The sequence below is a fragment of the Stegodyphus dumicola genome, chromosome 6 (genome assembly GCF_044657685.1).
Source record: "Stegodyphus dumicola isolate Sdum_Otavi_A_Nest chromosome 6, ASM4465768v1".
Taxonomy (NCBI): Eukaryota; Metazoa; Arthropoda; class Arachnida; order Araneae; family Eresidae; genus Stegodyphus; species Stegodyphus dumicola.
The window spans coordinates 186,433,659-187,587,091 of NC_140773.1; the positions used below are offsets into that span (position 1 = coordinate 186,433,659).

General features: G+C 33.7%; 1 protein-coding gene across 2 annotated transcripts; it reads left to right on the top strand.

The window, feature by feature from the left end:
- The first annotated feature begins 305,981 nt into the window (after positions 1 to 305,981).
- On the top strand, positions 305,982 to 863,283 carry LOC118181919 (uncharacterized). Of its 2 annotated transcripts, XM_085819274.1 has the most exons (5): positions 305,982 to 306,403; positions 474,784 to 474,860; positions 605,296 to 605,631; positions 823,617 to 823,797; positions 854,330 to 863,283. In XM_085819274.1, exons 3-5 carry the CDS (start codon positions 605,309 to 605,311, stop codon positions 855,896 to 855,898), a joined length of 2,073 nt encoding a protein of 690 aa, XP_085675400.1. In that variant the 5' UTR covers positions 305,982 to 306,403; positions 474,784 to 474,860; positions 605,296 to 605,308; the 3' UTR covers positions 855,899 to 863,283. The 2 variants fall into 2 exon arrangements, with proteins under 2 accessions (XP_085675400.1, XP_085675399.1); XM_085819273.1 differs by lacking the exon at positions 474,784 to 474,860.
- The last annotated feature ends 290,150 nt before the right edge of the window (positions 863,284 to 1,153,433 follow it).

The window sequence follows — 1,153,433 nt, forward strand, 5'->3', positions numbered from 1 at the left end:
CAATCTTTGATATTCTGCGCACCGATACAAGTGAGTGCTGTTTTATTGTGTGAGGAGTAAAACACATTGGGCCCAAAGGCATCTCTCATTTTCTGTGATATAAAGATTTAGTGATGGCTGAAAGTTTCAACCTTAAAAAAATGTGATAATTCATGAACCTTTAGAGTTAACTTTTTAAATTAGAACTGGAATGCTGAAAATACCGTTTAGATAGTAGACACACTTCATGCCACTCGAAAGGTCAATTTTTCACTCTTAATGCGTATGTCAAAAATTAATGTCAGCTTATATCAAATTAAGCTAGAATTTTATATTTATTTCCAGAGAGTATTTCTGTTTTCCTAGCCAATACCACGAAATGATATGAAAGACAATAAAAGTCACCTCAGCGAATTTACAATCTACGGTACCGCTATCAACAGAGAAATGCCTAAAATTATTAGAAAGTTTTAAGAAATTCGATTATAAATTTTTAATTACTATAATAGCTGCTATGCTGTACTTCATTCCTAGCATGTATACAGGATCAATGTATGCCCTTATAGGGCCCATAAGGTAATGCCCCGGATAGTTGCGGAACCTGGACTAGACCCGAATCGTCTAAGTAAGCCGCACGGGTGTCCAGATTCTGCTCTCAACTGTCAACTGTATACTTCATTCCTCAAAGAATACAAAATATTTTTTAAACAAATGAAAATGTACCAGGCGTCATTATTGAACGCTCTCTGAAGATGTTCGCAAACATCCAGACAACAGATACATTTTTTTTTTTTTTTTTTTTGCCACTTAATGACATTTTTAAAACTGCAGTGCTTATTTTTAAGCTTCTCTACTCATTCTGTTTTTTATCCATAGATGCCATTCGCATTTAAACCCTGATTAAACAGAAAGTAAAGTAAATCTAGCTCCTTAAATAATTGTTATTTAAGTTATGATATGTAACGTATTAATACGTCACCTATCAATAATATGTGACGTTACATACTAATATGTGATGTTAATACGATGTCACATCAATTATATCCGATGTTAATACGTCACATATCAATAATATGTCCTAAATAATATGTGACGTATTAATTATATGTGATGATATTCGCATGCGGTTCTTAATGCTGGACCGAATTCATTACACTATGTATAATTGGTACTACGAGACTGGTAGACTACAAACTGGTAGACTACGAGCTCAGCCAGAGCTTAAAAAACCTTAGCAACCCCTTTTGGAGGATCGTTAAAAAAACTTTACAATCTTTCAGATTTTTTTTTTTATTTTCTGGTTTAAGTTTACGACTACATTAAAACGAATATTTCTGTTTAAATAAAGTTTCGGAATATGAGCAGATATTTTTTTATTGTTCGTTAAACATTTACAATGATAACACTCCAGAATACATTTTACAGAAATCCTCAGCCAACTGACCCAACTTCTTTGAAGTCCCTGAAATTAGTTAACTCAAGAGCAGAATGAAATGGTTCCACTTGCAGAATATGTAATTCGATGCTGGAGCTGCGTTGCGTTGAGTTAGCAACGATACGTTAAACTCTTTTCTTGAACTTGAGATAGAATTTTCTCTATTTTCAGGTGTCGTCTCCGGAGATGTACATAAAAAAAAATAACTAACTGAATCACGCCCAAAAAAGAAATATCATTTCCGGTACTCCAGGAAACTGTTCCTGAAAGGAAAAGCGGGTGGAGTGGGGAATAAGGAGGAAAAGGGAGGAGAGCCTCGGGAGCTTGCTAATATTTTTCGGGAGCTTCACCCACTTCCACTTCTTCTCCAAGATGGGGAGTTTATACCATCCTTGAAGTTATCGCCGGAACTTTCGGCACCGAGCTAACTGGAGCAAACAAAATTTTAGATACCCGAGTTAGACTTTACTTTTTTCTTCTTCCTTGAGCATAAATATGAGGTATGGGAAAGTGGCATTTTTATATGCGATCCAAAATTGATTTCTGCCTGTGGGCACTTCCGTGTGCCGTGCTGCGAAGGCAGTGCAGAGGAATAGTAATAAAAATCGCTTAAATGTTTAATTTTCGTGGAAATATTCTACACTTTAATTATTTAATAAGTAAATGGAATAAAAGAGGAGGAAGGTACATTTGTTTTTGAAAATCTCTAAATGTATTCTGCGAATTTAGCAAAAGTGAACCTTTTCACTTTTTGAAAATGAAACATTTAATTAAAATTTTTAATGTAATTGAGTAGAAACAGCATAGTTCTAATGAGCAATTCTTATAATGCATTATCTGGGAAATGCATTTTTAACATGCTTCAGGACTGAATAGCGAAATGAAGAAATATTCTGTGCAGCCGCGGAAAACACTGAAGTAACAAGCACTGTAGACGGGTATTCTTTGAGGCTGTGCGATATAGTATTGCGCATTTTTTATAATGCGGACCTTTTATTGTTTCATTAACTTGAAATCTCAATACCCTGAAAATCGCCAAATGATTTTTTAAGTCTAATTTTAAAGAACTGCGTGTTGGTCTTCATTTTTTACTTGTTCATGTGCTGTTTGCCTATGACAGTATGCAAGTGTAATAAGCCACGGAAATATAAGTTATTACAACAAATAAACGGGTGTTCAGGAGTTAAACGGATGAATTTTGCTTATCAGAAATAAGCAGATATAGGATCAGAACGTTAACACTTGAGCTAAATTGTCTTGGATTTTACTGCAAATACGAAAATTTATTTTATGCAGAGATAGAAAGCAAATAAACATATACTTACATAAAATTTAAACTTTGCTTATTTGTACAATTAAACATGAGGGCATGTAATTGACTCAAATATACTTAATCTGACTGTTCTAAATGATATCAATTTCAGTGATCGATGTATAACACTAAAAATTACAGTTAACGAATGCAATAATGAGATTACATTTTAAACTACGTGACGACAAAATTAAACGATTAAACAGGTAGATAGAAAACACAGTAATATACAAATAATATTCAAATATTTCCTATAAACTACATGTATTAATATATTGAGAAAATGTTTAATTCTATAATGGATGCTTAAGCAGAGGCATATTTTTGTACATATTATATGTTACTCATGCATTTTGGTTTGCTTAAAAAGGCTATTAAATGTTTGAATTTAAATATTTTTAATTATCACTTAAAGTTCTAATATCCCAAAATATGTATAATGCAAAACATTTATGCTAGCATTCATAGTTGTCCTTATTATGAACATTTAGTTGACACAGGGTGAGTATATGGTACCTAAACATCACATTTTACATAATGTCTACTATACTGTTGCGTGCATATGGATAGGTATGGTATTCGTAAAGAATTGAACGCACACAGAAAGCGATGGCAGCTTGATAAAATTTATTTTTCGAAAAGAAACACTTTACAATTTTGGAACTATCCGCAAAAGTACTCGTACAGTTCTTCTTAGTATGACAGAACAAAATTAGTAGTTACTATTTCAAACTATTACGAATGTCAAATACAGCTGAATGAAAAGCACATTTAAAGAGCGAAGCTCGCACGTATGTCTCTCAAAACTACGAATTCAACAGCTGAAGTAAAAACTGAGAGCTGATGCTCTTTCCGGTTATACATACTTTTCCTCCGGCCGTCAAGAAATCTCTAGTACGTTCCATTTTTCGAAGTTACTAGAAGACGTATATGGTTAAAGTTACATATAAGGGCCAGGTTAGTCGCCACAGTCATCGCCAGCTTGGCGATAACTCGCCAATTTAGCAAGATATGAGTTACATCAATATTAAAAGACTTACCTTTATACCCTTATTTTTTCGGTAGAGCTTCGTTTTTTCAAACATTTCATGTTACATTATACAAAGGATACTGCAGTTTTACACGTAATTTTACAGAAGTTATTTATACTTATACAAAATTCGTAACAATACATTTAATTGGAGAATACCAAGTGTATAAATCTAATTTCATTATTTTTGTGAGAGAACCGAGCGATATTTATCTTCGCATAAAGTTATTAGCCATATCTATGAGTAACTGTTCGTATAAAAAGGATTTGCAAAATAATTTTTTGTGTGTCCTTATACTGCGAAGATCTCAACTATCAGTAGAATTTTTACTATGCCAGATAAATCTTAACTAGATGGATGTTTATTTTTTTATCTAAAAAGAAAAAACAAAGGATTAGTTACCAAATCGTAATGAAAATGTAAGAAAAAAATGAAATAGGAATATAATTAATAAATAATATTAGTTTAAAGTAAATGTGCACTTAAATACTGAGCAATGCAGTTTAAGTATTAATCGCACTAAATATTTCTATAATTAATAAGTAATAGTATTTTACAATATGTCCCTAGATTTGAAAAATTCGTGTCGTTAAACTTTTACGTTCATATAATTCTTATGTTTGATATTCAGTAACTAATATTAAAAGATGTTGTGGCATCACAGCGTGAGTCAAACTCAAGCATGAGTTAATAGTCACGTGGTGATGAAAGCAAAGTAATGAATAGTGTTTTTCCAAGTTGGCGTCTCGCATGTAAGTTTCTGTTAAATTGTAGAAGTACGCAGTGAACTTACGTAATGTGCTTCTATGTCTGATATATGTCATGCAATGGGCGCTATAGCCGAAATATTAATCGTAGTGGTTTGTGAAATTAAGGAAGTGTGTTTATCAACATGGAGATGTTTTATTTAGATAGGAAGTGAAATTAATATCCAGGGCATTCCAATGGGTTTAAATCAAATTTAACCACTTGGCTTGATATCTGAGCTATCGATCTAAGCTATTAAAAATCTTAAGAATGAGATTAAAAATGCAGCGGCTTTTAGTAGGGAATCTATCTTGGAGAGCCTACCTTACCACTATATCTCGGAGGGAGGGTTTTAAGCTTGATTAAAGTAATGCAAGTTTATTAAAAAATATCTGATATAATTTGAATAATTTTGCAAGTAATTTGATCATTAAAAAAACTGTTATATACAGCATGTCGCATATTGTACCTATTAATTTTAGTTTGCAACCTAGCCTGATTGCACGCTCGCATATATACATATGTACAAAGTTAAAAGTCAAGCAATTAGTACATCAATGGACCTTTGGCTGGCGTAGTTGCGGTGAAAGTCGTGTTTTAAAGAGGATCTATCACTTATGCTCAAAGAGGACTGTGGCGGAGCAAGGAAGATCATGAGAATTGGTTGTTGCTATACGGGTTGACGGATACAGTTGGTTTCAACATGACAGCACAAGGGCAAGTACAAGTATGGGGACATTCCCGAAAGACATTTCCAAATTGTCTGATCTACCACTTTGAGGCTTTGATTTGGTCATCTTGTTATGTAGACTTGGTAGCTTCGAACTACATCCTTAGAGATTCGCTGAAAGCGAGAATCTCTGGATATCGTTTGCGAATGACTGAAGACTATTATCAGCTATAAAATGCATGCTGTTCCACGGGGCGTGTTGAGACGCATCATGAAAATCTTTTCCATATCGCCTTTGACAATGCATTCAGGCAGAAGGAGGACATTATTTTCAAGGTGCACTGATGTCTGTACTGTCACATTATATACTGCATTAAATGTCTCAATGTGCGTTGTTATTTCATAATCACATAAATTTACTACAAGTAATCACTGTCTTTCTGCTATTATTTAAAATTGGTATGCTACATCCTGTTTTTCTACAGACATTTTCTTTTCTTTTAAACCTTTGCTAGGAGTTATGGGGACAACAATTTTAAAACTAAATGGTTGGGAAAAAATTCAAAATCTGGTCCCCAATCAAGAAGGGCGAAAATCCTAAATTCTGTTTGCATAAACTAATTTATTCACTTTTTTCTCCCCATGCATTAATAATTTTATACATTTTAAGATAAATTTTCATTAAACGTATTTGCCACCAATGAAAGATAATAACAGGATTTATATACATTTGCATTACTTATAGACAATCGAAAAGGATATTCTCTAATTGTCAAGTCAAGAATAATCGATCACTTAACTCGAATCACATGAATTAGTCTCTTAATTTAACGTATTTAAATTACCAGACATCTAAAAAGCTTTAACTCCAAGTCCAACTTTCACTTTTAGACACAGATAACACTCAGTTTTTTAAAAATAAATTCGTTTTCTAATTGGTCAATAATGACGATAATTCATAAGCCTTCTTGTAATAATGCATTCGTCATTCATCTGTTTGGAATAATAACTTTGTACAGCTTAAATTAACACCTAGTTTTCTGACGAGATCTTATGAAGCATTGAATATAACTAACGTTTCTTTTATTCTCAGACAAATAAAAAAGTATATTTTTTTAGTAATTTATTAGCGTTTGAAAGAGAAAATCACTAAGCTGCAGAAGCAAAATACAATCAACATCCGATTAACTGGGAGCGGTTTAACTGTTAACCGTCCTTGTGAACAAAGAGTGTTTGCTGCAAAACTATGGAGAAAATTACTGTCAAAACCACCAGAGTAAAACAAAAAAAGGAAAAGAAAAGTGAGCAAAATAACAGATTCGCAGATGATGTCTTCCAAGTGAACGCTGCCGAAAAAACTAAATATTCTAGTATTTTTTTTACGCAAGTTTGAATTCAGTGACACTATTTAAGTTCTGTTGTAAATACTGTTCCAAAATCGCCATAGTTTCCACATTTCTGTGTGTGTGTGTGATTATGGCAAAGCCACGAGGGCTATCTGCCTAAGAGGAGGGATGCCTTCGTGGAGAACTTTCAAAGGGAAACTGGCTCGTATACACGTTACACATGGGGAAAACCACGAAAACGCCCATGCAGCCAGCCCGTTCGCGGGATTCGAACCTCGGACCGAACTACCAGTGTTCAGCGACTTTACCGCTCGGCCGCTGGTGGGCCATTTCCACATTTCTAAAATGCTTATTTTTCTGTTCCTTACTAAGTGTTTTTTTTTTTGCAATATTACTTAATTTTCGCACCCAAACTAACATTTTCTGAAAATTGAGTTGCTTGAAATTGCAGGTAAACTATCATTAGCAGTTTTCTGTTCAATTTTGTGCAAGTTAGGCCTTTTTTCGTGTGTTTCTTTATTCACCGTCGGGTTAATTGTGATTTTAAATTAACTGTGAACGTCATCCCTGGTATTATTTCGGTTGATAGGAATCGACGGAACTCGTCTAATAGGAATCTCTGAATCGCTGAGCCAGCCATATTATTTTATTGGGTTCAATTAAAGTAAGATCTTTGCTCACAGCAAAAGCTATAAAGCCTGATTTTCATCTCAGTAAGTTGCCTTATTTCCTTTAAGCAGTTATTATGATTCTGAACCTTTCTATAACTCCTCCTTTCCGTATTCCTTACCAGAATGTAAATTAGCGTTGAAAGTATTTAAGCTGAGAGTTTTCAATCTTTAATTAAGAGAACTTTTCGCAATCTGCTATCAAGCTTCTCGGTTTGCTGTTGTATAGTAATTTCTCCAACTCTGATTAATAGTGATATTCCCGTTGTAGCATTCACTCTATTTCTCTCATTCTGGTTCTCTCATTCACTCTTACTTGAATACAGTAAGCTTAAAAAATTCCCTTCTACTGGAATTCCATTCTTTAATTCATTGTATGAAGGATAAGAGGTTTAAAGCATATGATTACATTATTTTGGATCAGCCTTTTTTTTTAATAGAGCCTGATTAGAACTTTTACATTATCTGAATAATTTAGGAACTTTCAAGTGTAGAACGACATAATTTGTTGTACAATGAATTCTCGGATAGCTAAGGCTGCCGATATTCTTCCATGAATTTGGAAATCCGAAATAAGAGCACGCCATAATGTATATTTTAGAAACTGAAACTTTTTGTTATCTATGTTCATTTTGAACAATAATATAGTATTTAGAGCATGAGGACAGCCAAATGAGGACAAGAATTATCATACAAGAGAACAATTCCGCGCGACAGCATGCACGTCTCCGGTTCTTTATTTTATTCTCAGTTCATGTAATGTGGTAGCAGTCGTGACAACAATGAGCCATTGACGTCGAAAAAAAAACATAAGTTCTTTGACTTTTCCAGTTCTCTTGGAATGAATGGGCTTTCTTTGGCCACGGGAATGAAGGCTGTGGCCATTCCAAGCTCTTGCGTTTGGTGGCCGGATCAAAGTGATAACACCATGTTTTATGAACGGCAGTAGTCCGAGAAAGGAAATGGTTTCCTATTTCGTAGTAACGTATAAGAATTTTCATGGAAACACCAAATGCGGTAACTCTTCTGCTCCATTGGCAGATGTTTCGCAACCCATTGCGCGTAGACATTTCTGTGTTGCAATCTTTCATGCAGAATTGTGACGCTTCCTATGCTCACAGACATTCCATCCGCTATCTCGCGAGTAGTGATTCACCGATATTTCTGTCTACAGCCGACAGTCTACAGCTGCAGTTGCTTCCTGGGTGATAATCATATTCACTTGACCTTCCCATACCCTGTCGTCCTTACTACTTCGTCTGTAGGGGCATGCAACATCTAGTCTCAACATCTTCTATAGGGGCATGCATATTTTTCTGTATCTTAAACGATGGCACAATCATGGCAGTGCCACTTTCTTTTGGGCGATCCTTATACATGTGAGTGAAAATTCTTTTAATTTTTTCATTTAAGACCCAGACAAGAGAAAGCAGTTTTTTACTTTCTTGTGCGAAGTAAATGAAGTATTGTAATCACGAAAAATTCCGGGTATCATATTTTAACGAAAATTTCCATTTTGACCGCTATCAAATGCAATTTAATGATGATTTTGCTTGACATCTGTACGCAAAGACAAAAGGCCTCTTTTCCCCCAAACGAATCCTGTTGTTGTTGCTGTTTCTCATCCTCGCGAGCAGCAGAGCTAGACTAGGTCCATGAGCCCATTCACCCTGAAAGAGTCCAGTACAAAAACGGGGGTCTTGAACCAGGTCCTGTCTGGTAAGCCCCAGACAAGATAAGATGTGATCAGGAGAGGCTTGTGCGGTAGAACACTTAGTGCATATTTCAAAGTGTTTATTACCACCGACAAAAGTCATTGATAACAGATGGCCACTGAGGAATCTAGTAAGTGCAGTTTGATCTCGTCTATTGCTGCTCTGAACCAAACAGCCACCAGGGCACTTACTCTGATACCATGGGTGCATTAGCGGGACCATCCAAACAGCCTTTTTTTTTTGTCTTACATTTAGAAAATAGTTCCATATAAGTAAGAGAAGTGGCAGGCGTTGTGGTCTCGCTAGCGCCAGCTCTGTAGGTTTGAATCAGAGGAACAACAGAAGATGGGGAAGTCGTACTCCAAACTGGGTCGAATAAGGGAAACATAGGTGTTTCTGAGGGTACTAGCATCGGCACCCCAATCACGGCCCGAGATGTACTTGAGGATATTAGTGCGTTTCCTAGCTCTCAAAACAAGATGTTACAAATGACTATTACTCCAAATCTGAGGATTCAATATGAAGTTCAAATACTTTGGGTGTTTTTCCACTTCCAAGGCTAACTGTACAACAGGATTCCTGGTCAAAAATTATATAATTTTCTATTGGTTGTGAAGATACTTACAGTAGACTTTGAAGGTTAAAACTTAATTTGTGGTCTACAGCAAAGCTCCACGTGTCAGTTAAAGCCAGATTCATACTCTCCTCCACCTTTCCAATATCAGAGCCGGAACTCCAAAGAACAATGTCACCTGCAAATAGTCTAATTTCACAGTGCTCAGGAATGACTTTTTGAATTCCTGCAATAAAAAACGTAAACAAGGCGGGGCTCAAAACCAAGCTTTGAGGAACAGCCAAATGAGGACAAGAATTATCATACAAGAGAACAATTCCGCGCGACAGCATGCACGTCTCCGGTTCTTTATTTTATTCTCAGTTCATGTAATGTGGTAGCAGTCGTGACAACAATGAGCCATTGACGTCGAAAAAAAAACATAAGTTCTTTGACTTTTCCAGTTCTCTTGGAATGAATGGGCTTTCTTTGGCCACGGGAATGAAGGCTGTGGCCATTCCAAGCTCTTGCGTTTGGTGGACGGATCAAAGTGATAACACCATGTTTTATGAACGGCAGTAGTCCGAAAAAGGAAATGGTTTCCTATTTCGTAGTAACGTATAAGAATTTTCATGGAAACACCAAATGCGGTAACTCTTCTGCTCCATTGGCAGATGTTTCGCAACCCATTGCGCGTAGACATTTCTGTGTTGCAATCTTTCATGCAGAATTGTGACGCTTCCTATGCTCACAGACATTCCATCCGCTATCTCGCGAGTAGTGATTCACCGATATTTCTGTCTACAGCCGACAGTCTACAGCTGCAGTTGCTTCCTGGGTGATAATCATATTCACTTGACCTTCCCATACCCTGTCGTCCTTACTACTTCGTCTGTAGGGGCATGCAACATCTAGTCTCAACATCTTCTATAGGGGCATGCATATTTTTCTGTATCTTAAACGATGGCACAATCATGGCAGTGCCACTTTCTTTTGGGCGATCCTTATACATGTGAGTGAAAATTCTTTTAATTTCATTTAAGACCCAGACAAGAGAAAGCAGTTTTTTACTTTCTTGTGCGAAGTAAATGAAGTATTGTAATCACGAAAAATTCCGGGTATCATATTTTAACGAAAATTTCCATTTTGACCGCTATCAAATGCAATTTAATGATGATTTTGCTTGACATCTGTACGCAAAGACAAAAGGCCTCTTTTCCCCCAAACGAATCCTGTTGTTGTTGCTGTTTCTCATCCTCGCGAGCAGCAGAGCTAGACTAGGTCCATGAGCCCATTCACCCTGAAAGAGTCCAGTACAAAAACGGGGGTCTTGAACCAGGTCCTGTCTGGTAAGCCCCAGACAAGATAAGATGTAATCAGGAGAGGCTTGTGCGGTAGAACACTTAGTGCATATTTCAAAGTGTTTATTACCACCGACAAAAGTCATTGATAACAGATGGCCACTGAGGAATCTAGTAAGTGCAGTTTGATCTCGTCTATTGCTGCTCTGAACCAAACAGCCACCAGGGCACTTACTCTGATACCATGGGTGCATTAGCGGGACCATCCAAACAGCCTTTTTTTGTCTTACATTTAGAAAATACTTCCATATAAGTAAGAGAAGTGGCAGGCGTTGTGGTCTCGCTAGCGCCAGCTCTGTAGGTTTGAATCAGAGGCACAACAGAAGATGGGGAAGTCGTACTCCAAACTGGGTCGAATAAGGGAAACATAGGTGTTTCTGAGGGTACTAGCATCGGCACCCCAATCACGGCCCGAGATGTACTTGAGGATATTAGTGCGTTTCCTAGCTCTCAAAACAAGATGTTACAAATGACTATTACCCCAAATCTGAGGATTCAATATGAAGTTCAAATACTTTGGGTGTTTTTCCACTTCCAAGGCTAACTGTACAACAGGATTCCTGGTCAAAAATTATATAATTTTCTATTGGTTGTGAAGATACTTACAGTGGACTTTGAAGGTTAAAACTTAATTTGTGGTCTACAGCAAAGCTCCACGTGTCAGTTAAAGCCAGATTCATACTCTCCTCCACCTTTCCAATATCAGAGCCGGAACTCCAAAGAACAATGTCATCTGCAAATAGTCTAATTTCACAGTGCTCAGGAATGACGTTTTGAATTCCTGCAATAAAAAACGTAAACAAGGCGGGGCTCAAAACCAAGCTTTGAGGAACACCTTGGCATATTTTAAAACTATTTGAAATCGAACCATTGAACCTCACCCTAATTCGTCTGTTTCTCAAAAAAAATCATAAATCCACGGCAGCGCGTATGCCGAACTTATCATATAATTTGGCAATCAGCCTCCGCGTCCAAACTCTGTCAAAGGTCTTAGAAAGGTCCAGGAAGGCAGCTATAGTGTGATGTGTAGGTTTCTTGTTATGAGCACCTCTGATTCTTTGGCTAAAATTAAGCACCTGTTCACTTGTGCTGTGTCCTTTTCTAAAACCATATTGCTCCATCGGGAGAAGTTTGGGGGAATCTAAATAAAAAGCGAGTCTCTTTAAAATAATTTTCTCTGTAATTTTACATGAGATGGAAGTCACAGCAATGGGTCTAAAACTCTCAGCAGAAGCAATGTCCCTACCAGATTTTCTAATAGGCACCCAACTGCCTTTTTCCAGTCGCGAGGAAGACGACCCAGTCTCCAGGAGTCGTTCATGATGTCTAAAAGTCTCTGTTTTCCATGTGGACCCAAATGAAATATCATTTGACCAAGAATACCAGCTGGCCCAGGTGAAGAATTTAATTTCGAACGTGAGATCGCAGTATCAAGCTCTTGAATTGAAAAGTCTCTGCTGAAAATAGCCGGGCCTACATGAGGATTACTAAGACAGCCATGAACAACATTTTTCACCATGGTCTTCACATACTTGTCGTTGTCAGCGAAATTCAGACTACTCATTAATTGGTAATACGCCCCTAAAATGCTAGCAGCCTGTTCATCATTCTGAGCCAAGACTCCACTCTTAGAATAAATAATATTGCACTTTTCAAATTGGGGCTGTTTTTTTACTAATGGCCCTTCACCAGCTTCCACAATTTACTGTTAGATGATCTTGAATCCAGACCGGCACAAAATTCATTCCACTTAACTCTCTTGATGTATGCGTACATCTTTTTTAATCATTAACTCTATTTAGTTTGATTCTGTTAGTGTCACTATGGTCAGAATCATCACTCAGTATTTGTGTTCTCTCCGCAATTAGGGGCTGGAGAACATGCATTTTACTTGTTAAGTAAGGCCTTTCCTTTTAAATTTGCCCCTAGGAATGGACTGGTCAGCAACACTGTAAATAATCCGCTTGAAGGACAGCCAGTCAGTCTCTAGGTTATCAGTAAGGGGTTTCGCACACACTAAACTTTCCGTTATAAAAGCTTGCCAATCGGCACGTTTGAAGTTCCAACGTCTATTACTGAACTTATAAACAGATTGCCTCCTATTCAGTTCAAACAGAATTGGAAGATGACCACTCCTTGAGATGATATTCGCAAGGACTCTTTAATTACAGGTGGGGCTGAGGTCGGGGCTAACTATGGTAACATACAGAGCTTCTTTAGAATTGTAGCTATATGAGTAATGAGTGGGAGTTCCATCATTTAAGAACATAAAACTCTTATCATCGACCATGTTCAGCAAATCGTTTCCTCTAGAATTAATACCAGAAGAGCCCCACATATGATGTTTGGGATTAAGATCGCCCAGACAAATAGTACTTTTTAGGAAAAGATTTTGCAGGTCAGTAAGTATTTTATTGAGATCAGGGGGCTGATACATATTAAGTATATTAAGGTTAACCAAGATAAACCTCTCCAGTTGATCCTTATACCCTGAATCTCTAGACTAGATAATTTAGTGATATTGTTACTAACATTTATACTTTGAAATTTCATGTCTTTGATGTGGAACATTAAACCTCCACCACACTTATTTTGTCTATCTGTCCGATAGATGTCCTAGACCTTAACCTTGAGGTAAGTATCAGTCCTCAACTTTGTCTCTTGCAGAATTATAATTTTATACATCATGTCTGTCAGCTAGATCCAACACTTGATCTTATTTAACTCTGGCGGTAGTAGAAGTGATACCGTTTATATTGATCTGGAGTACTGTATTTTTCTCCGTATAAGACGCACCGGCATATAAGACGCACCCAATTTTAAAGGAGGTAAATCTAGAAAAAAAAAGATTATGAACCAAATTCTGTAGTAAAATATTTTATATCAACTGTATAAAGTTAACAGCAGTTTAAGAAAAATTTTATGTCAAGAATGTAACATACTAAGAGCTATCTTTACTCTCATAAACAGTCAGAAAACAGTGAAAGTAACAAAAATAAGGCTGTCATGTTTTTATTCTAACCCCAAGAATTCCTCTTCTTCGCTGCTATCAGAAATGAGGAAGGACAGATCCACGCAGTCATTGTCATCACTTTCTTCCTCACTGGTGTCAAATAAGACGTCGTCTTCTGTTCCATCCAAGGCATTACTAATGCCACACTTTACAACAATGTCTTTCTTTACGGAGTCCCATGACCTTTTAACCCATTCACACACTTGTGTGATAGTGGGCCTCTTCATCCGTCCAGTAGGAGTCAGATCATGGTTCCCAGCTGCCATCCAGGTGTTCCACACCTCTCGCATCAGAACTTTGAACGGTTTGTTAATAGAAACGTCCAGAGGTTGCAGCTGGCTGGTAAGACCACCAGGAATCACAGCTATTTGGGTCTTAACTTCCTTAAAGTTCTTTTTAGTAGTTTCTGTAATGTGCGCTCTGAACTGGTCAAGCACCAACAAGGAAGATTTCTTCAGAAGCCCGCCAGGATGTTTGGACCACATTTTGTCAATCCATAGCCTCATGCCATTTTCGTCCATCCACCCTTTATCATGAACGTGCACGATGACTCCCCGTGGAATTGTTTCTTTTGGGAATGTTTTCCTTTTAAAGATCAACATTGGCAGCAGTTTGGTACCATCTGCACAGCAGGACAGCACAACCGAGTAGTGGGTTTCCTCATGCCCTGAGGTTTTTACGGTTATGCTATGGGCTCCTTTGTTATCTACGGTTCTGTTAGATGGCACATCAAACGTTAGCGGGACTTCATTCATGTTCCCAATCTGGCTCATTTCAAAGTTATTCTTCTTCCTCGCATCAATAACAAACTTATGAAAAGACTGAATCTTTGATTCGTATTCCTTTGGCATTTTTTGTGCAATTCTGGTTTGGGTGCGCATAGAAAGGCCAGATCTCTTCATAAATCTATAGCACCACGATGGTGATCCGGTGAAATCCTGAATGCCTTTCTCCACAGCAATGCGTTTGGCCTCATAGATTATCATTTTTGTTGAGACAGAAAGTCCATTTTGCCGGTGACGTGTGATCCACTCCTTTACTTCTACCTCTAACTCTGGCCACTTTGCAGTTGGTCCACGCAAGGTGTGCTTGCTTTTATTTAACTTTTGGAGCTGATCCTCCTGTTTCCTCCACTCTCTTATCATTTTCTCAGTGATCTTGATGGGGTGGTATGAAATATGATATATTTCATTCAGATATACCATACTACATATATCACAGCTCACAGCTATCCGCACCTCCGCTTGCTCCCGATTGCTCCCGCACTGCGATTGGCTGAGCGAAGAGACGCGTGCTTTCACCCGCTCCCGCGCTGGCTTACGAGACTCTAAAAAGTGCACAAAACCAGCGTGGGAGCGAGTGAAGGCACGCGCCTCTTCGCTCAGCCAATCGCAGCGCGAGGCAGAGACCGTCCAAATACAGTGCGAGGCAGAGCGGGGCTTCCTGGTCTCAGACGACGCCAAGAAGTGGAAGGGAACGGAGTGGCCGAGTATTCCTGCGGTAAAGTATGTATGCAGAGGTGGAGGGGCAGCGGAGGGCCATGGTGGGCTTTTGTATTTGCCGTATAAGACGCAGGCACTTTTCCCCCCTGATTTTGGGGAGAAAACGTGCGTCTTATACGGCGAAAAATACGGTAGTTTTAATGATCTTAAATATTTTGGAGACTGTAACTTATTTTTCGAACTTGGCCCTCTACCTAAACCAGGAGCGCGATCCTTTTTTGACTGCGTGACGATCGATGGAGCATGAGAAACAGTGGGTGAACTGTTCATGGATGGGGTAAGGGGCAGCTTCAATGGTCACAGACCTGGAGCACCGGCGGCAGAAGACTGACTCAGCTCCGGCGCCTACAGACTTTAGCTGGACATAATGGTTAAAGCCAAAAACATCGCGGACGAAAACGTCGCGAAGAAAACAACGCAAGGCGAAAACGTCGTGGTACAAAACATCATGGGAGAAAATAAAGCAAAGAGAAAACATCGCTGTTCTAAAATATCGTGGTACAAAATAGCGTTGTCGATAATAAAGCGGCTCAAAACTTCGCAGTTTAAAAACATAGTCGTCGAAAATATTGTGGTAAAAAATAAAGTACCTACAAATCATCGCATGACGATAACATCTCAGACATGCGTTTTTAAGGCTTTAATAATTATAAATGGATATTCACATAATGATTTGCGAGCGCAAGATGGAAAGAATGGTAATTTTTACTTTCATAGTTTTTATTAACTAATAAATTTAAAGAAAAAAAAACAGAACAAGAAATTTAAACAAAAAAAGAGATAATTTTCACTACAAGAGTATCACATTAACAAACGTGAAGAAAATAATTTCATAATTAACTTGGCAATTTTTTTATAGATAAGGTCATGCAGTTACCAATCTTTCTTTTTCTACTCTTTTTTAGATTATACTTTTCATGAAAATTACCAGTAAAACTTTATAAAAAAATAATTTATTAATAACCTTTGTTAGTTAACTATGTTAGTTTAAAATTCTATTAAGTGCTATAAGTTGCATTAATTTTCTATGCTTAAGTTTCCATATTACATTTTCAGAAAATATTTATTAGTTAATAAAAAATGTGGAAGTAAAAATTATCCTTCTTTCCATCTTGCGCTCGCAAATCATTATGCGAGTATGCTTTTACAATTAAAGCATGTCTTTAAAACGCATGTCTGAGATGTTATCGTCATGCGATGATTTGTAGATACTTTAATTTTTACCACGATATTTTCGACGACGATGTTTTTAAACTGCGAAATTTGTGAACCGCTTTATTTTCGACGTCGATATTTTGTACCACGATGTTTTATAATTGCGATGTAGTCTCTTTGCTTTACTTTCTTCCGCGATGTTTTGTACCACGACGTTTTCACCTTGCGTTGTTTTCTCCGCAACGTTTTCGTCCGCGATGTTTTTGGCAGACAATCATAAAACTGATTGTTGATGAAGGTGATAGTTCAATGAGAAATATGTCTCTAATGAAATTCAAGGAAATAAGTGCTTTGTATTAGCAGCAACTATTGTCGCCAGTCTGTCTTAGACAGAAGAGAATGTTTACGAGTAGTGCATGCGCATTAGGTAAGGGGCGCTGAATCATCCTTGAAAAACTGTTTCTTTTTTATTTGTTTCATTTCTTTTATACATCGTTTTAGATTTATTATAGTATTTGAAGAGAACATGCGGCAGCGATTAGATAATTCTTCAGATGATATAATTTTTGTGCATTCTGAGTTATAAAATGAGATGTAACGCTGTTAACTGAACCTAACTTTAGAGTATCGCTAAGCCAAATAAATATATAGTGAATTTTAAAGAATGCATTTATTCTATTGTGGTTTGTGCGCTATCAACGAAGTATATTTAATTTAATTCAATAAGCTTAAATGAAATGCAAGAAAAACTCGTATAATTTAATATTCCGTACAAGGAAGTCATGTGGTGTACACATTAGTTTTTTTTTTTTTTTTTTCACTTGCGTTTAAAAGTACTTAAAATAAATAATTTTATATCTCTAGATAAACAGTCTTTTCTCAGAAGCCTTTCCCAGTTTTAAAAGATGTACAAAAAACTTATCTGAAGCATTATCTGTGGCTGAGAATATTGGTGTAGGGCAGCGAGTACGCTCCAAATATTATGTGTTATTTGCGGTATTATATTCCCTACTTTTCAGTTACCTACTGTACCATACGCAGTTCTCGTACAGAGTAGTACAGCAGAGTGTTAAATATACCCCTCTTCTCCACAAATAAATCATGTGAGGTTTCGTGGTTTTTTCCAAGTAAAACAGGAATACAAATCATTTTTTAAAAATATCCTATACTGGAGTAGCCATGCGCTTGCGGTTTGCCTTAAAAATAACATTTGTAGGTTTTACCATAAAGTAAATAACCTAATTTAAATTCTCTACATCAAGTTTACCAATTTCCAAATGGGTAATACCACTGAACACTGGTAGTTTGAAACTTTGGATTGGCTACCAGTGAGGTTTCTACAGTGCGTAAATTCGAGCTATATTCTTTATAATATTCCTCCACGAAATGATTTATTCTATTACGCAGATACCCTCGCTTGATTTCTCCTAAACACACAGCCTCTCTACATTCTCAGGCCATATTATGAAACAAGCGGTGTGTGTCAAACGAAACTTTTAACTCTGAATATCCATAAATCTCTAACAAAAAGGGGAGTTTACTCTCATTCACGAAAATCTGTCTTAGAAAGTATCATTTTAAAGCAGTTGACGTATATCTGTGAGTTTTTAAATCACAGTGCTTATCAAGATAACGCTTTATTAACAGTTTGTTGATTTACTAACAGAAGATCAGATATTGTACGTAAAACTATCTAAACAAATTCAATTTGCCTTGGATTATAGATTGCTTTAAGCAATTTACTGTGCTTGAATTATTGGTTTACTTCTCACAAGGTGACTAGCGTCAAGGTAAACACAACTACTTGTAGCCTAGACCTTGAACTGAGTTTAGCACCAACGCACTGCCCCAAAAAAGTTAATGGCGATGTAACAAGTGAGTAACTTGATATGAGCCCTTTTATCAACACGAACTTCACTGAAGCAGTGTAGAATGTCAGAAAATATGATGAAGCACCTTGTTCACCAAAGAAAATATGAGCTTACTTAGAAACAACATTCCTCTCCACACCCCTCTGCTTTTCCAAATCAGTTCCTAACACGTTTCATTTTTTCTTTTTTCTTTCGTAGTTAAAAGCTTGTTTTGAAGTGTCATTTTACGGATACTGATAAAGCTACCCTTTCATCCAATATCAACATTTTACTTAAAGGCAGATCGTTAACTCATAACAAAAATCCTGAGATCAATTTCCGAAGTTGAACAAGCCCTTATCATGTCAAACTATCACAAGCACTTTAGGCAAACACTGATTTTTAGTCTTTCCTAACAATAATGTTTTTATGAAACATGCGTGGGTATTTTTTGACTCTTCTATCTAAAATTATATTGACAGTTTTTAAGTAATATCGAAAATATTTTAATGGAATTTAATACAGGAATATGTAATTCATCAGATAACTATATATTAAGCCAGATATTTAATGGTTATGTGCGAATGCAGGGGAAAGCATATCTCATTTAAGCAGTTTATCACAAGGGTGTGGCAGGAGACAAACATCTTTTATAAGACTTTTTAAACACATCGGTTACTCCTAACTGCTACGCGTATTTCCGAATGAATTCTTATATTGTTTACAAGAAAAAAAAGATTTGAAAGTTAGTAAATTCTCTTCTTCTGTGAAAGCATACAAAATATGCATTTTAGCAAAATCCAATGTTGGAGCGAAGCTGGATTTACAGAAACACTCTGTATACTTCTATAGTGATGAATACATGCCTCTTTGTGTTTTCAAGAATCAAAGATATTTTTCGGAATCAAATTCTTCAAGAAAAGTCACGTTTCCTTAAATTCTTCAGGGAAATCAATCTGCTTTCCTCCACGGAATAAACATACGTTAAAAAATATTCTGCATTATATTACTCTTTGAACGAAGGGCTCCATCAGTGGCCGAGTGATTAAGATCGCTAAATACTAGGTGTTTAGCTTCGGTTCGATCATTAAAGTCGTTTTATTAATGAAGCCAGCATCAGTTTGAGACTGAATTTTTGTTAAATTTAAATTTCACTTTGGTGTGTTTCTGTTCCGCTTATCCTTCAGACAATCCTGATTTCTAGGAAGAATATGCCATTTTGCCAATGATAACCTCAGAACATCTCAAACGTGCCTTTTGGAAAACCCTGTTTCCCATTAAGCCTCTGAAAGCCTTCACTTTCAAGCTACTCATCCATTAACTTTCAAATGTGGAAAGTAGTATTTATCGTCTTTGTTGACTAATGATTAAAAACCGTTCTGGAGATACTTACGTTTTGCTTAGACATCCCTTACCTGTGCCATAAACCCAACAAAAGGTGCATTCGAAACACAAGTGGGGTATGCTATCCAACGCCATGTGCATTTCTACTTCCCCAAGCCCTTCCTAACATAAAAACCCACCGGTCATGGCTTGTATTCAGATTATTTCTTTAAAAAGAACCTCTCTAATAGCGACAATTGTGTCTGCGGAATCAGAGAAGAAACAGTACGTATTCTTCTTTCCTCTTACAAGTGACCTTCCCATCTGGAAACCCACCAGTCTAGACCTCAACTTCAAAAGACTGGTGGTATATCTTAATGACACCTATATCCAAAAATTATGAAAATACACCAAACGTTCAGTGCTTTAGGACTGGACCTATGCCAAGTCACACCTTAGGACAGATAACGAAAAAATCCGAAAGAACAATAAGTAGGTTACATACCAATAAATGATTCCGAGCAACATCAACAATTTTCATAATGCTTCAAAACATTAAATGTATTGAAGTGAACCCATGAACTTTATTTATGAACTCTGGACTAAAAGATCTGAGTTCAGTACACTCTTACCTGTAGCAAATATTCTCAGATAACAACAAGCGAATATTCCAATATAGAAATATCAACCCCCATATGTTTATTTACTTACATAAAAATGCAAATTTTCCAGTGTAACGATCTCACTGTATTGTATTTACATAGCTCAAATATCAACTCTATTGCATTTATGTAATGCAATACCGAAATGAGTATGCTCAAGTTTGTGTTATGAAACTCTGTTAATTTTATGTTAATAACCTCTTATGTTTAAATGTAACAACACCAATATATAATTCCAGTGTTCCTTAGGAGAAAAGCATACAGTCAATATCAAATTTCCATCCCCCGATCCCTATGGAGTGGCCATGAGCCCGCAGTTTTGTCTCATCCAAACTTCATCCCCACCGCAATTTTTCAACTTCATACGATAGTCAAATTCTGTTTGGTTATTGAACTGGGGCAATACCTGTTCTATTCTGTAGTGAAGTCTTTGGTACCCCATGCATTTTCGCCAGTTTACCTGATGGAAGGTAGAATTCAAACTTTCTCATGCGGGTCAGCTGATTGATCTATCTGTGTGTTACGTAATGTGAATACATCAAGGGCGCAAAACATTATGCTGAACATTCAGTGGTCGTTTCAATTTTGGCTTCTTATATCCCTCAAGTTCATTGATTTTAAGAGACAATATTGATATTACCTATGCTAATTCAGGTAAGAAAGTTGATCGTCTGGAATATACAGGGTGAATCTGAAAAAGTGGGCAAAAATTTACGGGGTGATAAAACGCAGTTATACCAACAATATTCGTCACAGAATGTATGGTCGGAACGGAAGCGCTGAGTAGTTAAATGGCAGTTTTCCACTGTCAACATTTAAAGATTTAACACAAGAATTAGAGGAAGTACTCCAGAAAAAATTTTATTAATATGAATGTAATTGACGTACATGCTCAACGAAATTGCTCAAAAGATCTTCCACCAGCTGTAATGCAAACTTCATACCTGCGGAACAGGAAATGACTCACATTTGCGAAGCTATCGAGCATTTATCGAGTATCTCGGGCAACAACAGCGATCCTGGCGACTACATACATATTGGTTCAAAGGGGCATTCGTAGATTAGGCTTTTTCATGTGTTCCTGAAAATTTCGTAGTTCTTATAACCAGGCATCCTCTCGGCAATCTACGGTAGAAAATGCCATTGGGGGCGAGAACCGACCTTTTTTATACCATTTACAATGCCACCTAGTAGTTCAATGTTTGCGTTCAGCCCAAACTTTCTATGACAAATATTGCTAGTATAGCTGCGTACTATGAACCCATAATGTTTTGTCCAGTTTTTCAGACTCATCCTGTATATGTCCTCTCCTTAAGTCTTCTGTTTGATGTTGTCCTCTCAGAAGCAAAGATAAAACGAAGACATTCCTTACTTCAAAAGGAAGAGTGGAATAAGAATTTTTAGGCTTACTGTGGTTTTTCCGTGCCTTCTCCTAGGTATCTAATTATTGTTCCGTTTCCTGGATCTCTCTCTAAGAAACGAGGTAAGTTGTAAATAGTGCAAATTAAACTCGAATCTATTAAAAAATAGATTTAGCTAACGTTATTGGACTTGACCAACATAATATATCTAAACAAAAATAAAGATTTTTGGCTCTGCGATTTCTAATATTTCATAATATCTTTCCTTTTAAATAAGTTATAAACTTATTATTGTTATTCTTGCCAACTGTGTACATATTACAAGTACATATTCTCTTTCTTAAATTTAAATTAGCTAATTCATCCGTGTTCGAAGCTATAGTACATTCCATCTTCCTTTTTCAACAGGTATTTGCCGATTCTGTGTTTGAATATCCGCTGCTATTAAGCATGTTTTATGATGATGTTCAAAATACGGAATTATACATATAATCCCTTACATATGTTTGAAGTTTTTATCTCCTTCATATTATGACTCCACCCTCTTGAAGGAAAGCGCCTTGCTGATGAAATTTCTATCTTAGGTTCTTTTCACGGAAGCTTCCTTCTCACACGAAAGAATATTTCGCAACAGCAGTTCTCATATGTGGCTGAGTGGCAGCCCAGGTGTTGTGTTTATTCCCACTGTACAGCAACCGTTTGCTATCATTGTTTTGGAAACAGGGAAATAATTGGTGCCATTTTGCATTTCCCATTATCCAAGAAGAGAAATATATATCTTGATTCTAATATCTTGCGAATACTGAATATTTTTTCTGAAGAACAGATAATACACATTAAATCAGCCTCATAAAGCACTAAAGTTTTATACTTATTAAAAGTTTATAAAGATATTTCAGTTCCTATTCTTTTAATTTATAACCAGAATTCTTTTGCCTTCAATGATGGTATTCAGACCAAGCATAACTATTCTTATGGATTTTTTTTTTGTAATCCATTTATTACGTAGCCCTTATTTCGATGATCTGAAAAAGAATATTTTTAGGAAATTCAATTTTGTCATCCCATATGTGCCCTTCCTAATGAAACCAGAATAATTTCATAAAGTGTCACATCATACTTGTACATAATACATGCACATATTCCTCGTCTCATAACAAGTACAAATTGTCAAATCAGAAAACAGCCAGCAGCTAGGAAAATTGTTCTTTTCTTTTTTTCTTTCTTCCTCTAAAAGGCTTCCATTTCGCTGGATGGAAAGAGAACTCTTCAGCCGTTCTCTTCTAATGCAATCTGCCCAATCTCATTCAGAAAAGGAGCATTTCCGCCACCGGTGTATTGATTTTTCTCCATATTTTCCCCTTATTTTCCACAAAACTATATAAAAATAAAGATCCCTAGTTTTAAAAACGAAAGTAAGAACGCAGGGGAAAAAAAGTGTCCCCCCAAAACAATTCGTTTGCGCTTCAGAGACTGTTGATCATTCGCAACACACATCATTTGATTTGCCTTTCAGTTAGAATGTATATTTTTTCTCGTGCAGTGTATTAGAATTCTTTTTTTTTATATCCTCGTGATGTTTCTGGAGACATTTTTTTTATTTCTGAATGTTTCGTCCCTAGAGGCATAGTCTATAAAAGAGTCGGCTTTTTGCTAGGACTAGAGAAATGCAAAAGATGAATAAAAGAAGATTTTTCGTCATTTCCCGAAGAACAGACGCTTTGTACTCAGTTGGGATTCTATGAATACCCAAGGGATAAAACCAAGCTGGATTTGATTGAGACATTTTTAATATATTTCCCATTGCATTTTAATGGACTGTTGCCAAATATTGTATCGCTTTATGTGCTGGAACTGCTTCATAAAACGGTTGAAAATGTCCGCTTTTCTGGGGTTCTGAAGAAGATTAATTCTCAAAAGTCTTTATTGTTTTAGGATTGTTGCTTTGGTTTCCAAAAACACAAATCATTTGTAACTCTGCATCCTCCTTATTTATTCCTTATATTATAAGGTATTTCTTACCATGCCTTCGTAGTGTGGTGGTCTGTACACTGGCCGCGTATTCAAAAGGTTCGTGGTTCAATTCCCGGGGAAGGCGTAGCTCATTTTTCATCACTTCTACTTCAAAAATACCTAATGACTCTTTAATGGCGGCCGAAATAAAAAGGTGGTGGATGATGATTCTCCACACCCAAGATTTGGCGATTTTTGGTGGAAAAAGTGCCACCGGAAGTGTGTCGTTTGTTTTAAATTTGTGTGTGAATATACGCTGCATCCGAGGATATATAATTTTTGCGTGTGCGCCAAGTATTTCTCTAGTTATTAGTGTTTTAGTGCCGAAAACAAAGGATTCTAGGCCGCTGCAAAAGTGCCGGACTTTTGCTCATATGTGATGCCGCCACTGCTACGGTCGCCTTCCGCCAGCTTACCACGTGGTGCCCTGGTAGGGCTAAGAAAAGTGCTCCATTTTTTCTAAGTCCCGAAATTGGTGTGTAATTTGAAAAAAATCATATCTTACCTCCAGTTGCACCTAGGCTTACCTGGTTTTCGGGAAAAAGGTATTTTTTTCATGATCTATTATTCTGTACAGTTCTTTTATTGCTAACTATTGTATCTTCGAACTTGATCTTTTAAGTGAAATTTTTATTGTTCTATTAATTGGTCTGCAATCATTTTACTATGAAACCCATATTCTCAAGCTAAATATTTAATAGTGCCAAAGGGTTCGTCCTTCTGGCTTAGACTCAATTAAATAATTAAATAATGAAATTACAATAATTTTGACTCTGTTGAATTGCCCTATATTTCGTCGTTATTTGAACTCGATGACGAGTGTTATTACGACACTTTCACTCTGATTTCGATAAGTGTTGGAATACTATCTATATGTATTATTGTAACAGTAATTAATGTTTAAACTGTTTTAAATCATTTTAATTGATGTTTTAATATACTTTATGTTTAAATATCGTTGTTATTATGCAGTATTGGTAAATTTACTTGTATTATATTATTTTGCTCTTTATACTTCTTGTTAAATTGCATAATTCTGTGGTACAATTTTATCTTTACTCATTATACAGCTGATTAATATAAATGTTTAATGGTGTTTATGCTACATTACTTTTTGTAAAATGTCTCGCCCTTCTGTAATACCTGTTGACAGTAATCAAACTCCTTCAATAAGTGATTTAGATCCATTTACATTGATACATTCAGACATTTCTTATCATGAAAAAATAAAGGTATTATATGAAACTATCCATACTATAGCAGTAACATATAAAGGAAGCAAATTTGTCCTTCCCTCAAATTTAAGAGAACCTCTTTGTAAATCCTTAGACGCCTTCAAACAATTAGCTGAAGAAGGCCCAGATTTTGTACCTAAGCCTCCCACAACTGATACTGGTAGCAATACCTCGACTGTTATTTGTTGTGAACTTGCCCATCATAAACAGGCTTCAGATATCTCATTTCCTGTGCAAGATACGGTAAATTTGCCAACTCCACTCGCAGGCTATTCTTACACTGCTGCAGTGCAGCATTCCATCCTTCCAGCAGCTCCTCAACCAACGTTGCTAATATATCCAAAAGATACGACAACTAGTCGTAAATTGAAGGATAAACTTGCTAAGGAGTTCCCACTTCCAAAAATTGGAGCTCAGGTAACTGCTATACGTTCAATTAAAAAGGGTGGTCTTGCTGTTGTCTGTTCAACAGAGTCAGATAAGAAGAAACTAAAAGGTACCTTAACATCTGAGAGAGCTTCCTCACTAGTTACGATCAAGCAACCAACATTAAAAAATCCTTTACTAGCCATTCATAACATTCCTACAGATCTTCCTCAAGAGGATTTAGGGGAAGCATTTCTTACTGAATTTGGTTTAGACACAGAGGACATAAAACCTCTTTTTCGATTAAAAGAAAAGAAAAATGTTAAGTGGATCTTCCAATGTAAGCCCGCAGCTTTCAATACAATTATGCGATACCCCAAACTCCATATTGGATGGCAGTCTCACAACATCACAGAACATTTTAAAATCAAGAGATGTTATAAATGTCAGCGATTTGGACATTTGCAGCGGGAATGTCGCAGCAACTTCTACTGCACATACTGTGCCGGTGAACATGACTCCCGAGACTGTTCCTCGGATTTTGCAGCCTGCATCAATTGTCTCGACGCAAACAAGAATTCCAGAAACCCAGTCCCAGTTGATCATACCGCCAACTCCAACGCATGCTTTTGCTATCAGAAACAAGTCGAACGAATGCGCCAGAATACCACATATGTCTAAAGGTGCGATTCATGTATCACAGAGTGCTTTGCCATCATTTAAATGCTTACAAATAAACATGCAGAGATCTCGGGCAGCTACAGCACAGACAATAGAATTTGCATTAAGAAATCCCATTGATCTCATATTGGCCCAGGAGCCGTATACTAGAGACGGTCAAGTTGCCGGTTTTCCTCTTCTTTGGACAACCTTCTCCAAGGCAGACACTTTAGCACCTCCACGTGCAGCCATTATTAACTGTAATACACAAATTTCTCCCTCAATTTTATCAATTAATAGAGATCAAGTTGCTGTAGTTTTAGAAATTCGAAATTTAATAGTTGTTATTTATTCAATTTATTCTCCTCCTACGGATGACATTTTAGAAGAGAATCTTCGCATTATTGGTAATAAACACCAAATCATCAGTGGGGACTTTAATGCCCATTCAATAGCATGGGGTTATACAACAACTGATCCTAAAGGTCGCCTATTGGAGGATTTTATATCTTCAAAAAATTATGTGCTTTTTAACTCACCAGACTCTGCGCCTACCTTTGATAGAACATATGCTATTGGATGGCCTGACTTAACTTTTACTAAAGCAAATACTGCACATTTGGTTCATAATTGAACTATTCATGATGAAATAAGTTTATCGGACCATAAATTCATTACGTTTGAAATAACCAACAATGGCTCAGTTCCTATTCTCATAGGTATAATCTCCCAGATCGTAAATATCGTCAATTTAAGAGAAAAATTAGAGGAAAATTGAACCAGCTGAGAAGACAACTATCTTTGCAAACAACTCCAGCTGCCTTGGAACAATTTACGGACTTGGTTTTAACTACAATTCAAGATATTTGTCAAGATCTTCTTCCAAGGAAAACAAATAAAAAACTTTCAGCTCTCCATTGGTGGAACGGTGAATTAAGAACTCAACAACAGAAATGTCGAGCGCTTAGAAGAAAATTAAAATCTGACCGTCGAAATGGTATCACATCAAATACTTTGCAACATTATCAAACAGAAAAAGCAATTTATAAACGTATGATTATTCAATCTAAATTAACAGCATGGAAGCAATATTGCACTCAAAATCATGATCCATATGGACTTCCTTACAAAATTGCAAGGACAAAAATTTTTCAACCTTCGCAAACTCATCTAATAGCATCTTCTACTTAGACTGAGCACCCAACACAAGACACAATAGAATCAATTTTAACCACCGTGTTTCCATCTGATGATCCTTCCACAGATTCTCAGTTCCAGACAGAAATTAGAAATAACTTAACAATTCCTGATACTGCAGACGATCAAGATATAACTTTAGACGAAATTAAAACTACAATACGAAATCTTCCTAAAAAACGGGCGCCAGGGCCAGATGGAATTGATTATGTTATCATCCGAGCAACTATTAATTCTCATCCTTATTTTTTCAAGGACTTCTTCAACAAACTTTTCCATTTAGGACTTTTTCCTAGGGCTTTTAAAATTGGCAGAGTGGTCTTATTCCTAAAACAGGGTCGAGACCCACATAATCCTGCATCATACAGACCCATATGCTTACTCTCTGCATTGGGTAAAGTATATGAGAGAATAATTGTTTTACGCTTAAAACATCATTTGCATGTGCAAAACTTTTTGTCTGATAATCAATTTGGTTTTCGACCTGGTAGATCCACTGTTCAGGTATTGTCAAAGATTGTTAATGATTTGCAATCTAATAGAATCAGTGGTCACCACAGCGCATTCATTAGTATTGATCTTCAAAATGCTTTTGATACGCTGTGGTGGCCAGCAATTCTGGAATCATTAAGAAAAGCTCATTGCCCTAAGAATATATTCTTGATATTTAGAAGTTATCTATCTGAACGAAAATTAATGTATTTAACTAACCGGGAAGTAATAACCAAGATACAAAATCGTGGCTGTCCCCAGGGTTCCTGTGCTGGCCCTGATTTGTGGAATGTAACATTTAATTATCTTCTATCCTCCACTTGGCCAGCACATACCCGTTTATATGCTTATGCTGATGACACAGCTTTTGTTGTCACAGGGCGAACAAGAGATGAACTGCAAATTAACTCCACAGAAACTTGTAATCTTTTTTATGAATTATGTAATAATATCAAACTTACAATTTCCTCTTCAAAGTCAACCATTCTCCTTGTGCCAAAGAAAGGAAAATCTTTAAATCGACGACCGAGAATTACAATAAATGGTACCAGAATTGGTATTAAAAGGCAGCTCAAATTTCTCGGTATAGTATTTGATGAGAAATTAAATTGGATTTTGCATCTGCAGGAATTGAAAAGAAAAACAACTATCATTGCAAATAATCTTCGCCGTATGTATGGACACAATTGGGGTATTAGTCCGTACATACAAAAAATATTATATCAAACTGTAATCGAGAAGATGGTTATATATGCAGCTGCAGTCTGGGCCGACCCTATGCAGGGTCGTAAGGCCAGACTATTGCAAAGCTTACAACGACCCTTTGTATTACAGATTACCCGCGCTTTTTGTACAACTTCTTCTAATGCCTTGACTGTGCTTGCAGGCATTATTCCATTGCCTCTACGCACTCTACAGAAAGCAGCTTATCAAACAGTTCGCCAATTGCAGCAATCTGTAAATTTTCATAATGACATATTTCTTCCAACCAACTGTGAAAAGCAAACACAGCATTTGGATAATCATCCTGCTCAACAAGGATATGGACTCAATGTCTTTTTGAAGTGTGACAATTTGCCACAACTACCTCACTTACAGATATTCACTGATGGTTCGAAAATTGAGCAACAAACTGGTTGTGCCCTTGTGGCTTATCACAATGACGACCAAATATTTAAATGGTTAGGACATATTACTGCTGAAAACAGCGTTTTTCAAGCAGAAGCGATGGCTATTCTTAAAGCTGTTCAATATTTTAAACAAACCGGTGAGATGGAAGGTATAATAATAACGGATAGCCTTTCATCTCTTTTTGCAATTAAAAATCCTAGGCATTCTTCGCCTATTATCTCTGCCATTCAGAAGGAATTGCACATGTCCGGAAATTCTAAAATACTGATGGCCTGGACAAAAGGTCATGCAGATAACATTGGCAATATCCAAGCAGACTTGTTTGCAAAATTAGCTGCCCAAAAAAGTATTGATCATATTGGTGAAATTGAAAACCTAATGGTAAAATGGCCAATTTCATATTTTGAAAAGGAAATTTTACTCAAGACTATTTCTGCGTGGCAAACAAACTGGGATGACTCCGACACAGGTCGTCGTACTTATTTTCATATTTCATATGTTGATATACATAGACAGGTTACCAATCATCATTTGGTACGTTATATTACAGGGCATGGACCCTATCCAGTTTACTATTATCGACATGGGATTTCAAATACTGATATGTGTGTATGTGGTGAACTTGGAAATCCTGAACATTATGTGACTCAGTGTCCTATTACACAAGATTATCACATTCCCATACCAAATACTAACACTCGTGCATTTTGTAAGTTTTTAATTAAACAAAAATACTTAGTTAAAAAACTGATCAAAATTATGGAAATACTTCATTCCTATGGTACTGACTTGTGCTTGGTAACATAATTTACAATTTCAGTGTATTGTACGCATACATGTTAGTGTTAATCTACTATTCCCATATGTCAACTTATCACATGCTTGGATTGGTATTTGTCTCAATCTTCGTTGAATTTTGTTCAATAAGAATGTTTATATATATATATATATATATATATATATATATATATATTATTTATCTTTGTTAGAAGTACCATTTGATATATGCATTTACTTTTCTATTAGTATCTGGATTATTTTAGTATTTGAATTTGTATTGTATAGATCTTATCGATTGTATTGGGTTGTTTTCTCGATATGTCTTTAACTTGTTATGCATGTATAATTATATCAGTTTATATCTACTGAATGTATTTGAATATGCATTGCATAGATATTTTAAGAATAACATTTTGCTTTTGTATTGGTCATATGTTCGGATTTTTATTTGAGTTTATTATTATAATTATATTTTAATACTGTTGGTATTTAAATTGCAATACCATTCTGTTGTAAGAATATGACTTTCTTTTGTATAGTATATCTATATCTAACATTGTATACTACTACTCTTTAACACTTTATGTTTTGCATTGATATGCATAGTCCTTTAACTTAGTATTGTTTTGCACTGATGGTTCATGAAATATTAACATTTGTAATTACATACTCGTGTTTGCATTATATTGTACTGTTGGACTTGTATTGTATTATACAGTCTATTTATATTTACAATCTCATTATGTACCAATTGATCATTGTATTATAATTGTCAGAGAATTTCAGTATTGTTATCATATGTATTAATATTTGAAGCAGTAGTCCTTTAACTTACTATTATTTTGCACTTATGGTTCACGAAATATTTGCATTTGTAATTATATCTTACTTTTTACGTTGATATTGTACTATTGGACTTGTATTATGCAGTATATTTATAATTGCAATTTCATTATGTACCAATTGCACATTGTATTATAATCGACAGAGAATCTCAGTATTTGCTATCATATGTACTAATGCCTGGACGGTTGGGTGAGCGTTGTGTGGAGGGCGCTTTTGGTCAGTTTGACTGCTCTCTGGATGGTCCGAGCGTTGGGCCTCGGCTTTTGGTGCTGGGCGCAAATGTGGCTCCTACACATTGGCTCTAGATAGTGGTGGGCACGGTGCAATACCGATTAACCATTATGGTAAAGGGACAGTGCCCGTGCCCCCCGTTACCTATACCTACCTATTACCCCTGCTTCCAATTAACCTAATTTCTCTACAATATGATACTTGACAGCAACTGAGTCGCTTTAGAATTGTGAAGAGTATGAGACTTTTTTTTTCAATCTAAAAGAAGTTTTAAATTCAGAAATGTATCAAAGAATGCAGAGAATATAAGATTTTTCCATACACCATCGGAGACTCCTTTGCTATTATTTAAAAGAAATTAATTAACTTTAGAAAGGAAAATGTTCTTTACTTACTTTCAAGAAGAAAAATATTTGTATAACTTTTTTTTATATTTAAAATATTTTTGGTCTAAAAGGGACGTTAGTCCCAAATAGGATATTAGTCTCGAAACGGAATTTTGAGTTGAAACACTTAAATGCGTTGTATCACTTTTGAAATCGTTGCCACCAAATACTATCACCCTAAATTATATTAAAAAATTAAATAATGAAGAATCTGCTTAAAAAGTATGTATCTTTCTCGCATTGTGAAAAAACGACGGAGCCATCAAATTTTGAAAACGTAGTCATCCATCCGAACATGGGTGGAATTTTTGATTAACAAAATCATCGATTTCAAAGCGAGTAGTGGCACAACAGTACTGAATAAAACATTTTTGTCTTCAGCGAGTGAGCCTATCTATCAAAAATTCTTAAGATATGCTGTTTTTATACATTTTGTGATTTTCCTGTTGAATCGAATTATATGTTTATTTGGTGTAAGCGCCAAGAACGCGGTATTTAATAAATAAGTTAACACAAAAAATGTTAATAATGAAAAGACAAAAAATGAAACAAAAAAAGACAAAAAAATTTGTAATGTAATCTTAGTGAGAAGACTGAACATTGTACGATGAATTGAGAAAAGACTGCAATAAAATAAAAGCAGAAAAATATATGGCAACACTTAATGATACATCGGGAATTCTAAATGTATATTGCTACGTTGCTTTTAAAATTTTGTAATTCTGCTGCGGAAAAGCTTAAAGAAAAAAAGATTTAGTAGAAGTGAGTGTAACCAGACTGGTAGATTACGAGTTCAATAAGAGCGTAAAAAACCTTAACAAACCCTTTTAGACAACCGTTAAATCTGAAACCTTTCAGTTTTTATTGCTTTTTACTTTAAATTTTTAGTGATAAAAATGTTTTTTCATCTAACACTTTCCTTTAGTTGTGAAGGGATTAAAACGTAAAGTTAATCACGTGATTGTTAACAGAATTTGTAAGTAAAAGGTTCCAAAAATTAAGATTCGAATTCGCATGAAAAAAAAAAAAAAATTCAAAAAGAAAGAAGAAGAAAAGAAGCTTTTTGTGTGGTTGCTGTGAATTAATCGTGAAGTGAGCAACTAAAATAAAATGATTTTATTAATGTATTCTAACGTAACATCACAATAAAATTTAACAGTGAACTTCGCATTGCATTGAATATAAAATTTTGTGCTCTATTTATATATTTTGGAAAAACTGCGCGCAGCCTCTGTACATTGCTTCAATGGATCAGTAAAATCAAAAGACAGTATTTTTGTCTTTATCGTGAAGTCCTGGTTCCCCTTACGTTTATTCCCGTCATGTTCTATTTCGGATAGCTTAAAATTTTTGAAAGTATTAAATCCATAAGACAGAACAGAAAAGTCACAGAGTCTGGCAAATAAAGTGATAATAAATAAATCTGGCAAATAGAACGCTTGTGACACTACGAGAATATGTTGCCGATCGAAAAAACTCAAGCTTTCTTGTTCAGACTGACTTTGCTCAAAATGCAACCTTCCTCTGAAAAGTTGAAAATGGGTTCAACTCCATTTGTACCATAATACGAATACGCTGTCACGGAGGATGAAGCTTCAAACAAGAATATAACACCTTCTAACAACCAAATTTTCCACTTAAGCACCAATGGTATCGGGAACATCCCCTGGCTGCATACTGGAAATCAAATGTAACCGCCAACAACCTTCTGGAGATGATCTGACATATGTCAGATCTTTCGAGAATAAGCAACAACAACAACCAAACTGAATAAGTACAAATTTCAGGTAGTTGCGAAAAAATTTTAGGGAACATTTTAAACAAGCGGGTATTATAATTTTTAAACGATTTCTAGCTACTGGCACTTTTTTGCAAAGTTATACATGTACCGGATATATAATTTAGCGAATGTATGTTTTTTAACTTTTCCCTGTGTTTTCAGACTACTTTGCTCCAGAGAGACGAATCCATGTAGCTGCTTCCTGTGTAACGGCTCATAGCTGTCCTGTCATTTCAGCACAGAATACCTTTGAAAACTAATCATGCAGAAGGCTAATTTGTTGTAATGATTTGCTTGAATTAATCAGTGTTAAAAAGATATATTTCAAAATATTTCATCTCTCTGAGAAATTATTTTAAAATTTATTCCGCTTGCTTTATAACAGGAAGTTGAACAAGCATAAACTGTATCCTTTTCCTTTTCTTTCTCAAACTATAAGGTATTTCTCCCGGCTTCTTAGCATGCCTTCGTGGTGTGGTGGTCTGCACGCTGGGGCGTACTCCAGAGATCCGTGGTTCGATTCCCGGCGAAAGCTTTGCTCATTTTTCACATCTCCTACTTCCAAAATACCTAATGTCTCTACAAAACTTTCTCAAAATATTATGCTATCCCGAAATTTTAATGGGTTTATCTTTAGAAAGTAGTGAAACGAAACTATCATTTACTATTGATTACGCATTGATGAATAAATTGTTTGCTATCCCCTTGGAACAATTTCAATAGGAATAAAAGATAATTGTGTTATTCACTTTTCCTTTCATGACTTCATTTCTTCTAAGACAAATTCACTATATTGTTATTTCTTTGTATTTTGCTTCCTGAGCTTTTTCTAATGCATTGTTTTTCTTAGGAGTTCAGAATTAACTTATGTATTTTTTTATCACTGATTGCTTGTTCGATTCAATGTTTTATTTCTAATTTTATTGTTAACTACACTCATGTCCATAAATTAAGGATAATTCGGAGTCACGCGGAAATCGAACTCTAAAATAAACATATCACCTGTAAAATCACTACACACATCTTCAAGAATCATATGCAAATTTCAGGAAGTAACCAGATGACACCGATGGTACGTCACAATGACGAGAGTGTAACAGAGCGATATATAAGGAATACAGGCAAAGAAGTAAAATTGTTTGCAGGCGCTTTATAAGCATTTCAGTGCAATAACCAAATAGTTATGACACAAAGGACGCATTTGGATGATTTTTTACGTGGTAGAATTATCGGCCGTCTGGAATGTGGGCGTACCCAACTGGAAGTATCAGACAAACTTGGAATTGCCCAGAATATCATCTCCAGGCTTTGGCAACGATTCCAAGATGATGGTAATGTGAGTAGACGTTACAGCACAGGTCGCCCCAGAGTTACAACTCCGAATGAGGACCGGTATTTGGCAGTTACTGCCAAAAGAAACAGGCAGAGCACAGCCTCAGACCTGTCTCGTCAGCTCTCTTCAGCCACTGGTACGACAATTTCAAGGCAGACCGTGTACAGACGCTTAGGGCAGATTGGTCTTTATGCTCGTAGACCTGTCAGATGCGTTCCACTTACTGCAACTCACTGTCGCCTACGGTTAGCCTGGAGTAGAGAGCATTCATTGTGGACACCGCAATAGTGGGCTTGTGTGGTGTTTTCCGACGAGTCCAGGTTTAGCTTGCAGTCTGATTCTCGCCGGACTTTCATATGGAGAGCTCCAGGGACCCGTTACCACCAAGAAAACATCATTGAACGACACCGTTACGGTGGTGCAGGAGTGCTCGTTTGGGGTGGACTTATTCTGAGTTCCAGAACTGACTTGCATGTTCAAATTGGAACCATAACAAGCCAAATCTATCGGGACGTCATTCTGGAACAACATATACGTTTGTTTCTGGGCGCCGTGGACGCACAATCTCTGTTTATGGATGACAACTGTCCTCCCCGTGCAAACATCATAAGCGAATGCCTTCAATCGGAGGATATCACCCGTATGGACTGGCCAGCATTCTCACCGGACTTGAATCCAGTAGAGCACGTGTGGGACATGCTTGGCCGATGAGTTGCAGCCCGTCAACCTCCTCCTACATGTCTACCGGACTTCGGAGAGCATTGCTTTTTGAGTGGTGTAATATCCCTCAATATCAGATCGATAGTTTGATACTCAGCATGCCTAGGCGTTCTACGGACTGTATTGCATCGTCTGGGAGACATACAATGTATTAACAATCATACCAACCATGTAATATTGGTTTTTTGTAAATAGGTTTTTTTGTAATTTGCTCCGCGGAGAAAAAATCGCTAATTTTTTTAACAATATCAAACATATAGTATCTTTTTTTTGCTCTTTGCCTTTTGTTTAATAAATAAGCTTTACAAATAAGTCAAGTTTGTTTTGCTTCTAACTCTTCCTTTGCCTGATTTTGCATTATCCTTAATTTATGGACATGAGTGTATATGACATGTTGAAGGCTTCCAAAGTTTGTATTCGGATTTTGATTAATTTTATATATATAAATTGCTTTTGAGACTGAATAAGCACGGAGAAGTATATAAATGATGTTTTATATGTTGCCGTGTTATGTCAACCGAAATATTTCATGGACAGATAAATTTGGGGGAAAAAATAAAACAGTGATTAATGGTTGTATGCTAAGAGATTATGTTTTTTTTTAAAGTTATGAAAATACATGTTATAATTTTTCACTATGTTGTGACTTATAAGTTAGTAGAAAAGACACGTTCTTTCAATTGCCATTTTACGCATCATAAGACATTTCAGATGCTTGAACTACCTTCCAACAACTGTGAAGCCTTTTAACCATCATAATTCGGCCTTTTAGTGATCGAATTTGTAAATTGAATTTGACCTGAATATAGAAAATATATGCTTCAAACAATTAATATATGTAATTACTTACAAGCAGCCTCATAGGCGGTATAGGGGTTAGGGGACACCAAATTGCCCGGGTTTGAATCCTGAAGAAGGCATTGATGTTTGTAAATGTATAGTGCCTTTGTGGCATGGGGGCACTCTAAATACATGGCGAGTCGAAAGGTCTCTCATGTGGATTGGTGGTAGGTGAGAAAGGTGGGAGATCCGGGGGAACTTTTCCTCAAAACTGGGTGGAAATAGCAGACCAACCTCCATGAAGCTCCGGCAAATATTCTTCCATGAAATTTACGGACAAGACAACAACTTAAAAGCAATTATCACTTATTACAAAAATAAAATAAATAAAGCCGAAAGCTTTCAGATCTTATAATACGCCCAAAGGTTTCGTTTACATACGTATAGACGTTTTAATAGCATTTGGTCTAATCCTCCTTACGACTAAAAATATTTAAAAACAGCTTTTTTTTTTTTTTTTTTTTTTTTTTTTTTTTTTTTTTTAAATTTCCGATAGACAGTCTAGCGCGCATGAGACAAATATGTTATTTTCCGTACAGTTTTGCCATTGCCCGCTTTAAAATCGTTGAGTTTGTTAGTCAAAAAATCGTTAAAATTTTACATAATTTGAAATACAGAATAAAATATTTAGAAACAGCGTATCTTTAGAATTTCAAATAGGTAGTCCCATAGATATAAACGATTCATTGAAATACAGTTCTGCCCTGAACGAAACTTTCCTTTAATTATTGCACAAATTAACTAATTGCACAAATTACAAAGTCGCATTAATTTACAATGATAAAATATATGGCAAATACTTTCCTATTATTTGACTTATTTATTTTGAATTGCTCACTTTAAATGCAAGATCTTTTTATTCTGCCTATTTAATTTCTTTAGAACTAATTTTTAAATTAGTAAACAGATGTTCAACCGTTTAGATAAAAACTGCCTAAATTAAATTAAGATTTACATGCAGTATCAAAGTGCTATTCATTTTTTATGCTATTATTTTCATATTATTAGCCCCTAAGGAGCGTTAACCCAGACCCGCTATTAGTCTCGAAACGGGATTTTGAGTCCAGTCATAATAAACTGTTGTATCATTTTTCAGGTTGGCACCCAATACTATCGACCTGTATCATATTAAAAAAAATTAAGTAATGAAAAATCTGCATGAATATATAAGTGATAAGTGATAAGTGACGGAGAGCGTGGGCACCATCCCTCTACCATGATGGTCAATTGGTATAGCGTCACGTCCTCCCTTATCTAGAGTCCGGCTTGAGGGGCCACACGCGAGCCTCGCACAGGACGCCCTGTCCCAACGCCCGAACCGTACCGCCAGCAGTCATGCCGACCAAATGCCAACGGGGTGGACTCCCGTCCAAAGTGTCCGGGCCCAGCGTATATTGAACTCCAATAAAAGTTTACGTGGCCGAACAGAGGCAGTAATACATTCGTTTGATATCATTGTGCATAAGTGTCACTCAAATGCATAATAATAATAAAAAAATAATAGTAATAAAAAAAATTTAAAAAAAGAATTAAAATATATTAAAAAAAACCCTAAATGCATGAATACCTGAGAACTTATTGCCTGTGCATTTGAGTACTGAGTACAACGTTACCTGGATACTGAATACATTAATTTTAGCATACTTTTGTAACATGTTCATTCGTACATACACACCGACCTAATTAACCATATAAATACGCAAATAAATACACACATAAATACACTTAAAGACATAATAAATAAATACCTAAATACATACGTTTCTCGCATTATATAAAAAATAACGATACCTATCAGATTTTGAGTAACGTAGACCTCCACCCGAATATGGGTACCTGGAGGCTCGAATTTTGAATTTCTTATTTGTTTTATTGTGTATTTCATATTTTATAAAACTGTAACTGATTTTTAATTCAAAACAAGCCATCGCATTACTGTACGGGAAAAAACATTTTTGTCTCCAGCACGCGAGACTGTCTATCGGAAATTCTAAAGGTAGGTTGTTTTTAAGTATTTTCAACTCAAAGGAACATTAGCCCGAATGCTCTCGAAACGTGTATATGTATGTAAATGAAAATAACACCCCTTTGATGCAACATGAAATCTGAAACCTTTCAGATTTTTTTTAATTTATTTTTTATTTATTTACTTGCTTTAAAATTTTAACGATAAACACTCAAGTTTTAACTGCAATCTTAGTTTCTAAACAGCATTTTTTTTCTTAGTAGTGAACTTAAGCTTAAGTTCTTAAAATAGGAATTCAATTGGAAACCAAATTTTAAATCTCAAAGAGAAAGGTTACTATTTTTTCAAAAGTGAAAGTTTATCTGTGACCGTAGTGGACTTAATTTGAGGTTAAATAAAAGAAAGATATCTAAAAACTTGAAATAGAATAAAGGAAACAGCTCAGGTTTATAAAAAATTAACCTTAATATTGTCAGTATCGTTTTCAATTGTATTTCTTCCAACAAATTAAAACATATATTAAGACATACATTAAAACATAAATTAAAACGTATATATCCCATGCAACCAATCCTTTTTCGTTTTTGAAATATAGTTTTATACATTTCTCTTCCCGATTTCGCTTTTATACATTACTGCGGTTTTTTATGCATTTCTGTTTATTACACAGTCAAATTTAGTTTAATTCGAAATGAGATAGCAAAATGAAAGCTTTCAAATTACCTAAAATAGTAAAAACAAAAAGTTTAAAAAAAATCTGAAACCCATTTACAGACACATACACGTTTTAAGAGCATAGAGCTAACGCCACATTGGGCTAAAAATATTTAAAAACAGCACATGTTTAGAATTTCCGATAAACAGTTTCGTGTGCTGGAGATAAAACTGTTTTATTCCCTACAGTGTTGACACTGCTCGCTTTGAAACTGATAAGTTTTATTAATCAAATATTTGTTAAAGATTCACAGAATATGAAATAGACAATAAAATAAATTCGAAGTTCAAATTCGGGCTTTCAGGTGTACATGTTCGGGTGGAGTATTATAGGATCTAAATCTCTTTGGCCACATAAACTGAACAAGATCCTACTAATAAACCTGTCGACTTCTCGCACAGGCGTGAAATAATACCAGCACAGAAGAAGGGGGAAAATAACCCTTTATTGATTTCAATTTGTAGAGACAATAGGTTTTTATTTTTGATACGGGAGACTTAAAAGTGGACAATGCCTTCGCCGGGAATCGAACCACGGATCTCTGGAATACGCGTCCACTACACTACGAAGGCATGTTGGAAAGGTGGAAGAAATACCTTATAAGCTATGAAAGGAAAGGCACGTACTTTGCTTTACAACAACACCGACAACTTGAGGTGGAATTTACACGTCGTTACACAAATCAATTCAAGTGTAAAAAGAATAATGCTGGATTACTATTAAGTTACGGCTAACCTAGGTTGACTCAACAACCTAACAGGATGATAATTATTCAAATGGCCAAAAGGCAGGCGTATCAGCATAACAGCAAGGCCAGAAAGGAAACGTGCGCTGGCTAGCGAAAACAGGCTCTGAGTAAACTCCAAGATTCACTTGTTTAAATACTTACTTCACTTAACTTTAAATTTACATCCTGGCAAAGAAATGCGAGGGGAAATTGAGGAGTTCAGGAACGCGAACAAAAATTTAAATAATAGGTTAAATGAACTAAGAGAAATCCTAAGGGAAATGTTGTTAAAAATTTAGTGACTCTAGGTTCTGTTGTTTTTTCACATTGCAAGAAACATAGATACATTCATGTATAAATTATTCATTAGTTAGTTTATTTAAATATAATATAGGGCGATAATATATTGTGGCAACAATTTGAAAAGTGATTCGGGCATTTAAAGTGATTCTACGCAAAATGCCTTTTTCGGGCTAATAGCCCTTCTGGACTAAAAGTTTTGTTTTCATGTAACCCCTTTTGCTTAGCTTTATATAGCAGACAAAACTTCAAGCTTGTTTTTCTAGAAAGAAAAATATGAACGTTAACAATAGCTTGTGCTTCAGGAAATCGTCTTAGTATTTCTAACATTTTAGAAGCTTCTGCAACAGCTCTTCTGTTGTGTTTTTCTCGTTTACGTCTGATTATTTACCATCTTTAGTCCTTATGGTTTTAAGAATTTCTATATGAGTTAGCAGTCCTTAAATTGCAATTTTAATTAGCAAAATTTAAGTATAAATCATAATTGAAGTCAACCACTACATATTGTTCTTTAACAGCAGTTATTTCATAGAATTTGCAGTTATTTTGCAGAAGATTTCTGAGTCATTTTGATAATTGTTTTATATTTATAACCAACTTTAGCGAAACGGTTCATGATGGTTTCCCATATGACATGTTTAAAAGATTGCTTATATATTCGAACTGCATCAAGCAAATTCAATTTCATTTGTGTATTTTAGATCTATTTTAAATCTATGTTTTCAAAATTACTTCCAATGTAAGAAATGTTTAAAATTTTGAATGACACCTTCGTGAAGCTATGTTATGGTCTGCAGCGCACTTCTAAATTTTTCTATCAGCTATGTTGGATTTTTTAATTCACTACTGCAATATCAATTTTGAAACAGTTCATTAGCAGACGAAGTCTTTTGGATAGGTAAATTTTCAGGAATTTTAAACAACTTGCTCCAAGTTTTCGTATCATCATCATCTTAGTATAAATATTTCCAAAAACCTTGCATATTTGATCAAAATGAAAGCAAACTTTTTTTTTCTTTTACTGTTTCTGCATAATCTTCCTTTCAATGCGAGTGAATCATTTTTTTACTTTTAACTTTTACTTTTCTTTTTTTTAATTTCTGACGAGCCCTTGGAAAAAGTTTCGCGTACTCTGAAAGCACTTTTCGGTTCATAAACTCCAAAAGGTTCAGACTGAAACATTTATTTGCATTTTCTTTACCTATTGATGCATTTGTGGAGTAAATGTTGTGAAATGCTACGCCACATCTGTATTTTAAACCACTAAAACATCTTGATCTTATTTTTCTTTCAAATTACTAATCTCATTTTCTGGATATGTAAATCCAGAAAATAGAGGAAAATAGAGGGGTCTATTTATGAAGGACTGTTAAAGATACATTGTGTCCCCACTGTTGTTTGAATGACTTCTTCAAGGTATTTAAATTCGTTCATTCGAATTTTATTCGCTATCTAGTTTTTTTTTTTTTCCCCTTGTAGTCCAAGATTTTAGTCTTTAAAACCTCTAGGATTTAAACAGATTATTCTTCCTTTTAAACGCTTTCTTTATTTCTTTGCTTTCCTTCTCTCTCCTAAGTTAAACATCTCTAGTATGATATATATGCTCTGGTAAATTTATTTAAAATGCTTATCTAAGAGCTTCCAAATTAAAAAGGTAGTGACAGACAATTATAGACGGTTTTCTTTAGCACATTTTACGTCATTTGACATTTGATAGGGTACCTGACCTTGCATGTCTGTAAAGACATACGAGTACATACCATACTGAAATATATCAATGCATTCGTGTACGTCTCATGCATTCTCCAGATTTATTTCATTGCTACTAAGTAAGAATTCGAATAGCCGGAAAGACAGTGTGAAATTTATCTCTGATACCCACAGCGAAATCTCAAGGACCACTCGTGACATATTTTATCTCCCATCCATTTATCTTATAAGGTATTTTCTACCTCCTTTCAGCATGCCTTCGTGGTGTAATGGTTAGCCCATTCGACGCGTATTCGAGGAGTCCAGGTTCGAGTCCCGACGAGGGCATTGCTCATTTTTCCTGTCGCCTTCTTCAGAGCCTCCATCAGAGACCTTCTTTAGGATTACTACGTACAGTGGGGAGTCAGAACTATCATAGAGTATGTCTATTCTAAGAGAAACATAATCATGGCAGATAACCAGGTCTAGTCACCTGACGAAATGTAAAGGCAGCAAGACTACATTCATGTATATATGTAAATATCTCTAAAGTAACTAACCCTTTTTTCTAATTTTATACTAACATACGCAAAACATTGTAAGTTGGAGCAACCAACAAAAGTAATACACTAATGTTAAATCTGTTTATTAATAATAAGGTTGAAAAGACAAACAACCAAAAAAAGGTTGCTGGTGCGACGATCAGGGTAACATGACTGTAGTGACTGACAGGTCAGTCATGACCAGTAGTGCCCATTGAGAGGTGAAGCAGTGGAACAACAATAAATAATAATAATAAAATGTTGCCTGCTTGAAAAAACTTAATGTCTCTACAGTGGCGTTCGATCTAAAAAAGGTGGTGAATGATGATTCTTCACCGCCAGGATTTGGCGATTCGGTTCCCTAATCCCCAGTTGCCCTTTAAACCGGGAAGTATATAAGGTATTTTCTCACCCCTTTCGCCATGCCTTCGTGGTGTAATGGTTTAGCACACTCGATGCGTATTCGAGATATCTAATTTCGAGTCCCGACGAAGGTATTGCTCATTTTTCATGTCGCCTGTTTGAAAAAAACCTAATGTCTCTAGAAATATATCTATTTATTTACCTAGCTATTATCTTTCTCCATATATCGCTTAATAACTTTTCCTAGACTGCGTCTAGATTAATCCATATCATGTGACTTTTACATAACGATTATTGAGGTACAGTCTGTCTATCATAAGAAAAGCTCTCGCCAGTCAGTCTGCAGCTGTCTGCTGCCGTAGAAACGAGCCTTGACCCATTTTCTGTAGGGGTGTCTTGAATACGAATGATAAATTATTTTCCCCTCAGCCAACAGTCGCCAAAAACAAAATAACAATAAAGCAACCCTTGCTTCGCCCCTCTCTGAAATATACTAGCTCTGTTGCTATAGCGACCGCCACACGCCAGACACTGTGGCTGGAGCTGTTCTTCTCGTAGACAGACAGTAACTAATTCAAACTTAAGTTTTACTCAAAACTTCCAGAACCGAAACCATGCACTGGCTATTATGTCTTCACGGACCCAGCTTACGTATTACTTTACTTCAAGGCCCATTGTGGAAACAACTACAAGCCTGTCGGAACAAGTCGTGCTAACGAGCACAATTATCGCACAATTAACAGCCAAACTTGGAACCGAAACCTTTCTCTTCATGATCTTCCATACTCGATAACTACGCACTTGTTTTCTGCACCTCAACTTAGCTATATTGCTGCTTCTCTTCTTACCGCAAAGCGATCAAAAATGTAAATGTTTCGAAATAGGGTTCGATTAAAGTGCTAAATGAATTATGGCCACAAATATCAATTGAAATGAAATTTAATATTTAATTTTTTTATACTTCGTCTTGGTAAAACGTATCGTCTCCAAGATTAGTTTTGTTCATTGTCTGAAAATGTAAATTATACAAAACAGTGGGATATACACCCCACCCATAATGATGACGTGCGAAAAATATTTATCCCAAAAGTTAAGTGTGAAGAGCGTTAAGTTATGTCTTGTTGTCCTCAGTCAGGTTTGTCTGTAAATGTTATCTTATGTACATAGGCAAATCCTATATCATTGCATCTAGTCTGACAGGATCTCTTAAGTACGGATACACCAATGAAAAATTCATTTATGAAATTATAAAGTGTGTTAACAACAAGGATTGAAGCTTTCACATAACTACTACTTTTATGTTATTCTGCATCCATATGAAACATTGCTCTTGATATATTCAATATCTAGAAGTGAAAAAAATTCTTATTGCCATTCTCCTGCAGCTCTTTGAAATTTATCCAGCATAGTAAATATAAATTTAAATATTAAAAGTGATATAATGATCGGTTTCAAGGATTGAGGGTATGAACATTCCAAATCATTTCAACTACGCATTCCCAATGCTTGTGAAGTTTTTTAATCTCTGTTTAGAGAATGTGCTTCAAATATAAAAATATGAAAGATAAATTTATTTTTGATTCCTTTCTTCGTCATTAATATTATATTCGTGAATTAAAAAACTCAAAATTACAATTTCCAACAGAAGTTTATCCATAATAGAACTTTATAATTATTTTCTTTCAATCATAATGCGTTAAATTGCAGTCACCTTTACAGTGAAACGAAGCACATATACTGCAATGGATTTTAAAATTTTATATCAAGTCTGTTATGAATAAAGTAACGTTCTAATTACTGAAGTTAGAAATATTTTATATTATCATCGTACTAAGTGTTAGTAAAATATGCATTTTTGAAAATTCAAATACCCAATTCTGTTTTCTTACTATATTGCATATTAAAACTATAACACTCTTGTGTGAAAGAATAGGAAGAAATATTGTACTGAGCTCGCTAAAAAGTTACCAGGAGCTGTGGCTCCAAGAAATAGTTCAACGCAGTATTTTTTTAAATATTAACATGGAAGTATTTGTTAAAATATTAACATGGAAAAGTGAAAACACAGCTTACACGCGAAATAAAATATAGAACATAAAACTGTTAAAATCTATTGTTGGAAACATGTGAATGAACAAGAAAAGAGCAAAACCTATCGATGTGATATGTGAAAAGTTAACACATATAAAAAACTGATCGACGGAACAAGTTAAAACAAAATTAATACATAAATTTCAAAAATTATAAAAATTATAAAAATTACAAAACGCAAAATGGTAAATTAGCCCAATTAGACCTCCAACTAAGCTTTTCAAGGGAAATTTAGTTGAATGTCGAACTAAGCTAACACCATTACGCGTTTCGCTGAAACAGATAATTGAAGCTCTTGTTTGACGAACAATTTTTTAAATAATATGAATTGTCCCGAAAAAATCTTTTGGAGCTTCATTTCTCTGTTCCAATTTCCCGACGCGTCGGCAGAAAACACATTAAGGTGTAAGAAAAAGTAAATGCAACTCCGAGCAAAACAAAATTAATATAAAAATAAAATAAACAGCGGTCTGCTATTAGTCAAATTATACAATAACGTACGGGCTGGTCCTAACCTTTATAAATATTATTGTTCTGAAATCAAATTCTAATGAAATTAAATACTAATGAAAACAAACGCAGTGGGTCTTGCTAAGACCCCCCCCCCAAAAAAAAAGATTTTAAAAAACACACAAAAAAAAAAAAACCGTAAAAAACAGACCTGTGGCTGAGCCGTCCTCTTGATCGCGAAACATATTTGAAAAGGGGTGTAATCCCCTCCGCATCTTACAAAGCCATCCCTTTCGTCGTGTGACATAGGCGGGTGAAACAATGTCATTTCGTATCAGCCAATGCGCTTAGATTGTACTTTGGCGGGAACTCGTATCGTTAAAGAGGAGTTGAAAGAATCGGAAAGACATGGAAAGAATTCAAAATGGCGTCAGTCAAGTTGTTAGAACAAAAAAACAGTTTCAAAATGTGAAAATGGCTAATTCAGCTAAGATTATTCAACATTGCAAAAGTAAGAGTAAAATGGAAAAAAGTCATTTGTAAATAAAAGTCGTGATTCTTCAAGCTAGAGGGCGATCAAGCTACAATGAAAAATGAAAAGGCCCGATTTGTTAACAAAAGTAGAATTTTGGCCATCTAAGTAATTCAAAACTATTAAAACAATAGTATTAATGTATTGTGCCAAAATCTTTGGAGGAAAGAAAAAGTAGTGACAAGAATTATCTGTAAATTTTTACATTAGATTTTCTGAATCAGCCATCCACTTTATACCGTCCCATTGGTATAAAGTATAAATTTTCATTATCTAAATCAAATTATCTAAAAATTGGTAAGGCTAATGCCAGCTTTTTTTAAGGTATTTTTAATTATTTTATGAGGAATTAGGTTATTTTTCAAAATTGTCACGAAGTAAAGTATTTCTTCTTGAAGGTGTTCTGTTGTATTACATATTCTTTTTATTCTAAGTAGCTGTGAAAAAATTGTGTTTATTATGATTCTTTTGGAAATATTAGAATTCCAGTTGGTTAACTTTAGTGTAGAAAAAGTGAATTCTCTCCTCTTGTCGTAAACTTTTATAAAATTGTAATCAATAATATTTAAGTCAAGGTAGACTACATTATTTTGCATCGTATTTGTATTATTGAGTTTTAAGCAAGTGGGGTAGATATTAGCAACTTCTATTTTGTTGTGGTTGTTAAAGGCAATGATATCATCAATGTAACGATATATGTGTTGGTAAAATTTATGTTCTTCTTTACTTAGTGAATGGACAAAGGTCAATTCTTTTGTAAAAAGGAATAATTCACATACAGTACTGGATAAATTACCTCCCATTGGAATTCCTTGAATTTGTTTAAAGATGCTATTGTTAAATTGAATAAAATTATTGAAAAGCACGCTTGAGAGAAAAAGTTGCCGTTTTTCGGTACTTATTATTGTCGAAATTTGCGGAATTATATCCGGTAGAGCAAGTAAGCTTGTATATATTTCTTTAAGTGGTAAGGTAGTATAGAGGTTTTCGAAATCCTAGCATTGTGTATGGTCTATTTTAAGTAAATTAATAGTTTTGAGAACTAACTCGTTACTTGAAATCATCCAATTGCAATGTAGATCCTTAAAATCATAGTTATTAATTAAGTCACGTATTAAACGAAGTTTTTTTGCAAAAAGATAATCTATTTCTTTAAGATAACTTTTGGTACTATTGGCAATAAACCTGAATTTAATAGGAGACTTATGAAATTTTGGTAGTGCATAGAGATTCGCAAATCTGTTATTATATTTTTTTCCGGGGATGTATTTTTAGTTTTTTATGTAGTGCGTTAGATTTATTGAGAAGAATTTTAGTGCTGGCAGTAATTTTTTGGTAATTTTATAATATTAGAAATTTGAATTTTAATAATTTTACTTCAGATTAAGTTTAAAGTAAGAAATGTTGTAAGTGAAGAAATTTAAGACTTTTTATAAACTTTTATGAAAGGTTATTAAGTTTGAATACGATTACGAATCATATTTCTGAATTATTACTTAAAGTCACTTGAATTAATACTAAGAATTTTGGAATTATTTTGTGAAAAACATTGCTTTTAAAAATTTTTAATTATTTCAAGAATGAAATAAATGTAGAAAATGAATGAAGTAATTTTAAATATTAGTACTGTAAATGAATATAAAATTGTATTTTGAGTATAATGAAGGAAATCTGAAATGTTAATATTAAATATTATTAGAATGTACATAAAAGACAACCCCCAAAGTACTCCCTCCAAAGAATACGTGATTTTAAATTCGGCTTGTGTATAGAAATTCGGATTGTGTACAGATTTGAAATTCGGATTATGTACAGATTTTAAATTCGGCTTGTGTACAGAATTCTTTAGGGTAGACATTGAATTTCATTAGAGAATTTCTGCCGCTTAAACGGGAAAGTAATTAGCTATCCTGACTGTAGTACGGAAAAGTCTGAGGTCAAATCCCGGAGAAGGCATGGATGTTTGTAAATGTAGAGTGCCTGTGCTCAATGGAGGCACTAAAAATATCCAGCAAGCCGAAAGTCCTCTCAAGAGATTGGTGGTAAAGGAAGAAGAGAAACTTGGATCCGCCCTCCAGGGTGCTTTCCTTCAGAAATGGGGCGGAACTGACATAAAGTCAGACTTTCACCTGAAGGGTGTTGAAGCCTGTGGCCAATGATAGGCGCAATATTGCACTCCTTGCCATGATAATAATTCGAAGGCCTGTTCTGATTACATCAGACAAGTGAGATTAGTAACAACAACAACAGAGCATTTACGTTCCACACTAACTTCTTCAATGGCTATTTTTAAATATACGGATGTAAATTCATATAAATATTTTTGTTTATTTGATTTATATTTTTGTTTTGCATTTTTATAATGTTATGCATTACTATTTATTTATTTAGGTCATTTTTATAAAATAATTTTATTTTGTATTTTTTAATCAAATTTGTGCCCGTTAATTACGTATATAAATGTTTACTTCAACCATTATGTTGCAGATACCGTAGTTTTAAATAAATCGACGTTTAAATCGTGAAAAGGCTCAAGAAGACTAAGCACAGAAACTCTTCTAATGGGCAGAGGGGACAGCTACTGTAGCGAAGTTGATAATATTTGACCATATTCTGACAATCTGGACTTTATTCAGGAAATTTTGGGAAAATCCATATTGGAGCTCTAAGAACAATTTTTCTCACTGCTTCCAGAAACACTAGGCAACCCTATATATTTCAGCTGCTTTGAAGTTGCGAGTCAGTCATTTCACGCACTCAGAGTTAGTTATTAAGAATCGTGCCACTGTATTTCGTCCCTGCTTGTTTTATTACTACTTTAAATCTTGTGGATAGTGGTCTGCAATATTCCTCGCGTGTTAAGGAGGATTAGCATTATTTTCTTCTGTTTGAGCTAGCTATGTTTACATTGTGTGATTTTTTTTCCAATAAAGTGTCAATCTCTTCCTATTCAACTTGATCCGTTGTTAAGCGATCTCAACAAAGCAGTAGAGAGGAAAAATATAATGGTTTCATTATTTGATTAACAACCAAAAAATTATTACAATTATTATTGTAATAATTAATTGACATTATTACATTTGTTATTATAAGAATTATTACAATTATTATAACTATCTTAATCGGTGTCTGCCCTTTTTATAATGTCCAGATTTCTAATTATCTTAATCGGTGTTCTAATTATCTTAATCGGTAATTATAATTTTTCTCGATTTTCCCTTCATCTTGAATTAATGATATGATAGCAAAAGAGCTAAATAATTTTGATCTGGAAATTCGTTCCTTAAAATTTGAATATCTGGATAACTAGATCATTCGAATAGAAGAAATTAAGATAAATAGAATATTTTAATGCATTTCACTTATGAATACCTTCCTACTTTCTTATCAATACCTTTCTACTTGGTATGTATTAATAATCTAAGTTCTCTGCAACCATTCTACTTCTAATTTGTTAAGTATTATACTTTGAAAACGTGTCTTGATTAGTTTTACTTAAATTTCCCTTATCATTGACGCATTTCGAAGTGCATAATCAATCAAAGCATGGAAAAATACGTTAAGGGGACTCATACACCTTAAACCCCTTATGATCTTCGAATATGTGACTGTTGCAAGAATTGGGATATTTTATTGATTTTAAAAGCAATTATTTCGAACTTTTTACAGCTGACTACATAATATAGCTGCTTTGGAAACTAGTACCCAGAACGTTTGTGTTGCAACAAATATTTTTGTAATTTAATCCTCTTTGTGACAAAATATTTCGCCATGTTTCCACCTTGCGAGCATGATATTTTAAAAATGGCTAATGGTACATACTTGAAATTTTGTGGAATTCTTTATATGGCACTATTTTCTAACTGAACCAACAATCTGATGAATATTTTAATATTGAAAAATTTCATGGACGAAAACATTACAAATCTTGTTAATAAAATACATTTTATAAACTCAACTCAAAATAAAACAAAAATTTAACATGAAATTTTTAGAATTTTAGGTTCACAGTAGTTTCCAAATGTTATAAAAGCTATATATTAAATATGGAATTAAATTATGAAACAGAATGTTTTAAACTGTGCGCGCAAGTTGGAAACATGACGAAAAATGTTGTCACAAAGCGGATTAAATTATAAAAATATTTGTGGCAACACAAACTTTCTGATTACTATTTCAGAAAGCAGCTATATTATGTAGTCAGCTGTAAAAAGTTGGTAGTAATTGCTTTTAAAATAAATAAGTTATCCCAATTCTTGCAACAGTCGCCTATTCGAACGTCTTATGGGTTTTAAGGTGTATGAGTCCCCTTAAAAGATTAAAGCATCAGAATACTTTACCATTAAAATTTGTTTATTCAGATTTTATAAGTCTAGCCATTATAAAAGCTGCAGACACCGATTAAGATAATTATTTAATGTAAAATTTGTAACTTTCTATTTTTATTTAAAAAGTTTGCTTTAAAAATAAACTATAACTTCCGTTTCAAGTTTTCACGAATTCAATAAAAGTTTTCATAAACAACCTGATGGCATGGAATTTTATTATTTTTAATATATGATATATCGAGTGACAGAAATATGATAATATATTTTAAATAAATGCATTGTGTTACTGTACATCGCAGAGGATAATAGTGAATGGTAATTTAATCTTGAAGCTTCATTTTTTTCTTTAAATTTTGGATAAGTGTCACATATTCGATTTTACGTCCTATTAAGACTACGCTAAACATGCAGCAGCAGCTTACAGCTGTAATGAGGCAACTGAATATAATAATGATCGTGGGGTAGAGAAACAGATAAGTAAAATAAGTACTGAAGTCACGAAAAATTTTGGATATCATATTTCAATGGAAATATTTATTTTGATCGTTCATGAATCCATTGGACGATTTTCAAGCCTGACATCTGTACATATGGAGAGCATAAAGGACTCTTTTTACTTCCTACTTTCTTTTACACGAAGTGAAGGAAGTACTGTTATCTCGAAAAAATTTTCGGTGTCGTATTTCAAGGAAAGTACACATTTTGATCTCTCTCGACTCCATTTAAACGATGTTTCTGCGTCCCATCTATACATAGAGAGAATAAAGGACTCTTTTTCCCAAAATGGATTGTGAAATGGATTTAAAATAGAGTCAGAAGAAATTTTTTGTGACGTCTGTACGTACGTATGTATGTATCTCGCATAACTCTAAAAACGAACTGCCTCTGGACGGAATTTTCTTTATGGGACTGTAATAATATGTAGATGTGCACCTCCCTTTTTGGATATAATTATATATATATATATATACCCACTCTGTTACTTGGCTCGGTGACCTAAGTTTTTTATTCTTAAATGTTGGTAAATTGTGCGTTTTTTTTTGCTTTAAAAGTGATTTAATTATATTGTTATGTTCCGATTACGGTTTTTATGCCGTTAGTTAATCTGCATGAAATAGTTATAGGATTGTAAACAATTTAAAAATCGTTTAAGCTTCCCTAAGTCTAACGACGCCGTCATTTGCTTACATTTGAAACTTTATAGCAGAGTGAATGAAGACCGTATCTGCAGCAACTTCAGTGTCTTTTTGCACAGTGGAGCCAAAGGTTTCGTGCACCGAAAAATTTATCTTTCTGCTTAGTTTTAATTAATATAAACTTTAATTATAATTGTAAAAATTGTTTTTTTAACTGTTTTAACTCTATTTGGTGTTTTAGGTTTTTCTGTATTTTACAATTTTTGATGAGGATGTTTTGAGTTTTTAAGCATTTTTTCCTTGCCGCGAAATGAGGACTGAAATGATTGAATAAGAAATATATCTCTAATGAAATTCGGGGAAATAAGTTTAAGCGAACTACGGCAAAATTGTGCATAATTTAATGTACAAGGAAGTCATGTGGTGTGTACATCAATTTTTTTTTTTTTTTTTTTTTTTTTTTTTTTCAAAACGGATTGTGAGGTAGATATAGTAAAATGAATTCAAAGGGGATTATTTTCGTTACATCTGTGCGTAGATATGTATCTCGCATAGCTCCTTTTTTATTGCAATCGTCAATACTAAAGAGACATATATATATAAACCTATCCTTACCTGTCTTAAAAGTCCTTGCCGTGCCTTTGTTTTCGCAATCATTGGTCGTAGTCATATACTTCGAAGTACAGGAAGGTTTTTAAGTGACAAAAATATTCATGTTTGGGCAATATTAAAATTTAAACAAATTAAGTTTTGGCAAATAACGAAATTTGACATTTAATGCGGTTTTCCGATTCTTATATTTATGAAAGTTTTGTAAGAATTTATTTATTTATTTTTAACTAATAGTAAATTATAAATTACTTTTCTGCCGCTCTCTTTTCACCCACTCTTTTCTTGCCAGAATGTAAATAAGATAGCAAGAGTTTATTCAGATTGAGGGAGAAAGAAATACTCGTTAAGCGAAGGTTTCGTAAGTTAATTTTAGAACGTGTTTTGCCTACTTGAGGCCACGTTGTACCGTGACTTATTAGCGATTTGATTCTGTGGAGTTGAGTGCTTCTAGCCGTTAAGCTTGTCTCGCCAGGTTTTTTAAAACCCAGAGCCTTTCTTACGCATTATTTTATCCTGTAAGCTGTAAGGCTAATCTATTACATTTGATTTCAGCTACGCATTACGGATTTAAGTTAAGCCAGACATGTTGGTTTGTGTAAACCCAAGTTGGGTCATTGTTACTTCTTTTGTGTTCAAATAAAAGGCTTATACGTACAACCTTCTCCTGACTTTTGGTTTTGCAATCCCGGTAATTGAAGATAATTCTTGTAGAGTCTTTTTAAAGTCTGTAGGTGTATGCTTTCTAAGAATATAAAACTTTACAATTTTATACTAGTTTTGAAAAAATAGCAATACAAGAAATTAGACTACGGTACGACGAGATATTTAATTTCAAAATTTGCAGCTTTCGATTTTATTTTAAATTTGCGTTGAATGATCAGTTAAATAAATTATAATTCTAGAAAATAAGTCTAAAAAAACTGAAGCAAAAAATGTGTATAATTTAATAGGCCGTACAAGGGAGGTATGTGATATCCACACCAGATACTTTTAATATAGAATCTCTGTCGACTGTGGTAAGTGAAAAAAAAAAAAGATTATTTACAACTGGAAATAACTTCAAAAGAAGAGCTCGCAGTAACACTAAAGCATTCATTAACAACCGATGAAAAAGTACAATAACTGAGTCTGATTAGTATTGTAGCATATAATTCTTCAATCTGGAGAATTAAATTTCTAATCGCACACCTTCTGTAATTGTAATACTGTCATAATATCAATACATAATACACTGTCCGATTAAATGCTTAGCTATACTTCTATCTCGCCTCGTAATCACTGTATTATAACGATTATATAGCTAAAAATTACATTACTATAAAGCAAAACGCTCTCTGTAGATATCTTGAAAAATTTAATTTTCTAAGCACTCTAAACATTAGTTTTAAAAATTCTCCCCTCACATTTCGGGTAAGGGGAATGAATAGCATCTTCAACATTAAAGGTACTCTTCTTGTTGTAAAAGTTTTTGTCTAGGTCAACTTCAAACCTATTATTATAATAGTTTTATAAAAACACTGTACCCATATAAAACAAAAAACAAAATTTCAATAAATGTCATGGTTCTGGATCTTCTTCGGGATTGATAACTGAACTTAAGCTGTCAAGTAACTTAATAAACTGGAGACATCTTTCGACTCATCCAAAACAAGTTAAAAAGTAATTTTACTTTCTAACGTGAATGAATTTCCTTCTATTCCTATAAAATGTAACCTGAAAAAAAAAATAGAAACTAATTTGAGTGCCATTTAAAAAGTTCACTTTATTGCTGATCTAACGAGTTTTATTGCTAATAAGAATGCAAAAAATCTTTACCAAATAGTTTATGTGAATGGAATAGTTGAGGAAAAGACATTCATTGCATCGTAAAATAATGCTTTTATGTAAAAATTCTGCAACTAGTGAAAAAAATGTGATACTTAGAAACTTAAGAGAAAAATTTATTTATTTCATATAAGTATAAAACTGATTTTCATTAAACTGTTTTTTAAAGTTATATATGAAAATTATATAGATATCAATAGAAATTTCCTCATACGGTGAATTTAATTCCTTGATTTGGGGAGATAGTAAAATATTACTCTCATATTTGGTTTAAGTTAGGTGTCATCTATAGTATGCCTCCCAAAAAGTGTTGTAGAAAGGGAAAAAAAATATTCTCAATGAAGAAAAGTGTCTTCAAAAAGGATTAAAACATGCCTTCAGGTATCCTATGAGAAAATATGTTTGCTTTATTCATAACTGCTAAATATCATACAAAATTAGCAAAATATACTCCGAAAAAAGGACTGTCTCACATCAAAATTATTATTTTCAGAGGAAAAAATCCGTAATTTTATGATATTGCTACTATGAGAAAAAGTAAATATCGAGACATAACAGAAAAGGAATTTTTTATATTTTGCCATAATGCTATTAGTTTATTATGTTTTGAGTTTTTAACGTTGAGCTTTTGTTATTAATTAATACTTTATATTTCTTCCGCACCGCATCAAAAAGATGAAGCTGAAGTTTTTCTTCTGCTCTTTTAATTTGTATACATCTTTTATAGTGTTTATCAATGTTTTACGGTAAGGATGTATAACCTAATAATAAGATTAATATATAAAAATCTGAACTATTAATATATAAATATATAAAACTATTAATATATAAATATATAAAAAAACTGGAAGACATAACGTAATATATAAATATTAAGTTATGTACTATTAATATATAAATATATAAAAAACTGGAACTATTAATATATAAATATATAAAAAACTGGAAGACATAACTTCCAGTTTTTTATATATATATATATATATTTTTCCTTTGAGAACATACAGACTCCCCGTGCACCACATATGTACATATGTTTTTATATATTTATATTAAAACTGGAAGACATAAGAAAGATTAATATATAAAAAAACTGGAAGACATAACTTCATTTTTCTTAAAATTAATTTCAAGCCAAATATTAAAATTTGAAATTCATTTCAACATTCTTGAAAAAATGATTTTCAAGATTCGTGCGTTTGGCATTTTGTCGACCCTATATTCATGTGCATTTTATTCGCGGAAGAACTAGAAATATTTTGAATTCCTTTTTTTGAGAATTCCCTATTGTTTAAAACAGGAAAATAATTTTAAAAATGAAAAGCAAATTCGATCTGTGACATGTTTAATTTTTGATTTTCTTGACTCACTGCTATATAATCTTTTCTTAGCTACAAAACAGAGTTAGTTCAGAAGGACTCTTAGTCTCGAAACCATATTTTCCGTCGAATCACTAAAAGCGTTGAAAAGTGAGCTTAGCAAAAAGTGAGTGCAACAGTAGTCGGATAGGCTGAGAGCTCAGGAAGAGCTTAAAAAACGTTCACAAAACCATTCTAGTCGAATACTATAATTGCTTTATTTTATTTTATTATTTTTCCTTTTTTTTTTAAAGTTTGATATTTACATTGGGGGCTTTATTCCCGCCTGGCTACTTTATTGTTAGCTATCCTGTCTAAATAACATAGAAGTTAGCAGAATTTAGACACACCGTTTGCTCGAATTCAAATATCAGAAAAAAAAACAGCTTATTTGCGACTGTTTATCTTTAAAAACTTAAGGTATATATATATTTATATATATATCTTCAGATCCTGGAAGAAGCTGTTGGTATAAGAAATAGAGACTTTTGATATCGATATTTACAGATATTACCCTTCAGGATGTTTTAAATCAAACCTGGAATTAAACTAGACGGAGAAATTCTTTACTCAAATTAAATATATCAATGATAAATCGAGTTGTTGAATAAATTAATTATTCCACTAAAAGTATTTAATATTGTATTTTCTTGCATGTTCCCTTTCCACCTTCGTGTATTTTCGCCCTAGCTTTTTAGCATTAGTTTCTGAAATTCTTTCAAATATTCGCGTAATTTTCGCCTTCTCAGTTGTACACTGCGCGAAAAAAAAGGGGGGACAGTTCTATATCTTCCGTTCTACTGAGCCGATTGACAAAATTCAAATTCCGTTTATCATGTATCGAAAGCGCAACTTAGGCTGTATTTTATATTTAGATATAGCATTGCTCTAACATAGGTATTTTGACGCAAAATCGGACTTTTTATTAACTAACATGCCAATTTTTTTCCATATTTCGATTTTACGACTCAAATTATGCCTCAGTATTATCTTTTGTAAAATTTGATGGGAAATTTACGGACAAATTAAAAAATTTATCTTGTCACAATTTTTTCAGTTTGCGCCAAGAATAATTCACTTGGCGAACCTCTATGTGGCAACTAATTTTTCTTTCCCTTCCATTATGCTGGAGAGGAAAAAAAGGCACCTCGTTCCTACCTTTTAACATTGTGCATGAGCGGAAAAAAGTCACTGAGTTTCTACTTCCAAATAATTTTAGCAAAGTGTCTAAACCACATTTGATGTTCTATCGCTTTCAACAATCATGCCAAATTTCAAACCGCGGCAATATATAAATTCATGTATATCTTCGGAAATTTTGAATAACAAACTATAATTTTTTGCAAGTATGCTTAGAAATGCGTCTACTTTAAGATGACGGTAAAATTTTTATAGATTATAATTCAAAATTTTTTGAAAAAATTATAAAAATATATTTAGAAATAAATCATGAAAAATGAGTGAATTTTATTTGGGATGAACCTAAATTTCGAAATGTGAAAGGAAGAATCAAATAAGTTGAATGAAAAAAGAGAGATTAATAAATATATACCAAGTTCAATTAACATTGAGGAGCTAAAATTTTGAGAGCTAACTTTTTAAAAAGGATTCGTGCGATATTTACAGAACTTGGTAGTTTGGCGTAATTTGAGTCGTAAAATCGAAATGTGGAAAAAAATTGGTATGTCAGAAAAAGTCCGATTTTGTGTCAAAATACCTATATTAGAACAATCCTATATATAAATCTAATACATATCAAAGTCGCGCTTAGTAGAACGGGAGATATAGAATTGTACTTTTTTTTTTTCCAGCAGTGTACATAGTTTTTCCCTCTGAGGGTTAGTTTATTGGTAAATTACATTCCCTTTTTTATTTTTATATTCAATCAGTGTATTCAACTTGTATTTGCAAATTTGTATTAGCATTTCATCCATTTTATTTTCTCTTGCATTTATTATTTGAAACGTATTTTGTGCAAATTCTTCGTTAAGCTACCCGGACATGGCAGGTGTTTTTACACTTGCTGCGTCTTTAAGTTCCTCACATTTGCCTTAAAAAACTATCCAAACATGTGATTTCACCTTACTTCTGTTATTTAAGTTCCCGTTCATTGTAGTTTATCTATTGCTGATGAGTTCGATCTTTCGAAATTTGCGTTTTTCTGCTCGTCCCTTCCCTTCGCCTTCGTTCCTCCGATGTTTTTCTTAAACTCCTAAGTACTCTATTTGTTTCTGGAACACGAAGTCGAAAGAAACATTTCTCGGAACTGCGTTTCCACGAAATCGGGTTACCATCTTCACTTAGTAAACAGGCTTGAAAGCGGAACAGGAATCAGTTATCGCTCAGATTTGGCGAAAGAGACGTTTGCTTTCAAATTTCGTGTATTTACAAAATACATTTTGTAATTATTTCAATACTGTTAGCTCAATACCTTGGAAAAATGACATGTGTTTATTACATTAATTCTCACTTTTAAATTGCATATTTTTTTACTCCGATTCTTGTAATGATCTGTTGTATATATTTTTGTAAATACTTTTACATTGTACATTCAGTGATTTGTCATTATTGCTGATTTTATTATTGTAAACAATATTTTTGTATCCATATATTTGTTTAATAACTTTTATGTACACAATATAATGTCATTTACTGATATATGCTTTGTGATGAGTGAAAAATATTTATTTCCCCCCCAAAATGTTAAATATTTCGTAAAGGCTACTTGCTCAGTTCTTTTGTTTAAATTTCCAAGTAAATTACAAATGCAAAAGTTGTGTGTAAATGAGTGAATTTTAGTTACTGGCCTAATGCACAAAATGCACTTTAATTATTTTCAACTGTAATTATTTCACTTTAATTATTTTCAACTTTCCATATCCATAAAAACTGAACTGACGACTACAATTGCTGCCAATTACATGATCATTTTATGAAATAGAAGTAACTTCAAATAAACTTTTTGGCAATGTTCATTTTTGTATTCATACATATATGTATATATACACACATCTAATAAGTCGTATATTTACATAGACATAGAGTGAAAGATGCGATGGTTTAGAAGTTGTTGATGAGCGTTTATTAGTATTAATGTAATGAATAAGATTTATAGTAAGGAATATATATACAAATGTTTTTCATCATTCATAATAATAAATCCATAAATTTCCAATGTTTCAATATGTAGCATTTATAATAAAAAATAGTTATAATGTATTCATAATCTAAAAAGAATTTCATTAATAACATGAAGATAACAGCATACAAATTTAATGTGTATCCGCATTATTACATTATATATGTGGGTGGGGATTTGAAGATGATATCCTTAAGTAAATAACGGAACAGGAATCAGTTATCGCTCAGATTTGGCGAAAGAGACGTTTGCTTTCAAATTTCGTGTATTTACAAAATACATTTTGTAATTATCTACACTACAGGCATTTCATGAAAAAATAATAGAAGAGCTACAGATTTGAATTAAATAACAGTACCGTTGGGCGTTCTCGCGACTGTAAGATACAAATACAGTTCTGCATGATTTAATATTTAAATAGCTACACAGCGTCTACTCGCGCTTGCTATTTTAACAAAGTTCTTTTGTTACCACCTTCGCGTGGAATCAACATCCATCTGACACCATCGTCTTTCGCCTCGCTCTCACTGTCGGCGTACAAGTGATGCCGTCTGGTGGCTGTGTTGAACTAACTGATACCACATATGTGTTTTAATAAATATACATAATCGCTTATTATGCAATTTCAATTTAAAATTAGTAAAGGTAATTAGCAGAAAAGTAAAATAGTGCATATACAAACAGATTTAAAAAATTATTCACCTTATATTTAATTTAAAAAATTCAATTATATAAACAATAACATTTCTTTTCACACGATTAGCACGAAATACGACAAATTTGGCGAACTTTCGGCGACGAATAATTTGTAAACAAAGCATCAGAAATAGCACGTCATAAAATACTCTCTACTCTGAAATTTCCATGATTATAAATTTATTGAATATATAAACATTTTTAAAATGACTTAGACAGTTATACTACAACAAAGCAGCAATATACATACGGCTTTTTCCGTTTTTTCTTCAATTCAATCGGCTCCTATTTCCACCGTTCAGGATCTCACAGTTGCAGCTACCGCCATATTGAAAATTACCTGTGATCCTTCAGAAGCAGAACTTTCGTCTGATTGGTTGATCTCTACCTGGAACAGAGCTGCGAACGAAACATTTTCGGAAAAGTTTCAAATCGTTCCTCATAGCCGGGACACCCCTTCTTCGGCTAGACGGAACATTTCTCGGAAACCTCCCGTTTAAACCAGTGCTACTAGGATCTCGTTTCTCGGAAATGTCCCGCCCAGCCGCGCGAGTCGCTATATATGATAGCCCCTTTAATATTGCTATGTATTCTTATTGGAATGTAGATTTCTTTTAAAGAAATAATGTTGTAATAATTACCAGTAGTTTATCCATAATTATTTTTCACTTGTTATATTCTTACTGTAACTCGTTCTTCTATATGTCTCCTGGTTGTCTTTACGGAATCAGATCGCAAACGTTTGGTTATCGGACATTCCCGACAAATGCATTAAGCTGGAATTGTCCGCCAAATTGAAAAAATGCTTTTTTCGGATACATGAATCAAAATATTTTCACATTCTCATGCATGTGCATTCACATTATGTATTTATTACTTATAACTGCGTAAAAGCATCCTGTGCAAATTCAGGCAAATATATTTGATAAAATCATTCACTGCGCATGTCCATAATTTCCGCCAGCATATATAGCGGTACGTTTAATAAACGCAATTTTTGATAAATTTAATTTATAATATATCCATAACTTGCAGCATTACTTTAATTATAAAAGATGTTACTAACACTTTATATTGCTTACCTTGTATAGTACTTTTCGGCTTTTCGAATTCAGTATTAAACACGCAAGCTTAAAAAGTACATTATACGTAAATGGTCAATTTTATCTTGACGAATCCTCCATTATTTTATTATTTTTAGCTTGGTTTTGGAGTACCGCCTAATTCTAGGAATGTGTAACGTGTATACGAACCAGTTTTCCTTAAAAAATCCTCCACGAAAGCATCCTTCTCTTTAAGCAGATGTTCCTCGAGTTCTTTGTCATCTAATAAACCAAACCAAACCTATTCTAAGAAAACACTGCGCATAATAAAAAGGGGGAACATTAAATTTGCTTTACTACAACTTCTGCTATAAACAACTTGCTTGTAATCATTACGATTATGATTACTTGTAATCATTACTTGTAATCATTATGATTTACGGCCAAATTCTGATTAACATATGGATGCAAATTCCTCGACTTTTTAAAATGATACATTTATGAAATAATTTTGCCTTTCAAACCAATATTTTGAAACATACATAGTTATCTTACTAAAAGTCAGTTCTATTTCAGAAACTGTGAAAAATTTCAGTTTTCTATCACAAATCTTGCATTCGTGATTTTTCATGATTATTCAGGTGTAAAATAAAACTATATAAAAAAAAAAAAAACCTTTCAAATTGCCCTTTAAAGCATAATATCTGAACAAAAACCCTCCAGCAGAATATTGCCAGGATTTCTCTCCAAGAATTCTATTCCGGATAAGTCGATTGACTTTGATGTAAATTCAAGGCGAAAATGCTTTCGCTGAAATTTCGAAAGGTTTTGTATGGGCTGTGGCAACATGCCAAGAGATATTTCTATCATATGTATTCTTTCAGTGTCAACTGTATTCAGACACATTTCCGGAATAAGAAATTGGGGCGTAAAATATTTGATTTACCGCCTTCTTACTTCCAGTAAATGGAAACAATATTTCTCGAGGAAGGAATAAATAGACTATATATTATAGCGTGAAGACAAATGAATCTCAAATAGGAATTCATTGGAAGTTTGATAGTACTATGCGTTTGTTTATACAGCAATTTCACGGTTTGTAATGTCTTTGATTTAATTTTTAATAACACATCAAAGATTTATTTTATTAAAATCATTATTCTTAGAACGAGAGAGATTTAAATAGCAGAAACAAATAAGTGAACTTTTTGGAGAATGAAATTTTGTTCGACGAATGTTTGATAATATAAAATAGAAAAAAGTACATTCAGTATTGAATATGTGAATCAAGTGTAAACTACACTGGTGTGCAAAAATTAAGGACGAAATCGAAAAATTAGCATATCAGCTGAACGAAGAGGCAGAGCGGACAGAAAGACCAATCAGGAGATAAGGTAAGGTGATGTACGGTAGCACATGCGCAGATATGCAGGTAGACATAATGGGGGAGTGTCTGAATAGTATAAAGCATGCTGACGGTGTAAGATCAGTATTTCTGGCAAAGAGATTGCACGTGGTATAGCAGTTAAAATCACACCGAGTTGATGCCTCAGCGAGAAATGGCGAATAATCAATCTGTTAGACGAGGTATGGATGCTTTTACCCGAGGTCGAATCATTGGGAAGTTGGAGGAAGGCCGCAGTGTGATAAGTGTGGCTGCAGAGTTCGGAATTGCTCACAGCATCGTTTCACGACTTTGGAGACAATTTCAAACTACAGGAACAGCTATCCGGGGGTTTAGTAGTGGTCGTCCACGAGGAACCACACCCGCAGATGACCGGTATATTGCCTTACAGGCCAGAAGAAACAGGCGGCAGACAGCGGGAGAAATCGATAGACACACGACACAGGCGACTGGACGACCGATATCGCGTTTTACCGTGGCCAGAAGACTGCACGGTGGTGGTCTGTTTGCACGACGCCCTGTACGGTGTGTACCTCTAACGCCTGCCCATCGGAGAAGGCGTTCTCTGTGGTGCCGGGAACACCGGAATTGCAGAGACAATGAATGGGGACGAGTACTTTTTACAGATGAGAGCAGATTCAGTCTGAGTAGAGATTCTCATCGCATACTCATCTGGAGAGAGCGGGGAAGCCGCAATCATCCCTCGAACATCATTGAAAGGGACAGGTATGGAGGTGGCGGTGTTCTCGTTTGGGGAAGCATCATGCTTGGTAGTCGTACAGACCTTCACATCTTCGACGGAGGTTCGGTCAACGGGACCCGTTATTGTAACGAGATTCTTCTTCCATATGTGCGTCTTTTTAGAGGCGCTATGGGTCCGCAGTTCCTTTTCATGGACGACAATGCACCATGTCATCGCACAGTAGCTGCTGAACAGCTTCTAGATTCAATGAGGATATTGAACGTATGGATTGGCCGGCACGATCTCCGGATCTCAATCCCATCGAGCATGTATGGGATTTTCTAGGCAGATGCTTGGCAGCTCGTACCTTACCACCAGTAACGATTCCGGAGCTACGATTGGCGCTGCAAGACGAATGGGCAGCAATGCCTCAACACCCTCATTCTCAGCATGCTCATTGACACCCTCATTCTCAGCATGGGCAGACGCTGTGAAACCTGCCTAGCCAGTCAGGGGAGATCATATCCCCTATTAAAGACCGGATGTTTCTTGCTGGACACCCATCACAGGGATGTTTCGGCCTTCAGTCGCATTGCGCTCCATGCTACTTTTCAATAAAGCTTCTTTTTATCCCTCTGATTTCTCTTTTAGTAAATGTTGCTTACATTACTCATGTCCTTACGTATTGGGGATCTTACGGTATTAAATGTGTTGATTTGGAAAGCTTTTGTACAAAGTTATATTGAAAAAACCGTCTCGTCCTTAATTTTTGCACACCAGTGTATTCCACAACTAGAAGATTATAAACTCCTTAACTGTCATTTTATTTAATAAAAAATGGCCTAGAGTAATAACTTTTTTTGAAATGGAAGGTAATTCGTATTTGAGCATTTCTTGCTTTGGGAACAAAAATTTGAATATTTATTGCAACGTTTTAAAAAGCAAAGTGTTAAGTGTTTTTTTTTTTATTTAATAGACTTTACAAGTTTTGAAAACGTCTTGCAGGTGCCCAAGCAATACATGATAATGGATATTTTACTAACACAAACTTCATCCAAGTCACTCGAGTCAAGACCAATCGAAAATTGCAGAAAATAATAAAGTGTGCCTATGCAGTTAGCAACTATTAATAAAAGAAAGCAGATGAAGTACAAAGTGTAATCACAGAAATTAAACAAAAATTTCTAGCATTACGATACCCAAAAGCAAGAAAATAGATAACCAGTTCAACTATGGTGCCAGCTGTTGGGGGCGATTTTTCATATTTGGTGGGAGATGGACTGAGTTTGTTGAAGTGCCACTGAGCGGCGATAGAGCACTTTCTAACTTGTACTCGAAACCGAGAAGGCGACTCTACCAACCTCGTAGGAATTTGTAGAAATCGAACTCGAAATGATCGGATGATTGGACGTCATACTAGAACAGGTTACTAGGACACAACTAAGAAGCAAGTTCATCTATATTATACCTGCAAAACCGAGACAGTAATCAGAGTAGGTTTTTCGGTTTCGTGTGATTATGGCAAAGCCTCGAAAGCTATCTGCCTGAGGGAAAGGATGCCTTCGTTTAGGACTAAAAGAAACTGGCTCGTATACACGTTATACATGGGTATACACGTTACACATGGACGTTTTCGTGGTATCCACCACGAAAACGCCCGTGCTGTTAGCCTGTTTGTGGGATTCGTACCTCGGACCGTACCAGTGTTCAGCGACTTTATCACTCGGCCGCTGGTGGGCAGCAGTCAGAGTAGAGATCTTAGCCAGCGCGATAAACGATCTCAAGAGGATGGGAAAGTAAAAGTGACCAATCAACTCTGCTGTTAGTTTCTTCCGGATTCTGTTATAAGTGAGAGAAGGGGCTTCAATTTTTTTCCCATATGTGGGTACTATCTAGTTAGTGGAAAGTTCATTTGTTTATATGACTACAAAATCAACCAGTTCAAGTGAAATCACACGAAATTCATTTTTAACTAGAAATTATTGGTAGTTAATCAGCATTTTCGAGCTGTTCGATTGATGGAACACTGTTCACAGAAATCAGATTCTAATTTCGATCTCATGGGAGAATAAAATTTTTATAAGAGCCCCAAGTAAAAGGAATTTTTTATAAAAGGCCTTCTTCCACGACCTTACCAGATAATCCTCGCACGCTAAGAAGAAAAAGCAGTATATCCTGCCATCCATTATATCTCGTCCTGATTTTCTCCGTTATATCGCGTCATATCACAGTTCAGTTAATTAGCATCTACGTATGGGAGTCTCAAACTTTTGAGGTAAAACGGCTCCGTTTAACTCATTTAGTAAAAGCTTGTGCCAGTAAAGAAGAAATTCTATGTTTGTTACCGTAGATCCAATTCTTGACAAGTTTTCCATAAAATGTCCTCCACTGAATCTGTTTGGGCAAATTGCTTTCGAATGCCCACTGTAACTAAGCAACAAAACGCATTTTGCTTGGTTAGTTATGAATCATTTCGTAGTTTAGTTAGTAGTAGGAAACAGCCGGTTCACCGCCAGGATCTCAAACTCGCAGGCGGTACGCGGTGCAAGCGCGCAGGCGGAGAGCGGAGCAAGGCCGCACGCGGAGGCACAGCAAATAAGAAGAAGGGTTTCAGGATTCTTCATTTAACTGATAAGATGATGTCACACTTTGCTAAGAGATTAAAAAATAAAGTAAAATTCTGAGTCTATAGGAAATACTAAGGCTTAAAATATATGGAAAAATTAAAAATTTACATCTAAAGTTAAGGTCTTCTGTATTCATTATATTCGAAAATAAGCACTGTTAAGGAAATAATTATTGCATATGTCCTGAAATAGCTGGAACACGAAGAAAAAATACAAAGGCTGTTTTTACTAGCTATGACAAAATAGATGAAAATATCAAAATTCAATAAACCTAAGTAAATTTAAAAGAAATTTTTTACTTTTTTTAAAAAAATATATGAAGGACACGTGGTTGAAATAAATATAATGAAATCGTTGCAGCAAAACATGATCGCATTATTCTATCAATGATTTTACAAATTTTCATGGCGTACAGCTACAGCTTGTTGACGGAGAATTTTTAAAAACACTTACTGATTTGATTAAAATGAGGATAAAACCTAGCAGGTTTTCGCATAAATAAAACAGGATCATTTGAGAAAATCTACCAAACTATATATCTTGAAAGATAAAAAAACAACCGAGGTCAAGCCTTTAAGAAGATTGAAGATAAACTAAAAGATCGAAGAAGATTCTAAAATAGACTTCTTCTATACTAATGGCAACGCGATTTGCAAATTGTATGTGTTAATTATTCTTGCTTTACTACAGTATTAAAAAATAGAAGGGCAAAACATTGATTTCAATTTTATTAATCATCTATTCATCCTATTAAACTGGAAATTATAACTCCAAGGAATTAAAAGGCATTTCTCCTACTGCGCTCTTGACCTGCAGTGAAGCAAATCTAGCTAGCGAATAAAACATTCGAGTTCATTTCTGGCTGACAGCAAAGCTGATTGCTCAAACATTCTTGCTACAAAAATTGTAATGACAATACACAGGTAGGATGACCATTCGTCGATGGATTTTCCGCAACAGTCTCGGATTCCAGCTCTGCGTGCCGCCTGGATACGCGTCTCAGAATTAATAATTCGTTTCAAAGTTTGTAAAGAAAATAATTAATATAACATTTCCGCTTACGGATCACATTATTTTCGGAGCCTTGCATTAGCGGCATTGGGCATATGATAAACTGCCATACGAAACATACATATTATTATGTGTAAGGAATGACTAGCGGTAGCAGAGTAGCAGAGTTCCTAATATCAGCGGTAGCAGAGTTCCTAATATATCAACGTGCTCTCACAACGAGGATGGCATGGAACTTTTCTACCAACCACCAAACTTACTCGGCCTCTAGGCTGCTACTGTGCATCAACCACGTGGCACTAATAAACCATTAAGCTCAACTTTTATTAAGTAGTCCGATATTTGCTCTAAGACGTGACGTATGTTTGTAGAGACATGGACGAAAGCCGAGATTTTAATATCCGACGAACGACATGGGAGGATAACAGTTCTTCATTCTCTTACGAGCTCTCGGACGACTAAGTAAACGTATTCCCTAACATCTACCTTCTACACCACCAAGCACCAACAACCGAACGCATCGCCCACAAACTCCCGATATCAACAAATCGATACTCGAACTAGTACGACGTTCAAATACAATAAATACGGTCAAATAAATCAAGTGCTATTTGTTAAGTATTTTTAGAAGTTGAGGGAAAAAAAACGTACTTTCTACAATTAAAGTAAAATAGTTGCATTTTTTTTGTACAATCGTTACCATTTTCTAAATTTAATTCTTTTAGAGTCCTTCCAAATGAATGGCAAGAAAAGAAGTTATAAATTTAATGACGGTATGGCAAAAGAACTTTCTTTTATAAAGAGAACAAAATTTGATTCTAATGTTCACTGCGTTCAACATTTTCATTACTTACGATTGAGATTTCTAGTCCCGGCGAACGAGCTGGCTGCATTAGCGTTTTCGTATTTTCCCAATGTGTAACATGGATACGAGCCAGTTTACCTTGAAAGGTCCTTCACGGGGCATCACTCCCTTTCCGTATAGTGCCTAAAGGCACAGCACATAATAAAATTTTAAAAAAAAATTACTTACGATGGACGAAACGACTTTACACGGCATATGAGTCTCAAAAACTTAAGAAAGCAAATCAAGCAAAGCATCTTCTCATAGTGTCCTGCAATATTTTAACCAAAACGAATTTGATGAGGAGGAACGACAGCTTACACTGACTCAAGGAGTACTTTCATTCCATACAGTCACGCTCAATCAGTCGTTTAAACTTATGGATCGTCCGTCAAAATTACTTCAAGTATTTTCAAAAGCAACTGTTTTGCACTTACAAAAACTGAGCCGATAGTTAGAAAGGATATAAAACATTTCGCAACTTCATTCTAAAATTCCAGTTAGAAATTTCCTAAATAACCATTTACAAAGGTACTTCATGCAAAAATTTAAAGTTGTTTTGATCCTCGTTAGATATTTTGATCACAAAAAAGGTATTCATGTTAAAATTCTAGATTTAATCACTATTCTTGGGAAAATATTGAAATAATCACCAGTAACATTACTGATACGTTGGATTCAAACAACTTGAAAAATAAGCTGGTGGAATATTATTAAGACAATGCGAATTCAAATTTTGGAGGTATTAATAGAAAAGAAACAAATTATTCATGTTCCTCATTGAGTATTCAATTAAAGCACCCAATAATTGGAGTAGGCTTTGTAGCACACATAATCTACAATGGAGTTCAAACTATATCAGATTTGCTTAGACATTAGAGAATTAATTAGCAAAATTTCTAGTCACTTTTATATTTACACGGTTTGAGTTGAAAATCTGAAGAAATTTTGTGCTGTCGCAGAGGTAGAATATAAGCGATTACTAAGGATGTCCAAAACAATGGCTAACCCTAATACCCGAAGTTAGAAGAGTATTACTCTTGTTTAATTCTTTAAAATCATATTTTCGTTCAATTGACAAGTGTCTGATAGTTTATAAAAAATTGTTTTAAATGAGCAAGCCAAACTTTGTTTTCAATTCCTCCAAACACAAGTATCAGGGTTTCAAAATTCAATAAAAAGAATGGAAGGATTAAAAATGCCGAAATTTCGGAAGAAATTAACGATCTTAATTTTAAATTTAAAAAGAACCCATTCTACATTTCTACCACTAAATTTAGACATCATTTTAAACAATATATTTGAAAATGGGCATATAGACCAGAAATGATTTAATTAATCAACATATAAATTTTTAGGCGAATCTTTTTTCTTATCTAGAATTACCTATCACTTTAAGTGGATTAATTTAAAGTATCAAATAGATTGGACTAAAATAGAAGGAATAATTGTTTTTGTGAAAAAATATTTGCCTGAATACATGGCACTGGAAAGTAAATTATTCGACGAAATATCATATTTGAAAAGATATATAAACATTGAAAAACTTCAACAATGGAGTAATGGAAAAACGCCCACCGATCATCGTTAGATTCAAATTTTAAATTATTTCAATGAAACTCATATTCATTGTGCGCATCTCACAAAAGCTATAGAGTTTGCGCTTTATTCGCTTGGTTGTAATGCAGCTATAGAAAGGGTGTTTTCTGATACAAATAATTTATGGCCAGGAGAAAAATCGTAGTTGAACGTTGATACTTTGAAGGCTATGGTTATTCGAGTGCAATGCTTGCGAAGAATTCAATGAACAAATTGAAAATTGCGATGGTCTACTTAAACAGGCTTATTCTGTAAACAATCATTCTACAAATTATTTATACTTTAAATAGCATTTTTACTATATATGTAAATGTTTCGTTTTCATTTATTTACTTATTTAATTTTTTTGGGGTTAATTGAGAGGATAATGTCTCGGATTGACTCACGAAAAAAATGCTCAATCTATGTATGAGACATACGGAATGATCTCACGAAATGTCATACCTTTTGTTTCGTTTATTACGCATTTATCTATCTTCGAAGTATTACAAAATAAATGCACAGTTAACTACCTAAGATAAAAGTAAGTTTAATGCAGAATGTATTCGACGTGTGCACTATTTTGTTTCACAACCAAACCTCTGCAATTATCACAGCTTTTTGGCACAAGTTTTCTGAAACTACACGATACATCTGAAAGATGAGGGCCTTGAGTTTCGCTACATGTCCTGGGTTCCTCGCGAATACTTATCTATGAAAAAAAAACCACAAAAATAATCCCATTGCTTAATATCCGATCTCTGCGGGAACTACTATCTCCCACCTTCGTAAAGTTCAGGAAACCGATGTGACATTACACACACATTAAATATCTCATACAGGAACTTGGGTGAACTACTAAATGCGTAAAGGGAGACTTGTTGCCATTTTCAGAAGCGCGGGCACTTTTATGGGTGTAGCGATTATTCTCCAATACAAAGCTAGTGGCTTCTAGTGATGTAATCTGTGAATGGTCTGTTTGCAAGAAGCCCATCTTGTGCCAAAATATGCACAAAAACTCCAAAAAAGAAGTACAGTTTTCACCTTCTTGTTCAACACTCAACCAACCGTAATCCGCCATCTTGTAAAACGAACAGCAAATTAGAGTCCGATACTGACTTCTTATGACATCTACCGGATTTTCGATGAACAAATGCGCACTAATGCGCGATTTTTAACGTTTCATGTACAGTATTAATGTTTAACAGGGTGACTGAACGACATGACATTTCATGCACCACCTTGTACATAATACCTGCAAATATATCTTCGACATATTTTATATTCTTGAAAAAATGTACTTGCAAATATATTTCATTTTCTTGGCCATTGATGAATAACCGTTATAGCAAGAAGCAAGAAAAGCATCACTTTCAAACTCTTAGACGAAAAAATATATTTAAAATGCAGAGCATCCCAAATAAATTATATCTAGCAACACTGCTTTATTAGTGCATGCATAACAAACATTGTGGCAAGCGTAACACTATGTAAAAGCAAAGTGCCCTTAACAGTTATATGAAAGCAAATCAAATTAGCATTCTTCGGGTTCTGTTTGGGTGTGGTACTATTATTTGGAATACCCTGTAGTTCGCAAACTCCTTCATTTTTTACAACTTGCTTATATTACGTTGCTCGATTATCTTTCATTAATTACCGCTGTATATATAGAAGGAAATTCAAAACATTTGCTATTGAAAGTTGAAGATATATTTTATTAAGATGATTAAGTGAGCTAGATTATTATCCTTTCGTTATTGAACAGTTGTGTTTATTTCATAAACTGATAAATGCAAACACAAGATAATATGCAATCACTGTACATCAGTTGAAACACGGAGAGTCACCATCCGTTATAATAAGAAACTGCATCTCCTTAGTGCAATTTTAAATAAACATAATAATGGATAATGATTTCGACCCATTCCGAGTCTTTGTGTATTTATATAATTTTAGATAAACTTGGATGTACTCCTGATCCTGTTTCAGTTAGGGTCATTAGGGACTAAGACTCACATTTTCATCACTTAGTACAATTAATATCCAGCTTAATTGTTATACTGTTTATTAATCATTACACACACGATTTTTCATAAAAAATAAAGAAATGAAGAGGTATAATAGAAGTAATCGAATTTTTTATAAAGACACAAAAGAAAATAAAAATACAAAATAATCGTACGTTTGTAGTACTTAGTATTACAAAAATTATTTTTCTCTCTGGCGATAATTTTTTGATCGAGAAAAATAGTTCCTTCGTACACATCGAAATTAACTGAAAACAAAACCTTTACGTACAGAAGTCTTTCTTAAAAACAGAAAAAAAAAATAAAACAGCTTCTTCAATGACTATAGTTTTATTTTATTTTTTTAACCCCACAGCAAATAATCCATCTCAGTAATTCAAATCTCTCGTGCATTGAAAACTTATAAATACACATGATAGGTCTTGTTAAGATTAAAAGTCATGAAAGAGAAATAAGTATAGTGATTCAATCACTGGATTTTCAACATAAAAAAGAATGCGAGATCGATTTAAATTTCATAGTAAAAAAATTTCACAAATTAGACGAAAATTACCAACAAGTCTTAAATATATGTTTTACGAAATGTGCACTGTAAATATGTTGATATATGTTTTTGCCCCTCTAGTTAATATTATTTTATGCTTCAGAAATACTTAGAAATACTCTCCTAATTATCTCAAATACCTTATCAAACAGTTACTTTGTTGATTTAAATGATTTACTTCAATCCTAGGCATTATTTAAAGCACAGAATATTGCATTTGCGTCACTTGATTTATAAAGGTCCGGAACTGTAGTAGAACTCTACAACGATCTTATTTTTAGCAGAGCATTTAACCGTTTTTTTCTCCAATCGATGACCACGTTCTCGTAGAACCTTGTGGTGATTTATTTCATTTAACTGACAATTAATTTTTATTTAAAACAACTTTCCTTACAATCTAGTTTTCACATACGTTTTCCTGCTAGAATGTTAATAAGCTGGCGCACGTGTATTCAAATGAGGTAGAAAGAAGTGCTATTTAAGAGGAGGTTTTGGAAGGTGATTTTCAGTGGTTAGTAAAAGAGAGTGTGTTATTTCTGCTTGAAGACCAATTTGCTATTTTTAATTACTAGTCATTAGATTGCTGTGACGTTAGGTACTTCTAGCCATTAAGCTTATTTCCGCCAATTTCTACGAGTCAGAGCCTATCTGTGCGAAAATTATCCTGTGAGCCGTTGAGCTAAATTTACTATATTTTATTTTAAGTTAGTCGTACCTATTTTGAGTTAAGCCAGAAGTGCTGGCTTTTAGAGTTCGTAGTTTATGCTTCGCAAGAATACTAGACAGTAACTATCTACATATATGTTGATCGACTGGATACACACTGAATCTTACCTCCTTTTTATGTAATAAGGAAAGACTTCGTCATATGCCAGCTGAAGAAAAATCACCCTCTTTTCCAAATGTTCGAATATCAAGCATGATATGGATAAGTGAGAACTTGAACCCGTGGTCCCCATCATCTGGAAACGAGTATGCTCTCTTAGCGTAATAGAAGCTAAAATTTTTAATAATTAACGAATGCGGTAAATAGCAAAATGGCTGATTATGCTGCCTAATATAATAGAAGTGTAATACAGAATAGTATAAAATATAAATTTGCCATCAATTTCTGGCTTGAGGGCCTTTCATTCAAAATGCTCGTTGAATTATTACACCACAGTAAAAATTAATTTTCCTTATCTATGCTCTGAAATAAATTAAATGAGAATTTTTAAACTTTTTTTATGAATTGTAAAAAGAAACTGAATGAGATGTTGACAATACGTCTTCTACTGCAATTATGAAGTTCAAATTTTAAATTTACGATAATCTTTGTGTTTGAAAAGACTTATCGAATGGAATCCGCATCCATTAACCACCAAAGTATTAAGTCCGCTGAACACTTATAGTTCGGCATAAGTTCAAACCCTGCTACATGCATATGTCTTTTCGTTTTTTCCCCTTAATATCTAACGTGAATACTACTCTTTTCTCTTTAGAAAGGTATCATATACCCTTTGGCCGATAGCTCTAGTATACTTTGCTATAGTTTAATTAATTCAGTCCAACTTATGAAATGCGAACTAGCAAATACATAAAATCATCATGAAAAAGAAAGTTTCACTTACTCGTGATATATTACTTTATTAACCATTACCAAAGTGCAGGAAGTATATTAACTGGAAGAAGAAAAGTTTGCAGTTCCTTTTAAAAATGATTTAAGTTGAATAAATCTGAAGAAAATTTAACATTTCCTTATACTTCTGACTTGAGGTGGAAAAATTCCTTTATATTAATAACACTAAGATAAGAGCACAATACAGAACTTCGCTAAGACGACTTGATTTTCGAATAATGAGGAACCGCATGTAAATAACATGTATCACATGTAAAACTGCATGTAAATAACGCTGCAGTAAAAAAAAAGGAAAAAGAAGAGGAAGAAGATACAGATGCATAAAATAAAATTTATCTCAAGGAACTATTATGAACTGTTATAAATTATTACTGTTAGCCTACTATTATTATACCTATTATAACTTCTATAATTATATCTAATAGATATGATATCAATCAAAATAGCGATATACTATTTATACTGTTATATTATGTGTTATATTATACTATGTATTTTTTTTAATATTAACTTTAAAAATAAACCGAAGTGTAGTGGGACTATACCTACATTACTTATAGTAAACATTGGGTGTTCCACTACATTTCCACCTGAACCTGAACCTGTCTCCTGAATAACGAAGTTTACCTGTGGCCGAATAGATACGGTTCAACTGATGAACATCGACACTGTTCGGATTCAAACTCCTATGAGCGAACTAGCTACATTATCCTTTCCGTGGTTTTCCCGTTCGTAACTTGAATATCCAGATATATAATATATATATAAATCACAGTACAGTATATACTGTGAATAATATAATATATCACGAGTAAGTGAAACTTTCTTTTTCATGATGATTTTATGTATTTGCTAGTTCGCATTTCATAAGTTGGACTGAATTAATTAAACTATAGCAAAGTATACTAGAGCTATCGGCCAAAGGGTATATGATACCTTTCTAAAGAGAAAAGAGTAGTATTCACGCTAGATATTAAGGGGAAAAAACGAAAAGACCTATGCATGTAGCAGGGTTTGAACTTATGCCGAACTATAAGTGTTCAGCGGACTTAATACTTTGGTAATTAATACTTCGGTAATACTTTGGTAATTAATACTTCCCTTAGAAAATTCGCCATGAAAGCATCGTTTTTCTTAGGCAGATAGTAATAGTGGCCTTTGTTATAACACAAACAATTTAAAATTTCAAATACTGTACTTCAAAAACGCAGTGAATTCTCCACCTGTCAATATATCTATTTATTGAACAAGCGTCTCAAAATAATGCGCTTCACTTATAGAGATATTAGCTTAATTTGGAAGCAGGCAAGATGAAAAATGAGCAACGCCTTCGCCGGGAATAGAACCACGGACCTCTGGAATACGCGCCCAGCGTGCAGACCACTACACCACGAAGGCATGCCAAAGAAGGCTGGAGAAATACCTTATACACAAACTACTTTTCGAAAGCTTAAAAAAAAAGCTCATTTGAAGAAAGAGCCCATTTGCCTGCATTTATGTTCAAAATGTCCAGAAAGATACCATTCATGTGACTTTCTACCTTCAAATACACTCCCAGCCAAAATAACCTTTAAAAATTTCTTACGAAGCCAATCCTCCAATTATATAGAATTTGTGAATATCCGTACACAGTCAGTTTAATAAGCATATGCATAACATTTTTGATTTCAACGCACAAATTTAAAGTTAAATACATGCGTAGAATTCTTTTTGTACTACAAAAATGCTCTATTTTAGTTTTTTTTTAATCGGTAATTATGTTCAGTGTGATACTAACTGTATTATAAAGCGTATTTTATTTTTATTCCCAAGCACCATATTATAACGAAATCATCTACAATAATAATAAAATTAATGCACACTCTTGTCAAAATAATATTCTTCTTTATCGTATGAATTAAACAATAAAAGCATCTGAACGTAAGTATCTGAACACCACGAAGGCATGCCAAAGAAGGCTGGAGAAATACCTTATACACAAACTACTTTTCGAAAGCTTGAAAAAAAGCTCATTTGAAGAAAGAGCCCATTTGCCTGCATTTATGTTCAAAATGTCTGTGAGCATATTTTTTGAGAAACTATGTCTATCATCATATGTTTATGATATATATATATATATACATTCAAAAGCTTCAAAGTTTTTTCTGTGCTTCCACGTCGCTCTGTGGCGCGCAGCACAGGGAAAGAAGGCGAACCCTCCTCCCCGAGTATATACTATATATGCATATATATTTAAAAAATATGTACTCATCTGCAAAGCGAGCGTTACGTAGGGCCAAAGCTGGACAAAAGCTGGACAAAATTTAACAAGATGGCGGCATCCCTAACGATACGTAAAACTTCATGAGAAAACAATGTACTTAAAATAGCAGTAATGTATCATATAATGGAATATATATAACGTTTAATATGCGAAAAGCCAAAGCTGTACGCGATGCCGAATTTGAATAATTCTCTGATTTTTTTTTAAGCGAAAACAAATCGCTGTGCACATGGAAAAACTCACTTAAAAAGAATCTGAGACTGTTCCCCCGTTTTCGCTTAAAATCGTCAGAGAATTGCATACATTTGGCACTATACATAGTTTTGGCACTGTGCACATTAAGCATTTCACAGCTATTCATGACGTGAATAAATATGCTACCACACTTGGAGCTAGCTTCGTAGCATATACGGCGATAGGCGCCCTGTTAACAAAAAAGGTGCCATAAAATTAATGCGCGTATAAAGTGCGCATGCTCTTTTGATTATATCCACAAGCACATATTCAATCACATGTGGACAATCTGTAGTACATTTTTCATTTTATTAGCTACTGTTTTACTTACGTAACTTTGCCGTCTGTGGCTGAGTTGATAGTCCTTTGCATACTGGAAATTCGATCAAGGTTCGAATACTGGTAAAAAAGTTTGGCTTCACGGGTGTTTTTGTAGTCTTCTTATATGTACTTTACAATATGTACTCTATGTAATATGTAAATACAAGCTATTTTTTATTTCGAAACTCTGTCTATCCGTGGCCAGATGTTTAAGAACACTGAGTACTGGGAGTCCAATCGGAGTTCGATCCCAGAAGAAAAGATTTGTTTCATGGTAAGTTTTCGCTGATTTCTTCATGTGTAACACGAATAAAAGCTAGCTAACCTTCGAAAACGTTCCATGAAAGTATTCCTTCCTTCAGAAAGATACCATTCATGTGACTTTCTACCTTCAAATACACCCCCAGCCAAAATAACCTTGAAAAATTTCTTACGAAGCCAATCTTCCAATTATATAGAATTTGTGAATATCCGCACACAGTCAGTTTAATAAGCATATGCATAACATTTTTGATTTCAACGCACAAATTCAAAGTTAAATACATGCGTAGAATTCTTTTTGTACGACAAAAATGCTCTATTTTAGTTTTTTTTTTAATCGGTAATTATGTTCAGTGTGACACTAACTGTATTATAAAGCGTATTTTATTTTTATTCCCAAGCACCATATTATAACGAAATCATCTAAAATAATAATAAAATTAATGCACACTCTTGTCAAAATAATATTCTTCTCTATCGTATGAATTAAACAATAAAAGCATCTGAACGTAAGTTCTGTTCCAACGCTAACATAGTCCATACATTCCTCACAATAGAGGTGTACTTTTAAAGGTGAGTTTCCCTTATCAGTTGTAAAAAAGAAAAGAAACGCCTTCTCATGGAGGGGCTTAGATCGGCACAAACAGCAAGAAGGCGATGCGACAAAAACCATCAGCATTCATGAGGACACCGTTATCATCATGTCATCAAATTCACTACCCTCTCCTCAGATGTAACCACGGGAAAATTCGGGAAAAGGCGAGTATTTTTCCGAATTTTTACTCTACAGTATATCTTATCCCCAGGGAACTTGGGAGAAAGTGTTCGGTGAAATATTCAAGGTTCGAAATCGAATGTGATGTGATGGTAACATGGTGAAATTTTTGTTCCTTTCCCACCCCCAATCCATGCTTAACGTATCCGGAACGAAAAGAGGGGAAGGTATATTATGGAAATAAGTGCGTACTTCAGCACGTGGGCGATGAATATTTAAGTTGGATAGTACCATAAAATGTAAATTTTTAGATAAAAGGAAAAGAGCTACGGGGTTTTCTCTAGGACTAGCAAGGAATAAATGAAGAATATTTATTGACAGCATATATGTATATGTTTACAGCTATATGCATATTTTATCTTCTTACTATATTCGCTTTGGCATCTAATTCTCTGAATATATCTTAAAAGTTGCCTTAGTGGATACTGTTGCCTTCAAAATGCTAATGCTTCCCTTGTGAATCTATACACCAATTTGGCTCATTTTGAATAAAACTCTATCAATTTCGAGAGCAATTAAACATGGGACTCTTTTCTTCAGGAGCAAACGAGACTTGTATACGTAGGAGGAATGACAACAGTATCTATGAGAAAATCAATGGGCGCAGAGCGCGGAAAAGAACTTCGCAACATCTGTTGACGAAAATGGTAATGAAACCACAAAGATACAGTAAAACACTTTGTAAACGATACCCGACTACAAAATATCAAAATAAAGGTGCTAACTTAGCCTGCATTTAAATCTCAAATTTAAGCATATGAGATAAAAAAATATGTAAGACTAACAATATGAAGTCTTAAGGGCTGAGAATTTGTGACATGCTTTTGCCGCCCAACGTAACAAGCCTTATCCAATCAACGAACCAAGGAGCTATCCAGAATATTAAAATGAACTAGCGATTCTTTTTTACGCACAGATGTTTGAACCTTCGAGGGATTACTCGTTTGATTTTTCAGAAACTTTATTTTACGTCACTGTTGGCGTTAATTGGGGCCTATGATACGGTCGTTGATGATGAGTCGAATGATGAAGATTCTGTTGCTTTTAAAACACATCGATGCCTGGATCAGACATTTGGGATTTAGTTACGTGTTCAGAAAAGGTTAGTATTAATGAAGAGGAAGTGCAGGCTTAAATGGATGCAGACAATTCCTTTCCAATAATACTTTTTTTAAGATGACGATGAAACTATTGGATATGTATTAGGAAATAAGTAATCCCGGAGAAGGCATAGATATTTGTAAATTTCGGTGCGGCATGGCGGCACTTTAAATATGCAGCGAGCCGAAAGTCCTCTCGTTTGGTTTGGTGGAAGGGGACAGGGGTGGGTGACCCTCGAACCCGTCCCACGGGCTGCTCTCCATCAAAAATGGGGGGAGGGGGCGGAACAGAGCTAAATCACACTGTCACCTGAATGGTGCTCAATGCTGTTGCCAACGGCAGGGGTAATCTAACGCTCCTTACCACGAGTAATTCTGCGGGCTTATGCTGACTACGTCAGACAAGTGAAAATAAGCAACATTTATGATACTCTGTGAGAACAAAAACCTTCTGTAAAGAATTCAAATTACGTGGACTCAAAAGAAAAAAGCTTTTGGAATTGTTGAGATATTAGTAATCGCATTCTTATTGTTTAAAACGAATTATAACTGTCTGTCACGCCCGATGCATTCTGAAACTTAATCCTATTTTATTTGTTTATATTTGCTTTATGTTATTTTTGATTGGTTGTTTATTGTGTCTAGTTTGTGATTCGCTAGACCATAATCTGCTGTAAAGTTATATATATATATAACTTTACAGCTTTATATATATATATATATATATATATATATATATATATATATAACCTCTGTAAACGTTTTCTCTCTCTGCGTATTACTCTGTAATATGCTCTGTAATAAATGTTTGTTTTTCGAACAAGAACTATGGAAAAGAGCTACGGATGAGGAAATGAAATGCATGGAAGATAACAACGTCTGGGATCTACAAAATTTACCCCCTGATAAAAGAGCCATTTCCTGCAAATGGATTCTACGTTAAAAATGAGATGGAACTTATAAAGGCAGGCTTGTTGCTCGTGGCTTAATGCATAAAGAAGGCATAGACTATACAGACACGTTTTCTCCAGTAATTAGTATGTGCTCTTTATGTTTAATCCTGGTAATCATCAATAATGAAGATTTACAAACTTTTACTTTGGATGTCAAGACAGCTTTCTTGAACGGAAAGTTAGATGAAACCATCTATATGGACCAGCCCAAAGAATATGATGATATGAGTGGTAAGAATGTAAACTTAAAAAGAGTTTATATGGTCTTAAACAGTCTCCTCGACAATGGTATCAGAAATTTCTTAATTTTGTTATTAAATTTGATTTTAAGCAATTAGACTCTGAATCATGTATTTTCATCAGAAATCTAAATTGTAAGAAAGTAATTAAGTAATTATGGCTCTTTATGTGGATGACTTAGTAATTGCAGGTTCGTATGTAAAAGAAACAAGTATTAATTAATAATATCATTGTTATCTAAAGAATTTCAAATGTCAAAATCTGAAAGTGTCTCAGAATTTTTAGGCATTAGACTGAATTTCGAGTCTAGTTGTTTATATTTAGATCAGAAACCATATATTGAAAAATTACTTGATAAATTTAAAATGTCTGATTGTAAAACTGCCCAAACTCCCATTGAACCAAAATCTACATGCGACATGCGACGGAGGACGTGGGCACCACCCCTCTACCAATACGGTTAATCGGTATAACGCCACGTCCACCTTTATCTAGATAACCATACGTGTTCATTGTGCTAATATACTAATACATAAGCATACATACAAATTTGGTACTTAATACAGTGGCGTTAAAGCTAATTAATGTTAGACACTGGATAATACATTGCCATGTTACAAGGTGTATGCAAAAGCATGGATACGGTAGCATATATACATAACGTGTGTACTCATATGTTGAGTACAGTATGATCCTTTGAAGCATTATTATTAGATTACAGAAGACATGTACATACTGAAATATTGGGTGCGCAATGTTATGCTGGAATAAGTAATTAGTACAGTGAATTAAAAGTTAGACCCTAGATTAGTACTGTGTGGTACAGTGTCTTGCTACTGAATTATTTGTACTGTTTCCTAAGTACATTAACCAATGTACAAAGATATTAAAACACGTGCATTAGGTACACAGTAATTAGTGGATACCCAAGCGTTAGGTAAGTGTTACTTTAACATACATTAACAATAGGTACTTAATACAATGCTGAACAGATAATTGGTGCAATTAACTTTAGAGTGGGGCTAACCAAAATCTACAGCAGCTGATTTTCAGAAAGGAAATCAATTTCATGCCGACAAAAAGAATTAATTGGATCTTTACTTTACTTAGCATGTATTACAAGGCCATATATTTATTTGCAGTAAATTGCTTAAGCCAACTGCAGGAGCATCCTATTGATGTTGCCTGGTGTGCTCTAAAGAGAATTCTTAGATACTTGAAAAACACCTTAAATTTAAAATTGCTATACAAAAAGGATGATTTAGAAAGGGCAAACTTGTGTTTGTATGTAGATGCAGATTGAGGGGGGGTGAGATCGCAAGATAGGAAATCAATTACTGGTTACTTTATAATGTTTTCAAACTGTCCTATTATGTGATGCTGTAACAAGCAAAAGTGCATTGCACTTTCATCAACAGAAGCTAAAATAAGTGCTTTATGCAAAGTGATTCAAGATGTTTTATGAATAAAAAATGTATTAAATGAAATTTCCAGTGTTAAAAATATTTATATTTTTGAAGACAACCAGTCATATATTAAAAGTATTGTTAATGAAAACGTTTCAGGTAAGTTGAAACTTATAGATATAAAATTAAAGTTCACTCGTAAGACTGTTAAAGAAAATAATATTAAAATCGAATATGTACAATCAAATTTATGAATCGCAGATATGTTATTTAAGGCTCTGTCCAAAATAAAATTCTATAAACTATTGTCATTGAGCTGTTTAAAAAATGTGTAATTTTTCTATCTTTTCTATAATGTGCGATTAAGGGGGAGTACTGAGATATTAGTAATCGCATTCTTACTGGTTAAAAGGAAGTATAGCTTTCTGTCACGTCCGATACATTCATTAGCTTTCAGCCAGGTCCGAGTTATTCTGAAACTTAATCCCATTCATATGTTATTGTTTAAAAAGAATTATATTTTTCTGTCATGTCCGACGCATTCTGAAACTTAATCCTATTTTGTTTGTTTATATTTTCTTTATGTTATTTTTGATGGTTGTTTATTGTGTCTTGTTTGTGATTCGCTAAACTATGATCTGCTGTAAAGTTATATATACAAAACCCCTGTAAACTTTTTCTCTTATATGTGACCACTCTTAGGCAGACACAGTGTACTCTTTATGTGGATACCCAACAAAATTATACTATACAAAATGATACTCAGACCAGCTCTTCTCTATGCTTGCCGTATCTGGGGACAAGTGGCAAAATTGCACATTAAAAAACTACAAATTCTCCAAAATAAAATGCTTCGTGAGATAGTAAACGCACCATGGTTCATTCCAAATAACACCATTCACACTGATCTCAAAATCAATACCATAGCAGAATATATACGCCTGCTTTCCACCAACTTCTTTCAATCAGTTCAATTCCATCATAACCCAGAAATTTCAAGCCTTCGATACACTCCAATCCCTGTTGAAAAACACAGATATCCAGAACGTATACTTGCCTCTTAACGCAGGCATTAATACGGATCCCGTCACTACTGCTACCACTCAACAAAAATACTACAATAGCTCACACTTCGTTGCTAAACTAGCGTGGCCTTGCCACCACCGCCTCGCCGATTGAAGAACGGCCTACCTCAATTCAAAACTCAATCACCAGTCTCGAATAGCTCACCAACGAACTCTAGTTCCTGATATGTCTGTATATGAAACATAGTACAAGAGCGTTTCGCGCTCTGAAATTATAATAAAGTATATGATCTTATATTTTTCTCTTATTTACTGACAAGCGAAAAACCATTAAGAGTTATACTTAAGGATCTTCCTAGCAAAGTTAAAGAAGAAGCAATCTTTAATGATATAGAACGAAGAAAATGTCCTATTCTTAAGGTTAAACAATTCAAACGAAGAAAAAGAAAAGATTTTGAAAAGCTGCCGATTTTTTTCTTAGAACTGAAGAAAAACAAATCGAGATATGCTATCCATCACCTGAACAATATGTTCAGCTTTAACGAGAATTGAAAATTATAATCCCAAAAGGAGGTCGATACAGTGCTTTAGGTGCCAGAATTGGAACCACTCCTAACACCTTTGCACTAACCCAGAGAGGTGTTGCAAATCTGGAAAATTTCACCGAAGCAATGCATGTACTTTGAAACAAGAAGAAAAGCCTATCTGTATCTATTGCCGTGAAAATCACGTCAGTAGCTATCGTGGATGTGTCCACTATAAAGAGAAATTTGAATGGAAAAATGCTAAGAAACTTCCCCAGAAACAAACAGAATTCACTTCTAAAGATGAAGACTTCCCGAAATTGCTCACTAAAATTTCTGTTGAAGAACGCAGACCGCAGAAACCATCCATTAAAGAAAAACCCAAGAAAACTATTCAAGCACCACCTGAAGATATTAGTGAAGCTTTTAATTGGATTCAAGACCGAAGTATTAATAACCTCCTCAAAGGACTGATTGACTGTATAGAGAAAATACGTGCCGCAAGATCCACGGCCGAGAAGCTTATGTTTGGATTCAAAGCAGCATCTATGATTATCAAAACAGCTGAAGAAGATGACTAAATCTGCTTCTTTGCACATTATGGACTTAAGGAACTTTTATTAATTTTCTAGTTTTTCATTTCTCAGTTCTATACTGGGTTGTTTTCAACGTATGAAGATTTGGCTCATTTGTGAAAAAATCACTGCTCGAATGGCTTCACCAGATGTTGGATTTTTTCATCTTTTCCTTCACTTTACGTACTTTCAGTTCTTGTTTTGGATTCACCTTTCGGCGGGGCGTATAATCGCCTTATCTCTTATTCTGCCATCGCCAGAGGGCAAATTTTCATTTAGGCAGTTAAAGCGGTGGGTCCGCTATATGCTGCCATAGACCATGGAAAACTGAACTGAACTCAACTTTTTCTCTTTCTGCGTGTTGCTCTGTAATAAATGTTTCGTTTTTCGACCACGGCATTTTAAATGTTCAACAGGAATGAAATTTTGAAAAATTTAGTAGAAAGTTAAAAGGTTCATCTATTTTTTTAAATCTTAAAAAATTATATTTTTTATAAAATTATACCTTAAAAATTATACTAAGTAAGAAATTAGACTTTACAATTATTTTATTATTTAATTATGTTGGTCAAAATTTTATGAGTTACATTAATATTCATTTGCTACTATTTTAACATATTTTCTTTAAAAAGACTTCTCTGTCGCTGTGCCTTTTCTCCTTGAAGTGGGAAATATGTGATATAAAAAATATTCAAACGATAAATTATAGTTTAAATTAACAATAACTTCTTAATGCTTAATGTTAACTCTCTTTATTATAAAAACAGTAATTTTTTTCTGCATTGCGTCATTTCGAGACTAATCCATGTAATATGACGCTTGAATAACACTGATGATGTAAAGGAAACTAAAACTCAAATAATCAATAATTTTGCAGCAGTATTAATTATCGAATTAATACATTGAGAACCAAAACTAACTCATTCTGAATAAAATTTCATCCTGAACATAACTTGCACTTTCATACTGTACCTCGGCCTAGCTGGACTGCTGCTCTCTTTTTACTCAAAGCTATAAAAATGTAAACATTTTTAAAGAGGCAGAAATAGTGTGCCAAGTTTCTTGTAGCCGCAACATGTTTACTGAAATAAAATAAAGATTTAATCTGTTTCGGCTGCCAGTCTCCTATTCATTCATTATGCATCAACATTTCAGCAGTGTACGCAATCAAATTTCTTGCTGTTCGTTATTTCTAAATTTGTGGACGGGTTAAAAAAATTATTCTAATTTTTTAATTTAATTCGAATTCTTAGCCTACTTATATATTCGTTATATATACGTGTATATATAAATAGGGATTTTCTTTAGAAATTAGAAAAACACGAAACGCGATTTTTTTTTAATAGTTGATATATTCCCCTTAAAAGTTCGGGATCTTTCTGCAGAATCCACAATGATTTTAATTGCTTTCATTTACTTTTTATTTATTTAGCATTTATAAATTATAATACGAATTCCAAATTTTGATTTCTACATTAGTACATCTTTATTGTTTAAATTTTCTTTCACATCTCCTATGAGATAATCTAATCATTTATATATTCTCTTTTAAATTAAAATCTTTAATCTTAGCAGCGACAGCACAGGATTTTACTATTTTTAATTCCTTTTAAAATAATTTTTTTGAAATTCCTTAATTTAAGGTTTTTTCCTTGTATTTCTATACAAATATTAAATTATATATAAGTGTGTATATGTAAATGATATAATGTTATGGGGTGCTGTTCATCTCTAATACTAATACACGCTACAACTCAAACTTTCGATGGCCTCTTCTCCACAACGTACTATAAACATGAATTTGGAATGGTTTTGTGTGTCAATGGTTTCCCAGATCATTATACAACGAAATCTTTCTCAGCGAAACAATACCATAACAAATGTACTGCAACTACTGTCATTTCTTTCAAGGAGATCCCCTATTAAGAAAAGACATCTGTTCTTAAACTTTGTAAAATTATTAATCTATTTGCTGCATTGGGAAAAGATATTCGTGATCCTGTTTAAAAGCATAAATATAATAGTAGGATATTTATTTCTTTAAAATTTCATTATTTTCCGTATAAGCTCTCAACTTTCTCTCACAAGTGCGCGCATCTTAATAATCTGAAAGTTCTGGTCACAGTTTTCGCCCATTGATATTCCTTCAGCATAAAATGTCGATTAAAAGTGAAACAACCTTTATGTATTTGATATCCTTGTAGGTTTTTCTTTAATAAAGTACTCTTTTTATGAAGTTTGGTAGTCGTAATTTCTTTATCTACTGTAATCTCGTTATTTTTGACGGGCTTTTAACTACTTGATGAATGATGATGAATTAGCTCCGAAGTTTGACTCAAAACTAGTATTCTTTCATTATTTTTTTATTTTAAATGAAGCACTTCATTCATTCTCGATTAAAAAATTAAATGCCAAGGGGGAAATTATTTACGTCTTATTTTCTGTATATCTTCAAAACAAATTTGCTTTTAGCCTAAAGGGCGTTAGCACAGAAGGGCTATTAATTTTGTTTTGGCATTTTGCTTCGAAAACTTTAAATGTCCACATGTTTAAATGTTTGGTGGCAACACTTTTCAAACTGTTGCCACCAAATTCACCCTGTGTATAATTAAAGAAATTAAATGATGAAAAAAAAAACTGCATAAATGTATGTATGTTTCTCGCATTGGGATAAAACGATGGTACCTAGAGCCATGAAATTTTGAATAACGTAATCCTCCACCGAAAACGGCCATCTGGAAGCCCTACTTTGGAATTTCGAAATTGTTTTATTATCTATTTCATATTTTGTAACACTTTAACGAATTTTTGATTAGCAAACTGAGCGAGCATCGGCAACACTGTACGGGGGGGGGGATTGAAAGGTTTAAAATTTTAAATTACGTCCAAAGGGGCGTTTTCTCAACATTTTGTCTTTTACCTTTATTTATTAAATATCACGTTCTTCGCACTTAAAGCATAAAATTGACTTCAAGAGCAATATCGCAAAATACTTTTAATTTAAGCATATTTTTAGAATTTCCGATACAAAGTCTCGCGCGCTGGAGATAAAAAATGTTTCTTCTGTATACCGTTGCCATTGCTCGCTTTGAAATCCTTGAGTTTGTTAATCAAAAATTCGTTAAAGATTTACAAAGTAGGAAATCGATAATAAAACAATTGCCAAATTTCAAATTTGGGCTTCCACGTGCCCATATTCGCAATAGGATTAGGTCATTCAAAATTCTATTGCTCTAGGTGCCGTTCTGTTACCACGATGCGAGAAATATACATACATTTATGCAGATTTTCCATTATTTAATTTCTTCAAATATAATGCAGGACTCTAACAGTTGGTGGCAACGGTTTGAAAAGTGAAACGGACACTTACAGTGAACGAACGCAAAATCGCAAAACGAAAACAATAGTCCTTCAGGGACAGAGCCCCTTTGGACTAAAAACATTTCTATCTCCAGCGCGCGAGACTATGTATCGGAAGATCTAAAGACATGCGCATTCTAAAATTATTTTGTGATATTGCTGTTTAATTAAATTCTATGGTTTAAGCGCGAAGAACATGATATTTAACAAGTAAAGGTAACATACAAAACATTAAAAATCGCGCCTTTGGGTGTAAGCTTTCATATTATTTTATATATGTATTTAATACAATTAAATTCGAACAGAAATTAAAGTCTTTCATTTTAATGACCTGCGCCCTTTCAAAAAAATTACATGATTTTATATAACTTTCAGCGTCTATTCAAACATCAGAAAAGCATGATCTCAAAAAAGATGAATGCATGCTATTCTAAATTCAGCCATTCCATGACAATGCACAATTAACGCCAAAATTTGCAACGAAGCACTTTTAGTACATTTCGTAAATTTGATGTTTATTTAATTTAGTATTATTGTCTGGTATTCAATGCATTACTTATGCTGAATTATGAAGGAGTGCAAAGTAAAATTTTATTAAAAAAAGCATTATAAAATAAATATCTTACATTTAAAAATAACTTTATATTTATGTCATAATTATATATTTTTAAATTTTAAAATTATTATTTTTTGAAAAACAAGTTGCAGCATCTAACCTAATCAATTTTGCTATCTAATGTACGATATGTAAGCAAAAGATGTAGTATTTAATGAAGGCTGACTGTAGAAACCAATCGGCTCTGGTTCGTAATCTGGATAAAATTTAAACACCTGTGATTACATGTAATCAGAGTTCTGAAATTTGACAATCCAAATGACCCCTCGAGAAGTAGTAATGTAATAGTAACGTAACGTAAGTTACGAATACTCGAAGAGTAACGTAAGTTGAAGGATGCTGGATGCCATCCGTCCGTGCGTTTTTTGTGAAAGCAATGATGAAAACTTGATAGGTGAGACGCTGTGTTTAAATTAAATAAATCCAACCCAATCCAGTTCTACGGACTAAAAGATTAAAATAATGTTCTAGTCGACTCATGATGTAAGAAACTAAAGGGTAATGATGTAAGAAAATAAAAATGTTTTTCTTGTAACGAAAATTTCTCTTAACCCAAATTGGTTCGAAATGGTTAGAATCTTTGGTATGTTTTTACGAATGAATATTAGTAAAATACCATTACCAATAGTTTTCGTGAGTTTTATTTTTTCCTCGATGGATAGAGTTTTACACTTAGCTGACATGCTGTACGCACATGTAAAAATATTTTATGTAAGTTTTATCTCTAAAAGGAAACGAAACCTAACAAAATGGCAGTTAGGGAAGAAATAAGCATTTCCCTAACACAAAATCCATGTAAAAAGGTATATGAACGTATTCAACTTCCCAAAAATGGATTAAAAAAAGCAAATTTTCTGAAAGATGCTGTTAACTATTTTCCTTCAGTCCTATTGTCTGATCGGCCAGCCGACCGCGCAGCCGGAAGAATGGCTAGTGACATAAATTAGCTTCCTACCTAGGTATACTTCCTATATCCAAGCGGAATTGGCTGCCAACTCAACAGATGTCAACCACTATCTGCCACAACACAGCCCCGAGGCTAAACTGAAAGATCAGGTTACATTTATTAAATCAAGCAAACACAGATTAAACCATACACACAGATTAACCCATTAACCGCCAAAACTACAAGGAATGTTTCTTTTCTCATGAAAATAATAACAAATATTAAATTAAGCATTTATAACATAAATTTACATTGAAAATAAAAAAAAATGCTCTTACCTGTGGAAAAAGCGAGTGTTGCGTTCGCGCAACGTCAGCGGAATAACACTACGGATGTTTAGTGAGGAGGATTGTACTCGTGTGATGTTTCTTTTGAGTGGAGCGCAGGATTACTTTTTAGCTGTATAACGTTTTATAAATCTACAAATCACTTTACTTGTAATTCATTTAATGGTAAAATATACATTGTATTTCTTTTACAAATACAGAGTATTTCATTTGAAAGATTCAAGCATGAAAAGCTTGATTACAATCATGATGTAAAGCTACATTACATACTTTGCATCTACAAACAGTCAAACAGTCTGGCTATGGTACTCTTTACAACAAAGTCATTTGTTATCAACGGACTTTACGATAAAATATCTACCATCTCCATGCAATGGTTTTTGAATGCTGAATTTACTAGGTCTTCCTGTTGCTGATCTATTTCTGGCTAATTCTACACTCTCAATAGGAGTTTGCAAAAAGAATAATGCATTCTCGCGTCTGAAATCTAAAATAGACTTTATATTTCCAGTAGTAAAAAGTGGTGATATTTAGTAAGTTTAGATACGGTCGCACCTCATATAATTTACCAGTATTGTCAAATGCAAACTCTGCTTCATATTCCTGTACTGCAAACGTGATATCAATTCTCGTACAACAGGAACAGAAATGTGCTTATCAAAAGACCAATACATTTTTTTCTTGAGGTAAAGAATGATATCCTGAAAGCAATAATATTCCAATAAATCTTCTGATATAGGCTTCAGATGCAATAAATTATGGGCATTTTTGCCCTGAGCGTATATATTTGTCTGTTCAACGAGAAGAGAGTAAATGTCTAAACCAAAAAGAAAATCGAAAATACATGCACTAGATTTACCTTGTGTTTTGTCTTTTATAATTTCTCTTCTATCTCTTTCTTCATGTTCTTCCTGAGACATAACTAACAGTTCCTTTTTTATCCACTTCAAGATTTCAGTCATCTGTTTTTTAAACTTTTTAGTATGACTATAACTGCTTTTAGAAGGCTGAAACTTACTTTTTACGTGAATTCCAACATCCACAGCCGTATCATTTGGTAAAATATCATTATCATTATTTAAAACATTGCTATTTCTTTCTTCTTCGTCACTAGCCTCTGCAATTTCTGGGGGAACAACAACAATATCAGTTTCATTCTGGTCATTATTAACATTATCATCATTTGTTTCTTCATCAAAAAAATCTTTGAAGGGATTCTTCTAATGTAAGATACATCGTTCTAGGCATTTTTAAACAACCAGAACATGAAACAGAACATCGAAAGGAATGAGTGAAAAAGGAGATTGACTACCCGTTTTCTGCTGACGTTGCGTCAACGCAACACCTGTTTTCCCTTTCTTCTCAACACAAATATAAACATCTGACTGATGTAATGTTCTGATAAACAGTGACCTTAACTAAAAATAAATCACTCATAAAAACGGCGATTCTTTCTTTAAATATTTTCAGCAAAAATACCCGGTCGAAAATTTTGCTTAAAATATGAGATTAATTATTATAAACAAAATGATTGTTGAAGTCAAATATATTTTTACAGAAATAATCTTCATAATATTCCCTACACAAAATCATCTGCTGGTATAAAATATCTTAGGTAGTTATATTTATATACGCATTTATTTTGACCGTTGCGTCAACGCAACACCAGCGTTGCTAATTAATACAGAATACTACATATAAATGTTGGATATACATATTATGCAGAACTTGCATAGGATACCTTGTAATACAAATACTAAATAGGCATACAATAATATTCAGGATACATAAGTTCATAAACACTATTACTGCTAATTATAAATGCAGATACTAAATAAAAACTCAGAAAAAGGAGTTCAAACTTCTGTAAAACACCAGTATGTAGCAGAAATGAGCAATACATTAAACACTTTGTTGCAATGCATGCAACATAGCCATATTCTTGAGGTAGTAATGAAGCAGTCTTAAGAATTGTGTTGAAGTTGCAATCAGTCATAGAGGATGAGTGTTTCTCGAGCTTTATCTCAGTAGATAAAGCAAAATAAGTACACTGGCAAATGAAAGCTTTTAGAGGTTATTTTCTAATACTAGGCATATTTTCTGGCACAGTCAATTTAGATAGATCTTAGCTTTCTGACGAGCAACACTGGTATGTCTCATGTTTTGAAACTATTGTGGCCAGAATTTTGTGCTAGGCTATTTAGCATGATGCTTGCTGAATGTGGGTAGGAGAATACAAAGCGGTATGGTTAAGCCTCTTTTCTCACAATCGCCACACAGCTACTGTTCTCTCTGGGGTCAAAGCGTCTGAGCTAATAAGGAAAAGGCTCATACCCCGTGATATATTGTGTTGGATAACTGCTCATTTAATGAGGTTCCAGTGAGACTCTGGAAAGAAACCAGACGTCCTGTCGTGGCCCGATCCCACTCCTCTTGCCATGTAATGATTAATTGTTGGAGAACTTGCCTCAGGAATGCGATTGGCTTTAATATTTAAACTTCCCTTAGTGAAATAGAGTTCGTCGCTTGTTTGGCAGCAGTACTGGTTAACGCATTGCCTGCAATACCCGTATTAGCTAACTCAACTAAGAATGGGTGTTTGTGAAACTGGAATTCACAACAGAAGACCTCGAATGCTCTGTAATATTGGATTCCTGGAACTGACGCTGGCTATTTTTGCTGGGCTGGAAGCAAAATTAATGTAGATGTGATTGGATACGTTAGGAACTTTTATTCTATATAAAAGTGTTCAGTTTGAAATTTTCAGTTAATTCAACTTGAAAAACGGATTTTTCAAATCCTAATTTCTGTCCCTGTACATGCGTCATGTCAACCTCTACTAGAACACAAAAATCTGTCCTCAGTGCCTTCTGATGCTTTGGAACCATAGTGGCTCTTGACGTTGACTGACATATTGATGGACCCTGTTCGAATATCAGAGAAGACATGGATTTTTCTAAGCGTACAGTGTCTGTACGGCGAGGAAGCACTCATACAAGGAGAGCCAAAAATTCTCTCGAGAGTATGTAGTAGGGGAAGAGATTTGCGATATCCTTGGTGCGCCCTGGTGTATTCTCCATAAAATGTTGAGCTCAACTGCGTGGTAAGAGGGGAGAAATTATACATGTATCACCAATAGTGTTCTGGTGTTCTTTACAGTTTTATATGTGGCTGTTTGATTTGCTAGAGGGGACGTTATATGCTAGAAATTGTTCATTAGCTTAGAGAAGACTAAAGACGATGTAACTTCTTTTTTTGATGAATTTTTAACCAACTCGGCCTTTGTTGCTAAATAGAGTATGAAATTTATCAAAATATTTAAAAATGCGAAACATGTAAACATATACGCGGAAAATGTTTTAAACTTCTCTTTCGGATTTTTCTTTCTTATAAATATCAAATATCTTTATATTTTAATACTGTCCTAACTTAAATTTTTTATAAAATTTATAACTTTATTTTTTATAAATTGCTCATATCTGGGTTTCTCACTGAGCGTGGTTCTCAATTGCAAGTTATTAACTGTAAATTTCTTATAACCAGCTATAAAAAGAGACAATGTAGAAACAGGTAATATAAAGTGTTCTTACACGTAACGTAAAATATAATTGTTCCTAACAATACTATAAGAGAACATAACAGAACTGTTTAGGTTTCCTCGAAAAATGTGCCAACAGTAAAGTCTAGGAACAGCGCATAACTGTTTCATCTTCTAAAATAGGGTATAAAGAGCAACTGACTACTTAACCAGATAGCAACCCTCCTCGATTTGCCGAGCCATCAAAATCAAGCAAACTGGGTTTCGAAACCCAGCCTCCTTGCTTTCCACTTTTAAGCTAAATTTAACCTTTTAATGCACCAACAAAAATTCAGACAGTGGTCTTTTTTCTGCCATTTTTTTATTCTTTATTTTAACTCAAAACTGTAGCGGACATGTTCTTTTTTATTCGTAGCTTCAAAAAAAAAATCTTTAACGTATTTACTCGAGAGCGCGGAAATAATTTAGTTTGGTATATTCCAGTTAAATCGGTTGAGTGCATTGAGAGGTTAAACTCGATATGTTTGGTATAAATTAAATCATGTTTTTTATACCTGTCGATAACGCATCTACTCATAGCCGAACTGTGAGAGCTTCCATATCTGAAATTAAATTAGAAGTAACAATCAAAAATTTTTTAAACAAACTGCTTAATAACTTTAAATAAACAATACCAAATATTAGATTAACTCAAAACAGATCATCTAAGGATTAAAATATTTACGTTACTTTAATTAGAAACTTCGTTTTTTAGTTTAAAATTGTTGTTTTCTTTCTAGGTTCAAAACTTACCGCATTGGAGAAGACAATTAAAAAATAAAGTAAGTCAATTTTTTCAACTGTCCTTTATCATCGTCAAAGGTAAGATTAGTTAAGGTTGTAAAGATGGTAGGCGTGTGTAAATAGCCAACCGTGATAAATGAGACATTCGATTTAAAAATAACTAAATAAAAAGTCCTGGTTGCGTTAGAATCTAATGATATTTAAAATTATAAAAGAATTAGCTAGTACGCTGAAGTTATATAATTTGAATCTCTTGATTTCATTAGCTAGGACTGCTGTCGTTTTGAAATTTTGTCTAACATAGATCTATATTTAATCAGACAGTCAATGATATATTTATATTTCTGTTATATTTTGTAAAGATTCATTTATTTTTAATCTAACCATTTATTTTACGATCAGTAGCTTTACTGTCATTCTTATTTTCCGTTTTCCCGCCAGAATGTTCGCACGGATTCCGATAAGATAGAAAGAAATAGTACTTAAAGGGAAGTTTTAGATTGTTAAATCAGAACTCAACCATATTAATAAATGAACTTATCTTCTTAACTTATTATTTATTAACTTAGTTGTATCTCTGCAAATTTTTCAGCAGTTCTTAGTCACGAAATCATTCCAGAAGATAATTTGCTCAGACCATTTGCTACTCACATGCTTAGAGGTCACGAATTCGTAACGTAGCTTTGATTGCCAACGTTTGCTTGTTTTCTTGTGCTTGTGTGACTTTTGTGTCTCTTAGCTTTCCATTACATTGGCACACATGCAGTAAAGGAGACTAAGGTCTCCCAAGTTTTACCTCACTTTCTTGACTGCTCTTGCAGTTTCACCTCCTAGTTCATCAAAATCATGTGCCCACAGTGACATCATTTTCTTATCTAGCTTATTAAGGCTCTTTCTGAGGCCACATAAGGAACTCCATAATTAGTATCAGTATGTTTAATCAGAGAGTGCTCCGTCTGCTGAAGGCCACATTGCAAGTTGCAATTCGCATTCAGTAATAATGAGGAAGCACATAACCCAAATAATGTATATTCTGGCATCAAGGAGTCTAGAACTCTGCAGCACATAGTGAGGCCATCAAAATCATTATGCATTATGCAAACAGCAGTACCTTGGCACCAGAATGGTATGGTGGACTCCAAGAAGGCGTTGAAACTTTTGATAGCTAGTGTAAGCCTATACGTACTTACTCAGGGTAAATAATAGGTGGCCCCTGAACTTATACCTAACCTAGCCTACTATAGTAGTCTGCCTTTGGCACTGCGTTATTCGTGGTAACAGTGCCTGTCTCGCCGATATAGGTTTGAGCTAACTTGCACGTTATTCATTTCTGTGTAGCCTTTGGCTAACTCAATATTTAACTTAGTTTTAATTTGAATTCATTACTTTCGAGTTGCAACATAAACTTTGGCTAGTTCTGTAAACACAAGATGTGCTTTCTGTCACATTAATTGAGTTCTTAGTAAAAAAAACCCTTTTTACGTTCGTTGTCTTCTGACTACCATAGTGGTTAAGTCATTTAGAATCCAGCTTGAGTTTCGATTAAGCTTATGCTTCCCAAGAAGATGTTTATTAACATTGACGAAATTTATCACCATCAACGTAAGAACTCCAAACGTTTGCTCCAAAACTCTTTGTAAGAATACGGACAAAGACTGGGGAAAACCACTGCTGTAAGCAATCAGGCTTCTGCTACCACTGAGTTGCCGAATCTCAGAACCATCTTTCATTCTATTACAACAGAGATTCTACCAGTTTTACGTCATCGGTAGGTTGCTGACTCACTAGGGGAGTATCATAATCGAAGCCTACTGGCGGATTTAACTATTTCAAAACGTTCTTAGTGCATGTCACACCAGACCGTCATTGCTGGAGCGAAACAAAGGTCAAAGGTCAGTGTCATAATATGCAGTGCAACATGCAAGTAGAAGTACAAAAGAACTTAATTACTGTCACAGAACGTGTATACAAACACGATTCTATAAAGCTTATATAGGTATGGTAAAAAACTGCAGCATATGAAGACCTTAACGGTGTTCCTTCGCCTACGTTAGCTAACTTGCTGACAACTTATGTTTAGAACTACAAGTGAAACATTGTTTCTAACAGCTCAAACTGATTAAAAAAAATCACCTCTATACGGTTACGTTCAGTTTTGTATTTTATTATGCTTTTGTAATTATATGTTTTCACATTTTTAAACATGTCACAAAATATGCGCGTACAAAAATTCTGTTAATAGGAATTTCTTCAAAATTAATTGCGAAATATCACTGATAACTTCCAAAATAGAAGCATAAAAAAATAATAAAATCCTTCTTTTAGATTTAAAAAAAGGAGAGTGGATGTAAAATACTACCTTTTACAGAGTTACTACAGCAGATTTACAGAGTAACCACATTCGTAAATTATTTGATTTCATAAACCATTGAAATCACTCTATAATGTATAAAAAATTCTTCAATAAAAACTCTTACGAAATTTAAACCAATCAAATAAACTGTAAAATTCCATTTTTATCACCTAATAATACTTTACCTAGTTACTGTAATTCTTCTCGAAACTATAAAAGAAAATGAGAAATGATTCGTGAAAGACGAAACCAAATAGACCATATTCTTAGATGGAATTTTAACAGTTACAATGGTAGTAAAATCTCAATAAAAAGGCCAAAGACGGTCGTGTCTTACCCTATGTCAACCCTCTACTACTCACCCCTTCCCGGCCATTCCGAGGTTTTAAAACTCCCCATTATTTGGGAGTTAATGTGATTTTCGTGATGGTTGTAAAAGGCGGGTTTCAACGAGGTATTTACAAGCTCCGTGCAAAGAAACAGCCATCGGTCATTCCCTGAACGGAAAAGCGTGACAGTGGTTGACATCTGTACCGGCAATTCGGGTCATTATGGTCATCATGCGCGTGCTGGAACATGGATGGAGCTGGTATATCGATTCTGTAAGTCGATAAAGACTTTGCAGTAATTTAACCGCGTAAGATTTCTTTTGGAGGGTGTAAGGACTGTCAAATAAGCTCTTATTTAGAATGAGGATGGATTTATTGAAGAATGTGATAACAAACTGAGACAGCAGCTCTCAAACAAATAGCAACAATGGTTTGCATTTTTAGAAAAGTTGTTCCGATATTTTAAAGTAATAGGTGCTGTTAAACAACTTTTTGATTACTGATTTTAAAAATATTTAAATTTATGTGGCGAGTCAGAATTTTGTGAAAGCTACAAATGTTCTAATAGTAGCAAGTATTTTTTGATATACTAATTGCTAAATCTTATATGCACTTGTGTATTACTGCAACAACTTTAGCTCTGTTTGGCGATATTTTAAGAAAAAGAAGTATGGCTTATAATTGTAAAGATTTATTTATTACATGCATGAACACGTTATGTTTTAATTAGGTATTATCTCGAAAATCGATCAATTAACCTACAAAAACTTTTTTCACAACTAAACACACAAACTATATTTTTTGGTGTGCGTGTGTGTCTGTGTTTGGTAATTTTATGACAATCGCTTTAAGATTAGATTAAAAGATTAGAATTTGTTTATTCCTTTTAAAAGTTTTGAGACAAAATACTGGAGTGTCTTTCCTTGCAGACAAATCCAACACGCACATACATTAAAACTGAATTTCAGGGCAAAATAAATATTATATTCGGTTTGTAAAAACTGTTGGAACGTAAAATACAATAAAAAGGATGCAAACCAAAACAGCCACTCTACTTCTTAAGAGCGAAAAATTGTTCTGCACATCTTTGGGGGCATTCCAAAAATTTGGCAATTTTTATGAAGATGGTTGAGCTTATAATTTAGTAACATCCTGTAAAATTGCAAAAGCGTATATTGGGATAAAGATGATTTGTTACCTGTTTATCTAATTTAAATAATTAAAAAAATAAGATGGCATTCGAGTTAATTTTTTAACAAGGAATTCATAAGCAAGCGCAAAATTGCATTAATTTTCCATGGAAATAACTAACGTTTAATCAATAAGACTGTTACAATTAATCTAAGTTTACTGTACTTCTGTCAGTCATTTTTAAAATATGATAAAAGTAAAATATTTACGATAGTCATAATTTCAGTTTTGTAAAAGTAAAGTTTTGCTAGGTAAAGTTTCATTAATCAAGCAGACGCAATTCTTAACTTAAACAGTTTTATAAGGCCCTATTGGCCTTTCCCTTGTATGCGCTCGGAGTATAAGTAGTAATATACATTCAGTTAACAGTGAAAAATCTGCAGTTTGAAACCGGGCGAGGGTGAAACACGCCTAATGTTCCGACAATGGCACCCAAACTTAAGATATGACAGTCGATAATTCGTCACCATTTAAATTTGGTCGGCTAGGTCTCGCACCTCTCTCCAACCGTCTTTTACGTGAGGAAGAATCATCATATTCCCCCATGCATACTCTTGTGTAGTAAGTATTAACACATCCAATTAGCATTTGAAAATATGAAATGGGTTTGGATCCCAAAGAGAAAAATCGTGTTTTTATTTTCATTCTTTAGAAGTAAACAAACAATATACTATTATGAATGTATGAAAAGTCATAAATACATTATAGATAAAGATAGACGGATAGATAGGATAAAATTAAATAAACTAAAATTATATTTTAAATTAACAATAACCCCTAAATTCCTCATTTTAATTTGACGACTTTCATTTTTTGTTCTATATTGTTTATAATAAATTTTCTGGACTGCATCTTTCAAAATTAATACGTTTCATATCTTCTTGTGTAATCATGATGCAGCGTGACAGCTCTTCCCCAATTGAATTAAGGAAAATTTTGTCTATAAATACCATTGCTACAGTTACGAGCGCATTTTTACTTTTTACTCGCTTCCTGCTGGCAACTTGTGTGCCCTCATCGGTCTGCTTTATCTATTATTCTAGAAGTGTAGTCCGTTATATAAAAGTGGAGGGTGTGATAAGTACCCAGAATGATATGTAAACATGCTTATGCTTATCAAGATTGTCCTCGAATAAATAATTATGCTTTTTTTTTTTATCAAGTCTGTCTCTATTATATCATCTTGTGAGCCTACGCAATAAAGTCGTTCCAAGTAATTACAGGTAACCCCTTATCGTTAACCACTATCTTCTCATTCTAAAATCATTTACAGAATTATTTCATACATATTTGTGAGTGTGCGCATGTGTGTGTGTATGTATCTACATGCAATAAAGCAAACTTGGCAGATTAAATGTTCATCTTTATTTCGATTGACATTTGCGCCATAACTCTCTTAAGACACTAATTGTGTCTATTTAAGAACATTTACATTTCTGATACTGTTGTGATAGGAGGAGAACAGCGAGGCAGCGAGAACAGAGGTAGAAGCAAAAGTGCGCAGGTATCCAATATCGAAGCTCATCTGGAAAGTAATCCGTATTATGTCCATCTTATCCTCTTGTAATGCGGATGGCTCTCATCCAATCTCAGAGCTCAAACTTTAAACAAAGAAACGGAGTTAATAAATACCGCTCTTAGAATCGCCCAGCTCTTTACCCCAGCTTCGCTTGCAGCTGACAGAATGTGCTTTCTTATCTCTTTGTTTTGTACATTGTTCAAAAAATAAAATCCGTTATGTAAAAGTTTCGAGGGTGCGATAAGCAGACAAAATAATCTATGAACGTGTTTATGCTTGCCAAGAACGTACAAGGGTGTTATTTAATTTCTATAATATTTATTTTATTATTTTAGACTTTATTTTCGCTTCTCTCCGTTTTCCCGCCAGGATGGAAATTAGCTCGGGTGTATTTAAATGATGGTGATGGTTTGAGATTGTCAAGTCAGAGCGGTTTCTGCCGTTTGAAGGCAACGTTACTAGGTTTCGTTATTCTTGATAAGAGTTCTGTCTTCGGCTTTGCTACTTGCCGATAGTCTAAATTGACGCCGGTGAAATCCGAGACAACTTCACGATGGCATTGCCCTGTGTAGTCTTTGGATATTAGCTATTTAAATTTAGCTGTATATTTGATTTTTTACTTTTTGAGTTTCTCGCAATGAGGGCTGGCGGATTTTGTAAGCACCATGAGTGCCTTCTGTTCATTTTCTTGTGTTTGAAATGAAAGTGTTTTTTAAACCCTTTTCATATTTTTATACTTTAATTTTGGACTAAATGATAAGTCGTTTTTAGGTCAACAAAAAGGTTACGTCACCTTTAGAGATAGACGTTAAATCTTGTAAATGTCTACTAATGAATTATTGTGTCGTTTTCGTTAAGCTTGTTCCCGTTATATCATCTTATAAATCTATGCATTAAAGCCTTTCCAAATATTAGAAAATCCTCTAGAAGGCATCCCTCCCTTTGGGCACATAGCCCTCGTGTGCTTTGCCATAATTGAATAATCCAATCCAATCCTTTTCAAATAATTGCAGATAACATCTCTTAAAGGATATCTTCGGACAGGATCTTTCAAGTGCAAAATGGAAAATTTATTTTCCAATAGGCAATTAATTCGGCCACCTATTCAATATTTAGAAAAAAAAAAAAAAACTCTATCATCTTTGTGCTGTGATTCTTTGCCGGTGCTTCAAAAGACACTTCGAAGGAGTTTGTGAGGTCACCGAACTTCCTTATTATTTACTGCATTGCTTCTTTCGATGCGAATAAATTAATTGGGTTGTTTTCATCGGTCCTTTCTGCTTTTTCCTAATCGCTATTTAAATTACAAACTGATATTTTTCTTACTAAGTTTATTTTTAAAAATGTAGAACTGTTATATGAAAAAGTATAATTTCATGGTCTTGGAAATTTGAAATCTATTAATTTGATTTAGTAAACTTATAAGACATTTCTCCCGCCTTGTTAGCTTGCCTTCGTAGTGTAGTGGTCTGCACGCTGGGCGCATATCCAGAGGTCCGTAGTTCGATTCCCAGCGAAGACGTTGCTCATTTTTCTCTTCTCCTCCTTCCAATTAACCTAATGCCTCTACACTGGCGTCCGAACTAAGGGTGGTGGATGATCATTCTCCACACCCAGGATTTGGCAAACTGGGTCACCTAAAAACACCAGTCGGCCTTTAAAAGGGGAAGTACATAAGGTATTTCTCCCGTCTTCTTAGCGCGCCTTCGTACTGTAGAGGTTTGCACGCTGGGCGCGTATCCAGAGGTCCGTGGTTCGATTCCCGGCGAAGGCGTTACTCCTTTTTCTCTTCTCCTGCTTCCAATTAACCTAATGTCTCTACGAAGTAAGTAAACAGTTTAAGATTTTAAAAAATATTTTAGGAAAATTTATTAAGATAAATAATTATATTTTCGAATTTATGTTGAAAATTTTGAATTATATCTAAGAATTTCATAATTATTTTCGGAATGATTTGAATATCAAAAATGAAAGACATAACTTTGAAAAACTGGTATAGAAAAATGTCATAAAATTTTTGCTTTTGAGTGTCAATATAAAATATAAAATCTTAAATATTGAATATTTTTATAAATAATTAAGAATTGTATCCAGAGACACACTGTATAAATTTCTGAAGTTCCCACCTTATGACAAGGTATTCATTTTTTCATATTACAATACTTATTTTTTATGGGCATAATGGTGTGAAGTTTTAATTTGTTTTACTATAACGGTAGATTTAGGGCAGTTCAGAAAGGCTAGTTATCTTCACAAGGAACGGAAGCCTTTATAAGTAACTGTCAGAGTCTTCCTTTAACCATTCGTATATACGTACATCAATTAGTTAATGTGTATTTGTCCAACAGATGAATGCTTTTATATTTGGACACTTTCGATTTCGTCTTCCGGTTTTGTGTAAAGTAAGAAAATTAGAAATGTCTTCATAATAATGAAATTCATAATTTCAGTAATACTATTTGAAATGATATTAAAATGCAATCTATAATAATGAAAATTACTTACAAAATTTTTAAATTCGTTGTGATTATTAAAATAAATAATGGTATTCAAAATTTTTATATTTGCGATATAGTGTGAAAAGTTTTAAAAAGGTCTTATCTGAATAAATACGACCAGGAAGACTGTAAAAATTAATTGTTACAAATTTACTCTCAGATTTGTTCTCAATCTGGATCCAGATCTGGATCCAGATTGAGATCTGGCTCCAGATATTTCATAAATAAAAATAACACGGAAAAAGTTAAAAAACGCTCCTTTGGGGGTAATGTAAAATCCGAAAGCTTTCATATTTTTTTTTTTTTTTTGTTTGTTTGTTTTTATTTTTATTACTAAATTTGAAGAATTGAATAGCCATACTTCATTATTGCTAACTTTGATACAATGCAATGAAAAAAAAAACATTAAGCTTTGTACTACCGTAGTTTTCGCAGAGGACTGTAGAATTATGATTTACCAGCCGCTGTGCGGCCAGCCTTCGTCAGGCCTTTAAATGTAACTGCCGAAACGGAACAAACGTTAAATTTAAAAACTGCACAGAATTTTACTTTATAAAAACAACTTTATAAAAACATTGCTATATAAATATAAAAATTGCTTTATAAATATAAAGTTTAATATAAATTAAAGCTTTACATTGAACTTTATATTTTATTAACTTATTATATTGCAGAACAACTTTATAAAAAAATTCAATAAAAATATACTATGTATAAAAAATTACAATGAAATAAGCAATATCCCTTAATACAAATATTAATTATCCTAATAAATAAATTAGTCGACTTCCCGTTGCAAAATCTTAAGGATTCAAATGGTATAAAGGAAGTTTGTGTGTTTGTTCCCTAATAACTCAGTCACTACTACATCTATAGTCACCAAACTTTCCACAATTCTTTTCTGGGTCCACTTTTTTAAGTCGACGTCCACTTTTTTTCTGAAAAAAAAAAAACTAAAAATCAGAGATATTAGTTAAAAACTCTTAAAACGCCAATTTTCACCCTCAATTTTTCTAGTAGTAACAGTGCTAATATGAGCAACAATGGCAACAGTGGATATATCAGCAACAATGGTTGCGTGCCTTTGTTACTGATACAATGAGAGAGAATTATCGATTTGATGCGATTTTTTCAAAAAACATTAAATAATTTTTAAAAAAACTCATTCGAATTTTGAAAAAAAAAAACGCTTTGAGGCGTTCTGGCTCTTGTCTATATGCACCTATGTATCAAATTTCGTAGTCCTAGATCTAATTGCTTACGCGCAGCACAAACGAAAAACACACACAGAGACAGACTCTTCCTTTTATTATATGTAGAGATATCTAAGAAAGGTTTTCTAGAACTAAAATTTTACGATTATTTCTTGAAGAATCAGGACTGCAAATCTATTTATAATATTTTCAGAGAAAAAAACATATACTGTCTATTCGCATAGGTGGCAACTAACAAGATAATGCGCCACCAAACACTGCGCGACTTTCTCAGAAATATCTTGGAAGATTTAATACTTATTCATAGCTATCATGGTCTCCAGAACTGTTTTCCTTAGAATACGTCAAGAACATATTGGAAAGACAAATGCAGCTTTCTCAGGATGAAGCCCAGTCGCGAAATTTGAGAAAGAATCTTCGGCAGAGGAACATAAACCACTCTGTTGATTCAAATATTGGCGTATATGAGAATGTGTACTTACTAATGTGTAATCTTCTTGTTTCTAAAATTTCTCAATATTTTTTCCCAAAAATTCTGATCATTTTTTAACCAGTTAACTTTGTATGCATGCGGATTTTCCTTCAGTATTAATATGGGTCCATTTATTTTTGTACAACAGAGCCTAGATACTATCAGTTTGTAAGGTTCTAACCAGTTACTATGATTTTGATCATTATACTTTAACTTTTTCTTTTCGTATGTAAATTAGCTGTAAGTGTATTTAAACTGAGAGTTTTGGATCTTAGAGAGAGAGAGACTTTATGGCACTGGCGCCTCTTTGTTAGACTTTAGCAAACTCTATATAAAAGATTTTATGTCGGCTTCTGCATTCTCTCGCAGGCGATTGCTTTAAACTTAAAAGTAAAAATCTGATGTATACACCACATAACTTCCTTGTACGGAATATTAAATTATACGCATTTTTTCTTGCATTTCATTTAAACTTATTGGATTGAATTAAATTTACTTCGCCGACAGCGCATAAACCACAATAGAATAAATGCATTCTTTAAAATTCACTCTAGTAATTGTCTACCATAGCGACACTCTGAGTCTAGTTTCACTTAACAGTATTAATAATTATATAACAGTTAATTTATATAATAATTATATAACTGAAACTAAGTTAACTGTTATATAATCCAATAATTATATAACAGTTAACATATATATGTCGTTCATATCATCATCACTACATAGTATAAAACAAAGTCGCTTTCTCTGTCCCTATATCCCTTAAATCTTTAAAACTACGCAACGGATTTTGATGCGTTTTTTTTTAAATAGATAGAGTGACTGAAGAAGAAGGTTTATAAGTATAATAACATCCATTAAATAGTGGAGAAATACTGTTATTTTGTAGGTTTCTAATGTGATGTCGTAAATAATTACATTTTTTTCGCTTACATTGCAAACGAAGGCTGAACGCTACGAGATTTATCAAAATAATGTACTAAGTATTGTACACATTGAAAAGGTCTACAGATTTAAAAATTGAGGGACGTAGCGTTTGCGGCGGGAGCGTGCCTATAAATAGCGCGTCGGAGGCCGCGGTTCTCCCTGTAGCACTTTGAATTTAGCAGCGATCGGACGCGTTTATTATCGGAAATCTCTAGCTTTCAGCGCGACAAAGTATCAGTAATTACACTCATGTCCATAAATTAAGGATAATTCGGAGTTACGCGGAAATCGAACTCTAAAATAAATATATCACCTGTATAATCACTACACTCATCTTCAAGAACCATATGCAAATTTCAGGAAGTAACCAGATGACACCGATGGTACGTCACAATGACGAGAGTGTAAGAGAGTGATACATAAGGAATACAGGCAAAGAAGTAAAATTGTTCGCAGACGCTTTATAAGCATTTCAGTGCAATAACCGAATAGTTATGACACAAAGGACGCATTTGGATGATTTTTTACGTGGTAGAATTATCGCCCGTCTGGAATGTGGGCGTACCCAACTGGAAGTATCAGGCGAACTTGGAATTGCCCAGAATATCATCTCCAGGCTTTGGCAACGATACCAAGATGATGGTAATGTGAGTAGACGTTACAGCACAGGTCGCCCCAGAGTTACAACGCCGAATGAGGACCGGTATTTGGCAGTTACTGCCGAAAGAAACAGGCGGAGCACAGCCTCAGACCAGCCTCGCCAGCTCTCTTCAGCCACTGGTACAACAATTTCAAGGTAGACCGTGTACAGACGCTTAGGGCAGATTGGTCTATACGCTCGTAGACCTGTCAGATGCGTTCCACTTACTGCAACTCACTGTCGCCTGCGGTTAGCCTGGAGTAGAGAGCATGCATTGTGGATATCGCAACAGCGGGCTTGTGTGATGTTTTCCGACGAGTCCAGGTTTAGCTTACAGTCTGATTCTCGCCGGACTTTTATATGGAGAGCTCCAGGGACCCGTTACCACCAAGAAAACATCATTGAACGACACCGTTACGGTGGTGCAGGAGTGCTCGTTTGGGCGTTTGGCGTGGAAATATTCTGGGTTCCAGAACTGACCTGAGTGTTCAAATTGGAACCATGACAAGCCAAATCTATCGGGATATCATTCTGGAACATTCTGGTTATTGTGTCGAGGCGACATGGGCGCACAATTTGTGTTTATGGATGACAACGCCCGTCCTTACCGTGCAAACATCGTAAGAGAATGCCTTCAATTGGAGGATATCACCCGTATGGACTGGCCAGCATTCTCACCGGACTTGAATCCAGTAGAGCACGTGTAGGACATGCTTGGCCGACGAGTTGCAGCCCGTCAACCTCCTCCTTTATGTCTACCGGAACTTCGGAGAGCATTGCTTTTTGAGTGGTGTAATATTCCCCAAGATCAGATCGATAATTTGATACTCAGCATGCCTAGGCGTTGTGCGGACTGTATTGCATCGTCTGGGAGACGTACAATGTATTAACAATCATACCAACCATGTGATATTGGTTTTTTTGTAAATAGAGGTGTTTTTTTTTTTTTTTTTTTTTTTTTTTTTTTTTTGTAATTTGCTCCAGGGAGAAAGATCGCTAATTTTTTTAATAATATCAAACATATAGCATATTTTTTTGCTCTTCACCTTTTGTTTAATAAATAAGCTTTACAAATAAGTCAAGTTTGTTTTGCTTCTAACTCTTCCTTTGCCTGATTTTGCATTATCCTTAATTTATGGACATGAGTGTATAAGTAAGTTACGATAAATAATTGTATGATAGTAGTTTTAAAATATAAATGATATTCTATTCTAAGGTTAATTTTTAAATTGCACTTATAGTTATTATAAGTACATAAGGTTAGATAAGATTAGATTAAATAAAACCATAATTTATGGATTGGAATTTTCTATTAAGATCTTGGTTTTAAAATTTAGATTTAAATCAATTTAATATTAGGGAAATTATTTTCAAAAATCGTAATTTAAGGTGAGGTATGTTAAGTTCAGAAAAAGATTATGAACTGCGATTCATTGTTAAAATATCCATTAATATTTTATACCCGTGCGAAGCTGGAGCGGGTCGCTGGTTATAACTCATAATGCACAAAATTTATATCATTTAAAGAATAGAATTATATAATCGTTGCCACATGTTCTATTCAAATACTACAATAAACCTAGAATGATGTATAAAAGAAATTAAGCAAACAAAACAAAAAAGAAACAGTTTTTCACAGACGATTAAGTATTTCTCATTTAATTAATTCAGTTCTCACTTCGCGAGAAGACAAAAATACATAAAAACTCAAAATATCTATATTCAAAATTACGAAGTAAATCTTAAACACTTATTTCATCGAAAAAATTCCAGAACGAATTAAGCATGATTTAATCGGTAATAATAAATGAATACGTTATTTTTGTTGTTTCGAAGCTAAGTTTCTCTAGATTGGCAACAAATCCACTAGTCTCCTGTTTCAAATGTAAACATCAATGGCCGCCATTAAAAAAAGGCTTAGCGGCATTTAAACAACTTTAAAATTGATGATAATTCTAAAAATATTGCACACAGATTTACTAAAGGCATAAAATCCTTAACCAGAAGATAAAAACAATATAATTCAATCACTTTTAAAGAAAAAAATGTACAATTTACAAACATATAATAGTAAAGAGACTGAGATCACTGAGCCGGGTAATAGAGTGGATATATATATATAACTTACCAGTATAGATGCACACTTTTAAAATAATTCTACTTTAATTAAACTTAGGAGATAATATAATCAATTAATCAATACTGTTTAGGAAATAAATTATTATTAACTAACTTTGCAGCAATTGCGCAAGTAATAATAACTTGTATTCGCACTAAATGGATTTAAGTTCATACAACATATATAAATATATTTATATACGTTTGGTGCTGCCGATTGCAACCAAAATACGAAGTGCACGTCTACATGTTATAGCAGTCCTATATACAAAATTTCAACGTCCTGAGGCTTCTCGTTTTTGAGTTATGCGAGATACGTACGTACATACGTTCGTACAGACGCCACGAAAAATTCTCTTCAGAATTAATTTTAAAGCAGTTTTATAATTTTTTTGAAGTAAAAGAGTATTTTATTCTGTCCTTACGTACAGATATCACGCAAAAACATCGTTAAATTGCATTCGATAGCGGTCAAAATGGATATTTTCGTTGAAATATGCTGCCTGAAACTTTTCGCGATTACAATACTTCCTTTTTACTTCGTACAAGGAAGTAAAAAGGGCCTGTAAAGTTAATTGGGCCAGCTTATAGCTTAGGTTATTTCCTCTGAAGTCTTACTACTTTTATCAATGTTTAAATTTAATTGCCTCTTATTGATTAATTTACATCGCCACGTAGATTTTTTTTTTCGGCGCAAGTCATGCCTTTTATGTTAAAAGTTCAGTTTAATAAAAACGTTGTTTAAACTTTCGAAATTCCTGTTATAATATTTTTCAGACATAATTCTCTAGTTGACTAGGACTCAAATTTAAATATCATCTCAAGTACAACCCTACCCCCTGGTATCCAAAAATATTATTTACTCAATTAGGGATGGAGGGATTTTACATTGCTTTTATTAACCGTAAGGGAAATTTGAAAGTTTATAATTTAAATAAAATTGTGTACGTACATAATTCAAGCAAAATAAATATTCAAGAACTCGGGGCTGACTGTTGATTTCATATTTGAAGAACTTGAATAACATACTTTCAAGAAGCTAGTCTCTCTTCTTTAGACTTCTTTTTTCTCTTGCATTCTAAACTTTTAGTAAAGAAACATAAGTAATTCTGTTTCTGGAGACTGAACTGGGTGATTGAGTTTGACTTAAAAGCTAGCCAAGTAATACTCGAATATATCGTTGTAATTAATTAAACAATTAATATAGCAACTTTTCAATATTTTCCATGTGTCTGTTATCCAGAAAAGTAAAATAGGTTCTCTGAATTCTGCTTCAACATTTCCACCCAGTAGTTAAATATATAATTCACTGGGATTCCTTTATTTTCTTTGTAAATTATTTTTCTGTATAACAGACTTTTAGTGACAAATAAAACTCTTAAAGGTGCCAAAACGCCGTCGGTGCAAAAATATTCAGTGACAAACTCTATTATCTCTTTATTAGTGGTAATTATTATTTTATTTATAGCTTCATAAAATTTTTCTTTGTTGTGTGATACCATATGTTTCAAAGTTAATCTTATCTTTGGCACTCTAGCTAAGCCGGCTTTATTATATCCAGATTTTAGCGAGGAAGGAAAAAAAAGTGAAATACATCATATTTTTTAAGGACGTCGCCACCAGCTGTGCTTCCCACGACTTGCCAAACAACGTTTTTTGAAGCAAAGTATTTTTTTTTTCCTCCTGTTATAGCCAAGCCGATGCTTATATTAAGAAAACAATGTTATTGGCTTTTAGGAAGCAAAGGTATTCATTCTAACTAAGGTATTTGTTTCTAGACCGTTTTAAAGAGGAAAAGAGCGGTTTTTTTTTTTTTCTCTAATAATAAGATATTCTGAGTTAGGGTCTTTTAGCTTTGGATGTAAAACCAATTGGTAACTTTTCCGATAAAAAAGTTAGCGATGGCTTTCGATAAGGGTTTATCTTCGAAAAAAAATGTATGCATGCAGTTTACATGTTTGGCGCATAACTTCCCTCAAAGATCAATAAAATTGCAGCCAAAATTATTCCCAATCTCAAAATAAGCTAAAACTTAGAAAAAAAAATATAATTTGGGGTATACAACTTAAAAATTCCATACCAAATTCAAAGAAAGCTTTGCTATCCTGGATACTTGATTTTTAATGAAGGCTGACTGCTCCACTATGGACTGTTACTTTAAAATCACTGCAAGGCCATTGCCAACCCCTCTCCCCTTTATGACCGTAACTTGCGACGTCATCCCCACACAGCTTTTATTTTTTCCTGCTCATTTAAGACTGTATTTTGGGTCACCCGTTGTTAGCTTGCTTTTCATGAAGCCGAGCATGCTAAGCGGAAATTGTTAGTAGTGGTTTCCCCACTACTAACAATTATTTAACTACTAACAAATTAAGCGAATCCTCCTTTATTCCGCAGTTGTTGTTCCCATTGTTATGAGTAAAATCAAGCAGTATAAAATAATCTTGAAGTTCCTTTTTTAAAATAACAGACTATAATGGACAATGCATCTTCAGTTTGTATGTTTTTGCAGCATGGTGCACTTAAAATCTGTCGATCAGGTTACTCGTTTTAGATACTGGTGGTAGGAAATGAAGAATACAAATCTTTTTGACTTGATCCACCATTATGTACTGTCGGTGACAAGCTAATGACTGTGAAGACAACACTGGTGATTGCTAGTTCTAAGTTCGGTTCCCATAAAACTGGCTGGCTGCATGACTTGGTATTTTGCATTTCCCTACTTTCCTTTAAAATGCTCTTTTTGAGGGTATCCTTCCTGAGATTTCTTGTACTTTTATATAATCAAGTAATCAATCAATCATTCTGAAAAATAGATATAAAAGTGCAACCAAGATAAACGAACGGAGCTTTAGCTTTTCTCGCCTTGGATATGAGATCAATTAAATTAAGGATTCTCAAAATAAAGGTTTTGAGTTACATTATAAGGTATTTCTCCCGCCTTCTTAGCATGCTATTGTGGTGTAGTGGTCAGCACGCTCGACGCGTATTCGAGAGGTCCGTGGTTTGAGGCCCGGCGAAGGCGTTGCTCATTTTTCATCTTTCTTGCTTTAAAAAATACTAATGATTCTACAGTATACTGCACATATAAGGAGCTCACATAAAGCTTGGTAAGCCTACGAAAATATTAAATTTAAAATGTAATGCTTCTATAACTCTTATCAGTTTAGTTAATCTCATTAAATTAATATTACTAAGTACATATTTAACCTTTCCATTTAACCTCACTAGTTTCTGCTAGCATCAACAAGTGGCTCAACTGTCGTTTCAGTTACACACAGGTGAGCACTAGCTCAAAATTAGAAACCGCTTTGATAATTATGCGTCAAATTAAGTATCGGATGCTTTGCGTTAATTAAATAATAATTGCGTAAATAACGCAGTGCGAAGAAAATCTTTAATCTGTGCAGATTTTTTATTGTATTTGAATAATAAGCAAACTCATTGCCTTTGCTGTCACTCTGAAAAGCGTACGATGCTTATTACTCAGGAAATCAGCGGTATGAAAGAAGTGCGTTGCCACTCGCCAAAAGAAAAATAATTGTCTTTCGAGTTTAATCGCATTATGAAACAAAACAGCAGATTTTGAATACACACAGTTCTTCCCCAGAACATATGCACTTTGATGCCCGAAATTTGAATTTGCTTTTAATTTATTTCTTATTTTGTGTAATTTAAGGCAATTTCGACTAAAAATTCAGCAATATAAAAGCTTTGGTTGCCACACGGGAACCGCAATAGTCTTCCGCAAACGATGTATAAATTACTAAGGGATATCATTAAGCACCAAGGGCATTAAAATCAAGAAAATACTTATTTCTCTTAACAGTTTTGGGAAATTTTGACTTTCTTTGCGAAGACCCGTGCCGGTCAGAGAGTTTTAATACGAAATTATCAGTATCAGTTTGTAGAGTCATTAAGTTATTTCGAAGCAGGAGAGATGAAAAATGAGCAACGCCTTTGTCGGGATTCGAACCACCGACTCTCGAATACCCGCCGAGAGTGCTGACCACTACACCACGAAGCAATGATAAGAAGGCAGAAGAAATACCTTATATACTCCTCCTTTTAAACAGCGACTAAGGATTAGGGGATCCAATCACCAAATACTGGTAGTGCATAATCCACAACCTTTTTTAGTTCGGGCGCCACTATTACAGTCATTAGTTTATTTCGAAGCAGGTGAGAGGAAAAATGAGCAATGCTTTCACCGGGACTTGAACTGCAATCTTCTCGAATACGCGCCGACCGTGCTGATCTTACACTACGAAGACATGCTAAGAAGGCTGGAGAAATACCTTATAAAGTAATAGAGTAATGCTGGTTATAAAGTTTTGTGGTATCATGACATTATATGTACTACAAACAAAACAAAAATGCAATAGTTTCATGAAATAAGAATGTAGATTCTTACGTAATACCCTAATTAGTTTTAAATTACGATATGTACTATAATACACTCATGTCCATAAATTAAGGATAATGCAAAATCAGGCAAAGGAAGAGTTAGAAGCAAAACAAATTTGACTTATTTGTAAAGCTTATTTATTAAACAAAAGGTAAAGAGTAAAAAAAGATGCTATATGTTAGATATTATTAAAAAAATTAGCGATTTTTTCTCCCTGGAGCAAATTACAAAAAAAAAACCTATTTACAAAAAACCAATATTACATGGTTGGTATGATTTTTAATACATTGTATGTCTCTCAGACGATGCAATACAGTCCGTGCAACGCCTAGGCATGCTGAGTATCAAATTATCGATCTGATCTTGGGGGATGTTACACCACTCAAAAGGCAATGCTCTCCGAAGTTCCGGTAGACATGTAGGAGGAGGTTGACGGGCTGCAACTCATCGGCCAAGCATGTCCCACACGTGCTCTACTGGATTCAAGTCCGGTGAGAATGCTGGCCAGTCCATACGGGTGATATCCTCCAATTGAAGGCATTCTCTTACAATGTTTGCACGGTAAGGACGAGCGTTGTCATCCATAAACACAAATTGTGCGCCCATGGCGCCTCGACACAAACGTATATGTTGTTCCAGAATGACGTCCCGATAGATTTGGCTTGTCATGGTTCCAATTTGAATATGCAGGTCAGTTCTGGAACCCAGAATAATTCCACCCCAAACGTGTACTCCTGCACCACCGTAACGGTGTCGTTCAATGATGTTTTCTTGGTGGTAACGGGTCCCTGGAGCTCTCCATATAAAAGTCCGGCGAGAATCAGACTGTAAGCTAAACCTGGACTCGTCGGAAAACATCAAACAAGCCCACTGTTGCGGTGTCCACAATGCATGCTCTCTACTCCAGGATAACCGCAGGCGACATTGAGTTGCAGTAAGTGGAACGCATCTGACAGGTCTACGAGCATATAGACCAATCTGCCCTAAGCGTCTGTACACGGTCTGCCTTGAAATTGTTGTACCAGTGGCTGAAGAGAGCTGGCGAGGCAGATAAAGCGCCTGCGAACAATTTTACTTCTTTGCCTCTATTCCTTATATATCACTCTCTTACACTTTCGTCACTGTGACGTACCATCGGTGTCATCTGGTTACTTCCTGAAATTTGCATATGATTCTTGAAGATGTGTGTACTGACTTTACAGGTGATATATTTATTTTAGAGTTCGATTTCCGCGTAACTCCGAATTATCCTTAATTTATGGACATGAGTGTAGCATTGTTATATATTTTTAAACAAACGTTTAGGGTATTAGATTCAATGATTCAACTCACTTTTAAATAAATAGGAAATGAATAATAATAACAATTATTATTTATTTCTCATTTCCTAAAGATAGACTTCGCTATAATGTCTCATTAATGCAGTTCAGTTTGCAATGTTTAGAATAGATTTATACTTCTAAAAAAGGCCGATACGTTAAATTAAATTAAGTTAACATTTATTCCTTAAAGCTTAATCGTTTTTTGTACAAAGTATTTTCTGCTTTATGATATTTAAATAATTCTACGTATAACATATAAGCAGTTAATATGAATACCAGTATATGAGATTTAGTGGCAGATTTTCTTCCGATACATAGACGACTTTTAAGAACTCTTGAATCTAACTTGGGCTAAAAAACTATCAATATATAATGCATATTTTATTGCTGACAGTACTGAATCTATGTCTGGTTTTGTTAAGACCAATCTATTTCATATTATAGATTACCTGTAAAAGTATTCCGTATCATAATAGTGTCACGTAACTTTCCTTTTATGCTTAATTATATGGTAATATGTTCATAAAACTCCGCAAGAATAGATTTATACTTCTAAAAAAGGCCAATACGTTAAAGTTAACATTTATTAACACTTTTATTTTTATTTTAATTCTTTTCTGTAACTTCTTTTTTGTCCGTCGGTCGTCACCAAAATGAAAATTGAGTTGAATTTAAATAAGAAGCTAATCTGCAGTTGAAGAAGAAAGATGTGGCAACACTGCAGAAAACAGTTTATCTCTGAGACGTCTACTTGTATGCCGATCTGCGTTTTAGTATGTAATTTTGTATTTGTCAGTTAGCAAGGTGAGAAGCCACGATAGTAAACAGGTTTAGAGAAAAGTGTTTTTTTCTGCGCTGCGTGTTTTTATACATATTTGAATTTCTAGATTTCGCAAACAGCTGTTTCTAGTTTCTGTTAAACTTTATTTGTAATTATTAAATTAAAGGGTTATTAAATCTTACATTTTTATCTCTTGCTTGTGCTCCTGGAGCTAAGAATTCTAGTAAATGGAAAAGTTAGAATTCATACACGCAAAAGAAGGCTAAGCAAATGTCGTTTATTAGTAAATAAATTAGATCTAAGCTTACAGCATATTATTTACTTTACATTAGAAGTGATAATTCTGTAGTTTTCTTCAATGCTTTTTAAGTACGGAATAAAAATATTTCTCTCGAGAAAGAGAAAAATATGAGGTTCGTTACAAGGCTTGTTTAATGTTGCCGTTATCTAACAGACGATAATTTAAGTTCAGAATTAATTGTTGCCATATAATTCCTTTAGCTCATTTAATATTTTATATTTACATCATTAAAATCGTTTCATATGTGCATAAATTTTGTCTACAAACGTATCTCTTAAAATTTATAAAATAAGTTTTTTCCTTATACATAAATTTATTATTATGAAAAGTAAGTATATTCGATGCAATTTGTGCACTTCTGAATTTCACTTTATATCTTAAAAGGCTGGCAGCAATTAAATCAAAATACCTTTGACATCGTACAATTTATTTTAAAAATTTAATGCAATTTGAAACTAGGTGAAGAGAATTGCATCGTATTGATCAAGTATAAGCTATTTTGAGCAATTTATTTTCATAAAAACATAAAGCGGAAGTAATTAGTTTATGCCATTGCTTCTAAATTGTTACATTGGTGACACCAGAAATTTTCTTCAGAGAATTCTTGATTTTCCTGTATTCAGTGCTTACACTAACTAGAAAAAATAAAAAATTAGAATTTTGAAGTATTTTTAATTCATTATACTTTCAATATGCTTGCTTAGGAAACCTAGTCAAATACTAAAGAGTCGTCAAGAGATTAGGATAAAAATTAGTCTTAGATATAAAAAAGCATTTAAGGCTATTAAAACCATTAGAGGTGAGTTATTATGTTAATTAAAATTTCCGAGCTCAAAGCATGACTGAGAGTTAATTTTCAAAAGTGCTTGCATTTATGAATTTCGTCATTAAAAATGCATTAAACTTTCTTATTAGATTAATTTAAAGTAACATGATGATATTATGAAATGTAGTGTTACAAATATTTTCAGCGAAGAATGCGTAGGTTGCATTAATTATGAAGGAAATGCTTTTGACGTAAAAAGATATTTAATAGGAAATAAAATAATTGATAACAATTTTTTCATTTAATTCTATTACCTTAATACTTAAAAAGTAATTAAGTGTTAATTAAAAGGCCTGAACGTTGCATTTGCGAACAAGATACCTTTTGATAAAATATTGAAAGAAAACTTCGGTAGATTAATTATGCACTATTTTAGTACAATAATATTTATTATTACGATGAAAATTTCAAAACTGAAAAGATGAGAGTTTCATTATAAAATTGGTATTTGTTATTTATCTGATATCTTAAAATTTCTGACTTTTTGATCAGATTTCAGTCATATTTTCTAATTTTTAGCTAGTACTGATTACTTATTTTCAGTACAAATCTCTTATTTTTTACTTCAAATTGTACGTACTTGAAAGACATGTAAATAAAGTCTACATTTTAATGTATTTTAATTTATATCAATTACATACGATAATAAAAGATAAAATGAAAATTTTAACAGTTACAAAATGCTTTAAATCTTTCCGCTTTTTAAGTAGCTATAGACTGAAATTTGTAAGTTAAATTTAAAAAAAAAAAACATTTCATATGGAAATGGGAACAGTCTCAGTCAGAACAATAAACGTGAGGAAGATGAATTATATATCTTAAGTTTCGCTTAGTAGCAACATCTGGCCAGGCGATTGAATGACACATTTATGATGGCTTAACATAACATAATGGCCCAAAAATTCAGAAACAATTCTTGTAAGGACATGAGAATTATTAACAGACTTTGCTAAGAATTTTTCTAATATCAAAATTAAATCTGATACCAGTGACCGTCAAAAGTATTCATCACAAGTGATGTATAGCTTAGTGGTCACTTCTGGTCAACTCACATGTCACAGTGATACGATGCAGTTAATTCAGATAGATTTATAATTAAAAAAAGCTGTAGCTGATCAGTGCTATTCAAGGCTCTTGGTCAAAGTGATCCACAGTTTGAGGTCACCACTGGTCAACCAACAGATCGTTGTGTAAGATGATAAGATTCAGATATACTATTAAATTTAAATTAAATTGATCAAGGCTGTGGGTCAAGGGTGTCCTACCGCCTGGTGCTACTGACACGTGACCTATTAATCACTTTCGATCAACCGATGAATCATCAGCGTGGGATAGTGCAGTAAATTCAGACAGATGATTCAATTAAAAATAAATTGAAGCTCATCAGCATCGCGTCACTTAAGGCTTTTCATCACCATTGACCATTAAAATAGATTTTTAATTTAAAATCGAGTCGATCAAGGCTGTCGGTCATTGGTGATCTACATATTGTCAAACACTGACAATCAAATCATTTATCGCCAGCGTGAGGCTTGTATATATATAAATTTTTAAACTTTTAATACATAAATTCATTATGCATGCATAAATGCATAAATTTACGTAAATTTTTAAAATGAAATTAAACAAAAGCACATTGGCGTCGCCAAAGAATTTGGTAATTTGAGACGTATGGTTTGATCACCGATTATCTACGAGTTAGTCAACGGCAACTAATAGCTATTGGCGCACAACTTGTTGTTTACTGATGTGGAGCAATGCAATAAATTTAGACAGATTTTTAATGATAAACGTGCGTTCGATAGTAATTAGAAATTAACTCATCAGCCACCAATATGGAGCAGTGGAATAAATTTTAAAAACAAAATTAAACCATAAGAAACCGCCACCAGTCAAAGCCGACAGGTTTGCCACTGAAGGTGGCTCTTACGTTTTGGTTAACAGTGACATATACAGATGGAGAACAAAATAATGAGAACATCTGAGAAAAAGTGTGACGTATTTCACACCTGCAGTACAGCCGCGCCACCTGCAACAGAAGTCTGTTACCTAGTGAGCGTGAAGAGGAAGGTATCAGTCTCTCAACAGCAGTCACCTGCGTTGCATGCTTCGATCGAACTGTATGTGAGAAGTTCAAAGGTCAGACCTGTTAGAGTTCCAAAGAGGAATGATAGTTGGAGCGCGTTTAAGTGGAGCATCTGTTATGGAAACAGCAAACCTTGTGGGGTGTGCAAGGAGTAGGATATCAGCCGCTATGACAGCGTACACGAAAGAGGGTAAAACGACGTCTTCAAAGCACAACAGTGGCCCAAAGTCAAAGCTGGTTGATAGGGATACACGGGTCTTGAAGCGCATAGTAGCCCGAAAGTACAAACAGTCGTTATCCGAGATCACATCCGAAATGAACAGTGATCTCCAGGACCCCGTTTCAAGAAAAACTGTCAAAAGGGAACTTCATGCTACGAAAATTTATGGCAGAGTGGCAATTCGTAAACACTTGTCAACAGCAACTAATGCTTTCAAGCTCCGCCAATGGTGCATAGATCACAAAGGCTGGCCCCCACAGCAGTGGCAACAGGTAATATGGTCAGATGAATCGTCATTCACCCTATTTCAGACGACCGGACGCGTTTATGTCTGGAGAACGTTTATGTCCAAAGAAGTTTTTTTTATGTCGGACACGTTTATGTCCAAGAAAGTTTTTTTTATGTCGGACATGTTTATGTCCAAAGAAACGTTTCATCCTTACTGCCTCTTGCCTACTGTGAAGAATGGGGGTGGCGCCATTATGGTATGAGGTGTGATATCTTGGCGCGGTCTTGGGCCACTTGTTGCATGGGAGCACTGCATGGGAGGATCACATCGAATCACTATCTAAGCATTCTAGGGGATCATATCCATCCTTTTGTCCAGACTATATTTCCTGGGAAGCGACGGCTTTTTCAAGATGACAACGCCCCTATCCACATTGCTAGGTGTATTCAAGAATGATTCGAAGAGCATGAAGATGCAATTGAACATCTCGCTTGGCCTCCTCAGTCTCCGGACTTGAATATTATTGAACATTTATGGGCATATTTGGAGTCCAAACTTCGTTCCCGATTTCCACCTCCATCCGGACTTTCGGAATTAGATACCGCGCTACAGGAGGAATGGCTTAATATTCCTTTAAATATTGTCCATGAACTTTATGCATCTATCCCACGTCGCATTCAATCTGTTCAATCTGTACTTCAGTCAAAAGGTGGTCCAACCCCCTATTAATAAAGATTTTCCATTATTTCACACGTGTTCCTATTATTTTGCCCTCCATCTGTACGTGTTGGCCATTAACCCATACAGTTGCTTCTGGACCGTATCGCGGTAAACTTCGATAAATTATTAAAATCAAAGGAAGCCAAAGAACATTTCTGACCATAATCAATAATTCCAGCGATCTTCAAAACCATAGGTCGTTGATGACCTAGAAGCTTCCAGTTATCGTAGAACCATGTGACGTCACTAGAATGAAAACACTTGTCAAAGCATAAGCTGATAAGAATTTGATAGCGCAACGGAATGTAAACATAAAGCTCCACAATTTTTTGGAAAAACGCTGCAAAAAATATTTCGCAGTGTGGTGTTCCTCCCTTTTATCTAATATCTAAGTGTGGAGGAATCTAGTGAACAGCTAAGCGAATACTCGCTTAAGTTCAGTAACAGAAACGTAAAACGCAAGAATGATTAATTACCTTTATTGCTCAAAATAATGATTAACAGATGGTCCCTTTCTCAGGATGTACTGTAAGGATCTTAAGTTTTACTAACGTTTATTTTATTTTAAATCTTTACTATCACTTCTTATTTTCTACTTCCGGCCAGAATTAAAAGCTTTAACTTATTTATGCAAATTTGTCTGGCGAACGCCAAGTGCTTAAGTTGTGGCTTTTTGCCAAGCGAGAGAGAGGAAGGAGTTAGTAGAAGCAGGCCGCTTGCCTTAGCAGTTTTACTCGGTTGCTGGTTGCCTTCCAGGCCAGAGGTTTAATCCTCTTAATAATTTTAAACGTATTGTAGTGTTAACAGTTCTCTGTACTACATACGGCTTCCTGTTAATATACGGCCAATCTTCCACGTAGGCCCTTGTTTATTATTCCAAAGTTAAGTTAGAGTTTAGTTAATATTTTTATATTTTTACGTTCAGACCACAAGTGGTTGGTCTCTGTATTCCGAAGTACGGAAATTATTGTAAAGAGTGAAAAATAAAGGGTTTCGTATACCCTTCCTGTGTATCCTGTCTACTTCCCACATTTATTGAACATAGCTTTAGTAAGCTCCCTGTTCCGAGTCAGGTTCTGGAATGTTCCCCAAGCTTGTAAGGCGGAACATTGAACCTGATAGTACAACAAAGCCTCCAGTTGGCCTCAAACTCAAAATTATGAGAAATAAGAACTTAACCAACTAAAAAGATTTAACCGAAGCTAGCACAATTCTAAGTAGTTGGCCCCTAAATATCGAATTAGCTAGCGAAGCTATCAAGGGTTCGTAATGCGGCCGAGCGTAGTAACAGCTTAAAGAGATGTGGCCAAAAGGAAAACGCGCGCTAGTCAGGAACTATGTTTCTCTCTTTCGAAGTTACTGGAACTTGGACTTAAATACTAATCCTTTTAATTTGCATTAAATGCGATTCTAAAAACACATTCTGGTAAGGAATTTGTAGGCTGAAATTAGGAGAAATAGGAAAGGAGCTTTAACTTAAAAATAGCTGTTATAAACTTAGAGAAGTTTAAAAATTAATTAAGTAAGGCCCATGGTCAACAGGGGCCCATTGCTTACATACAACCTTTTTTTTTCACATGTGTTAGGAATTGCCGTGTTTATTGCAATAGTAACACTTACCAATGCAAGTATATATTTAATGCATTTTATACAGCAATAGCGAATTTCCAAATACATAAAAATCGGTTATGACGAACTTTATGGATGGATAGCTTAAACTTTTTTTATGTATTTTTCATACTTTCTCACAGAAGTTTTTCAAATTTAACTGAAAATTTGCTAACTCTTACAATCATCCATATCCACATTCCCTCGATGTCACGATAATGGAAAACATTTACATAATTATTCTTTTTATATGTATCCTAATCTTTATTTGCGTTTTAAACAAAAGCTGCGCAAGGCTGATATAACACCTAGTTCTTAAAGGACAAGGACAAACAGTAAGCATATCTTAAGATACCGTATGGTATATATAACCACTGAGTCAAACAACTGGACTGGAGTCTCTGATTCCATCCAAATTCTCTGACTGAACTGTCGAACAGAACACTATTCAAGGTTGAAAAAATGACGAAAATTCGGAAATTTTTTGTATTCAGGGAAAGTCTTAAGAAGCGAATAAATTTTTCACGCTTGGAGCTATACAGGTGATTCCCTTTTAAAAGAATGGAAGGAAATTTTTAGCCTTAACTGTTTGGTTTGTTTCATTATTTAAAATGCTGTCTTCTGAATGGGATAATATTCCCTTATCTTAATTTAAATATTAATTCTTAGATGTAAATATTCTTTATAATGGCTATTGCAGCTTTGCTATGCAATCGTACATATTTTGGGGAAAATGATTGCATTCTTACTGGACAAGGGATAGGATAGGTTAATGATGAAATTATCTTCCTTTTTCATATTTTTAGAAAGGCACTTACTTTTTTTACCTAACTCTCTTTATTCTGTACTGTGGGGGGGAGGGGATTTTTGATGTCATAAAATAGGCCGAGCGGTAAATGTAAAGCACTCTGTATTAAAGAAACATAGAAGAATTGCTGAAATGGTTTAACATTTTTCAAAAAGGCCGCAATCTGCGATTAGCTTAACAAATTCCAATAAAAATATATTTTAGATGGAGATTTGTAATTGAAGAGACAGATCTGAAACCTGACTTATTATACAAAGTGATTTATCATGTAAAATTGTTAAAGTATGGTGAAACTGAAAACCAACGAAAAAGGTATTTATTAATTGTACGTGTAATAATAATGAAAGGGGAATTAGTTAATTGCACGTAATAATAACGGAAGGGGAATTAGTTAATTGCACGTAATAACTGCAATTAATCCATAATAAGACTTTTTTAATTGTAGAAGTTATTATTCACTTCTCATAGAAGCTATTAGAATGCTAACCAGCCTTTTTTTTCATCAGCAATTAATTTTACACTATTTTGTGAAATAATCCATTTTTCTGTTATCAGATCGAATATAGCACACCAAACTTTCGGTCCTTTAAAGTGCGTTATAGCGGGGTTCGAACGTATAACGAAAGCATAAAAATTACAACGGGTCTAAGAAAGTTCAAAAACAATCAATAAAGCGATTAAATTAGTAAAACATTTTATCATTGATTTCATTTGAAACTTATTCTCCTCGGTAATATATCATGAACCAAAAATGTAATAATGATTTTACACTTAATCAATCTGTTATTACATAAAACATGAAAAAAAAATAAAATTGCCTGGAAACTATTTCATGGTATTTACCAAAGCAAAAATTTTATTTATGTAGGCATGTTATCATATTAAATCTCAGGATTTTCCCTTCATGAAAAATTACGGCACTGGTTGACATTTCAAGACAGCTTTCTAATAAAAACACTTAGCAGAACTTTAATGTATTGCTTGTTCTATCCATTCTACGTCAAAATTAAAATATAAATCGAATTTAAATATGAACTTAAAAGTAAGACCTATGTTTTTACTTGATTGAGTTATTATACTTGGCTACGTTATGCATTAACAAAGACGTTAAAAACTACAGACAAACACAAAGAAGAAAACTTCAAGCATAACTAAGCGGTCAAGTTAAATATAACAAGCTCATTTGGTAATGAAAAATGGAGGGATGGAAAAAAACCCTCTTTCGTTTTCTCATTAAGCTGTTGCCAGTAGAAAAGACAAAAATGACTGATTATGCTTTAAAAGTAGCTACGACTCTAGTTAGTAAACGTCACTATTTTCTTTATCTTCCAGACAAACACCTAATGACGTAACTGGTAAGTGAAATAATCTTATTTCTAACACGGTATGAATGAATAATTTTCATGCTGCCAGTCGTTATCTCTCTAACATTTCTCCATCCGCACATTATACAGAGATAGAATGTATCTCTTTCTATTTTAATTGTCATTTATTTTTTTAACATTCATTAAAAGATTCAGACTTATCTTCTGGAACAAATAAGCTATATTATATTAATGAAATGTGTGAAGATTTTGATATGCTTTTTAATGTTTTTCATTAAAAATATTTTCTGGCTACGTATAAGTTCTTTTCTTTTTCTGCTAAACATAACATCTTAATATTTAGTTCGATTATTTCACGCCTATTTATATTTGAGTTCCTCAATTTTTAATTCATTTAAATTTGTTATATCTGTCTTACTTTCTTACCTTTGTTTGTTGTATTTTTTCTTACCTTTCTGCATGGCTTCGTAGTGTAACGTTAGCGGAGCGTATTCAGTAGGTCCAGTTTCGAGTCCAGGCAAAGGTATTGCACATTTTTCATGTCTCCTGCTTTCAAAATAACCTAATGTCTCTATACCTTTAATCCAAAATTATCGTGATTAGATTGCGATACTGCAATGTTGAGCCCAATGCATTTTCCAAAGATTTTAAAACAAAAAATAGAACACTTTAAATTTTGAAATATACTGCAGTTGAGTATCTATGCTTCTTTATAATCACAGACTTTAACTAACTAGTTTTAAGCCGAGAAAATCGGCTTTGTATACTCCTCACTACAAAGCAAGCCGATTACTCTCGGTTGCTTAATATAAATCGGAGATTTACTTAGAAGGGTAGTTTATTAAAAGTTGAGGGAAAATTCCTTAAATCTGAATAGACGCTTTCAAATGAATTCTGGCAGTATTGATCTTCCTTTGTTAAGAGAACAGAATGAAGTTTACTTTAAAGTTAGTTTCTCTCAAAGCTCTTTCGTGCTTGAATTGGAAATTTCTGAGACTCCCTGTTATAATTTTAATAAGTAATTGAGTCTCCAGCCATAGAAAGAGGAATTCTTCACATGTGAAAATTGCACGGTCCCTATTACTATCTGCAAGATACACGCGGCAAGTACAAAATGGCAGAATTACTGTCTCATGTTTTATTATTATTAATTATTGACTCATTGTCGAAATTTATGTCTCATCTTTAATTCTATTTAAATCTTCAAAAATTAAAGAAAATTAATCACTGCCTTTGTCCGAACTTGGAAGTGCCAGTATATGAACTTTGTACTGCAAATGTCATGACTTGTTTCATTCTCACACCTAGAAGAAAGGGCATTGTTTTTGTTAGAAAAAATTACAAGGAAAATTGTTTTTAGATCATCCAGAATCTCTAAATTGAGTCCATGGTTGCAGAGGGCTATAATACAGCATGGTCGACCAACGTAGTCTTTGCACTGTATAAGTTAGTTTTTGACTTGAGCTAGTCGTCGACGGTGGAACTTTTGTTAGAACTTAGATTATTTGAATGGCAAAGCGCACAAAGGGTACCTGCTTAAGGGAGGAAATGCCTTCAGGGAGGACAATTTTAAATGAAATTAGTTCATATTGACGTTACACATGAGAAAACTAAGAAAATCAACTATGCAATCAGCCTATTCGCCTGAGATCGAACCCAGGTTTTGCGGCCTTAACCATTCAGCCACTGGTAAGACCAGCTTTTATTGGAGTTTTCACATTTTCATACAGAAATTCAGGCTTCGGATGGAACTGGGACCTTCTATCATTCTTGGCCAACCTAGCATAGCAAGCGCTCGCACATAACAGGTATCAAAGATGTAGCTGCGCAGTAGATTTGATAGAAAGCACCGCGAGCGGCATGGATCAGATTATCGTCAAAGACTAGAACACACGTATGTAAACCAATAAATCGTCATTCGTTAGTCACGTTCTTTCCACTTATATAGCTGATCATTTAGAATGTAATTTCGCGTAATTAGAAAACTGCAAATTTACAACGGCTTTCGCCTAATACATCAAATTATGCTTTTGCAAAATAAAATCCATAGACGTAATTATGCCTCGGAAACTAACGAAACGCGAAAAACTGAAAGAATCTTGAAACAGCCTTCGGTAAGTGTATCACTCTAACGAAATTTAAGATTGTTAATTATCTTCCAAGCGCCTTCGCGCATAGCGCATTCCCAGAATGCTGCTATTTGACAAAGCATAAAATCTTTATCACTCGCATTTAATCATTCTGTTGTTTATTAATAACTGAGTGAGCTAGAAGCATTGTGTTCCCACTGCGGAAGCAAAAGACATTTGATTTATCTTCCACACGTCCTCATAAATAGCCAATTCTCAGAGTTTTGCCATTCGGAAAAGGCTAAAAGCTTTATTTTATGGTTTTAACTTATAAAATTGGTTACTGATTAATAATGTGAACAATTTAAAGCAAAAAAATATATATATACTTCTCAATAAGTTAAATTTTTACTTTTATATTTTAATAATTCATGTAAAAATGCAAATGAGATATAAAATAAAAATTAAATATAAGTGAAAATAGGAAATATACTTAATAAATGAAATAGATTTAATTTGTAGTGCATGCAAGTGATAATTTTTATGAAAACTTGAACCTATGTTGTAATTATAAGAAATGCATCGAAAGTCATATTATGGAAAGTGATACGGAGTCATTTGTTTTTTAATTCTTATGATGTTTCACATTTTAAGACTTATTAAACATTTCCTAATTAAAATACCTTTAATGTTAAAATTTTATTACATTTTCTGCATTTTTTATAAAGTCAGATTTTATTAATGATCAAGAAATCTTTTACAATTTCCTCTTTTAAGTCATCAAGTTGAGTCTGATATTTATTGAATGAAATTTTATTGAAAGAAAACTTCAAATAAATTTTGACTGAAGCAATTTCTTGATTATATTTACTTTCATTTCCTGAGCCTCCAGGGTAAGTTTTCCGGCTTTCTTATTATGATTATTTAAAACTTACAATCTGATTGCTTTTTATATTTTTAATCTAATGCATGAATATTTTTATGCATTTTAGTATTCTTTCTTGGATGTTTATCTCATAATTTGAATAAAAAGAAAAGAAAGTTTCAAAGTAAAATGGAATAAATTCCCTAGAATATTTAAATACTCGTTGTCCTAAATGCTTTTCGGGAAAATGCTCTTTAATAACACTAAATCCGCTTGTTGCTGGCGTATAATTTTCAGAACAAGTTATCAGATCACTAATTGTAAAATTTTGATTGTAATACATTTCTCATTGCTCTAGAAGTCCATTTGAAGATGTTTTAGAAATTATATTATCAATAAGCATCTCTCTCTCGCTTTCCTCTGTTTTTGTTTTTGTAATTAGTATTTAGAAATTGTCCTCCAAAAGTGATTTCTAAACATTAAGAATGGAATTCATTTTATTCGTAAAATGTAATTTGCATAAATATTGCATTCACCAAAATATTTAACACTAATAATTATCGCACTCAGCCGCCTAACCAGGATAGGGGTTAGCGACGCTGGCTGCCGTACTGAAGTGTCCGGGTTCGAATCCCGGAGAAGGCATACATGTTTGTAGATGTATAGCGTCTGTGCGGCATGGGGACATTCTAAATATGTGGCGATGCGAAAGCCCTCTCGAGAGATTGATGGTAAGGGAAGATGGGTGGGACATCCTCGGACCTATTCCCTCAAAGAGCTCTCCATCAAAATTGGGTGGGGCGGAACTGCGCAAAATCGTACTGTCACTTGTATGGTGCTCAAGACTATCGCCAACGACAGGCACAATGTTGCACTCCTTGCCATGATGAATTTCGTGGGCTTGTTCTGATTTTACCATCAGACAAGTGAGATAAGTAACAGCAAATACAACAACAGCATAATCCCACTCATCCGAATTTTTAATAAATGCAATATCTATTGTTTCTCCGTTAATGTTCTTTTAATGAAGAAAATGATGCCGTATTAAAAATCTGTCAAATATACAACTAAATCTAAGTTTTTCAGACATATCGCCATTGAAAAATCGTCTGCAAATTGAATACAAATGGTTTTTCGTAATTTTTTTAGTCAGATATAAAATTTTAGCTTTATAAGGATTATACTTTTATTTCTGTAGTGCTCAAATTTCTGGATCAATACCTATTTTATCTGAACTGCATGTTGAGAAAATCAGTGCAGTTTATATCGAAAGGCAGTGCCTAACCATACGCATAGTGATCCTCAGTTTAAAAACTCTTGCTTGTTTCCGATCAGTTATTTTCTGGAATAATGCAGGTGGGTGTTATCTTTGCGAAAAAGTTGTTTATGGTTTAATTTTTCCCCAAAACTGCACTCTAGAAATTAGAATACTAGAATGAATTAAATGTCTGTATATAAAAAATTTGAAGAACAGATACAAAAGCTAAGAAAATATTATTCTATTGCTAAGAAATTTTAGGTTACCTCCAGACAAGGCAACAATTTCGGAGTTGGGAGAAGTGCCAACCAAGCGTTCCATTCGTAATCAGATAGTATCTGACTCCTTTTTCCTACTCCGCTAACAATATATATTATCTCCTCGGATTAAATTAGCTAACACAGCTAGCTTTTATACAATTGTTGCTAGATATTTACAGCTATATCTGTTTTAGGTTATACAAACATTTCTTCATGTCATGGTTATCGTAACTGTTGCTAGAAGCAAAAGAACGCTAGCTGTAACAGCGGATGGACCAGCTATTATAGCTAATTCTAATATCAAACATCTTGTCGTCATTGTCCTTAACGCAAAGCTTCTGCATACCAGATATCCGAAAGGAATACCTTTCTCAGTTGGTCCAAGACCGGACGGAAAATTCTTAGCATATTAAGAAGGTTTTTAGCCCTAGATCTGTATTTGCCACAAAGTATTATTATGTCACAAAACCCAAAACTGACAATATGAGTAATATAATATGAAACCCTTTAAAGATTTGCATATCCGATACTGAGAATACCACATATAACTTATAAAGCACACGATTTAAGAGAACAGTATTTTGGGAATTCGAGTGAACTTATTTATGTATATGCTTTTGTCGTTCTATGCGTGAACACAAGGCATGGCAGTAAATACCTCGTCGTATCTGAAAGTTTAAACCAATATTATGTGATGGCATTTTTCTCACGTAAAAAGAATAAACACGGAAAACTTCGTCTATGTCAATGTTCTCAAACTATGGTACCTATACCTTTCAGGGGTATTTGGGCAACTTGTGGAATTTTTCAAAAAATATATCTGTTATGAAACGTTTTCTTTAATTATTGATCATGCCAGAAAGTTTTTAATAGCTTCCTGAAGACCGAATTCCAGTAAGAGTGGTTCTTCCGTGCTTACAAAATAACAACAACACTAAGCTGGAATTTAAATTGGACCTTCGATTGAAAATATCGGCTGGATAAAAAGACGTAAGAAAAATTGCATCAAGCTATGCAAACATAGCGTTTCAAAGAAACGATGAATTTACTAACTCCAGTGTCATGGTAAAAGCTCCTGATTAGAAAAATTTGCATTCAGATTTGCTTTTTATCCTTAATTTTTGAACATATTGTGTGTAAAATTTTATTTGTACAAAAAGTGTAAAACTTTTCTATGAAAAACATAGCACAAAATTATATTTTAACTTCGCTGATTTCGGTAAAGAATTAGGTTAAGACAATAAGCACTAAGTAAAACAACATAGACAAAACAAAAAAATAGTAGTATTGTAGCATAATTTCGCTATCAAAAATTGAGAAGACAGAAGGCAAAAAATGAATAAAATGAAAAAAAAAAAAAAAAAAAAAGGGGAATGAATTTTATGAGAAGGCAAAAAATGAATAAAAATGCCTTGAAACGTTAGAGGTAATGACAGTGACGACTATAATTTAGTAATTTAGTCACTAATGGGTATTATAATTTAATATTAGAAGACTATAAATTAGTCTGAGATTAGGCTGCGGTAAATATAGCAGAATGTGTTGTTGGAGTGAAAGGATTATGTTTACATCCGTTTCGTCAGGATATGGCTGATGTGAAAGGTTTGAAACACAATAACATGCTTGATTGCTGAAACTAACATGTTTTTCTGATTATATGGTTTCGTAACTATGAGTGCTTCTTTGCGATTAAATACACATTTTCTTCGATCAAATTCATACTTCAAATCAGAAAAGTTTATGATTTCTTTCAAGTCATAATTTAAGAAAAAACCCTGAAATATTTTTCTTTTCGTCTCTTTCGTAAAAATGAAAACTTTTCTTCAAAACTCTACCGTAAAATTAAAAAAGTGCTACTAAATGTTTTTTTGTAAAAGTAAAATGATGTAAAGAGAAATTTCGTAAAGTGTGATGTTATTAAGCCTAAGATATTTCATATATTTTCAATACTTATGACAGCGATCTCTTTTTATTAGTATTTATTTATTCTTTTTAATTAGGTTTTGCACATCATAACTGATGAAAGAAATCAACACCTTTTAAGCATTACTTATTAACAATGACTTTTAATGACATAAGACTTATAATCACTTTCATTTTTATTCTGGACTGCTTCGACGTTTTTTGTGCTCGCACAAAAAAGTAAGTTAATTTTGAAAAAAAAAAATTTTAGTTGAAGATAGTTCGTTAACTAGCATATTAGAAACACTATTCCGACTTTTTCAGTATTATGTTAATTAAGAAAAGTAAAATACTCTAAGTGTTTAAGCCTAAATACTTAACTTTTTCAAAACAGATTATTAATGCATTATAAAAGACCATACATAGCATTCACAGAGGGACCAAAAAAAAGGGGGGAAGGAAGAAAATATAGTTAAGAAATGACGGAAGATTTTTTTTAATCTGATAAGTCACTTAAAACATTAAACAGCTATTAAAAAAAGACAGAAATTAAATAATAGTAAATGCCAAAGAATAATATTAAATTTTTGTGCAGGAAGTACTAGTTAAAAAGACAGTTTTTTCTACTGCAAGAAAATTTTGAAACCTTTCCAAACTTCATTTTTAAGGAAATTGTGCTAGTTAAGCAATAAATTCACGGTAAAAAATTGTTTACAGCTTGTTATCTCTAATGTGTTTTTTGTTAAAGCAATCAAGTAGGATGTTGTATTATATTTTAAGAAGAAATTGTAACATATAGTTGTAAGTACATAAAACTCTTAATGTTTCATGAAATTTCTTCTGGGATTAGCTAGCAGCGTAAAAGCAGTCAGTACTAAGCAAGACTGAAAAAAATGCTGTTGCGTCATAAATAAAGTTAATTATGAACGATTTTGAAAAAGGCCATAAAGATTCGACAACAAGAGCTTTAGCTTTCTGACTTTAATAGTAAAATTCACATTTTACGTGTAAGCTTAAATACCTGGCAAATAAATTAAGTTGTTATCTTATAAAATTCTGGAAAGTTGTAATCTTTTATTGCATTAGTATTTGGTTTGGTTTATTTGACTATGATAAAGCATTCGAGGGCTATCTGCCGAAAAGGAGGGACGCCTTCTTGGAGAACTTTCTGCGAAAAGTTGTCTCATATACACGTTACACATGAGGTAAAACTACGAAAACGCTCATGCTGCCAGCCTGTTTCCCTTGATTTATACCATGAACCAAATTACCAGTAGCAGTCGCGAAGGTGAACAATTTTATTGAAATAATCAACAGCAAACAAAAATTCTAGTATTTCTTGTACAATGTACCATGAAAGGTTCCAAGAAATCAAAGTTTTAAATCTTTGCTTTAAAAATTGCTTTAAATCGTATTACCACAAGTTTAAAAATAATTTTAATCACAGTTTTTTATATCCTGAAAATAATATACAAAATGCTTAGAGTTTTAAATCAGAAAAAAAGGTTCAACAAGTTTTTGATGGTTTAATCAAAATAAGTAACCTTAAAACTAAATAACATTGAAATTAATATATTAAATATATTATATTAATTTCCAAGCCTTTTTTATCATTAGTTATTAGATTAAGAGACATTTATCTTAATTCTGCCAGGAAAAATCTCAAACTTTTTATTTTATTTAAGACTCCGCATTTTATTTTATTACTCCATATACACGGCAGAACAATTCCGAAAGGCTGAAACTATGTTTTAAGTTTATCTCACAAAACTTGTATCTAAGCTGCGGTTTGCTTGACATCCAACCATAGTTATAAGTTTTTACGATAATTATACAAATATAATCAATTATGTATTGGAGACAATCAGTTGTAATCATAGACAATATTGATACAGTGGGAATAAAGACTCAAACTTTGAATCTCGTTCATTAGCAAATGTTTTTCCCAAAATGGAGTAAGAAACTGAAATATAGTATTGAGTTGGCAATAAGGTAATTTCGGTTTGCCCAAATAGAGAGCGTTACGTTCGTTTTATTCTTTTGACAATTTTATAATTCCTTTTCTTTTAAAATTTTGCAGCTGACACCCATAGGTTGCTATAGAAACAAACTCCGTGTATTTATCTTTACAACAGTTAATGGTCAGTTTTAATATTAAGTTCCAAAAAATATTTCGGACATAAATTACTTTTTTATTTTCATAAAGGCAAGAAAGTGGCTGAGGTTCACGACATATATATTGCTTAATAGAATGTTTGTGTAAGAATTTGTTTAAAAGGTTTCGTTCTGGAGACTTTTCACTTGAAGGTGACCAACGTTCTGGCCTACCATCTGAAGTTCATAATGACAACATTAAAGCTATAACTGAATCGAATCGTTATACACCTATACGACAAATTGCAAAAAGATTAGGTATATCACACACAGCCACTGAAAATCACATATGATGTCTTGGACTCGTTAAGAAGCTCGATATTTTGGTTCCCCATGAATTGAAAGAAATTCAATTAACGAATCAATATTTGCGATACGCATTTCAAAATTAATGGACCTTTTTTTTAAACGAATTATCACTGGTGATGGAAAAGGATCACCTACAATAAAATTAATCGAAAAAAGCCTAAGAAAGATGAATCAGGACAAATCATATGGAAAGTTAAATTGTACCAGAAAAATATCATGTTGTCAATTTGGTGGGATTACAAAGGTGTATACCTTAAGTTGCTTTCAAGGAAACAAGCGATCAACTCAGATGTTTACTGCTAACAACTAATGAAATTGGAGGAAGCAATCCAAAAGAAAAGACCAGAATTGGCAAATCGCAAAGGCATCGTATTGCACACGACAATGATAGGCCTCCCACATCTTTAGCAATACTTACGAAGTTATTGTGCTCGGTTGGGAAGGCATGTCCCATCCATCGGATTATCATTTATTTAGAAGTTTACAAAACTTCTTAAATGGTGAACATTTCTATAATAACAATGACCTCAAATGGCACTTGGTTGAGTTTTTTGCTGATAAAGACCAGAAGTTCTATGAGCGCGGAATCAGGAAGTTACCAGAAATGTGACAAAATCGAATACAATGGAAGGTATATGATTAAAGTTCATTTTGGTATAGAAAAAATTAAGTTTTATTTCACACTAAAAGTCGAAATTACTTTGTTGCCAACCCAATATATTTTTCTTTAGAACTTTGTAGTTCGTGTAAAGAAAGGTAATAAGGTAAATCATGTTTAAATAACTTTAATTGTTTTGAAGCTACGGTGAGTCAAACGTATACTGAAAAGGCCTGACTGAGGAGGATTAACTAACTTACTAGGAAAGATGATTAAGAAAAATTAAATAGTTAACCTTATATAACTGAGAATGAAATGCAAAGTCAAGACTTAGCACCATTTTTACTGCTATTAAGTACTATATTTTAAAGCATTGCTTCTCGATGCTTTGCAGAATTGACAATTAAATGTTACTTCCTATTTTAAAAGACATTTCTAATATCTCATAGCTAACTTGTCGTCCCTGCTAGGTATTTCTATGAGGCAATTGCCTCACTCTTGTCCAGGCTCTAGCATTGTCATTTACTATGTAGGGATTATGCCTACAACTAAGGCAAATCCTTGAATAGATGTGTAAGCGACTTATGATTATGTCTAAGATGAAGCAGAACTTAAAAAGGGTGTAAAAGACCCTTTTTATTCCAAATTTAAAATAATTTAACGGAAGCCACTTCTTGTGGTTACATACCAGCCAGCATTTATTGCTTAAATCCAAAGATAAGGAATTCAAATTAAAAATAAATCGTATATTAGCCAAAATCTACACAGAAATAAAAAATCCGATGCGTACACCGCATGACTTACTTGCCCGGAACATTAAATTATACGCATTTTTTCTTGCATTTCATTTAAACTTATTGGATTGAATTAAATCTACATCGTCGATAGCGCATAAATCACAATAGAATAAATGCACTTTTTAAAATTCACTATATTTATTTACCATAGCGACACTCTGACACGAGGTTCACTGAACAGCGTTACATTTCATCCATAATATAACTCAGAATGCATATAAATTTGAAGAATTATCTAATCGTTGCCACATGTTCTATTCAAATACTATAATAAATTTAAAACAATATATAAAAGAAATTAAGCAAACAAAAAAAAAAAAAAAGAAACAGTTTTTTACAGACGATTCAGTATTTCTCATCCAATTAATTAAATTCTCACTTCCCGATAAGGCAAAATTACGTAAGAACTCAAAATATCTATATTAAAAATTACGAAGTAAATCTGAAACACTTTCTTAAAACTTTTTCTTAAAAACTTATTTTCTCGAATAAGTTTTCTTTCTTTCTTAAAAACTTATTTTCTCGAATAAATTCCAGAATGCTATTTTGCCAAATTTAAAATGTAAACAAACATGTACGTCATCGCAAAATTCATTAGGCTTAGCTGCACTTAAACAACTTTTAAATTGTTGATAACTCCACAAATATTGCACGCAGATTTATTACTTTACTTTACTTTAGTAAATTTACAAACATTATCACCGTACAATTTACAAACATATAAGAATAAAGAAACTGAGTTCACTGAGCCGAGTAGCAGAGTGGATATTTATATACATATATTTATATACTTTTGGTGCGGACGATCGCAACCAAAATTCGAGGTGCACATCTACATGTTATAGCAGTCCTACATACAAAATTTCAACGTTCCGAGGCTACTCGTTTTTGAGTTATGCGAGACACGTACGTACGCACTGCCGCCACGAAAAATTCTCTTCAGAATTCATTTAAAATCAGTTTAATAATTTTTCATGGGAAAAAGAGTCCTTTATTCTGTCCTTACTGCGGATGTCACGCAGAAACATCATTAAATTGCATTGGATAGCGGTGAAAATCGATATTTTCGTTGAAATATGATACCCGAAATTTTTCGCGATTACAATACTTCCTTTTTACTTCATACAAGGAAGTAAAAACCCACAGGTCGGTTCAAGCTTGTGACCGTAGTGACAAGCACTTACCGGCAAGAATAACTCAACGCCGAAGACAGACGACTGCAGTAGAACTGCAGCTAGCAACGGGGTCTTCAACAGACGGAACACGCTCTGATTAACTAAAACTGTGCTGAACATGCTATGAGATAGGAAATAGAATAGTGTGCGAAATCTCAGAAACATATTTGTTGAAAATTCGGAACAAGAAATAAACTTCAGAAGTGGTTATAAGTCACCAAACCAAAAGGCACAATAAAAATTACCTATGTAGTTTTCAGTCAATGTGTGATGAAGTGAATCTTAGAAGTGTCAGTGAATTTTTAAAACTTTAAACGTTTGTAATTGTTACTTTATTAGCAATGAGAAATCCTGCAGAATTTTTAAAGCAAACGTATTTTCCTTGGAATTTTCCATAAGCTAAATATATTATACATAAATTCTTTTAAATCGATAATACTTCGCATTCATTTTTAAACGAAAGACATATGGTATTCCTTTCCGTAAGTAAAATGTATAATTCATGAATTCTGTAGAAATGCAAAGTGTTGAGGAGGTATAACACAGGAAAAAAAATATTGTTGCATCTAGAATGATAGTACTTCAGAAATAAACACATATGTTATGAAAAATACCACACGTTATTCAATTTCAATTTCGTATGCAGTATGTCCAGAAACCAATTATTCATGAGACTATTTACGATCTCAAGCACCGCAGTAACTTATAACCGATTTCTTATCTCCAAAATTCTCATTTCAAAATGTATTTAGATCGATACTAAGAATTCTTTGCCAGTTTAAATGCAAATCTCCCCATACATTTCGCATTTTTCAATCAAAAAACTAACTTCGTTCACATTTTAGCACAAACGTGCCAAGCTCTTATAGCGTTTTCAAAATGGATTTTGCTCCCAATCGATTGGTTCAGAAGAAGATTTGAGAAAGAGTAAAAAAAATAAATAAATAAAGGCGTGTGACAAAAAAAAAAAAAAAAAAAATTCTTTTCTTTCTTTCTTATAACTCGCTAATGAAATTTCACTCTGCGAAACAATGAGAAGATAGCGATTAGAAAAAAAAATCAGGATACTTATCATTGCTTTTTATGTCTCCAAATGACGCGTGTAACTTGAAAAAAAAAAAAAAAAAAAAAAAAAAGAGAAAAAATTCTGAAGTAGTTTCATTGGGAACCTGCCTAGATGAAACCGATCAACGAAAGAAGTAAGAAGAAAAGGGTTGGGCTACGAAAACCAATCATTTGTCTCTTACCGTTTCAACCAATTTTCTTTTTCTTTCGTTAAGAGGCATAGCTTCAAAATTTGCTAGATTAATCTGTGCCAATTTCAGTATAATAATTAACAAAAAAATCATTTTGAACTTTTTGCGAACGTTAAGAGAAAAATGATATCGCTTCTCTATTTAAAAGCACAAATTACGAAAATGGAAAAAAAAATTATGAGAAGTATTTGTTTAATTATAAAGCATTAAAATAAAAGAAAAATGTTATAATTTTACAGAATTATTTTTCCACAGAATTTTTGCGGCTGAAAACAAAAGACTATTTTAAGAAATACTTTTTACGCCCTGCTTTTTCTGCAAAATTGGTTGCGATCATGCGTTCGACGACCATTGACCAGCGAATAAATCTAAATCGCTGAAATTTAAATATAAAAACACTTTTTTTTTTTAGTTTAAAATCTCCATTCAGTTCATCTTTATTTATTCAAAAAATGAAAAATTTTATAAAATCTTACGGTTATAATAGTTTTATAGCACTTTTAATAGTGTTATAGTAGATCACAATGTTATAGTGAATCACAGTGCACTCTTATAGTGCACCATCATTATCACTTGCTTCCCCTAACGCAGTTTTGGATATTGATTTGGTGAAGCTTAAAATCTTATATAAATAACGCGCAGGAGAGTAAATTAATGATTCTTCTTGCATCTACTCACTGATGGTCGAGTGGGTAAAATCACTGAACTCTGCTATCTCTCCTCAGCTGACTTCATAGTTTAAAGAGGTTAAATGAGCTTCTTGCTGTTTTCTTCATTGATAACATGAATGTGAGCAAACTTTCTTCTACGAATGCATATCTGCTAGAGCAGTTATCTAAATGCTTTGTCGTAATTAATTAACTAGTCAATTTGTAATTTCTTTCTTCGATGTGCCATGGAAATATAGACATGACTATTCAGAAAATTCCGTATAGTACGTTAAAGTATAATTTACCGCCTTGATCAGCATAGTGGTTCGACCGCGTCAAAGGGAACTTTGACTGGCATTCTGCCAAAACGCTTAGACTCGCCCGGAAGTGTGTGCCGGAGTGTGAAGAAGCCACATGAGATTTCGCTGTTCTCGGGAAAGAGGGAATTTACTATCGAAGGAGGGAAAGTCCCCGCGTCATGGGATGATCCTCTCTTCAGTTTTCTCGCCTTTATTTCATGTTCACAGACATAAAAGCGAAGATTCGCACTTATGTGCGATGCTGGAAACCAAAAGTGTTGAAATTTGTTTTCTCATAACATATGAATTTTAGGTGAACAATGCTTATTTAATTGCTTACTTTTAAAAATAATGGAATTGTGTTCTTTAGTGTGTAGGGTTTATATTTATTTTAACTAACATTTATTTTAAGTTTAAACTACCTTTCCTGTCAAGCCTTACTTTCCCATGGAACTGCCAATGCCAGAGTATGTAAATTTTAGTAGAACGCGCAAGGATTCAAATTATCAGCGGAAGTATTCTGAGTTAAATAGAAAGGAAACGAGTTCAAGGTGTGCTTTTCTTACTTCACGAGCGCGGAGGTAGTTACCAGAAATTGAAGAACCCCGCGTTTCGGCCTGTGTGCTTGCCTGGAAGTATCGTTAATCGTTCAACGTGATCTTCAAGTTTGCTGAATTAGCAGCGGTATTGTAAAACGCGGTGAGGTTAGTTACTTTTAGAGAGCCTCGTAGTTAGAGTCTTGTCTTTAGTTTCTTTTCAGGTTATTATTTTTATTTGACCGCCGAGTTGGCGCAGTTTGTCAGCGTCAAGAGCACGCAGTTGTAATTCATTACGTTGAATAAAAAGGGACTTAAACCTTTAACAAGACTCTCTGTCTTTTATCCAGTTTTCACAGTCACCTCTTGGTTGCGTGCAAGTTGGAGGCGCGCAACGCTACATTGGCGCCCGAACACTTATCGAACTGAAATGACCGAAAACTGGATGGAAGCCGCTGGACAACACCAAGAAATGACAAGCCAATTGGAAGGATTTGGATACCTGGTCCAGACTTTGAGAGCGTCAATCAAGCCAAACGTCTATTTCGACGGAAAAAAATTCGGTGGCGGTATTTCTAGAAGGTCTAGAAAACCACTTTCAGCTCTAACCTGTTCCTGAAAGACAAAAAGTTGCCATCGCCACATCCGCACTAAGAGGACAGGCCGCGCTATGGTGGAAAAATATAGGCAAATTTTTATTAGGGGAATTTGGAAGCCAGACATATACATTTGAAAATTTCAAAAAATCGTTAGTAAAGGCCTTCCCCATAGTGAAAGATCGAGCAAGGCTGGAAGCCGAACTATATAGTTTCTATCAACGGGATATAGAAGAATTGACGGACTTTATTCTACGAAAAATTAAGCTGACGGATATAATGTATGGGAAGAAACCCGATGCGGAGATTATTGAAATAATCTTACCAAGATTGTTACCCGCTGTTCAAGACTACTTCGAAATTAGAAACCCAAGCACATTGCAGGAGCTCTTCGAATTGGCGGTGAAGTTTCAAAATCGCAGAATAGCGGAAAAAGCGAGAGGGGCAACGTATTCTCAAAGTACTCAAAGGAAATCTTCAAATGAGGAAACCAGAAATGGAAATAGCTCTTATGGGGGAAAGAGCTATCAAGCTAACTCATCGAACTCGAAGGTCAAGGCCCAAAAAGAAAATTCGAAAATAAACATCCGCGTACCCAGAAGGCACAGATTGAAAGGAAAGCTTTAAACGAGTAGAGGGGACTGTGAAAGGGAAAGTCCAGACCCCGGAAGTTTTAAAAAAAACCCTCAAAAAGACATTTAAATACGGTCATCGTAAAAAACTCACATCTACCAATTATACAAGTCCTGGTTGGCGATGTACCAGTAGAAGCCCTCATCGATACAGGAGCAGAAGGAAATTTTATGAGCGAAGATTTCTTCAAAAAGAATTTTTATAGAGTATGATTATTTAAAACCAAAAATACGGAAATTATAGCGGCGCAAGGAAAAACATGTCACTGCATCGGGAAATTATCATTAAACTTACAGGTAAAAGAGGAAAGCCTCAAAGTATTAATTTTTGTAGTGAAAAATCTGCAAAATTCTCTTATGTTAGGTATGGAGTTTTTAAGGGCCGCGAGGGCCAAATTGAATTTTCAAGACAGTTCCGTGGTACTGGAGATGGACCAGAGGGTGGTGGAACCTGTGGGGACACCGCAAGTGGACCTTAGCCATCTGAATGACCATGAAAGGCAAGCCATCCAGCAAGTGGTGAGTAATTTTGCTAACTTGTTTTCAGAAAAACCGGGAAATTGTCAGATAGTTACGCATAAGATACAAGTAACTGCCGAAAAACCTTGTAGGACTAAACCTTATCGGTACAACAGAAAGACATAATCATCGAAGAACATATTCAGGAGATGTTAAAGAATAAAATAATAACGCCCATAAATAGTGAGTACGCAAGTCCAGTCATACAGTGTAGGAAAAAGAACGAGTTTCCTCCTTCGGATAAAAAGGCTTGGAGGTTTGCTATCGATTACAGAAAACTAAATAGTATTACTAAATTTCCAGTTTACCCTTTGCCGGTTATAGAGGAAATCATTAGACAGATCAAATCGACAAGATACATGTCTACTTTGGACTTAACGTCTGGCTAATATCAAATAGCTATGAGACCCGAAGACGTACATAAAACCGCGTTTATAACAAAATCGGGCACTTATGCATTTTTACCCATGCCCTTTGGGTTGTGTGGGGCCCCATCAACATTCCAGAGAGCTATGGACATTGTTCTAAAGCCTGTCCTAGGAAAATCAACTTTAATTTATCTAGATGATATAATTATAACGAGTAGTACGTTGGAACAACACATTAATGATCTAGAACAAGTTTTTAAATTATTAAAAGAGGCCGGTCTTACAATTAACGCCTCAAAATGCAAGTTCGCAACTAAAGAACTTAAATATCTGGGTTATAAAATTTCGCAAAAGGGTATAGAAACGCAAGATTCAAAAATAAAAGCTATCAAGAATTTCCCGCCGCCCAACACCACCAAGAAACTTTCTTCTTTCCTTGGGTTATGTTCTTACTATCGGTCTTTCATAAAAGATTTCGCTAATATTGTTGAACCACTCTTAGTAATCAAAAGAAAGAAAGGTAAATTTACGTAGACAGCGGAAGCAAACACAGCTTTTGAAAGATTAAAAGAAGCGCTCATCAATGCCCCTGTTTTAAAATTCCCGGAGGGGGACGAAAACCTGGAAATTGCAGCAGATGCGTCAGACTATGCGGTGGGGCGGTTCTTATGCAAAATAGCCATCCTCTGGCATTTTTTAGTAAAATGTTGAATCAGGCACAAAGGAATTAAACAGCTACAGAAAGAGAAACATTAGCCGTATTAATGGCTGTACACAAATTTCGAGTTTATTTCGGCAAAGCGCCAGTAACAGTCTTTTCGGATCATGCGGCTGTTGGTAGACTTTACTCGGGGAAAAACCTAACGCCCAGGTTAATAAGATGGGCTTTAAAACTCCAAGAATATAATATCAGAATAAAGTATAAACCGGGTAAGGAAAACAATGTAGCTGACGCACTTTCTCGTATAAAACTGGACGATGAAGGAAATGAACTTAAATGCGCTGTGTTGACTTCAAAAACTTTAGATTCTAGAGATACGAATATTACTGAACTGAAAGCTGATCCTGAATTTGGAAATATCTATGCATATTTGAAAGACCCAGAAAGCTTTGAGCACACAGATATCGATGCGATAAGAAATAGAGCAGAAAACTATGAAATAATAGATAATTTATTATTTTATACGAAAACAACAAACGAAAATCTTGAGTATAAACCAGTCATCCTAGCCTCGCTTCGATTAAGCATTTTGAAGGAATTACACGACGCGAAAACAGCGGGTCATTTAGGGGTCAGAATGACTTTAAAAAGGGTACGCGAGGCGGTATATTTTCCGCAATTATACAAAATAGTAACTGCGTATGTCAGGTCCTGCAATCAATGTCAGTTAATAAATGATATTAATTACAGCCAGGCCGGGTACTTAAATAGCATTCGCGCTACATTTCCGAATGAAATTTTAGGCATAGATCTTCTTGGTCCCTTCCCCCAGAGCGAGTTAAATAAAAATCGTTTTCTTTTAGTAATAGTAGATCATTTTTCAAAATGGACAGAAATTGTTCCACTTAAACGCGCGTCAGCCAAAACAGTCGCAGATGCATTCTTACACAGATACATTTTAAAATACGGTGCACCGATAAGAGTCATTAGCGATAACGGTAAACAATTCATTAGTCAAATATTTGAAAACATATTCAGTGGACTTGGCATACGCCATATCAAAATGGTTCCGTATAGACCACAGGCTAACATAGCAGAAAGAGTGAATAAAAACATAGTAAAAATAATTCGCAGTTACGTGAGCACACATCACAAGCGCTGGGATGGCTACATAAATGAATTAGCTTATGCTTTAAAAACGGCAAATCACGATACTACGGGAAAAACCCCAGCAGAATTATTTTTAGGCCGAAAGTTAATTACGCCTTTAGATAAATTATTCTTTGTGCAACAAAGAGAGCAAGAGTTTAAACAGAAAGATGTGCAAAAACTGATTGATCAGGCGCTTAAAAGCTCGGATACGGCAAGAAATAAGCAAAAAACATATTATGATAGAAAACGCCGTGAAGCAGATTTTAAAGTTGGGGATAAAGTATTGAAGCGGAAATTTTCTTTATCAAGTGCCCCAGACAATTTTACGGCAAAGCTAGCTCCAAAATTTGAAGGCCCCTATGTAATTCAGGAAATCAAAGGTGTCGTATTATATCTTAAGAACGAGAGAGGGGAGGTCTGTAAAGCAAGTCCCGACCAGGTGAAAAAATACTATAATCCAAATGATTTTGAAATCCTTAAAAGTTTCTTGCAGGACTCAAGTCTAAACGAAGTAGAAGGTCCAGAGATAACAACAACTGTTCCACCACCCAAGAAGCAGAGAATTGAAGAGAGACTTAGCCCTTCTACAACCCGGACGACGGGATCAAAAAGAAAAAAGAAAAACTTTCAAACTCCAGCATTTAAGAAAAACAAGAATACAGATGCACCACGTAAAGAAACCGTGGTAAAGAGCAAAACACCACCTACAACGGATCGCAGGAGAAATTATACATCAAGGAGAACGCGCCCAGGGCCAGAGAGTCAGGTGCCAGCAAGGCCGCCGTTCCGGAAACTGAAACGGCAACAGGAGGAACAAAAATACCAGGAACAGAAGAAATTCAAGAAGGACTCCAGGCCGGAGGACGTCAAGACAAGCCGTCCCATGGAAAAACGGAAACGACAACAGCCCGACGATTACTCCGCCAAGAGACCAGCATGCAGAGGACGCAAAAGAAAAACTAATGTGGACGACACTCGGAGGTCAGTAAGGAGAAGATTGACGTCCATGAAACCTATAACTTGGGAACAATATTGCCACAAAAGAATGACGGAGTTTCAAGCATCGAAAACTCAAAGATAAGTTAAAATCTTCTATAAAATTTTTTTCTCTTTTGTTCCGAAATGTTATGCATAAGTACGAAGTTCTATGTTTTGACGAAAGTCAATATGTCTCGGTTGAGACTTAGTTTTGTAGAACAAGCATTTTCTGTTGGTCGAAAGACTAATTCTGTTATGTTAAAGCCAAAATTTGGCCGAAGATAAAAACTTCGTATTCTTGTATTAATAAGAATTTTAGTTTCAGTGCCGCCAGCTTGGCGAAGAATGAGTAAAGTAAAAATTTATTTCTCTTATTCATTTTATGGTAAATTGTAAAAATCATATGTATTAAAATTTTGTAAATGTACGTAAATACTTGAATGTTATGTAAAAGTAGAATTTAGTCTAGAAGCATGAAATTTTAGATGCTAAAAGTAAAATGCTCAAAAGGAATGAATTCAAAATTTAAGTATTAAACTCTAGATAAAGTCATGCTTTAGAGCGAAAGCCTGCATGTTTAAAGATGAATGAGGGGAAGTTAGAATGAATGTGTTTTGTAGGGTTCTCCACCTACACTTGAAATTTTAAGAATGTTAAAGTAGCTCATTGAGTTGTAGAATGTCGAGTAAGGTGTGTCTATTTGGTCGTTGAATTCTAACAAATCATAGTGGTTAGGGAAAATGTGTTGTAAGACTAAAACACGAATATTCCCGTTTGACACCACACATGGTGGAGAGCCAGGGTAAAGTTAAATTAATGCTTGAAAAATTGAATGAATGTGAATTAAGCAATAACTAAGGAAAACGAATCGTTAAAAAAACAAAAATTTATTGTGTCAAGAAAGTGTAAATTATAATGTATTTAGAAAGATACTGATACTTATTCCTTCCAGATGCTGGAAGGAAAAGACCAAGATTGATTGATGAAGTCCAGGAAAAGTTGCTGTAAGAAGAGAGAGTTATAAGTATACACAGAATTTTAGTATACAATTTGTTACATAAGATTTTTTTGTGTAAACGAGGTTCTCGAGAGTTAGTTCAGAATTATAGAAACTTACAACAGGTCGGTTGTAGGACCTGCTTCCAAGTTTTCCAAATTCTGGCAGCGGCAAATGTAGGGCTTATATTTATTTTAACTAACATTTATTTTAAGTTTAAACTACGTTTCCTGTCAAGCCTTACTTTCCCCTGGAACTGCCAATGCCAGAGAATGTAAATTTTAGTAGAACGCGCAAGGATTCAAATTATCAGCGGAAGTATTCTGAGTTAAATAGAAAGGAAACGAATTCAAGGTGTGCTGTTCTTACTTCACGAGCGCGGAGGTAGTTACCAGAAATTGAAGAACCCCGCGTTTCGGCCTGTGTGCTTGCCTGGAAGTATTGTTAATCGTTCAACGTGATCTTCAAGTTTGCTGAATTAGCAGCGGTATTGTAAAACGCGGTGAGGTTAGTTACTTTTAGAGAGCCTCGTAGTTAGAGTCTTCTCTTTAGTTTCTTTTCAGGTTATTATTTTTATTTGACCGCCGAGTTGGCGCAGTTTGTCAGCGTCAAGAGCACGCACTTGTAATTTATTACGTTGAATAAAAAGGGACTTAAACCCTTAACAAGACTCTGTCTTTTATCCAGTTTTCACAGTCACCTCTTGGTTGCGTGCAAGTTGGAGGCGCGCAACGCTACAAGTGGAAATATTCTTTTTGTAGTGAAAGGGGAAAAAAAGTCAACCCCATCTGAGAGAGTCTCCCTTACTATAGTTGATTTAAAAGTGACATTTTCCAATATTGATTTGCTATTTATTTTCGTTTCCGTTCTTTTTTTGTAAAATAAATTTGCCTCATCTAGGTATAGCAAAATGCATATAGATTTTAACCCAAGATATATAATAATTATTTTTATAATATAATTATAATAATTAATTGTTAAGAAATTTCTTTTCGGTGTAAATTAATGTTCCATGCACTAGTTCAAAGATAAAGAATGTATATAATTATAATTAATTATGATATTAATAATTATTTATTATAGTAAAATGTTTATGATCAATTATAATAATTATTATAATAGATTTCATTGTAATGAAAATTATACAATAAAATATTATAAACAATTATACTAACGATAAAGTGTAATAAATAGTTATTATTGTATAATAATTATTTATTATACTTTATCATAAAATTACATATATGTATCAAAATTAAGCTTTGAAAATACTCATATTTTTACCAATATATAAACAAATATATAAATGCACAGAATGAAACATAGTGTAATCAAATAGTTAATTACAAATGATGATCAGTATATTTTATTATCTTAAATTTCTTAAAAGTATTTTTCTACCTCCTTGAATTTTTGTTCTTTGAACGCTGTAAAAGTACATGTGAGAGCCGGTCTGGGCGGCTTGCATAAACTAATCGGGTATCGTCCGGATCCCGCAACTATCTAAAGCTACATTTCGAACTCAAGACATTACATTACATGATCATACAGGAGCAAAGTATCAGATTTTTATGCATGGCGTTGCATAAAGTAGAATATACAAAATACAGGAAACAGATCTGAAGACACCATACATTCCATATTAAGTTTTGATGGAATAATATTATTTTAAAAGCTCATTTTTGTGGAAATTGAAATTTCGCTGTACGCTGAAAACATGCCATAAATAACTTTGTAAGTGAACATTCCCCTTAATTAAGACACAATAACACGCCGAATAAATACTAATTCAGAAGTCAAACAACGAAAATCAGCGTTATATTTACAAAATTTTCACAGGACTAGTTTCGATGGTTTTACCGAACCACCATCCTCAGCTGCAAAACCGCATGCAGCTGAGGATGGTGGTTCGTTAGTTCCATTTCCAAACTGTTTATGTACCATATTTTTCATGCTTTGAATTATATTTAGAAAATTATTTCACATGGTTATAGCTGAAAATGCAGTTTTTTTTATTGAAGAATTTAAGGGTAAGAAGAGAATTATGCCCTTTTCTAATTATTCTTGAAGCATTTAAATTTTTTTTAAAAAGCGCACATTAATACGGATCACTGAACTAAAATGCTCGATACAGGACAGATTAATTAGCTACTAAATTTTGATTTTCGTTGAGTAAAAATGAATTCATCTGCATTCTATAAGAAAGTAAATATTCAAGAAATGTTTTTTATTCCTATTCTCGCAGTCATAATATTTTTCTTAAATATTCAGCTAATTCATATTCAAATATTCCAATCCATTACAATAAGTAATAAATCGATACAGTAAATAAATAATTAAAATCAATTAAATTGAATTTTAATTGATTTTAATTGCCATTTTCCCTCTGATAAACCCCTCTTTAGAGTTCAATAGCAGTCGATCTGCTTTTGTTGGGGGTTCATTTTTCTTTATGATATGCTTACGTTATACTATATGTATGTATTATGCATTGCTCATACTCGTTAATTGCAGCTTTTAATATTTTTTGGAAAAAAATCAATATGAGAACCCATAAAATGATTCTTAGCTACGCTAAAACTATTATTACTAGGCACTCTCATGCCACAGTGTTTAAAAAACATCCCATTGTTTAAAGATAGATTCTATGCTCATATTTTAGTCTAAAATTAAAAGCTGCGAGTCAAAATTAAGGGGGTTGCTCTTAGAAAGCCTCAATTAGAAGTAGTTATAGGAAATGTTAATCAATACTTATAATCATACGGATTAAACACTTATTCCCTATTTGATCACGTGTACGGCAAACAGATATTCGTCATTCATAAAGAAAAGGAAGGTGAATCAAAATGAGTTATATTCTTGTTTTTCCCTGCAAAAACATCTTAAGATACTATCGGATTTAATCTTTAAATTATTCCAGTAATAATCAGAACAATGGGGGCCATTATTCTTAACTATAATTTACTAATGCAAATCCTATTTTGGTTTCAAATGGCTTTCATTAATTACGTTAATGATATTCTGATATACTGATACTGAATGAGACCTAAAAACACTTTTTTTAAATATATCTTCCCTTATGATCCCTGACACAGCCGTTTACTTTCCCCTTCCGTAATTAACGTCAGTCTCCTGCTCTTGACCGCATTTGCCAAGCCACCATTTTAAGATCCATAGTTCGAATCCCAATGAGGGCAATGTCGATTTTTCCCTTTTCATCTCGAGAAAAACTAGTGTTCTCACAACAGCACCTGAACTAAAATGTGGTAGCCGACAATTCGTCGCCACCTGAGTTTGGTCATAAAGGATTTCATGCCTTACCCCATTTGTTCTTTAAGAGGAAGAGAATAATTTGACTGAAACGCAAAACTTCTTCGGTCTCCGTTAACGTTAAGTCATGCCTGGCAACTAACCCACAATAAGTTCACAAACTTCAACTGACTAATTCTAGGTTTTCCTTCGGCCTTACCTCAGCAGCACAAATTGGAAAGAAACAACAAGACAGCTCAGTATAAGCGAATTTCATTGTCAGTCCGATTACGCCAATATGAACCACAGTTATACATACCTGATTATACTTTTTATTATTCTGTTCCTTACCTCGGCTAATTTACATTTTCTTCTCAGAAAAACATTTTTGCGTGTGAAATAATTAAGCAAGGTAGAATGACAATTAAATATAAGTAATGAGAATATCAATATTTTAATTAAAATTATTGACATTTTAATATTTTAGTTTATCCGGTTGTTCGAAGAAAACACAGCGTTCCAAAAACTTAAAAGAGCATTATTTTACGTTTTAAGGCCAGTTTAAAATTTTCTAAGGTGACAGGAACTTCGAAATTTCCGCAGACATATGAGATCATGCGGTAGCAGCCGTGCTTGTGCAAGAAAGCAAGAAAGCGATCAGCCAGTTACATATTTTATTAAGCATCCTAATCAAATTTAGAGGAATTAATGGCTACATAAAAGGAGATTTTAGCAGTTTTTTGAGCGGTTTTGAAATTTCGAGGTTATTTTGGGGAAGCATGTATTAAAATTTACCTACATGATGCCGCCGTGGATCATTTGTATTACGGAAAAAAATTATTACCAACACTTACTAGTTGGGCTCTTAAACTACAAGAATATAATTTAAAAATTAAGCATATTGCAGGAAAAGAGAACATGGGTCGACGCTCTATCGAGAATAAAATTAGATGAAAAGGGGAAGGAAATTAAGTGCGCAATATTAAAGTAAAACATTTTGGCTTTCGCGAGTCTTATTCCTGAATTCCAAACAGACCCGGAATGGACAATTATGTTTATTTAAAAGGCTCCGACAATTTCGGACACCAGGATATAACGACTATCAGAAACAGAACCGCAAATTATAAAACTATTGACAATCTCTTGATTCATTCAAAAGCAAAAAATGAAGATAACGAATTATGTCTGGTTATACCAACCAATTTTAGGTTTAATATTCTGCAGAAATTGCATTTCGCCACTTTAAGGCCACCTCGGCATAAAAACTGTACAGCAAGTTCGCGAAGCTGTATATTTTCCATAGCTACAATAAATTGTTACGGAGTATGTCATATCTTGCCATACTTGCCAATTAATTAACGGTGTTAATTATTGCTCGGTCGGGTATCTAAAAAGCACAAAAGTTACTTTCCCAAATAGACTAATAGGAATTAATTAGGCCCATACCCACGTACTGGTGTTTACTCTTTATAGAGGATCATTTTTCAGAGTGGGTAGAAATAATTTCCCTTAAAACAGCTTCCGCTAAAATTGTTTCAGATTCCTTTTCAAATTAGTTTATTTGAAAATATAGAGTTCCAAAACAATTACTTTCAGACAATGGCAAATATTCGATGTGACATTTAAAGATGGTTCCTTATAGGCCGCAGTTATATATCGCATAATGGGTACATAAAAACATAGTTAAGATTATTCATTCTTACATAGAAAATTATCATAAGCGCTGGTGTAGCTGTGTCAATGAACTTGCATTTGCCTTGAAAATGGTTAAACATGATACTAGAGGGAAGACTCCAGCTGAATATTTGTTAGCGGAAAGTAATTACCCTTCTGGATAAACTATTTTTCGTTCAAAAGAGGGTTGTGAAATTTAAAATGGCAGGTATCAGAAGTTAGTCGACGGAGCTAACCGCAATTCGGATATGGCGAACAAAACTGATATGGCAAAACCAAAAGTAGTATATTATGATAAGAAACTGCGCGATTTTAATTTTAAGATGGGAAATAAAGTGTTGAAAATTAACCATTTTTCTTTCATGTGCACCTGAATATAAAGTGAGAAAATTTTACGCTAAATTTGAAGGCGGTTTCGAAATTGAAAAAAAATAGGAGAATTTACTTCAGGTAAATTGATTACTTGAATGATTTACTTCAGGTCAAAGAATGGGCAGAATGTTGTTGCGAACGTCGATCAGATAAAGCGTTTTTATGAGCGCGCTGATATGCCCATGTTGAAAGATATTTTGTCGGAAATACCTTCGGGCAGAGGTGAAGAGCCAAACTGTTAAAACTGTAAAACTTCCATTGAATTCCAGCGTTCAAGTCTTGGAAAGGAAAAGACGGTAGAGGACTTGCCAACGGTAGAGGAGAAAAGCAAAAAATCCAGGCTCAGAGCATCAAAAGGAAGCGAGTTGATGGAGAAAAGGGGGCCAAGACTAAGGGAATGTAAAGCTTCAGGAAATAAGAGGAAACTACAATGGTCCACCAAATCCATCGAGCTACAGATTGAAAATCAGCTGCAGCTGAAGAGCCAACGGACGAGATTTCAGTTGCTGAGAAAGGATGGTAGCGACTGGCCTTCATGACGTCTTCCATATGCATGACAAATGTTTATTTAAGCTCTGAAAACGTTGAACAACAGAATAGAAACATGAACGACAAAGTAGAAACATTATTACACAGCGCGCGCTAAGCACTTCTCGCTTACATGCGATACTCACCATTGACGTTGGCTAACTACATAGAAAAGTATTACGCAGCAGAGAACTTGCTTATCATGCGCATGCGCTAGGGGAATTAACGGCGGTCCCCAACATAACCCCTTTCGACGTTGATTCTCCTATTCCTGAAAAGTAAAACAAAATACATATTAAACAGTATTCAATCGTATAATTGTACAACAGTTTTGATGTTTAACAGGAGTCAGAGGTTTGGTTAACACATCAGCTCCCATTTCACTGGTAGGTATGTACTGCACATCCAATTCACCATGTTCATATGCTTCACGCACAAAATGATGCGAATATCTATGTGCTTTGTACCGGAGTAAAACACTGAGTTCTTCGCAATTTTCTGAGCTCCTTGATTGTCGTACTATATTGTTCTTGGGTTATCTATGTTGTAACCCAGCTCTTTCAAGAAACGACGTAGGTAGACGGTTTCTTTGGCGGCCTCAGACAGAGCCATATATTCCAGCAAGAACTATACTATATAAGAACTAGTATACTGCGTTGTGTTCATGATTCCCAGGTTATCGCCGAATCAGTTAATATATATACAAAACCTGTGTAGGATTTTCGATCATCGACATTTGATGCCCAATCTGCATCCACAAAGGCGATGAGTGGTTTTCCTGTTTTCGTATAAATTAGTCCTTGATCTTGGGTTTCCTTTAGATATCGAAGTATTCTTTTGGCAGCATGCCAATGTTCTTTTGTGTTTTTTCATGCCAATGTTGTTAAATTGACTTAAGAAATTCGCGGCGTATGTGATATCTGGCCTAATAGCTACTGAATCATTACATTACTGGTACATTCGTGATCCGATCAGATTTCTAAATGGAACATTTTTCATGTCAGCGATTTCGTTTTCGTTTTTATGACTCATTTCTTTTGATAACTTTTTGCTATTATCTATAGGTGAAGACACGGATTTAACATTTTGCATATTATACCGATTTAAAATATCGTCAACGTATTTGTTTTGAGAAATTTTGATTGAATTCTCATTTTGGCAAATTTCTATGCCTAAGCAATAATGTAATTTCCTCAAGTCTTTTATTTTGAACGCAGAAGCTAAACAATCGCGAATTGTTTCATACGTTTGCTTAGAATCGATAAAAACGATAAGATCGTCGACATAAACGATTATAATTGTTTCACTGTTAGACAGCTTTTTAATATAAACGCAATTATCTGAATTAAGAGATTTAAATTTCATATATTTTTATTTTTCATCCAACTTTTTGTACCACTGACATCCTGACTGTTTAAGACCGTATAATGATCGCTTTAAAAGACACACTTTATCCGAATTAGTTTCATCGCGAAAACCTTCGGGTATTTCCATGTAAATCTCTTCATCTAAATTTCCATTTGCATAGGCCATTACAAAATCTAATTGGTAACCTTTGAGCCTGTGCTCTACAGCGTAGGCTAAAACTGTTCTTATGGAACTTTCTAGCAACAGGGTAAAAGTTTTCAGTGAAATCTAGACCAGGGATTTGAGTACACCGTTTAGCAACTAGTCTAGCTTTGTATTTATCGATAGTGCCGTCGTGATTATATTTTAATTTAAGAACCCATTTACTACCAATAACTTTCTTGTTTTCAGGTCTTTTTACTAATTTCCAAGCATTTTCTTGAACAAGCGAGTTATAGTCTGACAGCATGCCTATTATGCCAATTTTCAGCATATGGTCCATTTAATGCTTCTTGCACCGTAGGATTAATGCTTTCCTCAACAACATTTTGAGTCTGTTCATTTTTATTTACAACTGTATAGTGATAATCCTTTTTAGGCCTTCCTGGCAAACCTGTTTTTATTTTCTTGGTCGACCAGGCCCCCTTTTAATCAGGATAGGAGGCACTGATTTGCTATCTAAATCACTTCCGCTTTCCTTTTCAGATTCAGAGTCAAGTGGCGACTCGCTGCCGTCCAGAAGTGATGATTTATCACAACATGCTTTATTTATAATTTTTCCCTCCGGAGAGAAAGGCAGGTATATTTCTTGCTCTGAGTCATAACTACAGCAGTTTTCAAACTCATTAATAAATTTTACGTCTCTGCTTATCACTTTACGCGCATCAGGATCCCAAAGTCTGTACGCTTTTGATTCATCAGAATAGCCAATAAAAATATATTCTTTAGATTGAATATCAAATTTGCCTATTCCTTGCCTTTTATTTAGTGGAAATGCTTTTTGGCCAAAGGTTCTGAAGTGAGAGACAGCTGGTACTCTGCCAAACATCACTTCGTGAGGTGTTTTTGTTTCGCCTCTTAAACCTCGCGTTGGGCAGCGATTTCGAATGTAAGCAGCCGTATTGTGAGAAAGGATGATAGCGGCTGGCCTTCAGGGCAACATTTAAGCCAAAAGCGGTCAATGGAGCAGGAATCATTGCAGAGAAGGAAATTTTATAAGAACTAGTGGACAGTTCCGGGGAACCAACCGAGCAGTTTGCAGGATAAACAAGAAGTTCCGACGATGAGTTCAGATAACAGGAAGCAGCCAGCGACTGCAGAGTTAGTTCCCTGGCAGCCAGACGAAGTTCGCAATATTCTGAGAAGGATCTAAGTAACGGAAATCGCCAGAGCATGCGGGAAGTGAACAGAAGCCTCGCCGGCCAGTGAGAATCCACCAAGCTACTGTAAATCCCTGCTGGAGCGAGTTGTGGCCAGACGAATGAGCGATTGCCAACAAAGCAAAAGGACTAAAAGTGAATTTTAGTTTCTTCAAGTATTTAGATTTTAATTTATGTCTAAAGTGCAACAGTCGCTATTTATCTTAAGCTTTTGCCTCAAGCGAGGATATTTCAGTTTTGCTATATAGCAAAAAGCTTTTAATTTAACTACGCAACAGTCGTAATGATTTTTAATTTAGTATTAAATTAAAGTAAGATTTCTGATTTTAGTCAAAGAGACTGTTTTAAGGAAACTTGGGGTATTTATAGGATAATTTTATGCAACTTCTCTATATGTAACATAAAGTGTAAACTGAGTAATTTTTTAATTTAGATAGATTGTAAATGTTTCATGAAGTTTGATAAATTATCAAATATAAAACTTTCTGTTATACTATGCGTTAAAGAAAACGCTAGGGGTATGCATGAAAGTAATTTGAGATTTAGGTTCTCCAGTCAACTCTAAACTTTAAGAAACTATCGGATCAGTCCATAAGTTCGTGCGCATTAAGAATATGCGTGGAATTCACCATGACGCATTTACTAAAACAATACAATTTTGAACCTGTTGAGGCTTCTTATCGCTTGACTAATATACACTGGTTATCATAAATTAAGGAAAAACCACAAAAATAACAATAACTCCCTCAAAAATAAACCAAACCGTGTAAAATTTGAATATGTTGTCAAGTAAGAGTAGCTGAGTAAAGCTGCAATATGCAAATTAGTGGCTCTGTACTCGGAATACGTCAGCTTCGAGGAGCATAAAAGTCCATGTTTGAGGTGAAGCCAACAAATTTCACTGTGATAGTGACATCAGAAATCTGAGATAGCCAATTCGTAACAATGACCTCCAGGCATCATTTGCCTGCAGAACTGAAAGAGCGGCTGATAATATCATCCAATATTTTTAAAGCACAGTATATTTTTATAGAAACATAAGATTTAGAATAATCATTTTTTATAAAAGTCAAATTATGATATTAACATACAACCCTCTAGAGACTGAATTAATGGAAGTTCAATGGTTACGCAGAAATGATCTGCAGCTACTTAATGGCTGGATAATCAGCAGGTTCTATGGATAAGTAAGAATAATTATATAAACGACACCCAACATTCTGGATTCAATTAACAAAGAAGATACGAGGTTTATTAAATGAATTTAAGAAGTTTTAAAACATAAAATATCAACTCATTTTTTATCCTAAAATGTATTTTTGTGCGTAGCGTGTTTTCATTATATGTTTAAAATTCTAATTTAGAATTTAATTGTCAAGAACTGAATCCTAATCATCAGTGATATAATAAGTAATTATTACGGTTATTAATAAATCCTTCTTATAAAATAATTGCAAATATTTCAAAAAACTTTCTGTCTGAATGCAAATATTTTTCTATGCAAATATTTTTAATTTTATACTCGTATTAATCAAGACAGCACACGATATTATTTATTTACACTTCAATTCTTACCGTCAGCTCTAGTAGAAGTTACAAATCAATTATATTTAATTAAGGAATGCCCATCTAAGTTTAGAAATAGCGTACCGTAACAGCAATTCAATTATTGGTGCCGTATCTTTCATGTTATTCCCGAATGGCAAGCTACATGATTTTTAATGAATATTCGGTTTTGCTAGTAACTTCACTCGAAAATCGCGCTTAAACTAGGTTAGTTGGTTATTTGAACATAGAAAGAACATGGGAGCTATTTGATTAAGATGCTTTCATCGAGAACCTTTGTAAAGAGAACCTAAAAAACTACGAAAACCAACCATGCAAGCCTGGGTTAGACTTCGCAACAAACAATTAGTATTTAACAATCTTCAAATGCTAGGCAACTGGTGAGGCTCCAATTTAATATTTTATTTGTAAATATTTAAAATATTGTTGTATTCTTAGACACAAAAAGCAGAATTTAAATTTTGTTAACTCGTTAGTAAACTACCAAGCCGTAGTGCAAATGAATATTCAATTTCTTTTGCAATAATTGTATTCACTTAATATTCTTGGAATATGAGCTAAAGAAGGAATGTTCTCAGAAGATTAAAGAAGTGTTTAAATCCAGTGATATTAGGTTTGTCTTACAAGCTCAGGATCGACACGATTCTGCAATTGCTCGAGTAGTTGACTTGTAAATGGCTGTGAATTAAGCAGATGACTTTTAATCTTACGTTTTCAGTCAGAAAACGTATTCCAAATGTTTTGTATTGCATGACAATGTATCTTTTCATTATTCTATAACCAATCGGAGAACCGCTTGTGTTCCGAAAATAAGTATGTGTACTCAATCGTCCTGCATGTTCTTCAAATTTGTCTTCTTGTAATTTTTTCTCTTTCCCAAAAACTAAAGTTGCCTCTCAAAGGAAAGTTTTTTGACATTGAAGAGACAAAAGGAGTATGACATCTACTTTTAGAGGCATGTCAAAAGCAGATCTCTACAAGCCTTCTCTTCTATTACATGTTGTGCAGTCAGACAGAAAGTTGCATCAGCGTAAATTCTGTAATCTATTTTTATTACACTCTGATTACTTTATTAACGTACAGTGAATATTTACTAAATCTTTTACTTCAGCTTAAGTAATTCGGAATTTTTGACGGAATTGTTGTCGGAACTAGGATTTAGAAGATAAGTCAAATTAAATATTTCGATAACCCAATAAATTCAAGGTCGAAATTTCAATATTTTTTTTTCCGAGGGTGGGGAAATTTTTTCAGTTTTGGTCCATTACCCTAAGTATATTTGCTTCGATTGTTTATTTTTCCATAAAAACGAAAATTTTACGCATGGTATAAATATAACGCATAGATTCAAACTAAAATTTAATAATATACAGAGTGGTTATAATTAAAGTTCCACATTGAAACGGTCATAAAAGGAAAACTACTGGATCAAGTGTTATCAAACTTGGTAATCGTGTAAAGAAGGTCATGGGAATTTATTTTCCGGAAAAAAAAAAAAAAAAGAAAAAAAAGAAAAAAAGAAAGAAAGAAAGTTCGAAATTTCACCACAAGGGGAGAAATGGCGCTGTATTCAATATTTTTAAACGAAATATGGGTCGGAATCTAACTTAACCTCTTGTTACATGGGTTTAATATGGTGTATACCCTTAAGAAACTTTGAAGTAAGCAAATTACCATTTAAAGGCGTTAAATTCGATAAACGTCGAGTGCGCCATCAGTGTAAGTGAGAAATTCGTCCGTGAAAACTACGAATTAGCGATTAGAAAATGTGAGATCGCAAATCACTCGCACAAGTGCGTACAATCTGGAAATCGTTTTCTTACAGATCGCTAATTTGTAATTTTTGAAGCCTGAATTTGGCCCTAAAACATGAAGATACTGATTCAAAACGCTTTTAATCGATTTGGGGCAAAGAAATCCCTCATGTTATCTATCTAGTTCCATTGCATTCCTCTACAGCATTCGATTGCATAGCAGTCATTCCACACCGTTTGGCGTTAAATAACAGTTAGTTTTATAACTGTACCATTTTTCTCTGAAGAGCAGTCGACAGCTGGACCACTGTGATTGCAGCTCACTTAGAGTCAATGTTAAAATGTTTCGTGATACATGAACTGCAGTAACGTGGCATTTTAGATACTACGATTTTTATGCAGGCCTGCGCCCCACCTCACGTGTGTCGCACAGTTACTTAGGCAACATTTCACGAATGAACGTCTTATACGCCGACACTTACCCTCTTCCCACCAGACCTCAACCTCTGTGACTTTTGGTTATGGGGTTATCTCAAAAGCACTGTTTATGGTGATAATCTAAACAATTTGGCAGAAATGGAAAATGTGATACACTGACATGTCCGTAAAGAGCTGCTGTTGAGAATGCAGTAACAGGATTTAACTTGCTTTCGGAAAATGCTGGACGCTACACTGAACATGCTTTGTAACACGTTTCGGAAACTATTAAACACATTTTAAATAGATGTTTTCATGTATTATTTCATTTAACAATATTGCATACAGCGCCATTTTCCCCCTGGTGGTGAGTTTTTGAACTCTTTTTTTTTTTTTTCCTCGGAAAAGAAATTCCCATAACCTCCTTTACACGATTCCCAAGTTTGATAGCATTTGGTCCGGTAGTTTTCCTTTTATGACCATTTCAAAGTGGAACTTTAATTATAACTACCATGTAAATTAAAGTTTAAAAATCTGACAGTTTGGTTCAAATCCCAGCTTTAAAAAAATATATAAATATAATCTTTTATATTAATTCTCTTAGAAAGAATGTTTTAAGAAGCTAATTTTTCTCTCGCCTTATAGATTGTATAAAAAACATGATCTTTAATATGATTTAGATTGTTTCAGCCGATATAAGAATCGGGTTACTCGGTGATACAGAATAAACCCTGCTGGACTGTTTTATTTATTTATTTATTTATTTATTTTTGTCATTTAGCAAAAATCTTTTAATTAAAATATTTATTCTTTGCACTTCGTTTTAAACTTTATTTATAGTTAAAATGACTAGAAAATGAAAAGCTGTCTTCAGCTGAAACGCAATTCATGTAATTGATACTTTAAAAAATTGACAAGAATGCAAAATTTATGGAAGTCTAGCAGTCGAAAAATCTTAATTTTCTTGTGTGAGCACTGAAAATAACTGTAAAAGGCAAGAAGAAAATTAGGGAGAAAAGTAAGCAAAAATATGCAGGGAAATTTGGCTGTCAGACATACCAAGATGTTTCAAAAAGTTGGACGCATTTGAATATACTTTCAAAATACTTCAAAGAATTTAGGTGTTCAAAGAGAAAACACTTGGACGTGTACACCAGCAAATGCCATCAACTGAGCTTGTGTTAACAGAAAAGACAAAAACGATATCAATGCAGATTAAAGTGAAGAGCGACTGGTTTTAGACTATATGGTTGTATAAATTTAAATTACGTTATAGAACATCATATCGTATCATAAATGGAGAATCCCATGATTTTCTCAGTCGAATTATTTGAAGATTCAGGAGTTTATCCAGTGATGTATGTGGATGTCACCTAAAGATTTTTTTTTTCCTCCTGATGAAACAGCGGCAGAGCGGTAAAGTCGCTGAATAGTGGTAGTTCGGTCCGAGGTTCGAATCCCGCGAACGGGCGTTTTTGTGGTTTTCCCCATGTGTAACGTGTATGCGAGCCAGTTTCCCTTAGAAAGTCCTACGCGAAGGCATCCGTCCGCTTAGGCAGATAGACTAATGTGTGCTTTGTGATAATTAAATAAACCAAACCTCTTGATGAAACCAGTCTTTCCTTTCATCTCATACCTTCAAAATGTTTAGCCTCTAAAGACTGATAAAGGCTCTGACCAAATACTGATGGAATGAATTGAATTGAATTATTAAGTTACGGCAAAGCAGGGCTATCTACCTAAAAGGAAGGATGCCTTTGTGAAGAATTTTCTAAGGAAAACCAGCTGGCATACACGGTACACATGAGAAAATCCACGAAAACGCCCATGCAACCAGCCCGTTTATCGGGATTCGAACCCCGGAGTGAACTACCAGTGTTCAGCGACTTTACCGCTCGGCCGTTTGTGGGCCTTTATGAAATAGAAGGCGATAACTTTATTTAAAATGATTGTCAGAAATACCAAGATATTTCGAAAAGTTGGATACTTTTTAATATACTTGCAGAATGCCTAAAGAAAAAGAGCAAGAATAAAGAAGAATGCCTGAAGAAAAAGAGAAGAAAAAATAAATTTTTGCGTGAAAGTTAGTATTTGCATTTTTTTTTTTTTTTTTTTTATTTAAAACCTTTTAATCGTATGATATTTGATTCTTGCGATTTCAAAAATAAAATATTTGACTAAAATATGAATAACATTTTAAGAAACCAAATGAAGGATAAAATTGTGTAAAGCAATGGGCACAATGATAAAACTGTTTAAAGCAGTGTATGCACTTTTAATATATGCAGTTTTCAAACGCATCGTAGTCTGGGTTACAAAGTATTCTTCCGAAAGAAACGCAATTCAAATAAATAAAATCAAAGTCTGGAAAATTTATATTAATAAATATATTTAAAATGCTCATTTCGAAGGAATAAATATAAAATTTTAAAACAATTATCTGAAGAGACAATGCAACACAAAAAATTAAAATAAAAGTATAAAAATTTAAAAATTACCTAAAATAATAACTATGACCAAAAATATATATAAAGAAAACTATTTGAAAAAAATAAACGCTGCACCTTTATTTACGCAGTTCGAATAAGTAAAAAGAAATTTTTAAAACAGTTATTCGAAAATAACCATGCAACTTAAACAATTAAAATTAAATTCCAAAAATAAAAAATTACTTAAAATAATAACAGTTATAATTAAAAATATAATATAAAGAATATTATTTGGAAAAAAGGAACGATTGTGACTTTTTTCCCTCTTACGGGAAAGGAAACTAGGTTGCCATATATTAAGAAGTTCGCCATGTGAACTATTCTTGGCGCAAACTGAAAAAAAAGTGCCAACATAAATTTGTAAATTTCGCTCCAAATTTTACAAAATTTCATATTTAGGCGTAATTTGAGTTTTAGAATCGAAATATGTAAAAAAATTGGTATGTTATTTCATAAAAAGTCCGATTTTATGTCAAAATACCTATGTTAGAATAGTGCTATATATAAATCTAATATATATCCTAAGTCGCGCTTTCGAGACATGAAGAACGCAATTTGAAATTTTGCCAATCGGCCCAGTAGATATAAAACTGTCCCTTTTTTTTTTCTTTTTTTTCCCCCCTTTTTGAACAGTGTACATGATGAACACACTATTAGTGTAAGGACTGCCCCCAGAAATGGTTTAAAATTTTTTTAAGTTGGAAAAAGCAGCATTGATGATGAACCCCGTGCAGAACGTTTTGAACTGTTAGAACCAAATCAAACGATTCATTCAGAAGTTTATAGTGAACAACTTTGCCGTCTAAACTCAGAATTGATCAAAAAAACGTCGACGATTTGTGAATATCAAGAAAGTGTTGTTTCATCATAATAACGCTGGACCGCATACGGCTCGAACAACGCTGCAAAAAATTAGTGAACTTAATTGGAAGCTTTTGCCACATCCTGCTTACTCCCCAAATATTGTCCCAAGTTATTTTCAGTTATTTCGTGCCTTCCAAATTTTTTTATTGGGAAAAAAAATTAAATTCTAAGCAGGATGCACACAATGAACTTTCAAGTTTTTTGCATCAAAACTAGAGTCTTTCTACAGCAATGGCATAGAAAAGCTGCCTGTAAGATGGCGAGACATTGTAGATAATGGAGAAAAATATATAATTGATTAAAATGTTAAATTGTGTTTTTTATAATATTTAAAAATTTACCAAAAAATGCGCACGAATTTATGGAATGACCCAATATTTTGCTTTGCCCATTAGAAATAGTTTCAAATTTAAGGTGTTCATGCAGTGTAGTGTGTCTAAGTTATTAACATGCAGGATTTCAGTCTGTCGAGTGGCAGCTTTAAAATAATTATACAGTGCCACATGCTCTTCTGTTCAGTATATTTTGCTGGAAAACAGAGGGAGAATTAAAGGCTAGAAAGAACGTATGAGTAAAAGTTATCCACGTTAAGTTAAATAGAAATGATTATTTAATGAGTTTGTGCTAAAATATTTTATTTTCCAGATGATTGGAAGGAGAGTATATGTTTATAAGGAAGAATAAATGTATTTCTGATGAATTATTCTCTTGATTTCATCTATAAAACATTTACTTAGTTTGTAAGTTTTTGTTTGCAAGAGTTGACTCTACTAAGGGTTTTAGAGTTTAATATCTTACTAAGGTCGTTAAAGACATGAGTTGCGATTATTTAAATTGTTGCGTGTAGAGTTTTAAAGTTAAGAAAGAAGTTAATTCTTAAGAAAGAAGTTACAGTAAAGATCTAAATCATTATAATTAATCGGTTATAATGATTTAGCTCTTTACTGTTATTTCGTTCTGTTTCCATGCCAAAATGCAAAAAATGTATTTAAAATGAGATTTTTAGATTGTAAGACAGAATGTGTTCTGCCTCTCGAAGGCACGTTACTTTAAGTTGCTGCTAGCTCAAATAAGATTTGTAGTCTTCGGCCTTGCATTATAACTGTCGATATTTGAATATCTGCGTCAGTCAGGTTTATTACCCAACTTCGCGTTAAATTGAATTGCATAATCTCCGACTATTATTTAAATTTAAACTTATTTTAAAATGCTTATTTTAAATTTGAACTTAACAGTTATTTTAAGTTATCTCGCCATTAAGTGCTGACTCAGTTGTAAGCACCGGGTGTGCCTTGTTCTTCTTTAGTTTTAATAAAATGGTCCTTAACACCATTTTCAAGTATTAATTGTTATTTTAGACTTAGCAATATACACCATTTTCAAGTATCAGGTGTTATTTTCTTAAGGTAACATACAAAACGTTTAAAACAAAAGTCCCCTTTGAGCGCAACATAAAATCTGAAAGCTTTCAGATTATTTAAAATTTTTTAATTTATTTTCGTTATTTTTGTGCTTGCGCATATGTGTGCTTATGCGTACAATATAATCCGGAGTTCTGCATTGTTAATAGAAGTAACATCAATATAAGCACTAATCTGGTAGTAATCATCTTTAGTCACTTAGTTGCCGCTTTTGTTCGATTTTTACAACTAATACCTTTAATTTTCTCTTTGCACGATAGGGGACTTTGCAATTTACTCGAAATTTTTTAGCTCTTTCTTCTGTGAAAAGAATTACTTAATTTAAATCCCTTTTTCAAGCTCGGACGCTCTTCAAAGCGATAGCGATTGCTTCTTCTCAACTTACGCGAAATCCAATAACCTCTTTTCTTTTCCAACTTTTTTTTACGAAAGCGCAGGGGGGGGGCAACCTTTTCCTTCACTTATTTAAAACCTCCATCTTTATCTCTTTACGCAATCAATCGGTAAACAAGCACTTAATTAAGCTTCTCCAGTTACTAGATCTTAAAACGCAATTTACCACCCTTTGGCACAGCTTTTTCTTTTTTCTCATCTTCTTTTTTCTGTCTTCGTTTTGTCTTCTTTGAGTTTATCTTTCTTTTCTGCTGCCATTCTTTAAAAGTCTTCCAGGTAGTAGATAGGTTAGGTGGAACAGGTGTTGGACTTGGTGTTCAGAGCTGAGTCAGATGAAGCCCCTATGTCATCTGAGTGCCCCTTTAGGCCACCACGCCTGGTTGCTCTCTTGACAACTTAATCAAATATTGGAGAGAGGAGATTATAAAGGAAGTAGATTAGGTTTTCTTAATACTCTGTCTCGGCTGCTGTGCTATTACTCCTGGACCAAACGTCAACAGAAACGTTTTCCAGATTGCGTATATCGCTAGAGTGATTTTTTTTCCTCTTCTGCTTCCACATACGGTCACAGTGACAGAGTTCGGGAATAAAAGGAAATGAGTAAACGATGGCAAAATTGGTTTTCCTAGACGATAGGATATACGAAGTCGCAGTTCTTTTAAAACGATTTCTTTTTTTACAGAAATGTTTTAGTTGAACAATCATAGTTACCATACATCTTCCCGTTACTTTTGGACGAATTAAGAAACAGATTAATAATAAAAGGTTATTTCAGTCATTAAAAAAATACAATGTAATCAAAATATGTTCTTGCGTAAAATTTAAGAAATTTCTCAGAGCTAGAAAGAATTTATAATCTGCAAATAAAATAAAAATGTATGCAATGATATTATTGTATAAACATATATAATACCAAAATATAAATATCACTTTCACTTCTAAGAAGTTTTGGAGTTGATGAAACCGTATACATAAGCTATTTGACTTAGTAACCAAAAACAAAATTCCAATAAATGATAAAACTACTCATGAATAATAAACCAACTACCTGACGAAAACATATTTAATGTAAATATAATAATAACATTAGTTTCATAATATAAACTAATCAAAACTCAAACAACACTGTATTTAATTATGCTTGGATGCCTTCGATGATTCATCATTATATATATGTATAATTATATAATGATGAATCATCATATATATATATATATATATATATATATATATATATATAAAATAATCTAATTCCCTTTCAATTTATCAACCATTGCCTTAAAAGAGCAGGCGTTAAATACTCACTCTAAATCATTTAACTGATAGGGATATGATAATTTATTCCTAAACCTGAGAAGGCGGTATAAGTTGGATGACTGTCAGTTGAAAGATTTGTATATAGTGTAATTGCTCAATTGTATATATTGTAAAAAGCTAATTGTCTTCAGACATATACTGTTACTATACTGTTACTAAAAAAATGGGCCTATTTCCTGCCTTTAGACTGTCTACTAGCTCTTGGATAGCGAAAATGCCTTTTTCCTTTCTTAAATTCTTAATCATTGCGACACGACAATTAGCCAGAAATTAATTAATTTCCATTCACTAGTATTTTTAAAAATATCTTAACAGACGGTCTCTCTCAGATAAGAACTCCACAAAATACATCCCTCAAGAATTCCAAGTCCCACCCACTACCATAAATTTCTTCACCCAAGTCTTGCCGACTGATATAATTCAAAGCCCCTACTGCCGCTAAGAATTTTCGGACACCCTACACTTCTGAGTCAGACACGAAGAGAACACACTGCCAACTCCCCCACTAGAAAGAATGTAAGTTACTTAATACCTTTCTGGCCTTTATATCTTCATGTACATTCACTGATCTTATTTATATTATTTTCTATTTTATTTTTATATTATTTTTATGTTCTCTTTGATTTGTTTTTGCAAAGTTTGCATTATTTATCTTTTTTATAATTTTCTATGTTTATTTCAACTTTACTTTGATTTCGATTTCATAATGACAATTTCCAATGTTTAGTTTCTACAAATAATATAGTACTCAAATACATAAAGATGATAGTGTCGGGGACGATTACTCGAGTTTTACAAGATTTCTCTACAGTAATTGATTTTTACTCCAAATTGAATTGACTAAAATGCTTCATGAGAATCAGTTCTTTGAGTAACAACTATTCGCGGAAATATTTGGCCTGACTAGAATTGCCGGTTTGGCTTTAATTTATAACTCGAGTAAAGACGAAACACTTTCATATTTACGTATTTCTATCAATTATTGATCATTGAACGGGAGTTGGTTTGTTCCCCTTGAAAAGTCAACTAATTTCCGATCAATGACAATAATTACATGTTTTAATTTTTACTTTTACAATTGTACTATTATTCTTCGTGATGATTTAACTCCAGTCCCCGTTAAAACATTATTAACATTTTGCTTTCAAATTACTTCAAAACATCTTTCAAAATATAACTTACCAGTATGGATGCACACTTTTAAAATAATTCTACTTTAATTAAACTTAGGAGATAATATAATCAATTAATCAATACGGTTTAGGAAATAAATTATTATTAACTAACTTTGCAGCAATTGCGCAAGTAATAATAACTTGTATTCGCACTAAATGGATTTAAGTTCATACAACATTTGATATGCTAAATAGCAGCTATTAGCGCTATTTATCTCTTACCTAATGTACCCACTTTATATATTATCTCCAACCTTTTTAAGTTTTAAAGTTCTTATACAAAAACTTTACTGTATTGAAGGTTAGCAGCCTCCTTACTTTTATATCTTGCTAGTTTAACTCATATTGAAATCACTAAATGTCATTCCACTAGATGACAAACTTGAAAATTTAACGCCATGCCTGCTACAGGTAAACCCAAAAAACAATTTCTATGAAAAACATTTAACTGTATTTACATGATTACATGCGGTACTTGACATATTAAATATATAGGACAGACTAAAAACAATCTTAACTTTCGAATCAATAACCATAGAGCTCAAATCAAAAAATTCAACGCACAAAAAAATAACATTAAAATAAGTACACCATCACAACTTAATACAGCAGAATTAGAACACTTTAAACACCATGACTTCAACTCTATTCAACTTCAGATACTAGATATAATACCCAATCACAAAACACGAATTTTTCAGGAATCTCTCTATATACTAAAACAACGTTCACTTTATCCATATGGACTTAACACTTATATACATAGTCATAGAGATACTTCTAAGAAGTCTATTTTCAGCCAATTTAAACTCTACAGCATCAAAACGCAGAGAGGAAAAAGAGGAAGCAAAATAAAAAATAATGCGAGATTTTTATCCACTTTGGATACACTTGCATTGAAAAAACAATTGAAATGTTTTTTTGACTCAGACTGTTTTCCCAAGAAACTTCTCAACTGGTTACACTCCTGTACTAATAAATTCCTTATCAAACTAAAAAAATTCATTCAAGAAAGCTACGACGACATACAAATCATTAAAGACATGATTCTTGATTTTAGTCTTTTCAGACTCTCTAATAGTCTCACTCAACGCAAAATTTATTTTAAAGTCAATTTTCTGCATCCGCAGTTTGACAATATTCATTTCTCAAGAATCATCAGAGATTGTAAAGATTACTTCCCCGCAGTTGACACTATACCAATGATTGCATTTAAATATCAAAGGACCTTAAGCAACTTGCTTACTAACCACCATGAAATAGATGAAACTGCAGAATGACATTGTAAGACACCAATTTACAGCAATTACGTAGATTCTCATCACCAGCACATAATTACTGGCAACCTGAATATCATACAAAACCATCAACTAAAAACACTAATGAGTTATGGTACAAAATTTAGACCAGTCAGAAACATGACTACAAATTACTGTTACAAGACTTTCGAAAACAACATCAACGAATTTATAGTTAAAGCAAGCTATCAACTGAATTTTCCCATAGATACCTTCTTAAAATGGAAAGCTAAAATTCTTCAACGCATATCCACAGAAATCAGTCACCTCAAATTTAAAAGTACACTGAACTGGTCGCAACTTACATCTGATATTAGTAAATTAAAACAGCTTTTTACTATTACAAAAATAGATAAAGCAACTAATAACTTTAGCATTATATGAAAACAATTCTACACTGAGATTATTCATAAAGAACTTCTCAACGCAACTACTTATCAATCAGCCAACCTTACAGAAACATCTATAATAAACAGGATTAAAACTTTTCATAAGAAACTCAATATTACTTTCAATGCAAACTACAACAGATTTACTAATCTTTATGCGATTCCCAAATTCCATAAAACACCATTAAAATTTAGATTTATAGCTAATGGAACTAATAATTACAAGAAAAATATAGACTATTATTTTTCAATTCAACTTAATAAAATCTGTAAATTTATTTTCAATGATTGTAACACTAATCATAACTATTGCTGGATCATTCATAATAACACTCCTGTCATTAATACCATTCATACCATTAACATCCAAAACATTAACTGCTATGATTTTGAAAACTTATATACCTCACTTCCTCTAGAAGAAATCTATACCAGTCTACTTGATCTACCAAAACTTTTCCCTAATATACTCAATATCATGACTCTTGACAAATGGAAAACCTACCTAAAATGCACACTTTTTCATAACTACATCAAGTTTCAAAATCAACTTTTTAAACAAGTCAGAGGATTGCCAATGGGCTTACATTCCAGCACCTCGATCTGTAATATCTTTTTATTTGTCAAAGAATTTAACTTCCAAAAAAATCTACAACCACAAGAGTTAAATTACTACAAACACACCTACAGATTTATTGATGACCTTATTACAATTAATAATTTTGGTAAAATTGAAAACTCCGACATTTATCCGAATTGTCTTAAACTTAATAAAACTAATAATTCACAAAATAGCATAGACTTTCTAGATCTTCAAATCATTAACTACAAAAAAATTTTACTTTTTGACAAAACAAGAAACTTCAATTTCAATACTAACAAATTAATAAATTGGAACTCCAACATATCCAAAAAAGTAATTAACAATACTATAATTAATCAAATACAACGAATTAAAACTATATGCACAGATACAATAGATTCACAACGCGAAATTTTGATCCTTATCAAAATTCTCAAAAATAATCTAATTCCCTTTCAATTTATCAACCATTGCCTTAAAAGAGCAGGCGTTAAATACTCACTCTAAATCATTTAACTGATAGGGATATGATAATTTATTCCTAAACCTGAGAAGGCGGTATAAGTTGGATGACTGTCAGTTGAAAGATTTGTATATAGTGTAATTGCTCAATTGTATATATTGTAAAAAGCTAATTGTCTTCAGACATATACTGTTACTATACTGTTACTAAAAAAATGGGCCTATTTCCTGCCTTTAGACTGTCTACTAGCTCTTGGATAGCGAAAATGCCTTTTTCCTTTCTTAAATTCTTAATCATTGCGACACGACAATTAGCCAGAAATTAATTAATTTCCATTCACTAGTATTTTTAAAAAAATCTTAACAGACGGTCTCTCTCAGATAAGAACTCCACAAAATACATCCCTCAAGAATTCCAAGTCCCACCCACTACCATAAATTTCTTCACCCAAGTCTTGCCGACTGATATAATTCAAAGCCCCTACTGCCGCTAAGAATTTTCGGACACCCTACACTTCTGAGTCAGACACGAAGAGAACACACTGCCAACTCCCCCACTAGAAAGAATGTAAGTTACTTAATACCTTTCTGGCCTTTATATCTTCATGTACATTCACTGATCTTATTTATATTATTTTCTATTTTATTTTTATATTATTTTTATGTTCTCTTTGATTTGTTTTTGCAAAGTTTGCATTATTTATCTTTTTTATAATTTTCTATGTTTATTTCAACTTTACTTTGATTTCGATTTCATAATGACAATTTCCAATGTTTAGTTTCTACAAATAATATAGTACTCAAATACATAAAGATGATAGTGTCGGGGACGATTACTCGAGTTTTACAAGATTTCTCTACAGTAATTGATTTTTACTCCAAATTGAATTGACTAAAATGCTTCATGAGAATCAGTTCTTTGAGTAACAACTATTCGCGGAAATATTTGGCCTGACTAGAATTGCCGGTTTGGCTTTAATTTATAACTCGAGTAAAGACGAAACACTTTCATATTTACGTATTTCTATCAATTATTGATCATTGAACGGGAGTTGGTTTGTTCCCCTTGAAAAGTCAACTAATTTCCGATCAATGACAATAATTACATGTTTTAATTTTTACTTTTACAATTGTAATATTATTCTTCGTGATGATTTAACTCCAGTCCCCGTTAAAACATTATTAACATTTTGCTTTCAAATTACTTCAAAACATCTTTCAAAATATAACTTACCAGTATGGATGCACACTTTTAAAATAATTCTACTTTAATTAAACTTAGGAGATAATATAATCAATTAATCAATACGGTTTAGGAAATAAATTATTATTAACTAACTTTGCAGCAATTGCGCAAGTAATAATAACTTGTATTCGCACTAAATGGATTTAAGTTCATACAACATTTGATATGCTAAATAGCAGCTATTAGCGCTATTTATCTCTTACCTAATGTACCCACTTTATATATTATCTCCAACCTTTTTAAGTTTTAAAGTTCTTATACAAAAACTTTACTGTATTGAAGGTTAGCAGCCTCCTTACTTTTATATCTTGCTAGTTTAACTCATATTGAAATCACTAAATGTCATTCCACTAGATGACAAACTTGAAAATTTAACGCCATGCCTGCTACAGGTAAACCCAAAAAACAATTTCTATGAAAAACATTTAACTGTATTTACATGATTACATGCGGTACTTGACATATTAAATATATAGGACAGACTAAAAACAATCTTAACTTTCGAATCAATAACCATAGAGCTCAAATCAAAAAATTCAACGCACAAAAAAATAACATTAAAATAAGTACACCATCACAACTTAATACAGCAGAATTAGAACACTTTAAACACCATGACTTCAACTCTATTCAACTTCAGATACTAGATATAATACCCAATCACAAAACACGAATTTTTCAGGAATCTCTCTATATACTAAAACAACGTTCACTTTATCCATATGGATTTAACACTTATATACATAGTCATAGAGATACTTCTAAGAAGTCTATTTTCAGCCAATTTAAACTCTACAGCATCAAAACGCAGAGAGGAAAAAGAGGAAGCAAAATAAAAAATAATGCGAGATTTTTATCCACTTTGGATACACTTGCATTGAAAAAACAATTGAAATGTTTTTTTGACTCAGACTGTTTTCCCAAGAAACTTCTCAACTGGTTACACTCCTGTACTAATAAATTCCTTATCAAACTAAAAAAATTCATTCAAGAAAGCTACGATGACATACAAATCATTAAAGACATGATTCTTGATTTTAGTCTTTTCAGACTCTCTAATAGTCTCACTCAACGCAAAATTTATTTTAAAGTCAATTTTCTGCATCCGCAGTTTGACAATATTCATTTCTCAAGAATCATCAGAGATTGTAAAGATTACTTCCCCGCAGTTGACACTATACCAATGATTGCATTTAAATATCAAAGGACCTTAAGCAACTTGCTTACTAACCACCATGAAATAGATGAAACTGCAGAATGACATTGTAAGACACCAATTTACAGCAATTACGTAGATTCTCATCACCAGCACATAATTACTGGCAACCTGAATATCATACAAAACCATCAACTAAAAACACTAATGAGTTATGGTACAAAATTTAGACCAGTCAGAAACATGACTACAAATTACTGTTACAAGACTTTCGAAAACAACATCAACGAATTTATAGTTAAAGCAAGCTATCAACTGAATTTTCCCATAGATACCTTCTTAAAATGGAAAGCTAAAATTCTTCAACGCATATCCACAGAAATCAGTCACCTCAAATTTAAAAGTACACTGAACTGGTCGCAACTTACATCTGATATTAGTAAATTAAAACAGCTTTTTACTATTACAAAAATAGATAAAGCAACTAATAACTTTAGCATTATATGAAAACAATTCTACACTGAGATTATTCATAAAGAACTTCTCAACGCAACTACTTATCAATCAGCCAACCTTACAGAAACATCTATAATAAACAGGATTAAAACTTTTCATAAGAAACTCAATATTACTTTCAATGCAAACTACAACAGATTTACTAATCTTTATGCGATTCCCAAATTCCATAAAACACCATTAAAATTTAGATTTATAGCTAATGGAACTAATAATTACAAGAAAAATATAGACTATTATTTTTCAATTCAACTTAATAAAATCTGTAAATTTATTTTCAATGATTGTAACACTAATCATAACTATTGCTGGATCATTCATAATAACACTCCTGTCATTAATACCATTCATACCATTAACATCCAAAACATTAACTACTATGATTTTGAAAACTTATATACCTCACTTCCTCTAGAAGAAATCTATACCAGTCTACTTGATCTACCAAAACTTTTCCCTAATATACTCAATATCATGACTCTTGACAAATGGAAAACCTACCTAAAATGCACACTTTTTCATAACTACATCAAGTTTCAAAATCAACTTTTTAAACAAGTCAGAGGATTGCCAATGGGCTTACATTCCAGCACCTCGATCTGTAATATCTTTTTATTTGTCAAAGAATTTAACTTCCAAAAAAATCTACAACCACAAGAGTTAAATTACTACAAACACACCTACAGATTTATTGATGACCTTATTACAATTAATAATTTTGGTAAAATTGAAAACTCCGACATTTATCCGAATTGTCTTAAACTTAATAAAACTAATAATTCACAAAATAGCATAGACTTTCTAGATCTTCAAATCATTAACTACAAAAAAATTTTACTTTTTGACAAAACAAGAAACTTCAATTTCAATACTAACAAATTAATAAATTGGAACTCCAACATATCCAAAAAAGTAATTAACAATACTATAATTAATCAAATACAACGAATTAAAACTATATGCACAGATACAATAGATTCACAACGCGAAATTTTGATCCTTATCAAAATTCTCAAAAATAATCTAATTCCCTTTCAATTTATCAACCATTGCCTTAAAAGAGCAGGCGTTAAATACTCACTCTAAATCATTTAACTGATAGGGATATGATAATTTATTCCTAAACCTGAGAAGGCGGTATAAGTTGGATGACTGTCAGTTGAAAGATTTGTATATAGTGTAATTGCTCAATTGTATATATTGTAAAAAGCTAATTGTCTTCAGACATATACTGTTACTATACTGTTACTAAAAAAATGGGCCTATTTCCTGCCTTTAGACTGTCTACTAGCTCTTGGATAGCGAAAATGCCTTTTTCCTTTCTTAAATTCTTAATCATTGCGACACGACAATTAGCCAGAAATTAATTAATTTCCATTCACTAGTATTTTTAAAAAAATCTTAACAGACGGTCTCTCTCAGATAAGAACTCCACAAAATACATCCCTCAAGAATTCCAAGTCCCACCCACTACCATAAATTTCTTCACCCAAGTCTTGCCGACTGATATAATTCAAAGCCCCTACTGCCGCTAAGAATTTTCGGACACCCTACACTTCTGAGTCAGACACGAAGAGAACACACTGCCAACTCCCCCACTAGAAAGAATGTAAGTTACTTAATACCTTTCTGGCCTTTATATCTTCATGTACATTCACTGATCTTATTTATATTATTTTCTATTTTATTTTTATATTATTTTTATGTTCTCTTTGATTTGTTTTTGCAAAGTTTGCATTATTTATCTTTTTTATAATTTTCTATGTTTATTTCAACTTTACTTTGATTTCGATTTCATAATGACAATTTCCAATGTTTAGTTTCTACAAATAATATAGTACTCAAATACATAAAGATGATAGTGTCGGGGACGATTACTCGAGTTTTACAAGATTTCTCTACAGTAATTGATTTTTACTCCAAATTGAATTGACTAAAATGCTTCATGAGAATCAGTTCTTTGAGTAACAACTATTCGCGGAAATATTTGGCCTGACTAGAATTGCCGGTTTGGCTTTAATTTATAACTCGAGTAAAGACGAAACACTTTCATATTTACGTATTTCTATCAATTATTGATCATTGAACGGGAGTTGGTTTGTTCCCCTTGAAAAGTCAACTAATTTCCGATCAATGACAATAATTACATGTTTTAATTTTTACTTTTACAATTGTAATATTATTCTTCGTGATGATTTAACTCCAGTCCCCGTTAAAACATTATTAACATTTTGCTTTCAAATTACTTCAAAACATCTTTCAAAATATAACTTACCAGTATGGATGCACACTTTTAAAATAATTCTACTTTAATTAAACTTAGGAGATAATATAATCAATTAATCAATACGGTTTAGGAAATAAATTATTATATATATATATATATATATATATATATATATGTTATAAAGTGCAATCATTCTATATATGTATATAGTTCTACTCTTCAGGCCTTAGAAAGTAACCAAAGAAAACGAAATGCTCGTGCATGAAGGGTGCTATTAAAAGCCAACTCTTTTCCGGAACCTCCTCCTGCTAATGCTATGGCTGAGTTCAGATTATTAATTGGACATGGCTGTCTTGGTGCTCATTTGTTTCGTTTCAATCTGACTGTCTCACCTTTATGTGCTTTATGTGATTCTGGAAAAGTCATGGACACTGCTCATCTGGACGTGTGCTCTGCACTTAAGAGTTTGGACTGTATTGTAAAGACGTATTGGAGAGCTCGTTGCCTAATGGTATGATGGTCAATGGCCAGGCACATTATATATATATATATATAATGTTGTCTGATTTAAATTCACTTAGTTCGAAAACAAGTTATTCTAATACTTGCGCAATAGCTGCAAGGTAAGATAATAATAATTTATTTACTAAAGAAATATTTATTATATTATCTCCTAACAGTAATTTTAGTAGAAGTATCTAAAAAGAGTGAACCCATAGGTAGGAAGTTTAATTCCGAAAATTGTTTTAAAGTAACTTGAATGTAAATTGTTAAAAATGTTTTTTGGGGACTTGAAGTAAATCATGAATAACAAAATTTCAAACTTTGAAAAAGAAATGAAAAATAAATTAAATTAAAAGCATGTAATTATTCTTATTGATCGGAAAATAGTTAACTTTTCAAGGGGAACAAACCAACTCCCGTTCAATGAACAATAATTAATAAATAAATACGAAGGTGTTTCGTCTTTTACTCAAGTAATAATGGTGATGTCAAACTGGCAAATTAAGTTAGGCCAAATATTTACGTGAAGTGAATGTATTTAGAACCAAAGTAGAGTACCAAAGAGCTGATTCTGAATTAAGCATTTTCGCTAATACAAATTTTGAGTGAAAAGCAATTTATGTAGTAAAATTGATAAAATACGCGTGTAATTGTCCCCCGACACCCTCGTTTTTATGCATGTTAATTCAAAACTATTTGTAAAAAATTAAACATTGGTAGTCTTAATTGGAATTATGAAATAGAACTCAAAGTAATTAAAATAACATTAGAAAATTAAGAAACATAATGCTATCTTTGCAAAAAAAAAATCAAATAATAAAAATTGAAAATGAAAATTAATATATATAATAAGAATAAGAGAATGTACATGAAGATATAAAAGGCCAGAAAAAGCATTAATCAACTTACTTTCTTTCTAGTGGGATCTGGGCAAAGTGTTCTTTTCGGTATCTTACTCAGAAGGGTTGTGTGTCCGAAATTCCTTATTGGCAGCGGGGGCTTTGAATTATTTCAGGCGGCGAAATTTGTGAGAAGTAATTTATGGGACAAGGGTTCCAATTTATGGGACAAGGTCTTCCAATGGCCCCCCATTCCAGCACCTCGATCTGTAATATCTTTTTATTTATCAAAGAATTTAACTTCCAAAAAAATTTACAACAGCAAGAATTAAATTACTACAAGCACACTTACAGATATATAGATGATCTTATTACATTTAATAATTTTAATAAGATTGAATACTCCGAGATTTATCCAAATTGCCTTACACTTAATAAAACTAATAATTCGCAAAATAACATACACTATCTTGATCTTCAAACCATTAACTAAGAAAAAATTTTACTGTTTGACAAAACAAGAAACTTCAGTTTCAGTACTAACCAATTAATAAATTGGAATTTCAACATCTCCAAAAAAGTAATTAGTAACACAATAATAAATCAAATAAAACGTATTAAAAATATTTGTACAGATAGAAGGCGGTATAAGTTGGATGACTATCAGTTGAAGGAATTGCACATACTGTAATTACAAAGTTGTATGTAATGTAAAAAGCTAATTGTTTTCAGATTTTTCTTATGCTGTTACTAAAAAAATGGGCCAATATTTCATAATCTTTAGTCTGTCAAATAGCTCTTTGACAGTGAATATTACTTTTTTCCTTTTCTTAATTTCTTCCTCGTTCCGACACAACAATTAGCCAGAAATTAATTAATTTTTATTCATTAGTATATTCAAAATTTTAACAGACGTTGTCACTCACATAAGAACTCTGCAACAAACGTCCCTCAAGCATTCCTAGTTCCTCCCTTGTCCCATAAATTACTTCTCACAAGTTTCGCCGCCTGAAATAATTCAAAGCCCCCGCTGCCGATAAGGAATTTCGGACACACAACCCTTTTGAGTAAGACACCGAAGAAAACACTTTGCCCTCATCCTACTAGTAAGAAAGTAAGTTAATTAATGCTTTTTCTGGTCTTTTATATCTTCATGTATATTCCCTTATTCTTAATATATATATTAATTTTCATTTTCAATTTTTATTATTTGATTTGTTTTTGCAAAGATAGCATTATGTTTCTTAATTTTCTAATGTTTATTTCAATTACTTTGAGTCCTATTGCATAATTCCAATTAAGATTACCGATGTTTATTTTTTTACAAATAGTTTTTAATTGAACTGTTGAACATCTGGCAGTTGAGGTACATTTGCATTAACTTGTTGATACAGGCATGGTTTAAAAAAAAATAGAAGAAAACATTTACTAGGTTATAACAAAAGAAGAAAATTAAACACCTAAACATAAAACAGGAAACACATAATAAATGCGAGCACATAACACTTCGGATCACATCATATAAATCACTTAAAAACACATAGGGCATACATAGGGAACAGTATCATCAAATATGTTTACAATTAGGGTACAGATGAATTAACATGCATAAAAACGAGGGTGTCGGGGAACAATCACACGCGTATTTTATCAATTTTACTGCATAAATTGCTTTTCACTCAAAATTTGTATTAGCGAAAATGCTTAATTCAGAATGAGTTCTTTGGTACTCTACTTTGGTTCTAAATACATTCACTTCACGTAAATATTTCACTAACTTAATTTGCCAGTTTGACATCACCATTATTACTTGAGTAAAAGACGAAACACCTTCCTATTTATTTATTAATTATTGTTCATTGAACGGGAGTTGGTTTGTTCCCTTTGAAAAGTCAACTATTTTCCGATCAATAATAATAATTACATGCTTTTAATTTAATTTCTTTTTCATTTCTTTTTCAAAGTTTGAAATTTCGTTATTCATGATTTACTTCAAGACCCCGTAAAACATTTTTAACAATTTACATTCAAGTTACCTTAAAACAATTTTCGGAATTAAACTTCCTACCTATGGGTTCACTCTTTTTAGATACTTCTACTAAAATTACTATTAGGAGATAATATAATCAATATTTCTTTAGTAAATATATATATATATATATATATAATGTTGTATGAACTTAAATCCATTTAGTGCGAATACAAGTTATTATTACTTGCGCAATTGCTGCAAAGTTAGTTAATAATAATTTATTTCCTAAACAGTATTGATTAATTGATTATATTATCTCCTAAGTTTAATTAAAGTAGAATTATTTTAAAAGTGTGCATCCATACTGGTAAGTTATATTTTGAAAGATGTTTTGAAGTAATTTGAAAGCAAAATGTTAATAATGTTTTAACGGGGACTGGAGTTAAATCATCACGAAGAATAATATTACAATTGTAAAAGGAAAAATTAAAACATGTAATTATTGTCATTGATCGGAAATTAGTTGACTTTTCAAGGGGAACAAACCAACTCCCGTTCAATGAACAATAATTGATAAAAATACGTAAATATGAAAGTGTTTCGTCTTTACTCGAGTTATAAGTTAAAGCCAAACCGGCAATTCTAGTCAGGCCAAATATTTCCGCGAATAGTTGCTACTCAAAGAACTGATTCTCATGAAGCATTTTAATCAATTCAATTTGGAGTAAAAATCAATTACTGTAGAGAAATCCTGTAAAACTCGAGTAACCGTCCCCGACACTATCATCTTTATGTATTTGAGTACTATATTATTTGTAGAAATTAAACATTGGAAATTGTCATTAAGAAATCGAAATCAAAGTAAAGTTGAAATAAACATAGAAGATAATAAAAAAGATAAATAATGCAAACTTTGTAAAAACAAATCAAAGAAAACATAAAAATAATATAAAAATAATAATATAGAAAATAATATAAATAAGATCAGTGAATGTACATGAAGATATAAAGGCCAGAAAGGTATTAAGTAACTTACATTCTTTCTAGTGGGGAGTTGGCAAAGTGTTCTTTTCGTGTCTGACTCAGAAGTGTAGGGTGTCCGAAAATTCTTAGCGGCAGTAGGGGTTTTGAATAATATCAGTCGGTAAGACTTGGGTGAAGTAATTTATGGTAGTGGGTGGGACTTGGAATTCTTGAGGGATGTATTTTGTGGAGTTCTTATCTGAGAGAGACCGTCTGTTAAGATTTTTTCGAAAATACTAGTGAATGGAAATTAATTAATTTCTGGCTAATTGTCGTGTCGCAATGATTAAGAATTTAAGAAAGGAAAAAGGCATTTTCGCTGTCCAAGAGCTAGTAGACAGTCTAAAGGCAGGAAATAGACCCATTTTTTTAGTAACAGTATAGTAACAGTATATGTCTGAAGACAGTTAGCTTTTTACAATATATACAATTGAGTAATTACACTATATACAAATCTTTCAACTGACAGTCATCCAACTTATACCGCCTTCTCAGGTTTAGGAATAAATTATCATATCCCTATCAGTTAAATGATTTAGAGTGAGTATTTAACGCCTGCTCTTTTAAGGCAATGGTTGATAAATTGAAAGGGAATTAGATTATTTTTGAGAATTTTGATAAGGATCAAAATTTCGCGTTGTAAATCTATTGTATCTGTGCATATAGTTTTAATTCGTTGTATTTGATTAATTATAGTATTGTTAATTACTTTTTTGGATATGTTGGAGTTCCAATTTATTAATTTGTTAGTATTGAAATTGACGTTTCTTGTTTTGTCAAAAAGTAAAATTTTTTTGTAGTTAATGATTTGAAGATCTAGAAAGTCTATGCTATTTTGTGAATTATTAGTTTTATTAAGTTTAAGACAATTCGGATAAATGTCGGAGTTTTCAATTTTACCAAAATTATTAATTGTAATAAGGTCATCAATATATCTGTAGGTGTGTTTGTAGTAATTTAACTCTTGTGGTTGTAGATTTTTTTGGAAGTTAAATTCTTTGACAAATAAAAAGATATTACAGATCGAGGTGCTGGAATGTAAGCCCATAAATCCTCTGACTTGTTTAAAAAGTTGATTTTGAAACTTGATGTAGTTATGAAAAAGTGTGCATTTTAGGTAGGTTTTCCATTTGTCAAGTGTCATGATATTGAGTATATTAGGGAAAAGTTTTGGTAGATCAAGTAGACTGGTATAGATTTCTTCTAGAGGAAATGAGGTATATAAGTTTTCAAAATCATAGCAGTTAATGTTTTGGATGTTAATGGTATGAATGGTATTAATGACAGGAGTGTTATTATGAATGATCCAGCAATAGTTATGATTAGTGTTACAATCATTGAAAATAAATTTACAGATTTTATTAAGTTGAATTGAAAAATAATAGTCTATATTTTTCTTGTAATTATTAGTTCCATTAGCTATAAATCTAAATTTTAATGGTGTTTTATGGAATTTGGGAATCGCATAAAGATTAGTAAATCTGTTGTAGTTTGCATTGAAAGTAATATTGAGTTTCTTATGAAAAGTTTTAATCCTGTTTATTATAGATGTTTCTGTAAGGTTGGCTGATTGATAAGTAGTTGCGTTGAGAAATTCTTTATGAATAATCTCAGTGTAGAATTGTTTTCATATAATGCTAAAGTTATTAGTTGCTTTATCTATTTTTGTAATAGTGAAAAGCTGTTTTAATTTACTAATATCTGATGTAAGTTGCGACCAGTTCAGTGTATTTTTAAATTTGAGGTGACTGATTTCTGTGGAAATGTGTTGAAGAATTTTAGCTTTCCATTTTAAGAAGGTATCTATGGGAAAATTCAGTTGATAGCTTGCTTTAACTATAAATTCGTTGATGTTTTTTTCGAAAGTCTTGTAACAGTAATTTGTAGTCATGTTTCTGACTGGTCTAAATTTTGTACCATAACTCATTAGTGTTTTTAGTTGATGGTTTTGTATGATATTCAGGTTGCCAGTAATTATGTGCTGGTGATGAGAATCTACGTAATTGCTGTAAATTGGTGTCTTACAATGTCATTCTGCAGTTTCATCTATTTCATGGTGGTTACTAAGCAAGTTGCTTAAGGTCCTTTGATATTTAAATGCAATCATTGGTATAGTGTCAACTGCGGGGAAGTAATCTTTACAATCTCTGATGATTCTTGAGAAATGAATATTGTCAAACTGCGGATGCAGAAAATTGACTTTAAAATAAATTTTGCGTTGAGTGAGACTATTAGAGAGTTTGAAAAGACTAAAATCAAGAATCATGTCTTTAATAATTTGTATGTCGTCGTAGCTTTCTTGAATGAATTTTTTTAGTTTTATAAGGAATTTATTTGTACAGGAGTGTAACCAGTTGAGAAGTTTCTTGGGAAAGCAGTCTGAGTCAAAAAAACATTTCAATTGTTTTTTCAATGCAAGTGTATTCAAAGTGGATAAAAATCTCGCATTATTTTTTATTTTGCTTCCTCTTTTTCCTCTCTGCGTTTTGATGCTGTAGAGTTTAAATTGGCTGAAAATAGACTTCTTAGAAGTATCTCTATGACTATGTATATAAGTGTTAAGTCCATATGGATAAGGTGTGGTGTGGTGTATTTAATTATGGCAAAGCACACTAGGGCTATCTGCCTAAGAGGAGGGATGCCTTTCGTGGAGGACTTTCTAAGGGAAACTGGCTCGTATACACGTTACACATGGGGAAAACCACGAAAACACCCATGCAGCCAGCCCGTTCGCGGGATTCGAACCTCGGACCGAACTACCAGTGTTCAGCGACTTTACCGCTCGGCCGCTGGTGGGCCCCCATATGGATAAAGTGAACGTTGTTTTAGTATATAGAGAGATTCCTGAAAAATTCGTGTTTTGTGATTGGGTATTATATCTAGTATCTGAAGTTGAATAGAGTTGAAGTCATGGTGTTTAAAGTGTTCTAATTCTGCTGTATTAATTTGTGATGGTGTACTTATTTTAATGTTATTTTTTTGTGCGTTGAATTTTTTGATTTGAGCTCTATGGTTATTGATTCGAAAGTTAAGATTGTTTTTAGTCTGTCCTATATATTTAATATGTCATGTACCGCATGTAATCATGTAAATACAGTTAAATGTTTTTCATAGAAATTGTTTTTTGGGTTTACCTGTAGCAGGCATGGCGTTAAATTTTCAAGTTTGTCATCTAGTGGAATGACATTTAGTGATTTCAATATGAGTTAAACTAGCAAGATATAAAAGTAAGGAGGCTGCTAACCTTCAATACAGTAAAGTTTTTGTATAAGAACTTTAAAACTTAAAAAGGATGGAGATAATATATAAAGTGGGTACATTAGGTAAGAGATAAATAGCGCTAATAGCTGCTATTTAGCATATCAAATGTTGTATGAACTTAAATCCATTTATTGCGAATACAAGTTATTATTACTTGCGCAATTGCTGCAAAGTTAGTTAATAATAATTTATTTCCTAAACAGTATTGATTAATTGATTATATTATCTCCTAAGTTTAATTAAAGTAGAATTATTTTAAAAGTGTGCATCCATACTGGTAAGTTATATTTTGAAAGATGTTTTGAAGTAATTTGAAAGCAAAATGTTAATAATGTTTTAACGGGGACTGGAGTTAAATCATCACGAAGAATAATATTACAATTGTAAAAGGAAAAATTAAAACATGTAATTATTGTCATTGATCGGAAATTAGTTAACTTTTCAAGGGGAACAAACCAACTCCCGTTCAATGAACAATAATTGATAAAAATACGTAAATATGAAAGTGTTTCGTCTTTACTCGAGTTATAAGTTAAAGCCAAACCGGCAATTCTAGTCAGGCCAAATATTTCCGCGAATAGTTGCTACTTAAAGAACTTATTCTCATTTAGCATTTTAATCAATTCAATTTGGAGTAAAAATCAATTACTGTAGAGAAATGCTGTAAAACTCGAGTAACCGTCCCCGACACTATCATCTTTATGTATTTGAGTACTATATTATTTGTAGAAATTAAACATTGGAAATTGTCATTAAGAAATCGAAATCAAAGTAAAGTTGAAATAAACATAGAAGATAATAAAAAAGATAAATAATGCAAACTTTGTAAAAACAAATCAAAGAAAACATAAAAATAATATAAAAATAATAATATAGAAAATAATATAAATAAGATCAGTGAATGTACATGAAGATATAAAGGCCAGAAAGGTATTAAGTAACTTACATTCTTTCTAGTGGGGGAGTTGGCAAAGTGTTCTTTTCGTGTCTGACTCAGAAGTGTAGGGTGTCCAAAAATTCTTAGCGGCAGTAGGGGTTTTGAATAATATCAGTCGGTAAGACTTGGGTGAAGTAATTTATGGTAGTGGGTGGGACTTGGAATTCTTGAGGGATGTATTTTGTGGAGTTCTTATCTGAGAGAGACCGTCTGTTAAGATTTTTTCGAAAATACTAGTGAATGAAAATTAATTAATTTCTGGCTAATTGTCGTGTCGCAATGATTAAGAATTTAAGAAAGGAAAAAGGCATTTTCGCTGTCCAAGAGCTAGTAGACAGTCTAAAGGCAGGAAATAGGCCCATTTTTTTAGTAACAGTATAGTAACAGTATATGTCTGAAGGCAATTAGCTTTTTACAATATATACAATTGAGTAATTACACTATATACAAATCTTTCAACTGACAGTCATCCAACTTATACCGCCTTCTCAGGTTTAGGAATAAATTATCATATCCCTATCAGTTAAATGATTTAGAGTGAGTATTTAACGCCTGCTCTTTTAAGGCAATGGTTGATAAATTGAAAGGGAATTAGGTTATTTTTGAGAATTTTGATAAGGATCAAAATTTCGCGTTGTAAATCTATTGTATCTGTGCATATAGTTTTAATTCGTTGTATTTGATTAATTATAGTATTGTTAATTACTTTTTTGGATATGTTGGAGTTCCAATTTATTAATTTGTTAGTATTGAAATTGACGTTTCTTGTTTTGTCAAAAAGTAAAATTTTTTTGTAGTTAATGATTTGAAGATCTAGAAAGTCTATGCTATTTTGTGAATTATTAGTTTTATTAAGTTTAAGACAATTCGGATAAATGTCGGAGTTTTCAATTTTACCAAAATTATTAATTGTAATAAGGTCATCAATATATCTGTAGGTGTGTTTGTAGTAATTTAACTCTTGTGGTTGTAGATTTTTTTGGAAGTTAAATTCTTTGACAAATAAAAAGATATTACAGATCGAGGTGCTGGAATGTAAGCCCATAAATCCTCTGACTTGTTTAAAAAGTTGATTTTGAAACTTGATGTAGTTATGAAAAAGTGTGCATTTTAGGTAGGTTTTCCATTTGTCAAGAGTCATGATATTGAGTATATTAGGGAAAAGTTTTGGTAGATCAAGTAGACTGGTATAGATTTCTTCTAGAGGAAGTGAGGTATATAAGTTTTCAAAATCATAGCAGTTAATGTTTTGGATGTTAATGGTATGAATGGTATTAATGACAGGAGTGTTATTATGAATGATCCAGCAATAGTTATGATTAGTGTTACAATCATTGAAAATAAATTTACAGATTTTATTAAGTTGAATTGAAAAATAATAGTCTATATTTTTCTTGTAATTATTAGTTCCATTAGCTATAAATCTAAATTTTAATGGTGTTTTATGGAATTTGGGAATCGCATAAAGATTAGTAAATCTGTTGTAGTTTGCATTGAAAGTAATATTGAGTTTCTTATGAAAAGTTTTAATCCTGTTTATTATAGATGTTTCTGTAAGGTTGGCTGATTGATAAGTAGTTGCGTTGAGAAATTCTTTATGAATAATCTCAGTGTAGAATTGTTTTCATATAATGCTAAAGTTATTAGTTGCTTTATCTATTTTTGTAATAGTAAAAAGCTGTTTTAATTTACTAATATCTGATGTAAGTTGCGACCAGTTCAGTGTATTTTTAAATTTGAGGTGACTGATTTCTGTGGAAATGCGTTGAAGAATTTTAGCTTTCCATTTTAAGAAGGTATCTATGGGAAAATTCAGTTGATAGCTTGCTTTAACTATAAATTCGTTGATGTTTTTTTCGAAAGTCTTGTAACAGTAATTTGTAGTCATGTTTCTGACTGGTCTAAATTTTGTACTATAACTCATTAGTGTTTTTAGTTGATGGTTTTGTATGATATTCAGGTTGCCAGTAATTATGTGCTGGTGATGAGAATCTACGTAATTGCTGTAAATTGGTGTCTTACAATGTCATTCTGCAGTTTCATCTATTTCATGGTGGTTACTAAGCAAGTTGCTTAAGGTCCTTTGATATTTAAATGCAATCATTGGTATAGTGTCAACTGCGGGGAAGTAATCTTTACAATCTCTGATGATTCTTGAGAAATGAATATTGTCAAACTGCGGATGCAGAAAATTGACTTTAAAATAAATTTTGCGTTGAGTGAGACTATTAGAGAGTTTGAAAAGACTAAAATCAAGAATCATGTCTTTAATGATTTGTATGTCGTCGTAGCTTTCTTGAATGAATTTTTTTAGTTTTATAAGGAATTTATTAGTACAGGAGTGTAACCAGTTGAGAAGTTTCTTGGGAAAGCAGTCTGAGTCAAAAAAACATTTCAATTGTTTTTTCAATGCAAGTGTATTCAAAGTGGATAAAAATCTCGCATTATTTTTTATTTTGCTTCCTCTTTTTCCTCTCTGCGTTTTGATGCTGTAGAGTTTAAATTGGCTGAAAATAGACTTCTTAGAAGTATCTCTATGACTATGTATATAAGTGTTAAGTCCATATGGATAAGGTGAACGTTGTTTTAGTATATAGAGAGATTCCTGAAAAATTCGTGTTTTGTGATTGGGTATTAAATCTAGTATCTGAAGTTGAATAGAGTTGAAGTCATGGTGTTTAAAGTGTTCTAATTCTGCTGTATTAAGTTGTGATGGTGTACTTATTTTATGTTATTTTTTTTGTGCGTTGAATTTTTTGATTTGAGCTCTATGGTTATTGATTCGAAAGTTAAGATTGTTTTTAGTCTGTCCTATATATTTAATATGTCAAGTACCGCATGTAATCATGTAAATACAGTTAAATGTTTTTCATAGAAATTGTTTTTTGGGTTTACCTGTAGCAGGCATGGCGTTAAATTTTCAAGTTTGTCATCTAGTGGAATGACATTTAGTGATTTCAATATGAGTTAAACTAGCAAGATATAAAAGTAAGGAGGCTGCTAACCTTCAATACAGTAAAGTTTTTGTATAAGAACTTTAAAACTTAAAAAGGATGGAGATAATATATAAAGTGGGTACATTAGGTAAGAGATAAATAGCGCTAATAGCTGCTATTTAGCATATCAAATGTTGTATGAACTTAAATCCATTTATTGCGAATACAAGTTATTATTACTTGCGCAATTGCTGCAAAGTTAGTTAATAATAATTTATTTCCTAAACAGTATTGATTAATTGATTATATTATCTCCTAAGTTTAATTAAAGTAGAATTATTTTAAAAGTGTGCATCCATACTGGTAAGTTATATTTTGAAAGATGTTTTGAAGTAATTTGAAAGCAAAATGTTAATAATGTTTTAACGGGGACTGGAGTTAAATCATCACGAAGAATAATATTACAATTGTAAAAGGAAAAATTAAAACATGTAATTATTGTCATTGATCGGAAATTAGTTGACTTTTCAAGGGGAACAAACCAACTCCCGTTCAATGAACAATAATTGATAAAAATACGTAAATATGAAAGTGTTTCGTCTTTACTCGAGTTATAAGTTAAAGTCAAACCGGCAATTCTAGTCAGGCCAAATATTTCCGCGAATACTTGCTACTCAAAGAACTTATTCTCATGAAGCATTTTAATCAATTCAATTTGGAGTAAAAATCAATTACTGTAGAGAAATCCTGTAAAACTCGAGTAACCGTCCCCGACACTATCATCTTTATGTATTTGAGTACTATATTATTTGTAGAAATTAAACATTGGAAATTGTCATTAAGAAATCGAAATCAAAGTAAAGTTGAAATAAACATAGAAGATAATAAAAAAGATAAATAATGCAAACTTTGTAAAAACAAATCAAAGAAAACATAAAAATAATATAAAAATAATAATATAGAAAATAATATAAATAAGATCAGTGAATGTACATGAAGATATAAAGGCCAGAAAGGTATTAAGTAACTTACATTCTTTCTAGTGGGGGAGTTGGCAAAGTGTTCTTTTCGTGTCTGACTCAGAAGTGTAGGGTGTCCAAAAATTCTTAGCGGCAGTAGGGGTTTTGAATAATATCAGTCGGTAAGACTTGGGTGAAGTAATTTATGGTAGTGGGTGGGACTTGGAATTCTTGAGGGATGTATTTTGTGGAGTTCTTATCTGAGAGAGACCGTCTGTTAAGATTTTTTCGAAAATACTAGTGAATGGAAATTAATTAATTTCTGGCTAAATGTCGTGTCGCAATGATTAAGAATTTAAGAAATGAAAAAGGCATTTTCGCTGTCCAAGAGCTAGTAGACAGTCTAAAGGCAGGAAATAGGCCCATTTTTTTAGTAACAGTATAGTAACAGTATATGTCTGAAGGCAATTAGCTTCTTACAATATATACAATTGAGTAATTACACTATATACAAATCTTTCAACTGACAGTCATCCAACTTATACCGCCTTCTCAGGTTTAGGAATAAATTATCATATCCCTATCAGTTAAATGATTTAGAGTGAGTACACGACAATTAGCCAGAAATTAATTAATTTCCATTCACTAGTATTTTCGAAAAAATCTTAACAGACGGTCTCTCTCAGATAAGAACTCCACAAAATACATCCCTCAAGAATTCCAAGTCCCACCCACTACCATAAATTACTTCACCCAAGTCTTACCGACTGATATTATTCAAAACCCCTACTGCCGCTAAGAATTTTCGGACACCCTACACTTCTGAGTCAGACACGAAAAGAACACTTTGCCAACTCCCCCACTAGAAAGAATGTAAGTTACTTAATACCTTTCTGGCCTTTATATCTTCATGTACATTCACTGATCTTATTTATATTATTTTCTATATTATTATTTTTATATTATTTTTATGTTTTCTTTGATTTGTTTTTACAAAGTTTGCATTATTTATCTTTTTTATAATCTTCTATGTTTATTTCAACTTTACTTTGATTTCGATTTCTTAATGACAATTTCCAATGTTTAATTTCTACAAATAATATAGTACTCAAATACATAAAGATGATAGCGTCGGGGACGGTTACTCGAGTTTTACAGGATTTCTCTACAGTAATTGATTTTTACTCCAAATTGAATTGATTAAAATGCTTCATGAGAATAAGTTCTTTGAGTAGCAAGTATTCGCGGAAATATTTGGCCTGACTAGAATTGCCGGTTTGACTTTAACTTATAACTCGAGTAAAGACGAAACACTTTCATATTTACGTATTTTTATCAATTATTGTTCATTGAACGGGAGTTGGTTTGTTCCCCTTGAAAACTCAACTAATTTCCGATCAATGGCAATAATTACATGTTTTAATTTTTACTTTTACAATTGTACTATTATTCTTCGTGATGATTTAACTCCAGTCCCCGTTAAAACATTATTAACATTTTGCTTTCAAATTACTTCAAAACATCTTTCAAAATATAACTTACCAGTATGGATGCACACTTTTAAAATAATTCTACTTTAATTAAACTTAGGAGATAATATAATCAATTAATCAATACTGTTTAGGAAATAAATTATATATATATATATATATATATATATAAGATAAAAAATATGAAAACAAACTTTAATTGGCTATAACCTTTTTTATTTAATTTGGAGACTTCCTCTTTGTCTTAAAAATAGCGCTATAAGTCTAAACTGCGTCATTCAAATTAATCATGCAAGCTTACGTAACACTACGCAAAGCTTCCTATCGTTACGTAGGGTTCGTAGTGTAGCCTACGTAATACGTATAGTATATATATATATATATTATACGTATTTTATTACGTAATTTACATAATTAATTATTATATTTACGTAGTACGTATAATATGTAATACGTATCCTTGATACATAGCGTATCCTACTTCACGAAACCTCTTGAATAATCACGAAATTGCAAACGAAAACATTTTTAACTCGAACTGAAACTTTTGACCCTTCTTCCTCTGAATTGATACGTCACTTTCGCTTACGCTTTCCTTCTGGCAAGACGCTCCAGCAAACATCTATGCTCTGCTATGCTTTATATAAAAATTATTGTAATTGCTTTTTATCAAAAAGTATATTGCCTATAAAGTAGCGATTTTGATATGCTTCAAAATAAAGATGGTGATTTGCTGAACTTAGTTTTGTCAACGTTCTCTTCCTGCCTTTCCACTCATCCATTATGACTATCGGAAATTAAAAGTACCGGACGTTAAATTATGCAGTTTGCAAGCAACGCAGTGAAATATTACACGTATATGAAAATATTTATGTAAATGAGAATTTAAATTAGTTTATTTTTTGACCGTAAAGCTACGTTTTACCGTTTATTTTATTGCTGTTATTTAACTTTATACTATTATAAGGTATTTTCTCTTTCCTTTGCGCATGCGTTCGTGGTGTAACGGTATCACACTCGGTGCGTATTCAAGAGGTCCAGTTCCGAGTCTCGTCGAGGGCCTTTCTCTTTTTTCATGTCTCCTGCTTCGAAATAACTTAATAACTCTACACTATAACATTTAATTAAATTAGCCTAATGTTAGTTAAGCGAACGAGACAAACCAACCTATGCTACCTTCTATAATTAATGCGATGTGACTATTCAACAACTTGTCAGTGATTCTTAAGATCCATTTCTTTCGGCACATCTTTTGTAAATGTCATAAAAGCATCACCCTATCAGGGTCAGAGATGGGCGGACACATCATTAAAATAAGTAGCCTTATTTTAATGATGTGGCTTTTGTCGAACTTAAGTCATGCTTTTATGTTGAAATTAAATATTATTACGAATTTAATTAAATATTATTAAGAGAAGGAACTCTGGTCCAGGTATTATGCGTGCATCCTGAATCTTGGTACTTTTAAACACTGGCAGCTAGCACAAAATAAGATAGTGATTGTTTGATGCTTTGTCTGCGTTACATGCGGAAAACGCTGCTACAGCATTAACATAACCAGTCCATTGAATTATATAAGAAATCGAAAATTCTCAAAAATAAAACCTATCTGCGTAGTGCTTTTCAAAAGCACTTTTTAACTCTCTCACAGTTACATCACACTTATAGAAAGCAATGAAAACCTCCATGACCGTGCTCTCTGAGAGATGAAAACTTACGAAGGAAAATGATATCGTTACAAAAATTGAAGAAATAAGAAACCTTTATGCTTTATAAACAAAAAGAACGTATGATCCTTATCAGAACAACTGCATAAATTATTAGCGTTGATCGTCGCATCAGGTGATAGAACTTTTATTAAAGTATTGACAGACGAAAAGCAATCTTAATATGAAGCTGAAAAATTCAAAATTACTTAGTAAACAGTTTATTATAGATGTATTATGAACTCGAAGCTTGAAATGTAACTGGGTTCAGATTTATCGAAAATATATAATGGAGGAAAACATCAAGTATAACGCTAGGAAACAATAGCTCAGATGCCTGCCCTATTAGAAGCTTATAGAAAGAGAAGCGAGCAATTATTTAATTTGTGTGTCCTGAGAGAGAATACTTAAAAATTTCTCATTGGAGGAAGAAAAGGTAGCATTGTTTCGTTCGCATCGCTTCAGCAGATCTATGAATAACCATATCAAGAAATAATTTGATAGCAAACAGTAAAGCATTAATCAAGATTAGTAAAATCAACACAGCTCTAAGAACATTGGAGAATGACAACGATATGAAACAGGAAGTGCATCAGTGGATATGCAATCATTCAGCAGCCTTTTCTTGCAAAATCTAGAGATTATTAAAGCGCCGATCTGCTGCAGTCTGTCAGTAGAAGGAAAAAAGACACCGATATACGACAAAACATAATATGACAGCGCGAAACGCGTGTGATGGCGATGTCCGTTCTCCCCCCCCCGGAACTTCCTGCAACAACACCAAGAGAATAATTAATATAAGCATCCTCATTGAATATGGGAACGTATTTTAAGTGATGAAATGTTTTCACAATGAAATTTAAACATGTTCAATTTCTTTTTGACACTTCATCTTCAATATGTGACAATATAATATCTTTCCATCTTATTACTGGGGGGCAGAAATAAATTTTCGTTCGTACCAAACTGATATCCAGTACTAATTACCTTCTTCTTCAACACTGGCTCAACAGTCCAGAGTGGGTCTTGTCCTGGCGTCTCTAACTTTTTGCAGCTGGTTTCCAGTTTTTGTTCTTGAGACATTTTAGGGCATTTTCAACACAATCGATCCATCTTACTAAAGGGTTTACCCCGAGGTCTGGCTCCTATGGGCTTTACTAGGAAGATTTTCTTACAAAACAGACCTTCATGCATTCTGGCCAGATGACCAGTTCATTTAATTCTCTGTAATTTGAGGAGCTTTACTATATCATATTTTCTATAGATCTTGTACAGCTCTAAGTTAGATCTCCTCCGCAATCCATTGACACGCCCAAGCTTCCGATGCATAAGTCAGGTCAGATCTTATAAGATTCTTGTAAAAAGTAATTTAGTTCTTGGAAAAAGATATTTTGATTTGTAAAATAGTTCTTGTAAAAAGTAATTTAGTTCTTGGAAAGTTGGATTTTAAATAATTCTTGAGGCATTGAAAACATCTGTTTGTAGCAGAGATTCCTTGAAGTATTTCAGAAGTTATCGCATTTTTACAATTCACCTCCACTCCCAGATAAGTGAAACTGTAGACTTTTTCAAGTCTATAGCTACTAACTTCCGAATGAATAAATGGTAAGTCGTATTTTAAACAAGGCATATATTTAGTTTTATTTTCATCAGCAGGCGGGTTAAATCTTTCTGAACTTTTCTTCCTAGTGCCATACTAATTGCCTAATCTGCTTATTATAGTGTAAGAAGTAAAATTCCTTTATTGGCTAAACTGCGGCTTAGAGCAAAGTGAAATTTGGAAAAGGGCAAAATTATAATTATATCAGAGAATCTCTGCAAGTCGAGAGAGAATTACTGATTCCAAATTTGTATTCTTTAATCTCTTATTTAAAGCTATTTTCAGAAAATAAAGAAAACTTTAAAACTCCAATTAGCTTATTTGATTCGAAGAACTTCGCAGATTAGAAAAGTTTTTAATTGTTACTTTATAAATATCGAAGTAAATTCTAGAAAAATTCTGTCTAGATAGTTTCTAAAGTACTTTGACAAGTTTATTCATTCATTTTATAATACCAAATCTTCCAAATAATACTTCCGCATGTTAACTAAATCCTTTTGCTATTAAAAAAGTGCTTAAAGCGTGGGTTCTGCTGTTAAACTAAACACGAGATCTTCTAATTTGTTCCTCTTAGAAAGATCAAGAATAATATGAGCACACAATTATACACTTAGTGCTGCTAAAAACAATTAAGCGCCTGCAAATGGAGGATTTTCTGTTTCCTAGAATGCTCTTAAGCGTGAATAAATGGAACAGAACTCGAAATAAAAACTTCTGTAATAACATTTTTAGCACAAAATGTGCCTAATAGTTCCCAAACTTAATTACCAATTTTCAGATTAACTCATAACGGCAGGTGGTTTGTGAAGATTAACATTTTAAGCCGAAATTAATTTGCTCCGAAAGAAATGAACAGGCACCTCTTTTGAAATTCTTGCTCGTGTTTGAGACATTTATGGCACTTTCATTAATTAATAAATCTTCTTAATTTTTCTTAATCCGAAAACAACAAATAAATAAGCAGTAATTGGATATTTTTTAAAGCTTAGGAATGAGGAATGCGCAATATCGGAATGCTTAAATAATTTCATTCTTTTTTCCTTCTTTCCTCTCTTGTTCTTTCTTTCTTGATGTCTTTTCTGCATTTTGATTTGTAAAATAGGATTTAAGGGCATTCGTTTGTTTGCTGCAGATGCGAAGAATTTTTTTACCTCCCTTATAGTATGCATATTAAAAAGCTCGCTGAGTAAATGTAATTAAAAACTGTGAGATAATGGACTTGCGAAGCACAACAAGGATTCTTACCAGCAGCAGATTAAGAGATTTTTCTAAAAGATTAGTAATTCGTAAAATTAGACGAAATATCTGCTCGCTTTTTTATTTGAGCTTTATTAAATAATAATGCTGTTAAAAATGTACAAGATTTCTGAAAAGATTTTTAACGGCAGAAATCAAACAAAAAGTATAATAGGGATTTGAGAAATGATTTTAACCAAGTTCTAGAAGTTTTTTAATCTAGAATATAATAAGATAAGAATATAATTATATATTAAGTCTATAATAAGACCTTGCAAGACATTGATATTCATTCTGCTTACGTTAGTGACGCTGTGGAAATCCTGGAACTGTGAACTATCTGGCCTCACCAAAAGCACAATGGACACAAACTTTTTTCCTACAATTTTTCACGGAATAAAAGTTGCTCAATTTTCAGCAAATTTTAACGCAACTCAATATTGACTGGACATGGTAATTTTAAGACTTATTCAAAGCGATTTGGACTTGTTTCAAGTGTTTTGTGCAGCTGCGGTAGCGGCGATGAGGATGTTAAGCGTATTCTTCTTGAGTTCATTTATCATGTCCAGCAGAGGAAGTTACTTCAAGCAACTTCGAAGCACCTTCCTGCACCTGGCTACCAATTTTTTTCTGAACGTTTTAGGAACAAAGAGACAAATCCGCTTTGTGAAATTTCATTCTCAGTTTAGATTATCGAGTTCTCTTTATTTTATTTTACTTTACTTTTATCTATTTTTTATTATTTATTGTTTTTTAATAATTTTTCCCTTTTTAGGGCTATTGTACATTTGCTTATTTTATTAGTGCTGTAACTTGCATGTGTAAGCCTCTTGGTATATTTGTGGAACACCAGGAGTTGAAATTAGAGTTAAGGGGGAAAAGGGGATAATAGCTTTACAAATTGAACAAATTTAATCCTGCCTTTCACACTAACAAAGTAACCGCTATTATTATTTGCCATTCTCTTTATACTGTATTATCAAAAATCTCTATTTATTCTTAAATACCGAGGATGTTCCCACATTTTTTAGACGATTTTCATTGTAATTAGAGAAATATTTTACCTAAGCTTTTTGAGTTTTAAATGTTCTGTTTAACAATCCTTATTCTTTACGATCTTTATACATCGTAATTTCCAAGATAATAAAGCCTTTAAAGAAAATAACAGTCTTTACGCCAGTGGTGCCAAACCTTTGACCTATCGCGAGCACATTTCCAAAACATCAACATTTTTGTTAAACATATTTCCAATCTCATGTGATACATCTGAAATATTAATTCGGCCAAATGGGTTTGAGATGAATAATAATATTGGTTGAACTTTATGGAAATCAGAGAAGCAGAGTTCAAAATTATTTTCAGTACATTTAGGTTTTCCGAGTATTTCTCTGTTTCAATTGTCTTGTGGTTATTAATATGGCATGATAAATTCTGAAAATGGGTGAAATTTGTTTCTTTCATCTGATTTATTCACAAATTTAACTTTATCTGAAAAGCAGTTACAGTCCCAGTCAATTGAAAAAAGGTTTTGTTTCTTTTCCCTGGAGATCTTCGTTCAGTTTAGCTGTTATATCCGTGAAAAATACAGATCGGATAACCAATTATTATCGTCCAATTCTTTATAACTTTCGTTTCCGGATTCCAAAAACTGCTTTATTAGCGAAAGAAGTTCTACAAATCGTTGACTTTTGACCGCGTCCTGCATCCAGGGTTAATCTAGAAGCTAATTCATCTCGGTTTCCCCAGAAATCTGATATTCATTATCAAGTCCTTCTTTGAAAATAGAACTTACACCGTTAGATTTGGAAATGCAACTTCATGTGTCAAAAATATTTACGCAGATATTCCTCAAGGGTCAATTTTAGGCCCGCTTTTTTACATCATCTATACCAACGATTTCCCATGCTTTTCCGAGGATACAAAATGTTCTCGCAGCCAGCTACGCTGATGATACAGCGATAGCCACCAAGTCTCTAAACCCAGAGTATGCCTTGTCAAGAATTCAGGTCAAAATCCCTGCTATTGAGGGGTGGTGCAGTCGCTGGAAAACGTCCATTCAGTCAGAAAAGTCCAAGATTCTACTCATTCGAAATCGCAGACAGAGGAAACGGGTCAGAACTGAGGTTAAACTTTTTGGCAAAATCATCCCTACAGTTGATAAAGCTAATTACCTGGGAGTTACCCTTAACAAGAACTACAATTGGAAGGATCATATGCTTAGAGTAAGCGGAAAAGCACACGGAATCATTTTCAGGCTTTTCCCTCTCCTAAAGAATGAAAACCTCACCCTCAGACTGAAAAAGAGGATTTATGAAACTGTAATCCGACCCATTCTCACGTATGCTTCCCCAGCCTGGGCAAACTACAAAGCAAACGAAATTAGCAAACTCCAAATGCTTCAAAATAAGGTGCTAAGAATCATCACAAAAGCTTCTTACTATGTTCAGAATAAGACCCTCCACTCCGACTTGAAAATAGATACTATTCAGGACTACCTCAGCAGAATAAACAACAACTTTTTTAATAATATTATCAATGTGAATCCCGCTAATTTCACGGACATTCTTATCTACGAAATCCTGGCTGAAGACATAAACCTCCGCCCATCTCTTGAGTTCAGAATTCTAAGTTCCAGTTTTCTGGTTTTCAAGCAGCATCAATCGGAGTCAGTTTCTAGGAGGGTGACCTCCCACGTGACTGGCTCCGACGAATGAACAGTTAGTATTCGGGCTATCCTACACAGGTCATCCGAAGTTTCTCCGGCCCCTGCTTTATCCAAGATGTAGATTCCATCCAAGATATAGCAGTACAGGAGCAAAGTGCTTCTTTTTCTCTTTCTCTCTCTGCAGCACACTTCTACCTCCATGAGAGAAAATTTCTTTCAGGTTTCTACTCTGTCAGGCCCCACATGGGATCACATCAGGAACTGGCAAAAGCAGGATTTTAATTTCCTGCTGAAAGCCAGTATAACCGCAAAGTTCCAAAGTTCCAAATCGTTGAAGTACTTTTCCCCTGCTTGAGCCATCTAACATCGGAATGAAGCAATAAAATTCCATGTTCGCTATCAAATTCATCCGTCAACAATCAATTATTTTATAACGTCTTGCAAGATATCCCTTATGACTATAAATACTTACCATATTTTAATATTAAGAAATATAAATGAAGGGTTATTTTTAAAATATTTTTAGTTCATAGTACCTAATCAGGCTGGCGAACACATACGAAACGATCGGCGAGCACAAGGTTGGGCACCGCTGCTTTACGCTTTAAATTTTAATATTTATATAGTGAAATTAAAACTAAACTGCGTGAAATGTTTACAGGAGGGAAATTAATTAGCTTTAAAACATACAAATTAAACTCAAATAAACACCGCTTAACTAAACATTAGAAACCTAAGCGGGCTTTTGTAAACATAAGTGACATCTTAAATGTAAATACTCGGCCATGGTTTAGTAATGCATTTATTTAAGTATTATGAAGTAATTCAGCTTAACACAATTTTTTAAATAAAATGCATTCAAGCATAATTTTAAATACTCTTTTAAAACCGATATCGTAGCTAGGCACAAAATAATTTCGGTTGGAAAGCAATGCTTAGCTTCACTTCATGCATTTGATATGAATGATATTACAATTAACATAAAACTTGTAATTAGTATAGTGGTTCGACATAGTTAAAATAATATAATTAAGTTATTTTAAAGCATATCAGTATCCTTTCATTTGTATCTAAAATTTAAATAAACTCTGATATTTGTATAAAAGTGAAAGGCTTCTTTTCAACTATGCTTCGTATTTTTGAAAACTTTATAATTAAGCGTGTATTATACGTTTACCTAACGTTATAATTAAACAAATTACGGTGTTTTTAATTTTAAGATGCGAATGAAAAAGTATGTGAATTCTTCTTTAAATTTTCAGCAGCAGATTTTATTTTTTCAGTCTGATGCAAGCAAATTTTATTTTCAGTCTGATGTTACGATAAGCACCTAGAAGTAGTCCCCGAGAAAATAAAGATATAGAAGAGAAAATTTATATTTAAAACGAGCTACTCACTATAACAAAATAAAACAATAGAAAAAAGATTGCTATATTGTTTTATAAAATGTTTACTACTCATGGAGATTTATGCTATTATTTAATGAAGAAACTACATAATTACTCAGGATATAGCTGTGCATTATTTTCACAAGATTGCTTGTGCACGAGGCTTCCAAAGAATATTTCCCTCATATGGTAATACTTTCTGTTTTATCAGGACATGAAATTCGCAGATTGAAAACAGTAATCACTGCAAAGAGGTTTCTGACGAGCTAATTGAAAATAATAATGCTGCGTGCGTACGGGTTCGTAATTGATTAATTGCACACAGAACCGATGATAGCTTGATAAAATTTTATAAAAAAATTAAAAAAAAAAACACTTTACAGTTTCGGAACTTTCTACAAAAATACTCGTACAGCTCTTCTCAATATCACAGAGTAGTCTATACGCAATTGCATTTTAAACTAATAAGAACGTTGAGGACAGCGCGATGCAAAGCTCATCTAAAAAGGCGAAACTCCTAAGAAGATCTCTCAATACTCCTAACTCGAGTTTAACTCAACAACTGGTCCTAACACTCTTAACTCAGCTGAACTAAACAACTCCTGGTCTACCTTCCACTTCTCTAAATTACTGAAAGGAATATGACGGACGGGTATGGTGACAGTTACATATAAAGATCAATACATTTATTCAGTTACAACACCAATGACAGTTATACAGTGGACCAGAACAAAGGTCGCCACATGGTCAACAAGTTGAGGCGACTTTTGGAGAGACAAATTTGACAATAAAAATTAGTCGCAAAGCTATCCTCAACTTGGCGTGTTAAATAGATTTGCCTCTGTAATCTTATTTTTCCAACGGAGCTTTGTCTCTTTCAAGCATTTCATGTTACATTATACAAAAAGTACTACAATTTCACATGTAATTCCACTAAAATAATTTACGTACGTACAAAATTCAAAGCAATAATATAAGCTCTGTACGTCTTATTTTGCTGTTTCCATAGAAAACTGAATTAGGTGTTGTTCAAGAAGTAACTTCAGAGGGAAAAAAGTGCAAGCCCTGCCAAAGTGACAAGCGCACTAGAATTACGAGGTTCAATTGTGAGATTTGTTTAAAATTCCTTTGTCTAGGTCACTGTAAACATATTTGTTCAAACTGCAACAATTCAAAGAAGTGATTATGAAACTGATTTTGATTCAAGTTAATACTGTCTAACTAAATTGAATTTATTAGCATTCAACTATTTACAAAATAATTTTAATATTTTTACTCTGGAAAATTTACTTTTTACAATAGCGTATCTCGGAAATACGCACGAGCTTTTTTGTTGGTTACAGAGACACGCCCACTGGAAGGTTAAAAAAGGTTTGTATTTTGTAAAACTGCATAATAATAATATAATTGATAGCTGCATAATTCCCCTTTTCGATGTACTCTGGTATCAATTTTTTTAAATTAATCATTTAATTAATTGCAGCAAAGCCTCGAGGGCTATCTGCCTAAGGGAAGGGATGCCTTCGTGGAGGACTTTCTAAGGGAAACTGGATCGTATACACGTTACACATGGGGAAAACCACGAAAACACCCATGCAGCCAGCCCGTTCACGGGCTCGGACCGAACTACCAGTGTTCAGCGACTATACCGCTCGGCCGCTGGTGGCCCCTCTGGTATCGAACATGTTGAGAAAGCGAATCACCTTTTATGTTACGTCCCGGTGTTTTATAAAGTTAATTTTATTTCAGTTTGCTTCTTGTAAATCTAATTCTTTTTTATCATTGTGTAGATAGTTTAAAAATTAAGTAAAATTTGCTTAATTTCGCATTTTTTGGCAAAAATTTTCAAGAAAAAGAATGCTAAGAGATCTTAAAAGAGTAAACTCAGTGTAATATTTTATTCAAATCATTTTCACCATTTTACTTTTTACTAGAATTAACTCTCACTATGCGTCACTTTTATAATAAATATTTTGGAAAATTATTAATTTTCTGTTCATTTTCCAATGTTTAATCGACATGTAACAAATTATATTTCCTCTGAAAAATTTTTAGACTCGTTTATCTGTCTGCGATCTAAAAGTAGACGATATATTGAACGTTATAATTTAAACAATGAGTGGTAGCTTTTCTGCCAATATTATTTGCTTTCTGCCCTTCTATATATGAAATATAATTTATAAAAATATCTTTAAATTATGTCTTAAAAATAAAACCAGGCATATGGTAGATATTGTTAACTTCGTTCTGTCCTGTTGCATATAGTAAATTCTGCATAACTCTTGTTAGAATTTCAGGTTTTTAACTCTTGCACTGCTGTGTTGGTTATAAGCTGTTGTTTAGTTCGAGGCTTATTTGCATATATTTTTACTTTTTAAGCAGCCATAGACGTAAAAGAAATTTGTAACAGATGTTAAATATAGCGGTCGCAGTGGCCAATCAAATTTCGAAAATCGGGAAAATTATGTGATTGCTCAACATTCCCTCCCCTTGTTCGCGATAAGAAAATATTGAACTTCGGTAGAACTTACGACAACAATACAATCAGTAGAACTTAAGATAGTGACTAAGGTTCACTGTTTAGGACAGTTCTCGAATAAGGTACTTTTGCAGCTCTAGACGCTTTTGTAACATTTAGGACAGTAACTAATATTTTTCTATCTACGACAACTCCCAGATAACTGTTTAGGATAGCTACAGATAAGGTACTGTTGCAGCACTAAGCTCGTTCCTAACATTTAAGAGATAAACTAAGGTTCACTGTTATGACCTAGATCTCAGATAACTATTCAGAATAATTCCCAGACAAGGTACTGTTGCAACTCTGGGCGAGTTACTAACATTTAGGACATTAAGGTTCACTGTCTAAGACATTTCCCAGATAAGGCACAGTTGCAACACTAGACGTATTCCGAACATTTCAAGTAATAACTGAATATTTAGGAAGAAAATTTAGAATAGTAACTGAACAATCAAGAACTGTCCGAACATTTAGGATAATTCCCAGGTAACTATTTCGAACAGTTCCCAGATAACTATTCAAAAGAGCTTCCAGGTAAGGTACTGTTGTTGTTGTTGCAAGGGGTGAAACTCCCGGCCCCACGGGCCGAAACAAGTTCAGCCATCAGGCCATAACAGAGGTTAACCCGTCAAACAAGAATGGAGAACAGCGAGCGGTAAGGTATTGTTGTAGCACTATGCGCGAACATTTAGGGCAGTAACTAAAGTTCACTTCTTAAGATAGTTCTCATATAAGGAATTATTGCAGCACTAGGCGCATTTCGAACATCAAAGAATTTGCGATATGCTGGTTACTTGATTTTCAATATAAAATTGAAAATTTTTCATCCTTTGCTTAATGGTGCTTAGTTCATTCTTTACTTCCCTTCATCCTTTAGGCTCCATCATAAAATCTTTATGTATTTGCCTAACAGTTCTGAATGTAAAAAGAAAACATACAGAATGAGAAAACGTCATTCCCTATTTAATGCATGACGCTGCATTGTGAGATAACTTATTGCTGTTAAAGTGTTAAAATCAACTTTGTCTGCTTGCCCTTATTTCAAACGGCTGACTTTAAAGAGTTACATCAATTGGTTGGCGAGTTCTCGCGTCTGCTATTGTTTAACTACTCTGTCACAAATTGGACTCAAGGTAAAATCTAACACAAAACTTTATTACCCACAGCTTATGGGTATTGCGACTAAAAATGGGAACAACTTAAGCTATAATACTTCTCGTCTATAAGCAACATTCTGGTAAGTAAACATCAAGACATGATTACCACAGAAACCTACTCAGATCTACAACACACTTTGCATAGGAGGGAAAAGCTAATTAACTTTCTAACAGTTATCGAATTCCACTAAACGTTCGGCAGTATTGAATTCCCACTCTGTTAACGGCTTCTGCAGCTGAAATTGCATTGCTTCCTTGTTATCCCGCTTGCCGCAACATTTACATAAACCATTCATCTGAGCGAGTATTGTGATAAAACCAGACACATAGGAAAGATCTTAATATAATGCTTATAAAGTCCAATTTTCTTGGCCATCTTACAATGTGACTAGATCTACTTGGGTGTCAAACTTTGCGAATTCTCGCACAAATGTGAAGATGCAAACAATAGAGAAAGGGTGTAAAAAAATTATTTTATTAATCACAACTCTTTGACAGAAGGGTACTGACTTAACGGGTACAACATCACCGACTACTTGCGGGGAGAACTCAAAGGTAATTAAACAATGCATTTAAGGATAACAGTGATGCTAGATACACAATTCAAGTTTAAAGCTAACAGGCTGATTCAGAAACCTACACCGGCGATATACTAACTAAACGGTCAGAATGCCTAGCCGCTACTAAGATTAACAACTGGAGTACAAAATAACGAACGTGCGCTTCACGAGCGAAATCACGCTCTGTCTAACCTTACCGTTTCAACCGTTGCAAATACTCTCGTTCAGATACTTAATTTGCATCCTGGCCAAGAAATTAGCGGAAATAAAAGAATTCAGAAAAGGTTCAAAATTAAAACAAGTATTAGTACAACTAAACAGAACCTTATATGCTAACTGTTATTAAAACTTAAACCATAAATCCCACAACCCTGTATAGTAAAACCATTGTATTAGTGACGAAAATTCTACCAATTAATAACAAATTCCGAAGCAACTATGCTAACTATTCCGAATCAACGGAAGGAACATTTAAGCTCACTGTATAAGTAATTAAAATGAGATATTCATCACAGAAGTGGCTTTACAATTTTCATAGTGCTTTCCTAGCAATCATTTCAGATGTTTCTACACGTGTCAGAACCAACTGAAAATAGACAACATCATTCAAGCTTCACTCTTATGCCATCCTTTTAAAGTAAAAAATGATATCCTAAAACGAAACATTGAGAATTTACGAGGATATTTTCATCTCGCTATAAATCTCTTTCAATGCTCCTTTGAAAAGTCATATCTTCGGTGCAATTATAACCGACTATCTAAAAACATCGAACCTCAAAGCACTTAAATTTGGAGATCATTTTAAAAATGCATTCCCCTTAGATGAGGGGGGTAAAATCCTCATAGATCTAAAAAATAACATAAAAAATCCTACATTTTAATCTCATTTTTAGAAACCAACTCAAGGAAGCAAGACCGAAACTTTCTGATTAAAAAATGATTTCGGGTACTAAATCACCATGGATACCGTACAAACGTCATTTGTCTTCAGAGATCTTTCCCTATCCCTAAATTCACTTAGCGTCTATCCCAACCTTTCCAGTTCCATGTTTCATTTTTTAGTCGCGATGTTTCCAGCGTTCTCTATACTCATCAATTGAACGTTTTTCCACTCCCCAACCTTTCCAATTCGGAAAATCCGGGTATTTTCCAGTTCTTCCCAGATAAGGTTTCCTATCTGGAGAATTTTAAACCGGATTCCTCTATTCCGTTGAATCGAAATATTAGATTTTTTTTTTTTTTTTTTTTTTTTTTTTTTTTTGTTTACTAATATATTTTTTCGCGTTTATTTCCCTATATAATAAAGGTCTTTTTTCAAGAAGTATTTTGTTAAATACACTTACATTACCACATTTTTTAATGGAATACTTCCAGCCGTATTTTCTTAAATGTGTTGTCACTATTGAAATTGAAATTAGTCGTAAAATTTATTGTCAATTGAAATGCCTTTTTAATATATATATAACGGTATTTTTATAACTACTGAGTTTAAATGCAAAAGTTTTTTTTTTTTTTTTTTTTTTTTTTTTTTAAATAAGTCTTACCTATTATTCAAAGCTCATTCAATGAATTTTTATAGAAATAATAGAAATTTACATTTCCCGTCAATTTCAGAGCTGAAAAATTATGTAGTTTTACTGTAAAATGTGTAAAAGGAAACATAGCTCCAACTTTAAGTGCTGGAAGAATATGATAAACATAACAATCTCCATAATAGAGCTCGTGGTGGAATGTGAAATATACACACAGGGGCACAATAATTACAAAGCGCATCGAAAACAAAACGTTATTTTAAAAGGTATTTCTCCCGCCTTCTTAGCATGCCTTCCTGGTGTAATGGTCAGCACACTCGGAGCGTGTTCAAGAGGTCCGTGGTTCGAGTCCTGGCTAGGGCATTGCATATTTTTCATGTCTCCTGCTTCGAATTAACCTAATGTCTCTATAGTTTTAATAACAGATATTAACAGAAAGTAATGTTTGACTTTAAGAATAGTTAAAATGAACGATTACTAATATCGCTGAGTTTATAGTAAAAGACCTAAATCTAAAAATACCTGGTTCATAATTCGGGAGAATGTGGCACTCATAATAATACTACATTTGTGAGTGAAAGAGTCCGTTTTAGAGGAGGCGGGGTGATGGTCTGAGCCGGCATCTCTATTAATGGCCATACCTTTTACATCATCAGAAGTGGATGAGATCCTCAGCTCTTTTGAGATCTCTTACGTCACAAGTTGATTTTAGAGCTTGTTATGGCTGCTTGAAGGCCACGTTGTAACTTAATACTGATTTGGTTCTGCGGCGTTGAGTGCTTCTAGCCATTCCGCTTTTTCCACCGGCTTCTATGAGGCAGAGCCTTCCTGCGCCATTAAATTATCCTGTTAGCTGTTAGGCTAGTTTAATTACATTTATTTTAAGTTCAACATCACTTGTCTAAGTTAAACCAAAAGTATTAGCTTAGTAAGCCCAAATGGGGTCATCTGTGAAACTCTTTGCAATTGAATAAAGGGTCATTTACATCCTTCTTCTGACTTTGTCCGCTGTCAAGGCTAGAGGATAATTCCTCTGCAGTCTTTCTACAGCTCGTTAGTTTATGTTGCCAAAAACTACGAGATTCTACATTCTTTTCGATTGCGTCGAAAAAATCCTTCGAACAGACTGACCAGAAAGTTTTCTAGTACCTAAATCGAACAAGTTTGGTACACTCTAGAAAGAAGGGTTATTGCCCTCTAATCACACCTACAAACAGTTTAGAAACTAAAAATATCTCTTCTGCATAAGTAGGAGAGTATAATTTAATCCCTCTTTTATAACCTAGTTGACTCCATGCCTTACAGGTGTGTAACATTGCTTTCGACCAAAGAAAACTGTACCCTTTCTTAAAACTCACTTTTTTCTGAGAAATAAAATGTTTTGCTTGTTTTTTGACACATACAAACTATGAACGAGTTGAATTAAATTTAATTATTCTTGCGTAATTTTCTTTTCTTATAACTTAGATCGCTTGTAGAAGATATACGAGCTAACAAAACGTTTTGTTATCCAAACTAATATTCAGAATCATAATATATTAGGTTGTCCAGAAAATATTGCAGGTTTTTGACCTATATCTTTAGAGTATCATAACTCAACTCAAAAACAATTTTATTAATCAAAATAAGCACCAGCCGAATCAATGCATTTTTGCCAACGAGATATAAATTTATTTATGCAGGTAGGATAAAATTCTGGCATTCTGGACGCGATAAAGTTGTCAAAGGCGTTTTCGGCCTCGTCTTGGTTTCTGAAGCATTTCTTCTGCAGAATGTTATCCAAATGTTTGAAAAAAATAGTAATCGGTCGGTGAGAGATCAGGCGAATATGAGGGAAGAGATTGTTTCTTATCCCTATTTGTTCTATTTCTGTAGGGTCAGTTGCACGACGTGCGTCCCTGTTCGTCGTTTTGGATTTTGCACACAGAGTTTTTCTGGTATTTGCACACTACGTTGTTAGCTTCTGCCAGCTTTAACAGTTGTAATTCTTCGGCTTTCACAACAATCTCACGACCCACGATCATTCTAGCCAATGATTAATTATTAACCATATCTCGCACAGAATAATCTGTACGACGGTCAGTTGCAGCAAACGCGATTGCTTTCATAGAATAATCTAAATGATCAGTGTAACAAAGACGATTGAGCAAACGCAATCGTCTTTGCTATAACTAATCAATCGCCCATGTTGGAACTGTAACTTTCCTGCATGCTCAATGGTGCAAGTTCAGACATATAACTTTTGAATGAATTGAAAAAGAATGAAATTTCAAAATTTAATACACCATTGATCTTTTCGCTTTATGAAATACAATAGCAAACTACATTATCTTCAAACGCATAGCCAGATTACAGATTCAGTCTATAGTTTACACTAGTAACTATGCTAGTACCATTTATAGGATTGAACGTAATCCCATATTCAATGGGATGGAAAATTCCAAAGCAAACTTACTTATATCTTGGACTCGCTGCTTTCTTCGTTATGGGGATCAGCGCTGTCTATCGCTAAATCGCTGGACCCATGTTAGAATCCATGAGAAAGCATTATTGTTCGTAAACACGTAGCATCTTTGCGGCATGGGAGCACTTAAAATGTCATCAAACCGAAAGTTCCCTTCAGAATTTAACGGTAGAGCTGGGCAAAGGGCGCATTGTTACGCATTATTGATTAAGTCCCAATCACATATGTTTCCACTACAAGGGAATGAACGTCCAAAGGGACAATTTTCAGAATCCGCACTAGACAATTTTTACTTACTACAAAGACTTAAACGCCAAACAATAATCGGTTATCGCTCAGATTGGGATCACGTGATACTTCAGAAGCTTTCGTCTGATTGGTTGATCTCTATCCGGGCCAAAGCTGCAGCCGAAACATTTTCGGCGAGGTTTCAAAAAATACCGCTTAGCCGGTGCATCGTTTTAGTAAGTAGGCGGGACTTCGCTTCTAGGAGTCCTCCCGCTTAAACCAGTGCTACCAGAATCTCGTTTCTCAGAAATGTCCCATCTAGCAGGGACCGTCGCTAGATTGTGATGCCTCTTAAGATGCCGATTGCTTCGACAAATGACAATTCGTTCTCTTCCTGTTCTCCAGGATGAATTCATGAATCTGATTGTGAGTGTATATCTCACGATCAGGAGGATAAGTAACAAAGACAACCCTTTAAAAACTTCAAAACAAGTCGTGAGTCGTTTATACAGTAGTATGAATTGTAATTAACTTTAACAGTTATGGGCGGCTTAAACTTCCAAACACATCTGGTCTGGATGATATATTGCAATAGAAGCCAAGAAAAGACTGAACGGTATACAAATTGAAGTTTAACTGTTAATAAAACGTAAAATAATTGCCACAAACTTTGCAAAATGAGACGATCATTCAAAAACATTGTTTGCATTTTATTTAAATTGATCTTTTATATTAGTTCATATACTACTATTTTAGATTTTTTGTAGCCATGTCATTCGTTTTTAATGTTATGCCAATACATGCTTAATGTTATTTATGATAATGCATATAAAATGTCATGATATGATACAATATAAAAATATATCAATAGGTAAATTCAAAATTTTAGTCTGGTTTTCAAGCTTAAAAAAGGAGAAGGAGTGATTTTATTATAATTTCAATAAAATATAAATTTCTTAAATGATTTTAGTCTCTTGCCCACCTTTTGCAAGTACTGCTACAGTAAACTGCTTAAATTTCAAAAAGTTGCGTGAGTAGTTTATTCCAGACACATAAATCTTTGCACATCATTGAAAAAAAAAAAAAACAAATCATACTTGAGTAAGAAAAAATGTTACAAAAAATTTACGTTAATTTTAAATGAAGCAATCTCCTTGGAAAACAAGAAAATGCTTTGCATGCAAAATGAATATTAATGTTTCAGCTGAATATAAATATGCATTAATTATTATTTAGCATGTTTTTTGGAAATGCGAAAAAGTAAGAAAATTTACTTGCTTAAATTCAGATTGTTTCTAGCAATACTCAGACACTGAAACAGTTTTCGACACTTATCTTGCCTTAATTGAAAAACAAATAAAATATCAAGAAACCATGATAATGCAAATTTGCTCTATGTATTACGAATTTAAATTTGAAATTTTTATGCGTATAAGAGATTTAATGTTTCTTATTAATATAATAGCATTAAAATTCATGAGAAATAAATTTCTGAAGAACAGTAATTTACCAACTTTTCGAATTCCGTTTTAATTTATTTTTTCTCTCAGAATTAGAGGAATTTGTTTTAACTTTTCATATTTCCAAACCTATTACATTTCATAACAAACCAAAAAAATCTTTTAAGTATAATATGTATTGAACATTGACCTTAGTATCAGTAACTATAACAATTTTATCGCTTTATTTACATTATAACGAAATTTTATATCATCTATCTATAAAGAAGAAAGTATGTTTGTTTGTCCTCTAATAACTCAGCCACTACTATAGCTATCATCACCAAACTTTCTGCAATACTTTTCTGGATCCTGGAAAAGGTAGACGTCCGCTTTTTTTCAAAAAAAAGTAGCTAAAACTCAGAGACATTAATTAAAAACAAGGAAAACGACAATTTTCCCCCTCATTTTTCCGGGTGGCAACAGTCTCGCAAACTGGAGATGAAAATCTGCTTTATTTGGAAAGTTGTTGCCACTGCTCGCTTTCAAATGCTAGAAAAAAATTTTTAAGTTTCACGATGAAATAAAAATAGCATTGCCAAACATTAAATACGTTATGCCCGATTCCAAAAATTCGTGGGAAGCCATTTCGACTATTCTCATCTTCGCCCGACTCTAATCAGCCGAAATATTAATTAAAAACTCTGAAAGCGCTCATTTTCGCACTCATTTTTCCGAGTGGCAACAGGCTCGCGCGTTGAAGATCAAAATGCTTTATTTCGAAAAGTATTGCTACTGCTCGCTTTGAAATCGTAGAGTTTGTTAATCAAAAATTTGCAAATTTTTTTACAAAATCTATACATTTAAAGAAAAATGTCTGTTTGTTTGTTCATTCGCTTTATTGATTTCTGTTCAATTATGATAAATTTTTTGCCACATTTAATCGACTAAAATTGAATGTAGAGGAAATACTGGATGAAATCTGAACTTTTACGACCATTTGATTAGAAAGACAAAAACCATTAAAAACTGCGTGCCATTGTTGCTGATATAAAGAGAGAGAATTAGCTTATTTTTCTATAGCAATTTTTTAGGTGGGCTTCATATCGCATCATACTAAAAAATGTATGACTATGAATCGTGTTTTTTGTATCGTTATTAGAGAAGGATTACAGAGGTATCGTTCTATCTGCTGTTAGATGCGTTACTCTTAATCTAACTTAACTGGCATCGGGCACTTCCGCTAGTACTGTATATTAACAAAATTATATATCAAACTGTATTCGTACAGTAATAAAAAATAAGGCTGGATTATTTATGATGGCGAACGACGATGATGATGATAGTCACAGTACAATTTCTAATTTGATACTTTAGGTTCCAAACTAAAATTTCTTTTAATTCTTAACTGGATATAAAATAATGGTCCGGATTCTTTAATTTCATCAAAATTTTGTCTCATTAAATTGCAAAATAAAGTTGTCTGTTCATTAAATGGTGAAATTGTTTTATAAAAGATTTAATTCTTAGGGCCTTATCAAATAATGAGATATTTTAAAGCAACGGATTCATCACATGATGACTACTAACTTCTAAAGCAGGCATGTCATTCTTAGTATTTTAAGTGAGCCAAAGAGTCATTAGTATACACAGGGCGGGGTGCAAGAGAGAAAAAAAAAAGGTCATTTTCGTACTTAATGATGTATTTAAAAAGCGAGCGAATGCATAAAATGTTACTTAATATTACAGTTCCTTAAAAATAGGAGGAACATAAAGATGGACACCTATTGTTTCATGACAGACACCTGGCATCATTTTCCTGGGACTAGCTTCCGGGATATCTAGAGACATGCTGCTCGAACGAGCAGTCTTTAAAACAGAGGTCAGACGATATGATGCAAATATGTGGCTTTCTGAGAACCGTGCAGGCAAATGTTTCTAAAATTCCACGATACACACTTCACTGAATCTTTGCTTTAGAGTTGAGACTTTTTTTTTTTTTTTTTTTTTTTTTTTTTGGTGTGTGTGTGTGTATAGTGTTGCCATTGCTTGCTTTGCTCGTTTGCTAATCAAAAATAGATTAAAGTTTTACAAAATATGAAATAGATAATAAAACAAATTCCAAATTTGGGCTTCCAGATGCCCATATTCGAGTGGAGGATTACGTTATTCAAAATTTGATGTCTCAAGGTACCCTTGTTTTTTCACAGTGCGAGAAACGTACATACATTCATGCAGACGCTGCGTTATTTACTTCCTTTAAATATAATGCAGGGCTCCTAATAATTGGTGGCAACAATTTGAAAAGTGAAACGCCATTTATAGTGAACCAACGCAAAATGCCAAAACGAAATTAATATCGCTTCTGGGAAAATTGCCCCATCGGCCTGAAAAAACAGGAGTTTAGTTTTATGTACGAAAAACAGTTTATGTTCCGAAAAACAGGAATATAGTAGCTGAGTTCTTAGTTCTGGATGTTCATTTGCCATATTTTGAATGATGAAGATTCTAAAAGTCCAATTTGATTTGTATCATCCCAATCATTCAGTTATTGTAAAACCAAACTTCAAATATTGGAACTGAAAAATACATAACCCTCAAGTTTTTCCAAACCACATCAAAAAAAAAAATGCATACGTACCTGTAAATAAGATAGAAAAGTTGTTTAAACAAGTCGTTACCTCAGAATATTACATGTTCGTGTTTTACAATATTACGTGTTTTACATGCATTCCGTTATAAAACATATACTAGCGTTTCTTATTTATAATCCACATTAAACTGCGTATTACCTTTTTGAAATATTCCTTCAGGGAGAAAAGAGAGAACGGTATTCGACTAGCTAAAAATACAGAAAGAATTTTTGCAACACCCAATACTAGTTGAATGCTATAGCTTGCCTAATATTAAATTTCAAGATCAAATTGCGAAAGTACTCTTCTTTTATCTATTATCTCTGATTAAATTGTATTATTCCCCGGAAAAGCAATTTAACCACAATTCGTTGTAAATATTCTAGAATTAAAAATTTCCCCGAAAAATAATTCCACCGAATGTAAAAAAAAATTTTTGAGAGTTTTCACAAACAGCTATTAGTTAAATGGCACTGGTTGCAAACGTTTAGACACAGTGATTAAAAGCCCCAGACACGCTTTTGCTAGTTACTGCAAGTATAAATGTGTAGAAAACTTAACAAGGATATTGTCAATGAATTTCGTTCTTTGCGCGGTTAATTTTTAAATTAACTTTTGAAAATTTGGGGTCTTGTTTAAGAGACCGAACCTTTACAATGACAGCATTCTGCATATTGCCAGGGCTGTCATCTTCGCCTGTAGCACTATTTGAATAGGCTTCATCATAAACACGACAACAACAACAACATCTCTAGTTGTGCACCTCCATTTTTTAATGCAATCATCACCACCAAAACCTACACACACACACATATATATATATATCACGCACACATTATATGTACAAACACACGCACACATTATATGTACAAACACACGCACACATTATATGTACAAACACACGCACACACATATGTAAATATATCAATTACAGAAGTATTCTAAATGACAATTAAAAAATTTAATTTTGACCAAATAATTAAATATAACTTTAATTGGGGGTCTCCCGTTTCTTATATTTGAGAAAGTTTTAGACTCGTTATAAAAAACTAAAAAAACAAACAGTTTGACTCCCGTAACACAAAAATTTACCGTGACATTTTTGTTGTTGTTGTGACTAATCTCGCTTGTCTGATATCAGAACAAGCTGACGAAATTCATCGTGGCAAGGAGCCAAGATTGCGCCTGTCACTGGCAAGAGTCTTGGGCACCACACAGGTGACACTACGACTTAGTTTAGTTTCGCCCCCCCCCAAATTTTGAAGGAGAGCACACCGAGGGGGGGCGGGTGCGAGGGTATCTCATCCCTCTTTCCCTACCAACGCCCTCTCTCGAGAGTTTTTGGCTCGTCTCATATATAGAGTGACCCCATGCCGCAGATACATTATACGTTTACAAACACCGCTGCCTTCTCCAGACTTCGAACCCGTGCCCTTCGGTACGGCAGTCAGAGTTCCCTAATCACTATCCTGGTTGGGCGGCACCAGGATATTTAATTTTAAAAATTTGCAATTTTTGTTTTCATTGTCAACTTGCTTTGAGAAATCGAGAAATAAGTTCAAATGAAGTGGAACAAAAAGTGTATATAACTTAACAGGCGCACAAGAAAGTTATGACGCCTCCAACATTTTTTTAACCTATTGGAAATATGCAACAATTAAAATTGTGATTTACAAAGTAGTTCTGTTCCTGTATTTTATTTTTATTTTCATAAAATTTCTTATCTTATTTGGAGAAATTTTGTATTTAGAAGTGAATGTTTAGTAGCAATTTTTAAGGAAATAAGGCTTGTCTTCACCTATTTTTCAGCATCCTACATCTCTGTGTTTGAGCTGTTACAAAAAATGTATGTAATCACAGAATAAAAGAAGCGCATTTAATAAGATGGATTAAAAAACGTTAAAAAGAACTTAATTAACTCTTATTTATTTCAATTTAGCGTAATTGTAGATTTTTAAGCATTGTCAGCGTCCCTGAATCGATTTTTTACTAGAAAATCAAAAACCTAATTTAAAAACATAGTATCGATTCTTCCGTAAAAAGTGGAAAAAGGAATTTTAAATAATTTTACCGGCTAAATATGTAATGAGTTGGCGGAAAAAAATTAAAGAACTGCGTTTTCAGTAATTGAAGATTTTAGGCCTTTGTTTTCGCTTGAAGATAAACGAAAAGAAAATACTTAGAACGCAATTCAATACTGACAAAAAAAGGAGTGTTATTCTGTAATTTTATTTTCATCATTATTTTTATGTTCCTGTTTATTTGTGTACTTTTTTTCTGATGCAACATCGTGATTAATTTTCTAAATATTACGCTCTTGAATAGGGAGAATAATTTTAATAAAAGTTTTAAATAAATTGAGAGGGTTTTTAAATAAATAACAATTTTTTACTTGTTTAATAAGCAAAACTTGAATATTAAAATTACGTTTTCATTTTTAACAATAAATGTGCATTTGAAAAGAAATAAATGTTGTTCATGCTTACGAATTTATTTTTTGAATTGAATATAAATTTGATAATTTCATAAGATTAAATAACTTATATTTATTTAACTCAATGGAAATAATAATAATAATAACAAGAATAATTAAGATTTCATTTTCATCAAATCTGTTATTTATTATGACGAAATATAAACCACACTGGTAATTTAAACAAATACTTAATTTAATTTTTAACTTTTTTACTTATTATTTCGGTCTGCTTATCTTACTGTTTATGAAACTGAACATCCAACGGATTTTTAATTATTTTAATTAGAAGTATATGATATTTTTAAAATGTTTTATTAAGTTTTAATTAGTTGACTTAGTGACTGATTGGTTGTGATATAGACTTTTGTTTGTTTTCAGAAGTCTTTTTGCATATTTTTCGTTAGATTTTGTCTATTCTGGGGTCTCTAAAATGAATTATAATCAATTCTTACTTCCATAGAAGCCTCTGTATTTTGGCAGAATGTGAATTTCATTTTGCCTATGATTATATATTTTTGATATTTTTCTCATTCCTAACATATTTCGATATCTTGTACATAGCTTTATCTTAATTCGTAATTTTTAATGTCTAAGAAAAGAATGCTGTTGTTGTCCTTAATTCAATTGGGCAGCATTCAAAATTCATTTGGCAAAAACTAGCAGCTTGGAAAACAAATGAAAGCTTCAATGAACAGGGAAAATAGCATTCTTTTGTCCTCTTTGTGGAAATCATAATTCGGCAGCTGCTTTATTAGTAGAACGGATATTTTCTGATTCCCGCTCAAATGTTACTGTCATTTGGCCTATATGATGAAAGGTAGTTCTTAAAGCAATAAGAAGAGAAGTCTAGGAAACATTAAAGAAATTATGGACACGAAGACTTTTTTCTATTCTGCAGTTTTTCATTTGCATCTCCAAATACTTTACCTCCTAATAAACTGGCTGCCATTTTTACACTTTCACTCACTATGCAAAATTCATCGCTTCTGAAGAAAAAAGCACTTCTTTTTTTTCTGTTGATGATAAGTTAGCATTTTAGAGGGATAAAAAAATAATGGACACTCCCAAAAAACAAAGTATATCTCGAAAAAATGACTACAGTGGAACCTCGAGATACGAATTTAATTCGTTCCAGCATTGAGCTCGTATAGCGAATTTCTCGTACCTAGAAATAAACTTCCCCATTTAAAATAACGGAAATCTAGTTAATCTGTTCCGCACCCCAAAAAATATCAATATAAAAATCAATTTTTCTAATAAATAACACTGGTAAAAAATGTAACCGTAGATTACTTTATGATAGCTTCCGACAAATGATATCTCCCGACACCGACCTTAACTGTTTCTCGTTAATCCACACCACGAACAGCTTCTCAATAGCTCCTAGGAGTTTTGGACAGTGTTTGGATATGGTGGCTTGGCAAATGCGGTCAAGAGCAGGAGACTGACGTTAATTACGGAAGGGAAAAGTAAACGGCTGTGTCAGGGATCATAAGGGGAGATATATTTTTAAAAAAAGTATTTTTAGGTCTCATTCAATATCAATATATCATAAATAAATGATGCAAATGGTATCAGAATGGAGACAAATTACATACGATACGAAAAGTTATATTTATTTGTTTACTAACATTTCATTATTACATTGTTTTCGTTCAGGAATTTCCTTCCACCCCCCCTCTGAGCAATACATACAGGTACATGTAAGTCGGCTGAAAAGCACTGCTATAAACAAATAATCCAACCCAACTCCAGTTGAACAGCGCTTATTAATACTAATTGTTTACAGAAAGCATCTTAGTTTTTGAAAAGCTTCGTATCATCTAACATAAAATTAATTAATTAATTAATCATCTTAAAAATGATTTTGTGTTGAATAAGGCAAAACATATGAGGGTTGGCTAGGCATGATTTCATGGAGAATTTTCTAAGGAAAATGGGCTCATATTTACATACTGTTCGATGTTATGCAAATTGTATTTCTTTCTTTGTACCGAGGAGCGGCGCAGACGAAAATTTGTTAGGTTTTTAAAGCTCGCGGTTAGAGCTTCGAGGTTGCTGTGAATTACTGGATTTTCAACTAAGCGGAGGTTCTTCTGAGTTTGTGTTGGTAAGCCGCCACTGAAGTCGGAGTTTGTGTGGTCTTCGCCGTTCCTCTTCGCCTAACTTACTATTTGAAAGTCAATAAAGAAGTTTCGGTCAACGTTAGGAGTCTGAGGTTTTTTGAGTTCTATACTGAAGTAACATCAAGTTAATTTACAGTCCACTATTTTTAAACAACGGAACGTACACATACCTTAAGGAAATCTACGAAAATGCTTACACAAAGTAGTACGTTGCAGTAGGTTTCCTTCAATCCATCTGTTATATTTGCATCTAATTGTCAAGTGCTCCCATCTGTTAAATTGGCATCTAATTGTCAAGTGCTCAATTTTTTTGGCTAGTTTATACATTCAAAGGAAAAACAAGTTACTCACTGACATCGCACGTTAGTCTGAATAACCTTTAAACCCGATGAACAGTATATTTCTGTGACAAGGCGAGCTTTCTGACTGTACAAACTGTTTTACATTTAGCGAGCTTGTGCCGAATAAATTTATTCGCTATTTTATGTAATTTCTGCAATATTTCGTAATTCTTTTATTTTTTTCATCTGTCCTGTGTCGACCACTTTAGTTCAGTGATCCGTATTAATGTGCGCTTTTTTAAAAAAAATTTAAATGCTTCAAGAATAATTAATTAGAAAAGGGCATAATTCTCTTCTTACCCTTAAATTCTTCAATAAAAAACTGCATTTTCAGCTATAACCAAGTGAAATAATTTTCTAAATATAATTCAAAGCATGAAAAATAAGGTACATAAACAGCTTGGAAATGGAACTACCATTGAGATTCTCTTTAAGAAATATGGTGAAACTTAACAAAAAGTCTACGAAGTGAAGTAATTCCGTAGAATATTTTCTAACTCTTTATGATTAAATTGCACTCAATTATACTTTATAAACGACATGTAAATACTATTTAATGTATATGTGTGGATGTGTGTGTGTGTGTGTGTGGTTCACTAGCGGCTGAGCTGTAAAGTCGTTGAACTCTGGCAGGTCGATCTGGGGTTCGAATCCGGATCGACGGGGATGGCTGTATTGGCGTTTTCGAGGTTTTCCCCACGTGTAACGTGGAGAAGAGTCAGTTTTGCTTAGAAAGTTCTCCACGAGGCACCCTTACCCTTAGGCAAATAACCGTCGAAAGCTTTGCTATAATCAAAGAAACCAGACCAAACAATAGATATATAAATAAGTAGCTTAAAAAACTGCTATATTTTATGTATACTCGTTAAGTAGTATTTCAGTATATATATGATTAAAAGAAAGGAAAAGTCGGATCCTAACTGATTGTATATAATGTAATCCCTATGAAGGACCTAACAATTCTTTCTCACTTAAAGTCGTAACCCAAAAAGAGAACAAATTAAACTTCAGATACGTATACAATACTGAATCTAATACAAAAAATACAAAATATAAAAATAAATTATATATGTACGAAACCTAACTAACTATTTATTATTACGTAAATAAGTATATTACGTAAATATACGTATGGTAATGAACATTGTATAATAAAGATATTTTATACCTTGTTCTATATTTGGTTCCATTTATATATACCTATACATAAATATATATAATTTAAGGACACCGTTTAAGGATTATAGTAGTAGTTAATACTACTACATATAAAACACAAAAGTGCATCAATAATGTATTTCTCAGTATTATTTAACTTCATTCTTAGGAATTTTCTGCAGTCTAGTTTGCGTTATTTTATTCATAAGTCTCAAATAAAAACAATTATTGTTTATATGCCATTAGAAAATTAACCAAAAAGCAGCGACCACAATGTAATTGAGAAACAGTCCTTAGCCGTGAAAAGGTTGAAAGCCATTCGGTTATGACTATTATCTCACATACTCAGCTACTTCGCATACATGGAACATAGCATTCGAAATGAAAAACTTAATATTTACTACAAATTCATTCGTGTAACAAATATCTGTCTTTCTACACCTATGGCTTTGAAAAAAGATGTTATTTATCTTAAAGTTTATCTTTAAGTAATACATTTTCATTGTACAAAATTGCATTCATTCGAAGAATTCAATTTGTATTTTCCTCTGTATAAAACTGAATGTAGAGAAGTTAGATGTTTAAACAACCCCCACAATTTCTTAAGATCCCGAGCGAGATTGTCCGCTCCTTGTCTGCTCTCCCCGTGAAAAAAGGGATTGTAAATTTACGACCTGACCGCATATGAGGGTATAACGGTAACTCCCTTGCCTACATAAAGTTTCTTAATTTCTTTCTTCTTCCTCAGAATGATGTCGATCGTGATCGTCGATGTCGTCGTCTTCGCCAATTTCGTTGCTCTTACACCACGCTTATGTTTATCAACGATTTCTTTCTTAATTTCAACGGCTCTGGCTTCCTTATTTTTCTTTGAAGCACTATCTGAGGCAACAATCTTCTTCGGAGGTATCGTTAAATAGTTATTTTCACGTTAAATATAATAAACAATTAACTCACAAGCGCACATACATTTAGATCAACGAACACTGAGTGATCTGACGAGGGGATTCTCAGAGTCGAGCCGGATCGTAAAATGGCGCCACGCATACCAACAGCCTGGATCGTTACTCGAGTCAATGCTCGTATTTAGAGACAAATTTTTCGCTTATTCTTTTCTCGTATCTCGAATTTCTCGTATACAGATGTGCTCGTATCTCGAAGTTCCGCTATACTTGTTTTTGCTTGATGATATGTTAAAAATAGCAACATTTTAGAGATGAAAGAAGTAATAAAGGAATGTCACGTGATCTAACGATATCATAATTCATATATGTTGTACGTTATAAATATCCCCCCCCAAAAAAAATTACTATTTATTTCACAACTGATTATAAATTTAACAGCGTAAATATTTTCAAGGAGTAAAAATATTGAATCGGAGATAACACGTGGACAGCTTCGTAATCAAAAGTCTTAAAATTAAACTGGTTGAAAATTAAAATTCTATCGATTAAGTCTGCCACTTCTGGCAAGTAATCTTTCGCTTTTAGGAACCGACTGAAGTTTCCGCTTTAACAAGGTAGTACCGAATTTTCTAAAATTAAAGACAGTCACCTTAATAACCATTGAGGAATGAAATGAACCCAAAGTAGGTAGATCAGTCAGAGATAACCAAAAAGACAAGTATAAGAAGATAATTTTTCCTGAATCGCACACACACAAAAAAAAAAAAAAAGAGATTTATATCTTAGAAAGGTGTAAAATACATGTAAATTTCAGAGGGGGGGAAAGGAAACCCTTTGACAAAATAATTTTCAATATGGAAGCTTTTGTCCAAGCAGAAAGATGAAAAATGTACAATGCCCTCTCTGGGATTCGAACTCCGGAACCTTACAAAATAAAGATTGGTCAAATAGTTTAAAATCCAAATTGAACTCTCATTCTGATCAAGGGATTAAGTCAAACGTAATCACAAAGTTAGCTTCATTGTTATCAAATACAAATCAATTCTTATGGACAAGGTACCACACATCGAAACATAAAACTATTTCAGCAGAAATTCCAGCACTGGAAATTACAATTGCAAATTTAAGAAAAATGATACACGCCAAGTTGCAAACAGAATATACTAACGCGCAGTTAATACCCAAATTTTTATAAGATAAGGAATTGTAAATGCAATGTTAGTACTCGCGTAATTTTATTTGCACAAATGGGGAGCGTTAGCAATATCCTTCAAAGCAAAGCTCGAAGCAGAAACTATATCGCATCCCACCTTTACCATCCTTCAATTTCTTCTTCTTCGCAGACACCGAGCACTTGCAGACACTGCGAATTACAGAACCTTTGATGTAAAAATCCGATAATGCATTCGAACGTGAAGCAGCTGCGAGAGCCAAAATGAAATTTTAGAATACCGTTTTCACTTGATGGGGAGGAGGAAAAGACGGGCGGGACAAGAGAAGAAATAACAACACCCTCGGCTTTTCACTCATCCTCCATATTAGAGGGAACGACAACGGAGGAATATATATCTGCAAATTGTACCCCATCTCGCCCCGCTCTACAATTTAATCAACTCGGCTACAGACAGATTGCATTAGGCGAGAGCTTAGAATCCTCTCATCAATAGCACCGCCGTGCAGCTTTTGGGAACTTGGGCACCTTCGTTTGGGGGGAGGAGGGGGAAGCTAATGGAAACTATTCAATAGTCCATCCATCGAAGGAATGACTGAGGAAATGGTAACGGGGCCATCGGCGACACCACCAAACTGGGTACAGGGCAAGGAAGAACTCTGCAAGCAGAGGCGTTAGATTACTGATGGAATTAGTGGACATTCGGAATTGTTAAGATTAATAAAATGACGATTCCTTATCCGTGTATGTATATACAGGTAAGTTTGAGAGGATTGGATGTTGTGGGATTGGATTCATTTCGCTGCGATAAGGTGGATATCGCAGTTAAAGGAATTGCATTAATTTATTAGTTACTAACTATGGTATCATCATAGATTTTACCAATCGATCACTTGACATAAATCCAATCAAACATTTATGAACATTTTATTCAACCTAGAAGACAGGAAACGTAAAATTTCGTGTAAAGATGAACTTAAGCTTTTACTCCTGCAAGAAATGGCACAAAATTCTCAATAGTACAACCAAGACTTTTCCCAATAGTACAATGGTTTTCTCTATGAGAAAATAGATTAAAAAAGCTGTTATAAATGCAAATGGTATGAATACAAAGTATTAAATTTTGTTCCCACATTTTTGCTCTATGATTTTGCCAATACTTTTTTGACATGCAAATTTACGTTTTTGTTGTATATTTTGTGTAAAATGTATATTAAAATGAAAGTGTCATTAGATTTGGATGTTTATTACCTCCTGCGTTCTTTATGTCCAGCTAAAATTGTCAAACATTTATTTATTAGCTAATATGATAAATTACAGGCAATTACCAATACCTTTTTTTACCCACTGTAGATTCTTAAAATAAATTAAGGTAGCGAAAAGAAAAGTTTCTTACGAGAAAGAAAATACAATTTAAAAAAAAAAAAACCCTCTCTGCTGTATTTAACGACATTGAATTTCAACAATATAAGTTTAGATCAAAGATATATTTAGATCAAAGATATATTTAGATATCGTTGTGATTCAATTATATACTACTTGAAGTACTTACAAAATGTGTCATATAGAGCACAATAATATTTATACGATTATTGACAATTACAGTTAAAAAACGAAAGGATAATATTGAGTAGAAAATGTTTTACTAAAAGTACAAAGATTCAATTATTGATAATAAAGCAGTTGACAGTATAATTTCTTTGCAGTAGCATAATAGTGCTCACCAGTGGCCGAGAGGTAAAGTCGCTGAACACTGGCAGTTCCGTCCGAAGCTCGAGTTCCGCAACGGGGTGGCTGCATGAGCGTTCTCGTGGTACTAAAACCACAGGAGGCGGCTTCAAAGTTTTTAATACAGTAATTATAGAGAATTTGATACATATATCATTAATTAAATCTATTTATATCTGTTTAACATTCTAACCTTCACTGACATCATATGAAATCTAGAAATACTTATATGTTAACTTTTTGACAAATTTTAACTTTTTAAATCGCATTTAAATTTGTTTTACTGTAGCAATTAATAAAACAGACAGTATCTACATGCGTTTAATGTGTCCACGAAATATCTAACTTTTAAATTTGCTTTAGTTAGCTTATATAACTACATGTTTTGTGGGTTAATTTTCAAATTGCTGCAAATTTACAGAATACTTTCCTATGTATTTAAAAATAAATCGTTTGTAAACGATCCCAGGTTTTCAATAGTCAGTTGTAATATGCAGGTATTTACTGCCTTTCAAATCTCAGAAACATTTCGAAAGGAAAATGTATCATATTTGTTTTTCAATCGTAAAGCATTGTTTATATTATGGTTATAATGCCAAAATTTGTAATTAAAATGATACTGTTATCGCTGAACTGTTGATACAATAGTTGTATTCCTGCTTCCTGTATTGACATAGCATTTTAAATCTATTTTGTGAGAAAGCGTTATCACAGTACCACTCATTATCGATGATGATGAAGATAAGTTGGGACGCGAAAATATTCAGAGGTGAACAACCTAGTTCTGCTTTCGGTAAATACGAATTCAATTAATGAGGGTTAATGGAATTATTAAAACTTTAAATCGCCGTAAATATCTGTTTCGTAGTTGATGAGGGGAGCTTTAAAAAACCAAGGTTTTGGAAAAGCTTTCGTCTGTAGATTAACAGCCGTATGAGATTTACGAATACGAAACGCAGCAAGACGTTTTCCGAGAAACGCCTTTATAGAATTATTAAGGAAAATTTCCTGAAAGACGCAAAACTGATTGGTTGGACCTACACGAAATAAAGCTTCTATTACAAATCTTCCCAAATTCCCAAATTCTCCTTCTATTCATAAAAGATTGCGAATGCGTGCGCGAAGCAGATCGTTGAAAGCAACCTTTTTCACAAAGTTGCTAGTAGAAACTTGTCGTTCAAACTAATTCTGGAAGTAAGACGTTCCTTGATGTGCTTCGCGTGCGTAAATCTGATAGGGCCATAATAACGTTGAATGTACGAAGACATACTGCTGTAATCATTCACATTTCCATATGACATGAAACGAGTAACAAAATTAATATAACAAGTTTTTCTATTTTCATTTCGTTTCATATTTTAGTAAATATAACAAGTACTAAACACATCAGAGAACAAATGTAAGATCATAAAATAGCTTTTCAAAAATGTAATGCCTGTTCAGAAATCCACGTTTCTTATACGCATTTCTTTCGGATATATGTTGGAAAATTCAAGTTCTAAAAATGCCCTCTTTGAAGTAAAATTTAATCCGTTGAACTGACTGTAATAAACATTTTCAAACCTATAAGGAACTACTATCGCACATCCGTTTGCTTCGGAAGACCAACTGTTTGGAACAATTTTTCTGCCGATCACCACAGATCGCGTTGCGGTTAACACAGGGAAAACTGATTCTTCAATTACAAACAAGCTGATAGCTTATTGGTTGAAAACGAAGAACTTGTAATTTTTTCCGAAAAGAAGGGAAAAATCTCGTCGTCGTCGTTCAATAGTAAACTAGGCAGAAAAATTGTCCGAAACGGTTGTTCGTGTGAAACAAATGCCGTGTGTAATCGGCCTAAGACTGTTTTACTTAAGATTAAATATAATACCCAGAATCCTTCGTTACTGTTCCTTTAAATCTGCCTTCTCAAAAATCTTGAATTTCGTAACTAATAGAAATGGTAAAATAATTTACGTCAGAATATTTGTTTTTAAATGTCTCCACAAATATTTCATGATAAGGTCCAGAAATTTTAGTTTTCAACTAATTAAAATGTATCTTTGTTAAATGGAATATTTACTTTGAAAGTACCACATAACGAAACTTATAACTCATCCCGCCTGCCTACAGCATTGATACTGTTCTCATATAAATTTGTTTTAATTTAACTGGCATCAGTGTTTAAGCTAATAAAGTCTGTAGCCGCCATTTTCGAAAACTGTGTACACATATCAAAATTAAACTGTTCTGAGGAGATAACGTTGATGGAAATCCTATCAGATGTCAAAGGTGCTTTCTAGTTAAATGAATATTTCCAGCCACGACACTTGGATTTTAATAAATGTAATTAAAAACTAATGGCAGAGAAAGATTTCATTGGCATGGTGAATTCATTCATACGTAAGCTTGTTAAAAAGAATTTAAACTTGTAAATAACGCTGGAAGTTTCGAATCAGGAAATGTGAAAAATAAAATATACTCAGGGCGGAATTCAAATCACGCAATAAAATGTGACAACCCCTTGCAGTCTTCTTTTCTTAAAAGGCGAATGGGAAGAGACAAGGAACTCAGTCGCTCTAAATTCAAGTAATTATTAAGTATTGTTCGCCACGTTTTAGGTCGGGCGTCATTGTTGAAATCAGTAAGATTTTTCCGAGTAAGATCCTCAAAAAATCAACTGTGCCCTCGCCATGATTTTTTCGCTTGCTAGCTGGATGTATGAGGCAGCTGGATGTATGTAGCAGCGGTGTAATCTATATCAGACGCATTGGTTCTCCTTACAGTTTAGAGTATTGAGAGCTGAGAGATCACCATTAAATGAATGCAAGTTTACGCTGTAGAAACATTAGGTATTTTTTGAAAGCTGGAGAGATGAAAAATAAGCAACTTCCTCGCCGGGAATCGAACCACGGACCTCTGGAATACGCGCCCAGTGCCCAGTGTGCTGACCACTACACTACAAAGACGTGCTAAGAAGGCGGGAGAAATGCCTCATATACTCCCCCTTTTAATGGGCGACTGGGGTTTCTAGACGACCCAATCACCAAATCCTGGGTATGGAGAGTCACTATCCGCCACCTTTTTAGTTCGGGCACCACTGTTGAGACATTAGGTTATTTTTTTAAAGCAGGAGTGATGAAAAGTGAGCAACGCCCTCGCCGGGAGTCGAACCAAGGACCTCTGGAATACGCGCCCAGCGAGCAGACACTACACTACGAAGGCGTGCTAGGAAGGCGGGAGAAATATCTTATATCGCACTGAGGCTTTTCTGTATGTTTTGTTATATGTTTTGTGCTTAATGTCTTAGTAGTTTGAAGTTGTAACTACGGTTTGTGCTCTGTTATACTGAGAAAAACTGTACAAGTACTTTCGCGTAAAGTTCCAGAACTGTAAACTGTTTCTTTTAGGAAAGGAATTTTATCAAGCTATCATCGCGCATTCTACGTGTATTCAATCCGTTACGAGCTCACACGCATGTAATAATATGCAAAAATATGAAATAGAATGGAATTCGTTTTTTATATCAACAATATAAAGAAACCTTCTCAAAAGTCATTTTAGAAAAAATGATATTTTTCCATTTAAAGAAATCATAATGATTTAATGTGTTTGAATAAGTGTATCAATGTATGAAAAAACTAAGTTTTACAAGATATTTTTAATAGAATGGATAAAAATTAAAGGCAGATATTTTAAATTTTCTTATGCAAACTGAAACCTATGGAATGCGTTTAAAAGAGATACGAATAAATAATTCCAGAATAACAGGCTTTAAGAGATAGCATAATAATAATAATAATAATGGTAGGAATAAAGTATATATTTCTTAAAGAGAAAAAAATTCGACCTAAGAAAATATCTTTAAAGCTAGCTTAAAACAAACTGAAAGGAAATTTTTTTTTGGTAACATAATACGGAGTTTTATATATATATAGTTACTTATTTAACTAGCAAATAAAATTTAAATTTCTCACAATAGTAAGATTTATTCTGCTTTTCATTTATTTAACAACAATGCTATTTATTGTGCAAATATATTGCTATAACAATGTAGATATATTCAAATACTATACAAAGAAAAAGATGTTTTTGAGGCATGGAGAAATAAGAGGTGGCGATGCAAAATTTATGCTGTTCTTTATAAGAAATCTAAAACATTTGCATATGCATGTCGGTTAGCATACTAAATGCTAAAATAAATAACGCTGTTTGCATCTTTTTATTCACTCAAAATTGTTTTAACAGTTCTCCTTTCTTAATTTTAGATTATTTCTGAAACTTCTTCATGTAACATAAATAACATCTGGCGTTTCATTGACGCATTTTTCTACTTTTCTTGAGTGCGATAAGATATTTGGGAGCTATTTCATGTGCTTTGTTCATGTTGTGCTCATTAAAGAGAGTAATAATATTTCTACTAATTATGTTTCAAACAAATTTCCTTATAACTACGCTGACTGGTGGGAGAAAATTGAAAATTTGTTTCTATGCGGAAAACGAACAGCCATAAGTAATAGAAGAATTACGCAAATTCTTCGTAACAGAAGCGAAATATCGTAAATTACAAATATCATTCAAAAGGTAAATAATTATGATCCGCTCAGCTAACTGTCTGAAGGGGACTAATTCCATGGTTCAAAGCAGGGGTTTATATAGGGTTGGCCGGCTGTCTGGAAGCTTTAGGGAAAATCACTGCTAAGGCTTGAAAAATGCGTTTTGCAAAATTTTCAGAAAGTCACTAAGTTGCCGTGAAATTGCAGAATGTTGTCAAATTAGAGAGACAAAAATTGCCACCAAAGTCCGTCAAGAGAGCTTCTGCCTATATCTTTGCTTCTAATTGAGCTATTTTCACACTTTAAAGATTGATAAGTTCAGAATAACAATATCTAAATTTTATGCAAGGAATAAACGCTTACAAATACACTACTTCTCCACTAATTTAGTTAGACTAAAATGTGCACTAAAATCATTACACAGAATGAATGCCGTATATAATCAAATATGCTACATAAAATTATAAAAACGCGAAAAGAATTTAAAACACTACAAAATATTAAAAAATTTTGAAACAATCTATAAATACATTGTATATTAATAATGTGTTTTTACACTCCTGCTGTAAAAATAAGTCACAAAGGCAAAACACGAAATAAAAAAAAACTATTTAATGGAGAAATGTGAAATTTATCCAAGAGGTTGGTGTGGCATTACTTCATTATTAGACCACATAGTAAACAGCAAAGCAAAAACATATAAAACACATATATTACAAAATACCAAATGAGTGAGAAGAATGTTCAATGAAAACATCACGCTAATAGCGGGTATGATACCCTTTAGCTGAAATGCATGCTTGACAACGGCAAAGCAAGCTAGCAATAGTGTGTAGTGTCATAGTGGCATAGTGGCAGTAGCAAGCATTCCTGTAGTAATGCATGTCACAGCTCGTAGAGCGTGCCTAGGACACACCGCAACCTGCTATCCGTCGTCCTAGTATGTCAAACACATGCTGGGGTCCGGTGATCTAGATGGCCACGGCAGATGTGGAATGGTTTTCACTCTACAGATAACTCCGCTCGAGCTCTCCTCGACCGGGCGTTATCGTCCATAAATATTGCGTCGATACCCACTCCAGCAATAAAAGTTTGCACAAGAAGGTGGAGAATTTCGTCGCGACATCGCACAGCTGAGACAAAACCACCAGCATAATGTAGATGTCCGTGCGGCCGTTTGTTGCTATCCCAGTTGATACAAGTAAGCCCTCCTCCTTTGTAATGGTCTCTTTCGAAGATGTTTGGCACCAAATAGCGTCTCCCTGGCTCATGCCTTATCACTGTCGTTCGGGGATCGTTCTGGATGTTAAATCGAGACTCATCATCAAGAATGTTTTAACAGTTTATCCACTGCTGTTGCGGATGCCTACACTGCACATCCATGGGTAGACAGTAAATAATAACTAATATGTAAGTTTCTTGATAAATAATTGTGCCATGAGGTATAAAAGACCGAAATTGCTCAAGAACAATATCCAGCTGTATCTTACTATTAAGATGTTAGCAGAGAAATTGATCGGCCAACATCACGTATATGAATTTCTTTCACGCAGCTTAAATTTAGTGGCTCATGATTTTTGGTCTTGTTTAACACTTGAAGGTCTACCAGCGGTAGAGTGGTAAAGTCTCTGAACACTTGTAGTTAGATCCGGTTTCGGATCCCACCATATGGCCTGGTTGCATAGTTTTCGTTGTTTTCTGCATGTGTAGGGTGAATACGAGCCAGTGTCCCTTAAAATGTCCTCTGCGAAGGCATCCCTTCCATAGAGTGCCCTCTAGGTGCTTTTTCTTAACCAATTAACATAACCCTTATGCTGGAAAGGAAATTATTCGGGAAGAGTTTTTTTTTTCTATGTAGAAGTAGAAAACTGTAGTGCCAAAACGTATGTACAATAACAGCCTCCTTCATGTTTTTGAATTGGTTGTAAAGCGCTGTGAAAATATAGTTCAATATAACAGACCCCGAACATGGGAACGAGAAAAACACAGGGCTGATAGAATCGTAAGACTTTGAACAAGAGCATTTCTCTCAAAATCTTTCATTCAGCCTTCGAACGTTACATGAATAGAATAACGAAAATTTCTCGAGATTGCCTGAACCAGGTAAATTTGATGCTCCTCTGCACAGACTATTTCATTAGAAATGCGTATATTATTTGATCATTACAAAATGCCAGAAAATTTATTTTGTCATCTGATATAGAATTAAATTAAACAATTAATTAACATTTAAGTTTAAAGTAGTAACCTGCTTATATATTCTGTAGCGCCTTTCATATCAGAATAAAGAATTTAATTTTCTTTTCATAATATCGCAAGCATTTGCAGAATTTTTCCAAAATCCTACAAATTTCCTTGAAAATCACAAACTATAATCGTATAACAATTTTAGACAACAGAAAAAGTATTGTTTCGATGACTACGAGAAAATTTCGGAATTAAATAATTATGCATTACTATTAATTATTCTGCATATTATTTTTACCTGACTTGAAGTAATGTCAACGCACTCCAAATATTTCTTTGAACTTATGAACGCATAAATCGGTGAACTGACATTTACGAAAAAGAATAATGTGTTTTACTTCTTTAAATATTGCCTCGTAAAGAAAGGAAAATTCTACTCTTATTTAAAAATAAGAAAACGCTTAGAAATATTTTCCAAAATTGAGTCAAGAAGAGAAAGCGATTTTGTATTTTTCCCCCTCCGTAACCGGTGTATACAAATGTCAAGTCTTTAGAATAAATAAAGGTTTTAAATATATGATGTCTTGCATAGTCTAAAAAATTAAATTTAAGTTTTAATAAAATATATCTCGACGGAATATCGAAAAATAACACAACTTTGAACCTTTCTTATTTTTATGCCTTAGTATAGGTTGACTTTTGCTAAAATAATGCTTTCAATAACGTTTCGGTAATTTTTTTACTAGATATTCTATCTAAAATATTCTTCATAAGAGGAAACTGTAATAAATCTGAACATAATTTTCGAGCAGAAATCTGAGAGTTTTTCACTTTTTACCAACGATTATAAGTTTTTGCATTTTCGATTTATTAGCTTTGACTGTTTCAAAGAAAAACGACTGCACGTATTAAATATTTCTTGAACGGTTGGAAACAGATTAGTTCTCCAGTTTAAGAAATGAATCAAATAAAATTTGCTTTCAGATAATGCTAATTCTATACAGAAGAAAACATGCGATTTTAAAATGAAAAATCAGACAAAAAATATTTGTTGATAAATTTGTACAAAAGTCAATCGATTTCGAGAGTGACTGGCATAGATTTCTCGTCTTTGGGAGGGAGAAAAATTGCTAATTTTCAGGCATAACTCTTTTGCATCTAAAGATAAGGGATAATGCCAACTGCTTTCGTAATTGGTAAAGTTTTCTGAAACATTTATGCCAATCTAAGGTTACATTCTTGTCTACTTCTGCGTATGACACTTTTGCTCTTCTTTTATAGTTAAAAAGGCAGGAAAATTAAATTTTTATATGACTTTCCTCAAAGAAAGTTCTTCTTATTAAATTTTTCTTTTTCTTTATTTTTAATTAAAAGCTTTAAGTGAAAATATTCTAGTTCACAGTACAGTAAATTACAGACTGGGATATTTCGCCATAGATTAATAATTGCCAGAAGTACATGTTTTAAATAGTTTTTGCCCAATAAAAAATGGCTGATTTTTAACAGACTATAAAATTCAATTTTATTAAATACAAAGGAATTATAGCGTTTCTACAAAAAGTAATAAAAAACCAACACTTTTAACTGATGTTTTACTAATGCCGAATATAACTTTTAGAAATTTATGTTTCAAAATGTGCATAGCTGTTTTCCGTACTGTACGAGAAACACTTTTTGACTATTTTGCCTATGAAAAACACTTTTAGTAAAATTAGGTAAAAAACATTATATCGGCGTAAACTTAAAATAAATTCTATTGATTTTAAGGATGACTGTTGAAGGTCCATCTTTGTCAGAAGCAAAATAATTTTGACAGAAAAATGGTTTCATTGCTTCTGAAGATGAGGAATTTATATTTGTCGTTCTCGAAATCTGTAGATTTTTAAATGAAATCTATTTTTCATTAAATCAAAGAGGTTTATTAAATCTAAGAGAGGTTATTAAATCTAAGAGGTTTTTTAAAATTAATTCACATTTTACAAGCGCTTTTTTTTTTTTTTTTTTTTTTTTTTTTCCTGCGCGAATTGATTTTCCCGCTACGAGATCCAGATAAAAACTCGGCCCATCAGTCGCCAAACGGTAAAACTGCTAAACACTGCAGTTAATTCTACTTTCAAATTCCAACGGAATGCATGGTTACCTGTGGGGGAATTTTCATTGCTTTCGCTATGCTAAAATGCAAATACGAGATGCCGGCTAGTTTTTTTTTAGAAATTCATTCGCGAAAATTCCTAACCCTTAGGCAGATAGATATCCCCCATAGTGCTAAAGCACAATAGTTCAATCCAAGTTCGTATAAAAACTTGTTTTTCTCACTTTTATTAGAAATTTTCACGTTGTAAGAAATTAGACTTTCTTCCTATGTATTCTTGTGGCGTAGTGATCAGTACCTTCAGCGAAAAATCTCTAGCTCATTTCTCGGCAAGGGATCTTAGGGATTTTACTTAGAAAAATTCAATGACTCAGTAATAGCATGAAAATCTGTCTCGTTTAGTTCATTTCTTTGCATGGAACCAAGGTTTCAGCTAGCCGTTGAAAAACTATTTAGGGATGCAGTGAGTTTGAACTATTCTTTAAATGTACTACATGAGCTTATTACATGAAATGTCATGCGAGCCGAACTTTACTATACAGCAATATAACTCAAGTCCCAAAAATATAAACTGCACTAAATTGTATAAGGGGGATTTTTATATAAAAATCCAAATTTAATTTATTTTGAGTACGGATTTTAATATGCATTACAGATAGAATTCAGAAAAACCTCCTCCATTCTTCTTGGCTGTCAAGCCATGATGTTTATTTTTCAATTTCTCGTAGTTGATGTTAATTAATTTCTCGAAGTTGATGTTAACGAATCACTGCTCAGTAATGATTTCATACTGATCATTTCTCAATTGATTTGCAATAATCATTGCCCAATAATGACTATTTTTTAAAGTGATGGATATCAATGGATTAAATATAAAGAGTAAACCGAGGTAATTTATATATTAAAATATTTATTTTTATTAGCTTATAAGGTATTTACTCCCTCCTTTCTGCATGCCTTCGTAGTGTAACGGTAGCACATTCGGCGCGTATTCGAGAAATCTAGGTTCGAGTCCCGATGAGGGCATCGCACATTTTTCATGGTTTCTGCTTCCAAAGTAAACGAATCTCTCTACGTCTGCAGTAGCTCCCGAACTAAAAGGTGGTGAATGATGATTTTTCACCACCAGGATTTGGCGATTGGGTCTCTAATCCCAAGTCGCCCTTTAACCCTTTGCGGCACAGTGTGTCCGGTCTGGACACACTTAAAAATTTCCTTCTGTACGCACAGAAAAAATGAATGAAAAAGGATTTACAGTTTACTATAGGTTACTCTGAACCTTCTTTATTTACAGTAGATGGCAGATCAACACAAACCAGTTCATATATTTTAGCCATGTTCAGTTTTTTAAGACCTTCATTTTTCAAAGAAATTTTCCAGATTTTTTTAGGGTATAAAAGGAATTGTTTGAAAAGAAATTTCTATGTTATTTTTTGGCTGTATGCTAATCTCCTTATTCTATATTAGTTTTAAATTTTTACCTTGAAATCTTGCCTAAAATCAAACGGCGAATCCTAGGTGTGCCCAGACCGGGCTCACCGATAATCTAGGACAACTGAGAGTCTGCATTATTTGTTTCTCCGCATCTCATCGGTCAGTTTATTGACAACAATGCTCGTTTCCGCACTCTTTTCGAAGCTATATTCAATCAGTGTGCCCACAGAATTAAAACGATAAGTGCTATCTTCACAAAATTTTACTTGTGTACTCCTGTAGGCCTAATTAGACTGCCTAAAACTTTTTGCCTAAATCTTGACTTTTTTTTTTTTATCAAAACTCTGACTTTAAAAGGTAGCGTGCCGGAAAGGGTTGAAAAGGGTCTCTCACCTTTCTGCATGCTTTCGCGGTGTAACGGTAGCACACTCGGCGCTCGTACTCGAGAGCTCCAGGTTCGAGTTCCGGCGAGGGCATTGCTTCCCGCATCAAAAGAGTCTAATGACTCTACAAGTTTTCTCAGAGTAAAAAATCCAGTTACGATTTAATTTTTATTTACTTTTTTTCGAATAAAGACATTTTTTAGAAATTTCGAATAAAGCACTGTAGCTGGTTATTGTAACCGATTAGTTCATTTTCAAATAACAAGTACCTAGGTATCTTTATAATAGATGAATTGTAATTGTTTGTTTTAACTTTAAATCTTGGCCAACCTAAAACACAGCTAAGTAGTTTTCTTTTATATATCACTTCGCGGGGAGCTGGGAAAACTGCCCACAAAGGACATCGCTATTTATTGCTCGCTGCAAAGACAGCTGTTTTTGGAGTGATCGGTGAAAGCCTCAGATTGGAGAGCAATAGGTTACAGGTTCTGTTTTCAGCCGGTAGTAACGGCCAAATGAATACACACTTCAAAAATTTCTAAAAAATCATATCAGAGAGCAACTGCCTCCCAATAACAGTTACGGATAATGCCACGAGACTGGCGCATACTAAATGTATGACATAAAATAAATCATTATGCATGAAAAATTGTGATATTCAGCATTTAAATGTGCCTAATTTATATGAAATTGTAAAAATAAAGCATCAGCTAAATCACGGTGATCACATACATAATCTTATAGAATTCTGGGTAAAATTTCCTACCTACACAGAAATATCCCTTCAAGTTTCATCGTCATATCTTTTCCTGAGATTTTTGTGTAAATTATTGATACTGAATACATATTTTGTTGTACACCTGTAGTTTGACTTTTTGATTTATATTTTTTAAACATAAATCCAAATATCAAACACATTCATTGGCAATATCTTATCGTGCCACCCAACCGGTATAGTGGTTAAGGACTCTGACTGCCGTACTGAAGGGTCCGGGTTCGAATCTTGAAGAAGGCACGGATGTTCGTTAATGTATAGAGTCTTTACGGCATGGGACACTCTAAATGTATGGCTTGTGAGAAATCCTCTCGCGGGGATTGGTGATAGGGAAAGAGACGTGGAAGACCATCTGACCCGTTCACATTTTATTTCAGTCATTTATGTTGTTATATATGTGTTTTAAAGATGTATAAAGTTTTCTCCCTTCTGTCGACGTCCATCGGGTTGTAATTGGAAAGCACGTCTGACTAGCGCTAAACATTTTTCATGTTTCCTACTTAAAAAATACTTATGACTCTATAGCTGAAGTCCATTGTGTGAATGAAAACTTATCTCTCTGTATATATTGCTTTATTTAGAAGAAAGCAGTTTATCCTTAAATGAAACAAATGTAAATAAGTATGCCCTTGTCAAACTAAAATAATTTTAAAAAGGAAGAATAACTTGCGGTTTAAAATATTTTAGTTACCTTTAAATTATTAAATAAACAGTCTTTTTACTTTATTTACATTTAAAAAACTTTAGAAGGGCTTTAAAAACTCATGCAAAACCATCACATTGTATATTCGATTAAAGAATAAATTTCCTCTTTCCTAAGTTGTCTTTATAATGCAGCGTCAGAAATTTCAATAATACTCTAAATGCAATTCATTTAGTAGATTTAGTGAAGTTCTTTTCAAATACTCCATTTGCCGTTCCTAAATTTATTTAATTTTGGAATCTAAAAAGTAATAAAGTTAAGAAAAGCTTTAAATGAAAAAATACCATTAAACTTTGAAGCTGCATGATTTTTCTTTATACTTAGAGGCTTTTAAAGCTACACAGAACTGAATGGGATTTTCACCTTTGCTTTTGAAAAAGAGACAATCTTAAATTATTTCAGCTCTCTGTTCTGAAATCTTAGAAATAAAATTTACTTTTCGTCCTCTTATTAATTTTTATGATGCATATTATTTCTGCATTCCGATGACTTACGAAAGCCTTACAAAAAAAAATTTCAATTTTTGCTTTGCCATTTTGTAGTCAAATTTTTATTTATTTTTTTACATTTTATTGAGTTATTTTTATGTATTTTCTTAACAGTTTTATTTCTGCTTAGTTCTCTACATTATACATTATTCACGTATCAATTGCATGCATTTTACTTTTTTGTTTTATTCATATATTATTGATTTTTTTTATTTTACATTCGACAAATTATTAGATCGGCTTACGTTGAGGATTATTCTGCACCGAAAATACTTAGGTTTCTCTTACCTTAGAAACAATGAGAAAATGTTAAAATAAATCGTACAAAAATAGAAATATTTGTACCAAATTTGATCATACTGTCGGCGGAGAAAAATCGCAATAATATATTGCATGGAAATCAGTCTAAATTGCATCAGCTTATTAGAATATTATATCAATGGTTAATTTCAAATTAAGCCTTGTTTCCACTTTGTCAATGTGCACGCTTTCTGTCAGAATAAAACGTGTTAATCTGAGATGTGCAAAACCATTGTTTTAGGGGATCAGGTCAAAACCATGCCTCACTGAACTGAAACTTGATGAATAAGATCAGGAAAGGGGAGTAAATCAAGAACAGTGTGTGAGGAAGAAGCGAACAACGAAAAGAATCGTATGAAAAGTGGTACCGGAAAAAACGACTCAATGGAATCGCTAACACCCTGGATCAATTTCTTTCGAATGTAGTTTTGAAACATTCCTTAAAGCTTTCTTTCTACACTTAATTACCAGTAAGATTCTATAAAAAAGTAATAAAAGTTGAGCTGGGATATGATAAAAATTAAACTCAGTTTTAACATGGAATGGGAAACATTTATTCCTCTTCTGAAATGGGGATCCAACCTTCCTAGCGCACTTCCAACAAGACCTCTCGAAGGAGCTACCGCTCCATTTTGTCGAACTCGGTAAAATGAATCGGTTCCTTGAATCAGTTCGCAAGAGGATCTCATAGCCTTATTAGAAGTTAATCAGTGAAAGCGTCCATCGTTCCAGTACATACGCATATTTTGGGAAGTCATTTGATCGGTGAAAAGTGCAGTACATACGAGTACTTCAGCATCATAAGCCATTTGCATTTTTTGCAGTACATACGCGTATTTTGGAAAGTCAGACATTTACGTATTTTGGGAAGTCACTGGTCATTTCAAAGTCAGATGTGACTATACTAAGTGATGGGACACTCTTGAAATATTTGAATTCTTTTCGTCTAACATTGTTATCCTGGATATGAATTGCGAAAGGTGATTGAAAAAAACAGTAGTAATTTTTAGATTACAGTTCTGTCTGTAGTGCTAACTGGGAACCTCTAATAAATTTAATCTTATTTATTAAAGAAATGTATAAAGATTTTCTTTACGTTCCTAGAAACATCAAATACTTGCGAATAATGCATTGATAAGTGTTACGAAATGTACAGACGCGGTAAGATAGATCCCGCAAAGCAGGTTTAGGGGTGTCATAAAATGGCAAGATAAGACAAAGTTGCCACATTTGGCGAGAAATCGCCCATTTGGCGACAAAATTGGCGAAATACCATGGACGGATGGAGAACTTTCTGGAACGAATTCTTACCGGGTTAGCCCAGAATGTTCTCGAACACCAGCCAAAAGCTATATAAACCCTGCTGGTACGCGGAGAGTTAGTCAGTATCGAGTTGGTGTCTCGTCTAGCAAGTCAATCCCTGCGGAGTCGATCGAGTTGACAGCCAGGCAGCGAGTGCCGAGTAGGTCGTCGAGTGCACCAAAAGAGTCTCGTAGTGTATCGTGTTAGTGCATCGTCGGAAGAGCGTGTTGAGTTCCGGGAAATACTGAAACGAAGAGTCGGGAGCTGTGCTCTGTGTGTAGTCGAGTGCATCGCGAGTTGTAGAGTGGAGAGCCTCGAGAGTACGTGGAGTTCCGAGAACGGCCGAGCAAAGTCGGGAGCTGTACTCTGGTGCTTTGTAGTGAAGTTGTCTCCACCGTTATTGCCTGACCGTGTGAAGGCTGTGTCGCTGATTGTTCCAGCGAGTGTATAGTAGATCTTCGACGACTGCGAAACGTGATCTTGAAGCTGTCCTGATTAAAAATTGGCTAAATAAAGTGTACTTTTTTTTTGATACTTTATCAAGTGTCGTCGTTATTCACTCCAAATCCCCACGAACCACTAAAGAACGTGAAGGAAGAAAATAACGTAACAACTGGTATCAGAAAAGAAAAACGCAATAATATTAAGTTTATTCCTACCATAAAACAAGCAAGAAAAGTCAAGTAGCCACTTTGTACCGCTTGAGCATCTGTAACAAAAACACAAGACGTTATGGGAGAAAAGAAAGCATGGAAAACACATATTAATTCTAAAACATCATCTTATAGTAGTAGTAGTGGCAGTATTGCTCCATGGAATTAACTTAGGACCATGAGAATGACCAAACGAGATGTCTAACAATCTATAAGTAGTATATCTACTAACTACCAAACGCCAACTAGAGGAGAATTGGCAAAGTAAAGCGATTCAACAACTTCGGAGTTTTAAGACATCGTCGTAAAAAATATCCTGGTAAAAAATCATCGCATAGCAGACGTATGTTTTCAGGCTTTAAAATTTTAAAAGTATTTTCTCATTACCGATGCAACCTTATAAAAGGAATTATAAAGTGAAAAGAAAAAAGAGATTTCTACTAATCTTATAAAAGAAGTTGCTACAAATTAGCTTTATAAGAGAGATTATTAAACAATAACCGTTAATAAATAATTACATAGGTTTAAAATTCTATTAACTTCTATTCATAGCATTAATTTTCTATTTATTTCTTTTTTGCTTTTTCAATAATAAAAAATAAATTAGTTACTTCAAAAATATGAGACATAGAAGAAAAATTATTCTTTTTTCCTTCTTGCACTCACAAATCATTATGCGAACATGCATTTAAAACCTTTAAAGTTTAAAAATGTATCTAAGGGAATTTGTTCTCTTGCGATGATTTGTAGATGCTTTATTTCCAACCACGATATTTTGTATGATGTTTTCTCTTTGCTTTTTTACCCTTCTACTTCTAAGTTTCGTAGGATGATGTTTTTCCAACTTTTTTGTTTTCACAGCGACATTTTCTTCTGCTATGGTTTTGCAGGTACGTTTTCTCCTGCAGCTGATTTTTCAGTAACAACAATCGATATTTTCATTCAATCGAAACTGCAAAAGGGGACAATTTATGGATTTAACTTTTGGCATTAATCACGGATTTCTTCGCACCAAACGAAAAACATTAGATAGTGTTTCATATGTCTTGCACAACATAATTCAAATGTGTCCCTTTCAAATGTTTGTTGGAATTGTTTAGAATAGAATTGTTCCTGAAAGTTTGTACATGCATTTTGTATAAAAAAATATACAAAAACTGCATATAAACTGATACAGCTGTAGAGATGCATATATATGCAAAAGGAAACATACGAAATACGCGTCAAATTCTTGTTATTTTATACTCAAAAAATTCTCACAGGAAAATATGAAAATTCTCTCAAGAAAAATAAGAGTAAAAATACATTATTAGACGTAGTATACATCAGGAACCGAGAACAAAAAAAGAAAGAAGGGTAAAAAGAATGGAAATCCGAATTCTGAACTTTAAATACAGTAAAACATGCTACAAGCTTTATCTCTGTCTATTGGTAAGAAAAGATACATGGGAGAAAGCAATTGTTTTGCTCAGATAACTAAATTAATTTTTTTTTCTCATTCATACGTATCAGCACTCAAAATTTTCATTGCAGTTCATGAAGCTTCTAATCGATTTCTAATTTAAAAAAAAAAAAAAAATTCAAACCTCCGTTTCGATTAAAGTAGAAATCGAGATTTCCAAAATGTATATTCATACTAAAAAATTTGCTATTCTAACTTATTATTTAGTGAAATTATAAAACAGAAATTAATATTTTGAATTAATTAATCGAAAATAGAAATATATAAAAATTGCTTATAATGTATCAAGTTTAATTCCTAAAACTTTCTATCACCTTTTCCCAACTACAAGAAAATTCTAATCTTGTCGTACGGATTTTGCTTCAGTAATTTGTGACAGCTTCATTTTTTTTTTCTTCAAAAGTAAATTCATATGCAAAACTAGGATTGCGTATTTTTATTGACATTATCTGATTGATCTTTTTTCACGTGTAACCCCAGCGCATGCGCAGAGTACAGATAGTTTAGTTGAACAATCGTTCAGTTCTCTCTCTAAAGTATGTAGTCACAACAGAACTGATTATCACGAATATCGATCAATGATAGTTCATTCGTTCATTGGAGAACCTCATACATTTTGTATTAAATACTAGAAATTCATATCAAATGCATAATAATGGTAACGACTCTTTAGTCTTTCATACTTGCCGCCCAGACATAAAAATGGTTAGTGACTCTGACTGCCATACCAAAGGGCCCGGGTTCAAATCCCGGAGATAACATGGATATAAATTGTCTGTCCCTTCATAGGAGGTAACGGTGACTTACCTATTAGGTGCCTGCATAATAAAGTGATAACCGTTTCCAGCCTTAATAGTGGCCAACGCCTATAATGGCTAGTGCCTGCCAATGGGGGGAAAGAAGTTTTTCATACGCGAAGTGAGAATGGATATTAAATTTTCTGTTGTTCGTAGCTTGTTCAACTTTTTTCTCAGATGTATTTTCATCTCGAAGATGTAGCCTGGGAAAGTTAAGATCTGGACTCTATGAAACATGCTTTTGTGATAAACTTCAAAAGACAGTAGAACTATTAGGATGAAAAATTCTACTGTAGACTGTCGAAGAGGCTTCTCTTTTAAGCGATTCTTTTAGTTAGATGTTAAAAGCCGATAATTTATGCACACTTCCATCTCGCATGACAAAAGGTAAAGTTTGAATATGGTATGCAGTCACATGCGAAATGGATTGAACGGCAATGAAAGAAGATGTTCTTCACAGCTGAGTCCAGATCTTAATTTTAATACATTATCGGAAATTATTCAATGCGGAAAAAATCAAGTGTCCACTGTAATCCCCTCAACATATCTGGAGGAGACCGTTACGGTAGAAGTTAAACGTTATTTCTAGCGACATTCTTTTAGACCGAAATGATATAGGTTTTTGAGCACCGCAAATGTTTGAAAACATAAAACATTTTTCTAGACCTTCATGAATGTCTTTGTACAGTTTAAATGGGGGAAGCATTCATATACAAAACTGATATTTCTGACACATTATATAGCTCAGCTAGTGGGGAAATGTATTGGAGGGAAGACCGTTGAGCACTTGGATCTATCAACTCCATTCTAAACTTAATTCATTGGGCACGTGTAAGATGTTCTAGGAAGATGTGGTATGATTCTCAAATTGTAAGCTAATTTCAGTTGAGAGTTTATACTTGGTAATGGATAATAATGGAAGTTAACCCCTACCTAAATGTTTGATTCATCACAAACTTTATGAGACATTGTCAGTAGTCTTGTATTGTCACACTCCGTACTGAAATTTTTTCTATGAAATAGTTTCTCAATAAAAAATATTTCTCGTACAAAACATGTTTATGTCATTTCAAAGCTTGTGATATAGTTTTAAATTTGTTTGCAATTGCATAAAAATCTGTCAGGTAAGTTTATTATTACAATTAGTTTTCTGATTTCGCCTTAGCTTACAAAACCTTACGGTTTAGCTCATGGACATGCTGCTTAGCTTACGAAAGCTTACGGTTTATGTCTTAAGCCGAACTCCTGGAGTTCTGTGCTGCAGAGTCCTCTACTAAAACACTATTTTTAAGAGCTAAAGACTTCGCGTTTAATGCAGAATTGGCCAGCTGTGACATCTCAAATATAAAAAGTCTAGTTATCAAAAAATTTAGCAGATTCTCTTGGTCTGATTCTGCTGTATAATTTTATTATTACTATTTTCAATAGTGTTATTGTAGATATGTTAATCATGTGCTAAAGAACTTTTGTGTAAAGTAAAATGATTTTCCCCTTTCTTGAGTTCAAGTGATGTTCAAATTTCCAAGTGTTTGACTGCAGTAATAATATGCTAAATACTTCCTCGTGTCCATGTGTTAATAAAACCCTCGCAAGTCATGCTGTTTAACTCTCAACAACATGAAATATGATTTTGAAAAATAATCGTTTTTCCAGCAATAACTCTCATCCGAAAAATTTCCAGATTTTAAATGTGCCATTAAATAAATTCTAACGGTATGTAGTCTCCTCTATGTGACAAGAATGTTATAAGATGAAGAGTATGTATGTAACAGGAAGAGGAGGACACAGTGAGAACTTACGTAGGTATTTCCCATGCCTAACCTACTCTATTTTTAAATTGCTTTGTTCCAATACTGCCTTTTGCAGTAACAACAAAGAATTACTGTAACATTTAGGGATGGACGTTTGAATCCTCCTTATCTTGCGAAAGATTCAAGATTTAGCTTTTTCCGTCATTCGAATCTTTCAAATCTTATCCTAAAAAAACTGTTAAACATTTCAACTCCAAACTCTTAAAAATATTATTTTTATTTAAGTTCCATAAATAGGCTCATCAGAAATGGAAGAAGATTATTGCAGTTTCAAAGGCACTGCATAAACAGTTCCGAGCACTATAATTTCATATTCCTCATAAAAAGTTAACTTCTGCGATTTACTGTTTTCTATGCTAACTTTTGAAATAATACTCTCACTTCCATATTTTTTTAATTAAAAAAAGAATCAGAAAAAATATAAAAAATAACACTCTGTTACTCTAAAATAATTTTTGTGAAACTGAGAAAGCGAATCACAAGATTCAAAAATTTTTAATTATTTGATTAGTTGTAATTATTTATGGTAAACTGTATTCCCTTGTTTTCTTTTTTTTTTATTGTTTTCAATTTGTATTTGCATTTTTGTATTAACATTTCATACATTTTGTTTTCCCTTGCATTTATTGTTTGAAACGTATTTTGTGTGGATTCTTCGTTAAGCTAATCAGGCGTGGCAAATGTTCTCCAACTTCAGAAAATTTCCAAACATGTGATTTCACCTTGCTTCTATTATTTATACTCCAGCTCATTGTAACCTTATCTACTACTGAAGTGTTTGAGATATTGAAATCCTGGTCTTTTCTTCGACCCCTCCGATTCTCCGATGTCCTTTCTGGGAATTGAGGTCAAGACTCATTCATGTGAGGTGCCCCTGGGGCTATACAAGGTAATTTCGCCAGGCACATCACACGAACAGCGAGGTATCCGACTCAGTCGCAGTCAGATATCTGCTCAATATCCATCAGATATTAACTATTATTATTGAATATTATTAAATTAATATTTCTATGTATTCCTATCAGGTTTCTTTTAACGAAATAATATTGTGATAATTACCAGTAGTTTTTCCGTGACTCTTTCTGATTTGTGAAAGGAGTAGGGGAAAAAAGGAAGTAATTAAATTACTCCCTTTGTAACCTCTCGATTTTCGAACGACATACATTAAAAAAGAGTGGAAATACGGTATTTTTACTTCGCTCTCTTGCTCTATTATTATCATTATTATTATATAAATGAAGGATTTGAGAGATTCCAGAATCAATTGTATTTTTGATACGGGATTCGATAAAAGTTAGGATTCGTCACATCATCTTTATAACGTACTGTTTATTTTAGCTAACTCGATAATTTTATGCTAATCCTTTTTTGTATCTTCGAGTCTTTCCCTCAACCGTTATCAGAATTCCAATCAGACTGAGTTTAAATAACAATCGAATGTGTTGTTTAAAGGAAAATATTAAAGAAAAGGAATTTGTTTATTTTAGCTGACTCGATAATTTTATGTTAATCCTTTTTTGTATCTTCTAGTCTTTCCCTCAACCGTTATCAGAATTTCAGTTAGATTGAGTTTAAAAAGCAATCGAATGTGTTGTTTAAAGGAAACTAAACTTTGGCAATCCGCCAGTAAAGCTATTTAGCATGTGACGTCCACGTAGACATTTTGTGTAACTGGTGAATAAATTTTCGTATCTGTTGGCACATAGGGTTGAAATCGTTGTTAACAAAAGGCAAGCTGATAGTTAGCTTGTGTATTGCATTCATTTAAATATTTGAGCTACAGGAATCTCACAAGTATCGATGGCTTGTAATCAGCTCATTTTGAATAGTGCTACTGAATGTAGTTTTAAATAAATCATTTAGTTAAACTCTTATCACTGTTCATGCAATTTAGACTTCTTGTTAGTAGGAAGATCAAAAGATACAGTAGAAAAATGTTAACTAAGTACACATAAATAACTAATTAGGTTTAATCTTGCAATTGGTAGAAATGATATGCAAAATATTCATGATATAGTTTTTCAAGTATAATGTCTTTTTAATTTTCTTTCATTCCTATTTCCAGATTCCCTTTCAAGCTTTCTCCTTCCTTTCATTTTTCCACCATAAAGGAAATACGTGTAGCTCCAAGTTATATTTAATACTCTCCAGGATTTCGATGGCTATTTGATTCACTTTTCACAAATTAATTTCATTTCCAACTCTGAAGCCCATCTCCAATAGTTTTTGATTCAAAAAACAAATTGAGCTCAGGAATCTAGAAGTGTTTCATTCCGAACTCAAATACAGTACTCTCTTTTCATTTAACTAATGAAATATTTTATTTCTCTTCGACTGATCCGAACAGACCTCATCATTTCGTTTCTGTTCTTCTTAATCTCAGTCAAATATTTGATTTTAAATAAATTTTACAGGTTTCCTGCGAAACCGTAAAATTTATTAAAACAGAATTCATTTATATTTTGATGTGAAAAAATGTACAAAGCTTATACAAATCTCGTTTTAAAAATGTGTAATGAAATTAAATTTCTCAGAATCTGATTATTTCACTAGGAGTCAGTCTGTTATAAATAGAGTAACTTTCTGTCAGTGACTATCTCCCTAAGGCGACCACATTCGAAAGTGAACACTATTTCTGAAACCTTAAATAAATATCCGTGTTAAACATGCAGTACAATACTCTGTAGGAAGACCATCTCTGCAGAAGTCATAAACTATCGGAAACCGTGAGTTGTTATTTTTTAGTTTTTTGGTATATTTTTTTAGTCTGGTGTTTCACTTTTGTGTTTAAATAGCTTAAATAATCGTTAAAATTCGAGTTACCATCGATGATCCTTAAAATCTGTTTGTTAAAGGGAATTTGTGACCGATTTTAGAAGACTCCTACTGATATATTTACTCATAATTTAGACTTTTATTGATCTTTACTGATGAATTAATTATTGTGACGAAGAACTTGAAATTTGTGAGCAAAGAGAAAGCTCCATGGAGAAATTCCTAAGGGAAACTGCGGCAGATTTACGTTTTACATAGGGAGGAAGGAAATTCATTGCAGAGTAATATGGTTTAGCTTCTAGAAAACCAGTCAATGACTGAGTTCTACCACTTGGTCATTGTGTGAGAGACAGAAAAATATCTCGAGTATCGCATCGTATTAATTTTTAAAAAAGTTGTTTAGGGACGTTTAGTTTTTAAAATTCCGAACTATGTAAGTTTTCAAATTAAAAATCCTAATGTTCATTATATTATAAATTTGCAATGCTTCTAGAAGAACATATGTTTTAGGAAAAAAAATTTACGGTGTTTCGGTCATGAAATATGGTTTCACTGCAATTAACAACTATGATGACTTACGACTTTTCGTACTGAAATTCCGAAACTAAATAATTACATTAATTACCTAAATTTTCTGATATTAAACTAGAACATTCTATGACAGCGTATGGAAAGTGAGGCGGGGTATGTATTCTACGGGAGCGTATGAACTCTTTAAAGTAACATTAAATTTTTCTTTAAGGAAAAAAACGACAATATTTTCAGTGCAGTATATAGGAGTTTAATTTTTAATTTAAGTAATAGGGGTATATAATTCAGTTACCCCTGAATCCGATAAAAAAATAAACAAAAATAAATGCAGTCGATTGCCCCTATTTTTTAAAAACCTAATTTACCTACGTCTAGTGATACTTCACTATGAGCGGTTTATCATTTGTGTTCTTCTTTAAGTTCCTAATAAATATGATACCTAAAATTTTGATAATGTTCTAGGCATTGGACCAATTTTAGTGCATACTGTACAGCAAAATTTATTAATAAATTAAGTAACAACTTTTATTAAAAATGTCGAATAAATATTTGTCAATAACATTAAAACGTAAAATCAAGCAAAATAGCAGCCTTAGTTTGGTGGATTTCGAATAATACTCAATCGATTTTTAGAGATATCAAGTAAGGGATCGTCTCCTTCAAGAGTAAAAATAAAATTTTGCACTGATGATCACAAAATGAAGAATGAGCTGCGTTTGATCACCCTCGAAATCGATAAAGTTTCGTTAAAAATCTGTGCCAAACCAAAGTTGGATTTTTACCTAATTTTAAAACTTACACTGCAGTATTCCTCTTTCAAATGAGCATGAAAAAACTTCTTTATACGCCTCCGTTTTGTACAGACAACTTCCGAATAGATGCTTTACTTCCAACTCATTTTGCATTAACACGAGTAGAGAACTATAGAAACTGACTTAAAACACAACACTTCTACAGCCCGGTTTAACTTAAATGCTTTTTGAGAATAGAATTGCTAATTTAAAATTTTATTTTAAACTTAAACAAATTTAAATATAGTAATTTATTATCAGAGAAGAAAAAGGAAGGATGATTACGCGCATAAAGTTATGAAGCTCAAAATATACTAAAATGTATGAAGTATAAATATTGTTCATTCGAAAAATATTTAAATTGTTCACCCTGAAATAAATGTAAGAGGTTACTGTAAACTTATTCGAACAAACAGAGGTTTAGTAAGCAAATATATACAACACAGAAGCCTCTTTTTTAGTACAGATACTAAGAGAAAAAACTCAATATCCATCCCAAATATTTTGTTCCATATTAGGAAATTAATTTAAATCAATCAAGTATAAACTTGGTAAAACATGATTTTTTTTTTTTTTGACACGGGAGAGGAAAGCACAGAAATCAAGAAAAAAGGCAAAAAATAAGGATATTCTGCCAGATAGAAATGCTCACACATTTAAAATTGCTTAGCAGTGCTGGGGGGGGGGGGGGGAGAATTAGCATGAAATTAACAACAGCATCTAATACCATATATTATAGCAAATGCTACTACTAATAATTAATATCAAGTTTATCTATTTTTCCAATCACTGGCCAATGCTAATAATAAATATCTACTAATATCGTTATATTATATATTTAACTGATAACGTGAAAGGAAATGCATTTTTGTTAGCATTTGAAACATAAAATACATATTACACGAATTCTCATAACACGACCTATTTTAAGAAATTAACAGCCATTTTATGAAAGACTAGCAGCACTTCGATTTTGCGTCGAATCACTTTGAATGTCCGTTTTACTTTTCAAACTGTTGCCGCCAAATAGTATCGTCTTGTTTTATATTTGAAGAAATTAAATAATGAAGAATCTACACAAATGTATGTATATTTCTCGCATTGTGATAAAACAACTTTACATAGAGCTATCCAATTTTGAATGACGTAATCCTACTGCGAATATGGGCATCTGGAAGCCCTAATTTGAAATTTGGAATTTGTTTTATGATCGATTTCATATTTTGTAAAACTTTAACTAATTTTTGATTAACAAACTCAAGGATTTCAAAGCGAGCAATGGCAACGTTATACACGAAAAACATTTTTATCTCCAGCGCGTGAAACTGTGTATCGGAAATTCTAAAGATAGGCTCAAAATAATTTTGCGATATTGCTCTTTAACTGAATTTTATGGTTTAAGTGCGAAGAAAATTATATTTAATAAACAAAAATAAAACACAAACTGTTAAAAAAAAAAAACGCCCTTTTAGACGTAATTTAAAAACCTTCCATATTTCCTTTTTTTTTTTTTTTTTTTTTTTTTTTTTTTTTTTTTTGTGTGTGTGTGTGTGTGTGTGTGTGTTTTCTAATTTTAAACCTATCATTGCGCGGTCAATTTCTCAGGTTCATCCTTAATTACAAGTATTTAACATTCTTAAATTAATTCACCGAAACAAACTTCAGACAGTGAGGAGGTGCCCTCAGTTTTAAATCATGATTAACCTGCATTTTAAGCAAATGAGAACTAATTGTCTTGCTTTGGAGTCATATTAAAAGAGGCGCGCTTGATAATTTTTAATAATGTCAACTTGATGAGATTTCTTGTCTCAAAGCGCTTCTGGATTCCATCTGACCACGCGCTTCCTATGACTAACCGGTGAGGGAATGTGATCCCATGAAGAATCAAAATATTTCTAGGGTGACTCCAAACTAACTCTCTTCTGCCCCTTCTATGTAAAGGAAAAGCCCCACAATCCTAAGCTCCCTCTACAGAGATGATTGTTTTTCGAAGCTTCCCCCCATTCCGCATTAACAGCTAATTTCTTTGCTGCCGCTCTCTTAGGAAGGGAGGGGAGGAGAAGCTGTGAGGGTCTGGACTGAGTGATGTGAAGCTCCCTAGCATCCTCTAATCTCCGACAGTGTTCGCCAGACATCCCAATCGCACCCAAACACCACCACCTCTGCTTCCGTCTGAAAGCTCCCCCATGCGCCAGTGAGCGCATCCACCTATTGACCTATCAGCCATACGCTCTCTCCATTGAGAAGCGACTCCTGCGTCTGCGCAGCGAACGCCAGTAGCTTATTAATCCTCGCGAGTAGCAGTGCTTGGCGAGTAATCGCTCTCTTCAAGTCGATGTAAACTGTTTACACGCCGAATTTTATTTTAGTTAGATTTTATGAATTACGGGGTGGGGGAGAGGAAGATTTTCTATTCTGTTATTGTCTGGATAAAAGAGGTGAAATTTTTCAGAATAGTTTCATTTGGTATGTTATCGTTTGGGAATACGTACATCCAATTTACACTTATTCTTTCACTAAATCCACTTCAGTTTACACTTCATTTATACTGTGCATATGAAGTCCATTTTTTAAATTAATTAATTAAGTTTCAAAGGATTTAGTTTCGATTTTAAAAAACGGATTTTTTAAATTTTTCCATGGTCTTCATATGAAATATCACGCTTTGACTCCCATGGCAAGTTTTGGGCTTTCGATTTCAGAAGCCGAATTGAATTAACCCTATTATAAAGTACAAAACTCTAAATGGTGTATAATTAAAATTTAAATAAAAATTGGATTGAAAGAACTTCATATTTCTCCCTCCTCCCACAGAGGGAAGCCGAAAAATGAACCATTTCTGTTCAATCTATGAAAAGGGGAAAATTGTTATAAAAAAGTATCATAAAATGTAATTATTTTTTCGCATTTGAATTTAACTAGGCAACGGAATAATTAATAGCAATGAAATTAATAAAAGGTTTTAAGTTTATATTTTTGTTTCGTTTATTAAAATGTTTTCGTTTGCGTAAGTCCCCCTTGATTTTTATTATACCTTTTCTCAGAAGCCACCTTTCCTTAAATACACTTATATTCTACAATTACACGTCTTTACGAAAATGACAAATAAAAGAATTACGAGCAATCTCGTAGTCCGTGCCTTAGAATAAGGTTGCACTTTGTGAGTTATCATGATGTCGGTAATCAAAGTGTTCGTCACAAAATGTTTGTTTAATTTATAAATGCTGTGGATCACCTTTGAGATGATGACACGTTTAACATGACCTCGAGAATAATCAGTACTTCTGAAACTGTAATTAAATATAAACACTGATATAACTTTTCTACAGAAAAACGAAGTAATCTGAAACAATAGCTGATCCGTCTTGGGGCTGACTGCATTTCAAAAAATGCAATGTACAAAGTGCCCATAATTGAATCACCGGATAACAAAATTAAATTGAAACGTAATTTGATGAAATAACCGTAAATGATTTATATCGATATAATGTTTAGCTCAAGGGATTCCATTTGCTTTAAGTTTTGGGAATAGCAACAGAGAAATTGTAAGTTTACAGACAAAATGGCGTCATGCAGTAAAAAGCAGTGTACGTTCTCTGGTTACTGGAAATAAATTTCCGAAAACAATTCAGAGGCGATTCGGAACATGAATTTAATAAATCTCCACCAACGGAGTAACTAGTTAAAAGATGGTTAAAGCATTTTCAAGACAACGGGCATTTTTGCACAAAGAAGGTGTAAGTGGGCTAAGCGTCACTGAAGAAAGTGTTTCCGGTATTCGAGATGTGTTTGTGTTCAGTCTCAGTAAATGCATTAGTCCCAGTAAATCCGTGTCAGTCTGCAAACAGGAATTCCCAGGTCAACCGTTTCATAAAGTTGTTCATGAATGGTTGAAACTGACTGCGCCAGAAATTGCAGATTTGCCAAGAAATCAAACCCAATGGTTCAGTCATAGGTAAGAAATTTTCTGCAGCCAAACATATTTTTCCAACTGGATGGCACATCTGCCATGTGTAATTTTCTTGACGAAATAGTTCCAGATCCAGTTGGATTGGTAGAGGTTGACCAGTTTCATAGTCACCCCATTATCCGAACGTCACACCACTTCTTTTCCCGTGGATACCTGAAGAACCGAGTTTTTGCTTCAGAGATTCTTCAACATCGAAGAATTAAAAAATCGAATATCCAAAGAAACGGCTACTGTGACTCTCCAAATGCTTAAAACGTATGGAAGGAAATAAAGAATAGACTTGATATTCTGAGAGCAGCTAACGATACTCTCAAGTGCACTAATATAAAATTCTTTGAAGTGCTAAATAAAATTCCTTTATTTAGCACTTCATATTCATTTAGCACTTCGGCCTTTTTTCCATGTCTCTTATCCTGTATTATTTAAAACGTATCTTTATCCGCTGAATAAATTATGGACACCTTGTATTATAATCTATATTTATAGTTTTATAAATTTTTACTTTGAAACCTGATGGTGACAGCTGCCATGACATCCTAGTCAGCATTTTGTTTCTAGTTTCTAGCCTCTGCAGTTTCTAGTTTATTAGTGCATTTTTTTTCAGGTACCATACTCAATATAACTTTTATGAATTATCCGGTGAAATTTTAAAAAATTAACTAATAAAAAATATCGAGAAATTTTGATGACCGTTAAATATTAAAAACTTAATAATAAAGCAAAAACTATAATATTAGTTCAGAAAATAATCAAATAAATTCAATAATCAAATGAGAATGTTTCATCGGTATAAATGAAGAAAAGCAATTTAATAAACAAAGATCGCCACTTAAAAATGTTAACTGAAAAACAATGAACTGACAGACAATGGAAAACATGTTTTGACAAAGTTAGACTACGTAATGTTGTTTTTGCGCTGCTGCGGTTCCAAATAAATATCTACAGACATATCTAGAAATGCTCTCGCTCGAAAAATTATCGCTTGAAGCGGCCCCTGAGATCCTCTGGCTAGAAAAATGCTTACTTTTCTAAGTGGTATATGGTTTAAAAATAAAAGTTCATGTCCGACCAAAATGGTGAATTCTTTTTAAAAACTTCATTGCAACTGCAAATATAAAGTGGAAAAAATGTGATGTGTACACCACATGACTTCCTTGTACGGCCTACTAAATTATATAAATTTTTTTTGCTCAATTTCATCTAAACTTATTTTCTCGAATTTCATTAGAGATGTAATAACTGTCGATTAACTCAGGTCTTACTTCACGGCAAAGCAGAAATACATAAAAACTCAAAACATCTTCATTAAAAATTGTAAAATACAGAAAACACAAAACACCAAACACAGTTAAAAAAGATACAAAAATTTACAATTAAAATTTATTTCTACGCGAAAACAAGTAATTCGACCAGCCAGCAAGAAGGCAGATTTTTCGGTGCACAAAACTAAGAGCACAAAACTATTTTCATAGTTTATGTCATCCATGATGGGAAATTGTAAAAATGTAAAAGATTTCTAAGGATATCTTAAGTTTATCAGAAATCGCGTGCAATTAGATCCGTGATGTGCCTGCAAAGCAAAAGAAAAATTATCCGCTTATCTCGAAGTTCTTTGAAAACTAGGGTGATGAAAAGTGCTTAAAATGAAAAAAGTAAAAAAAGAAGTTCGCTGAATAAACTTGAGAACCGCTGCGTTACTGTCTAATCATTATATTACTTTCCTTGGCAGTACGATATCTAGCAGCAAGAGATGTTTCTCTGTGACAAACCAGAAAACAGTAGCACAAAATGTCAAACAGACGATCTTCTAAAATATCTTGCCATTTTATATATATATATAATTTATTTAATAAAGAAATACTGATTATATTATCTGCTAATATTTATTTTAGTAGAAGTATCCAAAAAGAGTGAACCCATAGGTAGGAAGTTTAATTCCGAAAATTGTTTTAAAGTAACTTGAATGTAAATTGTTAAAAATGTTTTACGGGGACTTGAACTGCTCAAGTTATTTTAATACTTACTTGCGCAAGTATTAAAATAACTTCATTTCGAACTAAATGAATTTAAGATCATACAACAATATATATATATACATAAATTTATACAAGCCATCGAGATTATAACACTCCTTTTACCCTTATAATACGGAATGCTTTCAAGAAATTTCGTGATGGTCTTTTTAATACAATTCGGAAACTAGATTTTGGTGAAAAACTATCACAAGCGCAGATTTTCTAAGGGAAATTATCTTGTTTAAGTTTTATTTGTATACTGCAAAGCACACGACGGATATCTGCCTAAGCGGGTGAATGACATCGTGAAGGAAACTGACGTATTTATATTACGCATGCGGAAAATTAATGAAATACTCGTATAGCAAAACTATCTGCTGATATTTCAAACCCAGTCGAACTCCCAGAATTCAGTGGTTTTAACCTCTCTTCCGCTGGAGAGCATTACCTAAGTAGCATATACTATGTAGAAAATCAGAAAGTAAACATGCAATCAACTTATTCTTTCGTAAACTGCAATCAGTACATACTTGCAGAGTATTTTAACGTACCATTCTCCATAAAAACTTCTACGAAACAATTTAAATTAATGTATATATAAATTATATAAAAGTTACCTCTTTCTTTGTTATAATAAAGATTAATATTCATACATATTCTTTTATCTGATTCCACATATTATAAAAAAACGCTCTGGCCTTTCCTTGGAATGCAGTAGACTTTAAAGAAATAACTATTTATGGACCAATTCCCATTTTCTGCAAAGAACTGTCGTTTCGGTTATAAAAAGATTTGAAATGCCATAACCGGAGTGAAAATCCAATCTAACTGTGGCATGCAGTAAAGAAAATAAAGCAAGTATGTTACAATTTAAGTAATGGAATTGTTACAAGCATAGAAAACATTTATATACATTTTATCTAATAATAATGGTAAAGCTATTAAGATCTCATAAGATATCTATGTGTATGTGTACGAAATTGTAATTTAATTAAGAGAGTTTTCTTTGTTTACCTTGAAGCAATGACAGTATGCCACTGTAACTCATAAATTGTTTTAGCAACCGCTCAAAGGTTGAAGTGAAATTTTAACTCTCTAGGTATGAAGTAAATCACAAATTTCCAGTATTTTCTTCTTTAAGAATAAAGGAAGGAAGGAACTGAATTTCCCGTTCCCCGAACTAATTTATATTAGGTTTATTTGAAGATAATTAGATAGCATGTCCATGAAAACTTGCATATCTAAAAGGCCTGATAAACAAGATGATTAAAGAAAATTCTTATAACTATGCTGTATTATATACATATATATATCCATGCAAATAGAGGAGACGAAACATGATCTCTTAAATTAATTAATTATTATTATTTGAACGGAAACAGGTCTGTTCCCCTTGAAAAGTCAACTAGTTTCTTTTCAATGACAATAACTGAACTTTTTCACCTTTTACTGTTAATTTGACTTCTAAGTTTTTCACATGTTTTTTCCTTTATGCATAAATTTAACAACTATTTAAAAAAATTACTTCACTATCATTTAAGATTACAGTTTTTCTTTCTTATCCTTGGAGATAATTTATTTTTCTTTTTGATATATATATATTTTCCATCAATACGAAAAATCAACTAAATAAAAATGACATAAAGTGATTTAATTATATAAAATTCTATTTGTTTCTTCTGTTTGTTTGTCTAGTAATATACCAATATATATATATATATATATATATATATATATAAACTTTTTATGTGCAGTTCTTCAGTTTTGTAAACACAGATTAAAATTATACAGCAGAACGTTGAGAAATTTTTTCTGACCCAGAAAGACAAAAGAGAAGAGCTAATCACTATTCATTTAAGCAGAAAATATCTTTGGTTTATCCCAGGCTTATTAAAATTCTATAAAGTCACGCCAAACAAAATATAAAAATTAAATAAACACTTCAAGCAAGAACAGCGTAGTGAATATACAACTCATGTAAACAGAAACAATATATGCGTAGCTTTTTTGTCTCACCTCAAAAATTGAATCTGAATACTGGAAGGCTTAGAGGTGGGGATGAAACTATTATGTTTAAATTGGGTAGTATAGGAAGACTGGTGAAAGACAAAATGAAAAAAAAAAATTATTTGTTAATATCTCATCGTCGTGTATCTGCTTGGTAACCACTGCCGACAAGCAGTTACTCTACATGCATACTTTGAACTTGTCTGCTTTGGTTTGTCTGAAAGGCAAACAAATCACTACTCTTACTCCATAAATGACTCATTCTTTTAAGTCAAAAAACTGTGAAAAAAACTGTGAAATTCGCCTAAACCTGCTTGTTTCTTCCTAATTAAAGTTATAGTTCTTTCTTTTATGTGTGTCGTGGCTGATCTCACTTGTCTGACCTCATCAGAATAAGCCAATGAAATTCATCATGGCAAGAACTACAAGATTATGTCTGTCGTTGGCAAGACCCGTGGACACCCTATAGGACCAAGATGTTCAGTCACTGAGTGCCTTTGCAAATTAATTGCAATTACCTTCACATCATAATTAAGAAGAACAAATTAAGTAAGTGCCTTTGCAAATTAATTGCAATTACCTCTATATCATAATTAAGAAGAATGAATTAAGTAAGAGTAAAACATTAACTAAATAGTAAAGAAAGAGAACTGTTACGTGTTTAACACAGGGAGCTGAACATATGGGTAACAGCACGATTTTGTCCAGTTCCACACTAGTCTTCAGGTAAAACACCACGAGTGAGGGTCTGAGGGTTTCCCATCCCTCTTTTCCTACCATCAAACCACACTAGAACACTTTCGGCTAGCCATATATGTAGAATGGCCTCATGTCGCAAAAACGCCATACATTATGTATTTACAAACATCCACGTCTTCTCTGGGATTCGAACCCAGGCTCATCAGTTCGCTAGTCAGAGTCACTAACCACTATCTCCTTTGGACTTCTCATTTTTTTTTTCCTTTTCTTTCAGTTAATTCATGAAGCAAATGTTGAAAAAAAATATCATTTTCCCTCTTTATCTCCTTATAAAAACCCAAATTCTTTTTGGATTCCCTACATTTATAAAAAAAAAGTGCTAATCTAGGTATTTTCTAATCATAGCCTACCAATAACTAAGAGACAGTATCGCTGGCAGTGATACAATCCCTGCGAAAAGGCATGGATGCAAAAGTGGCATCCTGCATGGATGTTTTCAAGATTTTTCTCATACGTAACGTATATATGAGCCAGATTTCCTTGGAAAGTCCTCTACGAAGGCACATTTTCATTCAAGCAGGTAGTTCTAGTGTGCTTTACTATAATCCTTCCATGAGCTAGAGTAGTGCAGTAAAAGATTAAACATGAAACAGAGTAAAAACAAACTTGAGTTGAATGGGGAATATCAGATCTATTAAATTAGCTTACACTGCATGGTTTGACAGCAGATTTTACAGAAGAAAATCAATTACTCACTTGAGAAAGTTGATGCTGTAAATTTTATACTAACTTTACTTAATATATTATTTTATCTCAGTGATATATGCAACAAAGAAATAAAATATTCATGGGAAACTAACTGAAATTTAAACTCAGAGAACACTTTATTCCTCTAGAGTTCCTGATGAAACATGGTATTATCAAAAGGATAAATAAAACATTATATATCCACTGTTTTCTCTTCTTTCGATGAAATGAGAGGATGTCCCAATTTTTTTTCGCTTCCAGGACTTCCTCCTAATTGTCACACATCTAACGAAAATCCTGAGGGAAAATAGCATGAGTTCGAGGCGTAGTGGTTCAGGATATACTCGGCAAGATCAGAAGGAAAGGTAACTGTCTTTTGTCTTTCCTTTCGATGGATGAGCAGACAAATCTCCATGGGGAACTCAGACAGAATAATCTTTGAGGCTGAAAATAAAGAAAGGAGCTTTGGGTTTTAGCTAAAGAAAGCTTACTCTACTATTCCGAGGCAAATTTTGTATTAGGCAAATGTTTTGTTAGTTTTTTGTAATTTTCTGAGATGTTGAACAAACCTATTGCAAAATTTCTGTACGAAAAGAGTTGGGGAGAAAAAGAAAATTATTCTTACGATACACAGGTTTAAATCTTGAGTCATTTACTTCTTCGTTTGCTAAAATTGGCAACTTTATTATTAAAGACTATATTCTAGTTACCTATTCCTGACATATTTATAGCATTCTTCGTCAGACCGTCTTGCCAGATATTGGTTATATTCGGTTGTCTAATTCTTTGCATAAATATTCACATTAAGAAGTATACAATGTATGCAATGAGAAAAAGGTATAAATTCATAAACTGTTCATTGATAAATCGACTGAAGACAATATTTCCCAGTATCGAAGTTATCTCCCCAGTAAGATTTTCTGGTGGCTTCTAATATCCACAAAATTTTCTTGTTTTATCTAATCATCCGAATTCTAAAATGAATTTATGGTAAACCATTTGAATGCCGAATTATTTCTTTATCATTTTTTGTCAACAGATGGAGTTAATTTTGCCACCAACCAACGGGTGGTTAAGTCGCTGAACATTGGTACTTCGGCCTGGGGATTTTACCGCATGCAAACGGACTGGCTGCGAGAGTGTTTTAGTGATTTTCCCGAAACTGTAAAGTGAATAGAGACAGTTTTCCTTAGAAAGTCCTCTACGTAGTCATCCTCTCTTTCGGCAAATAGCTCTCGTGTGCTTTGTCATAATCCAATCCTTCACATAATGCCATTATATCATTTTTTTTCAGAATGTTTTCGTATCTTTCTGTAATCAGAATCTTTCTGTAATTTCGTTTTCTTGAGTCTCATTCTTTTGCTGCAAGTCGAAGAAGGCTGGTTGAATGAGAGAATCCACTTTTTCTTACATTCTGCTTAGTCTTGATGTTAATTTTCTTTCTTGGTCTAATTACTTTTATTCGACATGTCTTTTAGCATCCTGCGCTAATTTTTAAATATCAACATCATGCCGCCCAGACGGTATAATGGTTAAGGGAATCGACTGCGATACCAAAGTGCCCGGGTTCGATATCCGGAGAAGGTGTGTTTTTATTTGTCAGTCCCCTCATAAGAGGCAAAAGTGGCCCACCTATTAGATACCTCAATAATAAAGTGACCACCACTTCTGGCCTTAGTAGTGGCTAACGGCTGTGGACGGTTTGGGCCTGCCATTGGAAAAAAACTATCAACTTCATTTTATCCATAACAATTAGAGAACATATAACTCTGTGGAGAAATCACGATGCAAACTCAGTATTAAGTTCCACCTCGCCGTATAAATATATATATATATAAATTTAAAGCATCTAAAGTTAAAAGTAAATTGGAATCAAAGCAAGGCGATTCCTCAACAATATTAATAATTGCATCCTTGTAAAGGGATTAACATAAAATCAAAATATAAATAATAATAGTATAAACTCGAAAACTAAAAATCCAAAAAGAGAAAATATGTACAAGATAATAAAAATTAATCTCCCTTTATTGAAACTTTAATTCAGAACTCATCAGGGGAAAATGAATTAAAGCTTCATAAAAGTTGATTAATATGCTTCGAAAACGTGTTTCGTTCTCCTGTAAATTTCAAATCAAAAACTGAAAAAGAAAAACAAATTTATATTACATAAAAACTCATGTAAAATCGAAAAAAAAAATGAATCTCAAATGTACCAGGATTTTTCCCTACGCGCCTTCAAAACACTTAAAAAAAAAGAATAGAACACAACATTGTTTCAAATTGACTACAAAACAAAACAAAAAAAAATTACATAATGAAACATAACCATTCGAAAAAAACCGAATTGGTCTAAAAACATTATATGCAAATCCGAAATTCTAATATAAAGATAGGTCTCTGTAAGAATACTTTAAACCAAATAGTCATATAAACAATATTCTAAAAAATGGGCGGTCCCCGCTAAACTTTTAATTCCATGAAAACGAATTACTTTTCATGGAGATTGTATGAATAATAAAATCAAAGAAGAGCCTAATTCGGCAGAAAATTGAAAGTCTAATTTGACTCCAATTTACTTTTAACTTTAGGTGCGTTAAATTTATTTTACTCCAAATAGCGCAGGACGGGTTAAAAAAATTTGCTTTTTATTTTTGCCTCTTCTTAAATTCCTTTACGTATGTCAGATATGTATATATATTCAGATCTTAATATATAAGACATAAATATGTATCAAATTTTGTTCCCTCCTCCCTAAAAATGTAATCACTTATTTAAAATTAATGCTCAAACTGGCAAAATTTGAATTTCGAAAAACTTCAAAATAGAGAATAAATAGTTCGTATGAATATGCTGTAAAAAAGTATTCGAATAAAAATAAAAAATCTCAGAATCGTTAAAATATGTTAGCGCAGATAGACGTAAGAAGTGAAGAATTATCAATAATTTAAGTGTCATTAAAGCTGGCGAAATATGTGCATTCTTTCTTCCCTTGTTCCTTTTAATAAGCTGGCAATTATTTTATTTATTTATTCTTTCGCTTTTCTTAATTCCATATTTGAATCACATTTGTATTTCTAGTTTCACATTTTAATAGCTTTCATTAGCCCCTGTGGATGTTTAACCTTGAACCTTGAAAATGAACAAGTCTATTAAACAAGTAATGTTGGAAATACTTACATTAAGATGATTTGAAATGGGGTCTCGTGGGCTTCATTATTGCATTTTCAGCTTTTTTTATTCCCCCCCCCCAGCCATTCAGTTGATTTTTCATTGGGATTCGCTGTTACATTGGGCAATTATTTCGTAAGAATTTGTCTTTTACTTCTTTATTAAAAATTATAGCCCAATAAAAGAGAGACAGGCACTTAAGAAATGTAATTATTATTAAACTTCTAAAGCTTTTGGCAACAAAAGTTTAAACAAGTCCTGGTTTCTTAATTAAAAGAGCTGGATTCTTTCCAGTGACTTTAATCTTATTATTGCCATCCATAGTACTAAAAATATAGTACCGAGTATCTCGGAAGTTAGTTACTATACTGTAAAAAATAACCTGCAATAAATTCATTCATAACTAATTTAACAAGCAATATTTTTAATCCTGATTCTCTCCTAAATTTCCCCTCGTTTTAAAGACTGAAATTTTCACTCACACATTTTTCTCTCTCGCCAACTTATTTCCTAATCAAACTATACACACTATTTTTCTGAGAAAAAATGTTTTATGTACGTGTTGTTTACGAACTTCAGATAACGTTTTTAATAGTATTCTATGATGCTAATCAAGACAACGTGTTGATAAAAAGCAGCAAAACTGTCATTATGTTCACTCTTTAAATTTTAAAGAATGTTTAAGGTATAGCTTAATTTTTATGCTATATCTATTTTTTTAGCTTAACCTTAGAAAGCCGAAGCCTTCGCTAACCTGCATGCTTAAAATACGGAAATGTCCATCCCAGTCTATTTCTTGTCCGGTCTGTTTCCTCCTCTCCCCGACCATTAACGTACAAAGAGGTGTTAAGATTTCAAATGACATCCTTTCTACTTCCTAACAAAGAAGCTTCTATTAGCCTTTTAAGACGAGTTGTCTGCAATAAACTGATACAGTGCATTTGGGGAACTATACCTGATGCTACATAGCTTAAGAAAAGGAAGAAAACAACATCGCAATTTCAGGCGTTTGGGGCGGTTTGGGTAGTTTGAATGAGACAGCCGCCTGGGGAGTTAGGGCCTTCAAAGGATTTTTTTCCTTTGATCCACCTCACTGTGAGATCGGTTCGAACATTCATTTTAAGAGACGGTCACCAAACTTATCTATCGCTGCTGTCCGACTGGAAAAGAGATTTTGCATTCTCGTTGTGTACACATGCAGTAAGAACCCGGCTGCTTAAGCGTATATAAACAATAAACTTGGTTCCTGGTTTCTCGTACGCGTAATTCGATCCCTTCCTCTTCGATAATCATAAATGTTGTTGTGGTCATTTTCAGGCATTTCAGGAAGGGGCTGATGAACGAACTTAAGCTGAATTTTAATTTTCCTGAAATCATAACTTCTTTTTGATGTCTTAAAGTTAACAGAATAAAAAAGTATCCTATTAATGTCCTAATATGCAATTATTGCTTATAATATACAATTCACTAAGCTTGAAATAAGTAGCTTGAAACTTGAAATAAGCAGAGGAAATTATAAATGAACAGCTTAAAATTTACTATCAGTCAAACTTAAGAATGAAATCTATAAGGATTAAAAAATTAAGAAAAGAAAGATTACCTGAAAAGATTCAAATTTTAACGTCACATCAGAGGGTTTGTTACGCTTTTTTGCTGTCGCTGAACTCGCAGTTTATCAGTCTGCTCTTGAACTCACTTCTGCTAGCACGACTTTTTTGCCTTTTTAATTTTATCATTAAATATTCAATCGTTGCGCTTACGCCACATAAAATTCAACAATAAAATCTCAAAATTTTTAGAATTCCAGATAGAGTTTTAAGTGTTGCCATACACTTTTTTCCGCCTTTCCTCTGTTCATCATATCAATGTTTAGTTTTCTTAACAAGAAAAGCTGCACAATTCTTTTTGTCCTTTTAACTTTATTATTAAATATCATTTGATTTACTCTAATTCCAAATAAAATTCAACAGCCATATCCCAAAATTTTTAGAAACAGTATATGCTGTTTAGAATTCCAGAAACAGTATTAAGTGTTGTCATTACTTCTTTTCAGTTCATCATAGAAATGCTCAATTTCCTCAACAAGATTATAAGGTATTTCTTCCTCCTTCTTAGCATGATTTCGTGGTGTAGTGGTCAGCACGATCGATGCGTATTCGAGAGATCCGTGGTTCGAATCCCGGCGTAGGCATTGCTCGTTTTTCACACCTCCTGCTTCGAAATATCCTAATGTCTCTGCAAGATAATTACAAGTGTTTTTGCCTCTTTAACTTTATTATTAAATGTCACTAGCTCCACTCTTCACTCTTAAGCCATATAAAATTCAACAGCAAAATCAAAAATTTTTAAAAGCAGTATATGTTATTTAGAATTCCCGATACAGTGTTAAGTGTTTCCATTAATATTTTTCAAGTCATCATATCAATGTTCAGTTTTCTTAGTTTTTTTATCTTTTTATTATTAATTGTTAGTCTTTTTTAACTTTATTTATTAAACATAATTTTGTTCCCACTGACGCCACGTAAAATTCAACAGCAAAATCGCAAAATATTTAAAAACAGCATGTCTTTAAGTTTTCGATAGTGTAAATTTTTGTTAAGCATTTTTTTTTATATATTCTCTGTATTACTTCTTTAAAAACAACATTTGGGAAAACATCTGGTGGCAACGTCCTTTTACATGAAAAGTAAAAATGATATGGACAACAAAAGTAAGGATCGAGTCTAAAGTACCTTTTGTGTAAAAATACCACATTTCTTTTAATTGAAACCTGAAAGAGACTCTTCCTTCCCCCCCCCCTTTTTTTTTAACATATCAAAGCATTATTTGGAAGAAGTATTTGTTGAAACGCGAATAATTTTAGGTTAGGAATATAATTAAATTTTTTTGTTGAGAGGTACCTATGTGTTAAGAGGTGCCTTTGAAGCAGTTGTTTCGACACTTCATTGACTGTATAAGGTATTTCTCCCGCCCTCTTAGCATGCCTTCGTAGTGTAGTGGTCAGCACACTCTGCGCGTATTCGAGAGGTTCTTGGTTCGAGTCCCGATGAAGGCACTGCTAATTTTTCACGCCTTCCGGCTTCGAAATATCCTAATGTCTCTACAGTGGCGCCCGAACTAAAAAAGGTGGTGGATGATGATTCTCCACCACCAGGATTTGGCAATTGGTCCCCCTAATCCTCAGTCGCTCTTTAAAAGGGGAAGTATATAAGGTGTTTCTCCTGCCTTCTTAGCGTGCCTTGGGGGTGTAGTAGTCAGCACACTCGACGCGTATTCGAGAGGTCAGTGTTTCGAGTCTCCGCGACGGCTCTGCTCATTTTTTATCTCTCCTGCTTTAAAAAAATATCTAATGTCTCTACAAAAGCATAATTCCATAACATTGTTTTAATAAAAGTCTACAGTCCTCAAAAAAGCAGATGCTAAGAGAACATTTAAAGTACCATACATTCCGGCGTGTAACGCTCATTTTAATTACATAAAAATAAAAAATAAAAAAAAATTCACATATAACATATTTCAAATAACATATTCGTTATATGATAATGAAAATTCTGATAATTCGTTATCTGATAACATATTCGTCTTCCGTTACATCTTCAGACACATCATCGGAACCTGTTTCATCTTCATCACTATTACTCTTATCCATATATAAATAATCATCTTCCATCCCATCTAGATTGTTAGATGTACCACATTTTTAAATAACTTTTAAATTATGTCGGGTTTAATTTCATTCTATGCTTTTATTATCCGCTGATACTATTTCTATACTGGTATGATGCATTTGGCTTTTTTTTTTTTTTTTTTTTTTTTTTTTGTAAATGTTTTCTCACTTTCTAGCATTACTAATTCCACTATCGTTTTAAATTTTCTTTGAATCGTTTATGGATACACATCTAAAGGCTGAATTAATGGCGTTAATCCGCCTGCAGTAACAGTCATATCTGTATTATATTCTTTCAAGAATTTCTTCGTATTATCCGTAAAATGGGATCTTAACACGTCCCAAACTAAAAGCATTTCTCGCTTCTTAAAGGCAACAGAAATTTCTTAACCAAGCATTTCTTAACCACAGTTTCACACCGTCTTCGTCCATCCATATTTTCTTGTAAATGCAAATGGAAACAACATTCCATAAATTTCATTTCGGAACCGTCTTTCTTTTAAAAATAACCATGGGTTTTAATTTTGTTAAACAGGAAAGAACTACGGTGTGGTGAGATTTTACGTGACCTGTCGTTTTTATATGAATAGATTTTGTTCCTTTTACATCAATTGTTTTATTTCTTACCAGATCAAACATTACTGGAGTTTCATCCATATTTCAAATATGTGACAGTAAATAATTTTTTCCCTTCATAGGTCTGGATATACATAGTTCTGGAATAACGTACTTTTAGAAACTTATAAATTTGTTGCCCAAATCTTTCTGAAGCCTTTGCTAAACTTTTGTTTTTTCTCGTTGAACTCAGTTTTCCTTGCCATAAATCGACTACACCACCTCAAAATTCCTTTAAAGTTTTCATTTGTATCCTTTTTGCACACTTTAAGGCAAATGAACGTACACTGTTTCGTGTTACAATTAATCCATTCTGGCGACTTCCTAATTCGCTCCACTTTCTTCTAGGATAGGCCAATTCATTACTTCTTTAAGCAAAGTACATTTATTCTTTGGCATACTAAATATTTTTATTTCGTTTTTCTTCCACTCACGTATGTAGATGTCACCAAAACCAAAATCTTTGCTGCATGACGACTTCCATATTCTTTCGCAAACTGAATGGCTTTGCATTAGAAACCAGGTTTCGTTTCATTCGGCAGGAGTCGTATTTACTACTAAAATGAACACTATATCATCTGCATTCCCTTAAGCATTTCCTCCATAATGTTCCCATTATTGCTCTTGTGTTGTATTGGATCTTTATCTTCTCTGTCGCCTAACTGACACTCTCTCTAGCAAAACTATACATCATTTCACACCGTGCCTGGAGATCTTAAATATACTCCTCAGGAGAATAAGGGGCATCCGGAGGGGGACCAAGCATGAGATCACAAGGCAGCTGAAGGTCCAAAGAGCAGAGATAGGGAATAGGCAATAGTCTTACGAACAACTCTGTGATAGGCCAGTAAGAACAGAGGTAACTCCTAGTTCCAGTCCTGCTGATTTTTGGCAACCGTCAGCGACAGGTTTTTAAGGATGATTAAATTAAACCTCTCTACCAAGCCGTCTGACTGGAGATATAAATGTGTCGTTTGGGTTTTGTCGATGCCGAGAAGCCTACAGAATTCGTTAATTACAGCCGAGGTAAAATTTTCTTTGATCGGAATGTAACTCAAGAGGCGCTCCAAACTATGAAAGCCAATGATGTATCATTACTTCCATTATCGTGACAGCTTCTTGATCAGGGATAGGATACGTTTCAGGCCACTTTATTAAGTAATCAATGGCAATGAGTATTTGTTGCTATCAGCAGATCATGGCAAAGGTCCCTGGATATCAAAGGCGATGCATTCAAAAAGCGCTCCAAAATTTTCAACTGCATCTACCTTCGTCTGCCTTTATTCTGACCTTACTGGCCTGCCCAAGCATTGCAAGATCGACCCCAATTTTGCACATCAGCCCTTACATTCTTCCAATAGGAACGCTCTCGAACTCTATCCAAAGTCTTATTATTATTCCGAAGTGGCCTCCTCTTGGACTGCTATATAGTTAGAAACTTTAGAAATCTGGGATCTTGGAAGTATCAATTGACATTGGAACCGTCATCCATCATCCGATTCGAACTTCCGGTACGAGACGCAGTTTGGAATATATAGTGAGTCCCAGGTAGCCTAATATGGTTTCTCAGAAGACTACAAAAACAAAATGTTAGGTTTCCATTTGTGGATTAAGACAATTATGGATTTAATGTCATCTCTTTTAATTGATCTTTTATGAATTCTTAGTCACTCCTTGCGTCTTAATTATATGTTAAAGTTGCACGTTGACATGCGACATATAACCAGCTTATATTTCGATTCAATGCTTGAAAATACCAGTTAGCTTTCTAAGTAGGGTCTTATAGTTTCAGTGTTTCTGTGTGATAATCCTTTCCGATGACGGATAGTGATGTCATATTACTGCAGTCTCTGTATCCTTCTGGATATATAGCCTTCAAGATTCTTGACGTTTAATAGATATGTCAATGATTCATGATATCTGCAGAGTAGAAATTCTCTGCCATAGACGTTAATGACAGAAACATTCTACGGCATTAATCGTGGCAAGCACCTCATTCCGGGTGACTCACTAATTACTCTCCGGTTTACATAAATACTTGCTTTAGTATGCCACGACATTTTCTTGTCTAATTATTTTTTGGGATAAAAGAGCATCAATACTGTCATCAATGCCAAAAATGAATAATTTATCGAACTGATTGCACATCAAGATTGTTGAAGATATTAAAGCTTGTTAAATGCATCCGCACATTCTTTTGTCCACAGGAACTCTTGCTTGCTATCTGTAAGTTTGTGACTAAGTCTTGCGATGGCAGAAAATACCTTCACAAATCTCATATAGTAGGTGCAAAGCCCCAGTAAACTTCTCTGCTTGTGGACGTCTTCGGAGCATCTCTAATCTTTAATTGCCGACACTTTTATGGATCTGCTAGCCGGATATGATCGGCGGAGATGACATGTCCAAGATAAGTCACATCCTATCAAAACAATTTACATTTGGCAGGACTTAAATTTAGACTGTCTTCCTTCAATTTCTGAAGCACCTTCCTTATGTCCTCTAAATGTTGTTCACAAATTCTCCAGATGATAAAGATTTCATCTATGTATATCGGACAAGTTCCGTAGGACAGACCTCTCAGTACAGTCTCCATAAGGCGTTCGAATGTCACTGGCGCATTACATAATGCAAAAGGCATTATCTTGAACTGACAGAATCTTTTTCGAGTAATAATTGCCGTCTTTTCTCCGTCATCGGATGTGTCTCTACCTGCCAATATCCAATATCTAGCCTGATCAGCTTTCTTCAACCGGCGTTGGGCTCTCACCGGGATGACGGTCCTCGATCGATAGGTCGAAGAGTGGCGAGTCTATTAATAGTACTCCTTTCGGGCTGTTATCGTTTCATGCTATATTTTATTCAGCCATACGGAAAATTTCTGTTTTCAGCTAAGGAACCAGGAAGTAAAAATTCTGTTTTCGCTGCTTGATTATTTGGTGGACGGATTTAACTCCTTCATCTTTAATTATGAATAGGGTTATATCCTCATAGGCAAAATGCATATCGTTATTTTTGGAAGTCCAAGGAAAAATTGTACTCCCTTTAATCCAAATATGTAAGTGTCTGGATGGTAGGCGGCACTTCCAAGCGTGGTGTAAAAATAGTAACAGTAGATCTATTTTGATTTTATCACCGGGCACAGTCTGAAGGGTAATGCAGGGCGGCGTCTAGATGAGTTGTTAAGGCAAATCTTTTCGGATGACAGTAAAATTGGCTCCTTTAACCGATGAGTATATTGCAAGGAACTCCATTTGTATGTGCCATGATGAAGAGTCCATTACTACTGACACTCATTGCAGAAATCTGAAGCACTTCTGAATATCTGGCAACCTCCGTGAGAGGGCCACTAATTTGTTTTCTGCCTCCTTGCTGACGAGCGGTCTTAGCTTCCTTGCTTTGCGGTGCTCTGCAATTCCTTCGTACGTGGCCTTCACCAACGTAGTTCCAGCACTTTACTGCCGTTTGTTACCACTCCTATTCCTTAACAATGCATTGATTTCCCTGGTTAAATCATCTAGACGGGCATTCAGTTGTTCCAGTGGTTCCTGAACATGAGCAGCTCTGACTAGGTGTTAATGTGTACGGGTTGCTTGCTCGGCGGCTTCGAATTTCATGGCATGAATTAAAGTGCTTTTTAAATCCTTGACATCCGCCTTTCGCAGGGTTTTCTGTGTCTGAGGATCTTCCCATGCAGGAGCTCGCCCCGGCTGTTGAGATGGGACAACTTTTCAACATCCATGTGGAGCTCCTGGCGCATTTCTGTGGGCTTCTGTTGGCGATATTTGAATTGAAACCTGCTATAATATTTTAAACCTTTCTTGCCAAAGCGCAGCTCCAACGCCCCGGATAAATATTCAAAATGGTTTTGGGGCAGCGTTTGGAGGATATTTGCTGCATCTATTATCAGAGAACCGGCGAGATGGCAAGCCGCTTCTAGAGAAGGTAGCGCCGCTTGGGAATCCCACCATTTGCAACCGCCGCTGCAGAAAACTTGCAGTTACATATAGAAATCAATTATAATTGCTCGATTACAGTATCAATTACATTTATGCAGGGACGCTACCAAAATGTCATCAAATGCTCGTAAAATCTGACGACGGAAATTAGTTGCCAAAACTATCTTTAGCTTGGAGAGGTAGTCCTTTACTTCAATGTTAAATAGACTTATCCCTGTAATCTTATTTTTCCGGAAGAGGTTCGTCTCTTCTTGAAGCCGTTTATATTAGATTATTATAAAATTCGTAATAATATATGATTTTAATGAATCTAGTTAGTGTAATTTCATGGGTCTGGTTAGCAATTAATAACAATTGAGATGAAACTGCGTTTAATGCTTTTAAATCGCTTAGTTTGTCAATTAATAATGGGATAAATTTTAAAGAAGAATTAAATACCTTAAGTTTTGCTTAATGACAAAATACTGGTGTATGGAATACAGAAATACTTAATTCGATCAGAGGAAACGCATTTCTTTTAAATCGAAAAGAAAATGCTTTGCGAAGGGTAATACACTTCTTTTTCATCGCAGAGTTTTGTGCTTTAATTTGAAACGTAATTAGCTTATGCTTTTTAGTGTGGCAACACAAATTTTTACCAATGGCATACTGTTTTTAACCGCATTATGTTATACTAGATGGTAGTTAAGTCAGGCAATTTTGCCTGCTATGTGTTATTTAAAAGTTCTTTCCAATTCTGATGCTGACTTTGTGAACATAAAAGGGTCGTACAGCATCCTATGCACAGTGATAACTTCTTTTGACGATCACTTCTTTCCTACAGATTCCTTAAATTAACAATTTAGTAGGTATATAAGAATTGTTTATAGGTAATCTGTAACATTAGTGATGAACAACCACATCTTAAGGATGTCATATCTCCAGAACAGCTAAATACGTCAGAGAAAGGAATGATTCTCTGTCTTAGAATTCATTACTGTTTCGGACTTGTACTTCCATTGTTGAAAATTTCACCGGAAGGCTAGAAGAGATGCACCTGCCAGCTGAATGATCATTAGTCTACAGCGGATTCAGCAGCATCTTAACTAGATTCGGAGCTGAAAGCCTTTCTTTACAGGGATGGATCAGAATTTCCTTTGAAAATCAAATCCTGTAAGTCATTAATTCACCTACAGAAAGCATGGTAACTAGCACTGCGTTTCTCAGATATATATGTAATTATCTTAAGTAGTATTAAGTTTAGAGAAGACATTAAAATTCGCCACTAATTTATACTATTTGCAAACCTTAAATCATACATTAAACAGCCAACTAAAACTGCTATTAAGCTTTTAGAATTGTTAGCATTTGTTTGATCACAGTTGATAAGTTTTCTTTGAAACTTCCAAGCTGGCTTTTTTCAACGATATGCTAAAATTCTTTTCAATAAAAGTGAGGCTGTTTGGAATTTTTTTAACAGAAGAAAACTCCTTTCCTAGAAAGTGCATCATGATATACAAAAGTTTTTCACTTCTACTTAATTATGTGAATTATTGCTTTTATAGATTTTGTGGAATGTTAACTTGAATTTCAAATTCTGTGATTTTAGAAGAATCACTAGCAAAATTCTTTTCCTGTCCTTAATGGTAAATACCGCAAATTCAAACTATTAGTCGAAAAAATATCATCATGACTGTTTACAAACAGTGATATGATGTTACGTTTCACAGTATGAAATACGTTAAAAGCAGCAGTGTCAAAAATTATTTTGAGTTTTAACTAATAGAAAAATATTTGGATGAACTAAGTTTGTTTAGAAATTTTGACGTGCTTTATTTTGTATTAAATTTTAAATAATAAATTGTATATTAAAGTACACTGTAAGAATTTTTATGTGTTGTACACTTTTTTATTGTGGTTTTATAACTGAAATTTATATGTGGCAAAACATTTGCTCTAAGAAAATAAATAATGATTATTGTACTAATAGGCATGAATATGCTCTATTTGATGAAATATTTGTGACAATATGAATCTGCGCCTTTACATTTTCATGAAGTACCTGAAACAGTTCACAAGCTTCAAAAGAATTCTTCTTACCTAAGCTTCGCAAACATATATTAACTAGCCTCTGCATGTCCCGCACTGAATAACCTTACACATGACGCATATTGGAGTAGAAGATACTGGTGTTGGTAGTGCAAAAATTCGAGTTCTACAGAAGCAAAAATTTAATTGAATCTTTCTTCGGTTTTCGCTCTAAAATGAACCAGGATAACGAAACATGTTTTCGAAACGTATTAATCGACTTTTGTAAAGGTTTAATTCATTTTCCCCTGATGAGTTCTGAATTGGAGTTTCAATAAAAAGATATTAATTTTTATATTTTTATTGCTGTGCAATAGAAGGCACCACGAGCATTTTCCCAAAATAAAGATGCGAGAGCAGAAAAATCCTCTTGATCCGCCCCCAAATTTTAAAATTTAAATTCAAATGGGAAACCGGAACTATAAAGCAACAGGAAGTCTATAACTCATCTTAACCAGCAGCCTAAAACAACTCATTTCCACTAATGACATTATTGGTTGTGCTCTCTGTTGTGACGTCATTGAGACGCTGCGCCTATGTGACTTCACTGGCCACGCCGTCAGCTCCAAAACTCCGCTGTTGTAGAACTCTCATTTTATCATTATTCATGTGTGCACGGAGGATTAGATATCATGGTCTCCGACATTGAAATTCGAGGAGACTGTAAGTAGTTTTTGAGATGAACAGCAATTCTAAAGAACTCTTTAAAAAAATAAATCCGTGAGTCTCGCATTTATATAAGCGAATTCCTAATGATTTTTCGATTTTCTGATGATGTGAGAGTAATAGGATTCAAAACAAACCGCACATCAAATTCTTAATTTTAATCATTCCTATTCTTGTAATATAATTAATCATTTAATATGTTCAGAGTGTGAATGCAAGGCTTCTGCGAATTAGATGAAAGGTGCTTTTTTTGCAACTACAATTTGGTATCTTCCTGAAAACTTTATGCCTGCTAAGCTTCTATCGATATCTAAGCCTCACTATCAGTTATTCTCGATTCCCACCGGAGGAGAGTGACAAATGACCTTATTGCTATAGCTCCCTCGTAATTCCGCAATGTGTTTAATTCAAATGTTGCAAACATTCTTTATGCCAGTCCTAAAAAAAAATGCCCGTATATCGGTTCTATTGTTTATGCTCATGGTAATGTTCTGTAAATTAAATGAGATTTTGGTTTCCAGCACATCATCATAAAATTAAGGGCAACTTATGCTAAATGATTTATCTATAGACCTAATATAAATATTTTTGCATTCGGAGCTGCTTTAAGGTAGGTTTATAAGTTCGGTGATGCGAAAGTTAACTTAAAACATGCCCTTAACACCTACTTGGATATCTACAAAAGGTTTCCCTTTTTTTTTTTTTTCCTCCAATGGTGGGCTGTAGCCGTTTACAGGCGTTGGCCACTATTAAGGCCGGAAGCAATGGTCTCTTTTCTATGGAGACATCTAATAGATGGGCTACTGTAGCTTCCTTTGAATAGAATTGGTGAATTATCGTCCTTGGTATCGCATCACTAGAAGATACAACTCAAATGTAAAAGTTAAGCAGAACTTCATTAGCCGTTTCTGCTGACTTTTTTTAATTAAAATAATATAAGCTAAAACGAACTTTTCCGATAGGAAACTTTTAAAAGAGGCAACGGGTCTTGAGGCTTATATTTGGATTTGATTCCAATAGTAACCTAAATAAAAATCTACATTCTAAAATCGGCTAAAATAAAAATGTACGTGAATTAGCACTCTTTTCTTGCATATATTTTTAACCAATTGAAAAACAATACTTTTTTTTTTATTCGAAGTGACTGAAAGTGATCCCCAGACTTTTGTACTGGCAAACCCATTTACGATGTTCCTGCAGAAATCTATACCAACTCTGTACTCTGCAAAACCAGCTTCATTATGTCAACCTATTAGCCACAGTCCTATTAGCTTAAGAATTAGTAAGCCCCATAGAAACTGAATTGTTCAAAATGGTAAAACCAAACAAGAGGAAAAAAAGCTTGATACGATATTACTTCACCGTAAGTTGACGCCTAGAAGAGACTTATGCGTTTACTTAATAAAAGAATGAGTTATCGTAGATATACGATTTGTTTCAATGGATCACTTTCAATGAGACTTGGAAACAAGTATATCTCTCAAATGACTATACTCTTTGTTTTGGCGGGAAACGAAAGCTTCGAATGAAAATCATAAAAACCTCGAACAATTTATCTTTGATGTGTTTAATAAATAAAATAAGAATGAAGGAAATATTTCAATACTGATGTTTAGCTCTAATAAACAAGAATAACACTTAACACAGTTTTGTATTAAATAACAGCGTAGATGCTGACAATAAGTAAATTCACACTACAAACAAGAGACATTAGAACATTATAGTATAGAGTACACATTTAGTTTCATTAACCTGTTATTTTATATTAATCAGCTTTGCTGACTTTTTCGCTTTCCAATTTCTTGCAAGAATGCTAATTTCTAGTTCGTGCGTATTCATAAAAGCATTTAAAGGAAGGTTTTAGTAAGTAGAATTAGAGCATGTTCCGCCTCTCCTGCTGAAGGGCCACGTTTGCTACTTGATTCTCTTGATAGCAATTTATCTGCGACGTTGCGTTATTCTCGCTATTAGGCTTGTCACTTATTTTGTAAGGATCTTAAGTTTTACTAACGTTTATTTTATTTTAAATCTTTACTATCACTTCTTATTTTCTACTTCCGGCCAGAATTATAAGCGTGAAGGGGTTTATGCAAAGTTGTCTGGCGAACGCCAAGTATTTAAGTGTGGCCTTTTTGCCAAGCAGAAGAGAGGAAGCAGTGAGTTCGAAGCAGGCAGCTTACCTTAGAAGTTACGCAGTTGCTATTTGCCTTCCAGGCCAGAGGTTTTAATCCTCTTGATAAATTAAACGTATTGTAGTGTTCACAGTCTCTGTGCTACATACGCTTCCTGTTATTATAAGGCCAATCTTATTCTAAAGTTAAATTAGAGTTTAGTTTTATTTTGATATCTTTTACGTTAGACCCCGAGTGGAGGGTCATTGTATTCCGAAGTACGGAAGTCATTGTATATAAAGAAAAATAAAGGGTTTTGTATACCCTTCGTCTGTATCCTGTCTACTTACTACAATTAGTGAACATAGCTTTAGTAAGCTCTCTGTTCCTAGTCAGGGCATTGTATGTTTCCGAAGAAGGTAAGAAGAAACATTGAACCTGATAGTGGCGCCCGACGAAGAATAACCATGGCCGAGTTTCAGGAAGAACCTGTGCTGCCTGCAGAAACGGCTCAGAATCCAGAAATGCCAGCTGCCGCCCTGGAAGGATTTGGGTACATCGTCCAGACCATGCGCGCTTCGATGAAACCAGAAGCAACGTTTAATGGAAACTCACAGGTAACCAGTTTTTTGGAAAAATTGGATGACCACTTCATGCTCTACCCCGTGCACGAGTTTCAAAAAGTTACCTTAGCTACCAGCGCTTTGAGGGGCCAAGCGCTTAACTGGTTCAAATGTATCGGCAGAAGTCTCTTGGGTCAAGCAGGAAGTCCCACCTATACTTACGAAAATTTCAAGACTGCCTTAGTAAAAGCCTTCCCTATCGTAAGAGATCGTGCGAAATTAGAAACAGAACTTTTCAGTATATATCAACAAAGAATGGAAAACCTCTCGAGCTTTATTTTAAGAAAAATTCACGTTTTCAAGCTCTTGTATGGAAACCGTCCGGATCCTGAAATAATTCAAGTGATTTTGCCGAGGTTACTACCCCAAGTGCAAGACTTTATTGAATTGAGAAATCTGACTACACTGGAAAAATTATTTGAGCTAGCAATGCAGTTTGAAAGTAGAAGAACGGCGGACGTCGAAAGAAGACGCCAATATCAACAGCGAAACCAATTTGGTACGCCAAGACTACAGCAAACTCAAGCACATGGCTACGGAAAAAAAGCGAATCAGTGGGCAAGGAAACCCGAGCATTCAAAAACAGCCGGCGAACGTCGACAGTTCAATAGCAACCCAGGAAAAAAGTCTCAAGGCCAGTGGAGAAAGAAGGAAAGCACCGAAAGGAAAAATAATTTAAACTAAAACGGATTTCTGCTGACGAGAGGGTGCGGAAATCCGAAGGCCACGAAAACCCCTCTTCATTCAAGTTAAATACAGTAATGGTGAAAACTTTTACTCTTCCGAAGATTGAAGTCTTGGTAAATAATATCCCGGCCACCGCACTCCTGGATACCGGCGCGCAGTGTTCCTGTGTGGCAGAAGTCTTTTTTAGAAAGTATTTTCGCAAATACCGCATATATAATGCGGATAATACGACAGTATTAGCGGCGCAAGGAAAAGAATGTAAGTGCGTAGGTAAAGTACCTTTATATATCCGTATCAAGGACGAACAAGTAAAGGTGATGTTTTTTATAGTAAAGAATTTGCAAGCACATTTAATCCTAGGAATAGACTTTCTTTCAGACGCACAAGCTACACTGGATTTTAATGCAGCGTCCCTTAAGCTGACGATGAAACCAGTGCGTGTAGAAAAGGTTGAACCGCCAAGGTTAAATCTTGACCACCTGCCTAATGACGAGCAAGATAGAATCCGACAAGTGGTAAGTGAATTTGCTTCCTTATTTAGTGATATTCCAGGATTTACTCAGGTTACTAACCATAGTATTGACACCGGAGATGCATTGCCGGTTCGTCAAAAACCATACCGGTATGATAAGAATAAGGAAAAAATTATAGAATGGCATATTACCGATATGCTACGTAAAAAGATCATAACGCCTATCTCAAGTAGTTATGCTAGTCCGGTGGTTTTATGTAAGAAAAATAATGATTATCCTTTGGAGCATCCAAAAAGGTGGAGATTCGCTATTGATTACCGTAAATTAAATTCCATAACGAAATATCCGGTATATCCGTTACCGATCATAGAAGAAATTTTAAAGGAACATAAAATCAACCAAATTTATGACGACTTTAGACTTAACGAATGGTTATTTTCAAATAGGGGTCAGGCCTGAGGACGTGCCTAAGACTGCTTTTATAACCAAGTCTGGCACTTATGCATTTTTGCGAATGCCGTTTGGCCTTTCAGGCGCCCCAGCAACATTTCAGCGATGCATGGACATTGTGTTAAGACCTGTTCTTGGAAAGTCCACATTTATCTATTTAGATGATATCATTATTACTAGTGATAATCTCGACCAACATATACAGGATTTAAGACAGGTGTTTTCTTTATTAAATGAGGCCGGTCTAAAAGTTAATGTCGAAAAGTGCAAATTTGCAGTCCCTGAATTAAAATATTTAGGTTACAAAATATCGCAAAAAGGGATCGAGACAGATGAATCAAAAATAATCGCTGTACAAAAGTATCCGACTCCAAACACGGCAAAGAAGCTCTCTTCTTTTCTAGGACTTTGTTCATATTATAGGTCCTTTATAAAAGATTTTGCGGCTATCGCTGAGCCATTGTTAAAATTAAAAAGGAAAAAGGCAAGATTCTCGTGGACTGCCGAAGCCAATAGTGCTTTCGAAAAATTAAAACAAGCATTAACGCAAGCCCCTGTGTTGAAATTTCCTGAAAAGGATGAAAATTTAGAAATTTCAGCGGATGCTTCGGGTTATGCGGTAGGAGCGGTACTTTCGCAAAATCAGCAGCCCGTGGCATTTTTTAGCCGAACTTTAAATCAAACACAAAGAAACTATTCCGCGACCGAGAGAGAGGCACTTGCAGTTCTGTTAGCAGTGCAAAAGTTCCGAGTCTATTTTGGAAAGGCGCCGATAACAGTATATTCTGATCATGCGGCGGTAACTAGATTGTACTCAGGGAAAAATTTATCCCCAAGGTTAATAAGATGGGCACTCAAGCTGCAAGAATATAATCTGGTAATCAAGCATACCCCCGGAAAGGAAAATATCGTAGCAGATGCCCTATCACGAATTAAATTAGACGAACAGGGTAATACCGTAAAAGTTGCAATGCTGACAGCGTGTACAATAAATTCCCGAGAAACTGTAATAACCGAACTGGGTAAGGATCCTGAGTTTGGAAGTATTTATGAGTATTTGAAGGATCCTGAAAATTTTAGCCACCAAGATATTGTGGCAATAAGAAATAGGGCGGCCCATTACGAACTAATAGATGGTCTATTATTCTACACAAAAACTACGAATTCCAACAACGAATTTCGACCTGTTATCCCAGCTAGTCTTAGATTAAATATCCTGCAAGAGCTCCATGACAGCCCTTTAGCTTCTCATGCTGGTATTCGAAAAACTATCCAACGCGTACGCGAGGCAGTCTACTTTCCTGAACTGCAAAAGTTAACAAGGGCGTATGTCCAGTCCTGCCCAACATGTCAAGCCGTTAATTATATTAATTTCCGCCCGGCCGGGTTTCTAAATAGTATTAAATCCGAATTTCCAAATGAAATAATCGGCATCGATTTATTGGGCCCTTTCCCAAAAAGTCAGTTAAATAAAAATCGCTATCTCCTTGTTATGGTTGATCATTTTAGTAAATGGACCGAAATTGTTCCCTTAAAACGAGCCTCCGCGAAATTAGTTACTGATTCTATTTTAAATAAATATATTTTAAAATACGGGGCGCCCCTAAAAGTTATATCGGATAATGGTCCTCAATTTGTAAGTAATATATTTGAAGACATGTGTCAAAAACTGGGCATACGTCATTTAAAAATGGTCCCGTATCGGCCGCAATCAAATATAGCGGAACGGGTCAACAGAAATATAGTGAAAATTATCCGTAGTTATGTTAAAAATTTTCATAAAAGCTGGGATAACTATGTCAATGAATTTGCTTTCGCCCTTAGGACCGCAAAACATGATACGACGGGCAAAACTCCTGCTGAGTTATTTCTAGGCAGAAAGGTTATAACACCGTTAGATAAACTATTTTATGTGCAACAAAGAGCCCCAGAATTTAAAATGGGTGATATAGAAAAACTAATTAAAGAAGCAAAAAAGAATACGGAAGTAGCACAAAGAAAACAGAAGTTATACTATGATCTGAAACGACGGGGAGTAACTTATAAAGTAGGGGATGAAGTTTTAAAAATTAAGCATTCACTTTCTTCAGCACCAGAAGATAAAACTGCCAAATTTTTTCCACGCTTTGAAGGACCCTATGTTATAGAAAAAATAACTCACGCTGTTGTAGTGTTAAAGGCAAGAAATGGTGAAACCTGTTCCGCAAATATGGATCAAATTAAACCCTACTTCGATCGTAATAAAATGAAAATCTTTTCAGATCTTTTGCAGGATCCGGTACGGCAGACACCGCAGGTACAAGTTCCAGAGGTGGGAAAACGACAAGTACAAGGGCAAGCCAATGAGAGACAGAAGCAAGTGAAAAGAAAATTGCCCCGCGGAAAAACTGAAGGTAAAAAGAAAAAGAAGCCGTTCCACCGTCCAGAAAACAGAGTTCACGAACATCCCCAGAATGAAGAAGGGAGAAGGACGACGTATGTGGAAAGGACCGGGAGAAAGGACGGCAACTATAACCCGGCTGTGAAACGGAAGATTGACTCATCCGACAGAACTCTCCGCAGCAAAAGTCGCCGAACTGCGGAAGGGCCATCAGCGGCGGAGGAAAAAGTACAAGAAAAATTTGAACGGCCAACAATGAGGTCCAAGCAGGATCACGACAGAAGTTTCCCGGTTCCACCAAGACCAGCTGCCTTCAAACGGCCAAGACCACAAGCAGAGGACAGAAGGAAGATGTTCAAGGGTGGCCGTAGTGGTGAAAAACGGAAGCTTCCAGAGGAAAGCACTGAAGGGCGAGCCCGTACAAGAAGGAGGATAAACCAAGCTACTATCAGCTATACCTTTAAAGACTGGGCCCAGAAAAGGATGTCTGAATATTACAAAGATAAGTAAAATTTTATGTTACTTTACAAACTTAAGTTAATCTTTCATTCTTACTGCAAGTGGCAGATTTCAAGAAGTTTTACCTCATGCGAGGTCTACCTTTATCGCCAAAAGGGCGAGAAATGAGTTGTGACCGATTTTCTTATTATGTTTTTCAATTACTCGCGCGTAAAACTAAAGTTGATGTATAATAGCGTTGTGTAAAGACTTAAATATTGTAAAAAGTTATTGTATAAATTTTATTTAAAACATTCTAGCAAGAAAGAAGTTTTAGTCTGAAAGACTTTTTGAAATGTAGTATTATTTCAATGTAGAAAGAATTGGCACTTGCTTTGAAAAGAATAGAAGTTAACAATATACTACTAATGTATGTTTTCAAATGTGTAAAATTAACGGCATGTTGATATGTTCTTGTATACATGTGAACTGTTATTTTGAATGTTAAGAAATACCGTGATATGGTAAAAGTGAAAGTAATGTTAAAAATTTGTTATTCGTGTGACTGTAAAGATTAAATCATGACGAATATATGTTAAAGGTTGAATGATGTAGTTAGGCTCTCTGACGCTACACTTTAGAGTTAGCCACTTTCAGAATAGTACCTCAGGGTCTAGAGTTGAAATTAGGGTGTGTTAAGAGGTCTCGTATGTTGAATTTTAACACGTTAGTGTTTTGATTGTAGGAGGAAGTGTGGCACACGTAGACAGAAACACATTCGTGGTTGGTGTTCTTTTACAACACATGTCAGAGAGCACGGGGAGAGATAATTAAAATAGTCATGAATGAAATAAGAATGTTAAGAAAAGTATATTCTATATGTTATTTGCAATGTCATTCTGTAACATTTCATTAAACTAGTTTTCCTTCCAGATCTCTGGAAGGAACCAGAATTGAATAAAGCTCCTGTTTAGATGCAGTACAGATGAAAAAGAAAAAAAAGATTGTTGTATATCCCGGGAGCTGCTGTTGTAACAAATTTCTTTCTTTTAAATTTTCTAGTTTCTAGCTAAGTTATGATTGTAAAAGGTTGGCCTCGCGTTAGTTTTTAGAGTTAAAAGTTTTCAACAAGGTCGTTTTAGACATCAGTTTCAAACAAATTAACTCTGGCGGGAAGTATGTAAGGATCTTAAGTTTTACTAACGTTTATTTTATTTTAAATCTTTACTATCACTTCTTATTTTCTACTTCCGGCCAGAATTATAAGCGTGAAGGAGTTTATGCAAAGTTGTCTGGCGAACGCCAAGTATTTAAGTGTGGCCTTTTTGCCAAGCAGAAGAGAGGAAGCAGTGAGTTCGAAGCAGGCCGCTTACCTTAGAAGTTACGCAGTTGCTATTTGCCTTCCAGGCCAGAGGTTTTAATCCTCTTGATAAATTAAACGTATTGTAGTGTTCACAGTCTCTGTGCTACATACGCTTCCTGTTATTATAAGGCCAATCTTATTCTAAAGTTAAATTAGAGTTTAGTTTTATTTTGATATCTTTTACGTTAGACCCCGAGTGGAGGGTCATTGTATTCCGAAGTACGGAAGTCATTGTATATAAAGAAAAATAAAGGGTTTGTATACCCTTCGTCTGTATCCTGTCTACTTACTACAATTAGTGAACATAGCTTTAGTAAGCTCTCTGTTCTAGTCAGGTCATTGTATGTTTCCGAAGAAGGTAAGAAGAAACATTGAACCTGATTATTTGAACCAACTTACGCGTATTTTGTCTATGCAGCCTTTTCGGCTAACTTACAATTAACTTCAATTTCAATTCCCTTAATTTTTGATTTACGCCATAAATATTGGCTGGTTTTGTAAGCATGAGACGTGCCTTCTGTTAACTTTATCTGAATTAACTAAAAGGGTACTTTACACCTTTCACAGTAGTAGTAATTTCAAAGACAACGATAAGTTGCTTAAGTCTTAGGTAGAATTCTCGTAGTTTATATTAGCAAAAAGAACGATTCTCTTTAATGTATAAATGAATAAATCGTAAATACGCTTGGTAATTATCTTGATGGCATGGTCGTTTGTTTACTTTAAGGTTAAGAATGTGCATATTAGTACGCATAATGTGCAAAATGGGCATCAATAGACTGTTTACGCTACCCGTAAATCGTTCCATCTGCAGCAGACTTTTCGCAATCACATATAAAGAAAATCAACACTTATTCACAGATTTTAGGCAGCAAGGAGACTCGACAATCCTCTTCTTGTTCTAGCGTCAAGTGCAATTAAAAGATCCAATGATAGCAATCTAAAGAAACAACGATAAAAATTTATATTCTGTTCTATTTATTAGTAAAAACCTTACACTTGCTTTTTTCGCTATTCAATAGTATTTTTTAAAGTACATTTAATGCGCAAAAGTATAAAATTCTAAAGCATAAAATCAAACTATAACGCAACAAAATTTTTCCTCTCAGAAAGCCTCTTACACACCATTTTAAAAGCCAAACGTTTTGATGAAGAAACAGATCTCCTCAGCGTTGCTTTCGGAATCAGTAGCAAACAATATTGCCTGGAAACAAGATATGTTGAGGATTAGGAAATCTTTATTATTATTATTTTAGGAGAGCTGTACTTTTACAAAGTCGCTTTTTCTAGTATTTTATTTATGGTAACATTAAGCGATTCGCTTTATTTTGCAGAACTTGATCGCTTTTATTCAGAACACGTGATTTATGATTTATGATAGCTGGATAAAAATGTCGAAAGTTTCAGTTTTACAAATCCTTTTTATTCAGGCAGTTCTTCAGGTTACAAGAAAGCTATAAAAATCAGCAGTAAAAAGGAATCCCATCATTTCGAAAATGGGAAGCAATAAAAATTCACTGAGAAAATCGAGATCATTCTTTATAATATATTCCAAAGTGCGATTTATTGAAGTTATCTCAATATTCTTATTAATATGGAAATTTATTTGAAATATATAATTTACTATTAAGTTTGTGCGAGCTCTACTTATTTTATTACATAGAGCAAATTGGCTGATTAATTTTTAAAAATTCCCATCTTCGAATTTTAGTATTTATAGTTTTATTAATTATACTGTAGTATTGTGTGGCCCCAACTTGTCAGCAACCGTAGTAGTGACTGCTATGAACTGTAAATTTACACAAACACGTAAGAAGGGTTTAAAGCCCTTTTTATTCCACTTTAGAAATAACAGCTGCGTTCACTTGACGCTCACAAACTACCCCGACTCGAAGGTTTAACAAAGACAGAAATGTGAAACTAAAAATTAATGACAGGATGAATAAACAACTAGATCACTACCTACGAGGTTCTGAAATCGTAACTAACATAACCGCGTTCTAAAATATAGCTGAGATTCAGCGAGTTTACTGATTAAGCAGTTGAAAGATTCAGCGAACTGCCGAGATAGGCACACAGGCATATTCACAAAGCCTACAGACCATTTCTCTACAATGTGCTCTCATTGGATAAAACATCTGCTTGTCGGTCATATTTGGAATGGCGAGTTATCGTCTTGTAGGCGTGGTAATTAACGTCAAACAAACCTTGTAGGCTTTCAGTACAGCGAGGAGAAACAGCTGTTATTTCATTCGATATTTTTTTATTTTATGAATGAAAGCTAAGGAGAATTCTGTAGAATATATTTAAATAACCTACTGATCTTATTAATAGTTTATTTGTATTTAAACTTAAACTGTTGAAAGAACGATAATTGTTTTGCAATACAAAGTGTTTACAATCAATTCAATAAACATTTAAGCGAGTCGGATACTTATTCTTTTAACCTAAATTATGAGTAAGTAAAATTAAAATTATATTTTATTCTATTATGCGCTGTTGCTAGTGAAACGCTTTTCGGTATCTTGGATCATAATCTTGCTACTGGTACCTACTACAAAGAGTACAAACCAGTAGATAAAAATAAGAAAAATTAGCGTTAACAAAAATAGAGAAAATGAAGGTGTTGAATTTTTAACACCGCACCCGAAGGCAAAAAGACCAATAATGACAAAGTCATTCAATAAAGTGAGGATAAAAACAAATTCGTCCAGAGCAGAGTTCGTAAAAGTTCACGACCGGCGATATAGAAGTCAGGGAAGTTTTTCCATCCTCGTTGCCGTTGAGCTGCGGTTTCGCCGTTGGATTTCGCACACTTTTCGGTACAGGAGGCTGATAGACAAACAGTATAGGCGATGAAGGAAAAGTCGCCAAGTACAAGATTCTGTAACCCTACGTTTCCTGTTTTAACCAATCGGAGCAAAAAGTAGAAGAAACTGTCTGTAGGCTTTGTGAAAATGCGGCAGACAGGCTGAAACGCGTGGTTCTTAAATTTCTACCTAGCAACCTTCACATTAGCGATTCAAGAAGCACACTTACAAACTCGTTTCCCTTCTATTTAAACTCAACTTACTTCTGCTAAAATTTGAATATACTGCGCGTTCTACTACCATTTACATACTCTGGCATTGGCAATTCTAGGGGAAAGTAAAGGCTTGACAGGAAAGAAAGCTTAAAATAAATGTTAGTTAAAATAAATATAAACCCTACATTTGCCGCTGCCAGAATTTGGTAAACTTGGAAGACTCACGAGCCCCGTTTACATAACACAAACTTTTGCCTAAAACATTTACAATCGTTTCTGTACATGGATAGGATACAATATCTTCTTACAGGATCCTTTCTGCTGTTTGGTCTTCATCAATCAATCTTTTTCTCTTCCTTCCAGCATCTGGAAGGAATAAGTATCAGTATATTCCAAATACATTATGATTTACACTTTCTTAACACTCGATAAAGTTTTCGTTTTCGATCCTTTTCTTTTCCTTAATTAACTGCTTACATTCACATTCATTCAAATATTCAACCATGAATTTAACTTTACCCTAGTTCTTCACCATGTGTGGTGTCAAACGGGAATCTTCGTGTTTTTGTATTACAACACTTCCCCTAACCACAATGATTTGTTAGAATTCAAACGACCAACTATGACACACCTTAATCCAACAAACTGAAACTCGATGAGCTATGTTTAACATTCTTAAATTCAAGTGTAGGTGGAGAACCCTAAAAAACACATTCATTCTAATTTTCTCCCGCATTCATTTTTAGACATGCAGGCTTTCGCTCTAAAGCATGATTTTATCTACTGTTTAATACTTAGATTTGAACTCGTTTCTTTTGAGCATTTACTTTTAGCATCTAAAATTTTATGCTTCTAGACTAAATTCTACCTTTACATAACTTTCAAGTATTTACCTATATTTACAAAATTCTAATATATATGATTTTTACAATTTACCATAAAATGAATAAGAGAAAATAAAAATTTACTTCACGCTTTCTTCGCCAAGCTGGCAGCACTGAAACTAAATTTTACATTAATACAAGAATACGAAGTTATTTTACTTTCGGCCAAATTTTGGCTTTAACATAACAGAACCAGTCTTTCGACCAACACGAACTGCTTGCTCTTAGATTTTATACTTTCCTTAGCTAAATACAGTAAAACAAAACTAAGTCTCAACCGAGACAAATTGACTTCCATCAACACATAGAACTTCGTATTTACACATAACATTTCAGAACAAAAGAAAAATTTATAGAAGATTTTAACTTATCTTTGACTTTTCGATGCTTGGAACTCCGACATCCTCTTCTGGCAGAATTGATCCCAAGTTACAGAATTCATGGAAGTTAATCTCCTCTTTTAGTTTCTTCGAGTTTCCTCCATGGTGACTTTCCTTTTCCGCCCTCTGTACGCCGGCCTCTTGGGGTGGTAGTCTTCGGGTTCCTGTCTTTTCCGTTTGGCCCCTAGACGGCTAATCGTGGCGGCCTTCGGTCTATCCGGCCCTGGAAGCGTATTAGTGCTGTGCATCAGTAACAGTAGTGATAAGTGCAATTGAATGAACCAGTGTTTTTGTGTGTTCCGTGTATAGTGTATTTCAGTACTAAGTACTATATTATCACGTACTCAGTGTCTCTAAGTGGCAACAGAGACTACCTGAGAGACAACGCCAGTGAATACAGGCCAATTAAATGCATCATGCCACGTCAAGCTGTACTACCAATTGACGGGGACGTAACTCCCAGCTGCACAAATTTAACAGTGTTACTGACCTCTGACCTTACCTACGAGAGTAAAGTGGATACAGTTCACGAACATATCAAAAGCGGAGTACTTACGTATAGAGGTGGTAAGTACTGTCTGCCCACCAATCTTAGAGAGGACTTACTACAGGTGTTAGAAGCTCTGCGAAAGTTAGCACTTGAGGGTCCAACCCCTATAGTCAAGCCACCAACAACCGAAGCAAGTACAAACACTTCAACAGTGCTGTGTTGTGATCTCGCACACGGCAGCAGTCCGAGCACAGTGCAACAGGACAACAGCATACACGAGGAGTCGCAGCAACGGCACGTACAGCAGCAGAAAACCTACGCGGCAGTTACAGCGAAGATAAAAAGTCAACACCAAGTGGCAGCGCCAAGTCACACGCTACTAATATATCCGAAGGAGGCCACCTGCTCTACGAGCCAGGAACTCAAAACTAAACTCAGCGAGGTGTTCCCACTGCCAAAGCTAGGAGTAAAGGTCGCGGCTATAAGAAACATACAAAAAGGAGGACTGGCAGTTGACTGCCACTCAGAGAACGATCTAAATAAGCTGCAAAGCTCACTGACAAGTGATAAAGGCCAAGAGTTAGTGGACATAAAAGTTCCGGCCACACGCCTACCAAGAATTGCCATACACGGAGTCTCAGTTGATGTACAGGAGACAGAATTGGAACGTACTTTAGCATCAGAATTCAATGCCACCAAAGCGACAGCCAGAATCCTCTACAAACTCCGGGACAGATGGAACACTGTCAAGTGGGTCATTGAGTGTCAACCATCTATCTTCAAACGCCTCCTGCAGACCCCAAGACTTTACATTGGCTGGCGAGTCTATAGAATCTCGGAGTTTTTTAACACCAAGCGGTGTTATAAGTGTCAGGAATTTGGCCACGTCCAGAAAAACTGCAAAAATAGAAACTACTGCGCGTTCTGTACAGACGACCACGAAGGGCGAAACTGCCGCGCACAACGACCTGCTTGCATTAACTGCGCGGACTACAACTACAGGACCGGCAGAAGCATCTCTTGTAACCACCCTGCCTACGATGTCAACTGCCCGTCGTACGGCAGGTACGTCGCTACAATCAGAAGAGGCACAAAATATGACTGAGCCGCAACCGCCTGATCAACAACTGACAGCATCGCGTACCCCAGGAGACTCTATAAAATGTATTCAAATAAACCTGCAGAAGGCAGAAGCCGCAACGGCGCATCTTGCACAGCACGCAGTAACCCATAAGCCAGATATACTCTTAATACAGGAGCCGTACTGCAGAACTGGAGAGGTGGCATGCCTACCAATTGCCTGGAAGATTTACCAGTGCAAAGCCGCAGCAAATGAACCTGCACCAATAACTGCAATAGTTTGCTGCAACACAGCCTGGTCGCCTCTCATTATAAAGCAACAGCGAGACCACGTAGCAATACTATTAAGTTTTGCGAGGATGCAGTTAATTATCTCTTCAATTTACAGCCCCCCTCCAGATGACATTCAAGAGACTATTTCAAGCATTGAGGACATTAGCTTTAAGTACCCATCGATCCCGCACTTACTCGGTGGTGATTTCAATGCCCATAGTACCATATGGGGGTATCCCACCACCACCCCTAAAGGGCAACTGCTAGAAAATTTCCTGAATTCTAACGGCCTTCAAATTATCAATGCACCTCATGCACAGCCAACCTTTGATAATACCTACCATCAGGGCTGGCCGGATATCACTATCACTACCCAGGACATCGCCAACAATGTCCATGACTGGCAGGTGGCCGAAGACGAAAGTTGTTCGGACCACCGATATATTTACTTCAATATAGAAGGTGATACGAGCATTAGCATACTCAGGAGATTTAAGTTACCAAAGAATAGAATACAGGCACTCACAAGAGCCTTTTCGCAGGCGCTTCAACAAAAGGAGCAAGCGTTGGATTTATGCAATAATCAGAATGACCTTAATGACCCTACAGAACAACTTCTAGACACCATTCGATGCATATGTGATCAATACCTGCCCACCAGAACTGCAAAACGACTACAGGGTATTGCGTGGTGGACGAAAGAACTGCGCCAACAACGGCAGAACTGCAGGGCGTTAAGACGCCGTCTACGCTCTACGACAGACGAGGAAGCAAAGATTACAATCCTCGCAGCATTCAGAAAGGAAAGAGCAGCGTACAAGATTAACCTCCTAAAGGCGAAGATCGCCAGCTGGCGGAAGTTCTGTACGGAGAACTCAAATCCATATGGAATACTGCACAAACTAGCAACCTCCAAAGTCTTCAAGCCGGATCATCTGTACGCCAAGACCACAAATCCACCCTCCACCGGCAACATAGCAGAAGATACTGCTACCACATATCTGAATGCAGCCTTCAGGGAAGATAACCCAGACGATGACACGCCACAACAAAGACTAACAAGAGACTGTCAAGACGTCCCAGATACCCCGGATGATATCCCTTTCGAAACGGAGGAGATTAAGCAAGTCTTCAAATATCTTCCGCTCAAGAAAGCGCCAGGCCCTGACGGACTGGACTATGCAATCATCAGAGTCGCATACACTACCTGCCCAACATACTTCAAGGCCTTCTTTAATAAACTGCTAAGACAGCAGATATTTCCATCGGCCTTCAAAAAGGGCCAAGTCGTATTCTTTCTTAAAAAGAATAAATCACCAGAAGACTCCAGCTCCTACAGACCGATATGTTTATTGTCTGCGCTGGGGAAGGTTTACGAGAAACTTCTGGTGAATAGGCTAAAGTACCACCTTCACCGTACCAAATTCCTTAGCAATAACCAATATGGGTTCAGAACTGGCCTCTCTACAGTACACGCTCTAGATAAGATCAGAAGCCACATTAACGATAATAGAGCCAATAACCGGCACACGGCATTTATATCACTAGATCTTCAGAGTGCCTTTGGCTCCCTCTGGTGGCCTGCAATCAAGCAGGCCCTCAGGGAGGCAAAGCGCCCCAGGAATCTATATAACATCTTCAACGATTATCTGGACTCAAGAAGTCTCATAATCGCAAACAATAGTGGTGTCTATACAAAGAAGCAGGAGAGGGGTTGCCCACAAGGCTCTTGCGCGGGGCCCCTGCTTTGGATAATTACGTTCAATGCGCTACTGCAACTCAATTGGCCTGACCACACCAAAGTAGTGGCGTATGCCGATGATGCGGCACTACTAGTTACTGGCCGTACGCGAGACGAACTGGAGAGGAACGGCTCCGCCACTTGCTCCAAATTCTATGACACGTGCCAAAAGCTGAAACTCGTTATCTCAGCCCAGAAATCTACGGCCATGGTCATACCGCGTCCAGGTACAAACCCCACGAGACGACCTTGTATTAAGCTAATGGGCAGAAACTTGAAAATCACCAAAACGTTGAAATACCTTGGAGTCACGTGGGACCAAGGCTTGACCTGGCTACCACATCTACAAGAAGTCAAAGTCAGAACAGCTAACATTGCAAAGAAAGCCAGGCAGTTTCGGGAACAAAACTGGGGGCAGAACCCTTACATTCAAAAACTGCTCTACTTGACGGTTGCAGAAAGGATTGTACTCTATGCCTCAGCTATTTGGGCACTACCAATGAGCAGCCGTAAAATAAAAGTCCTGTCAGCAATTCAAAGACCTTTTGCTCTCAACATTAGCAAGGCATATAGAACAACCGCGACAAATGTAGCACTTGTGCTTACCGGGCTCACACCCCTTCACATCAGGGCCAAGTTAGAAGCAATATATGAGCGGGTAATAAGATTAAAGGAGAATGCTGCACTCGACACCACAGTCTTCAGCACGCTGCAGTACGAAACACCAGGCAGCACACAGCACATAAAAACTCGGGCATACACGTCAAAATAGCAAAGAGATCTACGCCGCGAATAGAGGATGTACCAGTCGCCTGGCAATTCTACACAGATGGCTCCAAACATGATAACGGAGTGGGTTGTGCTTATGCTTATTATGAGCATGGTACACTTCACAGTCAATGGAAAGGTCATCTTGCAGCTCACAATAGTATCTTCCAGGCGGAGGCCATAGCAATTGAAGCGGCAATACAGTACGCACATGACATACAACTTGCACGAACAGAAATCTGCACAGACAGCATGTCAGTGCTGCAGGCATTAAAGAATCATCATCACACATCTCCCATAATCCTGCAAATCCAACAGACATTGCATAGCAACCAGCAATCTAACATCAAGCTAAAATGGGTAAGAGGCCACTCTGGGATCGCAGGCAATGAGATGGCAGATCAACTGGCCAATGAGGCAGCAATCAACAATAATGCACAGGCTGTCTCAGCACTAATCCCGCCGTCATTTTTAAAAAGACAACTAAGAGACATAGGGAATAAACAATGGCAACACGAATGGGCGAATGGAGATACCGGCAGAAGGACTTTCGAGTTCTACCCTGTAGTAGATAAAGAACGCTTACAGGCCATACCCCCTTTAGTAAACTATATCACGGGGCATGGCCCTTTTCCCACCTTCTTTTATAAGCGTGCTATTTCCATGACAGAAGCGTGTGTGGGGGGGAAATTGGCTCCCCCGACCACTACATGTTCAACTGTAGCCTCACGACGAGCCATCACCTACCATATCCCACTACGGATATAGTACCTTACAAGAGGTTCATCATCAAACACGCACCTGCGATAAGAAATATATGTAAAATTATACAGCAGCTGAGCGCTCTAGGGCAGGATGTCTGCCAACCAACATAGGAATAATAGCATACACAGCGCAATAATTCTATGTCTGTATTGTAACTTAGCAGGTGTTATGTCTAAAATTGTAAATATGTAAGTGTATAAGTAACTGTGTAATGTAAGTAATGTAAGTAATTTAATCAATGAGTGTAATACGTCATACTATGTGTACTTTTAACATAACGTAATCGGTAATGTAGTCATTAGCGCGTGCCCCATGTGTATTATTTTAAGTAACGCATATATGATTATAAGGCAAAGTATGTGTGCCTATCTTGTTATATATCATAATGTCATTTAAGAAGTAATAGCAATAATGTAAACTATAAGTAATCCAGTTATAAAGTAACTTAGCAAGTTCGCAATACCATTAGCTTAACGTAGTATACAGTCAGGTTATAACTCTAATAAGTATAGATTAATCTCATGCATTATGTATGTGTAGTCTAATGTCATGTGAAGTGTAAGTATGTATGTACTAATTCATGCAAGTATTATGTATAAGTTTAATGTCATGTCATATCATGTATGCATTATGGCCTATGAACACCCAGGTCAACCATTAACATAAGAATCTGTACAGAACCAATGTCAAACTGGAATAGCCCTTGTATGGCCATGTAAACTTTTTCATGAAGGCTCAGTAACTCCCGGTGCGCCCTTGTGGGACCCCAGGGAGTTCTTGTATCTATATAGGGGAGGGCGTGGGACATATGCCTGTTTACCTCCGTTAAACACCAGGCGTCCCCGTCCTCCGTCACCTGTCACCTGGCCCTGGAAGTGTTTTCCTCGACGCAGATTTTCTACTGTGGAAAGTTGTACCTGGTCTTTTCCTGTTTACCAAAGATTCTTTACGAGGCTCTGTTGATTTCCTGCATTTCTTGAATGCTGGAGTCTGACCATTTTCCTTCCTTCTTTTCGGGCCCTAGAATGACTTGTAGAAGGGCTATGTTCCTCTTCTGTTCTCCGCTTCTTGGGTGGTGGAGCGGGCGGCGTTAATTCTGAAATTTCCACTTCTTTTGCGCTTCAGTCATGTAAGAAACTTCTAAGGATTTCGAAATCATTTTGATTATAATTTTTTTTACCTGGTCGGGACTTGCTTTACAGGTTTCCCCTCTCTCGTTCTTAAGGTACAATACGACTCCCTTGATTTCCTGTTTTACATAGGGGCCTTCAAACTTCGGAGCCAATTTTGCAGTGAAATTATCTGGGGCACTTGATAAAGAAAATTTCCGCTTTAACACTTTATCCCCTACTTTAAAATCTGCTTCACGGCGTTTTCGAGCATAGTAAAGTTTCTGTCTATTTCTTGCCGTATTCGAACTTTTAACAGCCTGATCAATAAGTTTCTGTATATCTTTTTGTTTAAATTCTTCTTCCCTTTGTTGCACAAAGAATAATTTATCTAGTGGCGTAATTAACTTACGTCCTAAAAATAATTCTGCTGGAGTTTTTCCAGTAGTATCATGATTTGCTGTTCTTAAAGCATAAGCTAACTCGTTTATGTAGCCATGCCAGCGCTTGTGATGTGTGCTAACATAGCTTCGAATTATTTTTACAATATTTTTATTAACTCTTTCTGCGATGTTTGCCTGGGGTCTATACGGAACCATTTTGATATGGCGTATGCCAAATCCAGAGCAAACGTTTTCAAAAATTTGGCTAACGAATTGTTTACCGTTATCGCTAATGACTTTTACCGGTGCACCGTATTTTAAAATGTACCTGTGTAAGAATGCATCTGCAACCGTTTTGGCTGACGCGCGTTTAAGTGCGACAATTTCTGTCCACTTTGAAAAATGATCTACAATTACTCAAAGAAAACGATTTTTATTTAACTCACTCTGGGGAAAAGGACCAAGAAGATCTATGCCTAAAATTTCATTTGGAAATGTAGCGCGAATGCTATTTAAGTACCCGGCCGGGCTGTAATTAATATCATTTATTAATTGACATTGATTCCAGGACCTGACATGCGCAGTTACTATTTTGTATAATTGCGGGAAATATACCGCCTCGCGTATCCTTTTTATAGTCTTTCTGACCCCTAAATGACCCGATGTTGGAGCGTTGTGTAATTCCTTCAAAATGCTCAATCGAAGAGAGGCTGGGATGACTGGTCTATATTCAAAATTTTCGTTTGTTGACTTCGTATAAAACAATAAATAATCTATTATTTCATAGTTTTCTGCTCTACTTCTTATTGCGGCGACATCTGTATGTTCAAAGATTTCGGGGTCTTTTAAATAAGCATAAATACTTCCAAATTCAGGATCAGCTTTCAATTCAGCAATAATTGTTTCTCTAGAATCTAAAATTTTAGAAGTCAACACAGCGCATTTGAGTTCATTCCCTTCATCGTCCAGTTTTATTCGGGATAGTGCGTCAGCTACATTATTTTCTTTCCCTGGTTTATTTTTAATTATTAGATTATATTCTTGAAGTTTTAAAGCCCATCTTATTAACCTGGGCGTTAGGTTTTTTCCCCGAGTAAAGTCTACCAACAGCCGCATGATCCGAAAAGACTGTTACTGGCGCTTTGCCGAAATAAATTCGAAATTTCTGTAAAGCCATTAATACGGCTAATGTTTCTATCTCTGTAGCTTAATAATTCCTTTGCGTAGAATTTAAAGTTTTACTAAAAAATGCCAAAGGATGCACATTCTGCATGAGAACTGCACCTACGGCATAGTCCGACGCCTCTGCTGCAATTTCCAGGTTTTCGTCCCCTTCCGGGAATTTCAAAACAGGGGCATTGATGAGTGCTTCTTTTAACCTTTCAGATGCTGTATTTGCTTCTGCTGTCCAGGCAAACTTACTTTTTTCTTCTTTTAATTACTAACAACGGTTCAACAATATTCGCGAAATCTTTTATGAACGACCGATAATAAGAACATAACCCAAGGAAAGAAGAAAGTTTCTTGGCGGTATTGGGAGGTGGGAAATTCTTGATGGCTTTTATTTTTGAATCCTGAGTTTCTATACACTTTCGCTAAATTTTATAACCCAGATATTTAAGTTCTTTAGTCGCGAACTTGCATTTTGATGCGTTAATTGTAAGACCGGCCTCTTTTAATAATTTAAAAACCTCTTCCAAGTCTTTAATATGTTGCTCCAACGTACTACTCGTTATAATTATATCATCTAGATAGATTAAAGTCGATTTTCCTAGGACATGCTTTAAAACAATGTCCATAGCTCTCTGGAAGGTTGACGGGGCCCCACACAAGCCAAAGGACATGCGTAAAAATGCATAAGTGCCCGATTTTGTGATAAACGCGGTTTTATGTATATCTTCAGGTCTCATAGCTATTTGATAGTAGCCAGACGTTAAGTCCAACGTAGTCATGTATCTCGTAGACTTAATCTTTCTAATTATTTCCTCTATTACCGGCAAAGGGTAAAACGGGAACTTAATAATATTATTAATTTTTCTATAATCGATAGCAAACCTCCAAGCCCTTTTATCCGAAGGAGGGAATTCGTTCTTTTTCCTACATATTACGACTGGACTCGCGTACACTAGTTATGGGCGTTATTATCTGGTTATGCAGCATTTCTTTAATGTGTTCCTCAATAATATGCTCTTTCTGTTGATCATACCTGTAGGGTTTAGTCCTACAAGGTTTATTGGCAGTTAGTTGTATATCATGTGTTACAATTTGACAGTTACCAGGCCGTTCTGGAAACAAGTTTGAAAAAGTACTCACCACTTGCTGGATGGCTTGGCTTTCATGGACACTCAAATGGCTCAAGTCTAGCTGAGGTTCTTCTACTGGCTCCACCACCCTCCGATTCATTTCCAGCATGATCGAATTCTCCTGAAAATTTAGCTTGGCTTTCGCGGCCTTTAAGAACTCCATGCCTAAGATGACTGGATTCTGTAAATTTTTCACCACAAAAATTAATACTTTAAGGCTCTAATCTTTTATCTGTATTTTTAATGATAATTTCCCGATACATTGACAGATTTTTCCTTGGGCCGCTATAATTTCTGTGTTTTTATTTTTAAATAACCGTAATCTATTAAAATTCTTATTGAAAAATTTATCACTCATAAAATTACCTTCTGCCCCTCTATCAATGAGGGCTTCCACTGGTACATCGCCAACCAAGACTTGTATAATTGGTAATTGTGAATTTTTTACCACGACCGTATTTAAGTATCTTCTTGAGGGTTTTTTTTAAACTTCCGGGGTCTGGACCCTCGCTTTTACAGGCCCCTCTACTCGTTTAAAGCTTTCCTTTCAACTTCTGCCTCCTGGGTACTCGGACGGTTGTTTTCAAATTTCCTTTTTTGGCCTTTACCTTCGAGCTTCGATGAGTTAGCTTGATAGCTCTTTTGCCCATAAGAGCGATTTGCGTTTCTGGTCTGGTCATTTGAAGATTGCCTTCGGAGACCTTGAGAATACGATGCCCCTCTAGCTTTTTCCGCTATTCTGCGATTTTGGAACTTGACCGCCAACTCGAAGAGTTCCTGCAATGTGCTTGGGTTTCTAATTTCGAAGTAATCTTGAACAGCAGGTAGCAATCTTGGTAAGGTTATTTCAATAATCTACGCGTCGGGTTTCTTCCCATACAGCATATCCGTCAGTTTAATTTTTCGCAGAATAAAGTCCGTCAACTCTTCTATATTCCGTTGATAAGAACTATACAGTTCGGCTTCTAGCTTTGCTCGGTCTTTCACTATGGGGAAGGCCTTTAATAATGATTTTTTGAAATTTTCAAAGGTACATGTTTGGCATCCGAATTCCCCTAATAAAAATTTACCTATGAGCTTGAAGTGGAGGCACATACACATGATCTTTTATGAACTAACTCACACGATCCTTTATGAACTCAACATTCTCTTCACTAACCCTTGGTCGTCTCATACTTTTCCCTTTACAAAAGTAGCCGGTATTTTCAAACTGATGATACCATTTATGGATGTTATTATCACTTGGAGGACTGCATCTGAACTTAACCCGGAACGTACTTTGCACAGTAACTACAGATTCGGTCTCGGCAAACTGCAGAACACAAAATGGTTTCTATTGACTAGTCGCCATTTTTGCTACTATTAAACGCGCATGCGCCCTTTTTCATTTCATATATTAATTATATTTTTTTTAAGTTTTATGTTCTAAATACTGCAAAGCGTTAAAACCCCGATATCCATTTAGAAACGCCTTATACATTCAGACAAGGCATGTCAGACTCGCGGGTCTTTACTTGTTTTTATTCTGACCTCCGATCCAGAAAATACCATGTTAATAACAATAGAAATTTCATGAAAAATTGAAGAATATATGCAATGTCGGGTGTCATAAAGGGTTCTCGAGAAAGTCTCCTTACAAAAGTATTTAATCCATTCCCAGATCGAGCTAACCATCTGGGATCCATGTACAGAGAAATCCATTGTAATTCAACTTTAAAGCAACGATTCAGTGAAGCGTGTATCATAAATTTTACAAACATTTACCTGCGCGATTCTCAGAAAACCATCGTACACATCGTTTTTCTGTGTTCTATGGTACGTATCAGTGTGGTCAGGTTTCCTAATGAAAAATTACAAGTCCTCCAACAAGATCCAAGTTAACACAAACATTCAGCTGACCTCTGTTCTGGAAATCGCTCGTTCGAGCAGCATGTCTCTAAATATGCGGAAGCTGGTTGCAGGAAAATGATGCCAGTACTGGGAAAGAAACAACGGGTATCAATCTTTATATTTCGCACATTTTTATTAACTAAACTGTTAGGTTAGATTTTGTTTATTTTTTTTTAAATACGTCACTTACAATGCCTCCCTCCCGTTGCGGTCTGCAGTATTGTATGCTGATATGACTATTATGCCCACTTTAATTACTGAGGTTTGCATGGCTAACGTAGACTGACTGAAAAATCAAATATAAATGCATATTGTATAAAGCCGTATTATGATTACTAAAGTAATGAACGTGAATCCTATCTGCTTCAAGAGATGGCTGGCTTTTTTGGAGGAAATTGCCTTGCACCTGAGGAAAACCAAAAAAATATCCACGCAGCCAGTTCATTCGTCGAGATTTGAAGACATGTCGAATTACCAGTGTTCAGTTATCTTAACTCTCGACTCTTAGTGGACTGTTATATACTGCAAACAAAATTTAAATAATGTGTGTCAATGAACATTTAGAAAAATTTAATAAGTTGGGAACAAATACAGACTAATATTTACAGGTAATGCCATCCTCCTGGCTTGCACATACATATTACAAAAAAATTCATTTTCTCATTAAGATGGTTAATTACAGTTTTGGAAAGTAAGCTCAATTTTCTAGCCAACTTCAGGGCACTGATATATCTTGAAAGAGAATTTCGCTGTGTGGCTTACAGGTGTTCCATAAATTCTCTGTGGAATCCATATCAAGAAATTTCGTTGGTTGGTTTATTCGTTCACTGATTTCACTTCCAAGGAATTCATCAACCAAGTTTTCTGCCTATGTAATTATCATTCTCAAAAGGAAAGCCAATCAGTATGCGTTCCTCTAAAAATTTATGTAAGGTTATAAAACTTCATAATGATGACAGGTCATAAAGATGCGGTCGTTATCTTTAGGCAGTTTTTCCATTGTTCTAAGAGACAGAAACTTTCATAAAGACACTCCAGCTTGAAAATGTCTGTATCTTCTCAATGGGCCACGGTTTGAAAGGACAGAAACTTTCACAAAGGTGCTCCGACATGAGGGTGGGTATATCCTTTTATGCTGTTAAACCAAAATCCAGTTTTATGTCCAAGAGCGATTTATAGCCTGTTTAAGATAATGTCAAAGACAGATATGCCCGAAGTCAGATTCTAGCTTGTACAAGATCATTTGCTCAAGATCATTTTCTCATTTGCCCAATTTCTTGCCCCAAATCTGCTTCGAATTTGCAAAATGCAACCTTCATAAAAGGATAATTTCTGTCTTCTTGAAAATTTACCATCTTGCATAAAGTTACCGGCACTTTTTAAACTGGGCACTATTATAAAGACGGAACGAATGGTGTATGCCGAAAATAAACTTCAGTGCAGGAAGGGGAAATACTCGAAAAATGCTAGAGAAGAAAACAAAAGAAAGCATAACAATTCTAGAGTACGGAACAACTCAAAAGTGTAAATTCTAAAATATAAAACATCATGTAAGAAAATAAAGCAACAGCAAAATTTAAACATGTCGCCGTACAAAACGTCACTTGAAAAAAAGTACAGCAATTTACAAAATATCGCAGACATCCGTTTTTAAAGTTTCAAATATATGTTAGCGGTAATTATTTCAGATAAATATAATGAACAAAGAAATTATACCTATCCAATAACATACACAGGAGGTTCAAAAGTGGAGCAAAGCATGGATGCTGCATTACTTTTAAAGATCAGTAACAGTGAGTTAGAAACATTGCAAGAAATACTAAAAGAAAACAATAGAGTTTTCCAAGCTGAATTTACAACGATAAAGAACTGTTTTCACATTACAATAAAAAATATTTTAAACAATTTAATAAATTCTGATAGCCACTCAGAAATACTTTAAAATATTTACAGCAGAAACCCTCTAGTGCAAAGCATCCTGAATCCAAGCAGTGCCAGTCTTCAAATAAAATTTTAAATCGAAAGTGTCAAAGCCTACAGTAGCATAGCAGGAAAGAAACAGTAAATTCTCTCTCTAAAGTTTCAAATATGAATCCAACAAGTGAAATTATCAAGATTCTATGGGCAAAATCTTCCTTGGGAAAATACTGGCGAACTAGGAAATGAAATGTAGCATGGTGTCTTTCAACTCATAAAGATTATCTCATTATCTCTCATAAAGTTTCAACTATGAACCCAACAAGTGAAATTATCAAGATCCTACGGCCAAAATCTTTCTTAGAAAAAATTGGCGAACTAAGAAATGAAATGTAGCATGTTAGTGGTCCCACTTTTTTTTCCCGTGTCTTCTTGAGAGTGATCCAACTCTCAACAAGACAGACGTCTTCATGAAATAATACCAAAAGCTAACAAATTTCAGTAATCCGTATATTAACTACTATCTAAAAGAGCACGGCTCCTTCTCCACATAATTTTTGCCAGAAAAAGTTTCGACACAGAGATATGCACTTGTGAGAAAATAGGTGACCTTGGTCATTACATATTCACTTGCAATCTAAAAGGGATCACCACATTAGAAATCCATCAATAAATATGTAAGCTTTTAAAAATATATAAGGTATTTCTCCGGCCTTCTTAGCATGCCTTCGCTGTGTAGTCGTCAGCACGCTCGACGCGTATTCGAGAGGACCGTGGTTCGAGTCCCGGCGAGGGCATGGCTCATTTTTCATGACTCCTGCTTCCAAATAAATATCTTAATATGAAATAATACACATAGACGTTTTGAGAACACATAGACGTTTTGCAATAATAATGTCTCTACAAAGTAAAGTATCAAAAAAAAAAAAAAAAAAAAAAAAAAAAAACTACGCAAAGTAAATCAGTACCTTCAGAACATGAGTACAGATCTATGCCAAATCCCTTAATATATAATAAACCAAGTATTTCAAATATTCCAAATTGATTAAATTATATACAAATTATTAACATGTATACAGCATTCAAGTTTCATTAAACTGACAGTTGCGGCTGGCCCACGATGAGCTCTCGGAGGCTCCCTGATGGGTGTCGTTTCTTACATTAATTATGCTCAATACCTCAATCGCCAGTGGTACCACAGAGGTGCTGACCTAGCTTCTTGCATGTTATGTTAGCAGTAGAATATGTAACGATTTGTGATAGCGAATTAAAAATGAGACAAAATTCTACTTATTCCATATTTTCTATATAATAAATAAACTTTAACTCAAAAATTAACAAGAAAATTTGAAACATTCAAAATTGAAATAATAATAAAAATTGGAGTTACATATAGTAGTTACTAACATAAACGCAATTGCATATTAAAAATATGCATTTATTTATTAAGCTTCATTATTTAATTAATCTTTTTTGTAAAAATTTATTAGTGATTGGTTTTTCCCAAAAACAAAAATGTAGCATGAAAATCATTCGGAAAAGGAAGTTAAATTGCATAAAGTTACTTATATCAAACTTTTTTATTAATTGTCAAATTATGAAATCAGTTTCTCTTCCTGTCATTCATGTGGTGTTTTCTTACGTCAAGACTGCGTTGTGTTTTGCTTCAGTTTACTCTTCTTAGCATATAATTTCATTAGCATTTTTATATACTTAATTAATCGGTTTTTGTTGATTCGTTGTTATAGAAAAAACCTGTTACGATAATTATTTAACGTTTCAGTAAGAAAATAAAAAGGAAAATGAATGTTTACATCATACATAGCAGACTAAAATCTGAAATTATTTCTAAAAATTTAAATATAAATTTTTCTTGACATGAAATAATGTTGTTTAACTTTCATATTAAAATATTTTTTATTTATGAACCTAACCGAGTATTATTTAGTACCTTTTAAAAGTATTATATTTGGAAAAATTTTAATTATTCCTTGATTTTCATAATTAGCCCAGTGTAGCGTTAGCCGAGAAGGGCTATTAGCGTCAAAACTGAATTTTGCGTTAAATCCCTATAAAAGTCTGAATCACTTTTCAAACTGTTGCCACCAAATATTATCGCCCTGTATTATATTTAAAGAATTAAATAATGAAGAATTTGTCTGAATGTATGCATGTTTTTCGGATTGTGGAAAAACAACAGTAGAGGCACCAAATGTAGAACAACTCAGTTCTCGACCCGAATATAGGTATCTGGAGAAACGAACCTGGAGTTTATTTTATTGTCTGTTTCATATTTTGTAAAACTTTAGCGAATTTTTGATTAACAAACTCAACGATTTCAAAGCGAGCAATAGCGACATAGTATGGGAAAATATATTTTTATTTCCAGCGGGCCAGCCTGTCTGTCGTAAATTCTAAAGATAACCTGTTTTAAACATTTTTATCTCAAAGGAACATTAGTCCAAATGCTTTCGAAACGTGTATGTGTATGGAAATGAAAAAAAAAATGCCCCTTTGGGTGTAATATAAAATCTAAAAGCCTTTGAGACTTTCTTTTAGCTATCAATTATTTTATTTATCTTTTCCTTACTTCAGTTGAATTCCTTATAAATATATATGTATATTTATATATAAATTACATAATAAGGCCATAAAGCCTCGAACACTGATAATTCATAGCTAGCATTTAAACGAGTGCTGTCCCTTTAAAAATTAAATAAAAAACTATACTTTTTAATATTTTTACAATGTATTGTTTCATGAAAACCTTAAATACATTTTATAAGAAAAAAACTAAATAAGAAGTCTTAATGCCTAGTTACATAAGTTTAAAATTTCATTAATTGCTGCTACACGTTATCTGACACGAACGTTTCCATTCATTACCATGTATAATATGATAAGTAACAATTCATTTACATTACATTAATTACGAATAGAAAAAATTCATTTGCCTACAGCGAAAGTATACGTGAGATAGCAGGCTAGCAAGAAGATACCCACAATTACAATGTATGGGATATTACTAATAAACTGATCAATAAAAGTCTATTCGCAAAATAAATCATTCCAATTAATTGTTTGTTTATTGACAATGAAATATTTTGCGGTGAAATTCCTCCTTATTTTAAGCTAAAGAATTATGAATTATCATTATTTTACTGATTTCCGGAAGAAACAGTTTTTGAAAAAATATAAATAAAGAAATAGCTGAAAAACTTTCAGATTTTATATAACGCTCAAAGGGGTGTTTTTTTAACGTTTTGTGTGTCACCTTTATTAAATAACATGCTCTTCGTACTTAAACCATAAAATTCAATTCAACAGCAATATCACAAAATATTTAAAAGGGCATATCTTTAAAATTTCCGATACACAATCTCGCGTGCTGGAGATTAAAATGCTTTGTTTTACGTACAGTGTTGCCATTGCTCGCTTTGAAATCGTTGAGTTTCTTAATCAAAACTCATAAATGCTTCACAAAATATGAAAAACAAATTCCGAATTTGGGTTTCCAGATGCTCATATTCGGGTGGAGGACGTACGTTATTCAAAATGTGATGGCTCTAGGTACCGTTGTTTCATCACAATGCGAGAAACATACATACATATATGCAGATTCTTCATTATTTAATTTCTTTAAATATAATACAGGGTTCTAATATTTGGTGGCAACAATTAAAAAAGTGATCGCCTTTTATAGTGAATCAACGCAAAATGCCAAAATGAAATTAATAGCCCTACTGTACAAATTTCTCCTTTGAGCTAAAAAACGCACATAACCAAACACTCAGTTTTAAAATTTCTGAAATGAACGCTAACTGTTAAATCCAGATCGCTTTTGCTTGTACAGTTATGGAAGAATGTGAAATATTATTTTTATGCATATATAATTCAGTTTCTCATTTAGGGGTTCGAAACACGAGGAATGGGAGTTTTCATAGTTGTTTTTTTTTTTTTTTTTTTTTTTTTTTCCGTAAGTAACGTGTATACGAGCCAGTTTCCGTTAGAAAGTCCTCCACAAAGGCATGGATCCGCTTAGGCAGATAGCCTTCGAGTGCTATTTCATAATCAAATAAATCAAAACTTGTTTCTCTTTTAATTATTTTGTTTTATTTTTATTTTTTTTCACAAAAAAACTAATTTGTTTTCATAATTTTTGTAGTGAGTATAGTACACTCATTAATGCAATGTTTCTCAAATTATGGTACATTATATTATTTTTGGCAGTACAATTTTTACACAAAATATTTAAATGAATATAAAATGAGCCATGCCCTTTTGGGGAGCCATTTTACATTCATTTAAAGCCGTTTTACATTTCAGCAGCCGTTTTACATTTAATGGTACACATAGGGGTTCGGCTATGTTGGTACATATTGGTATTTGATTCTTATTTATGTGACACAGAATTTAAAAAGTTTGAGAACGTCTGCATTAATGAACAATTTTAATTAATTTGCAATAGCAATAAAAAAATTGTTTTAATTTTAAATAAGTTTAATTCATTTTTAGACATTATACAAGCTAAATAATACTATTAGTAACAAACACGAAAAATCAGCATTATGTTAGTAAAATTATTATTACATGCGTACGGGATCGCAATAGATTGATTGCTGATAGCTTAATAAAATTTATTTTACAAAAAAAAAAAAAAAAAAAGTCTGAAATGTTTCAGATTTTAAATTACGTCCAAAGGGGCGTTTTTTAACATTTTGTGTGTTACCTTTCTTTATTAAATATCATGTTCCTCGCACTTAAACCATAAGATCCAGTGCAACAGCAATATCGCAAAATAGTTTTAAAACGAGCATATCTTTAGAATTTCCGATACAGAGACTCACGCGCTGGAGATAAAAATGTTTTTTCTGCACAACGTTGCCATTGCTCACTTTGAAACCTTGAGTTTGTTAATCAAAAATTCGTCAAAGTTTTAAAAAATAGGAAATCGATCATAAAACAAATTTCAAATTTCAAATTTGGTCTTCCACATGCTCATATTCGTTGGAGGATTACGTTTTTCAAAATTCGATGACTCTATGTACCGTTATTTTATGACAATGTGAGAAATATACATACATTTACGCAGATTTTCATTATTTAATTTCTTCAAATATAATGCAGGACTCTAACATTTTATGGCAACAGTTTGAAAAGTGAACCGACATTTATCCATCCGACGCAAAATGCCAAAACGAAACTAATAGTCCTTCGGGATTCAAATCCCTTTGGACTAAAAAAAAACGTCACGTGTAACGTATACACGTTACAAATGGGGAAAACCACGAAAACACCCATGCAGCCAGCCCGTTCGCGGGATTCGAGCCTCGGCCCGAACTCCCAGTGTTCAGCGACGTTACCGCTCGGCCGCTGGTGGGCCCCAAAAAATAATGCTTATATAGTTTAAGTAATACTTATATAGTCTTATATAGTTTTTTTCGGACCGCCAAAAGATTTCTACTACCTTCTAATTCTCGAAATTACTACAGGGCGTATGAGAGTCGTATATGGTTACAGCTATATATAGTGTCAATTACAATTGTTCAATTTTAATATCCATTACAGTTATGCAGGGACCAGATCCAAATGTCGCCAAATGGTCGCCAAGTTTGGCAAGTTTTGACGATTTCTCAAAAAATTTGAGGAAAAGAATTTGTCGCCAAAAACCACTGCCAGCTTGGCAATATATCGCCAATTTAGAAAGATAGTCAATGTTAAATAGAATTGTCCCTGCATTCCCACTTTTCCGGTAACCTTTGCTTCTTTAGCTTTTCATGTTACATTATACGAAAAAAAAAAAAAAAAAAAAAATTGAAAAGTGACTTGGACATTTAAAGTGCGACGCAAAATGCCGTTTTGAGACTAATAGCCCTTCTGAAATAACACCCGTATGGGTTAATAAAATAAAATAAAAGAAAAACAAAATCAAACTAAAAAAACATCTGAAAGCTTTCAGATTTTACATTACGCCCAAAGGGGCGTTTTTTTAACGTTTTGTGTGTTATCTTTCTATATTAAATATCATGCTTTTCGCACTGAAAATTCAATTCAACAGCAATATCACAAAGTATTTGAAAAGGGCAGTCTTTAGAATTTCCAGTACAAAGCCTCGCGCAATGGAGATAATTTCCCCCCCCCTCCCGTACAGTGTCGCCATTGCTCGCTTTGAAATCATTGAGTTTCTAAATCAAAAATTCTTTAATGTTTGAGAAAATATGAAATAGGTAATAAAACAAATTCCATATTCCAAATTTGGGCATCCAGATGCCCATATTCGAATGGAGGACTATGCTACTCAAAATTTCATGGCCGTAGGTACCGTTAGTTTTTCACAGTGCGAGAAACATACTATTACATACATTCATTCAGATTCTTCATGATTTAATTTCTTTAAATATAATGCAAGGCTTTATTGTTGGTGGCAACTATTTGAAATGTGATTCGGCGTTTATAATGAACCGACGCAAAATGCCAAAATGAAATTAATACCCCTTCTAGGCAAATCCCCCCTTTAGGCTAAAAATTTATCATAAGGTCAGTATCAGTGCTTTCTAAAACCACTGCATGAGGTCGCATTTGTTCTATACTGTTTGTTCTACAGTTTTATTCGAACTTTTACAGAAGTCATTTTATGAATTTTACATAATTTATTTGGAACCAAAATGTAAGGAAAATCACTGTCTAACCGAGATTTTTTAAAACTGTCCGTATCCCTCTAAATGAAGCCTCTTCACTGTGCGCAAATCCCGAGCGACGTCGAGTAATTCAGCTATTTTATAAATAATCCTCAATTTGAGTTCAAATCTCAAAGATTTCTAAAATGAATGGAATTAATATCCTATTTAAAAGTTTTAGATTTAACTAAAGCCATTTAATTTGTTTCGAAGAGTTTGCAGTCCCATTTCCGCAACCAAATTTCGGTTAATTTATTCCTGAAGAGATTTATCCTCGTAGCTGTATTTTTTTCACACTGCAGTTAGACTTTTATCTGAAACACATAGTTACTGGGAAATATTTTGCCTTGTGATTGATAGTGGGGATTTTTCGTTGAAATAGAATTCTTCTTATTCTGTTATTTAAGATAACGATTAACTGCTGTTTTAATCCCTTCTTCAATAATTTATTTGGAAGACTTTACTACATAATTAATATTAATCCGCAGAATAAAACCTGGTGATTGACCTGAATTAATAAAGTTTACCACGGACAGATAATAATCTACAATAAAATAGGTCTCCCAGTACACTGTCGCTATTCCCATTGTTTCTCATTATATTTAAATACTTCCGCTTCCAGCAGTTAAAACAAAGCATTTCAAATGCGTTTCTCTTTTCCTATTTAAATAAATAATGGCCTTAAATAACTAATTGTCTAATTTTTAAAACACCCACACTTACTGATAGCTTACATTGTGGTATGATTAATTACTCAAATGTACATTTTCCAATTCACGTTTGGAAAAATATGACGTCCCCATATATTTAAACTCAATTTAATAGCGAAAAACTGAAAACTAAAAAGGAAGGGGCTATAAAATTCCGCGAAATTATTCTATTATCTTCTGCTATAGCAAACTGCAATGGAGTTTTCAAAAATTGGGGAATTCTCGATACATCTCTTTTTGTCTAATTTTGAGTCGCGCATTCTATTATTCCAATTTATAAATTGGGGAAGGGGTGACGGCGAGGGGGAAGTTGGGGGTAGACAATTGCGTCGGATATCTGCGGTATCAAATCACTGTCTCCAAATACAGGTCGTATGTCATTTTGACAGGCGTAGCGAACGGGGAGTCTTTTTCTTCAGCCTTTTTGTCATGAACTCAAATTTTCAATTCCTATAATTTAGCCCGAGTTATATCGATTCTCGGAATTTAGCCCGTTTCGCACGTTACATCGGCGATATCCGTTTCTTCTCATTAATTATACCTTATCAGGGAGTCTCTTTGCCGTTGGAAAATAGTGTACAATTTGTTTGAGATCTCTTTTTTATTCTTTTTTTTTAACCACCACTTTTTTTTTAACGACAGCGAGTTTCATAAAAACCGGAGCTGGGATGGGGAAGTAGGGGTAAAATAAAGTTAGGATTTGATGTCAGTACTTTTGTTTCATTGTCATTAAACGAAATACTGAAAAATGATCAAACCAGTCTATATTTATCTTTTCATGCGGAATCGATAATTAAGAACTGTATCAGGCATGATCCAATGAGCCTTTCTGGGTAGCCCATGCTTGAAAAAAAATAAGAAGAATGAGGGGAAACGAGTTAAAAATTGCTAATTAGCAATGATTCCGATAGCTTACGTTTCTTGGAACAGAGCCAGAATTGTATCTAATAATGTATGTCGCCTATCTGAAACGAATGGAATGAACTGAGGTAATAAATAATTTTCTTTTTCCCATCTAGGTGTAAAAACAAAGACGAAATAGATTTGAGATCAGGAATTAAATAAATCAAAATTGTAAATAATAAAAAATAATTATAATTTTCTTTAAGGAGTTTCTACTTCAACATCAGGAGGCCGAGGAGTGCAGTCACCTTAAATAATTACTATTACATTTTTATTTTTATTTATTTTTTTATTTTTTAAATTTCTGATCGATTAGGAAAAAAAAACTGATATTATATTTTAGATAGTCGATGTAGTTTATTAGCTAGTAACTAGAAATCAGTTCTTATCTAAAAAACTTAATTGAATTTTTACTATCGGATAAACTTTATGCTTACTATGTAAAATTTTTGCACAAATCTAATGAATTTATTTTCTCTATATTAATTAATTGACTAATTAATTCTCAGTTAAGAGTAAAAATTATGATTTCACATTTTCCCCCAGAGGAATCACCAAAAGTATAATCAGAGTCCATAAATCTTATTCTGTTATAATGTATTTCCCTCCGCTTTCCTAGCGTGCCTTCGTGATGTAGTGGTTCTGCACACTGGACCGGTATTCTAGAGGTCCGTGGTTCGATTCCCGGCGAAGGCGTTTGCTAATTTTTCATCTTTCCAGCTTTTCCAATTAACCTAATGTCTCTACAGTGGCGCTCGAACTAAAAGGGTGTTGGATGAGGATTCTCCATACCCAGGATTTGACGTTTGAGTCCCCTAAAAATTCGCCCTTTAAAAGGGGGAGTGTATAAGGTATTCTCCCGCCTTCCTAGCGTGCCTTCGTGGTGTAGTGGTCAGCACACTGAGCCAGGATTTCAGAGGTCCGTGGAAACGTGCAAAATGAGCAATGCCTTCCCCGAGACTTGAACCTGGACCTCTCTAATATGCACCGAGTCTGCTACCACCACTGAGGCATGCTGGAAGGAGGGATAAAAATACCTTACATACTCCTCCCTTTCAAAGGGCAACTGGGGATTAGGGAACACAGTCGCCAAATCGTGGTGGTGACGAATTATTGTTCACCATCTTTTAGTTCGGGCGCCACTGTAGAGTCATTAGGGTTCTTTTTTAAGCAGAAATGCGGAAACAATGCTCTCGCCGGGACTCGAACCTGCACCTCTCGAATACGCGCAGAGTCTGCTACCGTAACATCACGAAGGTGTGCTCGAAGGAGGGAAAAATATCTTATAAGATGATTTTTCAGAATTTTGAAGTATGACTGATGTATGACATGTTATTTAATAAAATATCTGATATTTCAGTCATATATTTATGTGATAGAAGCAATAAGAATTTCATATAGCAATCAGCATGCTGATTAAGAATTGAATGTATAGCATAGATTAAGTGCTGCGAAAAAGAATTATAAAAACAGTTACGTATTTTACATTAACACTATATTTACTAAATTGAATGAAAGTCCGCTAATTAACATAACTGTTTATGTACGCACTAATGTACACCAATCGAATCACGAATGTCGCTGCCTACGCATGTAACTAGAGTCTAACGACGTATCTAAATGCCACATCTAAATTTCTGCAAGCGGTGATTCAGTTATAAATCTATGATAAAATACTCAATCTACTTTTTAAAAGGATTTATTAAAATACTAAAATTAACCTAATCTAGAATAGAGAATGGAATCTAATGTTACATCTCAGGAGCAACGTTCTAGCTGTGTCATAACAAATCGAAAGTCAAGTTCTCACTGTTGCCATTCTGAGGCAGAGAAAAGTTTGTTTCTAATCAAACCGGAACATCGGCAGAGTGAAAGTTTCTAGTCAAACCGGAACAATAACAGTTTTAACAAAATTTTCGAAACGCGTTGAATTTTTCAGATTGAGTAAAAGAGGCTTGATAGTCAAACTAAATTTTAAATTTAAATTTAAAAAATAAAAATAAATAATGTTAATAAATTTAATAATAATTTTAATAAAAAATTTCTTTTTTAAACTAAATTTAAAGTTTTAGTTATTCAGTTTTTATTAAAACGTACATAACGTGATCTGGATAGTAACGTATATCGTGAACTGAACTTCTTTAAAAAAAAAAAAAAAAAAAAAAAACTGTTCGTTTTGTTTGTACAGTTGCTTTCAAATCGAGCATTCCGCCTTCGTGGAGTTTAAGACTACTGCCCAAGAATAATCACGTACCCAAGATTTGAGGGAAATTGAGTATTATTACAATGCTTTAATGAATGCTTAGGAATTGAAATGAAATATGTGATATCTGTGAATTAGAAAGTAAAATTACTTGTTGCTTTCCAACCACTGATACAGCGACTCTCATTAGCATTCTGCCAAAATACTTAGAATCATTCAGTAGTACAGATTATTAGAAGAGCGCACAGCTTAAGAGATCCGAGAATATTTTTTTTTTCTGTAAACATAATTGATATGACTTCTGTGAATAATGTGTGGTTGGACTAAAATTCAAGTGTGTCTCTAGGTGCAAAATCTATTTGAATATGAGTGCAGTGAACTTGCTTCGGTAGCAATTTTTGGTACTGTCTGCGCGCTTCGTTTTGGGACTGTTGTAGTGCTTCAAGCTGCCGTGTAAGTGGGCGATGTGCAATTCTTGTTCAGTCAGGATGCTTCTCACGCTATTGTCAAATTTCTTCATTAATTATCGACATGAAACTATCAAAAGAAGTTTATATATCAAAAAAGAGTTCTAAGTATGCCATTTCCGAGACTGTTTTCATTGAATGTCCTTTTAATTTTAGACAGGTTCTTCTTCTGAGAGGATAATAGATTCCTATTATTATGGTTTATGTTTTCTATGCACTTACTTCAAGTTTATGTCACCTGGTCCATTGAATAAAGATATGTAGACAGTCCTGCGATCTTTGCTGGACGTCGCTACGGCCCGCTACAGTTATAAGGAAATCATCAGCATACGCTAAAATTATGACTTGGTGAAAGTTGCTGAGGAGCTGGAATGTAGTGTTTGCTACTAAGTTCTATAGGGTCGAAGGTAGGCACGATCCCTGGGGGCTACAAGGAGTAATTTCATTGGTAATGGTGTCGTAGTTCATCGTGATCTGGACTTCTCTATTTCCAGGTAGATTCTACAGAGATCTATTATTTCACCAGTGCAACCAGTGCAGGACAGGGAAGACAAACTGCTGATAATGCTTGACCAACAGATGGTGTCGAATGCTCCGTGTATGGCAAAGGAAATGATGAGGGAGTGTATGTCAGTGCTCTTATTATTTGACAACACAGTAATTAGATCATCAACTGCATTTTCAGTTGACATTTCTGTTCAAAAACCGTATTGATTAGGATACAATGCATGTGTAGTGGCAAGGTGGTGGTTGACCCTCATTAAGAATGGTACATTCTAGGACTTTTCCAAGCGCAGTTTTTTTCCAAGCAGATGGAACAGTCGGATCCATTCCCTTTTGTGGAAGAGGACTACATCTGCCACTTTCATTCCTCTTGGAAAATGGCATAGTCTCGAACATGCATTAAAGAGGGCGCGTAGTAGTGATGGAAACTGCTAGTAGATAATTTTGATAATGATGTTATCTAGCCCATTGGTCGTCAACCCTTAGAACTTCACGGGCCACTACATATATAATTATATATTTGGCGGACCACTATGAATTAAAAAAAGGTAAATACATTTATACAGTAATAATCAGCAAACTACACATATTTCGTTCATATTAAAAAATTACATTAAAAGTACAAAAATCTTACCTTCTTGTACGTAAAGCTTCACATTTCCATAACATTTAAAAGGAACTTCACGAAAATCAAGAAGAAACCGGCAAATTCAAAGCAGTATCAATAAACTGACAGTGTTATGCCGCCAGTTTTTAATTATTGTAAACATAATAATTATCCCTTACTCAACAATGGTGCCTCGATCAACAGTTAGACAAAACAAAAACGGAAACTTTCAATGATGCAATTATAAACAAGAATGCAGATGGTTCTCGCAATAATCCATCAAGATGCCTATCGACACGAAGAAAAACTGTGTTATTAATGACCACAACAGCATATGTTTGTAATTCAAAAGGGAAGAGAATTCCAGTTCGCGCTGTTATTCATAAAAGCAGCATATCCATGGATGCCAACTCTCACTTTCAAATGTCGCTAGATACACCTGCAGAAGGAGCTAAATTCTGAAGGAATTTCGCTAAAAGTAGTAGCTAAAATTAAAAAAAAAAGTATAATCCATATTCCATAATACGTTTTATTACTCGTCATTTTTTAAACTTAATCTTCATAAAAATATAAATAATGTCCCAATTTTTCTGCGGACCATGAAAACGTTTTCACAGACCACCGGTTGACGACCGCTGATCTAGCCCATCTGGGTCATGGCTAGGTATTTTATTATGTGGCTAAGCTCACATGTTGTGGGAAGCGACTCTTTTCTTTGCTTTATTGCTACGTTAAGGACTTTATAATGTATTTGCGCCCTCCTTTCCGCATGCCTTCGGGGTGTAACTGAGAGCACACTTGATGCGTATTCGGAAGGTTCGGCGTTCGAATCCTGGTGAGAGCATTGCACATTTTTCACGTTCCATCATCGATTTAACCTAATGACTCTACAGTGACGCTCGTACTAAAAGGTGGAAGACGACAGTTCATCACCACCGGGATTTTGGCGATTTGGTCCCTTCAACACCAGTCGCTGTTTAAAAGGGGGAGTATATAAGGTATTTTCTACCTCATAAGGAGGGCTATCTATTGGGATTTGTGTCATTGCCTGTACTGCGTTTTTAATTGCCTGTACTGCGTTTACTTACTGCTCTGCTTTTGAGAATTGTAGCTTGATCTACATAATGTTTAGGTAGTTAATCAGTTTTAGATGCTGAGATGTGGAGCCATTGTTGAAAAGTTGTTTGAGGCTTCCAGCTTTTCCTATCGAGAGTTGTTCTGTATCTCTGACATGTTGAGGAACTTGCTAGAAAATCTTTTGAGAACTCTGTACTCTTTGTGAAATATGGCAAATGACACAGTTCACTTCTCCTAACCGTCAGTTTTGTATTAGGATGACGTTTCCCACACTTGGAGCAAGAAGATGTGGTTCGGCAAATTTGGTAATGTGTCCAAATTATCGGTAATTAAAACAGCATGTTATTCGGAAGTTTAGAAGAAGTATTGCAACCAGTTCTAGAAGCTGAAATGTAGGACCTATTAGTTGTTCGAGGCTTCCAGCTTTTCCCTATCGAAAGCTTCTCTGTATATCTGGCATGTTGAGGAACATGCTAGATGGCCTTTTGGGAACTCTGTACTCTTTGTGAGATATGGCAGATGACACAGTTCACTCCCTCTGACCGACAGTTTTGTACTACGATGACTTTTTTAAAAAAATGAATTTAAATAAGAAAGGAGGTTTGAAACCTAGCAAAAGTCGTAAAGACATTTGTGTATCTTATCGAATTCCTGAAACACCATGTAAAATAAGTGACAAATCAAATTTAAAAAAAAATGTGAAAAATCCTATCTAATGTACAGAAAAACTGAAAAACGTCCACAAAAAATATTAATGTTAATCTTCCCTGTTCAAAGCTTTAAACGGAACTTATTAAGAGAAAAGTGCTTGAAGCCTTCAACCAAGTTGATTAACTAAAAGCATAATATATATGTTATTGCCGATTGCTATAAAAAGGACAGGTGCACAACTAAATGTTATAGTAGTCCCATATACAAAATTGGAATGCTGTATGGCTAACCGCTTTTGAGTTATGCGAGAAATGTATGTACAGATGTAACGAAAAAAATCACTTTTGAATCCATTTTACAATCCGTTTTGGAAAAGGCAGTCCTTTATTCTGTCGACACGGATAGACGCCACGCAAAAATATCGTCCAAATGGATCCGGGAACGGTGAAAATGGATATTTTCGTTTAAGTAGGATACCCGAAGTTTTCTGCTATTACAATACTTCCTTCCTTTACTTCGTACAAGTAAAAATAATGAATGCTAGTTTGTTTGTAATCTGAAAAACTAAAAGTTAAAGTTTAAAACTTTAAAAAAGAGCTTATGATAAATTGTTTTAATTTTTTTTTTTTTTATTTTGGAAAGTTCTACAAATGTTTCTCTTCTATTTCTTAAATAAAAATGGCATTTATGCATGCCAATCAAAAAAAAAATTAACTTTTTTATGTTGAATAAATTAAAACTCAGTTAAAAAATAATTACCCTTTTAAAATCGCTGGAAATATTTTCTGTACTTTTTAAATGCACGTTATAAACAAAAGACTATTAAAATACGAAACTGCATGTTTTGCTTGAATAAAGTTAAGTACTATAATTAACTAAACGTAGCAAGTCGCAAAAAACTTTAATTTTCTTTGCTCCTTAGAAGTGCCGTAACGTTAACTTTTAATGTCGGTTTTATTTTGTATCCATGAAAGTGTTCTTGTAATACATGGACGTAATTTCCGTGATAAGGTAAATACAATATAGTAAAATAAAAATTTCAGAGCTAAGTACAATATATTTATGTAATACGAGTAATTTAAGTTTTAACTGTGCAAAGGGTCTAAGATTATTTAAGATTATTTAGATTGTAACAAAAAATGCTAGTGCTCTTTACCTGAAGGAAGGAATGCCTTTGTGGTGGAAATTTTAAGGGAAACTGGATCGTATTCACATTACACAAGGGAAAACTGAAAATTCCCATTCAGCCGGACCAAAACCATTACGGAGCAAAAGCAAACACGTTTTGAAAACGCTGTAATTAGACGTGCTGAGTCAGCTGCTTTCGACTATTTATCTGCTTTTCCTCTGTTTTGCAACCTTATTTTCAAGAGGAATTGGAAATAACCACAGAAATATATTACCTCAGATATTTCCATTAGTATAATAATGAAACATGATGCCTTTATTCCAAAGTGAAACACCAAAACACAAAAACCAAGTAGAAGAGTAAAACCCAACAGGGGAGTTGTAAAACACAAAAAGTTTGAATACCATATAACACACAACAAAACAAATATCGCTATGTAAATAAAAAGGTAATCCGTATGCCTGCTTTGTGTTTTTTTTTAGACAGACATTTTAAAATTATTTGCATAATCATTTATCATCCATCAATAAGAATAAATACTTGCTTATTTTTATTCAATATGACATGATTAACTTACTCTCCTAACCTTTCCGATTTTCATAACCTTATTGCAGCATATTATGCATTATTACATGTAACAATCTTCGTATTAAAAAAAGTATTTTTTATGAATAGTGTTGCGAAGTGCCCAGCTGTGGTAAGATAGCTTCCTCGCAAAGGGATGTCAGAAAATTGCAAAAAAAGACAGGGTTTCCAGATTTGGCGCGAAATCGTCCGTTTAGTGACATTTGGCGAGGAAATTTGGGATATGCCATAGACGGAGAGACAGCATTCTAGAACAAATTCTTATCTATTTTCCTAAGAATTTTCTCGAAGGCAGATCAAGAGCTATAAATACTTTGCCTGTATGCGGAGTAGTAGTTTATAATGAAGAGCATACTGAGTGTGTTGAGTCCAGTTAGTTGTGCTTTGAGTTCAGAGATTAGCTCGAAAGAGATCGACCTTTGGTGAAAACAATCATCTGTGACTGCTGTGTTTATTTGAAAATGTAATCGCCTTCCCAGATATTTCGGACTTTTAACACTTACTGTTGGTAAATAATGCAATCTGCCTTTCGCAGTAGTATATATTTTAGCGATATAAAGATCAACAAAATTTGTTCACATCACAAAGTGTTTAAACTGTATACCTCAAAGTTAAATATTAACTCCATAACATATACGTGTGTCCACAAAAGTTTATACATGAACTTCATTTTGTCAACCGTTTGTCGTAGTACTTCCAGTTATAACATTGTTTTAAATGACACAAATAGTTACGTTGTAGAATTTTTAATTAAAAAAAATCCATTTCATAAAAATTACGAAACCTTTTATACGATTCTCCAGTCCTTACCTATATATAGCAAAAATTTCTACTTGTAAAAAATAAAATACAAAAAGTTTGATATGTTTCTTCCCTTCTTCCTTTAATATCATCAAATAATATTCTTTTGAACTATCAAAGCATTAAGATCTTTAGTTTATAATTTTGTTATATTTAGTATACATAAAACATTTTCTCACGAGTAGTTTATAAATTTTCAATTGCTAAAAATGCTTTCAAAATCTTTATACACAGTTTGTACGTATATATGTATCTTTGTATGTTCCTCGTATTATTTTATATTTTATGCAAATTTCAAGAACTTTGGGTTAAAAATTCTGCGATATAAAAGCTTGTATTGCCACTCAGCTAAAAGGAACATATTTATGTTTCAAATTTAGTCAGAAACTCTGTGATATAAAACAAGTATGTTGCCACTTGGGTAAAACATAAGATATTTGTCTTTCAAATTTAATGAAAGAATTCAAAGATTTAAAATATATGTGTTGCCACTGTCCAAAATAAATATTCTCCATGCACCATTTTGTCGCCATTTGGCGAAGAATAATACATTTAATTTTTCTTTGAAATTTATTTCATTACTATTTAACAAACTAAGCGATTTGAAAGCAACAATTCATTTTAATTATTCTTAATCATTAGCTGTACCGGTGAAATTGCATTAGCTGATTTCATTAAAATCTTACAATAACTAGCTATTTTAGGTGGAAAGCAGCTAGGATACAAAAGAAGAAAAAATGGAATAAGACTAAAATTATTGGACTATAATTTTATTTTAAACTTTCAATTTATGCAAATAATGTTACGAACTGGCTATGTGCCAACACTAAAGCCTGCCACTGTTTTCTAGATTACTAAATTCTATAAGATTCTTATTTAAAAAATGGTTTTAAACAATTTGTATTGTTCGAAACGTTGCACGAAGGTCTGCATAATAATGTTTGTCACTTAATACAGTAAAATTCAAAACCTTTTCCTAAATTATTATTTCATTTTTAGTTACATACAAATTAATATATTTCCTTTTTCAGTTTATATTCAATCTCTAAAGATAATTTCAAATTTTATAATTTAATATTTTGGTATAAATTTTTATTATACTCGATACAAATTTTTTGTCTTTTAGTTTTTAGTGTGGGTAAAAACTTTTACTAAATATCACTATAGAATGAAAGAACGTCTAAAAGAATAGATTTCTAATTTTTACAAAATTAAAATTTTTTAATTTAAAAATCCATAGCATGAACATTTTCTTCATTTGAAGTATTTTTGTAATTGGATAGCATATGTCTGCGATACTTGAAAATACAAATAATATTTCTAACCTCCGTTATTAGCTACATATTTCAACCAATTTTCAATTGACCTTATTCTGTTACTTACTATATCTTCAATTCCTCTGCTAGTTAATTGTCTTTGCTTTCGAATTTTTATACACCACTAACCTAGAAGTAAATATATTAAATTAATTATATGGCTTTTGAATCTTCTATGTCATTTTAAACACCAGTTACAAGGCTTATATGATTCTGAAACGTAGCCATCCAGCAAAAAACCAGTCAATATTTTTTCCTTCACAAACTAGTCACAAACACTTAATTATGTAATGTTATCTGCGAAGATTAATTACATTGAAAACATGGTTACTTTCACTAATTACTATTTTTGATCTCTTAATGGACATTCTGGCATAAATTAAAGAAAGTTCCTTAAGTTAATTTAAGTTGCAAGAGACTTAGATCTTACGCTTCTGGACTATTCACTATGACAAAGACGAATTGAAATACAAAATAGTACACTTCCATAAAGTTCTTTTATATGTCATTTCTAAGTGAAATACCAAATTATACCGGCAACCATTTTGGGTCACAATTCAAACTTGATTTACTCTTGTAAAATATCTTAAGGATTTTTAAGATTGAACGCTTAAATATTTTCGTATTTCTTAGAGTCCACTGGTGTCTGAATAACCTGCTAAATGCAGATTGTGTCTCGGATTCGATCCTGTTGGATATTTAGTGTAGATTGTAAAACAAATAGCTTTAATGTGTAAGTTACTGCTTACCTTTTTATTAAGATCTTGCTGTAGTGAGATAAATTTCCTTATTAAATTTCATTTATAGATTCTTATTATGTAATAAGAACTTTTCATAGCATTTTTCTGTATCTAAAAATAGGCAAAGTAGTTTCTTAGAGAAATAGCTTAATTCTGATGCAAATAGATCGCATAATATAATGTCCCGAAACGCTCTAAACTTTCTATTTGAAATCAAAGCCAAATTAAGACTCAGTTTTATCTATTCCTAAAGACTAAACTGGCGTGCATGCAACTTTGTAAATTTCATTTTCATTTTAGAGTACATAAGCTGTGCTTTTATCCCACATTTTGCAATTTTTCTTCATATTTGTAAGGATTTATTTAGTTCAATTAACTAGTCATTCTATGTTAATTTGCTTTTCTGTCCATCTCGTTTCCAAATTTCCTACCAGAATGTAAATTTCTGGCTCGCGTGTATTCAAATGATGTAGAAAGGAGATAGTATTTAAAGAAAGAAGTAGAATCAGAGCATGTTTCTTCTGCTGAAGGCCACATCTCTAATTTGATTCTCTTGAAAGCAGTATTTTCCGACGTCACGTTATTGTCACGACGGCTTGTCATGTCAACTTTAGGTCAGAGCCAACTTCAGGTTTCTCTGTCTGTATAGCCGTAGAACTGACTTACATTGCCTTAGTTACATCAAATTCAGTACTCTAAGCCATAAATGCCATTTGCCTGCCCAGACGGTATAGTGGTTAGGGTAGCCCAACTGCGATACCAAAAGGTTCGGGTTCGAACCCCAGAGAAGGCATGGTTGTAACTGTCCGTCCCTTCATGAGAGGCAAACGTGGCTCACCTGGTGCCTCCATAATAAAAGTGACCACGACTTCTGGCTTAGTTGTGGTAAAGCCGAAGTCGGCTGAGGGTCCGCCATTGGGGAAAAAATCCATAAATGCTGGCTATTTTGTAAGCGTGAATAGTGCCTCCTGTCGAACTTTTGTTTGAGTTAAATAAAAGGATCCTAAAGAGAGAAAGTTGAAGAAAATTTTTAAAAATTTCACTTATCCTTACAAGCATACAAACAGGATCTCTCTTATCTAATCTTCCTTTATACGACATTATAATTTATTCTTGCACGTAAGTCCGAAATTTAATTCATTATAGAATGTTAACAAGAGAAGTAGCGCAGAAAACAAGCCATATTAATTCTAAAAGCGGACATTTTTTAAAAATCTTTTTGAGATAGTCTCATGTGGGTTATCTCATTAATGAAAAATAGAGGATATGGCGTTTTTTCAGATTTTCTGTTTCTTCTCATCGTAGTGAAAGAATGCTGGTTGCAAACCTAACACGTTAAATCTTTTTATATCTACTATTAGGGGTAACAATATCTGTATTTTTAACATTACTGTGCATGGAAGAAATTTAAAAGTTAGTTAAACATTGGTTAATGTACCGAATTTATGAACCTTTTTTCATTTACTGTGGTTTAATATTATAAAATTCTTTACTAATTATTTATGACGAAGATTAACTAAAAAGTTCTACTTAAAAGTAAAACACATGAATTAAAGCTTTGTAGCTAAAATATTTATAATCCTTTCCTTCGTGTTTCTTATAGCAATATACTCCCAATTAACAAGGGCCCGCCAGCGCCCAACAGATAAAATCGCTGAACATTGGTAGTTCTATCCGGGCTTCGAATCCCGGAGAATTAGTTGGCTGTGTGGACGTTTTCGTGGTTTTCCCCAAATGTAACGTGTATACGAGTTAGTAGCCCCTAGAAAGCCCATCACGAAGACATCCCTCCCGTTAAACAGGTAGCCTTTGGTGCTTTGCCATAACCAAATAAACCAAACCCAATTAACAGGAGTAATATCACTCTGGCACAAAAGAGCTTAAATTGCGCCGGATCCTCGCTCCGGTACTTCTCAGATAAATCGTAATTCTAACCGAAGCTGTTTGGAGTCCTAAATAGAAACGTCCCTGTACTTCTTTTATGTGAGTGAATCACGATTTCAGCAGACAAATTTTATTTTAAGAAAAAATAAACTTTGAAAATCGATTCTAACTACTCATTGTATATCTATCTTTCCCGAGGAATCAAACACATTGACGAAGGTTGAGACTCTTAAATCTGAAACCTTTCAGATTTTTTTTTAACGTATTTAGAATAAAAGTTTTTAACGGCAGTCTTTCATTATTTTTCCAAAATAACATTTGTATTTTTCAGGAATGAACGTCTTTTAAATAATAGTTTATCATGCCCTTTTTTTCGTACTTTGCCTAAAGCGTATTTGTCATTATATAAAATGCCTAGGCAAAGTATATAATAATTCTCATGTTTTATACTTTGCCTAAAAATGCGAGGCAGAATACCTAAACAAAGTATATAATAATTCTCATATTTCATACTTTGACTAAAAATTCCAGGCATTCTATAAAATGCCTAGACATTCTCTAGGCATCCTATAGAAAGTCTGCATTTCATACATTGCCGGTAACATATACATATTTTCCCCATATGACAGGTGGCGCTGAATTAGGAAGCTCGCAAAGGATCTGTAGAAAGACACTTTCCGCTGGTGATAGGAGTAGGGCAGGAAAACTGGGCGAAACGTTTGGTCGAAAAGATATCTAAACCAAATAAGATCTTAATTTATTATTTAACTCTTTCTCATTAATTTATTAAATCTTTTGTTTATCTCTTTACGTAATAGCTAGTTTTTAGTTATAAATTATTTATTTTTTTTCATTCACTTTTACAAATGGCTTCCCTATAGTTCCGGCGCTTCTAATTTTAGAAATTAAGCTCCGATTATACTGCTTTAAAAAATAAAAGGGTAATAAATATGCTACATGGTTCTGATGCAGATTTTCAAATTAATTCTGCGCTGAAACTAGTAGCACAATGTAGAATAGAAGAGAAACACGCTAAAGTGACAATCAAAATTGTAAAAACAACCTCGTATTTAGCGTAAGTATAATGAAACACTCAATCGATTTCGAGAGCAGCTAAAGGTCCCTCCTCATCAGGAGAAAGAAATACCTAGAAAGAAGAAAATAAAGGAGAAGGAGTCTCAGAAACACGGGGTCCTTATCAGCACTGCACGTGGTTATAACTAGATTTTTAATCAGAGTTGCACTGGCGCCTACTTTTATTGAGCCAGGCTATCTGATCTATCTGATCAAGCATAAAGGACAAGAAAAATGAGCGAAGTTAAAATAGGGAGCGAGGGGCAAATGCACTTTCACGCTCAAAATCTGAATTATTTGAAGTTCAGATTCCTGGCCTGGCTCAGTAAAAGTAGACAGCCAGTGCAACTCTGATTAAAAATCCAGTTATAACCACGTGCAGTGCTGATAAGGACCCCGTGTTTCTGAGACTCCTTCTCCTTTATTTTCTTCTTTCTAGGTATTTCTTTCTCCTGATGAGGAGGGACCTTTAGCTGCCCTCGAAACCGATTGAGTGTTTCATTATACTTACGCTAAATACAAAGTTGTTTTTACGATTTTGATAGTAGCACAATGCTTCTCAACCTTTTTTGCTCCATGCATCCCTGTCACCATTGCTTGATGATCATACCTCCCTACCCTTCTTTACAAAACTTGAAAAATGCACAGATGAATTTCGATTATTTCTTAAAGCGTTCTATAAATTAAACAGCAAACAGTAATGATGGTAACTACCAAAATTTGAATAGTATTTTTTAGACCCATAAATTAAAAAATAATACCTAATAGCTAGATAAAACGCTGACCGCATCACCACCCCCACCCCCTCCCAACTAAAACTGCCCCTGATTGAGAACCCCTATACTGTGATGTTTAAAACCGAAAATTCATGAAATAACCCAAACGAAATACAAGTAGAAAATAACCATTCTGGGCAAACTTCCCGCTTCTTTGGCGACCGGAAGATCCCGCTTTTTGGCGCTACAAATTTATTACGTTGGCGAGTCACGAGCGTATGGCAACCCCCCACGATCCGAATTTTCCTACCGGCGGAGTCCCTCTACCAACATTCATCTAGAAATGCCAGAACCAAGCTATCTGTCGCAGTGTGAGGTAAGGTTCTGCGTGAGGCGCAACCTGGGGACGCTTCAATGAAACAGTAGCAGTGGCGTAACACTTCTTGCCTCCATGTTCCTCGGTGTCTGACCAACAACTCTGTAAAGATGACAGTGCTCCGGCCTATGTAAATAAACAGACCGGACGCGGATAGATGGTCACCGTGCGTCAAATATGAAAAGAGAATTCTTTAAATTTCAACTTCGATCGGATATTAATGTGTTATTCATGATCTAAATGAAGTCACTTGAAAGGAAGGTTTTATCTATTGAACGAACACGTTTATAGTGGTGGTTCCTTCAATATAAATTTTTTTTGCCGTTGGTGTCGGGCTGAAAAACTGATGATCAAGCCTGACATGGTTATAAAACCTCAACTGGAGGATACATTTCAAGGTAATTAATTATTTATTTATTAAGTATGTCTTTGGCAGATAATTATTGTTCGCGATCTTTGACATATTACTATTACTTGCGAAAACACCGTGGGAATTATTGATATTTAGTTTTTAATGATTTCCTTACTTTTTATTAAATTAAACGAAATATTCCTTACATTTTTATAAGTTGAAGGTTGTTTGCATCATGATTTTTATTTACTTTTTTGAATAAGTAGCTTCGGACTAAAAATAATGAATTCGACGAGAATAACACATAAAAATTACTTCGTTACTCGCTTTACACACCAACTGATATGATCGTATTTAACTATATGCAATATATATAATTTAAAACCCGAAAACAGCTTTTTTTAAATCTTGCTTAGAAGCTAAAAAAAAAAGATCATGTATAAAAACTGCTAAAAGTTATTTCTGTTTCTAATTTTAAACATTGGAATTAATATCTAAGTGAAAAAAGCCTATTCTGTTCTTTCAGAGATAGAAGATTCGTTCGAAACGTGTTTTATTTCAAACTTGACGAATATTTTAGCTCTTATAAGAACTTTTAATATTAGTCTCAGAATACAGTGTAGCTTTATCGCATTTGACATTTCTTAAATTAGTTTTATAACGTAATAAAGTTATTAAAATGCTGAACCGTATCATCTCGCTTGATAATTATAATATATGAAATAGTGCCGTTTTTAGTTTCACTTTCATTCTGGCTTAATATGAATTTTTATTTTAAATGTCAGAGATTAGTATCCAAGGGTTATTCTGGCATACCAGATTAACATCCTGTTTTATAATTGTCGAAAAAATAGAAATTTAAATAAATAAAGTTTAAATTCTATTATTTGTGAGAGTTAAGCTTATTTTTTATATGTATGAATTTATAAACTATATCATTTAACAGACTTAATTTTTTTACAATTATATGTAATTTGCTTTGATTTATTTTATCTATATATGCTCTTTTTTTTAATATCTTCTTTTTTAATTTTTTTAATATCTTTAATATAAAATATCTTCTTTTATTCAAAAACTTTGAAAATGCTATAATAACTGGCAATGTTAAATGGTACTCGCAAGTATTTGCTTAAACCAAGTTCATTATTCTTAGCTGTGCGAAACATTTCATGTAAAATTTATGATCTCTTTTTTTTTAATATCTTCTTTTTTAATTTTTTTAATATCTTTAATATAAAATATCTTCTTTTATTCAAAAACTTTGAAAATGCTATAATAACTGGCAACGTTAAATGGTACTCGCAAGTATTTGCTTAAACCAAGTTCATTATTCTTAGCTGTGCGAAACATTTCATGTAAAATTTATGATTGAAATTTTTGATTATGTATTTTCAATTTTTCAATTCAATCAACATTTGTATTGAACACAGACGAAAAAAAAAAAAAAAAAAGTATTTCGATCACGAATAATATTTTAGGGCCGAATTTTCTTCTTTTATTTTTTTTAATGTCGAAAACTGAAAAAAACTGACAATTTCATAAAAAATAATGTTGCACTTCAAATTTTGATTAAAATTTGCGAATTTCCAATTTCGTAATATCAAAAAAAAAAAAAAAAAAAAAAAAAAAACGGACTTTTATATATCACATAAACTAAATTTCACGAAAATGGTTAATAAGAAAATATTTCGCGTATTTTAACCGCTAGTAAGGAACATAAGACTAAGCTAATGAGGCGTTTGTAACAGATCTAAGAGTATTATTTATAGTTTCTACGTTCTTATTAAACCAGTTACAAGTTATCTGTCCTGAACGTATACGATTTGCTATAGATTATTAGAGATATTATAGAATATTGTATATTTTTGCAGAGTTGTTACTTCCACTTCTGCGAATGGGAAAATTTTTTGTAGCTAAAAATACTATCAGTAATTCCGAATGCTAAGGACTACCATAATTCGTTATTTTAACTAAATTAAAGAGGGAAAGGGGGTTTAAAAATCTGAAACTTAAATTACGTCCAAAGGGGCGTTTTTTAACACCTTTATGTGTTACCTTTATTTATTAAATATCATGCTCTTTGCATTTAAACCATAAAATTCAGATCAAGAGCAATATCGCAAAATATTCTTAAAATGAGCATATCTTTAGAATTCCCGATACACAATCTCACGCGCTAGAGATAAAAATGTATTTTCTGCACAACGTTGTCATTGCTTTTGAGTTTGTTCATCAAAAATTCGTTAAAGTTCACAAAGTATGAAATCGATAATAAAACAAATTCCAAATTCTAAATTTGGGCTTCGAGATGCCCATATTCGCAGGAGAATTACGTTATTCAAAATTTGATGGCTCTAGATACCTTTGTTTTATCACAATACGAGAAACATACATACATTTATGCAGATTCTTCATTATTTAATTTCTTTGAATATAATACAGGGCGATAATATTTTGTGGCAACAATTTGAAAAGTGAAACAACGCTTGTAGGGAATCAACGCAAAATTCCAAAACGAAATTTAATAGTCTTCTCGGCAAATTGCCCCTTTGGACTAAAAACAAAGGTAAATGAGCGGAAGTAACATAAACTCTATTTGAGAAAGGAACTATGCCAATTAAAATACCCAATGAAAATAATTTAAGACTATAAAAATTGCCCAAAAAATTGTACTGATCAACTAGAGTTTGTTTTTTGACCCTTTATTTCCACTTCATTTTGAACGAAGTATATTTTGTACAGATTTTATGTTAGCATGTTATCATATTAATTAAACATCTTGTCATGTTCCAGCATTTAATATAACAATATCTTAGTTTTTTTATTGCGCATTAAGTTATGTAAAAGCTTTCGGTAAAAGAGACTTGAACTTTCGTTGATTTTATAGTGAAACAGAGAAAAGTTGTAGTAAATTTATTTTTTATTTTCGAAGTTGTAGCACTCAAAATGTGGACTTTTAGTGACGGAATTACTTTAAAAAAATTTGGGCTTAAATGACACACATCTAAACTCTAAAATTATTACTCGGCTGCGAAAACTTCCAGTAATTAATTTCTAAACAAATTCACACTTTTAAAAGTTTTTTCCTTTTAGATACGTTTTAGAATAACATTCGCTAGAAGTTATTTATTTTTTTCTTAATGTTTGCTAAAGCAAGTAAAACTAATTTATCGACGCGAAAAAAGTATCTAGTTTTTGTATTTAAATTCTCCTTTCAATTTACGACTTTTAATTTATTTTTTTATTTTTAATGTTGCAGACTGTAAGGCGGTGGGTGTCGGGACATATTTCCACGAAGAATTTTCTGATCAAAACAGACTTTTAAATTTGTAAAGGCATTTTCACTGCGAATCAAATTAGAATTTAATGTATTAAACTAGAACTCTTAATGAACAAATAACTTCTCCATTACAGATATTAAAAATATGAATCTAATTTTGTAAAAGATAATTTTTAATTTTATCGCCTACTGTTGTTCTTAACTCCAGTCTCTTATACTTAATATATGTTACATAATCAGTTTTCTTAAATATTTGTAAATTATTTAAATAAATTATAAACTGTGCGTAAAATTTTAAAATATATTCTTAGCAACTAAAAATATTAATTGCAGTGAAGTCTTCCTGAATTCTTAATAGAGACTGTTTGAAATATTTTAAAATAAAATTAAACGCTTGAAATATTACATAAGCTTTTAATTTAAAGAAGCGATGTAGCATTTTCATTGTGTTAAGTATTTAAATATGATATACGATATTTTATAATAATTTTTGTGAAGTTGAGTAAATAATATAATGCTAAGCGTACAATATTATGGAACAGTTGCATACATTTAAACTCAACATTAATGGAAGAAATTATTTCTATAAGCTTGTAATCGTAGTAACATACCAATTGGTAATTAAGTACAAATTTTTACAGGGAATTTAACATTGTAAAAATCATTGATTGTTCGTTTATTTTTCAGTTATTATACTTATATACTGATTGTACGTTTGACATTAATTTTATCTGAAAGCAAACGGTTTGATCTGCTTTGTACTACATTATAAAATGGATACTCCCCCCCATCATATTAAAAAAAGTGTGAAAGCTTTCAGATTTTATATTACGCCCAACGAGGCCTTTCTTTAACGTTTTGTGCCTTACCTTTATTAATTAAATAACATGTTCTTCGCACTTAAACCATGAAATTCAATTCAACGTTAATATCACAAAATATTTAAAAGAGCATATGTTAAGAGTTTCCGATACACAGTCTCGCGCGCTAGAGATACATATTGTTGCCAATTGCTCGCTTTGAAATAGTTGAGTTTCTTAATCAAAAACTCATAAATGCTTTAAAAATATGAAACAGATAATAAAACAAATTCCATATTTGGGCTTCCAGATACCCATATTCGGGTGGAGACGTACGTTATTCAAAATTTGATGGCTCTAGGTACCGTTGTTTTATCACAGTGCGAGAAACATGCATACATTTATACAGATTCTTCATTATTTAATTTTTTAATATATTATAGGGCTCTAATATTTGGTGGCAACAATTTAAAAAGTGATTCGCCCTTTACAGCAATTCAACACAAACCGCAAATTGCGCAAACGCAATTTATTAATGGAAATACTAAAAACTATTTTTGGTATTTTCTGATTGCCCGAACCCCCGCGAAAAGATTCCAGTTTACTGTCGATTTTATGAAACGGCGGGAAAACGCTTTTTTGTATAATTTTAAGGCTCACTGCTACTGTTCCATTCAGAAAATAATGAAGAAGTTTTTTCAAAGAAACAAGAAATTTTATGAGGAAAACAAAAATCTGTAAAACCGATATTTACATCTTAATAGCGGTGGATACTATACTGGGAAATAACTGTTAAACGTAAAGCATGCAAATATTATACCTGTATTCAAACACATCTGTGGTACACGAATGCGTAAGTTGGTTGTTTTGGGGGAAAGACTCGAAAATACCCCCCAAAAATAGCAATTCTACTGCATATTGAAACCGGGAGGGGACCGGCTCCAGAGATGACGCAACCGATGCGGCAGAGCTTAAGGGCGGCAAAATTTTAACTTAGAAAAGCATATAGAACAAAATTTCTGGAATTTATAGATGCACTGGGCTACAAAATTTAGTGAGTGTAAAATTCTTAGAATTTAGGAAGACACCAGGCAGTAGTATTTAGGGCCAGCGCAGAATGAACCGGTGTCGCAAAATGCCTACCACCGGCCCTGAGCCGAGGTTTGGATGATCAGAAAATGCTCATCGTTTATGTATTCCAGATTATGTACGATTATATGTACGACTTTTGCAGATAAAATCAGTTACCAAATACTGTGAAAAAAATATCACTGCTGTTATCTCATGCCTTTTCTTCTCTTTTTTGCATTTTCTGTCGAAATTTTACTTCTGATTCTGGTGGTTGGGGTAATTTCTCCGCCGTTGGCAATAAATAAATTTTTTAAAACTTAATCTTTTAGGCACGGTGAATATAACTTCACATTATGTTTTTATGATATGCAACAAATGTAGAGACAATTCATTTTGTGAAAAAAAAGAATGCAAAAATACATTAAAAAAATGTGAAAGCTTTCAGATTTTACATTACGCCCAAAGGGGCGTTTTGTGGGTTACCTTTATTTATTAAGTATCATGTTCTTCGCATTTAAATCATAAAATTAAATTCATCAGCAATATCGCAAAATAATTTTAAAAGGAGCATATCTTTAGAATTTCCGATATACAGTCTCGCGCGCTGGAGATATTTCTTTTTTCGTACAGTGTTGCCATTGCTTGCTTTGAAAATAAAAAATTCATTAAAGTTTTACAAAATATAAAATAGATAATAAAACAAATTCCAAATTTGGGCTTCCAGATGCGGATATTCTGGTGGAAACGTATGTTATTCAAAATTTGATGGCTCTAGGTACCGTCGTTTTATCACAATGCGAGAAACATAGCATACATTTTTGCAAATTCTTCATTATTTAATTTCTTTAAATATTACACAGGGTTGTGATATTTGGTGGCAACAGTTTGCAAAGTGAACCGACATTTAAAGTTTTCAACGCAAAATGCTAAATCGAAATTAATAGCCCTTCTGGGTAAAAAATGAAAGGAATGACTTATATGCTTAATGTGATTTATGGAAACGAGTGTGGATTTTGGTATATAATTACTTGATAGAATACTTTTGGTGAAATTTTTAACAAAAAGTAGTGTAAAAAGAGTTTCAATAATAACTAGCATCTGCACACAGAGATTTAAAAGTAATAAGAAAAAAAAAAAAAAAAAAGAGTCCGAAATTCTCGGATTTATTAGCTGTTTGTGGAAAAAAAAAATCTGGAATTTACGCAGTCTTAGAAAATATCTTATAATTCGGGAAACAATCGAAGCTATTTGCATATGGATAAAGTTATTGCCGTAAACATAAGCATCCAATGCATTACAGAGTTGTGATTATAGGTACTATCTCTTTGCAAAATTTTCCTTCTTTAGCATGTTTCTCTAGTTTAATATTGTACGCTTAGTTTAACATACGGACATGAGGTTACACTATGTTTAACATATGACGTACGCTAACACTAAGTTTAACATATGAAATATGTGGTAACTGACATTTTTGTGTTACTGGTAAGGCCGATGAACTCCTTCTGCCTCTTAAGAAGAAAATACGCACTGTTTTGACAACCCGCGGGTTCGCGCTAATCACCGCGTTGTTCAAATGTCAACTGAACATGCTTTGTTATAAAAATGGTAGATGTACCTTATAAAAGTACACCGACAGTCTTAGAAGTTTTCATAATGTGAAAATTCCTCTCTGACTGATGAAAATGATGATTTTGAGAAGTGGTGAGTGATTAACTATAGAATTATTTTTAAAAGCATGAACCTTTTAAAAGGAATAAAATAAATTCTTATGAATTATTGCGTTGAACTGCGGTGGAATTACCATTTCATCTAAAGTTTTATTAAAAAAAAAAAAAAAAAAAAAAAAAAAAAAAAAAGGAAAAAATATGGGAGAAAGAAGAAAATTGTCTGAATTTCTTAACGTAAAAATAATCGTCTGATGTAATACCATGGCCATATCAACGCAACATCGGACGTAAACTTCGAATTAATGATTATGCCGTACTTTTACGAACTCTCGCACAGCGATTTCTTTGTTGAAACGAATTAGGTCGTAAAGTGTTTCTCTGTTTCAAATTGCATCAGTTAGCAATATTATTCAAATAATAATAATAATAAAAATCTGAAAGGTTTCAGATTTTAAATTACGTCCAAAGGGGCGTTTTTTTAAATATTTTATGTATTACCTTTATTTATTACATATCATGTTCTTGGCACTTAAAACATAAAATTCAGTTCAACAGTATTCTCGCAAAATAATTTTAAAGAGCATATCTTTAGAATTTCCGATACACAGTCTCGCGCGCTGGAGATATTCCAAATTCGGGCTTCGAGATACCTTTATTCTGGTGAAAAAGTACGTTACTTAAAATTGGATGGCTCTAGGTACCGTCGTTTTACCAAGATGCCAGAAACATACATACAGTTATGCAGATTCTTCATTATTTAATTTCTTTAAATATAATACAGGGCTGTAATATTTGGTGGCAACAGATTCAAAAGTGAACCGGCATTTAAAGTTTTTAATGCAAAATGCCAAAACGAAATTAATAGCCCTTCTGGGCTAATGCCTTTCGAGCTGAATATATTTATTCAGTATATTATGAATTATATCTGTATAGTGTTATAAATGAAATCATTCGCATATATGATTTTAAAATTAGTGCTTTAAAATAACTCATTTTGTTAAACAATTACAATTTTAATTTGTAAGTTCTACACTGAAAAGCAGTATTTCGAGAACTAGCTGTTTTTAAGCCAAATTAAAAAAACTTGTATTTTATTGCCTTGTTGCCTGGCAATCAGGATACATAAATGATAAATTCACTGACAATTTAACGTAATGAAACGATACAAAATACTGGATGTAGTAATTTTATAAAGATATTCTTCAAAATGTATCAGATATCTAAAATATTTCACTGAAATTAAACAGCAGTTTAAATCTTTCCACGTTCTGTTGACATTTTTCATTTTTGACAACATATTCAACATATTTAGATGTGTTATTTTTCACACACTGTAACATTTTACTCTTTGCTATATAGTATTTAATTTCATCTCCACTGAGAGTGTTTTATGTTGCATCAACAACAGACATTGTTGCTTAGAAACGAAAAAGTTAGAATAATTGTATTGTATTTTTCAATTCTGAGGCGTTATTCAAAATCGGAAAGCGCACGGCACTCTATTCGCTTTAAAATATTTTCTCATAAGGAATGTTTATTTAATTTTATTTCTCAGCGCAATCTGAAAAAGGAACTAATAATAATGGCAAAAGAAATACAGTTGAGAAAGGAAAATTTTAAATTGAAAACATTTTCTCTGTGGCTTATGATTTTTTCTAAATTACTTTTGCTTCTGAAAAATCACTCGCTCAGATACTGAAACTACAACAAAAAGTAAAATTAGGGATTTATAATTAATACCATCTTCTAATAACTAAAACCAAGTCTCTAAAGGAATTTCCCAGGTATATTTATTGCACAAATGAAAAAGAAATTTCTGTTACTCGAAAAATGTATTTCATTTCCATTTTAAATTGGTGAACGAAAAATTCCTATTTCAAAGAACATGTACTTGGAAGAAAATGATTACTACATTTCCTTTTGTTTCTCTTTAAACTCTTTTAAGATATATCCTGCGAAATTATTGCATATTGTCATGCGAGGTCTAACTCCGCAGATTTGCGTGCGAATGTGTTAAAAGAACCTAGCGATTTTCATTTTTTTTTTTTTTTAATTGCCATTTCACTCTTTGCATGTCTGGCAATAATGCTCATTGTTTCGAATGTGGCTATTGTAGTTCGGAAATTGTTTTTCAAAGACTCACGTTTGTCTGTTAGTAGTGAATTTATGGATAAATCATAAGCAAGTTTAGGATTTATATATACCTAGGTCTATTTTCACATACATAATTCCTACACGTGTTTTATTTAACACTTTTTACGGAAGTGTTTTTCTTTTTTTTCTTTTTTCTTTTTTTTTTTTTTTTCTCCCAAAGGGTCAATTTGCTAGAAGCACTATTGATTTCGTTTTAGCATTTTGCATCGATTCACGAAAAGCGTTGTTTCACTTTTCAAATTGTTGCCTCGAAATATTAAATCCCTGTGTTATATTAAGAAATTGAATAATGAAGAATCTGCATAAATGTGTGTATGTTTCTCGCGTTGTGATAAAGCAACGGTACCCAGAGGCATCCAATTTTGAATAACATAATCCTACTGCGAATATAGGCATCTGGAAGCCCAAATTTGAAATTTGGAATTTGTTTTACTATCGATTTCCTATTTTGTAAAACTTTAACGAAGTTTTGATTAATAAACTCAAGGATTTCAAAGCGAGCAATAACAACGTTGTACAGAAAAAACATTTTTATCTCCAGCGCGCGAGACTGTGTATCTGAAATTCTAAAAGATATGCTCATTATAAAATTATTTTGCGATATTGCTCTTGAACTGAATTTTACGGTTTAAGTGTGAAGAACATAATATTTAATTAATAAAGGTAACATACAAAATATTTTAAAAAACGCGCCTTTGAATGTAATTTAAAATCTGAAACCTTTCAGATTTCCCTCCCCCCTCCCTTTTTTAGCCATACGATTTATTTTGAAGTAGCCTGTTTCAAACGTTAATGTAACTTTTTTTTTCCTTTTTTAGCCTAAATGGCACATTAGTCAAGAATGCGATATTATTCTCGAAATACCATTTTCCGTCAAAACACTTAAATGCGTTGTATCACTTTCCTAATTGTTGCCACCAAATATTATTGCTCTGTATTATATATAAAGAAATTAAATAATGAACAGTATGCATGATTGTATATATGTTTCACGCAGTATAAAAACACAACGGTACTTAAGAGCCGTCAAATTTTGAATTACGTAGTCCTCCACCTGAACATGGGCACCTGGAAACCCGAATTTTGAATTTGTTTTATAATCTATTTACTGTGTTGTAAAACTTTAATAAATTTTTGTTTAAAAAACTCACCGATTTCAAAGTGAGTGGTGGCAATTCTGTGCAGAAAAAAAGAGCATTGTTATCTCCAGCGCGCTAGGACTGTCACAGGCGACCCTCAACTGCCTCTTGCCCAGTATCTCTCACAGCCGCACAGGTGCTGCGCAACCTGTGTGGCTGTGAGAGGGGACATATCCCTATTAGACCCCTTATCAGTTCGATATCACAACGTGAATTTTGGTCAACCTGCACTATGAGCTTTACCCTGATAATCATATTTACGTATAATTACTTCTGACAGAAACATCTCTTTCTCTGTTATAGATGTAGTATATTCATGCCAAATTTCATTAAAATATGTCCATTAGTTTTTCAGAAATTCAACTTAACCGACAGTTTTTTTTTTTTTTCAATTTAGCCTGCAAATGTATTTAGTTTACTGCTTTGCTCAGGAACTGCATAAATATGTCAAAAATATAAAATCGGAACCTGCGTATAATATAATATACAAGCAGATTAGAAAGTAGTTACGCTTACGTATAAATCTACAGTTGTAATTTATTCTTAAAAAAGAGCCTTAATTCCAGTGTTGGTGAACATGATTCTAAAGCTAAACCCTTAGGATCTAAATGATGCCAGATGTATTACTGAAATCAGAAAATTATTACGAAGTGCGAATCGCGTTTCCTAACGCATGCTTTATTATAGTGTATATTTTTGCAAGGAAAAAATATGCGAGTATATTTCGCGTAGAAAATGAAAAATTGGTGTACCAAACTGTGTCATCTGAATGAAGAATTTTCTTCATGAAGGGCGAATTGGCTATGACTATGATTCTTAAGAGTTTTACTTCAGATTTACGAGCGTTAGACATTTCAATTAACGAAACTTTCAGATGAAATTCAGAAATGTTTATGTAGAATTTATGGTAGAAGTTATAGCATTTATGTAGAATTTATAGTAATTTTATGTAGAATCTGGGGTAGATATTTATGTCCAATGAAGCTATAATTTCTTCAGTCTCAATAGTAAATCGGAAAATTAGATGCTTTCAAAATGGCATTTAATATTTAAAATTGCAACAATGACTTTTAAGTATTGAGTTAAATATTATATAAGCAATATTTATAACTTAAAATTACTTACAAAAATATAAATAATTCAGTTAATTGTATTACAATAGAAAATATAAAAATAAACAGAAAAGTGGAAACTGAAATTGCTTAAGTGAAATAGCTCACAAGGGCTATTAGACTCGAAATGGGATTTTGTGTTGAATCATTGTGAAAGAGTGAATCACTTTTCAAATTGTTGCCACCAAATATTATCGCCTTGTATTATTTTAAAAGAAATTAAATAAAGCAGAAGGCGCATGAGTGTAGGTATGCTTCTCGCATTGTGAGAAAACGACGGTACCTAGAGCTAACAAATTTTGAATAACGTAATCCTCCACTCGAACATGGGCACCTGGAGTCCCGAATCTTGAATTTCGAATTTCCAAATGTCTATTTCACATTTTCCTCCACTCGAACGTGGGCACCTGGAGTCCCGAATCTTGAATTTCGAATTTCCAAATGTCTATTTCACGTTTTTGAAAACTTTAACGAATTTTTGATTAACAAACTCAACGATTTCAAACAGAGCAATGGCAACACTGTGAGTCGAAAATTCTAAAGATATGCTGTTTTTAAATATTTTGCTATGTTGCTGTTGAACTGAATTTTATGTGGTTTAAGTGAAAGAACATGATATTTAATAAATAAAGGGAACACACAAAATGTTTAAAAAAAATAAAATAAATGGCCCTTTGGGCGTAATATAACAGCTGAAAACTTTCAGACTCTTTTGTGGGTTTTTTTTTAGTTTTTTAAACCTCGACCAGTTTAGCTTTTTGTGCTATGATGATTTAAAGAGTCTATTCAAGAGGACACTTTTGGCAATTGAATTTTGGAATAATTTCTTTCGGTTAACTATGTGTATATGAATAAAAATCTAATAACTAACTACCACAGAAACTTATATTTTAGTTTGTTATTTTCGTAAAGCGATTGCAACTTAGCAACGAGAGCCGAAAACAGAGTCTAACATCTAACTTCTTATTAGCTCAAATAGTTATGGCAAATACATGGTAATAAAAATTTAGCAGCCCTTTAATATAACTAGTCAGGTATGAACAATATTTATTACAACTGATCGTAACTCAAAGCAAACACCAAAAAGGTGAAAAGTGTCTGTATGTATATGTCAGTTGTAGATTTACCATTTAGAAGATGGTAAATGATTTCAAATGCAATGATCGTAAATGATCGTAAATCGTCGAGAAGATATTTGTATGCATGTACGTATATGCATGCTGTCCACTGTAGTGAGCAAACTGTAGCAATTATTTAAAACGAAATTTGAATCAAATTATTTTTTTTTATTATTACTAAGGTTATTTTAAGTAGAAAAAATACAAACATTTTCGTTTAATTTCTCTAGATTATTTGTATGCAACAAAGGGTTAAGAACGTTCTTACTGGAATTTTTTATTAAGAAAAATAAAAGCACATTTTTGTAACCTTAATAGCATGGAATTTATATAATGCAAAGCACATGATGCGTAAAAAAAGGGCCGGAATTTACATTTAAAATATTTGTACAAACACCTCCGACAAATAACTTGTCTTACATAGAAAAATCTCTGTTAATAGTCATAATCAATAACACTTACTTAGAAGACATTTGCGTTGATGTAAAGAACAAACAAGAATTCTCATAATTTCAAAAAGGAATTTCCTATTTTCTTAGAGTTTAATTAAAAAGGCTTATCGGCCCGTTTGTCGAATTAGCTGCTTTTTATCTGATAATATAAATTTTCTAACGAAAATAAGCCTAATTCTGTTTTATTTATCATTCTTCAATTCGCCAAATTATCAGCCTCCAAATCGAAAATAAGATCTAACTTCGCATTTATTATGCAGAAATAAAGCCGAGGAAATCTTTATTATATTTAAGCAATTATGTTTTCGTATCCCCCCCACCGAAATTCGGAAGCTGGAAAATCCTTATTTATCTTTCTTTCAATTATCATTGAACTAACTAACCAAGTTAAAGGAATTATTTTTAATTGTAGCGTTTAATTCCATCTATTATTTATGCATAAACATGCAACGGGAATTTTTAATCATTTGTCTTGTTTTAAAGGTTGAGGTAAGGATTATTATGACTCTGTTTTGCAGATTATACTCCCTTCATTGATTACTGTAATATACCTTTGCTAGAATGCTGTGCGATAGTGTGCGGTTTAGAGCATTACGTGCTTTTCGATTAAAACCACATTAAAAAAAATTGCATTCTGTAAATTTCAACATCTAGTAGAGAATTTTAACTTTAAATTAATAAAAGGTTCTTCTACAGCTGCGAAGTGATAAAACTTAATCTTTTAAATTAATTAAAACTCAATTCGAAATAAAATTCAATTTTAAGCGTTCGAGTACTATTTCATTTTCCCACATGAAGTAGTATAAATACAAAAGTATCAGAACATCAAAAAAGTGCATTTCTGTTTGAATAAATTTAAAGCTGTATTGTAGACATTAGGTATTTTTTCGGCGGCCGGAGAGATGAAAAATTAGCAACCGCCTTCGCCGGACCTCTGGAATACCGGCCCAGAGTGCAGAAACACTACACCACGACGGCACGCTAGGAAGGTGGGAGTATATCTATAAAAAAATATTAGCTTTACTTTTGCAATAGTTCCACAGTATATAAAATCAATTAATGTATAGAAATAAAACTTTAATTTGTAACAGTCATTTAACTCTTTATTATACTTTGGGTATTGCCCTTCCATCCTAAAACAGTAACTGCTTAATTTCTGTAAACTACGCCATTCAAATAAATAAATAAATAAATAAAATAAATAAAATAAAATAAATCTGAAAGATTTTATATCATTCCCAAAGGAACCTTTTTTTTTTTTTTTTTTTTCCCCTTCCCCATTTACACACACGTTTCGTTTCGAGAGCATTTGGGCTAATATTCCTTTGGACTAAAAATATTTAAAAACTGCCTATCTTTAGAATTTCCGTTAGACAGTCTTGTGCGTTGGATATGTATATATATATATATATATATATATGTATGTATGTATACATATTCGTACATTGCTCGCTTTGAAATCGTTGACTTTGTTAATCAAAAACTGCTTTAGTCTTACAAAGCTTTAGCTAAAGTCTTACAAAATATGAAATATACACAATAAAAAATTGAAATCCATATTTCTTGCTTCCAAATGTCCATATTCGGGTGGAGGACTACGTTATTCAAAATTTGAGGGCTCTAGGTACCGTTGTTTTTTCACAGTGCGAAAAACATGAATACATTCATGCAAATTCTTTATTATTGAATTTCTTTAAATGTAATACAGGGCGATAATATTTGGTGGCAACAATTTGAAAAGTGATTTAGAGCAAAATCCGATTTTGACACTGATAGCCCTTCTGGGATAACGCTCCTGTGGTCTCCATGTCTAATTATCCTGACATAACGCTAATTATTAATCATGTATAAATGAATTAACAAATAATATTTCAATTTGAAACCGAAACGTTTTATTTACAGCCAATAGGGAAATTCGAAACCAGAACTCAAATCCCTCTGAATCCAATTTCCATTTTAAACATGACGCATTGCATTCTGCTCTTGCTTACCGTCTTGCCAACATGTCGCAGCTTAATTTCGTCATTCCTAACTGTTATACGATGTAAAAAAGATGCAACTGTAATCAAGAGACGTGAGCAGATCAAACCTATTAAGATGCGTGTAATTCATATTAATACTGGACTTTTTAAGAATTAGAAAAAAAGGGATAAATTAGCCATGTTTGCAAGTTTTAATCTTCTCTTCTAAATTATTACGCGCACACACACACACATATATATAATAAAGGAACAGATAAATTGCACAGATCTAATATAGTGGCAAACTTACTATCAAGAAAACTCACAGTAATAATTTGTATTCAAAAAGCTTTTAAACTAAAACTGAAGTAAAACAAAAACAAAATTCGCAAAATATGAAATTAGTAATGGTTGAAAATTCTTTGGTCGATTCTTATTCGAGTCACCTCGGAGCAGGTATTGATGAATGAATTCAAATAATATCAAATTTTAATATTATTAAAAAATTAGTGTCTTTTGAAAACTTTATTTTGTATTGATTTATTCTCATTTAATTAATTTTAAAAATTATTAGTCCAAAGGGGCTTTGTCCCTTAAGGACTATTGTTTTCGTTTTGCGATTTTGCGTCGATTCTCTGAAAACGGCGAATCACTTTTCAAACTGCTGCCATAAAGTATTATCGCCCTGTGTTATATTTAAAGAAATTAAATAATGAAAAATCTGCATACGTGTAGGTATATTTCTCGCATTGTGATAAAACAACGGTACATAGAACCACCGAATTTTGAATGACGTAATTCTCCTACGAATATAGGCATGTGGAAGACCAAATTGGAAATTTGGAATTTGTTTTACTATCGATTTCCTATTTTGTAAAACTTTAACAAATTTCTGATTAACAAATTCAAGGATTTCAAACCGAGAAATGGCAAAGTTGTACAGAAAAAACATTTTTATCTCCAGCGCGTGAGTCTCTGTATCGGAAATTCTAAAGATATGCTTATTTTAAAACTACTTTGCGATATTGGTGTTGAACTGAATTTTATGGTTTAAGTGCGAACAACGTGATATTTAATAAATAAAGGTAACACACAAACCGGTAAAAAAACGCCCCTTTAGAAGTAATTTAAAATCTGAAACATTTCAGATTTTTTTTTTTTTAAATTTTCTTTTAAACTTAATTTTCTTGAATCGGTTGTGTTTTACATTCGGATATAAAAGCTCTATTCAGCTATGTTGAAGAAAATTCTTTCGGCTCTTCCTTGGTTTGGTTTACTTGATTATGGCAAAGCACTCGAGGGCTATCTGTCTAAAGACAGGAATGCCTTCGTGGAGGACTTTTTAAGGGAAACTGGCTCGTATGCACGTTGCACATGGAAGAAAACCACGAAAGCTTCCATGCTGCCAGCCCTTTCGGGGGATTAGAACCTCGGACCGAACTACCAGTATTCAGCGACTTTTACCATTCGGCAATGAACCCGGCTGCTCCTCGGCAAAGACCAAAGAATTTTATACTATTATTTTTAACGTGTAAATTGTGAGTTTTATTTATTTTTTTTTTTCTTTTGTATGTGTGTTAGCTTATTTTATTTAAGTTTTGATTTAAAAGGTTTTGAAAATATTACAGTATTATTTCGCGCTTTTCTGTTCGTAAATTTACCATTACAGAAGGATATTACTCCCGTATGACTCATTCTTGATTGTCTAACTAATTTCGCGGCATTTTAATAATAATTAATAATTAATTGTTCAAAAATTCTTATCATACTATATGTATATATAACTTTAATTCTCTGCTATAAGGGAATAAATACTATTATCCCATTTTCTTATTTCTTCTTTTATCCGTTACAAATAATTCGAGTTACATATATTTAAACCAGAACTCCTAAATTTCGAAACGTTGCGGTTTATGATTTAATTACATGCACATTCTGGGAACATTTTTGTCACGTTATATCAAAATCTTTCACGCATACTCTAATTACCGACATCTTCTCATCAAATTAAAGAAGATTGTCACTTGAGGGAGAAGAACTTAAAACACAGTCTGTTTCTACCGCACCGAATCAGCTATTTCATCTGAAAGTGTGCCTGTTATCCATTAACATCTGCGAAATTCGTTGCTAACAAATGGGGTTTAATGCAGGTATATTTCCCGGGGGGCTTAACTGTATGGGGCGATTGGGTTAATTTCGAGAACTTCAATTAGAGAATTTCAGCCTCGGGGCAGGCAGCGTTAATTCTTTGCTCCTCTCTCGCTCTCTGGAATCCTGACAAATACAGCAGACTGCTTAGCGACCTCGGGAATCATCGGGATGTGGTAAACTGAGCTATTAGCGAGGAATTGCCGCCATCATCGCCGAAAGGGCACCTTTAGTATCGCAAGGCTTGCATAAACATTGAAATAATATTTAGATTCACCTCGGGAGGTATCTTAAATTGTAGTAAATATTTGTAGTTCTCCGTTTGTTGGAAATGGATGTGGGCTTAATTAAACATAAATTAAAGGGAGGAGTTCGCTCAGTGAAGTGAGAGTCAATTTGGCTCTCATTCAGAAAGAGTAAGCGCTGTAAGAGAATTTTTTTAAAGCACTTCGTTAATTTGAGTGAATTCATCCACTAATGCAAGAGGCGATGTAACTTTCACTGGTATTGCTTCTAATTTTTATTTGCTGACAGTGAAATTCTGATGAGCATTAGCTAGCAATCAATTGTTTGAGGAGGAATACATTGAATGTATGAAGTCATTTGTGTTTCGATACGTACCTTCGATGATAAAAAAGGGAACTGGGCATCGTGCTTGGTAGTGGATTTAGTCATTAGCCAAAAGAAAAAAAAAAAAGATTCGATTAATATGTTTCCAAACTGAATTACTGAAGCTGAATAAACTTTATTAATACGTAATGCATCTACAGAATTCTAGGACAAATTTCTTTTAACAAATTCCAGCAAACCCAGCAAATGATAATTGACAGCATTTATTAATATGACATATCAACTTGTTTTTCTTAAAATATCGTCTGCTTGCGAACATAATTTTCAATGCAGCTACTTGTTTACTTTGGATCCGGTAGCATTTGCTGCCGTGAATTCTAAAGCTGAATAAAAAAATGTCAGTTGAGGACAAAAAGAAATGGACGAGACAGAAGGACGAATTTCACCGATGGTTTTACAGGCGTAGTTCTACTGTCCCTCCATAGTTTGTTACTCTTTGTATTAAGAATTACGTTGTATATAATCAAGAGTTTTTACAAAGGACCTATATTTGTATAATCAATAGAAATGTTCAATGCAGTATCAGTACTCATAGTCTGGTAAGTGTAGAAATGAATTTTGTAAAGGTGTCTTAAATACAGTGCAGTGTTCAATGTAGCATGTTATGCTGAATTTAAAACTATTTTGCGATATTGCTCTTGAACTGAATTTTATGGTTTAAATGCGAAGAACGTGATATTTAATAAATAAAGGTAACAGACAAAATGTTAAAAAAAAAAAAAAAAAAATACCTCTTTGAACGCAATTTAAAATCTGAAACCTTTCAGATCTTTTTTACCTTTCTAAATCGGAAGGTATATGTTTCTGAGGGACAAATTATGCTTTCCAGAATTTATGAAGATATAATATTTCTGAGGGACATCTACTCATTTTGGGGAATAAAAAAAAATCAAAATAAAAATTATAATTTATTGAGTATTTAGTATAAAGCAAGGTGTTAACGTGCAATATAACCGGGAGAATGTTTAATTACATTGTTATTTTTGGTATGTTTTCAGAGAACAGCAAAACATCCGGAACACTCCGCTTTCTGAATAATGTTATTAAGTAGTATGGAATATATTGTGTCTTGAGATCTATTAGCTGTATTTTATATATTCTACCTTATGCAACGCATACAGAATAATCTAATACTTGGCCTTCGTATGTCGGGATTTTAGGGTGTTGCTTTAGACAGTTGTGGTATCCGGACGATCCCCGATTAGTCTATGCAAGGCAGCCGGGTGTCCGGATCTGCTGTCACCTATCACCTGTCCCTCTATAGTTTTGAGGGAGAACAAATGAAAGGCCTTCCGCTTCTTTTTCCCTACTACCAAATTACTCAACAATAACTTTCGGCTTGCTAGTATTTTAAATGTAATGCGGTCACCAGCAACCCTAATTACAATACCGATCAGGGTTTTATCAGGGTAAGAATATCAGTAAAGTTTTATTGTAAAGCAGGAATTAATCCTAATTTTTTCAAGTAAATTTGACTGAAAATGGAACTTTGTGCTTTCTTTATGACTTATGATCTTGAAAAAATACGGGGATCATCTGTGTGAGATGAAGATTCACTGCGGCCGCAGAAACTTCGATTTCAAAAATCTCTTGTAAAGACCAGATCGATCACTTTTTCTTTCTTTTTAGTCCAAAGGGACCTTTGTCCCTGAAGGACTATTGTTTTCGTTTTGCGATTTTGCGTTGGTTCACTATAAATGTCCGTTTCACTTTTCAAACTGTTGCCACCAAATGTTAAGAGTCTTGCATTATATTTGAAGAAATTAAATAATAAAAAAATCTGCATAAATGTATTTATATTTCTCGCATTGTGATAAAACAACGGTACATAGAGCCATCGAAAATTTTGAATGATGTAATCCTCCTACGAATATGGGCATGTGGAAGACCAAATTTGAAATTTGTTTTATTATCGATTTCCTATTTTGCAAGTCTTTAACGAATTTTTGATTAACAAACTCAAGGATTTCAAAGTGAGCAATGGCAACGTTGTACAGAAAAAAACATTTTTATTTCCAGCGCGCGAGACTCTGTATCGGAAATTCTAAAGATATGCTGAATTTAAAACTATTTTGCGATATTGCTCTTGAACTGAATTTTATGGTTTAAATGCGAAGAACGTGATATTTAATAAATAAAGGTAACAGACAAAATGTTAAAAAAAAAAAAAAAAAAATACCTCTTTGGACGCAATTTAAAATCTGAAACCTTTCAGATCTTTTTTACCTTTCTAAATCGGAAGGTATTTGTTTCTGAGGGACAAATTATGCTTTCCAGAATTTATGAAGATATAATATTTCTGAGGGACATCTACTCATTTTGGGGAATTATTTTTTTCCCCAAATACATTCCAAATTTCGATATTGCATTTCGATAGACTTAAGGTGGAAAAATTCTGATTCATAAAGTCTTAAAGTTTTCGTACATTATAAAACATTCCTTCGCCGATTTTTAAATGTATCTGTTGTTCAGTTGCATTTTGTGTGAAGCAGCAACTCACATTTCAAATCAGTTAATTCGGAAGCTATTAAATTTCTTATTTGTTCCGAAATACTTTCGATTTAAAATTGCTTGTTTCAATTAAAGAGGGGATTTTTAAATCGGAAAGAAATTCCTAACAGGAAAAATCCCAGCATTTTGTTGGAAAAGCTTCGCAGAGGCATGATCCCAAATCCCGCTTTGTAGAAATCTTTCAGCGAGAAACTTCCTTTAGATGCAATGAACAGAAAACAATAGAATACTTTTTCCCTTTTCCGTTGAAGAGGAGGGAAGGAAATAAAGGGGTTTGCAAATCAAGATTATGGGGAGGAGTAAACAGTTCTTTATCGATTAGGACTCTTTGTAAACAGACAGCTTTTGTGCTAAATCGAAGACAGAAACATTCAGTTATTTGGAATATTTTGCTTTCATTTGGAAGATCATGTTACGTTTGGCCTTTAAGCGAGTGTGCATTGTAACCATTTAAGAATTTTTTTCTGAATATAAGGCTTTATCGGATCTTCTATAATAATGTTTCAAGGAATTATTTTAGCTTCAGTGATTTATCGTTCAAGCCAAAAGATTTTTGTTTTCTTTGAGTGGTCATCTCCCACGCGATGAAATCAACAATCTGTTACTATTTATATTAAGTTATCTGGAATGTTATGCACATAATTAGGGTTACAAGATTTTTTTCAATATCAGTGGAGGGGTGGAACTTTGTCAATTTATTTTAAGAAAATTATTTGGCGTATAAATGAATTTTATTTATAAAAAAGAATTACAATTCTTTTCCACCGACATTTCAAGCACTTCCAGGCTATTACTGTTTTTCTTGGAAACTGTTTCATTCTTTTGCAATGAGAAGAATCGATGAATTCGATATATGGGTTCTATATCAAACTTCGAATTTATGTCGCAGGCGATATATTCCGCAGCTGAATAAAACTTGTATTTTTCTTTTTTAAAGATATTATTTCTAGCTTTTCTATTGCAGTCTAGTACATTTTTATCTTTCTAAAGAATGGAAAGGAAAGCGAAAGTGGAGTGTCGCGACCAAACCTCAGGCAAAAAGGAAAATTTAATATTTGCTAGAAAATATTTCACATTTAAAACTGATATGTCGTGCATTTAACGTAGCTAAGGCGTTTGAGTTAAGGCTTTATTTAGTACAGTTTTATTAAAGAATCGTAGGTTAGAATAACTACGAAATCTTTATTGAACAAGTTAGAGAGTTTGCTTAGCTCAAATAGAACACAAAGAGAATACAAATCAAAGTTAAGTCTTTACAAACATTTAAATTGAAGTGTTGAAAATAAAGAACTTACAAGATACTCATTTATAAGTTTTAAATAGTTTCAGGCTTACCTATTAGGCAATATTATCAGGAGTATATTTGATAAAAGATGTTAACATGCTGAAAAGAATGAAGCAAAAATATAATGCGAGTACAAAATCTTTTTTTTTTTTAACTTCTGCGTCTGAACCAAAGTAGTAGAATCCTCTCTCGCCAGTATATCGTTTGGCGCTCGTTTGATTTTGACGTTGCCGAGTTTCATTATGCAAAAGTTGCACTAATTTATTCTAACATAGTGCTTTAAAATTAATAATTAATTAATAATTAATGTAAAATTATTAATAAATTAATAATTAATAATTAATGTAAAATTAATAATCGAATAAAACTCTATCAATTTCGAGGGCGATTAGACACAAGTCTCTCTTTTAAGGGAGGAGAGGGAATTAAGGGAAACTTTTGGGGAGGGCTTCTGCAAAAGAAGGCCTGTGCTGATTGTCCATATTTTAATTTCATGTATTATTTTAATAATCATAATGTATAAATTTCGGTATTATTATATGTGCAAAACTTACCCACCCACAAAAACTAATTATTTTATTAAAAGCAAACGTCTTTGTAAATAAAATAATTTGCTGCTTTATGAGCATTTTATAAACCAAATATTTTGCTTCTGTAACAATTTTCTGTGTGTAGTACAGTGCTGGCACTTTTCAGTGATGTGAACGATAAAGAACATATTAGCGACTTTTGTATACGTGGTAGTCATGAAAAAAAAAAAAAAAAAAAAAAGAAACTTCTTCGATATATGAACCCTTAGTGGCCTATCGGCCGAACCAATCGAAATGAAATTTCAGATATTGTTGTTTGAAGGTATGCGCTCGAGGTTGTGATGATTTAGAAAAACAGAGCTCTCACAGTAACACTTACGGTGAAAAACTTCGAAATTTTCGTATGGCAACCCCCCCTTTTTTCCCTGCACAAATAGATCAGTGCATTAAAAAACCATGTGTGTTAAGATAAAAAGTATGTAAAGTAAAATTCTAATTTTAATTTGCAGTTTTCAATAGTCCCTTAACCGTCTATTTTAATTTGGATATTCCCCTTTCTATCTCTAAATATAGTAACTTGATTCAATAAATCTGTCTAAACTGCGTCATTTCCTAATTAATTCATATCATATGATCTCACATAAAGCTGCTTATGCAGGTACTTACGTAAACACTTGAACCAATCAAGAAAAAGTAAATCGAAACCATTTTGAAAACTATAAACTTTGTACTTCTTTCCCAAGTTTTCTTTTAAATGTGTCAGACGTTCCTATTTTATTTCTTATCCAGCTGACGGGTCGCCGCTCATCTCTCTGTTTCATCAATCATAATGCTATTATAATCTCAGCGCAAAAGGTACCAAATAGGATGAAGAATGGGTACAGGTACAAATAGAAATGGGCAGGACGCCAGAAATTCGCCATTGGTCGTACAGGTGTAATCCCACTGCACTAATTGTGCAGTTTCACCCTAATTTTGAGCGAGAACAAACCGGGTGGCGGTCCGAGGAACTTTCATCCTTCTTTCCTAACATCAATCTTCCAACTCGCCGTGTATTTTGAATGTCCCCTTGCCGGACAGAAACTATATGTCTATAAACATCTATAGCGTCTCCTGGATTCGAACTCAGGCCCATCCGTATGGCAGCCAGCGTCATTATCACTATACCGGCTGGACAGTGATGAATGGGTACAGAATGAGCCCAGTATGATGTGTGTTCAATAATTAAGATGCGCTTTTTAAAAATTACTTCAAAATTATTTTTCCAGAAATAAAACGTGTTGCATCGGCCACTGCGTCTGCTACATCTTCCGTCTCTTCGTCCTGCCCTACACTCTGTCACCATCTACAGCCTCAGCCATAATTGAAATTATCTGTGTTTTGTTCCACTTAAATCATATATACTATATGGTATTTCTCCCTCCTTCTTAGCATGCCTTCGTTGGGTAGTGGTCAGCACGCTCGACGCGAATTTGAGAGGTCCGTGGTTCGAGCCCCGGCGACGGCGTTGCTCATTTTTCACATCTCCTGCTTCGAAATAACCTAATGACTCTACAATACGAGTACATATGTATGATGATGGTGCAATTCTTTATACATACATATTCCTTATACATTTTGAGAATTCCCAAAACAAATGTAAAATACTATTTTCTAACTATAGAAGAGCCAAATTTGTATAGTTTCGCTTTAGGTAGTCTTAATCGAATGCAAACTTTTATGAATAGATAAACTTTAATAACTTGGTAGATAATTCTCTGACTTTTAATTCATACATTTTTTACAGCTCATGACATCATTTATATTTCGTAACATTATATAACGTACCGTGTAGTTCGTGAAACAGCATACGACGCGTCTTTTTTACTTTCACAAACAAAATAAATAATTGTAAAGTAGCTCCGAACAAAGTGTATCCCGTGTAGAAAAATATCTCTTGTAAAACGGGAAGATTCTGAGATTGACCTGCGATATTGCTTCCCTTGGGTTCTATTCCTCCGTAAAATAACTCGATCCGATGTTTATTTATATAAGTTTCGAGATTACAGAATGGCAACAGAGATGCCATTCGGAAATTTGTACGTCTCTATCTTTTGACCCTCCCTGCTTTCCAGCAACGGCCGGAAAAGTATTCGCTTCCGTATTTGAGAGAAAAGGAAAGATTCCTTCTCCCCCCTTCTTTTGTTTCGTTGGGATGTTTTCCAACCATGGTCGTATAAATCTTCCTGCGAAATTTTATCTACTGTAGACTGAATTTAATCTCGTAAATAACGCTTTAGGATGAAGTTATTCAAATTTTGCAGTTGCTTTTAAAAGTGCAAAACTGGTGCGTTTGATACTGCCGATTTGACTTGCTGTATCATTATTTTGCATTTTTAAAAATAACTGTTATAAATTATATTAGGCCAAAAGTGGCTGTTAGTCTCGAAATGGGTTGTTGCTACCAAATATTAAGACCCTGAATTATTTTGAAAGAAATTAGAAGTACCTTATAAGTGTGCAAAAAAAACTAGTTTTGTTTAAGTTTTGGCATTAATCAAACTTTTCTGTATTTTTTATTGTTTAATTTATAAAACATGTTTAAAAAATCTAAATAAATGTGTATACGTATTTCTCGAGTTTTGGAAAAGGGGGGGGGAATTATCTTCTGACAGTAGTGAAAGGAGTGCATAATGCAAAACAAATTGAGAACCAGTGCTGTAGAGTCTAAGTCAGGGGTTCTGAAGCTTTATAAATGTTACGCACCCCATATATAAGAATAAAAAAAATATATGTACCATCATGTACCAATGTATGTACTAAAAGGAGCGCCATTTTACATTCATTTTTAATCCGTTATGTAAAAATTTAACTACCAAAACTAATATAATATACCATTAGTGATGCTTGTATCATAGTTTGATAAAACCTCTTCAATTTATTAGTTATTTAGAACAAGACATTTGAGATTCCTTCTTCGGGTTATTGGTTACATGATATTTAAGAAATAAAGGTAACCCACTAAACGTTCAAAAAACGCCCTTTTGGGAGTAATGTAAAATCTGAAAGCTTTCAGTTTTTTATTTAGCTCCTTTTTATTATTATTTTAGTACATTCTTTTGTTAAAATTTTCGGTAGTTAAGATCTTATTCCTTTCTCTCATATTAAAAAAACCATATGCTGGATGATCAATAGATCCAGGGTACATAAGTATTCCTACGGAAATACTCTAATAATATTTATCTTCTTTTCCTTCCTGTCTGATAGCCCATCTCTAAGCAAACTTTATTATTTTTCTTATATTTCTAAAAAGCAAAATTTTGGAAGGGCAGTTGCTTGCTGGCTTTTAATAAGCTTACTTCCTGGTAAAGTCATTCGAAGTTAAAAATACCGTAAGCCTAATGCATTTAAATATATATAGCATATTGAGTATCGTAGTCTGTTACATTCTTACAACTTAACATTAACCTAAAATTATTTAACTTAAATCCAAGTTAATAATTATATAAAAATAAAAAAATAAAAAAAAAGAAAGAAAGAAAGAAAATATTACAGGATGGCGTGCAAATGATTATGTAGGTCCGACGTAGATCCACTTGTGACCGAGTGCGTAAGACATTTAATATTGGCGTTTTCGTGTTTTTCGCCTATCTAGCGTAAAAATGAATCGATTTTCCTTAGAAAACCGCCTTTGAAGGTATCATTTCCCTTAGCCAGGTAACAAAGGATGTTTTGCCTTAATCGATTTAAAATCACGCCGCAGTAGAACGTAAAATTAATACTTAAATGAGTTAAATGTAGTCTCTAGCTGCTTCTAATTAGTGCCACTCTGCTAGTCACAGAATTTGAAGCAAATATGTCAGTGAAATTATTATTTAATTACATCATTCCATATCTCTGGTAATGTTTGACTCATACATGCGATTTTGAAGTAAAGTAGTTGGCTCAAAACTGTAAGATCCCGGTTTACCAAAGAGACCAATAAAAGCCAAGTGTACAACGAAAGCAATGATGATAATTTTCCTGGACGTGTCCATTGTTCCATGTCACATCCAATGCGACATTTTATTGTGATATTTTGAGGCAGCTGAGAGAAGAAACTTGTCACAAAAGATTTACCTGCATAAGCATGGATTTGGTTGTATAACCTCGACAACGTGTAATGTTGATAAGAGCCAGTTTCCCTTAAGAGGCCTCCACGGGGTATCCCTTCCTTTCCGTGTAGTACCTAATGGCAGAGCACGTAATAAATTTTAAAAAGTGACAATGGTCCAAGCCATAATGCATTGAAAAAGCGGCAAATAATGGCGGAAATGAAATTCTTCGGGTCACAGTGAAACGTTTAATTGGCTGTTTGACAAGAGGAAAGGCATTCTTGGAGCACAGCTTTCTTCATGTCGGAAAAGATTATAGACGTTATCTTTGTTCCAATTTTTGGTTTCCTCGGCCTTTTTGGTCCTCCATCGCCAAATCTGGCACTGTGAGACGTTTGACTAAAATTTAAAGTGAAAGATTATAAGGTGTTTTCTCCCTCTTATATGCATGCCTTCGTGATGTGACGGTAGCACACTCCGCGTGAATTCGAGAGGTTCTGGTTCGAGTCCCTGCTAAGGCATTGCTCATTTTTCATGTCTCCTGCTTCAAAATAGCCTAATGACTCTACAGTGTTACCGTGTTGACTTCATAAAGGACAACCACAAATGTATGGCTATATAATTGGAGGCCACATAACAAAGAAGACGCTAGACGTATTTCAATTAAGAATTCTTACATCGGTGTATAAATACAGAAGAAGATTGCTTTAAATTTAATGGGCTGTACCTTTAGGATGTATTATAAAAATTCATTGACCTTGTCTTGCCTTTTTTGGGGAATGGTGAGATCAACATTGTTGTTTCGTATAAATTAAGCAATTAGTTGATGCTAATCAAGTTTGCATTTGAATTGGAATACTGAATAGCAAATTTCTGACACTTCTGTAACGTTAAGTGACGAAAATTTGTCTGTGTTTAAACAGAAAATAATAATAATAATATATCTTCATTTAGCTTTATAATAATCCATTTGCTCTATAGCATTCTAGAGTTCATTTACGCGAAAGCTGCGTATTTAAAATTATCGTGAAACTTATATGAATAAATTAAAATTATCTATTTAATAAGGAGCAACAGACTGGGATTTTAAACAGCTGTCCAAACCGCTTTTTAAATTACCCATACATTAATATCCTATTTCTCCCTTTCGCACTGGCAGCATGTTCGTGTTATATCCTTAATTTTTGTGTGCCCAATGAAACTTAATGCACTGTATCTTCTTGTCCTAAGTTGTTAGAAGATCACTTGCCTCCAGCTATTCGCTACTACATTGCCCGCAGTTTTTTGTTCCTGAATATATATCTAGTTCTTTCTGGAGAAATCTTTTCGTAGCGACCTCTACCGCTGCGGGCTGACATCATTTCATCTGTTTTCGTTCATTCTCTGGCAACGGGACTTCGTCAGACGAACAAAATGAAAGAAACAAAAATAAGTTCCATCCCAATCATCTATATATCTATATGTATATATAAAATTGCAATCTTCTTCGCTCAAACTTCTGGAGTGCAAAGAGGGTTTTCTTTTTATCCTTCTGGTTTGCGAATTATGTTCCTGTATTTAATGGGGTAATTTATTGCTGCTCAGATTCACCCCTCAGCTCCCCTCCAAGAAGAGAAATGAGCGATTTTCTTTGTTATTGATAGGCTTTTGCTAGTTCGTGCGTGTAGACAGAGGAAAGTACGTATGTGATGCCAGAATGTAATTCGAAATTATTTGATTTATTTGTCTTTTCTTTTTCGGAAGAACAGTTGAGCGTTACTCAGCTCGGAGAAGTAAATGGCAAATTAAATCACAACATAAGCATTGAAACTTGTTTTATTCTTGTTAGAACAAACTCTTTTCATTTAACAGTTTACCACAAATTATCTAGATTGCCTTCGTTTCATTATCATCTTACAGTTATTTCGGCGAAGGGAAAAGTCTGTAGGGAATTTTTTTTTTTTTTTAAATTTATTTTTATAGTTAAGTATTAGTAAAAACTTAATATTATTGTCATTGGCTATGCTTTACGTTTAATAATTGTTAGAATTATTGGGTTATTTTGATAAAAGACGTTAAATTTTGTTTTGGGTAAAAATATTGTAGTTCAGTTCATTTCACTCTAAACGGAAAATATTTATAGAACAGGAATAGATCTCAGCTTAACAACTTGGAAACTGACTTAAGTGTTCTTATTATAAAAAAAAAGTAGTCAACAAAAGAAAATTTACTGTTTTAATAATAAAGAACGTTTGAAAAATAAGGGGAAGAAGTACTGTGTTCCGATCGGAATAGACACTTTTCTATACCACTGGGAATGAAGCACCGAAAGTGTTAAAATAAAATTCGGTTTAGATAAATGATAAGTGGCAACAGTGTGAAAGAGAACATTCTTTCGGATTATATTTTGATGTAGCTTGAATGCTAGATGTTAGTCTTTAGATTAAATTATTTGGTTTGTGATATTTGAATAAATTCACTGAAATTCATTAATTTAAAATATATATAGAATTAGATGTCATGAAATTTACCATAAAATTTAGAAAATTGCTGCATCTTGTGTTTCAGAACTTCCAAATCGATTCTTTCGTAAACACTTCGAAGAAGTTTTACTGCTTTCAGTAAGCCAATTTCATGTTCTGGCAAAAGTAGCAGTATTGCCATTTCAGGAAAACGTTATGTGCAGTATATTTCATGCGCAAACCGATCTAATGAAATAATAATTCACCACAGCCTACGTCTTAAAAAACTATGTTTATTAAATAACTGAACTTGTTTCTTCGTGTCGTTAATTTAAGATGAAATAATGACATCGCATTTTTTTTTAATCATGTGGCATTACTGCTTTGAATAGCTCGTTTTAAATATATAATTTTTTGTTCTGTATCTAGATTGTTCTATATCATAGAGGTTAATTCTTAAAATAATAGGATAATCGTAACTCTTTAGCCTAAAATTGTTTCAGGCTTAAATTCACAATCTCTACCGGAAATATTGAATGCCAAATTTTAAAAATATAAAAATCGGAAACTTTTTAAAAATTACAATGTTGCAAATTTTTAAAAACTTACGATTTTTATGTTTTAAATTCTTTAATATTTTATAGCGTTTTTAAATTTAGATTGTAACTTGTGATTTTCAGATTGCAAATATATTAAATTAATTAATTTATTTTGAGTTTCCAAATTCTGTGAAAAACTAAACTTGAAATGAAATGCAAATTGGCGAAACTAGCTTAGATATTTTGTTTCTCTTCTTAAACAATAGTAATATTTGTTCTTACTATCTGTTAAAGACGTAATTTTCTTTTAAAAGAAATTAAGCTTGATTTTAAAAAGATTTTCAAATTTAAAATCGAGTACTTATTTTTATATTTTATTTTTAACTCTAAATATAAAAACAGAAAAATATTAATATATTATTTAAATATATTTCTGTTTGAACAAGATTGAAAATCCTTTGTTTGCCCATGCTTAGATGCCTACATATACCCCAACAATTAAAGGTTAAGTGCATTTGCTATTATTTAACAATTATTTTAGTTAATTTTTTAAGAATATAATAAATAAGTACTATAATAAAAAGTGCAATAAATATTTTCTTTATCTAGCCGTGTAAAGTTGTATCTTCGTTTTAATTAATGATTTAATTTATATGAACCCGGCTGCTTTGATTTCATTCAACTTTCATATGAAGTATATAATTATTTTTTATGTCTAAATGTTGATTTTAATATATACTTTTCAATTTGGGGACGAAAATTCTGTAAAAAATAAATATAATTTATTCCTGAAGCCATTTTCCCTTAAACTAGGTATTTAAAATACCATTTAAGAATAAAAAGCCAATGTCATAATTTTACTAATCGTTTGTAGCACAGAATACAGCGCAACGTATCTTTTAAATTCCTATAATATATGTTTATTATTGCTATCAGAGTGGCTTGATTTATTTCGCAATGGCACAAGCTTGTTTATAGTCGCGTAGCCGGCTCTCATAGCATTTCAAACTGCTCTAACACGATAGCTTGTCATGGCTGAATGAAAGAGAGGACATCATTTCAAATTAGTTAATATAGTTAATTATTTATTATAGTCAATATTAATTCATAATGGAATTGTAGAACACGTAACAACGTGTCTCCAGTTCTCATACAAAATGAAATCGATAACAATGGTTGTTACAAAATGAAATCGGCCAGAGTGAAAATATTCTAAATGCTGCTTCCCCCCCCCCAAAAAATGTAAAAACCATGATAGAACGTTTCGCAAAAGATATTTTTTACCGTTCTAAAAAATTGTTGATTATTTGGCACGGAAGCCCTCCGCATCTCTTACCCCCAAATAAGACTCCTTATGCATCCGCCTTACCTCGCGCCCTTTCAGTCACTGCCAAGGCAATACATTATTATGTACATGGCACCGTCTCAGAATGCTACGTTAGCTTAGGTTAAGAAACTGTTAGTGTGTTCCATAGAGTTCCATCGTTCACAAAATAGTGCAGACGCCAGAGAAATTGCAGAGGAATGGAAGCTTATAAGGAATGGAAGTTTCTCGAATATAAATAATAGAATATAAGAATGGAAGCTTATAGCAATTGGCAAAGTTCGGGCGATAGCTTCTTGTCTATAAAATTATTTTTTCGGCGCTCTGAAGTGAGTGGAAATTACTGGCATTTTAGTAGTGAGTAAAAACCGTTCACCAAATTTACCAATAGCAGTGGTTATTGATGAAGTCATAAAGAGGCTCGTGTACGGTTACTTCTAGATGCACTTTCAACAATACATTTATGAAAAAGAAGGCCATCTGTTTGAAGTAAATTTCAAAATATAAGCTTGTAATTTACGAGCATGCTTGTACATAGAGGGATTCGCTTATCTATAAACATTTGGACTATTCTGTATTCGCGTCACAACAGCAGCTTCCATGTAATTGTCATTGTAGTTACTGCTATTCATAAATTATTATTTATTATTCTTATTTATGAATATAAGTGTTGTAATTAGTTCTGTTTTTTAAATGTTTTCCCATAAAAATGAAAGAAAGACGTGTAAGTTCGATTGATGGCAAAGCTTGAACCATTTATCTGAACTACGAATAACCTGAGGTTTCTTCCCATGAAACTTCGCTCAGGTAAGTCTTCATTGTAATATATCTAACTTCCTGAGCAGTAAAAGACTTTCTATAAAGAATGTAAAGGAAGTTTTTTTCTTTAAAATATTGTTATATGTGCCGTAACTCATAACGGCATGAGAAAATAAAAAAAATTAATAATTATTTCCCAAATTTAGAACTAAATAGGAAATATTTAATGAAAAGTCATGCAGCATTAAATAAACTCTTGCTATCATTTTTTCAAAATAATCAAATGAATAAATAAAATTGCCGTAAAAGTACTTTTATTTGCCCTTTGTATAAACAGAAATGAAATTAGATTAAATGCATCGCAAGAAAATGCTTTAAATTATATATGAAACTGAGAAAAAGACAATACGCCAATCCCTACCATTTAAAATATAAGCCAAAAGAAGTTTAAAACAGATGTTGTCACTATTATTTATTTATATTGTATTTATCCACAAAAACACGTCGAAATAAAGGAGTAAAACCCAAAAAAAGATCCCAGATTAGAGTGAAAGCTGTAATATTTGAAATTAAATTGTTTATAATATGGCTTATGTTCACTGAATTAAACATGCCGTTAACTTCAAGGGATTTGTTTCAACTTTTTTCCTCTTTTCTTCCATTAGCCATCTTGTTCTTATATGGCTTCGGTCGGTTAAAATCCCCGGCATTTACAGCGTAACGAAGTGGAGAGTGGAGAAATTGATACGAAATGTGCTGTATGCATAAATATTGCAGTAGTAGGTAGCTGGAGAAAAGAACAGACAGACAGTCAGTAGTATCTAAGACGAGTACGAACGAAAGCCGATTCCATCGTTTCCTGTATTACGGGCTTTCCCGCTTTCTTAAATAAAAGAAAATTTCTCCCTCTCGTATTCTCCTTTTCTCCGACACCCCTTCTCCATACAACAGCGTTTTCTAATATAAAATTCCTATCCCCTTCTCCTTATTTTCTCTCGCCTGCAATCCTGTAGTATGCTGCTTTAGAAATTTCTCTCCTGTTTTTATTTCTGGATATTTTCCTCCTCTCACCCCCCTTCCTTCTCCTTTTTCTATTATTTTGCGAAGCTGGTATGAGTTATTCCAGGTTCATATGATGAAAGTAACGGTGTACATTGTTGGATAGGATTTTCATTTTGTGTTCTCTATGTGTCCCGAATTGCTTTTGTCGCTTTTCGTTTCGTGGAGTAGGAGGGAGCGTATGTATGTATGTGTAAGATAGGGATGAGTGTATTAGGCTTACAAGCTGCTGCAACTCAAATTTGCAGTCTTGCTCTTGTCGCTGTGTTCTAGCATGTAGTGTCTACGTGGCCAGCCTCGTATTTTAGCTGATACGTCTTTGCTCTTTTGTATAGAAGAAGCGTGAGGTTTTTTTTTTTTTTTTTTTTTTTTTTTTTTCCTGTGTAATATTTAACGTTGAAGATCTCAACGATGTGGGCAAGGGATATTTCGTAATGTGTAATATCATGTAATGTATAGACATTGGGAGATACGCTAAGACTTCTAGCAGTGGCATGGAATTAGCAGTTGGATAAAACTAACCTGCATTATATTGCGCATATTATTAGCGATGTGTGTTTGTTGAAGCTAGCTCTTTCTGATGATTTTGAAGGAGTCTTGTTATTTGTTGTGTTCTACAACTTGTTCCGTACGTCAAACGTCACACTAACCGTCCAAACGTCACACTGAACTTGTCCCTTAAGTTTGGCCTCGTATTTTGACGATTAGAAGTTAGTGACTACACTGGAAGTTCTCGTATGGTTATTCTGATGGTTTTCTTACTGGTTATCTGTACTCTAATGGTTCTGCCTCTTGGAAACTGGGTAAACTCTGTTCAAAATTATCATCCTTTGTTGATAGTGCACAAATTAAGTCAATGCTGCTATTTCAATAATACACATTCTATGATGATAGTACCAACCTGGTAAGTGTGTTAGACACTACCGTCTACGTTTTGCTGATAAGTGATTATCTGTGCTGATAAGTAATTATGTCTTTGAAGTGGCTGCACGAATCGATCAAGTGCTATCAGCTTAAAGTGCTCTTCATTGAGGGTTGCTAAGCACTTTCTTCGCAACTTATCTAATCTATCTCTTTACAAAATTGGCAATTAATCCGTATAACTCTTGACCTTAAATAATAAAACATCTGAAGCCCGGGCGCATATAAGCATTCTCTACCGCTCCACGCGCATAGAGTAAAATCCGTACTTGTGACTGGACATACTTTCCAATGACATCATTTTCTCTTAGCGTAATAACGTTTAGACGGATTCCTACGTTTTTTTTTTTTTTTGTAATGACGCACATGAGTGACACCGAAGCGTGAAAATTATGGTCTGTTTTCTTTGAAACGAAAAAATTTAGCTGCAGCTTTCTGCACATGGCTTCCTGTTTCATGGAATAATAATATTATAAAAATCTTTCAAAGATGTTGTTAATACCAGAAGCAATCTTAAGCATTTAATGCAAAAGCCAAACCACGACGATCTCGATCCAACTGTAAAGGCATTGTGTACTAGTAAGTATATTATTACTGAAATTGTTACTGTTCCTTTCAGATCGCAGAAAATATTTCCTTTGCAAAAGGTATGTTATTTCCATGTTAATGTATTGTGGCTGAATTTAATACAGGTGTATAAGAAAAGAAACTCCTTTCTCTAGCAACACTACTGTTATGCAAAAGTCTAAAAGATGTTACACATTAAAAAATGGGCAATTAAGTAATATTATTCCATTTAAAATAAGTATCTATTTCCCTGTTCCAAATCTATATTAGTCCAACTTCAAAAGTAAATTTTACCTTTTCAGACCGATTATAAGTATTATAAATTTACTGTGAAATCTCCCAACATCGTTTTTGCTATTCCCGAAAACTAACTTCTATCATGCTTTCGGAGATTGTATCTGTACAGAATGTATATATAATATACATGGAATAATGGATTATTAATTATTTAATATAAACGATTTTAAAGTAAGAACACATTTATTAAAATTCTCTGCAATTAATACACATTTACGGAGCTAGCGCATGAAGAAATAATACTTTCTCTCTAGGCAAAAAAAAGCAACTTTTTTATATTAAATTCACCACACTACAGAGTTGCAAGAAGTGTAATGTGTGAGTGAAGAGTAGCAACAAAAATACAACGCACGTAATAATCTTTTCGGTATTGCTATCAAAATGTAAGCGAACGATATGGAGGTGTACTCTCAAGCCCAAGCAAAGTCAAGACGTTCCTAAGTCAAGACGTTCCTAGTCTAGACGTAAACGAAATGATGTCATCGGAAGCTAAATCCAATCACGAGGAGGGATTTTTCTTATGCGCGTGGCGCGGTACAAAATGCTTATATGCAGCCTGGGCTAGACAATGACTGAATGGATAAGACTGTCCCAAATGGGCACTATACCAAACTGCCAGTCGTTAACACTTTAACAATGCTGACCGTCGAAGAACAAACGGGGTTTACCAAGAAGCGTGCCGTCTGTATGGAGTTCTTCGTTGTTTTTCCTCATGTAGTATGAATACGAAGTTTACCTCATAAAATCATCCTCAAAGGCATTTTTCCAGGGCAGTTAGCATTGGATACTTTGTCATAAGCGATGAAAGAACCGACATATATTCCCAGATTGTGCGGACCATCTTTAGTTTCACATAGACATATATATAATTATTATTACTTGAAAGACTTCTTGCTTTCACTATGCGAAGAAGATCGCATCCTACCAAAATAAGAATCCATTTTCTTCGCATAGCTTTACTGCTACTCACATATCATAATCTTTGATTGAATTTTTTTAATTGCTTACATTTCAGATATATTCTATGAATAATAATGTTTCGTAATGTTAAAAAGGTCAATTGCAGTGTTTTCTATCGAAGTTTCCATCCTGAAAATGTATATATTTACATCGCTTTTATGGTAGAACTTGAAGAATCAGGATACAAGTTTCGTTCTTAATTATTGCCTGTCTCTCTCACCTATTCTCCCATTCTTCGATATATTTTAAGTCCTGTAATCTTTTCCATTAAGAAGATCCTCTACTATTACAATCCAAAAACAATGTAATTGTTGTCTTTTGATTAGTTCTGCCCAATGTCTGATTTTAATTCTTTGATGCATTAAATGGATAGATCCTAATCCATTCTGTCCTGACTTCAGAGACTTCGACTATGACTGTAAAGGTGAAAGGATCTTGGGTGCTTTTGAACGCAAGAAGTATGAGTATTTTCGGAGAAATTCAGGAAATACTTGAGAAGTATTTTCGGAGGAATTCAGGAAAATGGTATCTGGCGTAGAAGACGCAACACCGAATTATACCGATTCTTCAAAGAGCCATATGTTTGTTGTTCATTACATTAAAGTAAGCCGCTTCAGTTGGGCTGGGCGTGTTATCCGTATGAACAACAGTAACATACTAAAGGAATATTTTCGGCTAAACTAAGTAACACAAGAAGAAAGGAAGACCTAGACTATAGCGGATAGATGGTGGAAGGGAAATTTGTTTAGTTCTTAATACTAAGAATTGGAGGAGTCTGGCTTCTATTAGAGGTGGTTGAAAACGTCTAGTTTATAATGCCTTGGCCCGCCATGGGTTGTCGCGCCATGCAGGAATACATTAAATGTTTCGCTTTTATCAGGAATATTCAACCGACGGAGAAGTAATATCAAGCCAGAAAGGTCTAGCAAAGGAGTTAACACTGGCCTAATTCTTTGCTCTTTTCAAAATATTCAGGGAATGAATTAAATGTAAGTGAAACAAACATAATTTTTAATCTTTTTGGATAGATTTTGAAGATTAAAATCTCACGTAACATATGAGTTCGACAACTGATGAAAAATATACGAAATAACAGGGAAATACTATTTTACACATCTTCTCCTTTAATCCATTTACTGTTTGTTACCCATACTCTGAATCAAGAGCACGGGAAGGAAAGGTTCAGAAAAGGTTTCGCACATTTCGCTTAAGCTTTTGTCTTCGCTACACAGTAAACGAGAAGTTTCTTATCTCTAAATGTAATCCACTTACACGAAATCATTTCATCCTTCGTAAGAATTTTACGACGCCGAGGCGCTTCAAAGCAGATTTTCCTCTTGTTTTAGCGTCACGTTATTGATTTTAGAAAGTGCGAACAAATTGAATTAAATTTTAAATAATTCTAGTCTTCTTCTGCAACTATTAAAGACACACTGCAAAATGATGATGAATTATATTTGTGGCTGTGATATTTATAAATAAAGAGGAGTAATGTTTTGTTTCCGTTGTAGCTATAAATCTGTTTGACTAACTATTAACCGAGTGATTTGATTAACTATTTAACGAGGGAAGTGTAAAATATTTGTATGTTTTCTATTTTAATTAGAGCATAATTGCAAAAATACGCCGGATTGTTTCTTGAAATTTCATCGCATAGAAATATTTTTCTTAATTATAATTTATGAATCTCTGCAATTATTTTCTTTAACTACTTGCTTTATTCGATTTTTTTTTTCTAAATAATCGGAAGTATGAAGCAAGGCATTTTTACAACGAAGCAATTAAAGCTCCCCATATTCAGCTCGTTCGTTAGAAACTAGCTGGTTATAAATATCCCCTTTCACTAGGAAACACCCTTGAGCTCGAAATAATTTCTTTTCTACTCCGGCCAGCTGTTGGAGACGTTTCTTAGGGCCCGTAACGCTCAAAGTGAGAACTAATTACCTCCAAAGGCCCCCGTTATGTGGAACTTTCCAAATTCATAACTCTTTGGTATCGTGTCCATATGACTGTTGTGGGAAAACATAATAATAATCGCCGTTTAAGCGCTGATGAGTAGCAATCTCACTGCTACTCCAATACGCGGAGAACATATCCCATTTCATTTTTTGAAGCCATTGACGGTTTTCTTTTACCAAGAACAGTTTTGGCTACTCCTGTTACTTCTTTACAATTTTTTTTTTTCCTGTTCGGGTGGTCTAAATTTAGATGGAATTGTGAGGGGGGAGTGTAGGGATGCGGTTGAGGTTCGTGCTGTAGTCGTCGTGGCCATATGGTCTGCTGGAACGCCGGAAAATGGAAAAAAGGTACCGACGTCCCAAGTGCCGTAACGATGTTTAGCGAGCAATTACAGAAATATCGAATTTTTCTTTTCGTAATAGGATGCGTCATCCATTCCCTGAGACACCCCGGTGGCATTAAATGATGTGCATGTCTTTTTTTTTTTTTAACTCTTGCGTATTATGTTTGTCTACTTGCTTAATTTTTTATGGAGTTGAAGGTGTGATGAACGGAAGTGTGGATATCCAGACAGGAAGAGTGATACGCTAGTTTGTTGCTGGGAGACAGTCGTTTTTCATTACGTGGGAAGAAATGCTAACGTATATGCTGATGCCAGATGCATCTCTTAAAACAGTCAGCTCTCCAAAATGCTTTTTGTGTACACTTAGTTTTCTTAACAAAGGAACGTGCCGTTGAGTCTCTTGGATTTATATTCCAAGAATTTTCGACTGCATTTCTTTTAGCTCTGCTTCAGGAAGTTTTTTAGCCCAAAGGGATGGTAGCCCCGAAGGGGTATTAATTACGTTTTGGCATTTTGCGTCGTCCGCTATAAAACGGCGTTTCACTTTTCAAATTGTTTCCGCCAAATATTAGAGCCCTGCATTACAATTCAAAAAATTAAATAATGTAGAATCTGCATGAATGTAGGTATGTTTCTTGCACTGGGAAGAAAACAGTGGTACCTAGAGACATCAAATTTTGAATTACGTAACCCTCCACTCGAATAGGAGCATCTGAAAGCCCGAATTTGGAATTTGTTTTATTATCTATTTCATTAATAAACTCAACGATTTCAAAGCGAGCAATAGCAAGACTGTACGGGAAAAAAAAAATTATTTTTAGCCCGCCGAGACTGTTTATCGGAAATTCTAAAGGTATGCTATTTTTAAATATTTTTAGCCCAAATGTTCTCCAAACGTCTATGTGTATGCAAATGAAAAAAAAAAAAAAATGTCTCTTTGTGCGTAATATATAAAATTTGAAAGCTTTGAGATTTTTTTAATAATATGCAAGCTTAATTTTTGAAATTTACCGACACAGAATGATGATCATTGCATGAAATGAAACGAAAACTGTCCTAGCTGTTTCTAACTGACATGATAACCATGTTTTTGAGATACTTACTCCAGTACATCCTCTAATATTATTTCCGATGGAACAACAATAGTTTTCAAAATCATTTATCTCTTATGGGCAAAGGTGATATAGTTTACAAAGAGAAAACATCGTATGGCCTTAGGCTATATAATGTTTTCTCTTAGATCCAGTAGCCTAGAAGAGCAGTTAGTCGAAATAAGTCATCAGCTTATCTTAGCTTATTGGGTCAAGACAAAGCACTACAGGCCTATCTGCCTTAGATAAGAAATGGCTTCTTGGAAGACTTTCGAAGCCAAAGCAGCTCATATTTACATTACACACCAAAAACTTCCATGCAAACATCCCATTCGCCAGATGTGAACTCGGGTTGAATTAGCAATGGTTTAGCTGTCTTGCCAGTCGGTCATTAGTGGACCTTAAAATCATCGGACTCTGATATGACAGACACAAGGCCGAGGGAGCTCTTTATCGTAAGGGATTTTTTTATAGCGCATACTTTTAATAAAAATAATTTTATAACATTCTGAAACACAGCGATTTTTCATTTGATGACGATTCAAATTATTAGGCGTCTAATAGAATTATTCCCATTTGACAATCATTATGAGTATTTTTTAGAAATTTTTATGTTCCAGTATTTATAAAATGGCGTATACCATAGGTAGATATTTTTCCAGTGAAGAGAATGAAGAGGATCTTTATCTTCGATATTATGAAACTGGCTTTTGAATGCAACGTTGAGTCATTTAGAAAGTCATATCGTTCTTGACAACATTTTGCAGCAACTGTTATTTTATACCACGAGTTTCATAACTAAAATAAGTTTTTTTCCTAATTGTTATAGATTGATAACAAATTTTCTAATTCTATCTCTGTGCTACCTCGCCTGATTAAAAATAAATCTTGGTTACAGTGGGTACAATCAAGCTATGTAGGAACGTCAAATTGGACATCCTTATGCGAAATCCTTATATGAAAGTAGAGAATGAATTTTCTAGGTTGATACTAGTAGATATGTATTTATTTAAAAAAGCGAATGCAATAGTTTTACGATTTTCGTATGTTTTTAATTTATTTATTTATTTTAATAATAATCAGTTATTTAATAATAAACAATTTTAATGGTGAACTTTTTTATGAGATGATGTATTGTAATCTGAAGTTTTCTGGTTGCAGTTTTATTATTTACTTTATGTAAATTTTTATTTTATTATTATTATTAATTTTATGTACTATTAATATTATTAATGTAATTTTTAGTTCAAAGGGGCAATTGGCCCTGAATTTGCATTTCGTTTTGCCATTTTGCGTTGAAAACTATAAACTGCGTATCACTTTTCAAATTGTTGCCACCAAATGTTATCGCCCTGTATTATATTCAAAGAAATTAAACATTGAAGAATCTGCATGTATGTATGTTTCTCGCATTGTGATAAAACAACGGTACTTAGAGCCATCAAAATTTGAATAACGTAATTTTCCATAGAATATAGGTACGTGGAAGCCCTAATTTGAATTTGAAATTTGTTTTATTATCGATTTCATATTTTGTATCATTTCAAAGAATTTTTATTAAAAAACTAAACGATTTCCAAGCGAGTGATGGCAACACTGTACGAAAAAAAAATTATCTCCAGCTCGCGAATTTCTGTATCGGAAATTCTAAAGATATGGTCATTTTAAAGTTATTTTGCGATCTTGCTGTTGAACTGAATTTTATGGTTTAAGTACGTAGAACAAACATTATATTTAATAAATAATGGTAACACACGAAACGTTAAAGAAACGCGCCTTTGGATGTAATTTAAAATCCGAAACCTTTCAGATTTTTTTGTTGTTTATTTTATTATTATTGTTAATTGTATCTGTTATTAATTTTATGTTTATTATTATTTATTTTATGTGAGCGCCAAGAACGTGGTATTGAATAAATAAAGTAAACACACAAAGCGATAATAATAAAAACACAAAATTTTTTAAAGTCATCTTAGTTAGAAAACTGAACATTGATATGATGAACTGCGAAAAGACGGGGGGGGGGGGGAACATGTATCCAATACTTAACGCGTCGTCAGGAATTCTAAACGAATACTGCTATATTGCTAAATTTTTGTGATTTTTGCTGTTGAATTGCATATGGCGTAAGTGCGAAGAAAATTATGCTTAATAATAAAGCTTAAAAGGCAAAAAAAGTGTGTTAGTAAAAGAGGTGAAGTATTACAGCAGACTGGTAAACTGCGAGCTCAGCGAGAGCATAAAAAACTTAATAAACCTTTTTGGGCGAAACAGTTGAAATCTGAAACCTTTCCGATTTTTTATTCGTTTATTTATTTATTCTCTTTATGTTCAGCCATTTTTTAACACAATCCAACTTTCTTTTGTCTTTGACAGTCGTTGAAGCTGAAGGCCGTTCATGTTGTCTGCGCCTTTTAAAAATGCTACATGTTTCTCAGCGGCGCACATTTGTGTTATTATATTGCCAACCTTACGTAAGAGCTGGAAAGATTCCATGACAGTTTTGTTAAAGATACTTTATTTTTATGTCTCTCACGCCTGCAACGCCTACTGTTGAGAGACTATCAGAGATACTACAAAGACATCTTACATCTTTGTGTCAAGATAAATGAAACAGTTGAAACGTGCGCCTGCACTCACGTAGGGAAATCGAAGGTTAACAACCTTGTTTCTCTTTCTGCTAAGCTTTCGCATTGCTGTTTTTATCGTCATCGAATAGCTATATACATTTTATTTGCCCGTTTAAATAAAGTGACATTTTGACAATGAGCAATGTTTTATTGTGCTGTTATATTATGTAGAAAAACTGTCACAGTGTTTAGAGAAAATCTTTACCTGGCTTTGTAAATGGCTTAACCCCTAGGTGAGCCTTTTGATCTGCGAATATTTTGATTTTCTTTGTATGTTTTTTCACAAGTGTTTAGATTTTAAGTATTGCTTACCTGATAAATATCTGGATCTGTAATTTAACCCTAAAAGAATAACTTAGTATGTAATAATATAAACCGCAATGAAACTTATGTGATCAGTTATGTTATATTGAAATTAATTCATATTTAACTATTGCTTTCGAATCATGTTTAACTATTTGCAATATAAACATTCCTGTAAGGTCCTCTAGCCCTCAAAATTGTGAAATCCAGAGCTGGAACGAAGCCTACATTTCCTGAATCTAAATTCCAAAACGATCTTAGTTTTCCAACCTCGAAGCATTCATAATAATAATAATAATAATAATAATAATAACACTTACGAATTTTGTTCATAGATAGATGATTTTAGTGCAATTATATATGAAATTGTTGTATTTTTCTGATGTAATGTAACACGAAAAATCTAGAGATACAAGCTATGCCGGAAAAGTAAGAATACAGGGGCAAGTCTATTTTACTTTGAGTAAATTTGTATCTCGGCAATTTGGTGAGATATCGCCAAGCTGGCAGCGGTTTTCGCGACTAATTTGAGTCGCCAAATTTGTCGATAAATCGCCAAAAGTCGCCAAACTTGGCGATCATGTGGCAACATTTTGATCTGTCCCTTGTATCACCGTAATAGGTATTGTAATTGAATAAATGTAATTAATCATTATATTAGCTGTAACTGTAATTCAACTCTCATATTGCCTTCCAGTAATTTCGAGAAGCAGAAAGTACTAGAAATATCTCGGCGGCTGGGTGAAAACTATATAAGGCCGAAGAGAGAGCATCTGCTCTCAGTTTTTTTGTTAGATATTAGCCGAGCATGAGTTCCGACTACTATCTCCAGTTTCGCTTCGCTCTTTAGCTGCGCTTTGCATTGCGTTGTGTTTAACGTTTTTAGTATTTTGAAGTATTACTACTAATTGTACTGTGTGATATTGTGAGGATTCATAGGAAAATTTTTGTGGAAAGTTCCAGAACTCTGAAATGTTTCTTTCGATAAAATAAATTTTATCAACCTAACATTGGACCTGTGTACATTTCAATCTATACTAACCCGTATGCACGCAATAATACGAAGGAGGTTAGGAATCATATTTATTATTAAAAGTTGTAAATTAAAATAAAATTTGAGATATGTGTTTAGTGCAAAGCAAAAGTGGGAATATATTTTTTAAAAATACATCTGCATTTATTAAAAAGTTGCAAATGAAGTTAAGTTGATAAAGTATATATTAATGAATCTTGAGATCTACCTACGGGAGATAATTCACAAAAAGTGTTTGAGTAATAATTTAAATTTTTACATTTTTCTACAGTTTTCTACGACTGAAGTAAATTTAGAGGAAAGAGGATTATTTTCTAAAAATACACGTATATTTTTGAGAAGATAAAAACGAAATTTAGAAGTTGAAATACATAATTAAAATCTCGCGATTAGTTTTCCCATTCGGGTAACAATTCAAATTTGACAATCGAGTAACACTTCAGATTTTTTACATTCTTCCAAATTCTTTTTAAATTGAAGCAGATGTAGAGGGAGGGATATTATTTCAAGAATTAACAGAGATAAACACTATTCTTCGAACATTGATTTCCCTTCAGAAAATGTGTAGCTCTCAGAGCAGCCACAAAGTTATATTATGGATCAACTGAAATTCAAGTAGTTCCATTCATCATAGATCGTTGTTGGTCCACCGATCATGCTTGTCCATTGAAATTAGAACTATCGCGTTCTTTTTTGACGAATGCTTCTACAAAAATCTCAATAATATTAATCTTTTCAAAGTGTTGAATTTAAATGGGTTTGTGATTATGGCAAAGCCTCGAGGGCTATCTGCCTAAGGGGAGGGATGCCTTCGTGGAGGACTTTCGAAGCGAATCTGGCTCGTATACACGTTACAAATGGGGAAAACCACGAAAACGCCCATGCAGCCAGCCCGTTCGCGGGATTCGAACCTCGAACCGAACTACCAGTGTTCAGCGACTTTGCCGCTCGGCCGCTGGTGGGCGAATTTAAATGACTAGCGGATTATTAGTTTAGACTTCAAAAAGTCAGTAATAAAAGCTCGCAGATTTGATTTTCCAAATCTCGACTATTTTGTGAAATTCGTGGAACTTATGGATTCGAAGGACTTATCTTTTCGAAGTAGGATGCGTATAACTCTTTAGTATTACCATTTCTTGGGGTTTAAGCGAAATCAAAATTCATGGTGGTGGTGGTGGTGGGTCTCCATCTGAAAGTTTCGAACCTTGGACCGAACTACCAGTGTTCAGCGACTTTACTGCTTCTCCAATGGTGGGTTTCATCCATCTGAAGAAGTTGAATCTTTTAAAAACCAAACTAACGAAAAATAACCGTAACAGATTGAAGGCATATATGTCAAAATTACAACAATGAAAAACACAAAACATTTTATAGTGGTTTAGAAAATAATATACGCAAAGATTTTCGAAATTCATTTTATATTTATTTTTATAAAATTTATTGATGAAAATAGCATTGTGTCACAAAAAATTTAGTTATCTTGTTGCTACAGAAGTTGTTCATTGAAAAGCTTATTCAATTTAATTGTGCTTCCAAAAATAATTTATTTATCAAAAGCGATTAAGTAAGTAAATAATTTTTTTGTAAAAGAGATATAACTTAATACGTAATTAACTTAAGCAAGGAAAAATAATTATATTTAATTATGACGCAATTAAATGCGGTATATTTAATGAAAGCTTTCATTTCATACCAACTTTTTATTAAAATAATTTCTTTCGGTAGCGTAATGAAGAAATCGCAAAGAAATGCCTCTTTTTCGAGGGAAAGAGTCTTATTCAGATAGTTACGGGGCAAAATTTAACGCGATTAATGTATAATAAAGCTAATGAGCGGAATGTTTATATAGTTTCTATTGTTGTATGAAATGCGATCCGTTGTAACAAGAAATGATTTTATGTCAGTAACTAGACATAATTATAGTCATTTGCGGGAAAATTACGTGATGGATGAAAGGGGCAATTAAAATTAGCACGAATCAGTTTGGTCCAGACGTTCTTCCCGAAATTTGTACACTTACACAACTTATGTATTACTTTTTACTGTCAAATTTCAGTACATAAAACTCAAAGTTTATTGCGCTTTGTGCTTTAAAATGTTTGCCGAATGTAAAATTTACGACCGTTATGACTCAGCACTAAAGGTTGCCAATATATCTCGTAGTATTCTACCGGATAATGTGCATCCCGACAACCCCAATTTTGAATTTCGAATCGTTTTATTTAAGGAACTTTTGATTAAAAAGTGAGAGATACAAAAGCTTTCTGTTGCCTTTCAGCAAATCGTAAGATAGTTGTTTCATATTTAATTCGAAAAATCAGCGATATAATAGGTGAGTGTTATAACTGGTCCAAACGCAATATATTTGCCCTTCGAATTTAATCAGCAAACTCAGCAATTTAAAAGAAATGTGTTACCACTGTCCGAATTAAAATATTTTTGTCTTCCACACAGCAAGGAGTTGTCGTTCAGCAAAACGTTAAGATAATATTTAATTCTTTTTTCAGTTTTTCTGCTATTTAATTAATAAATACATATTCATTTCAACTAATATTAATTACTAGCTGACCTCGTAAAATTACGTTAGCTGGATTCAATCAAATCATTCTTTAATTTTTCTATTTTTTATAATAACTATTTTAAAACGGCTAGTCTTGCAAAAATTTACTATTGCCCCATTTACTTGAAATCCAAAACAATCTTTTTATTTATTATGAAACAAAAGTAAATACAGAAGACATATTTTTGGCGACATTTTGTCACAAAATTGGCGAGATGCCATAGACGGAGAGAGAACATTCTAGAACGAATTCTTATCGGTTTGTTCCAGAATGTTCTCGAAGGCAGGCCAGAAGCTATATAAACCTTGCCTGTATGCGGAGTAGCAGTTTATCGTGAGTGTATCGTAAGTCTAGTGTGTCGTTAGTGCATCGTCAAGTGCATTGTCAAGTTTTATCTTGATTGTGTTGAGCTCCGAGAGCGATCGACCGAGTCAGGAGTTGGGCTTTAGTAGTTTGCTGTGAAGCTGTCTTCATCGTTATATAGCCTGATAGCCTGAAGGCTGTGTTGTTGATTATTTCAGCGTGTTTTTCGTATTTTTTCGATGACTGTAAACTTGATTTTGGAACTGTCTTCAGTAATAAATAAAATCTGGCTAAATAAATTGATCATCAAGTGCTGTCATTAATCAGTCCAAATCCACGAACCCGTAGAAACACAATATCACAAATGCAGCATTCTATGTTTATTGTTAATGCATCAAGGGTTCAGTTTTTTTAATAGACCCCTGATCTCAAGTAATGCCCCAAAAAGTAAACTAAAGAGTTAAATCTCAACTTCTGAAAGGCAACTAACAACTGTATTTCGTGAAATGCAATTATTTTCAAACTTGTTTGCGATACGTCGATAGTGACATGTGGCTAAGTAAATGTTTCATCATTTTGTTGGAACCATATGTTCTCCAAATCAATACTTTCCAAATTTAACCGCAAAAAATTTGCTATTATCAGTCGGTATCGCTAACCAGTCGCTATAATTGCATCTCCTCCTTAGGTTCGGAAAGCAAAAATGGTCCAATGAAGCCACTATGTCATAAACTACAACATATAGTGACCTTCTGCAAAAGCAAGGGTAGCTCGTATATCTCTTGTGGATTGTTTTCACACCCAAAACGACAGTTTTGTTTAAGATATTGATTTAAGCAGAACTGAGCTTCATCTGAGAAGTTAATTTTTCCCCCAAAATTGGGTTCATAAAGCATTTAGCCATGATTATTTGCTAGAAATAAAAATTAGTGACAATGATAATATTTTAAATACGATTGCCATTTCATCTTGAAATCGTCATTCTTATTGGAATACACTTAGAAAATCAGGTGTTCAGGGTATTAGCTTTCTCATTGTCCAAAAGTTCCACATTAGAGGAGACCCATTGGAAATGGACAATATGACCGTTAGAAAGATGGCAAAGAAGATGTAAAGAGACACAAGCTCTATTACCCACTTTCGTCCAAACAGCACTAATTTATTGAATTGAACTGCAACTATCGGACAAAATCCGTATGTCGTTTAATAGTATTACATTTTCAATTTATTTCTAAGCTTCCTGTGCAGCAAGAAACTTCGAACGAACCACAGAGAGTGAGTTCTAAATTTAATTTGGTCATCGTCATATAGGTATTTAATGAAAATTCCCAGCTTATCTAAGTCATAAAAGTTTTATACCTAAATACGTAATGCATGATTAAGGAGAATAAAAATTGTGTTTCGGTAAAAGACTTTTCAATCTTCTGTTCTCCCCACTACATGCCATTCCTTCTTTATGAAGAAGCATCCGTGTATTTAGATCAAAAATGGAGCTAGAAAGATATTAGAGGAAACAGAGTTCTTCCATTATTAATATATTACAGTATTTTTTTTAGTTGAAGAGGATTATTTTGATTATTTATTATTTATTTTATGAAATTATATTTCCTGTCCATTTAATCCCTTCATCTATTTTTCAAAAGTGCAGTTTGTTTAACTGAATTTTGGTAGTTATCTGAAATTAAATACTTTTGGAGCGATATCAACTTTTAAAATCGCAGAGATTCGTATAAAAACTAAGGTTCTAAATAATTATTTTATTTTTAAGAAATTTTTCGAAACCCTTTTCTACCTCCATCGAAAATTTTATTTATACGGCTGCTTTTAAATATACGTTTAACCACTTTTACTTTTAAATCCAACGCAGGGAAGAAAATACCAGCATGCATTATTCATGGGCGAAAGCTGTAAAGCAGACGAAAGGCGTTGGAATAGGTAATATTGATGTCTGAGGAGCGGTCTAATGGACGAACGATGAAAAGTGAAGCAAACTATCGTCTTTGCAAAAGTGATAAACTTATCAGTTCCGGAGATTCAATTATGTAGAAGTTAATATCGTACGTACTTTGTAGGATAGGACTGGATTCTATCCTGTAGTCTCAAGAATCAGAATAGAAATAGGTTCATAAAGTATATGTAATCTTCTAGATTTTCCATTATTAGGAGATATAACTTTTGGTTTAACCTGCCGGCATTCTTCGGCTATTAAAGCCGGTAACATTTCTGACACTGGTGACATTTCAGTATAATTAATTGCTCGTATTATCTTAGGAGATTGCATCTGTAGAGTGTGTAGCAGTTCTTCAGACATCGATGCACACTCCGCTAAGGCATCGATGCACACTACTTCCATTCATTGCGCTGTCCCCATAGGCTGGCAACATCTATTGTTAGTCAATGTTACTGAGTTATCCCTGGATATGTAAAAACATTTGATCGCTACACGTTGATGTGGTAGAGTATCACGTTGATCATACGTTGTGGTTTACTTGCACCAGCAAATGAATAAAAATTAGGTTTAGGTTTGGTGGTAACTGAAGGTATCCATGACTTCGTTCTATATGCAAAATTTCATTTATCTAGTGCTTACGATTAGTGAGCTGCAGTGCATTATGAGTTCTTTTTTGACCGATCTAACATGATCGACCCGATATGTATGCAATTCATACATTTAGTCATAACAGATACATGATATTTTTTTAAAAATTTCTTAGTATGATGATTCTGGAAACATATTTCCATTTAAAGACCAATTTCAAAACCCTTCCATCTTATTTTTGTTTCTTTACGAAACTTTTTTCCAAGAATTGTCTTGCATACCTTGTATATTTCATGCATATTGATGCAATGTCGTCAATAAAATGTGTCTCATAAATCTCCTGAATGGAAGCTGTAAAAATTACCATCAATCCATCATTCATGCTGTGAAAATTATCATAAATAGCTTAAGCAGAATCTCGGTGTTGGGTAACAATACCTCTATATGCCGTCAACAGCGGTGTAAGACTTGTGGTCCAAGAAAAGAAGTTGAAAATTCTTAATTTGAGGGGGACGATTAGAGACCGAATAGTAATAAAAATTAACCTGTTACAAAAAAAAAAAAAAAAAAAAAAAAAAAAATGCGATATTTTAATTTCTACAAATAGGCGTTTGGCAGACTTATTGAGTTTGGAAGAAAAAAAGCTGCGTTTAAGTAAGAAACTCGAAAATTTTTAAAGTTTATTTTTTATTTTCTTTTTATTATTGTAAATGTTAGAACTTTAATATTTTCGCTGGGGTAATAGCGCAGTTTTTATTACAAATGGTTACTTAGAGGAGGAGGATAGAAATTTAAAGTTCACCATGGGAGTACATTCATTGGGCTAGCGGTTTGTATGAGTAATAAGTAGGCTCTGTTTTATCCTTTCGTGATTGGCTACGGTCCCAGAGTTTAGTATAGTTTGAATTCTGTAGTAATTAACTTATGACTATGAAATTTTAGTTACAATGTAAGCACAACATGAAAGTCGCTTCTTAAGTAATGGAAATATAGAAAAAACTCCGCTTTATTGAAGAAGGATGTGTGGGATAAATGTTCTACGTAATATAATCGGAACTTCTTTCTTAGCTAACAGAGTAACTGCGTTAAACCACCAATCTAGGCATAAGACTTGTGGCGGAGAAATTCAGTTTCCCGGATTTACCTTATGCACAAAAAGTCACAATTTGAAGCTAACGGGCTAATCTGTGAGAAGTACGTGACGTTACTTTTGGCCGAGGACCAAGGCGTTTTCTTTACGGAGTTTCTTTCTGATAAAATTACTGTGGAATTAAGTCTTCCCTCGGTGTCTGAAAACGCACTTCCAAAAATGGCTGAAAATTTATCAAATCTAGAGGAAATATATACACTAGTCCAACTAACGTTTTAACTTAAACATTTGATGAAGATTATCAACTATTTTTACACACTATGAAAATAAACGACAAGAGCACAATTATTTTCATGAAATTTGTCACAATGAGGAAGAGTAAAAAGTTCTTTCGTCTTTATAAAATGGTGCACATCATTTTTCGAGTAATGGCGGCCCCGTCTGCGTTTTTTTTTTTACAGAACAGTTCCATCCAATGGCATCCAGCGCCATCTGTCGTTCGTGAAAAATGGCATCCTGCATTACAATTACTTCGAAAGGAAAAAAAAAATAATAATAATAAAATAAATAAGAGGATCATTGGCTAAAGGCAGATTAGCCATTATGAGTTATTACTGAAACTGGAATGATAGAATTATATATAGATTATGATAGAAAAGAGAAAATTATTATGTTGCTTTTGGTCAAAGTAAAAAGTTTTTTGCAGGCGGGTACATTTGGCTTACGCCGGCCAGACGGTATAGTGGTTAGGGGAGCCGATTGCGATACCAAAGAGACCGAGTTCGAATCCCGGAGAACGCATAGTTGTAAGATGTTAGGCCGGAGAAGGCTGTTCGTCTCTTCATAGAAGGCAAATGTGGCCCATTTATTAGGTTTCTCCAAGATGAAGTCGGCTGAGGACACACCATTGGTTAAAAAAAAGAAAAGAAAGAAAAAAAGAAAGGGGAGAAAAACATTTGGCTTACGAATTGCTCCATAAAAGCAGAATAATTCGTAGAGAATATAGAATCTTTCACAATCCGTCTTTTACAATCTTATCTCAACTGAAGAAGCTTCATTTTTGGACTTTTACATATGTCAGGACTCTAAGGGGACTCATTCAGAAATCTGGAAAAGCAGGAGTAGTGCATCTCCCGCTGCATGCCAGAATAACCAATAAAGTATCAAAGAATATAGAATAGTTTCACTGCTATGCTTTTTTTATTGCGTACAATAATGGAGCTCTGATAGTAAAGTAGTGATTTTGTTATAGTAAAAGGGTATTTTCTTCAACCGGTATAACCCTCAAAAAATAAATATATTTAAATTTAATTTTCGTTTGGAAGCATGTAGGTGATCTGAATGGGTATCAAACGCGTGTTCCTCTTCCCCCCCCCGTGTGATTACTTATTGCTTAGATTTTGAACCTCGCAACTTTTGCAAACCTATTGAAAGATAATACTGATGTTTAAAGCAACAATAGAAAAGTGGTCTTTACGGAGGTATAGGAAAAAAAGACGCGTTTTTGCCAAAATAAAGCAAAATATTGCTTTGCAAGCGTTAAGATACACTGAGAGGGTTAAAGAAAAATTTTAAAGGAATCTCAGTCCTTCAGTCGTTTATGATAGTATTTTTATACTAGCTTTTTAGCTAGACCTATAGTTAACTACATACCAAACAAGTATATTAGTTTAAAAATTACATTAAGTATAATATATATATATATACGTATATATAAATTGGAAAATAATTTTACCACGAAAAAGTAGTTATTTTAACTGTAAAAGTGATTACTGAAACATGAAGCTTTTAAATCGTGCTATATCGTTCTGTAAGATTGAATCTTTACCATATATTGAATTTTAACTTTATATTATGTAATAATTAGTCAAGTAACTAACACACTGAAAAGCTGTGCAGGTCGTTAAATTCCTCTCATGATAGAAAAGAAACTAAATGGTCTCTCCACCCCTCGATGGATGTATTTTATTTTGAAGGGGGAGGGAAAAGTTAATGAAGCGCATTTTAAATCGGCTGAAGTTACTTTTAATTAACAAATAAGTGAGTCGGTCATTGAAAGAAATGTGAGACCAGATGCATATCTTTTGTTATCTTTTTCAGAAACACGAAATTTACAAAAAAAAAAAAAAAAAAAAAAAATTGTCTGTGTAGCTAAATGCAACTTTCTTGACTTTTCTACTTTTAAATAAAATGGCAATTTCAAAAGGTAAAAGAATCCTTTTATAACTTTTTATTTTATAGTTTATTTTTTATTTTATTTGCTTTTTTCCCTTTAATGTTGCATATCTTAGAATGGATAAGCATCTTACGACTGTTTTAATAAAAAATTTTATGGTAACTTTTTAAATAAATCTTCCAAACGGATGTTATTTTTCAAAGCACTTGCAAGTCCATACTTTTATTAAATATTTTATGACTCGTATTTTTGCATTCTATTAAAATCTCTGTATCTTTCTAACACAAACATGCTTTACTGTCGGCGATTTTAAGCAATCTTTTTGGTGTTATCGATGCCTTCAGCCTTTATTCTTTTAATTAACATAAATGTAAACCAAATAATTCTGCAAGAGGAATATAGGGTTAGAAACATCTTTTGATAATTAGAATTATGCTGCAATTACTTTAATTTATTTTCAAATAGGCATATAATTAAAAATAAAATACAGCTGTAAATAAATAAGGAGGGCTTTTATTGTTTTTAAATCGCTTAGTTTGCTAAGCAATTATAGACTGATTAATTCGAAATGTAAATCGAACGTTTTACCTTTCATCTAATAGCAACATTCTGCGAAACCGGTTGAAATATTGCGCTTACCATGTCGTGGACCTCTTACTTAACAGATTGGATAGACGTCGTTAGTGAAACAGGAATGAACATGGTGAACATGATATGGTGAAAACCGAAAATACTTTAGAGAAGAAATTTTTAACTCTGCATGTAATTAAAATCGATTCGACAATTATTTTGGAAAAAAAAAAAAAAACGTACATATAATTAAATAAAATATTTCAGTCCTTCTGTAGATTATCGAGATTCATGTATTATTATTGTTTCTTTTGATGAGTGGGATTTGGTTGTATGCAATCAAACTCGGTAATTCTGAGAACAGATATAGGAAATAATAGTGACACTGATTATCTTACCGCAGGGCCCGGGTTCGAATTCCGGAGAAGGCATTTTGAATGTATATTTAGTGTCCTTGCGGCATGGGTGCTCTCTAAATATATGGCGAGCTGAAAGTCCTCTCGTGTGGTTTGGTGGTAGTGGAAGAGGGATGGAAAAGCTTTCAACTCATCAAACCTCGGGGTGCTCTCTCTCAAAATTGGAGTGGAATTGGGCAAAATTTTAATGTCACCTGTATGGCGTCCAAAGCTCTTGACAACGACAGGCGTAATCTTGTACTTGAAACTCTTAATATTAATTAAAGAAATTGTTTATTTAACTGTATTTGGTGTTTTAGGTTCTGTATTTTGCAATTTTTAACGAAGATGTTTTGAATTTTTATATATTTTTCCTCTCCGGGATTTGAGAACTGAATTCATTGAATGAGAAATATGTCTCTAATGGAATTCGAGGAAACAAGCTTAAATGAAGTGCTGGTAAAAATGTATATATTTAATAGGCCATACAAGGAAGTCATGTGGTGTCCACATCAGATTTTTACTTCCCTGTACGAAGTAAAAAATGAAATATTGTAATCACGAAAAGTAGCAGGCAGCATATTTCAAAAAAAAAAAAAATCCATTTTGACCGCTTCGAATGCAATTTAACGATGTTTTTGCGTGACATTTGTACGTAAGGACAGAATAAAAGATTCTTTTCCTTCAAAAAAATTATAAAACTGTTTTAAAATGAATTCTGAAGAGAATTTTTTGTGGTGTCTGTACGTGCGTATGTATTTTTTATCTCGCATAACTCAAAAACGAGTAGCCTCAGAACGTTGAAATTTTGTATATAAGACTGCTATAACATGTAGATGTGCACCTCGTATTTTCATTGCAGTCGGCCTCACCAAACGTATATAAATATATTTATATATATATCCACTCTGTTACCCGGCTCCGTGAGCTCAGTTTCTTTACACTTATATGTTTGTAAATTGTGCATTTTTGCTTTAAAAATGGTTGAATTATTATGTTGTTCTTACGTTCCGGTTAAGTTTTTTATGCCTTTAGGAAATCTGCAAGCAATATTTGTAAAATTATCAATAATTTAAAAGCTTTTTAAGTGTAGTTAAGCCTAATTTTTAAATAACATGGCGGACATATTTGTTTACATTTGAAACAGCAGAATAGTAGATTTGTTGCCAATCTAGAGAGACTAAGCTTCGCAACGACAAAAATAACGCCTTCATTTATTATTGCGAATTAAGTCATGCTTAATCCTTTCTGGAATTTATTCGAGGAAATAAGTATTTCCGATTTACATCTTAATTTTTAATATAAATATTTTTGAGTTTTTATGTATTTTTGCCTTGTCGCGAATGGAGAGTTGAACTAATTGAATGAGAAATACTAAATCATCTGTGAAAAACTGTTTCTTTTTTGTTTTGTTTGCTTAATTTCTTTTATACATCGTTCTAGATTTATTTAATATTTTAATAGAACATGTGGCAACGATTAGGTAATTCTTCAAATGATATAAATTTTGTACATTCTGAGTTATAATATGAGCGAAATATAACGCTGTTAAGTGAACCTAGCGCCAGAGTGTCGCTGTGGTAAACAAATATAGTGAATTTTAAAGAGTGCATTTATTCTATTGTGGTTTATGCGCTATCGACGAAGTAGATATAATTTAATCCAATAAGTTTAAATGAAATACAAGAAAAAATGCGTATAATTTAATATTCCCTTCAAAGAAGTTATGTGGTGACTAGATTTTTTAATATTTCATCACACAAATCAGATTTTTAATATTATTATTATTATAATTAATTCAGTTGTTTGTCAGATTAGCAACTTACCCCATTTCCCAATTTTAGCGACCTATAGATGACTTTAGCGATCCGAGAAGGCTTCTTTCTGTTCTTTTAAGTAACAACAAACACTTTTTTCTTTCCCCCCTAAATATTTCCTCTTTCCAACTGTTGTAATTTATTTCATGCATTCCATTATATTATTCCCTCATATTAACTCATAAATATTTTAGTGGGCACAATTTGTTCGTCCAGTTGTTCAATTCTCGGAGTGCATCGCAATGGAAAGAGGGTGAATCGTCTATAATTTATAAGAACGGTAACAGTATCCTGAAGCTTCTATTCCAATATAGCAGCCTAATTTCTGGGAATACAACGGGGAATACTTTAATCGCCGTTTTCGACTGCAGTCATAAAATTGTCTGGAAGTCATATCGAAATCAGCATTTGTGTATTAACCTTTCGAGCGGTGATGTATCTGCTCTTGGCCGCTGTAACCCTTTTATTGCTCAGATCACGTGCCTAACTACAGCGTAGTTCTATTTTAAGTATTCGAATCATAATGTGCCGCTATTCTATTCATAACATTAGACACTAGAATATTTTATACAGACTATTTTATAGAATCTGTTAGTTTTGTTTTACGCAAACAGTTTAGAATTAATTTCTTCATTTTGTACTTGCAAAATATACAGTTATTTTCAAACAAGACTTAATATACAATTGTTTTTCTCTCTCTCTTTCTAAAGCCAACAAGAACGAACATGACAAAAAATTCGAAAAACTTTAGAGCAAGCAAATCAATTATACTTAATGTTAATTTAAGTCTCAAGTTTTTTTTTTTTTTTTTTTTTCTTTTAATCTGTAAAATTATCAAAACCTGAAAATGCTAATATCATGTATTATGTTAGGACTACCATTAGAATGCACATAAGAAGTGTAACCCTGTGAGTATAAAGTAAATCAATCAATCAACTAATAAATAATAATAAAAAAAATATTTTTAGATTACTCCCAAAGGCCTCCCCCCCCCGAGTGCATTTGTGCTAAAAATATTTGAAAGCAGCATATCTTTAGAATTTCCTACAGACAGTCTTTCGTGCAGGATATAAAAATGTTTAATTTCCTACAATGTCGCTGCTCGCTTTGAAAATGTTGAGTATTTCAATAAAAAAAATCATTATCATTCCAGTTTTACAAAATAGGAAACAGATAATGTAACCAATTCAAGATTGGGTTTCTAACTGTCCGTATTCGGGTAGTGGACAACGTTGTTCAAAATTGGATGTTTCTAGGTACCGCGATTTTATGTTAGTGCGAGAAACATACAAATGTATATACATCGTGTATACATTTATGCAGATTCTTCATTATTTAATTTCTTTAAGTACAATACAGGGCGATAATATTTGATGGCAACAGCTTGAAAAGTGATTCAACGCTTTTAGTGATATGACGCAAAATGCCGTTTCGAGACTAATAGCCCTTTTGGGCTAAAAATTAAAACTATTCCAAAACCAATTCTTGAAATTACAGAATTCATGACTAGCTACATTCCATCGTAAATACTACCCGATAACAATTTATTCTTAGATGTAGATAAAAGAATAAATGTTTTACTTGCAGTATATTGCTTTTCTCAAAAAGTATATTGCTTTTCTCAAAAAGTATATTGCTTTTCTCAAAAAGTATATTGCTTTTCTCAAAAAGTATATTGCTTTTCTCAAAAAGTATATTGCTTTTCTCATTGCTTTTCTCAAAAAGTATATTGCTTTTCTCAAAAAGTATATTGCTTTTCTCAAAAAGTATATTGCTTTTCTCATTGCTTTTCTCAAAAAGTATATTGCTTTTCTCAAAAAGTATATTGCTTTTCTCAAAAAGGAAATATTATTCACTGTCACATTTAGCGGAATATATTAGTGAAAAGCAATGCATGTATAATCTCTTGCGCCAACATTTGTTCGATTTCTTTTTCGGCATTTTTTCAAAAGCCAAGTGTGCTGAGTGAAGACATATCGAATTAAATCTTGAAAAATTACTCTTTGTTAAAAATTTTCTAATTTATGTTCTAATGCCAAGAAATACACTGATTAATGCATGCGCTTTCGTTATTCCTATAGTGATGCTCACCTAACACCAGAAGGCGCAAAGCACCGAAATGGCTACAACTTTTGTAAGCGTCGCCGTTTCCTAGAGGAGATGTTTGTCTAAATTTAAAGGAAATTTCCAAACTTTCCAACTACCTCAAACCGATATACCATTTACGTTTCGCAAATATACAAAGTCAAAATCTGTTTAATGCGTATGTAGTCGCCAGTTTAGTTTTGAGCGCAAATTGCATTGACGGAAACTTCCCTTGTTGCTGAGTTAAAGCGGTGCAGCAGTCTGGAAAATTCGAGTTACAATGAAGCTGTTACTGGAGTTAACCCTCGCACGTGTGTGGTGGCGCGATAAGAACGCCCTATTGAAGGGTTGGGCCTTTCAATCTCCTGCCTCTTTCTCTCTCCCTCCGCAACCCCTTTGTGCCCGCTCTTCCAACCCCTTCTCTTCGGCAGGGAATATCGCGACAATTTAAGCAGCTATCTCATCCAAACGCCCTGTTTGCGTTTGACATTTTAAAAGGCTTCTTTTTTTTTTTTTTTTTTTTTTTTTTTGTTAAATCTTATTGGATTTAAGGGTTGTGATCTTGGTGCAATGAGCTGGTGATATAGAAAGCAGCAGCGCTGGCTGGGTTTATGCAGATTCGGAAGTGAGGGCGGTGGATTAAATGGGATATCGAACCATGTGTGCCAAGTAATTGAAATTCGGACTCCGAATCGAATTTGGTCATCCATGTGTGTAATCCGAAAATCTTTCGCTATCTGAAAGCAATTTGCAATTTCGAAAGCAAAATTGTTCTCAGGACTGTAAAAAGAAAAATAAAAGAATGCCTCAGGAAGTGTTTGTTAAGAGATCTGCACTGGGAAAGCATTGAGATGAATTAATTTGTATGTCAAGCATGTAGGTATAGATGCAGTTTCTCAGAAATAGTTCGGTGGATATTGATATGTAATAATTAGGTTTAAAGGTTTGATGCTTCATAAGGAATTCCATTAGGAAATTTTGCCATGACTACAAATAAATTAAAAACAAATGTAAAACAAAATGCATCCTATCGGCCTGAATGTTCTCTTACCCTTAAAATGACTTTCTTGACTCTTTTTCCTGTTTCATAAGTGAACAGAAATATTCAAAAGACAATTTAACTTATTCTTCATATTTTACGTAAAAGAAAATGTAACATTTAAATTTTAACTCAAAGTATAATATTTAGACACTAGCGTCTACATCCCAAAACGGCAGCCTATGAGAGAAGCGGTTCTATTATTTTCATCGGGGAGTAGGGAAGTCGGAATGGTTTTCTGAGGAACGCCAACGGCAGTGCACGATGTTTGCTTACATTAGGAAGTTCAGAAAATTGCTAAAGTGGATTGCCTTAGTTTCTGCGGTTACTTTCACGGAAATATTAGGCAGTTTTTTTGGCTTGCTGATAGAGGGCAAATAGATAATTTACCTTTATAAACCCGCGTTTATCTATTTAAACTTCAGAAGATTTAAGATGAAGTGAATATATTCAACACAACAGAACTCCAGCTTAAGACTTGTAAATCTTTTAAAAAACAATACATCGATAATTAAAAATATTATTTATAGTTCATTATTAAAAACTTTTTATAAATGCGTAGTTATCATATAATTAACAATTCATCCATGCATTATCTCATTATTTATTATAATTAGAAGAGGAGATATTTTTTACAGTAATGTTTAAAAATTTGCTGTTGTCTTTTAAAAGATTTACAAGTCTTAAGATTGTGTTCTGTTGTGTTAAATATATTCGCTTCATTTTAAATCTTCTGAAGTTTAAATAGGTAAACGCGGATTATAAAGATAAATTGTCTATTTGCCCTCTATCAGCAAACCGAAAAAACTGCCTAATATTTCCCTGTAAGTAACCGTAGAAACTAAGGCAATCCACTTTAGCAATTTTTTGAATTTCCAAATGTTACATATAGTCGTATATGCAAGTGAAAAGTCTAATTTGTAATTCTGCCTTACGTCTTCCTTTTAATTCGGATATTTCCCCATTTTATCCTAAAATTAATGATATTCGTGGAATAAACCTCTGTGATTATTATTTTTAAATTAATGTGCTGTATAATTCTTATATAAAACTAATAACGCGGGTATTGGCATAACGCCCAGTGGTACTGAAAATTATTCAGACCAAAACGTTTACCTTAACCATTGGAATTAAAGCGATAAGTATGCCTTTCTGATAAGAAATTTACTGTTCTGAGTCTAACAAGCAATAGCATAATCTTCTATCGTCTAATGGCTACTTTTGTTTAGCGAGTATTATTTGTTTAGTAAACATGTGATTTGCTGCATGTGAAGTAATTAATCTTCTGCAACGAAATGCTGTGGTAATTGCTTAAATGATTGCGTATTTATTACAAGATAAAAGGATCATACATTCATCATCTACGTTTCAACACCTTATTATATTTCTGTTATTACATAAATATTTTTATGTTATCTTAAATGCATACCTGTTTACTTCATTGTACGGAGTAAAGGAAGCATTGCAATCCGGAAAATTTTCGGGTATCATATTCCAACTAAAATATCCATTTTGACCACGCTCGAATGCAGTTACGCCATTTGCGTGACATCTGTACATACGGACAGAATTAAGTTCTATTTTTTTCAAAACGGATTTCAAAATGGATTCAGAAGAGATTTTTTTTCCTCGACGTCTGTACGTATGTATGTATGTATCTCGCATGACTCAAAAACGATTAGCTGTAAAACGTTTAAATTTTGTGTATGGGACTGGCTATAACATCTAGTTCTACACTTTCCTATCTATATATACCCACTCTGTTACTCGGTTTGGTGAGCTCGGTTTTTTTATTCTTATACGATTCTTATACAAAAATTTTTGCTTTAAAAGGGATTGAATTGTGTTTTTCTTACGCTCCGGTTAAGTTTTTTATGCCTTTAGTTAATCTGCATGCAATAGTTGTAGAATTATCAACAATTTAAAAGTTGCTTAAGTTCGGCTAAGCCTAACGGAGCAGCCATATTTGTTTATATTTGAAACTTACCGGAATGGTGAATAAAGTCTGTTTCTGTGCTTTCAGTGTCTTTTTGCCAACTGGGACCAAAAGTAAACTTTCAGTTTTGTGCACCGAAAAATCTTACTCAGTGGCCGAATTGCTTGTTTTTGCTTAGATACTCTAATTTTAATTGTAAAAATTGCTTTTTTTTAATTGTTTTAAAAGTATTTAGTGTCACATCTATTGTGACAACATTTTTTCATTTTTGTCAGGATAAATGTTTCTCATGAAGAACTTTGCGGCACGTTCTGCGTTCTATGGTATGTCCTGGAGAAAAGCTACGCACATTATGTTTTTTCGCCTTTCTAAGACTCAAATCAGCATTAATCGCTTTGTTTACAGTTGACACTAAGCATTTTAATGATTTTGCAACTGTCCTTTGACTTAATGGATTTTATTTTAACATTAAAGATATTACCTTTGCAACATTTGAAACATTCCTTTTTTTCCCTTGGATATGTATTTGGAACAATTTTTCCACTTGAAGCCGAAATTTGAAGTTTCATTTTCCTTTTTTGTTGATAATATTACCTATTGTAGCTTTAAATAGCGAAAAATCATGGCTTTCACGGTGTTTTTTAATAACTACGAATAATTTTCTTCGGAAAGATCACAAACATAGTTTTCCATCCATTGCTTCTTTAAAAGTGCCATTTTGCATGAAAACGAAACTGTCAAGTCGCAGACGAGCATTTATACTTTCAGAAATATAGTTGCAATTAAAAAAGAATTTTGCAAGTAGACGATTTTTTTGTATAGCAAAGCAAAATCGTCTAAAAAATGTGCGAACAGTCTTTGTAATACATTTCATATATTAACTATTGTGATTAAAATATTTTTAAATGAGTATTACAGAAAATTTAGTATAATAATATCATATAGTGAACGTCTCTGCAAGGATGTCAACTACATTGAATAAAAATATTAGTTTCCAGTTTTTTCTTTTCAAAATAATCTCTTATCGTTTTTTTTTTTTACGTGAACGAAGACTATAGTTACGAATGCTGACAACTTAACAAAATTTCAAAGAGGATTGATTATGTAATCAAGTACTATGAATGAACTTTTATTTTCCACCGAGGAAGATGTGATAACGTCATGGCCCTCGTCACTGAGATTGATGGAGACATCTTTGAACGTAAGTAATCTTGCATCTGAAAGAATGACGCATTACGTAGACAGTAGCGCCCCCTTGTAAAGCTGTATCTTGTAAAACTTCTCTTTCTTGGTTTCAAGAAGCAACATTATCTCCTTCACTTCTTTTAAGCATGACCAAATGTACAACGTCTGTTACTGTTTTTTCTTAAGTTCATTTCTGTCCATGTTTTAGTTTTGGTAACCCAAAACTCTGACCTTTGTACTATTATCTTTCTTTCATTATTTCTGAGATAAAGCTCAAGAAGTGATTTATTATCCTTTCTGAAAGAATGTACTGATAATTTTAACTTGAAATTTCGGCCCGTATTGCTGATATCTTTTTACGAGGTCATACAGGTAAATCTATAACTCAGCTTGTCTTCCTTTTTACCAAGAATTCGAACTCGTATGTTTCCAAATTTCGTCTAGTTATACGTCATATATTTTCTTTTAATCTCACTCGTGGTACGTGATTTGTGATGGTAGTGATTACAATACTGTGACGTTGAGCATTCGTTTGCATTTGATTGGTTGAAGCGTAATTTCAAAAGTGCTTCATTGTGTAAGTACTCACGCAATCCTTGAATTTCCATATAATTTAGAGTTCTTTGCTTTGCCATTAGATGTATCTCTGTATAAATTACTGGAGTTTGCTGTTACTGCAGCCAAGAATTTTCGTTTCGAGCACTAACATGATTACGACTTTAATACTGATACTTTCTTTATATTTGCTTAAACTAAACTCACTTTGGGCATCAGCAATGACATGTCGTTAAACATTTTATTTCTTTTAATTTTCCATTTTTTTCTACAAAGTTGCGTGATTCTCTTTTTGCAAAAGTACGAAATGGGCACGAAGCTCTTCATCTGTTGCGTGCTGTGAGAAAATAACGAATTTCTTTACCGTTTCACCCCTCTTTCTTTCCCACCCTCAGTTTTATATCTGAATTTTCTTTGTCATGGAAATTTTCACTGGTTACATCCAAGAATTTCGGAAAGAAGCCAACCACAGATGGATATCTGACGCGAAAGAATTTATCATGAAAAGAAATAAAAATTTTTAATAAGTGATACTAACAAATAGGTGTTAAAAAGTGTTTTATCATTAAGAGGTCATCACTGGCAGAGTCCGAATGACAACCAGATAGTTGTAGATTGAAGCATTTAGGAATTGAAGAGACCCTTAAATTTTTCAAATCCAGGAAACATTAAAAATCTGCTGTGCTTTCTCCAGAATTCGAACCACGGATTTTTCATTTGCCAGTTGGAGACAGTCCATTTCCAATTATCCGAACTCCGACTATCCGAATCGCTTTCAGAATTTAAGAAAAAAAGTTAAGATCGAGTGGCACGACGAAATTTCATCCCTGAAGTGAAAAAGTACCAAACATCTCCAGGAGAAGAAGGCAGTAAAGTACTTTTAATTGTTGATAATGCACCAACTCACCCCACCGGAGAATTGTTGGAAAGAGGGAATAGCCAGTTTTCAACAGTCTTTTTACCGCCAAACGTCACAAGCTTGTAACAACCAATGGACCATTTTGATATCGAAACCATGAAACGCTATTACAAAAGCCAACTTTTAAGGAAACGTTTGGTAGAGAGCGAAGATGAAGAAGGGGGTGTTGGCTAATTACAAAAAAGTAAATTTGAAAGATTGCGCTTACATGGTGGCGGAAGCTTGGGGTTTGGGTAAGTTCAGTCACATTAAGATGTGCGTGGAACAAGTTGAAAGGCATATGAACTGAAGAAGAGAAGGAAAAAGGAGCTGAAGAAAAGGAAAGGGAAGAGACAGGAGAAGATGAGGATGCCGTATCACTTGAGGAATTAAGAAACATTCTTTTAAAAAAAAATTCCTGGATGTTCAGAAGTTAATGCTGAGGATACAGCAGAATGGATGGTTTGTGATTCGTCAGACCCTGGGTTTCAAATTCTAAATGATGATGAGCTTATTGAAAGTGTCAGAGATGAAAGTGTCGAGGAAGAAGATGACCTTAATGTCGAAGTTGAAGCAGACACGGGACCATCAGCTAGTGAAACGTTTGCCAGCGTTGAAATTGCGTTGAAGTGGCTGGAGCGTCAAAGCGGATGAAGACAGTCAAACGGCATACTTTAGGTTCACCAGCGGCCGAGCGGTAAAAGCCGCTGAACACTATGGTAGTTCGGCCCGAGGTTCGAGTCCCGGCGAACGGGCTGGCTGCATGGGCGATTTCGTGGTTTTTCCCATGTGTAACGTGGGTACGAGCCAGTTTCCTTTAAAAAGACCTCCACAGGACATCCCTCCCTTTCCGTGTAGTGCATAAGGGCGGAGCACGTAATAAGCCAAAAAAAAAAAAAAAAGGCTTAATTTGAACGAGTTGTTTGCAAGCAATGACTTTCAGCATTTGTAAGTACTGTCAGGCTATACAGCATGTACGTAAAAGTGTTGCCTTTTCATTTTAATTAATTAAAACCCTTTTTTTTTTCTTTAAAAATAGTTTTTTCTCCCATTTTCAACATACAGTAATTAATTAAAGCATACATATACCCTTTTTCGGGAAAAATCCAATTATTCGAATTTTTGATTATCCGAATGGGGTCCGGTTCCAATTGATTCGGATAATTGGAGTTCTACTGTACCATGAGAACACACACGGGAGAGAGACGATAATTCCCTACACAGTAGCTTGAAGACTGAAAAGTCATGGAATCTTATACTTGTATTCTTGTCGATGATAATCACCTTAAATCCTTAGACAGAAAACCAAATAAAGCAGTCAGAAGTTATTTGCAAGCTTTCTTGAATGAATTCCAGTGGTGATTTCTTGATTTGCCTTTTCCAGTTTCATCCTGAAATTAAAAAAAAAATATGGTCTTCTTTGAAACATTCGTTTATACGGTGAACCTTTTATGTTAAATATTTCCCAGGAATATGCTTAAAAGTTAGTATTTTCTCGTTTTAGAGGAAGGGGATAAAATCGTAAAAGTGGCCGGACACTTAACTGTTCTGTTAAACAAAAATTAAAAGACGTTTTTCTTATAATTTATCTAATATTTTGATAGATTCCTATTATTCCCTGTACCAGTGTTCAACCGTCTTATCCACTCTGCCACCGGTGAAATATAATGTTAAGAGGGGATACCGATGTTAGACAGACGATCAACTGCTACGCGGCGTACAGGCAGGGTTTAGATAGCTTTTTGGCTTATGTTCGAGAACTTTCTGAGCCAAACTGTTAAGAATTCGTTGCATAATATTCTCCATGCGTATATGACATATCGCCAAATGGGCAATTTCGCTCCATATATGGTGACCCTGCCTTGCCTAATTATTTTCTGGCAACCCTAAAAACAACCTTGCGAGGAAGCTATCCTACCGCAGCTGGACATTTCGTAACAATAAGTAATTTATAATACAGATAACATTTTCCCAGTATAAGCGACAGCTGAGCTCTCAGATGATAATTTTTAAGTAACGTATATAGGAAAAGCATTTTAAGCAGGTTTACGTAATGTCTTGTCAACCATTTAAAATTGCTAACTGACGTGAAAGCGTTCTTTTTATATTTATTTATCCGCCGTCCTAAGCAGTATAGTGGTTAGCATTACTGCTGCCGTATCGTTCATATTTGTAAGTATATTTTGTCTGTGTAGCATATGGAGACACTTAAAATAGTAATGGACCGAATGTTTATTGAGAGATTTGGTGGTAGGAGAAGAGAAGTGAGAGACCCTCAGAATCCGTCCTCCGAGGGTGTTCTTCGTCAAAAGTTTTCCGTTATCGCAGATGTAATATTCGATTATTTCTTGTTATACACCTTGGGCAATGTTGTGGGTGATGAGACGGCTAAATGACAAATGGATATTGGTCATTCCGAACAAAACGCATAAAATTGCAAGTAACGGATATTTTAAACAACCTATTAATTTTTCGTGTATTTTCTAAAGAGAACTTTTGATAATTAAACTGGTTATCATAAATTAAGGAAAAATAACAAAAATCACGATTACTGAAAAAGTTACACGTAGAATTTAATGAAACTTATCCACAATTTACAACACATGGTAAGGTATCAAATAACATAAAAAGAAATTACCAGACAAATATGGTAGTATAGAAATTAGCACATATATAAAATGAACAAATCGAAGGTGACAGTTTGCTATAGGAAAAGTAACTTCAATATGGAATATGATCGCTTCTAGAAGCAATACAGCACATACAGCGATGTGTGATGCATTCAATTATGCGGTCTATCAGTTCCATAGGAAGCGAGAGCCATTGCTCTTGCAAAGCAGTTGCAAGCGCGACAAGGGGGCGGATTGAGAGCAGCTAGACGTCTCCCTAAAACATCCCAAACGTGCTCGATAGGATTCAAGTCCGGGGATTGAGCTGGCCACTACATGCGCATAATTGTTTCCTGTTGAAAATAATCATCTACGATGCGAGCTCTGTGTGGTCTTGCGTTGTCGTTCTGTAACAGGAAAAATATCACCTATTGCCCCGGCATATGGGCGCACATAAGCATCAAGGATGTCATCTCTATAAATCTGAGCATTCACGGTTCCCCTGGGAAAGACATGGAGGTCTGTGCGTCCACCCAAAGAGATGCCATCCCAAACACAGACACTGCCCCTTCCGTATGCATCTCTTTCACGGATGCTTGACAGATGATAACGGGTTCTAGCTTCTCTCCATATCAAATAACGCCTACTATCGCTTTCTAGACTAAACCTGGACGCATCCGTAAAGAGAACCGCTCTCCATTGATCAGGCGTCCAGAGGACATGTTGTCGTGCCCACTGAAAACGGTCCCTCCTATGGCGTGACATGAGCGGCACACAAATGGCTAGTCGTCTCGCATACAGACCACCTTCGTGAAACCTTCTACGCACAGTTGACGTTGACACGAACCTTCCGGAGGCTGCAGCAAGGGAGTATGTAAGAAGAGTCGGAGTAGCGGTTCTATTCCTGCGTGCACATAATGTCAAATATCGGTCATCAGCGCTCGTCGTAGCAGTTGGCTGTCCTTGGCTGAACCTCCTAGAGGCCGAATCCGACCCACATTTAGCCATCTGGTCACTTCTGTTGGTCTTTATCTTGCCTCTATTCTCCCAATGGCTCCCATCGTAGTTCTGCAAGCAAATGATGCCTGGAGGTCATTGTTACGAATTGGCTATCTCAGATTTCTGATGTCACTATCACAGTGAAATATGTGGGCTTGTTCTCAAACATGGATTTTTATTCTCCTCGCAGATGACGTATTCCGAGTACAGCGCCACTAATTTGAATATTGCAGTTTTACTCAGCTACTTTTACTTGGCAACATATTCAAATTTTACACGGTTTGGCTTATTTTTGAGGGAGTAATCGCTATTTTTGTGATTTTTTCTTAATTTATGTTAACCAGTGTATTAATTATGTTTTATCTTCCCTAACATTTCTGACACTTTACTTATAAACTCTGTATTTATTACTCAGATGCTTTAATTAAAATATCAGAATAACATCCTTCATCAATGATATCGAGACTCCTCTCACAGTTGGACTACCTCAGCCGAAGTTCGTGGAAAGAATTAGATAATAAAATTCATCATAATTAAACTGAATAAAATGCAAAGGCTTAGTTAAAATGATTAAAGAAACTTATTTTACAACCGGCAGAAGCTACCTTTTATACAGATTTCTTCACAGAAATATTATCTTAATATCTTAATACAAACAACGCTGAAAGAATAAAGATATGCTTCTGTTAAAGTTTGGTGAAGGTTTTTAAAAGATCTTTTGATTACGGGTATGAAACTTGCTGCAGGGTGCTTCAAATAAATGCAGATGCGCCGCTAGTTACATTTAAGGATAATCGTCACGGCATTTTGAACTCTAGTATATAAATATACTCTTTGGATGAGAAGGAAAAATTTGTGTCCGTAATTTATCAAAGGAATTCTGTTTCATCTGCGCAAATTAGAAAAGCTTTCTGGCACACTCTGGGAGCAGTCTGAATGTTGACTCAGCATTCAAATGCCGTAAATTACGTTTAAAGATCACAAGTGACAAGGGAAGGCATCGCGATGGGGGTGCTTGCTGTTATGGGGTGGGTGGTTTGGTATCTTTTCCTTGCATTTAGAGCGGCTCACTCGTGCAAAAGCTGTATTTAAAGGAGGAAAGGGTTTTAATTATATGCCCGGAATCTTATCGTAATATCGCTGGGATTTTTGATGAGGCTTCATTCGAAAAGAGGGTGCTTATGATCTTTAAAGAATGAAAGGAAATTAAATTAATGGGTGCTAACGTTTACAGGTATAATTGGAATGATACTGATAGCGGAACTCTTAGACGTAGTAAACTGCGACTTCTCGTACTCACTAACAGATACTGTTTGTGATGATAATTATCATAGGTTTATTTTATTCAATTAATAGTTAGATTATAATCATTCCGGTATTTTTGTACAATAAAACTTTGATTTTCCTAATAAACAGGAACGAAACCGTTTCGGGTAAAATATGGTAAATATTTTGGGTAATTAAAGGTAGAAATAGGGACCTACAATACTGTTCAGCAAAAATATATAAATTGAATCCATTTAAAATATCTGAATTAGCACTTCCCATTGCGAGAGGGAAGATAATTTTTAATGGGTTGGTGAAAAATCAAGTACTTATTATATAATTATGTATATTTACATGTAATTACGAATTTTTTGTAATGACCAGTTAGTTGTTTATAATTATTATTCTCCCCTAAAAATCCTTCCCCCCACCCTTTCAGAGCACCATTTATATATGTGAATCGCGATAAATGGCGAAGTTCCAAGGGTAAGAAATATATGACACTCTGATTTGTGACATAACATATTTATGCATGTATTAATTAAAAGGATAAGCGCCTTTTCTTTGCATTTTACCTGTACATCAGCCTTTAACTGAACTATAATATCTATAAGGTGAGACTAATACCATGTGTGTGTGTGCTAGGTGAGGCTACAGGGTATTTCTCCCGCCTACTTAGCATGCCTTCGTAGTGCAGTGGTCAGCACGCTCGACGCGTATTCGAGAGGCCCGTGGCTCTATTCCGGGTGAGGGCGTTACTCATTTTTCATCTCTCCTGCTTCCAATTAACCTAGTGTCTCTACAGTGGCGGCCGAACTAAAGAATGTTGAATGATGATTCTTCACCACCAGGATTTGGCGATTCCTGCTAACTTTTTGTAGCTACTTTAGGAGTCTCCGCTCTCCGTCACCTGTGTGTGTGGGGAGGTTGGTTCATATGTGAACACGTTTTTTTTTCCGATAGTAATGCTATTCTTGCGTGCTTTGCTTTTAAACTTAGTAATTTTCAATTAAATCATGTAACAAATAGCATAATGTAATAGTTAAATAAAGGAAAAAAAGTTAAAATTTATTTATTTTTAAAAATAATTATCACTTTTAAACCGGTATCCCATCCATGAAGGTGGAAAGTGTTTGATGAATATTAATGCTATCATAGTTTAAATCTACTAGCAATTAAATCTATACGTATTAAACAAATATCATACTGCATTTTGTATTGCAATTCATTTCAACTTCGAAACCAATACGTAAATACCATCTATTAAAGTGGTTTTCACCATGTGTAATGTGTATACGAGCCAGTTTCCCTTAGAAAGTCATCCACTAAGACATCCCTCCCTTTAGGCAGATAGCCCTTGTGTGCTTTGCCATAATTAAATAATCCAAAATCCAAATCCATCTATTAAAGTGTGTATACATTTTTCTATCCGACCCCGAATATAAGCTGTGTTTCAAAGTATTGCATGCTGTTTCTAATCCACGGAAATACAGCGAATTTCTCAGTTCTCAAGTACGTACTTTTCCCGATGGGAAATTAGCTGAAAATACTAATTCGCAATAGAAAACAGCAAAAACTTAATACTTATATGCACACAATTATTATTTATGCCAAAGTGGAATCAAGAGGTTGTACATATTTGCATGTTAAAAAGTCTAGGCGATATTTAAAATCCAAGTATTAATATTCTACATTTAAGTAAATGTATAAATTAAAGTATTCAATAAAATTGGTAGCATTGGCTTATGAATAAAAATAATTTTTTTTTTTTTTTTTTTTTTTTTTTTTTTTTTTTTTAATTTTAAAACCTGTAGTGTGAATGGAAATTTCATTTAAATTGCGGCCTTTCGAGGGTAAAAACTAACCTCAAAGAGCTGCAAATATTCTCTTAACTTTTTTTTTTTTCACATTAATTTTAATTTGCAAGCAAATACTTAAATCTCTCTCTCTCTCTCTCTTTTTTTTTTTTTTTTTTTTTTTCCCTGAAAACTTTCCGTTTATTCTTTGTTTGAAAATCTTCAACCTTTAATGCTTCTTCCCTTTGCATAGAGGCTTCCCGTATAAATTTGCGTGCATACATTGATTATAGAGTACTTTCAAAAATCGCTCTGTCTCTAAACGCGCGTGGAGTTGAACAATATATTCAACATATCGATTACTGTATAATCTTAAATTTATGTTGGGCATGAAAAGAAGTAATGTACTTAACGTCAAAACCCATTACAAGGTACCTTTTCAAAATGCGCTACAAATCATTGCTGCTAATTTTGCTCAACACTTTTTTCCTCTCTTACTTGGACGTGTAATGAAACTTCAACCCATTACCCATGCCTAAAACGGGTAATCGACTGCTTCCCCCTGAATATTGCTGTGCCGAACAGTCCCAATCTTTCTTTCTTGGTTATTGCTGTTTCCTCCCTGCCCCATTTGGAAACTCACGTGCGCGGAACCTAATGCGGCACACGCCACCGGCAAATCAAGTCCACCCTCCAAATCCCGCTGGAAAACCGCCCATGGCTTTTCATTTTTCCTTTTCCGGATATTCTCTGGGAACTAGAATCAACTTCCCTCCCACCCTTTGCTATGCAATGCGATGTCCCTCGTGGGCAATAAGTACTTTGTGAATTTAGAATTGGAAATTGCACCCATGGGTATCGACGCCTTCCATGTATCACTCACTTTTCCTAAGATCTGTCAATGCGTTCGGCGAGCGCTGACGATCTTCCATGTATTGTGTATTCATCAGGAGTAGGTGGACTCTTGCCGAAGATAAATTGAGGGAAGCCTTCCTTCCACCTCTTTTCTCCCTTGCCAAATTTGTGGAATTAACATACTAATCTTTTTTTTATTTTTCTTGTTTGTGCTGCCGTTACCCATTCTTTTCTGAATCCATATTTATCACAGTTCCATTTCGCTGATTAGCGAAGTCGTTTACAGTCGGAAAAGATTACAGGAGCTGAATAATTCCTCGAAGTCATTAATAAATATCCGGGAAGTTAAAGATTTCTGATTGTGTCTGTTACAACGCTTCCAAAGTAATTTTGTATTGCTAACATTAATTCGTTGTTTTCATTGTTCTCTTGAAAATCGATCGACTGGCAGACGGCTGGTTTTGGTGATTATCAATTATATTTATTATTGTATCCTTATTTTAATACAGCATTTGTGCACATTTCTCAGAGAGGTGTGCATGGTCAGGTGCAGCGTTAACCGTTCTTAATAAACGAATGCTTGTAAAGAAACTTTAGCGAGTGCTTCATTTGACATTTGCTTTCAGCATAATTGGTGACACAGATAAGTTATGACATTCCGGCATTTTCGAATAGCAGCAAGGCTGCGGAAATGATGTACATATTCCCGGCGAAAAAGTAGTAAAGAAGGAATAAATAATCGATCTATAAAATTTCTGGCGGAAAATGAGTATTTCTTAGCTACAGAATTTTTAATCGCATGAAAAAATAACTTCAGAAGATTTTCAATTGGCATTTATAGTTAGTTAATGAATGGTTTGGTTTATTTGAATACGGCAGAGCACACGAGCACAATCTGCCTAAGGGGAGAGATGGCTTTGTGGGAAACCTTTGTAAGAGAAGCTGGCTCTTCTATACGTTATTAATTGGGAGAACCATGAAAACGCCCATGCAGCCAGCCCGTTCGCCTGGATTCGAATCCCGGACCGAACTACCCGTGTTCAACGACTTAGCCGCTCGGCCGCTAGTGGGCTCTTTAATTAATTGAATTTATGAAACTTTTAATTATGTGTCGTGCCATTGTTTTATTTGTTACTTGAGAACTTAGGCTGGTTGCACAAAATAGCATTTCAAAGGAAACATAATCTCACGTTAAAGCTTTTTGATTTATTAAAATTTTACATTGACTTTCAATTTCTTTCTAAGAACCTAACATTAGCTTAGGAAACAACATTTGCTTTATTAACCTTTCTAAATAAAAGTATAATTTGAATATTTATTTAACGATTGGTCCAATAGGGAGTTTGTATTTTTCCCGTGGACATGTTAGTTAATATCGCGAATTGCAAAGATTTATAGCTTTCAAGCAGTTCGAACCGATTATTACTACAAACTCCTACCGATTATTACTCCAAATTAAACTGAGAAAGAATTCTTTCTCAGTTTTGATTGCGAATACTCCGAAGAAAAGATATCCAAGGATTTCCAATACCTTTCGTTCCTTATCTACTAGGGTCCATCAGCGCTCAGGGCTGAAATCCCGGCGAACGAGCCGGCTGCATTGACGTTTTCGTGGTTTTCTCTACGTATTACATTGTACGAGCAAGTTCCTTAAAAAGTCCTCCACGGAGGCATTACTCCCCTTAGGCAGAATGCCCTTGAGAGCTTTGCCATTGTCAAATAAACCAAATCAAAATTTATCTATTCGAGTATATTTTTGGATTTTTAAATGTAATTCTAAGTGCAGAACCAAATTCAAACAGTCTGTACTTTTAGGCGCGCTGTTCTTCCTAGGTTGTTGCCCACTTCATTATTTTTAGCGGAGAAATAAATTATAAGGGATTATTAGGATCTGGATGTTACAGGCCTAGGTAATGATTAAGTCAAGTCTACCTGGGAAAAAAGCTAACAAACGTCCATGTCTTATTCAAGACTTGAGCATTAACACATAGATCTAGTACTATCCAACTAAGCAGTTATGATTAATGACAAATGTTTAAATTATTAATTCATATAGGTCTCAAAAATTGACGCTGAAAACGTCTTATTTTGTTCTTCTGCTTACTATGATAAATATTGTTCCCTTTGATTACCCACGCTGAACAGTAATTTTAAAAGTACATTTATGCGTTTAAAAAAAAAAAAAAATTGGGTGCAACACCTATAATGCTTTCCCTTTTTGTCGTTACATGTAGTGCAGTATTCCCAAGTTACGCGATAGGTGGAGCCGACCAAAAGCGCGTAAACTGGATTCGTGTAAATCGGGATCTAGCATTACTCTTGGTCCTATTTAACTAAACAAGACGAAAGGTTAAAAAAAATTTGCTTAAAATAAAAAGTGTGTAATAAAGAATGCAAGCCTCTTACATATCAATATAAAATAGTATTAAATTGGTGCACTACTTTAAATGGGGGTAATTTTATGCTAGTTGTTTCATAAAATTCAATAAATTCGCCTGATTCTTCTATTTAACATTGAGGTAAATGGCTATGTCGCTAAACTGGCGAGATATCGCCGACTTGGCGACAGTGTTAGGATTAATTTGTGTCGTCAAATTTTGCGAGAAGTCGCTGAACTTGGCGATATTTGGTTCCAGTCTCGTATAACTGTAACCGGTCCTTATATGTAACTTTTAACTCTATATGCCTTCCAGTCATTTCGAGAAATGGAAAGTACTGGAAGCTCCTCGGTGGCTGGAGGAAAACTACATAAGACTGGAGAGAACATCAGTTCTCAGTTTTTAGTTTAGAACTGACTTCCGAGTATTGAGACATCTTCATCCGATCTTCGCTCTTTAGGGGCACTTTGCATTGCGTTGTCTTAGTACTCTGAAGTGGTAACTACTGATTGTGCTGTGTTCTACTGAGAAGAGCTGTGCGAGTACTTTTGTGGAAAGTTCTTGAACTCTAAAGTGCTTTTTGGGGAAAATAAATTTTATCAAGCTATCATCGGTGCTGTAGGCATTCAATCGAACGAACCCGTACACATGCAATAGTATTATTGTTTGTGTACGAAATTCTCCTTCATAAAAATATCATGTAACTATTTTTAAAAGGCATCTTCTTTTATCCTTTCTTTGTCTGCAAGCGGCAGTCCACTCTGCTTGAAACTCTTGCTTGCGTTTCCCTCAAAATTTGTCCAATGTGATTTGTTGTTGCCTACGCTTTCAAAATTTTCTAAAGGGAAATTGCTACTGAAGATGCTTATGCTGTAGCGTGCTACATGGTGATATTGTAATGTGAAAGACTGAATCTTATCCTATTTTGCACCAGTTTCAGATCTTCTTCTGAAGACATTTCTTCTATAGACTTTTATTGCTGCATCCCAATGTGTAGTTCTTTTTTGCTGAACTCATTTTTATATTCGCCCAGTATTTTCTCCCCAACTTCATTGTTAACTTTCTAGTACATGGTTTTGCCTAGAGACACAATATCGTTAAGTCCAAGTGTCAAAGCCTGCTGTCCAATCTGGCGATAATTTCCTCCACGCCGAATTCATGGTTCTGTAAGTCACCTTGCTGTCAGGCTGTCTTAATCGGAGTTAAGCTATAGAAAATATTAAAATGACGTTTCCAGAAGTCTCGGAGTATGTGGCATAGTTTACAATAAAACCCCTCTGAAAGTTATTTGCTGCCAATTTGAAAGTATCCTCCGTAGCTCAAGGCACCATTTTTTTTTTTTTTTTTTTTTTTTTTTGTTTGCTTGTTTAGATAATTTGTTCATGAAGTGAGGCGTTTGTGATGAGGTTACACTGTATATTAGTATATTATCTTAATTCAATGAAAAAATTCGATTATTTGAAAAGTAAATATGCTGTATTAATCGCTAATTGCAAGTACCGCAATAGCTCAGTTTCAAAATAAAATTCATTAACAAAGACAAAATTTGGTGAAGAATACATTACATGAAGATCTCACAAGAAGTACTACAATTTTTTCTACAAAGCACTATTAAATTAGAAGATTTAACCATCATGGCTTCTTGCCAAACCAACCCCACCAAATCGTAACTCCTAGCATAATTAGCTCTTTTTCCTTCTTTTCTTCGAAGGAAGGTGAAAATTAGTTTAGGTAATGGAATGATTAATGAAGTAAATTTACTTAGATGTATAAAAAGAACAAGTAAATTTATAGCTAATATAGTATTTTTTCTTCCTTCCCCTGAAAAGTATAATTTAGAATTCTGCGCTATAAATATATAAAATGTCCAACGTTAGTGAGACGCTCTTGATTATTAATTATTTTTTGTAACATGAGTATAGCGTAAGGATTACGTAGGTGTGCAATCTAAAATAATTATTTAAATAAAGTTTCGAAATGGATGAATGATTTAAGCAAATTCTGCTAAATTAAACGAATTTAATTTAGCAAAATTCTTATACTATTTTCAATGGCAATGTTTTTTGTTATCCTTCTATTAAATATTTTGTCTTTTATACAAAAAATTGTTTTACTTATGCGTGTAATATACAGAAGGATCCAAAATTTTATGAATTCTTAAATATCAAACAGATGAATCTTAATAGAATAGACTTTATTGAATCTCAAGAGGAGGGTTTTTAGGGGGGAGGGGGTAAAAATGTATTTCAAATATTCAGTGATAGAGAGCATTTTCTCAATATTTGCGATAGCGATTAAAACAGCTTTCTAAATAAAACTGAGTACTTCTGCTTGTGGATTTCTAAACGATTCTCTTTTGTGGTATTTAATGATTATGAATAAATTGTTTTGACTAAACTCGAACTGTGATCGTTGCTGCTTGTATGCTATAGCTAACTCTGTCGGTTAAAATGTGAGCTAATTTTCATGTTTTATCCCTCCTAAACATACAAGAAAAACTTTCTCCTTACAATTAGTTTCCGTGCTTTCCGTTCCATTACAATCATTTGATTTGGTGTTTTATAAATTTTTCCATATTTTGGTCACTATATAAATTAATGATGTCTTTATTGCTATGGTCGTGGTTAAAGAAAACATTATTAAATAATGTATATATTGTAAATATGAGTTAGAATGCCTTACTTTACTGTATTAGAAGTTAAATTTTATGTTTACCGAAGCATTCTACACACGGCGCTGGAACTGTTTTCTTAAACTTCTGCACCTTAATTTAGAGAAACTATTCCTTTGGAAGTATAGGATGAATGTTTAAAGAAGTAAAGATCACTGCCGTGTTTCTTTAGCACTTTGTGTATATCAGTGGGCATTCTGGCGTACTGGGTGGTACAGAAGAATTGGTGTGTAGACAGACAGTAGTCTTGCAAATTTTCCTAATGAGGAGGAAAGCTTGCCTACGTTTAATGGGGAACTAAGAATAAATTCTATGTTGAATCTAATATCTCTCATTCTGTTGACGTGCTTAGCATTGTTAAAACATTAGCACTGATAAATAAGTTGGATTATTATTGATGAACTAGCAACTAGAGAAAATTTTCGAGACTATTTTTGTAACTGTTTAATCCTTATGCCAAGAATTCTACCACCTCGATGTAATACCTGTCTCTACCCGTACCACCTCACCAAATGATAGGCCTTCGCTTTAATTACACCACCCTCGAACCGCTCTCATCGTGATGGTCCGATCGCTGTCCGCTCGTCCACGTATGCGTGTGATTCGCAATTAAACGCCGGTGTGCCACACAAAGGCAAATATGGAAAGGACAAGGCAAGGGGTGGGAAACTGGTGTGTTCCGGCTCCTGGCTGATTATCATTACAATGTGTCTGTCCGTCAGTCTCCGAAATTAAAGTCCAGTTCCACGGAATTTATTGGAGAGGGGCCCCATTCAGCATGTGCTATCTGCTGGGTCCGTTTAATTAAGTCCACGATGTGCCGAGAACGATCCAGACAATGGCTTGGAAACGGGCTCGGAAATGGACGCCACATTCAAATTTTTCCAACTGATAATGGCGGTTAATTTACATCCCTCCGGCGTGATTAATTATGCGCAAATATTATTACGGTTGTTTATTATAATAATAATTCTAGGGAGGGCTCATTAGCGCATTCCGGGGTTGGAGAGGAAGAGGCGAGAGAAATAATTGAATGTTGGATTAATTGCTGAATGCTGGCCCTACCGCGTGGTTCATCAATCGCAGGTAATTATTTGAAGTTTTCTGAGTGCTATTCGCAAAAGTAATTTTCGGGCAACTTTTGCGATTCGTCTGTATTCTAGAAATTTATAGGAAATAATTTGTTTTGGCTAGTGAAAGAAATGCGTAACTGCATCCCTATCTTTGAGTTTTAAAAACATAGGCTCGTAATTCGGAAACGGAATTTTATTGGCGGTATCTGTTGTATTTTCAGTTACTAAGTCTGTCACATCATTTTATATCTGTATTATTTCAAGTCTGTATCACTTGCGATTTAATAATTCTAAAACAGAAGGTCAAGTTGTGTGTGGATTGAAAGAAAGCGAGAGTTAATAACAGTCGAATTGAAATATGCTTTATGGAACTTTTTAAAGCCAGATTTGCTTGTAGCTACATTAAACGCAAAGATCTACAGAAACTTAAAAGTTAAATTAATTTATATGGGCAACCAAATTGTAGTTAAAAACTGTAGAGCCATTGGGTTTTTTTATACGGAAGACATGAAAAATGAGCGATGCCCTCGCCGGAACTCGAACCCGGACCTCTCGAATACTCACCGAGTGGGCTGCCGTTACACCACGGAGGCATGCTGGGAGGAGAGAGAAAATATCTTATATACTCCCCCTTTTAAAGGGCGACTGGAGATTAGGGGACCCAATCGCCCAAATCCTGTTTGTGAAGGATCATCATCCACCACCTTTTAGTTCGGGCGCCACTGTAGAGTCATTAGATTTTGGGGGGGGATACGGAGACGTAAAAAGTAACCAATGTCCTCACCGGGACCCGAACTTGGCCCTCTCGAATACGCGCCGAGTGTGTGCTACCGTTACACCACGGAAGCATGCTGGAAGGCGGGAGAAAAATCTAATAAAACTGTTTAGAGTTCGAAAATTTTATTGCTCTATTGATGAGCTAAACTGATGGAGATAAGCTTATGTTTAATTTGTTCAAACAAACTTACTGCTGAAAATTCACCTAACAATTTTTTTATCAATATAAGTGTAAGATATGTTATTTCTGTCGCACTGTTATAATAGAGAGGTCAGAAGATATTACGGCAGGCGACGCTTGCATTCTTAAGCTGGTACACTTGTCAAATTGACAGATTTTCTTTAATTTTTTTTTTTTTTTTTTTTTTTTTTTTTTTTTTAACTCTAGAGCTACCAATAATCGTTATTTTGTTAACAGCATTTAAAGTTAACAGCAGTTTTAGTTTTAACAGATTTACCAGAACTTGTATCATTACCATTTGCTACCAGCAAGAAAAAGAAATGTCGGTTTCCTTTTCTTAGAATATTTACTTCATTTAAAATAACCAAGAACATTACTTCCACATTTTACCAGTGATAACTCTTTTAAAGGTAATCGAATTCAAACGTTAAGTCGTCTCATAATTAAGCCAGAAAATCCACCGATGTTCGTTCATTGGGATTTTTGAAAAATGCTGAGAATATTTTAAGAATTTTGTGTTTAAAACAAGCAGTTGACTTTAAACTAAGCTTTTATCATGATGTAAGTAATTTTTAGAGAAATTTATAAGCTCATATGTTAGTTTTATAGTAAATTTTCTTTTAACTCTGCAATGTATATTTGTGCAAAATATACATTGCATATTAACCATTTCAACTAATACAAGATTGTATGTATGTAGCGGTAAAGAAATTAAAGTATGGAAATGCTGTTGAAGTTGCTGTGTGGTTAAGATTCTGATTACTGTAAAATATATAATTTAAAGACAGACGCAAACTAAACTAGTAAAATGATTGTTTTTTTATGATATAGATGTATTATGGTTATTTTTGACTCAATAACTGTATTTAAGAACTTTGTGTGGTTGTAATATTTGAAAATATCACCAAAAAGCTGAGAAAGAAGCTAAAATGTGTACTTAAAATTTAGATGAAAAATGTATGTCTTCAACTTATTTATTCGAGTGCCTTAAATACCAAAGTCGCACTTTTTCAACTCTCTCAAAACTAATTGGAAAATTAAAGGAACAAATAAAACCTGATTACATTATATTGGGCTTGGAAATAGTTATCCGTAGAAACATAGATAGGATACTTGTTTTTGAATACTATCTACCTGCCTATAATCTGAATTCATGTTCCAGTTGCTTTCTAATAAAATTATTTCTCTAAAAGAATTTCTTGTAAGTGTACATCTGTTAATGTATTTTCATATTATTTATGATATATTGTATAATTAAAGAAGAAAACACTGTTTTTACTAATATTTATACTTTTTTTTACAGGTAAAAATTCTGATGTTTTTCTGATGGTTGAAAAGCAGAAAATTCGTATTGTGCTTGATTTTATGAGTAAAGTATAGCATTTTTATTAAGCAGGCATACATGCAAATAATAATAGCGTATTGTTGTACGATGCTGAAAAATTTGTCAATAAGTAAATTAAAGGAACGTAAAATTATAAAATTAAATATATAAAATGTGTTAAACTGTTTAATTAAAGTAGTAAAAGAAATAAAGGCGAAATAAATTTTAAAAATAAATAATAAAAGATAACAAATATTACAAAACTTGGAAAATTATATTCAGTATTAAAAAAAAGCTTAAAATAAACTAAATTTCAAATTTAGTTAGAAATTAAATTAAAAATTCGAAATTTATTTAGTTTTAATGTGAGAAACGAGCCAGTTAGTTTCGGGCTAGATTCTAGGACAGTGTTTTTGATTATCGAAATTTCAGTAGGAAAATAATATTCTACAATAATGAACTGTATTGAAAAATAAATTGTTTTGAATTATTTTTTGGTTAAATTTTTGCTTGGGAATATTTATTTGGTAATCGAATTTACAGTTAGTAGATTATTAAACAAATATTTTAATATTTTTATTACTGTGCATTTTCTGCTTTTGATTTGATAAAGATATATTAGTGTTATCGAAAGTATATATGATATTTTTCAGTTATCTAATTTTTCAGTCATCCAATTAAGACAAAATTTTATATATGTGAATAAAAGAAATCTATTAAAAATAGATAACTATATTTTCTTAGATTTTGCTTAAACTTTTATAATTTAACTACATAGTTGACTCTAAATAAATAACTGGAGATGCTAATCTGTATACAGAATCTGACAGCATAGATAGCGGTTCGCAGTGGGGGAGGGGGATTAGTGTTTTCTGAACTAATCAGAATAAAAACTTTAAGGATTAAAGCAGCAAGCGGGACCAAAATTGAATTCTTTTTAATCTACTCTTCTTGTACTAAAAGCGAAAAGCTTCTAAATGAAACGGATAGACTATTTACATAACATTGTAAGATAAAGTTATACACTTATATTTATAATACAGAATTTAAGGAACTGATATTATATTTTTACATATATTTACTTATTTAATACACATGTAAAACGTATTAACAAACAACTTCCGTTATCCGGGACGGAGTGAAAAATGTCTAAAAAAAGTTTGTTTGTGGCGGAGTGATATAAAAATTACTATCCTAAAGCATCAGTCTAAAATAAAATTGTTCCCGAGAAATACGGAAAGGAAAAGAAAAATGCGTGGGATGATAGCACTGATTGTAGATGATGTTACAATATTTGGGAATTTTTTAATCCAAAACAATGTATAATTTAGTCATACACGTAATCCTGAATCGTAAAGCGCAGTAAAAAAGGTCAAATTCTAATTTTTAACACGGATTCGAACTCAATAACGTTGTTCAAGTTGGTTTTGTAAATAATGTTCTGTAATGCCATTTAGTTTCTTCATTCCTAATGATGTTTGATATTTAAATTTTTCTTTGTTTAAAATGCGTTGTTTTTGTTTCATTTTGAATACTTATGAAATTTACAAAACCCAATGAACTTCTATTCCGAATTCAACTGTTAGAATATACATATAAATTTTTAGTAATATTTTGCTTTTACTTGTACTATTCTTCTTTTTTGTGTTTATCATCAGTCATAGGATTGATTGTGATGTTGTTTCACTGTACTGTCCCGACTGTTGAGACTGTCACTGTACTGTTGAGAATAATCAAGAACTGAATCCTTTTAAAAACAAAAAATAATTTTTTTCAATTATTTCACAATTCAGATCTGTCATTTGTAGTATATATCTTTATTAAAAAGTAATGAAGAATGTAATTAAATAATTTTTGATGCACCTCGCGTTGCAAAAAAGGCTGCTCTTAGAGCCACCAAATTTTGAACACACATGGTCCTTCACATGAACATCTGAACCTCGAAATCTCAAATTCGTTTTCAATTTCTCTTATAATTAATACGAATTTAAGGAATTCTTGATTAACAAACTCTTTGATTAAAAAGCAATATGTTGTCATTCTTCAAAGCGGAAGTTTTTTTGTGTTTCAAATTTAATCAGAAAATTCGGCGATTTAAACGAACTTGCTCATTTGGCAAAGCGAAAGAAGGTATTTGTTTTATCTTTCAAATTTAATAAAGGAACTCAGCCATTTAAAAGCGATATGTTTCTTTCCACTGCCCGATATAAATACTGTTACCTTCCACGTGCTAGTTTGTTACCATTTGGTGAAGCATAAGATATTTAATTTTCCTTTCAAATTTAATCCTTGTTGTTGATTAAGAAATTAAGCGAGAAAAGCAATAAACACAGTTCTTTATCCGTACTATTATTAACGCGGTTATAACGGAATTCCCACGAATTTCAAATACTGCATTTGTATTGTTCCATGGTATGTATATGAACTATGGAAGATACTAGAAAAATTACTCTTTTGTATTCATACGTGTTATTCTAGCATCACGTTATTTATGTCTGAAAGCAGTATCGAGCAGAGTTATATCAGAGATGAATTTTGTTTATTTAAATTTCATCTGAAACTAACTCTTGAATAATATTTACCACAAGATTAAGTCTTTCAAAGATCCACGAGAAGAGGGAATAAGTTTTCTGTGGTTAACAGATTGGTCTGAGAATAATCCCAACCGATTGCTTTGAAAGTGGTGCTATTTATGTTACTTCTGTATTCAAGAGCTAAAATTTACCAACAAACGCATTAGATGTGCTTAGCAGTACTTCAAAAAGAATCTAATCTGTGACCACTTTCAGTCCTCTAACGAAAATGACCCTCCATTTGCTAAGAAGAACCAGACCCTTAAAGAGGCGAAGTGCCGCGATTAGATATGTTCCTGTCACACCGAGATGGTTTCTATCAGCGAAGAAGTGCTTTTCTTGATCTTCACCGACGCAGGCCTGGGATTTGCGTGGTGGGGGTCCCCTCTTCGTTCGGCTACACGGTTGATGGTGGCGATGGGCCCGTATCGATTTACTCAATATTAGGGAAGATGTTTATATCGGGATTTCGGCGTAGAACCTACGTTTCCGGCGATGGTTTTCCGATAGTTTTTACGAAATATGGCATCTTAGAATTCTGTTTGTGTAATGTGGAACTTGCCTTCATCTCTTCTATCCCCAAAATTTAAGAAATGCTTTTACAGAAGGGTAGACGTAATTTAAACTGTGTTAGCATGCTGCTTACTGTATAATGAAGTATTTTGTTTATAGTGTGTGTTCTGGTTTCTTATCTCATTTCCTTAATGTTGTTTTGTGTCTTATTTTCTTTTAAAATAAAGTCTTAAGATTCTGGCTATTTTTAGCATTTTTTATGTGATCTGAAGTTCTCAGTATTTAAATTTAGGAAATCAAGATATGATTTGTTGTTTTAAAATCTGCTCAGGTGTCATGCTCTAATGCAGATGCAGTAATAATACAAAACTTAACACAAATTCAATAAAATATAAACATAATGCAATAAAATTTTAACGCAAATGCAATAATAATAAAATTGCTTCAGGAAACTTTTATGTCATTATAATGGCATTTCTAAACTGAGAGGTACATATATTTTGCTTCTGGAAATTATGCTGCGTACAGTGTCTCCCAAAAGTGTTCGTATTTTTACGAGTTTCAGTGAAATGTTGCTTTATTCATTAATAAAAATTAATATTTTAGAATGAAAAATTTTTAATAATAATTATAAATTTCTCTTAGTGAAACTAAATTAACTATTGAAAATCAGTAATTAAAAGGTAACAGAAAAGTTACCTCACACAAGTCTTTGTATGCTTTAAAGAAATCTGCACATATTATTAAATATTGTAGTATTTCTGTCAGTTAGTATTTTGTAGTACATCCTGCAGTATTTATGACAGCTTTGAAATGTATGGGCACAGAATTCACGAACTTTTTTCTTTTTAATCTGCATCAGTGTTCCTCCATTCTTTCATCATTACTGTTTTTAGTTCGGTTTTCGTTTTTATGTTGCGTCTATGTGTACTAACTCCTGATTCTCTCCAAGTGTGTTCTGTTGGGTTTAATTCTGGTGACTGAGGTGGTGTTTTCAGAACTTGTGGGCATTATAGACACCCAAAAGGTGAGCGCTGAGGGTACTTATAATCATTATCCTGATAAAAAATGAAGTTGTTTCCAGTATCCAAATTTTGAGTGAATAATTTTAAATTATCTTTTAAAATATTTAAATAAAGAGCATGATTGATTGTGCGATCAATGAATGCTAAATTATTTAATCCTGATGCGGACATGCATCCTCACACAAGAATACCTCCACCGCCATGCTGTCTTAGGATTGAGCTCTTCATTTTGTTTTTCCTCCGTACAATTATACGCCCAATGAAACCAAAATGTTAAATTTGCTTTCACCTGCAAATAAGACATGATTCCAATACACTTCGGGCTTATTTACCATTGATTTTGAGAAAAGAAGCCTAAACTTTCTATTTTTTGCTTTTCCAAAAAATTTTCTTCGAGCAGAGGGCCCATGTAATCCAGCTGATCTGAGTACTCTTTGAAACTTTTCAGTAAATTCTGTAGAATACAACGCTCAAACTTGGATTTTTCACAGTTTTTCTAACTGTAAATCTCTGATCACGTTGAGTCACGTCGAGTCCTCTTTGCCGGACAAACTCTTCTTACTTTATTTTGGGTCCGATTTTCTTCTTTAAAGCATTTACACATACTGCGCCGTAGAATGGGTTAAATTTACTAATTTAGCAATATTCCGAAAGGAATTTCAATTCTTATGATAAAAAAAATCAATTTTCGAATACTTTTCGTTGTTTCCTTACGCATACGAGCCATTTTTAAACATTAAATAAAATATAACGAAGTAAGCAAGTAAAAACAAACATTTTTTAAGCGTCACCAAAATGCAAAAATGAAATAAAAGTGGTAGACGATCATTTTATTTATAACGTTTTACGGAAATGCTTCGTTGTGCTAACATTTTTGTAGCGTGTTTTATCTATACCTCTTTACACTTTCAATTTTAGATAAAAAAAATAAATAAATAAATAAAAATTTAAAAAACTTGGGTTTTATTCAGAATCACATGGAGATGATATGAAAAAATATTGGTTCTTATATTCGAATTCAATTCCGGGTTGCAGCGCTTTTTCTGCAAATTCTTTGAGTATGCGAACACCTTTGGGAGACACTGTATGCTAAATTACTTATAAGTACTGCAGCTATTGGCAAGGCTAAACCGGTGTTACCAGAAGGTAATAGTGGCCTACCTCACAACGTTCGCTCACAAAGGGAGGGAGGGCTTACACCATGTAGATCCAACACCCCTTAGACCATAGATTCATTGATTGCTGGTAGATCGCTTCTCTATCTTCGAAGCCTAGAATTCAAGCCTCACCAAACAAGGACAGTGTACGTTTTGGACAGAGCAAATGAATAATAAAATGAGTTTAGTCAAATACTTTACAATTTGTTTATAAAGTAATTTCTCCTTCCTTTTTGCATGCCTTCGTTTGTGTAACAGTTACCTTGACGCGCATTCGAGAGGTCGAGGTTCGAGTCCCAGGGAAGGCACTGCACATTTTTCACGTCTCCTGCATCAAAAAGAAAAAAATCCTAATGACTCTACAGTGGGGCCCAAAATAAATGGTGGTGGATGATGATTCACCTCCAGGATTTGGCGATTGGGTCCCCTAGTCCTCACTCTCCTTTTAAAATGAGGGTATATAAATTAAATTCTCCCTCCTTTCTGCATGCCTTCGTGGTGTAACGGTAGCACACTTAGCGCGTATTCGAGAAGTCCAGGATCGAGTTCCGCTGAGGGCATTGCTCATTTTTTATGTTTCCTGCTTCAAAATAACCTAATGTGTCTACACGCTTAATAATCTGAAGTTTTCTTTTTAAAAAAATAAGTTAATATACCGAGATAATTCATTTCCTTAAAATTATTAATTACGCATTTTCAACAGTTTACGCCTAGTTAATACACAGATGAAGGCATATTATGTGTTGTAAAATTCCCTGGTTAAAGAACTAAAAATATTACAAACATTGAGAATAAACTTAGGAATAATTAGTGACCTTGAACATTTGGCTGCGCTTGACCAACGGGATGCAAACGTATGTATATGGCAGGAGAAATAGATGCCGCAACGTATCATAACTCCAGAATAATTCAAGCGAAATGAATATGGTTGAAATGAAGCGATCATACGGGTAGAGTTGTAAAGGGCATTTGAGCCGGATTTGAAATCCGGTGTTATTACCCTACACCGAGTTGTCTGCAAAATTAGAAACTAAATGATCCACAAACCGCAGAGTGCTCGGTGTATTATTCCCAAATAAGAATTCACTTTGGTGGACAGAACTTTATGGAGGCTTAAGGCGAAATAGAGTCCTAATGTAAATGGTTAGGACAATAAGTATCTTCCTATTTGTGACTGCAGCTATGACGAGAATTTAATATCTTCGATAGCGCCCATTCATCCATTAATAACTTGCGCAAGTATCTGATGGTGGAGGAAGTTTTAATAGGTATGCCAATATCCTGTAAAGTAATCCGAATACATCTTCACAGCGAGTAGTTCTCACCATTTGGATATTTGCCTTGAATGCTACCGACACCACCTGGGAAAGATGAGTTCTACTTGTTTAACCATTTCCTAGACACTGCGCCATATAGAAGCAGTTTTCGGACATTTGTTATCTTTTAGAATATGTTAGTTTTGAAATTCGATTTCGGCACTGTTTGTTTTTCATCTCCGTAGCGATGTTGCTGGAAATCATTTGCGTTGCTGTTGTTTATTTATTGAAGTATCTACCGTTAACTTCTGTATTTACTTTACGAAAGATCTGAAGTTCTGCTTGCATTAAATGTACCAGCGAGAGAATATTCAAATTAAAGTTTTAAGGGTTTCTACTTGGCATAAGTTTATTTTTGAGTGAAATTTTATGAACTCATAAGCATTTTGATGGCATGAGTTTTCGTTGGGAAAGTGACTTTTTGAGTAGAAATTTAAAATTTTGATTATCTTCCTTTGAATTCTCGATCTATGCTATCAAAACCTCTCCTATAATATTCTTTATTAAACTGGTCTTCCGAGTCCTTCTTTCGTGATTCTACACCAGTTTAAGCTGACGAAAAATTTCAAGATTTTCTTGATAGATATTTTGATTTAAAAACAAAAATCTTTCTTTAAGTAGAAGAATTCTTTAATAGTAATAAAGAATGAACGTCACTTACTGATTTTTTCGAGGAAGTTGCAAATTTGGCAAATAATATGGTAAGCAAATTTTATTTAGCTTCTAATTAATCGTTTGTTACCATGCAATGCTGAAAAATGCCTTTGTTTATTAAACTTAAACTATACATGGTGTTTTAGAATTCGACCAACAGATTCAGAAGGAGGAGGATTGTAAGCATTAGGAGGGCGAAAAATCACCGTAGGACATGGGTTTCGCAAACCACATTTAGCGCGTGAACATCGTAAAATAGACATCCAGAGAACAGTGAGCCTGATGAAGGGAATAGCGAAACAAATCCGAGGATTAGGAGCTCTACGGTCGAGAAGAAGAAACTTCTTTTATGAGTCTACCATATTCAAAGGCCCGGGTTCGAATCCCGGAGAATTCATGGTTGTGTGTAAATGTATAGAGTCTGTGCGGCATAGGGATCCGTCCTTCCCGGGACGCTCTCATTTAAAACTGGAGGCGAAACTGAGCAAAGTCGTACTGTCAGCTGTATGATGTCTAGTGCTCTTGCCAACGAAAAAAAAAAAAAGTCCATGTTATTATCTCTTAATATGCATTACATTTTTTTCATTTGAAATCAACGTGGAAAACTAAATTTTTACCAGTAATGAAACGAACAATTCTAATTTAAATTGTATTTTTAAGAGTGCTTACATATCTTGCTAAGTCTACAGCTAATACATATATAACCGAGTAATTTATTCTATGGATCGAATACATGCAGCTTTTCTGAACACATTTTTTTTTCCTTCCGTTTTCGTTGTTATTGTGAAAATGAATACATCATAAGTCCAACTTCATTTAATTATTAGATTCTTTTGAGTATATTTTTCTTAATATGATCCAGAGCTGATATTTAGCCGCCCACCCCTTCTTCTGAGACTAAAACTGCAATCGTAGCCGAAAACCCCAAATAGGATAATCTCCGATATTTCAATTCATTAATTAATTCAATTTATTTAACCACGTGTAATTAATTTATTTCATTAATTAGTTTATTTAAATTTTCTTGAGCTTTATGATTAAATATTTATTATTTTATTTATTTAACTATGTTCACCCTTTTTTATGGCTTTCCATAGGGCTCCAACACTTCTAATTTTAGAAATTAAGCCTGGTTCTAATTTACGTTTGGACTATTCTGTCATTCATGTTTAAGTTGCTGTATTAAAGACGTTTTTAGCTCCGCCCTCTTCCGTGACGTAATCGAGATCCCGTGCCGCTTCCGTGACTCTTCAGAAGTGAAATCGCCACCGAGCGTTTAAGTGGTTTTTTTTTTTATCCGCTATGTCACGGACACCGCACCACGTGACTCACGATACTCCTCCTTCCCCCAGAATTTTCTTCCGATTGTTTCGCGAGGACCGATTAAAATTTCGCAGCTGAAAATGAGCTCTGGTAGTCGAATAATTACTATTTCCGAAAAGGGGGGGATTCTCCTTTGCCCCTTATTTCTTTCTGAAGATCCTTTTCCGTTTCCCTTCATCTTGGGTGGCTATAGGGGGAAAATGAAACGCTTCAGTGAAGGGCATTTTTATTTCGAATTTGCAATTTGCTGAGAATTTTTTTCGTTAAAAATATCTTTTTTGGGGGAATGGGAAGACCCTGTTGGATATTTTTAACACAGAGATGCTTAATTTCAGCAATGATAATTGATAGCATTTGTCGCATCTTAACTTTATTTTCTTGAAATACCAGCTATTTACGACCGGAATTTTCTAAGCAGCTCGCTGTTTGCTTTGACCCCGTTAACATTTACCATTATGGATTCGAAATATGCACAAAAAAAATGCTGTTAAAATTTTCCTGTAAAATGAAAATTAATCCTGATTTTTTTTTTTTTTTTTTTTTTTCCTTTTCTAAAACGGTAGTGACCGGAGATGAAAATTTTGTTTGTGACCCTGGGAGAAGTTTCCTCCGTTCACAGAAATTTCTGTTTCGAAATTCTCTCCTAAGATCATGTTGATGACTTCTTTTGACTGGAATGGGATGATTCACAAGGCATTTGTTTCTGAGAAAAGGTGGTGAATTCTGTATTTTTTAAAGATGTAAATGAGAAGCATATGAAGAAAATTCAGCCCAATGAGCCTGGAAAAGTTAGTGCCAACGACAAGCGCATTTGAATCTTTGCCATGATGAATGTCGTGATTTAGCGCTAACTTTTGTCAGAGAAGTGAGATTGGTAACAATAACATATATAAAGATCGGTCCATATACTCTTCTAGATTTTTTTTTTTTTTTTTTTTTTTTTTTTTTTGTGTGTGTGTGTGTGTGTGTGTTTGTGTGAAAGATGTATAAGGAATTTATTATATTGAAGATATAAAAGTACGAATGCGGTTTTCTGCAATTTTCGATTTTGTACGAAATTAGTCCTGAAACTTTTGTAGCCTTGCTATGTGTATTTAAATCTTTTCTGTTGCTTATTCGTATGAAACAGATACTAAATGAATCTCTTTTTTTTTTTTTTTTCTGTTTCATTTTTGTCATTAACAAAGTCTGTAGCGTACGTAATTCTTCCATTTTTGACGTCATGGTACGTTACTCAAAACTACCAAGATGCGAACCATCCATGCGGTCTTATGATTTTGCTATTCCACATGACATTAAATCTTTTAATTTATCTTTAAAACTGAAACTGAGCATTGCTTAACAAGCTGAGTGACTGATTAGCAATAACTGTTTTCGTTTAGAATTTCCATTTTCGTTTTACATTTTCCATATCTAATTAATGTACAAAGGTCGCCGCCCAACCGGATAGTGGTTCCTGTACCGAAGGGTACAGGTTCGAATCCCGGAGAAGGCATGGATGTTGGTAAATGTAGCATCTGTGCGGCATGGGGCACTCTAAATATACGGCTAGCCGAAAGCCCTCTCGAGAAGTTGGTGGTAGGGGAAGAGGAGTGGGAGACTGTCGTATTCTTTCCCTCGGTGTGCTCTGTCTCAAAATTGGGGTGGAACTGAGCTGAAGTCGGGTTGTCCCCTATATAGTGCCAACGACAAGCGCATTTGAATCTTTGCCATGATGAATGTCGTGATTTAGCGCTAACTTTTGTCAGAGAAGTGAGATCAATAACATATATAAAGATCGGTCCAAAAATAGCATGCAATCCACTGTAGCTTGGTTAAGTAATTGAAATTTTGTAGGTTGAAGTTTTAATTTTCTGGAAATGCCACTCCGTATATAATCCAATTGCTTTACCAACATCTTCTAGATAGGATCATTTCTGTAGTATGATTAGTGAGTTTACCTTCTAGATTCTAGATAGTTACTTTATAGATATCTTTCGAGACAGTGACTGTATTGCAGCCATCTTTGTTTCCACGACACGCATGTATATCTCTTCCTCAGGCTTATTCTATATAATAAACTTTGTTCTCAGCCATCGAATGGAACAGCTAGGTTGCCTTATCACATGCGATGACTCCCTGAAAACATTCTAGGCAATCCCGAGCGAAATTCTGCAGATCATCTCACACATTCTTCCTGATTTGCATCATCTCCTTTTTGAAGACCCATGGAATCCAGCAAGTACGAAATCTTTTGAATCCCAGTTTCTGAATGAGTAGTATTGCAAATCCTTTTGCCATACCGGTGGGCGCTATGATATCTTGCATGTTGCAGTCACCCTTCCGAAACACCTGAAACCATCGACACAGATAACTTCGATTCATTGATTTGCATTCATAGATTGGCAACAGCTTGCTGGGAATCGATGTTGGTGAGTTATTCTTACATTTTTTAAGAAATTCTGTCAGTGTACGTTGGCGTAGTAGGATGTCACGCAGATCATCTGTTGTTACTTACTTGCGAAAGTAAGAAATAAAAATTAGGTATAAGTTAGGCAGTAATGTAATGTAATATGCGAGCGTGCTGCAACCTTCCTGGCCGATATAATCAGCCTCAAGGTTAACGCAGCTCATCCAGCACAGACAAACCAAAACGCAGTTAAAAGATTAAAATAAAAAATAAGTAAACTTTTTTTAAAAATCTTTAAAGATTTCAGATTTTAAATTACGTCCAAAGAGACGTTTTTTAATGTTTTGTGTGTTACCTTTATTTATTAAATATCATGTTCTTTGCATTTAAACCATAAAATTCAGTTCAACAGTAATGTCCCAAACGCGCTGGAGAAAAAGAAAGGTTTTTTTTGCCCTCCGCAGAGTGTTGCCATTGCTCGCTTTGAAATCGTTGAGTTTGCTAATCAAAAATTCGTTAACATTTTACAAAGTATGAAATCGATAATAAACCAAATTTCAAATTTGGGCTTTAAGATGCCCATTTTAGCAGCAGGATTACGTTATTCAAATTGGATGGCTCTAGGTACCGTTGTTTTATCACAATGCGAGAAACATACATACATTTAAGTAGATTCTTCATTATTTAATTTCTTCAAATATAATACAGGGCGATAGTTTTTGGTGGCAAAGATTTTAAAAGTGATACGCCGTTTATAGACTTGCGGCGCAAAATCACAAAACGAAAACATTAGTTCATCAGTGTTAAAACCCCTTTGGACTAAAAATTAAAACACAGTTTAAAACAAAAATACAGTTAAAAACATTAAACCGTCCTGCGGCAATAGAATTATTTTATGTTACCATGTTTTCCCTAACATGTCGCAATAATACGCAGTTTTCGACGAAATGTCGTGCATTGCCTTCAATACTACAAAAACTACAAAGACTATTATTTTGGAAATTAAATCTGTTCAGATACGCTGGGAAACTCCCGTGTCCAGTAATTATTTGATTCTAATCAAAATCATATATCTTTCTGATATTTTTAGAAACTTCAAAGTTCAACAAATACTCTTTCCTTTTTTCCCGAAATGTTCCATTTCTCTTGCTAGCAATCATAATAGAAAGCGTTGATTTTACCAATAACAATTCTTTTTTATGCCTGAATATCGAACGCATCCCTGGCGTTACCCATATCAGCCTCTTTGGCCAGCATGTCGGCCCTCTCATTGCCTGGCCTCTCAATATGGGCTTTCACCCAGTTCATTTTCCCTTCACGTATTTTCTCAACTTTTACAAAGAGATCTTTTATATATTGCAAGGTAGTAGAGGACAAATGCTTCTACTGACAAAATTTCATTCGTCTAGGACTTATCATTACCGAGCTACAGTGGATTGTGCGTTACTTTCTGACCGACGTAATTCGCAGTGCATCTAAATTACACTCAACTCCTGATTAACTGTGGTAATACCGAAGATGCTGCCTACGGTTAACTCAAAATCACGGCTAAAACGAACGCAGCTAAAAAAAACACAGAAAAGTGGCAAACGCATGCTATAATTAACAGAAAAATATTATTAATCCTTTACTTACATTTTCAAGCAGTTTGATCTGGAGAATAATTATGGTTACGTTAATTAAATCAGGATTCAAAACAACGCTGTAGATATTGGAAGAAAAAAACATCATTAGAAAGAAAGAAACCAAGTTAAAAATGTCATTAGAGGACAATAGTTACAAGAGAACTTGATCTATGTCATTGAACTCAAAACTTACTTTAAAAAGTTGGTGGGATATTTTGTTGTTATTGTATAATGTTTATATATTTTTGATTATGTGCAATTAAATTAAATAATTAGATCCTTGTGTGCCATAAAAGAGCTCCCAAATAGTATGATATCATCTATTATAACTGCTATTATCCAAAACATTTTCTTTTCCTTTTTGTATTTGCAGCAGACAGTTTTGTTTTACTCTGATAACTTGTGATAGTTATTTTTATTTAAGAAAAAGCTCGATTAATGAAGAGTTTAATGTATATAATTTAGAGTGCATTGACCTAATGGTGTAGTTTGTAGTGTATATGTTTAGTAATCTGTATATGGTGATTCATTTGCAATATTAGTATGATGAAGGACATTTCTCGTGTTATCTATTTTGGGTACGCAATAATTGTTTTTAAATTTATCTGTTTAGCTATGCCCTTAAAGGCTCAATATTACGTAGAAATATTTATTGATACAGGTAAAATGTCTGTAGTACGGTTCCACTGTAATTCTGTTAAGGAATTAGAATAAAACTGTTTATAGCAACCGTATCCTTAGAAGACGTTTTTGTTCTAAAGTGGTTTGAGAACAAGGCTGTTGCGATACTAAAATTTGAATTTAAAGGTAAAAATATTCTAGGGAAAAACCAGATGAAGCCAAAGGCAAATATATCTAAAAATTAAAATGGTATTGATAGTAAAATAAAATGATGTAATAGTTAATTAAAATGTTGCCACATATAACTTAGCAAAATATAATTTTTCCAGAACTCTCAAACTTGTATTATCTTTATCTTTATTTTTAGACGCATCTTAAATTTTAATTATACACAATTTTTTTTTTTTTTTTTTTTTTTTTTTTTTTACAAAATTTCCGCATTATAAGCAAGTGATTCTGCTGCTTAGAAGTATTTCCATGCGCTTCGGCAAAACCCCTAGATTTGCTCAAATTGATTTTAAAAGAAATTTACATCATGTCATAAAAAAAGAAGTATCTAAAATTTTAAGTAAAATATATTCATATTTTAATAACTAATGTTCATCAATTATGAAATATCTTTTCGTTTGCATCATCGAGAAAGCAATACCTTTTATGATAATGTCCACTTAAAAAGATTAAATTTTGAATCTCAAAAGAACTACCACTAAAAATAAACCTGGAATCAGATTAAAAGAAAAATTCTAACACTCCGGCGGTGGAGGAGGAAAAGTAATCTCAGGAAACATTTAATCGTTTTAAAGCAGGAAAGAATTTCATTACTTTTCCTTCATCGTCAAGATTTGACGCTGGAATGGGACGTAAAGATGGCTGTTGCCTTCATCCTATAAATATTTAACGCTTTTCGGCATTTTGTTTGCGGAGTGCTTGCCTATTTGCATAAAACTCTACATATGCTCCCGTCTTGAAACATTATATCCACTTAGGCCTGGAGAAGACAACGCGGGAAGTAGTGTACTCAACCATGGCCTGCAGGCTCGGCCGCTGTTTGCTCAACAATGTAAGAGCTGAGGGAGTTGACTGGTTTGAGTTCTGTTCTATATCTGCAGCAGATGCTCGGTATTCAAAATTGTGTGTTCTCTTCTTTTATGCATTTACTTATCCGTACTGCTGTAGTGACCTTTTGTCAACAGTATGGGCCAAAGATTCTTTCTGTGTGAGGAAACCTTTTCTAGAGACATCTGTTCAGGAATCGTGACCACCAGCAACGTCAAGAGATGTTATCGGTGTGTTTCGTTTGAAGCCCATTTTTGTCAGTGTCGGTGAGGAGTTAATCTGTGTTTGGGGGGAGGTATAGAAAGGTCAGTGTACATGAATGGAGAGGAGAATGGCTTACAATAGGTGCTGTGTTGTAAGAATGATCACTTTTGAAATATGGGAATTCACAGTATGGAGTGGTGTGTGGAATATATATTTCTGAATAAGCTCCTTTTCAACGTTTCATCGTCATTTTGTTCCTTATGTTCGTAAGAAATAATCATTATACCTGCAGCTCCGCTAAGTGCTTTTCTCTATACTGGACGAAAATGAAGGATAACTTAATTGTCATCTTGCTAAACTGTAATTTTTCTATTTTCCGTAGATTAAAATTTTTATTGTATTTCTGATCTTGTAGAAGCCGTTACTCTTAGAGAAATTCTATCAGGAATAAAAATTGCAAGATTTTTAATATACTGAAAAAGAAAGCGAACCATTGAGCATATTTACTGCTGTTTATAAGAGTTTTGGTAATTAGTTATTAGATAAATTTGGGTCCTCACGTTACTTTTTATCAAATGACTTTTTGTATTTATCAGATAACGTCATGTATTTCTTGCTAGCTTTGTAGGATCTAGTACGTTTCGCTATCATAAAATGGTAAGTACATCCTTTTTCCTTTAATGGCTGGCACTAGCCATTTTTGGCTTTCGCCACTACTAAGGCAAGAAGTGGTGGTCATTTTATTATGGAGGCACCTAATAGGCGGGCAACGTTACCTTCTATGAGGGGATAGACAAAAGAAGGCATGAGGGGACAATTTACATACATGACTTCTACGGGATTCGAACCGGGCCCTATGGTATCGCAGTCGGCTTCCACTCCCTTTACCGTCTGGGCGGCAGGTAATTAGAGCTATTGAAGTGTTGTAGCTTGCGAATTCTCTCACAGGCGTGAAGATGAACACAACCAGAAAAAGAGTGCTGCTATCACACATTCATTTGTTTCGAAGAACAACTGTTTGGAAAAATTTTTATGCTTTGTCACAAAAGCCAGTCACCACAGATCACTTTGAGGTTAACAGAGAGGAAACTGGTTCTCCATTACAAACAAGCTGATAGCATTTGAAGCTGATAGCTCATTGGTTGAAAACGAATAACTTGTAATTTTTTTTCGAAAGGAAGGAAAAAATCGTGCGTCTTCCTTTCAATAGTAAACTAGGCAGAAGATTGTCCGAAACAGTTGTTCGTGTGAAACAAATGCATGTGTGATATGGGCCTAAAAGATCTTTTTATTTATCACAAACTAATTGACAAACTATTGACTAAATATAAATATATTGACTAAATATAAGGGTAACGAGTTGTGCGAGACTATACGACTCACTTTAAACTAACAGGTTAACTCAGAAAACCTACACCGGCAGGATACAAACTCGACGGCAGGTATGCGTAGTCGCTATTAAGATTAACAGCTGGTAGAAACTAACCAACTTGCGCTCACAATAACAAAATCACGCTATGTCTAACCTTTTCGCTTCAACAGTTTAAATACTCTTGTCACTCAATTTACATCCGGGCGAGGAAGCGCGAGAGGAAATAAGAGAATTCAGGAAAGGCTCACAAAATAAAATAACTATTAGTAAATATAAGCTAAACACTACAAATTCATCACTTTTAATGAAACTATTAAACGTAGTTAATATAAAATAATTAAGTATTTCTATGAATGGCAGATTATACCTTTTAAAAATATTTATGCAGGAGCATAATTTTTAATACAGATCAAAAGCTCTCAGTCATACCGACATTCTTTTGCAAAGAAAGTTAAAGGCTAATTAAGTTATATAAACTATTCAATAAGATTTGAAAGTGAAAGGAATTTGATTTATATTCGCTTTTATAGTAAATTAAAATGTATTTTCACGACTATTTATAAGTAAAATTATCATATTTTAACATTTATGTTACATTTGAAGAAATCTCTTTCTCTTTCAAAGGAAATGGTTGCACGTATTCGTGTGTGAAATAGTCTGTAAATATTAACAAATTAAAAATCATAAAATCTGCCAAAATTGAACTGATATATATACAAAATTGAGCCTTTTACATCAAATTTAATAGTTTATTAAATGAATGCTTAGTCGAATATTTCAACAGAAAAAAATAATATTTTTAATAACTTTTCACAATTAATGTTTTAGAATCATTTTAACGCCTTCAGTATATAGTTATTAACTGCTTTGATTAAGTTAAGATATATTTTTTTATGTATTACTAGTATTATTTAAAATATTCAGAATTAAATTATTTAACTTCCTTAATCAAATGAAGATGCTTAGATTTATTAAAAGTAATGCAGATTCATAATTTAATCTTAACTAAAGATAATAAAAAATTTTGTTTTCTGAGCTTTCATCCCTATGCAATGACAAATTAACAAATGAATGTGCTTTTTTCCTAATAATTACGAAAATTTAACATTTGCTTTCAACGAAAAATTCACTTTCCTTTCCTTCACATAATGAATATAAATTACTTTTACTCTGCAGCGTATTTTTTGATCAGTTATGCAGTTCTAATTTTATACTTTTAATTTATCTAATTTATGACATTATAGGGAATTTTATTCCCAAATATTTTTGTTGTGAACTCAAATAAGGCATTTTGAAAACAATATATAAGTACTCTGATATGCATATTAATTTCAGTAGTTTTTTTTTTTTTTTTTTTTTTTTTTTAAATTTTATCTTAGCTTATAAATTTTTTCAATATGTAAATAAACTTATCGCAGTATTTAGCATTTTAATTAATAAAAATAATTATGTGATTAACTTTATTTACTCCTTTCAAAAGAGACATAATAATATTTTAATCTTTTCTATTGTTTGAAAGTTATATTATTATATTATGCTTTAAAAATAACACCGGCTCTTTAACCATTTACTAAATAAAAAGCATTGGATTATTTGCTTACGGCAAAACTTGCTTTTGGGGAGCATGCCTTCGTAAAGGACTTTAGAGCGGAAACTGACATTAGACATGAGGGAAAACAGAAAAAGCTTATAATGTACTACAGCCAGCTCCTTCAATCTGTTACAAAATGCCCAGCTGTGGTAAGATAGCTTCCCCGCTAAGTGGGTTTAGGGTTGTCATAAAGTGACAAGAAGAGGCATGGTTGCCAAATTTGGCGCGAAATTATCCATTTGGCGACAAAATCGGCGATATACCATAGACGGATGGAGAACATTCTAGAACGAATTTTTATCGGTTTACCTCAGAATGTAGGCCAAAAGTTATATAAACAGTGCCTGTACGCGGAGTAGAGCTTATCGTCAATGTGTCGTCAGAGCATCGTCGAGTGTATCGTCGAGTTTCACCTTAAGTGAGCTGAGCTCCGAGAGCGATCGACCGAGTCGGGAGCTGTATTTTAGTGTTTTGTCGTGAAACTGTCTTCGCCTTTATAACCTGATAGCCTGAAGACTGTCGCTGATCGTTTCAGCGTTCTTGTCGTAGTTTTTCGATGACTATAAATGTGTTTTTGGAACTGTCCTGGGTAATACTGGCTAATAAATTGTGTCTTTTTTCTTCACCAAGTGTTGTCATCGATCACTCCAAATCCACGAACCCGTAGAACGCAACAAATCGTTGGATGTGATCCCAAGTTCTGCAACATTAACGCGACCAGTGAGAGATAGCATAGCTAATCTGCGCTACTATGACGTGATCAAGAAAAAATATTCATGAACCTTATACAAAAAAAATCTATGGAAAAATGCTGTAAGCTTGCGATGGCAAGTGTTGTAGTTATTTTTTAACCCGTTGGTCCGGCACTTGATCTTCAAGTATTCATCTGGAAAGAACGATAAAATTACTCAGGGTGCGCCACAGAGGTGCACTACCGATATTACAACCACGAAGATAAAAATAATGCAATTAATGCCAAGCCTTATGCAGACATAGAACTCACACCGCTAGTTTCGAATTAGCCTGCGCTAACTAGTCTGCGGCTGTTATGACTATCGACCGCAGGGTAGTTTGATAGCCAAAATATGCATTTATACTTGGCGTTCCATGCAGTTTCAATTTCCACTAATATTACCTAATATTAATTGGTGCTGTCGCGAGTCTTAATTGGCGTCGATGTTACTGAATTCTGATTTAACGAAAATCTAAAGGAATGGTGTAAGAATAGTGTAAATTTTAACTTAGTTTTTCTAAAGTTTCAGAAATGTAAACTTGTGTATTCTTATTTGCTAACGACTGACTACACACTTTTCCCCCCTTCTGTGTACTGGGGCGTTTTTTATAGTATATCTGTAAAATTAAAAAGTTTTCAAGCCTGTGGGAATTCCTTCATTTTACGGTTTTGCTCCGCATAAAAGAGCTACATATGCTTCACGGGTCCTGAATTCAAAGAATTTAACGATTTCGAGCTTGTGGATGTTCCTTCATTACACAGTTTTGCTGAACACAGAAAAGCTAAATACGATTTTATATGATTGTGGACCTTGACCTGGCACTTGAGAATTCTGGGATTGTGAGTTCAGTAAGACATTGCCAATATTAAATTGAGTAATAGGAAAATACGTTACACTGAAATTTGCGATGTGCTTCCTTTGTCTCTTTCTTTAGTAAATATGGTAGTAAAGGATTCATGACTCTAAACATAAAGCTGATCACTGAGAATGTGCCATCCCTGTCATTGTGAAAAATAACGTATACAGTTTCGATGGAATGAAGTTTCACGCGGTTTTTCTTTTTTAATTCATAAATTGTTTATTTTAATTTTCAAACATTTTTAATGCTGTGGGGAATCTGCTAACAATTGAAACTACGGTCGAATAATACTAACAGAAGTACTACGGCCAAAATATACTTATATTATCTTTTCTCCCTTGAAAATTTTATTCAAATTGCTGTCAGTCGACGGGAATACATCAATTTATGGGGAAAATAATCTTTTGCCACAATGCAAAGCGGTTCGGAGTAATTTTTTGGAAGTAATACGGAAAGCCGTGTTCTAACTTGCATTGCCTCTCAAGACGGACGCTGCATACTGTATTTTCTTCATGAGACGTCCAAAAAACCCAAGGAGGCATTCTCATATAATAAATCGACCAGAAATTTTAACAAAAGCCTAAAACCCCCAACCCAGCCTTGCCCCCCAGATTTCGTAGGGACTGTGTCGGAGCTTTCCCTCTTTTACAATTTCGTACCTTTTCAGAAACTCGCAACTGTCGCTGTAAATAAATGAACGCTTATGTAGTTACAGTCCGCGGGGCGCGGTATAGATCCCAGGAAAACCGCAACCGCAGGGGTTTTTTAAAGCCCCTTCTCTTCGCCTTGCTTCCATTCATTTCGTCCATATTTTTGAATAGGAGGCGATCACAATGCAACTTTGGCCCTCCATTGAACTCCTTTGTGAACCCCGATAACTATGGTGGATGAAATTCTATACCCGTGTTTGGTAGGTGCAGGATGTATCGTACTTATCCCACCGCAGGGGGTAGCCCTTCAAAAAATGTGTCAAGTTCGTTTCGGAGTTGAGGTGCTCGAGCGATCAATTATTTGCTGCTGAGAGCCGACTTGGAGTGAGACTTCATAATGGCCGAAATCGGATTAATAAGAATTTGGGGAAACTTGTAACGTCTGGACTGGGAAATGGATCATGATTTTGAGTTTATGGGCTGTTTTAATCTATTTGGATTGCTCCTTTTGCCTGGAGATTTATTCCTTCCTTTTTCTTCATGCAGGCTTTTCGGTAGCCATTCACGGCCAAATTGCCAAAAATCTGGCTCTTGCAAGTAATCAATCGTTAAAAATAATATTCTGATGCTTTTCGAGTGTAAAAGACATATTTTCCACTTTGATAAATTTCGCTGCTGCAGTTATTTCTCAAATTCGAACCGAAGATTGATGTAGGCCGAATAATTTGTTGGACTGTTCGAAGTACCCACTTATCTGAAGAGAGATTTGTTAAACTTTTTCAGCGGTGGTCCCCCCCCCCCAATCATTTCCCATTTAAACGTGATATGCTAGTAGATTCCATCTCATAAAAATTGCAGAAACATTCGAAGAATATTCTGAAAAATGTTTTACAGTATCTCAAGTTCTGAATCTCAGATTTATTTTAAATCCATTAGCGTGTCGTTGATAAAACTGAGTTAACAAAAACGTTTTTAACGTGTCCTAATTATTTTTCAATAAATGGCTTGTAAATAATATATTCAGAGCAAGGAATTAATTTGAAATTTAGACGAAATTTGTATTTTTGAAATTTTAATTGTAAAAAATTCAGCTATAAATTATTTTTACCATAGAGCTTTCGGAGTTTTCAGGTGAATTTTATAGTTAAAAAGCAAAATGTAGCTTATTAATTAATAGCACAAACATCTACAAAGCAGACTTCCTGCGTTTTCTCTACGTCTGATCATATTTTAAACGAAATTACTGAGCATTCAATGCAAATTATATAGATTTGATCGTGCTTAAAAACTAAATACTGAAATAAACTTGAATTAGAGAGTTATTTGTTGAAATTTTGATTTAAAAAAATACAGATAAATTAATGAAAATTAAAATGCGTGGATTTATAAGTAACTGTCTTCGGTAATAAGCATTAAAAGCATTTAGTTGATTTAGCTAGCATGATAGTTCTGTCTTCGTCATACTATTAAAAAAAAAAATCTGATGTGTACACCACATGACTTCCTTGTACGAAATATTAAATTATACGCATTTTTTCTTGCATTTTGTTTAAACTTATTGGATTTAATTAAATCTACTACGCTGACAACGCATAAACCACAATAGAATAAGTGCATTGTTTAAAATTTACTCTGTTTGTTTACCATAGCGACACTCTGGCGCTAGGTTCACTTAACAATATTATATTCCGTTCAAATTATAACTCAGAATGCACAAAATTTGTATCATTTAAAGAATTATCTAATCGTTGCCACATGTTCTATTCAAATACTATAATAAAGCTAGAACGATGTATAAAAGAAATTAAGCAAACAAAACAAAACAGAAACAGTTTTTCACAGACGACTCAGTATTTCTCATTCAATTAATTCAGTTCTCACTTCGCGACAAGGCAAAAATACATAAAAACTCAAAATATCTCTATTAAAAATTACTAATTATTAAAAATTAAATTATCAAAAATTAAGTAAATCTTAAACACTTATTTCCTCGAAAAAATTCCAGAAAGGATTAAGCATGATTTAAATCGCAATAATAAATGAAGGCGTTTATCTTCGTTGTTGCGAAGCTACGTTTCTCTAAATTGGCAACAAATTCACTACTCTGCTGTTTCAAATGTAAACAAGCAATAGCTGCCATCAAAATAGGCTTAGCGGCACTTAAATAACTTTTAAATTGTTGATAATTCTAAAAATATTGCACACAGATTTACTAAAGGCATAAAAACCTTAACCGGAAGATAAAGACCACAGAATTCAATCATTTTTAAAGAAAAAAGTGTACAATTTACAAACATATAAGAGTAAAGAAACTGAGATCACCGAGCCGGGTAACAGAGTGGATATATTTATAAATATATTTATATACGTTTGGCGCGGCCGATTGAAACCAAAATACGAGGTGCACATTTACATGTTATAGTAGTCCTATATGCAAAATTTCAACGTTCTGAAGCTACTCGTTTTTGAGTTATGCGAGATACGTAGGTACATACGTTCGTACAGACGCCACGAAAAATTCTCTTCAGAATTCATTTTTAAGCAGTTTTAGTTTTTTTTGGAGGAAAAGAGTCTTTTATTCTGTCCTTACGGACAGATATCACGCAAAAACATCGTTAAATTGCATTCGAAAGCAGTCAAAGTGGATATTTTCGTTCAAATATGCTGCCTGAAGCTTTTCGCGATTACAATACTTCCTTTTTACTTCGTACAAGGAAGTAAAAAGCGGTAAGAGAACGCTAAAGCTTTCGTATTTTATTCTTGGAAGACGGTAGTTTCATTTTAATTTACGATTACTTAATTAAATTAAATTTCATAGCCGGGAATATAAAAAATTATTTCACTGATATATGTTATGATTGCTAATTAATATTTTAAAATAAAATGAAGCAACAAGCGTAACATGTATGGCAAATGTCTGACTTTTAGTTGAATCTCATATCTGAAATTTCAGCGTTAGATACAGAATTTGCAGTGAGCATTAATTTTTGTATTTAATTAATAAAGTTTTAAAAACATTGAAAATAATTTTGAAAAAGATTTCGCACACTGAACTAGAACATGTGATGTAATTTTAAAGATTGATTCAAACTCATTTTTCTCGGAAAAAGGAGAGAATATATAGAACGTTAATGTACCTCCCCCCCCCCAAAAAAAAGTCGTTTAGTTGATTATGAAAAGCATCCCAATAAAATGAGAAAGCCACTGAAAAAATTCTATGTAATGTTAATAAAAAATATGTAAGGGACAAGACTGGCTTATCATTCTATATGTTTTGCGAGAGCAGTGCTTTTAGACTGAAGTACAGTTTATTAAAATTTTCATCATTTCGAAAATGCGAGGTGGTACAATTATTTAAGATGGGAGAACTATCTCAAATATGTAGCCCGAGCAAAGAATTACTTCTCTGTTGGACATGCTGTTGGCTAAAGTTCAAAACTAGTTCGCTCCAGATTACAGAAAAAAAAAAAAAAAAAAATATCATCATATTTTTCATCAAATGACAAAATACCATAGTTAAATTTTAAATAAGAGTTTGAATGTCAAATACTCTTGTGTTTTAGCTCATTTTCTTCCCCTTTTTTCATATTTAATAGTATTCATTCTCGTTATAGCCGTTATATGCCTCTCCACAAAAACTAATTTGCAAATACATCTCAAGAACTTGTTTTGAATAATTTTACATTTTCAGCCTCATATATGCTCCATGCATATCGGTGTCTAGCAAGTTTTAGCTAGTTGAAATACTGCAATGAAAACGTAGTTCCTGCAACATGTAAAGAAAAGATAATTTATTCCTATTCTGTATTAAGCTGCAGATTCTGCGTCCGTTAGAACTTACTTTGGATACGTTTAGAACTTTTAATACCCTTAGTAAACACTCTTTAGAGTTGCCTTTCTCATTGTATTCGACTGTTTTGCGTAATTAATTAAGCAAGCTTTTTACTGTACATTATTTTTTATAGCTATTCCGGTGAAAAAAAAATTCGGATTGTTCTTCTAAACTATCTCACATGTTATAATTCAATTTGCATAATCATTCTTTTTTTATTAATTTTAGTATCTTTCTAACATTAACTACTCACTAATACTGAAAGTAATTTCTGTGTCTAAAGGCGGAACATCAAATATAAGTTAGTTAAATGGTCAAAAAAATCTAATGATTTTCCATATGTGTACAGCTAGCTGGTTGTATTTTTAAAGAATAATCAGAAGTCATCACACGTATCAGTGAAATACATTTTAGAATGCCTGGTATAAAGTTTCATTTCATCAAATTGAAATCTAGTTAGGGTACTTCAGAGATAATATTTCGAAGCTTTTCCTATTGTGTACATTTTTTAGCCCAAAAGGGCATTAACCTGAATGGGCTGTTAGTCTTGAAACGAGATTTTGCGTCGTCCACTATAAACGGCGAATCACTTGAATTGTTGGCCACCAAATACTATCGCCCTGTATTATCTTTAAAAAAAAATAAATAATGAAAAATCGGCGTATATGTATGTATGTTCTTCGCATTGTAAAGAAACGACGGCACCTAGAGCCATTAAATTTTGAGTAACATTGATCTCCACACGAACATGTGTACCTCAATGCTCGAATTTTGAATTTAATATTTTGTAAAACTTTAATGAATGTTTGATTAACAAATTCAACAATTTGAAAGCGAGCAATGGCAACACTGTTACGTAATAAAATATTTTTATCATCAGCGCGCGAGGTTATCTGTCGAAAATTCTCAAGATATGCTGTTTTCAAATACTTTGTGATTTTGCTGTTGAATTGAATTTTATGCGGCTTCAGTGCGAAGAACGTGATATTTAATAAATAAAGTTAACACACAAAACATTAAATAAAAAGACAAAAAAAAAGTTTTGCAAGCCATATCTTACCAAGAAAATTGAAAATTGATATGATGAACCGAGAAAAGACTGTAAAAAATAGAAAAGCGTACGCCAACACTTAATATTGCATCAGGAATTCTAAACATATGCTGCTTTTAAAATTTTTGTAATTTTGCAGTTGAATTGTATACCGCATAAGTACGAAGACAATGGTGGTTATGCCGTGTTTATGCGCGTAATAGTCGCTCTCACGTAATAGGCGCACCCCGTTTTGAAGCAGAAAAATCATCAAAAATATGCAGTATTGTGTAGTAGATTTTCCCGCATAATAGGTAGCACCTAGACTTTCACAATGAAAAATTGGCAAAACGAAGTGCGAGTAAATATGGTAGTAAAGATAGCAACAACAGACTGGTAGACTCCAAGCTCAGCGAGAACTTTTATAAACATAAAAAAAGGGCGAGATTTACAAATATATGTACAGCAATACTTGTCATAATCCGGGTTCGATTACTTCGTATTCACTGTAATCCGAATCAAAAATTTCAACACAAACTGCATTTTAATTGAATAAAATAAAAATACATTCTAAAGAAAAAGTACACAAAATTATTTTTTAATGAATGAGTGTTTTTTATTAGTCCAAAGGGGCTTTGTCCCTGAAGGACTATTGCTTTCGTTTTGCGATTTTGCGTTGAGTCACTCTAAATGTCCGTTTCACTTTTCAAACTGTTGCCACCCAATGTTAGAGACCTGTATTATATTTGAAGAAATTAAATAATGAAAAATCTGCATAAATGTATGTCCATTTTTCGCATTGTGATAAAATAACCGTACATAGAGCCATCGAATTTTGAATGACGTAATCCTCCTACGAATATGGGCATGTAGAAGACCAAATTTTAAATTTGGAATTTGTTTTATGATCGATTTCATATTTTGCAAAACTTAAACGATTTTTTGATTAACAAACTCACGGATTTCAAAGAGAGCAATAGCAACACTCTACGGGGGGGGGGGACGTTTTATCTCCAGCGCGCGGAACTGTGTATCGGAAATATTAAAGGTAGGCTAATTTTAAAATTATTTTGCGGCATTGCTATTGAACTGAATTTTATGGTTTAAGTGCAAAGAACATGATATTTAATAAATAAAGGTAACACACAAAACGTTAAAAAAACGCCCCTTTGAACGTTATTTAAAATCTGAAACCTGCAGATTTTTTTTTTTTTTTTCCAATTATATAATCAAGTCCCTTTTTTGTAAGATTGTACAGTTATGCGACACGATGCATATTTCAATATTTCTTCTGGGGTTCACCTTAGTTTATATATGTATTATGCTCACGCCATTCGTTCTTGAATTCTAACAGATGTCTCTAGTCAACAGTAGAATAACTATCATTAACACCACTGTAAAAAATTATCGAAATGATTGAAGCTTTTTCAGAGCGTGTAATGGGAATGGATTTCAAAGCTGAACGTAGCTTTACATTTCGCCGAACAGTAAACGATACAATTCGTTGCTATAGAAAAATGTCTGAAATGAAAATGCCAAAGAAACATCTGCAGACATCGATACTAAAAACTTTAGACAATAAAAAGTGAATTAGGATAAATATCCATTTTTAAGAATTATTATATTTGAATACTGATATACTTAATTATATTTGAATTGATAAACTGCATTTTATTTGTTGAAAAATAGAAAGGAAAAAAAAAATATTTTTTGAACCTTTAATAATTTTTTATTTTTCAACTAGTCCCATTCCAAACAGCTAGTCCCATTGTTTTTCAGCTAGTCCCATTCCAAACAGTATGAGATTATGGCTGCACCGATTAACCAGACTATGCAAAGTATTGCTAGGTAAATCTGTGTGAAAATTATTTTCAACTCCTTTTAAATTATAATTTATTTTAATCAGTTTCAGATGCATATGAATATTCACTATATTTAGGTAATTTCGTCCTTGAAACAATTATAGCAAAACTGAAGGTTTTTTCCTTTAATTTTCAATTATAATTTATTTTAAGCATGATGAAATTCGTATGAATTGTATTTCACCTTCGTTGAGTAATTTCGTTTAAGACAAAATACAAATGCAGATCGAAGGCTGTGTCAAAGAAAGAAGTGCTGTCAGTTAATACACCAAGTTTAGCAAAGTATTGCCAAATGTGCAACCAAACTAAAGAAATCGGACATTCCGAAACTGTTGTGCGAATAACTTGGAGAGGAGGAAAACTCCAAAGTCCAGACCAAAGTTGCTAGGTATCCGGTTACTTACACCTGTTTCCTTAAGTGGGGGCGGAGGCAGGTTTTCTTCTAAACGTCCACTATTTTCTTTTTTGACGCAACTTTTAGGTGCTGAAAGTTGGCATCACCACTCAAAACACCCGGCGAGTCAAAATCCTCTTGAGAAGTTATTATTATTGTTTACGTGATTCACCCTGAGGCACTACACGAAAGGGAGGGAGGCCTTTGTGGAGGACTTTCTAAGGGGAACCAGCTCGTATTAACTCGTTACACATGGGAAAAACCACGAAAAGGGTCATGCAGCCAGCCCGTTCCCAGGATTCGAACTTCGGACCAAGCTACCAGTATTCAGGGACTTTGCCGCTCGGCTGCTGATGAGCTCTTGAGAGTTAGTGGTTAGTTCTTGGACGCAGATTTCCAGGGGCAACATCTTTTAATAGGTCCTTCTTTTCGGAGGATGGTCGTCCAGAGCTCGCATCATTCTCGAGGTTGAAGTTTTCGCGCTTAAACTTCTTACACTTTCTTCGAAAGGGGGCATCAAAAATAGAATTTTATTCTATACGGCACACATTCTTTGAGAAGTCTGACGAGCACTTTTTTTCTTCATAAAACAATAGAGGAATGACGAAAATGGACTTTTAAGTGTTGCTCTGCACTAAAACGAAATTTATGCACATCACATACTAGAAGTATGCCGCATGAGTAGTACGATCCGTATTTAAAACATTCTCGATCTTATCGGCAATAACAAAATAATTAGAAGAAAACGCGCTTCGATCTGAAAAACCGCAGAACGTTCCGAATGAATCAATATTTATACCTTAATTCTCGAAAACTTTAACAACGTAACAAAATGTTTAAAAATTATTTCATAAAAGTAAATACAATCCTGGGTTTTGAAAGGTTAAAAGACCTTATTTTTTTCGGTGTCTTCATTTGGTTCCATCTGCAGGGCAAATGGCGTGGTCTGTGTATGTATGCCATCGATCCGTTCTTGTGAACCTCGACCGTCATGACAGAAGAGGAGGGAGGAAGTTCAAGGGTTACGGTTCAGGTTAAGGGGAGGGGATGTGCACCGCAGTCTTCTCGCCAGGGAAGAAGAGGGAGGTGGAGAAAAAGTAGTTACTTTGAGTTATGCGAGTGGGGACTCGTAATTCCGCTGTTGGTAAGTAAGCTTCCCTTCGGGTATATACTTCCCAGGCGTTTCGTGTTGTTTTGAATCGACGATTCAGCGCCATTTTGGCAAGTTAACCTAAAAATAATTTTTTGCAAAGAAATGATGAATTGTAAATATAAATTGTGTTCGGTTATTTATGTAAATACAGTGCTCTTTCTTTATGACGCTCGGAGGAGGGGGGGGGTACAAATGAAATCGATGTTGTTCTGAAAATGAATGCCTAATGAAAACAAGTTGAATAGGTATACTGTAATATAATTTGCATTTAAGTCAGCAAACTATATAAAGGAAAACAGTTAACAAAAGAGAAGGTAGAAAAATTATTTTATGTGCGAAAAAGTAAATTGTGCGTGTAGTCAGTCGTAAGTATAATAGATGTAATCACATAATCACATAATGCATATGTTTTTCAAACGTTTTTCAAGTGAGCGTTGCTTTTATAAATTAGAATGTTCTGAACTCTACCTTTCACTTGTCTCCATCGAAAGCAGTTTTCTTTAGCATATGTTACTACTAGTGCTTATATTCTTAAAATGCAGTTAATTAAATATAATTGAACTTTATATTGGTATTGAGTTAGGAGTGGAAAATTTCTGATGTTTATTTCTAATAATTCGAGACTATATAATTTATATAATATTTATCTTATTAATTGACAATTAAATAAATGTTTGTACTCACCTTAATGAGATGTAGTATATAGAGTCCACCGATTCTTGTACAGCACATTTTGGATGCATGCTGGAAAGAAGCATCACAAGTCATTTAGCTATAAATCTCTCTTTTATTGCTAAGACTAGAGTAGGGTGTCTGTAGGTATGATAAGAAATAAATTTATAAAATATTAGTCTTGGGCGAAAATGTGATAGACAATTGTCATGTGTAATTTCTAGACTCTATGGAGATTTTCATAGTGTTGTTTACACAGTCAATTTGAATTTTACTTCTTATATTTTTTAAAAATCTAGGGGAACAACGAGGGCAGACTACAACGACCACAGATTGAGAGACGCTAACGTAATATATCTGTTCTGCCTTAGCGTACATGCATTCATTTATTTTATATCCTTCGGTCATTTGTATATGTATATTGCCGTCTTGATCGGCATAGTGGTTGCTGCAGGGCTTAATTTCTGAAATTAGAAATGCCGATCCTTAGGGAAGATCATCAGGAAAGAGGAACAAGAATAAATAAATAAAAAAACAACAAGCACCCCCCCCCAAAAAAAACTGATAGTTTTCAGATTTTATATTACGCCCAAATGGGCCCTTTTTTTTAATGTTTTGTTTGTTATCTTTATTTATTAAATATAATTTCCTTCGCACTTAAACCATAAAATTCAATTCAACAGCAATATCGCAAAATAACTTTAAAAGAGCATGTATGTAGAATTTCCGATACACAGTCTCGCGTGCTGGAGATATTTCCCCCCCCCATGCAGTTTTGCCATTGCTTGCTTTGAAATCGTCCAGTTTGTTAATCAGAAATGCCTTAAATTGTTACAAAATATGAAGTAGATAATAAAACAAATTCCAAATTCGTGTCTGAATATAATGTACTACTTCAACAGATGATAGAAATAAAGACCATTCTTTTTCCAGACACCAATGAGAAATGTTAAAATGGTTAAAGCATCACTAATGAGACTAAAGAAAATGCTATAAACAGTAACATAGTATAGAGAAAATTTTAAAGGGATATAGATATGAAAAGAGAGAGAAAAGAGTCTAGCATTTTCTGACCATGATCTCCTGTCAAAAGAAAGAGAGAAGAGTCTAGCATTTTCTGACCATGATCTCCTGTCAGTATCTCCTGTCTCCTGTCAAAAGAAAGAGAAAAGAGTCTAGCATTTTCTGACCATGATCTCCTGTCTATGTGCCAAGCAAAAAAATGACTGGAGAACAAATTTTCCCCTATTTCTTTCTTTCTTTCTTTCTTTCTTTCTTTTTTTTTTTTTTTTTTTTAACCCTAATTCCAGGGTTAGATAAGGAAAATTAGAATACAAAGTGACAATTAGTGTTAATAAGTGACAATTTCCGTCCCCCATTTTCTGTTGCATCGTTCCAAAAAGTCTGCAGATGCTCTTTTTCGCGAGGAGATACTAGATTTGGAATGAAAAATTTTACGCGCTGTCATAAAATTATTGTACTTTATGGAGAATAAGCCTTTGACATGTGGGGGAGGGGGTTTTCTTCCTTTAAAAGTCTCCACCTCCATTCAAGGGTTTATTTTCCAAGGAAAGAGAGGCCTGCATTTAGAAGTGAGGATCGATTTTTAAGATAATTTTATTATTAAAATAAAACTTTCGAGATCTAATTTCTGCTGAAATTTTTGTTCAATTACATTAAAAACTGCCAGAGCCTTCTTATTTAGGGCTCCGGTGCGCTCAGGCTAATATCGTTGCTCTCGAGTTCGAACCCGAGGGAAGGCATGGATATTTGTAAGTGTAGAATATCTGTGCGGCAAGGGAGCACCCAAATACGAGGCGCTTCGGAAGTCCTTTCGAGGGGTTGTGGAAAGGAAAGAGGGGTGGGAGACCTTCTAAAGCCCCCTGAAAGTGCTCTTCAGGAAAACTGTAGCGAAGTTAGCAAGGCTTTCCATATCGAATGTAGGCTTCTCTTGCTTCAAGCTATACCTATATATGTATCTATTGTAAAAATAATATCTTAAAAACACTTCTGAGATTTTCAGTTCTCACTGCAGTTTTCGTTATTTTCTTTAAACATTAATATTTTTCTGGAAATTTAAATTTTTAATTCGGGATGGACTTGATATTCGCAACAACGGAGTTTTGATAGTTTGTCCTAGGTTCAAACCCCGCAGAATCGATTGCTTGCATGGACTGCCTTTTCCGTGGCTATCCCCATGTATAACGTGAAAATTTTGTTAGAAATTCCTCCATGATGGCTGATAGCCCTTATGTGCTTTACCATAATCCACTCCAATCTATTCCTGAAATTTGATACCCAAGGATCTTTTAAAAGCGTCAGAATATAGACGATTAAAATTATTTCGTTACATTCTTCGAAAGCGAACTAAAATTTTATTTTATTATTTATTTATAAATATTACTATTTCCTTAATTTATTCTTCTTAGGAATGCATTCAGACATACATTTTCATCGATTTTAATGACTGATATGGAAATTTAAACTTTTTTTTTTTATGTGTGTTGTCTGTTTATTGTTTTGTTTTTGATATTCTCTAACGCATTTTACAGACTAATTTCACTTAATTGAGTTTATTATTTTCTCATGGAAAAGTTCGAGAATTATTTCGCATTTAAATGCTTACCAGAGAATGCCTGATAACTGTGCCTTTTCCCCTTCCTAATGAGCATTTTAGAATTTTGCCAAAGCCTGGTATATTTTCGTGAGAATAAATAAGTATGAAAAAATCTGAGCTGGTTTTATTATATATTATTCGCTTTTCATTATAAAACGAAATCCAGTTTATGGAGTTTTTTTATTATCAGTTCACGAAAACGAAATATTTTTATTAGATAAAGGAAAGAATGGAAAAGGAAACTTAACAGAATATTTCCAGTTTTTCATTCTCTGCTTAAAGGACGAAATAATAAAAAAGGGGCGTTCTTTATTGTGATTTATAACACGCATCGCAATAAAAAAAAATTTAAAAAAAAAAAGTTTTTATTTTCTTTTAAGTTGACGTGACCGGATTCGGGAGTATAAGTTAATGTTTTTAACAAATGTGGTTTTTCCAGTTATATTCTTTATCAGATCTGGCTTAAAAAAAAAGTGCATCACTACATGATGAGAAATTTCTCTCATAGTCATGCAAATAAAATTAGTTATTGTAACTCTGAGAAATTTCTCTCTGAATTCAGAGTTACACTACTTACAATAACTAATTTTATTTGCATGACTATGAGAGAAATTTTTCATCATGTAGTGATGAAGTGCTGCTGCTAGTTGGCATATCGGGAATGAAATTAATTTGGAATAAGCGATTTTCCGAGACAATTCGTGTAGATGTAGAGCTATGTGATTCATGATATTGCTGACAAAGGAAAGCTAAAATGAAAAACTCCAACCATTTCCGGATTTTCTTTCTTTCTTTCTTTCTGTTTTTTTTTTTTTTTTTTTTTCCTTCACATCCCTGTACGAAGTAAAGGAACTATATATACTCCTATAGTATCAGTTACCCGGCTGCATATAAGCATTCTGTACCGCGTCACATACGGAAAAAATACATTCTCAGGATTGGGTATGGCTTCCGTTGAGATCATTTCCTCTACGCTTAGGCAGCCTTTGCTTAGGCTCGAGAGTACACCTCCATACCATTTGTTTACATTTTAATAGCAGTATCGAAAGGATTATTACTTTTAATGACGTGCGATGTATTTTTTATGCCATGAAATTACATTCCTTACGGCACTGTTGTGTGGTGAATTAAATTAAAAAATTGTAGTGAATTTTTCCCCTAGAGAGAAAAAATATTATTTCTTTTAGTGTGCTAAATCCGTAAATTTGTATTAATATTAGCTGCAGAGATAAAACTGTTCATAGTAAAAGTGTGGTGATTATTAATTCATTATTTCATGTTAATTATACATCCATTCTCTGCAGATGTAATCTCCGAAAATATGAAACAAGTCAGTTTTCGCAGATAGCAAAAATGTTGTGAGTTAACATAATACAGAATAAATTCACTATATTTGTAGTTAGTGAGGATAAGTAAAATAAATTTTTGAAGTTAGACTACTATAGATTTGTATTAGAGAAATAAGGATATGTATGTTTAAATTGAATAATATTACTTTATGAATATTGCCCATTTTTAATGTGTAATATATTTCGTACCTTAAAAACATTCGTACCTTTGTAAAAATAGTGTTTATCAGAAAAGGAAGCTCATTTCCTTATATACGTGTATTAAATTCAACGACAATACTGAATGCACCTTTTTCTTTCATTTAGGGTATTTTTTCTTTCATTTAAGTAAATGAAATATTTCTGATTATCATTTTATGCCCTTCATACCTCATTTTTTTAGCATAGCTACCTTGCTAGATTTATCTGTGACATGTATCATTTCTGTATAAGTGCTTTCTGTATAAATAGCGCAACACTATGAATCAAGTTATTGGAGAGAACTATTTCATTTCTTTGTACTTCTCACGTTAACAGTTCTCTTTCCCTGTATCCATTACGTATCTTGAATAAGAGCTTTGGAATGTAGAATGAAGCTATAAACCAATAAAAGTTTCGCAAGCGGAATGGGGTTCTCGGAAGTGTCTTTGAAGCAGTGCTTAACGTTTCCGAAATGATAGTTTTACAGCTTCATTATTCCAGGTTTTACAGCTTTCCAAGGATATTGTTAAAAGCTTCCGAAGCTATTGTTTGTTAACAGCATTTTAGTAGACTTGAATGGTTCCAACGCAATGCATGGAACCATCTTTTACAATTCTGTTTCAGATAGTTGCAGAATAAATTGTTTGCACAAAATTCGCGCAACTGGCATATATTTCAAAAGCCCCTGATATCGAGAGTAATAATGCGATAAATATAAATAATGCGCTGAATATTAAATTTTCAATTCTCTGAGGCGTTTTACGCAATCTTTGTCGATATCAGAAAGTTTGGCAATAGTAGTTTTCCTAAAAGAGGTCCATGAAGACCTCCTTTCGAAGGCAAATACTTTAACACAAGTACATTTTACAGATACACTTTGCTGTTATAAATAACTTAATTTAGCCCTCATTAATATTTGACTTGTTATAAACATTAGTTTTTGAGAATTTTCATGTTTCTCCAAATTTATTAGAAATTTCAAAAATGCATGAAAATTTAGATTTGGGATTTCTTTCCCTTTCCATAATAGCTGTCGGTTACTAAAAGGTTATTTTGTATTTACTAAAGGCCAGAGTTTGGTCCTTAGTAAATACAAAATAATCGGTACTATTCTGTTTTGAGGAACGTAAAAAATTGCAGCGAAATTAAAGGCGCAAAAGCGCCAAATCTAGCATACAAATTGCGTAAGTTTAGATAGTTCTATATTTCTTAAGACGCCATTGAAATACTAGTTTAATTTTTGAATCCTTTTTTGATATCCTATGGATTTAACGATCTGGGAATTGCCCGTGAGAAAAGTCTGCAATAGAATTTGTTCTAAGAAAAGGCATCATTCCTTATAGAAAATTATGTTTGAACAACCAACGAGATGAAATTATGCTTTAGCGATAACTCGGTAGCGAAATAGCGATGCTGGAATCTATTCAATTATGTTTAGCCTTTTCTTATATAAATTATAATAATGATCTGAAATAGTTATTTACTCTTATTTTTCCATTCAGTTATGTTTAGCCTTTTTTATATAAATTAGAATAATAAAAAAGTATTATATGAAATTAACCTTTCAGATAAATTAAAACAATAATCTTTGGATAGTTACTTCCTATTATACTTCCTTTCTTGCGTTAAGGTTGCCGCAATTATTTTTGGCAGCACTGCCATCAACAATAGTTTGGCAATTTTTTACGGTTCTCAAAACGGAACAGTGCCAAATAATCTTAGTTAGATAATGGTAAGTAATATTTTTTATTCAGATTATAAGGTATTTCTCCCGCCTTCTTGGCATGCTTTCGTGTTGTGGTGGTCTGCACGCTGGGCGCGTGTTCCAGATGTCCGTGGTTCGATTCCCGGCGAAGGCGTTGCTCATTTTTCATCTCTTTGGCTCGAAATAACCTAATGTCTCTACAAGGTGACCAGTAATGATTTTTGTAATAATAAATTTTGAAATTCCGTATTCATTTAAATTGTACCTTCTTGAAGTGTGTATGATCTTTTCCATTTGCGAAGCATTTTAGCCATGTATTAAAAAATTTATATTTAGCTGATACTTTTTTCTATGGCACCACTAATAAAATTACTTAATTTGGGAATAATTTTATGCACTATTGTTCATTATTTTTAAATATATAATAATTTAATTTTAAAAATAATTCATATTTTAAGCTAAGAGACTCGGTATTTTCTCTGAAATTATTAAAGCTACTGATATTATAGCTAAAGTCCGATAATTCGACGCCTACCAGTTTCGCACATTCGATAATCTGGCACTCTTATCCGCTGGAGTGTTAACTGACGATGCTGCAACGGATATATACGTGCTGAATTACCGGCTGTTATCAGACCACTGGGATCCGGATTATCTGATTCCTATGCTTCTTTCATTCGGAAGTATTGGAAGCGTTTGGTATATGCTTTAGGGTCATCATCTTGATGGCTAAATGTTACGTCGTCTCCAACGGATAAATGTGCCTGGTAGTGGTATTTATTATCTTATGTGCCGAACCACTGGCTGCCGAATTATCAGACTTCTATGATCCTTTCATTAAAAGATATCGCAAGCGTTCGGAATATGCTTCAAGGCCAATGTCTTTATGGTTGTGTTGCAAAACTCTGTTGAAGAAAGTGAAAACATTGATAGTCTGCAAAAAATTTTCTCCTTCCTCACCGTGTAATTTCGCGGTAATTGTAATTGGAAGTACATCCGACTAGCAATCGTGAGTTCCTGAGTTCGAATCCGAGAGAGAACGTTGTTGATTTTTCATATTTTCTGCTCCGAAATAAATCTGATGGCCGTACAGTGGTATGACTAATAGACGTGAACTCATGAACCCAAAATGTTTTTCGATCAGTTCTGTTGTCACAGATTCTGAAGACGAAATTTCTTGAATGGATTAAGTAAGCCAAAAATGAGCCAGTTGTGAACAACTTATTAGTGTGGAAAGAAGTTCACAGTGACGAGTAAGAAGTTTCAACTAATATTATTTGACGTAAGGCTGCCGAAGCATTTAATGCACTTGTGAAATTTTCAAAGCATAGTAACCACAAAGCAGTCGATGATGTTCTGACATGAAGATGGACAGTGAAGCATTGAAAATTATCAACAGTAGTACTATAGATTCAAAATCTTGGATGCATTATTGATTAAGAACAAAAAATTACCCGTGGTATATATTTATAAGGGAAGAAGTCCGCTAGATGAGCAGGTTGCAGCCAAAGCAAAATTTATTGGTTGTATATACCCCTGAAAAGCAAATGTATGAAAACATTTCAGTATGAATGAAATCAGTTTATTCTTTCCAAGAAACAACCAATTCGTAAAGAGTTTTTTTTTTATTTTTTTTATTGCCAAACCAGGAAACAAAAACTTCTGACACTTCAGGTTAATACGCGTATCATGATTTAAATTTAATGTAATATAACGTTTTATCAACATCAATAAAAAAATTAACGTGGCATTAATATATCGTGTCAGTTATACTATCCTGAAACAATAGAGTTGACGACAGCAGCTATTTATTTAAAATGCTGATAATATGTAAAAATTTTCGACATCATGGACCTTAAAAGAAATAGACTAACCCAGTGGGCGGGGCGCGTATCACCGACATGTTCGCAAGAAAGAGTAGGGACGATCTGATTTACTTTAACACTGAAACCTATGACGTTTGTATCACATAACTGGTTTTAATTATTAAATGTGATACGTTGTATAGTGATGAGATTATGAAAGTCACAGTTTTTTTTTTTTTTTTTTTAAATAGGATTTAATATATCTCATTAAAGCAGTTTTTACTGCATTTCGCAAATTTTTTTCCACGCTTAATTCTTGTAAAAACATCTTTACTTTGGTAAAACGGTAAAAACTCTAAGCACAAAATTTAAATTTAATGAGCATTTTCAGGCAGTGATTTTCAAAACTATAATAACATTACAAAACAATTATTTATTTGACTATATCATCATTGAATTAGTAATAGTAAAGTGGATTATTTATTTTAGTAATTTATAAAATTCGATGCATAAAATTTTCAGAGTGTAATGAAGGGAAAAAAAAGATAAAATAAAATCTAGAAGCACTCATATTTTATATTACGCCCAAAAGGAACCTTTTTTTAACATTTTGTGTGTTACCTATATTTATTGAATATCATGTTCTTCGCCCGTAAACCACATACATTTGAAAACAGCATATCTTTAGAATTTCCGCATTGAGAGATAAAAATGTTATTTTCCGTACAGTGTTACGATTGCTCGCTTTAAACTCGTTGAGTTTGTTAATCAAAAATTCGTTAAAGTTTCGCAAAATATGAAATAGATTAAAACAAATTCGAAATTCGGCCGTCTAGATGCCCATGTTCGGATGGAGGATTACATTATTCAGAATTTGATGACTCCAGATACCGTCGTTTTTGTCACAGTGCCAGAAACATACTTGTATTCATGCAGATTCTTTATTATTTAATTTCTTTAAATATAATACAGTGCGATAATATTTGGTAACAACAATTTGCAAGGAGACACGGACATTTATTGTGAAACAGCGCAAAATGCTCCTTCGAGCTAATAAATTAAATTAACAGTAAATACAAAAAATCTTATGCAGAACTAAAAATAAATCGAAAAAATAATCACTATAAAATACAAGCAAAATTAATTATTACGGTTAAATACAATTTTAGTATTAGTATACAATAAAAGTATAAAAATTAAGATGTCAAAAGTGTTTATCACTATGATGTATTATGAAGTATAGTTGAAATAAAATTCCTTTATAGAAATTGTGCTATAATACTCATTTATAATTTTAAAAAAGCAGCACAATTTAGAATGTTAAACAAAACTTTCAAAAATTCGTTTTTAAATATTTTAGTATTTTTTACTTATTTACACCGACAAAAAGCATAAAAATTGCAAGAGAAAAATTGCTTGTTTGAAATTTTTTATTAGTTCAGATTTAAAATATTATTTTCTAAAAGAAGTACTTACAAATTTCCTTACAGCATAGGAAAAGCTAAAAAAAATATCCAGTTCTAAAAGCATGCAATAGCTTTATAATTATTTGGAACGCTTATTATGCTTGATAAATATGCTAAATAGTTAAAAATCAATCTCAGTTTCAAAAATAAAAATGTGTAGAAATTCTAATTTGTGAAATGAGGCGCTTCAACCAGCTTTTTCTTGATAATTATACACGCTGCAATAGGCAACCACTGTTAAATTTCTGCAAGTCGTCCCTACTCTTCCGGATGTGATCAAGGTGACAGCCGGGAACGCGTCAGACGAGGGAGAAAGACCCATTTGGGTTGGTCTATTTCTTATAAGGTCCATGTTCGAAATACAATGACGTCATATGAAATCGCGTGCTTTCTTCAATGTCAGAATATGACTTTATGCAATAATCATATGTTTAAAGTTTGGCAATGCTATTTTTATTTCATATTTTGTAAAACTTACAAATTTTTGATTAACAAACTATACGATTTGAAAGCGAGCAGTGGCAACACTTTTCGAAATAAAGCAGATTTTTATCTCCAACGTGCAAGACTGTTGCCACTCGGCAAAATAAGGACGAAAATTATCTTTTTTAGAGTTTTTAATTAATATGTCGGCTAATTAAAGTCGCAAGAAATGCCTTCCCACGAATTTTTGCAATCCGGGAGTATTTCTCTCAAAACTCAACTTCCCGCCATTCCGGAGGAGATAATGCCACAAACAGACGCGCTCAGATTTTAGTGTAGAATTTTAGTATTTTTTCAGTTATTAAAAGTATTTGCGCTGTTACTCTACGTATAGTTTCCTTTAAAGTTTTTCATTTTTATAGAGAATTGAATCATATTTAAAAAACTGTTTTTGCCGCATTCTTTTGATAAATCCGATCATTCCGGCATAACCTATATTTTGGTTCTCCGGAAACTCCAAATTTACTGTGGATTATAATGGTTTTACTAGGCATAATATATCCTAGTTAAAAAAAAAATTTGATGTTAAACGCAGTGTTTAGGTTCATGGTACCCATACCGTAATAATAGAAAGTTAAATTAAAGCAGCCGTATTTGTATATGAAAGGTAATATACCTATCTTCCAAATTTATTTTTCCCCTTGTAGTGTAAAACTGTTCTATTTTCAATTGAGCAAACTGGCCTGCTGCCATTTTTTAGCAAAATCACAAATAGTCACATATGAAATATGGTTAGAAACATTATAGTCGAGAACTTTTATTTTGTCATCAATTTCCTACAAAAAGGGCAGTAGTTGAATTTTCTTGCTTCAAAGTTTTTATTTCTCATAACAACGGAGAGCAATAGCAATAGCTTCGAGCTAGTAACCCTTTTTTCATTCATTTCTTCAAGCGGAATTTAGTAGTTACGGTTGCTGTGAAAATACCAGAACCAGTGGGACGAAAATTCCAGCTGAGATTACGATTATTTTGTTTGGCGTGATTGAAGACTGCTTCTGAGCGGACAGTCGAGGGAAGAAGAAGCACAGAAATGCGATTTTCTTGGCGCTCGGCGGTGGCAACGGGCAGGGAACCTTCCTACAGAGGGGAGGGGGTGCGATAGGAGGGAGTGAAAGAACGGGGTGGGAGGAGAAGAAAAGTTAAGACTCAAAATGGGATTTAAGAAAAGTACCGAGAGCGTGACGGGAGGAAACATTTCCGCTTTTGGAATTCGGACCTAAAAATAAAATAATAAAAGCAGTAAGTAAATAAACAAAAAAAAAAAAAAAAAAAAAAAACTTGAATTTAAATAGAAATTTCAGTTGGCTTCTTTACTTTTTTGTTTGTTTGCTTGTTTGTCGAAACATGTGTCTATGCAATTTTTTAAAGTTATTGTGAATTTTATGTCCAAAGAAAGAGTGTGAATGTCGCGCGATCTAGAAATGGTAACAAATAAGATTAGAATCTAATTCTTTGTCTTTCTGGCCTCGTGACTAGAAAGCAAATGGCAGCAAGAACACTAACCTTTGGCATATTTTACATAAAGTGTTAGGCTTTAAAACTGTGGACTGCATTTTTTTCATAAAATTTTTCTGAATCTCTGAAATATGTTCCATCGGGATGGAAATATAGTTATTTAATTTATTCTCTGGGAAGTCTTTATAGAATCTATATATCTTTTCGCATTTTAACTGCTGCCAAAAGTCTTTAGTTTTTTGTATAAAGCTTAAAATTTTATAAAATAAATGCTATATTTATATTTATATATATATATATATATTAGAAGGAAGCAAAATATTGTTTCCTTCTGGAGTGGCTTATTAGACAAATCCGTGAGTGTATGATTAGGGAATGAACAAGTCATCGTTCTTTATTTTGCTAGAATGAGAACAGTTACCCCAAAATCCTCTTAAATGTGATAAAAATCTTCTTTTACACACGGCTACAGCAAAAAAAAAAAAAAAAAAAAAAAAAAAAGGGAATTTTAGAAAGCGATGACGTAATCTTCTTACAAAAGATTTTCTGAATTTTTTTAAAAAAATTGATGTTATCGTTTCAGTTTGTAGAGAAACATTTCAATAAAGGCAATCCTTGGCGAAATATTTTGCTTTAAAACAAAATATTACTTCTGCCGTTGGAAAAATAAAATGATTTAATGCTTAAAGTATTAACGATATTTTCAGCATTATTATTTTTCTTTTTTAAATTTGTATCTGTTGTGAGAGTTATTTTGCTAGATATGAGTCAAATGTATATTCGATAATATTTTAACCCTTTCTAATATGTTAGTATATTTCCTGTTTCTTAAAAACTTCTCTCTGAATGGCATATTTGGATTAAATACATTATTTTATTTCATCGGCAGAATATTACATTTATTGGTGCCGACCTTTTTATTATTTGAAGCATGTTTGATATCGGAAGTTAATATTTTACATCGCAGATGGCATTTAATAGATTAATATCTAAATGCTCTCAATTTTTTTTAATTTCTGCTTCACTCATTTGTTTAATGTGTTTTCACAAATTTACTAGTAATACACATTTTCTCCAAACTGAGACCCCCTCTTTTTGCTATATCTTTGTTCTAAAATTCAGTAGGATCTTATGTACAGGTATTTTAATAAATAAAATTGCAGAATGAGAAAGAAAAGTTTTTATTCTCACACTATATAGAATTACATTGTTTAAATATTACGCACAGGTAATTACCATATGTGTAAACTTTATAAATACCGTTAATTATAACAGCCACGTTTAGCTAAGCGATTTTTACAGTTCAAACCCCCGCATTTACTCTGGTATGCCTAAAAACAAACAGGTAACAATGTATCACTAACATTTCGCAACTTTTATTTATTTATAGTAAAATATTGTATTAAATTAGTTAGCTTACCTACTGAAATTTTCACTTATATTTTTATTTCTTAAAAATTACGCTCATTTGCAAAGTCTTGTTTTTCAGTAAACATGGTATCTATGGACAGTTCAAAACCTAAGCTGCGCAACTCTACTTTCTATGAAAACGAAATTAAATAGATACATGGTGTTCAATTTAGAAATGGGCCTGACATTTTAGCGTACATAATTTTATGCATATTTTATTTGCAGTGATTCTCCTATTCTAATACTTTTCTACGAGTTGCTAACCAGCGGTCTACCGGTAAAGTCGCTCAACACTGGTAGTTTGGTCCGGGGTTCGAATCCCGACGAAAGGACCGCCTGCATGAGCGTTTTCGAGTTTTTCTCCATGTGTAACATATATACGAGCTAGTTTCCCTTAGAAAGTCCTCTCCGAAGGCATCCTTTTCCCTAGGCAGATAGCTCTCGAGTGCTTTGCCGTACTTAAATGTACCATATATTTTCTTACGAGTATTATGTATAAAAGATATGTAAATTGGCTCATTGGGTGGAGGAGTGAATTCTTCAGAAGCAGAAAACATATTTGTGCAGAGCAGATATGAGTTTTGCTAGATATGAGTTAGCTTAGTTAATTTGGTTCGTTTTCGTGTCGCATATTTTACTGCTGTTTTGATATTTAACTTAACTTTAAGGATCAGTATTACAGCATGCATTTTTCCAGTGAAATATTACTTCAAGACAAGTCCGTATGTTCATTGTTGTACATTATTTGCCAGTAAATTTGGCTCTGAAAACATGAAAACAAATATCAGTGCTTAATTGTGTAGATAAATGAACTAAACTCATAGAATGTCATTTCAATGTATGCTGCATGCATATATCTAACAAATAGGTACGTTTGCTGTTATTATTATGGGTCTATTTTAAAACTGAACATCGTGTGTGTGGAAGGAAAAAGTAATAACTTCTAAGTGCTCTAAATAATTTAATTTCTAAATTTGCAAACTTTGCCCGCAGATGACACAAAATTTCGGTACATTTATAGACTGCGATCTGGGGGTCCCCTCTCTTAAAAAGCAGAGATATTAATTTGAAAAAAATAAATATATCCTGTTTCTAAGATGAGGAACCCCTAATGTTCAAATAAGATGGGTCTTCCAGTGTATAAATTTGTCATCCTGTCATAATAGCATATAACTGTGTCGTGTTCTGTCGTAGTTAAATATCAAGATTTCTGCGTATGAATGGATTCAAGAAATTACATACACTATGGCCTGACTAAAATGGCACACCCGAAACTTTTTACAAAATGCCTAAAGTTAGGTAGTTTCAACAAAAATAAAGTGTGAGATGAAATTAACGACAGTTGTTAAAAAATTTCATGACTTAGTCCTGGTGAACCTTAGCAGTGGTGACGATAACAGTAGTAATAATAATGATTAATAGCAAATATTAAATCCCTCGGTTTTCCAATGGTATTTAATGTTTGGACTAAATTAGGATTTTGAAGGGTTGTGATGTTACAATTATATGCACGCATTAGTATCTGAAAATGGTATCAAGTACATAAGGCATAATCAGGCGGAAATTGTTATGGAATATCTACTGGACAGATAGTAATGCCGCTTGTTAAGGAAGCAGATACAACCATGAAGAAAGTAATAGAGTATAAACTTTTACATGGCGTGTGATCATCATTTAATCGAAAATGAAGGTAATCAATTGCTTGCGGCATCCAGAATTGGAAAATGGAAGCAAGCAAGTTGGGTAGAGTCATTATTATGTTTTTGGGGAAGGGGGAAGCAAGAGACGTGAAAAATGAGCAGTGCCTTCGCCAGGCTTGGAATTCTAACCTATCGAATGCGCATCGAGTATGCTTCCAATTGCACCACGAAAGCATGCGGAAAGGTGGGAAAAAATATCTTACGTACTTCCCCGTTTTAAAGGGCGAGAGGATTAGGGGACCCAGTCCTCAAATCCTGGTGGTGATGAATTTCGTCCACCACCTTTTAGTTTGAGCCCCACTTGTCAAGTCACCATTAGGGTGGTTTTTTTTTTTTTTTTTTTTTTTTTTTTTAAAGCGGGAGACATGAAAAATGAGCACTGCCATCGCCAGAGCTCGAACCCTGGATCTTTCGAATACATGTCGAGTATGCTTTCAATTACACCACGAAGGCATGCGGAAAGGAGGGAGAAAATACCTTACAGTTGTATTGTAGTCTCTGACGGTAGAAATACGTTTATGGCACTTTTGTGATTTGAAATAATTTCACGCTCCTTCTGCAATGACGAAAGTAGTACGAAACACAGCAGAACGTGGACGTGAACAAAAGAAGCTTGGCTGTGGCTGTAAGACCTCGAAGATGGCATCTTCGAAATGAAATATTGCAGAATTCGTAGCTTTAATGATCCTTTAAGAAAGACGAAGCTGTGATTAAATTATCTTTCAATACAAAGTCATTGATAAATTACGGCAGTAATCTAGGTCATTAATAGAATAACAAATCAGAATCTATATTTTAGAAACGACTGGAAAATACTGCCATTTCTCAAATTCTTTCATAAGAAGGAATATGCAATTAAATACCTTCATTAAAAAAATGGCCACAGCTGCTTCCATGCTTGTTGCCCCATGTTACCAACCTTCATGAAACATCTAGCGGAACCGAATGTCATCTGATTATGTGTTATCATTTGACGGTACCATGTAACACCTGCTCTCAGTGTATTTTGTTATCTTATAACAGCTTCCCTCTTCTGATAACGCCCTCTTTTTACGAAATAAGCTTCGGGACACGTTAGGTTGTCTTCGTTAGTCTGCTTTGAAGCATGCAATCTGTTTTCGAAGATGATGATTATTTATAAAGGAGTTTTTCGAGTATCTTGCTGTGTCTGTCCTTCTGTTCCTCGTGGACAGAGAATTTGAATTTTGTTTTGTAATTTTCTAAAACTGCATTTATTAGTGTTGCACAGGTGCAACGCATTTTATTGCATTACGAAATATTCCATCTTTGGACAAATTGAAATTTGTGATAATAATGCGTCGAACCAGCCCGTTTGAATTATTTTGATATTTTGTCAAATGTTTTGATTCTGTGTGCCATATTCAGGTAATACTCGAAATATTTTAAATTATGCTTTCTTTATTATTTTTTTGAAACTGGGCGAAATGATTAGTTATTGTTCAACATTTTCTGTGACCAATATTTTTTATTATACAAGACAGCTATATAATTTTGTTCATTGTTAAATTTTTCTCGAACAGTTTCAGTATAAAAACGACCACGTGCCTTTCTGAGGAAAATGTAGTCCTTAATCGACAAATGCACAAACGCAGTGCTTTGAATAGTGTAAAATGACTGACTTAAGGTTCAGTATTCGATATTCATAAAATTTTAAACACTTATATTTCATTATATGTAATCATCTAATCTTTTTTTTTTTTTTTTTAGCCCAAATGGGCGTTAGTTTTGAATGCTTCAAAATCTATAATTATTTTTCATTTGACTTACATCGTAATTTCGTTAATATATTCCGCGGCTGTGTTGGATGAGAAATTAATATTTTCAAATAATGAGATACATTCCGCAAGAGAAGACTAAGAATGACCTTTGTTTACATTAGCTGTACATAAGTCACGTGATCCCTGAGATTATCGGTGATGTACACTTTTAGTCGTGGATTTTGAGTCAGAAAGGAAAATAGTGGATTTTTAGCCAAACCCCCCCACACTTAAGGAACACGTGCAAGTAACCCAACCCCTATCATCTGTGGCCTGACTGAACAGTTTCCTCTACTCTTAAGTTATCCATCCGCACAACCATACATTCGGCGATAACTTGCTAAACTTGACTTCTATAGAGCAGTTGAACAAAAGTGAAATAAAATTTAAATGAATTTAACCATGTTTAAAATTAATTATAATTTAAAATTAAAGAGGAAGATAAGAAGTAAGTTTTGCTCTATTCTTTCAAGCATGAAATAACCCGATAATGGTGAAATCTGCCTTGTTTGTTTACATTAGCTGTACATGAATCGCGTGATCTCTTGACGTCATCGGAATGTATCCATGGACCTTATAAGAAATATATTTCTTATAAGGTCCATGAATGTATCTCATAGTTGTTTGTTAGGAAGAACAAGTTTAGCAGATTTAATTAAGCAGTTTTTAACGAATTCACCCTATTTAAATAATTTTGATCATTTTGCAATGGCGTGCAAGAAAGCAAAATTTGCATTAACTATTAGTTGACTGAATTTATTTTCTTCCGTAAAAACATTTTGTTATTTATGCAAGCGAGATTTTAAAAAGTATAACTTTTCTTCCCTCAGTTTACCTTCCACCGTTTCACATTTTTCTTTATAATTCGTATCGTGATGGCGGCGTAAGTTGTATTCTTTTGGAAGTGATATTTCCTTATTAAAAATAGAATATGCAATTTTGTTGCGCACAACATTACAAGAGTACGTAGTTTCTCTTTTGTCTTGAAAAACTGGTCCTTCTTTTGCCAATTTTCTTTTACCCTATGTTGAATGTTTGGCTTGCTGTTTAATCTCTTAATTAAATTTATAGTTATAATTTTCGTTACAACTTTAATTCAACGAGATGAATTTTCATATGAAAGCAACACTCAAACATTTTGCACAATTTCATTTGATTGGTATTTGTGTAACATATATCTAATGACATTTAGATTTAGACATTTAGACAGATTTTACAAGCCATATGTTAGTTTGAGTTTGTCTCCATCTATTTAGTAATATGGATGGCATACTGTGCATCCAGCTTACCAAATAGTGACTGACTGAAAGAAAGTACAACTCATTGGGGAGGGTCAAGACGTAATACATTGGGGGTACACTCAGACCCTCCTGGCCAAGTAGTGGCCTCATGGTTTAAAAAAAAAAAAAAAAAATCTGATGTGTAACCACATGACTTCCTTGTACGGAATATTAAATCATACGCATTTTTCTTACATTTCATTTAAACTTATTGAATTGAATTAAATCTACTTCGTCGAAGCGCATAAACCACAACAGAATAAATGCACTCTTTAAAATTCACTATATTTGTTTACCATAGCGACGCTCTGGCGCTAGGTTCACTTAACAGCGTTATATTTCGTTCATATTATAACTCAGAATGCACAAAATTTGTATCATTTGAAGAATTATCTAATCCTTGCCACATGTTCTATTCAAATACTATAATAAATCTAGAACGATATATAAACGAAATTAAGCAAACAAAGCAAAAAAGAAACAGTTTTTCAGACGATTCAGTATTTCTCATTAAATTAATTCAGTTCTCACTTCGCGACAAAGCAAAAATACATAAAAACTCAAAATATCTATTTTATAAATTACGAAGTAAATCTTAAACACTTATTTCCTCGAAAAAATTCCAGAAAGGGTTAAGCTAGATTTAATTCGCAATAATAAATGAAGGCGTTATCTTTGTTGTTGCGAAGATTAGTCTCTCTACATTGGCAATAAATCTACTATTCTGCTGTTTCAAATGTAAACAAATATGTCCGCCATGTTATTTAAAAATTAGGCTTAACTACACTTAAACAGCTTTTAAATTGTTGATAGGTCTACAAATATTGCTTTCAGATTTCCTAAAGACATAAAAAACTTAACCGGAAGATAAGAACAACATAATTAAATCATTTTTTCAACATAATCAAGCAAACAATATTTCAACATAATCAAGCAAACAATGTTCAATTTACAAACATATAAGAGTAAAGAAACTGAGATCATTGAACCGGGTAACAGAGTGGATATATATATAAATATATTTATGTACGTTTGGTGCGGCCGATTGCAACCAAAATACGAGGTGCACATCTACATGTTATAGCAGTCCTATATACAAAATTTGAACGTTCTGAGGCTATTCGTTTTTGAGTCATGCGAGATACATACGTACGTACGTACGTATAGATACCACGAAAAATTCTCTTCAGAATTCATTTTAAGGCAGTTTTATAATTTTTTTGGAGGAAAAGAGTCCTTTATTCTGTCCTTACGTACAGATGTCACGCTAAACCATCGTTAAATTGCATTCGATAGCGGCCAAAATGGATATTTTCATTGAAATATGCTGCCTGAAACTTTTCGGGATTACAATACTTCTTTTTTACTTCGTACAAGGAAGTAAAAAGAGTGACCTCAAAAGAAAATCAGATACAAAATAAATAATACAAAATATAAATAAGATACAAATAATACTCTAATATAAAATAAAAATAGGCAAAAACATGTAACAAGCACTCACGAACATACAAACAAAAATTAACTCAAAGGAAAACATCAAATTAGAATTCCATCTTATATATTCTGATACGGGGGAAGACGGATCAGAATATAAAAGTTCTGCCAATTGTCGGTCGAGTAAATTTATTGATTATACCGACGTCCCACCTTCGCCTTAGCATGCGGCCTGGCTTCAGAAGTGTCACTGTAAATCTATGCATTCTAAGTTCGTTTTCATTCAATACCAATCGAGCATATAAGCACAATGCATGTTTTTCGTGTTGTTTATATTTGTATTTGAAGTTGCCGTTTCCTGAAGATGTGAAATGCGGTGATTGATGTCCTTTTTTTCCTTCTTAGCTTCTTTTGGGGGTCTGTCAGAGCGCTGTTATGTGCATTGCATAAGTACTTTTCTCTGTGTGCTTTCGAACTCAGTTGGAATGCAATGAGTGCTGAAACGTTTACTTTTTTTTTTTTTTTTTTTTTTTTGTTTGTTAATAAACACTGCATAATGAACTTATGCTATATCGAAAGCTACAAGCATCGAGTTAAAACAAATACATCACTGAAATGTATTGACGAACCGGCAGTCTGATACCACTGTTCCAAGGTACAAAAAGATTAGGAATCTCTGATCTAATGCCTCAAAGAAATGTTTATTGATATTTTTAATTAAGAAATATACCAAAAAATTTTAATGCGTTTGCTTAAACACGTAAATTCTCGTCGTAAATAAAAATAATAATTGTTATTGCAATTCATAAAAAATATGTTTATTGTTGAATTAGATTAAAAGTCAGTTCATAAATAATTTTAATTTTGAAAGCTCAGCTTTTGTTTCTGCATATTTTCTTTTGAAAGCGAAATTAAAAGCTTGTATTACTATTGAAATAAAATTTAAAGACGAGGGAAATGTTTGTGCACTGTATAATGCTAAAAAATTTCGTCACAACTGTTAGATTTTTGTTTTGATACGGACGTTACTGAGCACTAGAAGAGTTAGAAATTTTGCAACTCACTTTTCATAACTGGCTGGAACCTTATTTCATATATATCATTCGTGGTATAAAATGACAACAGTAAAATGCTCTATTGCATATAAAATGGTTAAAATATGCTACAATAAGGAAGCGCCTTTTTAAAATATTGAAGATAATGAAATCTTTTATCTATTGTTGATTGGAAACAACGCCTATTTATTGCAAACTGAAACTAGTAACACTTCTTCTAAGTGTGATTAAATAAAAAAAAATTAAAAAAAAAAGACTTAAATGATTATTTTTATGCTTCTATTATGGTTATGTAGCTTTATACAGGAAATGTCATCACGCATATTTCGCTTGCAGCTAAATACGTATCTTTCGCTGCTCACATTCTGCGGTGACACAATGGCGGATTTATAAAATATGAGGCACCAGTCACGAGAACTTTTGCGGGCCCCTCATCCGAAGACAGAATGCATTTGCTATTTTTTAAAAGTTAATTAATGATTTGGACGTTCCTTGGAATGCGAGGTCGCTTAGAAGTGCCACCCTTTAAATTCCCCTCTAGGTGACACATTGATCAAGATCAGTGCTTCCACGTAAGAGTGATTGGAACCTTTGGCACAAATCTCTTACAGGTTATGATTGACCAGTTTTAAGCGCATTTTAAAATATCCATATAAAAAAAAATCTGAAAGCTTTCAGATTTTATGTTACGCCAAAACGGGCTTTTTTAAAGTTTTGTGTGTTACCTTTATGTATTAAATATCATGTTCTTCGCACCTAAACCGCAAAATTCAATTCAACAGCAATATCACGAAATATTTAAAAGAGCATATCTTTAGAATTTCCGATACACAGTGTCGCGCGCTGGAGATAGAAATGATTTTTCTGTACAACATTGCTATTATTTGCTTTGAAATCGTTGAATTTCTTATGATTTCAAAGCGAGTAATAGTTGAGTTCTTATTCTGCAAAGTTTGTTTATAGTTACGCTATTTTTACGTTAGTTCTTTTCCATACCTTCATATTTTCTTTTATCAGCCATCTCCAGAATGCAAATTAGGCTGAAGTTAATTTAAGAAAATAATGTGATAATGAGCCAATATAGCTGTTTATCCTGAGCCTCTCGTTTAAGCAGCGCACGAGTTTTTGTAGTTTTAGCACGTAGAAAAATAGATAATGAAACAAATTTCAAATTCGGGCTTTCAGATGCCCATATTTGGGTGGAGACGTACGTTATTCAAAATTTCATGGCTTTATCACAGTGCGATAAACATAGATACATTTAATGCAGAATCTTCATTATTTAATTTCTTTAAATACAGGACTATAATATATGGTGGCAAGAATTTCAAAAATGTTTCGCTGTTTATAGTGAATCAACGCAAAATGCAAAAACGTTATTAACAGCGCTTCTGGGCAAATTGCCCCTTTGGATTAAAAATGTCAGAAATATGAAACTGAAATGAAAGGTAAGAGAACTGCGATTTTTACAAAGGCAACGAGCGAGACCGGTCTTGGTTAGAGGAACATTTAAGACCTATCACAAACCCAGAGACTAAGTGCTAGTGCATTGGGTTAAGAGTTGTGAGGTTTCTTGAACAAAATATATTAGCCTTCTCCAAGTATTCAGTTTTTGTTACGCTTTCTTCTTTCTTATTTTGAAAATTGTGGAGTTTTCCCGTTACAAACTAGCATGTGTTAAATACATGGAACAACGACCGGTTTTCTTAAACTCCGCCCACTTTGCAGCAATTTATGTTCATTAATTACACACCCCGAACGGCCCACTTCCCGCACCAAGCCAGGCACTTAGAATGTTTTGCACTCTTCATCACCGACAACAACGACACTAAGCGATCGGTTTTGTTAGTTTTATTTTTTTTTCCTTTTCCTCCCCCCTGAAGTATCTCCCCTCCCTTTCCTTTTCCTATTTTCTTCGTCAGCCGGACGACAAAACAAGCCAATCAATATTCTCAGCATCCTTGTATGGCAATTTTTCTTCTTTTTTTTCACGTCATTGATGATGTTCTTGTGTCCGTATGTCTCTTATCTACAGTTTTAATTCTTTCTCTTGCCTTCCCTCCTCCTTCTTTTCTAGAGATGCATAAGGGGGGATCACATTCCTGATAGCACTTTTTTGGGTGGAGTTAGAAAATCGAAATGAAAGGGATGAGTTATTATGATTGGATCAGATACGCGATATTTCATGTGACACTTGCCAGGAGAAATATAAATGAATGCCATTTTTCTGTGTTGCCTTTTAATTATTTCACTCCCCTCTTTAGAAATTTGCTGGGTTAGAATTGAGCATCTTAATCGCGGATTATGTAGAGATATCGAATCCGATAGCAAAATTCTTCGAAATTGGTTTTCAGTCACCAAAATTTAGAAATTTTTTTATGAAATGAATTCGTTTGTCTCTTATACTACTCCGATCATTTTCTTACTGCAGATTATTTTCTTACAAGTGGAAGAAGTTGGCGGCATTTATTACAAATGGAATATATTGTTGCGTTCTATGGGTTAATTGAATTTGGATTAATAGATGACAACATTTGATGAAGAATCAATGCACAATTTATTCGCCATTATTGCATAGAAGAGTTCAAAGACACGTTTACAGTCATTGAGAATCTACAATAAACCCTCTGAAACAATTAGCAACGCAGGCTTCGGGTTATCAGGCTATAACGGTAAAGACAGCTTCACGGCAAAGCACTAAAGTACAGTTTCCGACTATTCAATCACTCTCGAGCTGATCTGTGAACTCAAGTGATCTGTGAACTCGACACTATTCTGCGCAAGATACTACTCTCTCCGTGTACAAGCAGGGTATATATAGCTTTCAACTTACATTCGAGAACATCCCCGAAGAAAAACGCTAAGAACGCGTTCTGGAATGGTCTTGCTCCATCTATGGTATATCGCCAATTTTGACGTGAAATTTTGCCAAATGGGCTACTTCGCGCCAAATTTGGCAACTCTACCTTTCCCTGTGTCTGACAACCCTAAAACAGCTTTGCAAGAGAGCTAGCTTACTGCAGCTGGGAATTTTGTAATAATATACTAAATGCTGTGGAATCTTTCGAATCTTCAATATTTCATACAAGAATAATAATAAGAAGAGAATGAAAAAGAAAACTAAATCGGGGGGTATCTTTTTAAATCAAAGCAAATGTAGAGAAAAGAGGAATTCAAGGTTAACTGAAATAAATACCAAACATGGAAAATAAATTCTCTTTAGAAAATCAAGAATGTGACATTCATGGCCTCACGAAGTTACATTTGTGATTCAAGCCCAATGAAACTGTAACAGTCACATTCTTTTTTAATGTTTACTTCTGATGAAAATCAGAAGAATCTTATCTTTCCAAAAGTTTAAGTTACGATGGTTAGCGATTTCTTAGATAAGGATTGGAAAGATGAAAACAGAATCGAAAAATGAATTCTTCGAATCTTGAAACTTTTCAAGTTCAAATATTCGAGGATTTGAATGTCTTATTCCTGGTATAGTCCCAAAATAAACTTATCACAGAACAGCCTTGACGAATTTATTCCTGATTTAGCCGAAAACGAAAACAGCTTTTGACCATCATTCCTGTAAAATTAGTAACACAATAACGTTTAGTAGATTTAGTCAAGATCTCAATCGATTTCGAGAGCAAACAGGCACAGGTGCCTCTTCGTCGGCAGCGAAGAAATCTGCAAGACTTTATCTTCTGTTTTCATCATTCCTGTATTAGCTTCCCTGTTCCCTCCCATATAAACGTAAAGGAGGGCGACATATCAACTCTTTGTCCTTTAAAGTAAAACAATCCCGTGATTCATATTTGACATTTATTAAGAAACAATTTATAATTAGCAGCACATTTCCCTCTCTCTGTCTTTAGTCCAAAGGGGTTTTGTCCCTGAAGAACTATTGTTTTCGTTTTGCGATTTTGCGTTGAATCACTATAAATGTCCGTTTTTCACTTTTCAAACTGTTGCCACCAAATGTTAGAGTCCTGCATTATATTTGAAGAAATTAAGTACCGATTTTATATTTTGTAAAACTTTAACGAATTTTTGATTAACAAACTCAAGGATTGCAAAGTTAGCAACGGCAAGGATCTACGAGGGGGGGGACAAATACAAACCAAAAAAAAAAAAAAAAAAACCGTTTTATCTCCAGCGAGAACTGTGTATCGGAAATTCTAAAGATAGGCTCATTTTAAAATTAATTTGCGACATTGCTATTGAACCGCATTTTATGGTTTAAGTGGAAAGAAGATTATATTTAATAAATAAAGGTAACACACAAAACGTTAAAAAATTACCCCTTCGGACGTAATTTAAAATCTGAAACCTTTCAGATTTTTTCCCGAAGCATTGTAATCGCGAAAAATTTCGAGTATCGTATTTCAATGAAAATATCCATTTTAACCGCTGTCGAATCCAATAGTTTTTTGCCTGATGTCTATAGCTACGGACTGAATTCAGGACTATTTTTTCCAAAACGGATTTAATATAGAAGAATTGTTAGAGGGATTTAAAATTGACTCAGAAAGGAGTTTTCGTGTCATCTGTGCGTACGTATACATCTAACATAACTCAAAAATATTTAGCCGTAGAACGTTGAAATTTTGTATATGGGACTGCTATAACATCTATGCGACTCCCCCCCTTTTTTTTTTCAACTGGGTAACTGGGTGCACCAAACATATATCTACATATACCTCTTATCCAGCTCGGTTAGATCTATTTTTTTAGTCTTATGAAATGGGAAATTGCGCATTTTTTGCTTTAAAAGTGATTGAATCATATTGTTGTATGTTCCGGTTAAGTTTTTTTTGTGCCACATTCCGGTTAATCTGCATGCAATAGTTGTAGAATTATCAACAATTTAAAAGTGGCGGTAGGCCTAACGAGACCATTTGCTTAGATTTGAAACTCTTAGTAGAATAGTGAATTAAGTCAGTTGGCGCACCAACTTCAGTGTGGGGCACTCTAAATATGAGGCGAGCCGAAAGTTCTCGCGAGATGTTGTTAGTAGGGAAAGAGAGGGGGAGAACCTCGGACCAATTACCCCTGGGGTGCTCTGCATCAAAATTTGGAGCGGAGCTGAGCAAAGTCGTTCTGTCACCTGTATGGTGCTCAAGGATCTTGCCAACGACAGGCACAGTCTTGCACTCCTTGTCACGATGAATTTCGTTGCCTTGATCTGATATTACTATCAGACAAGTGAGATAAGTAACTACAACAAATGTCGTCAAACTGTAAAGGCTGTTTTGTGAGCGGGTTCACTCGTCACTAAGCCCTGTAACAGCTTTAAATATTGTTGGTAAAATCGTGTGCACTTGAAGTAGATCAAGAATAATGTGTGTGTTACCGACAGTTTGTGAAACGCAGGCTCGAGAGCCGCGTGCGGTTCTCGAACGAAGAAAGTAATTACTTTATTTTTAAAAATTTATAAGACGTTTTCTTGTTTGCATGTCCCCATTTTTCTTGATTTGAATGTATCTTTCATCTTATGAAATTAATGTGTTAAAATAAAGTCATTGCTTTGTTCCATCGACGGAGTTGGTTCTATTGCGAAACAAGCCCTTATCGCTAGTCTTGAAAAGAAAGGTTGGAAAGTTTTCCTTCTGATAGCAGTAGTATACATTTTCAAATGTTTTCTGCAATTCATTTCGTTTGCTATGTCTATTTGTTGTCGAAGCTGAATGAATTACCAAAGTTTAAAATTTCTAGGAAGTTAACAACTACGTTTATGCTATAAATATTCGCCCTAACCTTTAAATTCATATTTTTCTTAACATTTTCAATTGTCAGAAATAAATTTTGATGCAAATAACTGCGCGATGATTTTTCTTAAAACATTTATAGGAAATGTGAAAAGTTAAGAGAATTTATGGAAATGGGACAAAGCTTAAATTTGCTCGAGTTCAATCGTAAAAGCTTTTCGAATCTTTCAAACTCGAAACTTTTATTACGTAAAAGTAATTACTTATTTTATATACTTATTTTATTAAGTAGTTTACTTATTTTATTAAGTAGAATAATAAAGAAAAACAATTTAGTTGTAAAAGTTTTTAATCTGCATATAATATTAAATCACGAAGAATTTGTATGTATGTACGGATATATGTTCCTGGAATTGTGAAAAAATGTTGCCACCGAATTTTGAGCGCACATAGTCCTCTACCCGAACATGGCACCGCGAAGCCCGAATCCGGATTTTCGAAATTTTGTTTTATTTATTTCATATTTTGTGCGAAATGAATGCAGTTTTCGTTAACAAATTCAGCGGTTTAAAAACAACTACTCGGAAAAACTATAAGGTATGTATAACCTCTAACCTTATATAAGGTATTTATAGCACATCTTTAGAACGATTTCGATAGCAATTATAAAAAGAGGAACTGATTTGGAAAAGAAATTCCTGGAAATAGCGTATTATTTGAAATGAAAAATATCGTCTGCCACTTTTAAATTTGTTCTTTAAAATCCACATGTAAATATGCTGCGGATTGAAGGCTATGTTTCTGCGTTTTCCGAAGAGAACTATTCCTGTTACATAGTTTAAAAACGTTGTGAAATGCATGGTATTAAAATTTCCATGTGCAAACCAAGCAACATTATTAACTGGAGATGGGACAGCAGGTAATCATTATTTCTACGTGAAACGATGTTTCGAAACGAATGGCCAAGAAACGTACTCTTTCTAACGTTTCTAAAGTTAAACTTTGGTAACAAGAGAAAATCCGCTGACGCAGAAATCAATTGCAAAATCTTTAAATACATCTAATCTGTATCTTAAATGACTGAAAAAAAAAATGCCCATTTATTTTCGAAAACGAAGAGGAAAAAATATGCAAACCCGTTTTCATCAATGCAAAGAAAGGTTTCAGTAAGGGAATGGTTTTTGTTGCAGGATTCTCTTTCAAAAGGAAATTAAAAATAAGAAAAGTTTAAAGAAATGTTAAAATGAGGTCATTATACTATTAAGAGAAAGTTTCACATCCGATATTTGCAGAAAAATTTCCATTTCTTTATCCCAATTAAATAATTCCTTTTCGTAATCAAATAGTCCAAATAATAAATCCAAATAATTCCATTTCCCAGTCAGATAGTAAGATTTCTTCAAGACAAATGCAGCAAGTCGCACTTAGAAAAGTCCCACCGCATTCTTTGAAAAGAAATGAAGACTGATAAAGGTATTGCATGTATACCTTTTCAACGTACTCCTGCTACGTTCCACCTCTATTTTATTGTGCCTTTGGTCTTTTGGATTAAAGTGTTTTCTGAGGGCAAACCTGCCACTATTGATAAACTCTTGAAAGCAGTGGAAGATTAATGAAAATCAGTACCCCTGAAAATTTTACGGAAAGCTCTTCTATCATGAAAATCACGATTCAGATAAAATAAAGATAAAAGTCCGGATAACAGTTCAGATAAAAGCTTTCAATTCAGATAAAAGTCCAGATACAGTCCAGATAAAGGCTTTCAGATCGAATATTTAAAAGAAAATAAAGATAAAAGTCCGGATAAAAGTTCAGATAAAAGCTTTCAGTTCAGATAAAAGTCCAGATACAGTCCAGATAAAGGCTTTCAGATCGAATATTTAAAAGAAAATAAAGATAAAAGTCCGGATAAAAGTTCAGATAAAAGCTTTCAGTTCAGATAAAAGTCCAGATACAGTCCAGATAAGGCTTTCAGATCGAATATTTAAAAGAAAATAAAGATAAAAGTCCGGATAAAAGTTCAGATAAAAGCTTTCAGTTCAGATAAAAGTCCAGATACAGTCCAGATAAAGGCTTTCAGATCGAATATTTAAAAGAAAATAAAGATAAAAGTCCGGATAAAAGTTCAGATAAAAGCTTTCAGTTCAGATAAAAGTCCAGATACAGTCCAGATAAAGGCTTTCAGATCGAATATTTAAAAGAAAATAAAGATAAAAGTCCGGATAAAAGTTCAGATAAAAGCTTTCAGTTCAGATAAAAGTCCAGATACAGTCCAGATAAAGGCTTTCAGATCGAATATTTAAAAGAAAATAAAGATAAAAGTCCGGATAAAAGTTCAGATAAAAGCTTTCAGTTCAGATAAAAGTCCAGATACAGTCCAGATAAAGGCTTTCAGATCGAATATTTAAAAGAAAATAAAGATAAAAGTCCGGATAAAAGTTCAGATAAAAGCTTTCAGTTCAGATAAAAGTCCAGATACAGTCCAGATAAAGGCTTTCAGATCGAATATTTAAAAGAAAATAAAGATAAAAGTCCGGATAAAAGTTCAGATAAAAGCTTTCAGTTCAGATAAAAGTCCAGATACAGTCCAGATAAGGCTTTCAGATCGAATATTTAAAAGAAAATAAAGATAAAAGTCCGGATAAAAGTTCAGATAAAAGCTTTCAGTTCAGATAAAAGTCCAGATACAGTCCAGATAAAGGCTTTCAGATCGAATATTTAAAAGAAAATAAAGATAAAAGTCCGGATAAAAGTTCAGATAAAAGCTTTCAGTTCAGATAAAAGTCCAGATACAGTCCAGATAAAGGCTTTCAGATCGAATATTTAAAAGAAAATAAAGATAAAAGTCCGGATAAAAGTTCAGATAAAAGCTTTCAGTTCAGATAAAAGTCCAGATACAGTCCAGATAAAGGCTTTCAGATCGAATATTTAAAAGAAAATAAAGATAAAAGTCCGGATAAAAGTTCAGATAAAAGCTTTCAGTTCAGATAAAAGTCCAGATACAGTCCAGATAAAGGCTTTCAGATCGAATATTTAAAAGAAAATAAAGATAAAAGTCCGGATAAAAGTTCAGATAAAAGCTTTCAGTTCAGATAAAAGTCCAGATACAGTCCAGATAAAGGCTTTCAGATCGAATATTTAAAAGAAAATACTGTTTAAATTTTAAACATTAATTAGATGGCTCCGAAATTGTTCTAAATGTGTAAACGCCCTCGGTAGTCAACAAACTCAGCGATTTAAAGGAAATACGTTGCCACTGTTCGAAAGAAAATATTTTTATCTTTCACTCGCAACTGTATTGCCATTGAGCATTTTAATTTTTTTTCCAGATTTAATCTATCTATTATTGATTAGCATTGTGTTAATTAATAATAGGCAGGTTAAATCAATAATTTCAAAACAACAAACGTAATTCTTCGCGTCTGTTATTATTAATTACTAGCAAGACTCATTCAAATAATTAAAGACACACACGCACACGTATATATATATATATATATATATATATATATACTATTTTAGGCGGCTTGTTGCGCAAGCTGCTAATTAAAGCAAAATTTAAAATCTGCGTTTTATGAAAATCAAACATAAGAATACAGCGTTTGAAAATACAATTTGGTTTTTTAAAGCTATACAATTAAAATTTAACTAATGAAGTACATAATTAATTGAAGTTCATTTTCTTAATATACTTTCTAATGGTTTATATAATAAAAAAACATTGTTAATAAAAATGTAATAGTTGTTTTTTAAGTTGTAATTAAAACTCTTACAAGGTTGTTAGATAATTTCCACAATGTAATTTGTATATCGCAAAAAACTGGTGTTGATTTTAGTTTAAAGCAATGCTAAGAACCATTCTATGTCTTTAGAACCTTGTAGAATCGCATTATCGGAGAGAAAAAGTATTAAAACTGCACAGCTCTTCGAAAACTGGAATAATTTTCTGTTTGTCCCACCAATGGCTTATTAAACTAGTTAAATAATATTTAAAATTATTTTACAGTTTTCGAGAAATTTTTTAAAAGTTAGCAACGAAATACAATAACTATGACATGGCGAATTTTCTCCATAAATTTAAAGTGTGGCACTGTGTTGCTGCATGTGTTCCATGTTTACCGGAACTGCAAAAATAACGCTTTCCCCCTTTCTTTCATTTTTCTGTCTTTCTTTTAATGGGCACTTTTATTCAATGTGAACAAAATCAATCCTTCAAAAGTTTTCAGTTCAAACATTGAGCAACTTTTTTAGTTCATAAGCCGAAATCTCCGAATGAAGAAAATGGAAGGAACGTTAGAGTTTTTCTGTCTCGAATCTGTTACACAGTTCATTGCGTTCGAAGATTCAGATGTCCCGTTTACAGTTATTATAATACTGCTAACGGTAATGAAGGTATATACAGTATGCTGGAAATAAGTTTTAAGTAATCCCAAGATCTTTAGTATAAACTCTAAAGCTATATGAATACAAAATGCGTTTTATTTGAAAAGCAAATTCAGCGAAATTTTTAACATTTGTCGTTCAAAAATCAGTATCAATGCTAAACAATATATCATCTAATTTTAAATATTTACATAATTTAATTTTAAATAAGCGAGAAAAATTTACAGTCAACGTTGTTTTATTTAAGCTTTGTTTTTAGAACGCAGCTTTAGCGGCTGTATTATTTGCTGTGCAGTATATTTTGCTTTCCTTCCGAAGCAAAATCTATCCGCTAGTCATTTACTTTGAGAGGTACATAGAAATAAATATGCTTTATATTTTTGTAACTCCACATCTGTTTAAAAATAGTCTGTCGTCTAAAGAAATTAGGCTTAACTTCAAGCTTTATTTTTTATGTGAAGCCTTACTGTGAACCGAGCTGAAAAACAACAACGCACCAAGCATTTCTCGCCTTCCATAATTGTAGTTATTATTCCAGGTGAAGCCAACCATGTCTTGCTACTGCGATGAAAAAAACTAAATCTGCTCTTTTTCCTTTTCACCGAATTTTCCGCTCGAATACGATAGCTGAATAACTGTCGCTATAATGAAGCATTTCTTGTTATTTTAGAGCTTCCCGGATTCTAATTGTCACTTGGAAGATATTTTATAGTCTCAAGCTATATTTCTTACATTTCTTATGAGTGCAATCCTATACGAAATTTTTCCGTAAAGATCTATAGTGTTTGCCACCTATGGCAGCTATGGCGCATGCGCGGCTTATGATCCGGATGATAATGGACGTCTGACATCTGCCAATTTCGAAAGGTCTGCGATTCGATACGGGATGAAATAGGAGAAGTTTTAAAACTCAGCAGTACGTTAGGCTCTCAGTTTCGGTTATGGAGATTATCTGTAATGCAAATTAATGTCGCGCCTATTGCAGTGGGCTATGAGTCATTTACTGGATATCCATGTGTTATCTTTATTTTCTTTCTCTATTACTTTGCTTTATCATTGTCTGCAACCCTTCATTCATATCCTTGGATGATTCCTAATAACGAATAATATGCCATGCATCGAAAAAGGTTGCTGTATTCTTGTTATATAACGCTGCTGTGTATGTACTAGGAATCTGAATATTCTAAGAGTGTTGCCGAAAGTAATTTGCAAATAATGGGATCCCGAAACAAGTGTTTAGCAACCAAATACGTATTCTTCAAGCATCAGGAATGTTCCCTCGGAAAATGAGATTTGTTTGAAAAGCATATGACTTACAACAATGAAAAGTATGGTTTATATAATAAAAACTATTATTAGTAAGAATGTAAGAGCTTTTTTTAAGTTGTAGTTAGTTTTTTAAATTAGTTTAAACTCTAAAAAGGTTGGTAGATATTTATCACAACTTAATTTGCATATTGCAAAAAAGATTGTTGTTGATTTTAGTTTAAGCAAGGCTAATAACCATTACATACCTTTAGAACCTTGTAGACTGGCATTATAAGATAGGAAAAAATATTAGGCAAGCTCTTCGCAAAATAGAATAATTTTCTGTTTGTCCCACCAATGGCTAATTGGGTGAAGACACTTCACTTATGGTATGTTGTTACATAAATATTTTCGTGGTTTTTTTCTTTATATAATAATCTCTAATGTCTTGTCTCTAATGTCTCTCTAATGTCTTGGAAGCTTTAGACGGCATTATAAATATTCACGTTTGGCTCAGGATCCGTGCTCGTTGTAATTACAGGCCTTCAGGATTGGCGGTTACGTACCACTATGCTTCAGCACTGTCCAATTTCTGAACGAGAAACAGTGAAGAGTTTGAATCCCACTTCCTTCGCTACCAAACTCTCGAGGAAGCGTTCAGATTGATGAATCTAGTATGCATCCCTTTCTTGAAGACACTTAGTCTCGTTTTGTCAGAAATTTGAAACTGAGACAATCGTAGGATTATTACAAATAATGTAATTATCCGAGGATCGGTGTATTGACTAACCTTCACACACCATTATACCGATCGAAGGGGTGGGTGGGGGTATTTCTACACTGTATGTACGACGTACGAGAAAATTCTTCTTAGAAGGTCCTTTATTAGAGCATTAGTTTATTATACAGATTTAAGATCATGAAAACGGCAACAGTCTACGACAAATGCCAAAGTACAAGCTTTTAAACGCCATATATATTTTTTATTTCGGTATTAACTGCATTTTAAAGATTTTTTTTTTACTAAGTTTAGAATTATGCAATGTGAAAAATGTGCATAAAAATGTAGAAGCCTTCCTTCCCATCGTTACTTTTATACTTGATCGCTCTTGACGTGCTATATTATTCTGCTCTCTATATATTTACCTATTCTTGATGATAAAAAAGAAAATATTTTCACCTGCATGCATGTACCATCTATCAATAGTTAATTCTGGTTTGTACTTTGTCCATCTATGCATTCAGGCTTCTTTAACCTCCCTCCTTTTCAATGTCGCTAACGAACGTGTGCATTCTCCATCGGCAGAAATGGCCATATTGTAAATATTCTGTCACCCTGTGCCTTTTGTTAAGGTTGAATTGGGAGGGGATGAGGTTGTTATGTAATAGGCGGAACGCATATATTCATTGAGGACAAAGCTAATAGTAGCTTGTTATCACGAAAGTGGCATATTTTTGTATGCTGTTGCCTTTGCAGGATTTCCATATTTAATGCTATTAGAGGAATAATATTTTTATTATTGCTTTTTCATTCTTTACTTTGACTTGCGATAAGTATGCGCGTATAGTATTTATATCTTTTTAAGTATGCGCGTATAGTATTTATATTTTTAAGTTTATGTAATAAAGTCTATCGTAAAATTATTTCCGTATGCAGTAATGGCACTGGACACATTTATTTTAAGCAGCCCAATAAATAAAACTCTGAGCGTTGATATTTGGTGACAATGAAATGCAATCACTTAAATAAACCTTAAGCTATTATTTTCAGAGTTATTTTTCATAAGTTTCGATACCTGAAAAATCTGTGTTTGTTAAGGAAGTAGTTTTTATTGAGAGTTCGATCAATGCGACCCAGGCATTAATGGGCCTTTCCTTTTCTAGTCATATCTATAAACCTTTCGTTGGAGGCCAATGTAATAAATAAACTTCGGGAAAAATCAATATCAGTTTTTATCTCGGATATCTAGAGGTGAGGTTAAAATTTATAGATCACAAATATGTAGAAGAGAAGATAATAATTTAACCTTTTACTGTGTCTTAAATCTTTCCTTGTTTTCGTCTCTTTCTCTATCTCGTCATCGTTCCATTACGAAGTTTATATTTAGTTATAGAAAAATACACACACAGACACCCTCCCCCCCAAAAAAAAACTTTGAAAGTAACGTGATTACCGTTTTTTTTTTTTTTTTTTTTAGTGTTTAAAAGCAGTGTTTTATAGATGCATAATTATGTTAACAAATACACGCCTGCTGAAAAAATAAAGCAACAGAGACAAAACAATGGAATAAAATAAAAAGTACTTAATGATATGCATGAAAATGATCCAAAAAATTGGTATAGCATTACTAGGCCACATAGCAAGCACTAAATCAGAGATATACAAAAATACGTGTATTACGACCATTACATCGCGAAAGGCTAATTGGGTCGGAAGCATGTGCAATGGAAAAGTTACGCTAATAACGGGTATGATACTCTCCAGCTTAAATGCTTGCTTGATAAAGGCAAGGCAAGCTGGCAATAGTGTCGTTGATCGCTTGTTGTGGCAGTAGCGCCCATTTCTGTAGTAATGCATGTTAGAGCGTGGAAGTTGACTGGCGGCACATTGCGTCCCAGCATGACCCACACATGCTGTATGAAATTTAGGTCCGGTGATCTCACAGGCCTCGGTAGATGTGGAATACTTTGACTCTCCAGATAACTTCGCACTACCTTGAGCTCTATGCGGGCAGGTGCTGTCGTCCATAAATATCGCGTCGGTACCCATTGAAGTGATAAAAAGACGAACGGCAGGGTGTAGAATTTCGTCGCTATATCGGATGGCTGTAACAGAACCACTAGGGATCACGTACAGGTCGGTGCGGCCGTTCTATCCCAGCCGTACAAGTAAGCCTCCTCCTCTGTAATGGTTTCTTTCGATGATGTCTGGTACCCGATCTCATATCCATGACTCTTGTCATATCATTGCCCTTCGGGAATCGTTCTGGGTGTTAAATCGAGACAGATGGGTAAAGTGTACTTGGCCCCACTGCTCTGGTGTCCAACTGCGATGTTCACTCTCCCAATTCAACCGCGCTCTGATATGCAATTAGGACAAAGGAACACAAACCACAAGTCGTCGGGCGTACAATCCACCTTCATGCAGTCGACGCGACATAGTTTGGCGGGATGTGGGCCGTCCTACAGCAGCAGAGAGATGCGCGCCATCTGCCGTGCTGTTAGTGATCTATAGCGTCTTGCACATAACAACAGTAAGCGATCTTCTGCCGTTGTGGTAATCGTCCGGCGTCCAGACCAACGTTTTTACAAAGGTTTCGATCCCTTTGTAACGATTCCATAGCTTGTTGATAACAGTTTGATGCACATTCAACTCTTCGCAACAGCTGATTGTCTTTCACCAGCTTGTAGCCCTCTAACGCATTTCATCCTATAAACGGTGTCTTCGGTTTTGGCTGTTTCCGATTACACGAAACTATCGCTGCATGCGAAGTGACGCATAGGTCTGATATGTCCCTTTTTATAAGGCATTGTGGTGTAACTGCGGGATGGCTTTTTATGCTAATTCTGGCTGCTTATTTGCATTCGGTGATGGAACCTCTACCTCATACTTAAATTGTATGTTTTATCTTCTTTTTACATTCGTACCTTTTCGTTTAGCGTTTCTTGCTTATGTTTTGAGCGCGAGTGTATTCTTTCATCCGTCGTTTCCATTTTCTGTATTCTGTGTGTTGCTTAGATGTTTTTCGTCGTAAACATAATAATTTTCCTATTCCTGTAGGAATTTATTAAAGTGCAACATCAAAGAAAAATGAGATTTTTTTTTCTAAAATTCAAATTATGAGAGTATATATATATATATATATATATATATTATTTACATGTATATATATATATATATATATTATTTACAATAATGAGTGAATCGGAATAGTTCTTGCTTCTCTAAAATCTTTCTCACCGCTGGGCCCAAAGTAAATGTCTCAAAAATTTTGAAATTCGTAAGGTTTACTGTATGCGTTAATTAAGAGTTCTTCTTTCTGCAATGTATATATTTTTTATAATATTTCTAATGTTAGATATCTGTAGAAAATGGATGTGAACCATCAAGATGTAAAATAGCTTTGAAATAATAAAAGCATAAAAAAAAAACAAAGCAGTTTGATGCGAAAAAATGGGTTTTACGGAATTAAATGGTGATTCATTTGTTGGCAAAAATAACTGTTGCGCCTTTCAAATGAATGAAACTGTTTACAATATGTTGGAAAGATTAACTTGCGGTAAATAATTTCATTTTTGAAGGTGCGCAGTTTTTTTTTTTTTTTTTTTTTTTTTGCCTTAAATAAATCAGCAGTACACTAAACGAAAGCATTCCAAAAAAACTGAAATGCTGCAATAAATATAGAGAATTAAAAACTTTTTAAAATGCAATTAAAAAAGGAATAAATTTTATCAAGTAATTCACATGAAAACTTAATGGGCAGTGCGTGAAATTAAACTTTTTAACATTTTACAGCGAAAGAATAAAACTTCAAATCAGAAATTATTGCTAGAACAAGAAATAAGATACCATGACATCTTAAGCGCTAAGTCGTTTTTAATCAAAAGTATTTAGGAGCTTAAAATTATACGTGGCACTAAGTTTCTGCAGTATCGAAACCAGCGTATGCTTAAAGCAGGAGCTAAAAATGCACTCCCATGAAAAAAAGTTAATTTATGTAAAAGAATAATGAACGAATTACGTTAAATATCTCATCAGTTGATTCAAATTGAAACTTATTGCGCGACTTATGGTTCATCGATTTTTTTCCTCATCTTGATATTGCTAAAATTCTGAACTTAACACTGAATGAGAGAATAAATACTTATTTTCGGAATTTTACGCGCCATATTTTCTTATCACCTGCCTGCACGTTATTCAACTTTTATCGCACCGTAAGCGCTAGGGTATCATAAAAATTACAAGAAACTTTTTTATCCGGATATTTCCGTCTTACCGCCTCGCTAAGCCCACAAATTTAATCTCTCACAACTTCAGATTTTATACGGTGTGAACACCCTGGTTTTACAGCTGTGAGCCCCTTTTAATTTATTAGTTGCCAAATGTAACTTAAGATCCCCTCTTTTTTACTTCCTTCTCGAGTAATTGTGCCTGACATAAAAATCAGGATTTGGGAGCTTCCAATAATTCAAACTCTGAAACAGCTCCAGCTCACCGTTTTCATTTTTTTTTCGCTTTAGTTCTAAATCACCGTGAGGAAATGGGCTTATGAATTATGACATCTGCTTAGGAAAGCGCCTGCTGAGGCCATCCAGTTTTTCCCCTTTTATTATTATTATTTTTATTTTTATTTTACTATCCTTTGACGTCTTTGTTACGAAGTTTTTAAAGTCCATCCAATAGCCAACCAGCGTCCAAAGGAGAAAATACTTCTTAAATTGCCTTTTCGCAAAATGCAAAGCATTATTTTAAATGGCCCGTGGAAAACTACCATGATATGTATTGTTGCCACTGGCTAAAGAAGAAATAAAAAAAAGAGTCTGATAATTTCTGCTTGTGTGGTTTTGTTGTAATGATAAAAGACCGAGCATTATACCTCCTGCTGGTTTGCGGGGAAGACAAAAGGGAAAAGTTTATCTACCGAAAAGCTGTTAATAACGCGTAAAGAGGAGGAAAAAAAAAAGTTACTTTATGCGAATTTCGGGTGATTACGCGAAGCTAGGAAGAAATTACTTACTTTGATTTTAACTTAGATTTTGTGGGTGTAATTTAAACAGGTGTTCTCTTCTTCCTGTAGTAATGATTTACGATTCAAAACTGTAAATGCAGCTGCAGATAATGTGTGCAAAATTTAGAAATATGTGCTGGCAATAAGTTCATTTTTAATGGATAAAGAATCCAACAAAATTTATCTTTTTTTTTTGTCCGAAATGTAATGTTATTTTGAACATTACATATGGCTCCTATGCTTAATTTAAAAAATATTTTGTTACGAAATAGTGCGTAGTTGTTTATAAGAAATTGGTTATATACAAATTTTAAATTTTAAAATTCTTATGAAATATATATCATTGCTCTTTTCAAAACAGTATGAGTATTTTTCTGTTCATAATGTTATATCTATGTGAAACCACGGATAGCCGATTCCCCTCCCTAGTAACTCTTAAGTTAAGTGAAATAGTTAGTTACATAAAGTTCTGCATCGAAAATCTATCAAATTTCATATCTGTAGTCATAGAACACAGATGAACTGAATATCAAGCTGAAATTTCATTTGCGACATTAGAATTCAGCTTAATACTCTGCATCCTTACAGAATGCACTAAAAATGTGGAACAGTAAAATTGAAGAGATCATTAAAGGCAAAAAATCAATGACCAATCGAATAATTCGAAAACTATGCGGTGATTTTTGCCACCCAAGCGGTATAGTGGTATGGGAGCCGACTGCGATACCAAAGGCCACGGGTTCGAATCCTGAAGAAGACATGGCTATAACTGTCCGCCCCTTCGTAGGAGTCAAAGTTGGCCTACCTATTAGGTGCCTCCATAATAAAGTGACCATCACTTCTGGCCTTAGTAGTGGCCAAGCCGAAGTTGGCTGAGGGCCCACCATTGGGGGGGAGTAGAGTTTTGTTTAAAAAACATAGTTCAAATACTCATCAAATTAATTATGTAAAGTATAATAATTTTACAAGCAAAATAACAAAAAATTAAACAAAATTATATATATATTTTTTTAGAAATGTGAGTTGAAATGTTTTTTATTATGAGGTTTGGCTTGATTGTCTTTGTAAAAGATTATTCCGGTTTGGGCTATTTTGCTTACAAGTGGGAATCAACTACCTTTAAGATTGTTTTCCTGCTATGTTTGAAGCCTACCAGCGGCAAAGCGCTAAAGCCGCTAAACAGTGGTAGTTCCGATCTTGGTTCGATTTCAGCCGAACGGGCTGGTTGCATGGGCATTTTTATTGTTTTCCGTGTGTAACCTGTATGTTACCCAGTTTCCTTTCGCAAGTCCTCCACGCAGGCATTCGTCCCTTTAGGAAGATAGCTTTAGTGTGTTTTACCTATAATTTCAGAAAACAAATCAAACCAAACCAGCAACCTTCTTTAGTTGTTTCTGTACAATGTTGGTAGACCGAGTGTGATTTTAATGAAATCGGCAATCTTATTGTCTCAAATAAATGAAATGCTTTTTAAAAAAGTGGTTATTTGAAATTCTCTATTGTTGGATGGTTTCAGACGAGGCAGCCAGCAAGTACATAAACTGTCAGTTTAAATGTGCGTAATAAGTTTTTATTTAAACTAGAAAATATAAAAGCTGTATTTTCTCGAGGATTCAAACCTGTGATCGCAAAACATGTCCACTGGTGGTTTGAAGCAGTAAATATTTTTAACTTCTTAGGGTGAAAGACCCTTGGACTAGTTTCGCTGGGAATTCTCCCTTAAAATTGGGGCAGAACTAGTCAAAGTCGTTCTGTCACTTATAAGGTGCCCAAGACTTATGCAAATGGCACATGCAGTCCTGCGTTCCTCGTCACGTTAAAATTCGTGGACTTGTTCCGATGTTACTGTCAGGCACTTGAGATAAACCACACCAAATTCTAGTGGTATATCCCTTATCTACCTTAGATCTTTAATTATAGTTGAATGTAAATGCACAGTTCTTTAAATTGTTTAATGTAAATAAAATAATGCTTTCTTTATGTGAGATGAATGTCAATGCAATTAATGAAGCGTGTGTTACGTTAACGAGCGGCTGCCAAACAGGAGGCTTGGCAAGAAGAGTAGGAAAATTGTTTTGTTTGAAAGTAAAAATAGCTGTTTTCCCAATACAGTGTTATCAATACTATCGGTTCGCCAGTACAGGGTTATTTAAAGCCTAATGCATCTATTTTTAAATATTTTTTTATTATCGCAAACTGTTGAATTTAAACTTTTCGAAACTATTTGTATGTAAGCTGTGACTTACTTGTGGATATAAATGTAAAATAGATAGTTAAAGTTCATTATTGTTTTCATGCATTCCTTTTTCCTTTTAATAAAATATACCAGTTTAGTCTTACTGAAAACAACATTTTGAGAATATTATGATCTTTTGTAAAAGCTCATCTTTTTTATAGAAAAATTTCTGATGTATTTAATTTTCGACGTGTTGTTTTAAAATTAGAAACTTCATTTTCTTTTAAAATTCTGCACAAATTAGAATTACTTTAAGCAATTTTTAACTAGGATACTTAATAAGACGAATGTTATGATATTTTCCTTATAAAAATCTATAATCTCTATTTACTCATTCTTATGATACATTTCCACATTCTTGAAATATGCAAGTAGGCGATTTAAATTTAGTTTTTAAATTTAGCGATTTAAATTTAGTTAATCATAAAGAATTCAATCATAAAGTGTATTTTCATACAGCTGGAAAGATTTGTGTCCTTGTATGTAACTACTGTTCATGTTATCCCGATTTGCTGCTACTTGCTGTGTGTGTATTTATGATGCGTCAGATACGTCCGGTTACCAGTCCTCAAATGCAATTTGCATCAACAATCATCAAAATTTTTCGTATTGTCAATAAAGTCTGGACTTTAACGAAACAGACCTATAGAATAACTATAGGGTATTGAGTGATAGCTATAGGATACCTGCCATCAAAAGTGAATCATTACTTATCGGAAAGCTTTATGCAGATATATTTACAATATTCTTGAATATATATGGATGGGGTTTACCATAATGAATTAAACAACCATTATAGTTTTTTTTTTTTTTTTTTTTTTTGTTTTGTTACCAAGTTACTGCTATTACCAAAGTTGCTTAACGTTATGGAGTTATTACATTTAACGACGGTTAACGCTAGGAGAAACTTTTGCAAGAAACGAGCTGCTCCTACCATTAGAAGGCTTCTAGCTGAATCAGTTTTGCTGGAAATAATGTCCCGGCTATGTAAGTGGGACATATCGTGACCCTTGGACTAGTTTCGCTGGGAATTCTCCCTTAAAATTGGGGCAGAACTAGTCAAAGTCGTTCTGTCACTTATAAGGTGCCCAAGACTTATGCAAATGGCACATGCAGTCCTGCGTTCCTCGTCACGTTAAAATTCGTGGACTTGTTCCGATGTTACTGTCAGGCACTTGAGATAAACCACACCAAATTCTAGTGGTATATCCCTTATCTACCTTAGATCTTTAATTATAGTTGAATGTAAATGCACAGTTCTTTAAATTGTTTAATGTAAATAAAATAATGCTTTCTTTATGTGAGATGAATGTCAATGCAATTAATGAAGCGTGTGTTACGTTAACGAGCGGCTGCCAAACAGGAGGCTTGGCAAGAAGAGTAGGAAAATTGTTTTGTTTGAAAGTAAAAATAGCTGTTTTCCCAATACAGTGTTATCAATACTATCGGTTCGCCAGTACAGGGTTATTTAAAGCCTAATGCATCTATTTTTAAATATTTTTTTATTATCGCAAACTGTTGAATTTAAACTTTTCGAAACTATTTGTATGTAAGCTGTGACTTACTTGTGGATATAAATGTAAAATAGATAGTTAAAGTTCATTATTGTTTTCATGCATTCCTTTTTCCTTTTAATAAAATATACCAGTTTAGTCTTACTGAAAACAACATTTTGAGAATATTATGATCTTTTGTAAAAGCTCATCTTTTTTATAGAAAAATTTCTGATGTATTTAATTTTCGACGTGTTGTTTTAAAATTAGAAACTTCATTTTCTTTTAAAATTCTGCACAAATTAGAATTACTTTAAGCAATTTTTAACTAGGATACTTAATAAGACGAATGTTATGATATTTTCCTTATAAAAATCTATAATCTCTATTTACTCATTCTTATGATACATTTCCACATTCTTGAAATATGCAAGTAGGCGATTTAAATTTAGTTTTTAAATTTAGCGATTTAAATTTAGTTAATCATAAAGAATTCAATCATAAAGTGTATTTTCATACAGCTGGAAAGATTTGTGTCCTTGTATGTAACTACTGTTCATGTTATCCCGATTTGCTGCTACTTGCTGTGTGTGTATTTATGATGCGTCAGATACGTCCGGTTACCAGTCCTCAAATGCAATTTGCATCAACAATCATCAAAATTTTTCGTATTGTCAATAAAGTCTGGACTTTAACGAAACAGACCTATAGAATAACTATAGGGTATTGAGTGATAGCTATAGGATACCTGCCATCAAAAGTGAATCATTACTTATCGGAAAGCTTTATGCAGATATATTTACAATATTCTTGAATATATATGGATGGGGTTTACCATAATGAATTAAACAACCATTTTAGTTTTTTTTTTTTTTTTTTTTTTTTTTTTTTTTTTTTTTTTTGTTTTGTTACCAAGTTACTGCTATTACCAAAGTTGCTTAACGTTATGGAGTTATTACATTTAACGACGGTTAACGCTAGGAGAAACTTTTGCAAGAAACGAGCTGCTCCTACCATTAGAAGGCTTCTAGCTGAATCAGTTTTGCTGGAAATAATGTCCCGGCTATGTAAGTGGGACATATCGTGACCCTTGGACTAGTTTCGCTGGGAATTCTCCCTTAAAATTGGGGCAGAACTAGTCAAAGTCGTTCTGTCACTTATAAGGTGCCCAAGACTTATGCAAATGGCACATGCAGTCCTGCGTTCCTCGTCACGTTAAAATTCGTGGACTTGTTCCGATGTTACTGTCAGGCACTTGAGATAAACCACACCAAATTCTAGTGGTATATCCCTTATCTACCTTAGATCTTTAATTATAGTTGAATGTAAATGCACAGTTCTTTAAATTGTTTAATGTAAATAAAATAATGCTTTCTTTATGTGAGATGAATGTCAATGCAATTAATGAAGCGTGTGTTACGTTAACGAGCGGCTGCCAAACAGGAGGCTTGGCAAGAAGAGTAGGAAAATTGTTTTGTTTGAAAGTAAAAATAGCTGTTTTCCCAATACAGTGTTATCAATACTATCGGTTCGCCAGTACAGGGTTATTTAAAGCCTAATGCATCTATTTTTAAATATTTTTTTATTATCGCAAACTGTTGAATTTAAACTTTTCGAAACTATTTGTATGTAAGCTGTGACTTACTTGTGGATATAAATGTAAAATAGATAGTTAAAGTTCATTATTGTTTTCATGCATTCCTTTTTCCTTTTAATAAAATATACCAGTTTAGTCTTACTGAAAACAACATTTTGAGAATATTATGATCTTTTGTAAAAGCTCATCTTTTTTATAGAAAAATTTCTGATGTATTTAATTTTCGACGTGTTGTTTTAAAATTAGAAACTTCATTTTCTTTTAAAATTCTGCACAAATTAGAATTACTTTAAGCAATTTTTAACTAGGATACTTAATAAGACGAATGTTATGATATTTTCCTTATAAAAATCTATAATCTCTATTTACTCATTCTTATGATACATTTCCACATTCTTGAAATATGCAAGTAGGCGATTTAAATTTAGTTTTTAAATTTAGCGATTTAAATTTAGTTAATCATAAAGAATTCAATCATAAAGTGTATTTTCATACAGCTGGAAAGATTTGTGTCCTTGTATGTAACTACTGTTCATGTTATCCCGATTTGCTGCTACTTGCTGTGTGTGTATTTATGATGCGTCAGATACGTCCGGTTACCAGTCCTCAAATGCAATTTGCATCAACAATCATCAAAATTTTTCGTATTGTCAATAAAGTCTGGACTTTAACGAAACAGACCTATAGAATAACTATAGGGTATTGAGTGATAGCTATAGGATACCTGCCATCAAAAGTGAATCATTACTTATCGGAAAGCTTTATGCAGATATATTTACAATATTCTTGAATATATATGGATGGGGTTTACCATAATGAATTAAACAACCATTTTAGTTTTTTTTTTTTTTTTTTTGTTTTGTTACCAAGTTACTGCTATTACCAAAGTTGCTTAACGTTATGGAGTTATTACATTTAACGACGGTTAACGCTAGGAGAAACTTTTGCAAGAAACGAGCTGCTCCTACCATTAGAAGGCTTCTAGCTGAATCAGTTTTGCTGGAAATAATGTCCCGGCTATGTAAGTGGGACATATCGTGACCCTTGGACTAGTTTCGCTGGGAATTCTCCCTTAAAATTGGGGCAGAACTAGTCAAAGTCGTTCTGTCACTTATAAGGTGCCCAAGACTTATGCAAATGGCACATGCAGTCCTGCGTTCCTCGTCACGTTAAAATTCGTGGACTTGTTCCGATGTTACTGTCAGGCACTTGAGATAAACCACACCAAATTCTAGTGGTATATCCCTTATCTACCTTAGATCTTTAATTATAGTTGAATGTAAATGCACAGTTCTTTAAATTGTTTAATGTAAATAAAATAATGCTTTCTTTATGTGAGATGAATGTCAATGCAATTAATGAAGCGTGTGTTACGTTAACGAGCGGCTGCCAAACAGGAGGCTTGGCAAGAAGAGTAGGAAAATTGTTTTGTTTGAAAGTAAAAATAGCTGTTTTCCCAATACAGTGTTATCAATACTATCGGTTCGCCAGTACAGGGTTATTTAAAGCCTAATGCATCTATTTTTAAATATTTTTTTATTATCGCAAACTGTTGAATTTAAACTTTTCGAAACTATTTGTATGTAAGCTGTGACTTACTTGTGGATATAAATGTAAAATAGATAGTTAAAGTTCATTATTGTTTTCATGCATTCCTTTTTCCTTTTAATAAAATATACCAGTTTAGTCTTACTGAAAACAACATTTTGAGAATATTATGATCTTTTGTAAAAGCTCATCTTTTTTATAGAAAAATTTCTGATGTATTTAATTTTCGACGTGTTGTTTTAAAATTAGAAACTTCATTTTCTTTTAAAATTCTGCACAAATTAGAATTACTTTAAGCAATTTTTAACTAGGATACTTAATAAGACGAATGTTATGATATTTTCCTTATAAAAATCTATAATCTCTATTTACTCATTCTTATGATACATTTCCACATTCTTGAAATATGCAAGTAGGCGATTTAAATTTAGTTTTTAAATTTAGCGATTTAAATTTAGTTAATCATAAAGAATTCAATCATAAAGTGTATTTTCATACAGCTGGAAAGATTTGTGTCCTTATATGTAACTACTGTTCATGTTATCCCGATTTGCTGCTACTTGCTGTGTGTGTGTTTATGATGCGTCAGATACGTCCGGTTACCAGTCCTCAAATGCAATTTGCATCAACAATCATCAAAATTTTTCGTATTGTCAATAAAGTCTGGACTTTAACGAAACAGACCTATAGAATAACTATAGGGTATTGAGTGATAGCTATAGGATACCTGCCATCAAAAGTGAATCATTACTTATCGGAAAGCTTTATGCAGATATATTTACAATATTCTTGAATATATATGGATGGGGTTTACCATAATGAATTAAACAACCATTTTTTTTTTTTTTTTTTTTTTTTTTTGTTTTGTTTTGTTTTGTTTTGTTACCAAGTTACTGCTATTACCAAAGTTGCTTAACGTTATGGAGTTATTACATTTAACGACGGTTAACGCTAGGAGAAACTTTTGCAAGAAACGAGCTGCTCCTACCATTAGAAGGCTTCTAGCTGAATCAGTTTTGCTGGAAATAATGTCCCGGCTATGTAAGTGGGACATATCGGGAATGAGGCGAAAATCTGCGGAGTTCCGCGTAGGTTTTCTACAAAGAGCTGGTTTTTGTATCAATGAGTCAATCAGATGTCCCAAAAGCGAAGATTCCCGGAAATGTTTCTTTTAACGCCCAGTTATGGAAAGCTGTTAGGTCTGGTAACGGTTTCAGTTAACAATCTATCCAGCCTAAACCTATATACTTAGCCCTAGATTAGTACTAAATATTTAAAAAAAAAATTATAAAATGCATTGTTAGAAAGTCATAAAGTTAATTTCATCTGGCCGCTTTTGCAAATTCTTGAAATAATGTTCGTGATTTCCATGGTGAACATTAGTGGTTTGTTCTCAGAGCTGAATAGTACGGTTTCGATTCTCCTAAGTGTGGCTGCTATCACTGTTACTCCCCTCCATTGAGGAAACATTATCGGTATGGAAATACTATCCCTAAGGAGATTTCGTGCAATGTTTAAAATGCTGAAATGACTGCTTGGGTTGGCCACCCCTGCAAGTGCCAAATCAGCAAATCCGGGATGGCGGATGAAAACTTATAAAAATTGACCCTGACAGGTTTCTTTCATAAATAAAGGATACTGCAAGAAACATTTTAAGTATATAAAGTTTGGGTGTATAAATTAATATTCATGACAAGAATTCACTAATGTTTTTCGTTTATTGTGAATCATATCATCGACAAAGCTTAGCATACCAAGTTTCCGATATGATATGCAGTATTTGTGCTGATTTAGCCATTTTTCGTCTGTTACGTTCGCTCTGTGTTACAGAAAATAGTTTCTCAACCTCTTTTGGCTTATTACCTTCTTTTCAAGGATGTTCTTTTCTTTCCCCAGGACCGCCTTGGATTCTTTTGCTTGAAATTCGTGGCTGAAAATGCGGAAAAAGTATTAGGTATTTATTGCATTTGCATTGCATTAGACCACTTAAAACATCATCTACAATGCGAAGCCAGTATTGTAACAATTAAAGAATCATCTTGTCTTGGCATTCGATTGATGATTTTGCTGATTCAGCTGCACATTCCCACATACTCAACTTTACCTTCCCTCATTAGCTACGGCTTCAACCTGTACCACTGGCGTGAACTGATTTAATTGCTTTTACGCCTGAGGTGAGGACTTTGACAATAATGACGACTAGACCATCGCGTGAGCACTCCATATGGCTCCCAGACAGTGGTATAAATGTCATAGAGGCATAGTTATAAGGCATAAAATGCGGAAGTTCCGTTCACATCTGTGATACAGGGTGTAAACCGTAGAATATTGGCTAAATTATTGAAATAGCAGTTAATAAATTTTATGAATCAATTTGATAAATATTCATTTATTCAGATCTTTGCCTACTGAAAATGTATATTGGTTGTCGATAAATTTGCTAATAAAAGAAAATTACCACTTCTGACACTGATTAGGCTTCATACACATTGAGCTGAAATAGATCTCTATAGAGCTGATCTTATCCCACTGCCTGTAGTTCATGTTATCTCCCCGAATAAGTTGTTAGCAGTCGTTCCTTCTGAGTAGGATACTCTTAAAAAAAAAAAAAAAAAAAAAAAAAATGCAAACATTGTTTTATTTTCGATGTAAAGAACAAGTGCATTAATTGACCACCTGTTGATTGTCACAACCTCTGTCGAGGAAAGCGCAAACCGAAGCTTTAAATCTATGATTTAAATTCATAACGTGTATGGAGCATTGTTCTCGAGACTTTCAACAAAAATAATGAGCAAAATTTCTTGTCTCCCACTTATCTCTGTGCCATTATTACGTCGAGTATATTAAATCTTATCACCGGTAGCAAAGAGAGGAAGGTCAGCGAATATTTGCAGCGTTTAAAATTCTCTTCGGACGGGAAGAATTCCACCCCCTTTGATAGCTGGAGCATCAAGTGTGAACAAATAAAGATCTCCTATTTCTCTGTCTCCAGTGTTCGTGAGTACGAAATAAAAATATGATAAGTGGTCCCCATTTTTCTTTTTCGAATGAACGGAGTGGCGACGGAGCTGTAGAAATTGCTCACTTGCCATCCATTATCTGTAGTAGTTGGGTATCTTTAATAGTGGTGGCGTTCCCTTAAAAAATTGGGCGACGCTGTGCCTAGTTGCAATTTTTAAAAGCCATAAATATTCAAAGGTGAAGATTTTATTAAGTTAGATTGAATTTGTTCGAATGGAATGTAAAGTTACGGAACAACAGTCCTATTTCTTTGAACTATATTTTAATGTTTTATTTGTCACTCGGAATTTACGACACTGGGGGGTTGCATTTTTAGAAAATTGCATCAGAATTGGTGTAAGCGATAGATAAATGCGTTCCTTTTTCGTTCTATGTGAATACTAAAACGGAATAAAATGGAATATGTTCCTTTTTTTATGTATATAGTTTTTTGAATATTATGGCATTTGGAGTCACAGATGCTAGTGGGCATTTAAATTCTTGCTTAATATTATCATTTTCTTTTAATGCTAGATAATTTTAGACTTTAATCTTACAATATTTTTATTAAAAAGCATATTCGGGTTGTTTTGTTTCTAAAACCGACTTTCTTCGCAGTTTTTATTAGTTTTGTGTACATGTCTATATACTTGAGCTGTTGAACTATCTTGAATTACTGGCATTCCATCAAGGCAGTAAATATAAATCACTGCTTCGTATATATAAAACATATTTTACGTAATGGAACTCGTAATTTACATTTACTGTCTGGTGCTTATATTTCAAATATTTAAGCCATTTGATTTTAAAATCACTTGCTGTTTTTCTTCTTTTTATAAAATACTAGCAAAGTACCCGATGCCAGTTAAGTTAGATTGAGGGCAATGTATCTAACAACAGAGAAAACGATACCGCTGTAATCCTTCTGTAATAACGATTTATTAGTCATGCATTTGTCAGTCTGATTCGATATGGAACCCACAAAAAAAATTTCGATAGAAAAATACTCTCTCATTGTGTCAGCAACAGTGGCACGCAGTTTTTAATTATTTTGTCTTTCTAATCAAATGGTCGTAAAAAAATTATCGTAATTGATCAGAAATCAATAACGCGAACAAACAAACAAGCATTCTTTTTTATATATACAGAGAGAGATTTTATAAAACTTACAAATTTTTGATTAACGAACTCTGCGATCTGAAAGCGAGCGGTGGCAACACTTCTCGTAGTAAAGCAGATTTTTATCTCCAGCGTGCGAGACTGTTGCCACTCGGAAAAATGAGGGTGAAAAGAGAGTTTTTAATTAATATCTCAAATGTTAGCTTCTTTAGTCCCTGAGGGACTATAGTTTCGTTTTGCGATTTTGCGTCGAATCACCCTAAATGTCCGTTTCACTTTTCAATCTGTTGCCAACAAATATTATCGCCCTGTATTATATTTAAAAAAATTAAACGATGAAGAATCTGCATAAATATATGTATGTTTCTCGCATTGTGATAAAACAACGTTACCTAGAGCCATCCAATTTTGAATGACGTAATCCTACTTCGAATATGGGCATCTGGAAGCCCAATTTTCAAATTTGGAATTTGTTTTATTATCGATTTCATATTTTGTAAAACTTTAACGAATTTTTTGATTAAAAAAACTCAAGGATTTCAAAGCGAGCAATGGTAACTTTGTACAGAAAAAACATTTTTATTTCCGGCGCGGGAGATTGTGTATCTGGAATTCTAAAGATATACTCAGTTTAAAATTATTTTGCGATATTGCTCTTGAACTGGATTTTATGGTTTAAGTGCGAAGAACGTGATATTTAATAAATAAAGATAACACACAAAATGTTTAAAAAAAAAAAAAAAAAAAACACGCCCCGTTGGACGTAATTCAAAATCTGAATCTTTTTAGATTTTCTATTTTTTTATTTAGTAAGAAAGTGGTTTCCCCTTTTCTCAGGACCCAGAAAAGAATTGTAGAAAGTTTGGCTATAGTAGTGACTGAGTAAATGACGATAGCTATAGTAGTGACTGAGTTAATCGCGAACAAACAAACACACAAGAAGTTAATCGCGAACAAACAAACACAGAAGTTAATTGCGAGCAAACAAACACCAAGAAGTTAATCGCGAACAAACAAACACACAAGAAGTTAATTGCGAACAAACAAACATTCTTCTTTATGTATATAGATTTCATGGTTTATCTGTAAATGTATAAACAGTTAGCAAACAATACATAAACATGTATACTATAAGCTACACTTGCGGACAACGTACCGTGCACGTTAGCCGCTCTTTAATAACGCACGCTTTGCTTAGCACATCAGCACACAGCGCAAGTGCATTAACATCATTTCCTTCAACTGTATGACGCAACAGAAGTGCGCGTATTAAATGCCAACGAATACGTAGCAAGCATATTTAATATGATTTATTTGAAAAGCAGTGTTAAAAAAGTAATTAATATTGTTACTATTATTTTGATTATTGGCTTGTTTGTATGTACGCTTGCTAATTTTCTTTGTGCGTTGAACTTTTGAAAGACATGCGCACGCATTTGGGTACAGCGTCAAGGGAATTCTCCTGTTAAACATCATACAAAAATTTTAAAGGAAATTAAACAAATTATCTTGCTCACAGAAAGCAGGGATGAAAATGAAAGGAGCAGTTACAGCTTTCCGAAATGTTATGATATAACTTTTCTCATATTTTATGAGAGCTCTTCTGGCCATTTGTTGCACTAAATCCGCAGTAGTTTCGTTCAATAGCAGTAATGGAGGATTGCTCATTACATTGTATTTCCCGAGCTAAAATTTGCAGATTCATCTTCGGTCACGAGCACTACATAAATTATAATTTCTGGTAATAGTGTCGGTTGGATGTTGTTCCGTTCTTCTCGCCCATTTAATGGGCCGCGTTATATTTCGTCCGACATTTTGCAACGCTTGCTAATTATCTTGCCAACATGGAGAACGGATATGTGGGAATTACACTGGCGTGTCAGCGTTTATCAGGACATACCTGATGCTAGGATAGCTTCTGCGTTGTCAGTGTTTCCTTACCTCATGTCCTGGAGTTATCGCTGGCACGAAATATTACCCGAAAAGCCACTTAACACTTTTTTAAGCATTTTCATTTTTTATGAGAGCTAAGAAAATGTCTTCTTTGCTAATCGATTGTCACTGAATTTATTAAAAAAAAAAATACATAGATTTATTATAAAAGAAAATGATTCTGTTAACAGGCTCATGACATATGGCATTAGAAACGTCTTTTAACAATTAAAATGATACTGTAAATATTATTAAAAATATATTATAATTTAAATTATGTCAAAGAAATCGATTACTTAAATAAGATTAAATATGTGTAAGGACGCTTGGCCTACAGTGATCTGTGGGTTACTGGTCAGTCTGAACACCTAGCAAGCACCAGACCACTGTGGATTACTGGTATAGGACAGCGCATTCAATTTAGATAAATTATTACAATCAAATTGAAACAAAGGATAATAACAACTGCTATGACAGTTATTCATTGCTGATTTACGATTTGAAGTAAGTTTAGATAGACTATTAAAATAAAATTGAACAGAAAAGTCATCAGTGACCTCTAAAGATTATCAGTGACCGCAGAAGGTTATCAGTAACCATTACAGCCGTTGATCAGTGGTGAGCTATTTATTGGTGGTTATTTTATAAGTCTGAACTCAAATTGGCTTGAAGTATATTATACTAATCTAACCTTCAAACGCAAGCCTTGGAAGTTGAATTTTCATCCTATTTGTATTTTCTACATTCTCAGAATTCTGAATGAGCACAACAGTTGAATAAAAGCAATTAAAGTTTATTTAAAATTTTTATCTCAAAAATTATGTTAGACTTTATCGTGTTAGATTGATTAGGTTTATTTCGGAGAAAAAAACAACAACAGTTGGCTATGTCCTCGTTAGGATTCGAACTTTGGACCCCTCGACTGCAAGTCGGATGTGCTTCCAATTACATCCCAAAGGCACATTTTAAGGAAGGAAAAATTCCTTACATTCTTCCCCGTTTAAAAGGTGACTGGGAAAGACGGGCAATCGGTCGCAAAATTCTGGGAGTGACGAATTACCGTCCAACACATATTAATTCGGGCCCCAACTTGTAGAGGTTTACTTCAGGAAACAAGAAAAATCAACAATGCTCTCGCCGGGGTTCGAACTCCGGATCTCCAGACTACTATAGCCGCGCACACTTCCAATTAGATCACTAAAGCTGCGTTCAGACGGCGCTATAAAGGGCATAAGTGATTTAAGCCGAGCTGCGTTGTCAGGCAACCAGTCTGTGCTACGTCACAAAATCTGGTTTACAGCTCTTGGCATAAAGTTCGAAGTTTTCAACTTTATGCCGAGTTGGGATAAGCGTCGACCAATCAGAGCGAACGCGCGAAACCTGAATGGGAAAACAGAGCGGGAAAGCTGTAGACAGAATCCAAGCATGCGCAAATTTAGCGTGTCTAATTGGGTGCGGCTAGACCCTGTGTCGCAAGTGTAAAAGGAGCTCCCGCATTTTATTCCTTGTGACTATGCATCTGTGACATTTACGACGTCGTCTGAAAGCAGACTAAGGCACGTGGGAAGGAAGGAGAAAATCCCTTACTATCTCATCAAATCAAACTCAACACAATTTTACATCCACTTCACGCAGGAATAGCAAATATTAATTTGAATTATGTATAATTCATTATTTCATCTTCGTGCACGGCTCGATGAATTGGATCATTTTCTTCGCACTGACGCTCTCGCATTAAAATCATTAAGTTGTTAAGTTTAATAAATTAATTAAAGTTTCACAAAATATGAAATCTAAACTTCAGAATTCGGGCTTCCAGGTGTATATTCGGGTAGAGGACTCTGTTATTCAAAATTCTATAACTCGAGGTAGAGGTTTTTTTCACAATGTGAGAAACTTGCATACATTCGTACAGAGTCTTCATTATTTAATTTTTTTAAATATAACATAGGACGATAGTATTTTGTGGCAACAAGTTGAAAAGTGTTTCGCAGTTTGCCGTTTACAGTGAACCGACGCAAAATCGCATTTCGAGACTAATATCTCCTTTTTGGGTAAAAAAAGAAATCTTCACAAGGTTGCTGGCATCTTTTTGTGCTTGGACATCCTATTACAAGTCGAATATTTGTCTGTATTACTGATTAATTATTTGCGTAAGGGAGGAAATGAAAGAAATCTTTGGCACCGTTATGAAAAAATACGTCATTTCCTTCCACTTTTAGGAAAAACAGGGATTTACCTTTATACCAATAACATAAAAAGTTAGTTTGCGGTTTATGTTATTTTTTAAACTTCTGATCAACAGCAGGTGGTGGTTATTAAATTTCTGGAAAAACAAGGATTTGGAATTATGCGGAATGTCGACGCCCTTAACTCGGCGTATTTGCAAAGATTAACGGTTAGTGCTTTAGTGTTAATAATCAATACATTTATTATCATGTAATCGGTCTGAATAATGGCAAAATTGAGTAAATTTTGGGAAAAGATTAAGGGATTAATTTCGACTCATTGAAATTAAAAGGAAAGCTAATCCCGAGGTAAGCATTATGTTGAGTAGCCGGTCTCCTAAAAGATTATTTGAGAACATACTTTTTTTTTTTTCCTTTGTCATCTTACCCTGCGGCAAGGGGTTGTTTTGACCTTGAAACAGGGCACTTCCTTCCAAATGAATGCAATTTGCTTGTGGTCATATGTTGTAAGCTTGGAAAAGTGGTAGATGGGGACAATTCGATTTAACAAAGGTAACGGAAATAGTTCCAAAGTGCAAGTGAAAAAAACCGGTTTTCTTATTCATCCTGAGTCTGCCCTAATGCTAAAGAGATAAAAACTTCCATACGTACGTTTGGATGATACAGTTATGCTAGACGGAATTTGAAACTGTCCAAAAATGTAGTAAAGAGAAGTAATATAAACACTGCATTAAAAATTGTGTATGTAATTCAATTAAAAAAAAGTAGCAGTTCTTCAGAGACTCTTCGGCAGTACTGGTAGTACTGGTCACCGTATCCTTTACAGGTGATGATGCTGCATCACCTGTAGAGGATACGGTTATGATTAGAATTGAAATAATATTTGGATTAGGTAAAGTTAATTTGTAGAAGACATATTATTAGTTCTTTGCCTAATCCAAATATTATTTCAATTCTAATCATAACCGTATCCTTTACAGGTGATATATTATTTCAATTCTAATCATAACCGTATCCTTTACAGGTGATGCAACATCATCACCTGTAAAGGATACGGTTATGATTAGAATTGAAATAATATATCACCTGTAAAGGATACGGTTATGATTAGAATTGAAATAATATTTGGATTAGGCAAAGTTAATTTGTAGAAGACATATTATTAGTTAAATTTATAGATTTGCTAGGACTACTTTTCTTTGTTTGCTAAGACAGCTTTCGTAAATTGCATAATCGACATTACGGATGATAAGAAGAGCAGTTATAAATCTCGAGAATATGTTACTTACGGTTACAAACGTTTTAACAGACGTGTATCCGCATCAGTAGAAATTATAGGAATAAATATATTTAATTCTTTGCGCTAAAGTGCGATTTACATATCTTCTTGACATGATTGTAAGGTGAACTCCTTTATGATGTCTTCTGAAAATTATACTTGTCCTTTAAGCCAGCCCTAATATTTAAAAAATTTGCTAAGCTAATTTATCACTGCAAGTTTTATTTGCAAGGGGCATGCAAGTTTTTTCTCGGGTATTATGATTAGATAATTTAATTATCCTTTCTTGTCGAACATTTTCAGTTTAAGGTCACATGTGTGCAGATCCCTTATTTCCTTATAAAAGAAACTGCAAAACTTTACCGTTTTATGTTGGAGGGCTCTCATATATTTTGACCATAATTGACCATTAAAATTGATATAGTTTCTGGAGGAATAAAAATAGTGCATTACGAAGTGACCGTAACTCCAGACAGTAAAAACGCTATAGAAATTCAAAATTGGTACGGAAGCTTCTTCATTAACCTTTGCCAGAAATTAAAATCTTTTACTGTAAACGTAAAATATATGTGCAATTGTGTTCGTGAAACAGTCCTTGTAACTGAGATCTAATATGGGCTGCTGAATACCACGCATAGGGAGATAAATGATATGGTAACTACACCATATCCTTTTTATCGTTTGTTTGAGACATGAGCTGAGATAAGTAGAAGAAATTTGTCTGGACAACCGACCCCAGAAAGGCCTCGGGGGCATATCTTGCAGATGCTGTATATTCGCAGAGTACCACAAGGCGTGGACAGTCAACTGCCGCTACAGCGTCCGATGGCAGTGGATATTGGTTCCGAGTAGACATTAATCAGTTTGTCACCACAGGGTAATAGCCAAGTCAAACAACTGCAGCTGCTCGTAGGGTGGGGCGGCTTTTTTCCCATCAGCTATTTGCTTTCGGATAGTCGACCCCCGGGGGACACGTTGACGTCCCTATTCAGGTAGATCCTAGTAGTACTTCATCTCTATTTGGTGATTGGATGAGTAGGGGGAGGGATTTTATGGATCCAGGATCAGTGTTTTCAGATTGGTTTTTCACAATTCTCTTCAGTTTGGAACTTCTTTCGGGTTGAAAGGGAAAGTCAACTTTTACTGACACCATTGTCATTTCTAGAAGTCATGTTTCTGCTGGAGATGTGAACAAAATGCGGTGTTTACAAGTAACTCGTAAGATTTCATTCTAAAAATAGAAGATTTGTATGTGGATTATTAATGCCACTCCTAACTGGAAATACATGACAAAGACTGTTTATCTTCGGTAAGTTCTTTGTTTTTGTAAGTGTCATTGGCTGTCTTATTTATATTAATTTTTTATTGTGAAACTATTGTTTTGCATGTATGGTTTGAAACAGACTTTTGACCCCTTTCTGCCAAACAGCTTTTCTTGAAATTCTGAATGCATACTTGTTTGCGCAGACAATACGATATTTCACAGCGATCTGTACAGAATTCGACGCTGATTTATTTATTATTTTTTTATGTTGAAGCCATTTTTTTTTCACGAATTTTCCAATAATATCGATGCTTAGCGGTCAAATCATTGCTGATTGTAGTCTGCAACTCATACCTCTGAGGAAGCGAGAAAATAATCTTTCAAATGAAATTTCTCTAATTTAATTCACCAGTTTTTGGTGATTTTTCTATAACGTCGTCCCCCTCCCTTTAAAGCTACCATGCAGTTGATAATAATGATTATTTTTGAAGATTATGATTTAATCGTCATTGTTAGCAGTTTTATGTGATGATGAGATCGCATTTTGAAGTGCAATTTTAAATTTATTGAATGTACTTTTACACCATCGCTTAGAGCGAAAGACGCACTTTGTAGATTAAGAAACGTTCTTTGTAACTGTACAATTTAAAAGGGGATAATTTATTATCTTCAAAAAAGTGATTTTTCTTTGGCTTATTTTTCCCTCGCTTGTTCATTAGAATAAAAAATGCAAAATAAAATATGCATAAAAACCTTTCTAAACTAAGCGGTTTATGTTAAATGCATTAGATAGTAAAAAGTTACTTTTTGTAGCTTTCATAATATTTTGGATAATACGTGGTTAAAATCAAATTATAGGTCATCCATTTAAGAGCTATATTGGAACGTAAACAAAATTTTAAGTAAGAGTAAAAGAGCTATTTTTAATCACACAATCAACGAAAATATTGTGGTAATTAAACTTTTTTTTTAACCTTTTAGTGCATTTAATTAAAATCATGTGACTTAAAATTTTTTAATATATATTTTATTCTTTCAGAATATTATCAACTCATAGAATGCGGACAATAATTTAATAAATCTAGTTAAGATATGTTAGTAACCATTGTTCCTTGTTATCGTTTAACAGCCTCATTGTGTTTCGTTGAAATAATTCAGTACTAAAAACTTTGCAGCTGAATTGCGTATGCTTTATTTGCCACCTAAAAAAGACGTAATTATCGTTAATAAATGTGACGAAGAATGATAGAGTGATGTGCCAACGTCGGGGAAAATGTTTTCCCTCGAGACTCAGCCTGTGGTTTATATGGTTGTCATAAATCTTGACTTGGGTGTCCATGTGAGTGGTGAGCAATATGGGACTGCTAATTCTGCTAATGTAAGAAGAATGACATTGCTCTTAAATGTAATGAAACTGCTTTCCTCGGTTGTTTCCTATTTTTAGAAGCACTTCTGCAACGAATCTGCTGTGAGATAATAGAGATTTATTCGGAGGAAGGAGAATATTAATCTCATTTATAGTGTTCCGTCGTTCGTGAATAAGGATTGATACTTTTCGACTGTTGCTAATGTCATATGCTATTTAGATACATAATATTATCTCTATTCACTTTTAGTGTACTAATTTATTTAACAAACACTTACTGATTCTTTCTTCGTTGTTTCTTTTATGAAGAAAATTATTAATTTGGTACCAGATAGAAAACGGCGTGTAATGTAATTCAGGTTTTTACAGGTTGTTTGAATGTTGACCACAGAATTTTTGTAAGTTTTCATAATTTCTTTTATTTTCACTTTAATACTTTGAAATGGATTTAAAGGAGTATAATAATCTTGCGTCTTGGAATATAATAATCATCTACAATCATACGTTTTACAACATTATAATTGGCAAATTTGTTACAGTCAAATATTTAGTAAGTTTAAATGTATGGTTAAACTGTCTGTTCAGTGTGAGTTGACGTGTTTTTACTAGATTTCCTGTTCAGTGACATTTTTATTTTTTATTTTTATGGTAATTTATTTTTAAAATTGCGTACTAAAGATTTATTTGTACAAGGCGGGGTAATTGCATAATTTTTTAGTATGGGGTGTAAATAATGAGTATATATTTTAATTTTCTTTTTAATTTCCTTTTTTTTGTGTGTGTATTTATTTTATTTTATATCTTATTTGCTCAAAAGGTCATGCGGAACGACACATGATATTGGTCTCTTGTATTATACAGGTTTTGATGTTTGAGAATATTACTCTTTGAGAAGTCAGTCTGGAGCATAAAAATATGAGTAATCTCTAATGTATTATAAATTTTAATGTGATTGGTACATCCAATTTAAATAAGTTATAAAAATTTTCAAAAGTAGGCAGGTGCCATCTTTGATTTTGATTCATATTTTAAAAATGTAATGGGTTTCTTTGTACAATTTTAGCAGCTGTGCTCGGATGGTTTAATCTAATTGTACTAAATTATTAATTTTAGTTTTTAATTAAATAATGCAAACGTATATAGATACGAAAAGGCATTCGGGAAAAATATGTTACTTTAATGAATCACTAAAAGAAATTACATAGTTTTTCAGTTATACTGTTGCCACCTTTTAAAGCATTCTCAGGTGTATTTTTGCTTTTCAATCTTAGAAATTACTAAATTAATTCAGATGAGTAATTTCTAATGACAAAACACTTGAGGGCTAACTTTCCTTAATAAGCATGCCTGCAGGGGGGATTTTTTAAAATAAAAACTGGTTCGTAATTGGATTAATTATGAAAATCGCAAGTGATCAGCCTATTAGATTTCCAGAAATCAAATCTAGAACCAATTAACATAATTTAATGATCACTTTTCCTAGAAGCGCTTGACCCTATAACTTTATGTTTAGTTTGAATGGCAACCTTCTAGCAACACTATTTTACAACAGAGGCGGAAATATTCCGTTCGACACCTTGTTTCGGGTAGATCTTGTCAATCAGAAGAAAGAAACACGGGACTTATCACATAAAATTCCTAGATTCTTCGTTCGACGAGGTGGTGAGGGATAGTGTTGACCGGTCTGATAACAATTTTAGCTACTTAAATTCACTGAGAATTTATAAAAATAGGAAGCAAGCATTTCCGTTTTTGTTTATTTTTCGCAGATGTGCTTTTTTAAGTATCGAAGTTTGTGTTAATTTTGCACTGAGCCAAGCGGTCTGTGCCACTTTGCTTTTAGAGTTTACTTATTCATTTTGAGCCCTTTTGTCGAATTCCGGTATTTTGTAGAATACTCGAAAAAGACTATCGGTTTCATTCCCATTTATAATAATTCGGGAGATATACTTCCTGTAACAAAATATCTCAGAATAAATTACGAATGGAATCTATAGATGAGAAACGTCCAATTAATGAAATGCTATTATGACAAACAAACCACAAAAGATTTCATATGTTTGCGTGTAAAATTTTCAGAGATATCGTAATTCATTATTTCATGGGATGAACTTAAAAGGTCAATAACGTTTATATATTATATAAAGTCATTAATCAACAAAAATGAAAAACTTTTAAAAAAATTTTGTTTACAAAAATAATCGAAAAGTTTTTAAATTTGACCTTTAATATGTGTTGAAAAGCATTCTAAGCAGATGAATTTGTTCTGTATATCTGCGCAAATATTGCATGTAAAAGTACCATATTTTGTGTTTGATTTATGAAAATATAATGAACATCTCTCTATTCGACGCCTTCTCTACGGTGATCATAAAGAAAAAAATTTGAAAGCTTTCCTATTTTATATCACGGCCAAAGGGAAATAAATATTTGTCATTTACATACACATACACGTTTCGAGAGCATTTGGGCTAATGTTCCTTTTGACTAAAAATATTAAAAATGGCCTATCTTTAGAATTTTCGATAGACAGTCTCGCGCGCTGAACATAAAAATGTTTTTTTCCGTACAGTGTTGGCACTCCTCGCTTTGAAATCGTTGAGTTTGTTAATCAAAAAGTCGTTAATTTTTTTTTTTTTTTTTACAAAATATGAAATAGACAATAAAACAAATTCGAAATTCAAAATTCGGTTTCCGTTGTTTTTCACAGTGCGAAAAACACGCATACATTCATGCAAATTCTTCATTATTTATTTATTTATTTATTTTTTTTACGTATAATACAGGGCGATAGTATTTTGCGGCAACAGTTTGAAAAGTGATTCAGACTTTGATTCAACGCAAAATCCCGTTTTGAGACTAATAGCCCTTTTGGGCTAACGCTGCTTTGGGCTAAAAAAAAATTAAATTTTGTATTTACAAACCTTTTACCAAGGGCCGGTGCAACCATTGTAATCGCACGGAGCGGAGAAAGCCTAACGCGGCTCAGCTTGAAGAACTAATGAACATTTCAGTGATTAAAATTTTTGCTTAACATTGATCAAACAAACAATTAAATTGTATATTTAGAAAACTTTTATCTGTAAGCATTGTATCTGAGACAAAAAATTCATTAAAATATTTTATTTTTGAAATTGTGCACGTCAAAAAGGGAAATCATGCAAATTAAAAAAGTGTGAATTTGTTTCACTGTAGTAATAGTTCAGCAATACAAAACTGTATGTGGAATAGAAAATATACACGTATATATAAACAATTAAAGTCACCCACTTTATTACTAAGAGTTCTTTCTTTATCTTTCAAGATGTCTGTCTCATGAAAAGCTCCATTTAAAATTTGAAGTTTGTGAAATCGAGATGGCTGAACCCTGCTATGAGCATCACATTTAAAAGCACATATTTGGCCTAATGCCCAAATTGAAACCTTAAAGACTTTTTATCTTGTTGGAGTTTGTTTTGTCGAAAGAGGAAAAGGGAAACCTCGTTTTATTTATTTGTCTATCTGTATCTTAAAGTTCCTGACATTTATCATAATCATCATTTTCGTATGACAAGCCTTTCCAGAAAGGGTAACCAATTAGTTCTAGGCAATGATTGAGCGGTTTTCGTAACCCATTCCTCTGGAACGGATGTCACTATGAAGATGTTCCCCCAATCAGTTCCGGTGGGGAGGGAACTCAAGCAGATGTCACTCCCAGCTTCTGCACTTCTCTCGTCGCTGGATGTTTCTTAACACCCTTCAGGGTTCCCGCCTTTCCACCCTTCTACCACCTCCTCCAAGACATTCGCTAATTGCGCTCTAGCATCTCGGCACGTCTCATCGAAGGAAAAACTTCAGCGCGGGCTTTGAATGACATGGTAGCTCTGGAAGGAAAAGCTGAATATGTCAACGCTTGGCTGAGACTTTTCCGTTCTGGAGGAGGGTGAATGGTTGCTGTTTTCTGTCCACGAAGCAATGAGGGAGTTGGATGCTTTTCAACAAAGTAATATAGTGCATAAGGAGCCTATCTGTTGACGCTTTTCTTGGAATGAATGTGAAGAGTCCTAAGACTCGTGTTTCGGATTAGGTTTGGCGTTCGAGTTTCGGAGGCAAAATGAATCTGCCGAGTTATACTCGCACTTAAAGAGAGGGGGGGGCAAAGAAAGAGAAACAAAAATTGCCGGTAAGGCCTTTAATTTCACAACTGTTGATCGTAGTAGAATACACTTCCCACTACAAAAATGTTTTGAATGATGCAAGTATTCATGTTTTGTTTCTTTTTTAATGGGAAAAATCAGTTTTTGTAAAAATTAAGGAACCTAACTGTGTATACCACGTTGTTTCTTAAGCCTTATTTAGGAAAATTTGGTATTCATTATAAAAAAAAGTAAAATACAAAAAGTTAAATACGCGTGATACAAAAAAAAAAAAAAAAGTCTAAATTACATATTTGTAAAATAAAATGTTCATTCTCTATCCTTCAAAAACAAATTCCTTATGTATTATTCATTTCCAATTAGGAAGTTTGAAATGATCTTCATTTGAGACTTTTGAACCAAAGTTTTTTTGGGCGTGATGAACTTTTTCCAAACCAAGTAGTTAACTGCCATTTTATTTCAGGATCAAAAGCAAAGCAACAAGTTTTATCTGCAGTCACAATTTGCTTGAAAAATTCATGATAAATGTTTGCTTTATAGGAAAATTTAACTGCTATTCCTTACTCTTCTGTCGAATCCTTTGGCGACCTGCAGCCGAGCGGTAAAATCGTTGAACAGTGGTAGTACCGATGAGTTCGATTCCAAGCGAACGGGCAGCTGCATGGGCGTTTTCGTGTTTTTTCGCATATGTAACGTGTACACGTGTGTATATGTAACGTGTTCCCTTAGAATCCCACCACGAAGGTATCCTTTCCCTTAAGTAAATAGCCCTAGTATGCTTTGCCATGATCGGCTAAATGGAAACCTTTAGAGTCTATGTCATCAGATTTTCACTGAGTCAAATCAGTCGATTACCTGCATAGAAAGTTCTGTGCATACGCAGACGATATTTTAGGAAGAGTTAGTTAAGATGTCATAGCAGTAGATGTTGCCAGTTATCATTCGGCAAGTTTGCTGGGATTCGTTTTAAAAAGATTTAGCCTGAAAATTTTTTGTACGCGCACCTCTGCCTGCAAAATATATATTAATATCTTCCTATGGCGCCACCAGAGGCCAAGTGGTTAAGACCGCTGAATGCTGGGAATTTGACTCGAATACGATCCCAGGTGAATGGGATAGTAGCATGGTTGATTCATGTGGTTTTTTCCCTGTGTAACGTAAATACGAGCCAGTCCACCAAAAATCCTCCACTAAGCGTCCCTTAACCTAGGCATATACCCTCATAGGCTTTACCACATTCGAATAGCCTTATAAGGTATTTCTCCCGCCTTCTTAGCATTCCTTCGTAGTGTAATGGGCAGCAAACTCGGCGCGTCTTCGAGAGGTCCCAAGTTTGACTCTCGCCGAGGGCATTCCTCATTTTTCACGTTTTCTGCTTCCCAAATAACCTAATGTCTCTACAGTGGCGCCCGAACTAAAAAAGGGGGGCGGATGGTGATTCTCCACCACCTGGATTTGGCGACTGGGTTCCCTAATCCCCAGTTGCTCTTTAAAAGGGTGAGTTTATAAGGTATTTCTCCCGCCTTCTTAGCAAGCATTCGTAGTCAGCACGCTCGGCGCGCATTCGAGAGGTCCGAGGTTCAAGTCCTGGCGAGGGCAATGCTCATTTTCATGATTCCTGCTTCAGAAAATCCCTAATCGTCTCCTTATGTTGTCACTGAAGCATGTGTTCAATAACAAGGTTTGAATAGTGAGTTTCTGAAAATAATAAGACTATTATTTAATTATGTAAAGCACAGCACGTTACCTGCGTAACAAGAGGGATATTTTAGTTGAGGACTTTTTAACGGAAACTAGCTCATATTCAACAAGGTTACTATTCTGCTAGGTGGGCTCGTGTGTGATGTTACCGACTCTTAATCAGCTCAAAAGCAACTGCTCACTTTGTAGTTTCTTTCTGCCATTTTTGTAAGTAACTGACGTCAGCGTTGGGAAGAACCAAATGGTGTTTGTCGACTGACCTTGGTATTCAAGTTATACATTGAGGAACTCACGAAAGCTCCCATGCAGCCAGCCCGCTCACCGGGACATGAACTTGAGTCAAACTTTAAAAGTGTTCAGCGATTTTACATTTTAACTGCCACTGATGAACCAAAATATAAGTTACGTACGGGGAATGTTGACTGTACAGTAGTCCTGTGCTCTCCACCGCTTCTAAGAGTGGATTTTTCTTGGAATGTTAGCGAATGGGGTGACAGCCTTTAGAAAATGAAGTCTAAATAAGTAAACCAAATAAAAATAAACGTCTTTGTTTCGGTAGCTATCAAATTTAGCAAGCCAACGGATAATGGAAAAAAAAAATAATAATAGTGTTTTTTCCTCTCATTAACAGTTACTTCTTCAGAAATGTTACGGTTAAACGTGTAATTCAAAAGGCGATTACTCTAACTTTCTTGCATTTAAAGGAAATGTTATACTTAACTGTTTTATTTGCTTGTTTCTTTTCTGCACTCATCATTTCTTTTCGAACTGCAAAATTCTTCCTGTAACTAGTTTTCTACTCCATTTGCTGGATCGCTTAATGCACCGAATGATGAGTCATAGTTCATTTTGGTCGTGAAGTGAAAGAGTTTATTGTTTGGAAATGTAATGACTTCTTTTTCACGATTTCTTATTCTTTTTTTTTTTTTTTTTTTTTTTTTTTTCAGGTGAGTTCACTTTCATCTGCTTGACGGTTTGCAGTTGTGTATTCCACATAACTCTACGAGTCTGCAAATGTCTCCTTGTAAGTCCCTGCTTCTAAAAATGTGTATTCGTATAGTGTTATATTTTTGTTTAATTTTTCGTAAAGAATTTTTAAAATGTTCTAATCTTCACTGTAGAATTAAATGTGTCAATAATAAATTTTTCGTCTCATTAGTCTTTTAAAAGAATTTCTCTTTAGAAAAGAGAAAGCTTTTTGCAGTCATGAAGTGTTTGAATGAATTTGCGTGCAGGAATTCTTTGTTAAGCAGGATAACACCTGGACGACGTTCACTGTTAATATGGGAGTAGTTAAAATACAAAGAAAAGAAGAGTAATTCACATTATAATTATCAGAAAAATACGATTTACAATTTACTTGTATTTTCAAGCTGTTTAATCTTAAGAATAAATTTAGTTGTGTAATTTAAATTAGTATTGAAAACAAAAAGAACGTACTGTAAATAACAGAAGATAAAACGTCAGTTGAAATTGAAGAAATCCAGTTATAAATTGCATTTAAAGAATAATTTTCAAACAAGAGAACTTGAACAATATCAGTGAGTTGCTGCTCTGATCAGTTTGACTCGCAGGTTTCACACTTCAAGGATACAAGTTACTAAGTCTTCATAGTGGTACTCGTCATCAAGATGCCAGCACCATTATGCAAGTCGGCTGCTGTTCGAAGATACAACTTTCTTAAAAGTGCTTGAAATCTTACGCAAAATAAGTTTCCGAACTTGTAAAGAGCAACTATTATGAAGATGCGAGCAACTTTATGTCCGGGAACTTCTATCCAAGTAGAATTTTCATTCGCTTTAATAGCGCGTTTAGTCAATAGCAAACTAAAATCCTACTTGCATAACGGTACGCAGACATAAAAGTGCTCTTGCCTTTAAAAAATTGCTGTGTACAAGTTAGAAACTGAGGAACGATTTACTTTTATGCTGAGGTATCTTTATAAAGACTTCTGTCTTTTTGAACAGCAGCCGAACTGCATAAAAGTACTGGCACCTTTATGACAAGACAATGTTCTGAAGAGTTTCCTGGTAGTTTACATTAGCTTTCAAGTATTAAGCCGAGAGGTTTTGTTAAAAATAATCGAAAAAATTATAAGAATAGTGGATATATGCAGCTTTATCCCACTCATCATGATAAGTTACTTGAGCACTGAGCGTTCATACATAAGCTGGATTGTTCTGACTTTGCTAAACTAAATTAGCAGCCTTCAAGGTCCTAATGGGGCATTTTTTATGGTGTCAGATGTGATAAATCATAGGCAGTTGCTTCCTCAGACTCTTCGCCAGCTGCCTTAAAATAAAATGAAGGGGGGGGAATCCCTGGGGTCTGAATAGTCTCTTTATGATAAAAAATAACAACCTGTTTCGGGACTCAGAAATATCCATATTTTTCCATTTACAGCGTTTTCAATCCCAATGCTTGTGATTACTGCAAGTAAACCTGTCTTACTGGGTCGCTGCCGCTTTTTCGATTTACAATTTATCTGTAGTTGTAAGAGGAATAACACCTGCTCAGTTTCAAACCTTCCAAAACATTTCGTTAAATAGTTATAATGAATTAATTAGAATTGCACCCATTTCATTTCGACGATGTTTGTAATTGGACCTTCCCCGTATTTGGGTATCAAATAAATCTTCCAGAGCTGCCGACGCTGTTCAAAAAACAGCGCACCATCTAATTTGCTGATCTGTCTGTGGATGAAGCCGCGGTTTCTGTAATGGGTGTTTATCTTTGCGCCCTCATACTTTATCCATATTAAACGAGGGCTTTCGTAGCCCGAAGCACCGCTTACAGTTTATAGCCAATCATCGTTACGCCTCTGGTGCCCCGGGACGAGTTAATCCTTCAAGTCACTGAATTGTAAATGGAGGCTGAAATTAATAGGCAAGCCAATCAAGAAATGGCTAATAACTTAACCACGGGATGTTAAAGTGTCACTGAGTTGATAGTTGGGAGTGATTAACGGTCTTTCCACAGGCTGATGGGTGACGATCGCGACATCTTCTCGGAACTTCTAGATGTCACATCGCCTCTTGATAAACTATCGGTACTTTGGCTGTGAAATTATGTAGTTATCCACCTACATTAACTGATGCTTCTACATTGCTGCAATTAACGATTGGTTTTGTTTCCTTTTTCGTTATTAATTGCCGTATTTTTGTCTTCAACAATTCGCCCTCCAAGTATTATTCCTAAAAAGATCTAGAAGAATATAAAATGCTCGAGACAGATAAAAAATATGCCATGTTTTGTAAGTCTGTTGGAAAGAAATATGCATCCAATGAATTTCTTATTTTGTAACATTCCACCGCGTTCTTATTTAAACTTTTATATTTCTGAACATTTGATATTAATGTTGCTGTGAAAAGCATCTATAGGGAATTTTAATCAAATATTTTGATTAGAATTTCTTACTTTCCTTAATACAAATTCGTCTAGGTCTTCGATAAAATTTGCAATCGCTTTCTTATCTCGGCTGAAATTTAAATTTTCGGAAACCGGAATTGGCAATCGATAAGTAATTTTATTCTGAGAGTTTTTTCTTTCTTTCTTCCGAAGAGGATAGTAGGCATTTTATATTCTAAATTGGAATCTATCGAATCAAACTCTTGGTTATATAAAGGAATATGTGTAATAGGCTGATAGCTTCAAGAGATTAAATATGTAAACAGATAAATGAATTGAACATTACTAATAAGATAACCGATTGGCCTTGTTATAGATGTACTATATATGTACAGCGGAGAATTTGTAGTTTAAAAAAAAAAATCAAGAGAATTTGAAATAGCGAATGTACTTATAAGGGAGTTTTATTGTGTTTATATTTGGAGTGAAATTATTTTACATGTTTTTAATAATTTATTGATTACATGTCTTTCATAAGCTAATAACGTCATTCATAATCTTTTTAAGAAATAATATAGTGTGTGTGATACAAAATAAAATCCAATTCCCCCTCCCCCCACTCGTTTTTCCAAACAAGAACAAAATTAAACCTTAATTTGGTATACTACACATGAAAAGGCTCTGATACCCCTCTACAAGACTGAAAATAAATTCAACACCTTTCTAACTTAAATTCAGCAACAGCGGCATCTGATCTTAAGAGCTAATGAGTACAAAAGCACTCGCGAAAGTTAGATCGGTAGATACTCGTGAAGGGCCGTAAAAATTAGCAGCCTTCTTGGCGCGTTCCCACAGCTCTCTCTCACCAAACTATAAATTCATCCGCTATTTAAACTGAGTTGCATTCTGATGAAATATGAAGCAACGATCTAGAAGTTACGGGAAAGAATTAACATAAAAGTAATGTGTTAGTAACATAAAACTTACCTAAGTACCTATAGCCTATTATCAATAATAAAAATGGCACCCTAATGGCTTGGGATAAGACCACTGAATGCTGATAGTTCGACCTGGGTTCTTATATGGACGAACTAGCTGGCTGCATGGGAGTTTCATAGTTTCATCCATGTGTAGCTTAAATGCAAGCTAGTTTTTCTTAGAATATTCTTCACTTTCCTTAAGCAGATAGGTGTTGTGTTCAATGTTGCACAATTAAACAAAAACAGTAACAAAAATAATAATGGAATGTTATTTTGTATATAATATGTATTCAGGGCTTTTATTCATCTTCGCTATATGTATGTTTTTGAAACCAATTTAAAATTAACCTTCAATTCATACAATCGTATTTAGGTAAGAGTTAATATTTTCGATGTAAAGAAACCAATTGAAAGAATATATTGAGACATTTAACTCAAAATTACATTACTATTTCATTATCGAGGTAAATATTCGTTAATTTTTACTCTTCAACTCGCATTTGGAAGACGGTACTAAAAATTACCAAAATGCGGATGGTATTTTAAAAGCAAATCATGACATTAGAAATGGTTTAACGTTTCTATAGCTAATATTTGATTGATTGTATTATTTTTTAAATAAATTAACTTGTGAATTTCACAAAGTTACTTTTTATATTCGGATTATAAACTGGGCCATTTATTGTAAGAGAAACTGTAGGAAAACATTTCACTTACTTTAAAGAATGTTTTTGCTTTTCCTCTGTTGCACATTCAAGTGTTTTTTGAATGAAAATAAGAAACATCTGTGTTTCTTATGTACATACATTATGTATGATAAAAATTTTTTAGCTTACATAAATGTTATTTTTAATTAAAAATTTTACAAGGTAGACATTTTTTAGGGGACAAACCATTTTTACGATGATTTTGAGAATTTTTCTTTTAGCAATATTTGTGTGCTTTTATCAGAATAAATACCGTGCATACTTGATTGGGTGTTGTCATAGAATTTACGCTTGATTTTTATTATAAATGTCATCATATTTTGAAAAATTAAAAATTTAAAATAAAGTTAAAAAAAATCAGTAACAAATATCAGCAGAATACCTAAAGTGAAACAAGGCATAAAAAACTGCAGTAGTGTAAACTGACAAAACATAAACCTTCCAATCTGAATAACAAGCTTACTCAAGACTGACACTGATGACTTTCGTAAGATTGAGCGATGAGGTTGGTAACAGAAGGCTGAGATGCTATTTTAGGATCGGGAACAATAAAATGAGAAGCTCTTGGAATGCTGACTTTTTATGTATACTACATATTTTAAAAGTTTTCCTCTTGTTTACAGTCATTTTGAAAGGAAACGAGAGAGTAATGTCTTGGTATCCGCGGCTGAGACGTTCCAGCCAAAGCCTCGAAAAATATAAATATTTATATAAATGCTCGGTATTCTTATAACAGATATAAATTCTCTATCTTACTTGTTGTATTTAAGGCTATCAATAATTTTAATTATTTATTCGCACTACGAGTTTACCAGATTTAAAGGAAATGTACTGAAAACAGTTGTGCATTTCCTCTTTCTTTAATCTTTCTAACCCATCAGTGGTTGAGTGGATAAGGCTTTTGAACGCTGGTCGAACCTGTGTTTTGAACCCGTGTTTAAATTCTGGCGAACATAATGGTTGCATGAACATTATCGTGATTTAAGGCCCTGCGCTAAGTCGATGCAATCTGTACCACCCGATACAAGTACACTGGCTATACCAGCTCTGGTACCTTCGTGCATAATGTTTCCCATGTGTAACGTGAATCTAAGCCAGATTTCGTTTGAAAGTCTTCAGCATTCTGTCACTTAGGTACGTAGCTTCAGTATGCTGTGCCATGATCAGCATGAAGGTTTCAATGCAATATCTGTGCTGTACCATAACCAACATGGAGAATTCAATGCAATCCAACTCTTTTTCTGTATATGATGTTATTATGAATAAGGATTTAGGTATCTGGTATATGCATAAGGGCTTCTAACGCTTGAAAGAACTGAGACATGGAGGAAGTATTCCAGTACTTTTAATACATGGTTTCAAGAGATGATAGTACGATTTAAAAAAATGTGCGCTATCCCATTGATGTATCACGCGTTCTACGCCGTTGTTGGCAAAGGGCTCCATTTGCAGCCCTTTGCCAACAACGTTAATCGATAGCTCCTGCACGATAATCGTGATAATCAACGGGGCTTTAATCGATAACTCCATCACGATAATCGTGATGGAGGAATTTTAGATGCCATTAGAAAACTCGGTACTTTCCGATTATCCGCTTTCCCACATAAAGTCCCCGACTTGTTGGCGACTTTGTAAATTGGCGAAAAACATGTGTTTGACTATTTTAACGTTCACAGATAGTGTTCTGTTCATAAATAATAATAAAAAGAAGCAATTTTATGTGATACAAGAAATGTAAGAAACAAAAATCGATGCAGTCAACATTTATAATTTTACAGCCGGTGTATTCTGCTTAGCAGAAAATATGAAGCGTGCAAATCCGCTTGTAAACATGTATGTGGTACGCGTATGAGTGGATTATTTATTATCACGTGTATGCTCGATTATACGCCAAAAATAGGCAGTTTTACTGAAACTTGAAATTGGAGTCAAATTTTGCTGCTCTTCGGTTTAATTTTATGATAAATCTATCCAAATTTACGGCACTGCTCCACACGCGGTGAACCTTTAGAGCACTAATGGCTAAAGGCCTTGATGGTCATTTTCGGTTCATTTTTCAGTTTTCTGACCAGGGCATTATCGATTCCGTGGGCGTTGAAGGTGTCTAGAAGAGTATTAATTACCTGAGAATCAATAAAGGGGAATTGGAAGGCAAATGCGAAATAAGAACATAATTAGAAAATTCATTTGAAACAAACATTTAAGAATTCATTTGATTATACAAATGTAACACTTACTCATCATGTCAATCGACCCTTAACACGTGTCGGATCGATAATGATTCGTTTTTATATTCCAAGAGAACAAAATTATGAACTACAGTCTAACATTCCAAAAACATGACCGAATCTTGGCTGTTGAGCATATGCAGTACGCTCAAATGGCATGTCCTGTCAATATATCCCACTGTGCATGGGATGAGAGGATTCTGTGCATGTTTTACGCGGCCAGACCCCGAAATTCTGCCCCCGTTGCTTCCGGTAAATTCTAAAAATTTTGCCATCCCTAAATTCTGCAGCTCGGTACTTCATTAAGTTCTTTTGCCTCTTGTCACTGCTTGCACCACCTCTGACGCTGACTGTGATATTTTATTCAGGCCTGGAAATGCTTTCTTGTCTTAAGTCGTTACTATTCTATTTGCATATTGTGTAAGAAGTTTTAATTAATAATTTGACTCACGGCAAATGCAATAAATAGCTAAAACTTTAAAAATCAGCAAGTACCCTCAGATTAGATTTAGAAGACATCTAATAAAGTGTATTTTTTGTAAAGCTAGGGAAAGGGTGGGCGGAACCCCTCTCCCCCCAAAAAAAGAAGAAACTATGGTTTGAGTTTTTTTCCCGACAGGTCTGTTTTTAATATTAGCATGTTTCTATTCTATATTCCTCCACACTTACTACTTTTCTTTTTTAAACTGATAGTTTTTCGGATTGAAATGAGTCGAACAAAATGGTGCCATTTTCCAAAAACATTCATCCCATTCGCTTTGCTGTTTCTAATCTTCATTTTAAATAAATGATACCAATCTTAAAAGCCATAACTTCCACAATTTCCTTCGTGTGATCTCTTCGACCGCAAATGTTTTAAGCTCATTTCGAAAATCAAAGCCATTTGCTCAACTAAAACTCGTCATTGCCTAATTACTTCATTTAATTAGTAAACATCAAGCTATTCTCATTATGCGAAACTCGGCTGGCAAATGTCGTAATTACCCAATATTTCCTAACTGATATTTTTCCAATAGAAGGACAACTCGCCTTCTTGATGTGTTGTATCTGAGCAACTGTCGTTACATAACTTTTGTGCCAATGAAATTAATTTTTTCCCCTTGGTTGCTTGGGTTTATGCCTGTTATTTCATTGTGACACAAATGACGAGAAAGCATTTGGATTTGTTTCTGTAAATAGCGCCATTTTAATCAATATTGCAGTGGTGCGCATTATCCTATGAAATGGTATTATTTTAGAATTAAAGCTTTCCTAGTATGGCTTTGACAACGGATAGTCCTTTGTAATATATGTAAACAAATTGAAGTGTGTGCGTGATTAATATAATTTTATATCTAATCACAGGTTGTCGAATATTTGCTTTTTTAGATTAAACTGATTTAGTGATTTTGCATATTCTGTATTGATGATGCCGAAGATTATTAAGACTTGGACGAAACTTAAATCCGTAGATCTGCAAGAAGATTTTAGAATAATTTAATTCTTTAAAGATGTGTGTAGCTAACAAGGGTGCGGTCGCAATAGCACTTGCAGAATCACTAAAAATGTTCCAAAAATGTATTTACAGATAAAAAGATCATAAAAGTAATGTTTAAAAAAATCTGCAGAAATGAGTAATCGCTTTTTACTGCCTTTTTTAAACGTAGTCTCGTAGCTTCAGACATGCATCTTCTCCGCCTCTTACCAAGTAAAACTTACAAAGTTGCACTCTTCTGTTTGGATTGATTATCTTCAATGAAAGCATGTATTATTTATTCTTGGAACATTGTTGCCGCAGACCTAGGACACGAATTTTATCATGGCCAAGAAACAAGAAGTATCTCCTAGGCTAGCCATATGTTTGTAAGGCCTATATGGGAAGCCTAGGCCTTACATGCCTCATAGGTGACTGCAAGAGTTTGTCCATTTCCGTCTAAATTTCGACGGAGACCACCCGAAGATCTTGGAACGTAAATTTCCAATGTATGAGCTTCAGATATGATAATCATGTGATTTTGAAATCTCTGATGATATTTCTTCTTCACATATTTTTCTTCAATTCTGGCGATAACTTTCTATCAAATTTTCGTGTCTTGCCGAGTACGTTAATATCTACTGTACTACAGAACAATTCCACCTGCTTCAACTAATCTTTAATTCGAGTGACTGCAAGCTGCGAAGTTGGATATATCTGAAACGCTTTCTTAAACCATTTTTGTATCTTAACTCTTCCAGTAGCACTTGAAGATACATTTTCTTCATTCAAAGTTATTCTTATTTCAAATCGATTAAACATTGAAAGACACAAGATTAGGTAAATTATCACATATTAAAGAAATATATGCACTTTTTAGGACAATCTGTTTTTGGGATTGCCATAAACTAAACTAAACACAATGGCGCAACAATCCTAACGAGGTATGGCCTGCAGTGGCCCGATATCTCCTTTACTGAGCGTGGGCCCCGAGGTGGATGAGCATATGCCCTGGTCACCTTGTCGCAGGACCCCTGGTGTTTAGTCCTCAAGCGAACTTAATATTAATTTTATCGAACCACTCAAGGGATGAAAGGCTGAATCAACCTTGCCCAGCCTGGGGATCGAACCCCGGATCTGTGGTGTTAGCCACTGCGCCATCGGGCCTTGGGTATTGTCATATCCATCAATTAATAAAATCTCTGTGCTTTAAAGTCTAAGTTTTAACTTAGATTAATAAGAGATAACTTAGATTAATTATAGAGTTAACTTAGTCTAAGTTTATATAGAGATCATCACAGAAGAGGTAATTTTGTACATATTTAATTACTGAACCAAAGCTGCTGAAAAATACTAATTATTTGAGTTTTGAGGCGAGCTGAAGTTATTGTTTAGAGACTGCATCATTCTGAGAAAGTTAATTTGACATTTGAAGAATTAGCGTTTTGTTGTTAAGAGCGTTGTTCTGGAATTGTGATGATGGGATTTTAACGACATTTAAAACATAGTACATCCAGCAGTGTTAAAAAGGGAGAATAGTATATCTTATAATGCATTCAAACCTTCATTCTGGCTTACATAAATTACTCTGATAACATACAGCAACCTTTTAATTTATTGCTATCGCTTATTGAAATAAATTTTACTCCAGAGGGCACTTTCTCATATGTAAATCCTAACTAATCCGTTTCTTTAGCATTAAAAGGTTCCAAAAAAAGAAAAAGTTCAGAAATTGCATAAGAATCGCACAAATCATTGAAAATTGCCCCAAAATATTCAGCCACATTCCCTGTGAGTAATCTTTTTTTTATTATTATTATTTAGGGGTGAAAAATTGGCCGTCCGAAAACCCGTTCCTGCATGTCCAAATAAAGGATCATCCTTCTAGCTTAAATAATACGAAGAGAAAGAGCCTTGATCATTAAACCCCGTCAATTATCGCGACGGTGGTTATTAAAACTCTCCGGTTTCAGCCCACTCATTCGGATGAACCAGTCACGCGAAATTCCACCGTTTTAAATATTTTTCTCCTAAATAAAGCAAGAGGATTCTGGCAGCATAATGGGGAAATCGTCTGCATTTTGAAACCTCTTTTCTCGTGTTAATTTGTGTTCGTTAAGCGATGAAATTAAAACATTTGCTGTGCAGAAGATTTACTGTTTCCCTTGTCTTTCATAAGCTCAGATGACTATGGTGATGTTGTTGGTTTGCTTTACCCGAATTTTCATTAACTTTTTTTATAATTTTTAATGCGTTAAAAATATTGAATATAAAATATTTCAGGACAATATAATATGAATATTACATTTATTTTTCTACCAGGTACAGAGTTACATTAAATTTGGGACAGTTTTAAAATTTGGAGTTTTAGACTGTTAAAAAAAATGTCATGTATAGAAAATTACATGAGCAATTTGAAAAACTAATAGTGTTGTGAAATGCCCAGCTGCGGTAAGATAGCTTCACCGCGAGGTTACGGTTGCCAGAAAGTGACATGGAAAGGTAGGAATGCCAGATTTGGCGCGAAATCGCCCATTAGGGGACAAAATTGGCGATATGCCATAGACGGAGCGAACTTAATTAACTCTCATTATAGAACGCATTTTTGGCGGTTTTTCCTCGGGAATGTTCTCAAATGTATTTTCATCTTAGATACGTAGCATTCCCTCTTCCGCTTGTTTGCTGTCATCTTGCTTGTTGCCTGTTCCTCCTTCTTTTTTCAAATGTATTCGATGCAGTTATTCAATAACAGGCGTGCTCGCCGCACCAGTTTATCTGTGGTTGGGCGTATGTCAGAAAGAAAAGAAATTGTCAACCGGCCTAGACGATTGCTGCTATCTTTATCTATCAGTTTCGTTCATATATGATACAGAAATAACGGCATAGTCTAGATTCACTGTAGTCCAGTTTAAAAATTTCAGAACAAACGGAATTTCAATATAAAAGGATAAATAAAAAAAAAAAAAAGTCTGAAATCTTTCAGATTTTATATTATGCCAAAAGGGCCGTTTTGTTTTCATTTCCACATACATACACGTTTGGAGAATATTTGGGCTAGAATTTCCGATAGGCATTCTTGCACGCTGGAGATAAAAATATTTTATTCCTTACAGTGTGTTGTAACTGCTCTCTTTGAAATCGTTGAGTTTCTTGATTAAAAATTCGTTAAAGTTTGAAAAATATTAAATACATTGTAGGGATTTATATTTATTTTAAATAACCAATTTTATTTAATTTGTTATTCTTTCCTAAAAGCTTTCATTCCCCTAATTGTCAGTGCCAGAATATTTAAATTTGGTAGCGCGCATGAAGGAATGCAAATTCTACCTTGAAGAAAAAGTTTAAAAAACGAGATTCAGTAGGAAGGAGGGAGAGTTAGATTATCGCCGTCACCTCTGTTGCTTATAAGAGTCTGCTCCCAAAGTTATTGCTGGTTCGCGTGGCTTAATTGCATTTACTTGCTGCCAGTAGTTTTCGACATGGGTTTAAGAAACAGGAATTATTCTGAGCCTTATAGTTTAATTCGACAACTTGTGCATATCTTTGGTTAGTATCTTTGGTAAATCTTTAATTAGTATCTTTGAGTTCAGTTGCCGCCTAAGCAGAGGCGTAGATTTTTAGCGTCAAGCTGATGCATTGTAAAGTTAAGTTGACGCATTGTAAGTTAAATAAAGGGTATTTTTAACCCTTCTTCAGAGCAATTACTACACTTACAGTTCTCATACAGGAGTTATCCAAGTGGACTCTACAGGATAACAAAACAAATTCGAAATTCAAGATTCGTGCTTCCAGGTGCCCATATTCGGGTGGAGGACTACTTTATTCAAAATTTGATGGCTCTAGGTATCTTTTTTTCCCAGAATGCGAAAAACATACATATATTAATGCAGATTCTCCATTATTTAATTTCTTTAAATATAGTATAGGGCAGTAGTATTTGGTCGCAAAAACTTGAAAAGTGATACAACCGTTATAGTAATGCAGTGCAAAATGCCGTTTCGACACTAATAGCCTTTCTGGGCTAATGCTCCTTTGGAGTAAAAAATTAGTATAAACAAAATTATTTTTTAATACATAAGTGATCGTTTTCTCGCTTTATACAGTAATCTGTTTTTTGCGCGGTTTATTTTTACGCACTTGTAAAGTTATATGATACATATTTCAGTTTTTCCCTGAGTTTTCTCGTTGTTTATGTATAGCTCATTAGTTTTTCACTTCTGACAGCTGTCGTTGGAGGAGGCGGGAACAGCGCATAACTGAGACATCAAATCGAACATTTAATACTATGGATTAATAATAGGTTTATAAAGAATGGGAGGAAAATATAAACAACGACAACAGTGAGAAGTTATTACTTACACAAGAATTAACAGTTGATCAACTATAAAATATTTATAATGGAACGGTTGAAAGCTTGTCAGAGCATATTATGATTTCTAATAAAGTAGCCTTATCTTCGCCGAACGATGAACAATGCAATTCATAGCTAGAAAGAAATGGGCGAAAAAAAGAAGCCAAAGAAGAACATCGCGCAGACGTTGGTACTGCTTTTAGAGAATGAAAAAAAGACTTCTGAAAAACATGCATTCAAAAAATTTATTTTTATTAAGATAAGATTTTTTAATAAAATTTATTCCTTAAAAAACAAGGAAAATTTTTTGTACCAATGTAATTTGTTGTATGCATTTATAGCCTGTTACTTTAAAATAGGCACTGCATAGAGGGATTTAAGAGATTTTTAACAAATTAGAGGATTCGATCTTTTTTCCGCAGTGATTATTGCCCTGGTTATGAATCCTGATTTGGGGGAAAAGATTTGGGAACTTCAAATGCCTATTCTAAAGTAATTGACGATCTTTCTGGTTTAGTTCGGAATATTTGCGAAACGGATTACCTTACATTCAAAACAGGAAACACTTAACGGAAAATTTTAAAACGGTTTTTTTTATTTAAAGTTGAATTTTTAAAATTTTAAATTAATATTAAATGAAAAAAAATTATTTGCAATGTCCGCGGCCTTTTAATTTTATTTTAAAAACCGCAGCAAAAAAGTAAAACATTACATGGTTTTAAATAGTTATAAGGTATTTTGTCCCGCCTTCTTAGCAGGCCTTCGTAGTGCACTCTGGGCGCGTATTCCAGAGGTCCGTGGTTCCATTCCCGGCAAGGGCGTTGCTCATTTTTCACATCTTCTGCTTCTAAAATACCTAATGTCTCTTCACTGGCGCCTGAACTAAAAGGGTGGTGGATAATGATTCTTTACACCCAGGATTTGGCGATTGGGTTCCCTAAAAACCCGAGTCGCCCTTTAAAAGGGGGAGTATATAAGGTGTTTCTCCCGCCTTCGTAGTATAGTGGTCTGCACGCTGCGTGCGTATTCCAGAGGTCCGTGGTTCGATTCCCGGCGAGAGCTTTGCTCATTTTTCACATCTCTTGCTTAAAAAAAATAATTTAATGACTCTACATAGTTTTTCATTTTTATTCAGAATTCTTTTTCGAAATTTTGAATGCCGCACACTTTTTTAAGGTGTTTAAATATAATATGAAATTTTCAGTTCGAAGGTTTATTTATGTATACGTACCCTCCCTGTAATTGAAACTGTGACGAGCGTTTTCCGATTGAATAGAAATGTGAAAAACTAAGTGAGCTTTACTAATAAATTGAAATACTTTGAAGCTTAGGCGAAAACATATTATAAGCGGATATATTATCCAAATAATGATTTAAGAAAGTTTCACCTTACTGAAGTTACCGAAATTACGTTGAGTACGGTTGAATTGCTAAAAAATGTACAACACTTTTCTAACAGAAAACAGTTTTTCGGTAAAATAAAACTGCTCGTTTCTCCTGCTTTTAGAGAAAGAGCTCTTTTAAATAAACAAAGGTCATATGATTAGCATGCAAATAATAAAACTTTTAAATACTTTGAATTGAACAAGTGGCCGGAATTTTATACTTATTATTCTGTTATATATTTTTATTTTTCTAACGCTCGAAAATAAATTCTTTTTTAAAATTCGTTCTTTTTTTATTTTGTGCTTTTTCCATGCTTTTATGCAGAACTTTCTGTTTTCATGTTCCCGATTTCTTAATGAAAGAATTTCCCTGTCTTAATACGCAATACCTTGTAAGGAATAAGCAATTAAATTTCGGAACTACATGCATAAATCATAAGCTAGCATTTCTAAGCATTTATGTATGCGTCGTTATTACCACCGTAATTCTTAATGAATTTTAATCTGAAGTACTCAAACGATTTTGTCTAAACGTATTCTTCTCCGAGAGTTTGTTGCTGTAATGTATCAGCCACTTCGCGTGTGTTAATTTCTTATTTGTACATTCGTGAGGTAAATTTTATTAAAATTTTTTCTAAAAAAAATGTCTTTAAGAAAAAGAAAAATAGTATCGGCTTCCATAAAAGCATGTTCGCTTTGTAGAAAATTAAATTATTTTCGAAGATTTTGCACGGGTCATTTCGGCAGCATGTAAAGCTAAGATGTAGTGAGAGTTGAGATTTACGATGCCTTCTTTTAAAAAAGCTAAAAGCGAAAATGTAATAAAATGGGGAAAATGGGCTTAGCTTATGTCATTTAATACTCGAAGTGTATTTTTTAAAACAGATCTAATACTTTTCATTTTGTCTTTTTTTTTTTTTTTTTTTTTTTTTTTTAATTTAGAAATATTCTCATTAGACATTCAGAAGTGTTGCCATTCGCCATGGCTTAAATCCTATAATTCATCTTGCAAGCTAAAACTGCATATTCCTTAATTATTAATTTATTAGCCCAAAGGAGCGTTAGCCCAGAAGGGCTATCAGTCTCTAAACGGCATTTTGTGTCGGTTCACTATAAACGGAGCATCACTTTTTTAATTATTGCTACAAAATATTATCGCTCTGTACTGTATATATTTAAAGAAATTAAATAATAATCTGCATGAACGGATGTATATGCTCTCGCATTGTAATAAAACGGTGGTACCTAGAGCCATCAAATTTTGAATAACGTAACCCCCACCCGAACGTGGCCATCTGGTACCCCGAATTTTGAATTTCAAGTTTGTTTCATTATATACATTATGAAATTTTAACGAATTTTTGATTAACAAACTCAAAGATTTCAAAGCGAGCAATGACAACACTGTACGGCAAAAAATATTTTTATCTCCAGCTTGCGAGACTGTCTATCGGAAATTCTGAAGACATGCTGTTCTTAAGTATTTTGTGATATTGCAGTAGAAATGAATTTTATGTGTTTTAAGTGCGAAGAACATGATGTTTAATAAATAAAGGTAACACATAAAACGTCAAAAAAAAGTCACTTTGTGCGTGATATAAAAATCTAAAAGCTTTTGTTTTTTTAATTGAACCTTGCGAATGGTGTCATTTCATCACTCAGGATCATTGTGAATCTTGAGATCTGATGAATCATAACCGAGATACCTATCCCTCTTGGCATATTCGTTGACATTTTTGTAGCAATCAATTTAATATGCACAGTATTCATTCTGTTGTTAAGGAGGACAACTTTTGTAATTGGGCTTTTATTTTAATGCTTCCAATACTGATTTTTAACTTTTTGAAACTTTCTAGCCCATGTGCTGATCCATTTATACAACATGTGTGTTTTCAAATTTACAGTTTTGTGTAAAGGATATTTTTCTACGTATCTATTATTTATGAACGGTGATGTTAAATATATGGGCATTTATTATACATCCATGCAACATTTGTTGAAAACTTGCGCAAACGATATGCGTTTCTTATTGATTCAATTTGTAAGCAAGCCCGCCTGCTTGCGAAAGAAACGCCTTGTGTCCACTTGCGAATGGAATTCCGAAAGAGCCAGAAACCATTTGCATTTCCTATAGATAACCGAATTTACAAGTCAAATTTCTCCTGGTTCCGATAAATTAAGAGACATATTCTCTGTTGAAGAAAATGATAATGACTGCGTTATTGTCGTGTCATCTGGAGTATGCAAATGCCTTTGCTGCCTTCTCTCTTTTCTTGAGAAATTTAAACTAATAACAGGTCCTCTTCTCTTCGAGTGAAAAGCATAGGCGTGTAGGATGTTGCCTTCATGAAGTTTTTATTCTTCCAATCCCTTCCCTTTTAGCGATGCGATTTGTATCCCTCGAAAATATTATCGATAAACGTATCGGATGATATCCATCGAACGGGTATAGTTGTTTTTATTATGCTTTGGTTTTTCATTCGACGGATGAAGAAGGATTGAATGAATGCATTCGCATATATTTTTTTCGCCATTTCCTTTCGTTCTGTCTCTTCTTCACAGTTTTTCGAAAACATTAATCTTTTTTGATGAGTGAAGATGGGAAGTATTTTTTTCCCATGAAGCTATAAAATGAATGTTAAAAACTCTTTCACAATTGGACATGGAATTTAATAGTTTTTCTCATTTTTAACGACGTTTTATTTCTCCTGACACTTAAAGAATATTTGCGAAAATAAACCCTGCTTTAAAAATTCTTTATTTTAGCGATGGCTTTTAAAATAAGCGAAGATGAAAGCTAACAGATATTTTAAAGATATTATGATGATGCTTCAAACTTATTTTAAGATTCGTATTTGAGAAATTTCAATCTTCCAGTTTACTGGGTGCTACCCATTTATATAGTTTTTAAAGTCTGGAAGTTGATAATAGAATTTTGAGTTTGTTTTCCCTTAGTGACTTTAATGCTGTAAAATTAAATGTTGAATCAAAACTTTATTATAGTATGCGAAATTAGTGGAATAATCAAGAGACAATAATTAAATCAAAAAAGGGTGGCCAATAAGCTAACAGGAAGAACAGAAATCAAAATTGAAACAGAAACAAAACAACTCAATAAAATAACATAAAAATATAACAATATGATATAAGAAGTATATAAAAATTCTTTGAAGGAGCAGCCGATATTTGTCGAAAGAATTGTTATATTGTCATTTGAATCAAAATTAACCAAGAAATAAAGGAAAATGTGTGATAAAGTAGCTCTATGTTGAAAGTAATAATTATTAGTTATTTAGATATGTTACATACGAGTATTTCAGTCTGTCTATCTATCTATCTATATAAAGAAGAATGTCTGTCTGTTTGTCTTCTAATAACTCAGTCACTACCATAGCTATTGTTGCCAAACTTTCTACGATTCTTTTCTGGGTTATGGAAAAGGTCGACGTCCACTTTTTTCAAAAGAAGAAGAAAAAAAAAAAAAAAAAAAAAAAACCAATCTGAAATCGGAGATATTAATTAAAAACTCGGAAAAACAATAATTTCTCCCTCCAATTTTCCCAGTGGCAACGGTCTCACAAGCTGGAGATGAAAATCTGCTTTATTTCGAAAGTTGTTGCCACTGCTCTCTTTCAAATTCTAGAGTTTTTTAATAAAAAATTTCTAAGTTTTACAATGAAATAAAAAATAGCATTACCAAACATTAAATACATTATTCCCGATTTCAAAAATTCGTGGGAAGCCATTTCGATTATTCCTATCTTCGCACGACTTTAATCAGCCGCGGTATTAATTAAAAACACTCATTTTCTCACTCATTTTTCCGAATAGCAACAGTCTTGCGCGTTGGAAATAAAAATGCTTTATCTCGAAATGGGTTGCTACTGCTCTCTTTCAAATCGTGGAGTCTGTTAATTTGTAAAGCTTGTAAGTTTTGCGAAATCTGTATATATATAGAAGAATGTGTGTTTGTTTGTTCGCGTTATTGATCTCAGATTAATTATGATGAATTTTTTGCCGCATTTAATCGACTAAAATTGAATGTAGGTGAAATATTGGAAGGAACTTGAACTTTTACGACCATTTTTGATTAGAAAGACGAAAATTAAAAACTGTGTGCCATTGTTGCTGATGTAATGAGAGAGAATTAGTTTATTTTTCTATGGAAATTTTTATGTTGGTTCCATATCACATCCGAATGAAAAATGTATGACTATGAATCGATTTTTTTTGCATCGTTATTAGAGAAGGAATACAGCGGTATCATTTTCTCTGTTGTTAGATACTTTACTCTCAATCTAACCTAACTGGCATCGGGTACGGTTATTTACGCTAGTATGTAATAATTTCATAGCTTTATTGTTTTCAAGCATTTGTATTTTTTTAACTCCGGCCCACTTAAAAACAACAGGCCAAGGTTCCCACCTAAATGAATTTAAGGGAGGTTACAAAAACAACTAAATGTGTTTATAATGAAAAATATTACTAGAGGAGAGAGAAGAACAATTAATTTGAAGGTAGAGTTCTGGGAGAGATATCCATAATTGAGATACTTTTGACGTTGGGATTTTGTGAATAATATTATGCCGCGAAACATTCTAATAATTCGTGCATTAAATGATAATATACTTGTTATGTTGACAGCGGTTAGTTAGAATTTCAAGCACCTTTCATCCAGATGTTGCTGATTAATTCTCAGTTTTAATTATCGTTTCAATTGTGGGTTGCTGAAAACAGTGTGATAGCTGCTATCGATTTCTGGAAAGCCAATGAATGGATAACTATTGCAAGCATGTTCGTTGATGCGATAGTGGATGAGCTCGACGACTGTATTAAAGGAACAAATACAGTCGATTCAGTGAACAACGTTGATTTGAATTATATGGCTCCATTTATATGCAGATTTCCCTTCCTCCAATAAATGTAATGAAAAATGGTTTATAGATTTTTGAGGCTTATTAAGAAACTACTGAGATTTTTAAATAAAAAATAAATAAATAAAATAAAATAAAAGGTAAAAAATTAAATCTTAAAGGTTTCAGATTTTAATGGTCGCCTAAAAAGAGTTTATTAAGGTTTTTTACGCCCTCGCTGAGCTCGCAGTCTACGAGTCTGCTCTTACACTTACTCTTACTGACCTTTTCTTTTGGTATCTTTTTAGCTTTCACAGTTTTTGCATCATTTGCATTTCAAATTAACATCATTTTCTTCGCACATACGCCATATTCAATTCAACAAAAAAATTACAAAAATTTAAAAAGCAGCATAGTATTATACGTTTAGAATTCCCGATGCAGCGTATATATATATGCAGCGTGGCATATATATATAATATTCGTTTTGTGTACGGATGCCTTTATGGAGAACTTTCTAAGGGAAACTGGCTCATATATATGTTGCGCATAAAGAAACCACGAAAATGACTTTGCAGCTAGCCCGTTTGTCAGGCATTGGATTCGATTTGGTTTGGTTTATTTAATTACGGCAAAGCACACTAGAGCTATCTGCCTAAGGGGAGGGGATGCCTTCGTGGAGGATTTTCTAAGGGAAACTGGCTCGTTTACACGTTACACATGGGGAAACCCACGAAAACGCCCATGCAGCCAGCCTGTTCGCGTGATTCGAACCTCGGTATCGGATTCGAATCGTGGCCGAAGTATCAGCTTTCAGCGTCTTGTTCTCTCGACCACTTGGCCATTGATCTTCATACGTGAGCATTAAGAATTTCCATGCTCTTTACTAATTAGAGTCATATCTAAAAACCTACTTGTATAGTTATGTTCTGGCTTAAAGATGCCCACATTTTTTATGAAGGTCATGTTTTTCAAGTTAAGAAATAATCTGCTCAAGTGTTTGCACATCTTTATGTAAGAAAACCCTTATGAAAGCGTCTGTTTTTGAAATATTGGCTGGTTTGCATAAAGAAGCCAGCAACTTTACACGGGAACATCATTATGAAGCGATCCGACATTTCTTTGTATAATTGATTCGTATCCGAAAGTTCTTTGTTGGCAAATATCATGTTTTCTGCTCTGATCGCATCTGGCATTGACCGTATGTAGGAAAACACCGGACTTGATTTTTTATATCGCCAGACGTCGACCCTCATAACACTTGCGTTGTTAGAGGGTCAACTGTACATGAACAGCATCTTTGTTATGAGGAGATAAGATAATATCCAGTAAGTTTGATTAGCAGCCCCAAATAAACTCATGATTAGCAGCCCCAAATAAACTCATGGGAAAACGTTTTCTTATTTATCTATCTTAATGTTCCGCATACATGCAATGAATAGAAAAGATAAGAATTAATTTGCTTGTATGTTTTCTTGTCAATAACGACAATGTTACCATCTAAATCTTTATCCTATGTCGCACCTCATGCATTGCTCATTTCTCCATACCCCATTAATGTTCATCCTGGTATATAGATGATCCTGCACTTTCATGACTAAGCTTTTCTTCCTTTTTCATGACTAAGACAATAAATATCTTTTCCGTACACGAGAGCTAAATTCCCCATAACGAAAGCCATACCCACTCAGCTGGGGCATAAGACACTATTTGTATTTAACAGCGTAATAAATTCTCTCCTCGGTCTGCATCTAAAACATGAGAAGCCGGGTTGAACGTCAATATTTCTGTTGAGGTAATGAATACGAAGGATCCTGAATGGGTTCCTGCTATTCTTATTTTATTCACAGATAGTGCCGCTTCAACATTTTTATAGGCAAAGATCATCAGCTTCCTAAGTACCATCACTAAATTAGCCATTTTTTTTATTATGGTTGGAGAATGGCCTTGTTTGGTATAAATTAAGAGCTGAAAGTGGACATGTTTCTGCGAACTAAAAGATTTTAGCCATCTTGGCTTTTAAGCGATGGCAAGGATAATATTACGAGAACAGTTATCGGAGTAATATATATTTTGAGTTGAATTTGCTTCGGAACGAAAATGGTGGCCGTATATTCAGTTGTGTGTTAGAGAACATAATTGTAAACAAATCTTGATGGAAATTTTACAAAAGATATGCCAAGAATGAAATACACGAAGATAAACAACTCGTTTGATGGAACACGAGACTGGGAGTGCATTTTTTATAATTATGAAAGTTAGAAACATCTTTTTCTAATATTTTTTTTGGTACTTAAGTTATATAACGTTACTATGCCATTTAATTATTTATTTTCAATTTTTACCCTGCGGTGGAAGATTTTCAGCGGATACCCGTATTGCCATTTGGCCTGTTATATAAAGTCCTTAGATTATCTTCCAAATTATAAATTTATTGAAAAAGTTTTTAGAAGCTATTAGGAATATTTGGAAGAAGGGAAAAAAATTGAACCCTGCTGTCGCTGAGATATGAACCACAGATCTTCCAGTTGCTTAGTGGACTGGCTACCACTTATACCACAAGACCGAGCACAGGGGTAATGTAATAATTACGTACGCATTAAGACCCGTTTCCATTAGTGCAGTACGAACGCACTGCGTATGTCTTTCTCCAATCAGCAAACGAGCTGACTTTCGGCTTAAGTAGTTTTGGGGTCGTGAGTTCGAATCCCGAACACTTTTTTTTTACCTTGTTTGCAACATTGTCAGATCTTGTGATCCAACCTGATGTATATTGATGTTATTATATGTATTAAATATAATAATTTATTTCTGTTTATATATTTTAATTTTCCCATAAGGATTTGTTTGGAGAATTATAACAGGAAATTAAGGATGCTGCCTTATATATATAGGCAGTGACTGTGGGATGTATTATTTATACTCCAGAAAGGGATTTTTAAAATCACCGATGCCAAATACTAATTCAAGTCTTGATTTTCATTTTTTTATAAATAAGCTAATTAATGTCGTATCAAGTGTTTGGTAGGAAATGCCGAAAATCACACCCGCCATCGCTGGTAATCGAATTACGAAATTTGCAGTGGCTAACCGGATATTTTAACTACTAAAAGTTCACATGAGAAAAAATCCTTCTAATTCATTACGGAATAATTTAAAATTCCCTTAATTTTTTATTTGTTCAATTAGTATTCATATTATAGAACATTTGCTGCATTTTTATAATTAATAAAATATATTTCTAACGCGTATACGAGGATTGGAACTTTAATAGTGGCAACTATTTATTTACAAGGAATACAAAAGTGATTCATGTCACCATGTTTTACAGTCCTTCAATATAGTCGCCAGCATTGTGTACAACCCGTTTCCAACGATGTGGAAGTCGCAGAATACCTGTAGCAGCGCCTGTTTTGTTGATAGTTTGAATGGACCGGTCTACTGCCGCAAGAATCTCAGGAACAGTTTGGAAGCAAGTGCCACGAAGTGGTTCCTTCATCTTAGGAATTAAGTCATAGTCACAAGGGCTTAGATCTGGGGAGTATGGTGGATGGTAAAGCACTTCCCAGCCCCATCGCTTGAACAAATCAGTCACAGCTTGCACTGCATGCGGCCGAGCATTGTCAAGCAAAATGAGAGAAGCGTTCTGCAGAAAGTGTCGCCGTTTTTTTCCTCAAAGCTGGTCGGAGATAGTGCTTTAAAAATGAGCAGTAATACTGCGCAGTGACGATCTGCTGTGGGGGAACGGTATGCGTTAGGATGACACTATCACAGTCGTACACGAGAATCACCATAACTTTCACACTGCTGGGGTTCTGACGAAATTTCGAACGTCGTGGTGACCTGTGATGACGCCATTCGTTGATTGGCGTTTCAGTTCTGGCTGGTACGATCGGGCCCAAGTCTCATCCAGCGTAATGATACGGCATAAAAAAGCATCTCCTTCGCGCTCATAGCGCTCCAGGTGGGTTCAGGCAGCATCGTATCGTAAGCCATTTCTGCATTTCCGTCAATTGATGTGGAACCCATCGTGAAGCAATTTTTCTCATGAACAGGCGTTCCTTCAGAATGTGCAGCACAGTCGTATGCGCTAATCCTGTTTGTCCGGCCAGCTGACGAATCGTTTGGCGGCGATCACTGACCATTAGTGCGGCAACAGCTTGCACGTCTGCGTCGCTGACACTCGGACGACCTGGCCGCAGCATGTCTGCCTCGTTTTGGCATCCTTCATTGAATGCTTCCACTCATTTTGCTACGGTTTTGTAAGGCAATGCAGATTCCCCGCAAGCCTCTTGAAGCCCTTGATGACACTGTCGTGCTGTACGCCTCTGGCACATTCAATTTTCATCCAACATCGTTGTTCCTGTTTTGAAAACATCCTGACAACACTTACTTTAGACCGCGAGCTAATACAAGGATTCGTTCTTCGCGTCACTCCGCATGTACGTGACGTAGGCAGGACGAGTCTTTTTGCTGAGAGGTAAGGTAGGTATGTAGTTTACGTGTGGTATACGCGATATTCTTTGGTTTTGTTGCGTAGCGTTTTTTCAGTTGTGTTGCCACTATTAAAGTTCCAACCCTCGTATTACATACCTGGTATGAAATCGTTCGGTTTTATTCATAATCGAATTAAGAACCTATAATATAATTTACTATTTCTGAAATATTTTTATGTGCTTAGAATCGTTATCGTGAATTAACTCTAATGACTGTTAAGAAGTTTCGGTTTTATTATTAATATCTTGAGATTCAATTTTATAAATAATACGTAGGCATGTGATCAGATTTTTATTTCTTATATTTAATTATTATAACTTTCTTTTTGACAGGTTGTTGAGATTAAATATTTTAAGTGGAACATAACATTTTTGCCGATTTCTAAACCCTGATTGATTACTGTCAGTGAAAAATCAATATTTTTCTTTTTATCATATTGAGATTTGCGTATATCAATTTAAAACTTCATACATTTTTAGTTCTCTTTTTAAAGAATCGTACCAAGTTATAGCAGTCCGAAATAGTTTAAATTAGATACAAGATGATACTTGAGTATTACTTTGAAGATGATCAAAATATGAGAGTACTTCTTTCATTTCTAATTTTTCATATATTTGCCAAAACTTCTGATTAGAAACTTAATATGTATGAAGCTTTCTTTATTCTTCATTCCAGTCTTTTTTATCTAAATGCAAAAGAATTTCACATTCATAATTCTCAGTATAAACGCAGTCAGTCATTTCATGAATTTTTCTGTAATAACTCCTTTGTCGCCACTTCTGCAGTGTAAATAATAAAAATGCATTTTCTCTTTTTGTAATTCAGTAACGTTTATGCATATGAGAAATAATTTCGAATGCGTAAAGGGAAATGAACAGAATACTGATCCTCTTCATGTATCACACTTGGAGCCATTTCGATATTTTCAATGGCAACTTCGGAGACGGAAGAATAATAGGAATATTTTTCATTTCTGTCAGCTAACAGATAATTATAATTAATTCCTAAGATATATGGTACTTGTTTCGGAAGCCCACTTTCTATGTCATTTAACAAGAATGCGTTTTCTTTCTTTTCTCTTGTGTATTTCTAGTAATTCGTTCCATATATATTCCTTTGTATAAATCTTAACTTTAAATGCGTTTCCCAGCATAAGATAACTTTAAAGTTAAGATAAAATTAAGATAAAGATTAAGGTAAAATTAAGGTAAAGACTAATAGAGTTAATAATTTAGTAAAACAGTTTTAAGCAAACGATTGATGCAGAAAAGTAAATTCATCGCTAACATTAGATGGTCAAAAATTTCAATAGAAGAGAAAAGATAAATTATTTTAAATCTGAATTTTAACCCTAATTTTAATAATGAAGTACAGCTAAAAATGATAACTAACCCAAAACTCGAAAAGCGATTTTGCATCAAATCACTGTAAATGCGTCGTTTCACTTTTCCCTCGAGTCTATTGCCATTCTAAAAATGTAAGATATTTGTTTTTCAGTTTGAATCTTTCTATTGTGGATTTACAAACTGTGCTATTTGAAAGCAATAGTTGCAGTTGTTAAGAATATTCGTTTCTTACTTTTTGAATCAGATTGATTATTTCATTTAATTCATATCTACCTAATTAAATATGCAATATTTTCATAAAATAACGATATATGTATTTTTTATTATTTATTCATATTCTGTAAAACTTTAATAATTCTTTGATTAACAAACTCAATGATCTGAAAAATCATGACTGAATATGTCAATTAAAATTATATATTTTTTAATTATTAAGGTTTGGTTTTTGAATAAGTATCTCAAATGTTCATGTATTTTCTTTTTCTTTTTTTAAGTAACAACTGACGTACTATGATAAATAGAGCAAAAGTGGCAAAAAGTAATTTTGATATTTTTCTTTAATAAACAAATGCAATTAATCATTTTTTAACATAGCTGCGTCACATTGTTTGCATTTGTGTCAGCGCTTTCCTCTACATAGCCACTGATGCATCACCTCTTTTATCTTATTGCTGATACCAAATTTCTTACCAGCGAGTGCTTCTTGAATGACAGTTTACAAATCCGAAATTTACGCAGTACTGCTTCTTCATCCTCTGATGAATATCTCTTAGTTTCTCACACTCAGTACCCCAAAATCAAGTAACTGCTCACTTCTTTATTCGTACATGTTTGCAGAAAAACGGCCATCTTAGGTGGAGAAGAATGAAATGCCAAGTAAAATTAAGTGCAAGAAAACAGAACGCTGATTGTCGCAGATTTTATTTTAGCGTAAGAGCTGTTTACTATTTAGCTTCAGTTGCAACTAAAACTGAAGAAGATTATAGTGGTAAGTCGCTGAAAGCGCTTCCGCTAAAATAAAATCCTCATGAATCTGTGCTGTGTTTTCTTGCACCTATCTGTCTTGGTTGTTTGCATTTATCATATTTACTATCAGGTCCAAGAACCCAAGCACACTGATACCTTAAGTTGGAAAGTATGTATATTACAACCATCAATGGCAAGAGATCGATTTTTTTTTTAGCCCAAAGTGGCAGTTTGAGCTGAAGGGTTGTTAATTTCGTTTTGGCATTTTGCGTTGGTTCACTATAAATGGCGTTTCACTTTTCAAATTGTTGCCATCAAATATTAGAGCCTGCATTATATTTAAAGAAATTAAATAATGAAGAACTTGCATGAATGTATATGTGTTTGTCTTACTGTGAAAACACAACGGTACCTAGAGACATCAAATTTTGAATAACTAGTAATAATAAATAGTCCTCCACTCAAATATGGACACCTGGAAGCCCAAATTTGGAATTTGTTTTATTAAAGATTTCATATTTTGTAAAACTTTAACGAATTTTTGATTAACAAACTCAACGATTTCAGAGCGAGCAATGGCAACATTGTACGGGGGGGGGGTGGTAAATTATCTCCAGCGCGCAAGACTTCGTATCGGGAATTCTAAAGATGCTCTTCTTAAATTATGTTGCGATATTGCTGTTGAATTGAATTTTATGGTTTAAGTGCGAAGAACGTGATATTTAACAAACAAAGGTAACACAAATCGGTAAAAGAAATGCTTCTTTCGGCGTTATATAAAATCTGAAGGGTTTTTTTTTAATGGCATGTTAAGGTTGTGCTTTATGATTCTTCTTCATACATTAAAATCAAGGAAATAAATTTAAATTTGTAAACAACATGTAAAACGTGAAGTTTCGAGGCAGAGACTCTTAACTTAAAGATATTTTGCCACTGAACTTCATAAATCAGCAATCAGCTTCGAGTACTTTCTGCTTGAGATGACGACTGGAAAGACTGATAACCCAGCGCTTTCTAAATAAATACCCGCAGCAGCAAGATCCAACCGGCTGCGATCACCAATTTTATTGATTTTTAATCATATTACCATTGTATGTAAACAACTCATTTAATTTGATAAATGTGTGACTTAGGCATTCATTACCATGATTGAACAATTACGTAAAAATCTGCATCTAGATACACATTTCTAGTTGTATTTAAAATGCCTTACAACATTAATAAAGAAGGAATATTTTGCCCTTCTTAAACTCCAAGCTCTCCCGCTAATCACCCTTGCGTGAAAATTATATGTCTCACATGTGCGTACGCTCAGATTAATACATACTTTCTAAAGAATAGTGGGCCTGAAGTTGAGAATAATCTAGGATAGTGGGCATTATATATTGTGCGCATCCAGAGAGAGAAGTTGACAAAGACCGTTGAGATGGTCCGCCCATTCCTTTTGTCGCTCGTCTGTTGTATAATTTGGTAATGAAATCCTCCTCCAAGATTTCTAATTAAGTTTCTTGTTGTACCGAAGCAATTCCACCCACATCAGCGATCCCTCTCTGCCAGTGGTCGTTGTCTCCCGGAAGAGAGCGTAAAAAATAAAACATCCCAAAATTATTATTCCCCCAAGGATTGAAAACTGAAAAACAGCATTTCATGACATCAAGCAAATAGCCATTTTGGGAAAATGGGGCGACGTGAACGTTCGTGATGCGTGTAGGCGACTTAATAACGCCACGTGCAAGGGACAAAGGATGGGGGCGGCTATTCCCCAAAAGCGGGCCTCCCCTTATTTGACCCTAATTGATGCTGAAAAGCACCCTAGACTTCCAACATAAAGTTTACTTAGGGGATGTGGTACCTGCAGCATCTCCTGGATTAATGTTGTATTATTTTTTGTTGTTATTGCTTTCAGTTGATGGGTTTTTAAATGGACTCCGGTAGTTATAATTGTTCTTCATGTCGTCTGCACATTTGTTTGTAATGTTTAGTCAAAATAAATGACGCGATTTGTATGGATTTTTCATTTTGGAGTATGGGGTAGATGTTTCAACTTTTGTTAGCTAATGACGTTGATTATTTCATCATGGAATGAGATCACATTCTTCCGGATTTGCCATTTTTGGAAGTATATTGGAATGTTCTTTGAATTCTCTTTGAGTTGCTTTAAGAGTTGTTTCTTCATTGCTTCGTGACTCAATAGAGTAACTGCCGAAAGAAACTTGCACAATTTGTCATTAATATACGCGTTTTAACACTTTGAAATTTCTAAAAGTATAAGAAGCTGGTCATCATTTCAAATTTACTTAGGTAAAGTAGGTTATAAGTAACAACAAATCCCATAATTTTCGAAATTTTACTAACTTAATTCCCCCAACTCGGTGCATTCATTTGAGCATTTCAAGATGTTAAATTATTTATGATGGTTGCTTTTTTAATGTATGCCATGTCAACAACCCTAAAAGGTGCTGCTTCATTACATATTGGTAACACATTTTCCCCCTCAGTTTTATGTCGTATTTTACGTATATACTTATGCATGTGTATTTCTCTCAAAAATGCCTGAACGTCGAAAATACATCATTGCAGTTTCACTTCTTTTAGTGTTATTTACCGTCGTGACTAAGCGTTGTAATTTCCACATGAAATAGTTTATCTTAATAGAAATTGCCATGCTCAACCTACGCGCTCCGTGGAAGAGAATTTCCTTCCATAATAATGATTCTAAATTAAACTTTAAACCATTGATTTCAGAAACATAGCATGAAAATATTGCAGAGAACATTAAGATTATAGATGGACGTGGATTGTATATCCTTGTACCATAGCAGTTTCATTGTCGTTTACCCCCAATAACCGTAGTTAAAATTCAAAAGGTGAAGACAGCAAAGTGTGTCTGACCAATCTAGGAAAAATTTGTTCAGTCTTTTTAGTTTCTTACTAAGTTTTCCTCTGTAAATTCATCATATAGCATCGTGAAGATAGCCATCGCTCACTTTACTATTATCACTTACCTCTTTATTTTGAAGTTTTATGTATTTAGTATTTTTTACTTATATTTATTTTATGTATTTTGTAAATTTTTAACTTTTTTGAATGTAGCGCTGTAAAGGGTTTTTTAAATATACCATATTTACTCGCATAATAGTCGCTCTCCCCCCATTTTGAAGCAGAAAAAATCGTCACCTAGATTTTTACAATGAAAAATTGCCCCCCCCCCCCTCTTCAAAAAAAAAGTTCGACAATTACGCGAGTAAATACGGTATTAAAGAATTAACGGTATTCTAGTTACCTGGTTATTATAATTGTTAGACACAATGCTTGCTTTCGTGTTCTAGTTTCACTGACTTATTTTTTGAAATTTTTTTTCCATTCTCTCGTTCAAAATTTTGCGGACGATTAAATATTTATAAGGTATTTTCAACCTCTTTTTTCCTTCGTGGTGTATCGGTAGCACACTCGGCGCGTATTCGGTATTAACTAACAAAAAACTGATTTTTACCTGACCTACGAATTTTACCTACCCGACGAAGAATAAGCGATCATGATAATTAAGTTCCGGATAAACAGATTTTTCTATTGCATTACAACTGAACAGTTTAATGCAATACAAAATCAGTACACTAACCTAGATCCAGGTTCGAGTCCTGGCAAGGCCATTGCTCATTTTTCACGTCTTCTGCTTCAGAATAACCTAATGTCATTAAAATAACAATGGCGCCCGAACTAAAAGGTGGTAGACATCACCACCAGCACTTGGCGATTGGGTCACCTAATTCCCCAGTCGCCCTTTAAAATGAGAAATATATAAGGAAAATGTCAGCATGCCTTCGTGGTGTAACATTTAGCACAGTCGGTGCGTATTCGAAAAATCCAGGTTCGAGTCTCGGCAAGGACATTGCTAATTTTTTATGTCCCCTGCTTCAACAACAACAACAACAACAAAAAAAAAAAAAAAAAAAAACCTAATGACACAACACATTCACTGTTACAGAGCATTTTGTGCTGCTGCGGATGCAAGCAATATATACTAACAAAAGTAGCTAAACAAAAACCCGCATTGGAAGCTTAATAGTTTATCAATTAATTATTCAATCGCAAAAGCAAGCAGTTTTCATAGTCTAGTCTGTTCTTGGGTCCCCCCCTCCCATTTCTTCCGATAAAATTATAGCTGTCGACGTTTATTTTTTATAATTACATTGAGGGATCGGTTTTTCATTAATAACTTATTAATCAACGCTTTCATCCAAAAATGAGAATAGACTGATAAATATGCATGATCTACATTTTATGATATTTGCAGTTTGTTTTTCGATATTAATAAATTAAATAATAGTTGTACGTATACTGAAATTTTCCAATACAGTTTCTCTCTGTCTCTCTTTTTTTTCCCCCTTGTTTATGTATTTTAACATGACAATGCTTTTATTACCATTATAAATTTAATAACTAAGATAAATTATTAATTATCTATAATAATACTTCTATGGACAGTAGTAACAAATGAATCAGAAAGGATTTCCAAATTTACTCTTTTCCTTTTCGCTCAGAAAGAGAGAATAAATTCTTAAAAGAAAATTTTCGAGACTTGTATTACTTTAGAACATTTAGTTGACTAGAAAGTAGAGTGAAAACAACTGAAGTCTGAGTCTTTTTACATTTAACGTTTAAAATGATTCACAATAGACAAATACCAAGAAGTAAATTACGGCCTCGCTAAAAGAATTTAGGAAAATAATAATAATAATAAAAAAAAAAAAAAAAAAAGAGAGAGAGAGAGGGCGAGAAGAGAGATTGGGAGGTGAAATAAAAAAATTAAACCACCAAAAGAGATCGAAATTTCAGCTTGTAATTTTCGTTGATTAAACTAGTAATAAAAGATAAATACGGTTGAAAAGACGCGTATACTTTTGTGAAAGGAGAGAGAATAATACCAGCTTCGTTTTAACTATTTAAATCGAAGTGATTCTGTAAATTTAAGACTTGTTCAGTTGTAATACAATACAAAATCTGTTTATCCGGAATTTAATTATCATGATCGCTTATTCTTCGTTGGGTAGGTAAAATTCGTAGGTCATTTAAAATTCAGCTTGTTGTTAGTGTATTTATTTTTTAAATACCGCATTTGCTCGCGTATATAAGACCCCTTTTCTTACTAATTTTACCGCTTAAAAACCGGGAGGGAAACATATGCGATGTATTCTTCTGAAGAAACGGTTAAAACAATAAAAATAGAGCATTAAAAAGCATACATAAAGGCACACTAATGTTATTTTAACGTATTTCAAAGGCCTTATTAGTTTCATTTATGTTCTAATATACTTACACAAAATATATTATATACTAAAATACATTATATACTTACACAAAATATTTTCCCATTGGTGCATACATTTTACTTTGCTACCATAAATCAGAAGTTTCTAAATCATATGCTAATCTAAACATGCGAATGAAGAGGGTATATTGGTTAATTTAAGCAATATCGAAAAGCCATATAACGCATTACATAATTTTTAACAAGCTACTGAATAGATTTAAATGATTACGTGCTCAGTATACGTAATATAAACATGCATTATATTTTTAATTTATTAATTTAATTAATTTATGAAAAAACAGTTTCTTATTGTTATGCAGGCCTATTGTTTTCTACTCCGCTATTCGCTTTTTCTTCTGTTATAAAAGGAGACTAAACAAACGCGGTGACGTTTTAGCAATTCTTTTCCCATGGAATGCATCTTAACTGCAGTCTGGGGCTTTCTATTAACTTTAATCTGTATATCTTTTCTTTTTTTTTTTTTTTTTTTCAATAATTTTTTGGTAACAGATACCTCTGTTATTTATAATATCGAAAAGTCAGGATGGTGGGCTGCAAAATTTTTCTGCATGAATCTACTATTTCTAAAAGCATCGATGCAACGGAAGTATTTTTTAAAAAATTCTAAGATCGACTAATAGTGAGTTGTAAAAATAATTCATAGAAGATAGATCTAACGCCTGATTCGTAACAGAATCTATTTTTAATCGAGAAACTAAGTAGTTTCATTGAGAATTGAATTTGGCAAAAGACAGCTGTTTGTTTCAGGTGGAAGGCTTCCTAATTTTTAGTATAGCATCCTTAAATCCGACATATAGAGAACTAAAACTCAATAATTAGATTCAGTAACGCATAAAAAAGTTATTTTGTAGCAGTTTACAATTTTAATTCGTTAACTCGACGTATCTGATAATCCGTCATCATTAACGCCGAATGTGTTGCATTATTGAATTTTTATTATACTTTTATTTTTCTTTCCCAAGGTTAAAATCGCAATCAAGTAGAAAATCTTGAATATCAGTCTTTGAACTCTTTTTTAACATTCAGTCGTTTAAGATAAGTAATTCCGTTTGATACATGAGTTTTTGCGTAATATATTGTAATGTATTATCGAGGTTTAACTATACACTTGCATTAGGGACAAAACATCATCTGCCCTTGATTTGATTTATACACTGTATAAAGAAGGGCAGGCCAACCCGTCGATTGTTTCGAGCTGTTTTGAGTCGTCGTCAATTACGCATCTTTACATTATTAGATTATTATTTTTTATATTTGTGCGTGCCGGTAAAATACGGATATCCGCATAGAAGAGAAAATAGTTCATAGAAAGATTAGGCAGTTTTAGGATAAAATATCAGATACCGGGGCGTTTCAGATCTATAGTTCCTGAAGAACAGGCATTCTTGTTTACATTGTCTAATGCTGAAGAACCTGACCCGAGACTGCCAAATGCTATCACCGATGCAATCTCTTCCAAACTTTCCTCGGAGTGGTTGGGTGGTTCGGAATAAACAGGCGATGCAGCAGAGGTCAAGAGATATTCGACCTGCACAGCAGGGAGGACCTCTTACCGCAACATCTCGAACACCCAAATGCGGGGAAGGGGAAGACCAAGATGGCACGTTCGCTTTGTGTTCTACAGCCTCGTCTTCTGCCTTCCTTTTCACCTGTGCAACTTGGTAGGTGACATTTTTAACGTTTCCCTTTTAGTTCCTGCTTATTCTATCTCTCCGGAGTTTAAAAAAAAGAAAAAAATATTCATCTCCGAGTAACAAATTATAGGGTGTTTCTGTTAATTTACTCTCGTTAGACAACCCCTGTAAGAAAGCAGTTGGGCACAGTACTTACATAGTATTTTTCTTATGGGATGTGCTCGTTTATGAAAGGGGATTTAAGTGCCGTTTACGTAATCTGTCCGTCACTCCCATGAGCCTTTTCGCAATATTCTTTGCAAAAGGAAATGTGTTAACCTTTCTGCCGTTGTCTTATTATGAAAAAGCGTACTGGAGGTGTCGAGTTTTGTCCCTGTCGGCTGCTTTTCTTAATACTAGAGGCAAAGATGGTAATTATATGTTATTTTACAGTGATAAACATGGCAGATTGTTAGAATATTTGAGAAATTAAGGTGTCGCAACGGTTATTTAAAACGTTTTGGCATCCTGGGCGAAAGTAATGGAATATGATTACAGTTTTATTTTCAAGAGTAATAATTTTCTACGTAATTAATTTTTAAAAGTGTAATATTTGCAGTTATGGTACTTCCCCGTTTTAAAGCTGCTGGATATTACTGCGGTTGCGAATGTTACATGATTTTATGTGAAGCTACATGTAACTCGCATCTAATATCGATTTGCCGCAAAATATTTGTTTTCCACCCATCATCTGAACAATGATTGTTCAAGCGGCAAAGTCTCTTCATGTGAATGTTGTTTAAAAAAAAATATGCTCAGTACACTAACCTAATCCGAAAATTTAAAAAGATTACTCAGTTTACGTCAGTTTAAAAAATAAACCAAAAACTAACAAATACCCTAAACTAACAAATATTAAAGAATATTTTCTTTTAATATCGTTATACATAATGAAGGAATAAACTGTGCTTACATACAAATACATATAAATAAAAAAAAAAAAAAATGGATAGACACAAAATATACACCACCGGATTTTGATTTTCATCTGCATGGTTTGGAATTTTAGTAGTGGCAATACTGCTGTATATACGCTTTAAAACGAAACCAGTACTTCTTATTAATACACTTAATGGCCACTTGTAAACACTTGTAACCACTTGGACACTCTTTTTTGCTTTTAATATAGCATTGACTCTTCTTCGCATGGACTCTATGAGATATTGATTGGCCTTTTGTGAAATATGAGATAATGCTTAGTGAATAACATTTTTCATTACTCTGAGATTGGATGGTTGTTTGATGCCTCTTTCAACTTCATCCCATAAATGTCGGATGGGATTGAGATCTGAAGTTTGTAGGGTCTTCGAAGCAAAGTAAACTCTCTTTAATGCTTCTGAAACCAATCATGTATAATACCAAAACTATGACAAAACGCATTATCTTTTGAAAGAAGACATAGGCATTGCCATTAGTTGCATAACAGGATGCCCTTGATCAGAAACGATGTTTAGATGTGATATCTTAGACATTCATGAACACAAATTAAAGGTCCCTAAGCATCACGAGAAAACATTTCCAAAACTATCAGATAGCCTCCACCTACGTGAGCGGTTGTTGCAATGCACTTAGTGTCCCTGTTTTCATGCTGTTTCCGATAAATTCTTACTCTCTCATCCGCATGGTGTAACTGAAGACGTGATTCATTGGACCATGTAACTTCATTGGACCATTTTAAGTCTTCTGCTCTTGAGCCAGTTTGAGATATTTTATCTTGTTAGTTACAGAACCAGACAGTAACAGTGTTCGAATTAGCCTTTGGCTTCCATATTCCATACGATACACCGTACAGCGAACAGTGGGTTTGGAGATCCTTTGAGATAATTCTTGATTAAGATTTGTTGTCCTGTTACCGTTATATTGTCTTTTTCGAGTTTGGGGGCTCTTCGTTCCTTTCGAGCATTCACCAGTCGGCGATGACCACAAATTGCACTTTGAGCCCAGTTTTTGGCCTGACTGTATCGTCTTCAAATATTGTGACTACAATTGCTGTTGAACATTTCATTGGCGATTTTGGTGACACTCGCTTCATGGTTTCGAGTTTCTAGAATCATCCCATGTTCGCAGTCCTTCAAATCACGTTTTTTCCTACATGTTCGTAAACTAATCACCTCTCCTACAGTCTCAGAAACTAAACTTTCTTTTCTCTGCTTTTTATACTAGACCTTTAGCGGCAACAGTGTGATACCATAACTAGTTTGCTTAAAACTGTCAGATGGTCATAAATTGGCTACTCAGTGTATTTCTCCCGCCTTCTTACCATGCCTTCGTAGTGTAGTGGTCAGCACGCTCGGCGCATATTCCAGAGACTCGTGGGTCGAGTTCCTGCGAAAGCGTTGCTCATTTTTCATATCTCCTGCTTTCGAAATAACCTAGTGCCTCTAGAAGTGTATATACGTTAATTCGATGCTTAACGTATTTCATAACAAATAGATTCCCATTTCCAGCTTTATCTTCAAGTTCCACAACTAGAAGAATAAAATCTTGTTTAAGTTGGCTGCTACAAGTTGTGTAATTTACGATATTCTGAAAGCAGGGGCATTAAAATTTTTGGAAAAGCAAAAGTTGTTGCCAAATCCACTTTGAACGCGCTATGAGCGTGGGAAGGGAAGAACTGTTACACCATATCATAAGGCTAGGATGAGATATGGGCCAGATCGTAAGACCTAAAGATGAAATGGCAGTCGAAAGTGAGCACCACGTAAGTTTATAAATTCATCAGAACCCCTGTAATATGAATTTAGAGCGATTTACATGTACGATTGTGATGGCGTTAGCCTAACACGTACCGTACCTCAAATATAGACTACAAGTGTTCAACATCACTGTGCACTTTTGGAATTTAACTGTGATTAACATTGCAAAAGAAGTCTGGATACCTTCTTCAGAATCTTCGCATCATTTTTTTGCAGGACAGTTTGTTGTGGTTGATTTATTTACTCGAAGGGTCTGAAACTTGCTGTGCCATGCATCATATGTCTTACTCTCTATCACTATGATTTGATGTCTAAGATGAAAGAACCACATCATGCCGAACTATTCCAATCAGTTTTGGGACAAACGAGTCCTCTATTCTCTCCGTACATGCCGATGGCAAGCAAAAACATCATTCAAATGTATTCGAGAGCGGTCAAAATGGATATATTCTTTGAAATATAATACCCAAAATTCTTCGCGATTGCAATACTTCCTTTACTTCGTACAAGGAAATAAAAAATATAAGCATTAATTTCGAATTTGTGTTCAGAATTTCAGAATCGGAGCTATAATTCTATCTCATTAGTTCTTGTGTACGATGGTATTAGAGTAACTCATACAATTTAAAAATAATATCAGCTAATTTATACAATACAGCCTTTTCAGCATAGCAAAAATAACATTACTTTACCAAAGATTTTATTCTGTTGTGGGGGGGGGGATTTTTTTTTTTTTTTTTTTTTTTTTTTTTTTTTTTTTTTAAGATTAAAATTGGAAATTAGCGTTATCGGTGGCGAGGAATTATGCCCAATTAGATAAGAAAAGCTTAGGTGCTTAGAGCACTTTCAGTTTTCGTCGTATTAATTAGATGACTAATTCTTGTGTTTCAGAAGCGTTAATTAAGCGGAAAAGATTCGATTTTATAGGATTAAAGTTTTTAGGAATACGAAATTATGCTTTCGTTCATTCTTGCTCAATAATAAAGAACGTATTTTGTTGTACAGTCTGCATTTGGCTTTTCCTTGCTTTTTACCAAATGGTGTTGAACTTGACGAAATTCAAAATGCAGTAAAATGTTGTAGAACAATACAACTTTACTAAAAATTTACTAAATTCTTAGTTATGTCATGTATTGAACATACTGGCGTGGTAAAAATTACGAAGAAGCTGAAGAAAGTATTCCTCTTGTATTTTGCCTGTGTTAACTAATCCTAATTGTCTGAGAATTCTGTGTGGGCTTCCTCATACTGATTAGATGAATTTATACAGTTCTAAAGCTTTTGTCATATCCTTTCCAATATTTAGGCTTGTCTGAATTGAAGGCCTCTCTTGCTGCCCAGTTGCTGATGCCTTCCGTGCTGGTTCCTCTGATAAGTTGATCCACTTAATCTCATCATCCACCATCCATGATGCCAGATGATGGTTGAATATCAGCGGCTGATTAGCTAGTCTCATTTAAGCATATAAGCTTTGATCTCGCAGGAACCTCTTGTTTACCTCCCTCGAAATCGGTAGAGATTTTCTATCGTCCACTGTCTGTCTAAAATTTAATTTATTTATGAATGCATATCTGATACTGGCATGCTTCTCTTCCATGTAGCTTGATATTGATATTGTCAGGAATTGAAGACATTCTCCTACATATGTTATAGGGATATTATACTCAACTCATCCAAGTGACAATTGGAGGATACTAGTTTTCCGAAAAATACAGAGTTGATTTTTCAAGATTTTTTTGCTCCAGAAAACCTGAAGACTCTATAGTGGTCCGAAATTAAAATACCGTGACATCCAGTCAGCCAAGTTAAACTGGTTAATAATTCGTCATCTGTTTTATTTGATGAACTAGGTATCATCATTTCTCACCTGTTGCCCGCAACTGAGAGGCAAAATAGCAAGAAATTAAAGAATTTCCTCCATGGTTTGTTAATGGTGTAGTATATTCAGCTGGCCATTGAAAGACTAGTAATCAATTTTTCAGAAAACACATAGCTTATTTTTCGTTATTTATGTTGGAGAAACTTATTGGCGCAACATTAGGAAAATTTTCAGCAAGGTAGAGATTTTATTTGAGGCTTGGTGGCGCAGTAGCTAATGCATCGCTAAGCAGCACCACAGGTCCGGGGTTCTATTCCCTGGCTGGGCAAGGTAGACTCAGCCTTACATCCCTTAAGTGGGTGGATAAAATGAGTACCAAGTTCGCTTGGGGACCAAACAACCGGGGTCTTGCGACAAGCTGCCCACTTTTCTAGGGTATATGTTCAGGTACCCCAGGGCCCACGGTCAAGAAGTTGCGCCATTGAGTTTACTTGAGCCAAAGATTTTAATTAATGTCCCATAATCTTTTATTAAGTTATTTTAAGATTCGAAATAGTTTATCTAGAAAACGCGTATTTGTTCGTCGTTAAAATTCAAGTAAGAGATACAGTTCTAAATTTGTATATACTATGACTCAAAAAAAAAAAAAAAAAAAAAAAAAAAAGATGCAGAAACTTTGAATTGTATTAGAAATGGTTTGCTTGTTATGTCCAAGGGGGGTAGACTTTCAGAAATTTAACCATCATTATCTATGAAAATATAGCTTTTGATTTTTGATAATTTCTTTTTGAAAGAGTCTAAAATCATATTTTAAGATTTTCAATAATAAATCGAAAAGGAAAATCTGTAAATTTTAAAATTACAGGAATAATGTATTTTAATCGCTAGTTAGTAGTTCAACAAAGAAAAGAAATAAATTTACTTCAACTATTTTGGCATCAAGATAAGATCAAAAGTGTTAATTTATAGTATGCGTGTTCTCCTCCCCCCCCCCGATGCTTTCTACCAGAGAAATAAATCAATTCGATAGATAAGTTTTTTTTAAATGAGGAAAACATTTAAAAACAAACATCAAAATGAAGTATATTGATACCACATATTCTTAATGAATAACTTTGCTTAAGTAATTCTTAGGTATTCATTTAACAAGTTATTTTTCCATTTCTATTAATTTCTTTCGTATAATAAAGAATAAATATATCGAAGTAACCCTGTCCGATGATTAGTTTTGAAATATTCTTACTTTACCGTGTTCTCCGTAATAAAATAAAAATATTCTATAAACCCAGGCCTAAGTTCCCAGACCCAAATTAAGTTTCTTTTGGTTCAACAAACATAAGCGATTTAATTATTTTCGATTTTAATGCCTGCGGTTTTACCGGTTTGTGGATTAAACACAGCTAAGCTGTTTACATGAAATTAATAACTCGTGGATTTTTAAATAAGATGAAATTAGAAAATAACTTTCGAACGCAAGTATTTAAATTGAACAAATATTTGCCTATTTTAATCCAGACTTTGCATAATTGGATGAATTTCTAGCGATGGAAAAATGTTATTTGTGAAGTATAAACTCACTGTTAATGCCTTGAAATTTATGTTATATTTGTTTCGGGTTTTCGTATGTGGAGATCAATATCAATAACTTCATTATGTTCTATTTCGCTTTAAATATTCTGTTAGCATGATTATGAGATGCTTTATTTTTGTTTTTCGGTACTTCTCCAAATCAACGAAAATCTGATGTGTATTATGAATATGAAGGAAAATAATAATAAAAAAATATATATATATATATGGGTGTAATGTGACGCCGAGTCGGTATAGTGGTCAGGGAAGCTGACTGCAATGCCGAAGGGCCTGGGTTCAAATCCCAGAGAAGGCATGGTTGTAACTGTCCGCCCCTTCATAGGAAAGGCGATGGTAGCCCACGTATTAGGTGCCTCCATAATAAAGAGACCACCACATCTCGCCTTGTATAGATTAATGGACTGGGTTACATTTATAATTGTTCACAATCTGCCATTGGAGAAAAAAAAATTATGGGTGTAATGAAAAATCGAATGTTCCTTCATGAACAGTGTTCATCAAATTCAAATCTTCAATTACGATTTTTATCAAAATACTAGCCTAGACATTAGAAAAATTTTATAAGAGTTTTTTGTTCCTGGAAAAGAGGGACATCTGTCTGATTGCCCTCAAAATCAATAGAATTCTGTGCAAGCCTGACGAGGCATACATTGGTTTCCATTTGAAACTCTGAGTTGAATAGTAAATTGAGTCAGTTGTTGCACCAACTTAAGTGTCTTTTTGCCCAGTGGAAGTAAACTTTCAGTGTTGTGCACCGAAAAATCTGTCTTCCTGCACGCTGGCCGAATTGTTTGTTTTTACGTGGAAACTATAATTTTAATTGTAAAAATTGTTTTTAACTGCTTTTGGCCATATTTAAATTGTCTGGTGTCCACATCAGATATATTTTTAATAAATTCATTTATTCTTCTGATTTGTTTGGGGAGGAGGGGACAATAAAGAATCTGACGTATTGACATTTTGGAATGAAAAGTATTGTATAACTGACATAATTCGGTATTGTATTTTTGAGGACAAATAGTTATGCTATTTACATGAGAAATTCATAACTATCAAGCCTAAAAATAAATGACTAGCTATTGTAGCAAAAATAACTGTAATCTTTCATGAAACACAATAAATATGATTACGCACGAAGATTTTGAAATTAAAAAAATGTGAAATAAAGTCTACAAAAGTGTGTTAAAAATTAACTTTTGAGCACATTACCAGCGCAGCGAAATTTCAATTGCTGTTGGTGCTCGATATAACGATTCCGCCCCTCCTACAGAAAAAGGATGTTATTAAGAGCAGTCACTGTATCGAAAATGGATTTAATACGAGGTCATCAGTTGGGGACCTGGGCTATGGAATAGTCAGTATAACGATAATCGCTGTAGGAAGGTTCAGTTATATATAGCTTCTATTCCTGCAGGTATATAAAATGAGGTTTGGTTACAGCGGAAACATAGTGTGCTTTAATTTGATATCCTGTACCACGTCAGATGAACGGAGTCTGAGCATATGGATGGCTACGCTATACATTATCCAGACATTACGAGTCTACAGTGTTCCAAATTGCTCGACACTTGACTTACTGTGTTGATTAACAAGTGGATGATCTGCAGCTGAATTGATGAATGCTTCAAAGGATTGCTGGATATACAAGCAGTGATATAGTTGGTTGATCTCGAACTGAGTTAACAAGACTATGGTTAGGACGTAGGTCTTCTAATTGCAATGAATACCCAGGCATTGCTTCCACTTAACATACTACCATTTTACTGTCAAGTAAAAGTTAAGCATGGATTAGGTTATGCGAAGATCTCTCCTTGTAGCAGGCATCGCATTTTGTTGTCAGAAATATCTTAATTTTAAAATTGTTTGGGGAATTTTCCTGAGAAAAATCTCTGAATTTACCATTGCCAGCATATCACAAGCTTGTTTAATAATCAGCTTACTAAAATAATTTCTTTTAATTAAATGTTTATATTATTACTGTAATTTATTTACTAATATTTATGTAATTTTGGTCGATTTTGCACCACGTGCTTGTTTTGTAGCCAAGCATAGGTTGGACTACATTAGTAAAAAATTAATTACATTATGCAGAATTACAGCAGTATGATCTATTGAATTAGTTTTTTCACATTATTACATTTTTCATTGTGTAGCACAGAAATGTAACTATCATGTTAAAATGGCTATTTTGTGGCATGAAGCCCCTCAAGAGATGCTGTGAGATACATAACACCTCATTGTATATTTTTGAAAATTCTTTTGATTATTCTTTCATCTTTTATATAAAATTTTTGAAGTAATTTGATTAATCTTTCTCTTATGGTTTGATTTTGACTTCCTTTGTTATAGTGAAAGTCAACTGGTCATTATATAACCACAAAGAGTCGCCAAGACCTTCACTAGAATACTATTTATTACTTTTTTCTGTTATATTTTGATGTATTAAATATTTGTTATATTTTCTGAATTCTTTTGGTTATTCATTTCTCTTATGTTGTTGCTTATGCTCATTTGTCTGACGTAATCAGCCCAAGCCCACAAGGAATTTCGTGGGCTTGGGTTGACTACGTCAGATAAACGAGAAAGAAATTCCTCGTGGCAAGGAGCACAAGATTACGCCTGTCGTTGGCAACAGCATTGAGCACCTAACAGGTGACAGTGCGATTTGGCTCAGTTTCGCCCCCCCCAATTTTGATGGAGAGCACTCCGGGGGGGGGGGTCCGAGGTTCTACCACCTCTCTCCCCTTCTACTTAACCACACGGGAGGACTTTCGGCTAGCTGCATATTTAGAGTGTCGTCATGCCGCAACCGACACTAAACATTTACAAACATCCATGTCTTCTCCGAGATTCGAACCCGTGCCTTCGACACTGCAGTCAGCGATGCTAACCACCATATCGGTTGGGCGGCTCATTTCTCTTATATTTTGATGCATCAAATTTTTGTTTTATATTTTAATAAATTTGATTATTCTTTTCTGTTTCCTTTGGAGCATCGAGTTCTGAGTGATCCAGAAAATGTTATAAATTATTACGTTGTATTTTATATTATAGTAATAATACAAGTAATAAAGGTAATAACTAAAACAAGTAGTCGAGTGTCCGGGTGTTGATTAGAGCCAGTTGATAAGACTTACTTTTTTCGATTTAAATTGGGCTTGGTAATAACTTTTAGTTCACTACAAAACTCATTTCATGTCTGTGGGATGTAAGTATCTTTTAAGATATAACTCGATAAACGCATTTATGAAATCGTAATCTTCGGCGGACAAAACCTTTAATGCATTATTTATGTTATATCTTAAAGCGAAAACCAATTCTTAAATTACTTTCCCAGTTATCTCGCAAAATCCAAAAGCAGTAATAGATTTATAACTTACACAGCATAATTCTCGATATTAAAGAAGTGAGGTAATTTATTTCAGCTCCTTCGGCCGTGCATTAGATGATTATTCTATCTAAAATCTATTTCAAATTTGTAAGGATAGAGGAATAATAATATCAGATGGTATTCCTTAGAATCCTTGCAGATCTCCATTTGCTGGAGATGTAATTAAATAAAAAGATGTTTCTAGCTGTGACATTATGAATTCTTCGATGTGTCCCATTTCATCCAATCTTTCTGCGAACGTTTCTGGTCCGGAACAAAAGCCTCTGTTCCTTATCGTTTGCAGCCAGCTACGCTTCAGATGTGCCGAGAACTGAGATAAGGTTAGCAGACGATGCTTGACAAATGGGGACTGTCGTCGATGATGTATTACATGGGTTTCAAAATTATTTGTTTTCGCTTGCTAAAAGACTCGTAATTTTTCATTCTGTGCTGGGGCCAAAACATTTGTCACGAGGACTTATTCATATTTACAAAAAGCCTTTAAAATGTTTGCTTATTGTTTCCTTTTTCCCGCTTAAAAATTTGAAAGGGTTGTAAAGGGATGTTTGGCTACCATCTTCTTTATTAGGTTAAAAAAGAGCCTTGAAGAAATCAACAAAACCTTCATAATGAAGAAAGCAAGGCTTGTTGCTGTTTGATAGTTGTATGTTGTAATATTTTATTTTAAAGCTGGAATATAGTTTTTTGTTTTTAGCATTTGTCTGATGGGAGATATGAAATAGTTATTTGTAGTTCTGTTTGCTATTTGTAGTAATGCTGGCATGTCGAACTTTCGATTAAGCTTTCTGAGATCAATTTCAAAATGATTATCGAAAGAAATAGTTAATATGAACGCTATATGAAAATGTATGTAGTTGGTTGAACACATTTCTGATTTTTTGACATTAGAAAAGCCTTTACCAAAATAATTCCAGCTTTTTCGGTCACAGATTAGGTTAGGTTAGGTTAGGTTATTCGAATATGGCAGAACTTAAAAGACTAACTTGACAAACAAAGACTCCTCAGAGGAGACTGGCTTCGTTAAGAAAAACTAGCTTGTACATTTATTTACGGTGCACATAGGAAAAACCACAAAAGCCAGTCATGAAGTTAGCCCATTGGCATAGATTCGAACCTAGGTCGAACTACCATTTTCAGTGGTCTTATCCACTCAGGAACTGGTGGGGATTTGCTATCACATACAGGTAAATAATGATACATACTGATCTATAGAATAGTACGTATTGAAACTATGAACATTAATTAAAAGTATTAAATGTATCTGAGTTTCCATTGAAATTTTCGCTTCTGCAGTGGAACATTTGTTGGACGTTATTTATGATGTACAACAGTTTTGATGTTAAACCAGTTTGAACATCAGAAATCTCTTTCCGTTTTTCTATTAATCATGTTACACTACGTTACTTTGCGATATCGATTCAAGCGTCTAACGTCTTGGGCCGTAGCGTAATTGCGGGCAGGACATCTCTGTAATAGGTGAAAGCACATATCCGGTTTCAACAGCATTTGAGGAAAATTGAACTAGCAGTTCCATCTTAAAGTTGAAGATGAGGATCACCTTGGCATTTTTACGAATATCATGTAACGTATATTTTTGCTCTTACTTGTTCAGCGGAAATTCATTCTGATTAAACAAACATTAAAGGCTATCGCGAAAATGTTTATACCATGAGTTACGAAGTTCACAAACAGCGCAGATTGCAACATGTTGTTAAAAGCATTGGAGCAATAATGAAAGCCAAGCCATCTTATCTGTTGCGAAATAATGGAGAAACTGTATATTCATCGCAGTGCGGAAAAAGGACGGCAACTAAAGCCATCAGATTTTGAACGTACCAAGTCTTCCACCTAAACATATGCACCTCGAAGGCCGGAATTTTACATTTCGAATATGTTTTGATTTATTTCATATTTTTGCGACTTTCATGAACACTCAGACAAACTCAGCCTTTTAATAGCAATGTGTTGCCACCCTGTAGAGCGTATGATGTTTAAACTATCATTTTCTCTTATTATTAAACAATCAGAAAAATAAGACATTTTAAGGAAATGCGTTGCCAATCGGCAAAACGTAATGCTATATGTCTTTTTAAAATCAACGAGCTCAGCGATTAAAAGGAAAAAAAGATGTACTGCCACTGTCTGAAATAAAATACTTTTTTCTTTTATGCATTCTTTCATGCACTGGTGTGTTATTTCTCGGCAAAGCGTAAGATATTTAATTTTTCTTTCAAATTTAATCTCTCTGTTCTAGGTTAACGAGGTTAACGAACTAAGCAAACCCGGTTCTTCATCTGTATTAGTATTAATAATTATTAGCCAGATTTTTAAAATCATTATATATTTTTATTTGTAGAAAGTAAAGAAAGCATTGTAAACGCAAAAAATTTCGGATATCGTTATTTCAAAAGAAATATCCGTTTTGACAGTTTCCAAATCCTTTGGACATTTTTTTTTTTTTTTTTTTGGTGTGTGTGTGTGTGTGTGTGTGTCATTTGTATGTACGGGAAGAATAAAGGATTCTTTTTTAATTTTTCTTTAAAATGGATTTTTTTTTCCCTAAATCAGTTCAGAAGGGATTATTTGTAAAAGGGAAGAAGGAATTATTTGTAACGTCTGTACGTACGCATATGTATATATGTATGTATAGGTATGTATACATGTATATATCTCAGATAACTCAAAAACGATCGCGTTGAAATCTTGTATATGGAATTGCTATAATACCTAGATATTCACATCCCTTTTTTGTCGATAATTCAATAATATGCTATATCTATAGTTAATGCAATAATATGTGTAATTTATTGCAATAATATACATGGTGAGCAAAAATTAAGGACGACACGGTTTTTTCAATATAACTTTGTACAAAAGCTTTCCAAATCAACACATTTAATACCGTAAGATTTCAATACTTAAGGACATGAGTAATGTAAGCAATACTTACTAAAAGAGAAATCAGAGGGATAAAAAGAAGCTTTATTGAAAAAGTAGCATGGAGCGCAATGCGACTGAAGGCCGAAACATCCCTGTGATGGGTGTCCAGCAAGAAACATCCGGTCTTTAATAGGGGATATGATCTCCCCTGACTGGCTAGGCAGGTTTCACAGCGTCTGCCCATGCTGAGAATGAGGGTGTCAATGATTTGTTGAGGCATTGCTGCCCATTCGTCTTGCAGCGCCAATGGAAGCTCCGGAATCGTTACTGGTGGTAAGGTACGAGCTGCCAAGCGTCTGCCTAGAAAATCCCATACATGCTCGATGGGATTGAGATCCGGAGATCGTGCCGCCCAATCCTTACGTTCAATATCCTCACTCTCTAAGAGCTGTTCGGCAGCTACTGTGCGATGACATGGTGCATTGTCGTCCATGAAAAGGAACTGCGGACCCATAGCGCCTCTAAAAAGACGCACATATGGAAGAAGAATCTCGTTACAATAATGGGTCCCGTTGACTGAACCTGCGTCGAAGATGTGAAGGTCTGTACAACTACGAAGCATGATGCCTCCCCAAACGAGGACACCGCCACCTCCATACCTGTTCCTTTCAATGATGTTCGAGGGATGATTGCGGCTTCCCCGCTCTCTCCAGATGAGAATGCGATGAAAATCGCTACTCAGACTGAATCTGCTCTCATCTGTAAAGAGTACTCGTCCCCATTCATTGTTTCTCCAATTCCGGTGTTCCCGGCACCACAGAGAACGCCTTCTCCGATGGGCAGGCGTTAGAGGTACACACCGTACAGGGCGTCGTGCAAACAGACCACCACCGTGCAGTCTTTTGGCCACGGTAAAACGCGATATCGGTCGTCCAGTCGCCTGTGTCGTGTGTCTATCGATTTCTCCCGCTGTCTGCCGCCTGTTTCTTCTGGCCTGTAAGGCAATATACCGGTCATCTGCGGGTGTGGTTCTTCGTGGACGACCACTACTAAATCCCCGGATAGCTGTTCCTGTAGTTTGAAATTGTCTCGTGAAACGATGTGAAGTCGTGAAACGATGCTGTGAGCAATTCCGAACTCTGCAGCCACACTTGTCACACTGCGGCCTTCCTCCAACTTCCCAATGATTCGACCTCGGGTAAAAGCATCCAGATGTCGTCTAACAGATTGATTATTCGCCATTTCTCGCTGAGGCAGCAAATCGGTGTGATTTTAACTGCTATACGGCTTGCAATCTCTTTGCCAGAAATACTGATCTTACACCGACAACATGCTTTATACTACTCAGACACTCCCCCATTACGTCTGCCTGCATATCTGCGCATGTGTTACCGTACATCACCTTACTTAATCTCCTGATTGGTCTTTCTGTCCGCTCTGCCTCTTCGTTCAGCTGATATGCTAATTTTTCGACTTCGTCCTTAATTTTTGCACACCAGTGTATACACTCTTACCCGGCTTAGAATCCTTTACCCGGCTTTTATTTTCGCAATCATTTGTCGTAGTCATATACTTCCAATTAGAGAAATGTTTTAAATTACAAAAACAGTCATATTTTGGCAATGTTAGATTTTAAAAAAATACTGTTTTCGCAAATAACGATATCTAATTTTAATGCGATCTCCCGTTTTTATGTTAACATTTGTGGAAAGGTTTATATGCTATAATGAAAAAATAAAATTATAAAAAGTCTGACTTTTTATAATTTTATTTTTTTATTACAGCACAAAAAATGACCCGAATATTTAATTTCAAAATTTGCAATTCGTGATGTCATGCCTTGAAGGATGATCTGTTAATTAAGTTACAGCAATTCGAGAAAATCTGTTTAAATGAATTGCATCTAAAAATGTGTATAATTTAATAGGCCGTTCAATTTAATATGTCTTGTGGTGTCCATATCAGATTTTTCCTTTTTCTAATAACTATTTTACGTGACTGTCCGTAAGGCCAGAGGCTTTGTTGTTTATAAGATAACGAAAAGTCTTCTGTCATATTAATTACATTACCTTCGTGCAACGGAGTTCATCTGGAAATACTTAGTCATATATCATGTATTGTAATGTCATGTTTCATGTATGCATTATGGCCTATGAACACCCAGATCAACCATTAACATAAGGATCTGTACAGAACCAGTGTCAAACTGGAATAGCCCCTGTATGGCCATGTAAAAGTTTTCATGAAGGCTCAGTAACTCCCGGTGCGCCCTTGTGGGACCCCAGGGATTTGTTGCATCTAGATAGGCGAGGGCTTGGGACATATGCCTGTTTACCTCCGTTAAACACCAGGCGTCCCCGTCTTCCGTCACCTGTCACCTGGAAGTACTTGGTCCGATTAGCTCTAAGGTCACAAGGCATAGTCTTTTGGTTCCAGATTCTTACGGGTTCCAGGAATCGTCCTATATTTGCTTTTTGTTTCATTCAGTATTTTCTTTCTTGTTTTTTCCTCACGTAAATAATGATAGGAGCACTGTATGGAGGGCTTACACCTCGTTATCTAATTACTGACGACATAGTCACTTTTAATAGAATGAGTTTAGAAGGTGTTGAACTGAATACGTCGTTTCGAGAACGCCTTGTAGACAGATTAAGACTTTGAGGGACGTAGAAGTAATGTTTCATTGCTGGGTGTGTTGAGTGCACCATTTTATATGATATCAGTGTAATATACGAAAAAGTGATGTCATAAGCAATATTATAAGTGCTGAGTATTGTGATTAATGATTGCGACGAATTAGTTAAAAATCAAAGTTCTAGAGGAATTAAAACATGGAGAAATTTTCTGAATATTTATCACTTAGTATTATGAATCTGAACAGAATCCACAAAAATGAAAACGCTGTTTCATATTCTTCAGTAAATGTAGAAAAGTACTGTTGGAAGTTAATGAGAAGTTATGCATAATCGGAAACAGTATATACTGCTTAGTTCTTTCTGAATATCAAGTTCCTAAATAATGAAGTGATATTTATTGATATCGTCTTGTAATAAAATATACGATCCCCGAATCAAGAAGACTTGAGTTTGAAAAATCAATAAATTTAAAGAATCGGCTGACCGGCCATATTAGCCGGATACCCAAGTCCGGAGTCGCCATCGAAGCGTGATATCCCTCCGCGCACTAGTTTAATCCGCGGAAGAATGCAATTCCCTACTTTTAATGAAGTCGCGCGGCGGTTAATCGCCGAAAGAGTTGGCCGCCATGAATTTACTTAACGTCCTTATTAGTTCCCCATCGGTTCAATCACAAAGTCGGCGAGTTTGTGCAGTAATTTAGGTTGGAGGGGGTTGGTGGTGGACGATCTAATCAATTTCTCTTTCCTGAGAGTGTTAGTTTCTTTACATTTAGTACTTTCTTTTCCTATCCAAGGAAAGAAAAGTGAAATCTTTGTGGACGAAGTGAAAGGACGTGATTAAGAGGGGATTTTCGTTGTAGGACGCGCGAGAAATTTCTCTTCTGTGAATATTAATTACCGTGGAACAACTGGAGACAAATCGATTTTAAGCTGGCGTTTTTTGAATGATATACCATCTTTCATTATTTTATTCTGGGTAATAATAACCTCATAATTAAAATAAGTTATTCTTATATTGCATTTTTTGAGTTGGGAGTTATTTTTTACTGAGCGAATTTTTCGATTATAATACGAATAAGGCAGCTGAACGTGAAGCTATTTCTTCCTCCGCTGTAGGTTCTACCTTCTTTTGTTAATTTCTTTACGTTTTCTCAGATTCGTAGCATCGTAATGTAGGATTATTCAAAATAACTGTTCCGATTTCAGTTGGTCTTGTTTCTGAAATTTACCAATTATACCTGAAATGATACCCAAGTTTTATTTGCAAATCTCATTTAGTGATTTTATGCGATCTCCTTTAATGAGACAGATAAGTCAAAACGATAATGGAATTTGAGCCGTACATTTGACGTACCTTTTGTCACTGTCTCCACAGCACACAATTTTTGAAATCATGTATTTAAAGAGAAATCATGTATTTGGGGCGAAGATTGCCTGAACACTAGTGAACTTTAACATAAACTTAAAAGAAAATTACGGAGGACATAACATGCCATGACCCAGTAAAATGTTTTCCACCTGGTATACCGCGACATACTGGTGCATCATACAGTTCCATTGAGTTTAGAAGTTAACGAGTTGAAACACATAACGATAAATAAGGACATAGCATGTCATTATAAAAGGTTCTTCAAAATCTTCCCGTCTTACTTACCACGAAGACATTAAGGGAGTACCAAATGGTGAACCAACTGCACATCAATGCATTTTTATTTGAGATTTTATAAAACTGCCAGATCTGTAACAACTGTAGCGAATAGTTTATCCAACAGATGGCAGTATCTGCCAAGCTCCTTTGGTAATTGCCAATGCGCATGCGCAAGTGGAGTGTAAAAAGAAGTATGTTATTAGGAGAATGAGCTTTCGTTAATAATGTTGCTGCGCGTTTTCGCTGTGTAAATAAAAGTATATTTTTATATCATAGATGTTCTTTACTCTCTAATGCGAAGCACTAGGTTAGTGCACGAATCTCTTCTGATTCAGAAACCATTTTCAAACCGTGGATCACCACAATAAAAAGTGGCGTCCGTCTAACAGGACGCATTAGTTGGGTAAAGGACACTTTTGATGGTTTTAACAGCAGAAATGGAAGCCTTGAAAGTAAGAAGAATACCACTGCGTGCAGCCTTCACGAAAGCATATAATAGCCTACATGGACATTTGAATGAGTCAGAATTGAACAGTGATGTTCTATTATCGTCCCTGGAAATCCTGGAAGATAAAGGAATTCGACTACAACAGTTGGATGAAGAAATATTGGATCTCCTATCAAAATCGAAAGAAGTCTCGCTAGAAGAATATACTAAAGAATTTGAGTCATGTGAGACTTACAAGGAGAAATTAATAGCAGCCAGGATGAAAGTGAAGCAAATCACTGTGAAACTAGAGAAAAATTTGCTGACTCATGCATCGGTAAATGAAACCAGAACTGTTGATTCAAGAACAACGGCAACGAATTTGAAGCTTCCGAAAATAAATTTGATTGAATTTACAGGTGATCCACGACAATGGTTGAATTTCTGGAATACCTTTAGTAAGATACACGAAGATCCAGTGCTAGATGATCATTTGAAATTCGTATATCTGATCCAGGCTACTGCTGCCAAATCGAAAGCACGGGAAATAGTGCAGAGTTTCCCGACAACTAAAGAAAATTATCCGAAAGTCATCGAACATTTAAAGAATCGTTTTGGACGTGAAGATATTCTTATACAAGTGTACGTTCGGGATTTATTGAATCTTGTGTTGATAAATAATAATGCAACCAAAAAGGACTTTGCGCTATCATCGTTGTACGACAGTTTAGAAACAAAATTGCGTGCTCTGGAATCTCTCGGTGTGACTGAAGATAAATACGCTAGTGTTATTTTTCCGTTAGTTGAATCTTGCCTGCCCCCTGACATCTTACGCGTGTGGGAGAGGGAACGGGAGAGCTCGTCACAACAAGGTAAGAGCGATCTTGAATCTATTCTTCTGTTTTTGAAAAATGAAGTGATATCTGAAGAGAGAATTAAATTAGCGCGTTTTTCTTTTGATAAAAAGTAGAAAATCTAAAAGTTACATTAATGATGAGTCTAATATTCCTACTTGTAATGATTTGTATACAGGAGACAAATTTAAAGAAAATGCTCCTATTAAGAAAGTTGAGGAATCGTGTTTATTTTGTGATAAGCCACATTTAAAAGAAAAATGTTTTAAAGCTAGTACGCTTACATATCAGGATAAAAAAGATTTAATATTTAAGAAGGGTTTATGTCTATTATGCTTGAAGAAAAACCATATTTCTCGTAACTGTAAGTCCAAGGTTAAGTGTTTAATTTGCCAGAAAAGGCATTTGGCAGTAATGTGTCAACAAGTTCCTTCTCAATTGAAAGAGACTAAACAAGTAGAGCCTGTGGCGAAAAATGAGGTCAATGTTTTGGCTAGCAGATCCGCGAGCTCCGATGTGTTACTACAAACATTAATCGTAAGGGTAAAAAATGGCAACAGGGAAAGGATAGTCAGAGGGATTATAGATACGGGTTGCGAGAGAAGTTATTTAACGAAAGATATTACAGATTCTTTGAAATGTAACAGTGTTGGTGAAGTGAAATTAGTTCATAAATTATTCGGAGGTGTAGAAACAAAAGAAAAATTGCATTCTAAATATATAGTTAATTTGAGTAGCCTTGATAATAAATATGTATGTAGTGTGCATTGTTTAAGTGAATCTGTTATCTGTTCTGATGTTAAGAAATTACCTAAAGGTCCTTGGTTGAAAGAACTTCGTAAATTAAATATTCAAGTGTCAGATGTAGAGGGTAATGCTCTCGAAAACGAAAGTGACATTAAATTGTTGATAGGTTCTGATATTGCTGGAAAATTATTCACCGGAAATATTAAATGTTTACAAAGTGGTCCGGTCGCGATGGAAACAAGTTTGGGATGGATTTTAATGGGTAAAATTCCAGCGAAGGAATCTTCGGGTATAAATGATTCTCTTGCATGTGTTTCTTTATTGCAAAACGAAAGATCAGCAGAAAACTTGTGGAAGTTAGACGTTATTGGTACAAATGACCCAGTTGAGTCTAAAAAGAAAGCTGAAATTCATGAGGAGACCATGCAATATTTTGAGGAAAATTTGAATTTGGATTCAGACGGGAGATATGAAACTGCATTACCTTGGGTATTGGACCCCTCTCGCTTGTCTAATAATAAAACGTTGGCAGAAAAACGCCTGACTAATACGCGAAGGAAATTATTAGATTCGAATCAAATTAAAGTTTATCAGGAAGTATTTAAAACTTGGTTGAAGGAACGAATTATTGAAGAGGTAAATGAAGGCGAAGTAGATAGAGAGCACTATTTGCCTCATAGGCCGGTTTTTAAAGAATCTAGTGAAACTGCGCGAGTAAGGCCAGTTTTTGATGCTTCGGCACACGCCAAAGGAGAACTTTCCTTAAATGATTGTCTTGAGAAAGGTCCCAACCTAATAGAAATAATTCCAACATTGTTGAATCGTTTTCGGAAATATCCTCTTGCAGTAATTTCAGACATTGAGAAAGCTTTCTTGCAGATTGGTATAAGAGAGAAGGATAGAGATTATTTGCGTTTCTTTTGGAAAGGTGCAGAAGAAGAGAATACTAAAATTTACAGACATTGTCGCGTGGTTTTTGGGCTTAACTGTAGTCCATTTTTGTTAGCCGCTACGTTGAACTATCATTTAAATCGTGCCCCTGATCAGTTTGCAGTTACAGCCAACATTTTGAAGGAGTCCTTCTATGTTGATAATTGCCTGACTAGTTTTAAGAATTTTGAAGAATTGAATAGATTTGTACTAGAATCGAGAATGTTATTATTGTCACTGGGAAAGTTTAATCTTAGAGGATGGCAGTCGAATTGTGAAACCGAAATAATTCCCAACTCTAAATTAGATACATTCGTTTGCGTTCTAGGGTTAAATTGGGATTTGAAGGATGATACTCTTTCTTGTAAAATTGAGTCACTAAAGAAAGAGGAGATTGTCGCGAGTAAACGAACACTCCTTTCTTGCGCGCATAAGTTATTTGACCCAGTAGGCTTCCTTTCTCCCGTTACCCTGTTCCCAAAGGTGATATTGCAAGAGTGTTGGAAATTACGAATAAATTGGGTTCAAAAATTGCCAGAACATTTAGAAAAGAAGTCCATACAATGGGTAAAGGAAATGAAACTGCTGTCTGATGTCAAAATTCCTAGATGGCTTAATATTGACAGATCGGTTAACGAAGATGTAAGTCTTCATGTTTTCAGCGATGCCAGCAAGCATGCTTATGCTACCTGCATTTTCTTAAGAGTGAAGACCGAAAATAAGGTTTATTTAAATTTTGTGCAAGCACGCACTAGAGTTAAGCCTTTAAAGAGTATATCCATTCCTCGTTTGGAATTATTATCCTGCTTAATCGGAGCACGCTTGGGACGTATGGTCTTTTCAGATTTGAACATGCCAAATTTAAGAACATTCTTCTGGACCGACTCAACAACCGCTTTGTGCTGGATCCAGCGAGACGTACGGTGGGGAACTTTCGTTTGGAATCGTGTCCAAGAAATCAGAACACTTACAAAAATAGAAGATTGGCATTACATCCCTTCGGAGCTGAATGCCGCCGATCTCCCTTCTAGAGGCTGTTCAGTTAAACAGTTTTTGCTGTCGAAATGGTGGGAGGGCCCATCATGGCTGTTAGAACCAGAATCGTCATGGTCAAGAGGCACCGATTTGGCGGACGAAGAGATCATAAATTCAGAAAGGCGTAAATCAGTATTGACAACTCTTAACAAAGATTCTAAACCTGACAATTGGTATTACAGGTACTTTTCATCCATAAAGAAAATTGTACGCATGTTAGGTTGGATTCTTAGGTTTTACTTTAAATTACGAAGAATTACAAACGAAACCTCCAAAATTTTGTCAGTTTCGGAAATTGAAAGAGCTGAGATAACTCTTATGTTATTGGTTCAAAGAGAATCATTTAAGAGTGTGAACGATGATAAAATTAAAGACCTCAGACCTATAGTTGATCGTGATGGTTTGATCAGAGCTAAAACCAATATTTCTTATCGCGACGATACTGATGACTTTAAGTTTCCTGTCATTTTGCCATCTGATCATGCAGTAGTAAACTTACTAATAATGAATGCACATAATGAGCTGCTGCATGCTGGTACTTCTATGGTGATGTCTCATTTGCGGGAAAAGTATTGGATCCTCAAAACTCGTAAGACAGTACGAAACTGCATTAGAAAATGTGTTAAATGTCAAAGATTTAAATCCAAAAGTTGTGATGTAACTCCAGGAATTTTGCCGAAAGATAGAGTACGTGATGCAAATGTTTTTGAGATAGTGGGTGTCGATCTGGCAGGACCCCTCTACCTTAAGGATGGTCGAAAAGCTTATATTGTTCTTTACACATGTGCGGTCTATAGGGCCATTCATCTGGAGTCAGTAACATCCTTGACAACTGAAGCTTTTTTCCAGTCATTGAGACGTTTCATTTCTCGTCGCGGAAGACCATCTATAATATACTCAGACAATGGCAGTAATTTTAAAGGAGCGAAGAGCCTTCTGCATACAATTGATTGGGAGAGTCTGCGATCAAAAGCCGCTGAGCAAAGAATTCAGTGGAAATTTATTCCTCCTTCCGCACCTTGGTGGGGCGGTTGGTGGGAACGTTTAGTTCAAATGGTGAAACAGATTCTGAGAAAAGTTCTAGGTCGTGCTGCCCTGGATTACGAGGAGTTGGTTACAGTACTATGCGACTGTGAGAGAGTAATCAATACTAGGCCACTTACCTACGTGTCGGAAGACGTTGAAGATTCATCCCCATTAACTCCAGAAATGTTCTTGCGGGAGATTTCCAAATCAGGAGTACCTGATATCGATACAGTGGATAAGGAAAAACTGAGTAAACGAGCTAAGTATCTACAAAAGGTGAGAGAACAACTTAGAGCAAGATTCCGTGTGGAATATCTAGGACAGTTACGTCAGCAGTCCATTAAAAACTCTATAGCTAAACCTCTCCAGGTGGGTGAAATTGTTCTACTTGAAGATAACAACAAAAAACGTGGTTTTTGGAACCTGGCGCGTGTCATAAAGCTGCTACCTGGTCGTGATGGACAAATAAGACTTGCTGTCATAAAAACAGAGACTTCTGAGTTTCTGAGACCAGTGCAAAGACTGTACAGACTTGAGCTGGATAACCCAGTCCAAAAGGATATGACTGAAAATATTCCTATGACTACCAGCAGTGGTAGAACTGTGAAACCAGTGATACGTCTGTGAAATGTTTTGTACTTGTTTGAATACTTTGTAATAATTTGATTTATTTTTATTTTTCTAGGTTTAGTATTATCTGTTACTATGTCTAGAAAATTATGGAATGCTGCATCTCCAGGTAAATTTGTATTTCAATTTAATTAGAACATCTTGGTAGGCATAATTTTATACTTCAATGTTGTATACTGTACTATTATGCATATATTATACTTAACATATGTGTGAATTTACCTCCCAGTAAATTCAGGTGGGAGGAATATGTAGCGAATAGTTTATCCAACAGATGGCAGTATCTGCCAAGCTCCTTTGGTAATTGCCAATGCGCATGCGCAAGTGGAGTGTAAAAAGAAGTATGTTATTAGGAGAATGAGCTTTAGTTAATAATGTTGCTGCGCGTTTTCGCTGTGTAAATAAAAGTATATTTTTATATCATAGATGTTCTTTACTCTCTAATGCGAAGCACTAGGTTAGTGCACGAATCTCTTCTGACTCAGAAACCATTTTCAAACCGTGGATCACCACAACAACGTTTAATATTTTTGTTTAATTAGTTATTGTCCATCAATGGATAAGATCATTGATTATTGGTGCTCCATCCGGGTAAGTTAACAAGCTAGTTGAATGGAGTTCATGTAATTTTTTACCTTTGTGTAATGTTGAACTTTAAATTTATTCATTTTTGAAATCAAATTATGTTGAAAAAATGAACTAAATTTGAGAAAGCTTAATTAAGCACATTTTTGCAAAATTTGTTTCATCTTCTTAACAAAAATTGATCTATTTAAATTTTTCCCCCTTAAATTTGTTTTTCGTTAAATGCGGATTTCAAACTTTGCTTTAAATAGTAGCTTTTAATAACATATAGTAAAAGTCATTTTTAATTTAATTTATTTCTTTATTCTATTATTATTATTTGTGTTTGAAAGATTCGAAAGATTTCGAGATTTGAAAGATTTGGAAAACGTTTTACGATATAGATTTGAGAAAATTTAGAATTTGTCTCTAAAAGAACTCATCTAATTAATCTTTAAAAAAATTTAGCGATTATGACATTCTAAAATATTTATGAAAAATGTACCAAATGTTATATTTTCATAAATATTTTAAACCATAAACATTTTATTTTTCATAAATAAACCAGAAACATACAACGTCTCTGGTTCCGGCCGCTACTTTAAAGAACCGTTGTTCGAACAACTTAAGTAAAATTTTTAATTTATCCCAATTTCCTTATTACTTTTTTAACTGTGTTTATGTCATATGTACTGTTTTAGGAGTTATGACCTTATGGAAAAAGGTCTCAAAAAACTAGTTCATCATAAATTTTATCATTAAACATATAAACAGTCATGGTTTCTTGAATGTCACGAAATTCTTTTATCAACACCATTAGGAACACCAGAACCCTCAGCGATCGAGAACATTGCAAAAAATGGGTTATTTTTTGACCTATCACAAAAGATTCTGAAATTGAATCATGTAACCTCAGTTTTTACTACGCTTCACTCCATTCCTTCTGTTTTCAAGGGGGAGGGAAAGCTAAAGAATCTGCTTTTTCTCCAACTTTCTCCCGATTCCATCCTACTTTAGAGAAAGAAAGAGAAATGAAAGCTTTAAAAAATATAGTAGTTGAAACAAACCACGTTGCCATATGAGAAATCATTGTTCTGGTAATTTTTGATATCTAAAAGCTGAAACATTTCTCAAAAGAAATTTTCTTTTAGTTTTATTTATTCTCCGAATTGCTTGTGGAAGTAATATTAAATATAAACTAGAACCCCAAACAGTTCTCTTAAATTGCGAAGCGAATGCAATTCGATCGGTGTCTGAAACTGAAACATTTGAGAGAAAGAGAAATATGTTTTCATGCTGGGGCTATTTTTTCTTTTATATTTTTGAAATTCACGGTCAGTTTGTGAACTTTCTGCTTTTCTTTCTCATATTGATATTCTTTATTATTCAGTTTGAGGTCTTTTTTATGCCGTTAGTAGAGCAAACACGCAGTTTGTTTGAAAGTAACATGTAACAAATACATATATGGTTTTCATCTACCTTAAATTTTGCACCACCATTTGCTTTTCTGTATTTGCAAGGATAAATGAATAAGGCATTAAAATATGGGAAATTCTGTATGTCATCGTATCGGACTTGTTGGCAACAAGTATTTTGGTTTTTGAGAAAATTATTCACGTTTTAAATCTTTTTAGTCTTGGCATGTCTAAAGTCTAATTTGACACGTCAGACTCCAATCTCAGACAAACGAGGTGAGATTCTTTATGTATTAATTCATGTAAAAATAGAATACAGTACTTGTGTAGTATTATGTCTATTATTACGCATTGAAAAATCAAATACCTTAAAACCTTTGTAAGACCCGTGATTCCGGATAATTTCAATCCTGTGCGGTAGTGATGATCTTAGAGAGGTGATGTCCAATTGTGTTGTTTATGTATGTTCACAGAAGTAGTGAAAATTCTCAGAGGTGGCTGTTTTCGGGAGGGGATATTTAAGTTCGATATTTTTTATATCCATAGTCATTATTCTTAGAGGCGGCCATCTGTGGGAAGTAGTCGCTATGAAAGGCTTCGTTGTAACTATAAAAACTGAATAAAAAATAAGTACTCGACAAGAATTTTCATATCAGATTCACAAACTATGAAATTCAGTGTTATCGCGGCCGAGTGGTAAAGTCGAAGAGCACTGGTAGTTCGGTTCGAATCCCGCGAACGGATTGACTGCATGGGCGTTTTAGTGGTTTTCCCCATGTGTAACGTGTATACGAGCCAGTTTACCTTAGAAAGTCCTCCACTAAGGCATCCCTCCTCTTAGGCAGATATCCCTCCAGACTTTGCCATAATCACATAAAACCAAACCAAATCAATATCATCGCATATAAATTAATTTTTTTTAAATAGATTTTTTTATTTCTTCTCGTTTCTTAAAATGAGGACGAATGATTCACAATTCTTCTCTTGCTAGTTTTAAAATTTACCGGCTTTGATACCGTGATACATAGTTGTTTACTTTTAGTAGTAGTCTAATATATGCTGGTGTATCTTAAGGACCTGATAGTGAGAATTTTATGAATTTGGATTCCCTAAAGCAATAAGAGAGTCAGAATTTGAGAGGTGAACAACAAGACAGATTAGTTAGGATACAATATCACGCCGAACAAGTATAATTTAGAAAAATCAGCGTTATATTTTCAAATTTTTACTGTCATTTGAAAATATAACGCTGATTTTTTGTTGTTTGACTTGTAAATTAAACAAGACAGATGCCTGAAGAAAGCACATGGAATGATTTAAATTCATTATCCTTTGTAATCGGGTAGCGATGATAGTTGCCCTTAGAAAATCATTACTGAGTAGTTTACGGGAGGCTTAAAATATATTTGGTGAGGCATAGAATACATTCCGAGATGGTAGTCGTCGAATAGTACCTCGTATTTGAGTAGCTGACAGTATCAGAGTATCACAGGTTCTTAATTTCCCGAAGAATTATTCATTGATACCATGAAGGTTATCTTTCGGAAACTCTAGATCAAGATTTCTGTTAAGCGCTGAGTTTCTTGTGTAGTACAATTTATCCGTAATAATCCTCAGAAAGTTGTTTTGAAGTGGCTGCAGTTCGCTGTCTGAAATGGAAACTCAAATTGGAACTCATTAATAACTGGACGAATTGCAATTAAGGAAATATATGTTATCATACGAGATTTAACATGATCCGTAGCCGTTTAATAAACATACTTTCAAATAAAAACCGGTGGCTAAAATTTTTGTTAAAGCATGCATTTCCAGCGAAGGTTATGAAAGAAATCTGCGGAATGAAGACAGAAAAACATTAAAACGTCTTCCGCTTTATCACCGATATCCGACGAAAGTCAAGGCATTTGTATTCTTAGGTTTACCTTTAAGGGCGGAAATCTCATTACCCTTCTCTATATTTGGTGGAACAGATTTATCCGACAAATTGCCGTCAACCGCAATAAAATTCGTATTTTGGAACGTTTTCAGCACATTGCAGAACAGAATAAATATATCTATGATAATTTAATAAAACGGTGTATTTACAGGTAACGGCGATTTAGACTACGAAAGAAAATAAAATTAAACGTTAGTTTTTAGCTCAAAAGGGATATTATCCTCGAAACAGTATTTTGCGTCGAAACGCCAAAATGCGTTTTATCACTTTTCAAATTGTTGCCACCAAATATAATCACACTGTAAATATATTTAGCTAAATTAAATAATGCAGAATCTGCATGATTGTATGTATATATGTTTTGCGCATTGTGAAAAAACAACGGTGCCTAGAGCCATCAAATTTTGAATAACGTAGCCCTCCACCTGAATATGGGCACCTGGAAGCCCGAATCTTGAGTTCCGAATTTGTTTTATTATTTCTTTCATATTTTTTAAACGTTAAAAAATTTTCTATGAAGAAGCTCAACGATTTCAAAGCGAGCAGAGGCAATATACTGTGCGAAAAAAAGTATTTTTATCTCCAGGGCACGAGACTATCTATCCTGAATTCTAAAGATATGCTGTTTTTAAATATTTTTAGCCCAGATACTCTGGATGCATGAGTAAATGAAAAAAACGCCTCTTTGGGTTTTGAAATCAAACAAATACAATTTTACAAAATACGAAAAGATAATAATAAGAAAAAGCCTGAAAGCTTTCAAATTTTTTTATTATCTTATCATATTTTGTAAAACCTTAACGAATCTTTTCATATTTTCTAAAACTTTAACGAATTTTTTATTAATAAATTCTACGATTTGAAAGTGAGCATTAAAATAAACAACGGAATAAAACTTATCTCCATCGCGGCGAGTCTGCATATCGGTAATTCTAAAGATATGAGGATTTTAAATGTTTTGCGATTTTGTTGTTCAATTAAATTTTATGTGGCGTAAGCAGCAAGGATGTGAAATTTAATAAATTCAGTAAAAAACACAAAACGTTAATAATAAAAAGACGAAAAAACTTTTAGTAAAACCATCTTAGAAAGAAAGCTGAACATTGATATGATGACTGGAAGAGGAAAAATGCATTATTTTCTCACTACGCAAAAAAATTTTTATTAGCGAAAGAACCCGAAGCAGGTGTGACCTCACTTGCACAAAATTTTCCATTGATCTTCGGAATTGGTTATTGCCAGTGTGTGGAAAATGAGATCTTTACCGTATAATTTAGGAAAAATATAACTCTCTTAATATTTTCACGTCTTTAAATAACAATATGCCCCTTTCCTTTAGTATAAGGATTTTAAACTGTGACTCATTTTATGCGACAACTGCAAACTATTGCATGGTGTCCTTTATTTTGTGGAAAATTTACGCATTTGAATTAATAATTAATTACAAATTATTTGGGAAAAATAATTTCAACTTTTCTTTTGTTAGATAGAAAATTTGTTTAATGTGATGAAATGAGATGTGAATACAAAGACTTAATTTGTTTTAGAAATTTCGTTTTTTTTTTTTTTAATTTCTTTTATGTTTTTTTTTATTTATTTATGATTGTTTCATATTTATTTTATTTACATATTATAAAAACTAAGCTAGACCCTTGGCAATTTGGCACTTAAAGTTTCCTTAAATGTGTTGAAGCACGAAATAGACGTGGGTTATATGTATTAATGTAAGCTTGATTTTGAAATGAAAGGGCGTTAGCCCAGAAAGGCTATTAATTTCGTTTTGCATTGGTTCACTATAAATGTCGGTTCACTTTTCAGATTGTTACCACCAAATATTAGAGCCTTTTGTTATATTTAAAGAAATTAAATAATAAAGAATCTGCATAAATGTATGTATGTTTCTCGGATTGTGATAAAACAACGGTACCTAGAGCCAGCACATTTTGAATAACGTACATTTCCATCCGAATATGGGCATCTGGAAGTCCAAAATTGAAATTTGTTTTATTATCGATTTCATATTTTGTAACACTTTAACGAATTTTATATTAACACACTCAAGGATTTCAAAGTGAGCAATGGCAATACTATACGGAATATATATATACTATTAACAAGCAAGGTAGTTAGTACAATACTGTATGACCAATTTGGTCTAGATAATTTTTTGCGCAATATGCTACAAAATTAAGTAAATTAGAAATTGTAGTAAGCTCGCCTAAAAGTTACCAGTAGCTGTGGCTCCAAAAAAGTTCAACACATTTTAAAAAACAATGTCATTGAAGGGTGAGAAATTATGCTACACGAGAAAATAAACACAGTAAAATACTAAGCGTTGGAAACTAGTAACGGCAAAAAATACAGTAAAATACCTATCGATGTGACACTTGAAAAGTTAAAACATATGAAAATCAAACCAAGGAACAAGTTAAAACATAAAACAAACAAAACTAGATAAAAATAGAAAGCAGAAAATGGCAAATTAGCTGAATTCGAGGTCCAATCTGGCTTTTCAAGGAAAATATCTAATTGAACGTCGAATGAAGCTAACTCCATTACGCGTTTCGACGAAACAGACAATTGAAACTTTTTCGCTACAAAATTTTTAATTAGACAAAGGTGTCTAGGAAAATTTATTAGTCTCAATTCTCTGTTCCAATTTCCCGACGCGTCCGCACAAAATGACACTTTAAGGTGTTAAAATATGTAAAAAACTATTCCGATTACATCAAAAATCAAGACAAAAATAAAAATAAATAGCGGTCTGCTATTAGTCCTAAATATGCAATAACATACGGGCTGGACCTGCAAGCTTAAAGATTTATACCTTTATAAAGTTTAGAAATCTGTAATTAAATTTAAATGAAAACAAACACAGTGGGTCTTGAAAAAAGTTGTAGTAAAAGAAACAGAAAAAACTTACTTGTGGCGATGCAGAGCTTGTCCCTCTTAAAACTAAGTTGAAAAGGGGTTGTAATTCCCTTCTGTGTACTTCAGCGTCATCCCACTCGTCGTGTGACGTAAGTAGGGGGGAGCGATGTCTTTTGGGCATCAGCCAATACGAAAAGACTGTCCGTTAGCTGTAACTCGTCTCTAATTTTCGAAGGGGGTCGGAAAGCTCGGTATATATACTATATATATCCAGCGCACGAGACTGTGTATCGGATATTCTAAAGAAATGCTCATTTTAAAATTATTTTGCTATATTGCTGTTGAATTAAATTTTATGGTTTAAGTGCGAAGAACATGATATTTAATAAATAAATGCGGCGCACGAAACGTTAAAAAAAAAAAAAAACGCCTCTTGGGTGTAATGTATTCTTTCAGATTTTATTTTATGTATATTCTTCACTTATAATGACTAGTAAAAGTACTTTTTCTCTCTTCATTAAAAACTGACTTTGCTATATAGCTCTTACAAAGCCAGTTTGTTTCCGTAACAATAAAATTTTCGTATTCATATGCCTCTGAGCCATCTAATTGAGAAAGGTGGAAAGAAACGCCGCTAACAAAGACCTTATTTTTCTGAAGTCATATAATTTTATAAGTGGTATTAGGCTATTATATTTTGTCACATTTCTTTTATAATTTATATGCATGTGTATATTTTTTCATTTGCTTCAGCTATCACATTTCGTTTTATTGGTTCTCGGTACTCGGCGTTATAAACGTACATTCACACGAAATTATTTTTTAAAGCCTTCTAATCTTCTTATATGATATATGTATGTGTGTGTACATTGCCGAATTCGTTATTAATAGGCCAATAAAATATGAGTAACGTGAGTAGTAGGCTTTTAGAATGAAAACGAACGTGAGAGAATTAAAAAAAAAGAAAAAGAACACTCAAAAAGCCGAACCGCATTAAACGACACTTCAGATCCGTAGCATTGTCTCATATGTGATTCAGTCCACATTTATTGCCGAGAGATGATTTAATGATTATTATTACCCTGCGGATTACGCGAACAATAACCGAGGGAGGAATGAAAATAATAATAATAATAATAATAAAACTCCCCCCCCCCTCTGCTATCATTACCTTTGTTGAAACTTCACGAACGATGAACATAATTTTGAGTAATCAGGCTATCAGTTCTTTTAAGTTGGCTCTGTCATATATTAAAAAAAAAAAAAAAAAAATAGTGTATTTCGTAGCCCAGTAAAATATTTTGGAAGGAATAAGGTGTGAGAAGTTGCGTAAGGGGGGAAGGAAGAACAGGGAGCTGCTTTTTATTTTCCTATTCTTCTTGGCAGGTGCCAAATTTATAGCATTTTAACGAAGCGTTCACGTTAGAAATGAAAGAAGTGGGGGGGGGGACTAAAAAACAACCGAAAAATAACTTATGAAAGAGGGAAGGTGGGTGATATTAAAGTTAAAACAAAAGCCACAGTTCGTCGCTATTTTACAACACTCTCGAGACCCATTGCTGAATAACTTTTACTCACTATTCCAATAATTACCAAAACGTCTTTGCCCGCTGCCACCACCACCATCACTGCCGCCGCTTTACTAGTGCAGTAGAAAATTCTCCTAAACCACCACAATAGGCTAATTTATTATTTAAAAAGCAAGAAACGTGGTGGAAGAAGATCTGGCATAAACGGCAAATTCTGTGTAACGATCGTCCCATACTGCAGAAAACTTGTGATAATGGTCGTTGTGGGAATAATTAAGACTTTATCGAGTTCTGAATTGTTTGAAACTTAGAAAGCCGGGTGGGGAGGTAAAAATAAAATTCTCAAGAAAAGAGAATCGTTGATTTTTGATGGAATGAATGGTTATCCGCAGCCCTCTCGCCGGTGTCTATCAAAATTACCCGTGAAATATTTATTCCGGATATGCTTATCGTAATATTCCACTCCTTCCCCATGGGTCTCCATAGCTTTTAAAATGACTCTCTTTCCTGATAAGGAAGGGGAGCTCAAGGGTTCAGGTTATTTGATTAAAATAAAGCCGAGCGGGGGAAGTTTTGATTGTGCTAATTAATTGATAGATGAAAGTTTTTAGCAATTATTTACCGTACGGCAAAGGAGTGCTGCGAATTTCCAGTTTGGTATCTTTATCTGCCTTTATGGAAGTCTACGCGTATCTCATTTGAATAGTTTTGTTACGGGAGACAGCAGCACTGACGAAAATCTGTTGTGGATTTCCTCCTGGGAAATTTATTTTATAAGGTGTAATGTTTTCCCATAAGTGGAACACGGAGTTCCATCAATTTTATACATCGAACAAAGTTTTAATATTATCATGTCTTAGTTTGTTTTTCAAGATACTTTTAAAGAATTTTATGGCTTGTTTACTGCGTTGCATAGCATAGCTGCTAAGTAGATGATATAGGAAGGTTTAGTTCATTTTATATGACAATGTGTTTTATAGCTATCGAAGTTATGAGCAGTTTGTAATCCCAGCGAGCAAGTTTGAGAATTTAGCCTTAAATCTTTCCAAAGCTAAATGGATCGCGCTATAGCATATCCATACATCATGTGATAGACCTCATGAATTACGACCCTAGATCTTGTGATAGACCACACGAGTTTCGCATCTCAGCTGTATCTCATATTCTCCTGTAGCAATTACTCGATTAAATGCATATTTATCCTAGCAAATTACATTCTGGCAATGTTCTGTTTTATTGGATGTTAGCGTGGTGGAGTGAAAGTTAGATTACGTATACCTACTGTCCTATTTTATTATATTTATTTGCAGTCAGCGATTTAGCTCTTGAAGCACGATATCAACTTTAGTAAGCGTACGAGTTATATAAACAAAACAATATAAATCTTTCTCTAATTCACAAGCTAAAGTCACAAAAGTGCTGGTTAGAACTTGTATTCAGAACAAATGTACAAATTAAAAAACTTCGTTCATAATAAAGATAGTAATAAAACAGCATCTAGCTACTACCACCCTGCTTAAATTTGTAATGGGGTTATCACACTTAGCGACGCATGACGCTCAAAGAAACTTTTCCTAGAAAGGATTTCTTTTTAGCCATTAGTTTAAATGGAAGGTTTCTTAGCCTGCAACCCCACTGGAAGCAATGTCCTGGCAATGTATGAGTGCGATCCTGGCAAAAATGTTTTCCTTGCAGCTCCGTTTCGCGTATGGTTTCCAATAAGTCAACCCGACAGATATCTCGAAAGCGAAGATTCCCAGAAATGTTTCTATCAGCGCACAGTCACGGTTGGCGTGGTTTAAAAATGGTATCAATTTGAATTAATGTGCCCGCAAAGCAACCCATATCTTTCGTGTCCAGCTTAAGTTAATATTTCTCGCTTAGAATGAACAAGTCATACATTAGCGAAAAAAGCCACTACGAGTTAATCGGAGCAAGAAAATTAAGTGTCGTGAGTTTAAAGCAATCGATGAATTGAAAGCATACTTAAAGCGTTTTCTCTGATAGCTAATACATTGCATATTCTCGTGTTTTAATAGAGTAAGCTTTCGTAAACAGGAGGCGTAATATGATGTAAAACTGAAAATGCTAATTTGACATTAAAATTAAACGTAAGTTGCATATGTCTTTTACAGAAATAGGTATTTCCGTTCATATTGTAATCTCAAAGTGAGATGTTGAAGAAATACTGAAATTTGCATTAAATATGCCATGTTATAAGCGTAATAGATGAATTTCGTAAATATGCTGTTTAGGATAGAACAACCAACTGCGTCGCTATTAACAACTGAATACTAGTAATTATTTCTAAGTTAGTCTTTGCTCTCGTTTAAAGAGAGCTAACTGCACGGAGGTTTTCGTAGTTTTCCCAAGATAAGCAAGTACGTAAATATGAGCCAGTTTCCCACAGAACCTATTAACGAAGGCATCTCCCGGCTAAGCTTAGCTAGTATTTCTCTTGTATGCTTTTCCATAGTTAGTTAATCAATCAACTATGTTATATGGCAAATAAGCACTGAACTAAGAAATAATTATATTGTATACTTGCGATTTTGTATACTAAGTGTGAAATTTGCAAAATAACAAACGTCTGAACTATTCAAATAAATAAAATAAATAAATAAAAGAAATCTGAAAGGTTTCAGATTTTAAATTACGTCCAAAACGACTTTTTTTAACGTTTTGTGTGTTACCTTTGTTTATTGAATATCGTGTTCTTTGCACTTAAACCATAAAATTTAGTTCAAAAGCAATGTCGCAAAGTAATTTTAAAATTATCATATCTTTAGAATTTCCGATACACAGTTCGACGCGCTGGAGATAAAAAGGTTCCCCCCCCCGGCAGAGTGTTGCCATTGCTCGCTTTTAAATCGTTGAGTTTATTACTCAAAAATTCGTTAAAGTTTTACAAAATATGAAATCGATAATAAAACAAATTCCAAATTTCAAATTTGCGATTTCAGATGCCCATATTCGCAGTAGGATTACGTCATTCAAAATTGGATGGCTCTATATATCGTTGTTTTATCACAATGCGAGAAATAGACATACATTTATGCAGATTTTTCATTATTTAATTTCTTCAAATATAATGCAGGACTTCAAATATAATGCATTTTGTGGCAACAGTTTGAAAAGTGAACCGACATTTATAGGAGTCCGACGCAAAATGCCAAAGCGAAAGTAATAGTCCTTCGGGGGACTCAAATCCCTTTGGACTAATAAGGACTAAAATGTAAAATTTATATTATAATCGCGAAATATTCGGGCGTGTGTGTGATTATGGCAAAGACTCGAAAGCTATCTTCCTAAGTGGAAAGATGCCTTCGTGGAGGACTTTCTAAGGGAAACTGGCTCGTATACACGTTACACATGGGGAAAACCACGAAAACTCCCATGCAGCCAGCCCGTTCGCGGAATTCGAACCTCGGACCGAACTACCAGTGTTCAGCGACTTTACCACTTGGCCACTAGTGGGCCGCGAGTTATTCGGAAACTACCATAATGGTGCTTTGAATTGCCCCTTACGAAAATTTTCTAAAGAGGTTCGAGTTGTATAAAAATTCTTACAGAACTTTATCTAGTCCTGTATACGCTTTTTTCTAATTTTCTGTAGAAATTTTATAAAGCTTTCATTGAGCAGAATTCTATGGAAATGTTGCTTTGCAAAATCATATAAAAATTTTATAAAGCCTTTATAATAGAACTGTATTCTACAGAAATCAAGTTTTCAAGCTGTAATCAAAGCAAGTTTTTAGTTTTTGACGTACTATATGGGATGTAGAAGAGCAAAAATTAATTCTAAAATTGTTGAACCAATTTTAAATTATTGTTATTTTTTAATCGTAATTGTCGAACCAATTTTAAATTATTGTTATTTTTTATTCGTAATTGTCGAACCAATTTTAAATTTTCGAATATAAAATTTTTTGAATGAAAATTTTTACTTTTATCCCTACCTTTTGTTAGCTTCTAAATTTATGTAACATTTTGTGCAATTTTTTTTACAATATTGCTTATATAATACAAAAAATGTTTAAAATTAAATCTTGTAAAAGCGTAAAACCAATCTAAATAATAAAATTAGTTAAAAGATTAATTTTGTGCAGCTAATTATAAAATTTTAATTCCTGAAATTAATGCTTTTAATTATTGTGTAGTATGTGCCCCTTATAAGAGATATAGATATTATTTTTATTTAAATGTATTTAAAATCAAAATATTAAAATTTTTTATTAGAGAAAATTTACTCGTCCCTAAGTTTTTATTTCCCTCTACCTCCATATCATTTCAAAATTTAGATATGATTACAAATTTTTTTCCAGAAATGAAAATTTAATTCGTTCATTTTGGTCTTAAAGAAAAATTTTGTTGATTTTATAATGCTTTTATTATCTGAAAGCTTCTGTAGGATCATTTATGGAAAATTAAAGCTAGGAAATTAGAATTCTTTAGAATTATGGCTTAGGTTTCTATAAATTGTCCCTATTATATCCAGCAGAATTCCATTAGTTGATTTTATACGCATTACATTAAATTTTAATTGTGTGACCTTCAGAAATTCCCCACAAATTTTCATAGAATCTGCACAAATCTCTATAGAATATCTACACATACCTCTATAGAATCTCTGTACGTAACTGTATCGAAGCTATATCTAAAATGTTATTAAATTTTGTAAATCTCTGATTTAGTTTTTGGAAAATTGGACTGTATTTCTAAAGGTTAGATTTTTTTTGATAGAATTCTACGAAGTATTTTCTTAAGAGACATGAACATCCTTTTCCTTCTTTTTAAAATTAAAGTGAGAAAGAAATAGTCCAACGTATTTTTAAATAAATTCAGTATTCTACAATTATTTGAATAATGACCTTGTATTAGAAAAGCTGAAGATTTGCAACGCACGTTTTTATTTGTTTTGGTACGTAATGATTTTAGCAGCTGCAGCTAGGAAACAACGTATCGTACTCAGTACTCAAATACCATCTCTATTTTTGCCCCGGGGTTCTCTGCAAGAGGAATGCGTGTAATGGTAACGACAGGAGGCTCGTAAATGCTCCAGCTCTTACATTTCGAATCTTTTATTGCAAATAGCACAGTGGCAGGTTATACCAATTCGTAGGGTTGCTGTTTCATGCTGGATTGAAAGAGTTATCGCCGTTTTACCCTTTACAGGAAAAGTCGGCTGACTTTTTTCTTTGTGAAACTTTGTGAGACTTTTGTTTGTGAAAGGTATGGTATTAACAATGAACTCCCGAGTATTCGAGCTAATGAATCTTCCGGAGAATCGGGAAACACATGCAATGTAAACATTTTAAATGAACGAAATAATTAAAGAAGGGTTTATATGAAGTAAATTTTACACCGAGTTTCCGTTTTTCGGAGTCCCTTAGTAAGTCCTCCACGAAGGCATCCTTTTACAAACAGTTTTTCCATAATTCATTAAACAATTTGTTTTTCCATAACTGATTAAACAAACAAGTCTCTTCAATGGGAACATCTTCCCATTTTGTTTGAGTCTTTGAGTGTTAGTTTGCTAGTTATAAACATTTAATGACCATCTGCCTGAAAGGAAGGGTGCTTACTTGGAGGTTTTTCTGAGGGAAACTGGCTAACGTTAACATGGCTAAAATCATGGGAACACACATGCAGCCAGCTCTTTCGCGTGAATTCAAGCCAAGTCCATCTCACTAGGCGAATGGTTAAAAAGACTGAATTATCAGTGATCAGCAGTTTTAAACACTTGGCCGATGTTGCTCTAAAAAAATGGTGAGAGACGATCAGAAAAATGTGATTTTCGAGCATGAGACGGGAAAAAACATTTAAAGTGTCTTTCCTCCATTTTAAATTAGCAAAAATTTTTCTGGTCACCTATTTCTGTAAAAAACATGTGTTGGTCAGTGATAAGTATTTTACGATATACCAGTATGTGAGAGAAAGAGAAAAGCAAATGAAACTTTAGAGGGCAAAAATACCAAATGTATGCATGCATTTAATTTAATTTAACTAGGTAGCTAGAATATTGGGAAATCAAATGTATGCTACACCTTACACAATTTAGTTGAGCCATTTTAATTCATCCCTCGCCATTTAAGTCTTTCTGGAGAGCGAGAACAGCGCAATTCATTTAATGAATACAAATTTCATTTAACGGGCATGATAACAGACTCTGAAAATTAGGTTAAATAGATACACTGCCAGTGATGAGATTATTTTGAGTTTATTAAAATATTAAATTAGGTAAAGTATGCAGAGTGAAACTTTGTTTAACGCACTTTGGAATAGGGCAGCGTTGGTATTTTATATTAAATATACTGGTTGTTGAGTTCAAAATTTTCTTACAAACTGCGAAATTGCGAACTTAAATCTCGTTTGGGTTGTTATTCGGGACGCAATAAAGCACCTTCGTTTTTAAAAATTGAAATATTTAGATTTAAATTGCTAATATGTCAGAGTGATTAACATGGTCCGTTAGATCTAGTGCTATCTGTTCAGATAAATTTTCAACCCCAAAAACACATTAACTGCGTGCTAATTTATTTATTTATATGTGTTATTATTATGTCAAAGATATTGCACTTTATTGCTACAATAAAATTTCAAAGAAGTTTTTTAAAATTCTTTTGACCATGGCAGTAGCACATTTTTGTTCTACTGCTGATAAACTGGAAAACTACTTATATCTCTATTATTACTACTAATAAACTCAAAAAATACTTATATATCTCTATTACTACCAATTTATTTAATGATAAGCCGGAAAACCTTTTATATCTCTGTCATTACTGTAATGTCCTAACTAAAAAAAAGTTTTTTGGAATTTAGAATAATGAAACTATTTGCTGAGTTCTAAGTAACAATTACGGAGAAGGGTGAAAATACTCTTTGATTTATATCAAAATAGATGTACAGATGGCCCTTCTTGGGCTTACAAGAAGCCTCTACTTGGACTTTAACTCAAGATAAAAGATATAAAACTATACTATTACTAAATAAAATAAACCAGCTGAAGCTGCACGTTAATCAAACTTGCAGAGTTGGTCTTTAATTAAGGATAACCGGCCTAGCAGGCCTATATAGCCTTTCTATATTAGCAAGCACGTAGCAAGCTTTAACCAATAGCAACGATGTGTTCGAAAGGCAAAGCACGCTTTCCTACTGAAGTAACCCAGACTTCGGTTTAAATACACTCGTTTCTACCTTATTTGTGTAAATCGTAGTACTTATTCTGGCATGGAAACGTAGATGGAAAACTAGAAAATAAATGAAAGGCTCTTTTCAAAATAAAAATAATTGTTAGAAAATAAAAGTCAAACCTTAGCCTGCTAACAGTTTATCTACTGATGAACTGGAAAAATACTTATATCGCTATTATTGCTATCAGTTTTTGTAGTGATAAACTGGAAATCTGCTTATATCTCTCTTATTACTACCAATTTACCTACTGATGAACTGGAAAACTCCTTATATCTCTTATTACAACCAGTTTATCTACTGATAAATTGAAAAACTACTTGTATTTGCTTATGTACTATGTACGTATGCATGTGTGCATATTCCTCGCATTGTGGAAAAAATGTGGCACCTAAAGCTGCCACATAGTCCTCTAGCCGAACATGTGTACCTCGAAACTCGGATTTCGAATTCGTTTTTAATTTATTTAATATTTTATTCGAAATTAATGCAGTTTAGATTAACAAAATCGGCGATTTAAAAAGCAATGTGTTGCCACTCGGCAAAGCATAAAATATTTATATTCTCAATTTAATCAGAAAACTTCTCAGTTAAAAAAAATATATTTGCCACTTGGATATTCAGTTACAGGTTTCCCTATGTATAATGGTCCACCAACGGCGAACAGTAAAGTCACTTATCACTGGTAGTTCCGACCGGGATTCGATTTCCCTTGTGTATTGTGTATACGAACCAGTTTCCCTTAGGAAGTCCTCCACGAAAGCAACCCTACCCTTAGGCAGATAGCCTTCGCGTGTTTTGCCATAGAAGCATACATGCTTCCATAATTTTAATTTGTAAAGAATTTGTAGGCTGTAATCTTGTAATAACTGCAAGATAATAGTAAAAATTGCATGTTAATGATAATAAATTTTTTTTCAACATTTTGTATTAGACAAAATTTGAATGAGTATAATTAATGAGAACGGCTGAGGTTTATGAGTATCGAATCGTATTAAAGTCCATGGACATGACTGCATAATATTTACCAGTGCAAGTGGTATAAAACATAAAAAATTTTAAGATTTCTTTAATTATGAAGTGCAGCATGTTTTAAGCTCGGGAATTTTTTATAATCGCACCAAGAAATAGGATATACCTTTTCTTTTCTTTTTTGAGTTTTAGCGGGCTTCGTGTTAACTGAAAATAAATACGAATTTCACCTTGAACATCTTGTTGAAGGATATTTTTCGTCATCTGGTCTGATTTATTTTGCACAGAACAGAAGTTACCGTACATTCTACCATTGTTTTCATGGCCATTTAAAAAACAAAGTGGGGGTTCATTTGATATTTTTTTCGGTAATATTTCACACAGTGCATGTCTAAGTAGTTTTGTCAAATAAAATTTAATATGAACAAATTACTAAAATTAAGATCAGACAATTATTGTTGTTATATAATAGTAGTTATTAATATAGAGATAGTAATTATTTTTATTCATGAAACGTTATATATTTTTTCTTAATGCTCTGTATATCGAACATGCATTTAGATCAAAGTTACTATAAAAACTAAAAAATATGTGAAATAATAAAATTTGTTCTTTTGCAGCTTTTACTTAACATTTCAATTCTACTCGAAATTTAATGCAGAATTAATTTTTTTCTCTCGGTAAACAATTGCAGTTTTTTTTTCCCCCCTTGATCTGGCACCAGTTTGAAAGAATTAGCCAGCTATTTGGAAATGTATAGTAATGGCGAAAATAAAATAAGCTACGCGGGAATATTTAGCAAAAGTTTTTGTTGCTCACAACACATACGGAACTTTTTAAAAGATTTAAAACAGCTTTATAGCTTTATGTTTCTCTTTCCATAGTATTGTTTTATAATCATGTAAAACGAAATAAAATGTAAGTGTATAAAATGTATTTTTATATATGATTAAGAAAGTAAATCTCAGTTTTACTTTATTTTGGTATTTTCTTTTCAGTGCATTGCTTTTGCTATGTGGCTTGTAATTTTTTCATTAGCAAATTCCTGTAAATATATTTATTATTATTATTATTATTATGAAATTTCAGAAATTATTTCTTTTAAAGCGAACTGTTTATGTAAAACTAAACGTATTTGTTGCGCATTAATTTATAAATTAGTGTATTTATAAACAGTTGTAAAACTACATTAAGTAATCAACAGTTAAAAAAAAACTGCTTTATATTCGGAATCTAATTTAGCACCTGAAACATATTTTATCCGAAGAGAAAATAAAGATGGAATTTAAGGTACTTCTATAACTGTTAATTACCGTCTTGCACGTGCAATTTTATTCCGAATTAAGCAAAGCATAGCAAAACTTCATGGGAAACTGATTTGCAGGCATATTATGCATGAGGAAAACCATAACAACTTCAGCATAGTTCTTTCCGCGTAAGATTTTAATCCTGGTAGAGCAACCAGTGTTCAGCGATTTTGTCCGCTTATGGAAACTGTTGAATAAAGGTTTGGTTTGTGTGAATGGGGCAAAACCTCGAGGGTTATCTGCCTAATAGTAGGGATGCCTTCGTGAACGACTTTCTAATGAAAACTGGCTCGCATACACGTTACGCATGGGAAAGAACACCAAAATACCCATGCAGTCAGTGCGTTCGTGAGATTCGAATCCCAGACCGAACTACCAGTACTCAGCGAGTTTACCGCTCGACCGCTGGTGAGTCTGTTGAAAACAATGTATCCAGCTCCTCCGACCCCAGGGGGAAAAAGGGCTGTCAAAGAATGTCATAGTTATAATTTTTTAATATATTATGCAGGAAATTAACGTTTTGTAAATTGGCATTAGCTAATACGGAAGATAATGAAAATTCGCTTACACATGGTATGACAGCATCTTCTTATTTTTCCAGAACGTTAATTTTTCATCTGCTGACGTAAAGCTTTCGTGTAGTGGAAACAACCCACCAGCGGCCGAGTGGTAAAGACGCTGAACACTGGTAGTTCGGTCCGAGGTTCGAATCTCGCGAACAGGCTGGCTGCATAGGCGTTTTCGTGCATGTGTAACGTTTCCCTTAGAAAGTCCTCCACGAAGGCATCCCTCCCTTTAGGCAGATAGCCCTCCTGTGCTTTGCCATAATTAAATAATCCAATCCAATCCGTGTAGTGGAAAAAACTGCTTTTCGGTTTTAGCTGTATATTACTTTCAGAACTAGCGCTGTATATATTGTTAAAAATTTTACATAAAATGAGTACGAAATATAAACATTTAATATACAAATGCTATTAAAACATTTAATATACAAATATTATATTAAATATAAACATTTAATATAATAATGCTTCGATCTAAGCGCTTGATGTGAAACCTACGCCGATACAATCGCCACGGCAAACGAAAGCGAAACTAGCTGTATAACCCGGAGGGGGGCAGGGGCTACTGTGAAAATGACCGTGAAAAATGTTCGCAAAAGTGGCCGAGGGACATGTGTGCAAAATGAGAGCACTAACCCGCAGGGTTGAATACATAAAAACTGATGATGACACCGGTCAAACTGCTTCTTTGTATTCATTCCTAAGATAAGAAGAGGAGGAGAACAACTGCGATAAACTGTTTGAATTTTTTTTTTTTTTTTTTTTTTTTTTTTTTCCGCTAGGTATTTTTCTTTACTAGTATTATGTTTTATGTATCAGACAAGATAGCAAATGGATATGAAGTTTAGTTTTGCTTTGCTTTCAGCACTAGAAGACAGTTTGTTACATAAAGAGTAGTTTTGATAATACCTGTTTATCCTCTCTGTTGACAGGGAAACTTCCATTTTTTACAGCTGCATGTTCGTTGTAAGAAATGCATGCACTTTTAACATGTCCAGAAATTCCAGAAAATATTTTTAAAAAACCCAACGGATGTCACTGATGATTTGATAATCTAAGTATTGTCGAGGGGCGCCTTCATAACAGTGCCGTAACTTCTGTGCAGCTCAACCACTATTCGAAAATATAAAAATTTTCACGAGAGTGTCCAGGCATAAAGGTTGGGTACAGGTTATAAGGCTAATGAAGATTAATTCCTGTTGGAGATTACTGCAAATTGAGCTTCCGTAATATAACTGTTACTTAAGAAATTCAACCCTCAGTTTCTCGCCTTTTTTACAAATGATTCCTGATAGATTTTGGAAATAGATTAACTTTTAGGTCCTTTAATAATATATAGGGACTAAATGAATTCGGTTGTTTTGTTTGGCTGAAAATGCTTTTTTAGTTTGACCGATTTTGTGAAACCGCACTGACAAGATAAAACTTTCGATTTTTAAGAATCCGTTCCGTCATTTTAACTCTTGAGGAGTTTATAGAATACGTCATTAATGGCACACTAAAAGAAAATTTAAATTCTGCGTCGAGAAACATGAATCTTGTGTTCTAAAAACGAAAGGAATAATCGATAATTAACAATGTTTGGGTACTTAATCACGACGTTGGTTCAGCGAAAATTGTCAGTAATGCTTCTTCAGTTGGTAGATTGGATTTTCTTGAAACCGTTCTCAATCGCAAAAATTTATAGTTTTTGTTAATGGCATTAATTCCAATCCAGTTCTTTTACACGTTTTCACATTCTAATTTTTTTTCAAATTTTATTGTTATTTTCCTTGACAGAGGGCACTACGTTTGTTCTGGATTTGTCCCGCCCATTGTTTTCTATGAATGATGGTTAGGTGTTGCTTCTCCAAAAAATGATTTTGCACCTCAAGAAGGGAGACCTCGTATGTCTAATCGACGTCGAAATCTATGGAATTATTTATCTCTAATTAATTTAAAATCTACGCTAGTCTTAAAATTGCTTTTTGGGCCTAATTAAAATTCTGTATTGGCTTGTTTTTATTTTCGAATTTGGATTCATTGTGTCCAAGGTCGTGCTGTCCTTTAATTAGTCTAGCTAACTCGTCTTAACAAAGCCTGATTCAATTGAAAAGAATCAAACTTATTGTTCTCTTATTGTTCAAATTTTGCCCTTACTTTGTAGAGACATTAGGTAATTTTGAGGCCGGAGAGATGAAAAATTAGCAACGCCTTCGCCGTGAATCGAACCACGGACCTCTGGAATACGCGCCCAGCGTGCAGACCACCACACCACGAAGGCATGCCAAGAATGTGTGTGAAATACCTTATAACTTGATTAGAAAGAGTTTGCGAATCGAAACCAAACTGTAAATTTGAGAATATGATGTAGCATTAAAGTATCTTTCATTTGATGCGTTCGTAAATAATGGACGGCATCAACGTTTATGTTATGTTTTGGCCCATGAGAAGGTCTTATCCTTTGAAGAAAAGTTTTACTTCTTTATTGTCGAGAGAATCGCGTCTGTAGTGGGAGAACTTGCAACATATTTCAAAAGATTTAGTTCCGAAGGCGAGTTTTAAGTCCTCTGTAAAAGACTTTGTGAGGAGCAAAAGTTTAAAGAAATCGAATTTCAAGAGGAAAGGAACTTTTCTCGCCGGCTTGATTTTCTTTCTATTCCTTAGAAGTATCAGTCTTGCATATATTACTTGGGTAGTATTATCGAGGCATTTCAGATAGAATTAGTTACTCTATTCTTGTGCGTTATATCTAGGGATTAAATCATAAAGGAGCATAGGCAGGAGAAGCAAAGTAGATAGACGCGAATCTAAATGCAGAAAATGATTTTATTTGAGTATTAAAATGAAAATTAATAGTGAAACATAATGGAAATAAGTATTAAAACCCTGTGCAAGTTAGTTAATGAAAAAATAAGTTATTGATATATAACAATTACAAAATATGTCAAATGATCATAAGGTAATGGTAAAGCACACTACCGAATTGGAGAGATGCCGTCGTGAAGGTCTTCTTTAAGATAAGCTGGCATATTTCCATGTTATACGTAGGAGGTAAGTGGTGGAAAACTCCCACGCAATTTAGCCTGTTCGGCAGAGATCGAACTACCAGTGTTCAGTAGTTTTATCGCTCGACTATAAGTGGGCTGTTTTGTCCTTTGACGAGATACAAACATATGGTGTATCGTATTAGCCCCAATATAAAACGATTTGATATATATGTAACGAATTTGAATTTTTGAAAGCATTTTAAAAGAAAAGAGTTTGACATCAGTGAGAAGGTTTTATGTTTAAAATTTTAGACTAATGTGTGCGGTTTCCAGTAAGGCAACTTTAGTAGAGAAGCTGCCAGTCTTGTGTATTCTGATCAATACAGTATATACTCCTAAAAACATGAAATATTTTTAAGAAAGCACGAATAAAAATATTCTGGTTTTGGTAAAAATTAAGTACATTACCTCTCGAAAAACATCGCCAAAAATATACACAATGCTAGATGTATCCGTATCTCTTCGGTTATTTCTAAACTTCTCCGAGCATTTGGCTTAGTGGTTTGGCTTATTCGATTATGGCAAAGCACGCGAGGACTATCTGCGTAAGGGTACGGAGGCCTTCATGGAGGACTTCCTAAGGAAAACTGGCTCGTGTACATGTTACACATGGGGAAAACCACGAAAACGTCAGCTTGTTCGCCGGAATTCGAACCTCGGACAAACTACAAGTGTTCAGCAACTTTGCCGCTCTGCCTGTGGTAGGCCAGGAAACTCAATGATTCCCAAGTATTTGGGTTCAAGCTCGAATTCCAGATAAATAGTTACATTCGTCATTGTAGGATCTTTTGTGGCATGTGAGTGCCTAAAATCTTCAAAATCGAAAAGCAGCCTGAGGAATTAGTAGTTGGAAAAAATGAGTACGATGCCCTTGATCTGATCATCCTGATTGTTTTCGAGCAAACAGCCCTTTTGCCATTGCCCAAAATTAAATATTGGAAGGAATCATCACAGTTTTTTACGCATTTGTGTCACTTTATTGTTTAAGAGACTGAGTACGGGAAGAGAAACACGATGACAGTGTTTCGATCCACCGGGGGCGCTTTCGTCAAAGTTGAAATAAGGCAAATAGCCATCCTGTGCTTTATTTAACTTAAATCTCTCTTTTTTTTTTTTTTTTTTTTTATCTTTAATTAGTCGTACGGAACGGTGGTATAACTGTGATAGTAGAATAACAGAGATCGCTTAAGCATTTTCCTATCAAAAAAGATAGGAGGGATACAGAAATTATTGTTCGGTTTATTGAGATTGCTTAAAGCAAACTAGAGTTATAGGCCAGGCAAAGCACACTAGGGTTATCTGCTTAAGGGAAGAGATGCCTTTGTGGAGGACCTTTCTAAGTGAAACTGGCCCATATACGCGTTAGACATGGAGAAAACAACGAATACGTCCATGCAGCAAGCCACTTCGCCTAAAATCGAGCCCAGATCGGAACTACCAGTGTTCAGCGGCTTTACCGCTCGTCCGCTGGTGGGCGGCTGCGCAAATTAAAAAGAATAGTTTGGCTGGGATACCCGAAGCTACTTTAATCAATTGTTAGAGCAGTTTTATTCAAATTCAAGAAATACTTGAGTGTGAGGGAACATAGAGTGAGAAAATATAGATTTTTTTTTTTGTGTGTGTGATGCAACACATGATCGTCCTTTTGTGTTGATAGTTCATCAGTGACCTTAGTTTAAACCCCTTATTTTCCCCAAGAGTCTCAATTTGGTAAAATAGAAGTAGATGGGATAAGTTTTTTTCACACATACTGCGGAATGCTATCAAATTCAAGGCTGAAATACAGCACCATTGCCCTCGTTAATCACCTTCAGGGATTATAAAATATGTCGTCTGGGCAAGAATTTTTACCTCATAAAGGAAATCCTAAACATCCAATTTAAATAATCCCCTTCATCGCTCCATGTTCGGAGCTGAGGTATCCATCCCCTCATTGCTGTCCCTTTAAAATGTAAAACGACGTTTTAGTTTTACGCTTTGATGGATTCTTTTGATTTAAATGTGTGGGGTTATTTTAAATCCCTTATCTCCCGAGATCTTCCTGAAATGTTAACTGGTCAAACATCGAGTATGTGATTACATTTTATGTATTATTTATAGAATTGCGTCTTAAGAGGAAGGGAGAAGTGGAAAATTTTTTATATAAAACATTGTGTGTTATTTCTTATAAAGCAGAATATGTATAAGTGAAGGAGAAAGTTTTTCCTTGCATAACATTCAAATCATTGAAAATTTAACGTTTCGTAATGCATTTTCATAAACTATGATGTATTTTCTTAAAAATAAAGATATATTATTTGTATAGTTATAAGAATATTTAAGGCTCTGAAAATTAATTAAGCTTTCAAATTGTTATAAGTCATTTTAAACTTATGAATCCAGGATGGCACGGCAAAACATTTATTTTTATGAAGTGTCAAATATCTCAAGATTTTGTAATTCATTAAATTGAAGACAGAGATGTTGTAGAAGCTTAAAGCCAAGAATGAGATATTAATTAAAAACTTTGAAAAGGCTAATTTTCGCCCTCAATTTTCCGAGTGAGAACAGTCTCACACGCCGGGGATAAAACTCTGCTGGTCGCCGCTTTTTCAGATGGTACATACTGTCCTTTCACAATCGATGGGGAATGGCTGATATATTTTGCACTTTGTAATCGATTACGAAGTCTCAATGCTTCGTTTATGTTTTAAGCGGAATTGTGGTAAGGTTGTATATAAAAAATTTTGCAGAAAGGAAAAGGGCCTACCTTCATATTTAATTTTTTTTCGGTGTTATATACGAGACTCTAGTGACTATATAAATTGAATTTTATTTATTTGAAAACTTCGTAATCGATAAACAACGCCCACTTGCTAATCGATGATACAAGTCTGTTTATCGATGGTGAAAGGCAGTCTGTGCTATCTGAAAAAGCGGCGAAGAAACTTGCTTTCCTTCGAGAAGTGTTGCCACTGCTCCCTTTCAAATCGTAGAATTTGTTAATAAAAAATCTGTAAGTTTTATAAAATCTATATATATATAAAAGAGAGTGCCTGTTTGTTTGTTCGCGTTATTGATTTCTGATCAATTATGATAATTTTTTTACGACCATTTAATTAGAAAGACGGAAATCATCAAATTCGATAAAGCGAAGAATAGAATTTTGCTTCATTTCTCGCACCATCGAATAGATAAAAATGTATCGAATCATCGAATGATTATTTAGTGCAAAAAGTCCGGAAGAAATATGTTCATAATTAAATTTAAAAAAATTAAATTCCAATTTGGAAAAAAGTTATTTGAAGGGGTACACGGACTTCCTTTTCTTGCATAATCTGTATGCCAAATTTCGTAACTACGAGGTTATCTGCTTCTGCGGTATGCGAAACAAGGCCATAAACTTTTCCTTTTTCTTTCTATGTGTGTATATTTCTTTGATTTGATTGATGGTGCAGACTATGTTTCCTGCGTAAGAAGACAGGCTTTTGTCAGCCAGCTTCTCTGAAATGCATAGTAATTTTCCTATAAAATCAACATTGCTCTGAGGCTCAGTTTTACATAATTTTTAAATCCTGTATTTTATAATTAAGTCTGTAAAAGTAATTTGATTGTGTTGCCTTTTTATAAAATTTTCTGGAATTTCTATTAAGATATGTTCTTGACTATTTATTTGGATGAATATTTTATTATTGTTTTAATAGATACAACGGCATTTTCTTAAAAATTTTAGCAAGAGATACTATTAATTTGAGAATATTTTTAGTGAATTCGAGAGCGGGTGTTTATATTTTAATACAAAACTTACCGTAACAATCACTGGAATATAAATTGTTTGTAAATTATTTTAAATATTAAAGTAATTTTGTATTCGACCCGTTGTGAAGTCGATGTTTATTTACACAAAGCAGCTAATTTAGCTACGGCTGCAGCATAGCTTGTTTATTTATCTTCGATGCGAATCTTGCGGATGTTGCAGAAGTATTATTCATTTTTAATAATTTTACATTCAAGATAGGAAACGGGAATTCTAAATAAGAATGTAAACTCTTTGAAATTTTATTTACTTTGAAGCTGGGAGATTAATTTTTAGTTGATATTTATTACATCCTTTTTAAATATATAATCATTGTAATGATGTGCTTAATTCCAAGAAGAAATAAAGAGTTGCTAATGACTAAAGTTGAATTCATGAAAGTTCTAAAGATTGTTTCAGGATTCTCTTAATGTAAAAACAAAGTTCTTGTTTAAATTCTCTATTTAAACAGAGATTGCTTTTGTTTCAATAGAGAATTTAAACAAAAAATCGTTTATTAATAAGCTGCGCTGAGATTTCATTGTTGTTTTAAATTAGAACTGGATTCTAGTTTAGAGTGACTTTTCAGAATAAAATTGTAAATGAAAAGAGTTTTCGAATAACGAGAAGCTTTCATTAAAAAAAATTAATTACATTATGGCAATAATGTAATCACTTAAATCCTAAAGATTTAATTGATTTTTGAATTAGATCATTATATCATCCTTCGTAACTGGCTGAAAACGAAAGCTTCCTGAAAACTAAAATCACTAATATCTAAGCCTTATGTTTCAAGAGCATTGTACCTTAGCTTAAGAAAATGAAGTTTTCATAATGCATTTTGCTAAATAAATCTGCCGTCGTTTCTAATTTAATGCCCTTTTTGGTATTATAACTATATAATTTCAAATGAAGATTTTTAGTCCCCCCCCCATTGGAATATCATTCCATTAGCATTTCCCTTTTCTAAATTCATCATAGTTAAAAGCAATAATTTTGTGTCTTATGTAATGAAATCAAGTGGGATTTCGGAATTAATTGTTAAGCTTTATGAATAATAAAAATTGCAGTTTGGTATTTGATTTATCACAGGCTATTATAAGCAGAGTGTCAATGATAGTGATTTAAACCATGATTTTAATTAGCAGATTAAAAAATAATCCTTGATTAAAATCGGATATTCTTTCATTTTGTTTAAATGATGGGAAATATGTTAAAATCTAATATTAAGATAAGCTGTAATAAAGAAGTAAAATTGTTTGAAATAATTTTATTAGTGCAATGCAAGGAAGTACATCATTTTCAGGTTCATCCATTCTCTGTAAATCTGATAATCAGTGCAGCACGATTATTTGATGATCAGTGCACCAGTGCATATCTAAGTAAAATACGCTGACGAAACAAAAAAAAAAAAAAAAAAAAAGCACCACGAAAGAGTTGTTATAGATGAACGAAATTTGGTAGGAGTGTTATACATTAAAAAGATTACGTTTATTCAAATCACGCGCTAAGTGGCACATAAGTGTGGCGCTAGTAGCCCCACTATGAGCATGTAAATCAGGTTTACTTTAAATACTTAAGTTCTTGAGCATTATTTATCGTTGAGATTTGACGTAGTTAGTTAGTTGATGTTTGTCAAGAATTCCTTTAAGAAGACGAAAAAGCCATTATCATCAGCTTATTGAGTTTGAACGAGGTCGTGTAATAGGGTTACGAGAAGGTGGATTTTCTTTCCGCGATATTGAAGAAAAGCTTTACAGGAATATATCCATTCTGTATGATAGCTGGCAGCAGTGGTTAAGGAAAAGTACTGCCTCAAGAAGACAGGATTCCGGGCGACTCGTACAACTGAGAGGGAAGACCACCGTTCTCGAAATATGACTGTGGCCCATCTTACTGCGTCTGCAACAGAAATTCGAGCTGCATTTGGCACCACTGTGACACAACGAACTGTTATAAATCGGTTATTTGGAGAAAGCTCCGAGACAGACGCTCTGTAGCGTGCATTCCACTGGCTCCAAACCACTGCCGTTTGCGACGTCATTGGTGCCAAGTAGAACTCACTGGAAAACGGAGTGGAAATCTGTTGTGTTTTCTGGTGAAAGCCAGTTCTGCTTTGGTGCCAATGATGGTCGTATGTTGGTTATCAGAATCATAGAAGGAGGCCAGGTAAGCGCTTGCAACCAATCTGTCTGCGGCCTAGACACATTGGACCTACATTATGGTCTGGGAAACAATTTCGTATGATAGCAGGAACACTCTCGTGTAATGTCTGTTGCATAATAGCCGAATATATCTAAGTACAGATCTTAGCCAGAACACCGAGGGTTGCCCCCAGTCGACCCCATGGGGGAGAATTGGACTGTAGTTTTCAAAAGCGAAAAAAGAAACTTTCATTGATAATGGTTATGTTTTCGTGATCTCATTTTGCATGATTTAACTGTCTAACCGAATTGAATTAGTAAAATATAAATATTACGTGATACATCATATCAGAAATTGTATGCCTAGTGGTTTTCTCTCAACTCGTATATAATAAGAAATCCCCACCCCAGCTTTCAGAATGCGTGGTAACATTATTTGACATCACGAGGGATGTATGGCGGCCAACTAACGAAATATTCATTATTTGCGAAATTTCATTATTTGCCTAATGGAATATGACTTTATTCTAACGTTATCTAATGTTATGTTGTACATTAGATCAGTACGACGTACCTATCAAGTTCAGTATATATTTTACTTAATTTATTTGATGTAAGAGCATTTATTGTATTTAAAATGTAAGAGCTTAAAATATTGAGCTAACTGTGTCTCCCGCCACTCGAAAAAAAAAAAAAAAGAAGGAATGGTATTTTAATGATTTTGAATTATGATTTGAATATTCTTCTTCATCTTTGCTGGATATATTTTATTTATTACATGCTGTGTAGAGAAAGGAACGGATGCCTCGTGAAGGACTTTTTAAGAGAAACTGACTCGTATCCACTTTGCACATGGGTAAAATCACGAAAGCTCCCATGCAACCAGCCCGTTCCCCGGGACTCGAACCCCAGATCGAAGTACCAGTGTTCAATGGTATTTATTGCTCGGCCGCTAGTTTGCCGTGGATACATTTGCTGATACGTTTTTCACAATGTTTTTAATACAAAGAACATTATTCTGCCTGCTGGAGTTTCTTGATAGAAACAAAGTCGGTAAGCTACATAAAAAAAAAAAAAAAAAAAAAAAAAAAAAAAAACTACTAAGATTGAGATGTTGTTTTTCACTTTTTCAACTGGATACGAAAATGAAATTTCATTTTAAGGTAGCTTTCGAATTGAAACTATGTAATAAAAGCCCATTTATAAGTGAAAACTAACGCGTCTTGACATTTATTCTTGTTAAGCTGTGTTGCTTAAGCCTTTCATTAAAATTTACTTATTATTTTTTCAACCAGACCAACAGAAATGAACCCCCGAGGTTCTTTTAACACAAAAATTAACAATACGTTAATTTGCATTTATATGCTAATTTGTGTTAAAAGAAGGGCAATCATTCGCAAATTGCTACTCCAACAAGTAATAGTAAACCATTCATAAATACGAATATAATTCAAGGTATACTGTCATTCTTGCTTATAGTACAGAAATCTCTTTAATTCTTGACAATGGATAAATTTACAGAATACTTAACCTCGTTCAGGTAAAGCTTTCCGTTAGGATGGAGACTGGCAACATAAACAGAAACCTGTTTCTCTTACAACAGCGCCGGTATGTTGGTTCATCAGTGTAAGTATATCCTCGCGTGTTTTGCCGTAGTCAATTATACATCCGTTTTGATATGTTTTTGGTTTTTGAAACATAAAAACGTTTTTCTGTGTATGTGACTAATACAATTGGCTGATAAGTTTTAAACTCATTAATATTTCTCAAATTACGCAACAAAATACTGTAGACAGCTTTCTTCTTTTTAACTTATAGCTTATTTAAAATGCAATCACAGCAGTTTAATTCTCTGTTAACTAATTTTTCACATCTGCTGTCCAGGTGAGTTATGTTGTGACAAGGGTTATGGTAATTAAGCAAGTGTTCCTCACATCATCAATGATGCTACTTGAGATAATTGATGCAGTTATTACGAGACGTATCCGCTTATTTACATGCGGTATTTCAGTATCAATTTTCTATTGTTTCCCTTTGCTTTATGTGTTTTTACTATACAGGAGTGGTTTTTACTATACAGGAATATGAAATTTGATGCAAAAACGGAATCTTACTTGAGATAGGAATGGATTGGATTAATTGAATACGGCAAAGCTGAATTTAGAACTGTTGGCCTAAAGATGCCTTCGCGAGTCGGCGACATTCGTTAGTGGAAGATAATTATGTATGAGGAATAAAGTATTAAGAAGTTGATTACATTACGAATGAAGAAAACCATAGAAATAGTATATGCAGTTAACCTGTTCAAACTGTTGAATACTACCAATGTTTCTTCTTTTTAACCTCTGGGCCACCAGTTGATCGTCATTTGGAAAGAAATGAGTCGTTGAAATAAGAATAGATGCTGCGCAAAGTCACAAATGTTACTTACGTTATAACGGTGACTAATTCAGCAGTTGCAGTAATTAATTAAGGGCCTCTAAATTATGTGACTTTTCTATAGCGGTTACTTAGAATGTGAGCATTTCATAATCAATGATGTCAAAAGTATACCTCAGTAATCTATGAAATGAAGAAACTTTTAATGTCATGTTTTGAGATACTGCAACAAGTTCTATCCTTCAAGTAAAAGCATTAAATCTTTTTGTCATTATAAAAGTTTATGTATGACAGAAGTGCAGTAAATGGTATCTGTTAAAATAAGCCATCCTCATTTTGTACCAAATTAATATGTTCTCTAACAGATTTTTCAGCTTACGAACCAGCATGGCATCCATTTATGTAAGTAAGCAGAAGTCTGCATTCAGACATTTCATCCTATCATGAAAAATAAGTATTTCATGAAATGCGAAAGCACTATTAACAGATTCATCAAACGAAAATTAGAGAGGAGTATAATGGGGGTTTTGGTGTATCAGCATCGTTACTTCTTAACAATATGTTGGCCTTAGCTAATCGTGCATGTCTTCGCCGCCTTGTTGCTCCAGATTTCATTCTTTATTCGCTTAAGAGGCTGACCGCGTCTCATAAAGAGCGCTTAATATGTTCACAATGAAAGCTTGTCATAAGAGTGGAAATCTCAATGGCGGCCGACCTCGCATCTCTCACTTTGAGCTGACAAGCTCCGCGGGCTCGTGTAATGAGGTGCGCCTGACGGATATGAAGCTCAGGCGGAGGCTTATTTAATTTGACAGCCCTGAGAATGTGTTCCGAGACGGTTTTTACTCGGCGAACATGTTCTTTTATAAAGACGTCGTTGATTGCTTCAGTAGCATTTATTTTTGAAAGGAAGTGAGGTCTTCATTGTCCAGCTTTGAAATTGAAATGTCTGAAGCAATTAATATTTTCTGAAGCGGATTATCTGAAACTCCGGGGTCACCGATGCTATCATCGGAGTGGAAAATCAGATGACTCTGCATAAGGGATCTTATGAATCTGTGTTTTGTACTGCTTATATAATAAATGGTAGTTTTTTTTTAATGCCGCAGAAGTTGCCATTTGCTTGAGCTTTTCGCTTCGACATCATAAATTCTTGATAAGCTCGCTACTGCTCGAAATGTGTTTGTCTTCAGTGAAATGTGTTTTTTCTTGTCGTCATCAGACAAATTCAAAATGGGATGCAATAAAAAGGAATTTTAGTATTATAAGAGGGAATAGAAATAAATCTGCCTTGAAAATATTTGTTACATTCTGTAGACGAAAACGATATTGCGCAATCGAATAAAATATTTTCTCCGATAGAAATAGCTATAATTTCCATAAGTTGAACTGAACAGTCTTATTCTTTGCTGGGCGAAAAATGCGTCTTTTAGAAAATTTTACTTTTGTTACCCCCTCTTTCTTTGTGCACTGATACTTTTAATAATTGCGTGTCATAGTTAGTTTTATAAATCAGTCGTTGATTTGAGGGTAAAATGAAAGTAGTCTTAATTTGTGCGACTTGGTTTTCCATTCTTACCTGTCAATTTCTTTTAAGATTAATTATACCATTACGGATTAAGCAAAAAGTATAGCTGTAAGAAATTAAAGGATTTCTCTCGTGCATCTGTGATGTAGTGGTTAGCACTTCGAGTTATCAGTTGGAAAATCCGTGGTTTGATTCCCAACGACGAAAATCTGGGATTTGATTCCCGCCGACGGCTTAGTTGATTATTCAGTTTACTCCTCCAAAAGCGGCCGAACTAAAATGTGGTGAAGGGTAACTCATCATCATCTTGATTTGGCTGATCGTGTTTCTTTCGCTGTTCCTAGTCGCTCTAAGTTGTGGTAGGGTTTTAAGGAATTAAGGCATCTCTTTCATACTTTGATAGTTGTCTTTAAGCTTGTGTCAGCGGGAATTCTATCACGTGCACGGTGTCAATGTGATCTCTTTCAGCACCTTAGATACAGTTAGATTCAAGAAAGGTTCAAGGAAGACCTGAAAGATTCAAGGTTTGCTTCTCGGAGAATTTTCATGTCTTCAGTCAAGGGGCTATATTGGCTGGACGGCATTAAACTACGCTCAACGCAGCCCAGCCGGTATAGTGACGCTGTCTACCGGATCGATGGGCCCTCATTCAAATCCCGAAGAAGGTATAGATGTTTGAAAGCGTACAGAGTGCGGCAAGGGAGCAATCAAAATACACTGCAACCGAAAGTTTTCTCGAGAGGTTGATTGGAGGGGAAGAGGAGTCGGAGACCCTGGAAACACCTGTGGGAGTGTCCTGCATTGGGGCGGAAACTTAACAGTTAGCTAGGTTCAGCAATACCTGAAACATCTGTGGTACTGCAGAAGGGCTGGCTTAGCTTTTACCTGTATCTGTCTTCATCCAGGGATATGCGATAACTAACATTGCTAAATTGGAACAATACCTGTTTATCAGTGTTAGTCAGGTGACTCGTCCCTTCCCTCATCACCTTCGGAAATGTAGTAGTTGCTATACAACTCACACATATAAATTATGTTCATTGACAAAATTAAATAGTGAAATAAAAAATCAGTAAGATGACCATAATTCCTTCGTTTTTATTCGAAATAGAATTAGTAATTTTTGTATGAAGTATTTTACGTAGTACATAAAATCCTCCCCCTCCAAAAAAAAAAGAGATCTATAAATAAATATAGATGAACTCTGGTACGAAAAATGATTAATCTGGTTAAATAATGAGAATTAAAGTACTACTCATGAAATTTAAATGTGCTTCTTTGCTTCAAGCGAAAGGAATATTTAAAATCTTTCTTCAGTATTTGATTACTTTACAGGTATCTAGTATAACTGTAGAATTTAATCATCAAAGATTGTGAAACGACAAAATTAGAGTTCAGTAAAGGCATTTTTGATTGAATCTTTTTTAAGAAACTTAATACTCTCAGAAAATAACATAAAAACTTGGCAAAATAAAAAATAATCGATTTCAAACGTTAAGTCGGTAAACAATGTTAACTATCTGTAAACGTCCAGCTGAAGCTCCAGTACTAGACTTACCTAGCGTACGTGGTTGTTAAAAAGTGTTATGAGATGTGAGTTCTGTATGTGTAAAAATTTAGGAAAAACTAGTTACGGTGGTAGTTTCAAGAGTTTTTATGGATTTTTCCTTTATTATTATAACTAACTTGACCTTTAGTTTACTTTTTCTCTTTCAGTGCTCTAACCGGGTTTATTGTTCTCTATTTAAGAGGGAAAAATGAATTTTATTTATTTTTTATGGAGGGGTAATGTACGCTACTACGCCCAGATGGACGAAAAAGGGCGTGGAGGACTTTTGGTCACGTAGGTCGAAAAATGTGTACAACTTATCCGATTGAATTTTTTTTTTTTTTTTTTTTTTTTTTTTTACCTCCATCGCCCCGGAAAGTCGTTAAACTGAACGGATTCCTGTTTCGATGCATCTAAATCTCGTTGTTATGCAAATAGGGGTCGGCTTCACAATCTGTAACCTAGACGTGCAGATATTTGAAATGAATTCCTGTGCTTGCGCCATTACTCAGCTGGATTTATTCTGGAAAAAAAAAAAAAAAAAAAAAGTGTGTAAGTGCATGGACTTTTGTATGTAAATTTTTGTTTCGTTAAGAAGTAATAAGATAAGTTCCTTTTCAGAAATAATTTACAATTACTTCATCTGCATTTCACTGCGTTTCTTTGCGCATGTTTATGTGTTTGTTGTGTATATATAAAATCTTAATTATTGCAATTATATATAATTATATTTATGAGGAATATAAAAATGTACATAAAGTTGCGGGATAAGATTGCGCTGTTTCACATCCGGCTTTTTAAGAGTATTCATTATTTTAACTTTCCCCCTCCCTCTGTGATTTGAAATCTCTTATATTAATACATTCGTTCCCAATTAGTTACATTTCGTTCCCAATTAGCAAAAATTGTGTGTTTAACATTTTAATGCTCAAATTATTATTATTATCATTTTTTAAATTTCTTTTACAAAATTGCATTTATTACAGTAGTATTTTGGTGTAATACAGAATGTTAGAATACGAAATTTTAATTCCATGTTGGATCACCTAACACTGACGTGCATATTTATCTAGAGATTTGACATCTTGAGTAAAACATTAAAAGTTTTCTGTATCTGGAATTTTATTTTTGATTTAATTATTTATGAAACGTTTGATAGATGTGTGAATTCACACATCTATCAAATGTTCACACATCTATCAAACGTATGAACATTCCGCTGGCTAGGGAAGCTGAGCAACTAGATAATGTACTTTTTAAAGGGAAATTTGATTGCACTTTCAAGAGTGTACTACCTGAGGGCCCTATTATTATTATTTACGTGTTCCGCCTTAAAGCACTACACGGAAGGGAGAAATGCCTTCGTGGAGGGCTTTCTAAAGAAAACAGACTTTACACATGGGAAAAAAGCATGAAAACGCCCGTGCAGCCAACCCGTTCGCGAGATTCGAAACGAACTACCAGCGTTCAGGATTTTACCGCTCTGGTGGGCCTGCCTAATGGCCCTAGACTTCTTGATCTTGCATTGACTAAAGGAAGTTATGTTATATTTCGTCAGAAATGGGAAAAAAAAAAGAAAAAAAAGACGAAACTATAATTCTGTCTGTAAGCCTGAAAAGACATTTTTGTATTAAGTGAGCTTACCCACATGGCTATTGGGCTACCAGCATACCGGTAGTTAGCTGTAGTTGCTGATCAGATCACTTAAATTAAGATCTAATTAATTTTATTGTGAAGTAAATAGCTGAAGATACGTGATTAATAATGTGTCTGTTATTTAAAAATAAATCAGTAATTTAAATGATATTTGATCCTATTCGTAGATATATTAAACATTTTAAACTGAATTTAAATGAAACTGAATTATTTAGATTATTTTATTTCGTTGATTTTTAACTGTTTAGCGCGTTGTTTTTTATATATAAATATATATAGTATATATATTATCGCGTTATCAAGATACTTATCGTCGTCAATCATATTTCGGGCCTAAGGTGACATCTGTGCTTTTTCCAGACACTTTTTGAATGCGCCATTTTTATGCCAATTTAATCAGATGACAGAAAATTGAAAGAATGTAAGCTCTTAAAGCCTGTGCGTTATATGCCTTGAAGGTATAATCCAAGATTGGGCTGCTTGAAACATCCAGAACTAATTGGACTCGGAGGCTCCATTGCAGATGGCGAATCCCAGAGTTAGTTCCCGAGGTGTGAATGGAAAGGGTGAAAGCTGCTAACCCTTTTATGCTCATTTTCCTAATCTTCGTGAGCATCCTCCACTGCCCCAAGCACTCTTCTCCAGAACAAACCCTACGATGAATGATGATGGGGACCCAGTTTGAACTCATCTGTCTTCGTATGGCTGTAAATTTTCCATGGGGGAAGAAGGCAAGAGGGGGCTTTTAATCGTGGTCTGATGCATGATTCTCGAGAGCTGAGTTGAGGGAGAGGGAAAGACTAAAAGCCTGATTTGTCTCAAAATGTATTGCTGACGTGTCATTGCTTTTTCGGTATCCCTGTTCACCAGAATCCTTTGGGGAATTCGACAAGGTGTGCAACAGGGAGCCTTTCGAGTTCCCGGATTTGATACGTGATAGGGATTATTAAGGAATTAGCTTCGTTTCTGCATTTACGCAAGGATATTCTTGATTTATTGGGCAAGCGGGAGCGTTCAAAACGCCCACTTTGGGAACTTAAATCCTCACTGTCTTACGCCTACTCGCATGATTTAAATTTTAAGGATTTCAGTAATCGCTTTTACGGTATCGAAATATTTCAACGACCAAATTATCTGCAGACAGCTGGAGGTTAAACTGTAGCACTAGATTATGTGTTTTAATTTAAGTTTTCGTTTGGGTGTGAGTAACTGGTGACATTTGTATCTTGGAACTGTTTCCTGACTGAGTACTTCACTGCAAATAAGGAATCCTATTTTGCGCATATTATTTGAAAATCATTTTATATTATTAACATCCTTTTGGAACATTTTTTTACCGAATAAAATGACGCTGATTTATTAAACCAACTTCATATGCTAGTGATTTAATGTTCTTTTAAAAGAGCGATATGTTCGTTTAGTTGTTTCCAGCAATTTAATATAATCATAGAAAATTTTGTTTAACAACAAGGAGGTTTTTTTTTTTTTTTTTTTTTTTTACCCCAGATTTTGCCAATGATAAATCTCTTAACGGAGTTTATAGTTCTTTTGAAAATATGTTTAACAGAAAAATTATTTCCTTCATAAAATTATTATCTAATTGCCCAGAGTTTCAAATATGCTTTTATGGTGTAAGTATCTTTCGAAATCTTGCCTGCTTGTTTTACTTGGCTGCTGTATTTAATGTACACTCATGTCCAAAATTATCTTTACATACCCAAAAATGATGATATTCAATGAAATATCGAATCAATGTGATCCGTATTTGCAGGGAATGTGTGAAAACCAAGCCTAATTAGCATTATCCAATCAAAAGTAATCAAACGGTTTGTGATATGCAAATCTAGGCGTTACGTCATCCAAGGGTGAATCAAGCGCTTTGTGCAAACTGAATATTTGAGTGAATTTCTGCAACATAGCGTTTGATTTCAGTGTGTAGGGACTCAGAGCGGTTTGTTATGGCTTCGAAGTATCATTTGGAAGAATCTGTAAAGTGGCGAATTATCGGCCGTTTAGAAGCAGGGCAGTCAATCATGGAAACAGCCACATGTCTGAATATTTCAAGACAGACAGTCTCTAAGCTATGGAAACAGTTTCAAAATGATGGAAGTGTTGTAAGGAGGCCTGGACAAGGTCGAAAACGAATGACAACTGCTTCTGAAGATCGGTATCTGGCATTAACTGCCCGTCGTAACAGAAAGGCTACTGCTCGCCAGTTAAGTTCAGAGCTTGCAGCCGCCACTGGAACTGTTGCATCACAGCAAACAATATACAGAAGGCTTAATGAAAAAGGCCTTTATGCCAGAAAGCCAAGGGTATGTGTTTTACTGTCTTCACAGAAAAAGAGGGATCGCTTTAATTGGTGTAAAGAACGTTAAAGAACATCAAAACTTGGACTGAACATCAATGGTCCCATGTTATCTTTACTGATGAGTCGCGGTTTAGTTTAACTGGTGATTCTAAACGTGTTTACATCTGGAGGGAGTCAGGAACACGAAATGATCCCTCGAACATTGTGGAACGTGACTGTTTCGGTAGTGGAGGTGTGATGGTATGGGGTGGAATAATGATCGATGGACGTACGCCCCTACACGTGTTCAGCAGTGCATCTGTGACAGGCCAGATATATCGAGATGAGGTCTTAGATCCTTATGTAAGACTTTTCAGGGGTGCATATGGACCTGACTTTTTATTTATGGATGATTATGCCCGTCCACATCGAGCAAACCTCGTTGATGAATTTCTTGAAAGTGAAGACATTAAGCGAATACCTTGGCCACCAAACTCTCCTGACCTTAACCCGATAGAGAACTTATGGGACTACCTTGGAAGTGGAGGTGTGATGGTATGGGGTGGAATAATGATCGATGGACGTACGCCCCTACAAGTGTTCAGCAGTGCATCTGTGACAGGCCAGATATAGCGAGATGAGGTCTTAGATCCTTATGTAAGACTTTTCAGGGGTGCATATGGACCTGACTTTTTATTTATGGATGATAATGCCCGTCCACATCGAGCAAACCTCGTTGATGAATTCCTTGAAAGTGAAGACATTAAGCGAATACCTTGGCCACCAAACTCTCCTGACCTTAACCCGATAGAGAACTTATGGGACTACCTTGGAAGAGCAATTGCACGTATACATCCTCCTCCTAGAGATGTAAATGCTCTGAAGACGGCATTGCTGGAAGAGTGGAGATTAATTCCCCAAACTGTGGTTAACAACGTTATTTCCAGCCTTAAAACACGTTGTGATATGTGTGTACAAGTCAGGGGAGATCGTATTCCATATTAAATTCGTAAGACTTAATTCTTTTTCTGAATCATTCCTTTTTTTTCTTAACTCTCTTTGTCACACTTTATTACCATTTTTATTGTTTCATGCTACAATTTTATATCATATGAGGTGATCTTCAATTTTTTCTTTTGCATTTATGTGTCATCATGTTATGTATGATTCCACGAAAATTCATTAAATTATAAGTCGTAGTCTCTGAGAAATCCGTGAATTTATGCATGTAAACATAATTTTGGACATGAGTGTATTTTAAATTACTGTATTAAATGTATAATTTGTAATTAAACAAAGAATCGCCCTAATATCAATGAAATATTCCGTCATTTGGACTTTTCATTATATTATAGGCGCCATTTAATTATAATCACGTTTGTCCATACCTGTTTTCATAACATTAAATGACGAGAAGAAAGTGCCCTTCGAAATAGTAGTGGAATTTAACTAATTTAATATAAATGTAACCTGAAAACATACAGATGCTTTACGAGCATTTTAATTAGGACACTTGCAAAAGTTTAGTTATGAAATTTCCATAACGTTTCTGGAAATTATTTGACCGAGGCTGAACCTTAATACTAGGAAGGTATTCCCTTATTAGAAGACAGCATGCTAATGTAAAATTTAGAATTAGACGAAAAAGCTACATTACTGTTTTTTGTTTGTTTTGTTTTGTTTTATTTATTTATTTATTTATTTATTTTGAAGAAATCCATGCGAAACTAAAGTTTTCTTCAACCAAAGGGGCATTTGCCCAGAAGGGTTGTTAGCCTCGAAATGGCATTTTGCGTCGGTTTAAATGTCCGTTTCAGTTTTAAAATTGTTACCACCAAATATTAGCGCCCTGTCTTATATTTAAAGAAATTAAATAATGAAGAATCTGCATGAATGTATGTATGTTTCTCGAATTGGGGAAAAAAACGACGGTACTTAGAGCCACCAAACTTTGAATAACGTAGTCCTACACCCGAACATGGGCACTTGGAAGCCCGCATTTGGAATTTGTTTTATTGTCTATTTCATATTTTGTAAAACTTTAACGAATTTTTTATTAACAAACGCAACAATTCAAAGCGATCATTATTTCTATCTCCAGCGCGCGAGACTGTCTATCGGAAATTCTAAAGATAGGCTGCTTTTAAATATTTTTAGCCCAAATGCTCTCGAAACATATATGTGTGTGTAAATTAAATAAGCGCCTGGACATAATATAAAATCTGAAATCTTTCAAATTTTATTTTTACCTAATCTTACATGGTCGACTAAAATCAAGATTTTATTATCTAATATTTTGTCCATATTAACCGAATTGTCCCAATAAGTAATGTATTTTGCATGTTTTCGTATGCAAAAGGGCAAGACTTAAGCAAATCAATAACAATATCAGAATGGTGACATTATACAACCTCTACTGTAGCTCGGTGTCAAATGATTCGACAATTGCTGCATGCAGTTCTTTCTTTCATTTTCATATTTCCTTCATACTTTCTTCATTAGGAACTCTGTCATATTTGTAATTTCCTATATCTTCTTTGCCAAGGTAGACTCATATCTCATTTTCCCTAAAAATAAATAAATAAAATGTTTTTGAAGTAATTGCGATGGATAAAAGTATTCTTATTTTTCCCAAGCTATTCTAAAATGAATTCAATCAGGTTCCGGATCTGTTAACCATCAAATCAATTTAATTCAAAAAATTAACCGTTAATTTACGATCTGTTCATCAGCAGTGCATGTTGTTCAGAAAGCTATCATTGTTGACGTTTTACACAGAATTAAGAATAAAACATTTTTCTGTCATTATATGCTTTTTTGCGGACGATACAATAAATAAAAATTCTATTCCATGTTATTAGAATATTAATAAATTAATACTATTGAATATGCACAGAAAAGTATTATTCTATGTATATTCAAATGCATTAGTTATATTTTATTAATATTCATTGTGAATAATAATTTAGTACTAATATATTGAATAGTTACAGAATGGAAATTTTTAGTGTTATACTACAATTGAATTTTCCATATCATTTCGAGATAACGAAGTTTCCACCGCCTGAATTCCAACTAGTTGCGTATGCCAATGTAGTAGACCCTTTAACCGTTTTAAAAGACGTTCCCAGGGTGCACCGCGAGGAGGAGGAATATATACCTTCGTAAATTTTTGAAACAAAAATGGAAAAGGGATCTTAAGGTGCGTTCAGACGTGGGCGTAAAGCGCATAGAGGCATAGTCATAAGGGCATAAAATACGGGAGACCCGTTCACACCTGCGAGAACGATGTGTAAGCCGTGGCCAATGAGAAAAGCTAAATTTGCGCATGCGTGGAATGTCTACAACTTTCCCGCGCTGTTCTCCCGCTCTATTGATTTCCCGCGTTCGCTCTGCTTGTTTTTTTCGTTGTGTCATGGCTTTTTCAGCTTGCCACAAAGTTTTACTGGCTCAACAGAATGATCTTTTATCTGCCCTTCTCATTAGCCAAGAGGCAACGAAAAAAGGTAAAAAACGAAAAAGAACGAAATGGTCAAGAGATATTTTTTTGAAAGACCAATACTTGGTTGGCACATATATTTCTGTGCAAATCAGTATGGAATATTTCTGCATTGTACTGTAGTACTCTCTATAATATAAACATGCACATGCATATTTATATATATAAAACCTTCTTCAATTTTTATATATAATTTCTCTTAGGAGAAATACGATATTCTAAATATGCCTAATTAAAAAAAAATCTTGAGGATAACTAACAGATAGCCTGTATATAATATTTTTCCATTTTGCAGGTGTGAAAGCAGTTAAACTAAAAACAGTACTTACCATACATTATTATTATTATTATTATTTTAATTTCCAATCAAAAGGAACACGTTCTATGACAGTGAAACGTGTGCTTAGCACTCCTTATTCACTGTCCCTGTCGGTCACTATAGTAGTTTGCTGCACTACCCAGTATCAATTATCACTAGTACTGGTATCCCACAACTAGTCACAATGACCAGCAACCACAACTAGTACAATACTAGGAAACGTTCACCCAACAATGTATTTTATGCTCAATCATTAAATACATTTTGCTGTGTTGCCAGCTGTTTGTATACACCTATTTCTAATAATTTGCATGTATAAGCCGCACCCCTGAATTTAATTTCAACATATGCTGTCATTTCTATTTACGACCAAATCTCAAAAGTAATTTCACATTGACAAATTTTAGGTACCCAAGTCTTCAAATACATCAAAATTATAAACATTCATACCTTATCCAGGAATTTTGACTGTTTTAAGGATATTTCACTGCATTTTTTCCTTCTTGGAATTCATAAGAGCATTTTCTCAAAAGATTAATCTTTTATTACTTATACAAAGCTTATACCATTGAATTGACTATTGTGACTATTCTTAAATAAATGGAAATAATTTTTTTCTTTAAAGTAATATTTTTACTGTTAAAAAAAGAGCAGATTCTTGATATTGATTTGATGTAAAATTAATTCATGAAGTTTGTTAGGAAAGAAAATCAGCATTTGAAGCAAATAGCAATACAATATTTCCAGCTTTTTCAATAAATTTATTCTTAAATACAAAAATAATTAAACAGGAAAAAAAATTATAGTAATGATTTTTAAAAAAAATTATAGACAGAAAGAAAGTAATAATAATAATTTACACAGAAAAAATAAAAAATTTTGAAATCATGCGTTTTTTAAAGAATTTTCACAATAAAATGAAAAATATTGGATGGGATTAATCATCTACAGGATCATACACAGCGTGCATAATCCTGAGCTTAACTTTCGCTTTACGAGTTTCATCCATATTTCTCAATATAAATTGAAAAACTCATTAAAAATGCATGTCGTCATCGTAGATTTCTTGCGAGATCAACTCTTTATTTCGTTCGGATACGATTACAACTCATTCGGATACGATGTGTTCCATATTAAAAAAAAAACGTCGCCTTCGATGTGGCAGCGAAATCGTCTAAAGAAAGCCGCTTCTTTTTAGCTTCGCTCTGATTGGTCGACGCTTATCTAAAACTCGGCTTAGTTAAAAACTTAAACTCTATGCCACGAGCCCTAAACCACTGTGACGTAGCAGTGACTGGTTGCCTTGGCAACGGAGCTCGGCTTTAACCACTTATGCCCCTTACGCCCTCGTCTGAACGGGGCCTTAGACGCAAGAGCTGGATGGGACATGTTAAAAATGAAATTACCTGACAAACCACGGGAAATAGATGTGGTCAGTTTTAGGCTTGAAAATGGTCATGACTGCTTGACGAGCCATCTCTGTCGTGATGGTGTTCTTACTAGCCAAACTGGCCACTTTACAGCTTAAACGAAAAAATTTGCAGGGCCCATGTCGGAAAGTGCCCGTCGCTGCGGGGAGACTCTGAGATGGAGAGGTATTGGGGCGCTAGAGGCCAAACTGAGGTATTGAATTTTTACGTTATATGTTTACAAAGTTCTGTTCTGTTTGTATAATGTTTGTCGTATTGTATCGTTTGAAATAAAATAATAATAATAATAATTTAATTTTTGGCTGTCGTAGATGGTATAGTGATTAGCAGAAAGTCCAGAATTAAATGTGTGAGTTAGACTCCCGCATAAATTTTGGCTGTAGTAGTCATGTTGTCCTCCACCCCTGTTTTCCCCCAAGATGTAGTGTTTATGATTTTTGTCATGCATCCTTGGCAACATTCTTGGTGATGAGACGGCTCAATGATAGATGGTTTCTGAAGAGTGTTTACAAAATAAGCGTTTAGTCACAGGAAGAAGGAGAGAATTGAATTTTTGCATTCTAAGCCGAGCAATGGACAAGAGATTAATGCTGCCAAACAGGTATTTCTCCTCTGAATCTATTCCTGGTAATTAAGTTAACACGTCTTCTTATGTGTACTATAAATATGAGCCTGTTTCTTATCTTGTGGCATAATCAAATAATCCATCCAATTCAGCAATTAGCGCATTAATAATATTATATAGAATATTAAACATTTACTCTGACAATATGTTTCTATGCTACAAGTTCATCGAGATCCCATAATGAAGTTAGTCATATGAACAGGAAGACCTAAAACTTTGTTCTAACTTTATGACGGATAACAGTTCTTTCAGGTCATATAGGCCATTGTATTGTAATATAGGCCGATGGGAAACATAGAAATAAACATAAAGTCTCCTTAACGCGTGAGAAATACTACAGATTACCAAAGTCTTTCTCATAGCGAAGTAAATAGTTATCGAGTACAAAGTTTCAAACGTGTACGCCAACTTAAGAGTTTCGATGTAATTCACTTTGAATCGAATCCACAACTTTGACCAGTATAATTTCAAATGTATGCCTTTGCTAAAGGGGTTGTAGAGACATTAGGTATTTTTTGGAAGCAGGAAAGATGAAAAATATGCAACGCCTTCGCCGGGAATCGAACCGCGGACCCCTGGAATACGCGCCCAGCGTGCTGACCACTACACCACGAAGGCACGCTAAGAAGGCGCAAGAAATACCTTATAGGGTGAGGTAAAAATTTCTGGAATCTTCCAGAAAATTTGCTGCTAAAATTTCGAAACTTGCAGACTGTTACTATTTTGGAGACAAAATCGCTATATTTGGCTAAAAAATTTGTCACGACCCAGTAGAGCATTTCTACAAAGCTCCCTGAATAGAGCTGTGGTTTCTGCCCATGTCTGTGACTCTGTTTGAGCTATCTTTACAATTACAACGTCTGTCAATTAAGTATTAAATGTATTGCGAAAGTAATATATAAACTAAGCTTTCTTAAACATAACCAAGTTCCCACAAGCTAAAAATTAAGCAAAATTTATAGTAAACAAAACAAAACAAACAAAATGCTATGTAAAATGCGCTAGATAAATAAATAAATGGGTAAAAATTACACATTGCATTACAAAAACATATAAAAACCAAAGGGGGGTAAGAGAAAAATTTACTAAAGTTTTCAAATAATATTCATTAACCTTTATGTTTTCTATGTATCTAGTAGTTTAATGTGACAGTTATTTACTATTATATTAATAATTGTAAGGATTATATTAATTTTATTAACAGTTAAATTTTGAGTTAAACTTCTTTCCTGTCAAATTCTTAACTTCAACTTATTACTTCCGGCCAAAACGTAGTTTTAGAATCATGTCTGAATACGTAATGAGGAGGAGCGGTATTTGACCGCGTAGTTCTACTTGCTGAGTGAGAGAGAATCAGAGATTCTGATATCTCGTGTTTAAGGGGCCAACTACGTTAAAACTTTGATAGCTTCGGCTATATATTTTTAGTTATGCTTAGTTTAGTTTAGTTCTTAATATCTTAAGTTCAAAGCCAGAGTGTTCGGCTTTATTGTAAAAATTCCAAGGCGGAATTCTCTTAACTCTAACAAGCAAAAAGGGTAAAATAACCTTTTATCTGAATAATAAAATTCACTGCGCCTCCTTACTTTAAGAATCTGGTATTGTGGAACTTTAATTTCAGCGTAACATTTGCTAAGATGCTTGTTTTCTGTTTATGGAAGTAAAAGCTTGCTTCTGTTTAGCAATATTTTTAGTGCACCAAAATATTTGCTGATTAATTTATGTTCCAGAAACTATTTCTGTTCTCGCTCTAAATCCCTCAGATCCGGTGAGTTTTAAAAGAGCACTCACTTATTCATCAGTATTTCATAGTCCCTCGTTAAAATCCTTTCTAAGATTTCACCATTTTGTCTCATCCAACAAGCCTTTCATTTCGGAATTTGTATAAAAGATATCTTTGTTAATGACAATCATTAATATTTATTTCAGCCAACGTTTCGGTATTGAGACTTTCGGTGGTTCGATTGGCTTGCTACCGGAATTACGACTTTAATGTCATTGCCACTGTTTATAAATCCGTTGGCTGTCATCGGTGCGGTGAATCATTTTGGTGTCATCACTTGGTAGCGAGAGGAATTTTTGCAGTTTGAGGTATTGTAATTAATGCGCAATGGAAAGAGAAGATCGATAGTGAAAAGATATTAACCATATGCACACAAAGTCCTTACCCGACTTTTATTTTCGCAAACCTAGTTTGTAAACATATATTTCCAGTTATAAGAAATTTTCAGATGAGGAAAAAATTCATGTTTTGGAAATTTTAAAATTAAAAGAATCATAAAAGCTTTATAAAAATCACGAAATCTGAATTTTTATATGCGTCCCTCTGGTCTTTATGCTTATATTTAGGAAAATTTTATACTCATTATAAAATACAAAAACGACTACCAAAAAAATATTTTAGACCGTATATATACGGCCATGCCGCTTAGAGGGCAATATCGAAGGCAATGGGAGGAGCAAAGCAAACACGAATTTATTGCCATTTGTCGTGAAAAATAGTAATGAAATGTGAAAAACTAAGGTATTAGGATTCTGAAAGCGTTAGGAATGACAATTAGAATTAATGACGAGAAGGAGAGAAGACAAAATATTGTGAATGTGAGAAGTCTCAAGAAATTCCACTTCACCAACGAAAGAAGCTCTGTGGATAGTTTTCGCAGGACGAAAGTCAAAATTCAGATTAAGTTTTCGTCTGTGACTGACTTTCTGTTTGTTTATTTCTCCTTTTCAGACGTAAAATTCGTGTTTCCTAACGCGAAATTTTAACTTTCTTATAGTTTGGCCGATATATCTCAAACCAATAAATTTAACCCTAAGCTAAAAATAAGAACAGCATTTCCTCAGTATTGTACGATAGAAAATGAAAATGTCCAGTTATTGAGGTGGGGTGGGCGTAAGGCAGAAAATAAGTACTGTTCATTTAATTTTGAAAGTCTGCACTTAAAGAACTTGCTAAAAAAAAGCCATAAAACATTTGAATTACTTTCTACCTCTCTGATGGCTAAACAAATCATATTGGAGAATCGAATATGTACTCCCAACGAATAACCTTTTGAAGCGGTTATGATATTCCTGAAGAAGACAGTGTCTCATTTAGAAGCAAAGTCTGAAATAAAATCGAAGAAGCCAGCGAAATAAATCGAAAGATAAAAAGAAAGAATACTGGAAAGCCTTTACGCATAGTTTTCCATTTTCGGAGCATCCTTGCTTGCTTTTCACCCTTCTCTTTTTTTCACTAAGAAACCTTCCATATTGGAAAGATGAAGTTCATAAAATGTCAAGGAACTGACATCGTGGGAAGGCAATGCAACCCAAACGATATTGTCTCTGGCCGCTGCTCGGGGGATATTGGAGTGACAGCACTATTCCCGTTAGTTTCACCCCCTTCTTGGCACCCCTTCTTCCCGTATATCCTAGTGGAAATCTCTTCCAGGAGATAAATCACGAGATTTTGGGGGGCACAGAACCGGAGAAGGAAATAATCTCACCCGATTGGATAAGACAATGTTCTCTCTGACATTGAATGCGATGTAACATTAGGGGGAAAAAAAAAAATGATAATAAAGAAGAAAATCGTCCGATGGGTGTTTTTGTCAGATTTTTGCAGCTTCGGGCACGAGATTTATAGTGTTTTATCGATCTATTCTTCCTCCGCCCCTACCATTCTTATTTTTTTTTTCTTTTTGTTGCTTTTTAACCACAGGGAAATGAACTGTCGTTTCGCCTGCGTAATCCTTTTCCGGTGAATTTTTTCCCTTTCTCTTTGGTAATGTTTGTGTTCTGTGTAGTTTAGGACCGCATTCGATGTAATGCGGGTTTATATCCTTCGAAATGGCCAATTCAGGAATAAGTCTAGTTGAAGGGTTTAGATGTCTTTATCCTACTCTAGATATTATTTATTCTCAATAACTTAACAACCATTCTTTCCAGCTCAGTTTGAGTTTTGTTATTCCTCTCATTTAACAGATTGTTAAACTTCTCCTTTACATGGATTTATTATATACTTTTGAAATTATTTCGTTAATGAACAGCAGGAATTTTTATGGAGTTCTTCTCTGCCATACTTCATGTACAGGATATTTCATATATTTTCATATACAGAATGCAAAATGTTCTGGCAGCATCAAGTAATATAGTGATATCAAAAAAGACTAAAATATAGATATTTCTAGCATCAGATAATTGTTAACATGCTTTTTCTTTTGTTGCTTATTCCCAAATCCCCCATTATCCACATGAGTTAATCTTATTAATAATCAGGAGTAGGCGTTCTTGCAACGTATTTGGCCATTTGCTTCTGTTGTTCGCTAAGTTTTCTGTCACCACTAGCACCTTCGGTAGCCAAAATCAAAGCACCACTTGACTTTCCTTCGTCCCAGTTCTGATTGAATAAACCCTAGAAGAAGGAATAGGTGCCTCTCTTCTATCGCCAGCCTTCGAGATGGTTTTTGGATGAATGAATTTTCAAGTGTCCATAATCCGCAAAAGCACTACTGTTGCAAAGTGCCTTCAGTGAGTTCGAACCCGAACCTTTTGGCATGGAAGCAGTCTTTGCTGATTACTTCTGAACAAGTGATAATCAATGTCTGGCATACCGATGTTACTACAGGTTTGATTTTCGGATTAACAGATTTGCGTCTGCTAATTGATAGTCAGGCATAGAAATATCCTTCGTTAATTTTTTCCATACCAGTAGTATTATGAGTAGGACTTTCGGGCAGAGGGATTGGATGGATCATATTTCTCATTTCGTAAAAACATTACTATCAGTCTCTGTGCCGTTTCTGGAGCTCGCCTCCTCTAACTCTTATAGCGGTGGTAGTGTGAATAACAGGATCAAAATCATATAAAATGCCATAATTTGATTTTAGCTGAAATTACAGATCATCAAATACCTCTTCCCCCCCCCTAAATAACAACTTTGCAGTTTCGTGGTTTTGGTTTGGTGCCGACAAATGCTTGTATTTTAGAGTGGAAAATATAAAATATGTATTCTACCAGTTATTTTGGGTTAAAATAACAAAAATGAAACGAAATTTTATTTTATTTGTAGAAGAGTTGATTTCAAAGCAGGAGAGATGAAAAATGAGCAATGTCCTCGCTGGGACTCGAACCACGGACCCCTCGAATACGCGTGGAGAGTGTTGACCACTACATCACAAAAGGCATGCTAAGAAAGCGGGAGAAATACCTTATATATTCTTAAATAAAAAAAAATATTCACATTCATATTAAAAAAAAATTATTTAGATTTTTCCTATCAATATACACTGGGGAATTCTTCTAGTGAAATTTTTAAAAATTATTGTCGACGAAATTGTTTAATAACATTTCAGCTAAATTTATGAAAACTTAAAATTATGGTCATTTTAATTATTTTTGTTTTAAATAAGTTTTTAAGCCTTCCTGTTAAAGGCAGGGATATTGCATTAATTCCAATTCTATCCATTGTTGCGGAGAACATAAATAGGTTTAGTTATTTTGCAAACTTTGGCGTTCATATAAAGACATCGCCGGATACAAAGGTTTCGCGACGTAAATTAATTGTGTAAACTTGTTCATCTCGTGACGGATTATCCGTGAAGGCTTTTGTGTACTTTCATTCCGACTGATAACGTAACCAATTATGTGGTTACTGCGCAGTCACTATAGCAACCGCTTATTACCTCAGTCCTTCAGATTGTGAATGCCAGCAAACATAAACCAGTTATATTAAAATTTGTACTTTGTAGCCAATACATGATATTATGTAAAATTTTTGCCTGAGTATTACTTTATGCAATAAAAGAAAAGCCTGTTCTTGTTTTTTTTTTTTATTTTTTTTTATTTATGTAGATGCATTAAATATATTATGAAAACTATCAAACATTCAGAGGCCCTTTAATTTTAGTTTTTGAAAGATGATTTGCTTCAGTTTACTCCGCATTTTAAAACTTAATTCATATTAGTATGTAAAAATAAAGTGCTGTCTGTTTTTTGCTATACCCAAAATCCGTTAACGGATGAGCTCGAAATATTGTGTGAAATTAGGCAGTGGATTGTCGATTGATTGGGTTACTACTGAAGTATGGCAAAGCACACAAGGGCTATCTACCTAAGGGGAGGGATTCCTTCGTAGAAGACATTCTGAGGGAAACTGAATCGTATTCATGTTACATATGGGAAAATCCATGGGAACTGTCATATCCTTTTTCTTGGGCGTGTAGCTTCTGGATATGTATTTACTTTCTACCGTAGACGTATCGTATTGTGTGCGTTGCATAAAACAGCCATTTTAACGGCACAAAACTTTATTAACACACAAATAAAAATAATAAGTACAAACGATGAACACACAAGTATCACTTCGTGTCTTGCATCTAAGCTGACATACAACACATTTCCTTCGTTACTTCGCTACTACCTACTAACTACTCTTCTCCAGTCAGTTTCATGAGAGAGAGGCGTTGCAGGCCGTTCGGCTAAACTGCGCATGCGTGGTCATCACATCATGACACCTCCCCTCGAAAAGATTTGATTGCGTCTTTCAATGACCTGTCAAATCCACATATATAAACATTTCTTGAAACAAAATAAAATAACATCCATGAAATTTTCGAACTTAATTAACCAATTCATACCATTTTAAATTAAAATTACTTCAACATAAATTCAGTAATCCTATTCATTTAAAAGGATGTAACATTCAATTAACTTTTCAAACTAAAATCCTTCACATAATCATAATCATACGAGGGCCATCCAGGAAGTAGATTACGTTTCCGTCTGTGTCCGCTAGGGGCGGGGCTAGCGCGGCCATCTTGGGGTCAGAGCGTTGCGCAGCTCAGTCTGCATCTAGCCGTGCTAGTGAGAGGTTCGTGCTGTGCTCCGTTCAGATACTGTGACGGTTTGAAATGTCTGCGTTAATTGAAAATCCCGCGAGCTGCGAGGTGCGCTCAGTAATAAGGTTTCTGACTGCAAAAAACTGTAAACCGATAGAAATCTATCGGCAGCTTCGTGAAGTGTATGGGGACAACATTATCACTGAAGGTGGAGTGCGTCAGTGGGTCATAAGATTTCAAAATGGCCGAACCAATGTTCACGACGAAGATCGAAGTGGGAGACCCAGCATAGTGACCGCCGAACTTCTCGAAAAAGTCGATGCTAAAGTCCGTGAAAATCGAAATTTCACAATAACGGAACTTTCTTTGAGTTTTCCACAAATTTCGCGAAGTTTGTTGCACGAAATCATCAGCGAAAAGCTTGGTTACCACAAGTTTTGTGCAAGATGGATTCCAAAAATCTTGACAGAGGACCACAAAAATCAGCGAATGGCTGCAGCGTTGAACTTTTTGGACGCTTACCATAAGGATGGTGACTCTTTACTCGATCGCATCGTTACTGGTGACGAAACATGGGTGAAACATGTGAACTGTGAAACGAAATTGCAATCAATGCAGTGGGGGCACACAAGTTCTCCCCAAAAACCCAAGAAATGCATGCAAACAATGTCGGCAAGGAAGATGATGGCGACTGTTTTTTGGGACAGAAAAGGTGTAATTTTGGTGGACTTTCTGGAAAGAGGCACTACAATAAACTCTCAAAGGTATTGCCAAACTCTCCAAAAACTCAGAAGAGCAATTCAAAACAAGCGCAGAGGAATGTTGAGCTCTAAGATCTTGTTGATTCACGACAACGCCCGGCCCCACACGGCAAATGTCACTCGTAAAGTTCTTGAATCTTTTAAGTGGGAGTTGTTTCCTCATCCGCCGTACAGTCCCGACCTGGCACCGAGCGACTTCCACCTATTCCCAGCAATGAAGAAGTGGCTGGCTATGCAGCGTTTTGATGACGACGCACAGCTGCAAGAAGAGGTAACGAAGTGGTTGAAGGCGCAGGCGGCCGAATTTTTCGACGAAGGAATTTCCAAGCTCGTACATCGCTACGATAAATGCCTTAATTTGTATGGTGACTATGTAGAAAAGTAGTATTTGAGTGTGGCTTTCATCTGTATATAATAAAATTTGTTTCCTATACTTTGTTTATTTTTTTATTCCAAAACGTAATCTACTTTCTGGATAGCCCTCGTATAAGCAGTTATCATATAAACGAGACAATACAAATCAATCATTAACATTAAACATAATACTTTAGCAAACCCTAGCTAAATCTTTAAACACATTACCTAACGTTAGAAAAAAAATTTAGCATTTTAGCTAAAAAAAAAATCAAACTAAACAGTCAAAATGTCTTATAGTTCATAGTTCATAACATCAGTCATGCTTCCAGTGAGAGGCAGTCAATCGAGATAACGAATCTGCATTAATATGATCTTTTCCTTTCCTGTATGTAATCACTGCATGAAATCGCTGTAATGCTAAAGACCAGCGTTGTAAACGAGAACTTTGTGAAGAACATTCGGTGAGAAATCTAAGAGGGTTATGATCACTAACGATGACTATCTCAGAACTGAAGATATAAGCTTCAAACTTCTTCAGGGCAAAGATAACGGCAAACGCTTCCTTTTCAATAACAGCGTAATTTCTTTGTGTATCGGTCAACTTTTTACTAGCGAAGGCTATTGGGTGTTCTACACTATTTTCATCTAGTTGAGCTAAACAAGCTCCTACAGCGTATGCCGATGCGTCTGCGTAAATGATGAAAGGCAAACTAAAATTTGGAGAGTAACATTTAGGGGCATTGCAAATGGCACGTTTTAGTTGAATAAACGCTTCATCGTGTTCCTTCAACCAAGTAATTTCGTTCGAAGCCCTTCTTTTTGTTAACGCCGTTAAAGGTTGTGCTATCGCAGAAAAATTGGGTACATAAGACCGGTAATACGATAATAGTCCTAAAATACTTCTTACATCTTTCTTAGTCCGGGGAACTTCTAAATTCTGTATGGCTTCAACTTTTTCTGGGGTCAGGTTCGTGTGAACCGGAACCAACTACGTGTCCTAGAAATTTGATTTTATGCTTTGCAAAGTCACACTTATTGAAATTAACCGTGAAATTTTCCTTTTCTAGCGTACTTAAGACTTTGTTAAGATGTTCTAGATGTGTATTCCAGTCATCAGAAAATATAATCACGTCATCAATATAAGAATCGGCGTAGTCTTTATGTTCGGCGAGAAGTTTGTTCATAGTTCTCTGAAAAGTTGCGGCGGCATTCTTTAATCCAAAGGGTAAAACTATAAAGGCATATTGTCCTCTGTGGGTCACAAACGACGTCAAAGGTTGGCACTCGAGCTTCAGTCGTATCTGCCATTACCCTTTAAGAAGATGAATCAGAGTGATGTATTTGGACTTTGACACCTGGTAAATTAGGTCTACAGTGTTTTTCATCGGGAAGGCATCGGTTTCCGTCTGTGAGTTCAGGTATCGATAGTCCACACATAATCTAACAGTTCCGTCTTTTTTGGATACACAAACGACCGGATGTGCATATTCACTCTCCTACTCAACAATTAGTCCTAGCTGCAATAGCTCATCTATTTGTCGATCAACTTCATTTCTTAGAACTTCAGGTATTCGATACGGTTTCTGCTTTCTTGGCATACTTCCAGGTTTCAGTCTGATGCTGTGTTCTCCCACATTGGCGATTTTCGGAATACCAGTTCTTAGGTTCTTATGCCTTCTTAAAATTCCCATAAGTTCTTTCTTCTTATGCGGTTCAAGGTGTGTAAAATCACATTCCTCATTAGAATAGTGTTCTTTTGCTTTCCGTGGAACAATTCTTGGAACGTTTTCAACTTCGCCGAAATCAATATCTGTATCATATATCACACCGACATTATTCACAGCGGTATTGAACTCTCGTATCTTGTTTGCGTGAACGTGCTTCGATGAATTGTCAGGCATTTGTACTATGTAACTATAATCAGTATGCTTTTTGATGATCGTAGCAGGTCCCGTCCATCTGGCATAAACTTTGTTTTGGCTATCAGGGATTAAAACTATAACCCTGTTACCTTCCTTGAATTCTTTATGACGAGTCATTCGGTTACGGTAGAATGCATAAGCTTGTTGCTTTCCAACATCTGTAAGTCCTGCGTATTCAGCAGCTTTTTCCAATTTCGTCTTCAAATCATTCAGATAATCGGTAACTGAACTTAACTGTCCATGAGGAACAGGAGTTTCATTAGTCCATGACGATTTCAAAATAGACAACGGGCCATTAGGACGTCTTCCATAAAGCATTTGGAACGGACTAACACCAGTCGTAGCATTAGGAACTTCTCGGTAGGCCCAAAGTAAATACGGTAGATGTTTCTCCCAATCTTTCGAATGTTCTCTAACGGTATGATGTATCATTCCCTTTAAAACAGCATTAAATCTTTCTACCAGGCCATTTGAACTTGGATGATAAGGAGTCGAGAACCTTGGGGACGATCCGATCCTTTTCAAAAACTCTTGGGTCAACGAAGCAGTAAAATTAGTTCCTTGATCTGAAGCAACAATTTGAAGAATTCCGGTGCGTGAAAAGATTTGCAACAATGCATCGCATGTTGCTTTGGCATTCAAATTCTTCAATGGCACCGCTTCGGGCCACCTTGTACATTGATCAACAGCACACAGAACATATTTGTAATCTCTACAGCTTGGCTCTACAAGTCCTAGGATATCCACATTAATTACCTGGAATGGTTCTTTAGGACGTGTTACTGGCGTAATCGGAACTTCATCAAAGGGACGCTTTTTCGCTTGAAGTTGACAAGAAGTACAAGCACTGCAGTATTCATTTACATCTTTCTTGATTTCCGGCCAATAGAACGAATATCTCAAACGTTCGGCTGTCTTCCTGGTTCGCAGGTGGCTTCCCCATAAGCTAGAATGAGCTAAGTCCAAAATCTGTTTTCTTCTTTCTTTGGGTACGACCAACTGGTAAACTCTTTCTCCTAGAACTTTATGATACAAAAAGTTGTCAATAACAGTAAAGTTATTACTTCCGTTCTTAACATTTTGCCAGCATGTTTTTAAAGATGGGTCATTCATTTGTTGCACTCGAAACAGTTCTGAATCCGAAACACATTGATCGTGTCCCGTGCTACCTTTGGAATCATCCTTATCTGTATCTTCATATACAAGAGCACAACATTCTATTATCTTCTTAACAGTTTCATTACATTTTTCATTAATTAGGTTTTCCCTATCATGGTTAAGTATTTCGTCAAAATTTTCAGTTTCATGAAAAGGCATTTCACCGAAACTATCAGTAGCAATGTTTACATTTTTACATTCAAAATTAAACTTTCTTTTATCATCTCCCCTTAACTCATTAAAAGCACTTAACGACAAGAGTAAATCATTACATAACTTATCCACCATTGCACATGTTATAAAAATAGGTGACATAAATTTATCATTTTCAGAATATATTACTAAAGGTAGGTTAATGAGAGGAGCTTTTAAAGCTTGTCCGAAAGCTGACGTGAGGATAACACTTCCATGTGGCATACGGTATTTTTCTGGTACAATGTCGGCCTTGACAACGGTTAATTGCGTGCCTGTATCTGCTACTGCACTAATTAATTTACCATCACATATAAGTTTAACGGTTGGCAAGTCATCTATTAATTCTTTAACCTCTTGATTCGCAGTAAAATATTTAGAAGAAATCTTTGCAGTTACGGCGTTAGAATTATTCTTAATTTCTTCTTTAGCAACCCTTTCCTTATCTTCATGCAACAATATATTATGATACTTAGAATTACATTTTGAACATTTTAATTGAGAAGGGCAATTTTTTATTCTACAATTCCTTTCGAAACAAAGAAAGCACCGATTAGAAGCCTTTAAACTCTTTTTCCTTTCTTCCGGAGACATAACGCATTTTTCCGAAGCATGATTTTCGCTTTCGCAAAATAAGCAAGGGAAAGTTCGAACAACTGCAATTTTGCTTACATTAGGGGAATAGCTGGCGCCAAATTTGTTGGCGTTGAATGAATTCCGAGTGTGGAAGTTGTTTCGCTTTTCATTTGGTTGTGAATGCCTTCCAAGAGAATTAGCGTGACTCTTAGAATAAAATAGATTTAATGAAGTTCGTTCGCGACTTTCAATTTCCCGTTTTAGAAATTTCATGAGGTTATCGACATTAAAAGTTTCCTCATCTGCGTTTTGACGAGCAAAATCAAGCGTTATATCCTGAGGTATGCATTTCATTAACAAAGGGTATAGTAACTTTCCATACGATTCGGTCTTGACCCCTATCGAATTTAGTGACCTTACTTGTACGTTACAGGTATCATATAATTCCCTCAAAGAATTAATGTCATTAGAACTTCGGACAGGCCGTAAATTTAAAAGTTTATGCATGTAAGAATTAATAAAGAGATCTTTTCGACATACCTCTCCTTGAGAATTTTAAAAGCTTCGTCGTAGTTTTCTGGAGATAAAGAAAAGCCTTCTATTGTTTTTAAAGCTGCACCGCCTAACAGGCTAAGCAAGTAATTGAACTTATCTACTTTAGATAGTTTTTCGTTTTGATTTATTGCCGTGTCAAAAGAATTGTAAAATGTCTGCCACATTTCAGCATTCCCATAAAATTTATCAATCATAATCTTCGGCAATTTAACATTATAATCAGAATTTTTATCGACACCAGAAATAGATAAATTGTTACTATCATTAGAAGAACCATTAGAAACTAGCGAATTATTGCTATTTCTTTTTTCTTTCAATAATTTTGTGCCTCTAAAGCTCCATTTCGAAATTTTTTCTTCGTATTCCAAGGCACTTTCGATTTCGGTTTCAATGTCATTAACATCAGTCAAAGTTTTAATTTTTTCGTCTAAGGCTTTCAAAGAAATAGCTTTTACTTTTAAAATTTCCAGTGATTCTTCAAGGTCATCAAAGTTACCGGTTGCAATTAATGATTCAATAGCATTTGTTACTTTAGTAATGGCTGAACGAATAACTTTCCGTTCTTTCTTAGATTTCGTTAGCTCTTCAGCCATTTTTGTAACCTTGAATTCCACTTTACCACAAAATAAATTCAACAAATTTCTTACCTTTCTGAAGACTCACTTACGCATTTATCCGTGAACTTTGCAGAATGACATATCCCACTTCTGACACCACTGTCATATCCTTCTTTTTCTTGGGCGTGTAGCTTCTGGATATGTATTTACTTCCTACCGTAGACGTATCGTATTGTGTGCGTTGCATAAAACAGCCATTTTAACGGCACAAAACTTTATTAACACACAAATAAAAATAATAAGTACAAACGATGAACACACAAGTATCACTTCTTATCTTGCATCTAAGCTGACATACAACACATTTCCTTCGTTACTTCGCTACTACCCAAGGTTCTTTAATATACTAAGGTTAGGCCAGGAACGGAAAAAGCGTGCCATTGGTTGCTGGTAGTGACGTCACCCGGGAGACAAGACGCATCGGCCGACGCGTCTGCTACATGATTTTGGTAATGGAAAAAATGTAAACTAAAGCAAAATGATCATTTTATATGTGGTAGATACACCAGAAATACCGGGTATATACTTTCCGATTAAGTATTTTGTTAAAGAAAATGTTTATTTTATGCACAGAATTCGTACGAATGCTGAAAATAATTGTAAACATTAAATTCTTTTCGTAAAGGAAAGCATTAGAAAATGAAAAACGATATTTAAGTTAATTAAGGGAAATAAATATTGTAAAACAAGGTATTTTTCAATATTTTTTCGTAGTATTGTTTGCACTAAATAAATCTTGTTGAACAGAACACATGATGGCATAACTGCTAAGACCATGGTAAAAACATAATCAAAAAGTATTATTCTATTTATTTTCATTGCTCATGCACTTTTTTTAACACAAATGAACTTTGACATTCCATGAGAAATATATGATCGCTATTTTAAGTTTACATATCTAAAGCAAAAATATATATAAAAAGATTTGACTTAACAAATTCATATTTAAATACCATAAAATTCTACAAATTTCTTAATATCCGTCATTATACTTTTAAATAGTATACTTATCACATACTTTTTAAAGCGAAAAGTCACTTCATACTGATTCACTTCAGATTTTAGTAGAAGTGCATATATTTTCAGTATAATCTAAAAGTACTCTTATAATCCCTTACACTCCCAAGATTTCTATATAACATTTATCCTGACGTGATTATTTGCTATAGTAAATAATCTTCGATATTGGCATCCTATTCTTCCTTCCATACATTAAAAATGGAACAATTAAAATACATTTTCTTACACATATACGCACAATAATAATAATAATAAACTTGCCCTACATCTTAGTTTCGGCCCACCAGCGGCCGAGCGGTAAAGTCGCTGAACACTGGTAGTTCGGTTCGAATCCCGCGAACGGACTGGCTGCATGGGCGTTTTCGTGGTTTTCCTCATGCGTAACGTGTATACGAGCCAGTTTCCCTGAGAAAGTCCTCCACGAAGGCATCACACCTATTGCGCAGATAGCCCTAGTGTGCTTTGCCATAATTAAATACACCACCACATCTTAATTTCAATTCAGCCTGTACACAAATTAAATATTTTTAATTACTAATGTATTTTTATCAGGTTGTTTCTTAAAATACTTTTGTTATACTCGAAGTATGTGTTCAATATTGAATTATTTTTCTTTCTCTTATAATTAAAAACAAGTTATATGAAATCAAAATTAAAACATATGCAGCAGTTAAATAACACTGAACAGAATATCTTACTTACACTTTCGCTATTTTTTCGCTAGCATTATATACAGATTTGTTTTCCTTCAGATTCAAGCATGTGTAAGTTATATCAATTAAATTACATCACACATACCTGTATGCATCAGTTAAATAACACTGAAGGAAATATGTCACTCACTCATTCGATGTTTGCATCATAGTGTGGTCGAGAAATTGTTCTTTCCTCACGGTGAGGCATGTATCAGTTTACTTAGTTCGCAAAGACGCTGCTTCAATACATAGAATTACGTTTGGGATGTAAAGAAAGTAACCAGAACATGTGAATGAAGTTGGATACTCGAATTTATTAACTAATCATTCAGGTACTCAGTATTGGTAAACATGACACTGAGTTTAAATATCTCACTACGATGTCTCATACACAAAATGAAGATTATGATAAAAAATTATTTAAAATGAGAAATTTTTCAATTTAAAGGTAAAATAGCAGTAAAGTGAAAAATAAATGTAAAATTACATCACAGTTATGCATGAAAACTACATAAATTCATTAAAAAAATAGTTATTTTATCTGGTTGTAAAGAATGTTTTCCGCCAAGAAACGTATTAACGTGTATAATTCTGACACAACGCTGTAGCACAGTTTGACACTTCCGCCTAGGTATAATAGCAAATTAACAACACAAATCAAATCAAACTGTTGATGCAACGAAAGTAAACAAACGCCAAGAACTAACGCTGTCACCCACATGACGTCATGCGTATGTGGCATAACTTTCTCCCTGCACTGCGCATCGCTCTTGGGCCCCCCCTGGCTACTTACTACCTACTAACTACTCTTCTCTAGTCAGTTTCATGAGAGAGAGGCGTTGCAGGCCGTTCGGCTAAACTGCGCATGCGTGGTCATCACGTCATGACAGGAACCAATCTGCTCGCCGGGGATAGAACCCGAGTCGGTAGTTTTTGATACTCGGCCACTGGTAGGGCTGTTGGTTAAAATATGCATCATCAAGCATCTTGAATTTCACACTTGCTGTCAAAGAGATCCAATGTTAATACCCCCGTCCCCAAATTTGAGAATAATTCCTATTCGATATATTTATGATGATTTAATTATGTATTGGAATACGCCCAAATTAAAATTAAATAGCTGCGAAAATGGGAAATGCTTAGTAAAACTGTTTACATATTGTTGCTTGCGTACGAGTTTATAATAGATTGAATGCACACTAAACTGGTGAACGCTTCGCAGTTCTGTAACTTTACATAAAAATACTCGTACAGCTCTTCTTTCAGTTTCACTTCAAACTACCAAGAATGTTAAACACAACGCAATGCAAAGTGCGTCTAAACAGCAAAGCTCAGATGGTAGAGCTCATGCTCTTTCCGGTCTTAGTTTCCCACCAACCGCCGAGAAATCTCTAGTATCTTCCATTTCTAGAAATTACTGGAAAGCTTATATGGTCAGAGTTACATATAAAGGTCGGATACAGTTACGGTTGCGCATAGGGATCAATTACAGTTATTCAGCTACGGCACCAATTATACAGAAACTGAATCAAGATGTCACCAAATGATCACCAAGTTTGGCTACTTTTGCAGATTTCTTACTAAATCTGGCGACAAAAATTATTCTCTAAAGCCATCACCAGCTTTGCAGTATCTCGCCAATTAGCCAGATAGCCATTTACTTCAATGTTAAATAAACTTTTCCCTGTATTTTTAAGGCCCACAGCGGTCGAGTAGTAAAGTCCGGGTGACTGCCCGGGCGGTACGCCTCTCTCTCTGAGGAGCCAGTAAGGAGATTGAACCTCCGACTCTGGTTCTAAGGAGTGGGGGGACCTGTAGTGCGACCTTAAATGAGTTGCGGGGCAGGGAAGGCCAAAATCCGCTAGTAAAGTCGCTGAGCACTGCTAGTTCGGTGCGAGGTTCGAATCCCACGAACGGGCTGGCGTATGGGCGCTTTCGTGGTTTTCCCAATGTATATACCAGCCAGTTTCCTTAGAAAGTCCTCCACGAAGGCATACCTCCCCTTAAACAGATAGCCTTCGAGACTTTGCCATAGTCATATAAACCCAAACCCTGTATTCTTTTTTTTTTTTTTTCCGGCAGAGCTTCGTATCTGTTAAGCATGTCATGCTACTAGACTAGGAGAGAAACACGCTAATATGGCAATCAAAATCGTAAAAACAACCTTGTATTTAGCGTACGCTAAATACACAATATACTTACGCTAAATACAAGGTTGTTTTTACGATTTTAAATGTCATGCTACATTATGCAAAATTCATAACAATATAAAACAAAGTCATTTAGTATCAGTTAAATTTTACAGTGCTCAACATAGTTTTCAGCTGCTAATTGGTAGTTATAATCCTGTCAGCTGTATCTTTACGGATACAGCTGACTGACTGATTCTCCGAAATAAGATATCGAATTAGATTTAACTCAATTTTTCAATGCGTTATCTGCTAAAATAACCTTAGTTAACATGTTTTGCAATAGAACCAAGGCTTAATTTCTGAAAATGCAAGAGATCTATAGGTTAGAACACTCGGTAAACAAAACATAAATATAACAAAATAATAAATAAAGCAATAAATAATGAATATTTAATAAATTAAAAAATCTCGGAATTTAATTGCAATGATAAAACAAATGAAAGGTAATTAAATTAATAATAACAAGATTTGATATGAAGGACAAAGTAAACGTATATATTTTGAACTTTATATTTCGCAGTAAGATAAAATAGCATCGTTATTTAGGATTAGCCTTCTTGATCAGATGGGTACAACTCAAGTTCCTCATTCCAAAGGGATCGAATTTCGAGGGGTTTGCGTCTTCAGCTGTTCATATTTTTCTCATTTATTTCGCTCTTCGCGGCCAAAGTGAGGTATACTTTACTATCTAGAATTAAAATGTTACATTGATAGCCGAATTTTCTTCTCATGCTGTGCCTTAATTATATAGCAAAGTACTGGACATGTCATCGAACTCCGGTTGGACAAGTTGAAAAGAACCGGAGGCGCGGTCATCGTTGGTGAGATGAGCGAAGTGGTAGTTCGAAGGTTCATCGTATTATTGCCACTTTGTAATAACTTTAATTTAAATATCAAAATCATTTCATTTCAGTTCTTCAAACTCATATGTTATTGTAGCTGCTTAAAATAGCAATTCACAGCGGAAAGCTTCAAAAACAAATACGAACAACAATTCATTACATAAATATAATAGGAAAACAAAGCTGGATTCTTTTCGATTGCTGCTTTATCTCTCAAATTCTTCACTTACATTAAATTGATCAATTTTGCATAGCTTATACGAATTCGTAAGGCATATTCAATCTCCTTTAAAAAAAAAATTAATATCCCCCAAAATTTTCAAACTTTTTGATCTTCCATTATTAAACTGGTGAAATTGACTTCACAGTTTAATAATGGAAGGTACGCGACATGGATTTGAAATGCTTTAAATTTATAACTAGTCTTTCAAAGTATCTTCCTCGAAAGAGCTGGGTTCGGAAGTTGGATCCAGTATTACTTCCCCAAACTTGAAAATAACTTCCAAAGTATTTTTTTACAGCGTACTTTTGGAATTTCTTTTCTGCCACTAACTTCGGAACAAATGTTCTTATCTGCGGTCGCAATTTCAGAACGTGATTGACAACAACCCTTTATCTCTTCGTGCTTTCGGTTTACCGAGGAAATGTAATCCATCCCTCCCAACACCGTTGTGCCCTCCTCTCCCTTCCCTTCCCATTGGAGAGGGGACTAGGAAATTGTTCGAAATTCGCGTTTGATGACCCTGCCCAATATTACGATAGCAATCCGTTTCAGAGAGCCACGATTTTGGACTTCCGCTATGACCTAGGCAAATGACCATCATATCCGAATGAGCATCTGCCCATCTATTTGCATGGTTCCTCCGTAGATGGCTCGCCTTTTCGCCTGTTATTCCGGGGAAGGGAGGGGTGAGCGTAGCTATTGTAATTGCTTCTCCTTTGACTGCCATATTTGGCCTTTAATCGCTTAGCGGTGAAAAAACGCGGATAAATGATAGATGTCATTTCGTGGTTGTTAAGTTCGTCTTAAAATATTTATCAAGTTTATGATTTGCGTGCAGCAGGAAAAGAATGATTAAAAAATATTGTAAAAATGTGTGTCTCGTATGATAAAAAATGTATGTCTCGTAAATTTTGTTATTCCGAACTGATACCCTCAACATATGTGATAGTGTACGTAATACTTACTTATGAACGAAATACTATTCTGTACTGATACAATATTAGTATGTGTGTATATATATATATTATAACTTACGAATTCGTTTGTATTCTATAATGTGCATATATTACGTAAGATATGCATAATTTTAATTTTATAAAGTAATACGTAATATGCATTTTTTACTTTATGTCTTTAATGATAATTTTTATGCAGCTTAATGCGCGAAAATACTAGGCATGTTTGTATTTTGTTTTCAAAAAAATTGTTTTGTGATGATGTTATATATGTATATACGCAATAATGCGTGAATACATGTAATGTATATGTAATAATGTATGTACTTTCTGAACGTATATGCGTAATAATACGAATATACAGTTACGCACGCAAACATATAATTGTTCTGTACATAAACTTATTCTGCAGAATAACATTTCGTCATATATCTGATTTACGTAATATTATTTTGTTTTTGAACTGTACTGATATACGTAATATTTTCTGCACTGTTTATGTAATACACACGCAAAAAAATTATGTTAATTATAATAATGGTGCGCATATTTATAAAAATGATCATTTAGACGTGTAGTAAACCACACGAATCAGCTATATTATGAATTATATAAATTAGACACTAAAAAGAAGTACATCGTATGTTGTTTTTAAATCGCTTAACAGTTTCGTATCTCAATTTAAGCAGTATCATCTATATTAGGTATACAACTATATTAGGTTTTTCGATTTTGCTCGCGTTTTTGTGTAGGGTACGTGTAGACAGACGTAAGAAAATAACCAATAATAGACTGACTGCTGCCGGATTTGTCACAAATAAACTATTTCAGAAGTATCCCCGCCGTGTTATATTTTGCTTTCGTCATTCCAAGCAGAATGGTGGGGAGATTCACTTTAACAACTTTTATTGACCGATTCTAAATATAGCTTTCAAAATGCAACCCGTTTAATGCTTTGACTTTTCCCCAATTCCCTTACTGTTTTTTCGTTTATTTTCGCAGGTTTTCGGGTAAACAGTTTGAGATAATTATTTTCAATTGTCATGCTTATGAAGCTTTGCCTTTTCTATTACATCATTCTTGTTTGTGAGTTTGAAATAATCTCTGTTTAATATATTATAAAAACTGAATATTGTTTGTGAGTTTGTTATTGAATTTCGTAAATACCAGGTAATGGATTGTTCCGATTTGAATACGTATTTTTCTACCTCTGTGGCAAAGCGAAAAGTATTGGAAGCGCATTAACTTAGAAAACGGTAAATGACAACAATGTGAAATAGAATACTTTTTCGATTTGTTTCGGTGCAGCTTAAATACTGCTGATGAGATGATAAATTCTTTGAATTAGACTTTTGTGTTTGTGATATTCAAATTAATTAGTTATAAAACTAAATTGAATATTTTTTGTACAAATGAAACACTACGGATAGGATTTAGATGCGGCTGATAGATTGGTGTACACTCTCTAAATATGCCGCGCCATTTTTTTCATGGTTCGTTTTAAAATTTTGTATTCAAGGAGAATGTGTTCGATTTAAACAAACAAGTATTGCGAATTTCAGCCCTATTGAAGACACAAAGAAAATTAAAAAATACTGGACATGCAAAATTGGTTCTAAATTATTGAATTTTTAATAATAAGAGTAAATGCGGCTCCTATTTTGCATATATCGTGTTATTGAAGCTAACGTGAAATACAAGCTGCATCACAGCGCAATCGCATTTTCATAGATGAAAAGAGACCTCTGCCATTTTCTTCGCAAAAATTATTTGAAAGGAATCCGGCAACGATTTGAAACTAAACTGAATATTCAAAGATTAATATATCCATTAAAGATAATCACATGATTTTAAAAAAGTTTAACACGGTTGTGTCGGAAGTTGTAAAGTGCATTTGAATAAAACAACTTATAGTTCGTTTTAAAAAGATTACTCCTATTATCATTATTATTATTATTATTATTTACATATATAATTGTTGCAACCATATTGTTTCTTCGCAAAGACTAAATTTCTTTATTCTCTTAATATTCTTTATTAGTTGCTTCCATCAGTTATAATTATGATTTCATATTTAAAAAATACATTATTTAAACGTATTATTTTCAAACTAGATTATTTAGTTCTGTAAAATATGAAAAATAACTCATATTTTGAGATGTTAATTAACATGTCTGTTGTAAAAAAGAGGATTATAACTATATAATGAACATTTTTATTGTAAAAAAGAGGTCAAGGAATTTTTACTTAACATATTCCTGCTGCCACTGAATGTAAATACATTTTATCACTTCTACTTAAATTTAAAACAAAATGTTATTATTATTATGTTTCATTTTGCCTTGAATCCACTTATCTACCTCTGAATGTTACATAAACATGAAACAAAAAATGTATGTTTATTATATCCTATTTTCTCTTAAACTTACTTAGTTGCCTGGACTTTGTTAATATTTAAGGATATAAATTAAGAGAATAATTAAGAAATGTGCGAACTAAACTAAACTTTTCTTCTTTTTGAGAAAAGATTTGCTAAAGTGGCAGTTTTAAAAATAAAGGAAGCACTTGTGTTTTCCGTATCTAATTAGCATTTTTTTAAGAAGGTGGTAAAGAGTTATCATGAGGGTTAGGCTTTCTTTAGTGAGATAAATTTACTAAGTATTTTTCAGAGGGGGGGGGGATCAAAAGTTTCTGTACTTGAATTGTTACCTTTTTAGCATTCTTTGAGGAAGGCAGCTACATAAAAAGCATATTTTCGTTAAATTGACCAAAAGAAATACACGTCTCCCACCAATGCCAACGGTCCCATCATTTCTATAATAAACTATTTAGAGGATTCCTCCGAAGTAAAATGTGAAAAAGTTAAAGACTCGTTTTTAACATTTTATTTGGTCCAAAAAAGATGTTACGTGTATTTTAAGAACATAATAATGTAACATAAGAACATAATAGCAAAGGAACCTAATACACTCTTTTTATCTGTACTTATGCACTTGGTTCTCAGTGCGTGTGTAAAATCTTTGCACCATACAGGTTTATAACTCTTTCATACATTTCCGTAGGTATACATCGGACAATACTTGTTATTCGTTCCTGAAGGTCATTAATGTCAGTTGATCTTGTACCATACACGCGTTCTTTCACCAATCTCCATTGCCAAAAATCACAGGGAGAGTGGTCTGGTGACCGTGTTGGCCATGCCAAAGGTCCACATCGTCCAGTCCGGCGCGCCTACCAGATATTTCAATGCAGGAAAGGAATAATGCGATGGTGCCCTATCGAGCTGAAAGTAACGGGATTTCCTGATACAGAGAAGAAGCTTGTCTACTACAAAATTCTGCAATACATCGGTACGAGTCTCCTGTTATAGTCTGCTAAACAAATATGGACACAGTATTCCAAACCGCGAAATGCCACACCATACATTTATTATTGGAGAGACTCGAGGGTGCTGTCTTAGTTCATGGGATCTTAGGGGGATGCTGTCTTAGTTCTGTACTCCAAAGGGCACAATTGTGCTTATTCACGTCGCCCCTGATATCAAATATGGCTTCATCTGACATAAAGAACACAACATTAGGGTCTATGTGCGTCATTTCTAGTAACATTTCTGCAGCTTTAATGCGAGCAACTTTATCTATATCAGAAAGGGACTGTAGCATTTGAATGCGTATGGCTTCATTCCCAGATCGAGATGTAGACTTCTTAAAATAATTCTTATTTCCAATAATAATCTTGTACTTGACATTCTTGGGTTCATAATCTTACTACCTTGAACATTTAGGATGTTTTCTTCCGTTCGAATACTTTTGCGACGTCCACTGTTTCCTTTAACCCTTTCCAGCAGGCTACCTTTTAAAGTCGGAGTTTTGATTAAAAAAAAAAAAAAGAAAGAAAGAAAGACAGGTAGACAGGTCTCATTAGGCGTAAATGAGTACACAAGTAAAATTTTGTGAAGACAGCACTTATCGTTTGTTGGGCACACTGATTGAATAGAGCTTCGGAAAGAGTGCTGAAACGAGCATTGTTGTCAATGAACTGACCGATGAGATGCGGAGAAACAAAGAATACAGACTCTCAGTCGTCCTAGATTATCGGTGAGCCGGGTCTGGGCACACCTAGGGTTCGCCGTTTAATTTTAGGCAAGATTTCAAGGTAAAAATTTTAAACTAATATAGAATATCGCTGCGAGTAAGGAGATTAGCAGACATGGTGGATCTGAATGCAACATTCTTAATTTCGTCGAAAACCTTTTAAAAAATGTAAAAGTGTAAACTGTTACTGAAACAAATTTTTGTCAAATTGCAATTACATAGAGAAAATAAAACTCAAATTCAAGAATTTTAATTACATACTTTATTTAATAAATTTTATTTGAGGTATCTTGTAGTAGAATGTAGGCATATTTGTTTAAAGTTTGTTCTTAAATTTGTTTTGTATTGTATGAAAATTTCGAATCTTGTTTTAATTAAAAACTTATTAAGAAAAGTTCCTCCCCACTCCTTTTTAGGCTAAGGGAGCCTTAGCCTAGAAGGGCCTATTAATCTCCAAAGGTCGCTTTGCTTCAGTTCTCTATAAATGTCCGTTTCACTTTTTAAATTGTTGTCACCAAATATTATCGCCCTATTTTATATTTAAACAAATCATATAACGAACAACACTCACGTACGTATGTTTCTCTCATTGTGAAAAAAACAACGGTACCTAGAGCCATCAAATTCTGAATAATGTAATCCTCCATTCGAATATGGGTACCTGGAAGGCCGAATTTGGAATTTATTTTATTTTCTATTTCATATTTTCTAAACTTTGACGAATTTTTTATTAACAAAGCCAGCGATTTCAAAGCGAGCAAGGGCAACACCGTACGGGGGGGGGATATCTCCAGCGCGTGAGACTGTGTATCGGAAATTCTAAAGATATGCTGTTTTCAAATTATTTTGCGCTATTGCAGTTGAATTTTTATGGTTTAAATGCGAAGAACATGACATTTAATAAATAAAGGTAACACACTAAACGTTAAAAAAAAAAAAAAAAAAAAATGCCTCTTTGGGCCTAATTAAAACCTGAATTTTTATTCATTTATTTATTTTCATTACTTTTTAAAATCTTTTTTAATGAAGCCGAAATGACAATCATTGGGTAGCATTTTTCAAGTTAATCTTTAAGAAGAGGAATAGAAATATTTTTGCGGTACTTTGGAGAACCTCCTTTCTGAATAGCACTTCAAATTATCGTCGCCAAATTGGCGACCAGGTATTTTCTTTGGCCGTCAACAAAGGCGTCTTTTCGCAGCGCATGTCACTGAACTGCATTCACGTTTTTAAACTTTCTCAGTTAACATGTTTACATCGAAAACTTTCTTTGTTAAGCTCGAGTTTCTTTGCATATGGATACTTTGTATGCAGAGATTACGAAAATAAAAGCCGAGCGATTTGCAAAGCGGACGTAAACACGATTAGATAAACAAAGTACTAGTTGACTTGTTATGTCACTGGGAGAAAAAAATTCCGACATTTTTTCCCCCTTTTAATTTTTATTTTCCATGCCGTGAAAGGTTAAGTATATGAATATATAATAGAGAGTGGCATCAAAAGGTAGAAAGTGAAAGCTGTATTTTCGTTTTTTAGCATATTTTGTTTTTTAAACCTCGCTGCAGAAAGCTTCGCCCTTAATATTTCTTGTCATATTAATGATAGTCAGTTGTTATATAACAAAGTGAAAGCATTATATATTGTATTCATATTGGTAAATGAATGACAGCTTGGTAGATTTTAAGTAAAGGTTTGTTTTGCAGTTTTTGTACTACTAGGCGTAATATTTTGCTAAAATTAATTAACTTATGTTTGAAATTTATGTTACGTACAAGTTTTAAATTCAGTGCCTTTAATCGTGTGATTTAAATGTAGCTAGTTACTGGCACATACAAGAGCCTTTTTAAGATTTGAGTCATGGCCACATAGTATTCTGTTTTGCCAATACGTTATCTTATTATAGTAAAAATACTTATTAGAATAATAGTTATTTCAAGATTGTAGTTATATTTATTTAAAGTTTTTTGATACTGTGTTGCAGGCTGCATAACACTGCGACAATTTTATATATATATATATATGGCGGGCACTAGCCATTGTAGGCTTTGGCCAGTTCTAAGGCCAGAAGCGGTGGTCATTTTATTGTGAAGGCACATTATAAGCGGCTACCGCTACTTCCTATGAAGAGACAGACAATTTAATCTATACTTTCTCCGGGATTGTTTCGAAGGGGGCACTAACTACTTTCTCTGTGGGCGGGGGCAGCGACCAGATGTAAGAGCATGTGTAAACGTCTTAAAATACTTTTAAAATATTTTTATCTTTAAATTTTAAGGTTTTAAACATAATACAAAGCAAAGATAATTTAAAGTTACACACACGAGCAGTGAATAATAATAATAAAAAAAAGTCTGCAATAAAATTTATGCTTTAATTTCTAAATGTGGTCCAAAATTAATAAATTTTTTCGTTTTTTTTTAAGATTCAAATGAGAATTAATCAATTTGTTTACTTTTGAAACTGAGCATTTTAATGATTTTCAACTGCCCTTTGAATGGGTGGATTTTCTTGTAATATTAAAGATCTTATCGTTACAACATTCAAAAACATTCTGTTTTTTCCTTGAATATGTATTTGGAACAATTTCCAATCGAAGCTTTAGATAGCGAAAAACCACGGCTTTCACGGCGTTTTTTTAAAAACCAGATTTGAATAATTTTCTTCGGAAAGAGCCCACAAACATAGCCTTCCATCCATTGTTTCTTTAAAAACGCCATTTTGCACGAAAACAAAACTGTCAAGTAGCAGACGATAACTTATACTTTCTTCCAAAATGTATCTGCAGTTAAAAAAAATTTCCAAGCAGACGACTTTTTTTTAATGGCAAAGCAAAATTATCTAAAAGTATGCGAACTGCCTGAATAAAACATATTCGTCATAAAAGTGTTAAGTTCTGCAGTTAATTTACTTGATATCATACACTGCCGTAGCTGAAGCAGACTTCAAATAGAGGGGTCAAACATCGCAGTGATTGTGATAACATGAATAATGAACGCCTACGTTGTTCATTATTGATTTTTATTTATTTATAAGCTTATGCCTTGAAGTTGATGACTGCCATCACATCTAAACATTAGCAATCAGACTAGCAGATAAAGACACAGCAATTAATGGCAATCCATTTGATTCATGTTCTTTGACCGGAAAATTAGTCCAACTAATTTGTCGATTATATTAAATTGTATGAGCTGTTTTTCTTGATTTAGCGTGTCAAATAATGTCCAGTTTCTTAAATGTCGAATCAACAAAAGATGCTGTTTCTACGATGTTATTCGTATTAGTCTTAGATACCAAACTACAATTCTGTACGTTATGGCTAAACTTGAAGGTATAACTTGATAGTTTGCCGTAGTTAATGTCGACATTTTGGAAATCGTAAAAGCCTAAAATTTTATCTATTAATGTGACGGTTTTGGTTGTTCCTAGTATCGTTACAATCTGTCTGTAATATCGTAAGTTAATTGGAGATCTGCTAAAAGTAAAACATGGTTTTGTTCGAAACATCATCATCTGTGAATCGACTTTGAAATGTGCCTGCTTAATCTTATAATAAAATATCTTAATTTAAGACCATCTACATTTAGTAAAGAAAAAAATACTAGTGAAGCTGTAGAGACATATTAGGATTTTCGAAACATGGAGCTGTGAGAAATCAACAGTACCTTTGCCGGCTTTCGAAATACTGATCTTCCATTTGCTAGTTGAACATGTTAACCACTTGCACCGCAAAAATAAATACATTAAAATGCGATAATTCCTATTCTTTTCCATAATTGGAGAGAGGCGTAAAACCTAGTCGATTAAATCCAAGTTAGGCAGCACGTTGAATACTAATGTAAGGTTAAACCCTATTTTATTCTAACACTGTATCTTTATTTAACTTTTATTGGACAACTAAAGTCGAAAATGCTAATTTAATACAACAGTAATAAACTAAAGCTTTATTGGTACCTAAACATGAGTCCTTGCAGTTCTGAAAAAGACAATAAATTAAATATATGCTAATCAGACAGTAAATAACTTCGCTCCTAAAGCGTAAGCATTATTTCTAAGCATAATAGCTGGCAAGAGGCACCAACCTGCACCTTAATGGAGGCGTGTTGAAATAAAAGAAATATTAGTACTCTTGCCAAAAGGCTCTCCCTTAGCATATACTTTCTCGCTCGCTATTTTAAACGCACTTAACTTACACTGCTAGAGGAGCTACAGAAGAAACTAGAAATACAGGATAGATTTAACATAAAAGTAACATGTTAGTTAAAACAAATCTTCAAACATTAGGTTGTTAATGTATTAAAAAATAATTTAGTTTTCAGATACATACTTACTAATTTAAAGTGAAGGATTTAATACCAAAGGAATTCACATAAAAGAGGATGGAGAGAGGTAAAATAGATTCGATCAGACTGGCAATCTATGACCCGCTGGTCACCGAACAACCTATTTCTTAGTTATAAGTGACTCACTGAAGTTCCGAAAATCGAGTATAATATGCTAAAAAATAAATTATGAAGCGAACACTTGGAGAATATATAAAAAAATAAACCGAAAATAAATAACAACAAAAACATCTTTGGGTACTTACGTATTAGCGCAAACACCTATATAGAAGTCGCCAAATTTTTAAAAGATGCCTAACTCTGGCAACCATGAGCATAACCATTGTTCAGGCAACCATGCTCATAACAATCCTTCAGGTAAGCAACGCCGCCATTTTTCGTTTATTTTTTTATTTATTTTTTTTTTTTTTATGCATTCTAGTATGTTCCAACGGTTTTTATAAGCAAATCCCGATATTTTTCAATTAATTCTGAATTTGCCAGCAGCGGAAGAAATCTCAACAGGTTCAACAGTTATTCCAACAAGTTCTCTTTCACACTCTTTAAAAAAAAAAAAAAAAAAAAAAAAAACACCTCTATTTTATTTTTTATTTTTCTCTAATTATTTTAACAATAATACTGATATGAATTGTTTCATTGATAGAATACTTTCAGAAATTAAGACTTTTACGTAATAAAGCTGAACTGTATTGAATTACTGTCAGTTGTTTGTTCTAAGCAATAAACAAAAAGGTAAATTGGCTTGAACTATATAAGATATTGCTAATAAAATAATTTTGGTCTTGAAAAGGTGTAGCAATTAACACTTTTGGAAAGTAATTAGATAATTCTGAATGAATATAAAGTAAAACGTTAACGGCGACCACAAAAGAAGAAAAGCACATTTTTAACTTAGCTTCTTTCTTCATCTTTTACACATTCTTCCAAGAATTCTTTAGTGCATGTATTTTTTGTTAGGTTAATATTTGATTGTGATAATAAACAAAATCAGCGTTTATTATCTTTTACTACCAATATTTTTAGGTAATTATTCATTTTAATTATATACAGAATGGAATTTTCTTAACCATTTCACGCTTCTCTGACCTCACTCGCTGGTATCCACCCCATAAAGCGTTAATATCCATAATTTGCCCATTTCATCACTCTTCGCCGCCATTGAGGTGTATAATTAAGACAAAATTTTCCTCATTGAGCTCTAATAATAATTATGAAAATCTAAATAAAACAAAACGCAAGTTGTTCGCCATTAAAAAGTTCTATCTCTACACGTAACCTCTCCCCTCCTCAGTCCCATCAAGCATATTTCTCCTTCCTCACTTTGGATATTAGTCTTTGGGCTAATCCAATGGTCCGATGAGTTTGGGTCATATCCAGAAAATGGGGGACTCTTGTTTAATTAGTGTACAAGGCCCGAGTCCTTAGGGATCCACTAGCTGTTTGATGATGAACGAGTTGGTCATCAATGGATAAATAGCTAATTAGTGGAATTAGCGAAGCAAGCCTTGCTCATTAGTCTTGCGAAAGGAGGCGACCATTGCCCGCCTTCGCTCGACCTTGGATTCGGACCTTTCAAAGTCGCAGTGAGTCCATGTCGAATTCGCTAATGAAGATGGTACTGGCGATGGTCCTTCCTTTTTGATTTCCTTTATCAAATCGATAAGTTATTTGAAGGCATTTTCTATTTGTGTGTGAACAAATCTAATTAAAATACCTTTCTCGTTATTCATTTAAATTTAAGACAGTCTTGGTGAGTGGACTCGAAACTGTGCAAATCTCACCGTGCTCGGAAACTAAGATATTTTCTTCACTGAACTGCGAATGCAGAATATTTGGTTAGAGTTTTAGTTCTTATCTTTTGAATGTTCTTATTAGGGATGGGACATTCGAATCCTCGAATTTCGCGAATTGTAAAAATGATTCAAGATCAGAAAACTGGTATTTCTAACTTTTTTTTTTTTTTTTTCCCGGTATTGGAATCTAAATTTAGAAAACTGTTACACGTTTTAAATCCAAACTTTTGAATATTAATTTTATTTTTTTATTTATTAATATTATTTTAATTTCAATATTAATTTTGAATATATATGTTCAATATAAGTGTGACTCAAAATAAAAGTGCGATTGTTGCAATTTCAGTGGTTATCTGCATGATTTGTATGAGTGCTGCACTTTGTATTTTTTGGAAAAAATTTGGCTTCCCATGTTTAGTTTAAATCTGCATTAACTGTTCAAATAATCCTTTCCTATTGCTTTGATGCAAACAATATTCTGGAAAAATGGAAAAAATTTGAACTGTTAGTGAAATATTTTTAGCACATTATGTTGAGAAAATCAACTTTAAGATTCTAGAGTTCTGAATACGTACACCTTTACTAATTTTATTTGCCACCCAACCAGTATAGTGGTTAGCGACGCTGACTGCCGTCCCGAAGAGCTCGGGTTCGAATCCCGAAGAAGGTTGGATGTTTGTAAATGTATAGTGCCCGTGCGTTATGGCGGCACTTTAAATAGGCGACGTGTCGAAAGTCCTCTCGAAAGGTTGATGTAGTGGAAGAAGGGTGCAAGACCCTAGGAACTGTCCTTCTTCCACGGGATGCTTTCCATTAAAATTGGGGGCGCAACTGAACAAAAATGCACTGTCATCTGTAAGGTGCTCAAGGTTATTGCCAAAGACAGGCGTAATCTTGCACTCCTTGCCACGGGGAATTTTGTAGGCATGGACTGACAGATCAGTCAAAAACAATAACAAATTAATCCAAAGGGGGGCAATTTGCTCAGAAGGGCTGTTAATTGCGTTTTGGCATTATGCGTCGATTCATTACAAGCGTTGTTTCACTTTTCAAATTGTTGCCAGTAAACATTAGAGCCCTGCCTTGTATTTAAAGAAATTAAATAATGAAGAAACTGCATAAATGTACATATGTTTCTCGCATTGTGATAAAACAACGGTACCTGACGCTATCAAATTTGAATAACGTAATCTTCCACTGAATATGGGCTTGTGGAAGCCGCATTTGGAATATGAAATTTGTTTTATTATCGATTTAATATTTTGTAACACTTTAATGAACTTCTGATTAACAAACTCAATGATTTCAAAGCGAGCAATGGCAATGCTGTACGGAAGGGGGGGGGAAACATTTTTTATCTCCAGTACGCGAAACTATGTATCGGAAATTCTAAAGATATGCTTATTTTAAAATTATTTTGCGCTATTGCTCTCGAACTGAATTTTAAGGTTTAAGTGCGAAGAATGATAATTAATAAATAAGGGGGAAACCACGCCCCTTTAGTTGTAATTTAAAATCAGAACGATTTCAGATTTTTTTTTTTAAAGTTCTTTTTAGTCCAAAGAAATTTGAATCCCGAAGGACTATTAGTTTCGTTTTGGCATTTTGCGTCGGACGGATAAATGTCGGTTCACTTTTCAAACTGTTGCCATAAAATGTTAGAGTCCTGCATTATATTTGAAGAAATTAAATAATGAAAATCTGCGTAAATGTATGTATATTTCTCACATTGTCATAAAATAACGGTACATAGAGTCATCGAATTTTGAATAACGTAATCCTCCAACGAATATGAGCATGTGGAAGACCAAATTTGAAATTTGAAATTTGTTTTATGATCGATTTCCTATTTTTTAAAACTTTGACGAATTTTTGATTAACAAACTCAAGGATTTCAAAGCGAGCAATGGCAACGTTGTGCAGAAAAAACATTTTTATCTCCAGCGCGTGAGTCTCTGTATCGGAAATTCTAAAGATATGCTCGTTTTAAAACTATTTTGCGATATTGCTGTTGCACTGGATCTTATGGTTTAAGTGCGAGGAACATGATATTTAATAAAGAAAGGTAACACACAAAATGTTAAAAAACGCCCCTTTGGACGTAATTTAAAATCTGAAACATTTCAGATTTTTTTTTTTTTTAATTTTTATTTTCGTAATGAATATAAGTGTAATTTTTAAAAACGGCATATTTAATTTGTTTTCCATTAAAGTCCGATTTCATAATCTAAATAATAGCTATTTTATAGATTTTTGAGAATCTTTTATTGGGATTCGAATTTCTGTTCAGAAATGCGCTCAACGAAGATTACGTAGCTGATAATTAAAACACCTTTATTTCTGTTTTTTAAGAAAAATTCCAAGACATTTTCTCCCAATTTTAAACGACAGTTTTTTTTTTTTTATTGCCTAAACGGACGCAATTCTATTTAACTAAAATTAAACTAATTTAAATTACTTTATTTTTGCTAATCTAAAATAATAAAATTAATGGTATGTCACGTATTAATAAATGCTTTCCCTTAGTTTATTAATCAGTTTATGATTTTAACGAGAAAATATCACTTAAGTCTGTTGGTGGGGACTGAAAATACGTGAATTAAATAAAAACAAGCCTAATTTTACGTATCCAGAAAGAGTAGAATTTATCCGATTAACCAGAGTTCCAAATATCTAGAATCTGGATATAAGATTTTGTTGTGTGTTAATAATATAAAATTTTTCAAGAGTAATGCATAATATGAAAATATTATGAAATGCATTTATTCGCAATCATTCCTGTTACGCCAGGTATATATCCTGTAAATTGTTCTTTGCTCTCTTGACATCCGAATGCAAGTGTCATCTGTTATTATGTAAGGGAGAGAGACAAAAAGAGATCCAAATTTTTGTTGTAATTTGTGCCGTCCGCAAGTCGTTTTCGTTCTTGATACAATTGAGTGTCTCTTGCTTTTTCGTTAAAATGCCATTCTGGCCTGCTTGGTAAGCTTGATTAATAAATTTTTGTATCGTAGATAAATTATTTGGGTAGCTATCCTCATATTTGGGTTATGTTCAGAAATGTGGATTTGGTTTGGTTTGATTGATTAAGGCAAAGCACGCAAGAGCTATCTGCCTAGAAGGAGGGATACCTTCGTGGAGGACTTTCATGTGATTTTTTAAAGGAAAGTGACTCGTATAGATATTACACATAGGAAAAACCGCGAAAACGCCCATGCAGCCCATGTATCAAATACAGATCGAAACTACCAAAGTTCAGAGATTTTTTCCACTCGGCCGCTGGTGAACTGAGAGGTGTAGAATGGATTGATATTTATAAATGGTTTACCCTTCCTTTTTACTGTGAAATTTACCCTGTGTGCTTCTCAGCGAAGCTACTGTCTAGGATGTGTACCTAGGTACCCGATGGTCTGACGAGTCCTAGAGCGGTGTGGCTCGAGTAGCCCGGGGGGGGGAGGAAGTAGCGCCGTTGGGTTCGCTGGGTAATATCACGAGCGACTGCAGGTAGCAAATTGACCACCAATGTCGCTTTAAGCGATGTGTCCTTCTCTCCGAGATGCGAGGGCGGAGATTGAACCTCTGTGCCTGGGGCAAATAAACTCATTATGCGGTTCAGTCTCGCGGTGTGAGGAAGCCCTATATATCTTATTAAATTTGTAGTTTTTAAACAATTCATTCTATTAAAAAAATGTTTTTTCGATGTCACCATGGGTCGTGCATTGATGCATTGTTATGACCTACAAATGTCGTTGTAGTTATCAGTAGCATTCAAGGATTGCATCACAAGGAATGAAGAAATAGATCGTACTGTCTCTCGATCCATTGTGATGAACTGTTATGTTTTCAGCGAACGTCGTGATTTTGATAATGTCCTACAAGTTCCGAAAATACGAGTTGCGAAAAAGTAATCTTTTTCTTGTCGTGTGACTACAAATATCTACCTATGATTAGGAATTAATTTACAATTTTTATGACTTGCAGAAGTAAGTAGAACAAAAAGAAAATAATTTTGCTTCGTTTCGTCCATTTTTAAAGAATGAACATTTTTATTTGATAGCCACATTCCAAAAATTCTTATCTCTAACATGTAATTTTAAACGATGTCATTCTGGAATCTGAAATCTGCAGCACTTCTGTACTGATTTTAACATATTTTACAGAGGATTCACTTTTGCGGTAAATTGTTAAGAATTTGATCCGCAAAAGGACACTTCAAAATGACATTATTTTGGATTTGAAGGATAATTTTTGTTGTAATATTAAATATTAATAATAATGTTTTACACTATCAAGTACACATATGAACGCGGACTTATTTTCCTTTTCTTTTCTTTTCAGAGGTCGCCCAGCGATGCTAGCCGGAGCCGATGGGGAGGAGGAGCTGAGCCCGTATTGGGACCCTGCCGACCCTCTCGCCCCGTTTGCATCGTCCGAAGACTCCTTCTGCGACTGCCCCCCAAAGCCTCCGGATTTCCTGATTCCCCCACCACCGGCGCCCCCGGCCTCAGCCCTTTGCAGGGGCGGCAGCGGGGAAGCGGGTCATCTCCAATTCTGCCAGATGGAGCCTGTGGGGGCGGAGTTCACACAAACCGCCTTTCCCTCCCTACCTATCATCGCCGTTTGTTCGTCCGTCGTCCTCGTCGCGGTGCTCGTCGCCTCCTTCCTTCTATGGAAGTAAGTGATACTTCTCTTTATTACACAAAATCACAGATTCATCATCTTGCATAAAGCTATTGGGATTGCGTGGAAAGGACTTTTTATAGTGTCATTAGTGTCCCTTGTGTGCACCATAATAATATTGATTATGTTTGAATGTCTTTCGAGGACCGACTGTAATGAAATTAATTACGGTTATTATTGGTAGCACAAAATAGATTGCCCAAGCGGAAATTTGCAGTCGTATGACAAGATTAACTACACCAATGAAAACATCTGCTATTTTATAGCTAGGCCGTAGTAATAATGTTATCAATTTTGTGAATTAGTTTATAGCTAAAATTTAATGACTATGTAATGAAGTTTTTATGTCATAAAGACGTAAGCTTTTTATGAAAAAATCTTGCATTTAAATAGCTAACCATCACGTACGGATTATAACAGCTACAAACTTGGTATGTGGTTCTGCTGCAATACAGTTGGACGTCTTTATGATAAGTGCCATCCATCATATATGTTGGTACTAAGCACGCCAGCGTTCAACAAAATAGAAAGCTTCCCCAAAATACCTCAGCACAGATCGGTGATCCGGGATTCACTGTAATCCAGGGTAATCAACCAACAGCATTGTAGCACTGTTTGCTACTTCGATTAATGAAATAAATGAAAGTATTTCTTACATCAGGATTTCTTAAAATTTTTTCAGTCGCGACCCCCTTTTTATCACTGAGATTTTTTCGTGACCCCCAGGACCCCATAATATTTACAAAAACTTTGTGGACCATAAGTATTGCGAAAATCCGACGCACGCGTGAGTGAAACTGTCAATTTTTTCACTTGTACTGTAATATACTATAGCAGTTCTAGGTCATTAACTTTAATTTCTAATATTAACACATAGAACAGTGTGAAAATTTTAAATAAGTAACAGACGAATTGACAGCGTCACGTGCAAAGCAAGGAAAATGAACATTTATAAAAAGAAATGCGTCGAAACGTTTTCGTTTTTTTCTTTGTCTGTATTGTCTTATCTTTATCTATTTTCAGATACATTGTGTACCGCCGGTCCGCTAGAATTATTTGCCGGTCAGCGAAATATCCAGCTATCTGTCCAAAATCCAAAAGTGTCATCGGCCGATAACCGATATTACAACAGCACCTACATTACAATAACAATAGTTTACTAGTTTAGCATTTATTTATGTGAAAAAATTGTGCCAATGGGTTGAATTATTAAACTTGCCGGTCCGCGTGAACGTACCTAAATATTTTACCGGTCCTTGGAATAAATCCAGTTCAGAAACACTGGTCTAGAGAACCGTTGTGGAAGTGTCTGCTTGGGTTAACAATGTACTTGCTTACAACGTTGCGCAGTTATGCAGAGGACCTACTGTAATAACCTCTACAATTAGATGTGGATACATCAGCATACATATTAAACAGTTCTTTAATTAATCTGTTTCTAACAGTAAATAATTAAAGAAAATGATTGTGAGAATAGGTTACAGGCGATAAATCCGAATCGAGTCTAGAAATGATTTTATTTTATGAATTAACTAAATAAAACGATTTTATTTTATGAATTTATGAATTAACTAAATAAAACGATTTTACTTTATGAGTCAATAAAACAATTTATGAATTAACTAAATAAAACGATTTTATTTTATGATTTAACTGAATAAAACGATTTTATTTTATGAATTAACTAAATAAAACGATTTTATTTTATGAATTTATGAATTAACTAAATAAAACGATTTTACTTTAGAGTCAATAAAACAATTTATGAATTAACTAAATAAAACGATTTTAATTTATGGATTAACCAAGGGTTTATCTAATCTTCTAACCGCGTTTCCGTTTGTTATTTTAAAATCATTTGTGAGTGAGCAACTTGACTTTGTAACAAAAGCACATACTTATAAATCGTGTTCCATTATTTTGCAACTAAGGAAAACGAGCATAAACAATGAATAGAATCATCAAGCATAACATGATAAGCATAATACTGAACATAACAATCTTCAGCATATTTTGAGATCCTCTCGTCTTCTCATCAAGACATCATTGAGTTACCGTTTGAGAACATTCGTACTAATCTAAAGCTCTCGATATTAAGCTTAGGGAGATTTAGATGCAAAAAAATTACGTAGAAATATGCTCTATTATTACATACCTTGTATACCCTTTAAATATTTAATTGAAATTAAAGCAGATGTCTATATTAAAAGAAAAGAAAAAGAACTTTGAATAATCGTAAAATGAAAACGGCATTTTTAGACTCAAAATTTATATTAACGCCAAAATAATGTTTTGAAGAATAATGTTTTGTTATCAAATTTTGCATTACGAAATAACGAAGAAAAGCAAAATATTATAGATATTCCTTAATTAAAACATACTGTAAAATGGTATGAAATTCTTAAAACTAATAAGATTGCGAATTTCTTTTTAAGTAATTTGTTTTTATCAGATGTGAAATTTTAAAAGAATACATTAATAATTGATACGACTGTACGAATTAGAAAAATTAAAACTTACATTTCATTTTAAATGCATTTTTAAACTGAAAGCTATTTTTGTAGATGAAATTTGTGTTGGAAAGTAAATTAAATTATTAAGTTAACAAAATTTAAAATTAAGGAACAAAAGAATAAAGTAATCAAAATAACCACTTCACTGATTTTATAAAAATCAATTGAATTACAGTAAGAAAAAATACATATAGCTATCTACCAGATATCCACCTGGGAAAATGTAGCACGTAATTTAGGATTTTGCTTTATTTGTTTATCTAATTATTCAGAGAGGGGGAAAAAAAAAAAAAAAAAAAAAAATTGCAAATAAACTGAAATTTCTGCGTCGTTTTTAAAAACACGCCTTATAAGTATGCTTTTCGCAGTTCAGTTAGTTATCTTAGATTTGGATTATTTTTAATATATCTATTTTACTATTTAATTAATAATTTCACAATACTGAAACCGCATTTTTACGGAGAAGTATTAGAAACAGTTAAAATCTGTGTAAACCTGAATCCTCGCACTTTTTTTATGCAATACATTTATATTTTACAAGTAGACGTTAGCGCTTAAATCTTCTATATTTAAAATAAATTGTGTGTTTATTATATTTTTATCATAAAAACAGTAACCGAACAGTTAAAACTAACAAAATTTTATTTTCACTTCTGTCAATGGCATGAATTTGGGCATTGACCTGGCATTAGTCTTTGGAAGTCTTTTCTACTTTACGAAACATTGTATATTTTAAACCTCATATACAGGGTGATTATAATTAAAGTGACTCTATTCAGATCCATCTAGAACCTGTTCTGCTTATTGAATTTTGATGAAATTTGGTATATATGTTTATATGGACCATGGGGGAACGATTTCTGCAATAAAAAAATAGTTCGACATGGACCCTTTTCGCAATTCCTTTAAACGACGATATTCACGCAATGCAACTAAGCTATAGCCGCCTTTCTGATAAAACGGTTTTACCAGTAAACCTCGATCTTTCTTCTGTAAGGGCATGATTAACGATGACAAAGGCACGCAGAATGATTTTTTGGCTCTGACTGCAAGTCTGTTTATAAGTTTGACGAATTTGCATAAGGAATTTTGGAGAATTGCCATCTGGTGGTCAAAATTTGAACTATTTTTTTATTGCAGAAATCTTTCCTCCCTTCCCATAATCCATATAACGTATATAACAAGTTTCATCAAAATCCGATAAGCAGAACGGGCTCTACAGGAATCTGAATAGGGTCACTTTAATTATCAAATATAAGTACTAGAACTGAAAACTAAGTGCTACCTGGAGGAAAACCTAAGTAAATGCAGGCTCATCCAAAAAGAATACAACTATTTTGTGCATTAGTATTAAGCAATTATTTATAATAGTGAAACAATAAAAATATTTTAAGCAAAATGCTTGTCTTTCATTTCCTTTCTGGTGATGGCAGCATTTGGAAGGGAAAACCATCTGTTGTTGCAAAGAATTGCTGTTTGTGTATGTCCTCGTTCTTGCCTGGAAATAGTTGCTTGACTGAAAGTTAGATATTCAGGACACTTTGTACCGATGGGGATACAGCTTAGATTCTGTTTGTAACATGATGCCTTAAGAGATCGAGCTAATATCCAGTTCTTGGTCTAAATCTCAGGATGTCGATGTTGTGCGTTGTGAATGCACTGTCCAGGGCAGGAGAAATAGGAAATTCATACTTACATTACAAAGATTTCAAATTTTTTTATGACAGAAACTGCCTATCATCTGAGGATCTGTCCAGACGGTAATCTAGTTCCTTCTATGTATAGAACAGTAAATCCAGGTCGCATCAGTATTTTGATGGCTGTCCGAATCGTAGACCTTAAAAGAATTTCTTTTTTCTTAAAAGTTCTTTCATGATCTGTTGTTCAAAATGTAATTTTAGCACGTCTTGTACTAGGGGTGGTACATTCACAGCAACCTGGCCATGGGAGAAAATAATATGGTGTATTTGTCATTTTGTAAAATGGTCTTGAGGAGTGCAGCAAATGTAGCGTTATTTTTATTGTGCTCGTAAAAAACTTCATTGTAAATAATTATGCAGAATTTTGCTTTCTGTATAATTTTTTTTTTGTGTGTTTTTTTAACTAAAACCTAAGGCACACGCTTTAAATTATGTGAACATATATTTAAACCTTGAGCTGCACACAAATTAAGTATGTTTGCAAGAAAAACATTTTAAGGGAGAAAAAATTCGTCATCATATATTCGTTCCCATTTATGTAATTAATATAATTTGTCAACTAAGTTGCAAACAAAGTCCACAAATTGACGTAATGGCTATCTAAATCAGAACTTCTCTTCAAAAATGTATAAAATTTCTTTTACTGCCAGTGAATCCTTCTTTATCCTATAATTTAAGCGTGAGTAAATAAAAATAAAGTGCTTGATTTTACGGAAGAAAAATGTGCATTTACCTTCCTCAAATTTAAAAGAAATTTTATCACCTAGAATTTAAAAAGCGCCTTTTAAAGATAAGATTTTTGAGCGTGTTTTTACTGCATTGTCAGTTGCTGTGTTATATCCAATTATGTACTTCCAGCCTACTTCGCTGTATTTTTTTTCCTCCAATGCATTTTACGCTTTAAGTGCTTTTGGCTTATTTTTTCCCAGTGAATTTGTTTATTTTTGGCTACCTGATACTCTTTAAATACCCAGTGGCGTTTTTCTTTTCTTTCGTGAATCCGCTTTAGAAAATGAAAATATATACTGTGCTCAATTTATTAGCATTAGACTTAAGCTGCAAAGCTTCGTCCGCTTTTTTGTGATCCATTTTGTTTTGGCATGTAATCCATTGTAAAGGGCATGGAACGCTGTATGGCCGGTTGTGCACAATTTAAGCTCTTCGGGTCAAATCGTGCAATAAATAATTTAATTTGGGCTTGAAGATGGCACTGGATAGGGAAAAAAAGGTTATATTCTTTGTTTTCTTTTATCGCTTAATATTTTTAATTAGTGATTATTTTAATGAAATACTTTTAAATAAATAGCTAAGGCTAAATCTACCACCATATTTAATTTTACGATTTGAAATTTCTGATGCAAATTGAACAGAAAGTAAAACGCTCCTATGCGAATAAAAACGAAATATTTATTGCTATTTTGAAAGCAGTTTAATAAAATATTCATACTGATAGATAATATAACATGTGCAATTATTATAAAATAGTAAGAGGCATTATTATTATTATTATTTGTTAATTCGTGTTTTCCTTCTTTTCAAAAGTAGAATTCTCTGAAATCTTTCAGTAGTAAAAAGGGCGTTACCACTGATTTACATGCGAAAAATTTTTTAGCTTTCTCAAGCCTCAAAATAACTACAAAAACTGAAAAAATGCCCTTTACATATGGTAAAAGCAAGAATAATATATCACAACCTATTCAAGTCAACATAATATATGCCTACAAAGTATGTATATATATATATATATATATATATATATATATATATACAGAAATGATATGATAAATACATAACCTATAGAACTGGCATACTTTGTATATTTGTGTACAGTGCCATCCACCATCGGAAAGGGGCCGCATCGTACCCGTGCCTTTTCATAAAGATGCCAGCACCTTAATAAAAATCAACCATTCTTCAAAAATGCATAAACCTTCACAAAAATGCTCCGGGATCGAGGTTTATACCAGAGCACCGTTTAACAAATAGGGTTTAGCTTACTACTGTGGTTAGCAAAGCAAATTTTGCCTCAAAGTGGTGTCCGGTGTAAAGCTGCTCATGTCTTTATGAGAATTGCTTTTTTCAAATTAGAAACTGATCTTTGTAGGGATGTAAACACTCTTATGAAGGTTCTATCTTTTTTAACCATGGCCGATTTCACAAAAGTGCTGGAACTTTTATAAAAACGTCCCACCAGAAAAAAGAACAGCGGTCGCACAGAAGAGTTAAGGATGGTGGTAAGTATGCTCGTCCCATGTTGTAGTAAAATGGAAAAGAAACTAGCGTCTGATAGAGGAAGAGGCTCTCTTTTTAACTTTCACTAACTAATTTCATCAGGATCTGAATCAATCACGGCCCAAAAATTATTAGTGTTTATTAAATATCTTGTAAATCTGCCATAAACGTATCTATATATCCTTTTAAAATTAATCCAGCTGTTTTTTCATTGTAAAAAAAAAAAAAAAAATATTCGCTATCTCTGCTTTTTATTAAAAAAGAAACACACACACACAAGTCTTTCTTGCCTACCTTTTGTTCAGCGAAAATTGGTCTAATTAGTCTTATAAATGAAATGATCTTAATGACCCTTGGATACTGCTTGTGATATAAATCACTTGCATGAAGCTTCTAGCAATAATAATTTTAGAAGTTTAAATATTAACCATTCTAAATGAAATGATATAGGTCTTTCACAAAATGGGGAAAATTTCTTGCACTTGCATTAGCCCCCCGCCCTCCTCTTAGACCTGAGCTTACTTTTTGTAGCAAACAAAAATTAGTGGGAATGTTTGCTTTTAATAGCTATCATAGGTGCTACCTTGGCGCGAGTTCATATATGTGCTTGTAAGCAATATATACGCTTTTAAGCCACAAATCATAGCCGCACATGTGGCTGCAAACTGAGTTGTTAAAAGAAGAGAAGGCTATAAACAATTTCCACTGTATGTAGTCTAAGTCGATCTTCAAAGCCTGGGAAATATTATGAGGGTCTAAGTAAAGAACTGAGTCTAGTGATTCTCAGACAAAGCATTCGGATATACAGTAGCATTCTCGAGATTAGAATTTACAACTTTAAAAAATGGGTCATCAACAGCAGAGATGATAAGATTACCGAACATGCATTCTTATCGTTCTGAAACTTATATTTATTTAAGTATTTCCGCCTAAATACAATTTCCTTAGTAAGATATCGCTTAGACTTAACTTTTGGAGAGTTAAACGGATGATTTATCATTCTGAAAAACTAAATTTAACAGCAAATTCTTACGTGATCCTTTCGCGAGGATGCGTCAGAAATGTCTAATGTTGACGTCTTTACTACCGAGAAAATTAATTTCTCAACTTTCTTGTTATTCTTCCCTCGAATCTTAACTGTTGTCTTGGTTCTCCATGTCCGCTCTCCACCGCACATATCCTCCTTTCCTGCTTAATATACATTCTTAGCAATCCTTTGGCGTCATTGTGACGGAAAGGGACATAATTCCTGCTCTTAGCTTGGCGTGCGCTGTCGTTATTATATCATAGAGAGACAGATGGTGCAGTCCTGGCTTAGGCAAGGTCCTCTCACGTGACACTGTCATTTTCAGAAGAAGGTAGACGAACTGCATCGCTAGATGAATGCGACTCCGTCATTAGAGCTTAGCAATTAAAATAAATCACATAATGCCGTGCGTCGTAAAAAGGTCGGATCTTCCTGTTCCGATATGGTATGCGAGCTATTAAGAGGCAAAGATCCGTGTCTGGAAAATGGTGAGAAGGGTATGAAAGGGGCGGGATATGATATTTGAAATTACAGGGAAGTTTCTGAGCGAATTCTTTCATGTTATAGATGGCACTGATGGCACCTGGCTCTGAACTGTGTGTTAAAAGGCTGGATTGAATGAGGATACCTATGAAGAATAAATAAAAAGTTCTGCAAAAAAAGATTAGGAGAATCAGTTAATTCCTATAATGTGATACTTCTGGCTTTTGAAGAATTTGGCTGTGACAAGCTAGTATTTAGTAGCGCGTTTGCCTACTATTTCACTTACTATTTTCACAATACTCAAAAATACTTAAAATTTTTAATAACTTGGTAAAATTACTTTTTATCACACATTTGCAAAAAATTATATTTTCTGTATGAAAATTGTATTTTGCAAAAAATTATATTTTCTGTCTGTATTTTGCAAAAAATTATATTTTCTATTAAATATATATTGTATTTTGCAAAAATATTATAAAATGAAAAATATTTAGTATATTATGCAAAAATATTTAGCATAATATACTAAATATACATTTATTTTATTTATATATAAAAATATTTAAATATTATGCAAAAATATTTAGTATATTAAATATATATTGTATTTTGCAAAAAATTATATTTTCTGTCTGACTTTTATGAATAAAATTTGCATTAATAGCACTATATCAAGAATATTATCAAGTTTTTTAATAATGCGCATGTTGCTTGACATTTAAGATGATTTTTACTAAACTGTTTTCTTCATTTTGATGTACATGCCTTCGTGGTATAACGGTTAGCACACTCGGCGCGTATTCGAGAAGTCCAGGTTCGAGTCGAGGCGAGGGCATTGCTCATTTCTTCAGTTTCCTAACATTGCAAAATTCTAAGTTACTGTATAGTGGACCCCGAACTAAAAGGTGGTGGCTGATGATTCTTCACCACCCGGATTTGGCGCCTGGGTCCCCTAATTCCCAGTCACCCTTTAAAAGGGGGTAGTATTTTCTCCCACCTTTCTGCTTGCGTTCGTGATGTAACGGTAGCACACTCAGCGCGTATTTGAGGCCCAGATTGGAGTATCGGCGAGGGCATTGAACATTTTTCATGTCTCTTGCTTCAGAAAACCTAATGACTCTACATGTTGTATGGATTAACTGCATGTTGCTGACCTCTCTCTTTTTATAATTTGCTGAAATGGTTTGTTTGTAAAAATTTCAGGTATTCGTCCGTATTGGTATGTGTACGCAACTTTTATAAATCTTCCCAGAAATTTCAGTATAATGTATAAGACAGCTAGAGTATTAAATTTTGGAATATATGCTACTTTCTTTCTCTGGTAGTCCGAGATCCATTAGTTATATTCTGGAGCTCAGTAAATATTATGTCAGAACGATCTGCATGATACTTTAGCATCCAAATTTTGGAAATACTTCAGATCTTAACATCATTCATCATAATGCATTTACGAAGTTGCCTGTAATCAGTTAAGTAGTGTAAAGCAATGGTACGCTATTCATGTAAATTTCAAAAAGAATCTGAGCTACGCACTCGAATTTTACGGTTTTTCTTTTTCTTTAAATCATTTGTCCCTGGGCTTTTTACATTTCTGTAACGATCTTCGGCGTTTCTTTTCAAAATTTCCATAAGTGAGTCATTTGCTTTTATTGTCACTCATCTCTGAAACATTGTGCGCGGCTGAGAAATTGATATCCCCCATCCGCTTAATGGTGCTGCTCTGTCGAAGACATTTCGAGTTTCCACAATCCACCTTCTTGTAGCATTATTCTATCGTTCCCCTCACCAATTTCCTTATTTCCAATCCATAAGTCGCACAGTTTTAGATTTTTGTTTCTCGAGTTTTCCGAAGTTGGTACCGAACACTTGCGCGAATCGTCTAAGGGCATTTATGGGTACATAGGTTAAGTATGCCCGACTAAAATGTAGATTATTGTTTTCTGTAGACAAAGCGATTCAGTTACTTGGCATAACGAGAACAGAAGTTTTTCAAAACCATAATGATATAGCTGGTGATTTTATAAATTTGATGTGCATTATGTGCAGAATCCTCTCATGATGAACTAGATTTCAAACAAGAAAGAAAAGGATTTTTTTTTTTTTTTTTTTTTTTTTTTTTTTTTTTTTTGCTGCGATCTTTTTCTGATACCTGCATATATATAGATATTAATGATAATTTTATACTTGTTCTCTTCCGTGGTGTAAAACAATTTCTCAACCGTTGTCATGAGCAATGATAATAATTTCAAACAACAACCTTACAGAAATTTCGTTTTCTCAGGCGTTCTAGCAACGCCTGAGAAAACAAAAAATCATGGTTTGAGTAATTAGGAGATCAGGTGTCAATTTAGATTGCCTAGGGCAGTGGCTTCCAAAATGTGGGTGGCGATTTATAGAGGGACGGGAGCCAATTTTTGGTAGAGTCACAAAATGCTTTAAGTGTTTCTTTTTTATTGTATGCTTATATATTGTCATTAGTCAGTCATTAGCTTTATTTTGAAGCGGGAGACGTGCAAAATGTGCAATGCTTTCGCCGAGACTCAAACCCTGGACCTCTTGTATACGCGTCGAGTATGCTTCCAATTACACCACAAAGGCATGTGGAAAGGAGGAAGAAAATACCTTTTAATATATCTGCCATAATTATGAATTAATGTAAAATTATTAAATAATTGTAATAATTATGTATGTTTATTTTTACTTAATTACTCCATTTTTCCCCCTTTCTAGGAAACACTTTTTTTTCTTAGCAATTATATGTATAGGTCACGAGTCTCAAAGATTTGGGAAACTAGGTTATTAGACACATTGCTCGTTCTATGGCTCTGAAAATCCATTACCCCCCCTTTTCCCCTTTCTTTTTTGTGGGAAGTCAGGACTAAGTGGAATTATAGAGGGTGTTTGTGGTTGACAAACATTTTGGACTCAACGGTTAGGCCTAGAACCTTACATCAGACTAAGTTATTTGCAGGATATTTTAAGCTTCTTAATTACACTATATGCTACTAATTACATTAAATTTTAAATATAGATGCCCTTTTTACTTTAAGCTATTATGGAGACTTTTAACTTTGGACGTTAACTTTCTAGACTAGCATAAATAATCAACTAACGCGAAATCGATTGTGCACGGTCGATTTGAAACCTTTGCAACGGCCCTAGCCATGAAGTAAAGAAAATATAGAAAGCATATCGATAAACGAAACGAAATGGGCTAAATTTTCGAAGTATAGAGCGTTCTGTGTTTAGTATGGAAAGCGATTTGAGATAACGTGCACGTAGATGTTAAAAAAAATAAATGAAGAATTAACTGTATCTATATGAATGTCGGATTTGATACTGAAGTACTTTTTAAAGAAATGATAGTAAATGTCCGTGGAAGAATAACAACAATTTTATTTATAATTATGCTACCTTTAGAAAATAATAAGTATTTTATTAAATTTCAAGATAAGTCTTTCCGTTGTAAACATGGAAGGCTCTAAAACAGGGGTTCTCGAATTTTTAAGATTCTTTGCCTGCATGAGCGATTTTACCCAATATTTAACGGGAATACGAGCCAGATTCCCTTAGAAAGTCCTCCCTTAGAAGTCCCTTAGAAAGGCATCCCATCCTTTAGGCAGATATCCATCGTGTGCCTTGCTATAATCAAATAAACCAAAGAAAAACCCTGCTCCGAAACGCTGCAACCATGTACGACTAAGCTGACGAGTTCCCACATTCCGGATTCAGATCCCGGCTAAAAACATTTATGTTTGTGACGTCGGGGGTTTCAAATCTGTTAAGCTAAAAGTCTAGAGGCTGGTGGAAGGGGGCTACCGGCGTTTTCCCGGAAGCTCTTCGGTTAAAGGTGCGCTTAAGTTAAGTAGGTAATTTTCTGCGAGCTTTGCCTAAATTAAGTATTCCACTCTAATTGAAAGATTTCTGCTACTTACAAAGAGGGAATCCTTTGACGAAATGCAATGAATATAATACAATTATGCATTTTCGTAAAAAAAAAAAAGGCCGTTTTCCAGACAATTGATCCTTTTATTAGGTTAAAACGGTTAAAGGATTTTAAAATAGCTTAAAGTCTTTCGGGATATATTGCTTAATTTGAGTAAAACAATAATAATTTTTGCAACTCTTCATCCAGAATCTTCCGTTACCAAAAGTTTGACCTATGAATGAAAACGTATATTTTTCTGTTTCACCTATCGTGGATAATCATTAACTAGTTGTGATTCGCTGCTCAAAACAAAGTTTCTTCTTCGGAACGAGCCACTGTTTCATTATTTATTGCTTGCCCAGGGTCTCCGACTTGTTAATTATGCCATCAATCATTTAATTATTCTTAGCTGTGATGCTTATCGCTTTGGGCAGATGGGGAAATTCCGGTCTGGTGACTTCTGGGGAAAGTGGAATAGCTCGCGAAATGTGGGGATGGATGGATCTTCTTGCCTCGAACCGTACCCATCGTATGTCATTTTGATGATAAGTGTACTAATCTCGAAGGTATTATTATTCTTCCTTTACTTTTGAAAAGAAGTTCTGCAATCACTGGGAGTTACGAAGTTCTTACACGCATGAGAAAAGGTACATTTTTGGCTCATTTTATAATATCGGTAGTAGAAGAAATTGTGGAAGAAATTTGTTTGCTGAATGCATTTTCATAAATAGTATGCCTGTGTATTGTCTTGAATTAAATTTCCTTGGGACCGCTGAATCTTTTTGCCTTCAACCGTACTCTTCGTATATCATTTTGTTTTGAACAGGGCATGCAATGGGTACGATTATGAGAACAGATGGTTTAATTATGCTACTCTTATGACTTTTTGACTCTTACGACTTGATTTTGTTTTTTCGAAGTGTCCTTACCTTGCATTTTAATAAAGGATTTTATTGTCCGTAATTATTGGTATTATACCATTTATTTCTAAGGCATCTATGAGACTAAAATGGCTTTTAAAAAACTGCTAAAGATCCAATTTTTCTTGATGAATATTTAAGACACTATTTTTTTTTAATGAGCAATGGTATAAAATTGCCTCTTAAAACCATGAACCATATTCATTGTTCTTGCAACAAGTACAACCATTTTTTTTAATCACAGTTTCTTCATGAACAAAAGTCAAAATTATTGCATACTGGAAAAAAAAAATGGAATTGCATAAATAGAAAGTTTCATACATCTGCGAATCATAGGATTGGGTACCAATGAATGGAACTGGTATAATAACATGGTATGTACTGTTATTCTTTTTACACGTTTCTTAGAATTTTGTAATTTTCGAATTCTTACCGTAATAATACAAATATATGGAGTACCTGAAATTTTTCGATGCCTTTATCAGCATGTTTCACTTGGTACGTTTCGTACAAGGATCGCTTTTCAGTACGTCATTTCTTATTTTAAATATGGGCGTATCTGTAGTACCATGTAATGCTTCGTTATGATGATAAAATATTTCTAAGTATTATCTTTAAGAAGCAGTTATCTATTCTAATCATATTCTCCCATTAACATACTATTTATTGCCAACTGTCAGTGATTGTGTTTCAGAGATTTAACGTGTGCAGCTCATGTTTCTAGGTCATGATTTCACTGAGGCATCACAGAGGATTCTCATGCCCCTGTTTGCAATTTCAAATCAAACGACTTATCTGAGAAAGCGTACTGTATTTACCACCATGATAGAAGACGCTTGCTTTGGCCAAAATTAAGAATGCCCTCCATAATCTCAGCTTTATTTTTGATATTGAAATGATTATTACCGAATGCATTCATGTGCTAGCCACTTTTAAATGAATTGAACTGGAAGAGTTCTTGTGTTGTTACAACTAATCCTCCTTATCTGAGCATAATCTAGATCAGGAACACGAATTCATCATGGTCAAGAGAGAAAATGTTGCGCCTTATAAATGACTATTTGAGTTTGCCCAGTTTGATGAAGAACATTTTGAGAGACAGATTTAAGGATCATCTATCTCTCCTTCCTGTTACTAACTTCCAACTATCCAACTTCTCCTAAGGACTTTAAATGCCGCTATGTTGGAAAGACAAAAGACACTGTGTGCTTGTGCAACCATTAGGTTTTTCTTTAAGCAGGAGTAGGGTGCCCTCGCCGAGAATCGAACCCTGTTCCTCTCGAATACGCTTAATATGTTATCAGCTTGCACAAGAGGTTTATCAACAATAATGGAAATAAACAGAAGATTTTTTTGTGAGAAGTATATCACAGTTTTTTTTTTTTTAGGAAAACCTCCGAAATTTTATCTTTTTCTCTCTTCAGCCTTTTAGAAGTATATTATTTTTCATTATTGCCGCGCAGCCTGTTAAATGAAAACCAAAAGCATGAAAACCAAAGCATTAAGGAAATCACTTATGCAAAATAGATTACTTTTCTTAATAGACGGTGATAAAGCACGTACTGCCTAAAAGTTAATAATAAAATCACATTAAATTATTTTCAATGTTTTTTTATTCAATATGAAACCAGCATTGTATTTGTAAAGGGTATCTAAAAGAGTATGCCCGAACTGAATTTCAGTATAACACTGTTGTGTTAATGTAACGTGGACTTAAATGTAACATGCTGTGTTTGTAATCTAACATCTAACACTACGACCAGAAAATAAATAAATAATAAAATTAGCTTGTTTTTCTATTTGGTTTCTATATGCTTTTATTGAAACGCCCAATATAGTAGAAGAGAGAGATTCTAGAGGCATCTCTCTTCATTACGTAGTGGAAGCTTTAACTTTCACCTGCTATGTACAGGTTTGACAGGCGCGTTAGAATAAACAGAAGCGCTTTTTTGCATATACTCGTTAGTTAAACACCTGCTTTAAAGCATGAAAACAAGATCTAGCGAACTCAGAATTTCGAAGAAGAAAAGTGGCGTAAGGAGATAAGTCAGCTGTTTTAAGTATGCTATCAATCATTTAAGTTGCCAAATCTATTTGCTTTAAACGATGGTAAAAACATGCCACGCAATGTTTGCGACGGCAACAAGAAATTTCATTTCGAGCAACTAGTTAATTATTAAGTTGCATGCATAACAATCGGCATTACGCATCCATTGTCCTTCGTGAATGTTACTCGCTATCTTTTCACTTGTATGTGCGTATCGTGCTTTCTAGGAGCACTGGAACAACAATGCAGAATCTGCGATCATTAATTAATATTGATCTGACTTTCAGCGGCCTTTGTAAAGCTGCCAGATCAACAGAAAAGGATCTGCAGCATCTTGCGTTTAATTTCGGCTTCCTTCTTTTCATTCGCCCCGAAGATTAATTATTTATGCAGAAGGCAGAAAAATGCAATCTGCACTGAGCTATTGTACTGCCGATCGGACTTGATGATCTGAGGATGAATAACCTTGTTAAATGGAAAGAGATCGATGCTGTCTCATCCTTGTTTGAAGATATAATATTATCAGATAGGAATGCAATCATGTAAATGCAATGATGCTCACTTAATGCTTATGTGCATTTCACACTATTATGTGTATTTCGGCCTGCGTATTTACTAATGGTTGTGTTGGACCTTTGTTAGAAATTACTTCTCTTAATGGGCTGTTTTAAATTCAAATAGAGCAATGCAGAACTGTAAATTTGTTAATAGTTAATTAGTCAAACTCGAATTTTCTATGTAATGAAATTCCAGTTGTTAAATTATAAGTAATATTTTGAATCTTTAATTAACAGCTCTTCTTATATTCCTGATTCAAATATTAAATCAGGTTTCGCTTTAGTTTGGCTAGTTTTTTTAGAGAGCTGTAACTTGATGTGATAAATAATGTTTTCATTGAATTATGAAATTTATTGTCCCATTAACTGCGTACTCAAATTCAACATATATTTTTAAATATCTGGAATCGGATGTTATTGTATTCATTCGTCGGAAGTCAAAAATTCCTGGCGTGGCAAATGGGAAATTTTTACTACTGAAAGAAGCGTAAGATATTTTATTTATCTTCCAGCTCACAATGGCGAAGTGAATAAGGCTGCTATACACTAGTAATTCGACCTCAGGTAATATCTGGCCAGTGGGCTGGCTGCATGGACGTTAGGCTACATAGTTTCCCCTTGTTAGCATTAATATGATCAGGTTTCTCTCTAGGAGACAAGTCCGGGAAGGCATCTCTTCTTCCCTTCTTTCTTTGTGCAATTAACCTTAATTTGCTTTGCCACCATCTAATAAATTTATAACAATACCCCGAAATAATGAAGTAAATCATTTAAATGAACGTTACTTCTTTATATTGTATCGCAGAAAATAATATTTATTCTATTTGTAGAATTAATAAAAAGTCTTTTAAATTCCATACAACATTTACCTCAATTATAGAATTTCCGCATCTTTTCATGAGTATATTATTTCTACGTTGTAGATAAAAATCTGTAGTAATGTATAGATTGTAGTTCTAAATATATTTCGTTCTTCCCGCCGCCCCCTTTTTTTCTTGTTTGTTTGTTGAACTTTATTATTAATCTTTTTACGTTCGTAAATGAAATACAGACACAAAAAGCCACCAGCCACCGAGCGGTAAAGTCGTTGAACGCTGATATTTTGGTCCGGGGGATGGGGTCGGGTCTCGGCAAACACGCTAGCTGCATGGGCGTTTTTGTGGTTTTTCCATGGAGGTAGGAAAGGACTTCCTACCTCCATGGGTTTTGCCCTTTTGTAACATGTATACAATCCAGTTATAGCCTTCGAGTGCTTTGTTGTAATTAAATAAGCCAAAACCAAACCAGATTCAAACGCTAAAACATTTAAAACTTAAATACTTCTTGAATTAAGTTTTAATTCTTTTTATGGTGAAAAATATGTTTTGTTAGGTGGCGAAACAGTTACTATTTTACTTTATTTGTGCGTTACGTATCCCAACAAAGTTGCTTTCGTAACACTGGGGATATGTACAATTCGGGTTTAATTTAAGACTGGTAAGAGACTGCTCGGATAAATATCGAATTGTTATTTAAAAAGAAAAAAAAAAAAATTACTGCTTTTCCTGATCATTTAGATGGGAAATCTGTTATGAAGGTGAACAGTTTTCTGTGTTATTTATTTATTAATTTTTTTTTTTCCTCCGTACATTTTCACTCTGAATACATCTGCATTGTAGAATGCTATTAAATGTTTTTTTTTTTTTTTTTTTAATTTTATGTGTTTTTTATGCCAAGAAATTTGAAAGAAATTGAAGTCTTTGAATGTTACATTACCTTTCCACGAAAAGAAATTGTTTCACTTCCATTCACGAAGTAATCGAAATAAATGGAAAATCCTTGGAAAATCTGAACAATAATTCATTTCAGTAATTTTTAAATAAGCATTTTCAAGGAATAACATTATCCGATAATCACCCTGCGTGCATAGCGAATTGTTTCACATACTTTCTGACAAAAAAGTAAAACTCCTGTCATTTTTAAATGTTTGAATTCCTAATGAAATATAAACTAAAGTTTTAGCTGAATTATATTAAATTTCAGGCAATCTAAAAGCGCATATTATTTCATTTTTTCCTCAGATTTGTTTCTGCTTATTAACTGGTATTCGGTTTGCAGCTCTGAAGTGGAAGTTCTCTTATTTGTGTATCTGCTGGTGGCAACGTCTGCGGTTAATTACATTTTACATGACAGCAGTCGCTCTCGAAGGAGTAATTCCACCGAGTCCTGTGAGGGTCATTGGAAGCCAAGTAGTTAACCCTAATTAGGCTTAAGTGAATATCCTGCTCTCATCAGTATCAGGAATTTTTTTTCCTTTCTTACATTTTTGAAAGTGAACTAAGTTTTTATTCTTCATTTTTCCTCTTTTATTTGAATTGAGTTAAATGTCTCTGGCACAGAGCTATTAAAGTCATTTTATCTTTGCGGGCTGATAAGTATGCAACTGACAGTAACTGAAAGCACTGAATTTATAACGTAAGAATTAATGCTGTCTGAAATCAAGTCAGCTTGAAATGGAAAATACTGTTGCCAGAACAAAAAAATATTCTTGAGGAATTTAATTAAAGATTACTGAGTATACCAAACTAGCATCATTAATTTCCGTCTGATGAGCAAAATAACGCTTCAACGAGTTTCAGCAGTTCAGCGGGAAAATAATTGTTCATTGAATTATGTTCAGCTTTTAAGAGTTGACATAGAACAAACCGTTTGTTCTGTTAAACTTATCTTAAGTAAATACATGTCAAATTTCTGTGAGAATGGATTCGATATCAAAGTTTCCAATTTCGCAAACATGTATCTTTATTATTATATCAGTCAAGATTTAATTTTCACTGTGTTCATCGAAGAGAAAATTCATCGCTTCAAAATGATATTCTGTGTTCTCATCAATTTATCATCATTGCAATCTTTGTAAAAGCCGAAAACGTTGTTCATTTGTTGAACATTACTTTTATGCATATGAGTTGAAGTAATGATGTTGGCTTTTAAAATTAAAAAAAAAAAAAAAAAACTATGCACGTCATATAATAAAGAAGAGAATATCTTAGAATTCGATTCTTAACTTCTTCCCCGCGTTCTTCAAAACTTGAATTTCATTGATAAATTAATTTGATAAGTTTGAAATTTACAAAAATTAATTTTTTAGATTATTCTATTTACAATGCAGATTGCCGAATTCTTAACAACTTTTAACTTCTAAACAGTGTTATGCATTTTTTTATTACAATGTGAGAAGGATTTATATTTAAAAATTTCTTACATAAAAATAAGCGGGTAGAGTTTTCATTTTTTTTTTAAATTTATATTTCTTTTAAAATGAATATTTAGTAGTCCTACCTTTATTCGTAACTGTACCATGATAACTACTGTTAATTAGTTATCAAGGTACAGTTACATTTTATTTATATTACACGATTTGCGTCACATTATGCAATTATGTATATGTTATCCATTCGACTTTTGCTATTTCGACAACTTTGGCCATTTCGTGCAAAATGTGATTTTTAATAAATCTTCCACGTGATCTGGAATAAGCCAGTTTCCTGTGTGTTGTCATTAGGTATCATATAATTTAAAATATGTTTAATTTATTATGTTTATAGCTCATAATGAAGAACTTTTGGGACATTAATGTAATTAATAATAATTATTTGTAATAATATATACAGTTGATAAAATTTAAAGTACATTTAATTATATCATTTAAGCATTTAGCTCTTAAGTGGACTTTTGTTATGTAAATTGGCATCCAGTCTATTTATCCACGGCTAGATAAACATTGATTAGATGGCAGCAAAGACAAGTACTAGAGTTTCCAACCAATCCAAATCCTACTTAACAAGACTACATCTTTTTTTTTATTACACTGTTAAGGAAATAAAATTATCTATCTGTAACTTTTTGACTTAGAAACGTGCGTAAAAAAATATTGAATAAAAAGGAAAGAGTTTTTCTTTTCTCTCGATTGAGTTGTATTGGACCTTGTTAACCAAAGACAGGCACCGGTGGTGCATAAAACATTCACTTCTTGATGCAGTAGGGCGTTCGGAAGTTCTGGAAACAATAGCATTTAGGAGTAAGATGGCACCTGTATTCTGTATGGCTTTTTTTTTTTTTTTTTTTTTTTTTCTTATGATTTATCCCTCCTCCGCCTATGTTACTCGCTTGAGATGTTTCCAACTGTTCTTTTTCTCCCGTTTTCGTTAGAAAAATACAACCCAAGAAAAAATTTCTGCTTCGATTGAGCTTGGACTAGGGGGCAGTCATAACTTAAATTGCGCAAGCGGGTAACTATTCTTCCAAATAATGCTTTTTTTATATAGGCACACAAGAAGGATTTTGTTTTTTACCTTTTTTTTTTAACCCGATGACTAATATCGATTTTGTTGCAGGCAGCAGAATACGATTTACTTTGTGAAGCCGTTTATTTGTGGGTTTAAAATAAAGTGGTTATGTCTTGTTTTTTTTTTTAAACTTGTTAAAATGTTTTCAGAGTTATAATATGTACGTGGTGTATTAATACCAGCTGTTACTTGTTGTTTGTAAAGTTAATCTTTATTTGATTTGTAGTTTCCAAAATTCAGTCTGAAATTTAAATTCATCTAAAAGACTTTTTATGGAGATTCCTTTAAAAACTAATTGTTCCTTTTGCAGTTCGAAGTTTTTATGTTTCTGGATTTTCGATTTTTCTGTTTGGGAGTGTGAAATATTGTTAATTGTATTATAGAAATTTGAATAAAACTGCAGTACCGTTTGGGGAAAATCTACATTATGTCTATAGAGTTTCAGGACCAAGTTCGTACCAGTTCGATGGTCGATGAAAGCAACATTCTTGCTTCTTAGACTTCAGTACGCAATACTTGTAAGTCTATCAAACATCTGGTACGTTCGTAAGTTGCTTGATTCCTTCCAATTATGACTTGATCTTTTATAATATAATTTTAAAATCTGTGGCTGCTGTTTGAGAATCTCTTCAATAACAAATCCTTTGCGGTGAGACTTCACTTTAAGGAAGAGAAAGTAGTGTAAAGTGCCAAAGCTGATAAACAAGAGAAGTGGTAGAAAATTGTGACTTTCTTTTTAAAAGAAAATTTTGATAATAATAGAATTATGTAAGGATGCATTTTCTTGCAGCAGAAATCAGTTATTCCACTGACTTTCTTTTTAAACCTAAAGCAGAAGTTTTTTTTTTTTTTCAGAATTCTGTCTATTATGTCTCCATAAACTATGGAATTCGCCATCTGTCACCAAAGAACCTTGTGAATTATCGCTTTGCAATCAAAAAAGATCACCAGCATGGTATTTAGTTTTTGAAACCGTAATTTATGAGGCTTCGGTAAACCTTCTCGTGCTTAAACGGGTAACTGCCGCTTCGAAATTTCATATCCAGTCACAATTTTTTTGCAAAACCTTGGATTAACCATTTGGATCAAACCGTGGTTTTCAGCACGCGCCAGGAACAAATTTATCTTTTTTCAAGATCTTCCAGGCAGTTTTATGAGCTGCATCTTTACTGATGTTGAGCTTATCAGCTATAATTCGAAGATTTTTTTCAATAGTTGTCGAAATTTTTTCGTATTCTTATCCATTCGAGATTGCGAAAGGCAACCACTTCTGAGTCCATTATCAACATCTTCGCGTCTATCAGGAAATCACCCGTTCCAACGAAAAACGTTGGATCGTGTAATGTTTGATTTCCATATGATTTAAACAACATTTCAAACGTATCTGTTGTTTTTCTGCATTACTAAAAACTTTATTGCTGTTCTTTGCTGAGCTTTCGAGAATCCATGATAGCAGATTTTCATTAGATCAAAAGAAGTGATAAATTGCATAGAAAATTCTGTTCGTAAGCTAATTATATCGAAAGGAATCGAAGTTGAGATGTCATAGTATTAAATGCTGTTAATTATAGTTTGGCAATTTGTTGGAATTTGTTAAAAACAATTAGTCCCAAAACTCAGCAGACATAGTGCAAGTTAAGTATATCGAACTGAAAAGAATTAAAATCTCCTTCACGTTTTATAATCAAATTTTTATCTTTCTTATGTATCCAATTTAAATTTGCTATGAACATATTTATTAATAATACTTGTTAATAATGTTTTTGCCGCACGAGTAAAAATATGTGTGAGAAGTTATTTTTATGTGCTGTTGAAGAATACGATTATCACAATGTTTAGTCTGCCTCCATTTTATTGTCCATCATTTAAAATTAGTAGAGGCTTAGGGGTGGTGACTGTCCAGGGCGCAGAATGCGAAGGGTAGACGTGCAAAATAATCAGGATTTTTTAGAACACCGAAAAACATGTTTTGAGAAACATTCTATCATGATTTCATCATTTTTGGTTTATAGGGTAAGGCGCAGAAAACATTCCAGAAAACCAGGGTACCAAATACAATTCGACCGTCTCTGATTACAACTCCTTCTCACACTGGAACATTGCTAATGTAAATTAAATACATTCACTTAATTGACAGCTAATCACAGTTGGCTACTTAACCACAATTATGATTTGTGTTTTGCGAAAATTATCCACAGAACTTTTTCATTCAGAGAACTGGATGTTTTGGAGGCCTTTCACATTCACAAAATTTATCCTCTTTATTTAATGACTAATGCGAATTAATTTCTTCTGAATGCTTTCAAAACTCCAATTTCTTAGTTCCCCCCCCCCCTCCACACACGCATCATTACTGTTTTCCTGTACAATTGGCGCTACATTCATTTCGCGTATTAACCTCCGTATGAAGTGTCTGTCATTTCTCTCACCTTTGCATAAACCGTTTTTGGAGGAAAGAAGAGTTTCCCGGTAAAAAAGATGTATGCCTCATCGCCCTTGATATATATGACCGATTCAAACGCAACTCTGGCTGGCATTCTGCCAAAACACATATGCTCGTCCAAAAGTGGCGTTATTACTTGCTGCGACGTAAAAGTTCACTTGAAAATCTTCTCCGGATTCAAATTGCAATTCTGTGGCAGTTTAAGACTTTTCTTTTGCCCTTAATTAAAAAAAAACAGCGTATAGTAATGAATGGTACTTTGTTTTATTTATAATGAAGCATAATTTCAAAGGTAATGGATAAGTCATACTACTGTTAGGTATAATGTAGCCAAAATAAAGAGAAATTCATAAAATTTCCCTACACTCCTTTTTCGAAATTTCAGAGCTCATTGCCGTTTTCAGAGATTTTAAATTTCAAACTGGTATTTACATTACAGTTGAAGCAATTAATAAATGTCCTTTGACGCATATGAATATATGTTACTTCTTCAGGATACTGTACAGATCAATGAATTTCCTGGTTATAAGATATAGCCTATATAATTCGTTTTTGTTCATCAGTGTTCAGTTCATGATTGTCCAAACTTCGCACCATCTATTGATCTTACGTAAACTGGTATACTGTTTTACATACCAGTGCCATGAGAACAAGAAAAGAAGTTAAATAGTGAGAGTGATATATAACTATATTCGAAACATTCGACATCCGATGCCACTCCCCCAAACAAAACAAAGCCACCATTTCTTCAACGTGACATTCTTCTTGTATTCTTCTTGTTTAAAATTCTGCTTGCACTTTCCGAACGCAAATTCTCCTGGAAAGCGAAAGTTAAGGAACATTCTCCGAAACTTCGCAACATAATTCCGAACTCCCTGATAACGGTGACATGGTACAAGCGGGGGCGGGGAGAATGCTGCCAAAGAGGAAGTTGTTCTCTTAGACACATAAAAGAGCAGAAGACAAAAGAAGTCGGCATAGGTAGAAATGTAGCGAAGCTAACGAATCGAACATCTGGTGCAGCATTTATTTGATACAGGATGGGGTTGGTGGAATGTAGGAACGTGTACGGAGGAGTGTGTAGAAGAGGGTTTATTATATTGTTCTTCGTTGGGCCGCACTGTAACGCAGAGCCACTGAGAATGTATGTAATTGCGTGACTAAAATATATTACTCTTTCCATCCTGAGAGTAATTTATTATCTATTGAATAGCAGTGTTTGAACTAGATGGATATGCGATGGGGTTCCAAGAAATTACTAATTTAGCAATGAAATCGAGCACCAGATGTTTTATTTGTTTAGGTATAAGGGAATGAAGAGATATTTTGTTATAGACTTGAATTACAGAATTTAAAAAATTTGTAAATGCCTTGAATTGAATTTACCTGAGATTCAATCAGCAGCCCAAAGCTGAATATTCTATTCCTTTTTTAAAAAAAAATTATATACTTTTAATTTTTTTTAAAGTAATAATCATTTTGTACTTTGCTATAAATACTTTCATATTCTGCTCAGTATAATAATTTATGCCTCATCTAAAGAATATGTTTCTCTCGCTTGTAATCTCACATTTCCCATTTTGAAGTTAAGTACAAGATTTGTTTATAATTCGTCAGTGCGAAAAATGCATTCACTTGAAAATGTTACTTCCATGCCATGTAGCTTTCTTAACTTTTAACTAAGTTATCTTTTAAAAGTATCTTTCCGTGCGCATATTTGCCAACCTACATATATTTTGACAATTACCGCGCCTTTGACGCCTACTTCAACCAAGCATTTTGGCTCGCACTTACATGTCAGACATGCACACAGCCACTGATTTCAAATTAATGATATAAACTTGGCGTCTGATTTATCTATACATTATAAGTTAATTGTAAATAAAAACTTAGAGGTCACTCCTTACGTTTGCTTATCGAAAATTCTGACTGAATAAACTTGTCTGAAACCTGAAAGTATTTACTCCAGTGACTATTAACATCTTAATCTGCTGTAGTATCACAATAAACTAATTAGTGCCATTGATTAGACAGGGTATTAGGAAATGCTCTTGTCTATTATCAGGAAGGAAGTGTTAGGAAATGTCTCTAGAATCGTCAATCAGTCGATCAGTATAAATTAGCACCTTTTTATTTATTTTTTTTCTTCTTACCTCTCTTGTACTTATAGTCTGTTTCTTTAAAACGAACACTTCAAGGCCGTTGCCAATCCTAACCACATTCATGATCGTAACACGGGTCGTCATCGCCACACAGCACCTATTTTCTCCACCTCATTTGAGACTGTGGTTTAGGTTAGCGTCATTCACGTGCTTTTCATGAAACGAAACACGCTAAACGTAAATGTGTGTGTGTGGGGGGGGGCAGAGAATTAAGTGACATGAATCATCTGCTGCAACTGTCAGTCTCATGGTTACGAAGCAAGTCGGGAGGCGGAAAATAACATTGAAATTGATATTTTAAAGTGTCATGGACTATAGTAGGTTATTTACGTACTTCTGGAGTGAGAATAAAATGCAGTTGAGAAGTGAATAGAAAATGTTATGTAGGTAATGAAACCTTTTATTTTTACATTAATTACTACGACGCAAAAAATGGTATCCACCAAAGAAAGGGATGCCCCGTCGAGGACTCTTAAGGGGAACTGGCGAGTATCTACGTTACCAACGGAACAAACCACGAAATCACATATGAAGCCAACCCGTTCTCGGGATTCGAACCTGGGACCAAAATAGCAGTGTACAGCAATTATAGTGCTCAGGCCCTGGTAGTCAATGAAACCTAACTGAAGGACATTTTTTTAATCGCCCATCCAACTGTCATTATTGAAGTTTGCTGAAAGTACATTAGACCATTTTCTTTGGAAGACACTTGAATTGCAGAAAATAATAAAAATTGAACACTTTTTTAATGTTTAGGTTTAGAAGATACAGTGCTCATCGGAAAGATGTCGAGTTTTGACTTCGCTATTCTAAACAGGGCATGTTTCATATCGCAACACAAGTTATGAGCTTGGAGAAAATGAAATTTAAAAATCACAGGAATGTTTCTGGTAAATTCTGACCGTCGTAAAATCGTGAATCAAATATCAACTATATTATAAGTTGAGGAACACCTTATTTATTATGCTATTCATGATTTCCATTCGAAATTCTCAAGAATCAAAATTATTGTACAAAAATAAGGAAATAAATATAGTAAAAGTGTTATAAAGAAACAAAAGAGCTGCACAATTTCAATGTTCTTTTAACTCTCTACCGTCCAAAGGTTTGGCTTTGAAATCCCAAAATTCTAGAAGTGCCATGGAAAAGATCTATTTTCTTGATTGCAGTTCTTCAATGCCCCGCTGTTTTATTCCATTTTTTTCCTTTAATATACTTCTTTATATGTTTGGACACATTTTAAGATGCACGTATATATGCTTACTTAAAGGGGCTATAAAAAGTATTCTAGGACGTACATATACGGCTTGGAGAGTAAAAAAACTCTCTCCAATCTATATACGAACTTACGTATATAGTACATAGCTTTAAATGCCATATAACTGCAACAGCATTTTAAAATGTAAGAAACACCAAAAACTAAAATGGTCTATAACAAAATGTAGTGTCAGCATTCATCACATCGTAGACACGCATAAAATTTGAACAATTTCACCGTCCTCTTTCTTTTTGTAACTAGTCTTTCACATAAAAATTTCTTTGCACATTGACCAACTTCTTAAAATATGAATGGATCTGCCTCGTATGTTCTTTTTAGGTCTTAATTATGACAAAGTTCGGGCATTTTAGAAGACATATATGAAAGAAAATTTTGACATAAAGGATGGGGTACAAAGGACATATGGAATTAATTTACTGGCCTCATTGGGGAGAACTCATTCCGTTATATATTTAAATTAACGACTGAGTAAAAAGAACTGTTCATGCAGATAAAACGCAATTCGAATTCATTTGGTAACTTTAATGAACTTCTCACTAATGACCAACTAATATGAATCTAATATTCAAATAATGAAAAGAATTTTCCTGATAATCGTTGTAAGAAAGAAATTAATGTCAGTTTTTAACCTAATTAATGATTTTTTTTTAAATTTTTTTTTTTATTTTTTCCCCCTCCGTCGCTGATTTCTGTCTTTAATAATTTTGAGTGCAGAGTGATTTTTAGTAAAAACTATTGGCTAGCTTTAATAAAGTATTTTTATAATGATTAATTAATGCAAAGTGGAAAATTAACGTGAAGAAATTAAAAAATCTATATTCTTATTAATTATTCTTGTAATTTTTTTGAAGAAAACTTTGTTATATTTGCATTTTTATTGTCGTGATGCAAAATTAAAAATTATGCTCGCTGTTACCCTTTGACGAAGTTTTTCTTTTCTTTTTTTTTAAAGGGGGGTGGAAGAAATTAAATAAAAATCATATTATCTTATACATTCTTCGTGGAAAATATTACACTCGAAATTCGTGTAGTTACAGTGTAATGTATGTAATTTAAACAATCCCCCAAAGTGATAAATAAATAACTTCAAGTCTGGGTTTTTAAGTCTAACGCCAGGAGGGGATTTTGTAGTAATTATTTTTCGCATGTACGTTTGAACTTGTGTCTCTCTTAGTTTCTTTTGTTATTTTTTTATAATCTACAATATAATAATAAGCTCTGACAATTGTACACGTATTTTCCTAAGTGGCACAATTTACGGCGCCCAGTATCATATTTGCGAATATGATATCAATAGTCATATTAGAGTCCACCAGCGGCTGAGCGGTAAAAGCTGCTGAACGCTGGTAGTTTGGTCCTGGGGTTACCCGCTGAACGGGCAAGCTGCATGGGGGTTTTCGTGGTTTTTCCCATGTGTAACTTAGATACGTATCATTTTGCCTTAAAAGGTACTCCACGAGGCTTCCCTTCCTTGCCGTGTAGTGCCTAATAGCGGAGCATGTAATAAATAAATAAAAATGCTCATATTATACTTTTGGATTGTTTAGCGGTTCTGACTTTGCTTTCGGTTTAGTCGAAATTAAAGCCAAATCAAAAAGAGAAAAGATACAAACAAATCAAACCCGGAAGACAGAATTTTCGATCTGTTTCTGTATTGTAGTGCTGTCATCAATGTTTATAGTTGTGCTGAGCTGGTAACAGTTTTGTGAAATAGTATTCTTAAATTTTTTTTTTATTTCACCATCATCCGTTATGCTTCTCCAGACATGTATCTCCCTCCTCCTAATTTCGAAGGTGTATTTTCACGTTCATTGTTTGATGACTATGCTATCTGAATCGTCTTCGTCTTCGCTTCGAACTGCATAGAAGTTGCAGTTCAAATTGCATATGACACAGTAATCTTGTTGCCATTAAAAATATAGAAATATTAAAGAAAAAAGTAAATTTTTTAAATGTCTGACTTTGCTGTATTGCAATAATATGAGAAGCAAATGTTAACTTGTAGGTTAAATGGATTGGAAACCAACGTTCTTCTAAATTACGCACTCTGATTTTTGCTTAATTTTTCCCTCGTGGGTTTCTTTTATGTCGACTGCTGGACATCAGTGTATTAGGTATTCATGTTAATATTGCACAATACATTAGATATTCATGATAATATTGCCCGGCGGATGAGCTGGCTGCATGTGTGTTTTCGTAGCTTTGTAAGGTATTTTCTCCCTCCTTTTCATATACCTTCGTGGCGTAACGGTAGCGCATCCAGCGCGTATTCGAGGGCATTGCTCATATTTCATGTCTCCTGCTTCAAAAAAACTTAATGACTCTACCGCTGCATCCGAACTAAAAGGTGATGGACAATAATTCTTCACTATCAGGATTGGACGGTTGGGTCCCCTAATCCTCAGTCGCCTTTTAAAAGAGGAGAGTGTATAAAGTAGTTTCTTCCTCCTTCCTGTAATGTACATTCGTGGTGTAACGGTAGCACACTCGGCGCGTATTCGAGGGGTCCAGGTTCTAGTCCCGGGGAGGGCATTGCTCATTTTTCATCTCTCATGCTTCAAAGAACCTTATGACTCTACAGTTTTATTCTTATTTAACGGAGATACGATTCAGTTTCTCTTAAAAAATCCTCCAGGAAGCCATCCTTCCACTTAGGCAGATAGCCCTCATGTGCTTTGCTATATATATTCAAATCTAATTTAACCTAACCTTAAAACGTCAATACTTATTTCAAATATAAAAATACCTTGTTGAATCACGTGAATTTAACATCTTTCTATTGCATATATATTAAACAAGGTACAATCTATCCCGCCTATTATGTTTAATTTCAAAACTTGGAATTTTTGGTGTCATATTCAATTTGCATTGAGATGTTGGTTAATAAATAAATTGGAATAGTCCCAGGCTGATTTTTTCACTTTAAATGACGTTCAATCATATTATTTTGTAATTTACTAGTGTCTTTAATTTATAATTTGGGTACAGTTGGTTATTCCGAAATAATTTTCAGACAAGTAATTTATAAATTTTCAAAAGTATAAAAGTACGTTATTAATAATCTCACGAAGTTTTATTGCTTTAGTATCATAATCTGGTAATCATACAGAACGTTATTAACCTACAAACATTTTGCATTTTTAATCAATGCAATCAACTAATATCCGTGTTAGCTGGTGCCAATACTTCAGCCTACCAGTGTTTTCTAGAACATGAATTGTATAATATTCTGTGAATTAGATCTCCATTTCGAAAAAAAAATAAATTAATGTTGATCAATTCGTTTCACCATAATCTTCATAGAAATGCTTATCACTTAAATTCTTTATATCACAAGATATTTGTTGTGTATTTTTAGTTACGTACATATTTAGTGCAAATATTTCGCTCTTCCATTTGTGTACCGTCCCTAAATATGATCCCAACTTTTAATACCAAATATCTCGGTCAGTTTCTGTCGCGCAGAAGTCACGATTCTTGTTTTCATTTCTTTATATCGAGCGCAAAATTTTCCTAAATATAAGTATAGAGACCGGATGAACTTATGAAATGTTAGATTTCTTAATTTTGATATCTTTCATTTAAAAATCTGATGTGTACACCACATGACTTCCTTCTGCGGAATATTAAATTATACGCCTTTTTTTTCCTGCCTTTCATTTAAACATAGTTCCTCGAATTTCATTAGAGGTATATTTCTCATTCAATTAATTCTGTTCTCAGTTCGCGGCAAGGCAAAAATACATAAAACCTCAAAATATCTTCATTAAAAATTGAAAAATATAGGGGAAAAAACACCAAATACAGTTAAAACAAATTTTACTATTAAAATTAGAGTTTCTACGCAAAAACAAACAATTCGGCCAGCAGGCAACAAGCAGATGTTTCGCTGCACAAAACGAAAGTTTAATTTTAGTCCCACTCGGCAAAACGACACTGAAGGGGCAGAAACTGACTTCACTATTCTGCTAAGTTTTCAAATATAAAGAAATATGGCTGATGATTTAAAATTCAAGCCCCCTTAGAAAATTTTTTCATGATTTACATTCAAGTTCCTTTAAGAAACAATTTTCAGAATTTAACTTCCTACTTATGAGCTCCTCATTTTGATACACTCGATTTATATTAGGATATAATATAATCAATATCTCTTTAGTAAATAAATTATTATTATCTTACTTTGCAGCTTTTGCGCAAGTATTAAAACTTATTTTCGAATTCAATGAATTTTAAATCATTCAGTATAGATATAGATAGATAGATATATCATTTTTTTGTGCGGCCGATTGCAACCAAAAAGGGAGGTGCACAACTACATATTATAGCAGTCCTATGTACAAAATTTCGACGCTATGAAGCTATTCGTTTTTCAGTTATGCGAGATACATACATACATACATACGCACGTACGTACAGACGCCGCGAAAAAAATCTCTTTTGAATCCATTTGAAATCAGTTTGGGAAAAAAAAAGTCTTTTATTCTCTCCTTACGTACAGATGTCATGCCAAAACATCGTAAAATTGCATTTGATAGCGATCGAAATGGATATTCTCGTTGAAATATGATACCCGGAATTTTTCGGGACTACAGTATATCCTTTACTTTGTAGAATGAAGTAAAAATGCCAAAACATGAAGCTTTGCGTCATTAAAAAAAAAAAAAAAAAAAAAAAAAAAATTGTAATTGGAAGTATAAGTCTAGTACCAAGGGTTGTGAGCATAAGGCCGTTTAAAGACTTTTGTGGACAAATTATATAACATTTGAGGGAGGGAAAACGCATAAAGATAAATAGTATCCCATTTACATTTTTCGTTTTATTTGGAGACATTTAAGTTATTTGAGGAATGAGAAAATAAAAATCAAAGAATTATCTTTAAATGTCTATCAAAAAGCAATCGCTTTTTTCTCCGATCCCAAGAGTTTTTGCCTATTACGAAGAAAGAGAAAAATAACAGTTTAAAATATTTCAAATGAAATGAAGAGTGAATCCGCTACTCCAGCCTATCGGAAATCATCATTGCTAAGAAGGGGGGAGAACAAACGACGGGGGTTAAAAGAGAAAAAAACAAAAAGAAATTTAAATCAGATCGATACCATTTTCGAACTTCCTTCACATTCCCTGATGGGGTGGGTGTCGGCCGCCGCAGTAAAACACACAAGTTTCAGCCCCCCTCATCCATTTTACTGCGTGACATCGACATTTGCATACACGTCAACGAACAACGTCACTGGAAAATAAATAAGTGACAGAATCTGCGAGCCAAAGAAGAAAGAGAGAATGAATAGAATCTTTGCCATCACCAGCGACAGTCATGGTGGTAACTGGATTCACTAAGGACTTGTAACCCATGCTTTGCACGTATGCCGCTGCTTCTCCCCCACCGTGTTGGCCCGAAGAAGACGCACAGACATCCAAGACAACAATGTACCTCGGGGTGTTGTAACTTCTTTGACGTGGCAATTCTAAGGAGAGCCCAGGGACACAATTTGGACTTCTGCTAAGTCGCAGAGGAATTTCTCCGTTTGGGAAAGGAAGTGCCGTTTCGTAGTGTTGCGCATTGCATCTCTATTTCTTCATCCTTCCCATTGGCTCTGTCTATAGTGAGTAATAGCAGCTCAGCTTTGATGGCGCTATTTGCTTTTATAGCAGCTAAGATGGTTGAAGAAATGAATAAATAAAACTGGGACAATTGCAAACAATTGTTGCTTTGTATTAAAGTTCGTTTTTCTGAAAAGTTTTCCAATTGGATCAATATTTTATTTGACAATTTTGGAACCGGCTAACTGTTTGCTATTTATTGAGTTGTTTAGAGATATTCGAACTGATGACTTAAGTATGAAATCCACAAGATATACTTTTCAGCTGGATTTTGTTAATACTTTGGTGATAATTTTAATTATTACTAGCTTTTAATTATGGTTACTAGCTACATTTTAATAATGATTACTAGCTTTTCTGCAGAGTTTTGCAATCGGATGCATGTACTATTTGACAATTTTGTAATCGGATTAGCTGTTTTGTATTGCGTGTTTTAAAGGTGACGACGCAGTTTGAAAGATTATTTATAGCTGGATTTCGCAGCTGTTAATAACTTTTCTTAGGAGTTCTCCGTTGGATGTTAGTTTCGTTTAACAGTTTTGTGAGCAGATTAAATGCTATCGCTTGTGTTCTTTAAAGACATCTGATGCCAGTATTTAGATTGTTCAAAACTTAGTCTATATCTTGACTTTAATTATCTATCTTTCATTATTTTTCTGCAAATTTCTGTAACTGGGCGCTTGTTTTAGTTTACAGTTTTATAATTAGATTATCCACTAATTATTGTACTAAAGATATTCGACCTGATGACGCTACTTAATGTCCGTAAAACATACAGGCAAATAAATGTGTGTAAAATGTAACTTCTGCTTAAATTTTGGATGATTATATATTCAAGGGCGAAGAAGTTAAGTGATAGTATAATAATATTACGGTTGCGTGCATTTATCATACTACAACTAAGTAAAAGATATAAAAAGGAACATGTATGCATATGCAGCAGGCATTCGAATGCTTAGAATTTAAGGTGATTATTTATTTTTTGACTTTGCTAATGAGAATTAATAATTATATAATATTCGAATTTAGACATGATTCATTTCATATAACAGTTCTTTTTCTTCTTTTAAATGAAGTTAAATTTGATATTTCATATTTAGAGATGTACATATGGTACTTGAAATAAGAACTGAGTCTGCAGTAGTACCAGTTATAATGAAAGTTTTATTACAAGCTCAGTATTGATTACAGTTTCTTTTTATTATTATTATTATAAAAGGGGTGGTTTAAAACGCATATTGTAGGATAAATGGGATAAGAAGATGGGTTTAGGTCGGGCTCAGTCTGAAATAAAATAAGAGAATTCTTTTCTCTAAGGCTGCGTTGGGGGGGGGACTATCTAGGCACTTAATCAGAAATCTAGCTTAGTACCGTCTAAATCGGTACTAAGCTAGAACAGGTATTTTCTTGGGGACTTTTTAAGGAAAGTTGGTTCATATTCACGTTACACATGAAGCAACCCACAAAAATACATATGCAGCCTATATATTAGTCAGGATCTACTAGTATTTAGCAGCCTTATCCATTCATCCACTGACATACTTTTTCAAACAGTTGATATCCCCCTTGTATGCCCTATATCTGGTGAGCAAATGGCTAGTTTTTATGGTGCTTTTCTTATTTGTAGAGTAAATATCCGAGACAAGGATACACAAAGGCATTAATATACTTCGAATACTAAAGGATAACTATCAGTTTTTCATATACTTCGAGTACTAATGCATAACCATCAAAGCAATCTGACCTAATCAGCGGTAGGAGTTTCCCCTCCCCCAATTAATGACAGAATGTTGATTTGTTAATTTTCATTCTGCAACTCCTAATAGTTTGTCTATAACACTTTATTCAGCATTATTCGAAAATGTGTATTCTAAAATACTTGGAAATATTCTTTTGTTTAAAGCAAATCAGAAATAACATTATTGTGCGACGTATTCTGAAATATACTATTATTAAAATATTTAATTTTCATGTTTCTTGCGTTTACATTAGTTATATCGTTTAGAAAGTGTTCGTTAGTATATGATAAAACAAAGCAAAAACGTTTTACACGCTGCATTTGGTTAGTCAACATTTTCACTTAAGTAAACCTAGTATACATTTTGCATATGTTATTCCACCGTCTTTTTTCTTATTCATTCATGTTATTCTTAAGTTAAAAAGTTAAGGTTTTAGTTCAAATTTTATTTGTAGACCATTTCCTTTCCATAAAAAGTTTTCCGCCTAAACTGTGAGAAGATTAGGAAACACTTGCCGCCTGGAATACTTTACACGGTTCAGATTCCTCCTACGTCTCCAAGCGGATTATATTACATCTACAGCGAAGATTGGGACACTCATCCAGCTGCGTTGAGGAGTTGGTGGTAATTGGGCATGATCGCCAAGAACTGCTATGCTCTTCAAGACAGAGGCCTTGGCAACTGAGCTTGGCGGTCATTCCGTTGCATGGGGCCATGATCTTTGCAGCGAATCCAAAATAAACAAATGCTGAAATTGCTGTAATCGCCCTTGTTGATGAGACTCACTAAATTGCCTCCTCGTTTTCTTCCTCTCATTCTTTTTTCCCTCCGCTTTGATTGCACTTTCGTCCTTCCGCCTTATATTTTGCTGTTGCATTTGCTTGGTGATGCTTTGTTTTGCTCCATTTATTCTCGTGGCTTAATAACAAAAAGATCCTTTGTTTTTGTTTTAAATTTTTTCAACGAGTTTGCTTGCGTTGTTTTAATTTTTCTTGCTTTTCCTGGCTTAAAGCATAAACGAAATAAGCAGTTTTATAGCATAGGAATAAAATTTAACTAGTCGAGAATGTATTCTTTTACTAGTGCTTCTAGTTCAGCTACTGACTACTGTTGCTCGGGGCTTTATTAGTTCTTCAGTCGCATAGTCATTGCTAATTTGTACAATGATCTTGCTAAGTGTAAATTGCCATTTTTGTAATTTTTATGCTTCGATGCGGCAGTTCGAATACAGATCTGCTTTTACAAAATAACAGTTCTTTTCTAAGAATAGTTCAGTTAATGCCGAGAATTTTCCACTGTCGTAGCGAGGCATGAAATTTATTCCAGGCGCTATTAATGAGCATGATTTTAATGTTACTGTTTATATATTTCGTGTGTTGGTTATATTCCCTGATGGCCATAAATGACTAGCTCTAATTGCTGTAAATTATCATAAAACGTGAATAAAATTGCATTTTAAATAATTATCGTTTATATGCGTAAAACAAATGGTCCCTTCGGTGAATAGCAACTTCTCTTCCACTTCTGGGATTCCGAAAATGGCTGTTGATTTAGTTCTGGAATGTATTAAACTATGGAACAAGCATGCGAAAAGCGCTACCTAGTTTGTAATAATCAAGAGAAAAGCGCTACTTAATTTGCAGCAGAAATGTAAAAATTTTTAATGAAGAAGTGGAGCTAAACAATGTATGAAAAAGAGCAAAACATTTGCCTTCCTTTCAGTGTATCTTTAAACTCTAAGAGTGTATAATTTAGCCAGAAGCTTGCCCTTATATTTCTTTGTACAATGTTGTTGTATTAGGCAGAAATATAATTCCGAACCACTTATGTAATACAAGGAGTATATAGGCATAGTATAAAATTTTACATTTAGAGGTTAGTGCTCTTGAAACCTTTTTACCTAAAGCAAGTGCTTCATTTAGTTCATCTTTACGCTGGATTTGATTTTAGCAATTTCTAAAATATTTTTTTCATACAGAAACGATTATTTGAATAATGACATCATAGGCGTGGTAAAGTTATAAGCTATTTCTCAGCTTTCTTCGCATGCCTTCGTGGTGTGGTGGTCTGGACGCTTTATTTTCATAAAGGAAAACGTGTTATCCAAAGTCTCTTTTTATAAAAAAAAAAAAATGAAAAAAATTTTAACGTTATTTGAACTAACAAAATGTTTGCTACAAAGAAAATATCGCAATGTATCGGCGAAAAGAAACAAAATAACTGATATTATAGAAATAGTTCTCGACTGTTTTTGCCCCATGCTTTTCTTTCATCATAACTAGACGATCTCCCCCTAATCCTTTATCAGAATAGAAAAATGCATACATATTTATTTAAATTTAGATTATTTTTAATATGCTTTATAAATTAAACAAGATAAACGTGTAGAAGATGTTGATAAGTAACAAATATAAAATAAAAGGCCGACCGCATTCCTTCCCTCAAGCTACAAAACTCCCCCTTGGTTGAGAACTAACTGTATTATATGAATCATTTAATAATCATCAGAAATTAAACCTTCAAAAATAGTGTATGATAATAATCCTCAATAATTTTCTTTGACTAACCGAAATAAGTTTTTGCTGAGTATTTTATTCTTATGTCCTTATTCATCTCATTCAGCAATCGCAACTACTGCTATCACTAAGGAAATAGGATTTATGAGATTATATGGGTGAGTTTGATTGCCTGTTTCAAGACAGACAACTATAAACAAACATCGGCTCAACAGATGATAAAGCAGCGACAAATGATGGGAAGTATTCCGAGAAATAATCAGTTAACAGTAAAGCGGGTAAGACGCTCTGCTGGCCTGTTATCAGATATAAATAGAAGCAGAATAACAAATACAAGAAGTCTGAAATGGTTTCGTCAAATTTCTTACATTATATTAGTCTGAGAAGTTTTATTCCATCAAAATAAAAATACCAAAATACATCATAATTTATATACAGTGGATGGACAAAAATATGGAAACACCTTGTGAAATGCACGTTTGAAAAGAAAGATTGATTTTAATGAAATATGTAGGTGGCGCTGGCATTTTTTACTACTGACGCCACATATACAACTTCGTAAATGTGCTAAACAGTTCAGTTGTTGTCGGAGTACTGTTATGTGAGGTTGTCATTGCATTATATCAGAGTTAACAGACTTCGAACGTGGGCAAATTGTTGGAGCAGGTATGGTAGGTGCTTCCGTAAGCAAGGTAGCCGAGGTGTTTAGTGTTTCAAGAGGTACTGTATCGAAGATTTATTCCGCATATTTGAAGAGCGGAAAAACATCATCTGCTAAATCGCAGCGCGGACGAAAGTGTGTCCTGAGTGATCGTGACAGACGATCATTAAGGGCAATTGTGACGAAAAATAAGAAGACCACAGCTGCAAAAGTTACTGCTGAAATGAATGTTGTGTTACCGAACCCTGTGAGTACCAAAACAATTAGAAGGGAGCTTCATAAACAGGGAATTGCTGGCCGTGCTGCAATTGAGAAGCCACTCATCAGTGATGCGAATGCCCGCAACAGGAAAAGGTGGTGTTTAAGTCATAAAGCCTGGACTATAGAGCAGTGGAAGAGAGTAATATGGTCTGACGAGTCTTCTTTCACATTGTTTCCCACTTCTAGCCGAGTTTACGTCTGGGGAACGCCATCTCAAGCCTATAATACAGACTGCTTGTTGCCAAGAGTGAAACGTGGCGGGGGTTCTGTTATGGTTTGGGCAGCCATATCGTGGTTCTCTGCTAGCCCCATGATAACTGTATCAGAGCACATGACTGCCAAGACTTATGTGAACATTTTGGCCCATCAAGTTCATCCCATGGTACAAACTTTGTTCCCCGATGGTGATGGTGTCTTCCAAGACGACGAAGCCCCTGTTCACACAGCTCACATTGTCCAGGACTGGTTTTCTGAGCACGAGGATGAGTTGTCCCATCTCCCCTGGCCACCACAGTCACCAGACCTGAATATTATCGAACCTTTGTGGTCTACATTGGAACAGAAAGTGCGTTCTCGTTATCCACCGCCAACATCGTTATCTGAACTTGCCACCGTTTTGCAGGAAGAATGGTATAATATTCCCTTGGCAAACATACAGGAACTGTATTTATCCATTCCGAGAAGACTGCAAGCTGTTTTGGATGCCAACGGGTTTCCTACACCATATTAAGCAAAGAAGCATGTTTTTTTAAAGGTGTTTCCATATTTTTGTCCAACCCCTGTAACTGTAGTTTATATATTAATATTTTTGCTAAGTATGAGGGAGTTTATCCAACCCCCACCCACAGTGGTCGGATAATACCGCGTTAAGCATTGTCGGGAATGGCCGAACTATTTAGTCATTCAATCGTTTCAACACCGAGAACATTAGCTAAGGTCCACCAGTAAGGGCGACAGATACCATACGACCGAACTGGCGTCATAAAACGTGAATAAAATTGCGAACGTGCTGTGTTGATTTCGTGCTAACAGTAGGTCTGCGTTGGTTCACCATCTCTAACCGAGGAATAAATTCTTTATGAATTATCCCATTTCAATCAAAAGGGGACGCCTGTAAGATTGCAGTTGAGCTAACACTTGAATTTGAGCTATGCAGCCCTCCTACACAACCAGCGAGTTGTCTAAGACATCTAAAACTAGTGTGACAGAGACTTGAGAAGTTTAAAATAACCGTTGAATTAAACTGTTAATATAAATGCTCTACTTGTGCTACAAATAAACCACTACTTGTGGCGATGTAAATTATTCAATAACGGGTACTTAAATTGAAACATTGATTAAAGAAGTCTATAACTACACAATAAACTAAGCCAGGATTATAAGCAAAGCACTAAATTTAATCTCCAGACGTAATATATTTTTTTAGGGGGGGGTTGAGAAAAAAATCAAACTAATCAAACATGCTCTCACAATATAGCGAAATCAAACTCTGTCTAACCTTTCCGTTCCAACAGTTTAAATACTCTCGTTCATCTACTTCATTTATATCCTGGCGAGGAATTTCGAAGGGAAATAAAAGAATTCGGGAAAGGTTTGCAAATTAAAATAATTATTAGTAAAACTTGAATGGGACTCAACAGTTAAGCGAATTATCCGGAAAACATTCCATAGAAAATAGAAATATATATTTCTCCCATATTGACAAAATGCTCTTTTAGGAATGAATTTAAATCACATCCTTTTTTTTTTTTTTTTTTTTTTTTTCCCCGGTCTCTCACATTTGTCCGCAATATCAAAAGAGGAAATTCGCGTGTCCGTTTTGGGAACTATTGAGGAAAAAAACTTAAATATTTTGAAATGGACCATCGAAGAAAAGGTATTAAAAAAGTTCCTTTTCCTTATCATAGACCAAGTTTAAAAGTGCATATTTTTTAAGCCATATATTCCTTTTGTCAGAAATTGTTTAGCAGAATCTAAAAAACGACTCACATTCTTTATATATAGAGAGATAGAAAGAGAGAGAGCTTGTATTCGTTACGAATAAAGAAAAGAAATAAAGCAAAGAGTTAGGAGAAAGTGAAATGGAACGGTAACTGACTGGAGGTAGGAGGCAAAATATCTTTATTCCTTAAGAACATTTTTGGCCCCGAGGCTATTGGTCGCGGTGTAGCAGTCTGTGTAAGAGAGGTCCTGTTTAGGGTTACTTGAATGTAAGTCGCCAAACTAAGAGAGTTTCGCCAAGGAAAATAAGATGTATGTGACGTAAAGATGATAATATTCCTTAGAATGATGGTGAGACTTGGGTTGAATCTGCTCACTGTATGATACAACTTTGCAAATTTTGCGATTGTGTATGATCCGTAATATCTGTATGGACTAAAAACTATTTACTTCGATTTTAGTATGGACTAGGATTTATGGTAATCTTAGAGTTACATTTAGTAGGCTATCTCTTGTAGGCTGCCCTTAAGGATCCATCTGAAGTCCTTAGAATCGAGACAAAAAAAAAAAAAAAAAAAAAAAAAAAAATGAAAGCTACAAAATTTAACTTTTTAAGATCTCTACTAAAATTATAAATGATTGTGATTTTTTTTAGTTCGGTTTATTGTGATTTTTTTTAGTTCGGTTTATATTGGAATAAATATTTGCAATTCATTTCATTGCATTTAGTTTTCGAAAAGGGATTTAACTTTGAGATCACCAATGTTTACCACATTTTAGAAACAAAGAATGCCATGTATTCTTGTCTTCTGTTTCTTAGACGTTAAAGACGTTCGATTCAGTTTCAAATTTCGATGAACGGGTTGGCTGTATGGGCTTTTGTGTGATTTTTCTCATGTGTGAGATAAATACAAGCTAGTTTTCATGAGAAAGTTTCCATGAAGACAAGTCAGGAAAAAAAATGCGGGATACTAGAACTACACCAATAGTTGTACCGATTCAATCCTAAATCCGCGCTCCAGTTTTGACGGAGAATGCCTCATGGTAACAGATCCGAAAGTCTGCCACTTCTCTTCGGCTATTAACAAATCTCTCGAGAAGGCGTTCGACTGTCCAGTATTTCAAATGCCTCCATATTCATTTGCAAATATCCATGCCTTCTCGAGATTTCGAAACCGGGCCCAGCGATAAGGCAGCTAGCATCGTTAACCATCGATCGGCGCGATTCTTCTGTGAAGACATCTCTGGAATAATATAATAATTACTAAAATTATGTAATCGTGCCATGAGCCACAACGGCTTAAATACCTTATAATGTTATATTATTGTCGTCTAATACTAGATATACGGGGACCCAAGACAATACCACCTAACCTATTGGTAAAATGATGGTGTCTCCGTATCCCGTCAAATGTCTTAGGTTTATTTATTTCATGATAGCTTTGTAAACAGAATTTCTGTTTTTTGAAATTTATTGTGGCTTTGTGAATCGAATTAGCTTTTTAAGTTTGAAGTATTATGGATGAGTTTTGAAACGGTTTTGAGAAGATAGTAGACTTTCACATGTTCATTTCCTCTCCCCCCCCCTTTTTAGTCCAAAGGAGCTTTGTCCCTGAAGGACTGTTGTTTTCGTTTTGGGATTTTGCGTTGAATCACTATAAATGTCCTTTTCGCTTTTCAAACTGTTGCCACCAAATTTTAGAGTCCTGCATTATATTTGAAGAAATTATATAAGGAAAAATCTGCATAACTATATGTCTATTTCTCGCATTGTGATAAAACAACGGTGCATAGAGCCATCGAATTTTGAATGACGTAAACTTCCTATGAATATGGGCACGTGGAAAACCAAATTTGAAATTTGTTTTATGATCGATTTCATATTTTGTAAAACGTTAACGAATTTTTGATTAACAAACTCAAGGATTTGAAACCGAGCAATGGCAACACTCTATGGGCGGGGGGACTTTTTATCTCCAGCGCGCGGAACTGTGTATCGGAAATTCTAAAGATAGGCTCATTTTAAAATTATTTTACGACATTGCTATTGAACTGAATTTTATGGTTTAAGTACAAAGAACATGATATTTAATAGATAAAGGTAACACACAAAACGGTAAAAAAACGCCCCTTGGACGTCATTTAAAATCTGAAATCTTTCAGATTCCCCCCCCCCAACTTCTTTCGTATTACGTTCTTCATGGAATTTTTGTCTCTGGATGTTATGTTGTCGAAGAAATGGGGAATTTAGACCTGGCTTAAAGTCAGAAAAGGAAGGTCTTGGTTATTTCGCAGTTTTTCATCTTCATCTTTCACTTTAATAGCTGAAGTTCTTTTCGCTGTCGTCTCAACTTTTCGTCAGATCTCCCATTCCGCTGCGGGCAGTGAAATGAATATCGCCAAATGTGGCAATAAAAGTGACATTATGGCAGCGACCCTTTGGACATAAGCGAATGTCTCTTTCTTCTGTATTTTTCCATCTTCTCTAGTGAATGGCCTTTGCTGCTCCCAAGCAATAAGTCATGATCAAGCAGGTCTTTGTGAAGGTTGGCTCCACTTTCTCCTGAAGATAAAAAAAAGTGCACCACCTTATGATAAAAGAACCCCCAACAAGAAAGAAGAATGAGATTATTTTTTTGCTCCAGTTGCTTGAGCAGATGCCAAGTTTTTGGCCACTGGAGTCTTTTGCGTTTACTACCTACAAAGCGGTTTTACGTTTGCAAATGATACATTGAAGACATTCCTTCTTAGAAAGGTAGAGAACGAAATCGGGCTGTAAAGTATATGTAATCTTCGTGATAAATTGTTAAGCTATTTTGTTGATTCAAACAGTCTTGTTAAATCAATTCTTTGTATCAAATAATGTTTTCTAAACTGTGGCCCACAGCCGAGTAGATGTGGCAACTTAATAAATTTAAAGGTAAATAATGCGTAACATCACATTTGCTGCATATTTACCTACTTATGCACGCCTACATAGTTTTATCATCTGTCACTCTGATATTCGGGTATATCTGTAAGTTTATGTTAATTAATCTATTAGCTTATTATTTTATCTGTACTGTCACTTTTGTCAGCTCCCATCAGGATGAAGTTAGTTAAGGTGTACATAAGAACATAACTTTAAAGCAAGGTTTTGGCAGCGACGTTGAACTTCCTTTATATTTCTCGCCCATCTCTTAAAATTATTTAGTTTCTCTTTAATATTTTGCTAGCCATTTTGCTCATGCATTTTAAAATTTCGAGTTAAAGCTTAATAAGAAATTAGCCTTGGAAATATTAAGCATTGAATGCTTAATAATTTTATGTGGCATTTTGTCTGAGCTTAAATCCCGCAAACTGCGGAGACTGTATTTCTCCCACCTTCTTAGCATGCCTTCGTGGTGTAGTGGTCAGCACGCTCGGCTCGTATCGAGAGGTCCGTGGTTCGAGTCCCAGCGAAGGCATTGTGAATTTTTCATGTCTCCAGCATAAAAAAAAAAAAAAAATCTTAATGTCTCTACAGCGGCGCCCGAACTAGGTGGTGGAAGGCGATTCTCCACCACCAGGATTTTACGATTAGGTCCCCTGGTCTCCAGTCGTCCTTTAAAAGGGGGATTATATAAGGTATTTCTCCCACCTTCTTAGCATGTGTTTTTGGTGTAGTGGTGAGCAATCTTGGCGCGTATTCGAGAGGTCCGTGGTTCACGTCTTGGCGAGGGCATTGCTCATTTTTCATCTCTCCTGCTTTCAAAGAATACCTGATGTCTCTACAACTGTATTTGTGAAGCATTTTGTTAAGTTCAATAAAAAGGTTATTTAAAACTTCTTCTGGTATACTTTATAAGGCATTTCTCACACCTTCTTGGCATGCCTTCGTGGTGTGGTGGTCTGTACGCTGGGCGCGTACTGGCGCCCAAACTAAAAGGGTGGTGGATAAGGATTCTCCACACCCAGGATTTGGCGATTGGTTCCCCTATAAAACCCCAGTCACCGTTTGAAAGGGGGGAGTATATAAGGTATTTCTCCCGCCTTCTTGGTATGCCTCGTAGTGTTTTGGTCTGCACGCTGGCCGCGTATTCCAGAGGTTCGTGGTTCGATTCCCGGCGAAGGCGTTTGCTCCTTTTTCATCACTTCTGCTGTAAAAATATCGTAATGTCTCTACAACTTTACCTTCTGAGTCCACTTCATTAAAACGAGCGGTAACTCTACAGACCCTCGCACTTGGGATCGAGATTAGCATAGTGATTTCCATATATATATACAAAGTTTTAGATTATGATTTTAACAGATTTTAATAAGACGAACGATAATAATATACTGTCACATCTAAACTTGTTTTTTCTAAAATATCGTCTGCTTATGGATAGAATTTTCGGCTATGTCCCATGTCAGGTTTTCCCAGAGGAAAATTTCCCAGAAAATTAAAATGCACAGTGTCAGTTGTAAACAAACTGATTAATGCTAATTTGAATCCTTAAACGCCGAAAAAATGTAATATACATCGTCTTTTTCCATGACATATCGCAGAAGGCGCTTCTTTATGAGAAACATTTATCTGGACAAAAATGGATAAATGATGGCACAATAGATGAGTCTTGGGTGTTTTGAGAAGACTGCAATAAAAATAGATCCATCTATTAACATTAAAGAGGAGGGAAAAAAATTTTAAATCATAGTTTTTCAAAGTGATTTATGATTGTTACTGATTTTTCATATAACGGCAAAGAGAGTGGAGAAAAATGTTACGATCAACCCCGCATATTATAAGTAACATATTTTATACTAAATTTTCAAATATGAAATACCTTCTCTTTACCCACAGTGCCATCAATGAGTAGAACTGTATAAGACAAAGTAAGCATCCACACGTCAAACACCACTGTCGCCAGATTCGCCAGATGTAGTACCTGTAGATGACTTTCCCTTCTCTAAAGGCAAATCTCACTTCAAAAATGATTCTTTTAGTAACACTGAAGAAGTTCCCTAAATCATGACAAGAGACAAGTATTCCGAAAGACAAGTTCTATGATGGAATCAACTACTGTATGGATGTGGCAAGCATTCTAATGGGGTTAGTTTAGGTTTGGTTATTTGATTACGGCAAAGCACACAAGAGATATCTGCCTAAGAGGAGAGATGCCTAAGGGAAGGATTTTTCAAGTGTAACTTCACATTCACGTTACTCTTGGAGAAAAGCAAGAAAGCCCACCGTGCAGCCAGTCCTTTCTCCCGTAAGTGAAAGATTCTATGTCGAAAATTACGAAATAAGAATCCTTTTTTCTCAACTTTTCAGTTTTTTATGAATTTAGTCCTAACTTTGCAGATGGAGAGAAGAAACAAATTAAGGATTTCCATTATTTGGCAAATGCTTTGGAATAGTTTTCTGGTTAATCCCTTATAAAGTTTGCATTCTTTGTGCTAAAAAACTTCCCCCTTCAAAGCTAGAGAAACGGAATGAATCTGATTATTATATAAACTACAACATTATTGAATTAACATCCGCTTGGGTAAGACTGAATGAAATTAGCTAATTTCTTCTTAATTCGAGACAGGCATGTACAGAAAAACGAACTTAAACCTGATGGATGTTGCTCGTTACATTTCTTTGCTAGAAAAAGAAGTACGTGAGCTTAATTTGGTCATAAATATGTTTCATGATTACAAGGGATATATGAAGTCGATTATATTAGTGCGTTATGACAATTCTGTTCTTTTGATGAATGGCTGTTTTAATAATTGATAGTACTTGTCTGGAACTATTACAGTCATTTTTCTCCAAGCAAGCGTTTGAAATATCCTTTACTGCTATTTCACGAATGAACATTATAAGTCGATTAATGAGGTCCATTAATAATAATTGTGATAAGATTTCGGGGCGAGAGTCACATTGGAAAAACTATTTTCTGATCTATTTTTTAACATAGTGTGCTAGAAATCGCTTTTTCTCTTTTAACTCGGCTCATTTAAATAGTCCTTCGTAGGCATAGTGAGTAAATCTGCTGAATATTATCAGTTTGTATAGGGTTCAGTTCACGGCGAAAGGACTGGCAGCATGAGATTTTTGTGTTTTACTTCTTTTTACAGCACCAGTATGAGCCAGTTTCTGTCAAGGAAAATTCCATTAGTGGCTGAGAAGTATGACTGCTGAGCACTTGTGGTTCGATTGCTGAGTACCGTTATTTTCGCCCTTTCTTTACAGAGGTAGTCCCACAAAAAATTGATTGCCGTAATCATGTAATCCAACCGAACCTTCAAGTTCTTTTAGAAAATCCCCTCTAAAGACCTCCCATCTAATGTAAATATTCTTCTTCCCTTTACGTACTCAACCAATTGACTATCCAGTAACAATGCAAGGAGATTGATGTACTTTATAGAATAGTCGAATTAAGTATAATTAATTTACTATTGGAAAACTGAAAACGAATATGTAATAAATATCATTTAAAAATAAGGCGAGTATCTAAAACTCCAGGGAGAGGATTTAAATTCCAGTGTTAGGCAAGAAATATTTATTTGCAGTTAGAGAACCATGCGTATGTACGCCTTATTTTTATCATGTATTCCAGACTATTGCCGAATAATTTGCAAATTTCGGTCTTTTGTCTTGAAAAGGATTTATTAGTCTACGTGTATAGTTAATAGTTAGGAGAGATTTAGCGTTATCTGCTAAAACAAAAGTATCTCAAAGTTTTCATTTCGAAGCCTAGATGTATCGATCTCTTGTTGTATTCTTGAAGGCACGGAAGTTCTACAATATTAGGCGCATTGTGTTCATTCTAACAATCCCGTTAGCGGATTCTCACGAGCTTTTGTCCGATTAGAGAAAACTGGCTAAATGGGAGTACATTGGTCTGCTTTATAAATTTGGGAATTCAAGAAATGTCGTTTAATGGAAAGTGGCCAGTAAAGTGGAATATCCGTTAAGGGAGGTTTAGCTGTTATTGTTACACTTACTAAGTTTACATTTCTCTACTAGAATTAATGCGCTTTCAGATATTCGTCGATGAACACTCTCCCTTAACGAATAGTCCCTGGATCCCCAGGTCCTCGTAGAGAAGAATGGGTGCACTTCCTTTCCTTGAAAACGGTCAAAAGCTTTGGTACTATGAAGTGTCCGTTAAGGAAGTTCGTCTAATTTTTTATTTCAAAATTCGTAAAAATAAATAGACAGTAGCTAGATTATTTATTGTTATAAAAGTGGAAATTCGTGAGTACATTTTTTGGGGACAGTGCAAAAATAATCGAGATAGATATTATTGGATTTTTTAACACTTAATAAATCAAAAATGTATGTGTTTTCTATTGTGAAATATCGAACAGTATCGACATTTTGAATAGTAGTACATTGTTTGCCGAATTTATGACAGCATTTCTTCCATTTTCACTCAACTTATTCTTTTCAAAAATAAATGGATTATCTTTTCATTCTTTGTCCGCTGTCTTTTAATGGATGCATTGCGTTCTAACGCTGTCTCAGAAAACGTTTTTTTTTCTTTGGCGCGAAATAGTTTACAGTGTTGTAATGCATTCCGAATTCTATTATATTTTTTGAATTATACTACGTTTTCTTTTGAGGTTTCAAAACGCAAGCTCATATTTTCCTAACACGCTGCAAGCAACATTTGTGCTGACACGGATTGTGGAGCATTTTCTTCTGCGTTTCCGTTGACAGAATTTAAAATCAGATTGAAATGTGTGAGATTCTTTGTTTTCGTTGTTGATGCCACATAGTTTATTTCCCCTTCGCAAGCTGAATCCCCATCAATCGCGCGTTGCATCAATAAAACATTTTGGAAAATTTGACTTCGCTACTGATGTGTTTACTTGTTGTGTAAACGTTTGTATTTTCGTTATTTCTTCACTTTAGAAAATATAAAGCACTAGATGAAATGCTCAGGCAGAATCTTTTGATACTTGTTGTGCATTTCGTGATGTGAAGTTTAAACAGAATTTTTTGATAATTGGATTTTTTTTATTATTATTATTCTGTGTCTGTTCTTTCGCATATTTCTGAGAATAATTTTCCAATAAATCGTTGCATGTCTTCCTTATATATGTTTCTCCATCTTGCTGTTGTATATGCAAAATTAATTTTTATGTTTACTTTTAAAGCATGACATAAGCTTTAAAAGCAGTAGTATAATGTATAATTTTATTACTTACTAAAACATGCTTGAACGTTTTTGAAAATTACAGTTATGATTAGACTTATACGTTTTATTTTTTATCTCATTTGCAGCCTTTATTATAATTCTTTTAACAAATTATCAATTAATAAAGTGCCATTTACATGTTTTACTATGCCTTGTGTGATCAACTTACTTACTATTTACTTTTTTTTTCTTTTAAATACGGAAACTTCTTTGGAGGACTTATTTTTACAATTCTTTTCGAATTTCGAGTTCTGGCGAAATAGAACTGTCATTTGAAGGAAATATTTGTTGCAAACCTTGTGCGAAAGTGATCCTGTGAAATAAATGCATAGATACAATTTGAATAATCAAATAAATATTTAATTATTAAATAAATGCACCAGTCCCTACCTGGAGTAAATTTGCGATGAATTAATACATAGCATTTTTTTCCGTTAACCATTTTGCTATTTTAGGTAGATTATTTATGTATAAACATTTTATATTTTGTATCTTAATTTCTGTGGGCAAATTTTAAAACTGTAGGCCTGTCTGTCGTAAATGCTTACCTTAAACTACTGAAAGTAAAATCAGTTCGCATTTCTTTATAAGTAACTGTTATATTTTTGAAAAAATTTTTTAACTTTTTAAATTTTATTGATAAACATTTCTAGGTATAAGACTATACTATAGTGTGATATGTTTAGGTTGCACCCCCCTTCTCTCCGAATCTAATGTTTTTATGTGTTTTCTGATAATATTGGGGGAAGAAATATAACAGGGATTTTCAGATGCATTCTATTAAGAACTCCAAATTGGTATCAAGCTTTAAAAGTTCCTATGGGCGGAGACGAAGAGGATAAATTTTGAAGATAAAAATTCGATGAAATTGTTGTAGAAATCAGGAATTTAGTTGCTCAACAAAAATATTACTTGTATCAAATGCGCAGAACCTTGAAAAATTCCTTTTCAACACCAATGGGTGCGAGCCTCGTTTAGAACCAGATCATATATACTGTATGTCATAGTAATTCGGGGAAAATATTAAGCATTATTAATAAATTCCAAAAATATTCAACCTTCATTTATAAGCAAAAAATTGGTTGAATTTCGAGTACATAGTAAAAATAACACATGATAAACTATTTGTAACTATTCTGAAAGAACATAAGCCAGTTTCCCTTAACAAGTTTACCTCGAAGGCACCCTACCCGAATCAGATGGTCTTCATACGCTTTGCCGTATTCAGTTAAACATTTTGAAAGAGAGGAACAAAAATTACAAAGTATTTCATGGTATTGTTATATTAAATTGATGAAATAGTTTTTAATGAATGTAATACTTTAAAGCAATGACTTGAAACTATATTTATTTATGACAATTTTAATAAATGCGATGCATATGTGAGTATTTTCGGGGGAGTACGCAACTGGACTATCGCGTTTTTGAAGTTACTGAGCGTAAATTTAAATATGAATTACCAAAAATTTCTCTCATTTCACATTTTCGCGTTGGGAGTGATTTAAATCCATTATTTATAGCTATTATAATTATTTTATTCCAGAAAATATTCTTCAGCTGCTGAGAGAAGAGAGGTTCTCTCCAACTGCACGATTACCGAATGAAACATGGCTTGCTATTCATTTAATTTGCTTAAGCCGGCTGGGAAGAGTAATATTTCTCGCTGAAACTGAAATGTTTAGGCGAAGCATAGCTCTTTGGTGGCGCCTATATTATATATTTATTTAATGCGAGTTAGAGAATATATTTCACGTTTCTTGCGATATATACTTTTATGCAGCAGTTATTTAAATTTCATGCGAGATTGACTCGGTGTTGTTATGAAGTTAAGTCTTTTCGATGTATTCGTACATTTTCTGATGTATGGATTTCGTAGGCTGATGCTCCTTAATTATTTAATTCACCCGTGTTCGGATACTGGCTAACAGGCCACTTTTGTGTTTTATATCATGTATAACGGGAATGCAAGCCAGTTTCCCTTACAAAACCCGTCACGAAGGCATCCTTCATCTTAAGCAGAGCAGATAGTTTTTGTGTATCATAATTGATAGGTAGCAGCTTTCAGCTAATAAAGTCCATTTATGACCCACTGGATTAAACTCACGAAACATTCATAGCCTATCTGGGGTTCGTTTTTCAGCAAGAAGACGAGCTAATTACATGAGACATTTGTCACGAAAATGATAATACGCGCCCCTTCTCCCTCCCCCCCCCGAAAAAAGGGGAAGGGAAAGAAGATCTTCATGAACTTTATTGGATATTTTGTCGAATTAATTTAACAATCAATCTTGAACCCTTTCCTTTTAATTAATTAAGTGCCACTTAGCCTTTATTCATATTATGACTCAATAGTATTTCATATTAACGTACATATAGCTTGCTAACAGACTTTTGCCAACCAGCGTTTAATGATATGAAATTGACGTTTTTCGTCACTGTTTATAGAATATTGGTTTTATAGCTACGGCTGCCCACATAATGCTAATAAAATAATGACTTAAAAAGTCCCATTTATGCATATTAGATATTGCCTGATACTTCGGTTTAAAAACTTTTTGTTTCAATACGCAGATTTTTCATTCTGGCCGCTCTTCCTCACTATCTACAACTATCTGGGAAAACCCTGAGCAGTATAATTCCCTAATCACTTTTGAATTTAGCGACAGCAGCATAAGCAACGATAGTAAAAATCATTGACTCAGCAACTTACCATCAATTTATCAGTATTTACCGAGAATTCCTTCCTTCAGTAGCAGCTATTAAGTGTGTAGCCTTTTCAGATTCGCCATGAAGTGTCCCAAAACTTCAAGGAAGCTATCATTTTTGACTTCACCGTGCCTTTTTTATTTTCTATGTAGCTTAACCCATGCGAGAGAACTAGAAGTAATTCTGATAAACTTATTTAATTCAGTTTCCTGCGCAGCCTGGTCCAAAAGATTTAGTTATTTTATTTATTTTTTAACTCCATTACTTTAAGAAAAGAAGCTATTCGAAACGTAAACAAGCTAACAAAAGGCTAGTTTGTGAGAGTTTAATTTAAGCTCACGTAACAACATTTTTCACTGTTTGAACCTTTCAGAATTGTTCGCTGCTTCGCCGAAGGTCTCGAGAGGATATAATTACTGCATTTTCGGAAAAGAGACTCCGTATGCTTACACGTACACGCACTTTCATTCGCTAACATGGAAACATCGGCAAGACTAATCTAAGAACCAAGCAAAGAACCGATTCAAAATGGCCGTCGTGGGAGACGTTAGTAACTTGGAAAACGACAAACGAACAACAACAGCTACCGAGTTTGTGCTCTTGCACGTCTTCTTCTCTGGCCCGCGCTCTGTCGGCAGCAGCGGAATGGGGAGGGCCCTGGAAAAATCCAAATCTAATTTCGACTGATTCGGAAGAAATTAGTCGTTCGGAGGAGAGAAATTTTTCTCCGACGGGTTTGGGGAATTCGTGCTGGGAAAAAGACAGGCTGGAATTCTGTGCCACCGAAATTGGAAAACGAAGTCCCATTCCTAATCAAAGTGAAAGATCTCGCTGAAAAACCTCCCCAGCATTTCGAATGCTCTCTTTTAATTGGTTTTCCTTTCAGAGTAAATCTCCGCCATCAAAGAAGTATTTCGGGACTGCCGCTTCATTAACTTATGTACACATCTTTATATGAATATCTCTGAAGTTTGCCGTCTCAAAGCATAAAATGAGTGAAGCTGCAGGGAGTCTTCTTCCAAAAGTTAGAATCAGTAACAAGAAGGTGGACATTGTTGATGGAAGAATGGACTTGGCATAATGGCGCCTGTCAAAGGAACTAATTATCTTCTACTCTGATGTTTCGTTCATCTAGAGATAATCAAAAATGATTTTCTCAGAATATGATGGACATTATGTCTTAATTATTTTGCTGTAGATATTGTCTGATTCGTGACAGTGATTTTTTCTCGCAGAAAGTTCTTTCAAAATTTACCTTGTCTCAGTGCTTTTAAATTAACTGTTATGGAAGAATTCTTTAAACTGTAAAATTCTAGCCAAGGGGAGGTATATCTTTTAACTTTATGGAAGAAAATCTTATTTAAACGCTTATTTTAGAGAAAAATGTTTTAATGAATTAATAACTACCGGGATATTTAATTTCTTGCGCTAATAAACGTTTCAATAAAAAGGTTATAGCTTTGCCATATACACATTCCGTAAAATTATTTAATTTCATTTTAATACTATTAACTTTAGAGAAACTAAATATTATAAGATAATTACCCCTCCATAATTAATGAATTTTTCTCATGTATTTCACATTTGAAAAGTTATTACATTTCACTGCTGTTTAAAACATATTTGTATGCTCAGCCTTTCGGATTTACCTCGGAGACAGTGTTCAAATTTGGAATCGCTTGACGATTACTTTCTTAATCCAACCTATAATTTAGTTATCAGGCAAAATTTTGAGCTATTCCATTAATTGCATAATTTTATAGCAAATATGCAACATGTCACTTTAACTATTATTAAATTCTTGCTTACTTCGCATACGTTGGCTTGCAAGATAGACGGGGTGTTTGTATATCGGTGAGGAGAAACAAATACTTTCGTTTAAGAGATATTTCTTGTGGTAAACATTTAGCTATAATATTTTGGCCAATTTTTTTTTTTTTTTTTTTTTTTTTTTTTTTTTTTACAGCCAATTGATATTATCTGTGAATCAAATTTTTTTAAGTTTGTTGTTTAAAGTTTATAATTCCAGTGAAAAATATTATATTACGTGACATTCGTATTTACATTATATGAAGAAAATAGCAAGCAATTATCAACGGACCATGAAAATAAATAGAAAAGTGTTGGGAAAAAGCATTGCTTTTAAAGGTATGCCAAACAAGAGAATAAACATAGTCATGTTTTTGTTACCCCTTCAAAAATTATTTGTTATTAATATTGCTTGCTCCATTCAAGGCTAAATAAATGGCAGAGCTATCAGAACTTATTTTGCCATATATTTTTTATAAATATTTGTGTTCTTTAAAGGGATTGCATTTTATTCTTGTTCATCTTAAGTTGAAATAAAGGACTTCGTTGCCCCTTTTTTCTAATTTCTTCTTTAAATTACCTTTTATACATTCAATGTATATATCGAAATGTTACTTTTATGTTAGCCAGTTATTAAATTTAACTGACTGTACAGTTTATTTATTTATTTATTTATTGGATATAACGTAAAAGTCTAGTACGTGAAAAAAGCACAGGTTATAATTTAAAATTTTTTCGAAAATTTATAAAAAATATTTAAATGTACAAATTTAAAAAATAAATCATAAAAAATAGGCGAATTTTATTTGGAATGAACCTAGATTTCGAAACAGGAAAGGAAGAATCAAATAAGTTTAATAAAAAAATTATATTAATAAATATACATCAAATTCAATTAATACTGAGGAGCTAAAATTTTGAGAGCTAAATTTTTTAAAAACTACTCGTGCGATTTTTACAAAACTTGGCAGTTTGGCCTAATTTGAGTCGTAGAATCAAAATATGGAAAAAAAATTGGCATGTCAATTCAGAAAAAGTCCGATTTTGTGTCAAAATACCTGCTATACTATATATAAATTTAATACATATCCTAAGTCGCGTATTTCGAAACTTTTTTTTTTCCCGCTGTGTACAATAATTTGAGGAGGATTATTTTTTCTTTAAGTACCAATCAATGCTATTCTTTTCCAAATTAGTAATGTATAACATTTTATAATTTATAATTTTGTTACATATGGTATGCCGATGGAATTTTAAAACAAGCAATTTATAAGGTCTTTTTTTTTTAATCTAAAAAAATACATTATTAATATTATCATGCGGGTTTATTATTTTAGAATCATAATCCAATAATCGCACAAAAATCCTTAAACTAAAAATATTTTTAATGACTAATTTATGCAAATAACGAGTTGGCTTATGTGATAATACTGAAGCCGCATGCTAGTGTTTTTTACAATACAAATTCCGTAAGCTTCTAGGAATAAGATCGCCTTTAAAAAAATTTAAAAAAAATTATTTTGATGAATACTTATCAACATAATTTGCATTGGAATATTCGTAAGTTAATCTATGAGAATTATAAACTTCAAAACTGATATTTTATTTTTAATTGTGCACAAACAGAGACTTTTTAATTTGTTTTTACCCCTGAATTTAATTGCAGTTTAATAAAATGAAATGTTTTTAATCAATTTATGTCGTACGAGAGTCGCACCTTTTTGTACTTTTTTTATAATGAAAACAAAATTTAGCTAAATATATGTATAGAAAGAGTTCAGTTCCTTTAATATGTCAAAAACTACGAGGGCTATCTCTTTGGAAGGGATGACTTCGGGGAGAACTTCTAAAGGAAACTGGCTCGTACTCACGTTATACAAAGGGAAAACCGCGAAAACCGACCGTGCAGCCTGTGATCGAACCCGAGTCGAACTCTCAGTATTCAATGGTTTTAACTACACTACAAAATACAATTTTTTATACGTTTCTCTGTACTTATATATAACGTATAAAAATTGTATTTCCTAATTTTTACAAAATTACCTTTCTTAAGTTTAAAAATGCTAAAACATGAGTATTTGCACCATTCAAAAATTTTTTGCAATTTGAAATGCAATATGTCTACAAGTCGGTGTACATGTTTTTTTCTATAAGTTAAAATATTTTGAATTTTTCAACTGTCATTAGGCGTTTATATTTTTCTGCCAAATTAAATTCTTGATTACCAGTTGTTAGATGATTTTGATGGAATACATTTTTTAGAATTATGTGGCGGCATGTCATTTCGATGTTTGAAAAATCATGGTCACTTTTAAATGCTTAAAAAAAGCACTGTTCTGTTTCTAGGCGCATTATTGTAATAATCGAAATCAAGCGGTTATAACAAAGTAATATTCTACATAATTCGAAAAATAACTATATATAACCCACAAAAAAGCAGTTCATTGAATGTAAGTTGCATTTTTCGGAAACTAAAAATCTTTTTTTTTTTTTTTTTTGGTTTGTTGTTGAAATGACGTAATCCTTTTAATAGCCACAGGCAATGTCCGATTATCATTCGCATCAAAGAGTAAGAGGTTTATTGTTGAGCGTCCTCTAGTAATTAAAATAATTTCAACCGTTTTCATCGACCAGCTGCAATTTTTTTATCGATGCCATAAATACCTTAAAAAAATTTCGTGCAAAGAATTTAATCGGAAAATTTTCATTAAAGGTTTGACAGTATATTACTCACCTTGGAAGGAGAGAAGGGAAAAACTGTGTTGTAATTAAAAAAAAAAATTTCATTTAATTTTATTAATTATTGTTTCCGCTTGCTGCAGAGGAAGCGCAGCATAAAGTAGAATTCTAATTATTCTCTAAAAAAAATATAATTTTTTTTATGGCAGCACTATGCATCTACGAATGCGTTCAATGACTCATACAGCTTTGTAGATATACAGGGTGTTTATAAATGAATGGTAAGGTTTTAAAAATTAATAATAAATCGATGTATTACTTTATATGAGCAAACCTTACAGCATAAGCAGCGGTAACTGTCCACGTTTTTGATGCATTAATCATAGTCCTTCAATATATGCACCCTTGGTCACACGACACACATCTACAGGTTAATCAAATTCTCCCCATACTCGATGTAGTATGACCGCCGTAACGGTCTGCAGTGCATGCTTTGTCCGACCACAGACTTCCTCAAGGGACACGGACATTGGTGGTGCATAAATTCGGTTTTAACAAACCCCCTAAAGATAGAAATCGCATGATGTTAGATCTGGCGAACGGGTTGGCGACGGGAGAAGTTTGTTGTTTGATGTTGCAGCACATCCAGTCAAACGTTGGTGAATTATTTAATTAATTAACGATTAAGGAGCTCTCGTATATTCATGTGAAAATGAGGGGAAGCACCGTCCAGTTGAATAATGAAATCATCATAATTGATGTTCAGCCAGGGTAACAACCAGGTTTCCAACATGTTTGGAAATGAGTCGCCGATCACAGTTTCTTGTTCGAAAAAAAAATGGGGGTGCACTTTCTCGTGGGGCACCGCACAGAAAATGTGCACGAAACGCACGTTGCACTGAAACCACAGCTCTGAACACCTCAAAACGGAGCACGCAGAAACGCAGAAAGCCTTTTCCTATTGCGGCGCCATCTTGGAAACTAACGTTACGGCTGCGCAGTAAGTATGACAAGCAAACAGCAGATAGCACATGAGAAACTTGGACAGTTGCCAATGCTTACGGTGTAGGTTTTACGTAGGTAAGGTAATACGTTTATTTATTAATTCTTAAAACTGCACCATTCATTTATAAACACCCTGTATATGTAAAATATTGGTATAGTATTTTTTAAATAGAGATGGGACACTTGAATCCCCGAATTCCGCGACACTTATAAAGATTTAATATACAAAAGCTTGAATCTTGGAGCGCTATCCCTTTTTCTCGATTCCTAACCTTAAAAAAAAAAAAAAAAAAAAAAAAAAAAAAAAAAGCGTTTTTTTTTTTCAAAATTTTGAAATATTGTTTTATACATTTAAACGTGCCCAACATATGTATTGATTGCTGCAGTTTATTCTAGTAGTTTCTGGATAGCATATATGCCCCCCCCCTTTTGAAAGCCTGAGTACCAAATCCTTTTAATCTGTCGGTTTAATATGAATGAAATCTGTGGGAATATTTAAATAATTGGCACATTGCTTTTTTTTGGAAAACTTTGAGTCTCATTATCGATCGTAGATAATCTACAACTGTCTTGAATATTTTTGGATATTTTTAACTACTCATGTCACGGCACTAAACACTGCTTTGCGCTCGTGTACCTGTCAGTTGAATTCAGCCAGAGCTGTTGAATTCTCAAGTGTTATTAAGAAAATTTTATGTTGAGAAAATGCACCTTAAGATTCTTGAATATACATAATTTATAAAATTTTACATTTATCTTCTTAATATATATATATATAAATGCACTTTTTTGAACTGATGTCTTTTTTTTCTCATTAAGTATATTAAATGTCAAATTTTGCTATAAATTTTTAACATTAATAAAACATTTATTTCTCTTCTTATTACTTTTATTTTAGAAATTGGAGAACTTGTTAGGATTCGAATTCGGATTCAAGAAAATTTAGGACTCGTCGGATATCATTTTTCAAATTCCCGATGTAAAACTTCGAGGAATTCAACAGCACATATATATGCGATGCGTATTCCACTCTGATCCTTAAATTCATACTTCTTCCTCGGCATTTCAGCTATTCGAAATAAATTTAGTTAACAGTAGTTCTTATTCTTTGTACGATAGTAATCATATTTAGATTTTGGGATGTAACATCTTTCAGAAAAGAAGTGCAAAATAAATTTTCTAAACAAGCTTTAGAAATCCTGACAATTAGCACACGAATCAATTTTAACATTCACTGAATAAAAATTTATACTTCAAACATGCGTACCGAAATTTCAAATGCGCTCTTGCATTATTCGAGAAGTCTAGTTGCTTTAGATTTCGAAATTGTCAGACTTTTGCTAGGCGAATTGGCTTTCATTCTCGTTTCCCATCTCTTCAAAGCGTACTTGCAACTAATGGGTCTGGCACAGAAGCACAAAGCGCATCATTTAAACATGTTTCATTCATTTTCCCGAAAATGCTGTTTACGTGGCTTAGGAAGTTGTTTAGTTGTTTCACCGGAGCTTCCTGGAGACAAATGAACAATATCGAGCATTATTCGGTTATTGCGTACGTAGCCAGCCGTCTAATTGTAATGCAGATCGTTTATTTCTTGTCAAGCAACAAGTCGAGCATGTCATCCTATCCATTACGCTTGTTTATGGCTGAGAAATTTCGCATATGTATGCACTGCCTGTTATACGCCTCTTTAAACTGTATAAATAAATCTACTTAAAGTATACATTCATTCGATTTTTACAGCACTTTTTAGACCAAAACGGGACGCTAGTCCCGAGTGGGATATTAGTATCAAAACGGCATTTTGCGTTGAATCACTATAAACGGCGTGTCATTTTTCAAATTGTTGCCACCAAATATTATCACCCTGTATTATATTAAAAAAATAAATAATGAAGAATTTGCATGAATGTATGCATGTTTCTCGCAATGTGAAATCGCAACGGTACCTAAAGCCATCAAAATTTGAATAATATAGTCCTCCACCCGAACATTGGCACCTGGAAGCCCGAAATTTGAATTTCGAATTTGTTTTATTATCTATTTCTTATTTTGCAAAACTATATCAAATTTGTTATTAACAAATTCAACGATATCAAAGCGAGCAGTGGCTATACTGTACGAAAAAAACATTATCTTCAGCGCGCGAGACTGTCTATGGAAAATTCTGAAGATATGCTGTTTTTAAATATTTTGTTATTTTGCTGTTGAAGCGATTTTTTAATTTTTTCCTGCATGGCGCATTTCCTTTGTACAACCTATTGTACAAAATGCTGCCAATCTCTTCCCCCCTTCCATTAATACATTAAAAACTCTCTCGGCGACTGTCTCGCTAAGTTCTCCGAAAATAAAAAGAAGAAACTGAGAACTTATACTGAGAACTTCGCTAAATAACGTAATTGATGTTACCAGTAACCATTAAGGCGACCATCTCCACATGAGATCATAATAATAGAAACACTTCACGCGTATTATTTGAAAGCATAAAACTGTGTCACGTACAGTAAATAGTATCGGCTGTATACAAAGCTCTGTATTCTTCATGCCATCAGGTTCAGATACCATTTTGTTTTTTTAACATAACTATATAGTCGGATTGTATGGAGCTGTCACGATGAGGATGCAAAATTCTTTTAAATTTAAATATTTTACCTGGCAATTTTTGTTATGATTTCTCAACATAAACGATACTGGCTTCCGGTGGGCATTGAGGAAACTTAGGGAGCGTTATTAGTTCGAGGGCCAAGACGGAGGTTGTCGAAAAGCAAGTGAGCATTAAGGCACAAGCTTGGAATATTAATTGTTTTAACATTTTTTAAACGAGTATTTTCAGTCATCTAGATACATATTTTATCAAACTGTGCTAGTCAATCTTCATGCAAGTTGTTTCCAAGTTCGGTATTTCATTCCAAGAGAAAAGTTAAAATTGTCAATCTAAAATTTTAGAACTTAACAAAGGCTCGTTATAGTGCGATCTCACGTCATACAGAAAAAAGAAGTAATAATGAGTGGTTCATTATAACGAAAGTCAATTTAATGTATTCTCATCATCTGAGGATTTTTTGTACCGGTTCACCGTAATGGAATCCTCGTTACATGTGGTAGATTTAGCGAGCATCTCCCGCGTAATCGTAAGTCTGTATTTTCGGTAGTAATCAATAAACATAAGTAACATAGTCTTTCAGTAAACACCACTGCTCGTGCATAGAAGGAATTTGTGCAAATTTAGTCAAATTCTTTGCTAATATAAATGCTTGAAGAATGCTTTAATCATTGCCATTCTATTTCTGTATTACGTAACGTAGTTTCAGCTAATCATTCGAATCAAATGCGAAAGTGTAAGAGAGATTCTCACGTTTGAATTTAGCGTATTGGATGAACAAGTTGCTTATTTTGTCTGTGTGCTCTAATAAAGATTTATTGGTGCTACTCTGTTAATCTTTACTGGCAAAATCGAACAGCGACGTCAGCAGAGTGTGAGACAACAAACAGCGAATGCAAAAGACTCTGCTCATGTTTTATCTTAGGTGAGCCATGTTTTGAAAAAAAAAAAAAAAATGTGTTAAGTATGTGACATCTACTAAAATATGTAGTTTTATAATCCGGCTTCGCGGATAAATTTTAGCTTCTGCTCCAACATGTCTCGAAGCGACCTGCTTTTGCAGATACTCGGACGCGCTTAAAAGTTCCGGGAAGGATTGATAGCCAGCAGCTGTGCTTTCTCAGCGACTACCGCTAAAGATTTAGTGACACAACCTCCGCTACCCCACCAGCTCCAGAAACTGGAAGCAGTGTGAAATGTGGCACAAAGCCAAAGGTGGAGATCTGAGCTATTAGTTATTTTTTCTGGTTCACTGGAGAAATGGGATGTTGGGAATTACGGCGAAACATCTTCTCTAAACATCCTACTGTTAATTCAGGTTATTTTGAAATAAATAGGTGTAGAATTCGCCGAACTGCCCTAACGTCAGTAGTACAAGATTGTTTAAACTCTTACATTTACATAGTTACGATGTTAACAATTCAACCTTTCATGGAGGATATGTCACCTAATTGGATTGAATCGCATTATATGCATCAGACTTGCCTTTATCATTTCCAGCACCCTTGGCGATCATTACAGTTTGAAGCCCTGCACAAATTAAACGTATTTGATAATTCAAAGCTAAATATACTATTATTTATTTGTTGTTTATGACAACTTAACTGACATCGTCTGAAAATCAGCTTCTAGGCGGCAGCCTATGCCACGTATGCTTAGAGCCTGCTCTTATTTAAGGTATAGTAAGTACCTAACTTCATGCCTTTGCAGAAGACATTTTAAAGAAAATTTGGCTAGTATTCCCATTGCACATGGGTAAAACCATGAAAAATACAGTGCATTCAACCCTTTCGCCAGGATTTGAATCTCGCCGTTCCTGGCACCTAGAAGCCGAATTTTGAATTTCTAATTTGTTTTATTATCTGTATGTTTATTTGTTGAACATATTCAAAGTTTGGATTCTTGTAATGTTAGGACATTCTAGATCTCTGAAAGGAATGTTTTAAAATTTATGTTAAAACACAATTGTCAATCTAAAATTTTAGAACTTAACAAAGGCTCGTTATAGTGCGATCTCACGTCATACAGAAAAAAGAAGTAATAATGAGTGGTTCATTATAACGAAAGTCAATTTAATGTATTCTCATCATCTGAGGATTTTTTGTACCGGTTCACCGTAATGGAATCCTCGTTACATGTGGTAGATTTAGCGAGCATCTCCCGCGTAATCGTAAGTCTGTATTTTCGGTAGTAATCAATAAACATAAGTAACATAGTCTTTCAGTAAACACCACTGCTCGTGCATAGAAGGAATTTGTGCAAATTTAGTCAAATTCTTTGCTAATATAAATGCTTGAAGAAAGTAAAAACATTAGCTAAAGTCGGTATCTAAGGTAAGGACATCAACAATCCAAAGAAGTTCTCATCTGTTTGTGCTAACTTGATTATTTCATCTTGGATGTTCGAGTAGTTACAAAGGATTGCAAGCAGTCGCTGTCGCTCAACCGGTATAGTGGTTAGCGTCGCTGACCTCCGTGTTGGAGGGCACGGGTTCGAATCCTGTTTTTTATAAAAATGAAGAAGAAACCAATTCTCATCATGCATATTTGTTTCCGGCTGAAACTTGTGTAAATTTACCGTCTTTATGACGGCGAGGTGTCAAAATCTTTCTTTCTCTTCTTTGCCCCTCACAGAAGATATTCTCGGTTTTTTTATAACACTTTCAAATGCACTTACTTTTGCTTTTTTTTTAAAGAAGTGATCATCTGCAATTTCTTTTACACTAATGCCTGTTCTTTGTGGAACTGCGAATAATAGAATGTCTAAAACACGCCCTCAACTTAGACAGTGCAATTTCAAATAAAAAATTCCCAATCAAAGTCATCTTTACCAATTTCTTTTTCATAAATGTTCAAATAATGTAAATGCTATTTTGGACCACTATTAAGTAATAAGTAGGTATGTACTACTTATGCCTACTAAAAATTAGGTATTTTAGAAAATTTTACAAACTGCTATTGCATTCTATACCAGTGCGTAATAAAGATGAGATATGAAGTAATTCCCCTCTCATTCTTGGAATCTTTTTTAATGGGGTTGAAATTAAAGTACTCAGACAAATAATTAGGATTTATACACGAAATTGCATAAGAGCTAAGTTATAATTTCCCCCGTCGAAGAGTAATAAATGAAATTTATCCCAGTCTTGGTTAGCCAATTAAAACGCGCTGAACGTAACCTCATAAGCTGGGTCAAAATGAATCTCAAAATTACGTGGAACAGCAATATGGCGACACTGATGACAGCGTTCTACAGCTACTTAATAATAAGGACGCGAACGGAAAAAAAATTGAGAACCGGATTTCCAAATTAATCTAATTACTTGTGGCGTCCGGTTATGAAGAGCTGCCGGAATTGTGAAGCAGAATCTAGATCCTCATTATTCAATGAATGTGCACCATTTTGTTTTGCTATTATTTTTATCTTTCTTAATTAAGAAGATCGTCCGTCAAGCGACCGCGGATGATATAAATATGGCACCCCCTTCCATCCTCCGATCAATTGCTCGAATGGGTTTTTTGGTTGATGCTGCTGTTGTTTTAATGCTGAGATTGCGTGGTGTTGGGAAATAATTATCCGTTCGATAGTCCAAGTAATAGTGGCAGGTGAAGGAGAATGTTGCCATTCACTATTATATAAAAATATGAAATTCTGAAAGTTAAAAAGACATTATAATATTTTGGTTGTCAGGTATAGAATCCTTTACATTAAGTCATTTCCTATATTTATTCACATTTGCACTGAATTTTTATACATATAAAAGGCAAATCGCATAGGCAGATTTCTTAAAACTTCGCTAACTGCTAGTTTTGCATTTCGCGTAGCGTAAAATTTGTAACTAATTAGCAGCTTGCGCGGATAAACTTTTGTCGGGTCTCGTAACTTATATAAAAAAAAAAATCCTAAAGAATTCAATTTTTAAAATACAACGGATACATAAAGGTAGAAATTTCTTAGCTTTAAGATGATTTATTTATTTATTTATTTATTCTGCTCTCATTAATTTTTAATAACCGATAATTTGAAAAGAACTTTTGCAGTTTTTGCACATTTTATGATTTGTGTTCTAAAAATCGTAAAAATTCCAAATTAAAAATTATAAAGGGGGAATACGCTTCCTTTAAAAGAGAAATTCCTGTAGTTCACAATTATATAAAAATTGAAATTGTGCGATGACGAAATACCGTTCCTCGGAGTGAAAACAAAATATCCAAAACTCGTTCAATTTCCATGGAACATAAATTAAACGCAAATTAAAAATTAAAAATTGAGGTTTCGAGGCGCACATGTTTGGGTGCAATACTACTTGTGTTCAAAATTTGGTGGCTGTAAGTACCACTGTCCTTCCATAGAATAACAAACTCATAGATTCTACATTTTTCAATAACCAGAGCTTGTAACAGAGCAGTTATACTTGTTAGTTTATAATAGCAGAGCATTACATTGGTCAGATTAGAGCAGAATGCGTGCTAACCACCTACACCACGGGAACACTAGCAGGGCAATGGGGTAATTCTTTATGTAGCAGCAGTGCGAACATATATAACTGAAAATTCATGCATGTAGATATAGAGAGATGGCCTGTAAATTGTTTCAGCGTTCATTTAATGAAATTCTGCAGATTTGCTATCTACCTCAGCATCAGACGTGTTCATACTCTCTGGAGAAAGAACAAAAATGTGTTCGATAAAAGCAAAAGGAATGCAAAGACTTTTCTCGATGGAGTCCGAGATAGCGGTTAGAAAGTACAAAAAACCGTGACTCCTCAACCCACGCCTGTGTGGTGCACGCGGAACTCGTCCCAAAATCAGATATCCCAGGTAACCGATTAAAGTACAAAAATCACGCAACAAGTACGTTTAGGCGGTTGATTTTTGTTCTTTTCGCTCTCCTTCTCGGAATGTTTGTAGGGTTATTTAAAAACTTCACGCGATCGCCTTAAAGTGCCAGTTTCTTGTTTTATATACTGCATGGGGCCGAAAAGATTGTTTTATGTTTTACTCTTTCCTCCAAAATGCTGTTTCAGAAATGTTTTATTTAATGGGAAGAAGAACTTTACACATAAAATGTGACAAACGAAATGCACCAAAGCTTGTATTCTTTAAATTATAGCCCTGCGTTCAAGCAGTTGTTACTGGAAAAATATTCGGAGAATGGCTACAGCCAAGGCAATAACATCTGAAGCACTCTATGGATATCGTTTGCTTAGCAAAGCAACATATTTGCGAATTCAGCGATAGCAATAAGAAATATGGAAAGGCATTTAATACTCGGAAGTTAGAAGTTTAGTGGAGCTTTTTATACAATTTACTTTTGAATAAAAGACAATAGGGTATGGTATTTATTATATTAAGACACTTCACGGTTATTTGTTTTAAAAGAGATGTCTTCGAAGAGGTTTTTCTAAGGAAATTCGTTGTTGTTCGCATCAGAATGCATTTAAACTACGGCATGAATATTGCAAGTACTTCTTGTAGAATTTTGTTGTTAGGTAACGACAGTTGTTTTTGTTGCTAGCATTTTGCAATCAACGGGTTATAAGGCATGCATTGTCTTTATAGCTTTATTATTAAGCATAATTTTCTTCGCACTTACGCTATATTACAAAAATTTTAAAAACAGCATAGCAATATACGTTTAAAATTTCAGATGCAGCGTTAAGTGTTGGCATACATTTTCCTGTTTCCCCCCCCCAAAAAAAAAGTCTTTTCTCAATTTATCATATCAAGGCTGAGTTTTCTTACTAAAAAGGCTTTGCAAAACTCTTTTTTTTTTTTTTTTTTTTTTTTTTTTTTTAACATTTTGCGTGTTTAATTTGCTTATTAAATATCACATTCTTGGCGCTTACGAAACATAAAATCCTATTCAAGAGCAAAATCATAAAATACTTAAAAGCAGCATATTTTTAAAATTTCCGCCAGACAGTCTCGCGGGCTGGAGATAAAAATGTTTTATTCCGCACATTGTTACGTCTGCTCGCTTTGAAATCGTTGATTTCTTAATCAAAAATTCGTAATGAAGTTAAAAATATTAGATAACCAAAAAAATTCGAAATTCAAAATTCGGGCTTCCAAGTGCCACTGTTCGGGTGGAGGACTACATTATACAAAATTTGATGGCTCGGCGAAAAACACACGTACATTTATTCAATGGGAATGCTTTGGGAATGCTTCTGCGGTACTTTAACTGTAGATTATGACAATATTGGTATTAAACAATAATGTGAATGCATCTTGACTTTGGGATAAGCCCCCCCCCCCAAAAAAAAAAAAAAAACTGTGTTCCGCCAACCTTTAAATAGCCAGTATCCAAGCCGATGCTATAGTGCTTGTACTGTATAGTCTCTTTATTTCACTGTCAGTGTTCAGGATAGCAATGGAACTAAACTATATTGTTTTCGCACTGCAACATACGTAGACAAAAATGCTGCAAGCGCAGCCTTGCGTAGGAATGCTTTAAAACATATTTCTGAAAAACAGAAGAAACTCAATTAAAAAATTTTATTAACAGATAATACTTCTGGACAAAATCGACGATTTCTGGCTGGTATTATTTCTAAACGGTTCCTGAACTTAATTTATATCTTGATATGTTTTTTTTTTTTTTTTTTTTTTTTTTTTTTTTTTTTTTTCTTTATGATGCTCTTTGAAAGAAACTGACTCTTGTTTAGCTTAAAGTTCGAGAAAAATCATTCAAGGTGTAGAGGTGTTAAGATTAGTTTTTGATACAGGAAACATGAAAAATGAGCAGTGCCCTCGCGGAACTCGAACTTCGACATCCGAATACGCGTCGAGTGTGCTACCGTTACACCACGAAGAAATGCAGAAAGGAGGGAGAAAATACCTTATATACTCCCTCTTTTAAAAGGCGTCTGGGGATTAGGGCATCCAGTCGCAAAATCCTGGTGGTGAAGAATTATCATCCACCACCTTTTTAGTTTGGGCGCCACTGTAGAAACATTAGGAGTTTTCTGATGCGGGAGATGCGAAAAATGTGCACTCGAATATGCGCCCAGTGTACCACCGTTACACCACGAAGGCATGCAGAAAGGACGAAGTAAATAAACTTATAAGTGTTTAGTGGATTTGATGCACAAATGTATCGAGGATAAATAAGTAAAATTGTAAAAATGAATAAAAATTGTATGTACATCATAAACTTACCGCTAGAAAGTGAGAATATAATGGAAACAGATGTTGGATCAAATGTTAAAAAAAATGTAGTAATGAAATTTCAGAAAAAAATATGTCCATTGTTAATGGTAGATGACATTAAAAATTTGAATCACGGTGAACAAACAACTGAGCGAACAATATCGATTTTGATCATTGAAATTACTTTTGGTCAACTCCGAAAATACAGAAATAATTGAGCACAATGGATAAAACTTTTTGATTAGTTAAAAAGGTAAATGTATTTATTCATTTACTTTTGCAGTAATTAGTAATTTTCCAAAATAAACACGGAATATCTTTTTAGTGACAAATAGAGCGGCAATCCTTCCCCCCCCCCAGGGTTTTTAATTTTTCCGGTTTAATAAAAACATCTCGCGAATAGCCTCAAGCTAAAAGCATTCAAGTATTAGTGATATCCTGTCTTTCTTAAATTTATATAGCTACAGATTCAATGAGAAGACGTCAAAAATCCCACCTTTCGGAAAACATACCGTTTCTTGCCGTCCTTTTTTTCCCCTTCCGAAAACCTCATATATTTCCTATATTTGATACAAGTTACATTCGAAACTTGAGATAAAAACAGCAGAGCCCGAAGAAAGATCGAAAGGTGGAAGGAGGGATCTGGAGAATAATAATAATAATAATAATAAAAAAAGAACTTAGCCAGTTCGGAAAGAGAAGAAGAAAAAAAAAAAAAAAAAAAGAATTTTTCCACAAACTTTCTTCTTCGAAGTCGGATCTTCAGGAACCTGGCGCAAACAAAAAGCCACCCGTCAGATAAAGACAAAGATCTCGCAGTCTTTGAGTAAAAGATGGGATGGGGGAGAGAAGAAAAATCAAGTTGCCTGGGAGGGCTTTTTTCGAGAAGGTACCTTAGAAAACTTTTCTTTCGAGAAAGTAGTCCCTCACGGAGTTGGCTGACATGAAAGGCAGTTGGGAAGTCAAGATAACATTGCTTGGACGAAGAACAAAAGCAAAAAAAGACCGCAAGTGTGCCATTGGTAGTCCTCGGACAAGGGCTAGATAGCACCAGCAGGACCAGGCACACTCAGTGTGATTAGTTTTAATTAAAACGTAGAGGCCTTCTTTCGTGGCAGGATTACGAACGCAATATGGTTAGAAATTGTATGCATTCCATAGCGTCAATGAGTAGGGTAAAATTAAAGTAGTGGAGAAAATTTTAACCTTTGTTTCGCGCATCACTGAGAATTTCGTAACATGTTGTTTCATGAAAAACTAAGGTTTATGAACACAACAGATCATAATATTCATTTTAAAATTTTCTTCTGTGTACACGCTCGTGGTATTTTTTTTTTTTGGGGGGGGGGACAATGATAGCAATGATACTAAAAGTAAAGAGGGCGAAACATCAGTATATGGAACATAAATAAGAAACAAATTGATTTTTCAAATGAGCGATTATAAATATCAAATATTGTATAAATAGTGTTAACTTCCAGCATTAAATTTCCACCATATTTTGTTCATGAAGCGAAATTATTAATACTAATAAATCTAAAATACTTTACAAAATTTTCATACAATATCATTTACAATTGTATTATTAAAAAGGTAGAACAATTTTGTATTTTCTTTCACTAAAGTACGCATTGCAGTCTCATTTGTTACAATGGTTTGCTGACGGTTGTGAACGAAACATCCAGCTTACCAAGATAAGCTAGAACAGCAGCTAAGTTAAACTGGAGAGACGAAATCATTAGAATATTAGATATGCAAATTCATAGTCAAATCACTAGAATCATGATAGCTTTTTTCCCACTCTTCTCTCAGGTCATCATATTGCTGCTTAGTTTTCTAAGTAAGATGACGTACACAACTTTTTTTTTTTATTTATGTAAGCTTGGCATTTAGGTGGTTAGTAAAAAGACGACATATATCTTGGTGACTAAATTACTTAATTTAGCTAATAGTGGATTTACATTAAAATGGTATTTACAGATAAAAAAGAAGGATAATTGAGAGGTTTCATCATAGTTTCATCGTCTTAAGTCTTAGTCGAAGAGCCGCACACTCCTCTTTTATTTCCATCATCCTTCTGCCTGCGAGACTGTCAGTCGTGTTGTTGCATTTCTGATACTCATATTTATTAGCAACAACAGTGTTATTCAAGCAAACAGTATTCATTTCTCCTTTGTATGACGCTCATCTTACCTGGTTCCTGTCTTTCTTTCTGATCGTCATTACATTTTAGGTTTGCATGTGCTGTCCTTTATTCATTGTATTTATTATATTATTATTTTTTAAATAAATGGGGATAATATCATCACTCAGTAAAAAACATTTAAATCTAGTCTGCAGCTTCCAGTATCTCAAAGAGTATCTGTAGCCGACGTGATACATTATCCGAATCTCAACTGGATTTCTTACAACTTATAAACTTATAACAACTTATAAAGTAATACAGTTAAATGAATTTGTAACATTTTGTTATTAAAGTACAAAATTTTAGTAAATTAGTCCACTAAATATTGCACTCAAATTTTTCGTAACTTTTGTACTTTTCTAAAAGTGCTTCATATCACCAACAGCAAATCAGTTTCCGGTTTTTCGTAGTGGAGCAAACTAATATAGTTATTTTTTTATAGTTAATCATCATTATATAATTATTTATTTACATACAGATACATAATAAACATGTTTTACCTGCTTCGAAAGGAAATTATTCGGGAAATGTGTGTTCGGCTTGCAACACATAGATGAGATTGATTTCCAACAAATAGACGAGAAATATGACGTTTAAAATGAAATAAGTTGATTTTTTTTAAATAAGTTTATTTACGTTTTTTGTAATTTAAAAGAGTTTCTAAAAATTTCCAAATTATTTTTTCATGTGAAATATGAATGAAAGGAGCAATGTTTTGGACACGGATTTTCAAAAAAAAAAAAAAAAAAAAAACATCTTTATCCTTCAACAGATGACAAAGATCTCTAACGCTCATTATTAGAATTTATTAATAAGGACTTATCTCACTCTTACGTTCGTTATCATGTGTTGTAAGTGGTAGCACGTCCAGCCAGCACGTACATGTGGATGATCCTTCTGTCGAATTCCGGAAAAGCTGTACTCTATTTTTCACGTTTCCTGCTCTAGAAAAAACTGATGCATCTACAGTGGCGCCCGACCTAAAATGGAACGATTGGTAATTCATCACCGCCTGAATTTGTTGACTGGGTCTCGCGCCTCTTTTCAGTCGTCTTTTAAGAGTGGCATGGAAGAAGGGAAGGAATTACCATATTCCGAACTGCCTGCTCTAATGGTATAATGACTGCTCTAGTGATCGTTAACACATCTAGCTAACAACTGGATGATCCGGGAGTTTTCAACATTTTCTGTTTCAGGAAAACTAGTATATCTACGTACGTATCCTGACCCACTCAAAATTATTCAGTACTGTTAAGGTGTAGTTAAATACAGCATAATTATATCAACGTAACCATAATATAATTATTATATTAAATAAAACTTGTTTAAAGTACGTCTATAATTAAGTTAGGTTGAATTAAATAGTTCTTTGGAAAACAAATGCTTTTAATAGATAAATAAAAACTCAAATCTGACATTTATTTCTGTCTGAGTAAATTTGTTAATAAAGTACGTCTATACGTCTATAACTAAGTTAGGTTGAATTAAATAGTCCTTTGGAAAACAAATGCTTGTTAATAGATAAATAAAAAACGCAAATCTGACATTAATTTCTGAACTAGCGAAGCCCTTTCTCATGCCACCAAATCTAAACTTGCAGGAAATAAATAAATGCTTGTTTGAAGTTAGAGTTAATCATTATAGGTATTCGAATATTGGTAAAGTAAATAAATAAAAAAAAATCGAAAATAAATAATTTTCTTAACTGATTGCATAAAATTAGAAACTGACAAATTGTATGAGAAATAGCCGAATTATAAAGGCTAATATAAGTTTGGTATGGGCAAGCTGAGGTTTAGCAATGAACTTAGATCCAGGCTTCATTTAAAACCTAAGCAAAGTTAGTTAGTTAACCTAATTGCCTGAACGTACAAACACACAACCTTTAAAATGTATATTAGATGCGATAAAGACAACGCTGCAGTCAAGAAGCCAGAGTTAGAGAAGGAGGATCGTTATGCAAATTCCGTAGTGGTCCTCCTCTGACATTAGTCCATCAGGAGCAAAGCTCCAGAGTACTAAATTACATTTCAGCACTGATAGGAATTCCAGATTCTGGGAACCTGTCCCTTGGCTGGGATACTTGGGAGGAGATAGGGGATGATAACATCGCCAGGAAAAGAGTCTCTCCTAAAGCCGAGACATTTAAACGTCAATTATGCGATGATTTATCAAACTTTAAGGGCTCGCTTAATTATCCGTAACATCCGAAGGCCTTTGTCTTATCAGTGTCAGTTGAAAAGTAGGCATTCGCATTTCATTGCGTTCTATCCATTTACAGAGCGACACTTTGAGAAGTTGGGGGTTCTTAATCTAAAACGCCACTTTGTTCTCTGTTTTATGATGGCTAATCCCAACTTGAATAGCGATAAATGCTTTTGAAGCTCAATCGCAGTTATCTTGAGGACATTATATAAGAATTACTTAGCTGCAATGCTCGTAAACTGTGAGATTAAATTCGCAATTAACGCATCTGTGTAATGGTATGTAAATGAAGAGGAGCTGTATAATGTTCACTTCTATTGCATTATTGTTAATTCAACTCATGCAAGAATTGAGCCACCAAATGTTTTCTCCTGTTGCAATTTGATTCTTTGATTCATGTTCCATCAAATTCTTCTCGACATCATGCATTAAGCTTGTAATTGTGTGAAATGTAATGAATTGCATTAAGACTTAATAAATATAAAAAAATAAATAAAGTTCAGGGTATGCAATTGAACATTTTCTCTTGTGGGAGTGTAATTCACATTTTGTCAGCTTTTTCCGACAGCATGCTGTAAGCGTATAGTTGCGTTTACAAAAAAAAAAAAAAAAAAAAAAAAAAAAAAGAACACTAATATTTCAGAATACCACGTGACATGAATTGTGTCATGAAATTGTGAATGACATTGTGTCATGAAATTTTTAAACTGACTTGCTTTATGATAGAGCGTGCTGCTTTCAAACTTAAGATAATGTACCTTTGAATTCATTCACATTAAAATTTTAAAAAATTTCAAGTTTTGCAAAACATAAAATAACCAAAAAAAAAAAAAAAAAAATCTGAGAGATTTCAGATTTCATATTACACCCAAAGGAGCGTTTCTTTAACATTTTGTGCGTTACCTTTATTTATTAAATTATCATGTTCTTCGCATTTAAACCATATAACAATTAAAAACAGCATACGTTTAGAATTTTAGTACACAGTCTCGCTCGCTGCAGATAATTTTTTTTTTTTTTTTTTTTTCCGTGCAATGTTTCCATTGCCCGCTTTGAAATCGTTGAGTTTGCTAATAAAAAATTCGTTAAAGTTTTACAAAATATGAAAGAAATAAAAAACAAATTCCAAATGTGGGTTTCCGGATGCCCATATTCGAATGGAGGACTACGTTATTCAAAATCTGATGTCTCTAAGTAACGTCGTTTTTTCCAGTGCGGGAAATATACTTACATTCACGCAGATTCTTCATTATTTAATTTCTGTAAATATAATGCAGGGCTGTAATATTTGGTGGCAATAATTCGAAAAGTGAAACTGAAAAATTCCAAAACGGAATTAATAGCTCTTCTGGGCTATTTTAGGTAACACCTTTTGGGTTAATTAGTGGCTGCTATGATACTGATATTTACGATTTTTCTACCATAAAAATTTAAGTTTCATATATTTTTATTAAAACGTATCGGGTAACCAAATTGCCATAGTATGAAGCCTCCTCTTATTTGATATACATCTTGTCTACAAAAGTCCTCGATTGTTGGTTGTATGTTTTGTATGTAACCCAGGCACAAAGGCCCAATAAAATATATTGAAAATATTAATTAAAATATAACTTACGGGGTAGGAATATGCATTCTTTTAGAATTTTTCTGGTCAATTTCTATTTAAAATGAATGTGCGATCGGTGTGCATAAAGCTTCATTTTCGTTACGGCACTTTAATTGTTAGATTATCATACACCGAAAAACAAATTTAACATTCTGAATGTTTTGCATAGTTTTTACGAACATGATATAATTCAGACGAAATATTTGCTAACATTTACAGCATAGAAATAACTAAAAATCCATTGAGAATTATACTTGTATGTTAGTAAAATAAGAGGCCAATGTTGGATACAATCGAATCTGAGACTTTAGAAAGAGTCAGTAAATATTATTTATGTCATTACATGGGAGGAAGAATCATTATCTTTTTGTTATTATAGTCTATATAAATCCATTTTGACAGGCTAGTGTGATATTTGGATTATAATGGAAACATTTAGCATGCGCGTTAGCACGTATTTTAGGTAATTCTGGACATGGCCATTTTTATGATCGTTATTGTTGGTTTGGGGGGGGGTGAATAACGTGGAATAGCCAGAATCAAAGTTTCACTATTTTCCCTCATCAGAGGTAGCAGGAAACTGGCTGACGGGTTAGCTTTCAAAAGGGACTGGAAATGTTTTTGTAAACCTGTCCCCCAAACGAGTTTTTTTTTTTTTTTTTTTTTTCAAAATAGCATAAATTAAAAAAAAAAAAAGAGGGGGTCTGGAAAATGTCCGAAAATGTCTCCGATTTTTTTTTTTTTTTTTTTTTTTTTATATGTGCCGATGAAGATCTGACAGAAAAAGGATTCTAAACTATTTTCGGATATATTACGTCTCTTCCCTTTCCCCGCATCTGTGTCGCCGATAAAGATGCCGCTCCACATCGAAAAATATATTTGCGTGTCCCTTCTAAACACCCCTGATGTATCAGTGAAGAAGTCAACAGCGGTTCCAAAAACTTCCATCTCCCCCTCATAAACATCCCCTTCACCTTCCAGACAACATTTCCCTTTTCCCTCTCCGAGTTTAGTTTTGAAGAGGAAGGACGAGCCTTGGAAATCTAATGTTTTCTCGATTTGAAGGAGTTAGAAGGGAAAAATTCCGTCTGAAAGCAGAAATGGCAGAAAAGAATAAAAAAAAGTGAAATTTTGAAGAAAAATATTTTGGTTTCGAGTTTGCAATCAGTTTTCAAACTCAATAGTCCGTGCCATATCACAAACATAAAGCGTGTTTGCTTCCCAGATTTAGATATGTATTCTCTGACTATTTTCTTCCAACTGGCCTTTTGGATTTCATCTGCGTCTTGAGATAAACCAGAACGAGCGTTTGAAGCTCTTTGTTGCTTTGCCTTGCCGACCGTTTTGACTTGGACTTTCTTCTTCTTCATCCGCTTTGTTTACTTTCTTTTATACATTTTCTCGGGCAATTTTTCTCTGTTTAGTTTGGCGTCGCGCAAGAAAATCAAAAATTCGAGTAACTCTAATGCATGGTTACCAATCCAAAGGAGTGACAGGGTGGATTTGATGTATTGCTGTTCTTTTTCTTTCTATCTTCGTATTTCATGTATTTTTCACCTGAAAGCTGGTTTTCAAATTTCATATCCCGTTTTATCAGAGATGATCGAGCTTTAAGGAGCTTCAAGCCGGAACTCGATGACGCAGATTCTTTACAAAAGAAATGTAAAAAAAAATCTCCTTAGCGTTATTTATAAAAGTAGGTATATATTTATAAAAGTAGGCCTATAGGGTAGTAAGTGCCGTCGGGATTTAAAATCAAGTAGTGAAATTTTAAAATATGAATTTTATAATATGAAATCAATGATCTTAAAGTAAAGGATCATTAATATTTCTAAAATGTAATTACATATTTACAGAATAGAATGTATTTTAATAATTTTTAAATTATTGTGTAATTTCTTTTCTTTCCTTTTCTTTATTTATCTATTATTATTATTATTGATTTTTTTAAGTCAACTGTATGGTAATTAAGCATGAAAACAAATTTTTGAACAAAATATCGTATATAGTTGGTTTATAAAGTATTTTTTCCGCGTTCTTAGCATGGCTTCCTGGTGTAGTGGTCAGCACACTCGGCGCGTATTCGAGAGGTCCGTGGTTCGAGTCTCGGCGAGAGCATTGTTCATTTTTTATCTCTCTTGCTTCGAAATAACCAAATGTCTCTACAGGTTGATTGTTGAATTTTAATGGTGCAGACTGGATTATTCAGTTAATGCCAAAGCACTCTAGGGATATCTATTTGAGGGAAGGGATGTCTTCGTGGAAGATTTTCTGAAACTGAATAATTCATGTTACGCATAGAAAAAAAAAAAAACCTTTTGCCGGGACTTGAAGCGGAGCCGAATTACCAGTATTCAGCGTTTTTACTACTCGATCACTGTTGGGTGTTTAATGGCACAAAATGAGGTTCTGGTTATTATGCAACCAAATGAAAATATCTAATAAGATAGAAATATAGAGAGTACTCGTTGTCGCTTGAACTAGAACTCAGGTTTTTCGGATGGCCAAATGGATTTGCTGTCCAATACATCATAAGAACAGCTTGGACGAATTACCTATCATTCTATCCTTCAGTTTCTGATCGTTTTCTTCTAAGATCACTAAAAGTAATGTCATTCAAATGTTTGAATCACGTGAACTAATCAGAACTCAAATTTATTTTAAATGGAGTTTTCTGTTTTCTTGTTAGTCTTACATGGGTTAATACCGAAGATAAAGTGTACGAATCAGATTACTTTAAATATTAATGTTTAGGACCGAAAAAACAATTATCTGTCTTATACTTCTAAGTGAAATACAGGGAAACGAATTCAGATGAAGATCGAAACTAATCTTTTTATTTAATCGTGAGCTTTATGGTTACACAAACTGAGTTATAATGGAAAATCACTAAGTAACAAAGCCAAAATTGGTGCAAGTAATTCAGCAAGAGGAAAGAGAAATAGCGTGACGGTCGGCGATAGTCGCCGAAAACTTTCTGTTATACTCAAAAATTCTGTGAATAAATACATTAATTAATGTTCATCCTCGTGGGAGTCACCGGAAGTAGAAATGGTGGTATAGACAAATCGAAATAAGCTGTTAATTAGCATAAAATTCTACAAGCGGAATGCGGAACGGGAATTGACACAACATTTCAAAAACCAGTTTCGATCCTATGTCAGTGTTGATTTTGCGCCAGTGTCGATCTTATGTTGCAGTGCCCAAAAATTTGATATTTTAATTAAATGCGTAACCTCTTTGTTATGCAGTATTGGTAACTGCATAACTTCTTTAGGGATTCGCGACCTCGAATCCCCAAGAAGACAAGTTGAAGTTTGTGAATGTTATTCATTGTTATTAATAGTGTCTGTACTGACATCGGGTGTCATAGTGTCTGTACATCAAAATATACACAAGCCGAAAGTCCTCTCACGTGACTTGGAATTGGGAAAGATTGGTGGAAGATCCTCAGAATCATAACCTCGGGGGTGCTCTGCTTCAAAACTGCGGTGGAACTGGGCAAAATATGACTGTCACCTATATAGTAGTCAAAGCTCATACCAACAACAGAGGCAGTCTTGTGGTCCTTGCAAGGATGAAATTCGAGGGCTTGTTATGATTAGGTCACACAAGTGAGAACGACTAAAAAAACTATTAAAAAGGTTTTTCTTTTTCTTATTTTGATTTTTAAACATTCCCCAAGGATCAAATACAGCAAGGGAACAGAAAGCATTGAAAAGTGTTTTTTAGTTTCAAACATTTCCCAATTTCATAGAAATTTAGACGATAAGAATTCAGAAAACAATTCATTCGCTTTTATTAACTTAAAAAGAACTCAGTATAAGTTTGAAAAAGTATGCAAAATAATATAAGCATTTTACTAACAACTTAAATTTATAATCAGTAGAAGTATTTAAATGCTTTACCTTTTTTTCTTTTCCACCAGAAATTTTGGAAGACCTTGTCAACGTGCAAGAACAGAATATGACCAGAGAAATTTGCGATTTCACCTTAATATTTAAAAATTAAGAGCGGTTTTGAAGTTTAAAAACACTTTTTTAACTATCACTGTTTTCTTGCATACACCAGCTTTAATATCGTGTCTTTTATGACCCTTCATTTGTATGTATAGTCTCGAAACAGCATGCATCGTTGGGAATTTTATTTTTAAATCTTTGAATATTCATAAACGAAGATACGAAAGCCCGGATCTTGATTCCGGCAGCCAGGTCACCGTCCCCAAGATGGGGAAGGGAAAGATGTTATGTATTTTCTCATTTCTTAAATCTTTAATCCTCTGCGCAGATATTGATTACTATTCTTCCGAAATCACGTGCATCTGCCCATGATTGCCAATTTAGTTGCCGGGAGGCCGATGATTCATTTTCGAGTCGTATCATTCTTGTTTCATATCTCAGAATTTTGAATCGACTATGCCTGTGAATCTGTAGATGAGTGGTCTAAGTACATATCTGGCCTTCATAACTGATGCTAGAGAAATGTAATGTAGCTAATCCTGCAATAATGATAGGGTCATTAGCGCTCCTTTCCAGATTTACCGTGTTATACCTAATAAAAATTATTTTAAAGAAAAAAGTTAAATGAGACAAAGATAGTCTTAATAAAATGAAAAAAAAAATCTGATTCTTATTTTTTTTTTTTTTTCCATTTGCACATATATACACGTTTCGAGAACATTTGGGCCAGCGGTCGAGTAGTAAAGTCGCAGAACACTGGTAGTTCGGTCCGAGGTTCGAATTTCAAGAACGGCTGGCTGCGTGTGTGTTTTCGTGGTTTTCCCTATGTGTAATGTGTATACGAGCCAGTTTCCCTTAGAAAGCTCTCCACGAAGACATCCCTCCCTTTAGGCAGATAACCCTCGAGTGCGTTGCCGTAATCAAATAAACCAAATCAAACATCTGGATTACTGAAGGCGGCTAACCTTTCAGTAGTCTAACTTTTAATCCTCAAAATCATGCTTGTTAATTAAGAGAAACGTGGATGGCCGCTGCTATTACCCGTTTCTTAATCTCATCTCCGACTGCTTCTGTCTTAAGCTTCAAACAAAAGAAGGTTGATGGAGGAGAGATGTTAAAAAAGAAGAATTGTTTTGGTGTGTAGACATGCGGCGTCATCTCGCTCTTTTTGACAGCTTCACTCGGCTGACTTCGTTCTTTGTCGGTTCGCCGAGAAAGGCTGTTATTTCAGAAGTCACCCCTCACACCCTCCATGCTGCATCTTGTTGGGTTTGCTAACAACGGAGGCGGTACTACATTTCTAGATCTTCCAAAATTCTAAACCGTAACGAAAATCTTTGCTATTTTTAAACGAGAGATTTTTTTCCCATCAATGGAGAAAAGAGTATTGTTCTAGTGACACTCGGTCGATTCAATTTATGTAAAAATGAATGGTTTTCAACTTTTCGCGCGATGAATATCACTATATTAATAATTTGTGGTTTGGGAAATGAATGTGGGCGGCACGGTGTTCCTACGAAATTCCATGTTTCAATAATGGCTCGTAATTATTCCCAACAGCGGATCTCTTCTATTATTCATGAATCTTGTTTTGTCAATGGCGTGCGATCGCTAATAGGTTTAAAAATAAGCCTGCCATAAAAGCAACCATTATGAAAAATGTTATAAATTAGCATAACCATGCGTATAATGTATTATTTCTATTTGTTTAGTTAGTTACTTTTGCTAGCTACTGCTATAATATTCGATCTGGTTATATTGCTAAACTAATTTCTGCGAAGGTTTGTTCATCGTATTAGATATACGAAATTCGTTTTAATAAAGATATAATCTGTTTATTATTGGTATAATGTATTACTTTATTTATCCACTGTATCCCTATTAATATTACTGAAATATTAAAAAATTAATGGAGAGTAATTATATATAAAACTGAACAAAATCAACCTTTTTGCTGGTTCGAGTTTGCAGCAGAACCCTGCTTATTTCTTATAAAACTACTTTTTACTATTAAATTAGAGCTAACCTCAAATTATGTGTCTTTCTTCCTATGCTTACGTATGGTCATAAAACCTGGACTTTCAATTATGACACCAAAAACTCATTTATTTATTTGAAAATAAAAAGTTCTTGGTAAATTATGTGTCCTTAGCAACTAGAACTAGAGAAGAGTGTAACGACTATTCGCTGTTCTTCTTACAACTTCAGAAACAAAGTCCAAAGAAGCGTATAAGGTATTTCTCCTGCTTTCCTAGCGTGCCTTCGTGGTGTTGGGGTTATGCACGCTGGGTCGCTATTTCAGAGGTCCGTGGTTCAATTCCCGGCGAAGGCGTTTGCTCATTTTTCATCTCTCCGGCTTTTCCAATTAACCTAATGTCTTCACAGTGGCACCCGAACTAAAAGGGTTGTGGATGATGACTCTCCACACCCAAAAATTTGGCGATTGGGTTCCCAAAAAACCCTAGTCGCCCTTTAAAAAGGGGAGTATATAAGGTATTTCTTCTGCTTACCTAGCGTGCTTTCGTGGTGTAGTGGTTCTGCACGCTGGACCGGTATTCCAGAGGTCCGTGGTTCGATTCCTGGCGAAGGCGGTTGCTAATTTTTCATCTTGCCTGCTTCCAAAAAATCCTAGTTTTTCTACAAGGGTTAAAATACCCTTTTATTAAATTCAAAGAATAATAACAGTTGGCCCCTCTCCGGCCTACAGGAAAGCCTTTACTTGGCTTTCCACATCCGAATCAATTGGGACCGGACCCTATTCGGATAATAAAAAATTCGGATATTTGGATTTTTTCCGAAGAAATTTTCTACGTGCACTTTAATTAAATACTGTATGTTGAAAATGGAAGGGAAAAAAGTATTTTTTCCTCCCATTTTTAAGAGAAAGAGTTAATTAAAATGAAAAGGCTACACTTTAACGCACATATTGTACAGTGCTGAAAGTTATTGCTTGCTCCGCATGTCGGTCAAAGTAAGCTGTTTGATAGACACCGTACCTACTTTTAAAATTTCTTACCTAGCCGTTACTTGCTTTAAAGGATGGAAAACCAAGCTCTTGAGCTAAGCTAAGGGTTTCCCATACAACGTTGCTGCAAAAACCACTTGAAAACGACATCTTCTAAATTGTTGTCTCTTGCTGCATTGAATTTCTTGAAAAACTTTCAGCTTCGTTTTCAAGCACTGACACGAAGTTTAAAAGTGCAGGTTTGCTCCTTTTAATGCCTGAAATCGTTGATTGTCCTACACTACGTTTCCGTCTTAATTTTTTTCTTAAATTCAGAAAATAATTCGGATAGTCGGAGTTCGGATAATTGGAGTTGTACTGTAATTTGATATGGCCAAAGAACCTTCAAAATCCTTTGAGCAAACTGTTATATATTTTAATCAAAATATGCATTGTCATAATACTTAACCAGTTTTTTATCACTGTAAATTGTTAACAGAAAGCAATGATTATTTGAGTCATTTGTTTATTTTTATCCTCGTCTAAACAAAATTAATGTATACTCGCTTGTTTAGTTTTTATTTCATTCATCTAAGTCAGTGTCTTTCTTTTTATCTCTTACGACCAATCCCAGAGGCCTTTGTGCGTAACTGACAGCGTTCAAAGGGAAATTTGCGGTTGCTTTATCGATGAAAAGGGAACAGAGGTTTTGTTTTTAATTTCACTCTCGAATATTGATTTCAAAAGTGTTTGGACTGTAACTTGCCGAGAAGAGCGTTTGAGGAGAAAAAATCGATTACATTTTCCTTTACTTATATACACAAAAGCATTAGTTATTATGATGAATGGCTCTTAAGCTTGTTTGTTATGTAACGTGTAACTTCTTTTTACTGCATATTTTGGTAAATTTAGGGGTAACTATGACAGCCGAGATAAAGAAAATAAAAATAAGCTGAGATAATGTTTTTTGTTTTGTTTTGTTTCGTGCGTGCTCTGAGCTACATGTGAATATTCTTTTCTGACTTCTCATTTTAATTGGGATAGTAATAATCCTACATAATAATTATATGTGATGCATATAAGCAAGTGTGGCTTTTAAGGATTCATTCGTACGACGGTTTAGCTGTCATTATTGGCATAGTCCTAAGATACGGAAGCTGTTAACGCTTTCCACAACTGTGGAACAAGGTTTAAGCCGTAGCCTATCAGAAAAGGCAAAATTGCGAGCTCGTGAGAGCGCAGCTGACTCAGGAGAATCGTCGAATGTCATTTTGTGTTTCCTTTGCTGTGGCTGGTCGTTTCTTATAACCAGGTTAGCACATGCATGAAGTGAAACTACGAAAGTCTCTTCATTCAGTTTATTCAAAACACAGTCGAAAACACAGCTTGGGATAAATTGTTGCTTTTATTTGGTTTTATTCATTCTCACACTCATGAAAAATGTAAGGCTGGCAGTTTTCTATTCTAAAGGAATTTTGGAAAATTATATGTTTCTTTAATAAATATTTACTGTTATGTAACTTGTGCTCACTTGTCTGATGGTAACACCAGCCCACGATATTCCTCGTGGCAAAGAGCGCAAGATACTCCTACCGTTGGCAACAGGCTTGCTTATCTTACAGGTGACAGTTTGATTTAGCACAATTCCGCTCCTAATTTTGATGGAGAGCAACCGGGGGAACGGATCCGAGGGTCCTCACCCCTCTTCCCTTCCACCAAACCACACGAGAGGACTTTCGGCTCGCCATTTATTTAGACTGCCGTCATGTCGCACCGACGTTATACATTTATACAAACATCCATGCCTTCTCGGGGATTCGAACCCGGACCCTAGGGCACGCATTTAGCGACGTTAATCACCATACCGGTTGGGCCAAAATATTTACTCTAGACATAGGTATTCATTCCACATATGACAGAAGAGGAAAAAGGTGTTACAGTAATGCATAAAACGGAATATAAATGCTGCAGATGTAGTAGCATACATTTTATTATTTGCATGAAAAATAATGTATTAGATAACTGTAAAATTTTTATAACATAATTTTCCTGTAGACTTCAATTTTCTAGTTACATTTTAATGTGTAGTTTGTATTCTTTATGTCATTTAACCTGTCAACTTTTCAATCAAAATTTATTCGAAAATCACTAGTTTCTAGTCAAATGTAATTAAAGGTCAAAAGAAATACAACAAAGAGGTGGGGTTATAAAGAATATGTATTCCAAAATAAATCGATTTTCCTTCTTTCTACTGTAAACAAGGCAGGAGAATTCTCTAGCAAATTTAGAAGCTTTTCTTTTAATCCAATTTCCTTCAATCATGAATGTCAAGTATTTTAACCCTCTGAGACTAACTGAGATCTAGTTTTAATAACAACGTTTGGGATGGTGCACGGATTCCGATCATAAGGGCTATATTTCACCCTCGAAATTACGAACTAACAGCCCAAACAATCTTCTGCCACAATAATACGACTTCGCCGTTACAGGAAAATAGCTACTCTGTAATTTCGCTATTTCTTCCTCTTTTTTTACCACGCCATTTTTCTTTTCTGATCGCTTTGGATTGGGAATGGCAAGGATGAGGCTTGGGGTCTTCTGCGGCGAGTTAACATTCTTCCTGCAAATCGCTGGGTCTCGTGTGTCCCCGGGCTTCCATAGAATGTTTCTCATTCGTTGGTTATTTAGTGTTAGTGTTTTGGAGGCGAAAACTGCAAATTGTTCCTTCTCACGAATGACTCCTACGGCGATGGTTTATGCTTTCTTCTTTTGCCTTTCTTATCCGCTAACCACTACTATTTGTTCCAAGTCCTGGCCGTCCCCTTTAATTCCAATCGTTTCTTAGCATCTTTTCCCCCCTTCCCTGTTTCTTTCTTTTTAACTCTGTTGCATCTTCTGCTTATTTTTTTTATTTCCGGAAGAATTGGTTCAGCTGGAATTATTTCGCTGGCATTCATTCTTTTGTGCATCTGGACACAGTTGCCCGAGGTCTAGGAGGAACTTTAACTACTTTGTCGTCCATCATGAGGATACCAATTCTGGAGTAGTGCGAATTATAACGGCACTGGGAAATGCAGCTTCTCTTTGGAAAAACAGGTGGATTATTTAGAGATTCTTTTCCTTGGAAATAAAATTCTGAAATAAATAAATAAATAAGACATTAGAAATACTGATTCTGGAATGTCCCACAGTTTGAAGATCTTGAAATATTCTGTTTTTGAAAGTTTAAGGATGACATCATAGATTCCTTTCCGCTTAGGATTAAATCTGCGGTCTCTAATTAAACATCCGGTGTTCTGGAAATGAAATTTAGAATATTGTTTGTGAAAGCACCCTTTGTAAAAAGCTAGTTTTCAAGTGGCTTGCTGTGCTACAAAAGCGATGAGTGACGAAACCTTGTGAAGGTTAATCTAACTGATGAGAAGAAGAAAAACTGTGCATCATTTAACATTTACAGTACATTTGTAATATAAAATGATGAATATAAAATAAGTAATTATTCGATAATAATTCGAAATTTATTAATTATTCAACATTATTTTTATAGTAGTTTATTCAATAAGAATTTATTATAATAGATTTCATGTACTTTGTTTGTTAGTCCGGCATAGTTAATAATTAACACCTAAAATAATTTTTAAAACATTAGATCCTTGACATAGGGATACAATGAATTCTAGAAGGATCCAAATCAATGTATCTTTTATTTTTTTAAAGCGGCTTGGTATTAATATTGCTCTGTGGAAGTAAAGAGAAAACCAATCTTTGCCTTTTTCCTAGGTAAAATAATGGGCAATACCGTCTTGAACGCACCGTTATGTATGCATGTATCTTGCAGTTTTCTATGCCTGTGGAAATTTCACACATTTATAACATTTTCGTAAAGGTAGCTTAAAGGTAACGTTGATCCAGACCTTCTGGTGTAATTTACTCTTATGTTCAGAAAGTTTTAAAAGTTCTTCTAATGCAGGTTTGTGTAAAATGTTAAGTATTACTGCTTTCGAAGTAACATCAACCCGGACATACGTTCTACCCATGGGAAGCAGATCCCCAAGGTGCTTCTGCGCATGAGCGAAGAAAACTATATATTTGCCAAAAATATTCAGTTTTCCGAAATGCGTTGGTGTTTCGGTGTTGTTCGGTGTTCGAAATGCGTCAGTGTTTAGTGTTTTGGTACGATCTTGATGCAGTCTCTCGTTCTTTAAATACTACGTGGCCAACAAGCAACCAAAAAGCGTAAAAAAAAAGTCGCAAAGTTTTTCGGTATATAATAATAATAATAATAATAATAATAATAATAATAAAAGAATGTCATTATTTACATAGGAGAAGGAATCTTAGAATCATTCCTTTCTTCCTTAAAATGAGAATCTAACTTTCTTGACAAACTTCCAACAAGAGCTTTACCATCATTGGATGAAGTCTATCCATTTGCTGTAGGGCTTCGAAGACTTCTAGAACCATTTGGGAGGATGTCCATTTTTAGTTTTGTTTTAGATCAACGCTTCATCATTTCGGATAGCTTGAAACGTCCGAGAAACCTTAATCTTGTAACCTTAATTAATTCTCTTATAATTAAGAAGAGGAGACTCATAGGATCAGAAATCTGTCCAATAAGGTGGTTGCGGCACAACGGGAATTCGTTTCTGATGAAAGGAACTCCAGTTAGATTTGGAAGGTAATTCTTCTCACATCCATTCGCCGCGATTTTGCATTAACGCTTATTTGCTCAAAATGGCAAATCGCAGCCAAATCGTCGAGACATGGCGTATGCAATAAAGTCCAATCGGCTTTATTGGAATATTGCACGTAATTACATCCACGGTTAACTCAAAGTCATGGTTAATTTGTGCGCAATTGATATATCACAGAAAAGAGGAATAATCCGTATTATAATTAACATAAATTACCACTAATAATTATTAATAACTTACCTGTGTTTTAAGCAATTTAATATGGAGAGTAAGTTCGTTTGGTTGCATATAGTAAATCAGATTCTAAACAAAAAGAACATGCTATAAATGTCGACAGAATAAACATGACTAGAATTGGGGGGGGGGAGAGAACTAAGTTATAAATGGCATTAAAGAACAGTATTTGCAAGAGAACTTGAGCAGTGTCGCTGAGTTCAGATTCACTTAAAACAGTCGATTAGAATTTTTTGCTTTTTGATGGGGTTTTCTTTTTCTTGCAATCGATAATTTTTATGTTGAGAAGCATCATTTTGTCTCTCAGCATGACCCAGTTAATCTACTCCCAGTAAATCACGAGTTGGTCATACACCTCGTCATACATTTCATCTATATCGTCATCTCTTTCATCTATTCCATCTTAACGCACTGTAAAATCCAGATTCAAATATTACAAGTTTCGTTCTCGTTATATGACTTTTCGGGGAATTTTTTTTGCCATATGTTCTGTAGTGACAAGTACTAAAGGAATCTTTGCATAAATTATAGTTACCTTATCCAATGAAATATATTTGCAGTTAATTTTAATGCCATTATTTTCAGGTATGTGATTTTTTACTATGTTTTTAATGGATGTTGTTAACGTTGCCGAAAGACTTTCTTTTAATTCGCTTTGCAATCTTGAAGAAATCCAATCTCCCCATATCTTTTTTTAAATTATGTATTTTTGCATAACGCAATGCCAGCAGCAAAATTAGAAATTATTGATATCGAGGATAAACTGTTCTTTCCATTTGAAATATGAAAATGTTTTGTCTCATATCGAGAGAAAAGTTACGCTGCATAATTATTCTTTATTTTTTATGGTGTTTCTTACGTTTTCATTTTTGTTTTCTTTGTGGGAAAAAAGATTTAAAAAATAATACGGAAAGCGAAGGTAAACAGCCATATCTTATAATGGAAGAAAATACTATTGCTGGAGAGAAATCTTTAATTGCAAATATCTGTACTGTATTTTTCTGCACTTTCATTTGACGAAAATAATGATGTATTTTGTTATTAAACAAAGAGAGATATTTTCTCGTTCGAGTGTCTATTTTTTTCCCCTTTTTACATTTGCTGTTCTCTCTAAAATAATTAGATAATGCGTTTTCTGTCTCGGAGATGTAAAACGAAAAGTCCTCATAGAGGGAAAAAAAAATTTTTTTTTTTTTAATGTAAAAAGCCTGAAGCTTCAAAATGAAAGCTGGAAGTTCTGTTTTAATGATCTAAAGTTATTTGCGTCTTTCGTAGGCACCTCAGTTTCTTGCAATTGTATCTTTGTTTCTGTTTCGTTTGGAAGAGAAATTTGATACAAATGTAAAAAAATATCTCATTTCCGAAGTCTGAGAGTAACTCTTCCTCCTATTTTCGTTTTCTTAAACGAAATTGGACTATTGTGAAATTCTTAGTTTTTGTTTTTCCAATTTCTTTTTATATGAGTTATAAAATGTCTGTGATTTTGTTTATGTAATTAAAAAATGTTAACTCGTACTTCTTTTCAGTATATTTCTTCTAAAATATTTGCTGAGGAAAAGGAATAATTTTACATTGTTGCTTATTGTAGCCAATGGGTATATGAATTGTCTGTGTATACGGTAATCCTGAGGCACGCCTCTTTTCTCATATAAAATTGTAGTGTGTCTTAGAAGTGCAGGTTTCTTTTCCTGTTAAAACTATTTCCAAATAATTTCTCCAAATGTATGATTTATTATCGTAAAAAAAGGGGGTTTTAGACATATTTTAGAGTTTTGAGCAATTTATTTGACTTTCTTAGAATTTTACCCCCTCTCGCCGTTGTTGATTGTGCTAAAATTATGTCAAACCAGAATCGAACAAGTACGGTATGTTGATTATTAAACTACGGTGTGTTTAGATAACTGATTTTCGTATTTAAAAGAATGACTGCTTCAAATAAACTGTATAGAGAGTCTCGTATTTTTTGATAATATAAACTAACGAACTCTAGAAAGATTGTAAAGGACTTAACCTCTGGTCTTATGATACAGACAAAGTCAGAAGAAAGGTGTAACTGACCCTTTATTCGATTACAAGACGACTCCACTTGGGATTGCATAAGCCAACAGTTTTCCCTTAATTTAAACAAGTAGTGTTGAACTTTAAAAAAAATGTAATTAGGCTAGCCCAACGGCTCACAGGATAATTTAATCGCTCAGGAAGGTTCTGACTCGTAGAAGCCGGCGGAATAAGGCTAATGGCTAGAAGCGCCCATCGCCACAATATCAAATTGCAAGTAACTAACAACGTTGCCTACAAGCAGGCATAACACGCTGTAAAATCAACTTCCGAAACCTTCGCTTAAGCGAAGCACTTCTTTCTTCCTTAATTTGAATAACGCGAGTTAACTGATTTACATTCTGCCATGAATGCGTGGATGAAAAGGAGAGTGAAAAGGAAAGTTACTTTAACTAAAAATTACTATTAGTCAAAATAAATAAATAAATCCTCACAACTGTTTATGTACACTCTACTACTCTGTTATTTATTTTAGCTAAATATACATTGTTCTTTCGCATTTTTGTTTTGGCATTAAGTTCTATTTTTCAGCAAACCTAAGGGAAAAAAGAATTATGTAATACTTCCAAGAAATACATCTCATAATTGCATCCTAACTGGTAGATAACTAACTTCATGTATAGTATTCTTTTATAAACGGTTGATAAATATCAACGACTTTTTCTCAAAGCACCTTTGTTCTGCGTTAAGACTTTAGAATATTGAAAAGAAAGAAATCTGGAATAAGATGGGCGAAGCAGGATAAATTAGAGTTCGCCTACGAAAGATGCATCATGAGCAAAAACATGCATGTGGGCCATTCGAACTTATTTATTTATTAAAATAGAGTAGGTGGGGGTAGTGTAAGAGAGTTAATGTTATTTGTCACCTGCGCGGTTTTCTAGCTAACAACCCTAGCCAGGTTGTTAAAATCATTTAGCAAAAAGGCAAGCACGCCTGCGTAAAAGGTGGTCAACAGTAATATAGAAAAGTCTCAAAAATTCGAAATTTATATTGTTAGAATAAGAGCGATCGGAAGATTTTTTTTTGAAGAGCTCATCTCTTCTGTATCTCGTTTTTAGATTTTCTCCCAGTCTTCCACCTGTTTGAAATTTTTACGAGTTCGGATAACCAGGTTTTCGGATAATGAAGGTTCTCTCGCATTGATTTGCCATAATCCTATTACAGAATTCTAAAAAATTTTTACGTTATAAAAATATTAATCCAGAAAGTCTTAGCGATCATGGCACAATTATTATTAGCCTAATTTTATCATCATCATAATTCTTTTGTCTTTAAAACTTTCTAATTTTAATAACATGCTGAAATTCTTAACCAACTGTTAGTATTTTTAATTACCATATTCTGATAGCTATGGAAAAAAAGTGTATAGTTTTGGTAAGTTAATTGTTTTCATGAATTCGAGCGACGGGATTTATTTTAAGGAAGTAACATTATTACTTGTAAATGAATTAAAATTTTGAAAAATCATATATATTCTATGATCATATTTATTATTCATTTTTTGTAAATAATAATGAATTTTACTTTTAAACGATGTTATATTTTTCTCTTTCAAGTACTCATTTCTGTTTTTATCTGTTCATCCTTTTTTTTTAAGTTAATAGTAATGCATATTATTCATTGAAAATAAAATAAAATTTTTAAAAAAAAGGGAAAAGCGTTATTTTTATTATTCTTTCCACCTTTATTCCCTTTCTTTATTTTTACGTGTATGTGTCTTAAAAAATGTAACTAATTAGTAAAAAAAGAGGGGGGAGCGAGAGAAGGTGAAGGAAGTCGAACTTTCAAATTGGATGGTCACAGCTTCGGAATTCGAGGTTTAATGATCAGATGTTTCCGTTTTCTATGTGCTTTTCATTCTTCTTTTATTATTTCAGAATTGTTTGTTCTCTCAGTGTAGGAAATAAGTTACAAATACGGACTATTGTATCATTTGTCAATCTAAGAATTTTATAAAATAGATTTCGAGGTTGGCAGCTATGGTATACATAAAATTAAAGAAGATCGTAATTAATCTCTGCTACCATTAAGGAAAGCAAAAAATGGCAACTTAAAAAATCAAAGAAAGCTTAAAAACAATCTACAGGAAAAATAAGATGGTAAGCAACAAAGACCAAATGTTTAAAATGGCGAAGAATGCAGCATATGGTTAAAAATTATAAACAAATATAAAAAGGAAAACTTTAAATTTAAAAAAAAAAAAAAATTGAAAGCTTTCAGATTTTATGTTACGCCCAAAGGGACTTTTTTTTTTTTTTTTTTTTTTTTTTTCCATTTACGCACACATACATGTTTCGAGCGCCTTTGGGTTAAAAGTATTTAAAAATAGCCTGTATTTAGAATTTCCGATAGACAGTCTTGCGTGATGGAGGTATTTTTTTTTTTCGTACAATGTTGCCATTGCTCGCTTTGAATGTGGTTTGTTTGTTAATCAAAAATTCGTTTAAGATTTACAAAATTCGAAATACAGAATAAAATATTTAAAAACAACATATCTTCAGAATTTCCGATAGTCTATCTTCCAATCTCACGCGCTGGAGATCATTTTTTCCCCCCGTACAGTGTTGCCATTGCTCACTTTGAAATCATTGAGTTTGTTAATCAAAAATTCGTTAAAGTGTTACAAAATATGAAATACACAATAAAACAACTTCGAAATTCAAAATTCGGCCTTTCAGGTGTCCGTATTCGGGTGGAAGACTACGTTATTCAAAATTTGATGGCTCTAAGTACCGTCATTTTTTTACAATGCAAGAAACATACATACATTCATGCAAATTCTTCATTATTTAATTTCTTTTTAATATAATACAGGGAGATAATATTTGGTAGCAACAATCTGAAAAGTGATTCAACGCAAAATCCCGTTTTGAGACTAATAGCCTTTCTGGGCTAAATTTCTCAAGAAAAATTAATTGGCCTTTTTATTCTCCTAAGGAGAATTAAATATGTAAATATAAATAAAAAAAAAATGAAACGTAAATAAATAAAGGCAGATTTATTCCTGTAATGTAAGTACATCCCTAGTTCTGTAAAAATAAAATTTTTCTTATTAAGCTTGATTGTGATTGATACAATTTGATAAATCTTTTGCTATACATTCAGTCTCGTATGCAGATGCTTAAAGAAGGCCACACTCCCTGTATATGTGGAATTTTGTTATACTTTTTACATAGGTCTTCCCACTGGTTTTGCTTAGTTTTGGTTTCTGTTTTGTAATGAGCTTTGACTGCGCTTAAACCTAAATTTAGATCAGATTTATATTCTGAAGAAAGATCGAGGACACACAGAGCGGGGGAACATCATACTAATGCATTCATTCGTCGTGCTAAACAGAACTGTCACATGCGTTGACAGCGAAGTCAGCTCGAAGAGAAGATGGAGAATAGAAGAAACAGTCGGTTTCTTTCATACTTGCTTTGAGATTTTGTTACAGCTATCATTATTCGGTCTGTTTTTTGCTATTAAATACATATGCAGATACTTACGTTAGCTAATTTTTAATCTTTTCATTGGCTTAAACGATGGTATATATGAGAATAATATTTTAACAGATTTCCGAGATTTATTGTCTTCTTTTTTGTTATGTCAAGCGGGAACTTGAGATCTACTGTTTCTGAGATGATAATGCAATAGCAGAGAGGACTAATTTCTTTTCGTTAACTGCCTTTTTGAATCCTTTTTATAAGATTTCATGTTCTACATCTTCAATTTCTTAAGATTCTAATTCTTAAGATTAGTAGACTTATGTCAATTACATAACATAAAACTTTGTACGTCAAGATCAGACTGTAGTCTCTTTTAAATCTTATGATTTTTACATTTTCGAAATTTTTAAATATATATGTATATTTTTTAACTTTTAGAAACTTTAATGGTAAACTCTGAAATTCTCATGCTACAGTATTTTAATTACCTTTAAAGCTTAACATGGTTGTCTCACTACTTACATCTATTATTGTGTTCTTTTGCTGCTATAAAAGGCTTATAGTAAATATATATTTCCATAGATTAATAAAAAAATGAATTTACGGTGAGTTGACACAACTTACGGTGATCCTTCTCATCTTTTTAACCTATGAATTTAATATCAATTACTACATTTTCAATTTCCTTTAGCAAGGTACTACCGTGGGAGCATGGCTTCGATAATATACGTTTATGTTTTGGAATTAAAATGTAATAATATGTTTATGTCCTCAAAAATATAGGTATAATTATAGAACCATACTGCTTCGTAAATTATTTTGGATTATTTCACGTTCCTAGTCGTCTTTCTATGCGTTCTTTTCTTACGTCTTCTTTCAATGCATTCGATTATGCAAAAACGAAAGTCGATTCAAAAATATGGCAACAACAAGATTTTGTTATCCGTCAATCCATAAGAATTATATTTACTATCAAAATGATGATACTCGCAGTGCCTGAGCTGAGTTTCCTGTTCATCAGTTTGTAGAGTCGTTAGGTTATTTCGAAGCAAGAGGTATGAACAATGAGCAAAGGCCTCGCCGGGACTCGAACCACAGACCTCTCGAATACACGTCGAGCGTTCTGACCACTTCACCACGAAAGCACGAAGGCGGAAGAAATACCTTTATAAGTTAAGGTGTCTTGAGTTTGCGCTTTTCTGCCATTCTTTCGCATCAGTTGCTTTTAAATGCCTCTGCAAGCTTACCTTTCTGCCATTTAAAAGTAAACGGAAATGTCAAATGATTTTTAAGTAAGGGAAGCTTACTTACTTATTATTAGAATTTGGAAAGCATCTAAACAATCTGGTATCACGATGGTTGACAGCAACTTATTCATTTTAATCGGATGCGATTTTATGCTTGTCCTCAAAACGCTATCACATCTTTCATGCATTCATAAGTAAGTATCTTCGAAATGAACCCAACGTGTGTCTAAATATCAGGTTTAACAAGTCTTGACATTTGCCAGCTCTGCTTAAAAGTTCTAAAGACCTATATTAAATACCATAATAAAATACTACGCGAAAAGAATCGGTGAAAAATCTTACCGCATCATCTAGATGAATAACTTCTTGATTCACGCAGAAAAGATAAAGTCTTCTTTACTTGGATTTGTAATCTATAAAGTATTCAAGTCAGCCGCAATATTTAAGGTTACTTTAACTAATATAACCTTTTGAAAACTCCTCAACTTATGTTTTTGCATACATCGATGCTGAATTTGGTTAATTCTTTTCTCTTGGACATTCTTCTTGGTATAATTAATATTTCGTCTTTATATTATATCACCTATTTTAAAATAAATTCTTTTGCATCATTATTACAATACCTGCTGTCTGGCATTTCATCTCTTTTTCTTCAGCTATGTCTATCTCCTAAGGCTTGTAATAACATACTACTTATAATCCGCCCCTTAATGTCATAGACGTTAATTAAAACCAGTTTGGGACATTTCCTTTGCGATGACATATTTGTCACAATCCGCGACAAGCAGCCCACACGGCGAAAAAGAAAAATGGAACCTTTCTTTCTTTCTTTTTTTTTTTTAACTGTTATTATTTTTCAGAAGAGGAGGCGAAAATACCAAAATACCCTATCATTACCGAAGTAGTTGTGTGACGGTATCTGCTTATCCCCCTAACTCCATCCTTCTTTCTGTAGGTATCTCCTGACCGTCCACTCTTGAAGCAGCCTTCAAACTCGGTTTAAACTGTCTGGACCGTGGTTTGAATCCTCCCCCCCCCTCTCCGTCCCGGAAAAAAAAAAAAAAAAAAAAAAAAAAAAAAACGTAAAAAAAGTTCTGTTTCATCCGAACAGGTACAGTCTCCGAAAAAGACCTTATCAATGGACCTTCCACCAACTTTGTCCGTATCGCGTTAGAGGATCGCCTGTTTGGGTCTTCTTCTGATTTTTTATTTGATTTTTTATTTAATTTTTTTTTCTTCTGCTAAGCTCATCGTTTTAACAACTGCATGCTTGAAAAGCAAAGAGTTGGATAGAACGAAATAAAAAAAAAAAAAAAAGAAAAAATGTAAGAGCGAGATAGCGCGCGAAGTAGGGAAGAAAAATAATAAAAAGACAGGTTTTTAAGAGGATGAGTGAAAGTTGTCCTGATGTATAGTTCTTTGGTTTTTCAACTCGAGTGCGAAAGAGGTATTAAAAAAATCCACTTTTATTTATTTTTTTTCCACCTTTGAAGAGGAAATTCGGAATGCGTTAATAGTAGGGGTGTGAACGGGGAGAAAGTGGCGCTGCAGGAGTGCAGAAAACCACGTTGGTGGTCACTTTTTGGTGGGATTTTGCGCAACTTTCATCGTCCCATTCAATGATCAACCAAGCGGAGAAGCCATTTAGAACCATTGTAAATTATTTCTTCAGATGAACTAGGCATTTGCTAGACCATTTCCCCCTTTTTTGTTATATATAGGAAGCAATTTTTATTTAAAAATTTAACTAAAAATATTGTGTTGAAAGTTTTGTTTGCCCAAAAGAAGAAATGTTGTCTGAGTTTTTCCAGTTTAGTCTTAGGAGTCCATTGCTCAGTTTGCAGTGTGACTTGACATTAAACAAATAAAATTGGAATAATTTTGTAAGATAATACTTCAATGTGTAGAATTTATTTTGTATGTGTGGAAAACCTGTAAAAAGCCAAACGAGAAAAAGACTTAATTTTAAAGTTCTGAATAATACTTGTAGCCGTTAAAATTAAGGCTCTTCTAAAATGCAACTCGTCTTTTTGTTTTTAATTTTTATTTTTGCTGATGAAAAGCTTTGCTAAATAAATTTATGTAAGTTTTTAAAATCGAGCGAAAAGATTGGCATAGATTTTTGAATAAAACTCATCGATTTCGAGAAGGATCTTCCCCAGGAACAAAAAATCAAAAATTTATCCCCCCCCCCCTCAGCAATCTAAAGTTGCTCTACCCTTTTTTTTGCCTAGATTTGAATTTTACATTCGCGTGTTTCTATTCTAGTTAATGCAAATGATTTAAAACACTTATCGTATTTCGAGACGGATCAAACATAAATCCCTCTTCGTCTAGAGCAAAAAATCAAAATCTACACCAATCTAAGGTTGCCTTTCCTCTTTTTCGTATGGAATAATTTTAAATTTTGCATTGGCGTGTTGTAGTTAATGCAAGTGATGTAAATCACTCGTTGCATTTTGCAATATTCTGTTAGTGAAATTACAAGTAAAGTTTGCAAACAAAATTCTATGTTGATCCTTACGAATTAGTATTTTCAACGCTTTAGCAGTACTGTAATATAATAAGAAATGAAACTGTTAGCAATATTAGAAATAAAAACTATGTTAAAAACTATGTAAAAATGTTAAAAATATTAGAAATAAAAACTATTGTTTCCTTACAAATCAGTATTTTCTAGAGGAAGCATCTAAAGTGTTAAGAAAGGCCGCCTCATAAATATTTTCAGAAGAATTTCGAAATTTTTTTGTCTTCAAATACTTTAATAAATGTATAAAAATTTAAATTTGATTAACTAATTTAATTTGAATATCCTAAGTAATTTAATTACCTCACCGTATTATTTTATTGTTAGCTCGAATAAGCTATTAGTCTCGAAACGGAATTTGAAGGTATCACTTTAAAAGTCTGAATCACTTTTCAAATTTTTGTCACGAAATATTACCGCCCTGTATTTATATCTAAAGAAATTAAATAATGATAAGCGTGCGTGAATGTATGTATGCTTCTTGCACTGTGAAAAAAACTAGGCCATCAAATTTTGAATAACGTAGTCCTCCACCCGAACATGTGGGCCTGGAAGCCCTAATTTCGAATTTTTGATTTTATATTTTGCAAAACTTTAAAGAATTTTTACTAACTCAACTATTTGAAAGCGAGCTGTGTCAACAATGTAATGGATTAAAACATTGTTATCTTCAGCGCGTGATACTGTATATCGAAAATTCTAAAGGTGTGCTGTTTTTAAATATTTTGAAATTTTGCTACTCAACTGAATTTTATGTGTTTAAGTGCGAAGATAATTATATTAAATTAATAAATTTAACACACAGAACGTTAATAATAAGAAGACAAAAAAAAAAAAGTTTTGCAAGCCATCTGACTAAGACAACTAACTATACATTGATATGATAAACTGACCGAAAAAAAAAAAATAGAAAAATGTATGCGAGCACTTAACACTTCATCGGGAATTCTAAATACATGCTGCTTTTAAACTATTCGTAATTTTGCTGTTGAATTGCATACGGCGTAATCGCGAAGAAAGTGATGCTTAATAATAAAGCTCAAATGACAAAAGAAATGGATTGGCAGGAGTGAGTGCAACAGCAGAATGGTAGACTGCGAGCTCAACAAGAGCGTAGAAAAACCTTAACGAACCCTTTTGGGCAACCATTAAAACCTGAGCGCTTTGAGAATTTTTTAAATTATTGTTCTTGTCAATATGATTGTCTTAAGAGACTGCAAGTATTTTTACTTCTTGCTGTCATGACAGTCTGCAGGTCCTCAATACACGAAACATTCATAATGATTCGAATCAAGTACAGTGCAGCTCTAAGAAAAATTAGAGGTAGCATTGTTGACAGGTATGATAGGCTTCTTAAAACAACCAACTCTTGTTTTTTCTGCAAATATCGTAGTATTAAAACACATTACTGTCGAAATTATGACTAGTTGCAATATTATTATAGCGCGGAATGTAATTTCTGAACGACATTAAAGCAATAAACTTTTCTTTCTTAATAACTTTATTTTAGTAATATTATTTAATTGATATAATTCATAATATGTAATATTTTTAAATGAAAAAAATATGAACTCGGGGGTTCATGAAAATTAAAGTTTGGATATGTGATAAACCATATTTAGTATACTTATCAATTAGATATTTCATAGACATTTTCACCATAGTTAATAATAGTTAGTAGTTAATAACGCCGTATACTGCGTAATTGAGTAAAGAAGAATCGTTTGGTTTAGAGTCGTTTGGTCTTGTGAAGATTTCAATAGCATTTACCTCGTAATTTTTTAAACCTTTAATTCGTTTATGATAAGCAGACGAAGTTACAGTCGTCGAATCAAGCTTTTATATTTGTTTTCAGTTCATTTATTTATTTAAGTGACATATTTCAGGATGGAAATCGCAGAATATTTATGCCTTTGATGAATAGGGATTCGTTTCAGTTGCCGGCGAAATGCATAAGTATTTTCTGTGAAACTGTTGTCAGCATAGCATGGAATTTTGGCGCTGTTAAAAAGCATTCGTATCTAATTTGACAAAATTTAAGACACTCTTGCATTTTATTCTATGTGAAGCTATCGTTGAAAGAAGCTCCTAAATTTACCTTTTAGGAAATAAAGTTATTGCGCAAGATGCATATATTACCGAAGCAAATTCATTTCCTTGCTGGTAATAAATGAAAAAAAAAAAAAAAAAAAGAACGAAAGCTGGAGAAATGTTGAATATCTACAGGAGCAATTTCAACGTATCTTCCACCCCCCCGAAAAAAAAAGGAAAAAGGCTCCTCGCTTTTATTTTGATAAAAACTTTATAATCCTCAAATAATTGAATATTGACGGGGAACTAGCAGAAACAAGGCAACTTAATCCAACTAAAGTACACAAAGCAAAACCGTGGCTATTGAGTTTTCTGTAATCCCCCTTTTTACTGAGGGAAATATTTAGTGATGAGAAATATATTGTTTCGAGAAAAAGGTGTCAAACAACATACCGCACTTCCTATTATTTCCACGAAAACAAGCTGAGAAACAAAAACGAAAAAAATAAAAGTCTGCGTCTCTTTTGTGAACACTTATGAGAAACAACTGCCTTATCGAATGAAATGAGGGGACAAAATTACGGAAAAGAAAGGTAGGAGAAAATCAATTTTTGTTGTTGAGTTTGGAGGAAAATTTCAATTTGTAAACATGTCCCTGAAGCTGCTCTAGACACTCTAGCGGCTAAACAGCGTTTCCCATTTTTCTTTTGTTTCTCCTCTTTTTTTTTTTTTTTTCCTTTTCTTTCTCGAAAACCATAAGAAATTTTTCTCCTTCTTTCTTGCTACTGCGGACCAGTAGAGAAAGACGCCTCACTCCGTTTCGCTAGATGGTGGGCAGCCGAGCTATTGTTACACCACTGCAGAGAAAAGGAAGAAGAGAGAAAAAGAGCAAATGGAGAAAAGAAAAAATAAGGGAGGGGGGAGGCACCGAAGATAAACATTTCGGTTTGAATCGGGCTTTGCCGACTGCTTCAAATTGTAAATCACGTAATCAAATAGGCAAGTAGTTTTATTTCAAAGTTTCGTGCCTCTTTTTAAACAGCTCCCTTGGAAAGCTTTTGGAACGTACGGTTTTTTATCACAAAGGCAGGAGAGTAACGTGGAAAAAAATAAAGCTGAAGGGATCTCGCTGAACAATACACGCTTCCATGAGTTCGAAGAACAAATAAATTTTATTTACATTCAGCTGGACAGTATGGCGTCATTAAACTTTCTCTGGATTAAAATTTCTGTTTTTGTATAAAGATTGTTCATGTGGATTAGAACTCTATATTTCAGTTCTTAATAATAATAATTTCTATTTATAGTAGCATTTATTAACCCTTAAATGCATGTAGTTGCCATTTGGCAAAACACTCATATTTATTCATGTAAATCAAATCAAAACACAAATTTAGCTTACTGTATAGTGTAACCAATTGGTAACATACTGTTTACGTATATAGTTTTGAAATCTTTACCACTAACGGTTGTAACGGTCATTATTGTGAGTTGATGTGTAGTGTGTGGATATTATTTGTGTTTATGAATTTTTGATTTTGTGTTTGTTGTTATTTTGATGTATTATTGAAAGTTTTAAAATTGTTTGAACAAGTTTATAAGGCATGTATTATTACATAAAATTGTTCTTACACATTTACCTATCTTTTTTTTTTTTTTTTTTTTTTTTTTTTTTGTAATTTGTTAATTTGTAAAAGAATTAACAATATTTTTCCAAAAAATGGAATAAAAACTTAGTTCAGATTTTTTTTAGAATTTTTCCTATTTTAGTTGGTATCAGTTCTAATGTATTTTTTACTTTAAAAATAATTTTAAAAAATCATGCGTTTAAGGGTTAGCTTTCAAAATTTAGGGTCCTTTTTTAGTGTTATTTTCAATTAAATATCTATTATGTGTGACTTTTGTGCTTTATTTCAATTTCTGATAATTGGACTGTCGTAAATTGTGAGGGGGGGTCTGCAATAATTTTAGATCTAAAGCATATTCCATGAATAAGATTTAGATTGTAATTTAATTTTGCATTTTATAAATATTATTTGAACTTTGCTATGCAAAATTAAGAACCTAATAATTATAGCTTTTTTAATCTAACTACATCTTCTTCCCTGCATTAAGGAATCATAAATATGTAGCATAATAGTTACCAGTCTTAGAAATGTGCTGCGATATAGATTTGATGGGCATGAAATTGTGTGTATTGACCAAAAGCAGTCTGTAGGATCCAAAAGGATGGGGGATAGGATGCTTCTATTTCTACGGCGACGAATAATCTTATGACAGTAGAATTTTTTACAAGGACAGTAGTAGCATGGATATACTGGGTTATGTCTATCAAGCATCAGCAATGAAAAGAATGGGCATCCAACGGGTGGTGCAAACTGAACTGCTGGTACCTGAGATGGATTGTAATGCAAAGAAGGAAAGTGTTCTATCATATCGCATTCCGTGTTAATGCTAGTGCTACGGATACCATCAGTCAAAACATTACATAATATACATTGTATTCCGCAGGATTCATATTTATTAATCACCGTTTTGTATCATTGTCCAAATGACATCACGTAGTGCTTCATTTGGGCCAGAGAATGCGAGCGCTGGAAAACAGATGATTGGAGCTTTATAGTATAGGAGAAAATGTAAACGAGAAAATGCGTTTAAAATCCTTCCTACTCATTTTGAAAGCTACACGATATAAATATATAACAATATCTAATGTATGTAATTACTGAAATGTTTATTTATATATCTGTTATTTAAATGGATGTGTAAAAATCCTCATATTTGTATCTAAGCACAGCTAACTGTAATGTAAGGTGTATATTAAAAATACTTTTATTCCATACTGGTCAGAAGAATTTTGTGCAATGTTTACTTTGTTGTTAACGTAGTAATTAAAAACAGGTAAATAATGCGCACGTGAAGAAGTTTCTGTTAATTTCAAAACTACCCATTAAATTCCGTAAAGTCTGATGGAGGTCTTAATTATCTAAATGCAAGCGATACGCAAGCATTAAAGAAATTAAACAAAAAGAAAAACTCCTCAGCTCTTACGTAACTCTTCTAAAATCCACTGTTTTCGGAGAGAATAAAAAGAAAGCTTCGAAAGAATTCCGAGAAATTAGAAACTTAGTACCGACATTGTCAAAGTTATTTTTGTACGTTGTCTACTCGAACACGATCTTCTGTTCCTAGTTGGTGTCCCATAATACCCTTAAACAACGAGGTTTTAACCTTCGTTTTGTAGTATGACTTTTGAACATTTCTTTTATCCTTGACGTTCGCTGATGGCAGAGCGGGAAAAAGGGTGGGGAGGGTATTTCACGGCTAAATAGGATTACTCTTGCTGTAAAGAACGTCGGCTGCTTTGCTTTTAGGTCCTGTCTTGTCAAGTGGGGATTAAAAACAAGGTTTTCACTTAAACGTGAAGAATCATCCATAGAAGTAAGAGCACTCTGCCTTTGACGTCTTCATTATATCACTTTATCCCTTCTTACTTTTATTTATTGACTTTTTTGGAAGTGTTATATCTCATGATTGATTACAGTAAAGTTCTCTGGTAAAGGTATCTTGACGAGTACCTATGAAATAATAGTTTTTATCTTTCGCGCACGCGCATCACGGACGTTAACCTTCATGTTATGTGAATGTGAAATATGTTTGTCGAATGGCATACTTTGTGTATACCAGTCTACATATAAACATGTAATGGGAATATAATCTAAAATTTCTGTTATTTATATCAGTATTTGCTGCATCAGTATTACCCGTCTCCGCCAGGCTACAAGGAAGCAATTCGTAGTTTATGGTGGTGTTACTTTATGGTTGCTCGTTGTGCTTAATGCAGCTCAAATTACTTATACCATATTTTTTTATGATTATAGAAATGAGATTACGACAATATGTTTTCGATACTTTGAAAAGAATTATGCTATAGCAATAATAATAATAATAATAATAATAATAATAATAATAATAATTTTCTAAAGCGTGATGAAAGTTGCTAGTGTACACAAAGTTAGGCTCCAATTGATAAAAATTTATTGCAGCTGGTCTATGGAAGAGTAGAAATCTGTAATCTAGCCAAATGATCTGCAGTTTTAGCACGGCGTAGAAGAGAGAACTGTATATAAAAAGCAGGGAGTACAGACCACGAAACAATAAATCAGACTAATCAAGCTGAACAATATAGGCATGTGCAAGATACTTTCAACTTCGGCAATTGAAAATAAGTTTGATAAAATTGTCTGCACAGCTAGTGAAAGATGTCGTAAATAAGAGAGGGTTCACGGAATGTCGCGTCAAGCATTGCTCAGGGTGTTACTCAACTTCCAAAATGTCAAAACTAACCCCAACTTGATGAGGCTGATTTATTGTTTCATGGTTTGTACGGCATGTACTCATTTTCTCATGTACTTTATGAAGTCAAAACTGTGTATCACCTGAGCAGAATACCGATTTCTAACCACTGTGAATCATCAGACCAAACTACAGATTTCTTGCCTTTCAAGTTGTAATAATAGGCTTTCACATGCTGAAGCTAATTTTTCATAAGAGAGCAGAATGTGGAAATACTGCTGCCAACATTTGTGTATAGCTATTAATCATTAAGTTCCTCTATCATATGCTACAAACTGGCCATCTAATTTCTGCGACAGTGTTGAAATTCTTGCAATCATTTCAAAAATCCATAGCAAGTTATGGCCACATTCCTACTTTTTGGAGCCCACCAGCGGCCGAGCGGTAAAGACGCTGAACACTGGTAGTTCGGTCCGAGGTTCGAATCCCGCGAACGGGCTGGCTGCATGGGCGTTTTCGTGGTTTTCCCCATGTGTAACGTGTATACGAGCCAGTTTCCCTTAGAAAGTCCTCCACGAAAGGCATCCCTCCCCTCAGGCAGATAGCCCTAGCGTGCTTTGCCATAATTAAACACACACACCTACTTTTTGGATTGAAAACTTCATCACAACCTTATTACACACTTTTTACAGTTTCATGAAAATTCCAATTACTTTTTATTGCTATTTAAAGTTACCGTTAAACTAACCGTTATTAATTTGCATATTTATAATTATAATTGTGAAAATATTTTCAAATTTTTCATCTATCAATTTTCTTTACAGAGAGGTATCCTTAAGTCTTTTCTTTTTTCTTTTTTTTTTCTTTACAGTCATTATCAGTTTAATATGACATATAGTATCTTGTGATTCAGGTAGCTTGCATGTTTTAGTTTAATGCAGTAAAAATGTTCCAGTACTTCTGGAAGCTTTCGTCTTTGTTTCATTTTCAAGGCAGGATATCATCTGGATAATAATAGAATATTTAAAATAAGTTTATCTTCTTGCAATAAATATGGTCTGGACTGTTTAGATTGTGCTGAGCATATTAGGGTTATCTACCTAGCAGTGAATATGTATTCCCATGCGCTTTCGTTGCGCAAAGTTTTCTTGTAAGATGACTATTATTCCAGCAGTACTGGAACTATTATCCGGTAGTTATATCTAATTAAACAAATTTCGATTTTAAATTTTGGTGGTGTTTGCATTATCTTGTGTAAAAATTTCTGTTGGACTCATAAATAAAGTTTAAATATTTGCGTCCATTAAGTGTAAGTGATGCTTGGCAATGGCCATTCAGAACGGATTTGGCAAATAAATTGATCCATTATTTTGGCTGATTAATGAAGCATGAAAGATATCGCTGTAGGCTTTTGCTATATTCTCTTTCGTTACATTCTTGCGCTGTATTCATTGCAGAGTAGTCCGGCATCTGAGAATTCATAATTTAGCCATCAAATGCCAAGAAACGAACGCAGGTGTGTGGAAACAAGCACACAAAAGAAGAAAAAAGTGGCAGCGTTTGTGGTATCGTCTGCTAATCTATAAAACCCAGTTAACGATCGAGATAAACGAAAAAAAAAAAATGTTAGAAAGAGTGGAAGGAGAAAAAAATCAGACGTGAAATAACGAAAGGGTAGAAAATAATAAAATAAATAAATAAATAAATAAATAAAAGAATTTTTCTTAATCATTAGAAGCAATGGTACTTTTCTACCGATGCCAGTTGAAGTTATCAAACGCGTCGCTGTTGAAGTCAAAGAAAGTGATTTACAACTGCCATAGTTAAACCTGGCTCAAGATGGAACGGAGGATAAAAAAAGCAAAAAAAGTGTCAGGGTTAATGATGTCCTTTGGGGTGGTGAAAGTTTTTCCCGCAAGTTTTCCTCTTTCTTCTTTTTGCAATGTCGTGTTTGATAACGAGCTTCTACAAAGCCTTGCGCCTTGTTTCTCCGCCGCCTGACATTTTTAATGAGACAGTTTCATACGGCAAACGGAAAAGAATTCAGCTTACGGATAAAAGTAAAAACAATAAAAACACGATATATGTATTTAGGAATCATTTCCGATGCTTTTTTTTTCTTTTTTTCATCATCATCATTAGGTTTGTGTTGACTTGTTTGTTTTGGCTTTCTCTTTTCCGTTGCTGTGGAAGTTAGAGAGAGATAAGAAATTTTTTCTTTTAATTTCTTCCTTTTTTGTTCTAATTGTAATTTCATCTTCCTTTCTTTGTTGTTACTTAGTGTAAGCTTTTCGAGCATTGAGGCTGCTAATTTCAGATCTGTTTTCTAATAGCATTTTCATGCCTGTGCCGATTTAGATTAAAAAATCGAATTATTTACAACTAATTAGCTTGAAATAAAGTTTCCTGTGTTGCAACACTACTCGCTGTCTCGCGATTTCGAATGCCACGTTGTAATTGCTTTAAAACATACTTACGCGATTATTCCTTAATATCAAATTATATCGTCTGAAATAATGACCTCAATAAATAAAATAAAATAAAATAAAAATGAAATTTTACAGTTAAATGAAGAACGAAGTTGAGGAGGAAGAGGGAAACAATGTAGAAAAACTTGCTCTTCAAAAAACAACAGGTGTTGGAAGTTGTGAATATACTGGCTAGCTTCAAGTCTTAAATGCAGATTTTATTAAAATCAAGTAATTATCGTCGATTTCTTAATTTCACATTAAAATGTAAAGACTAAATGACGATTCGAAAGCTGTTTTTTGAAAAACAAAATATATAAAATATTATAATTTGTACAATATATACATAATGAGCTTTTAATTTATGTTAACAAACAGTCATACTTTCTTAAATATGCGGTTTGCACGTGTTTTTGTGTACTTTTCATTATGTGGGTTTTTTTTTTTTTTTTTTTTTTCCATTTTATTTACATTACCTGTCGAATTAACTGCCTAAAAGTTGTTTTCGGAATTTATTTTTAAATATATAAATGCATAATTTCTTCATACTTGTACACAAATTAATTTGTGTGTAAATATTCTATCTTTTTTTTTTCGGGGGGGGGCTCTTCATTTTCTGTATAACATGACAATTCTGTCGTTAACTGTGAGTAATAAAGAAGGATACAGTATTACAAAATAGTGGCATGCCATTTTAGGTAATTTATTGTTTTAAATCGTGACATTTATATTTGTGAAAGATTATAAATCCTATATATAATATTAGAAATATCCGGTATATGACAGTTTGTTCGATTTTATTATAATTTAAAATATATTCTTCGCGTCATTTTAAATTTTCAAAAAAATATTATTACACAATATTGAATATTTTCTTGTTCTGTTAATAAATTTATTATACAAATTCAGAAGGAAAAAAAAAAGCCTACAAACTCAGATTTAGCAAATCAGATTTATTTGAATGTATTGCTAATTCTACAAAGCTAGAAGAGGAATTTTCATAACAATTTAAACGCAAGATATTCCTTGTTCATGCAGTATGAAAGTCTTCTCCTAGAAAAATTTGACTACAGTGATGCAGTGTAAAATTTTTCGGGAAAATTTGTTGTCGATGAGGCTTCCTTTCCTTGGTTCTTTCGTTTTTCAGAACAGATAATCTTCTGAATTATTTTCTGGGTACCATTACCATTGCCAAGTGATAATAAAATGTTTTTAGTTGAGACTTAATTTAAATACATATAGAATAGAAGAGAAACACGCCAATGTGACAATTAAAATCGCAATAACAGCTTTGTATTTAGCGTAAGTACATTAAAACACTCAATCGATTTCGAGGGCAGCTAAAGGTCCCTCCTCATCAGGAGAACGAAATTACTAGAAAGGGAAAAAGAAGAAAAATAAAGCATCGGAAAAGGAGTCTGAGAAACATGTGGTCGTAACCGAATTTTGAATCAGATTTACACTGACCGCCTACTTTTACTGAGCCAGGCTATCTAATCAAACATATGGGTCTAAACATATGGTAAACATAAACGTTAGACGTTTTCTATTCCCCCCCTGCGTTTATATGCAGTTAAACTTGTACCTCTTAATTTTATCTTAACTTTCGTGTCATATGTCTCAGAAACGAGAATTAAAGAAGTTTCACAAAGAGGTTCTCCCCAGATGTATTTTGCAGCAGATTTTTTTATGAAATATAACATTCTTCAAAGAGTGAGCTGACTTTGCTGATCCTGAAAGCTACTCTTTTCATTCTTAAATGTCGAATAACATCCTTTATGAGACCTCCCGCAGAACCCATTGCAATAAAAATATGAACCAGCAAGAAATACGATTATTTGTGAAAATCGTATCTAACGCCCTTGGACGTTTTTATGAGATCACAAAAGATTTTAATGCTTATGTGGGACGTCATTTGATCGTTTAACAGAATGTAACAAAAGAAGTAGGTTACACCTCGCCTGTGCGAGTGTGCCTTTATATGTACCTATACCTAAATCATACATTTATACATGGGCCATACATTATGCGAATTGTGGCTCCACCAAGATTATAAGAAGATACTTCCCCTTGACATTCAGCGAGATTATTGACGAAGAGGGATTGGAACTCTGTCGGTGTAAATAGATTGACCAGATAGGAGTTTCGAATTATTAAATCACAATTTGTTGTGAAGAAAGCGACGATCGTTTTGATTGTGCCTCATGAGAGGTTCTTTACAGGATGGGATGTTCCAGTTCTCCCCCCCCCCTTCGATGGTAATCAAAGCAAGTTTAATCACCCATTAGGCTGCAGAATTCGGGAGAAGCCCAACGATGCCCACGCAGATCGCGTTGGGTGATAACGGAAGTTGAAAGTCTCGTTTTATAGCGAGATATTCATGAGTTGCGTTAACACATTTGCTGACGCGCCTGTCCACCTCGTTTTATTTACGTATTGCTTTTGTATGCTAATTTCGTTGTTCTTTAGAAGCCATTCTAATGCGAATGTTATTTGCTCCGAGTCCAAACAGCGATGAAAGTAGAGCCAGGAGTAATTTATGTGGCTTGTTTTAAGCCAGCGGCCCACTCTCGGCATGTACTAATTGCATACAAGGAACTGAAGGTCACCTGACATCATAAATGACGCGGTCTTGAAAATTCAGCAATACGAAATGCGAAATTCTTTCGCTTTAAAATGAGACGAATAAAATAATATCTTCTGGGCAACTAATTTTCTCGTGTTCTGAGAAAGTTATCTCTGTAAGAATCCTTATCATTTTAAGTGTTTTGTCCAGTGTTTGTCTCCATAAGCTGTTAAGTATTGCAATTTGTTGTCAACTATAGCAACTGAAATTTATTTTGACGTTCATTTAGAAGCTCTCGCTTTAGTTTCATTCTGTATTTTCCTTTACTTCTAATTTAATTTAACCCTAGCTATAAGACATAAATTCATCACTTAATTAAGGGAAGACGCGTTGAACATCGAAGTAGGAGGAGACAGTCTCACAACAGTGTCCAGTCATACAGGTGCTTGTAGAGTTAATTAGTTTAATATGAATTATACGAGAACTCTTGTAAAGACTAATGACGAATTATCGCAATGGTCTAAGTACCAGAGGCGGGGAAAGGGTGTAAAGGACCTTTTATTAACTCGAATAACGTTTAACAGACGGCACCAAGACGTGCTTACATAAGCCAACAGTTGTGGCTTAACGATAACGCATTAACTAAAGCTAAGAAAGTAATGTGATAAGGTTACATAAAAGAAGAAGAGACTGAAGATTAAAATGGACAAGGATGTGTCGTGAGAATAAGCTGAAAATTATTATTTTTTTAACTTAATACGTTTTCAATAGTTATTAAAATAGTCTTTATTAAAATAATTAAATCGTTGGCAATGTTAAAAACGCAAGCTCGAGATCCACGAATTGCTCTCGCACGTAAAATGTATAGAATTTGATTTTTTTTTTTCCGTTCAATAAAATTTTTATGCTGTGTTTTGTTTTGAACCTGATGTCACAACCCAGGTTTTGCATAGCGGTTTCGGCCACTACACCACAGTAAATTAACCCACCCTTAGCGGCTGCACCCTTAGAATAACGAGCTAGCTGACTCTGACCCAAAGTCTGCGTAACAAGCCTGATGACGAGAATAACTCAGCGCCACAGAATACTCTTCGCAAGAGAATCAAATTAGCAACGTGGCCTTCAAGCAGGCAAAACACGCTCCGATTCTACTTTCTAAAACCTTCCTTTAAATAGTCTCTTCTATCTACTTCATTTGAATATCACGCGAGCTAGAAATTTACATTCTGGCAGCAAAATGGAAATAGGGGTGATAGAAAAGTAAAATAACATAAATTAACTGGTTCGAAACTTTAACGTGGACTGTACAACCTTTATAAATGTCTGCTAGTTTTCGTCAATCCGGATGCCTTCAAGGAGTACTGACATAAAGGTGCTTGACTCTCACGAAAATCCCCTTTAAAAAGCAGCTTTTATAAAGGTTTTTGCATCTTTATGCCTGGGCAACCCTACGTAGTCGTCTTTATTGTTTATATATTTTTTTATTTTAATTAATTAGGGAAATGAGAATCCAAGTTGGATAGCGATGCTCGATCATAAAGGTGCCGGAACCTTTATGGAAGACTGGTTTGTTCAAGTTAATGACAATCGTGAGGGTGATGGCACTTTCTGTGGCTGAATAGTATGAAGGTGTCGCACCTTTATGACCGGGTACCGTTATGCAGCGGTTATATTGAGGGATTCGTGAGAGCCTAGCGACAAATAAATCCATACGTCCGAGGTAATTCTTTTGGCGACAACGCTCTCTTGTGGCACTCTGCCGTTAGAAGGTGGTATGGTATATTTAATTATGGCAAAGCACACTAGGGCTATCTGCCTAAGAGGAGGGATGCCTTCGTGGAGGACTTTCTAAGGGAAACTGGCTCGTATATACGTTACACATGGGCTGCCGTTAGAAGGAAATAGTACGTTGAGAGCAAGTGGGTACCTGCAAATGGTAAGTCCCTTTAAGTAATTTGTAAACAGTTGAGAGAAATAGTTGAAAGTTCTTTGCTTTGATGGTTTGATTTTTAAGCTTATTACTTTTAAATTAATTTAAATCGTTTATTCTGAATATGTGGGCTTAATTAATTGCAATGTATCGTAAATTGTGAATTCCCTCACGTACGTGAATCTGTGGATAGTCATCACCAAACTAAAACTTTGTATTTTATTATTTATCGCTAAGCGTTATTAGTTAATGAAAGTAATGGATGAAAATAAGTCATTAATTGAAAATCTGGCGAGTGAGTTATCACTCTAAGGACTTAAGAAAGGCTAGAGCTATACGCATCACATAATATATATTATTTAAATCTCTTTTAAAAAGATGCATTGTGGTATAAAAACTGGCTCAGATTGCTTGAAGAGTCAACTATTTAATAGCAGTAAAGAACCTTATCTCCAATGCTTATGAGCAATGAAACAACAATAATCACTTCACCCATCTGCGGAAATTTCTTCTACTCACGGACTGGAAATGTTGATTCTACGTTTAAATTGCTATGTTAAATTGGGAGAAAAAAAAAAAAAAAAAAAAAAAGGTTTTGACGTTAACGGGAAAACTGGAGAGTAATGTTCTGTATCCGCGGTGGGTCGCTGCTGCGATGTCTGCCCTCGAACTCATTGCACTTACAGTTAGTTTACTTACTCTCTGGAGGACCTCTTGACCTCTCTAGTTCACGCTTTTCTCTTTACAGTTACGCTGTTTACATCCGTTTCTTTTGAAACTCATCATTTTCACAGCTTTATCCCCCTCTCTGCTTATCCCTCTCTACGATGGCGTAATTGCTTTCGCTTTATCGCTGGCACAGGCTGTTAATAACAGGCTTCGTAAACGCTGTTCACCTGTTCAGTTTCATTCACTTGGCTCGGGAAGCGCGAAATACACTACATTGAACATACGCATTTTCCCCTTTTTGTGTAGACCTTGAATAAAATACGTCAACTTTTATGGAAGCAAAATACGTATTTTGACTACGTTGAAGGATTATCCTTTTTTTTTTTTTTTTTTTTTTTTTTTTTTTTTTTTTTTTTGGTTTTTGTTGTTGTTATTTATATAAACATTTTTGGAAAAGGAGACGCATAGTTTGAAGATAGCTAGTATTTCTTTTATTGTTTGATCTCGGACATCTATGTACATGACGTACAGGATGCTAGGGCTTTTCTACAGTAAACATTTAAAAGGCTAGTTATCGTTTCCTATTGAATTTATAACATTGTTAAATAAGTTTATTTGAAAACGCTGCACTGAAATTTGCATTATAGCACCATAACGTATAAAGTATAGTAAATAATAAAACGACTTAAATAATTAAAGCAAATAAATAAATAATAAATACGACTTAATAATTAAAGCAAAATAATAATTAAATTATTTTTAAGGAAACTGAAAATATATATCTTCAACACCACATTTATTGTATTTGTGTTATTTTGACGCGCGTTAATTTGTATGCTTGAGAGATGTATATGCAGCGAGGTGGGGACAGAAAACGCATTTTATTGAAAACCATAACTCGGTTTTTTTTTTCCAAACCACGGCATGCCAAATATTTAAACGCTTTATTCTTGAAACAACGATTCTTCATATGCTAAACTTTTATGCGATACTTCGATAATTCTTCATAGCATTATCTGCATCTTTTTTCAGGCAACGCATTTGCAATAAGCGAAATTGCATATTGCAAATGCGTTGCTTGAAAATCAAAATCAAACTTCGTGATAACAAAGGAGTTTTACATCTGTATTTAGCCAGCTAGTTTTTAGTAACTGAGTACTATATTGCGACGTCGTGTACGTCATAAATGTATGTGACGTTGAAAAACTGTTTAGTGATTTATCTCTAAGTCTTTTTAAAGTACTTCAAAATCAGAAGAAGGGTGTGTTAGATCCCTTTTTTAACTCAAATAAAGTTTAACAGTCGACAGAAACTCGTGCTTACAAAACCTAACACTTTTGGATTAAATCAAAATGGTTAACTTAAAACTGATGACATTAAGTATGGCCTAACGGCTTCACAGGTTATCTATCGCGCAACCTGGCTGTCATGCGAAGTCGGCTTAAACAAGCCTAATGGCAAAAATATGCCGCAGAATTCCAATCGCTAGAGAATCAAAGTTAGAAACATGGCCTTCAAGTAGACAAAACACGCTCTGATTTCACCCTCCAGAACCTTCTTTTAAGTACTTCCGTCTTCCTACCTAACTTGCATATCGCGCGTACTGGAACTTTGCATTCTGGCAGGGAAATGAAATGAGGTTTGATAGGAAAGGTGTAGAGGTGTGATAGGAATTTTTTTTTTTTTTTTTTTTTTTTTTTTGAAGCAAAGGAAATGAAAAATGAGCAACCGCCTTCGCCGGGAACTCGAACCGCGAACCTCAGGATACCGGCCCTGTGTGCAGACCACCACACTAAGAAGGCGGGAGAAATACCTTATAAAGATACTTAAAAAAACTAATTGGAAAATTAAATGATACTCTACAGCATATTACGGATTTGAAAAATTTTAGTGGTAATAAAAGAACTGGTAACAGCACATTTGTTTAATGCAATCTAATTTTGAGTCAGCGAGTAAAAAAAATATTTTTACTTATTTTTAATGCCATTTCAGTTTCTTTTAAAGCAAAAATAAACACTGTCGCGTGGGGTTGGCGGTAACTTCTAACGGCCTTTTTCATGCCGTCATAAATTTTTTTTGGGGGGAAATATTCCAAACTTTAAAATGAAGCAGAACCATCTGCGGTGTTCGTAAAGTTTGTTTTGCCATCTCCTCTCAGGGCCTTCCTTCTCGTCAGACGATTATCTTTCGGGTCTGGCAGTGTCATGTGTCATTAGTTCCCAAATAACAGCCTTCCGTAAATCCATGTTTCTAACTCTCTTTCTAGTTTTCATTTCTTTCTTTGACTCCTACTTGCCCTTAACCTTTCTCACCCCCTACCCAGTGCTGTCTGCATGCCCTAGTCGTTTTTATCGCTAAGTTGTCATTGTATGACGTTCAAATGGAGAAACGAGTAGTGTCAGAAAATATGCCGTTCTTGGGTCAAGAATTTTTTATTTAATTTTATTTGCTACTTTTGCATTCCTGATATCGAGAGAAGGAATGCCGATTAGCACTCCCTGGAAAAATCAGAGTTTTTTTGCGTATTGATAATGATTTCTTTTAAGTTTATCCGTTCTTTGATGTGGCTGAACAGAATCAGGTGATGTGGTTGAGAATAGCGGAATTGCTATTGACTTATGGGAACCGATGTAACAAAAACGTTTGACTAACCAGACGAATTATCAGAATCATTATATTGATTATACCAAATTACCCCTTTGTAGCATTTGGAAAGTATATACTTCTTATGATTTTGAGAATATGCGGTTAAAATGAATTATTTTTTGCCTTTTCATAATTTTAATGCGAAGTTTTGCATCTGCGAAAATGCTAAGTCTGAAAGTGCCATTGTAGAAAATGAAAACTGTTTTCATATTTCACGATTAAAACTTTTCAAGATTCATACAGATAGAAATAAGTTAAATTAAGTACAGAATTGAATATAATTTCAAAGAGAGATGATAACTATTCTGTCATTTGCATCATCTTTAGTAATGTTCTAGTTCTTGCATAAATTCAGTGAACGCAGTTGCTATATTTATAAGAGCGGTCTATCGAAATTTTTGAAAAGAAGATTTGAAACGCTGACAGCGAAAATATTTTTAGGTGGAAAAAAGAGTAAAATTGCAGTGCTAGCATATTAATCACCTGAAAAGACAATTAGTGATTAGTATGCCAACATCACATATTTACTCCCCCTGACTTGAGGTTTGCTATCTCATGATCTTCCATCATCATTGATGTCAAAAAGATTTGACCAAGCTGTTTTGTTGGAAATATTGTATGTTACCATGCCGTCAGTAAGTGATGGCCTTTAGGGTTATGGCTTATTAGCAATTAAATTAGAAATTAATGTGCTATTATAAAACTTAAGTGTTTAACATAAGATAATTGCGTGTCATTGTTATCTGCTGCAATGTAAAATGCAATCCGAAGCCTCAAGCAGTTCAATTCTAAATTATAGATGAACTTTTAAAGGTTAAAGATGAGCTCCAGTATTCGAAATCTTACCATGGTGGATTAACTTGGAGGATCCGTTACAATCCTTGATACCAGACGCTCCTAGAGGTTCTGTCATAGCCAGATTTAGAAGAGGCGTGGTTATCTAGAAGCTAGCTTATCTGTATAGATCTAAACTGATTAATGTGTACTGAATTGAAATGATTGATTGAGAGTAATTTATCAGTGTAATTAAGCCTCAAGGTAGGTAAACAGAAATTGCGCGAAAGGAAGGGGAGTAAATTATCTTATTAAAAAAAAGAACACACTAAGCATATAGAGTATATACCTCTCTTAAAAGTTTCCTGTAAAAGTACCGCTTTGGACTGAAAATGGACAAAAGCATCGTATGCTAACCGTCCTTAGTATTACATCTTCAAAAGCCCTTATCTTACCAAAAATGGCAAGGTCATTGCCATCAGGTTACGTTATGTACAGCAGAATTTGATGTTTGCCGTAAGATTACTAAGGTCAGTTCCTGACAGGAAAGAAACGTTCTTTCACCAATCATTAATTATCTTTACTTAATATGTATCGTGAAGACAAGAGATGATATCATTTCCTCACTTCTACAAGACTACAAATTCTAAGAGATAAAAGCGTTATCTCGTCAACATGTGTATTCAATATTTCTGTATCCACTCTTCGCTGTCGAATATTGGTACAGTGATAAGGACTTCAGCATTAATCTTAACGGAAACTACATACCTTTCAAATTCCTAGTTGACCGTAAACAGGTTCTCCCTCTTGGGTTTTGTTTCAAATTATCTAGACTTGCGGTAATCGCTTAAGTCCATGTATTTCAATGTAATCAATTTAGTTAGCTTGCGAATTACAAACGGAATTTTGGAACAATTCTTCTGTGTTTGACTCAGGAAATATAATTTTTGTATAGTTTTAACATCTTTCTTTTTAAACCATTTTACTGTCATAATCAAGCATTAAAAAGTATTAATACATTGGTAAAGTGATCAAGAATGTAGAGTGATTTTTGTCATTTGTGCATTTTTCATAGGTAGCTCTCTCGTAATGACTTATTTTTAAATCTTGTTCATTCTCTTGTTGACTTGTTTCACTCTAAATTTTGAATAATTGCATGCTTTCATCGATAGTACCTTCGTGCTCAAAAACTAAACAACAAACGCCAAAAGAAAAATACGAATGTATGAAGGGGAATTAAAACATACAAAATATACATGAGGTAGAAGTTTCATCGCTGAATGCAAATAGGCAACTAAAATTAGCATAAAACGCCATTCCGCAGTCACTCCACAATGCTTTAAAAAGAGGCATGCCGGACATGTGCGTCCATTCGTAAGCAGCAATAGTTCCGTGTAATCCGATATAGCACAAAGCGAAAAACCATGAGTAAAAGATACCATTTGCACGACACAGTGCGTTGGAGGGCTGTCGGGATGTTGAAAGCTGGTGCAAGACAATCCGCTGTCTGGACGCCGGAGGAATTACCACGGCACGATCGCTTCCTGCTGCTATGTGCAAGACGCCGTGCATCACTCACAGCACGACAACTGCCGTCACATATTTCTACTGTTATAAGACGGCCCATATCCTGCCAAACTGTGTCGCGTCGACTGCATGGAGGTGGATTGTATGCTCGATGACCTGTGGTTTATGTTTCTTTGCCCCATCGCATGTCAGAGTGCGACTGAGTTGGGAATTTGAACATCAAAGAAGTGGATTCACATACGTTTTACGGATGACTCGATTTAACATCCCGAATGAAACCCGAAGGACAATGTTATGACGAGAGCTAGGAACACGTTCTCGAGCGCTAAACGTCGCCGTAACAGATCATTAGAGGCTTACTTGTATGAGTGGGATAGCAACGAACGGCCACACTGGCACAGAGATATGCATCTGTGTGATTCTCGGTGGTTCCATCACAGCCGTCCGATACCGCAAATGAATTCTAGAAGCTCTTGTACATGTTTTTATCGCTGCAATGGGTACCGACGCAATATTTATGGACGATAACCCCTGCCTCCATAGAGATCGAGTGGTGCGGAGTTATTTAGAAAGTGAAACCATTTCATATCTGCCGTGGCCTGCTAGATCACCAGTCTTGAATCACATAGAGCATGTGTAGGACACGTTGGTGAGACGGATAGGGGGTTACAGTGTGCCGGCAGGCTTTCTACACAAGCTCCGACACGTATTACTACAGGCGTGGGTGCTCTTGCCGTAACAAGCGATCAACGACACTGTTGCCAGCATTTTTATCTCAAGCGCGAGACTGCCTATCGGAAATTCTAGAGATATGCTGTTTTTAAATATTCTGTGATATTGCTGTTGAATTGAATTTTATGTGGTTTAAGTGCGTAGAACATGAGAACATGATGATATTTAATAAATAAAGATAACACACAAAACGTTAAAAAAAAAAAAAAAAAAAAAAAAAAAGGCCCCTTTGGGCGTAATATAAAAATCTGAAAGCCTTCAGTTCTTTTTATTAGTCCAAAGAGGCCTTTGTTCCTGAGGGACTATTATTTTCGTTTTGGGATTTTGCATCAAATCACTATAAACGGCGTATCACTTTTCAAATTATTCCCACCAAATGTTAGAGTCTTGCATTATATTTGGAGATATTAAATAATGAAGAATCTGCATAAATGTATGTATGTTTTTCGCACTGTGATAAAACAATGGTACCTAGAGCCATCCAGTTTTGAATGACGTAATCCTGCTTCGAATATGGGCATGTGGAGGCCCAAATTTGAAATTTGGAATTTGTTTTATTTTCGATTTCATATTTTGTAAAACTTTAAGGAATGTTTTATTAACAAACTCAGGGATTTCAATGCGAGCCATGGCAACGTTGCACAGAAAACACATTTTTTTTCTCCAGCGCGTGAGACTGCGTATCGGAAATTATAAAAATATGCTCAATTTAAAATTATTTTGCGATATTGCTCTTGAACTGAGTTTTATGGTTTAAGTGCGAAGAACATGACCTTTCAGATTTTTTTAAAATTCATTTTTTCTGCTATTAAATATTCTTTTCATTTTCATTCCTAATATAACACCATCTTTGAAAATACGAGAGCGCTCAGAGTCTAAGAATAAAACAGAACATTCTTCAGATAACCTTGATTAAGAATTACAACTTTAATGCACATTGGCGATGCTATCGAAACGGATATCGGGCGGAATAGTTGACAGGTCAGAATTCCAGCCATTAATAATCTGAACTGAACACAATTAAAATTCTCGTCGCTGCGCAATCAGAGCCTTTACGAATAATTAAATGTCAATTGTGTCTCAAAGCTGTTAATTGAATTCTAGACGTTTCGGAAATGATTGTCGAATCTGGCAGAACTACCTCTTTATTTACCAGATATTTCTTCCTCTGGGAAGGAAAAATTCCCGACGATTCCCATGTCTCAGACGTGTACACATTTTAAACAGATTTAATGCAATGCTTTTATTAAAATGAGAGATGAATCCCCAACTGTAGTGAGCTTATATGATAATCGTATTATATTTTCTCTGTTTTCACGATGCTGCACAATTGTTTCAAATGAATAAATGTACTTAAGAGGTTTTATTCTATGCTTTCCTGATGTTGTTGATTTAATGCAAAGACATGCTGATATTACGTATTCCGAGTTTATATCGCTGTTTCTGTAATGTTTTGAATAAATGGCAACATCATGCAAAATAACGTCTCTGTGATTTAGCTTGTCTTCCCTCTGGGGAATGCTGAATTCATAAAGTTTAATTTGCAGGGTTTGTTAAGCAGTATAGGCAGTATTATTTTGCAATTTTGAACCCTATTTAAATACAGCTTATAAAGGATGGTCTTAAAAAAGTAGATAAAGATTTAAAAAAAAATATCAAATTATGTTCCCTGGGATTTGCACAAAAGAAATTACAAAAAGGAATTTTTTTTAAGAGGAGGAGACGGAGGAAAAAAGTATATAAAATTGGAGATCGGTAGTGTTCGTTTGCATTTTCAACGTTAGTGGATCCCTCTGTATCGTAATCAGATAATACTGAAAACGATTGATTCTTTTAATGCAGGAAGAGCGTTATATATTCACGGAGGGTTTAGTTTGGTTTAGTTGATTATGGCAAAGCACACTAAGACTATTTGCCTAAGGGGAGGGATGCTTTTGTGGAGGTCTTTCTAAGGCAAACTGACTCGTTCACACGTTACACAGGGGGAAAGCTACGAAAATGTCCCTGCAGCCTGCCCGTTGGCCTGGAATCGAACCCCTTTGGAACTACTAATGTTCCGCGATTTTACCGTTGGGCCGTTCATGTCACGGAAGAATATCAGTATATCTGGCAGCAGAAAATACATATATTCAATATTATTTTAAAGACTTTTCTTTTCAGTGTGGTTGGTCTTTACTATGAATAAACTGCAGCAAGCTTTCTCTTTCGATGAAAGGTTGAACTAAATCTTTTTTTTTCCCCTTAAAAAAAAGCCTGTCCTTGTGATTAATTTTTATAATAAACGTCATATTATACTCATTAGTTTGATTTTTATAAAAATCTTCAAACAAAAAATATTCTTTTTTTAAAAATTTTAAGAACTTTCTTTTGACAAGCTTCTGTATAAATTATAGTGTACCAAGTAATCGATCTTTACATATCATGCAACTATGCCACATATACTTAGACCGGTATTAAGTACTTTATGTCAAGTTAGCGTTATATACGTATAATTAAATACTAACATTCGGAATTACAGTTAACTGAGTTTCTACATTATCAAAGGTTGTTTGTTAGAGCAATATACTGTTTTCCTTGTTTTCTTGAAAATCATAAAATTATATAAATTTAGTATGGATAACGTACTGAACGTTTAGAAAAACCTGCAAGAAATTTCTCATGCAAATGGTTTAAAAGCGGTATACTCTTCTGTCAGGTTTTGTCGACATTTTGCTATGTAGTAAGAGGAAAACCAGCGAGCAGTTTGCTGTCTACGGAGAAAGACTTTTAATAGAGCAATTTCATAGATCTTTTTCTATTTCGTTCTTTCTGCAGAGAGATTTGTAACTAAAAAAGAAGGAATATCGACTGTATAGTTTGCACATGCTACCTTCATGAGCAGGTAGGTCTGTCTATACGTGCATTAATCCTTAAGAAGTACTAGTGCCCCACAACATTAATCTGGTTGTTCAAGTCTCATTAGAAAAGAAAAACTAATTCTCTTTCCACAGTAGCAGCTCAGCCTCCCAACATGTAAATTAATGCTGGTTCTTCATTCTTTAGGCAAAGTGCATTTTGTATTATGTGTATTTACAATTAATGCATGCAACTCTCTTCTATATCAGAAAAACATTCTGTACTGAATGTTTCATGAACATGAATGAATTTTATGTTACGTGAATTATTCAGCAAGCTTTCCCTTCATATATTTTACCAGGTGCGTTCTAAAGAAAGCCTTTTGAATGCATGAAGTCAGGCTAAACTATGATGTTTGGTAGATAGGTAGGTGTATTAAATACAATATCGATTGAACGATATTTTCAGCTTTCAGTGGATTTGTGAGGAAACCCTATCGTAACTAAAGGAGAGCTTTTGTGACCCTTCAAAACGATCTCGTTTTGCATTCACCGACTTTTATTTAAAGTCATAAATTATGTAACTGTTTCAAATATTATGTGCATGGCTTGGCCTATTGTAAATCTGAACGGTAGCTGAGCTGAAATCACGCTAACCAGTGGATTTAAAATAAGAGATTCAAAATATTCTTAGCCACTCTTTTGAAACAACTTACCACGCCATCAGTTCTCAATCTCTTTTCCAGGTTTATACCGCTTCCATTACCTTAATTCGAACATTACAACCACCGGCGAAACCACACTGGCATGTTTAAAATTCAGTTTCAGCGCTCCTGTACGGAGAGAATATTCATGAAAGTTAACCCTTTAGCTAAACGCGATGGTTATAAATTTGGCGAGCAGCGACTTATATATTTAGTCTCCGCCCATGGGCGCTAGATTCTGATTGGTGGAAGAGTACTTCGGATCTCTTATCTTGGAAAACGGGAAAGTTCTTTTTTCCGCCGTGTCGTTTATCAAAGCATGCCTGGAAAAATGGAGCGAGGTTTACCCGGAAATTTATGGCCCCGAAATCCACACTGGAAACTGCTTCGTAATGAGCGATACTCTTCATTAATAACCAGAAATCTTGCAAATTTCGGAAAATTTTTTTCTCCCAAATTCATCTTTTTCTGCGCTTCAAATGGCCACAGTGGATAAAGTTGATGGATTGCACTTAAATCTCCACTCACTTCTCTTCCTCCAGTACCGAATATTTTTCATTTATTATTTAAAAAAAAAAAAAAAAAAAAAAAAACGGTGGGTAGCAAATATTCTTTTATCAAGGAAAATTATCAAACGTATTGACAAACTTTAAAGTTCTGCATTAGAGAAAAGCTATCATTAGGTATCAATCAGTTATTTTAATCTAAGAAAAGAATCTAAAGAGTGTCGATAAGGTAATTTTTCTGCTGTAAAGTACTATAGAAAAAGATTTTTATGACGTTAAAAAGAAAAATGTATGTCTTTTGCTTCTAAGCAGACTGATAATAAAAAACTTTTAATTATAAAAGACCGCCAAAGAATTGTTTTGTTTTGAATTGGCCCTTATCCCACGTAAGTAAACCAAAGATTCAAGAATTATTAACAGTTATTCGTTATTAAAATGATATTTTTATTTTGCATTCTACACGGCTAATCCAAGTTTTTCTTCCTTTATGTCCCTTCACTTTTACGAAAGATTTACATTACATGTTTCGTCTGCCAGTGACCCTTTATTGGTTGATTATGTTTTTCCACTATCCGATGCCCCCTCCTTTTTTTTTTTTTTTTGGCTGAGAATGTTTTTCGGTTATGCCTTATTAGTCTACAATAAACTTTAATTACATACTTCACCAAAGAACTGTTTTATTTTAAAGACCCCCAAATTAAACCAAGGGTTCAGAAAATTATAAACAGTTATTTATGTCAAATAGTTATTATAAAGAGTTGTGCGACTATCATTTTTGGCTGAGTATCGTTTTTGGTTATCCAACAACCTTTTTTGGCTGAGTATCGTTTTTGGTTATCCAACAACCTTTTTTGGCTGAGTATCGTTTTTGGTTATCCGACAACCTATTTTGGATGAGTATTTTTTCGGTTATCCGACAATCTGTTTTGGCTGCGTTTTCCAGATTTATTTTTAATATTGAATAAAGCTCGAATATAATTTCGATTCTATGGGGGGATAAAGCGTTAAAGAGGGAGTACAGTTCAGCATTTCTCATGAAACAGTGACTGCAGGAATGCATAATTCAATATTGGAAGTTTGCGAAGTTTTTTTTTTTTTTTTTTTTTTTTTTTTTTTGTTTTGCTTAAGCAGCTTTGCAGAGTGTTTTGCATTGCCTTCTTTTCATCGCCAATTAAGAACATGATATTCAACGTTATGTTTAGTATTTTGGCACTGGAATGTCATGGAGCTACACAAAATACACTGAGACATTTTTGAATTTATATATACATTTCGTAGCATTTAAATGTTTCTATATAAAACCAGATTATGCAGTTATTATAAAACCCTAAATGCACTTTATTTATATATTATATCGTGCAAACACATATTTCTTTCATTAAGTAGTACACTTATAGAAAAGGATGGAAATTATTTCGGAGCATTAATGAAGGAACAGAAGGCAACTTGATGTAATTTCTGGAAGCGACCATTTTTTTTTTTTTCATAGTCTTGGAGTCTAAAATAATATACGGTAATAAGCTTATTTTTGTGGAGATTCTAGCCGAAATTAGCACAAAAATTATTTAAATATAATAATAATCCAGCAAAATTCGCGAAAATTTTAGCGGAAAATCACACTGTGTTGAAATTATTGCCTTAATTATTCAGTTTAATTTGATAGGATTCTTTCCAAAAACTTGACAATGCTAAAATGTTTTCCAATCAAGTTGATGATAATTGCACCGAAATTACTGCAGTTTAATTTGATTCTTTACATTCGGCATGTTTTCCCGCTAAAGTGATCATAATTAGACCGAAATTATTACTTATTTATTCAGTTTAATTTGATAGGTTTCTTTCTGAAAGCTTGACAACATTCAGAAAGTTGTCCAGCTAAGTTGACGATAATTGGACGGCTACTTTACGAATGTTTTCAGGGAATGCAATACTTTCGTAAAGCAGGTGTATAGTTACATAGCCTTTAGATAATCTTAACAATGAAATATGTCGAAATCTCACCTGCTTTGAAGTCAAATAGTCTGTATGTGCTTAAGGAAATCTGGTTATCGAGCCTAATTAAGGTAGTTAGCTTTATCTACATTTGTAGCCACTCAGTTTAGAAGTCTTACCATTCGTATTTACAAGGATGAAGATACAAAGCAGTTAGTTTAAACTGAATCTCTAACTTTTAACAAACGAATTACTAGTACTTACCACTTGAACCATAGCCAAATAAATCTTCTCGTTTTTATTGCGGTTTTTAGAGATAAGCCAAAGGCTAGTAGATGTAGCTTAATGAAGGGAACTTTCTCTCATTCTCTGTGGAAAATGCATTAAAGAAGAGTAAGAAAAAGAGAGAGAGAGTAGTAACCATTAAGCGGAAAATGATGGTAAAAAATGCATTTATCTCAAGTGGTCTCTAGTTTCGTGAGTCTCGTTTGCAGCATAATGGTGTTTCTCTCGTGAGCGCCGTAAAGTGATATGAAATAAGCGAACCTCATTTCAGACTTGTAAAGTACATGTTTTGCTGGGTCATATTCAAACTAATTTGATTGCAGAAAGTGTATACTTTTATATCGTGCTTTTAAGTATTCGACTTAATAATTAATGGTTTTGATTTCTTAATTTTATTTCAATTGAATGAATATTCATTTAGTGCTCATTTGAATTACCTTAAGTAGCAGAATTTGTTTTAGGCATGTTTGATACTTGTACCTATTAACTTAGAAAGCAAAAATTTTATTATATACAAATAATTTCTATTTGCATTAAAAAAAATCCTATAATTTGCAGATAATGCGTAAGTTCGTGAAACTGCCTTTTATTTTTCCAAGTATATGTATTTATTTTTGAACTGAAAATACTAAAAGTAGGAAAATGTGCTTTATTTATTTTCGGATGAATGTAAGTTCTGTTGCACTACTGAAATAATTTCGTGATAGGAATATTTTTTTTTTATTGTATTTCTGTAACAGGAGTAATTATGATTTTTTTTAATAAAATAATTTTGTGATAGGAAAATGTTGTTCTTTCTTTTTAAGTGCATAAGTTCGATTAGGTGAATAATTTTGCTTTCTTTTAATTCAATTAATTTTGGGAACAGCAGTCTTAGTATATGTTTTGTTCCCTTATCGTCATAAAAAATGCTTTTGAGGGGGAAGGAGAGCAAGGAGAAAAGGAATGGTATTTGCTAGTGTATAGTGTAGTAACTAATATATTTTTAAAAGAAATCATGAAAATTAGTGTGTACTATAAGAAAACCATTAAGTATTGGTTGATAGTGTCGAAAATAATAGCATTTCTAAGAAGTCAGTTTCGTGATAATTTTTTATCTATAATACAGCTTTTTAAAACATGTCAAAATATGATAATAGCAAATTTTGTGTTTCTGTTCATATTCTGTATACCTTCCTTTTGTAGCACTTCACAGTGCTTACATATATTGATAGTGAAAGGATAACAGGATCTAATGAATGAAATGAAATTGAAAAACGGGATGAAAAAGCACTCCACAGTAACTGTAAAAGTAACATAGATTCTTCTCCTTTTGGAAACAACTATTTGACTGTGGGTGTGGTACATAACTCAGAATGTGTACCGCAGCAAAAGATAAAAATTTTTAGAAAATAAGAATATTAGGATTGCAATAAAAATAGTTAGAGTGACAAATGGTTCAGATAACTCGATAGCTAGGTTTCTTAAGTACTAGTCTGGATAGTTACTCAAGTAAATACTTCAGAACTCTTAATTAAATAAACAGCATCTACCGATCCTGAAATGTGAATTTAAGTTTATTTTAAAATTACAGCTAGTATAAGGTACTTATACCATTCTTTATTATTATTTTTTTTTAAATTCTGGATATCAGAGTAAATAATTTATTTTGGATATTGCTGGTGTTCTTTTACCAAAAGAAAATTTACGTATTTCATATATAAATACTGGTGATAAAAATATGATTTCCCATAAACTTTTCCCCCTTCATTCGCAAAGTATATATTCATGGATTCAAAAATGACACCAGTGCGTGATTTTTGTCATTTTTTCCTCTTGTCGATGTTATGACAGTATCAGTGACAAGGTCATCGTTATACTTAAACGTCCTATTAAAGTTTCTTAGCATTCCCATAAAGTTGTGAAGAGTAAAGAGAAAATGTCATCTTGAGTTGGAAAACAAAAGTAACAGCAACCATTATCGAGCTTACAAAGTTCTCAAGGTTACAAATAACCAATACTTAACTATTTTGATGCATAGAAACGGCTCTAAGTTTTGGTAAACAGTTGCGTTTTAGTCGCTTAAGAAATAGAAAGAAAAGAATTCAGCAACATCGATGAAATCAGGCGTCGATTAAGACAGCTAGAGTTCTCAGTTATTTTTCAAGCTTTTCAATTTAATCGTTTGAGACAGGAACAGGATTACGCACGGTTTTAGGGTCTTCTAAAACCTGTGAATGCTAGGCCTGGATCTCGGGTCCTAGGCGGCAGTCAGAAATTGGATGAAAAACAATGTAATGAAATTAAAAGTGAATCCATAATTATGTACCTGTGCAACTGTAAGATACAGTCAAGCAACAAGATACAGTCTTTTAACGAAAATAAACTAAGAAACCCAACAGATGAGTAATGAGGCCATCAATCGGAACTTACCTTTCTGCACTTTAGTTTTTCTATTTCCTGAGTTTCTAACTAAATATAATCTTAACTACTCGCTGAGCGTTGATCGAATTGATCTTGTCAATGATCGTGTACTTGTTTAAAGATTTATTCATGCATATCTGAATATTTCATATTAGAATGAACTGCAAACGGTTCATTATGTGATTTCTCGAACCGACAAGTGATGACTCTATAATTGTAGCAGATTTGTAACTAATGTACACAGTGTTATGATCTTTCGTTGTTGGGCGTTTTTATTATATTGTAACGAATTAGATCTTCTGCCTGTTTTGTATTGATTATGTGCATATTTGAGTAGTTCTGGTTCTTCATCCCAGTGCCATTTAAAGCTGACAAAATTATAAAACTGAGACCATCTTCCAAGCAATATAAACAGACACGTCAAATGAACTTAATCGAAAAAGGATAACTGCTAACAGCCAAAAATTGGCATAATATAAATGCCCATGCTAGTTATGCCAATTGCTGTTGTTGATTTAGGGTTATCTTGCAAATGTTTTCCAGCTATCATAAAATTCTCGTGGAATATTTAAATTTTGCTAATTAAATAGTATGTGGCATTCATTAAATAAAAACATTTTAGTTAACTGTGTTGAAAACTCTAAAGGAACAAAAATAAGCGTAAGCTACCTAAATTTGCACGATTAGTCTTAAAAGTTAATTAAAACCATCTTCTTCAGCTGCAAGAGTGAAAGTGATGATGAAGAAGAATATGTTCACGCGTTAACAACAGAAAAAAAATCGAGAAAGTTCCAGTTAAAGAAAGAAACAAATCTATTTACGCCATCTATTGACAAAAAGGGAAAGTAATTATGAAATAATTTTTTTAAGAGAGTTTAGAATTGGAATCAATAATTAGAATTAAAAAGTTTTATGGTTGTGAATGGCTTCTAGCAATACGCCCGTGAAAGATGTTTTTTGAATAGTTTTCGTTGCAGATTTTTTTGGGGGGGGTAGCAATATTTCGTTTTCCCTATATGTCTTATGCTCCTTAATGCAAAATTTCAAGTCTTCCTTGGTTCGACCAATGATATTAAACCGCGTTGACAAGGAACCCAAAGAGTTCACACTCAAAATGTGATCTTTAAATCTGGAACTATAAACTTTATTGGTGTCTCCTGCCAATTCAATGGACAACTTTTAAGCCACTCTGCGTATTCCTTGATGGGAACAAAAGGTTATTCTATGGGAAAGCACTGAATCATTAAGTTTAAAAACTGACAAGGAAATTTTAAAAAAAGAGAGAAATTTTTTTTTCGTGTTCTAAAACTTCTTTTAGCAATGGTCTGTTAGCAATTAATTAGTTCCTTTATTAAAAACACATTCCGTCAAACATTAATTGTTAAATACTTGCTTTATTCAGAAACATTACCGTCAACATTACTGCTCAAAAAACTACAGTTCAAAATATTATCGTTCTGAAAAAAACTGTTGTTGCCAATCGGGAAAATACATTTTAAATAAAATTAATACGTTGCGTTTACATTCGGGCATCCTGACTTAGTTACGACCTCGGAACATTAAGAACTTATATTTAAAAAAATTAAATCTGTAATATTTATGTTTATAGTTCGAAAGTCTTTAGCTGTCATATAGATTCACCGTCGTTTTCTATTCTTTACGAGTAAAACTGGACTAGCATACGGAGATCTTGTTTCAGTAACAATTCCATATTTCTTCCATTCATTTATTATCTTCTTTATAGAAGCACGCTCTTCGGCATTGGTTTTATACGACTTCATGCAAATAGGCTTACTCCCTTCAATTTCTTTAATATCCATTTTTATTAAGTTTGTACATCCTAATTCCTCCATATTTAATGCAAAACAATCTCGATACTCATTTATCAAATGTAAAACTTCCTGTTTTCTTTCTGGCGTAGTATTGTTATTAACTTTAATTTCCTCTAAAGTAATCGGTCTCCTAAACTTCTTAATTTCATTTATTATCAGTATTTCCTTTTGACTTGAATTTTCAGTTTTCTGATCTGAACTTGGTTCAACTAATTCTGCTACTTCCGCTCTACCGATACATTGATTCTCTTTCAAAATTAGTTTTCGATCGCTGTAGTTAGTGACTGGTATCACTGTTTCTCCCTGTATTACTTCCAATAATGAGCCTAACTCATCTTCCGATCCACTTATTAAAACATAACCGTTATTTATTTCATCAGTTTTAACTTTCACGAAATTAACCGTATTACTTTCGATTTGAGTTTCTTGGGAAGCCTTCAGTTTAATTCGCGGAGTGTTGCTATCATTTTGCAACTGTGAAAATGGGCAGTCATTAGCATAGCGTATGTGCAAGGTATTTCCTATCTTGACGTATGCAATATGCGGTAAATCAATCCATGTTCGACCAACTAATAAGTCGCATGGTTGCATTTCATCTCCTACAATTAGAACTGTAATGTCCTTTCCTTCCACATTATCAATCTCTAAGTTAACAGTTACTTTTCCCAATGTTCTAGCGGCTGGTTTATTCTGGTTCCCAAAGCCAAACAATTCCTCCACATCAGGTTTTACAATAAGATTCAGTCTCTTAGCCGCAGACTGTTTCAATAAACACGAACTAGAACCCGTATCTATGATTGCAGTAATTTCTTCTCCATTATTGATGCGAGCATACTTTAAATATACAGCTGGGGAAACACCTGAATTCTGGTTCACGGATAAATAATTTTTAACATTTGTCAAGTCTGGATTCTTAGACGTACACTTTTTTAAAGTATGACCCTTTTCATTACATTACCTGCAAATAATTTCTTTATTAGGTTGAGGACAATCCGTCGCTATATGTCCATAATCATTACAATTGAAGCATTTCGGCTCACCCTTTTCATTGCGGATGCCAGAATTATATTCCCTTTTCCTTTCGTCTGTTTTATAAAACTTATCTCTCAGATTGTATTTATTATCAAAACTGATTTTAAAACCCACTTTGAAATTACCATCTGTCTGCATGGAATCGTTAACATTTCTTTGTCTTGAATACTGATTATAGGATCCTTCATAAAATTTAGAACCAGATTTGGGCTTAGAATTATGCCTAAAAGTTTTATTTTCTACTTGAAGTACTTTTATCCCTGCCCGAATATTTTCATATTCATCTAGTTTTTCAGCTAACTCTTCAGGATTAATGAAGTTAGACCAATCATCAATGAAATGGTCTCGGATAGCAGCGGGGACCCTCTTCTTTAATTGATCAGTAATAATAAGTTGTTTTAAAGAGTAAAAATATGTTACATTTAATCCAGCAAGCCACTCTTCAAAATAAGTTTTTAATTCAAACGTGAAGTCCTTCCACGTATTACGCAAAGTTTTAATATGATCAACGAACTTTTGCCGAAACTGTTCAGGGCTTAACTTAAATTTTCTCAGTAGCAGTTGCTTAACGTGCTTATAGTCGTTAGCTTTCTCTTCTGATTCACGGGCAATTAATTGAGTTATTTCATAAGGCAATAGACCCAACAGCTGGGAAACCCAGTTTTCTTCTTCTAACCCAATACGTCGTGCCTGTCTCTCAAATAAAACTAGATAAAAACTTATATCACCTTCATTCAAATCATACTTATGCATTAATTTACTCATATCACAAATATTACTTCTACTAACATTAGAAGGAACAGAATCATTTACATTACTACTTCTGATTTCCGCTTCTATTTTCAATTTTTCAAGTTCAAATGTTCTTTGCTTATCTTTTTCTTCCTTTTCAAATGCTCTTTGCTTATCTTTTTCTAAAATTTCCATTTCAAATGCTCTTTGCTTATCTTTTTCTATAATTTCCATTTCAAATGCTCTTTGCTTATCTTTTTCTATAATTTCCATTTCAAATGCTCTTTGCTTATCTTTTTCTATAATTTCCATTTCAAATGCTCTTTGCTTATCTTTTTCTTTTTCTAAAATTTCTAACTTTTCCCAGTCTAAACGATCATTTATAATTCTATCTAGCATTTGTTTAGTAAAGTCTTCGTTATAATTCTTACTATTCAAAATCATATCTCTTAAGCCTACAATTTTAATATCAGAAGGGACATCAACATCAAGTTCCAAAGCAAGTTCTTTTAAGTCACATTTCTTGCCTCTTGCCAAATAAGCCATCTTAGACTTCAATTTTCAAATACTAATACAATAATTATACTTAAGTTCCTTCCGTTTAATACTTAGACATAACATAAACAGTTTATAAATTCACGTACCTTTCTACTTTCAGTTTTGGCGAGCTTCCACATTCAGTTTAGGCTTAGCGTACGTTAAGGCAATACGTTGTTAAATCTAGATAATAATTCTAGTTTATCCCACTTCTGAAATGTTAGCAATTAATTAGTTCCTTTATTAAAAACACATTCCGTCAAACATTAATTGTTAAATACTTGCTTTATTCAGAAACATTACCGTCAACATTACTGCTCAAAAAACAACAGTTCAAAATATTATCGTTCTGAAAAAAAACTGTTGTTGCCAATCGGGAAAATACATTTTAAATAAAATTAATACGTTGCGTTTACAGGTCTATTAACAAAGATATGAAAACTTTTTAATGAAGCCTGCGCAAATGTTAATAAGTTGATGAGAAGTAATATTTTTACTTATACTTTTTATTACTATTATCAGTCACTTCAAATAGGTTTTCAACATTTCGCACGTATGCTTTAAAATTAGTAAAGTTCATTAGTGTTTTATAGAAAAATAAGTATTTGTGGAAGGAAAAAAAATTTTTTTTTCAACAACTAAAATGCACTTTTTGAGCATAATTTTTCATCCATGAATAGTTTTAGTTTTTCACCCGTGAATAGTTTTTGATAACCTCTTAGGTACTTCAATTAAAAAGTAATTTTCTGTGAGAGTTTGTATATTAACTGCTCATCCTCTCTCATTAAGTCTCTTAACATTTCGTAATTTTTTTAAGAAACGTTTGTGCATTTGTGTATGAAGAGTTCCCATTAAAGTGCTTAAAAACTAACGGTGAAGTTAAATTAAGTTCTTAAAAAGTTGTTAATGTTTTTAGATTTGGAAAACCATGCGTTATATATAGGAAATGGTTGTTAGATAATAATGGAATTGTTCTTGTTGACAGTTAATAGAAATTAAATGTTAATCATTATTGTTACATCGTATGTAACGGTCTTTGAAACTGCCATTAGCATATTTGTGATTATGCTTCTTCTCATCCTACTCGTTTAAAATACATCATTTATAATATTCTTGTAAAGAATATCAAAAGTTCTGAAATCAAAATTTGTTGAAAAGATTAATATGTATAAAAGCTGAACGACTGAGTGAATTTGGTACTGCCTAGGTTAGGTTATTTTGACAATGGCAAAGCACATGAGGGTTATCATCTTAAGAAAAGATGAAGGGAAACTGGCTCGTATTTACATTGCACTTTGGATCAAACCATGAAAATTCCCTTCCAGCCAGTCCGTTCGCCGAGATTTGAATTCAAGTCGAACTACCAGTGTTTAGCATTCTTACCGTCTGTTATTGGTGGGCAAAAATGGCTTAGCTGGAATGGCTCAGCTTATGTGATCGTTCTCAAGAAGGAAATTTCTCCTCGACTTGAATTAGAACTATATAATAAAGGGCAATGTAAATACATTGCTCTTTATTTAATTACTGAAATAAAGTTATACATATACTATACCATAATGTTCCGAATATAAGATGATGCTGTGTTTTTAAAGCTGTTGAAAAAGCTGAAAAGATATACAAGTAAGACGTATGCATGATCGTGATATATCGGATATGTTTTCGCAAAAAAACTAATTGACCTGAAAACCAGTGTCTCCACAAGATGTGACAGACATGTTATCTTGATTCGGAAAAACTGGATCGTTATGCATTTAGCGTCGTAACTAGCGAAAACCTGTTAGTACAAAAGTCGTTTCAGAAGTATCAACGGCCGTTGTAGAGCAGTCACTAAATGATCATCAGTAGTGCACGTTCAGTGTCACTATAATTAGACGCATCCTATGTAACAGTGTGGAAGATACTGAGAAAAATAGTATACTTTTTTCCGTTTAAAATCAGCCATAACCAGCATCTTCTTGTTACTGACAGTGACCGTCGCTTATTTTTGCACTGACTTTTCTTGCCCGAATGGAAGTCGGTGACTTCTGGCCGTGGAATATCCTCTGGAATGACGAGGCACATTTTTATCTCAGTGGAACCGTGAACGCCCAGAATTGTTGCATTTGCGCCATGAAAAGTCGTGTTCCTTCCGCAAAGTTCCATTACACTAGACCTACCGTCTGGTGTGGGTTCGCTTTTCAGTTTCTCTTTGGACCATTGTTCTTCGAAGAAAATTACGACAATGTCATTGTAATATGCTCTGTAACGGCCGTCAGGTAACATGACATGCTCAACTGTTTCGTCTTACCTCAACTTCAGCAGGGACAATGCATTGCGTCTGCCACTTTTATGCAGGATTGTGCCATGCACATAATGGACTCTTTGTGCCGCAACATTTTACCGATGGCAAGGTGATTAGAAGTTCATTTTCCACCTCTTGGACGGTCCGTTCTGCCGATCTCAAGGCATGCGAATTTTGGTTATGGGACCATTTAAAGAGAGTGTTTTAATAGGGAAATCTTATAAATTTGGCTGATCTGAAAAACCATATAACGTTGTATGTACGATAGGTAACTGGCTATCAGCTGCAGTCAACTGTTGAACATCCTGTTCATTGCATTCACATTTTACACTTTGAACAATACCCACATTGAACAGTATGCTTTATGGTACTAAACCGTCTGTAACTAATAAACTATGCTCGTGTTGGAGTTTGTAGCTTGTTTGTATTTCGATGCAATGCACCTCCTAGCGGAAATTTTTTAACTTTTCTTCCCGCATCGCTTGAATTGTCTGTCTACAAATTTTCGAATCAATCCGCATTTTACTACAACTACATATTGCTCTGAATAAGCCAAGTTTAATTGCGATAACCCTGTATATACCATAATATTAATTTGCAGCGGCAATGCCCAGCGTTCATTATTCATTGCCTGTGGCTGCAATGCATAAACTGTGAACTTTTGCATAAATATTACTTAAAAAATGAAATAAAATAAAATGAAAGGCTATTAATCTTGGTCTGGTAGGATACGAATCTGAAGGACCTAACGTGTCTAGTTTTATTAAAAAACTTAATTGTAAACATATTGAATATTATATGTCTCTCTGCAACTTGATCAGTTTCACTTGAAGTGTTGAACATATTTTATCTTAAACTATTAATCATGTCTATGAATAATTGAATATATATTTGCTAGGCGTTCACAAAAATTGTAATCTTATTAAGAGTCCATTAGACCCAACCACATGAATTACGCAAAAATGTTTCACCATAGTAGTTAAATGTTCATTTTGCTTGTCAAGGAAGTGATTTTTGCAGCGACGAGCCCAGAATACCATTTCCAATTTTTTTTAATTCCGCCGTATTGAGTAGTACAAGTAGTATTAAACCAAGAGAAGAGTTTCTGAATGATAGACGCGTAGTTTTTGATTACAAGCCATGAATTTCGGCTGTGATAGATTATTCTTGGAATTTTTTTAGGGTACGGGGTAGAATTATGATTAAAGGAGAGATATGTGCAGGCCTCATAAAGTTATTTTCTGTTTATTTATTAAGCGCTTCTTTGCTTTTTGGTTCGTAAACACCTACTTGTCGAATTCGTTCATTGCAAGATGAATTGCCAGATACGTTATATGAACTGCAGTGTCAAATATCCAAATTTACTGAAATGTACCAAAAGTTAGTTTTTTTTTAAATGTCGTGAACTCTCATAATACGAAATAAGCGGTTTAGTTTTCAGCCATGCCTATATTTCACACATTTATTGTATCTTGATTATTAATGCTTTTAGAAGTAACAGCTTCACTGGGTTAACGTTGGCAGCAGAATGATTGTAAAGTAATAGTGAATGTAATAATTACACAGTAATGATAAATTTTGCATACGAAGTATGTCATTTGTTTAGATCTAAAGAAACTGAACAGAAATTCATGTGGTACATTCTAATTTTGTAGAAAGTGTTGCAAAAATAGTTAAATCAATATTATAAATAAAAAATATACTACTGACATCTGAAAAATACGAAAAAAGGCTGCATTTGAATTTTGACTCCTAAAATTATTTAGCCTAACCATTAGCATTAACAGTCTACCACTATACAGTTAATTAATTATATTAATGTATGATAAATTCAGAAAACAAGCTGCGTAATTCCTTTTGTATGAAAATTGAATGAAATACATACAGAAATGCGAAACAGCAACGTTTCAGTACTTTAGATAACTCAAGTTGTAGAGATATTAGGATTTTTTGAAGTAGGAAACATTAAAAATTAGCTATCCCCTCGTCGGGTCTCGGACCTCGGAGCCCTCGAATACACGCTGAGCGTAATGACCATTACACCACGAAGGCATGCTAGGAAGGCGAGAGAAATACCTTATATACTCCCCTTTTTAAAGGACGACTGGGGATTAGGGGACCCAATCACCGAATCCTGGTGGTGGAGAATTATTATCCGCCACCATTTTTAGTTCAGGTGCAACGTTAGAGACATTCGGTTATTTGGAAGCATGAGACATGAAAAATGAGCAATGCCCTCGGCGGGACTCGAATCTCGAACCTCTAGAGTACGTGCCGAGCGTGCTGACCAATACACCACGAAAGCGTGCTAAGAAGGCGGGAGAAATACCTTATAAAGTTGCAAATTTTACCCACACGTGATTTATTCTGAGTTGGTTCATTCTTTCATAACAATAACTAAAATGCACCACTTTCTGAATTTGACTGACAGTGTGCTTTCACCCGATTTATTTTATTTGGTTTTATAGTAATTAGACATCATTTGTAATGTATAATTAAATAGTTAAGATTTAAAAACGCAAAACCGTTTTCCGTGAAAATTAAAGGAAGGTTAATAGCCCGTATTAAAAAATTTATTTTGTGGATTTACTTATTATTGCTCTTAAATTTACGTTTCCTTTATATCATTTACACTGGAAAAACTTGTCAGTTTGTTCTAATTTATCTTCCATGGAGTTCCAACAATGTGTTTGATAGTGAAACTGATAAACATGTGTGTTTGGTTATTTACCTCAAGCCAGATGGCTAAATTAAGGTATTTTACCAAAAGTTTGATTAATATGTTTTAATGCATAAATTAAGCAACTTTTTTACTTATATTACATTTTCTATATCATTCTTCATAACAAGTATTTTCTTATGTAGCAGAGCTAAATTATTTGTCCATAAATAATTAATGGTTATTTTTGTAAGGAATGTGCCTTCTCCTAAATACCATGCGAACGTTGCTATTTATGCTGGAATCCGTTATATGCGTTACATAGTCTATTCTTACAAAAAATAAACGTCCATCAATGAATAGGTTGCTAAAACCGCTGAACACTGGTAGTTCGACTTGGCTCGAATCCTGATTAATGGGATGGCTACGTGGGTGCTTCGTCAGTTTTCTGAGTTGAGAATACCAACAATATCATATTTCCTTAGGAGATAGCCCTCGTATGCTTTGGCTTAATCAAATTAATTAAGCGATCAATAAGGCTTTTGAAAATATTTATCAAGAAAAATCATATATGGAAGAGAAATTGCTTTTATTATAAGGTAGTGTTTTCTTCATTTTTCACATTCTTTGTTTATAAGACGAATAATTTATCTGTATATACACTATCGTATCATCTTATGTAATGCAAATTGTTGTAGATGTGTACGCATAACTAAGTATCAAATATAAAAAGTTTGTGCTAGAAATCTGTGTATGTGTTTTGATGGTAAACGGTGAAATTAATTAGAGTATCCACATATACTATTTTATGCTTTCTCGACCTGCTACCAATCTTTTTTTCTTAAACTGTTCGATATCTCTAAGCTGTACAGTACGTTTCAAACTGTCAGAAATCTCCAAAAATTCTCAGTGTATGGGGGGATGTATTTAAGCGAAGCCACGCAGTTTAAACTCAAGTTGTTCGAAGGTGAATTATATTTTTTTCCATATATCAAATACAATAAGAATTAAAATATAATAAAAACTCCCCATTTGCTATGCTGTTAGCCGCAGCTGAAAGAAATAATGAATTAAGGAAAAGAAAAGCCATTTTATTCTAGCCCTATTCTTCCAAAATGCAGCATATTATCCGAAACTTCCATAAGAAAATTCCATCAAAAAATAAACAAAACGAAATAAAATATACCTACTATAATCATTTTCTCGTTCCCCCCTCCGGTGCTATACATCGCCTTTAAAGCATTGATTTATCCCCAAAATCCCACAATGGCAATGTGTGATTTATGAAAGCAATTTATATCATGCATTGTTTTCCTTCAGCCTCGCTGAGGCGTGGTCACAACATTACATGACGTTGCTTAACGCTCAGGCTGCCTCATTCTTGTAAATATGTCTCTGAAGATAGATCTGATGCCTTTCTCCTTTGTGCCGATTGAAATGCCCCTCTAAATTTATGCCGCTTCTTCGGAGGACATTTAGATATGTGGATTGGCAAAAGTGTGATATACGATAAAGCGGGATTGTTGTATCCGAGACTGCCTGAGTTGTGTTTGTGGAAAATGGCGTCGTTTTTATCTTTCTTTCTTAGTCGATTCTTAGTAACAATACCGCAATCTTAGATTATGTAAGGTGTATCGGATATTGTTATGATGTTTCTTGAGGAATGGAATTTATTCCGCTGTATGGTCATGTTTTTATGGTGTTGCCAGGGGAATTGAAGGAAAAGCTCTCGCGAGGGCTTGTCCATCATTTTTTTCCTGCATGAAGACAGATAAAATTTAGGAATTGTGGAAGATTTTTATGGGGAGATTTTGATGGAAGTGCACAATTTGGCTGTTCTGAATTCCCATTTGGTGGAATTTATGGTTTCTGTATAAGTTGTTTGCATGTGTGCGTCTGCTCGAGCATCTTAACGTAAACTGCATTAGCCCAGAAGTTGGAGGGAATGGGAAGAAAAAAAAAACGATGAAATTTTATGTGACATGTTGGCAGAAATAACTCCCCTTTTCTTTCTAAAATTTGTTCAGAACATAACGTATTCAGAAGAAAGATTCGAAACTTCCTTTTAAAAGATGTTCAGAAAGAGGATTTGAATATTTTTTTCCTACAAGGTAAGCTGTGGACAAGAGATTCCATTAAAAATTAGAACAGGGTTTCATATCTTATCTAGGTTTATGAATAGCCCTCCTAAGTTCATTTTTAACCAATAGCGTCTTCTTGAAATAATGAAATATTGAATATCCTTTAAACAAGATCTGAAATCTGTAGACATTGATCGAACACGCATTGAAATTTATAGGTATTTATTAACTTGCTGACACTACATCGAATTATTAATTTAAACTTATCTTCCAATAAAGAATGGAAATGATTACGAGCTTCTCACACCATTTATAATTATGAATTTAACGAAACACGCACGCATTTCTGAATTGTCTCGCTCAGTGATATGCATTGAAAAAACATGCAGCTTACGTGTGCTGGATATCCTTCCTGGCTTGGACTTAAGTTCATGGCTTTAGAACTGTAGGCATACGAGTAATAACTTCCGTTCCTGTGTTGGAAGGGGCTGGAGAGGAAGAAAAACTCATATAAAACTTGAGTTAACGTATGTGAAGGATCAACCGACTAATATGATTCTTCCCAAGATGCATTACCACAATATTTGTAAAATGAAGTGAAGGCTTACATTTTTCATTAAAAAATATTTAAGCAATTACATTTACCAAACATATTGCCTATTTGTTGCCCAGTGTCCCCTTATTGATCGTCGAGATTGGCACTTCGTTCTGGATTTCTTCCGCCGGCATTAAGAAACTGTGACTTAAAGAACAGGAAGCTAAGGGCGAAGGAAGTTAGGAAAAGAGGAGGGGAAAAAAAAAAAAAAAAAAAAAAACAGAAATATGCACACATATATAGCAATGAAAAATGATATCAACGCGTTGCCTCATATTATTCCCGTATTATTTAGCTCAGTGTTGTTCCCTATTAGTCATATTTATTTGCTAATTCAAATAAGTTTTTATTTTTGACTTGGCTGTACTACTTACAAGTTTCAAAATTTTTGTTTATTGCAGCAATTTTGTACTTAAAATTTGTTTTTGCAATAGCTTTGAGTTTTTTACCTGATTCCTAGCAATTTTTCAGCAATGTATCATAATAGTATGGCTATTGTTGTTTGTCATTTTGGCTTCGTTTTGGGAGAGTGGAAATATCTGATTACATTTCTTCATTTCTCTTCTTTTTACGGAGACGAGGACTATTCAACGCATTTCATCGCAAACTGTTGGTGTATAAAGACACAAATTACTTTATCAATATAATAATCATGCCTAAAAATGTTCAAGCTGACTTTTAATTTTAGAGTAAAAATAATATTTAAAATTTGTCACATATTAAACAGCATTTCGTTATATCTAACTGCTAATCGCAAACGGTACTGAACCTCTATATGCAATGAACAGAGTGACTTTGTATTATATTTTAAGGAGTTCTTTGAATACTGTTAGTTTAAGTCATGTGCAAATCCCAGAAAGTAATCTGATTGCATGGGAGTTTTCGTGTGTTTTTTTCCGTGTATTATATGAATACGAGCCAGTTTTCCAGCCTCTTCTCCACGAACACGTGAGTAATACACTGCAGTGTGCCAAATTTGCCCAATGGACGGAATAAAAAAAGTTCAACAACATAACTTTTGGTAACATAAAGCTAAAAAAAGTAAAAGCAACTAATAATAAAAGTTCAAGCACGCATACATATAATGGGGGATAAAAGCATGCAAAGAATATTTTGCTAGTAAAGGAATATTGTTAGAAAATGAGATAGAAAATATGTTTTATTTATGTCTTATTAAGTCGTTTTATGTCGTTTTATTTATGTTTTATTGAGAAGATAGGGCGGTCGATGTAAATATTTTTTGACTAGTAGTCAGATATTCTGTTCACAGCATGTAATTTAGAATATTCAAAATATACTTCGCTCTATGCATGCTGTTCGTATCACATTTTGCGCTCAAGTAATTTCTTATCGTGTTAAAACGCAAGATCAGTCTTCATTATCGTGACAAATCTTGTAGATGTCAAATGCTTTAATAAAAATAGTGCTGACAGCAAGAAGATATGTACTAGTATTGCCTGTGGCTTTAAAGGTAGAGTACTTTTGTAGAAGACTTGGGTGTTGCTTATTACGTTAAATCTGAATTGCAAATGAGCGTGACAAGAATTTTTGAATTTTTGTCGAAGCTTAAAAAGAAAGAATATGATTGAAATATGAACGAAAATTAGAACATGAAGGAACTAGATTATGATTGTTATCAAAATTAACTACATGTTACTCTAAATTTTGGAGTGAAAAGGACAGTTTGTAACCCTTGATGAATAATGGCTAATGGATCTGTTCATTGAAAGGAAGTAATCATTTTACATTTTTGGCTGAAGATATTTTCATGCGATGTAATAAAAATTTTTGAACACTGTTTCAGAATGATAACAGCATTCCTAAACGTAGTATAAGATATGTAATTTATTTTAATTGATAACAAAATATCTGTTGTTACGAATTTTGTACATATGTAAATAATTTTAGTGAAATAATATATAAAACTGTAGGTTTTTTTTTTTTTTTCTAAATATATATAATGTAGCATGAATATGTAAAGAACGAAGCTTTTCCGGAAAAGTAAGAATACAGGAGCAAGGTCTATTTAACAGTGAATAAATGGCTATCTCTTTAAACTGGCAAGATATCGCCAAGCTGGCGCTATTTTTCGTAATTAATTTTTGTTGCCAAATTTGGCGGGAAATCACCAAACTTGGCAGTAATTGGGGACATTTTGGTCCGGAGCATGAATATTGTAAATGAATAACTGTAATTGATCCTCTATGTACGTAACTGTAACCGTATTCGGCCCTCAAATGCCTTCCAGTAATTTCGAGAGATTTCTCAGCGGCTGGACGAGAACTATATAAGACCGGGAAGAGCATCAGTTTCTCAGGTGTTAGTTCATTCCAGGGTATTGAGATATCCGTGAGAGCTTCTCCTTTAGATGCGCTGTGCATTGGGTTGTGTCTAACGTTCTTAGTAGTTTGAAGTGTAGCTGTTGATTGTATTCTGTGATACTGTGAAGAGCTGTACGCCTATTTCTGTGGAAAGTTCCAGAATTGTGAAGTGTTTCTTTTGGTAAAATAAATTTTATCAGACTATTATCGGTTCTGTGTGCATTCAATCTATTACGAATCCGGTAGGCACGCAATGCTATTCCTATTTTAGCTGATGACTTATGAAACACCCGAATAAAATTGATTTATCATTTAAATTAAAAATTTAAATTAAATTTGGTTTTTAATGCTGAGTTACCAATTTCGCAACATGGGTTGTGTGCCAGGAATATACAACACGAGTTTTCAGTATGTTAATGAATCTCGCCGTGTGGAAAAAAATGAGTAATTATCATAATTTATTTAGAAGAAGTATTTAATGTAAGATGTAAAAATTAGACGAGGGAAGAAATAGATTGCATAAAATTTACTGAAATCTAAGATTCCCCCCTACCAAATATTTTATTATTGAAAGAAATATTTTGATTGGCTTTAAACAAATGCTTTTTATAAATAAGTGTATTCAAAGTGTTATATAAGTATTAGTAACTATTTTCATTGTAACTGCGGTAGAGAGTAGCGAGGCGGGTATCCACACATTTATAAACTATATGAGAATGGTAATAAAGGAAAAAAGTTGAATGGAAATGGGTACGGGATTATTTTTCGCAATGGAAGACAACGCAGTAAATCCGAATTGGTATGTTTCAAATTGGTCTTAGTTCCTGGCGAAATATGTTAACTCTTTATGGACTGTATAGTTTACCTTTGCATCAGTTTGTTCCTTACAGGAAATTTTGCAAGAAGTTTACCTGTTATCTGTAAAAACAGCTGTATCCTTAGAATTGATTTTTAAACTTTTGGATGAGAAATCAAATGCCCATTTCTGTGCATTATCTGTTTGGTATGGTTAGAAGAATTTTTTAAAAGTAAAATGGAAGCGGCATAGAATCCTAAATTTTTTCGAGTTAGAATATTTAAATAGTACTCGACTTCCTTATATAATAATAATAATAATAACTTTAAATTAACGTTAAAGGATTTTATTTAAAGCAAAATTAAAAATCTTCGTACAATGAATAACAAATTTAAGAACTCAGTTTTTAAAAGTACACTTCCATTGATTAAGAAAATATAAAAAAAAAATAGTTAAAGAAGTACATAAATTAAAACTCCTGGTCCTCGAAGTTTATTTTTTTAGTATAATTTGATAAGAATATTTAAGTAGCAATTCAAATTTTTATTAATTTTTTAATTAAAGCAAGTATAGATGGGAATGGGAGATTATTTCAAGTGCTAACTAAGATAAATAATAAATATGAATGTTAAAATTCCCTCCAGCGTTGCAATCAGGTCGCCATGAAGACTAGCGATTCTGTTCTTTTAAAATTGCAACAGTTGCGCCTTTTTTTTTTTTTTTTTTTTTTTTTTTTATATATATATATATATATATATATATAACGTATTTGGACTTAGAGCATCAACAAAACTAATTCGCCTGAAGTTTTGAGCTGAAGCGTTTAATAATTTTTTTTAGGTTAGAATTCTATACATTCGAATAGCCAAAGAAGCCCGAATATTCCAGTTTTCGAATTTCGAATCTTTCGCAAGTTTCGTGGCTTTCGACTTGAGAAATTGGCTGATGCCGAATGATCCTATAGAAAACTAAAGTTATAAATTCTTAACGTAATAGAGTAAGAGGAATGTGTGTATTCAAAACAAATTGGTATCAGTTAAGTATTAATTCTAAGTATAATTTTAAGAGAGCTGCTCGATTGGAACTTTATAGGCTTATCCACGCTGTTAAAATTTCTGGTTAAATGCAGCGCATCAGGCTTTGTATTACAGCAGAGACTTTGATTTGAATTCGCTTGCTTAGATTCCTGATCACTAGAAAGCGAAACGTCTTTCATTCTCAGCTGGTCGTCTTGGTATCTTATCTTAAACCATCTGTTATGTCCTCAAATGGACCAAAAGTCATTTATTTCTCGATGATAGGTTATGTACAAACCTTTCGTTGAAGAGATTTTATTTTAAATTTATTGACTGCAATCCCTATCCTCTGAAGAGAAAAAATGAAAATAAAAATTGCCTGAGACTTCCATTTATGGATCATTGCTTCAGGATTTGAAAAAAAAGGGAAAAATCAAATATACAAAGAGCGTCCACCTTCCCCTGAGATTTGAATCTGTTCTTTCGGCGTGGCATCCTCATATTGCAACAACAAACAGTAAAGCCGAAAAATAAACAACACGAAATAAAAACTTTTTTCGAAGCTTTCAGCAAGAGAAAAGATGGATAAAAAAAATAACAACAACATAACGTGGGGAAGTGTCGTGAAATGAAAAACGTTCATCCAGGCGTTGAACTTGACGTTAATTATATTCACCATTTTTCAAGAGTACATTTTACCTTCAGCGCAAGCGGCGGGCGTTATCAATAATTTACAATTTTGCGCGTCGGTTTCTTATGGGGAGGCGAAGGAAGGTCTTGCGCTTTTTTACCGGGGCTCTCTGGAGAAGTGAATAATGAAACAAAGAAGAGAGCTATCAGAAGCCATTTTGCAGAGTTTAATGGTCATTAGGATGGAAGCGGTAACTCTGGTGGCTGACGGCACGGCTTAGAAAATGACAAAGGAATGATCAATGTTCGTTCTTTGAGGTTTAAGCTACGCTTTGAACTTCGCGATTTCTTTTAGATGGGAAAGGATTCCACTCTCCTCTTCCCCAGATCCTTCCGTCTGTTGTGCCTTTGTGTTTCGAGGTTAGCGTGCGTAATCTGATACAGAGGCATGAGCATACGACGCTCGTTTTGCTACGTCTTTTGTGTCCTGATGTTTGCATGTCGCTTGAAATTATTACGGTATGATTAGTTTTGGCGTTTTGCAACTGTCTATAATGTGCAAAGAACAATTTATTTTCAAATTACTTGCATTTGCTGTCAATTAGATGAAGCAATAAGAATCGTAAACCATGCCCATAAAAGTTTTACTATTTTTAAACTATCATAAACCAATTTGTGGGTGAATGTTTACAAATTTCTTTGGATTTTGTAAGTTGTACAGACCGTACTTAAGCTGAATGTAGAAAGAATTGCTGAATTTATTGGCTATTTTTACTCCGCGAGCTCATAGGTACATATGCATAAGGTCTCAAAACTTGCATTTTCCGTGTCTCGAAAGCGCGACTTAGGCCATATATTAGATTTATACATAGCATTATTTTATCATAGGTATTTTGACACAAAATCGGACTCTTTCTGAAATAACATATAGGTATTTTGACACAAAACCGCATTTTTTTAAAATGACATGCCTATTTTTTTCCATATTTCGATTCTACGACTCAAATGATGCCAAAGTACCACGTTTTGGAAAAATCTTACGAGTAGTTTTTAAAAACTTAGCTCTCAAAACTTTAGCTCCTCCATGTTAATTGAATTTGGTTAACTATTTATTAATATCTCTTTTTTATGAAATTTATTTGATTTTTCCTGTCACATTTCGAAATTTAGATTCATTCGAAATAAAATTCGCCCATTTTTTTATTTATTTTAAAAAATTGGTATTTTAAATAATTTTTTCCAAAAAACTTGAATTATAATCTATAAAATTTTTACCATCATCTTGAAAATGTATTTCCAAGCATACCTGCAAAAAATGATTCAGAATTTCCTTAGATATGCATGAATTTACATTTTAGCGCGTTTTGAAATTTGGTGTATTTAATATAAGCGAAATAAACGATAATATCGAAAATGTGGTTTACGCACTTTGTTAAAATTATTTGAAAGAATGGACGATGGACCTTGTTTCCGCTTTTGTATCAATGGAAAAAAAAAAAAAAAGCGCTAGTAAGTAAGTTACTGTAGGTTAAGGATTTCTCCAAGTGAATTATTTATGGCGCAAACTGAAAAAATGCGCCAAGATAAATTTTTAAATTTCTCATAAAAATTACAAAATTTAATATTTAGGCATAATTTGAGTCGTAGAATCGAAATATGAAAAACAATTGGTATATTATTTCAGAAAACGCCCGATTTTGTGTCAAAATACCTATGTAAGAAAATTGCTGCATATCAATCTAATACGTACCCTAAGTCATGCTTTCGAGACATGAAAAACGCAATTTGAATTTCGTCAATCGGCCCAGTAGAACGGGAGCTGTAGAACTGCCCTCTTGTTCCCCCGTAGTTTACTTATTCACATGTATTCTGTGTTTAAATTAATACTAAATTCTACGTTTTATAAATGTATAATTTAGGTATGCTAATTCTAAATTACATTCGAATGCACAATTTTCGCGTCAGTTATATTAACATCAAGTCAAATAATATTAGAAAATGTTTACATTTTCTACCTTCCAGTATCGTTAGTTTTTGTATTAATTTTTTTCGGTGGTTTTAATTTAAAAGTATTTTTAAAGTATTTACATTTTATTTTCTTCTTACCATTAATATGCAGTTAATTTCATAATTATTTTTTAATTAGCGTTTCCGAATCTCCCTACATCAGGGCTTCTTTTTGCCCTTGTTATTTTCGAAATTAATTCTAGTTTCCTACGAATATTCTTTAATATAACAACGCCTCATAAATACAAAAACTGCAGTAGATCTATGTCACTATTTCTCTGCTTAGAATTAAGCATTATGTTATCACTTTCGTGATTAGAATTAGGTAATATTTCATTATTCTTTGGATACAACATTAGTGTGGCTGTTGTCTTGAGTGCTGACTTCATAAGATATATTCTTAGAAATATAAAGTAATGTATTTCGTTTATATTGTAAAATGATATGAGATAAGAAAAAACAATAAACACGAAGAATAATTTAATTTTCACATAGATAGGGAAATTTTTAAGAAAATGAATTTCTGAGGGATTTCGGGCTTAAAACGCAAAGCTTGCCAATTTTAAATTGCCGACTACAAGTTGAAATTAAAGCATTAAAGATTTTTCTTTAAAGCTAGTAATAAATATTTAAATGAAGTTTCTGGTTTATATTTTTAGGTGAAAAGAGACGCTTACGGCTTAAGCTTTGACGATCGATAAAATTCTTTAAATTTTCGCTAGATGTTAATTTTCGGTTTGAAAGGCGAACGACTTTAATTTTTCAGGAACGCATTTATTTGATTTTGAAGAATTAATCTGATCTTCTCCCAAGGAGATTATACAATTTGATCCCTAGCAAGCTTACATTGAGTTGTTTTATCTTGAATTAACTCCAGAAGAAGGAGGACTTCAAAAAATTGTCAATATCTTACATTTGTCCCGCAGTTCAGAACCTAACAACATTTTCTGACAAATTTATAATTAAAAAAATATGGCATGTGTAATTATTCTTTCTATGGATGCGTTTAAAATCTTAAATGACTGCATTTATAGACGTAGAAGAAATAAAATTTGTTGGGGATTTCAAGTAAGAAAATTATGAATATTAGTTCATGATTCTGTAACACAATTTTCGTTTTTCATTTTTCTTTCTTTATATCAGGTAAAACTTTTAATAGGTATAACATAAAGCTGTAGTAAAATTAACGCAAATTATAATATTAATTATCTATAATCTATCTGTAATTTTGTTAAATAAATTACTGCGTTTCCTCGGTATTCAGAGTTTAAAAAATAAGCTTATTTACAGTCAAAGAGAATCTGCAAACAGATTAAGAGCAGATTACTAACATGCGTTAATTTCTGAGATAGCCATCCACAGGTCCAGATAATTTTTATTTCCTGTAGAAATGGTCATCTTAAAGAGAAGATCTGCGCTCGAGCGTAAATTATCTCGAGTTCGGTCAGAGGCTCGAATTCCGCGAACGGTTTTCGTGGTTTTCCTTGTCTAACGTGTATACGAGCCAGTTTCCCTTAGAAAGTCCTCCACGAAAGCATCTCTTCCCTTAGGCAGATATGGCCCACCAGCGGCCGAGCGGTAAAGACGCTGAACACTGGTAGTTCGAATACCGCGAACGGGCTGGCTGCATGGGCGTTTTCGTGGTTTTCCCCCATGCGTAACGTGTATACGAGCCAGTTTCTCTTAGGAAGACCTCCACGAAGGCATCCCTACCTTTAGGCAGATAGCCCTCGTGTGCTTTGCCATAATTGAATAATCCAATCTAATCCCATAGGCAGGTAGCCCTCGAGGCTGCGCCATAATCACATAAACTAAACCAACCTTAAGAGATGATATTAAAGGCCGATTTTTATTTGTATCCTCAAAAATACAAATTCCTTTCGGAGGTGGTTATCTACAGGAAGTGTTCACCACGAGAAACTTTACAGTGTTTCAGCTTCCTCGTGAAGGTGTAAATGTGTTATGGTGTAGCTTGATACAGTGTTGTTCATGTTACCAGTTTCACTTGCCTGACAGTGATCAGCACAAGCCCGCGACATTTCATCCTGGCAAGAAATCAAATGCGCCTGTCGTTGGCATGATCCTTGAGCACATTGTAGGTGACAGCAAAACTTTAGCTCAGTTCCGTCCCCAATTTTTAGGAAAAGCAACCCCGGGAAGGACGGGTCCAAGGGCCTCTCAACCCCCCTCTTCCTGTACTACAACTTCTCGAGAGAACTTTCGGCTCACCGCATATTTAGAGAGCCCCATGCTGCGCAGACACTATACATTTACGAACATCCATGCCTTCTCCGGGATTTGAACCCGGCCCTTCGGCACGGCAGTCGGATTGACTAACCACATCGCAGTTGGTCTGCTAGCTTGATATAGTAAATGACATCTTAGCTTAAAATTCTAAGATAAAGAGAATAATTATTAATGATTATTTATTGAAAATGATCAAAATATTATTAAAACGTTCTGTCTATCTTTATTGCATCATAAACAATGCATTGTTGCAGTTGAAAACTGTATATTGAAGGATGCAATCTTGTTGTGTGACACTGAGTTCTTCGATTACTTTTATCATCGTTTATTTTTATTTCATAACGGTGAAAAGTCCATTAGGAAATAAAGTTGCGTTTTTATTATAGAATCAAAAGGTATGAAGTAAATTTTCGATTAAAACAATGTCTTTCACCTTATGAATAAATTCTATTTATATATATGCAATTTTATTTTGATCGATTTTTGTTTTGCGATATGATAAATGTTTTTCAATAATGAACATGTAAAACTTAACTTTCAGTGTTACGTTTCATTGGAGTTTAAATTTGTGATATGATATCTCTTTAATCTGCCTTGGGTTGTTATCATAAACACTGAAAAAAATATAATATTTCAGCTAAATTATCGTATAATTATATACTGACGAATCTTTACAGTTTCTGTAGCAAAAAGATGACAACATGATGAAAAAAGTAAATGAAAATTAACATTTGTAATGGCCCATTAAGTTACACATGTTTACATTGCCGTGTCCAAATACAAGCACTTAAAACGACCCATTTCTGCGAAATAAATTATGCATCTGGTAAAGCCCGGAAAATTCCTAACAAACACTCCCAGTTAATGCTAAACTATCGCTGAAATTTTGATTAATGCCGTTTCAGAACGATGGTCTCATTAAAACGGAAAACTACCGAAAAGCATTTCAGACGTTACAAAGGAACCTTTCGCTGTCAGGTGATTGAAAATAATTAAAACATCGCCCACTTTCCCTAATTAATACCGTTATTGAAGGAGCCCAGCAATTCTTGTCCCGTTGCAAAGCTCCGGGAATATTAATTCTTTTCCAATACGGCGTTACGTGCGGGGAAGCATGCGGAATGAGTTTAGCTATGTTGTGAAATTTCATCAGATCTATCTTTCACGCTTGCAGTTACGCAGAAGTATAACGAATTAGAAAATTGAGTTTTTGTGAAGTTCCTTTTGTGGCTTAAGAAATAAAGGATTATACTTAAAATGGTTCATCTGAGACGAGCGCCATTCCAAACCTATTAGCCATGATTTAATTTGATACAAATTAAATAAAAAGGAAAATTCTTTCAGTTATAACGTATGACTAAAGCGGGTGCAGATGTCTTTTAAATTTGTCGTAATAGATCTGAAGACCTTTTGTTCCACAGCTGGCCAGAGCTTATGTCCTGTGACGTTTCCCCTTTGAAAGGTTACGTTTACGTCATCTTGGTCTACAGGTCTATAAAATCTCATAAACCTTGTAAAGTCATTAGGTTATTTTGAAGCAGGAGACATGAAATATGAGCGATGCTCTCGTTGGGACTGGAATCTGGACCTCTCGAATACGCGCCGAGTGTGCTACCGTTACACCACGAAGACATGCAGAAAGGAGGGAGAAAATACCTTTTAACATTATTTTTATTGTGTTCGTAGTTAAATGGCCGCCCAACGAGGTATAGTGGTTAGCGTCGCTGACTGCATCGCCGAAGGGCCCGGGTTCGAATCCCGAAGTAGGCATGGGTACTTTTAAAGGTATAGAGTCCGTGCGGCATGGAAGCTTTCTAAATATGCGGCTAGCCGAAAGTCCTCTCGAGAGATTGGTGGTAGGGAAAGAGGGGATGGGACGATCCTCGGACCCGTTTCCCCGCGGTGCTCTCCATCAAAATTGGGGGTGGAACTGAGAAAAATTGCACTGTCACTTGTAAGGTCCTCAAGGCTGTTGGCAACGATAGGCGTAAACTTGCTTCCCTTGCCATGAGGAATTTCGTACGCTTGGGGATTAGCTATAGATCAGACAAGTGAGCATTAGCAACAACAGGAAGTTAACGCAAATAGCTAGTGAGCAGAAAGTTCGTAATTATGATATCGGTGATAGCCAGAGCCGGATATAAGACTTTTAGAAGTTCTAAGCACTTAAAAATTAGGATACCTCACATTCATTTTCAGTATACAGCCTGTTTTTATACCATTCTTTCTCTTTGTCGTTTTAGCTGTATCATACCTTCCACGAGAAACTTTTATGGTACCCCCTTTCCTTGGTGCTTTAAGCATGTGCTTACTTTACTTAATGCTGAATCCAGATCTAGTAGGAGCACTGTTGATTTTTCACGTTTCCTGATCCGAAATGTCCAGGGTTGTCAGGAGTATATGTCGGACAAAACTCATCGCCTTCTGGATTTGGTCGACTGGGTCTTATGACTTTCTCAAGTCGGCCTTTAAATGGTGATGGTGGAGGTGAATGTTAGAAATTATGGCATTTCGCCATGTTTACTCACGTTGTGTAAATGAATAGCATATGCAGTTAGCAGGTGGCCGCTAGGGGATTGAATTTTCAATTTTTCGCGGTCCGAAATATTTAATAATTTCTGCAGTTGTTGTGATAAGAATAACAAAAGATATATTGGGGCATATGTAGTAAGAATTTTAACATCACCATCTCGATGCTGTTCATTTTCACCAAAGGAAATCAGATTGAATGCTTACAAATAACCCTTAACTTTTTTTCTTTTATTTCTTAGCATTCTGTATTTCTAAATTAAAAAAAAAAAATATGATCATTTGAAATTATATTATTCTTTTTGAATAATTCTCTATTTAGGAGCTAAGAATAATAAAAACGCAGCATTTTAAAATTATGAAATGCACCTTTATAGTAATAATTCCTCAACCCCCCCCCCCGAAAAAAAGAGCTGCATTCTGAATATTTCAGAAACTTACAGCCAAAAATTTAGAGGGATCTTTTACGTTAAGTAAATGTACATAATTCTCATGTTCTTCAAATGTTTGGGTGTTAGATTAAAATTAAAATTGAATTCAAAAATAAAGTATAAAAATTATTAAATTGCACATTGTCAATCATTAAGTGCCCAAAAAAAGTTTAAAAAAATAAAATAACTATTAGAGCATTTTTGAATGTGTGTAAATAAAACTGTTAGCGTGCTGAAAATGAAAATGTTTTAAATCAAACTTATCAGAGGGAAATTAAAATAAAATGAAAGTAATCGTTCTTAAATATGCTACAACTTCTGTTATTCCTTAAAGTTAATGCCCGATTTTAAAGGTACCTTAGGGTTTTATTTTAATCATACATGGTGAAAGTTTTTATAATAGCTGAAAATTTATTCCTTAATTTATTAGTGTATTTAATTAAAAGTGTATCGATGTTCATAAGCAGACGTATTTACTTTTGAAACTCAAAAATCATTGTAATATGTCCAAAGCATCGATAGCCGACATACTAGTCATCGGTGTTTAACATACTAGTCATTCAATTTTTTGTGAAAAGCTTAATCGAGAAAATTGCAGTCGAATGATGTAATCTTTTTTTTACATATTAACATTTTTAGAGTAGACATACTCAAGATGAATGCATTGCCGGCCCTCAAATATTCTTTATCTCTAAGATATTTTTCAGGCAAATAAATAAAATGAAAGAATTTGCAAAAGATGTGTCTTTAAATGTAAGATAGCATATCATTCCATAACGTTATTTATTTCTTGATTTATTAAAATTTTATTTCCTTTTAAAATGTTATGCAATTAAACGTACTGATGCATGTTATTCGCACCACCATTCTCTTTCGTCCAATTATTTTGCTTTTTGCAGTTTTGAATGCAGGATATCTAGCTTTTTCTTTAACGAGGTAATTAGTTTTACCGTCGCCATTCTGATCAAACAGTGTTCTAAATAAAATATTTCTCTTTCGTTATTAGCAGTTTAATTGCTTGAGACAGAGCGATGGGTTTTAATATGCAGCTGCATTAAAATGTCCAGACATTAATAGTTTCGCTAAGAGACTGCTTTATATATGTATATATACTAAATTCTAACTAACCGTTGCTTATAATTTGGTTTTCTATTCTAAAAATTTTAAACTGGTTACAATAAGTCTATCTAAAATTCATCAATTCAAAGTAGATCCCTGTCCCTATGTAACGTAAATGACGCCTGTATTTATATGATGGCAAAACTGAAAGTAAAATCTTACCCCAAAATAATTAAATCGAACCTTTTAACCAGATAGATAATAATAATAAAGCTGTATCATGTCCCTTCCGCTACGAGTAAAGTAAATTCATTGTTTTAATTGCATAAGCTTCGTTCTTCTCACGCTTGCGTGTTCTTCGCCAGCTTTCTATGTCTTCGAAAATAATACCTGTAAAAACGGGTTAATTGGGTTAATTTGATTAGGACAAAGCACGCGAGGGCTATTTTCATAGAGGAAGAGATTTCTTAGTAGAGAACCTTTCTAAGATAAACTGGCGCGTATTCACGTCGCACACGGCGAAAGCTACGTAAACGCCCATGAAACCAGCCCGTTCTCCCGGAATCGAACCCAAGTAGAAGTAACAAGGTTCAGTGACTTTTGCCGCTGGGTTCCTGGTGAGATCCAGTTAAAATTAAAACAAGTAACATAAAAAAAAATCATTTCCTAATTAGTACTATTTAAAAAAATTTTTAAATTACAAAAAATTAAATTTAAAATTAAAAACAATTTAATATGTGAAAAAACTATATTAACATCAAGTGTCATCTACTATAAGTTTAAAAAAGGTATTTGAACTTGAGTGGCTGAATAAAAAGTATTTTATTAACGATTAAAAATGTGAACAAAATATAGGGAGAGTGTGAGTTAATAATAGGAATTTTAAAAAAAGGGGGGAGGCGAATTTTTTTTTATTATTGAATAATAGGCCGCGTTTTTTTTTATTTTATTTTTATTTTTATTTTTACATTAGTGTTGTGTCAAAAACACCTGCATCAGCTGGTTATGACCGTATTTTCCTTGCATAACTTAACTATACAACTGCGTCATTCATCATCTGCGTCATTATTACTATATAAATTACTTTATTGCATATATATAGTACTCGTATGGTATCGCGTCAAAATAGTCTAAGCCCCGACAAAATACCCCAATAAATACTAAATAACCCCCAACAATATATGGCTTATAGGAAAAAACATCGCACACGAAAACGTCTCGGAGAAAACTACGCAAGGGAGAAGTAAAAAACATCGTAGGACAAAAAAAAAAAAAAAAAAAAAAAAAAAAAAAGGGAAAGAGAAAACATCGCAGTTCTAAAAGAAGGATTATTAGGTTCCGGATGTATGTCGTAACTCATCCTTATAGTTACATAATTTGGCGTTGCTCATACGTTTCTGGATGTCTACCAATTAAACCACGGCTATTAAATTTTGAACTGTGAATTGAAATTTGAATGGTTACTTTATCTTATCAAACAATATTAAGAAAATAAACGTTGAAGTACAATAATTGTAATTATAATGTAATTTCCTAAATTGTATTTGTAGCTGCATAATAAATAAAACTATTTTTAAAACTTATTCTTAAGTTGATTTTTCATTAAATGCAGATTCCAAATTTTAGTTTTAATTAAAAGTTTTTAATATCTTAAGAATATTGTAGGAATTTTAAAATCTTTTATTATTTATTTATTTATTGTTATTATTCTTAGTTATACTAAAGGCTTTCATTTTCGAAAGATTCTAAGGACTTTTTAAAATTCAGATTTGTGTTCAGAGAAAATTTCGAATCAGTCTCGTTTCCATTGTACAACTGAATCATAATTCATCTAAGATAAAATGAACAAATAGATTACACAATGATACTTTTCAGACAGTAAGCTTGGATTACGGAAAAACCAGCAAACTCAGGCGAGGGATGCCTTTGTGGAGAACTTTTAAAGAAACCTGGCTCATAGTTACGTTACATATGGGAAAATAATGAAAATACCAACGCAGATAACTCGTTCGACGAGATCTAAATATAAAGCAAAAGACTAGTGTTCAGCATTTCTAACACTTGTTTGCTGACGAGTGCAAAAATGAAGAAATTCGTTAGAAAATGTAGGCCAATAATAATACAAAATAAGATATAATGAAAACTAGTCTTTACTCAAAGTACTGTTAGTGAGTGTTGGATTATTTTTAATTTGCTAATTTGCCACTAGCTGTAGAGGAAATACTTTTGTAATTTCATAAACAAAGCTTCTATTAGAAGTTTGAGAAATGTTACTTTCTTATATTTTAGATTCCCAGAACCATTAAGTTCTTCTGTAGTTAGAAACATCTTACTTAGTTAGAAACATCTTACTTACCACAAGTTTATTGATAAATTCCGATGGCAGTACCTTAGCAGTTACTTATCGTCACTAATTGATTATATTGGTTAATTAAAGTGCTATCTAAAGCATTTTTTTGTAATACTAATAGCAATAATTATTTTGTGCTATTTCTGATTATTACCCGAAGCCTTGCCGAGGATCTCCACTCCAAAAAATATTTCGTTTTAATATTGGAAAAATGGATTCAGTGAAGCTCTAGTTTTCACTGCGACAGTTTCACACACTTCGGTTCTAAAGACCACCATTTTTCTATATGTGTCAAAATTCTAAGTTAATGGTTTCTATTTGGTCAGGAAAAATATAGTATTTCAGCGTTTACTCTCTTGCGTTGGATAGAAGTCTGACATCTGCAATTCGTATAACAGATGATTCACGACTGGGAATAAATCCGTAAATTGTCGACAGGACAGAATTCTTCGCTTCCTCATCCGCCGAGATTCGCTGCATCTGTGTGTGTCCATCTGATAACCATTTGTCATCGAAGCGGGCCTAAGCTGTCACTGGAAGACATGGCACTACTGGCAGCCTTCCAGAATGTAGAATAATAGAGTATAAAAGCTGCTATGACTCTCCACTGCACTTAGTACTATCAAATGCTGATAAATATCTTGTGATAGATATGCAGGGTACACATCTAGGAGCACAAAAATGCTACAATGTATAATAAAAAGATAGTGACAGAGTTAAAATTCTAAAACAGTTGCGGTTCTTGGCTTGAAGATGCCATTTTATTATTTATTCTTTCCGAGTAAAGAAATTAAATTTAAAAATGAGCGGAAATAAGCAAGAAAATTTTTTTATTAGTGTTTCGTTGGAAGTGGGTTCATCTTCATCAAAGCGTTGTTATTGGCTGCTAACACTTATGATGAAAGTTGTGCTATATGTGGAAGTTCGGAGATTGAAGAGTGCTGAAACTGAGAGCAGATATTGTATGAACTCGGTCGAGCATTATCAAAACAGCTGCTGCTTTATGCGGAAGCTGTGAGTATTGGATCGAAAGATGAATCGTCAACGAAACTGACGTAACCAATAAATTTTACGTTTATACGTGCTCATTTGTAAGTTTTTCAATTGTTTAGAATAAATTAATTGGTTTGATTTATTTTTTACTTGACTAAATAATAAAAATGCTGTGCGTAAACCAACAAAAGGAATAATCTGAGTGCATGGTGAGATATTTTGAAGGGTTATCCGTTTGATTTTGTTCTAAAGCGTAATCTATGCGAACTGGCCAGAAATAAGAGTATAACTGATATTAATCGTGGCACTTAGAGAACGTTATAGATTGTACTACATAATAAAAATTTATGTAAACCGCGACAATTTATTAACTAAGATTTAGTTGAAGCTTTTAAAATGTGGAAACCAGGCGTTACAGCCTAACGACAATTGGCGAGTTCTAATATCATCAGTATACTTTAGTGTTTATCTATCCAGTTGCCACTCACATCAATCTAAGGTCTTGTTGCAAGCGGAACACAGTTCCATCCGTTTTGAATCTTTTTGGTTAATATTGGTACGAATTTTCTACCATAGATGGATAATTTTAGTGAATTTATATGTAAAATTATTGTATTTTTCTGAAAAATGCAATGTACCATGATGTAACTTGAAAAAATAAGAGAAAGGATGCTCTGCCGGAGAAATAAGAGTACAGGGGCTATTTGGCATTCAGTAAATGGCTATCTCGCTAATTTGGCGAGATTTCGCCTAGCTAGCAACGGTTTTGCGCCTTTTGTCACCAAATTTGGCAAGAAATCGCCAAAAGTCGCCAAATTTGGCGACTTTTCGGTAGGGTCAGTGTATTTCGTAATAGGTATTCTAATTGAATATAACTCTAGCTGATTTCTGATTTCACAAGCAACTGTAACCGTATCCGCCCTTCATATGCCTTCCAGTAATTTCGAAAAGTAGAAAGTACTAGAAATATCTTAGTGGACGAGTGAAAACTACGTAATACCGAAGAGAGCATTTTCTCATTTGTTGTTAGTTCAGCGTGAGCTCGGAGTACTGAGATATCTTCGGGTTAGCTTCGCTTTTTAGATGCGCTTTGTATTTTGTTGTGTTTAACGTTCTTAGTAGTTTTGAAGGGTGACTATCGACTGCACTCTGTGATACTGTGAAGAGTTGTGCGACTATTTCTGTGGAAAGTTCCAGAACTGTGAAGCGTTTCTTTTGGTAAAATAAATTTAATCAAGCTATCATCAATTCTGTGTGAATTCAATCTGTTACCTGTGACGAACCTGTACGTACGCAGCAGTATATGGCAGAACTGTAATCTCTGGTTCATTTTATTATTATAATTTTGTGTTATAAATAAATCGATTAAATTTCCATACAGTCCACTTTCCTGAAGTTAGTGGAGAACAATTTTTGTTTAGTTAATTATAGTTATATTACGTTATAGTTAACCAGTTATAGGACAATTACAGTTAACCAGTTTAACCAACAACTTGAAAACAATCTCGTCTGTCCATTACGTAATTCAGATGCTAATTATTACTAACATAATCGGTAAGTAAACCTTTTGTTTAACTTTGCTTTGCGAGTTATTAAGTCAGTGATAAAAATGACCAAAGCAAACTTCGAAAAATATAAAAATCGGAGATTTTAAAACAAATAGGCTACTGAAACCAGGTCTCAAATTTTAAAAAGTTTTGATGCCTATCTGCATTCGAATGAGAAATATCCGTTTTCTGATTTGAATTTAATCCATCTACAAAATAAAAAGAGTCTAAAAGTAGAGAGAATCTGAAAGTGGGAAATAACTAATCTATTCCCGAATTAATGTGAAAATAAAATTTAGTAATAGAAAAATAAATAAGTTGTGAAGAGAAAAATATTTCCAGACCCTTGGTATGTGTTGTAATTTTGTGTAAATGCAAATGCAAATTTTCCTTCTACAGTCACCTTTAAAAGGCATCAATAAATAACTTTTAAAACAGAGTTTTGTCTTTTGATTCTTAAAGTACTGCGCCTTTCTTAATAAGGTTTCCTTACGAGTGAAGAAAAGGAATGGAGAGCTTTTTTATTAGACATTTTTGTGGAAACTGATGAAATAAATCGTTACTGAAACAACGTCGCGTTTTATCGAGCGCAAAGGGAAAGGAACGCCATCAGATTCTATTTTCTGGAGTGGATTTCTGGTAACTTTATTCTCGAGACCCGTACTAGAGCCACATTTCGAATTTTTCCAGTCCACCCGATTGTCTGCAATACTTATTTCGATTCAAGGGGCGTAGAGTGGACGGGCGCGAAAAGAAATTTCAAACCTTTAGAGAATTGAAAAGTGAAAGAAACGATCGAGAAGTTTCTTTGGGCAATAGTAAAAAAATAAAGTAAAATAAATATTAAAAAAAAAATTCTTTTCCTGATGTGGATGTTTTAAAGGGCAATGTTTTGTACTAGATCCTTGCTTCCAATTCTCTGAAATGTCTGAGGTCGAGAATCATTGCTATGCCTCAGAGGCCGGGAGTATTTGGTGTTCTTCTTCCCCGCCTCCCAAGTCTCGCTATATTTTCTTACCTTCTTTGCATTTTACATCGACATTCAAAACGAGTGAGAGGAAACAGTAATTCGGCCTCCGTATCATTCGCTTTTTTATGTATCTATTTCGGTATGCTTTCCCATAATTTTCAATACCCGTGCAATACGTTTGGTCTTAACGCCGCTGAAAGTGTGCAAATATTGAACACCACAAATTTCTGTAAAATGTTTTAGCTGGAAGGATGTCGCATTTCAATATTTTCTTTCTTATCCTGGGGATGTCTACTGATGGCAGTGTGAGTAAAATCTTTACTGGCTGTAACTTCATGAACCTTTTTCAACGAGTTTTACATTGTTTATTACGAATGTAAAGTATATATGAATGCAAGAAAAGTTTTCAACTTTAGTATTATATATGCCTTTTTGTTTTTTTTTATCCTTTTCTACACCGAAAAAGTAAAATGCTTACTATAAATTCTTCTGAACTGTGTCAAAATTCGTCATCAACTTAATTCTTCTGAACTGCGTGGAAAATTTGTCCCTTGATTCTTATATGGCGCTTGTGATGCGCATACTTACGTTAACAGCAAAACCGAAACTGAAAATTTCAGCCCAATAGGATTAAAACAGACGTTTCTACTAACCGATATAAATAAGACTATATTTTTCTGTTGAGAATCAAAGCAACTTCGCCATTCTTAATTTATTATTAGTAACAAAATTTTGCTGTACTCAAGCGTGCTTTTATGCAGCTAATATGTAATTTGCCGCCTATCTATATCGTTATTTGTAATGCTACAATAGTGGAAACAAGCTTTGTAACTGTTAAACAGAGAGTGCGCTTGTGTTACTTTCATGTTCATATTATTGTAGTAATTATGTTTAAAGATGCTGTGACTGCTCATTCTATTAAAAAGAATTCTCATCTTCAACATCAACATCATCTACATCACTACCGTAAATTTTTATCACATGAATATAAATCATCTTATTATGAATAGTCTTAATTACTTCACAGCTTTGTTGTAGTTTATATATTTCCAACAAAAAGAAAACGCGCTGGAGATAATTTTTTTCCTATACAGTGTTACCATTGCTCGCTTTAAAATTGTTAAGTTTGTTAATCAAAACTTTGTTAAAATTTTACAAAATATGAAGTAGATAATAAAACAAATTCCAAATTTGGGCTTGGAGATACCCGTATTCGAGTAGAGGACTACGTTATTCAAAATTTGATGTCTCTAGGCACCGTCGTTTTTTCACAGTGCGAGAAACATACATACAGTCACGTAGATTCTTCATTATTTAATTTCTTTAAATATAATGCAGGGCTCAAATATTTGGTGGCAACAATTTCAAAAGTGATTCGCCGTTTATAGTGAATCGACGCAAAATTCCAAAACGAATTTAATAGCCCTGTTGGGCAAACTGCTCTTTTGGGCTAAAAAAAAAGTATATTTGTTAAGCTACAGAGTTTTACTTGTAAGTTGCACAATTATGTCTGGACCTTAAATTTCAATCTGAAATAAGAGTGAGGTAGAACACATATTTCATTTAGCTTTATCAGATAAAAATCACGTTCAATGTTTTTCAAATTAAGGATTTCGAAGAATAATAATGGTTACCATATTTCCTCTTTTGATAAGATGGAGTTCTATTTTTCCCCCAATCATATAATCATGTACTTTATCAAAATTGTAAAATTTTATGTATGTATAAGAAATCATATTCGTATCAGATCTTCTGGTCTTAGCTCTTTTTCCGTTTTTCAAACCATGCTAATGAATTCAGTTTTCTGTATTTTGGGTAAAAAGATTGCAATATTTGACTTGCAGGTAAAATGAATCGATAAAACGAAATTATTGTTATAAGGGCATCTGCAAGACAAGATTGTCATCATCGAAATCCTCATCTTATCTATGCTAGCCTGTGCGGCTTAATAAATAAATTTTTATTAGGTCATGTCATTTTTCGTTTCAGACAGCGTAAGATGTTGCTTTTTTTAATTCATACTAATGATATACAGTTTGTGTTAAGAAGGAGTACAGCATTATTATAAATTAAAATTGGACAAAAAAGGCAAATTTAGATTGGCGTAGATTTTGAATAAAACTCGCATTTACTGAAAATTTGCTCGAATCGAAGGTTGCTTTTTTGCCATATTAAAAGTTTTAAAAATGTTTCTCCTTTAGTCCGATTTTTAAGGCACTCCATTTTAAAAAGACTTTCTATAAAACTTTAGAGACAACTCTGCTACAGGAAAATTAATGAAACTTGAAAGTTAAGGCAAATTTAATAAGATTTGCGTTTATAATTTCTGTATTTCGGAAATACAGCGGAGAAAGTCTATTTGATGTCCTATGTTTTTCAGAATTTACATCAAATTTATTTCTTATATTGGGGAATCATAGGCTAAAACAGCGTTGTCCGACATATAACACACAGGTCGAAGATCCCTTTACGATCACAGATTGTGCTCCCAATTATATGTATTACAACTTCACATAATAGGTAGAAACGTAATATAACATATTTTGTTTAAATTTAAGTGCAAAAATATAAAGTGTTGTTCTAAAGAAGCCTTTATATTCGCAAATAAAATGGATTTTTAAATGCATCAATAGAAATGTAAAATAGTATCGCAAGGAAGCATTGAAATTCTGAAAATCTTAGTCTAATTTTTATTTGAAATTTAATATGCAATTAACAGATTCAAAACAAAGGAACTAGATTTTACTTCCTTTAGCCAATTAATCACAGATGGTCAACTTGTTTCACGGAACATTTCGTGGTGAGACTGTATACGTTTTGTTAGGAATTCTGTTTTTCAAATGGAAATATTTTCACTGTACGACTTGCATAAGTTAAACGTGAACTTTTTATAAAGCTTCCTGAAAAATGGTTTTGTTAAATCATCATATTAAGCATTAAAATTATGGAACCTTTGTTTAAAATAACAAACAACCTTAGTGTCCTATAGAAAAAAGGACGTCATAGCGAGGGCACTGCTCATTGTTCATGTCTCCTGTTTAAAAAATTCCTAATGACTACAGTTATAAAGACAATGGATTTAATATATTTTTCTCGGATTAGGTTTTTTTATATGTTTATTATGATGGAAAGAACAATCGTTATAATAGTCGTCGACTGTAGTAATTTTTATTTCGAGTGTTACATGTAAACTTTTTAATTGCCCCTTCACACAAAAAGATTGAGTGAATAGCCCTGTGAAGGAAGAAATATAACAAGAATTTGATTTTGTGTTCACTTTGTAACTGAACACAGTCTTATAAAACATAGTGAAAAAATATTTAATATATAAATTTTTATATCAATTTTGGGATTTTTCAGGATTACTCTTTAATAAAGATTCAAAGACCTACTCAGATTCATATACTGACGCTTACATCAATATAGAGGGGGCAACCTAATATATTATTTTCCTTAATTTAAAGTAAAAACCAGTACACTCTAATCCCTGGCATTAATCTTACGTTTTGAATAATACACCAAAATTTGAAAAGCTCTTATTGCATCCACCCTAGTTACTAGTTCTAAACATCGCATGATTTTGTTGCTGTAACATTCTTTGGAGTGTGAGGGGGGAAAAATCAGGGTCCATACTTCCGAAACTTGCAATTACAGTTCTTTGTTCATCGCGCTTGTTTTTATTAGTCCCTTAAAAGCAATAAATTAAGTTACCACTGCATGTTGTTATTCCTGATATTTTTTCCCTGCTTCAGAATTCCTGTGTTAAAAGTATCATCCAAATGATAGAACGAAGATCCTTCTCATGTTTTTGATAGCGATGAAGGGAACGTGGGAGAACTCCCAGGTGCTCTGAATTCACCTGTAGCAAGAAAACCTCACTGTGGAGAGAGAGAGAGAGAGAGAGCGAATAGTACGTTAAAACCCATAAACTAGTCTCCCAACGTGCTCTTTAAATTTGCCTCAAAGCATTAATTTCTGTTTATAGCACCCTAATAAAACAAAACCCTTCTCACCCCGAAACTCAACTCTCCCGTTGAAACTGGCGTTGGGCGCTCCATTTTCGCCGGGGTTTAATAGCTCGATAATTACAGCGTGGAAATTTACACTTTCTCTCCCAAACCTTAGACCTTTTCTGAAATAGCCGCTTTTGTAACACAATGGCTTCCGTATGAGCTTACTCACTGTTGTTATAATCGCTGGCTATGTGTGTGTATGTATGTGTATCTCTTTCGTCTCTGCACCAACATTAAAAGGCGCCATCTTGGAGTTTTTTGTTTCTTCCCTCCCAATTTCTTTTTTGGCACTTTGCTTCAGTGCCTTCCACGTGCTTTTAAATAGATCGTTCCGACCAAGTGCACTTTTGGTCCTAGGCGACCTGTTTTTATTACTTACTAGTACGTTTTTATTGGCGGCTACTTTTCGAGTGAGATTGTTAGTTTTTACGACAAGAGAGACTAAGGCAGGAGAACTGGCGAAGAGGATACTTTCCTATTAGCGTAACGTGACGTTTACGATCGCTTTAAGCTGCTGAAAAGTCTTCCCGTTTTCGGTTGTTCCTGTGGCGCAAGTTGCGGTAGCTTATGGAAGAGACGTTATTTCGTGTATGCTTAGGGTTACAGCAGATAAATACGATTTCGCTGGTGTTGTTTTAGAGTGCGAGTGAAATGTGTAAAGAAGCATTAAAAGCGTCAGTTTCGTAGAAGTGATTGAAAGAATGGTAAACTGCAGAAAGATGCACGTGAAGTAGGTCGTAATTTTAGTAATATGTGGCACATCATGGAATTTATTTCTGACAGATGTAGAAATTTAAAGGAGCAATTTCAAAGAAGCTAGACCGGCTGTAATCATGAAATATAAAACATAAACATTAACGTTCTCAAGAAACTCAAAAGCGCTTTCTCTAAAACAATTACTAGAAAAGTTAAAATAAATAAATAGAGAAATAAAAAATAAAAGTAAAATAAAACATAAAACTAAGTTGTCTTGATAAAAACGAAACGTGATTTAAAAAGGGACAGATTGAGGAGGAGAGCATTATCAACACAGCAGTGGTTTAAATGTATGTTGCCAAGTTGATAAGATATTTCTCTCTCCTTCCAACGTGCCTTCGTGGTGTAACGGTAGCACACTCGGCGTGTATTGGAGAAGTCCAAGTTCGAGTACCGCCGAAGGCATTACACGTTTTTCACGCCTCCTCCTTCAAAGAAACCTAATGACACTAAAGTGGCGCCCGATCTAAAAGTGGAGGACAACAATTCGTAATTACCAGGATTTGGCAATTGGGTCCTCTAGTCCCCACGCGCTCTTTAAATGGAGAGTATATATATATAAGGTATTTTCTCCCTCCTTCCAACATGCCTTCGTGGTGTAACGGTAGCAATTTTGGCGCATATTTGAGAGGTCCAGGTTCGAGTCTCGGCGATGGCATTACTCATTTTTCACGTCTCTTACTTCAAAAAAAAAAAAAAAAAAAAAAAAAAAAAAAAGTCTAATGACTCTACAAGTTATTTTAATTTCTAGGAGAAAAACCAATTTTTAAATCAATATACCGCACAAGCATTTGAAGTTGTTGACAAAAGAGTGTGTATAATACTGCCTGATCACGGGGAGCTGATTCTAGTTGCCAATCTTCGAAAATGCTAAGACCTACAGCGACGGTGTGGATGTTATTGTCATGCAATACTTGATTGTTTTGTGACTCCAACTATATTTGGTATCTTTGTTATTGAAAATGGCCGTATTAGATTTTATTAAAGGCCACATTTGGCAACAATGACGTTTGATATCTTGCTTCTCTACTAGTACCGAGGCACAAATTCTGGAGTCGTAGTATGTTGACTAAAACGATCCGGGCAAAAGTGCACTTCGGCCTAAACCATTTTAAGAGCATTGTATATCTTGCGGCCAGTGAAATCGCTTCAGATCCTAACAGCAGTGATGAATGTATGAAAAGCTGATGTTTCAAGAATAAACTGAGAATAATAACACAATGTCGAATCGGCATTTTCACAGCTTTGGCTGGTCGTGCTGATGATCGGGGTAAATTTGATTAGACTGTATCTAAGAAACATATGACGCACTCTTTGCTTTTATAAGTCTGGAAATATATGTTTCATTAAAACTAATGAGTTACTATGTCCTAGTACTTTAAAATAGATATTTCAAGGTCTTAATGACCCTCCCGCATTTGCGATCGTAAGTGTGCTGTTATTACCGCGGAACACTTACTTTCTCCAGCTCATTGAAGATTCTAATTTAAGTGAGCCCTCATTCATGCGCTTTCCATGAAGCGAAATACGCTAAATGGAAATGGAGAGTTAGAAAGAGTAAGGCGATTTGAAGCATCTGACTCATCCGGCGTTCCCATGGTTACGAGGTAAGTTGGGTGACAAAAATTGACCTTGAAATTCCCATTTTAAAGTAACAGACTATAGTAAAGTAGTAATTTTTTTTTTTTTGAGAGAAATTGATACAGAAGTAGCATCTTTTGTAATTATCTGAAAATGATAAATGAATTTTATACGCTTTGTCGGAATTGCAGCTTTTATTCACATTCTTTCTTAATTATTAAAATTTTGATTTCCTGATAGGTTAGGTTTACATTCATAGGAGGATAAAAGTAACAATTCTTTTCGGGTCTCTGGAAGAATTACTGGAGTGCTTGTATGAGGGTAAATTCTTCTTTTCTGTCTGCTTTTCAACACTTTTACGGTCCGTTAAATCTGAAATGAGCCTGAGAAATCGCTTCGTATTAAATGTTTCGTAGACTCCCGCTAGCGAGAAAGTTTCCGTTAGAAAGAAGGTATTGGGTAAGACAATTAGTATCGCTTTTGGTAGGAAAAGCGTTTCAGATGTTTCAAAAGATCTTCAACCATGACATTTATGTGTTTTATACTATTATCTCTAACAACTGCATCCGAATTCATCGTAGAGGAGAAATGACGCCTAATAAACGACTAGTATCTCAGTTTTAGTTTTTAATCGTTATGCTTATTATTCGGCATAAGTTTGTTTTTACGCAAAGCGAAAATTTAAAATTTCTTGGCAATTGGTAGAAACCAGAAACAGTGTTTTGAAGAATTGATTTTAAAAAATACTGATAAGAATCTGCTGCTGAATCTCAATGTAGGATACCACGCAATTTCTATTAGGAGTCAAGCTGGAAGTAATCAATGATTAAGTATTTGAAAGAATATAAATCGAAGATAAAAGTGATTTTCTATGGGAAAAAAAGTATTTGTTATTAGTTTAGGTAAAACAGTGACTTAGAAATAAACGTCTTGGAAATTTTGTACCGTTCATTCTTACTCATTCTGTACCTTTTCTGAGAGGAAGATTTAAATGAAGAAACTAGGATATTAAAAACACATTTAAATAACGGGTGTATTGTTATCGTAGTCTATATGTGAAAGTTATAGTTACTATTTTAAATACAAGCAGTGTATGTTCTGTCATGTTTTGCAACCATAAGGTAGGAATTTCTAAAAGATACGCCGAAAGGGACAAAATGGGCGAGGGGAGTGCAAAGAATTTTTAGTACATTAGATAAAGGAGTGCGTTGCAAAATGTATTTTTAAAATATTAGATTAATATTTGTGGTTGGAAATGCGTCATTTTAAGACCTTGTGAATGGAAATATTGCATGTGCATGATAACCAGTGCAAGGTAAGCAAGAGAAGCATTGCATCGGCAAACTGTTTTATACTGTTTTAATGATTCATGTTTCCTCAAGGGTGTTGTAGTTAAGACAAAGAAAGAAAGAAAGAAAAAAATGAATAAATAAATCTGAAAAATTACAATTTGAAAAAAGTCTTAAAATACACGCTAACGCCTCAGTGAGTTTATCATAGCTTGAATTTTTTTTTTTCTTTTTTAAATTATAAAATGCAAAAATCATTACATTGGAAATTGCAGGTTTTTCTAGCTACGCGGCATGTTGGTTAACACTTTAAAAAATTTTAAACTGAGCAGTTGTAATAAAGCTTCTGTTTTAATGAATTATGCACTAGAAATCAAACACATAAAGTATAAAATCTTAAATTTAAAATGAAATGCTCATAATGAAGAAAGTAAATAATGGAAAAAAAAATTCTGTACTATACCAACAATAATTTACGCGAACTGGAGACCTGTTCACTTTAGATAAAGAAAAGACTTAATTATTCAAGACTTAGCTGTATATTTATTTTTCTGTATTGCTTGTACGCGAGATTTACAACAGCTTAAAATGGCTATACTTACGTTGCCAGGGCATCAGATCCTCGAAATGGAAATTCTGGATACTTCTAAGAGATTTCCTGTGAAGTGTGTAATAAAAATGCACTTTCGTATCAACATTTCTTAATGTGAATTGAATGTATTGTAATAAATCCTACAGTTTTTAATAGTAATTAAGAAAATCTCAAAGTTGTGTTTCGCTATGATTAGTATACATCTGGCAGAAGCACTGCACAATATAAAGCTTTGGAATGTGATATACAAGTAGAAACCTGCTTAAAGATATGATACGGATACTTACATATATTATATTTAGATAAGTGGGCATAGCTTTATTCGCACTTCATATATCTCAAATGTAATTTGAATACGAACCAGTTTCCCTTACAAGGGCCTGCAAGAAGGCATTCCTCCGTTGGGTGCCTCGTTTGCTTTGTCATAATTAAAATCCTATCACATTAGCGAGCGCAAATGGACTGCTTAACTCTCTTTTAAAGAAGTAATTATGATTTCATTGCTTATTTTTATACGTTTTCATTTTTTATAATTATTATTTGTTCTAAGTACAAAATCTTGTGAACTTTTAGCCTTTAAAATCTAGATAGTTAAGGGTGAGGTGGAAATGTAAAAGGTAGTTGGATTAAAATTCCGTTGTTAATAGAAATGGAATGTATACATGATATATAAAAATGGCAATAGTGGCAAAATAAATGTATATAAATATGATAATACACGAGGGCCAGTTCCACGTTTCGATCATATGGCCAGCTAGGTAGCCGGCTACACCGGTACACAAAGGCACGAGCCGGCTAGGTAGACCTGTGCCATTATGATGATAACACGTGATAAATGCGTAATAGGTATTCGACTAAAGTTGTTTTACCTACTAAGGCCTTGAATAAAAATTTCAGAACAAATACTCAGGTATGAATGTTATGCTTTGAGTGATGTGCGTATGAGGTGTGAATGCAGGCTGAAAAATAAATATTAGGTGAAGAATAGACAAATGAACATGTGTAATGAAAGTTTATGCTGGCAAAATCTTTTAGAAATGCTTCAGTAAGGCACCTTATAAGACCTTTCCTTATTCGGTCTAATTTATAAAATATTGTTTAGAAAATACACAAGAATAAACTTGTCTGCGAACGGCACAGTAAAAAACTGGCTATATAAATCATTGAGAACTGCTGAAGAGGGAAATTAACCACAAAATCTTGGCCAGATTTAAGTGTAATACTTTTGTAAATTTCATTCTACAATATTAAGATTAAAATCATCTGTATTTTCATTTTCAGTTGTATAAAATGTGGATCTTCCTTCTTTACATTCACAGTCTTCAAGTTCTGAATAGATAACCTTAACCACGAGCCATCATTATATACTGTCAGCGGTGTTATTAGTTTGCGGGTAACAACATGGCTGTCTTCGGAGTCTGTGTTATTCGTCGGCGGAACGGACAGATCCGTCTCTAGTTTCCAACCCTGTACTTTCCCGGAGATTATCCCTTCAAAGAAGACAGTTCTGCTTCAGGTGGACGTTTTACATGCATCAGAATCTTGTATTTATTCTGGCGAGTGTCATTTTGGCGTACGACCTGTCACACGCGGTAAAATGGATTGCCTGATCTGGGTATCAAGAACTACTCTGCAGCTCATGCTAGCACGTGGTCTTATTTCCATTTCTTTGCCGCCACTTTTCTTGCTACCCCTCCCCCTTTAATGTCAGTGGCGTTTGCTACGAGCGATTCGAGGGGCTGAAAAATCTATCGAGTTCTCTCGCACGATTCGAGATTTTCTGAGATGTCTATTTGACTTGATATGCACGTCAAGCGTAGCCATATCGGAAAGTGTGTAACTCCCTGACATTGCCCGGATATTTAATAAAAAAATTTAAACATTCTGGTGATTTAAATAAATGTTTCTTTCAAAACAGGTATTGGATGCGTTTATTTTTAAATGCAGTAACTTTGAATTTAATTTCGAAATAAGTACGTAGTTTTGTGTACAGCTTAATGAGCTCTAGTTGTTCATAATCTGAAAATATCGAGGAATAAATCCCAAAGTAATAACTCTTTATGCGCGGTTAACTCCAAGAAAAATAAACGAAGCATAAATATTCAATATATTCTCGTCAGTTTTGTTTCTTTTAATTATTTTAATTGAAGCTCTCGTCAGCCAGACGGTACAGTGGTTCTGGCAACCATTGTTTCATGTAATATTGAAGCTCTCGTGATGGCTCTGTCCTGTTTTAAAATGCAACTTGTTTAACGATAAGATAGCAATGCGCTTTATTTGAATTTCCAAAAATTTTGATATGAGTATCCACTATTCAATTGGTATCATTAAAATGTTAATTTTGTATTGATTGTTATCTGAAATCGAAATTTAACTTGTGTTAATGCGTTCAGAATCGGTTGTTTTTCATTGTTTGAGGCTGACATAAACTGAATATTTATTTTTCTTGGTTTAAAGGATTTTAGGCAATTGATGCCGATTTATCAACTGAAGTCTCGTCTGCTTTGGTAGCATTAAATGTACGAAACTTCTAAAGAATTTAAGCGAATTATCACTATATCCTGTAAAATAGCACAGAGACTAGGGAAAGGGTGTAAAAGACCCTTTCATTTAACCCCAATAAAAATTGAATAGAAGGCACCACTTGTGCTTCCAGAAGCCAGGATTTATGGTTTAAATCAAAGCTATAAAAGTAATAGCAACGTGACTATCAGCAAGCAGAACACGCTGTAATTCTACCCTCTAAAACCTTTCCTTTAAATACTATGCCATTTATACCTAATTTGAGTACAAGCGAGCTAGAAATTTACATTCTGGCAGGAACATGAGAAATGAGGTGGATAGGAAAGCAAATTAGCATAAAATAACCGGCTAGGCTAGTAAACCTATGTGTATAATCTATATTATGTAAAAATTAATTTAAACTGCTTTTGTATAAATTTTAATGTTTGTTTACTGATTCTTAATTGAGCTATTATGTGAGATATGTTTACTCGTATTTCATTTAATCTATATTTAAGATTTTTGCACATTACCAAATGTCAGCCGTTAAATATGCATTTACATTATTGAATGTCTATTAATTTTTCAGTTTTTCATTTGTATTACTTTTAAAATGTTTGGTGGGGTATTTATTTATTTACTTCGTAGTTTAAATATTGCTGTTATATATTGTAAAAAATCAAGCGTAACAAATAAATTTTTGACCTAAAATACATTTAAAAAATAAAACACAGCATAACCTTTTCTTTAATTTTTTGGTAAAAGTTTACAATTGTGTGCCCCTCGTTTTTTGGCGATTCTTTTTTGACGCCAAGATTGGCGTCAGGAAGGCACAATTTCAAGATGGCCGCTGCACAAAACCAAAATAAGAAGTCAAAGAATTGCACAAACTTTGTGTTCATGTACACATCGATCTGTTTTCACTTAAAAACATGCTAGAATTGCACAAACTAGTCATTGCGCACTGCCTTAAATTTGTCTATGTACGCAACAATCTATTTTCATTTAAATTAAATCAGGAAGCTAAAACAAAGTTAAAACTATGGTAACCAGCATTGAGGTTTCATCGCCAAAATTAAAAGAAAATTGTCGCTAATCGAAGGGGCACCCAATTCTACACTAGAGCCAATTTTTTCCTCATATTCCTTATTGCAATCATCTGCACTTCAACCTATTACTATTCAATAAATATATTTACGATATTATTATTTGCTTTATTCTTGATGTGATTTAACACACAAAAGAAATTAAGTAAGAAAGATTTTTCGAAGGATTTCCAAGAAGCAATTGAATTTCATAATTTAATGCAGCTGAACTCCGCACACCCTTAATAGCTGACACTACAAATCATTCGGATATTAAAAAAATGCACTTTTTTTATGGGGCCGGAAATGCATTTACTCTAAAGCAAGTGATAGAATTTAGTTTTTTCACACTTTGTTTTCACATAGCTTTAAAATTTAAAATCTTTATTTTCAGAAAACACGTTTTTCGTCAAAATTTTAAACTGTGAAATTCTTTCTCTTTGCCTATATCCATGTAGGCCTGAATTTAGAGTCCTAAACATGTGGTACATTTAATTTGTGTAAAATAAAACAGATAATACGTTTCAATTAACGTTACACTGAGGCATTATTTTTTATATTGAAGTAAAGTGATAAATAAAAGTATAATAAATTAAAAGTAATGAACTGCAAACGTGATTTTGTTTAGCTAAGACCGAAGACAAAATTTTAGATATCTTGAATTCCAAATGCCCGAATTTAAGCAGAGAAATAATTTTATTTGTAAAAACGAGAGTACTGAAATATTTAATTACATTAATTATTCGTTTGATAAAATATGATCGTTTTAATTTAAAATAATTTGAGGTTGTTAATATTTATATAACATATTTAATTGACATGGATGTTTTGAGTGAGTGAACCCAGTGAGTTGCAGCGGTTCCTTCGTAACTTTGCAAAATAATACAAATCAATAAACAATAGTTTAATTTTATTTTCATCTGCATTGTTTTAGTCAGAGGGAAGTTAAGCTAACTAATTAGCAATTAATTAGGTAAATAGGAATTGGAATCAATGATAGACGAAAAAGTTTGACGAGCCTGATAGCAATTAACTGAAGGCTAGACAAGCAAAGCTTCATTTGTTTTATTGCCTCTATTAATCTAATGGTGACTATTTTTCTCCTGTTGGAACTAATGATTTTCATGACTGATTTTTCAAAGATATAAATTATGCAACTCGCGTCGCAGAGTTACGAAAGCCAAACGCTTACCATGAATTCCTTGGAGGAGTAACCAGACGTATTAACTGTTACGTTACTACGTCTTAGCTTTGCGTCTTTACCTTTTAATCAAGAGAGTAAAATTTCTCTCAGCATTTAAATCTAAACTAATGTCTTGCAATCTTTAATATCACGTAGTTGTTACTTTAAACTTCAATTACATAAATATTCAGAATATGGAATTCATGTTATTTAGTAGGCATGGCTAAAATGTGGCATAACAAGTTATACAGTCCACCCACCGATGGCAAATTTCTTGTCGGAAGTATGCCAGGAAAGTGTGCAGTTTCCATTTTAGGAGAAAAAAGAATTTTTTAAATTTCCCACTCCCGTGTAAAAACTTTTATTTGTGTGTGTGTGTTTTATTACGGCAAACTTTCTCACCGTTTTTATGCTTTCTGATTGCCTTTGTGCCCTATTTTACTTAAATAATTAATATTTTTATATTAAACAATTTTCATTTTTATTTTAAGTAATTTTTATATTATTTTGTTTTTATTTAAATAATTTTTATTTGTTTATTTTTAATAATTTTTGTTGTCGCCCAGACGGTATAGTGGTTAGGGGAGCCTATTACAGTATCGAAGGGCCCGGGTTCGAATCACGGGGAAGACATGGATGTTTGTAAGTGTATAGTGTCGGTGCGGCATGGTGGCATTCTAAATATGCGGCGAGCGGAGTGGATTGGTGGGAGTGGAGAACGGTGGGAGACCCTCGAATCCTCCCCCCCCCCGAGGTGCTCTCCCTAAAAATTTGGGGTGGAAAATAGGGTAAACCTCTCTTTGGAGCAGGCTGTGGCAACCATTGTTCCATGTAGTATGGACACGACAGCAACAACAGCAAATAATTTTCGTTTATCGAATAGTAGATTTTCCACACGGAGTTTTTCCATCTAGAGATTTTTCCATTAGATTAAAAAAAATCATGTCGAATTAGAAGTTTTTTACATTGTTGTAAAAGATCGCTACATTTTTTGTCTCTTTCAATATACTTTTATTTAAATAAGCTGACAATTATAATTAGAATCAGGAGGACATGTTTTGGAAACAGAAGAAAATGCTTGGTCTTCTGACTGAAAATAAATTATGTGTCTCGTAGAAACCGAATACAGCCCAAGAATAGAAAAAATAATTTGTTTACATTTAAGGTAAATAACATGATAATTACAAAATGCAATAAGATTGTTAAATTACTTAACCTTTCTTCCATTCAAAAATTGTTTTGCGGTTTTTAAAATGATATAAACATGTAATTGCAGCTTTTTAGTTTTTCGAAATACCAAAGGGTGTCTCCTATTGAAATTGAAGTTCGCCCACCCCTCATATATCAAATAATATTTATTACTTATGTACTCTAGATATAAAATGTATGAGTTGTGAATTTAATATATGAGCATTCCAATGAAGAATTATAATACTATTTATATTAATAAAAGTGTTCCCATTTGTGCCATCCTTATAATTGTGATATTATGCATAAAATGTTTGCTGTAAGAATGCATGATCTGAATCTATATTGTTTCAAATAATTTTCAAAAATTCTTGTTTGATTCTTTTTAAATGCATGTAAAAAATAGCAGTCCGTCTTATGTATTTTGTTTTTAAATTTCCCTGGCAGCCTTTCCTAATAGTAGTATATTATACTTTTGGTGGCAATATATTTAATACAAAAAGTTGTGAACGTGATGTGATCAATATAAATTTACCTTGCATCTACAGTATATCAGCACTAAAATATGCGGACCTAGATATTCGCTGGCAGCTTGGAGATGTGGCTGGCAGCTTAGAAGATCTGTTGACAGAGATTGCATTTTTATTGTGGGTATCATTTTCTAAAAATTACACTACCAAGTATATCTTACGACTTTATTTATCTATCGTAAAATGTGACAGGAAAATTATTTCTTTTATCACTAATTCAAAAGATTTCAGTTAAAGAAGCGTGCATCTGACATCATTCGACTAATAAAGACAGCACCACCAATACCAAGACGTTAAAGACATTATGAATTTTATAAAGGAAGTATGTATACCATAAAGCGAGCTTTTTTAGCCAGCTAAAAGATCTTCCGATAACTTTTAAAAGTTTAACTACCTAGCGGGTAAAACATGTTTTAAAAGCACTAGAATTAATCAGGGTATACAACCGGTAATTAGGAGCAAGTCACTTTCACTTCACCGTCAATATATGCAAATGTGCGTTTCGCTTTTGGCGTTTGATTTCACTAATGAACTGTCAACCGAATATAGGCATATGTCAAATAGTGTGATAAAAAATCCTGGTTGACGCAGGCCTCCCAAGAGTGGTAACGATTCCCGATGTCCTTCTTCATTACCAGTCTTGTTAGATATATGTTCTCACGAATTTTTGCCAAAGAGGTGAACACCAATAAAATTTATGTAAGCGTCAGGTTTTGGTATCTGTGATATTAGCAATAACTTTAAAAAAAAAGCTGAAAATTATCGCACACGCAAATTCCACATCATATCCGGTTTCGTTGGAATTTCTAGCCCTCTTAAAACTTCCTTCTCGGCCGTGATCTGCCGCCTCATAACCCTTCCTCAAAAGACATTCTCGTCGTAAAACGGGTCCAAGCGTGCTTCCTCTTGCTGATAAACTAGTTTAGTGCCATATATATAATAATCCAAAACGCTGCTAGAAAGGACCAACGAAGGGAGGGGGCGAAATTTAACACCCCCTAGATGGTCATAACGAACATTTATTGCATCATATAGGCATCGAAACACTCTGATCATATGAGATGAAGATGGAAAAGGGGTAGGAATTGGGGGGGAAGAAATGCATTAAAAAATAAGTTCTAAACCACTTGCCTTGCAGAAGGAAGGTTCCTTCGAGATGCTGTTGGAGAACATTACGCTTGGTGGTAATTTTTTCCTTTCCAAATGTAAGAACTTTATCTGACGACCCGATGGAATGAGAAATATCATATCAAAAAATTCGGAAACTTTTATGACACCGCTTTGCCTCGTGTTTTGAGTTTCTCTGAGAAATTGTGGTTTTTACATTCTTTCTTCCCTCTGCGCAATCTCTTCTCTGATTCGACGCCGTTTCTTTGTTTATTTCATGTACGGCATACATGCCTGCTTTCGCCTTAAAATATATTATTCGAACATAAAACATGTTTTCTGAGTGCATTAGAATTAGAATACACGAAAGAATAGGCGGAGTAGATGCAATGCGATTTCGCCACTAGACTGGCAAAATACAGCTTTTCTTTGACTCCTATTTTTAAAGGAATTGCATTCGAAAGAATACGACGCAGTATGCTTTATTTTAGAACAAATTATTCTGCACCTAAACAATTTAAGTGCCCATTTAGAACTCTAAATATAGATTAACGTTTGCTAGCAGTGTGATAAGCTCTGCAGCAACTCTGACCATTCAGAGAAAGATCAACATTATTTACTTTAATATTAATTATTCTCTTTAAAAACTTTATTATAAAAGACAAATTACCTTAGATATCTTTTAGGTTATTTCATCATACCATTCGCAATTCGTAAACTGTTCTACCAGGGGTAGAGCCTTATCGATCAGGTACCCTGGTGTACCAGACACCGTTCCACAAATGGAAGAAAGATCAACATATCAATCTCGGAGTGCATTTTTGTCTCTGAAATACAATAATCGGTTTCTGTTCAAAAAAAAAAAAAAAAAAAACATTGCAATAAATTTTCAAGGTGATCTACGTAGTCGCAAGATCACAGATGCGGCAGCGACGCAACTACCATCCTCACTAAGGAATAGCGCCATTAGTTCCAGAAAATTGTTAGCGACTTTTCTTTTCTTAAATATTGTGCTAGATATGTGCTTTCAGCTGTAAACTTTCCTGAAATAAAGTAGACAATTTTGTGAAATTAATTTCAGGACAGGATATATGGACTTTGTACAGTAAATTTTCCCATTAGTAAAATATTCATTATGGTTTAATGAGTTAAAAATAAAGAAATTCCTAAATTATTGCATGAAAAATTTTAAGTAATGTCCTTAATAAATGTTCTAGGTAGCAGATAGAAAATTTTTAACGAATGCTTTTTCATCTAAGGTGAAAGAAACTATTAATCATCAAAAACGAGTACCTTTCACTTTATAGCTGCTCTCCACACTTCTGTAAATCCTTGAAAGGAAAACTGACGTAAGTCATTAAATTCATTTTTGAATTCTGCACGATTTGTGCAGACAAATCAATGAAAGATAAGATCTTTTTATTAAAAAAAAATCTCTCCATTGATGGGGTTTAAACTGTAATAAAACCTTTAAAGACTTAAACCGGAAGAACATGTTTAAAATCAATAGTTCAGTGAATAAAACCTGTTAAATTTCTTTGTGGAACAACCTGCATGTATAATTTTGTACATTCCTTCCTTTGAAGAAAATGGTTATATTATTCAAGCGTTAAATTCATTAGTATCTCCATGTTGCATATTGTGAAAATGTGCTGAAGGTATTAAAAAACTACTTTGTATTGCTTTATTTAAAATTATGTTTTGTGTTATAAAATAACTACATTTTTTACAAAAACTATGTTATTTAATAATTGCTCTGTCATGTTTTATTTTGTCGAAACTAAAAATCGCCGATTTTAAAAGCATTTTTCAGCAGAAGATTTGTAAAAATATTTCTCCTATGTAAAATGCATATACTTACAAAATTTGCGTAAATGCAACTATTACCATGAGAACGTAAAATACCTTTCATCAATTTCCGTAGTAGAATGATTTTCTTTTTTTTATAGAGCTATTTAGAGATGAGAAATTCAACAGTTTTTAAGTGGTAACTTTTTTTTTTAATTGGAGAGGTGCAAAATAGCTGATTAAGTATCTCAGATTTTTTTTTAGTACTGGTTAGAACGTAGGTGATATTGTTTTCACTTGCGAATTTTTTGTCCCAGCAAAATGGGATCTATTGCAAGCCTCATGAACAGGCGATCCAATGGAAAAAAAATGTAGTGCGCTGCTACATTTTGAATAATTAAATCTTTTCTTTATCAAGCAAATGCAAAATTCTTCTCCTGGCCTGAATTTATGATGGAATAATTTCATAATAAATTTTCCCGCGTTTTTCCTTTGGGGTTGCTATTTTTAGCAAATTATTTAAAATTTTAAGTTTTGTGTCTTAATTTTCTAATTTTTAAACTATTAGGTTTAGCATAATTCTTTACTTAAAATTATGTCCTAAACTGAAATCTGAATATGAAAGTTAAATTGCTCTTTCTCTTCCCTCTGGTTTTCCAGAATTTATAAATGGAAGAGCAAACACGTACATATAGTATTTAAATGGTCTTCCATGTCCTTCCGTTTCAAAGAGGGGTCACTGGGTGCCTTTGTGAAGGATATTTTAGGGGAACTTGTTATCCATGTGAAAAACCACGCAGAAGTTCCACGCAACCAGGCCGTTTGCCAAAATTTGAACCGGGTCGAACTACCAGTGTTAAGCAATATTATCGCTCGTCATCCTTTTATTTCAGAACTTAGTACTGTTATAAAAAATTGTGGTAAAAATATAATCTCAGTCAAGAGCATGAGTGCATGTGCAGAAATGTGAGAATATTCATTAAATGAGTTTTAAGTAAACTATTTTTTAAATTGCGGCTGTCTTAATATTAATAAAGTATTTTTTTAAAGAAAATCTTAGCTTATTTAAAAAAGAAAGCAATGCTATTGACACTAATATTGCTTGTTATTAAATCGCTAGCACTATTTTTTCCAAATATGTTATGTTACGAAGCATTAATTAAATTTTGACGTATTTAAATAATTCAATTTTCCTTAGCTGGGGATTAAAAACTCTTTTATTTCTGATTATTTTTTATGAGCCGAAAAAGGGGAAAAAAAGAGATTTTCGTATAAATTTTTTCCCCACTCTGAGGATTATTTTGTATTAATCAGATTAAATACAGAAGCAGTAGTTTTCTTAATTACAATTGGATCTGCATATTGGGTGTGGAAACAGTTCATAATAATAATTATTCTTAAGAAATGTTATAGACTTTTTTATAACATAATGTGTATTTTTTTCATTTGTGACATGTTATTAAATTTTTGGGGGGAAATCGAAAAACTGAACGTAAAAAATTAACGATATATATAAAAATGTAAATAATGGCGAGATTGTGTATTCTTAAAAACAAATTTCCTCATTTATTACTTAGCTTTCATAACATAATTAAACTCGCTTTAGTTATGTTGCCAAAATAAAGAAATTGCAATCTTTTTACCCCTGTACGAAGTAAAGGAAATATTGTAAACCCGAAAAATTTCGGGTATCATATTTCAAAGAAAATACCCATTTTTACTGCTCTCCATTTAGTTGATTTTTTGTGTGACATCCTATGTACGGATAGAGTAAAGGATCATTTTTTAAATGCATTCAGAAGGGATTTCATGACGTCTGTATGTACGTACATATGTATGTATGAATGTATCTCGCATCCACACCCTTACCTGGCTCGGTAAACTCTGTCTTTTTTTATTCTTATATCTTGGTAAATACTATATTTTTTGCTTTTCAAAACGATTGAATTATATTATTCTTATGTTGTTCCCTTAATTAATCTGCATGTAGTAGCTGTAGAATTATCAAGAGTTTAAAAGTTTAAGTGGTGCTAGACCTAATGAGGCCACCATTTGTTTGCATTTGAAACTCTTAGTAGAATAATGAATTAAGTTAGTTGGTGCTTAAACTTTATACTTTATTAATATTAAAAAAATTAAAAATTAAATTTAATTAAAAAATTAAATTATTTAAATACTTTATTAATATTAAGACAACCGCAATTTAAAAAATAGTTTACTTAAAACTCATTTGATGAGTATTCTCACATTTCTGCACATGCACTCATGCTCTTGACTGAGATTATATTTTTACCACAATTTTTTATAACAGTACTAAGTTCTGAAATAAAAGGATGACGAGCGGTAATATTGCTTAACACTGGTAGTTCGACCCGGTTCAAATTTTGGCAAACGGCCTGGTTGCGTGGAACTTCTGCGTGGTTTTTCACATGGATAACAAGTGCCCCTAAAATATCCTCCACAAAGGCACCCAGTGACCCCTCTTTGAAACGGAAGGACATGGAAGACCATTTAAATACTATATGTACGTGTTTGCTCTTCCATTTAGAATAATGAATTAAGTTAGTTAGTTATTTTAAGCGTCTTTTTTGCCCAATGAAATCAAATTGAAGTTAACTTTCAGTTTTATTTTGTGCTCCGAAAATTTTGTCTTCTTGCCCGTTGGCCGAATCGCTTAATTAAAAAAAAAAATAATAAAATAATTCTTGTTAACTGTATTTGGTCTTTTAGGTTTCTGAAGAATTCCAACAACGATGGTTTAAAAAAAATTGGCCGCACGTGTACATGACATTATGTATCGCATTTTTCTGAAATAATTTATTTTTTAGAAGTGCACAAATTGTAGACGAGAGTAATCAAGAGTTAAAAAAAAACTGGGAATAATTATGGGGAAATTAAAGTAGGTTGTGTTTTAATACTTAGGAAACAAAAGTTCTCAAAATTTAAAAATTTTTACCACATAAATAAGACATTTTGGTACCAATGTATGTACCAAATTGGCGCCATTTTACACTCATTTTGAACACTTATTTAAACTTATTTAAATATTATGCCACCAAAAGTAATGTAATATACCATTAATGGCATACATGTTAAAAATTTTAATGAATGCATATTAATTTAAAATATAATCTTAAATAATAATGCAAGAGATTTCAAAATAAAACTTATAAGAATTTTATTTAATTTAAAAATCTATAATTACCGAATGAAATATGAAACAAGTCACCTTTTCGTGGAATAGTTTACTAACATTTTTTTGTTGCTGTTGTTTAACCTCTAGTGTGGAGAAAGCGGATAAAATTATGTAGTAGTACATTGGAAGAAGAAAAGCTGTAAGAGAATTTAGATTGTTCTAAAGACACTTTCCTTGAAGCGAGGAATCAGATTATTGTCGATCTAAAACTAACGGTTTGTTTTCAAAATGTGTTGTACATTTACTAAAAGGAAATAGGTCATTACTTAGTTTACATTCTGTACATTAGTACTTGTATTTTTACTGAAAGCAATCTAAAATTTAAGTTTCTGCTCTGGAACTAATTTCCGAATTTTTATCAGAAATGCGTATTGGTTTTTGTTGTTGTCTTGTCCAAAAGTCAGTGCAAAAGGTCAAATAAGACTAAAAGTATCTAAAATAAATCTAGTGACGTTGACGATTCTCGTAGAATATAGGAACTGCCACTCCTGGGGGGGGGGATTAAAACTGAAGAGCCTGGCCAGTATGGCAGGACTGTCAAAGATCAGGACAGCGAGGGCAGCAATTATAACTTCGCTGACCATCAGGGGATATTTTCATTCCTTTAAAGTGTTTTGTTCTTAGTTTGGCTATGGCATATGAAATAATTCGGTGGCAGTTTAGCTGTGGAATAGAATTTTTCTTAACTTGTTGGGAGGTAAGTTTTCTGCATCACCATCGGCAAGGGTTTTAACTGTTGGAAAGTTGAATATCATTTCCGGCTTCTTTGGCGAGGTAGTTGGCTTGCTCTTTGCCAGAAATATTGAAGTACGCTGGAGTCCACTGTAAAATGTAGTAATTCCCACTGTAAAATTGTGTATCGGTTAGCTTCTGTGAGAAGAATGTGTGCAATTAAGGAAAGCTTTTTTGATTTTTAAGTTTATTAGATATTCTTATCTACAAATACCTAACTTCGGGTACATAAGCCGTTATCCATCATGTTCTCTAGTACATCTTGGTGACAAAATTAAAACTGTTAAGCGCAGAGTACGTGTTTAAATGTTCTTTGTCCACAAGTTGTCCAGAGTCACAAAGAGAACTCATTAGAGAATTTCTGAATCAATGTAAAAGAGATTAGCATTGAGACAATCGTGTTCGCCAAAAGCGGAATGATACTATAACTGTAAAGATTCTGAATTATTACATCCCTTGACCAAGAGAAGCCTTTTATAAGTACACTGAAATGATTTTATCGTGAATCGTGAGTGAACTGAGAGGTAATGAATTCGGATTAGAATGGGCTTGGTGATATTGCACCGACGACAAGTCTATGATGTAGTATCCGTAAATCATTTACTGATTTGTTAATGATCTAAATTATACCCAAATATCAGTGAAGCGTCCTTTTTAACAGTGATCTTCGTTACCAGTAAATAATACCGAGCATTTACTTTATTTCTTCAACGTCACGACAGACAGAAAAAACGAACTTCATCATATAATTATGCTTACAGCGAAGAAAAGAAAGATCAGTTTTTTGTTGCTACTTAGTTTGCATGCTAACTAGATAAAAAGGCATATGCACTTCTCTCAGAATAAAACAGTTATTAAAAAAAGGAGGCTGCCTTTATTGGCATGCACGGTACAGTTTGGTATGTGACAGAATGACTGAATACTATGCACTCTAATTCATATTTCAGCTCCACCCCTCTACAAAGGAAGTTCTTGCATTTCGAGCGTTGGTGCAGGGAACTTCATCATTATAGCGTATCCTTGCCAAACATATCTGTGAACAAACGCTATATACACTGTGTAGCCCAACTCTCTAAACCCACCGAGTTAAAAAAAAAAAAATGAAAATGGTATTCGATTGTCATGCCGAAGTAACAAACGAGTCTGTTGCACGCGAGCAGGCCGTGGAACCACTAGAGTGCTGACCGCCAGGCTGGTAGGAAAAGATTTGTTCCTTTCGCCTTAATGGTCATCATAACTCCCTTGCGATCCATTTAAGACCATATTAATATCCTGGTATGGGTTGGAGTTGCATAATTTTTAAATTTCTCTCTCTCATATTGGCACGTAGGGACACATTTTAATGGAATGGTTTAAGAGTTCCTTTATTGCCAATTGGCACGGTAATTGAAGAGACGGTTGGGCCAGTTGATTGCCCCTTGCTGCTGCATTTTGCACACAATCCGATAAAATAATAAGTAGTTTTGTCCGGGGGGAAAAAATCTCTGAATAACCGCTTCGTTAATGACCAGAGGGATGTCGGCGAACGGGCTTTTAATGCCAATTCTCTTTTGTTACTTATCTATGTTTCGTATCAAGAATGGCTGATTACACATTATGTCCTTTGATGACTGTTTGAGATGCTGTGCCTTCCGTTTTGTGTAAATATTAGTGATTCCTGTTCGTGAGTTATGGTGCACGTTTACATTGTGTTGTATTTGTTGGAATTTTAGATCAGTATCTTTTCTTCCAAGATAAAAGAATAATATGTTGCATAGGCGTGTGTTGAAAATAGTACTGCCGTAAACGTATTTGTTAAAGTTTCGTTCTAGCTGCTTTTCATTTTGCTGCTTAAATCTGCTTTTACTTGAGGTTGATTTGGTCAATTTCCTCTTGTAGTTAATTTCGGTTTTCAGTATTTACCCACCAAATTTATTGTAAACGAAGCGCTGATTATTATATGAATCTCTTTAATTGCTGATCCCTTACTTTGCTTGTTTAGGTGCTGTTTTCCTGCTTATATTAATCGTAGCTAGGTACATAGCAAATCCTCTCTAAATACGATTTGCTATTTTAGGTATTGTATCTCTTTATTTCTGCATACCGTATGCTTGTTGGTTTGATGAAATAAACTGATAATTTTCAGTATTATTATTATTTTATTTAATTAAATTAATAATTTTTAGCATTATTATTTAGTTTGATAATTTTCATTCTTTTTATTTAGCATATTATTTAATTAATTCAGTTACGTTTGATAATTTCTTTGTTAGTGATTGTTAAAGGGAAAATATTTCTTAAGTACGAACTATACAGAGCATTAAAGGTTTTAAGATGCTGTTACGTTTCTTTCTTGAAGCTTTAAAACCGAGTCTCAGTTAAAATAGTCTGTTTTGAAAATACTTTTCGAAAGCGGAATTTATTATTGTGCGTGAATACCAAATATACCAACGAAACATCATGAAAAAGTGGTGAAAAAGAAACTTGACTGCGTATTCATACCTCACGATTGTCTTTTTATTGATCTCAAGTTCGTTTTAAAAGGTTACCATTTAATCATGAAATGAGCTCTGAGATCCTGTGTGCACACAAAGAAGTTTGTTACTTATATACTATTTTAAAAATGATAAATTAGTATGTAGCAACAAGGTTTCTTGGGTTTTTCGATAGTATCAAAAGTGATTATACTGTCAAATTTGTACTTAGAAATTTTGTTATTTATAGATATCAGTCACAGAAGAGAAATCTCAATTGTCAATCTAATTAACATATTTCACTACCGCTGATTGTCAGAAATTATTAAGCTTAATTTGTTGTTGCTGTGTCTTAATTAAATTTTCGTAATTGCACGTTAATGTTGCGCAAGAAGTAAACCTTATACATTTTGTTACTGCAGTTTCAGCTAAGAGCATGGTGGTATTATGATTGACTTCAAAATGCTTAGCATAAGTTACTTTTGTAACTAATATTAAAAAAAAAAAAGCTTTCAGATTTTACATTACGCCCAAAGATTCGTTTTTTTTTTTAAACATTTTGTGTTCTACCTCTATTTATTAAATATCATGTTCTTCGCACTTAAACTACAGAATTCAGTTCAACAGCAATATCGAAAAAGAATTTGAAAATGAGCATATCTTTAGAATTGCCGATACACAGTCTCGGGCACTGAAGATATATATTTTTTTCCTCCGTACAGTGTTGCCATTGCTCGCTTTGAAATCGTTGAGTTTGTTCATCAAAAATTCGTTAAAATGCTACATAATATGAAATCGATAATAAAACAAATTCCAAACTTTCATATTCGGTCTTCCAGATGCCCATATTCGGTGGATGATTACGTTATTCAAAATTGGATATCTCTAGGTACCATTGTTTTATCACAGTGCGAGAAACATACATACATTTTTGTAGAATCTTCATTATTTAATTTCTTTAAATATATGGGTGGCAACAATTTGAAAACTTAAACGGACATTTAAAGATTTTGACACAAAATTCCAAAACTAAATGAATAGCCTTCTGGGCTAATGCCTTTAAAAAAACCTTTTTTTCTATCTTCCTTTTTTTTAGTAACAGATGTTATATTACTTATGTGTTGTAATTATTGCTCTAATTTGACATTGCTTTAGAAAAATCATGTTTAAATGATCCGCCTTTTTTCCGCTCTTTCTTTGAAACGGTAAATATATAATCTTCAAAATAAAATAGCCATTTTTTAAATCTCTTCACTGTTATCAATTTATTTTTTTTTCAACTTTTGAACTAACTTTGTTTTCTATAATTTTATATTTTAACGGGACTAATAACTCCTCCCTTTTTTTAATGAGATACATGCTGATGATCTCGGATGTACAGCTAACGTAAACAAACAAGATAATTCTTCTTGTTTTTCTCTTGCGGAATTTGTTTTATTTTATATTTGAATGAGTTATCAAGTTACATAGTTTTTAATGAAAATTTATTAATAAAAATGAGGGGGGAGGAAGCTCCGTGAAATTACTTTTGATTTGTTAGACCAGCTGTACTGCTGAGACGGCTAGATACATTTTCCTTACCTCCATCTTTAAGAGGGGGAAAAGAGTGTTTCAAGTGTTTTATCTTTTACTAATTTTACTATGGCCTAGTAATAGTTGGGAAGAGTTCTTAATCTTAGAGTTTAAGAACTAGTGAACGGCAGGAAAAAAAAAAAAAAAAAAAAAAAAGGAGTTCGGCGAACAATTGAACAATTAAACCAGCGTGTATTTGTGTGTGTGTGTTGTGCGGAGTTCATTCAACAAACACCTGCGCTGCCGCCCCTGTTCTCCCGGGTTTTATTGCCCCTTTTACGACTCTGCCAATGAGAGTGCCCGACTCTGGGTCTGAGGCCATCGATCGAAAGCTACGCGGAAGCTATAACTCGCGTGTACCATGAGGAGATAGCGATTCATCGATTCGTTGATTCCCTCGTCAGTCCCAGTGGCTTGTTTGTTGGGTATTTATTATTCAGAGAGTTGTTCCGCGACAGGTGCGGATGCCCGCAATGAAGGAGAAAAAAAAAGAATAGAAGTTGAAAAATTATGACTTGACGACATTCTGCTCGTGCGTTTGCAGTTAGATTGTGGAGTAATAATTTTATTTTGATCCAAATTCCCCTTGTCAGTGCCAACGAGAAAGTTTTCAGTAATGAAGTTGAAATAAATAATGTATCAAATAATTACTGTTCATTTGTTATTCATTTATTCATCGGAAGTCTGAATCTACGAATTTTGATGAATGTCATCTCAAAATATGACTCGAAACGTTGTAAGTTTTTACTTACATATTCAATGCAGGGTGTATAAGTTCGCTTAAACTGGTTCAGTGACTTCAGGAATTCTTGGTGGTTGTCTGAAATGAATTCATGGCAGTATCTGATAAGCAGACAGGAAATAAAGCTTTGCAAAATTTATTTCAGTAACTGATTGTAATAGAGCAAGTTACGGTTGTTTCTGATGCCTGATCTGCCTCTAATCTGATCTTAGGTTATGACCGTTCCGAAGATGTTGACGCAACTTGACCCAGTGCTGGTAAAATGCAAATAGAAGATTTGTGGAAAATCTGTATCGGCTTACAGAATACGTCTGATGATCGCACATTTTATTACATGGGCAGCCGTATTTAAACAAAATTGCTAAGGAAGTTACGTTTCTTTCTTTCTTCTTCTTCTTCTTTTTTTTTTTTTTAATATGGCGCGCACTAGTCATTTTGGGCTTTGGCCATACTAAAGCCAGAAGCGGTGGTCATTGGGCGATCACCGTTACCTCCTATAAAGGGACAGACAGTTAATCCATGCCTTCTCCGGGATTCGAAACTGGACCCTTCGGTACGGCAGCCAGACTCACTAAGCACTTTACCATTTGGGAGGAGTTAAGAAAATTACTTGTTGAATTTTAGCATTTTAGCAAGTAATTTTTAGCTTGCTAAGCTTCAGTATAATACTTAATTAGTGGTTGTTAAAAAAAGATCATAATATTAATCACGATTTATAATTTAGCATTGTATGCTATTAGGTTATTACTGTTATTTTAATGGAAGACAAGTTTCTTGTAGTACTGAAATTTCAATACCATTTTGACAGCATTTGTTATTAAATGAATAAATTTTACAGATGATACTCGTATACCTTAGTTTGTACGATTTATTCAGTTTGACTCAGGGACAGAGTGAATGAATTGCTCTGGATTTTCATAGCCTCACTCTGAATACACCCCTCCTTTTAGAAAATTATTATGCTCCAAGGTAAGCATTCTAAGGCGAAAGTGAAACGATTTAGTTGAAAGTAGGGTAATGTACGTAAGCACAAAATACAGAGAAAAGCATTAAGTTGGGGTCATAAACTAAGCAACAGTTCTGTTGGTTATAAACGTGTTTACACTTATCCTACGTAAATATTTCATTCAGCGTAAAAACATTAAGCCTGCATCGAATATGTGCATGAACATACAATTAAGCGAGACTGTCTTCTATACTAAAATGTTGTGCAATCAAAACGAATTCTTTGAATTAGCTGTATGAGGTGTTCAAAAATGATTAATAATATTAAAACATGTAAAAATTTTACAGGCATTTAAGCTGCAATACTGCTTATCATTAAAAGAAAAAAAAATCGTAAACATGCTAATTTGTTTAATATTAACATAAAAAAAGCGTTTTAGATCACATGGTGGGGGTTCATAATGAAATACGAATTCTGAGTGAAACATTTTAATTTTTGAAGTGCTACTAATTTTCAGAAGTATCTCTGCAACTTTAAGTTGACAACAACTTTAACTATAGAGTACGTTAAATATTTTAATGTACTGTTTTTAAATGTTAGTAAATTTGTAAAATAAATCCTCCCAGACAAAATGTGTTTTTAGTGATATACACATACTTTAATTATGTCTTGTCTTTTTTATGCAATTTGATTCTGAAAGGACTCATCGGAAGTTTTTTGGACACGTAGTAAGCAAGCGTGGTGACGTCACTAATCTGTTAGCCGACATTAGTGACGTCACTAATCTGTCATTTTATTTCCATCAGCTATGGACGTTTGCTTACTACTAGCATCTTACTGAAGAACATAGGTTTTTTTTTCTTTCACTGTTATAAAATACTATTAAGCAATTATTTTCTATGCAAGCAAAGTTGTCTTCTGATCGCATCTTCAGAATGTTCTAAATTAATATAATTTTTGTTTATCCACTTCTCTATAGAAAATTCATTTGTCATCGCCGTTATGCCTAGATTTTGGCAAATATGAGAATCGCAGCTCGAAAATTAATGGGAAAAAATGTATATCACGGAAGAAAAATACAAACAGGCAACGCAAGAGCTCAGTAGTAAGTAACAGGCCCAGTTAAGGCGTGACTAAGAGGGAGTCATAATATGTGACAGTTTTGCGGAAAAACAGGGAATGAATGAAATACATAGAAAGTCTCGTAAGCTGGATATGAAAATCCGCCTTATTTGGAAAGTTGTTGCCACTGCTCGCTTTCAAATCCTAGAGTTTGTTAATAAAAAATTTCTAAGTTTTACGATGAAATAAAAATAGCATTGCCAAACATTAAATACATTATTCACGATTCCAAAAATTCGTGGCAAGCCATTTGGACTATTCCCATCTTCATACGACTTTAATCAGCCGGAATATTAATTAAAAGCTCTGAAAGCTCTAATTTTTGCACTCATTTTTCCGAGTGGCAACAGTCTCGCGCGTTGGAGATAAAAATGCTTTATTTCGAAAAGTGTTGCTACTGCTCGCTTTCAAATTGTAAATTTTGTTAATCAAACATTTATAAGTTTTACAAAATCTATATATATATAAAGAAGAATGCCTGCTTGTGTGTGTGTTTGTTCGCGTTATTGATTTCTGGTCAATACGATCAATTTTTTGCCAAATTTAATTGACTAAAATTATTAGAAAAATAATTTTAAATTATTTTCTAATAATTTTAATTAATTCCAAATTAATAAAATTAAATAATAGTTGAAATATTGGATGGAACTTGAGCTGTTACGAACATTTGATTCGAAAGACGAAAATCATTAAAAACTGCGTGCCATTGTTGCTGATATAATGAGAGAGAATTAGCTTATTTTTTATGTGGGTTCCATATCGCATCAGACTGAAAAATGTATGACTATGAATCGTATTTTGTGCACTGTTATTAAAGAAGGATTACAGGAGTGTCATCCTCTCTGTTGTTAGATGCATTACTCTCAATCTGACTTATTTGACATCGGGTACTTTCGCTAGTATATTTATAACTAACAATAATGTTTTAGCCTTTATAAAGCGTTTCAGCGTTGTTAAAATGATCGGTATTTATCATTTCGTATTATGAAGGGAAAGAAAAATCATCGTTCATATAAACTCTGAAATGATTCCTGATTTTTTGAAAGAATATCTGTAGTAAAATTCACTATATCTTTCGCGCCTATCGAATCCATTCATCTTATTAAATAAATGAATAGACGCCCAAAACGTTCATCGATATTTGCGTATGGTGAGGCTATTCGTGATGAGACTGGTATATCGACCGTCTTCAATCGAACAAATATATGTAACGTAAGCAAATAATAATATTAAATAAAATTTTTAAAAATTATCAATTAAAATTTTAAAAGGTTCAGATTTTAATCCGTGCCGAAATGGCGTCTTTTAAAATTTAATATGATTTATCAGCAGAGATTATCAATAGAGAAGTCTCAAGTGGAATAGCGAAATATTTTATAGTAAATTATATAAATATGAATTTAGACTAGCATGGGAACGTTATAGTATACCTTCTGTATGTTTAAAAAGGGAAAAAAATATGTTATGTGATAATTTTATTTAAATTAATCAGATTTTGGGCTATTAATGATGTAACTGCTATATCTACATTTTCATGTCTAAAAAACATGTCTTACGTCGAATAAACTTAAGCAAAATACTATTCAGTGTTAAAACAATGCTCAGATACTTTGTCTTTGGATAGAATTGCGCTCAATGCTAACGATATTTTTTTTTTTTTTTTTGTCGGATATCGTAAGACTTAACCAAACTAAAAAGGGGGTATATTTCCTGCCGCTCAGCTGGGATGGTGGTTAGCAAAGCTGACTGCCTTAACGAAGGGCCCGGGTTCGAACCCAGAGAAGGCATGGACGTTTGTAAATGTGTAGTATATGTGCGGCATGGGGCACTATAAATAAGCGGCGAGCCGAAAGTTCTCCTAAGAGGTTGGTGGTAAGGGAAGAGTGGTGAAAGACCCTCGGAAAGACCCCGTCCCTCCACGGGGCGGTGTGCATTAAAATTGGGGCGGAACTGTATTCACTTCTATGGTGCCCAAGGCTCTTGCCAACGATCGGCGCAATCTTGCACTTCTTGAAACGAAGAATTTCGTGGACATGTTTAGATGTTACTGTCAGGCAAGTGAGATAAGTCACAATAAACAACAAGAAATGTGTCCTTTTCGAAAATAAAATTTATAATACAATCAATTGTTTGATTCGGATAAACGCAATAAAATACAAGTATTTGAAAGCTGCATTTCTTATATTTGTTTGATAAATTTAAATTGATAATTAAATTTTCATTATATAACTCGTTATTATTAACAGCAACTATTTTTCTCTTATGCTGCAGAAAGCGTTGACATACCATGTCTTCCTTTCTAATCGAATCATTGCATCTTCTAATGTCTCCCAAGGATTCTGGCACAAATTCTCTTTTTGAAATACTATCTACTCCGAGAATGAGTCTGCCACTGTGTGACACTGACATGAGATCTCATCTGAAGTGACTGGAAGTGTCTCACTAATGACCACCTTTACGCAAAGCCTTCGCAGCAGAAGATTATTTTCTTCTTATTCTTTTCCGTTGAATGCTCTCCTTTCGGCGAACCGGAGCTGAAATTGTGTATTCTTATCCGCACTCTCAAGAAACGTCGTCTCGGCCCTAATGTCGCGTAACGGTCATTTTTATTTCGCGAATGTTAAGGTCATTTAATGGACAATTAAGCTCCTTCGCCCTCGTCGCAATTAAAATCCCGTGAAACGGGTGATTACCCGGGACAAAATGGCAGACGTGGCCGCCTTGGGTCGAGAAATTGGAGACGACATCTAGGAGGTGGCTCGATAACGAAGTGGTGTAAGTCGAAAATGAGATCATGAGAGGTCTTACACATTAAAACGTTACTGGTATAGATAAGGTCACAGGACCGTTTGGAAGAAAGAGAGAAGTACCTTGAACGCATTTAAGGAAGGATAAAAAAATATTTTCGTTCTAGGAAAAGATATTTATGTTATACGTTTCTGTCACGAAATACAAATCCATTTCAGTTTACGAATAACTAAAATACGATGCCTCTGTATTGAAAATGAATTATATTAGATTTCACGACTTAAAAAGTTTGCTGCTATGATAAAGCTGTAAATATTTTAAAGTTGGATACAAATATTTAACACACTTAAGAAAATCTTCATTCTTTCCAAAAATGAGAAAATATTTATCTTTTGCTAGTAAATTTGAAAGTTCCCAGTTGTTTCCAGTTGTTACTGCATACACATCTGATATCTGGTAGCGACTTACCATTTTTCTCGCTTTGATTCTTTGCTTATATTTTTCTAGAAGTACTAAAGTATTCTGCTTATGTAAATGTGTTTGTTTATTAATATGTAATATTATTTTTTGCAATGGCTGGAATGTGAGAACTCTAGAACTTTTCGACGCAATAAACTGTGCATTGTCAAGAGGAAAGAGGGGTGGAATTCTTAGTATAAGACACAACACTATACAGAAGAAATCTATGAACTCCTTACCACATAGAACTTGTTTAGTGTAGCCAGTTGTTTAGAAACATAATTTATCCCAGTTATACTATAAGGTATTTCTCTCGCCTTCATAGCATGCCTTCGTAGTGTAGTGGTCAGCACGCTGGCCGCGTATTTCAGAGGTCCGTGGTTCGATTCCCGGCGAGGGCTTTGCTAATTTTTCATCTTTCCTGCTTTAAAAAAAATACCAAATGTCTATACAATACCATTAAATGAAAGGCGGGGCCCTCCTTCTGTCCCGTTCACTGATCTACAGAGAAGCAAATGCATTCCCGAGGCAAGCCTCCTGGGACTCGGGAGCTGCCGGTTCAAGGTAGTGGAGGGTGGGGGGCATATACCTGCTTACTTTTGTTAGACATCAGGTGTCCCCGTCCTCCTTCACCTGTCCCGTGCACTGAAAATGTTAGATTGTGTATATTCTGCCAATTAGCTGTTAGTATCCTAACTTTTACCATCATCATGTCCAAGATTGAAATTAAAGCCCGTTTGCATATGCGTATTAGCCGTATAAAAGTATTTTTGATAGTATCAGATTTTTATTGTATGACTACAGCTTAAAAATAAGACAGCTTAAAAGATCCGAGGAACGTCAAAAATTGGGGGGAAAAAATCGATCTCTAATTAGTGGATGTGTCACTAATTACTGAATTCGTATCACTTAATTACTGGATAGGTATCTAATTACTGGATGTGTCACTAATTACTGGATGTGTTTCTAATTACTGGATTGGTATCACATCTACGGACGTGATTACGCGGTAAGAAACTGTTCTTAGTAATGGCATTTTCTCAGAACTTGTTTGAACGAAAACTTTCTATGCAATGTTTTTCGACGATGGCAAAAAATTTCATTCGACACTGTTTTGCGTAGGTCATCCATTCAGTAGGAAGGGAGAATCAACGAGTTAACCTAAATAAATTAAATTCCTGAACGCAAATCTCCCACTGAAAGTTTTGTTTGACGAGATATTGAGGGAAACTGTCGCCCGATCTGCTACTACCTTTAGCATGAAAAGTAGAGCAGGCAGGAAAACCTTACACTGGAGAGTAAATTTCGGACGTTACTGAGGAGGAATACCCGACGTACAGATGTAAAGCATCTAAAGTTACCTATTATGGTGCTCAAAGTTCTTGCCAACGACGGGCACATTTGACATTTTGCCCCGATGAATGTCGTGGGCTTGTGCTGACCTTTGTCAGGTGAGTGAGATTGGTAACAACGACAACAAGCATCTAAAAGTAGCAAAACCATGCCGAATTTAAGGCGGATGAATTATATGCCTGAGGTAAAATATGAAAGAAAGCGCAAAATCAAAGAAATATTAATGAGAAATTGATCCGTGGCGGTCTTAGATATAAACGGATGTAAAGGTTTTGGAAGTGTGTGATACCATAACAATTGAATCTTTGGGCAGATTTGGTGTGGGTTATTTTGGTGTTGAGAACTGATGCACAGCTATCAGCTTTCAGAAGTCTTCAATTTACTTCCCCGAAGCATTCTGAAAAATTTTCAGAAATATTCTAGCTTGTATAACGGGCATTTCAGAATTTTGTTCCTGTTGTATAGCCTTCATAACATAAAAGAACCATAGACAGCGCATTAAAAGTACATGTCTGTGGTCTTATTTGTATCACATGTGGTCATTTACTATTAACAAGTTGACTGCCACGCTGGGTTGTAAGGAAATCTCCGTCAGGCCACGAGCGCTGCTACAACATGCGCGAATTATTTCTGATAGTAAAAATTTAGAACGTCTAGAACAAAGCATTTCAGGACATTCATTTAGTTGAAAATCTTTTCTGAAGGACGAATTTTTTTTTTAGCGCAAAAGTGCAATTTGCGCAGATGGGCTATTAATTTCGTTTTGGCATTTGGCGTCGATTCACTATAAACGGCGAATCACTTTTTAAATTGTTGTCACCAAATTTAGAGCCGTGTGTTATATTTAAAAAAAATGAAATAATAAAGAATTTTCATAAATGTATGTATGTTTCTCGCATTGTGATAAAACGACGGTACCTAGAGCCGTCAAATTTTGAATAACCTACGTCTCCACCCGAATATGGGCGTCTGGAAGCCCAAAATTGGAATTTAGAATTTGTTTTATTATCTTATAAGGTATTTCTCCCGCCTTCTTGACATGCCTTCGTGGTGTGGTGGTCTGCACGCTGGGCGCGTATTCCAGAGGTTCGCGGTTCGATTTCCGGAAAAGGCGTTGCATATTTTTCATCTTTCAATGCTTCCAAAATACCTAATGTCTCTGTAGTGGCCCCGAACTGAAAGAGTGTTGGATGATGATTCTCCTCACCCAGGATTTGGCGACTGGGTTCCCTAAAAACCCCAGTCGCCCTTTAAAAAAGGGGGAGTATATAAGGTATTTCTCCCGTCTTCTTAGCGATCCTTCGTGGTGTAGTGATTAGCACACTCAGCACGTAATTGAGAGGTCCGCGGTTCGATTCCAGGCGAAGGCGGTTGAAAATTTTTCATCTGTTTTGCTTCCAAAAAATCTTAATGTCTCTACAATGTATTAAATATTTTTAAAAGCATTTATGAGTTTTGGGTTAAGAAACTCAACGATTTCGTAGCGAGGAATGGGAACATTGTAGAAACAAAAACAAAAACAAAACTTTTTAGCGCGCGAGACTGTATATCGGAAATTCTAAACATATATGCTCTTTTAAATATTTTGTGATATTGCTGTTGAGTTGAATTTTTATGGTTTGCTAAGAGCATGATATTTAATAAATAATGGTAACACACAAAACGTTAAAAAACGCCCGTCTGGCCTTAATATAAAATCTGAAAGCTTTGAGTTTTTTATTTTATTTTATTTGTTTATTATTAAAATTGTTACCCTAGTTTTTTGCAATGTCCAAAAGAAAAATGGAAGATTTTTCTTTTTCTCCCCTTAAATCACGTAGTTAGGAAGAAACCTGTTACAAGTTATAAAAATCCAAATAATAGCTATGCGAAATAGCTGAGATTTTTCGGAAAGATAATTATAAATAGATTTATAGTAGAGTTCGGTTCTGATTCTGATAAATGCAGTGGTAATGAATGTGTGCACAACTACTAATCATATTGTACAAGAATAGGTTGTTCAGGAAGAAAGAAAAATTGATACCGAAGAAAGCACGATTCAATTTAGTGAATGGAATGAATTTAACTGTCGGTAAAAATCATTTTCGTTTCTTTTTTCCACCATTCAACAATCATTTTCTTCAACTACCTATTTACATCCGAATACGGATGCCGTGGCTGATCACAATTTTTACCGTCACCCGAGTACTACTGACGTGGCAGTCAATGTATTAAAAGTGAATTAATACAATGTATAACTATAGCTCTAAGCCGAAATCTATCACATGAAAGTCTGTCCGAAATCTTTCTAAATATTCTTATTATATAATTTGTTTTAATACTAGATCTTTCTAGTACTTCCATCTTTTCGAACTTTCTACTTCTTAATTAGTACTTTCGTCTAATGCACTGCACACAGCGAATAAATCATTTCTGAGTCTTTAGAGTCAACGTAAGTAGAAATAAATCTCTACAGAAAATAAATGCGCAAACATTGCCTATTGTCCACTTTTAAATAAATGTGCTGTACTTATTTCTTACAACAATTTTCTTATTTTCAAGATAAGTAGTATGAGTAAAAAACTGATGACAAAAGTGCGTTTCCTTGTTATCGCACTGTCGCATATACTCAAGATAAAACTCTTTGACACGTGTTTTCCTATAAGGAAAATGATCGTATTTTATGAGAAGATATTAATGAATTATTTATTATGAGATGAGATTAATTAGTTAAATGAGTGACTTGACTTTTCATAGCTGCGTAATGTAAATAAAATGTACTTCATTTCATGAAATTCTAAAAATGTATTTATATTTATAAGGATTTTCAGACACACACTTATATGTAATTGAAGCTCGGGAAATGCTTTAATCTTAAACTTATCAAAACTTACAATCTTGCATCAACTATAAGCCTTGTTGGCGATGACAAGATGAAGGATGATAAATGAAAAGCATGATTTTTGAATACGTAAAGTTAATTACTTTAGACAGCATTAGTTGAATATCATTGGAATAACATCATTCGGTTTATGCTCTCTCGAAAACAAGATTCAAAGAGCAGTTTTCTTCAACGCACGTTTTTTGTTTTGTATGGCAAATGGTGTTTGGCCAATGGCTGACGTGTTACGTTTCGAACTTTGCGACATTGTAGATCCTCGACAGTAGCACACACAGTTAATGTGACAAATGATATTAACCGTTCACTTTCCTTAACCTCTTTACTAGCAGGGATGGCCGATCAATATCTTTTGTCCTGTGTGTCTCCGGAATTAATGAACCAACACAAGTTTTGAAACTGGAAGCAATGTACAGCTGTCACTTGATCACTCTGATGCAATTGACAAATTAATCTGGTACCGTACCCTAACCAACAAGTTAACAACCGCCACGTGACCAGATGGCGGACCGTGTGACAGTGCTTTAACAACTTGGGACGAACCACCGGCGAAACAATGAATCATATTAGCTTGAGTATTAATATATCTCCTAATTGTGCTTTTTACCATTAATCATGCCACTTTGACTAAATAAGTGCAATATAATATTTAATGTGCCAACCCGTACCACATATGAACAATTTTTGAGGGATTTGAAGGATTACAAGAAAGAGAAATGGAGATTCTTAACAAAGGATTATATATGGCTTTTCACTTTATGCTTCATAGTATCGTACCTTCTGTAACCGTATTCGGTTTTGTGGCAAATGAAGATTTACAAGACCTCTAGCCTTAGGGATATAAAATTCAGTTTAACCTAACTCATTGTAATCATATGATCTGCAACTTTAAGAGTATTTCAGCAGTATTTATCTTTAAAGAAAGTTCTGCATTGCCGTTGGTTGCTTATTTAAATTCCTCGCCACTGTCTAATACTTTTGGAATTACTGAAGATGTTATTGAATGTACGACACCTGAAATTAGAACAGATTTGTACTTTGATTGCATCACGCTTTTGAATTCGATAGGAAGTTCAAATCATATGTTATTGTCCACAGTAACTGTCCGGATAATCTGATACATGGAAAAGGCGTTCAATTTGTACGCAGCCGAAATCCGGATAAAGCCCACATCGTAAAGAGAAATATTCTGCCTGAGGTTATAATCTGATCCCGCTGTTGTCGCTGTCTAAGACATTTTCACTTTAAAAGGTCTTCTGCAAATCAAGCAACTCAGAATTTTTAAGCTCTTTCATGATGGTGGTAATTAATTATAAATGGAAATTTATTGAAAGGATTATTAGAAACTGCGTGGAGAAATCTTGAAGAGATTTTGCTTATTAAAGTACTTATTTGGCGCTTTAACCTCAACGATAGAGTTATATTTATTATTTAGTTTTATAGGACATCTTATTTCGTAATGGTTTGCCACCACTCACTATTGTCTTTGGAATATTCTGATCATCCTTCTTAAGTCAATACGAGACTTTTAGGGGTCCTAAGTATTTAAAAGATTTTAATACCCTCTTGTAAATTTATGGCATTTTTTTTTCTCTCTCGGGGCTTGGCTTAGCTGCTTCTTAAATTCCATGGCAATGAATATTTTTGAGGTGCCACCTTTCTCGAGTCCTAAAAATAGCTTTTTGGGGTGTCTCTTTGCCTTGATGCTCTGAGCACCTTGCTTATTTTGTGTAATCATAATCCAACTCTGCATACATACGTTTTTAAGATGTCACTTCATTTTCTCTTCTATTATTATTATTTCTCAAGAAAATTCCTTTAGGTTACTTCCACCTTCCATGTTACTTATATGTATTCATAGATTTTGTCATAAGGTCTATCATTATCAAGGGAGCAATTTTTTCATAATTGTGCACTTATTTTTGAAAACTAGCAAACGACATAAAAATATCATTAAACTATTTCTGTTGTCATTGTTATTGTTACTGCTATGATGTAAGTTTGCAGCTGATTTGGCTTACAAAACCAATGCGCGATTAGAGAATTCCTGTCATGAAATCAGGGTAAATTTATAACAACCACAAACTTTAAGAATTTTAAAATTAAGTAGTTGTGAGAATAACCATTTGCGACTATATTATGTTGGAGTAAGAGCGGCAGTTTAAAATAAATGCATTTCTGCTGCCATTCTATTACTGCTTATCCTCACATTCATGCTTTTAACTATCAATCTTGTCATTTCACGCTTTCGGTTTTAATCGTTTTTATGCATTTTGTCTTATAATTTACTGTGGTTTTTCTTTGCGAAGTACTGCGATTAATTTTAATTGGATGTTAAATTTCAAGGATGCTGTTGCTTTAAATGTGGTCCCATTTATTTGAATTTGTTTGAGAATTAATTAATTAACTCTCAAATAGATTATATCACGCAAACTATAATTACACAGTGCAAAGTTAGTTATAGTAATTATCCAAAAATTAAATAAAATTTACATTGCTTAGTACGCGGTGGTATGTTTATTTTTTAAATAATTATTTCTTGTGGCAAGGATATTTTCTTTTGAAAAATAGTTCGTTGAAAACTCAGGGCAGTTTTTCATAGAAAACTGAAAATCCTTATTTCCTTCTTTTTATGCACATGAAAAGTAATAAAACCTGTCTCTGATTTTTCATATCCGCTGCTCCGAGAAACGTAATGCCCTTCAGTACTGTCGATTGAACAGTATTGTCGGTTGAAAATGCAGTGACAGTAGCATCAGAACAAGCCCACGAAATTCATCTTGGCAACGAGTGCAAGATTGCGCCTGTCGTTGGCAAGAGCCTTGAGCACCACTCAAGTGTCAGTAAAATTTTGCCCAGTCCCGCCTTCAATTTTGAAGGAGGGCACTACGCGGGGAGATAGGTTCGAAGGTCTCTCACTCCTTTTCCTTAACCAGCAGGCTTTCGGCTCGTCGCTTATTTACAGTGCCCCCCATGTCGCATAGACACTATATATTTGCAAATATCCATGCCTTCTCCGGGCCCTTCGGTACCGCAGTCAGAGTCACGAACCACTATCTCAGTTGGGCTGCATGTAAAAGATGGTAACTCGTCACTTCCTGGATTTGATTCACTAGGTGTCGTACCCTCTTCCCTGTAGCCCATTAAGTGAGGAAAGAATGTAAGAATTTATCGGATTCTGTCGTGCGTACTCTTATGGTATATGTGATTATCTAATCTAGCTGTCGATGGAAAATTCGTGGTTCAAATCCTGGCGAAGGCATAGTTGATTCTTCGTGCTTTTTATTTTGAAAACCTTAATAGACGTTACAAGTGAGCGAATTTAGTTTTTCGTTGAATGATTTCGTTTTGTTAAAGTGTCATGTAATAATCTTTTCGTTACGTAAATTGTAAGAATATCTTATAATAAAAATCATGGCTTGCGCCGAGTCTTAATAGATTGTTACATGGCAACCCAAACTTGCATTTCTTCCACTTCCACCACTCGAGCTTAAGTTTTTCATTAGTAAACAACCAACTAAAGTGTAGGATTTGAAATGAATTGGATTTTTTTTCTGAATCTCTGAATATCAACTTCCACTTCTAGCTGGTTGAGCCCTCTAGGCCTCCCACGTTCCAACCTCTCATTCCACTCGACCCTCAGAAAACATCCGTATTTGAGTGCGAGTAAATAATTGATTTTCTCTTCTCTGAAGATTAAGTAAGGACTGATTTACAATCTGAGTGTCTGCACTCCTTTCCTCCTGCCGCCTCCCATTACATTTCGTTGCGACTGGGATTTTTCAGACCATCAAAATGAAGATGATATTTGTGTTCTAGTATACGTGATAACTTATTTATGGATTCCATGTCGGCTTCTCCCTCCTTCTCCTATTTTACCCCATACTGTCGAATCAAATTTTAAATGAATTGAAATACTCGCCTTATTTCAAGACGCACACGATATGAGAATTCTGAGTGATTTTTTTCCCCAATTTCCTGTCGTAAAATACGAATTTTCATTTATGTTTGCGAATATCGAATCAAAGTGTTATTAACGAAAGTACACGCTGTGAATTAAGTGAAAAAAATCATTGCATATATATTACTGCTAGTGTATGTATCTCGAAGCTTGATTCAAGCAGATGTTATTCGAGAAATTGAAATTGGAATAAATTAATGTGTTTTTGTCAGAAGTAATTTTAAAATAATTTTTAAATTTCACTTCAGGAATGAAATTTGAAAAAGGCTTCTGGTAGCTATTCTAAAATCACACTATATGTTTATATATATAGTACCAGAAAATGTTTTTTTAAAGCATAATTATTCAAAGTATTTTCTCGCAATATGCTGCTGAAATAATTTGTATAATTTCACATTTCTTTAATTCTTATTTTGTATATTTATAGGATATTTTTGAAATTTATTGGTATTGAATTTCAAATTTTTGGGGTGTTCGTGTAAAATAGGTTCTAAATTCCTTACTTTTTGTTTATATATATATATATATATTTCTTACATATATATATATATATATATATATATATATATATTTATTTCTTTTGCCTCTATCAAGAGCATAGGATAGAAATCTAAATATTGTATTAAAATAGTTTGCAAAGATACTTGTTGATAATTTTTTCTACGATGTATTAAATAACTGCAAAAGCAGGTATCAATAATATGTTTGGGAAATCAAATTGTGAAAAGAGAAACCAAAGGCATAATCCATAATGTAATTTAGAACAATGAAATGCGAATTTTGAAGAATGAATTAGCTGTAATGAAAGCTTTTTTTTTTCTCCCCATTTCTTCGACACAAAAAAAAAGGTTGTCATTATAAATATGGAATCATTAATTTTTACTGCTATGTATTCAACAGAAGCCGAAGTATGCATCATACGTTTGGGATGTTCAAAGGGGGAAAGGATATCCTTATCGTAATTTGGAATTGCATACCAATTTGTGAGACTTATAATTAGGGAATTTTACAAATATTTTGAAATTTTAATTTGAATTCATTGTAGAAAAAAATGCACGTCATTATTTTAGGTCTAGAATTATACTAATTTAAGCATATAACAATTATATTTTTTGTCAGGAATTTTCAATTTAACAGCTTTTAATTTGACAGTTGCCTATTTTATATCAGGAAATTTCATGTGAAAGTGATAAATTTTCAGGAATCGCTTCCAGAAGTTAATGGATTTTTCAAACTATAAATATAGCTATTCAAAGAAAAATAATTTGCATAATAAAGATTGTTTCCAAGATCCAAGATTTTCATTTCAACTCTAAAACTTCAGTTAGTAATAGTGCTGATTTAAATGAAAAAGTTTACGCCGAGGGAAGATTTGACGCGACCTCTGTACAATGAGAGTAATTTTATTGGGAGAAAATCGGAAGAATAATTATGACCAACAATTCTTACCTACAGAAGATTTATTCCATTTCATCTTAAATCAGAATTTAAAAAATAAATAAATAAATAAATAAAATTAAAAAAGGGAAATAATCCAGATTTTAACGATCGTCCAAAAGAATTTGTTAAGGTTTTTTACACTCTCGCTGAGCTCGCAGTCTACCAGTCTGCTGTTGCACTCATTCCTGCTAGATTTTTTACTAAGTACCATTTTCTTACGCACTTACCACATATACAGTTCAACAGCAAAATAACCAATATTTTCAAAACAGCATACCAATATACGTTTAGAATTCTGAATGCAGTGTTAGGTTCCGTTTAGATGGTGGTAAAAATGTCATAGAAGCATATTCATAAAGCATAAACTGCGGGTGTTCCGTTCACACCTCCGAGACAGGGTTCTAAGCCGTAGCCTATTAAGGAAGCTAAATTTGCGCATGCGAGGATGTGCCTTTACCGCTCGATAGGTTCGATCTGACTGGTCGACTCTTATACCAAGTCGGCATAAATTTGGATACTTCGAACTTTATGCCAAAATCCCTAAACTAGTTTTTGTGACGTAGCAAAGTCTGGTTACCTAGCAACGGAGCTCGGCTTAAACCAGTTGCGACATTTATACCCCCGTCTGAACGGAGTCTTATGTATTGGCATACGGTTTTCTATTTTCTTCAGTCTTTTCTCAGTTCATCATATCAATGTTCAATTTTCTTACTAAGATAGCTTACAAAACTCTTTTTGTATCTTTTTAATGTTTCGTGTGTTAACTTTCTTTATTAGTTATGACGCTGTTCGCCTTTACGATTACGTCACATGAATTTTAATTCATCAGCAAAATCATAAAATATTTAAAAGCAGCCTATCTTTAGAATTTCCGACAGATAGTCTTGAGCGCTGGAGACAGAAATATTTTATTCCGCGTAGTGTTACCACTACTTGCTTTAAAATCAAATTGTTTGTTAATCAAAAATTCATTAAAGATTCACAAAATATGAAACCTAAAATTCCAATTTCGGGTTTCAGGTGCACATGTTCGGGTGGAAGGCAACTTAATCAAAAATTTAATGGCTGTAGGTACCTCGCCTGTTTTCACAGTGCGAGGTACATATATACGTGCAAATTCCTCATTATTTAATTTCTTAAAAAATAATAGAGGGTAATAATATTTACTGGCAACAGTTTGAAAAATGATTCGCCGTTTATAGTGGATGATGCAAAATCCCGTTTCGACACTAACGCCCTTTTGGGCTAAAAAATAAGGTTTTTAACCATTCTGAATTGGTGACCTTTACACATTTATAATGTAGATAAATAAATGGTTGTAGAATTTACTATTTCAGTCTGTGTGCATTTATATGTTTATTGATCTGTTTTATTAATTGCAGGTCTTGGTATGAAGTTAAATATTATTATGCAGTAAATGCATATCATTCTATAAGTATTATATTTATCTTTTTTGCTTTGTCGCATAGTTAAATGAATAAAAGAAATATATACGTATATAAAATGGAAATAGTGAGAGAAAACAAGTAAATCATCCGCCTCCTACTTACTCTCCTCTCGCTTTGGAGTGAAACACTCTAATGCTATTACTTTTTAGTTTACATTATTTTTTAAACAGTGCGTGACATTAAAAATTTCTTTACCAATTTCGATACCTAATTACCGGCGTTTTAAACACGCGCAGGGATAACGAGGGACACTAAGAAAAGTTCCGAAATATATCGTCAAATAAACTGTTTTAATGCAAGGAAAAGAGATGCGAGTTGCTATAAAAATTTACTGTAACGAAGAAAATTCACAATAAACTAAACCTAACTCAGTCTAGAAAATTCGAATAGCGTTTTTATAGCTACGTAGAGAATTTATTGCCACGCAGGAAGCTATAATATGCACGAAACGATATGGCTTCTGATAGATATAGGGCTGTAGCTTTCAGTGCTGCGGCATTTAAATACTGTTTCTTTTCATCGTAGGAAAAAGTCGCATAAAATACGAGCGAGTCAGATTACTTTGAAGTGAAATTATCTGGCACAAAAACTTCTTTCCGGTTCAAAACCGGTGCGAAATGCGTAAATAAAAGTCGAACAGATAAAAAGACCGGCGCCACATATATGCATTTGTAAAACGGCAAGATATTTCCTTTTGTTAAGTAGATAAATGTATATTACTGTAAAACTTTTTCTCCGCTCTTTATCCTCACCGACATTTAAAGGCTTCTTATTTAATTCCATTGAAGGATATTTTGTATTTCTACAGTGTGCTAACACTGAACTATAATGCCGGGCGTAGTTACAAAATATATTTCATTTTGTTTAGAAAATACCTAACGGTTTTAAGTCGAGATTTACAAGTACCTAAAAGAGTGTATCTAGCTTTTAGTTTTGTTTTAGCAATAAGCGCTTTCAGCGATTATCGCCTTCTTCAACTGCAACTTAACAAAGGGAAAGTACTACAAAATGAATAGTTTCTCCTCATATGGTAAATTAGATTAAATTTCTCTTCGTTAGTCAAAGACTTCAGCACAACTAGCTAGAAATTGGAAAAGCTGTCCGTAACGGCGATGACGCTGTTGATTTGTCATGTTTCCTGGGTTTGAAAAGTCTCAATAGAGGCACTGAATTAAGCTGAAATCTGACGGATGATGAGTATGTGCAATTCTTAAAAACGCGTGAAGCAGTGGGCGATTCTGCACTTTTCCCACGCGGTGTATGTTATTAACACGTCCAGCTAGAAATCGGAAGATCTGTGCTTTAAATTCCAGTGACGACACATGGAATGTTTCATTTTTGTACCTTCCATTAATCTAATAGTCTTTATAAGTTATATAAATTAAAAATTATATTTTATTGTGATATTACAATTGTTAAATCTGCCGCATTCCTGTAAAAAATATGAAAACAAATGTCTGCATATTAAAATAAATTTTTAATAAGAAAAATAATTTCATGCATTGATCCACCATTTAGCTTCACGTAGAATATTCAATCAGTTTTAAACCTATACCATGCGATTAAAACATAATATACCTATCTATTACTTCCCAAATCCATATATAGCACACATCCTTGTGAATTGAAGAACAACTCATATCTTCTGGATGTGCTAACATCACAAATCACAGGCTGGAAACCCATGCACTGGCCAAATAATCCTCGATTACTCTTTCGTAATAAATTGACCAGCTATGCCTTTGATTAAATACTACCTAAATTATTAATTTTATGCTTTTTATACCTAAATTATTAATTTCTGTAAGCTTCTTTGTGTGATTTACTGTTAAGAACTTATCAGTGCAGTGCAGTTATTTTTGATTTTATTCGCGTATTGTGATAAATATTTGAATAATATTCGCGTTTTGTGAGCATAAAGTAATTACAATTCGTTTATACGAACAAGAAAATGTGCTGGTAGTTCTTTCTCCCCCTCCCATAATACTGAACACCGTACTAAAAATATTATTTTGCTATTAATCAAACCTGTCACTTACACCACTGTTGAATCAAAAACACCAGCTACAAGAGGGGATGGGTGGGAATATATATACTTTTTCCCTTTTTTTCTTTTCATTTTCATTATTTTTCTTACTCTATACGAAAAACGAGGAACCTCCACTTATTAAGCTAAGTGAGCGGGATAGAGATCTTGGAAGTGGTTGCCATGGCTACATCACGCTATCGGATAATCCCAAACCGTGCATCTGTCAGGTTACCATTCACAACATCCATTGCACCTGAGGCTTTAGCACCCCATATTGTCACACACCCCTAGCACCGCCCAGGCCATTAGCTATCCTCAGGGTCCTCGTCTTCCCGGAGGATTCAAGGATTGGATGCTAGTGATTAAACTCCACCAGACCACTTTTCTTCTTTCTAGACCATCCCTCGCAAAATAAGTCACGGTCCCGAATGTTTGGGAGCATTACAACTCATGCTATTAATATCAGATTTCATCTTCACCTGTGCAGTTTTTAGATTTTATCGTTCTGAAACTTAATGATCGATTTTTTCCCCTCCATCTCTCCGCGCTTAAACTTTGTCGCATGTGTTCTGTGTAAGCACAGAATACGAGAGAAATTAGCTCTTACCTTCTTTAAGAGCTAATTTAGTTTGCCAAGGAATAATTGTGAGCAGGACGGGTAATAATTCGGCTGGAGCAATTTGTTTGCTTAAATTCTTTTCTGAATTTTCCTGTCTATTCTTATTTGTGAAAACGCCTTCGAGCCGTGTTTTTGGAATGTTCTTTCTGTTCTTTATGTATTCTTTCATGTCGAACGTTGTTTAGTAAAATATCTAACACATTACAATATTATCGTAGTTTATTCACTTTGAAAATAGACTGTTAGATATTTTACAGGGCAGAGAATATAAAAGTCATGCCTTCGCTGGGCAGCGAATTTCCGAAATGCATATTGGTATTGCAACCATAGGAGTGGCTTCTGAAATGGACTGATGAGTTTTAATTGCAAAATTCGACCACATGATGGTTCATGAAAAGGAAAATCAAGAATTTATTTTCTCCCTCACAGTCGGTATAGCGGTTAGTGAAACTGCCGCAGCAATGGTCCCGGGTTTGAATCCCGGAGAAAGCATGGTTGGAACTGTCCGTCATTTCATAGGAGGCAAAGGTAGCCAGCCACCTGTTAGGTGCTTCCATAATGAAATGGCTACCATTTCCGGCCCTTGTGGCTGCGCAAGGCTGATGACTATTAAATAAAGCGGCCGGCCATTTAAAAAAAAAAAAAAAAGAATTTATTTTCTGAAGTTCTTCAAGTTATCTAAAGCTTATTCATATTCGTTCTAAATTCAGTTAATCAGATACTAAAAGTCTTCCTGTATATTACTAGAGCTTTAGTTATGTCACAAACAAATTTTCTCGAAGAAAAAGAACACGGTTTTCTCGTCGATTACAAATCGGGCTCAAAATTCCAACAAAGCAGCGAAATTTGACAGTTGATTCTCAGGTACCCCTATTGCAAACCCTTTGTTCTAGTGTGGAAAGCCTCTTCTACGGTTGCGATAACAATATGCAGTTAGAAACTTTGCTGCCGAAAATCGAACTATGGATCTTCCAGTTCTTAACTTGATATAACGGCAGTTACATTACGAAAATGTAGTCGGAATAAATGCCACATTTCTTTACAATTTCCACATTCATTAGCCCTTTTTTTTTTCATTTAGGATCATCTATCTATCTCTCTCTTTTCCCCCCGCCCTAGGTGGAAGAATTTGTTCTCTAGGCTTTTCATATTTTAAAAACATTATTTCTCATATTTTTAAATATGATATACAATTCGAAATAAATTTTTTAGTCATTCATTATTTTTCATATTTTTAAAAACATTAGAAATCTAATAAGTGATAAATTAATGATACATGAGTAGCTACAACATGTAGCGAACTAGATTAGCAAGCCAGCATCATTGCAGCTGAATATTCAGCACCAAAGCGACAGCTATACACAAATCTCTAATACATAACGTTACATGTGATGTCATTAACTACAAATTGTGCTGCTCTTTGTGTGTGTATCAAATATTATAATACGTTTTACTGTATTATGTGATGGTCTAAAAGTGCTTAAAGGTTAAAAAATATAAAATTAAGCATTTAGTATAACAGTTTGCACAAAGCTGAATCTCAAGCAAGAAAGGCAAGAAATCAATTCGTTTTTTCATCGATATTTAATCGACAACAGGGATGTCATCTTGAGTAGTAATTAAAAAGATTTATCGAGTACAAGAAACCGTTATCTGTCACAAAGTAATTATTTATTATATTCGCTAGCAAATTAAAATGCTAATTTTTAACCCTGTTTTGACAGTCGATGACTTGTTGTGCAATGTCCGTTGTCGGTAAAAATTTAATCTAAAACGTACCCATACCTTTCCTTCCTAGCCTCCTCAAATCACCTCTCTCATTACGCTTTATTTTTATTTATTTATTTTTGCAAACTGTGTTCAATTTCACCAATTTTTGTAAATTGTTAGCATCTGTAAGGTCTTTTTGGACCACTCCGTAAATTATAAAAAGTATTTAAAATCATATTTGCTATTATTAACTCTCGCTAGAGCTCATTACTGCATTTTTAACCTCCTTCTGGCATGCCTTCGTAGCGTAACGGTAGCACATTCGGCGCGTATTTAAGAGGTCCAAGTTCGAGTCCCGACGAGGACATCGCACGTTTTTGTTCTTCTCTCCCCCCCCCCCGCAAAAAAAATCCTAATGACCCTACAAAGGATAAGTTTCGACTTTACAAAATTCGTTCTTGGGAGTTTAAAAGATTATTATTTTTGAAATGAAATGTCGGCGAAGTTAAATTACATGTCCCCCTTGTGTTGTTCATCATTATTTTTTGGCCAATACGTACAATTATACTTGCATAACAAAAAGATCTGCGAGTTTATTTTATCTTTTCTTTCTTTCTTCCCCCCCTCACTCTCTGTCTTTTTTTTTTTTTTTTTTTTTTAAATTTCCCTTCAGCATATCAAAATAATGTAATCCATTATTTGGAGCTTCTGTATTATATTCAGTGAGCTGCCCCAAGAATAACGATGTTATGCTGAATGGAAAACAAAGAAATACTGTTTCATGTAGTATAATTACTAAAGAATGTAAATTTTTAATAAATGACGATGACTATAAAGCTGGCTGACTTTCTGTTGATGACGTTAACAGCAAAATATATTGCATAATCTGTAACAGGAAACATGAGTTAGAAGTCATAGGTTACTAATAATCATTTGGTATGATGATTCTTTTGCAAACTATATTTATAGCTTCTTTTTTTTCACGTTGAGGGCATATCTCATAACCTGGATGAGAATTTTTATTTCTCGGTGGCCATCTAATCCCATTCCTATGCTAGCCTTGGTGAAGATAACCCCAATGCCAATACCAAATTCTTTCCCGCTTATTGAGCTCTCGTTAACGAATAGTAGAAGAGCGCATGCGCGTTCCATTCGCAGTCGCGTGACTCAGAACTCATGACATCTGTCATGCCTCATTACCCCATTTAATTCCGCTCGGTGGCGCTTCGCTGAAAGCGTTAAGTAAAACTGACGCTGAGCCTCAACTAGATCTGGCCGACCCTATGTAGGGTTTAGAATGTGATTTCTTATTAATTTTGGGAAACTTTTCATGCAAGACCTCGCAGCGTCCCACTTTTGTAATGGGTTTCGGCGACATACTGAAACTATCCCTTTTTAGATTATATGTTTATTTTTACTTTTTTAATGATATTTTTGAATTTGCCTAGTGCTTGACGACTTCGTGATTTATGAGTTGGTTATGTTTTATTTAAAAATCGGAAAGAATGAAAAAAAATGTAACTTTCGTTTAACTCTAATAACTGTAGTCTGTAGTTAAATGTCTAACCACGCAATTCAGTGATTATTTTCTGCATTATTAAGCAGTGATATTCGATAGTCTTCTGTCACGCATTTAAAAATAGCCGTGTCTAGTTACGATTAATAATCACTCAATATTTCGTTATTCGCTGTGAAAAACCATTTGATGTTGTCTGTGCTTTGCATACTTATGCATATATTAATTTTAAACTGAGCAACTGTGCGTTCTTATTTTTTTCCAGAATATATGTGAAGCAAGTCTGTTAAATACCATATCCATTCGCATATTTCTCCCTTTAGCATTTTCAGCATATTATTTAGAAACCTTTGATTTATGGCAGCGTTGCATAAGGTATAAACACGCATAGCAAAGTGAAATGTGGAAGTTAAAAAAAAAGTGTAAGAAAAATTAAACGAAAAGAAAAAACTCTGAAAGCTTTCAGATTTTTATATTACGCCCAAAAGGGCGTTTTTTTTAACGTTTTATTTGTTAGCTTTATTTATTAAATATCACGCTCTTCGCACTTAAGCTACACAAAATTTAATTCAACAGCAATATCACAAAATATTTAAAAACAGGATATCTTTACAATTTTCGATAGACATTGTCGCGCGCTGGAGATAAAAATGTTTTTTTTTTTTTTCGTACAATGTTGCTATTGTTCGTTGTCATTTGAAATCGTTGAGTTTGTTAATAAAAAATTCGTTAAAAGTTTACAAAATATGAAATAGATAATAAAACAAATTCGAAATTCAAAATTCGGGCTTCCATATTCGGATGAAGAGCTACGTTATTCAGAATTTGATAGTTTCTATGTACCGTCGTTTTTTCACAGTGCAACAAACATAGGTACATTCATGCAAAATCTTCATTATTTAATTTCTTTAAATGTAATGCAGGGCTCTAATATTTGGTGCCAACAATTTAAAAAGTGATTCGCCGTTTATAATGAAACGCCTCAAAATGCCGTTTTTAGACTAATAGTCCTTTTTGGGCTACTGTTCCGATTTTGCCTAGGGAAATAAAGTTTAAAATTAGCTTGCGAATTATCACCTTTTGCCGGACATAGTAGGTACAGTTGCTGTGCTACCAATAAACGCAGAAGTAAGTGCATCATGACATAACAGATTACTGTTATTAAATATTTAAAAGCAGCATATCTTTAGAATTTCCGATAGTGTGTTAGATTTTATTGCTCAGTAGCCTTCCAATTTGAAAGTATCTTAAGCTTTGCTAAATGGCAACACGAGCGTGTACAAGATAAAAGTATTTTACTTCCGGCTATGGCAACACATTGCTTTGATGGAGCCGAGTTTGTTAATAATTTGAAAGATAAATATCTTACATTTTTCCGAATGGCAACAGTCTCATGCGTTGGTGGTAAAAATGTTTAATTACTAACAGTGTTGCCACTGATAGCTTTCAAATCTTTGAGTTTTTTAATCAGAAACTGATTAAAGATTTACAAAATATTAAACAAATAATAAAATTAATTCGAAATTGAAAATTCAGGCTTCTAAGCACATTTTCGGCTGTAAGACAACGTTATTCAAAATTTGATGGTTTTTAGGTATCGTCATTTTATCCAGTGCGAGGAACATATATGCATGCATCCATTATTCGTTATTTTAATTTCTTTCAAAATAATACAGGGTACAGGGCAATAATATTTGATGGCAGCAATTTGAAAAGTGCTATAACGTTTATGATCAACCGATGAAAAATTCCATTTCGAGACTAATAGCACTTTTTGGGCTAAAAAAAACCTGAAAAATGTCGATTTTTTTTATTTTACAGATTTAAAAAAAATTGAATTTTTAACTCACAATATATGTTAAAAAGCACTTGGTAAATAAAATAAAAGAGAAAAAAATATAAAAATCATCATTATCCCTTTAATGTTGGCTTTTGTTCAAACACATTGGTATTACAATTAAACTAATTTTACAGGAATGTCAACCTTTGTAAAATAAATTTTATTAATCAATTCGCGTACATTATACATCTTAAAATTCTTGGATGTAAAATTGATATTTCAATTCAGTATAATGTAATTTAAAACAAGGCACAGTAATTCTATCTGCGCAACATCAGGTTTTTTTTTTATTATTTTTTTTTTCTAATGCCATGCAGAATATAATCGAATTTCAATTGGTGTTGTGGATTTTCAATTTAATAAATAAAAATGAATATTAAGTCACTTCGTTGATGTGATAGTAACTCATTTTATGGATATGATGAGTTGCGAACGATGCCATATTTATAAAATTATCAACCGAATTTTCTTGGATAATTGTAGAATTGCCATGATGTCAACAATGGAGTGCGAAAGAATTAGAATTTTGATGGAGGAGGTAGGAATGATTTTTACATCAATTTCACAAATAATATGAGCTTTTTTATTCGCATAATCGATTCAAAGTAATTTTATCATCAGAATAGGCGAAAAGTTTCTTATTTAATATTAATTACAGGAAATTTTCACAGGCGCGGTCGCTACTACAATTCACAGATTTCGATCATTCAAAAATTATTGAATCTTAATGTTTGAATTTAATAGTAAATTAATGAAATATTCTGCAAAATTTTGCTTAAATAAAACATGTCCTTGAAGTTCAATACGCAGTATCCAAAAAAACTCACTTATTTCGTTCCGATTCAAACATCGTCGACGGAAGGAGAGATCTTTCTGCAATTGATTAACTTTATTTTTGAATCAAAAAGCAACCTGGAATAGGTGAAATGAGATAATCAAAACTGCTAAGTGTAAAAATAAAATGCCCATATTATATGAAGGGAAATCATGCAAATATGTGCTCGAGCAAGAAATGCTAAGTGGCTGAAGAGCACATATTTACATGTCTTGCTTTCCTTAACACAAACGAAAGCAATAGTAGTCTCCTGTCAAATTCTTTTTGCATCAAGTGACACACTGAAACTAATTTTCGTCCTCCGCAGGTTATTGTTCACGTGATGCCTTTCTTTTTGTAAGAAATTGGTATAGTGCCCCAGCATCAGTATTTTTAATCTCACTCGTTACTGTTCTACTTTGAAGGTTTCCATGATTTATTACAAAATCTCTTTCCTAAGGATATCTCCAGAAATCTTGGAAGAAAATTCTAGGTAACTATTGTGGTTGCTGAGTTTTAGGAAAATATGCAGTGGCGTCAATGTTCGGCATCGGTTCTGGAGATAACTGGGTATATAATAATATCTTTGCATCTTGTTAGAATTGCCAATGCCATTTGCATATTATCTAGTCAAAGGTTGTTCTACAACCTCTGTGAAAATCGCTACATCTTTTTGGAAGTACTCTGATGACGTTCAGCATTGTCCTGATCGAGTCGTTTTCGTAGTCTCTGTGAAAATTGCTATGGTTATTAACGAAAAATGGTCACTTCCAGAATATGATATGATGCATAAATAATCGACACAAGCTGCCAGGAGTCATTGGCAATTTATGTTCTTTTATTTCTGATCTACGGCAAAATATTTAAGCTTGGCTATATATGAATAACTCTGCATTTGCATAAGGCAATAATATTTAAATATTTTGGTTGCTAACGAAATGGCTGTTTGGAACGGTTATTGAATGAATGGTATCGGTGAATATGATGCTTCCGCTTCTCACATAAATGCCCATTTTGAATAATAATGGAGCCTTCTCAATGAGATGTTCCTATCAAAAGGGATCTTATAAATGGAATATCTAATCGATATACGTGCCGCAAGAGACCGAAGAAATCGCTTGCCATGTCCGAAAAATGCAGTGAATATCGTGGCCTTCTCAGTTTGGCGGTTCTCTGGTTAGACACACATCATCTATTGCTCCCAGCGTTAAAACGATGCATAACTCACGTCGACAGAATTCCATCTGCGCTGCCGAAAATTAAAAGCTCACCGCTTTCCGGCGTGGTTTGCCCTACTTTGAATTTACTGGCTCAACTAATTAAATTTTTGCAGTTGGGGAGAAGAGACAGTTGATAGACTCATATTTACCACGTGCGGATGTGCCGGCGAGTTCGTTAAGGAATTGCAAATAGGGTGCGTGAGAAAAAGGGGAATATGCTCTCATAGATGGAAAATGCAGTTTTAAAATAGAGGAGATATATATATTCCTAGGAGGGGACGGTCTTCGGGGAAGAGCAAGATCCATCGTTTCGTCCAGGAACCCCGGATTTAATCAGTAGGGGACCAGATGGTAAATATCACGAAGCCACGTGCATATTCGTTTGTCCCTCTTTTTTTGGATCTTTTATATTACCCAGGAGATGTTGCGTCAGGATATTATTCTGTCTGCATGAGTAAGACGAATGCAAATTTCTGCAGTTTATGGCTTATATTCCCTTAGTAATTCAGCCGTGTCGTCTAAATATTTCTTACTATTTTTGATAAAAAAACAATGGTTACATTCTGCAAGAGAAGTCAATTGGATGTAAGGCAAACTTCGGTTAAACAACAGGTGTGACGTAAATTGTAAGGGAGATATGTCGCCGTTTGTCGCTTTTGGAATTTTGTACCGTCTAATACTTTTCTCTATAGAATTAGGAAATCTCAAATGTATTCGTGGTTTTCTCTAAAAAAATATTCTATTTGTATTATGTTGCAATATAAAAACTATGTGCTTTTGCAGTGAGGCCATATGATAGATTGATATGCTAGAGCTTCATATTCAGCTGCATTCGTATTTTAATGGAAGAACCGAAGATAGCTCTTCAATACAGATACGATATGAGGTTTTTATGTTGTTGTTTGTCTTATCTGAATTGAAGCTGTAATTGTAATCGGATCTTAAGATGTTTGTATAAGAATAAAACAGGAACATGGTGATAGCATATTATAACTAGCATATTCGATTTTGTGGCAAAGGGTGTTACTATTTTTTAAAAGCGAAACATAAGAGGGCAAAGAATACAAAGAAAACTTACAGTGAAAATAACTTTAAAATGGTTATGCATTTGAGATCTGACTCGATGAAATGTTTCAACTATTTTGATGCAGAGCTTTGAGCTATTGGAAATGGATTTAAGCTTTGAGCGAAATATTAAGATAAGTTAATTTCCAATACATTATGAGAAAGCTTCAGCATTAATTCACCTTTGGCATATTTATCAGAGTTACTTCATGGAGATGCCGAATTAAGTAACCTTTTAGGAAGTGATTAGAAATTCCGATATCAGTATGATTTTTGTTTGTTTTATATTTACTTTACATAGATTTCTTTTTACCTATTGATTTACTGTAACTTGCAGGAACTTTTAAATGAAAAATTGCTTAAAATAAATTAAAATAATTGTTTTTTGACTGTAAACATATCCGAGGAAATCACAGTTCTTGAGCTAAATAACCAATGCATAAATTACCAATGCTAAAAGCATTCATGTACTATAATATGATATTAACAGGCAATCATTATTTACGGAAGCAAAAAAGTAGATAAGGAAATGATTTCTTGATATTAATTATATGTCTTTAGGATATATCTTAACTCTTTATGTGGACCGAATAAATTTCAAGAAATAATCCAAATATTTAAAATTTAAACGACGCTGAGTTATAGTATTTTTGCAACTAAATTTCTTTAACTAGTTCTTTACCTGTACTACAGCTAAATCAGTATTTGGGTGAAGTTTTTATAGTTATTTTACAAGATGATCCCATATCAGACTTTTTACTTCTAGTGTATGATTGTTGTATGTGTAAGTTGTTGGCTAGAATCTTCAATTAATCTTCAGCGCGTAATTGACTTTCTGCAATTAAAATAACTGATATAGTCGGGTTCTCAGTATTCAAATGGGTCGTATTCTGATTCTTCTGAGTTCGCTTAACTGATTCGTATTGTATTTTGCTCAAGGTTTGGTAGCCTCGTTTTTATCTGCTGTCATACCTGAATAATCAAGTCATGGTGATGACAGAATTATCTCCGAGGAGATAATTTCTGCTCCAAAAAAGCAAACGTTTTGTTCGTTGCCACCCTCAAGGGAAAGGAATGGTAAATAAAAAAGCTGAAAAAAGTAACCGGTCGACAGTGCGAGCGAGAAGTCCCCATAGAAGCAGATTACCTCGCCCTAATGCAGCTTTTATTGAATCCCATGGTACCTCCTCATTGCGTATGCACTCCCTATGATTCACGAACCAACAATGCCGCTTCATGAAGGAAGAGAATAAACTCGACCGACCGAATATATTCTATTATTAATCTACCGTCCCCCTCCCATATTTTGCTTCTGCATGCTGTTATTCAAAAGCAGTCCAAATTTATTTTATTATTATGCCTCTTCCCCCTTTCTTTCCACAAGGGGATATTTCACACAGCTTCGATGTTGTTTTCTAAGCGATTTGCAGCAGAACAATGCAACTTTAATTTGTTTTTTTGCTGGCAACGAATTGTGTTTTGGGTAATGCCAGCAAAATAATGCGCATGGTTAACGTGCACGGTCATATTTTATGCGAAGAGGATAGGAAATTCTTCGGCTTTGTTTATCGTAGCACATTCTTCACTTTTTTCTAAACTCTTTAAAAATCGATATCTTATACATGTGGTTGCGGAACTCTTCGGGACGTTTCGATATTGAATAATTCCGTGTGTGCATTTTGTGTAGAATTAAATTAGGCAATATTTGAAGAACAAGTAGATGAACAGAATCTTCACATTTCTTGTAAAAACCGTCTAATTGTTAATACGAGACTTTTTAAATCTACTTTTGATTCGTGTATACAAGTATTTAAAAGACTCAATTTTCGATTCGTATTAGTTTGGCTAAAATGGTAGAACTCAAACGATTTTTTATTTCTTGTCTTCATAACTTTTCCTTATAAATGTTCTTTGCTATAAAATGTAACAATTGGACAAAGTTTTATTTTTTAATCCTCTTAAAGTTGCATGATCTATGATTAAGATAATTGCAATACCTAAGTTTCTAGATTTTCTAATAAAATTGCAGTATTAATTGCCGACAAATTTAAGGTGTTCATATGAATACCTATATAATTTTTTCCGAAGCGTATTTTTTCCCTTCCCCTTGAAAACGTGTCGCTTGATTTCATTAAAAGTGTGTAACGTATTTGATTTAATTTATGTTTGTATAGATACAAGGTTTTCGAGAAAGGTGTCTGTAGGCTTTATTTCCATAAGAATTTATCCTAGAGATTGTACTTCCAAGTGCTAAGTTTCTTACAGTGTTTCAATTTTGAACTTTTTTTAGAACTGAGAAGTTAAAGTAGATTTTAAATTAGATAATTTTATTAAAATATTTTCACCACTATGGACAGAAGAATTCTATCAATATCTAGCTGTTATATAGTCTCCTTAAAGGAAATTTGAGTTAGTAAAATATTTATTATGCTTTAATTAGTTAAAAACCATGTTTTATACCATTACATGCAATATTAAAATATTTCAAGCAACTAGATATAAATGCAATATGCAATGCTTTTTACGAAAAGGAGCCATTAATTTCCAAAACAAATTGATTTCATTTTGTAACTGCCCTGCAAGCTTGTTCTCAAAAGCCTTAAATTTAAGTCAAAATCAGTTTAATTACGTGGCATAAGTCAATAAATTCATTCTTAAATATCTTCCTAAATGTTATACGTAAGCGTATGAAGCTGTTTGTTTTTTATTCATAAAATTATAAGGAATATTTTGCTATTTTAACTTTTGTTCTTTTATAAAATTCTAAACTTTATTTTGAAAAATTTTGTAATTATAAATGCAAATTTTGGATCAACAATTAAGAAATTAAAACTTGTGGCTACTTTTAACGAAGACCTTGTACACGTTGCTGAAAATACTGCTTCCTCAGCTAGCAACAAAAACAGTGATCTTTACAGTGATTGCAAAGATATGTACATTGGCATAGTTTGGTTATGGCACCTTCTGCTAGATTTGAGAGTGTTGGATTACTGTAACCACTACAGCTAGCTCTGTTGGTTCTAATTATGTACCACTGATTTCCTTTCCCATGTTATAGAGATGGAAGTGATATGTCTAGATTCATGCAGACAAAAGCTCAATAGCATTTAACTTAAAATTTTAATGAGTCTCTACTTGAGAATTAATAAAAAACATACAGTTCTTATTGACTATGCTAAATTTCACACTTCAATTTTGCTCTAAGAAGAACCATAATTCTTGCTTTTCTAATTAAGACATAAAAGTCTAAGCTTTCAAATTTAGTTTCCCTTTTGGAGAGGACTTCTCCGGAATCATCTAGACCGACTAGGATTAAGCAGTAGGATTCATCTGCAACTTTCTGCTAGCTTCTCTCCATCCTCCAGCTTTCTCGACGGCAGCTAGGCCCACAACTGACGTTCTTCAGGCAGCAGCCAACTTCAGACAAGCTCTGACATCAGACTGCTTTTCGGTTCCAATTAACCTACTCTAATATTGTCTAAAAATACCTCTAATATTGTCTAAAAAATCTACGTATTCATCTGGAAAAAATGATCTGCGTCTGAAAAGAGAGAAAATATGCAAATTTTCACATGACTATAGAAAAATACTAGTGTTTGGGAATATATTATTAGTAAATCTAAATATTCTCCCTATCCTTTGTTAAACGATTTTATTTTTACTTATGCATAATAGAAATTATTCAACTAAAAATGTATAAGGTAATTTTTCCCTCCTTCCAGCATGCCTTTGTGGTGTAACTGGAAGCATACTTGACGCGTATTCGAGATGTCCGGCATTCAAGTCCCGGCGAGGACCTTGCATATTTTCCAAACCTCCTGCTTCAAAATAAACCTACTGAGTCTACAAATAGCATCCTAACTGAAAGGTGGTGGACAATAATTCATCACCACCAGGATTTGTCGATTGGGTCCCCTAAACCCCAGTCGCCATTTAAAAAGAGGTGTATATAAGGTATTTTCTCCCTCTTTCCAGCAACCTTGGTGGTGTAACGGTAGCATACTCGGTGCGCATTCTAGAGGTCCAGGTTGGAGTCCCTGAGAGGCACTTTATGACTCTACAAATGTTTTGAATAAAGACAGTAAATTTTAACAAATTTCGAAGATTTGTTATTCACATGCTTCAGCCTTAGTACAAACTCAGCAGGCACCTTTTTCGAAAACCTTGTATCTATACTTGTATCATATCTTTGTATCTATACAGTCGTATTCACCACAGGTAGCTGTGTGGTCTATACTGGCGTAATTTAACTCCTTGTATCCTATAACTTCTTGTATATTGTATCCTATAACACCTTGTATCTGTAGGGGTATAACTTAAATGAATATTCTACATATTTTCAATGAAGCGAAACTTTTCAGTGTCGATTTCGTTATCAATACAAAGATTCTATACCATACCCAATAAAGAAAATATTTCGAATTTATTGGTTGCAGTAATTCATTGGTTTTAAACATAATGAATATTTTTTGCAGAAGTAAAATTGGGAAGTTCTAAGCAGCTTACAGTCTGCGATGTGCCAAGAACGAATCTCAGCTAAAACTACAAGCTTTATTCCACCTTTTCAGACTATTATTTTGCAAAGAAAATGTATTAAAGTACTTTCAATTAAAAGCATTTCTTAACCTTATCCAATGAGAAGCCAATTATTCTGCAATAACTTTGAGATTTTACAATTATAAAAAATATCTAGCGGATGCCATTTTTCATGAGTTCTTAAAGGACAACATGGCATATTTAGTTTGACGTATCTGACATTTTATTAAAGGTTTCCAACTGGGTTTATGGACAAATTTACTTCTTCTGTAATCGTTGACGATCTTTACCAACAAATTTAATGACATGACGTGGAATACAAAGGCAACTTTCATAGCAAACTCTCTCTCTGTGTCTTGGCAGGCAGGAATGGAACTTAAAGAATCACTTCTATTCTTAGATTTCAGTTGTCACATGTCGTTAACAGGCTTCCTTCGAGCTAATGCTTTTGTCGTTTGATTGTTATACACTCGTCAGTTTACTTACTGAATTATTCGGCGCGGATGCCTTTTTGTTGCAATCTTTCTTCACATGACAAATTTGAGAGATTGGATCTTTTTATAGAAAACTCAGAGGTTTGCTCTTTAGTCACAAATTTTTGGCACAAAACGTTTTTTCTTTTTTTCCCCGTCATAGGTTTAAGTCGAATGTCTTAATTAGAAAAGCAAGTTAATGCGGATGTTTGGAATTGTTTCAGTAAAAATGGAGCATTTCAGCAAAATTCTTTGATATTCTAAGGAATAATATTTTTGAGTTATTTTTATCATGCTTGAAAATTCTATAATAAAAGTTTTTACGGCTTTTTACTTCCTTGTACGAAGTAAATGAAGTATTGTAATCGCGAAAAATTTCGGGTCTCATATTTCAACGAAAATATCCATTTTGACTGCTCTCGGATTTATTCGAACGATGCTTTTGTGTGACATCTGTGCGTACGGATAGAATAAATTACTGTTTTTGCCAAAATGGATCCAGAAGAGACTTTTTTTTGTGACGTCAGTACGTATGTATCTGCATAGCTTAAAAATGCTAGCCATAGGACGTTGAAATTTTGTATATGAGTCTGCTATAACATGTAGTTGTGCATCTCTCTTTTTTGTTGCACATGGCAGTGCCAAACGTATATAAATGTATGTATATATATATTCCCATTCTATTGCCCTACTCGGTGAGTTCAGTTTTTTTCTTACGTATTAGTAAATTGTGCATTCTTAGCTTTATAAGTGATTGAATTATTGTTCTTATGTTCTGGCTAAGGTTTCTATGCCTTTAGTTAATCTGCAGGCAGCAGTTGTAGAATTGTCAACATTTTAGAAGTGGCGTTAAGCCTAACGAGGCCGTCATTTGTTTACATTTGAAACTCTTAACAGAACAGTTAATTAAATCAATTGGTACAACAACTTCGTGTCTTTTTATATAGTGAGACCAAAATTTAACTTTCAGCTTTGTGCATCGAAAATTTGGTCTTCCTGCCTGCTGGCCGAATCACTTGTTTTAGCGTAGAAACTCTGATTTTCAATTGTAAAAAGTGTTTTTTTTTTTAAACTGTATTTGATGTTTTAGGTTTTAAATGAAAATGTTTTGAATTTGTTTGCCGCGAAGTGAATTAATTGAATTAAGCGAATGAGAAATATATCTCTACTGAAATTCGGGGAAATAAATATGCCGTCATCTTTTTGCAAATTGCCACAGTTTGCCGAAACGTAAATGAGTCCCTACATGAAGACAGAAAGATAATGTCACTGTTATGAAGCTCAGGAATTAGGAAGAATGCAGCCAGGATGCCCATGTGAAGTCTTTATCTTGGCGAACAGTCGCCAACTTGCATAAAGGTGGAGGCATCTTTATGAGAAGGAATCGTTATGAAATCGTCAGAGTGTTGGGATAGGAAAATTCTCTGCTTTTATTCTGTGCAGTAAAGAATTAGGTACAAACTTTACCAGTTTGCGACGAGCTAACGACGACTGCGACTAGGACGTACTAAATCCATTATATTTTTTCGGGAGGGGGGGGGGAATATTTGTTTACAAATTTAGGATCGTTATAAATTCTTGAAGTTTACATTTATACCACTTAATTTCCGAATTTATAATTATCAGAAACCGTAATTTCTATAATTGCTTTTCTTAAGACTTTCTCTGTTATTTTCTGCGACTTCCGTTACTTAGCATTCTTTAATATTTTCTTTGGCTTCGTGATTGAACACTGATAATACCCATTCTCCTTAAGTAATGAACAGAGAATGGCTTTCAAGTACAATTTACTATAAATCGAATTAGTGTAACATAAATGTAAATATGATCTCACATTAATACCATATTCCCTTTTCTTGTTTTCTCTTTTAGCAAAGCTTTCTATAAGAAACAAATTAAAATTCTCTTAATTCAGCTTTTAAAGAGATTACATAGATTTTCTCCTTTTAGATGAAGTATATGCGTATGTTAGAAGCTGAGATTAAAATTTAATTCAGATTAGAGTACTTAAATTTACTTAATATAAACCCGCTTGCTCGAAATTATAAAATCTGGAGGATTATCTGAATGTATTTCAAACAAATATTTGCAGCTTTTCGTTTTCAAGCAGCTGAATTATAAAAAAGTTCTTATTATCACTGTTTGATAATGGTAATGGAAATTATTATCGTTATATCGTTGATTAAATACATTTGTGTAAAAGCCATAAATCGATTTTGGGTGAAATTGGATGGGAGTTAGAACTTCAAAATCCGTTTCGCCGAGCTTAGAAGGGCTATTAATTTTGTTTTGCCATTTAGCGTCGGTTCACTATAAACAGCGCTTCACTTTTCAAATTGTTGCCACCATATATTAGAGCCCTGCATTATATTTAAAGAAATTAAATAATAAAGAATATGTGTGAATGTATGTATGTTTCTCGCACTGTGAAAAAACAACGGTACCTAGAAACGGCAAATTTTGAACAACGTTGTCCTCCCCTCGAATATGGGCATCTGGAAGCCCAAATGTGGAATTTGTTTTATTATCTAGCTCATGTTTTGTAAAACTGTACCGAATTTTGATTAATAAACTCAACTACTTCAAAGCGAGCAATGGAAAAAAAAAAAAATATCACTAGCGTGCGAGACTGTGTATCGGAAATTCTAAAGATATGCTCTTTTTAAATTATTTTGAGATATTGCTATTGAATTGAATTTTATGGTTTAAATGCAAAAAACATGATATTTAATAAATAAAGGTAGCACACAAAACGTTAAAAAAAAACGCACCTTTGGATGTAATATGAAATCTGAAAATTCAAATTTAAAAATTTTAAAAATTTTTATTGTTATTATTACGCTTACACGATTTTCAGAGTCCGCACTTGCTATGTCACTGATGGCTGGGAACTGGTGCTATAAATTACAAAATTATTTTTATAATGATAATAATTATTCCTAAATTGTTATAATAAAATTAATTTAGCAATACAAATAATTTTACAGAAAGTTTTCCATTAATTATTTTATCGTCTGAAAAAGGCTTAAAGATATTTATAAATGTTAAATTTAACAAACATGCTTTATTCGTATGTATTTTGACTTCATTTCTAGGTTTTTTTTTCTTTCTTATAACCATTTTTCCACAAGTTTTCTTACATCTTTTTTTTTTTTTTTTTTTTCTGTTTTATTGTCCACTGTAAGGAATGTAACGCCATCTACCGGTGGTATGTATGGAAATAACTGATACCGTCGTATAAAATGTGTAAGTATACACATGAGACACTGCTACGTAGAATATTTTATACGAAAATTTGTGTATGGATTATTCAGCGTATGAGTATGCATATTTTACAGTATTTTGAATCAATTTAGAGACTGCTTTTGAAATTTTTGTCTTCGAAACCAAAAGAGGAGTTAAATGATGTATTTACTTTCCTTAGTCTTTAAGTATTGCTACAAACCCTAAGACTGATTTCAATAATAAAATCAGGATGTTTTAGACGTAAGAAACATATGACTTAATTATTATATTTTTATAAGCTAAGAAATTTTACGCTGCGGAGGACCAAAGATTTTCAGTTCGGTAGTTTCATAGATGTAAAATTAAATGTAATTAATTACTAATAAAGTTAATTAATTACAAAAATATACGTAAAAATGTGAAAATAGAGAAGAATTGTAGGTAGTTGAAGGGGAAAAATGGGCAAAGAATGTTATTATTTTTATTTATTTGTTTGTTAATTTGATACGAATATGGCAGAGAATTTATTGCGGCATGAAATTCTGGGATCATATTTACGAATTTTAAAGAATTTTCTAAGTTTTCACAAATATTATATTTCCCCCCAGAATATGGAATAAATCTGTCAATTTCGATTTGTTCTTATATTTCAACAACTTTTATGTTGAGAATATATTTGTGTAATCCTATTCCAAAATTCTAGCCAGACGTACGAAAACTTACAGCACGATAGTACGCTGTCAGAAAGGCAGAATTCCTTTATATAGTTCGATAACGTTCTCTTCTGTTGCTTGTCGATGGTTACAAAGAATTTTCACACCAAACGAATCCCCCCTTTTTTTAAGTTGCTCTTTAATGAATACACTTATATCATACAGAAAGATTTTCTATCTTTCTGTATGATATAAGTATATAAAAACATCTTCTAGTTAAATAGTAATCTTGAATTAAAATAACTGTTGTACTGGAAGATGTTTCCAACATTTGATTAGTTTACATAACTGCTATCGATTGTTTCCTTCCCAGACAACCTTTATTGAATATTAATGTAAATCTCCAAGAAATCATTAATTTAAATCTCAATTAAAAAAGTTTCGAGAATTTTTATTGCTTACCTCTGGATTGCCCAGTGAATTTTGCATTTTGTTTTCCTCCCGGGGGAATTTCGGTCATAGTAATAAATAATTCGTTAATCAAAAATAGATGTCCCAAGTAACGATCTGTGTTTTTCAACTACAAATTTAATTGCATTTGTTCAACCCTGTTAGAATTTTTTAAAATTATTTAACCAGGTTTCATTATTTTTACTAACCATTTACCTGCAAATATTTATAGTTGGGAACATTTATAATAATAAAAAAAATAAATAAAAAATTTAAAAAAAAAAAAAAAATATTTGTATTAATTATTTTTTCAGATTTTTGCTTTTTGTTACCTATTTATTTTGTTCCTACATGAGAAGAAACGATTTTTAAAATAATCTTATAAGGTATTTCTCCCGCCTTCGTGGTGTAGTGGTCAGCACGCTCGACGCGAATTCGAGAGTTCCGTGGTTGGATTACAGGCGAGGGCATTGTTCATTTTTCACATCTCCTGCTTCCAAAAAATCCTAATGACTCTACACTAATAGAAAAAAGATATATATCATCGTTTGTTATTTATTGCAGAAACTGTGAATCCTCTCCCAAATGGCCACCCACGGGTGCAGATAATTTCGATTTTCTGTGGAAGGGGTCGTTTTGTGATTGAATGCTCAATACTGACATTCTCAAAATTGCTGCTTACTTTGAGAGGGGGGGGTGTCAGTCGCCCTTGCGAGTGGTCTCCACGTGAGGGTTCACTGCAGAGTTTTTAGTTATCGCTTAAATTTTTCTTATCTCTTGATCCCAGAGGAAAAAAATTAAATAAATTTAAAATTCGAATTTAAAGTACTTGGTATCGCTTAAAAACATCCTTGTAGTTAAATTGTGTTTGTTAAGAAGAGGATAGGTATAAATGCAATGTGTAGGAAAGGCGGTAAGGATCCAAATGGGAATAAACCGCCTTCATAATAGTATATTGATGCATTAGGTTTTTTGGAAGTAGAATCGCAAGAAAATCAAATTTGTTTTCGTTGAGATTCGAACCACCAGATGTTATTGTACATGTTAGCACTTACACCACGAGAGGCGCAAAGAAGGATGCGATAATTCCTTATAGTTAATTGTGCTCTTGTTATTGTTGTTGACTAATGCTCAGTTGTCTGACCTGTAGTGAGACCAAGTTGATGGAGTTGATGGAGAGCACCCCGAGTGATGGGTCCGAGAGTCTCTCACCCCTCTTCCCCTACCAACAACCTCTCGAGAGAACTTTCGGCTCGTCGCATATTTAGAGTGCCCCCATGCCGCACGGACGCTATACATTTACAAACATCCATGCCTTCTCCGGGATTCGAACCTGGGCCTTGGGCACGGCAGTCAGTGACGCTAACCACAATACCGGTTGGGCGGCATTGTTGTTTTGCTCTCTTGTAGGAAAATAATAATGAAATAGAGAGAAAAATGAAAATTAGAACTGCATCTGAATTCAGTGAGTTAAGCTCATATTATAAATGTATAAAAAATTAATTCCTACTATGTGTTCTTTCATGTAATAGAGATGGTACGTCAAAAGCTCAAATCAAGGAGGGATACAGTCCGTTTTCATAGGATACTTCACTTTAAAACATAGTTCCGTAGTTGTAATTACTGAAAAACGTTCTCAGACTCCAAAGTGAGGCGAAATAATAATATTACCCTCTTAACTCGATTACTGAAAAATCAGCAATAAGAAGAAACTATAAAAATAACGGAACTAATATTTCATCGTTCTGTTTCATACTTAAGAGACTTAAGAGTTTCATACTTAATAACTCCATGTAAATCAAATATTGAAACTTTGGACGAATCATAAAAGCACCAAATGTCGACATTTTTCTTCAGAAGGCAGATAATTGATTTTCCTTTTTCCTCTCTTTCCTTCTTCCTCCACCCCCCCTCCTCTCAATTCCCAGCAGTCCGGAAATTGCATCTTTGTCGGGGAGACGGATATTAAAAACAACAGAGTTCGGATGTTAGGTGGGGGGAGGGGGAGGAAAAGTGGGCAAACAAGGACGTAAGTGGATATGGAAGTAAAAGAGACATATATGTATATATATCTATATAATAGGCAAACATACTTGCGCATATATAGCCACCTTCTCACATCTTCTTGTCCTTGTTTTTATTCATGCTCAATTAATCTTGTGAAATCTATATGCTTTTTACGGCTACTATCAATATGCTTAGGAAGATCTTCCATGTTTCTTAAGTGCTCTGTGGTGGGTTATTTGATATTTATTCAATTTGCTTATATGATTACTTTGGCTCCGGCCCGACAAAAACACGAGATTCAATTAAATCCAGACTTGGCTGAACAGGAACTTATAAATAATAAATACGTTGGCGTTGTAACAACTGTTTTAATAACATTAATAACTATGCTAATGCTACAGTATACTATAAAAATTCACATATTTGTCCCGTGTATAAAGATTAAAAAAATAAGGTAAAACTCCCCCGAATTTTAATTATTTTTTCCCTCGCACGATGATCAAAATCAGATTCAATTATTACCGATCAGCGACTTGGCGGTAAAATCGCTGAATACTGGTAGTTCGACCCGGATTCGAATTCTGATAAACGGTCTGTGTGTATGGAAGTTTTCATAGGTTTGATTTGATTTGTTGGGTTTGATTTGATTTAAAGGTGAGGCCCATCTAGCTTATTAAATTCAATTAAAACTATTTCTTTTCACAAGCCATTTGTTTATAGAAAACATTATTGTTTTTATAAACACCGAAAAACATGGGATGTCAGTGATAACATATCATAGTTATAAACCATTCCGGGACACTTAAAATAGCTAATATGTTAATATTTGTTTGATTCAAGTGTTTGATGTTCCCATTTAGTACATTTTTTGATGTGAAATGCAAGACACTGGTCACATATCATTTAAAGAAACTAATTTTGTAACTTTAATGGTGTAAAATTGCATCCCCTCCTACATTCTCATTGAAGCAAAAGGACGAGTTCCAATTTATCTTCCTTCAAAAGATTTTTTTGATTATCTGTCAAAGAAAACTTTAACCTGCTGATGTCGTTTTTGTGTTTATTGTATTAGGAAGGCTTTTGTTCGACCAATCGAATTCTTCTTGTAACGTGACATCAAAGATTTCCTTTGAAATTGAATTAGTAAACACTACAGATGTAATTTAAGTTGTTATTGCGAAACAATTCGAAGATGAAGCTGAGCTCGCTCTATGCGTCATTTTATTTTCTGTTGTCGAAAATAACTTCATTAAAAGGCGAAAATTTAGTCACTGAATGCTTCCTCCGACAGACGAATCCACCGTCCCTCCCCACATATTCTTTCCCTAAGGCGGTTTTTACCCCATTCATTCTGTCTGGTACTTACACAAAGATTATTTGATAAGCACGAATTCTAAGTAACGAAACTGTGTACACAGCAATACTGAAGGAAACTTTTAGTTCGTATGCTTGAAGAATGGTTATGGTATTGGCTCGCAAAGGATGGCATCGATTCAGTGTCACAGAACGATGACGCGTTTGCTAGAATTAGGCAGCTAATTTTTATTTTCGATTCATAACCTTTGGCCCACGATTAAATCTACATTGTTTAACAACTGCCAAATGATACATGCGTATAAAAAATTGACTTCTTCTCTAAATATATTGATATATGAGTAATTTTTTTCTTTTAATTAGATAAAAAAATCAAATGAAAGACAGTTCAGTTTTAAAGAATTGAATGACATTGCTGTAAGGTGTAACTTAATTAAAAACTCGTAAACTAAATTTTGTTTAACATTTTTGTACGGCGAAAGAATTGTAGTTTTCGCACTTACCTAAAATTCTAAATTCCAGGAACACAAAAAAAGATATTAAACTTTAAACAAAAATGTATGAATACTAGGTATAATTAAAACTTAACAAAACCTGTGTACTGCTAGTTGCGGAGTCTTAGAAACACAACTGTGTAAATATATGCAACACAACAAATAGATCTGACGTCTGAATTTAGCTGGCTGCAACTACTTGCAATCTCTAGGCCTAAATGCTAGCAAATCAGTCACGAAAGCTAGGTCGACGAGTTTGATAGGACATGAAAAGAAACTGCTTTCCGGTGTGTTGCCAAAGCTCTCTCTTTAAATTATGCATTTGTGCTTGCTTTCGGAGTATAGTTTTTATTGCCATTCCCCAAGTGAATCAAATTTTAAGTATTCTAGTCTTCAAGTATTGAACTGGTTCTAGGAGCGAAATATTGAAGACAAATATTAAAATTTATTGCAAGTGTTTGAGACTTCTAAAAGTTCTTCTTTTCAAGTGTTTAAGACTTATAATACCGCTTCTAAGCTTACTATTTTTTAAGGCATATGATTATCAATGAACCATTTTGGCTGAAATCTTTCTCTACAAGCGTCTCCAAGCTCTTGTAGAGTCAGATCTAAACAATTATTACTCAAGGATATTGCGGAATCACATCTAAACTATAGTTAGGTTAGACTCTTCTTTGCGCATCTCTTCACATAATGAAGCTATTCATCTCTTCTTATAATCGAATTCATTTCCAAACGACCAAAACAGCACGAAGTAATGAACATAACGCAAAATAAACTGCACCGTGACCTTAAGAAACAACCCTGTTTTGAGTTATTCGATTGAGATGTTATTCCTGTGTTCATTTAATTTATTTTACTTATATTTTTATTTCTTTTCTTTGCAGGCACAAGCGGAAGGTCCAGAATTTCTTGCCGTGCAAGACTCACCACCAAGGCAGGTGCGACATGGGGGGCACTGCGGGCATCACCTACGACGATGTCTTAATCAATCATCATCCAACGCGGCTGCCAAACCACCTCAACCCGAATCTCAACCCGGACACCAACACCCTTACTCCAATAGAAGTAAGATTCTTGCCTTTATCATACATTTTAATGCTCTCTCCACTATCCTCTATGATGTCGATTGGACTGCCGCTGGGATCACTTTCCACCTTCTCTCTTTCCCTTCGAGGAAAATCGAATGAGAGAGAGATGATGTTTATACATACTTTGAGAACCCCCGTGAAGTAGTCGTAATTCGTTTGAATTTTTATTTTTTCCTATTTTATCCTTATTAGTTTTTTTTTTTTTTTTTTTTCGTTTTGTAATATATATGTGTACATGTTCTAAGGAGCTAAAGAAGAAATGATGTAATCTAGTTTCTCTGTGACGCATAATCTTCGCCAAGCATTTTGACCTGGACGATAAATAACGCAGTATAGAATGATAGCTATCAAAAGGCAAAAAGTTTTTGAATTCAAATGTATTAATTGAAATTGAGGTAAATATCATATGGAAATTGTTATTTTTCGAATTATTACGTAGGTTTTAAATAGTTTAGCTACCACTGTATGAAATTAGTTAAAAAATTAATTAATTAAAAATGAAAACTAAATAAATAAATTATTGGTAACAAGTGACAAACATAAATAGTATTAATTCATTAAAATAAATAAATTAAATCAAAAAATAAATAATTTTCTACCATTTTAAAAGTTAATTTATTGCATCTCCGTTGAATAAAGTGAAAAAAAAAACAAATTTAGCTTACTACAATCCAAAATGATAAATAAAATATTTCGCTTCACATGGCTTATGTACACTGAGAAATGAATAGATTCGTTCTGGTGTTAATATTATCTCGACTTTCATAAAAACTGCTTACAATTTTTTTTTTAAAAATAAAATGAAGCAAATTTATTCTCGGTAATACATGATATTATAAGATATGCTTATAATTACAAACTGAAAAATGCAGTCTGAATGTTTACACTAGAGAACTATGTTATGAAGCCAATGAAGTTGAAATTATATGTGTCAACTATATAGGAAAACGACAGACATAAAAGCAAACATTTGTCCTTATTGAGAAGAATGATCTTCTCAAATTCGTACACAGTGCTGTTTCACGCTCTCTGCAAGGCAGTTTAGGAGCAATTCCTACTCTTTCACCAATACGATTTTCAAGGCATTAAGATTTTTCTCATGACGTAGCTCTTCCGGGGGTCCATCAGAAGTTTTAAGTCTACAGACTGTTCAATGCCAAGCTTTGATTTGTTTCGAGAAATTCATCAACTACGTCTCCTTGATTGGATCTATAAACGAAAGTCATAACCTCTTTGATCGGATCTATAATAGAAAGTCATTTATCATCTATAAATGGGAGTCATGGCCTGTACATCTGTAAAATGCTTTACGTAAGGAAGTAAAATCTCATTTTTTGGCTCGTGTAACAGATTTGTTTTCGAATCTGTGCGAGGATTTGCATCCATTGAATGTTATTCCTATTCATTCTTTAACTCGCCGTAAGTGTCCTATTTTCCCGTAAGTCGCCGTAAGTCGAGAGAATATTTTATCTTCCTGGCACCTTTAGATATAAATGCGTTTTGAATTTGATGTTTGTCTGGATTGACTTTTGAAAGAGAATACGTAACCCATTTTTTGTAGAATACAAATCTGATTTTTTCTGCGTCCTCTTTTATTGTCATAATAATAAATAAAAATAAATTTAATAAAAAAATACCGATGCAGGAACGTGACAAATGTGCAATACCCTCTCCAGGATTCGAAGTCCGGATCTCCCGAATACATTACGAATGTGCTTCCAGTTACACTGCGAAGGCATGCGCAGAAGAGGTAGAAAATGTCTTATGTACTTCCCCATTTTAAATAGAGATTGATGATTAGGGGATCTAGTCGCCAAATCCTGGTGGTGACGAATTATCATCCACCATCTTTTAGTTCGGGCGTAACTGTAGAGTGATTTAGAAAATTTTCGAAATCAAGAAACACCCTCGCCGGGATTGGAACTCCTGACCTTCCCGTATACGCGTCGAGCGTACTTTTCGTTACACCACGAAGGCATGTGGAAAGGAGGGAGAAAATACCTTATAAACTTTATAAAAAGTAGTTTCTCACCTATGTCACTCTGGCGATTTTGTGACGAAATTTACAGCTGAAACTGAAGCTTTGAAGATTAAATTAAATTAAATTGGATTGAAATTACACTACAGGATTTATTTTAAATTGATTTGAAGGCTGTAACCTCTGTTTCATTGTCGTTTTTCACTTTAAAAGCCACAGTCTAAAAAAATGATTTATGTATGTCGAGGACACATTGTTAATTTTGAATGTACTAATAATGGACACATCAAGTGATAATTAATATTGGCTATTTTGCGTATTAATATACGCGACGTGCTTCTGATTAAATCATCAAAAATTGGTAGGTAGCTGCTAGAGATATTCATGAGGGGACTTTACTTCCGAAATATAAAACTACGAATCCTTGTTGAAGAACATTGTACATCATCATCGTCACAGTTCAGTTCTTTGATATTTATTAGAAACTTTTCGTTTTGATGGCAACCCATCTCCTTAAAATGCCTCGACATCTCCTCCGGAAAAGCCATAAAGTTGCTTCAGTGGAAAATGTTTCCTATTCCAAAGCAGGATAAAACTGCTAAAGTGTGTCGGGTCTTAATTGGACGACACGGCATCGGTTTTAACTGGGATGGGAAAATTGCCTTTTGGGCTGCATCCCTTCTAAAACCTCATGAAAATTCCTTCCCATTCATTACAGAGACCGTGTCTTGTGGAAGACCTCCATTAACACTATATCGTTTCCTATTCCAAATCTGAATCTTTGGAGATATATTAACAAGGATTTCTTCTCTGTGTGATGTGATGGATCTAGGATTGGATATAAACTTGAGATACTTTTCATGTAGCAATCACTTTTCCGGTGAAGTGTTTTAGGAACTGTGATACTTATCCTCCTTCTTTGCATTCCAGACATTTTAAATGGGAAATTGAAACTTTAGCATTTTGTTGTAAAGACAGGGTCTTTAGTTTCAAAATCTTCGTTGAATAGGGATATGTATATGTTAGAAATGTCTTTTTCAAAGAACCCTATTTATATTAAACTTTGAATACTTTTAGAAGTATACATTTTAACTTAGAAGTTTTCCTTTTTAAGAAATCTAGTATGTTATTATTTTTCACTATGTATATCTTATCATGCTGAAAATGATAACCGAAATAATTTCAGAAGTTAAGCATAACTGAAGTGTTGCGTAAGTAGTTGGATAAAAATAAATAAGTAGTTAGACTTAGAAAAACCGATTCGATAGTTTGACTAAAAGGTAAAAGTTCACAAAAGTGAAAGAAGTTGTTTAGAGTATAGTGAAGGATAAAATAAATAAATAAATACGCAATAGATGATAAATAAAAAGAAAAGTAGCGTTCAGTTTTAAAGTTTCGGAAACATTTTTCTCTATTTTATCATATTAAATTGATGGAAAAGAATGCAAAAATCATTAAATTAGAAACTTTTAAATTTGAAACTAGAAATATTAATAATCAAACAGATTATTATCTTAGGAATTTTAATTTTTTCGTTCAGTTACTCAATCTGAAAACTTTCAGATTTTACATTACGTTTTTTAACGTTTTGTGTGTTACTTTTATTTATTAAATATCATGTTCATCTCAATAAAACCACAAAACTCAGTTGTACAGCAATATCACAAAATCATTTTAAGATGAGCATATTCCTTTAGAATTTCCGATACGCAGTCTCTGGATATCACTCTAGAGATAATTTTTTTTCCGTACAGTGTTGCCATTGCTCGCTTTGAAATCGTTGAGTTTGTTAAGCAACGATTCATTAAAATTTTACAAAATATGAAATAGATAATAAAACAAATTCCAAGTTTGGACTTCCAGATTCCCATATTCGGGTGAAAACGTACGTTATTCAAATTTTGATGGCTCCGGGTATCGTTGTTTTATCACAATGCGAGGAACATACATATATTTATGCACATTCTTCATTATTTAATTTTTTAAATATAATACAAGGTTCTAATATTTGGTGGCAACAATTTGAAAAGTAAATCGACGTTTATAATGAAACAACGCAAAATGACAAAACGAAATTAATAGCCCTTCTGGGCTAATTATAAATTTTAAAAATATCAAAAGTAAACTAACTTAAAAAAATTATATTTTAGTGAATTTTTGAGTTATCGTAAACGCAATTTGCATGAAAGCCAGAAGAAGTTATATAAAAATTACCATTGTGTTTTGAATCGTAAAAGGAATGTCAAGGACTATTGTAGATATGCTATCACTATCTGATAAAGCATCATTGGAAAACGTTATGAAAAAAATGCAACTACAACTTTGCGATGCTTTCAAGAATGTGAGATGGGCTAAGGGACCAATGACTCCTACATAGTTGAAGAAGATGGTTAAGAAGTTTGAGGTAGATTTGTTTTTCGAAATTATTTTCCGCAAAAAAGCTTAACCACGTGTGCTCTAATTGCTGTTGCAATTGCAGAACAGTTGGAAATTTTGTTAGCGTCATTAACACATAAAAAAGCAAGCTGTTAATGAATTATCATGAAATTGTAATTTTATGGGTCTGTCTGGGGAACGATTAGATTAGTGCTTCGCAAATGTCTTTACAGCATTTTACGTTTTCATGACCTTTGCACTCCCAGTTTTAGAAAAATATATGCATTATGGATTTTTCGGAAAACTGAAGAAAGTGACAGCTGGCTGTCAGTTACCTTTGGGATGGATGAAATCCGCTTATTCTCAGTTTCTGTGAAACGCGCATTGGTACAGAATAGAGGCGAAGAAGATTTTAAACCAATTAGGTTTTTTTGGATTTCATGCACTGTAAAATTAGCATTTGTCTTTCAGAAATCTGGGGGTCTGGTTTTGAAACCGTTATTGTTACAGATCAGCACTGTATAGATCTTTTGAAAGCAGCATTTCCCTAGCCTGGAAGAAAGACACGTGTTGGATGCTGTGACAGAGAACTACTCATATTGCTTCTACTATAAAACAACTCACAGTGTTTGAGAAACTCGAGCACGTCAGTAAGCATGAATAGTCACTCAGGCCTTCAATTTCCGACTTATAATAAGTACTACCTGAAATCTTGCGTATACAGAAATTAGTCAATGTAATCGACATTGTTAAAAGGTTATATTCGAGAATTATGTATAGATCTTTCTAAAGAATTATTCTTTCTTTATGCCTATAAACGTCATCATACGTATTAAGGTAGTGCTCAATAAGGATGGTTGCCGTATTGAACATTTCTTGCAATGAGAAGCTTTGTGTTATACTCTGAATCAAGCGTCACGTGGTGAACATGATTATAATCTGGTAGACAGGCTTGGATATTATTATGATGCTGAACTTACTATTATGTAGTAAGGCATCACGTGGCGTACATAACTGTAACTGAAACATCTGAATTAAAAAATTTTCATAAAAGACAATAATGCATTCATTTGAAAATTACATAAAGTCATTCTTGAAGTTTCATAGATTTTTAAAAATATACAAAAAGTCCGCTCCTTTTCTCCTCTTCCCCCCAAAAAAAGTTGTTTGTATATTTTTAAAATTTAAATTAAAATTTATAAAAGTAATTATTTTATTAATATTTAGAGCATTTCCCATACATCTCAGAAGCAGATCATTAATTTTTTTAAAATGTGATAAAAGCTGAAAAAGCAAGCATTAGTGTTCTTTGTAAACAACCTTTTAACAAGACTATAGTCAAGACACAATAACACGCCGAATACCATACTGTTCCATACTGAAGGACCCCATTCCGGATATGAATTCCTGGGGTATTTAATAGATTCCTTGCTAGTGCGGTTTAATTTACATTGGCCAAACTAAGAGAGCCTTAAAATTTCGCGTTAAGGAACATGAGGCATATGTTAGAAAAAAGGAAGCGCAGAAGTCTTCTGTTGCTCAACATTGTTGGTCCGAAAATCACACTTTCAATTTTTCTGCTGCCAAAATTATTCAAAAAACATCTTCCATTGGAGAACTGGATTTTCTAGAGGCATTTCACATTCATAAAAATCTTTCCGCTCTAGTTAACGATCCTAATACCAATCCAAATTTGCCTTCGGCCTTTAAAGAAATTATGTTTTAGTTCTGGTTTCACCAACAGATGGCGCCACTTGCTTATTCTTGTCGAGGCCTTCTTATCTTATCTAATCATTATTTCCTATCTTGTTCATTTGCGGTTTTGCAGCTGAGGATGGTGGTTCGGTAAAACCATCGAAACTAGTCCTGTGAAAATCTTGTAAATATAACGCTGATTTTTGTTGCTTGACTTCTGAAGACTCTAGTCCTTGGCGTATTATAGTTTTGATGTTTTATCTGCTGTACTTTACATTCCAGAAATATTTATATATATATATATATATATATATTTCATGAATATAATTTATTTACTAAAGAAATATTGATTATATTATCTCCTAAGATTAATTTTAGTTTAGATAATTATCTTAAAAGAGTGAATCCATAGTTAGTAAGCTCAATTTCGAAAATTGTTTTAAAGTAACTTGAATGTAAATTGTTAAAAATGTTTAACGGGGACTTGAATTAAATCATGAATAACAAAATTTCAATTGTAAAAAGAAATAAATTAAAAGCAAGTAATTAAATTAAATTCATGAACATATTAGAAAGGAGTTTTAAAAAAACAGGAAGAAAACGAATTATATATATATATATATATATATTCTTTTACTGGAAATTTGATCAAAAAACATGTGCATTTTTACTTCAACGTGTTTATTCACAGCTACTGCATTCTTATTTTATTTAAATACATTTATGCGCTGTAAAAATTCCTTCGCTAAGTTATCTTAAGAGCATTACTTATCTATGTTTAAGGAATCTTAGAATATTTCCTTTCTAAATAGCTTATCTCGACAAGGTGGTCTTAGCTATTCGTGCCTTGGACTATTTAGTGGAAAATGGATGCGATTCCCATTGCCCATAATCCTGAGAAAGAAGGCGGGTCTTAATTAGAAGACACGAAATTTGTTTTAACGCCAACGAGAGAGAACCGTCCCGAAAGCATCGTGAAAATCTCCATTTTTATGGATCCGTGTATGACTCTTCGATTAATATCGATCAATTCCAGACTACAGTTGAAGGATTGTAAAAGAATCCTTGCACAAGATTTAAGGAAGAAAGGTAGTAATAGAATAAATTGTAAAGGCAGCCAGAACGTTTTGCTTCTTTGTTTGAATTGCTATAGTCTTTGGTTTCAAGCACTTGGTGGTATCTAGTACTTTGGGAATGTAAATCGTGTATGGTCTTTTAAAAGCTTAGCAATTATTTCTTAATGGATATCAGCTTGTTTAACAGGTTTCGCTTGAAACATTTTAATGTCAAATTATAGAGAAACGTTTATAGTTGCCATTAAAAAAATTGTAATTAGTGACACTTTCTGTAAACCAGTCAACATGCAAATATCATAAAATGAAGGAACAACCTGTGTTAGGCGTAGGTTTTTAGCATAGAAACTCTATTGATTTCTAGAGCGAGCAAAGTATTTCTTCATCAGGAGCAAAGAAATCTGCAACTGAAAATATATTTGGAAATAATGGGGAAAATAATTAGCATTTTTTTCAAAAAAAAAAAAAATTCTTTTTCGCATTTATTACTTGCAAATGACAATGGAACTTTTAAGCTTTAATTACTTCTAATTAACCCTTTCTTGATTTTGTATTGTTGTGAGTGTTATCTTTGCATCATATCGTAGCGAAATCTATCCATCAAAGATTTTGTGACGTTACTTAATCATGTAAATTGATATACACGTAAGTGTCAACATAGAATGATCATTATTGCTGATGTTATCAAGCGAATTTGATATATACACCTAACTAGAACGCAACTCATCAATTGCAGGCATGTAAGCATTTCATCTATATGTGGGTTTTGATGTATATCACGTACATCCGACAGTTTCGGTTATTGGACTGTACGTCTTGTTGTCATGAGTGCTATAACAGTGTAGAGCCATCAAAACATTCATCACGTTCTGTGTCAACTAACTGCAGTAACAATCTATCCGGGATTATAAAGTTTGTAACTGTTTCTAATATCAGTAGTAAATATTTCGAGATCATTAACAAAATATTTACTTAAATCCTCAGGGTATGAAATATCTCTTATTGTTATTGAAGCTCGAAAATAAAGTTTCCAATACACCACAAAATTAAACAGCGATCTTTTGGTATTCTATTTACAACAACCTAAATATCCAATTTAAATTTACTCGGAATATTTTCCGATACCAGATCTCTCTCTCTCTCTCTCTCTCTTTTTTTTTTTTTTTTTTTACGTCAAAGAAGAACCAATAAGCAAGCGTTAATATGTTAGTTAGGTAAAATCCGGCATTAGAAGATAGCTTTTAAAATTTATGTGGATCAATAAATACGATGCAAACTATTTACGTTCTCTTTGCATACGATAAAAATGCACAAAAAGATTTTATGCTGAAATAAGAAAGCTTACCTCGAAGTTACAAAATTCTGTTAAAATTCATAAAGTACTTAATTTTAGAAGAACTTGTGAATGACTCTTGGCTTAGAAACTGGCCCTGCGTTAAGAGCGTCCTGTATCCATGACAAGGATATTGCGAAGCTACGACTCAATAGGGAAGTATATTTCTACTATAGCCAAATGTTATATATAACATACAATATATAATTCAGTTTCTTTTCCTTTAACTGGAACATATGCTGAAAAACTAGAGACTCAGTACAATAGATAGCTCAGCTCTTTTTGCGCCTACGTATGATAAAGCCTTTATGACGTAGCTTTTATAATACTTCCTTTATATCCAATATCTTGCCTGTTATTGGCTGTAAAAAGTCTTCGAAGTAACCTTTTGCATTATAAAAGCTGTTAAAGCAAGTATAAAAATAATCAGTATTGGTATATTTTGCAATCATCTAATAAAGTCCAAACTCTTGGTTAAGCAAATTATCGCTATGTCTAAAATGACAACTGAAACTTGAGAAGGATGTAAAAGATCCTTTATTTTAAACTAAGGAAGAACAGAAAGCACTTCTGGTGCTTACAGCCATCACTTACGACGAGAACTTTAAGTAACACTAAACGGAAATGTAAAATTAAAATTAAGTAAGCTAGTAGCTAAAGATTACGTTAATCAGTTTACCGTGAAGTTGGCTCACAAATCTAACCGGCGTGGAGATGCAATATCGGTAATTATAATGCAAGGCCGAAAATTTAAAATGCTATCTGAGCTAGCAACTAAGTAACGTGGCCTCAAGAGGCAGAATAAGCTCTGTCTTACGGTCTAAAAACCTCATCTTAAATACACGCGAAGTAATTTGCATTCAAATTTGTAATAAGAATTATATAATAATTTGGAAATTTGTAATAATATTATGTGATAATTTGTAATAAGAATGAAATGACAGTAAAGGTCTAAATCATAAAACAACTGGTTAATTAACATAAATAAACTTTCCAAATATATGAAACATGCTAAATTTGCATTATTACGTATATTTATATAAAAAAACCAGTAAATTTAAATAAACTTGTAGCTAAATCACGTACTGAAAGTTGCTTTTATTTAATTGCAATTAAATCTAAATCAAAATTACAACTAAACTTACAGTTACTATCCAAATTATAACAAAGTGGATTAAAAAAAATTAAAGCGATGTAAACGACCACTGCTCAAAATTGAGAAAAGTGAAATACAAGAGTCAAAAATCTAAAAAAAAAAAAAAAAAAATTACAGTTTTTTTGGCATAGCGATGTAAACGACCACTGCTCAAAATTGAGAAAAGTGAAATACAAAATTAAAAATCTAAAATATTTTCACATTTCTTTCGGAATCTTCATCAGGAGGTTGGTATCCTGAGAAATGGGAGGGGGGGGGAAAGAGCCTGTTACTGAGATAACCAATTCACAATTTAGTAAGACCAAAATTACTTTACAAAACTGACAATATTAGAAAAATCTGAAATAGAAAAAAATTAAAATTAAATTTAATTGCTTGTTATCTTACCAGCCCCTTTGGTGTTCCGAAAAATGTAGAATACATGGTTTGTTTCTGAAATAAGTAATGCGTGATTTAACAAATCTTTTCGAAAATAGAAAATTTTAGAAAAATTTTTAATTTGGGAAAATTAAATAAAATGAAATTCAATTAATTGTACAAGGCGAAAAAAAAAAGAGACAGTTCTATGTCTCCCGTTCTATTGCGCCGAGAAACTCAAATTGTGTTTTTATGTCTCGAAAGCGCGACTTAGGATATATATTAGATTTATATGTAGCATTGTTCTAATATAGGTATTTTGACACAAAATTAGACTTTTCCTGAAATGACATGCTAATTTGTTTTCTACCTTTCGATTTTATGACTCAAATTCTGCCAAATATTAAATTTTGTAAAATTTGGTGCGAAATTTACAGAGAAATTCAAAAATTTATCTTCGCGGATTTTTTCAGTTTACTTCAAGAATAATTCACTTGGCGAACTTCTTAATATTATGGCAACCTATTTTCCTTTCCCTTTTTCCGCGAACGGGCTGGCTGCATGGGCGTTTTCGTGGTTTTCCCCATGTGTAACGTGTATACGAGCCAGTTTCCCTTAGAAAGTCCTCCACGAAGACATCCCTCCCCTTAGGCAGATAGCCCTAGTGTGCTTTGCCGTATTCTCAATACACATAAATACACATCCTTTATCTTTTTACTTAGTGCGAGAGCGGAAAAAAGTCACATCGTTCCTATTTTCAAATAATTTTAAAAATGCCTAAACCGCATTCGATGTTACTGTCGATTTCAACAAATATGTCAAATTTCAAAACGCTCCAATATATTAATTCACGTTTATCTTCGGAAATTTTGAATAAAAAGTGTAATTTTTTTGCAAGTATGCCTAGAAATACATTTTCTTTAAGACGATGGTAAAAATTTTATAGATTATAATTCAAAAATTTTTTCGAAAAATTAATAAAAATTATTTAAAAATACACATTTAAAAAATAAATCATAGAAAATGGGCGAATTTTATTTTGAATGAACCTAAATTTCGAAACGTCAAAAGAAGAAACGAGTAACTTTAATAAAAAAAGAGAGATTAATAAATATGTACCCAATTCAACTAACATTGAGGAGCTAAAATTTTGAGAGCTAAGTTTTTAAAAACTACTCGTGCGATTTTTAGAAAACTTGGCAATTTGGCATAATTTGAATCGTAGACTCGAAGTAGGGAAAAAAATGGGTATATGTCATTAAAAAAAAAAAGTTCGGTTTTGTGTCAAAATACCTTTAGAACAATGCTATACATAAATCTAATACATATCCAAGTCGCGATTTCGAAACATGGAAAATGCAAGTGAATTTCGTTTTATTACGCAGTGTACATTAGCTGCCAAACCCTATCCTCTCTTTTTCTCTCTCTCTTTATATACTTACATATTACACTTTGCAAAATATAAATTATTGTTTGAAGGCCATTAAAACTTTATCATTGACTGAAATAATACGAAATTTTACTCGGTTAAAAACCTTACTTTGACAAGAATGGAAAGGGAACTTTTTTAACATTTTGAAAAGGTACCAATTAGTTATGATAACTCTGCCAATCTAAATATTGGTAAAACTTATTAATGATTATCATGCAAAATTAAGTAGCGATTTCCAGGTGATCTACTCTTTGGCACTAAATCACATTACACTTAGCAAAACCGCTACCAAATAGGAAACCTAATCATACTGCCGGAAGTACGTACAATTTTAGCCAATAATACATTAACATGATTAGTTCCCGAAATAGTTTAGAGAGATATTGCCCCTGAAGAGGTTTTGATTAATACAATTTCCTTAGATAAGTAAAACGCTGTAACACAAATTTCATTACTAAATGCGAGTAATGAAATTATGCTTCAGGGTTTCCTGTTTTTGAATACTTTTTCCGGGATCTGCGTTTGGTAAAAATAAAATAGGAGACTTGCTTGATTGTTGTGAAGGTAGACATTATTTTATTGCTTCTTCTGGGGAGATTAAGTATGTAGATTTTTTTTTTTTTTTTTTTTTTTTGGAGGTTGTTTTCACTCATAAAGTTTAAGAACAGAATGTTCTCCGAATAATAGAAGGATAGTTTGATAGATAAATATTAGTTGATTGGTCTATCGAAAATATTTTATTTTGGGCCTGTGCGTTTAAAGTTATCAGTTTTGCATTACCAGAGATTCATAGCAAAAATCGTTTCTATTCCGGATTTCACTCCTAATGTTGAATATTATTATAGCCCAAAGGAGCGTTAATTCGGAAAGGCTACAGGTCTCGAAATGGCATTTTGCGCCGAATCATGGAAACCGTTGAATCACTTTTCAAGTTGTTACCATCAAATATTATCACCCTGTATTAAAGAAATAAAATAGTGAAGAATCTGCGTGAATGTATGTATGTTTCGCGCATTGTGGAAAATGCAATGGTACCCAGAGCCCTCAAATTTTGAATAACTTAGTCCTCCACCGTAATCTGGGCACCTAGAAGCGCAAGTTTTGAATTTTGAATTTGTTTTATTATCTATTTCATAATTTGTAAAACTTTAAAGAATTATAAATTAAAAAACTCAAGATTTCAAAGAGAGCTGTGGCAACACTGTACGGAATAAAATATTTTTATTTCCTGCTAGCGAGACTGTCCATTGGAAATTCTGAAGATATGATGTTTTTGAATATTTTTAGCCTAAATGCTCTGGCAATGCTTATGTGTGTGTAAACGAATTAAAAAAAAATGTTTTTATTATGGTTTAAAGTTTTCCCATATGCATGTCTAGTTTATTAATATAAACTATTGTATTAACAAAACTGCTGATTAATATTGTGCTACATAGACATATGTTTTTTATCAAAATATTAAGAATTTTTTTAATTGCAATCTGGAAATTTTGGATTGCAATGCTAACGCTTCGGAAGAGTTAAATAGCTATCTCACAAAATTGGAGAGATATCGCCAAGCTGGCAATGCTTTTGGCGAGAAATCGTTACTTTATAAGTCTTAAAATGTTAAGGAATTTTAAAAAATAAAAAATAATGTTAAAAAAACTTCAGATTTGAAATAAAATGCAATCACAGTATTCAAAATTCCATTCACGCCTGAAACACTTTAAACTAACAGTTACAAAAGGTCTGCTATTTTAAAAATAAATTCATCAGAAAGGAGTATAAAATCTTTATATTTAAAACAAGTCCTTCAAAATTCGCCAAATGATAGGAAAAGATACCTATGCTATTATTTCTTCATAAATTAAAGCTGTAAGACTTTTATTAAATATAACTTGTGGCAAATCCTCAATAAGAGTGGCAGTGACTTATATCCGAGTGGAAAACTGAAACGTAAGAAAGATGTAAAAGACCCTTTTATATAAAACTTTAAGTAAGTTGAAAGAAGGCGCAAGTGGTGCTTACAAATCAGCCAGCAATAATGGCCAGAACTCAAAATAGAATTTTTAATTGAAAACAGGCTCGTGTAGGATAAATATTGTTGCTTGCGTACTTGCTCAAAGTGGATTAAATGCACACAGAACCGATAATAGCTTAATAAAATTTATATACCCAAAAGCAACACTTTACAGTTCCAGAACTTTCAGAGAAAAGTGTTTGTGCAGTTCATCTCGGTGTATCGGAGCACAATGAGTAGTTACACTTCATACTATTAAGAACGTTAAACACAATGCAATGCAGAGGGCATCTAAAAAGCGAAGCTGTCGTAGATACTTCAGTACTTCAGCTATGCAAACACATATTCCAAATATTAATACAAGACATTACGCAGATATACTGATATTATAAATGACGAAAGATAGCATGTATGCAGATACTAATTACACTATTACACAGATATTAAATACGAATATACAAATAGTAAACTGCTCTACATAAACTATACAGATATTAAACATACTGTCCAGATTTTCAATACCAATGCAGACACAAATACTAAATACCAGTGCAACACAGTAGGCAGACACATAGGGCCTAAATACATGCAACACAGTAGGCAGACACATAGGGCCTAAATACATTACTATATACTAAACAGATACAAGATACTGATTCGGACATTATACCTTACATTATGCAGACGTTGCACAGATATACAGATTATGCATAATATACAGATACATAGATACTGCATAGATAACATACAAATACATAATCAATAAACTGGCGCATACTAAAGTGCATGACTTAGATCCTGCCCTAATGCCTCTAGTTTTTCCATTATGCTTTTTAATTCGTTAGGGAAGCCGGCTGCTTGATAAAGAATCGCTTAAATCCAATATGTCGCCAGATGGTCACCAAGTTTGGCGACTTTTGTCAATTTCTCGCCAAATTTGGCAATCAAAAATTAGTCACCAAAACCATCTCCAGCTTGGCGATATCTCTCCAATTTACCGAGATAGCCATTTACCTCAAAGTTAAATAGACTTGTAATCTTATTTTTCCGACAGAACTCCGCTTCTTTCAAATAGTATTTCATGTTACATTAGACAAAAAATATTATAATTTCACTGAAATTAGTCTCATACATGCGAAATTCGTAAACAAAATATCTTATTTGGTTACCTAAGCAAAATTTCTGAATAGCTGAGTTTGTTGATTAAATTCAAATATCTTACGCTTTTCCGAGTGATAACCTGTTGCATTTAAATCAGGTTTGTAAATCAAAATTTCATTTAATAAGATCGCACAAAACATGCATTTTTTTTTTTTTTTTTAAATTCGAAATTTAAAATTCGGGACTCGAAGAGAAGGAGTATGTATGTGCTCAAATTTAGTGGCCACTGCTTTTCCACAATGCTGGAACATACATACATATATACAGATACTTTAATAAGAAATCTGAATATATTATTTAACACTAGCAGCTAAGCTGCCATCCTTCGCCTAGCTTTTAAATCCACCGGAAAAATGCCTGAAGGGAATACCAAACGTTAAATTTTAAAACTGCGAAGAATTTTACTCTGCAGAGGAATTTCATAAAAAAAAAAGTATTACATATAACAAAATTACCATGAAATAAGCAATATCCCTCAATACAAATATTAATCATCCTAATAAATAAATTAATAAACTTCCCGTTGCCTTCTCTCGACAAACGTCCAGTGTCCAAGAGAAACATTAAATTTAAAAACTGCACAGAATTATCGTTCACATTTTTCCAAGTGGCAACAGTGCTGATTTTCAACAGTCAGCAGTTCAGTATACAATTGAAAGAAAAACTGTTGCCAAAATCACATTTCTAAAAGAATGAAACTGTTCAAAATGATGCTATAAAACGAAAAGATAAAATTAAAAAAAATCTGATTCGAATTTTGAAAAAATCGCTTCGAGGTGCACTAGCTCTTATCTAGCTGCACCTATATACCCAATTTCGTAGCCCTGGGTCTATGAGCTTACGCGTAGCACGAACGAAAGACACACAGACTCTTTCTTTTATTATATGTAAAGATTAATAAATAGGATTTCTAATCCGACATGGCTTCTGAATTCTAAATCGAAATACTGTTTTTATTCTTTCTATGAGCGATAGTTCTATTATTCAGACTATAAATGTTCCACGAATTCTTTTTTGCAAACGTCTAGTGTCCAGCTAGACCGATATGCTTGGTATCACATATCATTCTGAATTGTTTCATTTTTAATGACCGGCATCAGTCAACACAATTGCCTGATAGAGCAATCACCAAATTCGTTTAGATTCTGTTTCTTTTCTCCGGAAATATCGTTTTCGGGAGGAGCATAACTCTCTCTTCCCACTACTCCCCTCCCACCAGAACAAACAACAAATTTCGAAAGGATACGGATGAAAAACGAAAAACCGTCCTTTTTCGAAGATGAATCATCTAAGAACAACATAACACGCTCTGGGATGTCAGTTGGAAAAACAGAAGTCGGCCAGAAAACCCCCGAAGTGTTGCAGGAAGGAGGGTAGAACAAAAGAATGTGTGTAAGGGGGGGATGACAAAAGGAACAAGGTAGGCACACGCACATACATACACACACAGAAGGCAGAAATGAAAAAGAAGAGGACGAGTAAACGGAAATCTTTCATAGACCATTTGACAAAAAAATGGTTTCCATTGAGCGAATTTTTTGAGCTATGGCTAACGTCAAAAATAAGATTTCTAAGAGAAGACAAATATTTCTCCTCAAAGAACCCATTACGCTCATGGAAGATCTATATTTCAATCCCTGCTGTCGGGGACATGCGGGCATTAGGGAATCTTTCCAACTTTTCATGGGCCCGACATTGAAATCCGGTCTTCTGTGCGATTCTGAATAATCAGGGTACGGTAGTTTTGTTCGAAAGAAAAATAATTTTCTGTCATAAATTGCTTATCCACAGCAGATTTTGAAGTACACAAGATTAAAAAACAACCCCTTGAGTTCGATTCTAAAAAATCTTTATTATTCCAAGAGCTTAGTACCTTCAAAACCATCGTTAGATTTGACAGATATCAAGGTCCAAACTAAGAAATAAATAATAACATCTTTTGCGTTAGTAGTAGCCAAAAAACAAAAATTTTAAACCATTGTTAAACCATCAGAGTATTTGCAAATTCGTAATCAATCAATTACAATTCGATAATCACAAATTCGTAATTACAAATTCGTAATCAATAAGGTTTCAGGAAATTTTATGTTTCACATCTGTCCAACTTGACTGCATAAAAATAAGCCTATAGCGTGAATTTCTGAACCGTAGTCTTTTCCTTTAGATACTGGGAAACTTCGTGGCTGTGTTATGAATACTTCTTCGTTGATATTTGCTTTAGAAGAAAATTGCTAGGTATCCATCCTGGCGAAAATACATCTTTGGAGTAAGTTGGACACAGTTCGCACACCCTTCAGCAACAAATATAGCTTTAGTGGAGCAATATTTTCAGTCGAGTTTCGTTTTGTCCTAAATAACTGCTTGAGATTAATAAATTCTTGCCTTTTTAAGTCTATTTATTTCGAAATGGTAATCATTTTTCACTTCCTTATACGAAGTAAAGAAAGTATTGTAATCGCGAAAAACTTCGGGTATCATATTTCAAAGAAAATATCCATTTTGACCGCTCTCGAATCCATTTGAACGATGTTTTGCGTGACATTTGCATGTACGGACAAAATAAAGGACTATGTTTCCCAAAATGGATTGAAAAATGGATTTAAAATGGATTGAGAAAAGATTTTTTAGGGATGTCTCTACGAACGTACGCATGTATGTATCTCTCATAATTCAAAAAAGAATAGCCTCAGAACGTTGAAATTTTGTATAGGGGACTTCTATAATATGTAGTTGTGCATCTCCAATTTTGGTTGCAATTGGCAGCACCAAAAGTACATAAATAAATAAATAAAAATACATTAGACTAATACAAGAAAAAATTTGTATAAAGAAAAATATATAATAATCACAAGAATTTTCGTGTATTATGCCGCTGATTGATCAGTGAATACATAAAGAAAGAAATTTAGAATCAATTTTTACATTACATCCTACATTACTCTGTTACCCGGTTCGGTGAGCTTTCTTCTATGTTGGTAAATTGCGCATTTTTTGCTTAAAAAATGATTGAATTTTTTGTTCTTACGTTCCAGTTATGGTTTTTATGCCTTTAGTTAATTTGCATGCAATAGTTCTAGATTTATCAACAATTTAAAAGTTTTTAAGTGTTACTAAGCCTAATGGAGCAGTTATTTGAGTATATTTCTTGAAAATCTTAGTAGAATAGTGATTTAAGTCAGTTTCTGCACTTTCAATGTCTTTTCGCCGAGTGGGACCAAAAGTAAATTTTTAGTTTTGTGCACCAAAAAATTTACCTTTTTGCCCGCTGGCCGAATTGCTTTGTGTAGAAGCTCTAAATTTAATTAAAAAAAATTTAAACGATTTTAACTGTATTTGATATTTTATGTTTTCTTGTATTTTTCAACTTTTAATGAAGATATTTTGAGATTTTATGTATTTTTCCCTTGCCGCGAAGTGAGAACTGAATGATTGAACGAGAACTATATCTATATTAATATTCGAGGAACTAAAGTTTAAATGAAATGCAGGCAAAAAATGTGTTAATATTCTTGAAATTGGACAGATTTTTTCCTTTAAAATCTTTTAAAGATTTCTTCGATCTACTTTTGCCTCTTTTTTTTATTTATTTATTTTTTTTTATTAATGTGTGTGTGTTGCATATCTTCTGCACGATACAATATCTTGTCTTGCATCTCTTCCTCATAATAGTCTGGGAATAGTTAGATTTAGAGTTTTATTTGCATCAACGAAGAGAAACATCTTATTTGGCATTTTCAAAATTAACAGATTTTTTCTTAAAACTGATACCAATTTACCAGTTTAAGAATTTTTCTTAACTTCGTTTACATTAATTTTTGTGTTACATCTCTTCCGCTAATACATAATTTTGTTTTCCATCTCTTCTGCACAATGGTCTGGGATTAACTGGATTTTCATCGGCTTCGAAAGAGAGTAATATCTTATATGACGTTCTCGACACTGACAGATTTTTCTTTTTTAAAATTAACTTACATTCAAGTATTTACTTTCACATATTTTGCTTTGTATCTTTTACCTTATAGTACTATAAGGTATTTCTCCCGCTTTCCTAGCGTGCCTTCGTGGTGTAGTGGTTCTGCACGCTGGGCCGGTATTCCGGAGGCCTGTGGTTCGATTTCCGGCGAAGGCGGTTTGCTAATTTTTCATCTTGCCTGCTTCCAAAAAATACCTAGTGTCTCTATAGTACAGCCATCGATTAAAAAAATATCAAAAATATTAATTTTAGTTAAGAATAAATTAAAGGCTGAATTATCATTATATTCCAGCTCTTTATTTTTTTCATCTGAAGGAAATGTTCAAATACGATCGTCATAATATATGCATTTTAAATAAATTTCTCATGGGAATCAAATCTTTAGAAACAGGCATCATTGCAATTTTCATTGGAAATCCCCTTTCGTCAAAAAACAATATTGATATTAGAAAGTAAACAATGTAATACTTTATGTTTTGTTTTTCTTTTTCACCATTCGTGCTGTTGCGGTTTGTATCTTGTTTGCTAAACTCTGCCTACTTGTAGTGATTTTTTATAAAAACTACATGAAATTCAGAAAAGAAGAAACCCAAGTCAAAACCGGAGGAGAATGTCACGAGTTACGAATTGTCCTTTTGTTGCTGGAAAGAACTGAATTTAGCACACGAAGAGTGTTTTTGTGCTCACGTCCAAGCTACTAAATTTCTTGGATGAAAAGTGCAAAGTTCAGAGAAAAGTTTTGCGACGTAATACAGAAAATTCAAGCTTTTCTTGAGCCATTCTTTGCAGCAAGGGTAACCTTTCTTTAAAGCGAGAGGAAATAAAAAGCATGCGTGAGCTTTACTTACAGCTCAGTTTGAATTGCCTTTGGAATTATCTTCTCCTGGCATTTTATTTCGAAAGAAACCAAAAGAATTACATCACTTGAAGGCTTTATGCTTCAAATTGGTTTTCCTGATATTAAACTGTATCGCACATCGCACTTGAGGATTTGTGACCTGTTTGCAGAATTATCGTATCATGGATGTTTGTTGTTTTAAATTACGTAGCATGATTGCATGGAAATACGTGAATCTATATTGATTATTATTTAGTTTTACTAGTAATAATATTGAATATATTGAATATATATGGTTATTTATGTTCCGTGCCGTGTATTTGGGGAAGTAACAAGCGATATTTTGAATGATCGAATTAAAATCCGCCGTTTATATTTCTTGAGATATTAATTCGTTGTATAAAGTTTTTGACTCAAGTTGGCTTGTTTTTTTCTTTTTCACTTTTTACAATGTATTCATGAAAGGATTTCTCTAATTGGTAAAGATAAATTTAATCTTGCTGATAAATATGAATGAACTGCTATGAAATCGTTCAGAAAATGGGGAAAACAACAGATCTTTCAGCATTTGAAAAAAGGGCGTATTGTTGCTGCCCGTTTAGCAGGGGCCTTGATTTCGAAAATAACACATCTCATTGGTTTTTCAAAAGCAGCCATATCAAAGGCTTTCAAAATTTGGAATCAGAACCTGCATTCCTTCTCTAGATGACGTAAATACGGTTCGAGCACAGTTTTCCAAGAGAGTGATAGGCGACGTTTCCGACGAATTGTACGACAGTACAGGGACTCTACTGTACTTCAGCTGACACAGATCGTCAGCCAAGGATCTTCCCAACAGATTTCAGCTCGAACCATGGACATAGAAGTTCAGAGGATAAGAATGCATAGTCGAGAAAAACCACTCATTTCTGCCCGACATACAAAAATTCGTTTTGAGTGATGTCGAGAAAGAAGACACTGCAGATCTGAGGATTGGAAACGGGTAATGTGATCGGATGAGTCACTCTACACGCTATTTTGTACTGATGGAAGACATCGAATTTGGCGAGAACCCCATGAAGGCATGAATCCATCTTGCCTTACTCGGACTGTGCAAGAGTCTGGTGGGAGTATGATTTGAGGCATGCTCTGCTGGCATGGAGGTGGTGTCTTGGTGTTTCCCGAGGGTGAACAAACAGCCATGAGATACAGCTATACTGGCATATCAAGTGCACACTGCAATGTTGCATTTTTACCTTGATGGGGACCGATAGTTCATAGATGATAATGCAACTATCCATCGTGCCAGAAGTAGCTTCGATAAACATCATTCTGACTTCCAACTCCTTCCCTGGCGACCGCATAGCCCGGATCTTAATCCCATAGAAAATATATGTGATATGGCTGAAAGACGCATCCGACAGCACTCTCCTCTTCCATCTAATTTACAAGATCTAAAACGTTGCATAGCCAATGCATAGTATTCTCTAGACGTAAATACAGTCCAGAAGCATGTAGACTCGATGCCCAAATTAATCAGAGCAGTTATCTGTGCAAAAGTTGGTCCAATAAAATATTGATCCTGGGTTTCTAATTAATTGGTCAGTGTGTGTATTAAACTTTATGCGAGATACATACGTACGCATAGACAACATTAAAAAAATCCATTTTTATTCCACTTTACAATCCGTTTTGCAATAAAAAATCCTTTAATACTTTCTTCTGTCCGTAGGTACAGACGTCAAGAGGAAAAATAGTCGAAATGGATTCGGGAATGGCCAAAATTGTTATTTCCGTTGAAATCTAAAAACATGCATTTTTCGCGATTATAGTACTTTCTTTGCTTCGTTCAAGGAAGTAAAATGTACTGTAATCCTTCAAGATAATAGTATTATTTTAATAAAGCAATGCTCTCAGTTTTAACTCAGGAAACATTAATATAAGACTCAATCATAAAAAAATAGTTAATTTGTTACAAGGTAAAATACGAACCACACATAATATTACATATACATATAAAAATTTACATTTGGATTTGAAGGTTCTATTTATAGAACATGATGTAATATCTATATTTCAGTTTCGCCTCAAGAGTTGTTTGTTGCTAAATGAGCAAACGATTTTTTTTCCTTAACTTAGATAAAACTATCCGTTCGAAGCGTTATTTATTAATTTAACCAGTGGTGCGAATCTTTGCGAAAATTATGAATTAACTACAATATTAATTAAAATATACAGATGTAAAGCATAAACTTATTTACAATACATATGTATGTACTGCAATGGAAGGCATGCCAAAGAAAATTAAACACCTTCTCTCTCAAGATACTGCAACGGTAATTTGTGAACGTGACTTTTTTTTTGGCCAGAAACGGTTTCTTATGGATTGCAACGCTTGTCAACATTTTGCATGTAGCCAAAAAAGATTTTCTCTTTTTTAAGCCTAAAAGGATGTTAGTCTCGAAATAGCATTTTGCGTGAAATCACTATAAACGGTTGTATCACTTTTTCAATTGTTGCTACCGAATATTATCGCTCTTTACTAAAGAAATTAATAAAGAATCTGCATGAATGTATGTACGTTTCTCGCATTGTGAAAAGCAATGATACCTATAGCCATCAAATTTTGAATAGCGTAGTTCTCCATTCAAACATGGGCATCTGGAAGCCCGAATCTTGAATTTCGAATTTGTTTTATTATCTGTTTCCTAATTTTTAAACGTTAACGGATTTTTGATTAAGAAATTCAACGATTTGAAGGAGCAGTGGTAACACACTGTACGGAATAAAATATTTTGATCTCGAACTCACATGATTGTTGATCGAAAATTCTAAAGATATGCTGTTTTTAAATATTTTAAGCCCATAGTGGCGTTAGTCCAAATGCTTTCGAAACGTGTATATGCCTATAAATGAAAAAAATTCCCCCAGTTGAATGCAATATAAAATCTTATTTATTTCCCCCTTTTTTTTCTATTCTTGTCATTAATTGGTAAGAACCGAATTTTTAGAATTTTTCTGTAATAGCAGTGTTAAAATTATGTCAAATAAGTCTTCACATAAATTATCAAATATTAGAACTACATACATAAATCTCTGAGAAGCAAAATTCTTCGCTTTCATTCTTCAGTTCTCATATCCGAATTTTAAGAAGGGACGAGATAGTTTCACTCTGTCTTTCCTCACGCAACGCTTTTCATGAAACATTAAGTTCATACAGCTGTCGCATTTGTCATTTATACGACAGACGGCCGCACGCGCTCAGTTCTCCTCGAATGGGTAACTGGCAACGGCAGACTAGCCTGTGGAACAGCTCCATGACAAATAGAATGGGCAATTTAGAAATAAATCTAATATTTTAGTTTAAAAAATCATATTTTCCTTCACTGTTTATGTAATTTGAATAACTCATTTAAATTAATGATTAGGGTTTGTGTTTTCTAATGTTTGGTATATCTCCCGTCATTAATATTGATAATGAAACTGAATTCTGAATGAACATTAATATTAAAGTTGACTATTTCTGCCAGTAAAATAGGTGTCATTTGAACGTGATCTCCGCTGACATTCAAAATTGGCTCGTTTTTGCTTTCGAATCGAATATCATAATCTTTGGGCTACAAATGTTTTCCTTTTTGTTTCTGAATAATTATTCATTCGATTTTGTGGGCATTTGAAATGTAACAACATATTTTACATTGTCTCTAAATCAGATTTGAATTTAAAAAAATTAAAACGTTATATCTACAGTTCCTGCTTCTGAATTTAGTTATCTCAGTGTCTTTTAAAGACTTCTAGGAAATCGTGTGCTTTTACCTGTGTTTTCGTATTGTTATTACTTCCGAGACGTATGAAGTTCATCTTGAGATTTTGATCACAGTCCATTATTGAATTCAGACACAGACTCCAAAATAAAATAAAAGGAAAAAAATAAAGAGGATTTTAATAGATAATAAAAATAAAGAGGATCATAATGTTTACAATATATATATAAATACATCATTCTTATAATTTAAAGTTCCAAAATTTCCATAAGTTGCTCAAGCCAAATCTGATCGTTGTCGAGTTTTGTTTTTCATGTCCATTTTTATTCAGTGCATTTCCAAATTCTTTCAGGCAGTGTTTGTGGTGTCAGATTCATTCCGAGGTTTCTGCAAGTCGCAACAGGTCTCAATTTATTAAACAACATAGGCTAATTTATTTTAGTAAGCATTAAATATAAGTACATCGGGTTATGTATTTCTAAAATACTGCTATGAAGTCCCTATATTTCCGAATAACCATTCCCAAATATCTTAAAATCTACACTGGTGTGCAAAAATTAAGGACGAAGTCGAAAAATTAGCATATCAGCTGAACGAAGAAGCAGAGCGGACAGAAAGACCAATCAGGAAATTAAGTAAGGTGATGTACGGTAGCACATGCGCAGATATGCAGGTAGACATAATGGGGGAGTGTCTGAATAGTATAAAGCATGTTGACGGTGTAAGATCAGTATTTCTGGCAAAGAGATTGCACGTGGTATAGCAGTTAAAATCACACCGAGTTGATGCCTCAGCGAGAAATGGCGAATAATCAATCTGTTAGACGAGATATGGATGCTTTTACCCGAGGTCGAATCATTGGGAAGTTGGAGGAAGGCCGCAGTGTGACAAGTGTGGCTGCAGAATTCGGAATTGCTCACAGCATCGTTTCACGACTTTGGAGACAATTTCAAACTACAGGAACAGCTATCCGGGGGTATAGTAGTGGTCGTCCACGAGGAACCACACCCGCAGATGACCGGTATATTGCCTTACAGGCCAGAAGAAACAGGCGGCAGACAGCGGGAGAAATCGCTAGACACACGACACAGGCGACTGGACGACCGATATCGCGTTTTACCGTGGCCAAAAGACTGCACGGTGGTGGTCTGTTTGCACGACGCCCTGTACGGTGTGTACCTCTTACGCCTGCCCATCGGAGAAGGCGTTCTCTGTGGTGCCGGGAACACCGGAATTGGATAGACAATGAATGGGGACGAGTACACTTTACAGATGAGAGCAGATTCAGTCTGAGTAGCGATTCTCATCGCATACTCATCTGGAGAGAGCGGAGAAGCCGCAATCATCCCTCGAACATCATTGAAAGGGACAGGTATGGAGGTGGCGGTGTTCTCGTTTGGAGAGGCATCATGCTTGGTACAGACTTTCACACCTTCGACGCAGGTTCAGTCAACGGGACCCGTTATTGTAACGAGATTTTTCTTCCATATGTGCGTCTTTTTATAGGCGCTATCGGTCCGCAGTTCCTTTTCATGGACGACAATGCACCATGTCATCGCACAGTAGCTGCCGAACAGCTCTTAGAGAGTGAGGATATTGAACGTATGGATTGGCCGGCACGATCTCCGGATCTCAATCCCATCGAGCATATATGGGATCTTCTATGCAGACGCTTGGCAGCTCGTACCTTACCACCAGTAACGATTCTGGAGCTTCGATTGGCGCTGCAAGACGAATGGGCAGCAATGCCTCAACAACTCATTGACACCCTCATTCTCAGCATGGGCAGACGCTGTGAAACCTGCCTAGCAGTCAGGGGAGATCATATCCCCTATTAAAGACCGGATGTTTCTTGCTGGACACCCATCACAGGGATGTTTCGGCCTTCAGTCGCATTGCGCTCCATGCTACTTTTTCAATAAAGCTTCTTTTTATCCCTCTGATTTCTCTTTTAGTAAGTGTTGCTTACATTACTCATGTCTTTACGTATTGGGGATCTTACGGTATTAAATGTGTTGATTTGGAAAGCTTTTGTACAAAGTTATATTGAAAAAACCGTCTCGTCCTTAATTTTTGCACACCAGTGTATAAATGTAGTTAGATCCTCTGTGGTGTATTTATCTGACAGAAACCCTCCAATTCTAAAACAAACACAGACAAGGCCAAGTTTCTGTGAAGGTTTCTAGGTCATCTGGAATGCTGTTATTTTGTTTGACACCTTGGCGAGGAAGAGTGTAAACAATTTGTTAAGTGGCCTGATCTTTCTACCAATAAGTTTGTAGCATCGGAGGATCGTTGTTGATGTGTTGGTGTTTATATAGAAAAGGATGATCCGAAGCGCTTTCTTCATTTACGATTTCTCAGTCTTGAATCAGTTAGTAATATTATTGAGTAGATAGAGTTAGATCTGGCTAAACCTTGCTGTAGGCACTCTCAAAGGCTGGTGGAATATTTGCAGTGTTAATGTAAATGGAGATTATGTGCCGTAATATAGTCTTCTAATGCTTGATCTTTAGGATTAGTTGTGGTGTAATCATATAAGTTGCTCAGGGCATTGAAATCTCTGTTTATATTTTGCGAAATAGAATGGTATTTTACACAGATGTTGTCTGTTGCTGATAAAGTGTATTGTCATCCGTCGAGAAGAGTAAAAACAGCTGATGATGGTTTGTATGTTATTAAATTGTAGCAGAATGCAAGCAACATCTCTGTCAGCATTGATATTGATGGATGATTAAGTGGAATTGCAGTATATGGTGCGTATTTATTAATTGAGGCTGTGCGTTATATGATTTTCCAGGCAAGTATGAAACTGATAACATGCCCCTCACGACTGTTAAGATCTTGTTCTAGAAGAACATTTGCCTTGTTTTGCATTGCAAGTGCTACTGCTTGCGTCGCTACTGCATGGGCACGTTGCAAATTGATTTGAGCACAGCGTATTGGTCCTTCTTGTGGCTTCTCGTGAATATTAAAAAGGCTTCCTCAGTGTTCTTATCCATGTTGATATCCTGTTTGTTGTTAGTTACGTTGTACTTCGGCGTATACGTTCGATATATTTTCTGTATGATGGGCAGGAGATGTGGTATGCTAGGAGATTGTATGGTGTTTTATTGCCTGTTCTATAGCTGATGTCTGTGCACTTGATGCGCGTAGGTAAACTGGAGGTACAGTTCTTGACATTATGCGAATCTGATCAGAAGGCGCAGTATATTACAGGTGTGGCAGCGGTAGTAGCGTTTATTGTTGCAAAATTCTGTAATTCTATGCGCTGGCCAGCGGATGTAGAGGCGTGAACGGCGACTGCAGCCAGTATACTGCAATTTCAGTGCTTAACAATGCCATTCATTCTAATCCGGTCTGGAATAAAAAATGGAAAATAGTGTAGTAAAGTGTAGTAAAGGCCATAAAAATGTTCTGGTAGTTAATCAAAGGAAGCACTAGATACAGGACACGTTTTATAAATGGAAGCCTAGTGCTTGATTGTATTCATTTCAAGTATATAAGTCTCATTCTAGAGGAAAGCGTCACTAATTTTCAAAAGGTATATCATCTACACTATAATCAAGCAGCGCAGGCGCTAAGCATTTTGCTGCCGGTGCAATCTCTGTGGGTCCTAGTTTCTATTTTCGGAACGTCACTCTGAACTCTAAAACTTTTGCCGCCTCTAAATTCTGCTCCCCATTGCTTCCTTGAAATTCTAAAAATTTTGATGCTTGTTAATCCATTTAATTCTAAACTTTTGCCGCCCGTAGTGACCGCAACGGCTCTGGCAGTGGAAGATCAAATCTGAAACACAAATACCTAGAAGCAGCTTCACATAGCAAACGATTATACTAACGATTTTGTTTTATGTTCTTTCCATATAGGTATCACCGAAAACACTTGCAAAGTTTTTAGATTAAAAGTATTAGATTTCTTTCAAATGCTTCACATGTTCTTCAGGAACAATGATTCTTAAGAATTTAGCAATTTTTATCATTGATAATTACATATTGTTATCGCAGAGTTTTGCTGTAGTTCAAATTCCGTAATGGGTACATTATACTATTCACATTACTAAACATTGCCGATGATAAACACATTAGTTTAAATCCGCCTGGAATTTTACATTTCTCTAAGAACTACGCACTTTGAATTGTAATCATATAAACGCAATGTAGCAGTTTGTCTTTTCTAACTGTGAACTGGTTTGGAAAAAAAAATGGTGCATATGATCGAACATTAAAGTTATTTAAATAAAAACTGTATCATTTGTAAATATTTTTAAATATATAATCAGTTAAATAAATGGCTGTAAATAATATTTTAAGCAAGTTGTAGTAGCTGTAAGAAAAAATGCGCTTTGTACTTTTCCTCAGAATGATGGAGATACTGCAGTACACTTGGTACTCTACGGACAAGTATTAAAGTAATGAGGTAATACTTTTGATACTTTATTGCTTAAGTCATACCAGTTAAAGGTTAAGCAATGACTAAGTGTCCTAGTGTCAGATAACCATATATTTTTCAGGAATATATGAAACATTTGATGCACCAAAGTTCCTGAAATAACAGTCTCTATTTTCCGCTTCATAATCTGATTTCATTTCTCTGATGAAGTCGGCAGGTATGGGCTAGCTTTATGTAATACTGTTTTCAAAATTAAATTTTTTCAATGAATATTTAACTGTATTTGTAGCTGGTATATTTTTATAATGTTTCTTTATTATGTACGTTGACGTTGACACTAAGAATATGCAGGATCATAAGTAACTTCTCGATATCAGGTTATGCAAGAGCGGTCGTCTCCAGTGCTGCTAAACAGCGGTCTTGACAAGATATCCTTTCTACTTGATGGATAGTTTTTGGACACGATTTTTGGGCCGCGTCCAAAAGCCAGGAGCTGGAGCTTTGGCCGCCCTTACCTTTGTTATTGATTTTTGGGCGGCACTGGCTCCAAGCACCCAGGTCAGCTAAGTGAAAGATGGGTCCGAGGGGCCATCGGGAGAGAGGAATGAGCTTTCTCTGGTCGTTCCTCACCTCCCTCTCGTACTTCTTTCCGGTTTGTTTGTTTGAAAAGTTGATTTACGTTTTTTCTTTCGCAGATAAAGTATCTCCTGAGCGAGGAAATGGTAGTACTCCCAGTGTTGTTAGAAAGAATTTCGTATTCAAGTATGCGGTTGGAAATTTTTGCGAAACAGAAGTTTCAGCATTTATTTGATGTATTTGTTGAGATATTCTATATATGTGTATTGTGTACGTTTTCATATCTATCCATAAGAAAGTCATGATATCTAAAATAGAGGGAGATCTCTACGAATAAATAGTCCAACTCTTAAAGGAGAGTGTTACAAAAAAATTTCTGATGCAGAGATATATCTGAGTATTAGAAAGCAGCTGTTTTGATATGTTGTTTATAATGCTATAATAAATTTCAAAGTACTTGCCAGATTTTACAAAATCCGAAAAATCTACAGAGCAAAAAATCCTACAGCAAACTGCTTATGTTAGCAAACGTTATGGAAAAATATTAAAGTCGTTAAGTATTATTATTATATAATTATTTTATGCTCTCCTCACTTTGTCTCTCTGTATATATACATATAACGAACTTTCCATTAGCTGACATTTATGGGTTTTTTTTATCAGGGAGTGTCTGCTAAAGGAAAGTTCTTGACGCTTCTGCTTCGAGAATCTGGATTCAGGAATAATCCATTAATGGAGACCCTAAAATGAAGTATCTATTAATGGTGGTTTGACTGTTTGTGTATTGTGTGTGTATGTGAAGCGATTTTGTTTTAAAATTATTTGTTATTTAAATGACTGAAAGCTTGCGAAACGCATATATATGCGCAATTAATCTATGCTATAAATAAATATTTGATGCCATTTAAAATTCATATAAAAAGTCGAAATGCTAGCTAAAAGTCCTACCTAAATCTTTTTTTATTGCTAATATGAAATGGAAAAAGATTTGCTATTTAAGTTCAATAAACCACATAAATAATCACTTTGGTACAAATCTATTTTTTTTTAAACTATTCAATTTATGCATACTTTCTTGTAGCAGGAATTTAACTAAATTTTTTAAACACATTTAGCTCACATTCAAAAGGTGCATAAAAAACGTAGTATGTTCAAAATTTTACGTATTTTTAATAACGCAGGTCGCTTTGTTGTGTCTCCAAAATACCCAGTTTTAATTAAAATAGTATTGCGTTTTTCTTTTCTTCTGACACCAGTTGTTACGTTATTTTCTTCCTTCACGTTCGTACGGGGTTCGTGTGAATTTGGAGTGAATAATGGCAATACAACTTGATGAAGTATCGAAACACACTTTATTTGCCAGTTTTGTCAGGACAGCTCCAAAACACGTTTTACAGTCGTCGATGAACTACAATAAACACGCTGCCACGATCAGCGATACATCCTTCAGGTTATCAGGCTATCACGTGGGAGACAGCTTCACTGCAAAGCACCAGATTACAGCTCCCGACTCTGCTTGGTCGTTCTCGGAACTCCACGTACTCTCGAGACTCTCCACGCTACAACTCGCGATGCACTCGACGACACACAGAGCACGGCTTCCGACTCTTCGGTTCAGTCATTCCCGGAGCTCAACACGCTCTCTCGACGATGCACTAACCACGATACACTAAGAGACTCCTTCGGTGAACTCGACGACCCAGCACTCGCTACCCGGCTGTCAACTCGATCGACTCTGCACGGACTGACTCGCTAGACGAGACACCAACTAACTCGTAACTCCGCGTACCAGCAGGGTTTATATAGCTTTTGCCTTGTGTTCGAGAACTTTCTGGGCTAAACGGGTACGAATTCGTTCCAGAAGGTTCTCCATCCGTCCGGGGCATATCGCCATGGCTACCCTGCTTTCCTTTGCTATTTTATGACAACCCTAAAACTACTTTGCGGGGAAGCCATCCTACCGCGCCTGTACATTTCGTAACAATATTAATTAATTTTTACATCAGATTTCTAAATTATTCTGACCTTTCTTATGTCAACCAGACTGAGAACTGAAATGAATTATTCGCGTCATAATTTAAGCGTCTTTACCCTAAAATGTTGCTGTTACATTTGCTTTAGTGTTATAATTGCTCAATTTATTATGACTGATATTCAGTCGGAATGTTTTCCATGCTTTCAATTCAAGCAAATCTTTTTTAATATTATATTTTCAGTTTTATAATTTTTTTCTCTTCCCTTAAATTTTGTAAACTTGAATTAAATAATAGCAGTATGTTTTACCAATAAATAATATCCTTATTAAAAACTAAGAAACTTCTGGTTTTATTTATTACAAATGGAGAATAAACTTTTATTTAAAAAATGCCATATTATCTAAAAAAATATGAACATATATTTAAGGTGTTTTCTTTTTCTTTTCAGCTACTTGACGTGAAATATGGCAACTACGTTCAGTCGCATGCTGATCCCTTGACTAGGACCAACTTTACTATCCCTACATCAGCCAACAACACTGCCCAACACCAACAAGCACCTGGTGAGCGTATTCGTCAACATCGTCAGCATCACGGAGGACCACAGCATCACCATCGCAGTGGCCACCATCACTCAAATAAGAAGAAAGACCAACAGTTCCATCCTATTTATGAAGAAGTTAGTGCAACATCTGATGACAACAAGCCAAGTGGTCGTAGTTATGACTCCGACATCGAGGACAGCGAAGTGGAAGGTCGAACGGTTGCCAGTGAAGATGAATTCGCAGAGGATGAGTTGAGTGTTGCAGGCGAATATCCCTTAAATGCAGACATGGATCAAAGCCAACCATGTTCTGCAACGAGTAGTTTGCAAGGATCCACAGGGGGTGACTTATATCCAGATGCGGTCACTGGTTCCAGTGAAAGGTTTTGCAGCGATGGTAGCCCTTCAGAAAGCAGGGCTGTGAAAGGCAATTTTCGCGGTCTGGATATAGCCACCGGACAAAATAAATTAACTCATTCTTTAGAAAGGAACAAAGACGGTCATCCTAGCAATAGTTTCCAAGCGAAACAAAATTATTACCTCAACAAGAGTATGTTGGGGCCAGACTTTACGTACCCAGAAGGGCTGACGGACGGTAATTCATGTGTGTCGCCATCAGGTGACATGGGACACTCTGAACAAAGTCAATATCCATCGGCAAGGGCAATGGGTTCTTCCCTAAACTTCATTCCTGCACTGCTGCAGCAACAACAGCAGCAACAAAGAGCCATGCCACTTTCTTCGAGATCAGCCTCCAATTCGCCTCCACCACCACCATACCCAACGGCGACGAATCCCAGATCTGTCGGACAAGGCCCAAATACGTCCTCCGGAGTTATTTCTGCTCTTTATAACCCGCAGGTTGTGTCACCCGGTGGTCAGCAAACAGGTCGTATACCTGAAGCTTTACTGCGGGAGTTATCTTTCAAATTGCCTCCTCCGAATAGTGGAATCGCCACTATGCCAGCCGTTGCACCTATGAGCTCAAGGTCACTTCCTGTACCACCTTCTTGCAGAGCGGGTGGTAGTGGGGTTCTATTTACAGTCGAGAGCCCATATCCTGCACAGCCGCCCCTTCCATCCATATCGAGGACGCGGTCTGGATCAGCTACTGAGTTTTCGTCCACAGGGGGCCGAGGAGGTGCTAGTTACCACCCCTATCCTCATCATGCACTAGGTGGGGGCCGCCCGCCAACACCACCTCCTCCAGAGAACATTTATGCCTCTATCGACGATGTGGGACCGTTTACCATTGATGGGAGCCGGCACAGAAGTCCTTTCGTCCCTGGTCGGAAGGGTTCTACTGACTTAAGGAATACATTTGGCCGGTCCGCAAGCGGCAGAGCCCCCAAATCCACGAGTGGCAGCGACAAGTTCCAAACGAATAACGTCCCCAACCGTCACCCTAATGATGACAGTGGAGCATATGGTGATATTAGGCCAATTTATGATTCAAGGACCGCTTGTTCGTGAGTCAACTCGGATGTTGGTAGTCAAGAGTAACCCTTAAAATAAATGGATTGAGGAGCTCTGTGCTCGAACACAGGTTGAAATCATCGCAAACAAATAAACCTTCAGTTCAGAAACATGTCGCCATTGGAATAGTCACAAGGAGTGATTTGTATAAACTCTGTTTCTTGTTTTCTTCCAGAACACCAGTGTCTCTTTTTATTCGTGAGAAATTTAATTAGGAGCTTTTAAGACTAGTCTTAGAGATCAGCTGTCTAGTCCTGTTGGGATTAAGAAATATCTTTTTATATACTGTTATGACAATATAATAAAAGGGGGGGGTAAGCATGCAAGTTCTTTTATATCATTTAGCTCTCTCGTGGGAAGAAGATTTACTAACCTAATAAAATATGTGTACATTTGGCTGTTGTTTTAACTGTTTGTTGTTTTGCTCTTAGAAGTGTGATATGAAGATATTCTTGTAGAATAATATCAGAATGCTTGCTACATTTAAATAACAGTAATTTTTCTCAAGTTTATGTGTTTTGAGTGGTAACTGCAGATCGATTAACTTACGAGTTAACACAGGCTTGTAAAATTCGAGTTTCTGAAAAAAATGTTGAAATTTGTACTGAATTAATATTTTTTTGAGGTGCAGGAAAGGGCGTTAATTTTCTTTTTCACTCCTTCAGACGTATCATTCCTTTGCGTTGCTCGGTTCTTGATCGATCTACTTACTTATAAACTCTTATATCTTGCAAGATTGCATAATGGAAAAAAAATCGAATACAATCAATTGTTAAATATATGTACTTTTCAGCAGAAAATATTTTATACAAGTTAAATTACTATATGTGTATGTAGGAGAAGTCTTTAAAGTGCAAATATTTGTGTAGAAAGGAATTTTTGTTAAAGACTTTATGTTCTCTTTGTCCTTTGCTTTTAAAATGCATATTGTTCTTTCTATTATGTGATGATGCATTTTTGCACTGCAGTATCCAGCATTGATTTTGCAAACATGTTAGCATTCTACCAGTGCTTTAATACCTTCTTTCCAGTTCTTTAACACATTAATTAAACGAAATGTTTTCTTTTCTTGTAACTTCTTAAGGCACGAAGATTTATCTGGAAAAAAGTGAATATGCGAGTTCAAAAATTCTTGCGCACTTTGAACAACCTAAAAATTCGAATTTTTGTAACGCAACTTTAATTAAAAAACATAGTCCATCTCCTTATTGTTACATTAAAATTTAATCGTGACATTCTCTGGGATAATCTGAGTTTCCTTTTCAACTTTACTCAAGATAAATTTAGTGTTTTCATCCAACATGCATTTCCTAATATCTATATAATAATATATGAAGAAAAAACTTGGCAGAGGTATTTAAATTCCACTGTTTGTCTATGCTTTCACGAAACTTTCTTGAAATCCCGTTTTATATGTGAAATAGTGGTTAAAGAATTTGCAGGCAAAGCCTTGAAGTAAAATGTTTTGATGCTACATTGAAAACACTTCCATAGTGGTCAGTGATTTTACTGCGATTTTTGATATTTTTTCTGTTGTCTCATTCGCAATTGAAACAGGACAACAGAGTATCTCTGACAACATCCGAGGGAGTTTAAGATCTCTCTCTTCATTTTACCACATTTTATGCACGTGAGAAGCGCGCTATGTTCCGTGGTCAGGTCAACTTATCCATTGGGATGAAACGTTCATAAATAACATTTTCAATCCTTTGTTTATATACTGAACTTTTTTCATTAAAATTTCCTTAAAATTGTTTAAACTGCATATTCTAATTGCAATAAATATGCATTTACACAACCTCGTATAAGATTAGAAAAAACGAATTTGTGGGTAGGACGTAATATTATCCGTAATTTTTGACACCATTTTTGAATTGCTTAACCAAAAGAACATTAAGGATGATTATCGAAAGGATTTTTGATAAGCACTTGCAGCTTGCAGTGCCGATATAAAGCTTAATTAATTTTATATCGCATTTGCAAGAAACAAATTATGAAAATAACTCGTGTAAGTTGCTTTAATTATTGTTATGCTTTAGATATTGGTTTCTGGTGTTGCACTTTAAAGGACATTTCAAATTATTCATCGTTTTTAGAACTTCTGTTTTATTTTAGAAATTGTTAAAATCTTCTGGTACTCAAATGTTTTCGATCAATATGCGTATTTGTAAAATGAATCATCAGGTGAAACTCGGGCTATGGAAAACTGTACAGTGTGGCTCATTTGTGTTTATAATAACTTTAAATGCCTTAATTAAATGTTTGCAAATGCTACTTGCTAGCTCATTAAATACCGACTACTCTATATTTTATATATTTTCATTTACACGAAAAATGACCGTACTTAATAGGAAACAATGAATTTAATAAATTTCGATATTAAATAAAATCAGTTTATTTAGGATTTGATAGTATTTGTAATAATAAAAAATTATGTTTTAGTAATCAAAAATTAAAAAGATGATATTCTTTCTTTCACACATTTTAATATTTATACTTAACTACTAATTCGCTTTAAGACGTATAATGCTAAGGTGTTAAACCATCACAATTTCTCTATGCAAGTGTCTCGAAATATGCAACGAATAGAAATAGGTAAGGTAATTGTTATAAGTTACCTAAATTTATGTAACAGTATGTATCTATCATGTTTGAGGTGGCTGCATGTTGTATATATTACTGTAACATAACGAGCAGATATTTCCATGATAACAAATTGCTTTTCCCAGACATATCATACCGATTGTTATCAGAATTGATTGTCGCATATAACAGACTTCTAAATAGGTTGTATGTTGCTCAGAAGTCATTCACAGAACTGATGGTTTAATGTTTGCGATGATGTGTATATGAGAGCCAAACGGAGCTCCGCTCCAAAAACTTTAGTGAATTAAAAATTAAATTTCGTGTAAAATATTAAAAAAAAAGAATAAGAGAAAAAGGAATGTTCGTATATATCGGAGAAAGGAAACAAACTCTCTTTTTTGTGCAGTCATAATTTATGTTTTTGTGAATTTTTGTGTTTTTGAAAGTTGAGTTGTTATGACACATGGACCTGGACATGTTTGTGAATAAATTTTAGTTTTTTTTTCCCTCCTAAAAATATAGAAAAGAATTTATTGCTGTAAGTGGCCATTTAATATATGAGTTGTAAATTTTCTATCTGCAAGTCCATAAAATTTGATGTAAATTTGCTACAACTATCCCAAATTTGAAGATACATGTCGTATGCATTGTTTATTGTGATTTCATGGGCATTGTCTTATGTGAAATTTATTGAGAGTTGTTTGACTGTGTTTAAAATTGATTCATTTCTCAGTGTGAAACTATGTATAGTTTTCTCAACTTATAAATATCTTATGTACGACATCATGTTGCAGATCTAATAAATATATAAGACGAAAACTTTGTTATATTTTAGATTACTTGCTTAAAGCGTTCTTCTTTTTTTATATGACGGAAGTTTTTAAAAAGGAAGAAATTTTCTTTCAGAACAATTTTCTTTTCAAAACCTTCTTTTTTCAATATATGAGAGAAGTTTCGAAAAGGAAGAACAATTTGAAAAGACAATCCAAGTGTTAACTGGATATTAGAAAGATTATTATAGGTTTCACATAATTACCACCTTTATTCATTTCAAAGCGGCTAATTTAAGCTATGCATTAAATGCTTCTTATTTAAAAACATAATTTCAATAAATAAGAGGGAAAATATAGTAATTAACTCTTTTATAATTTATGCATAATAAACAAGAGTGACACTTAGACAATTGCTATAGAATGTTAATTAGTGATGGAATTCAAAAATTTTTAAAACTTCGGTTCGCTGCTTAATTAAAGGATAAAATAAGCTACTAAATAAATATTAAAGTTTAATTTTTCAAAAGCTGGTTCGCTAAATTAAAATGCTTAGGAGGTCCACTCTAGGAAATTGGTTTAAAATGGTTGAATTCTACCACTGATCTAATTCTATTAAAACGTTTATAGGGTGTAATTCGTTTTCAGTATCATTCTACAGATATTTTTTCTCCCGCCCCCCAAACAAGAGGGTAGAGTAAAAATTATGTTTTCTTCTCCCCCTGCATTTAAATCTTAAAATTAAATGACCGGAAAAAATTGACTAATATTTTTTTAAGTTGATAGATTTTTTAAAAACTTTCCATTATTATTAAGCGACATTTCATATCCATTAACCACATTTCAAAGGATTTGAGTCAGTATGAATTTTAAAGGAGATTTGTGATTGTAATTTCGTAAGACGTTTTGTATCACTTCATTTACATCTTCGAAGCTATACTGTAACCTTTCGTAATTAATAACGATTATTTCTTTTAACTATCATTATTGTTACGCACAAATATTATTAGCTTCTTTGAGAACTAATACCTTTATCTCCCATAAAACTTGCTTTTTGAAACCATTTTCTTAATATTAGTTTTAATGCAAGACATACCATGCATTACCTTTTTGCTTTCTTAATAAATTAAAACTCTGATTTGTTAGACATTTGATTGTGAATTTGTAGTTGATAAACACGTAAGCCATATGTAAGGAACATAGCTTAAAATAACCAAAAGCTGCAATTCAAGGATAAACCACAGCAAATGGATTTTTATCCTGCTTTAAATATTAGGAAGCAGTTTAATAGTTAGCTTACCTTTATTAATACATTAATTCTTGCATGATGTCGAACATAATATCAAAGCTGTCTGTTTGCCTAAAATTCTGTTATTTATAAAAATAAAGTATTTTCCTTGTAAAATGATCATTTCTTTTGAGTGACTAACTTTATCCTATACTATTTTCTTGTTATAATATGCTTTAAATGCAAAAATTGAAGTATTCTCAATGAAGTATTTTAAGTTTTGTGAATTTATAAAACGCTGAATTTCATATAATTTTTTGTTTAAAATTTCCTCGGTAATATATTTGGCTCAAACACGAATTAAGAATTAGAAATTTTTGAAATTATAATTTATTTGTATGCTTTGAGCATAATTAATACTTCAGTAGACCATTTATTTGTAAATGATCTCAAATACAATATAGTCTTCGTAGTTATAATTTATGCTGTCTTGTTATATTTAGTACAGCTTGCTTAATTTTTGGGAACTAAATTTACAAAAATATTAAGGTTTTTAAGTCATATTAACCGTTAATAGAGCAGGTAAATTGTTTTTAAATGCATGAAAATTGAAGCGTTTAGTGAAACTAAAATTTCTACTTATAATAAAGTTTTAGATTTTTTGGTGTTTATAATAAAGTTTTAGATTTTTTTGGGGGGGGGTCTTATAAAGAAATTTTTTAGAAATGGAATTATTGAGGTTCTTTTTTGGACATTTTTAATATTTTGTATCTCTTTACATACAATTTTTGAATTTTCAAATTAAATAATGCATTCTAGATTTTATTTCTGTACATTTTTTAAATATTATTTTTGATACTAAGTTAACTTTTTTTTAAAGTTCTCTGTAAATATTGTAGAAAATGTCGTTAAAATCCATACTTATTTCAGAATTTTGAAATTTTACTATGGAGCTAATAAAATTAATGTAATTATTTGTTTTGATAGATTTCTTTGCAAAGGAAAGTAAAGAATTAAGTGAAAAAGAATATTATTATTTTGATTTATATTCTTAAAACACAATGTTTACTAATGTTTTTTACAGAATTTTTAATTATTAAAAGTTAGTTTCTTGTGTTGAGAAGTAAGTTAGAATATAACGAATAATGCAATAAAAGTTATTTGGCAACGTGGAATTTTTTGGAATTTGTTTGTTCTCATTGGCACTTTTCTTTCGAAAATAGCCGGCTGCCCTAATAAAAAATAGCCGGCTCCTAAGTGTAATGGAATCTTTACTGAAAAATAAATTATTTTCTGCATAAGAATTTATTTTAAAGAATATCATGCATGTTTGTGTATTATCTGCTTAATGCTAGGATGTTTACTAAATTTTCAAATTGTGAATGTATTGCTTGACGTTTACAAAGAAATATGTAAAATAATTCTGCAGTTTTTGGTAATCATAGAATACTTCAATAAATTTACAAATTCATAAATATTTCCATATCTAAAAATAATGGGTAAATATTTCTTTAAGTTCTCAGCTATGCATTTCTTTGTCAAAGTTATACTTGCTGATATTTAATTCAACATTTAGGAGATTAAAATTTTTTTATCCGATAATTTAGTCAAAATAACCATTTCGTTACTTCTTTTAAAATTGTTATAGGATTTAAGATCTTTTACAGCTAAAAATAATCTTGTGCATGATGATAATGAAATTAATCATAATTTCATCAACTATCGTTCTTGTTTTTATTATTTTGCATGTGGTTAACTACAACCGCATGTAAGTTCAAATGTTTCCTTTCCTTTAGGCATTCAGATTTCAATATATTGTTAGCAGAGGTGACGTAACAATAAATCTGTTTTCTGTTTGGTGTATGTACTGTTGTACAAAGTTGTTGTATATTTCAATTTTGTGATCAGATATTTTCTGATACTCCCTAAAGAAAGAAGTAGGTTGAATCTTGAATCAAATTCTACGCGATAGCCAGTAATCGTTACTTGATGTAACGTGTTGACTTATCCTCTTTTGTAAAAAATCATGTGTGTGAGTGTGATATGAAAAATATATAGTGAAACATTGACAATAAAACCAAGGACCACGAAGTTTCAATGAAATGAAGGACAAAAAATTATGTACACTTGTTATTGTGCCCAACACTCTTATTGGTTTGTGCTTATGTGTCATATTTTGAATGTCCGTATTCAAATATTAACTGTCAATTTCTTGGTCAAATATGTGCTGTTGTAAGACTTCAATGGCGAGTGAACTTCTGCATTCTGAAATGGATGTAAAAAGGCAATAAACGCTATAGCTTCTGAAGAAAAATAAATGAAACAAAATCATCCATGCTCAAAATAAAAAATTTCAGTTAGCGGATGCTTATCAAACACAGTGGACAAAAATTATTGCTTTTTTTTAAATTTTATTTAATGTATTTTAATTTACTCTTCAAAACCTATTTCCAAAAATAAAAACCCAATTTATCTCGCTTTGTCACGAACTATCTATCTTCTGATTCAAATATATATCAACTGATCAGAATATATCAGCAAATCAGAATATCATTACATATAATGTGTTTGCATATTAGATTTCAGACTGTTTCTAGAACATGATTTTTTTTCTATGCCTAATCATGTAAAATCAAGTGCAATAATTTTTAATGCCACTGTATTTGGCTTGCTCCGAAATTCAGTTTAGAATATTATTTAATTAACATTTATAATTAATGTTTTCTGTAACATGTATAACAGTCCTGAATACTGACATTTATTTATTTGCGTTTTACATTATAAAGACTTTGAATTGATATCTGTGTGGAGTCATTTTCTTTCTGTAATTTTATTGACTGAACATAGGAAAACAGAAGTACTGAAATTATACTCTCTGTAGATTTTATGTTTTATATTAGGTCCAGAACAAATACATTTCACTTTAAGAGTTTTTAATGCAATTTTTCCATAATGTTCACTTAGGATAAAATGGTTGGTTTACTGTTGGTAAAATTAACAAACATAAGCTATATAATGTATAAAGTACCCGTTGCTTATTAAAATCCCTTCCGTTCTAAACATATTTGAGTTTAATAGACGGCGATTTGTATACAGTAGTAGCTTAGAATTAATTCAATAATTAGATAAGAAAATAATAATTAAAAATTAATGCTAACATTGAACTATTTACGAGTTTAATATATAAATATATATATGTGTGTAAGATAAAAATATTTAGGAGATAAATTATAATTTAAATTGGCAATAGCCTTCCTAATGCGTAAATTAATTTCCCCTCTTTGTTCTAAAAATAGCAACTTCTTACTGCACTGCGTCATTTCAAGACTAATCTATGTTGTATACTCTAACTTACCACTGGTGATGCAAATGGAACTAAAACTCAAACAGCTAATAGTAATTTTACATCAGGATTAATTATCCAATTAAAATGGATTGAGAACCACAACTAACTCAGTCTGAATTCAGATTTCATGCTGAACACAACGCACTTGCTTTCTACGCTTCGGCCTAGCTGGAGTGCTGCCTGCTGCTCTCTTCTTACCGCAAAGCTAAAAAAAATATTTGAATTTTGAAATGGGTACAAGTAGTGTGTCAAGTAGTTTGTGGCCACAACATGTGTAGTGAAATAAAAATGTAGATATAATCTGCCTCAGCTGTCAGTTTCCTATTCATTATGGATCAACATTCTACGTAAATTCTACGTAAATAATTCAAAATTCTTGCTGTTCATTACAGCTAAGTTTGTTTTCATTACATATCAGGTAACAAGAAAATTTGGGCGGTTTTTAAAAACAGATACTTTTGGCCCGTTAGTGTGGTCAAATTGATTCTGATGACGTCTTATGTTTACATTCTTTTCAAACCTTATTCACTAGAGAATTGCAGTGCATCGAACGTTTTGCTATCGGTTATGAAAAGAACGCAATCTTCGAAAAACATGTCGTTGGAAAGGAAATATTGAGGCCTATTTTGCTTTACAAGTACAAATTAGGAAACAAAGCTTCAGAAGCCGCTAGAAGAATATGCTACGCGTTTGGAGAGACGTCAGTGAGTGAACGGACTACTCAGAAGTGGTTCAGCCGATTTTCTTCCGGAGACGAGAGTCTTGAAGACAGGCCTTGTGTTGGTTATGACAAAGCACCTTCGACAAAGTAGAGCTGGAGTAAGAAATCAAGCAGAATCCTCATCAAACCCGCCAGGAGCTTGCAGAGAGGTTTGGAGTATCTAACCAAACCATTCGATCACATCTTCATAACCTTAGGATGCATGGAAACTAAGCAGGTGGGTTCCTCATGTTCTGTCCGAGAAAAACAAGCTCCAAAGGTTGAATATCTACTTGTCGGTGATGTCGTGCCATGACAAAGCTTCGTTCCTGGACAAATCTTGGCATTGTGACAAAAATTGGATCATGTATGATAGCCGGAAGATGAAACATAAATTTTGTGTCGACTTGTAATTCCTTCTTATTGGCCATTTTTACACATTTGAAAATGCACATTGGAAAATAGTCAAAAGAAGGTAATACTGTGTTTTTGGTCGACCAGCGCTGGCATAGTCCACTATGAATATCTAGAAAGCTTGAAAAACCAGCTGAAGTCAATACGCCATGTAAAGAGTTTCAGCTGCACTGCACCTGAAACAGTCAGCGGTGCTCAACAGAAAAAAAAAGATCTCCTTCTCCACGAAAATGCTAAGAGGTAATCAAAACACTGGTTTAGAATTTTTGACTCGGCCACCCTTTTCCTCAAGGAACGTTCCATCGGACTACTCTCTGTTTTTTGGCCATGGATAACCTGCGGGAACAGCGGTTCCGGAAACGTGGCGATGTCATAAAGCCTGTGTCACAATTTTTTAACGTCAGAAGAAAGTTTTTATTAAAAAAAGGTCATATATAAGCTTGTGTCTCGTTGGGTGCATGTAACTGAAGCCAATGGTGATTATTTCAAGAATAAAATAGGTATTTAAGACATTTATAGTCCGTTTTTGATGAGTGACGAAAATCGTATGTAGCTTCTTGGTTACTTGGTACGTATTTCAAGAATAGTAATTAAATCATTACTGGTGGTTAGCAAGAAGAATGTAAATTTAGAAACATAAAATAACAAATAGAGAAAAATTCTTTGGTTCTTTTCAGGGAGCAGCCGAAAAGATTTCAACAGAGCCACGTTTCTGAATTACGGGGTGTCCATAATTAAACTTAAAATTTGCTAGCAGTCTGTAGCAAAAACTATGCAGCAGAATTGCGTGAAAATTGGGTAATGGCAGAGTGAAATGATGGGAATTTTATCGAGGAGGGAAAAACTATGAGTTTCAAAAACCACCACTAGATGGCGCTGTGCAATGCAAACTATTGGCATATTCAAATGTTGTAACCATAGTAATTCTGTGCGCGCACAGCAACCCTATAAAGATGTGAGAAGCGAACCGCAATCATACTCGTTTCCTGGTAAGGAAGATGACGTTGACGTACCAGGATGGTGCTTTACTGATGCAATTGTTTTATCAAAATGGAGATTCTGCTAGCGAAGCTTTGCGGAAATTTCGGTCTTTGAAGCGGTTACAAATAGGTCCACTCACTAGTCAAGGACTAACAAACGTGATTAGGAAATTTGAAGCAAAAGGAACATTTGGGATTCAGCCAGGAAGGGGTCGAAACTGTGTTGCAGCACAGGTAGTGGATGATGTAGCGACGCAAGTGGAGGAAGACAGATTGCAAACCATCGGCGGCACTAGTGTTCGGCGTATTGCAGCATATGTTGACGAACCTCGTTCCACGGTTTATAAGATTCTTCAAAAGGTCTTACGCTTCTATTCCTATAAATTGTCGCTAGTGCAGCAGCTGTTAGCAGTTGATCTGGATAGTCGACAAACTTTTGCGTTGCGGTTTCTTGCGCGAGTTGAGCTCCAAGATGAATGGCCATGAAACATTAACATTTTGTGGACCGATGAAGCCCACTTTCATTTGGAAGGTGCAGTTAACACGCACAATTGTCGTATTTGGGTTATTATAAACCCACATCAATTACTACAAATTCCATTACATACACTCTTCGCATGTAACGGTTTAGTGCGGCTTTACTGCAACCTTCATTGTGGGTGCGTTTCCTTTCGAAGAGCACAACTCCGCAGGGCCTGTGACATGCACCGTCATAGGTCAAGGATACGCTTCATTATTAGAGCAATCCGCTATTTCAGCTCTTCAGGCAAGGCGATGTGATATAACCACAGTACTTATGCAGACTGGTGCTCCTCCACACATCGCCCGTTGTGTGAAATAAGTGCTCCGTCGCCATTTCGGTGAGGACAGAATCATCAGCCGGCAATTTCCTATAGCATGGCCTCCTAGGTTCTAAACCTCCAAAGAGCGCAAGCAGCGAATTTTAAATTAGAAATTTTCCTTTCTGAAAATATAAAAGACATTCTTTTGATCCAAGAGCCGTATTGCGTAAAAGGGAGAATAGGAGTATTGCCAACTAGCTGGAATATTTTTCAGCACCAAGGCAAAGATCTAACCTCGGTAAGAGCAGCAATAATCTGCGAAAACAAAAACTGGTCTCCAGCAATAATTTACTGTTCCAGGTACATTGTAACAATAGCCCTCCAATTTAGAAAATGAACAAATACTATTTACATCATTCTATTCCTCTTCATCTGAAGACATAACAGGTAACTTGAACATACTCTCAAACATCTTACAAAGATTTCCAAAATCTCCTCGTGTGATTGGGGAAGATTTCAGTGCGCATAATCCCATATGTTGTACCCACACATGAATGCAAGAGGTGAAGAGGTAGAAGATTTAATTAACAGTGAGAACCTCACAGTGATTAATAACAATCCATCTGAACCAACATTCCAAACTATCAATGGATCTGGATGGCCAGATTTAAAGCTCACAAAGTGCTCTCTCTCTCTCGGAGGAGCAGGGATTTTTTTCTCTTGGTTTACCTTTTTACTAGGCTCTTGCAGAATCTTGTCTTTATCTTGTTTGGTTGATGCGGCGTGTCTAATACACATGTTTTCGATGTCCCTATCCGCTGTTCTTCTTTTTTCTTTTGCCAGATAGGACTGGTCAGGAACTTCTCCAGTGTGCTCCTCAGGATCCCGAGTTTGGATTAGGGTCCCGCGATTACGCGATCTTTAGAGTTTAGTTAAATATCTCCCAATCTTAAATATCTCTAGATGATTGGTAGCCACATGGCTTGTGCTACTCCTAGGGACTTTGCTCTTTAATTTATGTCGAAAATATTTAATAGCTAGACATAATAGAGCCTTCTCAGCCTATCAGATCATTCTGAAAATTTGTATTTCATTTCCAAATATTTCGTTTTAATCGTTTTCAACAAAATTTAATATTATCAGCCTCATAGCTTCTGTATAAGTATAAATAGAAATATAAAAGCTATTTATTTACCAAACGGTGAAGCAGGTATTGTCCCCATGTACTGTGTAGAAAAACCAGCAGTTCCGGACGATCTCTAAGACCGCAAAGAATATACGCTTGATCCATTCTATACCGCCGGCCCTGTCATCGCCAGCGGCTCATTTAGAGTCTCATCCTTTAGTCCGTCTGCTTTAGTGGTACCTTGACATATTATCACATAGATTTAGATGTAACACTGTATACATAATTATCTGATTAAAAATTTCCTTGGTACTTTCATTTTTCTTTGAAGCGCTTTGGTTTTACATTATTTTACTCTTGGTTGAGATGTCCGCCAGTTCATTTTGCTGATTTCGTTTGGTTCTTTTATTTTAAATCTTGTTACAACATTGTTGTATTTTTGTTGTTAAAAATCTTGGCAACTTCATTAACTTCTGTTCTTGAGTTAATAGGCTTTGTTTCAGATGAACGGAAAATAGTTCTTTTAGGTCAATGAATATCGTGAATTTATTATAACCGCCTTTTGTAATCTTGTAGCGCCTGGAAGTAATATTCGAGTTTTGGTTTCCTATTCCAAAATATCTGATGTGGACACCTCACTGACTTCCTTGTACGGCCTATTAAATTATACACATATTTTGCTGCACTTTATTTAAACGCATTTCCTCGAATTTCATTGGCAATATAGTTATCATTCACTCTATTAAGTTCTCACTTCACAGCAAGGTAAAAACACATAAAAACTCAAAACATCTTCATTAAAATCTGTAAAATACAGAAAAATCTAAAACATTGAATACAATTAAAAACAGTTGAAGAAAAAATTTGCATTTAAAAGTTTTTGCGCGATGTTTATTGCAAGCTCCATGCGCAAAAGATCCGGTGAGTTACAAAAATGTTTTGAAAATAATGCACATTTATGCCTTGAAAATAATAAGTTATAAGGTATTTTCTTCCTCCTTTCTGCATGCCTTCGTGGTACAACGATGGCACACTCGAACGCGTATTCGAGAGGCCCAGTTTCGGCAAGGGCATTGCACACATTTTTCACTGCTCCTGTTTTAAAAATAATAATAAGTAAAATAAAAAAAAATATAAATTACAAATAATCAGAGAGTTTTCAGATTTTATATTACGCCCAAAGAAACTTTTTTTTTTTTTTTTTTTTTTTTTTTTTTTTTTTACGTTTTGAGTGTTACCTTCATTTATTAAATATCATGTTCTTTGCACTTAATCCATAAAATTCTATTCAGCAAGAATATTGCAAAGTAATTTTAAAATAAGCATATTTTTGTAATTTCCGATACAAAGACTCGCGCGCTGCAGATAATTTTTTTCCCTGTACAGTGTTGCTATTGTTCGCTTTGAAATCGTTGAGCTTGTTACTCAAAACTTATTAAAGTGTTACAAAATATGAAGTCGATAATAAAACAAATTCCAAATTCTAACTTAGGGCTTCCAGATGCCCATATTCGGATGGAAACGTACGTTATTAAAAATTTGATGGTTGTAGGTACCGTTATTTTATCACAATGAGAAAAACATACATACATTTATGAAGATTCTTCGTTATTTAATTTCTTTAAACATAACACAGAGCGATAATATTTGGTGGCAAGAATTTTAAAAGTAAACCGACCTGATATACAGTATCGAGCGCTGGACATAATTTTTTTTTTTCTCCTTTATAGTGTTGTCATTGCTCTCTTTGAAATCGTTGAGTTTGTTAATCAAAAATTCATTAAAGTTTTACAAAATATGAAATAGATAATAAAACAAATTCCAAATTTGGGCTTTCAGATGCCCATTTTCGGGTGGAAACGTACGTTATTCAAAATTTGATGGCTCCATAGGTACCGTCGTTTTATCACAATGCGAGAAACATACATAAATTTATGCTCATTCTTTATTATTTAATTCCTTTAAATACAAAGAAAGACTGTAATATCTGGTGGCAACAATTTGAAAAATTATTCGACATTTAAAATTTTCATCGCAAAACGCCAAAGCGAAATTAACAGCCCTTCTGGGCTAACGTCCTTTGGGCTAAAATAAATCCTAATATCTCTTCAAAGTCAAGCGTATATTTTCACGTGGCCTTGATTTACGTGGCATTCATTACGTGGTACTGAAATAGAATCAAAACAATTTTGTCTATTAGTATTTTAAAACTCTAACTTTGCTATTTTGAACATCTTATTTTAAATATAAGATCATACTTTCTATAGCTTCTATTTCCGCGGCACAAATTCTTAATTTTGCCTGTCCTAATACTATTTGCTTCACTAGTGGCCGAGCGGTTAAAATTGTTGTGTACTGGAAGTTCGACTTCAGGTGGACGGGCTGATTTCATGGCTAGTTTTCGTGGTTTTTCCCATGTGTAACGTGAATACGAATTAATTTTCCGTAGGCTCCATGAAGGCATCCTTCTTTGTTTGCTTTGCCATGTTCAGAAAATGTAACCTAACTTGTTTAGCTTGAAACTGTTTCATCGTTTTAATTAAAATTCCCATACCAAGATGAGACTGCACTTGAACCTTAAGAATTTTATATTTTTTAATTTTTACGTATTTAAAAAGAATTTTGATGTTAAACTTTTCGATGTGTTACTGTACTAAGTTTTTAAATATAGCAATTTTCTGTTGTAGTTGAAGCCGGAGAAGGAGGAAGAAAATAACACAACAACATTTTCACTGAATTATTTGTAACAATATTTTTGTCCTACTATTTATATGATTATGCAGTTGGTAGTGTTCGAAAATAGAAGGTGATGGAGATAACGAGACTTACGTTTCTTGAATATTAATGTTTTATGATTTTGCAAGATAACGTTTTTCAATGTAAATCACATAATATTTGAGTTAAATTTTTCTAGTTCTATCGCAAAACTTATTATTACAAATACAGTATAACATAGGATATGCATCAGAGCATAATATACTTTATCACAATTAGTCTAGGAGGATAGGAAATATTCCCATCTCTGCACACTCCCTTTTACTGAAGTAATGACCAAAGCGAGGCCGTTTGCCCATTAGTCAAGGTCAGTTGCTGTCGCCCTATCGCAGAAATTGAATGTTTCATATCACTGCAGCGGCCGAGCCTTGAGCAGAGAGTGGCAGATCGGACAGTGACGTCATATCTCCACCATAATTATTATGATCATGACGTCATCCATCAATGGAGCAAATCGCCGTCTTTATTAGATGCGCCCGGAGACAATCGTATCTATCACATAACCGACCATTTCATAAAGTAATGTTAGTGGCTATGTGGCCAAAGTGAGCATTGAATTAAGGTAAGGGATCTGGATCCATTTTGCGGACAGCTTCTAGCTCTCTTTAATTCCATTTTATGGACGATAGGGAAGTCATTAGGGCACTGAGGTGATTTTATCTAATTTAGGAACGTGTATTTTGGCAACATAATTGGTATATGTTAAATTGACACCTATTTACTTGCTCAGCGTTTTTCGGAGATGTTACATGTATTTTTCAGTTATACATTTGAAAGGTGTTTTTTCGTGAAAGTTATGTACTTGACTGAAGTGCTTTTAAGAATTTTGTAACAGTCAATAAATGTTACATAGAACTTTAAGGAAAATTATATCATTAAGCTTATAGATAAATGCTCACTTGGCAAACGATTGCTTCTTGCTTTTGATTAAATAAGACTGGATGCTTAAAAATGCAATAAATATATAAATAAATACTTAAAAAATAAATAATTATTAATAAATTATAACCTTAAATATAGTAAAAAATTAAGAATATATAAGTATTGTAAGTTAAAATATAAATATAAAATACAAATTTAAATAATGTCAATTTGTAAATTAAAAATAAATACAAAAATATTTTAATAATTATAAATGGATTAAAAAAATACGAGCTTAATATAATCTCTAGATGTAGTAATAAAAGCTTAAGGCAACTCCCTTTCTCTTGATGATGAGGGATGTGCGCCTTTGCTCTCGAAATCGATAGTCTTGATTAAAATATACGGTAAACGAAATCGATAGTCTTGATTAAAATATACGGTAAACGGAAGTTGTTGCTTCGCCTATAACTTTGAGCGAAACTTAGTGTATTAATGGCAACCCTTTGATAGGACATTTCCAGAACTAAAGGAAGATAGTTTTCTGTTATGATTAGGTACAGAAACTTGGTAATGATGCAAGAAAATTACAGTGGTATGAAATTAACTTGTTAACGAACTAATAACTGAGTATAACTGTTCACTGAAAAAGTCATTTTGATTCACATCTAAATAATTTACTATAAAGATTTGGCGAATGGCAATAATGATTTCTCAATTTAAGGTGATGACATTAATCTTACACAGCTCTATCTTACCACTATCGGTATCTAATATTTTCAAACCATATTTATTTAGTAAAATATTTTCTTCGGGAAAGGTTGCTATTTTCGACCTATGGGATGTTACTGTGAGCAGGGTTCCTAATAAGAAGCTTTCTCGAGAAATGCTTCATTGGCGACAATATAAGTATTTTGACTAAAGATTATGATTTAAAAAAGATAAACTGTCCGTTTATTCTTATCATCTGTTAAAAACACTTCTGTTTGGCCATCAGGAAGCTAAATCAGCCTTATTAATCAATCTCTTTCACTCAAAACTGCTAGTAATTCTTGAATAACATCCTACTAAACTTCATTTATAACTTATTAATATTATATCTACCTACCGACGAAATGATGAAAACATTTGTCATGATAAGGAAAGAAAGGGAAAAACAAGACACGAGAAAGGAGAAGAAAATGTCTGATCTAGCGATATGAGAAAAAGAAAATATCTGTTGAAAAAGAAAGAAATACAAAAATTCCATTCTTTCAAAAAGTGAATATTTGATAGAAAAAGAAGAAAATTTCTGATGTGAAGAAAAAAATATGTTCTTACAAAGAAAGAAGAAAAGAAAATATCTGTTTAGACAAGAGAGAAAAGTAAAATAGTTGATTTGCGAACAGCGGGTGGGACAATAGAAAATTATATGCTAGAGAGAAAGAAAAGAATGGAATACTTGATGTAGCAAGATGAGAACAAGCTCAGGTACAACAAACAAATGACTTTCTGTAACTGTCTCTGAAAGGGAAAATCTGTGTTAAATAAGAAATTATCACACAGCTAATAAAGGTACTCAAGTATCTTTTTCTTTCGTCTCTACGCAATCCTCTTTTAAATTTATAAAGCCATAATTTTTGTTTTCGTAAGAATATACTTACTTTATAATAAACAAAAAGCATATGCGTAGGCTTTTCGACAGAAAACTATCTTTAAAATCAACATTTCATTTCTCATATGAAATAATTATCCTCCATATAAAATATTTCGAATTTTTTAGTAAGGCAGACACTTCCCACCTTACAAACAAGTTACTTCCCATGAATGTTACTAGGTTCATTACTACGATGTTACTAGGAATATTACTAAGTTTCTACCATGAATGTTACTAGATAAAATATTACAGGTTCGCTGTGTATATGCCTTCAAGATGTTCGTGAAATAAGAGCTATAAATATTATTAAATAAAGAATTAAAAATGCTGAAAAAATAAATAATACATTTTGAATTTTAAATACGGTGCATAGTAAAAAATTTTCATCCAAAATTACAAATAAATTAGTTAAATTTACTTTACAATACGTACCTCGAAAAGTCGTCTTGGAGGCATGTGTGGATGCAGTGAAAATGAGGTTAGTAGATCTTTACAGGGTGAGTCAACGTCTGACTCGCCTTCAGAATACTCATCGACGAGTAAAGGGGCTGATGAGGAAAATATATCACAGGTGGAAGAGTTGACAGGTCAGATGAGCCAACAACATTAACTTTTGAAATGTCTTTGTTAAGAAAATAGGTGTCTAAACTTATCTGAAGAGATTAACACTTTCGTCGTAAATAAGTAAAACTTGCTTCAGATTTGGAAAACGTTACTGCCATTAACTTTGTGTCAAACATTTAAAGTTAGGACAAGTTTTAGCTCCTCCTTATTTTGCTCTTCGAGATGCTCCAGGTGTCCTGACTGCATTGGCACTGCACCTTTGATTAAGAGCTATCAGCACTACACTTTTGACATGTTGAAGTATGTGATTTCTTTTCTTAATTGTTCCGATTGTCGAACGATTCATATCATTCGAATTTGCGATATTCCCCATTTTCTCACCATCTTTAAGTACTAAGTTACCAGCCGATGATTACAGCGACTTTTGTTTTAAACGAAACGACTTGTCCCTTTTTTGCACTGTCAGCATTAACACTTGATTTTTTTCTTTTCTACAACCATTTTTAATATGATTTATTTTCTTTTCGACTTCGAATAAATCGTTTTATTTAGGCAAAATATGCGAAGGTTATCTATTAAAATTCTTTGTGAAGATCATTTTAAGGGAAACTGACTTTTCATTCCAGTTGCACATACAGATAATATCGGAAACACAATATAACTAGTTTATTCGGGCACAGAAAAGAGAACGTGAACGAAATACTAGTTTTCCGTAGCTTTTAGCCGCTTAATTGCTGATGGAAGAGCTAATACTACACAGTTGGCTAAAATTGACAAATGGTCACATGTATAACTTTCATACAAAAGTTCTTCAGTTAATTAGAGGCAACAAATCTTACGAACTTAAGTGATCACAGAAAATAAGCGAATCCTGTTTGGTTTGGATGAACAAATTTGGGGAAAAACTTAAAGAAGAAATTCTATGTTCATATCCCCCTACAGCAGTGGTGAATCTCGTAGTAGCATTACTTTTTATGAATGAAACAAGAGTATTCGTAAGTAGCAAAGCACTGAAACCATTTTCACAGGACTTACAAAAAGTGTGGTTGCAGGCTTTGCTTTATTAAAGATTGCCCTTGGATAGGTACTTCGAGTAAAAACTAAACCAAGGTCCTAATTGTGTAGAGATTAAAAACAAAAGTACTTGTGACCCTGTTAGAATGACAAGCGAATTATCATTCAGTCTAAAATATTACGACAATTTCCTAAAAAGGTTATAAATAACCTTTTTATTAAATTTTTAAAATAAATAGACAGCACAACTTGTTCATACAAATAAAATAAAGCCTGCCGCTTGGGGGTATTTATAATAACGTAAGTTTAAATTTCAAATTCAAAGTGCCATAACAGAAGTCTGCACAATATGGTCAGCTCAAGCTGGCTCAATATTTTAGTGGCACGTTTTAACGTCGTCTAGCGGAGCAGCTAAAGCCGGAGATATTCATTGGCAATGCTGGGTAACAGGCGGCGCTGCCAAAAACTGGTGGACCATCGGACTGCTAACCAAACGTGCTTCTAATTACAATACACGATGAAGAAAGAGAAACATTTTAGATAGTTATAAAATAGAAGTAACCTATAACTTGCAAAATTATGCTTAATAAATACTTTCAACAGAAATATTATTTAAGCAGAGCTTTAAATTTAATATCGCGAGCTTTTTCATCTTAATCATTAATAGCTGAAATTATCAACTTATTCTCTGAAACTGCTTAAATATGCTCTAAGAAATCTTTAATTATGTCTGTAATAAGAATGGGAAAATAACTTAATAGAAGCTAGTAAAAAGTGTAATTTTATAAATGTTCCCATAGATGTAGAGAATTAAAATCTTCATGAATATTTTATTAATTAGAATGTTTAACTAATTTAATCAATTAGATTAATTAACCGATTTATATTATCTGAACCTTACTAAAATTTCTCCCTTTCGTAGTCTTCACCAAGATGGAAATTAAATGTTACGGTATTTTACGGCCATTTTGAATGTTTTAAACTTATAATAACTATTTTAAGTGGCATGCCGGGCATACGCATTTAAAATTTAAAGAAAGAAGGCCTATATAATCACTTTCTTCCTCAGACACCGTGTATATAGAATTAGCTACAGGAATTTTCTGTAATTAAAAAAAAAACATTAAGATAAAGGCTTTTATTCTATTCGTTCAAATTTACTATGAAGAAAAGATTTCACCGAATAACTATGTACTTAGAATTGAAAAGAGAATACCGCTCAGTTGAAAAAAGAATACTACTCAATTGGCGAAAATGTTTCTTCAGCATATTATAATTCCTTACTAATTCCTCAAAGACGAAGAAGATAAGTCTTCTAACAGAGTGTCTACTAATGAAGTCTTAATTAGCCAGCAACTATTCCTAGGTGCTCTTTGGAAATTAAGAAAACAATTACCATTCGCTCTGAATTAGGTTAAAGAAGAGAAAAATGTCTCGACTTCACCTGTGACCTACTCTATCTATTTTAGACACTAAGACACTCCATGTTTAGACACTCCATGTTTATTGGTTCTGCAAAACTAGTTACATTTATTATTAACTGCTGATGAATAAATTAATTTGTTGTGTAATGGCTGCTAATTCCTTTAACTGCTCTGTTTCTTCAATTTTATGATCTAATCTTTCATTTTCGTTTCCTTCTGCAAGACCTAATTGAATCCATTAATTGTATTTTATAATATTATGATGTGTTAGTCATGAATCAAGATGCGTACAGGTATTTTCTGCATTTTCCCCTTTATTTCTGTACATAAAGATTGTGGTATTTCCTAAGCACACGGAAATGTGATTGCACCTATTGTTATTTGTTTGCACTTCCCTTTAAACTTACATCCTCCAACTTCATTAGATATATATTCTCATTCAAAAAATTCAGTTCTCACTTCGCGGCAAGGCAAAAATACATAAGAAGTTAAAACATCTTCATTAAATATTGTAAAATACAGAGGAAACAAATTTGAAAGTTTTCAGATTATAAATTACGTCCAAAGGGTCGTTTTTTACTTCCTTGTACGAAGTAAAAAGGAAGTATTGTAATCACGAAAAGTTTCAGGCAACATATTTCAACGAAAATATCCATTTTGACCGCTATCGAATGCAATTTAACGATGTTTTTGCATGATATCTGTGCGTAAGGACAGAATAAAAGACACTTTTCCTCCAAAAAAAAAAAAAAAATTATACAACTGCTTTAAAATGAATTCTGAAGAGAATTTTTCGTGGCGTCTGTACGAACGTATGTACGTACGCATGTCGCATAACTCAAAAACGAGTAGCCTCAGAACGTTGAAATTTTGTATATAGGACTGCAATAACATGTAGATGTGCACCTCGTATTTTGGTTGCAATCGGCCGCACCAAACGTATATAAATATATTTATATATAAATTATATATTTTTTCTTGCATTTAATTTAAACGTATATAAATATATTTATATTTATATATATATATTATATATATATCCACTCTGTTACCCGGCTCAGTGATCTCAGTTTCTTTACTCTTATATGTTTGTAAATTGTACATTTTTTGCTTTAAAAATGATTGAATTACGTTGTTCTTATCTTCCGGTTAAGGTTTTTATGTCTTAAGTAAATCTCTATGCAATATTTTTTGAATTATCAACAATTTAAAAACTATTCAAGTGCGTCTAAGCCTAATTTTTAAAAACCATGGCGCCATGTTTGTTTACATTTGAAACAGCAGAATAGTGGATTTGTTTCCAATCTAGAGAAACTAAGCTTCGCAACAACAAAGATTATTGCGAATTAAATCATGCTTAATCCCTTCTGGAATTTATTCGAGGAAATAAGTGTGTAAGATTTACTTCGTAATTTTTAATATAGATATTTTGAGTTTTTACATATTTTTGCCTTGTCACGAAGTGAGAACTGAATTAATTGAATGAGAAATACTCAATCGTCTGTGAAAAACTGTTTCTTTTTTGTTTTGTTTGCTTAATTTCTTTTATACATCGTTGTAGCTTTATTATAGTATTTGAATAGAACACGTGGCAACGATTAGATAATTCTTTAAATGATGTAAATTTTGTGCATTATGAGTTATAATATGAACGAAATATAATACTGTTAAGTGAACCTAGTGCCAGAATGTCGCTGTGATAAACAAATATAATGAATTTTAAAGAATACATTTATACTACTGTGGTTTACGCGCTGTTGGCGAAGCAGATTTAATTCAATCCAATACGTTTAAATGAAATGCAAGAAAAAATGCGTATAATTTAATATTCCGTTCAAGGAAGTCATGTGGTGTACACATCAGACTTTTAACGTTGTGTTACCTTTATTTATTAAATATCATGTTCTTCGCACTTAAACCATAACATTTAGTTCAACAGCAAAATCTCAAAATAATTTTAAAATGAGCATATCTTTAGAATTTCTGATACACAGTCCCGCGAGCTGGAGATAAAAAGGTCTTTTTTCCCATTGCTCGCCTTTAAATCGTTGAGTTTGTTAATCAAAAATTCATTAAAGTTTTACAAAATACTTGTATGAAATAGGCAATAAAAGAAATTCCAAATTAGGTCTTCTAGATGCCCATTTTTCGGGTGGACGATTACGTTATTCAATATTCGATGGCTGTATGTACCGTTGTATTTTCACAGTGCGAGAAACATACATACATTCATGCAGATTCTTCATTATTTAATTTCTTTAAATATAATGCAGGGCTCCAACATTTCGTGGCAACAATTTGAAAAGTGATACGCCGTTTAAAGCGATTCGAAGCAAAATGCAAAACGAAATTAATAGCCCTTCGGACTCAAAAGGAACTGAAAGCTTTCAGATACATTATGCACAAAGGGACTTTTAAAGTCCTACGTTTTGTGGGTTACCTTTATTTATTAAATATCATGTTCTTCGCACTTAAACCATAAAATTCAGTTCAGCAGCAATATCGTAAAATAATTTTAAAATGAGCATATCTTTAGAGTTTCCGATACACAGTCTCGCGCGCTTATGTGTGCTTACGACTTCCCCCCCCCTGTACAGTGTTGCCATTCTTCGCTTTGAAATCATTGAGTTTCTAAATCAAAAATTTTTTGATGTCTGACAAAACATGAAACAGGTAATAAAACAAATTCCAAATTCCAAACTAGGGCTTCGAGATGCCCATATTCGATGGTGGATTACGTTATTCAAAATTTGAAGGCTCTAGGTACCGTGGTTTTATCACAATGGGAGAAACATATACACTCAGATTCTTAGATTCTTCATTATTTAATTTCTTTAAATATAATACAGGGCTGTAATAGTTGGTGGAAACAGTTTGAAAAGTGAATCAACGCAGAAAGGGAATCGATGCAAAATGCCTAAACGAAATTAATACCCTTTCTTGGCTAACGCTCTTTAGGATAAAAACCTTAAAACAGCGAATAAAATTAATAACGATTAAAAATCAGTTTTTATAATTAAAATTAAAGTTTCTACGGAAAAAGAAGCAGTTATCAACTGTCTTACTACTAAGAATTTCATGTATAAGCAAATTCCTCCTCCTGAGGCTTAGTTCCATTTTTAAATTGTCGATAATTGTACAATTATTGCATGCAAATTAACTAAAGACATAAAAATCTATCATAAACGGGATTTAAGAAAAATATAAATAATTCAATAACTTTTAAAGCAAAAAATGCACATTTTACCAATCCATAATAATAAAAACAGAGCTCCCTAACCCGGGTAAATTAATGGGTAGATATATATATATATATATATATATATATATCTTCGGTACGGTCGATTACAACAAAAAAGAGATGCAAAACTAGATATTATAGCCCAGTCTCATATATATAATTTCACCGTTCTTTACGGCTAATCATGTTTGACCTAGGCGATACACATACATACGTATTATATATCTACGTACAGATGCCCTGAAAAGAAATCTATTCTGAATCTATTTTAAATCCATACGATTCATTTGTGGAAAAAGTATCCTTTATTTTGTCCGTAAGTACCGATGTCACAAACACACACACACACAAAAAAAAAAAAAAAAAAAAAAAAAAAAAACCGTCCAGATAGATTCTGGAGTGGACAAAATGAATATTTCCGTTTAAATATGATACCCGAAGTTTGTCGCGACTGCATTTTTTTCTCTCAAAGATGTAAAAAAAGTTTGCGAAACGCTTTATTGGGTTATTAATATTTTCTTTTTAGTTTTTATATATTTATTTTAAAAATTACACGAGTAATTTAAACTACATATATTTTAAGAAGTGTTTTAAAATTTTTAAACTGACTTAATTGTAGTTTGAAACGTGAAAGAAATTTATAGAAAAAAAAATTTCCAGTTTAATCCTTTATTTAGAACAGAAATTCTGAACATAATACATAATGACTTCTAATTTCTGATTAATTAAACGGTCTTAAGAATTTTAAAATATATGTTCTTTTCCTGAAACAAAAGTAAAAAGACGCTTTCATTTCTTGCCGTTTCTGAGCCTGGAATAATTTAGTACTGTGTTGCTTTAAAAATCCCCCTTTCCCATTAATATTTCTTTTGAATTTTCTTGGCATACAGATAACGGCCAATATTTATACAGCGCCATCTGTTGGCTTTTTTGGGTATAATTCGATACGGCATTCACAAGCAAAACAACTCCCGTTTCCTCTCCAAGCTTCTGCCGTCTCCTTTTATTTCTCTATAGTTGGTGAATTTATTTTAAAACTACGTTTTAGTAATTCTCCTACTTTTTTAAAAATTATTTGCGTATTGATTTTTTTTTTTTTTAACTTTAAAATTTACTTCCTGTTATCTGAGAAACTCATCATTTCCGAAGGAAACATTTAGTATTGTTTAAATTTAAGCCGTATTTTTCTCTTCGTTCATGTGAAAAAAGATGCATGCAGTTCCGCATTTAATAGTGAGTCTAACTGCATTTCAAAGTTTATATATAATAATGGGAAATAACTTACAATTTTTTAGAGAAGAAATATGCAAAAGATAAAACTTTTGTTTGGAAAGCAATTTATTAGTTTTTTTGACAGATTCGTTTAGAAATTTATTGGAACAAATTTAAACTGAGTTTTTGATTTTTTAAACTCTTTTTAAATTTAATATCTTTTAAATATTAATTTAAAATTACTTTTTGACCCTATGGGCTAAAAATTTTAAAAGCAGCATACGTTTAGAAATCCCGATGCAGTGTAAAGTATTGGCATAGACCTTTCTACTTTTCTCAGTCTCCACGTTTCTCAGTTTATCATATCAATGTTCTGTCTTTTTTATAAGACGGCTTGAAACTTTTTTATTTATTTTTTTTTTTTTGTTATTAATGTTTGGCGTTAACTTTATCTATCAAATATCATGTTCTTTGCTCTTAAGGATTTATTAATTAAATACTTCTCATTTATTTAATACCATGTTCTTCGTAAAATCACAAAATATTTAAAAGCAGCATATTTTTAGCATTTTCAATAGACAGTCCCTCACGCTGAAGATGATAAAACTGTTTAATTCCGCACAGTGTTGCCACTGCTCGCTTTAAAATATTTGAGCTTATTAATCCAAAATTTATTAAAGTTTTACAAAATAGCAAACTGAGAATTAGAAAATCAGGATTTTGGCTTCCAGGTGCATATGTTCGGGTGGAGTTCTACGTTATTCAAAATTTAATGGGTGTAGGTACAGTTGTTCCTTCACAATGCTGGGAACATACATACGTTCATGCAATGTCTTAATTATTTAAATTCTTTAAATATAATACAGGGTATTTGAATGTTTGATATTTGAATTCATTCATTGAGACATAACTTGCTCCTACGTGACTCGAAATTAGTTACAAAATATACATAAAAGACCAAAAATCAAAAACAGTTTTAATGAGAGTAAAATTTTAAGTTAATAAGTCATCAAGGAAATTAGAAATATTGAATCCAGAACCACAGCCTGGTCAAACTTGTTCAAACTCAATGTGGAACTGTTGAACGTAAAATTCCAAAACAAAACTTTTTAAAAATTGGATAAAATAAATAAAAGGGTATAAGGTATTTCTCCCGCCTTCTTAGCGTGCCTTCGTGGTGTAGTGGTCTGCACGCTGGGCGCGTTTCCAGAGGTCCGTGGTTCGATTCCCGGCGAAGGCGTTGCATATTTTTCATCTTTCCTGCTTCCAAAATACCTAATGTCTCTACAAGAACACTAAACATGGCTTCAAGCTGATGTAAAATGTTGAAAAAGAGTTAAAATCTCAAACGTTAAATGTAATTAACTTAAATCTAATGTTATCGATGTGATCTAAGATAAGATTAAATATGCTTTATAAAACTAAAAAAAAATGAATTAAGAAGAATTATTTTTTTACTCTATGTAAAAGTAGTAATTTGTAAATTCAAGCTGACATCATGTACAAACAATCAACGAAAATAAAAATCCAAAAACCACAGAAAAGTCAAAAATGACAAAACTCTGCAGATGCGGAACTGGTATATTAAAATAAAAATAAACTTGGTTCAGCATGGGATTCTTAAATATAATTAAAAAAGGAGGTAAATATAATAAACAAAACAATTCTTAATAAACGTTGAATTAAAAACAATTTTCAATTTTACTTCCTCGTTCCCTTTAAGCTCCAAGAAACTAAAAATTATCCCATTTTTGTGAAGAATGCAAGAGATAATGAAAAAATAAGAGTTGAGTAGTATGAGTGCTGCTTAATAAATATATAGACACACACACACATACATTCTATAACACATTTTCGAAGATTTAAACGATTCTTTCAAATCCATCTCTAAAAATGTATTCCTGTATAAATCCCAGTGTAATTCTGTTTTCGTTTAAACTTTGCAGATTAAGTAAACACAAGTACTTTAAATAAAAGGCACAAATTCGCGCTAATATACATAATCACGCACTCTTTAAGATAGTTAATCATAATAAATGCATAAGCGACCACTTCTGTAAAATATCATTTACTTAATTGCTCGGCGTTAGAAATGTTAAACTCTTTATTGTAATTTTCGGTGATTAAAGAACTGCAATTAACTTTTGCAATTCGCGATATAACAGCGTCATAATTCTTACTATGCACGATACAGAGGTGCTTGAGCGAACGGAAGTTTTTAACTTATTTACTGCGAAAAGTTTTCTTTTCATAATGGATCAGTTTCCTCGTTACATAGCCAGGTATTTAAAGCATAGCCCTCTCAGGGGATTAATACTTCTCTTACGGCCCAAAATTTCCATTAGTAGCATTCCACTGGAACTTATCATTTCTTAATATTTTTGCATAGATATGAGAGCAAACAAAAGCGCATGTCGAATTGTGAATGTTTGTGAATATACTAGAACTCTGTTTATTCGGACTTTCTATATCCGAAATTCTATTATTTGGATCGTTGTAACGTCAGGACACCCGTGTCGGGTGAAAGAAAGACAAGTTGTCTTTTAATTATTTATTTGATAAACCAAAATAGATTTCTTCATTAAAACATAAAAAATAAACTGATCATTACAGCCCTAAATCATAAAATATCCGCTAGCGCAGATTGGACGCAAAAAAGCGTCCTTTTTACTGTAGTTACAGCATAAAAAACTATTGTTCTACGGAAACCACTGGCGTGGTTTAGAACGTAAAAGATGCGTCCTGTCACCTCAAAATCACATGAAGAACTCCTACACAAAGATTTCACTCGTTTTGTTATCTGCGAAGAGAAACATAATTAGTTTCTTGTGTCCGGAAACTCCCAGGGGGTTTTATCTGCAGTCCTGCTTTTTGCAGGTATGGTCCATTCCGTCCGCGAACAAACAGGAAGTTATAATTCAGCACCTGTGCCCGCGGGGGTGCTAGTAGCTGTATCGTCACAACCCCTTTTCTTCCCGGGGGGCGGGGGTTTTCAGAACTCCAATACCGGTAGCTACCACAGCAAGTTTTTAAAGTAAACTAATTAGCAGTTATTAGCATTAATACATTTTACAACAACACTGGGCTAAGTGCCAAAGATAAACATAACAAGAACTATATTGAGACCAATAAAAAAAACATATAATCAACATAATACTGAGAAATAAACTTAATTATACACATACAAATGAAGAACGTATAATTTTCTGAAAAATGTAATATACAATATACAGTCCTAAGTTTAATATTAATTATATATCTAGCCAGGCTGAAAAGGGAAACCTTGCAGATTTTTAACTTTCCGTTTGTGATAATCTCTCAATGGTAAATTTACTCTACTCGGTGTCTTGGGCAATTCTCCTACGGAATTTTTAGGCATTCGCAAAACTCCCGAGTCTGGTTGGTACGAAACGTCATTTAGCTTATCTACAGTTTCTTGTTCGTGCCGAACCGAAAAGGTAATTCTTAAATTGTAAACCTTTCCCAAAGAACTACTGTGATCGTTTAACGCGACTAAGTCACAAGATGGCTGTACAACGTCACTTTTCTTTTGTAGGTCCGCTATAAAAGAATATTTTATTGTAGGCAGTGATAGTTCATTCACTTTCGTTTCAGGCAGAAAGAAATTGGTTTCCTCTATCCTTTGTGTTTGAGACAAGACTTTACCGCTTTCTATAATGAGGGGAGAAACTTCGCTTGAGGGTTGGAGTTCGCCGCGTTCAGACTCCAGTGGACAACCTTTCCCCATTTCATTCTTTGATTGACTCGGAGCTCGAATACCTGTTTTCAACTGAAAGCAAAGTTTATCGTGTTGATCTACGGCTAATTTTTCGGCGGTTCTGTTTCCTAACAGATAATGTTCCAATTCATTTCGAGTGACCGCTGCTTTTGTTGTTACTTGGCCAAAAGTTCCTTCTATTGTAACGTTTGCTAAGGGTACACAAATTGGGGCCTCATCAAACCGGTGTTTGACCCAAACAGTCTCGCCCGTCAGCATCGAACGAGGGAGATATTTCTTGCAAATTACGTCAATGCATCACCCGGTATCTCTCAAAACTGGCAGATCAAAACCGTTCACTTAAGCCATCGTTAGATACGGGGCTAAACAATCTTCTTCAATCTCCTGGACTCTATTTACAATAAACGGAGTTTTGAGATCCCTTTTAATTTCCGGACATTGAGGCCTTAAGTGTTGGGTTGAACCACAAGAATAACACTTAAAGGGTTTACGGACATCAAATTGGCGTTCTTTCTGATTTCTGAAAGTTTCTTTTTTCTCGGGCGCATATCTCGTTTTCCCTCCGGACTGATGATACTTTTGCGGATCCCTCGAATGTAAATTATTTGTATTTCCCCTTTGTGACTCCGAACTATCAACAGGAGAGAGAGATCTTCTTCCGGGGTTCACGCACATTTTCATATTCTTCTAGCATTTCCGCTAATTTCTCTGGAGTCGTTATCTTCCACCATTCGTCAATAAAATGTTGCCGCACTTCGGCATTTACACGACGCTTCATTTGGTCCGTTATCATGAGCTCCTTTAAAAGTTCAAAATCCGTAACTTCCAAACCTGCAATCCATTCTTCAAAATAATTCCTCAATTCAAAGGCAAAATCTCTCCAAGTGGTTTGGGGGTGTTTCTGAGATTGCACGAATTTGATGCGAAATTTTACTGGACTAAGTTTGAACCTTTTAAGCAGTATCCCTTTTATATAAGCGTAATCATAAGCCTGCTGTTCTGGTTCTCGCATAATCAGCTGAACTATGTCAGTTGGCAAAATTGTCAATAAAACCGAAACCCATTCTGATTGATGAAGATTCGCACGCTTTGCTTGGCGCTCAAACATGACTAGATACAAACTGATATCGTTCTCTTCAGGATCAAATTTTGGTATCATTTTTTTTAGGTCGTATCGGCTTTTTTTTCAGTCCATTTTCTTCATTCCCACCATTTCCAGAGTCATTTCCTTTAGCGGCTAGTAAACGTAACTTGGATAATTCAAATTCCATTTCTTCTCTTCTAATTCTATCCTGCCTTTCTTCATCTTCTCTCCTAATTCTTTCCTGCTCCTTTTTTTCTTCTCTCCTAATTCTTTCTTGCCTTTCTTCTTCTTCTGTTCTAATTCTTTCTTGCTCCTTTTTTTCTCTCTCAAGCCTCGTTGAAGTGATATTTTCTAACAGGCCTTTCACTAGTTCTTCCTCATAGGATTCATTTTATATAATCAGCTGTCTTAAATCCAATATCCTAATTTCAGGGCTAACTTTTTCCCCTAACTCTTCAGCCAAGGATTTAAGATCCTCTTTCCTAACTTTTGCTAAGAATGCCATGATATAACCAAAATTATGATCCTAACAATTTTAGCTCCCTCACACTACAGATACATACAATTGATTTAAACAGATATCAATTTCACAAGAGAGAGTAAAAATTAAACTTTTTAAATTTTTTCACAACCTATTTTACAGATGTTAGACAAAACAAGACAGTTTACACTATAATATGCGCATTATGCATTCAAAAATAAAAACAAAAACAAAAATTGTCTACTTGAGGACGTATGAAACTACAAATAATATTATCCTCTGAAAAGCTTTAAATTCAGTTGCGTAAAACACGCTTGCTTATGATAATACATAAGTACACTTGCTTATGATAACTTTCCTCAAAATTTTGGATATGTTAAAATATGCATTCAGAAATACAATAAATTACACAATACCTATCTATATGCTAGTAATTAACATTAATATGACAACAGTTAAAAGGAAAGATACTGGGGGTTTTATCATTCCCTTTTTACTTTTGACACACCTTAACTGAAATTCTAATATTTATAACATTCAAAACGTCTTAGAAATGATATGTCAGAATGCCACCTAACATTAAAACCTTCAAGTTACAGTAATTCTACTCCTTTACACAATCCCATATATAAGTTTAATTTAAGCACAACACATTAACATTTCAGATATTAAAAAAAATCTATTAACACAGGTTTAAATTCTAAATTTTATACTTTCTTATTGTAACATAAAACCCAAAAAGCACATTTCTTTAAGCTTTACAGGAATAAGTTGACTTAAAACAGTTATGTGAACTTACATACTGATTTAAAAAAATAAATTAAATTACTTTATTGCCTCAATATAAAAATCCAAGGTACTTACCCGTCTGGATTGCAGACTTCGCTTCTCACAATTTAAGATTTTATGGACACTGATGATTTAGGCACTATAACGTACACACACAAGATCTGTTGATCTAAATTTTCTCGAACACAAGGGTGATCACCCACAAATCACTTTTTCAATACTCTACACATCACAATGATCTGATGATCTTCGGACAACGATTGTCCCACACGCTCACTGCGGTAAATTTTCTCGAACGCAAAGATGATCGCACAAGTAACACCTTTATCACCGCGCTTATAGATGAGCTTATTTCAGGAGACTGTAGTTCCTCTTTTTCTGGACTGATGTCCGTAACTTCTTCGTGGATTCTATTCCCCACTTCGAAGAGCTGTAAATCACTTTTCGAACGGATGTTCGTAAATTCGTGATGCACTTCAGAGCCTGGCGGTCTGTACTATCTGCAAAACACTGTTGATATCCGGACAATGACTGTCCCACAATCTTGAGATGAAATTTTAGAGTCTGACGGTCTGTAATTTCTGCATGGATTTTCTCATCTCGTCACTTCGGAGAGCTGTAATCACTTTTTCGAACTGATGTTCGTAACTTTTCGTGCTGCACTTCAGAACCTGACGGTCTGTAATATCTGCAAAACACTGTTGATATCCAGACAATGACTGTCCCACAATCTTGAGATGAAATTTTAGAGCCTGACGGTCTGTAATTTCTGCATGGATTTTCTCATCTGAACCGCTGCCACCATTTATTATAGCTGTAACGCCAGGACACCCGTGTCGGGTGAAAGAAAGACAGGTTGTCTTTTAAATTATTTATTTGATAAACTAAAATAGATTTCTTGATTAAAACATAAAAAATAAACTGATCATTACAGCCCTAAATCATAAAATATCCGCTAGCGCAGATTGGACGCAAAAAAGGCGTCCTTTTTATTGTAGCTACAGCATAAAATAACTATTGTTCTACGGAAACCACTGGCGTGGTTTAGAACGTAAAAGATGCGTCCTGTCACCTCAAAATCACATGAAGATATCTTACAAAAAAATTTCACTCGTTTTGTTATCTGCGAAGAGAAACATAATTAGTTTCTTGTGTCCAGAAACTCCCAGGGGGTTTTATCTACAGTCCTGCTTTTTGCAGGTATGGTCCATTTTGTCCGAGAACAAACAGGAAGTTATAATTCAGCACCTGTGCCCGCGGGGGTGCTAGTAGCTGTATCGTCACATCGTCTTTCTCTTCTGGCTCAAGTCAAATATAATGAAATTGCAAGGATTTATTTATTTTTATCTAACCAGTTTAATTTTATGTTCAGTACCTTTACCGTCTTTCTCGCTTTCCGTTTTCCTGCCAGGATAAAAATTTTTTTTTCACACGTATTCAAAGGAAGATAGCATTCAAAGAAAGGTTTTTATATTTGAATCAGAGCATGTTCCGCCTGCTGACGGCCACGTTACTACTTGAAACTCTTCGATAGCTGTTTGTCTGTAGCTTTATGTTATTCCTGTCGTTAGAGCTTGCCACGCAGCTTAGGTTTGAGCCAACTGGCTCTGTGTAGCCTTTGGCTCAATTTAGTTTAGTTTCAATTAAAATTCATTACCTTTTTGAGTTATGCCATAAACACTGGCTGGTGTTGTAAGCACAAGAAATGCCTTCTTTTAACTTACTGAGTTTACACCTTTCTTGTTTCTTTGTTTTGACTGCTGTGTGGTCGTGGATAGTAATGTAAGTCGCTTACGTTCAGATTCAGGCTCGTGTCAGTTTATGCTCCCAAAGAAGGTGAGACTCTACAAAGTTTCTAATTAAGATTTAAACAATCTAAACAATGTAAAAATAATACAGTACACACTGTAAAAAAATCTGTTAGGTTACTAAGAAAACTCATGGAAACTGGGATGCCATGGGTTATTTGAGTAACAGAAACAGGTGTTTTCTTTGTAACATTACAAGAGTTTTGCCTGTAATGGTTACAGATCTTTTCCTTGTAATATCACAGCATATAGTTATGTAAGTAGAACATATTTTTCTCATGTAAATTCCCAAACGATATATCTGTAATGGTTACAGATTATTTGCGTGTAATATTACAGCAAATAATTATGTAAAAAGAACATGTTTTTCTCATGTAAAATTACAACAGATATATCTGTAACCGTTACAGGTTATTTGCTTGTATTATTATAGCAAGTTATTATGTGAGTAGAAGATACTTTTCTTACGTAAAATTCCAATGGTTGTATCTGTAAAAGTTCCAGATTATTTCCTTCTAATATCCCATTAAGTAATTATGTGTGTAGAATATATTTTTCATAGATAATACTAAAGGATATGTCTATAAAAGTAATAGATTTTTTTTTTTCTAAAATGATGCTTATTATAATAAAATATGTTGAAATCAAGATGTTTTGAGTAAAACAATATCTGCATGTGTATGTCATTATACAGATATATGCAAGTGAAGCATAATAGTTTGGCTTTTTAAATTAGTCAATTTGACCTCAGAATAGCATTAATTTAAAAGATGCGCTTTCAACAGCAATGTTCGTTTTTCAAAAAGTAACATTAGTCTGTTGCAGAGTATTTTTGTTTTATGAAGAGAAAATTATGTCTGATATTATTGAAAGGCCTTTCAAATTATCATTTTGATTAATTTAAAAGTTCAAATTGATATGCTACTCCTTATATTTGCCCTGTAAAATAGCTGAAAAAAATAGTATGTTTTATTTGCAAGTTTTAGTGTCAGTTAATAAGATATGTTCTAGAACTTTCTTTTCAGTAATTTTAGCTAAAATAGACACACGTTGCTTTAGATTTAATTTATAAGAGTAAACGTGTTGCATGTTGATATGATCATATTATTACAGTAAAAGACATTTTGTGAAATATTTCTATGAAGAACTCAGAACAGCTGTTCTTCATATTTCAAAAATATATTCTCTCCTTCTAAAAAATGACATCAGTAAATTAAAGAATTCAACATAGCAATGAACTTCATTTTGTTACTACAAGGAATTCAAATTTTGTTCATACGCTTGAATTACAACGTCTAACTAATCTTTTTATTCTTATCTGCACTCAGTGTTTGTCAACAGTCTGCTATTGTTTGAAATAATGCATAACGTTTTTACTTACCTTCAAATAATTTCCTTTGAATTAACAGATAGAAGTCTTTCATTAAAAACCTAATGTCATGCTTTTTGAATAAGCATAAAACTTTGCCAACTGACTTTAATTTTTAAAGCCTTGCTCCCTTAAAATTCTTAATACAATTATGCCTTTAAGAAATTTATTTCTAAAATTAATACTTCAATTAATTTCTAAAATTAATACTTCAATAATAGTTAATTGTTTAGCTTAAAATTTAATGCATTTTAATTTGACCTATAATTTTTTACAAACACAATATGTAATAAATCTAAGCTTAATATTTACCATTTCGAAAGTGATACTAAAAAAGTATTCCTAGTTATTATAAATTTCGAGATTCGCATACAAAATTGTGAAATAAACATGTGACAACAGAAAACAAACTTTATGCTCTCTCTATATTACAGCATATTAATTAAGAAGTTTATTGAATTTATAATTTTATTGTGAAACACTATGAAGCAAATAATATGCTAATTAAAATAGAGAAGTAAAAATAATTTATTACTTAATTCATAAACTTTACATAAAACCTGAAAAAAAGAATTAATTAAAAAATAACATAATATAATTTAATAAACATTTCATAAAAATTCGTTTCGACTGCTTGGAAAAAATGAAAGGTTTTTCCCCTCTTTGTAAACCATGTCTCCTAAATAAAGAAAAAAACATTTCTTTTAAAATCATAATCATGCTCTTTAAAAGCTTATAAAAATTATTTTAATAGATGTTTTAAACATGTGCTAATATAACACTTTTAATCATATTTCTTTATAATATCTTAATTAATTAAGAACAGCTTAAATTCTTTAAAAAAATTGGATTACAGTGAACCGTCTCATTACGACAAGCTATCTCAGTCAATCACTTTTTAAATTTAACCAGCATTCCTCATAAAATAACTAATTAGTAAACATAACTTCTCTCGGATGCCCACTATCATTTAAAGATCAAAATTTTCAGGAATCACGTATAGCTAGCTTAGAGAAGGTTCATTGTACAAAAACAGCCAATATTCAAATATTTTCATAAATGAAGCCACCATAGTTATTAAATATAATATACAGTATACTTATATTCAGAATTCAGAACTTGAATAAATTTCTCGAACTGTTTTAGCATTCGAAAAATATTATATTTATTACCTTAAATTTCTAAAACAATATTACATATTCGTCCAAAGGAATCACTGGGACTCGAACAACATTTTCCCCCTAGCTTTCTTTTAGCACGAGATTCTGAATATGTTTTAATGATTTAGGTAATGTTTGTCTTCCTTAAGGCGCTCACAAAACAAGTTATCCTAAATGTTTTGTCCACATAGTGGTCATTTTCATCTTACTAACTGATTTGCTAGTGGATTTTGGGTGCATGGCCTATCATTGATGAAACAATAATAGTAAACAGCTTCAAGAAAATGGGGATATCTAATGCTCTTGATGCCATATTCCCACTTATTTTTACTAATTTTATCTTCTGAAAATTAAGAGGGAAAAATTAAACGAATAATTTAATTTCTAAAGGACACAGTCACAGTAGGAATATAACAAATGAAAAGTAATCATAGATAAACTACTACTATCACAATATTATTTATTTAAAAGAAACCTCTATTTCAATAAGAATACAAATAATTGCAACATCTAATAAGTTATCTCATTTCTTCTTTATAATTTGAACTTCTGTCATTCTCATTGTTGTTCTTGCAAATCCTCAGGCCTCAGATCGTACATAAAGAATTAGAGAAGGTTGTGGTCCGATGCTTGCTAGGGTGAACATTCAGCTGATATGGCAAAATTGCACAGTGAATGGCAGTTGGTATTTGCTTTCACTGTCATAGATCATTGTTTGTATTAGGCTGACATAATATTCAACAGTTAGAAGAGAAAGATTCAAAGGGGCCTTAAGTGTGCAAAAGTTTGCCTTTGTTAGTATGACGAAAACAATCATTATGTTGATAAATCCATTTTAAAATCTTGAGATATTCATTTTCTGAATGCATTAAAAGGGGGAAAATTATGTAAATATTTTTTTAATTTTCAGAATCTGGTTCTAAAGCTGGGTGGGGTGGAATATGCAACGCAATACGATAATTCTGAAGATCATTGCTCGTGGCAGTACAAACTAAACGGTGATAACTTGCATGCTGTAGAAGAAGACACAAATTGCAGTTCCAGATGCATTAAATGCTTTGAGGTCTAGGGAGTAGCAGTGGGCAATAGTAAGAGTGAAATTCAAGGTATAGGGAAGTAGGAATGAAAATTACTTTTATCAGATAACTTAAATGGTTATGTTACTAAGCGTTCTTATTGGAATGTAGGTTTCTTTTAAATAATAATACTATGATAGTTACCAGTAGTTCATTCATGAATATTTTTGATTGGCTATGATCTTATTGTAATCACATCCTTCAAAATTAAATTGATTGCTTAATTTCCCCCTAGATTTTCATACTATAATATAAAAGGAGGAAAAAAGTCTGTAAGTAAACATAACTCCTCTTTCTCTCTCTATATATAGACATGTATTTCGTGTGCAACTAAGCAAAACAAATGTGACTTTTTATTCTTTAAAAAAAATTGTGTAAATAAATAGGATGAGAATTAAGTTCATTTCAAAGACTTATGACACATGAAATATACATGATCAAAATAAATTAGAAAAGTTCAAATAAATTTTAAGCTAAATTACGTGTTGCAATGTAAGTTGCAATAATTCAAATGTAATAATTAATACTAACAAAACCAAACATCATATTCCCATTCTGCAAAGTATAAAAATTCTTCTGCAAAACTGAAAAAATGACCAACACTTTGGCTTATTTGATAACTTTCAAATTCACTCCTTTGTTTGCATTTAGAATTTATAACTTTAATTTTCCACAGAAATTTGTTTTTGATTTTAAAAAATTTCACTGGCATAATTTCATTCACTTCAGCATATATTAATAGATGCAGAAGGTTTTTGTACCTTACATAATTTTAAATCTTATGTAAACTAACGTAATTAACAACAAAATCAAAACATAGATCAGAAACTGCATAAAATTTAATTAATAATTACTACTAGTGTCACACGAAATGCTATGAAATTAATTAATAAAATAAGAATGAGATAAAATATATAGAATTAATATTCCACATGTGTGAAGTTTGGAAGTTTTACGTTAAATATTTTTTTTAATTAAGTATTTTTGAAAATGACCCCTTAAAGCATGGGACCTTTCGTAATTAGAACTTGCAAATCCACTTCGCTAGTCTTTCATAACATTGCTTTTCTTTTATTAACAAGAAATATTGCATTCAGTTATTTAATTTAAGATATCAAAAATAATGCTACTGAAAGGCATGAATACTTACTTAAATTTGAAATTAATTTGGTTGACTTAAAATAATATTTAAAAAAATAAATCTTCATATATACGTTTAAAAATCAGACCTTATTAATTTTCTTTTATTTGAACGATATCTGAATTCTGCCTTAGTTTGGACTAGTAAATCATTGGGCAATTAAATGCCAAGCTATAAGAGAACTAATGTAGTTTACAAATGCACTGAATTTTATTTCCGTTATTAACTTTCAAAGAAAGTAAACTTTTCTGCATATTTGCATCATTTGGATTGATAGAATATGGCAAAGCATGCAAAGGCTATCAGCCTAAAGGGAAGTATATATTCATGGGCGGTTTTGTAAGGAAAAGTAGCTTGCATTTCCATTTATTCATGTGTGTATATATACATATATTTACATTGTTAATGCTAAAATCAATGCTTCATTAAAAATTTATTATTATTTTATTTTTAATACAACATACAGATACAGAATTGTTTTAAATTCCAATAAACAATAATAATTTATTTTTAAGAAAACTTATTTTATGATTTATATATTATATTACATGAATAAGAGAAACATTTGTCAAGAAATGTATTAAACTTGTATTAGCAGATTCATGCTATCCTAGTAACAAGACTATCATACTTCAAAACTGTAATAAAACTGGGAAAAATAAAATCAACATAAATTCTACATTAAATGTTTAAAAACTTATAAGTATGCAATGGTAGTTATATATACAATATAATATATGTTGTCATTTATAAAATATTAATGAAATGATATTTTTGGAAATAATGCACAAAATTTCAGTTTTGTTTTATAATTAGTTTAACGAATTGTTAGAAAAATATTTTAGGTCATTTCCATTTTTCCCCTGTTGATATTGGTATATTAAAATATATGGAATAATTAAGTTGCATCTAGTTAGTAAAACAAAACATTACGAAAAGTATGATACGGAATATTTTTAATCAATATAATTACTTCATTTTGGAATTATAATATTTTCGTAAGAAATTAATACCACTGAAAAAAATATTATTACACTAAATGAATAAACGAGATTCTCGACCGCGTTGTTCAAGTTTTTGTAATTTTACTTCATAACACACTCGTACATAAACATATTAGACTGAATTATAAACCAGGTATAACTAATTAGATAATCCTAGAAAAAGAATAAACTAAACCTAGTAAGCAAAAAATATATACATTACATTCAGAATTCTAAATGTTTATATAAACGTTTCTCGCAAGGCCTGCCGGGAAAAAGATGTCAAACTTTCTTTGGTCAGACGATTGGAAAAGAACGCTAACATGATTAGTTTTGTTTTCAACAACCACATTACCATTTCAATTAAATACCACAAACAGTGATTAAATTTTGGAATAATTAGTTTTAAATAATAATACGGGCAATTTAAGGCGTAATTTATCGGATGCACAATGACAAAATACTACTATTAGATCTGCATTTGGAATAAATATTTTGCACTCTTTCAACTCATTAGACATTACGAACACTGATATTAATTAATCGCAAAGCTTAAACTTTTAAATACTTACTCACTACATATAACAGTGCAAAGTGCATGAGAATAATCTGCATAAAATGAACAAAAAATATTTCAAGTAGTAATTGTAAACATTTTCTTACTTACCTGCGCTATACAACCAACATGCAGTCAGCCATGTTTTTTTCTGCAACAAGCTTTCAAACACTTTTCTCCTGATTGGCTAATTTCCAGTCAGTCACGTGATTCTTCTGCGCGGCTACTGAAACATTATCTGTAATGCTACAAGCAAATCAGTGTTACCGCTACAGTTTACTTTCAACCTGTTACCATTACAGGAAATTCTTCTGTAACTTTTTGATTTCTTTTACTTTATAAAACTTTTGCCTGTAAGGAGCGAACTTTTTTTTTACCGTGCAGTACATATTTTTAGAAGCTATTAAATGAATATTTTCGATGTGTACCTCAACATACAATATTTTGTAACTAGTTTTCACAAATTAATATAGAAAGAAATTACACTGGACCTCGATGTGTCGTTCCTCGACAATCGTTTTTCGCAAGTACCGTTTTTGGTTCATTTGGCAGTAACTCTTGGTTAGGAATGAAGCTTTACTATATGAATAGCGCTAGTCGAACTACCAGTGTTTACCGCTTGGATGCCAGTGGTCCTCTTTCAAAATAAGTACGTATTTAATCTAGAGGGGAAAAGCGACTCAAATGTCCGAAATTTTCGAATATCCGCCTGGGTTGCGCTCCCAGATATTTATAGTTCTGCTTCTTTCATCTACAAATTAAAGGATATTAGCTCAAAGCCATGGTATTTATAACAATTGTCTGAATTCATTTTTTTACTTCTTTCTTCATAGCCTGTAACTTAACATCAGAAAGCTCAAAAGTATTAATATTTACACATTAAAGCAAGCAAACTTGATGATGGAGTAGTTCGCGGTTGTCAAGGAGAGCTTAACTTTCTCTTTAAGGCTTAACATTTTGTCAGGTGAAATTTTCCGGGGGAAAGGTGCGATGGTTATTCTCTAGGTATTTTAAATATCCCACCTACATTGAATTTTTCATAACTATAATGGATGAATTTCGTTAGTTTGGTGTCAGCCGACAAACGCGGTGACAAATAGGTTTTCTTATCCCTTCGAATTTAGCCGCGATTTGAGTAGAATGTTTGGATAAGATTGAACATCATATTAAAGACAGTATTACCAATAAAATGTACTTAATTACACAGAAACATAACGAAAGGTTTCAAAGGAATATAAATGGAATTTCTTCGATTAATGTGCATTTGAATCTGAAAGGGATGGGTTTCATTGTGAAGAAACGTATATTATTTTTTTAAGGATTTAATATTTGCTAAATGTTTGAAATGGCTATATTTTGTATTTAGTAAATTAAAAAAAAAATAACCAATTTTAGTCATATCCAATAATTTTTTAAAAGTCTTGTAATATATTCGAACGTGTATTAAATAATATGTTTAAATTGGCATGAAACAAGATAGTAGTGCGATAGCGATCTACTTAAAGAATTACGTCAAATGAACAGAAAAGTTTGAAGCTCTCTTGAGATTAACAAGAGCTCTTACAAGCAAGTAAACCACCAAAAATAGCTTTGGAAGAAAAACAGAGTTAAAGAAGTTCTGCTTAACACGCGAGGAATATGGTAGATCAGCAAAATCATTCTTTGAGTATAGTCTAAGCAAGCAATAATTATTACGTAGAAGCTCAAACGTGACTATATTAAAGAAGCATTTACACGTTAATCTACCCGTCACAACTGTTATTATCACAAAACGTAAAAAATATTATCTCCAGTCACACTTGTGGCTAAGCAGCAGCCAGTCAGGAAAGGTTAAACTGCACGTGCGTGGATATGCAGCTGTTTTCAGCAAAATAGTCGAACGAATGTCAGTTCTTGTTTATTTCACTATGAGTGGTTGGTTCTTAACCATATTGTATAAAGTTCAACAGTTAGAGCATCTAGACAAAATCTTTACACTACTTTCATGTTCACTTTTTATCACTTTTTCTCCTTATGTGTAGCAAGTTCTGGCTGCCTAGCACAGAAGTTCAGCTTACCCCACTTGTGATTGCAAAATCCTGGAGTGAATGCTCCATAATAATCTCAGTCTAGCTGATTGACTGATAGCTCCAGTGCAGCTGATATTCGTAAGGTTTCTCAAGGGAACGGATTAATACTTTTGGAAATTTCGAAATAGTCCCTCCTAGGATTTCAAATACGCTATTTTCGAAAACTTCCATAATGTCGCCAAGCTGGCGAGAGATCGCCAAACATAGTCAAAACTCGGTAGAAGGATTTTTAGTTCAAGAATCTGTTAAGAAGAAAAACTTCACCAAAACAGGAGTGGCTCCATCACAACGCAGAGGGAAACATTTGCGCATGCGCGAAATAGCTGTCGCTAAAGCTCCAAAGTTCGAAGCCAGCGTCGAAGTACTCTAGTTCTAGATCAGCTATCTTTACAATTCAAACGTCAATCGACTCAGATTTAAAAAATCTGTATGAAATAAACAAATATAAACATACTAAATCGTTACAAATTTGAAATTAATTACGACACACATTACACAGAACTGTCATACAAAATGTATTAAGTAGGTAAATAAATAAATAAAAACTAATGCATAAAAATACAAAAATATCAGTATCTAATTATAAGCAAATTCAACAAATATTTAGAACAATTTACAAGACAGAGAATTAAATGACCAGAACGCTCTTAAAATCTTAGGGGCTTGAATGCTTCTAAAATAGTTTGTGAAAACTTCTCTTTCAATAAAAAATGATCAACTTAATGGCTGATATAATAACAAAGGTACCCTTAATATAAGTGATAAGTGATAAGTGACGGTGGACGTGGGCACTGTCCCTTTGCCGTAAAGATTAATCAGTACAGCACCACGTCCACCCTTATCTAAAGTTGGCTAGAGATTGCATATAGGTACATATAGAACATAATAATTATTCCTGTAATTACGCAAATGAACTTGGGAGAGCTTTCATGCAGGGCTAGTACATATGCACTACATGTGTGCAGAAGGCGGTTGCAACTAAATTACTTCAGTGCACGTATAAATAGTGCTGTGCATATACATATTTACATAATTATGACATTGCATGTCTTATATAGACACTATGCGATACGGCATTGACATTATATATGAGGTATGAGATAATAGTGGTATTACATTACCATTATTGACATTACATTTACGAATTACATTATGCAGATTCAACTCTGTAAATACATTGTCAGGAGCAACATTGCATATAGAACACATTTATAACACTATATTTGCTCTTGCTTTTATGTGATTGAGCTTCAGGATGGCGTACAAGCAGACCTGATATATAGACATTATAGGTGCTCAAGGCAGAGGTCCTGCTGTACCTGTGAGATTTTTGTACAGGCACATAGATACTTATTTATGACAGTGTTTGCATATAATGCGGTACTGTAAGTATTTTCTATATTATGTTACGTAATTCAATACAACATTGCATATGACTTTACATTACTATTCAGAAATGACGTTACACTTGCGTTACGTGGTATTACATTTACAGTTTGTGCAGCGTTCGGATTCAGCAGTGTTTTTATTATGTCCAACGTGACATTAGATTTTGATACATATTGAGCAATATAATTGCTCTGGCAGTTATGCAAATGAGGTTAGGATGTCTGACATGGCTGGGCATGTGAGTATACATTTCTACTGTTCATAGGAGCATCTTGCTATGTCACTGCGGTATGCGCAGACTGTACTGTACATATGCTTTTGCATACATATTCTAAGATATTGTCCTTTGACTGTTCAGTACATCCGATGCGACATTTACATTTAAATACACGCATTTAAAGCAGTTAGGTTGTGCAGCCACTTATGGGGATGGGCATTGGGTAGCATTACACTTGCAATTCAGGTCTAGGCAGAGCCTGAAGTCAGCTGGGTACTTTCTTTGTTTGACACGTCCTCCATATTAATATTCACTGTTAAATTAGTGGAGATGTTCGCGCATACTTGCTGATGTGCATGAACTATTTTATATAATGGTTTTTAAGTTATTTCATTGCTTGAATTTTGATTAGTACTGCTGAGATGTTGCGGTACGCTTCGGATAAACAGTACATGTACACATACGCGGTATACTTAGCCTTGCGTATACGTGGTATATGGGGCCTTGCACTAATTATTCGACTGCGCAAAGGTCAGTTCCGTGTCTGGCAAGTAAATTCATAATTTTAATGAAAGATACTTTCATACAGCCCCTTATATAACGGTAGACGTTAGTCATTAAAAGGAATTTGCTTAAGACAAAAACTAGTGCCTCGGCCTTTCAAGCAATCTCATGTTATCATTTAAATTTACCACTGAAGAGCATTACTGAGAAAAATGCATTACGATTTCTGATCTACGAGGTCAATATGAAACGTTTAAAGACGTTACTAACTGAAGTTCGATCGATACATGAATCAATAAATAAAGGTAAGGAAGAACTTTGGCATCAGCATTCATCAAGACAAATCAAACTGTGGAATCGAATGAAATTTATATCGGAAAACTAAAACACTAGATGTAACATGAGAATTCTTTCTCCTAACATAATTACAAAATTGCTGCAAAATGGCAGAGAAACCAAAGAAGTATGTTGCGAGTTAGTTACGACAATTCTCTATTGATCAGATTATCTTATTGATAACTTCTGATTGTATAAACATTTATATTGAGACGATTACTTATTATTTTTAGAGCGACAGAGATGCTCGTTGGAAGAAATCTGAAAAAAAAAAAAAAAAAAAAAAAAAGCCTTCTTAGACTTTCTGATGAAAGGTTTACTTAATTTTTCTAAAGGTTATAATTATTTAAAACAAGCCTTTCCTTTACCTTCTCGTTTCTCACCTGCGTTTACTTGCCAGAATGAGTTTTCAGGATTTCAGTTTATGTAAATCAGGTAGAAAGCAGTATTTAAGCTGGAGTCTGGGTCACTTCAGTAGAAGAACGTAGGAGAACGTGATTTGCCTTTCGGCCACGCTAGTTTAAACTTATTGTTATTCGGTCTTATTGTTACGTGCCTGCTAGTATACGCCGGTGATCTTAAATACGGACCAACTCTGTTAGTCAATTCTGTGCAACTTCGGCTGGTTAATTTTAGTTACTATTAGATTAGTTTTATATTTTCTATCTTGAGAAATCCGAAGTGGAGGCTTATTGTAAGCCTGAGAAGGGGCCATCTGTTAATTTATTTTGAGTTGGAATAAAAGGTAAATTTAACACTTGTTTGGACTTGTTACTTACAAAAACTTAGCGAATAGTCATTACATAGTTCTTCAATATTCTAACTCTTAAAGGAACTCCAATTTAACTACGACTTTACTCTGGAAGTTTGAGGGCCTCAGAAATGGCGATGTATAGATATTCGAAACATGTAACACAGCTGAATATACCATCATTTATTTCATGCGTTGGTTTTGTATACTATTAACTAAATAAGATCCTATTTAATGAAAACCCATTGTGGTTCATTCATGGTAAAAACACACTAATTGTAACGAAGACAGTACATCCTTAACAATTGTATAACGCAAACTATTTAGCATCAACATTTGCAGTATTTTCAGGGTTGTTAGATAGTCCTTTGGTGTGAGATAATAGTAACAGTACTAATAACGTAACATTTAAAATGCGATAACGGAACATTTAAAAACAATGAGACAAAATATTATTTTAGACTGCAAAAATCCTTAAATTTTAACATTATACATGTACTAGTATTTGGGTAATAGAATGAGAAATAGTAGTAGTAATGAAAATCACGCTCCGTACTGTAAAATTTTGCTGCAATTGTGACAAGATTCTCAAATAAACTATTGAAAATTTATATAATGTAAGAGGATTTATATATTTACATAAAAGTTTTGAAAGAAATATCTAATTTTTGTAACACTTTCTACTTTCATATATAACTCCTTTTATTATTTCTAATTTTGGAGTATTATGTAAATGTATGCCTCTTCGAATAGCCAAGTTAAATTCTGTGCCGCCCAGATGGTACCATGGTTAGGAGAGCCTACTACGATACCTAAGAGCCAGGGTTCGAATCCCGAAGAAGGCATGTATGTAAATTGTCTGTACCCTCACAGGAGGTAGCGGACGCTACCTATTAGGTGCCTCCATAATAAAATGACCACAAATTCTGGCCTTGGTAATGGCGAAAACATAAAAATGGTTAGTGCCCGCCCCCCCCCCCCAAAAAAAAATTTCTCTACCATTTTTTAGTCTGCATTACCCACTGTGAATTGCATTATATTGCTGTTTTTGAATAATGTTATCTAATCTGAAAACACAAAATTGCCATGATTTGTAGTTTGCCTTTTTCTTTCATTAAATAGTATAACTAATTCACTTATAATTGTACCATCAATTAACTAAGTTGCTTGTTTTGAAACAAAATTTCCATACAATACAATCAAAGGTTTCTTTATTGAGAACATTTAGTTAAATTAAGTTTTGAAAAAATTTTCAAATGTTTTTAAAAATTAGATTAAAAAGTAAGCTCGAGATTAAGAAAATAAGGCTTTATACACAGCACTAAATATATGATATCTACGACGCGATTTCAAAGTGAAAACAAACTGTCATGGCAGACAGCCTAGGGCATTATTCTTTGCCCCAGTTTTAAGATTTTTATGCCTTCAGATAATCTGCATAAATTAGTTGTAGAATTAATTATCAACAACCTAAAGTTGTTTAAGTAGTACTAACAAAGCCGCCATTTGTTTCTATTTTAAACTCTTAGTCAAATAGTGAATTAAGTCAATTTGTGCACCAACTTCAGTGTCTTTTTGCCGGACTGGGACCAAAAGTAAATTTTCAGTTTTGCTCACCCAAAGGTCTGTCTTCCTGCCCCCCGCGACCGAATTGCTTGTTTTCCTCATAGAAACTCTAATTGTAAAAATTGTTAAGTGCTTTTAACTGTATTTGGTGTTTAATGTTTTTCTATATTTTGCAGCTTTTAATGAAGATATTTTGAGTTTTTATGTATTTATGCTTTGCCGCGAAGTGAGAACTGAATTACTTGAATGAGAAGTATATCTGTAATGAAATTCGAGGAAATAAATTTAAAAGAAATGCAGTAAAAAAGGTGTATAATTTAATAGGCCGTACAAGGGCGTCATGTAGTCTCCAGATTACATGTTTTCTTTTAAATGTCGTGATGTTTTTATTTCCTGCCAAGCGTACCGAAAACCTTTTTCGGGAAGGATGCAAGAGTAATCCTCAAAATAGACAATCCGCGCATGAAATTATCAGGAGATCAGAGTATATACGATGAATGTTTAAAGAGATAAAGCTTATAGCCCCTTTTCACGAACATACTTGCATAAAGAATTAATGAAGCTTTCTGAGGGTTGTGGGATTAGAGCTACTAAATGCTGACAGTTTCTCACCATATTCGGTTTCCCTGGAATACTGGAGCGTACTGCGCGTTTCTTTGAAGTTGAACAAATACAATCCATTATGTTTTAGAAAGTTATCCATGACAGGCACTGTTTCAGTTTTTTATAAATACCCAATGATTGTCTTATAGATCCTTAAACACTGCTTTTACAAATGGGACTTTTAATAACTTCGTAAGATTTAACATAGGAACAATTTTAATAAAATTTAACAGAGGAACTCCAGTCCGTGTTTTAATTGTGCACGAAGTTGTTCATATTTGCCTAGTGTAAAATATACCTCGTGCAACCAGAAGAGAAGCATGGAAATCTATTATGAAAATAAAATGTTTCATTTATTCGTTTACAAGAGATTAATAGTTATGATATAAGTATACAATAAGTAAACAGAAATGAAAATTTATTAAGTAAAATTTATGGACAGATTTCCAAAGGAAAATCACCATTTTAACATTTTATGAATATTTGTATGAAGGTACTAATTATCTAATTTCAATCAGCATTAATTAAAAAAGTCTGATGTAGATATCATAAGAATTCCTTGTATACCCTATTAAATTATACAGTATTTTTCTAAACTCATACTTCGACCTAAGTTGAAAATACCATCGAAAATTGCAAAATTTGAAATTAAATATCCCGGCCAGATTTGTCGTAGAATTGTAGCAGAGAAATTTATGCATTTTTATTTTTGTCATAACGAGTATAAAACTTTTCTAGCTATAAGTATAAGAACTGGGAGATCACATTAAAAGTTAGATTCATTATTTGCAAACAGGAGGTGCACTGCTACAAGTTATAGCAGTCCCACATACAAAATTTCAACGTTATGATGCCAACAGTTTTATAGTTATGCGAGATACATAAGTGCATACGTACAAACATCATGCAAAAAGGCGTTTTGAATCCATTTTATAATCCATTTCGGAAAAAAGGTTGGTTGGTTGATTTTTTAATGGCACAAAACCTCGAGGGTTATTATGCGCCAGACAAATGGTGAATAAAATTCAAGATGCACAAACATACTGTATCAAATGAATTGATGAGATAAACCTGAAATGCTGATGAAGGCATGGAGAAATGACTTTAAAATTTTGAATCATTGAATTTTATTGAATCAAGAGCACTCAGAGAGTCAGAGTAGATGATGAACTTTCTGCTATTCTGCTTAGTAATAAAGATTAAGGAATTCAAAATGCCAAAAGTTTCTGCGGTAAAGACAGATGCCGCCTTATGAAGTTTACTGCTCTTGATTTCTTTATCACAAACAAAAGCTGCCCGACAGGATCTTGATTCTTTGAGCCATCAGTAAAAATTGCTCTATATTTGGAATAATTGTTTCTATGCTCCAGGAAAACTTGTTGATATTGGACATCATTGGTACTGCTCTTCTTAAGTTCTACAAAAATGTTAAGTAGGTGAATGTTCACTTCTTGCCAGGAAGCAATACCGAAAAAGTTAAAGCTTTTGAAATGAAGATCATTTAGGTTGAATTCTTCAATCAGTGAGTGAATGCGAAGATCAAAAGGAGGGATACATGAAGGACGTGCTTGGTAAAGACACCAGTACTGATCAGATGTCATGAGTCGGACAGGATGTTCGGCCTGTGACATTACTTTATAATGAAGATCAATGGACAACTGCTTGCGTCTGAATATAAAAATAGTAATAGTAAATAAATAGTGCATACTGAGATTGAGAAGCGTAAATTAATCTGAACCGCCACAGCTTGAAGGGAGGTCGTCAAAGAGAGAGTAGTGTATGGGTGATTGTGGGAGGCGATAAGTCCCGTGGACAAAATGCATCTGATACAGTGCTTTCTATGTCGCTTCTTAGTATTTTGGTCACAATGGGAGTATCGGGAACATTGTTGGAGCAGGAAAGTATCATAGCATTCATATTTAAATGGAGAAAGTTTCGGGTCCGACCGCCCCATCCCCATGGAGCCCAACAAGGGAACGCAGATTCCTACGTCAGGGCTAGCCAGACCTATATGCAAACTGAAGTCCCACAGTTGGCTTTTCCAAAAGCCGACTTTTCCCGAGAGCTTGTCCCCAAGCCACTGACACAAGGACTAGTGACCAGCCGATTAACACCCGTGAGGACGACCTCCCGTAAGGTGCCTTCCGTTTAACTGAAGCAGAGGCCAAAGTAGTGTTTTGGGGACAGTACCTCGTCCCTCAACTACCAGGACCATCCTTTCCAGTGACACGGGTCTCCACGCACGGCAAACACGTGGGCAGTTTTCTCACCACTCGGAAGAACTAGAGACAAGGCTGTTCCAGTTTCTTATGACGAGCCCGAACCTCAGATGAGGAAACCACAAGGGAGAAGGAAAACGAGAAAAGTTGCAGTTAAGAGGAGAGGAGGCAGAAAAGAGGAGAGATCACTGGGGCTCCAGGATTGTGACACCCGATCACCAAGATGGTAACCCCCTGAAGGATCTTCACCTACTATGCTCTAGCTGGGCATGTTGGAACGGCCTTCACGCCTAGGGTGGCCCTACCAGGAGCTTTGCTCCCCACGTTCTTCGTTCCGCCCAGTGACACTCCCTCCGCCACGTTGAGGTAGCATAGCAGAACTTGGGGGGGGGGGGTTCGGAAAAAAGGAGTCACCAAATTTGTTTAAAATGCAGCCCACGGGCTGCTTGCCAAAATTTTCAGTCCCATCTCTTTACTATGTAGAATTTTATCAATTTTTGTATATTAGAAACAAAATTTGCAGAAGTGAAAAAATATATACAATTTACCAATAAGGGAATTTATATTCGTTATGCATGACTTTATGGCTCCTCAACAATATTTTCTGTTTTACCATATTTATTGCAGAGGAGAAAATAATACACCAGTTGCATAATTTGTAATGTTTAATTTCAGGCGATTTTACATTTGTTATATTTTCTCTATACAACACGAAACGCTATTAGCGCAACCACTTTGCGCAGTTTGAAGAGCTTTTACTCTCTCTCTTTTTCTCTCTCTCTCACACACACACACCAGAAAAAAGTAAGAGAGAGAGAGAGAAACCTGCCTTATAATTGCAAAATATTTTTTGTTACATACAAGTATGTTATCACGTTTTTATGTGCTAATTAGGTGTTTATCTTGCCAGGGCTTTGAACAGTTTTTTTCGCCTTCTGCTCTAAAATAAAGTTGCTTTGTAATCTGTACGCCACAATAATAATGAGTGTACTATGACTGCAGAATGCTCCGTATGATTAAAAATATAAAATACTATGCCATAGTTCTACAGAATTACTATATAGTATTCAAATGACATTTTAAAAATTGTTTCATAATTTATATTCTTTAAACTCGTCATTTAAATAACAATTTTAGTTAAGTTTGGGTTTTTTTGCGTGGCAATGATTTATGTTTGATAATGTGTAAAAGAAGTAAATTCACTTAAGAATTGAAAGAACGTCGCATACGCTATCTTGCTTCGTAAATGAAAACATTCAAGCTCAGTTTAATTGCTCGGAATAAAATTTGTTTAAGGTAAAAAAATGGAACACGCAATTAAGTAGTATTTCGCAGTAGTTGCGTAATTGCTGCTTTACGCAGAAATAAACGTTAACAGAAGTTAGCATTAATTCTTGTACGTTTAACTTTTTCTTTCCAATTTAAAAAAAAAAAAAAAAAAAAAAAAAAACGCCATATTATAAAAAAAGTGTATTTCTTTCAATGCATAAAACTGAGAAAAAGTATAAAGATTAAGAGAGCAAAACATAATAATCAGACAATTAATAAACATATGAAAAGATTAATTCCATATTAATTCTTGAAAAGGTTTTCCAGTCTAAATACGCAATTTTCCGTTCTGGTAAAATTAAATGAAGTGTACAAAAAGATAGAATTTTAAAATGAATATATTAATTTTTAATTAAGTAATTTATCTTGAGGGGGAGGGAAGTCTAAGTAACAAGAAGAAATATGTGCATATTAGTGTTCTCCATAAAAACTTCTCTATTTTAAGAAATTTTAATTAGCTAATTCCTATTTTTTTTAATTATGATCTTTCTCAATCTCAGTGTACATAAATAGCAGCTATTTGATGTGGACACCACATTACTTCCTTGCACGGCCTATTAGATTGTACACGTTTTTTATTGCACTTCATTTAAACTTATTTTATAGATTTCATTAGAGATATACTTCTCTATCAATTCAATCCAGTTCTTGAAGTGAAGAGAGTGGAATTAAAAACGCTGGCAGTGTCAGATCTATCAACCGCCAGTAAAGAAACAGCAGAGAGGCTTCATTGTGGATTATATATAGTAACAGGTCATTTCAACTGACTAGAAAAGTTTCCTTGCGGTATGTTTAGATTCCACTTGAACTTACAACTGAAATCTGCATTAACATAATCTGCATTTGTATTTCTCTGTTCCCGAGGAATGAAGAGGAATTTTCCTTAGGGATACTATAAACTGTAAAGGAAAAAAATAAAAAAGGATTTGTTACGCTAATGCTACCGAATAAAGACAGTGGCTGAGCGCCCCCCCCCCAAAAAAATGAAGAATTGTATTGAATTGTATTGAATGTATTTAACTGTTACAAAATGACTAAACAATTAATGCAGATACTTTGTAAGGTACTTCTCCTGCCTTCTTAGCATGTCTTCGTGATGTAATGGCCAGCACACTCGGCGCATATTCGAGAGGTCCGTGGTTCGAGTCCCGGCGAGGGCATTACTCATTTTTCATGTCTCCTATTTCTAATAACCTAATATCATCAGTTATATAATTTAAAACGAGCTCTAGTCATCCAGCGATTTACATTCATCAACAAACATGAATTGTGAGTTAGCATTACAACAGGAAAATGTTAGCTCACGTATTGCAAGAGTGACTCGATAGAGGTTTAACAACAGGAAATTCTTCCTCATCCGTCTGACGATCTCGATATGCTGCCTTCAATTATTACGTTCGTTGCAACATTTTCTTGTTAGGAAAACCTTCTAAAGTAAACAGAAGATAAGAAATGTAATAATTGAATATTTTGGAGCAAAACCAAAATAATAACAATAAATTCTTCGTAAAAAGGATTGAAAAGGTGTCCGAAAATGGGCTAATATCACAGAAAATGACTGAAACTGTATTAATATTAAGATTTATGTAACAATATTTTGTTTCGCATTTGAAGTTGTCCGTCATATTGCCATATTATTTTCCTTTCAATATGATATTTCTGTGAATGCCTAATTCTTGTTTATTCTGCTGAAGAAAAGCGAAAACGAACACATATGGAGAAAAGAAAGATGCAGACATATCATAAATGTACATAAAAAGCATCTTTTTAGAGTTTTGCGAAATGTTTGCCATACTGTCTAAAATAATATCAACATCGCTCTCTGGGGAGGTATACTTTTACATGAAAAGAGAACACATATGCACATTTTATTAGTAATTTGATGAAATCCTGTTCCAAGCAGCCCTCTGTATTTCTATTTCTTTCAGTTAAGACCTTTGCAGTTCATTTTTTACTCAGTTTTACATTGATTGCAATTTACAGGGTCACTTTTGGAATATTCTTGTTTCCTGTGCAGCAGAGGCAAAACAAATGCATCATGCACTTTCAGTAGACAAATAATTGGAACACAATGTACTTTTTTTTGCAGAATTGTAAGTCATCCCAATTTCCAAATGAACATTGGGATACGAATGAACACGCATCAATCCAGGGTGTTATCGCATAATGTAAGTGCGGTGTTCACACACTGACCGGTTCGTATCATTTTATTTTGAAAGTTGTAAGGAATGAGTCTTTTACTAAATGCAACTTGTGGCTAATCTTCAACAAGTTTGTAAACGACTTACTGCAGTGTCTTCAGAAATACTATGCAGACTTGTGAAGGGTAAAAGACCCTAAGATGAACAAAAGGCACCCCTTCTGCTTACAAATCAGCCAGCACATATGGTGAGAACTCGAAATGGAAATTCAGTGTAAAACTAACTCTAAAAAGATAATAGCCAAGGACTACGTAGTATAATCTAAACTCGAAGCTGGCTCTTAAAGCTTCACCAGCGTGAAATACTATCGGCAGTTATAATGCAAGGCGCAAGACAGGAGCTCTTATCTTAGAATAGCACTCCTAGCAACGTGGCCTTCATTAGGCGAAACACTCTCTGGCTAAACCATCTCAAACTCTCACTTGAATACACGCGAGCTAATTTTAATTTCAATAATTTCATAAAATTCATTAATTTCATAAAACGGAAAGAGAAAAGTAAGAGTTTCTAAATATAAAATAGCGGGTTAAACAAATTAAATTTCAAGGTTTCGATTTCTGGTGCTCCGGAAGTAATAACTTCCAAAATGTGAAATATTGTAATTACGGAATATCGTAGCATTAGGCTGTATACATATCACAGCACTGGTCTGCTACATATCACAGCAATGGTCACAGCACAGTCCAAAATACTGGCAGTCAAAAATATATTGCTATGACAATTCTTCATTATTCTGAGCCACAATATATTATTATGACAGTTTTGCATTGAGGACCACGATTGCGCCATTGCTGGTCTATGCCTTTTTTCATATCATTTTGGAGAAATTTTCCTACTAGATAATTATACAATCAGATCAGAATGTTTTAAATTTAAAATTATGCAAAACTGCAATGCGAATATCATGATAATTATTACGTTAAGAGAAAGTTTTAATCTTTCCTAACAACTAGTTCATTCATTTTCCATCAACATCATTTCTTATTGGATTCATTTCATCCAATAAGAAATATTTATTACTTTCTATATATATTCACGACTATATTATGCTAAAACTTCTGTCCTCACCGTAACGTAACGGAGATATTAACCATTATATTTATTGTTACTATTTTTTGGTTACTCAACTTGGAAAATACCGCTATTTTCGGAGCCGTAAGTGCTTTATTTACCATTCACGTGTCACTGTATATTGTCATTCAATATTCGAAAGCTCATTTCATTGTTTTTCAAATTAAAGAAGTACATTGTTGAAATGCGTGACTTAAAAGCAATACATGCGCTTGTAAATAACATATACAAAATCGTCTGCTGCTCCTACTGAGAATCGAAATTAATAAATTCTAATCAACAATATCAGTGAATCTATTGAAAACATTATAACTAAAATATGCATTCAGTTTGCTAATAGAAGTTTAAATTTAATTTAATATATACATTAAAACATTTTAAAGTTGAAAATTAAATTAAATTAAAATTATTAATGAATTAATTGAAGTTTAAAAGTAACCATCTTCTCGTCTAATACTTTTATGTAGCATCTATAAATCTCGTTTCAATATGGAATTTATATTTACTTTAAGAAGCAGTTTATAAGGAATATTCAGGTTAACAGAAATTTTAAATTCAAATAATACAATAATTTATAAGAAAAATATCTTTTTATTCCTTTGAAAGCAGAATACGGTATTATACATCAACATTTGATTTGAAAAATTATTTTGACTAGCAGTCCACACATGAAAAGAGACTGAGCCGTTCTCCAGTAACCAAAACTTAAATTCGGGGGTAAGCGCTTTTTAAAGCAAAACAGAAATTTTCAACATCTCATTAGCCGTCATTTTGAAACCGCTGTTCTATAAACACAAGTGCTGGCTAGCTCTACAAGATAACAGAGTACCAAAACAGTTACAAACAGAATATACACCAAAACAGATATCAAAACGGAACACCTAATGTTTAACCTTCGAGTCACGGAAACAAAATATTGAAGACAGTATCTTAATCACAGATGAAGGTCGACTGCTGTAAGTTGATTTCCTCGCCACTAGATGTTGTTCGATTAATAGTTGGTTAACATCCAAATAGTTCTTTTACATTTTTGTATTTTAATGATATCTATAATTGATACAATTCATACTGCATTTAATTCAAGTCATTTACAAAATAACATTTTTATAAATACTTACATCATCACTAAAATTAATAAAGGCTATTTCTAATACTATGCACTACATACCACAGTACGAAATAGTAATGAGCGCGCTGGCGAACAATGATTTTTTTTCCATTTATAACCGTAAGATCTTATTTACGCATATTTAATAAATTTCAGCTATTTAACAGCAGAGGTAAAACAGTTGATAATGCTTCATAATTTGAAAAATAATTTGCAATGAGTATTTCTTTTTGCTGCAACCAGTAGTATAATGATATCTATAATTTAAATATTTGTTATGAAATCTTAAAGTAGCAATATTTCGCTAACGTTATATGTCATAAAACTGCTGACTTTGATGGCAGATAAGAAAACAGTTAATTCAAATTGTTAACTCAACGTATTGTGAGTATGAAAAAAAAAAAACACTTAAAATTTTACTGCGTTCTACAGCATAAGAGTTTTATACTACAGAATACATACTTTCAAGAAGGATAAAGAGAGATAAAGTTGACTGAAAGTATCCCTCCCAAAGGCAAAATAGAACAGTATCCGACAGGGGTAAATAGGTAAAAGAAAGAGATCTAGGACAAGCAGGGGTTATAAAAATTGCGTGTCTGAACGTTTACCTGGGGAATATATTGCATTGGTACGTAGGAAGTGTCCCGTCCTCACCCTTCAGGCACAGACATATATTTTACAGTTCTTTCCGATCCACTGTAACTTGAATTTACTTTTCTCAAAGGAAAGAGGATTTAAAGCAACAAGTTTGGAGCAAAAATACACGTATGGATATATAATATCCGGAAAGAATTGTCAGCACTGTAAGCGAAATTGTGAAATTGGAAACTTCGACACAAAGTCCGAATTATTTTGATATTATAAACATTATTAAAAATCCTAAAAAATTAAATATTATTTAGGAAGTTGAAACATACCTTTAAAAAAGAAAGAGAGATTAGATTATGTTCAAATGTATTTATTTATTTTAATCTTCAAATAAAGATTTAACAGTCAAGTTTATACATGCTGCGCATATGACGAATATAGACATAAAAGTTTAATTCGTTGTTGCTTTAGACATAACAGAAGGGTTGTTTGTATGCATATATAGCTGATAACCAAGCATACATATTGTTACGGATTTTGTCTGAATGTAAATAATTTTTGTTAAACTATATATAAAATTGTAGTATTTTTTAGCATAATGTAACAAGAAAATCTAAAGAGGTGAAGCTTTGCGGGAAAGGTAAGAATACAGGATCAAGTTTATATAATATTGAGTAAAGGCTATCTCGTTAAATTGGTGAGATATAGCCTAGGTAGGGACTGTTTTGGAGACTAATTTTTGTCTCCAAATGGTCGCCAGATCCCTGTATAACCGTAATGGGTATTGTAAGAGATAACTCTAATTGATCATATATGTAGCTGGAGCCCTATCCGGCCCTACTATAAAAAATTTTGAGAAGTGGAGGGTACTGGCGATTTTTCGGCGGCCAAAGGAAAAGTATATAAGACCAGAAAGAGCATCAGTTTCTGAGTAGTAGTTTAGTTCAGCATGAATTCGGAGTATTGAGATATCTCCGTGTGAGATTTGCTCTTTAGATGCGCTTCGCATTGCATTGTGTTTGATATTCTTAGTAGTCTGAAGTGTAACTACTGATTGTTCCCTGTGATACTGAGAAGAGCTGTACAAGTATTTTGTGGAAAGTTTTAGAATTGCTAAGTGTTCCTTTTTATAAGACAAATTTTATCAAGCTATTGTAACGTCAGTACACCCGTGTCGGGTGAAAGAAAGACAGGTTGTCTTTTAAATTATTTATTTGATAAACTAAAATAGATTTCTTGTTTAAAACATAAAAATAAACTGATCATTACAGCCCTAAATCATACAATATCCGCTAACGCAGATTGGACGCAAAAGAGCGTCCTTTTTACTGTAGTTACAGCATAAAAAAACTATTGTTCTACAGAAACCACTGGCGTGGTTTAGAACGTAAAAGATGCGTCCTGTCACCTCAAAATCACATGAAGAACTCCTACACAAAGATTTCACTCGTTTTGTTGTCTGCGAAGAGAAACATAATTAGTTCCTTGTGTCCGGAAACTCTCAGGGGGTTTTATCTGCAGTCCTGCTTTTTGCAGGTATGGTCCATTCCGTCCGCGAACAAACAGGAAGTTATAATTCAGCACCTGTGCCCGCGGGGGGTGCTAGTAGCTGTAACGTCACAACCCCTTTTCTCCCCGGGGGGGGGGGGGGGCAGGGGTTTTCAGAACTCCAATTCCCGGTAGCTACCACAGCATGCTTTCAAAGTAACTAATTAGCAGTTATTAGCATTAATACATTTTACAAGAACACTGAGCAAAGATAATATAACTAGAACTATACTGAGGCCAGTAAAAAAACAAATATATAATCAACATAATACTGAGAAATAAACTTAATTATACACATACAAATAAAGAACGAATAATTTTCTGAAAAATGGAACATACATTCCTAAGTTTAATATTAATTATATATCTAGCCAGGCTGAAAAGGGAAACCTTGCAGATTTTTAATTTTCCGTTTGTGATAAACTCTCAATGGTAACCCAACACCTGGATGAGAACTACTACATTTGACCTCAAAACAAGCATGTACATTTAATTTGGCTTTAACATAAGAAAAAAACCACTTCATTACAAGTTGGATTTACATCATTCATGAAGTAGCTGTATTTAATCCCCTTTGACCGTTCAGTATCAGGCACAAGTATAGATAAATGATAAACTGGGGATTCTTCTACTTTCCTTGATAAATTTACACTACTAGGTGTCTTGGGCAATTCTCCTACGGAATTTCTAGGCATTCGCAAACCCCGAACCGAAAAGGTAATTCTTAACTTGTACACCTTTCCCAAAGAGTTACTGTGATCGTTTAACGCGACTAAGTCACAAGATGGCTTTACAACGTCACTTTTCTTTTGTAGGTCCGCTATAAAAAATATTTTATTGTAGGCAGTGATAGTTCATTCACTTTCGTTTCAGGCAGAAAGAAATTGGTTTCCTCTATCCTTTGTGTTTGAGACAAGACTTTACCGCTTTCTATAATGAGGGGAGAAACTTCGCTTGAGGGTTGGAGTTCGCCGCGTTCAGACTCCAGTGGACAACCTTTCCCCATTTCATTCTTTGATTGACTCGGAGCTCGAATACATGTTTTCACCTGAAAGTAAAGTTTATCGTGTTGATCTACGGCTAATTTTTCGGCGGTTCTGTTTCCTAACAGATAATGTTCCAATTCATTTCGAGTGACCGCTGCTTTTGTCGTTACTTGGCCAAAAGTTCCTTCTATTGTAACGTTTGCTAATGGTACACAAATTGGGGCCTCATCAAACGGGTGTTTGACCCAAACAGTCTCGCCCGTCAGCATCGAACGAGGGAGATATTTCTTGCAAATTACGTCAATGCATGACCCGGTATCTCTCAAAACTGGAAGATCAAAACCGTTCACTTTAGCCATCGTTAGATACGGGGCTAAACAATCTTCTTCAATCTCCTGAACTCTATTTACAATAAACGGAGTTTTGAGATCCTTTTTAATTTCCGGACATTGAGGCCTTAAGTGTTGGGTGCAACCGCAGGAATAACACTTAAAGGGTTTAAGGACATCAAATTGGCGTTCTTTCTGATTTCTGAAAGTTTCTTTTTTCTAGGGCGCATATCTCGTTTTCCCTCCGGACTGATGATACTTTTGCGGAGTACTCGAATGTAAATTATTTGTATTTCCCCTTTGTGACTCCGAACTATGAACAGGAGAGATCTTCTTCCGGGGTTCACGCACATTTTCATATTCTTCTAGCATTTCCGCTAATTTCTCTGGAGTCGTTATCTTCCACCATTCGTCAATAAAATGTTGCCGCAGTTCGGCATTTACACGACGCTTCATTTGGTCCGTTATCATGAGATCCTTTAAAAGTTCAAAACCCGTAACTTCCAAACCTGCAATCCATTCTTCAAAATAATTCCTTAATTCAAAGGCAAAATCTCTCCAAGTGGTTTGGGGGTGTTTCTGAGATTGCACGAATTCGATGCGAAATTTTTCTGGACTAAGTTTGAACCTTTTAAGCAGTATCCCTTTTATATAAGCGTAATCATAAGCCTGCTGTTCTGGTTCTCGCATAATCAGCTGAACTATGTCAGTTGGCAAAATTGTCAGTAAAACCGAAACCCATTCTGATTGGTGAAGATTCACACGCTTTGCTTGGCGCTCAAACATGACTAGATACAAACTGATATCGTTCTCTTCTGGATCAAATTTTGGCAACATTTTTTTTAGATCGTATCGGCTTTTTTTTAGTCCATTTTCTTCATTCCCACCATTTCCAGAGTCATTTCCTTTAGCGGCTAGTAAACGTAACTTGGATAATTCAAATTCCATTTCTTCTCTTCTAATTCTATCCTGCCTTTCTTCTTCTCTCCTAATTCTTTCATGCTCCTTTTTTTTCTTCTCTCCTAATTCTTTCTTGCCTTTCTTCTTCTTCTCTCCTAATTCTTTCCTGCCTTTCTTCTTCTTCTCTCCTAATTCTTTCTTGCCTCTCTCCTTTTTCATTCCTAATTCTCTCCTGCTCCTTGATATGTCAGAATTGATATGTCAGAAATGATATGTCAGAATGCCACCTAACATTAAAACCTTCAAGTTACGGTAATTCTACTCCTTTACACAATCTAATATATAAGTTTAATTTAAGCACAACACATTAACATTTCAGATATTAAAAAAAATCTGTTAACACAGGTTTAAATTCTAAATTTTATACTTTCTTATTGTAACATAAAACCCAAAAAGCACATTTCTTTAAGCTTGATAGGAACAAGTTGACTTAAAACAGTTATGTGAATTTACATACTGATTTACAGAAATAAATTAAATTACTTTACTGCCTCAATATAAAAATCCAAGGTACTTACCCGTCTGGATTGGAGAGTTGAAATGGTTGCGATGCAACTTCGCTTCTCACAATTTAAGATTTTATGGACACTGATGATCTAGGCACTATAACGTACACACACAAGATCTGTTGATCTAAATTTTCTCGAACACAAGGGTGATCACCCACAAATCACTTTTTCAATACTCTACACATCACAATGATCTGATGATCTTCGGACAACGATTGTCCCACACGCTCACTGCGGTAAATTTTCTCGAACGCAAAGATGATCGCACAAGTAACACCTTTATCACCGCGCTTAAAGATGAGCTTATTTCAGGAGACTGTCGTTCCTCTTTTCTGGACTGATGTCCGTAACTTCTTCGTGGATTCTATTCCCCACTTCGAAGAGCTGTAAATCACTTTTTCGTACTGATGTTCGTAACTTTTCGTGCTGCACTTCAGAACCTGACGGTCTGTAATATCTGCAAAGCACTGTTGATATCCGGACAATGACTGTCCCACAATCTTGACATGAATTTTTAGAGCCTGACGGTCCTTAATTTCTGCATGGATTTTCTCATCTGAACCGCTGCCACCATTTATTATAGCTGTAACGTCAGTACACCCGTGTCAGGTGAAAGAAAGACAGGTTGTCTTTTAAATTATTTATTTGATAAACTAAAATAGATTTCTTGTTTAAAACATAAAATTAAACTGATCATTACAGCTCTAAATCATACAATATCCGCTAACGCAGATTGGACGCAAAAGAGCGTCCTTTTTACTGTAGTTACAGCATAAAAAACTATTGTTCTACAGAAACCACTGGCGTGGTTTAGAACGTAAAAGATGCGTCCTGTCACCTCAAAATCACATGAAGAACTCCTACACAAAGATTTCACTCGTTTTGTTGTCTGCGAAGAGAAACATAATTAGTTCCTTGTGTCCGGAAACTCTCAGGGGGTTTTATCTGCAGTCCTGCTTTTTGCAGGTATGGTCCATTCCGTCCGCGAACAAACAGGAAGTTATAATTCAGCACCTGTGCCCGCGGGGGCGCTAGTAGCTGTAACTACTGATTGTTCCCTGTGATAATGAGAAGAGCTGTACGAGTATTTTGTGGAAAGTTTTAGAATTGCTAAGTGTTCGTTTTTATAAGACAAATTTTATCAAGCTATCATCAATTCTGTGTGTATTCAATCTATTACGAAACAATATGCACGCAACAATACGTAACGAAATAAACTAATTGGAAACAAATTCATATAAACAGTGTTTGCTCTACAAAGAAACGGTTACAGCCGAAAACATCGCGGACGAAAACGTCGCGGAGAAAACAACGCAAGGCGAAAACGTCGTGCTACAAAACATCGTGGTGCAAAACATCGTCGTCGAAAATTATGCGGTTCAAAAACTTCGCAGTTTAAACACATCATCGTCGAAAATGTCGTGGTAAAAAATAAAGTATTTACAAATCATTGCATAACAATAACATCGCAGACATGCTTTTTCAGGCTTTAATAACTCTAAATGGATATTCCCATAATGATTTGTGAGCGCAATGTGGAAAGAAGGATAATTTTTACTGTCATATTTTTTATTAGCTAATAAATTACTGCTGAGAAAATAAGAAGGAAACTTAAGCATAGAAAATTAATGCAACTTATAGCACTTAATAGAATTTTAAACCGACATAGTTAACAAACAAAGGCCATTATTAATAATTTTTTATAATGTTTTTACTGGTAATGTTTCATAAAAAGTATAATCTATAAGTTGCATTAAGTACGTCCCAGCTGTACGTAATGGTGAGATACTTAGCGATCGACTTACTATAAGCCTCCACTTAGCGATCGACTTACAATAAGCACATCTATTATTCTGGAAAAATTTATTATATGAAATAGATTTTTACATCGTATGGTATAGGGTAAAGCAGTCTTTGCATAACCCAATGTTACACATTGGGGAACTCATATTTGTTCTTTTCTCTACGTTCATTTGTGTACAACGAGCACAGCGAGCTTCTTGATTTTCCAGCTATTGGAAGATGATCTCAAACATTCAGGAGATAGTTAGAAATCTTCGACCTAGCAGTAATTTTTAAACTTCTAGCGAGATATCTGTGTCCCGTTAGTAGGCAACGATTAAAGCAACGATATTGTCAATAAAAAAGGAACAAACCGTCAAAGTTCGACTTCAAGGAGAAACATTGTTCGAAATACATTGTAAGGATTATTTTAATTTTATTAACAGTTAAATTTTGAGTTAAACTTCCTTTCCTATCAATTCTTAATTTTAACTTACCACTTCTGGCCAGAACGTAGTTTTAGAGACACGTCTGAATGCTAATGAAGAAGAGCGGTATATAACCGCGAAGTCTAGTCTTAGTGAGTGAGAGAGATACAGATATTCTGGCTGCACGCGTTCGCCTTTTTAGGCTACTCTCTCGTAAGCTATTATTACGCTCGGCCGTTTTTTAGACCCTTGATAGTTTCGAAGTCAATTACCGTTAAGGGACCAACTCTATTAGAATTTTGATAGCTTCGGCTATATCTCTTTAGTTAAGATTAGTTTAGTTTAATTCTTAATTTGTTCAGCCCAAGTGTCGGCTTTATTGTACAACTCCAAGACAGAGTTTTGTTAAACTTCATTTGAAAAAAAAAAGGCTTATTTCACCCTTCTTACTTGTTGTTTCCTCTACATGAACTCAAGCAATTATTAGCTTACTAGTTCTTAAGATTCTTCACTTTCAACTGTAATTTAAAATTACACAGTGGGGAATCCTACGACATATCCAGGAATAAAGCGGAATGTTTAGAATGAATGCAAAGGTAAGAACTTCAATTTTACAGTTCTTATTTAAAAATCTTCGAAATCAAAGTAGATTTGCATAATTATTAAAATGTTCCCTGCCAACTGTAAACAAACTGATTAATGTTGATTTGAATCTTAAAAAGGAGAAAAAACACAATGTACATCATCCTTCTCCACCACAAATCGACGAAAGCAGAAAGAGCTGCAGAACTCTTTATGAAAAACAATTATTCGGACAAAAATGGAAAAATGTTGTCGCAATAGACGGATCTTGGTTATATTTAAATGACGGTAATAAAAAGAGATCCATTTATTATCATTAAAGGGAAGCAAAAATCTTAGAACATGGTTCAAAGAATCTAAAGAAAGGTTTTCCAAAGGGATTTATGATTGTTGCTGGTTTTTGATATAAAGGCAAATAAAAATTAAAGAGAATGCAGAAAACTGTTAATGTCAACTCTACATATTATCAGGAACACATTTTATACCTAATTTTCAAATATGAAATACTTTCTATTTACCTACAGTGACATTAATCAGTAGAACTGCATCAAGACAAAGCAACCAGACACACGTCAAAATCCACGGTTAATTTCCTGGACAAAATTGAACAAGAAACGTGTATCAAGGCCATACCCGTCACTCCATATCTATACTAAATGCTCTGATGTATCATCCACAGATTTTTGCAGTTTTGGACTTTTAAAAAGCGAATTGTCCAGACTTCGACCTACAACCCTCGTTGGACTTTGGAATGCTGTTCAAGAGGAATGGGACGAAATACCTCTTCCGTTACTAAAAAAGCTTTATTCTCTAGTAAATTACAGTGTAGAAAGACAGCAAAGAATAAGGGTTACAAATAAAACATTAAAAACACAAAAATTTTATGTAAAATATTTCTGTAAATGCAATGAAAATCGTCTAAAAATGTGCGAACAGCCTTAGCAATCATCATTCAGAAACCTATTATATTAAAAAGTTATTTCTAAACTTCGAAGAAATGCAATTACAAGATATAGTGATATTTATGGGAGATGGAGTGTCCATCCATACCATTTTTATGAAATTTTTCACTTTTGTAGGAAATGAAGAAGTCGTAAGCTCTTGCTTTCGGTAAGAATGATCATCTTCAGTCCTGAAACAGTGTGATTTTTTATTATAGAGCGAACTGAGGCCATTGGTACATAAAGATTATTCTTCGTCATTATCAAGTTAAAAGACATTATGTGATGACCAGTGTCAACTCATTCCTCTACAAATGATTTCTTTGGTGTCCATAATGTTTGGACTGTTTACAGGAAAAGATTTTAAAAAGATACTTGTTTCAATTTGTGTTCAGCTGCAGGTGAAATGCCACGTGATGGTATAGGGTAAAGCAGTCTTTGCATAACCCAATGTTACACATTGGGGAACTCATATTTGTTCTTTTCTCTACATTCATTTGTGTACAACGAGCACAGCGAGCTTCTTGATTTTCCAGCTATTGGAAGATGATCTCAAACATGCAGGTGAAATGCCACGTGATGGTATAGGGTAAAGCAGTCTTTGCATAACCCAATGTTACACATTGGGGAACTCATATTTGTTATTTTCTCTACGTTCATTTGTGTAAAGAAAGAAACGTGTAAAACAAGAAACGTGTATCAAGGCCATAAACGTCACTTCATATATATACTAAATGCTCTGATGTATCATCCACAGATTTTTGCAGTTTTGGACTTTTAAAAAGCGAATTGTCCAGACTTCGACCTACAATCTCGTTGGACTTTGGAATGCTGTTCAAGAGGAATGGGACGAAATACCTCTTCCGCTACTAAAAGAGCTTTATTCTCTAGTAAATTACGGTGTAGAAAGACAGCGAAGAATAAGGGTTACAAAGAAAACATTAAAAACACAAAAATTTTATGTAAAATATTTCTGTAAAATGTCGCGTAAGTCAGTTTCATAAAAATGTATAATTTTAATTATTTCTTGGATAATATTTCTTGGATAATTTCTTTTATTATACACGGAAAAATCAAAGTATTACATTTTAAAAATATGTTTATTGATGTTATGATCTTCCATTTCAATACAAATTGTAGTTATAATCATTGGTTTTATTTTTACTTCCTCTGTTTTTCAGATTTTATTTCGATTTAAACATCTGCATTTTTTAGTGATCGAAGATAATTAGGCATTTCTTCATAAATATTAACGTAAGTTTTTTAACAAAGAGCTAAGGTAACAAAATCCTGGATGTTACGATGCAATTAAAATCACAAATGGGAATCTACGTTCAGAGCAAAAATGTAATAAATTAGGTTTCATAACAAAAAAGGAAAGAAATTAAAAATTTGGAAATTTATAATATTTTTCATTGGGTCTAGAGACTGTACGATATCGATTTCATCCCGATAATAAGAGCCATATTTCTAAGTGCTGTAATGAACTGTCCATGTCAAAATTTATAAGAGAAGAAAAAAATATTTCTAAATTATTCTTAATTTGTTATCTATTGATCTTTTAATTTCATAAAAATTTTATTTTTTCTATGAGAAAGGATTCTATGAGGAAGGATTTCTATGAGAGGGGGCATATTTATCCATCACTTTTATTTTTTTTAAGTTTTATGTTAGTATTTTCCAAAATAAGACTCTGAGAATTCTATCCAGGATTCTTCAAGAATCACTAATTCACGAAGACTTAAAAATTACTTGAACTTAGATTCAAGGCTTTACGGTTGACTGTGATAGTTATTATCCTAATGCCCTTAATGGTAAGGTTAATTGTAAAAAATATTAAACTGTAAAGAAATATTTCGAAGACTAATAAATTGTAAAAATCTATTAAATTTAAAAATAATTATAATAACCAAAATTAGAATAACAAATAATTTTTAAGAATAATAAATTATAAAAATAACAATTGCAAAAAAGCTATTAATTATAAAAAATAATGAATAATGTAGAATAATAAATGGGTTACAGGCGAAAACATCGCGAACGAAAACATCCCGGAGAAAACAACGAAAGGTGAAAACGACGTCGGGCAATGCAGAGTGGAAAAAAGGAAAGCAAGGAGAAAACATGACAGTTCTAAAACATCGTGAAAGAAAAAAAAGCAAGGACAAACCATAGAAGTTCTAAAACATTGTCGTCGAAAATAAAATGGTTAAAAAATTTGCAATTTATAAAAAACATCGTCGTCGAAAATATCATAATCTCTACATATAATAAAAGAAAGAGTCTGTGTGTCTTTCTTTCGTGCTGCGCGTAAGCTAATAGACCCAAGGCTACGATATTTGGTATGTAGGTGCATCTAGGCATGAGCTAGTGCACCTCGAAGCATTTTTTTTTCAAAATTCGAATCATATTTTTTTTTTTTAATTTTATCTTTACGAATTTATCCTATCATTTTGAATGGTTTTATTCTTTTAAAAATGTAGTGTTGGCAACAGTTTTTTATTCACTACTTTGGATGCTGGACTGCTGACTATTTTCTCTTGAAAATATGAGATTTGTTGCTTATCTCATTGTCATTTTTATATTATGTTTTAATAATATATAATTTTAATTATATAAAAAGTTTTGCATGACTGTTTTAGGAAACAAAGTTCTTAACTTCCTTTATACCATTTGAATTCTTAAGATTTTGCAACGGGAAGTTGGTTAATTTATTTGTTAGGATAATTAATATTTGTAATAAGGGATATTGCTTATTTCATTGTAATTTTGTTATATGTAATACATTTAAAAAAATTGTTTTTTTTTTGTGAAGTTATTCTGCAGAGTAAAATTTTGTGCAGTTTATAAATTTAACGTTTGGTGTTCCCTTTAAGCATTTTTACGCTACATTTAAAAGCCAGACGAAGGCTGGTCGTCTAGCTGCTACTAAAAAATAAAATCATCGTATGACGATAAGACAGACATGCATTTTTCAGGCTGTAACAGTTGTAAATGCATATTTGCATAATGATTTGTGAGCCAAGGATGGAATGACGAAATTTTTAGTTTAAAATTTTTGAAATTAACTAATAAATTTCTCCTGAAAAATTAAGAAGGAAACACAAGTATTCTGTAAAGACCTTATTTTATTCTAACCAATTATTTTTATTTTAAAAAACTTGCCTTTCTTTTCTGATTTCAGTTTCGTGCCAGAATGCAAATTTAATGACGTATATGTAAATCGAAGTGAGTTCGAGTTCGGAAACAGTATTTAAGCAACAGTTTTAAGATTTCGCAGTAGGAGAGTTAGTTCTAAATTTATAATGCGTGGTTGATTTAGTAACCTCGTAGCTGAATTTTTGGTGATGGCCATTTTCTTTCGATTATATTGATATTCTAGCCTCGGCTTTGCTGTGTGCATCAGATTTAGTGGTTTAGATAGAGTAACAGTCGTGTAGCTAAGCCTTAATTTATTGTGATTGTACGTACCATTTTCTATTCAAGTTACTTAGCCACAAGTGGTGGTGAAATTATGAGCACTATGTGAGTGCAGTTTCCTTTCCGTTTAGTTAAAATAAAAGGTTTGTTATAACCTTCGTCTGCAGTCTTCTGTTCTTTCAAGACCTAGCGAGAGTTCGCTACTCCGTCTTTCAGTAGGATCTACAGTTTATGATCTCAAAACACACTAGAAGACACTACAATTAAAAAACTGAAAATGAGTAGACAATTAACGCTACTTACAGCAGTTAACAGAATTTTATAATTTGATAATTAGTTAAACAATTTTAGTAGACGTAACCACATGTATTTACTCCTCTGCCATTTTCTAATCTTTCTTAGACTACATTTTTCATGAAAAATTACCAATAACACTTTATAAAATAGATTCATTAATTAATGACCTTTATTAGTTAACTATATAAGTTTTAAATTTTTTTAAATGCTATACGTAGCATTATTTTTCTACTCATTTTCAGTTTTTGTATGCTTAAATATGCTTCTTATTTTTTTCAGCAAAAATTTATTAGTTTATCAGGTTCAATGTTCCGCCTTACTTGCTTTGGGAACATTCAAAAACCTGACTCGGAACAGGGAGCTTACTAAAGCTATGTTCAACAAATGTGGGAAGTAGACAAGATACACAGGAAGGGTATACGAAACCCTTTATTTTTCACTCTTTACAATGATTTCCGGACTTCGGAATACAGAGACCAACCACTTGTGGTCTGAACGTAAGAATATAAAAATATTAACTAAACTCTAACTTAACTTTGGAATAATAAACAAGGGATAATAAACAAGCCTCCGAGAAGATTGGTCGTATATTAACAGGAAGCCGTATGTAGTACAGAGAACTGTTAACACTACGATACGTTTAAAATTATCAAGAAGATTAAACCTCTGGCCTGGAAGGCAACCAGCAACCGAGTAAAACTGCTAAGGCAAGCGGCCTGCTTCTACTAACTCCTTCCTCTTTGCTTGCTTGGCAAAAAGCCACAACTTAAGTACTTGGCGTTCGCAAGACAAATTTACATAAATAAGTTAAAGCTTTTAATTCCGGCCGGAAGTAGAAAATAAGAAGTGATAGTAAAGATTTAAAATAAAATAAACGTTAGTAAAACTTAAGATCCTTACAAGTTATTTAAAATATGAATTATAAAAGCAAAAATATCCCTCATTCCTTCTTGCTCTCACAGACAGTTATGGGAATATGAAAATTTTAAAGCATGAAATCATGATGCGATGATTTGTAGCTGCTTTGTTTTTTGTCGCGATATTTTCGACGATGATGCTTTTAAACTGCGAAGTTTTTGAACCACTTTTATTTTCAATAACGATGTTTTATACCACAATGTTTCAGAACTGCAATGTACTCTCCTTGTTTTCTTTTACGTTGATGCTTTCGCCTTGCGTTCGCGATGTTTTCTTATGCGATATACTTACCGTGAGGTTTTCGGTCAGCACCATTTTATAATCATCTTTTATTGGCCTCAGTACCAACATACTTCATGTATAGGACGACTTTCATTTTTTAGTAGCATTTTACAAGAAATAAAAGGTTCTACATATAAGATGGCCTCATCAGTTTGAGCTTAAAAGGTTGTTCAAGGAAACTAAACCATCAATATATTATTTTAAATTTCCGTAAATATTTAAATTCATTTGAGAGCACTTTTGTGTTTCTGGGTTTATACAATGTAATAAGTTATTTTATTTTTTAATTTTTTGCTTTCAGGGTAATAATTTTAGTTGATTTGGTATGTAACTGAATTTGTGGTCACATGCTTTGTGTGTCTGAATTCTGAGAAGAACAATGTTTAAATTGTAAAAATGGCTCTAGTAGAATACGAGATACACTCCTTGCGTGTCTTGACGACTAAATTGTGGGGGGGGGGAACCGAAAAGTTTTGCCAATTTGATGACTTTCTGAAAAATTTGAGAAAGACGTTTTCGAAGCCCAACAATCGATTTTCCCTAAAGCTTCTGGAAGCACCATACTCGTGTTTGTGCTGTACTACATAACTATGGCTCCAAGGAGCAGAATGAGTTAGTTATCTATCAGACGCGATGATTAGCGGTCAGAGTTAGTTGAACTACATTTTAAGAATTTATGACAATTCTAATGCGATGAATAGAAATTGCTTAACACCTGTGTTTTGAGTTATTTGCAGCTTCTTATTTTGCTATGCGTGCCTCAGTTTTGTAATAAACTGCAGTTTCTTCCTATTTATCCGGAGTGATTGCTCAAAGAGACAGCCACGAATCCGAAGACCACACCAATATGATGTTTTCAGTTAAAATTAGCTGAATGTTCAGTCTAAAATTTAAAATTAACTAGAAAATCACTATAACGTATTTTTAAATTATTCATACACATGTAAGACAAAGTTCATCTTACAGTTAGGGCAACCCAATAGCATATTTATTTAATTTTACGTAGTTATATCCAAATCTCTACGTATTTAAAATGTTTTTAAATAGTTATCATTCTTCAGATACTTGTTGGAATGCAAAACACTAAAAAGATAACAGAAAATTAGCGAAATGGTTCTTGAGTACCCTAAGATGTATTTTAAATAAATCTGCTTTGCTATTTTTGTTCAAAATCTCATTTTGCCATTTTGCACTAAGTTACACTAAACGCTTTCAACTAATCTTCAACAGAGTATTTATTTTCATCAAAATGACTGTTATTAAGACAAATTTAACTGAAGCTCGTATTCAGCTGAATAGTCAGTCTTTTACGTCTTGTTGAAAACAATGCAATAGCATTTAATTGTCAACGCATTTAATTGCCGAATGGATTGCCTTTCATGCATGTAACTAGGTCCCAGATGACTTCAACTTCGCAATGCACTAATTATATTTAATATTCAAACGATTGAAGAGGATTCGCTTTAAATTGAGAAATATTTCCGCGAGTTTTCTAATTTTAAAAGGAATATGAGAATGGATGAAGATTTACTTCTGAAATGTAGTCAGTTGTTTTGCTTTCGCTAATTGTCCCAACTCGTTTGATTTGCAATATACGATTTAAGCATGTAAGAGAACGTTATTGAGTGTTGGCCTTAAAATGTCATTTTTAAAAGGGTAGAATGACAACAGAGATTTAAATATGCAAGAGAATATTATTGATTCCTAGACTAATTTTAAATTAATTTAATTAATTCTTAAAGGTAGGATGGCAACAAGCGTGTAATTATGCAAGGGGATGTTACTGAAAAGTGGAATTGTAATTTGTTATTCGTAATGTGACACTGTAACAGTGTAATTTTTGAATTGGTATGAGGATACTAGAAATTTTGTTATGCAAGAGAAAATTATTAGATGTTGGCTTTTTGTGGTTAGTTCTGAAATTGTAGAACGACAGCAGAAATTCAAGTTATGTGAAAAGAAGTTTGGAAAGTTGAAATTTTGGTGTAATTTCTGAAGTTAAAGTATAGTCACAGAAATAAGAGCTAGACAATTAAAGATACATCATGGTGTTATTTAATTAAATATATTTTAGACTGGTACTACAAGTTTAGGAATTCATAAAACTTTTGACAAAAAAATTTACAAATGCTAGGTAACAGCTGGTTACAATACAATTTAGCCTCTTTTTTAAAAACTTTAATATTGCCTGCTATTCTATTATAATACTGGCTGCTATCCAGCGAAATAGTTACGATATTGTAAAATAAAACTGTAGAAAAGACTTTTATTAATGGAAAAATAATGAAATCATGTGCAAATAATAATAATAAAAATTTTTTAAAAATGCGATCTGAACGCATTAACGCTTAGTTTAAAACTTGAAGATTTTTCCATTACGTTTTCCTTCAAATATTAGTATAACTACTACTACTACTAATAATAATAATAAATAATTAATAAATAAATATATGAATATAATCTCTTTTAACATTTAAAAAAATTACATTTAGAAGAACGCAGGCAGATTTCGAATAAACGCTTAAGACATTTTTAATGTAAACAACTACATATTTAAAGCCGCCCTAACGGTATAGTAGTTAGGAAAGCCTGACTGCGATACCGAAGGTCCCGGGTTCATATCCCGGAGAAGACATGGATGTAGAGAGTGTCTGTCCCTTCATAGGAGGCAAAAGTGGCCCAAATATTAGGTGCTTCCATAATAAAGTAACCACCAAATCTGGCCTTTAGGAGTAGCCAATGCCGGCATAGGCAAGCGCCCGCCATTTCTTATATTAAATTATATAGTTATATTATTATTATTATATATAAAATTATATTATATTAAATCGCGTTATATTAAATTGCAAAATATTTTCACATACGTTGCCCTTAAGTAGATGATCGAAACAATCGAAATCGATAGATCTCACAGCAGCAATTCAATTACGTGATGCTGTTTAAAAGAACTACAAATATTGCATGATAATGCCGAAAAATAATTTAGTGCAGTTTATATCCAGAGTAGGCCGGGGTTATGAAGCAAATAAATGAAGAAGAATTAGAAAATTCTCTTCCGCTATTGGAAGTAACCCTGCGACACGAGCCAGTTTTGTTTACCTAAGCTACTTTCACCTTTCCACCCCTATAAACCCCAGACAAACATTTCATCTTTCATTAGTTGGCTTTGGAATTCGGTGACGAGTACATCGTAGTAAAAGTCTGTGAGTATGGTTCATATGTTGCACCCTGCATGTCTTTGTCTCTTCATATGTTGCACTCTGCATCTCTCTGTCTCTTCATATATTGCACTCTGCATCTCTCTGTCTCTTCATATGTTGCACTCTGCATCTCTCTGTCTCTTCATATATTGCACTCTGCATGGAATTCAGGACAAGTGGAAATTGCTTTCTTCATGCACGATTCTCAAAAAGTATCAGATTCGTTAGTTCTAAAAGAAATGGAGAAGGAGGACATTGAAACTGATCCGACACTTAATGAAATGTTTGAGAAAGTTTCTGTATTATTGGACTGTCCTACTGTATTATCGGAAGAATTCGTTGCAGTAGTTGATGATAATGTGTATACAGCCCCAATTATGGCAGATAAAGACATTTTGGAGTTTGTTCAAAGCTAAAAAATATCATTGATGCAGATTCCGACGACGAAACTTAAATGAATGATGCAGCTCCTGTTCCCAAGTCATCCGAAATGAGGAACATCATGAAAAGTATGAGCAGTTATCTAGACGCACATTCCAATAGTGAAATAAATAACAAAAGGGACGACATTGAACAATTTGATGCTAAAAATGACAATGCAGAGACAAATATCAGACTATTTTCCAAAAACTCAATAAATGTTTTGTTTTTCAAAAAACTTGAAAATTCTGTTATTAATTTTCATTGAGTTCTTATGGATGTTTTTGTTTCATTGATTTTTATTAAATATATGCATATATACATATCTATGTAAACAAATGCACTCAAAGAACTTAATTTTGTTGAATATATGTTTTTTTTTTTAATATGCTTTAACACGAAATTCTTTTAACACGAAAAAATATTTCAGTCTCCTCAGTTTCATGTTAAACGATTTTTTACCGTACTTTAATTATATAATATTAATTAATCTCTGCATTCAATCGTATTTCATTCATTATACTTTAATTATATAATATTAATTAAAGTATAATTATATAATATTAATTAAAGTATATAATATTTTCAGTAAAAAAACCTAAAGTAAAAAAAGTATTTTAAGTAAAAATTTCAGTAAAAAAAGTCTAGCATAATTTCACTAAACAGAAATTTGCAATCCATTTAGCAATATACAGAAATACTTAGAATTTTAAAATGTAATGAAAATTTAAGTTTACTCCAGATTATTGCATTTCACAGTACACTTCCATACCACCTGTCATTTTCTGGATTTACAATAGTATATCGTAAAAAGTTACTTCATTTCTCTTGAACATTTTCCATAAAAGATTTTGTGTATCCTAACAGTTTTCCTAACATAAGATTTCATAATATTATCTTTTGACTTATTTCCCATTTAGCTTATTTTTTTCTACATTATTCACTTCAAAATTAAAATTTCTTGTTTTTTGAATAGCAAGCGCTTTAATAAACCTAACATGCAGTGTCTTTTTTTCTGTTATTATAGAAATGCATTTCAATCGTATTTCATTCATTATAGGTCGTAAATAAATTTTATTAATTTTTAGTAACGAAAACCTGCGTTCATATGATGCAGATGAACACAGTGCACAAACAAATTCTCAGCGCAGCTCACATATTTGAGAAAATATCTTCCAGTATATTCACAAATGTACTGAAAATGTTGTTACAAAACCGTTGGTCATTTCTTGGAGCCTGAAGGGTATTATTTATCTGATGCCTTTAATACTTCTTCAATTCTGTCTTTGGGTATTTAGGATTACTATAATTCCTGTATCTGTAAGCTTTTTACAATTGCTTTTCAGATCTTTTCTATTTTTGGAAGAATTCTTAATGCCAAAAATAACGCTGAAGCATAAGAACAAGGAATTTATCGTCCAAATCTTTCTCACAAAGACATAAGATCAGTGTCTGTTTCAACACTGAAAATGTTTACTCGCAGTTGCGTTCTTCCTTTAAATTGACTTCATCTCCGCTTTCAAAAATTGATTTCCCCTTGAAATAAGCTCATCCCTGCCTTTAAAAAAATATTTAGATTAATACTATTATTTTAAATATTTACAACTGGTATAATTGAATGGGTCAACACCATCCGATGCTGTAATCTTAGTTCATTTCTTTCACCCCCTTTCGATGTTTTAAATATGTTGTTTTCTTTAACAAATTCATCTTACACTTTCTCTTTAGGCTTTGACTGAGACAAAATCACTGTCTACATTCAACAAAGACCGTGTTTTAGACAAGGAGTAACTGTTGTAACTGGTAATCGTAACTGGGCTTCTGCCCAACAGAAATTACCAACAGCGAAGCTGTCGTGGCAATTTTAGTTTTAACATTTTAAAGCAGAAATGTGTTGTTTCAATGGATAATCATATCTGTATTTATTAATATTTACGTATGCTTGTTATAAAGAGGTCCTCTGTCGATGTCATTCACCTTTAACGTCTCTCAGGAAATTTCACTGTAACCCTATTGATCTCTACCGTGCATATCTGAGGTAAATGTAGAAAAATTTACTCACTGCGAAATATTACATGGGAGCCCGACTCAAGTTCATAGCTCCCGAAACTTCTTAATGAAAACTAGCAAGGTCTCAAGGTAGAAATAGAAAGTAAGAGTAAAGTAAGAGTAAGACCCTTGCAAAAGCTAAAATCAAATTGTTTTTTAATTCAATAAGAATAAATTTCGGTACTTATATATTATCCCAACGGTGGAAATTTTAACCCAAAATATACCTTGATTTATCATTTTGCGACTATTGATTACCTACTGATGCTGCTGCGTCAATGACAGCTTGCTGAATTTTTATAGTAAAATGGTTGTACAGCAAACTTTAGTTTCTGATATAAAACGGAAATAATCATCATCATCCATGGCGCGACAACCCTGGGTGGGCCAAGAACTTCTGAACTAGACGTTTTCAGCTACTTCTACTATTTGCCAAACTCCTTCAATTCTTAGGCCCACCAGCGTCCGAGCGGTAAAGTCGCTGAACACTGATAGTTTGGTCCGAGGTTCGAATCTCGCGAACGGGTTGGTTGCATGGGCGTTTTCGTGGTTTTCCCCATGTGTAACGTGTATACGAGTCAGTTTCCCTTATACCTCTACGAATGCATCCCTTCCCTTAGGCAGATAGCCCTATTGTGCTTTGCCATAATTAAATAAACCAAACCTTTAAAAGTAGTTTTAAAAATTTTATTCTGCCTTCTCCAATTTTTGAGAGCACATACTACGGTGTAATAAATATAATAAGTAAACGTTTAAGTCTCGATATAACAGAATGCTGTTTGTCCAGTCTGTTATGAAAACCTGCTATTGTTCATCCAGTAATTTCAGATGCGTGTATTAAATGAAATTAAGTGCATGAAGATTAAATCGATTCCTGTTTACTTTTCGTGTTACTTAGTTTATTTCAATCGATATTCCTGTTATCTATGTAATACTTGTTCCTTTATTTGATGTAGCATTTATTAAATATTGATTTATTTGTTAATTACACGTATTGTATTTTAAAATTGAATATGACGCTTACAAATATTATTGCCATTTTGGAAGTCATTAAAAATATTTGACCAAATATCTTCCAGTATTTCAATGGCGTCGAAATCTTTTCGATAAATTTATGGTAAATTCCCACCGGTGAAATATTGCTTACATTTTAAAATATATAACAAGCAATAAACTGCATAAAATCTATTCTATCTTACATAAGAAATTTTTGAATGAAGCAATTGTGAAATATAGTATAAAATTGGTAAAGTTTTGAGTTCTGTTTCTGCAGCAGAACATTTCGAAGTATTGAAAATTAAGGCTTTAAAACTCTCCATACCAAAAAAAGAGAAAATACACTTCATAAAATCTAAGTTTTATATAGTTAAAAAAATTCTAGAAATAAAAGTATTAAGATGGAGAACGCCTGCAAATTCTCGGTTGCCCTTATATGGAATATCATTAAATCAAAATTCATTAAAATAAGCAGCGAAATATCAAGGATTAATATACTAGATATACTGCAAAAATAAAGTTCGAAAGTTCGAATTAAAAAGATGAAATTTTCCTAGTACTTTTATAAATCCTCAAAACCTAGGAAGAAGAAAATGTTATTCGGGAACTACTGAGGATTAAAAGTAATTATAAAACATTTCCATTAAAATGAAAGTATTAAAACTTCAAATTAATTAAAAGTCCAACTTATTCTGCTTTGGTTATTATAACCTTGCTTTAATGGACAACCTAAAAACTCACTAACTGAAAATTAGTTAAAATTACTTATTATTTATTAGGATGATATTTTCATTAGTCATAAAAGAAACAAATACATACACGCTGCTTCAACAAGGTTTTAGGACTGTTTGTAAAAAAGTTCGGGATTTGAAGAAAATAAGCTTTATCACTGCTTTTACTTCTACATATGTTCGTTCTAATGCTTCACATATTTTTGCATGCATATAGAGAGCCTGAACGCCTTCATAGACGCCTAGTTAATTGAACTCACCAGCGGTATAGCCGCTGAGCACTGGTAGTTCTGTTTGAGGCTCGAAGACGCAAACGTGCTAGCTACATAGACGTTTTCGTGGTTTTCGGCATATGTAACGTATATACTAGCCATTTGCCTCAGAAAAGGCCTCCACGAAGGCATCTGTCCCCTTAGGCGATATAGCGATCGAGTAATCCAAGCTGTAATTAAATAAATCGAATTAAACCAAGTTAATTGTTGGAAAGCTCTTTAATTCCATCGATACGTTTTTTCTAAATATACGAAATGCTTTCAAAAGAATGTCTTTAAGGCAAAAATTCGCTCTAGGAAATGTAAAATAATCCGGAGGTAACAAATCCGGTGAGGAAAAGAGACGATTAAAAAGAGATACTTTTTTTTGCAAAAAACTGCTTAACGAAAGCTTCTTTATTTATTGCTTATTATGTTTCTGTGTATTAACTTTGTACATAAGTCGATTGGTGTTCGAATTTTAAAGTTAGTTCAATCAGAAACAGAAGTATGTGAAATTCTGGTCACATATTTTATCACAAAATTTCAAACCTCTTAAAAATTATCGCCCGCTTGGCGATACATTACGAATTATTGTTAACTCGGTCACATTCTGAAAGTTTTCGCAAAATGTATTTTTGAAGCCCTATGAACGATTTTCTCGAAGCTTCTAGGGATGCTTAGCCTTTTGAGCAGCCCTAAAAATATCAGCTGCACTGGAGTTTCATTCAGTGAATATATACACCCACTCAGCGCTAAGCTTTCCACTCAGTTTTCCGCTTGACGATACTTTGCGAATTATTGCTAACTCCGTGATATTCTAAAGGCTTTCGCAAAATATATTTTGGAAGCGTACAGAATGATTTTTCTCGAAGCTTCTAGAGAGGCTTTGCCCTCCTTTTGGACAACCCTGTATAAATATTAGCTACTATGGAGTTTCATTTTGTGAATATCTACGCTTACTCAGCGTTCAGCTTTCCACTCCACGCCAATGAGCTGTTCGTTTCTCTAATAGTACCAACGGCCTTCAGCATCTCTTTCAAATACAAAGCGTTTAACGCGCTATAGCCCCAATGTACCAGCAAGATCCAAGATCCAAGCCATGACTCAGTTAATTTGATTCTTTACGACCGTGCAGGAGCCCAGTACATCCTGCACGGTGAATATTAGTCTTTGTGCTACGAATGATTTTGAAGATTTGTATATTCTCTATGAGTAAGGAAGAATTTTCCTGAGCTTTGCTTTTCTCCTTGCGCTATTTCATAGCTATTTATTTTGTCATATGACCAGGTATTTACTGGTGGACCTTTATCTATTCTAATAACATTGTTGCGAAACGCCCAGTAGCTGCGAGCTGAGATAGCTTCCCCGCAAAAAGCGTGTCGAAAACGAAGCCCCTCCAACGGAGAGGGTATAGAAGTCTTCCAGCTAAGCAACGTGAGTCAACGGCGGGCTTAGGGCTTCCAGAAAGTGAATGTAGGTAAGGTTGCAAGATTTGGCGCGAAATCAAGCATTTGGTGATATTTGGCGACAAAATTGGCGGTATGTTATAGACGGAGCGAGAACATTCTAGAACGCATTTTTAGCTGTTTTTCTCTGGAATATTCTCGAAGGTAGGTTAAATCTGTATATACCCTATCTGTACGAGGAGAAATTAGAGTCTTGAGTTGAGAGATTAGCTTGAGAGCGATCGACCGAATCGTGAGTTGAACTTTATGCTATCCTGTGAAGCTGTCTTCATAGTTTATAACCTGAAAGCTGTGTTGCTGATTGTTTCAGCTCGTTCCTCGTGGTTTTTCGAAGCGTGTAAACGTGCCTTTGGAATTGTCCTGTGTAATTGTGCTTACTGGAGAACAAATTGTTCTTTGATTCTTTCTGATTCGTCATTTAGTCATCAATTACTACAAATCCACGAGCCGTAGAAGGCAACAATATTGAATATACTAATTCAGAAGTCAAACAACAAAAATCAGCGTTAATTTACAAAATTTTCACAGGACTAGTTTCGATGGTTTTACCGAACCATCATCTTCAGCTGCAAAACCGCAAATGAACAAGATAGGAAATAATGTTTAGATAAGATAAGAAAGCCTGGACAAGAATAAGCAAGTGGCGCCATCTGTTGGCGAAACCAGAACTAAAACATAATTTCTCTAAAAGCCGAAGGCAAATTTGGATTGGAATTAGGATCGTTAACTAGAACAGAAAGATTTTTATGAATGTGAAATGCCTCTAGAAAATCCAGTTCTCCAATGGAAGATGTTTTTTGAATAATTTTGGCAGCAGAAAAATTGAAAGTGTGATTTTCGGACCAACAATGTTGAGCAACAGAAGACTTCTGTGTTTCCTTTTTTCTAACATATGCCTCATGTTCTTTGACGCGAAATTTTAAGGCTCTCTTAGTTTGGCCAATGTACATTAAACCGCACTGGCAAGGAATCCTATAAATACCCCAGGAATTCATATCCGGAATGGGGTCCTTGAGTATAGAAGTTGGAATTTTATTGATGGGAGAGTAAACAACCCGAAAGTTAAATTTCTGCAAAATATGTGCAACTTTATAGCTAATTGATGGAAAGAAGGGAATGACAACAGAATTTTTATAATCTCCTAAAATAAGAGTGTGGCTTTTAGTGTGTTGAGATGAGAATTTTTTAACTGCTTGATTAATAATGTTGGGTGAAAAGCCCCTGTCAATAGCTATTGCTTTTAAATAATTTAGTTCTTCATCAAGGGCTAGTTTGGAGGAGCAAACTTGAAGAGCACGGAAAACATAGGAATAAAATGAAGCTAACTTTTGTTTAGTCGGATGACATGATTTAAAGTGTGGTGGAAGGCAAACCGATGAAGGTTTACGGTAAACTGTAGTACTGAAGTTGGATGTGTTACGTGTGACCATAATGTCGAGAAACGGAAGAGAATTGCAAGTCTCAAGTTCAAAAGTGAACTGAATAGCAGGATCAATAGAATTCATTGTTGAAAGAACTCTATTTAAATCATCTTTATTACCTTCAAACAGGGTAAAAGTATCGTCTACGTAGCGGAACCATGCCGGGAAGTTTAAAGTTTCAAACAATTTTGATTCATAATAATGCATGTAGATATCAGCCAGGATGGGACTGAGGGGGCTTCCCATGGCTAATCCCTCAGTTTGCTTGTAATATTTATTTTGGAAAACAAAATGTGTTTGTTTCAAACAGAGTTGAGTGAGAGAAATTAGCTCATCAATTTCGATGCAAGAGAAATGAAATTCGCGAAGTCTGGTTTCTAGACATCTTAATGCACCCTCCACTGGGACATTGGTGAATAATGATTTTACATCAAAAGAAACCATGAGTAAATTACGAGGAGAAATGTTTTTAACCTTTTTTACAAACTCTATTGAATTTTTTATGGTGTAAATGTTATTGTCTAATAGAGTGGAAAATCTAGAAACTAAATATTTAGCTAATGGATACGAGGCAGTACCTAAATTTGATACAATAGGGCGGAAAGGAATACCACTTTTATGAATTTTGGGAAGAGCATATAATCTGGCACAATTCGCAACAGATGGGATAAGCGAATGTTTTAAGTTGCTTGAAATGATTTGCGAAGATTTGATCGCAGTTTTTATTTTGGATAAGTCCGAAGGTGAAGGATCTTTAGGGATCGGATTATATGGTCCTTCGTTTAAGAGTTTAGTGACACCATCGATGTAAGTGTTCTTATCCATGACGACTATCTGGCCACCTTTGTCGGCCTTTGAAATGACAATATCCGGGTTAGAATGAATCTCGCGCATTGTAGCTCTTTCTCTCGCAGTTAGATTTGGTTTCAAAGGTTTATTATTGAATTTCACATTATGAGCGATAAGATGCCTAATCATTTCTTTCTGTGAATCTGAAACTTTACTGAACTTGAAAGCTTTTTCGATAGGAGCCAAAATCTTTGGAATCGAGGGTTTACAGGTTTGTGAGAAGTTAAAATTATATTTTAGAATTCTCTCTTGTTCTTCTGAAAGACTAACATTAGAAATATTAACTATTGGCTTGATGTTTACAATGGGAAGATTTTTTGAACTACTTGAACTGGAAGACTGTAAAAGAAGTTTTTCGAATTTAACTGCAAGGGTGTTTTTATGACGGTTAACTGCATTCTCCGTTCTAGACCAAGACTTTTGTTCAAGGGCAGTGAATTTTGGATATGTTTTAGCGAGTTCCAGATGAAGCTTATAGAGTTCATGTTCAATTTTGGACAATTGTTGACGTGTATCCCTTATCACGGACCGAAGTAAGGCAAGTTTGCAATTTAACAGAATTCTTGAAACGCGACTCGAAGGTTTTTGATTAGATTTGATTTGAATAAAATTGGGGATCAATTTTTTACATTTACATTTAAGTAAAAAGTCAAGATGATTCAGGAATTTTTGCCGTTTCAGGCGTAATTTAGTGAAACGATTAACGGATGAAGGCATGATAAACAATGCAGAAAATCAAAATTGATGAAGAACTAAATTATTTAAAAGCAATAGCTGTTGACAGGGGCTTTTCACCCAACATTATTAATCAAGCAGTTAAAAAATTCTCATCTCAACACACTAAAAGCCACACTCTTATTTTAGGAGATTATAAAAATTCTGTTGTCATTCCCTTCTTTCCATCAATTAGCTATAAAGTTGCACATATTTTGCAGAAATTTAACTTTCGGGTTGTTTACTCTCCCATCAATAAAATTCCAACTTCTATACTCAAGGACCCCATTCCGGATATGAATTCCTGGGGTATTTATAGGATTCCTTGCCAGTGCGGTTTAATGTACATTGGCCAAACTAAGAGAGCCTTAAAATTTCGCGTCAAAGAACATGAGGCATATGTTAGAAAAAAGGAAACCCAGAAGTCTTCTGTTGCTCAACATTGTTGGTCCGAAAATCACACTTTCAATTTTTCTGCTGCCAAAATTATTCAAAAAACATCTTCCATTGGAGAACTGGATTTTCTAGAGGCATTTCACATTCATAAAAATCTTTCTGTTCTAGTTAACGATCCTAATTCCAATCCAAATTTGCCTTCGGCTTTTAGAGAAATTATGTTTTAGTTCTGGTTTCGCCAACAGATGGCGCCACTTGCTTATTCTTGTCCAGGCTTTCTTATCTTATCTAAACATTATTTCCTATCTTGTTCATTTGCGGTTTTGCAGCTGAAGATGATGGTTCGGTAAAACCATCGAAACTAGTCCTGTGAAAATTTTGTAAATTAACGCTGATTTTTGTTGTTTGACTTCTGAATTAGTATTTATTCGGCGTGTTATTGTGTCTTAATTATAGAAGCCCCAAACAGGCTTACATTTTGCTTTCTTTTTTTTTGCACGTGGTGTGGCCGCTATTTTGTGATTGTAGGAGTTTCGGTGAGTACATTTTTGCAATTTTCAAGTTATGTTTATGTTTTGTAGATTTGGATATTGTGCTTTGCTTGTCTGATTTCATGCATTTTGCTTACAAACATTTTGTTTTCTATTCATTTCAGTGAGGGATTTTTCTGCTATTTTGAGTGTACTTTATTATTGCTCAGTTAATTTAGTTTGATTTTCTGCATTGTTTATCATGCCTTCATCCGTTAATCGTTTCACTAAATTACGCCTGAAACGGCAAAAATTCCTGAATCATCTTGACTTTTTACTTAAATGTAAATGTAAAAAATTGATCCCCAATTTTATTCAAATCAAATCTAATCAAAAACCTTCGAGTCGCGTTTCAAGAATTCTGTTAAATTGCAAACTTGCCTTACTTCGGTCCGTGATAAGGGATACACGTCAACAATTGTCCAAAATTGAACATGAACTCTATAAGCTTCATCTGGAACTCGCTAAAACATATCCAAAATTCACTGCCCTTGAACAAAAGTCTTGGTCTAGAACGGAGAATGCAGTTAACCGTCATAAAAACACCCTTGCAGTTAAATTCGAAAAATTTCTTTTACAGTCTTCCAGTTCAAGTAGTTCAAAAAATCTTCCCATTGTAAACATCAAGCCAATAGTTAATATTTCTAATGTTAGTCTTTCAGAAGAACAAGAGAGAATTCTAAAATATAATTTTAACTTCTCACAAACCTGTAAACCCTCGATTCCAAAGATTTTGGCTCCTATCGAAAAAGCTTTCAAGTTCAGTAAAGTTTCAGATTCACAGAAAGAAATGATTAGGCATCTTATCGCTCATAATGTGAAATTCAATAATAAACCTTTGAAACCAAATCTAACTGCGAGAGAAAGAGCTACAATGCGCGAGATTCATTCTAACCCGGATATTGTCATTTCAAAGGCCGACAAAGGTGGCCAGATAGTCGTCATGGATAAGAACACTTACATCGATGGTGTCACTAAACTCTTAAACGAAGGACCATATAATCCGATCCCTAAAGATCCTTCACCTTCGGACTTATCCAAAATAAAAACTGCGATCAAATCTTCGCAAATCATTTCAAGCAACTTAAAACATTCGCTTATCCCATCTGTTGCGAATTGTGCCAGATTATATGCTCTTCCCAAAATTCATAAAAGTGGTATTCCTTTCCGCCCTATTGTATCAAATTTAGGTACTGCCTCGTATCCATTAGCTAAATATTTAGTTTCTAGATTTTCCACTCTATTAGACAATAACATTTACACCATAAAAAATTCAATAGAGTTTGTAAAAAAGGTTAAAAACATTTCTCCTCGTAATTTACTCATGGTTTCTTTTGATGTAAAATCATTATTCACCAATGTCCCAGTGGAGGGTGCATTAAGATGTCTAGAAACCAGACTTCGCGAATTTCATTTCTCTTGCATCGAAATTGATGAGCTAATTTCTCTCACTCAACTCTGTTTGAAACAAACACATTTTGTTTTCCAAAATAAATATTACAAGCAAACTGAGGGATTAGCCATGGGAAGCCCCCTCAGTCCCATCCTGGCTGATATCTACATGCATTATTATGAATCAAAATTGTTTGAAACTTTAAACTTCCCGGCATGGTTCCGCTACGTAGACGATACTTTTACCCTGTTTGAAGGTAATAAAGATGATTTAAATAGAGTTCTTTCAACAATGAATTCTATTGATCCTGCTATTCAGTTCACTTTTGAACTTGAGACTTGCAATTCTCTTCCGTTTCTCGACATTATGGTCACACGTAACACATCCAACTTCAGTACTACAGTTTACCGTAAACCTTCATCGGTTTGCCTTCCACCACACTTTAAATCATGTCATCCGACTAAACAAAAGTTAGCTTCATTTTATTCCTATGTTTTCCGTGCTCTTCAAGTTTGCTCCTCCAAACTAGCCCTTGATGAAGAACTAAATTATTTAAAAGCAATAGCTATTGACAGGGGCTTTTCACCCAACATTATTAATCAAGCAGTTAAAAAATTCTCATCTCAACACACTAAAAGCCACACTCTTATTTTAGGAGATTATAAAAATTCTGTTGTCATTCCCTTCTTTCCATCAATTAGCTATAAAGTTGCACATATTTTGCAGAAATATAACTTTCGGGTTGTTTACTCTCCCATCAATAAAATTCCAACTTCTATACTCAAGGACCCCATTCCGGATATGAATTCCTGGGGTATTTATAGGATTCCTTGCCAGTGCGGTTTAATGTACATTGGCCAAACTAAGAGAGCCTTAAAATTTCGCGTCAAAGAACATGAGGCATATGTTAGAAAAAAGGAAACACAGAAGTCTTCTGTTGCTCAACATTGTTGGTCCGAAAATCACACTTTCAATTTTTCTGCTGCCAAAATTATTCAAAAAACATCTTCCATTGGAGAACTGGATTTTCTAGAGGCATTTCACATTCATAAAAATCTTTCTGTTCTAGTTAACGATCCTAATTCCAATCCAAATTTGCCTTCGGCTTTTAGAGAAATTATGTTTTAGTTCTGGTTTCGCCAACAGATGGCGCCACTTGCTTATTCTTGTCCAGGCTTTCTTATCTTATCTAAACATTATTTCCTATCTTGTTCATTTGCGGTTTTGCAGCTGAAGATGATGGTTCGGTAAAACCATCGAAACTAGTCCTGTGAAAATTTTGTAAATTAACGCTGATTTTTGTTGTTTGACTTCTGAATTAGTATTTATTCGGCGTGTTATTGTGTCTTAATATTGAATATATACGTCTATTCTAATAATTTTCTCCAGGAAGTTTCTGTTTCTTAAGCTACTATTACACATCTGTTTGTTTCGGAAGAAGAACTGTTGGAGGAAGCAAATGTTTGGAACAATTTTTCTGCTTTGTCACAACAGACAGTCACCACAGATCACCTTGGGGTTAACACAAAGGAAGCTGCTTCTCCATAACAAACAAGCTAATGGCATTCGAAGCTGATAGCTGATTGGTTGAAAACGAACAACTTGCAATTTTTTTTCGAAAGGAAGGACAAATTCCCGCGCCGTTCTTTCAATAGCAAACCAGGCAAAAAAAAATTGTCCGAAACAGTTGTTCGTGGAAAACAAATGCTTGTGGGATATAGGCCTTACTGTTCGTATGGCACAGATAAAGAAATTTTTACGATCTCATAACCTGAAACAAACTATGCTAATAGTTGTATTTAAATTTATAGTGTGAATGCACATTTACGCCAGAAGTCTTGAACTTCCTCTTCTGGTATAAGGAACACTCTTTGTCTAGGAACTAATTCTCATTATGCTATCTGAAATAACTACGTCAAATATGAAATCTTGTTTATTACAATTTGCTAATTTCTTTGTAACGGTGCTTATTTATTTACCATCAAAGACACTGATCCAATGCCATTTACTTATTGAGATTTGAAATAACACTTGCAAGCATGAATGAGAAGATACACATATATAAATCATAAATAATCAGTGTGCTGCCTTAAATGAGAAACTGTTGTTGGAGGATTCTGTTGGAGGAAACAGATGGTGCAAGAGATATTATGCATTAAATCTAAGCTAATCGTGGCACAGATGCTAACTGCACTCTCATCACGCAGCTGAGAGTAAAGTCCGCAAAATTCCAATATTAACTCCTTAAACTGGTTAACCGAAGTTTTAACATGGTTCGCAAGTTTCTAAACGTTAGAGCAGATGGCATTGCTTTATATTTTCTTACTTTTCAGCATGTTCATGTAATTTCTGTTTAATAAAAAGGCTGCGATGAACGTGATTTCATCTACTAAATGCCTCCGCAAATATTATTCGTCTTAACCTTGAGTTAAATTTGAAATTTCACTTCAGAAAACAATGTAAGAAGCTGTTTTTTCTCGACTATGTTTCAAGAAGACAATATGAAAAAATAAAATCTGAAAGATTTCAGATTATAATGGTCGCCCAAAAAGATTTCTCGCTGAGCTTGCAGTCTACCAATCTGCTTCTACGCTCACTACTGCATTTTTATCTGCAGCACACAAGCCTCTCTATTAGAAATTCTAAAGACATGATGTTTTGAAATATTTTGTGATATTACTGTTGAATTGAATTTCATGTGGTTTAAGTGCGAAGAATATGATACTTAATAAATAAAGTTAATACTTTATAAAAACTCTTTCGGAGTAATATAAAATTCGAAAGCTTTCAGATTTTATTTAAATATTATAAAATTTTTTTATTTATTTACCAATCGTGTATTTAGTTACGTCATATAAATCTAATCCAATAATTTCGCTAGCATAGTTTAAATCTGAAAGGCATTGCGAAGTGGTCTTCAAGTGGTGGGAGTTCCGCAAGTCAAAATTAAATTCGGAAGCATGTTTGACTACGAAGTTGATCATAAAAATCAATTAAATATGATATTTTTCTCTTTATTATTACCTAAAACAATGTGAAGTACGTTTTTGTGAGTAAAATTGCAATTGTGCTAATAACTTTCTTTTTATTTTCCGTATAAAATGCATACGACATTGAGAAAACGTCGATGATTTTTTTAACATTTACTTTTCTGAACATTCTGGTTTTCTGATTTCCAGAATAAATAAATAAATAAAAACTATAATCCAACAACAATATCTCTAATATAGTAAATATATATTAAATATGAACGCAAACTTCTAATTTAAATTGGCTGTAACCTCTTTTACTTTTTATTTCATTTGAGGACTTCATCTCTCTGCCTTAAAATTAGCTCTACAAGTGTAAACTGCGTCATTCAAATTAATCATGCTATCTTACGTAACGCTTAATGCATATATCACTTGTTCAATCACAATAATTGTAAACTAAAACTTTTTGACTCCCTCCCCTCTTCCTCTGAACTGATGCGTCACTTTTGCTTTCCTCCTGGCCAGACACTTTGCTGCACTCATCTATGTTCTGCTATGATCGCTTCTATCACCGTAGTATCAAAAATGTAAATGTTCTGGAAAGAGGCACGATTGGAGTGCCAAATGAATTGCGGCCACATATGTCAATTTAAATAAATATGGAATTTAATCCGGCTCGACTGCTTCTTCTTCAAAATGGATGGACGCTCTAAGCATCAAGTATCTACTCCATCACTAAGTTCCAGATCATTCATATCATGATATATATATACTAGAAAGCCTTTCGGTCATACGAAATGACCGCTGTTCTAGATATTATAAATTGTAATTAAAATGATTTGTGCAAAAGTGTCTGCTAATTTAAACCGAATTACCCAGGGCAGGCGGCGAGGACGCCCCTTTGCTTACTGCCCCACGGGGTTTCTCCCTTCTACTTGCTTAAAGTAGAGTGCAATGAAGGAAACCACGGGCGATACATTTCTTAAGAGCCACCACTAGCTCAATAAATAGAGGTGATTTAAACAATAAAATGTTAATTCACATGTCAAAGATCTCTTTGGACACCACATTTCTTGTGTAGATCTTCCCATCATTTTTAAGCTTGCTTTCCAGAGCACCCTCGATTATTTTTAATTTTACGACCGTTCTTTCACGAACTCTTGAATAGGCAGCATAAAGCTGACCGAGTCCAAATGCAGGCTCAGGTAAAAAAAAATGCCAACACGCTTAAGCGTTTGGCCCTGAGACTTATTAATGGTCATAGGAAGGGCCCTTTTTACAGGAAATTGTCTACATCTCAATTGAAACGGCAACCCTGTGCCTTGGCAACTTCAACCCATTGGCTAGTACTGTTACGCAAGCAACGAATAAACTGTCGGCAACAAACAGAGACTTAAGCCGCATATATATATATGGGGTGAATTAACATTATCTCCTCCGAAACGGCTGGCTCCAGGGCTTAGCGAAGCATACCGTTGGATTCCGCAGGTCCGTGGCACTCCATTTTGACTTTAATTAGCCGAGATATTAATTAAAAACTAATTTTTCGCAACGTTTTCTCTACATTTTCCATATTCTTTCTTGGGTTTTCCCTATTACAGGGATTTGGCTAAGTGCCAAATTCTTTCTTCTCAAATATTTGCGGAACGGCGCCGAGTTGAAATTCGAGACGCGTATCCTTGGATTCCAAAAAATTCTCCGAATCCATCGATACCGTTCTCATCTTCGTACGACTTTAATCGGCCGAGATATTAATTAAAAACTGCGGAAACGTTAATTTCCTCGCTCATTTTTCCGAATGGCAACAATAAACTATCTACGACACACACTTTAGCCGCTTATATATATAAAGATATATATATATTTGTGAGTGTGTATTGTAATGAAAATGAAAGGTAGCTGTAGTGATGGCGTAGAAGTGTTGATTGTATATCCATAATGAACAACAAGAATTTTCATGACGGAAAACATAGATCCATAGTGAAGTGGAAAAAATTCTAATTCCATAGAATACTAAAATGCTAAATTCATAATGGCTGTCGAGGCTGATTAAATTCCAATTTTATTTACACTGACATTTGAGGTCACAATTCAGTTGGCGTTCTAATCGTGCCTATTTCCAGAACATTTACAATTTTAATACTGACTGTTGTGATGGGAAGACAGCACAGAGAAAAAGCGTCATTACAACAAGAGAGGCAGAAGCTAAAGATTACAATTAATTATCCAATATGGTAGCTCACAAAGAGAAACTTTTGGTTTCGGTTAGAAAGGTTTCAGTTCTCAAAATTTTGAGTTCAAGTTCCGAATTACCTAGGGAAAGTTACGCAAGCCATGCGACATAAATTAATCAAGACAAGGCACAATCCAAAAAAAGTTATAACTATTTTTAGGATAGAGAGAGGAATTAAGATTCTATTACTGAATTAAATAATGAAACTGATGTACATAATCAAAATCGTAAAAACAACCTTGTATTTAGCGTAGGTATAATGAAACACTCAATCGATTTCGAGGGCAGCTAAAGGTCCCTCCTCATCAGAAGAAAGAAATACATAGAAAGAAGAAAATAAAGAAGTCACAGAAACACGTGGTCCTTATCAGCACTGCACGTGGTTATAAGTAGATTTTTAATCAGAGTTGCACTGGCCGCCTACTTTTACTGAGCCAGGCTATCTGATCGAGCATGAAAAATTAGCGAAGTTAAAATAGGGAGCGAAGGGCAAATGCACCTTACGCTCAAAATCTGAACTTCAAATAATGGAAAGCAACCACTGAACGGATTTTTATACCCTCTGGTAGTACCAAACGCGAGGAGGTAACGCCATCTATCGGCAAAAATAACTGAATTAAGATAGTAGAATTTTAAAGGCATTAGGAAGGACTGGATTGGATTTCAAATCATTAACTAAACCTGCTAAATCTTTGTGAATGTGAAAAGCCTCAAGAAAATCCAATTCACCTATGGAAGAAGCCTTTTGGATAATTTTTTTGATGATTGATGTACATAATTTTTATTTTAAATATAAGGCTGATTTACATATTTTTATCTTATATATATACAGTGGTGGCCAAAATTGTGGACACGTTTGGAAATTTTTATGTTTTTGAACTTTGTATGCTTACAGAAAAAGTTGCGTTTCACAAAATTCAAACTTGTATATATCATTTTAAAGAGAATTTATTACTGAATTCAATACAAAACACAAAATTCAATTATTTGCAATACAAAAAAAGTTAAATGATAATCGTTATCGATATACATTAGATAGTGATGATTGCAGTGAGTTATCAGTACTTAGTAGGGTACCCTTTATTTTTTTATTACAGCTTCACATCGACGTTTCTTTATTACAGCTTCACATAGTGATGATTGCAGTGAGTTATCAGTACTTAGTAGGGTACCCTTTATTTTTTTTATTACAGCTTCACATCGACGTTTCATTGAGCTGACAAGAGTTTTAAGCTCTTCTTTCGCCGAGGAATGATGCCAGGAAACAATTATAGCCTCAATTAGTTACCTTTTATCTGATGGGCGCCTCATTCGGACAAGAGTTTTCAAACGGTGCCACAAATTTTCGATAGGATTGAGGTCAGGACTGTTTCCTGGCCATGACAACAATTTAATGCTCTTTGTACGAAACTACTCTTTCGATATTTTGGCCGTGTGGCAAGGAGCAGAATCCTGCTGAAAATTAACGAAGCATTGTTGGGAAAGAGATCTCTGATGGAAGGTAGAAGTTTTAGTTCTAGAATAGTGTCAATGCGTTTTCTGGCATTCAGTATCCAATCGATAACATGAAGGCGACCAATACCATCTGCTGACATGCATGACCAAATCATAACACTAACTGGGTTCTTCACAGGTGCTTAAATGCAGTCAGGATGTAGCTCCTTCTCCTATTCTACTATTTTCGCCCATCACTACCAAATAACGATATCTTAGTTTCATCTCTCCATATAACTTGTGATCATCTGTCCAATTAATGTGTTGCTTTGCCCACTGTAGTCTTTTTTTCGTTGCTGAAAATTAAGGTAAGGCTTTTTTCGCGGAATTCTACCTCTCAGTCCAACATCTGTTAATCTTCTCCTGATTGTTCTTGAACTGACAGAAACACCAGTATCATTCAGATCACTTCTGATGGCCGCTGATGACATTTTTCTATCTTGGAGACATAGTCTTTTTATTCTTCTGTCATCAAAAGATATGGTGCACCTTTTTCGGCCTTTTCCTTCTTTGTTTTTTTATTGAACTTGTCTCCTGATATCGTAAAAAAAACTTTCGGACACCAGATGTAGTCACTGAACCACCCACATGTCTTGCAATTCAGCATAGGAAAGACCACTTTCTCGTAACACAATAATATTACATCTCTTTCTAGGTGTCCAAGCTACTCTTTTATTTGATGTCATGGCTTTTTGACTAAATATTAAAAATTTTTACAAAAATTCCTACTTGTACTTCCTACTTCCTACTAAGAACAAGAACCGTGATTGGTCAAGAAAGCTAGACATTACAAACCACTTCATAACTGTGTTTTTTATTTATATTAAAGTACATATAACCTTTTTTGTATTGCAAATAAATGAATTTTGTGTTTTGTATTGAATTCAATAATAAATTCTCTTTAAAATGATATATACAAGTTCGCATTTTGCGAAACGTAACATCTTCTATAAGCATACAAAGTTCAAAAACATAAAAATTTCCAAAATTATCCACAATTTTGGCCACCACTGTATATATATATGTATAAAATCTTAAATTTACTTAGTGCGAAATCGAGTTATTCTACTACTTGCGCAATTGCTGCAAAGTAAGCTAATAATAATTTATTTACTAAAGAATATTGAATATATTATCTCCGAAGATTAATTTTAGTAGAATTATCTTAAAAGAGTGAATCCATACTTAGTAAGTTCAATTTCGAAAAATGTTAAAAATGTTTAACGGGGATTTGAATTAAATCATGAATAGCAAAATTTCAATTGTAAAAAGGAATAAATTAAATGCAAGTAATCATTGCCATTGATCGGAAATTAGTTGACTTTTCAAGGGGAACAAACCAACTCCCGTTCATTGATCAATAATTAAGAAATAAATACGAAGGTGTTCCGCCCTTTACTCGAGCAATAAGGCGATGCCAAACCGGCAATTCAAGCTAGGCCAAACATTTCCGTGAATAGAAGGGATGAAGAACTAATGCAGAGAACCAAAGAACTCATTCCGATAAAACATTTTAGCTAATTCAATTTTGAGTGAAAAGCAATTTCTGCAGTAAAATTGATATCGCTCGAGTAACCGTCCCCCGACACCCTCGTGTTTATGCATTTTAGTTCAAAACTATTTGTAAAAATTAAACATTGGAAATTGTCATTATGAAATAGAATTCAAAGTAATTTAAATAAACATTAGAAAATTACAAAATATAAGAAAAATAATGCAATCTTTGTAGAAACAAATCAAAAAATAAAAAATAAAAAATTTTTAAAAATATATAATAAGAAAAGGGAATGTACATGAAGATATAAAGCCAGAAAAGCATTAATTAACTTACGTTCTTTCTAGTGGGGAGTGGGCAAAATGTTCTCTTCGCGTCTGACTCAGAAGGGTTGTGTTTCAGAAATTCTTTTTCGGCAGCGAGGCCTTTGAATTATATCTGTCGGTAAGACTTGTGTGAAGTATTTTATGTCAGTGGGAGGGACTAGGAATTCTTGAGGGACGTATGTTGTGGAGCTCTTATTTGAGTTAAACCGTCTGTTAAATTTTTTTTGAAAATACTAGGGAATGGAAATTAATTAATTTCTGGCTAATTGTCGTGTCGTAACGATTAAGAAGTTAAGAAAAGGAAAAAAGGAATTTTCAGTGTCAAAGTGCTATTTGACAGATTAAAGATTATGAAATAGGCCCATTTTTTAGTAACAGCATAAGTCTGAAGACAATTAGCTTTTTACATTATATACAGCTTAATAGTTACACTATGTACAAATCCTTCAACTGGAAGTCATCCAACTTATACCGCCTTCTCAGGTTTAGGAACAAATTATCATATCCCTATCAGTTAAATGATTTAGAGTGAGTATTTAACGCCTGCTCTTTTAAGGCAATGGCTAATAAATTGATTGGGTATTAGATTATTTTTGAGAATTTTAATAAGGAGCAAAATTTCACTGCATTTTGTATATATTGAATAAAATGTAAGAATATTATAGTAAGCTGACGGGGAAGTTGCTGAGATCTATCATGAAGAGCAAACTTGGATAATTAATTGTTTGTAGTTAATTAACAAAATGTAATTATGTAGTTGTCCAATATGACTTCTTATTAAGGGAAAGGTTTCCGTTCCGGAAATATTAAATTCCGAATTAGCTACACCATCATTATCATCATTATGTAAAAGTTATATGATGGATCAATCTACGAATGGCTTAGCGCATAAACAGTTATTACTATTTTTGGAACAGAGAGGGGAAGTACCCAGTTAAAATGAAGAATTAAGGGGCTGTTTCTAAATTAAATTATAATTTCGATTTACATATCTTTTAGCTTATATATGTAATTATGATTTCCCTATGTCAACAAAACTTGAACATAATGAGCGTGCTGTGAGTTTGCATATGAAATGAAAAGACTTATACTTCTCGAGTTTCAGTCGCAAAGCTAAGCATCAGAGCAGGTAGCGCATCGGCGCTCGTGGTCGCATGCCTGCTGAAAATACATAAACATCCTTTTATATATTTACGTGTCTTTGTTTCCATTTCTTTTTCTTAAATTTTTAAATACTCTAAGTTTTCTTTAGTGTTATCAATTCATTTAGTTAACTAATAGAATTATGAGAAAATTAAATAAGCTGTTAACAACCAGTATGAAAAGTTTTGAAAATTTTAATAACCGATGCGCAGTATAAGTCCCTACCGGTTAAAAATTATCTCTACGTACATGTATTACGCGCATATGGTGACACAGAAATGGCAAACAATAAAACAGCTTAGGGGTTTAAAACATGCGTTTCTGTCAAAAGTTTTTTGCAGAAAAAGTTTATGGATATATCTTTGGGTAAGTAGAGTAAATAAAAAAATCTTTCTGAAAAAGACGGCTTTCTTTTTTTGGAAGCAATACCATTGACATTTCTCGTATGTTTCCTGCAACAAAATAAAATTTAAAAATGTATATTTGTAAAAATAATTCAAGTTTAAAATAACTTTCACGTTAGTCTTCTTTACCTGAAAACTCAAGAGCATTTTTATTGGCTTATTTCCACTGAATTCCTTCGTGGCAAACGCACATCTGTACTACGTTATAAATATAAATTAGCGTTTAATTTGTTTTTCAACTCTGAGAAGCACTCCACTACAAAATCCATTCTGATGCCATATATTAAACGAAATTTATTGAAATTAGAATTATGGTACAAATATTCTAAATTATTAGTAACAAATCTGCGAATATCATTAAGCCTTCAAAGAATTCCAACAAAGAAAATAAAGCTACAAACAGAAGTAAAAAATTATTTGAAAGTAGGATTTCTAACACTAATAGGAAATATCTGAGATTGAAGACCTTCAAACATCCGATAAGAGCTGAAGAATCTGACTGTGTAAGCCACACAGAAGAGGATAAAGTCTACATTAGAAAAGGGCGTTTGTAAACAGCCATTTGCTATACTACATTGATATAATTACGGTATCAAATAGAAATAGAATGGTGATGTGGCCATATCATTGAAAGGCTGGCGAAAGGCCGTAAAAACTTCTGGTCTACAGACTTCTAAAATATTTTAGTTGTTACCAGAAAATGGTGGAACAAAGATCAGCGGTTGAGAAAGAACTGAACAGTTCGCAAATTTTTAAAAATTCATAAGGTAGAAAATTTTGGCTTCGAAAACGTGGAACGTAAATTGCTTTTAATTAAATCAAAACAAATTATTGAATTTAATTAATTCAAATTATTATTAAAGAATTATTGTTCAATCTTCAAAAGTTGAAAGTTGACATAAAGTTGCCAAGAATTGTCAAAAAGTCGAAAGCCAAGTCGGAAATTATTTCTTTTATCAGAGTATAAGTATCAAAAAGAAATTTAACATTTCATTTTTTTACATCATGGCAATTATTCTATTGCTGTTACAGAAGGCTTTTTATGAAAATGGCTATATTTGTGATACATTTTATTTTTTATTTTTTTTTACAATGACAGATTATGAACAATTACAAATGTAACCCAGTCCATCAATTTATACAAGGTCGGATATGATGGTTTCTTTATTATGGAGGGACCTAATAGGTGGGCCACCATCGCCTTTCCTATGAAGAGACGGACTGTTACAACCATGCCTTCTCCGGGCTCCGGGATTCGAACTCAGGCCCGTTGGCATCGCAGTCAGCTTCCCTAACCACTATAACGACTGGGCGGCGTGATGCATTTTATACTTTAGGCAAGGATTTATAAGTATTTTTATAAATTTTATGTCCTATATATTCATCTTTTGATACTTTTACGGTAAAAAGGTTTTTTTAATACTAAATATCATCTTTAAATCACATTTCTTTTTGCAGCAGAACTTAGAAGAGGTCTTGAAATTACTTTCTCGTAAAGTGATAAGCATTCCTTCAATATGAAATATTTATATGAATACTGAAAAGGACAATAAAGGAGATGATAACACGAAAGGGCAGAACGCTCAATCAGTTTCAAATTAATATTGACTGTTCTATAGTGCAAAACGAAAATTTTACTGTAAATCAAATTACAACATAGTTAATTTGAATGAAATCTTAATGAATTTAAATTGCTGTTAGCTTCTACTAAATTATAGTCTGAAAAAATAAACTAAAAGCGCATAAAAGCATTACATTTAAAAATTGTTAAGGCCCATGCTGAAAAAAACCTAAATTAGCATAACATGATCAAATTAATAAAAAAATCTGATGTATACACCACATGACTTCCTTGTACGGAATATTAAATTATACGCATTTTTCTTGCATTTTATTTAAACTTATTAGATTGAATTAAACCTACTTCGCCGACAGCGCATAAACCACAATAGAATAAATGCATTCTATAAAATTCACTTTATTTACCATAGCGACACTCTGGCGCTATGTTTACTTAACAGTATTATATTTCGTTCATATTAAACTCTGAATGCACAAAATTTATATCATTTAAATAATTATCTAATCGTTGCCACATGTTCTATTCAAATACTATAATAAAGCTAGAACTATGTATAAAAGAAATTAAGCTAACAAAACAAAAAAGAAATAGTTTTTCACAGACGATTGAGTATTTCTCATTCAATCAATTCAGTTCTCACTTCGCGACAAGGCAAAAATACATAAAAACTCAAAATATCTGTATTAAAAATTACGAAGTAAATCTTAAACGCTTATTTCCTAGAAAAAATTCAAGAAAGGATTAAGCATGATTTAATTGGCAATAATAAATGAATGCGTTATCATTGTTGTTGCGAAGCTAAGTTTCTCTAGATTGGCAACAAATCCACTAGTTTCCTGTTTCAATTTCCATCAATGGCCGCCATCAAATTAGGTTTAGTGGCACTTAAACAATTTTAAAATTGTTGATAATTCTAAAAATATTGCATACAGATTTACTAAAGGCATAAAACCCTTAACCGGAAGATAAAAACAACACAATTCAATCATTTTTAAAGCAAAAAATGTACAATTTACAAACATATAAGAGTAAAGAAACTGAGATCACTGAGCCGGGTAACAGAGTGAATATATTTATAAATATATTTATTTATATACGTTTGGCGCGGCCGATTGAAACCAAAATACGAGGTGCACATCTACATGTTATAGTAGTCTTATATACAAAATTTCAACTTTCTGAGGCTACTCATTTTTGAGTTATGCGAGATACGTACTTACGCACGTACGTACATATGTTCGTACAGACGCCACGAAAAATTATCTTCAGAATTCATTTTAAAGCAGTTTTTTAGTTTTTTTTGGAGGAAAAGAGTCTTTTATTCTGTCCTTACGTACAGATATCACGCAAAAACATCGTTAAATTGCATTCGAAAGCGGTGAAAGTGGATATTTTCGTTGAAATATGTTTCCTGAAGCTTTTCGCGATTACAATACTTCCTTTTTACTTCGTAAGTAAAAAGAAACTTGCAAATGCATTGCAATTTTTATTACGTAGTTAGATAAATATACAGAAAAAAGTTCTAAAACCTCTATTTAAATTATGTTACAAAATATGTTCAGTCAAACAAAGATAAACATAATTATATTTTGAATAAAACACAAAATATTGCTATTAGTAGCTTAAACCTCATTAAATTATGCATACAGTTTTAAGAATTTCTGTTTATATTAATATTATTATCAGTTACAGCCTCATTAATTTTGTATGTAATAATTTAAAAAATAATATTTACATTTAATACGGTTTTAAGGAGAATATGAATAAAAGCAGAGAATTATTAAATTTTAATCATAAAAACAGATACAAGACAAATTAATAAACCACACAGTAATATTTTTAATAAATCCAATTTCTTTTCTTTTTTCAACTCATGCTACGTTCTAAACTTTAGCATTTCTAATATAATTCATAAAATTTCTTATGCATATTACTAGCACGAATCTGAAGTAGCCCGCATCAGTTTAAAGATTCTAATAGTTATAACTACATGAAGAGAATCAACAAATATTTTAACATACTGTATGCAGCAGTTGCGGTTTAATTTGCGTGCTCATACCGTTAAAGTGACAAGCATAATTATTGTGCTCTGTGGATTGGTTGTCATAGCTAGACAGTCTCTGAAATATGCAATTTTGAGGAAAGTTGGGCGAATGGTCTTTCAAAGCTCACCATTACAAAAACGTTAGTTCACAGGATTTACAGTTCACAAAATTCACAGTTAGTATGCATGACAGTAATGAAGTTTAAGAAAATATATACGAAAACAATAGCTACCACTTTTATTTTATAAAAATGAATTGCCTGTATAGAAGTTGGAGGAAAAATGCAGAAGATAGTAATTTTTTTTCACGAGCGTTGATCTTCAGTTGTTATTACAGTTTCGTGGACAATGTCTAGGAGAGTCTATCAATGCCCAAGGGGATGGCATTTATCCGATTCGTTGAGGTGTCGGGTGATCGGATGGATGGAGATGGGGATGTCACAAGCTGATGCTGCTAGACGTCTCACTGTCTGTCGTAGTGTGGTAAACCGACTACGGAATCAAATTCAATCTGAGGATTCTGTGTCTAGAAGACATGTTCCAGGCAGACCTAGAGTTACAACACCTGCGGGAGACCGTTATTTAACTCTTTTGACCCGAAGGAGTACTAACATTACTGTGTCTCAGCTTATGGCGAATCATTTAATGCCAACAGGAAAAAGAATCTCAGCTACTAAAGTGTGCAGAAAGCTACACAATACTGGTCAGTATGCAAGACGACCAGTTGTTTGTGTCCCAGGACACAGAGGTGCCTGTTTATGTTGGACAAGAGAACACATCTCCTGGATCAGTCAACAATGGGCGTCTGTTCTCTTCACAGACTAGTCCAGGTTCACATTGGAAAACTATTCAGGTCAGCTGATCTCGAGGAAACAACGTACCGGATACAACCAATCCCACATTTCAGAAATAAACAGTTACAGAAGTAGTGGAATAATGGTTTGAGCTGTGATCTCTCTCGGTTGTCACACTGACCTGGATGTGTTCCAAAGAAGAAATTTGACAAATGTGAGATATCGAAATTCTTGATCAATATGTCCGCCCATATGCCACTGCTATTGGTCCTGGATGTCTTCTGATGGACGACAATGCGCGACCACAGCGAGCTCGGGTTGCTGAAGAATATCTTGAGAGCCACGGAGCGGATTGAATGGCCAGCTCAATCCCCAGACTTGAATCCGATTACAGCGTCTTTGGGACTACATTAGGAGACAGGGTTCTGCTTTAGGTCCTTCTCCAAGGTCGTTAGATGAGCTTGAACCAGGATTACTCCGTGTCTGGTTGTTGCTTCCCATTTCTCTGACCGACAACTTAATTGACAGCATGAAACGTCGCTGCCGCCAATGTACTGCAGCCAGGGGCGGACACATTTCTTATTAGAACCAATTTTTGTAATGTTACCACCCCATTTGTCCTCGAAGAACTGTCATAGACTGCTTCTTCAAGACTGGATTTCTCTGCCAAGAGTCCAGTTTTTTGTTGTAATTGATGTTTGTGTAGATCTTAAGAAGCATGCTACATCACATTCATTAAAGAACTGTTTAGTGAACATGTCCTTTAAATTTCTGGTTTCTATGTTGCTTTATTCTCAAATTAGACACGAAAAACATGTGTTCCTTAACTTATGGAGGACAGTTTCTATGTCATTATGTAACAATTGTTACTGTATCTTTCTATAACAATATCGAGTTACTTACCCTTGAATGTAAATGAATCATTGAGTTATTTCCTGGTACTTAACTGACGTCATGTTACTTTCATATGTATATTTTCAGCAATGAGTACACAGTTTTCTTTAATATATGTATAGGGTCTGAAGAGACTGTATAAAAAGTTAGATTTTGTAATTTTATGAAATTGAAATTTTTTTAAAATTTAAAATACCAAAAAATTAATATGTGTGTCATTTAAAATATTTTTGATGTTGGAAGGATATGCGTTCGACCAATGGTTACGAAAATAAAATTGCATAGGGATTTTTGTTGCCATGCTATATAAAAGCCTGCTGTATGCCAAATATATGGTAAGTTCAATTAATATTTTAAAAATCCCGTACTTACAAGATGTTGTAAAATGCTGACTCGTTACATGCGGTACATAATGAAATTGTGATATTTAGTGATCAAATACGCTACAGCGCTGTAAAACTATTGGAACCTCTAAGATAAAAGATGCATACTGTGTCCACCACGAGAAGAGGTTTGGTCTCGCCTGTTAGGAAGGGTAGTTCATGTCACTGAGATCAGATGCAGTAAATACGAACTCCATGGAGCTGTAGTTCTTAAATGGTTTTTGCCATACACCCCTTTCACTACCGCTTAAAGAATATTCTCCCCCCTCCTTTCCCAAACTCGAAAAATATATACATACATTTATTTAAATTTAGATTATTTTTTAATGCGCATTATAAATTAAACTACAAAATGTATAAAAATATTGATGAATAACAAAAAAAAGCAGCTTTATATATTCGTAAACTAAAACTAAATGCTTAATAGCTAAAATAAGGCTGCCTTTTATTTCTAAAAGTATAGAATTCTCCTCAGAACCCTTACTATACAGAATGCATTGTTTCCTGCAGTCCCGGTTTACCTGCAGTAAGAGCCTGGAATCGTTCTGCACCATATGACGTAGGCGTGGCCAAGTCTTTTCTCATGCTGGGTCGACTATAGCAAAGAACAAAATTCTGAATCCAAATCCAGTAGTGTACATAAACGTCATAAAAAATCTATGTTAGATTCTGTAATTTGTAAACTTTTGATTAAGTATCCTGTATAAATATTTTTTAAGCCGCACCGGCGGGGTTTGGACCACTTCCTAGGATTGCTTGCTTTAATTGCGGACCAGCCGTCTGTCCAACGGCATAAAGTGCACTTTCATCGAAATTGAGATGGAACTTAAAGATGGATATGTGTTGTCCAAATTTATCCGATTCAAATGCTACGACAAGATTAAAGTCAATATAGCTATTTAAAAGTATTATTTCCCTTTTCAAAACTATTAAAAACATGCAAACTAAGGTATTGGGAATGCTTAGATCTTCAAAAAATAATTGGCAATTACTGTCCAATGTTTAGAGAAATCCTCCAAAATAAAGCATTAATCAAGGACAGCCTTCTCTTCAGTATTTAGATAAAATGCCTAAATTTTATGTATTTTCGGAGAAGCAGTTTATGTATAATTTAACTGGAAATACATCTAAAATTCTCGTAGTCTGTCAAAAAAAGATGTTGCAGTTATTTATAACAAAAATTCATCATAACGGGAGAATGATGCCTTGTTAATTTTTCGGAGAAACAGTTTTCAAAGATTAATTAATTAATAGTCGGGCATGTCTTGGATATTGTAGTTGTAGTGATTGATTACACACACCTAAAGAAGGGAACAATAGTAGTCTGGTTAACTAACTGGAAAAGCTTGCCTGGTTGTTGATAATTTATAACCATATTTTGAAAATAAATTTGCGCTGTTGTTTATAATATAAGCGCTTTTAAATCGTAGAATATTCCTCAAAAAATGTAAAAGATTTGTTTCAGTAGTATGAGACAAATGGAAAGCTTAAAGATGAAAGCATTTTAATTAGAGAGTAATATTTGAAGATAACTACAATATTTTTTATTTTATTGAACACTTAATCTAGAGATGTGCTTATAATTTATAGAATTCCTCAAAACAGGTGAAGGAAATTTATGAACATCAGTTACATTACTGCGTGAGAGAGAAAACTCCCTAAACATACAGTGTAATTTTTCGTATAATTCCCAGAAAACTAACATTCCAGATAGTATATGCCTTGCCGAAATTAAATATCCAATCTAGTACTCACATATAAAACGCTAATTAATTTATTTGATTATCAAAAAGCGCGAAAGGGCTATCTGCCTCACAGCAAAGGCCTCGAGGGCTATTTGCGTAAGGGAAGGAATGCCCTCGTTTAGGAATTTCTAAAGGAAACTGGTTCGCATATACGTGACACATAGAGAAAACTCCCAAAACGCCCTTGCAGCAAGCCCGTTCCCCGGATTCGAATGCCAGACCGAACTACCAGTGTTTAATACCCGCCCGCCAGTGCTATTTGCTTAAGGAAAAGGATGCCCTGGTAGAGGACTTCCCAAACAAAACTGGTTCCTATCCACGTTACATATGAAGAAAATCACAAAAACGTCTATGCAGCCAGTCCGTTCACCAGAATTTCAGCATGGGTTGAACTATCAATTTTCAGCGATTTTACCGTTCACGAGCTAGAAAGCCACATAAAACATTACACGTTCCATTTCCCGTTTCCGTTTGACGTTGCCGCCGCGTCTAGCTTGAAAAGCTGCAGGCTGTGTACCGACTATCTTCGTTTGGTTGCTTCATGTAGCGATGCAAGGACAGAAATGCCTAAGTGACAAGATAAAATACATAAAATACAAATTTTTCTCATAAACTGGAAGACTATATGCACAATATTTACAACCACTTGCTTTTCATTAAATGATTGATCAGGATGAAGTCAAAATCATGCTATAAACACATATTCAGCAGAGATTTCGGACAGAGACAGATCGAAAGCACAATAGAGCTTTATGCAGGAAAATTTTGGTTATACGTTGCATTTTTAACCACTCGGAAACTTATATACGAAGTACCGTTACCGTAAAACTCATTGCTATTCAAAATCTGAAATTGGCGGTCTTGTGCTGGCCACATAAGATTTTTTTAAATATGTGTTGTAAATGAATATTTTTATTTTTCGCGGATAAAATGCTTTGGTAAAATCGACTTTCGAAGTATCCGTTCTTCATTGCAATGTAACAGTAACATGCTACCTCGCAATGTTTTTGAACTTGCTCACTTTTGCTTGCTTGCATTTCTTTCTGATTGGCAGCACAGCAGCTGTACCTACGATGTCCGACAAAAGGTGACAATTCACGAGCTATTGCTGTTTTTAACTTACTTAATTAAGAAGAAACAAAATATTTTAATTGCAGATTGTAAATCGAATTAGAATTAACGTTTTTTTAGCCCAAAAAGGGCAATTTGACCAGAAAGGCTATTAATTCCGTTTTGCCATTTTGCGTTGATTCACTATAAACGGTGAATCACTTTTTAAATTGTTGCCACCAAATATTAGATATCTGTATTACATTTAAAGAAATTAAATAATGAATAATTTGCATAAATGTCTGCAGGTTTTTCGCATTGTACCAATAAATAAAACAACGGCACTTAGAGCCATCAAATTTTGAATAACGGACGTCTTCACTCGAACATGGGCATCTGGAAGCGGAAATTTGGAATCTGGAATTTTTGGAAATCTGGTTTGATTAGCTATTTTACATTTTGTAAAGCATTTATGAGTTTTTAATTAAGAAACTCAAACTTTTTATCTCTAGACCGAGAGACTGTATATCGAAAGTTCTAAAGATATGCTCTTTTAAATATTTTGTGATAGTGCTGCTAAAATGAACTTTATGTGGTTTAAGTGCGAAGAACATGATATTTAATAAATAAAAGTAACACAGAAAACGTTAAAAACACCTCTTTAGGCATGATAAAAAATCTGAATACAAATAAATCTTAACACAAAGATCTGAACACAAATTATTTGTGTTTTATATTTGTTGTTCCTTTCTTTTCCCTCAGTTTGCTGTGCTCCCCACGAATTCTAGTCAGCGCATATTAACGGATGTCTAAAATTTCGAAACTGAACTAAAATATTTATTAAGACTACATTTTGTAGATGCAGCGTAAATTTCAACAGAGCTTAGCTACTGCTATTTCCGCGGTCGTAGAAATGCAAATATTTATTTATATATACAGTGGTGGCCAAAATTGTTGATACTTTTGGAAATTTTTATGTTTTTGAACTTTGTATGCTTATAGAAAATGTTACGTTTCGCAAAATGGAAACTTGTACATATCATTTTAAAGAGAATTTATTATTGAATTCAATACAAAACACAAAATTCATTTATTTGCAATACAAAAAAGGTTATATGTACTTTAATATAAATAAAAAACACAGTTATGAAGTGGTTTGTAATGTCTAGCTTTCCTGACCAATCACGGTTCTTGTTCTTAGTAGGAAGTAGGAAGTACAAGTAGGAATTTTTGTAAAAATTTTTAATATTTAGTCAAAAAGCCATGACATCAAATAAAAGAGTAGCTTGGACACCTAGAAAGAGATGTAATATTATTGTGTTACGAGAAAGTGGTCTTTCCTATGCTGAATTGCAAGACATGTGGGTGGTTCAGTGACTACATCTGGTGTCCGAAAGTTTTTTTTACGATATCAGGAGACAAGTTCAATAAAAAAACAAAGAAGGAAAAGGCCGAAAAAGGTGCACCATATCTTTTGATGACAGAAGAATAAAAAGACTATGTCTCCAAGATAGAAAAATGTCATCAGCGGCCATCAGAAGTGATCTGAATGATACTGGTGTTTCTGTCAGTTCAAGAACAATCAGGAGAAGATTAACAGATGTTGGACTGAGAGGTAGAATTCCGCGAAAAAAGCCTTACCTTAATTTTCAGCAACGAAAAAAAGACTACAGTGGGCAAAGCAACACATTAATTGGACAGATGATCACAAGTTATATGGAGAGATGAAACTAAGATATCGTTATTTGGTAGTGATGGGCGAAAATAGTAGAATAGGAGAAGGAGCTACATCCTGACTGCATTTAAGCACCTGTGAAGAACCCAGTTAGTGGACGACCTACGACTGCGCTCTCCTGGCGCCATTGATGAAATATTTGCTTTTTTTATGTCTGGAAAGAACTACTTAAAACATATATATTGTTTTGTTCTAACATAGGTATTCTGACACAAAATCAGACTTTTTCTGAAATAACATAGCCATTTTTTTTCTACGTTTAGATTCTACGACTAAAATTATGCCTAAATATTAAATTTCTTAACACTGAGTCAGGAATTTAAAAATGTGTCTTGGCGCGCTTTTCTGAGTTTGCGCCAAGAGTAATTTACTTGGCGAAATTCTAAATTTATGGTAACCTAGTTTCCTTTCTCTTTCGTTGTGGACAAAGGCTATGAAAAGGTGCATCAATCATTTTCTGCAACGAATTTTAACAAAGTGTAAACCACATTTAGCTCTATTATCGCTTATAACAAATATGCTAAATTTCGAAACGCACCTATATATAAATTCACGTATATCTTGGAAAACTTTGAATAAAAAAATTAGTTTTCTTGCTAAATTTAATGACAAAAATTAGTCGCCAAAGCCATTGCCGGCTTGATGACACCTCGCCAATTTGCCGAGATTGCCATTTACTTCAATGAAATTATTTACATTAATATAAAAATTCGTAACAGCATAAAGAATGGCATGCATATCCTGGACTCGGTTACTGCAGACCGCGTGCCGAGTGCGACGATGTATACGATAGTGAGAAACAAAGACACTTTTAAATCGGCTAACGTTGCAAAGGGGGGTGAAACATAACAAAGATCAGAGAAAATAGAGCATGTTGACAAATTCCTTTTGATCTGGACAGAATAAAAACATTTACAAATAGTTTTATGTATCTTACTCGTAGTGCTGAATAGTGTTATTATAATTCAGAATATGCTTTTGTCATGAATTCCCTTTTTACTTCCTTGTACGAAGTAAAAAGGAAGTACTGTAATCGCGAAAAATTTCGGGTATCATATTTCAACGAAAATATATACATTTTGACGGCTATCGAATGCAATTTAACGATATTTTTGCGTGATATCTGCACGTAAGGACAGAATAAAGAACTCTTTTTCACCCCCAAAAATTATAAAACTTATTTAAAATGAATTTCGAAGAGAATTTTTCGTGGCGTCTGTGAGTACGTACGTATCTCGCATAATTAAAAAACGAGTAGTCTCTGAATTTTGAAATTTTGCATGTAGGACTGGGTATAACATGTAGATGTGCACCTCCTATTTTGATTGGAATTGACCGCACCAAAAGTATATAAATATATGTATCCACTCTGTTACTCGGCTCACTGAGCTCAGTTCTTTATTCATATATGTTTGTAAATTGTGCAGTTTTTGCTTTAAAAATGATTGAATTATGTTGTCTTATCTTCCGGTTAAGTTTTTCATGCCTTTAGTGAATCTGCATGCATTATTTGTAGAATTATCATCTATTTAAAAGTTGTTTAAGTGCCGCTAAGCCTAATTACTTTTGCCATGGCGGCCATGCTTGTTTACATTTGAAACTTAGCAGAATACTATACTTGTTGCCAATCTAAAGAAAGTAAGCTTCGCAACGACAAAGATAATGCCTTCTTTTATTATTGTGAATTAAATCATGCTTAATCCATTCTGGAATTTATTTGAGGAAATAAGTATTTAAGATTTACTTCGTAATTTTTAATATAGGTATTTTGAGTTTTTATGTATTTTTGCCTTTTTGCGAATTGAGAACTGAATTAATTGAATGAGAAATAATGAATCGCCTCTGAAAAAGTGTTCTCTCTCTATTTTTTGTTTAATTAATTTCTTCTATACATCGTTTTAGATTTATTTGAATAGAACATGCTGCAACGATTAGATAATTCTTCAGATGATATAAATCTTGTGCATTCTGAGTTATAAAATGAACGAAATGTAACGCTGTTAAATGAACCTAGCTCCAGAGTGTCACCATGATAAACAAATAGAGTGAATCGTGCATTTATTTTATTGTGGTTTATGCGCTATCGACGAAGTAGATTTAATTCAACCCAACAAGTTTAAATGAAATGCAAGAAAAAATGCGTATAATTTAATATTCCGTACAAGGAAGTCATGTGGTGTACATACACATCAGATTTTTTTCCTGTAGGAAAAGTTCATTCGTATACGTCCAAGGATCTGGAACGGATCAATGGCGTATATCATAGTATTACTGTGCATTATAATCACGAAAATATAATCAATTAGCAAAAACGGTATTTGCTTTCGGCAATAATAGACCTGCAAATAAAAGGAAGACGAAAGTAACGTCCCCGATCCACATGCAAAACAGTCGGGGTTTTCCGATTAAAGACACGTCGTGTCCCGCTATTGTCAAACGAAATGCCGGTGTCACGCGACCACTCCATTAAACCGCTTGAGGAGGTGATTGATGTCGGAGCTGACATGCAAATTCCAGACTTGTAACTAAAATCCAAAGGGTCCACCTTAGAGCGGTTATCCACACAATCGTGTCCACTTTCTCTCTCCGCCTTCCTTCGCCTGCACCCGTATTATCATAGATTTTAACTTTAGTTGCCGCATGCTGTTGAATTTAATCCCACTAGTTAGTCTGTTGACTTCGGGCATTTGGGGATAAGTGCTGGCAGTACGTTGCATGGGTTGGGGAATTCATTCTAACTGCATTTTATCAAAAGCGCAGAATTTTTTTTTTTCTTCGTGAAAAATTTCCGCATATTTCCTAAAACGTTGCACTCTTTTCGGAAATGATCGTATTAACACAGAAAATGAGTTGTGTTTGTATACTCTTTCTTTTTTATTAAATAATAAAGATATGTGTGGATGTACGTATTTTTGTCTTTTACTCGCATTGTGGAAATACAGGAGCTCCTAGCGCCACCAATTTTTGAATACACGTGGTCCTCCATCTGCATATGTGCACCTAAAAACATGGATTTTGGAATTTTAAAAATTGATTTCCTTTTGCGCAAATTTAAATTTAAGGAACTTCTGAGTAAAATTCAATGTATTAACACATCTTTGAGTCGAAGCAGTAAAAGCTTTGCGTCGAAATTCGGCACACTGTACCATAATTATGTTTTACATTTCACTAGAATTTCAGCGATCTAAAGTAAGTGTGTATATTAGTATTTCGAATTTAATCAAGAATCTCAGTGATTAAAAGAAATGTGTTGTTACCGCCCGAATTAAAATATTTTTATCTTCCACCCGCAGCGTTTTGTGGTTCAGGAAAGACTTTTCTAAATGATTTAAAAGCAATAAACGTAGATTCCTTTTAGTTATTACCTATCCCTTACTGGACCCGTAAAATCACATCCGATGGATTGATTAAAATCACTATGTATTTTGTTTCTTTTTTAGAATAACTATTTCATTCGGCTGGCGGTGCAAGCAGCTAGTATATTTAAAAATTAAAAGATTTATAGAAGAGAAGATTACAGTGCTACAGACAATATTTACAAAACACTAAAACTAACTAAATTAATGTAACTAAATATAAATAAAATTATTTTTATTCGTGTATGAGTGTGTGTGAAAAAAGTTATAAGCTTTTCTTCTTTACGGAGTAGACTCCCAATTTAACGGGATGATAATTTCCGAAACGATGTCCCCAGTTAATCCAAGAGCATTTAAAAAACAAATGAAAAAGAAACAACCCATATTGCTATTATCAAATGTTTCTATTACTACTAATATATTTATTTTTATTTTATAGCAATTTAATCTGGAGTATAAATTTACTTGGTTATGCAAATTAAATCAGCATTCTCAAAACAAAAAGTATACTCTACAAGTAACGGAAGAATAAAAGTTTGTGTGGAAATGAAGGAACTCTAATTATAAATACCACTAAGGAGCAATATTTATAACAAACAATATTCTTCTGTAGCGGGATTTACAGAGTAAAGGATTTACTGTTAAACAAGCCGCCTTGTGGCCTAGTCCTGCTGGCTAACGTATCCGTGGGCCCGGATTCAAATCACGAAGAAATCTTGCATGTCTATTAGTTTATAGTGTCTGTGCAGCATAGAGAGGCGTAAAATATGTGGTGGGCCGAATGTTCTCTCGAGTAGTTGGGTGGTAGGGTAAGTGGCTTGGGAGATCTTCCGATTTATTCACTGGGATGTTCTTCAACAAAATTTTTCATGGGCGTTCCATTCTAGTTTTGATGATGTTCCCGTGGTTGTAAATCTGCATCCCCCCGTGGTGCAATTTCAGCAGCGTTCTTTATGATGAAACGTGCTCATTTCTTAAAAGATTCATTAAGTGGCTGTGTCCGACTATTTGAAACAACAACAAAATTAAATAATGTCAGTGAGTTTTAAATCTCGACAAAATAAATAAATAAATAAATAAATAAAGCCTGTTAGAACATTTTGTTTTAGAGCAGAATTCCTCTGGCAAACATCAACTGGTATCAATATTGTTATCCTACCCATCTTCGTATTCTTTTGTATTTTCAGTGGATAGTTTGGCTTTACGCTGATGGTCTGCAAATTTTGTATTGTTCCCCAGTAACAAACTTAACTTTACTTAAACTGAGTTTACTTAATCTGCAAGCAATTAATCGAGAGCTGACTTTATAACATTCATTAAAGTATTATAATTTATCGAAGAGGAAAAATTTGCTTATCCGCCTTATGTAATTCTTCTTCTTAATTAAGATGAATTTGTTCAAAAAAATTCGGTTGATAGCTCTTCTAAGGATTTTCTTCTTCATATTAAAATGCATTAGTACGATTTAAGCCCATTTTCCTGCAAGACGTTGTCAGCAGTTCTTTGATTCCAATCAGTTTTCAGTATCTTTATATTCAGGGTTCAGGCCTTTAGCATGGGCATTTCATTCATACATTGCTTCGAATTCAAGCGATAAATGATACTGCTAGTAATTCAACTTTACCACTAGAATTCCTTTTAACTTTATTGCATACTTTATTATTGTACAGAAAAGATGATTTGGGCTCCATTTCTTGCAAATGCAAAATTCAATAATTTATTTCACTTCCCATTTTCAGAAACTCTAACATTTTCGTCGTGTTTAAAAAAAAAAAACAGTTAAAGGCAACTGAATATTTCCAGGGAATATTATAATATTTAGAAGAAAAACAAGTTCTGAAAGGTTTCAGATGTTAATGTCGCACCAGAGGGTATGTTAAAAGCTTTTTATGTTCGAGTTGAGCTCGCGGTTTATCATCATCATCTTCATCATTTACCTTATATATATGTATATATAATATTAATATTTGTAAATCAGCTTTATAATTAATTTAATTTAGCAATAGCCTTCTCATTTTTAATTTTGGTTATTTTCTCACTGTATTCTACAAATAGTAATAACTTCTCTGGACTGCGTCATTTCTAGATTAGTATATGTCACATGCTTGCGTAACACTGACGACATAGCTAATTCGAAACTTGAACTCACAATTTCAGTAACTGAAACTTTTCTCTTAATAAGCAACCTAAAACAAAAAATTCTCTTCGTGAGCCTCCATCACTGGATAAATGCGCACTTTAGCTTCTACCTCTCTTCCTGTTAAGAAGTTATTTCTCTCTGCTCTCTTCCTTTCGCAACAGTATCAAAAATGCAAATGTTCTTGAATAGGCATGATCAGAGTGCCAAGTAAAGTGTTGCCACAAATATCAATTGAAATAAAATTGAGTACTTTATCTTACTCGGCTGCAAAGTTTCTTCTTCATTATGGATCTACATTCTATGCCATCAATATTGCTACGTCCTTTTCATCACGATACTACTACGTCTTTTCCATCATACACCATATATATATATATATATATATATATATATTGCAGTATTGTATATATATATATATATATATATATATATTGCTGTCTTGTATATATATTGAAGACTTGTATTCATTCCTGTTAGCGGAACGTTCTGTTTTTATTACTTTATTTATTGAATATCCCTTTCGCACGTACGCGTCATAAAACTCAACAGTAAAATCACACAATATTTAAAAGCATCATATCTTTAGAATTCCCTATTAAGCGTTGTCATACACTTTTTTTATATTCGCTGTATTATTTCTTTAAAAATAATACATAGCGATAACATTTGGTGGCAACATCCTTTTATTTGAAAAGTGTGTAGAGGAATTATCCTCTGGTTTTGGATTTGGCGTTTTGCCTTTTTTTAAGGAGTATTTGGCGTTTTGATATAGACAAAGTCAGAAGAAGGGTGTAAACGAGCCCTTCTTTATTACAAAGAGTCCACAGAGGACTCTATTAGGGTTTACCTAAGCCAACAGTTTTGGTTGAACTTTAAACAAGTAATGCTGAACTTAAATAAAATGCGATTAAGCTAGCCTAACGGCTCACAAGATAATTTAAGCGTGCAGGAAGTCTCTGGCTCGTAGAAGCCGGAGGAAAAAACCGAATGGCTAGAAGCACTCAACGCCACAGAATGAAATCGCTATTATGTGAAGGTAACGATGTGGCTTTTAAGCAGGCATAACAAGCTCTAAAATTAACTTTCGAAATCTTCGCTTAAATAACACTTCTCTCCCCGCTTAATCCCAATATACTTTCGCTAACTGATTTTACATTCTGGCAGGAAAGCGTGGATGAAAAGGAGAATTAAAGGAAAGTTGCTTTAACTTAAAATTAGCTATTAGTCAAAATAAATAAAGAAATCCTCACAAGTTATACGAAGAAAAAGTGAAGATGTGACTAATAGCAGATCTAATGTTTAAAAAAAAAGAAAAGAGAGATACCTCTAAAAATATAGACCATTTCAGAAAAATGGCATACTACCGGATTCCAAGGAAAGAAACCTTTGTATAAACTTGAACATTATGATAGCGATTCACGGTTATCTTTTATTCACGAGTTGGGAGAGCATAAATTTAATAAAGAATATACGAGTATATCAAGAGTCAATATACCATTTTCACGTAAAGACTCAAATTGAAAATAAGAACTTCCATTTGAAAAACAGAAATATTTAATGAAGAGCATATGTACATTATTTGCATTATTCAAAACACGAAATTGCCAAGTTTAGTTTTATCAAAAACAATTATTATAACTGTTGATTACTGCTATGCCGCCAAGAACAGATCATTTCAAGCGTCACACTCATAACCAAACTAAAAAGTTATTAAATTCTCTTTCTGCCGCCGATCACGTGACCTAGTCGGCGACAAACGATAAATAATAAAAGCAAAATTGATTCCATCAGAGGGAAAAAGAAATAATTGCAACAACCTTAGTTCGAATTTTCGAATTTAGTTTAAGAAATATTAGCGTATATACGCTAAAGAAGTATTAACGTATTTTTAAAGAATTATTTGGCGTTTTGCCTTTCTCTGCCTTTTCTTGTGCTATTTATTTGTTTTTAATGAATTAATATATCGTTAAAAACAAATAACTGGAAGGCATTATATTGAATGACAGGAGAATAATTGCTATATACTTTATATTTCACCGGGAAGATATTTGGAATGATAGGGCATTAGTTTCCACAGAAAATGCTTTATTCATGTTTAGTGTCATTAGATTTTAATAGCACCATTAGTAGTTTCGATATGGAGTATTAGTCAGTAAATACGCTTACCTTTGCAATTATTGCCAATAAGACATATCATTCAAATACGCTGTCCTATTGGTAAAATAAACTTTAACAATGAAAGTATGATCTAATACTTGAATCGTTATCTCTGGCTTATTTTTAGAAACCTGTATATCCAAATTAGGACTTTTTAAACAAATAGGGGTTCGCGTGGTCATCCATCTAAAAGAATAATTATAAAAATGAAGAAATATGTAACAATTTTAATGATTCCAGCAAGTGTCATTTCATAGTAATATTTAACTTTTCTAATTAGATATCTCGTGATTTAAATGCCTTTTTAAATCACGATCAAATCAATCAAATAAAAAAGTTAAAAAAAATAATCTTAAGAACCGCGTTTATTATTTTGTTTTGAATCGCTTGTTTATTGCTTAATAACAGACGAATTAAATTTGAAAGTCAACAGCCTTAATCTCTATTGAATAGCAAGACCATGATGCGTGGAAGATATAAGTATTTTTTTGCTTTACGCAGTGGGAATACATAAAATTTTTTATTTCGAACAGTATTATCACTGCTCACTTTCAAATAACTGAATTTGTTAATCAAAAGTTTATTAAATTCGTACAAGATATGAAAACAAACAAACAAAAACAAAAAAATCTGAAAGATTTCAAATTCTAACGGTCGCCCAGAAGGGTTTGTTAAGGTTTTTTTACACTCTCGCTGAGCTCGCAGTCTACCAGTCTGCTGTTACACTTACTCTTATTAACCTTTTTTTTTTTTTTTTTTTTTCACTTTTCTTACTAAAACGGTTTTACAAAACTTTTTTTTTTTTTTTTGTCTTTTTATTTTTAAGGTTTTGTGTGTTTACTTTATTTATTAAAATTCCATTCAACAGAAAAATCACAAAATATTTAAAAGCAGGATATCTGCAGAATTAAATAAAATGATGGAGATAAAAGTTTTTTTGTTCTGTACAGTTTTGGCGCTACGCACTTTGAAAACGTTCAGTTTTTTAATCAAAAATTTTTCACAGATTATGAAATCGATTATAAAACAAATTCGAAATTCATAATCTGGTCTTCCGGGTGAAGGACTACGTTATTCAAAATTTGATGTCTCTAGGTACCATTGTTTTTTCACAATAGGAGAAACATGCATGCATTCAAGCTGGCTCTTCATTATTTAATGCTGTTTATAGTGATTCAACGCAAAATGCCGTTTCGAAATTAACATCCCGTTCGGGACTAACGTCCTTTTTGAGCTAATGAATCAGAAACGAATTTAAAACTCAAAATTTGGGCTTCGAAGTGCAAATGTTTGGTTGTACGAATGAGCTTATTCAAAATTTAGTAGTTCTTGATGCACTTGTTACATTATTTAATATTACGGATATCCATATGAAATTAAATAAGATATATACATCTCAGAGTAGTAACAGTATAGATTATACAGATACTAGGTGCTACAAATCTATATGTTTATATCAGGTATTCAGATCTATGTTCATATCAGGTAACCAGATTCATGCATGCAAAGTACTGAAATTCAAGATTTGAGAATATTTAATATACATTTGATTTAAGTAAAAATATACAGTATTCTGTAATACTGAAAGTATTCTTAATAAGTGTGCCATACTCGTGCAACCTGATTTATCATTGGAATTGCATATATTGCATGATTTGGGACATTCGCTCAAAGTTGTTTTAGAAAATAATTAATATTAAGTACTTTTAAATGTTTAACTACTACTTTAAATGTGCTTTGTCACTATTTATCTCCACCCAATGATTTAATATAAAGTTAGGTACATTGATAAGTAACGAACCTTACGTTTGATAACAAGAGATTAATTTTTTATAAGTTTTGGTTGCTGTTACTCTGTATTTTCTCGCACCTTATCGTCTATGTTTTCGTATTGTAATTGGGAGCACATCAGTGCTAGCACTCGGGAGATTCATAGATCGAATGCTGGCGAGGACATTGCACGTTTTTCATGTTTCTTACTTCGACAGACATAATAACTCTACAATATGATATTAGGTAATACTGCAAAGGCATTTATCAATCATTCGACCACGTAAGTATTGCCATTCCGCGAAGCTTAATACAGCGGTACCTCGGTATACGTCATTAATCTGTTCAATATCATCCTTGGACGTATAGCTTATACCAAACGAACGTTTCCAAGAAGAAAAGAAGAGAGAGTAACTAATTCCTTCTCATAAAAAATCCAATTACGATTATTATATAACACTGTTCATACTTGACACTGACGATCCAAAACATTATGATGATCCCCACCGCTTTCAATGAATTCGTATGGATGACGTGGAGGGCACTTGATGAATGAATGAGTGAGAATGGTATTTAACTTCTGATTGGAGAAGATAAGGAATCATTCTTGAAATTTTGCGAGTGATGGGAAAGGCTGCTAATCTAAGCGAATTGGATGGAGGGCAGATTGTAGTGGCTCGAAGACTCACGGAAACTGCACGACTGGTAGGTTGTTCACGATCTGACGTTGTTAGTATTTATACAAAGTGGGTAAATGATGGCAAAACCAGCAGTAGACTCCAAGGTGTTGGACATGTACGCATCGTCAAAGAAAAAGGACGTCTGTCCAGCATGGGACAGCAAAATCGGCCCCAGACAGTGGCTGAGCTGCACATCCAAGAGTAAGTGTTTCGAAACACACGTTTCAGTGGACACTGTTGGGTATGGGACTGCGCAGAAGACGTCCCACTCGTGTGCATCTGTTGACCAAGCGTCATTGTCAAGTACGCCTACAGCGGCCCCGGGAACATCGAGATTGTCCCACGGATAAGCTTAATACAATTAGATACGGATAAGCTTAATACGACCATTAAGATTGATGGTCGGATGAATCACGATTTCTCATTCATCACGTCGATGGTCGAGTCAGAAAACACCGTTTTCTAGGCGAACAGCTGATCCCCGCCTTGTACAATCGGTCATACACAGGTTGGTGGGGGCGCTATTGTGCTTTGGAGGACGTTCTCATGGGCGGCTCTGGGACCCTTAGTTGTGGTAGCATAAACCATGAAAGCTGCGGACTATCTGAACATAACTGCGGATCATTTACACCCTTACATGTCGACTGCCTTCCCAACTGGAAATGGAATCTTCCAGGAGGACAACGCTCCATGTCACAAGCTCGAATTGTGTTGGAGTGGTTCGAGGAGCATTAGGATGAATTCCAATTATTGTCCTAGCCACCCAGTTTCCCGTATCTGAACCCGATAGAACATATTTGTGATGTCATGGAGAGGCAACTTAGACCTCAAACACCACCATGTCGGAATATCTTGACTTTGCGCGGCCGCTGCTTAGACATTTAATACAACCTGTATCCAGTCATCTACCAAGAACTTTAATGCTAAAGCAATTTGTAGTTGTTTTGCAAGCTAAAGGTCGCGCAAAGCGTTATTGAGTAGGTGTTTATAAAGTTTTGGCTCTCCAGTGTAAATACAAATGCAGTGGTTGAAATATACACTCCACATGCTACTATACATAAATGTGTTTCTGCTATCCAGATCAAAAGCAAATTTTCAACATGCTCTAACGTCTTCTGGTCTTTGTTTTGTAATCAATTTCACCTCCTCAGTAACGTTAGCTGATTTAATAGCGTCATTGTTTTCCGCTAGAGTGGACACCATCGTACTTGGCATAAGGTACGCAATGCACGCATGACATCTTCATACTTTTCAACAATCTCTTTCTTCACCTCCATGATGATCCTAACAATTCACTTCTTGACTTCCTTCATTAACTTTTATAAAATTATTGTTAAGGAATTTACAAAATATGTACGAGAAAAATACATAATCGTATAAAAATTTAGAGTCATAGCGCTGATTGTGTAGTGATTGGCAGCAGTAGGGGTACTGACGCTCATGGCAGTTGTAGCATTCTTTCAAAAGTTGTAAACAAGTATAATGCGCGTCGACATGACTGATCGACTCGAGTTATATTGCAAACGAATGTCGTGCATGAAACAAAAATTTTCGCATACAAACAGACATGTACTAAGTTGGAGCTATTTGGAAGCGGTATACTATAGTACCATTGCATCTTTGATTTATACTCCACAGAGCCGTAGGTAGGGGTTTCAGAGTCCGGGGACAACTGAAGATTTTGCGCTCCCTTCTGTGTGCCAAAAATGGAAAATATTTCATTCTAAAATTTCGTAACATCAATTTGACACCCCCTGGATGCTGCGCTCAGCGACAGATATCTCCCAGTTGGTAATTCTTAAATGCTTTGCATTTCAGCGAGGTAAAAGATCCCTGATTTATTTTTCAAATTAAAATATTGCATGGTTTAATAATCGGAGGTGTTTAAAAGAAGAAAACGACCAATTCATTAAAGAACATTTTTATTTTTATTTTTAACAAATATCTAGTTCTAATTTATAATTTTTATAAACATTTGTATCATTATTCCAATTAGTTAAAACTGTAAAAAGTCGCGCTAATGCAAAATAATCGTTTTATCATTTCCTTCTCTTCTTGATATTTCCTACCCAAAATAATGTCTAGCGGTTAATTCGTTCAAAATTTTCATGATGTTACTTTTAATTGGTGGATAAATTTATCATTTACACATTAAAATTTCTCTTTAGTTCTTTTTTCTCTAATCAGATACTTTCCTTACACAAAACTCGCGAATTCTGATAAAAATTAATGGTGTTATTTCTAGAGAGACGGTTTCATATTGCGACAACGCAAACACGTAAGATCTTTGAGCTGAATTTAATTTTCAATTTCTTGATTCTAATTACAACTTAAATAAATCGCTTTTAATTGATGGAGAAACAGCTTTTGCATAAAATCGTAATTTTTACCGTGCATTTTAAATACTATTTATATAGTAGTTGGGATTCATTTAGATTCTCTGAGCTTGATGCGAAACTCTAGTAAATTGGTCAAAATAATAATTTATGCATTGTTAGCAAAGAAACATATTTATATAATGCAATACACATATTTTCTTTCTTGCGTAATAACGTCACTTAAAAGCTTAGGTTTGGTATACAGATACTTTCAAGGGTCTGTCTAGACAGACAGCTTATAGAAAAATTCCTCTTGGGAATCCTTGCTTCGAAACAAATTGTATCTTTAAGTGTCCTTTCTCGTACAGAAAATATTTTCTTTCTCTGTTATTTATAAAAATAATAATTCTACTGGCATGGATTAAGAGATAACAAAAATATTATATTAAAAGAGGTACAAGAAAAAGTCATATAGGAAGATGTAGCAACGAAAGGTTTCAGAGATATTGCTAAAGTATAATAAGAATTCTTGTATTTAATGCAAGTATAGAATTTACGTAAGTAATAAAAATGAAAGTCTGAATTTCTGTAATGTCTAGTACTAAGTGGTAAATTTCCGAAAAGTTCTTAAAATAAAATGGAATAAGAGTTTTGTTATTGGTGTGTACTTTATGCAATAAAATGGTAGGAATGGAAAATAACCTTTCGACAATCTTCTTTTGCTTTTGCAATAAAGTACTAGCAATCAAAATTTCTTTCTGTACTATCGATAATTCTAAATTACTGCAACTAAACTGCCCAAACTACATACTTTCATAACTGTGAGGCCTGCCAGCGGCCGAGTGATTAAAACAGTGGACACTGCGTTCGAATTCCGGGCAAAGAATGGAGGTTTTCCTTATTATCTCCAAGCGTCGTGTGAATATGAGTCAGTTTTTATAAAAAAGTCCTCCACAAAGGCTTTTAGGAACTTTTAGGAACTTACTTTTAGGAAGGCAGCTTTCATGTGCCGTATCATACTTAGTCACGCTAATTGAAAGTACTAATGTTGTTGCCTTTCAGGAAATCTTTCACAAATGGAGTACCTATAAAATCTGATAGTCATCTTGTGTTTTGCTAAAGCATATTTAATAAAAATAACGTCGTGACATTATAGAGTAAGCATAGATATAAATCGATACTAAGTTATAGTATCCATTGTACAATTATCCTACTTTCTTAATTTTTTTTTCATATCTGTAGTATTTACTATTTTATTAAAATCAGAATGTAAGTATGCATTTTGGTACTACTTATTTGAATGTATTTTACTTTCATAGTTAAAAAAAATATTGCTACACATTTTGTACATATGTAAATCATTTTAGTGAAATCATATGCGAAATTGTAGTAGTTTTACTTCCTTGTATGAAATAAAGTATTATAATCACGAAAAATTCCGGGTATCGTATTTCAAAGAAAATATCCATTTTGACCGCTATCGAATGCAATTTAACGATGTTTTTGCCTGACGTACGTAAGGACTAAATAAAGGACTCTTGTTTTCCAAACAGATTATAAAATTGAATTAAAATGGATTCAGAAGAGACTTTTTCGTGATGTCCGTACTTACTTTCAAGGGCCATATACTTTCAAGGGTCTGTCTGTACAGACAGCTTATGGAAAAATTCCTCCTGGGAATTCTTGCTTCAAAACAAATTGTATCTTAAAGTGTCACTTCTCGTACAGAAAATATTTTCTTTCTCTGTTATTTATAAAAATAAATAACAAAATCATATGCGAAATTTTAGTATTTTTACTTCCTTGTACGAAATAAAGAAAGTATTATAATCACGAAAAATTACGGGTATAGTATTTCAAAGAAAATATCCATTTTGACCACTATCGAATGCAATTTAACGATGTTTTTGCGTGACATCTGTACGTAAGGACTGAATAAAGGACCCTTTATTTCCAAACAGATTATAAAATTCAATTAAAATGGATTCCAAAGAGATTTTTTTCGTGACGTCCGTACTTACGTACGTATGTAGATATGTATCTCGCATAACTCAAAAACGAGTAGTTTCAGAACGTTAAAATTTAGTTTAGAGGACCGCTATAACATGTAGTTGTGCCCTCCCTTTTTTGTTGCAATCGGCCTCACCAAAAGTACATAAATAAATATATATATATTCCCACTCTGTTACTCGGCGCCGTGACCTCACTTTTTTAATTCTTATATGTTGGTAAATTGTGCTTTTTTGCTTTCGAAATGACTGAATTATGTTGTCTTATTTTCCTATTAAGGGTTTTACGCTTTTAGTTAATCTGCATGCAATAGTTGTAGAATTATCAACAATTTAAAAGTTGTTTAAGTTCGGCTAAACCTAATTTTTTCCCCATACCATAGCAGCCATATTTGTTTACATTTGAAACTTAGCTGATTAGTGAATTAAATCAGTTTCCACATCGAGTGGAATCAAAAGTAAACTTTCAGTTTTGTGTACCGAAAAATCCGTTTTGCCTAATTGCTTGTCTTTGCGCAGAAACTCTAATTTTAATCGTAAAAATTGCTTTTGAATTGTTTTAACTGTATTTGATGTTTTATTTTTTTCTATAATTTTCAATTTTTAACGAAGGTATTTTGAGATTTTATGTATTTTTGCCCTGCTGCGAAGGAAGAACTGACTTAATTGATTGAGAAATATACCTCGATTGAATTTCGAGGAAATAAATTTAAATTAGATGCAGCAAAAATGCGTATAATTTAATATTCCATACAAGGAAGTCATGTGCTGTCCGCATCACATTTTTTTTGTGTAATGTAATATAAAATGCTTGAAAGAGACGAAGGTATTCCAAAAAAAGTAAGAATGCATGGGCAAGTCCATTTACCATCGAGTAAATGGCTATTTCGCTAAACTGGCGAGATATCACCAAGCTGGCGATGATTTTATCCACTGTGGCCCAACCTGGCGAAAATTCACCAAAAATCACTATAGTTGGCGACCATTTGGGTCTGGTCTCTGTATAACTGTAACTATTATTGTAAAGGAATAACTGTTAATTGAGCTCTACATGTAACTATAACCGTATCCAGCCCTTTTAAGCCTTGCAGTAATTTCGAGAAGTGAAAGGTTCTAGAGATTTCTCGCCAGCCAGGGAAAAACTATGTAAAACTGGAGAGAGCTCTCAGTTTTTCTCAGTTAGATTCTGTGTGTATTCAATCTATTACGAACTCGTATGCACGCAACAATATTAAGTTTTTTATATTTACAAATTTGAGACATCATGCAAAAAACATGTTTGTTTTTAACAGTTTAAAGAAGTTTATATCTCTTGGATATGCTTGGATATGCTTATTTTTTTCCTTTCGTTGATTTTGCGCGCTGGCAAGTAGCAGGTAATACCGGCTGAAAGCATTATAGTGATAAATGGTAAGCTATACATACTAGTCAAAATGGTAAATATTGAAGAAAACACTCAACATTAGATGAAGTAGCAGCTTTATTCTGGTTTATATTTTCAGTAAAACTCTATTGATTTCGAAGGCACGATTGATCAGATACGGGCCCCTCTTCTTCAGGAGCAAAAGCCATTCTGAATTTTACATCGGCATGTTTCCCATCCAAATGAGAAAAATTCTTATTACGAAACTCATGTGCACGTGAAATAAATGCTCAGCTGTGTTTTGAACAAACATATCGAATGAATATTATTTTAGTTAAATAAGTGCCTAACTCTGGCCATTATCTTAATTTACCGTGAAATCTGATTTCATTTTGAACTGCTCATTCTAAATAAAACATTTGAAGTACTGTGTCTTTAATTTCTTGGGGACAAATACTTGAATTAATAGACCTATCACAGAATTATTTCAGGAGTTAAACTAAAATCTGCATGCCAAGATTAGACTGCAATTTCTTTTTAATTTTATATTCTCTAATTTTAAAAACAACTTCTTAAAACATTTTTAACTTTTAATGGTAAACTCTTAGGTATTAGACTAATTTATTAAACTGAAATTTAATTTTGAACTTCAAAATTTTCTTATTGTGTCCTTTGTCACACGAAATAGTAAGGAAAGCATCTTTGAATTAATCATAGATAGCGAAAAATATGTACTAATTGGCAATAAAATCCTTCAAGTTGTTATTTAGAAACACGCTAGAATTTAGATGGGTTCGTAAATGAAGTATAACTGTATTCTGTGACAGTATGAAAAAAGAATGATTATTTTTTAACTGCTGCTTAGAATAACATTAAAATTGTAAATAAAGCGTAACTGGTTATTTCATGAAAAGCAAATAAAAAATTAATTTATTACCTACCATATTACATGCCATATACTTTAAAGGCCAATAATTTTTGAACATTTTAATTATATTCTTCCGTAAGATTGAAAATTTCATACTAAAATAATTTTCAATTAAAAGCTAAAGAATCTCATCAAAACTATTACATTCACACATCAGATTTTAAATTAGAAAATTAAAATTTCGAGAATTAATTTCGGAATATTTTGCTTACGTTCGTTGCAGTTAGCTTTAATACTCGCATTTCTTAAGTGAATTTAATTTTGTTATAGCTACAATGAAATATTTCGCAATTTTGAACAGAATTATGTCTAATTTAATTAAAACTTACATTTATGTACCTTGCGCTCTCGAATGACTTACTAGAAATCCATACTTGATTTTTTTATATTTTGATACATTAGCTAGAGATTTTACATATATTTATTATTCACGAAGTTATTATTAATTCGAATGAGAATTAAAAATTATGAATTTGGAAGAAGCAATAATCTCGGTTTATTTGATAAAATCTGCGACTTTCATTTCCTAAACAGATGCATGAGGTGAATGACGAATTTGGGCAATTGTGTGATTTTTTAACCGAAATCATCAGAAAACTGAACAAATTTGGCACCACACACATTGAACATCGTATATGTATTATCGCAGCACAGCTATTCATGGCAAGATTTAAATAAGTGGTAGTTTGTTGAGAGAAAAGTACCTTTTGTCTCTTCAGCTTAGAAAGTTTCTAATTCTGATTTATCTTCTATAAATCATACAGTTCTTAGCTTCGCTATCATTAGTCATTTGCTTCTCAATTATTTTTGAGCCATTCACTTCCGCATAATTAATTACTCATTTCTAAACCCAGACCAGACATCGAAATTAACTAGAATCTATGCTGTTCACTGTTAGATTTCATCAGATTTTTTCCCCAGTATACTTTAAAGCAGCGATTCGCAACCGGTGATAAGCGTGCCATTGGTGATACGCAAGAGAAAATTGGTGGTACACAAAGAAACATAGTATTTTAAACTATTAAATTAAAACATCTCGTGAAGAAAAAGAACAATTGATAGAAATTTCCTGTGATCGAACTCTAACTGAAGATTTCAAAAATAACACATTTGTTAACTTTTGGCTGAACCAAAAGAATTTAAAGGCATTTCAAGTAAAGTTATTAAATTTTTATTGCCTTTCTGCACAACCTATTTGTGTAAACAAGGATTTTCTTCCATGTTTACATTTGAAAAATAATTACAGAACAAAATTTAAAGTACATCCTAATTTACAGTTAAAACTAAGTGAAATAAAGCCACTCGTAAAGAAATTAATATCTCTTAAACCGGCCCAAATTTCAAGCTAAATTTTATATTTAAAATGTTATAACTTAAATTTTGATAATTGCAATGGTAAATAATTTTTTAGAAAATAGGTTATGCCAATGGCAATATATATATATATATATATTTATATTTCTACTGAGAAATTGAAAAATCATTGTAAAATGTAGTGGTTGTATTTTCAGTTTTTGTTTATATGGTACGCGTTAGACAAAAGGTTGAGAACCATTGCTTTAAAGAACTTTCCGTTAACGGGAAGACATCTGGAGCTAAACGTAAATCTTGGTGCAAATCAACCTGGCAACAGGAATGACAACTCTAAAGATATATATAGGTATAAAAAATGGCTATTTTATTAAAATAAATGCAGAAATAAAGTCAAATACCACAAATATTGATATTAATAAATAATAAATTATGTAGTTATTCCAGTTGAGCATTATGTAATGTTTGACTCTTACCTAAAGCTTGGATTAGATTGGATTGGATGACTTGGTTTTTGACAACGCACGCAAAGGCTATCTGCCCAAAAGAAATGGATGCCTTCGTTACGGATTCTTAAGAAAATACGCTAGAAAATAAGACATGAAGGCGGGTCATATTAAAATTGTTAAACAGTCTTACCTTTCAGCCTGAGATTGAGGCATGTCTATTATAGAAAATGGAACTGACGATTTGAAAATTCCTTACACTGAATAGATCTCGTTCTCTCTCTCTCACACACACGCATATCTATACCATTAAAAATTAGTATGTGGTTCGGTGCAATTCCTGTAACAATTTCAGTCGAAGAACAAAAAATGCTAGGCTTTCCGAGAAACCTTTATAACCGGAGTGTAAAATACGGTAGAGTATGAAGTCTCATCCGGGATTTGTCGTCGCACATCAAGAAACCTACCTTCATTAGCATAAGAATAGGTAATTTGTCGGAGCTGACAGTAATCGATGTCCGTGCAAAAGTCGGTTTGCCTTCTTGTGACAAATGATTGCATGCCGGATAATAATCACTCACGGAGACCGACTGTCACTTTACCCGAGCTCGCTTGTGACATTTTGGGCCTTGCAACGTTCCATCTTTTTGAAGCTGACGGAGAATTGTTAAGTGATAATTTAAATGAGGCATGAGCGATGATGTGTTTCGCTTGTAAGAATGCATGTACCGGTGCCAAATTGCAAATGAAAAATCTTTTGTAGGAATTTCGCGGCACTGACACCGTGACATCAAGTTTCTAATTCGTTCTTTCTTGGTTTTGGGAGCGAAAGTTTGTCGTTGACAGATATAGAACTCAGCTTTTCATGTTTGAAGAATAACATTATATTATGCAAGGATGAGAGCGTCCAAATGCTACCATTATTCGTTAAAGGCATTAATTAAACATTTAAATTATATTTATAAGGAAATTAATCATCCCCGATACCTTGATGGGTTACCGAGCATTATTAACTTATTTAAATTTTAATATGTGCAGCAACTGACTGTTTATCAGAACGTAATCTATGACTATCCGTAATCTATATCACCGTACAAGATATACGATACTGTAACATGATATGCTAATACATGCCAGTTCGAAACCTATTTTAAATATTTTTGTACAAAAAGCACTCGCTTAAAGTAAAAAAGAAATATTTTATTTTGCACCAACATATAAAAATATGCAAATACAACTTACCATTATATATTTAGAATTCCGAACTCTTGTCATTGCCAATTTCAGAAAGACATTCTTTAAGAAATTATACACTATCGCAATTTTTTCAGATAATTTGTGGTACTTACGTATTATTGCAACCACTTGGCCCAGTTTGCCGAATTTTACGGGAGGAAAACTAATTTTTCTGTAAAACATGTTTATACATATATATACATAAATAATACTGTTAAGAATTATAAACATATATGTATATAAATAATTTTAGTGAAATTATATGTAAAATTGTTGTATTTTTCTGTATAATGTAATATGCAAATATAAAGAAGGGAAGCTTTATCTGAAACATCATAATACAGGGGCATGTCTATTTAACATTGAGGTAAATGGTTATCTCGGTTAATTGGCGAGACACCTCCAAAATGGCAATGATTTTAACGATTAATTTTTGTCGCCAAAAGTCACCACCTGGGTAACTGCAACGGTATGGTTCCTGTATAACTGCAATGGGTAGCAAAATTGAATAAATGCCATTAGTCCATATATGCAACAGTAACCGTATCCGGTCTCATACGCTTTTCATTCATTTCGAGAAATATTAGAGATATCTCGACGACCAGGAAAAATCTATATATGACCGGACAGTTTGAAGTAGCAGATTTAGCTTAGAGCTGAATTCGGAGTATTGAGATGTCCATGAGAGCTTCGCCTTTTATATGTGCTTTGCATTGTGTTGTATGCTCTTAGTAGTTTAAGAGTAACTACTGATTGTACTTCTTTATAGTGTGAAGAGTTGTACGACTGTTTTTGTAGAAAGTTTAAGAACTGCGAAGAGTTTTTGATAAAATAAATTTTATCAAGCTATCATCTGTTCTGTGTTTATTCAATCTATTACGAACCCGTATGCACGCAATAATACATAAATATTTTACTTTTAAACTATGTATTTATTTTAAAAACAATCATTAAACTTTGCTACATTTTTTTTATTTCCTAGCATTTCCTTTCCATCGTTTGAGAAAAAATTCGAAATATTGTTTCTTTAGTGATTTTGTGGCAAAATACTTCATTCCTTAAAAAATTTCAGCTTTGTTTCTTCTATTACAAGACATCTCGTAAGCACAAATTCAAATTTTAGAATCGGGTTTAAGATAAAACATAGTATTAAATTTTCTAGGAAAACCGTTGGAACTTCGAATACAACAAAAAGAATACATATGAAAATTGGCGACTTCGGAAACTGAATATTTGTCATGAACATGGTTGCCTGAATAATTGTTATGCGTAAGAATACCAGAGTTTCGTGTATTCTGAAACTTCGTCGATTTCTTCTAAAGTAGCTGCAATAATACGTAAGTAGCCCATTCGTCAAATGTTTTATTATTTTCATGTATAACACAACTTTTTCAAACTCGTGTAATAATATTCTGCATCATTAATATTACTAGCCAGCAGACTGAAATAATATTATGAAAAAAGAAAATGTATAAGTACACTCATGTCCATAAATTAAGGATAATTCGGAGTCACGCGGAAATCGAACTCTAAAATAAATATATCACCTGTAAAATCACTAAACACATCTTCAAGAATCATATGCAAATTTCAGGAAGTAACCAGATGACACCGATGGTACGTCACAATGACGAGAGTGTAAGAGAGTGATATATAAGGAATACCGGCAAAGAAGTAAAATTGTTCGCAGGCGCTTTATAAGCATTTCAGTGCAGTAACCGAATAGTTATGACACAAAGGACGCATTTGGATGATTTTTTACGTGGTAGAATTATCGGCCGTCTGGAATGTGGGCGTACCCAACTGGAAGTATCAGACGAACTTGGAATTGCCCAGAGTGTCATCTCCAGGCTTTGGAAACGATTCCAAGATGATGGTAATGTGAGTAGACGTTACAGCACAGGTCGCCCCAGAGTTACAACCCCGAATAAGGACCGGTATTTGGCAGTTACTGCCAAAAGAAACAGGCGGAGCACAGCCTCAGACCTGTCTCGTCAGCTCTCTTCAGCCACTGGTACGACAATTTCAAGGCAGACCTTGTACAGACGCTTAGAGCAGATTGGTCTATATGCTCGTAGACCTGTCAGATGCGTTCCACTTACTGCAACAACTCACTGTCGCCTGCGGTTAGCCTGGAGTAGAGAGCATGCATTGTGGACACCGCAACAGTGGGCTTGTGTGATGTTTTCCGACGAGTCCAGGTTTAGCTTGCAGTCGGATTCTCGCCGGAGTTTCATATGGAGAGCTCCAGGTACCCGTTACCACCAAGAAAACATCATTGAACGACACCGTTACGGTGGTGCAGAAGTGCTCGTTTGGGGTGGAATTATTCTGGGTTCCAGAACTGACCTGCATGTTCAAATTGGAATCATGACAAGCCAAATCTATCGGGACGTCATTCTGGAACAACAGGTACGTTTGTTTCGGGGCACCATGGGCGCACAATTTGTGTTTATGAATGACAACACCCGTCCTCACCGTGCAAACATCGTAAGCGAATGCCTTCAATCGGAAGATGGACTGGCCAGCATTCTAACCGGACTTGAATCCAGTAGAGCACGCGTGGGACATGCTTGGCCGACGAGTTGCAGCCCGTCAAGCTCCTCCTACATGTCTATCGGAACTTCGGAGAGCATTGCGTTTTGAGTGGTGTAATATCCTCCAAGATCAGATCGATAATTTGATACTCAGCATGCCTAGACGTTGTTCGGACTGTATTGCATTCGTCTGGGAGACATACAATGTATTAACAATCATACCAACCATGTAATATTGTTTTTTTTTTGTAATTTGCTCCAGGGAGAAAAAATCGCTAATTTTTTTAATAATATCAAACATATAGCATCTTTTTTTGCTCTTTACCTTTTGTTTAATAAATAAGCTTTACAAATAATTCAAATTTATTTTGCTTCTAACTCTTCCTTTGCCTGATTTTGCATTATCCTTAATTTATGGACATGAGTGTATTTTAATGAGTCTAGCAAGTCAAATATCACGAGTTCAGGTAACAGTCAGTAATAATAAACCTAAAGAAATGTACTTACGGCACTTAAATCACTTAGTTGGTTAATCAAGAACAGATGTATTAAATTTGAAAGAAAGATTAAATATCTTATGCTTTACGGAAGATACCTGCCAAAAACATCGCTGCAAAAAAAAAAAAAAAAAAAAAAAAAAAAACTGAAATGTTTCAGATTTTAAATTACGTCCAAAGGGGCGTTTTTTAACATTTTGTGTGTTACCTTTCTTTATTAAATATCATGTTCCTCGCACTTAAACCATAAGATCCAGTGCAACAGCAATATCGCAAAATAGTTTTAAAACGAGCATATCTTTAGAATTTCCGATACAGACACTCACGCGCTGGAGATAAAAATGTTTTTTCTGCACAACGTTGCCATTGCTCGCTTTGAAATCCTTGAGTTTGTTAATCAAAAATTCGTCAAAGTTTTAAAAATTAGGAAATCGATCATAAAACAAATTTCAAATTTCAAATTTGGTCTTCCACACGCTCATATTCGTTGGAGGATTACGTTATTCAAAATTCGATGACTCTATGTACCGTTATTTTATGACAATGTGAGAAATATACATACATTTACGCAGATTTTCATTATTTAATTTCTTCAAATATAATGCAGGACTCTAACATTTTATGGCAACAGTTTGAAAAGTGAACCGACATTTATCCGTCCGACGCAAAATGCCAAAACGAAAGTAATAGTCCTTCGGGACTCAAGTCCCTTTGGACTAAAAAAATCTGAAATGTTTCAGATTTTAAATTACGTCCAAAGGGGCGTTTTTTTAACGCTTTGAGTGTTACCTTTATTTATTAAATATCGTGTTCTTTGCACTTAAACCATAAAATTCAGTTCAAGAGCAATATTGCAAAATAATGTTAAATTAAGCATATCTTTAGAATTTCCGATATACACAGTCTCGCGAGCTGGAGATAAAAGTATTTTTTTTCTATATAACGTTGCCATTTCTCGCTTTTAAAGCATTGAGTTTGTAAATCAAAAATTCGTTAAAGTTTTACAAAATATAAAATCTATAATAAAACAAATTCCAAATTTGGGATTTCAGATGCCCATATTCGCAGTAGGATTTCGTCATTCAAAATTCGATGGCTCTATGTACCATTGTTTTATCACAATGCGAGAAAAGACAATCATTTATGCAGATTTTTCATTATTTAATTTCTTCAAATATAATGCAGGACTCTAACATTTTGTGGCAACAGTTTGAAAAGTGAACCGACGTTTATGAGTCCGACGCAAAATGCCAAAACGAAAGCAATAGTCCTTCGGGACTGAAATCCCTTTGGACTAAAAAAAAAAAAAAAAAAAAAAAAAAAAAAAAAAAAAAAAAAAAAACCTGGATGAAAACGTCGCGGAGAAAACAGCGCAAGGCGAAAACATAGCCTTACAAAACATTGTGGGAGAAAAGCAAAGAAGAGAAAATATCGCAGTTCCAAAATATCGTGGTCGAAAATAAAACGGATTAAAAACGTCGCAGTTTAAATCCGTCGAAAATACCGTAGTAAAAAATAAAGCACTTACGAATCATAACAATAACATCGCAGGATATAACATCGCATGACGATAACATCGCAGGCATGCGTTTTCCAGTTTTTAAAAGTTGTAAATACATATTCACATAACGATTTTTGATCTTCCTTTTTCTAATCTTTTTTAGACTATATTTTTCATGAAACATTACCAGCAAAACTTTATAAATAGAGATTAATTTTTTAATGACCTTTATTAGTTTACTATGTAAGTTTAAAATTCGATTAAGTACTATAAGTTCTATTAATTTTCTACTCATTTATAGTTTTCAAAGGCTTACTTTTTCAGTAATAAATTATTAGTTAATTCATAAATAAATAATACAAAAGTAAAAATATTTCTCTTTCTTTTTTGCGCTCACACATCATTACCGAGTATGCAATGACAGCTTTTAAAGTCTGGAAAACGTATATCTGGGATGTTGTCGTCATGCGATCATTTGTATGTGCTTTATTTTTTACCAAATTAAATATCTTGACGACTATGTTTTTAAACTGAAGTTTATTTTCGGCGACGATATTTTTTACTGCGATGTTTTCGAACTGCATTATCTTTGCTTTCTTTTCTCCCGTGAGCATATTTCACAAGTGCACATCAGCGTAGCCACTGAGGGAGGGGTTTCGAAAATGGACCAAAGAGCTTCTATTGCTCTTGGTGACGGTGAATCTTCGTGCATGTGAGCGTATGTTGTTTACTTTTTAACTGGCATTTGTTTTGCAGTTATAAATGTATTACGTAATAGTAGAAAATCTCGCAGTGCTTTCGTTTTATGAGTTTAATTAATCGCTGACATTTTACTTTCGCGATTTTTATCACTCATTGATATTTGGATTGATGTTCACGGCATATTATCGCTCTTTACATCGAGAAAATTATTCAAGCTACAATTAGCCTCGAATATTATGCATTTACTAACAAATGTGGATTAAGAGAATTCATGCGTATAATTTTACTTTTATATTTTATTGAGCTGAGAAAGACTGGAAGTGATACAATGAATCTAGAGTTTTCTTATTTCAGTGCTCGCATTCTTTTGATTTTGAAAGTGTAAGATTCAGAATATATATTGTGTATGATCTGATTATATCCATTGTTAACATTAAAAGTTATATGTGAATAAATTGAATATATTTGCTGTGAATAGATACATTCATTCTGTTTGACGAGTATTTCTTGTGTAGACAGTATATTAAAGAGTTTGCAGTTATTAAATGTGAAATTTAACACACTAAATGCAAATTAGTGAATTACGAATGCAAATTAGTGAAATGAATGAATGAATAAAACTTTGAATAAAATTATGCATTGGCTATTATTGTAGAACACATTTTTCATATAGACTGCAATAAAAAGTGCTGACTTCTATTTACATATATAACTGATGCAAATATTTTTCTCATATGCATAGTTTTATGTAAAGTAGCATTTGAGCTCAGATGTGTATCATATATTTCTTTCGTCTTATTTATCACTTATCTTGTAATATTTCGCATGAATACTTTTGCGGAGTATCCAACATGTGTTTGTATTTATTTCAAATTCTTTCAACCAGGTAGTGAAATCCGTGCGAAAGGTCATGTGACATGACAGAAATATTACTGGATGCTCATTGGTCCATCCTAGAAGCCACTCCCTCGGTGGCTACACAGATGTGCACTTGTGAAATATGCCTCTAGTGACGTTTTGAACAACGATGTTTTCAACTTGCGTTGTTTTCGTTCGCGATGTTTTTGCTACTATGTTTTCGACTGTAACCCTACGGAATGGCAACATATCAACACACAAAAGATAAAACTGTTTTATTTCGGGCTGTAGCAACACATATAATCGCTGTGTTTTATGATTAAAGTTGAAACAATGATATCTTACGTTTAGCAGTATTGTTTTTAAATCGTTGAATTTATTAACCAAAATTTTATTACGTGTTATTAAGTAAAACATAAAATAAATTTTAAAAAATTCAGAATGTCAAGCTCGTTTTTCTCCTTTTATGAAACTCATAGTGTTGTACCGTAAATGGAAATAAGATACTGCAGATTTTACTAGACTGTTAGGAAGTTACCGCTTAGTCTTAAGCGTATTACAAATACTGAAAAAAAAAATAAAATAAACTTTAATTTAGTCTTAAATTGAATACAAAGGGCTGCAACGAACTTCCGCTTGCCAGTATTTAAAATAGCATAACAGACAGCTAAATTTTAAATGTAGAAAAAGTAGTCGGAGTCTACACATAAAGTAGACTAATTAAGCTGGCTAAGAAATTGATCGGCACTTATTTTAGAACACCAACTAGCAAGACGGCTAAGGCCGAAATATAACTTTAGTCAAAGCTGTTGAGCGTGAATAAGAGCAAGACGCGGATGTCATCAGTTTTCATCTAGAAAATTCAAATCTCTCAGTTGAAATATTCACAAAAACCTAATTTGCATTATGATGACGGATACGAAAAGAAGAAGCTATAAAAAAGCCTAAATCACAATAATTGGTTAATTGAAAATATAACCTTTCAATATATTTCTCAATTCTCGTACGTAGCCATTACCCAGACGGCGTATGCACTGTATTAGCTCTTTTTCTGACCATATATTATGATGTGCATCTTTGAACTCCATGAGCTCATATTCATCATTTTTCTTACTGTTAAGGCCCGCCATCGGCCGAGCGGTAAAGTCGCTGAACACTGGTAGTTCGGTCCGAGGTTCGAATCCCGCGAACGGGCTGGCTGCATGGGCGTTTTCGTGGTTTTCCCCATGTGTAACGTGTATACGAGCCAGTTTCCCTTAGAAGTCCTCCACGAAGGCATCCCTCCCTTTAGGCATATAGCCCTCGAGGCTTTGCCATAATCACACACACACATTTCTTACTGTTAAAACAGATTTCTTAGCCGTAAGTTTATTCAGCAGGTTTACTTCAATAGCGTTCGTTTCATTTATTGAGTACCCGTACAAGGTATTTCTCCCGCTTCCTTGGTATAGTGATTCTGCACGCTGGGCCGGTATTCCAGAGGTTCGTGGTTCGATTCCCGGCGAAGGCGGTTGCTAATTTTTCATCTTTCCTGCTTCCAAAAATGCCTAATGTCTCTACGCCCTATATATTTAAATTAATGGGGTAAATCTTTAAAAAATGCAGCTTTCATTATCATATATCACATACAGAAAAAAATTACAAAATCTTGAAAAAAATGTGTTCTTAAAACATTTTTTTGCTTTTAAATCTTAGTTTATTATTCAGTAACCTCCCAAATATCTTAGGCTTTAATGAATGGCAACACGCTGGTGAGGGAAAAATAAAAGTATTTTCTTTCCTCCCGAGGAAACACATTGCCTTGACAGAGCTGAGTTTGTTAATTAAAACTGAAAGATCTTATATTTTTCTGAATGGGAACAGTCTCATGTGGTGGAGATAAAACTTTGCACTAGGTCCTAATATAACAAGCCTTAAAACCGAGATAAAAGCTCAACTACTCAACCCTAGTTTTCAATTTCGGTTTTGAAACTTACATTCCTATATTAAAAAAGTTCACGGAAAGTAATTTTAAGGCAATTCTAATTAAAATACGAAAATTATTATCTAATCAGTTTCAGAGGGAAATACATCAGATCACGTGCATTTGTTCCAGCCCTTCCAACGCTTCTGAAATTATTGGTAGAAAGGTTCTTTTGGTATTTGTCATAAACTGGCATCATGTTACATTTGTTAGCTTGAACTGTCTAAAAATCTTGAACTTTTGGAATCATTTTAGTCAGACAGAACAGTAGAACCAGAGGGTGAAAATTCTAGCAAATAAGCTGGGTTTTGTGTGTGATCGAAGAAACACAAACTTCTTTGCTCAAAATGCGCCATCGTAGCAAAATGGTCAAAAGATGCTTTAGCTCTATTTGCAATGCTACGCGAACTACATTATCCTGAATAATGTTTTCTATGAAAACGTTTTTTTCTATTAAAAACGTATATTGACGCACTTCTAGGGGGCCAAATTCTATACTACAAGTTTTAGACACTTGAATATACTTTCCGCGACTGTTTTGAACTGATGATTTTATACCTATGTAACAATAAAGGCCTGAAGGCGCATCTTTAGGGCCCCTAGCTGACACCTGTGCGGAAGGCGAATAGAAAATGATCTCTGAAGGAATATATTAGAAATGCATGTTATGTTAGAACGTCTTTCCACAGCTTAAAGCGTAGAGTTTTAAAAGATTGCGTGATCTCTTGAGTAGTTAGTTGTAGACATATGGTTCGAGATTGTAATATGAAACAAATTATGCATGACCGTAGACTGCTATAATTTTAGCCACTTGAAATACCTTTCTGTTGCACGAATATTGGAAATTTAATTTTTGTTCTGGTCTTCTGTGGAGGAAGTTCTAGTTAGAAAATTGTTTCTCATCTTGTTGAAAATTCTTAAGAAAAAACATATCTCGTTGAAATACTCAAAGCTAGATTTTAAAAAAAATACCAAAATTATATGACTTAAGCAGCTTTTATTTGAAGAAATAAAAGGAGTTTTATTCGGATTATTGCAGTTTCGTCTTTTTTCTTCCTTGTACGAAGTAAAGCAAGTGTTGTAATCGCGAAAAATTTGCTTATCAGTTTTCGAAGGAAATACCCATTTTGACTGTTCTCCGATCTATTTTAACTACTTTTTTGTGACAGAACGAAGAACTGACGGACAGAATGAAGGACTCTTTATTTTGAAACGAATTAAAAATCAATTTTTTTCGTATGTATCTCGTACAGTTAAAAAAAATGACTAGGCTTAAGAAAGTTTAACTTTTGTGCATGGGACTGCTTTAACATCTAGTGCACTTCCCTTTTTTAGCGCAACTCGTAGTCCCAAAGGTGTATGTATATATGAACACACTCACACGCATATATATCTACATATTTTATCTTCAAAAAGATCTTACTGGCCTTTATTTTCACAATCATTGGTCATAGTCCTATGCTCTCAATTACAGAAGTGTTTTAAATGACGGAAATATTCATGTTTGGGCAATATCAAATTAAAAAAGTATTTTGGATAAATAACGAAATATCTAACATTTATAACTTATAATTGGCAAAGTTTTGTGCCCTTTACGAAAAAATAAAAATAAAAAATAGAAGAAGTTTTACTTCCGAAGGGCAAAAATTGACCAGGATATTTACTTTCGAAATTTGCAATTTTTGATATCATTTTCACTTTGCAATTTTTGATATCACTTAATTAAATAAGAATAATTCGAGGAAATAAGTTTAAATGACATGCAGAAAAAAAGTGCCCAATTTAATATACCGTACAAGGAAATCATGTCTAATATTCCTTTGGAATAAAATTATTTAAACAGAGCCTATCTTTAGAATTTCCGATAGACAGTCTCGTCCGCTGGAGATAAAAATCCTTTTTTCCGTACAAAGTTGCCACTGCTCGCTTTGAAATCGTTGCGATAGTTAATCAAAAATTCGTTAAAGTTTTACAAATTTGAAATACACAATAAAAATCTGAAATGTTTCAGATTTTAAATTACGTCCAAAGGGGCGTTTTTTAACATTTTGTGTGTTACCTTTCTTTATTAAATATCATGTTCCTCGCACTTAAACCATAAGATCCAGTGCAACAGCAATATCGCATAAAATAGTTTTAAAACGAGCATATCTTTAGAATTTCCGATACAGAGACTCACGCGCTGGAGATAAAAATGTTTTTTCTGCACAACGTTGCCATTGCTCGCTTTGAAATCCTTGAGTTTGTTAATCAAAAATTCGTCAAAGTTTTAAAAAATAGGAAATCGATCATAAAACAAATTTCAAATTTCAAATTTGGTCTTCCACATGCTCATATTCGTTGGAGGATTACGTTATTCAAAATTCGATGACTCTATGTACTGTTGTTTTATCACAATATGAGAAATATACATACATTTATGCAGATTTTTCATTATTTAATTTCTTCAAATATAATGCAGGGCTCTAACATTTTGTCGCAACAGTTTGAAAAGTGAACCGACATTTATGAGTCCGACGCAAAATGCCAAAACGAAACTAATAGTCCTTCGGGATTCAAATCCCTTTGGACTAAAAATGTTTAAGAACAGCATATCTTTAGAACTTCCGATAGACAGTATCAAGTGATGGAGATAAAAATATTTTTTACCGTACAGCGTTTCAAAGCGAGCCATTGCTTGCCTAGAAATCATTGAGTTTTTTAATCAAAAGTTCGTTAAAGTTTTACAAAATAGGAAATAGACAATAAAACTAATTCAGAATTCGGTCTTCCATGTTTAGGATTATGTTATTCAAAATTTGATGGCTATCGTTGCAAAAACATTACCTTCATACAAAGCCTCATTATTTAATTTCTTTAAATATAGTACAGGGCGATCATATTTGGGGGCAACAATTTGAAGAGTGATTCGAGGCAAAATCCTTCGACGCAAATAATACTTCAGAATACCGGAACACGACTATATACTTTTATTATGTTGTAGTGGATATGAAGCAATGGTTCTTCAGTTGGGGGTGTAACGTGGATATGAGTCGGTTTCCTTAAGAAAGTCCTCTACGAAGGCACCCCACCCTTAGCCAGATAGTCCTCGAGTGTTTGTAATAATAAAACAAACCAGAACCATCTGCAGTTGTGGGAACAGCGAAATTTTAGAAAAAGTTTATTCATTTTATGACTTCGAATGCAGAAAATCTTTCAGAGAGGTATTAAAAGATTTCTAACATTTATTGTAATGTTTACGTATAAAAAAAAATGGGAAAAGAAAAAAAAACCTTACTGGTAGAGGAAATACGAAACTTTTGATCTGTGAGGAAAACATACTGAAAATGTGTTTCTACTGGAACAGCTAATACTTTTAAACCTACTGAAAACTACTCAAAACGTGTTTAACTAAGGAAAATGTCTCCCCCTTCCCACCCGAGAAAATACTCACTATGGAAATATAAAATTTTTGCAGTTATTCTGTCAATCTAAGAGGACTTCAAGTTTCTTAAAAAACTTATATATCAACATTGACTTCAAATAACTGAAGAAAAATTTTAGAATTACTTTGTAACAGTAACACACTCGGCGCGTATTCAAGAGGTCCGAAGTTCGAGTCCCAGCGAGGGCATTGCTCATTTTTCCTGTCTACAAAATGAAAATAAATTGATGACTCTACAATGAAACTAAAAGGTGGCGGACAATAGACAATAATTCATCACCACTAGGCTTTGGAGATTGGGTCTCCTAATCCCCAGTCGCCTTTTAAAAGGGGGAGTATGTAAATGTTTTCTCTCTCCTTCCAGCATACCTCGTGGCGTAACGGTAGCACACTCCGCGCGTATTCGAGAGGTTCAGGGTTCGAGTCCGGGCGACAGCACTGCACATTTCACTGACTGCATATTCTAATTACTCTACAACTTAACATTTTTATATAAATTAAAAACATAACAAAAATTTTCATCCAGAAGAAATTTTTAATATTTATTATTATTGGTTTAAATAGCAATTAGATGATAATAACATCATACAACTACAAATTTATGAATGATTTTTGATTAGGTTCGTAAATTTAAAGTTTATGTAACATAATTTGCGAAACTTTTTTATTTTATTTTCTTAAACAATAAATTTTACTATGAAATTTCAGATACTTGTTTTTATTTTTAAATATGTTACAGTTACGAAAAGTAATTATGCCGTTGGGTAGTCTTTTCATTCAAAATTTAGATACTGAATCTATCTCTTGTTGCAACAAAAATGTAGTCTTCCCTTTTTAGATGATTCTATTAAGCAATTAGCTAGCTAAACATAATATCGCAAATATTTACGTTTTCTTAAGCTTAAGGTATGAAAAAACCTTTTATTAAGAACCGCTAATTGAAGAAATAATTGCATTTGATTATCAAATATAATCAGCTTTTCAATTAACGTTAACGCTGTTAGATTTTTTTAATCTCCATGAAAATATTTTTTTTTAGTATGCTAAAATCCTTCACAGTAAAAAGGTCTTCATAAAAAAGCAGATTAATTTTTTTAATAAACGCGGTATTATGTGTGTGCCTTGTTGTTGTTTTAGTTTTTTTTTTTCAATATGGCGAAGAAATGGTATTAAGAAATTCAGTTCACATTTGTTGATGAAAAATGTTCTAACAGATGTGATTACGTCTTTGTGAAACGAAAAATAAATATAGGTAAGCTTTTATCAAAAATGCTTTGTTATCTTGGATGTTATGCATCTAAATTTTCCCCTTCGTTTATACGACTTTAGATCATTCATATATATGAATTACGTCATATATCAATTTTTCATTCTTGAATAAAAGATTAAAGCCGGAATATAAAATGAAAACAGTTGTCTTTTTTAATTTAAAATTCCTTTCAGCCAAGCTTAGTATGGAGAAGTTTTACCTGTTTTCTATTATTTTAATAATGGAAGAGCAGGAACAGCTAATTTTGCTACTGTTTTCTCATAAATACTTGACAATGTCTTTTGTTTTCATAGCTTAAATATTCAGCATAATAGATTTTATATATAAATTATAGATGGAATTTATACGATTTGTATATATAGCTTACAAATTTTAACCGAAAATTTTAAAGCGATAGTTAAAATGCAAACAATTTTTTTTCTTACCCCATTTTAAATGATTTTGTTTTACATCACGTTCCTAATTTTTTCTATTTTTTATACAGATTTGGTGCTTGTTTGATTTTTAATATGTTAGCTTTTACAGAGCATACGCAAACAAAAAATACTGGTAGTTCTAGTGTACTAAGGCTGTTAGCACATACTTAGACCAACTTCACTGTATTTACAGAAATATTTTACCGAAAACTTTTGTGCTTCAAATGTCCTATTTCATATCCCTTTACTACCTTTCTACACATTAAGTTTCAAGACAATGAAGCATTTTTTAGTAGAGCGAAGAGCTATTTTATCCCATTCCTCTTGAGTAGCTTTCCAAACTCCAAGGAGGCTTGTAGGTCGACATCTAGACAATTCGCTTTTTCAAAAGTTCAAAAGCAAAAAATTCCCTGGATGATACATCAGGAGATTTAGCAGGGATATGAGGGAAAGGTAAGGCCTTGATATACGTTTTTTCTTTTCCATTTTTTTCAGAAAATTAACAGTGGATTTGGACGCGTGGCTGGTTATTTTGTTTTGATGCAGTTCTATTGATTGATGGTACTCTGGGTAGAGAGAAGGTATCTTTTATTTGAAAATTGCGTCTAAAATATCTTCCTGATAATATGTGGAGTTGATTTTAACAGTTTTCTGCACTTCCTTTAATTTTTATTTGTCGCTTTATGAAAAACAAGCAACAATCATAAATCCCTTTAAAAAACTTTCTTTAGATTCTTTGAACTATCTTCTAAGATTTTTTTCGCCCCTTTTATGATAATATATCGGTCTATTTTTATTGCGGTCGTTTAAATATACCTAAAATTCCTCTATTGTGACAACATTTTTCCATTTTTGCCCGAATAATTGTTTCTCATAGAGAATTCTGCAGCGCGTTCTGCTTTCGGCGATATTTCATGGTGAAAGACGATGTACATTACGTTTTTTTTCTCTTTTTTAGGATTCAAATGAGCATTAATCACTTTGTCTACAGTTGACACTGAGCATTCTAATGAATATGCAGCTGTCTTTTGAATTCAAAAATTTTCTTTTAACATTAAAGTTCTAACCTTTGCAACATTCGAAACATTCCGTTTTTTCCTTGGATATGTATTTTGAACAATTTTTCTCCTTGAAACCGAACTCTGAAGTTTTCTTCCTTTCTTATTGACAATATTATCTATGGTTGCTGTAGATAACGAAAAATCATGGCTTTTACAGCATTTCGTGATAAATAAATAATAGTAAATTTCTTTGGAAAGAACACAAACATAGCCTTCCGTCTATTACTTCTTTAAAAGCGTCATTTTGCATGAAAATAAAATTGTCAAATAGCAGACTATAATTTACATTTTCATAAATATAGTTGCATTCATTTTTTTCCAAGCAAGCGACTTTTTATAGCAATATCCTCTAAAAATGTGTGAATAGCCACTGTAAAAAGAACTAGTTTCATTTAGTAACAGCGAATTAAATACAAATAATTATGGCATCTTAAACTAGTTTTGGCGTAGATATCTTATTATTTTCAGAAATGTCTCAGACTTATTAAACACTAGAGAGTGTAAAACATTACTTTTAAAAAAGTGTCACATTTCATATAAATGAGAATTTTGTATTCGGAATTGAAATAAAGAATAAGAAATGTATTACAGTAGAATACATGCGCTTTTTTTTTTTTTTTTTTGCTTTATAAAAAAATACAGTATATAGTAATAATCACAGCTAACATTTCCGAATACAAAATATATGAAACGTCATTTCTCATTTAAGAATATGTTTTATTTGAAATTAAACATAAAAATAATTTAGTGTTTTTATTTAGTGATATTTATATATGATTCGACATTAAAATATTTCAAAAACAGAAATCGAATTTTTTTTTTAAAAACGGGGGGGGGGTGATTTTCTTGTATTATTCAGTGTTAGAGTATGTTTTAATAATAAAAATAATTAGTGTAAATAATGTGATTATGTTAAATTAGATTTAGAAGCATTTTCATTTTAATAAATAAAACAAAGCCGAACAATTAAAAATTTATCTACCTAGTATTTTGTAATATAGTTTCGCTTTTTGTAGTTTATCTGATTATTATTTTATCTTATTATCTATTTATTTAAACTAGGTTTATAAATTATTTTTTCTTAGAAATATAATATAATTTATAGTTTAAAATAGCTGAAATGTTTACTAAAGAAATAATATGTTTAAACAGTAGATGACATTTATTTAATGCACTTCTACGTATAGCCACACAACAATTAAGCTAAATGTCATTTTATTAATCTGCTTTTAACTAGAAACTTTCATTATGAATTCATATTTTCTGGTTTATTTTGTCCGAGAAAGATTTATTATATACTAACGATATATTTTAAAATACGTTTACAAATCTGCTAGTATTAAATGAAAGTAAATTTGCATTCATACTTCATTGTCTATAACTTCTTATTAATTCCTTGGCTACGATTAATTGCTGCATAAGGATTATAAATTCGTTTTTTGTTTATCTTAGATACATCTCATTTTTGACAAGTTAAAAATATCTCAAGTAAAATTAATTAAGATCAGGCTACGCCTTCAGATGAAAGTCTTATTGGAAATATAAGCGTTAGTAATTCTGAAATTTAAGAAGGAAGAATGGGCTGGACAGGTTTTAATTATTTTGTTGTTTTCTTGATTTTAATGACAGAAATCAAACAACAGGAATCTTTATGCAATGTATCAGAATTCTTACAAAATGATATCTCCTTTTGAAAGGAGGTTTGCGTAGTTAATTTGTTACTATTTTCCTGTTTAGAATAAAATGTTGGAAGTTATTAAAACATTTTAAGCAAAATAATGAAGTATGAATGTCATTATTACTCTAGTTTTAAAATAATGTTTACCAATTTTGAATATTTATTTCTTTGGCGTATGTTTGTATGCAAAGGTGAAATATTTATTGGAATGATTAAATTATTGCCAATCGCAAAATAATTGTGAATTGTAATTTAGTGAGTTTGCGGTTTTCAGATTTTAATGAATGTTTTTAGTTGGAATTTTGTTGTTTTAGCGGAAAAGTAAAGTCTCTGAATACCGGTAGTTCCGATTTGGGTTCGATTCCAGGCGAACGATTTAGCTGCATTAGCGTTTTCGTGGTTTTCCACGTGTGTAACGTGTACACGAGCCAGTTCCCTTAGAAAGTCCTCCGTGAAGGCTCCCCTTAAGCAGATAGCTCTTGCCGGCTTTACCATAATTAAATAAAACAAATCCTGTTGTTTTACTTCTCTACACTACGAACTAGCTCATACTTCACGTATAAAGTGTTCAAGGTTTTAGGCAGCAACAATAAACTGGACCTTCCGGTTTTCCTCTTGGCAGCGATGAAGTCGGAACCTCATTTAATTCAAATCAAGAGAATAAACAACATAATGTTGCATGCGTACGGGTTCGTAATAGACCGAATGCACGCAGAACTGGTGATAGATTGATAAAATTGATTTTATCAAAAGAAACACTTTATACTTCTGGAACTTTTCACGAAAGTACTTCACGAAAGAACTTTCACGAAAGATATTTTGCGGCACATGGGGAATTCTTTGTGATTTTAGTTAAAAAACTACTAAGACTGTTAAACACAAGGCAGAGCAAAGCGCATCTCAAGAGCGAAGCTCACTTAGAGATATCTCTGTACCCCGAACTTACGCTGAACTAAACAACAACTATTCAGAAACTGATGCTGTCTTCGGTCTTACATAGTTTTTGCCGGCTGCCGAAAGATTTCTAGTATCATCCATTTTTCGACATAACTAGAAAGCATATGGGGGCTGAATACAGTTACAGCTACATATATCATAAATTACAGTTATTTAGTTACAATACTCATTACAGTTATACAGGGACCAGAGCAAAATTTTGCCATGGCAATTTCTTGCCAAATGTTGCTACAAAAAAAAAAAAAAAAAAAAAAAAAAAGTCACCAAAACCATCTTCAGCTTGGCGATATCTCGCCAGTTTAGCTAGATAGCCATTTATACAATGTTCAGTAGACTTGCTCTATATTCTTACTTTTCCAGCTTTACTTCTTTAACTTTTCAGGATACATTATAAAAAAGATCTGATGTGTACACCACATGACTTCCTTTGTACGGAATATTAAATTATGCGCACTTTTTCTTGCATTTCATTTAAGCTTATTGGATTGAATTAAGTTTACTTCATCGATAGCTAATAAACACAATAGAATAAATGCACTCTTTAAAATTCACTATATTTGTTTACTATAGCGACACTCTGGCGCTATGTTCACTTAACAGTGTTACGTTTCATTCATTTTATAACTTGGATTAGATACTTTAATATACCGAACTATTGCAGGATGCAACTTTGCTAGTTCTTGAATTAAAGCTCGAAGGCATATGACGTATAAAATTCCGGACGTGGGAAAATCTGTGAAGAGAAATCGGAGGTCATTTTATAACTCAGAATGCTCAAAATTTATATCATCTTAAAATTTATCTAAGCCATCGTTGCCACATGTTCTATTCAAATACTATAATAAATCTAAAACGATATATAAAAGAAATTAAACAAATAATAAAAAAGTCTGATGAATCTGATGTGTACACCACATGACTTCCTTATACGGAATATTAAATTATAACCATTTTTCTTGCGTTTCATTTAAACTTTATTGGATTGAATTAAATCTACTTCGTCGATAGCGCATAACCCACAATAGAATAAATGCACTCTTTAAAGTTCACTATAGTTACTTACCATAGCAACACTCTGGCGCTAGGTTCACTCAACAGCGTTCTATTTCGTTCCTAATATAACTCAGAATGCAAAAAATTGGTACTATTCGAAGAATTATCTAATCGTTGCTACATGTTCTATTCAAACACTATAAAAAATCTAAAATGATGTATAAAAGAAATTAAGCAAGCAAAGAAAAAAAAAGTTTTTCGCAGACGATTTAGTATTTCTCATTCAATTAATTCAGTTCTCACTTCGCGACAAGGCAAAAATATATAAAAACTCAAAATATCTATATTAAAAATTACGAAGTAAATCTTAAATATTTATTTCCTCAAATAAATTCCAGAATGGATTAAGCATGATTTAATTCGCAATAATAAATAAAGGCGTTATAGTTTTGTTGCGAAGCTTAGTTTCACTAGACTGGAAACAAATCCACTATTCTTCTGTTTCAAATGTAAACAAATATGGCCGCCATGGTATTTAAAAATTAGGCTTAGCCGCATTTAAACAGCTTTTAAATTGCTGATAATTCTACAAATATTGCTTGCAGACTTCCTAAAGGCATAAAAACCTTAAACGGAAGATAAGAACAATGTAATTAAATCACTTTTAAAGCAAAAAATCCACAATTTACAAACATATAAGAATAAAGAAACTGAGTTCACTGAGCTGAGAAAGAGAGTGGTGCGGCCGATTGCAACCAAAATAGGAGGTGCACATCTACACGTTATTGTCGTAAATACAAAATTTCAACCTTCTGAGGATACTCGTTTTTGAGTTATGCGAGATACGTACATACATACATACATATGTACGTATGCACAGACACCACGGAAAATTCTCTTCGGAATTCATTTTAAATGAGTTTTATAATTTTTTGGAGAGAGAAGTGTACTTTATTCTGTCCTTACTTACACATGTCACATAAAAATATCGTTAAATTGCATTCGATAGCTGTCAAAATGGATATCTTTGTTGAAATATGAGGCCTGAAGTTTTTCGTGGTTACAATACTTCCATTTTACTTAGTAGAAGGAAGTAATAGAGAAAAAAAGCACAATTTACAAACATATAAGAATAAAGATGTAAGGATCTTAAGTTTTACTAACGTTTATTTTATTTTAAATCTTTACTATCACTTCTTATTTTCTACTTCCGGCCAGAATTATAAGCGTGAAGGAGTTTATGCAAAGTTGTCTGGCGAACGCCAAGTATTTAAGTGTGGCCTTTTTGCCAAGCAGAAGAGAGGAAGCCGTGAGTTCGAAGCAGGCCGCTTACCTTAGAAGTTACGCAGTTGCTACTTTGCCTTCCAGGCCAGAGGTTTTAATCCTCTTGATAAATTAAACGTATTGTAGTGTTCACAGTCTCTGTGCTACATACGCTTTCTGTTATTATAAGGCCAATCTTATTCTAAAGTTAAATTAGAGTTTAGTTTTATTTTGATATCTTTTAAGTTAGACCCCGAGTGGAGGGTCATTGTATTCCGAAGTACGGAAGTCATTGTATATAAAGAAAAAAATAAAGGGTTTTGTATACCCTTCGTCTGTATCCTGTCCACTTACTACAATTAGTGAACATAGCTTTAGTAAGCTCTCTGTTCTAGTCAGGTCATTGTATGTTTCCGAAGAAAGTTAGAAGAAACATTGAACCTGATAGTGGCGCCCGACGAAGAATAACCATGGCCGAGTTTCAAGAAGAACCTGTGCTGCCTGCAGAAACAGCTCAGAATCCAGAAATGCCAGCTGCCGCCCTGGAAGGATTTGGGTATATTGTCCAGACCATGCGCGCTTCGATAAAACCAGAAGCAACGTTTAATGGAAACTCACAGGTAACCAGTTTTTTGGAAAAATTGGATGACCACTTCATGCTCTACCCCGTGCACGAGTTTCAAAAAGTTACCTTAGCTACCAGCGCTTTGAGGGGCCAAGCGCTTAACTGGTTCAAATGTATCGGCAGAAGTCTCTTGGGTCAAGCAGGAAGTCCCACCTATACCTACGAAAATTTCAAGACTGCCCTACTAAAAGCCTTCCCTGTTGTAAGGGATCGTGCGAAATTAGAAACAGAACTTTTCAGTATATATCAACAAAGAATGGAAAACCTCTCCAGGTTTATTTTAAGAAAAATTCACGTTTTCAAGCTCTTGTATGGAAACCGTCCGGATCCTGAAATAATTCAAGTGATTTTGCCGAGGTTACTACCCCAAGTGCAAGACTTTATTGAATTGAGAAATCCGACTACACTGGAAAAATTATTTGAGCTAGCAATCCAGTTTGAAAGTAGAAGAACGGCGGACGTCGAAAGAAGACGCCAATATCAACAGCGAAACCAATTTGGTACGCCAAGACTACAGCAAACTCAAGCACATGGCTACGGAGAAAAAGCGAATCAGTGGGCAAGGAAACCCGAGCATTCAAAAACAGCCGGCGAACGTCGACAGTTCAATAGCAACCCAGGAAAAAAGTCTCAAGGCCAGTGGAGAAAGAAGGAAAGCACCGAAAGAAAAAATAATTTAAACTAAAACGGATTTCTGCTGACGAGAGGGTGCGGAAATCCGAAGGCCACGAAAACCCCTCTTCCTACAAGTTAAATACAGTAATGGTGAAAAATTTAACTCTTCCGAAGATTGAAGTCTTGGTAAATAATATCCCGGCCACCGCACTCCTGGATACCGGCGCGCAGTGTTCCTGTGTGGCAGAAGTCTTTTTTAGAAAGTATTTTCGCAAATACCGCATATATAATGCGGATAATACAACAGTATTAGCGGCGCAAGGAGAACAATGTAAGTGCGTAGGTAAAGTACCTTTGTACATCCGTATCAAGGACGAACAAGTAAAGGTGATGTTTTTTATAGTAAAGAATTTGCAAGCACACTTAATACTAGGAATAGACTTTCTTTCAGACGCACAAGCTACACTGGATTTTAATGAAGCGTCTCTTAAGCTGACGATGAAGCCAGTGCGTGTAGAAAAGGTTGAACCGCCAAGGGTAAATCTCGACCACCTGCCTAATGACGAGCAAGATAGAATCCGACAAGTGGTAAGTGAATTTGCTTCCTTATTTAGTGATATTCCAGGATTTACCCAGGTTACTAACCATAGTATTGACACCGGAGATGCATTGCCGGTTCGTCAAGAACCATACCGGTATGATAAGAATAAGGAAAAAATTATAGAATGGCATATTACCGATATGCTACGTAAAAAGATCGTAACGCCTATCTCAAGTAGTTATGCTAGTCCGGTGGTTTTATGTAAGAAAAATAATGATTATCTTTTGGAGCATCCAAAAAGGTGGAGATTCGCTATTGATTACCGTAAATTAAATTCCATAACGAAATATCCGGTATATCCGTTACCGATTATAGAAGAAATTTTAAGGAACATAAAATCAACCAAATTTATGACAACTTTAGACTTAACGAATGGTTATTTTCAAATAGGGATCAGGCCTGAGGACGTGCCTAAGACTGCTTTTATAACCAAGTCTGGCACTTATGCATTTTTGCGAATGCCGTTTGGCCTTTCAGGCGCCCCAGCAACATTTCAGCGATGCATGGACATTGTGTTAAGACCTGTTCTCGGAAAGTCCACATTTATCTATTTAGACGATATCATTATTACTAGTGATAATCTAGACCAACATGTACAGGATTTAAGACAGGTGTTTTCTTTATTAAATGAGGCCGGTCTAAAAGTTAATGTCGAAAAATGCAAATTTGCAGCCCCTGAATTAAAATATTTAGGTTACAAAATATCGCAAAAAGGGATCGAGACAGATGAATCAAAAATAATCGCGGTACAAAAGTATCCCACTCCAAACACGGCAAAGAAGCTCTCTTCTTTTCTAGGACTTTGTTCATATTATAGGTCCTTTATAAAAGATTTTGCGGCTATCGCTGAGCCATTGTTAAAATTAAAAAGGAAAAAGGCAAGATTCTCGTGGACGGCCGAAGCCAATAGTGCTTTCGAAAAATTAAAACAAGCATTAACGCAAGCCCCTGTGTTGAAATTTCCTGAAAAGGATGAAAATTTAGAAATTTCAGCGGATGCTTCGGATTATGCGGTAGGAGCGGTACTTTCGCAAAATCAGCAGCCAGTAGCATTTTTTAGCCGAACTTTAAATCAAACACAAAGAAACTATTCCGCGACCGAGAGAGAGGCACTTGCAGTTCTGTTAGCAGTGCAAAAGTTCCGAGTCTATTTTGGAAAGGCGCCGATAACAGTATATTCTGATCATGCGGCGGTAACTAGATTGTACTCTGGAAAAAATTTATCCCCAAGGTTAATAAGATGGGCACTCAAGCTGCAAGAATATAATCTGGTAATCAAGCATACCCCCGGAAAGGAAAATATCGTAGCAGATGCCCTGTCACGAATTAAATTAGACGAACAGGGTAATACCGTAAAAGTTGCAATGCTGACAGCGTGTACAATAAATTCCCGAGAAACTGTAATAACCGAACTGGGTAAGGATCCTGAGTTTGGAAGTATTTATGAGTATTTGAAGGATCCTGAAAATTTTAGCCACCAAGATATTGTGGCGATAAGAAATAGGGCGGCCCATTACGAACTAATAGATGGTCTATTATTTTATACAAAAACTACGAATTCCAACAACGAATTTCGACCTGTTATCCCAGCTAGTCTTAGATTAAATATCCTGCAAGAGCTCCATGACAGCCCTTTAGCTTCTCATGCTAGTATTCGAAAAACTACTCAACGCGTACGCGAGGCAGTCTACTTTCCTGAACTGCAAAAGTTAACAAGGGCGTATGTCCAGTCCTGCCCAACATGTCAAGCCGTTAATTATATTAATTTCCGCCCGGCCGGGTTTCTAAATAGTATTAAATCCGAATTTCCAAATGAAATAATCGGTATCGATTTATTGGGCCCTTTCCCAAAAAGTCAGTTAAACAAAAGTCGCTATCTCCTTGTTATAGTTGATCATTTTAGTAAATGGACCGAAATTGTTCCCTTAAAACGAGCCTCCGCGAAATTAGTTACCGATTCTATTTTAAATAAATATATTTTAAAATACGGGGCGCCCCTAAAAGTTATATCGGATAATGGTCCTCAATTTGTAAGTAATATATTTGAAGACATGTGCCAAAAACTGGGCATACGTCATTTAAAAATGGTCCCGTATCGGCCGCAATCAAATATAGCGGAACGGGTCAACAGAAATATAGTGAAAATTATCCGTAGTTATGTTAAAAATTTTCATAAAAGCTGGGATAACTATGTCAATGAATTTGCTTTCGCCCTTAGGACCGCAAAACATGATACAACGGGCAAAACTCCTGCTGAGTTATTTCTAGGCAGAAAGATTATAACACCGTTAGATAAATTATTTTATGTGCAACAAAGAGCCCCAGAATTTAAAATGGGTGATATAGAAAAACTAATTAAGGAAGCAAAGAAGAATACGGAAGTAGCACAAAGAAAACAGAAGCTCTATTATGATTTGAAACGACGGGGAGTAACTTATAAAGTAGGGGATGAAGTACTAAAAATTAAGCATTCACTTTCTTCAGCACCAGAAGATAAAACTGCCAAATTTTTCCCACGCTTTGAAGGACCATATGTTATAGAAAAAATAACTCACGCTGTTGTAGTATTAAAGGCAAGAAATGGCGAAACCTGTTCCGCAAACATTGACCAGATAAAACCATTCTATGACCGTAATAAAATGCAAATCTTTTCAGATCTTTTGCAGGATCCGGTACGGCAGACACCGCAGGTACAAGTTCCAGAGGTGGGAAAACGACAAGTACAAGGGCAAGCCAATGAGAGACAGAAGCAAGTGAAAAGAAAATTGCCCCGCGGAAAAATTGAAGGTACAAAGAAAAAGAAGTCGTTCCACCGTCCAAAAAACAGAGTTCACGAACACCCCCAGAATGAAGAAGGGAGAAGGACGACGTATGTGGAAAAGACCGGGAGAAAGGACGGCAACTATAACCCGGCTGTGAAACGGAAGATTGACTCATCCGACAGAACTCTCCGCAGCAAAAGTCGCCGAACTGCGGAAGGGCCATCAGCGGCGGAGGAAAAAGTACAAGAAAAATTTGAACGGCCAACAACGAGGTCCAAGCAGGATCACGACAGAAGTTTCCCGGTTCCACCAAGACCAGCTGCCTTCAAGCGGCCAAGACCACAAGCAGAGGACAGAAGGAAGATGTTCAAGGGTGGCCGTAGTGGTGAAAAACGGAAGCTTCCAGAGGAAAGCACTGAAGGGCGAGCCCGTACAAGAAGGAGGATCAACCAAGCAACGGTCTGCAGCACCTTTAAAGACTGGGCCCAGAAAAGGATGTCTGAATATTACAAAGATAAGTAAAATTTTGTGTTACTTTACAAACTTAAGTTAATCTTTCATTCTTACTGCAAGTGGCAGATTTGAAGAAGTTTTACCTCATGCGAGGTCTACCTTTATCGCCAAAAGGGCGAGAAATGAGTTGTGACCGATTTTCTTATTATGTTTTTCAATTACTCGCGCGTAAAACTAAAGTTGATGTATAATAGCGTTGTATAAAGACTTAAATTGTATAAATTTTATTTAAAACATTCTAACAAGAAAGAAGTTTTAGTCTGAAAGACTTTTTGAAATGTAGTATTATTTCAATGTAGAAAGAATTGGCACTTGCTTTGAAAAGAATAGAAGTTAACAATGTACTACTAATGTATGTTTTCAAATGTGTAAAATTAACGGCATCTTCATATGTTCTTGTATACATGTGAACTGTTATTTTGAATGTTTAGAAATACCGTGATATGGTAAAAGTGAAAGTAATGTTAAAAAATTTTGTTATTCGTGTGACTGTAAAGATTAAATCATGCTGAATATGTGTTAAAGGTTGAATGATGTAGTTAGGCTCTCTGACGCTACACTTTAGAGTTAGCCACTTTCAGAATAGTACCTCAGGGTCTAGAGTTGAAATTAGGGTGTGTTAAGAGGTCTCGTATGTTGAATTTTAACACGTTAGTGTTTTGATTGTAGGAGGAAGTGTTAAACACATAGACAGAAACACATTCGTGTTTGGTGTTTTTACAACACATGTCAGAGAGCACGGGGAGAGATAATTAAAATAGTCATGAATGAAATAAGAATGTTAAGAAAAGTATATTCTATATGTTATTTACAATGTCATTCTGTAACATTTCATTAAACTAGTTTTCCTTCCAGATCTCTGGAAGGAACCAGAATTGAATAAAGCTCCTGTTTTGATGCAGTACAGATGAAAAAGAAAAAAGATTGTTGTATATTCCGGGAGCTGCTATTGTAACAAATTTCTTTCTTTTAAAATTTTCTAGTTTCTAGCTAAGTTATGTTTGTAAAAGTTTGGCCTCGCGTTAGTTTCTAGAGCTAAAAGTTTTCAACAAGGTCGTTTTAGACCTCAGTTTCAAACTAATTAACTCTGGCGGGAAGTATGTAAGGATCTTAAGTTTTACTAACGTTTATTTTATTTTAAATCTTTACTATCACTTCTTATTTTCTACTTCCGGCCAGAATTATAAGCGTGAAGGAGTTTATGCAAAGTTGTCTGGCGAACGCCAAGTATTTAAGTGTGGCCTTTTTGCCAAGCAGAAGAGAGGAAGCCGTGAGTTCGAAGCAGGCCGCTTACCTTAGAAGTTACGCAGTTGCTACTTTGCCTTCCAGGCCAGAGGTTTTAATCCTCTTGATAAATTAAACGTATTGTAGTGTTCACAGTCTCTGTGCTACATACGCTTTCTGTTATTATAAGGCCAATCTTATTCTAAAGTTAAATTAGAGTTTAGTTTTATTTTGATATCTTTTAAGTTAGACCCCGAGTGGAGGGTCATTGTATTCCGAAGTACGGAAGTCATTGTATATAAAGAAAAAAATAAAGGGTTTTGTATACCCTTCGTCTGTATCCTGTCCACTTACTACAATTAGTGAACATAGCTTTAGTAAGCTCTCTGTTCTAGTCAGGTCATTGTATGTTTCCGAAGAAAGTTAGAAGAAACATTGAACCTGATAAAGAAACTGAGCTCTCTGATCCGAGTAACAGAGTGGATATATATATATATATATATATGCATGTTTATATACTTTTGGTGCGGCCGACTGCAACCAAAATACGAGGTGCACATCTACATGTTATAGTAGTCTTAAAAAATTTAAACGTTCTGAGGCTACTCGTTTTTGAGTTATGCGAGATACGTACATATGTACGTACGCACAGACGCTACGAAAAATATCTTCAGAATTCATTTTAGATCAGTTTTACAATTTTTTTTTGGGGGGGGGAAGTGTCCTTTATTCTGTCCTTACTTACACATGCCACACAAAAACATCGTTAAATTGCATTTGATAGCGGTCAAAATGGATATCTTGGTTGAAATATGAGGCCTGAAATTTTTCGCGATTACTTCCTTTTTACTTCTTACAAGTAAGTAAAAAGTAAAAGTTACTACACTTCTACATATAATTTCGCTAAAATAAAATTACATATACACAAAATTCGTAACAATACGTTAGACTCTGCCAGGCTGAAAAACTTCACCCACAGCAAGGTCGCCACTTTATCGTAAATTATTTGTGAAAAATAAGGGCATTAAAAAAATTCTGATCCTTAAATAACACGGAATCTAAAAGCTGAGAAAACCCGCTTTACTAAAGGAAGTTTGGACACCTGTGTAAAATATTTAGTAATTACGCAGAATTTTCGAGAAATTTCTGTGGTTTATAAAAAAACCATAAAAAAGAAACAAATAATCGTTACTTTCGTAGTTTCTCATCAACAGTGAAGATAGACAAAGGTAGCGCGAAATTTGCGCCAACTATTTGAGAGGTTTGAAGAAACAGATCGCTCTTTATTTAGTAAAATACTTAAAAATCTCCCTCTATCTAGTCACGCAATCACATATCGCTCTTTATTTAATTAAATAATTAGTTGATATAAGTTACTTATCTGACATATAAAGAAATAAACTGAATATGAACTTAATCTTTGAGATTATCTGCCAAACAAATTCATTAAAACTCGCGCCAATCATTCTAACTGCCGAAAATTTTATCTTTTTTTCCGCCCTTCTCAAAATGCAAGAGAAAAAGAAAGAAAGAACAATTAACTTGCATCCTTCTTTACGGGAACTAAACTGAGTTACTGAGGATCAGGGTTAGGTAATACTAAAACGAAGATCTTACAAATTAGTCGTGATGTTACGTTTGTCTAACGGAGGTAAATCGTACTAACGGAGGTAAATCTTACTGTTTGGCGACAATTTTTATTTATCGGATACATACGTTAAATACCAAGCACATTTAGTATATGCAGCGTATTTGCGATGATTATTAATTTTCATAATTACGCTTACGACATTGATATAGTGGTTAGTGGATCGGTGCCGTACCACTGGACTAGTGTTTGAATTTCGAAAAGATTTAAAAGTACAGTGTCTTTGCTGTATGCAGGTACTTAAATCGCCGAGCTGAAAATTCCCTCGAACGGTTGGTGGTAGGAAAGGCACAGTATGAGACATATGGGTGCTAGATGTCTGGGATGTTTTTGATTGAAACTAAGATGGAGCTGAATAAAGTCACACTTTTCACCAGGTAGATGTTTCAAGCTTTAGCGAATAGCAGCGGCTCTTTTGCCCCGCCCATGATGAGTCTTCATGATGTTTATATGGTAACTATAAGGTCATATTTGAGGATTACAAAAACAACAAAATTTTTACTTGCAAGGAATTTCTTTCCTTCTCCATAGCTACATCAGTATTTTCATTATAAAATTCTGTATCACCAACATGAAGACATGAAAAATGAAAATTTTTTAATAACCTCATATATATTTCATGGTTATAAATAACAAAAGCTAGATTGCAAATTGCATGCTTTACACAATCATGATGTATCCAAATATTCTTTTAATTTTTTTCCGACATTTCTAAGTTGTTTCATATTGCCACAAGTTTCCAAAATACTTTCTTGCATGTTTATTGGAAAAATTCACTTAAAACGTAATAATGCAGTTCCACCTAAATTTTTATAGACAAATGATTATGGAAAAAGTATACAGCGTGGTCATAAAAAAATTCCTCCATACATGAAACCCTAACTGTCTATCCGTTCAAAAAATCGAAATGAAATGTCAGATATTGTTATTTGAATATATGTGCTTGAGAATGAAATGGTCTAAAGCAACAGAGCCCTCATGCTTACAATTACAGCATTGAGAAAGGTAAGTGGTATTAAAAAGATACGCGTATAAAGAAAATCGCAGGCGTAAAACATTTGCAAAGAATAGCATGGCTAAGGATAAGTGACAACAGCGAGAAGAGGTGCATTGATGCACTTTACATGACTCAGAGACACACAGTACAAACACCAGTCACGAAACACCATGCTTAAATCATTGCCTGTGAAAAATTAATTAATTGTTACTAATTGGCATTGTGTGGATGCAGGACGCTTCCCCTCCACTCTCCTACGCACGTGTTCAGCAGGTGCTGCAAGAGCACTTTGGAGATAGAACCATCTACCCTAACTTTGGAGTTTCATGACCACCGTGATCTCCCGAACTTACTCCAATGAATTTATGGTTCTGGGGTTATCTGAAATCTAAAGTGTATGCATCAGATACCCGACATTTGCCAGAATTGAAAAATGCCATAAATCATGAAGTTATACAGATTCCTGCGATGTTATGTTCGCCATTGTTGCCATCATCAGCCAAGTTGGGCATATTGGAAACTTGTTAATTTCAATATTTTTTCCCCTGTCCTCTCTTGTGTTGTCACTGATTCTTTACAATGATTTTCTTTGCAAACGTTTTACGCTGGCTGTTTTCGTCTGTATCATTCCAATGCCATTTATGGTTTTTCAATTACTTGATCAATTTGCACACGAAAATGTGGGTGTTGCCTTTCGAAGTGTTTTCGCTGTGCAGCACAATCTCAAGCGCGTATCTTCAAATAACAATATCTGAAATTTCATTTCGATTGGTTTAGCGAAGAGGCTGCTAGGCATTGATATATCTGGGAAGTTTTTGCATCACCACCCTGCAGTACTTAATACAATTATTCGAAAAAGTATATAAAATAATACTTTTGTACTTTTCTTACGCGCTATCATTTTTAGTCCAAGGAGGCTTTGTCCATGAAGGACTATTGTTTTCGTTTTACGATTTGCGTTGAAACACTATAAATGGCTGCATCACTTTTCAAACTGTTGCCACCAAATATTATCGACCTGTATTATATTTGAAGAAATTAAATAATGAAGAATCTGCGTTAATGTATGTATGTTTCACGCATTGTGATAAAATAACGGTACCTAGAGCCATCAAAATTTGTATAGCATAATCTTCCATATGTGGCATGTATGGGCATGTGGAAGCCCTAATTTGAATTTGAAATTTGTTTTATTATAGATTTCATATTTTGTAAAACTTTAACGAATTTTTGATTAACAAACTAGACGATTTAAAAGCGAGCAATAGCAACACTCTACAGGGAAAAAAACCCTTTTATCTTCAGCGCCGCGGAACTGTGTATCAGGAAATTCTAAAGATATGCTCATTTTAAAATTCATTTGCGATATTGCTGTTGAACTGAATTTTATAGTTTGAGTACGTATAACATAATATTTAATAAATAAAGGTAACACACAAAACTTTAAAAAAACGCCCCTTTGGACGTAATTTAAAATCTGAAACCTTTCAGATATTTTTAGTTTTCTTTTAATTATTTTTATTTAATATCCTTGCAAAAATTCCCTTCATAATTTTTTTTTGATGAGCATGTTCTTAACAATACGTTTTTGGGAAATATTTTCCTTATTTTAATGGAACTTCTTGATATCCTGCTGCTGCTCTCAGTAGTACTTAATGATTGCCTCCTTTAACCTTGTTCAGCCTCCTTCAGTGTATAGTTTAATTTGTACACGGGCCCTCAGTGACATTGCGTGACCATCAAGAATGAAAGTATATTCGAAACTAACTCTTGAGCTGAGATTTAAAGAGCAAGATAATGATCAATTTCCTTTCGCTTTTATTTCGACGTGTTTCTGCTAGAAGACTAGTTGCAAATAAAACAAATTGTTTGCCGGAAGCTAAGTTTCTTTTTTTAAAGTTTACCTTTCCATAGAAAGGTAAATCACAAAAGGAATCTTTTAATGCTTGATACAGGTGAAATAAATTTCCGGAATCGTCATTTACAAAAAACAGAAATAGTATAACCTTTCCTTCTCTATTTTGATTCTACTCATATAATTCTTTACTTCATTAGGCAAAATAAAAACATATTAAAGTCTTCTACCCCCTCCCCCCAGAAAAACGGGTCATAAGATGATGGTGAAAGTGTCCTGTATTGTGGATCCATCATTTAAAGATTCAGTTTATTTGTTGTTTGTTATAAGTTGTCTCCAAAGAACTGTATTTATTTTTTAACAACTCATAATTCGCTTACTTTTCATTCCTTTAAGGTTGTTGTTGTCGTCTTGTCTATGAATTTCATGGAAGAATGGTTGCCAGAGCATCAAGGAGGTTGAACTTCCAGTTCCACCCCAATTTTGAGAGACAACATCTCGGAGGGGGTGGTCCGAGGGTCTCCCAGCCCTCTCCCCTACCACCAAACCATGCCAGATGACTTTCGGCTCGCCATATATTTAGAGTGCCCCCATGCCGCAAAGACACTTTACATTTACAAACATCCATGCCTTCTCTGGGATTCGAACCCGGGCCCTTCTGTACCGCAATCCTGAATCTTATACGCAGCTACTTGCAAGATCTTCGGATACGGGTTGCAACGGACAATGATGTATTCAAAGTCAAGTTGGAAAGAGGCTGTCCCAGGATTTTTGCTTGGGACCTACACTTTGGAATCTTGTAGGGAACACAGCCTTTGCGCTCTATGACAAACACCAAGGAGTGGGTATCCAGGCGTACGTGGACGAATTTTTATTGGCCATTTCTGGTAGCACCGACATTAAGTTAAAGGCACAAAACGCGATCAATACTTTTGCAAGCTGAGCAAATCAGCACAAATTAAATATCTCAGCAGATAAAACTAAAAAACTGTTTATATGTAGGCATGGAGCGCGAAATAGGAATCCTAACATCAAGCTAAATAGAATCTCTATAAAAGAGATTACTAACCTTAAATACCTAGGTATTATAATTAATAATAAGCTTTCCTGGGTACCTCATATTAAAGAGCTTAAATAAATCAGCTTAGCAATTCCATGGTTAGAATAACAGGACCTCTTTGGGGCACTCCTGTCACTAAGCTCAAAAGCTGATACAGAAGAACAATCTCAGAAAAGATATATGGGGCTGCCATATGGGGAAGGAAGCTCACCATCCAAAGAAAGCAACTTTTGATCAAATGCAAAGGTTACAGGACATCCCCAAACGGAGGCACTGCAAGTGCTGGCGGGTATCGCTCCACTGGACCTTTTAGTGGAGAGAGAATCTCTACTAGTAAGGACACTGCGCCTGGAAAATAACGTCTCTCTGTGTCAAAAGACATTCTACCACACAGACTATGAGAAGCGCCAGCCGATCATGCTTGGACACCCTGCAAATACAGATTTATCGCACACAATACACCTGCAATACACCCCGCCAAATGAGAAAGCATTAGCTATTTATACAAATGGCTCAAAGACGGAGAAGGGCACAGGCTGCGCCTACTGTGTACTCCAAGAAGGAAAATTGGTTAAAACTTGAGAAAGAGGATTGGCAGACAAAAATACCGTCTTTCAGGCGGAGTTTCTAGCATTAAAAGCAGCTATCAATTTGGCAAAATATCAATTAAGAATAAAGGTCAATATTTATAGCGACTTAAATTTGGAGTAAATCCGAGGGCACAAGACAAGAAGTCCTTTTGGTGCAAAATATTCAAAAAATTCTTCTAAGTATCAAACCAGATGACAGACCTATCCTGATCTGGGTTCCACCTCATGTGGGTATTACTGGCAACGAAGCGGTGGACGTGCTTGCGAAATATGCAGCCAATGACTCCAATAGACTGGAAAACGCAGTAAGTGTTCCTCAGTCCTTTTTAAAAAAATCACGCTCAATAGCCTTTTACAAGAATGGCAGAAAAGATGGGAAAGGGAAAGCACAGGGATAAGAACCTACAAGTTCTTTCCGAAAGTTACATGCTCAGTTAATACATACAGTGGAGCACAAACTCAATTCTACACTGGCCATGGTACCTTCCCACATTATCTTAAGAGATTCGGCAAACGAGCATCAGAATTGTGTGAATGTGGTGCGGTAGGTGATGCAGATCACTTCTTCTTCAACTGCCCACAAACCGATAAACTGCATTTAAAAATGCTAAGCAGTGAATACTGGCCGCAATGGGCGGAGAATACCTGCGGCAACAAGCAGACGAAAAACTAAAATAGAGGAGGTGATCAGTTTATGCTCAGCAAGGTACTAAGTGATTCTCCCCTTCCTTTGAGAATTGTATTTTCGCAGCATAATTTTAATAGCAAATTAAAATACTACAACAACTGAAAATCAACACTAGAAAAATAGCTCACCCTGTATAATAGTAACAGGACTGTAAGAGCAAAACTATTGTAATGTAAGCATGTAACTATCCAATTTGTACGTACTTGATACAAATAATATTGTAAAGCAGTTTAAAATGACATTGAAAATCCAGTCAGTGTGTAAATGAATTACAAGTTTGCTTTGATTATCTCAGTAAAAGTATTGTAAATATGAATTCAGATAATGTTTAAATGTGCACATAACTGTCATGATTTTATGTAACTATCACATGTAACTTGTACAAGACAATGTTTTGTAGTTAACATATCTATGCTTATACACAGGCCTTGTATGCTTATATTTATATTTTTACACGGAGGAAATATTCCCTTCTGCCAGGATGACTATTAACACTGTAAGACTTTTACGACAAAGTCAGGTCAGTGGTTATCTCAGGCGCCGCTCAGTAGGCTTCCCTAACCACTATACCACCTGGATTGCTACTTCTTCAATGTTTAACATCGAATAGATTTAATATAATGGACAGAGTAAGGCTGAGCTTTGAACAAAGACAATTCATCCTAAAGAAGTACTGAAACTTTATTAATTCAATTAAAGGACGGAGATAGTTTATGAGACAGTTTCAAACATATCCATCTATGTGGCTTTACCTTCTCTCGAATTAAAGATTACTTTGAAAGAAATGTAGCTACTCGCAACATTCACAGAAATGCTCTAGAAAACCACGTATGAGTTCTACAAGACAATACTCTTTTACAAGGTATATTTTAATTAGCGTATTATTTATCATGTTGAATCTTTCCAGCACTTCTGCTGTTTCTTTTCTTCTACCAAACACTATGAATGAAATGAGTTTAAAGTATCAGCGACAGTCTGTATCTAAAAATAACAGCTCGAAAAGGGGTATCTTTTTCTCTGGCTACTGCGCTTACTATTGGTGGATTAATTTTGTACGCGAGCAAGAGTGTTAGCAATAGGTACTAAGCCTGTTAGGTTTTTTAATGTTTTATATTTCAAAATATCAAGCTGTTATTTCATTAAGAAAGCTGCAAGAAGCCGAAGTAGTTTGTTGTTCTTTTCATTTATAAACATCAAATGGAAGTAACAATAAATATTTTACTTGTTTTTATTCAATATTAAAAGTTGCGTCAATAGAACTGTCAATTATAGGCATAAAATTAGCTCAACAACTTAGTAAAGTTACGCGGTTTACTTTAAGTGAAATTAGAGTGTAGTTTTTTAAACGGATGGAAACAAATCGCCAGATTTGAAAAAAATCTCTGCGATAAATGGATCGATTATACGATAGGAATTTTGAAATATCGAGTCCATAGTATTTTGAAGCGCTGTTACTAAAAAACTACATTTCAAGAATAATGACAATAAAGGTAATCTGGACAAAGGAGTGCAATTTTGCAAATAGTTTTTGGCAAGCTATATTTCATATTTTGTAAAACTTTAACGAATTTTTGATTAACAAACTAAACGATTTCGAAGCGAGCAGTGGGAACACTATAAGGAAAAACAATTTTTATCTCCAGCGACCGCCTATCGGAAGTGCTAAAGATATGCTATTTTTTTAAATATTTTATGATTCTGATGTTGAATCGAATTTTATGTGGCGTTATTACATTACATTAAATGCATTCTTATACTATGCTCGATATATATAAACAAGTGTACTTAATAAATTATTTAATTAAAATATACTATTATTAATTAACACTTAATGTTAGTGTTATTCAAACTATACATATTAACGAATAATCAGTACACAAATTTCTTTCTTATTTTACCTTGCTGAGCACAGTAAATAATCCCATATACAATTTTCAGTATGTTTTATTAGGAATATAGTATAATTTTTTTAGTACACTCGTTTGGCAACGCTCTTGTTAATTTTCATTATTTTAAAAATAAACATATTACCAATATGCGATAAAAGTTTCTGCGTGAATTCTAACATTCAAATATTAATACTATACATATGCGGCTTTATCTTGTGGCCATCTGAGGGCCCCACGTTTGGCTTGTTGTAGAGAATTTAGAGTTTTTTCCCCTATCTTAATACTTGGAATAATTCATTTTCCTTCTATACTTGCTTTGATTTAAAAGCTTATGGGAAAATGCAGAATAAAAAATCTGAACTTTTAAGTTTTTGCTTTCAAAATTTTATTCAGAAAAATAACTTTAGGATTTAAGAGTTTTAATTATAAGCCTCGTTTACTAACTCTTATTCGTAACTTCTTAATAAATATAGTTGTAGTTTTGAAACTGTTTTCCTGAACTCTCGTTTTCGCAAGGAACTTTTGTGTTTTAGCACAGTCAAATTTTGCTTTAATTCAAAATGTATAATGTTAATTTTTTTCTTTTTTTCCTTCTCCTTATTTTCTATGAAGGATTAGAAAGATTTGAAAGTTCCGAGAACATTTTAAAGCTAAGGATTCGAGAAAAACTTAGAATTCTTCCCTCCTCTAACATTAGACGTTCATTTAATTCTTAGTACTCAAAATTTTGTCTTCATCTTTCAAAAAATGCAAATTAAAGTTCATTCTGTTTAAAAATGTTGTAATTTTTGTTAACAAAATAAAAAAATAGCTTCTTATTCTTTTTCTATTAATTCCTACAACTTGCAGATGAAAGATTACTATCTTGTCATCAAATCTAGATCAAGATCTATAAACTTGCAATAAAATTTAGCTATCGTAAAATTTATAGTTGTCGAATGCATTAGGAATTAACATTCTGAAAAGCTACATTATTTTAAACCTTAGAGCTTTAGAGCATTAACTAGTTTAATGCCAGCCAGCGAGGAGATGAAGTTTTATATCATTTAACCTTTTACGATTACCCTTTTTATAGCCGGAGTTTGCTTTACGGCTTTTCCTAAACAATACAACAGCTCCGAAACGACTGTAATATAAAGTATATAAAACCTGATACATTAGAACTGATTTAAAACAGGAAAATAAAATGTCCCTTTCGGGTCTTGCAAATAAATATCATTTAAAATACTAAAGTGGTTAAGAAAAGAATGAAAGAGTAAACGGCAGTGTTTGATTGCCTTTTAAACCAAATTTTAGATTACTGTTAACAGAATCAGCCGCGACAATATTGTTTGCTCTAATATGCTTTTAATATTGTTTACACTATACGTTGCAATAATTATCTTTCTAGAAAGCATAGAGAATAAATAAGGATTGTGGGGATTTATTTAACAGTTATTTTATGTTGAGGTAGCTTTCCTATCTCTCTTGCTTTCAACTCACATTTTCTTGCCAGAATGTGAATCAAATAGCGCGGGTGCATTCAAACGAGGTAAAACAAAGTTCGTATTTAAGAGATGGATTTTGGAAGGTGAAATCAGAGCGTGTTCTGCCTGCTAGAAAGCCACGTTGCTAACTTTTATTTTCTAGCGATTAGATTTCTGTGGCGTTGAGCTTTCCTGCCATTACGCTTATGTACGCCTATTTTACAAGTCAGCTTGCGCGATAGTTAACCCGTGAAGCCGCTGCACTGTGTTTAAATTAATTAATTTTAGTTACTTATTATCTTTTGACTTAAGCAGAAATAGTTGGCTTTTTGTATGCACGAGTCGGTGCCATCTGTGAACCATATTTGCGTTAATAAAGCGTTCTTTACCCTCTTGTTCTGATTTTGTAGTACTTTAAAGACCTACTGATTATTCATTAAACAGTCATCTAACGTCGAGCTCAATTTCTGATAGTCAGGCACGCAAGACGTTACATCATCAACTTTCTCAACAACATATTCATTTAGAATGTAACTTAATATCGTTTATATTGCGGTTATGAATGTTTCTTCATCTCAGTATCCAAAATTTAAATTCATTTTTTGCTAGCTTCATAATGAAAAATAGACGTTCCATACTTGATGTATTTAAACATTTAAATTATTACATCATTATATCATATGTAAATTTAATTAATTATTATATCTTATATAAATTATGAGTCATTACAGAATATATAATTATAATTAATTGTTCATATAAATTAAGTTATAAGTTAAAATACATTTACGTCACTGAATCATATTATTAAAAAGTAAAATGAATTTATATTATCAAAATATGCGTTTATTGCTTTTAAATTGCTCAGTTTATTGAGTAATTATAATTGAAAGATCTTACATGACGTCGAACAGCAACATTCTTAAAAACCTTTTATATGCCACTCTGCTTAGAGGATAATTTGAAAATCTTACACCTCGTTCAATGGCAATTTTGCTAGATTGCATGAATGATAATGTAACGCAACGGCACAAAATATTTGGAAAAGCTTCGCTACTGACATTTCTAATGTCAGTAATGCTGTAACCAAATTTTATTTGATGCATTTTTAAATGTATTATTAATGTAAATAATCTATTTAGTTAAAAATAGATTCATTATATTAATTTCGTTCAGTTGTTGTTTGAACTTGAAACATGTTGTTATAACAATAAGGAATATCAGACCTATACTGATGTTCTGTTCTGATAGATCTGTGCATTATCAGATTATGTTACAGTCTGTCTGCTATACTATAATGTTCTGTAATGATATATCTGTTACTTTATGCACTTCAAGTCAGCTGCCAGGCCCCCTCCATTTCCGATCGTAATTCGTGTTGTGATCACCGATTTACTCTTTTTACATCAGACCTTCATTCATGTCAGCCTTCATTCGCGAGCTTTCATGAAGCGAAACTAGCTAAACGGAAATGAAGTGGAAAAAAAAATAATAATTACGTAAAAACACCTTTACTAATGAGTGTTTTAATATAGAAAATGCGTACATCACAGTTTTCCTATGCTTTGATGTTTAGTATGATAGTATGTTGTTGTGATTAATTTCGCTCGTTTGATTTCAGAGCAAGACTACGAAATGTCGTGGCAAGGCGACAAGATTGCTCCTGTTGTTGGCCTAATAACAGGAGAAAGTCAGAGCTAGTAAGTCAGCCTTGGACACCGTGCAGGTAACAGTATGACTTTATTCAGTTCCACCCCCAATTTTGTTTGAAGGAGATTATCCCAGAGGGAAAAAGTCCAAGGGTCTCCCATCCCTCTTTCCCTACCAATCTTTCGAAAGGACTTTCGGCTCGCTGCGTATTTAGAATGCCCTCATGCCGCACAAGCACTATACATTTACATCCATGCTTTCTCCGAGATTAAAATCCGGGTCCTTCGTACAGCAGTTGAAGTCAGTAACCACCATCCGAGGTTGGGCGGCATGATAGTATATGAATATTAATGTTAATTTGTTTTTCATTTCTGTGGCTTTACATTAACTTGGCCTTCTTTTAGAGCTCGAATGGTATCCATTGAGAAATTTATGCTAAATCTGTAAATTTATTAAGTGGAATAGGATTTTACTATATATGAAATGTTTTCTTGACAAAATTGATGGATGGATATAATATTTTAGAATATCCATTCATTTAAAAAAAATATTTTATTCAGATCCATTATGAAACTTAGTACATTACTCACTGCATTTCCATGTGTAGTGAGTACCTAAAAAATATCCCATAAAAATATATGATAGATGAGTTGCATATACATGAATAACTTTTTTTTCCTATTCGATTATAGGTGGGATACGTAAAGGATATTGATGACTGCAGTGGCCAGCAAAAGCTATCTGTTTTGGATTGCTACATGGGAAGACTAGCCCAACACAAGTAACCGTCCTTAAGATTTGTACTTTACGAAGAGGGAGGGCGGTTTGTTTTGTACATTATGGCGAGGGAAAACTCTTTAAAATAGCATGCATTTTTCTTCAGCCGTACTCGTGAGTGGCACGTAGAGTGAGAGGACAGGCAGAGTAAAGTAAGTAAAAGATGCAATAGAACGAAGAACCCCAAAGCATCCCTTCCCCTCCTCAAGAAAAGCCCTGCACGCAAAATGCACATCAGACAACCAGACGCCCATGGTATAGCCCACAGCGTCTGGGGAAATATTACCAAAGCCTGTTTAATGAAGGATCTTGCATAATGCCACGTGCATACCGATTATGATTTTTTTTTAGTTTTAGTTTAATAATGTCCACGATATTGGCTTCCGTCCAAGCTCTGTGCGGGGGAGAAAAGGAAAGAAACCACGCGACTGCTGCTTTTTTTTATCAATGTACTAGGTATTATTATTATTATTTAGTTGTAGATTTATATATTCCGTGGAGGACTGTTGATAAATTACGCGGAAATAACATTAAATAGGAATTTGTTTTTCGCAGTGTGCCGTACTTGTCGTCATTCATCAGTAGATGTGGTGCTGTTGAATGTTGCACGTTTCAATGTAAGGTTTTGAATAATGGATTGCATTATCTCCGAGTGAAATCGAATCATTTTTCATAACGTTTCTGTCTGTATTGCCTCAGGAAATTCGTAATGAGTGAAAGCTTTTTCTCAGGCTATGTTACTGAATTTAAGCCAAAAAGGTAAGTAATTGTGTTTTTGAGAAAGAAATAAATGAGTAAAAAACTCTTGATTTATTTTTCTTTGACATGCGTCAGAAATGAGAATAAATGCCAAAACATTACATACAATTCTGTACAAAGAAACATTTCAAGGCAAAGACATCTTTAAAAATTTTTTGAAAAATTTCTTGTAGTAAGAATTAAAATAATGACCATAAGATAAAATAACACGCCGAACAAGTATTAATTTAGAAGTCAAACAACAAAAATCAGGGTTATATTTGCAAATTTTTACAGGGCTAGTTTCTCAGCTGCCAAACTGCAAATGAATGAGAAAAGATATAGTGTTAATTTAGAAGTCAAACTACAAAAATCAGCGTTATATTTACAAACATACAAATTTTCACAGCATTCAATTTTTGTTCTTTGACTTCTAAATTAATATTTATTCGGAGTGCTATTGTATCTTAATTATAAGATATAGTGATTATATAAGACAAGATAAGAATGGCTGGACAGGAGTTAAGCTACTGGCGCCACGTAATCTACTGGCGTCTTCCATTGGTGAATTAGATTTTCTAGACGGGTTTCACATTAAAAAAATCTTTCTGTTCGAGTTAACAACCCTAATTCCAATCCATATTTGCCTTCAGCCTTTAAGGAAATTATGTTTTAGCTCTTGTTTCATAAATTGGTGCCAGTAGCTTAACTCCTGTCCAGGCATTCTTATCTTATCTTATTCAATATATCTTATTAGTAAATCTTATCACTATATCTTATTACTATATCTTATCACTATATCTTATCACTTTATCTTATTGATATATCTTATCTCATACATTTGCGTTTTGGCAGCTGAGATTATAGTTCGATAAAACCATGGAAAGTAATCCTGTGAAAATTTGTAAATATAAAGCTGACTTTTTATTGTTTGACTTCTAAACTAATAATTATCTATTGAAAACCTTATTTGCAATAAATTCTTCAATTTTTTTAGTTATGGCAAATCGCAAAGAGAGGTACTTCTTCGTCCATTAAATTAAATTTTATGTACACACTTAGCCTTCTCCTGGATGCTCAGAAAACTCAATGGTATTCGCTTCTGTGCCAGATCCTTGATGTAATGGGGCAACAATTTAGTTCTCCATTTTTGAACTCGGCACTGCTTTTTCGTAATTATTGTGTCCTTCAACTTTATAACAGTTTTCATGTTTTCAACAATGCGAACGTAGCTCTTCATCATTGTATTCAGGATCAAAACAGGCTGATTTGTATCTCGAGCTGTTGCCGATATAATTTTGTCTTTCCAGTATATAAATTATTTTCAGATTTTATTTTAAGGTAACTGCAGTGTTTTAGAGCATCCACTTTTGCATTTCGATTCCATTTCCGAAAACCTAAATAACCGAGAACACTAACGGTGGTAAACTAATGACTAAATAACAGCATAAATGTTAAAATAGAAGAATAGTAGCTGTATGTTTGAGACTTGACTAAAATCTACGCCAAGCATAAGATATATTGCTTTGTTTGATTTTATGAACCACAAATATTGTTTGGAGGCCCACCAGCGAGGGAGCAATAAAAGTCGCTGATCACTGGTAGTTTAGTCCGGAGTAACGAGTTTTCGTGGTTTCTCCTATGCGTAACATGAATAAGAGCCAGTTTTCCTTAAAAAAAAAAAAAAAAAACACGGGACAACCGTTTCTTTGCGTATGTTGCCTACTGGCGCAGCACGTAATAAAAAAAAAATAAAATATTGTTCGAATGCTAGAAGTACGGTTTGAAAAAAACGATGAAATTATTTACGGAGTCCTTATTTTTTACTGGAAGGTTTCAAGTCGAAGGTTACGACATTCGGACTCCTACATAGTTGCGAATTTACCTAAGTTACGTATTACGCAAGTCGGGGATTAATATGCGTATTTTCTTCATTAAACAGCACGTTTTAAAAATGGAATTGTTCGACATCGAAATGATTTATCAACAATGACAGGTAATGGGCAGGGATTTTGAGAAAGTTCGGAAAGACCCCTTCTCTAATTCCAGAAGGTCAGCAAAATTAAGTAAACAAAACACATTTGGAACAGCAGTGATCTGCGGCGTACGCGTTGCGGAAATTACTGCAGAAAGTAGCAAACATATCATCCAAATATAAAAATAGCCTAACTATTCTAAAAGGAATTTCAGAGCTTGTTTCCATATTTTTTTAAACGACTTTGCTTTGCTAAAAAATATCGCCTGTTCAGAAAAATGTTTTTAACTGCAACTATATTTTTGAAAATGTAAATTATCGTCCACTATTTGACAATTTTGTTTCCATGCAAAGTGGCACTTTTAAAGAAGCAGTGAACGAAAAGCAAAAGCTATGTTTGTGCTCATTTCGAAGAAAATTATTTGTATTTAGTTATTCAATAATGCTGCAAAAGTCATGATTTTTCGGGTATGTAAAGTAACGATACATAATACTGTCAATAAGAAATGGAAAAAAACTTCAAAGTTTCGCTTCAAGAAGAAAAATTGTTCAAAATACATATCCAAGGAAAAAATGGAGTTTTTCGAATGTTGCAAAGGTAAGAACGTTAATGTTAAAAGAAAATCTTCGAAGTCAAAGGACACTTACATATTCTTCAAAATGCTCAGTGTCAACTATAAACAAAGTGATTAATCCTGATTTGAATCTTAAAAAGTCGAAAAATCGTAATGTGCATCGATTTTCTCCACCACTTATCTCCAAAAGCAGAACGCGCTGCAAAATTCTCTATAATAAAATATTATTCGAAAAAAAAAAAAAATAGAAAAATGTTATCACAATAGATGAATCTTGGATATAGTTAAATGACCGCAATAAAAAGAGATCCATTTATTATCATAAAAAAGAAGGAAAGAAATTTTAAAATATGGTTCAAAGAATCTAAAGAAGTCTTTTTAAAGGCATTCATGATTGTTGGTGGTTTTTGATATAATGACAAATAAAAATGAAAGAGAATGCAGAAAACTGTTAAGGTCAACTTTGCATATTACCAGGAACATATTTTATATCCAGTCTTCAACTATGAAATACTTCTCTTTATCCACAGTGCCATCAATCAGTAGAACTGCATCAAGAAAAGCAAGCGGCCACACCTCAAAATCCACTGTTAATTTCCAAAAAATGGAACAGGGAAGTTTCAAAACCATACCCTTCACTATATCCCTACCAAATCTTCTGGTGCACCAACCATAGATTTTTGGGCTTTTGGACTTTTAAAAAGCGGATTGTCCAGGCGTTGACCTATAACCGTCCTTGGAATTTGGAAAGCTGTTCATGAGGGATGAGATAAAATACCTCTTCCGTTACTGAAAAAAGCTATATTACCCTGGAAATTAACGGTGTAGAAAGATAATGAAGAATAAGTTGTATCAAATGGAACATTTAAAATAAAAAAGAAATTAGGCAAAATATTTTTGTAAATTCAGTGAAAATCGTCTAAAAAACGTGCGAACAGCCTTAGTAGTATGCAACTCGAAAAAATTCGAAAAATGAGGATCAATTTAACATTTGCTGAAAAATTATATAGCCCGAAAACCTTAGAAAATTTCATAAAAATCACAAATATATCAAATAAATTTCACAGAAGTTTGTATTCTGGAATAAAATTATTTTCTTATCTATATGTAATAAAGGCACTTTAAATGTAAAAATATTTTCATGATTTTTTGTTTATTATCAGTTTTAATATTTTTTAACCAAAGACATGGACGATTAGCTAAGAAAATAAAATAAGACATAAAAATTATTTTAAAATGTCTATACAAGATTATTAATTATCTTCAAAAATTCTTTCAACAATAAAAGATTGCAAATTAATTGGAATACATGTTTATCGAAATAAATATTTTAATCTTAAATATGTAACTCAGATATAATGAATTTTCGAAGTGTTTCAGTGAAAAAGATAGCTTTGCCTAGATTGATACATCATTTCAATGTTTCCCCATGAGAAATCTGTTTCTAAGCACATCACACCGCTGTACTACTCGTGCTTCGAAAATTTATAAAGATAGTATATGTAATTATAAATAATGCAATTTTGGCTACATTTTATACATAATAATTTTTAAGAGACTGGTACACATTTTATCAATAGCAAGTTCAAGCACGCTAGAATGAATTTTAATAACACTGCAACATTGTTTGCTTTTAATTTCAGATAAAATTATTGAAGCAAATACCTTGAGAGGCAAATACGTGGAGGATGAATATATGTTTGTCTCTCAAAACCAGCTGAACTTTTGCATTTCAAATTAATGTGGAAAGTTTAATTCACTAATTACCAAAGTTCATTGACTATTTAAGATATTTTTCACTAATGATCCGATTGTTCAAGAGATTTCAGATAATTGAATGAATAAGGTAGGAGGGAACTTGTTAATAGATGCGCATATAAACAGAAAAAAAAAAAGGATTGGATTAATCTCATTGTTTCCATTTCGAGTACCCGTGACGCAAATTTGCATTCTTATTAGCAGAAAAAGGTTATGCACTGGAAATTATTTATTTATTTCCGGAAGAAATTTAATTTGACACTTAATTCATTGGTCTACATACCTGAACATTTAAATACCAAGACTTACACGGTAAACATATACAAAAATTTCTAATTTCCTCAATCTCTTAATGCTATATTTTATTCGTGTATTTTTCTTATCAATTTTACCGCTTGGAAACTGGAAGAAAAAAATATGCAAGAAGCATTCTATTTCTAAAGATTTGCTTAGATGACAGATAGATTAAAACATACATATAAAGGCAAATATTATACTATTATATTATGTATTTTAAAGAACTTATCAGTTTCAATAACAGTTTTTTATTTATGCAAAACACTTTTATATTTGTGCATAGATTTGACATTGCTACACAAATCAGAACTTTATAAATCACATGCTGAAAAACAGGGGAAGAAATATGCCAGTAAATACGGTAGGTAAAATGTCTGACCATGTTTACTTTTTGTAACTAAAACAACTTCTATATTGCTCTATTCCATGTTATAAGAGTAATAAAGAAGAAACCTATAATAACTCTATGTAACATTTTTTCACAGTGTGAGAAACATACATACATTCATGCAGATTATTCATTACTATTTTATATAAATATAATACAGACCGTTTCGAGACTAATATCCCATTCGGAACTAGCGTCCCTTTTGGACTAAAATCCACTAAAATCATGGATTAAAAGTAACCATAATTTAGAGCATTTCTTAATCGTATAATATTGATTAAATTCCACATTTGAAGTCTGATATCTTTGCATTTCATACCTATATCCTATGCTAAATTCTACCACTGCAAGAATTATTTATTCAGCCTGAAACAAATCGATTCTTCACTTTCTGTAATAACTTCATTTATTGCGAGATCATGCAACCTCCATGGAACATTTAACAATACCGAGTGAGAGATAAATTTCGTTTCTGTACCATTGAGCAAGGATTGCCCCACCCACGACTTAACCTAGATACGCGGTTGATTAAATCCAGAGATTCTGATACAGAGAGAGATCAGAACAAGGGTCGTAACGATGCCGGGTGTAAATCGCCCAAGACTGATGTACCTATCAATACAGATCAGCACCTACCTGACAAATACCAATTAATCTGGCGCAGCCATCTGAAGTGAACTCTCTGGGTCGACTCTCTGGATTGTTGGGCTTCCTCTTGGGGGTTATTATGCTCTCGGTGAGATTTAGCAATGGGTCTGATTAAGTGCACAATGCCTACTGTGGGTTTGCAAATGGAGATGCAGAGATGGTACTTCGCTTAATTTCAAAGCTTTCACTGATAACATATTGTAACCAATCGTATCCACATTTTTGAGGCAGAAAATGAAAATTTGAGATCAGATCTACTGAAATAACATTTCTAAGATACATTTGGCTGAAATAAGGCGTCGTGTATTAAAAAGCTAAAAATTTCGATCTTGACAAAGTAGGAGTTGTTATTTATGTACAAGGTGTAAGGTTATTGTTTTTTTTTTATTTATCTTCCATTACTTTTTTCATTTTTTGTCCCCAAAGAGAATTTGCCCAGAAAGGCTATAAATTTCGTTTTGGCAATTTGCGTTGGTTCACTTTTCAAATTTTGCCACCAAATATTAGGGCCCTGCATTACATTTAAAGAAATTAAATGGTGAAGAATCGGTACAAATGTATCGATGTTTACATGTTTCTCGCACTGTGAAAAAAACAACGGTACCTAGAGACATCAGACTTTGAATAACGTAGCCCTGCACTCGAATATGTGCAGCTGGAAGCCAAGATGTGGAATTTGTTTTATTATTTATTTCATATTTTGTCAAACATTAAAGCATTTTTGATTAATAAACTCGACGATTTCAAAGCGAGCAATGGCAGCACTGTAGAAGGGGAAAAATTGTATCTCGAACCCGCGATACTGCGTATCGGAAATTCTAAAGACATGCTCTTTTAAATATTTTTTGATATTGTTTTTGAATCGAATTTTATGGTTTAAATGCGAAGAACATGATTTTTAATAATGTAACACAGAAAACGTTAAAAAACACTAATCTCTCATTTTTATAAAAGTGCATTTTTTATCAGCATAAATAAATAATTTGCACAACATTTAAAAAACATTTTGCTGTAGATGTTTAAATATTTATACAGTTATTACAATTAATAAAAAAATTCAAGCCTAATATAAAATGAATCTCAATTATGAAACTTCTGTTTCATATGTCCATTAACCATACATACCTACATGAAATTTAAAGATAACTACAAAAATTCTGTTGCAACATATGGTAAAATCATCTATACATTGCCTCTTTTTAAGTTCATTTAAATTTTACGATGTGTTTTAATAATATTTGGATACTTTTCTCTTTATTACTTTATTTTACTTTATTCTTGTAGTTTGAAATCAAATGCAGAAACTCATGCTGAAGCTTTGAAAGCTGAAGTAGATTTTGAGTTTAATTTCAGTATTGTTTCAACTATACAGATTTAATTTTATCAGATATGCTATTTTTACTTAAGATGAGAGGAAAATTATTTATATAACTTCCTACTGGTCTTTATTTAAATATTTGTTTCCCAAAATCTGAAGTCTTTGATGTCCTTTTTGCATCTTAATAAGGGCGCAGGAGTAAATATTTCCCATTAATAGATTAGAAGGGAAAAAAAAAAGAACAAATTCTTTTTTTTTTTTTTTTTAGCCCAAAAGGGCTACTTCTCGAAACAGCACTGTGTGTCGCGATGTATCACTTTTCAAATTGTTGCCAACAAATATTATCGCCCTGTATTATGTTTAAACAGACTGTTTAATGGAAAATCTGCATGAATGTATGTATGTGTCTCGCACTGTGAAAAAACAAAAATGCTTAGAGCCATCAAATTTTGAATTACGTAGTCCTGCCGAACATGGGAGCCTGCAAACGCTAATTTGGAATTTGAAATTTGTTTTATTATCTGTTTCACATTTTGTAAAACTTTAACGAATTTTTTATTAACAAACTCGACGATTTAACGATTCAACACTGTACGGGGGGGGGGAAATCCTCCAGCGTACGAGATTGTGTATTGGAAATTCTAAAGATATGCTCTTTTTAAATTATTTTGTGATATTACTGTTAAATGGAGTTTTATGGCTGCTTTATATTTTATTACTGTTAAATGGCTTATTCTGATGAGGTCAGACAAGTGAGATTAGTCACAACAAATGCAATAATAACAGCAATAAATAATGTAATCTTCCATTGGCTGAAGCAACCATATATTCCTACAAAATTCTTTCTCCATTCTTTTTATCAATTATTCAGCTTCTTGTCATATCAATATTCAATTGTTAACTATCACTTCGTTTACATGAATTTTTATAAACGAAACATTCAGAGCTTTCTCAGCATTATGACTTTTCTCGTTGCATTGTCCTTATCCATGCTTTCATTTCAACGTTGTTTTTATTTGGAACACTATCTTAAAAATTCAGAATACAACAGGACGTTAAACTTAAGAGCAGCATTCCTAAGAGGACTATTCGATAACAGTACCTGAACACATCATTAACAATGATTACATTAAGCGTCGTTTACTATATACTCGTAAGAATTTAGTTCTCTCCATCGGCAGTAAAGCTCCAGAGACCTTTCGGGAAGACCCAGGAGATTAAATAATTGAAATCAAACGATATAAGGAATTATTTATATACTAAGGAATTATTTATATACTGTTTTAATAAATATAAGGAATTATTTATATACTGTTTTAATAAATTAAGTGAGAACAGCGACATAAATTTCTCAAAATTCATTTTTTGCAATAGATATACATAATGAAATTCAAGTGATAAAATCGCTAGTTCTTTGCAACTTTCTTGAGAGTTATAGCATGCTTTTAGATAATTGTGTTCTGATTTTCCATGTCTTCGAGAAGTATTGAAAAGAGTGATCACTAGAGGGGTGTCCGAACTAAAAATGTAATGGAAGACAATTTGTTACCACTTACATTTGGTAAACCACGCTTCGCACGTTTTCACTATTGCCCTTTATACCTACTCTATCACTGTGGACACTTTCGTCAACAAGTAGGGGAAGAATATAAAAAATTATAGTATTTTCCTATGAGATTCTCTTGTTGTAACTGGTAATACTCCAGCAACAACTGGAAAATATGTGGTTCTTAAAAGGCTTCTTTCGGCTGCTTAAAAGGTTCTTCTTACTTCTTCTTCCGTACAGTGGCGCCCGAACTAAAATGTGGTAGATGTTGTTATATACAAATTATCATCCGCCATATCATAATATTGTCAGAGGGAAGAAACCCAGTTGACCATATACACACGCTGATTTCGTGCATATATGGCGTCATTGGTAGGTCACAGCTTTCTAACGCCTGCATTCGAAAGATTTTGAAATAATTGGTGTTTTGCTGATTATAACTTGCACTGATGCAGAGGCAATGATAAATGTTTCCTTGTTTAACTTGCTTCCATCTGACAGTTTTTTTCAGGTGTTTTTCACGTGGCCAAAAATTTATTCTTCTTCACAGTTGCCTCTTAAGTAGGGGAAGAATATAAGGAATTATTACATTTCCCAACGCACTATATTTCTGATAATGCAAATAGTAGTACGTCTAGCCAGCCAGTTGAAACAACAGTGGTTCGAATTGTGGCTCGCGCATAGTTGATTTTTCGTGTTTCCTGGTCTGGAAATCCTAATGCTTCTACAAAGTATTTAAGGAGAAAATATCTTTTAATACCATACTAAGATTTCTTGAGAGCTATAGCATGCTTTTAGATTTCTTAGGTTATAAATCAGCTGTAGTTTGTTTCCTAGAAAGCTTTAAATATGAGTTTTCATGAGTGCTCGACAAAGCACTTTTTTCAAGTAAAATTAATTCCAGCATCATGAATATTAAGGCTGTTCTCAATTTTTTTATACGAATTTTACCTAAAATTTTTGTGTTTCCAATGTTCTGTTTGATAATCCAAATTCTTCACTATCTTTCGATATTGTACTTTAAAAGATAATAAATCTTTTTTAGCAAAGGTATTTTATAACATTCCTCTTGAACAGCTTTCCAAACTCAAGGATGGTTGTAAATCGACGTCTGGACAATCCGCTTTTTAAAAGTCCAAAAGCGCAAAAAACCGTGGATGGTACATCAGGAGGTTTAGTACAGATACGAGTGAAAGCCTTTATACACGTTTCTTGTTCCATTTTTCCCAGGAAGTTAACAGTGGATTTTGATGTGCGGATGCTTGCTTTTTCTTGATGCAGTTCTACTGATAAATGACACTGTGGGTTAAGAGAAGTTATTTTACATTTAAAAATTGGGCATAAAATATGTTCCTGAGATTAATAGTTTTCTACACTCTCTTTAATTTTTATTTGTCGTTATATCAAAAACCGGTAACAACCATAAATCCCTTGTAGAGACATTAGGTATTTTGAAGCAGGAGAGATGGAAAAATGAGCAATGTTCTCGCCGGGACTCGAACCATGGACCTCTCGAATAAGCTTTGAGTATGTTGACCATTACACCACGAAGGTACACTAAAAAGAGAGAGAGAAATATCTTATACACTTTGAAAAGCTTTCTTTAGATTTATACGGTATTTCTCGCGCCTTCTTAACGTGCCTTCGTAGTGTAATGCTCAGAACTCTGGGCGCGTATTCCAGAGGTCCGTGGTTCGATTCTCGGCGAAGGCGTTGTTCATTTTTCACTTCTTCCTGCTTTAAAAATAATCTAATGTCTCTACAGATTCTTTGAACCATATTCTAAGATTTTATTCGTCTTTGATGATAGTTAATGGATATATTTTTATCGCTATCATTTAAATATACCCACGATTCATCTATTGTGACAGCAGATTTCCATTTTTATCCGAATAATTGTTTCTCATGGAGAATTTTGCAGCGTGTTCGGCTTTCGGTGAGATGTCGAGGAGAAAGAGAAGCATAATATGTTTTTTTGCTTTTTTAAGATTCAAATCAGCATTAATCCCTTTGTTTGCAGTTGACACTAAGCATTTTAATGATTATTCAACTGTCCTTTGTCTCTGAAGATTTTCTTTTAACACTAAAGTTCTTACTTTTGCAACATTTGAAACATTTCGTTTTCTCCTGGACATATATGTCGAACAATTTTTCTCCTTGAAGCCAAACTTGAAGTTTTTTTTTTCCTTTCTTATTGACAATATTATCTATCGTCGCTTTAGATAATGCCAAATCATGGCTTTCACAGCATTTTTTAATAACTAAATACGAATAATTTTCTTTGGAAAGAGCACAAACATAGCCTTCAGTCCATTGCTTCTTTAAAAGCGCCATTTTTCATGAAAATATAATTGTCAAATAGCAGAGGATAATTTACACTTCAAAAATATAGCTGCAGTTAAAAACATTTTTCCAGGCAAGCGACTTTTGCAGCAAAGCAAAAACATCTAAAAAATGTGCGAACAGCCTCTAAAATAATCTTTGAGAGTTTTCATCATTGTAAGATTTTTAATATCCATGAAATATATTGATAAAAAATAATACATGTTGATCTTTTTTTTTGCCATGATTTCAGATGTAAAACTTAAAGCACAGAAGAAAAACTTTTTCATTCGTTTCTTAAAGTCATGGAATGTATTTGCCTGAAATACATCTGCATTAAAATTACGCTCCATCAGAATTATTAAGGATATCATATAAGTCTCTTTGCATCATATATGTCACTTTCCCTACAAATGTTTCTTCCCCTGAAGGTTATTTTTACAAAGAAAGGTCAAAATGGTATATAAATTGTAATTTCAAACCCGAAGGTATTCTATTCAAGCGATAATTTTCGTTTGTTTAGTTAAAGACAACATTTTAACGCATTTTATTCTCCAAGTTAGGTTTATGCTTTTCTCTTATTAGTATATTTACGATCATAACAACGTTCTGAATTTCCATTTATCACCCCTTACCTTTTTATTCCTCAGCGAAATTCACACATTTCAACCACAACATTATTTATAACATTTAACGAAAAATTTAAATGTTGCCTTCTTTATTTTAACAAAATATGGGACAGCGCTAAATTTCCGAGCATTTTATTTTGTTAGTTTATGCGTAATAATATCTATTCCAGTCAGAAATCTGCTGAAAGTGCAATAAAATAAACCCGCAAAGCTTGAATAATGTGGGCGATAAATATTAAACTTAACTGGTGGCGTGAAAACAGTTGTTAACGGCATGCTTATCGGTTGTCAGACGACTGATTATTGTGACAAAGGGAGGAATACAACTAATGCGAAACGAGTCTTTAATAAAGTTCACGTTCTCGCCGTTTTTCATTCTTCTTTTCGTTAAATGCTTATTTGTATAGCAATAAGTTAGAATGAATTTCTCTAGACTAAATATAAAGCACTTTTGAAAGGCGACAACAGAATGTAATACTATGAGCAATTTTTATTGAATTAACACTGCAGTACTCAGAAAAAAAAATTAAAGCGACATGTAACATAGATTAGTCTGATCCAAAGTTTAAAAAAAAGGCATGGGATACTTAGATAATTTTTGTTTTACTATTTATCTCAAAAAAGATATTAGAGTATAAAAATATTAAATTTATCTCCAAACGAAATATATACATAAGATTTACACTGCAGTGTAGAATATGATTTCATTAATGTGACCGTACACCTTTTAAGCATGTACGTACATGCTTTTGACATGCTTTTTAGGCGTGAAGCAGAATTCTTTTTGTTTATATTTATTTGTATCCTTTGCTTTTCTTCCCGCATATTTCCTCTGTTTTTTCTTCATAGATTTCCATCATATTGCTACGAAATGCTCAGCTGTAGTAAGGTAGCTTCCGCGCAAAGCAGGGTTAAGGTTGCCAGAAAGTGGCAAGGAAAGGCAAGGTTTCCACATTCGGCGCGAATTTGCCCATTTAGCGACAAAATTGGCGATATGCCATAGACGGAACGAGAACGTTTCAGAAATTCTTATCGGTTTTCCCCAGAATGTTCTCGAAGGCTGGTCAAAAGCTATATACGTTAAACTGTGCCTGTATTCGGAGTAGCAGTTTATCGTGAAGTGTATCTTGAAGTACGTTGAGTTCAGTAGTAGTGCTTTGAGTTCATAAATTAGCTTGAGAGAGACCGAACCGAGTCGGGAGCTGTGCTTTAGTGCTTTTCGGTAAGGCTGTCTTCACCGTTATAGCATGAAGGCTGTGTTGATGATTGTTTCAGCATGTTTGTCGTAGTTTTTCGATGATTGTAACGCACCATTGGAGCTGTACTGAGTAAGCCTGACGAATAAATTGTGTTTTGATTCGCCATCAAGTGTTGTCATCAATTTCTCCAAATCCACGAACCCGTAGAATGCAACAATATTAAAATCAAAATTGCTTTTAAATTTTGAAGCATCATAATTTCTCTTAATGATACTTTTAGAAAAGCCTCTTTTTTGAATTTGACGTTAATGGTATTATTGCTAATTACTACCAGAATACCACTTGGACGTTTTTATCGCTCATATGCCTTAGCAGATTTAAAATCAAAGCCATAAGCTATTGGCAACGTTTGGCATCTGCAACAGTACTTCGAAGCATCTGATCAAGAACATACATTCCTTGATTTGCTGAGTTATAAAGTTGCAAAATTTTAGGATTTGTTTTATATTCTGTTGTTTTATAATCACGATGCATTGCATTTTTAAGTACAGCATATTTATTTCGTTTCGTTTCGTAAGTAACTAATGTACCACTACGATAAAAAGTATCAGGAAGGATTCACTTAAAGTACAGGCATGCAAAATAGCTCTTGTAAAGCTTTATAAGAAGCTGTTATGATTTTCATCCACATCTGGCGACAGCCTGTATTTTATTTTCATTTATTATTACCAACCGTTTTTTCAAAATGATGAATGTATGAGAAAAGAACATCAGTTATATATTTTTTTCATAAAGAATTTTTGCTCCAAACGTATTTAAATGCTACAAAAAGATTTTGAATATAACACTGCATTAAAACAAGACTTTTTGAATGAAATAAATTGTTTATAGAATTCATAGACCTCACCTAAGACGAACCACGTACTAGCAGACCATCCACTTCACATAGTGACCATCACTTCGATCAAGTAGGAATTCTGGTGATTTAAAACTATGGAGTAAGTTTCCTCAAGCACTTGAATTTTGTAAAATACTCTGAAAGATCATTTCAGATTGCGGCGCTCGAGTTATTCCAAATACGTTAATTTTTTCTCAAAAACAGTAATACGTTTAAATCACCTAAGAAATATTTTTTTAATGGCGAGTTTTAGGGATATCATTACCGATGATGAAATATGGATCTCTGTAAGCTTTTATATAAACAGCTCGAAATTCAAACGGTCTGTCTAAACCAAGACCATTTCAAAATCAGTCACAAATCATAGTAATGTTGATTGCTGTCTTGGAATGTCATGATACTGTGCATCACGAATTTCTACCAATTGGTCAAACGTTTTAGAAAGAAAATTATTTGTTTATTTTTCTGTGTTGAAATGCATTCTAACGAGATAACACATTTTTTTTTTCACGATGATAATGCATCTGCTCACAAAGCTCTTACTGGTCGTGCATGTTTAGAACACACTACAATAAATACTCTGTTTTCATATGATATGACACCGACTGACTTTTCCTTACTTCTTCGGTTAAAATTATAGTTTGTTGATCCCATTTTGAGTATATTAATACGATAAAAGAAATTTGATGCGATGTTTGAAAGAATTTCGCGAAATTGGTTGTATGTTTCGCGACCTGGAAAAAATGTTGGTATAAGTGCACTCCAATCAGAAGAAAGAACTATGAATAAAGATATAAGTAGATAGTGGCAAATAAATTGAAGTTTTGCGTTTCATGTTATCATTCCAGATACTTTTTGATCAAGATAATAAGATTATCTTCATACGTAAATGCGGAAGAATTGTAATGCTTTTCTCCCTCTGTCTTGGTAACAATTTCAGGTATTGCTCTTTTAATTCCAACTGATATAACATGCATATTTATAAGCTCCTTTTCTATAAGTATGCTATTTGAAAAAATGTTGCATTTATACTATTAGAACCATTGTTTTTGCAGTGAAATTAGGATTTCTCGGAAAGAATAGGAACCGATGCTTTTCTTATAATCTCTAAATGCAACCTTTTCAAAATAAACTTCGCTATAGATAGTTTAAATATTTTGTATTTTCGCCTGTACTTTGAGGAAATTTTGGAGATATAGTTAAAGAATTTTTTAGGTTCGCTGAAACGAATAAGTAGCTTTTGGACTCTTATTAACCGGTTACAAGAATATTTAGGTTAGAAAACTACACTCGAAATTAAAAAACATTTTAGCCTTTTAGATTTATTTCCCAGACATATAAAGAAAGGCTGAAAATTAACATTATTGTTTCTCTTAAGAAACCTTATTTATTTGGTATCAAAACGAAGTAATGAATGTATTTGTTAAAATCATCCCATACAGAATGTTACTGGAAAAAGAGTATTATACTCATTTCGTCTGAATGCCTCAAGTTTTATTAATATTACCCAACGACAAAATTTCTGTTAGAAATTTGTGAATGTTCTTGAATATTTTTACAGATTTTATTCATTTTCTGTGAATATTTTTCTTAGTCATTTAATTTTTTAATTGGGAGATGGAAAGACTTCTCCTCCAGCACTGCTTTTCATAAACATTTTAAAAACGTTCTTGAAAATACTTTAATAGATATGTGATTTAAATAACAGGTTTTAAGTCTAAGAGGTTTGGCCGCCTACGATTACTTGCTGATTATTTAAAGAATAACATGTAAGTTACCGTGAAAGACCGAAATCTTGAAAATGTCGACATTCTCCGGTGAAATGTCAACATTCAAATAGTCGCTTGGTATATAGCCGAAGTATTTGCTAAATTTCCTTATTTTTCACTTACACCCTGCAGATGTCGACATTCACCATGGTGAATGTAGAATAAAAATATTTTTTGTACGTTTTTAAATCATACTTAATTATTGAAACACATTATGATATAGTATGTCAAAATAGGAGAAAGCTTAAGTAACGCACATGTTGTTACTTAACTGTTGAGCTTGAACGAACGGTGAATTCTAAATGAAAAAAGAATGTAACACCAATAATAAACTTACTTAATTATGTGATTGACGTCACAAAGTCTTATTATTGTTAAGTTAACAACTTTAACTGTTATGACATTTTAAATTGCACAAGAGTCCTTTGCTTTTACAACGCTTTTGTCTTTCTTCTCAGCATCTCGTTTCGACCTCCACCACAGCATATCTGTGCTTGTTGGCATACACCACTGATGGTCCCAATGTATAAGGATATAACCAAATATTCGGTTATTCATCTACGTATTTGGTATGTGCTGATATTCACCGGAGACTATAAACATTCTCCAATTTTGGTCTTTCACATTAACCTATACATAAAAAATTATTAGTTTTTTGAGCATTTCAAAATTCTGCAAAGAGCAACTTTGTGAATATTAATACTGCGTGGTAGAGAATGCTTAACCAAAGAACGAGTATTTGGCAGGCAAGCTGAAAATAAAGTTCTTGAAGAAATATTAGTTTTCACTCATATCAAAATAAAAATTTTGTGTTATGGTATTTATAGGAGAAAAGCAAAAATTCCAGAAAAAATATAAAAGATTTTGACTATGTGGTCTAACGTGTACTATCAATAATTGTCTATAACTTTCTATTATTACTTCTACGGGATAGAAAACTCATTGCATAGAGTAATTTATCCATTGTAGTTCTTGTTAATTTAAGAATTTTCAAAATGCATGTATTTGGTTCTAAGATTTTCTTGCAGTAGTTCAACAAACTGAAAATGAGAATCAGCAATAGAAGAGCAACTGAATTCTGTTCAGAACGTCAGCTATAATTTGTATATTGATAGACATGTTATCTCATATAAAATGTTCTCAAACTTCTCAATCCCATTTTTTTTAAGTGTAAGATTATTTCTCATTGCAGATATTGCTTAGGCTGCTTATAAAGCTAATACAGCGTTAGTTACGACAATGCGTACGCTCATGAGCGTACACATTGTTTTTAACAGTGACATTTTATTAACTCTCATGTTATATCAGCACTAACTGCTGATTCCTGTTTTCGAAGTTTACACATACCACATATCTGTACTATTTGTAAGATCTCGTTTAGTTTTTAATCAGTTATTCTTTCCAGACCTCCTCATTTCCATTTTCCTTCCAGAATGTAAATTTCTAGCTGGCCTCATAGTCACATGAAGTAGAAAGACGACAATATTTAAAGGAAGATTTTAGAGGGTAGAATCAGAGCATGGTCTGCCTGTTAAAAGCCACGTTGCTCATTTATATTCTCCTGGGAGTACATTTATGCGATGTTGCTTTATTCTCGCCATTAGGCTTGTCACGCCAACCTTTAGGTCAGAACCAACTTGCGCGTTAAAAGAATTGGGTAGCCAGAAGGCTAACTTATTTTTACTTAGTTAAGTCATTTCAATATCTATGATTTATTTCATAATTGCTGTTTAAGTCATATTCATAATTGCTATGTTTATTTCATAATTGCTGTTGTGCTATGATTTAAGTCATAATTGCTGTTTATCTTTGTAAGTACGAGTGGTGCTTTCTTTTAACTTTCATTTTAGTTAAATAAAGCGTCCTTTACTCACATTTCTCAGCCTCTGTGGTACCTTATAAGGCACAGTGATAATTCACTTCTACCCTTTGAACGTTTCGTAAATTTTACGTTTCCAAAGAATACTATACGTTGTGTATTGAATCAACTAACCTAGAAATATCATGATCTTATAGTCACGATCCTTCATTTGTAGGTTGCTTATCGTTTTTTCGATTACATTTCACCAAACTCTTCCACTGTCATTTCATTATTAGTGATGAAACCCATTTTTTATCATTTGTGACAATTTGATCCAAACCTCTTTTCTTCGCTTTTTTTTTTGGTTGAAAAATACTCAACAAACACGTAGAATGTAGGGTTTAGTCTTTTAGTCGGTACGATGAGTAACCCACGTATCGAGTTTCTGCTGCGCGCCTAAGCTCTTAATGCATGAGCTTAGAGTTGATTGATTAAGATTTAACTTTTCTGCACTCTCTGACAATGGATTGCTCGGATTTCTCTTCAGCTACATTTGTTTTGGGACATCATGTCATTATCGATACTATACACGAGTCGATTTCATAATTTCCAGAAATGAAATTTTTAATACTCTTCAGATAATCATTTATAACAAAATAGCGTTAAAATATGTTTTACGATTCTCGTTTTTAAACTATGTTTGTGAAAATGTATTAAAGTTACTAATACAGAACATATCTAGTTTCATTGGCATATACCTAGTTTTATTTCGTTTTTGCTGGAATTTTTATTTTTTGCAACCTGAAGATTCTGTGGCTATAATGCATCCAGCTACTTGATGGTTTCCTTTTAACGAATTGCATTCGTTGCTTCGTAATTTAAATCACATTTTGGTAATTCCAACAATATTTTGAGGTTTTTCATTATTTGTATGAACAAAGGAAGAAAAAAAATAAATAAAGCGATACGGTGGTTTCTAAACGCTTGGATAAATAATACTGTTTTTATTATTATTATTTGCCAGCAATGAAGCACGTGATTTTAAATGTTGTTTAAGTGACGAATTCTCTATTCTCAAATAAGCATTTATAAATAATGAAACTTTATAGAGATATTAAGAAGCAAGAGACGTGACAAACGTGCAGTGCCCTAGCCGGGATTCGAACTCAGGACCTCCCACTGTCAACCGGACGTGCTTGCATTTACATCACGAAAGCAGACATAATGATGGAGAAAATACCTTACAACTTCAGGAGGGAGGTTATAAAAAGGCACAAACAAACCACAATTACAATTAGGCATTTTACATTATCTAAAAAAGATGCAAAGAGAAAAAAATTGTTGAAGGAAACCTGTGCATAATATAAAAGGAGCATCTTTATTGGTACAAGAGCTACAGTAAAAACATTGTCAAACAGTTGAACTGAATTTATCAGATTTGCCAAAACACGCAAGAGCTCTCTGCTTACGAAGATGACTTTCTAAGGGAAACTACTTTGTAGTCATAGAGCACATGTGAAAAATATCATAAAAAATCCCATAAAACCAGTCTATTAACTAAGGTTTCAGCGAGTCGAATTACCAGCGTCTAGTGGGCTTATCCGCTCGCTGTTGGAAGGCAATGGCTTGTTTTATTGCGATAGTCTAAATGTTTTGGCCTAAAACTGAACCCGCAGTATCTCTTGAATTATAAAGGATTAACTATATCTTCACTGCTGACTACCTTTAATATTTTATCCTTCACCTGACTTTAACTAGTTATCTTTCCAAATACAAATTTACAGAAACTGAATTCATATTTTGTATAAATAAAGTATAAATCTCTTTTAGGCTTACAAATTAAAGTAACAGATACGTTGCAACTCACATTCGGAAGGGATCAGATCCAAATCTAATCTGGTTAATCCAAATTACAGCGACAGCATTGAATTAGTTTATTATCTGGAAAGACAATACTTAAAGGCTCTGATCCTATTTCTAATGTAATTAGTTTCACATAATTTTAATCTACTTAATATGGGTAAAGTAATTCTTCTGCGTTTGTGTTGCATCATTAACCAACGGAGAAAATCTTCTTGCATAATAAACAACTTATCAGCTGGCCTAACAGTAAAAGAATCGACAATCACTACGCATATTCTACAGGTTCAAGATATTCAGTTGCTTTTTTTTTAGTTTGCTTTAATCGATTATGGCTATCTGCCTAACAATTCTGGGAAATGTTTCTTTCGACGTGTTGCTCAGGGTAGGTTGTAGATATGAACTGGTTTAATGTAAATACGAACCAGTTTTCCCTTAAATAGTTCTCCACAAAGTCATCCCTCTCCTTAGGCAGATAGTCTTTGTGTGATCTTACAGGAATCTTATTTATGAGCACTTAATATTGTCGATTTATCGCTATATAAAAAATGATACAGCGATAAATCGACAATATTAGTAGGAATTCGTTATTTTCAGTAGGAAATTACAAGGTACAATTGCAAGGAAGTATCGCATTCTCCTGTGTATTTTTTTCACAACGTAAGGAATTAGCAAGTTCAGCTAACAACTGAAAGGTTCGTGGTTCGAATCCCGACTACAGCAGCATTCAGTTTTTATGGTTCCTGTTTCGCAAATCTAATAATCTTTGCCATGGCCTCAAACTAAATATATGACATACGATAACACTACAGCACCTGAAAGTAAGCGATTGGAACTCGTACATTTTCCCCATCGTCTTTTAAGTAGAGGAAAACATACAAATTCCAAATTGTGTGCTCTCACAACGTAACGTTCAGTTGGCACATGGAAAATAAGTTCTTTGAATGCTGACGAAGGCATCGTTGATTTTTTCTAAATCTTGCTCGAAATGCAACTACCAGTCTCTGCAAGAACACAAGTTGGAGACCACTGCTGTAGAGAATGCAATAACCGCTTTCTTCTGATTCTTAGAATCCAAATTGGTATCGTATGGCAAATTGCTATTTCTGAAAATAGCAATATGCGAAAAATTAAGTATTGCCAATGGCATTCAGAAAACTGATATTTCGGAAAAACTGCAAGTTCTCAGCTTATACTAAATATGTCTAGCTTTCATTCAGTCATAAAGCTAAACAATTCATAGTTGGAATTATAGAATTTGAGGCTATCTAAAAGTAACTGTTTAGCATCTTAATTAATTAATGGAATAATTAGTAGCTTAATTAATCAATGGAATAAAATTCGATGTCTTCTATGCTACAGCTACGGGAATTAAAATGAATTATTCCAGCGTTTGTATTAAGTAAGATTTAGAATTTAAGGGCAAAAAATAAGCAAACACATTCCAAACAAAAAATGGAAAACTTATAAATTCTTCTTAGACAGATGTATAATTATTTTCACCCTGCACAGGCACAAAATTCCGGTCTTACACTTATTTTTCCTTCTGTCACGGAAACAGAACATAAATATTTTTCTTAATTTATTCCAAGATAATTTTGGGAAGTTTCATTTTGTTTTGGGGCATCACAACCGGTTTTTATTCTTTCCTCTCGCTCTAAGGAAATTCATCGGACTGAGAACAACCATAAGAATAAAGCCACTTAGGAAATCCCTCGAAAATTAACCGAATATATTAAGCGCGCATAACTGTTTCATCTTTCAGCCATTTTAAGAGTGCGATTAAGGTTGATGCATGGATTTTTGGCTCTTCTATTTCCATTATACTCCACTGGAACAGAGAAAAAAATACTAATTGCCAAGGAACTGGAAAAAAATTCTTCAGCATTGTACATTACTCGGAATTAAAGCATATTAAAAAAAAGAGAGAGAAGATATTTAAATGCACTTGCAAAAACAGCTTTTCCTAACATCTCAAAACTCGTTTAAACAAAAGTACTTAATAGCAATGAAAAAAAAAATGTATGCGACGAATAAGAGAGGGAGGGACGTTTAAACAAAAATGGCATCCCCGAACTTAACGCATTGTTTTCTTCTCTCTGAACGTTAATTTTAACACCACGCTGAGTTTGATACCCTAACGAAAATACATTATCTTTTCCTTTCAAAAATGCAAAATAGAAAGTATTGCCAAGCGAAGAGTGAACGAAAGAAGAGGGAGGTAGAGAAAAAAAAATTCAAATTCCTTTCTGATGGAGAGAAGGAAGGGGCATCCTGGGCGGAGAGGGGTCAGCAAAGATTAAAAAAATCAATGCGCATAGATTCATTACAACGTTCAGTCAGGCGCGAATTTCATGAATCACAGTTTTTCAATTACCGTTAGAAAAAGGATGAGGGCAACGTGTCGAATTTGCATACATCAACACTAGAAATCCAATGTATGACCTCTAAAAAGTACAAAGAATATAGACGGCGTTAAGAGAAGGTGAAAAAAAAAAAGAGACACTAAAAAAAACTGCCATTTCTTTAAATTAATTACCATGGCACTAATCACCAATCGATGAAATCCAAAGCGTTGGAGAATTGGGGGTTGTATACTCATAAAAATATTTATCCAATATAGCTCATTAGAGCAAAGCGAGAGTTAGAGAGTTTAATAGCAATCTGCAATTAGAAAATATTAACAGGTAAAATACACAGAAGCAACCATTCGGTTAATAATATACAGATAACCAGCTGGGAACACGGATGTTCAGTTTCTGGAAATATTATGCTATGTGTGGTTTCATATTGTGCGACATAAATAAAAAGCGTTAAAACGAGAGCATGGATTCCAAAAATTATTAAAATTACGCTGTTGTCTTTTATAATTATTACTCTATCTTTTTAGCTCAAAGGCTGTTAGCCCAAAATGGCTATTAATTCAATTTTGGCCCATTGCTTTGAAAGCTGTAAATGTCGGTTCACTTTTTCAAACTGTTGCCATCAAATATTACAACCCTGTATTATATTTAAAGAAATGAAATAATGAAGAATCTGCATAAATGTATGTCCATTTCTCGCAGTGGGAGAAAACAACGCTACATGGAGCCATCGAATTTTGAATGACGTAATCCTCCTACGGCTTCCATCTGACAGCCCAAATGTGGAATTTGTTTTATTATCTATTTCCTATTTTGTAAAACTTTGGCGAATTTTTGATTAAGAAACTCAATGATTTCAAAGCGAGCAATGGCTGTACGAAAAAAAACAAAACATTTTTATCTCCAGCGAGCGAGACTGTGTATCGGAAATTCTTAATATATGCTCATTTTAAAATTATTTTGCGATATTGCTGTTGAATTGGAAGTTATGATTTTAAGTGCGAAGAACATGATATTTAATAAATAAAGGTAACCCACAAAACGTTAAGGAAACGTGCCTTTGGGCGTAATGTAAAATCTGAAGGCTTTCAAATTTTTTTTTAAAATTTTATTAATTTTTTAATTTTATAATATAATTAAATATTTTTATTAAATGTATCAGTAAGTGGTGAAGAATATTGTCGAATAACACTAAATAATTTTCTTTTAAATTTTATTCTGCTTCACTGTTGCACGTCATTAACCTGTAACATTTTCCGCTCCGAGAAAATGAATTCCTTTTCACAGCTTACTTTTGCAGGATCTTGATTTCTACACACTCCTCCCAAGGGATGTATTATTTCAGTTTCCACGATAGTTCTTTGCAAACTTTTTAGTATCTAAGCATTTGTGAAGCTTTAAAACTTTGCGCTTCTTTCGGTTGAAGGATTTATATTAAGGAAGTATATTCTTTATGCATTTGAGCACTTCGAAAGAGAACTTACGAAGAGTTGCTTAACTAACGTTTAATATGTTGAATTCAATGTTCACACTTTGTCAAACATTGAATTCAACATATTAAATTTTAGTTAAGAACCCTCAAATTCCTTCTATGAAGGGATCGTTCTGACTTACAATTTACTTTCATGTCTCCCACAGCAATTTCTGGCAGAAACAATTATTTTAAAGGTTAAACACATAACTGTAGCAGTTACTAAAGAAACATATTTGTTGTTGCTGTTGCTAATGCTCACTTGCCTGACCTAGAGTCAGCCTAAGCCCATGAAATTTCTCGTGGCAAGGAGCGCAAGTTTTCGTCTGCCGTTGGCAACAGCCTTGAGCACCATACAGGTGACATTGCGATTTAGCACTAAGATCTAGAAATTTTGATAGGATTATGTAAGATTGTGGAAAAAATATAAAGTGTAACTTTGCTTTTTCAGGTAATAATTGATATTTCAAGAGTCTGAGAGAATATGTGAGCATTTTAACCGAGGAGTACTAATCAGTATTATTACTATTATTTACTCAGTTATGTATAACAGCCTATAACTGAGTATACTAATCGGTAAAAAACTGAACGACATCACCATTGAAACTGATATAAGGTAACTATTTGAAGGTACCATTAAGATAAACCTTGAAGCAAAGCTGAAATGTCCAGTTAAATATAACTGTAGTTCCCCAATATACTAAGTACATGTGTCAATCCGCAGTATTACATAAAGCCAAAAGAGGACAATATATCTCTTGGCTGAAAACCATTTCTTTACAGTTAGTGTATTAGCAACTGGGTAAAGTATTAGTGTGCGCATACAGGTATACTACTACTTTCCCTCTCTAGTATGTTATTGAGTGTTCTACTAATTACTTAAAATAATAAAAATCTCTTTGACTGTGTATAGTAAGTAGCCTAATACTATCGTCTTAAAGCTATGTTTTGCGAAACACTGTAATTATATGCAGTTCTAGAGCTCCATAACACAGTATCAAAATTTAGAAGAGTTCGTCTGTGTGTACCGCAAAGCAAAACATGTAAAATAATAAATAAAAAATACACTTTTTATTGTATCATTAAATTATTATCTTGTTGATTAATAAATTAATAATTATACTAACAAAATATGCTTTCAAATTGTTCGAAAATTTTATAAAAAGTAAATAAAGATACTCGTTCCGTTTTCCTTATAAAGTGTACACAACATTGATATATTTTTAATGCTGCGCGGTTTAACATTACTCTTATCATATAGAAGAAAAGAAGGGTCCACAAAAACAAAAAGTCGTAATTCATGGATTTTCTGGATCGACAATGTTTGATTATTAGCTTAATATTTGTCATCTAAGTCCGTATTATAACTAAACCATATTTTGTCTTAAACTATATTTTATCACAGGCATCCAACTAGGCTAAACGGTACTACTTATTAGGATGCGTTTCTTAGATAAATTTTCGATTTACAATAAGTTTATCATGAAATAATTACACAAGTTATCGAAGAATACCTATATTTTTTACTCTTGTATAATAATTTCATCATACTCTTATATAATTTTATAATACTCTGATTTTATCATATATAATTTTATCGTACTCTGATTTTACTAAAATATAAGAAATTTTCAAAAATAAACAAGCATTTTTGTGATTCTTTTAAAGAGTTCATCCTTGACCGACTGAGCAAACGTGTTTGGAATTCTCAATAGTCGTCCTAATTTGTCTTTCAATCACCTCTGTTATCTTTAGCTGAGGATTTGGTCTTCTTCCATCGTGTGTGAAAGCTGATCGTTCTCTTCGCTCATGTAAAAATGTGTTGATGTTTGATGGCTATCCATTCTAGTGTCCATCGTCTTGCCCACGGACACAAATCCCTCATCGAAATTGGATTGGATACTTTTGATATATCTCAGCCTAATCTCCGCTTTCACCGAAAACTTAAACGTATTTCTCCCGCCTTCTTAGCATGCCTTCCTGGTGTAATGGTCAGCACGCTCGCTGCATATTCGAGAGGTTCGAGGTTGGTGTCCCGACGAGGGCATTACTCATTTTTCATGTCTCCTGCTTCAAAATAACATAATGACTCTACGGACTTGCTAACGATGCAAAACTGCGGAATCGGAATTTCTGACGAAAACGACGACGTATGGTTTTCGTCTACATTGCCTCCCTCGAGTGCCTTATTATTAAGCTCTTCCCAAAACTACTGAATATTGAAGTTTAATACACATGTGCGTTGAAGTTCGTCTTGTTAAGACATTTTTAAATGGACGCATACCTAAAACACCGGAATTATTAGAACACTTGATCTCAGGAACCTGATCGCGACGTGCTCGTATGCTCATCTGAGACACCCCCCCTCCGTTAGTTATAATCAACTATCAAAGCAGAAAGTTCATAATAGTGTTGGGGAGAGAATCATCGTTAGGCTTTTTTAATCCCTACTATAAGTGTCGTTCCGTCTCAGATTTATTCGAGATTTCAAAATCAGTATATGGCTACATCAGCCTTTCATCTTTTGGTCCGCTTGTGGAATTAAAAAAAAGATTCGAATCTTTAATGAATAGGTTGTTGATACTGTGCGAGAATGGATCATCAAGCTATCAAAAGACATTTATTTTTCGGAATTTAGAAACTTCCTAGAGTCTGGAACAAATGTATTTCAGTGGGAGGTGACAACGTAGAGAAAAAACGTATGCAAATCATTTCATTGTATTCAATGAATAAAGTTTAGTTGATAAGTTGCTGTTTAGATTTGAACATCCTCATTTAGAAAACTGTTGGTTTTAACAAAGTGTATAGCAAAATATTTAAGTAAGAGGAAATAAAATGTATCTGACCAACTCAGTGTCCAGCACTGAGCAAATTATTTTAGATAAGGGAACAATGATTTGAGGCATTCATCGCTTCCCACCTCTTTACTCAGGGAGATAATGGAAAGGGGAGCAAACGAGAGAAAAGGCGATCTCTGTTGGAGAAGGGTAGAGAAAGTACTTTGGGTGAAATGTTATACTGTGAGAAATGTGAGTACAACTCGTTTAACTCGAGTTTCCGAGAACAAAGGTTTGGCTGCTAGTAGCAGTTTCCTAAGCTTTTGAAAACCAAAACTTCCATAGTGTTAGTACAACCAGTACTTATTTATGCAAACAGAACTCTGTAATGAGATTTTTGGTTACAAATTTGAGAATCGGGTGGCTATTTTAGCCAGTCTATTCAGGTCTACTTTGCGAAATTAGAATACTATATTAGTGAGATGAAACTTAATTTGTTTGAAATCAGTTTAGATTTTCGGAGAACCAGTATGCCTGAATGTCCTTTTATCTCTGTTGATTAATATAGCTTTGGTAGAGTTTTCATTTTTCATTCCAAACATATATTTATCGGTGAACCTGATACTGATTAAATTTTTAACCTAGAAATTTTAGAAATTAGTAAAAACATGTTTAATAAGTTTTTTTATCGGCAAACCGCTATTTCTGAAATTTAATAAGATTCTGCAGTTTTATAAATATTTAATTATAAAACGATTTTAAACTGAAATGCGCATATATGCATATTGCTATACGTACACTCTGCACACGCACAAACGAAAAAAAAAAAAAAAGGGGGGGGGACAGTTCTGCATCTCCCGTTCTACTGGGCCGATGGATGAAATTTAACTTGCGTTTTCCATGTCTCCGAAGCGCAACTTAGAATAAATATTAGATTTATATATATAGCATTGTTCTAACATAGTCATTTTGACAGAAAATCGAACTTTTTCTGAAATGGCAACCTTTTCCATATTTCGATTCTACGACTCGAATTATGCCTAAATATTAAATTTTGTAAAACTGGGTGAGAAACTTACCGAGAAATTTAAAAATTTATCTTGGAACACCTTTTTTAAGTTTGCGCTAAGAATAATTGAGTAAATTCTTAATGTTATAGTAACCTATTTTCCTTTCCCTTGTTTCATTGTGCATGAGCGGAAAAAAAGATACATAATCCATTCTTTCAAATAAATTTAACAAAGTGCGTAAAGCAGCGCATTTCACGTTGGTATTTCTCGATAGCAACAAGATAAATATTAGAGAAATAACAACAATAAGATATTGGCCGTTTGAGCAGCTATAATTTCATTGTTATTTATAAATAACCAATACTGCAGTTGCTCATATTATTCAGAAGTCTTCGTATAAACAGGCGAATCAACCGCTTTTGTTATTAATCTTATTAAGAAAAAATAAATAAATGAAATTATCTAATTTTTCATTCTGTCTAATAATAAAATGTAGAAAAATTCAAAATGTGCTTTCTGGGTAAATTCCATTTAAATTAATGACACCTAAGACAACCTGCAAGAACAAAGAAATAAGAGCGAATTTGAAATTGCCTTTCTTTAAGAACTAGTAACAACGTCTTTTCATAGCCTACTGCGAATGTTCAGCGACAATCATTCCGTAGGCGACACGGGAATTAAAAATAACATTTATTTTCGAATTTTGCTATAATATAGTTTTCGAACTATCTGTTATTAGAAAAGAGTAAAAGAATGAAGTCAAAATCAAAAGACGTCTTCTCTAGAATGAGGAACAAAGGCGCGTCAAAACACGTTCTTTCTTCTCATCGTTATTGCCTTTTAATTAGGCAGAAAAGCGTCCAATAAGAGCAGACGATTCAGACAGCGCAATCAGTGCCCTGACATGTTAGAACTTAACCTAATAAAAACCAGCAGTTCCCTTGAATGAAATTAAAAGAGAAAGACGGTGGAAAAGGAGAAAAAACTTGACGTATGTCAAATTAAAAATAGCACAGAGAGAATGCACGTAAGGTTCTCCCAGCTCTTGCTGTAGATGTTCTCGACTTTAAGCTAGGCTAATGTGGAGGAGGTAAAAGACAAGTAATACAGTCTCAGTTGGACGATGCTACTAGGAGTGTAACACTAATTAATTACTCTCTGCCTTAATGAAGCTATTACAGACGAAGAGGAAAACAGGGGAAGAGAAATTCTTATTCGACCTTTTTTCTCAGTTCTTTTCTCGTTTGTTGGCAAAAAAGAAAGAAGTGTTGGCAACACCAAATTAACAGAAGGTGTGTGTGTTGAAGAAAAAGATGAAAATATTTTTATTCGCTAGAGAAAGGCGTGCAGTAGATTAAATAAACTCTCAACAAGAGTCTGAGATATATAAATAATGTTTACATCGTGAATTGAATAAACTTCCTCTTTTGCGTAATGCTTCTACTCCGTTCGTAAAATTAGAAAAAAAAAAAAAAAAAAAAAAGATAAAGGAATCTTAACTAACCAAGGCATAAAAACATAAGAAGAACTCTTCTTTCTTAGTAATAAATAAAACATGAATGATTAGAATAGTTTCTAAACTTTCACAGACACTACTTAAGCAAAACGTGGGTTAGGTTTATAAGGTATTTCTACTGCTTTCTTAGTATGCCTTCGTGGTGTAATGGTCAGCACGCCTGGCGCGTATTCCAGAAGTCCGAGGTTCGAGTCTCGGCGAGGACACTGCACAATATTTACGTCTCTCAGCATCAAAAATCCTAATGTCTCTCTAGTAGCTCCCGAACTAAATAAGGTGTTGGATGATGATTCTACAACACCAGGATTTGGTGATTGGGTGAGTTAATCCCCAGTCGCCCTTTAAAAGGAGAGTATATAAGGTATCTCCCCCGCCTTCTTAGCATGCTTTCGTGGTGTAATGATTAGCATATTTGGCGCGTATTCGAGAGGTACGTGGTTCGAATCCCGGCGAGGGTACTGCTCATTTTTAATGTCTCCTACTTCAAAATAACCTAATGTTCCTACAGGCTATTTGAAATACGGTAAAGTACTTGAAGGTTATCAGCATCGGCAAAGGAATACCTTCGTAGAGAGTTTTGAAAAACTGGCTTGTGTTCACATACAGTGTTATCACATATAGCAATGCGCAACGCTTATAAGAAACTTTTTCCAGAAATGTGTTTCTTCCAGCACTTTTTTAAATTCCTATTATTAGCTCACACTCTTCCTATATCTTGTTCAAATTTTCAGTCGTTAATAAAATACTTTTTATTCATCCAATCAAATTCAAATGCATCTTTTTCAAACTTGTAGCGGATGACACTTGATGTTAATATAGTTTTTCACATATTAAAAAAAATCTTTGTATTTTTAAAATTTGTTTTTGCATTTAAAAATTTTTCTTTGTTGACCTAAGTAGAAATTAACTTAAAAATTTTTTTGACCTAAGTAGGAATTGATTTAAAATTTTTATATATATTACTTGTTGAAAGGGAGTTTTCTTAGCCAAAATAGTTGCTCTTGACCATGCTTTGCGTATAAACACATGGGTACATTTAAATTGAGAGATTACTGTGAGAGAGTTTCTGGCACTCCCTTCGTAATGTTAGAATTCCTAACCAGCTGAACATAAACGAGATTATTTCCGCTTCGACATTCTCTCGCTAGCCGATTCTTTAAACTTACGCACCTTTAGAATAGTAGAACCAGCTTATAGATTACCTTTTGAATCCGTAGTTATTGACTACCTTAGCAGAGGTGAATTTAACTGTCTGTTATTACCTAATTTAAATCGCCACAAGTGGTGGTTTCTCAGTAGCACAAGTCGTGCCTTTTATGTTCAAAGTTCAGACTAAATGAAAAGGTTATAAAAAATATTTTTCTGTATTTGTGGGTTTTTAAGACGTAGCGATAAATCACCAGCTCGTCTAGTAGGGTCTACAGTTCAGCTTCCAGATTAAATAATAACCCTATAATTCGCTTACTAAAAATTAATATACTTTGAATTTTTAAAACACAGTCTTTTAATACATGTGTATCATTTAGCAAGATATTCTATGCTTGTCTACAGAAGAGACAAACCCGCATTACTGATGACCAATTCTGTCTTAATTTGTATTATGTTAAATAGACGTGATTCTTCTTCAAGAGCAGCGTATCATTACAAGCTCATTAATTCACTGTTTACTGCATTTTTGATAGCTTTTATTAATTTCAACAATCACTCGAGTCTATTCATGTTCTTAATTTACATAACATTATGAACCAGCTTTAATGTCAAAATCGTAGAATTCAGGCAAGAGGACAAAACTCTGTGAGCGTTGCGTAGTAATGTACTATGCATGGAGTGATTTATTGATGTTCCATTGATCATCTTCTTATCATGGGAGAGTCACATTTCGCATATGATTGATGCAGGATTCGATCGCGTTCAGCCAATCGCGAAGCAGGTCTTTGTAGAATATTTGAAAGGCGTTATTTCTAGCAGGTTTCTAGATATATTCATCTACAACAAGGGATAAATATAATAGACAACATGCAATCCATCACTGGCATATTGATTGGATTAAGACACCCTTGAATAACGAAGACAGACAGTTGTGGCTTCTGTAGGTGTACTGCTTAATTAATCAAATTCAGGTCTGTGCTTTCGGTTTTAAACTAACTAAAGAGGAGGGACTCAAGATTTAAAGTTTCAAGTGGTATTTTTACTAAGCAGTTTCAAGGGATATGAAAAGTCTTGGTTTTTCCCATACCACTTTATATATATATATATATATATATATATAATGTTCAAAGTTCAAAGTTATATATATATATATATATATATATATATATATAATTAAGTTTAATGCGAATGCCCAAGGAAAATGCAAGAAACGTGAGTCTAAATAGGATAGGAAATTTTCTATAGAGAACTTAGCATTCCACGTATAGTATTCATTTGTGTTAACTCTCGAAATAACACTCTCTTTACACAAGCTTTAATTTTAAAAACTGTAGAAAAATGCAACAAATTTGAGCACTTTTGTTACATTTTTAGCCCAAAGGGGCTTTGTCCCTGAAAGACTATTGTTTTCGTTTTGCGATTTTGCGTTGAATCACTATAAATGTCCGTTTCACTTTTCAAACTGTTGCCACAAATGTTAAAGTCCTGCATTATATTTGAAGAAATTAAATAAAGAAAAATTTGCATAAATGTATTTATATTTCAAGCATTGTGATAAAACAACGGTACATAGAGCCATCGAATTTTTAATGATGTAATCCTCCTATGAATATGGACATGCGGAAGACCGAATTTAAAATTTGGAATTTGTTTTATTATGGATTTCATATTTTGTAAAACTTTAGAGAATTTTTGAGTAATACACTCAACGATTTAAAAGCGAGCAATGGCAACACTCTACGCGGGGAAGAAAACCTTTTTATCTCTAGCGGGCGCGAAACTGTGTATCGAAAATTCTAAAGATATGCTCATTTTAAAATTATTTTGCGACATTGCTACTGAACTGAATTTTATGGTTTAAGTGCAAAGAACATGATATTCAATAAATAAAGGTAACACATAAAACGTTAAAGAAACGCCCGTTTAGACGTAATTTAAAATCTGAAACTTTTAAATGTTTTTCCCTACAATTTTCCGTTTTTTTTTTTTTTTTTTTTTTTTTTTTTTCATCTTCAAACTACGGTGGGAAAACGGAACTCAGGATTCAAGTTTCAATTGTGCCACCCTATCGGTATACCGATCAGTGTCGCTGATTACCGTGCCGAAGGGCCCGGGTTCGAATCCCGGAGAAAGCATGGATATTTGTAAATATATAGTATCCGTGCGGCATGGGGGGGGACTCTAAACATCGAGTCGAGAGTCCTTTCGAGAGGTCGGTGGTAGGGAAAAAGAGGGGGGACCCTCAGACCCTTCCCCCCCCGGGTTGTTCTCCATGAAAATTGGGGGTAGAACTGAGCTAAGTCGCACTGTCACCTGTAAGGTGCTCATAGCTGTTTTTGACGACAAGCATATCTTTCGCTCTTTGCTACGAGGAATTTCCTGGGCTTGGGCTGACTACAGGTCAGCCAAGTGAGCATTAGTCAACAACAACAACAAATTTCAATTGTATCTTCTTAATACATATGGATATATTTTTAAAGCTCTTATCTTAATATGTTTCTCATTTAAAGCAGATTTCAAATTTTGTGATAATTAAAATATTTACCTTATCGTTCAGACATACCTGGGGAAAAGTCAAGACATACACGTTTCGAGAGCATTTGGGCTAACGCCACTTTGGGCTAAAAATATTTAAAAACAGCATAACTTTAGAATTTCCGTTAGACAGTCTTGTGCTCTGGAGATAAAAATGTTTTATTCCCTGCAGCACTGCCACTGCTAGCTTTAAAATCGTTCTATAAACAAAAATTCTTTAAAGTTTTAAAAAATATGAGATAGACAACAAAACAAACTTGAAGCTCAAGATTCGAGCTTCTAACTGTCCATAATCGGGTGAAGGGAGACGCTATTGAAAATTTGATAGGTTTAGGTGTCGTTGCTTCTTTCACAGTGCGAGAAACAGACACACATTCATGCACATTCTTCATTATTTAATTTTTTTAAAAAGAATACAGGATGATAATATTTGGTGGCAACAATTTGAAAAGTGATACAGTAGTTTATAATGATTAGACGCAAAATGTCGTTTAGACACTAACGTCCATTTGGGCTTTGGGAAAGGGGAAAGAGCATCTGAATTTAATATATATATATATATATGTAAAAAAACAGAAGTAACATCAGAAACGATAAAATAAGTTATAAAAATTAATTTTTTTACTTTCTAATAACATGAAGTATTTACTAGTATATATGTACTAGGGTAGGTTATAAAAGGCCTAAAATTGTTTCCTAATTTTTAACCATGTGCCGAATCGTTGCTTTCAGCCAATGTTAATAAATTTTCCAAGTTTTGGCCTTGAAAATTCTCACTTATTTAAACTTTCAACCTTTAGTTTGTTTGATTTTTTAAATTAAAACTACAAACTGAGGCCGAAACGAAGTATATGGTTTATTCAGAAATAGAGGAAAAAGAACACACTCGTACTAGATTTATTTCCTCATGACAGGGGGGGGGGAACTGTTTGAATTTTTTTTTTTTTTTTAAATTTTTTGAGCCCAAAGGAGTATTAGCTCAGAAGGGCTATTAATTTCGTTTTGCCATTTTGCGTTGATTCACTGTAAAAGTCCGTATCACTTTACAAACTGTTGCCATCAAATATTATCGCCCTGTGTTATATTTAAAGAAATTAAATAATGAAGAATCTGCATAAGTGTATGTATGTTTCTCGCACTGTGATAAAACAACGGTACCTAGAGCCTTCGAAGTTTTAATAAGGTAATCCTCCTCCGAATATGGGCATCTGCAAGCGCAAATTTGGAAATTGTTTTACTATTATCGATTTCATATTTTGTAACGCTTTTTGTTAATAAATTCAACGATTCCAAAGCGAGCAATGACAACACTGTACGAAAAAAAACATTTTTATCTCCAGTGCGCGAGACTGTGTATCGGAAATTCTAAAGATACGCTCAATTTAAAATTTATTTGCGATATTGCTGTTGAATTGAATTTCATGATTTAACTGTGAAGAACATGATATTTAATAAATAAACGTAACACAGAAAACGTTAAAAAACGCTCCTTTAGACGTAATGTAAAATCTGAAAGCTTTAAGATTATTTTAATTATTTTTTTTTTCAAATTTTATTCGATAACGTGGTATTTTCTGTGAAAGTATATCACTTACTATTATATGTGCTGATCTGAAACGATAGAAATAGAGTACGTTTCCCATATAGCTTCGAAGTTTCAAATTAATGAACAACACACAACAATCAAACTAAGTTCTTGTTCAGATTTTATTTATTTATTTATTTTTTTTTTTTAAGAATTAAACTAATAATAATTTACCACGGCTACATGTATGTGCTGCTAACGCATTTTCAATGAACAATTTTAGTGCATCAAAATGGGACATTAACGTGTCGAAAACATATGCGTAAATTAGAATCTAATTAAAATATAATTCTTTAAAATTGTCTTAATATGTAAAAATGACAATTAAAAGCAGCATGTTTAACGCTTTCACGTAGATTAAACAAATGATATATCTTTAGGACAAGTTCGCTGGCAAGCGATTTGCTTCCGCGTGTATCAGTGACCGGTGCCAATTACCGGAGCGTCTAGGCTCTAAAGCGCCCAAACGGTTTATAAAGTTTCATTCATAATTTAATTGTGTGATAGTTTGTCTAGCTGAGATGTATAATATTGTTACGAAATGTACAGGCGCGGTGAGATAGCTTCCCCGCAAAACAGTTTTGCCGCAAAACAGCAAAACAGGTTGCCATAAAATGGCAAGGAAAGGGAGGATTGCCACATTTGGCGACATACCATGGACGGTTGGAAAACCTTCTGGAACGAATTCTTACCGGTTTAGCCCAGAATGTTCTTTAACACAAGCCGAAAGCTATATAAACCCTGCTGGTCCAAAGTCAGCTAGTGTGTGTGTGCCTCGTCTAGCGAGCTGATAGTCAGTCATTGAGCGAGTGTCTCGAAGTCTAGCGCCGAGTTGGTTGTCGAGTGCATCGAGAGAGTCTTTTAGTGCATCGCGAATTAGTGCATCGTCGAGTTTTGTCTTAGACTGTTCTGAGTCGAGAGCTATACTCTTGTGTATCGTCGAGTGCATCGCGTGGAGAGTTTCGAGAGAACGTGGAGTTCCGAGAACGATCAAGTAGAGTCGGGAGCTGTACTCTGGTGCTTTGCAGTGAAGCTGTCTCCACCGTGATAGCCAGATAACCTGAAGGCTGTGTCGCTGATTGTTCCAACGAGTGTTTATAGTAGATCTTCGACGACTGTAAAAGTGACTTTGGAGCTGTCCTGATTAAATATTGGCCCAATAAAAGTGTGTTTCGGTACTTCATCTAGTGCAAGGGTCGGCAACGTGCGGCTCGCGAGCCACGTGCGGCTCTTTTGATGTAAAGTTGCGGCTCTCCAGTTCCATATGAAAAAATTAATAATTTATTATCAAAACCCTTAAAAAATAAGAAAATATACTTTTAAGTATATTTTTAAGTACCTAATATACTTTTAAGTACCTAATTTCTCAATAGCTTCTATTTTCATAATCGTTAATTACAAATAGCTATGCTTAACATGACCGTAATTAGATAAATTTGAACCATTGTTACTGTACTGTTAATTTGAACTATTGTTCATTTTTTCGGCTCAGCCGTCAGCATGGCATCTAGTAAAAAAGAGAAGAATTTGAAAAAGAAAACCGAGAATTCGATCAGGATTGTGCGGAGACGTTTGCATTCATATGCAACACAGATCCGACTTGTCTCATTTGCCACCAAAAACTCGCACACAATAAGAAGTCGAATTTAAAAAGACACTTAACTACAAAACATACCCAGTTTGCTGGTAAATATCCAACCGGGGACGCACGAAAAAGCTCTTGATGAGCTCCAAATAGAACACAACAACAGTCAAGTTCCATGCTAAGTAACTGGTACAATCTTCTAATAATGTAAATCTGCCAAGCTCTGCAGTATCATTAGAAATTGCCAAAAGAGTAAAACCATTCACAGATGGTGAATACTTTAAAGAGTGTTTCATACGTGCATCTGAATAACTGTTTCATGATCACTGTTTCGTAAAATCAAAGCAGAAATCATGAAAAAAAATCAAAGATTTGCCATTATCTTCAAAAACAGTACAAGATAGAACTACTAAGATGTAACACATATGCAAGTGGATGACATTCAGCTGTCTTCTGCCTTATCACTTGTTATAGATGAGCCTTGTGACATAAAAGACACAGAACAAGTTATTCTTTTCGTAGGGTATATGTCCTCCCAAGGTCCAAAGGAAGAACTGTAGGATTGCTATCGCTCTCAGGGCAAACTCGTGGCGAAAATATGGCAAATGTTTGGGCAAAAATGCCTGGTAGACAATGAAATTGATATAAAGCCCTTCAGAATCAATTCTTCAGAAAAAAATAAACCATAAAATTTTAACTTTCATTGTATAATTCACCAAGAAGCGCTTTGTGCCCAAACATTTACGGCCGAAATAGTTGAGGTCATGAGCTTGGTATTTAAGTTTATTAACAACATTTTGCAAAAACACAATACCATCACTAGTTTGAAGATTTCCTTGATAGATAGCCAGTTTTCTGACCTACTTCTGCACAATAAAGTGTGATGGCTTTCCAGAGGTAACATATTGCAACGTTTTGCTTTGTGCTTGAGTGAAATAAAAACATTCATCAATGAAAAAAAGCATTGACCATCCCGAATCGGAAGAAGATAAACGGCTGCAAAAATTCTACTTCATGGTAGTCGACTCAGCCTTTCAAGGGATGAAGGGCTGAGTCGACCTTATGGTGCTGCTGCGCGATGCGCTAGCCACTGCGCCACCGAGCCTCACTGAAATAAAACTAAATGAACTTAATATAAAACTACAAGGAAAGGGAAACCCAGCTTACGCCTTGCTTGAAGAAGTAGTTTGTTTCGAAAACAAATTACTTATATTTGTTGAAGACATGCAGAGCGGTAAATTAATTAATTTTAAAAATCTGAAGTATATCGAAATGAAACCAATGCAACTGTTGACACGAATTACTTCAACATAGCTTTAGAAAACATGAAGGATAGATTTGCTGAGACATTCGAGCAATTCAAACCAAACAAAAGTACTCTTGCGTTCATACTAAATCCTCTCTACGCAAATACAAATGATATCAACAATGAGACCTTTGGAATTGATGTTGGATCGCTTCAAATGCAACTGCTATATTTTAAAACCAAAGACTTGTAGAATGGCAAGTTCACAGAACTCAAGAGCAAGTTGGAAGAGTTGGAGGTCCAGAAATGCATGCACATCGAGCAACACAAGTGGACAGCTCTAAACGAAATTCCGCGAGTTGAGGCCCTCATATTCGGCGCATGGAATAGTCTTCAATGCACCGAATATGAGGTGAAGTGAAGAAGTTGGCATCTGGAGTACTGACGATCTTCGAGTCGACATATTCGTGCGAGCAAGCGTTCTCTTGCATGAATATAATAAAAAGTAAAGTTTGAAGTCAACTAATAAAAATCTTGAGTGGTGCTTGAAACTTAAATCAACAAGTTATAAACCATTTTTAATCAATCATTCAAAAGGCATGCAAAGCCAATGTTCCCACTGATGTTTAACTATCTATATTTGTGTTATTTAAGCCTTATTTGTGTTTGTAAAGCCTTTTATTTTAAGTCAAAAATCAAATATATATAAACAAAACTATAATACGGAAACGAAACTTTTTAGTGGCTCTTTAAAAACTGGGAAATTTTGTAAACTGTAACGTTTGGCTCTTCCGTTTCAATAGGTTGCCGACCCCTGATCTAGTGTCATCGTTATTCGCTCCAAATTTACAAACCCCGTACGAACGTGAAGGAAGAAAGTAACGCAACAACTGGTGTCAGAAAAGAAAAACGAAACAATATTAATATGTCAGCTTTGAAATAATTTGTGTGATGGTGAAATGTTTAGGAACAGTTCTCTAGCCGAAGATCAAATCTCATTTGGAAGGAATTTTACACTTCAAATATATATAAGAAAAAGGCAGTTTGTCCATATTGTAGGTGATTCAAATTAATTCAGAATGTTTTCACTCCATTCTAATATACAAATATGTGAACACTTAAAATCTTTTTAAGGAAATCCTGAAACTGAAGATAATGCCTTTTAAAACAAGTTTGGTGCTACGAGTAGGTCATTTGATTTTGTAAATGAAGCATTCCGCTCAAAATATCTGCAAATACCGCACAAAGTTTGTAAGTACTATTAACGAAAACATAAAAAAAAGAAAAAAAAAAAAAAAAAAAAAGAATTTAGCACAATTTTTTCAGCTCAAAGTAATAATTAATAATCGATTTCATCATTACCTTGAAAGGTAACATTGCTATTGTTTTTATCTAATTATTTTCCTTATCTCCTGTTTTTCTGCGAGTCTAGCTTAATGAATACTTTTTATAAAGACTGATATAAAATATTAGTGCATATGTCTTCCAAAGTAAGATGCAGAATTCTTGTTTCAGGGATGTTCTCGTAGCAGATACACTTATATTTCGTTGAATTGTCAAGAATGCAATAACACCGAAAAACACCCAATCCACAGCTATGCACTGGAACCAGTACCCACTATTTGCATACAGTGAGCAATATCCCAAAAAGTTTGCTGTAAAACCTGCAGTGGCAACTGCTGAAATTTCTGCTGCTGATGCACACAGTTTTAAAACAAAATCCGTTTGTATTCGAAATTTAAATTTTAAATGAGATGCGCTTTGGTGCGGGAGGTTTGAGAGGAAACGTTAGTACTTCAGCCATACAACTTTTATTCGATGAGTTCTTCTCAACCTTAACGATGCCCGTTTTTGCTTCGCTGCACTCTTGGAGGGAACCGAAAGATTTCCTTATTGCGCTCTACCTTCTTCACCTACCGTAAATGAAGGGATTTCGCTGCGCATTGCATCGCAAAGCATAATGGCCTAAGTCTTAACTGAATAGTTTTCGTCCATCCACTGATGAGTTTGATTTCACTTAAATACCTGAGACTGAAAGGAAAAGTATTGGTTTAATTCAATGGACGAAATATTTTGATTTAAGTTAATGGATCTGTGGAAAATATTCTCCGAGCAAACAGAAAACTTATTAAGGTAAATGTTTCGAACAAAAAATAAAACAATTAAATGAAAAGTAAAAATAAAAAAAAGATCATGGTTGCTATATTATGTATTGAATATTTATTTTATTGCTAGAATTTAGTTTTCAAATAGTTTCTTGCTGAAAGAAAGAGTAAAAAACGTTTAATATTTAAAATAACGCCTTGTATCTTGATACAAACTGAATTAAAAATTAAAATAAAATAACTTGTTCAGAAATTTATAGCTTTAGTTCCCAAAATATACTTATTTGTATCGTTTCACAGCTCATAAGTTGCGCAAACTTTATTTGCTAGCATTTTTTTTTTACGTTCTAAGGAATTACCCATATCTTTAAGTGTTAAATAGTTAAATGGTTAACATGCCTAACTGATAACTAACTAGATGGTTCGAATTCAAATTTGGGCCCCGATCAATTTTCATGTTCCCTGGCGCCTTTTTCAATCGAATTAGCGTTCAACGATGTTCGCTACCACATCGTTGGACCCGGGTTCGATTCCCTGAGACAGCAAAGATGTTTGTACTGGGTCTTTTAGTTAAGATCAAAGGGTAGTGTATAGTGCCTGTGCGGCATAGGAGCCCTTAAAATACTGACGAACAGAAAATCCTCTTCTCTAGTCTGGTGGTAGGAAAAGAGAGATGGGAGACCCTCGGATACATCAGGTTGGCATCCATTAAACCCGGGGGAAACCGTGCAGTTAATATCTTGGGATTATGCGTGTACGACCAATGGTGAAATTCTGGTGTTCTGCCTATTGTACCTATACCTATTTCCTGGCTTCGAAAATTTAATGCTATCTGCAGAGGCGTCCGAACTAAAATGTGGTTGATGACAACTATTCAGTGCCTGAATCTGATCGACTGGGCCTCGCGCTTCTTTCCCGTTGTCCTTTAAGTGGCCAGGAATGTAAAGAATTATCGCGTGATACGTTTTGTTTCTTTCTAAGAAAAGGGAAAGTTTAGTATTAATCAAAATATTATTTAGAAAATAACTAATACTTGTGAGACAAAAAAATTTAATATATTCCTTGAGAAGAATGTAATAAGGCACATGTTTCTTGAAATCCGGTTTAAATAATGTGAGGTACAATTTTTAATCTGGAACAGCATTCAGCTGATTACAGTGTTCAGTTTTTATTAACATATAAGGTCAGCATTAACTCCGTATATGTAATGATAAAAATTTAATGACATTGTCAAACTATTCATATTTTATGCTTCTATTGGTCGTTAAAAGGAATTTTGCTTTACCTCCAGCTGTTCAAAAACTATCAATTTCCGTTTTATCTTGAGGTTAAATAATTAAGACAATTCACACCGTCACTAATAAGCTTAACTTATTTAACAGTTTTGGAGCAGTGTCTAGTTTTATAGTGCTGACATACGCATCTTTTCTCACCATTATTATTAATATTATTATATGTATATACAATATGAAGCGTGAGAACCATAAGCTAAAAGTCACTGGGTCTCGAAACGTTTACATATTCAAACTAATATTTGTATACTCCTACCATTTTTGCATGCATGCACCTAATCAGTTAAAGTATACGATTATATTTCATGAATAAGTTGGACTTTCTTTATAGGTTTCGACTAACTTACCTTCTCTTATTCTACCGAAGTTTATTTTATTCAAAGGCATTATATCTATCACTATTAATACGTTATATACACTGAGCATAAATTACGAATCATAGAGCTGAAACTAAAATAAAATTTATTTTTATTACTTGCAGTTAAAAGTGAAAGTTAGAAATAACAGCAAATGTCCACCTCTTTAACGGGATTTTGGGTAACACGAAGTATTAACATTTCTAAGAGCATGAGCAGAATTATGCCGTCAAAACATCAGTTTCGGTACAGTTTGCTCTACCTAACGACCAATTGCAATTAAACAGAAAACCATTTACCAGTTCTCATCATTAAGCATATGCAACTGCTGTGTCAGAAGAACACTACCGTTGCCAATTCCAGTTTCTAAATACTATTTGCATTCGCTATTTAGAACTTAACCTCCTTTAGATTCTGGTGGATGTCGACCAAAAATAGAAAGAGCCAAAAACATTACTGTAAAAATAGCTGATTAATAAATTAATTTTAAATAATTAATAAAAATATTAATTTATTTAATATTTGCTAGTCCTTTAAAAATAACCAATACAAATAATAAGGAATCTAATATTTTAACTTTCTTTGTATTAATTGCGTATACATGCAGTTATATGATTACAATAATAATAATAACTTCCTTAATGAAGTCTTCCTAATTGTTTTGAACGGTTATGTTATATTTTACGTTATACTACCATGGGCATATCATCCACAACGGCACAAGTTCTGCCGTTGTTTAAGTGTAGTTAAAACATAAAGTGTTTATTTTATCTTCCACGAAATCAATTCTCAGATTGTTGATATTCGGCAAAAAAAGTAATCATTAGTTTAATTTTCGAATTTAATCTATTTGTAATTATTTAACAAACTGAGCTATTTAAAAACAATGAATACATTTCTTAAAAGTTTAAATCTTCATTTTATATTTTAAAGTAGATGTAAATGATATTGATCATTTTAACTACTAAAAGATGTATCAAACGTCATTTAGTTTTTTAAACGTTAATTGGTATAGAATCCTTTGTTTTTTGTGTCTGTTTAACAGAATGAATGAGCTTGGTGGAAAACTTTCAAATCGGGGGTTAACAGAAAGTACGTTTTATATTTTGTAAGCGCTCTTTTTTTTTTTTTTTTAAATCAATAACTGACATTAGAACTGCGCTTTTCCAAATACAATGTTTTAAATTCTGTAATCTTAGGGATGAACTGAAGATCATGTTGTTAATCTGCATGCAATATTTTGCTGTTCCCGGAAATATTTAAGACTAAACAGAGGTTGTTCGGGCGTTTTTGTGATGATTTTCAGAGTATTTACAGAAATATATTATCTAAAGTCTCTGTGTTTTTAATTTGTGTGTTATTATGTATGTTAACTCTTATTCTTCACTAACTTTCTTCACCGTAATTTTCAAGTAGTATCGGAACAGGTATTTCATCCCATTCCTCTTGAACAGCTTTCCAAAGTCCAACGAGTTCGACGGACGATTGGGTCTTTAGGGGGAACTACATTTTGGGACGACCCAATATGTAGTTCGATGTTTGGATGAGCCCAAGAGCGAAAAAATCCGTTGGCTAAATACATCACGAAATTTAATAGTGATATGAGTGATATTGCCCTTGAAAGAAAGAAGAAAAAGGTACTTTTCTTGCCCCATTATTTCCAGAAAATTAATAGTGGATTTTGGACATGTGGCTGCATGTTGTTGTTGCTTTTCCTCCGGAGTCTGACTAAGGCAGACAAGGTCCAAAAGACCGATGACTCTAAGAAAGTCGAACAGAATGAAGGGATTGGTATAAATATCCTACCTAGAGAGATCCAAGGAGTCCAAAATATGTTCGGGAGAAGCCTGATGTTCTAGGCATTGGGTGTATGTGAAAAAGATTTTCATGCTCTCCTTGAAAAAGAGGCACTTGCTATGACCACTAGCAATACGTGAGAGTACAATCTGGGAGCTCCTGTCACACTCAAGGTTTGAGAGACCGTCCAGGCCTGCTAGCCGAGTACCAGTGATGGATGGAGCACACATGCTAGTATACCGCCATGATTTTTTTTCAGAGAGTATAGTTCCAGGTAGGTGAGCGTGGAACAGGACCTTCCTTTCCTAATTTGACCACCATTTCTTTGTCGTTTGTTGACGTGGCTGTTTACTTTGCCAGCTTAAGTAGGTTGTAGATCGACGCTTAGACAGCCTGCTCTTTAAAAGTCTAGAACCGCTAAAATGCATTTTGATAGATCAGGAGATTTAGTAGGGATAGGAGTGAAGGTTACCCGTTACTTGTTTATTTTTTTTTCAGGAAATTAACGAAACATTTTGACTCGTCGCTGCTTGCTTTATCTTGATGCAGTTCTACTGATTGTGGCACTGTGAATAAAGATACGGTATTTTATAATTGCAAACTGGAATATTAAAATTTTTTTACACTCTCCTTATTTTTAATTTGCTTTTGAATGAAAAACCAGCAACAATCATAAATCCCACTGAAAAACTTTCTTTAGATTTTTTGAACCATGTCTTAAAACTTTCTTCTCTTCGTGGAAATATAAATGAATCACTTTTTATTGTAGTTGTTTAAATAAACCAAAAATTCATCTATTGTGAGAAAGTTTTCCATTTTTGTGCGGGTAAATGTTTCTCGTAAAGAATTCTGCAGCGCGTTCTGCCTTCGATAATGTGTCGTGGAGAAAGACTATGCAAATTATGTTTTTTCGCCTTTTTAAGATTCAAATCAGCATTAATCACTTTGTTTGCAGTTGACTCTTAACCTTTTTAATGATTTTGCAATTACCTTTTGATTTGGCGGATTTTCTTTTAAAATTAAAGATCTTACCATTGCAACATTCGAAACATTCCGTTTTGTTCCCTTGGATACGCGTTTGAAACAATTTGTTTCACTTGAAGATAAACTTTGACCTTTTTTTTCCATCCTTGTTGACAAAATCTATCGTAGCTTTAGATTTCGAAAAAAACATGGCCTTGCCCTGCTTTTTTTCAATAATTAGATACGAATAAAGCCCACCAGCGGCCGAGCGGTAAAATATCTGAACACTGGTAGTTCGGTCCGAGGTTCGAACGGGTTAGCTGCAAGGGCGTTTTCTTGGTTTTCCTTATGTGTAATGTGTATATGAGCCAGTTTCCCTTAGAAAGTCCTCCACGAAGGCATTCTTTCCCTTAGGCAGATAACCCTCGAGGCTTTGCCATAATCATACACGCACACATAGATGCGAATAAATTTCTTCGGAAAAATCACAAACATAGGCTTCCATCCATTGCTTCATTAAAAGCGCCATTTCGCACGAAAACGAAACTGTAAAGTAAGATACGGTAATTTATACTTTCGAAAATATAGTGGAAGTTAAAAAAATTTCCAACCAGAGAAAGACTTTTTTTATAGCAAAGCAAAATCGTCTAAAAACGTGCGAACAGCTTCATCATAGTTGTAAAAATCATTACCAATACTACTACTTCTTTTAAAACAAACCCTCTTGTTTCGCTTAATCTGTAACACCATTGGATAGTTCTATATTCTTCAAATATTATACGAAGTTTCGCAAATATGTAACATTTATTAACTTTTCTATACAATATCCGTTTTAGCGACATAAATATTTATTAACGTTTTGAAAATGCGTAACAATCAATATTAATTTTTCTGTACTGTATTTATTTAGTATCGATCATAGCGCTATAGGTATTTCCTGATAAATATAATGTGCACGCAAATGTCAAACGAATCATGTGATCAGGGCATTTGAAAAGCATTTTTGAAAATATATTAAGTAAATATAATTAGGAAAATGAGCTGCATAGAAAAATATTGAATATAGCAATAAAAGCAAGTAACTTAAATATGTTTATGTATCTATGCAGAAATGTATATATAAGCTAATAACTGCAGTATTTTAAATATACTAGCCAATGAAAAATATCACATTTGTTACTGAATGAACTCTTAAAATTGTGTATTTAAAGAATTACATTAAATATAACGTACTTTTTTCCGAAGAATTGTCTGTTCCTTCATAGTTGGTACCCGTGGTCGCCTATTAGGTGCCTCCACAATAAAATGGCCACCACTTCTGGCCTTAGTATTGGCCAATGCCGTTATAGGCGAGTACTCGCCATTGGGGGGGGGGTTGACTTTTCCCGAAGAAAATTTACGTAAGCTGTTATTAATTAAACGTTAATTGAAGTAAATTCAGTTAAATATAAAGGTCATAATATAATAAATATATAGGTCAAAACCTATGCGTTTTAGACGAAAGTACGGTATTAAACGCTTTGTATAATCAATCACTCATTTTTTTTTCTGAAAATATGAAATGTTACGTAGTTTAGACAATATGTATTTTTAGTATACAGAATTAAAAGAGAAAAACAAAAATTTCAAGACTTTGAAGGTAACGTTATTCACAGAAAAACTTGAATTATTTGACAACACCCGAAAGAAACTTTTGTAGTAATTTTAAAATTATTTTTTAATAATAGGAGTTAGTAATATAAATGTTAATTAAAAGATAAATATTCATTAGGAGAAAATTTCCTCTGTTATGCATCCGCTATTAGAAATATGTACTTGCTTAAACTATTAACTATATTGCATATTTTTCTTAATAATTTATTATGTTGAATTTAATAACCTTTTCAGGATTGTTGGATGTATATGTTACTGTGAAAGATTGAAACTGGAGAATGTTGACATTTTTCGGTGAATGTCAACAATACCAAATACATCGATGAAAGATCGAATATTCGGTTATATTCTTATACATTTGGACCATAATTGGTGTATGCCGACAAGCACAGATATGCTGTGGTAGATGTAGAAATGAGAAATCGAGAAGACAGGGACAAAGAGGCGTTGTAAAACCAAGGGACTCTTGGGCAATTCAAACTGTCATAATATTTAAGCTGTTGGAATAAATAAGATTGTATAACGTCAAACATATAATTAAATATGTTTATCATTGGTGTTAGTTTCTTTTCTCATTTAGAATGCACTGTTCGTTTTATGTTCATTATTTTATTCAATGTGTTGTTACTTAAGCTTTCTCTTATTTTGATATTTATCGTAATATGTTTCAATAATAAAGCATGATTTTGGTTTAAAAACGTAACAAAAGTATTTTTATTTAACATTCATCATCACCACATGGTGAATGTCGACATCTGCCGGCGTAAATGAGAAATAAGGATATTTAGCATATATATTTTATATTCACCAAGCGTTTATGGGAATGTTGACATTCACTGAAGAATATCAACATTTTAGAAATTACGGTATTTCACGATAACATATATATTTTTAATATATATAAATATTAAAAAGATTGAGTTCAAAAGGAAGAGAAATTTTGATTATCCCATTTGAGAAGAAAGGTATAGGGTGGGGAAAATTTCAGACGTCTTAAAAGTGAAAATTTAGAGTAATCAAAGACGGCAATTTAAGAATTTTGTTGCACGAGAAGATAAACCGCATCTACATCTCGCTGGTGCTATTTTAGTGATTACATCGCGTTAAAACAGTGATGTAATCACTAAAATTAGAAAAGCTATGGAAAATAAAAAGTGAAAAATTAATAAAAAAATGGAAAATTATATATTTCATATATATAAGAAATATACGTACGTACATATGAAAATCTAATCCTATTTCAGACAGCTGGTCGGTCAGACGGCTTGTTAAGGCTAAAGTTAAAAGAAGCTTTATTTCATGCAGTCTACTTTTATTTAAATATCTAATTAAAATTGTTGAAGATTTTGCTGTGCGATGTCATTAGTAGTTTTTTGAAAGCTGGGATTAACAAGCATGAAAATTAACAAGCACAGAGATAAGATTAACGCGCACATTTTCAAAAATTTCAAAAACTATTTCTTAATTACTTTTTAACTAACGTTAGTGGTTATAAAACATATAGGCAAGGTAAACTAATTACAGAACTTAACTCCTTTATTTTATTATAATTGTAATTACCAGGAGTCTATTGTACTATTATGATTTTTATGACCATCGCATATCTATTCTAAATGCATATACAGAAAATATCTATACACATATGTAATTTTAAGGAATTTGTTTTTTTAAAAATAATTTGTTAGTAATCTTTGAATTAAATTTCATGTAAATGAATTTAAACATGCGTGAATTATTTATATTTATTGAGGGATTGAATAATGAAGGCCAAAGTAAGGATTATGTTGCATATTTTTGTATATTTAAATTCATTTGATTGCATCGTAATATTTGTGTATTGTTTTATTTAATTATGTGCTTAACTTTTGCATTTAAGCAATAATTTTAAGATTTATTTTGTCAGTAATTCAGCTTGTAGCCACATGTTTTGTATAAAAGTGTTCATTTCTTATATAGAAATGTAAATCTTGCAATTATGAATCCAGCTATATTTTATATAAAATAGCATAATTGGAATGAATAAAATAGCATAATTGGAATGAATAAAATAGCATAATTGGAATGAAATATTAATAATTTAATAATTAATTGGAAAAATATTGACGTATTTAATCATATTTTGTCAAACAATTTTTGGTATTTCGAAGAAAGAAACTTGCTTTAGAACACTGTATTGTAAAGTATGTAAGGAAATATCGTTATCATTAAGTACAAGGTCGCTGAAATGGAACTAACACGCTACCAAATTAGAACCATCATTTACTTCTGTTGTTCTGTTGCAAAAAGTTCTGTTGCAAAAAGTCAGTTATAGAGTGGCACGAAATCACGTGTACAGCTTTAGGGAATATTGTTGTATCATATGACACTGTGAAGATTTGGTACCGGAAGTTCAAAAGCAAGGACTATGACATTCCAGAAGGAGAACACTCTGGCCGGCCTACTGATGTTGATGAGGCCCGCCTGCGAGAACTTGGGGAAGAAGATCAGTATGCAACCTCTCGAGAGCTTGCTGATTAGTTAGATGTGCCATGTCCATTAGTCGCGCTATACTTCGCGTAGACGTGACGTAAAAGTTCAATTGCTGAGTGCCGCATGAGCTGACTCAAGCAGATAAAGACAGAAATGTTCAGGCCTACAATCTGCTCGAATACCAACGTAAGGACAAAATTCTGAAAACGGATCGTCACTTGTGAAGAAATGTGGATTTACTTCAACAACACAGGCTGAAAAGGGTGTTGGTCTGCGCTCGGTGAGCTCGTTGGATCAAAAAGATCATGCTTTATATCTGGTGGGATTACCGTGGTGTTATCCGCAAAGAGTATCTGGGAAAAGATTAAACCCTCGACAGTTGACAGTAAAGGTGTATAGTGAGATACTAGGCCGTTTTGACGCTGCTATCAAGGAAAAACATCGAACAGAGTTCCGTCGCAAAAAAGTAACGTTTCATCAAGACAATTATCGTCACATATGTCTGCATTCACCGGCTGGGCTCTTTACGGACTCGAAAAGTATCTTTTGCCGCACCCATCATACAGACCCGATATCGCTCCTTCTACCATTTTTCACACCTGCAGCTACATCTCGCTGGTGCTATCTTCCATTCTGCACAGGACGTCCGAAATGAGGTTGATCCGTTTTTGGACTCGCGGCCATCAAGTTTCCGGGCTGCAAGCTTTGGACAACTACCAAAACATTGGCAGAAATTGACAGATTTGGGTGGTGATTTCTACTCGCACTAAAGGTAGTGCTTTCATATTTTTCTTTAACTTTATTAAGAACGTTTTTTGGCGGAAAACTTTCCTTACAACCAGGTATGAAAATTCTAAGGTATTTCTCACACCTTCTTAGCATGCCTTTGTGGAGTAGTGGCCAGCAGGCTCGACGCATATTCGAGAGGTTCGTGGTTCGTGGTTCGATTCTAAAATACAAAATATTTCTGTTCTCTACAAAATATCGAACAATTTTAATTAGATGGACTATGAATTAAATGCATTTTTATTGTTTATGTCAATCTGATTCAAAAGTAGAAATGCATAGTCTTAAGAACTGCGTCTGATGCTTTTAAATAGCTTAGTTTCTTAATCACAACAGATAGGTTCAATTCGAAAGCTAAAGATCTTACATTTTGCCGAATGGCAAGAGACTCGAAGGAAAAGTGAAACAACACATTTGTAGTGATTCGAATCAAAATCCCATTTCCAGACTAATAGCCCGTTTTGGGCTAAAAAGGAAACATAATGTAATGTAGGTTAAGCGAATGTTGACTTCTAAATTAGTGTTGTTTGACTTCTAAATTAATGCTGTTTGACTTCTAAATTAATAATGTAATGTTTTATTAAAAAGGTTTTAAATACATTTATACTAACTGATATGACAATTTCAAATTTCGGAATTTCCGTTATTACTGAAAGCTAATAAAATACTACATAAGTAAGTGTTTGTTTGAATAATAGTACGCTGAAACTGTATTTCAGTAATTTTCTGTATTCATAGATCTTTCGTTGCGCAAGATTAGTATTCAAATATTTACTGGAGGACTGAAATAAACACTGTTCATTAAACTCAAATCTCGGTTACTAAACGATCCGTTTTGCTTGTCATACTAGAGGAAGTTTATTATTTATGGAACTACAGGCAATGAATTTTTAGCATTCTCATGCAGCATTTTCAACAAAAGCTGATAATATACGCAATTAGTATCACGTTTTCCATTGACACGTATCACTAATTGCTTGCACCAGGTAGCATTTAAAAATGACGGAAAATATATTTTCGTTGTCACGCGAAACTAATATCATGAATAAACACTACATTAATATTATGGCAATACTCAATACAACGCTATAGCATTTTCATGTGTTATATCTCATATGCGCTTACAATTAATGTCACGCTTTTCCTGAAACACTTTAGAAACTGTCGCTTAAACATGTATAACATAAAACTGCCTAATATATTAAAAGGCATGTGGTTACAAAATAGTTCTAAGCGCACGTGCCCGTTTTTAATAAAAAATGTATTGCATATATGTATATAATATTTTTATGTTAGTTGTATGCTTAAAATAGTTACAAAGATTTAATATTTCAGTATTTTTTAAGTTGCTTGAATTTCATATTAGACTTACAGTTTACAATACATTTTAAAGAAACGTACTGTATTTGTTATTAAACCTTTCTTGTAATGTAAAACAAGTAAACTTTATATTTTAGAATTCGCAAAAAATATAGTATATACTAATATTAGAAAAACTCAGTTCTGTATTTTCCTACATTAAATGCTACAAAAATAATAAATTAAACTAAATGAAGTTTCAGAAATTTCAGAGCAAAAATAAGTGCGCATATTCATAAAATTCCATTAAATGTAAACTGCAATATTCAGCTTAGAATACAAGAAACTGTCACATTCTCCCGCTATATTAATATACGTTATTATCATATGCAGTTAAAAGCAGAAGGTCTAACTTTCGAATCCCAGAGATGGCACAATCGAGTTTCCAATTTTAAAAACTTAATTGTCTTTTTATTACCACCTGGATTTAGTCTGCTGGGTCTCACGACTTTTCCAAGTCGCTCCTAAATTGGGAGAAAATGTAAGGTATTAATTATCACGTGGCCCTACAACCGCATCCATCTAGGTATTGGAAGATCAATATTTCGAATCCATGCTCTAATCCCTACAAGATTCCAACTTAGATTACTGAGTTGAAACTTTAGATTGATTAGTTGATTAGACGAAAATTAAATGATAGTTCCTTATATAGAAATAATGCAATGATTTTAATTAATACTTGATTACAAAATAGCTCTATATAAATTAAATATGTGAAAAGTATATTGCGTATTTATCTACTTTTTCAGTGTGTAAAAGTATATTGTGTATTTATCCATTTGTTGTGACAACATTTTATATTCTTTCAAGAAATTATAACTAGTACCATAAAAAAAAAAAAAAAAAAAAAAAAAAAAAAAAAAAAAAAACTACAGTGTATTGGGGAAAACACCATCTTGGAAAAAAAAATCTGATGTGGACATTACATGACAAACATGTGTTACTGCCTTTCACTTACACTTATTTCCTCAAATTTCCTTAGAGATATATTCCTTATTCAATTGATTGAACTCTCACTTCGTGACAAGGCAACAATCCGTAAAAACTCAAAGCATCTTCATTAAAAGTTTTGAAATACAGAGAAACATAAAACACCAAATACAGTTAAAAACAGTTAAAAGAAAAAAAAAAATTACACCTAAAATTGAGTTTCTACACAAAATAAGCAATTCGTCCAGCGGGCAGGAAGATAGATTTTGTTGGTGCACAAAACTGAATGTTTACTTTTTACAGTAAAACAGTAATTTTGGTCCCACTCGGCAAAAAGACATTGAAGTTGGCTGCACCAACTGACTTAATTCACTATTCTACTAAGACTTTTAATTGTAAACAAATTGCTGCTTCATTAGGCTTAGTACCTCTTAAATAACTTTTAAATTGTTGACAATTCTACTGCTATTGCATATAAATTAACTAAAGGTGTAAAAACCTTAACCGAGCAAAGACTGCGCAATTAACCAGAATAAAAACTGAGCTCACCGAGACTGGTAACAGAGTGTGTGCGTATCCATATATATGTATATATGTTTGGTGGGGTCGATTGCAAATAAAAAAGGAGGTGCACAATTGTTATATCAATCCCATATACAAAATTTCAACATTCTGAGGCTGCTCGTTTTTGAGTTACGCTAGATACTCACATACGTACGTAAGTATATATTTCGATCCGTATTGGGAAAAAGAGTCCTTTAATCTATCCCTATGTGCAGATACCTCTCAAAAACATCGTTAAATTGGATTCGATAGCGGTCAAAATACATAATTTAGTTGAAACATGATAGCCGAAAATTTTCGCGATTAGAATACTTCCTTTACTTCGTACAAGGAAGTAAAAAAAAAGTGATACATATATTTGTAGATCTAATTGCAAAAGACAGCAACAATGTAGAATAATTACAGTATAGCGTACATTAGAAACAAGCGCGAACATATTATTACAGAAACCATTATATTTTAAATGGATGTCCATAAGAAGAACCGAAAACAACCCAAAATAAGTACAACACGCATTTAAATCTTTGCGAACATTTGCAGAGAAGCAAAGAGGGCATTACTCATTTCATGTCTGCATCAAGCTATAAAAATAATAATAACGAAAAATTGACGGATATTTTTCAATAATATTTCATTGATTTCAAAGGCAATAAAGCATTAGTCTCTTCTTGAAGAGCAAAAAATGTTTGCAAAGGTCAAAGCAGCAACAACCACAATTACAGGAAAATTAATATGAGACAGAGCAAAAGATTGAGCAGCGCACATTGAATAAACAGTAATACAATTTAAACCAATTAAAATGCTTGAGTTTTGTAAGCACTGAGAAGTACCTGATTAACAAAAGAAGATTGCAATGTCTGAATACCCGGGTTGGATGAAACGAACTGAGCAGTTGTCTTTGAAATATTTATTTTAAAAACTTAATAAGAATTTCTTGAATACTAATAAGTAAAATAATCAAAACATTACAGCCATAATACAAAACAATAGTCGCTGGATTCGGCGAAAACGTCGGTTGTGTCTTCTTTCAAGTCTTTCACTGCATAAAAAGCTCACACAAAAGGCCCTCCCTTTCGTTTTGTTAAGCGTCTTGACGAAAATTTACGACGTCCCTTGTATCCGGAAACTGCACCAGGGGATTTCCTCGACACCTTTCCTCAAAGTTCTAACTGACAATTAGTCCCTGCACAAAAAAGAAGTTCTCCTCAGTAAGCAAATGTTCGACAAAGGTTTGCATATCGTTACAAGATAAATTTTGTGAATGTGAAGAAATGTTTCAAGGAAATTGATATGAGCAATGGAAGACACTTAGGAAACAATTTTTGCAGAAACAACGTCAATAAGCGTTACCTATTTGCGATACAACTATCAAAGATTTATTTATTTTCTCTTTCCATCAAACTGCACTGACAAGATATGCTTAAATTCCCTAAGAATGAGAATCAGATATATTGTCCTTAAGAATCGAAAAGCGAATTTCAGTAAAACGACTATTCCATTCCTCTTGAATACCTTTTCGAAGCTCAAGGAGAGGTGTAGGGTAGCTCTTGGACAATCGACTTTCTAAAAGTCCAAAAGTGAAAGAAATCCATGGTTGTTACATCAGGATATTTAGTGGGGATATGAGTGACGTGTATGGTCTTGATATCCGTTTCTAATTCCATTTTTTTCAAGGAAATTAACAGTGGATTTCGACGTCTGGCTGATTGCTTTGTCTTGATGCAGTTCTGCCGATTAATGGCACTGTGGGTAAAGGTATTTCATATTTGAAAACTTATATGGCGTGCCTTCTTGGCGTGGCTTTGTGGTGTAGTGGTCTGCACGCTGGGCGCATATTCCAGAGGTCCGCGGTTAGATTCCCGGCGAATGCTCATTTTTCATCTTGCCTGCTTCCAAAAAAACCCTAAGGTCTCTACAAACTGTTATAAAACATGTTACTTATAATATGTGAGGCTCAACTCAACATTTTTCTACACTTCATTTTTAATTGGCCGTTATATGAAAAACTAGAAAAATTCATAAATCCATTGGAAAAACTTTCTGTACACTTTTTGAACCATGTTTTAAGACTTTTCTCCTCTTCGATGATAGTAAATGGACTGTTTTTATTACAGTAATTTAAATAGAACCAAGATTCATCTACTGTGACAACATTTTCTTCGTTTTTATCCGGATAAATATTTCCCATAAAGAATTCTGCAACGCGCTATGCGTTTGGCGACATGTCGTGGAGAAAGACGATGCACATTATGTCTTTCCGCCTTCATAAAATACAAATCAGCATTCATAACTTTGTTTACAACTCATACTGAGTATTTTAGTCATTTTCAACTGCCCTTTGACTTGACGGATTTGGTTTAACAATAAATATCTCACCTTTGCAACATTCAAAACATTTCACGCTTTTCTTGAATATGTATTTGGAACAATTTTTCCACTTGAAGCTAAACGTTGAAGTTTTGTTTTCTTTTCTTGTTGACAGTATTACCTGCTGTAGCGTTAGATGTCGAAACATTATGCTTTTCACAGCGTTTTTTAATACCTAGATACGAACCATTTTCTTCGGAAAGAGCACAAACATAGCGTTCCAACCATTAAAAACGCCATTTTACATGAAATCAAAGCTGTCAAGTAGCGAAAGATAATTATACTTTCATTGCAGTGAAAAACATTTCCAAGCAGACGATTTTTTTATAGCAAAGCCAAAATTGTCTAAAAATGTGCGAACAGCATTCTCTCGTATTATAGTACTAACCTACAACAATATCAGCAATTTCGTAAGAAATAAATTTGTTACGAAGAATTCAAAGCTAAGTATTTTGTGATTAGGAATTAGATAAATAATAATTTAATTTACAGATTTATTAAAAGTAATGTTTAGATTAATATTCGAAAACGTCCTCTGTACAAATTTATCTGCACCTGCTTAAAGCTGACATGATGTAATTATACCACTTTCACACATTCACTTCAAAGTCTTCTCATTTCATTGAAATCGTCAAGTGTTCCATTTAGTATGCACTGAGCTGGAGAGGAGGGGAGGGGTCAGCGGAATCTTTCCCTTCAATCTCTCTGCCCTCTCAAAGACATCAGCAATCAGTGACAGTTCTTTTGGTTATTTTAGGTTTTTGCTTGATGAGCAGTTTTATCTTTAAACGCAAGAGTGTGCGTAATTCAGACGCAGTGAATTTTATTTCACGAGTTAAAAAAAAAAAAAAAAAAAAGAACATATTTTTCGAAAAAGCACGTTTTTGGAAGAAAATTCATTCATCTTGATTCTGAAGAGGCGCTTGGGAATAACTAAAGATTTAATTCTTCAAATAATGTGATTTTAGTTAAATCTACGGCAGCTGAATACTCATTCAACATTTCTGAGTGCCAGGTATTTAAATTTTTTTTATTCAACTTAAAATTGGAAAAAGCTTGCGTTTTAATTTTGAATCATCGATATTTTAAAAAGGCAGTGAAAGTTCATATATTATTTTATTTCTTTATTTCCTAATTAAATCACATTTTTCTATGCTGTATAGTACGATTAAGTATGGCAATGGTCTTCAAACTTTGTCGACTCACGTGAATGTTATAACTATAAGGTTCTACTCGGAAACCTATTAAACCTTTAAAAAAATATATCTTAAAATAATATTTTAAGTAGAACAATGATTAATATGTTATAGGTACTTTACGTAAAGGCAATTAAAGAAAAATACAGTATTTTTACGTCCATGTAGAGAGTAAAGAAATAATTGTAATTGTGGAAAATTCCGGGCATTATATTTCAACGAAAAGATCCATGTTGACCACTCTCGAATCCATTTGAACCATGTTTTTACGTACGGACAGAATAAAGAACCCTTTTCTCCAAAAACGATTGCAAAATGGATTTAAATGGATTCAAAAAAGAGTTTTTTCGTGACGTCTGTATACGTATGTATCTCACATAGCTCACGAATGAGTAACCTCAGAACTTTGAAATTTTATATATGGGACTGGTATAACATGTCTGCCTTTTAGGCTGCATATTCCCACACTGTTCCTCGACTCGATGAGCTTAAATCTTTTCTTGTATCTAAAATCTTTTCTTGTATGTTGGTAAACTGTACATTTTTTGCTTTAAAAAGGATTGAATTATGCTGTTCTTATGTTCAAGTTAAGGTGTTTATGCCTTTAGTTAATCTGCATGCAATAGTTGTAGAATTATCAATAATTTGAAAGTTGTTTATGTGGTACTAAGCCTAAGAGAAGCCTCCATTTCTTTACATTTTAAACTCTTTTTAGGAGAGTGAATTAAGTCAGTTTGTGCGCCTAATTTAGTGTCCTTTTGCCAAGTTCGATCAAAAGTTAACTTTCAGCTTTGTGCGCGGAAGAATATGTTTTTCTGCCCGCTGGTCGTATTGCTTGTTTTAGCTTAAAACTCTTATTGTAATCGAAAAGAGCCTATTGTAACCTAGAGCCATCAAATTTTGAATAACGTAATCCTCCACCGAATATGGGCATCTGAAAGCCCTAATTTGGAATCTGGAATTTGTTTTATTATCTAATTCATATTTTGTCAGACATAACAGAATTTTTGATTAAGAAACTCAACGATTTCAGAGCGAGCAATGGAATCTCGCGCTAGACTGTGTATCGGAAATTTTAAAGATATGCTCATTTTAAAATTATTTTGTGATATTGCTGTTGAACTGAGGTGGTTTAAGTGCGAAGAACATGAAATTTAATAAATAATTTAAATTAATTTAAATTAAATTTAAAGGTAACACATAAAACGTTAAAAAAACGCCCCTGTGCGTAATGTAAAATCTGGATGCTTTCACATTTTGTTTTTTCTTAATTAGGTGAAACTTTGTGCTGAAAGAGTAGAAAAAAATTACAGAAGTTGTAAATAATGGGAAAACTTTTTATTCCATGCGTTTCATTGACACTGAAAAGATGGAAGAGCAGACTACGATTTTAAGAAATAGTCTGTGGCTTCTTGTGATAAAGCTTTCATAAATAAACATAAAGAAGTTAAAAGGAATTTGCCAGTATAGTGTATCCGAGTTACCTTTAAGATAATATAAAATAAAAGTATATGCACAAATTTGATTACAAAAGTATGTCTGCCGAATTAAAGAATATCTTATCCGTTTGAAAATAATATTATTCTCTCTGCCACGAAAGAATTAGGATCACGTTCAAGTGCTTGTTTTTGCAAAAGATAAAACAGAGAAAGTTTTCCCTGGAGAAAAAGTTAATGTCTAGAATATGTGTTTGATGTCTTCGAGAGAAATGTTTTAAACTCTAAAGTGAAATAAAGTACAGATTAGATTACTTTAAAATGCAGATTATCAAGCTGAATAATTTAATTGCACGATTAAGTATGAGAAAACTCTTTTTTGTAAGTTGGTAAGCCATATCATTTATTATAGAATCAAAAGTGTACACATTTTGGTGCCTACGTATTATCTCCTCGCAAGTAAATCTGTTGCTAAGAGCGGAACTTTCCGCGAATTATAGATGAGTGTGACGACAGAACACTCATAAAATCTGCGAGTTCCTTTTATGTAACCCGAAATTATTGTAGACAAGCCAGCTTCTCTTTTTACGGACAAGCATAAAATATAAATAAACTGTTATTCCGGTACTATCGGCTGTAGATAATTTGATGATTGCGAACAGAATGATAATATTTGCATATTTCCTTCCCAATTTTATTTATCTTTGCGATATATATTTTTAGCATGGCTGTATTTTATCATGTACATAGACACATCAGAATTAAATTATCTGGTCTGAATACTTGGAAGATCAAATATCCAGATCGCTTGTTTTTTCACTACTAACATATTTACAAATTTTTAACAACTTGTTTTTTCACTACTAACATATTAGCAGAATTCGCCGAAATAACAGAATACTCCAAATTATGGCAACCATGTGCATAATGGCTCTTTGAACAATCATGCGCTTAAAAGTTCTTTAGTTTTTAACAAGCAATGTCGCCGTTTTTAGGCAATCATGCCGTTAACAAATATTTAGCATTTAACAAGGAAAGACTTCATTTTTAAATAATCATGCATTTAAGTGCTGTTTAGTTTTTAATAAGAAATGTCGCTATTTTTGTATGTGTTATTTTTGTTTTTTCCAAATTTCAGTATATTTTATAGATAAATAGTGATAGTTTTTCGCTTTGAACTCAATTATCAGATATGCATTTGTATGAATTTTCTGTAACCTTCGGGAAAATTTGTGCAGGAATTCACCTCAGAATCGCCAAAAAGAAACAATGATTTGATTCTTTTGTTTAAATTATCGCTACAAAATAATTACCAGAATATAAGGGGGGAAAAAACCCTGCTCGTAAGTAGTGATTGATTTTTCGGATAAATACAGAACGTGTCCGAACAATTTTTAGATGATTTTGCTTAACTATAAAAATATCGTCTGCTTGAAAATTCCTTTTTTAACTCCAGCTATATTTTTGAAAGTATAAATAATCGTCTGCTACTTGACAGTTTTGTTTCCATACGAAATGGCGTTTTTAAAGAAGCAGTGAATGGAAGGCTATATTTGTCCGCTTTCCGACGAAATTTATTCGTATGTAGTTATTAAAAAAACTTCCAGAAACCCATGGCCTTTCGATATCTAAAGCTACGATAGGTAATATTGTCAACAAGAAAGGAAAAAATGCCAGAGTTTGTCTTCGTGTGGATACATTTCTCCAAATACGTAGATAAGGAAAAAAAAAATTAATGTTTCGAATGTTGCAGAGGTACAAATTTAATATTTAAAGAAAATCCAGATCAACGGGCAGTTGCAAAATCTTAAAATGCTCAGTGTCAACTGTAAACAAAGTGGTTAATGCTGGTTCGAATCTTAAAAAGGCCCAAAACCACAATCGTCTTTTAATCATAATCGTCTTTCTCCACGACATAACGCCCAGCAGAATGAGCTGCAGAATTCTATATGTGAAACATATATCCGGATAAAAATGGAAAAATATTGTCGCAATAGTTGAATCTTGGATTAATTTAAATGATTGCAGTAAAACGAGAATATATTTTCATCAAAGGGGAGGGAAAAAATCTTAAAACATGGTTCAAAGAATCTTGAAAGTTTTTCAAAAGGATTTATGATTGTTGTTTCATTTTCATATATTTGAAAATTAAAAATAAAGAGAGTAGATAAATATGTTAAAACTATCTCCAGGTTATAATCAAGAACATATTTTATACCCAATTTTGAAATACGAAATACCTACTCTTCACACACAGAACTGCCGTCAATCAATAGAACTGCATCAAGACAAAGCAAGTAGCCACACGTTAAAATCCACTCTTAATTTCCTGGAAAAAATGGAACAAGAAACGGGTATTAATGCCTTTACTCATATCTTTAGTAAATCTCTTTATGTGTCATCCATGGACTTTTGGGCTCTTAAAAAAGGGGATTGATCAAATGTCGACCAACAACCTTACTTGGACTATAAAGCTGTTCAAGAGTAACGGAATAAAATATTTCTTCCGATACTAACAAAAGGCTTTATTGTCTCATAAATCATGGTGTACATAGATAGTAAAGAATAAGGGTTAACAAACAGAACATTTAAAACAGGAAAACTTTAGGTAAAATATTTCTGTAAATACAATGAAAATCGTCTAAAAATGTGCGAACAGTTTCTGTAAGTAAAACATGCGATGTATTCAGAATTATGTATGTATTAATAGATAAGTGTTTAAATTACAGGTCATCGTTTTTTCCTTTTTTTAAAATAACCCCAAGATCGCCCGGTGGCGAAGTGGCTAGCGTGTCACACAGCTGCACCACAGGTCCGGGGTTCGATTCCTGGGCTAAGCAAGGTTAACTCAGCATTTCATCCCCTGTATGAATCGATAAAATGAGTACCAAGTTCGCTTGGAGACAAAACACCGGGGGTCCTGCGACAAGCTGACCACTTGCCCAGGGCGTATGCTGATGCACTTCGGGGCCCAAGGTCAAGAAACCAGATTTCGTGGGTCAAGAAAGCAGATACTGAGTTTAGTTTTTTTTTTTTTTTTTTTAGTTAAAATATTCCCAAACTGTCCTAATAAGGCTATGCATAAAAACCATCATTTAAAAATAATCATTTAAAAGAATCAATAAAAAACTCTATATTCTTTAATGATGGTGGACACTGCCTTATTTCTAAAATTACCATTGGTAACGAAACTCACATACTGTTATCAAACCAAGAAAATATGGGTCGTTGAAGATGTCCCCTAATCAATAATTATGACAAGCCGACAAGCAATGAAAATTGTAATGTAATGTAACACAAAAGTGTCTCCCAGAAATTCTTCAAGAAGTGAATATACATACTCGTGCACCTTCATATTCAGCAAGATTGATATACGAATTTGTTAAATAGAGACACTTCAAAGCAATGGAACATCCAGCTAATTTTCCTGATCTTGCTGAGTGACTTTTGACTATTTTTTTAATTTAAAACAAAATTTATATGACCATCGTTTTCACTGCGAAGATGAGACTAATAAATCTATAAAAGCATATTTATATCAAGAAATGGATTGTTTGAAGCTTTTAATCTTTGGAAAATTTGCCTACAAAAGTGCATTGATGTTGGAGGAAAGCACTTTGCACACAGGCCAGCTCAGAAGACATAGAACTCGGATTTAGTATTTCCTCTTCAGGAGTAGAAATGTTTTGCAATGTTGAGAGGAGGAAACAACAGATTTATCGGGAAAATAGGCAAAGTAAAGAGGAAATGAAAGTAGCGCCTAATCTATCGAGGAAACCAATAGCAATTCCAAATGTTTCAGATTATCTTTAAAGATTTTTAATTCAATCATTAAATCTACGCCATACTAAAGGGTTTTTCATATTTTCTCATCTCGTTTTAATTTTTACACTGGCGTGTTTCTTTATCAATGTAATCACTTCTTGTTGTAAAATTAGGGAGAAAAGATTTTAAAAATCAAAAAACAGTTAAAAGCCTAATTAATTTAGTAAAAAATAAAATATGTTCTAACTATTCAAATAACTGAATAAATTTTTCCTAAAATTTCAGCTGTTTTGAAAAGTACTATTTGTAACAAATTTCATTGCAGATGCATTCCCTAAAGTTCATAAGTAATTTTATATATACGTAAATAATTCATTTCCCTTTTCAAAAGATATAGATATTAATGAAATACATTTTATATTCTAATAAATTAAATTAGTTTGCTTTCATGCAGTATTCACCAATCATTACATATACAGAACGATAAAAATAATAAATAACAGAAGCTCAATAAACAAAAGTTAAATATTAATTAGAACTATTTCTGATGTTTATTTAATGATACTCAATTACCAGCATTTCTCACCAAACTCAGATCAAACAACAAAAATTCTCAAAACTCAAAATAAAATGAATTCCGCCTGTTTAAACATCATTTAAACTGAGGTTACCTTAAAGCGTAATAAAAACAGCAAAATTCGCACAGAAATTTGTTTCTCTACTAATTAAAAGCGATTTATTCAAGTTCTAATTGGAATGTAGAGAGCGAAGATTAAATCCACCTCGAAGATCTCGCGTGCTTGGGTTGTTGGAAAATTAAACCTTCTTTTTAGAAATAAAACCCTTAACTTTTATCAGAGTTCACAGATTAAGTGTGAAATTAAGAAAGCATCTTACAAGAGGAAGGAAAACCGAAATGAAAGTTTATTAAGTTTTATCTTAACGTATAAATGACAAAATGGTTTCATTAAATGGAGAATTAATGAAAAACAGACTCATAAAATGTTAAGCAGTAAATCGTTAGTAATTATTTCAGATATGAAATACCGAATTATAAGTAGAAAAGCTGAAACTGTATTTTATTAATTATCTTAATGGTACACGCATTAGTCGTATTATTGAGAAACGTGCATATGTTATTTTGAAATAGCTCGGGAGCCGCCCAAACGGTAGTGGTTAGAGACTCTGACCACTGCACCGAAGGGCCCGGGCTTGAATCTCGGAGAAGGCGTGGATGTTTGTAAATCTATAGTGTCTATGTGGCATGGGGGCAGTTTAAATATCGTATTTTACGGACACTAAAACGTTACAGACCAAAAGATGCACCTTAAATTAATAGCGTATTTTTCAAAAATGAATTATAATATTTTTCTCTTAAGCCAGCAAATTTAAAACCGCGATATCTTGGATTATAATGAAGCTATTTACAAACCATTAATAATTATTGTGTGTGCAAAATTCCATATGTTTAACATAAATTTGTTTAGCTAATGTGAAAAAATTTTAAATGCTGTGAAACGTGAAAGAAATACACAGTTTTCATTAACACAACTTTATAAATACGCTCACAAGTTTCAAATAATAAAAAGCACACTTAATCAAGTATTTACACTCATTTGTAACAATATGCTTATTAATTTTTTAAACGTAAAATTCCATGTTTAATATACCGAATAACAAATTATTTGTGCTTAATATAATTTATTTTTTAAAGTGCATGTTTGCCTCTTTGCATTCATGAAGCTAGTTCGGTTTACACATTATTCTTTGCAAATTGCTTTGGAATGCATTAATATATCATCAGATTTTGTTTACTAAACATGTTTTTTATCATTAATATTTCCGTAAATTCATGTAATATATAACTAACGTAAGACACTTGCAAAGTTTGAAATACCAAAGTTTATTTGCTCTTCAGACTACGAATGCTTTGTTTTAAATCAATCATTCGGGGTTTTAGTGCAATGTCTTAGAACTCGAAAACTATTCCTGGATTCTACAGATAGTCATTTGTCTTCTGATAGCTTACGAATGTTTGTCGTTGCTGAGATGCGTACTATACATGTAATACTCTCTAACGTATATATATGTAATACTGCGCGAAAGTGTTAAAAATAAAGTTTTTTATTTGTTTCATTTAATTCTATTTGCTATGATTTTCCATGCTACATAACTTGATATCTATATCTTTTCTGTGCATATATTATCAGCATCAAAACATATAAAAGCGAAAAAATATATATTTTTTTCGTTGGGCTGTTAATTAGTCATTTTAATTAAGTTTGATGCTTTCTGAACCCATATAATTATCTACCTGAAATGCAGGCCCTTAGAAAGGATTATCAGTCTATTAATTGTAAACTAAAAGTGATAATTATGAGTTTTACTTATAAGGCATTTCTCCCTCTTTCCAGCATATCTTCTTGCTATAACGGTAGCACACTCGACTCGTATTCGAGAGGTCCAGGTTCGAGTTCCAACGAGCGCACTGAGCATGCTTCATGTCTCCTGCTTAAAAAAATTCTTATAGTGGCTCTTAAGTTAAGTGTAGTGGATAATAATTCGTCACCACTAGGATTTGGCAACTGGTTTCCCTAATCCCCAGTCGCCCTTTAAAAGAAGGGGTAAATAAGGTATTTTCTCCCTTCCTCCAGCATGCCTTCGTGGTGTAACGGTAGCACACTTGGCGCATATTCGAGAGGTTCAGATTCGAGTCCGGCGAGAGCACTGCACATTTTTCACGTCTCCTGCTACAAAATATCCTAATGACTCTAGATGCTAAAGTCAGCTTTCCATCGTATAGTAGAATCCCAAAGAATAGTAAGTAAGGAAGGAAATTTTTTTTTATCAGTTTATTAGTATTGCCTCTATTGAAGCACGTTTTTAGAACTATATCATGAACTTAGTTGCTCATGATCTAATATGCATGTAGTTGGCCAAGTTGCATTAAAACCTTGAATGAATATAGCTGCTATTTATCATGGTTCACATAGTCTAACAAAAGGAAAGAAAACATAAGCAAAATAAAAGAAACTAAAGAATTAATGAAGCAGTAATAAATCATTGATATAGTATAACTATTACTAATTTATTCTGTAAATGAAATTTGTAGTGGTAAGTGAATATATATAATTATACAATAATAAGTTTATAAGGTATTTCTCCCACTTCCCTAGCGTGCTTTCGTGGTGTAACGGTAGCACGCTGGCTACCGTATTCTAGAGGTCCGTGGTTCGATTCCCGGCGAAGGCGGTTGTATATTTTTCATCTTGCCTGCTTCCAAAAAATCCTAATGACTCTACAGTGGCGCCCGAACTAAAAGGGTTGTGGATGATGTTTCTCCGCACCCAGGATTTGGCGACAAGGTCCCCTAAAACCCTAGTCGCCCTTTAAAAAGGGGAGTATATAAGGTATTTCTTCCACTTCCCTAGCGTGTCTTCGTGGTGTAACGGTAGCACGCTGGGCCGGTATTCCAGAGATCCGCGGTTCAATTCCCGGCGAAGGCGGTTGCATATTTCTCATCTTTTGTGCTTCCAATTAACCTAATGACTCTACAAGTTCTTCATAATTTTCCCCAGTTCACTAAAAATGTGGGTCATGATTCCTATCTTGTGAAAAAATGTCTTAGTAAACTATCAATATTCGTTTAATTGAAGTATTAAAAAATGCAAAATTTTTGTTTACCGAAAATAGAATTCTTCGAAGGACTTGCATCTTTGAGCACATTTGTTAATTAAGCTGACGAAGGTCCTGGAGTTACCTCATTTTTAATTTTTGTAAGCTTTTATTTAATTCAGTCATGATGTTTGTCGCTATGATTGGAAGTTTGCCACTGATTTTTAACCGACTTCTTATAAGTTATTGATTTCAGATTTTGTGCATGAACTGTTTGTGAATGACAATGCAGTTTGGTGAGACGATCGTTTACAATTCGATTTAGATATTTCTTCCATAACTTTTAATTTTTAATGTTTAAAGGATTTTTCGCACATATCTTCATTTACCGAAATATTAGAAATCTCTTTACTGTTTGTACCATCAGATAGAGCGAAAACGTATCTTTTAAAGGAAATTTGTAACACGCTTTTAACTGCATTTCTGATTTTTGCTGGAAAGTTTACAAAAAAGAAAAGAAAGAAAGTCCCCATCCTTCTGCCCTATTTTGAGAATAATTCGGTCCGAATGGGGTACGCGTGTTTGCGCTAATGGTCGCGGATGAGGCGGTCGAACTATAGAATCGGTTACGTAATAAGATCGAATGTTCTGAAAAGTACTGGTCTAGGGGGAAAGATCCTGAATTGCAGAAAGTTAATTAAAGGTTGCTGGTTCGCATAGAGCAAAGCCATCCTATTTTTTTATATTTTACTTATATATATATATATATATATATATTATATATATAACTTTTGTATTTTGCTAATATAAGTACTATTCCCATTCGTAACACCATACACAAAATGCATGACCGCCTTTTCGTACGTCGTCATGCCTTCTGAAATCCACCACGCTAGAAATGAGGATATGTAACAAAATTCGAACTTTATGCTTTCTGTAACAGCGCCGTCTAGAGGTTCACCGCTTGCTTCCATGCATTGTATGGCGAAAATTGCTCGTTTAGATGTTTTCTATCAGCCGATAAATTTTTGCATATGAGTTTCGAAATACCCTGTATATCTGTGTTAAAGATTTTAAGTTTTCAAAAGTTATGGAAGAAATTCATCACCCTTTATTTAAACAAGAATGATAAAAGGAAAATATTAATTAGATTAAGTTGTAGGATTAAAAAAAACTAGCGCCGTTTGTATGAGTTTCTCTATAACTAGCTCATAATTTCTGTGACTTTGGTCAAAACTTTGCCATCTATTTAAAATCTATTCCTTCAGAAGCTATTAGGTTAAAGTTTTTCATACAAATTCATTTCGGATGGCAACCCAATTATGCGATTTTTTTCAAATTTAATTTAGATTATTTAAAAAAATTAATGTTGGAGCCCATATCTTTCTTTGAAGAATAAACAAAAACGATGAGAATATTATTGTAAACGCTATCGGTTAAAGCGGGAAAATCTTTTAAATGAAGTTTATACAAAATTTTAACATAACATCGTTTTTTTTTCTTTTTTTTTTCCAAAATCACTGGATTGTTTTGACCAGTTGATGTGATGCAATTGTTGAACATTTAAAAGAGTGATTAGACGCTGTTAAACGCAATTTTTCTATTGAAAAAAAATGAGTTTTATATGAGCTTATTTCGTAAAAATGTTTTTTTTAATTCATTTTATTTATTTATTTACAGAACATATTGCCTGTATATAGTAGGTTTTCATTCACAGTCAAAAGGGCTTACGAGAAATGTAAGGAAGTAAGTACGAGAAATGTAAGGAAGAAGTCAAGACGTAAGGAAACTAGGTTAGCAAACTGGATTTCAGAAAAAACATAATATAAAATTATTAACTGCTTAACTAAAATGTCAGATGTTAGACAGCCAAATAGGAATGCGTAATTTTACTTATAATGGATTGCGTACATTATGAAAGATTTCAATTAATTGAAACAAAACGCAACAAAATAAATAGAGCTGAATTATTTAAATCCACATGTGCATGTCTAAATGTGTTTCATTAGTTAATCACGTGAGCTGCAAATTAGGCAGAACTATTGAATATTTCGTATCGTAATAATTCTAGAGAAATATTTATTTAACTTTGTCAAGCTTTGCTTCATTTCCTATTTAAAGGCATTTTCTATGAAACGTTTAGTCTGCGAAAGATTAATCAATTGAAGCGATGTTTATAATGGCTTTATATCTTTAGTTTTATATCATTAATTACGGTAATAAATTTGTTTCAATGTTGAGAGGAAGACATTCAGATACCAGAAAAGATTTTCTCTCCAAGCACTAATTAGATCTTACGTTGCATGTTTTTGAATTAAATTTACCAAAATACTTCCTTTTAAATGGATTTAATGGAAGAATGATTTAACAGCCTTATATTAAGGAAAGGTTTCACAAAGAAATGCGTTTGTTTTGCCTAAAAAATGATTATTAGTAGATATCTAGGTATTCTTAAATACTTTTATGTATACATACATACATATATATATATATATATACCTTAAACAACATTTTTTATGCTTTTCAGCTCATATGTTTTTAAAAAATTATTCAAGCTGTTTTAAAAAAATCCCCAAATATATAAAAATGAACCAAATTAAGTAGCCTTCAGAAAGTGAATTTTTTAATCACGTGAAGCCTTTCGGTAAAATTTGCAAAACTTTTAGTTTTACAGAGGTTGACTAGGAAGAATTATTAAGTTGATCTTTACGCTACTTAAAAAGCCTATAAATATCGATTATGTAATACAAAAATCTGAAAACATCTGTTAATTTTTATAATTTAAACTACTTTTCCCGACAAAACAAAAACCGCCAACTAAAATGAAGATTTATTTTAGAGTTTGTCAAAAAATGAATTTCATTACATAGTTGAAAATTGAGTTGAGTACGTTTAAGAATGTAAAATTAAAACATCTAACTAAATCTTTAACATAATAATGAATTTTATCCAATCCTAAACAAAATTCCATCCTAACACATATAAAAAATTTCAAATTTTGAAATTTAGATGTGATTTTCAAAAAGTACCGTGTTAAAAGTTAGATTTCGTTATTTGTTCACACTTCATTATTATTCTTTCGACCAACGATTGGGAAAATAGAGGCTGATAAGGTTGTATGTGTATGGACATATATATATGTAGAGAGAGAGAAAGAGACACTTTAGAAAGTCTTTCACGAAGGCATCCCTCCCTTTAGGCAGTAAGCAATTCAACTCAAGAGAATTAGTATAAAGAACTGTGGTGAGTAAAAAAAAAGGTGATATGTATAGAATCAAAGCTTGAGATAGTAGACAAACCTAAGCAAGTCGTAAAAGTAAAAGACTTGGCAATTCCGTACGATCGTACAACTTCTACGATATGTACTATTCTGAAGCAGAAGAACTCAATAAAAGCTTAGTCCTACAATTCCAGATCAAGAGCGTTACTTAAAAACGTTTACTGAATTTGTATTAGCCAAAGGATACATACCCCAACAACTGTAACCAGACAGGGTTCTTTTGGATGAAGACGCCAAGCAAAACTTACATAACGGCAGAAAAAAGAAGATTTCAGGTCACAAGCCCATGAAAGATATGTTGACTCTCTCACTGTGTCCAAATGCGAGAGCCGACTGCAAGGTAAACCCATTTTTAATATACCACTCAGAAAACCAGTGCTTAAATTGGGCCGGTGCCCACCGAAACCCAGCTCCGGTACTTCTCAATTTTAAAGATAAATTACAATTTTAGCCGGAGCGTACCGGAGCCCTAAATAAGATGAGCTCCGGTACTTCTTTTTATAAAACTGAACCATAATTTAAAGGGAAAAAATTTAGAATTCCTAACGTTTTAGTTTAACAATAAGCAGACTTTGCAATATTCTATTTACCTAGAAATACGAACTCATGAGAACATGAGACGTTCATGTAAAGTCTCCTCACTCACATGCGGAAACCTTTCTCTTTAGGAAGGGCAATAAATTTGGGAGAGTTTGTTTAGGAAAGCGTACATTCTCTTCATGCCATCGTATGTAGTGTATTGTTATCGAGATGGTTACAGTTAGTTATCCTTGCAGAAAGGAAAATTTGTGTTCTTAAATGTACGTTAAGTGACAGCGAATACAATAAGAGTGAAATACTGAGATAAAACTGCTCAAGCACGTCCTATACATCGTCTTCCCACAGTATCCACTAATGGGGGAATCATAACCAGCAACTTTACATTCATCCTTAGAAGTCAGATTCAGGACTTATTTTACCCCTGACACACATCTGCTTGATGGCTATAATTATATCAGCGGAGAGCCGCGGTCAAAGAGAACGTTCTCTTTCACCAAGATTCCCCTCATTTTTTGTTTCCACCCACTCAAACCCTCATTCTGTTTCGCCCTGGAATTTTCATCAGCTATAAATATATATAATTTTTGTGATGATGAAAGAACTCCCCGCCCCTACAATCAGAGCTTAAATTGGGGCGGAGCCAACCGGATATCGGATCTGGTGCTTCTTAGTTTTTGTAATAAATCATAATTCTAGCCGGAACGCACCGGAGCCCTGAATAAGAAAGCTGCGGCACTTCTTTTATGTAATTGAATAACAATTTCAGTAGAAATTTTATATAGAAAATTTTATTTTAACAATAAAATTATATTAAAAATCGCTTATTAAATTTCAATTTATCTCTTTACATTTTATTTAATTTTATTTTTTATTATTATTTAATTACTTCAATAAATAATAATTACTTATCTAATAATTATCAATTAAATTATAATTAAATACTTATATAATAATTATTGAGTAAATAAGAATTTGTAAACATTAATTAAATAGCTATTAATTAATTTAATAATAATTAACTATTTAATTTTAAAATTATTAATGAGTTTAATAGTCATTTATTTATTTATTTACTCTTGTTCCTCTTTGCTGACGGTCTTCCATAGGGCTGCGGCACTTCTAATCTTAGAAATTAAGCCCTGCAGAAAACCATAGAGCTATCAAGATGCATAAGTGGTTAATCACTTACGCATGCAAGCCTTTCTCGTTGTTGACAATGCTGCTTGCTACCCACCAAACCTTGAGGACGACCTCCACGAGAAGTTAAGCTTTATATAAAGGTTCTCTACCTTCTTTCCAACACCTTTATCCTACAGCCCATGGACCAAAAGGCGATCTCCAGTTTCAAGATACTTTTTTACGAAATACGTGTTTCAACACTGCTTCGATGTTTCGGAGAACGCAAACCTCACCCTTCGAGAGTTCGGGAAGTACCACTATGACGTTTCCCTTTGCCTCAAAATTATTGATATGGTCTGGCAGGGTGTTACAAGAAAGGGCTTTGATCTCTGCATGGAAAAAGCTGTGACTTGACGTTGCGACTGAAAGGAACTTTGAAGGATTTAGACCTGAACAGTAAATTTTAGAGGAAATTATGTATATTGGAAAGTTCATGGATCTGGAAGTGAATCAGGGATACATCAAAGAATTATATCGATATTCAGTTAATTGTCCCCACATAATCTGAAGATAAACAAGAAGGTATTCAATTAATTGTCACCAAACAATCCGAAGAACTGACAACAGACGAGTTGATCGAACTGCAGACCCAGCAACAAACAGAATTTCTGCAGGAGATTGCAAAGGAGCTATCTCCTCAAGTGAGATAAAGCATGTTGTCAATATGGAAAAAAATTTCGTACTTTGTTGAAAAGGAGCACCTTGAAAAAGTTGCAACTGGGCCTGCAGAGATGCTATTTAATTACACTTGCCTAGGTCATTTCAGAAACATTCTAAAAGAGATAAAGAAGCAGAGCTCTTTGCATAGGTTTCTATTGAAACACACTTCAGATGAAAGTGACAAAATTGCGCAAAGAGGAAAACTAACCTTTTTCACGAGCTGGCACGAATTAACCACATTTCAATTAATTTCAATGGGAAAAATTGATTTGAGATAAGATAATTTTAATTAACGAGCTCGGTCACAGTACGAATTAAACTCGTATCTCAAAGTACTACTGCATATTGTACTGCAGATATACAAGTATGGTACTATCCGTATTTATATGTACACTGCTGTATATTATTCAGTGCAATGTAATTGCACTTTGCAATATAGTATGCAGCAGTATTTTATACTGAAGTCGAAAATGCTAGGGTTAATTGCCTTGCGAACATAAGCCTCCTTTTGTTGGAAGATTTATTAACGGCATCTGGTTCGTGTTATGAAGGGGAAATCACGAAAACTCTTATGAGTCAGCGAGCGGACTGTTTGCTCGGGGTGCGGCGGAAATGCCCCAGGAAAAAATACTACTGGCATAATATCACTAGAAAAAGTGTTCTTAGGCAATTTGCGAAAATGGGAGACAAATGGCTCATTCCTGAGTCTTTAAATGAGAGTAAAATGTGACTGTGGCATTACAACTTTCATGATTTGGTTGCTAATATGCATCTTGTTATTGAATTTTAACTCTTTATTTTTTTTTATCTTTGTTTATTTTTTCTATAGCATGTTTATATTTTGCATAATTTAAGAAAAACATTTATCTACTCTGCATAGTTATGTATAAAAATTAAATTTTTTAATTGAAATATCATCTTAATGAAAAGTAGCATAGATGACTGATAAATCGCCATTTCGTTTTCCTTCCTCTATTAGATGACCTATAATTCTTTTTTATAAATGAGTTGAACTGCGCATAGAAATTGGCCTTATTTATTGTATCATTGATATTTTAATTATAAATCGAGCTTATAGTGTATTTATTTCCTGCTATCTGACTCCAAATAAACGACTCGTTACTAAGCAACTATTTCTATATTCGGAATGAATAGCTTTCTGCTTCTTTGCGATGGAAGCAAAGGTAACAGAATAAAGAGCACTTCACTTGGACATTACGGTAGTTTCCTCAACATACAGAACTTACAGTCTAAAATCGTTACCCAAATTTAAAGTCTGTACGCTCCGTATGCTCGCGCTATGCCAAGCCGGGAGTGAATAATAGCAATTCCAGTGAATTTTTGTTAAAGGCTACTTGCTGTTACATATGTTCTAAAAATGACTCTGTATTAAGTAAGGAAACGAAACGAAATAATAGTTTGGATAATCATAAATGATTAGAATAGTTTGGACAGAAATAATAATTTGGATAATCATAAATGATTAGAGTATTTTGTGCAATATCGTAACAAGATAATGATAAGTTTGATAAAGGCCGTAAGTTCGGATAATGTTACTGCACATTAACTGAATAAGCTTCGCCTAGTCAGCTTACAACATCACTTCATAGAAAATGCTTATAAAATCTTAAATAGTAAGGATTAATTAAACTTGTAGAGACATTAGGATTTTTTTGGAGCAAGAGAGATGAAAAATAAGCAACACCTTCGCCGGGAATCGAACTGCGGACCTTCGGATACGCGCCCAGCGTGCAGACGACACCACACCACGAAGGCATGCCGAGAAGGCGGGAGAAATACCTTATATACTCCCCCTTTTAAAGGCAGACTGGGGTTTTAGCGGACCCAATCGCCAAATCCTGGGTGTGGATAATCATCATCCAACACCCTTTCAGTTCGGGCGCCACTGGAGAGACATTACGATTTTTTTGGAGCAAGAGAGATGAAAAGTGAGCAATGCCCTCGCCGGGACACGAACCACGGCACATCACGAAGGCATGCCAAGAAGGCGGGAGAAATACCTTATAAACTTATCTTTTTAAAATTTACTTGGATTTTAAAAATCGAAAGAATACACCCACTTCTAAAGAAAGAAGCTAAAACATGTTTAAAAATGCAAATTGTTCACCCAAAATGTGTTTGACATTAAACGGTTTAAGAAAAAAACAATTTACTGCATAAACGCATTGAAAGAAAAATCTGAGTATAAGTAACACTATCCTCAGTATCGGGAAATGCTGCAAGATAAACATCTATTCTAACATGACAGAAAATGTGCAAGGCTGGCAGAATAATGATGCATGCGCCTTCAATCCGAGTATTTCCCCGCTTCTGAACTAGACTGACGTGGAACATGTGCTTCAACCACTCAACGTCACTACCGTTTTCGCTCAACATGAACGGAAACCCCCATATTGATCCGCTGAAATCTCCAGGCATGATTTCGGAAGCAAACTTCTGCTTTGCTTCCGAATTTCGAGTACTCGAGTGGAATTGAATTATCTTCCAATGCGAAGACTGGATCCAACACGTGCTTATGACTTAATGAATGCGCATTTGTGAAATTTAGAATCAGCACCGGTGTGGAAGACTCTCGGAATGCATAGTTACGACAGAAGTTAATCGTCCACACTGTTCCCTCTAATGCAGTTTCTTAAATAACAGCAGTTAATCATATTCGGTAACTTAATATACACATGAATGAGGTGACAGGAGCCATACATGCAATACACCTTCATTATAGAATGATGGTGGCACTAGAATTAAATATGCGGTATAAGGCCACTCGTACGGAAATTTTCATAAAGGCTGATTACGCTCTACAGAATTGATAGAGGTAATACTCAATAGAATGTTTCTCTATAAAATTCAATAGAAATTTTGTAAAGCTTTTACAGAAAGAATTCTATGGAAATATTGCTTTGTAAAATCATAGAGAAATTTCATAACGTCTTTATAGAAGGTATTGTAGAGTCATTAGATTTTTTTGAAGCAGGGTACAAGAAAAATGAGTAATATCCTTGCGGGTACTCGAACCTGGAGTTCTCCAATACGCGCTAACCATTACACCACTAAGGCATGCAGAAAGGAGGGAAAAATACCTTTTAGCACCGGTTCTCAAACTGTGGTACATGTACCACTGGTGGTACATTACAATATTTTTAGTGGTACAACTTTACAGAAAAAATTAAAGGAATGTTCAAAATGAATGTAAAACTGCGCCCCTTTTAGAATTTTGGTTTAATCTTTAATATTCAGAAACACATATATTTTTCATGTTTTTGACTTGAAAATGTGTACTCTAAATGACGACTTTTACAAGAGCTTCGAACAATTTCCCGTCGTTATGATTTCCAAGAATCGTAGCGGCACTCCAGCCTTTTCGTAGTATACTTATTTATATTATATTGTAATGTAAAAGTTACATTTACGAATATAATTAAATAATATAAAGGGTTTAATTCTTTGATTATATGCACTTCATTTAGGATGCATTGATTTTTAATAGCGAAATGCTTTTATGGTGGTACATATATTTTTGTTTCATATTTATGTAGAACAAAATTCGAAAAGTTTGTAAAGTGCAAACTCCTGCCTTATAGTATTACAGGGTGATCAGCGAATAAGCTCTGATTTCAAAATTAAATATCTCTACAACAAAGATCGATAGAATTATGCGGTAAACTGTACGTTCATTAGCAAAACTGTAAAAATGGTGTACAAAAGTTTAAAAAATTTAGTTACGAAAATCGTTAACAGATGGCGCTCTGCGCTGAAAACTCTCTGAAAGAAGTAAAAAAACAATAAAGTGAAGCAGCCTTTGCAATCAAAATACAATTTTTTCAAAATGTTCACCGTTCGAAACAATGAGGTGGCGTAAACGAACAATGAAATTTGACATCACGTCTTGCAATGTCTCAACGGAAATGGAATCACAAGCAACACCAATCAACGATTTAAGCTCATCTATAGTAGCGGGATTGTTTCGATAGACAGTGTCTTTCAATGCGCCGCACAGAAAGAAGTCACAAGGACTCAGATCGGGAGAATATGGAGGCCAAGCTATTCCTGTATCAGTAAATTGCGGATAATCTAACGCAATTATTCTATTTCCAAAGTATTTATGAAGGAAGCGAAAAACTTTATCTGTTCGATGTGGTCGAGTCCCATCTTGCATGAACCAGTCGATACCTGGTCGATCATCCAACGCTAGTTGAGTGCTGACAAATTGTTCCAAAATTGTAACGTAACGTTCAGTAGTTATCATTTCTCGTACGAAAAATGATCCGATAATGCCTCTGGCGCATACCGTAGCCCATGCAGTAACTTTAAGCGAATGCAGTGCTTTCTCTTCACACAAATGAGGATTTTCGGACCCGAAAATCTCCAGTTGTGTTTATTAACGATTCCATTCAAATGAAAATGTGCCTCATCTGTGAACTAGATGCTGCTCACATCAAATCTGTGGTTGTCGACTATTGTTAGAATCTGATTCGCAAAGCCAACCCTTTGTTGCACAACTTTCATGGGTATGGCCTGATGACTTTGGATTTTGTATGGAAACAGCCGTAGGCTATTTTTTAATATTTTTTGTGTGCTCGTGTACTTCAAACCTGTCTCTGATGCCATCCGTCGGATGCTTTTCCTAGGATTTTTCTGAACAATTCCAGAAACTTTGGCTGAATTTTCAGGAGTGACTACAGTTTGCCTAGGCCCAATTCCCTTTCGATCATCAGCCACGCTGCCAGTCCGCTCAAATTTTGCAAAGAGCATGCGAATGGCTTTCGCATCGGGGCCAATTGGAACATTGAATCGGGGCCAATTGAAGCAATTCAAAGCACATTTTTAAAGGCTATTGATAGGTCATTGCGATTAGAGCGCCATCTGTTAATGATTTTCGTAACTAAATTTTCTAAACTTTTGTACACCATTTTTACAGTTTTGCTAATAAACATGCAGTTTACCGCATAATTCTATCGATCTTTGTTGTAGAGATATTTAATTTTGAAATCAGGGTTTACTCGCTGATCACCCTGTAAATAAGAATGTTGTAGAATTCTACAAGATTTTCCTTCTGATGGGACACAAAAGAGCAAAAATAAATATTTTTAATTCATAACTATTGAATAATGTTTAAGTGGAAGTTTTTACCATGATTCTTCTAGATCAGTCTTTCATAAACGACGGGTAGCGGCCCAAAATGGGGTCGCAAATCGAAATTTCGGGATCACGAAAATTCAGTTCGATAGTTGAATTTAAAAAAAAAAAAAAAAAAAAACTGCATTCATATGACTTTTAAAGAAATTACATGAATTGATATTAATGAGATTAGATTTACAAAAACATTATATTAATTGATACTAATGTGATTAATGACCTGATACATAAAGTGCACGAGATTGTAAAACTATCTAGCAATTCAAACCTAACACTTTATTAACCTAACACTTTATGAGTTTTCACAATAATCCTTGATGAATTCTGAATCGGAGTTCAAACTAGATTTCTTATTATTTCTGAAATGGCATTAAATGCTCTTTTCTCATTCATCCCCCCATATTTTTATATAACTACTTTTCTACCTTTAACGCTAATTAAAACCAAATATCGTTCAATGTTGAAACATGTTGAAGATGCTTTATGACCAACATTTAGTTTGTTATGCAGCCGAAAACAAGCACATCTGTCTCATTAGAATTTTCTTTAATTTTTGTTCGTTTAAAACAAATCCTAAAATATTTCTTTTTATACGTATATTGTTTAATTTTTATATCTTCATTTTATATTTAACACCTGGGGTCGCGGAAAAAATCTAAGTGATAAAAACGGGTCGCGATTCAAAAAAGTTTAAGAAGCCGTGCTCTAAATTAATGCTTTTTAGTTCTAAATCTGTACGACATACTGCGCTTTGTACAGTATTGCTTTTATAATACATAAAAATTAAATTTTTGATACATTTGTGAAATATTTTATATAGTGTTCTTTGTATAATAGAAATCTTTTAAAATAATAAAATCTTTTAAAAGCGTAAAATATATTTAAATTGTAAAATGAATTAAAGGTTACATTTATGATTAACTATATAAGATATTTCTCCCACCTTCTTGGATACCTTCGTGGTGTAGTGGTCAGCACACTCGGCGCGTATTCGAGAGGTCCTGTTTTGGGTCTCCGGAGCATATTTTACAAGTGCACATCTGTGTAGTCACAGAGGAGTGGCTTCTAGGATGGACCAATGAGCATCCAATAATATTTCTGTCATGTCACATGACCTTTCGCTTGCTTTAAGATTTAAGCAAGGTGGTTGAAAATATTCTGCCACGCAATTTTCTGTACAAAATAGTTAAAGCATCGTCGATTGTTTCTGAAACTTTTCATTGTGAAGTTAAATCAATTATAGGAAATTATGAAGATTTCACTACCTGCTTGAAATAAATACAAACACATGTTGCATACTTCGCAAAAATATCGATGTGAAATATTATTTAATATGTGGTAAATAAGATGAAGAAAGAAATATGTGATAAACATCAGAGCCCAAATGGAACCTTTACAGAAAACTATGCGTATGAGAAAAATTTTTACACCAATTATATATGTAAATAGACGTCAGCACTTTTTATTGCAGTCTACATGAAAAAGATGTTCTATTATAATAACCAATGCAGAATTTTATTCAAAGTGAACTTTACTAATTTGCATTCGTATACATTTAGTGTGTTAAATTTCACATTTAATAACTGCTAACTCTTAAATGTACAGTCTACACAAGAAATACTCATCAAACAGAGTGAATTTATCGTATTCACAATAAGTATATTCAATTTATTCACATATAATTTTTAATATTAACAATGGATATAATCAGATCATATGTATTCTGAATCTTACACTTTAAAATAAAAAGAATGCAAGCACTGAAATAAGAAAACACTAGATTCATTGTAACACTTTTAGTCATTCTCAGCTCAATTAAAAAATATATACTTGAATTATCTTAATCCACATAATATGCCGTGAACATCAATCCCAATATTAATGCGTGATAAAAATCGCGAAAGTGAAATGTCAGCGATTAATCAGACTCAAAAAACGAAAGCACTACGAGATTTTCTACTATTACGCCATATATTTATAACTGCGAAACAAATGCAAATTAAAACGTAAACAATATACCCTCACATGCACGAAGATTTAGCGTCACAACAGCAATAGCAGCTCATTGGTCCATTTTCGAAACCCTTCCCTCAGTGGCTACGCTGATGTGCACTTGCGAAACATGCGTCCCGGGAGAGCATTGCTCATTTTTCATTTTTCCTGTTTCGAAATAACCTGCTGTCTCTAGCTCCCGAACCAAAAAAGGCAGTGGATGATGATTGTCCACTACCAGGGTTTAGCGGCTGGGACCCTTAATCCCCAGTAGCTCTAGGGGGGAGTATATAAGGTATTTCTTAGCATGCCTTCGTAGTGTAATGGCCAGCACACTCAGCGCGTTTTCGGGAGGTCCGTGGTTCGAGTTCCGGCGAGAGCATTGCTCATTTTTCACGTCCCCCGTATTAAAAATAACCTAATGTCTCTACAGCTATAAAATTATAATGCCTCAAATGAAAGCTTTTTTATTATTGTATACATATCCTTACTAAGACAAAGGATTTTGGTTAAACTTAACTATAATTTAAAGTACTTTTATTTTTAGTGAAATATTTTTTGAAATCAAAAGGATACTGAAAATTTTTAGTAGAAAAAAATTACATCTGTCTAAAAAGTTTTTATTCCCCTTTTCAAGTGATAGATCATTTCAAAATTTGTATTAAAAATTCTACTCAGAAATGAAAATTTTTCATCTTGCCTGCTTCCAAAAAATACCTAATGTCTCTACAAAGCAGGCACGAATTTCACGCATTTCTAAATCTTCATGCACTGTCGTGCGTAGAGATTATTAGGCCACATTTGTCGTTGTATTTTGTTGGCGATATGCTTGAGTTTGCTCGTATCAAATCGGACATCTACTACAGTGCGGCTGGTATATATCTCATTATTAATCTTTAGTAATTATTTCTTTCACTAAACGTTAATAATTTTATTATTTTCCACTTTAGAGTTCCTCAGTGTTACTATTTTACAAGGTTTTGCTCTTCTCGACTAAGGTCAGCGTAGTGTCGTCGACGTCCTTGACTCATAAGCCTCAGCAGATAGATAAGATATGCCATTGTCTGGAGCATTAGAAAAGAAAGTTTTGCTCTTGAAAAAGCATAATATCTGTAACTCTATATGTGTGTCAATAAAATGTTTATATTATATGTCTAGTATAATGTCTATATGTCTAATCCATAAACATAGAATTTTACGGCAGAGCTGCTTCACCACATACGTCTCTTAGTCGTCTGTGAATTTGCGTAGCTGATGGTGCCTCTTTTCAAAGAAACTATGGAGCTTACTTTTGACCATGTGCATCAATCACTTTCCATCTCACCACGTTTATAATTGCCCACGGGTTTCTATATCGAGCTTTACGTTATGATATGCTACTGCTCTCGTACTGGAACTAGGTGAGCCGTTTTATGGCAGAATCACAAACTCCTGCCGTCATTTGAAACAGACATGTCGAAAGATGAGCAACTGTTAGCGAGCAACTACGAGTACAATAGGAGAAACAGCACGAATGCAGTTAATTTACGAACGTATTATTGATATGAAATGGGTAATTGTGCAGCTACAACAAATTTAATTCAATCCCACTGATTTAAATTAAGATCAATGTTAAAATTTATTGAATCATACCCTAGATGAAGCTAAAGAAATGCATTAATATTTTAACGAAATACAACGTGCAAAGCTATAAAATTAAAACTCATCCCCGTAACTAAACGTTATTTTCCAGTTTTTACTTATTCTTTCGAGGTATTGTCAACATTATTGTTCGGTTGCTGATAAAATTCCTCTCAGTATGAAAGCGCTATGACTGAAACTTGTTTGAATATTTTTTTCTCTGTTTATTACATTATTGATTGCAAGTTTTTTTTTTTTTTTTTTTTTTTGAAGTTTAGTGATGTTTATCGAATTTTTTTTTTTTCGAAATATTTAACTGACATTTCCATCAATGAATCGAGAACATTTGATTCCTGTGTTCCTTTTTACAAAATGTGTCATGTCCAGGAGACATTTGATTCCATTGTCTCCTGGACATGACACATTTTGTAAAAAAGTGGCAATTTCACTGTTCACTACTTCGTCATACATGCCTTATTTTCATTATGAAATATGTATTTACCTTAGTGAAACAATGGAAAAAATAAGTGAAACACTAAAGATATTCATACCTAATAATTTATTTATTAATATTCAAATGTTCTTTAACTTACAGCTTATTTAAAAAAAAAAAGAAGAGTAGTAAAGCTATTTTAATCGTTTGACAATTACCGCTACACGAAGCGACTAAAAGAGTTTACGGAAAAACTAATTGTTTTAGTGGTATGACGTCTTCATAAAAAGCTTCAGTAAACTGTCAGAATACATTTGCATAATTAGAAGGAAAATTTATAGCATCGTTAAGTAATTTAACTTGTAATTTTCGTTTTATTATACTTACGTCTTTCGCTTCGGAAGAAAATTCATGCGGAAAGAAAGGATTTTATTTTTCTCTGACGTAAAGTAGATGACGTAAAGACAAGAAAATCAAAATTAATTTTTGTGGATAAAAACGTTTATCTTCAAGCTTGTTGAAGGTAATATGTTTAAATCGCGTTCGTAACTTCATTTGTTATATTTAAAAAATATATAGCAGTAACAAAAATATTGTAATAACAAAAATATAAGCTAAAATTTTCAAATATTCTTTAAATTAATATTAAATCACTCTCCGTTGCAAACTAAATATTGAAAGCGGAAAAGATGATATTCTTCCACCGCATCAAATTCACTTGGCATTATTCTTTAAAAATGAAAGAACTGAATTTAATTTTGTAGAAGTCTCCATTAGTACTATGCAAGTTTTAAAATATTGATTTTTGACTGTCTTCCAGCGTTTACAGATATCCTATTACATTAAGTACCTTCTCTTAAAATATTTGACTGACTTCACAAGAAATATCCTGTTACACAAGCTAAATTTGCTTAATTTTTGTCAAACTGTAGTTCTTTTCTGGAAATGTACATACAAATTAAAATGTTGATAATAAAGTGCAAAGCATTATGAATACATGAAATCAAGGATAATTACTCTACAGCAAAATCTCGATTAACGAATTTCGCTTAATCGAAGTAATGGATAAAATAGTATAAAAACAATGAGTTCTAGAAATATTAAATCAATGAATCATCTCTCTTTTTCCTCTTTTTTTTCGAGTTTTTTTGTTTTTTCAAAAAGTTTCAAATTAATGGTCGTAGTATAAAAATAAACACTAGTCGTTTATAATTATAAATCTATATTATGTTTTTTATGTGAATTAAATGAAAATATAAGTTTTAAAAAAAGGTTTTGAAGTTTATTTTTCAATAAAAATGCATTGAAGATCACAAAATTATCACCTAAGCGTGAATTGAACTTATTCCCCTTTTATTTATTATGAAAACTGATCTGATATATAAAAGATTCGATGCTGCAATAAAGTTTAATATAAACATAAAACTCAAGGAGATTACTTACTATTTAAAATAACGTAGGAATGAAATACTTTAGTCAAAATAATCAGGGAATATATTGGTTTTACATATAAACCTCGGATGAGGTTTTGGTATCCAAAGATATTGTAAGCTATGAAAAAGCAATTTACGCTTGGAACAAGGAATAATTAAATTTTATTTCCATATTCCGTCAGAAAAAAAAAACAAAACGAAACAGCAACAACAATAAAAAAAGGCATATTTTAAACATGCCTTAAAAGTGAACAAAAGTGTGTTTTCTTGGATAAAAATACGTTCTAGTTAAGGGTATGACTTTCTCTGACCGAAATAAGGAGTGGAGTAAATGATATTATGAAGGAGGGATGAGATATTCACTCCCACTCCTGCAGAAGATAGTACAAGGTTTGCTCTTTGCGATCAAGGTCAACTAACGTTGTGACGTCGATTTCCTGCTCCAAAGGAAGGTTTCTCCCAGTTCTATAAATGAAGTGTCGTCGCTGAGCAAATACATAAGCTACGTCACTGTCTGGAACGTCGGAAAGAGAAAGATTTGATTTTAAAAGAGCGTAACCTTGTTTAATAACCCTGTAAAAGAATTTTCCAGTTGCTGCGCGCTTCTTGGAATGATAAGCAACTACCAGCCCTTTTCCTTAGAATGTTCACAAAATGTTCCATTGGTTTCATGTCTAGGGAACATGCTGTACAATCCATTCGAAGCGTTTTTTATCCGTTTCGGAGGTAAGTTGTAGCTAAGCGTGATATGGACCGGCTTATTGCTTCATGAGAATGAATTCAATCCCAATGGTGAATTCAGTCCCAATGGCTAGACTTTGGGGCTAAAAATGTCTGATGATCCCACATTTTTATCGCTTAGCTATCAACGACTCCTGTGATATCTATGATAATGATTAAGTTTGGTGTAATTTATTTTCTAAAAATAAATAATAGTAAGCATTGAAATAAAATAAGTTTTTGAAATTTATTTTTAAAAACTATATATTATTCGTTAATATCAAGATCTGAGTAAGCTCACTTTAACTGATATTGTCCTTTTGTATAGGAATCAAATTAATGAGAATTTACCGAAAATCAATTCTGTAGTAGGTTGAGTTCAGTGTCTTGAGTTCCGACAGCGACTGACCGAGTCGGGAGCTGTACTTTAGTGCTTTGTCTTGAAGCTGTCCTGACAGTTATAGCTTGAAGGCTGCACTGCTGATTGTTTCAGCGTGCCTTTCGTAGTTTTTCGACGACGGAAACGCATCTTTGAAATAGTTCTATGTAATATTGACGAAGAAATTGTGTTTTGATTCTTCACCAAGTACTCTCATCAATTACTTCAAATCCATTAATAGGTAGAAAGGAACATTATTTTTAGCAGATTAACAAAAATATGCCAAAAGCTAAGCTTAAAGTTTTTTCTTCTTCGCGGTGGACAGCTGACAGAAGGATTCTGAAACATGAACTCATAAATACGGTGTCAAAATAGGAGGCTTCCTTTTAGCAAACACCTTTAACAAAACAACATATTTTATTACTATTTACAAAGTATTTAAATGATATATGGAGATTGATTACAAATACGGTAAGCAGCGTTCCTTTCTGCTTCCGTTCGTTTCTGACTCTACTGTCTATCTAGTTTATTTTATACCTCAGTTCACTTCAGTTCGTGAAGTACGAAAACTGCCGAGAGGCTGGCTCAGCAGCAGCAATATTACGATGAAAGATATCTATATCATATTACTTTCTCTGACACTATATTAACATCGTTGAAGGTAGTGATAATTTCGCATCGTCCGTTCCAAAATGAAATGAATTAATGATCTATGGTAAACATGCAATAAGGTTTTTGAGGCGAAAGAAATATTTTGTAGGCTATGAAACTGTCACAGACTTCACATTGTACTTGAAAATTTTAAAATACTAACTAAAATACAGAACAAATAAACAAAATCGGTCTTTATTTTCAATAGGAAGGTTACTCCGATAAAGTAAATATGCAACAGCATTTTTGCAGAGGCTTTTTGATATGTAAAAAGTCTATAGCAAACATCTTTGTGGTAACAACCTCTGTAAGCAACCATTATTTCTTAGAACGTAAACCTTGATCAGTTTTGAAAATTGTCTCTCCATTATAATAACTTTCGCCGAAGGCCACAAATATCTTGTAACGGGAATGGTCGTCTCAGAGAAAACATTGAATTTCAGCTGAAACATTTGGGGATATATTACATATTAGTTTATTGACACATTAGTTCATTTTAAAAGGAAGAAGAGTAATGTGTGGAGATTATAAATATAATTTTTTTTTCGATTACAGACATGAAAAATTGATTTGTAACAAAATGCCCCGTATAATTTTTGGTTTATTCTACAGATTTTAACATCACTTAACCAAATCAATAATTAATTTCATCATATATCATCATAATAAAAAGTAATCTACTCAAATTTCGAACGCCTGTGAAATAAAGCAGTCTTCTCATTTAACTCTCATTTGTTTTTCGTAAGCAGATTGAAATAATCAGTGCGCTATAAACCACTTATTCGTTACCAGTCACCTAGGCAGCCAGAAAATAATTCACTTTGCAGGTTAACTGGTAATAGATAAAGAAACCTAAGTACCACAGTAAAGCCTGGCAAGGGAAGAAAGAATGTCTAGAAAGAATCCTCTAGTTTTTTACTTCTTTTCCTTCTCATCTCTTTCTCTATCTTTCATTAGTATCCAAGATCTAGCAGGAGATTGCATCAAGCCTTGCGGAAAGCAGATTTTGCGCTCGGCTGAAGACAATAGAAAAGGTCTAGCACCCACGGTTTTATCGGAAAGAAAAAACAGCAGATTTTTCTTTGCTTTTTTTAGGTATATCTGATGATAATATTTTTCTAGAGCATCATTTGGAGTTTTACTAAGCGGTCGTTTTACTGCAACTCTTAAGGAAGCTTAATTTATCTAAGTGGATTAGAATTCAAAGGCCTCGAATATATTTTAAGGGAAACAGACATTTCTTTGTCAAGGGATTTTATTGTGAAAGAAATCTAAGAAGAGAGGTAATAATTTATTTTTAGCATAATTTTTTTTTTTTCCTTCGTAGAACAACTAGTCACATATTTTTATTCTTAATGTAATTAGAGACACTCGAAAAAGTATAGTGTTAATATTAGTATAATGATATAAAGTATAAAATTTAATGTGAGTGGTTTATACAAATTAAACATAAATACAAACTGGGATATAAAACAATATTTTCTGGCTACATCTCTAATGATTTCCAGTTTCGATGTGAAGAATGCATTTTGTAATCATTATATTATTAAAAGCGCTGTTATCGACTCTTGGCAAAAGGGATGTTTACGCTGAATTTCTCCAACTATATGCTGGTTTCTTATAATAAATATATTTTCAAAATCTGAGATTTGCGACAACTAGAAGACTTGCAGAAGAACCACACAGTCTAAACATGTAGTCGACCCTCGTTAGAACGTTTTAGTTATATTACTACAAATGGCTTTATTTTCTTGGAAATTACGGTTTAGAAATATAATGAAGTAAAACCTTTAAAACAAAAAACTTTTAGGTAAAATATTTCTGTAAATACAATGAAAGTCGTCTAAAACATGTGCGAACAGCTTTTGTAATCATTTTTTACTGTAGATTGCTTCAGAGTTTATTCGCTAATGAAAATTATTTCGTAGTTACAGAAATTGCATTTGAGAATTTTAGAACCTTTGCCATATCAAGAAAAACATAAATGTAGTATTACATTTGACTTTCCTTTGGAGCATAAATTAGTGTCAAACTCCTAACAGACGTTAAGCAAATTATCACTGAGTCTCAAATGGAATCAGAGTCATGAAAAGGTTTAAAACAAACATTTTTATATAAATCAGAACTTGAAAATAAAACGCATGTCTCGTGCTCACATAATCAGTCGCCATTTGTGGAGATATAACTTAAAGTAACAATCAAATCCAAAATTCAAATGCAAGCTAATAGTCAAGTCTACACAATTTAACTCTAACACTAAGCTGGCTCAGAACTTCAACTGGTATAACAATTTAAATGGCGGCAGATATACGCAAAGTCAAATAATTACAATCTTATGAGAGCTAGAAAGTCTAAGTATAGTGACCTCGAGACTCTGAAACACTCTCTGTCTTACAATTGTAAACCACAGTTTAAATACTCTCATTTATTCTTCTGGTGAGGAAAGTAGAAGCTATAGTAAATGCTAAAATTATACATAACTGGTTAATGGAAAATAATATATAATCTGCAACTACAGAGAGAACGTAATTTATCCCAATTAAGCTTTTAATATTTCAAATAAATAGCATACGTTACTAGTAAAGTTATTGTCAAAAGCGTAGAGAAGCATTAGATAATTTTTAACGACAGCTCTTAAATTACAAAACAACTTTCATGAGAGTTTTTTGCATCAGAACTCTCATGAAACCACTTTTAATTGAGGACCAGTTTTATTTGCACATTCTTTGGATCAAATAGGCATTTTAGCTAGCCTTTCATTCAAGTGAAGAATTAATTATCCAAAACTGCAGCATAATTATGGTTAAGATTTATAAAGTTATTTAAAATGTGAATAAATTTCTTTATAGATTACATACACCTAATAAAAATTGAATTTAAAAATATATTGAATCGCCCAAAACATCATAAGAAATATATGTTACTTTCATTAAAACTTACAAAAATGTAAAAATTTAAAGTGCTTCTCCAACTACTAATAAACTGCGTCCTCTTATAGAAATACTTCTTTGTCTAGCGAGCGGATAGTACCTTATAGTTCGAGAACACTACTTTACACTGGGCCTCTTATAAAAGCATGTGTTATCATATTTTTCAGACTGCTGAGGCTAAAGTTTATTGTTCAGTGTGATTGTTCTTTACAGTATAATAGTTATATTCATATTACAAGATATCACAGTTGATATGAAGGAAGAATTAACACTTTATGATTCCTACTCAATCAAAGTATTTTTTGTGCTATTTACATCATGCCTTCTAACTATTGGAGTACGCATACATTGCAGCGAAGAGCCCTTATTTTCGTTTATAATGCACAGATAATTCGTTTAAAATCATATTAGTACGATTTTTTATAAAAACTAACGAATGATATTTTTTATTCCAATAAAGAACACTACATCTCTGATTTCCCAATCGAACCTCTTTAAGTACTTGAGAACCTTGTTAATCAAACCTTTTTTAAGTACGGCCTTAAGTACTTTTAAGTACTTGAGAACTGGTAAAATTTAATAATATATAAGAGTGGAAATATGTGCAGTTTGTAACTGCTTCATATTAATAGTTGTATGAAACGAATGCGTTTAAAAACGCATTAAAAAATTAAGCTTTATTGAAGACCATAAAGGAAAATAAAAAAAAACAAGCAGTTTTTGAAAAATGGTAAAAAATTACAGATTCTTTTAAAAAATATTTGATAAGTTAACGTTTGATAATTTGAATGTAATGAGCTTTTTGTTGTTATTATAATGTGAGAACTCGATATTTTGAATGTATGATACAGCATTAGATTATCCGCTTTTTTGTGACTATATCCTAATTACATTTTTCAGATTAAATTGAATTAAATATAAACAAGTCTGTAAATACTCTAGTGGAAATTATTTTGTAGAAACATTAGGTTATTTCGAAGCAGGAGAGATGAAAAATCAGTAATGCTCTCGCTATGACTCGAACCTCGGAGCTCTCGAATACGCGCCTAGCGTGCTAGCTATTACACCACGAGTGCATGCTAAGAAAGAGTGAGAAATTGCTTATATACACCCCCTTTTAAAGGGCAAGTGGGGATTAGGGGACCCAATCGCCAAATGCTGGTGGTGAAGAATCTTCATGCACCACCGTTTTTAGTTCGGGCGCCACTGTAGAATCATTTAGAATTTTTTTCGATGTCAGAAACTGAAGAAATGTGGAATGCCGTTGCTGGGACTCGAAACACGGACCTCTCGAATACGCGCCGAACGTGCTGGCCATTACACCCAGGAGGAATGCTAAGAAGGCGAAAGAAATACTTTATAATTTAGGATAATTTTTTAAATGAAAAAACTAGGCCTTGTGTTTCCAATTAGGCTGAAAAATTTGTTTCCATTCAGGAAATTATTCTGATTATCCAGAACCTCTATATCTTTTGTCAGAGATCTAGGTGACCGTTTCTCAAACTGAGGTCAGTGGACCGAAAGGCCGCTTCGTAGCCTCCCCTTGTGGTCTTCCTAAATTTCCACAAACGGAAAAAATATAATTCATATTAAATGTGCGTACAACTGAAATTCTCAGAATTTGAAAATGACTATCACTTTTTTCATAGGAGTGATATTTTATGAAACGTATATGTAACCTTCGCGAAGGCTACTTATATGGAGTGGTTCAATAACGTTTGACTAATTGAAGTGTTCCCCACAAAGAGCTTTCTAGTGAATTATACAATGAATTTTTAGAGGTTTTAAACTTTTAACATTTTCACAAGCCTTAAAAGTTCTGCCAACTATTCCTTTCCCAGTTCCAAATGCATTTTTCCATCGGTTGTGACACATTTTAATGAATTCCATTGCAAACTATATCGTATTAGCTTTTTCTGTACTTTCTCCAAGATATCTTCACCTGTATTCATCTTCACCTGTATTCATCTTCACGGACTCTCATTTTCGGGAATTTTAGTGCCAAATAGAGATCCGGTTCTTTCTAAATGCAGAGGTAGAGAAATTTTTGACTTCGTACAATCTAAACATTTCATTGCAATAACACCAAATTTACCTATTCATTATCATTAGAATAGTGCTACTATAATTGAATTTTTCCTCTTAAAATATCTCACATAACTATTCAATTGAAGTACTTTTAACAGATTATCTGATTCATATTTCAGTTTGTCTTTACACTGAATCTCTTTCTTTTTTACCACGAATCTACGAAAACCCTAAAGAGAAAAAAATTCAAAAATGTTATCGAGCCCATTATTCAAAAAATTCCAAAATTATCAGCGTTCAGGAACTTAATAAAGAAATCGAAATTCTGACTAAAGTCGTTAACGATGTAGTCGGAATTTTCTCTAAATAAATACGTACACGAAAATCCCCATCAATCTACTTTCTTACTTCCGACAAGATATCAAAATACTTAACAGAATACGTAAATGCTATCAAAGTATATTCCGCTATTAAAAGACAACGCAATGCCTTAAACAACCAAATCAAGCATGATAGCTATGAATTTAAACCGTTTTCCTGGTGGAAGGTAATTCCCTGCTTGACATTTCACCTAAATTAAGCAAAAAGCATACATTTACCCCCGCCTTTCCCCTTTATGGCATCACCAGTCTTTCTTACAGTAATGATGACAAAGCTAATGCACTTGCAGATACCCTAGCAACAACATTTCAACATAATCTAACACCTTGCAATGATAACTTGCTTACGTATGTTAAGAAAACAATTCACAACTATTTTTTATTTCCTAAACCAATAAATATTCTCTTGTTGTCCCAACTTCTTTAGTAGAGAACACACTAAGGAACCTCAAAATTCGCAAAACAAGGGGGCGGGATGATATAAAAAAGTTTAACGTTAAAAAGTAGGTTACTAAAAAGTATCACATGCATTTTTACAAAAATTATGAACGCCGTTCTAAAATTTGGTCACTTCTTTATTGTTGGAAATAGGCAATTATCCTTTCTTAAGCGAAATCAAAATAGCACTTTTCCCGCAAATTATTAACCAAATAGGTTATCTATTTTTTTCTCCTAAAATTGTAGGAAAATATCATATTTCATTACATTTAAACCACTACTCTACCTTTCTCCTTCCTACCATACAAGAAATTTGGATTTAAGTTAAAACATAGCACATCAGAACAACTTCTACCCGTTGTTGACACTATTATTAAAGGCTTCAATAGCAAATTGCCCACTATAATGATGAAACATGAATATAAAACGAAAACTTGAAGAATACATAAAAATGAGCCGAAAGTAAATAATAACAACAATATAATAGTTTGATTGCAAAGTTGTAGTAATGAACATGCATTTTTAAACGTTGTAACATAATTTCAAGGAGAACGCGATAAATCTGAACATGCCAATCATTACCAAAAATTGGCTTTGCGGTTTTGTTCGCATTCGATTCAACTTGTAAATGCGAGCAAATATTTCCACACAGGAAATTTATTTTAAATAAAAACAGGAGCAATTTAACTACCAAAAATTCAGACGCTTGTATTCGTTTGAAGACGACTAACTGTAAGAGAGACTTGACTAAATTGACAAGTTCAGGATCAGGAAAGCCACTGATATCTAAACGAAAATTAAAGTTTATTCAGTTATATTTGTTTTTATAATGATTAGAATTATAACTTATTTTTTGTTTAAAGTTTAAGGCGCATTGTAATTATTTTTCTCAATGAAATTTATCCTATTTTTCACCAAGAAAGACTTTTCTAAAACGATAATACCACTGACCCGATACGTCTTCTTAACTAGACACACTTTGGCTGATTTTGACCTGCAGCCAAAAAGGTTGCCGACACCTGATTTACCCTGTAATTTCAGTTTTACTCTTCACATTGCAGAGAAGATTCCAACATTTCAAACATTACAAAACATTCCAAACTGAAGTATACTGAGGATAAAAATCATACTGTTGTAGTTAAAAGTTAAGAATAAGTAAAGAACTAATATCTGATAAACTGTTACAAGATTGACAAAAAATTGTGATTTAAAATTCGAGAATTTTTTAGTAGTTATGATAATAATTTTTATTCGAGACAGAGGATCTTTCGAGCCGGATGCATTCTCTATAATTATGTTCTAGAAATCAAATAAACAGAGGCATTTAATCAGTGTAAAGTCAAAAATTTAAAATTAGAAGCAAATATTTATTTAAATTAAAGAGTAACGCTTTATTATGTATTCAAATTAGTGTTGCTAATGTTAAATATAAAATAATCTTAACGTAATATAAATATACATTAAAGAGTAACGCTTTATTATATATTCAAATTAATGTTGATAAATAATATAAATATAAATTAAAGAGTAATGCTTCATTATGAATGCAAATTAATGTTTTTAAAGTAATATAAATATAAATTACGAAGTAATGATTTATTATGGATTCAAATAAATGTTGTTAAAGTAATATAAATATAAATTAAAGAGTAGTGATTTATTATGGATACAAATTAATGTTATTAAAATAATATAAAATGTGCCAGCCGAATCAGTTAATTTTTCTTGGTAAAGGGAGTAATTCAGTTACTAATTAGTAATTATTGCAATTTGAGGGTTTAAAGTAAAACAATCTTTTTTTTTTTTTTTTTAAATCGAGTTTTTTTAGTCTCTGCTGAAAATGATGTTTTACCTAAAATTGTATGCAATAAACCTTTCGAATTGCTTTTGAATACAATAGCAATAATTTTTACAGCAATGTTTCAATAACGTACAAATAAAAGTGCTTTACCAAAATCAAATCTCTTTATATAAGTGAAAATATTTATTCCGAAATAAAATAATTTGTATAAATATCAGAATAAATAGTTTTTTTGAAAATACAGTATTGAATTTTCCGTTCTTTATTACTGTAAAGCCTGCGAGAATAGTATACAAATTTCATCATACGTATTCTAATTTCTCTCCTTTTTACAGTATCAAAGGTACGAACTGAAATTAAATACTGTTGAATACCTAGGTTATGTGAATATTTTCCGTTAAGAAGTTATATGTCCAAAATAATAAAGTTAGTAAAAGGTAACACGAATGCATTTGCATCAGAGACAATAAGATTATTTTGTTTTCGTTTTGTCCAAAAACAGAAGAGGTTAAGAAGATGTATATTCCATGTTCCGTGTTTAGCTTTCTGAGATATAAACTAACATGAACTCTAGAATATAAACTCTGAGAATAAAGTGATTTTCATTAGAACAAAGTGTATTTAGAAAGCAAGGAAACTGCAGGAAAATTTTGCCTCTTCTTCATAAATTTGTAATAAATATATAAAACTGTTATATTTTTTTGGTTTGGTATTCATACATAATTCTACTGATATAATTCGGGAATTGGTTTAGAATAATAAATTGATGTTAAGTTTGCAGTTTAAATGGAGGAAAAAAAATTAATTTCAGGAAAGTAAAATTCTTTGTAATTTTATTTCTGTATTTTATGCATTTGATCCAATTCTCTTTATTAGAAGCAAAAACATACTTAAGCAAATTTAAACATTCGAATCGAAATATAATATATATTAGCAACGAAATATAATATATGTTGAATTATATTAAATTATATATAATGTTGCGAAATGTCCAACGTCTGCTTGGTGAGATAGCTTCCTCGCAAAGCGAGCTTAGGGTTGCCAGAAAATACCATGAAAAACACAGGGTTGCCAGATTTGGCACGAAATCGCGCATTTGGTTGCAGAGACATTAGGTATTTTTTGGAAGCAGAAAAGATGAAGAATTAACAAAGCCTTCGCCGGGAATCGAACAGCGGACCTCTGGAATGGCGGTCCAGTCTGCAGACCACCACACCCATCACGAAGGTACGCCGAGAAGGTGGGGGAAATACCTTATATACTCACCCTTTTAAAGGGTGACTGGAGATTTTAATGGACCCAATCGTCAAATCCTGGGTGGGGAAAAATCCTCATCCACCACCCTTTTAGTTCGGGCGCCATTGTAGAGACATTAGGTATTTTTTGGAAGCAGGAAAGATGAAAAATTAACAAAGCCTTCGCTAGGAATCGAATCGCGAACTGTAGACCACCACACCCCGAAGGCATGTCAAGAAGGTGGGAGAAATACCTTATATGGTGACAAAATTGGTGATATGTCATAGACAGAGCGAGAACATTCTAGATCGTACTTTTAGGGACTTTCATGTATTCTCGAATATAAATTCTCGAAGGTAGGTTAAAGCTGTATGTACGTTACCTGTACGGAGAGTTCAGTAGTGCGTCTTCGGTTTAGATATTAGCTTGAGAGCGAACGACCGAATCGGGAGCTTTACTTTGGTCCTTTGCCGTGAAGCTGTCTTCATCTTTACAGCCTGAAGGTTATGTTGCTGATTGTTTCAGCGTGCTTGTCGTAGTTTTTCGATGAGTGTAAACGCGTCTTTGAAACTATTCTGTGTAATAGTGCCTGCTGGCGAATAAATTTTGTTTTGATTCGAGTGTTGTCATCAGTTACTCCAAATCCACGAACCCTCAGAATGCAACAATGCATATATACTGTGCCCACTAAAGTCCTTATGCGACACTTACTTTCACTACGATCAGCCATGAACAAATATTTCCATTTATATAGCATACTTACTAAAAATGCTTTAAAAAAGGCAAATACTCATATTATGATATTATTAAATTAAAAAATAATTTTGTAAAAATTATGGCCACCAGTTCCCTATAGTAACAGAGGTGTCATTAAAAAACTTCATCGATATGATCCCCTAACAGCCTCTCCGCTTAAACCAATCGAAACGAAATTTTAGATATTGTTATGTTAAAAGTAACCCTCACGACAGCGATTATTTCAAACAATAGAACTCTCATGGTTACGGTTAAAGTGAAAAAATGTTAAAATTTTCGAGTGGTAATACCACTTTCGTGCTTCTTAAATCGGTCAGCGCATAGGAAAACCATAAATGGCGTTGGAACTATGTACGTAGGACGGAAATTGCCTATAAAGGGGCAATTCTTGTCCTTGAGGATAGGAGTTCATATATCGGGGACATTTACGACGAGAATACTTGCATCTTTTGCAAACAGTTTTGTAATTCGAAGTATTGATTCAACGGTGGGGTGATCAACGGTGCAAAAATAAAGCCTAATGCGAAAATAAAATCTACATGAGATTTTTATGGACACGGTGTGTAAAGGTGTCATAAAATAATATCCTGTTACATGGCTTCTTCAAGGAAATAACTTATTACCGAAGTGGTTAAACATTTCAGATAATGTTAGCAGTGGTTAACGACGCTGACTGCCGTACCGAAGGACCCGGGTTCTAATTCCGGAGAAGGCATGGTTGGTTGTAGATATACAATGTCTGCGCGGCATAGGGCTGTCAGACAAGTGAGATAAATCACACCACCACCAGCAGCACACTGCTTTTATGCAGTTTATGTTCTAGAATATATCTTACCTTTTGCAAAGAGTATGAATTTTGAAATAAATCGGCATTTATTACGGTAAAGTTGATTCATGCAAGAGTGTTACCATGGAATCAGCAGAAATATTTCTTATAATTACATAATAATCCTAGAAATACATTTCATGGAACTACAGAAATCGTTAAATCGAAAATAATTGAACCAGAATTTCTAGTTAACTCCGTTTCGTAGTTATCTGCATATATATCCAATACTTGTTTCCTTCAACTGCAGAATAGTCAACGCATTGCATCAAAAAATATATTCTGAAAGGATGTGGAAGAAAACTTCACTCTGGCAAGAAAATTTTAAAGAGTAAAAGTTATTTAATAGCGAAATATTCGACAAAATATTATGTTCAAAAAGATTTGTAACAGCTGAAAGAGTTTGATAACAATTCGTTTACAAAGCTGAAACTAAATTCAGAAAATTTAAGCATAATACTAGTATTTACTTTAAATTTGTAACATTTAACAGTAGAATTATATATCCATATACAGAGAGTTGAAATGTACATTTTCAACAATCAATACTATATGAACATTTGAAGAACAAAGCTAAAGATAGGCACTCTAAAACCTACAATACAAAATATAATGCTGCTGAACTTAGAAACAGCTGAGAATTTCCTACCTTCATAACAAAACTGATGTGGACACCACATGACTTTCTTGAAAGGCCTATTAAATTATACAAATTTTTGTTGCATTTCATTTAAACTCGAATTTTATTAGAGATATATTTCTCATTCAATTAATTCAGTTCTCACTTCGCGGCAAAGCAAAAAGACGTACAAAACCAAAACATCTTTATTAAAAATTGTAAAATATAGGAAAACCTAAAGCACCAAATACAGTTAAAACAGTTTTTAAAAAATACAACTAAATTTAGAGTTTTTACGCAAAAACAAGCAATTCGGATAGCTAGCAAGAAGGCATATTTTTTTTTTTTTTGGTACACAAAACTTAAAGTTTTGGTCCCACGAGGCAAAAAGACATTGAAAGTACAGAAACTAATTTAATTCGCTATTCTTCTCAGTTACAAATGTAAACAAACGGCGGCTACGTTAGGCTTAGTCGCACTTAAACAACCCTTAAATTGTTGATAATTCTACAACTGTTGCATGCAGATTAGCGAAAGGAATAAAAACATTAACGGGAACATAAGAACAATATAATTGAATCACTTTTAAAGCAAAAAATGCACAATTTACCAACATATAAGAATAAACAAACCTGAGGTCCCCTTGCCGAGGAACAGAGGGAGTACATGAGGTGTTGGTGTTGGTGTATTTAATTATGGCAAAGCACACGAGGGCTATCTGCCTAAAGGGAGGGATGCCTTTCGTGGAGGACTTTCTAAGGGAAACTGACTCGTATACACGTTACACATGGGGAAAACCACGAAAACGCCCATGCAGCCAGCCCGTTCGCGGGATTCGAACCTCAGACCGAACTACCAGTGTTTAGCGTCTTTACCGCTCGGCCGCTGGTGGGCGGGAGTACATGAGAGATCCACAACTACATGTTATGACAATCTCAAAAAGTCCCATATACAAAATTTAAAGGCTCTGGGGGTATTTATTTTCAGTTTTGCGAGATGCATACATACGTACGTATACACGTACAGACGTCACGAAAAAATCTCTGTTGAATCCATTTTTCAATCCGTTTTGGGAAAAGAGATCTATATGTTCGTATCAACAGATATCTTCCTAAAACATTGTTCGGGTGTTCAGGTGGATTGGAAAAAGATCAAAAATGGATATTTTCGCTGAAATATGATACCTGAAATTTTTTGTCCTGTACTTCATGAAACGAAGTAAAATTATGAAAGTAAGTATCGCTGAGAAGGAAGCATTGAGAAAAATCTCATACAATGTAATGATTTTTTAATCGAGATTGTTTTATTGTTTTTCTTTATGAAGACTAATAAAATTCGAATTGTTATAATTATTATTTGAGAATAAACGTTATACGGATTATTTTTTTTTTCTTGGTTATGTAATGGCATCTGAAGAATTCTGAAATGTTAACATTTGTTGCTTTATTTGTTTTTATAATGCAAAAATTAGCCGTAATTTTTTTATTAGTAATTATCATGATAACATTAACATTCATTTTCCTAAAACACAAAAGAGAAAAAATACGAAAAACTGTTTTAGCGTTTATTCTTTTAATGTTCCATTATTTTCGGTACTTTGCTTACTATTTAGGTCTTTAGGTCACTGGGAGAGCTTAAAGCAGAAAAAAAAAAAAAAAAAAAAAAAAAAAAAAAAAAAAAAAAATGTTACGGACTGTTTGGCAATTATTAATGGTTTTATAAATTCTTTGGATCCTTTCCATTAAACGTACATTGTTCACAACTAAATTAAGCATTTAAATTGATACATAAATTATAGCTAAATAAAGTAGTAACTAAACTAGGCTTCAGACAGCAAAGTTTGCCATCTTTCCTTAATAATTTCTGACCGAGAGTTTTGACATACAATAGAACCTAGGATCACGAAAACCTCACCTCACGAACAATTCTGTTTCCGAACAGGTTATCCGAATGAAAAACGCCACGGATAATGGACGGTTTTTATAGTTACAAGCACTCAAGCGAGCAACATGATATTCTAAGGTGTTTTAAGGTAGTATAATGATAGTTTTGACATACAATAGAACCTAGGATCACGAAAACCTCATCTCACGAACAATTCTGTTTCCGAACAGGTTATCCGAATGAAAAACGCCACGGATAATGGACGGTTTTTATAGTTACAAGCACTCAAGCGAGCAACATAATATTCTAAGGTGTTTTAAGGTAGTATAATGATTAACTCTGAGACACTTCTAGAAACATCATTTTAATATTTTCCATTGCTTAGTAAAGTGTGGTAGCAAGTGACTACAGGACCCAGAATTCGGTCAGGAGGAAAATATTGACAGATTGGGTTGTTGGCAAACATTTTGAGCGCTTAGGAGACTTCGGCCGATTTTGTTAAACCGTGTAAGCAATGAAGCATGGAGAAGATATAATAGGACTATAAAAATTAGCTCAACAATAAAGGACTACATCAACTTCAGCAGCATTGAAAAATACGATTTCGAAAGAAACGTGTTCGAAAGTAGAGGAAGAAAACAAACAAACAAACAAAAAATTATTACCTAATTCTCCGATCCGCTATATCTGTGCAAAATGAGATTAAGATGCAAAGTTTTCACTTAATGATATCATTCTAGTAAATCACTAGCAAGCTACACCATAAGCAGTTTCATCAACAATGCAAGAGCCCACCAGCGTCCAATATCCTTGAAGTCCCAATGAGTTCGGATATTACCGAGCGGTAATATCGCTGAACACTGATAGTTGGATTCCTGGAGAACGGTCTGGCTGCATGGGCGTTTTCATGGCTTTCTCCGCCCATAAAGTGGAAACGAACCAAGTTTGCCGTAGAAAGTGCTTCCTCGAAGGCATTCCCTCTTAGACAGATAACCTTCGTGTGCTCTGATATTAATTAGATAAGCCAAACCATTGACAATGCTATGTCTCCCTTCGGAAACATTTTAAAACGTAGGCAATAACAAATGACCTTGAACAAATTTAAAGTGTAAAAGAGGTTCAGTGAGTCTGAAGCACAGTCGAATAACGTTTAGAGACAAAGGAAACATAAAAGAAGCTGCTTCTTAAAGATAGTTATCTGATATTTATATGGAAAGGAGTTTCATAATTCAAAAGAATAACGTCTATCTCATCACGTTTTGGTTATGCCTTGCACTGCTTTTCCTACGCTGAGTTCCATACAGGTACAGTAAAATTAAATTTTTTGTTATGTGTTTAATATTATGCAATCATTTGTATACATTGTGCAATCATTTGTGAAATATTGCAATAATTTTTGCTTTATATTTACCAATTTTTATTGGCTTTATTTTGCGAACTTGTAAGCAAAGTATTGGTGTGAAGTGTAAATAAGCAACCATCTGTTGTTCAAAAACAGAATTAATCCATTTTATATGAATTTAGGTTGGAAAAATTGTTTCGGTGTATGAACATTTCGGTTGATGAACGACCTTTAGTAACGAATTAAATTAGTGACCCGAAGTTTCATTGTATGCAGGATAAGGAATATTAAAAAATCGGTGTGTATGGTGTGTGTGTATTTAATTATGGCAAAGCTCGCTAGGGCTATCTGCCTAAAGGGAGGGATGCCTTCGTGGAGGACTTTCTAAGGGAAACTGGCTCGTATACACGTTACACATGGGGAAAACCACGAAAACACCCATGCAGCCAGCCCGTTCGCGGGATTTGAACCTCGGACCGAACTACCAGTGTTCAGCGACTTTACCGCTCGGCCGCTGGTGGGCCTATTAAAAAATCGAATTTTATTTTTAATCCGAAAGATTCCTTAAATAATTTTTATTTGATTATTTCCTATTTCCATTCTAAAGAATAGTAATATATATTAATAACAGACTTTATTAGTTTACCACTTTTCGTAATGAATTCCTGTCACAAGATTCTCGCTCATGACGAATGCATAACAGGAGTAAAATACAAGAGTAAAAATTACATAACAGGGGTAAAATTTGTTACTTCACAGTTCTTAATTTAAAATCAATATCTTAATCTTCCTTCTTCTCATGCTTGCATACTGATAATATGATGTCTGTAGCTTCTTACTTTCATCTGTTCTAGTGCTATTAATATGTGAAAGTGTCACTCTAATCGGTATAGTAGTTAGTGCTCCTGGCTGCGTTATCATTAGCCTCGGGTTCGAATCCCTGCTAAGGCTTGGCTGTTTGAAAATGTAGAGTATCTTTGCGACATGCGCGCACTTAAAATACTGGCAAGCCGATATTCCTCTCAAGAAGTTTGGTCACAGGCGAAGAAAGAGGTGGCAAATTCTAGGATCGTTCCCCTTGGGTGACCTCTATCAAAATTAGGATGAAACTTACAGCTAGATGGGTATGGCTATGTCTAACGAATTCCTAAGTTGCAAGTGCCCGGCCATTTGAAAATCCTTTATATAAATGTGCTCTTATAATCGTGGAGTACCAAACACGTATCTCGAGCCAGTGTAGTTATGTATCTTTTCACGAATGTTATGCCAAGAATAAGGAAACGTTTAATCAGCCATGGCTACACCTTCATTGTAAGCATAAAAGTTCACCATCAGCAGCAGCATGCGCAACGGATTCAAAATTTCCGTATTCCATACAATCCGTATAGCTTTTACAAATAATTTTACACCAAAGGAACATCAACTTTTACGTGATTAAATCTAATAGACGATTAAATCAAATCATAATATCTCTTTCGAAGATAATTATTGTACTGTGCTTCGAAGTAGTACAAACACAGTTTAATTTCTAAAGCTAGAAATGCTAATCGCCCTAAGGAAGATGATCAATAAACATGAAAAAGTAAATAAAAATATGTGTAAAACAATAAATAATTGTAATTAAAACTAAATAAAATGCAAAGAAGTAAATACTTATTAATAAATAATAAATAAGTAACAAAATAAACGTGTCTCTGAAATTGAATAAAATAATAAAACAAATGAAAAGTAAGTTTTAATGATAGCCAGATATGAAAGAAAAGTGTTTGTCTTACAATATTCTTCGCGTTTAAAAATGAAAATTTGTTTCCTTTCACTTTAAGCATTCTTAACCATATGAGTACAGCACATAAATTGTAGAATGCGTTGATATATCTTGCTTATGTATTATATCATATTCTACTAATTTATGTTTATACCAAACATTTATAATATTTTCATTTACTAACACTTTAAATTTACAATTTATGACAAACAATACTTTTTAATGAAGAGTAAAATCAATACATAAATTAAATATTCATAAATAAACACAAATAAAAATAAAATCTGAAATGTTTAAGATTTTAAATTACGTCCAAAGGGGAGTTTTTTTTAACGTTTTGTGTGTTACCTTTATTTATTAAATAGCATGTCCTTTGCACTTAAACCATAAAATTTAGTTCAATAGCAATGTCGCAAAATAATTTTAAAATGAGCATATCTTTAGAATTTCCGATACACAGTTTGACGCGCTGCCGATAAAAAGGTTCCCCCCCGCCTCGCAGAGTGTTGCCATTGCTCGTTTTTAAATCGTTGAGTTTGTTACTCAAAAATTCGTTGAAGTTTTACAAAATATGAAATCTATTATAAAACAAATTTCAAATTTCAAATTTGGGATTTCAGATGCCCAGATTCGCAGTAGGATTACGTCATTCAAAATTATATGGCTCTCGATACCGCTGTTTTATCACAATGCGAGAAATATACATACATTTATGCAGATTTTTCATTACTTAATTTCTTCAAATATAATGCAGGACTCTAACGTTTTGTGGCAACAGTTTGAAAAGTGAACCGACATTTATAGGAGTCCGACGCAAAATGGCAAAACGAAAGTTTAGTCCTTCAAGGACTCAAATATATGTTTATATAATGAATCAGAAAAATATATTTTTAATAATCAACAAAAAATACAGTTAAATCTTATTTGTGTGTTTTAATCAGTATCAAAATATTGATAATCATTTAAATTTTTACAGTTTTTATGATTCTTATTTTTAGATGCTCTTGTTTTTTGTTAAATCAATTAATTTCTTTGAAAAACAAACTTCATAAGTATTAAGGATTAATTGTAGATGATTCGAAGTCTTATTTTAGTCAAACACGAATTTTACGAATGGTGCAAAATAAGAACCAATTTCTTAAAATTTTCTTTTCTTTTCTTTCTTTCTTTCTTTCTTTCTTTTTTTTTTTTTTTTCTGCACTTCTCTGAATTTAAGTTCTGTTTTAACAACAATGAGAACATGAATTAAAGCCATGATAAATTTTTACTCATTTAAATAAATCTATTGGATGTTTGTGAAAACTCATCATACGAATAAAATTACATTTGAAGCTTTACTTTTTTTTAAACTTTCTTTTACTTTATTTTTCATTACCTGTTTAGTTAAAGAGAAAATATACTTATTATGAGAAGAATAAATTGGTCGGATTTTTCACATTACGGAACATTGACCCCATGTATTTCTCAGCTAATAAATTTAACTGCGTTAAAAATTCATAACGTTAATACTTAGCATGTAATAAAGTAGTTGCGAAATAATTACTTTAAATGTTTAACTTATTTGTTTTTAATTCATATTATTTCCAAGACAATATGTTAAAAACGATAATAATAATAAGAGTAGAAAACCACATTTGCAAGGAAACGTAATTATTTTATGAATTATTTTTTGTTAAACTAAATCGAAACATTATTTTTGTTAAGAAAAACTGCTTTGAAGATCTCCAAATTGTTGTATTATCTATTTCATATTTTTGAAACTTTAAAAGAATTTTTTATTAAGAAACGCAACGATTTCAAAGCGAGTAGTGACAATGCACTTGTACAGACATTAGGTATTTTTGAAAGAAGGTAAGATGCAAAATTAGCAAATGTCTTTGCCGGGAATCGAACCGTGGACCTCTGGAATACGCACCCAGCGTTCATACCACCACACTACGAAGGTATGCCAAGAAGGCGGGAGAAATACCTTATATACTCCCTCTTTTAAAGGCGACAAAGGTTTTAGGGGACCCAATCGCCAAATCCTGGGGTGTGGAGAATCATCATCCAACACACTTTTACTTAGGGCGCCATTGTAGAGACATCAGGTATTTTTTGGAAGCAGGAGAAATGAAAAATGAGAAACGCCTTCGCCGGGAATCGAACCGCGTACCTCTGGAATACGCGATTAGCATGCAGACCGCCACACCACGAAGGCATGGCAGAAAGACGGGAGGAATACTTTATACACTGTACGGGATAAAATAGCTTTTTCTCCAGCGCGCGAGACTGTCTGTAGGAAATTCTATGGATATGCTAGTTTTGAATATTTTTAGCCCAAATGCCCTCGAAACGTGTATGTATGTACAAATGAAAAAAAAAAAATGCCACTTTGGGCGTAATATTAATCCGAAAGCTTTCAGATTTGTTTGTTTAGAAGCTTTTTGCGAAAAGGAAGAAATTCCAAGACTAGCTTATGCTTAATGCCTTGCGCGTGCGCATTTTTTTTATAATAATACGTATTGAGGGTCCTGACTGTTAATTAAAATAAAACGCCTCCATGTTGAATTTGCTACGCATTATTACTCGGCATGATTTTATGACTACTGAATATCATGTAACATTAACGCCAACCTGGCGAATTATTTTTTTGTTATTTTTGCTTTTATCATAACATGACTATCTCAACTCGCTGGAGCTTAATACATGCATCCCGCATTGGTGTCTAAATGCATTTTGGTTTTAAATATCAGTAACTGAATACCAAACAGCATCATTTGATCTTGTGTCAATTGAATAACTGATTTGTTGTTCCGATAAGCCTTTTCTGTTATGTGCATGTCGAGCCATTTTGGCGTTTAGCAAGTTAGTATCTATTGATCATCACCTGCCATGCGATTTCGCAAGGGTCTGTGTTTGCCATTTTTAAGTATTCCTGTAATTAGAAATTTTTCAAGAACAAGAAATTGTTTAAAAGAACCCGCCAAAATACCTGGCAAATGTATAATGGAAAAGTACCGCCTTACGAATATGTGGGAGTCTATTTGACCGAAATTTAGATAAGTTTTAAGCATAGGCGGGAAATAGACGTTAAATATAATAAATAACCAAATTAGCATAATATTGGCTTAATTTCATTAGTGACCTGAGAGGAATTAAAGTTACTGAAAAACTCAAGACGTTGTCCTCCATTTGCCATGGATACCATCCCATGTAAATCTAAAATATAGCTGAAAGGAGCGTACTTCTATGCCTCAGGTTTATGCTGAACCTCTGACATACCTTGAAATGTACTCCAGAAGAAAGACGTTAATTAACAATTCCTGGAGACAGCTGCCGACACACTCATGGTATCGTATTACAGGTCCTGGTACTGCTATTAATTTCAAGGGTGACCGGAAGGGCCAAAACGCCTTGGTTGACTTCAGAACATTTAAGGAACCTCAGATATTCCTGTGGTACTAAAACTTTACTGCTTGCGCCAAATATAAAAGCCATGAAGCTACTGCGCAACGTCTACTTAGTCGTGCTGCCTTGGTGCTTGAAGATCTGCTGAAGAGACCTAATTTCGTGTTGGAAGTCATGAAGGCGAATGCACTTGAGGATCTGATCTGAATCAGATCAGAGAGATTAGCAAGATGAAAAAGAGGCTTATTCCCTTAGATTGTGATGGAAGAAAGACAAATTTTAGCGCAATAGCATGACTTTAGTAGCTAATCTGATGCTACATCGCTAACGGTGTATAGCGGACGCTTTATGATTAGAGCTGCGAATTGTAAAGTTTTAAAATATCTTAAAATAAAGATAAATTTTCCATTTTAAGGAATTTGGGAAGAAATGTAGATAAGTGGCAATAAATGAAAATGATATAACAAAAGCATTCCACTGCAATGACAATATCCCAATGGTGAAAACAAGTAAGGGACGGCAAAATCTGTAGCACGGTTCTAAATCCAAAACATTTCGCTACCGATAGTCATTTCTAAATCAGAAAATTTCGCTATCGATTCATAGTAAGAATGAAAAAAATTTCGATTGAAAATTTCGAAGAAATTCTCGACACGGTAATTACAGGATTTTGTGACTGAACAAGAAATTACATCTATCTATAAAATTAAAGAGAAAGTATTAGTCTAAAAAGGAAACAGCTAAAAGTAACCTAATTTGAAAGAAATGTAAAGCAAATAAATAAACATTAATTTTTTTTGGTAAATTTTCGTTCCTTTAAAGGTCAGAAATCTTCATTAACTCATAAAAAACTATTCCAGAGTTTTAATTTTATAACTTCTACATGGCAGCTTACTGGATTTTAAATGACGATGCTCTAAAATCCGAAAAATTCCCAAACCCGGAATCCCCGAAGTCCCAATGAGTTCGGATGGTTAGATTTTGTACTATACTGGTTGTCGGAGTCGCATTTGTACCATGCTGTCCGGGCCTCTGAAAGCTGAGACAAATCGCTCTTATGCATTCGACAACACTCTTTCCGGAAACTTCCAGAAAATCACGAAGTTAGAGAGAAATTCCTAAATATTTTTATTTACTGGCATTTATAAAATTATTGCTATCTTCTGACTGAGCTGTTTAAACATCGAACATTTCGAAATCGCAAGATCTACAGTTCTGCACAAGAAATAAACATATATACGTGGTAACAAATTTAATTTTACAAAAGTAAACCCTAAAGTTATATAAAAAACAACAATGAAATGAAAACAATACACAGAGTTATAACAACACATGGACACCCATAGGAAATAGCGGATTGTTATCGCTGACTACAGTCGCGAAGACCGAGGTTCAGGTCCTGAAGAAGGCCTGGATGTTTGTAAAAATATAGGAAACACTCGGACCCCTCCCCCGGGGTGTTCCTATTGAAAACTAAGGCAGAACTGAGCAAAGTAGTACTGTCATTTATAATGGTTCTCAAGACTCATGCCAATGGCAAATGCAGTTTTACACTTCTTGCCACGATAAAATTCGTGATATTGTTCTGGTTAGGTCAAACAAATGAGAATAGCCACAACAATAACACACATAATTAACAACAAAATGAAAAGAATTAAAAGTATTTGCAGAAATTGATAATACGTATGTACTGCAGTGTAACTAAGGTACTTTTATTCTTATGGCATCTTACTTCAACGAGGAAAAATAAATCATTTTTGTTATAAACAAAGATAAGTAAGATACATTTTTAGTGGGAAAAATAAAATATTTTAAAACTTCTGATTAGTCGGAGTAATACCGAACATTTCCTGCTAGCTCAAAGTCAGGTTAATACGAGGGCAATTAAAATAAGCAGAAGCAGGAAATAAAACTCGCATTATAATTAACAAAAAGGGGTAATAATAAATTATCGCCAAATAAGTTTAATATTTAAATTCATATGTTATCTTAGAATGTTTTTGAGAAAAACCGCGCCTTTTTTATTATGCATTTTTAAATACTTTAATCTGAAGAATAAAATTATTTAGTTTTTGTAAATTAAATCAGTACTGATTAAAAAAAAAGGAAAAGAACACAGTGTAAGTAACGGAAGAATAAGCATCATTAAGAAATAAAGTTACAAATGGCATTAAAAACAATATTTACAAAAGAACTTGAATAATGTCATCGACTGCAAATTTACGTAAATAAAGTCAGTTAGAAAGCTTGATGTTTTTTCTATGGCACAATATTTACATATTTCGTATAACATGCAGTTAAATAAACTGTTGTTCATTTTTTAAGAGTAACTCCTAAATCTGCGGTCTATTGTTACTCAACGAATTCTTATTTTCCTTTCATATCACGTGTACAGCTTTATTTTACGCTGATGGTTTGTTATAAAAACTTTTCCTTTCTTCTGCAATAAACAAATGAAACCTTTTTTTCCAGGCAGGACCTGTTTAATCGGCCCTCGCTTAATCAGGAATAACTCTATGGTAACATGCTTGCCAAATATTGTATGTTTAATTACATTATATTCCTTTCAAAGAATTAACAGTTTCTTAAAATATATACTACATTATATAGTATTAATTTTAAATCAGTAAGAAATTACAAATATGTAAATAGATTAATAAGAAATTTAATTTACCTAGTCCAGGGAGAAGAACAAACTATAACGATAATTGAAGTTTTGGATATCTAGCATTCATTTAATCGCTGTTGTATTGAACTAAGTTTAGTTCATAAGTTTATGCAGGGTATCCATAGAAAGTACACCAAAATCGAATTTTAATACAACCCTGTTTTAATTATTGATGTATGTGTACCTTAGATGTTAGGTACTGCATTGCAATATGTTGGCTTCCTGCCATCTTCAAGCCTCAGTTCTTTCCAGCATAGTCTGCTGAAGGTTTTTAACAAGTTTGTGTTTAGCGGACTTCGACGGTGAGAGGAGTGAAGTTTAACTTGATATTTGTCTTGTCAAATTTAAAAAAGTTAAACGACTCGATGACAAAAACGTTTTGCTTCAATGTTAGCCACTTCAAGCCGAAATCCTTTCTTTTTAGTTCATTTTGTCATAGACTGCTGCCGCCTTTTAACAAGTTTATGTTTAGCGGCTTTGGACAGTAGCATAACGTGAAATTTATGTTTGATATATGTCTTGATATATTTTAAAAAGCCATACGACTTGATGACGAAACTTCTTCAATGTTAGCACCATCTTATATGTTAATGTTTCTTTGCTTCAATGTTAACATCATCTTATATGTCACTTTATTGACTTGCTGCCCTATGGAAAAAATATTAACAAGGTTTATCACAGTATTATTGTTTAGAATTAAGAAGTTAAGCATTCAGAAACTAGAAATTTAGATTGTAGTTTAGAACAAAGAAAACACAGTAACAAAAATCATTACTTTCCTAGAAATATCACAAGAATGTTAACACAAAACAAATTATCATGCTTTTCTGTTTGCTTTGGGTATACTGCTACTTGAAGGCATTCTACATCTTATGAAACTATCATTATTACAACAGCTGTCTTCCTGTTGTCTAATGGTACCCAACTTGAACTAGCTTAGCCAAGGAAATAATTATTAGAAGTTTTTATTTTAATTATTTTATTTAAAAGTACTTTAAAAGTTTTCTTGCAAAACTAGAAAAAAAAGTACGTCTGGTATAAAATCTTTAGAGAAGACGAAAAAAAAGTATGGGATTAACAAAGAAGTCCTCTTCGCCATTCGAATTTCCTTTATATTTTAATTCGATATAATTTTATTCTTCTATCCATTTAAAGCTCAACGTGGTTACAGAGACTGTAAATTTTCAGCGAAGCGAAAGCAAGTTGAAAAAATATATATATTTAAAAAAAATATATAAAAAAGCAAATGTGAAGAGAAAAAAGTATTATGGTTCAAAGAATAAAAGATTAAAGGACACAGAAAGAAGAAAACGAAGAAGAAAAGAGAAGATCGAACTGTTTGCCTGCAGACATGCCGAATCCATCAGGGCGACGAAGTTAATGTGACAGAAAAAGATTATTTTTGGAAGTTTTATTATCAGAGGAAAAATTATTTTCCGTTATATCTTCTGTTATTACTTCTCGTCTCCTTTTGTACTCCGATATTTTCATGAACCTGAAATAACGGAGAAAGGGACCAAAAAGTAGAAAGGATGGGAAAAAAAAAAAAAAAAAAAATGGCCATTTTCAAAGTTCAGATGTGAGGAACTTAGTTTTAATGGAATCGAAGAGTATGGATGACTGCTTCGGATACTTGTATTTTGACGTTTGAAGTTCATCTCCATTCTTTTCTTGAGATTTAGTGCAGTGAGATCGTTTGGGGATTTAGGAAGTACCGGATGCTGCAAAGCTTATTTCGATGGATTTACGAATGCATGGATATCTAAATAGTTGATTATAAGGCTTTGAATAAATGCAACAGAATATGTAATCGATATAAAACTCCCCCTCCCCATCAAAAATATTTGGTAAAAATTTTAAAGATTTTTGGCATCTTTATAGAGACCATTAAATCTTTCGAAGTGGGAAACAGGAAAGAGCAACTGTTGCCTCATCGGAATTTGAACCATGGATTTTTCATTGCTAACTGGACATGCTTGCATCATTAATGCGATAATTTTTAACATTCTTCCCTACTTGAGAAGAGGTCCAGTCGACCAAATTCAAGCGGCAACGAGTTCCTATCCACCACATTTTTAGTAATGATTCCATTATAGACAATTTCAGGTATTTCGGACCACGAAACATAAAAAAAAGAATGTGTGCTCCTGAAGATTCGAACCAGGGATCTTACATTTGTAATGGATGTGCTGATCACTTACATCAAGAAACCACACAAGAGGATATGCAATAATCCTTACAGAAAGAGCACTCGTTTGGACTGGATTATTCAGTTAAACCACTTAAACAACACGAAGGCTACTTGACCAAGTTGTGTTACAATTCTGATCGGGAACGCTCCAGGAGATAGAATCCGAGGGTCTCCGCAAATGGAACATAGGATCGACATTGCCTAAAATGGACAGCCTCTTTACTGGCACATCATCGACACGGCAGCCCAGAATTAGTTTCCATCCTGTACTGTCTCAACTCTAAGACAGTGTCGATCCTATGCAGATAAGTTTGTATGATATCGTATGTCTGTCCCTTCACAGGAGGTAACGGTGGCCGCCTATTACGTGCCGCCACAAAAAAAAAAAAAAAAAAAAAAAAAAAAAAAAAAAAAATGGCCACCACTTTTGGCCTTAGGAGTGGCCAATGCCGTTACAGGCAAGTGCCCGTCACTGGGAAAGGGGAAGAAACATGCTATCGTATTCCCTATGCAATAAACTTAGAAATCTATTTACAAAGTATTTATCGCTGATTTAATTTTAATCTAAAGAAATATAATTTAATGGAAATATACACTATTTCTCATATACACTGTATAATTTTTATGCTAGAGTTTATCATACGCCGTGTCAGTCTGATATTAGTGTCGATCCCTGCTCTGATGAGCCTATGCTGGTGTCAGTTCTACTTAATCATAGTCTTTGCCTGGGTTGTCATACATCGTGTCGATCCTTTGTCTGTGTTTGAAGCCTAATGCTGTGTTGTGGACCTTACTCAGAATTAGTTATGTGGTTATCTCATATTCAGCCACGCGTGCCGCCATCTGATGTCACATTGCTTGGCAATAATTGCGCGTGCCACATTGTCTTTACCATCTGTTCAGTGAACAGGCTGTTCAAGGCTGTTGCTAGCTCTACCCATTTGACCGTAACGTATGTCGTCAGTACCACCAGCACTTGCTATCTCCACCTCATATGAGACTGTGGTTCAAGTCAACCTTCATTCGTGCGCTTTTCGTGAAGCGAAACACGCCAAACGAAAATGAATAGGTAAAAGAAATTAGTTGCCTCAAATCGTCTGCTGCAGCTGTTATTCCTATGGTTACGAGGGAAGTAGATCGGGGAAAAATTACCTTAGAGCTTCTGTTTTAAAATAGCAGACTATAGTGTTGGGAGTTAGCTGGGGTCGACCCTATGTCGGTATCGATTCTACGCTGTACCAATACTCGCACAGTCGATCCTAACCTGTGTCAATACTGTGCAGTGTCTATTGTGTGGAGTATTGATTATACGCAGAGTCGGTCCTCTAAGCTTGGCTTCTAATTCCCCTTTCCGTGTTACCGATTCTCGAGAAGACTCAAATTTTAAGTGTTCATCATGTAATAAAAACACCAGCAACCGCGAACATTGCTGCAGAATGAATAATATGAACTAACTTTGGACAAGAAAGATTTTGTGGAATAAAGAAATTGCTGTTAGTACATAATATTTGACATTGTAACTTAGTAGATTTCTCCGTTGTGATGGTAGTCTATTACCGTTTGGTTCACCTCCATAATCGGAAGCCATTTCAGTGGCTATCTCACTCACTCACTCTCAGTATCACAAAGCAAAATCAGTAATTACACCACAAACTAAGAACATTAAACACAACGCAATGCAAAGTGCATCTAAAAGGCGAAGCTGTCACGGATATGTCACGGATATACTCCGAAGTTGCTCTGAACTAACAAATGAGAAACTGTGTCGATCCCTGCTCTGATGTTCTTCCCTGTCTTATATAGTTTTACGCCGTCAGCCGAGCAATCTCTATTACCTTCCGCTTATCTAAATTACTGAAAGCGGTTAAAGTTATATATAAGGGCTGAATCCGTTATATTTAGGGTTTAATTACAATACCAATTAGATATATGCAGGAACCGAATCTAAATGTCTCCAAATGGTCGCCAAGTTTGGCGACGTCTGAGGATTTCTTGCCAAATTCGGTGACAAAAATTAGTCGCTAGAGATACTGCCAGCTTGAGAATATCTCACCAATTTAACTAGATAAGCATTTTCCTCAATATGTTAAGTAGTCTTGCCCCTGTATTATTATTGTTTTGGCAGGGCTTTGTCTCTTTCAAGCATTTCATGCTATATAATATAAAAATAAAGCAGTTTCACATATAATTTCACTAAAATTATTTACATATATACAAAATTCATTACAATAATAATATAAAAGAGAAAACATCCGTATTAAAAACACTTTTTCTGTGGTTCTATAGTGCAGCTGCTTTTCCAGTTTTATGAAATCATACACGAATTTAACGATTTTATAATTTTGTATTTGTTCTAAAGCCGAAGGGATACGTTATTATGCGGATGATACCTCCCTTCTATTTGTCTAGAAAAAAAAAGAATGTCAAACAAATATTTTTATATTTACAATTGTTAAATTTTCTTTTTCATTTTTATAAATTTTGAGCTTTGTTGAATTTGTACCCTCTCATGTATTAATAGTAATGCAAGTAATACGTTTTAAATTTTCAAAATTTGCAATTTTGCAAATAAATGCCGAATTTTGAAGCATTTTGTTTAGGTTTTAGTTACCGTTTACCCAAACTCTTTTTTCTGGCAGCTTATGTTTTGCTTTGGGAGATTTGTTTGTTATTTAGCTTTTTATGATAAGGGTTCTGTTGGTACAAATTTAGTTGTTTTGTACTGTCAGTGCAATTAAAAATTTCAGGATCAGGGAAAGGTAACATAATGCAAGAACGTGCAACGTACTGCAGTTACTTTTCATGCCTGTTCGTAGTTTCTTTAAAAAAGGTTTCACAATTTTTTAATAAATTGAAATCTCGTGTCAGTTTCATCTCTTTCCCGTTTCAAAATATCTATCTAAAATATTTAAACTAGTTCTCGTAATTTAAAGCCCCTGGATTTTACACTATTGAACCTGCTGTTCTTAACTTTATTCTTTAATCCTAACAGACTACTTAAAATATTGACTTTACTCTAAAGTCTTGCTTACTTTGACGCGCATCACAACTCATGTGTGATAAATTTCATTTTAAGGAATTTCAGCGTTTTGTTGGTTCAAATTAAATAATTTTTCACAATGAAGGGATGAAATTCAAAACTCTTTTAAATATGTTAGAATAAATGATTTTTTATCAACTCAGCATCCTGCAAACGTTTAGATGATTTTACAGTATAAATGCTATATAAAAATGATTTTGAATTACCGCCAACATATACGTTTTCTGAGCCAATATTATCATTGTTCCGAAATAGAATAAAATATCTGTCATACAAAACTTTTAAACATTGTCTTCAAAACATGTTTTCAAGAAACTTTCTCTAGTTCATATTAAAATTTTAATTGTAGTTTCGAAACGTAAGACCAAGATTAAAATCACAAACAAATTTTCAGTATCTCAGTACCTTTTTCAACGGATAAGATAACTAATAATTACAGTACCGTTTAAAAAACATTTAGTGAAAATGTTAATAAAGAATGTGGAATAAAATCAGCGTCTTCAACTAAAAATGCACCCATGTAAAAACTCAATTAAAATGTACTTGCTTTTCATACAAAAATTAATAAATAGTTTTTTAAATAATAATAATGTTATTAAGTATTCTATTTATTTAACATTTATATTTAATCTGTGTTTCATAAAATCCTCATTTATTTCAGATATATCGTTAACAGAATTAATAATTGCAAGTAACAGATATTGCATTGGGTTTCAGTTAAAAAAAATTAAATTCTAGTTCTAATAAAGATATCTATGACTTTGAATTAAAATAATGAAACCAGTTTAAAATATAATATAGAAAATAAGTATTTTTATATAGGGAAAAAAGAAATTTCTATCACGGAAATTAAATTTTTATTACTTTCCGTCATTAAATAAGTAGAAAAGTTTATTACTTTCCGTCTTTCCCTCAATATAATTAACTTTGTTTCCTATTAAAACCTATTAAATAAACTTTTAAATCCCTTTCTGTATTAGCTTTCTTCCTTCCGTTCTTTCTTTTGCCTTTCTTTCGTCTCTTTCTCCCTTTTTCATTTTTTTTTCTTTTCCTTCTTTCTTTCCATATTATTTTCAACAGCGCTTTCAATACCAGGCATTATCTCTAAAAAATAAATAGAATTTGCATGCATTCCATATGATTTATAAGAACGCTTAATACGTTTTTAAAATAAATTCGATTTGCACAGAAATGCCTTAAGCCGGGACATATGAGGTAATTTTTAATTATTTTTATTATCAAATCAGTAGTTTTACTTAAATTAAAAATCCCAGTTTTTTCAAATTATGAAAACCTATTTTCAGCTATTACTCATTTATTTGATTTTGAAATTGAATTTATAGATATTTGAGTCTAAACTTATCTTAAATTTCAGTCAAATAATAATTTTCTTTGTTCGAAGAATTAAAAAAGAGCCCTTCAGTTTACACTACTTTTCCTAAATGTTATTTAAAATAGTGTTCATATTTATTACATATATGTAAATAATATAAAATCGAAAAAATTCCCATTACTTTTAATATCATTGCTTAGCAATAATGCAATAAATTCACTACCGAAAATGTTTTTAAAATTGCAGGTTTTGCCAATTTAAGCTTTATTTGCTTAGTAAGCTTTATGGAATTATAAGATGATAACTTCTAGCACACCTGCACACCTATAAAGAATGTTACATCTAATGTATGTAAAAAGAACTATACTTCCATACACTTTAGACACTTTCATTTTGTGTTTACCAATAAATTGAATTTGCAAAGTGTTAGTTGTAGCATATGACTCTGTTCAGGTCTGCTCCCTGGTACTTTTTTAACTAAAATATGTAAATAAATCATCTGTGCATGTAATAGAGTTTGCAGGAAGTGTGATAATAAAAGATTAAAATATTACTTCCTTCCAAGTCTAAGACTTTCTAAATTTATTTTAGTTATGTTTATTTTATATTCTTAACTGTACACTTTTTTCAGTTTATAGGATTTTCTTAACTGTACACTTTTTTCAGTTTATTGGACATTTTAAAGAATTTACTAGCGCAAAGTATGCATTAGCCCTTTGAGCAGCCCGGGTTTTTTAGTGAATTTTAAAAAGTGCTTTTGTTCTATTGTGGTTTATGCGCTATTGACGATGTAGATTTAATTCAATCCAATAAGTTTAAATGAAATGCAAGAAAAAATGCGTATAATTTAATATCCCATGCAAGGAAGTCATGTGGTGTACACATTAAATTTTTTTAATTTATAATTTCTCTCGGAATACTCATATGTTTCGTTCATTTACTGTTTATTCACGACAAATTTCGTTATGCATTTTGGAAGTAACCCAACTTCTGAAAGAAGTTTTCTTTCTGTGTAATACATATATGCTCACATCTAGTTATTTGTATTTATTTTCAGTTACAAACATTTTAAATCGAATCTGGATATCTAAATATAAACTGTTGTATAGATATAAAATAAAATGAATGAAAATTGAAGATTTATGCAAATATATACATATGTATATTTGTTAGAAATCAATACTAAATACACTCATTATTTTCAACGAAAATATATGCACCAAATAAGAATTCCAAAAGCGAATATAAAGAAAATAATTAAACAAGGCTGTAGTTATTCTGAGGAGTTTAAAGAGATTTCACGAAATAAATGTAATTTAAATCTCTTTTCAATGTAAATTTTTAAGCTATAACAGTACTAGTAGAGAAATATCTACGCTGAAAAATATTCTAAGAATTTAAGAATGTAGTGAATAAATTCAATTTAATCCGGAGCTTCGACAGAAATATGCAGATGTATTCCCTGTGATCAAAGTAAAAGTTAACACACAACGATATTCATTTTCTGTAATGTTTATCTCATGTTACTAAACCATAAAATTGCTAGTCTCGCCATTTTAAAATCGTATGTTACATCTGTTATGACTCTTACGTAAAGCTTTCGCATACGTTTTGAATAAACTAATAAGCATAAATGAAGCTAAGTTCTTCTTCAGTGTTTATTTAAACTAAAATTCAAAAGATATAAACCAAAGAAACTCGAAGTCTTATAATAGTCACACAATCAAAACTCTTCTTTTTTACACTAGAGAAATATATAAGAATAAATATATGTATGCGTATCTACATGTATATAAAAGCGTATGTAACATGCAACCGCAGAGTTTGTATATATAATATATAATAACCACAGTGATCTTCTCATGGTGGCCGCCTATTAAAATGACTGCTTCTAAAAATTATTAATATTTCTGTATATTTCTGTAGTTGTTGTGTAATCTCACCTGTCTGACCTCATCAGAAAAGCCCGCGAAATTCATCGTGGAAAAAAAATAAGATTACGCCTATCGTTCGCAAGAGCACTTAGGCACCATATAGGTGACAATACGATTCTCCCTAGTTCCACCCCAGTTTTGAAGGAGAGTTTCTCAAGGGGTGGGGTCTGAAGATCTCCTATTCTTCTTCTTCCATCACCGAAACACATGAAAGGACATTCGGCTCGCCGTATATTTAGATTGATCTAACGCCGCAAAAACACTATTCATTTACAAACTTCCATGCCTTCACCGGGATTCGTACCCGAGCCTTTCGGTACGGAGTTCCAGAGTTACTAATAACTAATGGCATTAATATTTCTGAAAACAATAATGAGCAACGATATTGCTAATTATAAAACAGGGTTAGCCTAAAAGAAATATGCAGATTAAATCTTTTAAAATCTAAAAGTGTTTTATTTTATTTTACTTTTTTTAATAAGAAAATATTTAGTGTTGCTTTATAGCTGAAGTCTCCTATTTTACGATCTTCCACTTTGATTCGTTTTCATGACATCAGCATTACGTGAACCATTATGATGACTTTCGAGCAGCATACATACTGACCACCAAGAAGTTCGGATTTAACACCATGTGGATTTGTGGGAACGCTTCATGTGCCGAGTTCTTGTTACTTCTTTTCCTATGAGTTTAGATACTTTGAATAACACGTTACTATAGCATCTGAGACAGTTGACACGAACAAATGGAAATGTTGTAGAGTCATTAGGTCAATTGGAAGCATAAAAGATGAAAAATATGCAACCGTTTTCACCGGGAATCGAGCCACGGACCTCTGGAATACCTGCCCAGCGTGCTACACCACGAAGGCACGCTAGGGAAGTGGGAGAAATATCTTATAATGTGTTTGGAAAGAACTTAACCATTGTATCGGTATCTCTCGTTTTACAAAAGATTTCCGTTTATCTATCATTTTGCAAAAGATTTCCGCATACAGCATTTGTAACAATTATGTAAACTTCAGGACACATTCAGGACACCTTAAGTATTTCAGTCATTTATTAAAACTCTTGGTTCCGTAAAGCTTTGAATATGGATATTTCTTTTAGACAACCTTGGGTAGTTACGAGCAGAAGCTTTAGACATCACATGCACTTTCAACGCATATTTTTTTTTTTTTTTTTTTTTTTTTTTGCTTTCATATTATAACGATTATCTGCTAATTAACATAAAATTAAGCTACACGAACCAGCATGCTTCTTAGTAATTTAAATAATATATGTCACCAATATTAAAAAATACCATTTGTATTATTTTAATATAATATATGTAGGCACTAGCTAGTTTAATTAATTGTGGCAAAGCACTCGACGGCTATCTTTCAAAGGGAAAGGATACCTTCATGGAGACCTTTCTAAGGAAACCTCGCTCGTATACACGTTACATAGGGAACGCCCATGTAATCAACCAATTCGCCGGGCTTCGAACTCTAGACCGGATTACCCGTGTTCAGTGACTTTACCGTTCGGCTGCTGGTGGATTTATGTAGCTGATAATTTTATAAATCTCTACATAATTCATTTAATTAATATAACAAGTATTCATGTCATATATTATATATCCTGTTGTGAAATAACACTTTTCTCAAACATACATGTTGTATAAAATTATAACTAATTTGCAATAGTCCTTTAAATCTCATTTTTCATTTGATAACTTCCTCTTTCCACCCTAAAATATTAACATGTATATAATCTATGAAATGAGTCATTTCAAAAGTTATATCTATCATGCGAATTTTAAATAGCGTACATTACGTACTTATGGAATTAAACCATATGGAGTCCCTTTGACCAATTATAACGCTAATTTTTGCAAATCAAAACCTTAATTATCCTGTAGAAATAAAGCAGAATGGAAGCTTCATTGTTCTTTATCTAACATAGTTGTTGAAATCCACGCACCTTTATCTCAACTTCTCTGTCCTACTAACAAGTTATCTGCTTGTCCATTTTCTACTGTCAACTATACGAATGTGAAACGTTAACTCATAATTGTGAAAATCTGTTATTACAGAACCCGTTTTTGAGCTTTTGTACTGCTTTAATATGTTATTTTTCCCCAAAATATTATGGAAAAAAATGAAAAGACTCTCTGAATACTTACGGTTGGCTGTTACGAAAAACATTTTTACTAGCAAAATAATGATAAACAGTATCATTCATCTACATCTTCACGTCATTACCTCAAAAGTATTATCGTTGTTTACTACTTATATACATAATGAATATGTGGAATTTTTACCTCATGCACATAATTATCTTGGCAAAGCACACTTTCACATCACGTCAGACCATAAAAATAATAAAAGCATGCATTTAGGGGTAGTAGTTAACATTGGTATCTTTATTAAATATCTAAAAGACAAGTGCTGAAAATTCTTTTACTATCATCTTCTGTACATCTTCCAAAATATTACGTGTTACATCTACTGAAAGCGGCAATTTCTAAAAGAAACATCACAAGTGTTTAAATGATAGGTTCTGTCAGTTCTTTATATCTCAGTAATATGTATCTGAAAGCAGAAAATTAATATATAAGAGCATTTTCCAGAAATGTACTATAACACTTTCCAGTAAAAGTAGTCTTTTAGAAATTGTCTAGTTACACAGAAAGTTCAGAATTTCTGAATTTATGGAGCACTTAAAATTTTAGACAGGGCATTGATCAGTTTGTTTCTTAAGATCTGGGCCTCTCATCGAAGACGCCGCTTTTACTTCCATGACACATGAATTTATCGAAGTCGTTTAAAGCCTTGAAAACTGTAGCAGCTGCGAAATTACCGCTCGACGGCTTGTACTTTCGATGCAATTTTTCACGCCGGTACCGCTGTTTATGAACGAAAACTCCTTCCACAGAATTTTTAAAGTCTAAGAATACGAGAAGAAACCATGTGGATTTGATTAATCTTTGGAATAATGCATGGGCTTCGAGTAACGAAAGTGCAATTTTCTGAACGAAATATATTTTAATCAGATAAGATGTAAAAAAAAGAAAGGATTTCTAGGATGACATGCATTGATGAGGGGTACTTATGTTTCGTTATCATCCTATTGTGGATTTTTAGTATGCAAGGATTTTAAATTCACAGGAAGATGTGCTAATGTATTTATAGACATGATGTGTAACATAAGATTTTTCGTTTTCACTTTATATAGTGAAGAGTTTGTAATGAGATTTTAATGGCTGAATACATTAGCATCCATGAAATGTGGATTTAGATGATTTGCTGCTTGAATTTTCTAAGCAGTTTCCCCCACCCGCACATATGTCCATATTTGGCAATACACAATAAATAAATACGTAATTTTAACTAGATGAGTTCTTTAACATCATAGCTTCACGCCATAAAAGAGAAAAAATCAATTATATATGTAGATTTTGATAAACATTAGTAATTTTAAACTGCTGCTAAATTCAATATCACTAAGACACACAACGTGCCAGTCAAATATCTGTTTGAAATGTCCGATATAATTGTTTGAAAGTATTTGATTCATAGACACCTGAAAAAGTAATTCAGCTAATATCGTTTATTTGAAACTAACCTTATCAACGCATGCGTTGAAAATAATCTATAACTTACATCGAGGTTTTAAGAAAATGAAGCATAAATTAGGTTTCAAGAAATATTAAAGAGAAATCAACATTAATAATACTATAAACATTTTAAACATTATTAATTTTTGAATTAATTTTGTTTTGGCAGGTTGTTTTGGTTTATTTAATAATGGCAAAGCAATCGAGAGCTATCTGCCTAAGGGGAGAGATGTTTTCATGGAGGAAATTCTGAGGGAAACTGACGGATACACTATTACACCATGGGGAAAATTACCAAAATTCCCATGCAGCTTGCTCGTTTACAAGGATTCGAACACCGAAACGAACTACGAGTTTACCGCTCGGCCGATGTGTGTTTGGCAGGAATTCTTTTGCTTGAGTTAACTTGATTAGGGAAGTTGTTTTTTGTTTTCCATTCAATTCAGCTAACTGTTGGCGAATCCTAGCTTTAATGTATATCTACCATTCGAGCTGGGAATTTTAGACCAAATTTACAGATTAGATATGCCAAGAAGAGGTAAACTGAGATAGAAGCCCCCCTCACACACACGCAAGTTAGGAACTCACTAAAAAAGAATTCAAAGGACAATAAAAAGCAGAAACATATGATTTTATTTTTTTTTAATCTTACGTAGAGGATTCAACGAACTTTACTTTCTTTACAATTTGGGAAATCAGCTAACTGATTATATGCAACAAATATATTTTATTAACTAATCCCTTCCCAGCATTTATTATGAAAACAGTTCGTTCATTCTTACATGCATATTTGAGTAAAAATGCTTCACGAAATGCGATTTCTTTCTTATCAAGAGAATTTTCCGAAGTTTCATTATTTGTGGCTTAAATCATAATTTAAATTAATAGCATAATCAAATTTAGTCTTTCTTTCGAAGAGTTTCATAAACATCTTATAATTAAACTTACCTGTTAAAATGAATTCTCTGTAACAAAATTTCGTTTAGGTATAAAATTTTAATCGGGGATAGAATATGTTCTTAATACTACGAAGATCAGAAGATCACTACTGAGTACTTTATATCACCATACGAAGGATGGCTTGTATCTCATAAAGCACAATGCATTTATTGCGATATTGAAAACTTCCTGCATAATCAGAAACATCACAAGGGATTAAGAAAACCCTAATGTAGTAAGTAAATAGAAGTAATCTCTAATGTGTCAAGATTAAACGAAAACGAAAATAAAATACTTTTGTTGAGAATCATAGGCTATTAGCCTAAATTGTGAAATATTTCATAAGACAATAGGCTAAAATTAGAAAAAATAATTAATTTAACAATAAATTGTAATGGGGATTCTCTCAAGAGATTAATGACTAAAAAAAGTGTTACAAGAATTCAGATTGCCTCCATATGGCATTGGTCAAATTAAATACAATGAGCTAAATTAATATTTTTTTTCAAAATATGTAGAACCTTAGAAATAACACAGCAGCTAAACGACAGCTACAAATCAAAAGCAACTGGATTTTTGAAGTCAAAATCTAAAGAAATGAAACTAAGTTACTTTAGCTGAGAACGAAAGTCTATTAGTCCCAAATGGGAAATATTTCCAAAGGTAAAGTGCCTAAAATAGGAAGAAGAATAATTCCTTGGGTGTATTCCATGTGACCAGAAAGAAAGAAAACTGACATTGGGGTAAGTAAAACAGGTATTTTGATAAAATGGAAAATACAAATTAAAGAACTGAGTTGAATGGAAGTAGCCCTGCAAAATTGAAATATGAAAATGGTGCAGGGTGTAAAAGCAGTGATAAAATTAGTAAATTTAATTAGTGAAATAAGATGGATTATCTTTGGGAAAAATTGAAGAAAGTTAAAAATGAATAAAAACAAAAAATTGGAAACGGAAGTAAACAAAATTTTAATTGATTAAAAGGCGAAAAGCACTTAGTACTCGAATTTACCTTTAAGACCCTTCTTTTTTTTTCGCCCCCCCCGGAAAAAACTAAGCTGAAACCGGAAATCTTTGTTTATTTATCCTATCATACAAGAGGACGAAGAAGATAGACATCATGAGAAAATTCTAATAAAATAGGTTTTTTTCGAAAATGTTCTTTCTAAAACTCTTTTGGGAATATTGATAACAAATCTAGTATCACCAAGTTGGCTACAAAACTAACGATAATCTGATAACATTTAACAATATGTATTTGCTACTTTTAGAAATATTTACACAGTTCCAACTTCTGTTTACATTACTACGAAATGGTAAATGAGTTAAACCCATAAATGTGATCAGAAATTTTTATATTACACACAAAATTATAACAAAATTATACAAAAACAAGTAATAAATAAAAGCGAGCAAATAGAAACAAATATTCAATGATACATAATCAATAAGCCTGTAAAACAAAAAATAAAATATACATGCATAAAATACGCGTTTCTGCAAAGATTAGAAAATCAATAAATTTCAGAATTTACCGGCACACAGTAAAATTAACCAACAGTGGCAGATAAAAACAGAAGTATCTAATAAAATATTTGAATGTTTGGCTAAGAAAAAGCAGGGATCAGTTGTCGTAATTGTAAAAATGGTACTAATCGCCGAGTTGCCCTTTATGAATGCTTTAAAGAATTATCTGTTTTTTACATAGATTCCTTAAAAATTATTTTATCTCAGTTTGGCTAAAATAAATAAAAGATTGTTTTCGGAATAATGAAAAATATCATATTGTTCCAAAGTAAACTTTCCACTGGACCGTTCATAGGTTACGAATTTTGCACCATTCAATGGACTTCAATTCAATCACTTTTTGCATGATTACAAAGCTGCAATAACGAACATGCATTTTGTACTTCCTTGTAAAGGAAGTATTGTAGTCGCGAAAAACTTCGGGTATCATATTTTAATAAAAATATCCATTTTGACTGCTCTCGAATCCATCTGAACGATGTTTTTGCGAGACATGTGTTTGTATGTACGGGCGGAATTTAAGTCTCTTTTCCCCCAAAACGGTTAAAAAAATGGATTAAAATGGATTCAGAACAGATATTTTTCGTGATATACATACGCACATATGTATTTATCTCGCATAACTCGAAAACGAGTAGCCTCAGAACGTTGTAATTTTGTACATAGGACTGCTATAATATGAGTTGTGCATCTCCCTTTTTAGTCGCAATCTGCCGCACCAAAAGTATATATGTAAGATAAAAAATATGAAAACAAACTTCTAAATTTAACTGGTTATAACCTCGTATATTTTTTATTTAATTTGGGCACTTCCTCTCTCTGTCTTAAAAATAGCTCTAAGTCTAAACTGCGTTATTGCAATTAATCATGAGATCCTACGAAACGCATAATGCATATACATTTTGGCCAATCAAATAACTGTAAACCAAAACTTTTTTACTCCCTCCCTTCTTCCTCTGCATTACTACTGCGACACTCTCTCATTTCGCTTACGCTTTCATCCTGTTAAAACGCCGCTGCAATCATCTATGTCTGCTTCTATCGCTGTAGTATCAAAATTATTCTGGAAATAGTGGATTGGTGTGCCAAGTGAATTGTGGCCACAAATGTGAATTTAAATAAAAAATGGAAGTGAAACCGCCTCGACTGCCAAACTCTTAGTCTTTACGAATTATACGTTTTAAGTATCAAGTATCTACGCCATCAGTATTTTTGCGTTTCTACGTCTCAATGTTCCTACATCAGTGTTTCCAAAGTTGTGCTATCATTAATAGGCCGTACAAGGAAATCATGGGTGTACACATCAGATTTTTATTGGATAAAAATTGTAACATAATTTCAAGAACTCAATAAGCTTAGCAACACTAATCCATAATCCATAATTCCAAAAAAAATAGCTTTGCCAGTTTGTCCGCATTCATGAGAGCAAATATTTTCGCACATGAAATTTAATTTAATAGCAAAAGTAGCTTAACTATCGAAAATTCAGATGCTTGAATTCGAGCTTTAAGCCAGTCTTGACTAAGTGGACGTAAAACGTTCAGCATCAAGGGAACCATTGATACCGAAGACAAAAAATAATTCATTTACCTTTAGGGTCCACCAGCGGCCGAGCGGTAAAAGGCTGTGAATACTAGTAGTTCGACCCGAGGGTCGAACCCCACAAACCATCTGGCTGCATGGTTTTTGTGATTTTTCCCATGTGTAACGTGTTAATACAAGACAGTTTTCCTTAGAAAGTCTTCCACGATGGCACCCTCCCTTCCATATAGTGTCTTAAGGTGGAACATTTAATTTAATTATTCAGCTATCTTTATGATAATTATAATTTTTATGTTTAACGTGTATTGTAATTATTTTCTCAATAAAATTGATCTTATTATTCACCAAGAAAGATTGTTCTAAAATGAAAATACTACTGACCCGAAACGTCTTTTTAAGAAACACATTTTGTATTAATTTAGAAGTCAAACAACAAAAATCAGAATTATATTTTAAAATTTTCTTAGGACTTTCGATGGTTCGGCCGAACCATCATCCTCACCTGCAAAAGCGCAAATGAACCGGATAAGATACAGTAATAAGATAAGACAAGGAAGACTGGACAGGCGTTAAGCTGTTGATGAAACGAGAACTAAAACATATTTTCCCTGAAGGCAAAGATGGATTGGAATTAGGGTCGTTAACTAGAACAGAAAGATTTTTTTGAATGTGAAATGCCTCTAGAAAATCTAATTCACCAATGGAAGATGTTGTTTGAATAATTTTGGCTGCAGAAAAATTGAAAGTGTGATTTTCGGACCAACAGTGCTGGGCAATAGAAGACTTCTGTGTTTTCTTTTTCTAAATATGCGCCTCATGTTCCTTAATGCGAAATTTTATGGCTCTCTTAGATTGACTAATGTAAATTAAACCCCACTTGCAAGGAATTCTGTAAATACCCCAGGAATGCATATCCGGAATGGGGGCCTTAACTATGCAACTCGGAATTTTATTTATGGGAAAATAAACGACCCGAAAGTTAAATTTCTGTAAAATACGTGGAATTTTATAGCTTATTGTTGGAAAGAATTGTTGTTTAACTTTTAAATTAATACGTGTTCGGCGTGTTATTGTATCTTAAACGCTTTTTGGCTGATTTTGATCTGCAGCCAAAAAAACGTTGCCGAATACTGTGTTAGGTTTATATCGATAAATTCCTTTATTTATGTTTTCGAGCGCTTAAAGGAACATATATGTAATTACTTAAACACAAAGTTTCTTAAAGTTATTGAAAGATATTTGCATTAATATCAAATAACCTAATACCTCTGTGTGTATTACATACCTTTTAAACTATGTACATACGATTATTGATAAAATGTTGAATGATGAAGGATCGCTGCCATATGCCTTTTCATGTCTACAAAATTCATAGTGTATATATCTCCAGAATGTATATTCTCATTCATAATGCATACCATCAGAATATCTAAAGCACGACCAGCTGTATTCGCTCTATGTATCACTTTGTGTAATCAGTTATTTAGAGACTTAATACTGCTCATTTAAAGATTTTGAGAGTGCAGATGTCAAGTATTAATAGCTGCAAGCTTAACACGATTGATAATTTCAGGAAATTTATAACCCTTTCTTCAATAGCAATTTAGAATTAGAGCCGAAATTTCGACTCTATTCTCCATTCGTCGTGAGTTTGAAAGCAACATTCAAGCAATAATTATTAACAATTTCTCAATAAAATGAGGCAATATTAATGGTAAAATCTAAAGCAGAACTGCTTTAGTCATATTCAAAAGAAGTTAGCGTACCTGATGATTAATGACAAAATATAATAAAAGGTCATGAGTACCAAAAAAGCATTTGTTTAGAATTTTTTCCCCATTATAAAAGCAATAAATCAATGGGAAGAATGAAACTGCTGGAGGATAGGCAATATAAGTTAGCTGAGAATCTGAAAAATTATTATCGAGAACAAATATTATTATTTCTCGTCTGGCGATAGTAAATGTAAACCTGGAAATCTTTTCACAACTTTTTTTATTCTTAGGAAAAGTGTTATATTCTAGGTAATGAAGTTTTTGATGAATTAGGTTACTTTGCAGCTAAGGGCAAACGTATAAAATTTTGGAACACAAAAATTGTACAATAAATCTTTTTTCTGGGGGGAGGGGGGCGATAAGGTGGCTTTCAGAAATGCTGCAGAAGATATCGTGCACATAAATAAAGCAACTAATATTTCTACAGTATTATAAGAAAAAAGTTGTAAAATTCAAATTAAAGTTCAATATATAGGTAGGCAATCATAATTTCAACTACGAAAAGTAAATTAAAATTTTATACAATTAAAATACTATATAAAATTTTATTGCTTATAATAATTTATGGTTTTAATTGAATTTCTGTTCTTTTAGAAATGATATTAAAAAGTTTTCTAATGATAAATTATGTGTTTGTATATCTATATCTATATATATAGATATAGATATAGATATAGATATGTGTGTGTGTATATTATGCAAATTTCCTTTTCATTCATTTTTAATATTACCTTTCAGTCTTATGTGAATATATTTTTACAAAGATTGCATTGTGTTCATTATTTTTAAAAAGCTTTCACTGAGTTTATACGATTAAAGGCGAAAGTGTCGGGGGAAATTTTCTAAAGTAAGAAAATAAAACTCTTACAAAAATATATCCCGATTTCAAGATTGATTTTTAAAACTTGATGGAACAGCCAATTTCTTACTGAATTCTAAACAGCAATTTTTCTTCAACTTATTTCACTTAACTTACTTAACTTAAACTCATCTTACTTAAAAGCATTTTTGTCGTAATGATTCTTACCTGAGAAAAAGACGAAATATTTTCGCATTTATTAATTATTGTTAACTGATCGGAAGTTAGTTTATTCGTCTTGAAAGGTCAACTAATTTCCGGTCAGTGATGATAATTACTTGACTTCTTGATTACATTTCCAATTTTAATTATACCTTTTTAATATTTCTATTTTAAATTTATTCAAGATTCATTTTTAATGTTTCCATTTTAAATTTACTCAATATTCATTTTTAATATTTCCATTTTAAATTTACTCAATATTCATTTTTAATATTTCTATTTTAAATTTATTCAAGTTCAATTTTTAAATATGCTAGTGAATTATATAATTAATTAATTTCAATATAATTCTAACTACTTTTGTCAAAGGAGATAATATACTAAATAATCAATATATATTTTATTAAGCTTTTTTTTTTTGGGGGGGAGAAGGTGTTAAGTTAGTAGGAACAGCGCCTAATATCAGAATTTAATATTCACTCAGTTCATTTATAGTCATTTAACTCTTTGTACTATTTCTGTATTTGGATAATGCGAAATATGCGTAAATCTGTAAAGTTTTGTCTTTGTAAAGTATATTTGCAATGTATGCTCTGCTGCAAAGTAACTTGAGTATCTGAAGTAATGTAATAATTATATAAATTATGTAATTGTGTCCTGATCGACAACAGCTACAATATCATATAATGTTATTTAATGTAACTTATGTGTTAATGTGATTTTTAATGCTGGATTTAATATAATAACTTTTAATGTAACTTATGTGTTAATGCTACTATTTAATGTGACTTTTAATGCTGGATATGCGGATACGCGTAACAATACCACTTGGCAGAATGATGGCGTCTCCGTCTCCCGTCAACTGTCAATTAAGTCTGGGCTTTATGCAGGTTATTCTAACATAGATTGATTGATTACAGGATAGCTTTGCCACTAGCTTAGTAACATGCAAATAGACATAACCTCAGAACAGAACTACTGCTTCTAAGCAAATCTAGTCTATTCTTCCTTATGGACTTATGCAAATGGTTTTCGAGATGTTCACATAATAATCATTGTTTCTTGTGTGCCCATAAGTATGCGATGTTGAAGCCTGTAACTGAAGTACGCCCCTGGAACCTGTAAATGGAGTGGATAACCTAGCCGAACGTATTTTGCCGATTACTCCTGTATTGCAGCTTTGAAATGCCTCTCTCAATGGAATTTTAAGAGTTATATTTCGCTTATTCTGAAGTTCATCACAAAATTTAATCACATATATAGATATATGTATAGTCACAAATAGTATAATCACAAATATATAGTATAGTCACAAAGCAGTTTCCTCATCCGTCACGATAAAATGCATTCGGTGCTTCCATTTGCTTTGACCAAATATTGAAGGCCGTAATTGTAAAGCTACAGATTTCAGCGCATTGATGTGTAACCTACAGGAAACCTAGTACAGTAATGGTTCATATAATAATGGGAAAGGAAAACGGGAAGAGTATCATAACGGGAGAAAGTCAAATTTAAAATTTTTGAGGCAACTTAAAAAAATGCAGAATAAAAGTTTTATCTGTTTACATCAACATTTGAGTATTCAATATATTGTTAACATATTTAGATGATAAGGTAATATGTTCATAAAATATTTTTAAATGCACTGTAATGTAAATCATTTAGAAAAGTTGTAATGTTCCAACCTATAACTTACAGCTAAATGTGCGGAACCTTAAGAACTGGTAAGCGAATAATCGCTTTGTTCAGAAAGATAGAAATGTACGAAGGGTTAATTACCCTTTATTATTCAAAATAAATTTAACGGGTGACTCCTTCTTGGAGTTTACAGCAAAGCCTCCACTTGGGCTTGAAATCAGGAATACTAAGAATAAAACTTAACTAAACAGAGATAGCCAAAGCTATCAAAATTCTACAAGAGTTGGCCCCTTAACGCTAACTAAATGGCGAAACTATCAAGCTTCTGAAATACGGCTGAGCGTATAAATAGCTTTAGAGAGAGTAGACTAAAAGGCGAACGCGCTCTGATCAGAATCTCTGGCTTTCTAACGAAGTCAGTAGAACTTTAATAATATAAATAATTAATAATAAAAAAACTTGCTCTTTCTTCATTTAACCGCGATTCTGAAAATACGTTCTGGCAGGAAATTGTAAGCTGAAATTAAGAAGGGTAGGAAAGTGACTTTAACTCAAAATTAACTGTTAAAAACTTAGGATAAACCTTACAAAGTAAATCTGTCCATTTTCGCAAATTATGTAAAAAATGCGCATAATGATTTCCGTGTTTTTTGCGCATTCTGTAGAAATGTGATACTCTTATTGCAATACTAGAGGGAAGACTTTTTATGACAGTAAGAACAGTAGAATTGCCATTTTAATCTGGTACAGCTCGTTTTATTAATGTATCCCCTACTGACATTTAAAAAAATTAAGATGTGATGAAAATGATTAAATAAAATCACGAGATGATGCTTTTTCATAAAAGGTTTAGATCTCTGTATATGAAAAACATCAATGTTCAATAAAGTTCACCATTGCAATGCAAAAATACAAACTATTAAAATTTGTACTCAAATGCAAAATATTAAAATAAAAATATGCTTTTATACCAAGCTGGGAAGCTTGGTAAATAAATTATTATTCTAGGCTGCATTATCGAATAATAATTTGAAAACATATTTCTAGCGAAAGGGGAATAAATTGTTAACATAATACAAGAAGGTACTCAAAAAACAACCAGAATCATTTTTATTAAATTATATACACTGAAAAGACAAATTAACATATACACCTGTGATGTGACCCTGTGTAAATGAGTACCGCACGGAAACAAATGGATTGCAAGCCACTGGCTTCCTTTGACGCCACGAAGTGTAAATATCAGAGCTTTGATGGACATGCAAATTATTTTAATGGTTAAAGGCAATGATATAAAGGATTTTGATCGCAGGTAATTGTCGGCTCTCACTAGGCCCAACAGCCCAGCTGCTGGGCATATTGCGAAGTACTAAAACACAAGTGTACCAATAAAATCTGAAAGGTGTGAATCTTGTAAAATATGCCTATAAACCAGCTGGTGAACGAGGCGCTCGGAGACTCAGTTACAGCATAACAAGAAATGCAATCTTACGACACTATTTAATGAATGCGCTTCGCCCAGCAACGTACAAGGATTGTTCGTTGCCACTTTTCACAGCTTCTAGAGCCGACAGCCGGCTCCGGTTCCACTGCTAATGGGAAGATATCTATTCCTGTAGCTGCCATTTGCCAAATCCTATCGCCACTGGACGACAGAGGACTGGAAACGTCCGACAGATAGAAAATCCAGCTGCTTCTGCGAACTGCAGAGGTCGTGCGTGGCATCAAGAAGCGCTGCATACAGTCGTGCTGGAGAGTCGTGCTGGCTGTGACCAAGATGTAACTTTTTGCATTTTTACATGTCCTCAACAAGTCTTCTCATCACGCGAGATGGAACCTCGATAAGCTCATACTACTTTAATCTACTGAATGCTTGTTACTTGTTATTACCACAGAAGGACGCGCCGTTTCAAGTGGATAAAGCGCCGCCCCATTGATCAGATGATGTACAGGAGTGATTATACGAGTATAGCACTAAGTCTGAAATACCCATGTGGCCTTAAAATTAACTCCCAAATATGAATTTTGTCGAACATTTGTGGGAGGAGATGCAATGGTTTCATTATTCTTTTGGCTCATCACCATACTTTGTGACTGATTTATGGCAGAAACTGCAAAATTCTGTGCAACAATACCACCATCTCGCTTTCGGCATCTCAGCGAATCCTTTACCAGACATACTGATATTGTTAATTTTCGTAAAAGGTGGATCAATGCTGTGTAATAATTTGTCTTTTCAGTATATTTTATACTTACATATCAAAACCCTCCAAAGAGTCCTGCACCTCGATGTATATCTCTCAATATCTTTTTCACTGTAGAAAACATGCAACCAGTCCTGGAATTCTTTACAAGGCTTATTATTCAAGTCAACCAACACATTTTATTGTACTCAACTCACATCACTAAACTGTTGTTTTTCACAATAAAATGTTTTTAAAAGCTTGTTTTTTATTCATTGAAATAGGAAAAAATTCGTAATGAGTGAGAAGTTTAGGTGGGACACAAGCACCGCGTTGCTTTTTCTCAAGAACTGGTGGATGGAGAGAATTTTTTGAAAGATCGATTAAAGCCTTTTTCGATGATATTCATTAAAAGCCTGTCACACTATCTGAATGTTTTCCTTATTTTTATTTGCCACTAGATGTCTCAGCAGTCGTCATTTAACATATCTCTATTTCTGAATTTGAAGAACTAATTCTACAGTTATGATTAATTCAAAGAGTAATAAAGGTATAAGCATAATAGCGTAATAATGGCTTGCCAAAGCATAATAACGGTCCAAGTTGCAGTTTTTCTCAATACAACAGCACAATTTCTTGCACACTGGTTGTTCTTTATCGTTGCGTATAACAAAATTGTTAGGGTGCTTAGATTAGTAGCACACGTAAGTAAATATCGAGGACAAACAGCTGTACTAAAGTTGATACAACTTGGCCTAAATTTCGGAGCTAAAACGGTTTAGCATTGTCATCCAAAATTATGAAATATGTACTTTCTTACAGTTTTGTAATTCCTATTAATTTTTGATACACTTATGTAGAAAAATTTGTATTTTAAATTTCGTATCTCTTTAAAATAAGTACTTTTATTATTCAGAATCGATCAACAAAACTTAAGCTTAGTCGAAACTTTCAGCAAAACCTACTAAAGGTAATATTTTCGTGAAACATTTCTTGATAACATTTGATAAAGTACCCCCTATTCTTCTTGTCTATACTTTAGATAAAACACTTTTTCCCCCGGATTTCGGTCCTAGTTTAAAGGACGTCAGTGTGAAAAAAACACTGAATAGTGAAACATATTTTACCTTCACGATATCCGTTCTTACTGGCTCGGGTCAATAATTTCATTAAGGGGTGCAAAAAAATCTAACAATTCCTAAATGTAAAATCGATGTCTGGACTTTTTTGTTTCCTTTAGAGAGTTTCGGATGAAAAAAAAGGAAAGGGGCTTACCTGCAGTTGGCGTAATTTACGCCTTTTTACGACGAATCCGTGCCGAGATTTGTTATCGTAAAAGTAAAAACCAGAAGGAGGTATTTTTTTGACAAGAGACGGTGTAACGAGAGATGACATAATGCTCTTCTCGTTTGTGCGCAGGCTCTTCGAAGACTTAGGGATGATGTCTGAAGTATATAAATTAGGTTTTGGTCGGATCTAAAGAAGAGCGAATATGGAGCGGAAAATTTATCAGAAATGCAAACATTAGCTTTAATCACCATATTGTTTGCATGGGGAAAAATATGATTCTTTGGGGAAAAGGGGTGGAAAGAAAAAGATTAAGACGTTTTCCCTGTATTATGTTGTTTCAGTTAAAAATTTTATTTTTTTTAAACATGCTTAGGGATGGGAAACTTTCATAGCTATCAAAAAGCTGAGGAATGATTATAACTAAATTAATGAATATACAATATTTGTCTTGGTCTTCGAATAGTTTTCTTTTGCGTTCTAACGTCACTAATTCCGAAACCACGTATGAGTAAAGCACATATTGATTTCGTTTTTTTGCTTTAAAGTTACGTTTAAGTTCAAAAAAAAATTTAAGGGCACGAAATTAGCTAAAATAATTTATTTAGGATTAAAGCGTCATTTAAAAAGGAATTTAGATTTTAAGTTTTATTTCTAAAAGTAGAGAAATTGAAGTTCTTTCTTCTTAAAGGAGGACATATAATGACGAAAATATAGTTAGTTGTTTGCTATACTTTTGGAGTTTCTTCTCATAATTAAAAAAAGTGAACGTGGACTGTTATATTTGAAACTGGAGTAGCGTCATGTTTTAACAAGTAGAGACTTAAGGATATTCTCGGCTACAACATTTTGACAATTTCAGCTTTCCCAAAAATAATTAAGAGAAAAAAACCCTCAAAATAATGAATATTTTTATTTTAACAAATTGCCAATTATTTCTGATTTTTTTTCATTTTGGGTTTTTTAAAGAATTTTTTCTACTAGTCATCTTTAAGCTGTATAACAGTCATCCACATAAACTTTATGGTAGCGTATGAACCATGTTAACGTACATATAAGAATAATTGTTACTTCAATCACTGGATACACTGCAAGTGCAGCACAAGAACAGCAGCATGAGGGAACTACACGTTCTATACAAGGGACCAGTTTAATCATGTGAAACGACAGAGGAAAAACTCTCTTACCCAGACGAATATTGAAAAATTTAGAAAAGATATCCCAAAATGTAATATTTCATTCAAAATTCTTGATGCTACCAATTTTGACGGTTATTCATGAATGGATAGATGTTAAGCACTATTAAAAGTGCTTTTAAAAAGAATTTATATTACTTTAGGGTAACTGATTAAAGCAAAACACACATGAGCTATCTGTCTAAGAGATTCCCTCGTGGTGGATTTACAATGGCAAACTGACTCGTACTTACTTTTCACTTGGGGCAAAGCACGAAAACATGTAGCCAACGCGGTCGCTGGGAAATTGGTTGTTGTTGACGTGTCCATATTACATGGAACAATGGTTACCAGAGCCTCCTCCAAAGAGAAGTTGGACTTCTACTTTACCAATTTTGAGGGATAGCATCCCGGGAATGGTGGTCCGGTGGTCTAGCGACCCTTTCCTCTTCAGATCAAACCACACGAGAGGACTTTCGGCTTGCTGCATATTTAGAGTACCCTCATGCCGCACGAGCACTATACATTTACAAACATCCACGTCTTCTCCGGGATTCGAACCCGGGCTCTTCGGTACCGCATTAAGCTCCCCTGTCCATTATACTGTCTGGGTGACGCTGGAATTTCGCACCACGTCGGATTAGCAGCGTTGTCAACGGCAAACACTCCGCTCAGCAGTTTCATCGGTGATAAAGAAAGCCAAAGAACTGTCAAGAAAACAGTATCAAAGGATAGAATGAAGTTTTATACACCTACCAGTTTTCAGATTATGTATTTAGTGATTTTCTAATAAAATAATAAAACAAGTATTGATTTTCTTGCTCAATGAGAGAAAAGTACAATAAATGGCCTTCACTATTATTCTTTTGGACTAGGACTGCAAAAATTAAATTAAATAATTAAATAAATAAAGTTTAAGAGGAGAAGAGCAAAAGAAAATCTAAAAGAATTCAGATTTTAACGTCACACCAAAGGATTGTTTTTATATTTTCGCTTGGTTCTCAGTTTACCAATCTGCTAAAAGATAAGAAAATGTTGCGTTTAAAGCAATGATGGATGCATTGCTTTAAACGCAACTTTTTTGTCTTTTACATTTCCTTATAAAACTTATTGGAGTTATCGGCTTTGCCCACCGCTTTACGTAGAGAGAAGTGTGTTCATATAGGGGTACAGGGTTAATTTTTTCAGAGTCTCGAGTAGAGAGGGATTTTCCTTTTATTTTGGTTCAAGGTGAACTGTGCAGAATTATACCAAGTTCAAATAAAACTTTAGAACTTTGTAGAACTAACACGGCACCAAGTGACGTTTTTAGTAAGAACTGATACTTATTGTTTATTAAATTTTGCTTTAAAGGTTATGCTTGTTTTCTCGTACCGATGGGCCCGAGTTCGAATCCCGGAGAAGACAAATATGTGGTTTTTATGTTTATAAATGTGTAGTGTCTTTGTGGTATGAGGGCACTTTAAATATATGGCCAGTGGAAAGTCCTCTCGTGGGGTTTGATGGTAAGGGAAGAAGGGCTGGGAGATCTTCGAATCCTACCCTGTCCTTCGAGGTTTGCCTTCAAAACAGAGGTAGAACTAGGCAAAATCGTACTATCACCAATATAGTACCAAGGCTCTTGATAACGACAGACGTAATCTCGTACTTGCCAGAATGAATTTTATTGCGCCTGTTCTGATGAGGTCTGACAAGTAAGATTAGTCACTACACATTAACAATAGTAACTTGTTCTGGAAATAACTACAATGTTATAAAAAGTAAACGATGACGGCGCCATCTAACAGTTTTAGTAAGAACTGATAACAGAAACGTAATAGCGGCGATGTGGACCTAAGATCGGTATCATGTACCCAAGGTGGGTGTCGTGAGAGCATTTTTCCGATATATACGCCCGTGGAGTCATTTTCCAAAATCTTATATAGATAGCGAATTGCCTTTTGTTTTGAAGGTCAAATATGCAAAATTTCATAAATAGCGGAATAAAACTGTATATTTGTAAAAAACATAGATAAAAAAAAAATTCTAAATTAAATCCAGCTACAGTAATTTCACTGGATCCAGATAATAATTAAAAATAATTGAAGTGAATCTGCGTTTATTGCTTTTAGATCATTTAGTTTATTAATTAATAACAACAAATTTGACGGAAAAATTAAATATCTTACGATTTACTGAACGATAAAAAATTGCCACGTGGAAGAAGAATACATTATTTCGGGCAGTGGCAAGACGTTTCTTTTAAACCGCTGAGTTTGCTTATTTAATTCAAAAGACAAATATGTGGTTTTTATTGAGTAGCAGCACACTTATTTCATATCTCTCAATTTCCTTTTTATATTTGAAACATAAATATCTTATGCTTTGCAGAATGGCAACACAAAGCTTTTAAATCGCTGAGGTTTTGGGTTTTAATCACTAGTTCATTAAATTCGCACAAAATATCTTTCTATATAAAGAACCCGTGAAATATTTCTTTTTTATAAATCTTTTATAGACAGTTACCGTCCTCTCGTTCTGAGGGTCAAATGTGAAACATTTCCTCAAGATCGGAATAAAACTAAAGGTTCGTATGAATAACACGTAAACAAACGAAAATCCTCTTTATAAAGCGCTTTCTTAGCACTTACACCACATAAAATTTAACAGTAAAATATCACAAATTCACAACAAGATATCTTCAAAATTTCCGATTTCTGCTATGTATTTTTTATATTCGATGCATTATTTCTTTAAAAATAATACATGGCGTTAACATTTCGTGGCAATATTTGAAACTTGATACGGACAAAGAAAAAGGGAGATTTTGAGACTAACAGCCCACTGAAACTAAAAATTTTTAAAAAAATCTTATAAAAATATAAAATAAAAGATATGCATTCAGAGTTTGCCAAATATTTATACAGAATGAAATATAATGACGAAGAAAATTAAATCTTTGAGGCAAATAAAATTTTCACATAGGATTCTTTAGCTACACGCGCCAACCAGTTGCAGAGTATATAAGACCACTGAAAGTTTGACTGACTGAAAATTTGCTGAAGAATATTAAATCTTTGAGGCAAACAGAAAGTTTGACGAAGAACTTAAATCTTTGAGGCAAACAGAAACTTTCACTTAGGATTTAGCTATATGCTCCAACCAGTTGCAGAGTAGATAAGACTACAGAAAGTTTGACTGACTGAACATTTGATGAAGAAAATTAAATCTTTGAGGCAAACAGAAACTTTCATATAGGATACTTTAGCTATATGTGGCAACCAGTTGCAGAATAGATAAGACCACTGACTAGTTTATTCTGGGGCTTTTGCCTGAAAAAGACTGATTACTTAAAATTTCATGATTTTCTGCATGCATAATCTGTATACGAGTTTGCTTTTAGAAACTTCTTCACGAAAGCATCCCTCCAATAGTAAATATCTCTCAACTAGTTGCAAAAATCAATTAACCAACCGTGTAAACGTTTGCACCTAATCTTTGTAAAACAGACTTTTACATAGTTTAAATTTTTAATTACAATAAAAGTTTTTTAAATTATGCATGTAAAATATTGTATATACCATCAACATATAAAATCAGTTAAAATTGTACGCTTTATATAAGTTTTCAAACTAGTAGCATATATATTTTTTGTTTCATAGCATAACTAATGCCATGAACTGCTAATATTTTATGGTATGTTGATTTATAAAATCCTCTCTATTTAAAGAATTTTTTTTCCTATCCTACACAACTCATTAAATTCGTACTCAAATGAATTACATTAACACGTAAAGAACTGGGATTTTGTTCCATGATTCCATTCTAAACGGTTTACCGGAAGAGTTAAAATAACGTCTTACGATGATAAGCGTACGGTAGAAGCAACTAAAAACACTTAAATTCTATTTTAAAAGAAATGCAATCTGAAGATTTTAGATTATAATCTGATACCCCGAAGAATTTACTATTAAAATTTAAAAATGGTTAAAAAACACTCACGTGTAGATTTATAGACTTAAATTAATTAATAAGGGAAAGATTTAATTATTCAAGACATAGCTGCGCAGTTTTGCTCCACCAGAACGACAGATCCCCGGATTAAAAACAATAAATATTTTGAAGAGGTTTCTTTTGCTATATTTAAAATTAATTGTTATGTGACTTAAAATTATTTTGAATAATTAGACGTATTATCCTATATTTTTTTGCTTCAAATTACGTCTTTATACTAACTTAGGATAATAATGTATATTTAACCAAAATTTTGCATACCAAGCCAAACTGAAAGGTAGTATTAATTAAACCGAAATAAAAATTAATTACAATTTTTAAACGCTTTACGTGCATTAATTTATTGCTTTATGTAATTAAAAAAAATTTAATACGCACTAAATTGACTTTCGTAAGCAAATGCTGTTAGAATTCGTTTATCGAAATATTCTTAAGCTTCTCTAATTGTTTTCTAAAGTGTTTTTTTTTTTTTTTTTTTTTTTTTTTTTGTGTGTGTGTGTGTGTGTAACGAAGAAATGTAACTTATTTTGGATTTAGGCATTTATTAAGGATAAAAAAATTTCGAGGAAAAAATCTGCACGTACGTCACATTAGATTATGCTACACGTGTGCATTTTGTAACAGAATACAAGAGATTTAATTTTTAGCTAAAAAAATGTAACCTTGAATGGAGCTAATGAATCTGCTTTTAAGAAAGGCAAACAATGAAAGCTGAAATTACATAAAACATTCTTCTAAAAAACCAACTTTTTCATTTTATTTTTAATTTCTGGCATGAAAAGTAAATACCTAGAAAAATTCATTTTAATGTGAAATCGTTAAAGAATATTCTGTTATTTAAAATTAAGCAAAAAAGCAATCTTATTTTGATGTAGATTTCGAATAAAACTTTAACGATTTCGAAAGCGGTCAAATACAGAATTTCTCTTCTTCAGGAGCAAAATCACTTTTGCAAAAATTGTTTTACTTCAGAAGAAGAAGGGTCTAAAACATAGAATAGCGGTAATATTTAATTTCTTTTTAATCGGGATTATATTTTTCTTGTTTTATGAAGCATATGTATCTCTGTAAAGCAAACGAAAATCTTCTTATCCTTGATAGAATTTCCCCGTTTATTACAGAAATGAAAATACTTTACTTACGAAGAATGACAAATCAAACAAAATAAATTTCGAAGTTTGAAATGAAGAGTGGAATATAAGTTAATATAATTGCATGCAAACGAAAGTTAATATAATTGCTTCGAATACCTTGAATAACGTCTACGGTCCTCTAATACAACAAAGTATTTTACTTAATGAAACGCAAAGGAAATAATTTTCTTATCTGTAAAAACTAATGTGTTTTTTCTTGGAAGGAATTCAAGATTTTTTTTTAACATCATCTCAGCAGTTTATTTACACAGAGACAATTTTATTCTTTTTTCGAGTCAGATGAATAATAAAAAGATATTATATGAATTCTATCAGCTAAAAATATTCTAACAGTTGCCATCACATTTTTAACAACATCGTTTTCAAAATGCTAAATTAAAATAAAAATGTTAAACACGATATTAAATAATATTATCGTAAGTGAACAGTTACGTAACAATAAATACTTTAAACAATACAAAAAAATTTAAGATGTTAAATTTCACGAAAACAACATAATCAAGAAATATTTAATGAAAGCAAAAGAATAAAATTGATAATACGGGTAATCTAAACAGATAACGAAATAGTTTTCCACCAGAATTATTAATTGAGATTTAAATTCAGTTATTTTTTTTTACTTGATCAAGTATAAAATAATTTACTGCTAGCATAAGGTTTTATTTTATAAATCAATTTTTTTAATGTCAACAAATGTATGTTATTTACAACAAAAGAAGTCTGGGCAAAGGGATTTTAATTTCCTTTTCTGTGTTATATTGTGATCTGATAGAAAGAGTAAACTGATATTCTGCTAAAATTTTAACGAAGATCGTGTTCCAAAGATTTTTGAATTCTCGAAAATATATTCTTAATAATTAATGATATTTTAAAGCTAAAGAATGCGGAAAATTTTAAATTCCTCAATTACGTAAGCAACATAAAAATTTTAATTTCTTTTGAATAGATTTCACAGGAAAATTACTTTTAGAATTTTTTATGTATCTTATATTTCTTTATTTTTATTTATTCTGCTTGTAATCTTTAATTTTAGATTTGAAATTACTATTTTATTGTCGGAAATAACTTCTTAATTTTGTTGAACGTATTAAACACTACTTTTAAAAACAGGATTTTGTTAGTTTCATGCAAGTTTAGTTTGTGAAAATAATTCTTTGTTTTTGGATATTCGACTGAGTTTCTCCGTATGCTGTCGTGATTATCTTAAACAGACCTTCAGAGTTCAGTGGATGAGACCACTGAACACTGGTAGTTCAATCTGGGTTCAAATTAAATGTTTGGCTACATGGGCATCTCTGGTTTCTATCCACGCGAAATGTATATACAATCAATTTCTCTTAAAACACTTCTTCACGAACGTATCTATTTCTAAGACGGGTGTTCCTAATGTGATTTGAAATATTCCTATTAATTCAGTCTTGGAGAACTGACAATTCATTGGACGTATTAAAAATTATACTTTGATTATTATTATTTGATTATTTTATTATTATTTGATCATGCACACCAAAATTACACTTTGATATTATGTTTATCCCCTGTTTTTATCATTTTTAATAGTCTTCTGCCAAATAACACCAGTAATAGATTTATTTGTATTATTTTCAATAATTTGGGTGTCGAACGAAATCAAATACCTTAATAACGCAGTTACTCGAAAGAGGAATTTTGAACGTATAAATACAGCCTTTATATGCTGCGTTAACAGTAAGTGTTTAATAATACTTATTATTAATAAAGTATTGCAGATTTCCAGTACAAATCTGTACAGTAACCTATTTAAATACTGCTATAATAATCTAAAATTTATGTTTTAGTTTATTAATTAATTACTGTAATTACAACTTAGTATATATTTTATATAAATGGGTATATATTTTTTAAATAATTGTATGTATTATATCTAATTATATATTATATCCAATTATTTAAAATATATAACTTAGTATATATTTTATATAATTGGATAGAATATATTTTAATAATTAATATTGGAATATAAATTAAGCTCATGATATTTTGATTGCAAATGCAAATAAGCTATAAATAATTAACAACAATATTATTTTAAGCATATTAAATTTACTAATGGGTAATATAACCATAAAATGATATTAGCGTAATTGCAAATACATTCTTTTAATATGAGGAACATTTAAAGAATATTAAACGCAAGTATATTCATACAATATTTGTAATAAATATGTTTCTATAACATTATTTCAGTATGAGTAAGGAGGAAGTGTCAATAACTAATCAAGCCGTCAAATGTAGTAAGTTTTCCACACGTTTACTAATCAGTATAATATATATTCCTATATGTTGCAGTGTAAATTAGAAGTAGCTCAAAAATATTTTGCACATTGGCTCCTAAATCTAATCTATACTATGTCACATATATTTCAAAGATTGTTAATTTTTAAAATAGTGAAAGTAACTTCATGATTGCTAAATGAATGTTAAAAATGCAATGTGCCTTTAAATGTGTTTGCGTTTAATAACCATCTATGCTCATTGTTAGCCCACGTATAATTCGGCAATCAGATAAGTGCGGCATAGATTCAAGTATTTATCGGCATATTTCGAAGGTGAGAGACGTGAAAAATAAGCAATGCCCTCGCCGAGCCTCGAACCTCGGACCTCTAGAATACTCGCCGAGTGTGCTGATCATTACACTACAAAGGCATGCTAAGAAAGCGGGAGAAATACCTTATATACTCACCCCCTTTTAAAGGGAAACTAGGGATTAGGGGACCCAATCAACTAATCCTGGTGGAGAAGAATCACCCTCTCCTACCTTTTTTTAGGTCGGACGCCACTGTAGAGACATTAAATTATTTCGAAACTGAGAGACGTGAAAAATGAGCAATGCCCTTGCCATGACTCGAACATCGGACCTCTCGAATTCGCCCCGAGTGTGTTGACCATTACACCACGAAGGCATGTTAAAAAGGTGGAAGAAATACCTTATATTTTCAGACATACTTATTGATAAAAGAATGCATAATTTTCAACATGTTCACGAATTCATATTATAGTGTATATCTTTGTAGATCGTAGCGTAAAGCAGTAGTAAACCCAATATATAAATAGATGGAAAAAATAACAGATCGAGATCATTTTGCTCGATGTCTAAAGCTAATTTGTAGTATTTCACATGTGTAATAAATTTTAAAGTACATTGATTTCCGAAATAGA

What these genes read in the sequence shown, in the direction of transcription:
- LOC118181919 (XM_085819274.1), top strand. Translation starts at nt 605,309, where the DNA reads ATGCTAGCCGGAGCCGATGGGGAGGAGGAGCTGAGCCCGTATTGGGAC. An exon ending in GCCTCCTTCCTTCTATGGAA is followed by an intron (nt 605,632 to 823,616) that starts GTAAGTGATACT and finishes TTTTCTTTGCAG; the next exon opens with GCACAAGCGGAAGGTCCAGA. An exon ending in ACACCCTTACTCCAATAGAA is followed by an intron (nt 823,798 to 854,329) that starts GTAAGATTCTTG and finishes TTTTCTTTTCAG; the next exon opens with CTACTTGACGTGAAATATGG.